General features: G+C 40.1%; 19 protein-coding genes, 1 non-coding gene and 3 pseudogenes across 22 annotated transcripts; 13 read left to right on the top strand and 10 right to left on the bottom strand.

Annotated features, from left to right (window-relative positions):
* Positions 1 to 7,294: 7,294 nt before the first annotated feature.
* LOC127221724 (olfactory receptor 4F3/4F16/4F29-like) lies at positions 7,295 to 8,248 on the bottom strand. The gene has a single exon (XM_051183735.1). It carries the CDS (start codon positions 8,231 to 8,233, stop codon positions 7,295 to 7,297), a length of 939 nt encoding a protein of 312 aa, XP_051039692.1. The 5' UTR covers positions 8,234 to 8,248.
* A 9,984-nt stretch (positions 8,249 to 18,232) lies between these two features.
* Positions 18,233 to 19,177, bottom strand: LOC127221722 (olfactory receptor 4F3/4F16/4F29-like). The gene has a single exon (XM_051183734.1). The coding sequence runs from the start codon at positions 19,175 to 19,177 to the stop codon at positions 18,233 to 18,235; it is 945 nt and encodes a 314-aa protein (XP_051039691.1).
* Positions 19,178 to 36,580: 17,403 nt separating this feature from the next.
* On the top strand, positions 36,581 to 37,439 carry LOC127221706 (17-beta-hydroxysteroid dehydrogenase 14-like; annotated as a pseudogene).
* Positions 37,440 to 41,926: 4,487 nt separating this feature from the next.
* Positions 41,927 to 42,889, top strand: LOC127221721 (olfactory receptor 4F6-like). Its single transcript, XM_051183733.1, has one exon. It carries the CDS (start codon positions 41,927 to 41,929, stop codon positions 42,887 to 42,889), a length of 963 nt encoding a protein of 320 aa, XP_051039690.1.
* A 12,476-nt stretch (positions 42,890 to 55,365) lies between these two features.
* Positions 55,366 to 56,316, top strand: LOC127221720 (olfactory receptor 4F15-like). The gene has a single exon (XM_051183732.1). It carries the CDS (start codon positions 55,378 to 55,380, stop codon positions 56,314 to 56,316), a length of 939 nt encoding a protein of 312 aa, XP_051039689.1. The 5' UTR covers positions 55,366 to 55,377.
* Positions 56,317 to 62,695: 6,379 nt separating this feature from the next.
* On the top strand, positions 62,696 to 63,729 carry LOC127221705 (olfactory receptor 4F6). The gene is made up of 2 exons (XM_051183723.1): positions 62,696 to 62,714; positions 62,768 to 63,729. The coding sequence occupies exons 1-2, from the start codon at positions 62,696 to 62,698 to the stop codon at positions 63,727 to 63,729; spliced, it is 981 nt and encodes a 326-aa protein (XP_051039680.1).
* Positions 63,730 to 78,761: 15,032 nt separating this feature from the next.
* On the top strand, positions 78,762 to 79,703 carry LOC127221719 (olfactory receptor 4F6-like). The gene has a single exon (XM_051183731.1). It carries the CDS (start codon positions 78,765 to 78,767, stop codon positions 79,701 to 79,703), a length of 939 nt encoding a protein of 312 aa, XP_051039688.1. The 5' UTR covers positions 78,762 to 78,764.
* A 709-nt stretch (positions 79,704 to 80,412) lies between these two features.
* Positions 80,413 to 90,112, bottom strand: LOC127221704 (DNA repair protein SWI5 homolog). The gene is made up of 3 exons (XM_051183722.1): positions 90,066 to 90,112; positions 86,572 to 86,747; positions 80,413 to 80,873 (listed from the first exon to the last, which is right to left on the bottom strand). The coding sequence occupies exons 1-3, from the start codon at positions 90,110 to 90,112 to the stop codon at positions 80,461 to 80,463; spliced, it is 636 nt and encodes a 211-aa protein (XP_051039679.1). The 3' UTR covers positions 80,413 to 80,460.
* A 2,601-nt stretch (positions 90,113 to 92,713) lies between these two features.
* LOC127221718 (olfactory receptor 4F15-like) lies at positions 92,714 to 93,653 on the top strand. The gene is given in 2 exon segments (XM_051183730.1): positions 92,714 to 93,337; positions 93,339 to 93,653. Coding segments are annotated over 2 exon segments (939 nt in total).
* Positions 93,654 to 98,038: 4,385 nt separating this feature from the next.
* Positions 98,039 to 100,450, bottom strand: LOC127221703 (pre-mRNA 3' end processing protein WDR33-like; annotated as a pseudogene).
* A 1,937-nt stretch (positions 100,451 to 102,387) lies between these two features.
* LOC127221702 (olfactory receptor 4F3/4F16/4F29) lies at positions 102,388 to 103,326 on the bottom strand. The gene has a single exon (XM_051183721.1). It carries the CDS (start codon positions 103,324 to 103,326, stop codon positions 102,388 to 102,390), a length of 939 nt encoding a protein of 312 aa, XP_051039678.1.
* Positions 103,327 to 123,411: 20,085 nt separating this feature from the next.
* On the bottom strand, positions 123,412 to 124,121 carry LOC127221701 (PRELI domain-containing protein 1, mitochondrial-like; annotated as a pseudogene).
* Positions 124,122 to 153,070: 28,949 nt separating this feature from the next.
* Lpcat4 (lysophosphatidylcholine acyltransferase 4) lies at positions 153,071 to 160,272 on the top strand. The gene is made up of 14 exons (XM_051183794.1): positions 153,071 to 153,327; positions 154,559 to 154,701; positions 154,955 to 155,175; positions 155,487 to 155,599; positions 155,717 to 155,777; positions 156,049 to 156,107; positions 156,293 to 156,327; positions 156,840 to 156,894; positions 156,986 to 157,068; positions 157,333 to 157,458; positions 157,687 to 157,819; positions 159,074 to 159,172; positions 159,519 to 159,675; positions 159,966 to 160,272. Exons 1-14 carry the CDS (start codon positions 153,214 to 153,216, stop codon positions 160,139 to 160,141), a joined length of 1,575 nt encoding a protein of 524 aa, XP_051039751.1. The 5' UTR covers positions 153,071 to 153,213; the 3' UTR covers positions 160,142 to 160,272.
* Positions 160,273 to 161,364: 1,092 nt separating this feature from the next.
* On the bottom strand, positions 161,365 to 172,325 carry Nutm1 (NUT midline carcinoma family member 1). The gene is made up of 7 exons (XM_051183793.1): positions 172,201 to 172,325; positions 168,711 to 169,413; positions 166,677 to 166,805; positions 165,129 to 165,265; positions 164,499 to 164,773; positions 163,946 to 164,062; positions 161,365 to 163,419 (listed from the first exon to the last, which is right to left on the bottom strand). Exons 1-7 carry the CDS (start codon positions 172,217 to 172,219, stop codon positions 161,410 to 161,412), a joined length of 3,390 nt encoding a protein of 1,129 aa, XP_051039750.1. The 5' UTR covers positions 172,220 to 172,325; the 3' UTR covers positions 161,365 to 161,409.
* An 8,532-nt stretch (positions 172,326 to 180,857) lies between these two features.
* On the top strand, positions 180,858 to 260,941 carry Slc12a6 (solute carrier family 12 member 6). 3 transcript variants are annotated; one of them, XM_051183788.1, is made up of 25 exons: positions 180,858 to 182,033; positions 220,523 to 220,567; positions 232,901 to 232,995; positions 234,206 to 234,337; positions 235,424 to 235,570; positions 236,646 to 236,700; positions 237,169 to 237,299; positions 238,381 to 238,622; positions 241,138 to 241,352; positions 243,306 to 243,464; positions 243,635 to 243,733; positions 243,988 to 244,045; positions 245,830 to 246,004; positions 246,241 to 246,359; positions 248,245 to 248,343; positions 249,818 to 249,937; positions 250,798 to 250,902; positions 251,274 to 251,442; positions 253,634 to 253,829; positions 254,301 to 254,470; positions 255,473 to 255,604; positions 256,368 to 256,475; positions 256,646 to 256,830; positions 257,322 to 257,455; positions 258,134 to 260,941. In XM_051183788.1, the coding sequence occupies exons 1-25, from the start codon at positions 181,763 to 181,765 to the stop codon at positions 258,223 to 258,225; spliced, it is 3,453 nt and encodes a 1,150-aa protein (XP_051039745.1). In that variant the 5' UTR covers positions 180,858 to 181,762; the 3' UTR covers positions 258,226 to 260,941. The 3 variants fall into 3 exon arrangements, with proteins under 3 accessions (XP_051039745.1, XP_051039746.1, XP_051039748.1); XM_051183791.1 differs by lacking the exon at positions 180,858 to 182,033 and adding an exon at positions 199,513 to 199,738; XM_051183789.1 differs by lacking the exon at positions 220,523 to 220,567.
* On the bottom strand, positions 260,614 to 265,790 carry Emc4 (ER membrane protein complex subunit 4). The gene is made up of 5 exons (XM_051183792.1): positions 265,635 to 265,790; positions 265,220 to 265,334; positions 261,986 to 262,139; positions 261,585 to 261,745; positions 260,614 to 261,189 (listed from the first exon to the last, which is right to left on the bottom strand). Exons 1-5 carry the CDS (start codon positions 265,715 to 265,717, stop codon positions 261,154 to 261,156), a joined length of 549 nt encoding a protein of 182 aa, XP_051039749.1. The 5' UTR covers positions 265,718 to 265,790; the 3' UTR covers positions 260,614 to 261,153.
* Positions 265,791 to 276,903: 11,113 nt separating this feature from the next.
* On the top strand, positions 276,904 to 309,442 carry Katnbl1 (katanin regulatory subunit B1 like 1). Its single transcript, XM_051183783.1, has 10 exons — positions 276,904 to 277,068; positions 299,355 to 299,485; positions 299,924 to 299,964; positions 301,766 to 302,045; positions 303,163 to 303,281; positions 303,985 to 304,035; positions 304,131 to 304,220; positions 304,748 to 304,837; positions 305,855 to 305,948; positions 307,575 to 309,442. The coding sequence occupies exons 2-10, from the start codon at positions 299,369 to 299,371 to the stop codon at positions 307,605 to 307,607; spliced, it is 915 nt and encodes a 304-aa protein (XP_051039740.1). The 5' UTR covers positions 276,904 to 277,068; positions 299,355 to 299,368; the 3' UTR covers positions 307,608 to 309,442.
* A 29,490-nt stretch (positions 309,443 to 338,932) lies between these two features.
* Positions 338,933 to 349,148, top strand: Emc7 (ER membrane protein complex subunit 7). Its single transcript, XM_051183784.1, has 5 exons — positions 338,933 to 339,231; positions 343,567 to 343,686; positions 346,305 to 346,443; positions 347,903 to 347,983; positions 348,681 to 349,148. The coding sequence occupies exons 1-5, from the start codon at positions 338,999 to 339,001 to the stop codon at positions 348,831 to 348,833; spliced, it is 726 nt and encodes a 241-aa protein (XP_051039741.1). The 5' UTR covers positions 338,933 to 338,998; the 3' UTR covers positions 348,834 to 349,148.
* Positions 349,149 to 362,085: 12,937 nt separating this feature from the next.
* On the bottom strand, positions 362,086 to 411,533 carry Chrm5 (cholinergic receptor muscarinic 5). Its single transcript, XM_051183779.1, has 2 exons — positions 411,159 to 411,533; positions 362,086 to 363,767 (listed from the first exon to the last, which is right to left on the bottom strand). Exon 2 carries the CDS (start codon positions 363,686 to 363,688, stop codon positions 362,105 to 362,107), a length of 1,584 nt encoding a protein of 527 aa, XP_051039736.1. The 5' UTR covers positions 363,689 to 363,767; positions 411,159 to 411,533; the 3' UTR covers positions 362,086 to 362,104.
* On the top strand, positions 377,320 to 492,963 carry Aven (apoptosis and caspase activation inhibitor). Its single transcript, XM_051183781.1, has 6 exons — positions 377,320 to 377,589; positions 393,686 to 393,866; positions 485,903 to 485,973; positions 488,495 to 488,590; positions 490,349 to 490,655; positions 491,379 to 492,963. Exons 1-6 carry the CDS (start codon positions 377,359 to 377,361, stop codon positions 491,492 to 491,494), a joined length of 1,002 nt encoding a protein of 333 aa, XP_051039738.1. The 5' UTR covers positions 377,320 to 377,358; the 3' UTR covers positions 491,495 to 492,963.
* LOC127221800 (small nucleolar RNA SNORA11) lies at positions 381,337 to 381,463 on the top strand. Its single transcript, XR_007834499.1, has one exon. It is a non-coding gene; the product is annotated as a small nucleolar RNA SNORA11 (small nucleolar RNA).
* Ryr3 (ryanodine receptor 3) lies at positions 491,915 to 998,907 on the bottom strand. Its single transcript, XM_051183787.1, has 102 exons — positions 998,571 to 998,907; positions 847,813 to 847,932; positions 817,960 to 818,067; positions 794,251 to 794,325; positions 791,165 to 791,243; positions 785,543 to 785,655; positions 784,389 to 784,488; positions 780,875 to 780,968; positions 776,117 to 776,191; positions 773,648 to 773,804; positions 760,201 to 760,374; positions 756,933 to 757,054; positions 748,842 to 749,010; positions 747,077 to 747,212; positions 746,562 to 746,657; positions 745,100 to 745,218; positions 739,620 to 739,753; positions 738,232 to 738,473; positions 728,549 to 728,741; positions 716,861 to 717,077; positions 712,733 to 712,837; positions 711,127 to 711,230; positions 709,774 to 709,857; positions 707,318 to 707,477; positions 705,401 to 705,548; positions 703,736 to 703,944; positions 703,030 to 703,204; positions 693,093 to 693,301; positions 691,270 to 691,445; positions 690,018 to 690,054; positions 688,533 to 688,696; positions 685,501 to 685,666; positions 680,748 to 680,834; positions 680,102 to 680,328; positions 677,716 to 678,508; positions 675,305 to 675,505; positions 670,711 to 670,813; positions 669,814 to 669,951; positions 649,792 to 650,065; positions 648,347 to 648,461; positions 646,772 to 646,901; positions 645,610 to 645,713; positions 640,874 to 641,009; positions 626,690 to 626,870; positions 625,621 to 625,729; positions 623,544 to 623,664; positions 621,521 to 621,690; positions 618,483 to 618,703; positions 606,139 to 606,229; positions 604,143 to 604,283; positions 602,890 to 603,053; positions 600,796 to 600,874; positions 596,958 to 597,047; positions 595,803 to 595,949; positions 595,580 to 595,642; positions 594,435 to 594,510; positions 594,191 to 594,314; positions 591,825 to 591,940; positions 591,057 to 591,124; positions 590,030 to 590,151; positions 584,599 to 584,648; positions 584,132 to 584,192; positions 582,676 to 582,914; positions 581,104 to 581,185; positions 571,624 to 571,754; positions 565,265 to 565,585; positions 562,479 to 562,719; positions 549,647 to 549,734; positions 549,432 to 549,524; positions 540,963 to 541,133; positions 540,692 to 540,751; positions 537,749 to 537,880; positions 537,199 to 537,311; positions 533,844 to 533,940; positions 531,998 to 532,104; positions 531,606 to 531,657; positions 530,690 to 530,746; positions 529,372 to 529,471; positions 529,130 to 529,209; positions 526,975 to 527,051; positions 524,237 to 524,310; positions 523,468 to 523,548; positions 522,600 to 522,688; positions 521,633 to 521,761; positions 518,960 to 519,064; positions 517,163 to 517,244; positions 515,202 to 516,532; positions 513,284 to 513,342; positions 512,473 to 512,644; positions 511,475 to 511,561; positions 509,908 to 510,108; positions 505,391 to 505,521; positions 501,293 to 501,335; positions 500,744 to 500,871; positions 500,343 to 500,403; positions 499,924 to 500,070; positions 498,086 to 498,220; positions 496,735 to 496,891; positions 495,989 to 496,053; positions 495,489 to 495,589; positions 493,567 to 493,618; positions 491,915 to 492,728 (listed from the first exon to the last, which is right to left on the bottom strand). The coding sequence occupies exons 1-102, from the start codon at positions 998,619 to 998,621 to the stop codon at positions 492,633 to 492,635; spliced, it is 14,580 nt and encodes a 4,859-aa protein (XP_051039744.1). The 5' UTR covers positions 998,622 to 998,907; the 3' UTR covers positions 491,915 to 492,632.
* Positions 998,908 to 1,053,254: 54,347 nt separating this feature from the next.
* Positions 1,053,255 to 1,064,268, top strand: LOC127221699 (transmembrane and coiled-coil domain-containing protein 5B). The gene is made up of 11 exons (XM_051183720.1): positions 1,053,255 to 1,053,289; positions 1,053,959 to 1,054,108; positions 1,054,425 to 1,054,542; positions 1,054,847 to 1,054,897; positions 1,055,363 to 1,055,431; positions 1,057,031 to 1,057,087; positions 1,057,621 to 1,057,680; positions 1,058,211 to 1,058,275; positions 1,062,805 to 1,062,880; positions 1,063,154 to 1,063,197; positions 1,063,997 to 1,064,268. The coding sequence occupies exons 1-11, from the start codon at positions 1,053,255 to 1,053,257 to the stop codon at positions 1,064,193 to 1,064,195; spliced, it is 924 nt and encodes a 307-aa protein (XP_051039677.1). The 3' UTR covers positions 1,064,196 to 1,064,268.
* Positions 1,064,269 to 1,153,433: the final 89,165 nt, after the last annotated feature.

The raw sequence follows: 1,153,433 nt of genomic DNA, 5'->3' as shown, positions 1-1,153,433 counted from the left end.
ATTAGCTGAGCAGCCTAGTGAAATGGGAAAGCTAACTGAAGACAGCCACCACTCTACAGAGTGTGCAAAGCACTCTACAGAGTGTGCAAATAGCTGTTCTTGAGGACGAGGCCCAGTTGGCCACTGCTGAAAACCTATGCTCACAAAAATAATGAACAAACTCAGCAGGTAATATTTATTCATGTGTGTAATAAAGAAAAGGCCATGAATTCTAGCAAGAGGGGAACATGGGAAGAACTGGAGGTGGAAATGAAATAGATCAATGGTATAATTATATTTTAATTTATACATGAGCATCATACATAAATGTGTATAAAACATATGGTCATGTATGTTGTCTCTGAATACTTAAAAAAGGTGCTTTTAAGTGTCTAGTCAACATTATCTTATTATGCAGAAACCTAAGGTCTTTTACATCCATACATCTTCCTGTCTCTCTCCCATACCCTCCTTTGTGACTTATTTAAAGCTTCTTCCTTTAACTTTCCAGAATTCCAGGTAATAAATACCTTGCAAAGAAATGAGTTCATGTTGGCAATCCCAAGTCTCTGTGGTATCCATTTGGTCAGTACTTCTCTGGAGGCCAATTAACTGTGTCTCCCACAGTAGCAGCACTCATGTAGATGTTAGTACATGAAATTATGCCGCTTCTAACCATATGCATGCTATGTTTAAGTATTTGAAAATAAACATTTAAGAGTAACAAATATAGAAATAGCTGATGGAATACAATATCTAATGTATCAACCACCCAGTACTGAATAGAATTTTCTTTCTGAAGATAGATTATTGTCTATAGAAATCAATTAAACATTACCTTGCACCAGAGAAAATTCCTAAACTAAGGTTAATGAGTAAAAAATAAAGTAAACTAAGTAAAAGAAGAAAGACACAATGTCAGAAATTTAAATTACTTTTTAACTCTAAGTTTAAGATCCAAAATCAAGGAGATAGAAGTATAGGAGGCAGCCTTACAAGTGTGGGTGAGAACTGACTTTCTGCATCCGTTCTTTCAAACGCTCAAGGTCTTCATGTAGAAAGAGGTAAAGATGGCCTGAAAACAGCCAGGATATTCTGAGCTCCGGGTATTAAGTGGATTGCTCTCCTTCTCCATGTTTATTTTGAGAGCCATGCAAATTATAGATGCATTTAAAGAAAGCTAAGAAAGCTAATTAATGCAGGCTGCCTTCTCTCTCAAACCTGCCTTCTCTCATATAGATTTGTCATGCACACTGAGTCACTATAAGGCAGCCAGGCAGTCACTAAGGTGCAGCACACAACTGAATAGTCATGAGAAAAAGGTCAAGTCTCCACTGTCAGAGGTCCCTTAGATGGCCTAGGCCTTCTAACTGAGACCCATGTTCAGAGGGTCTGAGTCAGTCCAATGCTGGTTTCCCAGCTGTCAGTCTGGGGGGTCCACTGGCTCTCCTTGTTCAAATAAGCTGTCTCTGTGGGTTTCTGTAGCCTGGTCTTGTCCTCCCTCTCTTCATCTGGATTCTAGGAGTTCAGCTCACTGTTTAGCTGTAGGTGTCTGCTTCTGTTTCTATCAGCTCTATGATGGTGGATAAGTTAGTCATCAATCTCATTATCAAGGAAGGGCATTTATGGTAGCCTTTCCACTGTTGCTCAAATTGTTAGTTGGGGGTCAGACTTATAGGTCTCTGTACATTTCTCTAGGTTCATTTTTCTCTTCAAACCTATAATGGCTCCCCTCTTTTATGGTATCTCTCTCACCAAAACACCAAATAAACCTATTAAAAATGGAGTACAGAACTGAAGAATTTTCAATAGAGGAAATAAAAAGGAGAAAGATGCTTAAGAAAGTGCACAAAATCCTTATTTATCTGAGAAATGTAATTCAAAACAACTCTGAGATACCATCTTACTCCTGCCAGAATGGCTAAAATTAGAAACACCTATGACAACTTATACTGGAGAGGATGTGGAGAAAGGGGAACACTCCTTCACTGCTGGTTAGAATGTAAACTTGTACAGCCATTTCAGAGATTAATATGGCAGTTCCTCGGGAAAATGGGAATCAGTCTACCACAGGACCTGTCAATCCCACTCTTAGGCATATACCAAAATGATCCACATCAATGCAACAAAGACATCTGTTCAACTATGTTCATAGCAGCATTATTTGTAATACCAAGAGCCTGGAAGCAACATAGATGCCCTCAACTGAAGAATGAATAAAGTAGATGTGGCACATTACAAATGGAATACTACTCTGGGAAAAAAAGACAATGGAATCTTGAAATTCACAGGAAATGGATGGAACTTGAAGAAACCATCATGAATGAGGTAACCTGTTACTAATATGTTTTTCCCGCTGCCACACCAGCCCCAATTAACACATACAGAGACTCTGTATTTGATATAATTCTGTTGGCCTGTTACTTGTTTCTTATTGGCTAGCTCTGTCTTAAGTATTAACCCATTTCTATTAAACTAAGTATTTCCATATGGTCTCATTTTACTGGAGAGAGAACCCGGACCTTTGTTGTCCCCCGTCTCTCCATGTTGACTCCTCCTTACTACTCCCTCGAATCCTCCTTGTCTCCTAGTCCTGCCTATCTTGCTTTCCTATTGGCCAACAGTGCTTTATTCATTAACCAGTATGAGAAACTTATTTACAGAACAACATCTCTCATCAGTAACCTAGTCACAAAAAGAAGAACATAGTATGTACTCACTCATATATAGATTTAAGCACAGAGAAAAGGATCACCAGCCTAAAATTCACACCTCCAGAGAAACTAAGATACAAGGAGAAATCTAAGAGATTTATACAAGGTCCCTCACAGAATGGGAAAGGAACAAGATCTCCTGAGCATATTGGGGAGGGGGGCAGTGAGTGGAGAAGGAGCTAGGAGAAAGAGAAAGGGAAGAAAGGAAAGCATATGGGACTAGGGAAGATTGAGTCAGGGGGAGGAATAGACAAGAGAGAATTTTTGATCTGATGAGAAAGATGAAATTTCAACCTTAGCTGTGAAATTGACATTTTATACATATTGCAACAAAATGGAGCAATGTTTGGAGACTTTTACTCATGCTACATCATGCTTCAAGGTATGTATTCATTTATTTGTAATTAGAAATAATATTTTACAAAATAGAATTATTATTTTGTGATTAATCACTATGCTTTAATTTCTTCAGTTTGTAACAATGAAAATACATCCTACATGTGACATATTTACATTATGATTCATAACAGCAGCAAAATTACAGTAATGAGATAGCAACTAAAAGTAAACTTATGGTTGGGTGCCATCACACATGAGGAACTCTATGACAGGGACACAGCATTAGGAAAATGGAGAACCACTGAGATACAGAGTAAGACTTCAACTCAAAGATAATAAATTATCTTCCCTTTAATTTATACAGTTTAATCAGTTCTAGGCAAATTTGTTTCTTATATATTATGTGAGATGCAGGAGGAGAAGGATAGGAAGAGAAGCTATGACTTTTGTTCGTTATGTTAAGGAGCTTTTTATAAATACACTGAGATAGATTTTGAAAGAATGGTAGAATTTTGACCACATGAAAACATTAGGAGGAGGAAACTGCTATATAGTCTCTCATCTTCAGTAATATATTCGTTCCTACTTTGTTATTCTGTTCCTTTTCAGTTTCCTGTGGTGGATTAATTTCGAGATCTATTTGTGAACTTGGCATTTAGTTTTCAGAATTGTTTAAGCTAATTCATATCATTTATCTCTGGATTTATCTCTCACACCATTGAACCTTCTTATTTTCTTGAAAAACATTAAAGGCTTTTGTCTATATTGTTGGAAGAACCTCAGGTAACTTGCTACACAGTGTGCTCTACTGTGTTCCAATCTGCAATCTTTTAAACTCTTGTATATGCTTCTCCACCACACTTAAGTAGTGACATTGAAACTTTGCCTCATTCCATGGCACTACAGACTAAAAATTCTCCAGGAAAGGAGCATTGCCGTATATAACTCTACATCCACAAGTTTCTGTTCAAATTTAAGCATTCAATGAATACTTGTTCAACAAAACTTTGTAGAATTGATGAAAATTTATCCTAAGCTAATTTATAAAGAAATAATTAAAACAGTTTAAAGTAGGGCTATAAAAATAAAATAAAAATACACTGTGATACAATTGTCCAAACATGAATTTCAGTTTCAAAAATATCATATTCATATTAATTCATAACACTGATTTTAAGTGTGCCAATGCTTCACAAGAGATTTTGATCATAGAAACAAAGCAGAGTGAGACCATGAGACTTCTTCCATAGACTCCTTTAAAGCAATTGCTCTCTGTGTCCCACAAACTTGCCCTTCAAAAGCTTCTGCAAAACACTAGTATGTGTATAATATATTACAGTAAATGAATTCCTCATTTTAATACTGGCAGGTGATAACTCTGAAATCCTCCATAAATCATCACAATATGGCTTATTAGCAACAATGATCATGCAATGACCATTTAAGATTTTTCAGTATATTCTAAATATACACAGTATGTTATGAATCAATTCTCTTTTTATTTTATAAAACTAGTTTTTTCATACAATTTATCAGATTATGATCATCCCTCCCCCAACTACTCTCAGAACATCCCTACTTACCCATGCACCAAAATCAGCAATGTTCCCTCCCTGATCACAATAAAAACAGGAATATAATTAATAATAATAATAGTAATAATATAGTAAAAATGAGAAAGAAAAGCAGCCAAAGAAAAGGCTCATAAAGTACATATAGTCTCAGACACATACACATTCATGCACACAAGAATCCCATAAAAAAAACACACAAAGCAGAAACCATACTATAAATACAAATGGAGGAAGCAAAATAGACCGGGCAAAGCAGTATGAGAAAAAGAACCTCCAAAGTGCTAAAGAGTTTATGTTGACCACCTGCTACTGGGCATGAGATCTGACCTTAAAATAATTTCAAGACCCAGTTCAGAATCAATTAAAGAAAACTAATTTTTTTCATTTGTGAATGGTTATCAATTGGAAATGGCATCTGGGTTAGGGATGAGTGCTTATGTCCATTTCCTCTCGGAATGTTAGGACCCCACCTTTCACAGACTACAGGTCTGCAGGCCCTGTGCACGCTCTCACAGTCTTTGTGATTTCATATATGTGTCTCTTCTGCTATATTTAGAAGGCTTTGTATTCCTTGATAAACTATTCTCATTTTAAAATGACATCACAACAAAGGCCAACACCTTTTTATTGTGGTCCTTAGTTCAGGGTCTCTGCTTAAACTTTTTCAGACAGAATAATGTATAACATAGTCTTCTAGGTCTTTCTTCGGCCCTGCATTTATATTATTTGTATTTGCTTTTATAAATGTGTATTGACTCATCTCTTTTCATTGTTTCACAGGTGTTGTGAGAATTACTCTAGGTCCAGACAGGAAGCCAAATACTGCTTTAATGAGTAAATCAACCCAATCAACTGAAAGAATTCCATGGTAGTTTGAGAAGTGTTACAAGTAGGTTTTCCTGCCAGCCTGAACCCACTGCCGTGCCAGCCCCAAATAACTCACAGAGACTGTATTTGATATTATGCTGTTGGCCTGTTACTTGTTTCTTATCTGCTAGCTCTATCTTAAGTATTAACCCATTTCTATTAATCTAAGTATTTCCACGTGGTCTCATCTTACCTGAGAGTGAGGCTGGCCTCTGCTCTCTCCAATCTCTCCATGTTGACTCCTCCTTACTACTTCCTCTAATCCTCCTTGTCTCTTAGTCCCGCCTATCTTGCTTTGCTATTGGCCAACATTGCTTTATTCATTAACCAGTATGAGAAACATATTTACAGAATGCATCTCCCATCAGAGAAGATTTATGAGAATACAAAAAGACTGTAAAAGACTTCAGGACCAGCAAGGGCATTCCTACAGCCACAGAGCTCTAGGGATTTCCATAATTGTAATTCAAATCTATAGTCCTGGAACAGAGGGAGACAATAGGAGGTGTAAATAGGAGAGTACCACGGCTATTTCTGCATTTTATCATGAGATATATGCTCTGTTGAAGAACACATCTTCCTGAAGTGTGGTGTTACAGTTACCATTGTAACTGCCCTATAGCCAACTATGTCACTAAATCTAAAAATGCAGTTACTTGTCATGGGGCACATATGTAGACTAGTGAATTTGTGTTATGTTTCATTTGGTATAAAATATGTTCCCTGGTAAAACAGTACCTTGTGTAAGACAAAGAAGGAATGGATGAATCATTCTATGAACCCAGAAATGATTAAGGTAGCAGATATGTAAGGTCTATCTCACTCACAGTTTGATAAGTGAAGTAAAAAAAGGGACAAATGATATACAATAAAGAATGACTTACACAAACTAGATTTATCTAATGTTTAATCTTCAGTGCTTCCCAAGAATGTTGTAAGCTCAATCTAGGCACAGACTTAGAGATGCTAAAATCCCACAAGGAAACATGAGCATGAGGTGGAGACCAAGGGTAGTTAATACTGTCACCCTCAATGCCTCCAGTGTCAATGGTGTAGTAGATGGCTAACCTGGTGACTATAACCATAATGACACACTTGAAGTAGCTTGAAACATGGAGGAATTGAAAGGATATATAGAAAAGGAAGCACAACTACAAGACTACATTTGTTCCACAGTTTTGTGATGAGTTAGCATACTATAAAGTGTCTGTGAGGTGCCTAGGTACCCATGCTGTACCAACTGATTAGAAAAACGTATTATAACTTTATTTGTATCTCTAAAATGTAACACAAATTTTTTGCTGAACTGACTTAAGAAAAATACTATGTGAAATAGAAAGGAAATAAGTACTTGAATAAACTTAAACACATGTTATAACTGGACACCATACATTCATGACAATTGAGTGTATATGCTTGAACATTCTAAACAGAGAGAAAATTATATGAATGGATAGAAAATGAAAAAATTTAATCAGATCAATGTCAGTTTATAAATTCTCCATGGAGTGCTGTCAGAAAATGGGGTCAGGAAGATATTTACATATCCTTTCTAAGCTTTTAAGTATTCCTTCTGTACAACTAAAAGCTACTTCACATAAAAATTCTTCTTTGGGAATTGAGCTTTGCATTATTAGAATCTTTGTTTTATAAATATATAATTGCTTCTCTGTTGCTAGAACATACTGCAAATCACTCCTATCAGAAGAAAAATCACACAAATAGCAGTATAGATAAGCAAATCTGATCCAGAAACATAATTTTCACTGAATTTGATCAACAATGAACTGTGTTAGGTATGAATGTTCACCATGCAATCATTTAGGATATCTTCCCATATTTCAGTAGCTGTCTGCATACTTTCTTCATTGCAGTCTTCATATCTTGATTCCTCAGGGTATAGATCACAGGGTTCAGAAACGGAGTGCCAACTGCATCAAATATGGCCAGATACTTGTCCAGGTGGGTGGAGGGGGAAGGCCATGTATAAACAAATATCAAGGGACCAAAGAACAGGACCACAACAGAGATGTGAGCAGAAAGAGTAGACAGTGCCTTGGAGGAACCACTTGAGGAATGTTTCTGAACAGTGACTATGATGACAATATAAGATATGGCCAGTATGAAGAAGGAGCCTACAGAGATGAATCCACTGTTGGCAGATACCATTAATTCTAATTGGTTGGTATCTATGCAAGCAAGTCTGATGAAACGAGGAAGGTCACAGTAAAAGCTATCCAAAATATTTGGTCCACAGAAAGGCAAGTTCACTATATAAACAAATTGAACCAGGGAATGAATAAGGCCAACCACCCATGCAGACACTAAGATGAAAATGCACATTTTGGCATTCATAATGGTCAAATAATGAAGAGGTTTACATATGGCTACATATCTATCATAAGCCATGCCTATAAGCAGCACCACCTCCACACCACCAATGACATGAATGAAGAAGATTTGAGTGATGCAACCTCTAAAGGAGATGACTTTGTGCTTTCTGAACAGATCATAAATCATCTTGGGACAAGTGACACATGAAACACCTAAGTCGATAAAAGAGAGATTTGCCAACAGAAAGTACATGGGAGAATGTAAGTGAGGGTAAGAAGCCACTGTGAAAATGATGAGGGAGTTTCCTACCATGCTTGCCATATAAAACACTGAAGCAAACACAAACAGAAGTACTTGCATCTTCCAGGAGTTGGTGAGTCCCACAAACACAAATTCTGACACCACAGAGTGATTTTTTCCTTCCATTGGTGTCCTTTGTAGTGCTACCTGAAGAATAGCAGCAGAAGAAACTGAAAATTATGAAAATTATATTAATAGTACAATAGGTTAGTGCAAAACTAGAGAACCTAGTTTTGATTTAACATATAAAGCCAACGCAGAGGTAAACATGTGCATAATTAAATGCTTGCAGAGCTATTTATCAGAGCACTGCAAATTACAAACATTCTGAAATACTATCTCATGCTTGTTAAAAGAATTTTTATCAAAGGTTCAGAAATAACAAGTTTTAGTTAATTGTTAAGAAAGGAACCTTGTACTGAGTTTTTGGGAACATAAATACGTGCATTAAGAAATCATATAGCCATTTCCATAATAATTTTAAGACAAGGCCTTATTATATAAACAGTGCAGAGAACATGTCTTCCAGTGTGTAGGATTTTCATCAAAGAAAGAAGGGGAAGAAGGAAGGAAGGAAGGAAGGAAGGAAGGAAGGAAGGAAGGAAGGAAGGAAGGCAAGAGAACGAGGAGAGGAACAAACAGAAAAATTAAGATGAAGACAGAGAAAAATACTAGAAGAAACAGGAGAAATTAAATGTGAGAGAGGGGTAGACAGAAAAGATAGAGATAAAGAAAGACAACTAAGAGAGAATTATTAGCCATTATCATTTTGAGAATGAATCATTTAGAGGAAATGATTTTTTATTGGTCCATGATTATTGAAACATTATTTATAATAACAGATATAGAGACTTCCCAAGTGTTCCTTTACAGATGAGTGGACAATAAACATAAATGTAGACATACACACAGACACACAAATATACACATATATACATAGCACAAAAATGGTGTACTGTTTCACAGCCTTTAAAAAGAAGGGAAATTTGTGTCTATAATAATGTTAATGAACCTGGAGGTCATTGTGCTGAGTGAAACTAGAGACACAAAAAGAAAAATGACAGCTCAATGTCTGATTTTATCTTCTTTTAACTATCTGTTATAAAATAAGATGCATAGATGAAAATCACTTCTTGGGGAGCTCAGCTTATGAGCAAAAATTTTGAATCTCTGAAAAAGTCATGCTGTAGTAGAAACCATTTGTTCAAAGAAAAATTTATCTCATGCTGTATGTCTACTTCTCTTCAGAGAATAAACAGCCCAACAGAAACAAAATAGGCTCTTGGTTTAAAAAAAAAAAAAACAAAGCAAAATTGATACCATGGCTCAGCCACTAGCAATTCAATCCAGAGATAAAGTTTATTAATCTATTATATATGTTACAATATAAACATAACATGTTACAATATAAACATAACATGTATTCAATGTATAGGTATTCTAAATGAGATAATGCTGTTACTAATATTTTTTTATTTTTTTAGAATACTTTGAATATGTGAGATAAATGAATAAATTAAAAGAGATGGAATCATAAAACACAAGTGATGAGATTACATTTCTGAAAGACATTTCAAATTATATAAACTATCCTCTTCTGATAAAATATCTTCAAAATATGTTAACTATCTCCTTTTCAACAATATATTACGGAATTCAGGTTACTTAGTAATCAAAGTATACTTTCAATGTAATTTAAATGTATTTTTCTCTCAAAGAACACTGTGTGCCTCCTTAGCACTTATAAGTAATTAATTGCAATCCACTAACTGTTCTTTTGCAAATAAATATAACTCCCACAGATTTAAAGACTAAAATGGCATGTTCATAACCCATCCTAAAACTCAAAATTGCAACACTAAATATAAGTAATTACTGAAACATATATCTATATGTATTTTGATTATTTTAAACACACATGAAAATATGCATGGTTATAGGTTTAAAGACAAGAAAGGAGACTGTGCAGAGTTCTAAAGTGACAGAGAAAGTAGAAGGCAAAGCATTATAAAAGTAAAGAAAAATCAATGAGGTCAAAGGAAAAATTTAAACCCAACAATGAAATTTGGAAAGCATGTGTGGTTATAGAGAAAAGGAAAAGTTTGAGTGAAGACAATTTATTCAGTTGACATGCTTTTCTAACCATTTTCAAAAGCTGCATGGTTACAGCCAATCAAGGGATTCAAGCATAGCATCTTTCAGGTTCTCTTGTCAATGAATCTGTATCCACAGTGAATTTGTGTTTTAAACAGCCAATCTCTATCACCTTGGTAAACCCAGGAATGCTTTTGAGTATAGAATAGAATGATGTGTAGCTATACCAAAACATCATGGAATTTAGAAACAGATAAAGTTTGAGACATGACTGGCTTAGATTCACTAGACAGAGCAGTATCCAAAAACAAGTCCAAAGAAAGACTCACATAGACATCTGTAAAAGGAGAGTGAAGGATATGATGCTTATTTACCTATGAGCCACAAACACTACAGAGGAAACACACAAAACATGTCATTTTAAACCTTTTCTTAGAGTTGTTTGGGTTTTAAAATTATCTTCACTCATTATATAATACACATTCATTTATACGTATTGAAATACCCATGACACAAAAGGTCAGAATTAATTTTTTGACTTATTTTGTAAATAGTTTCATTGCTAGTACTTTTATACAGACCTAAATCTCTCAGATACAGAATTCTCCCAAAGAGATTTTCAGACACCTACATTTTTAGGAATTTCCTAATTCTAAAAGGAAATATTTATTAATGAAGTTCCTGATACAGAATAGTAAGTTCAACATCTGTAGTCATCTGCTGGGTTTGAGCACAGCACCCATCAAAACTATCACCTGTGAATATTTTCTCCTGTCTTCATAATTATTGTAAGTTTATTAATCCCTCAAGACAAACTCGGGAATTTTACTTCTGAACTTGTCATGAAACCTGCTTTACACCCAAAAAAAATCACAAACCCTTCTAATTTAGGAACAGCTGCTGCTTTTATTGATTATTAAGGAAAATACAAGAAACTATGTATCTTTTTCAAATAATTACTTATGATAATAAATGAAACAAAGCAACACCCTTAGCTTTATAATTTCAAGATTCAATCAACTCAATAAATTTTGCATTTTAATTAATCTCTCATTCTCACTTTCTCTCATCCAAGAAAAATTAAAATTTTCTATTTGTTAAAACTCTTTCACTGTCTTACAGCTCAGAAATAAAATCAATATAATCGTTTGTTATAAACCATGGAAGATGGAGTTAGAGGGATGGCTTAGGGGTTGAGAGCACTCACTGATCTTGCAGAGGAAATGGGTTAAGTCCATCAGTACCACATGACAGCTCACATCTGTCTGTAATTCCAGTTCCAGAGCACCAATGCATCCTGGCTTCCTCGAGTACTGCTTGCAAGAAGTACACATATATACATGGAAGTAAAACAATCATATGCATAAAATGAAAATAAATAAATCTTTCTTTAAAAACAGGAAAAATGTGAAAAATAAATCTAATTTCTGATCTGTAAGAATTATTCTGTTTTCAAGTTCTCAACATCACATTGCAAAGTGAGTATGTACTAGAAAATTGCAACTAGAGTAAATTCAAAGTACTATAAAGATTTTTGATATTTTCCAGTATCTTTTACATTTTCTCACATATAATGTTATTCTAGCTCACAGTCAAATCCAAATAAAGTTCTTCTGTACATCAGAGGATTTTTTTTCCATAGTTATTTTTCTGTGTTGTTCAATTCCTTTTCCACATTGCTATCTATGATGCTTTATACAAACACAAGCACTTCAGGTATGAATCATGCTCATAGCAATTTCAAAACAAGAATCATATCTACAAACAAAGATACATTTCTTATTGTTTCAATGTCTCTGTGCATTTTTACCTGTATAAAACAAACAACATCTTCATAGAGATTGGCTTCCCTGATTTCTCTAACCTAAAATACTAAATAATAAAATATATAAAGCTAATTATTCAAATCTCAAGAGACCATTGAGCAAATTTTCTGAAAACACTAGATAGTTTTAAATATGCTCATAGTTTAGACTCACTCCCTGGAGGACCATTTTATTTGTCCAGTACACTAAAGGATTTCATTTCTCATGAAACAACATTAAAAACAAAAGGAAAAACAAAAATGAAAATTTTTATATCATTGTATTTGCTGCAAATATAGATAATCAGCCATTGTAACTAATCCCTAAAAGTGGATAATTAGCTTAAAAACCTGACTATACACAATTATTTATTCACTTTAGTATATTTTAACATGAAATATTTATGACACTTTCATTTTATATATTATATAGTTGTGAACTTGTACATAAATTTAGATATATAGAAGCCTACAGAGAATATAAAACTTAAAAGTGAATGAAATAATTAAACTATTGATCAAGAAAACAGGGAGCTAAGAGTAAGGACAAAGCAAGATTATCTATTCTCTCCACTCCAATTCAATGTAATTCTTGAAGTCTCAACTATTTCAATAATACAAAGAGAAAAGAATGAGTTAGGGAATAAAGAAGGTAGGAAGGCCAAAAAGGAAGGACAGAGGGAAGAAAGGAAGGTAAAAAAGGAAGCAAATACAAATTTTAAAAAAAAAAGTAATCAATGTATCAATTGCAAATGATATGATTCCCCACATAAGAGACCTTAAAGATTCCACCAAGAAAACACTTAAGAGTTAATACTTTTTGCAAAGTATCAGCATACAAAATTAACATGCAAATAATCAGAAGCCAAGGACAAACACACTGAAAAAGAAATCCAGGAAAAAATCCTATTTGGTAGAAAGAAAGCACTGGGTAGGATTTACCGAGAAAATTAAGAACTTTTACTATGAATATTTTAGAACACTGAAGAAAGAAATTAAGGACTATATCAGGAAATAGAAAGAGCTCTTGTGCTCATGCATCAGAAGGATCAACGTGAAAATTGATATCCTACAAACACATATCTACAGGTTTTATAAAATCCTCAATAAATATTAAAACCATTCTTCACAGACATAAAAAAAATCTCAAACTTTATATAGAGACACAAAAGACCAAGGATAGACAAAGTAATTCTGAACAAAAAAGAATACTAAAAGAAGGAATCACCATACTGAGTTCAAATTATACTGTAGAATTACAGTAATAAAAACAGTCATGGTACTGGCCCAAAACAGACACATCAATCAATGGCATAGAATAGAACATAACTCTACATAATCACAGATACTTTGACAAAGACACCAAAAATATACATTGGGAAAAAAGACATCATCTTCACCAAATGATGTTGGAAAACCTGAATCTCAATATATAGAAAATAAAACTGAAGACTTACTTCTCACCCAGAAAAAAAAAATTGAACTCCAGGTGGGAAAGGGACCTCAGCCTAAGACCTGATGCCCTATAATTGCTAGTGGAAAATGCAGGAAGTACATATAAACTTACAGGCACAGGGAAGAATTTTCTCAATAGGACACCAGAAGCACAGGCACAAGGATTAACAATTGACAAATATTTCATCAAACTAAAAAGCTTATGTGCAGCAGCAAAGGACAGTCAAGTGAAAAGGCAGCCCCTTAGGTGAAAAAAGTATCTTCCAGCTATACTTCTGACAGCACATTAATATCTAAAATACACAAAGAGCTCAGAAACACCTCAATTGAAATAACAACTGTGGGAACTGGAGTGATGTCCCAATGGATAAGAATACTTTGGGCTGGAATCCAGTTGTGGAGAGGGAGGAGTGATAAGCAAAGGGGTCAAGACCAGGTTACAGAAATCCACAGAGACAGCTGACCTGAACAAGGGGGAGCTAATGGACCCCCCAGGCTGATAGCTGGGAATCCAGCATTGGACCGATTAAGAACCCCTGACAATGGGTCTCAAATAGAAGGCCCGAGCAGTCTACGGGACCTCTGAATGAAATCAGGTGCACAAAAGGACTTTGGGAGCACATTCCCTATGGAGGGATATTCCCTTAACCTAGAGACAGGAGGGAGGGCCTACTCCAAATGACTTGACAGATTTTGATGATTCCCTCCTAGAAGGCATCACCCTCCCTCTGGAGTGGGTGAGTAATGGGATGGAAAGGGGGTCGGAAGGCATTGGGAGGATGGAAGGGTTGACATGTAAAATAAGAAAAAATAATAATAAATAGTTGGAAGGAAGGAAGGAAGGAAGAAAAGAAGGAAGGAAGAAATATTTTGGGCTCTTGCAAAGGACCTGGATTCAGTTCTCAACACTACGTGGCAGCTAACAACTGCCTGTAACTTCAGTTCCGTAGGAACTAACACCATCTTCTGGCTTCTGTGGGCACTAAGCATACACATACATAGTTCACATAGATACATGCAGACAAGACTCAAACACATAAAATAACTTTTTAAACTATACATGAAAGCACTCCAGCAGATAGGGTTGCTGCAGATCTTCACCTCTGCTTCTGCTTCTGCTTCTGCTCCTGCAGATCCAATCTACCAGTCTCATCCCAGCTCCTTAAAAAAACACCTGATTTTGGTCTCCTTTCCTCGCTGACCTCGTCAACAACATTATAACAAAGGTCGTCTCCTCCAAACTTCCTTCTCCCTTCATGCCAGTATCTCAGTATCTAATACCAGCAGGCATTCCATGGAAACACATTAGCTGAACAGCCTAGTGAAATGGGAAAGCTAACTAAACACAATCGCTGCCATTTTGGGAACAGGCAACAGCTCCTTGTCCTATGTACTGTGTTATTTTGACTTCAGATTCCATTTTACCTGTAGGGTGAAATGGAGTTCAGATTCCCTAGGGGAGCTGAGAACCTTCCAATAGTTGACCGTCCTCTTCTTAGTCCTCTTCTAAATAGTCATCATGAGTCTTTACTTCTCTAGAAACATCATGGCTGCTGCTAACAGACAGGACAAATGAATCTGATTGGTTGGACTGAAAGGCTCGCATTGTCAATTGACAAAGATGGAACATTCAAGGAAGTCCCTAATCTCTAAATCCTGACTGGTGAGAATTGTAACTTGGCAAAAAATATTTATGAATTTTATGCTTAAATACTTTTTTTCAACTGGAATTCAGGGTTGTAGTTCAGCTCCCAAGTCTGCTCTGAAACCCAAATCCATCAGCCCTCTCCCCTTCTCTCCTTCTTTTGTACTGCCTTGAATTAACTGTTGCCTTAACCTCATGTGCCATTGGTCATTCATATCTCTCAATATTTATTCTCCAATAAAAAGACAGGCTAACAGAATGGATATGAAAAATGTGATCCATCCTTCTGCATACAAGAAACATATCTCAATATCAAAGATAGATTTTTACCTCAGAGTAAAGGGTTAGAAAAATATTTTCCAAGCAAATGGATGTAAGTAGCAAGCTGATGTAGCTATTCTAATATATACAAACTAGACTTCCAACCAAAATTAAATCAAAAGAGATGGAGAAGGACATTTTATACTCATCGAAGGAAAAGAACACCAAGAGGACATTGCAATTCTTAACTTCTTTGCCACAAACAAAAGGGCACCAATATTTGAAAAAGAAACATCCTGTGTACTGTTCTAGACCTTTATTGTGCTTTACATTTGTACTTTTTCAGATGGTACAAGAAATTGGTTCAGATCTGGGAAGAAAACATGTCACCCTCAGCTTAAGAGATTATGCACAAGTGTTGTGGTAGGGAATAATAACTAATAAGAAAATGAAAGGCTATCAAAACTAATGAACTCTGAAACAAAAAGGCTGTTGTCATTGCCCTTTGGTTAGCCTCCATAGCTACATTGTATGAGGCTATAGTTGAAGACATCACATACTTTGGCTGCAGATTATTGAGTAATCAGTCTTGAACTAATCACAAAATTCTCCTGATAGCTAAATTTTACAATGCAAAACAGTGCTATGTAGGCTCATGGAGGAAAACAACAATAGTCTTTTTTTTTTTTTTTTTTTTTTTTGTCTGGATCACATGTCCCTCTCCCACCTTCCGTCCCTCCTCTTACCCTCTCTCTCCCCTCATATGCACGCTGACAATCCTCCCCTTCCATCCACCCACACGCATTCTACATGTAGGGTTTTGCCATCCAGGTGGAGTCATGTAAATCTGTCAAGGCATTTGAAGTAGGGACTAGGACTTCTCTCCTATCTCTAGGTTAAGGGAGTGTGTCCTCAAGCACGAGGAATACATCCTGATTCCACTGTCTGAGGTCCCTTAGACTGATCAGTCCTTCCAGCTGAGACCCATATTCAGGGGGTCTGAGTCAGTCCCATTCTGGATTCCCAGCTATCAGTCTGGGGGAGTTCCCGTAAGCTCCTGCTTGTTTAGGTCAGCTGCCTCTATGTGTTTCTGCAACCTGGTCTTGTCCTCTCCCTCTGCATCTGGATTCTAGTTCAACTAAGTTTTCAGATATGGATGTTTGCTTCTGTTTCCAAACAGGTACTAAATGAGGGCTCCATGATGGTGGATAAGTTAGTTGTTGATCTCACTTATCCAGGAAGGGCATTTATGGTAGCCATTCCACGGTTGTTCAAATTGTTAGTTGGAGTCAGTCTTGTAGGGCTCTAGACCTTTCTTTAGATTCAGTTTTCTCTTCAAACCAATAATGGCTCCCTACTTTATTATATATATATATATATATATATATATATATATATATATATATATATTCTATTCCCATCCTGACTCAATCTTCCTAGTCTCAGGTGCTTTCCTCTCCTTCCTTTCTCTTTCTCCTAGTTCTCTCTCCATTCACTGCCATCTCAATTTCCATATGCTCTGGGGACTTGTCCCTTCCCCCTTTTGTGAAGGACCTTCTATGAATCTCTTAGAATACACCTTGTATCCTAGTTCCTCTGGTGGTGTGAATTATAGGCTGGTGATCCTTTGCTCTAGGTCTAAAACCCGTGTATGAATGAGTACATACCATGTTCCTCTTTTTGTGACTGGGTTACCTCATTCTGGATGGTTTCAAGTTCCATCCATTTTCCTGCAAAATTCAAGATTCCATTATTTTTTTTTCTGCATAATAGTATACCATTGTATAGATGTGCCACATCTTCTTTATCAGTTCTTCATTTGAAGGGCATCTAGATTGCTTCCAGGTTCTTGCTATTACAAATAATGCTGCTATGGACATAATTGAGCACATGTCTTTGTTGCATGCATCTGCATCTTTTGGGTATATGCCTAAAAGAAGGATTGCTGGGTCCTGTGGTAAACTTATTCCCATTTTCCTGAGGAACTGCCATACTGATCTCCAAAATACCTGTACGAGTTTGCACTCCCACCAGCAGTGGAGGAGTGTTCCCCTTTCTCCACATCCTCTCCAACATGAGTTGTCATTAGTGTTTCTAATTTTAGGCATTCTGGCAGGAGTAAGATGGTATCTCAGAGTTGTTTTGATTTGCATTTCCCTGATAGCTCAGGATGTTGAGCATTTTCTTGAGTGTCTTTCAGCCATTTTGGATTCCTCTATTGAGAATTCTCTATTCAGTTCTGTACTCCACTTATTAATAGGGTTATTTGGTGTTTTGGTGACTAGTTTCTTGAGGTCTTTGTGTATTTTGGAGATCAGCCCTCTGTCAGATGTGGGGTTGGTGGAGATCTTTTCCCAGTCTGTGGGCTGCCATTTGGTCTTATTGACTGTGTCCTTTGCCTTACAGAAGCTTCTCAGTTTGAGGAGGTCCCATTTATTAATTGCTGATCTCAGTGTCTGTGCTACTGGTGTTTTGTTCCCCTCTACCAATTCATTCAAGGATACCTCCCACTTTCTCTTCTAAGAGGTTCATTGTGGCTGGATTTATGTTGAGCTCTTTGATCCATTTGGACTTGATTGTGTATGGCAATAGACATGGGTCTATCTGCAGTCTTCTACCCAGATTTCTAGCTTCTTTATGTCTAAGAATATACATCAAAACTATTCCTTGGGAATTGAAGCTTGTGATTATTATAATCTTTTCTTTGTAAACATCTGTAATTCCTTCTGTTTTCAGAAGAGATTGGATCAACTTTCTAACTAGAAGAAAAATAGATGAAATATTGTTATATGTAAGCAGAGTTGAGAAAGTCAGATTTTCACTAAGATTGCTCAAAAATGCACTTCTATGTTCACAATGCAAGTACTTAGGAGATCTTTCTATAACTGAGTAGCTGTCTGAATACTCTCTTCATTGCCATCTTCATTTCTTGATTCCTGAATGTATATATCACAGGATTCAGAAATGGAGTGATAACTGCATCAAATATGGCCAGAAATTTGTCTAGGTGTGTGGAGGGGAATGGCCAAGTATAGACAAATATCAAAGGACCAAAGAATAAGACCACCACAGAGATATGAGCTGAAAGTGTAGACAGAGCCTTAGAGGAACCACTTGAAGAGTGTTTTTGTACATTGATTATGATGACAATATAGGAAATGATCAGTATGAAGAAGGAGCCCACAGAAATGAACCCACTGTTGGCTGTGACCATGAACTCTAGTTTATGGGTGTCTATGCAGGCAAGTTTGATGAACCGGGGAAGGTCACAGTAGAAGCTGTCCAGCACATTTGGTCCACAGAAAGGTAAACTGACTACAAAAGCCAGTTGAACAAGAGAGTGCGTAAGACCAACTAACCAGGCAGTCACTACAAAGGAGAGACACATTTTGGGGCCCATAATAGTCAGGTAATGGAGAGGTTTACATATGGCGACATATCTATCAAAGGCCATGGCTATGAGTAAAACCATTTCCACACCACCAATGACATGGATGGAGAAGATCTGAATGACACAACCCTTAAAGGAGATGACTTTGCGCTTTCTGAACAGGTCATAAATCATCTTGGGAGAAGTGACACAAGAAACACCTAAGTCAATGAAGGAGAGATTAGCCAACAGAAAGTACATTGGAGAGTGTAACTGAGGATCTGAAGCCACAGTAAAAATGATGAGGGAGTTCCCCATCATGCTTGCTACATAAAATATAGAGGATAATACAAAGACAAGAAGTTGAATGTCCCAGGAGTTGGTGAGTCCAAGAAATACAAACTCCGACACCACAGAGTGATTTGCTCCTTCCATAAACATGTAAGTCAGTGCTACCTGGAGGAGGAAAGAGGAAAAACTGTAAATTACATTAATAGACTGTATTAAGAAAATCAATCAAGCTAAAGGCGGACATACATGAAAAAATGAACATCACTTAATACTAAGGGATGAACTTTAAAATAAAGTGAAATGTCACTTCAAACTTGTTAAAAGAATTTTTATCAAAAAAAAATTTAAAGTTCAGAGTAGGTATGAAAATAGATCTATCTTTAATTGGTTGATAAACACATGAAATAGTACATTACAAAAGAAAAGAATGATATGTCTCAAAATTTCAAAGTATGGTTTTCTGTTGCTCCAAAATAAAGCACTCACTAAGGCATGGACCATGGTTTTGGAAAAAAAGAAGAAAAAACTGAAGAGGGAAGGAGAGAGAGATTAAATTAGAACTACCATATGATTATTCACAACCCATATAGCCTGAGGAAATTCCACCATCATATGCAAGTAATTTCTTCTCATTTTCCACTCAGCATCACTTACAATAATCAATATAGGAAAAATGTAAATGCTTATTGACAGTTGAGTGGATAGTATACAAACACACACTGACATACAGGCACTACAGAATATTCTTCAGCTTTTTTAAAGAAAGGAATCCTGTTATGTAATAATCTGCATGATCCTAGGGGTCGTTGTTATACATGAAATTAAAGAGATGCAGAAAGATTAATACAGCCAATCTCACCAACACATAGAATCCAAAGAAGGAACTCTTATGAACATAAGATCAATGGATACAGGGGTATACCATGAAGAAATAAAGATAATTGGAAAGTGGGAAGAGAAGATATTGGCCAAAAGATACAGATATTCTGTTAGGGTGATATATTTCTGTAGATCCATCATGCATCATCGTGACTCTGGTTGACAGTAAAGCTGTGCTGCAGGCTTGAAAACGCCAGGATGATATTGTCAGTGTTCTCACAGGAAATAACTGTGGTATGTGACTAAGTCATTTGAGTTAATTGTTTCATAATGCAAACATACATCAAAACATCACACTGGATTCTCTAATTAGAAAAGAAGATTTATTCATTAGTTATACCTTAATAAAACTGGATAAGGAAAACCTAGGGATTGTGAAAAGGTGACCACATGGGAAGCTGTTGGCACTTTGTGTAGTGTTATCATATACTCTCTCTGAATTTCATGTTCCTCTTTTTTCCCTCAGAGCAGTACAGACTGGTCAACATGGAAACAATTGATTTTGGTTTCAAGAGTAATATACAACATAGTCCACATATATAAAAGCAACACTCTTTTGAATTCCAACAGTACAATCTTACTGACTAATAAGAACTTCTCTATACCTACTTCTGGAAAACACTTAACATCAAAGTTTATTAAAGGTTTTATCAAACTGTGCAATTTTGCTTTATAAGAGCACTTACATTCTTTAATTTTTTGATAATATAATACAAATACTTCATTTCTCCTTCCCTTTTCTCCCTTCAAGGCCCCCTATTTACCCCTCGTTGCTCTCTCAAATTTATGGCTCTTTTTATTTTTTACTGTCCCTCAAATGTCTACACCTGTCATGATATTAACTCACCAAATACAGGTAGGTAAGCATATTAAATAGAGCAAAACATATGTCTGTTTCTATTCTTTTAAGCAACTAAGAAATGGTCCAGAGAGAGGTGTAAGCCTCTCTGTAACTGTCAGTTACCAGCGTTTGTCATGTCAGACCAGAAACTGTAAATGCTTACAAACTTTTCTATTACAACAAAACTAAAATGCCTCATTTTTTTTTTATTTTAAACAGAAAATATTGGTCTCTGGACAGTAGGATGGGTGTGAATCTTTACCCTGGAGTGTATAGCATGTGATTTGAAAACTTCTCTAAAAGGAACAATGTAGTAGGCAACTCTCTGTTCAAGCCCTGGTGACAGGATTCAATAAATTTTATTATAGCTGTACTTTTATTTCTTAAAGAAGGAGAATGTAAGCTCTTTTTTCCCCCTCCCCCGCCTGAACTCCCTGGGTTGGCCCCTGATCGAGCTGCTCCTGTCTCCGGTCCACATGGAGAGCACCCTTCGAGCTCTGATACACCCACACCCATCCCCACCGCCAGCCTACCCCCCATACCCTGTGCCCTACCCCACCCATGGTCCTGCCGCTCTGGTTGAACACTGGCACAGAGGGTGGAGCCAACAGTCCACCCTACTTCGGAGACTTCTCAGAGCAACTCTGAACAAAGGAGACCTGACTATCCATGCAGGACCACTGGCTTGGTCTCTGACCCTACCTGCAGTCCTCTGGTGGAGTCCCGGGCCCCACCCAGAGATCCGCCTATCTCTGCAGGTCCACTCTGAGTTCCTGCGGCCAAGATCCTTGACCCCCAAATCCTGGCCTCTGCCAAAGAAAGAGGTCTCAGCTGGAGAGCGCCAGTTTCCACTGAGATCCCACTATCCTGCAAAACCTTCTCAAGTTCCAGCTCAGCCCTTGCCCTCTTCTGCCAGCTATTGACCAGAGCTATTGGCCAGAGCTATTGGCCAGAGGATACTGTGAGTACCTGCTGGCATCTTCTTCTGAATCCTCATCCTTGACCCCATCCCTGGATCCCTGTCTGCAGAGAAACCTCCTAGAGAGCTTGGACCACACAGAGCTACAGATATTGAATCGCAGACCCACATAAGCCCATCGGGAAGTACCATAGAGAGAGGGGGAGACCCAACCAACACCTACTGGAAGAAGCTATGGGAAGAAGGCAATACAAGAGAACACCTAACAACAGAAAAACAAGCATGACACCACCAGAATCTAGGGAATCTACACCAACTAGAATAGAACTCAACAACAAAGCAGAGGAAGCAGAAGGGTACGACTTAAAAATTACCATCATAAAAGTGATACAGGCCCTCAAAGAAGATGTGAGAAAATCCCTTAAAGAAATGGAGGAAAAAACAAACAAAAACGTGGAAGAAATGAACAAATTCCTTAAGGAAAGTACAGAAAGCAAGAAAAAACAATTAAGCAGGTGAAGGAAACAGTTCAAGACTTGAAAACTGAAATAGAGAAAATAAAGGCAACACAAACTGAAGGAATGCTGGAAATTGAAAACCTGGGCAAAAAATCAGCAACTACGGACACAAGCATAACCAACAAAACTCAAGAGATGGAAGAGAGATTCTCAGGCACAGAAGATAAACTAGAAGAAATAGATTCATCCAAACCTAAGAATTATAGGCATAGAGGAAGGTGAGGAAGCCCAGCTCAAAGGTGCCAAAAACATATTCAAAAAAATCATCGAGGAAAACTTTCCAAATCTGAAGAAAGACATGCCCATGAACATACAAGAAACATACCAAACCCCAAATAGGCTGGACCAAAGAAAAAAGACCCCTCGACATATAATAATCAAAACACCTAGCATACAGAATAAAGAAAGAATATTAAGAGCAGTGAAGGAAAAAGGACAGGTAACATATAAAGGCAGACCTATCAAAATTACACCTGACTTCTCCATGGAAACCCTCAAGGCCAGAAGGTCCTGGATAGATGATCTAAAAGTATTAACAGAACACGGATGCCAGCCTAGGCTACTATAACCAGCAAAACTCTCAATCACTATAGATGGAGAGAACAAGATATTTAATGACAAAACAGGATTTTCCCAATATGTATCTACAAATCCAGCCCTACAGAAAGTATTGGAAGGAAAACTCCAACCTAAGGAAGGTAACTACGCCCACAAAAATGTAGGCAACAGATAATCCAACTACACCAGAAACCAAGGGTGAAGCAAAACTAATATATTCACAATACCACTGCCAACAACAAACCTAAACCAAACAAGCATCAACAATCAATGGACCTTACTCACCCTCAACATTAATGGTCTTAACTCACCTCTAAAAAGACACAGGCTAACAGAATGGATACGAAGACAGAATCCATCCTTCTGCTGCATACAAGAAACACATCTAAGCTTCAAAGATAGACATTACCTCAGGGTAAAGGGCTGGGAAAAGATTTTCCAATCAAATGGAAATAAGAAGCAAGCAGGAGTAGCTATTCTAATATCTAACAAGTTAGACTTCAAACCAAAATTAGTCAAAAGAGATGAAGACGGTCATTTCATATTCATCACAGGAGAAATCCATCAACACAAAGTCTCAGTTCTGAACATCTATGCCCCTAATACAAAGTCACCCACATTTGTAAAAGAAACACTACTAAAACTCAAAACTCATATAAAACCTCACTCACTTATAGTGGGAGACTTCAACACACCACTCTCAACACTAGACAGGACCACAAATCAGAAACCCAAAAAAGACACAAAAGAATTAACAGAAGTTATGTCTCAACTGGGGTTAATAGACATCTATAGAACATTCCATCCAAACACAAAAAAATATACCTTCTTCTCTGCTCCACATGGAACCTTCTCTAAAATCGACCACGTACTAGGTGACATAACAACAGATACAAGAGAATAGGAATACTCCCCTGTATCTTATCGGACCACCATGATTTAAAATTGGAATTCAACAACAACACAAATAGCAGAAAACCTGCAAACTCATGGAAACTGAACAATGTGCAATTGCACCACTCCTGGGTCAAGGAAGAAATAAAGAAAGAAATTAAGGACTTTCTAATATTCAATGAGAATGAGGATACAACATACCCGAACTTATGGGACACCTTGAAAGCAGTGCTTCGAGGGAAATTCATTGCACTAAGTGCCCATATGAAGAAAACAGAGGATAGTCACATTAGAGAATTAACAGCACAACTGAAAACCTTAGAACAGAGAGAAGCTAATTCACCCCGCAGGAGTAGACGCCAGAAAATAATCAACTTGAAGGCTGAAATCAACAAAATAGAAACCAGGAAAACAATACAAAAAAAAAATCAATGCAACGAAGCGTTGGTTTTTTTAAGAAAATCAACAAGATAGACAAACCTTTATCCAAATTAACGAAAAAGCAGAGACAGAACATGCAAATTAACAAAATTAGAAACAAAACGGGGAACATAACAACAGACACAGAGGAAATCCAGACACTTTTCAGGTCATACTTTGAAAATCTGTATTCCACAAAAATTGAAAATTCAAAGGAAATGGACAAGTTTCTGGATAACTATCATTTACCAAAACTAAATCAAAAACAGACAAATAGACCTATAACCCGCAATGAAATAGAAGCAGTCATCAAAAGCCTTCCAACCAAAAAAAAGTCCAGGGCCAGATGGATTGAGCACAGAATTCTACCAGAAATTCAAGGAAGAACTAATACAACTACTCTTCAAAATGTTCCACAAGATAGAAACAGAAAGTTCATTGCCAAACTCTTTTTATGAGGCCACAATAACTTTGGTACCCAAACCTCACAAAGACACAACTAAGAAAGAAAACTACAGACCAATATCCCTGATGAACATCGATGCAAAAATACTCAATAAAATACTGGCAAACCGAATTCAAGAATACATCATAGAAATCATCCACCATGACCAAGTAGGCTTCATCCCTGGAATGCAGGGATGGTTTAACATACGAAAATCTATCAACGTGATCCACCATATAGACAAACTGAAAAAGAAAAACCATATGATTATCTCCCCCAGATGCGGAAAAAGCCTTCAACAAAATTCAACACCCTTTCATGCTAAAGGTCTTGGAGAGGTCAGGGATAACAGGAACATACCTAAACATAATAAGAGCAATATACAGCAAACCAACTGCCAACATCAAACTGAATGGAGAGAAAATTAAGCCAATTCCTCTAAAATCAGGAACAAGACAAGGCTGTCCTCTCTCTCCATATCTCTTCAATATCATACTAGACGTTCTAGCTAATGCTATAAGACAACAAAAGGAGATCAAGGGCATCCAAATTGGAAAGGAAGAAGTCAAACTGTCTCTATTTGCAGATGATATGATAGTTTACATAAGCGACCCAATAAACTCTACCAGGGAACTCCTACAGCTGATAAACACCTTCAGCAAACTAGCAGGATACAAGATAAACTCAAAAAAAAATCAGTAGCCCTACTTTTTCCAGACGACAAAGACACAGAGAAAGAAATCAGAGAAACATCACCCTGTACAATAGCCACAAGCAACATAAAGTATCTTGGTGTAACGCTTACCAAACAAGTAAAAGACCTATATAATAAGAACTTTGTGACTCTAAAGAAAGAAATTAAAGAAGATACTAGAAATTGGAAAGATCTCCCATGCTCTTGGATAGGTAGGATAAACACAGTAAACATCACAATCTTGCCAAAAGCAATCTACAGATTCAATGCAATCCCCATTAAAATCCCACCACAATTCTTCACCGACCTTGAAAGGATAATAATGAACTTTATATGGAAAAACAAAAGATCCAGGATAGCCAAAAAAACCCTATACAATAAAAAGAACTTCAGGAGGTATCACCATTCCTGACTTTAAGCTCTACTACAGAGCTATAGTTCTGAAAACAGCCTGGTATTGGCATAAAAATAGACAGGTAGACCAATGGAATCTAATTGAAAATCCTGATATTAATCCACACACCTATGAACACCTGATTTTCAACAAACCAGCTAAAATTATACAATGGGGCGAGGACAGCATCTTCAACAAATGGTGCTGGCACAATTGGATGAGGGTGTGTAGAAGACTGCAGATAGACCCATGTCTGTCGCCATGCACAAAACTCAAGTCCAAATGGATCAAAGACCTCAACATCAATCCAGCCACATTGAACCTCTTAGAAGAGAAAGTAGGAGGTACCCTTGAACAAATAGGAGACCGCTTCTTGAACATAATTCCAAGGGCACAGACACTGAAAGAAACAATTAATAAATGGGACCTCTTCAAACTTAGAAGCTTCTGTAAGGCAAAGGACACAGTCGACAATACCAATCGGCAGCTCACAGACTGGGAAAAGATTTTCACCAATCCTATATCCGACAAAGGACTGATCTCCAAAATATACAAACAACTCAAGAAACTAGTCAACAAAACACCAAATAACCCTATTTAAAAAAATGAGGTACAGAACTGAAGAAAGAATTCTCAATAGAGGAAATCAAAAAGGCTGAAAGACACTTAAGAAAATGCTCCACATCCTTAGCTATCAGGGAAATGCAAATCAAAACAACTTTGAGATACCATCTTACCCCTGCCAGAATGGCTAAAATTAGAAACACCAGTGATGACTTATGTTGGAGAGGATGTGGAGAAAGTGGAACACTCCTCCACTGCTGGTGGGAGTGCAAACTCATACAGCCATTTTGGAGATCAGTATGGCGGTTCCTCAGGAAAATGGGAATTAGTTTACCACAGGACCCGGCAATCCCCCTCTTAGACATATACCCAAAGGATTCACGTCCGTGCAACAAAGACATCTGCTCAACTATGTTCATAGCAGCACTATTTGTAATAGCAAGAACCTGGAAGCAACCTAGATGCCCCTCAATTGAAGAATGGTTAATGAAGATGTGGCACATCTACACAATGGAATACTACTCTGCAGAAAAAAATAATGGTATCTTGAAATTCGCAGGCAAATGGATGGTACTTGAAGAAACCATCCTGAATGAGTTAAGCCAGTCACAAAAAGAGGAACACAGTATGTACTCATTCATATATGGAATTTAGACCTAGAGCAAAGGATCACCAGCCTATAATTCACATCACCAGAGGAACTAGGATACAAGGTGTATTCTAAGAGATTCATATAAAGTCCCTCACAGAACTGGGAAGGGACAAGTCCCCCAGAGCTCAGGTGAAGTGGGAGGGGCAGCGAATGGAAAGAGAAGTAGGAGAAAATGAGGGGGAGGAAAGGAAAACATGTGCGACCAGGAAGATTGTGCCTGGTTAGGAATAGAAGATAGGAAAGAGAGAGAGAGAGAGAACATAAAAGAGGGAGCCAATATTGGTTTGAAGATAAAATTGCACACAAAGAAAGGTCTAGAGAACTACAAGACTGCTCCCAACTAACAATCTCAGCTTCCGTGGAAAGGCTATCATAAATGCCCTTCCCTGAGAGTGAGATCAACAACTAACTTCTCCATGGAGCCCTCCACTAATGCCTGTTGGAAACATGATCAAACACCCATACATAAACACTGAGTCGAACTAGAACCCAGATGCAGATGGAGAGGATAAGACCAGGCGGCAGAAACACATACAGACAGCTTACCTGAACAAGGAGGAGCTAACAGCCACTAGACTGATAGCTGGGAAGCCAGTATGGGACTGACTCAGGCCCCCCTGAATATGGGTCACAGCCAGAAGGACTGAGCAGTCTAAGGGACCTCAGACAGTGGAGCCAGGATGGATCCCTGGTGCACAAAAGGACTTTGCGAACATATCCCCCATGGAGGGATAACTGCCTTAATCTAGAGACAGAAGAGAAGCCCTAGTCCCTACTTCACAGGACCTGTCAGATCTACATGACCCCAACTGGATGGCATTCCCCTACATATGGAATTGGGGTGGGGGGATGGGAGGGGAGGGTGGTTAGAGTGCATGTGAGAGGGCAGAGAGGGTAAAAGGGAGGGAATGAGGAATGGAGGAAGGGAGGGAGGGAGGGAGGGAGAGGGAACTGGGATTGACATGTAAAATAATAAATTAAATTAAAAAAAAATGCTTTAACTCCAAAATTTAAGTACAAGGACAAGTTACTGTGGAAAAGGATTTCTATTTTTCTTTCCACAGAAAATGAAAAGATGTGGATTCCTTCCAGACTAATGTGGTTTGATCACGCCAGACCGCCTGAAACAGAGTACAAGGTGATCCTACATTCAAAACAGCTGGACAAAGCAGCCTTACAGACTACAGCCAGGATTTCTGAATCTTCTTTGAATCCCCCATGACAGCGCCCCTTACCAGCAGAAAGTAGTTTGGAAAGAACAATGCCCAAATTCCCAAATAAAAAAAGAAAAAGAAAAAAAAAAAAAGGAGACTACAATAAAGAGAATGTGAGCCTTGAGTACAGATAAAAATTGGCATTGTGGTTGATACACCATCAAATTATTATTAGGCACTAGCCTCTGAGGTTCAGTCTATTTGTCTATTGAATACATTTTTAAATTCTGCATTTTATATTTTGGATAGGAATAACACAATTAAAGACCATAATCATTCATTCAGCATATAGGTATTCCATGTACAGGTATTTGGTAAAAGTTAGCATTACTTTCCTTTTCCATTTGTACATGAATGAGCTGAACTCATAAATAAAAAACGCAGAGCATTTATTAGCAAGCAGGGAGCAACAAAACCCTTCACTGCTGAGAACATTTAAAAATATATTAACTATTTCCTTTTAATGAGAGATTTTTTAAAATATAACTGGCTCCTCTTGTACAGTATGTAATATCCATGTTATCTTGGTAATTAAAATATAAACTTTAAGCTAAAATTAAGTATATTTGCTTTCAAAGAACACTGGTGGTTATTATAAATCTAACTCATTGAATTTTCCTTCACAGGTAGACCATAATGCCCACAAAGCTAAAGACTAGAACATCCTTCTAGCCAAGGAACCACAGAACTCATAATCACAGATCATGATATAATTTTTATTGAGACATAAAAAATGATATTTTAACACTTAAAATCACATTAAAATGTTATATAGTCAAAGAAGATAAGCAAAGAGACTGGCCAAAATCATAATGTGAGAGAGAATTAGAAAATAAAGAATTACAGAAGTAAAGATTTGGAGAAATAAATGAGATTAAAGAGAAAAATCTTTACAAGTACTAAAAAGATTGAATAGCATTTGTGTAATCATAAGGCTAAAAGGCAACCAGGTTTCTTTAGTAAAATAATGGATAATTTATGAGAAATTATAAGCAATGATGTTCAGAGGTACCCTTCAGAAGCCATATAATTATAGCAATAAAAGTACAGTAGCTTCAGGTATGTTATATACAAGTATTTTTGGCATATGTTCATTATACATAATAAGTTTCATAAATCCATTCTCCTTTTTAATTCTTTTGAATTTGTGTATAAAAAACAATTATTGTTATTGTATTTTCAGGTTTGAAATTCTAAAACTCTTAGAAGACATTCTCAATTTATCAGCTGTGAATTTATTTGTCTTTTTTATTTGTAACCCCCTTCATCTAGTAAGAACTAGGAATTTGTCTAAAGTGAGTTTATCTGATTATGGTGGCTCGTGATTAGAGAAGAGGGAGATATAACTACAGGACAAATACCAGAAAATATCATATATAATAAATTTGTAAGTTTAGAATTAAAAGCCAACAATGTCCACAGTTCAATTTTCAATACAGAGAAAGTCATATAAAAGTTTCTAAATCTGTTTAACTTGAGGACCATGCCATGAGAGGGAACACATACACCTACACTGCCTAGATGGCCAGAAACCGGAGACTGGATAACATAGAGGTTTAATGTAGAACCAAACACAACTGGAAAAAATCAGTGAAACAATTCCTAATGATTTTCTGCTATACTCATAGAAGAGTGCCTTGTCCAGTCATCATCAGAGAGGCTTCCTCTGGCAGCAAACGGGAGGGGGTTCAGAGACTCACAGCCAGACATTATGTAAAAATATTATCCAAATTGGAGGTCTCAAACTAGTCTGTCCCCTCAGAGATCAGTGACCTCTACCAAAGAGGAAGATAAAGACTGTAGGAGTCAGAGGAGATAGAGAACACCAGGAGAACATGACCCACCAAATCAATTGAGCAAGGCTCACATGGGCTCACACAGACTGAAATTGCATTTATGTAGAGGACTTCATGCAGGCCCATGTTACAGTATTAGCTTGGTGTTTTTGTGGGACTCCTAACAGTGACTGTTTGTCAGGAAAACAGGAGGTAGGGAGAGCTAGGAGGAGTGGAGGAAGAAAACAGTAGTTGGGATGTATTGTATGAAAGAAGAATCTTTTCAATAAATAAGTATATATATGAAATACAAATATTAAAGAAAGTTTTTAGATGTGTGTACAAGTACAAAATGTTCACTATTAAGAAGCCATAAATACCGACAGAGAAAAGTCCTAAGAGATGGTGTTTGGAATTGTCTACACATTAGCCATACTTGAAAGTGTTTCATAAGTTATTCTTTACATACATAACTAATCGTAACTAATGAAATGTTCATGATGAGAGAGACCACCCTAGTATAGTAATTAATGCTTTTGCTTGGCCTATACAGCAATAATGAATCTAAGTAAACATATTCCAAGACATTCAGTCCTTATTAATGAACAATGTATTTGGTATTGAGATTCCTAATACAGTCAAGTTCGATGGCTCTATCAAACAGTGCTCATGTAAACCATCATCCATGTGTATTTCTTTCTCAGTCTAGAAATAATGCAAGCTCACTCACAAACTCAATTGAATCATTTCATAATTTTATTTCTCAAATTGAAAGGAACTTCTCTATTTTTAATTATTATTATTATTATTATTATTATTATGGAAAATTTAAATGATTGTATCCTTTTCAAATAAATACTTATATAAATAAAAAATGACTTTGTAGCTTCAAATTTACAGGATCCAGTAAACTAAATGTTTAGTTGTTGTCTTGAGACAATGTCCTCTCATGTACCCCAGGTTGGCCTCATGGCAATTCTCCTGTCTCCATCTACCAAGCTGTGCATCAACATGCCCAAAATATCTTTTATAATCCTATTCATCTTATTCTGATTCTCTTTCTCATTTTATACCACCATAAAAAATTACTGCTTGTCAAAATTCTTTAGTCTAATCGATTCTACTTATTATTTAGAAATAAAATTAGTATATATGTTACCTATAATCAATAGAAGAAAACTGGAAAAATAAATACAATTGCAGGTAACTTTAGGTTTTCTTTTGCTGTGAAATTATATCATATCTAAAAATGTATGTTTTCAGCACTGGACTATTTGGTGTCCATGTCAAATTATATTTTTGGTCAGGTGTCTATGACTGAATGACTCTTCACACTGAAAGACTTCCAGTAAAATTATGTCTGTTTTAGAGATAATCAGTGTATGTTCTCTTGAAAAGATGATGGAGAGAAAAATATAGCCTTTATGCTTTTGTTTTGTATCAATAAACACTTGCTAATTTATCAAGTAGAAGAGGATAAGATCATCCATGCATTATCAGAGAATGCAATGATTAAGTATAAGCTATGCTACATAGAAAATACCACAAAGCAATTTAATGTTTTCTAATGCTTTTTACATTTCCCCAGGAAATAGCATGGCTCCAGCTCAAAGTAAAAGTCGGTAATGTTTCTAGTATGTCAATAAAATTTTTACAAGTATTTGTGTGTGTGTGTGTGTGTGTGTGTGTGTGTGTGTGTGTGTGTGTGTGTGCTTGTCAAAAGATTTTCCTAAATGCTATCTTTTTTTGCTTTAGGCTCACTCAACCAATTTAAAATATGACTCAAATTCATAGCAAAGCAATTCCAACAACTGAATCCACATCTATAAATAAAGCACTATTCTAAATGCTAAATCTCTTTCCAGCCACCATTTACCTTTATAAAATGAACACACTCTTCATGGATTTAGACTTCCCTGTGTTCTCCAACATGAAGTACCTCTGATATCCTAACACAAGAATATAAAAAACTAATTATGCATACCACAAATGGGCAATGACCAAGATAGTTTTAAAATGCTTGTGGTTCAGGGACTTTGTCCCTGGAGTACCATTTAGTTTGTCCAGTGCAACGATAGAATTTCAGATATCACTCTATAATTATGAAATAAAAAAGAAACAAAATTGGGAAGTTTTGTATCATTGTGCTACTTTGTTTTGTATATTCATAAATATTTCAATTAATTTTTAAAAATAGGTAAATATATTTATGAAAACTTCCTTTTAATTTAGTAATTATGGATTACTGCATAAATTTGGCTGTACAAAGCTTCATTCTAATGAGTAGCATTTAGAAATGCAACAAGGAGGGAGGACCTAGTCACTACTCCAAATGACTTGACAGATTTTGTTGACCCCTCCTGGAAGGCATCACCCTCCCTGTGGAGTGGGGAGGGGGGATGGGAGGTTGGTTGGGGCAACATGAGAGGGAAGGAAGGAAGGAGGAAAAGAGGGAAGGAGGGAGGGAGGGAAGAGGGAAGGAGGGAGAGGGAACTGGGATCGATAAGTAAAATAAGAAAAAAATTAAAAAATTTAAAAAAGAAATGCAACAATTAAAATCAATAGTCAAGATAAAATTTTTAAATTATAATATACCCAAAATGCCAAATTCCTAAAAGCCACTGAAAATTACACATTGCCCATATAAAAAGTGAACAGTAAAACAGCGTATACTGTGAACTCCCTACTGTGTGGTAGGCTTCAATTCAATCAGAAGGCAGTTGGTTAGCTCCATGACAACCAAGCCACTATTGCAGAGGGGGACACATAGTATATAGCAGACCAACATTGTAGCTCATTGGGTTTGCAGCAGCAGAATGTGACTGTGGAAGCCTTTATTCTCCTAGGTCACAGAAGTCTGTATAGAATCATATGGCACTATGAAAGCTAACAGCAGAGAGTAATTTCTCAGCTTAATTCTAATCTGATTTCTCTATGTTGTACAAACAAGGTGAATTGTTTTGGGGCCTTATAGGAACTTCCTGACCAACAATAATCCCACACATGACTTGCTTATTTATTGATAAAATCATGTATACTTTTTTTGCTTAATATTAACTTTTGATATCCTTTGACTATTGGTTCCTTTAAAAATAGATAGCAAAGTTTCTCTCCCATTCTGTGAGCTGTATCTTCACAGTGTGTAGATGCATTTTTATTTGATTCAATCCCATTTTTTCCACTACTCTAATTTTTCCTTTGCTATAGCAGTCACGTTTTAAAAGTCAATGCATATGCCTGAATCTTGAAGAACCTTTCCTTACAAGTTTTATGTGTTAAATTAATGTCATTCATTCATCTTGGTTAATTTTTTACAAATGAAAAAATGGATCTTTTTTTAAGTATTCTGTGTGGAAAAATTTAGGTTTTGAGCACTACTTATTAAAGAAGTTCTTTTCCAATGTGGGTTTTTTTTTTTTTTTTTTTTTTTTTTTTTTTTTGCATCCCTGTTGAGAACATTTGGCTCTCTCACTCTCTCACTCTCTATCTGTGTGTGTGTGTGTGTGTGTGTGTGTGTGTGTGTTTCTCTCTCACACATACACACAAGTGAACTATTATTCTTCAGCCCTTTAAAAGAAGGGAATTTTGCATCTAATAATAACATTAATGAACCCAAAGGTCATCCTGTCAAGTGAAACTAGAGACACAAGACAAATTATGTGAGATCTTATGTTCATATAAAATCTGAAGAAGTCATACTTATACAAGCAAAGAATATGTTGGTGGACCAGGCCAAAAAAAAATGATGTTGGGTGTGGACAAGGAATGAGAAAATGATGATGGTAAAAAAAAAAAAAATACAAATGCTCCATTGACATGGTGGTTATTTCCTGAGGATCTACTGCAGCATGGTGATTCTAGACAAAGATAATCACATTCTTGATAAATATGTGAGGTAAACATGATCATTAACTTAAGATATACATGCATTATATAATGTCATAGGAATCTTATTTGGGGGCTTCAGTCAGATCCAGCCAACTTGCCTGGTTTGTACCTGAGAGGGGGAGTATGTATTGAGAAACAGCAGGTAAATATACTAAGGAAAATATAGAGACACAGAATAGTCAGAAGAGCTATCCAGTGAATAATGGCTGCCCCAAGTTTATTATTCAACATTCTGACATACCCAAGCCAAAAAGGGGGGGGGGGGACTTCTTTACCATTATATAAGGAACAAATAGACTTCCTAAATTTTTTCAAACATTCTGTACACTAAATCTCTCATTACATGACCTTAAGGGTTGGGAGTAACCACAACTTAGTTACTTAGATAGGACATCTATGATTTAGACCAAACAACAGTTCAATGTCTGGTTTCACATATGATGCATAAGTAAGAATTGCTGCCCTGGAAAGTTCAGCTCATAAGCAGAAAATTTAAGCCTTTGAAGGTAGTCATTCTGTAACAGAAAGCATTGAGTTCAACTTTGAGGAAAAAATAATTTATCACATTGCATTGTAGGTCTACTTCCCTTACAGAATAAATAGCACAGCAGACACAAGATAGGCTTTCAGTTCAGAAAGGCAAAATGAATACCATGGCTCAGCCACTTGCAATTTATTCCAGAGATACAGTTTATTAATCTGCCATAAAAATTTTAAAAACTGACATTTATGTTATTGTTTAAGCATAAAAAAAACTTCAAGACCATGTATTCTGTATAAAAGGTATTCTATATGAGGTAACTAACAAATATTTATACTAATATATTTTCTTTCATCTTTTCATAACACGGGTGAATACATGTTATGAGTGAATGAAAAGGAGACAGCATCATAAAAGTTTCAAAATATATTAACTATCCTCTTCTGACAAAAGATTCTTCAGTGCCACTAAGCTCAGGAGGGTGGGAGACTCCCATGGGCTAGCCTGGGTCCTCACAGTCCAGGCTGACTGAAGTCATCTACAGGGCAGCCTGGTGCCACTTGGCCAGCCTGGGTCCTTGAAGTCTGAGCTAGCTGAAGACATTCACAGGCCTGCCTGATGCCATGCAGGCACTGGGCAGATAGAAGCCATTATGAAGAGCAAATATATGGTGGAGAAATGGGATAGATAGAGAAGCTCAACAGTCCATGTGCTGTGGAGAGAGGCACACCTAAAGAAGTAAAAGGCCGTGAGGAGCAGGCTGATGTGGGTGCCCTGCTTGTCACCTGTGGCGAGGGTGATTTCCAGGCTTGAACTACAGCCAAGAGCATGTCTGGATCCACGGCCCTAATGCAGTCAGCATCTGCGTTGACATCGATGACCCATGTTACCACAAGGATGGCCAGGGTCTGGGCTGCCACCTGTGGCCATGTTGGTGTCTGAGGGCCATGCCACCACCAGAGTCATGCTTGTCTTAATGGCCTGTGCTGCAATCAAGGGCCATGATGACACCAGCTCCTGGGCTGAGGCATACAGTCGTGTCTAGGTCCATGGTCCTACTCCAGCAAAGGTCTGTGTTGAAGTCTATATATAGTTCCTGTTACCAGCAAAGACCATGCAAATACCCAGTGACTGGGCCGTCACCTGAGTTCATGTTGGCATCTGAGGGACTTGCTGCAGGTGGAGCCACACAGGGTGCCATAGTGATTTCCCAGGCCTGGGCTGCAGCTGAGGGACATGTCTGAGTCTGTGGCCCCACCACAGCCAGGGTCTGTGTTGATGTCTGTGACTCCTGATACCATTGAAAGCCATGTAGATGTCACATGTCTAGGTCACAGCCTGGGGCTCTGTTGGTTTCCAAAGGCCATGCCACCAGTGGGGCCATGCCAATTCAGATGGTCTGAGCTACCACCTGGGGACATGACATCTGAGCCTGGGCTACTACTGAGAACATGCTTCTACCACAGTTGGGAACTATGTTGATGTCTGTGGCCTGTGCTACAACCAAAGGCCACATGGATGCCCAGGGTTTAGGCTGTAACCTGTGACCATGTTGGTGTCTGAGGGACATGCTGCCACCAGAGCCATGCCCATCTGGGTGAACCATGTTACCATATGGGGCCATGGAGTTGTCTGAGCCAAAGCTGGTGCTGAGGGCCATATCTGTGGCCCTATAACAGCCAGGGTCTGCTTTAATGTCCATGGATCCCGTTACCACCTAGGGCCTGGGGCATGGTCAGCCACCTAATATCATGTTGATGTCCAAGTGCCATGCAGACCTCAGAGCCATATTTATCTGGGTTATCTGTACTGCCATTGGGACCATGGTGTTTTTCAGGCCAGAGCTGCTGACTAGGGCAATGTCTGGGTATATGGTTCTGCTGTCGCTGGGGTCTATATTGATGTCCATGACCCATGTTACTACAGGAGACCATAGTAACCATGAATGTTGAAAACTGAGGGCCATGCTGAGCTGGCCCTAACCTTCATAGCATAGCTGGCCCCTGCACTTGGGAGAAATGGCCCCACCCCACAACATATTCATGGGAGAGCTGACCCCAATTACATCGGCCTAGGAAATCTAGCTCTGCCCTTCACCTGAAGGAGGTGGTCTCAGTGGCCTGTCCTGATCATCTCAGCTACCACCTGGACCCACATCTTGGCATTGAGTTGGCCCATGCTAACATCTATCCCATCTATGACCTGCTGAGGCATGTAAAGAGATTGGTCCTCTGGAACAATAGCCTCAAGTTACCCACAATCAGGGCAACAACAGGATGTCCAAGAGGAGTTTTGGTGAGGGTCCAATGATGATAGTATGCTAGAGATCAGGGGCCTTGAACCAGACCAATGACTCATTTCAATGAACATCTGTAGGTGATACCCCATAGCTCCCAATGCCATTAGGGTGAATAAAGATGTATTGGAGAGACATGAAAATAAAGGAGGCTGGACTTTGGAGGTTGAAAGAGGCCAGAAAGGTGAGGGTATGGGAGACTGTAAATGGATACTCCAGAAAAGTGGTGGTGGTGACTCAGGGTGGCCGAGGCATGAGGGCTGGTGTAGTGAAAGCCTTCAAGGACAGTGGGGCTTTCTGTGACAAGGATGAGGTAAGGGGCCCAGCTCTGGAGCAGGAACTCTTGGGCACTGTCTTCTTCCCCTGTGATGTGACTCAGGAAGGAGATTTGCAGGCTATGATTTCTGAGACCCTCTCTCAATTTGGCCACCTGGATTGTGTGGTGAAGAATGCTGGCTACCACCCACCTGCACAGTGGCCTGAGGAGACTTCTGCCCAGGACTTTCGCTAGCTGCTGGAGCTGAACCTCCTTGACCAAGCTTGCCCTCCCCCCACCTGTGGAAGCGCAGAGGCAACATCATCAACATCTGGTGGGACCATCGGCCAGTCCCAGGCAGTTACCTATATGACCACCAAGGGTGCAGTGACAGCCATGACAAAAGCGCAGCGCTGGCCTTGGATGAGAGCCAATATGGTGTCCTTGTCAACTGCATCTCCCTGGAAACATCTGGACTCCACTATGGGAAGAGCCGGCAACCTCAACTTCAGACCCCAGTGCCACCATCCTTGAAGGCTCCTTGGCCCACCCCCTGGGCCATATGGGCCAGCCAGCTGAGGTGGAGGCTGCAGCAGTGTTCCTGGCCTCTGAAGCCACCTTCTGTACCGGGCTTGAGCTTCTTGCAACAGGGGGTGCAGAATTGGAGTATGGATGCAAGGCTAGTAGGAGCAGTCTTGTGGAAGCCCCCATTCTCCCACCCTGATTTACACTAAGTTATGTCCTACCCATCCCTCTTTCTCATCCTTTGTTTTGTTTTGTTTGTTTGTTTCTTTTGTTTTGTGGTTCTAGAGATTAAACCTAGGACCTCTTTTGTGCTATGCAGGGGTTTTGCCACTTAGCCACACCCCAGCTCCTCTCTGGGGAATTCTAGGTAGGGGCTCTACTACTGAACCACACCCCAGTGGCTGAGTACATTCACAAGGAAACACAAATGGCTAACTGTGATGTCTATTAGCATACCAAAGCTCAGGCTGGTAGCCAGGTTCATGCAATCAATACCTGTGGATCCTCTCTGCTATTCACACCCTTGTCCCAACTCTAAACCTCTCCAGCCCTAGAATTCAACTTCCCTCCCCCAGCTTCTCATTGCCACCAAACCTGCCATTTCAGACAGGTGCTCTCTTGGTCCGCTTGCCCTCTCTCCTCTTCATATGCCCTACCCCCACCCCCCCATGGCTCAGTTCAGACTGGGCTCTTCCAGATGTCTCTGGCTGTATTCTCCTTCATATATGCAATAAAATCTTCTCCTCAACTGAAGAAAGAAAGAAAGAAAGAAAGAGAGAGAGAGAGAGAGAGAGAGAGAGAGAGAGAGAAAGAAAGAAAGAAAGAAAGAAAGAAAGAAAGAAAGAAAGAAAGAGGAAGAAGGAAAGAAAAAGAAAGACAGAAAGGAATGAGGTAGTGTGGGAAGCCACGCTGGCCACGTTGGCTTCGTCAGGCTTTGCCACGTCAGCTTGTTTATTGCTCTTGTATCCTAATGGTCTGCACATGCCTAATTGTCTGCACATGCCTAATCGTCTGCGCATGAACATATGACATCCTAAGATGGCTGCTCACCTATCCCGATTGGGTGATGCATAATCGTCCGATGGGACCTAAGCCAATCAGACGACGCTGTACGTCCACATCAACGTGAGTATATAAGTTTGGTGCTCCGTAGGGTCGGGGTCCTTCTCCTTCTCTTTTTCTGTCTTACTCTCTTTCAGCTTGGAGCTCCTAATAAAGTGTGCTTGAAAAGAATCCTGCGTTGGGGTTCTTCCCACTGGCGGGACAGGCGCAACAAGGTAGGTTTTTTGTTTGTTCCGTTTTGTTTTAATTAATGCTCTTTTGGCAGGGGTTGCTGCAGGGTTGAAGGGTGAATACGGAGGTACTGGAAGGGGAGTGAAATTGGGGTATGATTGTGAAATTCCCAAAATATCAATAAATGGTTATATTATACATTGAAAAGATTATTCAAAATACGTTAAATACCTCCTATTCAATAATCGATTATACTCTTAATGCTATTAAGCCATCAAAGTGGACCTTCAATGGTATTTAAATGTATTTTTTTCTAAAACTGTGTCTCCTTGGTACTTAAGCTTAACTAAGTATAATTCTTTCAATGTACCTTTTCAACTAGATGAAACTCCCATAGATTTAAAGAATATACATTTTATCACACATTGACTAAAACAAGAATTAATTGAAAAAAAAGAATATACATTTTTCTGGATGTTCCCTAAAGTTTCTCTGTTGTTCAGTAATGAGTATTATAACATACCCTTTGAATAATGAAGCAATTAAGATGAGCATGCAAGCATCTTATTGGCATGCTAGTGTTTTTCTGGAGGACTCTTGGTATGTTCACTTACCATCTAAACTAATCTCCATTCCACTAACAGTGTATGACTTTCCTTTCCTCCACATCTCATAAGAATCTGCCATCTTTTGTCTTTTTTATGATAACCGTTATATTTAATCCAAACACACTGGTAGAAAAAAAAACATTTATTAAGTATTGTCTATATATTCCACACCAGGTACCACAGCTTCTTTTTCTTCACACTTTGGGCTTCGGGAGAAACTCTTGGAGTTTATCAGTTGTACTTTTCCTAGGTGTTACCTTGAGGCACTCATATCTGAACAATGATGGAAATTGTAGAAACAGAGAAAACACTGTGAAAAAAATATAAAATATAAGATCTTATTAAATATATTCATAGAGAGTTGCTTGGAAACTTTGTGAGATAGCATTGCCTTTTCTACTTAGTAATTAGCACTCAGTTGTTTGACTCTGTTTCTACTGGAGAATCTCTACAGTCTAAGGCTTGGAACTGTATGGAACTGGAAAACACAAACTGCCAGTGTGAGTGATATCTTAGTGTGCTCTAGTTTCCCATTTGCTGAATCTTCATTGCTAATTCCAGAATAGGTAGTTAACTCTTTTGTTTAGCACCTCTGCCTCTTGGGGTTCTGAGGTTCTACCTTTCTCATCAGCTACTTTAATCACTCATTCTGAAGAAAAAAATAATTCTGAACATCTATGTATGAGTTGCTTTGGTTCTTTGCTTCTTTTGCCCTTTTTATTCCCTGGGTGACAATATAGACTCAGTGGACCACACTAATTAGAAGCTTTTTTTTTTTCCTGAGGAAAAACAACATAAGGCTCTTTGTTTTGTAAAAGTGCTTCTCTGGGTCAGAATGTGAAGTTATCCTCCTCTAAACCTGGAGAGAGTCTTGCATGTAAAAAAATTACCATGTAAATAAAACACATCTGTTAACAGATGGTTCACAGTAGAGCAGATGTCAATCCAACCTTCCTATGGACAAGGGTCTGCCTACAATATCAGGCATAAGTTATTTGCCCTCAGTTTAAGCTATGATTTAGTTCATGCCATGTTTTCTTTGTGTATTCTAGAAGAAGAAAGAAGATCAAATGAACATGTATTAATTTTCTCAAGCTTTTGGGAAAGATGTTTACAGGAGGCTCCAAGATGGGTATAAATTAAGGTAGAATGCTTATAATGGGAGAACAGTGCTTAATATTTTAATATTTTCTATTCCATACTCCTCTTATAATTTCTTATCCTTTTAGTTTTTTGTAGCAAAAAAAAATCCAACTTATACTTTTAGCTTCTATATTCTATACAGTTTTGACTTGTTTCACTCACTTCTAAGCAACATCCAAAGTAATTTTCTGTTTTTCTCATTGGGAATTACAGCTATCATATGATTGAAGTTTCTCATTATCTCTCAGTTCTTTAAGAGTGTGATTCCCTTCTGAGAACAGATTCTGTTGAACTAACTCAGGTAAGAGTAGCATTCATTACCTTACTTTCCAAATGACACTGACACCTCCGTTGTTCAGTATCAGTCATTGGAAGGCAAGGAGGTAGAGTCCTCTATTGTTCTTCATTTCTACTTACAGTTTTCATAATCAACCTGCAGTGGGCCCTAGACAGACTGTGCATAAAATTTTCATGGAAGGTAAGAGGCTCATAGGACTCTACCCTTTGCTGGCTGTTGGTAGATTCTGGGAAGGGAAGAACCATGGTCTGCAGTTGTGTACCCACTGCAAAGCTCACCGGCCTCCAACAGAGAGTTCTAGACCCATAGTTACACAAGTAGTCCTGATCAGATTAACTGATCGCAAAATAAAATGAATAGATATGAAGATAAAAGAATGTGAATGGGGTAGGAAGTAAATAGAAGACAATGAAGGATGGGGCGTGAAAATAGTCAGTATACATAGTATATATGTATGAAATTATCTAAAAACAAATTTAATTAATGAAAAAGCACTATTTTAAGCAAGCAAAGATTTATATTTTTAAAAGTACCTTTTTCATTGATGATACTAGTGAAAACCTAAGAAATCAAGGTGTGTCAGTAAATTAAACACACAAAATGAGGAAATGATCCAAAAAGGCTAAAAGCCCAAATTTCTTTTAGCATACCTCCATTTCATGGCACTAATTTCCTGTGTGGAAGTTAATGAGTACAGGTGTCTATAGAGCTTGTTTGACTCTCCTTAGATTCTCAAGTGTATTGATCTCTATTTTTCCTTTATTGGATATATACTTAAATACAAACTTAGGGCTAAAAGATCAAGTTACCCTAAATATGTAAGCAAAGAAAAAGAAAATGAAAAGATGTGGATTCCTTCCAGACTAATGTGGTTTGACCAAGCCAGACCACCTGAAACAGAGTACAAGGTGATCCTACATTCAAAACAGCTGGACAAAGCAGCCTTACAGACTACAGCCAGGATTTCTGAATCTTCTTCGAATCCCCCATTGCAGCGCCCCTTACCAGCAGGACGTAGTTTGGAAAGAACAATGCCCAAATTCCCAAATATTGTCTATAAATGTTTGTTTTCATTTAAATGGACTTGGTTATATAAAATAAATAAATAAATAAATAAATAAATAAATAAATAAAAAGAACACACACTGGAGAGAAACCCATGTATCTTATCAATATGGTAAAGTGTTTTCATGTGTCAATAATGTACAAACAAAAAAAAAAGAAAAAGTTCTGTACCTAGTCTCTATGAAAGAGCTTTAAAACCTCCCTGTGAAAGAACAGGGTGTCTTTAGTATTTTAAATTTGAGTGATTGCTTTACAAGACACCTCTTTTGCTGAAAAATAATGTTTTCCCTCTGTGTCCTTCAGGTAGTAGTCACCTCATGATCAGATGTGCACAAGTTGATGGATGGAGGAAATCGCTCTATGGTATCAGAATTTGTGTTGCTGGGCCTCACCAATTCACAGGGAGTTCAGATTCTCCTTTTTCTGTTCTTCACAGTATTTTATGTAGCAAGCATGATGGGAAACCTTCTCGTTGTGCTCACAATCATCTCAGACCACCACCTGCACTCCCCGATGTACTTCCTGCTAGCAAACCTCTCCTTCATAGATACAGGTGTGTCTAGCATTGCTACTCCAAAGATGATTTCTGACCTCTTCAGAAAGCGCAGAGTCATCTCCTTGAAAGGCTGCATCACTCAGATGTTCTTCATTCATGCTGTCGGGGGAACAGAGATGGTGCTGCTCATAGTTATGGCCTATGACCGCTACATCGCCATCTGTAAGCCCCTTCACTACCTCACCATCATGAGCCTAAGGATGTGCATTTTTCTCTTGGCTCTGGCTTGGACCATTGGCTTTATCCATTCTGTAGCCCAACTGGCTTTTGTTGTAAACTTACCCTTCTGTGAAGCTAATAAAATGGATAGCTTTTACTGTGATTTCCCTCGGTTCATCAAACTTGCATGTACAGACACATACACACTGGAGTTCCTGGTCACTGCCAACAGTGGTTTCATCTCCATGGCCACCTTCTTCATCCTCCTTGTGTCTTACATCTTCATCCTGGTCACAGTTCGTAAACACTCCTCAGGTACTTCCTCCAAGGCCCTCTCCACTCTCTCAGCTCATATCACTGTGGTGGTTTTCTTCTTTGGCCCTTGCATTATTGTCTATGTGTGGCCTTTCCCTACTTTACCCATAGATAAATTTTTAGCAATTTTTGATGCCATTATCACTCCTTTTATGAATCCTGTCATCTATACACTTAGAAATAAGGAGATGAAAGTTGCAATGAGGAGACTCTTCATTAGGTCTTTAAGTTTCAAAAGTTCTTTCATGGACAGTTCAAGAGATTCAGATTAAAATAGAATATTCTTGAGGATAAATGCCTTTTATTCTTTACTGAGCAGTCTTCCCTAGAAACATATCTGCAAGCAATATTTATACCTTATATGGTATGTATATGTGTGTATGTATATAATTTATATGTATATATAACAATGAGGTCTTAAATTTGGTAACAGATGGGTTGTCTTAGGAGAGGTATGAGGGAAAAAGAGAAGAGACAAATTATATGATTATGTTTTAATTATATTATTTTTTAATTTAATTTTTTAAAAAGCAGTGTCAAAGATCTCTTCAATTTAGTATTTTAAATACTGACCGTGAAGTGCCTCCTCAAATATTCTCAGCAGATATGATCAGGTTTTGCTAAAGAATTCTTGAATTCTAAAAGTACTAAAAAGCAGTAAATTCAGCCTAAAATGTGGTTTATGTCAGATGCTCTGTCTCTTATGAAAGTAATGGCAACTTCTGGAACCTCACATTTTGTTCTCATTTCAAATGCTGGAAACTTCTCTTTGACACTCATTCTCAGAAACAGACTACTCCTAATATACAAAGATGCCCAGATTTAGACTGAATAATTTTGAATTATTCTGTGCCATAAGCAACAGGAATACTCAAAATAAAGATCTTTAGCTAGGTAAGTTAACAGTTCAAGACTTTTAATCATTTGAATTTGTTAGCCAAAATGCAGATTTGCCTTTTTCTAACAGTTTTAGATGTAGTTATAATTGAATAGCAAACTATGTGGTCAATTGTAGAGAAAGAAAGGAATACATATTTTTTGAGACTAGAATATATAAATTTCTATTTCACTTAAAAATTTTAAAACTGTTTTATCTCCTTTCTTTGTAGCAATTGTTTTTGACGAAGAAATCTGTCACTGACAGGTTATTAATAATGCTTTGAATATTTTGTAGCTAAAAAGGGAAAATGCTGATTTATCAATAAAATACAAAATAATATTATTGGAAACCTTGTTTACAAATATGTAAAAAGAAAAGTATAGAAATTAGAAAAAGCATGACAAACTATTAGTAAATAGAAATATTAAAAATGAAGGGGAAATATTTTACTTTTCATACAATATATTATTTATTTTAAATAGAATCTTTATAATTAATAAAAACACAACTTGTATTGCCAGGGGATTCAATCCAGGTGTCATCTGAATACATTATTTTTAATTTTGGGCTATACAAATTGATATGAAACTGACCTGCCACACATGGGCTCCCAAATGATCTATAGCATTTCTTGCAAGAAACTATGAGAAAAACAGTAGATGGACAATGCATCAAGCAGTATTTTTCATTGATGTTTTGTATAAACATTCCACTGAACATCAGCTTCATTTGCAGACCATCTTTAACTTGAGAAGAGATGAATTGGCACTCCTCTTTAGTGTCAACTTTTTCACAACCACACTGAAACAGCCCCAAAGGCCCCAAGGCTGGCTACTGGCACAAACTCCAGGAAATAATATTGAAAGAGAAATTTCATGTATAGCATACTAATAAGATTGTCTCTTTCCCATGATACCCTGGCTCTTCTTATTGTCTCTAACCTAGCATAGCTATGACTCTTAGTTGCAAAAGATACCTCAATTCTGTTCCCCCTTTGCTAGAATCCTTGTTCCTTGTTTTGGTCAGAGTTTTTGTTTGTTCTTCACTTTGGCTTCTTGTTTTGATTATACACACATGCCTGCATATGTACAGAGAGAGAGAGAGAGAGAGAGAGAGAGAGAGAGAGAGAGAGAGAGAGAGAGAGAATAGGAATTAAACCCACGACTTGAAACAAGCTAGGCATTCATTTAGACAGTGAGATACATGCACATTACTCTGCACTATGAACTGAACCCAAGACCTATTTTGTGTTAAGCAAGCACTCTGTCAATGAGATGCATCCCCCAGTCTTCAGTCAGTTCTTTCTAACTTTGCATGTGTGTCCTTTCATCTCACTTTTCAATGCCTTTCCTTAGTCACTCTCTTACTCTTTGTCTCCTGATTCCCTCTCAGAATTGAGCCACTTGGTAAATCCACCAAAGGTTTTCTGTAACATAGATCTGGCCACTTGACTGCTTTTGATAACCATCTACCATACAGGATTCCAATTCTTCCCCTTCTCCACATTTCTTCTGTAGGAGTGATGTAGGTATTTGGATTAACATAAATATATTTGGATTTCATGTTGATGAAACACATGAGCTTTCTTCCCAAAAGCCTGGTTTTTGTGACAGCACTGAGGAGATTCAAAAATTAGTGTTTGGGGAATAGAATCTATGAAAACACAGCCCATAATATATTTATATTACCAAATGTGATTCTGGAAGACAAACAGAGAAAGCAAGTGTCAATATTCATGGTGGGATGCTGCACCACCATGAGGACGGGGGAGATGGTACATCCTAGATACATGAGGTTGTGGAAAACAGAACTTGTGGGAACCTTTTCTTTGTGGTGAGATGACATACATATCATTTGTCCCCATACTGATGGCGAAGATCCAGTTAATAATATTACCTAAAAATTCATAGTTTTACTTCTTTAAATTGTCTGCAAGCTATAACCAGCTTTTCTTTTTTTCTTTTTGTTTTTCTTCCCTTTTTTTTTTTTTTTTTTTTTTTTTTTGCTTTGTTTATTTTTTTTGAGAAAGGGTTTCTTTGTGTACACTCCTTGCTGTCCTGAAACTCACTTTGTAGACCAGGCTCCCCTCGAACTCACTGATATCTGCCTGCCTCTGCTTCCCTTCCCAAGTGCTGGGATTAAAGGCATGCACCACCACTACCCAGAATAAACCAGCTTTTTAATTTAAAAAAAAGATGCAGAATTTTTAATCTTTTTACTGCAACTCTCAAAAAGAAGTATCTTTTACTGTATACACAGCGAGGAGATGACGGTGCATTATTTTTAATCCAGCACTCAAGAGACAAAGGCACAAAGATCTCTGAGTTTGAGACCAGACTGATCCACAAAGTGATTTCCAGGACAACCAGGGCTATACAGAGAAAACCTGTCTTAAAACAAAAACAAATAAAACAAAACCCTCTACGCCTACACCAATGTCTAAACAATATTTAGATGTATGCTAATAAATATAGTGGATCCCAGATTATTTGTAAGAACTGTGTTATAAAAGCATGAATTATAGAACTTTACCCTCTGGAAGAATTTTCATTTTTAGAACAATTTTCTATGTATACTAAATATAAGAAAATGTGAAGGAAATTCTGACCATTTTTTAATAATATGTTTACCAAGATGAGTGGCAAAGTCATGTGTCTCTCTAGACTAAGAGTGGAATGAAATTAGAAAGAACCTCACCTATACCTACAGCTAGTAGCTGTATAAGATTCTGAGAAAAAACAAATTCATGACTTATGATTCAGTAAGCAGTGTTGTTGACAGTTACAATAAGTAAGTGATAATAAAGTTCTGGTTTCTAGTAGATTTATGATATTTCATGTGATGAACTGTAATATGTTAGTTATTTCAACGCTTTGTAATTCTTTTGTTATTTCAATGCTTTTCAAAATTCATATAATCCAGAAAGCAGTGATTATATGACATTTTGTGATGTTTTAAAATAAAATGAAGTGTATAAGAGTTATACTGTAAATCCATGATGTTAAATGTTCATAGCTTGTTTCAAATTTATTGTCTAAGAAATATGAGCAAGAGTTTTATAAAACAGCTGCCATATCAGAGTCACTAAATAGCAATCCCAAATAACTTGAGAATTATTTAAAAATGGAAAGATAGTGAGAGAATAGTGCTTAAAAATCAGTCCAATAAGCACATCATTACCAGAAAGCATTTTGAGAAAGAAAAATGAAAAACATAAAAATTTGCATTTATTTCTAAAAATGAATTTTTCAGTAAAAAAAAATTTGAAATTTTTTCTTTCTTTTCATTTCTTTATTGATTCATTTTCTATACAAGAAAATTAGTTTAATTTCTATTTACATGTAATTTTATATTTTGAAAGTTCTTTGAAAGGGGATCAATTTTTAATTACTATATTGTTTGGCAATTACATACATACATATAATGCATTATAGTCACACTCATCTTCCACCAACTTTTCTCTTCCTCCCATTCTCATCCCCATTTCTTCCGATACATTCCATTTTTGCAAGGCCATGAGTGTGAAGCTATCCACTGAAGCATAAGTTAACTCAGCAGTGGCTACATGCCTTAGACAATGGCTTCCTCTCCTCCAGCAGCCTTCCAATTCTATTAACTGCCCTGGGAGACCAACCAACCAACCCATCCCATCTGTGACTGAAATTTACTGGCTCAGTCTTGTGCAGGCCTATGCAAGCAAACACAGCCACTGTGAGTTCCTGAGTGCCTCTGCCATGTCCTGTCCATAAGACACCATTTTCTAGCCCTCTACCCAATTGATCACACTTACATTATTTCTGTCTCCTCTAATAGTCTGAATCTTGTAAGGGGATCATATAGGTATTTCACTGAATACTTGAGCAAACAAAACTAACTTCTCACCACCTAGAAAAGCCATGAATCTGTATTTGCTACAAAGAGCAAAGAGAACTGTCATTTGTTACAAAAAAAAAAAAAAAAAAAAAAAAAAAAAAAAGGCTTCATTAATCAAAGCTGAAAACAGCTGTGATCTATGGGTATCAACAAATACTTAGGAGATAGCTTGATGATGTATCTAATTAGCAAGTCAAAAATGATAGGTTCACCCCCTCCTATGCCTTTCCAAGCCATGGATCATCAGCCAAGAATTCCCTCCTCCTGAGAAAGCTTCAGATCCAACCAGAAGTCAGTGAGGTTCCTTCCTAAAAGTGATGACACTTTGTGTCAGTAAGCACAAACTTGCCTAGCAAGTTGGTATTCGAGTATGCAAAGTATAAAGTTGAGGGAGACTATTACATAGCAATTTCTAGTAGTATTAAGGCTATCCAGAAGGGATGAAGCTCCCAGCTCAGTTCCAACATGATGGCATCTTCAGCAATGAGGTCTTACTCTCCAATTTAGATGGGCAGTCAATGACAGTGGTTGTTTTCTGTATAGTTTTGTAGGCCTCTAGGAATTTCTTCTCTAACATCTTAAGGATGTGCCCTACAGCTATCACAGGGGTTTTCATTTAATAACTCATGACTTCTGGGATGGACATTTACCAACTCACAGTATCTGTGTTCAAAACCTTTTGTTAATTACATTTTATAATTAACTTATAAAGTAGTATCACAGGGCCCCAAACCTTAACAGCCCTGAGACCTTAGCACAGCTGACTCCATGACAGAAATATCATTCAGTCTGTAAAACTCAGCACATAAACAGCACTACCTGAAAGAACTAAAACAAAGACCTGATCCACAAACATCCACAAAGTTCCAGGAAAGTCTCAAAATGTATTAACCTTGCTTTTTAGCTTCTGTAGATCCACTTCTGGCTAACTGTTCTTGTTAACTGAAGTATATCACCCCAGAGCATGTTTTTTTGTTTGTTTGTTTGTTTTTTGTTTTTTGTTGTTGTTGTTGTTGTTTGATTTTTGGGGTTTTTTGTTTGTTTGTTTGGTTTTTTTGTTTTGTTTTGTTTTTTGTATTTAAAAGCTCACCCTGAGAAAGGCCCAGTGCTCCACTGGCATGCTGAATACCCAGTGTAGTCATAGGAATAAAGACTTTCTATTGACTTAAACCCATATCTGATCAGTCTTCTCTGATGAATACCCCACAACAGTACTGGGTTTCCATGTGGCTTCTTCAAACATGCTTAGACTTGTTTAACTCTTCACCTGCACCCATTTTTCCATTTGCCCTCTCTTGCTGTTTAATTAAACCTTGTCATCCCTGATAGGAGATGTCATTCTGTAAATATGTTTCTCTTATTGGTTAATAAATGAAGTCCTATTGGCAAATAGAAAAGCAAGATAGGTGGGACTAGGAGAGATGAAGGATTCTAAGAGACATAGTGGAGTCACCCAACGTGATCTCGGGAAGAGAGGACTTGAGTCCTGCATTCTCGGTAAGATAAGACCATGTAGAAATGCATGTATTAGTGATTGTGGGTTAATATTTAAGACAGAATTAGCCAATAAGAAATGCTAGTAACTGGCCAACAGCTTTATAGCTAATAGAGTCTCTGTGTGTTACTTTGGGACTGACTCGACTCTGGGACCAGGCTGGCTGGATAGTGCTGGTAACACACCCCAGTTTTCCTTCCTCTATTTTCTTTTTTTTTTTAATGGTAATATTTTTATTTAAATTTAAAACAAGCTTGTTTTACAAGTCAGTCCCAGTTCCCCCACCCTCCCCTGCCTCCCCCCAACTCACCATCCCATCCCCTTTCTGCTCCTCAGGGAGAGTGAGACCTTTTATAGGGGATCATCAAAGTCTGTCATATTATTTGGAACAGGGCCTAGGTCCTCCCCCATCCTCTATTTTCATAGCACATATATTTTATCTTAAGGCTTGTGGTCCACACACACCACCATAGACTTTTGTCACTCCCGGGTCTTCTTAGACATTCTAACTTTAAAAAAGAAAAATTCCAGATGTACAAAGCTACATGTGCATAAAAGTGAAAACACACACCGCTTGGCATCTGGGCATAGGTTGTTCAGATCTATATAGCTTTCCTAATTCCATCCATTTATATGCAAATTTCATTTTTCTTTACTACTGAATAAAATTCCTCTATGTATATGTATCACATTTACCTTATTTGTTCTTCGTTAATGACATCTGGGGCTGATTCCATCTCCCCTCCTTGTGTAAAGAGCAGCAGAAAACATGAATGTAGAACAAGTTTCTCTTTAGGGTAATATATAGTCCTTCAGGTGATGATTAGGAGTGTTATAAAAGACTCTAATTTTTTTTATTTTACATCCAGACCACAGTTTCTCCTCACTCCTCTCCTCATATTCCTTCCCCTCCCTTACCTCCCTCTCCTTATCTGCTCCTCCAATATTTCTGCTCAAAAAGAGTATTAGCAAAACATGGGATATCAAGTTGTAGTAGACTAAGCACTTCCCCTTGAATTAAGGCTGGGCAAGGCAATCCAGTATGAATAATAGGCTCCGAAGAGCCAACAAGTGTTAAGGATAGTCCCTGCTCCCATTGTTAGGAGTCCCACAAGTAGATCAAGCAATACAACTGTCATATATGTAGAGGACCCAGGTCAGTCCCATGCAGGTTCCATTCAGGCCTCCTGGTTGTTGGTTTAAACTCTGTACGTTCCTAAGACCCCAGGTTATTTGTTACAATGTTTTGTTTTTTGTGATTTCCTTGACCATTTCTGGTTCCCCCAATCAGAAGCATCTATTTATATGTTAGTTCTATTTCTGGCTTTTGAGAAGTGGCCAGACTAATTTTCAAAGTGGCTGTAGTTCTGTACACTTCCACCAGCAATACATAATCTCCCTCCACAATCCACTCCAGAAATTGTTACCATTTGTATTCCTAATAATGGCAATTCTGACTAGGTTTAAGTGGAGTCTTAGGTATTTTGGATCTTCATTTTCTTGAAGTTCCTAAAGGTGCAATTGTAGGTACATTTATCTTGGTGGTAGTCGGCTTCTATCTAATTGGGCTTAAGGCCCACACTACAGGATGGAAACAGTGCCTGGTACTGTAAACCTAGCCAAATCTAGTGAGATCGTGGATCTTAGAAGAGAACCTACTACTTCCATTTTCATATTTACATTCTTCATACTAACTCTTATATACACAAATAAGTATAACTACCACCACTCATCAAAAACTCTTCAATAGCAGTCTAGAGATCACCAGTTCCTAGACCACCCAGGGTTTGAAAGAAATCCACACCTGTGTACTAAGACTTTTCCGTGTGAGGGTTTGGGGGGGAAAAGACACTCAAGCACTTTCCTGTTAGTTTCCTTTCTTTATTCTTTCATGTTTTTGTTCCTCTCATGATGCTCCATCATCCTTTGTTCTCTACAGCTACACATACCTAATAAAACCTTTCAAACAATACAGAAGTTACATTTGAAGGTAACAATTCATTTCTTAGGTAAATAATAAAAAGCAGAGTCATCTCAATAACTCACATGAAATAAATCTAAATACCTTGTCACAGAAAGGAAGGAACATTTTTTTTGGTCAATCAGCTCCCTAATTTGTGGGTTGTAACTTGCAGCTGCAAAGAAAGAATCTGCCATTTAGTAATCTATCTAGAGAGATGGTCTTGTAAAGGATTTTAAAGTAGTTATAAACTAAACTACTGAGGAGTCTAAGAAAATTGTGTACTATAACCTATACTTCTGAATGTATAAATATTTTGAACTAACATTCTGTGATCAGCAATTGTCAAAGCCAGGTTTTCTCGGACTTGGAGAGTGCCCTATTTTGATAGAGAAAGATTCATCATATATTCTTTGGTTCAGACCCAAGATTACTGCAAATCTTTTAGAATCAGCTCAATTGACACTCTCCAAAGCATAGTGACACTAAAAAGCCTCTTCAACCTTAACATGTATTTATAACTCTTTCTAGGGGTTATGAAGTCATGTCTTTTTTTTTTTTTTTTTTTTTTTTGGTAGCCCTGACCAACAAGAGCTTCTCTTCCCATGGTATTTCAAAAAAAAAAAAACAGCTGTAATTAATAATTGTCCCAGGTTATCAGTCAAACCAAGCAAATAAAATCTATGCAGCAATTAGGTTGCATTGCACTTTTAACCCCGGATCAACAAATCAGATACCTGGCTATATGTCCTTGTGAATAAGATTGATTTTTCTGGGAATAGTTTAACTTAAAAGCATTAGCAATGTGTCTGCTCTAATCTAAAGCTACTTTGAAGTTTTATATGAGCTGATACACATGGCTGTCCAGGCAACTGGAGAAAATTCAACTGTTTTCCTAATCAACCTGAGCTGTAGTCTAAAACAGCTCCTCGGGGGATGTGTAGCATTTCTTTATGTTCATTATTATTCATCAGAACTCTATATAAGCTGACATTATAAATATCAATTAGACAATACAGCTTAAGGAGGAGTCACCTTCTAGACAACCCATAGACAAAAATTCCCAGTAGGTCAGGATGTGTTCATGAGATAAATATACTATGATACATGTAGTGGGGGGGGGCTCCTAATAACCACTAGGGGAAATTTGCAACAGCACCTGTGAAATTATACATAGAAGCAAATGATAGTCAAGAATCTGTGGCCTCATGGCCTTGCCTAAAGAAGTTACCCATCAGAAAATTTTTCTTCTGATGGATTGACACCTTGAATATTGATTTCCATCTACTTCTCTTATGACATGGCTCTCAGAACTCTTCTCTAAGGAACAGATGGAGGTCATCACAGAAAACGACCACTAGCCAAAATACAAAGAAGAACTGATGGTGAGGAACCCAGCCCCAGTTAATATATCTGCAACACAACTTCAGGGAACAATATGAAAGAAAAGCAGAACTGTTGTAAGTGCCAGGGGACCAGGAAATCTGGTGTATTATTATATCACCTAGAAATAACAGGTAAGCTTAACAGATGATACCTCAATAATATTGCTGCCAAAACAAGACCTGAACAAATACAACACTGATAAACATGCTAACATGGAAAAGAAAATTCCATAATCCCTTAGACAAAAATCGACAGGCAATTAAGGAATACTGAGAGGGTAGAAATAGCCTTTCCAGGAATGAGCCCTAATTGATAAGCCCTGAAATCCTATGCACACAAGTAACCCTAAACCAATGAAGCAGGCAATATTTATATATGTGTGTAACTATAACAAAGAAAAAGACGTAAAGAGTTATATCAAGATGGGGACAACAGGGGAAGAACTGAAGGGTGGAAAGGAAAGAAAGCATTGATGTAAATATATTTTAACTTGTGCGTAAGTTTCATACATAAATGTATATAAAATATATGGCCACATGTTGGCCCATGGATACTGAAAAATAGGGTACTTTTGATTTAAGTGTTTAGTCAAGTTTATCTTATTATGCAGATACTTTAGGTCTTTTACATCCATACATCTTTCTGTCTCCCATACACTCCTTTGTGAGTTATTTAAAAATTCCTCCATTGATTTGCCAGGATTCCACATAGCAATTCCCTTGCACAAATGAGTTCATATTGGTGATCCCAAGTCTCTGTAGTATCATTTGGTCAGTATTCCTCTGGGTGCCAATTATGTGTGTCTCCCACAATAACAGCACTCATGTAGATGTTTATACATGAAATAATTCTTCAGCAAATCCTACCAGTGTGCACCACCACAACCAACTATATGAAATAATTCTAACCATGAGAAAAGTTATACTATGCTTAAGACTTGGGAAATAAACCTTTAAAAGCACTAGTGACAAATATAGAAATAGCCAATTGGAACAAAATACCTGCACTTTTCTAATGATAGATTGTAGTCTGTAGAAATCAATTAAAAATTACCTTGCACTAGAGAAAAATGCCTAAAGTTAATGAGCAAAAAAAAAAAGTAAACTAAGGAAAAGAAGAAAGACACAATGTTAGAAATTTAAATTACTTTTTAACTCTAAGTTTAAGATCCAAAATTGAGGAGCTAGAAGTATAGGAGGCAGCCCCACAAGTGTGGATGAAAACTGACTTTCTGCATCCGTTCTTTCAAACGCTCAAGGGCTTCATGTAGAAAGAGGTAAAGATGGCCTGGATATTAAATGAATTGCTCTCCTTCTCCATGATTATTTTAAGAGTCATGCAAATTATAGATGCATTTGAAGAAAGCTAAGAAATCTAGATGCTTATGAATGCAGCCTGCCTTTTCTCGTTTAGATCTGCCATGCACACTGAGTCACTATAAGGCAGCCAGACAGCCACAAAGGTGCAGCACACAACTGAATAGTCATGAGAAAAAGGCCGAGTCTCCTGTATATATTGGAGAAGAAACTGACCAGATTGTCAGGATTCCTACAACTGACTGTTCTGAAATGTTACTTCTACTCTCATGTTCTTAATTCCTCCATGAAGGGACAATGACATCAGCACTCATCAACCATGGACAGCTGCAGAGATTTTTTGGCTGTTTCAGGAAATCTTTGAGCTCAGATGTGAATTGTGTATTGAAAAAGAACAAGAACTATCTCTGAATGTGCAGCATGGGTTCTGATTTCCTTCAGACCACAGCCCCCATCAGCCTGGCTCACAGGTACCATTTCTACTTCAAAAGGGTTATATGAGCACATTCCTTGCTTGGAAATCTTACAAGGTACATTTTTACTTTTATTTACATTGTGTGTGCGAACACAAAAGACTAAAGGCTACTTAATGTGTTACCACTTCAATAAATTCTGTGCACATTGGGTGTCATGGACATTTAGTAAGTGTTTGTTCATTGATCACAAATGGCTTTAAATGACACAGTGAATTTATAATGGCATTCTAACTGCACAACAAAAAGAATGATAAGTAGATTGATCTGGAAAATGGTCTTCCCTAGAATCTGAATTATAAATTACTACAAACAAGGGATAAGAGTGGGTATAGCAGCATCCCAAAGGGGAGAGGATACTATCATTGCGAAGAGTTTTTACGTAGCAAACTAGTATTATATTATAAAATAACCAAAATGTTAGACTTGGAATGATTATTTACCATCTACACTCAGCTCCTTTAGTTTTAAAGACTATAAAATGGGAATCAGGCAGTGAGTGAAGTGTGGAATGATGGAAGGAAAATCTTTCTTGAGTCCTCAGAGACATGGGACTAGGACTTGATTGTGTTTTTCTCACTCAAAATATAGTGTTCTTTCTACCAAGCAGTGAAGTGTGAAAAGACAAAACAGTGTGGAAATGATCTTCAAGGATCAACCATGTAGAAATTTTTAATAAACTTTAATATAAAGTTGAATTTTATGTATTTTATTCACATAACCTATGCTTTTTTTCTGCATTCTAACTACCTTTTCTGACCTTGTCCTTACTCTGATGCATCTACAACCTAGCCTGTAACCCTTTGTACTCCCTAGGCTGTTATCAAAGTGGAGTGCTGTTATATGGAAAAAGTGAATATGGTTTGATATAAGATGAACTATGAGACAGCATTAATGGGAATAATAGTACTGTACCACTTTGCTAATTGGAGCAATCAAAGAGGTAAGAAAAATGAAACTGAATGGAAAGTTCTTGGTATTTGGGAGACACCATGGACAGGAGCAAGAAAATGAGAGATAAAAATCAGGGGTTTCTTCTCATTTATTTTATTCCATGCATATTATTTTCAGTGAGTCTTTAGGCTTTTCATAGCCTTTCTTCAGGCTGGTCATTTTTTTTCTTTTTTAATACTTACCCCTAAATGTTCCCCAAACTTTGTTTGGATAATGTTAGGAAATAAAGGACATTAGATGTGGTGGTTCATGGCATGGAGTGACTGCCAATTTTCTGAAGTTATGCTGGGTGTATTAACTCTATGCAGCAATGTGTTTTGTTTACAGTTTGAAACTGATGTATTTACTAACTCCACACAAAACTTTTTTTCTCTTCTCTGCCTTTTTCAGGTTTTGTTGGATACAGTTCTGGTCTCCACTGCAATGGATGGAAATAATCACTCTGTCGTGTCTGAATTTGTGTTCCTGGGACTCTCTAATACGTGGGGAATCCAATTACTTCTCTTCCTCTTTTCTTCTGTGTTCTATACAGCAAGTCTGATGGGGAACCTCCTCATTGTGTTCTCTGTGACTGCTGACTCCAACCTGCACTCCCCAATGTACTTCTTGCTGGCCAATCTCTCATTTCTTGACCTGGGAGTTTGTTCTATTGCAGCACCCAAGATGATTTATGATCTTTTTAGAAAACGTAAATCCATCTCATTTGGGGGTTGTATAACTCAGATCTTCTTTATTCATGCTATTGGAGGTACAGAAATGGTGTTGCTCATAGCAATGGCCTTTGATAGATATGTAGCCATATGTAAGCCTCTGCACTACCTGACTATCATGAGACCAGTAATGTGCATTTTAATTTTGTCAGTAGCCTGGATCCTTGGACTTATCCACTCAGTGGCCCAGCTTGCTTTTGTTGTAGACTTGCCCTTCTGTGGACCTAATATATTGGACAGTTTTTACTGTGATCTCCCTCAGCTCATTAAGCTTGCCTGTACAGAGACCAATAAGTTGGAGTTCATGGTCACAGCCAACAGTGGACTCATTTCTGTGGGCTCCTTCTTCATACTGATCATTTCTTATATCTTCATTTTGGTAACTGTTAGAAAGCGCTCTTCAGGTAGCATATCCAAGGCCCTCTCTACTTTGTCAGCTCATGTGACTGTGGTGGTATTATTCTTTGGACCATTAATCTTCTTCTACACCTGGCCCTTCCCGTCATCACACTTAGACAAATTTCTTGCTATTTTTGATGCAGTCCTCACTCCTTTTCTGAATCCAGTCATCTACACCTTCAGGAACAAAGAGATGAAAACAGCAATGAGGAAACTCTGCTACCAGCTTATGAATTACAGAAAGGTATCCTAAATACAAAAAAAAAAAAAAAAGTAAAAATGCAACTTTACATTCTATGATGATGAGGAAAATAAAGTCAGTGATATTTCAGCTCTCTATTAGTTTGTGTACCAGACTACATTCAGGAATTTACAAAGTTATTGTCTCTAGTACCTTATCAACATGTATGAGGGGAGTTATAATTGGAATTCTATGATTCAAACCCTGTACTGTATGCTCCCTAGAGAGTATTTAATAGTCATGATTCTGTACAGTATTTTACCTTGATGATCTTTCAAAATAAATTAAAGAAAGTTTTCCATTTGTTCCTTTTATAATTACTGTGTAAAATACCTCAAAACAAAGTTCATTTTCCCCACAACCTACCAGTTATACTGTTCTTAAACCTCCAGGAGGGACCTAACAGAGAATTTACTGTTGAAGATGAGTATCACTCCTTTTTGTTGTTATATTTCCCTGTTTTAATAAGTGTCCAATAAACATTTTGGTGATGGTGGTAAAAATGATACAATATGGGAGGCAATGGTTGTAGTTGCAGCTGAACTAAAACAATAAATAGGCTCTCAAAATTCTGTAAGGATGCTGATGGAGTGAAAGTTATGACAGTTTCAAACAGGCTAGTAAATGAGACAGTAAGGACAAGAAGGTTTACTGCTGCCTGGGGTGAGGGTGGGCAGCCTCCAGAGCACAGGCTCAAAGGGAAGCCACAAAGTCAGGGCATACTAGTCTTTTTTATGTGTGAGGGTTAAGAGAAAGAAACATACATTCTCTTGATGTTTCCTTCTTTATTGTTCTGTATTCTTCATTCTATGTTTTTTAGTGTATTTTTTAGTCTCTATCCAGAAATGTCCCTTCTATCTGCCCTTATGTTTTCCTTCTCCTTCAAACTCTTTTGATGCCCTCCTTCTAATTCTCTCATTCTTGATGTTTTCCTTAAAGTCTATCTTTGTTCTTGAACTTTCCCTTCTAAATCTCTCATTCTTGATACTTCCTTCTAACTCATTTTAATTCTTTCTAACTCTCTATTCTTTCCCTTATAGCTTACATGCCCCAGCAAAATCTTTCAGGCAATACAAAAATTACAATGTGGTTATCATTCTGTTTTTCAAGTGAATGAATACAAGTAAAAAAACATGTTTTCCATATCCCTTACATGACTAAATGTGTTATTACTACAGGTAAAAAAACAAATTATTCCAAGAACTCATACGTACTCATGCCCAAGGAAATTGTTATAAATCAACTGTGTAGGCAAACAACTATACTCAGTCTGTGTTTTGCACAGGCTGTGTTTTGCAGTTACAAAGAAAGGGACAATTACTTATCCCAAAAAGTAATTTTATATGGAACCTCAGAAGAATTACAAACCTAAACTTTAATATATGAAAATTAATCCGTTAGCTCTACTTTAAACCTTTATGGTACATACCTACTCATCAATAGATAGATTATATATATGTATATATATATATATTTGTTTTTACCTCAGCTGTGTGTCCTTGTGAACTTTAGATTGTTTTCTGGAGTTTTTAATCTCAAATCTATCATCAAAACATCTGGTCTAACCTGAAGTTCTTTTAAGGCTTTGTTTCAGCTAGTGACACACACTGAAACCTGCAGCTGCAGATAGCTGGGCTATTGGGACTCTGTTGTTTTACTGAATTGTTAATCTAAGCCACAGTCTATATGACTCCTCAATAAAAACCCATGTGTTCCAGCTGTGTGACACTTCCTTTTTTATATTTTTATCATAAAAACTCTATTTAAACTAACTTTATCATTATTAATTAGACAGTACAGCTTAAGAAGAAAACATTTTCACAGTAATCCACAGATAAAAATGCCCACTAAATGGAATGTTTCCATGAGATAAACACACAATATTACAGGCACTAGGGAATCTCCCACACCTACACACACCATGTGTGTAGCAACAACACACATGAAAAGGCACAGCAAAAGCAAAAGACATTCCAAGGTCTGTGGTCTCTGGATCTTGCCTAGCTGAGAGTAACCCATCAGGGAGTAGCCTCCTGGTGGGATGACACCTTGAACTTCAGTTGCCACCTGCTGCTCCTCTGACATGGCCACCGGTAAAGACTGATGATAATTAGACATAAATTTTGTTTAAAATTATTAAACATTCAATTTTATAACCACCCCACTTGGTACTCATATTTCCCAATTCATCCTCCAGAGTCTAGCTTTGTGAGTACCCCTAAACTACCCATAACATCTTTTCCATAACCCAGGTCCCACAGTGAGTGACCCTACCTACTCTGGCCACCCAAGCCTGCACGACAGCCAACTCTGGGCATCACCCTGACTCTCCCTACCTGCAACCACCCATAGGTCACTCCTGCACCACCTCCAACAATTATTACACATATACAACATTCCAAGTTTTGACATGCATTGATTCTACAAAAACAAGGCAGGTAATATTTTCATTCTTGTTTCATAGATTAGGAAAATAAAGCACAAAAAGACTTACTAATGAAACCAATGACACCACCTTGCAAGACCTAGGCCATAAAGCCAAGCAACCCTGTTCTGAATCAAAATACTCTACTGCCTTCAGGAAAGTGATTCCCTTCACCTGTGCTTACAAATTCTAAACACATTTTTATATCTTCATATAGCAGTATAAAAGAGTAAAAAAACAACAACTCAACAAAATATGCTATTTGAGGTTTACATTCTATCATTATATCATTAAGTGTTCATTTGTTTACTATTCAAAGGAGATAAGATCGGGCAGTAAATTTTATAGTAAAATAATTCTATGGTCTGCCTTCTTTCTCTTCAATGACCCATTACCAGAGATTACCTTTGGCTCAGGCCAAACTTCTGTGGTCCTTGCAAACAATTCCCTTGACCAAAGGTTCTCAGAATGGCAATGCCAGAATCCTATGACAACACTAAAGTGACTTTCCCATGTTGCTAATTAGCTGCCTTTCCCTCTGTGGGGGTATTACACTTGACTTTTTATGCCAAGTTAGAGCTCGACAGCATTGAGTTATCCAACTTGTGATCATCACAACACTGATCCAGGTAGGTTAGACGAATAGATGATGCCTTTTCATTATTTTCTCTAGCTAGCACATAAAATGCTGAATTTCATATTGACATGTATGTGTGTGTATGTATGTATGTATGTATGTATGTATGTATGTATGTGCATGGGTTGTACTTTGCTCACTTTCATCTACATTTCCAGTCTTTCCTTATACCTCTGTCTATCTCACTGATAGAAACTATCTTTGAGGAAAAATCAGAATTGCAAGTAGAAACACATAGAGTAGAGGAAAAATCCAATCAACCAGAAGAAATAAATTCAGTATGGTTGTGCAACATATTACCCATCAATTGAAGTGTACTAGTCAGAAGAATAAGCAAATTCCAGTGGCATTTTCATGAAAATCTTACATATGCAATCTACAAAAGGAATAAAATAAGAGTTAAAGTCTAGCCAGCTAGAGGAAATAAAAAATTTGGACAACAGTAAAGAAACTAGGGCCCATATATATGAGTTAAAGGGCTAATTTTAACTGTAAAATTAATATTTAAAAGTATATGATAAGCTGTTTTAAAAAAATGCTCAAATTGTATCATCAAATTGGGACGATTAGCAAACAATTGATTAGCAAACAATTGATTTATTTTTCCTACATAGTGAAACTCTCAAAATCTCTTCTTACACCTTCATCCAAGAGATGTGCTATGATTCATGGAACCAGAGACAGGACAAAAACTGTAGGATAATCACATTAAAATAAAAGGATGAAATCAAATAATAAATGAATCTGGGACTGTTGAGGCCAAGAGTCAAAAATGTTTACTCCAGATTTGCCAACAATTTGTTCTATGTCTTCAGCAAAGTCCTCGCCCTTCCTGAACATTTTTTCCCATAATTTAGAATTTTAAAAAAATCACAGATACTTAGCAAAGTCTCACTGAGTGATAGCATCCTTCCAGTCTGCCCTGGCAGCACTGAGGACTCCTGCAGGAACATGCAGTGCTAAAGCCTCTCCACACAACATCTACAACACTGAACAATGTCTTGAGCTACCTCTGTCCATCTCAGCAAGGAGAAACAGTGGAGAAGCTTGTGATGATCATATTGATCTCTTATGAGGACATTCTCAGTACTATCCAAAAACTAATTTAATTCAACTTCGCTAATAATTGAGGGGGGCAGAGTTTACCAAGTAAAGCATAGCCAGTCTTTTCCTGAGCAGCTTCAAATGTTGATTTATGATTTTAACAAAAAGTCTAGCATTATCAGCATACTCCATCAGGGCTAATTTCACAAGATTTAAAGTTCATTTCCTGTTTACATTGGCCCAGGAAAGGATAAGCTGCCCTGAGCACAGGAGGGAATACCCTACTCCATAGAGCTCTCTGAGGCTTTCTGTTATACTTTACACTTAGCAGTGGAAGTGTGAGCAGAGACTTTACTCTCTGATGAACACAAATCTGAGATTGAGGACACTGGAGAGACAGTGGGACTGAGGTCAATATCCACATTAATAAACTATATTCAGTTAACTAGATGGCTTTAATCTGTTTCCACTGAAGAATCAGATTTGAATTATTTTCATGCCTTTTTTAATAAAAATAGATTCTCCTCTCAATACATCCTGACCAGTTTCCCCTCCCACCTTTCCTCCCAGCTACCTCCACCTCTCCTCTTCCCCAGATCCACACCCTATCAGTTTTCCTTCAGAAGAGATTAGGTCACCAAGAGACAACAAACAAACACAACAAAACAAGATACAAAAAGTCAAGGTGAAAGTCCTCATATGAAGGATGACAAGGCAACCCAATAAGAGAAGGCAAAAAGAGTCAGAGATAAATCCACTCCCACTTTTAGGAGTTTCACAGAAGCACCATAACATATACATAAAGGACCTGGTGCAGACCCCATGATTTCCACTTCAATCTCTGTGAGCCTATATGCACTCTGATTAGTTGATTCAGTGTGTCATGGTCTCCTGTTGTCCTCTATCCCCTCTGACTCCTACAATCTTTCCTCTGATCTTCCACAGGGTTCCTCAAGTGCAGAGGGGAAGGACCCGATAGAGAACTTCAATGTAGACTCTCTACATAATGTCTGGCTCTCGGTCTATACACCAGCTTCCATCTTCTGCCAGAGGAAGCCTCTCTGAAGATAACTGTATAAGGCACTAATCTGCAAGTCTAGAAGAATAGTATTAGGAATCATTTCATTGATTTTGTTTTGCCAGACATTTTTGGTTCTACCCTAGGTCTCTGGGCTATTCAGTCTCCAGTTCCTAGACATCCCAAGCAGTAAAGTCATGGGGTCTACTCTCATTGTGTGTGCATCAGACATTGGTTGGTTACTCCCACAAATTCTGTGCCACAATTGCCCCAGCACATCTTACAAACAGGACATATTTTAGATTCTTAGAGGTAGAAGTGCTGACCCAAAGCAAACATCTATGTAAAACTCAGAACGCATTTCATCCTGAACCACTTGATTTTTCTCCCATCAGGTATGAGAATGCTTGCTTCTCCGCCAGTTCCCCAAACCTTGAATTTTGTCAAATATTTAAACTCCTATTTAGTTAATTAAAGCAGGCTATTATACTGATATTTTGACAAGCATTTAATTTGTGGATGAACTTAACAATCTCTACCTAAAGGAGACAGATCCTCACCACATCCTCTGACATATTTACTCTCACTTCATAACACATTGCTCTTATTCTGGTTGCCATTTTTTTCCTCCACTGAGAATCAAACAGAATATGGTCTACAATATCCATGGCTTCTTAATTTCTCCAAATCACAAGTCCTCTGCCATTTTTGGTCACCTTGATCATCTCAATATAGAGATAAAAGAAAGTCCTTCTCTGGTCCTAAAATATGTATATAGGCATTTTAATTGGATCATACGTGATACACACACACACAGACATATATGCATTAACAAATTGTGAAAAGAACAGTCACTTAAGAATTTTACAGTTAATATCCAAAAAGCCAGTTAGCTCAAAATCATCTGAAAGATATACCTACAACATTGTATTTTTTATTTATAACAAATAAGGTTATACAAGTAAATGAAATCATTAAATTTTTGGTATGCATTGAACACTGAGATATATAAGAGGACACTAATTGCTTTTGGGAAGCTGCAGGAAGCAATATATATATATATATATATATATATATATATATATATATATATATATTTTCCTCCCTCCAATCCTTTCCTTGTATGCTCCCCTTGCTTTGTTTCAAAATCATGACCTCTGTTTCTTTCACTGCTACGCGCGCACACACACACACACACACACACACACACACACACACATATCTCCAAAGGTTTGTTAGTCTTTCATGTGACTTTGTCAATTGAATGATGCTTATTCTAATTCAGAGTTTCCCACTGCTCTCCTATTTCAGGTAGCATGACGGTTGTCACAGCCAACAGAGGCAATGGATGAAGTAAACTGCTCTGTGGTATCTGAGTTTGTCTTCCTGGGACTCTCCAACTCATGGACAATCCAACTACTTCTCTTCCTCTTTTCCTGTATGTTCTACATGGCAAGTCTGTTAGGAAATTTTCTCATTGTGCTAACTGTGACTTCAGACCCCCATTTACAGTCCCCTATGTACTTCCTGTTGGCCAATCTTTCTATCATTGACTTGATATGTTCATCATCAACAGCACCAAAGATGATTTACGACCTTCTCAGAAGGCACAAAACCATCTCTTTTGGGGGCTGCATCACGCAGATCTTTTTTATCCATGCAGTTGGAGGCACTGAGATGCTACTGCTCATAGCCATGGCTTTTGACCAATATGTTGCCATATGCAGACCTTTGCACTACTTGACTATCATGAGTCCACAAAAGTGCATTTTGTTTTTAGTTGTTTCTTGGATTATTGGCTTCATCCACTCAGTGTCTCAGCTGATTTTTGTAGTAGACTTACCATTCTGTGGCCCTAATGAATTAGACAGCTTTTTCTGTGATCTTCCTCGGTTTATTAAACTGGCTTGTATGGACACCAATGCATTGGAATTTATGGTTACTGCCAATAGTGGGTTCATTTCTGTGGCTTCCTTTTTAATTCTGATCATCTCTTACATGTTTATCTTGGTGACTGTGCAAAAGAAATCTTTTGGTAGTTTATCTAAAGCTCTCTCCACTCTGTCAGCTCATGTCATGGTGGTCGTTTTATTCTTTGGACCCTTAATCTTCTTCTACATGTGGCCATTTCCAACATCACATCTGGATAAATTTCTTGCCATCTTCGATGTAATTATTACACCTTTTCTAAATCCAGTGATCTATACACTTAGGAATAAAGAGATGAAGGAGGCAATAAAAAGACTATGCACTCGGGTTGTGAATTATACTAAGCTTCTTAAATATACTGAAGATACATGAACATGCAAGTAAAATTTCAGATGGATGTGTGCTATATAAAGTATGTTGTATTTAACCAGAATGCTGCTGTGTACTAAGATGTGATATACCCTTGATTGTTTTCTGCCTGAATTGAATCTGGATATTATTAACTGTTTACAGAACAGACTTGAAGACAAGAGAGTTTGCCAGGCTTAGCTCATCAATAATCTTACCTCACAACATTGACCAATACAATAATGGCAATTGTTAAAGAGCCCATTTCTAAAGATGGCATTTTAAGTTGACTACTTTAAACACAAAGATTAACCTTTACTTCCTTTGATTGGGCATACTTTCCTGATGATTTTTCTGTGCCTTCAGCATCTTGTTTATCGACCATTTGTGTGATAATCTGCTTTTTTACAATCCAGTAAGGAGACAGAAACTACATCAGCTTTGTTGAAAAAGAAAACTCTGATATGAATAATTGTTGTCTAAGTATAAACTCTGTGCTAAATAATTTAATGAAAGTTGTTTTAAAATAGAATCCTACATTCAACCCAGAGGCACAGGCCAAACCAGGTAGAGCACCTGTGCTAAAGGAGCCTTTGGGGATCAAGTTTTAAATGTCTGTTTTCATGCAACAAAATCCAGGAAATCGAAGGAAAAAGCAGAGTAAATGTAAGGAGGATGCATCCTCTTCCCAAATTCGTTCTGTCACATGTATGTAGAGGACCTAGGTTAGGTCCTCTACATACCTTAGCTGTTGGTCCAGAATCTGTGAGTTCCTATGAGCCCAGGTTAGTTGTTTCCATGGTTTCCCTTGTGATGATCTTGACACCCCTAGTTTGTACAATCCTTCTTCCCTCTCTTCAGCATGATTCCCCTAGCTCAGCAAGATGCTTGACTGTGGCTCTCTGCATCTAATTCTATTAGTCACTGGATGAAGGCTCTCTGATAACCATTAGGGTAATTACCAATCTGATTAAGGAGAGGGCCAGTTCATGTCACCTACCCACTATTGCTAGGAGGCTTAGCTGGGGTCATCCTTGTAAATTTTTAGGAGCTTCCCTTGTCCCAAGTTTCTTCCTGAACTCCAAGACTTTGAATTTTAAGGAGACTGAATTTTTAAGTGTATTTTTAAGGACTGTGCAACTTTTAAAATTTGTAATGTTTACATTGTGATGTTGATGTTAATGTGTGATCTTATGGAAAAATAAAAAAGGGGGGTTAGGGCTTAGCAATGTTGTGTTTGTGTGTCAGGCTGACCAGGGGTCAAATGTGCTGGCCAGTATTATATCAACTTGAACAAGTATTAGTTATTTAAAAGGAGAGAACATCAATGAAAAAAATGCCTCCTTTAGGATCTAGCTATAGGCATTCTTATAATTAGTGACTGATGAAGGAGGGCCCAGCACATTGTAGGTGGTACCATTCTTGGGCTGGTGGTCCTGGGTTATATAAGAAAGCAAGCTAGTCTATATCTTGACCCACAACTCTGACAGAAAAACCCTGATCTACCAGGGGCCACTCCAGCACGCAGAATCCCAGATAAGACCCTGACTGCAGATCTCCAATAGTCCTCAAAGATGGCTCAGATTTCCCCATCCGTCCTCCTATTTTCATAATATTCTGGTCCACAATTCCAGCACAAGCCCCCGGCTCTATGAGAGGACATGCTAGTACCCAAAACCCCAGAAGCCATGCCAATTCGCAGAACCTCAAAGGCAACACCAACACCCAAATTGACATAGGTTAGGCAGGCCTCCATAACCCCAGCAAAGGCATACTGGACAAGAGGACTCAACAGTCACGAGACACAGGCAACTCAGATAAGAAGACTAGAGAAGAACAGAAAGCAAGCAGGAAACACCCATCCAACAAAGATAAACTAAGAAATTGACACCTAAACCTTATTACACAAAACCAGATGCCTAGAGACCAATATAAGAGCATAATCAACAACAGACATAGCAATATGACACCACTAGAACCCAGCTACTCTACTACATTGATTCCTGAATATCCAACACAGCTGAAGCACAAAAAAAAAAAAGAAAAGAAAACCACTTTAAAACCAACTTTATGAAGATAATACAGGTCCGTAAAGAGGAAATGAATAAATCTCTTAAAGAAATTCAGAAACATACAAACAAACAATGGGAGGAAATTAATAAATCACTTAAAGAAACCCAAGGAAAAAACAAAGAAACAGGTAGAGAGAATGAATAAAACTGCTCAAAATGGAACTGAGGTAATCCTAGAGGTGGAAAATCTAGGTAAGTGAGCAGTAACTATAGACACAAACTTCACCAATAGAAAACAAGAGATGAAAGTGAAATCTCAGGCACACAAGATACAATAGAAGAAAATCATACATTGGTCAATGAAAACATTAAATCTAAAAACTTCCTGACACAAAACATCCAGAAAATCTGGAACTCTATGAAAAGACCAAACAGAAGAAAAATAAGAATAAGAGGAGATATTTAAGAATTGGGTACAGAACTGAGGAGAGAATTCTCATTAGAGGAAATCAAAAAGGCTGAAAGATGCTCAAGAAAGTGTTCAACATCCTTAGCCATCAGGGAAATGCAAATCAAAACAACTCTGAGATACCATCTTACTCCTGCCAGAATGGCTAAAATTAGAAACACCAATGATGACTCATGCTGGAGAGGATGTGGAGAAAGGGGAACACTCTTCCACTGCTGGTGGGAGTGCAAATTTGTACAGCCATTTTGAAGATAAATATGGCAGTTCCTCAGGAAAATGGGAATCAGTCTACCATAGGACCCGGCAATCCCACTCTTAGGCATATACCCAAATGGTCCACATCCATGCAACAAAGATATCTGTTCAACTATGTTCATAGCAGCATTATTTGTAATAGCAAGAACCTGGAAGCAACCTAGATGCTCCTCAACTGAAAATTGGATAAAGAAGATATGGCACATTTACACAATGGAATACTAATATGTGTGGGGGAAAACAAAAACAATGGAATCTTGAAATTCGCAGACAAATGGATGGAACTTGAAGAAATCATCCTGAATGAGTTAAGCCAATCACAAAAAGAGGAACATGGTATGTACTTGCTCATATATGGATTTTAGACCTAGAGCAAAGGATTACCAGCCTATAATTCACATCGCTATAGACACTAGGATACAAGGAGGAATCTAATAGATTCATACAAGGTCCCTCACAGAAGAGGAAAGGAACAAGATCTCCTGAGCATTTTGGGAGTGCGGGGGGGGGGGGCAGGGAGTGGAGAGGGAACTAGGAGAAAGAGAAGGGGAGGAGAGGAAAGCACGTGGGACTAGGAAGATTGAGTTAGAGGAGGAATAAATGAGAGAAGAGGTAGAGAGAGAGAGAGAGAGAGAGCATAAAAGAGGGAGCCATTATAGGTTTGAACAGCAAACTAAACCTAGAAAAATGTTCAGAGACCTACAAGACTGACCCCAACTAACAATTTGAGCAATATTGTAAAGGCTACCATTAATGCCCTTCCCTGATGATGAGATCGACAACTAACTTATCCACCATCATGGATCCCTCATCTAGTACTTGATGGAAACAGAAGCAAACACCCACAACTAAACACTGAGCTGAACTGAAATCCAGATGGAGAGAGGGAGGACAAGACCAGGCTACAGAAACACATAGAGACAGCTGACCTGAACAAGGAGGAGCTAATGGGCCCCCAGACTGATAGCTGGGAATCCAGCATGGGACTGACTCAGACATCCTGAACATGGGTCTCAGCTAGAAGGCCTGAGCAGTCTAAGGGACCTTGGACAGTGCAACCAGGATATATTCCTGGTGCACAAAAGACTTTGGGGGCACATCCCCCATGGAGGGATACTGCCTTAACCTAGAGACAGGAGAGAAGTCCTAGTCCCTACTGCAAATGACTTGACAAATTTAGATGACCTCTCCTAGAAGGCATCAGCATACATGTGGAGTGGGGGGAGTGGTCGGAGGGCATGAGAAGGTGGGAGAGAGGGGGAGAAGGAGGGAGGGAGGGAGAGGGAACTGGGATCGATATGTAAAATTAAAATAAAATAAATTAATATAAAAAGAATAATATAATAATATAAAAAAGAATAATAAAGGTAAAAGCATAAAATTTTCTTATTAATTCTGACAGTCAGATTTACATTATTTTTAAAATTAAAAAAAAAGAATATGAGAAGAATTTCATCTCAAATATTTTTAACAAATTCATAAAAGAAAAAAATCCTAACCTTAAGAAGGACATATATGAAGGTACAAGAAGCTTACAGAACACCAAATAGATCAGACCAGAAAAGAAAGTCCACAACCCCACCACATAGTAATCTAAACACAAAACATAGTAAAAGGGACAAGTAACGTACAAAGATAGACCTATTAGAATTACACCTGACTTCTTCTCAATGGAGACTTTGAAAGCCAGAAGGGACTGTGCAGATATCTTGCAGACTCTAAGAGACCACAGATACCAGCCTAGACTACTATACCTAGCAAAAATTTTCACTCACCATTGATAGAGAAAACAAGATATTCCATGATTAAGTCAAATTTAAACAATATCTATACAAAAACCCAGCCCTACAGAAGGTACTAGAAGGAAAACTCCAACCCTAAACAACAAAATAACAGGAATTAACAATCATGAGTCATCAACATCTCTCAACATCAGTGGACTGAATAAATAAAAGGACACAGGCTAATAAGATGGATAAGAAAATGGGACCCATCCTTCTGCTGAGTACAAGAAACACACCTCAATGTCTAAGATAGACATTACCTCAGGGTAATGGGTTGGAAAAAGATTTTCTAAGCAAATGAACCCGAGAAGCAAGCTGTGGAAATATTCTAATATCTAACAAAATAGACTTCAAAACAAAATTAATCAAAAGAGATGAGGAATGACACTATACTCATCAATGGAAAAAATATATCAAGATGACATCCCAATTATTAACATTTATGCCCCAAATGCAAGGGCACCCATATTTGCAAAAGAAACATTACTAAAGCTTAAACCACACATCAAACCTCATATATAATAGTGAGAGCCTTCAATACCCTACTCTCACAGATGGACAGATTATCTAGATAAAAACTAAACAGAGAAATACTGAAGCTAACAGTCATTATGAACCAACTGATCCTAACAGATACCTACAAAATATTTTTCCCAAATATATATAAAATTTATATACCTTCTACATTTCAGCACCTCACAGAACTTTCTCCAAAACTGACTACATACTCAATCACAAAGCAAGTCTCAAAAAAAAAAAGAAACACAAAAATGTGAAATAAACCCCTGTATCCTATCAGACCATCATGGGTTAAAGCTCCATATACAAAAAAGAAGGCTATAACCTCTGTCTTTAGATTTATAGTCTAATGCTTACTCAGCCATTACAAAACCTACACACTCATAGAAACTAAAACACTCTCTACTTAATGACCACTCAGTTAATGCAAAAATAAAAAAGAAACTAAAGACATCTTAGATTTTAATAAAAATTAATGCACAACATTTCCAAACTTATGAGACCCAATGAAAGCAGTGCTAAGAGGAAATGTCATAACACTAAGTGCTGTCATTAAAAAAAAAAAAAAATTAGAGAAATCGCATACAAGTGATTTAACCTGAGTTCCTGTCAAGTTCTTTCAATAATATACTACAGTGTATGTATAAGTCAAATAAATCATTTCTCCTCAACTGGCTTTATGATCATGGTGCTTAATCACAGCAATAGAAACCCTAATTAGGACATACCCTTTATCTAAACTTAGGCTCCCCTGATGTTATCATTATTCATTTGCCCAGTATTTTCCAGTCAGTGAGACATCAACAGTATGCTAAACGCCATAGTTTATTCATATTTCACTCATCTTTTTTTTCATTAATGTCTGTTTTCTGTCCCATATTGAATACTAGATACTATGTCATATTTACCATACCTTCTGAGTTTCATCTGACAGGCCTTAATCTGGTTCTTTCTATAGATGTGAAGTTTAAGAACATTGGGAATTTCAAACTTCATTGAAATACTTGAGTTTCTCTGAGGTTTTTTGTTTGTTTGTTTGTTTGTTTGTTTTGGTTTTTTTGGTTTTGTTTGTTTGTTTTTTCATCACAAGGAGATATGCGCTCAGGATTTTGTAAGGAACACTCAGAAAAGACTCTTTATTTAATAACATTTGAGTCCATAACACCCATATGAAGCCATATCAGTCTTGATCACACAAATAGAATTTGGGCTGGGGGCATTAACAGTAGAGAAGTGAATTAGATGTTATGTGCCATCTGCATTCTTCCTGCTTAGATAATGAATCTTTTCCCAACTTACCTTTGAACTTAATAGTTCATTATAATTTCTAAATATTATCACTTGAGTACAAGCAAAGGTTAATTTCAACTTCATCCCAATTGAGGAAAAATGTGTTCATGATATTTACTTGTACTCTTGGATTATTCTCTCACTATTAATTTAAAGCTTGGTCCAAATAGAACTCAAGGCCTCGCTCTTATTATTCTAGTTTTATCTTTAGAATTTACGTATGGGCACCACCACCCAATCCCCTTCTCTGGCACTGCTTTTAGGAACAAAACTCAGAGCCTTCTCAAGCTATTTTTACATAGGAAAAGTGATTGATTCCCATCAGCATGTAACAGTGGAGAGTATTTCATGAAGGGTAAGTCTTCATTTAGTAACATGTCATAAAACTCTTCATCACTGAAATATAAATTCTACTGTAATATAACTGGAGTCATAAGAACACATACATAGTATTAACATGAAATTTTTCATTCACCTAAAACTGATATTTTATTAATTAAAGCACTTAAGAAAGCTTTCATGCACAAATTTTAGTTAAATCAGGGTCATTACATAATATGCAATGTATCACAGCTCTGACGTTTCCACCTTGTACAAGAACATGATGAATTTGTAGGACATTTGAGTAGGGGTCTTGATACCTTGTTACTTAGTGTGGCATACACTAATGCTATATTTTGAATTCATTAAGGCTTTTGTCTTATATCTTCCAAACCTCCATTCTGTGAACACCTCAAATAATCAGGGAAAGAGTGAGAGAATCTGTGTCTCTCTGTGTGTAGGTATGATGTAAAAACATATATGTTTGTATACATAATCTGATTTCATTGATGTTGAGAATATTTTTACAAGAGAGTACTGAGGAGGCTCCTTTCGTTTTTCCATATTTTCTTTTTTTATTTATGCTTTTAAGTTTCATTTTACATTCCAACCACAGTTCTCCCTCCCACCCCTCCTCCTGACCCTTTGCCTTCCCCCTACCAGTACACCCCTAGTACACTCCTCCTCATGGGAAAGGGTTTCCATGAGGCACCAACAAAGTCTGGCACAATAGGTTGGGGTGAGGCCAAGCCCCTCTCCCATGCATTAAGGCTAAGCATGGCATCCCACCATAGAAAATGGGCTGCAACAAACTACCCTATACACCAGGTTTGTATTGTGCTCCTACTATTAGAAGACCCTCTGATAGTACAATCTTCACTACTGTCTCCCACATATGGAGTGCCAAATTCAGTCCCCCTGTAGTCTCCATGGCTGTTCATCTTGTTCATCTAGATTTCATGAGTTTCTATGAGCTTGGTTCAGCTGTTTTTATAGATTTCTCCATCATGATCTTGACCTCCCTTGCATAGTGGAGGGGATGTCTGAACTAGTCTACCCCTATAATCGGATTGGTAAATACCCCAGCTATCATCATAGAGCCTTCATCCAGTAATTGATGGAACCAGATGCAGGGATCCACAACCAAGCACCAGGCTGAACTCTGAGACTTGAAGAGAGGGAGGAGGAGGCTCCTTTCAATTTCAGTCACTAAGCTGTGTTTCTACTTTTATGCTCCTGAAATTTATTTAAGTTTTACATGCCTCTTCAACACAAGGCACAAAAAAAAACTCTAGATGATCAGGTGACCCAAATCAAGCCATATTTGTAGTATCAAGATTTAAACTAATTGAGAAGATACATTAAGGGACAGTAAAATACATTAGCAGATAGAAAGACACTTGTCACCAAGCTTAACAACATGAGGCCAGTACCCCAAACTCAAGTGGCAGAAAGAGAGACCCAAATCCTACAAGTTGTCCTCTATACTACACAAGCAAGAGTAGCATGAGCGTGCGCGAGTGCGCACACACACACACACACACACACACACACACACACACAGGATAGGAGAGAACACAAAGAAAAATAATAAATGAGGAAGAAAGAAAATATTTAAAAGGCATATTAAAAATATGTTGTATATAACATAAACACTGAGTCAAACTAGAACCCAGAAGCAGATGGAGAGGACAAGACCATGCGGTAGAAGTACATAGAGACAGCTTACCTGAACAAGGAGGAGCTAAGGGCCACTAGACTGATAGCTGGGAAGCCAACAGGGGTCTGACTCGGACCCCCCTGAATATGGGTCTCAGCCAGAAGGTCTGAGCAGTCTAAGAGACCTCAGACAGTGGAGCCAGGATGTATCCCTGGTACACAAAAGGACTTTGCAAACATATCCCCCATGGAGGGATAACTGCCTTATTCTAGAGATAGGAGAGAAGCCCTAGTCCCTACTTCACAGGACCTGTCAGATCTACATGACCCCAACTGGATGGCATTCCCCTACATATTGTATTGTGGTGGGGGGTTGGGAGGGGAGGGTGTTTAGAGTGCATGGGAGAGGGTAGAGAGGGCAAAAGGGAGGGAAGGAGGGAGGGGAGGGCTTGGGGGGAGGGAGGGAGGGAGGGAGAGGGAACTGGGATTGACATGTAAAATAAAAAAAAAAAAAAAAAAAAAAAAAAAACGCTTTGACTCCAAAATTTAAGTTGAAGAACAAGTTACTGGGGAAAAGTATTTCTATTTTTGTTTCCACAGAAAATGAAAAGATGTGGATTCCTTCCAGACTAATGTGGTTTGATCACACCAGACCGCCTGAAACAGAGTACAAGCTGATCCTACATTCCAAACAGCTGGACAAAACAGCCCTACAGACTACAGCTAGGATATCTGAATCTTCTTCGAATCCCCCAAGACAGCGACCCTTACCAGCAGGAAGTAGTTTGGAAAGAACGACGCCCCAATTCCCAAATATTGTGTATAAATGTTTGTTTTCATTTAATTGGACTTTGTTATATAAAATTAAATAAAAAATACTCTATATGCAAAAAAAAAGAAATAAAAAATGTTAAAAGTAAAAAAAAAAAAAATATGTTGTATATAAGAAAAAAGTAGACATGGAAGACAACTAACATTCTTTTAGTAGAAATTACAGTAACACCACCTCGGAGCAGTGAATACATACATCACATTGAGCAAGGTGCTATAACACCAGCCTATAACTCCAGAACTCTGGAGGCTACAAGAGAATCTCACAAGCTCAAGTTCAACTTGAGTATATAGTGAGACCATTTCTCAGATGATAAGAGGTGAGCCAGAGATGTAACTTACTCCTAATGGAGACTTACCTAATCAATACAACCCAGAACAGTGAGTCACAAAAATCTCTAGTTAGTGAAAAATGTTGTAAACTCTTCCTGCCAAGAGCTGGAAACTATTTCTCAAATCTTTAAGCTGACTTGGTGACTGAGCTTGCTTTGACCAATGAGATGTAGCAAAGGTTTTGTTTCTTGATTTCCAGAAGTTAGGATGCTATGCAGTGTGTGTTGGGAATTTTGTTTTTTATCCTTTTGTTGCTTGCACAACAATGAGGAGATAACAAAGTTTGGGCAAGACTAATGACCATATACTATTTTCAAAGAAGTGCCTAGACTGGAGATCTCAGGGGCTCAAGGCATGTGAGTGAGGCTACTTAAATCCTTCCAATGCCAGTCAGTCTTCTAGATGGCCTGACTTCTGTAGAATTCCAGTTGAGGCCAGAAGAACTATTAGTTTGCCAGTGGAAAATGATATATTGCATGGCTATAATTTACAAATGGCACTTTTGTTGGTTCTCTAAATAGTTTTTAGGTAAAGAAATTTTACCTATAAATTTTAGGCTCTGTTACTATTTTTAAAAATCTTATTCTATGAAAAGTCAAACTATAAATGACTTGTCTTTTACTTGATCCATTGGCTCTTTGGTTTACTGAATCTGAGCTACTCCAATTGAGTTTTGTGTGGGGGGGGGGTGTTTTTTCCATATCACATAATGATAACAATTGGCTTAATGTTGACAAGACAGCTGTACCTCTTATCACTTCTAATTTGGTCAAGTCTTATCATGGAATTTGGATTATATTATGCAGTAGACATTAAGGGACATTTTACTAATTTTATCTCTCCTTTCCTGCCTTCTTATAGAAAATATACATTACTTTTCACTTTTTGAAAGCATATATTTTCAATCTTATAGAGTTATCTTCTTATAAATAAGAAAACCAATAGGCCAAAGGGATTGTAAAATATGTAAAAGCATGTCACATTCACAAATACAAAATTCCTAGTTTCCCTTCTTTCTCCTCAAGTGACCTATTATCATAGTTTTCCTTCAGCTCTGGCCAAAATTCTGTGGTCCTTGGAAACAATTCCCTTGACCAAATGTTCTCAGAACGGCAATCCCAGAATCTGTGACAACACTAAAGTGCTTTCCCATGTTGCTAATTAGCTGCCTTTCCCTCTGTGGGGGTATTATACTTGACTTTTTATGCCAAGCCATGACACAGGTTAGAGCTTGCCAGCATTGAATTGTCTAACTTGTGATCATTGCAACACTGATCCAGGTAGGTTAAACAAATGGAAGCTGCCTTTTCATTATTTTCTCTAGTTAGCACACAAAATGCTGAATTTCACATTGATGTGTGTGTGTGTGCACATGCACACACATGGGTTTTATTTTGCTCACTTTCATCTACATTTCCAGTCTTTCCTTGTACCTCCGTCTGTCCCATTGATAGAAATTGTCTTTGAGAAAAGTCAGAATTTCAAGTGGAAATACATAGAGAAGAGGAAAAATCCAACCAATCAGAAGAAATAAATCCAATGTGGAAACTGCAACATGTAATGCCCATCAATTAAAGTGTACTAGTCAGAGGAATGAACAGTCATGAGATGTTCAGCATGGTAGAAGATATTCCAGTGGCATTTTCATGGAACTCTTACATGTGTAATCTACAAAAGGAATAAAAAAAATTAATGTATGTCCAGCTAGAGAAAATATTGATAATTTTTGAAAACATTCAGGAAATTAGACCTCCAACCATATACAGGTTGGAGGGCTGAATTTTAACTTTAAGTACATTGTTTATAAGTATACAATTAGCTGTTATGAAACATGATCATGTTGTATAATCAAATTGGAATAATTAGCAAACAATTTATTAAACATTTATTATTACTACATAGTGAAACCTTCAAAATCCTCTCTTCTAACAACTTCATCCAAGGATGTGTTATGATTCCTTGGGCCACAGACAAAACACGAATTGTAAGATAATCACAGCAACATAAATGGGTGAAATGAAATAATAAATAAATCTGAGTCTGTTCAGGCCAAGAGTCAAACATGCTTACTCCAGATTTGCCAACAATTATCGTCTGTGTCTTCAGTAGAGTCCTCACCCTTCCTGGACATTTTCTTCCTTAATTTAGAATAAAAAGAACTTCACAGACATTTAGCGAAGTCTCACTGGGTGATAGCATCCCTTTAGTTTATCCTGACAGCACTGAGGACTCCTGTGGAAGCATGCAGTGCTAAAGGCTCTCCACACAATATCTACAACACTGAACAATGTCCTGAGCTCATTCTGTTCATCTCGGGAGAAGCTTGTGATGATCATATTGAATTCTTACGAGGACATTTCCAGCATTATCCAGAAACTAATTTAATTCAACTTTGGTAATAACTATCCAGAATCTCTAATTTAATTTAACTTTGGTAATAATTGAGACAAAAAGTTTACCAAGAATAGCCAGTCTTTTCCTGAGCAGCTTCAAATGTTGATTTATGATTTTAACAAAAAGTCTAACATTATCAGCATGCTCCATCAGGGCTAATTATACAGGACTTAAAGTTCATTTCCTGTTTATGTTGGTCCAGTAAAGATAAGCTGCCCTGAGCACAGGAGGGAATGCCACGCTCCACAGAGCTCTCTGAGGCTTGTCCTTCTGTTACACTTTACACTTAGAAGTGGAAGTAGGAGCAGAGACTTTGCTCTCTGAAGAATACAAATCTGAGACTTAGGACACTGCAGAGACAGTGGGACTGAGGTCCACATCCTATATTCAGTTAACTAGATGGCTTTAATCTGTTTCCCTGAAGAATCAGATTTGAATTACTTTCATGCCTTTTTTTAAAGATGTATTTCTTTATTTTGTACACTGTGTTCTGGCTGCATGTAGGCCTGGCGCCCAGAAGAGGGCACCAGATCTCATTATGGATGGTTGTGAGCCACCACGTGGTTGCTGGGAGTAGAACTCAGGAAATCTGGAAGTGTACCCAGTCCTCTTAACCACTGAGCCATCTCTCCAACCCTTTTTATTGAAATAGATTCTCCTCTCAAACAATACATCCTGACCATAGTTTTCTTTCACTCCATTCCTCCCAGCTCCCACTTCCCATCTCTCCCCCAGATCCTCTCTCCCCCTCAGTTTTTCTTCAGAAGAGGGTAGGCTTCCAAGAGACAATAACCAAACACAACAAAACAAGTAACAATAAGACACAACGAAAGCCCTCATATGGAGACTGGACAAGGCAATCCGACAGTCCTAAAAGCAGGCAAAAAGAGTCAGAGATACACCAACTCCTACTGTTAAAATTCCCACAAAAACACCATAACATACACAGAGGACCTGGTGCAGAGCCATGTATACACCATGATTCCCACTTCAGTCTATGTGAGCCTATAGGAGACCTGCTTAGTTGATTCAGTGTGTCATATTCTCATGGTGTCCTCCATCACCCTCTGGCTCCTGTAATCTTTCTTCCCCCTCCAGGTTTCCCCAGTGCAGAGGAGAAGCACCCGACAGAGACCTCCAATGTAGACTGTCTTGCACAATGTCTGCTGTGGGTCTGCATCTGCTCCCATTTCCTGCCACAAAAAGCCTCTCTGACGATGACTGTAAAGGCACCAATTCATGAATATAGAAGAATGATATTAGGAATCGTTACACTGATTTTTTTTCTCTAATCATTTTTTATTCTAACTCAGATCTCAAGGCCTCCAGCACATCTTACAAACAGGACAGGCTTTAGGTCCAGGGTTTTGTCCTGGGTTGGTGTCCATGTTTCTCTTTCGCTAGCCTGTAGAGTACCTTCCCACACCAAAGAGACTAGAACATATGGGTGAACACTCCGTACAGGCACCAGCACATCCTCTCTACACTCACTGAGCTGGGTGAATATTGACCTCTGCATTGGGCCCCACTGTCAGTTTGAGGAGAGTGCTCCTCTGTCCTAGCAGCAGCCTCACCCCAAATTCTGCCCTCTTTTAAAGCAGAGACATTCTGCAAAAACAAATAGAATGTGAAACCTGGGCAACTGAGTTTTAAGTAGAGCATTGACAGCTGGACAGTCCAGCAACAATGTCCACATCTGCTTTCCAGAATTTTACAAACTATAGTAACTTACCCACCTTTAAACCTTGGCTAACTTGGAATACTAAAAATTGCAGTATTCTACGATGAGTTATCTGCCTAGTATCCTTTGTCATATACTGAAGGCATTTTCCAGCCATTGAGCTTGAAAACAGTGCTTTAGCCAAAATAACAAAAAGTATTCTCTCATTGTCTGCCTTAGTCATATGAATATACAAGTGAATATACCCAAGAATTTTCATTCTTAGAGGTAGAAGTGCTGACCCGAAGCTAACATCTATATAAAACTCAGAAAGCATTTCATCCTGAACCATTTGACTTTTCTCCCATCAGGTATGAGAATGCTTGTTTCTCTGCCATTCCCCAAACCTTGAATTTTGACAAATATTTAAACTCTTATCTAATTAATTTTTTAAAAGGCTATTGTGTTGGTATTTTGACATGCATTTAATTTGTGAATAAACTTAACAGTCTTTACCTAAAGGAGACAGATCCCCACCACATCCTCTGACATGTTCGCTCTCCCATTGCTCTCATTCTGGTTGCCTCTTTCACTTGATATTTTCCATTTTTTCCTCCACTGAGAATCAAACAGTATCTGATCCAGAGCATCCATGGCTTTTTTAATCTCTCCAAATCACACAGTGTATGCTACAAGCCTATATACTCGGCCCTTTTTTAATCACCTTATCATCTCAATATAGAAATAAAAAGTTCATCTCCAGGCCTAAAATATGTATATAGGCATTTTAATGTTATCATATATGTAATATGAATATATACTAAGGAATTTCCAAATTATAAAACCATGGGCACTTAAGAATTTCACATTTAATATCCAAAAAGCCTTTAGCTCTGAGTCATCTGAAAGATATGTCTACAAAATTTACTTTTAAAATAAAACAAATATGTTATCAAAGTGGATAAAAAAATTTGATTCGTTTAGTTGATTTTGAACAACAGATATATGAGAGGAAGATGATGAAATACATCTATTTGGCCTGGAGCAAGCACATTTTGGTTTTTTAAGTTCTGGCATTATAATAACTATATTACTTTCCTCCCTTCAATCCCCTCCATGTATTACAAATTCCTGGCTTCTTTATTTCATTGTTTCTGCACATATACATACATATATACTCACACACATATATGTACACACATACATATATGTACATATATATTCATTTATATTCTTAAATATATATATGCAACCTGCTCAGCCCATGTAATGTTACTAATATGCATATGATTTCAGGGCTGACCACTTGGTATTGGATCACCAACTGGGGGACTCTTCCCTGGAGAAGACTATTTCTCCCTCTCTCAGAATTCTCCAGTAGACAAATAATTGCTATTTTACTTAAACTGTCTCCAAAGGTATGTTAGTCTTTCATATGACTTTGTCAATTGAATACTGCTTATTCTAAATCAGAGTTTCTCATTACTCTCCAATTTCAGATAGCATGACGGTTGTCAGAGCCAACAGAGGCAATGGATGGAGCAAACCACTCTGTAGTATCTGAGTTTGTCTTCCTGGGACTCTCCAACTCATGGACAATCCAAGTATTACTCTTCCTCTTTTCCTGTGTGTTCTACATGGCAAGTCTATTAGGAAATTTTCTCATTGTGCTAACTGTGACTTCAGACCCCCATTTACAGTCCCCTATGTACTTCCTATTAGCAAATCTTTCCTTTCTCGACTTGATATTTTGCTCCTCCACAGCACCAAAGATGATTTACGACCTTCTCAGAAGGCACAAAACCATCTCTTTTGGGGGCTGCATCACGCAGATCTTTTTTATCCATGCAGTTGGAGGCACTGAGATGCTACTGCTCATAGCCATGGCTTTTGACCGATATGTTGCCATATGCAGACCTTTGCACTACTTGACTATCATGAGTCCACAAAAGTGCATTTTGTTTTTAGTTGTTTCTTGGATTATTGGCTTCATCCACTCAGTGACTCAGCTGATTTTTGTAGTAGACTTACCCTTCTGCGGTCCTAATGAATTAGACAGCTTTTTCTGTGACCTTCCTCGGTTTATTAAACTGGCTTGTGTAGACACATACACCTTGGGATTCATGGTTACTGCCAATAGTGGGTTCATTTCTGTGGCTTCCTTTTTAATTCTGATCATGTCTTGCATATTTATTTTGATGACTGTGCAAAAGAAATCTTTGGGTAGTTTATCTAAAGCTCTCTCCACTCTGTCAGCTCATGTCATGGTGGTCATTTTGTTCTTTGGACCATTAATTTTCTTCTACATGTGGCCATTTCCAATATCTCATTTGGATAAATTTCTTGCCCTCTTTGATGCAGTTATTACCCCTTTTCTAAATCCAGTAATTTATACACTTAGGAATAAAGCTATGAAGTTGGCAATGAGAAGATTATGCAGTCAGTTTATTAATTACAATAAAATGTCTTAAATATATTGTAGATATATAAGCACACAAATTATACTAGAATTTCAGGTAGATATTGCTACATTTACTGTGTTTTATTTATCCAGAATATATTGTGTACTAAAATTTGATATGCTATCATTTGCTTTCCCCAAAAATGAAATACCAGCTAATAAATAGTTTCTGTAAGAGACATAATGGGCTAGAGAGAAGATTCAGTGTTTAGAACACTTAATGCTCTTAGATAGGACCAAGGTTAGGTTCCCAGCACCCACATGGAGGCTGACAACTGTCTGCAGTTCCAGTTTAAATGAACCAAATCACCTCTTCTAGCCTCTGCCAGAACCAAGATGCATGTGGTACACATACATTCCTGCAGGCAAATCACTCATACACATGAAACAAAACTATCATGATAAAAGAATGCATACTAAAAACTACAGCTGGTGTATGTCACTCTTCACCAATGATGTTATGTGGAGGTAATGGTGAATTCAATAATGATAAATGTTAAAGAATCTACTTATAAAATCCAGTATGTGGTTTTTAGTTATTTTTTTTTCAGAGACTGCTCATGTTTATTAACAAAAGGGACAATCCCACATATCCATCCACAAGTACATTTAGAAACCTTAGAACTGACAATGATCACCCCTTCCAACACCCCGCTCTCTAGGACCCACCCTAAACTTAGTTTGGGCCCTTCAAAAGTACTGCCTGGGATGTACTCTCTGCTTTTCATGTTCTCCATCCACTTGTCCCATTGTCTCCAAGACTCTGCTCAGTCACTCAGGTCTAGACCAAAATCTGGATATAACTCCTTGATGGTGACACCTCGGGTCAGAGCCAGCTTTCCCAGCAGCATCTGTGCCACATCCTTGATGTCATTGTACTCATGGAGAAGAGAGATGTGGCCCTCTAGCTCACCCACACGGTAGCCTTCTTTTACTAACTGGGAAATCTCCTTGTCCAGCATCTCCTTTTTCTCCTTCAGTTTCTGAATGTCAGAGTTCAAAGTTTCCTCACTAATCTCATCATCCTCTTCCAAACTGGGAGATGAACACGGTGATCGGAAGGCTCCATAGCAACTTCGGCCGAATCCTAAGTCAGCCCTCCTGAACCCTGAGGTCCGAGGTACCCGGAGCGGGGTCGTCTTTTGCGAAGAAGGGTCCAGGGTTGGAGTTAGACGGATGCCTCAGATAACCAGAAATCAGCAATGGAGACCACCAACCGACTTCGGTTTTTAGTTATTTATTTTACAGTCTTGAGATTATTTTCAAATTTAATTCTTACTTGTAGTTTCTACTTCATCTGATTTTTCTACTATTCTGATGATTTATTTTCTGCCCCTTCAGTCTTTTGTTTATCAACCAGTTATTTGGCTTCCAAAAAGACCAGTAAGAATGAAACTGCATCTTTTTTTTTTTTTTTTTTGAAAAGGCAAATTTTATTATAAAGAACCATTGGCTAGATATAAAACTATGCTGAATGGCTTTCAGGGAAAGCTGTTGCTTCAGATGAGTTTCCAGCAGCACAGACGAGACCAGAGAGAGCTCACAGCACAGACGAGACCAGAGAGAGCTCACAATGGTAAAGGAGACTTTCATGGTTAAACTCCACTTCTAAACAGTTCAGTTTCCAAGCAAAACTAAACAAAAACCAGGAGATGGAAAGGAAAAAAAACAAAGTGATATAATGAGGATGCAGCCTCTTCTCAAATTTAGTCTTTCCCTTTATATTCAGTATTTTTCTTCTCATGAAGCTAACTTTCTCTGTTAAGATCATCAGATCACTCATTACACGTTACACAGTGAGGTGCTTCCCAATTCTAGAATCACCAATAAAAACCTTTTTAACAAATATTAATAGTTATTTGGAAAAGACATAAATATGATCACAGAAGTGGCAATTTTAGGAAGGCAGGAAACAGAGCGCACACATGGAAATAGCAAAATAAATAAGGAGAGAATATCAGAGTTTTTGTTTTGGGGGTTGTTTCTTATTGGGTTTTTGGTGGGGGGGTTGTTTTTTCTTTTTTGAGACAGGGTCTTCCTATGTATCTCTGTCTGTCCTAGAACTCACTATGTATACCTGGCTGCACTCCAACTCACATAGATCCTCCTGCCTCTGTCTCCTGAGTGTTGGGATTAAAGGCATGCCTTGCTAATGGATTCTTATCTTTTTTTTAGCTTTCTGGTTTGTCCTAGTGAATCCCTTCTTATTGCTATTAACTGTACATTTAGTAGTATTGTTATTTTGCTACATTTTAATTTTTAGATTTATGTACTATTCCCTACACAAATTCATGTCACAAAGTAGAAAGAAAGCCTAGGGAGAAGGAAAGAGACAGAAAGTGTGGGAGACAGAAAGTGGGTAGTAACAAGGGGGTAAATACAGTCACAGTCTTTAATATAGTATAAGAAATTGCCTATAGCTCTTCCGCCAGCCATTGGCTAGAGGAGACCTGCCTATCCACGTGGGACCACTCCTCTGCTGGAGTCCCGGGCCCCTCCCAAGATCCCCCTATCTCTACGGGTCCACTCTGAGTTCCCGCAGGCAAGATCCTTGACCCCCAAAGCAGGGTCTCTACTAAAGAAAGAGGCCTCAGCTGGAGAATTCCAGTTCCCAGTGAGATCCGACTATCATTGCAGAATCATCCCGAGTATCAGCCTAGCCTTTGTCCTCTTCCACCAGCAATTGGCTAGAGCCATTAGCTAGAGTCCACACTACTTCGGGGGACTTCTCCGAGCGACTTTGAACACAGGAGACCTGCCTATCCATGCGGAACCACCCATAATTCCCACCTGCTTGGTCTCTGACCCCCACCAACAGTCCTCTGCTGGAGTTCCGAGCCCCTCCCAGAGACCCACCTATCTCTGCGGGACCACTCTGAGTTTCTGCAGGCATCTTCTACTGGATCCTCATCCCTGACCCCATACCTGGGCCCCTGTCTGCAGAGAGACCTCCTCCTATAGAGCTGGGACCACCCAGAGCTACAGATATTGAACCTCTGACCCACATAAGCCCACCGGGGAAGTACCATAGAGAGAGGGGGAGACCCCACCAACACCTACTGGAATAAGCTATGGGAAGACGGCAATACAAGAGAACACCTAACAACAGAAAGACAGGCATGACACTACCAGAATGTAGGGAATCTACACCAACTAAAAAGGAACACAAAAACAAAGCAGAGGAAGCAGAAGGGAATGACTTAAAAATTACCATCATAACTGCAGAATTCTACCAGACATTCAAGGAAGAACTAATACCACTACTCCTCAAACTGTTCCACAAAATAAAAACAGAAGGTTCATTGCCAAACTCTTTTTATGAGGCCACAATAACCTTGGTACCCAAGCCTCACAAAGACACAACTAAGAAAGAAAACTACAGACCAATATCCCTGATGAACATCGATACAAAAATACTCAATAAAATACTGGCAAACCGAACTCAAGAATACATCAGAGAAATCATCCACCATGACCAAGTAGGCTTCATCCCTGGAATGCAGGGATGGTTTAACATACGAAAATCTATCAACGTGATCCACCATATAAACAAACTGAAAAAGAAAAACCATATGATTATCTCCCTAGATGCGGAAAAAGCCTTCGACAAAATTCAACACCCTTTCATGATAAAGGTCTTGGAGAGAGCAGAGATTACAGGAACATACCTAAACATAGTAAGAGCAATATACAGCAAACCAACTGCCAACGTCAAACTGAATGGAGAGAAACTTAAGCCAATTCCTCTAAAATCAGGAACAAGACAAGGCTACCCTCTCTCTCCATATGTCTTCAATATTGTACTGGAAGTTCTAGCTAAAGCTATAAGACAACAAAAGGAGTTCAAGGGGATCCTTGTGAGAGGGCAGAGAGGGTAAATGTGAGGGAGAGAGGGAGGGAGGAAGGGAGGAAGAAGGAACTGGGATCAACGTGTAAGATAATAAATTAAATAAAAAAAAGAAATTTAAAAAAAAAGAAATTGCCCATATGAGAACTATGGAGGTTATGAGAGATTACAGAATTTCAGAGTTACATAATTCAACCTTGGTGTTTGCCAACAGATAAATGGATTTAAAAAGAAATCTTGCTTTATATATTCAGAGTAGAGATTTATTTAGCCATAAAGAAAATTAAATTATGTAATTTACTGGGAAATAGATGTAACTGAGCATCATCATATTAGAGAAAAAGTCAAACATAGAATGTCAAAAGACAAATATCAATATCACGTGTTTTCTCTCATTTTCAGGTGATAGAGTTCTTCATATACACATAAATTAATACACATGTCTGTGTAAGCATTTGTGTGTATGTATGCACATGAATGTGCATGAGTTTATGTGTGTGCCTACTTGGATGTGTGTGTGTGTGTGAGTGTGTGTGTATGTGTGCAGTGTGTGAGTATGTTTATGTGTGTTTATGTATTGTGGGTGTGCATGTTTTTGTAAATATATATACACATGTAAATACATGTGTTCATGTATGTGGGGGTACATAGGTGTTTGCATGTGTGTGCACATGCAGAAATTTGAGTATATGTTCATGTGTGTGTGAGTATGTGTCTCTGTGTACTTGTGTGGTATGTATGTATGCATGAGTGTGTGAGTGTGTATATGTGCATGTGCACGTGTGTGTATGTGTTTAGTAAATTAATGGCTGTAGATTCTCCTCCAATAACCATGACTTCAGTAGCACTCATTAGTTATCTAGGTTTCCAGTATCAGACATGATTCCCCTCTTGTTTTGCAGGTCTTAAGGCAAATTAGAGAGCTTTCAGTTGTCACCTAAGACATGTGTACCACTACTGCACCCTTAGGGTTATCATAACATTCTGCTGATTGATGTAGTTTGTAGGTATCATAGCTTTTTAAACATCAGTGTTAAGAGTAGGTTTTTTTCTGCCGGCCTGGTCCCACCACTGTGCCAGCCCCAAATAACTCACAGAGATGCTATATTAGATATAATGCTATTGGCCAGTTACTAGTATTTCTTTATATATTAGATATAATTCTATTGGCCAGTTACTAGTATTTCTTATTGGCTAGCTCTGCCTTAAATATTAACCTATGTCTATTAATCTAAGTATTTCCACATGATCTCATCTTACTTCTGCTCTCTCCATCCTCCATCTTGAATCTCCTCCCTACTACTTTTGAAATCAATCCTCCTTGTCTCCTAATCCCGCCTATCTTGCTTTGCTTTCCTATTGGCCAACAGTGCTTTATTCATTAACCAATATGAGAAACATATTTACAGAATGGCATCTGCCATCACATCAGAGTGAATATGTTCTCTATGGTCATATTATTCCTGCCTCCAAATATCAGGTACAGTGAGGGACTTTGAAGGTATTTGAACAAATAAATCCATTTGGTAAAGGGAACAAATATGAGCTGGATACCCTTAATAGTAGAACAAAGTTTCTCTGCAAGACACAAATTAAGTTAGACGAAACCTTTACTTACATATATATTACAATGTATTAAACTCATAATTTATATGTCATTTTAGGATAATTTAAAATATTCTTGTAGTGATTTAACTTGTGTAGTTCATGAATGCATAAGGAAAATCCTGTTTTCAAGGATGCTGACATTTCTATGAGTTTCTTGGAAACCGAATATTACAAGGTATCTAAGGAATATTTGGATTAATTGTTATAGGGTTTAAATTGACAAATGGTAAAATTGATTTCTGTGCAGATTCTGGCATTGTCTTGCTCTCCTGTGACCCATTATTAACATTCCCCTTGTTGCCTTGACCAAAATGAATGTGTTAGAGAAGACAATTTCCTTGGTTAATTTATTGACTTTAGTTCTGCAGGACCTCATCATTGTAGGTTGATCTGATCACTATCCTTACCACAGTGAACTAGCTGAGTTTTCTTTTCATAAAACTATTTTGTATACCACCATGCTTGAAGTAATAACCTTTGAGTAGCCACAAAGGAAGGATGCCATGAAGTTCACAACAGGAAGACATTATGCTAAATAAGCTTCAGCAGCAAGGAAGACTTGGGTAACAGCTTGCTTTTTGCATACATTAAGGTTTGGTCTGTGGACAGGAAGAAATTGGGTGGTGGGAGGAAGGATGATCAGAAGAGCAACTGTGAGTCTTTGTGGTAATAGAAACAAGATATTATCTTCACTAAAGTCACTTACAGGATCACGATTCATCTCAGGTGCACTGCAGTATGGTCGTCACCTGGTTCAGCTCAGGACTGGACTAGGATGCAGGCTAGTAACTACATCTGTGGCTCTTTAGGGAAATCATTATCACTGAAAATAAAGACAAATACCCTTACCTCCTTCAAAAGAAATCTGTTGTTTACTTTTCTTTAGAGAAGAGCTAAGACATGAAGAGAAAATTCATAAGTGACAAGTGCAGTTTAAAAGAATTTTAAAAAAAAATGCCAATGTCCTATGAGAATGTGGTACACAGTGACTGAAAATGTACTATTGGAGGTACTAAAATCATGCAGGATCAGCCAAAATTGCATGATGGAAGAAAGAAAAGTATCTAGAAAAGTAAATTTATAATGTTTAAATGTCACCTGATCAATCTTCTTGTTTTAAAATACTTATCATAATTTTTCTTGGCTAACTCAAAGAGAATGGGAGTCATCAGGTAGCAGTAACAAAGAAAGAAGGACAGAAAATGGATCCTATGAGTAAAAGCCAAAGGAACCCAGAGGATTAATACCAAAGGATGGGGAGCTGCTTTCACAGTGTATGGCCATTCACTGGAACATGAACGCCTGCCAGTGGCCAAGTGAATATGATCAAAAATATTTGTATACATATAGTAAGAAAATTATTAATCATAAAAATTATTGTAATAGCTGAATGGTACAGAGAAGTGATTTTATTTGTGTTTACCAACTTCAAGGCTATTAACTACTGAAAGACTCACAGGCTTGCTCTTCACGTCCATAGCAGAAGTGAGCTTACATTCATGGGCAAATTCTCCATGTCCATAGCAGGAGAACCGAGCATACCCTAGCTCTAGGAAGAGCACAAATGTTTCCCTTACACAAAGAAGAACTTTAGGATTGCTGTATTAGTAAAATAACAAAAGCAAAACAGGAAGCAAACTAATCTTCAAACCTTGTAAACTGAAGGAAACATTGTGTCCCAGATGTAAAACTAAAGGGAACAGTCTTGAAACATATTTTGGTCCTCTGATTCAGTAATTTCATCACTTGGTAATGAGCATCACATTTTTTTCCAATTTTTCTGTAAGTCTGGTTACAATTAATCTTTTCTAAAGTGTTGTTCAATTCCATATAAATGAAGGCAGAATACCCCTGACAAGCAATAGTCACAGAAGAGGACACACTGGTTCCAGGAGTGTGGAAAAGGGAAGAAGCACTCATCCAAGATAATTTAATAGGGTTCCCTTCTTTCAGCAATGTATGCAAGGCTGGGGACTGCAATGCATTAGCCTAAAACGACACAGCTGTGCTGGTGAATGCTGGCAGGGGATTGTTTGGGTGTGCTGCTGTTTTTAAGAGCTTCCCTTGAACTTCCCTTCTGCCATCTCTTCTCTGTGTCATAATGTTTAACCTCACTGGCCATATCCATTCCCTGCCACATTCAATTATTTAGTTCCCCTTTTTCCGTCTTATTCCAAATCTCCCATCTAATCCTTTTCTCTTTTTAAAGATATATTTAATTGCCTAGGCTTTACCTTTTTTATAGATTTTATATGGAGTATCATATTTCCGTCTTTAAATGACCCCATAGACATCCTAATTTTTATCTTGTCCTTATGAACAGTTGAGTGTCTTTTTTTTTTTTCAGCTGTTGTGATTTGTCCTTTTTCTCAAACACTCTCTATACAGCCCAGCTGGCTGTAACTCACTGTGGAGCATAGTCTGGACTGAACCTAGTAGCAAGCCTCCTGCCTCTGCCTCCCAAGTAATGAGAACACAGATGTATATCGCCACTTCCAATTCTTTTTGGGGGGAGAGGTTGTAATCCAAATTTCAATTTGTAAAAGCACCTCAAATGCTCCCACTTCACAGTATATTTTCACTGTGCTTATTTCACACAAGACTTTTTTTTAAGTAAAAGTAATCACAAGGAATTCTTTTGAGGCTTTTAAATTTCCCATATTTAGGAAAGTTTTGATTCTTTTATAGCACATCACATAGAAGCTTGAATAGAAATTATAAATTAGTTTTTAATTTTTTGAGAAAATACTATATTTACATCATTTCCTTTCTCCCCACCTATTATCTTTCAAATTAATGGCCTCTTTTTATTTACTACATATACATATAATATACATATGCATATATACATACATACATATGTATGTGTGTGTGTATATATATATATATATATATATATATATATATATATTCCTAAATACATAAGTACAACCTGCTTAGTCCATACAATGTTACTTGTTTGTATGTGTTTTCAAGGATGACTCTTTGATATTCAGTTGATATGCTCTTCACTGAGAAAGACTATTTCTCCTGCTCTCAGCATTTCTTAGTTGTATATAGTTCTATTGTACAGTTGAGGCAGCAGGAGCTTTCCCTTCTCCACATTAACAAGTCTAATGATATAATCCTTGTTCAGTTCACATTAGGCAGCCACGTTGGTGAAAATTCATGGATGTAGCTTCTGACATTTCTAGTAGCCACGGTCTCACAAAAAAACTCCCTGTTCCTCTGGCTTATACAATTTTTTTGCCCTGTCTTCCACAATGATCCTTGAGCCTCAGGTGCAGGATTTGTACTGTGTCGATTGCAACTGAGCTCCACAACTCTGCATTTTGATTAGTTGTGAGTTTCTGTAATAGTCTCCACCAGTCCCAATGAAGTTTCTTTGATGAAAGGACATTAGAAAGAGATGTGAGCAACACTCAATGAAAACAACACAGAGAATCCAAGAATCTAAGAGCTGGTTCTTTTTTTTTTTTTTTTCTTATTTTACATATTGATCCCAGTTTCCTCTTGCTCCCATCTTCCCATTCCCCCCCAACCCCCATCCCATCCCATACCCACCTACTCCACAGAGAAGGTGATGCCTTCCAGTAGGAATCATCAAAATCTGTCAAGTCATTTGGAGTAGGGTCTAGGCCCTCCCTCCTATCTCTAGGCTAAGGGAGTATCCCTCCATGGGAAATGTTCTCCCAAAGTCCTTTCCTGCACCAGGAATGTATCCTGGTTCAACTGTCAGAGGTCCCTTAGACTGCCCAGGCCTTCTAATTGAGACCCATGTTCAGGGGTTCTGAGTTGGTCCAATGCTATTTTTCCAGCTATCAGTCTAGGGGTCCATGGGCTCCCCCTTGTTCAGGTCACCTGTCTCTGTAGGTTTATGTAACCTGGTCTTGACACCTTTTCTTATCACTTCTCCTTGTCTGCAACTGGATTCCAGGATTCGGCTCAGTGTTTATCTGTGGGTGTATGCTTCTGTTTCCAACAACTGCTAAATGAAGGTTCGAAGATAGCATATAAGTTAGTTATCAACTCATTATCAGGGAAGGATATTTAAGGTGGCCCAAGAACTGGTTCTTAAACAGGATTTACAAACCCTTAACCCACTAAAAAGAAAGAGACAACCAACTTAACAGAATAAAGTGGTTTTATAAAGCTTTTAGAATTGTTCTCATAGCCATTGTGTGCACCTTCAACTTCCTATACCATTGAATTATTCCACATAATAGCTAGGTTTTTCACCATTCTGTTATCTCCAAGATTTATCATATTGCTAGAGATTTTGTAGATTGCACATACATGTTTGTTGAATGAGTAAGTAAACATCCAAAGAAACCTACCTAGTGTTGCTTATGGGTTGATTTTTCAGTCATTAAAAAAAAAGTCATGGAACATGACACCTGCCCCCAAGTTTTATAAATGTAAGTGGGGATATCAACTCACAATTATTAAACAAAGACCTTGAAAAATAAAGTATGTAATAGAAGCTATACACTTAAGAATTTAGATAAAAAGAAGTCATAATACCTACCAGTGATTTTTTCTAAGATAAGCAGGGGGTTTGAGATGTTCCCGGTAATTATAGTTCCTTCCTTCTGAAAAAGGAAGATCTAATATTAAAAATGTATTTTTTCTATATTGAATATGAATTCTATAAATCTAAGAATTCATGTCAGTGTTATACCTGAGACCGCTGGAATCTAGCACTCTGGGTGTTCAAAGTACTTAGTGCCTTAACAATGTCTCTGATAACATGTTGGTTGACTGACTACCACTGACTCATCACTGATGCCCTTTCATTGTCCATCTTATATGTTAGTGGAGTCAGAAACAATTGATGTATATGCATAGGGCATAAGACAAGATGCACTATATATTCTTCAACCTTCAATATCCTTTTTTAATATCCTGACAAGGTACCTCAAATCCAAAGTGTCTGACTCATTGCTTCCTTGTAAAATTGTCATTACCCCTATTAAAATAGTGTAGCATAGAGAATAATGCCCCTCAAGGATGCTTATGTCCTCAACACAGATCTGTGAATATTATCTTATGGAAAAGGCAACCTTGTGAATAAAATTGATTCAAGAATGAATTTTAAGATTTAAGATTATCATTAATCTGTTTAATGTGATTCCAGTGATAATTATAAGAGAACACAGAAGAGTCAAAGTGAGAGAGAAGGTTAGAGGATTAGGAGTAGATGCTGCAATTGTGGGGCCCTAAACCCAGAAATGCATGCAGTCTTTAGAAGCTGGAACTGACAGGGAAACAGATATAGATTCTCTTCTGGAAACTTCAGAAGGAATAAGTCTCTGGAGATAATTGAATTTTACATTCAAAGATTCACATCAGTTTTCCTGCTTCTAAAACTGTGTGTTGTGTTAGGCAAGGATGAGGAGGTAGGTGAATGATGTGGGGGGTTAGGACAGTAGACTGAGACCAGGATAGCTGTCCTAAGCCACAAAATTTGTGACCAGTTCTTACAACAGTGATCAAAAATCAATATAAAAACTACTTATTGAGCTAAAGAAATAGCTCAATAATTTTAGAAAACATACACAAGAACCTGGGTTTGATCCCCAGGAGTGCTAAGTAAATAAAAAAAGAGCTGAAAAGCTGTGTATTATAAAGAATGATTAGTAAGAGCCTGGAGATCTTGGTGTTTGTGTAAAGTTTCATGATACTTGGTGATAATTATTTTTGTATAGGTCACCTCACTGCCCACCTGCAGCACCTGTTCCTTGTCCCTAAACAACTACTGTCCTCTTCTACCCATGCTGTGACCTGACCACTGTCCTTTGTTGCTTCTGTGCTTTATAACTCAGCAACCACACTGTCCCCAAGCACACACACAGACAATCTGCCTATTTCCTCCCAGTATTTTATTTGCCATTCTTTTACCCAATTCAAGTTTATGTTGAAAACATGTAAATTTTATATGAGGTATTTCTTGCCTTTGGGAGTCAAGTGGATGTGCAGATCTATAATAGAGGGTGTTTTTAATACCAGCCCATAACCCTTTAGACCACAAACAGACTTTATTGAAAGTGAATAATGGCCCCATTTTGAAACGTTAGATGCCTTTTATTGACTTTTTTAAATTAGTGGCTGAGGCTTCCTAATTATTTTTACAACAGAATTTTCCCGTACAACTTTTCTCTGTGTAGTTAAACAAGTACAGGAATGACCTTTGGATCTTGTAATAGCCGTTAATTGGCATGCTATTTACATACTATTGGTTTGATGCCAACTGACTATTGGTTTGATACACTCCTAAATGTCAGCCCTCAGTCCCAAGAATTTATCCCTTCATTCAGCAAGTGTGAAGCACTTGTCATCAGGCTTTTTGAGTCCTTGTTAGTGACATGATAGTGGCAGAAGCTACACATGGGAACCAAACATGATTTTCATATCAAATTAAACTGTTTTATTTTGCACTTCCAGGGATCAAACATAGGCTTCACACATGCTAAGAGAGTACTCTACCACTGGGCAACACCTCCAGAAAGAAGCTACATTTCAGTTCAAGACATGGACATTTATACAATTATGAATGACAAAGTGAACTAAATACTAACATTAGTTAGGTCTTCATTATCACTGCAATGAAACACAATGATCTAAAGCAAGTTGGGGAAGAAATGATTTATTTTGCTTACACTTCCACATCACTGTTCATCATCAAAGTCAGGACAGAAAATTAAACAGGGCAGGAACCTGGAGGCAGGAGCTGATATAGAAGCATTGGAGGAGTGCTGCTTGCTGGCTTGTTCTTCAATGGCTTGTTCAATCTGCTTTCTGATAGAACCCAGGACCACCCAATGATCACTAATTAGGACAATGCCCTATATGCTTGCCTAGTCTTAATGGAGGCATTTTCTCAATTGAGGTTCCCTCCACTCAGATGACTCTATCTTGGGTCAAGCTGACATAAAAATAACCAAGACAAAAGCATTGAGTGTTATGAAGACTCCCTCAGAATGTGATGTCACAAATAAGTGCATGTTTACCAGGATTTTGAGAATTAGACTTTGTGTATTACATCATACAATGACAGACATTTTGGAAGTCAAAGAAAAAAAAGAAATGTTTACAGTTGAATTGAATAATAAAAAATAAGTGGAGAGACTTTTAGAGCTATATATGGTACATATTGTTAGGTGGCTCATATGAATAGCTGAAATCATATCAATTCATAGGAATGTGGTCAAAGGGATTTAAAAATGACCTTTTTTTGTCATCCAGATAGAATATCCTGGACAAGAGGAAATGGAAAATACCCACTTAATATTAAACAACAACAGAGAACAAATTGGTCCAGAGGTAGAAATTATTTAGTGGTAGTAGCTTTGAAAACTATGACACCATGTGGAAATCAACTAGCCCAACCAAGAGGAAGCCTATGCACATGTGATTAAGTGTTTTCCTGTGTGTAATGTTAATGTAATAATTACTTCCCTGGTTGAAGGCTTTCTTTCTCGAACACTAGCTCTTGCCTAAGTAAGCTGTTCTCATTTCCATTCTTCCCTCAGCAAAGAAGAGTGCTGAGTCCAACATCTGGAGTGATGTATGGAACGAATCGCTCTGTGGTATCCGAGTTTGTGTTCCTCTGGATCACTAATATATGGGAAATTCAGTTTTCACTTTTTGTCTTCACCTTGCTGTTCTACTCTGCAAGCATGATTGGCAACCTTGTCATTGTGCTCACTGTAACCTTGGATGCTCATCTAAACTCCCCCCTGTACTTTCTCTTGGCTAATCTCTCAGTCATTGATATGATATTCTGCTCAATCCCAGCCCCTAAGATGATCTGTGACATTTTTAAGAAACACAAAAGCATCTCGTTCTGGGGGTGTATAACTCAGATCTTCTTCAGTCATGCAGTTGGGGGCACTGAGATGGTGCTGCTCATAGCGATGGCTTTTGACAGATATGTAGCCATATGTAAGCCTCTGCACTATCTGATCATCATGAGCCCATGGGTGTGTCTATTCTTTTTAGTCACTTCCTGGGTCATTGGCCTTATTCACTCAGTGGTACAATTGGTGTTTGTGGCAGACTTGCCTTTCTGTGATCCTAATACGTTGGACAGTTTTTATTGTGACCTCCCCCAGCTCCTCAGACTTGCCTGCACAAACACTCAAGAGCTTGAGCTCATAGTCACTGTCAACAGTGGACACATTTCTGTGGGTTCCTTTTTTCTTACTGGTCATTTCCTATATTTTCATTCTGTTCACTGTTTGGAAACATTCTTCTGGTGGATTGTCGAAGGCCCTTTCCACTCTTTCAGCCCATGTCATTGTGGTCATCTTGTTCTTTTGGCCACTGATGTTTTTCTATACATGGCCATCACCAACATCACATCTGGATAAATATCTTGCTATTTTTGATGCATTTATCACTCCCTTTTTGAATCCAGTCATCTATACATTCAGGAACAAAGACATGAAAGTGGCACTGGGGAGACTTTGGAGCTATCTTAGGCACTACAGGAAAATGTCATAAAATGTTTTTCTGTGATGGTACAACTATAGATGCTCCATCATGGTCATTGCAGAATGTCACAGGCATTCCTAAGATTTATGTGATGCTGCATGCCCATAAACTGTGCCATTGGTTACACTATTAGAAATGGTGTTAATGATTGACACTCTGTAAAACAGAATAATAAGATCAATTCAGTGTCCTTTATAATTTACAATTCTAAAAGTCCATGATCTAGGGAAATTTCATAACATAAATCAAAGAATGATATTTTACCTCTTTCTATAGTAGAAAGACTATTCCATTAAAAGATAAATTGCAGTCACATGATCTTTAATCTGCTCACTATCTACCTTGATATTAAGTTTCTTGTTTTTAATATGTTTGTTTTCCCTTGTTCCAGTCTCTGTATATTTCACTCTTTATCATATTCCTCTGTATTACAGTCTGAGAAATTTTTGTCTTATGTGTAGAATATTAGAATTGAAAGTTGAAGTGATTGGCCAAAGCTATTTGTTCCAATCTCCTTAAGTTAAAATAAACAATACTTTTTACTTTCTTCTTTTTTCATATATTACATCTAGACTGCAATTTTCCCTCCCTTCATTCATTCCAGTTCTTCCTCACTTTTTGCCCCTTTCCTAGACACACTCCTCCCCCCATTTCCCTTCAGAAAAGAGCAAGCCTCCCAAGGATATCAACCAAAGATGGCATAACTAGTTCCAATAAGACTAGGCACATATCTGATGGGAGATGTCATTCTGTAAAATGTTTCTTATACTGGTTAATGAATAAAGCACCGTTGGCCAATAGGAAAGCAAGATAGGCGGGACTAGGAGACAAGGAGAAGAGAGGAAGTAGTAGGGAGATTCAAGATGGACAATGGAGAGAAAATGCCAGCCCCTCCCTCTGGTAAGATAAGACCACGTGGCAGTACTTAGATTAATAGAAATGGGTTAATATTTAAGACAGAGCTAGCCGATAAGAAACTAGTAACTGGCCAACAGAATTATATCTAATATAGAGTCTCTGTGTTATTTTGGGCTGGTACGGTAGTGGGACCAGACCGGAGGGGAAAAAACCTACCATAACAAACTGATGCCCACATGGCTAATAAAAACTTCCACTTAAAACTTAACAAAAGCTAAAAAAAAAGAAAAGGAAGGAAAGAAAGGAAAGGAAAGGAAAGGAAAGGAAAGGAAAGAGAAAACAAAAGCGTTTTAGAAACAAAAGAACAGAGAAAAGCAAGGCTTCTTGGTAATAGCACTTTTCTCAGTTGGACTCTGTTTTGCTGGAAACAAGCAGAGATTTGTACTGCTTCTTTAAGGGTTTCCTGACTCAGCATAAGCGGCAAAAAACCTTAAAGCTTTTAAAGAATTCTGCTAACAACTAAAGGTTGTATATGAGAGCTGGCAATGACAATGACCACATCTCCAAGCTGGCAACATGCCGCTGGGTGCAGCATAGACCAAGGCAGTAAGCACAGCTCTCAATTCTGGGGGTAAAAGTACCCACCGACTCTGCAACAAGAAATACAAATAAACAATATAATCACCTAACCATCTTACTCACAGAGAGTAGATCAATTTTTCATGCCTAGATCTCTTACCATTTGTTTACATAACCTCAGCCTTGAAGTTATACAGACAAAGGTATCTAAGAATTTAAGGAGTGGCAAGTAGAGAGTCATGCTTCCTATTTCAACAGAATGGAATACATTAAAAGTCACTTATTTTTGCCTGCTGCACCCAACCATCCCACAGCATTCTGAAGTGTTCTGCCAATGTGTCTTGGGTTGCTAAGTTTTATAGCTATGTAATTAATAAAAGAAGATTTTTTATTTTGAATTATTGCTGGTTTTATATCGTGTTAATTACATTACAATTCTAATACCAGAGAACTCTTACCATATTTTTCTTTCTTTTCTTAGTTACTATCCCATTCATAGTGATTTACTTTTTTAAATATATGAACTATTTTCTTCCCTCTCTACTGTTCCTCAGCACCAATTACAATGAGATCATTAGGATTCTTTTCTCCACCCTCTGCCTCTGTGACCCACTGAAAACAAGCCAGAAAACTGTTTTTTAATCTTTCTGGAAACGCTGCTGGCTTTCTTTATTATGTCACGTGAACCTACCCTCCTGGTTTTCCCGTCATGGTTTCCATCTCATCGCCTTCTGTGTGTGCTTAATCAAGCCTTCCATCCTCAGATCTGAGTCTTTCTTAAACCCAGCTTCTACATATTTTAGCTTTAGGTGACCAGCTCTATAATCTAAAAACTCATCTGAAAGAGACTTTCTGGTGTCTCACGTGGATACAAGTAAGAGAGTTTCTTCAAGGGCTTAGGAATGTTTATGCTCTGGTTTCCATTGGTATGTGTTAGGAGCACTTTCTGCCAGTCTGGTCACAGAGTCGCATTAGCACTGAAATGACGCAGAGACTCATTAGTTATAAATCTGTTGGCCAATGGTTAGAGCCTCTTATTGGTTAGCTCTTTCTTAGCTATTAGCTCATTTCTATCAGTCTAAGTGTTTCCATGTGGTCTTACCAGAGAAAGAGAGAGTCCAGACCTCATATTCCTCTCATGGCCTACATCTTGACGCCTCTCTACTACATCTCCCAGAATCCTCCTTGTCTCCTACTCCCACATATCTTGCTTTCCTATTGGCCAAAAGGGCTCTATTCATTAACAAATAAGAGAAACATATTTACAGAATGACATCTCTCATCAGGTGTGCTTTGTTTTTCTTTGCTTTTGCAGTGCTGGAGATCAAACCAGACCTTATACACAACGGGCAAGAGCTCTATAGCTCAGCTACCTCCCCAACTATTTCCCAGCTTTTGTACCAAACATTTCTTTAGTATAGGAGTACTAGAACATAAAGGGATGATATTCCAAATTGCTTAAAGACTGTACAAAAAAATATTCCATATCTCTTGTTGAAAAATAGTCCAAGAAAAGTGATACATGTTTCACAGAATTCTTTTTAATGAGTGAAACGCCAAAGAGATGATCAGAAGTTCAGGCACTTGACACTAAACTGGAAGACCTGAGATCATGCCTGAATTTAATCCCTGGGTCCCACTTGTCTGAAAGAGAGAAGACTTCAAAAGCTTTTCTCTGATCACCAATATTCACCATGGCACATGAACCCAAGTATGTAAAATAAATGGTATAAATTTCTTTTAAAAATAAAAATAATAAAATATGACATCAAACGAACTGCCTAATTTTGCACACCTGACTATTAAATCCAATCGGCAGTTCTTGCAATCACTTTTTTAAGTAACTGAATAAGGAAAAGTATCTGAAAAAAAATGCCAAAAACTTTAAGAGTGACACCAGCAATGATTCATTGGGTAGAATCTGTTTTCATTTAGTGACATGCATATATAAGACCCCCAATGCATGACATCTAATCTCAGCTCTTCATTTCACTCATTCAAACTATTTAACCTCTTCATGCATAAAGTCTAGATCCTGCATGAAAGAGGGGTTAAACGTCTGAAACTCCCTTTTGACCTAGACTATCATTCCTCAACCTATGGGTCACAAACCTCTATCTCCAAAAAAATTTCATTAGAATTCTTATGAGTATCAAAACTACAGTTATGAAGTAGCAACAGAAGTAATTTTATGGTTAGGTGTCACCACAACAAGAGGAACTGTTATTAAAGGATCACAGCATTAGCAAGGTTAAGAATCACTGACCTAAATACACAACAGTTTTTTCATGCCTCCCACTCCCAAGCACTGGAATTATAGGCATAAATGATCACATTATGGCTCTTCAATTATGTGTTTAAGTATGCCATAATAAAATACCAAAGTAATGAGCTTAATATGTTAGAAGAAATTATCAAAATGATTTGCTTATAAAAAATATAAAATTAGCTGGGCAGTGGTGGCACATGACTTTAATCCTAGCATTAGAGAGGCAAAGGCACATGGATCTCTGTGAGTTCAAAGCCAGCCTGGTCTACAGAGCTAGTTCCCAGATAGGCTCCAATGCAATACAAAGAAACCTCGAAAAACCAAAACATATATATATATATATGTATGTATGTATGTATGTATGTATATGTATGTATGTATATGTATATATATATATATAAATTTAGTTGATAAAAATACATTGAATACATATTATATTCTACTTTTCATGCCCAGAAATTTAGAAATTTGTTTATAATGTTCAGTCATGGGAGCTGGGCATGGTGGTACACACCTTTAATCCCAGCACTCAGAGAGGCAGAGGCAGGTAGACCTCTGTGAGTTTGAGGCTAACCTAGTCCACAAAGTGAGTTCCAGGCCAGTCAGGACTATTAAACAGAAGAAACCCTGTCTCAAAAAAAAAAAAAAAAAAAAAAAAAAAAAAAAAAGGATGAGGAACTTGGGTCTTTTAAACACTTGAATATGCTATTGCTTTTTTTTTTTTTTTATCAGAGCATGTAGCAAATTTATTATCCGTGGGTGAGAAACTGTTACATGAAGACACACAGCAGGGGAAAGAGGTCAGCATTTAACAGATCATCCATGCTTCTCAGACAGGGAAAAATAAAAACACTGGGCTGCACATTATAAACAGGAGAAGGAAGTATCCAGTGAAGAAGGCCTTAAAGAGAATGTAGTCAGCTAACATATGCATCTCATCCAGAACTCAAAAGAATAGGGTTTTTTTCTTTTCAGTTTACCATCAATATTGAGAGAACTCAGTGCATTACTAGTTCCTATCATTCATTACCTGTGCTCGTTTTAGTCTATTTCCTGTATCAACAAAACATGGGGAACTTCCTTAACAGTGAAAATGGATGTATTCTACTCTAATATGTCTGCATATAATCAGTTATGCCACAGAGGAATACTGCTCAAAACATGAGCATCAGTTTCTGCCTCAGACACTTAAACTTCAAAAATAAGCTAACTAGCAATAAGCAGGCTAGCAAGACTTACTGCTCAACATCTTTACATAAGTTTCTCACTTATTTAAAAGGCTTATGAAAACCACATGCTTTCTTCCAGGTGTAAAGCAATCCCATAAATGTTGTACCTCTGGAGCAAAACTTAAAATGTACATCAGATTTCTTTTTAAAGCCAATGACTCTGCTACACAAGAGGGAGCCAGTTTTCTTCCAGGGTGTAAAAAACCATCAAGATTTTCAATGAACTGTATAAACTCCCCTGAACTTCTGAATGACTAACAGTGGGGGGAAAATATTAGCATGACACTGAGGCCAAAGTCTATAAAGCAGAAACATGTATATGCAACAAGTTTTGTAGATTCTGAAAGTAGAAACAAGCAACTGCCAATGGTGTTTCTAAAGTCAACCTCTTCCCACATGTGGATGGCACAACCTTAAAAGAATGCTTCTTAGCTTTATTCTGAGGCTGCAGCAACTCTTCAGGCTTTTCTTGAAAGTCTTTCCCCCAGTTTTACTATACATTTCTCACTGTTATGTAAAAACATACAACTCACTGAAAATGTTTTAACTCCACTCATACATTTGCATAAGTCATGTTATCAACAGTGAATCAGAAGAAAAGTCCTAGAGTCTTCTTTGACAAAGATTTGCTTACAGCTGCAAAGCATGAAGAACCCATTCATTACTCCGTTAATGTTTGCCACGTCCAGAGAGTTATCTGTGAGGTTTTTAGTCCTATACTTTGTTTTTGAAGTCGTGGCAGAACCAAGCCAACCAGGTCTTCACTTAAACCTCTTTTTTTTTTTCTTGACTTTTGTGTGGATTCTGAAGGTGATTTCTGTAGGCTTTAGATTTTATTCAGTTGTATAATTAAAGACTGAATTCTTTATTTGGAATATTCTTGTCTTACACAGTAGATAATAAAAAGGAATAACATATACTCATTATTAACCATAAATGAAAAGAGAAAACCAGTGCAAAATGTGGCAGACAATACATCTCTAACATATTGCAAAGGCTGATACCAAGACAAAACTACTTCAGAAAGGTGCCAGCAAAATGGTGAGTGTGTGAAAACAAAGAGAAATATTGTGTTCATAAGGTGCAGAAAGTTTCCCAGAATCTGAGAGAGCCCATGCATCTCTGCACCCAGAATACACTTAGAGAGTAATTTAACCATGACAATAGGGACTACAGAAAATGGTATATTGTGTATAAACCTGGCATCTCTAATCGCCTCCTTATGTGCCTGGAACATCTTGACGTTGTTCATGTTGGATTGCCAATATTTCACATATCCTCCATGACCTGCTGTCAACATCCACATGTCATTATGTGACCAAGTCATGGCCCTCACAGGGCTATCATAAGCCTGCAATATGGTTTTGAAGTTGAAAGTCAGCCCTTTCCACAAGGTGAACTCTCCACTAGAAGCTCCAGTGACCAACCGTCTTCCTTCTGGAGTCCACCTCACAACAAACACTGGGCATTTTACTTTGTTGAAGTCCTAACAAATTTTGTTGTTACTGCATTCATAGGATTATTCAACATTCCTATAGGTGGGACAAGATCATTATAATAACCTGCATCCGGCTGAATGGCCCGCATATCTCTCTGGTCTCTTTGCCATATCCTATTCTCCAAATACAATTACAGAAGGGTTATAGTCTATAGTTTTTCGGTTCACAGCTTTTCTCATCCGTTTTCCATCAAAGGTAAGTTGCTGCATTGCTTGCTGCTGTGCAAAATCGGGTCGTTTATAAAATAGTTGTCGGGGTGCCTGGTGCTGAAACCTTGGCATATGGAAAAATCGTGGAGGAGATCCAATTTCTGTAGCCATGGTGATGTTTTCCTACTAGGTCACGTGGGAGGCCGGGAGGGGCGCCTAATCGCGAGCGTAGGGAATGTCTCTCCCATCTGGTCCTCTTCCCTTCTCCCCACTCTCAATTCCTCTCCTTCAAAGATGCAGCCGCCATCTTCCCCGAGGAGCCACCAAGCGTACGCCTGTGCGTCATCACGCCCACCGAATATGCTATTACTATTGCTCTGGGTTGCCCCTTGGAGGTTGAAGATAAGGATAAGTCTCTATTGCTAAAGACACCATATATTTTTGACACAGGACTCAGATTAGAGCTGGCTCTAACCTGACAGCCTCCTTCCTGTGGTCTTAGCTTTTACAGCACCAGAAAGTGCTAGGAAAGCTGCCAAAGAAGGGAAGCAAACAGTAGTTCTAACCAGCTGTGATGCCAATTGACGACAACAATGGCTAGCATGTCAAGATATCCCTAAAAGTGCAATAGTGATTCTCATATTGTAGCAGTAACCAACAGCTGTCTAGGTATACTTAAAGCCTACTCACCAGGAGGGAAATCATGTCAGGTTCTGTAAGCCTAGCTAACTAAGCAAGAGCAATGGGGTGGTGGATCTTAGAGAAGAACCTACTACTGTCACTTTACTAGACTAGCATAATTCCTGGCTACACTCTAAAATTTGTCCTTCCACCCACAGTTACGTGTATCTCTTACCATCATCAAACAAGATTCGTTTTGCAGTAGATGAAGAACATATTTTAAAAGCCACAATTTGTCATAATGTGGAGAACATCTACAACACAGCTAGTAACCTGTGGCTCAGGGAACATCATAGAAGAGAGGGTGGGAAGATTGCAAGAACCAAAGGACCAGGAAGTCTGCTGTGAGAGTATGTCTCCTAGAAATGACAGGGAAATTACAACCATAGAGTTGGGGCAAGCACATGGGAGTAATAAGCTCTGTGCCAGATTTCTTACCAAATCTCTGCTGTTTTAATCCTTTGACACTACTAGAACACAGTTTTCAAAGGAGTAAAGTGGTTTTAAGGCCTAATCTGTGCTTGCCATAAGCACTGGTTAGTATACATAAATAGCTGTAATCTAGTGCTCCAATTTCAGGATGATACTGTGGTAAACATAAAAAGTAATTTTAAAGTCTGGGCATTATGGTATATACCTTTAAGCCCATCTTTCAGGAGACAGAGTCAGGTGGATCTCTGTGAGCTTAAGGACAGCCTGGTCTACACAGTGAAATCCAGAACAGCCAGGAATATGTAAAAGACCATCTCAAAAATACAAATGGTAATTTTAAAGTCATGACTGTTTACTTTTCCTTATACAAAGGCAGTATACACTGAGGGGATAAGGCAGATGCTATTGCTTTAATGTCTACTATGCTCATTTTTTCTCATTTATCACAGGTGATTCCACAATGTCTCACCCAGAGTCTCATTTTTTTTAAAAAAAGAAATCCAAAAAAATGGGTTGTTGATTGTACATATAGTTATGGATATACATATGTATGCAGTAATAATAATCAAAGAAAAAGATTCTATCAGATAGAGAGGTTGAGAAGAGTTGGGAGGAGGGTACCTGGGAGGGAGTAGAGGTAGGAAAAGGAGGGAAAAAGAGGTGCAATTCTACTTCTGTTAAAAACATTTTTTAATGTGTAACAATTGCAAATTTTCTCATATTTGCAGAACAGTTTTTTCATATTGTGCATCGTAAAGCCAAACAAAAGATAACAAAGAAGATGTAAGAAGGGAAATGCAGAATGATACATGTACTAGGTCAGTCCAGAGCCCTCTGTATCAAGAGTTCCATATTAATACATTTTGTTCCAACACATTACATTAAAAGAATACATCTTCCTAGGTTATAAGTAGAAAATACATAAAGAAAATCTTGTGTGTTGGTAATTTCACTAGTAAGTAAAGAATATGTGTGGCTGTGTGTCTTTAGAGTCTTAACTGTAATTAAGAAAACATTAAGACACATGTCTTTGTTGATACCACATTCTTAAAACACATTCTGGAAACTTGGCATTAGACTGAATATCCTTCTCATTGCTGCCTTCATCTCTTTGTTCCTAAAAGTATAGATTACTGGGTTCAGAAATGGGGTAATTATTACATCAAAAATGGCAAGGAATTTATCTACAGGCACTGTAAGAAAAGGCCATGAATACACAAAGATACATGGGCCAAAAAACAATACCACCACTGTGACGTGGGCTGACAATGTAGAGAGAGCCTTAGATGAGCCTCCAGAAGAATGCTGCCAAACAGTGGCCAGCATAAATGCATAGGAGATCATCAGCATGATAAAAGTTCCTAGAGAGATGAAGCCACTGTTGGCCGTAACCATGAGATCCAGCCTGTATGTGACTGTGCAGGCAAGCTTAATAAAGCGAGGAAGATCACAGTAAAAGCTGTCCACTTCACTGTGGCCACAGAACTGAAGGTTTACAACAAATGCAATTTGGATTAGTGAATGCATGATTCCAATGGTCCAAGTCACTACTAAGAGTAAAATGCATGTCCTTGGGTTCATGATGGTGAGGTAGTGGAGGGGCTTACATATAGCAATGTAGCGGTCATAGGCCATGACTATGAGCAGCACCATCTCTGTTCCTCCACTGACATGAATGAAGAACATCTGAGTGATGCAGCCTTGAAGGGAAATGACTTTTCTCTCCTTTAAAAGATCAAAAATCATCTTGGGAACTGTAATGGAGGATATACACATATCAATAAAGGAGAGGTTGGCAAGCAGGAAGTACATGGGAGAGTGTAAATGGGGGTCAGAGATCACAGTGAGTACAACTAAGAAATTTCCTAAAATGCCCGCCACATAGAACATAGAGAAAACCAGAAAGAGGACAACACATATCTCCAAAGAACTGGCAAATCCCATCAGCACGATTTCAGACACCACTGAATGATTTTCTCCCCGCATGATCTCAGTTACTTTTGGTTCCAGATTTTCCTGAAAGAACAGTAAAATAAGAAAGTGGGATTACTGCACAGGTGACATCAGAGTAGCAGAACCTCTAGGAAATAAATGCTGAGGGATCTTATTGTAGGAAGTTGACCTCATACTATCATAGGAGCTTGATTAGCAATTTACCATCATAGTCCCTAACATTGTACCTTGAAGTCTATAAGATAGGCAGAAAAGAAGAGAGCTCCAATGTAAATTTGAGAACAAAAATAAGCCAGAACTCAAAAGCAAGATCTAGAGTCTACAAGGACAGATAGAAGCTAGTTTATATCTTATTGGCAGGGCATGGGAAGACTCAAGTCTGTAGGTTAGGTGTTCATAGAGGCAAGAAGCAAACTAAATACATCCATTAACAGAAATGTCTTGTGTAGAATTCCTGGTAGGTAGTTATCTATGATCAACTCTATGGAGGGTGAACAAGCTAGCTCCTGATTTAGCATACCTATGGTTGGACAATTATAATAGTCTTCTATCTAATGAGAGATATGTTTTCATTCATCTTTAATAATAAGTCTGTTTTTATAATTTGAAATCAAGCAGAACTAACAAAATCCATTTTTCATATGACAACATTTCAAATATTTGAAGCTATCTTTCATATCTAGCCAACATCACCAATCTATAAGAAAAATGTCTGATTTTTTAATTGTATCACATTGAACTTTGCTTACAATTCTGATTATATTCCTGTTTTGTTGTTTGTTTGTGGTTTTGGTTTCGTTTTTAAAACCGTCTCATTCTAGTCATACCAGCCTATAACCAATCCACTATATAGTCCAGATTTGCCTCATGGCAATCCTCCTACTTCAGTCCTTGAGTGCTGTGGTCACTACCATGAGCCATCATGCTCAGTTTTATTATATTGCTATGTAAAAAAGGAGAACATCGGAGAGCCACCGGATACGGTTCAGACATGGCCAAGTCCAAGACCCACACCACATATAGCCAGTCCCGGAAATGACACAGAAATGGCATCAAGAAACCCCGATCACAAAGATATGGATCTCTTAAGGAGGTTGACCCCCAAGTTCCTGAGGAACATGCACTTTGCCAAGAAACACAACAAGAAAGGCTTGAAGAAGATGCAGGCAAACAATGCAAAAGCAATGAGTGTATGAGTATAGGCCAAGGCCCTTGTGCAGCCCAAGTTGGTTAAGCCCAAGATGCCAAAGGGTCCCAGCCCCAAACTCAGTGGTCTTGCTTTCATTGCTCACCCCAAGCTTGGGAAGAGGATTAAAATCTACATGGCCAAAGGTCATAGGCTCTGTAACCAAAGCCCAAGGTTCAAACCACGGCAGAGGCCTCGGCTCCAGCTAAGGCCCAGGCTGCAACTCCAGCTCAGGCTCCCAAAGGCACCCAGGACCTTTGAAGGCCCCATAGAAAAGGTTTCTGCCACTGCTACTGTGAAGACAGATGGACTGATGTGACACATCTACACACTCTGCAGATGATCTGTGCCCTATGCTGTTTTTACAAATAAACTTGAGGCAAGACCTGTTTTAAAAAAAAATAGGGAACATGGCCCACCAAATCACTAAGCAGGGCTCATATGGTCTCACAGAGACTGAAGTGGCAAGCATGGAGCCTGCACAGGAATGCACCACGTCCTACATATATGTTACAGCTGTTAGCTTAGTGGTTTTGTGGGACTCCTAACAGTGAACAGGTATGTCCCCGACTCTTTTGCCTGCTCTTGAGATTCTTTTCCTCCTATTGGGTTGCCTTGTAATGCCTTGATATGATGGATTTGCCTTATCTTATTGTATCTTTTTTATTCCTGTTTAGCTGCCATCTGTTAAAGGCTTGCTCTTTTCTGAAGAAGAAATGGAGAGGAAGTGAATCTGTGGGAGAGGAGAGGTGGGAGCAGGAGCTGGGAGGAGAGAAGGGATGGGAAATTGTGGTGAGGATGTATTTTATGAGAGAAGAATATTTTCAATAAAAAAATATTGTAAAACAAAACTGGCAGATTATATAACTATTACTCATGGTAATTATGGACATAGAACTCTTTTGATGAAAAATTTATTGTAACTTTGGAGAACAGTCCCAGAACTAATGATAGCAGAAAGAAATAATACATAACTAATAGATACTACTAAAGAGAAAATAGAGTAAAATACATGGATGCTTACTGCTGCTTGTTCCTATTAGATGTAGTCAAGAATCTAAAGAACTGAAGTGGGACCTAGGGCATGAGAGGAAGAATATTTAACCTTATACTTATGATTCTTAAAACAAACCTTAAGGTCTCAGCACAATTTCATAGAGTAATACTCAAATAAACAAATATTACCAAAAGCAAGCCTCCCCTGAAAACTGCTGCACAACAGTTACTTCTTAAATGTCCTTTTTTTTCTTTCTCTCTCTTTTTTTTTGGCTTGGTTTGTTTTGTTTTGTTTGTTTGTTTATTTGCCACTACTGTCTCTTGTTTTGAGATAAGATCTCACTATGTAGCCCAGGCTGGCCTCAAACTCACTATCCTCCTGACTCTGCCTTAGGAGTCTTGCACGTGCAGGATATGTCAGCCACACCTAGCCATGTATGGTGTTTCCTGCAGATATGACTGTTGATAAGATAGAAAGCTAAATAATCTCATAGCTGCATTTGGAAAATCAGTCATATTAAAACTCAGTTACCGCATGGCCTTTCAACTATGTGTAAAAACTACCCCCACAGTTCGGATGACATGATCTACCAAAAAGTCGAGAAACAGATAACTAGCTAAATCTGCAAAAGTTGTATTTTAAAAAATAGGATATTTCCCCCTGTCTTATTTTATGAGACAATCTGATTTCCAAAACTCATACTGACAAGAGGACAAAAATAAGAAAGAACAGCTTTGAATGCCCAGATACAAGTTTCTAATGAGTTTGGGACATAAGTTCCATATTAAAAGCCAGTGTTTTCCAAAGGAAAGTTGGAAAAAAGCAGAACGAACTGTAATACAGGCCAAAGCAAGCCTCCAGCAGAGGGAGATTTGTCATGAGCTTTTGACCATCAAACAATTCCACGTGATTTGGAAATTGTTGGGCATCTATTCCATCATCATCACAGTTTCACTCAGTCATCTACACCTTGAGCACCACACCATAAAGGACAGGGATTGATAAAGCAGAACCGAAGAAAAGGGATGGCCATCTAGTAGCTGCCTGCTCAGGCCCTCAACTAAGCAGCACCTCCATTTTTGAAGGGAAATCTGGGTAGCAGAGAGAACAAGAGATTATAGTGTTTTCATCCAGACATGAGGGCTGGAGATTTAGGTCAGTGGTAGAGTACACTGGGTACAGCCAGCATGTCTGGAAAGAAAACAATAATAATAATAATAATAACAACAACAACAACAACATTAAGGTAATTGAGTGAAAAATGGACATGCAAAGACCAAAGTTTGCATCCTTAATTGTTTTGTTTTACTTTTCCCTCTTTTCATATTGCTGTCATAAAGAGAAAAAACACAGGACATTGCTAACATAATATTCTTAACCCTAGAACGGAAGAAAAAATACAAAAGTGTGGAAGTTCTCTAAGGTTCTGAGAACACTACCTTTTAACCCAGTTGGTGAATGCAATAAGGATTCTTTTTTTCTCCCTTTTCTCTTAGATTTTTTATTTTTATCTTATGTGTATGAGTGTTTTGTTTGCATGTGTTATGTACATTACATGCATTCAGTAACCATGGAGGCCAGAAAAGGGCATTAGATGCTCCGGAATTGTCATTACAGGCAATTGCAAGCTGCCATATGGGTGGTTGGAATCAAGCCTGGATCCTCTGGAAGAGCAGCATATGCTCTTAACTGCTGAGCCATCTCTCCATCCCCCATTTGATTGTCCTTAACATGCAAAGGTTTTTTTAACACAGTCATTGGATATAGAATATATATCACAGATTTTTAAATAACAGTACAAAGTAAAAAAAAAATAGGTGTGGGCATTCCCAAGAAAGGAAACATATACAAAGATATAGAAGAAAGAGACAGTAAGTAGATCAAAAGCAAAAGTACTTTTGGGGCTTCACTGTAAGGTTGTGTAGGAGGAACACAAGACATAAAAATATAAATGACTTCAGAGCCCCTCAAAAGCTGAGCTAAAAGAAATTAAATTCTACTACGTGGGGGAGTTACCTGGAGGTTTGGGTGGGTGAGTGAGTAGGTGGGTAGGTAGTGGGTTTTGTTTTATTTTGTTTTGTTTTGTTTTGTTTGAGACAAAGTCTTACTGTGTAGACTGAGCTAGTCTGGAACTTCCTGTGTAGGTCAACCTGACCTTGAACTCAGAGATCTACAAACCTGAGTGCTAAGATTAAAGGAGTGCACCTCATGCTCAGCTGATTTGGAGTTTCTAAGCTGGGAGAGGAAGGGGTCTTTACCTTAAGAAATACAGTATTTTAAGAGGAAATTAAAATAAAAGGACAACATAGATCTCGTGTATATAAAAGTGGTCAGAGAGCCACAAGAAATCATATATCTAGAGAAAAGACAGAAATGCTCAAGACTATGAGTCTGAAGAAAACAGAAAGAGTGATAGAGGCAGGAAAATGGCATCAATGAACAGAGAACTCAGAGTCCCAGAACTCAAGATGTGAGATTACTTCCGGAAAGTGAGGGTGTCATTCACAGTGAAGTAAAAGGAATAAGAATTGCATTTGTGTTTGTGAGATCACTAGGAAGAATGCAGCTGCTGGGAGAATAAGGACCTTGTAGGAACCCACCACCACCACCACCACCACCACTACAGAATTCTAGAGGCTGGAGCATAACTACTAAACCAAAGGTGTTCAGAAATAGAAAACAAAGGTGAATGAGAGAGAAACTTGGAATCTCTAAAATCAAGTCAAAGGTGATTATCAGACTGATCGTCTACTGATGCATGAACACTTAGCTAGCATGCCCAAGGCCATGTGTGTTCAATCCCACACATGGGCTTTCACACACACACACACACACACACACACACACACACACACACATCTATTGATGTTGTACAACTACAAACAAGATGAAAGACAAGAATGCAGAAACAGTCTCTCAAAACTGAGTTTTTGACAACTAAATAAAAAGGAAAGGGGAGCATTTTGTCAGCGGAAGAATAAGAAGGAATGTGAGGTGGAAACAATTTGTTATAAAGTTCTAGGAAATCAAAAGTCCATGAAATCACAATAAACATAAGACTGAGTCTGTTTTGTACATAATCTAGAGAGGAGAAGGAAATCTATATAAAAAAAAAAAACTATTTAGAGTGTCTCATGTAACTTGTTGCAGAAAATAGTATAGTAGTACAGTAATAGATATGTCTTAGCTGTTGTGATCGCTAGCTCTAACAGCTACATTGTCAATAAACTGTATAACTTTAGGTTTTCAATGAGATTTATAAAATCTGTCACATACTGCCTTTTTTTCCTTTGGTTGTCACAAAGCACCAAGTGAAAGGTCACCAGGTACCCTTCAGTTTGGACATTAGAAAGAAAAGAAAGACAGCATTTTCCCTGGTTTATTTGGAGTCTAGTTGGGATTGAGAAAGACTTAGAGAGCAAGGAGAGGTCCAGAAGACTGGAAATGACAAATGCTACATAGTAAGAATCAACCATCCAAAAAGGTAGGAAACAGGGGAGCCTAAAAAACCAATGTAGTCCCAGTAACTTCTGCTCCCCAACCCACTGCATGAACATTAGTACTCTAAAACTCTGGTTAGATCTCTTTACTGCTCAAATCACTCCCAACTAGATGATTATTCCCCATGGGCTAAAGAAAATTCAAGCAGCCTCAGGGCCTCTGGGCATCAGCACCATCTAAGTTGTTCACAGTTCCCTCCAGCCAAGTCAGAGTTCTCCCCAGTTCCACTTCCTTCTCTTTTGGTAAAACTCCCCCTCCTCAGAAAACATTTGTCTCACTCTTCTGAAATATTCCCCAATTTTAAGAGCCCCCAGATAAAGCCTCCTGAAGCCTGCTCAATTCAAATATATATATATATATATATATATATATATATATATATATATATATATATATATATTAATCTCCCTAATCTCCCTTTCCCCTTCCCATAGTTCTTTTTGATGTCTTTGGTCTGTGACATGTAGAGTTGATTGTGTGTGGAGTAGAAAATTACTTCCTTGCATTGGTCATCTGTGCCTTCATCCTCAGATCAAAAGATATTTGGCTGGGCATAATTATCAGTTCTGGGAAGTGGTTAAATACTTTATAAATTGATTCAAATTCATTCCTTTGCAATATTGAATGGTTGCTCCAAATCAGATCATTTTGGGTGATGACAGTAAAGGAGACATAAAAAAAAACTATGTTCATAGCAGCACTATTTGTAATAGCAAGAACCTGGAAGCAACCTAGATGCCCTTCAATTGAAGAATGGTTAATGAAGATGTGGCACATCTACACAATGGAATACTACTCTGCAGAAAAAAATAATGGTATCTTGAAATTCGCAGGCAAGTGGATGGCACTTGAAGAAACCATCCTGAATGAGGTAACCCAGTCACAAAAAGAGGAACACAGTATGTACTCACTCATATATGGATTTTAGACCTAGATCAAATGATCACCAGCCTATAATTCACATCACCAGAGGAACTAGGATACAAGTTGTATTCTAAGAGATTCATATAAAGTCCCTCACAGAACTGGGAAGGGACAAGTCCCCCAGACCTCAGGTATAGTGGGGGAGGACAGCTAATGGAGAGAGAAGTAGGAGAAAATGAGAGGGAGGAGAGGAAGGCATGTGTGACTAGGAGGATTGAGCCTGGTTAGGAATGGAAAATAGGAAAGAGAGAGAGAGACAGAGACAGAGAGAGAGAACATAAAAGAGGGAGCCAATATTGGTTTGAAGATAAAGTTGAACACAAAGAAAGGTCGAGGGAACTACAAGACTGCTCCCAACTAACAATCTCAGCTTCCGTGGAAAGGCTATCATAAATGCCCTTCCCGGAGAGTGAGATCAACAACTAACTTCTCCATGGAGTCCTCAACTAATGCCTGTTGAAAACAGGAGCAAACACCCATACATAAACACTGAGTCAAACTAGAACCCAGAAGCAGATGGAGAGGACAAGACCATGCGGTAGAAGTACATAGAGACAGCTTACCTGAACAAGGAGGAGCTAAGGGCCACTAGACTGATAGCTGGGAAGCCAACAGAGGTCTGACTCGGACCCCCTGAATATGGGTCTCAGCCAGAAGGTCTGAGCAGTCTAAGAGACCTCAGACAGTGGAGCCAGGATGTATCCCTGGTGCACAAAAGGACTTTGCAAACATATCCCCCATGGAGGGATAACTGCCTTATTCTAGAGATAGGAGAGAAGCCCTAGTCCCTACTTCACAGGACCTGTCAGATCTACATGACCCCAACTGGATGGCATTCCCCTACATATTGTATTGTGGTGGGGGGTTGGGAGGGGGAGGGTGTTTAGAGTGCATGGGAGAGGGTAGAGAGGGCAAAAGGGAGGGAAGGAGGGAGGGAGGGCTTGGGGGGAGGGAGGGAGGGAGGGAGGGAGAGGGAACTGGGATCGACATGTAAAATAATAATAATAAAAAAAAAAAAAAAAAAAAAAAAAACGCTTTGACTCCAAAATTTAACTTGAAGAACAAGTTACTGGGGAAAAGGATTTCTATTTTGTTTCCACAGAAAATGAAAAGATGTGGATTCCTTCCAGACTAATGTGGTTTGATCACACCAGACCGCCTGAAACAGAGTACAAGCTGATCCTACATTCCAAACAGCTGGACAAAACAGCCCTACAGACTACAGCTAGGATATCTGAATCTTCTTCGAATCCCCCAAGACAGCGCCCCTTACCAGCAGGAAGTAGTTTGGAAAGAACGACGCCCAAATTCCCAAATATTGTGTATAAATGTTTGTTTTCATTTAATTGGACTTTGTTATATAAAATTAAATAAAAAATACTCTATATGCAAAAAAAAAAAAAATGTGGAACAGAGGGTGTAACTCAGTTGGAAGAATGCATGCCTAATATGCACAAGGCCCTGGGTTCGAACCCTGGTGTCCACTAAACTGGATACGGTAGCATGTACCTGTAATCCTGGTAGTTGGAGGCAAAGGCAGAAAGTTTAGAAATCAAAGTTCATCTTTGGCTTCATAGAGAGTTCAAGGGTCTGGACAACTTGAAGTCTGTCTTTAAAAGGAGGGCAGGTAGAGAAAAACTAAGAAAGGAAGCAAAAGTAAGGGGAAAGCATACTGATAAAAAGAAATGTATAAAAAAAGAGGAAGTCCTCATCTTCTGAGCGAGGAGATTAACATTGAAGACAAACAATATAGAAGAAAATAAACTTTAAGATTCATTTGTACATATGGAAACAGAAAAAAAATCATCCTGAGTAAGGTAACCCAGACCCAGAAGGACAAACATGATAATTACTCACTTATAAATGTATTAGCTGTAACGTAAAGGATAACCAGGCTACAATCCACAGTCCCAGAGAAGCTAGGTGGCAAGGAGGGCTCAAGGGGATGCACTTCGATCTCCCTGGGAAGAAGAAATTAGAAGAGACTTTGTTTGTGGACTGGGGGCAGGTGGGGATCGAAACATGAGGTGGGAGTTGGGAAGAGTACTGAAAGAGCCACCAGGAAAGGAGATTGTTTCAGGGTGAGGTAGAAGCCCAGTAAAAGGGAAACTCCTACCAATCTACAAGCATGACCCCAGCTAAGACTCTTAGCAAAAGAGAATACTAGCCTGAACTGGCCACCTCCTGTGACCAGGCAAGACTACTGGTGAAGGGATTGTGACAACAACCCAACCAATCATATACCCTACAGTTTGTCTGGCCTATGGGATGTGCTGGGGTAAGGGTGACATAGAGATTGTGGGAGTGACCAACAAATGACTGGTCCACTCAAAGATCCATGCCACAGAGTAAGCCCATCCCTGACACAGCATGGAGCACCAGAACCAGGCTAGATGGCCCAGAGACCAAGGATAGAACCAAACACGACTAGAGGGGGGAAAAATCAATGTAATGATGCCTAACTCACAGATTGGTGCCTAGCCCAATAGTCATCAGAGGCTTTATCCAGCAACTGGTGGAAACATGCAGAGACCCACAGTCAAACATTAGGCCAAGCTCAGGGAATCCTGCTGAAGACAGGGAAGAAAGATTGTAGGAGCCAAGGAGGTCAAGGACATCACAGGAAAACCCACAGAATCAAATAATCTAGGCTTGTAGGAGCTCACAGAGACTGAACTGACAACCAGGGAGCCTGCAAGGGACTGATCTAGGCCCTCTGCATGTAAATGGCAGTTGTGTAATTTGGTCTTCTTGTGGGACTCCTAACAATGGGAGCAGGGGTTGTCCCAGACTCTTCTGTGAGCTTTTTAGACCCTGTTCTTCATACTGGGTCATTTTTGCCCAGCCTTAACACAAGGGGGAGTGCTTAGTCTTGCTGCAACTTGACATGCCATCCATAGGGGACTATTTCTGAATTAGAAAGGGAGGACTGGGTGGTGCAAATGAGAGAACTTGGGGAGGGACTGGGAGGAAAAGAGGGAGGAGAAACTGTGGTTGGGGTGTAAAATAAACAAATAAATAAATTTCTAGAAGCTCGTTTGTATTTTTACAGTTTGGATGGCTCTACCCAGCCAGCCAGCAGAAGTCTTTAAATGAAAAAGCTATTCACACAGGTACACCATGAGTTTGCATTCTCAGAGGACGTTTGACCCAAACTCTGGTGGATAGACAATGGCTGGCCCTTCACTAAGTGCCTCCCTTTTTCCATTTTTCTTCCAACATTTCTTCCAGCATTTCCCTGAAGGGCACCCTTCTGGCTCTCCCCGAACAGCTAGCTGCACACTACAGTCTCCTGCTCTGTCTCCCATGCCAAGCCCAAGCTTGAGGGGGGGGTGGGAGGGGTGTAAGAGAATCACTAATGCCCAATATCCATCTCAGAAGTGGGAACGTAAGATAAGCGGGCTGAGGTGGTCTTCTCTAAATGAATACTTAGGTAAAATCATCCCAACTAGAATATAAAGTTCTTTCAATATTTCAAAACTTTGGGGATCCAACTGAGGAAATCAGAGGGAATATAATATTTTAATATATCTCTCTCAGTAATCACTTCAGCTTTGTTCATTCATTTTTTATACCTGGTTAATTTCTGCTTCTTTAGGTCACACTGACTGATTTATGTCCTTCTGTCTGCTTGATCCTGAAAGCTGTTTTCAACTGTCAAAAACCACTTCTAGTAGATGTTTACTACCAAACTAACCTTAATCCACAACTAAATCCAAATATCCCAGAACTATTTGTATCCCAGTGTTCCGGTTCCTGACTCACAGCCTGTTCCTCTCAGAATGCTTTCTAGTCTTAAATACCAGCCTTTTTCTCAACAGAGTATTTTCAACCACTATCCTCAACTGTCTCGGTACCTCTTCTACTCTGCTCACTGATTTCAAACTGTGGTCTGAGTTACCAGAAAATCTTGATCATGGCCTGCAAGACGGCTGAGCAAGTTAAGTAAGACACTTGCCACCAAGCTGGATGACTTGAGTTTGATGCCCAGGACCCACACAGTAGAAGCAGAACCAGCTCCTGCAAGCTGTCTTCTGACACACACACACCCACACACTTATACACATAAATATACATTTGTACACATAAATAAGCAAATGTAGTCTTGGAAAGAAAGAAAATCCTGGTCACTAAAATGCTGAAATACAGTCTATCTTTTCTAACCCACCTGTTTTCTTGAAGGCCTGATAACAGCATCTCCAGAAAGCTTACACCTGCCAAGTGGCTCTACTTGACATGCCTCAAAAGTAGAAAACATATAGCTACTTAGCAAAAAGAAAATGGTGAAATAGAAAAAAACAAAAAGAAAGGCCAGTGTAAATTCAATCCATGCTGAATTTCACCTCTTAGACTGATTCCCCATATCAGAGAAGGTAGCTAATAGGTCACCTAGGGAAGTGATCGTCCCTCATGAATAAAACGCTTTGCTGGGTTGTTTTCTACCTTGGGGCTTATGGCAAAATGGAGACCTAAGATTTCATCAAAATGTTTTTCAATTACTTTTTTGGGGGAGGGGTGTCAGGATTTTACTGAATAGCTTAGACTGGCCTCAAATTTTATAATCTTCCTGCTTTGGCTTTCTAAGTGCTGAGGTCACAAACATCACACTCAGATTCTAATTACTTTTGAATTAAATCATGTTTACATATATATATACATATATACATATATATGCATATATATACATGTATATATGCATATACATATATGTATATATATGCACAAGATAGACACAAAAATACATACTTAATATATGTAACAATTGTCAATGATAGTCTTGCCTCTGTATAGAAGAAATATCATTCTATCAAATAAATAGATATTTATTTATTGGGTTTTTTTTTAGACAAGATTTCTTTGTATAATGGCCCTGGCTGTCCTGGAACTTTCTTTGTAGACTTCTCATAGATATTTGCCTGCCTCTGCTTACCTCCCCCAAGTGTTGGGATAAAAAGCATGTACCACTATGCCCAGCTCCAAATAAATATTTATAATCACTTTATGGACTGGGGTTTTCTAGTGTCTACTTAATTTTATTGACAGAATATTGCTCATTAAATAGTTGTCAGATATTCAGTAAGATATTAAATTAAAAAGTGAAAGAATTATAGATTCTCCAATACTAATGTCTACTTTAATACACTAAACTCCGTTATACAAGGAACAGATATAGAAAAGAAAGAACAGGGGAAGGAAGAACAGGACATAGATGCCTCCTAGGAGAATTCAGTATGTAGATAAAAGCAACGCCCAAAATCTATTAACAGATTCAATGCAATTCCCATGTCATCCTTCACAAAAATAGAAAATCTATCCTAAAATTCATATGAAATCACAGACCCCAAATAACCAAAACAATTCTGAAAGCTGAAAGGGCTACCATATCAGGTCCCAAGATATATTTCAGAGACATCTTAATTTAAAAAAAAAAAAACTATATGGTATGGACACCAAAACAGACATGTAAACTAAAGGAAGGAAATGGATTGTGGTGGTTTAAAAGAAAATGGTCCCCAAAGAGAGTTGCACTATTAAGAGGTGTTACCTTGTTTGAGGAGGTGTGCTTTTCTTGGAGGAAGTGTGTCACTATGAAGGCAGGCTTTGAGGTTTCATATTTGCTCAAGACACACACAGTGTCTCAGTCTACTTCCTGTTACCTGCATATCAACATGTAGCAACTCCTTCTCCAGTACTATGTCTGCCTGCATGCTGCCTTGCTTCCCACAATTATAACAAACTAAACCTCAATTAAATGTTTTCCTTTATAAGAGTTGCCAAGGCCATGGTGTCTCTTCACAGCAATAGAAACCCTAATAAAGACATCGATACGTCCTAGATATCCTTCAACCAACAATTGAATAATGAAAATGTGGTACACATACACTATGGAATACTACTCTTTTGTAAAGAAAAGTGAAATTGTGAACTTTTCAGGGAAATAAATGGAACTGGAAAAGATACATTGAGTGAGGTAACCCAGACCCAGGAAGACAAATATTACATGTTCTCTTATTGGAAGCTCCTGGCTATGAACCTCAGATGTGAGGACATATCACAAAGTAAATGCAAAAGCCCAGGAGAGCATAAAGGAGCCATTGCCATGGTGAGAGTTTAGGGGAAAAATAGAGAGAAATAACAAGGTACAAATGATCTGATTGGGAAAATTGGGAACACAGAGAAGGCTCTAATTAGAGAGAGAAAGGTAGATAAATGCAGAAGAAAGAGTAAGGAATGTAAAACAATAGTAAGGATGTCTATAAAATGTAAGGAACCAAAACATACCTATAATACATATATTGTTGGGGACCATCACCATCCCCATCTACCTCAGACTCTGAGGTAGAAAATTACTGTCTCTTAAGAAATAAGCAGAATGTTCACCAGAGCATTCTGAGATACAGGCTTGCAGTTTTACAGCCAGTTAAAGAATAGCTCAGGATATTCTTCCTGTTGTAGATTTACAGTCAGTTAAAGAATAGTTCAGGACATTCCTTCTACTAATCCCTTCACCATGCCTACATGCAACTGTCCTGCCTATGGTCCTAAATAAGCCTCCCCTGAGAAAATAAAATTTGTCAGCTTTATCAGAATACTATCTTTCTGTCCTTCTTCGTATCCCTTGTTCCCCCATTCACTCCTAGGTACTTCCGGTTCATCGTTGACTGACCCTCAGATGAGGGCAATATATGTCTATATATAAATATACATGTATAGTTTTAATGAAATGTTCCCATCTGCACTAATAGTACTCCTTTAAAGAACCAAAGACCATCTAAAAGAAATCTGAGTATCAGGCATGAGAAGCCCCTCTTTCGAGTTGTTGGTCAGGGTTGTGTAAAAGACTCCCAAACATTACAGGCTATTGTTATTACCCTTGGTTTCCCCCCAAAAGCAGAAGGAAAGTCCACATTGCTGAAAACACACAGGGTCTACAAGCCCCAGGGCTGGAAATGACCTCATAACATCCTCACTGAAGACAGTTTTCTGAGCAGCTTTTATATTGAAGCTAATCTCGAGCAACATATGAATTTCACATTCTTAGCAAAACAATTGCCTGAACACAAACATTATAGGACAGCCATTAATTATTCATCCTTATCATCATCTTCATCTTCTTCCTCATCTTCTGGTCCAGTCTTCTTCAGGCCTGTTAGCCCACCAGGTCCCTACTTCCCTGATTCATTTTTGCCATTAGCATGGTGTGTAGAAACACCTTTTCCATACTTCTCCTTTAGTGTATTTATTTGCCTTCTGTTAAGACTACATCTCAGCCAACTTTTCTTTCAGTCTCTCCAATAGACAGACCTGAATATTCACTTTTTATCTTTGGGTTATGCTTAGAACAAAGCAAGAAGAGGGCTGACAGTAGTGTGGGAGAAATTTATCACCTCTGGAAGGAACATAATTCTTCTCATCATGTGTCACATTTGGCTGTATCTTCAAATGCCCCAACTGGTGGGGCAGTCAACAAGGAACCAGGGACACCTAAGAAAGAATGGGGAACAAGGGATGCAAAGAACAGACAGCAAGACTGTATTCTGATGAAGCTGACAAATTTTATTTTCTGGAAGGACTGTAGGCAGGATGTGAGCAGGGTTTGCACATAGGCAGGGTGAAAGAGTCAGTAGAAGGAATGCCCTGAACTAATCTTTAACTGGCTGTAAAACCACAGCAGGAGAAATGCCCTAAGCTGGTTAGCTATTCTTTAACCGGCTGTAAAACTGCAGCAGGACAAACATCCTGAGCTATTCTTTAACTGGCTGTAAAACTGCAAGCCTGTATCTAGGAATGCTCTCCTGAACATTCTGCTTATTTCTTAAGAGGCAGTAATTTTCTTGAGGTTGTAAGGATGGTGATGGTCCCCAACATTCAAGCTTCAACTTTTCCTTTGTAGATGTGGTCTTGCATTTCTCATAGCATTTCCTTGAGAACTCATCAGAGAAGACCAAGGAATCAAGGTATTTCATTTGTGCTCTTCTAAGCAAGTCTGCAGAAAAAGTGCATATGAGAATATGTTTCCTACCAGGATTGGTAGGGTCACCTTTGTCCAAGCTGAGGGAGCAGCATCTACCTTCTTACTGACACAAGCTTTCCCATCTGAGCCCAACCAAGACATTTCCTTTCCCAAGCTCCATATGTAAGTGGTTTTGTAACACAGTTTTAAATTGAGTCACTTGTTATGATTGTTTGATTTTTTAATTATTTATATATTATGAATATTAATCCTTTATTATATGTGTAATTGTCAAAGTTTCTCTACCATTTCCTTTTCATTCAGTTAATTGTTTTCTTAGCTATGCAGACTCTTTTTAGTTTTATGAGGTCACATGTCAATTGTTGGCCTTGCTTCCCGGGTAAATGGGTCCTCTTTAGAAAGTCCTTTCCTAGGCCTCCATTTTTTTTTAAAGATTTGATTTTTTTTTTTCATTGTAGAGGTCTTGCACCTCCTTGATTAGATTTATTCCTAAACATTTGGCTTTCTAAAAGTAATGTGAACTGGAGTGTTTCAATGATCTCTTGCTTTATGTGTTCGTTGTTGTATACAAAGGCTATTGTTAATTTTACACCTCTCCATTTTACTAAAAGTGTTATTTTCAAAGTTTTCAGATAGAAATTTTGACATCTCTAACATATAATATCATGGTATCTGCAAGTAGGGGTAATTTTGCTTCTTTTCCAATTTTTATCCATTCAATTTCTTTTTCTTGCCTTATTGCTCTAGCTAGGACTTTAAGCACTATATTGAAAAAGAGAAAAGATAGTAGATAACTCTGTCCCATTCCTGATTTTAGTAAGATTTGTTTGAGTTTTTCTCACTGACTTTTTTTGGTGTTTTAAATTAATGGAGAAATTCATGTTTCCTTTCGGTTTTCTAACTTAATGTAGTGTAAGCTTTACTGTATTCTCTTATAATATTCTGGATGTTTTTGGTGTCTGTTGTAAAGTTTCCTGGTTCGTCCCTGGTTCTATTGATTTGGGTCCTCCCCTTCTTTCTTTTAATTAATTCAGCCAAGGATCTTAACCTATTGATTTGTGCACTATTTATTTGTTCTCTTTTCATCAATTTCTTTTCTGATTTTTATTATTTCTTCTTGTCTACTGAGTTTGATTTTGGTTTGATCTTTTTTCCAAATTCTTGAGTTGCATCACTACATCATATATATGATTTTTTTTTATGTAAGCACTTAGAGCTATATATTTCCCTCTTGGGACTGCTTTAATGTAGCCTCATGTAAGGGGTTTAGTTGTGTTGTATTCTCAGTTTCATTTACTTCCAGGAATATTTTCATTTCTCTCTTGATTCCTTCTTTCTTGATTTCATCAATCAGTAATGTATTATTTAATACACATGAATTGGTATGATTACTTGAGATTTTTTTTAAGATTTATTGCATTATAGTAAGATGAGATACATGGAACTAGGTCCATTTTCTGAATTTGTTAAGATTTTGAGACTTGACATCCTAGCTCAACCTTGTTCATTGTTACTATAGCTAATAAATGAAAACTACTTAAATGTCATTGAACTGACAGGTGGATAATGAAAACATGAATCATATACACAAGAGAATTCTAGTCATATGTAAAGAAAAATGAACAGGCCATACAGGAAAATGTTATACTGAGTGAAAGAATCTAGACCCAAAGACATACTCACTCATACTTGTGGATCCTAACTCCAAATCTTTTTCTTTTTCTTTTTCTTTTTTTTTTTTTTTTTTTTTTTCCTCTTTTCGTATTATTTATCCTTCTCTCATACAATACATCTAACAGCAGCCCTTCCTCCCTCCACTCTTCCCAGCCTCTCCCTTAACCTTCCCTCTCCCTCGGGCCCACTTCTTTCCCTTCAGAAAAGAGAACCCTCCCAGGGATGTCAGCCTACATGGTTTCACAAGATGCAATAAGATTGGGCATAAACCGTCATACCAAGGCTGAACAAAATAACCCAGTAAGAGTAAAAGTGTCCCAACAGCAGGCTAAAGAGTCCACACAGCCACCACTCCCACTGTTCAGAGTCCCTAAGAAACACCAAGCTACACAACCATAACAAATAAATGACAGAGGACTGAGCACAGACCTAGGCAGTCTCCATGATAGCCACTTCAGTCTCCATGCCCCTTTGAGCCATGCTTAGTTGATTCTGTTGGGCTAAGTCCTTAATCCCTATAGCTCCTACAATCTTTGCTCCTCCTCTTCTGTGGGTCTAGGAACTCCACCTAATGTTTGGCCACTGATCTCTACATCTGCTGTCATCAGCTACTGGAGGAAGCATTTCTGATAATTATGAATACAAAAGAATATCATCATGAATCATTTCATTTACTTTTTTTTTGTGGGGAGCCTATCCTCAAACTTGCTTTGTAGACCAGGCTGGCCTCAAACTCACAGAGATCTGCCTGTCTCTCTGCCTCCTGAGTGCTGGGATTAAAGGTGTACACCACCACTAGCAGGCTCATTGACTTTTTCCAGTTGTATTTGGTTCTACCCTATGTCCTTGGCCATCCAGCTTCTGGTTTCATCCAGGCGGTATTGGGCATGGGCACCCATTCCTGATGTGGGTCTCAAGTTAGGCCTGCCAGTCATTAGGTGGCCATTCCCACAAGCTCTGACCACCATTGCCCCAACATATATTCCAGGACAGACAGGTTGTAGGTCAAAGGTTTTGTGGCTGGGATGGTGTACCAGTACCACCACTGGAAGCCTTGCCTGGCTACTGAAGATGGCCCTTCAGACTCTGCATCCTCCATTGCTAGGAGTCATCGCTGGAGTCACCCTCATACTTTCCACTGCACTAGGTTTCCACATTACCCAACCCCCATTCAAGTTTTCTCTCCTTCAATCCCTCAACCCCCACCTGATCCCTCCAGTTCCAACCCTCCACCCCGAGTCCACCCTCAAAATCTATTCTATTTCCCTCTCCCAGGTAATCCATGTATCCCCTTTGAGCCCTCCTTGTTGCATAGCCTCTCTGGGTCTATAGAGTATAGCATGATTATCTGATGGGAGATGTCATTCTGTATGTTTCTCATACTGGTTAATAAATAAAGCACTGTTGGCCAATAGGAAAGGATATAGGAGGGACTAGGAGACAAGGAGGAAAGAGAAAGTAGTAAGGAGGAGTCAACATGGAGAGACCAGGGAGACCAGACACCTGCCTCACTCCCTGGTAAGGAGACCACGTGGAAATACATAGAAATGGGTTAATACTTAAGACAGAGCTAGCCTATAAGAAACAAATAATGGGCCAAGAGCATTATATCAAATACAGAGTCTCTGTGCATTATTTGGGGCTGGCGCGGCGGCAGGACAAGACCGGGTGGCAGGCGGAAAAACCCTACTCTTACAATTATCCTTTACTTAACAGCTAAAATCCGAGTGCATACCATGTTTGTCTTTCCAGGTTTGGGTTGCCTTGCTCAGGAAGATTTTTTTTCTAGTTCCATCAATCTGCCTGCAAATTTCAAGATGTCAGTTTTTAATAGCTAAGTAATAATCCATTGGAGATGTATGTATGTATACATATTGTCTATATCCATTATTTGGTTGAAGAAAGTCTAGGTTGTTTCTAGTTTCTAGCTATTACAAATAAAGCTGCTAGGAACATAGTTGAGCAAGTGTCCTTCTGATAGGATGGAGCATCCTTTTGTTATATGCCCAAGAATGGTAAAGCTGGGTCTTGAGGTAGATCAATTCCCAATTTTCTGAGAAACTGCCATATTGATTTTCAAAGTAGCTGTACCAGTTTGCATTCCCACCAGCAATGGAGGAATGTTACCTTTACTCCACATCCTCTTCAGGATAAGCTGTCATTAGTATTTTTGATCTCAGCCATTCTGACAGGTATAAGATGGTACCTCAGCAGCTTACCTGAACAAGGAGGAGCTAAGGGCCACTAGACTGATAGCTGGGAAGCCAACAGGGGACTGACTCGGACCCCCTGAATATGGGTCTCAGCCAGAAGGTCTGACAAGTCTAAGAGACCTCAGACAGTGGAGCCAGGATGTATCCCTGGTGCACAAAAGGACTTTGCAAACATATCCCCCATGGAGGGATAACTGCCTTATTCTAGAGATAGGAGAGAAGCCCTAGTCCCTACTTCACAGGACCTGTCAGATCTACATGACCCCAACTGGATGGCATTCCCCTACATATTGTATTGTGGTGGGGGTTTGGGAGGGGAGGGTGTTTAGAGTGCATGGGAGAGGGTAGAGAGGGCAAAAGGGAGGGAAGGAGGGAGGGAGGGCTTGGGGGGAGGGAGGGAGGGAGGGAGGGAGAGGGAACTGGGATCGACATGTAAAATAATAATAATAAAAAAAAAAAAAAAAAAAAAACGCTTTGACTCCAAAATTTAAGTTGAAGAACAAGTTACTGGGGAAAAGTATTTCTATTTTTGTTTCCACAGAAAATGAAAAGATGTGGATTCCTTCCAGACTAATGTGGTTTGATCACGCCAGACCGCCTGAAACAGAGTACAAGCTGATCCTACATTCCAAACAGCTGGACAAAACAGCCCTACAGACTACAGCTAGGATATCTGAATCTTCTTCGAATCCCCCCAAGACAGCGCCCCTTACCAGCAGGAAGTAGTTTGGAAAGAACGACGCCCAAATTCCCAAATATTGTGTATAAATGTTTGTTTTCATTTAATTGGACTTTGTTATATAAAATTAAATAAAAAAATAAATAAATAAAAATAAAGGTGTGTATCACTTTGCCTAAAAAAAAAAAAAAAAAAAAAAAAAAAAAAAAGATGGTACCTCAGAATTATTTTGATTTTCATTTCCCTGATGGCTAAGGATGTTGTGTGATTCCTTAAGTGCCTTTTTAGCCATTATATTTAACATTTTCTTTGACAGATATATCTATTTCTTCTATCAGATCTTCAATGCCTGAGATTCTTTTTTCCATCTCTTGTATTTTGTTGCTGACTCTTTTAGTCTATAGTTCCTGTTCAATTACCTAGATTTTCCATTTCCATATTTACCTCAATTTGTGTTTGCTTTATTGCTTCTATTTCCATTTTCTCATCTTAAACAGTTTGATCCATTTCCTTCTAATTGTATTACATGAAAATGTGTAAACCAATAGATAGAGATATATATAAAGAGTGTTCAATATTTTCTTTGGGAAGGGTCAATCAAACCAAATGCTAATTGAATGCCAGTTCTGTGCTAAATGTTGTTCATGGTACTTGGAACACATTAGTGGAGCTTATCAAACATACAGTATTTTTACATTACTCCTTCACCTATGTATCACTAGGTGAGCCACTACACCTCTCTGCCCTGTCATCAACTGCCCAATGGGGTAATAAGCAAGGTGGGCTTGGGGTAGACACTGCACCTGGTGTACTGTAGATACTGAACCCATCACCCAGACAGCAAAGAGGGCTGGAGATTGATTTTTAATAATCAAGTACGATGGGGAGAAGGAAAAGTAAGTGAACAGCACTGGCTGGCAGGCTATACAAGAAGCTGCTACCATAGTCGCCACCCCTGCTGCCACCCCACTACTGCTGCTGCTGCTCAGTAGCAGCTTTGTTGGCTATGTCCTTGGCCTTCCCTGTAGCTGGCTTGCTTCTCCTTTGCTTTCTCTTTGGCACTTTGGCTGTCTCAACAAATGTTTTGGAACAGCCTCACCTTGTATCTTGGCCAAGATGTACTCAAAGCCCATCATTGTCTTCGTTGCATTGCTTTTGAATAGAGAAGACCAAAATGCTGGAGACCAAATTCCAAAAGAGGTAAAGACCCAGGTTTCCCAAATGGACTTCAGTCCTGCAACGATGGCTTCAGTCCTGCAACGATGTCAAGAGTATACATGATAAACATGTCATTCCTCCACCACAGTCACTTCACAGGTGAAGGTGACAATGGTCTGATTTTGTGAGTCTGAACTAGAGTACTCCAGAATGTACACCAAGTGCACAGTGTTGGCAGGTAACAGTCACTCTGCCTAGTGTGCCATCCTGTTGGTGTTGGTCAAGAGTCTATAGGACAGAAGCTTCTAGTCAAGGGTCATCTCCCCATGCACTATTTCTTCAATTAAGTCATGTTTGCTATAGAAATTCTGGTACCTTTGCCAGAAGGCAGCAAACACTTCATCCCAGGAGCATGTTCTAGCTCAAGAAATGATTCATCATCATCCAGGGCCAGGACAGGCTCAGGACCAGTGCAATATCAGATGAAGGCCTCACACCCACCTGGAGCCAGGAGGCAGCATGACTCAGAGCATGCCATCTGCCTCACAACTCAGTCACCGAATCGTCAGGCCCAGGTCCCTACCACCTGTCATGAAGAGATATAAGACTCTGTTCAAGGTTTTCATGTTTCAATGAATGTGTCAAAGAAATGTCAGAGTTTAACTGTATTTTAAAAGTATACTAAACATTAATTACCAGATGAACTTCTATTGGAGGTGAACCTGTTAATTAGCTGGGATATAAACAACACTACTTTCATTGAGAGCACAAAATAGTCACTGTTTTACCTAAGAAACGAGAGAGGGAGGGAGGGAGAGGGAACTGGGACCGACATGTAAAATAAAATAAAAAATACCTAAAAAAAAAAAAAAAAAAAAAAAAAAAAAAAAAGAAAAGAAAAGAAAGAAAGAAAAAGAAAATGGGGACAAAACCAGGCTACAGAAACCCACAGAGACAGCTGACCTGAACAAGGAGGATTACTGATGTTGAAGGAGGCACATTTGCAAATTATAGTCAACTCCTGTTGACCTCAGACTAACAGAAAATAAAGGTCTAGGAAAGAAAATCCCCAAGACTTCTTTGCCTCAAAATCAACAAAGCTAACTACTGAATCACATTTTCTCGATCTACAACTTAAACTAATATGGTATTCAGGTCCCAGGAGACCACTAGGTTCCTAGGTATATTACATTTCCTGTTTGTTTTAAGGAGTCAATTAAGAAACTGAAACTTTCCTGGTATGGTTGTACAAGCCTTTAATTCCTTCACTGCGGAGGCAGAGGCAGGCAGATTTGTGGGAGTTTGAGGTCAGCCTGGTCTACATAGTGAGTTTCAGGCCAGTCAAAGCTACATAGTGAGATTTTTGTCTCAAAAAGAGGAAGATGAAGAATAAAAAGAGGAGGAGGAAAATTACACAAAGCACAATGCCCTTATATATCACATACTTTACTTTGACCTACAAATAATTAACCAGAAGTAAATTTTCAACTAGACAAACACTGTAGGTTCTAGAGTCTGTAGAGAACTAGATACGTATGTCAATGAGACCAATTTCCATTTACGGGGAGGGGGTGGAATTATTGTCCTACCATTGAATAGAAAACAAAAGAGGTAACAAAGCAGAACTCTAACCCCAGCTCTCAGGAGGCTGAGTGGGAATCATAGAGTCAAATCTACCCTACCCTGGGTTATACAGCAAGACTCTGTCTCAAAAAAAAAGGGGGGGGGGCTGAGAAAACTTTAGTATTTGGATGTTCAGGTGATTCTCTGGTAATTAATAATGAAAAAGTATAAAGATGGTCACATTCACCTTATCATGTTCACCACATGGTGAGTCCGTGTGCAGAAATACGATTCTTGTTTTTGAAATGAAGTGGAATGATTCCAAGAGTGTCAAGAAAACAATAAACATGCTACAGAGTTGATTAACAGAATTCTACCTCAGCACTAAATTGGGGCAGTTAGCTTAACAAAACTGAGTTGATTTTATAAACTATATAGAATAGCAACTGAGCTCAGAAACCGAATGAATGAATGAATGAATGAATGAATGGGCTGTTTCTTCCTATGATCATGCCTTCTTACATATCTATTAAAAACTGGATCTCAGTTGTCTAGTGGGCCCTGATTAATGGTTAGGAATATAAACTCTATATATAACCTGCCTTGGTTTTAGCCCTAACCTTATCATTACTTCCATAACTTTAAGCAAGTTACACACATTCTGTGTGCCTTGTTTTAATTACTGTTCTCACTTAGAACTTGTTGTAAACAACACAGACTAATTCATGAATATCAAACAACTCCATGAGATATATGCTATAACCATCCCATGTAAAAATGGGAAACCAAGGCCACTTCAGTAATTTGCCCCAGGACACATTACTAGTATGTGCAACCAAGTATCTATCTTGTTGCCAAGACTGTGGCAGCAGTCCCACCTGGCAACACTGCTCCAAACACAGGCTGGCAAGTGGCAGTTCCAGATAATTAGCATAATGTTTGTTTGATGTTGGATGATGATGCTTCAATGGTGGTGGTGGTGCTGCTGCTGCTGCTTCTGGTACTGATAATGCTGGTGCTGCTGATGCTGATGCTGGTGCTGATGCTAGTGCTAATGATGCTGGTGCTGATGATGCTGTTGCTGATGATGCTAGTGCTGCTGATGCTGGTGCTGTGATGCTGGTGCTGTGATATTGGTGCTACTACTGCTTCTGGTGCTGCTGATGCTGGTCCTGTGATGCTGGTGCTGATGATGTTGGTGCTGATGCTGAAGCTGTCATAATGAGAGCATAACTAAGCAATTGAGAGAGAATTTCCAAGGATCTCTGTCTCATCAACTGCAACATTCCTCTTCTGTTCTGAACATTAGAGGATCAGTCCTGCTCTAACTCTGCTTGTGATGTGTCAGCTGTATCTTGTCCCCTGGCTCAGGGTCCAACAGCTGCACAACTGAAATCTATACAAGTGACAGTCCTAACACTTACATGTGTCACCACATCTTCCTAGATAGGATGAAGAGGTGAGACCTCCTTTCGCCCTCTCATTCTCTCTCTTAGAAAAAAAATTAGTGTTCAGTTGGGCAAATTCCTGCAGCAATTCAGACAGAGCACGTGCTTGAGAAGCTTCTACTTCTTATCAGGTGAATTTCAGATCCTCCCCTAAACACCTTCAGTAAAGACTCATTGTCTGAAAATTGGGGTTAATAATTCTGTATGGCTAGCATCTGCCTGGCAATTATTGTACAGTAGCTTCCTTGTCCCACAGAATGGTTCCTCCCAATACCTTTGGTTCAGTATTACACATTCTTCCTACTACAATGGAGGAGGCCAACATGTACAGAATGACCTAAACAGCATGACTTCTGACACCAGCATTATACAACAGCATAGAAAATAGGAACAATAATTGCTTCATTGCATAAAGCTGGTTTCAGTGGGCACTTTACCCACAGTAAACTGCAGGACTGTTTGTGACAGAGTGTGACTGCCACCTAGTGTAACTTTTGTGAATGACCAGTCAACAAGGCACTCTTTTTTTTTTTTTTTTTTTTTTTTTTTTTTTTTTTTAGGAAAAACTTGAAGTAAAACCCCTCAAATTTTTGAGATAAAGAGCGGATGATACTGAAATTCTCCAAAACTCACACCCTTTATCCCTTCCTTCAGACAATGATGATGGAGACAATAAACAAAGCATGGTTGGCGCTGACAAAGCTGGAGTCTCAGGACACTGGTCAGAGGTGGGAGAGCAGCATAAGCTTCCAACACAGGCACCAGCAGTGCTGGGCCATCACACACTTTACAACGTGGAGTCAAGCCCTCTATAACTTAGTGCCTGGAGACACAGGCAAGAGCCCATGCTACCTGAGTGCCTGAAGAAGAATACTCGTTTTCTCCCTCCAAAGTTCCTTATCTGAATGGTACTTCATCCATTCCATCCAATTTAGAGAAAATGAATGTTCATCCTCAGGAAGGGAATGTCAGGTGGGAACAATGAGAAATCCTCCCAACCACCTCCCCTCTCCCCATCACAGCCATTGCCTTAAAACCGTCAGGCAATTATAAGTTGTTGAGAATAAGTAATGTGAATTTTGGTATGGGAGTTAGGTTAGCTAACATATATAAAGTGCTTAAGGAGTTCAGCTGCTAAGAGTACTTACTGCTCATACAGGACGATCTGAGTTCAAATCCTTGGCACCACAGGAAAAGCTGGGCATGGCTGCTCATACACCTGTCAGCCTGTCAGGTGAGGGAAGAGGCTGAGACAGGAAGATCTCTGGGGCTTTCTTGCTACCAACCTAATTCCAGGTTCAGTGAGGGAACCTGTTCCTGCAGAGCAGGACACTGGACAACCTCTTGCAAACTCTTTCATGTCTGCACATACCTGCACACATGTGCATACATATCACATATACACCATACACTCGCACACAAATATAAACAAACTGGGAGGGTTTGTGAATATTATAAAAACATGTATTAAACCATTAAATACTAAACTTGTTTAATTAAATTTTATTTATAAATAGTAAAAATAAAATACTTAACACGTTCCGATTTTGACCCTTGCCTCTTTATATATACATTTTTTATTTTTTTTCTTATTTTACATATCAATCCCAGTTCCCTCTCCCTCCCTCCTTCCCTCCTTCCTACATCCTCTGACCCCCCATCCTATCCCCCCCTCCACAGGGAGGGTGATACATTCCAGGAGGGATCATCAAAATATGTCAAATCATTTGAAGTAGGGACTAGGCCCTCCCTCCTGCCTCTAGGCTAAAGGAATATCCCTCCATGAGGAATGTGCTCCCAAAGTCCTTTCATGCACCAGGGATAGATCCTGGTTCCATTGTCAGAGGTCCCTTAGACTGACCAGGCCTTCTAACTGAGCCCCACATTCTTGGTTTCCCAGCTGTCAGTCTGGGGGTCCATAAGCTCCTCCTTGTTCAGGTCAGCTGTCTCTGTGGGTTTCTGAAGCCTGGTCTCTACCACTTTTCTTATCACTCCTCCCTTTCTGCAACTGGATTCCAGGAGTTTGGCTCAGTGTTTAGCTGTGGGTATTGCTTCTGTTTCCATCAGCTATTAAATGAGGGCTCTATGATGGCATATAAGTTAGTTATCAGTCTCATTATCAGGGAAGAGCATTTAAGGTAGCCTTTCCATTGTTGCTCAGATTGTTAGGACCCTTGCCCTGACAATATGAGCCTTTTAAAGAGCAAAGTAAACCATGATTCATCGGTGTTGTCTTCACCAAGCTTCCTCCAAACCTTAGACAGGCCTTGGCTATCACAAGATAGGAGATGCAACTCCGAAGTTGAGAGTCAGCTTCCCTACAGCGCCCTGCTGATGGGGAAATTGTCCTGCTACTCCTAGACATACCAGCTTTTTTTTTTTTTTTTTTTTTTTTTGCACCACTGGGCATGGCCACAGGGTCCTATCTCTTCTTACAGTCTCAGAGTGAGGTCTCAAGGTAGATCTGTGCTTATCTTCCCTGTTTGGATGATCACCGTCCTTCATTTTGACATGGAAAGCAGTAGGGCCTCGGGGGCCCTGAACAGAAACATACCTAGAACTGACCTGGGACACAGAAACCTAAGAGTTGGCAGAGAATAAGGAGAACCATGGAGTAACACTGGTAGATGTCCATGCCCTGGGGGAGCACGAAAGAGGTGAGTGTGGGCATAGCAAAATGGGTGTGAGGCTTTTCCTGGAAGGGTGGGGTAGCGACAACTTGTGGGGCTAGGAAAGAGGATCTGCAGAACTCAGCCAAACGTGGACTGCGACTCAACAGGCATGGAGGCTCAGAGGGAAACCCAGAGGGGTCAGCTCTGGGCAGAAGTTTCTAAGGGAAAGCTAAGTGCAAAGGGACAGAGGAATTGGTGCAGAATGGAAGCCCCGTTCCCTCCAGAAGATTTGAGGCTGTAAGACTCAAGATAAAAAGTACACCAGGGGATTCTGGGCTTTCCATATGATGGAAAGTCTGTCCTCTCCTATTCTCATCCCTTCTCATGACCATACAACCCACATCTTCATGGTTCTCCATCTACAGTTCAACCCTCGACTCTGAGAGACTGGAAGGGCTGGGACACAGTTGTCAAGTAAAGCAAGTCCCAACAGGCTCATGTCAAGGACATCTGTGTGAAAGATTTTAGAGATGCTTGTCTTCCTGAGCAGCTGCAAAAAGATAATAAAGTCCCCAGCAGTGGATGTGACCCATGGTGTGGCCTTGGAAGGCATCATCAGCATCATATCTTTGGGCCTTCAACTTCTATTCTAGGATTCTCTCTGACCTGTACTCTGTGTAGGAAACCTTAGCATAGATATCCAGCTGGAGGGTATCATGCCCTGTTAGAATGGGATCTACAAAAGCTGGGTGACCACTGGGGTCTCCAAGGAGAGGAGCTGGTTCAGTTGTCATGTGGAGCACAGTGAGAGAAGCAGGTCTGTGGGAAGACCCTAGTGGCAGTGCTTCAGAGTTGGTGACTATGCTTGATCTTTGTGGTGGCTGCTTTTGAGGTTCTTCTGTGTGGCCTTTGGTACAAGAGGATGAGGGACAACACCAGCTGCAGAAGGGTCAGAAACATAAAGTTTCAAGTCTTGCATCACTAGGTGAATTTAGATTTAAATGTATATAACATAAAGGGGGAGGAGAGAGGAGAGGAAGGGAAAGGGGGAGGCAAAAGAAGACAAGAGAGAATGGTGGTGAAACTGACCAAGGTACCATTGTGTACATATTTGAAAATGTTACCAACTAACTGCACTTGCCATCACATGCCTACAATCCTAGAATTTGAGAGGCACAGGAAGGATGATTAAGAGTTGTAAATGAGTTACAAAGTACGGAGGCAGCCTAAACTAAGACTCCGTCTCAAAAACAAACAACTCAGAACAACAACAACAAAAATCTCCAACAATGAAAGTCAAAAGTCACAAGTGAAAAATCTTACTAATAAAGAAAAACATGAAAATTGTTTGACTAGTTGGTCTACCTTACTTCTCCACCTAGGACCCCAGGCAGGCAGTAAAGACACAGGATGCCTTTGGATCTCTTATCTTCATGATTCCAGGAAGCTGAAGTGACTGTGCTTGCTGCAGGAAGAGATCTTGAAATCTTGCCTAGGCTTTGTCATAGGAGCCTCAACTCCTGATGTTATCGCTTACCTTGATGAGACCCAGATAGTCCTAAACAATAGCACCTTTTGTATCTGATGATAAGAAATCAGAAAGACAAAGAGCTGGGAATGGAGGGTTTCAGAAAAGACAGAAATATGGAATGGGGGGATCTTCAGAAAGCATGGGGTGGTCTCTGCAACCACCATAGCCAACAGAGTGTCATTCAAGTGAAGAAAGAAAGAAGTCTGGTTCTACACGACTCTGTAGCCATTGTTGGTTCAAAATTAGAGAATCTGACACAGGAAAGTTTATTTTAGGCATATTTAAGTATAGCACAATTTGGAAAAAGTTTTCTGGTGATAATTAACTCGGCCTCATGTGCACAACAAAGTTTAAGGTATGACTCCACCGGGACACTTTGTAACATACATGTGACATCTTCCATAAAGATGGGTTCTATGGGTACATATGACATCTTAAGGGTCTGGGAGAGGATCTGGTGTGGTCTGGATCATACAGATAGGGCAAAAGTCGCCAGACTATTAACCACTTCTGTCCTAAGCCTTCTGGGCAGAAAGCAGGTCAAATAGCTCTCCCTTTGAAGAGACAACCCTGCATGTTCAACATTTTTTTTCCCTAGTGCTATGATAACAAGGACCTCTATGTCTCCTACAAGAAAGGACAGAGACCTGGGGGTGGGAGGGTTTCTTCCCGGCTACTGTTGGTGTGAGATGCTTCGGAGAGAAAAAAAAGGAAAAAAAAAAAAGATGTTACATAAAATGTGGTCTCAGATTTTTATTGTTTAAAGGAAGAAATTTAGGGGGGAAATATTTAAAAACAATGAAAGATATAAATATCACTTGATAACCACAAAAATATACACCTATTGTAGCAGTTAAAATAAAAATGAACAGGCTGGGGGAATAGCTCTGTGAGTAGTGTCTCTTCACAAACATGAGAAACATCAGTTCAAATGCCCAACACCCAGAAGAAATGGGTTTGGTGGCCCATGCCTTAAACCCCAGTACTGGAGAACAGCTTCAGGCAGTCCTAGAGTTCATAGACAAGCAAGTCTAGCAAAAAAATAGTGCAAGTTAAGTAAAGGAACCTTTCTCAAAAGATGAAGGGTCAATATGGGAAGAATCTCAAAGTCCACCTCCGGCCTCCATATGAACATACCCATACATGAAAGAAAGAAAGAAAAAGAGAGAGGGGGGAGGGAGGGAGGGAAGGAAGGAAGGAGGGAGAGAGGGAGAGAGAGAGGGGAGGAGGGAGTGAAGAGAGAGAGGGAAGGAGGAAAGGAAAGGAGGGAGGGAGGAAAAATAATCATAGCCAGGCAATGATAGCACATTCCTTTAATCCCAGCACTAGGGAGACAGAGGTAGATGGATCTCTGTGAGTTTGAGGCCAGCCTGATCTACATAGTGAGTTCCAGGACAGCCAGGACTACACAGAGAAATCTCAAAACACTAAAAAGAAAAAAGAAACAAAGAAAAAACTGCAAAATCAAAGACTGTCGAAGATATAGAACAACCAGATTGTTGAAGGAAGGAACATAAAAGGATGACCACAATTGGACAATTTTTTATAACGCTAAACATACTGACCCCAATCATTTGGGAACCTGAAACAGGAGGATCACAAGTTCAAGGCTAGACTGATCTGACAGTAAGCTTGAGTCTGACCTGTACTGCATATACAGAGCCTGTCTCAAAGTAACACAAAAAATATATAACTGCTACACAAGCCAGCAATTGTACCCCTAAGTACAAATACTAGAGAAGTGAACTGCCTCCATATAAAAGCCTCTTTCCATGCACCAAGGCTTTATTTTTAATCACCAAACCCTGGCAACGGCAACATGCCCATTATTTTGTGCAAAGTTAAATAAAATGTGGTAAATTCTATTTTGTGGAATACTAGATGACAATAAAAAAATAAATACAGTTCTGAAAAACATAGCTCTGGAAAGCATTATGCAAGGTGAAAAACAAGCCAAGAGGCAAAAACATAGTCCTATCTGAATGACCTATTCATACAACATTCTTGATTTGACAAATTCCAGTGATGGAAAACATACTAATCCAGCTAGTGGCTGCCAGGATGAGGGTGGTGGGAGGTCAAGACAGCTGGGACTGCAGAGAGGAAGCACAGAAAGATCTTTGGAGAGACAGTTCTGCATCCTGGCTGGGGTGGGACCAGTAAAGTGTAAATAAGGACAAGCAAATAAGTTGAGATGGATTTAAAAATCCTCAGTTGTTCTAAAATCCAACTACTGATGCAGAGTCTATTCTGCAATTTTTTATTAAAAAGTTTTATTATTATGGGGCTGGAGAGATGGCTCGATGATTAAAAGTGTACACTGATATTGCAGAGGACCTTGGTTCAATTCCCTAGCTCCCAAGTCCACATCCATGAAAAAATAAGAAAGAACCATACACATATTCCAACAAGGCTGGTTTCCTGATTTTATTATGACACTGTAGTTATGACAGATGTAGCCTTTAGAGGAAACTGAGAAGGATACACAGAGTTCTTTGGTATAATGAAATTTACTGTGAACTTTTTGTAAAAAGGTAAATTGAAAGTTACAGAGTATGGACTAGCAAGATGGCTCCCTAGGACCCATATGGTAGAAGAGAACGAACTCTCACAGGCTGTCCTCTGGCCTCTATATGCATACTGTTGGCACACGCACAGAAAAAATAAATAAATAAATAGGTGTAATAGAAAAAGTAAGATTTATTGTTTTTAGTTGTGTATGTATGTCTGTCTGTGTGCCTGCACATGAGTGCTGGTACTGCAGAAGTCAGAGGTACCAGATTCTCCTGGAATTGGAGTTACAATAGTTGTGAGCTGACCAACATGGACATTGGCAGTTTGAACTTGAGTTCTTTGCAATAGCAGTAACTATTCTTAACCACATAGAGCCGTATCTCCAGCCACATAGCAATAAAAACTTTTTAATAAAAACAAAACTACAGAATAGACTATGCCTCAGTAAAGTTAATTTTTAAAATAACTGGGTGATCAACAACTAACTTATCCGCCATCATGGAGCCTTTATCTAGTACCTGTTGGAAACAGAAGCAAACATCTACAACTAAACACTGAGCTGAACTAGAATCCAGATATGGAGAGGGAGGACAAGACCACATTGCAGAAACACATAGAGACAGCTGACCTGAACAAGGAGGAGCTAACGGGCCCCCAGACTGATAGCTGGGAATCCAGCATGGGACTGACTCAGGCCCCCTGAACATGGGTCTCAGCTAGAAGGCCTGAGCAGTCTAAGGGACCTCAGACAGTGGAACCAGGATGTATTCCTGGTGCACGAAAGGACCTTGCAGGCACATCCCCCATGGAGGAATACTGCCTTAACCTAGAGACAGGAGGGAGGGCCTAGTCCCTACTCGAAATGACTTGAAAGATTTAGATGACCCTTCCTGGATGGCATCACCCTACATGTGGAGTAGGGGGATGGGAGGGGAGAGTTGTCGGGGTGCATGTGAGGGGGGAGAGGGGGAAAGAGAGAGGGACGGAGGGAGGGAAGAATGGAGGGAGGGAGAGGGAACTGGAAACGGTATGTTAAAAATGAATTAATTAATTAAATTAAAAAATAAATAATATAAAATAACTGGGTTATTTTTTTTAATTCACTTCTTAACTTATTTGCTCATCCTTATTTATATTTTCCCTGGTTCTGATTTCTGCTTCTTATCATATTCTGTTTGTTCTAATTGTGAGCAAACAAATTATTTTTGTAAAATACAGGATGAAAATCAATAAAAATGGCTTAGCTTTCAACAAGTAATTCTGAAGCAGTCACTTGATGCCGGGTAGTGTGTCAGGTCCTATGAACACAATTAATGTCCATACAGGTCTCTGCATTGCCTCTTCCCACATCCTGCATCAGCACCACTAATCCCCATTTCCACACACACACACAGTCCCTAATCTAGTTTCTCCCTGTGCTTCGTTTCTTGTTCTTGGCTCTTTTCACCAAAACACAAATAGCAGTTTCTGAAATAAAAGGAAGAGAACACGAAGCAGAGATTTTTAACCACCAGAAAACAGAAACCCTTAGTACTAAGAAGTAGTGGGAGGAGTGGCTTCAAGGCAGCTGAAATTAAACAGGGGTGTGAGGGAGGGTGGGTGGGTGCCTGCTTCAAGCAAAGAAGCTACTGAACAACACCCCCTCGAACCGGGTTGTAGTGCCAAATTCGAAGTTGTTTATTTTGTACTACCATCCTTCACTGTGGCCACACAAATGCACATCATTGTCCCCAGGAAATATCAGTGCACCCCTAAAGAATGCCGAAAGCAAACAGCACAGACAATGGCGGCACCTCTTAAATAGGACAGAGCTTATGGTCTTTACTGTTCTCATATTTTACAAAGATCGCTGCAAATGGAAAGCCCAGTAGTCACTCAGGGACAGTGATAAGTGACCATTATTCCAGGCCTCTGGTTTTAGCTGACTCGTGGAGGAACAAAGGACGATCAAGAATTTACAACAGCTACTGCTTTTTTTTTTTTTTTAATCTGAGTTTCTCAATCACCAGAATACATTGATGAGACTGAGATAACCAGCATACAACACACATAGAGACACAGAGATGGATCCCCTCCTTCTCCAGCTCTGGTGTACCCTTGTGCAAATGCTCCCTCATTAAAACTTCAACTCTCAGCCCAAGGCCATATTAAATATCTTTAAAGGTGTTGAGGATGAAGTTTAACAGTCATTTTTCTCCAAACTCAAACTCCTCCGAGGATGCTGTTAGGGACCTGGAATAAAAGCACAGGAAAGCGTGCTATAATTAACACCACAATGAGAAATCCAACCAATTCATCCCCTAAAAACAATCAAGATTGGTATTGAGTGAGCCACTTCCATTACCGAGATTTCAAAAATAGTTCAACGTGAATATATTAAAAGTGATATGGGATGAGGAGGCCTCAGTTCAAATTCCAATCAGTGCTGTCTAGCTTTTGTGTTTATTCCTAGAATGGTGCCTGTTATATATGATTCACTTAATATTTTTAATTATTTTTTTTTTTACAAGACAGGGTTTCTCTGTGGCTTTGGAGGCTGTCCTGGAACAAGCTCTTGTAGACCAGGCTGGTCTCGAACTCACAGAGATAGGTCTGCCTGCCTCTGACTCCTGAGTGCTGGGATTAAAGGTATATGCCACCACCACCCCACTTTAATGAAATTTTAAAATTTGAAAAACAGTTTGCAAAAAGATCTTTTTTGTTATAACTTACCTCTGAAAAAAGACAGGAAAATACCTATGTTCCCACAAGTGCATGAGAGACAAACTTCTTGTTTCAATCCACCTCACCACAATAGTTTCTTCCATCCCTGAGCTTGAGATTCTTTTTTGTTGCTAACTTTTGTCAGTGAGGGTAAAGGGAAAGAGGAGTCTTTATGATATTTTCATGTATTTGGATCATCATACTTTGCTTATATTTGCTCTCCTTCCTCCTCTGTCCCATGGTCTCTCTCCTGTAAGTGGAGTTTTCCTGTACGACTGCATGCTCCCAAATAACCAACACTGAGTCTTATTAACTACAAATGCCCAACCAATAGTTCAGGCTTGTAACTAACTAACTCTTACAACTTGACCCAGTCTATTAATTTATGTGATGCCCTGTGGCTCATAGCTTTACCTCTATCCCATTTTGTGTGTCTGACTCCTTCTCCATCTGGCTTATGACTCCCCGCTTCCTCATTCTCAGTACGGTTGTCCCACCTAGCTTTATCCCGTTCAGCTATTGGCCAGTCAGCTCTTTTATTAGACCAATCATAGTAGCATATGTTCACACAGTGTGCAGAAGGATTATGCCACAGCACTCCCAGCAAAAGAGGACTTTCCATGAAGTGCACTCCACCCAGGACAGAGATCAGAACTCTTGTAAAATGCAATGGGAGCTTTTGTTTGGAGTTGTAATGAATGTCTACACTTCACTTTTATGTGTAGAGATCATGCTGTACCTGGCAGTAATCAATGCCCTTCAGAACCTCCTTAAGTGCAGGAGAGCTGTGAACTAAATCTGAAATTCCCTGACACAAAGGCTTCTGTGTTTGCACTTAGTCTCCAGCTAAATGGCACTGTATAGCAAGCAGTGGTACCTTTGCAATTTACATCCTGGCTTAGAGAAATGAGTAGCAGTGAGCCTTAAAGGCTACATCCATCTGTAGCTCCAGCCTGAGCTGTGTCTTTTGAGCTGCCAAGATGTGAGAGGAAGCAGTAGCTACAGTATACTGGCCAACCTCCACCACCAAGCTGCCATGGACCATAATGTACTAAAATGCCCTGAAACAGCAAGCTTAAAATAAGCCTGTCTCCTGTCAGATGTTAGTCCCAGTGACCAAGACCACAGAACTGAGAAATAAGTTAACTCGTTGAAGATTGATGCCTATTCAATAGCCAAACAGTACAGTGATATAGACAGCCACAGTGGAGGTGGAGGTGGTGATAGCGGCTGCATGGGAGTAGGCTGTGGTGGTCAACATGGCATGGAGATGTCAATGTAGTCAGTAGTGGGATCACCAGTCCATAGTACATTTCACTGTTTTAAAACTCAGTTCATGGTAGTTTGTTATGACAGCCCCAGGAAACTAATACAGTTGCTATCCTGCTCTCTTCTATCAGCAGGTACCTGGTTTGCAATGGTTCGACTCAAATGTGTTTATTTTACAGTAGTGCAACAGCAATAGGCACATAGTGAAACAGATGCTGACATTTGAAATTTGCAATGTATGTACATTTGCATACAGCTGCACAAGTACGTGTGTGCATGGGAAGACCAGAGGGTGGGATCAGGTGTCTTCCTCAGTTGCTGGCCAGTGGGCACCTATCTCTACTCTATCACAGAGCTAGGGTTACAGTTGCACACCAACACACCTAGCTTTGTTTAGCTTTGTTTTTTCTTTTTTGAAAAGTTCATACATAAATCTTGATCATATCCACCCTAGTTTCCCCTCCCCTGCTCCCAAGGACCGCCCCATCACCGCTTCCTCCCAACTTCAAGTCATCATCTTATAATTTTTTATTTATTACTTATTTTTAACACACTGAGTCCAATTATGTGCCCAACTTTTATATGACTGCTATGAATCCAAACTCAAGGCCTCATGCGTGTGTGGCAAGCACTTCATTGGCTGAGGATCTTCATTTTTAACTGTTGCTCTTTACCTGAGCTAGGCATGTGTGGTATGATAGTCTCACATGATGCTGAAAGTGGTCATAAGAAACACTCCCAACCAACCACTTGATCACAGGGGTGAGGGAGTAGTAATACTCTAGTGTTCTATGCTGTTGAACCATGTATGATGCTCGATAGGCTAGATGTTTTAAATCTATTTTCAGTTTAAAATGTTTTCTACTTAACAATGAATTTTGAGACAAAATATAATTAATTATAAAACAAAGAACATCTGTATCAGTCTTTTAAAATTAGAAAACTAGCCAGGCATGGTAGCATACACCATTGATATCAACACTGCAGAGGCAGAGGTAGATGGATCTCTGTGAATTCAAGGCAAGCCTGGTCCACACAGCCAATTCCAATACAGCTATAGTTGCATAATGAAACCCTGTTTAAAAAAAAAAGTGAGCCAAGCAGAGGCAGGCAGATCTCTGTGAGTTCTAGCCAGCCTAGTCTATGGAGTAAGTTCCAGGACATCCAGGGCTACACAGAGAAACTCTGTCTCCAATACATAAATAAATAAAGTGCATGCCTTTAAGCCCAGCACTCCAGATGCAGAGGTGGGGGGAAGAAGATAGTAAACTAATCCTTTTACATATTAGTCCAAAAGTATTTTTCAAGTATGTCACTCATGCACACCTTTAGTCCCAGCCAGCATTAGCAGGCAGAGACATTTGAGGCATTTGAGGCCAATCGGGACTACATATAGAATTCTAAACCAGCTAAAGCTACATAGTGAGATCCTATCTGACTCTGAGGATTATATATCTGTTTCTGTTTCTGCTTAAGTGTCTGTGTCTCCTTGTGTGAGAATTTTGTGGTATAAGAAGTTAGCCATCTGTGGTGGTTTAAAAGAAAGTGGCCCCAAAAGGAGTGGCTCTATTAGGAAGTTTGGCCTTGTTATAGTAGGTGTGGCCTTGTTGGAGGAAGTATGTCACGGGGTGGGCTTTGAGTTCTATCCTCAAGCTACTCCCAGCATCACAATCCACTCCCTGTTGCCTTCTGATCAAGACATAGCCAGCGCTGTGTCTGCCTACACCCTGCCATGTTCCCCACCATAATGATAATGGACTAAACTTCTGAAACTGTAAGCTGTCACCTCAATTAAATGTTTTCCTTTATAAGAGTTGCCATGATCATGGTGTCTCTTCACAGCAATAGAAACCCTAAGACACCATCGTTCATGAGAGAAGTGTATTAAAGTTCTCCCTATCTCTTCCTCTTCCCTTTCTTCCTCCCTCCCTCCCCTATCTCCCCTTTTAATTGTTTAGTTGTGTTTGTGTTGGGAGCTGTATTACGTCTATTGTTGTGACAAAATACATAACCAAGGCAATTTATAAAAGAAAGTATTTCGTTAGACTTATGGCTTCTGAGGGTTAGAGTCCATGATGGTGGAGCAAAGATATGGCAGCAGGATCTGTAAGTAGGAGAGGGGCCTGTCCTCAATGACACATCTCCAACAAGGCCACACCTTCTAATGGCTCCCAAACAGTCTCACCTACTAGGGACTAAGTATACAAACATATCAAACTACAGGGGCTGTTCTCATTCCAACCAGGGAGGCTATTTTGTTCTTGTTTGGGGGGTTTGTTTTTGCTTTTGCTTTTGTTTTTGAAACAGGGTCTCACTGTGTAGTCCTAGCTGGTCTATAACTTGCTATTTAGCACAGGTTGACCTCAAACTTTCAATAATCCTCTCACCTCTGTCTCTGAGAGCTGGAATTACAGGTGTGCATCACCAAACAAGAGAGAGTCTTGCTATGTTATCAGGCCAATTTGGAAGTTCTGGGCTCAAGTGACCCTCTCCCTTTGAAGGAGCTTGGCCTACAGGTATGCACCATTTGTCTGGCTTGAAAATATTCACTCTCCAAAAGGAATCCCCATTAAGAAACTTGGCAACTTTTGAATGCATCCCTCCTCTATTCTCTCAAATCAGTAAATCTAAACGGTTTTTAGAGCCCTTTCAGTTATTTCTGAGAAATATTTCCTGAATGTGCCTTCTGTCCTTTTTTTTTTGCCCCCATATCCTCCAAGACTTAGTCCCCCAGTTCAGAAACTGGTCCCTGTATCACTGTGATGTTTCCCACCTTCATAAGCAGTCTCTCCCCAGTCCAGCAGATGCTACTCCACAACTAAAGACTACTGAACATGCTGGTCTCTGTTTACTCTTTGTCTATAGGTAGGAACTAGTACAAAGAATTTGGAATGTTTCTAAATACATGCAAAATACCTCCAATGTATCTCTTCCTGGCCTTGCCTCCTACAGTTCTCCCAACAACCTCCTCACACATGTGTTAGTTCATACCATCACTTTCGTTCTCCTGTCTTTGACTAATGGGCTTTACCCACCCACAACTCCTCCAGCTTGTTTACAAACTTGTACTCATTGGGAAAGATTTAAATAATTCTCTTTAGGAAAGTTCATCATGAGTCACCATGACCAACTTAATTGTTCCCTTTGTTATGCTTTAAGCATTTTGTATAGCTCTCAGAATCGGGAGCTTGTGATGTTCTTTTCAAAAGAACAAGAGAGCAGCTTTTACTTTTACTCGGGAGAAATAAATATCTTTTTCCACACTGTCAGAACAGCAGTCATTTTGGACTCCAAATTACACTGACTCAGAATGCAATGGGCACACCCTTTGGTAGCACTGTAGTTCCTGTCTCCTTTATATAAATCCTTCTTCCTGGTGATTACAGACAGAAGCCAGGACTTAGTGCTAACATTCCTGGGACCTCACTCCAGTCTACTCTCAGCTCGAAAGTCCTTGTAATATCCACAGAAGGAATAAAGACGATATACAAAGGTACAGTATGGAAGAGAGTTTGTGGCACATGGTGTGTGTGGCACTCTCAAAAGATGTGAGTGGGCATTCACAAAGCTCCATCAGTTCCTGGTTTTGTAAGCTCTCAGTTTTGAGGGAGGAGGACATCTCCAGTGACCTTCAAGCCTGCTAATATCTGGCTAGTTACCTAATGCTAATACAATATGGCAAGCATGCCAGGATATTCCTTCCCTGATTATGTTGCATTACTTGGCAAAAGTGAATGCATTTTGCAGACGTTATCATTTGCATTGTGTTAGCGGGATGGCAGGGTATTGTGAGGCAGGAATTGGCAGTACTGATTATTAAACCCAGAGCCGGCCACAACTAGGTGAGCACTTTATTACTGAGAAACATTCTGTGAGGGCTAAAGTTATGCTTGAAGTTTAAATCGTTGTGTTCAAGAAATCTATAGGCAGTCTGCCTGGGCTCTGAGGACAAAGCATGGTTCTGCCAAAAGCCAGTGATTGGACTGAGTGGGACAAGGAGACCCACACATGTATCTAGAGCAGTCACCCCCATCTCTGAGAAAACATGGGCACACCCAGCACCTTGTGGCACCGGGCAGTCGGGTACTGTTAGAGTAAGCAAATGTCTGGTGTGGTATGGGAAAGAGACAGGGTGCTTCAAGTCGGGTGAACGGAGACATATCTGAAGAAGTGGAAGCCAGGAGGAGCTGGCTGAAGTGGGTGACTTGATTGTCACCCAGGGCATTGGTGATGACTAGGCCTGGGCTGCTGCCAGGGTCCATGTCTGGGTTCACGGCCCTGTTGCAGCCGAACTTTGTGTTGATTTCCGTATCACCGGATACCACCGAAGGCCAATAGGATAGGGCTCTACAGAGTTGGTCCTGCCCCTCACCAGCTGAAGTTCTGAGGTCCAACACCTGGCCTGGGCAGCCCAATAGAGCTGACCCTGTAGACAGCGGAAGTGAGCCAGCCCTGAGGGCATGACAGTAGGCTAGCTGATACTACTCCCTTCACCTGTGGTGTGGTGTTGAGGGTGAGGGAAAGATGCCCGCCTGCCTCAAGCCATCACCTGTAGCTGGTGAGAGAGCTGACCCTCCCCTTTCCCAGCTGCAGCACTGGGGAAAGTGGGCACTGCACCTCATCCAGGCAGCACAATGGAGGTGACCCTGTCAACAGGGGTAAGGGTGTCAACAGGGGCTCCCTGTCCCTCGCCAGCTGCAGCACTTGGGAAAGCCAGGCCTACACTTCCTCTGGGCAGCACAGTAGAGCCAGTCCTGTTGGCAGTGGCATGGATGAGCCAGCCCCAAAATTGTAAGCATGGGAGAGCTGACCCCACTACTTGTGGGCAAGGGAAAGATGCCCCTCCTTACCTCTTGCCCCTCACCGCCTATGGCAAACAAGGAAGCTGACCCCTCCCCTCACCAGCTGCAGCATTCAGGAAAATGGGCCCTGCTCCTCACCTGAACAGCACAGCAGAGCTGTTGCCAGGGGTACAGATGAGCTGGCCCTGAGGCCCTGTGAGTGGGATAGCTGGCCACACCCCCTTGTCAGTGATGGTAAGGAAAGATGCCCTCCTCTCCCCCTCGCCCCTGCCAGCCACCGGATCCAGTGAGGGAGCTGACCCTCCCCCTTATCAGCTGCAATATTCAGGAACCTCACCTGGGCAGCACCGTAGAGCTGGCCCTATTGACTGGGGTGTGAGTGAATCAGCCCCAAGAAGGAGAACGGGAGAGATCTGGCCCTGCCCCTCATCAGTCATATGGTGGCTTGGGAAGATGCTGTCTCCTCGCCCGTTGCCACCTGAGGCAGGTGGGAGAGCTGACCCTGAGGTCATAAGAGAGGGAGAGCTGTCCCTGCCCTCACCAGCTACAGTGCCTCACCTGGGCAACACAGTAGAGCTAGTCCTGAAGGTATAGGTGTGGGGGGAGCTGACCCTGAGGGCGAAAGCAGAACTGGCCCCATCCCTTTCTCATTGCTGCAATGGGTGAGCTAGCCAGAACAGTACAGGAGAGCTCACCCTGGTGGTGAGGACAGGGAAGAGCTGGCGGGCTGACCAACTCTACAACTACCCAAGCCCAGAACCAGGGTTATGAGTTGGCCCACGTCAATATCCACCCCTTCTATGATCTGCTAGAGCATGTCCTAAAGATCCAAAGCAGCAGGGTCTCTACACAGGGCAACAACAGGCTATCCAAGAGGTGTCCCAGTGAGGGCCCTGTAATGATTGTGCAGCCGAAACCAGAGGCCTTGCATCAAATCAATGACTTTGCAATGAACACTTGCAGGTAAAGATAAGTGAATAAAATGATTTACTTATTGATTCACTGTTTCACACTACAGCTTCCAGGACAAGATTTATGGCAAGTTTTTTTTCTACTAAATTTTGTTATTTTATTTTGGAGAGTGGGTTGCAAGGGCAGAGGGTGAATATGAAGGGTCAGGGAGATGAATGGGATCTAGATGCATGATGTGAATGACACAAATAATAAATAAAAAGAAAACTAAAAAAAAATCCATAAAACAAAAATGCCTCTAACCTGTAAGTCTTACTCGCCGAAGGATAGATAACTTCCTAGAATGTTGGGGGCCTTTGTTGATATAAGAAAATAAACCACATGTTTTTACTTCTGTAAAAAAAAAAAAGTTTGGTTGCCCCAACTGCACAGGATGTGCTTGTGTGAGAACCATATTTAAATGCTGGGGGCTATTTATATTTTCACTCCTCTAAGCAAGTTTGCTTGATCCATCTGCACCTGCCCTGGATGTGCTTGATCACATGTGGGCAGGAAATACGCCAGGATGTATGCTCGCCCCGATTGGATTGGGGGGGCAGGCAGGGCACAGGCAGGAAACATGCTTGCCACTGATTGGATCTGATGGGAAATACACTGGCCTTATGGGGTTGCCTTTTGAAACCTCTGCAAAGTGTGATTTGTGAACATTTTCTGGGAACCCAGAGATGGGCCTGGCCAGAGACCATCAACCTGGCCAGTATTTAATTAAAGCTTACTTCAAATTTGGCTTTAAACTGTAGTAGCAGTATTATTCTCAACTGGTAGGATTAACAGTTGATCACACATAGGCAAAAGGAACATAGGCAATAAGAATATTAGGATGTATGCTTGCCCCTGATTGGATGAAGGTAAGAAGTGTTGTGATGATGGGAGAAGTTATTCTGTATATGTTTCTCTTATTAGTTGATGAATAAAACACTGTGTGGCTAATAGTCAGGCAGGAAATATAGGCAGGGCTACAAGAGGAGAAGAATTTTGGGAAATGTAGGCAGAAAGGAGTCATCATGTGAGCTCCGGAAGGGAGGACTTAAGTCAGGCATTCTCCAGTAAGACGACCACATAGAAATACATAGATTAGTAGTTATGGGTCCATGATTAAGAAAGAGCTAGCCAATAAGAAGCCCAAGCCACTGGCCAACAGTTTCATAATTAATATGTCTTGTATGTTTATTTGGGGCTAACATGGCTGTGGGACCAGGCTGGTGGGAAGAACCATCCGTAACATTGTGGGTTTTGCTTTTATAAGCAGTAGACGAACATAATTTGCAGCCATACTCTGGGAATTCCATTTATGGGCCCGGCCAGTGTACATCATCCTGGCCAGTATTTAGTAAAGCTTGCTTCAAATTTGTCTCAAAAATGAAGGTAGTGGTCTTATTCCCATCCAGTGGGACCAACAGTTCCCCAGCTGTGTTTCACAAATGTTAATAAGTCCTCCAGTTACTTGATCTTACATGTAACCGAAAGAGGTATCTACTGTATTAGCCTGACATAATCCTTAAAATGGAATTAGAAATGAAGCAGCCAGGGACAACAAACTGCCAGCCAGGCGGTGTTACTGCATGCCTTTAATCTCAGCACTCAGGAGGCAGAAACAGGAGGATCTCTGTGAGTTCAAGAACAGCCTGGTCTACAAATCAAGTTCCAAGACATACAGGGCTACTACACAGAGAAATCCTGTCTCATAAAACAAAACAAACAAACTGGCATGAATCCTATAACCTAAAGGAGATGAAATCTGCCTGTAACTGAGGGGTTGGAAAGTAGATTGGCACCTAGTCAAACCACCAGGTTGACAACTTATGTCCTGCAGAAACTGTGACAATAAAAGAGTATAATTTTGATGGGGCTGGAGAGATTACCTAACAGATAAGAGACCCGGTTCAGTTCCCAGAAATCACAGGGTAGCTCACAACCATTCGAAACCCCATTTCCAGGAGATCTGATGCCCTCTTCTGGCCTTTTCAGGTAATGCACACAAATGGCACACACGGATGAAAATACTCTTTCACACAACATTTTAAAAATATTTTTGAAAAAAATAAAATAAAAAGAGGACAAGACTACTCCTAAAGTATGAAGATTTTTATTGTATATATAAGGAGGAAAGCAGGCTGACCCTGCAGACAGGAGGGAGAGCAATAGAGAAACTATTGCTCCCTAGGCTAAGCAGTATAGCTGAAATGGCTGAACTTTATAGGGGTCTGAAGCTGGAGAAAGGGAAACAGAAGCCTAACCCCCAAGAGAGGGAGGCTCAGGGTATGTGGTGAGGATGAGAAATGCCAAAGGAGCCAGGTACTGAGTGAGTCTTGTGCATTTCTTTGAGACCTAACTATTATTTTTTCTCTTTTTTTTTTTTATTTAATTTTATATAACAAAGTCCAATTAAATGAAAACAAACATTTATACACAATATTTGGGAATTTGGGCGTCGTTCTTTCCAAACTACTTCCTGCTGGTAAGGGGCGCTGTCTTGGGGGATTCGAAGAAGATTCAGATATCCTAGCTGTAGTCTGTAGGGCTGTTCTGTCCAGCTGTTTGGAATGTAGGATCAGCTTGTACTCTGTTTCAGGCGGTCTGGCGTGATCAAACCACATTAGTCTGGAAGGAATCCACATCTTTTCATTTTCTGTGGAAAAAAAAATAGAAATCCTTTTCCCCAGTAACTTGTTCTTCAAGTTAAATTTTGGAGTCAAAGCATTTTTTTTTAATTTATTATTTTACATGTCGATCCCAGTTCCCTCTCCCTCCCTTCCTCCCTCCCTCCCCTCCAGCCCTCCCTCCCTCCTTCCCTCCCTTTTACCCTCTCTGCCCTCTCACATGCACTCTAAACACCCTCCCCTCCCATCCCCCCACCACAATTCCATATGTAGGGGAATGCCATCCAATTATATAAAAAAAAAAGAAAGAAACCAGGCAGGCTTCACGAGTGTACTGTGTCAGAAACACAGACAGACATGTTTGTGCCTTTCCAGAGTCAGAATTTATTGAATGACAATAATGTAGTGGTATACATTCCAATGGCTCTCATAGGCTCATATATTTGAATGCTTTGTTCCTTAGTTGGTGGAACTGTTTGGGAAGATTAGCAGAAGGGATGCCCTTACTGGGGGTGGACTCTGAGGTTCAAAAAGCCCAAGCCATTCCCAGTTATCTCCCTCTGCCTCCATTGTGTCTCAGAATGTGAGTGCTCAGTCAGTTACCACTCCAGTGTCCCGTGCCTGCCTGCCTGCCCCATGCTGCCCACCTGCCTACCCCAAGTCTACCTCCCTGCAGCCATGCTTTGCACCATGATGCTTATGGATTCTGTCTTAGTTATGTTTCTATTGCTGTGAAAAGACAACCATGACCACAGCAACTCTTAAAATGAAACCATTTATTTGAGTCTGGCATATACAGTTCAGAGGCTTAGCCTATTATTGTCACGGTGGGAAGTATGGTGTCATGTAGGCAGATATGGTACTCGAAATGTAGCTGAGTGTTCTAAGTCTGGATCCACAGACAGCAGGAAGAGACAGTGAGTCACTAGGCCTGGCTTGAGCTTCTGAAACCAGTGACACACTTCCTCCAACAAGGTCACACCTACTCCAATAAGGCCACACATCCAATAATGCTACTCCCTATGAGTCTATGCAGGCCATTTTCATTCAGGCAACCACAAACTCTAACCCTCTGAAACTAAGCCCCAAATAAACTCTTTTTTCCTTGGTCATCATGTCTAATCATAATAAATCCACAAGCTATGTCAGCTTCGTTGGCATCCATTGGCTAAGATAGCCCAAGATTCCTTTGACAACTGACTACTGGCAAATACAGATTCTTTTATTTCACTCTTAATTGCTAATATTAACCCTCAGTGTAGTGAGATATTCACTCTGCCTGAACCTGCTGCACTGACCACGCCCATTGGGGGTGGGGACAGGTGCAGACTTGACTGGGGGAATTTGAATCTCCTCTACTACACCTCAGATCATATATTAAACAGTTTTCATTGAAGAGGCATAAAACTGCCCTCATTCTAGGGTGACACAGACCTTGGGTACAAGAATGTTCCATCTTTTCAATCCAAGCAAGGAGGAAGTATTTAATCTCAGTATTACTTGGTTTCCCATTGCAGTTAGCTCAGAGTTGCTCCGTGAGGCTGGAACTATGTGGTTGGAACAGGTAGGATGAAACAATGAGCAGCTGTTTTTTATTGTTAGCTCACCTTTTGGTTTGGTTAGCCTTGGACCAGGAAAGAAGGGCCAATTCTATTTATTGTCTTCAGTTTACCTCTTAGTTTTATGAGCAGTATAGAACCCCTACCATTGGTCTGTCTGCAGCCTTGCAATTAGTTACAAGCAGCTGGTGGGTCTTCACTACGTATGGAAAAAGGTAGAACTCTTCCAACCTTGATATCTGATCAAATTTATTTGCCTCCACTACGGCCTGCCTATTCAGTGAGAACACTTTAGATAAGTGCTTTTGTTAAGATTACTGTTTCTGTAATGAAACAAAAGCCACTTAGGCAAGAAAGAGTTTATTTGGCTTATACTTCCACATCACAGTTCATCACTGAAGGAAGTCAGGACAGGAATTCAAACAGGGTAGGAACCTGGAGGAGGAGCTGATGCAGAAGCCATGGAGGGTGCTGCTTACTGGCTTGCTACTCATGCCTTGCTCAGCCTGCTTACTTATAGACACCAGGACCACCAGCCCAAGGAAGGCAGGACCCACATGGCCTGTGCCCTCCACCATAATGACTACTTAAGAAAATACCCTACAGTATCAGTTCTCAACTGATGCCCAACCCCTTTGGGCATCAAATGACCCTTTCACAGGGGTCACCTAAGACTATCTGAAAACAAAGATATTTATATTATGATTCATAACAGTAGCAAAATTACAGTTATGAAGTAGCAATGAAAATAATGTTTGGCTGGGGGTCACCACAACATGAAAAACTATATCATAGGGTTGCAGCATTAGGAAGATTGAGAACCACTGCCCTACAAACTTGCTTGCATCGTGAGCTTATAAATTCATTTTCCTAACTGAAGTTACTTTCTCTCATGTGACTTAAGCTTGTGTCAAGTTGACATAAAACTATCTAGCACAATCAGATTTTTAGCTAGAAGTCCTCTTAGCAGGATGCTTCCTCACTTTAATGCCCTAGACACTGTCCTCTACATGACTGCTTGGCTACAAATGTCCACTCTTTCTACTTGTGTTAGCATTTCAGCCCAATCTCTCTCCTCTACTCAAAATCTTATTACATTAGTTCATGTGTGCTGTGGTTTTATGTCAGCTTGACACACAAGCTTGAGTCATTTGGGAAGAGGGAGGTTCAATTGAGAAAATGCTGCCACCAGATTGGCCTGTGAGCAAACCTGTGGTAATTTTAGTCAGCTTAGTTGCTAACCCAGTCTCCTGACCGCAGGTGAATTTTACTTAATCAAACACATCTTTGTATCATTAAACAAATGTTCCAGAGCATAAACAAAAGTAACACACCTTAAAATAGATAGAAAACAATCAACAATATTGATTATCCAGGTAAGAGATACTCACTGATGTGATAGAAGCACCACTATTTGATGGGTAACCAATTGCTTTCTGATTAGATTTACAGCCCACTCTGGTAGGTAATACATGCATAGTACTGGGAATCTTGACAGAACTTATGGTTAGGGGTGATCATAGGCCCTGGGAAATTTTTACTTCTGAATTTTTGTCTGTTTGTTTGTAAATGGACACATAGCTGAACCATATATCACTGAAAGTTGGTTGTGTAAGAATTCAGGCATTATGCTGGCCTGCCCCTGTCATCTGGCAGAATGCACTCAGGCAGTACCCTATTCAGCCCAGGATTCCATGGTTGTGTATTCTACACAAAGGTGCAAAGGACCCCTTTAAAAGAAAGACACCCTATCCTACCCCCTGCCACCCACTTATGCTCTCTTTCTTGCTGTTCTCCTGGGGCAGACAGGACTTTTCCTGTCTCCCTCTTCTCTTTTGTCCTCTCTCTGTGTGTCTATGTCTCTTTACCTCTTTTCTCTTTCCTTCCCCCTCCCTCCCCTTTCTAATAAAACTTCTCACTTAAATTCTGCTGCCTGGCATGTTTGTTCCCCGCCTTGGTCACCCTTGCCTGCCATGGAATCTGCCAAGGTTCCCCTTACACTTTATCATAACAAGTTGTATGTAGTAATTATTACAGTAATTGTTCAGAGTAATTTGTGTACATATTCATTAGGTGTCCTAAGTTTCATAAAGCTTCCTCAACTGACTAGTTTATGTTTAAAAGATGAAGGGCAGAGGGCTGTAGAGATGGATCTGTGGTTAAAAACACTGTTTTTCAATCCAGCCACATTGAACCTCTTAGAAGAGAAAGTAGGAGGTACCCTTGAACAAATTGGTATAGGAGACCACTTCTTGAACATAACTCCAGGGGCACAGACACTGAGAGAAACAATTAATAAATGGGACCTCTTCAAACTTTAGAAGCTTCTGTAAGACAAAGGACATAGTGGACAAGACCAAACGGCAGCCCACAGACAAAACACCAAATAACCCTATTAAAAAATGGGGTACAGAACTGAAGAAAGAATTCTCAATAGAGGAAATCAAAAAGGCTGAAAGACACTTAAGAAATGCTCCACATCCTTAGCAATCAGGGAAATGCAAATCAAAACAACTTTGAGATACCATCTTACCCCTGCCAGAATGGCTGTGAAAATGTGTCACTCTGATTGGCTGATAAAAAGCTGAACAGCCAATAGCTAGGTAGGGTTTCCAGGCACAGAGGACGCTGGGAAGAAAGAAGAAGAAAGAAGAAGGAGGAGGAGGAGAAGGAGAAGAAGGAGAAGAAGAAGAAGAAGAAGAAGAAGAAGAAGAAGAAGAAGAAGAAGAAGAAGAAGAAGAAGAAGGAAAGAAGAAGAGAAGAAGAAGAAGGAAAGAAGAAGAGAAAAAGAAGAAGAAGAAGAAAGAAGGAAGAAGAAGGAGAAGAAGAAGGAAGAAAAAGAAGAAGAAGAAGAAGAAGAAGAAGAAGAAGAAGAAGAAGAAGAAGAAGAAGAAGAGTGGAGTCAGGAGGAAAAATGCAGGCAGGATGGGCACTACAGAGATGAGACAATAAGCCATGAGTAAACTCACAGAAATGGGCTGATTTAAGTCAGAATCAAGCCTATGCTACTGGCTGAGGTTTCATTATTAATAAAAAAGTCTCCTTGTGGTTCTTTGGGAGTAGGCAGGAGACACAGAGAAAAACTGGCAACATCCTTGGGCACCAGACAAGAATGTGGTATACACACATAAAATAAAAACTTAAAAGTACATTAAAGTCGAGTGATTGTATACATTTATGAATTCCCTTAAATTGAAATGTGAGATTATAGAAATACTGAAACTTCTTTGGAACACATGTGCTGTACAAAACCTGCCTTCTTTTAAGTACTAACTTAAAAGAGAGCAATAGAATCTTCTCTGCAATTAACTTTTATTTTTTAATACTTTCTTATTTTACATATTGATTAACTTTTAAAAACTGTTTTAGGCCAGATGTGAAGAGAGACAGCTGAAATCCCAGCACTTGGGAGCTGGAGCAGTAGGATCTCATCAAGTTCAAGGCCAGTGTAGACTACACACAGACATGTCCTCTCTCTCTCTCTCTCTCTCTCTCTCTCTCTCTCTCTCTCACACACACACACACACACACACACACACACACACACACACACACACACACCAAAGGTCTTAGTCTTCATGGACTGCTGCAGTAGAGTATAATAGACTAGGTAGGGGCCTTAAACAACAAGCAACTCACAGTTCCAGAGCCTGGGAATTCCAAGATGAAGGTGCCCACAGATTTGATGTACCAGCAGGGTCAGCTTCCTGGCTTGAAGACTAGGGGACCTGCCCGTGGCTCCTATAACCAACCTTTTCCACTCAGGAGTTTTAGCAGGCACAATCTCGCTCTTCCTCTCCTTACAAGAGTAATGTGATCACAAGGCTCTTGCCTGGTGATGATTAGGTCTCTTGGTCAACTTGACAGGCTTTAGAATCATTATAGAGAGACCGCTCTAGGCACGTCTGTAAAGGTGTTTCCAGAAAGATTTAACTGAAGAAAAGTTCACAAAGGCACACCCAGAACGAAGGTGGCAGCATTCTATAGGCTAGGGTCGGTGAATGCAAAAGGATTTAAAATGAGCTGAGTATTAGCGTTTTTTTCTGCTTCATTGAATCTGCCCGAAGGTTAAAAGTGACCAGCCGCCCCACTCTCCTGCTCCTTGACATGCCTTCCCTTACATGATAGATTGTCACCTCACTGTGAACCACAGTAACCATTTTATTAAACTGCTTGTGCCAGTTATTTTTGCCACAACAAGGAGACATGTTTCCCTAAGGTCTAACCCTCCAAGTAACCACCACCTGGGGACTAGGACTTGAACATATGAAGGATCGGGAGGCGCGCGCGCATGCGCACGCAAGACAGACAGACAGACAGACAGACACACACACACACACACACACACACACTTTCAGATATGCCAGAAGCAAATCCTAACTCGGATGCTTCACTTTCGTTTCCCTGACATTTCCAGCTGCTCCTTTTCTTGTGGATACAGTCAACGGTGTAAGTGATAAAGTTATGGGGATTGAGGTAAAATCTACACAGAACTGACTCCTGGCTCCTACTTAGTACCCCTTTCAATGTCCTCTTCCTCTCTCCAATCCCCTGAGCTTTATTTCTTAAAATTCCCAAAGGAGATTTGTGGTTTGTAAGATGAATCATCCAGTAAAGCTGCTTGCGGCTGCCGCCAAGTCCGGTAACCTGAGTTTGATTCCTGAGACCCAAAAAGTGGAACTAGAGAAGATTCCTGCAAGTTGTCCTATGATTACACACACACACACACACACACACACAGAGAGAGAGAGAGAGAGAGAGAGAGAGAGAGAGAGAGAGAGAGAGAGAGAGATATGCACAAACGCACAGAGACACTGCTGGCATTCTAAAACCGAGGCAAAGGAAATTAGCAAAGTTGTGAGAAGGTAGGAAACGAGAATCACCCATTTTAATTTTGTTGAGGTTCAGGAATTATCTGTGGATTTGTGCTGGGAATTCCATGTTTTATTTACTTTGTTATCAACAGAATTTGTGACCCTTGTCACTTTCATCCTGGCCTCAGAATATGTCCTGGAGTTAACTCACAACTCAAGAAGGCATCAGGGGCAAACATCCTTAGTTCTGACGTTTCCCTCCTTTCTTGCTCCGACACCAATTCTGTTTTTACCTTTGCAGACGGAAAATAAGGTGAACTGGACCCGGCTTATTTTCATAAGCAAACTCCTTACCTCTTTCTCCCTTGTGCACTATATATTTGATAGTGTTTGCAGCTATGGGTTTCAAAGCCCACTCAGGCCGTTGTACAGTGTAGTGTGTTTGGGGACTTTAGAGGTTTGCAGGCGACAGGAATTTAGGTGTCTTCCATATTCCAGTGAGAGGCCAATATGAAAGCTGAAATAACGATCTCTCTCCAGCCGGGCTTTGCCCGCCTGGGGAACGTACACCCGCTAAGCATCGAGGGATGCAGGCGCGCGGGTGACCGTGGCCCACGCAGCCTGGCACGCGCGGACGCCAAGAGCGGCGACGCGCAATACTGCCGCAAGAGGGCGCGAGCTCCACTATGGCGGCGCGCCGGCCGGGAAGGAAAGTGGTGGTCCGCCTGGGAGATGGAGAAACTGGGACGGAGGAGCGGCGGAGAGAGGGGAACCCAGCCCCCTTCGGCAGCTGCGAGCTTCGGCACTCTGTCCGGACAAGGGCTTCACCCGATCTGCGCTCTCGGAATGACCGCGGCGTTTGGAGGTGATCGGGGCGCTCAACTGCGCGCTCACCTCGCCGCCCGGTTTCCAGCCGGAGACCCTCGGAAAGGGACGGCCGGGTCCTCGGGGCGCCGCGCTCCGCATGGCACGAGGGGCTGCGGAGAACGCGGGTGAACGGAGACGCCCGGGCGCCGCAAGCCCCGCCCCGCGGCCGGCGCCCTGACAACGCGAGCGGCCCGGGCGGCGCCGCGGCTCCCCGCCCCTCGGCCGGCACCAGGCGGGGCTGGGACCAGAGCGCCGCCGCTGCCGCCGCCGCACGAGCCGAGCTGCTCTGCAGAGCCGGACCGGGAGCGGGGCCCGGCCGGGGGCTGGGGGCCGCGGCCCTCGCTCCACCTTCTCCCATCATGAGCCAAGGAAGTCTTGGGGCCTGGGCCCCCCACGACCCCACCTCCGGGTCCTCGGCGCCCCCAAACCCGTTCGTGCACGAGTTACACCTCTCTGGCCTCCAGAGGGTTAAGGTAAGGTGTGGGCAGGGGTCGTGCGGAGGTCTGGGTGGGTTGGGAAACGGGGTGTTAAGGAGCCGAGGCTAAGATGAGCCTGGGGATGAGAGAGGAGGCGGCTGAGAAGCTTGTGGAGAGGGAGTTCGGGGGTGCGCACGTGGGGGCGGCCGGGGGTGGGCGAGGAGCCCCGATGAAGACTCGAGCTTAAGCGATAGACAGGCTCAGAAGTGTGGCAAAAACGAGTGGATGAAGAGGGAGGATTGAAGGGGACCCAAGGATAGGAGAGATGGAGGACACTGGGGAGTGCGGGTTACATCCTTCGGAGGTTGTCGGGCTAGGATGGAGCTTGAGGCTACGGAAAGCCGGGGGTGGGGGCAGGGGCGTGCTCCGCGATTCTCCAGGCTTCGACTTAAACGGTTTGGACCCAAAGAGTGCGTCCTTGTGCCCTTCCAACATCTCCTCTTTCCGCCACCCCCCCCACACACACACTGCAGCACCCACGGGTGGGGGCAGGGAGGTTGGGAGGGGGGTTGGCTACAGGAAGTAGAGGGACGCACCACCCTAGGGTAGCCAGGAGGAGTTGTGGGAAGGAAGTGTCCAAGGTTTGTGTTTTGATCACCTCCCCTGAGGCCGACCCCCCAGGGGTTAGGTTTATTTACCTGCTTGATCCCAAGGAGAAGCCTCTGGAGTCACCCTGGCTCTTGGCAACCCTTACCTTGCGGAATAGGGCAGAGCGTTACCTAAGGATTGCAGTTCTGCAGTCCTAAGGATTGATTTACGGGAGGCTTGAAAAGTGGATCTCTGTTTCCAGCCATCTCTCCTCCTTGGGCCCAAAGTGTGGAAAGAGCTCTGCCCCTGTTTTGTTTGGCATAGGAGCTATTTATGGAATGGGATGTTGGGGGAAGAGGACCTGTCTCTAACCTACATCAGACACAGTGCTGGACAGCTTCACTGCATTCTCTCATTAAATCCTCTTAACAGCCATTTCAAGTACTAGATTCGTTTTATGACATTAACCTTTTTAGGTGAATGGGAGTCAACTGAGAGTGAGAAAAATAAGGCACCTAGCAGTAATAATGTTTTCTCCTGGCCTCACTGATGCCTTCTTCATCTCTCTTGGATCCCTGTACCTCTGTCTGTCACCTGCAAGGTGTTAACTCTTTGCCCATGGATCAGCCCTTGTAGGAGGTGGATGCTGGCAGTGAGCCTTTCCCAGCCCTAAGGGATATTTTCTCCTGCCCTTCTGCAGTTCTGCCTCCTGGGGGTCCTGCTGGCTCCAATCCGAGTGCTTCTAGCTTTTATCGTCCTCTTTCTCCTCTGGCCCTTCGCATGGCTCCAAGTTGCAGGTCTCACTGAAGAGCAGCTTCAGGAGCCAATTACTGGATGGAGGAAGTAAGTGGGAGCCAACTCCTCTGAGACCCGTTACATACTCTGCCCACGCCGGGGTGGGGGGTTGGGGGGGGATTCAGCCAAGCCCAGATCTGGTCCTTAGAACCTCACCTCTAAATGGCCTATCCCAAATACCTCAGCTCAGTGGCCACCATGTTTTGAAGGAGGAAAAGGGGGTCCCTACTGTCTTGGATCAGGGACAGGATTGATTTAAGGACATAGCTCCCTCCACTGATCCCCAGCCTTTCCCTGACAGGACTATATGCCACAACGGAGTTCTTGGTCTGAGCCGCCTGCTCTTTTTCTTGCTTGGCTTCCTTCGGATCCGTGTTCGGGGACAGAGGGCCTCTCGCCTGGAAGCCCCTGTCCTGGTTGCTGCCCCCCACTCCACTTTCTTTGACCCAATTGTTCTGCTACCCTGTGACCTGCCCAAGGTTGTATCTCGAGCTGAGAATCTTTCTGTGCCTGTCATTGGAGGTGAGAGAATTCAAGAAGGGGGGGGGGCTTTGGGCCCAAAAAAGGCTGGGCGTCCAGTGCAGAGAGAGAAGTTCAGAGGGGTATTGACTGTTGGCAGATGAAATGCAAATCAACACCATTTGCCAACTGATCCCAGACTTCAAGGCTGGGCCAGAGACAAGGTACTAGAAAGACAGCCTACAATAAATAGATTGTGTGGCAATAAATGGATTATTGAAATATCTTACACTGTTGAGGAAATAGAAGCTGCCAGATATCAGTGCCTCAGGGTCAGAATCAAGTGACTCCTCCTTGTAACCTCCCCTGCCCAGCCCTTCTTCGGTTCAATCAAGCCATCCTAGTATCCAGGCATGACCCAGCCTCTCGCCGCAGAGTGGTGGAAGAGGTCCGAAGGCGGGCTACCTCAGGAGGCAAGTGGCCTCAGGTGGGTAAGGGTGCCATGACCCTCTCTTGGTCTTGTGTGCTGGGTGGTTGCTCTGCCCTCCCCACCTCACGCTGCGCTGTGGGTTTTTGTTTTGTTTTATTTTGGTTTTCCACCCAGGTACTGTTTTTTCCTGAAGGCACCTGTTCTAACAAGAAGGCTTTGCTGAAATTCAAACCAGGTGAGGAAAATGATAGTGGGTGTTAAAGGTCATGGGGGAGACTTCGGAGCTGCAGCCTTGAGGGAGGAGCAATTAAGAAGTAGAAGGGAGGGCAAGGAGTGCTGGTGACAGGAAGCCTCTTACCTGATGCTTGACAGGGTGAGTCAGAGAGAAAATTATTAGCGAGGCAAAGCCACGTGTCTTTTGGGGTTTGTCCCAGACCCTCATGCTGGGTAACTACCTCCGTGTACTAACTTCTGCCTTGGGGGATGGGGGTGGAAATGGGGTTTAGGAGCCTTCATCGCAGGGGTGCCTGTGCAGCCTGTCCTCATCCGGTACCCCAACAGTCTGGTGAGTCTCAGTGGAAAAGGGGGGGAAGCACAGAGCATGAACCCCCTCCAAAACGGAAATGGGTGAAAGGTGGCATGTTAAGACACGCACCCAGGGGGCGAAGCATGAGGTCAGGTCGGGGGTCTCTGCTAAAAGTGATTTCCAGAAAGCAAAGTAACCTGCCCCTCCCTCTGCTTTTCCCACAGGACACCACCAGCTGGGCATGGAGGGGCCCTGGCGTGTGAGTTGTAGTGTTGAGGGGGGTAAGGGTGGGGAGGTGGGTCTACCAGAGCATCCCTGGTCCAATCCCTATAAGAGATGAACAACCCACTCTTGTAGGACTGAGGGCTCTAGAGAACATTGCCCTCTGCCCTCCCTATATAACTTGGCAGTACTTCTAGTCTTCCCACCCGAGTCACTCCTGCTGTGATTACCAGTTCCTTTGCATTTACTGCCCTGTATTTGTTTCTTGTTTGGGGGAGGGGTTAGGAGGGGGTCCTCACTCAGTGGTCTCTTCTGGAGAACTCACACCACTAAGCAAGCCTCTTCCCTTTTCCTTGGTACCCAGACATCCCTCACCTGCAGCTTTTCTCCTGGTGTGTCCCTGCATCTCTTCTCTCCCCGTCACCTTTCTGGCCTTCTAGTTAACTGGAGCTAGGGATCCCATTTTCCATAACCCTGAGAGAATATCCCACTGCTTTGCCCAGGATGGTTTAAAAAGTGATTAACACCCCTCCGTCTCTGTTCTCTTAGACTCAAAGTTCTCTGGCTCACAGCCTCTCAGCCCTGCAGCATCGTAGAAGTAGAGGTATGGTGCCCCCTTACTGGGGTGGGCAAAATAGAAAGTAGCGGCCGTGCCTTACTTCCAGATCCTGGTGAGAGCTGTGTCTGTCTTTCAGTTCCTGCCAGTATATCAGCCCAGCCCCGAGGAGAGTAAGGACCCCACCCTTTATGCCAACAATGTGCAGAGAGTCATGGCACAGTGAGTATTACAAGTATTTCCTGGTGTTCCACAAAGTATTTCCTGGAGCAGCTATGCAGGGCCGAGGAGCCACAGAAGGGGCAGGAGGTTTTGAGGCCAAGATAAGGGCTAGTTGGGAGGGACTTTGTGCCAGCTGAGACTGAGGAGACTGAGGAGAGAAAAGATTGAAGGACACTGACCACATCAGTCAGACAGAGTCTAATGAAAGCTCAGAACTTTCTTGTACTGCCTTCATCTTGCTCTCCATCCCTCTTTGTCCTGTAGGGCCCTGGGCATTCCAGCCACTGAATGTGAGTTTGTGGGGAGCTTACCTGTGATCGTGGTAGGCCAGCTGAAAGTGGCATTGGAGCCACGGCTCTGGGAACTGGGAAAGGTGCTACAGAAGGCTGGGTAAGTTACCTTGAAGATGAGGGTATGAGAAGTACCCCAGACAGAACACTAGAAGAGGGACAATAAGGGAAGGAAGAAGTTCCATGCTGGATTTGATCCTCAGGACAAGGGGAGAGGGGATGGCAGATGAGCCCACACTGGGAGCCTAGTGCTGGGGACAAAGTTATGTTTGGCATATTCCAAAGGAAACCAAGAGTCGGCTCACTACTGTCAACAATTCCATCGTAGGCTGTCCCCTGGCTGCATGGACATGGGGGCAGAGCCAGGCCGAAGTCGAATGATCAGCCAAGAGGCATTTGCCCAGCAGCTACAGCTCTCAGATCCTCAGACAGTGGCTGGGGCCTTCAGTTACTTCCAGCAGGTAATATCGCTAGAACCCAAGGGCTTGCCCTCTGAGCCAACAAGCTCAGGATTTAGAGGTGATGTCCTAGTGAGAATGTCAGTTTTGGCAAAGTGTGTTTCCAGAAATATAACCAAGTATCCCGTCAAATCATAAGCCTAGTTTGTTTGCTCCACTGCAGGTCTGTTCTGCATAGTGTAATACACCTTGTAAATGGCCGGCCACAAGATGTGCTGGGACATACTTTTCTTTTTTGTGCAGTGTCCAGTACATAGAGCGAACAATGTTATAGTCACGGGGAGGAACAAAAGTCAGAGAGTCCATCAGAGAGCCTGGAGCCACTTTAGAGATTGGCAAAGATAGGGAATTATGACCATGAGGGACACTGGGTGAAGACCTTCACAGAAGGGTCATGAAGGTTAGGTGGAAGGAAAAAGGTGGAGAAGACACTGATTAGGTTAGACGATTGAGAACTTGAGACCCACGATTGCTGCAATACAGAGACAGGGTCTTTTCCAACATCCTGTTGGCCTTCCTAGAGGATTCCTGAAGTAACTCAAGAATTTTGGCAAACTTTATGCTTTCTAGTTTGTTTGTATTTTCTTTTTAAGTGCTAAGAACAGACTCGGTTTTTTTCTGATAAGCAGGTACTCCTTATACCTTAGCTATTCCCCTAGCTTCTCAAAAGGATTTGTTTGTGCTAAATCACAGATGGTCTCAACATCCTCAGCAGAGGCAAAAGGCCAGCCTAGTTAGATACTATCTCAATTTAAAAAATAATAATAATTAAAAATTTTAAGCGGATTTCTTAGATTGGGGGAGACTGTCTGCATCTCAGCCAACATGTGCCCCATTGACCTGGCATAGATAGCATCTATCCTGCTTGGATTTTTGGTTAAAAAAAAAAAAAAAAAAATTAGATCAGTGTCCCCCTTTCAGTCTAATCTGTTGGACCAGTTCTCCCACATAGCCTGAGTCAGAGGAAAACCAGTTTATCTGGCTTGGAAACGGGATTGCTCTCCTGTGGTCTCTCAGAACAGGTGGTAACTTCAGAATTCCTGGGGGATTCCCTGCCATTCCTAGGTCTCTGCGGGAGGGCTTTGTTACTAGATGGTACATGGCTGTAGCCCTAAGAACTTCAGGAGTCCTTGGGAGTGTGGTACTCAGATCTGAACAGATTAGCTACAACCCTCATTTCTAAGCCTGGTGAAAGAAACCACAAAGTCTAGAGAGCAGGAGCAAGTCCCCAACTTGCTCTGGCTTTTCATCCTCCAGGATGCCAAGGGTTTGGTGGACTTCCGAAATGTGGCCCTTGCACTAGCAGCCCTGGACGGTGGCAGAAGCCTGGAGGAACTGATCTGCCTGGCATTTGAGGTACCTTCAAGGGACTGTGGGACAACTGCTGCCCTTTACCCCACACTTCCATCCCAGCAGGGTGGTATATTATGCTGTTCTCAGTAGCTTTTAGATGATGCATGGTCAGTACCCAAGAGTACCACACTACCTAAAACTGCCTCTCTGCAACATCTCCTACTGAGGCCTAGCTGGACAGAAGGCAGAAGCTAGACATTGTACAGTTCCCCTGAAAGAAAGGGCACTAGAGGTCTGAGAGGGCTCTCAAGCAGGGTTCTTAGAAGAGGAGGAGCCCATCATGGCTTTCCAGCAACATGAAGCAATGTGTGGAGGAGAGAAGTTGACAGGCATCTCTTTCTGTCCCAAGCTCTTTGCTGAAGAGCAGGCAGAAGGACCAGGCCGCCTGCTGTACAAAGATGGCTTCAGCACCATCCTGCACCTGTTGCTGGGTTCACCCCACCCTGCTGCCACGACTTTGCATGCGGAGCTGTGCCAGCCTGGATGCAGCCAAGGACTCTCCCTCTGTGAGTCACTGCCTTCTCTACCCTGCACAGGCACTGGGGTACCATCCGCACTAGGATATGTTTCAAGCCCTGAGCTGGCAGAGAAAGGGCTAGTGACCAGGCTTAGGAAGCAGAAGTTCTGAGAGGCAAGGTGGGCAGGGAAACAGGCAAGTGAGGAGGAGGGGAAGTAGCCCTGTATTGAGAAGGCAAACAGATTGGAGGCGCTGGGTGTACCAGTTCTAGGGAAAGGGAAGGGAGAGGTGTCCTCTTCACAGTTAGGTGGTTTTACTTTTCCTATGCTTCCTGTCCAGGTGAGTTCCAGAACTTCTCCCTCCATGATCCTCTGTATGGAAAGCTTTTCAGTACCTACCTACGCCCCCCACACAAGCCTCGAAGCAACTCCCAGATACCAAATGCCTCATTCCCAAGCAGCCCCACTGCCCTGGCCAACGGGACTGTGCAAGCCCCCAAGCAGAAGGATGATTGAGCACCTCAGCCTCCCACACTCTTCCCTCAGCTCGAATCCAGCCCTGCTCTCAGGACAGCGCCAGAGGCCCTACCCTACACCTCAACCCCATCTCTGCTCCTGTTTGATTTTTTTTTTTTTTTTTTTTTTTTTTTTTTTGTTATCATTGTTGGTTTTCTTAAGTTTAATTTTTTGTTTGGTGGGGTTTTTTTGTAAAAGACTATTTTATATATAAATATAAATATATATATATTAAAAAAAATGAAGCTCGGTCCCATGGGTGGAATCATTAGTTGTAAAGGAAAGAGATGAATGGTTGGTTAGGGATTTCCATTGATATTTCTAAAAAAAACTCCAAAGATTGACCTCGGCCATACCAGAATTCTCTCACTCACAAATGGATTGGGGTATGTCCTTCATGAAAATCATACAGTGATTTTTGTATCTTCCCCTCCTGTTACCATCTACAAAATGTATACATTTTAATAAGACTTGTCGTGAAAGTCTTTCTCATCCCATTCCCACGTGCTCTGTCCTCATTAAAGATGAAAATATAGCTTCCCACCATTCCATATTTACAGTCCCGCCAAGAGTGTATTCCATTGCCCGTACTTGGAGACCTGTTAGTAAAGTTGTCTTCTCCAGGTCACACCAACCGCGTGGTGCTGCTCTACAGTAGCATGAGCTAAGGATGTGTAAATCCTTCCTTAAAGGAATAAAGGTCCCCGCTGCACCCCCAGCCAAGGTGCTGTGTCATGACAAAAAATACGTAAAATTAATTAGATTTAGAAAATCCAATCTCTTGAGATCTAACAGACACAAAAAGCATCTTTCTTCACCTATATATATACTTAAAAGAGGCCGACAATAATAGGGTATCCAGACCAGACCTGTCTGGTTTGGGAAGAGTCTGGGGTCTCATGTTCTGGTCATGAAAGTGATTCTTAGCAAAAAAAAATACAGGAAATCTGCAGAATCTACCTTTATTATAATACTTTGTTCTACATAGCAGCCAAGATGCTCACACAGAAGAGCACACACAGAGCAATTTGTAACCAAAAGCAACCTTTATTTTTCCATGTAACTTCCCAAAGTCATTTCCCTTTACTTCCCACAGCCTAGTCAGTCTGGCCTTCTGCCCCAGGCGCTCAAGCTTCTTGCACAGAACAAAAACAGCATTGGGCTGGGGCTGCTAGCCCACTAGGGAACAGCAGCAGTAAAATATGCTCTGGGGCACCCCCACCCCCCACTTTGGGTGCTGCTAGGTGGAGCAGGATAGCCCTCTGCTTCTACTGGCTACGACGTCGTTTCTTCCTTTTGCTCGTGACAAAACCGTCACGCCGCCTTTTACGAGGCTGAGGGAGCTGCATTATTCCTAGAGCAAGAGGTTTTTTCCCAGAACTCCCAGGCTGGGGTCTCTCTACAGCAGTAGCTGGACTCCTAAGTAGGACTTGCTTCCCAGATGTGTGTGGAAGGGGAGAAGGTTGGCTAAGGTCATCTATTTCAGCAGAGGGGTGAGATGTTTTCTGGATGCCCTGACCTCCAGAGGCCTGATGAGTACTGAAGGGAAGCCCTCCTGAAGAGAGGCTAAGTTTTGAAGCCAAAAGATAAGCAAAGTTAGAGAGTTCTTCATCCTCTTCCTCCTCTTTCTCATTTGCTCTGGCACTATCTGCTGAGTATCGTGTTTCTCTAGTCGAGATTTCTCTCAGTACTAAAGTGCCTCTGACTCCCCCTCTAGGGGAAGTACTTCTCAGGCCCTGGCCAGATGTTGATTTGCTGGTCTCGAGTGGGTAAGATCCTTGGTTGCCTTGTAAAAGAACAAGGTCAATAGGTTTGGAGGAAACAGTATCTTCTCTGCCCTCTCCTTGCAGGTTATAAGAATTAAAATTTGGTGAGCAGGAATCCTTGCTGACCCCTGGTTGGGGGCCACTGTCATTTCTAATGTCTAGTATGTTAACATGTTCTATGTTTTCCAACAGAGGAAAGAGTAGATTACCTCTGCTCTCTGCCTCTTGCCTAACCTGGGGAAAAGAGAGGCTATCCTGGGTCCCAAGAATAAGGAGATTGTCTTGGCCTGTGGGGATCAGGGTATCTTTGGGAGACCCCAGTGTGGAGGTGTCAAATGTTTCTAGCAGTGGGGAGCAACCCTCAGCCCACAGGTCACTGGGATCCTGTATAGTCTCAGGGCTGAGCTCTTGATTTTCTTTGGACCCCAGGGCCATCAAAGATCCTGGCAAACTACAGGAGTTTCTCTTTTCTAGGACAGCTGTCACATCTGTGCCTCCACAGGGAACCACAGTGTTCCCCACATCCTCTGGCACTGTGGTTTTTCTAGGACTTGGGGAAACACTGTTTCTGGAACTCAGTGCCTGGTCCGTCCTTATACACACCTCATCTTGTGTGCTTCCCATGACCCTTTCGATTTGTAAGGGAAACTCTATGCATACAGCGTCCATATCACTGCTCAGCCACAGTTCTGGGCTGAGAGAAACCCTGTCCAGGTTGCCAACTATTCCAGGGGAATGGTTCTGATCAAGGCTGAGAGAAACCCTGTCCAGGTTGCCAACTATTCCAGGGGAATGGTTCTGATCAAAACTCTGAACCATGGCAGGACCTCTGTCATCTCTCCACATGGCCCTTGAAGAGCCTTCCTGGGACACTGCTGAAGGTTCTTTCCCTTGAGTAAGCACCCCTACTCCCCGTATCTGTTGTCCTATCTGCAACCCCAAGGCCTGGTTATCTAATCCAAGTCCTTGGAGAGGAACTGGCTCTGTAAGTCCAACATCCAAATTAGAAGCTCTTATGGCCTGGGGACCTTCTTGCCAACAAAAAAGTAAAGACTCTGAATCTCTATGTGCCACTGGGTAGTGCCCTGAGGACCCAGTACCTCCCAGGTGGCCATCATTATGTGCAGATAGATGTTTTATAACCTTCCCAGACCCTTTTCTCTCCACACCTAAGGGTACTTGCATTCCCTGTGAAGCTGCAAGTTCTAGCTGCAGGTCCCAGCTGCTAGAGGATGGCAGAGTGTTTCCATCCCTGAGAATCCCCCTTGGACCACCACCTAGGGCTTGTTCCTGCCCACCATACATTTCTCTTGCCTGCTTGCCTGGAGAAGCAGATTTTCCATTGTGAACAGTGCCCACAGCCCCCAGAAGCCCAGGTGAGGGCCGAGGCCTCCGACCCCCATCTTCATCTTCATCAGAAACAGAAGGACTTGAGTCTGACTGAGCTCCGCTGCAACTTGGAGGTGCCTGTGCATCTTCCTCCTCCAAGGCCAGGAGTCGTTTCTGGACCAGCTGTAAGGAAATGGACAAATGCCAGTTCTATACATGGTTAGAAGAAGAGGTGGCTGAGTGGGTGAAAGGAGATGATAGATAAACCGTGTGGGAAAGAAAAGTGAGTGCTTGAGTGGTGATGTCAAAGATGGGTACTGCAGCCTTTTCTGCTTTGGGGCTTTATTCCTCTGCTTTCAGCCTTTCCCATATACTCCATTCATAGGGCCATACAAATGCAGGCAGGCTCCTTTCTTTTCCTGGTGGTTTTTTTTTTTTTTTTCTTTTGGTTGTTGTTGTTGTTTTGCTTTTGTTTTTTGGTGGGTTTTTTATTTTGTTGGTTTGGGTTGGGTTTTTTTTTTTTTTTTTTTTTTTTTTTTTCAAACCAGGAACTTGGCTTTGGAGCCTGTCCTGGAACTCACTCTTGCAGACCAGGCTGGCCTCGAACTCACAGAGATCCGCCTGCCTCTGCCTCCCAAGTGCTGTGATTAAAGGCATGCGCCACCACCGCCCGGCCCTTTTCCTGGTGTTCTATGCCTCCCAAGATTACCTGGGCAAGAGTAAGTCCTTCTTCTTGCTCTAATTCTTCAATTAAAGCCAAAGGATCTCTCTGCTCCTCTGGTGACAGCAGGTCTGCCAGAAATTGAGGGTGAATGACCGCCTCCACCTGGGGAACAGAAAAAAGAGTGGTGGGAATCTTGACACAAAGTGATGAGGCCCATGCCCCCACTTCACCATGGAGTTTGTTACAAAGTGTGACAACCACCTATGTGTGCATGCATGTATACCCACTTCCAAGTTACAGAATGAAGCCTACGGTCATATCCAGGATCCCAGGTGACTGGTGCCCCATAGTGCCCAATCCCCAAATATCTATTAGAAATAAGCCATATAGCTGGGCATGTATGGTAGCCCACACCTTTAATCCCAGCATTAAAGGTAGGTGGACCTCTGAGTTCAGGGCCAGCCTGGTCTTCTACAGAACAAGTTCCAGGACAGTCAGGGATACACACAGAGAAACTGTCTCAAAGGAAGGAAAAGGAGGGGGGGGGTAGGAAGAGGAGGAGGAAGAAGAAGAAATTAGCCATGTAGACTCAGTTTACCTTGGAGACAAAGACTTTCTGAGAACATAGTTCATCAATGTAGCTCAGAAGACTTGGATCTGGATACATCCCTGCATCCTCCAGCTGCCCCTCTTCCTCCTCTGTCTTCCTAGTGTCCAAGTGACTCCCCATCAGACCATCCATGATGTCAATGTATTCTCGCACAGCTTCTGGTGGGATCTCTTTGGGTGCCTCAGGAACCAGAGCCCTCTGGGGTTTGCGCTGCCGCCGGCGGGGAGCCCGTGTTTTAGAGGCTGCCTTCTTGGGGATGTACACTGAGGGAAGAGGTAGGGGTGCTGAAGAAGTCCAGTATCTTCTTCCCAGTAATGCTTGTAAGGGAAGAAATCTGGGTACAAGAAATGCTTCCAGAATAGGGTCAAGCTTTGGGGGAGAAAAATGTAAAAGCTGGAAACTGGCTGCTCCTACCTGCTGATAAAGTATAGGACTCATGCACATTCTAAATGAGAGAGTAGTTAGTTTACTTGGCTAAGATCAATAGCTAATTCAAAACAAAGGGAACCAAGACCCTTTGAGGCATTGTGTTTGGTTCACAAAATGGCACTTCCAGGAAAGAAAGTGACAGAAGCAAAAGCCTTTCCTGATCCTCCTCTGCTCTGTGGGTAGCCTTACCTGGCTGCTGGCAAGCCTCAGGGGCCAGAGGTCCTGGATCAAGTTTCAAAGGGGTTACAGGGGACAGCCCCGGGGAACCATTCATCATCTGTGTGTTCTGTATCTGCATCTCCTCCTCCGCCTCAAACTCCATGAACCTACAGAGGGTAAAGAAGGTACAGGGGATGCTGAGAAGGAGACCTAGCCCATCCGAAACCCAGACACCAGGCAGCATCCACAATCACCCACATTTTGGCTAAGTACTGTTGAAGTCAGGTCAGCCAGGGAAAGCTGCTCACAGGTAGCCTATTGACAATGCTGGGGAATAGCATCATATTGTCCCTTTACCTCCAACAGTTGCTGGAGAAGCTGACTAAGGAAACTGGTGGTATTTGAGCTTGGATAATTCTCCACGACAAAGTGGCATCCTTACTGCTGTGTCCTATCTAACTCACCCAGTACCCTGGATTCATCACTACTCAATATAAGCTCGGTGCGTTCAGTCTGGCCTGTGCAATGGTCTAGAGATACACTCTAAAGGGTTGCTCTTTATGGCCCTTTCTACAACTGACAATGATCCTTTCTACAACTGACAATGATGGCCAAATTCTGGAAGCAGAGCCTACCACAGTGCAAAGGCTGGAATAGGCCCTGATGGTAAACCTAGGAAGCCAAAGGTTCAGATTGGGGGGGGGGGGAGTAAAAGGTACAGTTGGAAGAAATGATTCTTTCCACCATTACTGTTGAGATAGACATTCTCACTATGTTGCCCAGGCTGGCCTTGAACTCCTGGGCTCACATGATACGGGGTCATCACAGCCAGCCAAAGTTATTTTGACCAAAACTATCCTGTAGAGATGGGGATAGAGTCAGGAGACCACTCTGAGTTCCCAGTACCCTGATTTCTCTTGGCCAACCTCTTGCAGAATTAGTTCCTGCCTGGGATGGGGAAGAAAAGGTTTTCTGTGTTAATTCCAAAAATAAACAAACGAAAAGCATGAGAGGAAAAGTGATTCTCAAGTTCCATATCAGTAGCCGCTTGTCATCCATGAGTTAAAGAACCTTTGTGGTGAGGTTCCTTCAGCACGGCAATTTGGGGGGCACTGAGCCCAATCCTTTCCTCACACCTTCAGTAAGAAAGTTACATATTGAGCCAAGACTGGGAGGCAGGGGAGTTGTCAAGAGCAGACAGGATAGAATAACCTCAGAGCCCGGGTGGGAGAAGCAGCGAGGATCCAGGAGATCTCGTCTAGCCTACAGCACAGCTGTGATACTCCTTTATTCCGTGTGTGTGTGTGTGTGTGTGTGTGTGTGTGTGTGTGTGTGTGTGTGTGTTGCACGTGTGAACGAACCTCAGAGGACAGCTTTTGAGAGCCACTTCTCTCCTTCCTCCATGTGGGTCCTGAGGATCAAACTCAGGCTGTTAGGCCTGGTGGTAGGCACCTTCACCTGCTGAGAACCCAGCCCTGACACTGACACACACATACATACACCTGCCTGTCACTGCTGCCCCTACCACTCAACCACTCCCCCGCCCCTGTAGGGTGAATGAGGGTTCATCCAACTCACTTCTCTGCCATCTCATAAAAGATCATCCGGTCAAAGTTGCTGGTACGCTCCCACTCCTGCAGAGCCCTCGGCAGCCCCTCCTCCAGGGTCATTGTAGGCTTCAGTCGGGCCAGGGAACGAAGCACTGGACTAAAACCCCCATGAGGTCAGACACATTGTAAAAGTGTGCCCTGCAGCTGTTCTGATGCCCACCTCAGTCCATATCCCCCTTCCTTCACCAACTCTAGCATGCCCCTCGGGCCCCGTCACGTTTCATTTTAATCAGATGACCAAATTCCACAGCCTCCCCTCCAGTTGCCTGCCATTCTTGGTGTCCTTCCCATCTACATATGCACATCACACAAAATCAAATGATTCTCCTCTTGACCTTCTGAAATCAGCCAGAGCACCCACCTCTAACTCTTTCGGTGCTAGCCTTAGCTGGACAGTAAGAAGAAAACACTGGGGTTCGTAAATGGACACTATAAACTCTAAAATAGATTTAACCCTGTCCAGGGCCTCTTGAACTGTCAAAAGACAATTCTCTAACCCAACATGTGCTTCTAATTAAAACATGTGTAGTCGTTTTTGAGGTTTGAGTTTGGAGATTGGGTTGCTTTTTTGTTTTGTTTTGTTTTGTTTTCTTTGTCTCCAGTTTGTCATCATAGGTCAAAGAAAATATTAGACCATTACTTCTGGACTGCTCTAGAGGAAATCAAGAGTGCAGACTAAATTTAGTAAGGACTTCATTTTTCACCTCTCTGGCTTCTCTTTAAGTCCTCAAACATGACTGAGTATGACAGCCACCTGGCAAAGCTTGCTGTAGAGCCCCAGGATCCCAGGACTGAGCATCTGATCAGCTTCCCAGGAGGTAACTGTTCAGGGTCTGGAGCATGCCGGGTATGAGGCCCCTACTACCACACTGAAGCATGGGAAGCAGGAGTTGTTCAGAAACCAAAGGGCACAGGCCCTAAACAAACCTCGAAAACTCATGCCGGTTCTAGATTTAGAAACTGTCCACCAGGTCCTAGGAGAGAACTGGGAGGTCAGGAAAGTGGAGTTTATTGAGGACTTTGGGAGTGGTCCTTTGATCATTTGCTCCAAAGTCCAGATGAAGGAGCTCTTCCATTGGAAGGAAGCTTTGTTTTTTTGTTTTTTTTTTTCTTCAAAGTCTGGTAAAACAGTGTTCACTCAATGGTCTGCAGTTTAGAGAAACCCGGTCTGCTTGAGAAGTAGAGAAAATCTCCCCCAATGACTAATGACTGATGTTCAACCAAAACAAAAGGACAGCCTGTAACTCCAGTCTTCTTGGCTAAACATACATACACTGAAAAGGAGGGATATTTTGGCCTCCCTTCCTCTTTAAGATTGCCTTTTTATAGTAATAATAAAAGAGTTACCATTTAAGCGACTCATTTTCTATGCCAGGCACTTTGCCAGTCACCTTTAATCTGTCAACCCTCGGAGATAGGGACAATTACCCCTTTCCTGATGAGGAAACTGAGGGCAAAGGTGTTAAATGTCCTGCTCCTGATCACAAATCTACTATGCATGGAACCAGCTGTGCTCCATCCCCTCCCCGTCTCACCTTGACTCCTGAGTAAGATAGAGTTCACATACACTAAGGTCTTACTTAGCCTGGCCCAGTGCCATCTTCCCTAACCCATAGGAATGAGCCAGGGCTCAGCCCACCGCATCCCAGCTCATCAGAGTCAAAGGGCAAGAGGGCCCTGACATTTGGTGTCAGGGACCTATGTGACAATCTCTGCTTCTGGCTTTATGACAGGAAGTCTCTCCATCTGCTCATCTGTAAATAAAGACTACCATAAAATGCTTTCCTGACTACAGAGTTGTAGGTATTCTTTGAAAGGTAGGTACCTGAACATTTCTTCTAAGCCAGGAAAGATGTAGCAATGTTTTTAGTTCTCTTAACAGTGTCTTCTCCCTCTCATAAGTGCCTTCAAGAATTCTGGATTGACCCAACCCCTGTGCCTATCCTAGAGTCCTCTCTAAAAGCCCTAGCAACATCCATCTTGGGTACCCACCCCCACTTACATAAGAAAGCAGGAAAGAGCTTCTGCATCAGGACTGTGGGATAGGTGAGTCCGGGCCAAGACTTTGTAGCGCTGCCAGCGACGATAGTTCTCATAAACACCCTTGGAAGCATAGGCAAGGTCACCTTGTGAGGGCTTCCGGGCAGCCACTGGACCTCCTTCCATGGTTGCAGCTTGTGTTCCTGGCCAAGACTTTTCCAGGGGCACAATGGGAGCCAGTTGGGCAGTTGGTGGTAGAGCCTGCAGAGGAAGACCTGCAGGGCCCTCCTGGCTCACTCCCACAGCCACAGTAGGCACAGTGGTCTTCATATTAGAGCTTGTCACATAAGGAGGAGGCCCCTCCTGGCCCCCACAGGGAGCCCCTGAGGTAATCCAGTTCAGGGCTGTCTGGGTCACTATAAGGTTCTGACTTTGAGAGGGCTCAGCTGGCCCCACTTCTGTCTTGACTTTGACAATGACCTGGCCAGTTCCAGCCACACTAGGGCCAGAGCCTCCTTCTCCTGTCATTAACAATGGGCTGGGGAAAGCAGAAAGGAGCAGAGGACTGCCTGGAGAGAATGCAGGAGGTATGGGGGGCTGTGGTGATGGCTCCCAGAGGGGTGGGTCTGGTGGCACGGGAGTCGGTGGGGCAAAGGGAATGGAAGTGAAAGGGGGCAGGCCAGCACCAGGGTTCATGGCCATATCTGGTCCTGGTAATGGAGAGGCTGTTGAGACAAGAAGAGAAGGGAGTAGGAAGGAGACCAGAAGTTAGGCCACATGACTTCCTTTTAGTCCCTATGGGGTCAGAGCAATGACTCCTAACACATGAAGGAGGGACATGGATGGGTGGATTTGTATATGTCTCCCGAGGAGTCCCGTACCCCTGAGTTACTGTGCTAAAGTTGCTCCCTTTCGACAAGACATGTAGACCTGCATCTTCTAAGAAGGACAAGCTCAAGCTGCTACTGCCTCTAAGAGCTTTTCTCAAAATACTGATGGAGACCTCCCTCCCCTGTCAGCTCCACGGCCGGGTCAAGGAGTGAAATAGGACCGACAACTGTTGTGCAAGCAGGTTGGCTGCTGGGAAAGTTCTAAACCCTCGAAAAGCATTCATGGGGTCCTTGAGGAGGCTGTTTCACAAACACTGATCCATCCTCTCCTCCCTTCCCTTACTCCTCTTACTCCTAATCTCCTCATCTCAAACAATAGAAGGTGCAGCTTATGAATAGGCACAATGACTCTAGAACTCACGAAGCTCATTTCTCCAAAAATAATGCCACCAGCACACATGAACACCTACTAACCCTGACTACTCCCACAAGACAGAAACCACCTGATCCCAGCTGCTCTGTGGCCCCTGTCAACATCCACAGAAGTACAGCCCCCAGGACAGGGTACGGCAGCCTGGATTCTTGCTTTCCAGAAACTTCATTATGCAACAGCCAGGAATAGCTGGAAGGATTAGATAAGGACCAGGAAATGGGAGGGGGCATAGAGGGAGAGAGATTTCCAGTGCCTTCAGTGGCAACTGGACAAGTTGAAATTCGGCAGTACAGATTATCTGTGGTCCTGTCTCTTAATGTTAGAAGTGTCGGCTCACAAAGAATAAAGCATTGAGCTGGAGCTAAGAAGGAAGGCAATCTAGAACACAGTTGCTGCTGGGGAGGAGTTATGGGAAGCCAGTCAGATAGAGCAGGGGATAAGCACACAAGTGTGTACTTCATTCAACAAGGCCAAATCCACATGATATCCACAGGGACAGCCACATAACTTTTAATGATAAAAACAGAACCTAATCGGCCTAGTTGCATGCTGTTCTTCTCCCTCTTTTCAAAAAGGTTATTTCACAGACAAACCAGCACTACTCAGATTCCTGACCACAAAGGAGACATGAAATAGGAACAAACTTACGTTCATACTCATCTAAGTCACAAAACAGAGGGTCAAGTTATAACCACCAAGTTCTGCACACTGTGAAATGTTGCTAAGGTCTTAGCTCCACAATAGATAAGAAAACCAAGCATCTCCCTATGGCTAAGATGACCTATCTTCTCCATCCTGAAAGTCAAGAAAGTCTGCTCCCCACCCCGTGGCTAGTGGTGGTGGTGAATGCCTTTAATCCCAGCACTTGAGAGGCAGGGATAGGTGGATCTCAGTGAATTCAAGGCCAGCCTGGTCTACAAAAGAGTGTTTAGGACAGCCAGGACTACACAGAGAAACCCTGTCTCAAAAAAACAAAACAAAACAAACAAACAAAAAAAAAAAACAAAAAGAAAGAAAGAACAGACAAGAGAAAAGAAGAGAAAGGAAGAAAGCAAGAGAAAAAAAGAGAAAGAAAGGGAGAAAGAAAGACTGCCCCTAACAAAAAACATACTTAAAAAATTTGTACAGGTTTATAGCTGAGTGTTGGTGGCACACACCTTTAATCCCAGCACTCGGAGGCTGAGACGAGGAAGGCAGATCTCTATGAGTTTGAGGCCAGCCTTGTCTATATGAGTGAGTTCCAGGAAACCTCCAAAGCAATACAGAAAAACCCTGTCTCAAAAAAAAAAAAAAAAAAAAAAAAAAAAAAAAGTACAGGTTTATTACTACAACTGAAGGATGAGGCAGGAAGATCACAAGTTCAAAGGCAGCCTTAGGTTACAGAGGGAGTTCAAGGGCAGCCTGAGCAACTTAGTGAGACCTCACCTCAAACTAAAAAGTGCAAGGAGGGCTGCAGACTCCGGCTCTTACAATGCTTGTCTAGCAAGGCCCTGGATTCAATTTCAATAAACAAAAATTTTACACACAGAGGGAGATGCGGGAGCACATACCTGTATACAGAAATTGTCTATGGGGCAGGAAAAGTACCCTCCCCAGAACACTAATTAGATGGAACCTGGATCTTAGGATTTCCAACTTCCAGATACATGCATAATAAATTACTATGGAAGAAAATAAGAAGCCACCTCTGGCTGGTGGGAGCCCTCAGGTCTGGGGTACAATCAGTTTTATAATATCCCTAGCCTCATTCACTGGCTCTTAAATGAATATCCCCCAAAGAGTTTTAGCTCTCCAAGTAAGCCGACAGTCCCCCTGGCCCAATTCCCTCTTCTTCATTCATCAGCCTACTTGCTTCTCATGGCAGAGTCCTTGAGCAGGAAGTAGCTGCCAGAAGACACAGATCTTGAGTCTTCCCTGAAACCTTGACTATGCTACTCATACTGTACATAAACTTTTGCTTCCACCCCATACATGTTAAAGTGCAACCTCTTCCTGGGAATTGCTGTCCAATTCCCTATATTCAGTGTGCTACTCCTGAGGCACTTTGGTTCATTTCCAAGGAGGCTTCCTCCATTCTTAATGGTAAAAATCTACTTCCCTGGGTTCCCTAATGCTTGTGTGGGGTCTAATGTCTCACATCCCTTTAGGTTAGCCTAAATAAATTGTTCCTAGGTAAAGTGACAAATCTGACACCCCAGGGATGTAAACAGCTGGCAGATACCCTACATTCTCCACCACCCCAGCCTTACTTCTGTCTGATGCCATCATCTGAGCTTCAGGTAAACCAACAGTGGCTGTCGGGAAGCCTCTAGAATGAAAACAGTTGGGTCCAGAAACCAGGCAGTAACCTAGCTCTAACAAAGGATCTCCAAGGAAGGTATCGTAAAGACTGGGTCAAAACAGAATTAGAATCTTGGACACTGGCATTCTGTAGTGGGGGAGGGGAGAGAGGGTATTTCATGGTGAAAACGATGAGGTGGGTTCTAGTAGGTAAGCAAAAAGTAGAAAATTCCTCTAAATTAATTTAATAATGTGATTGTTGGGTGCCGATTTTTTCTTTTTTGGGGGGCTGTCTTTTTCTTTTTCCCTCCGGACAATTTGTACATCGCTCCTCAGATTCTCAACATTACACATAGCAGTTTTTGCTTTGAGTTTCTCATTCTTCTATTCTCCAACAACATATCTAATCCTGTGCCCTTCGGTTCCTCCAGGTCTATAACTGGCTTACTATTAATAGCAGATTAGGGGCAGGCCTTTGGCTTGTTACAACAATAACTCTATTTTCTGAGCCAAATTTGGATTGCACAGTTTGTATAGTTGAGGACCAAGAAAACGAAATGTTTGACATTGGAGTGTTTCAGATGACCCAGGGTGCCCAACTGCTGTGGTGTGAACACCACCTTCTTGAAAAGCTGCCACTAGGGAGGCTAAGGCAGAAGTTTGAGGAAAGTTTGAACTACAAATGGGACTAATTATCTGAAGAAAAAAATCCTCTCTGCAATCTTCACAAAGTACAGTCCCAACAGCTCTGAAATTCATAGCCATAGCCTTTTCCACTAAATTAAAATATATATATATATATATATATATATATATATATATATATATATATTTTTTTTTTTTTTCCCTCAAGACCAGGTGAGCTATGTAGCCCTAGCTGGCTAGGAACTCTGCAGAGATCTGCCTGTCTCTACCTCCTGTGTACTGGGATTAAAGACCTGTACCTTTTTTTTTTTTAAAGGTGTAATCTTTAGTACTTCTTTTAAAGGGTAGTTTTATTTTGTGTGTATGAATATTTGTCTGAATGTATGACTGTGCAACTGTGCATGCTTGGTGTCCCCAGAAGCCAGAAGAGGGAGTCAGAGCCTGAACTAGAGAGTTGCAGACAGTTGTGAGTTGTCACATGGGTGCTGGGAACTGAACCTGGGTCCTCTGCTAGAGCATCAAGTGTTCTTAACCACTGAGCCATCACTCCAGTACCTTTTTCATTTTTTGAGACAAGAGTCTGGCTATATAGCCTAGGCTCAAGCCTAAGACCTTCTTGCGGTAGCCTCTTGAGTACATAAATTAGAGTCCTGGGCCACAACCCCTGCCTTAAAATTACTATAAAGATTTTCATTAAATTACATTTTGACGATATTAAATTAATTATATTAAATTCATATATTAGCATAGTTGAAAAGTCAAAGGAAAGTTTGAAGGGGGAGGAAAAAGGGAATAAAAGGATATGGGAGGGGAAACAAATAAAATTCAGTGTATGTGTGTGTGTGTGTTAAATGGTCGACAACAAAAACCACACAAAACAAAAAATCCAGGGTATGCAAAATAAAATACACAGCAGCAAGCACTCTTCCCATTCATTCCCTGTAACCAAGTCCTCCTCCATGCCAAAGATGCTAGTATTAACTGTTTGTAGTACATCCCATATGTGCAAATCTCATTGCAAAATCTCATATGTGCATAAACGTGTACAGACACCGACACCGACATACACAGACACATAGACACACACACACACACACACCGTTTGGCTTTTTGTTTCTTGATTTAAAGCGGAGTCTTATTGCTCGGAATACTGCACGCGCTCACACACACACACACACACACACACACACACACACCGTTTGGATTTTTTGTTTCGGAATACTGCACGTGCGCGCACACACACACACACACACACACACACACACACACACACACACACACACGCCGTTTGGCTTTTTGTTTCGGAATACTGCACGCACGTACACACACACACACACACACTGTTTGGCTTTTTGCTTCGGAATACTGAACACACACACACACACACACACACACACACACACACACACACACGCCGTTTGGCTTTTTGTTTCTCGATTTAAAGTGGAGTCTTACTGCTCGGAATACTGCCCAGGCCGACCTAGAACCTACTGGTTGCTGGAGATCCTTCCGCCTCAGCCTCCGGACTTCTGGGGTTACAAGCAAGCGTTAAATTCCCGGGCTTTTTGAATGCACCTTAGGCAACGGCAAGCAAACCAACTATATCCATTACTTAAAAACCAACCAACAAACAAAAAAAAAAAAACTAAGGTTTGTATGGCTATAAATTTAATATGCTACAATATTTTTGCCACTATAAGTAGTGCTACAATGATCATTTTGCAATGTTAATTTTTATTTTTTTAAACTAGACTCTTATAAGACTTTTCATCTTTTAAAAACTGGAAATACTCCAAGAAAGTTACCTTATTGTGATATTATTCGCTACTCACCATTTAAGAAAGAGCTGAATTTGTGGTCAAGTCCTGAGTTTGAATCTTGGTTCGGCCTCTAAAACAAAATTCACCATTTCATAAGAAAACCTTTACGTTCTTTTCCCTTTGCATAATATCGAATACCCATCATGCACTCTTTACCGCCAATACTTTGAAATGGGGCGGGGAACCGGATGTAAAAGTGGGGGTCTGAAAAAAAAAATCTTACATCTCCCCTAGGATATAGGAGGATGAGAATCCTGGAGCCCTTGTTTCTCCAGGAACTACAAAACCAATGCCTCTGAAATGTGTGTGCAATTTGAGAGTAAAGATAGGACTGGATGCATCAACATTTAACCCACACCCATTCCTACCTCCTAATGTCTGGCAGTGCCTGGCACACAGTGGGCAATTCCATGGCTCTTAACTTTGCAAGGTTGTAGCTAGTTGGAGTCCAAGGCCAAGTCCTGCTCTACGATGCCCCCTTCTGGTCAACTGGGTATGACTGGAGAAATGGACTACATTTCCCGGCATGCCTTTTATCGGCTTCCGGGCAGAAGGGAAGGATGTTGGCGAGCATGATCCAGGCGGTGCATTCCCGGCAAACGCGGCTGGCTGCAGACTGGTAGGCGACTTTCTTGTGAGTTGCAGTCATGTTTCTCCAGTATTACCTCAACGAGCAGGGCGATCGCGTCTATACGTTGAAGGTAAGGGGAGGTAACAGCTGTAAATCGGGAGGAAGAGAAATTTAGGTGGGAGGAGCAGTTGGAACCGGCTGCCGGCCTGAGCAGCCTGGGGCTTAGAGCCACGTCCGGCCCGAAACGTGGTAGATTTGGGCAGTGCGCGGCTTCTTCTTCTGACCGCCGCGTCTCCTGGCTCCAGCTTTCCCATTTTCTTGTTGTTCCCTTGCTATCACACCACTCATATATTGAGATCATTTTCTTTTTTTCCTTGAGCAGAAATTTGATCCTATGGGACAGCAGACTTGCTCTGCCCATCCTGCTCGGTTCTCCCCAGACGACAAATACTCGAGACACCGAATCACCATCAAGAGACGCTTCAAGGTGCTCATGACCCAGCAACCGCGTCCTGTTCTCTGAGGGTTCGTTAATTTCATGTGCTGCCCGCCCCCAGCCCGATTATCGGTAACCAAACGCGTCAGTCCGTGAGCAGTGAAGCCTTCCCATGCTGTTTGGAATCCTCTCTTACTACGTGATTGAGTCTGTCGTGATGGGCATCCCCCGTAAAAGGAACAGTCTTAACTTGTTTTTTATACTTTGAATTACTGCCAGGTTATTAAAGATACAATGGCTTGAAAGTTCATTTTGTGTGTGGTTGGAGGAAAAGAAGGGGGAGGGTAGTACCGCTGCTAGTGCAAGACCACTTGAGAACAACGTTAAGCCCTCACTTTTGAAGTAGCACTGCACTGTGAGTGTTAGGTTATTGGGGTCAGAGTTCACTTAAAATATACTCCCGCCCCTGAAGTAAATTGTGGCCCTTTTAAATCACATTCCGAATTCCTCAAAGAATAATAAAAGCATTAAAACTGAATTGGAAGTTAGGAAACTGGTACTGTTCCCCCCTCTTTCTGTAAGGAGTAAAAGCACTCAACTTGTTTAATCCTCTGTTTTTTTGTTTTCTCAATTTTAAGTGTGGAGGTGAAACTTCTTAATAATTGTACAGTTGTTTGTTCAGCTGTCATAAGTGGGAATGTCACTGACCAAACTTTCTGTCCTGGAAATCTACCCACACTTTTTTCTCTCTAGTCAGCTTATATATTAACCCTATATCTGTTACATCTATATTCACTTTGGCAGCCAGCAGCTATGTGTAATGCCCCACACTTAATTTTGAAGCGGCATGAGAAATTCATGAAAGGATTTTTGTGGTTTTTTCAATCTAGTGTTGTAATATGTATGTGTGCATGTATGTATGAAATAGAAGCTTAAGGACTTTTGACACTGCAGTGGGACAGCTTAAGTGATTTTTTTCTTTCCTTTTTTTTTTTTTTTGAGACAGAGTTTCTCTGTAGATCAGACTGCACTCTGCCTGCCTCTGCCCTGCCTTCCCAAGTGCCGGGAGTAAAGGCATGTACCACCGTCCAGCTCATAGATAGCTTTGAACTCAGACAGATCCGCCTGCTTCTGCCTCCCCAGTGCTGGGATTAAAGGTGTGAACCACCACACCTAGCAACCTAAGTGATTTTATAACAATTTGTTTTGAGTTTTGTTTTTGCAAGACAAGCTTTTCTCTGTGTAGCTTTGGCAGTCTTGGAACTCACTCTTTAGACCAGGCTGGCCTCCAGCCTCTGCCTCCCAAGGGCTGGGATCAAAGATGTGTGCCATCATGCTTGGCTAACCTAAGTGATTTTTAATTAAACTATTTCATATTAGAATGATGGTGAAGTAAAATACTGTAGTCAGGAATTCAAGACATGCCGGTTGGCCACTTCCTTTTCTTGTCAAGTTAACCATTTATCAGTTTCATTCCAGGATTATGACATTGGATCTGAATTACCGACACTAATTTTTTGAAGTATTTATGCTTATTTTATATGTGTGTGTGTTGCCTGCATGTGTGTGTGCCATGTTTGTTTTTGGTGCCCACAGAGACAGAGGGTATTGGATCCCCTGAAACTGCAATTAGAGATGGTTGTCAGTGGCCATGTGGGTGCTGAAAACAGAACCTGAGTCTTCTGCTGAGCCATCTCTCCAGCCTCAGTGCCACTAATTTAAAACTTCATAGCGATTGTGTTCTGCACTCTTGCTGAATACTCATAGAGGTAGTAAAGTTCAGGGTTCCTCTTGACTGTTGAAAGAAAAAAAATCATTTGATGTATCTAACAGAAGTCAAGGTAACTTTCAATTAAGTAGTAGGTCTACTAAAATAGAATAATTATATGTTTGTTTCTTTTTCCTTTCAAGTAATTTTATTTCTGAGCCCATTTCATGAACACAGTTTTTAGTATTGTATATAAGCAATTTTAAAGAATCCTACTAAGGTTATAGAAATGTTAAAAAAAAAAAAAAAGAAAAGAAAGAAAGAAAGAAAGAAACTCTGCAAACCACTGATCTCTGAGTTTGTGACCAGTCTGGTCTACAAAGTGAGTTACAGGACACACAGAGAAACCCTGTCTCAAAAAACAACAAAACAAAATTAACAAAAACCTGCAAACAACTAGAATTTTCTGTGTTTAGGAGGGTGGTTCTTTACTGCAGTTGTTTGTTTTGATTTCTGAGACAGTCTCTCTATTCTTTGTGGTTTAGGATAACTGGGAACATCTGGTCTTCCCACTGTATTGTTGCCTTCTTGTGTGCATTCACCACATGCATGCCTGGTACCTTCAGAGTACAGAAGAGGGAGTTGGATCCCCTAGAACTGGAGTTCTGGTTTTGAGCCACTATATAGGTATTGGAACTGGAACCTGCGTCCTCAGCAAGATCATCAAGTGCTCTAAACTGCTAAGCCATCTCTAGGTCTAAAAGTTACCTAAATTTGCTGTTTAGATTTTTTAAAATACCATGCATATGGGTATTTTACTTACATGTGTATGCATATGTGTACTAGTACCCACTGAGGCCAGAAGAGGGTGTCAGATGCCCTGGGACTAGAGCTAGACAGTGAGTGATAGCCTTTATGTGGCTGCTGGGGATAGAACTCTTGCCCTCTGGAAGAACACCTCTGTGTCAAGCCCCTACCACTACATTTTGAGTTCTGGGATAACAGATGTGCATTACCACTCCTGGTTTATGGTAGGGATTGAACCTAGGATTTGTATGCTAGGCCCTCTACCAGTCCTGGAAGTTTTTTTCTTTTCTTTCCTTCCTCTTTCTCTCTCTTTTTTTTAAAATGTAGCACTGACTGCCCTGGCTTGCACTATGTAGACCAGGTTGGCCTTGAGCTTACAGATCTGCCAGCCTCTGCCTTCTGATACTGTATTACAGGGTGCCCCACACCCAGCCCCGGGAAGTTTTTAACCACCAAGTGAAACTGTCTGGTAGGAGGTGTGTCTTTTTTTGTTTTTTTCAGTATTGGATAAAATGCTGTCCTTACCCCCCCCCAAAAAAAAAGATTAGCATTGTTAGCATTCTATATCCCCAGCTGTGAAAACCAAAATAAAAGACTTTAACCTGGAAATAGTAGTAGTTGATCAGTATGGAAGAGAAAAAAAGGGAACTCATGAATCTAGCAAGAACTGAAAAGATCCCCTGGATATTAATATCTGAGACATACCTTTAGTGAGCTGGTTATCAGTTAGTGTTTGCAGGAAGGAAAAAGCTGCAAGAGTGAGTTAGGTACTATATATAAGTAAATGCAAAAAGACTGGCATATGACAACAAAAATTGTTCAAAAATGCCAGCATGTCTTTAAAAAGTCTGAAGTTTGAATGAACTGCAAGCCTGCCTTAGAAAGAAGATCCCCCAGGGATGAAGAGATGGCTTTAGGCCTTCTGACACATTCACAAGAGACTAAAATGCAGGCAAAACACCAATGAGCATACATTTAGAGCAGCTGGGCGGTGGTGGCACACACCTTTAATCCCGGCACTTGGTAGTCAGAGGCAGGCGGTTCTCTTGAGTTCAAGGCTGGCCTGGTGTACAGATCAAGTTCCAGGACAGGCTCCAAAGCTGCACAGAGAAATTCCAAAAAAAAAAAAAGCCTGGAAATAAAATGAAATTCCCATGAAAATGTAAAACTGTATTCTGTGATAGAGAATTTGGCATATTGAAAGCCCTAGATTTTATCCTCATCAGTGTGGGGGGGGTAGGGGTGAAAAACTTGAATGTTTCTTGAAAAGCACACTTATTTTGGGGGGGCATATGTGAGACCAGGATTCATGGAACACAAACTCTCCTCAAATTCTATGTAGCAGAGGATGACTTCCTCCCAAGTGCTGATCTTCCTGATCTTCCTGTGGCTTTGTAAACGTTAGAAAAGCACTCTACCTAGTGCCACCACCTGGCTATTCCCAGGCTTTTAACTAGACTGGGAATTGTGATTTGATCAAGCAGGATTACCAGACCCAGGAATTATGAGGGTTCTGATCCATGTCTTTAATTCTTTTAAAATGTAAATCCTTTATAAGTGAGTAAGTGCACCACTTCCATGCCTCGTCTTCAGAGGTCAGATCCCCTAGAACTGAAGTACTGGCAGTTGTAAGTCCAATCATGTGAGAACTGGGAATCGAATCAGGCTCTTCTCTAACCCCTGATCCATATGCTGATTTAACTCTTTTCAAAGAAGAGGAACCAAGGACCCGGGCAAGACTCCCTACTAGTTTCCGCATTTTGATCAAACTTAACAGGAAGTTTTCAAACGAAAGATTGCTGAACTGAAATTTATTAAACATCTTGATGCATTAAACACTAAACTAGTTGACAGTAGAGCAGATACCTCAATGCCTTCTCCATGTCTACATAGTTCTCATTAATGAAAATTTAAGCGTGGCTTGCGACTTTCAAGGGGACAGGGACAAGAAGCAGGAAAGGAACCTACACTGAAGATGAAGATACAGATGTTTCAGAGAAGACATCTGAAAATTTACACGGAGGGTCCCATCTAAAAAAAATAGATGTGATAATGGGAGGTTTGGGTGCCGGAAAGGTAAGGTTTCCAGAGATACTCTAATTAAAGATGACCCTTGCGGTCCCGGTGTAAATGGGCATCGACTGCCTCTGAACTGCATCCAGAGTCCACGCGGCACAGGTGGCACGAGAAAGAGCATCCCGCCACACACGTTCAGACCCGGAGGACTGCAGTTCCCGGCGTGCTCCACGTGAGATCCGCCGGCCCGCGCAGGCGCGCTGCACACTCGCTGCCTCTGCTCCGCAGACTCCGGGCGGGGCTTCTGGTGCCCGCGGGACGGCGCCGCCCTCCAGCTGCTCCCCAGACTTCTCCAGACGGTTAACCTCGAATGAGGAACGAGCGGGGCGGGAAAGGGAGGGCTGCGGCGGCGCGGGTACAGCCCGCCGCGCCCGGGGCGGGGGGCGGCGAGGTCACGTAACGGCCTCGGGCGTCTGCCGGGGAGGGGTCTCCTGCGCGCCGCGGCTCCGAATCAGTTAGCGGCTAGTAAACAACAGCTGCGCGCGCACCCGCATCAGCTGGCGCGGGATCCCGCACCTGCGACCTCCTCCTTAGCTGAGACCAGCCTGCGTGGCCGTCTTCTCGGTGAAACCCAAGGAGACCCGGCGAGAGGCCACCCGCGCCGGCCCGGGGGGGGGAAACGCGCCCTGTCACACGCGACAAAACACGGCGAGCGGTCGTGGGCTCGAGGGACTCGCGACGACCTGCCACGACCCGGAGCTGCTGTCGGAGCTGCCCTGATCCGCTAGCCGCCGCCTCCAGCTAGCTCCCCCGCCAGGAAGAGATCTCTGAGAGGCAGGAATCCACTCTGCCCCGGCATCCTCTCGTTGCTCTCCTTTCTCTCCATCCTGTAGTGTGGGGTTATTTTTCCCGTTATGCATGTGCACCTCTCCCACCAGACCCAAGTGGATTGTGGACCTCAAAAACATCGGGTGGCTCAGCACACACCTCCTCCCAGCCAGACCTGTGGGGTATTCACCTGATACACAACAGGTGGTCGGTGCACACCTTTTCGCAATCTGATCCACGCTATAGTCGTCTGATAAGGGTGGGCCTGCATGCTCTTTCCTCAGCTAGAAGTGTGGGACACTCGGCAGATAAAGGACTAACTACCTCATCAGGACCTGGGGGTTGAGCAGAGAGAGGCGTCATCAGCTGCTGGGAGATCATGGCATGGAGCCCTCAGCCCTGGACCAGGGGAGATAGCTAGGATTCTGAAGGAGCCAAGTTACACAAGATTAGTGTCGTTTTGTTCTCATTTTGTTTTTCAAAAATTATTTTTCAGTTACTGGTGGTGCACTTTATAAAAACAGTTGGCTCGAATTCTAAGTAAAAGGATTCTTAATTTGGGCCTTTGTGGGATGTAAATCAAGGTAATTGAGGTTTTTCTTTTTTTTAAGTTTTCTATTTTTGCAATCAAAAGTAGCTAGCGTAGGAGGCAGAGTTTTTGTGAGCTTTTCCTTTTCTCTTTGTTGGAAAGGGGGGAAAAATGCATCCTCCAGAACCCACCACCAAGATTTCTTCAGTTCGGTTCATGGTGACACCAACCAAGATTGATGACATTCCAGGTTTGTCAGACACCAGCCCGGACCTCAGCTCTCGATCTAGTTCCAGAGTAAGATTTAGCTCTCGAGAAAGTGTGCCAGAAACAAGCCGTAGTGAGCCTATGAGTGAACTGTCTGGGGCCACTACTTCTCTGGCAACTGTTGCCCTAGATCCTTCCAGTGACCGGACTTCTAACCCCCAGGATATTACCGAGGGTAAGTAGACACCCAGAGGACAAGGTGTTTCAACTCCTGGGTTGTTCATGTAGAATAACTACCTACTCTGTTTTATAATTATCACCAGAAATTAAGGCCCCCTTTTCTGTGATGCCTAGGAGCCTGGGAGTAGTAGTGGCCATAATAGGTCACTGCAATGGTCATTTGGTCTTTAAGAAGGTACCTGGCAAGAGGGCAAGGAAATGCATATTTTGAGTTCCTCATTTTTTGTCTTCTTATAACTAAAGTGACTATTTTTGCATAAAGACAAATAACAAATCTCTTACAACACAGATTCCTAAACTGTTACTACATTTACTGGGCTGGGTATGTGCTTTCTAGACAACCTTGAGGGTTTGACTCTTATAGTCAGCTTTTGGGGCAGGTTGCAAGGGGTAGCTTACTTAGTGATGTCTTCCGGAGACTTGGCTGTGCGCCATATTTTTTTTTTTTTAATGTTCTTATAGAGCGTTTAAAGTAGCTAAGTTCACTCAAGGAGATGCTATTCTGCTGAATGGAACTTGCAAAGAGTATAGGAGCCACTTCTGCTCATATTGACTGCTTCCCAGACTTGACCTTGAACTTCATAGACTGGCTTATGTTAAAAGTTTTCATTTGATTTAGTCGGAAGGAGTGATGCAAAGAGAGAGATAAGGTATCTCTTTCAGACTCAAGAAAAAAAGTTTGATGCCGCATTCTGACCAATGTAATCTTTCTAGTTTAAAAAAAAAAAACCTTTAAGGATCCTAACAGTTCTGTTCTACTCAAGTTTGAAAACATGGCCTTGGCCACCAACTTGTGAAAGCAAGAGTGACTTGCCACTTCCTGCCTCAGGAAATACTGTTCCTCCTGACCTTAAGTGTTCCGGAAGCCAGAATAATTTTAGTTCCTCAATTATGTTTGTTTTTAATGTCTCGAGACAAGATAGTTAAAATTCGGGATAAAAGATCATAATTTCCTCCTATTCCAAATTTTTTTATTTGTTTGCTTACCTGTTTATTTTTGTGACAGGATCTGATGTAAACTTTCTGTGTGGTCAGGGATAGTCCTGAACTCCTGATCCTCCTGCCTCCACCTCCCAAGTGCTGAGATTGAAGGCCTTCTCAACCACACTCAGTTTTATGTGATGCTGAGGATGGAACTCAGGGCCTCCCATGCACTCTCTCAGCTGAGCTACATCTCCAGCCTGTACCAAATTACTGCCAAATTATAGCTTTAGCCTTTAATCACACTACATTTAAATTGTTAAAATGCCAGTTTAAAACTGCATTCTTGACAAGACCCTTCAAGGAGTTCTGATACCTTTTCTGATTCAGTCCTGAATTCTAGTAAATAAAATCAGGTCTTCCATTCCTATATCCCCACTCTAGACCATGACTAAAGTACACTACTTTACTTTGTTGTTTTTATTTACGTATTGTCTTTTCTGTTCAGGCTGTGAAGTTGAGGACAGTTTTTGCACTTAGTGTATATAATATGTGATGTCAGTTCTATTTTGTACTCAATAGTGAGTTGAAGAACTTCCAGACATATCCAAAGAGACAAATTCAACAGAAGCTAAAAAGATAAGCTGATAAAGGAGACCAATAGCAAGTATTGAAGCAGAGAAGCTTTATCTGATGTATATTGGAACTGCCTGGAGCTGTGGGTCATGACCCCTGGGGGGTATCAAAGGACCCTTTTATAAATGTTACCTAAGACCATCAGAAAACACAGATATTTACATTACAGTTCATAACAGAAAAATTATAATTATTAAATAGCAATGAAAATAATTTTATGATTGTGGGTTACCACAATGTGAGGAGAACTGTATTAAAGGGTCATATGGCATTAGGAAGGCTGAGAACCACTGAGATAGAGAATTGTTTTCAATGTTTCTGTCCTAGTCTCATTCCTATAGATTCTGGTTTGCTTACATTAATATTAAAAAAAAAATCTGTTCAGCTAGTTCAGTTATGAAGCCAGTGCTGACTACAGTTCAAAAGAGGAATGATTAATACTGTATACATGGAAAACACTTTCATATCTGAGCTGGCATTTGAAAGGTGAGCCAAAGTGCACCGAGTGGTTAAGGTACATGTAGTTTTTTCTTAAATGTCAACGGCTAGTACAGAATGTTTATCTACATTGGAATCACTACATTGCATATGAAATTTAACCCTCCAGTTGCTCTCCCAGTTCTGTAATACATTATGAATAGATCCCATCCAATCCCTAATGTGAGGGCTAAAGCAGAATAGGAAACTTGGAAAGTGGTGTGCTTTGCTTTTTATAGGACTGTGGTTTTAAAATACCAAGCACTTTTTTGTTTGTTTTGCGACAAAGTCTCACTGTAGTCAAGCTGACCTAGAACTCAATACATAGACCACGCTGACCTTGAACTCACAGAGTTGTCTGCCTTCACCTCCTGAATGCTGGTATTAAAAAGGCGCACTGCCATTCCTGGCTTCACCAAGCACTTTAAGAAAATACTTTTTAAGTAGCCATCTTCTGTATTTCCCCTCAAAGCCAAAACAAATGATTTTCATTGTATATATGTTCTTCTTAGATAAACTATTAATGCTTATTGACTGTGTCCCATGTTTTACTTTGACTCTTTTTTGTGACATTATGTAAGAAGGTGAAATGGATAGCTTATTAAAATATTGATTTAGTACCCTTTTAGCTTGTTTGATAGCATCCTCTGATATATGATTTTTTTAAAGGACATTTTAGTATCACATATCTAAAATATTTGTATGGCCTTATGTATATACATATGTGCAAGTGTGGGCATGGGCACGTAGAGATCAAAGGTGACATTGAGTATATTCCTCTACACTTTACTTTTTAAAACAGGGTCTCTCACTGAACCTGGAGCTTGCCTGTTTAACCAGGCCGACTGACTGGCCAGCAGACCCCAAGGATCAATCCTGTTTGTGTTTCTATAGTGTGGATATCATAGGCACACGATGCTGCACCCAACTTTTTATGTGAGCACTGGGGAATCTAAGCTCCAGGCCTCATGCATGCTTGCAAGCACTTTCTGACTGATCTATCTTCCTGGTCTTCCAAAATATTTTTATTATAGGCTACAATTGTGTTTTCCTCCTTTCTTCATATCTAATATTAACATTAAACGTTATACTGTTCTGCCTCCTCCTTGCTTATGGAATACCTTCTTAGGTACCTTTGTCCCTAAAGTTAGTAGAATTCTCAGGACAGCTCATAAAAATGAGATGTGTGAACTGTAATTGATGACTGAAGATGCAGTGAAATTTGGTACAGTTTATTGTAGAAAATCCATGATATGGGAAGTTTTATTTAATAACTAGATTCTTCAAAAGATTAACACAATAGAGTAGAAGAGTGATAAAGAGAGCAGCTTTTATAGATTAACAAGAGCCATGTTGATCAAATGCAGTGTGTAGGTTTGGATTTACTTCTATGTTGACCAGAACAACTGTAAAAGGACACTTTTGAGATAATGGGGACTGAGAATGATAGTGTGCACTTGTAGTCCCAGTACTCAGGACAGTGAGGTAGAGGGACTATTTGTGCCTACAGATAGGCCCCCAGCCTGGACAACATAGTGGGACATTGCCTCAAAAACAAATGGAAGTCACAGTTATTAAGGGAATTTGAAATACATGCTATTAAAAAACACTAAGGAATCACTAATTTTCTTAGATCTGTTTATGTTGTAGTCATGTGAAGCCTTCAGGTAAAGATAACCTGTTGGAGGGTTTACAGGTAAGATGAAATACTCCAGCTTTCTTCTTCTGGCTCTCTTAATATCAACTCCCCACCCCAACACACACCCAAAAGAAAAAAATTATAAAAATTACCTGAAGAACCATTTTCTATCTTCTTAGCTTTTATTCTATAAATAAAATCTCTAAAGGTTGAGTTGTGTACTCAGGCAGCAGAGGCAGGAAGATCACAAGTTAGATCAGCCTGGGTAACATAGGCCCTTGTCAGGAAAAGCAAGGTCAGGAATCTAGCTTAGTAATAGAGTTTCCTCAGCACCCCCAGGCCTTCAGCTTGACCCAGGACTACTCTCTCCCACTGGCTCCCAAAAGGTTTGAAATTTTAAGAGTTAATTTAGTAGGGAGTACTTTCTATAATAGAGGCAGCCCTAGTATATGGTAGATAAGTATTAAATACCATGGATTGGTGCAGTGATTGTGTCAACTTCTGATCCCCATCTTCTATGTCCCCACTAAAAACCCTTATGCTTTTCCTCCCAGTTTCCTGTTGATTGGCTTCAGACTCTCATAATTTTTTTACTTTTATTGAAAATACATCCAGATGTCAACCTCTGCTAATGGAGAAGCACAAGGGGAGGAGGATTCTCCTGGAGGTCAGAAGCCTTACAAAAGTCATGCTTTCTGTTTTAAAGCCATTAGTATAAAGGGAGTGCTATTTAAGGCAACCTGTAATGACCTATCAAGGCATTCCAAAGCTGTTATTTAAGGCAACCTACAATGACCTGCCAGGACAATAGTACCCTGTATGCTTTTGGATCGTTGCTGTTTTCTCCTGGTGACCAGTAAACGTTTCTGGACTACCAAGAATGTTGCACAAATTCTAACAAGGTACACCTCCACCTTTATGCCCTGAGCCATTGTGGCTGTAAGCTTGCAGCCACATCAGAGAAGAGCAAGTTGGCATTCAATCCTCACGACCCTTGGTTCTTTTGGCCTGATGCCCTTGTGCACAGTCCACACCTAATGGGCTTGTTAACTGAGGATAAATAAAATTATATGCAGTCTAGTTTTTTGGCAATAGGTATCTCTTGACTGTAGATATGAAAATTTGAAGTGTTTATTGCTGGAATTCTAAAATCCATTTTTAAATATTAGACAATATCTTAATAGGGTTTTATAAGTTTTATAAATGAGAGTAGGAAAATAAGGCATTTCTATTAATACTCTCTAATTAGTGCTTTAGTATATTGTATAGAAACTTTAAATATGAAGGCATGAATACAAAACCACATAATATACAGACACATACATGGAACACTTTGCCTGAACAGTAGTTCAATGGTTGGTTAATAAATATTTTGCTTACTTTTAATGTATACATTTGTCATATTTAATATTTCTTATTTTTTAGAACATTTTATTTTTGCTACCCCAGTGTATGTGTGTGTGTGTGTGTGTGCCCACACATGTGAACCTATGCATAGTTAGGGACTGAACCCAGAACCTAGCTACATGGCATACCATGCTCTGCCACTGAACTTGTCTCTAGCCATGCATTTAAGTTTTGTTGTTGTTGAGATAGAATCTTTGTATATAGCAAAGCTTAGTCTGGGCAACTCTGCAGCTTCATTGGTCTCAAATTCATTAACATGCTACCTATACTACCCAAGTGTGTACTTTATTTTTGAAGTGGGATGTGTGTGTGTGTGTGTGTGTGTGTGTGTGTGTGTGTGTGTGTGTAGGCCACTTGTACTACCCAAGTGTGTACTTTATTTTTGAAGTGGGGTGTGTGTGGAGGCCAGAAGTCAACTTTGGGTATCATTTCTCTGGAGCCACCCATCTTGCTTTTGAGGTAGGGTCTCTCACTGGGATCTAGGGCTCACTAATTAGACTAGGCTGGCTAGCTAGTGTGTCTCAGGATCTGCTCACCTCTGCTTCCCCAGTTCTGGGATTGCAAGCATGCACTATCACACTCAGCTTGCTACATGGGTGCTGGGAATCACATTTAGTTCCCCGTTTGTCAGCAGGCCATTTACCCTCTGAGCTGTTGTTCCCATTTTTGTTTGTTTGTTTGGTTGGTTGGTTGGTTTGTCTTGTTTTTCAAGACAGGGTTTCTCTGTCCTGGCTGTCCTGGCTGTCCTGGCTGTCCTGGAACTCCCATAGACCTCATCACAGAGATCTGCCTGCTTCTGCCTTCTGAGAGCTGGAATTAAAGGCATGCACCACTAATGCCCAGCAGTGGTTCCGATTTTTTTAAAACTCCTCTCAATTCAGTAGTGAAACTTGTTTAACAAGATTTCATAATCAAGTCAGAATAAATAAATTAGCCTCATGGCTGGCAAGGTGGTTCAGTGGGTAAAGATGCCTGCCATCATGCCTGATGTCCTGAGTTCAGTCGCAGAATCCACATGATGGAAGGAGAAAACCAATTCCTAAAAAGCTACCCTCCAACTTCCACCATTATATTTACACAAATTTGCCAACACACACACACACACACACACACACACACACACACACACACACACCAAAAATGTAATAAAAACTAAATCTGAGAACTATGCAAAATCTAAAATGTTGACTTTTTTTTCATAGAGTAATTGAAAAGATTATAATTGTCTAATTTGCAGGTTTTAGGGTTGGAGTGCTGGCTCAGCAGTTAAAAGCTCACACTGCTCTTCAAAAGACTTGAGTTTGGGCCTCCAATCTCATGTCAGGCATCTCACAAGAGCCTGCATCTCTTAGTTTCAGAGGATCTCATGACTTGGGCCTCCAGGGGCACTGGTATTCACGTACATGTACACACACTCCTATCCACACATAAATACTCACAATCAAAAGTAAATCCTTCAAAAAAAAAATTTGTGTCTTTTAAGGTTAAAAGGGCCAAGGCTAGAAGACAAAAGCTGTATTATTGGGAAGTGGCAAATATTTGTTTTTGTTTTGTTGTTACATTTACTTTAGTTTTTCTTTCAGTATTTGTTTTATTTTTGTGAGTGGGGCATGTAAGTGTGCACCATGGGGCATTTTTGTGGAGGTTGAGGACAAGCTTGGGGAGGCAGTTTCTCCTCTCCCACCATGTAGGTCCTGGGGATTGAACCCAAGTAGTCAAGCTTTGAGACAAATGTCTTTAACCTTCTTTGCCTCCTCACTGATTTCTTATGTTTACTTTTTACTCCTAGTTTTAGTCCTTTCTGTTTAAGATCTCAATTCCAGCCTCCAGTTTCCTCATCTCATTAATCAGTGGCAACTTTTGGTTTGTATTTTTATTGCTGCATTTTGATAATCCTTGTTATGTTTTTAGTGACCTTGAGAAGTCCATATGCCAAAGCCAGTTGATAGCGTTTATCTGTTTGCTATTATAATCATTTGATAGATTTAAGATTTTGACTAAATGGCATTTGAATTCTTCCATCTTACTAGTTAGGTTTGCTTTCACTTTGATGAAAAGCTATTTGTTTTTTATATTGCTAGTTAAAGAAAAAGGACTAAGTGAAAACTTGTGCCTACACATGTATGTTTTCGCCTTAAAGAGTTATGAGAAACTTAATCCAGATAAAATCTATTTTGCTTTGAAGTTATTTGTATTTTTTACCTTATTTAAATCTATAAATAATATTTACTTTCACAAGTAGCCATTTACATCCTAAGATGCATGCAAAAGACTTATGACTGATTTTTTTTCTAGTTTAGCAGTATGCTATGTTCCACTGAATATACTAAGCACAAATAGAAACTAGGATTAATGTTCTTCTGTATTAAATAAGGTAAATTCCTTTCCTGTAAAAAAGTTTTTTGATATTTTTTTCACTAAGGATTTTTGGTTTTTTTCCCTATGCTAAGATTAACTTTTTCTTGTCTAGGAGAAAAACTGAGGCATCAGATAAGTAGCCTAGAAGATCATTAAAAAACAGTGACCTGAGCCTAGAAGTACTGTGTGATTCCAGCAGTAGTGTTTTTGTCTTTACATGGGCTGGCCCTGCCAGAATGTGTATTAAATTGTTGTTATATATAATGTAGTAGAGGTATTAAATACAGTTTTTATTCACTGGGACATTATTTTGCCTACATTCAAGAGAAAACTATAAACAGAAGGCAATACAATTAGATGTTCTTTGGATTGCCTGAGTCCAAGTTTCTTAAAGGCCTAGAAATGTATATTTAATTGTTATATACACAGATGATGTGCTCATATCAGCACGGTGTAGTACTGCTGAGTTAGTGGACATTTTACATTGGTCCATCAGTAAAGTTAATGCATGTTCATATTTCATTCCAAGCCATAGTATATTTTTTGAATCTTTATTTTTATTATGTTTAATCTTGTTTTTGTTTTTTGAGGCAATTTGCTGTTTATAAAGCTCAGATTGGCCTTGAGTGTGGGAGCCTCCTCCTTCAGCCCTCTGAGTTCCTGGATTACAGGCACTCAACACCACCATGCCTGGCTCAGTAAATCTCTTTGTAAATGAACTTTTGCGGGTTGGTAGCAGTTAAGAAAGCAGTGATTCATAAAAACATTTGTTCTTTGAAGTAGGAAACTAAGGATGGTCCTGAACTGGGGAAGCCCTCACTTGTAGACTACTAACACAGCATATGCAAGGCCCTGGGATCAACAACTGACACCACAGAACAACGGTTGGTTGGTTGGTTTGATTATGTAGTTAACAAGGACATCTTGTTTGGGATTGTTTTCATTGTTCCTTATGCACATTTTAAGACTATGTTTGTAGTTTTAACAATCTGTTGTTTAGTGTCACGTTTATGTTCTATAGACTTAATAATCAGTAGAAACACATTTTTAACCTACCATCTCTTTAATATTGGAAAAATGGAGTGCCACAGATGGGGGTACCAAATGTGCAGTGAGAAACTGAGTTTTCTGTGTTCTTGGCTGTCAGTGCTACCTCTTTGGTTGGTGATTCTTGGATTCACTTACACCGGGGTATAGGGGACAACAGCCCTGTACAGAAAGTTATAACAAGGATTAAAGAGACAACTTTAAGAATCAAGCACTTAGTTCCCGGAGCCATTTAGTAATATCTCATTTAATGTTTGGGCAGTGCTGCCAAAAATTAGCTAACCATCACATCTAGTGAACACTTGAAGCTTTGGGCTCCTGAAGAAGTAGCTGAGCAAAGTGATGGGGTGTTACGCTCTTAGAGCTGGATTCTTTCTGTCCCACCTATCAGTTCCCCAAGCTGCATATGAAACAACACTCTGAAGCTTAATGTTAAATATAATTGTTTGGTCAGTGGCTCAGACATATTACTGGCTAATTCTTTCTTATAAATTAACCCATTTCTATTTATGTTTTGCCATGAGGCTGTGGCTTACCGGTAATGCTCTGGCATGTTACTCCTTCGGCAGCTACATGGTGTCTCCCTCACCCGGCCTTCCGTCTCTCTGCATCTTTGGATTTCTTACCTAGCTATATTTTATCTGGCTATTGGTTGAAACAGCTTTATTCATCAACAAATAAAAGCAATACATATTCTCAGCATACAGAAGGGCAGCCCATATCACGCTCTCCTGGTTCTTTGTTTCCTTGTGTATTATACTAACAGTTATGTGGTTAATTAGCTAACAAGACTACAAGCTCCTGTGGGGCAGAGACGGTGTCTTGTACAGTTTTATCCCATTTCTGCTTTGTTGTGAGCATTCCAGTAATATAGAATAAATATATGATTCTTTGTCTGAGAGTCTTGAGACTTCAACCAGAGGACTCTTAGCCTTCTATTTTCTACAGTAGTATGAATCCACCAAAAAGGAATGTGTTTTATCTATTATCTTTCATACTTTCAATGCTAAAATACATTATATATTAACCACTACTAACATTTCACAAAAATCTGTTTTCATAGTTTTAAGTAGTCAGTCCTTGCCGTCCATGACACGTAGTCTTCACAAAAGTAATTAATTCACTTAACCTTTCTGTACATGTATGCTAAGTGAGATAAAACTTAGAATTTTTGATCATTTACACTAAAATTTTTTTAGATTTGTTTATTTAATTTTGTGTATGAGTGTTTTGCCTACATGTATGTGTGTGTGTACTGCATGTGTACCTGGAACCTTCAGAGGTCAGAGAGGGCAACGGATCCCCTGGGACTGAAGTCACATGGTTGTGAGCCACCATGTGGATGCTGGCATTGAATTGGATTCTTCTGCAAGACCAACTCTTGCAAAGTGCTCTTAACCACTGAGCCATCTTTTCAGCCCATCATTTTGATATTTTAAACTGTTGTTCAGTCTCTCAGTAGCAAATAGATGAAAGGGTTTGCTGAAAATGGTAAATAGGGAAAAGTGTAGATTCATCTTTTACTGGAGAATAAGAGTATACTTAACCGGCTCCAGCAATAGCACTAACTCTAAATTTAAGTAGTGAACTGCTCATTATCTTCTGTAAGATGTTTACAACATTTTGTAAAACAGCCATTCAGAGTAGAGTATGTAGACATTGCTGGGCCATGAGCTGTTTGTTGCCTGTTTGAGGAAGTAAGGTAAGAAATTGAAATTTTAGAGGCTTGCACAGTACCTTGATAGAGCAATCTTATGGCTGTTGAATTTCACGATTTAAAAACTTGGGAATTGTATTTGGTGTATCTTCATTTCATTTTTCCATTAATTCACTTTGTTATTTCTTCACAAAATAATTAGCTTGTGAAGAATTGGAAATGTAGCAAATTCTGCTTGGCATGGTGACACATTCCTGGGAAGGGTGGAGGCAGGAAGAGCAGGGCTTTAAGGCCGGTCTTCATCCACTACATAGTGAGCTTGAGGCCAGGCTGGGCTCTACGAGACCCTGTCTCATTGAATGGAAAAAAGATATCTTTCATCCGAAAGAATTTGCAAAACACTATTCTAAAACAGTGGTTAATCATCCTTCATATGTGTGCCTGACCCTCCATATGAAGCCACGCCAGGCCACACTAGCAAAATCTCTGTTCTAACATATGTAACAGTCTTTACTGTGAGGTAAGAAGTTAAAATTTGGGGGAAGTGTTCCACTTCTTTATAGATTCTTCAATTCTGGGGAGGCTGGAGAGATGGCTCAGAGACTAAAAGCACTGGCTGCTCTCCCAGAGGTCCTGAGTCCAGTTCCCAGCAACCACATAGTGGCTCACAACCATCTATAATGGGATCTGATGCCCTCTTCTGTCACACAAGCATACGTGTACATAGGGCACTCATATGCATTAAATACATAAAGAAATACTAAATAAATTGTGCTATTTTAAATAAACAATAGGAGGAGGTACTCATGAGTCCCCATGCCTAACTCGGGAGTTATTGGTAGCTAACAGCTGCTGGAGAAGCGGGTGAGGCATCACTTTTCTCCAGTGGTGTAGCCATTGGGAGAGTGCCTGTGCTCCTACTAAATGACCCACACCAGGCCCATGCAAACAACACTGATTAACCTCAGTGGGCCATTTTAAAAATACATGAAAGAGAAGGGGACCCACTGGAAAGAAAGAGTACACTGGGAACGAGAAGAGCAAAAAAGGGGGTAAGGAAGGGATGTCATCAAAATATGTTATATACATTTATGAAAGTGTCCAAATAAGTTTAAGAAAACAGTGTTTTCTATAAATGAAATATATTAGATATTTTCTCCTCACCTCATCTCCATAGGAGGATGAATATTGTATATTATCATTGTACAGATCATAAAATAGAGCACAGTTTACAACTAAGGCTAAACCAGTCAATTTATATTTGGGATGTTTAATAAGTTTAACGTAATCAGAAATGAAAATATTTTTTAATTTACTTGGTTGCTGACTAATGGTTGCAATGATTCAGTAAGAATCTCTACATTAAGACCAATGTGGTTGTGCAGGCCTTTAATTCCAGCATTAGGCAGGCAACAGCAGATGAATCTCTTTGAGTTCAGGCCAGCCTGATCTATTTAGTGAGTGTCAGACTACCTGGAACTACACAGTAAAACCTGTCTTAAAAAAACAAAAAATGAAAAGCCTACCATAAATATTTTCAAAACATATATTGGAACTGTTTTGTGAAGATGTTCTGCTCTCTTGGCCATTTCATTAAAATGCTCTTTGGAGTGAAGTAATACTGTAGGTGTGCAGCCATCAGTTGGGTATAATTTAAAGGTCCCACTTCAGGTATTTAGCCTTAATAGTAGGGAAAGTATTTGGAATGGTGTCTTAGAACTGCAGGATTTTAGGAGAGGTTAGATGGTTTGATCTGGTTCAAGGCCAGAATTCACTGTTCTTAGCAATTCCCAGTGAGCACAGTACTCATAAATCCTTGTCCTGTGTAGTGTGTGATTGTATGTGTATGAGTGAGTGAGAGAATCCCGTGAACAAATGTATACAGATGAAGACTTCCCAATGTGGGCTCGTGAAATCTAGTCTATTCTGTCTTACCTGTTTTCAGTTGTTAAAAAGTTTCTATTATTTTTATTTTATATGTATTTATTTTATTTTATATGTCTTGCTTGTATGTGTTTCTGTGTACCATGTGTGTGCCTGATGCCCATGGAAGTCAGAAGAGTGCAATGGATTCCCTTGGACTTGAATTAAAAATGGTAGTGAGCTTCCATGTGGGCACCAGGTGTCAAACCTGGGCTCTGGGAGAGCAGCCAGTGCTCTTAGCAGCTGAGCCATCTCTCCAGCTGCTTTGTCCAGTTTTTGAAGATAGTACACCTGAATGTTTAACCAAATTTAATTTCATGTTTCATTTTAAAAGTGAGTGCTGTTTAAATTTAAATATATTACAAAATGCTCAACATATCTGCAGGATGTTCTCAAGAGTGCACAGAATGGCAAGTGTTCATATTTTAACATACAAAGGCAGGGCTGTTAAACCCAGAGATTTTGTTTGCTGCTCACGACTAGTTTCTTTCATCATGGACCCAGATTTTACATGAGTGCTTACTAGAAAAAACTTCAAACTATTTCAACATGGGCATGATGGCTCTTATTTTTTGTACCCAGGAGGCCAAGGCAGGAGGATCACACAACACATTCCAGGCCAGTTTGGACTACATATTAAGACCCTGTCTCAAAACAAGGATTCCCTCCCCTCTCCCCCACCAAAAAAACTGTTTCAGCAGTAAGATCATATGACTCTAGGCCTGGCATGGCGGTCCATGCCTTTAATTCCAGCACTTGAGAGGCAGAGGTAGAAGAATCTCCTCGAATTTCAGGTCAGCCTGGTCTACATACTTAAGCCAGAGCTACATAGTGAGACCCTGTTTCAAAGAAACAAAAACAAATAAATAAAATTAAAGATAAAAACCACGTGGCTCTAGGTTATTAATATATAGTGTAACTGTCAGTTTCAAAGAACCAAGATAAAAATACATATGAGTTGCCCAAAATTTTACTATTTTTGCCATTGAATAGAATGTGTTACAACTTGATAATCCTTGTGAAAGTAATTTTCTACTGACTACCCCTTGTTCCAGTCTTTTCACTGTCTAACTTGTCTTTATTTTTTTAATAAATGCTTGAATCAGACAAAACACTGGTTATGATGAATTGCGAGTTCACTTTAAAAATACATAATTGGATGGGTGGCATGGTAAGTTATAATTTCAAAGTAATTACCCCAAATAGTCTTGTTCTTCTGGAGAATGACTATTTTGACAATTTAGAGATATAGTTAGAAAGAAAACATTTCCCTATAACTAATTAGTAAAGAGAATGTGTACACTTGGGTCTGATATAGAAAACACTGGGAGTGATGCCTTATAGATGCTGCTTTTGCATACAGACTCCTGGCCTGGCCTCGGTGTCTTACTATTTTAAAATGCCACACATTTTTAAAATGTGACAATGTAAATATTCCAAACCTTCACAACAACCTTCTTAAGGTTCTAAAACCAAAGCGCAAACAAAGCGTTTATGCAACTCTCCAGTCTGTGTGTGAAATGGAACTTGACCACGCAGTAACTAAAGCTGAAGTTCATCTCCCATTGTGTTTCCTAACATTTCATTATGAAAATTGTCAAACTATGAAAACTTGAAGGACTTGTGCACACTCATAATTTTCATTCTGTGTGTTACCACACCTTTCCCCTTCATTAATCTATTTTTTAAGCATTTTAAAGTCGAAGGAATCAAAATGTTTCACTTCTCACCACATCAATATGTGTATCATTTGTGTTATCTATAATGCATAACACCTAATGCTGTGGTGTTGAAAGTGTCTGTTTATTCCTGTTCATTGTTGAGTGGCAGTCCACTGTCTGAATCAAATAACGTGCTTGTCATATTGACTGATAGATATCTGGGCTGTTTCCTATTTGGGCTATTGTGAATAAAGCTGCTATGGACATGCTTGTTTTTTTTTAAATGTATCTTTTAGTACTCCTGATTAAAAATTCCAAGAGGATTTGTTAGATTATATTTATAAAAAGCTTCCAGAACTTTCCCCTAGGTATTTCTGTCTGCTCTCTACTTTTTCCAACAGTCTTTCTCATTTTCACATCTCTCCAAAGATCCCTCACACCAAGCACTTTTTCAAATGTTTCTTAGCCATTTGTTTATTTTTCTTTTTTTTCCAAGATTGGGTTTCTTTGTGTGACCTTGGCTGCCCTAGAACTCACTCTGTTGATTAGGCTGGCCTCAAACTCACAGGGATTTGCCTGCCTCTGTCTCCTGAGAGCAGGGAGTAAAGTCATGAACTGCCACAACCCATCCATCCATTAATTGTTTTGTTTTAATCATACATCTTTTGTTTTTATTACTGAGTTTAAGAAATCTCTGTGTGCTTTACATCCAAGGTCTTGCATGTCAAGGTAAATTAAGGTATCAGTTCACTTCCCCCAAAACTTGAGAAATGCCTATTATTAATTAGAGCTTAGAATTTGCTCAAGGCCCTTTTTTCTTTTGAAGTAAACTTATACAGTGAAATACAAACTGACATTCCAAGTAAAATGGCTAAATTTGACAAATGCACATACCTAAGTCCTCACAAGATCACTATTATCATCATTCCGCAAAGTTTTGCCATATGGACGCCCAGGTGATCTCCACTCCACCCTTACAGAGGCAACCATTGTACTAACTAGAAAAGCAATAGCATGAATTCATCATACACAACAATAGTTTGTATTCTTACATTTTCATTCCCATATGTTATGTATCCTATTCTCTCCTCATTGCCCCTCTTTCTTCTCCCCCCCCCACTGGTACCCTGCCTCTTCTCTTTAAGTCTAGATCCCATATACAAGCTAAAGTGTAATGTTTGTCATTCCATGCAGTTTATTTTGCTTAATGTGATGATTTCTGGCTGCACCCATTTTCCTGAAACCCATATTTTCTTTATCCACCCATCTATTGTTGAAACACTTAGGCTGGTTTCATCTGATTTTTTTTTTTGTACCATATACTAGTTTGTCTGTTTTAAAATCTTATAATCCTGCATGTTTGTTTGAGTTAAAGCATTTTAGCCTGGTTTTTTGACATTCATTAATGTTGTGTTATCAGTTGTTCATTTTTTAACTCTTGAACAGTAAGTATACTTTGACTATGCCTTTCTCTTGTGAATGTATGTCTGAGGTACTGTCACTTTGGGGATGTTAGGAATATGAGCATTTTGTGGGAGCACACTTTGGCTATTAGGACTAAATGCTTGGGAGCAGAGTGCCTGAGGGATGGGTCGAGTGCCAGGCTCTTTTCCATAGCTATCCTATGATCAGCCTCAGCAACAGTGTATGAAAGTTCTTTCATTCCACATTCTTACCACATTTGGCCTTACTAATTTTTAGTAGTCGCAGTGGGACTTGAATAGTATTTTGTGTGGCAGTCTATTGCACTATAGGTATCTGTGACACCTGCCTTCTTTATGTAATTACTCTCTGTTCACATCACTCATGTAGCAAGCACTACTTTGCCTTCAGTTTTCCATGGCCTGCAATTTTTCTGCAGTTCATCCTAGAAGAGAACTGTAAAATTGCTTACTGCTGTGGCACAAAGTTGGTAAATAAATTACTCCTATCATAGATTAACAGGAATTTGTCACATTTCAGCTTGTTTAGTTTGGTGGGGTTTTTTGTTTTGTTTAGAGGAGGAGAATGAGAGGATAACATTTAGATCTAGTCTTTTTTTCTTAAGATCTATTTTTGAGAGAGAGAGTGTGTGTATGTGTATATGTGTCCCCTGTTTGCATATGTGTGCATGCAGATATGTATGTATGTATGTGTGTATGTACGTATGTATGTATGTGAGATCAGAGGCATCAGATTTTCTAGAACTGGAGTTACAGGCAGTTGTGACCTGCTTTATATAGATGCTAGGGTTCAAAGGAGTCCTCTACAACCTTAACTGCTAAGTCGTCTCTCCAGCCCTAGGACCTAGTCTTACACACAGAAGCTGTACAAGTAAACATTGTTTCTGTTCATCAACTATAAAAAACTAGCCACAGTCAGCTTTTCATAAGATGAATTTAAAAGATAAGGTCCAACTAGAAAATGTGCTGGTACTAATAGTATTAGGGAATGCTGAACTCAAAATGTAATAATGAAATCTTTGACAGTTTGATGGTGCTTTCAAGCTCCTATAAATAAATCAGTGGAGTAGCTGTGTTATAAGCATAGACAAACAGCTAACAAACATTTTAAAGATAGAAATAGATATATAGCCAGGTGAAGCGGTGAAACCTTGATTCCCAGCATTGGAGAAACAGGCTGGGATCTCTGAGTTCATAGGTAGTCAGGGATACATAGTGAGGCTCTGTCTCAAAAGTTACATACACATATTGGGGGGGGATTATTAAAAAGAGTCATACATAGACTTCACAGGTTATAAACTTAACTTCTCTAGCAATCTTCTATTTAAACCTCATTTGCACGTTAGAACAGTGTGAAGGGACTTTTAAATGTCCAGGCTCTATTCCAAACAGTTAATATCTGAGATGGAACCCAAGCATTAGTATTTTAAATTACAATGTGCAGCCAAGCATGCAAACCAAAACTATTAGGAACACATGAAGTAAAACTTGGCTAAGTATGTGTGAACTTCCTCTTAAGTATGTTGCCTACTCCAGGGCTTTGGGCATTTTCAAGTTTGTCTTCACCTTTTACAAGCACCATGACTTTAGGCACCTTTTGTATCTGACTTTTTCTGCAGAGAATTAATGAGACTGATGTAGAGTTTCCAGGACAATGCAGAGTAGGTCTGACTACCGGGTTGGTCCTCTTTAGAGATGGTGTGAATGAAACACATTTGTGCCTTTAACAAAATTAGTTTTTTCTTCTTGGATGTCACTGCATGCACCTGGGCATCTAAAATGGCGTTGTTTATAAGTTATGTCATTAAATATTGGCTAAAGAGATGTCTTTTCACCTGAAGGAGGAGAAAAGCCTTTCATTGACTCCTCGGAATTTTTTTTCCATATGCTTTGAACTTAAGCAACAATGGAAATCCAACAGCCTACCTTTTGTTTTCTGAGTTGACATAGTGCCAGTCTTCGTTAACGAAGGTAGTTTGTAAAGAAACTATTCCCTAACCATTCTCATGTGGAATAAGAGGGCAGAGGTTGAGATGATGAAGTCCAGAGAGGTGGTTATAAATTAAGTAAAAGAAGTAAATGGGAGACACTGGGTGGACAGCACTTGATGAACTGCGCCCGGGCTTCAGCTTTCTGCCTCCTGGAGAAACAGACCAGACAGTTGAGGTTCTACAGGTTATTAACAATAAGCAAGGGTGGAGTGCCTAAGCCTTTTAAGAGAATGATAAACACGGCGGAAGGCGTGTCTTTTAGCGCCCCACTCCCTTGGGGCTGTGATCACGTGGGCTTAGTACTTCCCGATTCCCAGCCACTGTCTCCCTAGGCTGTGATCTGAGTGTGGAGGGAGGCAGGGAAGACACAGGGAGGAAATTTAAACGCTGCAAGAGCAGAAACTGCAAGGGTTGGTTAGAACAATGCCGCACTTCACCGTGACCAAGGTGGAGGACCCAGAGGAGGGGACAGCAGGCCCTGTCTTCCCCGAGCCCAGCCCAGCAGAAGTAAAAGCCCGGATTCAGGATTCCCAAGAGCCAGGTAAATCCTGCACTTGTAGCTTTGGGGACCCACAGGCTGGTTTTTGTGAAGAAAGTAGTAACTTGGCTATTAGTCTTCCAACTGTTGCTTGTGGTTGTGGATGGAGGGAAAGCGTGTTTTTCAGTTGCTTTGCTCCCCGTATAGCTGATAACTTGTCTTTCCCCCCCCCACGAAGTGGTTTGTGTTTCCCCCCCACAAAGAGTTTTCTGTGTCCATTACCAACAGGTGAAATTGAATCGGTGGCAGTGTATGAAAAGAGTTTTCAAGCAAAAAGAAAGACACAGTAAAAGTCATTTATGCGGAATTTAGAATTCAGTTTCGTTCAGACGGCTTAGATTCTATCTAGAGAAGACTTTCGAACCAGACGGATAAGAGGCCTTTTAATCTTAGCAGTTTATATAATATATGCAAAGGGAGCAATGGTTCAGTAGTTTTGTTCTGTGGACTTTTTCCTTGCGAACTTGCGGTTATTCAGAATTTTGCCTCTATTTACCGGATACACAGTAAATCAGTAATGAATGTTCTAATAACTCTTTAATGAAAGAAAAAGTACAATAGATGTTCATTGTGATAATCAGCACAGCATCGGGTTTAATAAAGTTATTTGATGAATGTGCTTATCTCTGCTGTGGCCTCTCAATGGTGACAGTTATATTTTCCTGGGGAATTGTGGTTTGGGATTTTTAAACATGCAATTAAAGTCTTAGTTAATACTGTGGTATTAAACATAGTTACACTTTTAATCTTTTTTTTTTTTAACTTGTATATAGTCAGCAGCATCTCTGTGTGTGAGCAAAATTTAATGAAACTCACAACCCCTCTAGTTCTTCCTTGTAACAAGCAGCTGTGGATGGATGGTATCTCGGGTGTTAGGGAACTTTAACTTGAGACGGAGAAAAGTGACCCATTTATTTATTTTTATCATTCTAGTGAGGGAATTTATCTTAAGGCAGTCAGGGAGATGTTTTATGTAAATTCTTTGCCCAGTAGGTTATTTTCGTTTGCTATATATCACAGAGCTGTGAGAGCAAGTTTAAATTACATTGAACTTGCACCTAGTTCTCTATGGCTTCAGCTCTGAAGAACTAACATCTCTCAGGCTTGGGTGTATTTGAAGTTGCCCTTTCTCGATGGCTGGTATTTTCAGGTCCTTTGGTGTGTTGTCTGCTGTCTTTAGTAGTGCCACAAAATGCAAGTGAACTATCTCCTTTCTCACTTCTCTGTCCTAAATTTCTTTTCTCTACCTTTATTGGATTAGTCTTATTATTTGGAGAAATTTGCTTTTTGAGAGGGGAATTTAGAACAAAATAATAAAAGTCATTCAGTATTCATGGCCTAGAAAGCCATAAAAATTTTGATAGACCTCAGCTTTATTTAAAAAGGAACATTATTAGCTTAATATATTTTACTCCATAAAATTGCTTTGAAAAAAGAAGCAGCAGGAACAAGCTAACTCAAATTTAGTAAGGCTCTTTAATTTGATGTTTTCTATAACATCTCAAAAAGTATCCACTTGAATAAACTAATATTTGATAAGTAAACAACTACTGGGAATATATTACCTAAATTGTCTTTACTATAGGGTTAAGTTAGAAGAGAAGAAGGGAAACTTTTTTCTTTACTTGTTATTGAAAGTTGATTTCTCTCCCAACCTGGCACATTTGCTTGAAATTTACCTCTTGCTTTCCCAGGTTAAAAAAAAAAAAAAAGAAGAAGAAACTCAGTGAAACTTACTATTTTGCACAATGAATGTGTACTAATAAAGATACTAGTTGGTTTGTTGTTTTGTTTAGGACTTCAAACCCTGGCCACTTATGTAAGTCCTCCTCCCCCCCCCCCTTCTTTTTCCCCTCTGTAGCAAGAAAAGTATGTACATCATATAAACCAAACAAACTTAGATCATTTAAAAAAATATTTAACTAGTATATTTATTTGAACTATAAAAATAATCTGAGATAAAATAGAAATATGAAAATAGAGCTATTCCAAACTAATTTTTAAGTAAAGTAATTTTAAATACGTTTTATTATCTTTAGTATGAATATATTGTACATGTTGATGGGTTACAAAAGGACATTTTCATAAAACTATTAATAACTAAAGTAAGTGTAGTATTTCTTGCTGCACAGGATACTAGAGGTCAGTGTAGTAGATAGACCCTGCTTGAGTTTCAGAAGGAACTCAAACTGATCTCTGCAACTAACCTAACCTCTTCCTTTCTTCTTCCCCTGAACTGTTTTCTCGGCAGCATGCCTGTGGAAATAGCATTGCCACAACTGTGCCGCTCTCTGTCCCCCAGCAGACGGAAGATAAGCACAGAGACTCAGTCCATCATGTATATCTCAGGGTCCTAAGCAGCTTAGCTAGTAGTTCAGTCACTAGGCATGCTCTGCCTTTTCAGGTCACCAAACTTCAGGCCCAGTATTGCACTTTCAAAGTTCCAAAGATGTAAAATTCTAAGTTCCCCACCAAAGGCAGTAAAACAGCTTTAGAGTCAGGGACCTGGCCATGAATCCCAGACCTACTAATTAGTACTAATTAGTAATGGTGACAATTTGTAATAATTAGTACCTGAGTGGCTTTCGTCAGTTGTTTAGCTTCTCTCCTCATTGGTAAAACCAAAGGAGTAACAATACCTATTTTACAGGATGGCAGGGAGTACTGATTGCCTGGGATAGATTGTTTCTAGATACAAGTGTGACATCAAACTACAAAAAAGAATACCTGTTTCTTACATTGTGATTAGTGGGTCACTGAGAAAAAGAAACAGGTTTGAATAACTGATGTTAGAAGAATAAGTTGCCTGGAGGGCATCCTAGATGGGGATCTGAGAAGGGAATCAAACAAATTCTTAAGGGAAGGTCTAGAGAAGATCACAAATAATAGGAACAATTTGAAGGTATGAAGGGAGAGTTAAGCACTTATGGGAAACGAACTTTGAGGGCAGTTACAAGGCATTCGGTAAAGAGGTGATGGAGGCTGCTTATCAAAGTGCTATCAATTCGTCTCCTTCCTTAGTGGGGTCCCCCTCCAGGCCAGTGACAGTACTTGCCATAGCATGTGATCTGCACTGGAGGTGGTGTCCAGTTACCTGTGCTCCCCATTGCATCATTTTACTAAGCCATAATGTCCATGGTCCACAGATTGATTGGATTATTAAATATGTATTTTTTTTCTGTAGGTATATTGACACAAACCTGTAATCCCAGGCTCAGGCAGAAGTTTGAGACCAGACTAGGCTATACAGTTAGGCTCTGTCTCAAACAAATAAAAAAGTTATTTTATAGGACTGTCATAGACATAAATTCTTTATTGCACTTTCTTAATCAGAAATCAAATCTTGATTTAAATATTATGTTTACATAAATATTTTCATTAAATAATTGATCTAAATCTCCTTGCTCCTCAAATCAGATTATGACAGCTCTGGATTAGGCAAATGTGGACTGTCAGGTGTACCTCACTAGGCACAGATGGCAGATGGGAAAGTGTCAGAAATGAACCTATCACAGTAGAGAAAACAGCCTCTATTGTTACCAAAAAGCAGCCCAAATGTGGACCCCCAGTAGGGACACACATAGTATAAGAGCATGTACTGAGAGTTCTGTGAAGTGAAGATTAACTCAGGGACTCAGGAGATGTAACTATTAGCTAACTATTAGCTGTATTTGTTGCCCATGAAATATCCTTTTAAATGTGACTTTTGACTACTACTTCTTAGTGACAAAAAATTAAAATAGGCTGAACTAGACAACTACAGATTCTTCTCTATGTAGATAATTTTTCTGGTTTAAAGATTTACAGGGAGGTATGCTGCCATACCTTGTACCTATCTCACCACGTCTTTGATCCACCACTCAGGAGGCAGAGGCAGAAGCAGAGGGATCTCTGTGAGTTCAAGGCCAGCTTGGTCTAATAGCAAGTTCCAGACTACCCTGAGCTACATAAGACACCATCTCAAAGAAATTTTTTAAAAACTTTTATTTTCCTTCCTCCTTTGAACTATTTACATGGGATTTTTACCAACCCCAAGAACAGAAACGTGGATCTTCGCTTTTAAAATCTGAGTTAAAAGTTATCTTTGGAGCTGACTCGGCAGGATATGTTTTTCTGCTTTCTATACTACACTCCAGTATTCCAGAATTGTAAGGACTTTACTCACATCTCTCAAATATCTCCTTAGTTATTTATCATGACTTCTACTGCACCTAAGAACGAGAATCCAGATTCTGGAGTTAGGGATTTTGGAGTGGCTCAGTGGTTGAAGTACTTGCTCTGCGATTTCTCAGAACTAGAGTTATCATGCCTGCTGGGCATGGTGACCTGCCTGCCTGCCTGCCGTTCCAGCCTCAGAAAGTAGAAATGGGATCTCCAGAGCATGCTGGCTAGCAAAACTAGCTGCTTCAGTGAGGCCTGGCTTTGGCTCAGCAACCTTGTAGTCTTAGGCTTCTATATGCATGTCCACACATATGCACAGACCACACATACACATAACACGGGAAAAGGAGGACTACAGATGTGAGTGTGTTTCCTACAGCTCTCTACATCTTGAAACACTGTGTGGGTTTGGCATGTTGCATTCTCAGGTTTGAACATTTCCCTTCTCTACGCCTATACAACTTAACCCCTGGCTTGTTAGCATTTCTCACTCCCACATTTTCTTGCTTAGTATCCCAACCCTTATGTACTGTTTGCTACTTTGGCCCCACAAGAGACATACCAGATTGAAACAGATTGAACTCCATAAAGATAAAACCTCTATAAAAATACACATACAAGTGGGTGTGGTGGTGCATGCCTGTAATCACAGTACTTGGGAGGCTGAAGTAAGAACCTACATAGTGAGACACTGTCTCAAGAATTAAAACTGCCCAAATATACTCATTTGATTTTAAATAATGCTTGTTGCTTTTCTGTTTTATACTCAATATTTAATTTGGAATAAAGAATATATATAATTTTAGCACATTGTACCACTTTTTTAAAACTTTTGACATGTGTCCAAATTCCATGAAATTTCACATTTGAAAGATTTTCAAATTTCAGTCCAAATTTGGACAGAGAAAGATTATCAGCTGGTAAACTCTAAAGAAACTAGTATTTCTTGTTTTTGACAGGTTGAAAGAGGGAGAAATTTTACATATAAAATTATATATAAAATTAGGGTAATAATAGCAGCTGCTATTGCTAAGCCAGGTGGGTAGCTGAACCAGTGTTAAACCAGGCACTTAACAATACTGAGTTACTTAATTTTCAACAATAACCAGTGCAAGCAACCATCACTCCACATCTGAGTAGGAAAGTGAGGTGCCAAGAAATCAGGGCTACATAAATGGCAGATGCAGAACTCAGACTTGGCATCTGTACAGCTGCAAAACCTTCCTTTCTCCCCTACATCACACTGTCTGCTACTCCCCAGCTCAACATACATTGTAAATCTTTAATTTAATATATATTAACTAAAATGCAGTTAGATCATTTCCCATTTCCTCTCTCCAAACCTTCCCAGGCCCCCCTCTCCATTTCCACATGTTTGTGGGTGTGCATATGTTTGTATATGTATATATATGCATATATGTAATAGTAATCAAACACTATTTAAATTCTTTTCTATTACTAGGCTGCTGTATTCTCTTAGTTACTAATCCTTTTTCTGTTTGTTTTTTTTGGGGGGTTGTTTTTTGTTTTTCAAGACAGGGTTTTTGTTTTTTGTTTTTTTGTTTGTTTGTTTGTTTGTTTGTTTGTTTTTGTGGTTTTGGAAGCTGTCCTGGAACTAGCTCTTGTAGACCAGGCTGGCCTCGAACTCACAGGGATCCACCTGCCTCTGCCTCCTGAGTGCTGGAATTAAAGGCATGTGCCACCACTGCCCAGCTTAGTTACTAATTCTAAGGCTCTATTATTATTGTTGTTGTTGTTATTATTATTATTATACCATTTTTAAAATTTAAATTAGAAACAATCTTGCTTTACATGTCAATTCCAGTTCTTTCTCCCTCCTCTCTTCCCCTGCCCACCTCTAATCCCCTATTTCATCCCCCTTTCTCCTTTCCAGGGCGGGTTAGGCCTTCCATAGGGAATCTTCAAAGTCTGTCACATCATTTGGAGCAGAGCCTAGGCCCTCCCCCTTGTGTCTAGGCTGAGAGAATATCCTTTTATGTGGGATGGGCTCCAAAAGTCCCATTCGTATACTAGGGATACTGATCCATTACCAGAGGCCCCAAAGACTGCCCAGTCCTCCTAACTTGACACCCTATGCTGGTTTCCCAGTATTTATTAGTCTGGGGTCCATGAACTCTCCATTGTTCAGGTCAGCTGTTTCTGTGGGTTTCTCCAGCCTGGTCTTGACCCCTTTGCTCATCACTCCTCCCTCTCAGCAGCTGGATTTCAGGAGTTCAGATCAGTGTTTAGCTGCGGGTGTCTGCTTCTGCTTCCATTAGCTACTAGATGAAGGCTCTAGGATGGCATGTCAGGGAAGGGCATTTAAGGTAGTCTCTCCAGGATTGCTTATATTGTTAGTTGGGGTCATCCTTGTAGGTCTCTGAATATTTCCCTACTGCCAAATTTCTCTTTAAACCTATAATGGCTACTTCTATTATGGTATCTCTTTTTTTGCTCTCCTCTATTCTTTTTCCTGACTCAATCTTCCTGCTCCTTCATGTCCTCCTCTCTCCTTGTCTTCTCCCCTTCTCTTTCTCCTAACTCCCTCTTCCCCTCCATGCTTCCAATTTGCTCAAGAGAGCTTGTCCCTTTCCCTTTCTCTGGGGGGGGGGCATGTATGTCTCTCTTAGGGTCCTCCTTGTTTTCTAGCTTTTCTGGTGGTGTGGATTGTAGGCTGGTAATCCTTTGCTCTATGTCTAATATTCATAAATGAGTGAGGACATACCATGTTTGTCCTTTTGTGATTAGGTTACCTCACTCAAGATGGTTTCTTCTAGTTCCATCCATTTGCCTTAGAATTTCAAAATTCCATTTTTTTCCTTGCTGAGTAATATCCATTGTGTAAATATATTGCATTTTCTTTATCCATTCTTCAGTTGAGGGGCATCTAGGTTGCTTTCAGGTTCTGGCTATTTAAAATAATGCTGCTATGAACATAGTTGAGCAGATGTCCTTGTTGTATGAGTATGCATCCTTTGGGTATATGCTTAAGAGTAGAATTGCTGGGTCTTGAGCTAGACTGATTCCCATTTTCCTGAGGAACCGCCATACTGATTTCCAAAGTGACTGTACAAGTTGGCACTCCCACCAGCAGTGGAGGAGTGTTCCCCTTTCCCCACATCCTCTTCAGCATAAACTGTCTTTGGTGTTTTTTATTTTAGCCATTTGACAGGAACAAGATGTTATCTTAGAGTTGTTTTGATTTGCATTTGCCTGATGGCTAAGAATGTTGAATACTTTCTTAAGTGTCTTTCAGCCATTTTAGATTCCTCTATTGAGAATTCTCTATTTAGTTCTGTACCCCACTTTTTAATTGGATTATTCAGTGTTTTTGATAACTAGCTTCTTGAATTCTTTGTATATTTTGGAAATCAGCCCTCTGTCAGATTTGGGATTGGTGAATATCTTTTCCTATTCTGTGGGCTGCTGTTTTGTATAGTTGACTGTGTCCTTTGCCTTACAGAAGCTTTTCAGTTTCAGGAGGTCACATTTATTAATTATGGATCTTAGTGTCTGTGCTACTGGTGTTATGTTCAGAAAGTGGTCTCCTGTATCAATTCATTCCAAGGGTACCTCCCACTTTCTCTTCTGAGAGTTTCAGTGTGGCTGGATTTTTGTTGAGGTCTTTGATCCATTTGGACTTGAGTTTTGTGCATGGCGATAGACATGGGTCTATCTACAATCTTCTTCAAGACAGCATCCAGTTATGCCAGCATGATTTGTTGAAGATTCTTTCTTTTATCCATTGTATGCTTTTAGCTGCTTTGTCAAAACTGAGGTTTTCATAGGTGTGTGGGTTAATAGCAGGGTTTTCAATTCAATTCCATTGGTCTGCATGTCTATTTTTGTACCAATACCAAGCTGTTTTCAGGACTGTACCTCTATAATAGAGCTTGAAGTCAGGAATGGTGATACCTCCAGAAGTTCCTTTATTGTACAGGTTGTTTGGGCTAGCCTGGGTTTTTTGTTTTTCGATATAAAGTTGAGTATTATTCTTTCAAGATGTGTGAAGAATTGTGCTGGGATTTTGATGGGGATTGCTTTGAATCTGTAGATTGTTTTTGCCAAGATTGCTGTTTTTACTTTGTTGATCCTACCTATCCAAGAGCATGGGAGATCTTTCCATTTTCTCATATCTTCTTTAGTTTCTTTCTTTAAAGACTCAAAGTTCTTGCCATACAGGTCTTTCACTTGTTTGGTTAGTGTTACCCCAAGATATTTTATGTTGGTTGTAGCTATTGTAAAGGGTGATGTTTTGTTAAATGAAAGTTTATTTCTTCTTCAACATTTGCATAGGTTGTATTGCCCTCTTATTTGGTATGTACTATTTCCAAATATACTGTATTCTTCTAAATGATGCTAAAAATGGAGAAAGCTGAGCAAGCAGAAAATTTATCTTAACCTGAGTGTCCCAGATTATCTCTCTATCCCTCACATTTGTAGGAAGACACACAGTAAGATGGAGACTTAAAGACTAAGGGTTAGTAGTAGAATAGGACAATGTAAAATAACTGACTTGTAATATAACTTTAAAATGATGGAAGCTGGTTGTGATTTGCTGGTTCTACAGTATCATTACAAGTTCAAGGCCAGCCTGAGCTACAGAGACCTGTTTAAAAAAAAAAAAAAAAGCAAGAAGCACCTACATTACACTAAAATTATACTAGGTGTTTTTATTTCAATAAAACAATAGAAACATAATCCTCATATAGGCATAACGGAATGGAGAAAATTGAATGTGGCACATAAATACATAAAAACATGAATGATTTTAGTCCAGTAAGCCCCGTGTAATAAGGTAGGGCAGGACCTTCATTTCCTTTCTTGTGCTCTTCCCATTGCAACAGAACCTTTTGTAGAAGAAGATTGTAATGTTAGTGTTAGAAATGTCAGCTCTAGAGCAAGAGTCTAAACAGCCGTCACCATCGTTCTCAAGCCTCCTTGCTTTTTACTCTGGTTTGCTTTTGTGGGGGGTTGTTCCCCCCAACCTTCCCCACCCCTGAGACAGGGTTTCTCTGTGTAACTGCCCTGGCTGTCCTGGAACTTGCTCTGTAGACCAGTCTGACCTCGAACTCATAGACATGGGCCTATCTCTGTCTCCTGAGTTCTGGGATTAAAGGCATGCTCCCATCCCCATCTAGTTTGCTTTTTATCTGAACTTCTGTTTTCATTTCTGCATACCATAAAAATTACACACAATCACATTGAACTCCATTACCTCTAGGCCTGATCTGTATCCATTTCCTCCAGATTCCATACCTTGTCTCCCTGGCTTTGATTATTCCATGTATCTGTTAGCAGTCAGACGTAACCAACAGTGTCTCAACTTGCAGTTACTTGTGATTAAATCTATATATTTTATTTGGTTGATTATTGTGCACATGGCTGGTTTGGAACTTATGATCCTCCTACTTCAGCCTCCCAGATGCTGAGGTGGTAGGAATGCACCACTGTATTTGATTTTGTAATTATGCTTTATTTTTTTCAGGCATATTTTGTAAGGATGAAGAATAGTCTCTTAATTAAAATTTTGAAAAACTATTTTTTATTGTAGAAAATTTCAAACTCTAAAAATTCCATTGAATTTCCTGTCTGTATCTTTTCCCTCTTGTTTTTCTTTTTCTTTTTAGATGTTCTTTGTATTTAGACATACCAACTCCTACCTTTAAAAATTTTTGAAACTATTTTCCCTAATCATTATTTCTTTTAATGTTTCTTTGTGATATAGTTGGCATAAAATTAAGTGCATGTGTGTATGGTATAATGAGTTTTTACACACACACATGTACTTGCAAAACAGTCACCATAATCAAGATAATGAACATTTCACCACTCACAAAAGTTTCCCTGTGCCCTTTACAAGTCAGTTGCCTGGTTCAAGAGCAACTGCTAGTTTTGTTTTGTTTTTTGTTTGTTTTGTTTTGTTTTGTTTTTTGTTTCTGTTTTCCTGTCACTATCCACTAGTTTACATATATGAGAATTTTATATGGATAGAATAATAGAGTATTATTGTGTTTTATATAGCATAATTATTCATTTTTGTCAATACCCTTTGATTCTAACTCGTCTTAATATATTCTTTATTTCTTGGGTTTTTTTTTTTTCCTAGACCTTAACATTCAAGGGAGTAGTTAAAAACAAGACAGTCTCTAACTGTGTAGGACTTCACAGAGAAGTGTTTGATTAGAAGGATATATTGATACCAGCCAGCAGTCCCAACAACTTAGAAGTCTGAGACAGGAGGACCATTTGAGCCTAGGAGTTAGAAGTCAACCTGGACAACATAGCCAGAACATACATGTATATAATGTATTGTGATTACTCTCGCTGCCCTCTGTTATCCCTCTCCCATCCCTGACGCCCTCTCATCTCTCCCAGTCTCTTTCCAAGATTCTTGACTTTTGACTTTTGGTTTGGTTTGATGTCCCACCAAAATTAACCAGAACAAGCTGTGTGAGCATTGTCTTGGAAACTGTTCCTTAGAACCTGGTGTGATCACCAGTGGACACACAACTGAAGATAATGACTGATTCTCTTTCTCTCTCTCTATCTCCCTCCCCTCTCTCCCTTTTACCCCTTGCCTCCCTGAACCTATCAGTAACAAATAGTTGTTCAGTGAGGGGTGTGGCCCTGAGCCCTTCCTCCATCCATATCTGACTGTTAACAGACCTGTTCTTTTGCAAACTCAGTGTTGGAATCCACAGCTGCTTTGAGTTTGAGATTGTGGTGATTGTGTCTTTCCCAAAAGTTGACATATTATAGCCCTTCTATCTTCCAGCTCTTTAGATTCTATCCATTTCCACAAGGTTCTTTGAGCTTTACAGAGAATGGTATAACAGTTTTGTTTGGAGCTGAATATTCATCTATTATTCTTTTATAATTTGTTGCTATGCCAGTTTAGCTACAGACAAATTTGCAGTTCCTCTCTAGGACTTATGATCTCCACTCTATTGGAGTTTTGACAGAGTTTACATTACCAGGCATCCATTCTCACTGGCCCAGCCATTAACTGGTGCAACTAAAGGCATGCACCACTATGTTCTCATTATTATTTTTAGGTTCAAGAGACTGCTGCAGCATCTTTATTTAGCTGGTCCAGTCAACTGTTAATTCTAAATACTTTTTCTGTTGCTGGCTGCCTGATTTCCCTAGATAGTTTGCTTTTTTCTTTGTCACTTCATAAGAACTTAAGTTCATTTGCTGAAGGATGATGAGTGCTGGCAGTCTCAAGAAAACAAAGGTGGGTGCAGGAATTTTTGTCTTAATTGTCTTTTTCCTGTGGCATGGAATCAGTGCTCTTAAAATGTCAAAAAAAAAAATGTTCACAGAATTGTCTTTAATGCCTGTAAGTCCTTTTAGAGTTTAAATGTGAAATGCCCCCGAAGAATCAGGTATTTGAACATGTGGTTCCTCATTGGAGGCATTATTTTAGGAGGTTATGGAACCTGTGGGGTGGGAATTATGGTTGATAGAGTTGAGTCACTGGGAATAAGCCTTTGAAGGTTGTAACCCAATCCTGCTTCTAGCCTGAGCTCCTGGTCCACCAGGATGTGAGGAGCCTCAGTTGCACACTGCCAACCCCATGAATTGACCATTCTTTCCCCATCATGATGAATTAAAACTGAAACTGTCAAAGTCCATCTTTGTGTTCAGCAATTGGTAGTAGGTTTCAATATGCCTCTTTTGAAAAGTCTGTGGTGTTATTTCTTATTCCCAGTTTCCTTCTATACCCTCCCCCAATTTACCTCTTTGTTCCATAATTCCCTTCTACCTGTATACCAATGCATTCCCTCTCCTCTCTCTATTGAAAGTCTCTCTGTGTTAGTAATTTCCTGACCTTTCTTGGTATTTCCAAATGAAACACACATAACTGAAGGTTCAAAATTAATATTCACAAATGAGAGAAAATATGTGACATTTGTCTTTCTGTGCCTGGGGGACTTCATTCAAAATTATTGCTTTCAGCTCTTTCTAATTACCTGTGAATTTTGTAATTTCATTTTTGTTAATAGCTGTAAGTATGCTACTGTATAAGTATTCCACATTTTCATTATCCATGAAAACCACTGTTTCCATTTCCTGATCATTGTGACTAGAGCAGTAATGAAAGTGAATGAGCAAGTCTCTGCTGTAGGACAGAGTCCTTTGGGTATATGTCCAAGAGGGGTGGGTATGCCTGGATCGTGTGGTCGATCAGTTTTCAGTTTTTTAAGGAACCGCCATACTGATTTTCACAATTCACATTAGTTTCACACTAATTTTCATTCCCCTCAGTAGTGAATAAATTCCCTTTCCCCCCATATCCATACCAGCCAGTATTTGTCATCATTTTTAAATTTAAAACTTTTTTAGCCACTTATATTTCATCTTTTGTGAACCTCTATTTAGTACCATGCCCCATTTTAACTGGTTTGTTTAATTTTTTGAGTTTTTGAAATACATTATAGATACTAACCCTCTGTTCTATGTATAGTTGTTAAAGACTATTTTCCCATCCTGTAGGCTTTCTATTCAGTCAAATGATGATGGTGTCCTTGGCTGTACAGAAACATTTTAGCTTCATGAAATCCCATTTATTAATTGTTGGTCTTAATGGCTGCCATATTGAGATCTTCTTCAGAAAGTCCTTTCCTGTGTCAATCAGTCCAAACATATTTCCTGCTTTTTTTGTCTATCAGATTCAGGATATTAGGTCTTCTGTTGGGGTCCTTGATCCATTTGGACTTGAGTTTTGTGCAGCGTGAGTGATAAGGAGTTTCATTCTACATGTAACTAACCAGTTTGGGCAACACCGTTTGTTGAAGATGCTTTTCTCTCTCCAGTGTTTACTGGTGACTTCTTTATTAAAAAAAAATATTAGGTAGCTGTAGGTGTGGGTTTATGTGTGGGTCCTCAATTCTATTCCATTGGTCAAAATGACTGTTACCATGCTGTTTTTCTATAACTCACTAATACATCTTGAAATCTGGGATGGTGATACCTCCAGCAATTTGTTGTTGTTTTGGCTATCCTAGATCTTTTTTATTTCAGTATGAAATTTAAGAATGCCTTTTCAATTTCTGTAAATAATTGTACTGGTATTTTTGATGCAGATTGTATTGAATCTGTAGATTGCTTTGGAAAGGATGGCCATTTTCACAATCTCAGTCCTGCCAGTCCACAAGTATAGTCTTTCTATCTTCTGGTATCTTCTTCAGTTCCTTTTTCAGCATCTTTACTGTTTTCATAATATAAATCTTTTACTTCCTTGGTTAATCCAAGATATGTTTAAAAGCTATTGTGAATAGTATTGTTTCTTTGGTTTCTTTCTTGTGTTTGTCATCAAGTTTTTGAAGCTTGTCATTCTGTATGTGTTAGGCAAACCATTGAACCCAACTTAGCTTTAGCTTCTTTATACATTTCCTACCGCTATGAGAGGATTATCATGAGAACCAAAGAAAATACATAAAAACATTTTTTCAAGTGTAGAGTACTTATAAAATATAAAAATACTACCACTATTTTCAGTTTCTTATGTTGAATTTGATTCAACTAGTGCCTTTTGTATGTGGTGTGTGTAAGAGGCAGAGTCTTAATATGTAGCCCTGGCTGGTCTAGAACTTTGTTATATAGACCAGGCTGGCCTCTAACTCCCTGAGATCTTTCTTCCTCTGCCTGCAAGTGTTGGGATTAAAAACACATGTCACTATGCTCAGCTCTTTTCTTCTCTATTCCTATTCATAAATATTCTCTCTATGTGTCTCTATTGCTCTCAAATCAGTGTCTTGAACGCTCAAGCAAACCTCTTATCCCATTCTGCCAGGTTGCTGAAATTGAAGCCATGTACCATGATGCTCAACACACTCAGTTCTCTTAATACTAATTGTTTAATGAGTATCTTCCATCTCTAACTAATCCTCGTAACTTTCTGATCATTCTATTATTGCATAAATAGAAGTTCTTAGTTTCATGACATACATAGAAATTTAAAGCTAAGAAATATTTAGTCATTTCTCCAGGTTACCTGAATTTTTACATCCAGTCCTGTGCTCTTGTTTCCATTCTGCCTTGTATGCCCCAACTGGGACAGAGGCTTTCCCTTCACTACCGTTCTGGGAATCCCTTTGTCTCTCCTACAAAATGAAATGATAGTAACAGCCACAGCATGGGATGAAAATACTGTAAATGGAGTAATGCATATAAGGAGTTTAGGTGTCTGTCACATACATATTCTAATAATTGCTATGGGTATTGTTGTTGGTTGTATTTGATTCCCAAACTGCCATGACAAATATATTTATATGCCAAACTGTATATAGGCTGATTATATTGCACAAATTGATACGGTACCTAAAAAGATAGTAGAGCATCTCTCTGAAAACTAACATGAATTACTTAGGCAAGTCAGCAAAGATTTATTTAAATTAACAGTAAAAGAAAGAGTGGGGTAATATTACAAAATTTTCAAAGGATACAAATATTGTTTCACTGATGCCATTAACGAAAATTGGAAATATGGCATGTGCCTGCCTAATAGTTATGATTAAGAGAAGAAAAAAATGATAATAAATTCAATCAGCAAAGTTGTATAGTTTCTATCAAATGATTGATCAATTAATATCTATAAGTTTGTACACTTAAACTGTTCATGTAGAAGTACATGCTATAATTGAGGAGGTCAGATGATAACCAGTTTTATGTGGATTCCAGGGATGGAACTTAGGTTTTCAAGGTTGGCAGCAAGTATCTTAACCCACTGAGTCATCTCACCAGCCCTGTAAATAATTTTCCACAGTCTCTGCTTTCACTAGATTTTAAATTTAAATAGCAGTTCTGATAGCAATGGATGAAATTCCTATATTATAAGTTTCTGTTTCACCTAATTGCTGTCCTTAAAACCATGTGTTCAAATTCTCCAAGTTAATCTAGGTCTTACATTGGGTAGTTTTCAAGTTGTTTCCAGAAATACTGGAATAGCGTTACTAATGTTTGTAGCTACATTAGGCAGCTTTATATTTAAGCCACATGATACATCATCTTCTCTGAAGCGTGTCATGAGCTCATAGTGTCTTGTGACTTGGGAGACAGGGCTGCTGAAAAACTAATGAACACCGAAAATATTGTCACAAAAACTGAGTCTTTGTTTTAGACTTGTAGATGCTGTAAATGAAAACCACAGTCTGTTTATCAAAACTATAAGGTGATCCCACCACTTAGAAGGTTGATGCAGGAGATTGTGAGGCAAGCCTGGGTTTGTTAGGGAGTGTATGTCTCAGTCCTGCTCCATCCCCACTATCACCAAAAACACCCCCAAGCAAAAATCATCATCATTATTTTTTGAATTGTGACAAAGTGTAACATAAGTCTCACTCTATTTTTACATTTCTTTATTTTTGTCTTTTAGATACAGACTCATGTGCAGCCCAAGCTTCCTCAGTCTTGAGATTTTCCTTCCTCAGGTTCTAGGATTATAGGCATATAGTCCACTATGCCCAACTCAGCTTTTAAATGTAAAGTCCAACTGAATTAGGTGTATTTGCATTGTTCTACAAAAGAGCTTCAGAATGGTTGCATTGTGTGAGTCATTGTACACTCCCTACTTTCTTTCCCCGAGCCCTGAGTAACAATCATTCCTGTTTCTGCAGGGCTGCTTAAAATCTTCAGACAAGTCCATGTGACTGAGCTATTTCATTTATCATGTTGTTCTCAAGATTCATCCGTCCTGTAGTTTGTGTTAACTTTGGCATAGTAACTGTGCCTTAATCTACTGCTGTGTCAGGCAGCAATTGCAACTTTGAGGTCACTGGCCTTCTTTCCTAGCAGTGGTCTGACCACTTAGACCACAGCCTGGTGAGAATTCTGCTCCTGCTAAGGGTAGTTTTAACAAAATCTCTATCCTTCTAATTATGAATAAGATTCAAGATTTAAAGTCTAGAGTGAAAACCTGCAAACTCAGAGGGGTTGAGTAGCTACTAGTTAACTCTTTCTCCTTGCTGGCATTCACAGAAGACCCCACCCTACTACTTTCTGTGACTCTGTGTCTCTCCTGGATGTTCTCTGTGGCTCTGATTACTCTGTCAACTAGTTGCTAATTCAGCCTCCTGACCAAGGTTAATTTTTATTTAATTAATGTAAATGCAAACTCAGGGTTCACAGTGTGATTGAATATCCTCCCAACAAGGTTGGGAAATTACCTTCCTTTTCAAGGCCAAATATTTAATTATACATATATACTACACTTAGTTTATACATTCAGCAATGAATATTTGAATTGCTTCTCATTAAATGAATTGTTAATGTTTCACTAGCTGCTGTATTTATTAGCTCACACCTAACCAAGAGAGATTCATGCAACTAACCTGTCCTTGCATAGACTCCCTTATCTAGCTGCCCTGGGAAATGACTGAAGGCTGGCCTCTTGAGCTAGGTCTCTTGCCCTTTGCCAGTCTTCTGTGGTCCTCACACCCAGCTCTGACCACTACTCATCATCCTCACTACTTTCTGACCTGATTCAGGGTGCCATTTTCTTTTCTTGGCTCATCATAGCCTTCTAACTACACTTCTTGTGCCTCCTTACTTACGGAACAGTCTGTTATTGATAACAGCTATAGTATCCTTTGGAGACGTAAAGCCTTCCAGTGGCTTCCTGTTGCACTCAAAGTAACCCAGAAGGCATCATGTGCTCCATGCTCTTTCTTCACTACCTACACTGGTCTCTTATACCATGTTGTCACTCCCTGTTTATGCTATTGACAACCTGGTTTACTTGTTCACTGAACAGGACAGCTTACACCTTTGTTCTAAGCATTCCATTTATCTGTAGTCTTCTCTTCTCCTCTCTCTCTTCTCTTCTTTCCTTTCCTTTCTTTTTTGCCAGAAGATGGTGTTCAATCCCCTGGAACCAGAGTGATAGGCAGTTGTGAGCCTACCATTACGTGTGCTAAGATCTGAACCTAGGTCCTTTGTAAGATCAGCAAGCATTCTTTAACAGCTGAATCATCCCTCCAGCCCTCTATTTCTGTTCCTACTCCCTTTACAGTCCAACTAACAGCCAGCCTTTTAAAAACAGTTAGGCAGTAATGTTGTGTGGCTACTTAAAACCTTCCAGTTATTCCAGACCATGTTTAGGATAACATCATGGTCTTCATGACGTTGGGTGTGGCTGCCTCCAAATTTTCTGATCTCTTTTAACACTATAATGCTCTCTACATGTTAGCACATTACAAGTTTCCAACTGTAGCAAGCTTGTTCCCATCTTATACTGCCCTTCTGCAGCCATTCCTGTTCGAAACAGTCACTATCAAGATTGTCATGCCTACTCTCTTTATTTTTTTTCATTTTATTTTTATTATTTTAATTCTGTTTCTTATTGTGTACATCTTGCCCAGTTAGTCACCCTCTATAAATCACCATCTATTGCAGATAGAAGCTTCTCACTTGAAGGTTGAGAAATGCATTGACCTATGAGTATAATCTTAAGTCATTAGGAGTTGGTTTAATACTCTGTGTATTTAGCAAAATAATAATAGTAGATTCTGTGATCTATGGTCCATCTAGCCACAGGTTCTTGGTTCAGTAATGGTGTCAGGTGTAGGCTTCATTTTGTGGGACGGCCATAGAACAAGTCAGAAAGTGACTGATTCTGATTACTCCCATGATGCTCATGCCATGATTGTACCAGGGGGTCATTTCCTACCAGACCAGTCCTTATTTTAACAGGCAGGATTCATACTGGGGTATGATTGGTGATTGTCAAGTAATCATCAGCTGTGGTAGTGTGCCCGTAGTGGCAGCACTTCAGAAGCTGAAAATGAAGTATTCTGACTTTGAGACCTCCATTGACTACTAAGTGAGACCTTGTTTCCCCAAAACAAAACAAAACAACAGAAATCCTGTCAAAAAGCATCACATGCTGCAGAGGCTTTTTTGTGTGAAGGATCAATCATCACAGATTTCATTGTGTCTTCCTTTTAAAAGTAGCCATCGCCTCCCACCACATTAAGTGTGTAGCACCCTGATAAATGGCAGCTATCAACACTGAGGCAAGATCTTCCACCAGTGAAGAGAATGAAGCCCAGGACAGGCTCAGATAAGCATTAGCATTCTTTAGCAATAGAATATTTTGTAATTAAGGTATACATATTTTTTAAGAAAGAATATGATGTTGCTTGCACACTTCATAGAAACTATAATGTATTATAAACACAGGTTTCATATGCACTAGGAAACCAAAAAATAAAAATTATATGACTTACTTTATTGCTGTGGTTTGGAGCCAAGCATGATATTTTTGTTCTCAGCTATAACTGGTAGTAAAGAAATTCTCGACAGAAAATTAGAAAATGATTATTGCATGGACAATAGTAAACTTGAAAGACTCCTCAAGGGAAAAAACAAAAACAAAAACAATGCCCATGGACATTTTTCTCTGTGCTGTAAAAGGTACATAACAGATTAAATCCTTATCTTCTTTTATATTTTTCATTTTTCATGTAATGTTTGATCATATTCTTTTCTCTCTCCCAAGTCCCCCAGATCCTTCCTACCTATTCATTTGCTTTCTTCCTCCCTCTCCATCCCTTTCTCTCTCAAAAACAAAATACAAAACCCCAAAGGCAAAAAAAAAACAAACAAACAAAAACCGTGTATATGTGTTCATGCATTGAGTCCAACTGGTGTTGGTCAGCTGCTGTTGAGCATGAGGCCTGCCCAGAAGTTTGGTTGAGCTACCTAGGTCACTCTGTTGAAGAAAAATGATTTTTCCTCTCCCAGCATGTCAGTTGCAGGTAGCATTTTGGTTAGTGGTGGCCCACATCCCCTTCTCAGTGTTTGAATTCTGTATGACTTTAATTTGTACAGGGCTTATGCATGCTTTTATTTACATAAGAAGATCCATTTTTTAAAAGCTAGAGATTGACTTGCTAGTGTGTTGGCCTGGTTGTCATTGAATAGGTAAGTTTGAAATTTCTCTTTTCCGAAATCAAATTAAGGAAAAAAATTCTCTGAAATATGTATATAGAATATAAATGATCATTTAGCATTTAAAACTTTAATTGTGGAAATAAGGTATCTATTTTATGTCTTCCTAGATGACAGCATGTAGAGATACTGTAGTGTTGATGAGAAACCAGTAAATAAGAGTTCTTATTTACCCTTTCTGTCTTGGAGGTGTCTTTTATTATTACTTACAGAAGTAATGGAGATCCAACTCACTCTCTATCACTAGCTATGTCCCTGCCTCTGGGAGCTTTACTTTAATGTATTATATTTAATTATATATGACATATTTATGAAGCTTGGAGAATATTTGAATTTTATGTAAAAATATCAATAGCATGGTATTTTTAAAATGTGATGCTTACCATACTGCTGCTTTTATATAGCTTATTGCTGACAAAATAATTGGAGAAAAATAAACTTCAGTTGGAAATTAGTAAATAAAAGATTTTTTCTCATTGTTCACAGAACCATGATCTAAATTTATTTTTGTTCTTCAGATGCTTGCAAGAAAGCCAGATGCAGTTCTCAGCATCTCATGAGATTTAGTCTGAGGAAAGTGGAGCTCAGGGCTGCTTCCATATTTAGCCCTTAATGCTTTTCAAGCTCTTAAAATAAGCAAGTCGTTGATGGTTAAGTAGTGACTGTCAATCTCTCTTGCATTAGGAATTTGGCTTGTTGTCGCCACTTTCAGATTATTGATGAAATGGGTTTTTATCAAAGCTACTTAGTCACTTTGTCTTTAATTCACATTGGAGCATTCTGGTAGCAATAAACACTCTGGTCATGCCTTGCATCTGAGTTGTGGCAGAAAATGTGACTTGTGGTACAGGTCCTGACAGGTTATACTGCTACTTTATGATAGGTCTGTGTGATGATTTGTAGTTACTTTTTATTGTGTTAATACATTTGCAACACCAAGTTTGCCCTTTTAGTCAGTTTTTGTGTATTTCCTGGAATTTATTATCTACAGTTCTTCCATGCCCTCACTCCTAAATTTTCAGATTTCTCATCACCCCCAAATTGCACCTCTGATCATTTGTCAACAATATCCATATTTTATTCAGCCAGTCCCATTGGCCACTCATCTTTTCATCTCTGTAAATTTGCTTGTGGTCAGTATGTCATATAAATGTAATCATATAATAGGTATCCTTTCTGCTGCCTCCTCCCACCCCCATTGGCATAATGTTCATGTTTCTTCTGTATCTTACAGAGCATGGGTCAGAATTCCATTCTTTTTATAGGCAAATAATACTCCATCTGATATGGGTACCACATTTCAGGTACTCATCATCTGCCGGAGGACAATGTAGATTGTTTCTTTGTTTTTGCCTTTGACTCTTGTGAATAATGCCACTGGAAACTTGATTAAATACATATCTTAGTCCCCATTTTCAAGTGTTTTGGGGGATAGATGTGGAATTGTTGCTTCATGTAGTAATTTGGTGATTAATGTATTGAAGAATGTAATAATTATTTTACAACAGTTATTGTGGTTGGTTTCTTCTTTTTTACCTTTTTGTTAATGTTCATTTTTTTTTAAGAGTTTACTTATTACCTTGTTTGACTTTCGTTGCTTGAGTTTTAAATAATTGTTTGTTTTGGTCATTCATTTTTTCCTATCCTTTTCAATTGTTTGTTTTTCAGACCCGAATCAGAACTCCATCACAGGGGAGCACAGCCAGCTGTTAGGTATAGTATTGCTCTGGGAAGTGACTCTCAAAAGTCCCCCTTGCCTACTTCACTAGCAGACACCACATACTCCCCTTTCTGTTGCTCTCTTGGGTTCTTTCACTTTTTTTTTTACCCTTCAAGTCTTTCTCTGTTTGTCTCTAACTTGGTAAGCTATAGGCAGCTGCATTTGTAATCAGTCACTAAAAATCAGCTTAATTACATTTTAAAAAGTAATTTTACATAGTCTGTAGTTAAAATAATCTTAGAAGTTCTTTTCCTAGGATTGCGTTGAAAAGAAGACAGTATCCTTCACACATGTGCTATGTTAGGGTTATCCCCACACACATCATGTCCACACAGTTTTTAAAGAGTTAGATTAAAATGGGTCATCGAATAAAGGTGCTTGCTGTGCAAGCCTGGTGACCTGAGTTTTGTCCCCAGGACCCATGTACAGGAGAAGGGGTAGGAGAGCACCATCTCCACACAATGCCCTCTGATCTCCACTCTTATAATGTGACACATCAGCACACACCTCCTTTGTGAATACAAGCAATAATAAATACTATTATGGTATTGTGTAATTAATATCTTGAACTTTACAGATATTCTTCTATTGCTTGTGTTGGGGTTGAACCACATTTCAATTGCTGAAAGCTATTTAGTTGTGAGATGCTCACCAACTAAAGCCCTTGCCAGACAACCTGAAGCTGAGTCCTGGGATCCACATAGAGGGAGGAAAGACCTCACAGCACCCTGGCATGTGTACCCACACACCATTGCCAGACACAACATAAATAAACAAGAGAGCTTACACATTCAGGTTGTCCTCTGACCTTAACAGCACACTGTGCATGTGTACCCACACACAAATAAGTAAGATATAATAAAAATGTAATTACTGAAATCCTTCATAGACAACATGGACTTTAATAACCTATCAAGTTGATATTCCAATTTCTTACCTATGAAACAAGTTTAAGAAGTTAATTGATTTCCTCTAAGTATTGTTTATTGTAGGAAAAGTGTAATTTGACAAGAATTTGATAAACTCTCGGAACTCAGAATTTTCAAAACCTACACTCACAGCTTGGACTCCTCTCTGCAAACCCTGCGCTGAGGAATCCAAACAGCACAGAAGATAGTAGAAAGAAGGCTAATCCTTCAAGTCTCTTTTCCCACCACCTCAGCTCTGCTTCCCCAAGTACTTAATTACAAATTTATAAATGTTCATATTACATATGATTTTTCCCTTTTTATGTCAGTGGCATTATATTATTCAGATGGGCTTTTTTCAGTTAACTTTTTATCTAGGTATTAGTATATGAGGCTCTACCTCACTCAACTCTGTTTAGAATGCAGTAGGATTGTGTTCACTGCACTGTTACTGAGCCAGTTCCCCCTCTTCCTAAGCATTGAGGTTGTTTCTACAACACTGTTAAAGAAATTATGTTGAAAGGCATGAAGAGATGGCTCAGCTGGTTAAGATCATTGCTCTTCCAGAGGACCTGGGTTCAATTCCAAGCACCCCCTTGGCATAATTATGCATAACTGCAGTCCCAGGGACTCCAATGCCCTCTTCAGGCCAATATAAGTACTGTGTGCATGGGGCATGTGGACATACATGCAAGCAAAATACCCATGTACATACAATTTTTTAAAAAAAGAAATTATTTTGCACTAAACATCTTGTACTCGCATCTCTGCAGTCAAAGTTGTCAGCACATTTGTAGACAAAGTTTTCTCACACGGTTCATGCATTTTCAGCAAGATAAATCACCGTAAACTCTTCCACTGATCTAGGTATGGAGGAATGCTTGTCCCTCTGTTACAAAAGCTGATGTCATTTTTAAAGTTATATTTATTTGCTTATTTTGAGGGAAGTGATATGCATGTCATAGCATGTGTGTGAAGGTCAGAAGACAACTTTCAGGCATCCATTCTCTCCTACCACTGTGTGTTGTGGACATTGAACTCAGGTTGTCAGGCTTGGCAGCACATGTCTTTACCTGCTGAGCCAGCTCTCCAGCCCAAATTGATGTTATTAGTCTGGTTTTTGTTTGTTTGTTTGTTTTTTTGTTTTTTTTTGTTTTGTTTTTTTACATTTGCTAATAGGTAGAATGTCATCGTTTCTAGTTTGTATTATACTTCTTTAATTATGGGTGAGAATAAGAACTTTATTGTATGCTGAATTATGTTGTATGGTGGTATGAACATCTGGGTTTGTACACTGCTGAGCTTCTAGCTGTTGGAATATACAATAGCAACTGTGGGAAATGTGTTACCGGAAAGTCCACAGTAGGGAAAGAACTTGATATGACTTGTTTGCTTATAGGAAAGTTCCAGAGTATTAAAGGAACTTCTCTCTCTCTCTCCTTTCTCTGGTCTGTCTGTCTGTCTCATGGTAGCATATTCATGTAATCTCAACACATGGGAAACAGGCAAGAAGATCAAGATTACAAGTCCAGCCTGGCTACATGAGACAGTGTCTTGATTTTTTTTTCTCCCCTGAATTGTGAATTGTCAAGATAAAACTAGCTTATATTACTTGATCAGGAACTTATATGCAGTGGAGGTTCAGAGACCTTCACAAGTGAAATGGAAGGGTAAGAATTTATACCATCCACAAATCAAACTGCATTGAAACGGAGAAAGACAATTTTATAATATTTTTTATGTTTGAATTCCTCTTTGGGGACTCGGGGTGTAAGTCAGAGATACAATACTAACTTGGCAAGCACTGTACCCTGGGCTCAACCACAGTACCTCAATAAACAAATCCCAGCACCCCAGAAACCAGACTCCCAACACCTCCTGCACAACCCTGGGTGTTTCTAAGAAGCACCTGTGGGGACACTGGTACAATTGTCTTGCTTGCTGGATTCAGTTTATAATAACATCTTTCAGACTTTTCCTGCCAAGTGGGATTTAAAACAGCATCTTCCAGACCTGCTAAGTGCTGCTCCTGCCAACAGGCTGCAGTTATTTTAATGTATTTACTGTTCCCACTGACTCATCAGCTCTCTTGCAAAACTCAGGGTCAGGCTGAGGTAATGTATGGGAGGTGAAATTGCTCCTGTGATAATGAATCAGAGTCTGTACTTGACAGTGTATGAACTTTCCCCTATGTGTGCATGTGTATAATGTTCAAGTTCAAAATTTTTAGAAAACAAGCTGGCAAACATCAAGTGAGTAATGGCAGGTACATTTTATTGAGCATGCAAGGATAAAAAAAAAAAAATCCAGTAATCTCATAGCATAGCAAACCAAATAAATCAGCCTGAGTCTTTCTTAGCATTGATATCAATACTTAACAGTGACAACATGAGAAAAGCATTGTTCAGCCCAAAATGTTTGTAATCTAAGTCATGTAGTATTTTTACTTTAACTTAAATATAATATTCTTATTACTTTTCTGAAAATTTCACGCATGGATGCAAAGTATTTTTATTATATTCAATCCATACTCTCCTGGACTCCTTTCAGATCCATCCCCATTTCCCACTTGTTCCAAAGTTCCTGTCTTTCTTTCTCTTTCTTTTTTTAAACAACCCACTAGAGTCCAGTTTGTGCTGCCTGTATTCTCATGATGTTGAGCTATCCAGTGGAAAGTGACTGGCCTACCAAATCCCTTAAAAGGAATTCTTCCCTCTCTCAGAAGCTTCTCCTGTCAGTTTGTTTGGCAAGGGGTGGGCCTTGTGAGCCCCTCCCTTTTCATGCTGAGTGTTGGCTGGATGGATCTTGTGTAGGCCTTCTTGCATGTAGCATTTTTAGATTATCTCCATGGACTGAGGTTTGGCTCCATGTTAGAGTATTCATCTACCACAAATAAGGCTCTGAGTTCAATCCCCAGTGTCTCCAAAATAAACAAATGCCATTACTGAGTTGCTAAAAATACATGACCGGCTATATTTTATTAAACATGAATTTAAACCCCTGTCATGGTTGTTCACACCTGTCATCTCAGTACTTAGGAAGATGAGGCATTGAGGTCCATGAGCTTGAGGCTAACCTGCCCCCACCTCAAAAATAAATATAAAATTTATGTACTTCCTATATTAGTATTAAAGAAGTATGTAATCATTTTAATATAAGTAGATGAAGCATTTGATAGGTAATATAACCAGTGTTAGCATATTAAAATTTAATAGTTCACAACTGGAATATTCTTGTGAGCCTACTCATTAACTGCTCACTGAGGGGGAAGAATAGATCAATAGGCAATCTGTTTTATATTTAACTATACCACTTGAAAGCCAAGTGGTAGATTAAAAAAAAGTCTCTGGTGTGAAGTTCTTGAACTAATGAAGACTAAGAGAATGAAAATATCACATTTTACCCCTCATAAATTAATGGATCCAGGCATTAATCATCAGCAATTGTTAATGTCTCAAAAAAAAGCTAACCAGATGTATTTAAGTATCATAGCTGTTTTTTTTATCTCCCTTAAAAATAACCAATGTGATGTGATTAAGCCATCTAGATTCAGTTGTCAACCAATTCATCAGAATTACAGTAAACAAAATGTCACATAGCATCACATTGATGTCATCATCAAAATCCAGTCCTTCAGAAACTGTGGGTCATATGACATGGTTTCTTGAAGAGTAATGAAACTGTAGTTGAAGAAATTGTGTGCTCCTATCTGACTATTGAATCAAACAATATAGATGAAAAGTGTAACTTAACACCATTGCAGTGTAGCTTATGGTGGCTTGCTCACCCAGCATGCATGAGTACCCAGGTTCAGTCCTCATCACTGAAAATAAACAAACATGCCAACCTATGACCTCTTCCACATCTCTTTCAGAAAAAGTTAGAAAAAAAAAACAAACCTATCTTCAGCTTTCTCTTTCTCACTAGTTATGTCCTTTGTCTACCATATTTTTCAGAATACTTAACATACTTCCGTTTCCAGCATGCTTCTCAAAAAAAAAAAAAACTCACATTTTCCAATTTCTCATTCACTATAAAACAGTCTTTCTTTTTTTTCAGCATTGAGATGATTTTTCTTGTTTTTTGTTTGTTTGGTTTGGTTTGGTTTCTTTCCAAGATAAGGCTTCTCTGTTTATCTTTGCTGTCCTGGAACTCTCTCTGTAGAACAAGCTGGCCTCAAATTCAGAGATCTGTGTGCCAGTGCTGGGATTATAGATGCGTACCACCATCATCACCACCTGGCAATTTTTTCCTGTTGTTGTTGATGTGGTTTAAACACAGATGTGTGCCAGAGGAAACTTAGTATTCTTTCTTTTTTTGTTTTTTTAAGACAGGGTTTCTCTGTTTGGAGCCTGTCCTGGAACTTGCTCTGTAAACCAGACTAGCCTGAGACTCACAGAGATCCACCTGTGTCTGCCTCCCAAGTGGTGGGATTAAAGGTGGTCGCCACCACCGCCCAGTGAAATGAAGTATTCTTAATGTTCCATCTTTGGCTAGATGGAGCCAGCAAAGACCATTAGACAAGGTCAGGAGGCTAAAGAACAATTTTTACAATTTATCTTGGTTCCAAAATACAGTGTAAGTGGTAATGACAAGACCAACATTGTAGAAGTAACAGAACCAAACAATAAAGCTCTTTCAACATCAAGGTATTAGCTACACACTTTTGCTGTTTACAGAGAAAAGGATGAGAGCATAGCTTAGTGATAGTGTGCTCAAAGCCCAGGGTTCAGGCCATAGCGCACACAAAAAGAACAACAGAAGCAAGTTATGTAAGGACATAGATGAGTCACAAGAAGCAGAAACACCAATTTCAGAAAAAACCATGGTTCTCAGTTTTATTTTTAATTGTTCCATGAAACACAGCAGCTTTCTCGTAGTACCCATGTTTGGGTAGTAAAATGAGAGGAAAGAAACATGACTGTGATGATGGGTACTGAAATCAGGCCACTGCCATGGTCACTCTTGTAGCCCCAGTGGCTATCTTACAAAGCAATCTTGTTATGGTTCTTTATGGTCTTTTTTTAAGATCTATATGATCTACTTTTAAAGATTTAAGAAAAATTACATAAACATGTGAGTGCCTGCATGAGTTTATGTGTACCGCATGTGTGTGCCTGATGCCCACGGAGGTCAGGAGAGAGCATCCAGTCTCCTGGAACTACAGTTATAAACAGTAGTGAGCTTTTTGATGTACGGGACCCAACTCAGATCCTCCCCAAGAGCACTAAAGTGCTGTTACCTTCGGAGACATCTCAACAGCCCCAGAGTTATGTATACTCTTCCACAAGCCCTGGGATATGTGTTTGGTTCTGAGTTCATGCGGAGAAAGTTTTATTTGGAAAATGTAGAAATAACATTGTCTCTGGCATTCCTGTGTAACCTAGACTACAGAAAAAATCTGTACCATTTGACTGGTTGCCAGGCACCATATTGTAGTTGAGAAGTGATCCATGCCTTTCCATAAAATTGCTTGAATAACCAAATCTGACAAGAACTGTGTTCTCTCTGTGGAAAGCCTCTACTTTTCATGATTATCCCGAATCAGGACAGATCAGGACAGCTAGGTCTTGTAAACATCATTGTCATCCTATGATGCAAAGTCTCCATGGAAATTGTTTTATTTTCCAAAGCAGTTAAGTAGCCAAACAATAGAAGCTGGCACAGAAACAGCCAGAACCAGATTGGACTGATAAGGTGATTCACCTGGGGCTTAAGACGGAGATGTCCAAACAAAGAGCAGCAGCAGCAGAAGGATTGGGCAGGATGCACCCCCAATAATAAATTAAAAAAAAAAATCTTTAATTTACCCTTTGATAGCTTCCTAGAGTATTTTAAAGAAACTTTCACATTCCATATGTTTTTTTTGGGGGGAAGGTTGTTTTGTTTATTTGTTTGTGTTTGTTGTTGTTTTTTGGTTTTTCCAGACAGGGTTTCTCTGTATTGCTTTGGAGCTTGTCCTGGAACTTGCTCTGTAGACCAGGGTGGCCTGGAACTCACAGAATTCTGTTTGCCTCTGCCCCGCCCCCCCCCAAGTGCTGTTCATATGTTTTTTTGTTTTGTTTTGTTTTGCTTTTTGTTTGTTTTTACCATTAAAAACAACAACAAAACAAACAAAACAGAATCCAGCATTGGGTAGCAAGGGCTCAGAGGATACAGGTGCTTGCTGCAAAGCCTGATGATTGCGTTCAATCCCATTGCCTCACATGGTAGAGGGAGAGAACCAACTCTTACAAGTTGTCCTCTGAGCTTCACATACATGGCAGGTGACACGTGACCAAATGTACACCAACAAAAGTAAATTAATGTAGTTTTTAAAATTGCTTTTTTTTTGGGCCAAAAGTGTAGTGCATGCCTTTAATACCACCACTCAGGAGGTGGAGGCAGGTAGATCCATAAATTGGGCCAGCTTGGTCTACATTGTGAGTTCTAGGACAGCCAGAGCTACAGAGTAAAACCCTGTCTCAGAAAGAAAAAGTTATTGTAATAAACACTCAAAATCATCAGATAGCTGCATTAACATACCCATCAAAATACTTGTCTAGTTCCAAACCCTATACATCTCAATAAACTTCCATGCTGTCAGAATAGTTTTTCTGATGTCAAGGTTTACATTTTCACTATCAGTTACATTTTCATGCACTTACCACCACAAGAAATATATATATGTGTACATATATATATTATATATATATATGCATCATTGCATTATCTCTGAATTGTATCCATCTCTGAAATCTGTTCTTCTGCTTGTTCTTGTCTGTCTGTGATGGCATCTGTTGTGGATTTTACTTGATGAGCCTTCTCATTTACCTGTGTTTTGTTTTTTAATGTCTCAGTCTTCTTGCCAAAATTTTGTTCTATATTTTGGGCTTTTACCTCCAGTTTACTGTTTCATTCACTTTTGAGACTGTCTTGTTGAAGTCTAGGGTAGATCTCTTTAATTTGTCCATGTTTGAGTCTTCTATATGACCACTGATTCTTTCAAAAAGTAAGACTGATTGTTGGTAGATTTCTCCTGTGCTGACAGCCACTTCCAAATAACCACTCAGAAACTTAATATTATTAATTGTAAATGCTCGGTTGATAGCTCTGGCTTGTTACTAGCTCTTTTACTTCAAATCAACCTATACCTTATCTACTGTGTGCCACGTGGCTCATGGCTTGTTAACCTCGTTTTCTACATGTCCTGTTTCCTCTGTGCCTGCTGGCATCTCCCTGACTCTGCTCTTTGTATCACAGCATCCTTAGTTTGCTTACCCTGCCTATACATCCAGCCTGACTACCGGCCAGTCACTGTTTCATTAAACCAATTCGAGTGACAAATCTCTGTAGTGTACAAGAGGATTATTCCACAGCACTCTGAATTCTTAGACATTCATCTATCTGTGTGCTTTTGGATTCCCTCATAAGGGAATGTTTGTTTGGGATGGGTCATGGAAGGTGGCTGTATCATAGTCTTTGTGTTTCTTTGTTGTATTTTGTGTATCTCTTAGAGAATGTTTGACTTTTACTTGTGACTTCCCCATCTTTGGAGCTTTCTGGATTCTTCCTAGAGGGTTATCTGCATGAAATTTAACTACATGGACTGGAGAGATTTAGTGTTGTCAAGTATAGTTGCTTAGGTAATCCCACTGTAGCTATGTGTGGTGATATAGTATTTATGATTTATTAAAGCTTGCCTGAGGATTCGGAAAGCAAAGTCTGCCTCAAGCTATAGAGATCAGGCAGTGGTGATATACATCTTTAATCCCAGCAGCCATAATGAAAGGTGGTGGTGGTACATCTTTAATACCAGGACTCAGGATTAAGAGTAGATTGATTTCTGTTAGTTCAAGGCTACACTGACTCCACAAAATTGACCCAGTCCTAAAAGAAACAGCTCACACAAAGGTGATCTCAGCACCTGGGGACACATGCCTTTAATCCTAGCACTGGGCAGAAGAAGGAATGTAAAGAGGAGGAGACAGGCTCTGAGAGCCTTTTGCCTCTGAAGATTCATGGGACAGGATTGCCATTTCAGCTGGGTAGAGATAAGATCTACTGGCTTGGCTGCTTTGCTTCTCTGATCTTCAGCTTGAAGCTTGAACCCCAATATCAGTCTCTGGGTCATTTATTTATCATGCAACAGCCAAAAGACCAAGGGTGAGGTGGCATATGAAGAACCAAGACAGCCAGATGGAGTCAGAACCTCGATCATTGCCTGGATCCTGTGGATCCACTGCAGGCCAGAATAGCAAATGTAAGACCCATTTAAGTATGGGCACCATATGTGGTATGTGGCTAAAGTGGGCCACAGTAGACCCCTGGGGTCCTGAAGTGACCACTAGAACCTCAAAATTCAACCCCCCACACACACTAATCTTGAAGGCCACTAAGACCTAAGCCCCAGTTTCTTAGGGGACCCTGGGTACACTAGAACTGAAGCTCCAGTCCCCTCAGTCTACTCTAAGACCACTGGGGCTGGAGGCTAGTGAGCCAGTGACTTAGTCCCAGGTTGCTTTCTGCTCCTGCAGAAATAATAAATGCCTATGGGTAAAATGCATTTTTAAAGGATTAGCTTATCTAATTTTTACTTTTAAATTTTCTTGTTTTTAATTTTTAAGAAAAATGTATTTGTGTGAGTGCTTTGTCTGCACGCCATGTGTGCGCCTGGTGCTCATGGCCAGAAAAGGATGTTGGATCCTTGGCACTGTATCACAAGTGGTTGTGAGCTGCTGTGTGGGTGCTGGGATTGAACCCAGGGCCTCTAGAAGAACAAGAGACATCTCTCCAGCCCAACATTTCTCTGTTCTAGAAATGTCTCTTCACAGCCAGGCAGTGGTGGTGCATACCTTTAATCCAGCCCTTGGGAGGCAGACGAAAGCTGATCTCTGTGAGCAAGGCCAGCCTTATCTACAGAACGAGTTCCAGTACAGGCTCCAAAGCTACACAGAGAAACCCTGTCTTGTAAAACCAAAGTCTCTTTATATTTTAAGGAGTCTAACAAAGTTCATATCTTAGATTCAGTCACATCCTAAGCTTTAACCTGTAAAAATTCACTTTTAGCTACTGACTCCTACATTCTGTCTCTCGTGATTATGTCTTTGGGTATGCTTACCACATTTCTCCTATGTAATGTCTGTGACCCTGAGCGTCCTAATTAGATTTTCTATCCTTTTGCTAAGAATGAACAGTGTCTTGCCTTCAATGATGTGTTAGCCAACAGGTCCATGATCGTCTTCATTTGCCCTCCAGAAGGTTATACCTCAACCCTTTATCAATGATTTCTGCAACCATTCATGATAATTTTGTAGATAATTTTGTGATCTACTTTCACTAGGGTTTGTAAAGTAACAGGGGTTTCCTATGTACTGCTCCATGTATCATAAATTAGCTGCTGCACTGTGTCTATAAAAAAAAGTAGTCTTTAGCTATATCATTATCCTCAGATATAGTTAACACAAAACAGACAGCATAGTTGATTCTTCTGTTATTTTTCAGAGTTGTATATTATTTCCTGAAAACATTGACTTTTTAAAAATTTATTTTGAATATTTCATGTGTCAGTCACTTTTCTGTGCTCCTGTCATGACCATCAGGAACTCCTTCAAGTCAGTCTCATGTCCTTCCAGGTGGCCAGTTCATTTCAGTAGTTTGCTGGCTTTTTGCCAGGCTCATCTGCCTTACTTAAAGTAATGCATATTACTTTAATGTTCTTTCATTTTTATATTAGTATCTTTTTTTCCAGCAATGAAAACCTTAGTTTTAAGTAGTATATACACATTTTTTTCCTCTTCTCCTGCCAGACTATGTAATCATGTCACTTAGGCACAATTTTAAAAGCTAAAGATTAGGAAGTATTCATAGAACACAAACTTTGCTGCTCAGGAACTGTTTCTTCTTTGTTTACAGCTAGTTCATCAGATTCCAGTTAAATACCTCTTTTAACATAAAAAATAATATGGGAAGGTTCATACAAAAATATATTGGGTGCTAGCCATGAAGATACACAGTTGTAATTTAGTACTTTGGGGCTGAGGAAGGATATTCAAGAGTTTGAGATCAGTCTGGGCCTCTTAGTGAGACTCTTTCAAAAACTATTACTGACCTCCAATTGCTCTGTGTGCAGAAAACAAAAGACTGTAGAGCCCCAGTTGGGACACTTACATTATCTCATTCTTGGGATCTTTGTGAGGGTGGGGCAGAAAGACCATACGTAAGAGCCACAGGTGGTGGATAATTTAAATGAGACTGTTTTCCAGACAGACGCAAACATAACTCACAGTGATTGTGACAGTATGCACAAGACTCACACAAACTCCAACCAGCCATTCCTGCATTGTGTGGATGAAGGTGAATACCTAATCCCAGTGCCAGCTGAGGAGCTATTAACATTTAGTGATTGCTGGGAAAGGGAGATTCAGGTCATCATTTACTGACGATGACCTTGATAATGTGATCACATACCAGAGCAGATCTCAATCCCAAAACTAGCTGAACAACACAAAATAGACCTGATGGGGAAAGAAGGTCAAAAGGGGGGCGGGGGCGGGGCAATTTCAAAGTTGGGTTGAAAGCAATAAGAGGGTCGAGGCAATAGTAAGGGGATTGGGTCCTGAATATATTCAAAATACATTGTATGCAATTGTCAAAGAATTATAAAATGTAATCATCATAGATTAAGTCACCTGATATAATTGACAGCATCAGAAATGAGGTCAGCAAGATAGCTCAGCAGGCACTTGGCATGCAAGCCTGGCAACCTGAGTTTCATCCCTTGAACTCTTACAAAGGTAGAAGGAGAGAACCAAATGTGCAAGTTGTCCTCTGACCTCCACATGTACACTGTGACAATACACACATCACACATGCACAATAAATTTTTAATGTCAGAAAGCCCTGGAAATAGCTTTTCTTTCCATTATCAGCAGTAACAGTTTATAAAGTAGCCCACCTACATCTAAAGTAGCATAACACACCAAGAAAGAAATACTGTGTGTTTATTTATTTGTGAGTAAGCTTAAGGGTAGGCCCTCTGTTGTCTCCAGAGATTTCTGTATTCAGAAAAGGAATTCTGCTGGGCTGTGGTGGCACACATCTCTAATCCCTACACCCAGGAGGCAGAGGCAAACAAATCTCTGTGAGTTCAAGGCCAGCATGGTCTACAAAGGGAATTCCAGGACAGCCAGGGCTGTTACACAGAGTAACGCTATCAAAAAAAAAAAAAAAAAAAAGGAATTCTTTATGTTGATTTCTTTGCTTTTGCTTTTGTTCCTGCTAGAAAAACATTACATTCTCTAAACAGTGCTAACTGAGGTCTACCACTGTGGCTAAACTTGAATCTGAACTGGTCTCTGTTAACCACAGAGGCAACATAGTTATTGGTGCTGGTGTCTCAGTACTGATGAAAAGCCAATATTTGCTTCTCTTTTTCAGATGACGGACGTAAGAAAGCTCGAAATGCTTATCTCAACAATTCCAACTATGAAGAAGGAGATGAGTATTTTGATAAAAATCTGGCACTCTTTGAGGTAATATTTTAATTATGTATGTGTCAGTGGGGGAGTAGAAGAGGGCTCATATTTTCCCTCATAACTCCCTGGGGATGGAGTTACAGGTGGTTGTGAGCCTCCCCATGTGGGTACTGGGAACTGAACTTGGTTGGGCCTCTGGGAAAGCAGCAAGTACTCTTACCTACTGAGCCATCTTTACAGCCCACACAGTGAAATTCTCATCACTCTTGGGAAATACAAAGTCATCTCCCATTTGCAGGAAAATGTTTGGAATGAAAATTACTGTTATGCAAATTAAGACAAATACTGAATAGTGCATTTTTCCGTGTGTGTGTGTGTGTGTGTGTGTGTGTGTGTGTGTGTGTGTAAAGAGAGAGAGGATAAGGCCAACTGTGAGAATGAAGGAGAGATGTTAAGGGGGCAGATAAGTGAAGACAGAGGATAATAGATTGCCCGTAACATGAAAGCAAAGAAGACAAATGAGGGCAGAAGGAACCTTGAGGACAGAAGTTTCTGTCCCACCCAGTCCCCTAGCCATTTAGTCCCAAATAAACACACAGAGGCTTATATTAATTATAAACTATTTGGTTGATGGCTCAGGTTTCTTATTGGCTAGCTCTCTCTTAATTATTAACCTATTAATCTATGTATCTCTTCATGATCTTGGCTTACCAGAGAATGTCTAGGTGTCCTACCTTCCCTGTAGCTACATGGTGTCTCTCTGATGATGCCCTCTAATTAGGAGAATTAGAATTCTCCTAATCTGCCTATTCTTCCTGCCTGGCTACATACTGCCTGTCCATTAACCAAAACAGCTTTATTCATCAACCAATAAGAGAAACATATTCACAGCATTCAGAAGGGCATCCCCCATCAGGACCTGGCCTGTAAGGGAGTCGGAAGGAGGGGAACAGGTTAAAACAAAAGTATAATTACCATTTGTATGAAAAAAAAGAAACTTAATGAAACCTAGTATCCTACCTTAACTTGTTGCCATGTTTAAGTGTAGTGATTTTACCTTGCACATGTAGGCAGCCACTCCCACCGAGCTGTACGCTCAGTTCTGTGTAGTCTTTCTAATATCAGGAACAAGTTGTCTCACTGAAGAAACATTTTCTTAAAATGTTTACCTGTGAAGTATTTTATCATTTATTTTCCGTTTCCTGGTGCAAAGTTTATTTAATTGCTGAATTTCAGTATCCTTCATAAATTATTTCTGACTTTATAGGAAGAAATGGACACCAGACCAAAGGTGTCGTCTCTCCTCAACCGCATGGCCAACTATACTAACCTGACACAGGGAGCAAAGGAACATGAAGAGGCAGAGAACATCACTGAGGGAAAAAAGAAACCTACCAAGGTGAGGCCTCAGAATACAGGACAAATAAAAACAGACCCACATATAAGAGATGAAGACATGCACTGGGCATTAGTCCGTGTTAACTGTAATAAACTTGATATACCCAGTACGATTCTGAGCATTGGCAGCATGGCCCATACAGAATATACACTACCCTAGCTTCATGTGGGAAGCCAGTCCCTAAGCTGTTGAAACTCTTGTTAAAGCATATAGCATCTTCAGTGTAAGTAAGGCTTGACCAAGAACTTATACAGTTAAAAGGAATGAGACTGGCAAGAGTCTGCTGGAAGGGTTTGATGCTCTGGTAGGTCAGACAGAGAAAGTCCTCTGATGTTTCTGATATGACAGAAACTGTCCAAGTGAGGAAGTTAGCCATGTCAGTGGGAGATGGTTAGCACATCAGTGGGCAGGAAGATCTCAACCCAGTCTCCGATGCCATCTGCCTGGTAGAAAGGGGTTGTTTGTTTTGGGTTTTGTTTTGTTTTTGAGATGGTGTCTCAGATATAGCATAGGCTAGCCTTGGACTTTGAGTCCTCCTGCCTCAGCCTCCCAGGTGCTAGAATCATAGGCATCCACCATGATAATGATACCCCGTAGCTGTTAGAAATTTTTTGTTTGTTTGTTTGTTGTTTTGGGGGAGTTGTTTTTTTTTTCTGCTACTGTTCTTACAATAAAAGTATATCAATCACATAGTTAGTTCAGCCTTTTGCAAAGGTGACTAAATGGCCTTAAAGTTTTTACTTTCCCCATCTGCTTCATTTACCAACTATTGTGAAGAATTTGTACCTAATTCTCAAGAATTTCCACAAGTTGTTCTGTTTTTAAATGAGAATAAAAATTTATCAATCTTGAAGAACAGACATTTTGAGATTGTTGAGTGGTCCATTGCTTGGGAATAGTGAAAATGTGGGAACTCACCTAAATTACAAATGTGTAATGATAATGGAAATACAGTGATGAACTTTACTAAGAGACCTTTGAAGGTATTGCTTAAACTTCGTGTGTGTTCTTTGAGATTAATGTGGTAAATCTGAGCATCTTTTATGGCTAACTATATTTCCTTCTGTCTTACATTTTTATTTCCAGAGCCCTCAAATGGGTACTTTCATGGGTGTCTACCTCCCATGTCTACAAAATATTTTTGGAGTGATCCTCTTTCTGCGTCTTACCTGGGTGGTGGGTACCGCTGGAGTTCTCCAGGCCTTTGCGATTGTGCTTATCTGCTGCTGCTGTGTAAGTCCTCCTACAATGGCTCCTAGAGCTCACCTGGGGTGTCTCACTGCCCAGAGTATATGCACATGGCTTCCTGGGGAGCAAGAACAGAAAATACATAGAGACTCATGATCCCAACAGGACAGAGAATTTTGATCTTAAAAATCTAAAGGATTTTCATTCAGCACCCATTATCCATTATTTCCTATGTAGTATATGGTGTCCTAGATTTTTGGAAATAAACAAAATGAGGGTCTTCAAATAATTCAAAAGTATGGATAATTTGGCTTGAAAACACTGATGTTGTAATAGAAGAACATTAGAAAATGTATGCCCTATTCTCAAATGTACTGGAAAATAAAATTGACAGCACCTGGGGAGGTGAGGGGACTCTGGATTTTGTTTGGTTCACTTTAAAGTCTCCTTTCTTTTGTAGTCCCCAGAAATTCCTCAGTTGTTTTCAGCTCTTCTCTCACTTTCTCAACACATTCTCATCATCCTTTAATTTAAATTGCTCATTTTTATATATCCCATCCCTGTCCATGAGTTTACTGTCCCTTGTTTTGCTAAACATGGTATCCTCTGTATGCATCATGCTCAGCTGAGTACTAACCACACAGGTTAAGCAGACCTAACCTATGTTGTTAATAACTTAATGGCACTGCCTTCCCCACTCCCAGTATCTCAAGCTTGAAGGTTCAAGGCTGTATTTGACTCCTTGGTTGCCATTTACCACAGCCAATCTGTTCTGAGATACTTCATATGTAACCTTTCCTCCCTACGCTGTAGATTTTACCTCTCATTTGTACCACAGCAGCCTACTAGCTAGTCACTATGCCTCCATGAAGACCTTTATGTACTGTGTTACTAGGTAATGTTTTACATTTGTTCTGGTAGTTCTCTTTCTTATCTGTATTATTTGAGTCCAGCCTTCTTTCCAGTGTTGTCTCCCTAGCTGTTCCTTTTGGATGTTTCACAGCAACTCTTTATAAAAGTAGGTAGAGTTAAATGTTTGTAAATGCTCCAAAGTCCACACATGGGAAAGTACAGAAATGTCAGCTCTACCCAGTAATAAAATTCTTCTTTCTCTCTACAGACAATGTTGACTGCCATCTCCATGAGTGCCATTGCCACTAACGGAGTGGTGCCAGGTCAGTAACCCAAGTGTGAGTTTCAGGGATTATCAGTGATTAATCACTGTAATGCAGGAGGTATAAAGTCCAAAGAAACTCAGTGTGTTTATTCTGTTGTTCACAATGTACTGTAACAGTGTCATCTTCTAGAAGCCATAGAAACAAATTCTGTTTGACTTCAGGATGCTATCTTTGAAATCTCATTATTTTTAGACTACAATGCTTTAATTTCAGCCACATTCTTAGCTTATAAAACATATTTTATTAGACTACCATATTTCTGTAGGAAATACTCTAATTTTTCCTAATAGTGACAAAACGTAGAGTATTGGGTACATCATATTCCCATTAGCATATCCACTTTGTTACATTCAGAGTTTCCCAAATATCTTTTGCACATATTTTTTAATTACTACTTATGACTTGTTTACAATCATCTTAGTGATCCCCTCATTTTATTCTGTTCGCATCTGTTTTGTCTTGTAGCTGGGGGCTCATACTTCATGATTTCCCGGGCCCTGGGCCCAGAGTTTGGTGGGGCTGTTGGCCTCTGCTTTTATCTTGGCACCACATTTGCAGCAGCCATGTATATCCTTGGTGCCATTGAAATTTTTCTGGTAAGTGATGAATTAATTACGATCTATAATCTAGAAGCTCTGTAGGTTTGATCCTTAGATATTAGTTCCTGAGATGAGGTGCGGCAGCCAGTCAGGTGATGACTGCTATGACTGTGCTCTTACCATGACTCTGAGGCAGGAAGGCTGAAGTGTCCTTCACCTGCCTTTCCTTTCCCTGCTGTCTGATTGTTCGCAACTCTATCACCTCGACCAGGGAGTTCATATCTAGGTAGAAAAGACCTATGTCAACGTAGGAAAGTAAAACAAAGCTCGTTTGTTTATATCATACATGTATGTGTTTTGGTGTGCTGAATCCATGTGTGTAGAGGCCAGAGAGCAAGCTGGTTCCTCACCTGCTGTTCTTCGGGAGACATCCAGTTTGTTTCATGAGACGGAGTCTTTTGTGGGACGGGGTTCACCACCTCCATCTGGCTGGCCAGTCAGCCCTGGGTATCCTCATGTCTTCACCTTCCCAATGCTAAGATCACAAGCATATACCAATGTGCCTGGCTTTTTACATAAGTCCTGGGGATCCAACTCAAGTACTAATTCTTGTACAGCAAAGCATGTCACTGGCTGAGCTGTATCCCAACCTCTCTTTTTGATAACTTTATCCCAGTGAAAAGGTTTTCATTCTCTACTCATAAATATTTTCTATAATCTTTTAAATAAAATCAATTTTTGTCCTATTTGGGAATGTAGATATTCACAGTAGTAATTAGAAAACAAAAATAATCCATGAAATAACATTTCTATAGACATTCTAGAGCCAAATAAAAATGTGGTTAATTTCCAGCCTTGTGTGGTACATAACTTTAATCTCAGTACTTGGGAGAGAGAGGCAGGTGGATTTCTTTGAGTTCCAGGCCAACTAGGGCTACATAATGACCCTTTCTTTAAAAAAAAAAAAAAAAAAAAAAAAAAAAAAAAAAAAAGAAGAAAGGATAAAAATTGTTTTCATCACTTTTTGTTTCAGCTTTGTTTTCCTTCATAATAAAAGCAACATAAACTGTTAAAGTTTCTCTACTTGGTTGTTTCTCATGACATCGCTTCTTCTCTGCTCCTTTCTTTTTTCTAACAGGTGTATATTGTCCCTCGAGCTGCCATCTTTCGCAGTGACGATGCACTCAAGGAATCAGCAGCCATGCTAAATAACATGCGTGTCTATGGCACAGCCTTCTTGGTCCTCATGGTCTTAGTGGTATTCATCGGCGTACGCTATGTGAACAAGTTTGCCTCACTTTTCCTGGCCTGTGTAATTGTGTCTATTTTGGCTATCTACGCTGGTGCCATCAAGTCTTCCTTTGCTCCACCACATTTCCCGTATGTGCCTATGTTTTCACCTAGTCATCATTGGGTAGTCAGTGACAGTATCTGGTGATGTGAATTTCATGAATTTCATGGAGTGATTTCCCTATTGGCCCAGTGTCCCAGCATGACACTTCCTGACAAACTGTCCTGTTAACCCCTTCCTCACTTCTGAAGTGTAGACCTAGCAGCTGTAGCCATCATTAAGATGTAGCTATTTAGGTTCTCCCCCCCCCCCCACCCTCATAGTGATTGTGTTTATGTGAGCCATCTATGAAGGACTTTACAGTCATAGTCATTATGAGCAGCTACATTTATATGGCATTTAAATGTTCAATTGCCTTTTAAAATAAAAACCAATTCAAAAGAATTCTAGAGTATCGGTCTAGAGAGAGAACTCTATGGCTATGAGCACTGGATGATCTTCCAGAGGAGCTGGCTTCAATTTCTAGTATATACATGGAGGCTCACACCTCTAGTTCCAGGGGATCTGGTGCATTCTTCAGGCCTCTATAGGCTTCAGGCACACAACTGGTGCACAGACACACATGTAGACAATATTAAATAAGTCTTTTTAAAACACCCACATATTAAACACGTCTTTTAAAAAAAAGAATTACCTAATTTGTTTAATTACTTTCTTTATTCTTGCTTGGTACCATAACTGCTAAAAGTTACTAGGTATAAAATAAAGGGAAATGAATGTCATATCACATATATATATCTCTGTGTAGAGGACATTACAGGCCATAAGCTGTGCAGTAGTGAATTGATGGATTTGTGCAGAGCCTTCACTCACACAGTGACCTACTTTCCCTTTGACTTGTGACACCAAGGCTGGTTGGCACTCAATTATTTCTAATCTTGTTACAGAAGTTGGTTTTGAAGTCATATGGATCAGCTGGGGATCAAATTTATTGGTCCTATGAGTTTTTTTCACAAAAAACAAAAAACAAAACAACAACAATTTTCCCAAAGTCAACTAATGGTAGAGCAAGAACATTAGCTTTGTGATTTCCTGACTGCTATTTGGTAATGCTTCTATGTGATGTCAATAAGAGATTCCATCGTAAGCTTTCATTTTACTTACTTGGCCATAAAATAATTAAAGATCCTTTTCCTTTTCAGTGTCATAAAAGTTTTAGCTGCAACATTTTAGCTGTATCTCAACTGGGGAAATTCCATTTTGCTTCAGGTTTCCCTTTGGGGCTTCTCCACTTCTGTTTGGTTGGGGAAAAAAAATCACAACACATGATATTTTGTTTTTAAAACTTCCAGCATAATATGTTAATAAAAAAAACAAAACTGTAGGGGAACCGTGAAACAAAACTAGGGATTGTTAAGAGTTGTTGAAGCATGTAATAGATATGTGGTTCATTATGTATGTATGAACACACTGCAGATTCTAAACCTTGTTTTGTTTGCCCTCAGAAGTATTTTACTGTGGGTCTATTACTCTATCCTTGTTTGTGTCTCCGGGTAGAAGAAAAAATACTCTGCAGTTAATGTTTGTATTATCCTTAAATTTCCTCTGGGCTTAAAGTCAGAAACAGTTTTGTCTTGGGCCATAGAGGGATGTGCCTTTTCAGTCTAGTCAAGCTCAGTAGGACAGGCAGTTCCAAAGCTCTTAGGAATGTAAAGCCTCTTCTCCTTTCACTTCTGACTTTCTCTCGTTCCCTCCATCTCCCCCTCTTTCTTCCTCTGCCTTGAAAGAAAACAAACAAATGAAAATATGAGCATTGGGGCATTTTTTATAAAACTAAAAGCAGAGGTACTCTGGAATTTGATGATGGTGGCGGTGGCAGGGTGTTCTCATGTTTGCTTGTGGAGACCAGAATGTATCAGGCTTCCTGCTCTGTTGCTCTCTGTCTCATTCCCTGAGTCTCCAGAGCTAAACTTGAAGCTCACCATTTTTTGCATTGTTCAGCTATGATAGTGGGCCAACAAACCCAGCCTTTCTGCCTGTCCTCCTCACCTGCCCCTATTCCCAGTGCTGAGATGACAGGCATGTATGGCCATGCCAGGCTTTTTGTGTGTGTGCTAGAGATCTGAACTCAGGACCTCATGCTTCTATGGCAAGCACTTGAACACCATTGAGCCATCACCCTAGCCCCTGTAGGATTCTTTCTAGCCTAAAAATGGATGAATAGCCAAATATGTTTGGAAGATAATTCAGTATAGTTTCTTTGTACAGTCCTTATGTTTGAATATCACCTATATCTATCATTTGTATGACCTTGATCTTGGGCAGACTATTGAATCTCTCTGTAAACCTCAGTGCCTCCAGCCACATAAGATAAATGTTAAAATATTGTGAGATCTGTGAGGATTATACTGGCAGAAAATGCAAGTCACCATGATTCACAGTGCTGGTCAGTATTGCTTGTCCTTTCCTACCCATAGCAGTAGAATCTCTGAGAAATGGGATCGTTTTTCTCCTTTACTAACCTGCTTTTCCTCTTTAAGACTTGGTTTTCTCTGTTCTTTTTTTCCCTTCCTGATCTTCTGTTCTCTGTTTGCTTTGCTTTAGGGTCTGCATGCTGGGCAACCGCACCCTTTCATCAAGACACCTTGATGTTTGCTCTAAGACTAAGGACATTAACAACATGACAATGCCATCAAAGTTATGGGGATTCTTCTGTAACTCAAGTCAGTTTTTTAATGCCACCTGTGATGAGTACTTTGTTCACAATAATGTCACCTCAATCCAAGGCATTCCTGGGCTGGCTAGTGGTATCATTACTGGTAAGTTAGTTTAATTAGACTCCTTTGGTTTTGTGTTGTTTTTTCTTTAAGGACAGTGGGGGAATAGGCTTTCCCCTCTTGGATTCTTTCTTTCTTTCTTTTCTTTTCTTTCTTTCTTTTTTTTTTTTTTTGTCTCTTTTTTTGCATTTTCCTATAATATATTATGTGTGACTATGTTCATTTTCATACTTTATATATGCATATTATATGTTTTGATCATATCAACACATACCCCCTACTCTCACTTGTTTAGAATTGCTTATAGGTTCATGAGCGATGTGTTGTTTATAGCAGTATGGTCCCCTTACAATGGCTACAGGACTAAAGAAAAATGTCTCTCCCACATCAACCATCAGCTGGGTGTAAAGCCTGAGGGATGGGTGGGGTCTTGTGGGTGCCCCATTCCTAATAGGACAGGATATTGATAGAGCCTTCCTTATGAAGATCTTGTGCAGGTAATCAGAGCTGCTGTGAGTTCAAGCATGCAAGGGCCACATCACAAGTCAACATTCTGTATCATTCCCTGTCTTCCTCTGGATTTTCTGTTCTTCCAGTCCCCTTTCCCACAGTGTTCCCTAAGCCTTGAAGGGGGTAACATAGATATTTTTATGACTAAACATTAAGCAGTTATTCTTATCACTTTGACCAGTCGTTAATGAACCTCCACAGTTACCACTGCCTATGGTAAAAAAGAAATTTCCCTGACCACGGCTGACAATATCACTCATATATAAGAATATACATAGTTTTTTAGAAGGCAATTTGACAACCACAGCATGTCCATTTAGGAAACACAGGCAATAGCTTCTCCACTAGTATCAATGACCTAGACCTAAATGGCGATGACTGTGATTGCAGTGGTAAAGGTTGAAGCCAGTTGTGTCTGACAAGCACCATGTTCTCTACTACTGAACTGGACCCAGCCTGCTGTCTAAAACTCTTCTGTTGGACATGGCCTGGATCCCTGTGTATTCATGGATGATCTTAAACTCATTCCCTATGCCACAGCCTCCTGAGTACTGGGAGGATTATAGGCACACACCACCATAGTCAGCATATTTCTGCTTTTCTTTCAGTGAAATTATCTGTGTTTAGAGCTCCCTTCCAGAGTACATCTCTTAAATTTGCCTTCTTCTGAGGACAGAGGCAGACTTTTTAGCCTAGGGTAAGATAAAATACTTTTATTTTAGGGTAAGATAAAATACTTTTATTTTGCAATGTTCTTGATGCTAACAGCCAACTCCTAGGTTTACAGCAACTCCCTCTGCTTCAAGCTCCTGACAAGCTCCTGACAACTATGGGGATTTGCCTTCTTATCGGACTCAATGTATTCTTGAAAAATTCCCAGTCGTCTTCCTGCAGTGATAGCTAAAATAGAACTGTTTTAATGTCACAAGTTTTTCCTAGCTCAGCTAAATTTCTGAAATTCTTTTCTTAAATGACGTCCATCTTAAATGTTTTGTTCACAAATTTCTTTGCCCATTAAGCAAGTTCATACTAAGAGGTTAAAAACTGCTTTGATACTAATTGTTTTAAAAATAGACTTTATACTTGGTAACTAATTTAAAAATAGGCTTTATGGGGCATTTAATTTAGTCTACTTTTACTAATTTGTATTAGAAGAGTTAACTACATTTATTATGCCAAAGCATTTTATAAAATTGAACAAATGAGAAATAACATTGGTTATATTTTTACAACATATGTTCATGTTGAAGAAACAATGGCTTTGAAAACTATCCCAAGGGACCGAGGCAGAGGTAGGTACAGTACTTGCCTAGCATGTAAAAGTCTCTTGGGTAAGTCTCCAGTATAGTAATTGTAATAAGTACTGTGGGGGTCTCTGATTGAATGTTGTTTGGGTAAGAAATCATGTACTTACATTGCTTCCATATTGCTTATTTCCTTGTATCCTCTTTCTTCCTACCCACCCAACTCCTCACCCCTTTGCAGAAAACCTTTGGAGTAATTATTTACCAAAGGGTGAGATCATTGAAAAGCCATCAGCCAGGTCATCCGATGTCTTGGGCAGCTTAAACCATGAATATGTCCTTGCTGACATCACCACCTCCTTCACTCTTCTGGTGGGGATCTTCTTTCCTTCTGTCACAGGTAAGGGGGTGACTGTTGGGTTTCAGAAGCCATCAGCCACACTGAGCACATTTTTTTCTTAGGGTATAGACTTACATCCTCAGGGTTCTAAGTTTGTCCCCATCTTCTGTCTCAGTATGAGCATCAAAGTGCCCAGAGAGCCAAGTTAACTTGGTGTTTCCCCTCACTAGGTATCATGGCTGGGTCAAACAGATCTGGAGATCTGAAAGATGCTCAGAAGTCCATTCCCATTGGAACTGTCCTTGCCATCCTGACCACATCCTTCGTGTGTATCCTTTGAGTTATGGTGATGGAATCATGCAGTAGAACTAAGAGGATCAGTACTTTTATCTAATAATAATAATGTCATCTCTTATCACTGCCTCACTTGCTAGATAGTTGTCTTGTTTCATAAGCATCATTAAAGAAGGATTTTATAAGATTAATGAATTTAGCAACTCACTATATAATAAAAGAATCACCCTGAGTGTAGTTACTGTATAAAGGTAAAGGATAACAGTCTCCTTGACTCTCAGCATAACAGATTTAAGCAATGTTGTCCTTTTTGGTGCATGTATTGAAGGAGTTGTTCTCAGAGACAAGTAAGTATAACAACCATGTCTGTCTTCCTTGAAATCTGGTCACTCAGCATAGTATCACACAGATATAATCTCAAACCGGGCCAAGGTGTCAGTCATAACTAATAAAATAGAAAGTTATGTATTGAGCTAAAATGTATGTGTATGTATATATACATATACACACGTGGACATTTGTATCTCATATATAATGAATGAAAGACAGGAAAGTATGTGTGTGTGTGTGCATCAAACATACAGAGAAATATAGAACACTGAGCTTCTAGATTTGATCCAAGCAATAAAAAAGTTTTAAAAACAAGATTAAAATATATGTGCATAATTCAGCCTATGATAAGATAAAATATTTTGTGATTATTTTTTCTTTTGCAATGTTCCTCAAGCTAACATCAGAGTTATAGGATTAAGTAGTCCTCCTTCCTCAAGCAGTAAATGATTATTAAATAATAAGGAGAAATGCTATTATATAAGACATAACTAGTGTTATGTCTAAGCTGTGAAGTTGTCTAAATACTAAGTACTCTTCCTGTACACCAAGCACTGCTGGAATGCTGTAGGAAAGTAGAGCAGGACAAGCGGAACTGCGTAGTGTCTCTGGCATCCGCTCTAGAGAGCAGCAGCTGTCCACTCACACGTGCCATTCTAAATGGAAGTGGGACACTGATTTCCTTCATGAAGACTACTTAGCATTTACTGCTTCTTTTGTCAGATATGCTTTGTGAGATGTTTGTGACAGATCTCTCCCAGAAACTAGTTAATACCCTCACTTCACTCCCTGTCACAAAGGAATCTGGGTATTGTCCTAGCCTAGGTGTTTTCCTCATTTTCACCCATCACCCAAGTCTTTTCTCTGTCTACTTTCCACTGTTCAGTGGTCACATTGATCCATACTGGGCTTCAACGTTTTTCTCTTTATAATCACATAATAATGTCCTTTTGAGTTTTACCACCTTCTTCCATACCACCACCACAATGCTCTTTCTGTACACCTTTGTCTATGTTGTTTCCTTTGCTTCTGTTGGTTATTCCTACTAGGAAGACTCACTTCATTCTTCTTAAGACTAAGCCAAAAATCTTCACTCCTGTAGTTTTTCATCTTCACCCCCAAAATAGAATCCCTCCTCCTTTCATCTCCCCACTATATTTGAACATACTGTGGTGTTGCACTTACCACACTGTATTGTAGCTACTTATTTTCATATTACATTCCCTTGGTTGAGCTCTAGGATTCCTGATAGACAGGGATTCTAGCACAAGCTTTTATAAATGTTGTTGAAGAATATAGGTACAAAATGTGTGTAGGTTTGTATGTATAAGGCATAGTGTCTCAGCTGTACTATTTTATTGGAAGGGAACAGTGGTAAATTTATACATATATAGAACTTATTCATTTCTAGTTTGAACAATTACCGGTCACTATTTCCTAACATTGCACATGTCTATACCTGTGTCTTAGCAGTTTCACTTCTGGCTATGTTCAGCAGAAATGTTTGTGCCCAACCCAGTAATTTCTTTTTAGACAGGGTCTTGCTATGCATCCTGAGCTGGTCTTGAACTCAAAATATAGCCTTGTCTAGCCCATATTCATAATCCTCCTGCCCCAGCTTCCTGAGGGCTGAGGTTACAGGTATGTGCCATAATGCCTGCTGTGAGTGCCCTTTTATGAAAGCTATGTACCTTTATATGTTTTAGTATTCATGTTTACTTCAGTTTGCATCTGTAAAATTTATAAGCCAGAAGAATTCACTAGTGATTGTCACCCTAATTTTTCACTGTTTCTTTCCCAGATTTGGGGATGCTGTGAAAGGTAATTTGGTTGTAGGCACCTTATCTTGGCCATCCCCTTGGGTGATTGTTATTGGCTCCTTCTTTTCAACATGTGGAGCTGGACTTCAGAGCCTCACAGGTGCACCTAGGCTGCTACAGGCTATTGCTAAGGATAACATCATACCATTCCTTAGGGTGAGTGACACTTTGTTGTGCCCTCTTCTCTTTTCCCAAGTTTCATGAAAAAAAAAATGTTTTCTCTTTCAGCTTAAGAATTGGGACATGAATGTAGAGTTTTAGTGTAAGGCCCTCCAAATCCTTTGTATGTGTTTATATGTGATTTCTGTGAAGTTGTTCTTATTTATCAGATATCTGAAACTGGCACACTGGGTCAGTACCCGTGTGCCTGACATTTCCTCTCGTGTGCACAGGTTTTTGGTCACAGCAAAGCCAATGGGGAACCTACCTGGGCCTTACTTCTAACTGCTGCCATAGCGGAGCTGGGAATTCTCATCGCCTCCTTGGATCTCGTGGCCCCAATTCTTTCCATGTAAGATTTGCTTACTCTCTTCAAGTATGGATGCTAATGATTATAGCATTATTTTCATCGTCATATAAAAGTAGTGATGATGACAGAATTGACTAAACTCAGACTTGACTAACCTTTAAAACTTATTCCTGAGATGGGGCTGGAGAGATGTCTGAATGGGTAACACTATGTCCTGGGTCTTCCAGAGGACTTAAGCTCAGTTCCTAGCATCCATGTCAGATCGTTTACAGCCACCTATTAGGCTAGCTCTGGGGAGACTTACACTTCTGATCTCATATGAACACACACACACACACACACTCCTTAAAATACTCCTTGGGAGGTGGTGTCACATGCCTTTAACCCCAGCTCTCAGGTGGCAGAGGTAGGCAGATCTCAATGAGTTCCAGAACAGCCCTGAGGGGGGGGGAGAGGGGGAGAGAGAGAGGGAGAGGGGACGAAGGGGAGAAGGGACAGAGGAGAGAGGGGAGAAGAGAGAGAGAGAAAATACTCTGGAGAACTTCTATGTAAGGTTAACTTTTATAAATCACCGTGATTTTATGGAGGGGAGGTGTCCTACCTATATAAATTCTAAAGTTATTCATCTCCTTTTCTTCCTGTTTGTTCCTTTTTTTTTTTTTTTTTTTTTTTTGGTAATGCTGCCATTTGAACCCAGGGCCTTGTATGCAGCAGGCATGCTCTCTACGAAATACATCTGCCTATGAAGTACATCCTTCAGCCCCTGCCTTTATTTTACGAATCATTAGCCATTGACTTCACTGTTGGACTCTATTCATCCACCTGTGACTTACAGATGATTTGCTGTCTCCTGACACTGTAACTAGCTGAGAATATAAAGATGTATAAGGCACATGGTCTCGAGGAATAGTAGACAAAGAAACCAAGAATTTCCCCACATAGTTCAGTGAATGAAAAATGGTAAAGGCAAGCAGTGGGTGCCATGAAACAGGGATGATTCCTGTCGAAGTGACACTTGTATCTTGAAGGGCAACTAGATATTTTCGCAGCAAAAAAGAGTGTTTGTTAGTCTGCAGTTACAGGGACTCGGTGCCCTCTTCTGGCCTCTGCAGTCACTAAACACACAGTGTGTGGCATATACATGTCTTTAGGCAAAACACCCCCCACACATAAAAGTAAATAAATCTTTACTTAATGTGGTGGCAAACACCTTTTTCATTTCAGCACAGGAGGCAGAGGCAGACGGATCTTTGTGAATTTGAGGCCAGTCTGGTCTAAATAAAATGTGGTGTGGGGGGAGGGACTAGAAGAAGACAATATTGCTGGAAATGGGGGAAAAAAAGAAGTGATTCCTGAACTAGGGTGAAAAAAGAAAGACGTTTGGGGAGTTTGAAACAGGCAGAATCATAGAGCTTGATAGGTGAGTGTTGGGGGAGGATTACTAAGGAAGCAGAAACATGGATTAGTCCCTGAACATCTGGTAAAGAATGGTTGTGCCAGCCTGGAGAGATGGTTTAGTGGTGAAGAGCACTGACTGCTCTTCCAGAGGACCTGAGTTCAACTCCAAACACCTATATGGCTGCTCACAATTGTCTGTAATTCTAGTCCCAGGGAACTTGGTACCCTCTTCTGGCCTCCATATGCTGGGAGCACACATGGTGCATAGACACAGACACAGGAAAACACCCATACACTTTAGAAGTTAGTTTTTAAAAAGAAGAATGATTTTTGGGCATCAGCCAAAAGATAGAACTTATGAAGATGAACAGGGTTACAAGAAAAGGTTTTTGAGTTTCTTTACTTTCTGTTTGATAAATGGTTGGTAGTCTATAAATAGGGTTTAGTAGCACAGAGGCCTCCAATCATTTAAAGTAGCCGTCCCAGAATCATTTTATAGTAATCCCTCTTACTGTCCTCCTTCCTCAAGGTTTTTTCTCATGTGTTACCTCTTTGTGAACTTGGCATGTGCCTTGCAAACATTACTCCGAACCCCCAACTGGAGGCCCCGATTCCGCTACTATCACTGGTAAGTCTTGATCTTGTTCCTCATCTTTCTAGAAATCAAGTATATTCTGGTTCCAAATATAGTTTTTTAATTGGCAGCCATTCCATACTATTTTAACTAAGTTCAGTTGTCACTTGAATTTCTTCTTTCCTATTCTTTCATAACTGTATATATCACTTTATAATAACTTACAACATCCACAGAACCATAAAGTGCTTATTTACCAGCTGCCTCATTTTTAAGGTTCAAACCTTCTCTTTACATATCTACTTTCCTGTTCTCCTAGCTGAGCATTGGATTTCATCCCTCCTTACCTCCACTTTTGTGTTCTCATCAGTTTTCATTCTCACATTTACCAGAATTTCATTAAGTGATTAGGAGTGAGAGCTGTGAAGTTAGGTAACACAAGTCTTTCATTCACCTTGGTACTTTATAGCCCTGTAATCTGCATGAAAACATAATAACCTTATGAAATCTCATTTTACTAATTCATAACAGGAAGTAATGCAGTGCAGTGCTGGTACATAGTAAAGCTCTCAATGAAAAGCTGTAGTACTGTCCTAAAGGAGCCAGCCAAGGTTTTTAACCACTATACCATCTCTTTCCTGTGTTCATTTAATCATGTAGGTTTTTCTGTTCATGTGTGTGCCTGCTGCTATGCTCTTGTTTTCTAACTTTCCTTATTCCTCCTCTGGCTTCACTTACCAGTGTTTGACATTTATGTAGCAAAAATGTGTGCCTGGAACCGTTCTTAACCCCTCCCGTCCTCCTCCTAGCTTTAACATTAGTCAGAAGTTTTCAGTGAACATTTTTGTTGTCATATGTTAATCTCCAAATTATCAATTCTTCTGTTCATACTTTAACATTCACCATAGGGCTAGAGAGGTGAGTCTGTGCACAAAAGGGCTTCAGTAATACATTGTCTACATAATTTATTTGCTCAAGACAGTCACCCTCTACCAGTCCATCTTATGTGCTATAAAAAGCTCACATAGCTTCTCACCAGTGGACTAAGCATTTATGGGGAATTAAATGCCCATAAAAATGTTAGGAATACTAACATGAGAAAATTCAACATCACATTCTAGATTCATGACTGTGTTCAACCCCTGCTTTTCCAGATAAGTATTAATTGTCCTTGGGGCTGAAACACCGTAGCACCCCTCTTTATGTTTACTATTGTCTGGCAGCAGGAAGCACACTGTGTTACAGAAGGCACAGGGTTCACCCTGAGTGGGCTGGGTGTGAACGCTCAGTGGTAAATGGCCTGCCTGCAGGTGCAAGGCTAGAGCCACTGCCACAGCTTCTAAGGCATATGATTTTTTAAAAAATGATTATTTTCATTGTATTTAACATAAGTTCTGTCTGTTAGTGACTGGAAATTTAAATTTCCAGTCCTCACCTTAGTCCAGAAAGCATTTCCTAGAACTGGTGTCTTTTCCTTGCTGCTTAGAAAGATACTTCTTGATTTACATTTTTGTTTATCATTTTCTAGGGCCCTCTCTTTCATGGGAATGAGTATCTGTCTAGCTCTGATGTTCATTTCTTCCTGGTATTATGCCATTGTAGCTATGGTAATAGCTGGCATGATCTACAAGTACATTGAGTACCAAGGGTAAGTATGAACTTTACCTTGATCACTGCTGAAAAGCTCAAGAATGGCTGGTTTGGCCACGCATGGTGGCACACACTTGTAGTCACGGTACTCAGGAAGCTGAGGCAGGAAGATTGAAAACAAGTTCTCTCTCTGTCTCTCTCTCTCTCTCTCTCTCTCTCTCTCACACACACACACACACACACACACACACACACACACACACACACACACGCACACAAAGTCATTCAGGGATGGAGAGATGATGACTCAGCAATTAAGAGAGTTTGGTGACAAGAACCCATGAGGCAGCTCACACCTACCTGCAACTCCATTCTCAGAGGAGCCAACACCTATTTTGGCCTCTAGAGACACCTGAACATGCATGAGCATATCTACACAAAGATGCATATACATAAATAAACTTTTAAAAGTATGACACAAATGTAAACATTTTTGCTAAACTTTTCAAGCAAGGGATTGCTATTAATCCTGAATAAAGTCAAAACAACTAAAACCTCAAACAACTTCCAAAAATGGAAATAAATTATATTCTATCTCAGAAGATTTCCTTAGACTTTTTCATTATTTTCAAAATCACAATTACAAGTAATTTCTTAATCTGAATTGACATTCCACATAGTTGCTTTTGAATAGATACACGATGGGTAGGGGATTAAGTGAGTAACCCTGCCAGCCTGTGTTGTGGGTGGTCAGTCTCACCTGCTAGTAAGGGACAGTAGATAAACCACACCCATGAGTTTCAGTCTTCTACCTTGCACATATTTTACTGTTAGATTCATTAAAACCTGGCTTTTGTGGTTTTACTTGTATTCATTGTAGTAGAAGCTGACTGTGCCTCTTTTCTCCTTTTCTCCCAGGGCTGAGAAAGAATGGGGCGATGGTATCCGTGGGCTGTCCCTCAGTGCGGCTCGCTTCGCTTTGCTCCGCCTAGAGGAAGGGCCTCCTCACACTAAAAACTGGAGGTAAAGCAGTTGGCAGAGCTTAGTGGTGTTTGCACATAGCTCACACACACAGTGTGCTTTCTTCATCACCAGATAAAGAAATTATGTGGCTCAGGGAACTGGCTCAAGTCAAAACTTGATAGTTTTGAACTATCCCAAAACCTTGCTGCCTTACTTATTGTTACCTATTTATTGTTGGTTGTTATTCTTTGAAGACTAGTCAACTTCAGACAATACTGAGAACATTTGAAATAACAAAGAACCCTCATTTACCATCCCTCTGGTTCCATCCTTCTATCAAGTTAAATGCTTTGTGAAGACCTCCTGGGGTAAAGGATGGAGTTGCCATCTGTTTCCCACACCTAAGTGTCTGCTCCTTCGCCTCTGCACAGGCCGCAGTTGCTTGTACTGCTGAAGCTGGATGAAGACTTACACGTCAAGCACCCTCGCCTCCTCACCTTTGCCTCCCAGCTCAAGGCAGGAAAAGGACTCACTATTGTGGGCTCTGTCATTGTGGGGAACTTCCTAGAGAACTATGGAGAAGCTCTGGCTGCAGAGCAGGTAAGGCTATGGTCTGCTGACTTACAGCTCAAGCATTGTGTGCTTTAGCAACCTATGAGAAGGCTGGCATTGCTCTCAGAAAGTGTGCTGGCTCTCTGCCCAAATGGTGAACCTTTCACATTAATGCACAGTAAAAGCTGGAATGTCCTTCTGTTTCTATATTTACTTAAATATATGTTTCTGAGCCTGGTGAGGTTCAGCACTTGGGATGTTGAGGTGGATAGATAGATCTCTGTGAGTTTAAGGCTAGCCTCATCTACACAGTGAGTGCCAGAACCCTGTCTCACAAAACAAAACAAAACAGCTTTTCTGTATGTACCTCAATAAGAGATTTCTGAGGAAATCACGAGGATGATAAAGCATTTGAATGGTATAATAGATGTAAAAAAAAATCAGTTTAAAAGAATGTATGTGCATAAGTGCTTATTGAATGACTTTGACCATAAGGTTTACCAACTTTATGTCACAAAGCTATAAGCTAAGTTCAAATAAGCAGGAAGCCCCCAGATTTTGAAGTTATTCCTTTCCCTGTGTGGCCTAGGCCTCTGACCCAGTGCTGGCATTTGAACAGTCATATTCCCCCAAACAGAAGGAGACAGAGTGGGTGCCCCTTCTTCTAATTTAAAGCATCACCCAAGAGATTACCAGTAAGCATCATTTCCAGTTAGACTGCAAATCGTGAATGTTTATGTTTGACCCCAGAGAAGGTTCCTAAGTCTGATGACAGTGGTGGCAAAGGCGACTTTTCTTTTTACCACCTTCTGTGTGGTATCAAGAAAACTGTTTTCTCCTTCTCACTAGCTTTGTTGAGCAAGTTCTTGTGCTTTGAGAAAGAAGCATTTTCCCCAATTATGTCAGTGATTGGACTAATCTCAGCTGGATTTCAGTGTTCATACTGGATTTCATTTGAAGTACTGTGTGAATAGCAAGTGGAGTTCAGAGAATCTTGAGTTTGATTCCCAGCACCCTTGTTAGGCCTCTGATAATCCACTTATAACTCTAACTCCAGGGAGTCAAACTCCTTCTGGTGTCTACCTGCATTCTTAATCATACATACATACATGCATGCATGCATGCATAAATACACACACACACACACACACACACACACACACTTTTTCTCTTTTGGTTTTTCTAGACAAGGTTTCTTTAGGTATCCCTGGCCATCCTGGAACTCACTCTGTGGACCAGGCTGACCTCAAACTCACAGAGATGTGCCTGGCTGCCTCCCAAGTGCTGGGAATAAAGGTGTAGGGTATGATCTCCTGGCCATAATTAATTTTTAAAATTAATCGTTTTTTTTAAACTAGAAATTCTGGGAAACAACCCAAATGACACAAATTAATTTTTTAAAAAAGCATATGGTTTCAAATTGAGAACCTTACCCTAAAAACCACTGACTTAATTTGTGTCTTTGAGAAAATCATGTCCATTTTGTACATCATTATTCCCATTCCTTTCCAACAAAGGAGTTAGGTAATAATAAATAGGCATATGGTGCCACCCTTAAGTTAGCTTGACTAAATGCAGGTTTCCTCAGTCACCATTCAAACGTTAGAATGAATATAAGAACAAGAGAAGGAGCCAGATGGTGGTGGTGCACACCTGTAATCCCAGCATTTGGAAGTCAGAGGCAGGTGGATTTCTTGGAGTTCCAGGACAGGCTTCAAAGCTACCCAGAGAAACCCTGTCTCACAAAACAAAAGCAAACAAAAAGAACAAGAGAAGAATAAAAAAGGGAAACCTTACCTGAGAAAATTCTGAAGTGTAACTTTAGGGATCATCAGATTAGTTTTCATGAACAATATCTCAGGGCATGCCTGGGGTTAACAAGAGTGTGGTGTTTACACCAGTGAATTTGCTTTGTCAGTCAAGAAACTGTACTCGGTATTTTGGACAGCCCTGCACTTAATGCTTCATCTGAAAAGGAAGCAAGCAGAATAGAGGAAAGGGAAGAGAAGCTCCATGTGGACAACCAGCTACAGATAGAAGTATAGTCAGTTAGCACTTCTAAAGTAAAAATGACCAAAACAAAGATAACACTTCAATAAAGCACATTTGACTTTCTGGACTTTTATATGGAGATACAGTCTTACATAGAAGTCAAAGAAAGATGGGAATACAGTAATGAGAAGGAATGATGAATTAAAAGGTCCAGGGTAAAGCAGTTGAAGTTTTGTATCTTTTTCAGACCATTAAGCACCTAATGGAGGCAGAAAAGGTAAAGGGATTCTGCCAGCTGGTGGTGGCTGCCAAGCTGAAAGAGGGCATTTCACACCTCATCCAGTCCTGTGGCCTTGGGGGCATGAAGCACAACACAGTGGTGATGGGCTGGCCCAACGGCTGGCGTCAGAGTGAAGATGCTCGCGCTTGGAAGACTTTCATTGGTACAAAATGTTTCCTGTACTGACCTGAGGGCCCAGAGGGGAATCAAATTGAATCTGTTATCCTAACTCTCCTAAAGGAGAGACTGTCATGTTGAAGCATGCTGTTAAAAGACCACCTAAAAACTCAACAATAATCTGTCAAGTCTCATCTGTTGTTGTTTTTGTTAGTCATTTCTCATTTTGATGTCCTCACAGGAAACTAGAAAGATGGTCTTTAATCAGATTCTCCCTAATTCATACTTTAAATATGTAGTATCCCTTGTTTGCTAAACCATGTTTTTCCATGGTTACTTGCTCTCTAGACTTTCCTTAGTGGCCTCAGCCTCTTAGTCAAGTGTAATGTATTATGTCAGTAGGACATATCTTCAACTAAGTGTCAATGAGAATTACCTTCTTTTCTTGCAATGGTGGGAAGCAAAGAAAGGCCAGCAATTCTCGTTTGCATATCCCAGTTCTTTCTTCTCTCCATAGGCACAGTTCGAGTGACAACTGCTGCCCATCTAGCCCTGCTGGTGGCTAAAAATGTCTCCTTCTTTCCCAGCAATGTGGAGCAATTTTCTGAGGGCAACATTGATGTGTGGTGGATTGTGCATGATGGGGGCATGCTCATGCTATTACCATTCCTACTGAAACAGCACAAGGTATTCTGGGCTGCTGTCTTTAAAAGCACTCCCTCTCACTGTCCTGTTCACTAGGTGGAGGAGGAGGATGATTAAACTGTGTATTGGTGGGACTTAAAATCTGAAGAGATGGGGCAAATTCTTGGCTGTCCTGTAATCCCAGCTTCAGCCTTATAAGTAGAGTGGGTTTAGGGCTTTTTTTTTTTTTTCATTTTCTTGTTGTATGTTATACCAATCCACCTTAAGTGAAATCCACCTTAAGTTCTGTATGAATGTTCAGGAAAAAACAAAAACAGGAATGTATCAGTTTCAGGGGTAAGTATGTATATGTTGTATAAATCATACCCTATATGCTCATTCTCTGATAAGTTTGTATGGTGTCATTGTTATACTGTCTGAATTGAGCTCTTTGAGTGTATCCTGAGTGAGGATATGTTTTACCTCACCATATGAAGCCAGCAGCTGTTCCTGCAGTAGGCAAATCAATTCTGACTTCATTATCCAAGGTAGGATTCTCTCCCTCAGATGGATAGTCAGTCTTACACACTGTCTTCCCACATCCTGAGGCTGCAGACTGCAAACCCTGTTTGTTCTACCCATGCCATTGGTGGTCAACTCAATCATCAGCCCCTCTGTCCTTCCAAGGATTTTACAATTTATATGCCAGGAGTCAGGGACAAAAACCAATTTCACAGTACTACATGAGCAAGTTTTTTCTCTTAATGGAATTAAGAAGTTAAAGCCAGGAATGGTGAAAAATGCTGGTAAATCCCACCACTCAGCAGGCCCTGTTGGGAGGATCAAAGTTCAAGGCCAGCCTGAGCTATTGTGTTAATTTAGATTGTATTTAAGTTGTTGCTTAGTCAGTCTTTTACACTACTACAAAACTGAACCAAGCAGGAAGCAAGGAACCAATACTTGATACTATAGCAAGGTCCTTCTAGTCACAAACCTCTTGTTTTAAAAAAATCACTTTTTCCCTCCTTACACCTAATTTTCCATGTACACACAACCCTCCATCAGGTATGGCGAAAATGCAGCATAAGGATCTTCACAGTGGCCCAACTCGAAGACAACAGCATCCAGATGAAGAAGGACCTGGCCACCTTCCTGTACCATCTGCGCATTGAGGCAGAAGTGGAAGTGGTGGAGATGGTAAGGAGGTGGAGTCCAACATAGACAAGAGCACCACTCCCCCAGCCCTGGCTCTCACTAGAATCTAGTCGGGGATGGTGCTCAGCTGTAAATGTGTGCTTTAACCCCTAAGCCTAGCATAACCCTAACTGACCTAAGTAAGTAGGGTGTGTAAATGCTTTCTTTTTCAAAACGATCTAAATTTTTATTACTGTGTGTGTGTGTGTGTGTGTGTGTGTGTGTGTAAGAGAGAGATAGAGACAGACTCAGAGGACAACTTATAGTCAGTTCTTCTATCATGTGTCTTTGCACCCAAATTCGGGGCATCAGAGTTGGCAGCAAATGCCTTTACACACTGAATCATCTTCCTGTCCCTGGGGTTGGTTGCTTTTTATTTGATTTGTTATTTGTTTATTACACAGCTCACATACATATGAGCTACATACTATATATGATATATATATATATATCTCAAATCCTTAGTTGCTTAATGTTTATTAATATTTAGTTCATGTTAAAAATCACACTCGTTTTGTTAGTTTTGTGTGGAAAATACAGACTGCAGGTTTTTTTTTTTAAAGGAAACAAATATGATTAAATCATAGAGAATACTCAGTGTCTCTGTATTTAATGGACATCCTCCAAACCAAGTGTCTTTATAACTCAAGACTGAACAAAATAGGAGTCAAAGGCTGATAAGGTGACAGTTTTTTTGAATCGGGTCAGTGTGTAAAAATAAAAATGTGTTTAACTCTGTTGTTTTTTTGTGTGCTGTCTGTGGCAGCATGACAGTGACATATCTGCCTATACATATGAGCGCACCCTGATGATGGAGCAGAGGTCCCAGATGCTCAGACACATGCGTCTATCCAAAACAGAACGCGACAGAGAGGTAAGAGCTTGCGGAACTGACCTGGCCTGTTCTGTGGGGACTGTCAATGATACAGACGACTAATCTTTGCTTCTCATTTTATCAGTTATTCCAGTATAACCTACTGTCCTTTCAAAACAGTTAAAGCATGAGGAAAAGAACAGGGAGAGTAACTGTTTGGCCTTCCCCAGGCACAGCTGGTGAAAGATCGAAACTCAATGCTGCGCTTAACTAGCATTGGTTCTGATGAGGATGAAGAGACAGAAACTTACCAGGAGAAGGTGCATATGACTTGGACCAAGGATAAATACATGGCATCCCGGGGGCAAAAGGTCAAGTCAATGGAAGGATTCCAGGACTTACTTAATATGCGTCCGTAAGTGTTTCCACTCCCAAGCTTATCCTGTAATAACAGTATCCTAGAGAGTGGTACATATGTGATTTTACCTGAATACAGTCACATAGGATGGGGTGTTTTCATCTTGACTAAATCAGCTATTTATTGTTTGCCTATAAAGATTAATTCCCAACTAAACATTGATACAAGCTATCCTTTTCTCCTGTACATTATTTCTGTATTATTTGTCTATTATTATAAAATAAGCAAACAGAATGAGAAAACCAGGCCAGTGAGGTAATAGCTTGTTGTCAAGCCTTAGGACTTGAATTTGATCACCAGGACTACTCTCCCAAAAGTTTTTGAACAGAAACCAACTTCAAAAAGCTGCCCTCTTATACATACATACGCAAATACAATGAAATTTTTAATGTTAATATAGCAAAGAAATTATCGCATTATTCATAGTCAAGTTAAACAGCTCTGGGCATAAAAAATACTTACAACTACCTTACTTCTTCCCTACTCAGGGACCACTCCAATGTGAGACGGATGCATACAGCAGTGAAACTCAATGAAGTCATAGTTAACAAGTCCCATGAAGCAAAACTGGTTTTGCTGAATATGCCAGGGCCACCCCGAAACCCTGAAGGTGATGAAAACTGTATCCTTTATGAGAGTAATGCCACCAGTGGGGGGGAAAAATCTTCTTAGCCTGTTATTAGAAAAGGCATTGGTTAAAGTAGGTCTGTTCCCCACTTCCCTCTCTGAGGAAGAGCAGAATGGGATGCTTCCAAAGATGGGAGATTGACTTCCACTCAGGAAGCTGGGGGAGGTGGGGGTGGGTGGGAGAAACATATGAGAATATCTTATATTAGCTGTGCAAAGGGTCTAGATCCCAGGACTATTTCATAGGTTTAAAATGAATCCTGTTTCAGGCTTGGTGGTGCAAACCCATAATCTCAGCTACTTAGAAAGGTGAGGAAAAATTACAAAAGTCTGCTTATGTGTCATAGTGAGTCAAGATCAGCCTGAGCAATTTAGTGAGATCCTGTTTCAGAATTTCAAAAAAATAAAATCAGATCATGAATCAGCTGCACATAGGGTGTTTGCCTAGCATACACAAGGCTCTAGTTTTAATGCATAGCATAGCACTGCTGAAAAGAATGGGTGGGTAGATGTATAGATGGATGTTGAGCCCACAGTTCAGGTTTTTCCTATTCTGAGTGTATAATTATTAAGAGAGGTATGCTGAGTTTGCAGTTCTGTGATCAAATAGATTACTGGTGCCAGGTTATAAACTATACTATTTGTCTGCCTGTTTCCTTGACAACTTCTGAAGACATGGAATTTCTAGAAGTACTCACCGAGGGATTAGAGCGAGTCCTCCTTGTCCGGGGTGGTGGCAGTGAAGTGATCACCATTTACTCATAGTCAGCTTGTGGAAGATTCTGCTTGGTCTTACTTTCCCTAAAAGACTCATCGTCCATGGAGATGACAGTTCTTTCCTACCACTCTATTCTTGTGGAGCTGAGCCCCAACTACGCTCTTGACTGCAACATGATCTGCCATTCCAGCAGAAGCAAATACTCTCAACATTAGAATGGTCAAGTCCTAAAAGCTATTTCTATGGCAGGGGATGGCAGGTGAAAATTAACAAGCTAAGTCAAAGGGAATCTTTTGGCACTGCTGAAGGTAGTGAGTTAGTAACATATGCTAGAAATTTAACTAAACACAACAACAAAAAAGTTAATATTCAACATTTAGAATGAGTCTCAGAAGACACAGTTCTATGATGGCACCAGAGAGGTAATAGTCAGCCTCACCTCACCTAAGTAAATGTTACCATTGTGGAGCTAGCCCATGGCAAGCCAAGTGAAACTTAGGATACTGATATACAAAACCTGAAACATAGCCACAGCCTTCTTACTCAAAAATCAGATTCCCTCCCCCCCCTCCCGATACTGTTTTATTGTCCATACTCTTCCACTGTATATCTCAACCATCTTTCTTTTTAAAAAACCATTCTGTGGTTGTAATGCAGACAGTGTTACTATAGAAAATGTTTTTCAGGTTTTCGAATGGCTGGACTAAGGAGATTCCAGAGAATACCAATTAAGATGTACAGGAACAGAGCTTGTAGTTAGCTATGCAACACAAAGCACACAATGATCATCCAAGAAATGTAGTTTGTTATGCAGCTTAACCAGGAGGGTCTCTTCTATCCTTAGTAGGCACTGATTTAAAAAAAAAAAAAAAAAAAGGTAAGGAAGAGACACTAGGACTGTGCACTGCCACCTCCGAGGGTTCCCGGCCTTAGAGGGGTTCAGCAGTGGACCTGGGCATGTGAGAGCCATACCCTTTTCATGGTGCCAAAGTCATCTGTCTAAAGTGGCAGACAGGTTTGCACTGGCCTGAAGTAAGCAGCTCTTCTTTCACAAGAAATCAACATGTGGCCTCTTCACCAAAGCCATAGTGAAGACTTGAGGCACTCACCTCCATGCCCAGAGCTGAGCTTTACTCTCTCAATATTATTCTTCATTCTGACTCCAGAAACTTGGTTCAAAACCAAGTGGTTCCCTGAACCAATGATCTGCTCTTGTCAGTTTTGTTTTCAAAAAGCTCTAAATGTGCCAAGAAAATAACTTGTGTAAGCTCGGCTTATTTTTCTAATTTATTGATCTTATTGATCATGAACACCTGGCTTACCAGTGTAGGACATCTGTGACTGAGCAGTAATTTCAAGCATGTGAAACCTTCATGTTCTTTACAAGATAAGAAACTTCTTGCTTACATACATGGCTGCTTTTAAATTCCCCTCTATTTATGGTAAATTGTGCTACGCTCCATACCCTGTAAGACATGGAACATCCAGAATTCAACCCCAGAGACAGAAGAAAACCCTCAAAATGGCTTAAGAAGCTGAGTCATATGATCAGTTCTTCATCCCCACCCCCACCCCAGGCCTACTCAAGGTAGCAGTGAGGATACAGAATCTTTTCCTGTATCTCCCTGCAGAGGGTAAAAACTACAATTCCCTTTCCAACACTCCATTGCATAGTTGAGTATAGTTCTTTAGGCTGCAAGGTGTTAAACACCAATTCTATAAAAGCCAGCTTGCCCAGGAATGCCTAACACATCTACCCCTGACCAAAATGATTAACACCTCTTTCCCTTACCAAACAAATATGGGCAGAGAATAAAGTTAACTTTTACAAAGGCTGTTTGTGGTTAGAGCTATGTAAGAATCTTCAAAAGAGTAAGAAAACCAATAGCTACTAATATAGCTATTATTTCAGTTCCTAGAACATAAAATCACTGTTACATGGAAAAATGGTTATTAAGCCAGATTTTACTCATCCCTGTCTAGAGCATTTCATGTCTATGTGTTGCTTATGTTGTCTGTCTGCAAAGTGTCTTTATCTTTTAATCACTGCAAATAAAGCAATACTGAAAACTTGAGAGAAAATGCACCTTAGGGGAAGGGGCCAATGCTTCTAGAGGGAAGAGAAAGACCTTCTCCTGCCTTCTTACAAGACCCAGCTTTTGTCTTACCCTTAAGTTTAGCAGGGCAGGCTGCAACATTCATTCTCCCCAAACTGGTCTTCCTCAACCTTTCTTAGTTATCTTAAAAGCTGGAGTTTGAACTGCAGGGCCTGCTTGACAGGTGCCAGCTTCCTCATGGCAAAGGAAAAGTCACTGCTCTTCATCTTCCGTTGTCTCCTATTCTTGTGGCCCCAAGGATCCCACCAACCCTCATTCCCCCTAAATGTTAAAAAACTTCTTATTGTGGGTATTAAAATAAGTTACACTGTAAGCATATTTACATGCTCTTTTCTGGTTTATTTTTCTTTTTATCATGTGTAATTTGAATCCTGCATTATTAGTTTCTCAACATCTTCCAAAAAAAAATGTCTGATACAGAATTTTTGTCTCTGCTTATGCAATATAGATTGAAGTGAAATATTAACATAGATTTAAGGGGAAGTTGAGAAACTTTTCAAGCATTGTTCTTGACCATTTAATTTATTGGAAGGAGATGCTGCTACTCAGCGGCTGCTATTCTTTTGTTTACATAGAGTCTTGTTTTGTTTGTTTTGCTCTGTGCTGGGAACATAAATAAAGTTTTCTACATTATTTTCAGTCAGAAGTTGTTCTGTAGTTTCTTTTCCGCTGTAACATGTTGCACATTGTCCTTGAAGAATCTCTCACTACAAAAACAATTGTAGACGTTTTGTTTCTCCTCAACATGCGTGATTATTTTAAGTGAGCATGAGCATACTTAGGAGCTGTGAGCTGAAACCGGGCAAATGAGGCCCATGCAAACAAGGCCCATGGACATCAGGTGCTGCTTCCTCAGGTTCACAAAAGTAATCCTCCACCACTGAACTCCATTCTCTAGAAAAAGAAACAGCAAAGGTGAATGGTTAATCACAAGCTCTGCCAAAGACGACATTGTAACTTCCAAACTCCTATTGTTTTATTACTTAAGAAATGAACTCTTGGGCCAGCTAGGAGGGCTCAGTGGGTAAGGGCACTTGCTACCAAGCCTGATAACCTGAATTCAGTTCCCAAAACCCATATAGTAGAAGGAGAAAACCAACTCCTGCAAATTGTTCTCTAACCTCCACAACACACATAGGTATGCAATAAAAATGTAAATGTAAAAATAAAGCTTCAAAAAAAAAAAAAAGAAAAGAAAAGAAAGAAAGAAAAAAATGAACTCTCAACACCAACTCTAATTCCCTACCATCAAATGAACGACATCCCATTTGCCTGGAATTTAACCTTACCTCAGGGGGCTCGATAAAGGCCAGCCAATCTGATGCATGTGTAGGCAACAGTCCCATGGACTGGCACTTGTAAACAGCCAGTGCCAAACCCATGAGGTTCCCAATGAGATAGACCAAACCTTGAAGAAACTTCTGACTTGAACTCTCCAGCATCTTAAAAGCTGTTGGGATAACAGACATCGTTAAAACCACTTTCTCCCAATATGAATGAAAGCAACCATGAATTTATACCTACAGACACAAAATAAGATTGTAAATATCAATCTTAAGTAAAAAGAAAACTCCACACCATTTTCTTTTCATGTCACCCACTACCACCATCACCCTTCCAAAAATACACCAAAGAATTTGCCTTCAATCTTTAGCACCCAAGGAAGGATGGTTATTTTATGAATACTTACTGGCTGAAATGGCCATAAGTGCTTGAATGGGTCGCCAGGCCATCATACACACCATCATAGTAGGGAAGATGGAGATGGTATTGCCTGCCATGTACATGATGAAGAGGTTCATAGGAATCTGCTTGAGAGGGCCCAGGGCGATGTCCCAGCAGCGCTAAAACAGAGTTTAAACCTCTCATCACTATCTTTCGTCTCACATTTACTGCATGACTGCTTAAGTCAAGTAGAAGCTTCATTTCTCAGCTTGACTGACTTTTCAGCTCCGCCACTTCAGGCTGCTGCAAGTCCCCCTTCTTCTCTACCACTACTCTTCCCTATACCAGCTTTCCAGGGGGTCTTTTTGTTTCCTTTTCAGGATGGTCTCTGTGTAGCCCTGGCTGTCTTGGAACTCCCTCTGTAGACTAGGCTAGTCTCGAATTCAGAAATCTGCCTGCTTCTGCCTCCCAAGTGCTGGGAATAAAGGTGTATGCTACCACTGCCCAGCAAGTTTTGAGAAAGGTTATAACCTTGAGATCTTGCTATGTGTGGTTGACCTACAACTTTAGATTTTTTTTTTTTGTATCATCCTCTCAACTGATAGAATTATAGATATGCACCACCACACCCAGCTAGAAATTCATAATCTTAAGATTGTGTTAGAAGACTCATCTAGCTCATGAAAGTTAGAAAAAGAACAAACTAAAGGATTTTGAGAAAACAAAAATGACAGAAATTCATTAATAAAATAAAATCATCAAAGCTAAACTTGTCTTATGCAAAGATTACAAATTCATTTCTAAGTCTGATGAATTAGAAAGGAGAGAGGACAAGTCTTTCATGTCTAGAAGGAATAGGGGAATGGGGGACAGCTCTATAATAAACTACTCTATAATAAACTATAATAAACAGCTCTATTATAAACTACTTTGCCTATTTGAACTTTATTAGGAGACGGGTAAATTCCTAGAAACATAACTTACACAAATGGAAAAGAAAAAAGGAACACACATAGTCCCGTGGCAGCTAACAAAGCTGACCCTAAGCCCAGGTGGCTTCCCTTGGCAAATTCTAACCATGTAGAGCTAAAACTAAACTAAAAATTCTACAACTCAAAACCCATGCATACCCAAACTTCAAAAGACCATTACGAGAAGTGAGTGTGTGAGTGTGTGTGTGTGTGTATAAATAAGTCTAAATGCAAAAATCCTGACAAAGGCAATGGAGAGATGGCTCAGTGTTTAAAAGTACTTGCTGCTTCTGCTGGGAACACTTTGATTCCTAGCACCCACACGGGGACTCACAAGTATCCATAACTCCACAGAGGATTCTAATTCTTCTGACTCTGAAAGCACCAGGCATACACGAAACATGTATGTGCAAGCAAAACACTGATAGGCATAAAGTAAACCTAAAAGAAAATAACCCTAACAATATAGGCAAAGTAAGTCTAGCTATATAAATATAACTGTAACTATTTTATTTGCATTTTAAAAAGCCTTATTTGTAAATACTTTCCTATAGACCATTCATAGAACATAGAATTGTTATAAAAGTAATTTATGATCTGCCTTTTTAAAATCATGTAATTTAATAACTTACTACAATGTAATCATACTTCAATGAGCCAAGATGAAAAAACAGATAATACTTATCAAAAAATTAGTCATTTTCATATTGTAAAAACTGAATGTATACATTCATTGGGATAAAAAACATGTGTTTAGCAATATTAAGACTGTGAGGGAAATATAAAAAGGAAAGTATCAAGTACCATTCCAAACACTTAGGACACACTTTTGTAAAATTCCTGAGAATATAGCTTTACAAGAGTGGAAAGACATGCTAAATAACAATATAATTACCATGTGATATATTTATAACATATATGACACCGGAAAAAATAAAGAATGCAGAATGCCACAGAAAAAGGATTAACTATGTAACAGTAGAAAGACCCTAAAGGAAAAGAACAAGCAAGTTATAATGGAATCCAGAGGAAAATCATTCCAAGAATAAAAAATAAAAAAGCAGGGAATGGGAACTTGTCTGGTACCCTTAAGGAGCAGCAAGGAAACCATTATGACAAACAACTGCAAAGGGTAGGTGATAAGGTGATAAGATGTTACAAGGAGTTTGACTGGGGCATGCAGAGTTAGTTATACATAATACTAAAAAGATTTGGTTTTTATGCTGAATGAACATGGACTTATAAGCTGATTTTGAGTAGGGATGATCTAGCATGTTTTAAAGGGATCATTTTGATGGACGTGCTTGCAGACTACAGGGGAACAAGGTAGAGGAAGTAAGACAAGTTAGAACTCTATTCAAAAAGGGATACTGGGAATTTGAGGGAGGGGGAGACTTGAATACAGGTTTTCTTTCAAATAGTGGTGGTTTTATTGGGAGTATACAATGTTAAAGCTCATCAAATTGTACCCTTTTACATTAGAGGTTCCCAAGCACGGGCAATTTGCCTCCTGGAAAACATGTGGTAATGCTGGAAACATCTTTAGTTCAACAATTACGTAATGAAATAATGGTACCTAATATTGTAGAGATTAGTACCCAGCACAACTCCCCACATCGAAAAAGCACTTAGTCTCCGATAGAAAACAGTGCAGAGTTTAAGAAATCATGCTTTATTAATTTTAAGTAGAGGGAAGGTTGATAAATGATTAGTCTACTGCAAAAATCTGGGTGCAATATGATGTAACAGGTGAAGGCAGCAAGAAATGTTAGCAGGATTGGGATTTCGTTTTTAAACGTAAAAGTAACACAAGGGACTGAAGAGATGGCTCAGCAGTTAAGAGCACTGGCTGCTCTTCCAGATGGACTGGAGTTCAATTCCATGTGTGTGTGTGTGTGTGTGTGTGTGTGTGTGTGTGTGTATACATGTGTGTGTGTGTGGTGTGTGTGTGTGTATATATATATATATGTACTTCTTTTTTTTTTTTTTTTAAGTAACACAGTATCCTGACAAACTGAAAGGACGATGTCAGGGAATGAGAGCAGGAAAGTATGCCTTCAAGAGGAAGGTGTTGCCACCGATGCCTTTTTCAACCTATTTCATAAACGCACTCTTTTCAACTGTTAACCACTTTTGGATCTTGTATGTAAGATACTATAATACGAATCTAAAGCAGTTTAGCTCCCAAACACTGAGGCAATGGCTATCTTTACCTCTACTCTGCAGAGTAAGGTGAGCCAAGGCTGGCCAAAGCCAAAATGCTATAGTAACAGCTAATACCTCTGTACCTTCTCCACCAGGATCCGGTCTGTCTCTTGCACGCTGGTATCAGGCACTTGCTTGTCCAAGTAACCGACTGGATAGAGTGAGTCTCCCTGTCCACTGCCCCGGTCACTTCGGCCCCTAAAGAACCAAGTCAAATCAAGAGACTATGACTGCTACTTTCAAAGCCCCCGTTCCCAGCTCTATCAATCACAAGAATAAAGATCCTCAGATGTAGCTACCCAAACTAGATCCTCTCGTACACTGGTCAGTTTGCAGCCTATTGGAAAGACTAAAGATCCTTAGGGGGAAATGACTTCTATGGCACAAAACCTCAGGAGACGTTTGTGTGCCACCCATCCGTGTCGGAAGCTTGTGGCCCAGGTCCGGGGGCTGTTCTAGGGTAAGGCTCGGACACCGAGCTTCACTCGAGAGACTCACCTGCTGCCTCCTCCCGGCCCGCTCAGCTCAATGGCCCACTTGAACCGTCGGCCTCGGTTGGCCACCAGGCCCTGGGTCGTCATGACGGCAGCCGCTGGCTAACGCTGCGTTGGTCCTCACGCCGCTGCGTTCCTCTCGAAGGAACTAGAGGTGCTGGTTGCAGCTGCTCCGGCTCGCTCGCTTCTGCCACTGCGCACTTCCGGTGCATAATATGTACGTCACGCGCTTCCCGGAAACTCGCTCTCGGGTGTCCGGAAGAACGGCCTTCTGCGTTTGGAAAAGCTGAAGAACCCGGCGGTGCACAGGTCCAGCTTCTTGAGACGTCTCTGCGAGTAGACTTCTTCTTGCTTGTGCTGTTGTCTTTTAGGTGCGTGTCGCGGAGCCGGAGTGAAGTCCGAAGTTTTTAATCCTGAGGTTGCCGGAATTGGGTGACCTTGAGCGAGTTACTCAGCCTCTGGCTACTACGTGTCCACGCGTTGCAGGAGCTATATATATATATTTGGTTTTTGTGTGTGTGTGTTTTCCACTTAATTCGCAAACTAACCCAACGAGGTGGGTAGTGGGAGTGAAAACATACGTAGGCTCTGGATTTGACTGGTCCCCCTTTTAAGTCTTTTCACTCCTTACTAATTGTGTCACCTCGGCTAAGTTCACCTGCCTCATGCAAAAATGGAATGCTCGCCTAATTTGAAGATCTACTGTGAGATTAAATAAGACCTGTAACCTACGCCTAATTTTTTTTATCAATAAATATTCATTACCGTTCCTGGAAAATGAAGTTTATATCCAGTTGCTTGTCTGAATTTTAATTTGGCCTATTATTGGAAAATTGTGTCCGCCCACTCACCCCATTTATAATTCAGTGTTAGTGTGAAAATCATTTAGTACATCTGTTCCCTTAAATTATCGTACTAGGAATGGAACTGCTAGATCAAAGAGTATGTACATTTTAAAAGAAGGTTAGTTTATTTTATCTACTTTTATTTATATTATTCCCAGGTTATTTGTTATGGCTGGAGTTTTGAGGAAGGGACTGTAGTGACTGTGGAGTTGAGAATGAGGCTAAAAAGGCCTCCTTGGCCACCTAAGAGTTTGATGATCTGCACACATTAAGATTCCCACCGCCACTCTCTTTTCCAGTTTCGCAGTTATGTTTTCATAGAAGAGAAAGTGGTAATCACATCCTATTCAGAACAGTGCAACTTAACATTGTGGAACATAATAGGAACTAAGGTAACTATTTGCAGATAACTTAAGCCATGAAAAGTAAAACTGTTGGTTAGTACAACAACACTAAATATTTAGTGAATAAACTAAATTGTAAGTAAATATACCATGGTAGGAATAGGCTATAATTATACTTAATTTTATGTATATATATATATATATATGTGTGTGTGTGTATATATATACACACATATATATATCCATATATATAAATATCACATATATCCATATATATATTACATATATATATGGATATATCACAAATACTAATATTGTGTTAAGTAGTAGTTGCCTAATTTTCAGTGCATTCATGTGCTAATAAATTTTGAATTAATATTTTTAAAAAATGCTCAATTGGTCAATGAAATCACATAGTCCTATTTAATTCATTTCCCTTCTTGTTATCAGAAAGTTTAACTATAAATCAGATCATCCACAAGGAGTAAGCCAGGAAATGTATTCCTTTATCCCAGGAATTTTCATTGTGTAATTTGCTAAAATGTATCTCAGAAAGATGAAGAAGGAATGAGATGAAGAAGGGTTCCAAAATCAGATTTGGGAAATAAATGTATCATTCTGCTCACATCTATGGTATTTTCAGTGCTGTTAGTATAGTTAATAAACCATTAAAAAATGGTTACAAAGCAGAGCATGGCTGCACTGGTGCATTGAACCACAAAGCAGCCACAGAATGGATGTGTTAATCACAACATGGAGCCACAAGACCATGGTCTTCACGATGCCAAGGAGCAGAGCACTGGTGTTCATCACCAAGGGTGTCCTCAAGCAGCCACCAGAAGAGTAGTGGCTGCACAAAAATGGCCAGTTCCTCGATAATGAAATAACTGTGCCAGACAGCACAGCCAGCGGCCCCAGCCACAGTACGCCTGGCCTTTCCTGCAGATGATACCTTCCAAGCCCTGCTCATTAAACCTTTCTCCAGTTAGAAAGCCACAGGCTTCTGAAGACAGTGCCAATAAATAAACTGCAGTAAGGACCCCATGCCCATCCCTTACAGGCCCATTCCCCCAGTAAAAGATTTAACTGTCAACATAAAAGTGGCTACTAAAAAATTGCTTTTAGTTTTCTTTCCTTATCTACAATTTTTTAAAAATATTTATTTATTTATTTATGTATGTATGTATGTATGTATGTATGTATGTATTTATTTATTTATTTATTTATTTATTTGGAGACAGGGTTTCACTATATATCCAGGCCTCAAATTCACAGACAGTAACCTACCTCTGTCTCCCAAGATTAAAAACATGCACCAAGAAGCAGGACCTGTTTTCTCCCTTTCTCCCTCCCTATCCCTCTTCTTCCCTTCCTTTTTCTTTCTTAACTCCTTTTAGCAGCCAATAGAATCTGTTCCACAGAATACAGTAGGGAAGACTGCTCTATGCATGTTAGAATGTTTCAGGAGAAAAATGAAGGGCATCTTCATAAGCTTCTTTTGCTCTTTCCCTTGTCAATACTATTTGTTTGCTTGTTTGTATTTTGTTTTATATTTGAAACAGAGTCTCATGTACTTGGACTGACCTCAAAGCCACTATGTAGCCAAGATAGCCTTGAACCCTTGATCTTTTTGCCTCTTCAAAGTGCTGAGATTATAGGCCTGTGCCACTATGGCTATATCTGCTTATTCTTTTTTAAAGATAATCAGAATATTATTAAAGGGGTGTGTGTGTGTAAAATAGGGTTTTGGATGTGCTTTGTAAGGAAAAGGAAACTAATGTGTGAGGGTTTTTTGGGTTTTTTTTTTTTTTTTTTTTTTTTGGTTTTTTAGGGATTTAAAAATTGTGTATGTTCATGTGTGTCTCTGTGTGAGAATACCTACAAATAAGTACAGGTGTTTGAGAAGGCCAGAAGGCGTCCGATCTCCTGGAGCTGGAGTTACAAGTGGTTGTTAGCTGCCAGGCATACACGGGTGCTGGGACTCAAACACAGATCCTCTATAAGACCAGTGTGGGCTCTTTAACCTCTGAGCCATCTCCCTTGCCTTAGTATGTTTTTTCATAAGCCTAGGAAAACTGGAGTCTGAACCAGAATGGACATGAACTACCTGATTGTTCATTTAGGGACTCTCTAGATCTTAATTTATTTATAAAATACATTTAGATGAGATAGTTTCTAAGGGTGCCCTGTAGTTCTAGGATGGGTTATATATACTTGCTGTTAACAAATAATGTTTTGTGTTGACTGTGCAACCTGCCTGCAATCCCAGCACTCTGGAAGGAGTTCCGGGCCAGCCTAAACTACATAGAAAGACACTTTCAAAAACAAAAACTGGGCTGGAGGTAGATGGTTCATTGATTATGAGCACTGGCAGCTCATCCAGAGGACCTGCGTTTGATTCCCAGCACCTATAAGGCAGCTCACAACTGTCTTTAACTTCAGTTACAGGGGACTGAACACTCACACAGAGATGCATGCAAGCAAAACACCAATAAAATAAATGGTCAAAAACAAAAACCATTTTGCCTACTATACTTTTCATCCATATTCACTCCTATGGAGAAAAAAGACTCAATGATAGACACCCAAAGAAGTAGTAAGGTCTCAGGTCATTTTGTTCATTTCCCATACCTTTCCTAGGTCTCTGAATTATGCTGGAAGTTCCTTTGACTTTAGTTACAGCACTTCTAACCCTAGAAGCATAGTGGCCGTCTGCTCTGTAGGCACACGAAAATCATCTGGCGAGCACTTAAAAATACTAATGCCAGGTTTTGTTTTGGGGAGAGGCTCTTTACAAGGGTGACTAAGGTGAGTCTGCACCAAAGCAGCAGCTGCAGTCACCCCAAGTTCCATCTTCAGACCCCACAATATTCCCCTTGGCTAAAACACACTCAGCAGTTTTCAAGTGCAAAAAGTTAAAAAAGCAGTAGCAAGGAAGACAGATATAATAATGCTATATTGGCAACTGGAAGCATTTTCTGTGTTGCTGTATGGACATATACCGCAACACAAACTGGCCCCTCCCTGTAGGCAGAGTCATCCTAAAGCACAAAATCAGTAATCATGACAGCTGGTCTCATGCATGAAGTTTTTTCAAAACCAACTCTTAGGTGAGTAAAAGAAACATGTATTCATAAAGTATGATACGCTGAAGAAAATGATAAAGTATGTTGGAAACATTTTAAAAAAATTCCTAGTGCTTAGGCACTGCTTCCCAAGGTTTTGGTTGATCACTGTGGGTGGGCCTAGCCATCAGCATTCCTTGTGGTCCTTTTGAGAGTGCTATACAGAAAGGCCTAAAAAATCAGCAAACAAAAGCATTTTATCGCCCTCAAATAATAAAGTTTTAGGGGTTTTTTGTTGTTGTTGTTGTTGTTGTTTTGTTTTGTTTTCTGAGACTAGGTTTCTCTTTATAGATTTGGAGCCTATCCAGGAACTCGATCTGTAGATCAGGCTGGCCTGGAACTCACAGAGATCCGCCTGCCTCTGCCTCCTGAGTGCTGGGAATAAGGCATGCACCTTCACCAACGGGCTTAAAGTTTTAGTTTTTATAAATGAATTTGAGCAAAAATTATCAGTCTTTGAGAGCCTCTTTGTGTTCCTCTAAAGAGAACAGAAGTGAACTGGAAAACAGACAAAACTCAGTTTGGTAGCTCATGAGTTATTTTGTTTTATTATTATGACAGGACGCCTGCACACTTGTATTTGTTTAATTTATCTTGCAGGTCTGGGGATCAAACCCAGGGCCTTATACATACTAGGTGGCTGGCTGCTCTATTCCTGAACTAAAACCCTCATGCTTCATTTGTATTTGTTTCTGTATTTCATCCTTTGCCTCCTCCTAGGCGTCAGAAAACCTATTTCATGCCATCCTTCTCCAACCATTTGCATTTGAATTAAAAACCTAGATGAGGAAATTATTCAGACAGATTTGTAAGAATGGATAACTCCAGAGAGAAAGACAACATTTATAGATATGTTGTGAGTTTTATGTCTTAGCATCTGACAGTGTCTCTATACTATAATACTTCTAAAATTTGACTACCCTTTCTTGTCCAACCAGTCAGCCCAGTGTGCTCTCATAGCCCCTGGACTTCTTTGCTGTGTCAGTAAAATGGGTGCTGAAAATCCTGGTTATTTTGATTCTGCTATCATTATTGGCTCTCAAAGACCACCTTTCATGACACATTTTTTTTTCTGTGTTAGTAACAGGGTCTTAGAAGGAAACTTTCACCCTCCGTTTTGTCTGTTTTCAAATCACATTGGTGGTTGGGGGCGTAATTTACTAATTATTGTTGGGTACCCACAAAATATCCTTGAGGATTCTATTTTTAGAACTTTCCTTTCTGGTTCATAAGATGTTCCTGCCAGGGTAAAATGAACTGGTAGTGTAGTGTTCTGAGCTGATGTTGATTTAGTCATTCCACTCTTTGACAATTACCTTTTCTTCATTTCAAGAATGCTGTTGTGCAATTCACACTTTAACAAGTCCCCATTATAGTATGCTTTCCTCCAGCACTTGCTTAGGAAGCTGGGAGGGTTACCATTCCCACAGAACCTATTAAAGGATAAGAATGACAGCCATAGCATGAGTCATAATGATATAACATGATGGCCTAACAGGTTTCTCCAAGTTAGCTACTCTGGATCCATCCATTCATTCCAGTGAGCAATGTAAGGCTTTTGAAAGAGGGCTACACTGTCTCTAAATCTGAATGACCACTCCAAGTCCTTTAGAAAAAGATCCCTTTGTGTTAATTTTAAAAAACAGCAATCAGTTCAAATATAAAGCATTCTTTACAACCTTGGATTTCTGAAGGACTGTGATGGACTAATTAATTAATGTCTGGGTCTCTCGCAGATCTCATATGATGAAATCCTAATCCCTCATGTGATATTTTTTGAGATAGGGCTTTGAAAAGCATTTAGGTTTGGATGAAGTCATAAAGGTGGAGTCCTCTTGATAGCATTAGTAACCCTGGAAGAAGAGAGGTGAGACAAAGTAGCTCTCTTCCCCCTCCCTACCATGTGAGAATTCAGCCAGAAAGCTGTCATCTGTAAATCATGAAGAGACCCTAACCTCTGGCCTAAACTAGCTCACACATAGGTATTGAGCTTCTCAGCTTCCAGAACAGTGACAGCCTAAGTTTCTCATATATAAGCCACTCATGCTTTACAAGGTCAGCCCAAGCAACTAATAAAAGGGGGAAGCAGAATTCAGTAACTTTTAATCTTCAAAAGATAGTCATTACTTAAAACATATGCATGGGGAGCTGGAGAGATGACTCAGTGGATAAAATCACTTGCCACCAAGCCTGACAACCTGAATTTGATCTCTGGGATTCATATGATGGAAAAAGAGAACTGTCCTACACACACAGATAGATAGATAGATAGATAGATAGATAGATAGATAGATAGATAGATAAGATAGACAGACAGACAGATAGATTCCCCCCATTTATGCATGGAGTATTGGTTTACTCATTACACCAATAGGAACATACTAAATGCCATTAACCTACTCTTTTTTATTTAATCTGCCTTTCGTGTCTTCCATGTCTGCCATGCAGATCTAGCTGATTGTTTCCAAGAATAGATACAAGGTCTATGTGGCATGGGCACATTCGAACTTAGCCAGTCTCCAACTGATGGACATTGAGATTGTTCCCATCTTTTACTATCACACACACACACACACACACACACACACACACACAGAGAGAGAGAGAGAGAGAGAGAGAGAGAGAGAGAGAGAGAGCTGTGAACATCCCTGGGTCCCTGGGTACCTGTCAATACAGTTCTGTGATATAATCAGGCACTCAGAATTTGATAGGTTCAAATGTCTCCCCTAAAATGTACTGATTTCAGGCTGCAAGAGAGTTGTGGATACATCAGGAACAAGTTGTCCTCACAATAGAACTCCCAACCCTTTTAATATTTCCCTCTTCTATCCACCAGAAACAAATAAAACTGTTAATACTAGCAAAAAGCAGGGTGGTGAGGAAAGCCAGTAAGCCAGGAGCTGCCTTATCTGATGCTGCTGCTACTTCCTCCCACAGCTTGCACAGGAAGATGGGGATTGACTTCGCCAAAGGCAACTAACTGGCTGGATTTTTTTTCTCAGAGGTGTTTGAAGCAGACCAGTGGATGTTGCTTATGGAATAAATGATCTGGTGCTGTATTCAGGTCTCTAAACACTTTCTCTTAGCACCAGTCAGAATGGAAGAACACAACATACAAAGCTATCAATGCTACAGTTCCCTACACCTCAGATCCAAATCTTCTTAACTATGGTTCTTGCCATCAGTCTTCCTTGCCCTTCCTGGGCCATTCTGCACCGTGATGATGGATCAGTCATCAGAAGAACAAAGTAACTGTCACTGCCCTGCTTGCCAGTCTCTGTTGAATCCTCAAATGTCTCCAACCGCTCTCTTGATAAACCCAGGTGCATACAACATTCTGGGTTCCTGTGTAGGTTTCAGTCTTAGCACCTGCCACTCTCCAAAGCTGTCTCCACTCTACTCAAATAGGGTAGACAGTGATCCTTACACTTACTGCACACTTTCCAGAGGGTTCCCCCTCTGGAAAAGAAGACTGGCCAGAATCTTGTCCAGCTTGTCAGACCCAATTCAAGTCCTCCTTCACCACCCCACTCCTAAATCCACTAAGAGGCATGCATAGGCCTTTGCATAGAGTTCTTTACTCTGTAGGTATATACAAATATGGGCTTCTCCACTCATTGCCTTGGAGTGGTCCTACACCATTGCAGGGAATGAGGCAAGAAGACTACCTCAGTGCCTGTTTGATCACATGGAAAAGATGGGTGAAATCCCTTGTAGACTGCCCACTGGAAAGGCCGAGTATCAGCCACCTTTTTGTGCAGAAGTAGTTATGTTATGATACGGAAAGTAACGAATTATTCATACTTATGTTCATGTGATTGCAGGTGCAAGTCTGTGTGTGACTGTGCATGTATGTATGTGTGTATGGAGGCCAGAGGAAAACCTTAGGTGTCATTCCTAAGGCACACTTATCTGCATTTTGTTTGTTTGCTTTGAGATAGGTCCTTACTCCATAGCCTTGTCTGCTCTGGGACTGCTATGTAGATCATGACAGCCTTAAATGTGTAGAGCCTGCCTCTGCCTCCTAAATCCTGGGGCTAAAGTTGTGTGCCACCACATATGGTCATTTTGCTTAGGAGGAATATAGTGTGTTGGCAGTGAAGTTTTCGGGGTATGTGTTTCTACGGTTTTGTATTTGAAGATGGTTTTCTGGATATTGACCAAGGGGAAGAGACTTCTGATCCTCCTCTTCCTGCTCCTGGAACTGTTTTTTGTTTTGTTTCTTGTTTTTTAAATATAGTACTGTGTGTGTGTGTGTGTGAGAGAGAGAGAGAGAGAGAGAGAGAGAGAGAGAGAGAGAGAGAGAGAGAGATTTATGTATGGATACATGTGCCAGAACTGGGTGGGGGAGGTCAGAGGACAACTTGCTGGAGTTGGCTTTCTCCAGTTGCCTTTATGTGGGTTCCACTAGTTCTGGATCTCAAATCCAGAACAAGTGCCTTTACTCACTGAGCCATCTGCTGCCCCTCCTTTTTTGGGAGGGGGTTTGGTTTTTTTTGTTTGTTTGTTTGCTTTTTGAGACAGGGTTTCGCTGTGTAGCCTAGGCTGTTCTGGAACTCACTCTGTAGACCAGGCTAGCCTAGAACTCAGAAATCTGCCAGCTTCTTTACATCCCCACCGAGCCCTGGGTGTGGGGTTTAAAGACAAGCACCATTCTCCCCTTTTTGAGTAGTCTACCAGCTGTTCAGGGAGCCCCAGGTATCTGTCCACCTGCCTCTACCTCCTCATCCCTGAGATTATAATCACCTGACATCACACCTAGCTTTTAAAATATGAACTCAAGGCTTGCACTCAGGTCCTTGTGTATGCAAGGCAAGCACTATACACTGATTGAGATATTTCCCCAGGTCCATACCATACTTCTTTAATTAAAAAACAAACAAACAAACTTTATTGGTATGAAGAAAAAGTTCAACTTTATTGATAGGAAACATTGGTGCTTTCAATATCAAAGTGATATGATTTTTATGTATTCCAAAAGTTTCAATACCAACACAGCTTTCCTTAATCATCTTCATGCTAAAATCTGAGAGCTGAGAAACCTGAGCAGCTCAATCACTGTTGTAAATCTTAGAATCTGAGTCTAGAAAAGAACCTGTTTTTGAGACCCTGTAATTATCAAGTTCTATAAGTGAGAACATTTAAGTTCTTTTCTGGTCTTTAGGCACCTGGACTCCTTTTGTTTGTTTGTTTGCTTGCTTGCTTGCTTGTTTTTGTGGACAAGGTCTCTCTGTGTACATTTGGCTGTAATGGAACTCACTCTGTAGACCAGGCTGGCCTCAAACTCACAGAGATCCACCTGCCTCTGCTTTCCAAGTGCTGGGATTAAAGGTATGTGCCACCACCCACTGCCTGGCTTGGACTCCTTAATTTTAATGAGATTTTTCTGTTAACAAAGCAGTCTTGGTTGTCTGCTATTTGCTACCACACCATAAGCTGCTCTTGAGATAAGCAACAAGTCTTACTCTCTTTATTCTCCTCCACCGAGGGCCCAGCAATGATCTTTATTGCATAGTGGGCCATCAAGAAATTCATGTATATGATGATGAAGAAATACCTTGAGAGAAAGTGACTTCATGTGTGCTAAGTTTTTATTTTAAAACAACACCACCTACCTAGTAGAAGTCATGCTCAGAAATATTTTGTCTTGTCCCAGTTCCTTCCACACACTGAGCCAGCGGGAGCTAATAGGTGTGGCCACACATGTGCCTGCTTGTGCTTGGCATCATCTGAGAAACTCTCAATTGCTCACACAAAGTGTTCTAAAAATATTTTCCCATTGCCATTAACTGGTTGCTTCAAAATTTTCTTGTTACTTATTTGGGGAGGGGGGTTAAAGTGAGGGCCCCGTTACTGCAGAAGGAAAATACATTATAATCACCTAAAGGCCCCTTAGCTCCAATTAGTGCTCCGAATGCCCACAGTATTTAGAATATACCTCTCATAACTTCTCACCCTGAGATGTGTTGGGACTATCACTCTCTGATTTTCCAAGCCATGAGAGCCACTTCCTGTTGTCTCCAGCACTGGGGGTCATGTCTGCTTGGAACACAGGAAGTCTTAAAGGAGCATCTAAAAGCATGAGCCACCGGATGCAGTCTGATTGTGAGGAATGCCCTACTTGCTTGGCTTCAGCACAGGGGAAGACCACCATAGATGGCAATCTTATTGTCTCAGGTTTCTTAGCCCTAACCAGTGGCTTACCCTGACTAGACGCTGATCAAGAGAATTGTCCTCAGTATTTAAAAACATGTCGGCGACAGAACCAACCTTAATATCATAGTCAAATATTCCCACCCCGATGAAACTGAACTGCTTCCCAAGGGGAGGACCTTTAGTATGCACATTTCCTGTCTTACATTTCTTGAGCAGTGTGTGAGCTTTGGAAGCTTGGAGTTGCAAGGTATTTTTTTTTTTTAAATAATAGTTTCTAAAAATTGTTGAAGAGATTCTCGAAGTCTGGCACGTAACAGGAAACAAAACAAGATAGGCATGGGGTATGGCTTACCCCTGAGCCATGTACTCTCCGAATAATTTTGTTTATATTCACCCATTTGTCATCCACAATAGCAACGTTAAGTGGCAGATACATTGTTATCATTCCCATTTTACAGATGAGGAAATCAAAAGCACACACATAGTTTGTGTGAGTTATCCAAGGTCTCACAGTCCCAGGGTCGACGCTTTTAACCACTGTGTCCTGGTCGTTTAAATGAGAACGAATGTTCGTCTTTCCTGGAGCCATATTTTAACAGCAGATTGTCTGTCCCCGGATGTGGTCTCTTACTAGATTATCCCTAGCCCGCAGGGTCTTTCTTTCCTGGTTGCCTCTGTTCTAGCAGCATTCTTTGCCCCGCCACAGCAAAGCGTCCACTGGCCACTAGGTGGCGCCGCCGCCACGCGCCTTGTTCCCCCTCCGGCAGGCATGCGAGGGGGCGGGGCCTGCGCTGGGCGGAGCCCGCGGACGCCCACGGGTAGCTATCCCGGCGGGCCGCGCGCGGCGGTGTTTGAATGGCTGTGAGTGGGGCCCGGCTGGGGATCCCGGGGACGCTCCGCGCTGCCGGGCGCGGCTGGCTCGTGAGCACAGTGGCTGGGCTGAGGCGCTGCGGTACCATGAGGCGCCGGTAAGGGACGGCCGGCCCGGGTTGGGACCTCCGTTGCTCCTCGCTCGCTGGCGCGCAGGCTTCCCGAGCGGCTGGCCGGGCCCACCTGCAGGCCCCGCGGCGGCGGCCTTTCCCGGGCTGGGCGGCGGGGTCGGGGCGCGGGCGGGTGGGGCCGCCGGTCTCCCGCGGAGCCCCCGGGCGGGCCACGGCGGGGAGGTAGGTTGGAGCTGCAGGCCTCAGGGGTCCTGGCGGGAGAGGCGTGGGCCAGGCCTGCTGTCATTTCTTGGTCCTCGGGTGGAGTCGCCGTCTACACCCCACGGGGAAGGACGCGGCGCGTGAGAGGCTCGCTGTGCGAGGACGACAGGTTTTCGCGAGAGCTGCCTAGGCCCGGCTGAGGCATTTCCCTGTTTTCTGAGGGAAGTTTTGATTCCCGGACAGATCGCAGTTTGTTTCTCAGGACAGAAATTTGACATAACTGCGTAAGAGTTGTTGACTGCAACTTTTAAAACCTCCTTGTACTTTCTGAAAACTTACTCTGTAATGGTACCTAGGCGCTTGACTGGGCTTACGTGTGGAGATAACAAAGAGTTGATTTGTTTTCTAGCAGCTTGTAAAGCTCCTTGAAAACATATCTGTATCAGTCTCTTTGCAGATTTGGAGGGCAAAGTAATTGGGAGAGGAATTAGTTCAGTGATTGTCACCACTTTCGTGCTTTAAAGCATTCTGAGATTCTAGTCTTCCTAATACCTGCAACTTGTGTTAAGTCATTCAAGGTTTTTCTTCTTTCGTTTAAATCAGCTTCTTCGAATCGGAAGTTTATGCTTTTACCTGGTCAGTAGCTGGCCTTGTAATAAACTATGATGAGTGATATTTATTTTGTTTTCTGTGTGCTGAGTTCTTTTAAGAGCGTTGCTCTGGAATTGGTAGTGTTATTATCGTCGTTTGACAAGGAAACAGGCTCAGGGAAGTCAAGTAACTTGTGCAGGGTTACACAGCTAATACAATTGGAACCCACGGGGGCTGTGCTGCAGCTCCTCTGCCTTGCTCTTACTAATGTACAAGGTGTTGTCTTTTTATTTACTTCAGCTTCGGAAATATTTAAGTGAGTATACCTTTGTGCACACATGAATCAATCTGTGTACTATTGGCATTCTCTGCTCATATTGACCACACTTAAGTTTTGTGCCTGAGCCCCTTCCAAATTGTTTGTAAGATAAATAGACGTCATAAAGTTTGTAGGTTCATTTTTTTTTTTTTTTAGAGATTGTGGAGAACAGCTGGAAATGTGCTTTTTAAAACTATCTTTGAAATGGGTGTACTTAATAACTCCATGAAAAGAAATGCAGTCCCAAAGCAAACCACTTCATGAGTAGTCAGCAGTTCACACTTACTTTTACCAAAACCTTTAAAAGTTCGTTCAGCGATTACCGAGGTTTTGATTACCTTACTGTCCAGCACAGTACCGAATTTAGTCAGCTGTATGCAGGAAATGTGCCAGGCAACAAATGCAAAGTTAATTTGGTGTGGAATTGTAGCAAAAACCATATGTGATCGTTGGTGCAGTGGGTATCTGAGTGATAACCCGTACAGAGTGAGCTGCTGTAGAGCTAACAGTTAAAAGGCTTATGTAAGACATTTACTAGAAGGGAAGGTATATTATCGAGGAAATTGTTCGAAGACCAGGAATCCAGAAAAAAATTTTTTTTTATTTGGGAACAGTAAGCCTGGTCTTTTGAAAGTTCATGTTGGTTAATATTATATGAAGCAAGACTGGAGAATGTTGGAAATGAGACATGTCAGTGAGGTCTCACACACACACAGCTCTAAAGCACACAAAGATTTGGAAGTTTATAAACCTTTATGTCAGTGGGATCTCAACTGAGTGCATTTTCCAACCTCCATAAGACATTTGGGGATGTGAAATTCTTGAGAAGGGGGTGCTACTGTCAATCTATGGACCACAGGCTAGAGGACTTATAAACATCTTACAATCAGACAGACCCTGTAAGAAACAATTACTCCAAAGGTCAGTGTAAGATGCAACCCTGATAACTTGAGATTGATCCTGAAACCCACAAAACAAACAAACAAAAAACCCCACAAGCCCACAAAAGGTAGGTGAGGTGTCACAAGGCTATAATAATCCCTACCAGAAGATGGGAGGCAGAGGAAAGATGGGAGACAGGATCACAGGAGCCTGAGGGCCACCTAATCTGTAGTAGTATTGCAGCATGGTAAAAACAAGAGACCCTTCCTCAACAAGGTAGAAGAAGAAAAGCAACTCCCTAATGTTACTCTTTGACCTCTGTTCACACTCTAGCATGTGTGCGCTCACACAAATATTTTGTAAATAGTTTTAAATCAATTTTTAATAGTTTAAATAAATCAGTTATAAATACTTGCCCCCCCAATAGAACAACTGTTATTGTTTTTGCTTGTTAGTTTTGTTTTTAGCTGTGTAGACCAGGCTGGCCTTGAGCTTATAAAGACCCACCTGCCTGTTGAGTACTAGGATTAAAGAATGTGTGGCTTCTTTTGATTAAGTGCAGATAATTATTTTCCTTTTTATAAAATTGGGACTATGGGCTAGAAAGACAGCTCAGCAGTTAAGAACACTTGTTGCTCTTGCAGAGGACCCAGGTACGTGTACACACACACACACACACACACACACACACACACACACACACACACACACAGTGACTTAAGATGTTCTGTAACTCCAGTTACAGGGGATCTAATGTCCTCCTCTGGCCTCTGAGGGTACCTGCACATACATATATGTGGTATACATAGATACATTCAGGACACTTTACTCATACAAATAAAATAAGTACATTAACAAAACTGAAATTGCACAATTTCCTCCATTTGAGTTTTATTACTTTTAACTCAACACATCTTTCCAGTCTTTAAACAGACATTCTTTAGGGGACTGGAGTGATAGCTGATCAGTGAAGAACACTTGTTCCTGCAGAGGTCCTGTGCCCAGTACCAACACCCTCCTCTGACCTCTGTGGGTATCAGGCACACACACACACACACACACACACACACACACACACACACACACACACGTGGTGCACATTCATGCTTGTAGGCAAAACATTCCTAAACATAACATAAACATAAAAGAAATGAAAAGTTAAAAAATATTCTCACAGTCATAGTATTTGTGTGTGTGACTGCATGTATATGTGTTGCTTTAAAACTGGGGATTTTGTGTTGCAATCAGAAAAGACATTTCAAAGGAAGAAACAATGGAACACAGTGATTGAACATACACACATATGTAGTATATAGTATACATGGTATGTATATATCGTGTGTGTGTGTGTGTGTAAAATAGCTAGAGATGTGGCAGAATGCTTGTCTGCCTTGCATAGGGTTCTGAGCTGGATACTCAGCATTGCATTAAAACAAGTATTATTTGGTTGGTCACTACATACATAAGACTTACTGAATTTAACCCCAGCAGCTCTGAGGAGGCAAAGGCAAGAGCATTGCCGAGTTTAAGACTAGCCTGGTCTTCATAGTGAGTTCCAGGCCAGCCAGGGCTATATAGTAAGACCCTGTCAAAAAAAGATAATTAAATTAAAAATCAGAATTAGTATCTCCAAGGTTTTATGTTTGAGAAGCTAATAACAATAGAAACACTGGAGTAAGCTGTATGCTTGTAATTTTCATTCAGGAATGTAAACTGTAATTCACATAGACAACATAGTGAGACTTAATGAAGACCCTTAATCTTTCCCCCAAACTCCTAAAATTAATCACGTTCTCCCCTTTTTTAAAAATACTGTTTATATTTCAGATAGCAAGCTTTCTGCTTCACCCTGTTTTCAAAAGATTTTTTTTTCTTTTTTCTTTTTATTTATTTATTTATTTATTTATTGTTATTAGATAAGATTTAAATCTATTGGTGATGAAGCAGAGAGTTTAAAGGGCTAATTTTGAGTTTTTGAGTTTTAAAACTTAACTTTTTTTGAGGCAAGATTTCTCAGTTATGGCCCTGGTTATCCAGGAACTCTGTAGACCAGGCTGACCTCCAATTCAAAGATCCTCCTGCCTCTGCTTCCCCAGTGCTGGGATTAAAGGTGTGTGCTACCATCCTTTGGTGGAGTTTTTGTTTTTTTAATGTATTAATTACATAATTTTACAAACTCACTCTAACTCCCACCTGCACTTCTCCCTAGGAAAATGGGAAATTATCTTTAAAAATACATGGCTCATATAGAATGTCATACAATACATCAATCAGTATTGGTGTTTTATCAGTCATGTTACATGTGTAAATGATACCTTCAAAACTAATTTGTCATTGTAACTGTTAGTTCTTTGGTAACTGTGACAAATGCCTGAGAAACAATTTAAGAAAAGAGAGGTTTTATTTGATTCTAGATGTCAGAGGTTTTAACTCAATGTTGGATGAATTCATAGCTTGGGCCTGAGGCAAGGCAAAATACTGTGACAGTGAGTGGAGGAAGACAGAGACAAACAACATTTACAGAGACAAAGACAGGAAGGGGCTGGGACATGATGTAGGGCAAGATGATAGGCACCTTGGTGGGTGACTACTTCCCCCCCCCCCCAGCTTTAACCCACACCTAAAGTTTTCAACACCTTCCAAAATAGCACAATCAGCTGAGCTCAATGCTTCACTACATGACCCTAGGTAACATTGACAGTGTAAGAGTTAGTTGTTGCTTAGTGGGAGGTATTGAGGTCATAAACTCCAGACCCATGGATAGGTTAATGCCATGGCTTCAGTAATTCTGACGAGTTCCAACTGTGCTCTACCCTCTTTTTACCTTTTTCTACTTTCTCACTCATACCCTTTGTGTTGCCTTCCACCATGTTATTGTAAGAAGAGTGCCCTCACTAGATGTGGCTTTTGAGTTTTGGATTTTCCAGTCTAGAAAACCATTACAACTTACTTGCTTTCCTTTCTTATTTCTGTTTGTTTTATTAACAAGTCTTCATTTTTGTGGTATAGACTGGCTGTAACCATGGCAATCTTTGTGCTTCACCTTCCCAACTGTGTATGTAGAGGGCAGAGATCAATCACTCTTGGAGGTAATCTGTAAAAATGTCCCCTCCCCCATAGGATTAGGGCTTTCCCTAGGGCCTTGGTGGTCATTAAGTCAGCACATGCATTTGATATTTGCTGTTAAGTGAATGAAGAAATGAGGGAATGGGTGATTGTTGAGGAAAACAAGCTTGCAAAAAATGTTCCAGACATTCCAAGAACCTGGAAAAAATTCAGAGTACAGACCAACCAGAATACTGCCCTGCAATGTAGAAATTTTATGCAGTGGTAGTGAAGCAGCCACACTTACGAACATGAAGGTACTGTCTGTTCCTCTTAATCCCCCAAAATAATTTTGTTCATCACTAGAAAAACCCTCTACCCTGCCTATTCCCTACACCACTTACTATCATCATCAACAGAACATAGTATTGTAGTAAAAATAAATCTCACATATTGACCAAAATTTGTCATTTTATCCATGGAGGACTCATGGGATAGCTGAAAACTGACACCCCTTGTCTTTTTGCTTCAGATATCCTGGTTTTTAAGTGATAAATAGTATTCAAGAATAGTTCTTTGGGGGCGTTAGAGACGGCTCATCGATTGAGAGCACCAGCTGTTCTTCCAGAGGATCCAGGTTCAATTCCCAGGATCCTCATAACAGCTCACAACTGCCTGTAACTCCATTTCCAGGGAATCTGATAGCTTCACACCAATGCACATAAAATAAAGTTAAATTTTTTTTTTTTTAAAAGTTCTCCTTTAACCCTAGCACTTAGGAGGCAGAGGTAGGTGGATCACTGTGAGTTTGAGGCCAATCTGGTCTACATAGTGAGTTCCAGAACAGCTGGGGCCACACAGTGACACCTGTCTTTTTAAAAAAGAAAAAAGGAAAAAAATATATATGTCTTTTATGTGGTCCCTACACTAGGCCTAATAATTACCTAATGGCCAACATGGAAAACAGAGTGATTCTCACCTAGAAAGTATGTTTTGAGATGAATAGAGATTGGCAGAGCATTTCTCAACCTTTATGGGTGACATCCATTGAGTGAGTTGTCTGCTTACTGATATTACATATAAATAGTTTTAATCTTGTTGATAGACCTGTTTGGAAACATAAGTAATACTTAGAAAGAAATTATGTCTCTTTGGGAGCATCAGTTTATAGCTAATTTAATGGGACTGGATAAACCATTCTGTATTCACAACATTGCTTGTATGGCTTATCAGTATGGAAGGACTAAATTATTTTGTAGTAGCAAACAGTCCCAAAGTCTCAGGTTAAACAACAGAGTTTTGTTTCTCCTTGATTTGAGATGTACATTTGTCTGGGGGCTTTGTTCTGTGTTAGCCTTGCTCAGGAATGTGTGTCTGCAGAGTCCTGGTTATCATGATAGAGGTGAAACTGATAGAAATCACAAACGTCATTTATTTAAAGTGGGTTGTGGTAAACTGACTTCTGTAATCCCAGTTCTTGGTAGGTTGAAGGATTGAGTGAGTTCAAGGCTAGCCTAGTCTACATAGTGAGTTACAGGCTAGTGTGAGGCATGGTATGATAGTGTCTTTAGAAAAAAAAAAGGGGGGGGAAGCCTTTTTAAAATATTTCATTGATCAGAGATACACAGGGGAGGGCCTAGGCCCTACCTCAAATGATGTGTCAGACTTTGATGATCCCCCATCTGAGGCCTCTCTCTCCCTGGGGAGTGTATAGGGAGTAGGATGGGGAGTTGGGGAGGATGGGAGGGAGAGAGAACTGGGATTGGTATGTAAAATAAGATTGTTTTTAATTTAAATAAAATCAATTAAAAAGTCATTGATCAGAGCCACATATCCATATCTAACTTCAAGATGAGGAAAAGCCCAGACATGGTAATACCTGAAACCCTAGCACATGGGAGGTGGAGTCAGAACAAGGTTCTCTTGGGCTACATAGTCATTTGGTGACCATTCTGGGCTACCGGAGACCCTGTTCCCAAAAACAAAAAAGCAACCCCAAAGGAATGATATACCAACCTATCGTTTATCTGAAAGAAAAACTACCTTTACATGGCACAACTTAGTGTTTATCATAATTGGGCACTCATAATTTAATATTTCCAAATGTCTCTGAAATGTATTCGTGTTCTTTCCTGGCTGATCACTGTCTTTATCTTTTTATGAGTGTACTGTCCTTGTGAGCAGCCTACCTCCTACAGACTTGTGACAGAATATTCCAAGGAAGGACTGGCAAATTTAGAGAATGGTTTCCACTTTTACTAACAGGAGTCTGATTTAGAAAAGTCTTTATGGGGATAACTGTCAGTCCCTGCATATTTGCCAAGTATTTTGTTGTGAATTTAGTAAATGTGATCATCTAAAATAGGAGTTGCTGATATAAAACAAGACAGGGAGGCACAGAGGCCTGTAATCCCGGCTCCTCTAGAGGCTATGAAAAGAAGAATGCAGATCTGAGGGACTCCTCAAAGGGAAAGTTTAAAGAAAGAAAGAAAAAAGCTGGGACCATGGCTTATTGGTAATTACCTGATGTATGCAAGGCCTTAGGTTCCCAGTATGAACAAATGGGTATTGTTTCTATGAAAACTATTGGAAGGTTACTTGGCTAATTTTAGTTAACACAAGCCTAGTCATCTGGGAAGAAGGAACCTGAGTTAAGGAATTGTCTCCTTCAGATTGACCTGTAGGCAGTGTCATGCTTAGGCAGTTGGGCCTAAGGTGGCTGAATGTGAACTTGGGAGGGAGCCAGTAAACAATATTCTTTTGTGCTATCTGCTTCAAGTTCTTGCCTGGGCTTCCTTTAAAGATACACTATAAAGTAAAAGATGAAATAAACTGTTTCCTTCCCAAGTTGTCTTTGGTGTTCATCATTACAACAGAAAGCTTAGCCAGGACAAATGTGCAAATGTGTTGCATAATCTGAGAGAGCAAATGGCATAAACACTTCATTATTAAATTATGTATTGATTAGAAAATTAAAGCAGTAAAACCTTTTTCTTGCAAAGTATCTATTCAAAAAAGTTAGTCCTATCCCCAGATGCTTCTATTTTCAGATTTTTGTAGTTGCTCTTTATAATGATTAATATAATGATTAGGAGACAGATCTCTGGACATGCCTGTTGAGGGATTATCTAGATTATGTTAACTGAGGTAGCTTTAATGTGATCTTTGATCTGGGGTCTGGTACTGAATCGAAAGGGGAGCTGAGAGATTTCCTCCCTTCCTGCTTTCTGCCTTTAGATGCACTGTGACCAGCCTCTCAAGCTTTACCGCTGTGATTTTCACAACATGGTGAACTGTACTTTTGAACTGTGAGCCAAAGTAAACCTTCCTTAAGTTTGCTCTTTGTCAGATATTTTGTCCTAACACCGAGAAAAGTAACTAATAAAACCTGGTGGTGGTAAACAAATTCCTCCTGTATTACTGTTATATCCTTGCATTGCAAAAATATTTATTAGTAGCAGTGTTGTGAAGCATTTCCTGTTGGTGTCCCAGGAAGCCTATCTCAAGCTTTCTCTTGTGTGGTACTGTGGTTGATCACTGGGATGGATATTGTCAACTTGATCTATTTCTAGAGGATTACTATCACTCTCTCTCTCTCTTTGTTTTCTATTTATGCTCAAATTGATCTTTTTATTTTATTCTTTTTTAGAAAAATTGAATAGAAGGAAACCCTAGATTCTGATTTTTGAATGCATAAAACTTTTATGCATAATATCACTTTTTATATAATTTTAAAATTTTATTTTTATTATTTTGAATTATGTATTTGTGTTTGTGTAGATACATGTGCCTGAGTGCAGAGGGCAGGGGTGTCAGATGCCCCTGGAGTTGGAGTTACAGGTGGTAGTCAGCCACCTGTTGTGGGTGCTGGGGATTGAACTTGGATCCTCTGGAAGAACCGTATATACTTTTAATCACTGAATCATCTCTCCAGCCCTCTTTTATTTAATTTACAAAATTTCCCATTTGTCATCAGGACTCAGGTCTAAGGTGACCTGGGATATGTTCCAAATACTTGAGTGTTCCTTGAGATACATTGCTTCTGCCTTCTACTGACCATGTTTTGTTTGTTAGTATAATTAATTTCTATTGACTTTCTTGTCATTCTTCTCAGAAATAAGACATTGCTTATTCATATTTTGACATATAGTAGATAGTGAATAAAATGTTGTATATGCTTGTTTTCTACTTTTGTTTATTTACTTTTCATTAGTTTTAATCTGGGAAGGGCACAGCATCACACAAATTCTGTGTCCAGTGAGTGACCTTTGCAGTAAGGTTGCTTTGGAATTTGGCACGAACCATGCCACAGTTTCCATGGGCCCACGTTACCTTTCCCCAGATTACTCTGGTTTGGTTCAGTTTGCTTCCAGAAGTCATTGTATTGTTTTTTGTTTTATATGTATATGTATATCTCTTGCCTAAGGAGAACTCAGTCTCATCCAAGGCATGAACACCTTCAGTGCTTTAAGAACTCTGTTCTCTCTTTGTGATGGAGACCTCAATTATAGCTAGCAAAAGTGGCCTTGTACCACAGACTTCTAGATATATTTGCTTTTTAGAAGTCCTGTCCCTAGCAGGCCTCTGTAAGTGCCAAGATGGTGGAAAGACTATGTTGTTTTTGTCATTTAAAAATAAGCATCAAAATACCAGCGTTTTGTCATTATACATATTTCTTCACTGAAAGGTAGGGGTGTGTGTGTGTGTGTACATGTGCCTGTGTGTAGTATATTTTTACACTAATTAGTAATTGTGAAATTGTATTTTAAGTACTGTATGTTAATGTATGCAGTCCTTATCTATCAGAAATTTTAAAGTCTAGGGATGGCTCAGTAGGTAAAGATACCAAGCCTTACAGCCTGAATTTAATCCCTGAGACCTCTGTGTGTGTGTGTGTGTGTGTGTGTGTGTGTAGAGAGAGAGAGCGCGCAAATTTTCACAAGTTGTCCTCTTGACCTCTACACACACAGTAGCATTTATGTGCACATACACACACAGGTAATTTAAGAAACAATTTTAATGTTTTAAAAAGCATTGTAGTTTAATTGGCAGGCGAGACAGACTAAAATCAGCTAGTGCTCAGTCATAGCTTATGTTTAAGCCCTCAAGCATTTATTTGCCAAAGACCTAAACTGTGCAATAATAAGCCTAGTATTCCAAGAGCTGGTATAGGAAGACTTGAATCAAGACCAGAATCACATGCTTTGGAAAAGAAGTCTATGCTATGAGAGTCTGTGATAAAGCAGAAAGGAGGGAAGGGCATATTTCCTGGAGAAGAAACATTTTGTTTCAACAAAAAAGCGACATTAACAGAGACAGAAAGTGTTTATTATAAAAACTTGGAAAGTGGTACTTAATGTTTTGCTTTCTGTATTCAAGGATGCTTACAATAGTTAGAGTTCTTTTTCCTTTGTAAAACAGCTTTAATGTCCTCAGGATTTGTCCATGCCCTGTCCCCATGTCTCATGTCACCATCCCTCCCCCATCTCCTTTTGTTATCTGTGTAGTGTTCAATATTAGTTTTTTTTTTTTTTTTTAAACTGCCTGATATTTGAAATCATCATTGACCCACAGTCAAACTATTCTCTTCATAAGCCAGACATGGTATTGTGTACTTGTGGTCCAAGAAATTGGGAGCCTGGGACAAGAAAATCAAGAATTTGAGAGGAGAGGTGTGGGCTTTGAGATTGCTCAAAGGGTAAAAACACTTGGCTATATAATATAAGCCAATGATCTTAGTGTGATCTGAAGGAAAGAACCAACTCCACAAAGTTGTCCTTTGATCTCCACATGAGTGCACAGATATGCAGATGCATGAGTTTGCTTGCACACACACACACACACACACCACCACCACCACCATCACCATCACCATCACTACCAACACCACTACCAAGAACAATAATAATTTTACAGCAAATTTGGACTGAATAGATCTATCAGTGGATAAAGGCACTTGCTACCAAGCCCAGTGACCTGAATTCTCTCCTCAGTACCCATATGCCAGCCTTAACTATATGGCCAGTTCCAAGTCAGTGGCTAGATAGTGAGATTCTGTCTCAGAAAAAAATTTTCTCTTAAGAGTTAAGCTTCTGCAACTTGATGATTATTTATTCCTGTTTCTCTTTATTCCAATTTTCTCCTCTGTTAAATGTCCTATTTTGTCATTTCTAGGTTTCTTCTTTCTGTTGGAGTTAAGTCAAGGCAAATTACATAAATAAACATCTTACCTTTATTAATGAAGAAACTAAAACAGCTGTTTCCAGAGTTACATGGATAGTTATGGGGGAAGCTGGGAAATTCATCCTGGTTCTTTTGAACCTGATCTTTAAGCTATACTGGTTTTTAAGTTTAAGTTTAGTTTTTATTCAGTAAGCTGTGGCACATACTACTTAGAATACAGTGAGCAGTAAGATTCCCAGAGAGTTGAGAGAGGATGGAAGGAGCCCAGAGGCTTCTGCTGATTCAGCTTTTAAACTCCCACATGCCATTGCATAAAAAGGGCACCGAGGGCATCTTCAGCTTGGTCTGCAGAGTCAGATCCAACCCACACAGTCAAGTACTGGAACCAGTTGGGCTGGTTTTGGTAATTTCCATTCAGAATAAATGTATATTGTAGGTGCTTTAAGGAATGTTTCTGAAACTTTCAGGACTCCAGAATAGACTAGTTTCCTAAAGGGAAGAGAACTATGTATGAGCCCATACATAGTTCCTCACTTCTATCAAGCAAGTGCCTGGAGTCTAAGAGTGATAGTGAAAAGCCATAGATTCTCTCACTTTTCCCCTTGTGCTAAGGATGGAATCCAAATCTTTGCACATTTTCCATCATCAAACCTACATCCTTATCTTACTCTCCAGTTTCCTTAAAGATGGATTATTGAGATACTATTACTATGAGTTTGTCACTTGCATATAATGGCTCAATCATTACTATATTAAAGTATATAACATCTCTCTACCTCAAAAGTTTTCTTACTTCTTTGGAGTAAACTTTTTCATGCCTGCAGTGTCTGGGGATTATTGATATGTTTCCTTCCACATTTATATTTTTGCCATTTAGAATGTCATGAAAATAGCCTTTAATTTTAGCTTCCTTCATTTAGCATAATATAGTTGAAGTTTATACATGTTGTATGTGCCTATAGTTTACTCATTCTAATAGGTGAGTAGTTGATAATTTTTATAGAAAGATATTACTGAGTTTGGTAGTGGAAGTGCTTGCCTTTAGTGTCTGCACTCAGGAAGCAGAGGCAGGCTGATCTCTGTGAGGTCAAGGCCAGCCTGGTCTACAAAACTACATAGAGAAACCCTGGCTCCAAAAAAAAAAAAAAAAAAAAAAAAAAAAAATTATTATTGAAAAAAATAGATGTAGAACAGTAAACATTAGAACTGAGGTCAATACCCATATATCCTGTTTGCTTGGGACAGTTGTCCTAACATAACTTCATAATACTTCTTACTTTCAACAGTGTCTTGATTTGGATGGTAAATTATTTAATAAATCTAAACTCAGCACAAGATGAGGTTATATTTTTATATGCTTTCTCCTGTTGTTCAGCTTGCTTCCCAAAGCATTAAATCATGCATATTTATGTTTTATGTAAATGCTATGAGTGTTAATAGCAATAATGTTTGTAATCTCACTCTAATCTTCATAATAGTATTTCTACTTTACATTTGAGAAAATGAATTCAGAATAAAAAGTCCACCAAAAATCATTAACTAGAAGGTTTATTTATTCCAAAGTATATGCATCATATTGTATTGGGGAAAGAGAATGCCTAGAATAGTCCTCATTGTTTGCATTTTTGTTGTTGATTTTAGGACAAATTCATTTTTCATCTATATTAAAAGTACAGGTATAAGCCAGGTGGTGTCGGTGCACGCCTTTAAGTCTCAGCACTCAGGAGGCAGAGGCAGGTGGATCTCTGTGAGTTTGAGGCCAGCTTGGTCTACAAATCAAATTCCAGGACAGCCTCCAAAGATATACAGAAAAACACTTCTTGGAGGGGGCATAGGGAGAAGGTCAATGCTTGAAGTACAGCAGATTCCTTATGAGATTGTTTATACAGTTACTATTATTTGACATAATTGAAGTGGATCACTTCCTTTCCAGCTCTCCTCCTCTCCTGGGATTACTCATTTTTATTTCTCTTTTTTTGGGGGGGTTAATCTCATATAGCCTAGGCTAATCTTAAATTTTCTCTACAGTAGGAAATGACCTTGTACTCCTGATCTTCCTGCTGCTGCCTCTTAAATCCTAGGATTATAAGTATGAACCACTGTTCCTGTCTTCTCACCTTTCAAAAAAAATGTATCCCACAAGAGTATGGTATGGCACCTGATAACAAGGGTGTTTAGTGCTTAGTAGTAGCCAAAAATGGGCATCACAGTATTAAATAACATAATTGAAGTCTCGAAGCCTTTTTAGGTATAAATTTCCAACAACTAGTTTAATATGCAGGATATTCAGAGTTACTTGAACAGAGAAAGACATCCTTAAGATTTATAGTTTAAGCATAACTTGGGAAATTCTGTATTAGTGTTTTTCTATGAACACTGTAGGCAGTTGTTATTATGTAGGATGATTTATAGGCACCAGAAGAAGACATATAACAGAAAGGAAAAAAAAAAAAAAACCCTAATAATTCCTACAGTAATTTAGGCTGGAAGTGATGAGGCTTTTTCTGACAGTAGAAAAGGGAAGGTCAGAATGGAGCCAGGAAATATTTTGATGGAAGATTCAAGACTAATACTTAGTGACTTGTTAGAAGGAAGGAAAGAGGAATAAAAATAACCCCTGATGATAATAAGTCTGAGAGAATTTTGGGTGTTACTAATTTAAGTATGGCAGTTAGGAAGTGCCATTATTGGACTGACAGTTGAAGAGATTTGTTTTAAACATGTTGATTAGAAACTAGTGGATATGAAAGCCAAGTACAGAAAAAGAAGAAAGCCTAGGTCTAGAAAAGTAACTGAAGCTGTGAAAACATATACCCTCAATGTTTATGTAGAGAGAAAAGAGTTGTTAAAGGAAAAGTAACCCCAGATGGGAAACAAACAAGGAAAGTCAGCATAGTTGTATCAAAAATGGTGAAGGACCATGGAATAATGAAATAATGGCTGATTAGTGATGAAGAAGGAACAGTGTTTAACATTGACCTGGCTGCTCTCCATGAGCATCAAGTGCTAAAAGATTCCTGGTAGGTGTTTTTGTTTTATTTAGTGGGGTGCAGAAAGGTTACTTGTTTCCATTACCCTTCTTCTCCCTCCCCTTTTGAGCCAAAGCCTCATTATGTATTCCAGACTAGCTTTGAACTCAGTCTCTTGCTTTAGCCTCCAAAGTGCTGCAGTACAGACTGTCACTATGCCTGGCTCCCATATACTTTTAAGAGACAAGCAGTCACACTGATAAACTTTTTCACATGAGATGACATAATAAGGTAAAACTATAAAGGGTTAAAGACTAGTTGGAAGCTAAAAAGCACTCATTGTAGAAATTTGGCAGGAAAGGAAAACAGAAAGAGTATAGGAGTTGATAGTGGAAACTGGAGCATGCTTGAAAGCAAGATGGGGGAGCAATCAGTTCAAAGGAAGAAATGAAAGAAAAAGTTGAAGCAAGTAGGCAGAAGTAAAAAAAAATTAGATTAAGTTGTCTTAATTTTGCAAATATTAAAAAGACTGATTGCTTTAAGTAAAAAGAATTTGTTTTTAGAAAATAAAAAAAATCCTGGATATGACTGACAAGATGGTCATGATCCCTTCTAAAGTTTTGTTTTGTTGTTTTACAGTGCGTTGGGATTGAACTCAAAGCCTCAAGGATGCTAGGCAAGCACTCTACCACTGAGCTGTGGCCCCATCCCCAACTTAAGTTTGGTAGTTTTACATTTTCAATTAATTAAGTGTACTTCTAAACAGAGCTGTAACATAATCCGTAGAGTACATATGGTATTTTGGTGCATTTATACATTTTGGATTGTTCAAATCAAGTTATGCATATCTTATCTCCTCCAACATTTAACCATTTCCTTGGTGTAAAAATATCCTAAGTCCCTCCTTCTGGACTTTTGAGATCACAGTATATAATTGTTACCGACAGTCATTCTGCTGTGTTTAGCATCCCAGAACTTCTTACTCATACCTATCAATAACTTAGAAACCTATTGACCCACCTAGGTCATCCTTGTTCTCAACTTCTGCATAATCAGCTGTGTTAGATTCCACAGAGGAGGTTATGAGTTGTCTTTTTGTCCCTGGTTTATTTCACTTACATAATCTCTATTTTCAGGCAGGTGTCACAAACTGTAGGATTTCATCCTCTGTAGTATTCTGTTTATATTTACCACATTTTCTTTATCCATTCATTTACTAGTAAACAGATTACTTCCATTTCCTGGCTATTGTGAATAATGTTACAGTAAACACAAAAGTACAGTTATCAATGGCAACCTGAATTATTTCTTCTGAATAAATATCCAATAGAGGAATTGCAGAATCATCTGATAGATTTTTATTTTTTGAAGAATTTATGTACTGTTTTCTATAACGGCTATGCTAATACACATTCTCATCAGTGGTGTGTCGGGATCTCTTTCGTTTGTAAACTTTTTAATTATTGTGTGTATGTATGGTTTGAGGAGGAGTGTAGGTAGAGTACAGGTGTGCCATGTGTACATATATAGGTCAGAGGACAACTTTGCCATCTCACCAGGCCAAGTGTTTCCTTTTTTCTATCTCCTTGCCTGTTTTCTGTACTTTCTGATAATAGACATTCTTCATGGAATATGGTAATAATTCAGTGTGATTTGATTTACCTTTCCCTAATGATAGTGATGTTAGCTAGCACTTTTTTTTTTTTTTATATACTCTCATTGGCTATTTGTATGTCTGTCTTTGAGAAATGTCTATGTAGGTTATGTTAGCATAGCACTGATGTGACAGTAACAGAGAAAACTTTTTTTTTTTTTAATTTTTGCTCACCGTTTCAGAGGTTGTAGTTCATTTGACCCCATTGCTGTGGTCCTGTGGCTAGACAGGAAATTGCAGTATGTAGAGCAAAGTTGCTTATTTCACTATGGCAAAATAGGTCCTACCTCCTTCAACACAGGAAACTTTCAGGGACATCCCAGATCCAAACTAGTAAGATTCATTTCCCATTTTTGATCAAGCTGCTTGATTTTTCTTTTCTTTCTTTTTTGCTGTTGGCAGTTTTTGAGTTCCTATATTATTGTCTCCTTGTCAGATTATATAATTTGCAAATATATTTTTCTCTCATTCTTTAGGTTGTCTTTCTGATGAATTTTTTTGTACAGAAGCTTTTTAATTTGATGTGATTTGCCCTTTTCTATTCTTTGTGTCGGCGGGGGGGGGGGTTAATAGAACCTTAAAAAGGCAGGTATATTAATTAGTCAAGGTTCTCTAAAGGAATGGCACTGATAGAATGAATACAATAAAGGATTTATTAGAGTGGTTTACAGGCTGTAGTCTGAGTAATTAACTATAGATGTCTCCAGAAGGAAAGGTAAGGATCTGGTTGTTCAGTCCATAAGATTGGATTTCTCAGTAATCCCAGTCTGGTGCTAGAATCCTAGAGGCTGCCAGTCTTAGTTTCTCGTGGAATACCTAACAAGGTTTTAATACCAATGAAGAAATGTCTCAGGAACACGATAGAGGAACTTGCCACATAGAGTGAGGACAAGCAGACAAAAAGCAAAAGCTTCTTGCCTCTATGTCATTTTATATAGTCTGCCACCTGAAAGTATGGCCCAGATTTAGGGTGAATTTTCTCCACTCATTGATCCAATCAAGAAAAATCCCTCATCAAATATGTCCAGCTGCTTGGGTTTTAATAGGTTTCATATATAGTTAACTTGACAACCAAGATTAACCACACACCAGGATTATGTAATACATTGTTTTCTCTCTCATTTTAGTAGGGTTCTTTTGTTTTGTTTTTTTAATTAAGTGTTGTGGGTATTGTTACGAGTAGTTTTTCCCCTGCCACCGATCCCACCGCCACGCCAGCCCCAATTATCACACCGAGACTCTGTATTTGATATAATGCTGCTGGCCAGGTACTTGTTTCTTATTGGCTAGCTCTGTCTTAAGTATTAACTCATTTCTATTAATCTAAGTATTTCCATGTGGTCTCATCTTACCGGGGAGTGGGGCCGGCATCTGGTCTCCCCAGTCTCTCCATGTTGACTCCTCCTTACTACTTCCTCGAATCCTCCTTGTCTCCTAGTCCTGCCTATCTTGCTTTCCTATTGGCCAACAGTGCTTTATTCATTAACCAGTATGAGAAACATATTTACAGAATGATATCGCCCATCATCTCCTCTTTTCTCTCTAAATAAAAAGAAAGAAGGATTTTAACCCATAGCAAAATATATCACACAACAGTTATCAAATAAGAATCACAGTTAACAATATTTAGTCCATTAACATTTAGCAAGATTTGAAGAAAATATTCCATCATCTATCCTATCTTTGTGAGTCTAAAGTCCTATATGTAATTTATCTTTAATCCTAACTAAGGAAAACTATATTCATAACTATTTGTCTTCAACTCCATCAAAAACCACAGAAGGATAATATAGAAACCCTAGAAATGACAGAGACAACTCACTGTCTGGTCAGTCACCCAGAGTTAACCCGAAGTTTTTCTGTAATCTTCCATCTTCATCCCATAGGCCATAGTGTGTCTGGCAGACTCTTCAGCAAAACAGGAAACTTAAATTGTCTTCTTGTATTGGCAGTTTGTCAGTTACTTTTCTCTGTGTCCTGCAGACTGTCTGGCAGACTCTTCCATGAAGCAGGAACTCTGTAGCAATGTCCATCTTGAATCAGCAGTCACTTTTCTGTGGGTCCTGCATGTCCAGTTTATACAGCATAAAGTCAAACAGTCCAGACAAGAGCAGTATCTTGCCCAAATCCCACTTCTGACATCAGATATTGTGGTTTAATAAAGATCAGGATAAACAAATAGGCCGAATAGATGTTTATTCAGGGAGAAATAACTTACAACCTAGACAGATGAACACCAGCAAGTTCCACCAGATGCTCTCCTCTCCACGTCCCACCAGCAAGAGAGCATTCCCCAGCTCCTCCTCAGAACTCCTTCCACAGGTCACTTCCGCCCCTGGCTCCACCCCCAATGGGCGTGGCCAGTGCCACAGAAGGAGACAAAGTGAATATCCCACTATATGTGGGTGTATAAAGAGTCAAACCCAGGGTCCTGTGCATACTTGTCGAGCACACTATCATTGACGTATACCCTCCAACACCTTATGCTTTAAAATACCAGTTTTTAAAATTTCTACTTTTCAGGTCATTCTTTGGAAGTAATTTGGTTTTGTCTTTTTTTTTTTTTTTTTTTTTTTTTGAGAGAGAGGATTATATGACAAAGTGACCAAATGGTTAAGGCATTGCACTGCTGAATTTCTTATTTATGTATTTTATTATTATAAGGTGGTGATTATTTTTTTAATGCTCCAACTAAAATTCATCCTGGAGGGAGAGAAGAGGAAGGAAGGTAGAAGGAACAAGATGGTAGCTAAAAACTTTTCATCCTCATGACTTAGAAGATAACCACATATAGGAGGGATTCTTGTAGTAAGAAGAATGTCTTTCTCAATAGCCGTGTTTTGTTCTTGCAGAAAAATTGCTTAGTGGAATTACAAAATTAAATACCATGTGGATAGTCAATATAGTGTAGTATATTAATATAAAAAGAAAGCTACCTTGGTTTTGAACTGTCCAGACATGTTTCATTCCTGTGTAATGAGTTTTCCTTGTTGTGAGGGAACAGAGAGTATCTGAACACTTTGAGCTGTTTAATCATTTGATTTGGCAGACATTGTAGTAGATATATAAATAGATCCCTTTTTGTCTTTCTGGTAGGAGATAGCTACTATGTAAAGAGAAATCATCCCTTGAGCTCCATTATTATGCTGTTGTTTTTCCTCAAACAAGGTACTGATTGTAAGCATTGTGTTATTGTAAGAAAATGTACGCTACATCTGATGTTTAGAAGTTAGTTGTAAGTAATATTAGAATATTGTTCCCTTCTCAGTCGTTTACTCTTTGCTTTTGTTCTTTTGTTCTTACTCTTTGCTTTTGTGCTTTGTCCTGTGAAACCAGAATTACAGGTAGCTATGAGGCACCTGACATGGATGCTGTGAACCAAACTCAGGTCCTCTGCAAGAGCAGTGTGTGCTCTTAACCACTGAAGCCATCTCTCCAGCCCCTATGCCATTTTTATATGCTGGTAATGAATTATCTTAATTTTCTTTCACATGAGAATATTATTGCCTCCCCCACTTCAGTCCAGGTGAATATTGTTTCTACTTGTAGAAGTCTAGGTTGGCAGGCAGGATTGTTTGTTGTAGTACTTGAAAATATGCCATTTCCTCTGGCTCTTTAATAGTTTTCTTTCTCTTGCTCCTCCCCCTCTATCCCCTCCTCTTTAATGGGTATCCTAGGCTTTATTTCATTCATTTGTTTATTTGTGGTTTTTCAAGACAGGGTTTCTCTGAGTAGCCCTGGCTGTCCTGAACTTTACTCTGTAGACCAGGCTGGCCTTGAAACTCAGAAATCCACTTGCCTCTGCTTCCCAAGTGCTGGAATTAAAGGCATGTGCCACCGTACTTGGTCTGTTTTTATTTTAAACCCATTTTATTTCTGTGGATACTTTTTTTTTCTAAGCTTTCTAATTTATTCCAGTGTAGATTGGAAAATCTATACTGTTAGAATGTTAGGCTCCATTGTAGAATCCATTTATCTTGTCATCCTTGCTTTTGGGAAGCAATTTGTTTTGAATTTTGAGTGATTGATACCCCCACATTTGACTAAATATGAAGTTTTAAGTTGCCTGAATTTAGGGCTTTTGTTTTGTTTTGTTTTGTTTTGTTTTAGAATCTTTCTATAGTGCTGGCTGGCCAGGAGCTCACTGTGTAGATGAATCTGGTCTCTTAATTCACAGAGATCTTCTGCTTCTGCTTTCCAAGTACTGGAATTAAAAGTGTATGCCTCTACATCTGGCCACTTTTTCTTAATCCATCTTCTTAAATTACTGAGTCATGCTATCTTTTCTAGTTGTTTCTTTTTCTTTTCTTTCTTTTTTTTCTGAAATTTGAGGATTTACCTTCTAGGTCATTTTTCATTCATTATGGTAACTCAGGTGGAGCCACTTTCATCTAGAATTTGTGACCTTCAATTTTGTATAGTTTTTTAATTTCCTCATTGGTTTCTAATAGGTTTCTATTCTTCCTTGTACTTATTTTGTTTAGCTTTTGGTCCCTCTAAGCCTATCTTCTGACTCTTTTTATCATTTGCTATGTGTTTTGGAAGATTTCCTCAAATAATTTCTCTTTTGCTTCTGTTGAGGTTTTGTGTAGTTTTGTTTAATTTTTTAATGTAAATGGGTATTTTGCCTGCCTGTATGTCTGTGCACCACATGCATTCAGTGTCCACTGAGGCCAGAAGAGAATGTCAGCTCCCCTGTAACTGGAATTACAGACTATGTGAGCTGCCATGTCTATGCTGGAAATTGAATCCAGATCATCTGGAAGAGCAAGTAGTGCTGTTAACTTCTGAGCATTCTCTACATCCCCATCTATTTGAGGTTATTTTGTTTTTTGTTTGTTTGTTTGTTTTTGCATGTTTGTTTCAGTCTTAGTATATCCTATGGTTAAATTTCTATTTTCACTAATTTGTTTTTTTGAGACTTGGCTCACTTTATACCCTGACTGTGTTAAACACATGGAGAGCCTTCTTTCTCTGTTCCCAAGTGTGTGATCCCAGGCATAAGCACCACTCTTAGATTAAGATGTGTATGTGTGGGGGGAGATGGGGGTGGTCTTGTTAGCTTTGACAGTTCAGATAAGCATCACTATAAACTAGATACAGAAACTTCTTTGGCAACTTTACTACCATTATATCCGTGTTTTTAAGGTATATATGTACCTAAACGTTTATGTGTATATATAATATTCTGTGGGACTGGTCAGTGTTCCAAAAAACCGTCCTTTGTATCCTTCTTGGAGTATATGAGCTTGATTTCAAGCCTTCATAAGCCAAGTGGAAGAAAGAAGGTAAAAGGATTTGAAATTTAGCATGTAAACTCTTATTTGACTCTTGATTTTTAGTTCTTTCAATTGCATTTGTACCTGATATTATTCTAAGAACTGGGTTTACATTTTTCATAGAATAAAGTTGTAGTCCTGGCACAGACTAACCCAGTAGTCAGGATGCCCAGGTGGGAGGCTCTGGAATATGAAGCCATCTGGACTATAAATCAAGGCCTTTTCTCAAAAGGAAGCAAACAGTAAAAACCACTTTGGTCTTTAACTGGGCTGGGGAAGGGGCTCTATTGATCTAACTGCCTTGATTGGATATTCGGTCAGTGTACTTGTTTTCTGGATTTCCTTTTTCCTGACTTATTGCTGTCTTTGATAGAGCCAGTTTCTGAACTTTGTGGGAACTCTGCTTTCCACATTTCTTTCCTGATTTAGAATTTCATTGTGTTTTATTGAAATAAGGGTGTGTGTGTGTGTGTGTGTGTGTGTGTGTGTGTGTGTGTGTGTGTGTGTGCATGTGTGTGTGTGCATGTGTTATATTGAAAAGGTCTTCCAAGTCTGCTATGACTCCGGCTTTGCAGTTTCTAAATTGTTGCTCTTATCTCTTCTTTTCCTCCATAATGGTAATACTATGCCTTTAAAAACTCCTCATTTTAATGAAGTTTCAGAAGGACAGAAGTAATTGGAAATATTTAGTTCATTATCTTTAACTGAAGGCATTCTTTGTTTTTGTTTTGTTATTTTAAAAAATGAGGCTTACATTGTAGAGACCATCTTATAGTCTAGCATCTGTAGTTTTATCTTGCCATGTTTCTCACTCTAAGCAAAACAGCCTTTAGACTAAGCTTTAGCCCATAAGAAGATGAAGAAGAACCTTAAATTTCCTGGGATACTATATGTTGTGCTTCTTCTGTGTTTTGGGTTTCAGACATATTTAAAACAAGGTTCACACTTGTATTCGTAGAATTAGGAGGCAACGGCAAAGTTGGAACATTGAGTCTCAGGTTAGCTTGGACTACTCAGAAAAACAGTAATCTCTATATACACACACACACACCCGAAGTATTCATTCCTTTTTTTATTGTTAAGTCTCATTTGCACAGCACAGAGCTATTGATGTATGTGTATATACATGCTATAAAAGATCATGTTCTGTGGCTTTTTAAATTTTCTATTTATTCTTTTTATTTTCTTAGGCACTTAAGAGATTATGGCATCTGATACCCACCATGTTAAAAAACGGAACTTCTCTAACAGTGTTGAGGATCATCCCATTGATCTTCCTAGAAAGAGGATCTCTAATTTCACTAGTAAGAACATGAAGGAGGTAAGTAAGACAGTTTAAAGTACCAGATCAGTTTAATCTCTTAGATTAAGTAGAATTAATGAAGCATAGCTGTTATTATATTCCTAAAGTTATAAGAAAGTTTTGGCAAGTGTGCTATTTTTATAAGCTATAATATAAATATTTTAGTTGACAAGGAACTCAGAGATGCATTTTGTTCTTGAAAGGTTTATTAGCACTGAAATAATTTGCTTTAAACCACATTAAACTTACTTATTAAACGCCCTTTAAATACAATAGTGTACCTTGCATTTGAAACCATGGTATTAGAACAGAGAAAACATTGACCTAAAAAAAAAAAAAAAAAAACTATTTAATTTTAAGCTGCATTGCTGACATCAATCATAAAGTTTTCATAAGTATATTAAAGAATTGAACATGATACCAGTATTTGCTTTGATTTTTTTTTTTTTTTTTCAGGTTAAGAAATCTCCAAAACAGTTGGCTGCTTACATAAGTAGGTAAGAATACCTTTAAACTTAGTAGGAAAATATTGAAAGTGGTTAGAGACAAAGACATAAAACACTTAAGTATTCTTTTTATTATAATTGCAGTTAACTTGTTGTCACTCAGTTCCTCTGTGCCAGGCTCTGTACTAATACACCAGTTTTATCTGTCCCTTGTATAGATAGATGCCATCTTTCCAATACTGTGAAGAAAATACTAATAGAGGAAATAAGTGATTTGCTCAGGGTCATATAGCCAGAAAGTAGTAAAAATGGCATGCATTCCCAGAGTTACCAAATTCTAAAAGTAGCTGTCTGAATTACTGTACCCAAGGTGTGATCTGAGGATCTGGGAATCACTGAGAGTGAAGACCTTGTTCACCTTGTCCATTTTTACTCTTTTACAAGTATACAGTGTTGTTCTTTTGCTGAAACTATTGCCTATGAAACACAAACACGAGACTCAGCGCCCACGTGGAGTTTATTGAGAGAGAGGAGAGAAAGGGGGTTAGCTGGTGGCCAACTGAAAGCAAGGGAGTGAGAGAGGGCAAGGAGTGTGGAGCACTTGCTTTAAAAGGGGGACTTGTGAATGTGTAACTGAGTCCCCTGCCTGCAGCCAGGTAAAGCTTGAGCAGCCAGGTAAAGCCTGACTTAGTGATGACATGGCCATGAGCATCCCACCCATCGTCGGGGGCGGGGTCTGCAAACTGCTGGTTCCCAACATACAGTGTAAGTTGTTCAGAGATAGCATAAAAGTAAACAGCAAGAGACCAAATAGAAGCAATTGAAAACAAAGCAGTCTTCAACTAATAATCAGAAATTGATAAAATTGTAAAACAACTATTTTCATGATTTTTCTGTTTGTTATGAAAACCTGTTTTTTTGGTTAAAAAAAAGGGTTTGTTTGTTTGTTTTTTATTGATTTTTCAAGGCAGGGTTTCTTTGTAAGCTTTGGAGCCTGTCCTGGCACTCACTCTATAGACCAGGCTGGCCTAGAACTCACAGAGATCTGCCTGCCTTTGCCTCTTGAGTGCTGGGATTAAAGGCCAACTCTTTTGGTAAAATATTCTACTAGTTTGTTTCTTAGTTAATGTCCCAGTACTGTGACTCTTTATAGGGAAGAAACATTTTGGGATCCCTTGTGGTAGTGCATGCCTGGATTCCTAGCACTTGGGAGACTGAGGCAACAGATCTGTGAATGAATGCACTTTGCCTGAGCCACATAGTGAGAGACCCCATTTCAGGAAAAATATTTCTTTTGGCTCCTAGTTTCAAAACCTCAGTCTATGACTTGTTGCCTTTGGGTCTGTGATGAGGCAGCCAATTGTGGTGAGAGAAAACTGCTTCTCTTATGGTGGTAAGGAAGTAAAAAAGAAAAACTAGTAATAATCCCAAATGATCTGGAGACCATTGTACCCTGAGATTTCTCTGTTGTGTTCTTTCCTACACAAAACTAAGTATGCTTCAGCTTAAATAGATAAATTTAAAATGCTCAACTGTGAATAATGTCTCACTTAGTAGAGAGTAAGTTCTTAATTTCCTGTCCCCATAATGGCCTTTAATATTTCATTTTTAAAATGGCACTATTACCCTTTTTTGTTTTTGTTTTGTATAACTTGCCACATTCTTTTCATTACCTTGCAAATAATTTGTAAATTTTAACTTTCCTCTTCAGAATAAGAGTTAACTTTTAAAATTGTTATGTTCTAATTTTAGTGGATTACAATTACAAAATATAGCTAATTAAATCTCGATTTAAAATCTTCTCTTCATGCCTTTCCTTTTTTTCACTTAAGAAAATACATTCTTTTTACAGAACAGTTGGACAAGCTGTGAAAAGCCCAGATAAACTGCGCAAGGTGCTCTATCATAGAAAGTTAGCTCGTCATCCCTTTCCAAATCCTTGTTATAGAACTAAGCAGTCCCCTAAAAGAGGGGGCTGTGACATGGCAAATAAAGAAAATGAACTGGCTTGTGCAGGCCATCTGCCGGAAAATTTACGCCATGATAGTCGAACATTTGTAGTTAATGCTGGTGATTCTGGTTCTTCACAAACAGAAAGTCCATCGTCAAAGTATAGTGGTTTCTTTTCTGAGGTAAGTCATTTTTTAGTTTAACTTTACTCAGATTGTACAACTGGGTTGCTTTGGTTTGGTTTTGATTTCTTGTTTGTTTGTTTGTTTTGTTTTTTCCCTTGTGTATTCTCTTAGCAGATAGCTACCCATTGAAACATTTTTGGATGATGATAACTCCTTAAGACTGTTGTACAGATTAACCCCCATCTCTAAATTAACAACATCTAAAACAGAATGAAATGCCTGACAGGCTACAAATACCCAAAATGATAGTTGGCAAGGAGAAATTCAAAGAAAGGGAAAAAAGACATTTTGCCCTAAAAAGTAGGTCACTGAAGCCTGTCATCCAGTTATATTTTGCTAGGTTCTTAGAACTGCCTAATGGGAATCTTACTCAGCAAACCTGTTACCACCTCTTCTAACTGTAAAATTAACTCTAAGGAAAGTCATTGTACAAAAGGGCTTTAGTAGAAAAACCAGAAGTATTCTAAATATGGTGATATGTATTTTAGCATTGAAAATATTCATGTTCATGGATAGGCAAAAGATAGGTTTTTAAAAATATAATTTTTAACTTTTAGAAACCTATTTGCCATTGTCTAAAGCCAGTTTTGGAAGACACATTCCAGTTTAGTAGTTGTAATTGTTTCTGGAGAATGATGTCAGACACTTTGACCAGTGGAGAATTCACTTTTTGTCTTTAATAGTTTTGAGCTAAGTTTTCATACCATGTATTACCTTGTTTAAAAAATAATTTAGATGGTACATTTGTAACAGGACAGCTCCTTCCTCATGCTGCTCAATTGATAATTACCAGTCTCCATGCTTACCTTTTCCTGTATTCATATGCATAAACTTAAGTCTTGGGTTTATGGGTTAGCTAGAAATAACTTACTTTATAAATTAGTGGAATTTTTGAAAATTGGTAGCAAGGGGAAGAGAGGAAAGGCCCTAAATTTGTTTATGTCATTCATTCGATGTATTCAACTGCAAACTGTAATGTTCCTTTCTGTGGGCCTGTGTAAGGAGTTACTTTTGTATAATTTAAAGCTGTGTCTACCAGACTGTTTTCATTTAAAAAAAATAGTCTGTGTCATGTTTCAATGTGGTTTTAACACATTAGATGACTGCCTTTCAGGTTTCTCAGGACCATGAGACAATGGCCCAAGTTCTGTTCAGCAGGAATTTGAGATTGAATGTAGCTTTGACTTTCTGGAGAAAGAGAAGTATAAGTGAACTTGTAGCTTATTTAGTGAGGTGAGTGTGACTTTTTGGTCTTTATTTAACATGGGTAATTCTTAATGAGACAGGAAAAGTGACTCTTATTAAAACTTTTTATTGGTTGAACATTCAAACCATTGTATTTAGCATTCAGAGAGTCAATACAGCTTAAATTACATTCATCACCAGTTTAAGTGTAATGAAGACACAGAAAACTGTCTTATCAGATTGAACAAAGCTGTTACTTTTTCTGATTACAATTCTTTTCTTAGCTGTAAAACTAACTGTGGGAAACTTACCATTTGAAAAAAAAAAAAAAAAAAAAACAAAACCTTTAAGCATCACCTCCTCATTTTATTTAAATGTCTCCAATACTTGTTTACTGATACCTAATTGATGCCTCATAGAGTATTTTCTTTCAAAAGATGTAATTCATTCTTTTCCATCTGTCTTTCTGTTTTCTCCTCCTCTGTAGCATTTACCATTACCATTAGCATCCTGCTCTATGTATTTTACTTGTTTGTCTCTCTTTGATACACTGCCACCTCCTCCAACCATTCAGGCACTGGAAAACAAGCCCTGTCTGTTTTCCCCTTTATATCCTCAGTACTTGACTCCTGATAAATACTGAAGTTATTTGTTAAATATTGAATGCCTCCAAAGGAGGATAGAAATTGTAATATAATTGTAAGAAAGGACCTCGGCTCTCTAAGCAATGGTGTCTGTCTTATATTCGCAGGATAGAAGACCTTGGAGTTGTGGTAGATTGCCTTCCTGTTCTAACCAATAGGTAAAAATAGTATTTTTTCCAGGAAAAAAAAAGTAAGCTTTAAAGAAAAACAAATTATAATCGGTTCATATTTTATAACTTAGAATTTCTTTTAGTTTGCAGGAAGAAAAGCAATATATCTCACTTGGCTGCTGTGTAGACTTACTGCCTCTAGTAAAGTCTTTACTTCAAAGCAAATTTGAAGAGTAAGTACTTATCTAAATCTCCCCTTTCTCTTTCAACGTTCTCGATTTTGTGTTTTGTGAGTACATGGTAGGAAACTGATCTCCATGGCATATATTTGATATCTAGTTTTTTAATTTAAAAAATCTGAACTATGTTTTATTTATTGTGACAGAGAAGGTCACAACAATTTGTAGGAGTTGGTTCTCTCTTCTACCATATGAATTCCTGAGATAAACGGGCTGTCAAGTTTGGTGTCAGGTGACTTCACCCTCTGAGCCCTCTCTCCAGCTCTGTGTTTTCTATTTCCAATGAGTTTATAGGAAAGAAATATAAACAATAAAGGATAGTTGCAAGGATGTGTAAGTTCAGTGGTTTTGTGAAGAAGATTATAAAAGTAATGAAATATGGGCTGGGATGACAAACGCATTTAATCCCAGCACTCAGGAGGCAGAGGCAGGTGGATCTCTGAGTTCGAATGGGCTGGTGTATCATCTTTTCTAAAGGCTTGTTCTATGAAAACAAATATTGTCAAAATATTTCATTTCAGATATGTAATAGTTGGCTTAAATTGGCTTCAAGCAGTAATAAAAAGGTGGTGGTCAGAACTCTCGTCTAAATCAGAAGTTATAAGTGATGGGTATGTATAGCTTTAAAGATAATTCATCCTGAAATTTCTATAAAAAATAAGTAGTGAGTTTATCTTATCATTGTTATAATTTTATTATCTAGATTTTCAGAGAAATATTAAACTTGAGGTACTTTTTATTTATGAAAAATCATATACAGCCCCTTAACACCCTATATCTCTTTGCCAGAACCCTACCTTTTATTTTATTTTTTTGTTTTGTTTTTGGTTTTTGTTTTTGTTTTGTTTTGTTTTGTTTTTGTTTTTTGTGGCAGTCTCATTTTGTAGCCAAGGCTTATAGTCAAACTCAGCAGTCTTCAGCCCCAACTTCCTCAGTGCAGAGTAAGACAGCATACCTATCACAGTTCTTCCCTCAAGAAGGAAAACACAGCAGTGGTTTAACCTTCACATGTACTGTACCAATAAGGCAGAAGGAAGTTGTTGCCCTTGCTGCAGTAGGAAATGGAAATGTCCTGCCTGCTCTCTCTGAAAACTGTTAGAATCATCATGATTTGAGTATTTCCTTAGTGTAAAAATATAAGGATTGTACACAGATGAGCTGGACTCAAAGCAGGCATGGTGGAACACAACTATAATTTCAACACTGGGAAGGCCAAGGCAGGAAGAACACAAGTTTGAGGCTAGCCTAGGCTACATAGCAAAAATAAACTAAAATTAAAAAAGAGGAGGGGAAGGAAGAAACAAAGAACAAAAAGCCAGGCAGACTTGAAAACACACACACACTTTCTCTTCCCTGGCTGCCTTTTAAATTCCCTAATCATTGTAGACTCACAAAAATTTCTGTGTCATACCCAAGGTTGTTCACATGCTACAAATACCTGCTTATTGTCTCATCCACTTTGATAACGAAATATCCTGGCATGTACTACTTTAAGAAATTGCTTGACTTTAGTGTATTTTGGGGTTTTGTTTGTTTGTTTGTTTTTGTTTTTTTACTGATATAAATTAAAAACAAGTCTGTCTTACTATTTGCTTTCTCATTTTTCTTTTTTTTTCTCTCTCTCTTAGAAATATTAAGATTCTAAAGCAACAGTTGAATGGATTATGGGAACAGGAAAACCATCTTACTTTGGTTCCAGGATATACTGGTAATATAGCTAAGGTAATATATATTTGTAATTTGAAAGTCATGAGTTTAATATTGATCTGTATTGATAAACTTGCCTTACAGGAAAAAGGTACATTGCTAGATTGGTTTTTAAACTCCTAGAAGATATTGATAGTTATAATTGCAGCAAGAATTATTAGTAAAAAAAAAAAAAAAAGAAAAAAAATTTTCAACCTAAACTGCTGAGCACTTGCTGTCATGAGTTGCTAGATATTTACCAGGAAATAAAAGTGTTGTAAGGATTAAGGAAATCTTTGTCATTGGTTTATGAAATGTTCCTTGGATACCTGTATAAAAAGAAACAAGTGATATCAAGCATTACATGTGTCACTAATCCTTTTCTCCCTTTTGACCTCACCTCTGTTGTCTTTTAGACAGGTTTTCACTGTGTAGCCCTGGCTGGCCTAGAACTTGCCTTATAGACCAGGCTAGCCTCAGACTCACAGAAATCCACCTGCCTCTGCCTCCCAAATGCTGGTAATAATGGCGTGTGCCACCACCACCTCGATGTTGTTTCATGTTTTTAAAGTATATGTAACACATTATTGTGAAGACCTTGTTTCCTTAGAATTTTGCTTTTTTTATGTTATGGTTTTTGAAACAAGGTCTGTGTAACTAGGGCTCACGATGAAGCCTACACTAGTGCTGAAATTACCATCTTCTTGCTGCAGCCCTGTAAGTGCTGGGATCAAAGGAATATGCTACCAAGCCTGGCTATCTTACATTCTCTCTGTATTGAAAAAAGAAAAGCTTTCTTATAAACATGGCCTTAAGATACTATGATAATACTGAAAATTGTCAAGTAATTAATTTCAATGTAAGGTCTATAATTAAGTCCTCATTACGATATCAGCCCCCAATTTTATAAATATATGTAGTACATTCTGGTACTAATCATGTCCTGCTACCATCTCCACTCACCCTACCTCTCCTAAGTTCCCATTCTACTTTTATATCTTTTTGCCTTTGTTTTGTTTTTGTTTTATGAGCTATCCACTGGGGCATGAGTAAGGGGCTCTGAAGACAATGGCTTCTCCCACAACAGTCCTTGACTGCTTAACTCTGTTTAACCCCTCCCCTCCCCAGGTTAAAACCCAAGCACATGATTGTAGGGTGGGGAGTGGATCTGGAGGGGTAGCTAGCTGGCTTGGTGGTTAAGAGCACATGTTGTCTTTACGGAGGACATGGGTTCTCTTTCTGGTACACACATTGTAGCTCAAAGCTTTCTGTAACTTCAGTTCCAAGGGATTCAATGTCCTCTTCTGGGTTCTTTGGGCACTATGTGTACATGTGGTGCACATACATACAAGCATGCAAACACTTATATACATAAATAAAAATAAACTATGCCTCAGGCTTTGATTATACAGCACTTACAGAATTTCTGCAAATGTTAACTACAAAGCACAGTGAGCACAGGAATCAAAACAACATGTACTATGTGCCACACCCTGCAATAAACAAATGCCAATATAATTTTTTAATAAGATGTCTTCCTTTTTAAAGGTCACAGAGGTAATTAGGGCAAATTAAGAAACAAAAGCAGGAAAGAAAGAAGGTTGTGTATATTTTTATTTGCTTTATTAACTAATGGAGTATTTTCATTTTTTTTCCTTTAAGGATGTAGATGCTTATTTATTACAGTTGCATTGAGAGATATCATCTTCTAAAGAGTATTTGGCTATTCAAACAGCGCTGGATTATATGATTTCCAGAACTAGATCTCTCCTGAGAACTGTGAACTGTGGAAGAAATAAAACCAATGTTTTCTTTTAAAAAGCCACATAATAAAACCACTAATGAAATCCTAACAATCTACTTCACATTGAAGTGGAAATATCCAGAAGCAGCAGCTTCAGCTTCAATGAGGTGAAAGTGCACTATGAAGACTGTTCGCCTTTGCTGCATGCAGAATCTTTATGGCCGTTGGTAGCATTGTTTAAGAACTGCTGGGTCTTAACGCAATCCTGCATAAGAATATCACTTATAGTATGCAAAACAAGACAGGACTTATTCCCAGGAACTATAAAGACCAATCATTAATTTTTATTGTGTTTTATGAAGAAACACTTAAATGTGTGCAGCTATTTTCTTCTGTTGAAAAGACTTTGAAAGTTTAAAACATCATAGTAAGTAATATTAAATTTTTTTGTCCATACTGATACCATGTACAAATGCCTTAATTATTGATAAGCCAATGTGTTATAACACCAATATCTCTTTTTTTAAAAATTAAATGCAACCATGCTTCTGGCATGATAAAATCATGGAATTAAATCAGGGGTTTACATTCATGTAGAATGTTGTTGAAATATATTCTATACCATTTTTTAAACTTGAGAAATTTTTAGCATCTCTGATTTTTTTTTTTTGCCAGAATCTTCATGTTATGTTTGTATGTTTGTGTTATCCTTATGTAAAAAGAAAAGGTGAATATGTATTTGTATGAATGTTTAACTGGAAATGTTCTTGGAGTTGGCTAATTTATATTCACTTTTTATTGTATATGGATTTCTAATATTTTTCATTTCTGTAACATTTAAACTTCATTTGAGTAAATTTACTAAATATTTCTATTTTTGCTTTTTTTCAATCTAATTTTATATGAAATCTAGTTCTTTTTCACTTCATGTGTTCTGAAAAGTTACATACATGTTTCAGAATTGTTTACAGTTAATGCTAACATTGTACTTTTAAGTTCCAACACATTGTATCACTACCTCCTCTAATGGTTAGTATGAAATCCCAGCAAAATATATGCCAGCAGTTTTTTTTGTTTTTTGTTTTTGTTATCGTTTTGGGTTTTTTAATAACCATTTCTAGCATTAGTGTACTCAGTTCTGGAATGTCTTAACAGTTCTGAATTGTACCTGTCTTAGCATTACAATTGAATACCACTCCTGATTCATCCATCATCTTTCTTTAGTAAGGCTTGCAAACTTCCAAAAAAGATAAATCAACTTTCTCCCATATTCCAGTGTATGTCTTTAACATTTTAACACTTCAACAATGATTACTAAGAAGTATCCCCAGCATCTTTTCTTGCTATGAAAATGTTTAAAATGTTACCATTAACCAAATTCTGTTTTTGTTTAGTTCTCATTCCAGAATGAACATTGGTTGTAGTAGTTGTTTATTATTTCCTCAGATTAAAGTCATTCCAGATGACTGCGAATTTGTGATTAAGAAAGAGGTCAGGTACATAAGTCATTTTTCAGGATGTGAGAATTTCATAAACCTGCATCACCTATAAAACCTTAAGATAGGTAATTCAGCCTTTCTTCTTAGTCCTTTAGTTTTCATGGTCTTAATGAACCATTTAGACAGGTTAACATGGTTGAAGTGTGATGCTACTGAGACTAGGGATTTGAGTCTTATCCTTTTAAGTTCATTAATTTTTTTTTACATGCACGAAATAATTTCATGGCTTCAGATTGCACCTTCCCTTTGGTATCCATCTAATAAATTCAATGTGTGATCACAAAGAATGTGGTGTGCATAGTTTACTTTCATAGTTTACTTCTCAAAGAGAAATAGAATGATTGATTTACATGATAGTATAGATTTCCAGTTTTGAGGAGAACATATTCAAAATAAGATCTAACATACCTTATGATTTTTAGTTGTACAATATCAAATAATATGGAGCAGATTATTGATTAAACAGTGTCTTTAAAATAATCAAAGTTCAAGAAAATGAAATATCAATAAAAATTTAGTAATAGACAGTGCTATTGTTTTAATAGAATGTATAAAATAGCATGCTCTGTTTTGTATGTTCAAACAATATAAGCATCAGCCTTACAGGCTGGAAAGATGTCTCAGCAGTTAAGGGCATTGGCTGCTCTTCCAGAGGTTCTGAGTTCAATTCCTAGCAACTACAGCATAGTTCATAACCATCAATAATGGGATCTGATGCCTTCTTCCGGCATGCAAGCATACATGCTAGTAGAACACTGTAAACATAATTAATAAATAAATAAATCTTTAAAGAAAGGAAAAGCAAAAAGCAGCAACAGCCTTACCTGGCAAATGTTAAATAGCACACATGTCAGTCTGTCTTTCACCTTTGCTCCTCAGCTACAGAGCTGTGACCTTAAGATCCTTGGACAACAGGTGTGTGAAACAAGTATTTTTTGACATTTTATAACTACTAATGTCCTTTCATATTAATTTTAACTAGGATATCTCCACCAAAGAGCCAAAGAACATAGTAAGGCCATTTGCTGTGTTGTCCTAGTTCAAGTAGGACAGTTATTGTATTCAGTTGCTTTCTTGTTATTGTACTGCCAAATAGAACACCCAACAGAAGTTACCCAAGGTCTCTATATCTTTTGAGCTTTTCTACCTTCTTAAGTTTTCTGTTCTTTGGCAATTTTTTAGGTTTAGGGACAGCTAGATTATTGAGTGATAGAGGATCATTATCAAATAATTTGTACCCACTACAGGTAAAGTAAATGGATTTTTGTAGTATGTGGTCATGGTCAGAATAAGGCTTAAAATTAGGAAGCAAGTATTAGCAGATAGCTTTTTAAAATAATTTTGGGCAGCAATTTAAAAAATAACTGGCATCAGTTTATGTATAAATCCTGAAATGTGGGAATTTGGATATAAGTATCCAAGGAGTTATAATACTAAAACTAAATTCTAAGGTCTACTAAGGAATATTTTAAATGCTAAGACTAAACATTCTTGATACATGCCATTTCAGAACCTTTGATATGGTTATCTGGCTCCATTGCTATATTTCTAGTTCTCTAAAATTGATATGATTAACATTAGCCATAATTAATTGAAAGGCTTCTAGGCTATTGGATGCTAATAATAGAAATCATATTTAAGTGTCTGGTTACTTATATAAGTGATGGAATTTGAAAAAGCAGTATTTAAGCTAATATTTCAACGGGTACTTCTAGTTACCTTCCTACTTAATAAAATGATCATATCAGTTGGCTTTTGTCCATTGAAAGAAGAAAAGAGATAAGAACCACAAATCTGACTCATCTGGAGTGACCTGGCATGACTTTAGCACAGTTACCTTCTGGATTCTTTCAGATGGAAATAGTGTCATGTATTGATAAGTGTTTGCTGATATATGTGTTCTTTAATTTTTCTAGTCATAAAATTGTTTTAAAAAATTCTTAACAATATTCTACTCTTCCCCCTTTTTATTTTGTGACTATATACAATAAAAAGTTCATTCCTAAGCTTGCCATGGTGGCACAGGCCTATAATCCCATCACTTGGGAGTCAGAGGCAGGTGATTTCTGTGGATTTGAGGCCAGCCTGTTCTACATACCAAGTTCGGGCCAGCTAGGGCTACAGAATGAGACCCTGTCTCAAAAAGAAAGCAAACAAAACTTATCCCTAAACATTACGTTTCTAATTTATAATATGTATGTATTGAATCACTAACAACACTATAGCAATAGAAATGAATGTTGCACATTGTGTATATAGTATACTGGGTACATTTTCCAGTACTGTATTTGACATAGTAAAAGTCCGTGTATTAAAATACCATCTTCACAATTTTCTCTGGGTCAAGCCATTAAGCTAATAATACCTTCTAAAAACCAAAGTTTAATAAAAAGTAAGTACAACTATATACATAACATTAAATCACCATGTTCTCTCTTGAAGACATTAATTAGACATAAAATAAAATGATATGCTATTTACCTGTAGTTCCAGCAAAAGCAACACTACTACCACTGACATTTTCTCAAAATCTGTCATAAAATACTGCTTTGATATTGCAGAATACTTTATTCTCTGAACTGTTTTCAGAAGAGAATTTACAAACTTCAGATAAGGATTCAGCCCCCAAATATACCTGTTCAAATACTTGTTCATCCCCCGACCCCCACCCCACCCCCAGACAGGGTCTCTGTGTAGCTCTGACTGCTCTGGAACTTGCTTTGTACACCAGACCAGGCTGGCCTCGAACTCACAGAGGTGTGCCTTCCTCTGCCTCCCAAGTTCTTGGAGCTTGGACTAAAGGTGTATGCCACCACTGCCAGGCTATGATCCTTTAACTTCACAGTATTATGTTTCCGTTCATGAATTGGGTAAATTTTTTATTTACACCAAAGCTCTAGAATTTATTTTTTTTCCAGATAAGAAAGAGACTTGAGTCCTAGAATATGCTGAAGCACAACAGCTATGTGCTTCTAGATTTACTGTAGACATTGGTGTTCAAGTTCCTGGCTTCACCCTTCTCTTCTCATTACCGTTTTGTTGAAAAAACACTTTGTTCCTGTCATTTCCTTTGGCATCTGCACTAATTGTTCTCATGGGAGGGGTAGAAGAGAAACTATATTTTGGTTTACAAAGTAGACAAGTATATGAACTTTTGAGGTGTCCGTTTAAAGTAATGTATTTACATTATCTTAGCTTCTCCCTACAAGACAGAAAGCCCTTGGTTCAATTTGGGGTATACTATGCTTCTTCTGAAAATGCTTTGTTTTCCTGCACTTGTCCCAGATTTACTCAGTTAATCACTTTCTTGGCCTTCACAGTTCTATGGGAAGCCTCTGTAGCCTCTGTGGGTAGTGCAGGCTCCACCAGACACACTTAATAGTCTCGTTTTCTTACCCCAACTTCCCACTATTCTGTGGCTGACCAGATAGATTGGTAGGGCCATGGGGCCAGAAGACTACGTTCTCTCTCAGTCCCACAAAGCCCTGCAAACAATTGACATTTTTATTTCTTCTAGAATTAAGATCTTTGGACCTGAATTGTATAAAGAAGTAATTTAATATTCAAAAATTATTTCTGATAGCACAGCAGATAAAATAAAAATTACCCTATTCTCTCTTTTTTTTTTTTTTTTTTTTTTTTTTTTGTTAAAGGATATTGGGTTATGAATGTTTATGCTGGAACAAAATAAAACTACCTAAAGCATATGAGTTGTTACATTTTAGCCGGGCAGTGGTGGCACATCCTCTAATCCCAGCACTTGGGAAGCTGAGGCAGGTGGATCTCTGTGAGTTGGAGGCCAGTCTGGTCTACAAGTGCCAAGATAGGCTCCAAAGCTACACTGAGAAACCCTGTCTCCAAAAACAAACAAACAAAAAGTCATTACATTTGTTTTCTCTGCTGTATGGTTTCTGAATCTCATGTAAAATCCGTACAAATGAGGACCACTTATGAAATGCAATGGGTATTTTCATATAATGTGTGAAATATATAAATTCTCAGAATTGAAGCATGTCCCCCGTGTTGGCCTGGTTACTTGTTTCTTATCGGCTAGCTCTGCCTTAATTATTAACCCATTTCTGCTGATCTATGTATTTCTCTTACCGGGGAGCCAGCCAGCATACTGCTTTCTCCAGACTCTCCATCTTGACTCTCCTTACTCCTTCCTATTTCCTCCTTGTCTCCTAGTCCCTCCTATCTTCCTGTCCTATTGGCCAACAGTGCTTTATTATTAACCAGTATGAGAAACATATATACATAATGGCATCTCCCATCACCCCCGAGTTTTCCACCTTTATCTAGAAATAATTGAAACTCATTGGAGTGATTTAAAATTCATTTTTAAAGTCACAAAAGGTACATACTGATTTCTGAAAATTAAACATGTATTAATCTACCCCATGGCAAACCACTTGGTCCTGTTCTTACAGATTTCCTTCTAGGTGTACATGCATGCATTTGTGTATGTATGTGTACATTCATGCACTGTGCGTGTGTATGTGTGTGTGTGTACGCACGTGCGCTTGGCTTTGGTTTTTTGAGACAGGGTTTTTCTGTGTAGCCCTGGCTATCCTGGAACTTACAATATAGATGATCAGGTTGGCTTCGAATTTGGAAATCCACCTACCTGCCTTTGCCTCTGAAGTGCTGGGATTAAAGGTATGTATCACTGTGTCCAGTGGAATGTACATTTTTAATCCAAGTTAATTTATACTCTACACACTGACATTTGCTAATATGGTTTCCTGCTTTCCTTACTGAAAAAGATTGGAGGTAACTGGAATTTGGGGTGGAGAAAGTTTCCACTATGTATTGCAAGCTTGGAATTCACTGTGTAGTGTGCAAGCAGTTAACCAGATCTTCTGCCTCTGGCTGCCAAGTCATGGCATTATAGGTATTCCCTGCCACTATGCTAATGAACATGGTGGTTATTTATCAGAACTAAGTATGTTTTGAGCAGTTACTGTTAACTTCTTTGAAAAGGCAAAAAATAGGGTTTATTTGGGGTTTTTGTTGTTTTGTTTTGTTAGTTCACTATGTAGCCCAGAATGGATTTGAACTCATAATCCTGCTTTAACCTCCTAAATCCAGGGATTATAAATCTTTGTCACTATGCCCAGCTAAAGAATTACCTTTAAAGCAGTCTTAATATTTGATTCTGCTCTTTTGACCATTGCTATTCCACTTTTTTAAAGTCATAAAGTTGTGCTATAATGAGAAAGAGTACAGGGCTACTAAGATGGTTTAGCAGTTAAAGGCTCTTGGCTGCCAAGCCTAATGACCTGAGCTCCATCCCTGGAACTCACATAGTGGAAGAAGAGAAGCAGCTCTCACAAGGTGTCCTCTGATCCACATACATATGCACAATAAATAAGTAAATGAGAACCAATGTGGTTTGTCATGTTACTATTTTTATTAAGATGGTGTTTTGTATACTCCAGGCTCTTCTTGAACTCTAGATTCTCCTGCCTCAGCCTCTTGAGTGCTGCAATCACAGAAGTGTAAGGTCACCCCCAGTTAAAGTTTTGTTAAGCCATCCAGAATTATATGTTCCCTCAAGCCAGGAAACAGTTTTCTAAGGGAGTAGTCTATTCTCTAAGTATGAAACAATGCTATAACTTATTAGGGTTGACTTTGAAGACCCAAGAAATCAATTCCTCATATCATTACTCTAAAATAGTTTCTACCAAGAGTTTTAATAAAGTGCATAATAAAGTGCTTCTAACAGAACAGTCTTTGTTACTGCCTAAATACTGTTCTTTTGGTGGTGTTAGGAATCAAACCCAGGACCTTTTGCATACTAGGCAAATACTCTACCAGTGAGCAATAATATATCCCCAGTCTACAGAGTCTGCATTCTTTGTTTAACAGTAATTGTATTCTGTCTTGAGGAAAAATGGCTTTGGACTAGAAATAGGTAAAAGCTAATAATCAGAACTAAGATGCTAATAAGAACTAAGGTAACATGTATGTATATTTATATGTCTGGGATATATGTGTAGACAAGGCATGGTGGCCCATACCTGAAATCCCTACATTCAGGAAACCGAGGCAGGAGAATGAGAGGTTTAAGGCCAGCCTTATATTCAGGTCACAAAGAATAAATACTCAGTATTATCCTGTGCATACATAGTTACTACAACCAGCTATAAAAGTTACTGTATTCTCATGGTGAGCAAAGGAGTAGGATTTTCTTCTAGAGGTACTGTTGTCTTACTTAACACTATTGTCCTTAGCTTATTAAGGCTTTTATACTATTACATAGGTAGAATTTATGAGCCTTTGTCAACTCTAAAATCACCTTTATGTTAACTTGCTTTTCTTTAAAAAAAAAAGTTCATTTAAATATTTTAAAGAATAAGCAATATAATTCTACATATTCACAAAGTTACCGATCATCTTAAGCAAATACAAATTCAAGTTTTTTAGCACAATATTGGCACACATCTAATACCAGTCTTTGACAAGCTCAAGTTCAAGGCCAGCCTGGGTTTCAGAGACCCTGCTTCAGTAAGCACCAACAGAAAGATCCAATGGATTTGTGATTTTTATTTCTTTATTAGTGAAGACTTATTTTTTTAAAATTCATTTTGTTTATGTGATGTGTATAGGCATGAATGTCATGGCACATATGTGGTAGACAGAAAACTGTTCTCTGGAGTTGTTTTTCTCTTCATTTTCCCATGGGCTCCTGAGTTCAAACTCAGGTTGACAGGCAGGCTTATAGCATCAGACAGTAGTGCCTCTGCCCACTGAGAAATCTCTGGCCTCTAGATTCAGGGTTTCTGACTTAACACTTAAGCCAACAAATAGCAAAACAGCAACAGACATTTATTAGTACTTTAATACTTTTAAAATAGTTTATATTTTTGGTTTTGTCATTTATGAAAAGCTTTTTAAAGATAAAATTCACTCATTAAAAGTAACTAACTGCATGCAAGTATAGCAACTGAAACTAATTTGTTAGGCTTTTAATAATATATATAAGAGGCTGAGATAATGGCTCAGGAAATTGCTTGCTATGCAACCTTGAAGACCTGAGTTCTGATCACCAACTCCCATATAAAAGCTGGCTCTAATCTAGGCAATGGAGAGGTAGAGCCAGGAAGGTAATAGAACTCCATTCTTTGAAAATATAGGTTGATATGGGAATTACAGATTTCATGTTTGATATGCAATATGGTGCCTTTCTTTAAGTGACAGCTGTTATCTAGTGCAATATGACAAACTACAACATATCTTTGAAATCAAATACTTTAATTAAAGGGTATTTATAAAATATACAGTTTTCATGAGCTGCAGCAGCTGGCACTCCCATTTGTCATTTCACGTGTGGCTTAAGTTTCTAGTTGATACTTTACTAATCTCTTAAGACAATCTCTTGTGCCATCTTCTGAGAATAAAAGCCACAGCTGACTGCATAGGAAGAGGAAGCTTCTTCAGACCATTACAGTAATATTAGCAGAGAGCTATGGAACTAAGGTTATGAATATCCATATGCAACTGTTACGAGAAGTGCTAACAATAGCATTGGAATGCTCGGTTTAACACACAAGTTCAGTACAAGAGTCTCAAAATCCAAATAGAGTCTGGAATTATTTTTTCCAGTAGTACTAATACAAACCTCTTTTTCATTCATTCTGATTCAGTTCTCTAAAGGGATATTTCAGATTTCCTGAGACTTTTATTGGAGAATTAAGGTGGTTTGTGCTCCCATTCAAGCTGTTAAAAGGATATGTTAACATTCTCAGTGAGCCGTTGCCTGTATGTATACAACACAGGCATTTAACTGCCACATAGTCAGGTATAAGTTGGAAAGAGGAGGCTATCCAAAAGCTATCAGTTTCTTGCTTTGTGTTGACATGCAGCACAAAGGGTAAATTAGTCTCTCAAATAACCTCAAAAAGTTGTTATAAATGTACTATAGTTCTAAAATTATACTTTGTAAGTCTTACATTTTAACTTTCACTCTTGGGAAGATCCAAAACTAAGCAATTTTGTACTCAAACGTAAAAATAGTATACTGCATTAAAACCCATGGGCTCCTGAGTTCAGGTTTTGTTTTCCTTTGTTTATTTGGGGTTTTGTAGACAGGGTCTCATAGGTAGGAGGACAGGCTCAAATATTTGAGCTTCTTGCCACAGCATCCCAGCTGCTGGGATTATAGTCATGGGTTACCACATCCAGCTCAGCTTCTTCAAATTAGAAGAGGGATGTAGTTTGTCCCCTTGTATCACTAGGTACCTCAAGCCTTTTATAATCAGAAGTCTTGCGATAATTTGTTTTAATAGTGAGTTTGATATATCATAGTTACCCTGTTTGTTTGCTTGTTTTTGTTGTGTTGTTGGAGTTTTGGGAGGAAGGTTTGGAGCCTATCCTTGCATTTACTCTGTAGACCAGGCAACTCGCATAGATCCACCTGTCTCTGCCTCCCAAGTGCCGGGATTAAAGGCATGTGCCACCACTACCTGGCCATCCTATTCATTTTTATAATGTTATATAAGAGGATTGTGATTGTAACTCAGTGGCAGAACATTTGGCCAACCATGTGCAAAGCTCCGACTTTGAATCCTCATACCACACAAAATAAATAAATGAACTTGATGTGCCCATATTTATATATTATTACATTATCCACCAAGATCTCCTTGGGGAACACCAGTTTCCAGTGGGTTCTGTGCAACTTTTATGCTCCTTACTTGTTCCCTGCGTTGTCTGTAGAGTGGGAGTTCCTGGAAGGGTTTCCGGGTGAGAATTTGACCCATATTTTTATTACATCATTCCCAGATTCTTTTTTCTTGTTTGAGCTAAGGATTTCCAAAGTTACTAGTGCTGATGCTCTTTGTTATCATGCCATTGTTAATCACACTGAAACAAGACTTGTTTTTTTTTAGCCATTTTAAGAGAGAACCTGCTAACAAAATTTCAAAAGTTGTTTCCCCCTCCTTGTAGTTCTCCCTTTTAAATTTTCTTTCACATTAAGTACAAAATCATCATCCCGTTTAATATTCATAATAATAAGCCTGCTGAACTACACACCTTGAATCTTACTAAGTAAATTACAGCTTGCTAAGTTCTAAGTATTGATTTTTCTCCCACTTTTTCTTTCCTAAATTGTAGCAGTAACGTTTTTCCTAATTTTTGGCTCTTTGGGAAAACATTTACATTTCTATATGACAAGAAAACTATAGAACTGCTTCATATTTTCTTCAAAAGTTTATTTTTTATTATGTGTACAAGTGTGTGTCTGTGTGAAATGTGCACAAGTATATATGCCTGCCGGAGCCAGAGGAGGGTATTAGATATCCTGGAGCTGGAGTTACAGGTTTGTGAGCTACCAAACATGGATGCTGGGAACTGAACTCATGTCCTCAGCAAGCACATAGTATGGGCTTTTAACCAGAGACATCTCTCCAGCCAACTTTTTCATGTTTTTGATGTTATCTTTTACACGTGTGTGTGTGTGTGTGTGTGTGTGTGTGTGTAAATTGCATACATAAAGTCAGTCTTTAAATGTACTTGCCCCCCTCCTATGATCTTTTTTTTAACTAGAAATATATTACTTAGTGAAATTGGCACTGTGCCCTGGTTACACAATGACTGCAGATTGCATTTTTAACACAAGCCATATGCCAAAAGCACTCCCTTTATAAGCGTGTGGTTAGCTGAGAAGAATAAATTCCCTGAACTGTCTCACAGAAATTAAGGAACTCTTAGCTCTAGAGTTGCTTGTGTAGTTAGGCAATTGAGGATAGGTTTGTCGCTTGGTTGGTTGCTTGGTTTTGTATGCTGATGATTTAATACGGGGTTTCACAAACTGATTTCACACTCTTAACATTGAGCTACATCCACAGGTAGAGTTTTCCTTTTAAGGACTCAAAAGTATTCCATAGTACAAGCAGAGTCACAGAGAGGACACTGGGCTAGGACCTGGACACTTGAGATTTAAATACTCCAAACTGAGGCACAGAAAGATTTTTCAAGTGAAATGGGTTTTATTACATAAATTATGAGATATGAATCTAACTTCATTTCAGTATCCCAAAATAATTACCAGCTCTAAGCCCTCAGGGTACCGAACAACCTTTTTCAATACAATGGGAAGGTGACCTTGATAAACCTCTGCCTAATGTGCCTTGACCCATGTAGTCAAAATGTTTTATATCACACTGAAAGTCTCACATTCCTGAAGACTAGAACTGAAGTAAATCCTTAATCCATAATAGGCTTAAGCGCCTTCACTTTGGCCTGATTTGATCTTTGTGCGTATTCAAGATCTTGAAGATTGCCATACATACACAATATCAGTTGATTATCTGCTTTGAATTTCTGTGTTGAGAGGATCATCACATTCCCTTACTAATTTGGACTAGTATTCGGTAATCCATTGTCATCTAGAGATTGTGCTGAGTCACCCACTGTTTGAGATCGGTTCAGCACTTGGAGAACTATCTGTGGGAAGCACAGCAGAGCTGTTTACACATGAGCCTTTCCAACATTTTAGCAACTTGCTTAAGTCAGACCTTTATTGTAATGATTTTCTCTTTCTTTTTCTCCCAACATTTTTAGTGATTATATTTACATTAATAAATATTTTTTAGTTCTTTGGCTTCTTGATAAGGTACATATATTACTGCATACCAAAGACACGACTGAAGAACATACCTGCCTCATATTTTTTTCTTTAAAAAAAGGAAGCCTTAGATGAAATTGAGGGCTCCAGCAGAAACAAGAGGTTCTTGGAGATTGCAAAAGTTTACCACTCCATGTGAGCTCTTCCTCCTCTCAGCACAGTGATGTTGGTGCTGTTGAGGAAGAAATGAAAGCACAGAGAAGGTAACTGATCTGCCCACCACTCCACAGCTAGGAAGTAGAAAAGCAGGAATCCATTATTGATGCCACTGCCTTGATCTTCGCCCTTTCGTGGTAGTTCTCATTCAAAATAGTAACAGCAGCTGAGTAAAGAAGATAGCCTTTGCATACACATGTAATACAACAGGCATTCCTGTTACCCGATAGTATGTAAGTTTTGTGATGATTTTTCAAAGATTTTGCTACTCAGGATATGTATCTAATGTGTGTTTCTTTTATACAATACATTAAATCTTACATGAATGTTTTGATCAGCTTTTGTGAAGTTCTGGGTGTTCTGATAGGAATCTAAATACACCATACATGTTTGTGCCTGCTGTGTTCATGCTTTCAGCCTTTTATGTTTGCAACAACAGCTCCAAATAAATTTATTTCCATAGTACAGTCCTTTACAATTATAGGTAAAGTCAGAAAATTAAAAGCACTATTCAAATTTTATTTTGACAAATTTAGCAAGACATTGAGGGATTTTTTTTTTCTTTCTCAGATTTCTCTTTAATAGCAGAAATTTTCTTTTTTATCTAAAGATTTACCTGGCATGATGGCACTCACTTGTGATCCCAGCATGTGAGAGCTGAGGCAGGAGGAAAGCTATGCATTCAAGGCCAGTGTTGTCTGCATAGTAAGTTCAAGGCAAACTGGGCTGTATACCCAGGGGCTAGAGAGAGAGATCAGATGTTAAAATCACTGTGCACTTCCAGAAGACTTAGTTTGGTTACCAGTATTGTCATCAGGCAGTCGCGTGTGTGTGTGTGTGTGTGTGTGTGTGTGTGTGTGTGTGTGTGTGTGTGATGTAATATGTATATAAATCCTATATTGTTTAAGTCAATATATTAATTTTAAAGTTTGAGTTAGGCACTACTACATAATATTTTATAAATCCTTCGATAATATAGAAGGTCCTTACTCAATTTAACTATAAAGCAGGAAATTTTTGTTTGTTTGTTTAGGTTTTTGTTGCTGTTGCTTTGTTTTCAAGACAGGGTTTCTGTGTGAGGCTTTGGCTGTCCTGGAACTTGCTCTGTAGTGATCTCCTGCCTCTGGCTCCCAAGTGCTGGGATTAAAGGCACGAACCACCACTGACTGGCTCAAGCAGGAAGTTTGTAAGAAAAGTAATACAGAAGTCCCTTCCCTTATTTGTAAATATGGCATTTCATAGTAAGAATCACATGAAAATGATAATCCTAATTTGAGTGTAAAGTTAAGAGATAATTTACCTTTCTTCCTAACTGTAATTATTTAAATTTGGAGACTTACAACACCTTTCTCAATAATATCTTTAAGACGAGCTTAAAGCTAGTTTTCCTAGGAAGTCTGTTGTTGGTCACATGTTTCTGGCCATAGGAGGCTCTTCCTTTGATCATGGGATAGTCTAGAAGAAAGGCGTGTGGTCTCTGAAGGTGAGTTCATTTCAAGCCTCATGGTTTTACCATCTTTGGTAAACCCTTTTCAGGCTTTTTAATATTAGGAATCAAAGTAATAGTTTTCTTGGTGACATTGAAAAACATTTTGTCACTAAACATTATTTTCATTTATTTTCCATGACTATGTGAGTGTATAGAGATGTATGTTGGGTGTCTTCCTCTATTGCTCTTCACCTTAATTTTTAGGACATATTATCCTACCAAACACACATGGAGGTTGCTGACTGAACTAGACTGGCTGCTCTAGAAGATTTAGGGATGCACCTATCTTTATCTTCAGCACCGGTATTATAGGCATGTGCCACCCCATGAACCTTTTTGTGTGTGTGTGTGTGTGTGTGTGTGTGTGTGTGTGTGTGTGTGTGTGTGTGTGTGTGATCTAAATGCAGTCCATCATGTCTGTGTGTCAGGTGCTGATTGAGCCAGCTCCCCGGACCAGCATTTACATTTTTTTGAGCAGTCATGAATAGGATTTTCCCTGCTCAGAAAATTGTTGGAATACAGCAGAGTTGCTGATTTTGTGTGTTGATTTTTGTATCCTGCTTACTTTACTGAAAGTATTTCTTAGTTTTAGGTTTTCTAATAGACTCTTTGGAGCCTTTTAAGTACAAGATTAGGTTTTCTGAAAGTAGGGATAAATTGATTTCCTTTCCTATTTATGTCCTTCTCATTTCTCTTGTCTTATTGTTCTAACTCTTTGGGCACTAAATTGAATATGAAAGAAAGTGAGTACCCTAGCCTCATTCCATATTTTAAGAGAAATGCTCTTATTTCTTCCCCATTTAGAATTATGTTTGCTGTAGGGTTGCCATATATAGCCTTTATTATATGAGATGTGTTCCTTCTATTCCTAGATTTCCTCACTCAGGGTGTTTTTTATGTAGTGATATTTAACTTTTTCTATATAAATTTAGATGATTATGTGGCTTCTGTCCTTAAGTCTGTTTCTGTGCCCAATTACATCTTCTGATTTAGGTAAGTTTGCAACCCTGCAATGACACTAACTTGACAAATCCTTTCTGTTTATTTGATTAGAATTTATTAACTATGTCACTGCCTTAAAAGCAGGTGATTGGAAGATGTGGCTGTGTATCTGTGGTTTCTAAGGTTTTTATTGCGGGAGATGTTGTTTCCACAGAAAATAAAAAGATGTGGATTCCTTCCAGACTAATGTGGTTTGATCACACCAGACCACCTGAAACAGAGGACCAGGTGATCCTACATTCAAAACAGCTGAACAAAGCAGCCTTGCAGACTACAGCCAGGATTTCTGTGTCTTCTTAGAATCCCCCACGACAGCGCCCGCCCCCTATCAGCAGGAAGTAGTTTGGAAAGAACGACACCCAAATTCCCAAATATTGTTTATAAATGTTTGTTTTCATTATTATGGGATTGGTTATAAATGGTTAATGATCACAACCAATATTGTTTTAAAGGTAAAAAGGGGATTATGGTATAGATATGAATACTTTGTTTTGGGAAATGGATTTTCATTTATTGATACAATTTAAGGTTAATTTTGTGATATGTATATTTCTCCTTTTGTTTAGGTATTGTGTTTCTATAGCTCATTCAGAAATGTATAAGGTAGTACAGATTATAGATAATTACCTATGATAGTCAAAACTTATAGTTAAGTTAGTTAGGTTTTCTAGATATACAGAGATGTATTTGAGATGAATAGGCATTCTTCAAACCTTTCAAAGACCTACAGAATATGGCATTTAACATGATTTAGGGTTTTTCTTGACAATGAGGCACAATTGCTCCTGGCAACACCACCTGCGTCACAACACCACCTGCGTCAGAAAGGAAGATGGACATTAAAGAAACTCGTTATGGGGTTTGCCTCCAATGTGGCAAGACTAGCCATTTGGACAAGATACTGCTCTTGTCTGGACTGTTTGACTTTATGCTGTATAAACTGGACATGCAGGACCCACAGAAAAGTGACTGCTGATTCAAGATGGACATTGCTACAGAGTTCCTGCTTCATGGAAGAGTCTGCCAGACAGTCTGCAGGACACAGAGAAAAGTGACTGACAAACTGCCAATACAAGAAGACAGTTTAAAGTTTCCTGCTTTGCTGAAGAGTCTGCCAGACACACTATGGCCTATGGGCTGAAGATGGAAGATTACAGAAGAACTTCAGGTGACTGACAAAGGCAAGAAGGCAAGATGTCTCTGTCATTTGTAGAGTTTATATATTATCCTTCTGTGGTCTTTGAAGGAGTTGAAGAAAGATAGTTATGGTATAGACTTTAGACACACAAAGGTAGAATAGATGATGGAATATTTTCTTAAATCTTGATAAATGTTAATGGACTAAATAGTGTTAACTGTGATTCTTATTTGATAACTGTTGTGTTATATATTTTGCTATGCTAAGGTTAAAACCCTTCTTTTTATTTTAGACAGAAAAGAGGAGATGATGGGAGATGTCATTCTGTATATGTTTCTCATACTGGTTAATAAATAAAGCACTGTTGGCCAATAGGAAAGGAAGATAGGAGGGACTAGGAGACAAGGAGAAAATAGGAAGTAGTAAGGAGGAGTCAAGATGGAGAGTTGGAAGAAAGCAGTATGCCGCCGGCTCCCCGGTAAGAGAAATACATAGATCAGCAGAAATGGGTTAATAATTAAGGCAGAGCTAGCCGATAAGAAACAAGTAACCGGGCCAACAGAGTTATATCTAATACAGTCTCAGTGTGTTATTTGGGGCTGGCGTGGCGGCGGGACAAGACCGGGCGGCGGGATGAAAAAACCGTACCCCTTATAGGGTACAGCAGGTTAGGGTTGATAGCTTCAGTCTGAAGGGTTGGTGGAAAAATGGTTTCTGCATGGCACAGTCACTTTCAGATGGCACATGTTAAATATAAATTCATCCAGACAAATGACTGTAAGCTTCCTATTTCCTTCATCACTGTGGCCTCATTGGAATTGTTTGATTATTGATGTTAACAGTAGTTAGACCTTAGAGAAAGAAAAAGGAATGATAGCATCCTTGGTGGAAACCAGAGTCTAACTCACTTCATTTTGGCCCAGGATCTCTTCAGAGTTAATGATGTCTGCTCACTGCTGCTAGTGACCTAACTGGAATTTCTTGGTGCTAATTTAATAAGGCTTTAGTAAATCCAGAAAATAACTATTCTGATGATGAGGTCTTGTAATCCTATTTCACAAGCTATCTTTGAGTCAGGAGTTTAAAAGAATTACTACCTTCTCACTCATCTTTTGTGAATACCTGAAAGGGTCCTTCCAATGTGGGTGATATGTTCATATCACCTCTGACTTTGTGGTTTTTATTATCTCTCCAGACTCCTCAACATCACACACACACACATACACACACATACCACCACCACCACCTCCTCCTCCTCCCCACCCCCCACCCACAGTGCCAGAGCACTCTTCAGGCAATCCACATGACCTCCCATACAACTTCATTTCTACCTTTCAAACTCACTGTGTTGAGAACACTTTTCCTCCTTTCCTATTTTCTTTCATTCTTCTCTTTCCGTTTTTGTGTAGAATGTTTCGGTGTACTCCCTTAACCATGGTACAGTGTAAACAGCTATATTTAAATTGTGAATAGTGTCATGGTTTGAATAGGAATAGCTCCATAGGCTCATATATTTGAATACTTGGGCCTCAGTTGGAACTGTTTGGAAAGGATTAGGATGTGTGTCAGTAGGGGTGCGCTTTGAGGTTTCAAAAGCCTACACCCTTCCCAGTCAGATTTCTCTGCCTCCTGCTTGTAGCTGCTGCTCCAGTGCAATGCCAGCCATGCTCACCACCACATTAGTCATGGACTCATCACTGAAGCCCTAAACAAACTCTTTTCTCTGTAGGTTGCCTGGTTACGGTGTCTTCACAGCAATAGAAAATAACTAAGACAAGGAGCCACTTGATTGTCTCCAGCTCTTAGGTGTGTGTGTGTAACCCGAAGAAGAAATTCTCAGGCTGGACGTGGTAGCTCACAGCTGTGACCCCAGCTACTTATAAGGCTAAGGCAGTTTGATTGCAAGCTAAAGAACAACCTGATCTACTAAGTGGAACCCTATCTAGTGGGAATGACTAGTAAAAAGGAGTCAGTGTGTAATGTAGACATGGAGCATTGGACTAGTATCCTCAGAACTCAAAAAATAAAATTAATACAAAATGTTGAATAATTGTGTTTTTACTGAATCAGAATGTTTACTTAAGAACCAGGTGCCTGTTCTTACCCACACTTCTTAGCTGCTGCTACCAACTAGCACCTATTTTTCTATCAAGAGAAGAGCTCCTTTAAGAAGACTTGGCCACACCACCAGTGAGGGATCCACAAGTTCTGTGCTGTCACTAGGATCCATTACCATACACATAGGTCATTAATTCTAAGACTTCATATTTCATTACAGAATCAATGTTAGATATGGTTACTTTGGGTATCCAGCACACCTTTTATAGTTCATCATTTGATAGATGTGTGCTGGTAATTATGATAGCAACCAGGGTACCTGCAACAGCTCTTCAGGATCCCCAACTGAGTGACCAGAGTCCCAAGGGACAGGAGTAGGGATCCGGACACTCTGCCCTCTGCACTGTCTACCTCTTTCAGAGCCTTTGCTGTTTAGGACCCTTTCTGTCCTCAGCTCACCCCACACCTATCCACTAGAAATCATGACGTGTGAAATAGAATACTGTTCTTCTTTGAACAGCTGAATAAATCTGTGATGAAAACACTGCATTTCTCTATTGGAAATGGTTTCTAAAGATTGCCTGAAAAATTCTTTTTACTTAAAAAGTGTTGGGTTCTAGCTATAAAGAACTGCGCACACATGCTTGCACCATAGTGGAAGGATGGAGGTCAGAGAACAACTTTTTGGGAGTTGGCTCTCCTTCCATTTTGTTTTGAGGCAGGATCCCTCTTGTTTCTGTTGCTATGCTAGCTGAGCTGTAAGCTTCTGCCTGGTTCTACTGTCTTTATCTCTCATTTCTCGGTAGGCATATGGGGATTATAGCTGGGTGGCAGTTTTAAGTGAATCCAGTTTTTAAATGAATTCCAATGATTGTATTCAGGTTGTCAGGCTTGTCCAGTCTTTATTGTTGAGCCATCTCTGGTGCTCCTAAGCATTTTAGAAAATATCTCTGTCTGTCTGTCTGTCTGTCTGTCTGTCTGTCTGTCTGTCTGTCTCTCTCTCTCTCTCTCTCTCTCTCTCTGTGTGTGTGTGTGTGTGTGTGTGTGTAGGAGGGGTCTCCTGTGTGCACACACAGAGACCAAAGGTGGGTTATATCTATCACTTTCTGCCTATTTCTACAGCTTTTGGGGGGAAGAGGCAGCTAGGCATCCTCTTGTTTCTTACCCCAACAGTGCTATGGATACAGGCCCTCATGAGATTATGCCCAGTTTATTACATGAATCCTAGGTCCTCATGGCTGAGTGGCACATGCTTTTAACCACTGGGCAATCTCTCCAGCCCCAACAATCTGGTCTTGAGGGGAAAATTTAGCCTTGTTTATAAAATTTGATCTACTAAACCTAAGGCTCTCTTATGTCATAACCATTGAAGGAATCCTTAAAAATTTAAGGCAGGAACTCATGTAGCCCAGTGATGCTTGACCTCACTTTATAATAGAGGGGGATGACCTTGCAATCATTTTTTTCTGCAATATGAACTCTGTTATTATAAGAGAGTTCATTTATAAATGGCACACACAAAGGAATGGATTATTTCCTAGATGAAATAGATGAATAAATTTAATGGTAGTATGCACAATGGAGAATTTGGATGTTCCATCCATCCCTGGAATAAATAAATGGTCACATTAAAGTTAATTAAATCCATCCTATTTGTAATCTTGTGTCACGCTGAAACCATTTCTTGTGACTAGTCACTACAATGGTAACAGTACATCCATTATTATTTTATGCCTGCTGACTCATTTACATCATCCCATTTAATGCTCAAAGTGACCCCTATGGCATAAATAAGCAGTCTAATTCCTTTTCCAAATGAAGAAACTGAGAATTAGCAAAGTGAAGCCCTGTAGTCAAGATTCCACTTTTAGTAATCAACACAACTACAATTTCACACCTGTTTGACCCCAAAGCCTGTGTGTGCTTTAAACCAGTACATTGTTTTGAGTCACAACTGGACAAAAATTTGTTATTACCTTCATAATGAAGACTATTTCTACTTCTGGAACTTTGCTACTGACTGCTAACCACAAAGGAAGCATTGTGTTTAAAAATAAAAGCTTGGGGCTTGGAGAGATGTCTCAGTGGTTAAGAGTGCTGGCTGCTCCTCCCAGAGGTTCACATTCAATTCCCAACACTCATGTGGAGGCTCACAGCCATCTGTAATTATATTTTCAGGGGACCCAACACTCTTCTGTCCTCTGTGCACTTGACACAAAGATGGTGCCTAGATGTGCAAGCAGGAAAAACACCTACATACATAAAACAAATGTCCAAAAATAATATAAAACTAAAGGTCAACATTTAACTGCAGTTTTCTATTAATATTTTTATTAGATTACTTATTATATAATGCAGATATTCTATTCAGAGATAGATCACCAGCCCTCAGACTTGATGCACATCAGAATCACAGGTGGGAAGATTTTATAAATAGGGAAGTGCACATAGCAGGTCCCAGCCAAACTGAGTCAGTCTCTTGTGGACATGCGGGGGCAGCTGATGCCGAGTAACCTCCCAGGGTGGCTCTGATGCTCACACAAGTCTGAAAACCATTGCCATCTCTCTCTGCACGGGAAGATTTCCTTTCGGGGATGATAGTTCTCAGGGCTGTATATTTACTTAGGGCTTTACAGGAATCTTTGGAATTGCTTCATTCTAACTCATAATTGTGAATCACCACACTTTCTGCATTACAACTGTCAGTTGGCAAATCTGTGGCATGACTTACTGTATTGGAATGTATTGTCATCTAATTTTCGTTTTTCTGTTGGAAGGTTGTGTATTGATAATAATAGCTCACACTTGTTTTTAGTCATTTTCACTTGGCATGTGAAAAAATGATGGTTGCTTTTCCTGTAACCACTATTAATAAATCTGTAACAGGTGAAACAACAGCTGTTAATATTCCAAATAAAGAATCACAAAATCCCAAGATTAAAGTCAGACTGTCCAACAGTATGCTACTTGAATTTTTAACAGCATCTTTACCAAGTGGCTAAATATTCTCTTCCTGTTAGATAGCCATTTGTTCCTTGGGTACAATTTCTTCTATTTAACTTAACAAATTTCTTCTCTGGGCCAATAAGATGGCTCAATGGAATAACAGCGCTGTCACCAAACCTGATAACCCCAGCCTGGATCCCAAAATCCACAATAGAATTAAAGAAGCAACTCCTGCAAGTTGCCCCACATAAAGAATGGTGCAGGCATGCATGTACACTCAGAAATACACACACAATAAATACCTGTAATTTTTGGTTGTGAGCCTAGCCTTTAACGGCTGAGCCATCTCTCCAGCCCAAAAACCTGTAATTTTTAAAAAAGACCGTTCATCCTTGTAGAAAGGTAAAATCAGTTTCTCTTGAGCTTCCATGCATTAGTCCATTTCCCAACCTTATCTGAACTTCTCAATCAAATCAACCTTTGAATGACTCTTCAGTTTCTGTTTCTACAAGTTGACAGGCTGCCTCTATCTGATGCAATTTGTGCTTATTCCACAGCCAGATGAAGTAAAGTTTTTGAATTAAATTAAGGCTTCTTATATTTTATTTATAAGTTTTTGTAATCCCACACAAAGATTTATTATGGAATATTTAAATGTGGTAGGGGCAGAATGGAAGAAAAATATGGTCATACTTTTGTTGAACTATAAATGTTGGACTATAATTTTGTTAATTGCTTAACCACATTAATATCATTGGCTTGATGCTGAGTTTAGTAACCATATTTAAACTGAAGAAGTTGTTTTACCTTCTCTGTGAGTTATTTAGAACCTCACCCCTCAGGAATGGTTAATAGTTCTCTTCTAAATGGAAAACATACCATAGACAGGTTCTACTTGAGTCTGTATGCTACCACTACCTAAGAACTTTTCTGTAAACATCCATCTCACAGTCTAGAACTTGACCAGTGGCCCAGGTTGATGGCTAAGACATCAGAAGCTAGTGTGAAACCAGCTTCTACCAATGCAAACTATCTCTGGATCCAATTAGATTAAAATGCTGGCAATACCTACACAAACAAATCAGGTTAATATCAGATGGAGACATTTTCTTGGTAAGTCTATCTTTTTTTTTTTTTTTTAAGATTTATTATGTACACAGTATTCTGCCTGCATGTATGTCTGTAAGCCAGACGAGGGCATTAGATCTCATTGTAGATGGTTGTGAGCCACCATGTGGTTGCTGGGAATTGAACTCTAGACCTTTGGAAGAGCAATCAGTGCTTTTAACCTCTGAGCCATCTTTCCAGCCCAGTAAGTCTTTCTTGACATAGATACTTTTGCATTTAACATCTAAATGTCACAGGAAAATCCATTTCAATATTTGTTATTAATGTGATCATTCAGGTAGACCAGCCAGGGTGATATATAATATTCTAATCAAGGAAAAACACAGTATTATATCCTGGCTTGGAGCACATTCCCTATGGAGGGGTACTCTCTCAGGCTAGATACATGGGGGGAGGGTCTGGGTTCTGCCCCAAATAATGTGATGGACTTTGGTGATTCCCCATGGAAAGCCTCATCCTCCCTGAGGAGGGGGGGGGGAGATGGGAGGGCTGGAGGAAGAGGGAACTGGGATTGGTGTGTAAAATAAGATTGTTTTTAATTTAAATAAAAATTAATTTTATAAAGATAACTGGCATTTCTATTATATAAGTGTTGGTCAAGTTTGGTTATAAATGTAAGACAGTCACTTCTGAAACTTACTTTCTCCGGGGTAGAATGAAGGATCAGCATTCAACTCTATTTCCTCAGGCTTACAAAATTTTACTTAGTCATGGGTATTCTTTTCTAAAGGTACAGCATAATTTCTCCTCTACTTTCTCCATAAACAGTCTATCAAAGTATTTTTCCACACCACTTTCATCCCTGTTTCAATTAGTCTCCTATCAGCAGTAATGACATCTTTAACATTCAAATTAACTCTTTGGAGTTCAAAGAAGTTCAGGAAAGAAATATGAGTCATCTGTGTTTATAGAAGAAGACTGTGAACTATTAAATTCAAATTTCAGCCCATGGAGGAATCTATCTATCAATCTATCTATCTATCTATCTATCTATCTATCTATCTATCCATCCATCATCTATCTATCTAGATATGCTTTAAATGTATATATTTTATTAATAAGGGGATAAGTAGTTGAAATGAACTGTAGTAGTATGTGTCTTAAAATATGGCAATTATAATATGGAGAAATATATACCTAATTGTATCATTAAGCTTTCTAGGTTTAATCCCATAGTAACTGCAGAAAAAAATACCAACATTATTTTATAATTCAAAAGCAGGAAAACAATTATGAAAAATAATGAGCAGTTTACCACACATTGCTGCTGCTGTGTTTAGACAGCACCCTTTCAGAGCATTGGAGGAATTCTAACTATCTGCTTCTGCTTGTTAATTGTGGAAGCTTAACAACCTGCCAGCCATTGTATGCTGCCAGTCTACGTGTGGAAATCTGAATTAGTCCTCAATAAACCATAGGCAACTTATTGTTAAGCATAATAAGTACATGCCTAGGCTTATGACACACTTAAGAGGCCACAAAAATGTCATTCTTTTTATCATGTAAGAAGTAAATAAAATGAGTGAATATAAAATGATGAATCTGCCTATATTGTATGTGTCTTTATACTAATGCAGTCATGAAATATCATGTTTGGGTCTTTTTTTCTCTTTTCTTTAGGTTAAGGAAGAGGAGCCTCCAAATCTTAGGGTAGCCTGTGATAAACTCTAGATAGTAGAACTCATGGAGAGCAAATCTTAATGGCCTTTGTGGTGGTTTGAGTAGGAATGATTCCCAAAAGCTCATATACTTGAACACTTAGTCCCTAGTTGGTGGTATTGTTTTGGGAAGGATTAGGAATTGTGGCCTTGTTGGAGGAAGTGTGTACCTGCCAGTCTGCATCTATGATTCCTGCCATGATGGTCAGCCTTGAAATCATGTACACACAGACAACAACCACAGGCGCATCATGTTGTATTCATATTTTTCTGTGTGCAGGTACACACGTATGTGTTCATACACACATATAGCAGCAATAATCAAAGAAAATGAAGCTACCAATTTGAGAATGAGGTGGAGAGACAAGATAGGTGGTTGATGGGAACATGAGAAGGAAGAAAGGGAAAGCTATGTAATTGTATTTAAATTTAAAATGTATTTTAAAATTAAAATACTAGCATTTTTTAAAATGGGAAGTAGCTCTACATAGACATTTTTCAAAAGACATACAAGTAGCCAACATATATATGAAAAATATGGAACATCACTAGTTATCAGGGAAATGCAAATCAAAACCGTATGAAGTATCACCTCACCCTAGTCAGTATTATCAAGAAGACCAAAGAGGGCCTGACAAAATTGTTTAGTGGGTAAAGGAGTTGCTGCTAACCTTGATGACCTGAGTTCAATCCCTGGACCCCAGATGTTAGAAGGAGAGAACCAACATCTATAAGTGGTACTTTGACCTTCACATATTCACTGTGGCTGTGGCACACACACACACACACACACACACACACACACACACACACACACACACACACACGCACGCACACACAAATGCAGAATTTTTCCAAAAAGATCAAAGAAGTCCTTAGAGTGATGGAGGATGCCTCAGAAGGCTGAGGCAGGAGATTTACAGTACTGTCAATCAAGAATATAAAAAAGGGGAAACCACTATTCACTGTTGGTGGAAAAAAAAAGAGTAATGCCAGTATGGAAACCAATATGGGAGTTCTTTTTTTAAAAAATTAAAAATAGAACTATAGTATGATGGAGCAATACCACTACTGGGTATTTATCCAAAGGAAATGAAATCAGTATGTTAGGGACATCATATACATTAACCAAGAACTCAAAACAGCTGAAGTATTTATTCATCAGTTTATGAATGGATAGCATGTGGTGCTGTGGGATACTGCTCTTGTAGACTTTAAAGATTTGTTGCTCGTATTGGTTTAATGAAACACTGTAGCCAGGTAGGAAGTGGGATGACCAGACTAAGAGAATTCCGGGAAGAGGAAAGGCAGAGACATAGTCACCAGCCAGATGCAGAAGCAAGATGAGAATGCCTTACTGAGAAAAGGTACCAAGCTATGTGGCTAAACATATAGATAATAAGTAGGTTAATTTATGTTTTAATAGCCTGAGCAATAGGCCGAGCAGTTTATAATTAATATAAGCCTCTGTGTGTTTATTTGGACTGAACAGCTGTGGGACTAGGCAGGACTGATACTTCCATCTACAGTGTGGTATACACACACAATATAATACTGTATAGCTATAAAGAGAATGACACTCTGCCATTTGCAATTCCATGAACTGGAAGCCATTATGTTAAGTGAAATAAGTCAGATGAGAATCATAGAATCTTACTTGTGTTAAATCTGAAACAGCTGAGCTCACAGAAGTTGAGAGTAGAATGGTGGTTATGAGAGGCTGGTAAGAGTAAAGAGGAGAACCAGTTATGGTGGCTCACATATATTATCCAGATAATCAAGAAGCTGGAACAGGATTGTTCAAAATTCAATGTCAGCCTGAATATATAGTGGGAATTAGGCTAGCCTGGGCTACACTACAAAGTGAGATTCTTGTCTCTTTCTTATTCTCTCTCTCACACACAAAGAATAAAAAGGGAAGTGGAGGAAGGAAGAGGGAAGGTTTACCAATGGGTGCTAATTTATGCCTAGACAGGAACCAGGAGCTCAGGGACACCTAGGAAAAGCCTTTGGAAATTCTTCACTACAAAGAAATCACAAATGTTTAAGGAGATAATATGTTTAAATCTTACTTAAACATTATGTAATATATACATGGATAAACATTTCATGGTACCTTACTAATATGTATGAATTTTATATCTTTCTCAGTTAAGTTTTTTTTTTTTTTTTTTTAAGGAGAAAGATGTAGGTAAAAAGGCAGGAAAGGGGGTTGAAGAGACATTTCTTCAAAGAAGAAACACAAAAAGCCAACAAGTTCAAGAGAAATACAACAAAACCAAGCCAATAGCCTGAAAATAAGCTGTGACTGTTGGTGGGAAAGTTAAACGGTGCTGCCCTCCCAGAAAACAGCAAGGCACCTCCAGCAAAAACTGAAGAGAGAATTGCTGTATGACCCAAAGGAAGTGGAGGCGAGAACTCACAGATATGTGTGTGCCCCTCTTCATAAGTGTCACCCACTGGAGCAACAGTGGAAGCAACCAAAATGTCTAATGGCAATGGGAAGGATGGACAAAACGTATCATATACATGCAGTGAAACATTACCCAGTTTTAGGACAGAAAACAGACATGTCCTCCAACATGAATGAAACTTGAGGCTGTTGTGCTAAGTGAAGTAAGTTACTCATGAGAAGACACCTGCTGTGAGTCCACTTAGAGGAGGCATCTAATTCAGTCACTAATTCACAGCAACAGACTCGTGGTGGCTGTCAGTGGGTAGGCAAGAGAGGAAGATGAAAGTTTTGTGGGTTTTGTTTGGTTTTAATGGATGTACTTTCAGTTTCCTAAGATAAAAGGATCTGGATGGATGGAGTCTTGCTTAACACTGTATACACTTAAGACTACTACAATTTGAACTTAAAATGGTTGTGACAGTAAATTTAATGTATTTCACAATAATCTTTATAAGGTTAGACTCATATTAAGATATGATGGAATACTACGATTACACTTTTACAGATCTAAACAGGCCCAGTGCTTTATAAGAGCTGGCATGTGAAAGACAGAACCCAGGCACTGAACAAAGGCTCAAGCTTCCTGTGTGAAATTCAACTGTTGTGCTGTTCTTGGCATGTTCTGTGGCTTACTTTTTGAGCTAATCCTTTAAACTAGGCCTCTACAGAGTCATGAATATTCTTACTCTACAGCCCAAGCCAATGAAAAGCTGTGTCCTCTGAAAGAATAGGGCTTAATGCAGAAGACAGTGAATGCACTGTAACTCCTTCCTCCTAAGACCTCCTAAGACCTGGCTCCTAAAACCTTACAGTACCTGTATTTACATTCTAATACGTACAAAGCACTAGGTCTAGAATATGCTAGGAGACTTAGAATATCGTATAATTCCCCAATGTAATGGTTTCCTCTTCCTGTTTGTGAGTTATTTACTGTTCTTAATACTTCTTTTCTTCTTCTTCTTCTTCTTCTTCTTCTTCTTCTTCTTCTTCTTCTTCTTCTTTTTTCTTGCTTTTATTTTTCATAGAATTTAATGAAAGGGATAAGAACTCCAAGTCAAATGAATGGAGTGAAACATTTCCATTACACTTTATTTCTGCAGGGCATGGAGATGTGCTGGCTTCCCCATGTGAAAGATAGATGATTGGTTTCATTGGAGAGGACTTTAGAGATAGCTTCTGAGAGTTAAACCTGGAGTCCCAGTGGGCAACAGGCATTAAAAAAATACTAAGAAAGCTGATCATTGGTGGTGCATGCCTTTAATTCCAGCACTCGAGAGGCAGAGGCAGAGGCTGGTGGATCTCTGTGAGTTCAAGTCTACATAGCTAGTTCCAGGACAGGCTCCAAAGCAATACACAAAAACCCTGACTCGAAAAAACAAAAAACAAACAAACAAAATACTAAGAGAATAGACTGCATCCTATTCGAGTGAAAGAGATTAGCTTAACTATTTGAAGTAAATGAGATTTGAAAACTCAAGAAGGCAAAAAACATCCTTACATAAACAACAGTGTTTGGGGATTAGCATAGCTGAAGTTTCCTAGGAATTCCAATGGTTACTCTATTAAAAAAAAAAAAAAAAAGGAAAAGAAAAAAGAAAAAGAAAAAGAAAAAGAAAAAAAAAAGTGCTAGCTTCCTTATAGCCTAACATCTCTTCTATTTAGAGAGCCATTATGTGAAAGGGGCTTGAGAATCACACAGAGATACTAACAAGTAGAATACTGAAACAGAGGCATGGACATCCCCATCTCCAAATATGCCACCAAATGGTTAGGAAAATTCCAGCAAGGGAGGATACTTGGTTTTGGAGTGGGGCTGATTAAAACTTTAAGAGTCTCAAGTAAATTCTGATTTAAAAAAAAAAGTGTGTGTATGTATTTCAGTTTCTTCAATTAAAAATTTTTCAACTCCAAAAGTATCAGAAACACAAAGAATGCTTTTACAAAAGCCAAAAATTAACTTTTGATGGGGTAATTCAACACTCCTAAAAATTCCTAAATTCTGAATGTCAAAGTTTTTCGGTTTTTGTTTTTTGCTTTTTTCCCCTCTATTCCTGTTCTCCCCCTGGTGGCTATGACAAGAAGAGGATGAGGACTTGGGTAGAAAGAGAAGGAGGGAAAGAGAAAAGGGAAGATGGGGAGGGAGGAGGCCTGGATGATGAATTGATACCTCTCACTTGCACATTAGCACTAATAACCAAGGTAAATAGGCCTGCCTGGTCTCTGTGGTTTGGGATCATGGCAGGAAATACATAGAAAAGTTAGGGAAGAGTGACTGTAAATTACCCCATTGTTAAATTTCCTGTGGCATTGTTAAAGGAAATTGAAAGGGCAGTTCTAATACTGCCTTTGGCTAAACTTAACTGGAAGACTGAAGAGAACAGAGTTTTTGCAATTCTTGAAGGATAAACCTTCCAGGATGTAAAGCAGGAAGGTTAATCTGTGTAGACAAGCAAAGTACATCTAGTGTAGGATCTTTGTAAAGTAGGTCACTGTACTTATTTTCTGTAGTAGACATGAGTCCAAGGGGGATGCTACACAGTCAGTCCCTCTCCTATAATTTGGAGTTGGATAATCTATACAACCCATGTCCTACTTAGAAAACTGCAGAGAATACAGACTTCTACCATGCCTGAAAAGAGCATTTATACTCAGTCTCCTCCAGTAAATGTGTGGATTCTGGGCTTGACAGTTGTGGTGTTCAAAACACTACATGCTTTGGTGAGTGACAGCAAGGGAATCATGTAGAAGTGGAGAGACAGAGATCCCAGTGGGTGTTTGCAGCTATCCTCCTCCACTCTTGTTCCTACAGAAAAAGTAACTCCCATCTTCAGAACTGGTACTAGTCATGCATTAGAAACCTGCTCTGAGATATCAGCAAAGAAGTGTGTTTCAAACATGCATTTGAAGAAAATTAAAACTTGGTTTGAAGTTATTTATATTTTGGCATATTTGTAACTTTTTCATCACTTTAGAGTGGAAATCCTTTATTTTGTGTTTTAGAGAGTGGTTACTGCTCTGCTGCACATTCTCATCTTTTTACAATGACTCAATAATGCTTATGCCTGCCCTGGTTGGATCTGAAATAAAACTGAAACTGTCTGAGGGTCCAGCTCCTCCTATCCCCAAAACACTGGAAGCACAGCTTTGAAGCTTAAAACTGCCATTCTGGGACTATTACCTTTGATGGAGTGTCTCCCTGGCTAAACACATGGATTTTTCCTCTAAGTCTGCAACACAACTTGGATCTCATTCACATGGTGGTAGAGGATGGAGACCTTAGTTGTTGCACATGAGAGAACAGCAGGGAAGAGAGGTCAAAGACATCATTATTAATCTGCTAGGCCATCAACAACCTGGCTTGATTTGTTAACAACAGAGATTTATGACCTCATAGTTCCAGCAAGTGAGAATCCCAAATGGTTTCTCCTAGGGTCTCTTCTCCACATGGCTATGTTTCTCCTTCTCCTTGTTAGGAGTTAGACCTGTTAATATAAGGTCTTGCCGTTTTGGCATTTAACTTTAGTTAGTTCATTAGAAGCTCTATCTCCAAATGCATTTTTACAGGGAGTTAGAGTTATAGCATATCACTTTGGAGGGGGGCACTATCTTGAGGCCGTAAGATAAACCAAAACAACAACAAACTGAGATTAAAAGCTGTCTTCCATTACTACTTTTCATTCTCAGCCCCTTCCCCAGCTTGTTTGTTTTTATTTATATAACTATAATAACTTTTAGTGCAGCATATTGCTATAATTATTAATTATTAATCATTGTTACTCTCTCACTGTGCTAAATTTATAAATTAAACTTCTTTGTAGGTCGTGCATACAGGTCACCATGCAGTCCACACCAGTGCCTGGTGCCTGTGGAAGTGAGGGCATCAGACCACCTGGGATTGAAGTTACAAAGCTATGGCTTTGTATGAGTTATGGGAACTGAACCCAGGTCTTCTGCAGGAGTAGGAAATGCTCGTAACTGCTGACCCATCTCCCTACCCCCATATGTGGATTTTTAATGTACGTATTTGCTTGTAGATTATCTCTGGCCAAATAGTTAAGGATTTGACAACTAAAGACAAAAGCAGACAAGAGTCTATACTGCATATTTAAACCTTTTGAAAACTGAACTATTTGATAATGCCCAACAGATTGAGACCACTAGGGACAAGCATGTGGGCAAATAAAGCTAGGAAAAACTCCATACCAGAGAAACTGAGTGTATAAATAAATGAGAATATGGATAGATTTTTACAATGTTTAGACTTCTGCTCGATGACTGAGGTATTTATGGGAAGTAAGCATCAATTCTGAAAATAATGTTAGCAATTCTCTTGGGAGGCAATGAGAAACAAAGCAGGGCTGGGGCACTCATGGTAAATAAACATTAAGGACTAGAAAAGGCAGTTGCTAGATACCACATGGCCTAAGGAAAACACTGTTCTGATGGTCTTGCCATTTGCCCTGTATGTGTATTCGGTACATCACAGACCTATTATTGTGAGCACCTCACTTTCTCGGTCTTCAACCTGTGTATGTTAAAATAGAATGAAAATAAACGTTCTCCACATACTTCTTAAACACTGACCACAGACCACCACAAATTTATATTTGTATATAACTTCTGCATTTCCACTCTCCATCGGGACTTAGAGCTTTTGCATGTGATTCAATTTCTGTAACTTTTCTGAGAAGGCTAGCGCACAGGGTAAAAGCACATCTTGCCCTAAATAATCTTTTACAGAGATCTGTGGTAGAAAGGAGAATAATTGGAGCTAGAAAAAACTTCAAAAAATTGATAAGTCTGACATGTTAGCCTCAGACCCAGCACTCAACACTTCAGATCCTCGACCCTCTCAGTCTCATTCATCCTTTACTCCCATGAGGTCTCGTGCATATGAAGTTCTAAAACAACATAAAATCCTCCACCTTTAAGTCCTGGGCCGCTGCAGATGCTCCAAACTGCCTTTTGGGCCGGAGTCCTGGGCGTTCCTAGCGTCGCTCTGCATCCCTTCTCCTGATTGGTGAGCTGTCCCAACTTCTCTCCGGGGGCGTGCCCAGCTCGGGGCTGGATCCGGCTCGTGGTGATGACGACATCGTTCAGCGACCGCGGCGGCCGCCGCAGAGGCCGTACGGCAAGGGAGGGCTTCCGGGCCTTGGGCCTGACTCCTCAGAGCTGCTGTCATGGCGGGTGCTCTGTGGGGCTTCTTTTCCATCCTCCTGCTGTTACTATCGGGAGATGCCCACAGCTCCGAGGTACCTGGGGCTGCCGTCGAGGGCCCGGGAGGTAGTGGGGTCGGTCTGGGAGATCGTTTCAAGATCGAGGGACGTGCGGTTGTTCCAGGGGTGAAGCCTCAGGACTGGATCTCGGCGGCCCGAGTGCTGGTGGACGGAGAAGAACACGTCGGCTTTCTTAAGTGAGCATCCCGAGGGTGGCAGGAAAGTGGGTGGGTGGATGCTGGAAGGGTGTCCAGCTAGGACAGCACAGTGTCAGGACCGACAGTGTAGCTGTCAAACTGAGGGCACCGGTGCCACTAACGGTCCATGCTGGGAGACCTTGATAGGCAGCCAGATACTTCAGCAACGAGGATGGAAGACAGTGGTCCCAGGCTTGACACATTGGGATCATTTATTTGTAGCCCCATTTTGTCCCGTTGTTTAGGTCCATTTTGCCCCCTTTGGGGCGGATGACACTTGGGCCCAGGGGGACTGGTGGGCCCTCGTTTGTTTGTTGGCTGTTTTGACCCTTTTCATCGTGCCTAGTTAAACTTCTCTGGAACCTAGTTGCTTTTTACATGCCTGTCTTCTGGTAGCTTGGTGTTGTGTAGAAAGATGCTAAACAAGTGGGAATTGTCAACGCCCAAAGGACTCCCGGGGTGACATAAACTGGAAGGTTGATGTTCCTGCGTCTAAAATTAATGAGCCCTAAGGTCCCTAAGCAAAGATCTTTTTCCCCCCTTTGGCCCGAGAGTGTGATTATTGTTCTTTTTACACTTGAATTCTTCCAGGGATTTGCGATATTGCAGTCGTTTAAGTCAGACTAGGGTTTCTCAAGATTCCTTACATATATACCTGTTCCTGTTAGGAGAGATGGATTTCTGTTTATATTGGAAGGGCGGTAAGTTTATTAGTACTTTGGTTTGTGAGCAATCTGTTTTCATCCTTCTAGGCATGAATATGATGTTTTAAATTTTGCCACCAGTATTTGGAGTTGAAACTATGACTGAAAAAAAAAATTTTCTTTGCTGGCTTTGTATACTAACTTGTGATACCTGAAAGCCATACATTTTTAAATGTGGACTTTTAAGTTTGAATTGTAGATTTCTGTAGATTGTTAAAGTTCCCTTGTGGGAAGTCAACCTCAGATTAATAAATAACGGCAAATTGACAACCAATATTTTAATGCTGTTGCACTAGGGTATTGTTTAGAGTTTAATCCAAATTAATGAGACATTAATAATAAAATCCCGGTGGGTGGTGGTGGTGCATGCCTTTAATCCAAGCGCTCCGGAGGCAGAGGCAGGTGGGTCTCTGTGAGTTTCAGAACAGCCAAGGCCACACAAAGAAACCCTGCCTCGAGAAAACAAGCAAATGAAATAAAAGGTAATAATAAAATCCCATTATGCTTTGGAAGATAAGGCTTGCGAGATGAGAATGTAACTTCTGCAATGTATAGCTGAATAGGTTTTCTTTTTTTTTTTTTCTTTTCTTTTCTTTTCTTTTTTTTTTTTTTTTTTTTTTTTTTTTTTTTTTTTGGTCTTTTGAGATAGGGTTTCTCATGTAGCTCTAGTTGGCCTAGAACTAATTTTGTAGACCAGGCTGGCCTCGAACTCACAGAGATCTATCTGCCTCTGCCTCCTGAGTGCTGGGGGTAAAGGTGTGCACCACCAAGGCCTGGCCCAGTATATAGCACTTTTGAAAACCACTTATTTTTATTTTGAAATTATTCTTAAAATTACTATATTATATATTGTTATATATTATTAGCCTTGCATAGTGACACGTGCCTATCATCTCAGCTACTCAGGAAGCAGAAGCAGAAGGGTCATAAGTTAAAGGATGTCATGAGCAACTTAGTTTCATGGTGGAATACACTTTTGTAGTGGAACTGGGGTCACTCCCAAGTACAAATGAATAAATGTTTATTGAGGAAAATGCAAACAAGATGTTTTCTTTCAAAAAGTTGCAACAGAAAGATAACAACCCTTAGTGTTTTGTATGATTTGTCTTTAAGAGTAAAGTTTGTAAGACTGTAATTTTCATTTAACATTTGTGAAAATTTTTTTTCTACTTTTTTTTGGGGGGGTTCTTTTCTTTGTTTGTTTTGGTTTGGCTTGTCTTGGTTTCTCTGCATATCCCTGGCTGTCCTAAAATTTACTCTGTAGAGCAGGCTGGCCTCAAACTCAAAGAGATCTGAGTGCTGGAATTAAAGGTATGCAACCCTGCCACCACCACCTGGCTTCTACTTTATGCTTCTACTTTATATAGGAGGGTTGATTGAGAATTTATGTGATTTTTTTATGGCAATAGTTGTTGTAGTAGGTTAGGTAATTTGTCTTACAGCATACAAGTTTGATTGTATTTCTGGCTTGTGGGGAGGTGGCTTGGGACTTGGCTAATGGAGATGAGAGGAGTTGTGGTTGAGGAGTACGCAAGCCATTTTCTTTAGCATTATGTGTATATCAACCACAACTCACTTATCCAGTCTTCTAGTTTTAAACAATTAGGTAGTTGTCAGGTTTTTGTTTTGTTTTGTTTTGTTTTATATACTACTTATTTTTTAATTTTTTAGTGCATAGCTTCACTGTGATTCATACTACCTTCACACTGATGTCCTCCTGGGTTCAACTCCTGATTGGTTACAGGTGTTTGCTGTCATGCTTAGCTTTGCTTTTTTCTTTCAAAACAGGGTTTCTCTGTGTAACAGCCCTGGCTGTCCTGAAACTAACTCTGTAGACCAGGCTAGCCTCAAACTCATAGAGATCTGCCTGCTTCTGCCTCCTCAGGGCTGGGATCAAAGGCATGCACCACCTTTGTGTTAAATAGTCATCACTTTCATTTTTTCCCCTTTGCTCAGAAAAAAAATGTTTTGAAATTGGTTCTTTCAGGCTCCATGAAGATACAGAAGAAGATGATTTGATATACATACACACTTATGTCCTAGCAACTTAGGAGAGTGGGGCAGTAGCATCGTGAATCGGAGGCCACTCCAAGTAGTATAGTAAGGCTTTGTCTCCAAAAGCCAAAATTAGAATAGTTCACATAGAGCTTAATCAAAGGATTAAAACAATATTATCATCAAGGTATAGAGGAATAGTCTAAGTGTGCAGTACCCATAGCATCAAGCCTCCACATTGTTTATCCAATAATATACAAAAGCAAAACAAAGAAGCTGTTGCCACCTCTAAGCTAGAGGGAAAAGGAGGTGAAGAGGCTACTGTGGACTTGGAAGTGTGTGTGGGTGAGGTGGCTTGCATGTAGCCATGGCCCTGAGCAGAGCCAATTAGAGACAGTCTGTCGGTGATAAAGCTGTGGAAAAAAAAATATACAAAAGTATTTTCTTCCCTTCTTTTAGAAAGGTGGAGAGTGGGTCTGGGGGTGTGAGGATGATAATGACTGTGACATCTGTCACCTCATTGTCAGGGTTGATTTGGCTAGACAGGTGTCTCCTAACTCTAACCACACCACATGTATCCCTCCTGACTCTGCTAGAACCTCCAAAAAAAAAAAAAAACCATCAAGGTACATTTGAGAATGGTCTGAAGGGTACACAGGCATCCAGCTGAGGAATATTTTGCTGCTTATCTTTCAGTTCTGCTTTACCTTAGTATATATTCTTTCAACGACAAAGAACACTTTTCATCTTAAGTTTTTGTCTTTTTTTTTTTCCCCCTTGAAATAACAGTTTTTCATTTTCTAGACAGTTTAACTTTGACTTGCAAGGAATTACCAGCTTTTGGTTGGATGATTTTTTTTTTTTAACCTAGTGAGATTATGTATAACCAACCAAAAATTAAAGTGGGATTGTTTATAATAAATGGGACAATTACTATTGAAATATGTTTGTATGAAAAAGAAAGCCAACAAAATACAAGTTAAAACTAGAATAGAATGCTTTTTTTAAATAATAAGAATGTGTTGAAGGAATTTAATAAATTTGGGACCCTATTGTTGTAATAATATACACTGGTAGTTTTTCTTCAGTGAAGATAGGCCTTCGGAGTAACAGCTACTCTTTGTTACTGTCATCTGTACCTGCTACAGGAATCTCTAGTACTCTGTCTTACGCTCGTCTATTTTCAGAAGCTGTTAAAGTTCTGGAACATAAAATGTAGGAACAACTTTTGCCACTTTTTGTTTATTTGGGAATGAGGGACAGAAAGTGTGTAGCCCAAGCTGACCAGGAATTCACTGGCTTCAAATTATCAGTGTTCCTCCTGCCTCATCTCCCGAATTTTATGATTATAGGAATAAGTCACTATACCTGTATTTTCTGTTTTGCTTAGCTGTTTCTAATTGTTCATGTGTTTGTTTATTTGAGACAAATTTTCCAGTGTAGTCCTGGTGTCTTGAAACTTACTATGTAGTCCAGGCTGGCCTTGAACCCTTAGTGACCCAGGTGCAAGAATTATAGGTATGAAGTTTTCTACTGATGTTTTTGAGAACTATTTGGGAAATAAACAAGTGCTTTCAAACAGGGAAAGACTAAGATGCTGATGAGGAGTAACTAAGTGTGGTTTTCCTTTCTCCAGGACAGATGGGAGCTTTGTGGTTCATGATGTCCCCTCTGGCTCTTATGTAGTGGAAGTTATTTCTCCAGCTTATAAGTTTGATCCCGTCCGAGTCGATATCACTTCAAAAGGAAAAATGAGGTGAGGATACCTGATTTCTTTTTATTAAAGTCTAATTTTCTTAGTATGTTGTTATGTATTACTTTTGAAATTTACAGTGAAGGTTGAGAGTTCTTATTTAAACCATAGCTACTTCTTAAAATGTATAATTTACTTTTGTTTATAATCTGAGCATTAAGACTATGAAATTGAATTTTTTCCCTCTGGATGAATGCTCCTACTATGATAAGTTCCTTCTATAATTGTGGAGAGTAAAAGATTATTTATTGTAGGGGAAAGTACTGTGAAAATTATAATTAAAATTTGACTTTTAAAATTGAGAATTATTTAATTTTTTTAATTTGAAATACTACTGACTTTTCATTGAAATATTCTGATAGTCCTTCTTTACTACAAAGTTGATCTAGAAGTTTCTATAGCTTCTCCTTTATACACTACAAATTTCAGTAGAGGAGTAACAAATGTAGCTGTGGTATTTATGTGAAAGTGAGGATTTTGATAAAATAGAAAGAAGGGCCCTGAGGTGCCACAGTGGGTAAAAGTACATGCCATGAAGCCTAATGACCAGAGCTTGATCTCTGGGACCCACATGATAGAAGGAGAGAACCAGCAAGTTATCCCTCTGACCTCCACAAGTACACATGGCATCTATGTGCCCAAACACATACACACACTAAGTAAGTAAAAATGTGTAAGTTGGGGTATATATTTATCACTCCTCACAAAATCTGGGTGCTTCCAAACTAAGATTGAAGGTGGTCCTTGGTTAGTATAAACTGGAGGTGGAAGCTTAGCTTCTCACGAAGATGATGCCTTGTTAGTGCTTAAATTTAGAAAAACATTTCTATTTGCTGAAACTACTTTTAAAATTCAGAGTAAATAAAATCTACTTTTCTTACAAAATACATAAGGGGCCCTCTAGGAAGTTAAAATAGTATAGGTACTAGATATGGGCTAAAATAGTTTAAAAGTATATTTAAAGTGATTAAAGAAAAAAAAAAAAAGACTACACTTGGGAGGCAGAGGCAGGGGGATCTCTGAGTTCAAGGCCAGCCTGGTCTACAAAGTGAGTGTCAAGACAGCCAGAACTGTTACACAGAGAAACCCTACCTCAAAAAACAAAAACAAACAAACAGAATGAACAAAAGGAGCAATGCAAAAAAATGAATAAGCTTTGGGGATATAGGTCAGTGATAGAGTACTTGCCTCGCATACTCAAGGTCCTGGGTTTGAGCTAGTACCTACACCATCCCTGAAATAAATAATGTGAAATTTAAAAAGTGAACAATTGGAAAATTTCAAAAATAAAGTAGACTTTGCATGAATGACTTATAGGTAAGGGTTTTTAGTCTGTTTTTTTTAGGTCAGTATCTTACAATGTAGCCCTGACTAGCATGTACTTCCTGTGTAGAGCAGCTGTCCTCAAGCTCATATAGATCCAGCTCCTCTGCCTCCACTTGAGTCAAGAGTGCTGGAATTTAAGGCATGTGTCACAAGCTGAGAATTTTTTTAAATACGTCTCTGGTAAAAATCAGATCACCAATGCATTGTCTATGGCTTTCTTGAATCTTATATTTTTCCTGTAAAATAGCCTTAAATATTGGGTATATCCAGTAATGTATGCCTTAGACCATCAAAAATGTGTAAGCTAATACTTTTGCATGTCTATAGTATAATAAAATTGATGACCCTGGTGGCACACATCTTTAATGCCAGCACTTGGGAGACAGAGACAGGCCTAGCTGCAGAGTAAGTTCCAAGACAGCCAGGGATACACAGAGAAACTGTCTCAAAAAGCCAAATGAATGAATGAACAAATATATGCATGCATTAATGAATTCATTACTACATATAATAAAAGGACTTTAAAAGGGGAAAGATTCTAAAAGAATTTTGGGGGAACATTGCTTTTTTTTTTTTTTTTTTTTTTTTTTTTTTTTTGAGAGAAAGTCTCATGAAGCCCAGAAGCCCAAACAAGCTTCCAATTCTTTGTGTAGTTGAGTCTGGCCTCATCCTTCTACCTCTGCTTCCCAGTCCTAGGATTACAAAGATTTGACACACACCCAGATTTAAAGTAACCTTTGATATAAAGATATAAAAAGAAGGTAAGGAGTTTCATGGAGCTGCAAGTGTAGGACATGATCCCCAAACCTAGTTCCTGTGTACCTTGAGGGGTGCTTTAGACAGCCCTTTGATTGTACTTTCTAGATCAAAAGTTTTGATGTGAGGATGGAGAGAGGGCTCTGCATTAAGATCTCTGGCTTCTCTTACAAAGGACCTGCCTTCAGTTCCCAGCACTCAAATGTCAGCTCAGAGTCCATTTCCAGAGTATCTGAGCCCTCTTCTGGCATGTTTGGACACTGCATATACATGATGTAAAACACCCATAACATAAAAATAAATAATTGTAAAACGATTTATTTTTTTTTAAATAGTTTAAATGCTAAAATGCTTTGGAAAAGCAGAAGATAAGTATAAGGCTTTGCCAACATAAGCAATTCTTAGCCTTGTCTTTGTTTGTTTTACTTCATTTTTGTGTATACTTTCTTTTGCAGTTGTTTGGGATCCAACCTAGGACCTTGTGCATGCTAGACAATGGTCATGTTATTCATAGAATTCATTTTCTCCTGTTTCCTTAGAGCAAGATATGTGAATTACATCAAAACATCAGAAGTGGTCAGATTACCCTATCCTCTCCAAATGAAATCTTCAGGGCCACCTTCCTACTTCATCAAAAGGGAATCGTGGGGCTGGACAGACTTTTTGATGAACCCAATGGTATGTGTAGAACACTGTACTAATCCCTGCTTTGCTTCTAGCAGTTGAAAACATTTAGCTCCTGTGAGAGGGAAGGGTGAAATTGGGAAGATAGTATCTTTGGAAGCAGATAATGAAAGGAATATGAAAATGCTACTGTATATTTCATAATAAATATACAACTGAAGTAAATATTGAGGAAGATATCAGATTTCATCTATCAGATAGAATGAGAGTATTACTAAGTTGTATATGGAGTTAAACTATCCAATCTACCTATTTGCCCATTGATAAATGTGTGGTCATTTATTAACCAACCCATGTTAATGGCATATGTAATGTTCTATTATTGTTGTTTGAGATGGAGCTCATGGCCTTGAGTTTGCTGTGTAGCTGAGGATGACAATGAACTTCAGATCATCCTGTCTCTACTTCTCAAGTGCTAGCATTACAGGGGTATACTACCATGCCTAGTTGTTTTATGTGGTATAGGAGGTCAAAGCCAGGGTCTCCTGAATGCTAGGCAAGCACTCTACCAAATCTACTATGTTCCAGCCCCTCTAATGGGGCTTTCTTTCTCCTTTTTAAAACATGAGTGGTGAACAAAGAAGTTATCTTGGAGTATTTTAAGTACTTGGTATTAATCCTAAAACAGTAATCCATGACTCATGTTGTGATCCTACTAGTAAAATACTAATAAATACATTTTTTTCCAGAAATAAATTGACCTTTTAAAAGTCTGTTTTTAAAAATTGTATTATCTTAGGATCCTCTAAATTTGGATTAGATTCCTTGGTGATAACTGTTTTGATCATAAACAGTACCGTTTGGGAGCTATACAACTAGTGAAGGGTGAGTTAGTGCCTGGGGTTTATTACTAGAGACAAAAGGCAGAAGAACAGCTGACAAGAGAAACATCAGCACCGAGACATCCATTTTCATCTTCAGGGTTCTCACTTCTGAAACTGCACAGAAGTGTGTCAAGTGCTAAAGGATTCTAGGTCGTCTTCAGAATGAATGTGCTCATGTAGTTGACTTCCACTGTGCTGCAGGCTCTGGGGGATGTACTAAGAGCGGTAACAGCACTCAGAACTGCACCATAGTCTGTGAGGAGCTGCCCCTCTGGCCATTGGAATCACCAGTGCCAGCCTGTTCTGGGAGAGAAAGAATGAGCAGACAGTTCCACTTGGAAGTTATTTGTGTTAAAACGAAACTCTTTATTTACAAAGGTAGGAGGCACATAGGATAAGTTTAGTGTCTGTCAAGCCCATTCATACACAGCAAAACTCCTTCAGTCTCAAACACTCCACAGCAATCACACAGTGCCCATCACCCAAGCTGGTCAGAACTGTTGAGGAAATTTTGATATATTCTATTCTATGCACTCACTTGAATCTTGTCACTAGTTACTAAAAACAGGTTTTGTTTAACAAGCTAAAGTGGAAGAAAAAGTTTCTGATTTTTTTTCTTTATTTTGCAGGTTATGATGATGGTTCTTCCGTTATTGATATTTGTGCTTCTGCCTAAAGTGGTCAACACAAGTGACCCTGACATGAGACGGGTAAGCTGACTGTCTAGTATGGGCTTTTGAGTCATGCTGTGTGGTTTTTAAAATGGGATTTTGAAATTGTATATATGTGGGGTGTGTACGTGTGACCTTATGGGCACTGGAGAGTAAACCCTTGGCCTTGTGCATTCTGCCAAGTGCTCTACCACTAAAATAGAACAGCATTCCTAGTGCCCATTTTTAAATCTAGTTTGAGGCAGAATCTCAATAAGTTACCCAGGCTTGCCTTGAACTGTCAATCCTTCTACCTCAACTTCCCATGCTATCATTTCGTCATGTTCTGGTGCTTGTTGTTTTACTGCAGCTGTGTAGCTTAAGTGTTTTCTATTTATCCTAGTTCCCATGGCAAATCCTTCTAAGAGTTTGTATAAATGCAGTTATGTCTCCTTGTGGTCAACTAGCTATTACCATTGGATAAGATAAATTCAGTTGGTTGCCTTAGTGAACGCTAATGTCTTTATATAGCTAAAACATTGTACTTATCTCATTCTTTTTGTTTGCCTTGCTTGTTACACAATAGAAATGCATAATAACCTTGATATGCCTAATTCAGCTATTTTGATCCTTTAATCTGTTTTTGCTTAGTAATCCTGTCTTGAGAGTACTTCCTCAATTTGTGTTCATACATACAGATGGTTGGGGTAGGTCCAGAGCAGATGCCTCTCAGATCTGGTGCTTTCTGTCCCTGCAGGAGATGGAGCAGTCAATGAACATGTTGAATTCCAACCATGAATTGCCTGATGTCTCAGAGTTCATGACAAGACTCTTCTCTTCAAAATCCTCTGGCAAATCCAGTAGTGGCAGCAGTAAAACAGGCAAAAGTGGGGCTGGCAAAAGGAGGTAGTCAGGCCTGCGCTGCCATCGCACAAACTTGGCCAAACCAGGAGGCATCCAAGTCTTGATGGAAAACCGTGTGAAGCGACTACTGTAAACTGAGTCATCCTGAAAGTTGATCTCATACAACTGTTGTCTATGTTGATTACTTAACACATGTTTTGTACTTGGTACACAAGAAAACCCAGCTTTCATCCTTTGTCTGTATGAGGTCAATATTAATGTCACTGAATTAATTACAGTGTCCTATAGAAAATGACATTAATAAATTATATGAAGTACTATACATTATGTATATTAAAGAAGTCTTAATCCAGATATAAAATTACCTTCTCTCATTCTTTACTGCTTTCCTTTTTTAGGGCAGTTTCCCCCTTTCATTATCTGAACTTTAGTTTTAAAAAGAAGTGCTTGGTACTTTGAGAATAACATGCACTGTGTTTTGTATGTGTGTGATCATATGTTTCAAAATTTCCACCCTCAGGCAGGTGTGGTGGCTCACACTTGAAATCCTAGCACTGAAATGGCTGATTCAGGAGAGTTGCTTTGATAAAGAGGCCAGCTGGGGCTACAGAGTTAAGACTGTTTTTCAAAACTAAAAACCTTAAGACCTATACTCAGAGGGATCCCTGATTGTGAAGCAACATGGCATGTTCCTGATGTAGTTATCATTTTCTTACTACACTTAATTGTAGAGTGTGGACATATGGGTTAGTATAGAGCCTACCACTAAAGTTCTAGTTTCCATACTTGGTATTCATTTCACAGTTACTGTCTATCAGCTGTGTGCTGTGGTCTGCGTATTACCCCAGCACCCCATCTCAGAGGGAGACAGATCCTAACAAAAGAGTGGCCAGGGAAATCGGCCCAGCCAGAAGCAAAGCCTCCTGGCTTAAGGATGGAAAACCAACCTTAGTGTCATAGGGACACAGCTCAAGTATTTTTAAATTGTTCTTCTGCACAGTCATAGAGTTCCTTTTAGAGTGCTAAAGCATGGCAATATAACATTTTAGTTTGGAGAACTAAGTTGACTTCAGTAAGTCACAAAAGTTTTTACAACTTTTCCTTATGGGTTATTTTACTTAAAGAGAAGCTCTCAAGCCACAGTACTGAACAAGTAGAGTGCTTCCCTTTTCTCCTGGGATAAAGAACTCTATTGCTTTTTTAACATCAACCAGAAAATACCCATAAGGGTTGGTTCCAAACTCTACTTTCTCTTTGCTTGTTGGTTTTTGACACGAGGTCCTATTTTGAACCTGGAACTCATTATGTAGTCCAGGCTTGCCTCAACTATGTGATAATCCTGCCTCAGACTTCCAAATGCTTGAATTCCAAACATGTGCCACCATGACCTTTAATAAATGCTTGAGGAAGAGTCCAAGTCCTAGTAAAATTCTTTTTTTTTTTTTTTTTTTTTTTTTTTTTAAGATTTATTTGTTTATTCAATATACAGTGTTCTATCTGCATGTATGCCTGCAGGCCAGAAGAGGAAGGCAGATCTCATTACAGACGGTTGTGAGCCACTAGGTGGCTCTTGGGAACTGAAGTCAGGTCCTCTGGAAGAGCAGCCAGTCCTCTTAACTGCTGAGCCATCTGTCCAGCCCCCAATCCCCCATAGTAAAGTTCTGAAGTGGGGACCTGCATGGGTAGCTAGAGTACAGTTTAGGAAAACGTGCCGTGCAAGGTAAGATCGAAAGATGTTATAGAGATTAACCAGGTTGAAGCTGAGGAGAGAGTGGATAACTCCTGAGTTGAGGTGTGTGTGTGTGTGTATGTGTGTGTGTGTGGCTGGTAGAGAGTGGGGAGGCCTAAGGAGGAACTGAACAAGTGTAGCTAAAAGAAAGCACTCCCAGAACTAAAACTGATAGCCTTAGAGGTTGCTGCTCTGATGCAGTATGACTCTGAAATTACTTTGTCTTCTGGAGAGTACCTTGTCTTTGTATCAAAATCATAAGGGAACACCCTGGGGTGGGCCAGTAATCCAGCTACTAAGGCTGAGGCAGGAGGATCACAAGTTCAAGGCCTTCCTAGGCTACACTCTGGATCACAGTGAGGGTAGAGCTAGGTTCTTCATCTTAATGAGACCCTGTCTCAAAACACTTAAGAAGGTTGAGGGTGTAATTCAATGGTGAAATGCTTGCCTAGCATCTGATAGGTCCTGGATTCAATCCCCAGTACTGGAGGGAGGAAGGGTGAGTGAATAAACCATGTATATCAAGTTCCAGGATGCTTGAAGACATAGAACTGAATACAGGCAAGACTCAGGCCAACTTGTGTTTGAAATAAGCTGCAACTAATCATAATGGGTAACAAAGCGAGGTGAGGCTGAAGCTATATCTCAATGGCAGAGCACATCTATAGCATGTGCCAGGCCATAGTTTTGGGCTCCAGTGCCCAAATGACAATAAACAAAAAAAGAAAAGAAAAACTTCCAGATGATGTTAATCGGAAGAAAACAGGCCTCCCCTTATTGCCTGTCTTACTCCTTGTTCACCTCTGACTCAGACTCAAATCTCCCATCTAAGTACTAACCAGGCCAGACCCTGCATAGCTTCCTGATGGGAGTTATTCTTCTGTATATGTTTCTCTTATTGGTGGATGAATAAAACAGTGATTGGCCAGTAGCCAGGCAGGAAGTATGGGCAGGGCTAACATGAGAAGAATTCTGGGGAGAGGAGGCAGAGAGTGAGCCACAAGAGGAGAGACGTGTAGCTGCTGGGAAGATAGGGCTTGGGGCATTCTCCAGTAAGATAAGGCCATGTAGAAATACATAGATTAATAGTTATGGATTAATAATTAAGAGAGAGCTAACCTATAAGAAGCCTAAGCTATTGGCCAAAGAGTTTATATTTAATATAAGTCTCTATGTGTTTATTGGTGCTAAATGGCTGTGGGACCAGGCAGGAAAGAAACTCCATCTATAGCTTCCAAGATCAAATTAAGTCAGGAACATTTAGGGTAATATGGCTATAGGCCCAGCTTCAACTCTTTGATGTGGTCCAGCAGGGGCCATAGCTAGAGACAGTTTTTCTTTATCTGCATCCTCTTTGGGATCAGTTGGAAAGAACATCCCTGCCCTTGTACAAGGCCTCCTGGAGGTTCCCTGTTCCTGGTAGATGGTTAGCCCTCCTGTGCTGACACAGCCGCTCCCACCTTGATGTGCTTTTCTGTTCTCTTTGCTTCAACTTATATGCCCGTAAAGGCATATGGGAAGATGCATTTGCTTTTGAAGGGATTCTGGCTGAATTCTGCAGACAACTCTTAATCTCTGTAATGCTCCCTGACTTCTGTGAGGACTTGTGTGGGGGTCTCTGTAGACACCAAAGCCAGCAAAGTGTCGATCCTCATTAGGCAAAAAGGAAATCTGGTTCAACACAACTCAGTAGTCAGTGTTGGTTCAAACTTCTAGAGTCTGACACCAGGCAGTTTATTTTAACATATTCAAGTATAGAACAATTTGGAAGCAAAGTTACCTAGAGTAACAGAATCCTGTGTGCACAAGAAACCATAATTACACTGAAAGTCTTTTCAAAGTACATCTCACTTCTTCCATGAATATTGATCCAGAGATAGGCTACATTGTAAGACCCTCAGAATGAGGAGTCTCCCAGTTTCAGTTGGTATCCCCAAGAACTCAATGTCCAGTCCAGTTGCTGCAACACGCAAGAGGCTTTAATGAACAGGATATGTTTGCACAAACGGGCTCCTCCAGCATGTAGGCTAGAGAGAAGCAGCCCTCCCCCCTCGCACAGGTGTTTTTAAAGGCAAAACCCACAAGCTTACGGAGGGGTGGGACCCTCTGTCCATTGAGTACGTGACACTTTGAGGTCTCGATATTAGGGTCAACAGACCTTAGAGCCTCAGGGTGTGCTAATCAATCTTGTCTGGACAAACCGGAGGTGCAGTTATCTATTTTTTCTTAAGGACCCTATTAAACACCTGCTGACTCACAAGAAAGGAGGGGCAGTGTGAATTCTTGGTATCTTGTTATCTCAGGGCCTTGTGAGGGGGAGTTAGCAAATTCCAAGGAACAGATATTGGTTTCCAGGTTAGTCCTTCAACATATGTTATCTTAAGGGCCTAGGGGAGGATCTGATATGGTCTCCTGCATAAATTAGCCATTTCTGGTCCTGGTTGTGGGAGCTTGGAGGACCAGCTGGCCATACAGATAATGCAAAGGTCATGTAGACTATTGGCTCCTCGGGCCCTGCTTTGAGGGGCTGGGTATAGCCTGGCCCTACAGATAGCATAGGGGTTACCTAGGCTATTAGCCTCCTCCATTCCCTTAAAAAAGACAACCCTATGTATTTAACACTCCTGGCTCCCCTAGTGCTATCTGTGAGCAGGACTTTTGTGCTCCCAATAGAATCTGCTTATCAAATAGACAGGTTAGGTATATCCGAAAGAGAGTCTTTCAACATGTCTTGACATGAACTAGGAACAAGATGTGGGAAAAGAAGACTGCTCTCAGGCTTGGAAAGTAGCTCAGTTGGTGCAGTGCTTGTGTGGCAAGCACAAAACCCCGTGTTCAATCCTTGGCACCACATAAAATGAATGTGGTGATGTGCACAAGTGAGTCTACCATTGGGGTGTGGAACACACAGAAGGGTCAGATGTTTAAAGTCATCCTCAGCTACAGAGAGAGTTTGAGGCCAATCTGAGCTAGAGATTCTATTTCACTTTTGCGTGTCAGGCTGTTGAGAACTTGGTGAATATTTCAGTCCACATGCATCTCATCACTCTCCACTTACCCATTTCTTCCACCCTTTGCATAGGAGCCCAGACTCTGTTGATGGTTTTCTTTCTGTGCCAAAAACAGTGGAAAAGATGCTTAGAGAAGAGAAATATTTGTATCTGGGGAGGAGCAGAGCCCCAGCCACCACTGGAGTGATGTTCTTTGTATCACTAGTTGTTCCATTCATCATTCTGTTTGTCTATATCCCTGAAGGATGGGGAATAGTATCTATTCCCTTCTGCACCCAAACTTACTGCATAGATCGATAATTACTTGCTGAGCAAATGAGCAACCACACATAGGATAATCAGGTTGCCTGGATGATGACTCTTGGATCTAAAATCATGGTGAAGGAAAGATGAATTTTCAAGGGCAGTAATCTTATCCTCTGCTGTACTGGTTGCATCTAACAGAGATATAAAATGACAGATGCAGCCTCTTTCTGATCTATATTTAGTTAGGAGTGGGAGCTTTTCATGTCACTTGAAGCCTTATGATTTCTTCTTTGAAGCATCTAAGTGGCTGGATACTTTCTGTTCAAGGGCTGCCAAATGGTCCTTAATAGCACTGTGAATTCAAATGAAACATGTTTATAGATGCTGGTGTGTGTACAGGAGAAAGTGGACTTTATATACAGCTAATGGGAGTGTAAATTAACTCAGGCACTGTGCACATCAGTGTGGAGGTTCCTCAAAAGACTAAAAATAAAACTCGCATATGATCCCGCCACTTCTATGCATATAACTGGAGGTATCAAAAAGCATAACATAGAGATATCTGCAACCCCATGTTTATTGCAGCACTATTCGGGTCAACCAAATTTTAGAATCAGTAGATACGTCTATCAATAGATGAACAGATAAAGAAAATGACTATTCACGTCATTTAATCAGCCATAAAGACAAATAAAATCATGTGGTGGGCGGGAAAGTGCAACAAGCTAGGGGTTATCATGTTATGCAAAATAAGCTAGACTCAGAAAAACAAATGCTTGTGTGTTCTCTCATATACAGAATCTATATTAAAATAAAAAATAGTGAAAGTAGAAGTAGGATTATTTGACAGGTGAAAGGGGACCAGAAGGAGGGGGACAAGAGAGGCTATTAGAGTAGATATGATTAAAGTACATGCTTGTATGAAAATATCATAAAACTTATTGTTTTATGCAATTAATATATGATGATAATTTTAAGGTATGTGTTTGTATACGATAAGATTTCAAGGGTAGATGCTAAGATATTTTTCAGTCATCTCCAGCTGGCAGAATTATTGGTAATTTTTCCTTTGCTTCTTTTCTAAGAAAATATGTATTGCTATATTAATCACTGACTTATAAAGTATAGTGAATATAAGACAAAACAATATAATTTTGTGTGTGTGTTCATGTATGCTTGTGTGTGCATGCACAGGCTGGAAATTGATGTGGCCTTTCTTTCTCAATTGCTCTCACCTTACTTTTCCAGACAAGGGTTCTCAATTAATTTGGAGTTTGCCAGTTTGGCTAGACTGGCTGGCCTACAAGACCTAGGAATCCTTTTGCTTTCATCTTCTCTGGGATTATAGGCACACAGTGGCTTTTAAGTAGATTCGGGGAATCTAAATTTAGATCCTCAGAACTTTGGCAACTGGTCCTCTAGGTTGTTTTTGTTTGTTTGTTTTTTGTTTTGTTTTGTTTTCCAGTGGGTGTTTTGTCTGCACCTGAAGAGGCCAGAAGAAGGCATTAGATCTGAAACTGGATCTACAGATAGTTGTAAGTTATCATGTGGGTGCTGGGAATCAAACCTGAAACCTCTGAAAGAGTAACTAATGCTTTTAATAGCTGAGCCATCTCTCCAGCCATCTAGGATCATTTTGGAGGAGAAAAAAATCGATCTTTTCTTACTTTCTTCAATAGGCCCTACCTCCTGTGCTGTGGAATAATCCTTTTGTACACTGTGAAGTCTCATTGTTATTAAAAGCTGATTGTCTTATGACTAGGCAGGACTTTTGAGTCATGTGGCAACATGTAGATTGCTAAAAAATGGGTTAATTTAAGTTGTAAGAGCTAGTTAATAACAAGCCTAAGCTATTAGTCAATCTCTTATAATTATAAGAAGTTTGTGTGTGTTTATTTGGGAACAGCTGCAGAGGCACGGAGAAACTCCACCTACATTCCTGGGTGTCAAAGGTCCCATCCAAGGACGTTTATCCATGGCATACTGGGTTTGCAGGAAGAAGAGTTGTACTCAAAATACCAAAGGAGGTATGATCTATTTTTCCTGCTGCTGTCCTGCTGTCTTTCAGCATGTGGTGTTTTCTACGGCAATCTACTGGACTGCTGAGTTGGGAATCTGACCTATCATTAGTATGTTATCATCAATAGCTTTGTGTATTTTTACCAATGGTAACTTTGTCTGTCTTTGGATACATGAGGACCACTAAAAATAAGTACCAATTCCCATCTTGTGATATTTAGAATAAGTGAATGCATTTGCATCACTCTATGCTAGAGGTAAAGATGCCTCTTCATTCTATTAGGATGGCAATGCAGATGCATTTGTATGAGATAATTATGTTCCTAAAAACACTGCCAAAGACTTGGAAAATGACTCTCCTGGGACATTTATTCTTAGAAGGAATGGGGATATCTAGTGGTTTGAGATTTGTTTAGGATCCATATTTTTTAAAAAAGGCATTAGGATTTTCTGGCAGACAGATTGCCATGAAGCATATTAATGTTAAATAAGTATGGATGATTGTCAGACACGATGAGCAAAAACCAGGCTCATTTTACTTTGGCTTTCTTTGCCTAATTTTGGATCACAGATGAATTAAAGGTTATATTCCCTACCCCTACACATTAATTCATGAATTACTAAGGGAGATGAGCACAGTCCCTTGGAGGATAATAATGACTGTGGCCTCTCTGAGTTTAACATGAGCATGAGTCTGTCTTTTGTCTCTTATCATTTACTGTCTCCATAGTAATTCAACTTGTTCTACTGGATGTCTTTATAGCTTTCAGTTGTAGTAGCTGCTATAGGATGGTACAGAATGTGTCTTCTTTTATGGAGAATTCTAGAACCTAGTACCCAGTGAAGAATTGCTTCATAGAGACACCCATGTCTACACAACTCTTTTGTAAACTGAGGGCCCTAGAGATGGGTATTTGGGAAGTAGTCACTATGGAAAAGTCAGAGCTTTATTTTTCACAGAAAGAGAAAAGTGGTGGATAGTTTCTTAAAGCATCAAAATACAAATATATGCAGAATTTAATTTTTAAAAAATGAATACAAACACTAAAAAATGGCTAGAAGAATTTTTAAAAGCTTTTTACATTTATTTTGTTTGTGTGTCATCAGAGGACAGTTTGCAGGAACTGGTTGATTTTCTTTCCACCACAAAGGTCACCGAGATCAAACTCAGGTTTGGAGCCAAGCAACTTTATCTGTTGAGCCATCTTGCTGGCCTTTATTTTTTGTTTGTTTTGTTAAAGAAACAAAGGGAAGAAGCAGAGACTGTTATCTAGACAATAATGAAATGGGATAAAAGAAATAAAGGAAACCTAGCTGTAGTTTTGACTTTAACAAACATTAATATGCTACTTATTAAAAGGAAGTTAAATCGGGGTGGGGAGTCACTAATGCCTATAATCCCAGCACCCAGGAAGCTAAGACTGGGGAATCTTGAGTTCAAAACAGCCAGAACCTGTCTCAAGAAGGGGAAGGAAAGTTCAAGACCATTGTGGGCCTGAGTCTGTAGATCTCCACTATTGCTTAGATTGTTAGTTGGGTTCATCCTTGTATATCTCTGTGCATTTCCATAGTGCCAGATTTCTCCTTAAATCTGTAATGGCTCCCTCTATTATGGTATCTCTTTCTTGTTCTCCTCTATTCTTTCCCTGTCTCAATCTTCCTGTTCCCTCATGCCCACCTCTCCCCTCCTCTTCACCCTTCTCTTTCTTTGTTCATAACAACATTGTTTGTAATAGCCAGAACCTGGAAGCAACCTAGATGCCCCTCAACTGAAGAATGGATGGAGAAAATGTAGTACATTTACACAATGGAGTACTACTCAGCAGAAAAACACAATGGAATGCTCAGGGAAATTGATGGAACTAAAAGAAACCATCCTGAGTGAGGTAACCCAGTCACAAAAAGACAAACATGGTATGTACACATTCGTATATGGATTTTAGACATAGAGCAAAGGATTACCAGCCTACCATTCACACTGACAGAAAAGCTAGGAAACAAGGAGGACCCTAGGAGAGACATACATGGTCCTCCTGAGAAGGGGAAAGGGACAAGATCTCCCGAGCAAATTGGGAGCATGGAGGGGCAGGAAGAGGGAGTTAGGATTAAAGGGCTCTAAATATGTCAGGACAGAATGCTCTGTTTGGTCCTAAATTTGATCCTGAACTGTAAAAAAAAAAAAAAAAAAAAAAAAAAATCCTTATAACAAACACTGTTTGTACAGTTGGTGAAATTTGAGCAGTCTATAGATTACAGAACAACATTGTAGCAATGTCAGTTTTCTTGATTTTTGTTATTTTTACAGTGGTTATGTAAAGTAACCTTATTCTTAAGAAACACACAGGAGACATTCCAAGATAAATAGACACATGGAGAAAACCTACTCTAAGACAGTTGAGGGGGGAAAAAAAAAAAAGTCATGTGCCAGCACACACAGTTGTCCATACTGAGAGAGTGCGCACTAATGGGTCAAAATTTTAATGGGTTTGTAAGATAGATGAAGGGTAAACAGTTTTTTGTAGTATTTATTCAGCTTTTATAAAGTTTAAAATTTCAAAAGAACTTTTTTTTTTTTTAAATGGGCTTCTGAGCTGGGCAGTGGTGGCACATAACTTTAACCCCAGATTTCGGGAGGCAGAGGCAGGTGGATCTCTGTGAGTACGAGGCCAATGTGGTCTACAGAAAGTTTCAGGACAGCCAGGGCTGTTACACAGAGAAACCCCATCTCTAAAAGCCAAATAAATAAATGCAATGTGATCTTGACTCCTTTCCTAACACACCCACTCCCTGTCTAGATTTTCTTAAATTAGTGAAGAGCTTGCATAATCTTGAACTTTACTGATGAAATGACTTGAAGGAGATGGAAATTACAATCACAGAATGGTAATGAAATGACAGGGGAGAAAGTGAAGCTGTCCCCTTTGGCACAGAGTCCCTCTCTGAGAACAGCTGGGCTTCCAGGTCTGTCCCTCACCCTTGTCCTATGGGAGAAAGGAAGAATTTTAGCCACAGACTTTTTATCATCATTATTTAATCTTAACTTGATCATTGGTACTGGAATATCAAACCACAGAAAGTAGCAACGGGGATGTGTATTCCATATTGTGTGCTCTATCGTAAAAGGGAAGGCCATGCAGAGCTGGGAAGAACCCTGTTACAGGCTGGGGCCATCGTGCTAACCAGAGCACATTCTCCAGTTTTAACACATTTCTTCATGGAATCACTGTGTAGTTGAATGTTTTTAATATCCAGAACAATGAGAGTACAATGTGCTTTGCTGTGATTCAGATATTTATAGTAGGCAGCTGTATATCCCAACCCCAACCCAGGTGTTTAGGTACAGATTTCATAGTTACAAAGAACCCACAGCTTTATCCTCAGAGGGCATTCACCAGAGGACCAAAGCCAAGGAATGTTGACAAAGCACTTTGTTTATCCAAAACATGAATGGAAAGCTGGGACTTGTCACCAAATTCACAGCCAAAGAGAAACAAATCACATTATTAGCAACACATATCATCCAATAGATAACTAGTTAAAGATGAACAAAGTTTATCACAGACAACTCAGGAGACTGGGATCTGGGATCCTAGCCCAGGAGGCTTAGGATCAGGTCAGCTCATGCCCCGCCCACTTCCCCAGTATCTGTAGTTTACAACTGAGTCTTTGCATTCTGAAGACCCCACTCAAGGCCCTGACTCTAGTGGTTTTAAGGTACGCTTTGTCTGTGTTAGTGGGCATGAGTTACCCTGTAAACCTGGCTACTCTCCAGAGTCAGTAAGGATCAGTTTCACAGAACTGCAAAGGCTAACTCTGTGTAACACGGAGCAATGCTCTCTCCACCCCAGGTCTGGGTCCCTTTGCTTTAACTGGGTTATCCCTGTGTTGTGAGTGATGAATACAGGATTAAAATGCCATTTTCAAGGAAAGATTTCCAATTCTGCCAGCAGCCAAGGCCTTAAAGGAGAAGAACAAGTCTGTCTAGAGCTGGTAGGGCAGGTTTTTGCATAAAGCCACACCCTCCTGGGGTCACGTAGGCCTGGGAACTCTGTCTCAGAGATTTGAGCCAATTAGTATTTCTACTAAATTCTCGGCAGGTGTTAACCTGCCCTTCAAAAGGCTCCACAACTATGGTGCATCAAACATTCTCCATCTCAACATCAGCTCTCCGCAGGGCTGGGATAGAGGCCTGGGTGGACTAGCCTTGTCCTGCCCAAGAGTCCCCCATCCTGAAGTCTCCTTGGCCTGTAACTCTGTTCTTCCAGGGTTGGAGGAAGAACTCAGGTACATATCTAATTTCCAGGAAACCAGGCCAATTCTTCTTCTCCCCCCACCCCATCCTCTTAGAAAATGAGGTTGAGAGAGAGAGAGATGGCTTCCACTGAGTGAAATGAAATCCAGATTTTTTTTTTTTTATTCTTTTTTGAAATAGGATCTTGCCATAGACAAAGCTGCCCACTGCCCAAGTGCTGGGATTACAGGTGTGTTCCACCATATCCAGCTGGAGTACGGAGAATTTGTTTTATCAAAACGTCAAATGAGAGCAGATTTAACTGGAAAGTTTCTGACAGGACTTTCCACCTACCAGTTCATGTAGCACTGCACGGCTTTTATTGTGGATCTTTCATTACCTTGCTCCTTTCACAGCTTTCATTCCTTGTGCACGTGTTTACTTTTAGAATCATCAAAGGGAGTATCTTAGCGCCCCCCCCCCCCACTTCAGCCCAGTTCTGAAACTCAAACCCAGGGCTTTGAGCACGCTAGGCAAGCACTCTCCATGGAGCACCGCTCCACTTCCAGTTTGCTTATATAAAAATACTTGAGCTAAATAGTTCAGTGAAACTCCATTTTTAAATAATTCCAGTGTACAAATGTGTATTCATAAATTTTTTTTTTATGTCACTGTAACTTACACTTAGTTTTTAAGAAGAAACTTGCACTTAAACAGTGTTTGCTTTGGTGCTAGGGGTTGGACCCAGTGCCTCATGCATGTGGAGGCAAGCGCCTGATCCCTGGGCCCCTCCCAGCCAAAGGGTTCGCATATAAGGACCATGACCAGCTGCACTGAACCCTTGACTGTAAGTGTTTGAGCTTCTCACTTTTCAGTGAATCTGAATAAGACTGAGCAAGAAAGTAATGTCTTTCAGATATGGACGACCTAGAAGCAGGGGAGGGGGGAGGGAGGAAGAAAGAAGAAAGAAAGAAACAACATTCCCTCTGTTTGCCCAAACAGCACCTCTTTCCCAACACAGGACAGTGATCTGCGCACGTTTGGGTGTGAGTTAGGGGTCTGGGTGAAGGGGATTGGAAACTTCAAAGACTCTTAAGGAATTTTGAAAGCATGAAAGGAATTGTATTTGTTTTGCATGTTTTGTGTTTGACTTGTCCTGAGAGGAGATTAGGAAGCAGTTCCTCCGAACACAGCATGAAAGACCCAGCATTCTCTGTCCTGGAGAGGATTCTTCCTGAACAGGGCTGTTATACAATCAATTTCTCCTGAGAACACAGCATATTTAGCAAATGACTCCAAATGGGCACCAAAAACGATATACAGTATTTGTCTAGAGAAATATTTACCTCATTGGTAAAACACCAAAATAACTGTATGGAAACTTGGTCGTCGTTAGTAGCAGAATAGAAGCCCCTTTGGAGACCACGTGTGCAAAGTGTGCCAATGTCAGCATCCTTCTTGACTCAGGATTCTGAGAACCTGATGGTCTGTGGGAATCACCATAGTTTCACTGGGTGAAGGGGTTGTCATAGTTATAAAATGGAGAGTAAGAGCATCATTCTGCATATGAACAGAAAAACATGCCACAGTACAAAGCAAAGCACGTGATAGCTGCATAATAAATGCTGATTAAATTACAAAGAGTGATATTCTTAGAAGCCTGTGGAATATCACTCTTATCCAGAGGTGACAGTGGCTTGCATTCTCCTGATTCTCAATGGTATAAGACAATTTCATATAGACACATACATATTGCACAATACTCTATGACAGAATGCCACAGGGGAGGATTTCCATCTGGTTCCTACCGTCCTTCACAGATCAGTTCCCAAAGTCATTGTCCATGACCACTCAAGTGTGCTTCCAAAGAAGGACCCGAGTCTGCCTTTCTGCTTCACCAGCAAACTCTAGTGGCACCAAGTGGCCTTAGTAATAGCCAAGACTCACTTCACATGGCAGATGTTTGACAAGAGATCTTGAGCCTTGACAAGTCTTTGGGAACTCAGGATGGCAGATGATGTTCTTCGAAACAAGTGAACCAGACTGTGGTTGTCTTTCTTTCGAGGGTCATTGCTGACTATTCAGGGTAGCTTGCTGTTCCCTTGCCAATACAGTTTCTCTTCCGCTTTTTTCTTTTTCCACCGGCAGAGGAGCAGCATCTTAAAAGTCTTCCGGAAGGTTCTGTTGCAGAGAGCATAGCAGATGGGGTTTATGGTGCTGTTGACATAGCACAACCAGTAACCCAAGTGCCATAAGGTGACAGGGACACACTTGTCACAGAAGGTGGAAACCAGGACCATGATGTTATAAGGGGTCCATGTGATAATGAAGGCCAGGAGAATGGCACTCAAGGTCTGGGCTGCTTTCCTCTCTTTGACTAGGACCATTCTCTTTCGTTTGGTTATTTGATGGCTGAGGTTGGGATCCAGGTCTTTTGTTGATGGGTCTTTGGACACTGGAAAGGTACAGGGCATGATTTTCACCTTGCGACAGCCATTGTTAGTCTCCTGGGTCCCGTCAGCTTTTACCACCAATCGGAACTTATAGGCAACACATTTCTGATTCTTAAGTCTGTGAGCTGCAGCCGGAGACAGGAAGTATTTGGGAGTGTCATAGTCATTGTTTTCAGTCTGCCCGCTCACAAAAGTTTCCTTCCTCTCTTCAGTACTGAATTCCTTAGCCTGGTTCTTGTAGACCACTTGGAAGACAGGGGTAGTGGTGGGCTTGGCCTCATCCTCGGAGGAGGGGTAGCTGCTACAGGTAGTGACCTGCTCAGCCTTGTCCCAGTCAGCACTTAGGCCAGTGGCCTGGGCTGGCTTCCCCGTGGTTGAGGTTCTTCTGCGGGAAGGTGACCAGGAGGCCTGATTCCTTTCCCTCTGGGCCAGGCTGGGTCTAGGGCAGCTAAAGAAAGATCTGAGCAGGGTCCTGGGAGCCGGCTTTCTCTTAGTGGCTTCTGCCACAGAATCGGAACCTTGGAGGTCAGCCAGGTCCTTGGTTCGCTTCTCTGTTTCGCGGTAGATCCGGCAGTAGAGTATAGTCATGAAGGAGACAGGGATGTAGAAGGCAGCGATGGCAGTCCCGAAAGTGATGGTGGGCTCGGACAGGAATTGGATCTGGCACTCATCGGGTGGTACTGTCCGCTTCCCAACCAAGTACTGCCAGCAGAGGATTGCCGGCGCCCAGAGGATGAAGGAGATCAGCCAGGCCAAGCCAATCATTATACCAGCCCTCTTTGGGGTACGCTTGGCCCGGTATGTCAGTGGTCTTGTGATGGAAAAGTAACGGTCAAAGCTAATCACCAGAAGGTTCATGACAGAAGCGTTGCTGGCGACATAGTCCAGTGCAAGCCAAAGGTCACAAGCCAAACTCCCGAGAACCCAGCGACCCATGAGAATGTAGGTCGTGTAGAGGTTCATGGAGAAGATGCCAATGATGAGGTCTGCACAGGCCAAGCTGAGCAGGTAATAGTTGTTAACTGTCTTGAGCTGACTGTTGACTTTGAAGGAGACCATGACCAAGACATTGCCCACAATGGTCATCAGGCTGACCACAGCTGTAACAGCTGCAATAGCGATGACCTCCCACAGCCCATGGCGTTCCAAAGCCTGGTGATTTACTGGGGTGCCGTTGACCGTGGTTTCGTTGTGGTAAGATTCCCCCTCCATTCTGGTTCAGGAAGTCACATTCAGATTTAGTCTGAGGTTAGGGGCTGCTCTCTGTTCTGCCTCCCCTCTTGACCAGTATCTGGAAGAGACATAAACAAGTCAGCTCCACTCAGCAGACTTCTGCATAATTTTCTTTTCTATTTTGGAAATTGCTAACAGAATATGAGAGGTATTCTGTCCATCAATGCTAACAGAATATGAAATGTATACAGAACAAGATGCTGGATTATCTAACCTTTATTTCTTAGAAAATGACTTAATTTACTATCAAACTATTGTTAGTATTGATATGGTTGAGATAGTAAAGTATAAGATAAAAGGTAAAATAAAATTTTGACATTATATATATACATATGTGTGTATATATACATATATGTACACATCATTGCATTTGATAACAGTATAGTAATATATGTATATATTTTTGTCATTGCAAATTGTTAAATTTAATTAAATTAAACCCAACAAGTATTGGGTTTTAATTATAATTCTCCAATGGGCAGTGGTGGTGCACACCTTTAATCCCAGCAATCAGGAGGCAGAAGCAGGTGGATCTCTGTGCTTCGAGGTCTACAGAGTGAGTTCCAGGACAGCCAGGAGTGTTTCACAGAGAAACCCTATCTAAACAAAAACAAAACATAAACAAAAAACAAAACAGACAAACAAAAAAATTCAATGAAAAATTCTGACATTTTATGCATGTGAAAAATGAATTTTGGTCTTCATACTCCAGTGCCTCCCTCTTCCCACTGAAACCATTCTTCTTCCACAGAAATCTCTAGACCTCAGTGACATTTTATCGCCCTATCGATTGTATTCACTCCCTCCAACAATTCCTCCTAGATTTATCCCTTTTCCCTACCCACCCAACTTTGTGCCCCCCCCCTTTTTTTAGTGTGTTATCATTTGCATTTTAGTGAGCTCCAATGCCAGAGTAGCATTCATATGTGTGAAACTGCTGCCCTCTTGTGGCGATATTTTTAGAAAAGGTTGAGAAAATGAAGGCGAGATAAAGATGAATAGAAATTGCTTAAAAGGCTGGGAGAGGGTGAGGGATAGTAGGGTGGGTATGAAGACTAGGAATGGGGGTGGTGGCTAGGGGATGGGGCAGAGGTGCGGTGTGGGAGTGGTAGACTTGAATACAGGGATAGAAACCGGAAATGAATATCAGAGGTAGGGCTCAGAACTTGCAGTCTTAAAACGTGCCTGCATGGATCTCTATGATGAGTTCCAGGCCAGCTTGGTCTACAGAATGAGTTCCAGGACAGCCAAGGCTACACAGAGAAACTCTGTCTCAAAACCCCAAAAAGACCATGTCTTTTCACAGTGTATTAAAAATCAAGGAGAACTCTATTGAAGGAATTTGTGAAGAAACAAAGTTTTTGGATTTTTTTTTTTAAGGTGGCTCTAAGTAACACACATTTAATTTCTTTTGACTTATAGAGAAGAGCAGTTCAAAGCTCATTTCAATTAAGAAATGGCCTCTTGCTGGGCAGTTGGTGGCACATGCCTTTAATCCCCAGCACTCAGGAGCCAGAGGCAGAAGGATCTCTGTGAGTTTGAGGCCAGCCTGGTCTACAGAGCGAGTTCCAGGACAGTCAGGGCTACACAGAAAAACCCTGTCTCAAAAAACCAAAACAAGAGATAGCTTTATAGCTTTTGGGGGGCAAGAGATGGGGAATGGGGAAGGGACCAGAACAGAGGAGGAAGGAAGGAGAAACTGTGACTGGGCTGGAAAAAAAAAAAAAAAAAAAAGGAAAGAAAAAGAAATAACTAGCTAATTAATTTTAAAAAATCGGGGGAAAGAAAGAGATGACTTCTCATTGTCACTGAAGTGATAGTATCTGGAGCAGGATTTTAACCAATGCCTTAAAAAACACTGTTTACCGGTGTGCTAGATGCCTTGGAGCATAAAAGATGCTCAAGTGCATGAGAGATTTGATCTTGTTCCCCAGTACAGAGCCAGGAAGAAAACTGAGCCTTCTGGTCAAATTCTTGAGACAGGAAGGTCTATTCCGAGGACATTAAAAAGTCGCACCGTCGCTGTAGGACAGTTGAAAGCCAGTCAGACAGTTATATTCCAGGACTAAATTGGAGTCACTGGATTCACAAGTGAAGCTTGTTTCCCAGTCCTGGGGTCAGAGTGGGGATTCCCTTCCCTTCTGTCTTGTGTAGTATCCCCAGACTTTGGGGGAATATATCATTTTTCTACGTGTGCCATGTCATTAAAAAGCCTTGGCAGTTCTTCTGCAATTAGGTTTATGGGAAATTCTGACAACCCAGAATTCCTTGGCAGTTAGCAAACTTCCCAATGGAAGTAAAAGCAAGGATTATGTATTTATCTTTGCATTCCTAACAAAAGCATCTTTTTCTGTAAGTAACCGCTAGACAGTGTCTTAAGGAGGCAGTGACATACTGCATCAAGCAAAGCTAATAAAACCAGTAAGATGAGGACTGACATACACATGAATCTGGGTTTAGTTCCAAGGCGAATGCATCTTGGTTGTTGTTTGGGGCTGTGGTGGAGGGAAAGCTTTGTGAAACATGGGACAGAGGGACCAGGAGGAGAAGAGTGGGGGGAAGCTTTGCTACTGACCATGCCTGCATGCTCTTGGTCTGTGGACCAAGGTCGTGCCTGTAAGCAATGCCAATTGAAGGCAGAAGAGGGAGTCAAATCCCCAAGGACTGAGTACAGACAGCCCTGTACCCCGTGGATGCTGGGAATCAAGCCCTGGTTTTCGGAAGAGCAGTCAGAGCTCTTAAGTGCTGAACCTTCTCTCTAGCCTGGCCTTTTCTTATATTTAAATAAAGGTGAAAATGACCCACTTTTTCATGATAAAGAGATCGGCAGGACATCAGACAATAAAAACTGGTGAGAAGAGAGATTCAGAGAGATTCTGGAGAAGATGTTCCCTGGTAAGTGAGCTGGCACAACACCTAATGTGGTTATAGAAGTGATTGCCTGGGATTAGAACAGAGTGGAAGGGGTGGAAATTATCTTCTCATTCATTTGTTTTTTTTTTTTTTTAAGAAATAGAAAAGCTGGAAAACAGTTTACAGTTCGGAGGGAAGGCCGTAGATTCTCTAACTGTAATCCAAAAGTTTGGAATACCTTAAGATTTCATCATTACCTGACAGTCTTTGTCTTTTCCTTCATCCCCAGCATAATGTGGCCAGGAACTTGGGGTCAAAAAATAGCTCCTGCCAGATTCTCTCTCTCTGTAACCTGTGAGCACCTCTCAGCAGGAGAGGCAGATGTTTAAAATATACGACAAATGGAAAGTCAGGCTTGGTGGTGCAGGCCTGTGGTCCCAGCTACTGGGCTTAGACAGATGGATGGACAATTCCTTCCTTCAAGGGCTACAGAATCAGTAAAAAGGCTCTCCAGTGCAAATTAGAGATTCTGTTTCAACAGGAAAAGTAAAAACAGCAAATTTTTTCTTTTTCTGAGAAATCCTACCGATGTTTGCCAGTTTTCTTTTTCATGCACTCAGCATAGGAAGCAGTTAAACTATTTAGCAGTCTGCCTGTTTACAGAGGGAAGAAAAAGGAAATTGTGCTTGTTCTATGAAATTTATATTTGCAAGTGGTCAATGGTTTATTTTAGTACTATCACAAACAGCCAGGAGGTGGTAGTGTAAGGTTTAATCCCAGCACTGGGGATGCAGAGGCAGGCAGATCACAGAGAGTTCAAGGCCAGCCTGGAATATATAGTGGCCTCTAGGCCAACTAAGGCTAATGAGATTCACTTAAATTTAAAAAAGAAGGAAGGAAATAGCTATTATAATATTTTCTTTTCCAAATAAGGAGAAGCTTCATAGTCTTGAGCTAGGACTTATGAAGCTTTTTTGGGAGGTTTAAATGAAAGCCCAAATATTACCTGATGGTAGTAATTTTCCAACCTGAATATGCATCAAAGTTACCAGCAAGTTCCTGAAACAGATCACTGGGAGGCTTAGAAGTTTGGGTTTCAACAAGTGACACCATGTTGCTGTTCCACATTCTGAAACAACTACTTAAGGATTGGATCTCCTTTTATAAAACTAGAATTGGGAGGGATAGAAAGAGTCTAAGAGCCAGAGGTGTGTTTGGTAGGGGCTGGAGGGTGGCCCAGATCATAATAGTGTCTCCTGAATATGCAAGACTCCTATTCCCATGAACTCAGCAGTGCAAGATCAAGCCAATCAACATTCCAGCCTGGAGACAGGGCTCATGAGCTCCTACTCCTGACTGAGGAGCTATTGACAGGCGATGTCCTCTAGGGGGACAGTCAGTTTTCATTAGGGGTTTGGCCACTGGATGGGTCAGCTATGCTTCGGTGGATGGCTCCATGAATACGTGGGCAACATGAATTGTAGTCTGTAGCTCTTTAAAAAGAAAAAGAAGAAGAGGTTCTGTGGCTCTTAAAAAAAAAAGAAAGGAAAAAAAAAGAGGTCAAATAGTTTGGAGGATATAGATTGTATGTGTCAAATTCTCAAAATAGTAATATATTAAATAAAAATAAAAAACAAATGAAATGGGCCAAACATACTAACTATACAAAAAGTTACACTTCACTTATTTTCTTAAGACTCTCCCTAGGTGACTGACACTTTGTTTTTGGTATCTTATGAGTTTGCTAAAGAAAAACTAATTTTGGAACAGACACAATGGCATCTATTAGACCTAGGATTATCAAGTGAAAGCAACACCAGGCAGAAGTCACCATTCCTTCTATACAGACCAAACGGTCTTTAGATTCTTCCACGCAGTGGGTTCTTGTGTGATCTTTTCATCACTGGTGAGACTTTCTCTGTGCATCAGAACCGTATAAGGGACCATCCTGGTTAAAATGTAATTCCAGCTACTTGGGAGGCAGTTGCTGGAGAACTGTGAATTTAAAGTCAGCCTGGACAAATCAGTGAGACACTGTCTCTTATTGCTGTAGTGAATACCTGATAAAAGCAACTTAAGGAAGAAATGGTTTGTTCTGCATTACAGTTTCCAGGAGCACAACCTAGCATGGTGGGAGCATAGAGTCAGGAGGTGGCTGGTCACATTGTACTTGTCACAAGTACTTGTCCTTAGCTTGCTTCCTTGTCATTCCATCTGGGACCCCAGCACATGCAATAGTGCTGTCCACACTCAAGGTGGTCTTCCCACCATAATTAACTTACTCTAGATAATTCCCCATAGACACATCCACAGATGTTTTTCCTATAGGGATTCTAATTCCACCAAGTTGACAATCAAGATTTACCCTCTCAAAATAAAGAGCTGAAGATATAATTCAGTGACAGAGGGCATGTTGGAGGCCCCATTGTTAACCCCTAGGTCATAAAATATAACAACAAAAACAACCCTCCATGAGATAAACATGGTCATTGTCTTGATTAAAAGAACTTCAATGCCAGGTGTATGACTTTAATACCAGCTCTCAGGAGGGAGAGGCAGTTGATTTTTGACAGGCCAAGGTCAGCCCGATCTACTACTACATAGTGAGTTCTTGGACAGCTGATGCTTTGTAGAGAGAGAAACAGTGTCTTTAAATTAAAAAAAAAAAAAGCTAATCACATTTCTGATGCATGCCAAGTGCATGAAATAGTACCAGAAGCAAAATGTTAAATAAATGTTTGCACTTTCCAAAGACAAGTCTTGTCTGAATATGGGCATAATAGTGATTCTTAGTAAGTTTTGTTTGTTATTTTGAGACAGAATCTTGACATTTAATCCAGGTTGGACTAGGAAAGCTGAGATTACAGGCATGAACTTCTATGCTTGGCTATACTACTTGTGTTTTCCTTTTTCCTTCCTTCCTTCCTTCCTTTCTTCTTTCCTTCCTTTCTTCCTGTGTGTTTTGTTTTCTGTTCTTTGTTGTTTTGTTTTTTAATAGAAGATTTTTGGGCAGGAGAGATGTCTCAGTTGTTAAGAGCCCTGGCTTTTCTTCCCGAGGATCTGCATTGGATTCTTAACACCCACATGGTGGCTGACAAGAACCCATAACTCCAGTTCCAGGGGATCTGACACCCTCTTCTAGCCCTTTCAGGCAATGTATACACATGGTGCACAGGCATGCATGCAGGCGAAAGGCCCATACACATTTAAAGAAAAATGTCAAAGCCTCACTCTGGTTCTGGCTGTCCTGGAACTCATTACGAAGACTAGGCTGGCTTGGAACTTGTGGCAGTCCTCTGCGATGTGGGGATACTGATGTTTCTAATAAAGATAACTTATGCAGCCTTCTTTTAAGTAAAGGCTGTGGAGGCAGCTTCCCTGATGATGGCTGAGCAAAGCAGTGATCTATGGTATAGCAGAATGTATTTAGGAGTCATTTGATTGATGTGTTCATTTTGTAGAACAGTAGTGTTTGGTTTTACCATAGGTGCCTGGGCTATCTAGTCTCTGGTTCTTGGTCATTGAAGCATTGTAGGTTACAGGTTCCATCTCATGGAGTGGGCCTTATGTCAAATTAGATATTGGTTGTTTACTCCCAGAAGCTTTGTGCCACCATTGCACTAGCTTTTCTTGCAGGCAGGACACCATTGTAGATCAAAAGTTATGGCTGAGTTGGCATTTACATTTTTCCTTTGGTAGCATGCAGAGTACCTTCTTGACCAAAGACTAGCATGTAGGGGTGAAGGCTCTGTGTAGGCATTGGCTCAGCTTCTCTGTTACGAATGGTTTTTCCCTGCTGGTCTGGACCCACCGCCACGTCAGCCCCAAATAATGCACAGAGATGCTGTATTTGATATAATGCTGTTGAGGTTACTAGTTTCTTATTGGCTAGCTCTGTCTTAATTATGAACCCATTTCTATTAATCTAAGTACTTCCACATAGTCTTATCTTACTGGAGAGAGGGGCTGGTGTTCTGCCCTCTCCATTTTCCATCTTGAATCTCCCTACTACTTCCTCTCTCCTCCTTATTGCCTAGTCCCGCCTATCTTGGTTTCCTATTGGCCAACAGTGCTTTAATCATTAACCAATAAGAGAGACATATTTACAGAATGACATCTCCCATCACTTCTCCATGTTCAATGAGTTGTGTGATGGTGTCCTCAGCAATAGGTACTTGCCATCTGTTTGTGGAGAGCAACCTATTGTCTTGGTGATAACTTAGGTTGTTTGGGGGTTTTCATGGAAATCCTTGGTTCAACAATTCAATTAGTTGCAACCCATCTCAGGCACTGAAAGCTTCATGTACTGACAAAAGATGGTTGTGGTTCTATCTCCCCCATTATTTGGCAATTCCATTTAGATTGCTTTCATATATGTATGTATTTTAGGAAGTTTTTATTTTATTAGTTTTTTTACACTACCAATCAAATGGCCCTTAATTTTAGTTGTTTCTTTTCACATTCCCTTCCTCATCCCTCTTTCCTTCCCCCCTCCCTGCTTGATCATCCCCATTCAAGCCCCTCCCCACCAATCCATCTATAGCTATTTTATTTCCCTTTCCTTGGTAGATCTATCTGTCCTCTCCAGCCCCAGTCCCTAACTCTATACCTAACTTCTGTGGTTCTATGAAGTGTACACATATAAGCAAGTACATACCATATTTATCTTTTTGGGGTCTGGGTTAATTTCATGATTTTGGTTTTTAATAGCTGTGTAAATGTAACACAATTTCTTTATCTTTGCATCTGTTGAGGGACAGCTAGATTGTTTCCAATTTCTGGCTATTATGCATAGGGCAGTGGTTGTGCATATCTTTAATCCCAGCACTCAGGAGGCAGATGCAGGCAGATCTTTGTGAGTTTGAGGGTAGTCTGGTCTATAGAATGAGCCAAGGCTACACAGAGAAACATTGTCTTGAAAAACAAACCAAACAGAAAAAAAACAGGGTAGCAACGAACATGATTGAGCAAGTGTCTCTGTGGTAGGGTGAAGCATCCTTTGGGTGATGTTTCCCTTACTCCACATCCTGGGTAGCATGAGCTGTCATTGTGTTTTATTGAACTTCGTCATTCTGACAGGTATAAGATGAAATCTCAAAGTACTTTTGATTTGCATTTTCCTGATGGCTAAGGACGGTGAACATTTCTTTAAGTGTTTCTCATTCATTTGAATGTCCTCTTTTGAGAATTAAATCTGTATCCCATTTAGAGACCCATAACCAGACAATATTCTGTGAGTGAAAGACCTTAGAACAAAGAAGAGGCCTGGAAAGAGTGTAAGAGCCAGAGGGGATGTAGGACACCAATGAAACAAGACCCTCTAAATCAACAGGATTGATGACATATGTACTCACAGAGATTACAGCAGCATGCAGAGTGCCTGCAAGGGGCTGCACCAGATGGAGTCCTAGAGCTGAAAGGAGAAGTGTAACATGTCCCCATTCCTAACCTACAAGCTATCACCAGTCCATAGCCACTTGCAAATGAAAGTTTAGTTTCCTCCAACGGAAACAAACTAACTACTCGTAAGTGTAGGCTTCATGCCCAGTAGTAGATGGTCAACAGAAAAACGAACCTAATAGCATCTTTGGAGTTTTTTTTTTTTTTTTTTTTTGTCTGATAATGTTATGGTTTTGCCTTTATTATATCTTATTTTATTCATATTTGTTTCTAATTTCTCTCTCTCTCTTTTTACCCTTTAGGTCCTTTGAATTATGGCTTCCAGTTTAGTGTTTTTATGGTATTCCTGAGTTTGCAAATGAGCGGGTCTCTGTGTCTATTTCTTGTGCCTTTTCTTGGCCTTTTTTCCTTCTATTTGTCTTTTTTTGTCCTATTCTGATGTGTTAGTTTTTTATTCTGTCCGATATTATTATCCCTTAGATGCCTGTTTTCTAATGAGAGACAGAAAGAGGGTGGATCCAGGTGGGAACAGAGGTAGGAGGAACTGGGTGAAGTAGAGGGAGGATATATTATATAAGAAATCTATTTTCTTTCTTTTCTTTTCTTTTCTTCTTTTTTTCCTGAGACAGGGTTTCTCTGTGGTTTTGGAGGTTGGCCTGGAACTAGCTCTTGCAGACCAGGCTGGTCTCGAACTCACAGAGATCCGCCTGCCTCTGTCTCTTGAGTGCTGTGATAAAAGGCGTGTGCCACCACTGCCCAGCAGAAATCTATTTTCAAAAGAGGGAAAAAGCATATTTAGATTGCTTCGAGTTAAAAAATAAAGTCACAGGTACCATTTAAAAATAAACCTTTATGTACATTCTTGTTAATATTCTTAAGGAAAGTCTCTAGAAGTATATTTCTTTTATTAAAGGTTATGAACATTATGAAGGCATTTTATATACATTAAAAAATAAGTATAGGCAAGAATTCTCCATTTCTTACTTATGTACTTAAGTACTTATGTACTTAAGCATTTACTTATGTAAAATGTGATTATACTTCCTCTAATAATGGTTTTCCTTAGGGCATTTTGTTCAAGTGTTTTATGGCACACTTGTTGAAATGTAAAAAATCAAGTTTTATCTAATAAAAATGCTACCTTATGTGTTTTTGTTAGCCAGAGGTAGGAATCAAACGTATTTGCTTATTTGTAATTTACTGACAAAACAGTAACAACAACAAACCAGAATTTTAGAGAGGGAGGAAGACATACAACAAATGACTGTCCTCCACCATTTGAGGAGGCAACAAGAAGTGCAGAGAACAAAGAGAGTGGACCCTCACCAGACAGTAAACGGCCCATGCCCTCTCTTGGACTTGTCAACCTCAGAACTTTGAGAAGCAGGTTTGTTTGTGGGCTACCCAGTGTTTTGCTTTAGTAGGTCAAAAGAACTCAGATTGCTCAGTCCCCTGTGTGTAAGCCTTGCTTTGCAGAAAATTTCTAACTTCTATTGTGTAAAAATTTGCATAATGCCTGTAGGTAGTTTGAAAGAAAATGGCTCCCACAGGGAACTATACTACTAGAAGGCATGGCTTTGCTGGAATAGGTGTGCCCTTGTTGGAGGAAGTAGGTCACTGTCAGGGTGGGCTTTGTGGTCTCCTTTGCTTGGTGTGTGGCACACACAGACTCCTGCTACCTGTGGATCAAAATGTATAACTCTCAGCTCCCTCTCCAGCACCATGTCTGATGGCGCGCCGCCATGTTTCACGATGATGACAATAGACAAAACCTCTGAAACTGTAAGCCAGCCCCAATTAAATGTTTTCCTTTATAAGAGTTGCCATGTTCATGGTGTCTCTTTACAACAATAGGAACCCTAAATACAGACAATGCCTTATTTCAAGTTACCAGCTTGGTCATTGAACAGAGAATTTTGAAGAGATAATGTACCAAACCATTTTTGACCTGGTCAAGTAGAGAATGGAATCTAGATTGTCCAGTGTGTTCTTAATAGTGGCTTTTATAGCTGTGTAAGTCTTGGGGGTTTCTTTATAGTATGTAGAGAAAAGAATTTGACTCTCTTTACTATTGTTACAGTTCTGTGCTTGGAGTTTTCAGAGAGATGGATGGGACTACTGAATTTGAGAGCTCAGAATAGGGAAGGACACGTTAATCCTGAGTGCTACTGGCATTCTCAATTTCACAGGTAGATACAAAGTGTCTGTCTATCTTACCAAATAGAAAGAATAAAAATATAGTGTGCATAAATAAAAGGAAAACATAGAAATGATTTTTAAATTTTTTTCATAGAAATGATTTTTAAAAAGATAAAATAATGCAGTGTGTCACAAACAATAGTGTTATTTATACCATTACACTAACTGACAAAATGTTAACTGTTGGCAATGAAATAACGCAGAATGAAATGTTAAAAATACTATTGTTACTGCAGTACATGAAAGGGTAATGAGGATGAAGATTTTCATATACACGGTGTTAAAATATTGTGATTTGGATGGCCTACCCTGGTACAGCTCCTCCCTAGCTCTTGATTCTCTTTCTACTAATGGCACAGTTAGCTAATTGTCCATTCAAGCAAGAAATGTGGGCATCAACACTGCTTCTCAGATCCTAGCTTCCCTATTTACATTCGGAGTTGAAATTCTAAATTTCCCATTTCCCAGCTGTCTTCTTGGCTCTCATCTCCATTTACACCCTGACAACTATAGCCTGAACTTTTCCTAGTGATTTTATGTCTCTGACTGGAACTTTGATCTCTTTTACAGACTGATTTCTCTACAGCATATGCAGACTTTGAAGCCAGAAAACCCTGGGCTTGGACCATTCCATTAATTACTAGCTGTATGACTACAAAATTACTTAATGTTTGTGTTTTCTTTTGTAGTGTATGTATGAGTGTGAATGTTTATGTGGGGTAAGTATGAAGGCCAGAAGATGATTTGGGGGTTCTTCCTCAATCACTCGTCACTCTCTACCTTTTTGTTCCTTGAAAGAACATTTTGAAAACAAAATATTGTAAGGAAAGGATTACAAACTTATTTGTATATATAGGAAGTCTTATTAAACTGCAGTTTGTAATTTTAAAATGGAATGGAAAGAAGCTTTTTATCAGGAGAATGCAGATAAACTTGACAGCATGCACTTGATACAATGACAAATGTAAAACAACTAAAATTCTACAAACAAAACATGTTTACAAGTAAATATGGTCACAATAAGGGCAAATGCAGGTTACAAAGATATTTACAAAGACATTGTTGACCTGAACTCCTTTTGCTCCTTTGTCTCTAGATATTTTATCCAAAAGGCTTAAACATTATACAAGCATAGAAGATCATTTTGTTCATGGTTTTCGGACAGGGTCTCTCACAGTGATGGCTAATCTTGATTGTGATCATATCACCACCACGGCAGGGGACCCTCAGCTGAAGAACGGCCTTCATTAGATTGGCATTAGGGCCTATCTGTGGGCCTTTTTCTAGATTGCTGGTGGATGTGGGAGGGCCAAGCCCAACCCACTGTGAGCAGGACGATCTTTAGGCATATGAGGCTTGACTGCATAGGAAATAGAATGTGGCTGAGCGGCTCAGAAGACCAGCCTTTGGTTACCAGCACCCACATGGCAACTCAGTGACTCATTTGACTCCAGTTCCAGAGACTCCAAAGTGGTCTTCTAGTGTCTGTGGGTAGCAGGTACTCATGTGTGCACATAATTCATACAGGCAAAACACTCACACACATACAATTAAGGCAGTTTTTAAAAGGCAGCAGAATTTCTCTGTGGTTTCTACTTCAAGCTCCTGCCTTGAGTTCTTGCCCTGGTTTCCTTTAATGATAGACTGTAAATGGGAAGATGAAATAAACTCTTTCCTTCCCAAGTTGTTTTTGCTCGTGGTATTTATGACAGCAACAGAAACTAAGTAGGACACTCACAGAACCTGGAGCTCATAGATTTGGCTAGGGTGTCTGGCCAATGGGCACCAGGTATTTGCCTGTTCTCACAGGGGCACACAGACAGGCTTTTCATGTTGGCCCTGGGGATTTGAGGCAAGCATTTTCCCAATGGAGCTTTCTCTCCAACCTAAGGTTTGAATTTTCAATCCAGATTCCAAACCCTAGTGCAGTAGTTCCCATCACAGGCCTACTGAGTTCAGATGAAGGAATCTATAGTGTACAGTGACAGCTGGTGAGTTTTAAGTGCTCTGCAAGGGATAACAGCCATTTTAAATATTGTAATCTCTCAAGTTGACAAACCTTCAGGGGTCCCCCTCACCTTTGTAGGTTCTCCCGCTCCCTCCCACCTCTTAGCTGGGCCAGCTCCTGTAGCTGGGGTGTCTACTTCTCAGGAAAAGCCTATTTCTAGCTTTGGTCTTGAACCTCTCACTGCACTGAGCTCACAGTAGCAAAAATCATATTTATGTAATTATCTTCCTTGTGAGTTCAGGAGTTCAGGGCAGGGCCAGTCTCTCTTTTAAATTCTGGACATACGTGCTGTACACAATTAGAAGCAATATATGGCTATTAGGAAGGACCATGAAAGGCAGGGGAAGACAGTGACACTTCTTTTGCCAGGCTTTTCATTCCTTTGCTTTCATTATTCTTTTATTTTTTGGTCTTTTGAGACAGGGTTCCTGTGTAGCCCTGGCTGTCCTGGAATTCATTCTGTAGACCAGGCTGGTCTTGAACTCAGAGATCCACCTGATTTTCAGTGTTGGGATTAAGGGCACACGTGCTTTCATCATTTTCGTGTAGCTTTCCTAAGATATAACTAACCTTGACTTCTTTTTAAAAACCCGTGCCCAAAGACGAATTTAGCACTCTACCATGGAGCTACATCCCCAGCTCTCCCATGCCTTTCTACTAAAACTTCCCTGCTACTCTGTCTAGCCAAGTCTTGCTAGGAAAGTTAACCTCTCTAGGGCTGTTAATCTCATTGCAAACTGAGGGAAACACGAGTACTTATGAGAATGAAGCGCTCGGAAAATGCGAGTTAGAGCAATTATGTTTACAAGTGTTTTTCAAGTACCTTTCCACTCTCCCACCGTCCACACACCTATCACGTGGAGCTCACGCTAGACCCTATACCTCCTTTCTAAATTCTGATTTTAAAGTGACATACCCTCTTTAACTTAGGAAGTTAAGTAAACAACCCATTGTACATCTCGGGCTCGGTGTCATGCGATAGTCGTGTGGGTTAAGAGCGACCACACGAAGTGACCCCAGAGCGTCCGTCCTTTCATTACGGATCACTCCCGCGGTCTCCGCCCCGGCCCGGCCCGCACCCGGATCCCCGGGGCCGGTGCTCGCTCGGCCGCTTCCGGTGGGGCCTGCGCTCTCGGCGGCGGCGGCGGCGGCGGCGGCGGCTCGCGCGCTCTTCTCGGCGGGCGGCCTCATGCAGGCGGAGCGCGGGGCTCGGGGCGGCCGCGGGCGGCGGGGAGGCCGGGAGCGGCCCGGAGGGGACCGAGAGCGGCCCGGAGCCCCGGCGGCGCTGGCGAGAGGAGGCTGCGGCGACGGAGGCGGCCGGCGGGGCCGAGGCCGGGGCTTCCGCGGAGGCCGAGGAGGCGGCGCCCCACGAGGCGGCCGCCGGGAGCCTGGAGGCCGCGCCGGCGGAGCTAGCTCGCGGGTAAGGGGAGCGGGACGCCGCGGCAGCCAGCCGGCGTGCAGGACGCGCGAGCTACGGCGCCTGCGCGGGACGGAGCCGGGGCGCCGGGGGAGGGGGGGAGCGTGGACGGTGCACGCGCAGGGCCCCGGCTGCCTGCGCCCCAGGGACTAGGCGAGCAGCCTTCAGGGTTTGCCGGCGCCAGGGTTCCATAGTCTGATGATGTCCCGGCTACCGCGTGTTGTCACTGAAATGATCCCCTGCGACGCGGGCCCGGAGTGATTTCCCCCTGGGTGCATGAACCCAAACGGATTTACTCAGAGAAGTGTGCCTCTGTCCTGTGTTTTCGTTAACCCTTCCCAACATTGCCTAGGCAACAGCCTCTGTTGTCACCCTCATCTGGATGGAGGGGCCTGGGGAAGATTATGTCTTCATTTAGTTTGGATTGGTGATCTCTAATATCCTCCCCACTCTTTGGTATTTCGTCTTGCTGAGAATACCATTCCGGGTACCTAAAGATTGACCGAAGCCTCTCTGTGGTGGGCACATTGGCGCCTTAAATTAGGATTAACTGCACTGCTCTGAAAGCCAAACAGTCAACAGAGTTTTGGCTGTGTAGGGACCATTGTCCAGCTGCAGAGGATCCCACACAGTAAAATCCGTTGCTTCCACTCAGGAAGACTAGACTGCAAATGGAAACTTCTAGATATGTTCTACTCCAAAGGAACTTATTTGGGAACCAAGAGGCTCTGAAAGCATTCCTTCTTAGGATGGGCAGTATGAGCTCCGAGCTCAGGCTAAGTGAGGCATTAACACTATCCTTGATGCAATCATTAACTTCATAAAATGCAAGAATTTGTTTAGTATTTATTTTTTTTAGAAAGCAAGTGTGTGTGTATGTGTATGGTGTAGGCTGCATATGTGTGGGGGTCAGAGGACAACTTTCTGGAGTCCCTTCTTTCCTTGCAATGTGGATTACCAGGATAGAACCCTGATCATTAGGCTTGCACAAGTGCTTTTACTCATTGAGCTATATTGCTGGCATATATATATATATATATATATATATATATATATATGACATAGTAACTATACATTTGTGGAGTATAAAGTAGCATTTCAACACATGGATACAGTGTGTAGTGATGAGATCAGAGGAATTTGATATACCTATCATGTTAGAAATATATTACTCTATTGTGTTTGTGTGTTGGTAGTCATCTTGACATAGAGTCATCTGAAAAGAGGGAACCTCAATTGAGAAAATGCCTCCATAAGATCTAGCTGTGAGGCATTTTCTTAATGATTGATGGGGTGGGGCCTTTTGTGGGCGGTTTCACTCCTAGGCTGGTGGTCTTGGGTTCTATAAGAAACAGGATGAGAAACCAGCAGGGAGCAAGCCAGTAAGCAGCACCCCTCTATGGCATCTGCATCAGCTCCTGCTCCCTTTGAGCCCTGACTTCTTTTGGTGGTGAACTTCTTTTGGTGGAAGTGTGAGTTGAATAAACCCTTTCCTCCTCCCCAAGTTGCTTTGGTCATGGTGTTTCATCACAGCAGTAGAAACCCTAACTAAGACAGCTGCAACATTAAAATTCCTCCAGGCTAGCTGTTTTCTAATAATTATTTTTTTTCTACCGAAGTTATCCTACTTTGCTTTTGATCTTTAGAAATGATTCCTATTATCCAAATGTGCTCCTGTACTCATTAACTATCTTCTCCATCCCTCCCTCCCTCCCCACACCTTTTCTCGACTCTCATAACCACTATTTCATATTTCTTTAATATCAACTTTTTAGTTTCCACATACAAATGAGAAAATACAGTGTTTGTTTTTGTGTACCCAGCTTATTTAACTTAACATAATATCCTTTAGTTCCATCTGCTTTTCTGCTAGTGACAATTCCATTATGATATTCTGAACAAGGCTGGCTGAATAATCCTTTGTGTCAGAGGCCAGAAGAGGGCAGTAGATCCTTGGAGCCCAAGTTAAAGGTAGTTGTGTCCTCCAAAACAAGTGCTCTTAACTGCCTCTGAGGGCACCTGCACAACATGGCGTATAGTTACGGAATAAAATAGCTAAACATGAGAATGCAAATGTTTCTTATGCATTCTGACTCCAGTTCTTTTGGATATGTATCTACTACTTACTGGAGGAAGTGTCTTCTGACTTCTGCAAGCATACACTAAGGTGTATATGCTTGAATACACAGATACACTACATACACAGACATACATGCACACACACACACACACACACGGGGAGGGAGGGACTGTTGAGTGTTGCTTTCACATATCTTTCCCCTCATGTTTAAGTATATTATAAGGCTGTATAGTGATACTGGTAACGCATTTAGCTCTTTGAATGTCAGCAGACCTTATCCATATTTATAGGGCAGGTGTATTTGTATGCATTCACTTAGAAAAAGAAGTGAGACTAAGTCTCACTATGTAGCCCATGCTGGCCTTCATCTGTGCTGCCATTCCTAGTCTGGTCACTTTTTAGTTACTTATATCCAGTAAAAAGCGAGAAAACTGTAAGTTATGGCACTAAGGAAAGTAGTTCTTTCAAGGCCTATTATTTATTTATTTATTTGAGACAGGGTTTCTCTGTGTAGCCTGTCTGTCCAGGAACGCGCCTCAGACTCACAGAGATCTGCCTGCTGTTATTTATTTATTTGACTTTTTTTTTTTTTTTTTGCTTTGTAACTGGAGGCGGGCTTTCAAAAGTACACAGTAGCTATAGGCCAGCGTAGGCTACCTGAGACCCTGTCTCAACAACAGCCATAGAAGCATCTAAAATAAAACAGTCACACTGTTTTTTGTAAATAAATGGTCTTAAATACAGTCGTGACTTGATATTGGATTTAAAAATCACATCAATAAAGGCTTTAGCACTAAAATTTCAGCTGTTCCTTATACTTTTAAACTCATATTTTCTTCTCACATTTTCCTCATAACTTTATCTGGGGTAATATATTTTATGCTAGAAAGTTATTTGGTAGTTGCCTTTTACTTTGTGTGTATGTTTTTGGACTTCTAATTCTCCGGTCTCCATCTCCCCAGTGCCAGGATTTCTGGGTGGTAGAGGCATTTTATTAACATAAAGTGCAATTAGGATGACAAAACGAGTATCAAATTCATGTATTATTTTGTATCATTCATTCTATAACAGTTTTATTTTTGTATTTATGAAATCAAATTACTAATACCATGAGATTTTGTTAATTGATGTGTATTTTGTGAGAGAGTCACCATGTATAGAGACCTGTATGTTCTTCAGTGTAAATGGATCATTATTATCTGTGACTGGGAGCAATTAAATCTGTTCAGCTAGTGAATTAAAAATGTGCTGTGCGAATTTCATGTATGCATGTGTGGAATTCCTTGGGCCTTTAGTATTGTGCTCTTATGGCTTCTGTGTGTTCATTTAACCCGTGTTCTTGGTGCGATTGTTTAAGTGTTGGGTTCAGTTTGTACTTCCCACACTCTGGAGTGTGACTTCCTTAGAAGTGTGCGGTGACAGCACTTCCTCAACGCAAGCTCTGATTAAAGGACTTCCTTTTTCTTCGCTTCGATTGTATGTGGCAAGATTTCTTATTCTACAGTCCAGGCTGCCCTCGAACATGAGATTTTAGCCTGAGATGGCCTTGAACTCTTGATCCTCTTGCCGTAAGTGCTGGAATTATAGGCTTGAGCCATCAGATCTAGCAGGTCGCCACTCCCCCCCCCCCCAAGAAACAAATATAGCAGTTAAAGGAAATCTGTAAATTTAGGGTGTGCTCAGAGCAGGGGGTCTAAAGAATGGCCCCTCTGTTTATAACACATCCAATAGAATCTGGTCATTGTGTGAGGAGGGTTAGGAATGCATTGCCTTCCTCTGAGCAAATGGCCTACACATTGAAAAACAAAACAAAACCAAGAAAAAATCGTGTCTTCTAACTAAATCAAATGAAGAGCAATCAACTTATCTGTCAAATGAAAGTTATGTTAACTCCACCTCCAAAGTCCCTTTCTAGTTCCAAAATTGAACAGAGAGCATCAGGTCCAGGGCAGGGGGTGTAGCTAGGCGTGAGAACATGTGCCAGGGTCTGAAAAGGGCTTGGGTCCTATCCTTAGCATGGGGAAGACCTAGATAGATACCAGCCCCTGACTTGAAACTTGCCTGCTCTCAGCTTGATGAAAAGAGGCAATCAAAGCGCAGTTCTAGCTGCGAACAGCAGGTGGAGCCAGTAGCACATTATTTAGCTAATGGCAGTAACATTCATGGAGCAAACATGACTGGCAGCAGGCAAACAGCAGCAGGGATCTTTCCTTCTCAATTTGGTGCATCCTGAATCCCTTGCTATCCCAAGGCACTGGGAAGATCTGAGAAATAACACATTCTCATCATCATGCTCTTCGTTGTTTCTCCTCCCTTTGTTTTACAAAGAAAATTCCGTTTTTCAAATTTTCATTGTATCTTGTTCATGGCCCTATGTTACTGAGTACTGTTTCCTCAAAGTACACAAATGCTGAGCTTCCCCCAACCCCTTCTCCCTCTGGCTAGTTCCCTTTGTTCCTCAGTTTCCCTTCTTCCGTACAGTTTCACAGACACATACATGGTTTTATATATCTATAAATCTAGGACTCACAAATGAGAGAAAACACGGTATTTTTTTTTTTTTTTTTTTTTTTTTTTTACTGAGACTGGTTGGATGGGCTCCTATTACCCCCATTGTGCCCATTTTCTTGCAAGTGCGGTGACTCTCTCCTTGTTTGTGGTTAATTCTATGGAGTATATAGAAGGATTTGCCTTATCTGACCCTGCAAAGGAAACTCTTTTGGTGGTAGTGTTTTACTTTTGGGGAACGTGAGACATTTCCCCTGCCTGATCGACAGCATGCATGCCTGGGCCAAGACTAGTTGATGACTGTGGCTGTGGGGATTTTATCCTTAACATGGCATTCCAAGATGGAAATGTTTCCTGAAACTGGCGTGTAGGGTAAACTCCAGGCCTGGAGTGTTACCATGTTTCTGAATGTTAGTATAATTTTACTCATTAATGCATATTGGAGTTTAGAGTCAAAGTAAAACGTATATCCACAGAAAATACCATGTGAAATAGCAAGCTTTGGGAATTGTTCATTTCTTTTGGGATTTTAGTATCTTCTGATATATTGATTTTTGTTTCGTGTACATTCTTATTTTCTGGGTGGTAGAAATAGAATTTACAGGTATAGTGACTTTTTTTTTTTTTGATACCAAAGCCACCTATAACTCCCATTTCACCCAACTATCATATCCTTAAAGATACATTTATTTTGTTATTGTTTTTATTTATTTGTAAGTGTGTGAGTATACGCCAAATTTGTGCTGATACCCACAGGGTCCAGAAGAGGGCATTGGATCCCCTAGGACTAGAGTATGGGCTGCCTGATTTGTGTGCTAGCAACCAAACTTAGGTCCCCTGCAACTGCTGAGCCAACTTTCCAGTCCTTCATTTGTGTTAAAGAACAAGGTGTGGGTGGCATGGCCTGTAACCCTGGAACCGAGAAGGCTGAAGCAGGAGAGCCATTAGTTTTTGTTGACTTTCTCCGCTTTATTCCTTGTGCTTTTTTTTTTTTTTTTTTTTTTTTTTTTTTTTCTTCTTCTGGCCCCTAACTTGACACAAGCCGGAGTCACCCGGAAAGAGGGAGCCTGGTTTGAGAAATTGCTTCCATCAGATTGCAAGCCATGGCCATGGGAAGCAAGCAAGTCAGTAAGCAGGTTCCTCCATGGTCTCCGGCTCCTGCTCTGCTTGAGTTCCTGCCTTAGCCTCCTTCAGTGATGGGCTGTGATCCAGATGTGTAAGCCACGCAATAGGTAGCAAACTAGGGCATTTCTCTTGAGAGTTTAAGATACATTTCAAGTTCAGCAGCCTCATAGTAAAAGAAAGCAACACTAGAATTTACTTTGTACTTTTCCCCCTAAGAGTATTTGGACATTTTCACTGGCGATCTAGGAAATGTGGAATTAAATGTTGCTCTGGGTTTCTGTGAAGCAGAGGTCAATAATCGCATACTTATGCCAAAAATAAGGCCACACAGTGCTGCTGGCACTGCTAACTCCCACACTAGAGTACCGAGGTGCACTGCACAGTGGCTTAGCTTCTAGGCATTTGGCTTGCCTTACCTATCCACCACACTGATCCTGGGATTTGCATTTTGTCCTGCTGGATCAGGAGCTTTGAGAAAATCCACCTTTCTCTAATGCAAGGTGTGAGCTTTATAAGATTTCCTCGGTGTCTTTGCTGCCCTTTCTTTTAATTAAAAGATTTTCCTTTCTAATGTTGGAAGAGCTTCCTAAAGGTCACCCTGGGAGAGAACTGCAGAAGGGAGATGTAGATTGCAGGACTCTGTCCTGTTGCGGGAGAAATTGTCTCTTGAAGTTTCTGAAAAGCACCTTTTATTTTTATTTTATTTAATTTTTATTTCCCTATTCCATAGGGACAGGAAGGGAAGGAGGTTTTCAGATGTATTGCTGTGGTGCCATGCAGTTAAGGAGGGTGTATGAGGCAAGCACCTTCCAAATGCCATGCACTGTGTAGCAAAAGTAGGTTTCAGGAATCGCACATGCACTTGCCTTTACACAAACAACGCCTTTCCTTCTACTTACAAAACGCTCGTGATTGAAGTCTCTGTGAACTTGTGCAGCAGTTGTCGCTTGATTCTCTAGGGCTTTGGGAACCACGTCTAAGAGGTCTGTGAGCACATCTTTCCTCCTCTCATCAATGCCATGTGTGCATGCTCTTGATGGAGAAATGATTTTTAACATGCAACAAATGCAGCCAGCACTCAAAGCAGAGCAGGCAGGCATTTATACACCAGACAGCAGAGGAGGATGAGAGAGAACCATTCAAGAGGAGCTCCGCATGCTGGGGAGCCAGAAGCCTTGCAGCGAGACTTTGGACAGAATGGCTACAGTGGCTTGTTCTTCCTCAGTTGGTCAGTGTGTGTACACGACTGTCACCCTTGGATGATGAGATTTCTGGCAGATCTGGTTTTTCTTTTGTGTGAAATGGCAAATCAGTCTTTGCTGTTGAGACTGAGTTTGACCTTTGTCTAAGAAGACAGCTGAAGGGTTGTGTGTCAGAGCTCCGTAATAGTGGGTGTGTGCAAGGCCAGCTGGATAGTCTCTAGCAAAAAGTGGGGGAAATGTTATGTAGATACTGTATTTGAATTTTGTCACAAGGAGAATATGATTATAATTTGGTCAAGGGTCCAAATGATGTGCTGGGACTAGTCACGAAGACACACAGGTGTCAGGGAAGGGCAGAAAGAACTGTAGCTCACTCTGAGCCCTTCGGTGGTGTGAGGAGAGGGAACCTTAGCACAAGCTGGAGTTAACCCTTAGCAAGCATGGGCAGAGTGAGCTGTAGCTTCCTGTTTCATGTGTCTGCCTGTCTGTCTGTCTGCCTGCCTGGCTGGCTGCCCGCCTGCCTCTCTCTCCCTTCCATAATTTGTCAACAGTTGACTTCTGTTTAGTTTGGATTTTTTGGTAATTTTATATGCCTTGAATCTTGGCTGTTTCAGTGATTGCTAGGGTGAGTTTCAATGAGTAAGTTTTGGGGTCCAAGATCTGCTCACTTGTGGTTGGTAAGTTTGGAATGAGGGCATGACGTATTTCAAATAGACTTCATTTGTATTCATATAATTGGTTATGTGTAAGATCCTTTGTGCTCTCCTGGGCTTCACTGAAGTGAGGTCACTGAATGAAAATGCATTTAGAAGATGTATGATTTGGGGATGTAGCTAGCCAAGCATACATGAGGCCTTGAGTTCAATCCTCCAGCATCGTTTGGGTTCTGGCTCCAGCCCCTTAGTCTCCCTCCTTTCCATAGGTAGCCATGAGGACTTTCACAAGGTCTTTAGACACTAAGATAGCCTACATTTTTTTCTTTTTCAGTTTGGACAATCTCTATAGCCCCAGGTTAGGCTTGAACTCCTTAGCGTTTAGATAGGCATGGGTGACCACATGTAGAGAAAATTACTTTTTTCACACTAACATTTTGCTCAGTGAAGAGACATGTTTGCACTTCAAGATGTTTTCATTCTGCTTTTGCCTAGAAGACCTTGGACAAGCCCCTCCTCGAGCCTTACTTCATTTCTAAAGCCCAGAGAATTCAGTAGAAAATGGATGCTCTAAGAGAGACAGTCTTGCTTCAGCCTAATTTCCATTTTTGCCTCCTGGGATTTAAATCATCGAGGAAACTAGTAAAACCACCAGTAGGAAAGTCTCCCTTAAAAATGGAAAAGAAATCTGGTTGTGATGGCAAATGCTTATAACTCAGCTCTCAGGATAATTGCTGTTAAGTTTGAGGCCAGTCTAGGCTACACAGCAAGACTCTCTCTCTACCCTTCCCCCCAATATTACTCAATAGTAAAGCTCTAATCAGGTGCACTGAAAAAAAAAAAAAATTAAGAAGAATCCAGCCAAGCCTAGGAGTGCAGGATGGTAATCCTAACTACTCAGGGGCCTTAGGCCAGAGAATCACAAGCTCAATGCTTTCCTGGACATCTTAGTGAGACTCTGCCTGCCTCAAGTAAAAACTAACAAAAGGTAGTAGGTACAGCTCAATGTTAGGGTATGTAGCTAGCCTGAGGGAGGCCTTAGATTCAACCCCAGTTCTGTCAGAAAAAAAAAAAAAAAAAAAAAAAAAAATCAAGACTTCAAATCTTGCACAGCAGTGTTTGCCTGTAACCCCAGCATGTGGGAAGCCTGGGGCAGGAGGATCTGGAGTTTGAGGTCAGTCTGGGTTATTACCTAGTGAGGCCCTATCTCCAGAGAAGCAGTTTTGTGCATTGACTGAAGTGTATGGACACAGACACGAACTGCAAGAAGACATCATGATTCTTACTTTGCAAGTGTTGCCAGGGAACCGGGTTTTTAAAAGTTTTAGAGATTTAGGCTTCCCGAATCCATGTGCCTTGGTAATTTGCATCTTATCAGAACTGACAGCTACATGGCACCGGGACGATATGTGAAGAGTCTTAAGTGATAGCCCCTTCAGCGTGGTAATGAGATGACACTTCCTTGGGGCGGGGGGGGGGGGGGGGGGGAGGAGGAGCTGCTCAGCTTTGTTGGATCAGGATGGCGAATGGCTGTGGCTGGGCTGCCCTGCTTTTCTTCCTCTCTGCAGAGACGTGAGCACTCCTTTAGCATTGCTGGTGAATTGGTAACAGGTGGACTGGGTGGCGGATTGGGAAGGAGGTGGATTTAGTTAAGGAGGGAAAAGTTTGCTCAATACCCGTGGTAGAATGTTATTTTAACGTGTGTGACTTTTGTATTATTTTAAGGTGTGTGGCTTTTGTTTATGCTTCATTTAAACACATTTAACTCTGTGAAGCTGAGTTAACACCTGATGGTCTAATAAAGAGCTGAACGGCCAATAGCAAGACAAGAGCAAGGATAGGTGGGGCTGGCAGGCAGAGAGGATAAGTAGAAGGAGAAAGAGGACGTCATGGGTCAGCCACTGAGCCACACAGCCTGACACGGAGTAAGAAGGAAAGGAAAGGGATACAGGAATAGAGAAAGGTAAAATCCCAGAGCCAAAAGATAGATGGGATAATTTAAGAAAGCTGGCTAGCAACAAGCCAAGCTAAGGCTAGGGTTTCATAAGTAATAATAAGACTCTGTGTGTGATTTATCTGGGAGCTGGGTGGTGGGCCCCTCGAAAAAGTAAAAGAGTAAAACATCACACAACAAATATCTTGATAGGAAGGAACTGAAAAAGTAGTGGCTTAAAACTCTGAGTGTGAAAAAGGAACAAATATTATACTATTATTATTAATTATTGTTAACTGAGATGTGAGTTTTCCCGTGTTGTCTATGTTAGCCTTGAACTCTTGTACTCAAGCACTCCTCTTGCCCTGACCTTCTGATTGTGTATACCGCCTTGCCACGCCACGCCATGCCACGCCACAGCTCACCTAACCTCGACAGTTAAGAACAAACCCTTTGTCTTGTACGAAACACTGATACTGTTTTAAAGGGAACTGACATTACTGGAGGAAGGAACTCTAATAAATGTCTATCACAAGCTTCATCTCTGCTGTGCACCCATACAAGCCCATGAAGACACTAGGGTTTAGCAAACAGCGGTACAGTTTTCATGAAGTTTGTTGGCTGGATCCAAAACCTCTGTTAGAAATATTTTATACAAGATTCAGGTTACGATTTGTAGCACAGCCATAAATAACATGGAGATACCTTTGACTGAAGTGTGGGAAAGGGGAAGGGGCAACTTGTAAGTATAGAGCAATGGTGCTCAACTTCCTAGTGCTGCAACCCTTTAATACATTCCATGTTGTGGTGACACCCAATCATAAAATTACTGTCATTTTTACTTCATAGCTATAATTGTTATGAGTCATAATTTAAACATTTTTTGGATATAGAGGACCATCGAGGGGGTCATGACCTACAGGCTGAGAACCTGCTGTGCTGCTGTAGAGCCTGCTCATGGCAAACAATTTAGGAGCAGGAAGGAGATGTTTGGCAATAGGACATAGGTGCCTGTTGGAGGCCATCTCATTGACTAGTGTTGGGTCGTTTTTATGGACAGTGGCTATGTGACTGTGTGGCCTTGTTGTAGAATATGTTTGTCTATAAATAGATCAAGAGGAAATGAGGTAATACTAAAAAGTGTGGGGCGGGGAGTGGTGGGATGGGGAGAGATTGAACGAACAAGCGATTGTAGGCAACTGGCTTCTGCAGGAAAGAGGCGTGGAGAGTCGCTGTGCCCCATTACCTCTCAGGATCTTTCAGATAGATAGCCTACTTCACAAACAGTTCTGGTATAGGCTCCTAGTTTGTGAGACTTTGTCATGGGAGTTCTGGAGACAAATAGATTTCCTTTCCATTTCCTCCTTTTCTGTTTCCCTTTTCTCCGCCCCTCCCCCTCTTTAAATATCTATCCTTATTTTATGAATATGTGTGTGTGTATGGTACAATATATATATACAAGTGCAGCTTCTTCCAGAGGCCACAAGAAGACCTTGACTTCCCTGAACTGCAGTTTACTGGTGGTAGTGATTAGCATGTGGGTACTGGGGGCCAAACCTGGGTCCTGGGAACCGAGCCCAGGTCCTCTGGAAGGCAGCAAGTGCTCTTAACTGCTGAGTTATCTCTCCAAACAGTTTTTTATTCCAGGAAGTGGTGTGTTGCTGCAACAAATATCTTAAGACATAGAGGTGGCCGATGAACTGGGTAATGGGTAGTGGCTGGAAAATTTGGGGATGCATATTAGGGGTCTGAATTGTCTTGAGACTGTCATTAGAAGCGTGAACCCTAAAGGTAATTCAGGGTGGATCTCAGGTAGAAAAGAGGGTTATGATACCAGACATCGGGGGACAAATGAGCTTTGTTCTAAAGTGGCACAGACCTTGGCTTAATCCTGGCCTCCTGTTGGTGTCTGTGTGTGAGCGTACAAAGAATTGCCGACTCTGCTGTTCTGACAATAGAAGTGTGGCCATGCCATTCCCTATTGGTAGAAAAGCGATAAGTCTTTTTTGTTCCTGGGTTGCTGGGATTAAAGGTCTACACCGGCACACCCAGCTGGTGGAGAACTTTAGGTTGCCCACCCAGAGTGGTTGTCTACTGAAGGATTTTCTTCATCTTCATTCTGTAGAAGGTTGAGTCAAAATGACTTTCGCCTGTTAGCAGTGAAATAGTGCTCTTTGCAGGTGAGGCCCTCCGTGTGGTCCAAATGGATTTTCTTGTGGTTTGTGTGGCCGCTGGGCAGGATAAAAGTACTTTGATCATAAGTAACCTAATTGGGTTTCTTTTACTTTATGAACCCTGTAAGCAGTGATGGGCTTCCAGGTATAAAGTATTACTGTGAACATTACCAGGGTAGCTTTGAAATGAGTCAACATAAAAACACCAAGTTTGTGGAATACTGCATTCTTGAGTATTCCCATTTGCTATGTCCATGTTTGTATAATGAAGCAATTATTTCCTATGCTTTATTTCTTCTTTCTGCTCTCCTTTGGCCGTTACATTTGGGAAGGAGGATTAAGATCCTAGTTTGGTGACCCTTCTGATTAGAGATGAGGGAGTGTTTATCTGCAGGAGGCCAGGCTATCATGAACACTCTGACTATTGAATGATGACCATTTCAGGGCCCTTAGTTCTCTTCAGGTCTCCTGCCTTCCATTTCAGGGTTTGTTTTCCTGCAGAAACATCCTCTCAGGTGTTTCCAGTCACAGCCGTGTTTTACATCAGTATCATTATCTTGCCGAAGCCTAGATTGCCATGTGCTTTTAGCAGCTTAGAGTTTTCAGGCTAACAGGAGAAGCTTCTCGGAACTTTCCTCACTGGGACAACAAAAGAATATTGAGTCTTCCCACACGGAAGCCTGCAAACACTTTCAATTCTAGTTCTGGCCCCCAAACTCTCATCGGTCCTAGGCATTAGTTGACTTAGTAGCAGAATTCACTCATTAAATAACTTTAATCAGCTGGCATCTATGGATCTCCAGAATTTTACAGAGGTGGCAGACTTGAGGCTTCAGGCTACACTTGTAATCTCTAGATTTTAATATAAATGATCATTATCTTGCTTTTGCAATGAAGCTTATGATATTTAAAGGCCGAAGGAGATCTTGAAAGGCTGATTTAGTCCATCCTTTTAGGAAACTTTTGCAGTTTTATTTAGATGACAAGTACTGATTAATGTGAAACTGGTCAGGTGAATGGTTGATGGGAAATTGCAGATTTACAGAGGATCAAGTTCATACTAAAACAATGTCCTAGATAGAAATGGGGACTTATCTACACTGTGAGTGTGTTAGGCCTATCCTTCAATCCTTCTACAGTCATCTTGTTATCTGTGCTGGGGTTTCTGTTTGTCTGTCAACCGATGTGATATGACACTCTCCCTGGACTGTGGATGGCACATTGTAGCCAAACACATTTGACTGTGATAACATTGTCCAGGGACTGTGGATGGCACATTGTAGCCAAGACATATTTGACTGGGCATTTAGGTAACATTGGAAATTAAAAATAAATCTATAAGTAATTTAAGAAAAACAGAAGCCAGGACGTTGGTGCCTCACGCCTTTAATCCCAGTTCTCAGGAGGCAGAGGCAGGCGAATCTCTGTGAGTTCGAGGCCAGCCTGGTCTACAGAGCTAGTTCCATGGCAGGCTCCAAAACAATACAGAGAAACCCTGTCTCGAAAAACAAACACACACACACACAAACAAACAAACCAGAAGGAGCCAGACAGAAGAAGGATTTTCTGTGTGCTCCTGGCCTTGTCTGTTGGTACACTACAAAGAGCTTGTGCTTGCTTCCAGTGATGTAGGATGTGGAGCAGAAAGCATTGGGGAAGGAATTTGTTTTGGAGGGGTAGGGCTAGAAGTAGTCTGTGTGGCCTGGAGGTGGTAGCACCTGCCTGTGACTCGGGAAGCTGAAGCATGAACTGTGAGCACAGTACTCAGGAGGCTGAAGCATGAAGCATCCGAATCTGAGGAGAAGCTGGGCTGCACGGTAAGGTTCTCTCAGAAACAGAACCTAACCAACCCTTCCAATTGTGTGTGTGTCATAGAAAAATGTGTTGAAATGGAGAGGTAGGTCATGCTTTCTTAATAAAAATGGTTGCCAGAAATAAAATGCATAAGTGTAACAGAAGAAAGAACCAGGAATATGTGTATATATTAGGGTACTCTCTCAGTGATGAGAAGTAGTTTTCCTTTCCCAGGTGGTACTTGGAACTTTGAATGTAGGGCCTTGTGCGTAACACACCAATAGCTCAAAAGTGAATTTTACAATTTATCTTAGTTTTTGTCTTCATCATTTTCTATAAGGCAAATGTCCTGTCTCTGTTTAGTAAAGTGTTTTTAAAAAATATTTTAATTAGAGAATTTTACATAATGCATTTTGATCATATTCACGCCTTGCCTTGATTTTGACCTTGACTCCTTCCAGATCCTCCCCCACACTGTTCTCTTCCTTTACTTTTTAATAATTCACTGAGTACAATTTGTGCTGACCATATACTCCTGATAGTGGGCTATCTAGTGGAGCATGGCGGGCCTACCAGAGCCACACTAAAAGAAAACTGACTCTTTACTCCTATGAAGCCATTACCTACCCATAGATCTTACCCTGTAGCCTAGCCTGCCTCTAATTCATGGTGATGTTGGAATTATAAATATGTGCTACACAACTAGCTAATTGGAGTTTTTAAGTTCATATTTAACTGCAGTGTATAAATGATTGGTTTGAATACATTTCACTTTCTTGACAAGGATATTATAATCTTTTGAACTCTCTTTTGAACTCTCATTTGAACTATATTTAGATTCTACATGCATTTCTCCTTTAAGAAATGGAAAAGTTTGAAATATACAACACATAGGCTAACTGTATAACAAATTTCCATTACTACCCTAGCTCAGCAATAGTCATGTAAGTAGTTTATTTCTGGCTACCATTCCTCTCCATACACTATTTGAACTAGCTCCCAAATGCCTTATTTTTTGTCATATGGTTGAATATTTGCACTTAATGCATTAGAACACTAAGAATTCATAGTACTGGTATGAATCAAACAGTAAATAGTATTACTAGTCCTTCTTAGTATGGTCAAATGTGCCGTCATTGTTTGCACTCCTCGTTGTTCTCATGATGACTGTTTCCCTGGTTAGATTATTTGAGAGTATAGATAAGTCCCCAATCTCACACCCTGAATCAGTGGAGTGTGTATGATGTACTGGGGATGGAACCTGGGACCTTCTGCTCCTGACAGCCACCCAGCTCATCAGCCAGGACCTTCTGCCACTGACACCCATCCCAGCCTCTCAGCTGGTTCTTCTGTCACTGGCACCTACCCCAGTCTATCTCTATCCTGCTGCCATTTTTTTCTTTTGCAATTTCTTTATTTCCTACAAAAAATGTGTATTGATGTTTTGCCTGCATCTATGTCTGGGTACCATATGCATGTAGTACCTGCAGAGTCTGGAAGAGGGTATTGGATCACTTGGAACTGGAGTTACAGATGATTATGAGCTATTATGTGGGTGCTGGGAATTAAACCCAAGTCTCTGGAAAAGCAGACAGTGCTCTTAGCCATTGAGTCATTTCTTCAAACCCATTACATTTATTATTATTATTATTATTATTATTTGTGTGTGAGAGAGAAACAGGGAGAGAGAGAGAAAAAGGGAGAGGGAGGGAGAAAGAGAGGGAAAGATGGAGGGAGGGAGGGGAAGGAGAGTGTGGCACATATGTTGTGGTCAGGGTTGATTCTTTCCTTCCACTGTGGGTTTTAGGATTGAACTCAGGTCACCAGGTTTGAGTGGTAAAAACTTTTACCCACTAATCCTTCTTGATGGATTGCATTTTATTTCTTAATACAATCTAGTCATCATTTTTAAATCTACTGTAGGATTTATTACAATCTACTCTTCTCTTCATGCTTTCTTTTAATGCCCAAGACTAGAAATGCTTAAGAATGCATCCTAGTTAGTTCCCATTAAAACATGTTTGTGAGGTGTGTTTGTAAACATCTGTAAATTTCCAGGGAGAGCTGAGTTTCATTCTTAAGTAATTAAATTATTTATTATAGTGTGTGTGCGTGTGTGTGTGTGTGTGTGTGTGTGTGTGTGTTGTGTGTGTGTGTGTGAGAGAGATGTGCACCATGTGTGCCATAGTATACATGCAGAAGTCAGGGGACCACTTTATTGAGTTAATCTCTCCTTTCAACTTGCTGTGGGTTTCAGGGATGGAACTCAGGTCCATCAGGCTTGTCCATCAAGTGTCATTCTTCTTTGAGTCATCTTGCCAGTCTCTGGTCCTAAAGTCTTAATCCTGTAGCCTCGGTTATTTCAAGTAGATGAAACAGCCATGAAACGTGGGGGTAGGTTCAGGCAGAATGTACCTATTTCCTTACATATGCACTAGAAAGTTCTCCGGAGACAATGCTCTGATACAGTGAGGTTATTTGGAAATATTGCTTAGGATCCCAGCCTCGTTTACAAATTCAGTTTTTAGAGTCATACCTATGCCCCATTATTTTCCTTCTTTTACTGTGAAGACTCCCAAGGTCAGGGTGCCACTGCCTGGCTACTATTGATTTGTCTTTAATGATTGCAGGTGGAAGACGACAGTGATTCAGAGACCCATGGAGAAGAGAATGATGAGCAGCACGGACACTTTTCTAGAAGAAAGATTGTCTCTAACTGGGATCGATATCAAGATACTGAAAAAGAAGTCAATGATGAAAGTGGAGAATCGCAGCGGGGGACGGACTTCAGCGTCCTCCTGAGCTCTGCAGGTATGGGTTCCAGTTGTGTGCTTGCTGTTTAGTGCTGGGAAGACTGCATAGACATTTGCTACTTCTGAAATTGTGTTAAAAATGTGATAGTGTATGCGGATCAAATGTATGTGTGCACTTGTGCCATGCTATGCCTGCGGAGGGCAGGAAATGATTTTCTCATCCTACCATGTGGATGTTGGGATAGAACCTAGTTGTCTGGCTTGGCAGCAAGCACCTTTACACACTGATTTCTCTTTCTGGCCCATGTCTATAATTTTGAGTGCCTACACTAGACAAAGAATAATTATTGATGAACGTATTCTGAATAGGAAAATTTTCGAGGGTATCAAATTGTGAGCCAGAAACACAAGATTTAGTCTTGTGCTGTGGGCTGATATTGCCATAGCAAATGCATTCCACCCTGACTAGTCAACAACACAGACTCTAAGTAATTGTATTGGTCAGCTAAGTGCTTCCATCTTTGGGCAAATATAATTTATGACTTAGGAACCTTATTCAAGGTAGGAGGAAGGAAACAGGTAAATTGTGGCTGGAAATATTGGGAAAAAAGATCTGGGAGGAAAAAGTTGAAAGAAACAGGTAAAATGTGGCTGGCTAGTTAATTCTTATCAGCTATTTGACTAAAATATCTAGGAGGAGAAAATTGAAATAATGCAATTAAATTAACTTATTCTGCATGTGGGTGTAATGCAATCAGTTGTGTAGTTAATTATTTGAAGAGTATCTGGCAATAAGAGATATAGCATAAATGTTTGAATTCAATCAAAATTCTAGCCTTGCCCAGCAGGCATGTTTATTGGCTTATGATTTTGGGTGTTTCTTTTAGCATTTTATTTACATAATTTAAAACAAGGCACATGGTTGACTCTTCTTTTATTTTTGTGGTAGTCTGCTTACTGATTTCTTTGATATTTGATTATCTCTGTTTTGGGAGGTTGCAGTTGACATGTCTTTGCTGTGTTCTGCTCTACTCTGCTGCTGATATTTTGATCACTCACTGTAGCATGATTAAGAAGTGCTGCTCTGTCTTCTCATGTATGTTGCAGAACAGCTGTGTTGGTCTGCCACAGTGTTACACTCCATCCTCTGGTCAGAAAATTTGAAGAGTATCTTCCGATACACATTTCTTGCTCCCTACAGCGATTCTGATTTTTTGTACTGTTCATATTTATATATATATATGAACTGTATATATATATATATAAATCATGGCACTTGCTTGGGGTAGGAATCAGTGGGCAAGGGCTATTGCAGTTTTACAGAGAGACCAGAGAAGTTCTTACTGAGAAGATAACACTGACTAAAGTCCTGAGGAAGGTGAGGGAAGAAGCTGACAGAGAGCAAGCTCCAAAGGCTTTGAGAGAGGAATGCTAATGGATGATCTATAAGTAGGATTTCTGTGTATAACAGTTACCTTTGAGGACTAGTAGTTAAGGAGGAACTTTCTGTTGACCCCATTTGGTGTTTGCTTATGGTGATAGATCCACTCTGGAGGGTTGTTTGCTGTTTCCCAGTGAAGTTAAGAATCCATCAGTTCTACCCGTGATGAATCTCTCGAGAAATCTGATATATGGGCATGAATGTTCATAGATGCATTGCTCAGGAGACTCTCAAGTGGAAGTAGCTCACATGTAGTGAAAAGAATGCAGAGATATGAGTCTCTCAGGCATCATGTTGAGCAAAAGAAACATCATATACCTGTAGGAGATCACTGTGGTTCTGTTTAAACATGGAGCCCAAGTGTGCTGGTGTTCACCTGTGATCCAGTGTCTGGAAGGCTGATGTAGGAGGTCACCTCAGTAGGCTACATACTGAGACTGTATCTCAAAAGATCAGATACAAAAAAAAGTTAACTGTGTTATTTAGGAGGGTGAAGAGGGGTAATGGTTAGGTAGAGGCCAACAGCAGGTGTATAGGTGTGAGCATTTCTGTGACATTGGTAGTACCCTGTTTGCCTGGATGATGGCTACCTTGGCTTAATAATTTCTTTACATTGTTCATATGTATTCTCTATTTTTTTTGCTGGGGTGCAGTTTGAGGCAGAGTTCCTCTGTGTAACAGGCCTAGCTGTCTTAGAACTCACTTTGTAGGATAGGCTGGCCTTGAACTCACAGACATCTGTTTGCCTCTGCATCTGGAGATTAAAGGCATGCTGGGGTTAAAACCACCATGCCCTGCTGTATTCTCCATTTTTTTTAATTTTACAAGTCTCCCTATAAAAGACACTCCTTTGTAGAAAGACATCAACTTGTACAGACAGGCACTGCCTGCCTTGAGTCTCTCTAGCCATGGCTGGCAGCATCTACATCTTTATTTCCAGAGGACATGGGGAGGCACTAGCTTTGTTCTAAATCATACTCATTCTGGTGGGACTGGGAGTTTGCAGCTGTCTGCTCTTTCTGTAAGCTTCTGAACCAGATAACTAGGCCACTAGCTTTTGTTTCTAAATAATGTTCTTCTAATACTAAGGTATGTTTTAAGAATTTGGTAATGGGGGCTGGAGAGATGGCTCAGTGGTTAAGAGCACTTACAGAGGACAAGGGTTCAGTTCCTAAAACCCACGTGGTTGTTCACAACCATCTGTAACTCCATTTCTGGGTGAGCCAGTGCATTCTTCCAGTCTCTGCAGGAACCAGTCCATGCATGTGGTCCACACACATATGTGTGGGCCAAACATTCAGACACATAAAATAAGTAAATGTAAAATTTGGAAGTAGGCTGGTTATGGTTGGTGCATGCCTTTAATCCCAGCACTCCAGAGGTAGAGGTAGGAGGACCTCTGTGTGTTTGAGGACAATCTGGTGAGTTCCAGGACAGCCAGGACTACATAGAGGGATCCTGCCTCAAAATACAAAACAAACAGCAATACAACAAAAACAACAACAGCAGTCGTTTAGAAGTGGTAGCCTGTCCTCATTTACTGTCTTCAAGGTATAAATAGTCCTCAAGCAGCTTTTTCTTTCTTGTTATCTCCCACCCCAAAGTCAGTCACTGAGTTCATGTCACGTGCATGGTCTTTTCCTTTCAAGATGCCACCGATTACTAGAGATCCAAAGTGTTCACATTGTGAGCAGAGTACCAGGATAAGACTGAAGATAAACGTGGAAGAAAAAGTTAGGTATGAGTGTATCAGGTCTGTTTAATTTTTAGTGAAAATATGAAAATGACATGATTAGATAAATTTGGGAGAGAGAGGATTAAAAAAGCCAAGTGTGCTTTTGGCAAAGTCTCTAGTAAAGATTGGTGTAGAATAATCTTTATGAAGAGTACCAAATGAATGAATTCAAAGGTTATGGAAAGGCAGTTAACCTCAACAGTGAAGAGTAGTGTAATCCAGTAGACAACTGCAGTGTAGGGTGATTATGAAGGTAGAATGGAAGGAACTTGACCGGGAGCTGTCAGGTGATTGATTGGAGGTTTGTTGTAGACTTTGAGAGGGAAACTCTTGGCCACATCCTTCAATGGAGTTAGAAATACCTGTATTTTAACCTAGTACAGTTTGTGAGGATCATGTAGAATTATTTAAAAAAAAAAAAACAAAACAAAAAAACTATAACGTGAGGAAGGCAAACTGCTAAGGGTAGAAGATAGTATCTAATTTCTGACATCAGATCATTAAAATAGGTATGTCAGAATATGCAGTATGGTGCTGACTTGTATAATCAGAATACAAAAACAATGGCCACTAACTCATTTTCTTTTTATATATGAGGTGGGAGGGAGGCTTACTGACTTTGAAGCTTTGCAGTCTTGAAGGTGACACAAAGAAGAACCGAATCTGTGGTGGAAGGGTTATCATGCTAAGCAAAAGAAGTGGAGCAGTGATTTAACAGTGGCGTCATATATATTCCAAGGCATAAAGACAAAGACAATCAATCAAATGTGCATAACTAAAGTGTTGGGAGTTTGCATGAGTGTCTGTGTGCATCTCACATGAGTGTCAGTGGGCCTTGTGGATCATCCCACTGGGACTGTTCTATAGTACATCAGATTGTGATGAGTTCAACCCAGTCCCTTTTCTTTTTTCATATTTCGAGACAGGGTTTCTCTGTGGTTTTGGATCCTGTCCTGGAACTTGCTCTTGTAGACCAGGCTGGTCTTGAACTTGCAGAGATCTGCCTGTCTCTGCCTCCCAAGTGCTGGGATTAAAGGCATGCGCCGCCACCACCCGGCTTAACCTTTAATAGCATCTTCAAACCAAGAGTATCAAGCCTAGTGAGAGTTCTTAGCAATTTAGGTTTAAAGTCAATAGGAAAGAGGGGTATGTGCATATGGTAATATATGACCTAGTGATAATGAGATGCCTTAAGCGGATGAGATAAGTGCCACCGTGTCCACAACACCTATCAAGTACAGACTCCATATGAAGTATATAAGGCTCTTTTTCGGTTTCATTAAACCTTAACGTTAATCACCTATGGTAGATTTTTTTTTATCTCTCTGTGTGTTGAGGACAAGTCTTAGCTACAACATAGTCAAACAACAATGCATACCAGTTAGTAATTACCTATCAACAATGGCTTTGAATGTAAAAGTGTTTTATTCCCCTTAAGAGTGGTTCATTAGCTAAACAGACAAGATCCAAATATGTGACTCTGCACCTTAAAAGACTCACACAGACTGAACATTAAGACATGGCTAAGGTATTCTGCACAATTGGAAACACTGTAGACTCTTTTCTGCCTGCCTTTGGATTGATTTATTTTGTCAGATAATGAATAGCACCTCCTGGTTTCCTAGTTTTATTTGCTTGCAGTACCTTTTCCTTTCCCTGTATTGTAATGTTGTGCCTGTTTGTGATGTTGAGGTGCAGAGGCAAGAGATAGATGGATCCTATTTTTTTAATCTAATATGTTGGTCTGTGCTTTTTGATTAGGGAGCTGAGATCGAGATTGTAAATGTAAATGTTTAGAGTTGGTACAGAAAGGTATATATTAATGATACATTAATGCCTGTCATTTTTTTTTTTTTTTTTTAGATTTTGTAGTGTTTAGTGCTTTCCTGTTTTTCATTTGCTTAACTGCTAGTCTAACATGATTCATTCTTTCTTGTGGCTTCATGAATGTGTTTATTTTTCTTCACTCTGAAGGATTCTTTCATATTTCTTCTGTAGAGCTGGTTTAGTGGCCATGACGTTCTTTAGCCTGTTCTTACTTTAGAAGGTTTTCATTTGCCTTCAGTTATGACAGCTAGTTTCTCTGCTATAGTAGTTGGGATTGGCAGTGTTTTTGACCTGTGGTTGGATAAATTTATGGCTGTAGAACCCACAGATAGGGAGATGTGAATTTATGTTAAAGATCATTCACTATGATCAAGTAAGACATTTCCCCTGGAGCAAAAGGTATGTGCAGTGTAACTCAGCGAGTGGGATTCATCATAGTCATAGGATGGGCAAACAGCGCAGATCATTCTGTATTCACTGTGAAAACTTTCAACAAATAAGGTGTAGGAGGACTATTTCCCTATAAAAATTAAGGCTGGATATGATAAACCCACAGTCAACAGTGTAATGTATAATGATTTCCAGAGATAAGACAAGGATGGGCCTCTGCATGGCTTCTGTCCCACACCAGAGTGATCAGGCAAGGAAAAAGAGAAAGGAACCCAAAGGGAAGGGATGGAGTGAAATTGTCTCTGTAGATGACATGATTTTATAGGAGAAAACGCTAAAGTTTCATCAAAAAACCTACTGTTAAAGCCTTATCAGTTTTGTCATTTTAATGTTTAAAAACAAACAATGAACAAATACAGGAATGTTACATGCAAAATCAACTTGTAATTAGTGTTTGAAAACACTAATCTTTGAGAAAAGACAGGGCCAGGCACTCTGAATTTCCAGGAAATGTTCAATAATTGGAACTCAAATACCCAAGGAATTCCTTATCCCCAGGGAGCCTTTGCTTTCAAAGCCAGTCTCTACAAGTCTCTGAGCAGCAGCAGGCCCAGGAAGCCTAGGTGTCTGATGCTCTTGCAGACCTGATGCCCATAGTATTCCCATGGAGACAGACTCTACAATATAGCAGTTTGGAATTCTGTGCAGTTAATTTGTTAAGCAAGATTATTTGTAACTCTCATGTTTCGTTGCAAATTCCTGTAAAGATTAAACTCTTTATATAAACACTGAGCCATCTCACCAGCCCCAAAAAACTAGTGTTGACTCACTTCATTTAAACTGAAAAGCTTGGGAAATGTGGATTTATTTCAGCCTTGACTTGGATTATTATGACAGAGGCACTCAGGAGCTCCAACACAAAATGAGTTTTCCTTGACTGCTGAGAATTATTAACTCAAGCAAAAAGATAATTATGTGTTATAAGCCAAGTATGCTAAAAGTCAAGCAAATTCATCTGTTTCCTTTTTTTTTTTTTTTTTTAAGGAGAATTGATAAGATACCATTTTTCTTACTATTTTTCACACTGCTTCTTAGCTTTCATATTCAATTATCTTCCCCTGGCAATTTTGAGAGATGAACAAGAGGAGTTGCCACTAAGGTCTGGCAAAGTGATGATTGTACAGCTGCACCTAAGCTCAGTGTGACTCCAGGTGGCCACAGTAGCTTCCGACTTGATTGCTTTTCTTTTTTACCCCCTCCTTTGGGATTTTTTGAGACAGGGTCAATATGTAGCCCTGATTGTCCAGGAACTTGCTGTGTAACCTGAGCTGGTTTCTTAAGTCATAAAGATACGCCTGCCCCTGCCTCCTGAGTGCTGGGATTAAAGGCGTGTGCTACCATGCCTGGCTCCTCTTTTAAGGTGAGAAGGGACTCATTTAAAGACATTTCTGAATTCTAGGTTGTTGGAACCCTTTTGACTGGAGGTTGTCATGATGTCATTTTTAAGCTAGGCTATATTTGGCTATGAGAGAGCTATGCTTTCCCCTATATTTTGAAGTCCAGATGGCTGGTAATTTTCTTGATCTTCTTTGTTTTCTTTGCATATAGTGTAAATAGAATTTGGGGACATGTACTTTTTTGTACTTAGAGCAGGAAGTAATTTTCTGTTCTGTGGACAATGATAAGTGAGCCAAATTGGGGGGCAAGTTTGTCTTTAGAGCCTGCCCTCCTCTTAAAAACAAATTTCCTTTTGTATTTAGGTTTTAAAATTCTCATTTTTATTAACTTAAATTTATTGATTTTATGTATATGGTGCTTTTGTCTGCATGTGTTTTCTGTGTACTATATCTATGCCTAGTGTCTCTGAAGGCCAGAAGGAGGGCATCAGATTCCTTGGAACTGGAGTTACAGATGGTAGTAAGCTTCCACATGGGTTCTGTGGAAGACCAGCCAGTGCTCTTAACTGCTGAGCCATCTCTCTCCCTAACCCATAGGTGTTGGACTACCTGTTGTAACATAGGAAGCTTCCTGTGTTCATTTGCTTACTCTTAGGGTACCACTCCTAGGAACTCTTCTATGTATGTTAATTATTTAGTCTGTGTTCCTGTTGCCTATGGCCAGAGCTTATTGCCTGAGAGTTAATGCCTCTGGAGTATTGGTATGTGGAGCCACATCAGAACACCTTTATGTAAGTGAAGTTCCAGTGTAGGGGAACCCTTGTATCAGGCTGTGTCGGTTCATGCTTGTCAAGTCAAGACGTTCCCAATGGAATGATTTTGGAGGGTATGCTGTTAACAGAATAACATGAATCCAGTCTTTGCGGGAGTGTGTGTGCCTGGCAGCTGAATACTATAGCTCCTAAATAAGAATTTGCTGCTACTTAGGTTAAAGGCATCTTTAGCTGAACATGTTTGATTACAGTGTATGTTGTCTTTGTTACCTCGGTTGCTGTGAGCCACACTAGTTTACTGTGGTATCATCTTGAAAAGTAGCACTGATATCATTAGGAACTGTAAACCTCTCCATTTTCATTCTTATAATTTTTTTTTTTTTTTGAGTCTGAGATCAAAGTGAAAGAAGTAGTGAGTTGAATTTTGTTTTGAAAACTAGAGAGTTGACAGTTAAGAAGCACTCTTACATGGTGAATTCATGGCTAGAGAAGCTGGGCTCTGAATGCATTCTGTTGATACCAATCAGGCCTCTTGGATTGACCCTGCTCCTCTGTTAAGAAGGTAGAAGAAATTGCTGGAGGAAAGATGTGCAAGTACATAGGTTGTTTTCTCTTGACTGAGTATTTGTTTCTTCCTGCATGTGCCCTTTAGATTACTGAGGGTGTCACACTGCTCTTTGTTATGTGATATCCATGTGCTTTGAGCCAGTGACATTCCTTCCCTCATTCTTCAAAGAGACATGGAGTGTTCATCTCATGTACAATTTCAACCATCTTTTGGCCAAATGTTGACTCTTTTAGATTGGAGAACTGAAGTGCATATGGGTTGCAATGTAAACCAGGGCCATTCAGGTATTTGTGGGAGAGAAGATGCTCAAAGAACTTTTCTTCTTCTCTTTTTGTACCTGCGTAGACTGTGCAGCTTCTAAATCATGGCAGTAGACACCCATTTGAATTTTAGTACTTTCCTTTGGATGGGGTTTTGGAATTGAGTTGTTTGTGGTTTTGTTCTTGGTAGTGAGCTATAAAAACGCTGTGAGCATAACACATATAATTGTGTAGTTTTGTTTTTGTCTTTTGTTTTTTTTTTCCTGAGATAGTTTTTCTCTGTGGCTTAGGCTGGCTGGGAATTCACTATGTAGTTCTGGCTAGACTTCAAGTATTCTTTTTGCCTTTGGTTCTCAAATATTGGTATTGCTGGCATAAACACCTATTTATTTATTTTCAGAGTTCAATTTTTCTCAGACCAATTAGGGTCCAATTTGTACAGTGTAGGTTTCATTTCTACTTTTAAAGTGTACTTTGTGTGTGTGCATGTGTGTCTGTGTGCGTGGTGTGTCTGTGTGCGTGTGTCTGTGTGCGTGTGGCCATGCGTGTTTAAAAAGAAGCTCACTGCGAGTCCTGTGTTAGATTTGTCAGTACAAGAGCCTGTTCAGCGTGAGCTCAGCAAATACTGCCAGTACTTGAGTGTTACTTAGTCACAAGGGCCAGCCTTCCTTGGGCCTCTTTATAGTTGTAAATAGGAATAATGAATTTTGAAATAGTCCTTTCTGTTATAATCTTGGATATGTTACACCAAGATCCCATCACAGGAAACTATAAGAGAATATATGATTTTCTATTTGCAGAAATTGTCAAAGACTTCCAAAGCTCATTTTCCCAGATGCGGTATAGAACTTCTATGAGAAGATAAGTAATCACAGACCATGCTTGCTTTCAGAGTGTTCCAAAGGAGAGAGAGGGTGCCAGCTGTGTGTGTTCCTTGTGGCCACTGAGCGGGGGTGAGCTTGCTGACCTGCCTCCTAGCAGAGAATGAGCATGTGCAGGATAGAATGGGCTATGATGCGTGGTAGCTGGGGGAGGAGGTGTGATGGGCAGTGGCGGATTTGTTTCAGGTTGTCTCACTTTCACATCTTTGACAGCATTGCTCTGATGGCTTTCAGTGGTAGTAATTCATGAAAATACAGTCACCTTTCAGGATAGCAGCAGAGCTGTTTCCTGAGGGAAGCTCCTGGTCTCATGTCAGTAGGTGAGCCTTTTGTGTTCCTTTGAATTGAAACGGTGGTGAAGTCTTTGTTCCAGTTGTTTCTAAGAGGGGTAGTAGGTAGGTTTTCTGAAGAGGGAAGAGATGGATACTTTCCTCTTTATTCTCCCGAGAACCCACTTGAGCCCGCAGTTATTTTTTCTGTATAGAGTATTATTGTTGTGACCATGAATGTAGGTATTTTTATGAACATATATTAATTATATGTGATAATGGATTTCATTGGTATTTCATACATACATTTAAATGTATTTTGATCACATCCACCCCCCCCACCACCTCCCTGTACCCTCTCCTGTCCAGTTTAGGCATCTCTTTTCTGTACAAGAAATGGCTATGGGAGTTGATTTCCTTCTCAAGAGATCTGTAATATTGGTTATTTTATTCCTGTTCATAGTAGGTTATACCACTAGAGCCTTGCTCAGAGGTAGGAGAAGAGAACATAGAAAAGAAAAAAACCCATGATTCCACTTTTAGGACATTTGCTTCAAAATTTCAGTTGACAATTTGGGGAAAGATAAGTTTATTTAAAATTAACTCTTTTTCTTGGTACTTATATTTGTTGGTAATTCAGATGGTTATATATTTATGGTTACAACTGGTCAGTCTGATTCTTAAAATCCTTTGAGTATAAAATTATAAGGAGTTCATAATGTATTTTTAGACTTTGCAAAATAAAGGTGTGCTGGCCACTGGAGCTTTTTTTCCCCTGTCAGTAAGCCCTAGGGACTGTCCTGTGTTGCCCACTCAGTGGCTTACAAGTGTGTGCCATCATTTTGGGCATTTTTAATGTAGGCATAGGAATTGAATTAAGTTTTGGCTCAAACACTTTACTGATTGAACCATCTCCTCAGCCAGGAAAACTAGTTTTGAAATAGGATCCATTTGATAAGAATTATGACAACTCCTCAATGAACAGAGTTGTCCTGGAGGAGGATCTGCCACATAACCTCACAGGTCACATATAATAATCAAAAATTTCTTTTGATTAGATTCCTGTTTTTTTTAATTTTTAAATTAAATTATTATTATTACTATTATTTTTTGAGACAGTATCTCATGTAGCTCAGGGGCCTAGAGCTTGCTTTACAGCTGAGGGTAACCTAGAACTTCATGTCTGCAATTTGTATATGCCTAGTCCTGGGGTTACAGGTGTAGGCTACCATGCCTTGCTGATGGGGTACTGGCAGGTACTGGGGATCAAATGCAGTGTACTGTGCATAGGCACACTCACTCACTGTAGCCCTGGCTGATCTGCTTCCTGTATTCTGGAATTACTTAGTCCCCCCCCCAAAGTTATTTATGCCTTTTCTTTTTTACCTACTGTAACATGCTGCAATGTTCAATTACATTGAAGCATAGGTTTGAGTTCTTCAGGCTCTGTCCTCCTTTCATAGTCAGCTAAGTACTGAGCCCATAGGCCTGGAATTGGCTAAAGATAATAAGATGACTGGCCAAATGCTAAGGAAAGAGTACTTGAAAGGGTCCCCCTTGTTGGGATATCCAACCATTCTCTTGATTTCTCACACCTCATTCTGAAACATTTTATGGCACATTTTATCTCACTGTTTTGTTTCTATGCTTGATTTCCTGATTACACATGATATAATTTACTGAGATTTTGTTCATTTTATTTACTTCTGGCATAGTTCACCCAATCCAAATTATAGCTGTTTAAAATAAACTTTAAATCGATTTGGATCCTTAGGTCTTGGTTGCTTGATCATTGCTGAGACTATAGGATAACTGTGTGGCATTTTATATGTCTAGGCAATGCTGGGTTGCAGCCTGTATCCTCTTAGGCTCACATGAGTAATTGTGGATTGGTTCTTGGTGGTATCTGTTTGGAATCAAAAACATGTAAACTGGGGAGTACCTTTGTGAATCCTCTAGATGGCAGAACAATTACAATGTACGCACTTTGGAAGTGTCTCGAAAGAACGTGGAAGTAATGGCAAAAGCAGGGATCTGTGGGCTATAGCCTTTCTGTCTAGAGAAGATCTAGTTTTGTATGCTTTCCATATAGATGTTTTTTATCTTAGGTCTTTCTTGAAGCAATGTAGCTGCTAAAATACAGTATGATAAAACTCAAAATCTTAAGTTGTGCACACAAACATCAAACTGCAGGCTTGGTGAAGACCACATATCTAATTTCTTTGCCATAGCTAACTCCATCCCAGCACCAAGGATGAGTTCTAAAGCAATGCCAGCTTATGCTTGCCTTCATTTCCATTATAGTACAGGCTTTTGCCACTGCCCCTACTTGTACAGAAACCATCACTGTTGGCATAGATTTAACTGATGGGAAATCTTGAGGTTCTGGTGATGCTGACCCACAAACTGGGGAAGATCTGACTGATACCTGAGCAGAGTCTAAGTGCTAAAGGGAAAAGGAAAATAAATGAAGATTTTGAGGGTGCAGTTCTCTCTGCTCTCAACATCTGATAGCTAATGTCACTATCTCTTTAGTTTCTGTTTTTTTCTTTATTTCATTTTATGTGTATGAGTGTTTTGCCTGCATGTGCGTTGGTATACTACGTGTGTATCTGGTGACCTAGGAGGCCAGGAGAGGGCATTAGATCCTCTGATCTGGAGTTTCAGAGTTGTAACCTATCACATGGGTGCTGGGTATGGAATCCTGGTCCTCTGAAAGAGCAGCAAGTACTCTGAACTCCAGAGCCTTCTCCCCAGGCCCTGTCTCCACAGTTTCCTGTAGTCACCTTTTAACAACAAAATCCATTGAAATCTTTTGGGACTATTGATTTCCTGGATCTCAATCAACACAGTGTGGAAAATGTGATTTCCATATTTAAAGTACACCAGAAATATAAGGGCTAAATATGCTATATTATATTTGCTCATTTTCTAATATCATAATTTCCTTAATGTGTATGACCTCTACATAGCTTTTATTTTTATTTCAGTACAGTGTTCTCAAAGGCCATCACACTGAGACTTTACTGAGTAAACCACTTGCCCTATGACCAGTAAAGGAAACTGAAGTATATTTGTATCACTTTTTCTGCCTGTTTGAGACTGTTCTTAAAAATATACTACTAGAACATATTTTCATACTCATTGAGCACACTCACTGATTAACTGTTTCTGAATATACTTGTAAATAGACAATGGGTATGATTATTATTCTTGCGACTCTCACCCATGAGTAATGCAGAGTTTCATAGACAAGACAAACATACATTTTCAGGGATAACTGACAAAGTGTTGTAAGAGAAGCATTATCAATGTGCTAATGAAGTTTCTAGCCATGAATAGCTTTTCTGTAGTTATTATAAGTCCCCAGAAATTACAGAAGACTGTCCTTGTTAATGGTATATAAGAGAAAAGAGACTTTCACCAGCCAGCTTCTTTGGATTATTGTTCCAGAAAGTTCAAGGTTTTTATTAGGGTATCTGGACTGGACATTGTCTCGTGCTTTGCTGTTCAAAGGGCTCAGTGTTTGATACCGTGTTTCTATAGTGATAAGTGGAAAGGCCCACATGCCCTGATGACAGCAACAGCATCACACTGCACAACTATAAAAGCACTTTCTGATTGATCTGGGCTCTTGAGTTATTTGACTAATATTTCATGTTATATAAAAAATAGAGGATGTCAGCATTGTCCAGCATTTCAATAATACAGTGTAATTAATCAGTACGTAGGGGCAGATATGTGCTTTTTCAATCTTGTCACAGTCTGTCATTTCAAGCAAAAGGTGTAACCATAAAAAATGAGCTTGGTTTGTAATCATGTGTGGAGATGTTATTGCTTTGTTTATATTTGTGTATGTTCTATGCCTAGGAGGCTGTTACAGATGACTAGGATTTTGAGCAGGGACAATTGCTATTAGTCTAAAGGGAAACTACACCCATGTTTGTGGAAGAATTGTCTGGTCTGCCATTGTCATTTGCAGCTAGCTGGAGTTACAAATAAAGGTTAACTGTTTGTTCCAAGAGGGAAGATAACAAAAGGGAAGATGGTCCATATGTGTACATGTATTGGTAAGAAGAGCTCCTCTTTTCATTCCCTTTGTTGATCTCTGACTTATAATTCCTGAATTATTTTTATATTTTCTTTGCAAGTTCATGTTGAAGGGTGGTATTATGGAACACAGTATTCTTACTAATGAAGGAGATTCTCTCTTAAACAATTCTTGATTTCTTAGAAGGGTGTTAACCAGGCCCTTCTCACTCTCAGGCTACCACACTAGTTTGAATGTCACACACTAATTACCCTGGCTTCCAGTGAGAATATGTACTTGGGACTCTCTCAGTGAGAGCACTGCCTTTCCCATTTGAGGTGTACTGACAGCTTTCCTCAAGTACTTTAAGCAGCATTGATGTCCCCAGTTGTACTGGGGTTAATCTTGCACCTGAGGTTTTTCTTTTCTCGCTTCTGCTCTACTAATGTCTCTTGCTTGCTTACTAGAATTTTCTACTGTCCCATTTTATCCTCATCTGTGAAATTAGGTAACATGATGTTTACATCCCCCATGATGTTTCAAAATTATTAGTGAGGTAAGCTGTGAAGTGGTGCTTTTCTCCTTCAGAGTTGATGCTGAAAAGTGGCAGGTGCTAAGAAAGCATTTTTCTTTTCCTAATTCAGCTCCTGCCACGGAGCTTTCTGGTGTCTCAATGATGTGACTTGAAACGAGCATGCTTGCAGCCCTTCTTCATCTAGCTCCCCTGAAAGGGTGTAATCATATTTGATATCAGCCATTTCCCTAGTCATAGATCATGATGTCACAAACCAAGGATCATTTCCTCCAGCATGAATAAGCTGGAGAGGAGGAGAATGTCCATGATGACTTAGTTAACATCTTTATTCAAAGTCAGTCATTTCTTAAAGAAAATGAACCACAAGCCACAATCCTGCTCTAGTCCTCCTGAAATACCCATTGAATTAGGCAGAACACTGCATTCACCACTATACTACATTTAAAATTGTTTCAAAAAATTAAAAACTTATACAAGTGTGCATAAGTTGATACCTACTTTTAAAGCACTTAAAATAGGGCTTCTTGATAAGATAAATGTCAATAGATTAGCATGAACTTCATATGTATATTTCTAATTTTAACATATAAACATAACAATAGAATTATGTTGCTTGTTATTTCAGGTAAAATGACTTCCTTTTAAAGATTGGAATGATATCAGAGACACTTGGTAGAGTTACATTTTGACTCAGAGTTTAAATAGAAAGCGTATAGGATGATATAAATCCAGGGTCTAAGATACAGTATATTAGATATCACTAATAAGGATATGATAGCCAAAACATTTTCTCCATTAGTGAATCACAAAAACAATTAGTAGTCATTGACTATTCCCCAAGATTCAAAATCTTATTAAGTATACTGATACTAAGGAAAATTCCCATGAATAAACTCAGTTGTAAGATAATTCACTCTAAACCCCCTTAGGTGCCATGATGGTTCATTGAACATTTGCCATGAAAACTTGGCAATTTGAGTTCAATCCCACATAAAGGTAGAAGGAGACAACTAACTCCACAGTTTCCTTGATCTCTCCATGTATGGTGTGGCCCACTACCCACACACCACTGTCTCTTTCTCTCTCTGACTCTGTCTGATTCTCTCTCTCTCTCTCTCTCTCTCTCTCTCTCTCTCTCTCTCTCTCCACACACACACACACACACACACACACACACAAAACCTGCTGGGCATGGTGGCGCATGCCCAGAGGCAAGCAGATCTTGAGTGAGGTCAGCCTGGTCTACAGAGTGAGTTCCATGACAGCCAGGGATACACAGAGAAACCCTGTCTCAAAAAAAAAAAAAAAAAAAATAATAAAAATAATAATAATGAAAAAAAGAAACCTTACCCATTTGTACCTATGAGATGTTAAGGATAATGGTGCTTTTAGCCTTTTAGAACATTGGTAATTGTAGCTTGTTCTGAATTTCTGAATTACTACATCTTTTTTGGAAACTGTTGCTGAGAATGACATAGCTTTCTGAACAGATTATTATAAATAGGAGAGAAAGTGAAGGTTTAGTGGGATTGATTCTGTCAGAGACTAACTTAGGAGTTGGTATTTGGCCTGTCTGTCTGTCTGCCCATCCATTGTCATTGGAGGATAAGCTATGAAAGGAGGCAAATTCCCTGAGAAGTGGTACGTGAATCTTCCTCATAACAGTGAGTAAATGAAATGTCAGGGACATTATTTTACATCCCTTCTAGTCTGCACAGTGTTGTAAATCTCCTTTTCCTCTAGGTAATTAAAATTTTAAATTTTGATTTGAAAGACTATTTGGCATTTTTCCCTTAAGGGTCATGCTTTTGAAGCATGGCAATCTGTAAAAACAAGGTGGAAACAGAAGAAAAGAATCTTTAGGGATTCAAGTCAGTTTCAGCTGTTGGGGTGGGGGGCAAAAAGCCAGCACTTCAGTTAGGCTGTTATGTAAGTTTGGAATTTATATTCTTTTTTAGTTTTTTTTCCCCTTTTTCTGAAACAATTGGTGTAGTTGACAGTCAAGTCACTATCTGTATTGGAATTATTGCTTGCCTTTGTTACTGGAAAATGGTAAGTTAGAGTCTATAGTGACTTCAGATGCAAACGATATGTGACATTTAAGGTTATTTATGCAGTCTCTTGAAAAAAGTTAAAGAGAGGAGTTGTGTATCCCACTGTCCTAATTAAAAACTGAAAACAAAGAGATCAGTGAAATGGGACAAGTTTCCTTCTTCCTGTTACTTTGGTTGGGGATGGAACTCAGGCCCTGCATAGGCCAGGCAAGTGGTCTGTCTACTCAGGAGTTGTTAGAATAACAACTTTGGATGGTTTTTCTTGGATTAGCAAATTTCTTTAGTTAGGTGTGGTGTACATTTGTTGTTTTTCTTATCTCCACCCTTCCAAGCTAATAGAAACATGACTTTGTTTTAGGGCTTTTTGTAAAATTTTTGAACTGACTTTTCAATTGAACTTATGACAATGACTTTATACCAGTGAGGTTCTATGGAAGGAATTAAAATGTCATCAGGTGAAGATGGTTGATGATTACTTTCTGTGATTTTTTTTTTTTTTTTTTTTAAACATGGAAAGCCTCATTCTGGAATTAAATGCTAGATAGTTTCTACAAGGCACCCTTTAAAATTCTTCCATGGCATTTCTTAGTTTGCACCACCAGCCTGTATGGAAACTTTTGAGGTTTTAATGTGCCAGATTTCTTTTTGTTCTGTTCTTAAGTGTCCTCATTTGCTCTACTGTCTTTGGGGGTAAATTCACCCCACTAGAGGTTGCTTCTATCAGTGTGAATGAATGTGACATCACAGTTTAGGTTTCTTTCTTTCTTTCTTTTTGCTAAGAATTAAAGTCAGTCATTGAGCCTTTTAAAAACATTGACAGAGTGTGGCTTGCCTTGCCTGTGATTCCTTCCTTTCCCCCAAGTTCCTTGTCAAGCTTGGTGAAACCCTCTGTGGCAGCATCCTGAATCTTCTCATGCTTTCAAATTACTAAATAAAATTATAATTCTTTACAAAAAAAGAAGAAAAAGATGGAATCATTCAGTGAAAAGATAAATGGGATTTGCAAGCCATGTTATTGTTGAGTTGTGAGTGGCTACCATGCAGCCTAAGTAGAAACAGGTGTTTACCTCAGAAGGTTTCAATCTGAGGTAAGAGCCATATGAAATTCAGCTCTCCTGACCCACCCACTGCATAGCCGGTTTCATTCCAGTAGCCAAGCCATGAATTAATGTTATAAAATCACGTCTTACCTGGTAGCAGTTGGCTGAAGCTCAGTGAAGAATGGTAAGCTCTCATTCTCAAAATGCCTCGTCGACTGTGCTGTGGTGATCTCTTTCACCCGAGTGTCTTATTTCTTGCAGCATCTCTCAGGCCCGCTAATCCTGTGGTGTCAGTTAGGACAGCTCACAGCAAGGAGAAGACTCCATTTGGGTAGGATTGTGGAAATCAAAGGGTGAATTTTGCCTCTATCAGATAACAGCAGTTGATCTGACCACAGTGCTCAGAACTTATTAAAAATTCATTGGCTCTCTCGGCAGTGAGAAATCCTGATGGCTCCTGCAGATGTTTCATGCTCTGGAAAAGTTCTGCTCACCTCTAATTCACAATCATAAACGTCCCCAAATCATGCTCTAACATTGTTGTATGTTCCAGAAGCACAGATGTTCTCTAGCACCTTCTGCTTCCCTTGGTTTTCTCCTGAACAACTTTCCTCCGTCCTCAGCCTTCTGTCTGCAGAGGTGCAGAGTTTCCTCTCTTTCCGGGTGCTTCTGTTAACACGTCGCTCTAGTGGTTTCTGAGTGGTGAGGGAAAAATCCAAAAGGAAGAACAGCTTTATCATATCCCAGACACTGAACATGAATGAAGCGCTGATAGGATCCGTTCAAACCAGACAGCCAAGTGGTGGGATGCCGCTTTCATACATAATGAACTCATTAATTACTCCTCCCAATGGACAGCGATGTGCCCTGGCAGGAAGAGGGGAAGGAGCAGAGGGGCGTGTGCTGTTGTTCACTAGGTGATTTGAGCTGCTTGTCACTGAGGAGGGAATCCAGGGGAGGCTGCAGCTCTGGAGTGTGATCAGGTAGACCAGGCAAGTTATTTTGACAGACAGTTAAATGACGTATTTTGGAAGGAGGGGAAAAAAAAAAAAGCTTAGCAAGAGGTAGCTGGAATGCAGTTCCCGGAAATCTTACGAATGACATCTCTCCTGCTGGAAACATTTCCTACCTTTGCCCTGCAGTATTGCAGAGGTTCTGTCCAGCTGTGTGGTCGTCATGTAGTTTTCTAAAAGAGAACTTTCCAGAGGTCTTAGATGGCAAGCATATGCTATGAATTACAAAAACAACAACAAAAACAAACAAACGGTGACAAGGAAAGGCTTTCCTTAATAAAAGGTGCCCACTCATGTTTTATACATCTCTTGGGCACATGTGTTTTTGCTTTGGTATAAGCTTTACAAATCACTTGGTATAAAATATAATGAATGGTCTTCAACCGGCTTTCTTTAAACTACATGAAATTCTGATCAGCTATATAAAGTATAGATATAAAAATACCAGTATCATAATTTTTTTATACTTTAGTTGTTTAATTTGGCAAGGACCTTTCACCCACTTCTCAGTGGAGCCCCTTTGAACTATGATTAGCCACGAGGATGTTTTAAAATGTTGAAAACTTCAAACTTAGACAAAGGTGAAAGGAAATACATAGATTCCCTATAGACCCATTGTCCTGATTCAATAACTCCTGGTATTTTCCTCTTTATTGAAATGCTTTAAAAGAAATCTCATTTTATTTCTTTCTGCCTAACTGTGTATTGTTTAAAACGTCACAAACCCTTTTCAGGTGTTCTCTGTGGCCATCCACTAGCCACTGTACTTAAAATTTTTTTTTTGTTTCTCAGAAGCTGTGTTTTCATAGGGCTTCTCAAGTAAGAATCCAAAGTGTACACTCATACTTAGTTATCAACATTAGAAGCTTAAATCCTGATAAATTTAACTACATATGAGAAAGAAGTAGTTTTAATTTTGTAATGCCATCCATGCTAATATACAAGAGAATATCTCTTACTTTCTTGAACCCTTTCCTGCTTAACACTGATGCCATAATAATAAAAAGAATTGTAATTTTGGAGGCATAGAGGGATGGGTCAGTGGTTAGGAGTATGTATTGCTCTTACAGATCTGAATACCTGGTTGCCTACCACCAATGTTGGACAGCTTACAACCACTTGTAACTCCAGCTCTAGGGGATCTGACACCTCTGATCACCATGTGCACCTGTACTTGGGCCTCTGCACTAATGTACACATACCCCTCCCCCCCCACATAAACAATTAAAAAAATCATTTAAAAACTTGCTGTTGGATTTGTTCATTGCTTCCTGGGGGTTTTCTAGAATGCAAGATTATGTTCCGATGCCTTAAGACTATTTTAGGGGCTGGGCAAATGCAGTCAAATGTAGTTGCTGCTGAGTAACACCACTTTGCTTGTTTTCTTATCAAACACAGGAGATTCTTCTATATGACTCTCCAGTTGTGTGAGGTAAAGAGCTAGCCAGTGAGGCTGTGGTGTTCATGAGGACCAGTGACTAGGGCACCACCCATCTTTCTGTGTCTGCTGTTCCTCTCTGTGAATTTTACTTCCTATACCTGTGAACACCCAGCTCCTAATTAGATAGCATTTGGTTGTCTGCTTAACTTTTCCAGGAATGCCAGAACATGAAGTTTGAGAAAGCTGTCTGTGTGCCACTGCTCCTTTGCTGAAGTTTGTTGTCGTCCACATTCTCTTCTCTCATCTCGCTTCATCTCCCTAAGTGGCTGGATGAATGAGAAATGACAAGGTGAAATATGGGGAACCATTAAAAGAACATGGACGGAAATTGTTTTTCTGTGCCCACCTGGGCTTAAAGCCAATGCTGAGGGCTTCCAGTTATGGAATGCCCCTCTTGCAAGGTGTTCATAAATCATAGATAACACGTTGCCAAGGTCCTCATTCTATTGTTATGGTGTGAATGCTTGGTAACTCTGTGTAGCATTTTTACATGATCTCAATCATGCCTTGTCTCTTGTTAATTAAAGTTGTGTGTTTATTACTTATACATGTGCCAGTCATTTATAGAAGGCCCAGGAAGTAATATATATGTATATATAAGTATATATACATATATAACTATATGTATATATGTATATGTATATAACTATATATACATATATAGTTAAAGCAGAAAGATGAGCCAAAATGCTGCTTTCCTCTTTCTAAGTGGTCTGTAATTGTCTTTGTCATTTATAATGTATACTCAGCATCAGGAAGACATTTTCCTATTGGGGATGTTTATGTGATTAATTGGTGAAAAGAGAGGCTGCACAGGGAGCAATAATAGATTGCATGCTTTGGGTCTAAGTTCCTACTCTGTTTCAAATCATGATCTCCCAATAGCCTGGCTATAAACTGAATTAGAAGCAAAACACTGATGCACTTGATAACCTAGATTGTTCTCAACCCAAAAGAGGCTGTCTTCTTTTCACTCAGCATGGGACCCTCGTCCATGGAATGGAACCACTTACATTTAGGGTGGGTCTTCCTACCCCAGTCAACCTAATTTAGATTATTCCTTATATTCATGCTCAGAGACTTGTTTCTATGGTGATTCAATCTTGTCAAGTTGACTATTAAAGCATATCTGGTATTGATCTTGTTTATAGAAATCTACATTTACTTTCTCATTTGTACATAGTTCTCTTCCCAATCAGGAAGATGTTGGGCTGTATGATCAAGACAATGGCTCCAGTGGCCAGCAGGCTCCCTCCATTCCTTACTGGGAGTGAGGAGTGTTTTTGATGCACTGGATTCCCATTATCATTTTAAACAGCAGCTCTTCTCCAGCATGACCAACATTCTATCAAGTGAGATGGGAAGTTTCTCTGGGATCGTAGATGACCTGTACATGGTGTTGAAACTTGACCCTCTTTGAGAAGATGGTTCAAATTTAAAGAGAAGGGATTGTTTCTTCCTGTCTTTCATGTTTTGAATTAAAAAGATGTTACATATATATGTATGTATATGTATGCGTGTGTGTGTGTGTTTTCCTGAATCATGTATTCTGTTCCTGCCATACATGGATATTTTTCTGTTTTTTTTCACATGTGTATATGTATGTATTGTGTGTGCACTCTTGCTGTATATTTGGGTTGCCTGTGTGAAGCATGCATGTGTATGGGTGCGGTGCTCATGAATTTGTATGAGTGTGCATATGGAGGCCTAAAGTTCCTGCTGGGTGTTTTCCTTGCTCATTCCTCACCTTGCTCATGGAGGCAGGGTCTGTTGGTAGAACCCAGAGCTTGCCAGTATTGCTGGTGTGCTAGCCAGATCACTCTGGGAAATCCTTATTTCAAGTGCTAGAAATACAGGTAGACTCTACACCTACCTCACATGGTGTAGGATCTGGGCATCCAAATTCTGGTCTTTACATATGTTGGCAAGTGTTTAAACTATGGTGTTAGGCATTCATTTAGCTAAATTTCATTAACAATTTAAAAAGTGAACATGGTGCTATAAGTACATGTGATCCTTACAATAAAGTTGGCCATTAGTGAACAATTGCTTTCCTCCTATTGATTATATCTGAATAAATCAAGAGAGTATTTTTATCTTCAATTGTAGATTTCAGGAACACTTCTAAACTTCTTGAGGCATTCCTCTGTCATTGCATCTCTCCTTTCATGGCTTCAGACTTTGACCTGTCCTTAACCCTTTTCTCCGGTGAGCTGCAGTCAACCACTAGAGGTCTCCAGACCTCATTGCAGGAAGCTCTGATTTTACAGCCTAGTGCACTGAATGGATACCTCCGGAAGACATTGGTTACTAAGATTTCCTTTATGTTCCAGGTCCTAGAACTGTACTGTGGCCTGAACATAGCTTTAAAAAAGGTGAGATCTCTCCCCTAACAGGGACAGATTCATAGGACCACATGTGACCCCAACCACAGCATGGACTTTGCATCCTGAGTGCCAGTTCCTTGAGATTTGCAGATTTGTCAGAGCTCCTAGAATACTCTCTAGATATTCATTCACAGTGAGCTCATTCCTGGCCTCTGGTGCTGAGACCCTGCCCTTTCTTAGTCAGGAGCCATTCTCTGCCACACTGTTTGAGTGAGCTCTGGCTTTTATTTTGTCAGTAGCTTTACGTATCTACTTTGGGAATCTGTCCCACTTGAACCTCTGATCCCATAGAGTCTTTGAAATAGAAACACATCACAAGGTAGTGCGCCTTTCAAAGTTCTCTTCATGACCCATGGAAAGCACTGGGTGTAATGACTATCATGTATGGGGCGAATGCTTAATAGGCACCAGCAGTCATTATTATTACAAGGGAACGTAAAATACTGTTACTTCTGGAAGGCACTATAGAGAAAATGTAGTTCTTCCCCCACATTTCACACAGTAAACGCTGGAACTCTGTCCTTCCTCATGTGGGTATATAACCTGTTCTCTTCAGTGCTACATATATTTCATTAGGAAGGCCCCAGTGGTGCGGTTAATATCAACTTAATCATCGCACTGTTTCATAAGAATTTTTATATGGATACATATTTTGAACTAAGTTGTAATCAGTGGTTTCAAACAATTTTAAGGATGACTTTAGAAGGCAATCAGCAAAGGGTTTTAGTATAAATAGGATGATACAGAAAGCCTGGCAATTGGTCAGAAGTTCCATAGAAAAATGTAAAAGTTATAGATTAGTCACTTTCTAGATGATGGATCTACCTCTAAACATATAGAAACACTGTACATATACCAAATGGGCTACTATTCAGCTTTCAAAAAGAATGAAATTCTGTCATTTGTGACAATATGGCTGAAACTAAGGTTATTATGTAAAATGTATAAGTCACACGAAGACAACTATTATGTGACCTTACCTATGAGGACTCTAAAAGAATTTGAGAGTAGAATGGTAGTTACCACAGGCTGGGGAGAGCAAGGTGTTGAGAAAGATGGGGAAGGATTTTTAGTAGGCAATGACAGTTCAGTTAGGAGCAGTAAGGTGCTGTGCTATTGCACGGTAGCGGAGCTAGATTAATGTACCGTTCATTTATTTTAGCAAACGGTAAGAGGGAACTTGGAAAATGTTCATCATAAAAAGATACTCGATGAATTCAACATGTTTAATATGATTCAAACATTATGTAACATACCCATGTGTAAAACATGTGACTTAGAACACACAGACATGATTCCTATAGGTGCAGATCTTTAAACAACATTGGTGATCCTTCAAGAGTTGGGACACTTTTCATTTAATAACTTTTGTGAATTATTTGAGGGAATGCATGAGAGGGACTAGCCCCAAGATTAAGTAGTATTACATAAAGTCATTAGGGATGGCTTGGGTAGAAGAAATAGACACTTTAGTGTAATCATGAGTAAGAAATAATCATAATTGTGAGGGTATGCAGGAAAAAGGGGGGGGCGGATACAGCAAGGCTTCAAGCTGGGGGACTGAGTGACTTAATGTTTTTTGTTGTTCCTGTTTTTCAAGACAGGATTTCTTTGTGTAGCTTGACTGTCCTGGAACTCACTTTATACACTAGGCTGGCCTTGAACTCACAAAGATCCACCTGCCTCTGCCTTGAGAGTGTGGGACTTAATATGTTTGTAAAGGATCTCTCTGAGTCTTGTGGTGCATTAAATCAGCAGACTTTTTGGTTCTCTGGCTCTTACAGTCTCTCTGCTCCCTTTTCCACTATGGTTCCTGAGCTTGAGGTGTAGGAGCTGTGTTGTAAATGTATCCACTGGGGCTGGGGCTGGGCATCCAGTGATCAGTTGATGTCTGCATTTTGACCAGCTGTGGTTTTCTATAATGGTCTCTGCTGCAAAGAGGAGGTTTTTTTTTTTTTTTTTTTTTTTTTGAGGTGAGAGCTACATTTATCTGTGGGTTTAAGGGTAAGTCTTAAAACAGTTAGGAGTTATACTCTAGTAAAGTTGCAGTAGTAAGTTCACTAAACTCCTTAACCTCACTAGCCTTGGGAGTTGCCTTAATCAGACTATTAGGCACCTGTTGGTTACCACTGCTATTGCACCTTAGGGATATCTTGTCATGTCCTCGTTGTTGTTCATGGGTCACAGCTGGGTAGGGCCATTGATTCCTTTTCATGGCAGATTGTGCTTCCTAGAAATGGCAGAGATACTTCAACAACATGGGTTCTTAAGCCAATACCTGAACAATTATAACACCAATAGACATGTTAATGAGGAAGGGGGAAGTACTTTAGGGGCCTCATCATGTTCTGACATTTATATGTAAACATTTTTTAGCATTTCTCATAGCAGCCAGCAACAAACCTTTCTCAGACAAAAAGATCCAATCCCTCTTCTCAGCCCAAGTAGTCCAGTTGCCATAACAACCTGATAAGGGTGGCGTGTTTGCTGCTGTGGTTAAGGTTGTGTCCATCTCGGTTTTCAGGGTTTTAAAATTCAACATCACATTCACAGACATGACAAAAAATTCCATCTAATCACTGTCAGATTTTCACTCAGTTACATGTCCAAAACTATCACCCACCCCATGCTGAAAAAAGTCCGAGTTTGATGTGTAGCATTGAGCTTTTGTAAATATATATTGTGAATATATATTTGTTTTCATTAGTAAGTGATATACTTCACAGAATATCACATTAAGTAGAAAAAGACCAAAGCTGATTCCCAGTGGTTTCTTATTTTTAAAAAGCAATTTATATTTCTATTGTTCACATACAAAGTAATGAGTTTCATTATGTCATTTTCATGCATATATATTATTTAACTCAGTGTCTTACTCATCTCCCTCCCTTAAGGCCACTTGGCTCCTTCTGCCCACCTCTCTCCTTCAGTTTTCTTGTCTTATGTATTCCACTACTTTGTTCTTTCCCCTTCCCCTAAGATATAGTCCTCCCAATTCAGAATACTCCCCCACCAAAACAAAACAAAAAACTTATCTGCAGTCCATGTATAGGAGAGAACATGCAGTATTTGCCTGTTTTGAGTTTGGATTATTTTACTTAACAATGATCTCCAGCTCCATCCATTTTACCTGTAAATATTTTGACTTCATTTTTTTGTTATGGGATGAATAAAATTCTATTACGTGCCTGTACCACATTTTCATTTTTTTATTAATTTTTTTTTATTTTACATGCCAACCCCAGTTTCCCCTCCCTCTCCTCCTGCCCCCCTCCTCCCCATTGCACCCCCATCTACTCCTCAGAGGGGCATCACATTATTTTTAGCCATTCACCTGCTGGTGTTCATCTTAATTGGTCCTTTTCTTGGTTATTGTGAATAGTTCAGCAAAAACATGGTTGTTGGAATATTTTCGTGGTATTTGGATGTAGAGTCCTTCTGGTCAACCCTGGAATGCGATGGCTGGGTTATGTGGTTCTACTTTTAGGAGCTTCCACATCAACTTTATAGTGACTATACCAGTACATTCTCATCTCCTGTGTACAAGGATGCCTCGTTTGTGCTGGTTAGTTTTCATCAACTGGACACAAACTAGAGTGGCCTGGGAAGGGGGAACCTTAGCTGAGGAAATGCTTCCTTCAGATTGGCCTGTGGGGGCATTTTCTAAATGATTGATGCGGGAGGGTCCAGTCCATTATGGCTGGTGCCACCCTTGAGCAAGTGGTCCTAGGTTGTATAAGAACAAAAACGAGCAAGCCGTGGAGAACAAGTTCATAAACAGTGTCTCTCCACGGTCTCTGCTTCAGTTCCTACCTTGGGATACCTGTTGGAGTTCCTGCCCTGCTTCCCTCAGTCATCACTTCAGCCATGGGAGATAAATCCTTTCCCTCCAAGATAGTTTGGTCACTGTTTTATTACAGCAACAGGAAAGCAAACTGTAGGACCTTCCCGCCTCCTCCCATGTTGTCATTGTTTTCTTTTTGTGCATATGTGTGTCCCTGTATGTGCAAACTGAGTGATATGGATCTAGTTTTATTCATTTACCCACCCGCCCAGTTTTCCTAGCAGTTTGTTAGAGGCTGTCTTTCTCTTTGCTGTAATTGGTGGAGTTATCTGGTACAACTACCTAATTTTCCACAAAGGTGTCAAAACGTGAATATTTTCTTGCTGAAAGAAACCTCCATTTCTGAGCAGGTCTTTTCTTTTAAAATGAGCACATCAATCAAGGCTGTGGAGGACAGGATGGTCTGAGAGCAGCTCACCTGGTAGGAATGCTGTGATTCACAGACTGCGAAGCAAGTGATGCTGGGCTGCAGCAGCACCCGCTCTCCAGCACTTTGATGGGATTTGCATTTCTTTACTCATGTGTGTATATGTGATGGGGTCTGTTGCCATATAATGTGTGGTGGAACTTTCTCTTTTTTTTAATTTTATTTAATTTTATATAACAGGAACTTTCTTGTGTTTGTTCAGACTCCACTGAAGTCAGCTTCTCCAGGGCAGATGCTGTGTTGGACTCATCACGTGTCTTCAGTGTCAGCACAGCAAGGCTTCTGGCTTGCAGTGGCCCTTGCTGACTTCTCACCGTCTGTGGTGCTTTTTTCTAGTCCTTGGACCTAGTCCTTGCAACTCCTTTAGTTTGACTGAGGAGCAAAGAGAGGAGAAAGGAATGTCTCCAAGGTGGGAACAGGGTGGGGGCTGGGTACAGTGGTGGCTTGCCTTAGTGTTTTGAGGGCTGTGGCTGTGGGTGGTAAGAGAGGCTTAAGGGGCAACAATGGACCCCCAGGTAGACTTATATTGGACTTCCTGCTAGGATCTGGAACTCCCTTGAAGTGTGCTTTGAAGAAAGCACAGTTTAGATAGCTGTGCAGTTTGGATAGCTTTGCATTCTACCTCACAGGAAAATGAGAGACAGAGCTAGTCTTTGTGCCTGGTTGTGCTGGTGGGCAACTCTTCCAAAGCAGGTGTGCTGGATTTTAAATACCAGGCAGGATTCCATCTCACAGGGAAGCCGTGTAGGGAGGGTACCATTTTTGAAACATCAGATGGGTTGTAAATGAAGGGTTGTACGTGAGATGTTGACATAGTAGGAAAATCTTGACTCTGCTGTTGTCAGTGAAGCATAAGCTTTGAAGGAATCAGATATTCTGGGAGGATTCTTAGCTAGAGTCATCCTCATATATTTCTGGGATTTACCGTTGCTCTAGATTTCTAGCTAATCCCAGAGATGCCCCCAGATTCCAGTTGTCTTTCCCTCCATCCTCCCCCTCACCTGATCCCTCCTGTTCCCAAACCCTTCTCCCCTCCTAGGTCCCTCCCCAAATCCAATGGCAATGTGTGTTCTGTTTCCCCTTCCTGTTGAGGTTCATTCACTGCACCCCCACCCCAGCCCTCCTTGTTGTTTAGCTTCTCTGGGTCTGTGGGTTGTAGCATGGTTTTCCTTTTCTTTATGGTTAATAGTCACTTATGAGTGCCTACCATGTTTGTTTTTATGGGTCTGGGTTACTTCATTCAGGATGATCTTTTCTAGTTTCATCCATTTATCTGCATATTTTGATTCTATTGTTTTAAATAGCTGAGTAATACTCCATTGTGTAAACGTACCACATTTTCTTTATCCATTCTTTGGTTGAGGGACATCTAGGTTGTTTCCAGTTTATAGCTATTATGAATAAAGCTGCTATGAACATAGTTGTTCAAGTGTCTTTGTGGTATGGTGGAATGTCCTTTGGGTATTTGCCCAGGAGTGGTATAGCTGGGTCTTGAGGTAGATCTATTCCCAGTTTTCTGGGAAATTGCCATATAGATTTCCAAAGGGCTGTACAAGTTTGTACTCCCACAAGCAATGGAGGAGTGTTCCCTTACTCCACATCCTCTCAATTTTGGGATGTTATAAAACTCCCAGAGTCAGGTGTTGGTGACGCATACCTTTAATCCCAGCACTTGAGTGGCAGAGACAGGAGGATCTCTGTGAGTTCAAGTCCAGCCTGGTTTACAAATTGAGATCCAGGACAGCCAAAGCTACAAAATAAACCCTGTCTTGAAAAATCAAAACCAAAACTACCCCCTTCCAGAGCCTTGTCTCTTAAATAAAATACCTAGGAGTACAATTTCTGGATCGTAGGATGAATTTATGCTCCATTTTACAATAACCCCCAAATAATTTTCCACAGTTCTGTCTTATATGAAGAGTTGAAGTGGAATTAAATTTCCACTCATTCCACCAAAGATCCTAAATACTGACCAGTCTGAGGATTTTTATTAAAGAAGAAAGACCTGTTGTGGAGAACAAGGCAGCATTGCCCTTGGGACATAGACATTTACCCATAGTGCCACTGTAGCAGATTCTGAGAGCTGAAGTCTGTGTTGAGACTGAACTAAATGAAGTTCATGATTCTTTCAAAGAACATTCGCTAATGTTTCCTGTGTGCTAGTCTCATAGAGCTCATAAGTAAAACAAGTCCTTACGTTTTAAGGAAATAGAAGGGAGCACTTTCAGTCTAAACTACTTTCATCTTGGTTTATCTGAAAATTCTCAGAGAATCAGAGTAAGAAATTGAAAAGTAAAACCTCAGATCATTTCAGATTGTTGGGATTGACCCAGGTGAAGTTGCCATCTGCAGAAAGAATGGTACCATTCAGCCTGCATACTGTATAACAGGGTAAGTCTGCAAGTGTCAGAAAGTTTAATGTAAACCAGAAGCAAATCACACTCAAACTCTTCTATAATGTCAGAATGGGGGAAGTATTTCAAAATATGACCACAGTGCAGACACTACCATGGCAAAGACTATTAAATTTGTGTAAAAATTAATGATCTCTAGAGGACGAATCCTAGCAGAGCCAGAGCAGAAGGACACCTCTCTGTGTGTCCTTCTTTGAGAACTAACATTGGGAACATTGATGGGTTTTAATAACCTTTGGGTGTTGTTCCAGTATTTTCGAGGCTGAGGCAGGAGGATTACTTATGATTTTGAGCTCAGTTTAGTCTACATAGTGAATTTGGACCAGCCTGGCTTATATTACAAGACCCTGTGTTAGTAAACAAATTAATTAAACAAACAAATGACTGAGGTTTTGGGTAGATTGTTCACGGAATGTAAAATGCAAATAGCTCTTAAATACCATGATAACCTACTCACTGTTAAAAATAAAAAACAAAATAAAAGAAATTAAACCTAAATACTGCCTTTCAGTTACTAGTCTGAAAGTTTGAGACAGTGCTGGAGAGGATATGATGCTGGGTGTTGGGGAAGAGGGATTTCAGGTTGGAGACACTCCAGTTCTCAATGGAGGTCAGAAAGCAAAGCCAGCCTTCAGAACAGGTAAAGCAGGGTGTGCACACTAACAGCATCAAGGAGTGAGATGGCAAAGGGAGGCAGGAAGGCCAAATACGCCCATAGCCCTAAAGATGCCAGTAGCTCAAGGGTGAAGGGTAGATTAAGGAACTCCACAGATGCCCGAGTAAAAGAATAACAAATATGTATTTAGGGGACATGCACACACTGCAAGGTAAAGCACCGTTGGTCTTCTGTCCTTGGAGGCACAGGATGCTGCAATACAGGATGCTGATCAGGTCTCAGCCTGTCATCCCAAGAGAGAGTCAGTGACCCCTCCTCTTCCTTATAAGGGATCACATCCACACACCAAAGCACACCCAAAGACTCTAAAGCTATTGGTGAAAACAAACTGCCACTACACAAGGGTGTCACTTAGTGCTTCATTAGGGTCATGATGGGATGTGACATCTATTTTCTATTGAAATAAGTGGTTAAAAAGTATTAAGTGAAAAATCAGTACATTTAATAAATGATAATTGTCTTAGAGTTACTATTGCTGTGATGAAACATTATGACCAAAGCAACTTGAGGAGGAAAGGGTTTATTTCACTTATACATCAATATAACAGTTTATCATCAAAGGCAGTAAGAATAGCCATGCAAGCAGGGCAGGAGCCTGGAGGCAGAAGCTGATGCAGAGGTCTTGGGGGATGCTGCTTATTGGCTTGCTTATCATGGCTTGCTCAGCCTACTTTCTTATTGAGCCCAGGGATGGCACTACCCACAAAGGACTGGGCCCTCCTTCATCAATCACCAATTAAGAAAATGCCTTATAGCCAGATCTTGTGGAGGCTTCTCCCTCTTAGATGGCTTTAGCTTGTGTCAAGTTGACACAAAACTGTTGGTTATCACAAACTCAATTTTTAGAGAACATATTTATAGGTATTGAAAAAAAAAACTGAAATGTATTTCTTGATTTTGTTGCTTATTACTGTTCCTAGATTCTTTCAGGAGCACTGAATGCTTGGAACAAAGGAGGGTGGGTGCTCCCCACTCCTCCCTATCTCTCCGTGATTATGAAGAAATAAATAGTATAAATTTACTGAGCAGGTGAGAGATCTATCAAACCAGTGTTTGGCTTTCAGCAAGCAAATAGTACATGAAATTGAAAGCAGTTCTTTCATTATTTATTTCTCCTCTTACTTTTCTACTACTTTTCATTATTTCTGCTAAATTGCTCTTTTTACTCTCAGAACTGTAAGGTGCACAGTGTTGTTAGAAATGAAGTCACTATCATTTTTAGACTCGTTTAAAGTTGAAAGAAAAGGCTGGATCAGATGACCTCTGGAGATACCCTGGGCTCCAGGACGTTAGCATTCTAAACATTGCATATTATGCCTTCAGATTTAAACACTAGGGGTGAATAGGTCAGCAAATATTTAATGAGATTCTTGTTTGCCCATATTCTAGACAAAGAAACTAATTATATGCTCAAACTAGAAATATAACTTGATTTACATTTTGCTTCTTACAATTTGGTTGCTATCTGGGTTTTTTCCCCACAGATTATTTCAGTGTTCATTTTGACTCACTAAGGCAAAAGCTTAAGCAGAAAGGAGTATGTAGTAGAGTAATATAGGTACTGATTAATATAGACCTTTAGTGTTTTCCTGACAGGTCAGGCTCTAAAATTTATTAAAAATATAAAACGAAAAGTGCTGCAAAGTTGGGTGAGTGCTGTTCTCTATAATGTCTGAAAAGCAGGCATCTTTCATACTGATGGCCCAGTTCCCACTCCAGTGAGTGAGATGTATAACTACTTCATACTTTACAATCAGCCCTTTCAATGACTTTCTAGACATAATCTTTAAGGCTTAGGAAGACATTGGCATGGATAGCTGAGGTACTGTTTATCTCAAAGGAGTTGAATTGGTAGGACTTGGGGGCAGTAGGAAAGATCTGATTTTTTTTACATAATTATTACATAATTCTTTATTGATTCTTTGAGAATTTCACATCATGTACCACAATCCCACTCATCTCCCAGTCCCTCCATATCCACCCCTTACCTCTGCAGCATCCCTCCTACAAGACACCATCCCAAATTAATTAAAAACAACTTGATCCTTGTCTTTCCAACACCTTATTCTAGTGGCTTTGGGAACTGTGGTGTGTCACGCAGTATACACGTTTCTGTTCAATCAGCCCTACCTGAAAAATGTTTGTTGTAATGAGTCATTATTGGTCTGGTTCAAGGCAGATCCTAGATTTTTTAATACTACTGTTGGGATACTCAGGAGCTGAGTGGGTCCTTGAGGTATGCTTTGGTTTTTTTCTCTTGTGGACAATGTTTCAAATAATAAATAGTCCTTCCAGGTTCAACTGAGGGAGGGTGCCTTGAGATGGATTTCAGATGAAATGCCTTCAGCTAATGGCACCTGGGGGAAGCTGGGATAGATTTATAGTAACCCATAGAACAGAGGAATTTCCTTACCTTTGTATTTAGAAAGGAGGGGTCCTCTGAATTTAGATAGGAAGAGTTTCAGAACTTAGAGAGGAGGAGGTGTCTCTGAATTTAGCCCTAATTTAGCAAGGTAATCCAATTATTATACCCTATCTCAGGGCTCTTTGGTACAAGTTTGGCAGCTGATGGAAGGAACTAGATAGCTAGGAAGGTATGTATAGCTGATTCCCCCTACCTAGGCCACAAAAGCCAAAATGGGTCACCATAACATGAATACAGAGTTAGAGTTGCAAATATTTGCTTCTTCCCCTCTCACAAGTTTGAAAGCAATCTACTTTCCAGTATGTCCTGATGTTGCTTGCACCTTGGACAAGGTCTTAGAGTACCAGAGTTTGAGTAGCACATTTGTAGAAGGGTCCCAGCAGCTGTCTTTTGTCACAAGGGAGAGAATTTATCTGGCTGTTCTGGACAGCATTTGTTATTTTGCCTGTTGTTTTGATTCCTCCTCTGTGGTTAAAGCCTTGAAGGCCATTCTAATGAAGTCCTTTTTGGGGCTTGAAGGCCATCCTCCTGCTTCTGAGATCTTGCATTATCTGAAGACTGTAGATAACACTTTTCTGCTTCTAAATTGTGCTGCTCATAAAGGCTGCTGGGCTTCTTTTCAGCCCTTTGAATGATTTCCTGGATTTTATCATAATTTTCAGCCTGGGGGGCGATGTTTTTCATACCCGGATCAGTCAGGTTAGAAAATGAGCCAAGTGTGCTAAGTAGGCAGAGCCAGGTGGATAGTCCCCCCCACCCACACCCCAGGGTTGATAAGATTACCTGTAGGATACCTACCTGTTAGGATTTTGGCCATGAAGTCTACTAGGAAATGCCACTGCTGAGCCCCATGTCCAGTTTTTCTTTTCTAATGTGATAGAAGAGAAAGTAATTCTTAAAAAGTTAGATTGTATGAATAGGTAATGTGTTATAATTCTTTGGTATATTGGACAGTTTGGACAGTGTCTTCAGAGAAAGGACCAAGATTTTTTTTTTTTTTTAATTGATACACAGGATGTGTATATATGCAAACCAGACACTCCCTGAAGTGGCAACTGGGGGCAGGAGTTCCCATGCAGTTTAAGAAGTATTGAGTCTTTGAGTGTATAGTAGAAGAGGAAAAAGTTGGGATTAGGGGAAGGCAAGGCATGGGAGTGCCAGAGACAGTTGGGGTGGGCTAGAGAATGAACTCTTTGAAGTTATTGCCATAGGTGAGAGAGAGCCTTAGATTGCTGTGGGAAGAACAGTGCTGAGAGACTGTTGGTTAGAGACACGGAGAGGAGGAGCCTTGACAAAACCCCCAAGGGAAGGTGTTTTAGTCACTGTTCTATTGCTCTGATGAGACAGCATGAGCATGGCAACTCTTAAAGAAAGCATTTAATTGGGGCTGGCTTACAGTTTTAGAGGTTTAGCCCGCTATCCTCATGCCAGGGAGTATGGTGGCACACAGGTACTGAAGCTGTATCTGAGACCTTTACATCTCGATCTGCAGGAAGACTGAGAGAGAGAGAGAGAGAGAGAGAGAGAGAGAGAGAGAGAGAGAGAGAGAGAGAGAGAGAGAGAGAGTCTGGGCCTGGTGTGCCCCATTGTTTTTGTGAAACCTCAAAGCTCAAACCCCTGACCATTTCTAACTTGCCCTCCACCTCCTCCCAAACTTGGTGTTTTGGGTATATGTAGATGTCTTTTGATAATGCCTTGATGGGCATTTAAATACAGATAATGGCTGATAGTTTTTTTTTTAATTTACATTATTTTCTTTCTTCCTCAGATGGAAACTTTTATTTCTACATCTAGTTTACCCATCTCAGAAATTAGCCAAAGTGTTATTTTAAAAGGTTATTCGCATTTTGTCACTACTTTGTGCTGTTTTAGGAACCATTTTTAAAGAGTTAACTTAATGCTCTCATCATTTCTGCAATTTCACATCACTTCAGGGGTTATTGTAATTTCTTTTTGCCATTGACTGTGTCGGAGTCTGAGTCAGAAAGGGAAGAAAAACTGAAATTGCAATGAATAAGCCTTAATTTCTTTCTAGCCAGTAAATAGTGCAGGTGTTACCAATTACGGACAAGCATCTATCCAGAGCCTCAAACATGTGAAGCTTGGAGTCACCTCTAATAGTTAGGGGAATAATTTACAAGGTGCCATGTTTTGCCTTTTCTAACTCCCTACATCTGTGTCTCTCAAATGAAGATAATTTGTTTTTCTTCCTTTTCCTCTCTCTTCCCCTCCCCTTTCTTCCTTCTCCCTCATCCCCCTCTTCCTGACTCCACACAGGATCTTATGAAGCCCAGGCTAGTCTTAACTTGCTATTTAATTGTGGGACTATGACTTTCGATTCTCCTCCCTTCACCTCCCAAGTGCTGGGGATTAATTACTGGCAGACAGTACTGTGACTACATCCCCAACCCCAATTTGTTTATTTAGCTTAAAAAAACAAAACAGAGCAACAACAATAAAATCTTTTAAGATGATGGACTTTCTTTCATGCTGTCCTGGGATTTATGGCCATCCTTCTGCCTGAACCTTCTGAGAGCTGGGATTAGAGACATGCACTACAGTCCTGCTCTTCAGAGGTGAGGGTTCTGAGAACACCAAACTCCTGGGCTCAAATGACCATGCTTAGTGGCCTAAGCAGCTGAGACCACAGGTGCATGCCATCAGCCCCAGGCATTTCTTTTTCCTCGTGTCATGTGGAAAATGGGTGGATTTATGTAGTTAATCAAAAATGATACTGTTTTCACCCTCATTTATGAACTGTTGTTATCTGCACAGCCACATCTCTGGAGACTTCCACAGAGAAATCAGAATTGCATTGAGCATATGTCTTTGATTCCTTCAGCTGTGTAAACCCTGAGTAATCTATCGATTGCTATAGAAATTGGATGGATTTCTGAGCTCTAGAGCTGTGCTTCCCTGGTGAAGAAGCTGAGTTATGTGTGGCAGGCATTCAGGATATTAATGTTTGGCCTTGATCTCAGCCAGCGTTGTAGACAAGAGTTGAGATTGACTTTTCTCAGGGACAGAAGCAGCTTTCTCAGTAAAGACCCTGTTTTTGTTTTAAACTTTAACTTGGTTAAAGTTCCCTCCTAACCAATTACCGTTTTTTCCCCCCTCCAAAATTAGTTCTTAAAACTTTCTCTTGATTAGATGTGTTGTCTTGATAGTCGTGGTTCTAGAACAGGAAGTAATCATTCCTGCCATCTTCAAGTCTTTATTGTGAGCCTTGTTTTAGGTTGACTCTGTTTCTCTCCTCATTGGAACTAGCCTAATAATAAGAATTTATTTAAGGCTCAAGATATTTTTCATGTGGCCTGAATGCAGACTTACCCCTTGAAGTCACCATGACCCATTTGATAAGAAATACCTTGTGACTTTTCTTAGACTTTGACATCTGGTAAAGTAGTTACTGCAGACTACTTCGTTGTAATTCATTACAATGAACTGTAAATTTTGTTTAAGTATTTAAAGTAAATTTCATTTATTGAAAATAAAGCAGAATTAATTTAATGTTTTATGTAAGTAAGTTGTGTATATTTTCAAAGTATAAATTTCTGTTTATGTTTAGTCATGATTTTATCATTCTCTTTAAAAATATCTTTTGAACTATTTGCGCATTGTGCTTTGAGTTTGGGCTACTGGAAAGGCTTCAAAGAATAGCAAGAAAGTTTCTGGTCTGAGGAGCTTCCAGCTCCTGGAGCAGAAGGATCTGTAAGTGTATGACCAATGCCCAACAGAGGTACACAGATTGTGCATGGTAACGAAAAGGATTGAGCATCCTCCTCAGGGAGATGGATACAAAGGAATTCCCAAAGCACCAGGTTTTAGTGATGTATAGGGGAGAGATGAGCAGTGAAGGTGGAGAAATGTGATGGTAGGGAAAAGTCAAGAGTTCCAAAGAGGAAGCAGCCAACAACATTAAATGCCACAGAGAAGTCAAGTATGCTAACTAGTTTTGAAGTTGGGGCTGGAATTCATGGTAGACAGGCACTCTACCACTTAGCTGCCCTCTGACCTGAGTGAAGAATTTATTCATCAGATATTCTATACAGTAGTCACCTTTGAGAGGGCAGCTGCAGTGGAGCCGGGGTGCCACAGCTAAGATGGAGGGGTTTGCAGAATGAATAGGAAGGTATCTGAGAAATTTGTTAAAGAAGATGCAGAGATGTTTGTTCCAGGAGACAGAAGTCCATGGAAAGGTGAGCATGGGAGATTGAAAGCACATGAAACTTGAGTTATTGCCCATACTCATACACTTGAACATGCTAATAGTAACAACAACAGAAAAAGAAAACACTGGGGTGAAGAAGGAATCTTGAAAGCACAGTGTGGTGGTATGTATATGTAATACCTGTACTTGAAAAGGCAGGAGGGTTGTGAGTTTGAGGCCAGGCTGGCTGCAATATAAAAGAAAATAACACCCCATAGTCTTATACTTCTATTCTCCCCCCCTCTCCCCAACAGGATATTTCTGTGTAGTCTTGGCTGTTCTGGAACTAGCTCTGTAGATCAGACTGGCCTCAGACTCAGAGATATGGCTCCCTCTGCCTCTTGAGTCCTGGGATCAAAGGCATGTGACATCACTGCTTAGTATACCTCATATTTTACACACACATTAAATGTCACTGACCTTGATACCTAGTTACCCATACATTTGAGACTGTTTCCATTTAGCTTCAGTAGATTTTCCCGTGGATGTAGTTTAGAGAAATTCACACTTCATCCCCCTCCACCAGAAAGATTTATTTTTGTCACTTTTGATAATGAAGCCTTTAAGGCGATGGAATTGTTCCTGCATTTTCTACTTGTCAAATCTTGTCGCTGCAGTAGTTCCTATCACAGACATAGTAGAGCTGTTGCTTTTGTTCTGCATAACTGTTTCCAGTGGCATCTGATTGTATTCCTTACACTGCTTGTTTACTTAGGTAGCTCCCAAATGCTACATAGGTATTTCAGAATTTTCCCTTTGTCCTTTTCTTTTAGTCTTTCAACACAAGTTTTCACCTCTTCTGTTCCATTTTTTTTTGTGATTCATCCCTCAGTTTTTAAGGAAGCATTTTCCCTTTTCAGTTGATGGCTGAATTATAGCAGTCGGCATGCTGGTGGTGTCTGGGAGCTAGATGGGAAAGAGGCTAGAAAGAGGCTGGCAGCTTTTGCTCTGGAGTTTGCCGTCTTTTACTTCCCCTGTTTAGTGGAGGTCCTGCTCTTCATCTGCGTGTGGTACTAGGGGTGACTAAGTCCAGACTTCTATTCCATTGCTCTTTCCTCTTTAGACCTGGGGAGGTTCTGAACATATTGATAAGCAGATATGTTCCATGTGTGTTAGTTAGCTTTCTGTTGCTGTGACATATCTGAGATAAATCAGCTTAGAAAAGGTAACATTTGTTTTGCCTCATGGTTTCTAAGATTTTGGCCCAGTTACTCTGAAGCTATGGTAAGGTTATGGTACCATGTTGTGGAGGAGAGGCTCATCTCATGCTCTCAGCCTAGGATGCTGAGAGAGAGAGGAAGGGAAGATGTCTTAGGGTTTCTGTTGTTGTGCAGAGACACAATGACCATAAAAACTCTTATATAGGAAAACATTTAGTTGAGGCAGCTTAGTTTCAGTTTACTCCAGTTAACATCATGACAGAGAGCATGGTGGCATTCAGGTATTGGCTTTATCAGCACCTTACATCTTTATCAGAAGGCATTAGGAAAATGGACTGACACTGAGAGTGGCTTGAGCAAAGGAGACCCCAGAGCCCACCCCACAGTGACACATTCCCTCCAACAAGGCCACACCTACTGCAACAAAGCCACACCTCCCAACAGTGCCACTCCCTATGATCTTATGGGTGCCAGTACATTCAAACCACCACAGAAAAGAAGGAAGAAGAGAGGGGGAAAAGGACAGGGTTCTAATATTCCTTTCAAATTATTTCTTCAGTCACCTTGTATTTACTGTTAAAGACTCTGCCACCTCCTGGTAGAACCACATGCCAACAACCAAATCACTGGCACAGAGACCCCTGAGGGGGAGGGCATGTAGGTACATAGATAAAAGCTCAGCATTGTACCAGTGGCAGGTGATCAGAAGCTCTGGCAGGAGTTAGGCACCAGTTTGACGTCCTCTAGCTGTTTGAAGCTTGTAGCATAGTTATATATGTTCAGATAGCTGCTTGTGTTACTAGTTTCAGTTGCCCCTGCAACTTAGCTGCTTCTCCGTGTAAGACATGTACTTTGAGATCTGTGCCACGATGCCTTCTGTTTGGAGTGCTCTTACCCTTGGGATGCATGGGGCTGCCTTCTTTCTTTTATTTCTGTACTCTGAAGCTACTATATTGTACTGCCTACCCCTGGCCTGTTCCCCATAACCAGTGCACTCATCATATCAAAGCCATTCCAGGTTCACTGACTTACGGATCCCCTGGAGATCTCATTGTGTCTAGAACAGACCTCCATACCCAAAGTGGCTTATCAGTTGGGATTTTTCTAGAGATTATTTTCTTCTGGTGTTGGGAAGAAGACTTATTAGTTTTGATGTTTTGATGCAGTAGGGGTGGCCACCATGGATGAAAGGGGGTGTTGTCTAATTGATCTTGCTAAGGTTTTCTGTTGGTCTCTCTTTTCAGCCCTACTTTGTCCCCACACATTGGGGGATATCCACCCCTCCTGTTCCTAAGCTTTACCTATAAACTGTCTGGAAGTTTGTGTGACCAGAGAGGATCTCAGGTTAGGCCAGTTTCCTTTCTACCTCTGATTGCTGTCATCACTTCTCATTTTCCTTATAAATTTCTGCTTTAAATATATGTATGTCTCAGCTGAGCAAGGTGGCATGTACTGATATATTGTTTATGATCTAATGAAGCTTTCCTGAAGATCAGAATGCAAAGCTAGCTACAGCCATAGAAGCCAGACAGTGGTGGCATACACCTTTTAATCCCAGCAGCCACACTAGTAAAGCCGTAGAGGGTGGGTAGTGGTGGTGCATACCTTTAATTCCAGCATTAGAGAGGAATATAAGACAGGAGCTCAGGGTCTCATTCCACATTCAGTCTCCAGTCACTCTGAGGATAGGATCGCCCCAGCCTTGGTAGAAGTAAGAACTTTCTAGTGGCCAGCTGCTTTGCTTTTCTGATCTTCAGCTTGAACCCCAATATCTATCTCTGAGTTTTTATTATTTGTGTTACAGTGGCAGATACCTGTAATCCCAACGCTAGGATACTAAAAGGGGATATTGAATTTGAGGTTAGCTTGGGCTACATAGTGATCTTAAGGCCAGCCTGGGTTATAGTGAGAGACTAATCTTGTCTCGAAACATAAGCATAAGGTCTTTAGTGTTGTTTAGGAAGAGCTGGTTCATGTTTGAATTCCACCCATTTAAACAGAAGTCCTGTCCTTCTTCGTTCTCATTTAGTCACTCCTTTGGAGTCATTGAATACCAACTGTGCTTCAAACACAGTTCAAACAGTATGACAATAGCTCATGTTTTCAATAGCTTTGGGGCCAGTGAGGTGGTTCAGTGGGTCAAGGTAGCTGCTGTTAAATGTGATGATTTGAATTTGATCCTCAGGAACACATTGTCGTAGAAAGAAACAAGCTCTGATAAATCGTTCTATGACCTCCACATGGATGCCATCACATGTGACTGCACCCTTTGCGCCACACACACACACACACACACACACACACACACACACACACACACACACACACACACAGAGAGCAAAAAAAATTAAATTAAATATTAGATTTCAAAGGAGAACAATGTTAATATGTGGCCTAGAGAATGTTTTTCTGATATTTTGTTAAAGAATGTGGCTGCTTTTTGGACATGTCTGAAAGTTTGCCTGAGGCTAAAGTGAAGAAATTTAGATTAACTCCATTGGCAAAGGAAACTCAAAACAGCCTAGTATTGACTCTGAATGTGGTTTTTAGTGGTCACTCTTCTGAAGATCTATAATGAAAAGAAGCAAGCCCAACAAGTAAAAATACAAAAAGTACAGATTGAGGAGAAAACGGGTACCAGGAAGTAGAATGCAGCTAAATCTTGTATTCAAGGATATACATGAAGATGTTAAGTGGAATAAAGGAGTGGTGACTGCAGGGCAAGATACTACCCAGCTAAGCTTCCAACTTGTAAAGGGAATCAAGGAAAAGTTCAGAGATGGCTGTGGCAGTGCGTGCCTTTCATCCCAACACTCCAGAGGCAGAGGCAAGAGAATCTCTGAGTTCAAACTTGGCCTGGTCTACAGAATGAGTTCAGGAGCATCTAAGCTTACGCAATGAAGGAAACCATCAAAAACAGAAAGCTGGTGAGAATATAATTGAACAAGTGGGCCATGTTCCAGTCTCAGAAAGCAGCAGAAGTTAGAAGACACATGCTTGTGGCTTTAGAGTCATGGATAGAAGAAAGAGATTATGGAGTCTCCCTCCACGACTAAAGAAAGCTTCTGAGGCCAAGAATGTGTCAGGGGTGTCCCTGAATGGAGGCCTAGAGAGACCATTTCATGGAGCTGTGAAGGCAAAGTGTGGATTGCCTTGGAGACCACAAAATGTTGGAGATATCAGAGCTGCAGGATACCTTCTAAGGAAAGCTAATAGGGAGTGGAGCCAGCCCAAAAGACAGAATTGTGTTGCAGCCAACAAAGCTGAAAGGAGTTGGAGATCTGAAGAGCACTTTGACCTCAGACATGGATGTGCAGAGTTTGGAGTTTGCCCAGCTGGTTTTTGGTCTTGCTTTGGTCCAGCATTTCCTCACTATGCTCCCTTCTATGTTTTAGAATGCTAATGTACACCCTGTGCCATTATATGTTAGAAATATGTGTCTGCTTTTTCATTTGGACTTATAGGTAATTTCAATGAATCTCTGAAGAGTCTTTGAAATTTTAAATGATGTTGAGAATGTGATAAACTATGTGGACATTTTGAAGTTGGACTGAATGCATTTCTTCTGCATTATCTTATGTCTACAAACTTATGGAGGCCAGAAAATAGAATGCAGTGTTTGAATAGGAATGGCCCCCATAAATTCAGGTGTTTGAATGCTTGGCGCATAGAGAGTGGCATTATTAAGAGGTGTGGCCTTGTTGGAGTAGGTGTGGTCTTTTTGGAGGAAATGTGTCACTGTGGGGACAAGCTTTGAGGTCTTATATGGTCATATATCCCCAGTTATATCCCCAGTGTGGTAACACAGTCTCCTTCTGTTGCCTGTGAATCAAGATGTAGAATTCTCCAGCATCTTATCTGTCTGCATTCCACCATGTTTCCCACCATGTTGATAATGGTCGAAACCTCTGAAACTGTAAGCTAGCCCCCATTAAATGTTTTCCATTACAAGAAAAAAATTAAATATTAAAAATATGATAGATTTAGACGAAAAGTCACAGGAGTTCTTTTTATTGTTCTTGTATGATTTCTTTTTGCTTGAGACCATTTAAAAATAACGTCTGTAGGGCTGTGGCACGTAGGGACTGGATCATAAAGAGCCTCTTGTGCATACCCACAGTACTGAGGGCTGTGTGAATACTGAAGATGGGAAGCAGTGAAGAACCATGGTAAATGAGGATGGGACTGAGATATGCAGGGGGGTCTGCAGCAAGGGAGGCCAGGTAGGAAGCTTTTGTAATAAGCCAGGAATGATGAAGGCCTGGGATGACACCCTGAGGAAGGAAACAAGCAATTTTCCCCCATAATGTCTGTTTTATCAGGCTCCTGGGGGAGGGGGGGACGGGGACGGGGGAAGGACATGGTGGTGGTGGTGAGGCTATTTCTGTGGTAACAGCTTGTGGATGCACTGTTACTCAGGATGTGAGCTTGTCCTTGTAGACTGTCATTTGTGGTTGCATCCAGACACAGAGGACTGGAATTGATGACAGAGTTGACATTGCAGCGTACGCTATACACACCAGGAAGTAACTTGAGCCCTGATCTTCAGGGAGTAGCTCCACACCTCCCTCATAGATGCTGATTGCAACTCAATTCATCTGGTCTGATAAGTAAAATTGTGTAATTTTGTAATAACAAATTTCTTCCTAATTATCTCACTCATGGACTTTCTGTTTTATTGGAGTTCAAATTCTATTTTGCTGGATAGCTTTTGCTGATTCTTGTTGCTATGGAGATGGTAGCGTGCTGTACCAGGCTAATATGTACTGCAAACACTCTCACACATCTGCTTCCATGGAAAGTATTGCTGTCATTTTTTTTTTTTTTCATGAAACAACTTCCATATGGGTGCTTGCAGCAATGATAGTGACTTCCCTTCAACTGCTGTCCTTATACTTTCCTTTATGGAAACTGTCCCATAGTTGAGTTCTTCATAAGGCCAGAGCTGTAGCTCACTGCATGCCTCATAGGTGGTCAGCACTGAGCTGGGTGCTGAGGGTTCCCCTGGGCTGCTCTGGTACAGGGTGCCCTTGTCACCCTCTCTATTTCCCATCACTTACTGCAGTGTGGCTTCTTGCTTGCTGACAGTTGGTAGGAGCACAGAAGAGGCAGTGGCTTTTACCAGTGAGCCGGATTTGGAGTCAACGCCGTGCAGTAGGCTCTTGTTCTGTGTTCGATATATCAGTTATTTACTTGAAGATTTGGGACAAATGAAGCAGTTAAAAATGTTTTAAATATGGTTAACACACACACACACACACACACACACACACACACACACACAGAGTTTGCCAGCAAGCCATTTTTAAGTGTATGGTTGAGTTGTATTTCATCTTTAAAATCTGGAGCTCTATCCTTTGAACACAGCTCCACTTTTCCCTCTCCTGAATTCCTCTTCACCATCCTATTTCTGTTTCCATGTATTTTATTACCTTCACAGCTCATTTAAGTAGAATCAAACAGCATTTGTCTTTGTGTGACTCCTGTGTTTACGATGTTGTTATGATTCTTTCAAGGTCCGTCTATGGTGGAGCCTAACACAGGGTTTCATTTTTTGAGACAGAGTAGTGTTCCGTTGGTTGTGTACATCATGTTTTGTCTGCTCACTCATCTGTCAGCTGAGACCTCTGGGCTATTGTGAATATGGTTTCTATTTATATCAAGTATCCAAATCTTTCAGCTCTGTTATTGACTGTTTGAGATGTTCCATAGTGGGTATATCATTTTACAGTCTTAGTGGTAGTATACATGGTAGCTCACAGTCATCTATAATGAGATCTGGTGCCCTCTTCTGGCATTCAGGCTTACATGCAAACAGAACACTGAACTGGCACTCGGCCTCACTTTCCTTGGCAATGAAATGAGCCTTAGAGATAGTCTTCTGTATATGAACAAGCAAAATTTAGAAATACTTCCTGGGTTTTGAGGTGGATGAGGTTATTTTCAAAGTAAATAAGTAGTACTTATGGTCTGCTGTATTCCAGGCTGTCTGTGTGTGTGTGTGTGTGTGTGTGTGTGTGTGTGTATTCTGTGCTTTCCTGAGCCTGTGAAATGATGATTCTTATTTCCCCTACACCATTGAGATGCAGGTTTAGAATGAAGGTGTAGACTCTCACAAGGCCACAGCACTAGAAAGTGACTGATCATGGTCTAGAACTACTTCTGCCTGATGCTGGAGCTACTACATTCTATTGTCTAAGTTCCTTCCTTCCTGGGAGACTGTGACGGAAGGGAGACTGTGACTAGATACCAAGCAAGAATACTGCTTTCATGCTGTTTCTCCAGATACTGATTTCCCAGTGAAGGCTTAGACTCATCCTCATGCAGCCCTCCTGCTCAGCGAGATCTCAGTGTGCTTGAGAGAGGCCACTTCCAGAGAGCCTGCCAGAACATGTGTGGCTAAGAACTGCAGTTGCAGATGGGCGTGCCACAGACTCTGTGGTCTTAGTTTCCTTAGGTATTTGTGCTGAAGGGATTACGCATCAGCAGTGAGAGCACAGGAATGTCTCAAATTCTTCTCTCACCATGATGTGTTTATTCTTTTGGCTGATGCTGATTTTTAATTTTAAGCATGCTTGAAGGTAAAATCTAACACTTTATCTTAATAATTTATGATACAGCTCTTCAGTGCAAGTGGAAACCACTTATCAACAGACTTGATGATTAAAAGAGAACAATTGGAACAAGTAACATTTGGAGCAAGACTTTGCTACAGCTCATTGAGTAGCTTTTAGAAGTTTTCTGGCATTGCAAGAGGATGGGCAAGTTGTGTGCAGACATCAAAACATGCTCAACATGCCCGTGTAGGGGATTTGCACAGTAATGTGTGATCTGTTCTCAGATGAGAGGACTCATCTCTAGTAGACATCTTAGCAGTTTTAGGAGCTTTCTGAAAGGCATAGCCATTTAGTCCTGTGAATAAAGACTTCCCATTTCTCAGAGACCTAGACTCCATAAGAGGTAGTGTTTGATCTTTGTGTGATGTAGTTGTAGTTAACTTCTCTTGGAGTTTTCACTTTCTGCTTTTATTTAAAAAAGGTAAACAATTTGTCTCTGAGACCTTGATCATAACCAGGGTTAATATGTATGCAGCAATGCTAAAGAGTGAATGAGTCACAGGCAACATCATTAGCATTGTAAAGATAACTGGGGGGGTGGGGAGACTTCAGTGGGGAAAATTGTCAGTTTAACAGCTTGAACCCTGCAGTTGAAAAAAACATCATTTTCTATTCTGCATTTCAGAATTAGCAGGTTTATAGCCATTTGTTGGATATAGACAGGATGTTCTTTGTGTCCTTGTGACAAAGCAAAAAAAAGAAAAGAAAAGAAAAGAAAAAGAAAAAAGAAAAAACAAAACAAAAAACCCGGCTTCCTCTGCTGCAGCTCCATCTTTCAAATATTATCAACACGCAGAAGGCTTTGGGTATTGACCATTAGATAGCTGTGGTATGGCCTTATCTAGGGTGAGGCTATTTTCCTAACCCAGCCTTTTCTAGGCCTGAGAGTAGTCCCATGCAGGAGGAAAGGGAGTAGAGCCTAGGGGAGGGTTTGGTAGTTAGGGGCCAGGCCCAGTTTGCCCTTCTGAGCCTTATTCAGTTAAGAGTGCTCCTGTGGCGTGAAAGAGATGCTATCTTGTCACATTCATTTTTCTGCCTTGCTGTAGTCCACCCAGTCTAGCCATGTCTGTTTTCAGCTTCACAGTCTTGTTCATGGTTTCAGAGGCTGTCTTTACAGTGGTTCCCACTCCTCTGTGCCTCTGGGACTCTGGAGCTGCAGCAGTGTGAAAATGAGATGGTTCTTTTGGCTTCCATCCCCTTAAGTAAGCTCTTACCTGTCTTATGTTTTATAAAGGTAATCTTTGAGCCAGTGGCTTCAGAGTGTTTTGAATAAGGATCTAGTGGGAAAGACAGTTTCTACTTTTACTCTTTCTCCATATACCAGAGACTAATGGTTGATGAAGTAATCAGTCTCACATTATTGTACACTGTAGTTTTGGTTGTATTTTATTATATCTTTTCAAAATGGTGATACATACTGTATTGATTGGGTGATCCACCATTGTAACAACACCTATAATTTAAAAATACCCTTGAATCATACAGAACATTTTCATTTTTCTTGGTAACTGCATTCTGTTCCTGTTATAGTTTAGCTTTTTCACATGTGTATATAGTAATATAGATGTACAGAAAGCTTTCCTGGGAACATATGGTACTGACAAGATGAATGAGTGGTTTTTCAACATTTGTGCCCACTTGTGGAAGCTCCAAACTATGTGTTGGATTTGTATATAGTTGCTAGGAATTTGTAAAGTAGGTATGTATCATTATAATTTATAATATATACTATGGTTATATATTATAAAAAGTACTAGGTCCTCAATGCTGTGGTTGATTCTCAGATTATGCACTTTTGTGTTGATAGCTGTAGGTGTGTGTGATGTGCACACATTTATGGGTGAATAGTATACACACACACACACACACATACACACACACACACACACACACACACACACACACACGGGCAGGGGGAATCCAGCAATATTTCAGTGGTTTCCGTCTTGATTATCTTTCCCTGTTGGGAATCTATTGAAATTCACCATATGGGATCCTTGATAATACTTTTGCTATCATTTATTGCCCTGGAGAGCAATCCCATCTCAAAAGTCACTTCCCAAAGGAGTGTGAAGACTTGATGTTTTTTCTTTTTCTGATCTCTGTCTTTTGTTGGGGGAACTAGTTTTACTATGATGAAATCTTGTTATACATTGGCTGTATTTGATGAATTGAATCTTACCTTCTGACTGCTTGAATTCTAATGATCAAGCTTTTTATTAGGGAAAAAATGGGGTAATATAATTAAAAATTGATTAATTGATTTCTTGGCTTTCCTGCACCATTGCTTAGTTTAGTGAGGTTAGTAAAAGTATTCAATACTCTTTTAATTTGAGTATACTGTGCTGGTTGAAAAACTGCCAAGTAAGCCCAATCAAAGGATCCTATAAATGGGCTTGGTTCTTACATTTCTGGATGGCCACTTTTCCTAAGAGGGATAACTGCTTATGATTCATCATTTGGATCATGATGGAAAAGTACTGGCAGGAAGCTGTAACTTTTGTTTCTTTCTAAAGAGTTAGAAATTTCTGAGCTGTAAAATGAAGGTTACCCAGCAGTCAGCCCTAAGAGTTGTGGGATTTAACATTGCTTTTATTCTGATCTATATACTCTTATTTGGGAGTACACAGCGATTCTTTCAATAACATTTTACACTTAGTGGGAACATACTACTATGTGGCCTCAAGCCCTCAAGAGTTGTAGATTACAGTTTATGCATGTTTGATTCATGCTCATGTTCCTTTGTAGAATGTTTTTATGTCCAGTCCTGCACAGGTTGTAATGCATTAATGAGTAACTTGGAGTTGCCAGTACTGCATCTGTGTTACATTAAGGAAAGAAAAGCACGTTTTCTTGGAGTTGTTTAACTAATACTGAGTTCAGATTTGAATTATTTACTTCGTGCCCCTGTGCCTTTCATCTTTGTCTGTGGTATGAGTCTGAATCTGAACCTGTCTGAAGGCTGTCTTGTAAGCCTATTTACCCTGTATCTGCTGTCCCTGTGTGCGCCTATGTTTCTGTCTCTGTATGTCCATAAGTGCTGTGACTGTCCCTCACTCTGGATTTATTGAACAGCACAGAAAGCATCACATGGAGAAGGAATGGAATACTTTACAGAGATCTTTAATGTAGTCTTATAGGGGATTAAGTATCTTGCTCCAACTGATCTCGCCTGACCCAGATAACATTGTTTATCAACCAGTAACCAACCATACACGGTTGCTTTCACCTTTTATGGTAGATCTTAGGAAGTTGCTTTCTACTTCTGTATTTGCTTCTCTTCAGCGAAATGGTTTGTGTGCATTATCTGGGATGTGGGAGGGTATATAACTTAAGACCGAAGCTATGCATTAACTTTGGTTGTAAATGCTGACTACATGGGAAATCCAAGGCAAGTAAGGATGGCTGTTACATTATTCTCTTAAAGGTAGGTTAAACAGACTGAGTATACAGTAAGACAGTAGTCTTAAGTGTCTTTAATGTGTATTATTAACTTTGGCTGTGAGGTCCAGTAGAGTGTCAGTCTCTTAGACTACAAAATATCTTCAGAATATTGCATTGCCATGACTTAGTATTTAGTCAGTAAATCTCCTTAAGGATCACTGAAATAGTCTGTCATTAGCATATATTGCATAAAATTATGGGTTTCATCATGACATTTTCATGCATATGTAACATTCTTTAATTATATGACTCCTCCCAGTTGATCCTCATCATCATAGATGGATTCAGGACAATGCTTCTTATCTTGGACATCTAGATTTTGAGGGTCAGGTTATTATTCCCTGAATACAATCTTTCTAGTCAGGGGGCAAATCAGAGAAAGTTGGTAGATAATTCATAAAATGTCTGGAGGATATATCTTGATTGCCCCTCCCCTTGGTTTTGGTGACTTTCCATGCCATGTTAGAGCCATTTTCAATCCTGTTCTTGCAGACTCTTGAGGCATTTATGGGGCTCCTTTGGTATGCCTCAGCAGAGGCCTGATCTGCAGTGCTCATGAAGAAGGGATGGCTGCTTCCCTGTGGGCACTGTGCTCTGCATCAATCTGGTGTCATAAACGCTTTGTTAATCTTCTTAGTTGCTCAATACCTTATGCTCCTATTTGTTCTGAATTAAATTTTCCTTCTTAGCTGATCTGCTTCCCTGTGTATTTAAGGACATTGCGTTTCCCACTTATCACCTGCTGCTAATCTTCAGCAGTAAAATTAAATTGACATTTATTAAAGGATGTTTTGATCTATCTTTGAAAAGGGTAGTAAAGAGTAATTAGTCAGAGTAATTACTTTTTTTCATTTTGTGTGCAAATTTAGGTTGGTTGCTGAAACCGATTTTAATTTTATAATGGTGGCAAAGAATTCCAGCTTTACTTCCATGGTTTGTTTAAGCAGTTGAAAATCTGATGGATCCTTGAAGCATCTGTGAATTTGAAGATTATAAAGCCCACCTGCTTTGCTTGGGGAATATGAGGCTGTCACCAGCACCTGGTCCTACCAAGTAACTTTTTGTTTTATCTTTGCCAGAAGTTAGCCCCAGTCCAGTTATTGGAAATAAATGCTCCAGTGGTTGCCCATGCCTTTAATCCAAGCACTTGGGAAACACAGGCAGGGAGATCTCCATGAGTTCAAGGCCAGCCTGGTCTACAGATTGAGTTCCAGGACAGCCAAGGGCCAAGATGACACAGAGAAACCCTGTCTCAAAATAAAACAAAAAAGATACTGACAGTATAGATTTCCTGAGGTCCTGTGTTGAACATTACTGTACCTTGGTGACTAGAAGGTGAGATAAAGGGAAAGCAGGAGTGTCAAACAGAGCAAACGAAGACTAAAACAGGCACACTTCATGTGCTGACCGAAGTTCATTATTCTAGATCAGGGACCCTGTTCTCTGCTTCTATGTCCTAAACCCTCGCCAAGCCAGGTATAGTAGTCTACAACCATAATCCCTGCATCTGAGAGTTGAAGCAGGAGGGTTCCAAGGTCTTTGGAATATAGTGAGTTCTAGGCTACATAGCAAAACCCTATCAAACTATCCTCCAATGAATGAATGAATGAATGAATGAATGAATGAATGAATGAATAAGGAACACATTTTTGTATGTGGGAAGTAACAGATATAACTATGTTGCCACTTTTTAAGAATTTTTGTATTATGTTTAGATTTTTTTTTTTTTGTATATAACTTTTTCCTACACATATGTATGTGCACTATGGAAGCAGTGTTACGGATGATTGTGAGCTACCATGTAGGTGTTAGGAACCAAACCTGGGTCCTTTGGAAAAGCAGGAAGTGTTTTTAGGCACTAAGCTTCCTTTCCAGCACTGTCTTTGAGTTTCTTGAGGTCACTATTACATTGGTTTTGCCTGGCTAATGATTCCTTCCTCTAGACCATGAATCCTTAGGTTGTATCCCAGTACTACTACCTCCTAACAGCAGATGGGCATGGTGATGGAGAAGTAGCTGGGACCTTACATCCTGATCCACAGGTTGAGAGGGGCATGGAAGGGAGAGAAGTTAGGAGGAGAGGGAGAGAGACATTGAGAAAAATGAGAAAAACAGACAGGAGGACACACACACACACACACACACACACACACACACACACACACACACCCACCCATTTAGGCTTTTGAACTTTTAGCCTATTCCAGTGACACACTTCCTTTAATAGGGTCACACCTCCTAATCCTTTCCAAACAGTTCCACTATCTGGCTATTAAATATTCAAATATATGAGCCTCTGGGACCATCCTCATTCAGTCACTACACTGCTTCACTGATTGTTTCTTCATCCCAGTCCATAGGACAGTTTCTGTTTGTTGATGTAGTTACTCTGTGAAGGACAACCAAGTTCCTGTGTGTTATTTCCAGAGTCCACACAGCAGTGAAGTCAGGTGGCATCCACTTTATATCCTGTCTGTTCACGGACGAGAGCCCCATTTTCTTCTTTCTTTCCCATTCACCTAGTTCTTGGGAAGCATTGTTTCTGTGTATAGTTAGTTCCCCATCATTCAGTCTTAGCCCCTTCTATCATATATTAGCCCCAAGAGAAGGTCTCCATGGGTTATGTCCGTATCTCTTGATTGTGCAGGCACCTCCTCTGTTGAGCTAACCTCTGCCTGCGTTACATTAGTTTCCAGCTTTCATTGGTTCTATTTTCTATTGTCATATTTAAGAGCTCCTCTTGCTTTTCTTCCATAGCATGAGCTCTGAATTTCAATACTATCATGTTTTCTTGTTCAGAAACCGTATTGAATCAGCAGCACTACTGGTGTGTTCATGTGTTTGGTGTCCTGGCTTAGAATTTTGTGCACTATTCCTTAGTAATACTGCTTTATTAAAGAGAGGTTCTCAGTTTAACAATGTGGAGAAGAAACTAAATTGGTGTTTCTAATATGAGATAGTTTCTGCCTTTATTCTTCCCCACAACTGATCTCATTCATTACTGGGCATGCTAGGATATACACACAGTCATCTGTCTGCCTGGCACTGTTGTATTCTTAGGCACAGAGAGAGTATGGATACTCCTGGAAGCCATTGCTGTACCCTGATGCTTGGTTCTATAGAAGCCACATAAATATGTCTCCAATTCAAACCCACTTTATCTAGATCAGTAGTTCTCTGTGGGATTAGATCCCTTTGGGGTTTGCTTATCTGATATGCTCCATGTTTTATATTTACATTATGATTCATAACAGTAGTAAAGTTAAAGTTACAGTAATGAAGTATCAACAAAATAATGTTCTGGCTGGGGGTCACCACAGCATGAAGAACTATATATATTAAATGGTCTCAGCTTTAGGAAGGTTCTAGATCCTCCAAAGATTCAAAGTCACACCTTGAGGACTTGAAGATCATTGTGAATGAAGTTGTATTGGAAAGAATGTTTTTAACAGAGTGTAATCAAATTGTCTTTATAGCATTTGAAAAGTAATACATAGGAGCACATGAGTCTAAAAAGGCCTTGGAAAGGGTCTATGCAAATGAGTGTCCCTGAAACTTGTTTATGTAAACCGCTTCAGTTCAGGCTTTGTCTTCTATGGTTGAAAGCAGTTTCAAGTATCATAATGAAATACTGCTCAGAGCAGTGCCTTTAAGTTTTCTTATATGTGTAGTTGTCACTGGAGAAATAGTTAAAGTAGATAAATTTGTTATCTCTAAAAGTGACAGACATTTAGCACTTTCTGCATGCCAGGCCATGTTAGGAACACTTAACAACATTATTTTACTTAACGCTTATGACAGTGCCGGACATCAGATTGCTTTGTTATTTTCATTTTATAGAATCAAAATCTCTGGCTGAGAACTTGGCTATTCCATCTTGTCCCATAAGCAAGCCCCCATGAGCTGGGGCTAAGGCTTAGCCCAGACACCTTCATCCTTGAGGCCACTCTGCTGCCCTCTTTTCCTGAGAACCACCAGCCTTGAAGATGCAAGAGGTTGAAGAGTGACCTTCTGGGAAATGTCTTTGCTTTCCCATTGGAGGAAAGCTGTGGGGGGGTGGGGAATGAGGAAAAGAAGCTAAAATGAAAGAAGTGTTAATTAGGATTCTGGAGAAAACACCACAGACTGGTTAGACAACAAGGACGAATAAGCACTTAACTGTACGATGTCATCTACATTCTGAGCAACACTTCCTCTTACATTGTTGACACTTGTGGCCAGAATGCTTTCCTGCTACATAAAGATGATGCAGTAGTGGCCCTTTCCCATTTGAAAAGCCATGTTTAAATGATACAGATGAAAATGGGGTCTTGGAAAAGCAACATGCATAGGTTTGTTAAAAGAATGTTATATAGTGTCTCCCTTTACTGAGTAAGAATAATGAAGAGAAAGTAGATTTAAGTAATACAGGAACAGTTTGAGAAAACACAAAGAATGATTTCTTAATGATAATTTTAGAACAGGCTTCAAAAGAGGGATATGGGATTTTTGTCTTTCAGGTATATAAAATACAATTAAAGTGTTGTGTTTGGGATTGACTTCTAGCCATGCTTTAAAATTCTTCTCAATATAAAAAGAGACTTGGCGTGTAATTAACCTTACTGTGGCACTTTGGCAGATAAATAAATCTAAATTATGCAGCTCATTCACTCTAGTTTTACTGTTTAATATTATCCAGCCCTCACCCATTCGTATGCACATGGATTACCTTCAAGTTAACAGTCATTAGCTCCAGTCTGGTGGCAAAAGCAGGGCCCCAGACTCCTCAGAGCCTGTGTATTTCCACAGTGCTTCCTCCACACAGTGAGCAGAACAGGAGGAAGCCCCTGGAAATGAGCAGTGTCATTTTCCTTTCTTTTCTCCACTGAAGTGTCCCCACTGCTTCTTCAAGCAGACAGCCCCTTTTCTGGTTGCCCATTTTTATCTCAATCCTATTGAAATGAGATGTGAAGTGTTACATTTATTTACTCTTCCCGCCAGCCTGGTCCCAGTGCTGCATCAGCCCCAAGTAACACACAGAGACTATATTAGCTATAAGGCTGTTGGCCAATGACTAGGGCTTCTTATTGGCTAGCTCTATCTTAATTTCTATCCCATTTCTATCAATCTAAGTATTTCCACATGGTCTTATCTTACTGGAGAAAGGGTCCAGACCTCTTACTCCTTGCGTCCTACATCTAAAGTGCTCTGTGCTGCTCTGTGCCTACACGTCCCAGAATCCTCCTTGTTTCCTAATCCCACCTATCATGCTGCTTCATTGTCCACAGTGCTTTATTCATCAACCAATAAGAGAAACATAAGTACAGAAGACACCCCCCATCAGCAAAGTCCTGGTTTATTCTTGGTGAAGTTCAGGGGAGAAATTAGAGATGGCTTTCTCTCCATCTACTGGTAGAATGAACCCCTGGGATTTTGTAAAAATCAAGTTTGTTTGAGGTACAGTGGGACTTTTTCTGATAGCTGCCTTGCGAGTACCACTGAGAAACATATAGGACAAGTGTGGGGGCATTTGCACTGAGTTTAGTGAGGAGTGAGTTTTTATCCTAATTGTGATATGAATAATTATTTTTAAAGCAAAATTTTGCAATATAAGGATATTTGCAAATAAGGCAAAATGAGTTCTAGAACATTTTCCTATGTTGCAAACAGTATTTATAGTCTAAAAACATGACTTACATATTCGTTTTGTTTAATTCATAGCCAGAACCACATTTTCTCAATTATATATTCTCTAATTCCTTCAAATAATGTTAATAATTCTGGATCTATAACAACATAAAATATTCTGGAAGAACACAATGCGTTCAGAATGCTTAGACCTAAAAAATTTAACACTCCAAATAATAATGAAAAAAATTTCATGAACGTATTTAATAAAATAAAACAAGACACTGAGAGTGGGGCATTTAAAAATGACATAATTTGAGGTATGGTTTAATTTAAATAGGCATAGATGAATACCTTTACTTGAATATTGAGAGATTCTCAAGAAATCCACCAACTGCTGGCTGGGTCCGGGTGGACTCCTGAGTCTGGTGTGGGCACCTGGCTTCTCTTACTTGGAAGCACTCCCTGCCTCTCCCTCTTCCCCCCTGTTTATTCTGATGTTCATGTTCACCAGGCAATGCAGCTGTATCGTGTGTCCACCATTGTAGGGACGTCTTTTGGTCAGTGCTGTGCTAGAGGGTTTTGTTAAATCTCACAGCTTCTCTGCACTGACTACTTGGAATCACATAAGGCGTCCAAGTCCTGACAATAACCTTGTTCCTTTCTGTGTAGATCTGGCACTTTAACTGCATTTTCTCACCCATCCTGAGTTCCGTTTAGACTTCTGTCAGGCTTTCATGCTCACCTTAAGAATTTTCTGTATGTTTACTTTTCATTCTTTCTCTGCCCAGTTATTACTTTCCTTGTCTCCCACTTTTAGTCTCTCCTCTGCTTGCCTTCATATTATAGCCCGAGCTGTTACTATTTGACACTACTGTGTTATGACTGTTCATATTACACTGGTTTCTGCTTTACTGAACTCAACCTGATGAACATGCAAACTGCAAAATGTACTATATACATTGTCCTTTACATTCAGTAAGAATTGTCTGTAGGTTCCAGTGGAAGTAGATATGCTCAAATATCTTTAGCATAAAACCTGTCTGCTGAGTATGATGCCAACACCTTTCCTTTTTCTCCCCTTTGCTCACCACAGGGGTCCTGTTTCTTAAGCACAGCAGGAGGACTCCTGACTCTAGTGTTGTACCTGGCTTCTTGACCTTAGAAGCATCCCCTGCTTCCCCCTCTTTCTACTTGTTTATATCTGACATTTATTTGTCCTTGTTAATGATCACCAGCTGCTGTCATGTCACTACATAGCTTTTTTTGTTTTTTTTTTTTTTTTGTTTGTTTGTTTAAGGATGGCCAGATTTTGCCCATTTCTTGGAGGGTACCATATGCTTCAAGAATTCAAGAAATAGTAGATAGAGAAGGGGATTCTCTACAACATGATGGGTAAACTATGTTGTGGAGGCTAAATATGGCCCACTGCTAGCCTTTGTAGATAAAGTTTTATTAGAACACAGTCATACTTACTGATTTACTTTTGGCCACTCTTTAAAAAACTCAAGTTAGAAAAGGTGAGCAAGAAGAGGATACTATCTTTAATTCGTGCAGTCAGAGTCCTCTGAGTATTCTCCCCAGAGCCAGATTTGACATTAATTACTATTAGGAATAGAGATGACTTCTCAGCTACTACTATGAAAATGCTATTTTCATAGTTGTCAATAAAGTAGTTAAAAGTAAAAGTATCATTTCCCATTCAGTAAACAAACACAAATGAGAAGATAGTTTGGACTGATGTGAATGGTGTAAGAGATTTTTCTCATCATGTAATTAATGGCAGTATAAATTGATAAAGCCTTTAAGGGGAATAATTTTAATCAAACATTCCTAGATATTTTTTTTTGTAAAAATATATTTTTATTAACTTTTTTTCTATTTTTTCCCCCCTCTGGTGATATCTCTTAGCTTGGGCTAACCTCAAACTCTCATTGTAGCTGAGGATGACCTTGAGCTCTTGATCCTCCTGTTTCTACCTCTCAAGTGTTGAGATTGAAGCCATGTATCATCACACCTACTTTATACTTTGTGTATTCATTTGTGTGTGTGCATGTACTAGTGTGGGCACATGTGTGCCTGTGAGATGACAGGTCAGCATTGGGTGTTGGAGAATCCCATTGCTGTATATTTTATTTAATGAACTTCTTAATTTACTTTGTGTATGTGTGCCTGTGCATATGTTCAGGTCATTCAGGTGTCAGGTGCACCTGAATGTACGTGTGTGTGTGTGTGTGTGTATGTGTGTGTAGGTCAGAGGTCAACATCAAGGTATTTCTTAGTTTCTGTGTTGCTCCTGTGCTATTGTGCCTTGACAGAACAAAGTAAGGGACATTGGGCTTGCTTTTGGCTTATTCCAGGAGATTCCACCCTTCAAGGTGGGGAAGATGTAGCAGCAGATAGGAAAGGCATGGTGTTTGGATTAGGATTCAGAAAACATGGACCTTTTTCCAGATGTGCTTTCTGTATCCATTCTTAAGGTTCTATGTATTGTATGTACTGTCATCACCTGGATGATTTTGATTCCCAACTCGGTTGCGTGGGTACTATTTGAAGGGTATCAAATTTGTCTGTTTAGGATTATCTTGCCTTTGCTGTATAATATCACCTCTACATAATATTTGAACAATATTTATGTTTGGTTTATTATGCAAGCAAGATACTAACAAGGATTTTTTTTTACAGAGCATAAAACAGAAGGCAAGGTGTATTTCACATGTTGGCGGAGAGGAAGCCAGCAGCATTTACCTCCATTTATGAAGGGGGATTAACTCTGGCCACAGTGAAGAAATTCTTTTTAGTCAAAAGCATATAATTTAGAAGAAAACATTTAATTGTAAAATGGTACTGTAATTTAAGTCTTGGAAGATGTACCATGCTTTTACAACATGCTCTTTCACTTTAGCACTGTTCAGCTTACATCTGCTAATTTAATTTATAAATAGGAATAAATGGACCTAAATTTTTGTGTGTGTGTGTGTGTGTTTATGTGCACAGGTACATGTGTGGGTACAGGTAGAAGTGTACATCATGCCTGTGCATAAGAAATCTAGAGGAAAATCTTGGGTGTCATTGCTCAGGACTATCCCCCTTTTTTATTTTGAAGTAAGGTCTCTCACTGGGCTGGAATCACACTAAGTAGGCTAGGCTGGCCACCAACTTCCCATTGCCTTCCCAGTGCAGAAATTACTAGTGTATGCTGCTATGCCTGGCTTTATTATATAGGTTCTGGGGATCAAACTCAGGTCTTCATGTTTGCAAGACAAGAAATTTACCAATTGAATAATTTTTTTTTTCTTTCCTGAGACAGTTTTTTTTTTTTTTTTCTGTGTAGCCTTGGTTGTCCTGGAACTCACTCTATAGATCAGGCTGGCCTTGAACTCAGAGATCCACCAGCCTCTGCCTCCCAAATGCTGGGATTAAAGGCGTGTGCCACCACTGCTGGATTTGCACTATCTCTTAAGCTCTGCAATTTATCACTGTTAGGCATTTCCTTCCCAATGCATCTTTGCTGGTTTAATTATATAAAACTAATATGCTTTCAAGTCAAAACTATATAGGACACACCCATAAAACGGCTGCCTTCACTTGGTCTACTTCCCTCTGGTTCTTGGTATCCTCTGTTTTCTGGCTTCTTGGCCTTTACAAGTTTTTAAAGATGCTCATTTATTTTTTGTGTATGCTTGTCATCTCTCCCCCCCCCTCTCTCTCTTTCTGTGTGTGTGTGTGTGTGTGTGTGTGTGTGTGTGTGTGTGTGTGTGTGTGTAGTGCCCACAGAAGCTAGAAGAGGGAATCAAATCCCCAGGTATTGGAGTTACAGGTGGCTGTGAACCACCTTGTAGGTTCTGGGCACCACACCCTGGTCTTGCAAGAGCAAGAAATACTCTTAAGCACTGAGCCACTCTCCAGCCCTGCTGCCCTGCTGCTCTGCTGCCCTGCTGCTTCACCTTCTGGGGTTTTGTTTTTGCAAAGATTCACATGCATGTGCTTCTTCTGTCTCATCTATTGAAATGATGGGTAAATATTAGAATGAGAGAAAGTAAATTCATGGTTGCCAGGGTCTAGGGAGACTGGGTAGAGATAGGAACAACTGTACTGGGTTTCTCTATAGAACTGTAAAAATGATCAACAGCTCTGAGGATGGTTGCACAGCTCTACAGATCTCAAGAAATTTTTAATTGGGTGCTTAATTGTGCATGGTATGTGTTGTATCAGTAAAACTTTAAAGATGTATGTACTCCTTTTCCACTTTGCCTATTTTTATTTTATAATTTGAAGGTTTATTTTTTATTATGTTATGTATGTATGGGTATGTGCACATGAGTATGAGCGTCTATACAGGCCAGAAGAGGGAATTGGATCCTCTGGTGCTGGAGGTTTGGAGGTTACTGAGAGCTGTCTAGTATAGGGACTAGAAACTGAACTTGGGTCTTAAGAAATAGCATCACGCATTTTTAAACACTGAGCCATCTCATCAGCCTTCACTTTGTGTATTTTGTACATGCAGCAGTTCTTTGTAGGAGCTATTTTATAAGTCTCTGAAGATCTTTGCTTTGCTGTGTGTGTGTGTGTGTGTGTGTGTGTGTGTGTGTGTGTGCAGTTAGTCCACTCAGATTATCTTTTGTTCACAAACGTGTTGGCCATTCTTGAACTGTAGATGGAAGTTTCTGTCCTGCCTGGTTCTACAGCCACTCAGTCCCAAATAAACACACTGTTTGGCCTATTACTCAGACTTATTACTAACAAACACTTACAACTTAAATTAACGCATAATTCTTATGTATGTTTAGCCACGTGACTTGGTACCTTTTCTCAGTAAGGCATTCTCATCTTGCTTCCTTTGTGTCTGGCTGGCAACCATGTCTCTGCCTTCCTCTTCCCAGAATTCTCCTAGTCTGGTAGCTCCGCCTGTACTTCCTGCCTGGTTACTGACCAGTCAGCATTTTATTAAACCAAACGAATGACAAATCTTTACAGTGAATACAAAGTTGACTGATTATCCCACATCACTGAACTTTTTTTGATTATAAGTGGCCTTGAATAGGTAATGATGTGCACATGGATTTTCACATTGGTGACAAGTTTCTCCATGGAATGTTACATTTCCTTCGATCTGATCAGTTTTTCTTCACAGGCTTGTCTTCTTAGAATTTGAAACAGTGAGTAAGAGCTCCTGATTCCTCATTACCTTGGGACCATTTTAAGGTTTTTGGCAATTGTGCTAAATATTATTTTCCTATTAAAACTATTAGTGAAACAAAGACTCCTTGTCTGCTTTTGGTCATAGCACTGACTCTTCACTTGGGAAACAAAGGACAAGGGAAACCTTGGCATCTCTGCTTACATTGTAAGTCTGTTTCCTTTGCTCTAAGTTATTCTCTGCTGCATGGATTCCAGAAACAGAGTCTGATAGATAAATGTCACATGACAGAAGTGCAAACCACTCCCCCAATGTCACTGTAAGGATTCAGGCATTACGCTGGACTGCCCCTGTCACCTGGCAGAATGCACTCAGGCAGTACTCTGGTCAGCCCAGGGTTCCATGATTACTAGTCTGCAGGCAAGTGTAAAGGACCCTTTAAAAGTCAGACCCCTGCCCACTTACTCACTCTCTCTCTCTCTCTTTCTCTCTCTCTCTCTTTCTCTCTCTCTCTTTCTCGCTTTTGGTTGACCACCAGCTACCCCCTTCTTCTCCCCCCTCCCCTCTTCTGTTCCCAGTGCCTACCTCTCTTCCCTTCTCCCCCACTCCCCTTTTCTAAATAAACTCATTTAAGCTCTATCTGCCTGGGTCACCCTCTCCGGCTATGCAACCTGCTATGCTCTCCCACATGGTCCCTTACCTTGGGACCCCACTGACCTGGGACCCTCACTCGGGACCACTACTCACCACCACCGTCTCCAGCTTTTATTCTTATATAACTATAACTAAAGAACAACAGTCACCTTGACCATAGTGTGGCCAAGAATCTTCCGTAAGCCTAAGCGTACTTCCTGACCTCTGCTTTTGTTGCTTCCGCTCCTTAAACTCGAAGGACATATCAGTGTTCTTGATGGGAGGGCTGAGGACCCTGGTCCCCTACTTCTGGTAGAGCCAGGCTGATTGAAATACCTTTCCTTCTCATCAGGACTTTCCCCATGTGGTTGTGGGTTAAGTGATTAGATCTGTCTTGGTAAGACTACTGCACAATTGGGCTTCTGGCCTAAAATCCTAATACAGTTAAGCTCCATCTCTATATTTTAGCAATCTTTCTACCCATTTGATTTTTGACTTTGCATTAGTTGAATGTTTTTCTTCTTAAACTGTGGTCAAATTTATTAATATTTTAAAAAAAACAAAAAGCAAACAACAGGACTTTAGTTGTGTAGTCCAGGTTGGCCATGAATTCTCATTATTCTTACCTGAACCTCTTCCATTCTGGAAATACTTTTCCTCATAGTTTGAAAGCCTACTCCAAAACTTATGTTAAAGGAATTTACAGAAACAAAACAAAACAACAACAACTACAACAACAAAAAATAACACACAACCTAGGAATAATAAAATGGAAACTTAAAAAGTAATTTACCTATATTTTCTTCAAGTATTTGTTGAATTTCACATTTTTTAAATTTGGAATTTAAGTTCATTTTAGAGTCTTTTTTAAAATTAGATGTAGTGCAAAGAATGAAGCTAATGTTTTTTTCTACTTGCTATCCAGTTATATTTATTCTGTTTATTAAAAAAGACCATCGTTACCTCAGTAACATAAGATGCACCTTTACCACCTGTTGCTGTGGATCTGTTTCTGGATCTTTTCTTCCATTGGCGTCTCTGAGTATGTATGTGCTACAATTGTTTTTATCAAAGAGGCTGTTGATGTGGTTTGATATTTCTTGTATCTCTTCCTTTTCATTGTGTTCCTACCTGTTCATGCCTGTTTATTTCTGCATTTGAACTTTATAAAGAATGTTTCCAAACTGACTATAGAAAATCCCATTGCGGCATGGGGAATTGCTTTAAACCCACACATCGCCTTTCACATAGTTCATCTTACCCCTCCTTAACTACACACACTTTGCATCAGTGTTGTTTTTCTGTGTGCCCTCTCCTCGGCTCTCATTAACTTCTTCATGATGAACCTGTTGTACCATGCTATTTTCCTCAGATGGTTGCTTGTCTTTTGAGGAGATTAGAGAACACCTATTTGTGCACCTGTGTAACCATTTTATCCTCTGCTTTCTGTAGACCTGAGTTTCTATGTGGTGGTTTTGCCCTATAACAAGGGCTGCAGATATTTCCATGTGTTCCAGGGTAAATGGGCAGAAGCTGGAAGAGGGGATCTTCTTGCCTTCTTCCTGCCCATGGGGAAGACAGCCAGGATACTAATTATTTTCTTGATCATTTTGTTATAACTCGGAGGACTGGTTTTCAATTTTACAGTAGATGTGTAAACCTTAATGCCTTAAAGTAATTTGTGTAAAAGATACATCTTCATTAGATCTCATCTAGGCTCAAATGGCATCACCTTCACCACGAGACTAGGAAGTACTGCAAGATGACTTTAATATGAGATGAAGCAAAACATAATTAGGAATAGAAATATTCAAAATCTCTTATGTTCTGTAATGTGCTCCATAGTCCCAAGTTAATGATGTTTTGACAGTCTTCATTAACACAGTGACTTCAGTCTTGATTATTGGAGAAGTAGTAGTAATTGGAACCAGTATGCATTTCTGCTCCCTTTTAACTCTGTCAACTTACAAGTCTTTTGGCCTCCAAGGGGAGCTGTGGCTACAGCATCTCTGCCAAAGATTCTATATGCTATACTTCTGTATTTTCCTCTGGTATGTTTTCCACATGACAATCTCAAAACAGTGCTGCCAGTCTATAAACATTGGGTTAATTTCTACCTAAGGAATATTTATAAAGTTCTATTCAGAAATGGATTTTGGTCATTGTTCTATGAAAAATAGGTATGCTGTTAAACTTTCCCCCCCAATGTTGTAAGTGTGAATACACACGAGGGTTGTATGTCCCTAGGTTTTAATGATTGATGTGTTCTATTGGTGGTGAAAGGTAAGCCCTTCCCTAAAAGAAAACACACCAGAGCCAAGATTAGAAAAGGTGAGTGTTTGAAATGGACAGGACTTAAGCTCACATATGCTTGTGGAAGGGACCTTGCTTGCTGATGGAAGGCTATGCAGGGTGATATGATACTTTTGACTTTTTCCTAAGTATGTCCTTGACATTACAGATAATGACTCTTTTTTAATCTCATGTTTAAATTTTTTTCTATGAATGTTTTATGCAGTTGTGGTTATTTTATCTATTTCTTTGTATATTTCTTCATGTTTAAATTCTGTTGTAGTGACCACCACTTCTGAACTAATAGTCTAATAAGTGAATGTTACCATAGGAAATGTCTTCCATGGCAGCCCTTTCAGTAGTAAATACAGAGAACCTACAGGGAGAACTGGTGCCCTATTACTCTTGTAAAGGACAGATGGCCCAATGAAGTCAATATTAGATCCTAATTTTCAGATGACAAAGAGAGATTAATTAACTTTACTAAGGTCACAGAGCTAATGAATTTTAAAACTTCACTTTAAACACGTTGATTCGATTACCCCCGTCTGCTTCCAAAGATACACAGATAATTTACATATACAGAGACTGTTGGTGACACAGGCTTTCCTTACCCTTTCCCTTTCTCCTGCCTTTATTAAATCCAGACACTAGAAGATTCACCATTACAATAATAACTCGAGTTTTACCTCTTCTTTCTTCTCCACTCTGTGTCTCTGGAAGTTCTTGTGCGCAGTGACTTCCCCTTACTGTGTGTGTGTGTGTGTAACTAAGCAGAAGAATCAGGCAAGCCACTAACTGGCTGTGAGCTTCTGAGGAGCAGAAAGTGTGCTGACTCCTAACTGCTGTTCTAGTTCTTGTGCAATGTGTAACAAATGAGATTTTCATGTTTCTGCATTGCCAGTTAGACAGTTACAGTAATGACTTTTGAAAAATAAAATATTTTTAGTGCTTTATTATTAGCTGTTTTTAAAAAGATTCCTTGAGAATTTCCTACTGTATTCAAATTATTTCCCTGCCTTCCTCTTCTGTAGCTTCTAAATCCCTGTACTCCCTTTCACATTCATAACCCCTTCTTCATTCTCTCTTTCTCTCTCTCTCTCACACACACACACTTTCTCTTACAATCTTCCGAGTCTATTTAGTGTTGCTTGTATGTATATATTTAAGGTTGACCACTTGGAATTACCTATTAAGAAACTCATCCCTGGAGAAGACTGAAATATTGCCTGCAGTATTTCAACTAGGCGTGAGGCCCTGTGAGATTTCCCATCCGAAATCACATGTCAACTGGTGTTATTATGCATGTCTTTTTAGGTGACTACATTGAGATTTCATGGGTGTGGCTTCTCTGTCATATAGAAGACACAATCTTGTAGCAGATTTCCTGGTCACCTGTCTCTTACATTCTTTCCCCTCACTCTTCTGTGATATTCCCTGGGCCTTATGTGTAGGAGTTCCACTGTAGATGTAACAGTTGGGGTTAGGCACCCACCATCGATGGCAGAAAGAAGCCTTTTTGATGAAGGGTGAGAGCTGCACTTATCTGTGAGGATAAGGGTGAGTTTTTATAATGCAGTTAAAATTCATGCCTGGTATTATATACATTTAGCCATAAGCCGTTGGCTAGATCTATAGTCCCAGGCATGAATATCCTTTTACTGAGCAGGCTTTGAGTCTAATTAGACAGCTGTTGAATATCCTCAAGATAAACTATGCCACTGTTGCATTACTGGGGATATCTGGCAGGACAGTCATTATTCTGGTCCATCCTTTTACAGTTGGGTAGAATTATTGATAGTTCTCCCTAGGCAGTTTGAATAAACCTTTGGATAGTATGAATACTTAGGGAGGGGTTTTCCAGTTCAGTTCTAGCTCAATTCCTCTGGGTCCTGTGTCCAAAATGAGTGATGTCTTCAGCAGTAGGGTCTTACCTTCAAGTTCTGGGAGGCAGTCAAGGGCAGCAGCAATAGCATATATTCTTTTGGTAGTCTCTTAGATCCTCCTGGCCAACAGCTCACAGGGATGCTTTTAAAATAATATTTTAAAGATAATGAACTCTTTAGGTAAGGACATTTATAAATTCTGGGTCATGAAATGAGAGAATAAAAAGGCTAAACAAGAGGAAGAAGAGAGAAGAATAGAGAGAAATAGGGTTAAAGAACACTAAGGATGCTTGAAAAAAGCTATAAGGAAACATTACTGTATGTTCACTTAAAAATACAGATACACTTATGAGTATGAGTGTATAAATACATATATATGCATACATAGATATGTGTATTGTGTGCAAATAAAGTTAAGCCACATGAGCTTAATATGTTAGTATGTTTTGCCATAATTTTTAAAGGTAGGTGTGTGTGTGTGTGTGTGTGTGTGTGTGTGTGTGTGTGTGTGTAGTTTTATGCACATAAGTGCTATGCCTTGAGGAGGCCAGAACAGGGCATCTGATTTCCTGGGGCTGCAGTTTGGGTGCTGGAAACTGAACTGGCATCCTCTACAAGAGCAGTAGGTGCTCTTAACCACTGAACCATCTCTCTATCCCCTTTACTATACATACATAATTTTAAAGCATTCACTTATTAGACAGAGAGAAACCTAAATTACTGACTTTAGTTTGAAATAGTGACAGAACAATGGTGGAGACTTACTTGATGCCCCACAGCCTTCTCCAGCAAATTCTGAATAAGAACAGAAATAGTGAAGGAATTGGAGACCTCTCCATATTGGCACCTGCTGCTTCTGGTACAGCATGACAGAGTCCCAGGTGTCGTCAGAATGTGTCCATCTGGCTGATGTGTCAGATACCACTTTAGCTGGGCTTGTCACTGTAGTGCAGACCTGACATTGACAGAGGCTGTCCCTTCCTTCCTTTGACTCTGTGGTGTTTCTAGGACAGAGTCCCAAGGCCAGCTGTCAGGACACGCTCAGTGAACTTGAAGGGAGAGGAGATCTGGAGGTTGGTGCACTTACTCAACTTTTATGCAAGATATGCCTTTTCATGAACCGTTGCATTACCTATGATCTGCAGTTTTACAGACTGGGGGTGGGGGAGGAGAAAGACTTAGCTTATAAAGGAGAAAGAAATGCTCTTGTGTGTCAGGCCAGGCTGTTGCAAGATCTTCATAGTCTATTAGTAGTTGCTGTGGAAGCAGAGATTTCATGCTGCTTGCTGCTTTTCATTCCTCAGCTTGCCCTCTCTGACAACTGGATGCTAGATAAAATTCAGCACTGTGGGAATCAAATAGAGAGCTCTTCTGAAGTCCTAGTAATTCTTAAAACAGGAAAGTACTTGAAGTACTGCTGCCACACCATCAGCTTCAAACCCAGAGAGAAGCTTCATAAGCAGCAAAGATCCAGGCATGAAGACAAAGTTTGAAGTGATGAGATAAGACATGAACAAAATTGATTATTTCAGTCTAGGGGCAAAGACTTTAACATCAATATATACATACACATATATGTATGTATATATTCATGTGTGTATACATATATATATATCACATATGCCATATGTATAAGTAAAAATTTATAACACAAAGCTATGAAAGTCAAAAGAAATGACAGTGTAAAATAAATATGTGCAATATAACAAAAATAAGCAGAATAGTAAAATGGCTATCTTTTTGTGACTGGCTATTTCACTTGGTATGATGCCTTTATGCATCAAAAATTTAAATAAATTAAATAAAATTACCATATAATTCAGCAATTCTATTTCTGGATGTAGACTTCCCAAAATTTAAAGCATGAATTTTAACAAATACTTGTACACTCAAGTTCATAAAAATATTATTTACACTAGCAAAAATGTGAAAACCACATAATGCCCACAGGCTAGTAATTAAATAAACAACATGGACATTGTACATACAACAGGTTATTATGTGGTCTTAATAAGTCTCATATTTTGTGTATGTGAAATAAACAGTTGAATCTACAAAGCTTCTGAGATGTCTCCCATTTTATGCTATTTTTCAATTTTAGAATCAGTGAAAACCTATGTGATGAAAGTATTAGTGTTGCATAATTTTTCAAGAACATGTATTTCCTACCATCCCATCTGTCCTTTGAGGAAACTTATAATAACATTGTATAATGACATAAGAACATGAAATGAGTCTAAGAAGATCAAGGTGCTGAGTCAGTCAGTATCCTGGTTGCCAGTAGCAGCCATTGCCTTAGATGAATCAGGGTGAGTTTTACTGCATTTCAGGCAGTTGACACTCTGGGAGGGCCTGAGAACCTTGCTCAGAAAACAGTGCCAGTAAGGAGCCTCAAATTACATTGCAGAACTAGTGAGAGAACATGCAGCAAGGAAACTGCCTTCTGTTATCTGAACTGGCACTGCCCACTGGCACTGCTTCTGGCTCCATCCTTTTAGGAATGGAATTCTGCACAGATATTGGGTCTCACCACTAGTTTTTGATTCAACCACTGGAGATTAGTATTGTTGATCAACCCGTTCCTGTTAAAGTGCTCGTTTTTTGGAGAATAAGATGTTAGGGGTAGAGGTGTGTTTGGCATTGTCTGATGGTGGTAGGTCTGCATCTTAATGTGCAAGACTCTAAAAATTAGAAAGGAGATTCAGACCCTGGTGGTCAAGGTATGATAAGTGGCTCCATTATTAGCAGTTATAGAGTGGACAAATTAATCATTAAGATATAGGGGATACTGCTAAAGACAAACATTCATTGAAGCAAAAATTTAAACTGAAGAGTTTACCCTTGAATCTTGCAAGATGACATTGTAAATGGGTTGGTAATTGTATATAAATACATGTTTTCTGTGTTTATTTTGTGATGTGTAGCCCTACCAAATTCACTTATTCGGTGTGCATATATGTGTTTATACACAAGTGTTCACATGTGTGTATAGGTGTGTGTGTATATGCTTGTGTTTATGAGTATGTGATCAGCATTGTATATGTGTAATCTTTGTGTTTTTTTATATTGTACAACCCTGAATTAAAATTTCACATCAAATCTAAAATAATCAAAACACCATGGAGCTGACATAGAACAGAAATGTAAGCCATGGGAGTGGCAGTGAACCAAAAATCACATCCAAACTCATGTGGATGTCTTAAGGTTTCTCTTGCTGTGATTAAACACTAAGACCAAAATCAACATTGGGAAGGAAGGGTTTATTTCATCTTATAGCTTATAATCACCTCAGAAGTCAAGGCAGGAACCCAAGGCAGGAACCTGGAGGCAAGAGCTGATACAGAGAGAGGCCAAGAAGAAGTGTTGCTTAGTGGCTTGCTCAACTAACCCACTAACTAACTAACCCAGGCGTGGTTCCACCCGCAGTGATCTGGGCCCATTTCCATCAAACATCAATCAAGAAAATGTACCAGAAGTTTCTATGTTGGTCAAAATGGAGGTGTGTCTTGGGGGGGGGGTGTTTTCTCAGTTGAGATTCCTTCTTGCAGAATGACTCTAGATTGTGTCAAGTTGATATAAAGCTAGCCAGTGCAGTTGCCCACTGATCAGGTGCTAAAAATACATGGTGGGAAAGGATAGTTTCACAGAATACCCAGAACACTGGATATCCACAAGTATGAAATTGTACCTTTGTCTAATACTGTACTCAAAATGGGTGTTAGTCCTGGGATCATAAAACCCTTTGAGAATTTATGATGAAAGCTCTTTTGACATAGGCTTTGGCAATACATTTAAATTTTTAAAAAATTACACCCAAAGCATAATCTTAAAAAGCAAAACTAAATAGTAGAAGGGACTAGATCAAACTGAAAAGCTACTGTACTGCAGAGGAACACTCAACAAAAACAACCCAGGCAGTTATGGATTAGGAAGAGATGGTTGAAGATCTGATGAAGGGTCAAAAAATGAATTTTGTCCTGAACTGTCAGAGCTTAGCAGCAGCAGAGTAAATACCCTGGTAAAAACGGCACAATCCTCAAATATTTTCCCAAAGAAGATAAAAAGTTGGTCGAAAGATAATGAAAGTGTGTTCAGCATCCCGAATCCTTGGGGAAACACTGATTCACACCACTGTCAAGTCTCACTTCATACCCACCAGATGGCTGCTACCAAAAGAACAGACGATAAGCAGTGCTGTGAGTGTAGGGAGAGGAGAAACCTTGGCGTGGATTCTGTTGGTAGGAAGGAACAGCAGTATGACCAATAGCCATTATGGAAACATCTTAGGAGGTTCCTCAGAAAATTGGAGTGGCCTTATCATCTAGAGATCTCTCTTAATGGACATATACCCCATATATGTGAAATCAGCATGACAAAGACTTGTCTGCAGTTTCATGTTCATTACTACTGTAGAGTAGTCAAGACACAGAGACATCTTTAGGGTCCATGAATAGGAAACAAAACACAACAAATAAAGAACAACAACAACAACAAACAAACAAACAAGCAAACAAAAACACCAAAAACACCTTGGTATAAACTGCTATTCAGTCTTTTAAAACAAACCCTTTGTATAATGTTTAAATCAAATTTAGCATACCCATCTCTTTGTTTTACTTGATTTTACTTTATGTATGTGTTTGCCTGCAAATGGGTATATGGCTGTTGCCCTCACAACCAAGAACAGGTGTTAGAATCCCTGGAACTGGAGTGTTACAAGTAGTTGTGAGTGGCCATGTGGGTGCTGGGAACCAAACCTGGGAACTCTGTAAGAATAGCAAATGCTCTTAACTTTTGCTGCCTGGGGGGACCAACCTCCAGCAGCACAGAGCTCAAAGGGAATAAATACATGGAGTACTAAGACTTGTTTATCTGAGGTGAGGGGTCAGGGAAAAGACACTCACATACTCTCTTGATAGTTTCCTTCAGAGCTTTTCTTTATTCTTCTTTTGTATTCTGATTCTGTATTCTGTATTCTCTTTTGTCTATCCAGAAATGTCCTTCTGTCTCTCTTCATGTTTTCTTTCTCTGTCATCTTTATTCTTCCTTATTCTTTCATTCTAGATGTTTTCCTTCTAACACTATCTTTATTCTTGATGCTTTCTTTCTAATTCCTTCTAATTCTATCTTTATTCTTTCCTTACAGCCTATATTCCCCAGCAAAATATAAAAATTACAATGTGGGTTACTTTCTATTTCTCTCTCTCTCTCTCTCTGCCTTCCTTCCTTCCTTCCTTCCTTCCTTCCTTTCTTAATTTCTTAATTTCTTTCTAGTTTTTTGAGACAGGGTTTCTCTGTATAGCTTTGGAGCCTGTCCTGGAACTAGCTCTGTAGATCAGGCTGGACTCAAATTCATAGAGATCCACCTGCCTCTGCCTCTGAGTGCTGGGATTAAAGGCGTGAACCATCAACGCCTGGCTTGTTTTTCTTAATCATTAACCTAAGCCACAGTAGAAACCATAGCTCCCCAGAAAAACATGTGTTCTAGCTGTGTGACACTTTCTTGTTTGATTTTTTTTAAATCATCAACACTCTGTTTATACTAACATTATTATCAGTTAGACAGTGTAGTTTAAGAAGAAATCTTCATAATAATCCACAGGTAAAATTGTCTAGTAGAATGGGCAAGTTTCTGTGAGAAAAACACACCCATTCACATGATTCCAGATAGCAGAGAAAGATGGCAGCAGCAAGCACGTAAAGGCACAGCTGAGGGGAAAGACATTCTGGAGTCTGTGGTCTCAACCTTTCCTATCCGAGAGTCATCCATCAGGGATGCTGACACCCTGACGTCAATGCCACTTGCTGCTTCTCTGACATGGCCACTGGTACCTAACCACTGAGCAATCTTTCTAGCCCCTGTCTTCTCTTTATTGTGACAGATTTAACAACTTTTGAGTGCAATGTGTAGTTTGTTTTATCTGTAGTCACCCTGCTACACAATGGTCCCCTGGGATATCTTGCTCATGTTTGTCTTGACCAGCCTTTCTCTCTGCTCCCCTGAATTCTCTCCCAGGCCCCTGGTTACTGCCATCTGTTTTCAATTTCTAGTTAAATGAACTTTTTTAGTTTCCATGTAAGAGCAGGTGTCATTCAGTTTTATAGGAATATACTATACTATGAAATTAGGTAAAATTAACCTGTCATTTAACTCATGACTGTATTTTATTTGGGTGAGATAAAGATTTCTGGGGAGTATGTTGTTTCTATGTGTAGGCATCACATATGTGAGCATACTGCTCAAATAAACCTCAGTCTGTATAGGTAATATTAGACCTACATATACTCAAATATATGTTTCTATAAAAGTAGGATAAAACAAAATTCCATGGTACAGCAGTATACTAAGTAAAGTAGCATGCACAAACCAGTGAGATCCATCTTCAGTACCACAAAAACAGTAGTTAGCAGCTGGGGAGCCATTACTGTGCAAGCAAAAGCCCCAAATCCAAATCCCAACCATCCATATAAAAGCCAGGCAGGTGGCCTGTGTTGCGTGTAATTCCAGTATTGGGGGCAGAGAGAGGCAGATGCCAGGAGCTTGCTTGCCCCCTAAAATGATGTGTTTCTGGCTTAGTGAGAAGTACAGTTTGAAAACATATGGGAGAGACCTATAAAGGAGGAAGCCTTTCTTTGAAACACACGCTACCTTCCCATATAGATAAATATGCACATAATATAAACAGGTATAATAAAATAAAAATCCACACCACAAAATAAACCTAATACATTGGGAAATTTGAGAAGCAAGATTCTCACTGAAGGTAAAAAGGGCCCTGAAAAGAGTAAATCATAGTTTCTCCTAAAATTGTTCTCATTATTGTTATTAACATTAGAAATAATTTTGAGACAGGGTCTCTCCATGTAGTCTTGGCTGTCCTGAAACTTGTTGCGGATGCCAGGCTCGGAGGCCTGCATCCACTTCTGGAATGCTGGCATTGAGAACATGCACCACCCTCCCAGCTTTTTATTGCTGCTTAGAGGCAGGATTTTTCTCTATAGCCCAGAACACTCCTGAATTTGAATTATCCTGCTCCTGCCTCCCGAGTGTGAGTGCTGCTGGCATTGTAGGTGTATGCTACCAAACAGCTGCTTTTGTTTCAAGCTCACTTTTAATATGACTTCCTGCTTTCCAGTCTCAACCAAGAGTCCACATGAGAAGGAAGACGATACGTCTCATTGTCAGTCACTGATAGTTAACTAAGTATTAATCATTGTGAACTTGAACAGTAAGGACTTTGGTATATAATTTGTTTAAACTTATTGTCTCCAGCTAAATGCCAAATTTTATATCTTATGGTGTGGTTCAAAAAAAAAAAAAAAAACCCCACAGAAAACACAGCACCAAAATTATAGTTTGATTTTTGTATTAAGAGACATTTAGCTGTTTTTCTAAAACTCTGCTTTTCTACAATTAAATAGACTGTAACCTCCAACAGATAGCTGAGAGTATTTTAATTTAATACGGATTTGTGAGGGAGGTGACCTCCTGGATCCCATATGGTTTCAAGGACTTGCTTTCAATAGAAGAATTGTAACTGTGTGGTCCAATAAAGAGAAGGCAGGAGGGCCTTGGTTTATAAATGCAGATGTAGATGCTAAGACAAGAATGCACACAACAGTTATGACCTTGGCATTCTCACTGTGAGTTTCAGTAGAACTGCTAATCATTTAGATTCTCTTTCTCTGTCCTTATCTACACGAATTTATCCTTGTGTGTAAAAACTACCACACTATGATTTGAGGATCTTTCATTTTGATTTAAAAGAATATCCTGTTATATACTCTTGGACATACTTCTGTAGAAAAGAATTACCTGGGAGAACAGTTTCTCTGTAATTAAGGAATGTTATTAACTTTTCTGTGCCAGTTAACAGCTGAAAAATCTTGCAATGAAGCCAACAAACACTTCTAAATCAACGCTGCAATTTCAGGAGGGAACTGCCCCAGCAGATGAATGAACTAAACCCGGTGACATGGTCTTTGGGGCCCTTTACTCAGGCTGTTTCTAGCTCTGTTGCCACATAGTAGCTGGATCAATAGAGAGAATCGAGTTTGAGCATTAGTAATTGCTGGTGCTGTGATCTGTCACCTACTGTATTTCATGAACCTCTTCAGTGCAGGAGTGAAAATGTGGAACTGTTTTCTAAACCACTGTTACCCCTCAGGGGCTCTTGCTCCCCACTCAACTTACCTCTCTAGTCCATTGGACTTAGTGCTGATGTGCTCATCAAACTGGACCCTGTGATGGTTGATTTCTTAATTTGTTAGGATCTAGGAGACAAACTTCTGGGAATGCCTATGAAGGAGTTTCTAGATTTGGTTGAATTGGGAAAGATCCAAGTTTAGACAGGACCAAGCGGAAGCCTGCAACCAATGAAGAGTAGAAGGCAAGCTCTTACTGCTGTGATTTCCCCACCACAATACACTCAAACTGTGAGCCTAAATATGTCTCCCTCCCTTAAGTTGCAAGGAGAGAAGTAACTAACACAAGACCTCTTCCTAGTTATCATTCCTCTTGCCTCTGTCCTGTAAGATTATAGCACTTCTGGCCTTTGCTCGGGAGGTTCCCCTCTTCTCCCTGAGCCATACCTTCTCTTCAGGTACTCCTCCCCTGAATCTCCTAGAATTCTTATGCCATTGCACTTAATACACCATTTTATTACATTTGTCATATTTTTCCTTGTTTTACAGTTAGTTGTTTGTATAGTGGGTTCAAATATGTTCTTCCAAAAGATATAGTCATGTTCTAGTCCCTATTCTTTATAACATTCTCTGGGAATATTGGTCTTTGCAAATGCTATGGGGATGAGGTCATGTAGGATTAGGATGGTATGCTAGCTAGTTTTATGTCATCTTGACACAAGCTAGAGTTATCTGAAAGGAGGGAACCTCAATTGAAAAAAAAATACCTCCATAAGTTCTGGCTGTAGGGCATTTTCTTAATTAGTGATTGATGGGAGAAGGCCCCAGCCTGTTGTGGGTAATGCCATCCCTGGGCTGGTTGTCCTGGGTTCTATAACAAAAGCAGGCTGAGCAAATCATGGTGGGCAAGCCAGTAAGCAGCACCCCTCCAAGGCCTCTACAGCAGCTCCTTCCTCCAGGTTCCTGCCCCAACTCTCTTTGATAATGAACAGTGCTGTAGAACTGTAAGCCAGATAAACCCTTTTCTCCTCAAGTTGGTCTGGTCATGGTGTTTCATCACAGAAGAAGTTTCTGGTCCAATATTTGGAGTTCTCAAGAGAAAGGGAAGTTTGACCCCAGACACAGAGGAAAGGTACATGGTGACTGGAGTAATACAGCCACGGTGATGGAATAGCAAGACATGCTGGTAATATTGATTATTAAAACGTTTTGAGGAAGGAGACCCAGCTATAGCCTTCAGAGGTGTATGACCCTGTCAACACCTCAAGCACAGATTCCACCTTTACAACTATGAATGTAAATTTCTGTTCTTTCAAGCCACATTATGACGTGCTTTTAAGGTGAACCTAGGAAACTAATACAGTGTATTTATCTGATCTTTACTTTTCCACAGATTTAATGCTAAATCACTAAGAGCTTAGGCTTTATTTAACTCGTTGCTACTTTATCATTCAGCTACCGACTAAAGAAATGTTTGTTATTGAAGTAATGGTTTATGTTGAATAGAACTGACCCTTAATAGGCAGTCATGAACTTTATATAAGTGTGCAGTCTATGACTTCAGTCATTTTATCCACCTTCAGTTCTCCTATGTTCCTTTGCATTTTCTTCCTAGCAACCATGGATTTGTAAGCTTATCTCTTTCAGAGTGTCATATAAATGAAATTGTATAGTATGTGTCATTTGTATCTGGCTTTCACATTGTAGAATGCACTAGAGATTCCCCCATTAGAGATTCCTCTTATGCTGTACCTGTCAGTGTGACTCCATTTTATTGTTCATTCAGCTGATAGTTTGTCATCTCGTGTTTGTTACTGTGAAAATGCTTTGTGTAGATTATGGGACATTATCTTCCCTACAGGACACAGAATAATAAACTATCTTAAGTGCCATGGTGGTGATGCACAGTGTATTATGGGAGCCCAGAGAAGGAACATTTAACTTAGATTTGGAGACTCACAGAATGGTCTCCAGAGGAAGTAGTGTTTGAGATATGAAGGTGGTTTATTGATTGGGCACCCTGGGAGAGGTGGAATATGGCACATGATTTGATTGTTACAAATTCAGGAGCTCTACAAGCTGATGGGTACACTATTAATAACCTGAAATTGGCCTTGGTGGGTGTTTACACTATGGGTATTAAACATATCAAATGGGAACTCCTCCTGGCAGAGCACTGAGTACCTGGACAGTCCAACCAGGAGCAACAAATGGTTAGCTGAATGCAAGACAGTATGGGACATTTTTGTGTATTGTTTGTTTAATCATTGAGAGTTCTGGCCCAGTTTCAATTGATGACAGTTTTCCTCAGTGCAGGTCTATTTCTCAGCCTCTTTGCAGGCTGGGTAACTTAGAGAGAAAGGTAATTTGGAATGCATGTCAGAAGTGTGAGCTTTACTTTGTTGGGTGCTTTGATTTTGTTTCCTTATAAATATGTATTTTTGTTCTGGAGTATAGGCAAGCCTCTTTAAAATAGTTTGATCCTATATGAGGCCACTGGCAGTGGGTCCAAAATCTAACACTAATGCACAGACTGACTTAGTGGAGCCCATTCTATATGGAGAGATACCTTGCCCAGCCTAGACACAGGGGTGTGAGGCTGGAGAGGTGCCTTGGTCCTGCCTCAATGAGATGATGGGACTTAGTAGACTTCTGAGGAATGGATGGGAGGTGGGGGGAACAGGAGAAGAGGGAGGGGAACTAGGATTGGAATGTAAAATTAATAAATAAAAAAAGAAAGCCAAAAAAAATAGTTTGATTCTTGGGGTCTTCCTTTTAATATTAATTGGATGGAAGCAGAGCAGTATCTAGTGTAGGGTTACCACTACCATGTGAAGAATGCGTATACAGTCATTCTCTGTATGATGAACCCCCATGAATCATGTCTTTTACAGTATGACTGTGGGAAAGGCTCTCTTCCTGGTGTGGACTAAGTGCTCAACACCACTTTCCATAGCATATTTGGATGTCTGTTTTTCTCTGCCCTTGGGTGGTTGCTCATACTTGGCTGTGCTCAGTGGCAGAGTACTTGAGTTCTAGCATGCCTGGAACTCCAGAGCCTTTGGTCTGTAGGTCCCTCATGGTAGGCATTCTCTTCTGTGGATGGTACAGGGAGTCTATCCAGGATGACCACTCAGATATAGCTATGTATGTATGTATGTATGTATGTATGTATGTATGTATGTATGTATGTATGTATGTATTTATACAGGGAGCCTACCCAGATGACCAGTCAGATACACTTAGCACAAGCTGTCATTAGTGTGTTTGATCCTGGCCATTCTGACAAGTGTAAGGTGGTAGCACAGAGTCGTTTTGATTTGCATTTCTCTGATGACTAAGGATGTTGAATAATTCTTTAAGGGTATCTTGGTCATTTGAGATTCTTCTCTTGAGAATTCTCTGTTTAAATCTGTATCCATTTTAAAATTGGATTATTTGGTATTTTGATGTTTAACTTCTTGAGTTCTTTATACATTTTAGATCCTCTGTCAGATGTGGAGTTGGTAAAGATCTTTTCCCATTCTGTAGGCTGCTGATTTGTGTTCTTGACACTGTCCTTTGCCTTACAGAAGCTTTTCAGGTTCAGGACGGTCCATTTATTAATTGTTTCTCCCAGTGTCTGTGCTATTGGTGTTATATTTAGGAAGTGGTCTCCTGTGCCAATGTGTTCAAGAATACTTTCCACTTTCCCTTCTGTTAGTCTCAGTGTAACTGGATTTTCTGTTGAGGTCTTTGGTCCACTTGGACTTGAGTTTTGTATAGAGCTATAGCTATGGGTCTATTTGAATTATTCTACATGCCACCATCCAGTTATGCCAGCACTGTTTAAGATGCTTTCTTTTTTCCATTGTATATTTTTGTATTCTTTGTCAAAAATCAGGTGTTCATAGATGTGTAGATTAATGTCAGGGTCTTCAATTCAGTTCCCTTGATTCATATGTCTGCTTTTATGCTGATACAAAGCTGTTTTCATTACTACAGCTCTGTAGTAGCATTTGAAGTCAGGAATGGTGATACCTTCAGAAGTTCTTTTTATTGTACATGATTGTTTTAGCTATTCTGGGTCTTTTTCCATATGAAGTTGAATATTGTTCATTCAAAGTCTATAAAGAATTCTGTTGGGATTTTGATGGGGATTGCATTGAATCTGTAGACTGCATTTGGTAAGATTGCCATTTTTACTATGTTAATCCTACCGATCCATGAGCCTGGGAGATTTTCCATTTTCTGATCTCTTCCCTAATTTCTTTCTTTCTTTGTTTCCCCCCTCCCCCTGAAACAGGGTTTTTCTGTGTAGCTTTGGAGCCTGTCCTGAAATGTGCACTGTAGTCCAGGCTGGCCTTGAACTTTCAAGAGAACCATCTGCCTCTGCCTCCAAGTGCTGGGATTAAAGGCATGCACCACCAAAGTTTTAAAATTCTTGTCATGTAGAGCTTTCCTTTATTTGGTTAGAGTTACCCCAAGATATTTTATAGTATTTGTGGCTATTGTAAAGGGTGTCATTTCTGTTTTCTTTCCCAGCCCATTAATCATTTGTATATAGGAGGGCTATTGATTTTATTTAAGTAAATCTTGTATCCAGCCACATTATTGAAGATGTTTATTAGCTGTAGGAGTTCCCTGGTAGATTTTTTGGGGTCACTTATGTATACTCTCATATCTACAAATAGTGAAAGTTTGACTTCTTCCTTTCCAATTTGTAACTCCTTGATCTCTCTCTTCTTTTTTTTTTTTTTTTTTTTTTTTTTTTTTTTTGCCTTGTTTTAACTAGAACCTTGAGTACTACATTGAATAGATATGGAGAGAGTAGACAGACTTGTCTTGTCCCTCAGGGGATACAACAATAGATTCTGAGGAAATCCAGAGAATCTTTAGGTCATATTTTAAAAACCCGTACTCCACAAAATTGGAAAATCTAAAAGAAATGAACAACTTTCTTCATAGGTATCACATACCAAAATTAAATCAAGACCAGATAAACAATTTAAATAGACCTATACTCCTTAGGAAATAAAAGCAGTCATCAAAAGTCTCCCAACCAAATAAAATCCCAGGGCCAGATGGTTTCAGTGCAGAATTCTAGCAGAATTTCAAAGAAGAGCTAATACTAGTACTCCTTAATTGTTCCATACAACAGAAACAGAAGGAATATTATCAAATACTTTTTATGACACCACAGTTACCCTGGTACCAAAACCAAACAGAGATGCAACAAAGAAAGAGAATTACAGGCCAATCTCCCTCATGAACATTGATGCAAAAATACTCAAAAAATACTGGCAAACTGAATCCAAGAACACATCAAAAAAAAAAAAAAAAATCATTCACCATGATCAAGTAGGTTTCATCTCAGAGATGCAGGGATAGTTCAACATATAAAAATCTGTCAATGTAATCCACTATATAAACAAACAGAAAGGGGGGGGGAAAGCCACATGATGCTGAAAAAGCCTTTGACAAAATCCAACACCCCTTCATGATAAATGACTTGGAGAGAGCAGGGATACAAGGAATATACCTAAACATAATAAAGGAAATATACAATAAGTCAACAGCAAACATCAAATTAAATAGAGAGACACTCAAAATGACTCCACTAAAATCAGGGATAGCTACAGTTTATAGCCAACTGAAAGTCCTTATTCCAGTTGGCTAGGACTAGTTGGCTATTCCAGTTGGGTATTTGAGGACTCAGGTGTAGCCATGAGTGCCCAGAGCATGAGCTTTTTAAAGTGAAAAACCAATCCTAGAATCTCAATCAGCAACTGCAGAGGGGAGGTCACAGAAACAAGCAGTTTAACAGAAACTAAAATAACTAGTTAGCTGGAGGAGGTTCTGTACAAGCTGGCAGTTTAACAGAAACTGAGATAACTTAGCTGGGGCATCTTGACCTTGAGTTCCTAGAATACAGTTGGTAATTTTCCATGGGATTCTCCATCAAGGAGATGGAAGTCTAGTTAAACCTTCAGCGGTCTCAGCAAGAATACAAGATGGAGGAGCCTCTGCACTGTCTTGCTCTGTCACATAGGCTCTAGTTTCTGTGCTTTCCCTCTGTTCCCAGTTCTCTTACTTCATGGAGTCTGTTGAACTTTGGTAGCGAGTGCCTTTACCAATTGAGCCATCTCTCTGGCATCCCTGCCTCACCACCTGAGTTTTAAAATGCATTTCTATTGTAGTGGGTAAGAATAATTTAGTTTTGACTCCAGATATGTTACTCAACAAGAGCAGATTGAAAAGCATGAGAACTCATGTGAAAAACCTGAGACACTGAGCCCTGGAGGAAAGCTGAAGGAAACATACTTTAAATAAGTAAACATCTGGGAACTTAATATACTATAGAGTCAGAACACCACATATGTAGCCCCAAGGTTAGTTTCTAGACATCGCCTTTTAATTATACAGGTTGCACATAACAATTAGCATTTAGAAAATATTATGCAGAAAATTGGAACACTATATAAGCAGCTGAAGTAACTTAAAACAGCATTATATTACTATTTTTTAACCTTTAAATCAGACTTATTTTTGTTGTTTCCTTTTGAGAAGTAGTGGGTAAATGGATTTGATGATGCACTGACCTGTGTATATGTAAGGCATTGTTCACGCCCATTTGTCCCCACCCCCTGACTCTTGTGGAACTTCTTCATTCCAGACAGTCTCACATCTGCTGCTTTCCTGTCTCATGCCAACACACAAACACACACATGCACACGCACACACATGCACTCCACATACTCGTACATGTAAAGTGCAGGTTCTGCACAATGGAGTACTACTCAGAGGTTTAAAAAAAAATAACATCTTTAAATTTGTAGGCAAATGAAGGGGGGGGAAACTCCTGAATGAGGTAACCCAGACCCAGAAAGATAAATATAATATGTACTCACTCATAAGTTGATATTAGACATAAAGGAAAGAACAATCACCCTGCAGTCCACAAGCCCAGAGAACCTAGGTAACAAAGAGGACACTAAGAGAGACATACATGCATAAGAAGGGGAAAAAGACAAGATGTCCTGAGTGAATTGGGAGCATGGGGGTGGTGGTGGTAAGGGTGGAAGATGAGAGGGGAAGGGGAGTGGGGGAAAATATATAGCTCAATAAAAACAAGGGGGAAAAGCAGGCTGAGATTGCCATGAGGAACAAGCTAGTTATCAGACTCCTACACCGCCTCTGCCCCAGCTCCTGCCTTCAGGTTCCTGCCCTGGTTGAGTTCCTGTCCTGAATTCCTTTGATCATGAACAGTGATATGGACATGTAAGCCAACTTTGACCTCTGGTCTCCACACACGTAAGCATCTATGTGCCTGTGTATCTTTATGCAATATGCATACGCAAACACATACACTCAAACTAAACACACATAAACATGGCAAAGGATATTTAATAAATAAGAAAAATAATTTCATTACAAGTGTGAGTATAAATAGAAAATATATTGACTTTAAGAAATAGTCAAACTTATTTAAATATCTTTCCCAAAAAGTGTGTGGTGACAAAACCCCTGAAATTTTAGCAAAGGCAGAAAATTTGTCACAAGTTCAAGTCTAACCTGAACTGTGTAGTAAGCTTCAGGCCAGCCAGAGCTACATAGTGAGACCTGTCTCAAAAATACTAACAACAAAAAGTGTTAGTGAACATTTAGTTAGAACATAAACCCTGTGAAAGCAGGTTCTTTGTGCTGCATTCTGTATCGCCAGTGTCTCCTCTCTGGCATGGTAGGCATAAAACACATTTATGTAAAAGGGTATAAATACATTCTAAGTGGGAAAATACAATTAACACGCAAAAATACTTCCAGCATAGATTTTATTCTTGGACACATCCACTCCAGTTTGGGAGAATATATGTCAGAAGTACAGTGCTCAAACCTTAGCTTGATGTTGGGATGTGAATCTTGAAAGTGGTCTCTAAGGAAAGGATATGACAGACCTGTAGCTTCCTTACATCTGGCAGATCTGCAGTTTGCTTTGCTTGTTGGAAGACAAGACAATCTTACCACTCTAACTACAGGTGCTGCTGAGTTCATTAATCCTTCAGTTAGGCTTCAGTGTCAGTTACCAATGGTTTCATTCCTCGTGCCAGAGGAGAGCAAGTCTTGTCCCTGTGTGCAAGTGGTCCCAGTTGCTCCCCAGGCTCCTTTGTCTAAGCTGCTTAGGGGCTGTTGAAGAGCCTTTGGCATCAATGGGATGGTTTCTGCTTCCCATTCTTTTACTGAGGAGCCTTCAGGTAGAGCCTGTATGTGGGTGGAGCACCAGTTAATTTTGGTTTGTTGCACATTCTCTTTGAGTCAGAGCAGCGAGCGCATCAGGAGAGACTTAGAGCAGGTGGGCTTGCTGTTAGCATGCATCTGCAGTGCCTTACACACAGGAGTGGGTTCCCACAACCCCACTCCATGTCTGCTGATGGTGCATCGCTCCTCACAGTGGTGTAGTGCCTGGCACACAGGAGTGGGTTCCTACAACCCCACTCCATGTCTGCTCATGGTGCATCGCTCCTCACAGTGGTGACCCCTGCTCTCCTTCAGGAAATATGAAATACTAAAAGAACAAACTTTAAAGTCTAAAAAAGAATTTAAATGAGCTCATTATGCATTGCAAACAGCACTTCAAAAAGCAGGCATGCCCAAGGGACCTCCTGCCTTCTAATATAAGCAAGGCTGCTGTTTGTATAAATCCCTTCCTATATATTAAAATTTTCCTAGGAGGAATTTCTTAAACTTGTTTTTTATGAACAAATAGAATTTCTTAAAGCCATGCTTTTTTCCTATCTTGGACTTGTTTTAACAACCATGCTACAACTTGCTGTCTTTACAGGTTGGTAAGTACAGACTTCAGTAGTCATCACTAAAATATTTACATATTGGAATCTGTTTAGTTTCTTTTCTTTTTTTGGAAGCCATTTAAGAGCAAGGTCTGTCATCTTTAACTCCCTCCCACTTGTTCCCATCAGAAGTCCTCAGTCCCAAAAACATCGACTGCAGACATAATTCTGTATTTTACATTTCTGTTATGTATTTAGCAAACTTCATGAAAATGTGTCTTTGTCTTATTTCTCCATCCTTTACCCCTTTATGGCACATAGACCACTTAGAGTAAGCTTTTCATTTAGTTTTAGAATGATGTGTTCATTCACTGACTCATTCATTCTTATACTTACGACATAAATCTATATGTATAACTACTGTCTGCAGTGTGCCAGATACTGCAGTGGTCCCAGAAGCATATGGTAGACTGCAGTGTGTGTAATGTGCAGAAATTGTCTCGACTCCATGGGAATGGGCTGGAATCCTCACAAAGTTCTTAGTTGCACATATTACTATAACTCCTGCCAAACATTGCATAGAGGCTAAAAATAAGACTTTGCATTAAGATATTTGTTAGAGTACAAACAAGATATCACATTCTCCCCCCCTTTTTTTGGTCCAACATAAGAAAAGGTTATAACTAATATAAGAAAAATCATATACAATAAGTACAATATATACAATATATATAGGTAATAAGTACATCAACAATGTCTAGTCCATTAGCAGTTGACAAATTCAGAGAAAATACTTCATACCTATCCTATCTTGGTGAGTCTAAAAGATTGTGCCTAATTCACTTTCTATCCTAACTTGCATAACCAACCCAAAGTTATCTTTTTATGTCTCTCAACCTTACACACTTTACACATCTTTAGTGAATTTCTTTTCTGAATCTGGCAACAAGGAAAACTATAACTAGAAAACCTAGATGCATGAATGTCACAAGATAGGACCACAGGTGCACCATGTAAGGACTTGCCTTCACACTGTGTGGCAAATTGGCACCTGTGGAAACTACAGTTTGTGTTTTTCTGTGCTCTAATTTTTGACAATAAGCCTAATCAAAAATCTTTTAAAATACAAATGACTCTGGATAATGTTTGTTCATTTAAATCTCAGCTCAGTAAAATAGTGTTACCAAAACCAGAAAACACACTGTAGTGAGAAAATAATTCCAATGCTGATTTTTTTTTCTTCATGCAGAAACTAATTCATACTCATTGAGTTGAATAGAAGGAAGAGGTAGAGAAATAGGTAATTAAGATATATTGATATGTGAGATAGAAAAAAACAGGGAATAGTGTGAACCTCTTAATTTGTCTACTAATAATTTTCAAAACAAAGTCCCAATGCCAACAGAGGGAAGGATAATAAAAACAGAAACACCCACTGGATGTGGACAGACATGATCTTGGCACGGGAGAGAATAATTTTCTTGTACTGAAGATGCTATAAACAAGGTGTGGTAGCACATGCCTGTAACCCCAACTCTGGAGAGGCTGAGGCAGGAGGATTGTGAATTGAAGGCAGGCCTGGACTAAATAAACCCTGACCAGGTAATTAACAAACATACAAATTCACCATTGTTTGAATAATGTGGCTTTAGAGTTTAGAATCCTTTAGCATTTAAAGTCTTCCTGCTGTAGTTAAATGATATCCATTTTATGGTTTTGTTACTGGAATAGAATTTGATATTCCAATATATAGTTCTGGAAAATGGGACCAGAGATGTTGTTCTGCTCCAGGTTTCATACCCAGCACCAAAAAGAAAGAATCAAATAATAATAGTATTCTGCAGTGTTCAAAATATAAAATGACTATTTTCTGCAGGTATTTTCTTTTTATATATATATATATAACCAAGTCCATTTAAATGAAAACAAACATTTATAGACAATATTTTGGAATTTGGGCGTTGTTCTTTCCAAACTACTTCCTGCTGGTAAGGGGCGCTGTCATGGGGGATTCGAAGAAGATTCAGAAATCTGTCAGGCTTCTGCAGGTATTTTCAAGTAATGTTGTGGAGAGTATTTGTGAGAAGTATATTTTATAGTTTATATTACAGATAATAGGAATATTAATATTAATGTTATAAACCATGAGCATTTGATATGAACTATTAATAGTAATTTGGGGTTGTTTTTAATATCAACATTAATCCGACATCTTCAGTTATAATGTATTTTTTCACTTGTAACTTTTTGCCTTTCATTATTTGATCACATTTTATGTTCTAGAAACACCCAACTGCTGCATTTCCCCCTTCTGATTTAGGCTCTGCTTTTCATTACAGCTTGCTAGTTTTTTCCTCTGTCATCTTTCACATCATGCCCTGCCTCTTCTAGGAACCCTCAGCTGCCTCCACACCCCTCCGGTTGCATCCTCCTGTTCAGAACATGATACTTCTTTTCATCTTGTGTCTACTGTTGTGTGCTCTGTAGTTGATTATGTTCATGACCTCACTTCAGTGGGCATTAAATTATTCAGTTTCTGTCTTTGGAGCAGCACCCTGCCCTGTGTAGCTGTGTGTAGTTCTGTTGAGTGAATATAAGACTTCATTTCTCCTGTGTAGGCATTAACATTTTTTGTTGCGTTTGGACAGTGTGCATCGATTGTTAGATCTGAACCCTTTGTTTATGTGATGGTTTATACTGGTTGAGGTAACCAACAGAGTTAGTACTGGGGGGTGTTAGGTTTAAAGTTAATTCTAGGGGTGTGAGGTTATAAATGAAATGCAAATAAACTTATAGGGGAACAAAATAATTTATGTGCACATATAATTTTTGTTAGCATGTGAACTAATGGGTTTCATTATGAAATTTAAATTTTATTAATTTTATTGTATATTATGTGTGATATGTTTAGGGGTAGTTATGCACATACCATGGCACATGTGTGGAAGTCAGAGGACAACTTTGCAAGTCAGTTGTCTTCTTTCACCTCTAAGTATAATAATCTGGGAATTGAACTCGGTTATCAGGCTTGCACAGCAAGCATTTTCCCTGCTAAGCCATCTCACTGGTCCTTACTATGACAGTTTGATGCATGTAAATCATTGTACCCTGTCTGACTTGTGCCCCATTGTCCTCCATTTTGTCTTCCCTCCTTTTGCTTCCTTGTCATATGTGTGCATGCATGCATGTACCTCAAACCTAGATTCCTCATGAGAAAACATGCAGTGTTTCATTTTTCTTCCCCCAGTTCCCTCTCTTTTGCCCCTTCTTCCCTTTCCCATTAGATCCCTAAGTACATGAATGTGCATGAAAACATGATGCAGGGGAGGGAGTCTCACCAATTCCAAGCTACTTTTCTGTCTCGTGGAACTTTCGGTCACCTGCTATGTGTGAGAGCAAGGAGAGCAGAGGATGTTTTCCTATGGTACCACAGAAAAGAGCGCTGACTCAATAAAAACGGTCTTGCATTTTGCTTGAAACCTAAATTTTCTTTCACACTTATCCCATATCAAAATCATCAAGATGGGTAAGTTGAAAGACATATTCTCTAAACTAAATCCCATACAAAGAAATTTAAATGTTATAGGAATGCCACTGAAATATCTTGGGGGATGGGGTTGTTTCCGTTTCCCTAGACACAACCTCCTATCCTGGAAGCTGATGCTATTGACCCACCTCACATGCAGGACCACTTAAAAGTATACAGAGCTTCCTCTCCTCTCTCTGTCTATGAGAAGAGAACCCTTAATTCCTACTTGGCACAAGAACTTCAGGAAAACATTACATTATGTTCTTTTTTGGTTCAGCAAAAACAGTATGATGTATGAGAAGGATGTGGGAATATGCTGTTACAGTCTCTGGAAAACCTCCAGAGCTGGTGATGAATGCCATGTGTCTCTTTCCCCTCAACTCTTCTTCCTTCTTGATGTTGTTGCAGGAGCAGCTCTGGCCATCATCTCAGATGGGTGAGAAGGGCCTCTCAGGCAGAGCAGTGAACTGGGAAGAGACTGGGCTACCAGGCTAGTCTTTGACTGCCTAGCTAGACATCATTAGTTTGATAGAGAGAGGTCTGGCCTTTTTTTTTTATCTTGAGCTGCCATGATTATCCATGTCTTAGTTACACACAGAGTCACACCTGACTCTAGCCGACTTGGGGTTCTACAAATCAACTGTGTGATCTTAAAAAACACCCTTTTCCTCGGAAGTTCTTTGGATTTTAATCTAATTTATTCAGTCTTCTCAGATTATTTACTCTTGTCTTGGAATGGTGTGCCAGTGTTTGATGTTGGCTTTCATGTAAAAATAATCTAAAAAAATTTTTTTTATCATGTTATCAACAGTGATACAGAGTCAGCCCAGAAGGAAAATAACTACATTCTAAGTTCCAGAATGTGCACATTATGTTTCTCTGGCAAAGTCTGGAACTCTACAATCTCTGACCCCAGCTGTCCCTCCGCATACTCTATGCAGATGAACACCTGGTTTCGAGGGCTGTTAGAAAGATAGGCACATCCTATATGTAAAGCTCAATGTGGACATTTGATGCTCTGGGGCTTCGGCTTCGGGAGCCTCACAGCTGGTGAGAAAGCTAATTGTCCGTCACAGTTGGGCAGGACAAGAGCTTTTGATTACTTGCTTGCTTGAATAGCTTGACCTAACTTTTAACATGTTTAATGGCTTGTATTGTCTTACTCACAATAACAGTGTTAGGTGCTGTTCTGTTTAAACACTGAAGGACATCAATATTTAAAATGGTAAATCTGAAAAGGCTAAAGGTTGAGAGTGATGAGAATTTTATACCTTAATAGGCACTGACCAGTGTGAGTCTGTGGGCTTAAGATTTGCTCTGATTTTTCCAGACATTGCTATTTCACAGATGAGGAACCTTTAGAAAGAAGAAGTAAAGCTTTCCATCTCCATGGCAACCATTGTAGAAATAGATCACTTGGCCTCCTATTTCCTGTGGGAGCTTTGTCAGCCCACAGTGTTCAAGTGTGATTCCTCAGACTCTGGGTCCTGGTTGAGGGTAAGGGATGGTGATAAACAAGGGGGCAGGGAGGAGCTTCTAGTGAAGTGCTTGTCCAGAGCTAGAGAAACAAGGGATGCGGGTCAAGTTCACAATTAAAAGCTCAGAACAGTAGGTGGGTATGGTAATTCCAGGATTTGGGAGACTGGGGCAGGAGAGATCACAGATCATATTCATATTGTACAATTTATTTTCATATACTTGAGGCAATAGTTATATTTCAGTATCAGTACATGTAGATCTACCTAGTTTTAAAAGGCTTTCATAGAGTGTTATGTATCTGTTTCACAAATAATCAAACATAACACATGCCTAACTGAAATATTACTGTAAGGTTTCTGTTAGTGAATCTTATCCTGGCACCATGCTGGCCTGTTGCTTTCCTGGCTGGCATTGGCAGCTGTGAGATTATACCTGCAAGCAGTCACAACAGCATTCCAAACAGGTTTGCCATATTTAGTAGGCACCAGCCTCCATCTGAGGTGGGCAAAAGAATAAGATACTAACAGGTCAGCCTTGCCAGGACAGAGTTCTGGTTACAATACTGTTCTTCCATAGTTAAGCTTTCATCTTCTCATATAGTGAGTGGGTGGGTAAAGGCTCTGTGTCTCATCACACCTGGAGCAGGAGATCTCTTTGATGGTGATGAGCTTTCCCAGGCAATCTCAGAAATCAGAGCATTGTGTGCTGATTAAAACACTCTTTGATTTACTTATTGTGTTTGTGTGTGTGAGTGTGTGTGTGTGTGTGTGTACGTGTGCACACACATGTGCACGAAGAGTTCAGAAGAGGCTGTTATTTGTCTTTTTCACTACTTTAAATCATAGTTCCAGAGGCCAGGTTGCTCACAGAACCTGGAATAACTGTTTTCACACAGCTGGCTTGCCAGCAAGCCCTAACATCTGCCTACCTCTGTGCTGGGTTACAAGCAAGCAAGGCTGTGCCTGGCTTTTTAGGTGGTTTCAGGTGAATCTAAATTCCTGTCCTTGTGTTTCAACTAGTTCTTTGTCTTCTGAGCCATCTCCCCAGCCTCCTTTTGAGTGTTCGGGAGCATCCTTAAAGTACGCCCCTGCAATTTTCTAATACTTGAGTCTTTACACAAGTACTTTATTTTTGAGAAGAACCTTTTTATCTTGGCTATAGATGATAATCACAGTTGGCAATAGAGCAAGGACTTTCAAAACATAATAAAACCTGTCTCACATCTCAGCTTTTATTGTGGGCACATCAACGCTGCCACTGGAGCAGAATGATTTGCAGCTTTTATTTAGATGGGGCTGGCTCTGAACTCACAATCCTCCCTTCTTAGCCTTCTCCTGATAGTATGGGCACACCACTACTGCCAGCCAAACTTCTTACACAGAGGAAAGTACAGCCTCTCATTTTGTACCATTTCTACCCGCACTCCACCTGCTATTTCAGAAATTCTCTAGGTTGCTGTCTTAGGAAGCATCTTAGCCTGTATGTTGCCATTCTTATTTGCAGAGTCAGCTTTGGGGGGGGGGGTGCGTGTGCGCACATGCACACAGGATACAGAATAGCCTCCATCTTTTTGTTTTGCTTTAGGATGTGTGGGTCATAAAACATGCCCTTGGTGGAAGAATGTGGTGCAGTGCCTTTTGCTGGAGTAGAGTTGAGCATGCTGTGGATTCACTGTGCACTGTTTCTTGAAGAAGCCACTGCCTGTGCACAACCACATGTCTGACCAGCAAGAGGGGAACACAGGTGGTGCCACCATTCTTTCTATGCATGTCACAGTATGGTTCAGAAGGAATATTCTAGTAGTATTTTAGAAGACCTTATGTTCTGGGGTTCACAGTTTGGAAATGTTAATGTTCTTTCATCATCAATGACAGAATGAGAGGGGTTAGCAGTTGATGTATAGCAGTCCTTTTCTTTTAGCAAGTTTGTTATCTGCAATTAGCCTTTATGTGCTTTCTCCATGAGGGCTATTTAATGCTAATTTTTTTAATCTCTTATTTTATTTTTTATTTTACATATCGATCCCAGTTCCCTCTCGCTCTCATCCTCATGCCCCCACCCCCACCCTTGGCACCCCCATCCACTCCAGAGGGAGGGTGATGCCTTCCAGAAGGGATCAACAAAATCTGTCAAGTCATTTGGGGTAGGACTTAGGCCCTCCCTCCTGCCTCTAGGTTGAGGGAGTATCCCTCCATGGGGAATGTGCTCCCAAAGTCCTTTCATGCACCACGGATACATCCTGGTTCCACTGTCAGAGGTCCTTTAGACTGCCCAAACCTTCGAATTAAGACCCATGTTCAGGGGGTCTGGGTCGATCTAATGCTGGTTTCCCAGCTATCAATCTGGGGTCCATGAGCTCCCCCTTGTTTAGGTTAGCTGTGTCTGTGGATTTCTGCAGCCTGGTCTTGACCCCTTTGCTCATCACTTCTCCCTTTCTGCAACTGGATTCCAGGAGTTCGGCTCAGTGTTTAGCTGTGGGTGTCTGCTTCTGCTTCCATCAGCTTACTGGATGAAGGGTCTAGGATGCATGCATATAAGGTAGTCATCAATCTCATTATCAAGAAAGGACATTTAAGGTGGTCTCTCCATTATTGCTCAGATTGTTAATTGGGGTCGTCCTCATAGATCTCTGGACATTTCTCTAGAGTCAGTTTTCTTTTCAAACCTATAATGGCTCCCTCTGTTATGATATCTCTTTTCTTGCTGCTCTCTATTCCTCCCCCGATTCAATCTTCCTGTTCCCCCCATGTTCTCTCTCCCCTACTCTTCTCCCTTTCTCTTTCTCCTAACTCCATTTCCACTCATTCCCCCCCCACTCCCAATATGCTCAGAGGTCTTAAAGTTAGTTAAATTTTTATTAATTATTATGTGTGTGAGAGGATGAGAGGGTGTGGGCAAGAGGGGTGAAGAGGGGGAGAGAGCAGGGAGGGAGCATCTGTGTGTTACAGCAGGAATGTAGTGTCGGAAGAAAACCTTCCACTGTGAGCTCTAGGCCCGCACAAACGCTTTCCCCAACACTGGCCAATCCTGCCTGGTCTGTGAGGTCTTAAAACAAAACGAAACAGAAACAACAAAACCAAACCACTGTTAATTTATATCATTGTGATGTTTACTGAAAGTAGTATTTTAGATAATCTCATTTTTCCTTAAAATTTCTGTGGGTCGGAAATGACTTCATGAGTGTCAATTTTAGCTGTTTCCGTTCTACAGTTTGACATAAATTGTGAAATATTCAGTATGTCAGCTCCTGTGGGTCTTTTTCTACTGTGTCCTGTGTTTTTCCTTCTTCTCTTTAACGTATAAAGCTGGAGATAGCTTTGGGCTCTTGCTGCTGTCAGACTCCCTCTTTTTGGCTGCAGTCTTAGGCTTGCCCTCACTCACAGCACACCCCCAACACAAGGGCTGCTCAGGTGTTAGTTATGCTTCTAGTATGCAGGGCTCAGGACTGGACAACTCTTGTGCCTCTGTGGTTCTAAACTCCTGTTTGTGTCCACCCATGTGGAAGATTAGGAGACTGTCCCCCCCACCCCCCAGCTTCACACCATCTAGGCTGTTGCTTGCTGCCTCCAAGATCCCTCGTGGAGAACTGGCAGGTGCCGGGAGCAGAGAACAGTCCTGGAAGGCAGCCTAACTGCCTGTGCACTTCTCCCTGGATATTTCAGTTCTGTCCTCAGAGCGCTGATTTCTTCAGATGGATTTGTTTGTGGGGGAGGGTAATTCTAGTCCTCAGCAAAAAGATTGATTTACAAGTTAGTCAGTCGTATTTAAAATTATTGGAATATTAAAAAATAACTAAAGCATGCCTTGTTATTGAGCCTTATCCTGACTATATGTTATAATCTATAAGGTCTTATGATCATTCATTATATACAGAATGGCATACAGAATGGGGCTGTGGAGTTGGCTTAGTCAGCAAAGTGCTTCCCGCATGAGAACCTGAGTTTGATCACCAGAATCTACTTCAAAAGAAAATGCTGAGTGTAGTGGTACATACATGTAATGTTAGCACTGGGGAGGCAGGGGAAGGCAGGGCCTCACCTGGACAGCCAGTCTATCCTGCCTTGGGAGCTCTAAGTCAGTGATAAAGCTAATTAAAAAAAAAAAAAAAAAAAAGTGGGCAGTCTTGAAGAATGACTCCTCTGGCTTCCACTTTACACATGCATACATATGCACCCACAAATAATGACAAAACAGCATTCAATAGAATAGTCAGCTGTTGGTTAATTTTAAAACAACCAAGATTGTTTTTTAATTATTACATGTGATATCATCTACCATTCTTCACATAGCATTCTTTTGTCCTGCTTTTCTCCTGGGTTGCATTATTCTGATTGGCTCACAGAGGCTGTTTATATATTAGAAACAATAGCTCTTTGTCTGTGCTGGAAATAGTTCTTGTCACTGTGCCATTTCAGAGTTTGGTTTTATTATCATAGAAGACTTAAAATAATTTTTTATATCTTAATTTTGGTGAATTTAATTTATAATTTCTTAACTTCAAAATTCAGCCCTGTTTATTGTTGTTCTGCTGTCCTCAAGTGTCTACATCTTTGATCCATATAAAATATGTTTTTGCGTATCTCAATTGAGATGTTTTATAAAGACTGTTGCTCCACAGATACCATGTTCTTCTGTTGTCTGAATGTCCACGCACCTGGGTTTCTTTGGCACTTTACTATTTTATGAGTAGGTCTCTATTTTATTAAGATTTTTGAATGCATTTTCAGAATGAAGACAAATTGTTCACCCTTTGAAAAGGCATATTTAGGACTTATATGGTGGAGTACTCCTTAAATCCCAACTCTTAGGAGACAGAGGCAGATGATTCTCTGAGTTTGAAGCCATTTTTGTCTGCATAGTGAGTTACAGACCAGCAAGGGCTTCATCATGAGACTCTGTCTTAAAAGCAAACAAACAAATAAACCTTGCATATTTTGTTTTACATATTTTTAAAATTGATTTTGATAAATCTTTTTGAAATTTGAACAGAATATTGATTTTGTAGACTAAATTAGATGTTTGGTTTTCATATCCCTTGGCAAAAAATTTGAACTAGTTGCTTTTAATAAATGTTTATTATGCCTTATTCCTAGAAATTCTGTATATGTTCATGTTATGCTCAAATTTTCCATTTAACTTTCAACTGATGGTTTTCATCTCTTTTATTTTTCTAGTATTGATAACTCATTCTTTAATTTCCCAGGCTATGACAGTGAAATGAATGTGTGTGTGTGCACACACATGCATGTACGTACATGTGTGCACACACACTTTTTCTTCTTTCTTTTGAGACTGGCTTTCATGGTGGAGCCCTGGCTGGCCTAGGATTTGCTATATAGACCAGATTGGCCTAGAACTCAGAGTTCCACCTTCCTCTATGTCCCAAGTGCTGCAGTTAAAGGTGTATACCACGATGTAGGTGTATGTATGTATGTATGTGTCTGTGTGTGTGTATCTGGGCACACATGCCACAGGGAGTGTGTAGAGGTCAGAGGACAGCACCTGGGGGAAGTAGTTCTCTGTTTTCACATTATTGGTCCCAGGGGATCAAGTTCAAGTTATCAGGCTTGGTGGCAAATACATTTACCTGCTGAGCCATTTAGCCCACCTGAAAAACTATATATGCTAATTTTTAATTTTTAAACTTTTATTAACTAATTTTTCCCAGCATTATCAGTTTCTCCTCCCTCCCTTTCTCCCAGCCCAGTCCATCCCCTGAATCTCCCCCTCTTTCCATCTACCCCTCCTCTTCTCTCTTCAGAAAGGGGCAGGCCTCCCATATTATATCAAGTTGCAGTAAAATGAGGCACCTCCTCTCCTATGGAGGCTGGATAAGGCAACTCAGTAAAAGGAAAGGGTCCCAAAAGCAGGTAACAGAGTCAAAGACAGCTCCTGCTCCCACTGTTAGGAGACCATAATCCTAGCTTTCCGTTACATGGGTAAGATTGGTTGATGTGCGTACTTCTTTAAGAATAAAAAAAATGGGGTTTATAGGTATAACTCTGTGGTAGAGCACTTGCCTAGCCAGTGCAAAGCATTGGGTTCCAGCTGCTTTACTGCCAAAAGAATGGAAAGTTGGTTCTTTTCTTGTGCTTCTTTGCTTTGCTTTTCCCAACTAACTGTAAAACAACTGCATTCTTGTCCTTTGTTCTTTATTTAGTAATGAAAGTACTTAAGACTTCAACTTTTTCTTGGAGAATTCTCCTCCAAGTGTCTGGGTAGATTTGTATTAGTATATAACTCTTTCTTGTATTCTAACTCTACAGTTTCATTTCTCCTGCTAAAAAGTAATGTGGGTAAAAATGATGTTGCACAGACATTTACCCAGTAAGCATGGAGAATCACAATAGATGCACACATAGATGCACACATATATGAATAAATCCCATGGTTAGTTCACCTGGATGGGAACACACAGGGAAAAAAGTGGCCTGTCCTGGGGTTTTAAAATACAGGTAGGAGATGAAGAGTGAGAGGCACATGGGTCTTCATGACAAGAACAAGATGAGATAGAGCACTGAAGTGTATGCATGGAGACACAAAGAACAGGCTGCTGGGGAGACAGAATATAAATGAAGTGGGGCCAAAGTTTAGTTCCTTGTGAAAGCTAGAGAGCGAGTTCTTCCTGTGTAAATGAATTACGAATGCAAAGTCTCAGATGCACATGCATGTACAAAGCAAGCCTGGGGCAGAACACAGAGCTTGCGGCCAGGATCATTTTATTTTTAGTGCTTGCTTACATTACCACCATACATCGTTGCTTCCTTCCCTCCAGAACTCAGAGTAGTACACTATGGTTCACACTCTGGTCTGATGCACAGTCTTTAGTTTGCATCTGACATTCTGACTGTGTGAAGTTTGGAGTTATAATGGAGGTTATTAAGATAAGATTATGACTTATCAAAGAGATAGTCTGTTAACATTGTGGGTCAGCCCAGAGATGCTTTCTTTAAGTCTCATCATCTTCTTTCTGCCTTGCTGGCCCCCAAGTCATAAATACAAACTTCTTTGTGTACACTGAGCAGAAAGATGGAAATAGATTAGGTAAATAGCCATGTTTGTAAGCCTGTTTGATTGTCTCTTGATGTGTGGAATGGTGGTTTGAGTGAAAACTGAATGAAATAAGTGTAGCTGTCAACAGCATTTTCCAGTGCCCAGATGTATGCACTGGATCCAGGAATTGCAGGATGGTGTTGCTGCTGTATTTGGAAAGGTTAACTGTTCACAGTGTCATTTGTGCTCTAAAATGGAAACAGAGAAACTGGATGTCTTCTGTGTAAAATTATATATGTGTGTATGTACAAAATTACATGTGTGTATGTATATTTTATGCATATGTATTTTTTTTTTCTGTTCTTAGGGGACTCATTCTCACAGTTCCGATTTGCCGAGGAGAAAGAATGGGATGGTGAAATTTCATGTCCAAAGCAGGTAAGTAACAAGTGTGTCTTGAATGTAGGTTTCTCTTCTCAAGGCCAAAGCCCTGCATATCTATTGCAGATATGAATCCCATGGAAAAGAGCTGACATGCATTTTGTTCTCAGATACCTGCTCTGGAGAGAACATGTACAGGGACCTAGTTGGTAAGGTCCTTCAAGCTTGAGTTCATTTGGCCATCTGTGAATGTCTTATAGGTTGTGAAGTAGGAAGTTAATGGTTATGATTTTAAGGCAATAGATTTCTGTGCTATTTTCTTTTCTTCTGCTTCTTTTTGCCAACCTTGTTCCCCACCCACCCCACATTCTTCCTTAACCTTGTACCTTTATTACCCTTTATTTAGTAGGATAGATAAATGTATGAAATAAACAGGAATTATTGAAGGCCTTCAGTCAGTCCTTAAACCACAAAGGCTGTTAATAATATAGTTGTAGTTAAGGTCATCACTGTGTTAATGAGTAAGGAACGAATTAGTTACTGATTTCCCACCTTTTCCCTGCAAAGATCTATGAGAAAGGATTTTAGGTAGGCATGATCTCGAACTCATGGCCCTCCTATGACTATCTACCAAATGTTGACATAATAGGCCTATGCCACTACATACATGGTTTTCTCACATTCTCTTATGGTTAGATCCAAGTGCACCTCTCTCTCTCTCTCTGAATACTACATTTTTTTCCTGTTCCTCCAGCTCCTCCTCTGACTCCATTCCCTCTCACATTATGACCTTTTAATGTGACACACACACACACACACACACACACACACACACACACACACCCTTCTGAGTTCATTTAGTGTTGTTTCTATGTGTATATGTTTAGTGATGAGCACTTGGCATCAGATAGCCTGCTGCGAGTTTGTCTCTGGGGAAGACTGAACTCCTTCTCAGCAGCCATTTATTGAATCTGGCTTTTCATCTAGGGATGGGATGGATTTTTGAGATCCACTATCTATGATGTCATGCCAACTGCTATTGTCATTAATTGAGTCTTTAGATAGCTATATTGTTGAGAATTAATGGGCACAGCATTCCTGTATGTTTGGAAGATACTATGTAGCCACAGTCATCCTGGTCTTCTGAACACACACACACACACACACACACACACACACACACACACACACACACACCCACCCAGATTGAGTGATGTTTCCCGAGTTTTAGTTGTAGTGGTTGCATTGTAGACCTGTTAATTGAGGCTGGGTACTTGACCTTACTTTTGAAACATTATCTCTTATTGGATCTGGAACTTGCCATTTTGGATAGACTGGCTGGTCATCATTCCCTGAGATCCATAGGTTTTTTTCCTCCTACTTCCCATCAGACTGGGATTATATACATGTCCTGCCATGCTCAGCTTTTTACATTGGTGCTGGGGAGTCCAACTCAGGTCTATGCTTGTGTGGCAGGCCCCTACCCACTGAGCTGTCCACCACTTCCCATGTTTTTAATCAGGGCTTTATTTCTTAAATAAATAGTTTCTTAAATAATAATAAATAATTTCTTAATTATATTAAATTAAATATAATTTAGAGGTAAATTTCTTTTTCTAGAGAAAAGGATGCCATTTAGCATTGTCATTGTAGCTTACCAAAAACCTAGCCTTTTCAGAATGGCTTTAGAAGGACCGTGGGAAAACCAGATCACTTAGAGATTCCCATGTCCTGCTGTTTTATGAACTATGGATTAACATGGGCCGTTCGTGGCAAGCTCTGCTTTTGAGGTGCCAAGAACTGTGTTTTCATCTCTGGTCATTTATAAACCCATCAACTTGAGATGCTCCTACAATAGAGCTATTAACCTAGGGGATCTCTGGCTTTTTGCCTATAGGACATATAATAAATATAGGACAAGACATGGTCCTGGATGGGCCTGTGAAAGTCCGTGTCCAACATTGGTGATGGATGGTATTTGTCTCTGCATCAGAAGACATTATGACCACCTTTTAAGTGTTTGCTTCCCTTGGGTCACCAGGACACCTACAAGGTAGCTAATAGGATAGTAGATAATCAGTCACTGTTTGGCTGTGGACTTAACAGGAATGTTGGTTTGAGACAAGAGTGCAAGAATATAACTTCATTCCTGGATGGAAAGGGTCAAAGGAAGCTTTTAGGGCTACTACAACACTGAGTGCAGCTGGTTGGAGAGAGGAGCTTCTGTTTCCTGCTTTGAAGAGAAGCAGAGCTTACCAGCTCCTTTGGGGGGCACCTGGCAATCCCATGTCACCACCTAACCATCTCTCTCTCTTCTACCTAGTACTGGCAGCCTGAGCTTAGGGGAAATTTCTGGTCAGATATCTTTAAAATGCTAGTTTTCTCCAATCACGTTGGGGGTGTCAGCTTGATGTGGTGATCACTGCCTGTGTGTGTGTGTGAGTGAGCTAGCTGCAGGCTCACTGTTTGGTAGCGAGACATTAAAGCTCATTAAATGTGATTTATTCATGGACTCCCAGACAAAAGCAACTCCATTGAATGACTTAGTTATTTTATCCCCCTGCCCAAATCCATCTAGAATTCAGCACTCTACGTGGATAGTGAGGCACTGGTTCGAGCCCTTCAACAGCTGCCCATCTCAGTCCGGCTTAACGTTGCTGCGGAGTTGATCCAGGTAAAATCAGAGTCTGCCCACTGGCTGGGTTGGGGCTGAGGAAGGACCAGAGGGAAGAATGTGGTCTGCCAGGGTGTTTTAGCCTGAGCTTTTCTTGTCATCAGCTGAGGGCCTCGTATTGACATGTCACTTTGTAAAGTTTGAAGGAAAACAAAACAGTGGTTTGAAGTTATTCTGTTATGTTTTATATATGATACATTTTAATGGATCAAATATTGTAGAATTGGATGCAAAGAGACTATAAAGTCTGGCTGTTTGCACAGAGTATTTAGGTACCAGGTTCTGAATTGTCAGTAGGGACACAGTGGTGAGCAGGTGGGAGTGATTCCTTCTTCCTTGAGCTCAATCGACTGGAAAATATTGATACTAATCAGTTTAGTGAAGCAAATATACAGATGCATAGGACTGATAAACTATATGAATTATAGTGTGCCATAAGAGCTTGTAGTAATGAACCTGATGTATCATGGTATGGCTAGGACTGGCTGTCCGAAGTGTAAGAACACTTGAGCTGCAATGAAAGATGACCCAGGCAGGTCCCTGTTAATAAAAATGATCATGGTAAATACTGTGCTGGGGGAATAGGAAGGATGAGCTGTCAGAGTGTGTATTCATGGCTTGTCTGTGTGTGCTCTTGTACAATGGCAGAGTAGTGAAGCCATCTTAAGAAAGCTGTCACCCGAGTCCTGTTGAGAGACTAGCTCACACATACACACTCACACCCGTAGTTTTCAGGTCTGTTCTCAACTGCACTCATTATGATATAATATTATCATTATTATAAGGAAAACAACTTCCAGGTTCTTATAGAGGTCATGAAGTGGTTCTAGGGTTAGCATAGAGTACCTCCCTCTGTACAGCTGAAGTTCTTGACATTGGTCTAGTCCATGCTTATAAGGTCACACTGAAGTAAATTTCTGAAGTTCTGAGGAGTTACCAGCAATCTGGGTCCTTAAGTAAGAGCAGGGGCCAGTTGCTATTGGGCACACTTTGTATTCTATGTATTGTGGGCTCCTGCTATCCCTGTGGCTTTTTACCCTTTCTCAACCTTAGACCAAGACCTGTCAGTCATATGAGAGATCTTTGAAGCATAGCCCATATAGGGAAGAATGTACAATTGTGTGTGTAACTGTGGAATCAGCCTACATCAAGAGTTAGAGTATTACCAGTCCTGAGGCCACCACACTTACCTTGAATCCCCATCTGCCCACAAAACAGCCTGGCTTCTACTACTATAGTTTTACCTGGTTTTGAATCTCCTATAAATGTAGCCAACAGTCTGTTTTTCTTCACATTTGACATTTTATATCCAAACTACAGCTGAGTTCTTTTGTTCTTGGCAAATGGCCCTTCCCCTTCCTGTATCTAAGCACAGTGAACAGGTCTACTTGGCTAATTACTTCTTAGTGACTTTTACAGCTAGGTCATCTTCGTTAAAGCCTTAACTGTCAATTAAATAGACATGTGATACAGTTAGCTTTCAGGCCAGGGAGAGGAAGATGTGAGCTTTTAATCCCACCTCTCAGCTAGTTAGCACATAATAGGGGGGAGTCGAGTGGGAGGCACATACCTGTGATGTTTCCACAAAGCCGTTTCATTCACCCCGGGTGGATCAGCAAGTGGGGCTCCAACAGGAGATACTACATGGGCTGTCTGAATTGAGTTTCCTACCTCCAGGATTGTGTGGCTTCCTTTACTTCTTGTGCTTAAGCAGACACAAGGACTCTACTAAATTCTGACACCATGCTTCTTTTTCAGACCACAATTCCTTTAGAACTTCCACAGGTGAAACCAAGGAGAAACGAGGATGGCAAGGAGCCGGGCATGCAGTTAAGAGGGCCCATTTCTGAGCTCAGATCTCTGGGCAAAGACAGCTTAAGACCAAGCCCTCCAGAGGGTGTGCAGAAAGCCCCCTTCCCACCACAGTCAGTGGCAGACCATCTGGAAGATGAACTGGACATGTTGCTGCATTTAGATGAACCCGTGAAAGAGGAAGACCGACTCTGCCCAGATCAGACATCTGAGGAACCAGAAGGAGGTGGGCAGGTGGCCCAGGAGGAAACCGGTATGGCTTCCATTTCTTTTCCCATCCATCTTCTCAATTCTTTTTATGGGAACAGCCCTACCCCATCGCCTACACATACCTCTCTATGTCTGACATTGATTCAATTGTGTCCCAGGGATCTCTTCCCTGGACGAATCACAGCTTCCCCTGAGCTGACCTTTCTGACAGCTTCTTTTACTCAATATCTCAGGCTTCCAAAGTGGTTACCAGCCCAGGTGCAGTATTAAAGCTAGAGCTGTAAATTGAGCTGCCATAAAAGCCTTTCAATCGACTGAGCAGGCTGGAAACTGATGTGTATAACTTGTAAATATTTTGTGAACTGGTAGCCCTTCTGATGTGATAGAGCTTAAGATAACTGTCACATACAGTACTCGGGAGTCATGATGTTTCAGGATACCTCAAAAGGAAAGACACAAAGCTATGCTGTTGGTCTTTGTGTTAAAACAAACTCCACAACACTCATAAGCAGTGAAATTCATCTTAAATATAAATAGAAGAACAAACCTGTACCTTTACTTATTTTGTTCAGATACTATTGATGGAAACTTAGGGGATATCAATAATGAGAACTTCTTGCTTGTTAAGGAGAAAGTAGTAATTTGGGCTGACATAAAAAAAAAAACAAACCAACAAAAAAAAAAAAAACAAAAAAACACCAAGGAAACCTTAACCCTCACCATTGTAATCGATGTGAGGTGGCTAATGTTGATTTTATTCTGATAGTTCCTGGAAAGCCATCTATGACTGGAGAGAAAAATGTGGAACCTGAACAGACAAGCACATCCAAAACTGTCACTGAGGAAGAACTGGAAGACTGGCTGGACAGCATGATTTCCTGAGGAGGGGACCAAGGGGAAATGTGCCTGAAGCAATAAGTAAGGGTGGGCTCCTTTACCAGAATACCCCATGGTACTATGTACTGTTATTTATGCTTACAACAGTCAGTGCCTACCTCTGTTTCTGACGGCATCTGAATACATGTATGAGGCTTCCTTGGGGCTTTGTTTCTGTTATCTGGCTTAGTCACCTACTAGATTTCCTTAAGGACAGGGGATGTCACAGCTATGTTTCCATTCTCCTTCCCAATGACATTACAGAATAACAGGTCCTATTTAAGAGAATGTACACAAGCAACAAGGCATGCAGTTAGTCAAACAAACACTCTCTGGTCTATGGACATTTCCTTTTGGGATGAAGCTCATGGGCTACTTGTCAGCAGTCAGTTTGGAAGTGGTATATGACAAGAATCCAAACCATCAACTGGCATGTGTTACTTTATTGCAGTGGGCACTTCATTTTATTGGAGGAGACCTAAAACATGGCAACTCCACTACTTACACAGGACCATAAAGCATCACTTAGGTTTGGTATAAGATTAAGATTTTTCTGAAATTTCAGTACAGTGCCTTTCTTCAAATTAACAGCGGTTGATAAGCTGTTACTGAAGAAATTATGTGAATAACCTTCAAGTGCAGTTTCATAAAGTAAGACAGAATATCAGCACAGCTGTTAATGGAGTTGTCCTTCGGGAACACAAACATAAAAAACTTGCATAGCTATATCTAAAGAGATTTTTTTTAAGGCACTTAATCGATATTTCAGTTTCGACAAAGTGTTTTCTATTTCTTTAGCTGCTTAAAGCTTTTCAAGCTGATTCTGGATACAGTCACTAGCAAGTACCATGGAAAAATTAGATCGCAGTTAACATGAGTTGAACATGATTTTGTGTAGTTCTGCCCATCGATCCCTGCATGACATTTAGGAGTTCAAGACTTCTTATTTCTCTGAACCATTCCAAGAAACTAGTTGCTCTTAGAACTGGGAGCCCTGTGGGCAGTCAGTTGGAGTCTTTTGTCCCTTGGGCACAAATGCCAAATCAATCTCCAAATGTAGATTTCTTTTTAATGCAGTGTCAAGGAGGGATTCTGTTGATTAGAAGGTGACTGTCAAGAACCATGGCTCGTCTTGAACTCAGATTTATCCGAGCTGATCTTCGTATTGCTTACGAAAGCAGTCGCCAGCTGGGAAGAAGTCCCAACACCTTTCCTGGTACATCTTCCACACGTAAGATTCCTGAAACAATGTAAACAAAGGGCACCTTGTGATGAAACCACAATAAGCTAAACCCAGTTTGTGTTTGCTCTATGTGATTTCCTTTAGGAAGACCCAGGAATTGATGCAAGGCCATGCGGGCATGTTCTCTCTCCCAACCTGCTTGGTTTTGTGAGCAAGAAGGCACATCTTCCCATCATGGTGAAGGGGAAAACCTAGCCTCTGCCAGCCATTTAATCCCATGCCAGTTGTAACTGGGAGACTAAAGAAGAATGCACGTTGAGTAGGTTGAGTGGATATTTCATGCTATTGAGGTCTGATCAGAGCCCACGTGTTTGAGCTATAAAGTTTTCCTATCCATTGACGTTTGAATTTTGAGTAACTGGGTTCTTCTTCCTGTGTTCTCCACCCTTCTTTTTCATAGTTAGTCACAGAGTTACTTGACACAACTACTCACTCACCCTCTCACCACACCTCCACATCCCTGTTGTCACCCACATACACGGCCGTTCTTTCTTCTGCTGTCTCTCCCACTGTCTTGCTCTGAATCTCCTGCTCTTTGTTACAGCCACCCACGCCATTTCTCGTTGTCTTTTTCTCTCTACTGTCCTCCCACCTCGAGCTATTTTATACAGAGGCAGTAAACACAATGGTTTGGAAAATGTCATTGTTTGTTGGGAAGGATTACCAGGGGAACTTGGGGAATAGACTGAAATCACTATAGAATTCTCACTTCTTTTTAAGACTAATAGCCTCAGATATCCCCATAGCCTCAGATATCAGTTTCAAGACTTAGTAAAAGAAAGACAACACAAAACACAAATCTATCAGGTTTAGTTAAAAGCAGTTTGTTTCTTACCTGACCCGTGTGTTCCGTTTCATCCTTGTTAATCAAATACATCAGAAAGAATCTGGGGAAAGATAAGAGTTTTTTAAGTTAAAACACTAGTGTTTGTGGTGGCACTCACCTTTAATCCTAGTACTTGGGAGACAGAGGCAGGTGAACCTCTGAATGAGGCTCGCTTAGTCTACGGAACAAGTTCCAGAAAAGCCAAGGGTATGTTAAGAGACCCTGTCTTGAAAACCACTCCCAAACAAACAAAAAGTTATATGTGTCTACAGAGTCTAGAAGAGAGCATCAGATATCCTGGAACTAGAGTTACAGGCAGTTGTGAGGTGCCTGGGTTGAGTGCTGGGAACTCAATCTGGGTCTTCTGCTAAAGCAACAAGTGCTCTTAACAACTGACCCATCCTTCCAGCCCAAGGTACTTCTTATCCAAACTGTCTAACACTACTAAGATAAGTTGGAAATACAGTTTGAAAACTAAGAAGCCTTTTAAGTATTTCTAATGATGATAGATGCTCATCTCCAAGCCAGTGAGGGAGAGCCTTCTGAATACCCCCAAATTTGAGCCAAGCCCACTTGCAAGCTCTGTTGTTTACCATTTAAAAAAAAAAGTCTGACCCATTAGCATAAAATTCTCAATAGGCCAGTTTATCATGTAATACAAATTAGACTTGAAATCACACGTCAAGGATGAGTCATGAAATATGTGAACAGTATTCACTTTCAATTCACACTCCTTCTTCCAGAAGTATCATTTTGTTTTTTCATTGTGAAAAACTGGGAAAGACAGTGTGGTTTCACTTGTGGTAAATGATTTGTGTCTGTCCATGACACACAAGTGTCCGAGGGGCTGCACTCTCAGCTCATAGAAAAACCAGTAAAGGTGTTCTTTAGGAAAGAAAAATGTGATGCTGGTAAAGGAAGAGAATGTCAAGAAGATCTCTTGCATGGTAGCAGCAGAGCCTGAGCCCCAAACCTTCAGTTCTCACATGGTAGTACTATATTTTATCTTAGGTCCTGGTACACAGAAATGGCTCTATGATAGTTTCCTTTCCCTCTACTGAAACTGAGAATTTCCTACGTCCATCATACTGAAGACCTGGGCCAGTGAAACATTTTCTCCTGGCACACACAGTATTCCAGAGCATCATGGGAGGGAATCCCAACCAGGATGTCTAATGTCTTCTAGTCTGTTATTCCCTGGTGCTGCCTGCCATAGGGATATGGGCTCAACTTCTGTATCTTGATGGAAAGCCCTTTTAATGAGAAGTGGCCATGATAAATACTCATGATGTTATTTAAAAAAGAAACTCAACACCAGCTTTGGGCTGCTTTATCTCAAAGAGCGAGATGCTAACAAAATGCAGAGAGAGCAAGGTCAGAAAGTAGCTCATTTACCCCCTTAGAAATCACATTTCCTGGAATGTGAATGATTAGGTCATATAATTGATAGAGCCCATAAGTGGTACCGAATAGGCTCAAATGACTTGAGTAAATGCTTGACCCTAGGGAAAGTGAAATAGTTTTGTTTGCATGGCTAACATTAAACACTCCCCAGAATATCCAAAAACTGGCCATCAGCATGAATCTGACTGCCTGTACTTGATACAACCCTACCTTGTGATGTAATGAGGGAAGGCGGCCTTTTAGAAATGCATTCACGGAGGACAGAAAGGGAACAGGTGCAGGCAATACACCTGGAGGTAAAGTGTGTATTCTTAAGGCTGGAAAGAAAATGGTGGGAGATAGGTGCTAGCGAGAGGAATGGGGCCTAGGCATGAAACTGTTCCTAACGAAGAGCAGACAGAAATACACTGGTTCACATGGGCACCTTTGTTGATCATGTCTACCTCTTCCAAACAGAAAGGGAGAAGTGACATGAACAGACTAAACTCTGTGACCATTGTTTTACATCCTTAACCAAGACTACTTACAGGTAATTGGCTAGGTTGTGCTCTTGCAGCGTATGCGTTTCAAATCCATGAGGGGTTGTGTCAAAGTAGTCATTGCCAATGCCACAGATGAAGCATTTAGTCTATAAAAACAAAAGACAAAACCAGAAACAGAAAAGGCATTAGTATGCATAGCAGTGGAGAAAGGGAAACTGCTGACAGCCAGTTGAATTGGGGACAAGGAAAGCTGCTTTCTGTTTAATGGTATGGGCCATTAGGCATTTACTCACAGTCCCACCTTCCTAGCTGACGATGCTGTTCCCTCTGGTTATGAGACAGGAGGCAGCGGTGTGTCAGGCATGGGAGGGTGTAGCGCCCAGGGCATTAGTGCCCAGGACTCATAGACTGGTACAGAGGAATCAAGATGACAGGCATGGAAAGCAAACCTTTTAGTAGCTTTGCTTAGGGACGACCCTAATTAACAGCCCTGCCGGTGGTTTAAGGAGCCTGTGTGGGGTTAAGATACACAGAAAGAACGGTACCTCCATGTCTTCACGAACTTGTTCCTGCTGGTCCCTCAGCTCTCCAAAAGCATCAATAATCAGACCTGGGTTGTTAAATACAAAGGACAGAGTACCTTCATCTGCATTATGGTTTTAGGGGAGAAGTGGCACAAGCTGAGCTAGTTGATTACAGCAAAATTAAAGGATGAAAGAACTGTGTTTTCAAGCACATGGTCCTGGAAACCATTTCATATCACTTCTCTTCTGGAACTTTAGTGCTGACAACTTCTTCTCTTCTCCTGACCCCTCAGCTATCAAGCAATGTGTTCTCAGTGTCTTCCCTCATTGTCTTTGCTTCTGAACCCTAACACTTAAATATCAGTACCACATTTCCGCATGACTCAAATGAAATTCATCATCTTTCTTCAGTTCCTAGCAAGATGTTGACTAAAATACCAGTGCCTTCCTATCTTCTCAAAGACGTGTCATATTTTTATAGCTCCTTTCTCTCCTGCTTCCCCACCTCTGCATGGGAGGACAAAGACAACGGTAAGGCAAGCCACAGGAAACATCTAGGAAGCAGAAGGGATGAAGACATACATAAAGTGAGGAGTACTGTGCATGTTCTCAACTTCCTTGGAATTTTCTGGGTGGCTCTTTGGCTCTATTTTTACAAGGCTTCACAGACAATAAGTGCTCAATGAGTTATTAAACTGATGAGTTAGAAAAACATCTACATCTAAATTTACTTAATTCAGCGCCTATACACTAATTGACAACTATACCTTGAATGATGGCCAGCAAGATGACAATGACGAAGAAGAAGAAGGTAATGTCGAAGACAATTCGATACATTTCATAAGGGTCACCAGCGGGGTCTTCAATCTCATCACCGATGCCACCACCTGCTCTCACTCCCACATACATGTGGAAGAGGTAACACTAGGGAAGACGGTGGTGGCAGTTCAGGTGAAAGGTGCACAGCTCTTGAGGAACATATTTTCACGCTACAGATCTAACCATGACACAACCCTGAACTGGGAGCAGGGCCCACCTCCTTCAGTGATGCTGGCCTCTGCCCCCAGCTTGCTGTCTACCAGGATGGAAAGATTCTTGCATATTTGAAAACTTACTTTGAATTGTAATGCATATAGGCCTGCAGGTATGGCATATGCCAGCTATCAGCTTTGTCTTGAATTTCAAGAGTGCCAGCCTGGTTTTTAGGCTCTTTCTACTTCTTTATCCCCTGTATATTTGCCAAGGATAAAACTGGTCAGATGCTGTCATGACACCTTCTCAGGTCCAAAATTCAACACCTGACCTCATGTAATGGGTCGAAAGCATTCTAAATACACATCTGTAAAATTGCTTTCAGTGGGCATTTCATGTTTTTGATTTTCGTCCCACTTTTTAAGACAGAGTATATGCTGATATTCTCCCATCTGAAGCACATATGGTTCCAAGAATTGGAACATTTAACACACTCAACCTGCAATCGACTTTCTTTGGCGTGTTTGTACTCATCTGACCACTGCCTCGGGTAGCTAGGCACCCTTATCCTTTCATCTCACCTAAGGGCTTAGGCTCACAGAGAAAGGGCAAAGCCCAAGCAAGGAGCAGCTTGAAGCCAGTCTTGTGAGAGGCCTTATCCCAAAATAGCATTACCTGTTTATAGAGAAATGCTCGCAGACCTTACCTTTACCTAGAATGGCTTTCCCTAAAATTAGGCTGTGATAAACCCTAGAAGATGCTGCTGTTACCTCTACAGTGTTACCCCAACTGTGCCTTTCATCCTACTAGGCACCCCCCACACCTGACAGACACCCCTTCATTATCTTGCTGTGCCATGCTCCTAAGCCTTTGGTATCTATTGGCTAAAATACGGAACTTCACTCCCAGTTTTCATCGATGAAAAGCAAAGCCTTACTGTCACTCATGGCGTATCTGATCCTCAACCCAAAGTGAAAGAAGTGCTGGTACCACTTGGCTCCCACTGTGTGATGACACCCATTACCATCACCTCCATTTCCCCAGGACACCTGGTCTCTTCTGTTCAATGCCATAGCTGTTCATTTTGCCAGCCGCCCCTGTAGCTCTTCCCAAGCGGCTGTGTGACCATGACTAGTGGGTACTCACTGTCATCATGTCATCACACTTCATATCTGGCTCGTCGTCATCTTCACTTTTGTTATAGAATTTTCGGAAGAAGTTGAAAGCCACCACAGTGTAGAGGTAAACAACAACAGCCAGGAGGCCAACAGTCAGAACCAGCTAGGGATGAGAAAACAGGAATGCAGAGGAGTGGACTCTCGGCCCTGGGAGACAGTGATGCGCCTCGACTACTGGTAGAGAACAAGAGTTCATAGGGGGAATGTTCAGGTTGAACTCTATCCTCCCTGTAAGTGATGTGTGGCCTCCTAACCATGATTGCCTCAGGATGAGACTGTTTAGAGAGAGATTTATAATGAGGCTGTAAGGGTGGTCCTCAATCCATTCTCATTCATGTCATTATAAACAGATTAGGAACCAGGTGACATAAACCACATGTACCTGGAGGGACAGTTGTGTGTAATGGCAACCAGAGCACAGCTGTGCACAAAGCAAGGTGAGAAACCTCAGAGGAGATCAAGCCAGTGAACATTTTCATATTACACTTCCAGCCATAGATTCCTACCAATTAAGTCACCAATCTGCTATTTGCTTGAGGCATCGCCACCACACTAGTGCCTGGAGTATGGCTTAGTACATGGTGAAGGGTGAAGGTACTATGAAGGGGTTCTATTGTGTTTACAGAGCTGCTTGTTTCCCAATGCTTCTCTAAAGCTGCTGCTGAGAAAACCTAAAGTTCCCTCAGCTATATCATCTCAGAGCCATAGCCTGCATAATCACTACAGCTTTGAAGTGATTGTAAATACCACAATGGTTGAGCCAAGAAGTCTACTTAGGCCCACCATGGTGTCACAGGATATGTAAGGAGGTCAGGGATTCAGCAGCATGAATGAGGAGTCCCAGGGATCTGCCTCTGGGGCCTGTTCCAGCAGGGACTAGAGACTGGTTGGAGGGAAGACAAACAATGGAGATCTTTTGCTATTGAGGGACTGTACAAAGAGGGGAGTAGGTACCGATGCTAAGGGAAGCAACAAAAGTGACGTCTCCTGAGGGATGAAGATACTCAAATCTTGGGGAACAGAGCTCATAAGAAGTGCTTTTGAGGAGAGGAAAGGGAGGACTGGGACCCTTATACCAAAGGAGAGCAAAGGGATTGTTGGTCCTAAGCCCCTTCACATACAAGCTGTGTAGTCGTAGGGGGCCACACAGCCTCTTAGCCTGAATTCTTTTGAGACTGACATCTCCTTTATAAGGTAGTTGTAAGGCTCAGTACCTGAAACATGGCATAAGCTTGGCATGTTTTAACTTTCATGTTGCCCTGTCCCATAAAAAGGTTTAGAAGTATGATGGAGTATGTCACATACATACTTAACTGTACTTATCTGCCAATAAGGAGAATCCATTAGAGGCTTTTAATGTGAATAGCCATTGTTGTATCCAGTCTTCTACATATGGTCAAAGTCAATTATTTGTTTAGCCATGTAGATTTGCACATTATATATGTATACATATTACATGTAAATATATATTAAAAGTATACCCATTAACTTATTATTAGAAACACATGCCAAGTACCTGGGAGCTAAAGAAGACCCTTGGAGGAAGGGGTCCATAAAAGGTACCCAAAATGATTCTGATATTTCCATGGCTCTGCTCAGCCCATCCTTATTCTCCTAAGCTGATCCTAACTTTTAATGTTCTATCTTCAGCTGGCTATGGGTATGAAAAAAATGACTGCTACTAGTTCAAGTGTTTGGTCAAGAAAGGAGCATTGCACACTATGACAAATTCCTTCCTGACCTACACCAGCACACTGCTGTTTTCTTTTCCATACATACTGTTCCAAATAAGCATAAATCCAATACCTGTTTGCCATTGTGAGTTACAGATGACAGGATTGTTCTCAAGGTCTTAAAGCCCATTGCAATATCCAACAGATGAGCAGCAAAGAAGAAGTTGTTGTAGTGGCCCAGGACAGACATGGTTGTGTACCAGGCAAGGTAGAGAAAGGACTGGAAATGGAACAAAATTGGAAAATTTTCAGGCATCATGATATGATGAGCCCATTAAACTATACTTTTATTTTGAGGAATAACATGAAGAAAAGGGGGCATAGGTGCTGTAAGTTGCCCCAAGGTCTTCTACTGGAGCCCCATCAGGCTCCTGTTCCAAGATTACCCAGGAAGGCTGCCTGAGAAACTTCAGGGCTTCCTTATTTCTTGTGGAGTCCAAGATCCCCTGATTTGGGGCACAAGATCTTGTTTTTTTCTGGTACTATACTTACGTTGTCAGTGAAAACCACCCCCAGCTTCCAAATATGGTACTTCATGTCGATGGAACTTAGCCTGAAGAGGAACAATAATTTTATAACTTATAAATGTCAATGTAAGTAAGTGCTTAATAAAGGGGAAAACTTCTCAGGGTTAGTAACATAAACACAGCTTCAAGTCTCAATTTTACTGATTTCTCAGAGACAAAGAATGGTTGACTCATGCACCTGGAAACCTTAGTCTTTGGACTCTCTGGGGCATAAGAATTGATTGGCCATGAAACCCTTTAAAGCAGTGCTTTCCCAATTTCTAAGAAAACAAAAGACATGCTTGTAATTCTCCTCGCTCACTGGAGAGGAATGGAAAACAAAGAATTTATCTTTGCCATTTGGACTTGAACTCCTCAGATCTGTACCATGACACCAGAGATGCTGCCTCTGCTTTGGTCTCTTCTACTGGGCTAAAGTCAAGGGCATTCTTGTCCAAACCCAGGAGTTCAGCGATACGCTCTGCTCCATAGAGATCTCCATATTTGTTGATCACCTGAAGCAAAGAAATGACAGGGTGAGTGTGACTACAAACCACCTCCCAATCAGTCCCCAGCTCTGGAGTCTTTGGAGTTTTGCTATACTCTGAGCTTTTACAAAGGGTTATACAAGATACCACTCAAAACTGGCCAGAAAAGGAGAAAGTTACCCCTAGACAAAACTAAAGGCTTAATGCAATTTAGTGGAAACTTTTTAGGTTAATGTCTATAGAGAAAGGAAAGCCTAATGAGGAGAAAGCAATATGGGTTGTATGCAGGTGCTGAAGGCAGATGAGTATGAGAACAAAGCAGGAAGCACACATATGCAACTGATTCTCCTCCACACACCATCCTAAGCCTGGCATCATGTTTACTCATGTTATACATGCAGAGTGTAGACAACTCACAATTCACACCCTCCCCCCACACAAGGCATACCTTTCTCTTCACAAACTTGTCCCAGTAGTTATTAGGAAAAGATCTGAAAACGAAGATGAAAAGGACAGGGTCACAGAGACAGCTGACCTGAACAAGGAGGAGCTAATGGGTCCCCAGACTGATATTTGGGAATCCAGCATTGGACTGACTCAGACCCCCTGAACATGGGTTTCAAAAGGCCTAGGCAGTCCAGGGGACCTCTGACAGTGGAACCAGGATGTATCCCTAGTGCACAAGGGGACTTTGGGAGCATGTTCCCAATGGAGGGATTCCTTAACGTAGTGAGTGGCAGGAGGGAGATTTAGATGACCCCTCCAGGAAGGCATCACCCTACATGTGGAGTGGGGGTGGGAGGGTGGAATAAAGGGAGGAAGAGAAGGAGGGAGAGGGAACTGGGATCGATATGTAAAATAAGAAAAATAAATAAAATTTTAAAAATCATTTAAAAAAAAAAAGGACAGGGTCATAATTGTTAACTTCAAGGCAAACACATCAAGAAATGTTCCAGTTTCAATGTCTGTATCTGTGATCTCTTGGATTTCTTTCCTGCTCACTGAAGAACTCAAGCTGTGATTGGTATACAGAGTCATCCCAGGGTTCCTGCCTTACTGGTCCACCGCTTTGTGTCAACTCTGAGGCACTTGGAAAGCCACTCTGCAGTTTCTATCTCAAAATTATGCTTACGAACAGGGGTCATGCTGGCACACTAGCAAAAAACATGTTGGGTTTTTATTTTGAAAACCAATCCTGCTTTGCACACTACCTACACATACATACCGCGCGCACGCGCACGCACGTGCACACACGCGCACACACACACACACACACCCGGTGTCATGCGCCTGGACAAGTCTCATTACCACAGGTCCAGTGGGCCTGCTGCGTCACCTTCTGCTGTTACTCCTGGGGCACAAATCCAGCTGTTTCTTGGCCCCATCTACCTGGATCCCAACGTACACCAAGGAGGAAATGTATACTTCCTGTCCCGCAACTGTCAGTGACTGGGGAGATAGAATGGTGTGGGATATGCTAGGATACATAGACAAGCTCTTTTACATCAGTTTTCCAACCAGAAGTAACAGCTTATTTAGACAGGGTTTTTATTGGCCCCATGATCCTCTACTCACTTTTCACCACCATGTACTCCTGTGGTACCTACTTCCTTCCAGGACTTACATCCCTCTCTTCTAGAGGTGACATCTTGTTCAATGACATCACAGCCTCAGCATTTTCTGAGTTCCATTCTAAGTTGTTGTTGTTGTTTTTTTAACATCTTCTCGTTAAACAGACAAAAAGCCCCCCCAAAACAAAACAAAAAACCTGCCATCCTTGGGAATGTTAGCAAAAATATTTAAAATGTGTTGCTTCTAGCCAGAATGTGTGAACCCTTCCTGCCAGGGTTTCCCGTGGGGCTGCCTTTGGAGCAGAACCAACCCTTGCTATGTGCATTTTTACTTTTTCTTTTATCCAAGTCATTCTTTGTGAGTTTGGGTCACACAGCAGTCTCCAAATCTACAAAGACCACCAGTTCACGATAAGAAAGCTAAGACTTTCCTCTTCCAAAAGGGTGGCAGTCTTGAGAGTAAACATTTTCTCACAGATTTGTTTTGGTTGCTGTTAAAATTGTTTATTCATCTTAATCATCTAATTGCCGATTAAAAACAAATGCTGGTATTATGGAATAAACTATCAATAGACATATTTATAAGATGGAAATTCTTCCTCTCTTTTGTGTGCATTGCTATTTGATTTTTTTTATGCCTCACATTTAGAGTCTACAGGAATAAAAGTCAACTCATCTTTCCTCTACAACTTTGATACCCCTTCATTTTGTTGTTGTTGTTCTTCTTCCTTCTTCTTCATCCTTCTCCTTTCTCCTTTCTCCCTTCTCCCTTCTTCTTCCTCCTTCTTCTCCTTCTCCTTCTTGATAGTTTTATTATGTATCCTTGGCTGACATAAAACTCATTACACAGACAAGGCTAGGCTCACTTAAAGTGATCCTCTTTGCTTCTAAGTGCTGGGATTATATGTGTGGATGCCCAGCTTCCTGCCTTTTTATATACAAATGTTCTCCAGCATGCCACTTGGTCTATTGGTCCTATTTTGTTCTGAGTAGAATAACTCAAAATAAATGCTAAAGGGCTGTATGTATGATCTTATCTTGGTCTCAGTATTTTGAGTGTCTTGACCCCTCACTAGGGCTGAGGTCAGGAAGTTCCTTGAAGGTAGAACATACATTTTTTTACTTGGTTATTGTCTTTAAAATAAGGCCCAGGGAACAGCCTTGCAGAAGAAAATGCATAAAGAATATACTTAAACCCTAAGCCTCTTTAGTAATTGACAAATGTACCATTACAACCTACCAGGTCACCAAAATCACTTGACACTAACAAGTGTTGGCAAACATAGAAGCAGAAAGTCTCTAGATAGTGCATTTCCCATACCTTAATCAAGCAAATTCCCTTCAGAGGGAAGAGCTCACTTGTGCACAGACACAGGGATTTTATGATAATCCTGCTTGTAATAGCAGGAACTGGAATCAGCTGAAATATCTGCTTTCTGGAAGATGGACCAAGTCTTGCGTGCAAATACGCTTACAAGGAAAAATGTTACAGTTTTGACAACAACCTGTCAACATAGGAGAGTTCATCGAGGACCAGAAACAACACATAATGATGAATAAAAGACTCTCTACCAGTATAACTTACATAATACAACAATCCCATGCACATAGAGTTTGGAATTTTAAAGTGAAGTAATGTGTTTAGGCACAAGGAACTGTTTAAAAATGTGAGTTAAAGCAAGATAATGACTCCATGAGTAATAGCACTAATAACTACTTAAGGATAACTATCATTAACCACTAATGGATATTACAGAATATATGTTAATTGGGGCTGTGGGAACATTACTGGGAGGATAATGCAAGGCTTTTGAGCTAGCAACATTATATTTTTAATTTCTGTGGTTTGTTACTCTTTATTAAAAGTAAATGTGCATATTTTATACGTCCATGTATAAGTCTACCTCACAATATAAAAACAGGAAACCTGAGAATAGGCATCAAGACCCAGTTATTCTATGTAGCACAATAAGACAAATGTAGCCTACAACAACTAATTATCAATTCAAAATAACCGGAGAAAATATAACTGTCTCAGCACCAGAAGTGATATTTTAATACATAGTAATAATAATAATAATGCTGATTGCCCTGATTTGATAATATACATGTATTGAGTTATAACACTTTCCATAAAATAAGTAAATATTATATGATATTTAAATTTACATTTATAACTAAACTTTCAAAGAGAAAAGGCATCTATATATGATATGCGAGGAAAGCTATTGACAGAATTGTCCTATCCCATGATGCCCTTTCTGTGGGAAAAAAAAAGTCAGCTCTTAAAATAGTCACTTTATTTGTTTATGGATTTCCTTGTTTGCAAATAAACAGCATTGGCCAGTCTCCTCCTAAGAATGCTGTAGTGCATTGTTCCATGTATCTCAAGTAAGTTCTAGAAACAGAACGGCCTTTTTTTTACTAGCACTTTCACACTGTAACACATTGTCCCAGATTCACATGTCCTGGATAATCAGACAAAACATTTCTCAAAGTATTAAATTATTTAATGTTATCCAAAATGTCTGTAATTTACTGGCAAAAAGATTTAAACCACTTTTGATGAAAAATACATTAAACCGCTTGTATGAGGAGATGGACAGGAATCTGCAGGCTGGGACAGAGGTTAGGTTTTTTATGTTTGTTATTTTCCCCAAAGCCTTCCCTTCCGAGCAATTGATTAGTTTGCTTGTACCTTTATAGACCTGCCTCTCACCTTAATCATCTTTAAATAGGAAGTAATTCCCCTGGAGTCAGGATCCTTTCTAATATGTGTATCTTAATTGAGACAACTAAAATTATAAAATGGTTGCCTTTGCATATATGTTCACTTCTATTTCTTTACTCTCATTAGAATCATTTCTCTTACAGTTTTCATAGTTGTGAATGTATTGGCATCAGAGCATGCCATTTGCCCATGGTGATAACACAGACACTTTTGCTTTTATAGGATTGGAGTGAAGGGCACTTACGGTGTGTTGATCACCAAACGGTCCCACTGCCCCTTGATGTCATCTTCGGATGGCTGCTCAGTGATATAGAGACCATCAAACTCTAGCTTCCTGGCAATTTCTTTCTCCCTTTTGAATACCACCAGAGGTACCTACAAATGAGAAGACACTCATTACCTAGAGTTTGTTCCTGAAGCATCTTCTCTCAGGCCCTGCCACAAATCAACTTTTCTGCGTAATGGCAGTAACCCTTTATACTGTGATTCTGCATATTTTAATATATGTATATTAAATACATGCATGTATGTCTGTGTACCATTTGCATGCCTAGTGTCCAAGGAGGCCAGAAGACAACATCAGATGCCTTGAAACTAGAGTAACAGGTGGTTGTGAGCTGCCATGTGAGTGCTGGGACTCAAACTCAGGTTTTCTGGAAGAGCAGCAAGTGTTCTTAACTGTTGAGCTTTGTCTCTAAGTCCCGTAATTGGATTTTTAAGGTAACTAGTTATATGGCCACTACTAAGTAAAACTCACTCCTTGGCTAATACCCCTACCCCTCCAAAAGTTGAGCTGACCTGGGCCACTCTTTTAAGGTTAAACAGTTGATACAGTAAGACATGCATAAGTCTTGAAAAGACCATGTTTAGGTCCAGGCCTGAATGGGATTTGCCTAGTAGGACTTCCAGGCTTAGAATTGAGCCAAAATAAAGGGGGAGGGGAATGAACTATTCTAGAACAGACTGGTCAGCCCCAGGAATGTGAGGCAGTTTCCCAACAGGCACCAGTAGTGAGGGCCATATGTACATCGTGGCCTAAGGGTTAGTAGTATATGAACTGTGTCTCTATAGTTACAGTAATATAGCTCAGAGGATACTTGGTACATGCATACTCATTACATACTCATGTTTTCTTTCCAGCAAACCTGCTGCTTTCTGTTACTCTCTTACACAAAAATCTACTTATTTGTGGGAGACACATTCCAAATCACTCAGGGAATCCCCGGGAACATGGAAAGAACCAAATTTATATGCACTATGCTTTTTCTTTGACATATATGAATTTGATGGTCTTTTCCAGCTTAACTCCTATTACATACACACTGTGGCTTTAACTTTTGAAGGCTGAGGCATGACAGTAAAACCAGTTCCTATTCCTTTTATCCTCTCCACAACTTCATGGACAGAAGATGCTCTTATGGTAGATCTTGGCAACCTCATCTGATTTTCTTTTTCTTCCTTTATTAAGAACTGTCACATCTTTACTTGAACACTTTGTGTCTTCTTTTTGGCACTACAGAAATTTCAGTATCAGTACCCTTACACTTTGGATGCCATTAGTAAGTAAAATAAGAACTACTTGAATGTGAGCACTGTACTATCTTGCCAGTCAATGCAATAACAGAGGGCTAAGTGACTAGCAAATGGGTAGGGTATACAACGTGAATAGACTGGACAAGGGGTGATTCGTGTTCCAAATAGGACAGAATAGGATTGTGTATGGGTTTCATCCTATTACTTCAAATGACATAATTTAACATTTATATGTTGTTTATTTATTGAATGTTTACATAATTTTTTTGGACCACAGTAGTAGCTGAAACTATGAATTAATGGGGTGGGTGGGTGGATGTGGTATATAATTGTAACTCTTTTAAAGAAAGGGTCTCATTGTGTAGTTCAATCTTGTCTGAAACTGACCATGTAGTTCAGTGTGATCTCAAATTCATGGCAGTCCTCCAACTTCATTCTCTCAGGTGCTATGATTACAGGTGTCTACCACCACACTCACCTTAATCTTAGACTAGGTCTGGTAGCATGGCTGTTGTGACAGTCTTCATTGTCAACTTGATCAAGATTAGAATGACACAGGGTCTCTGGGGAATTCCCAGAGATGTTTAAGTGAGGAGAGACCCTGAATGTAGATGGAAATGTCACCTGGGCTGGGTAATGGGACTGGATAAAAAGAGGTTAAGAGAGGAGCCAGTATGCCAATATTCCTCCCTGCTTCCTGATAGTTGGTCTGAGTAAGCCTTACACTTTTGCCACCACAGGAGTTGCTTACGCTGCCATGTCTGCCCTTCCATGATGGACTGAATCCTCAAACCAAGAACCAAAATAAATCGTTCTTCTCTTAAATTGCCTCTATCAGGTGTTTTGTCATGGCCATAGGAAAATTAACCAATCACGTTACATATAAACATAACCAGAAATCAACACAATTGGAAGCAATTCAATTACCTTAACTAATGGGATGGATTTGGAGAGGTCAGAAAATGCCATTGAAATCCCAGGAAATGAGAAGTCAGAATAGCCAGAGTAATAATAATTTATACACTGCCTAGGTATCTCATTCATTTAGGATGTCTCTAATTACTTGGTGACATCTTTGAGTCTTTAATTTCTAAACTACGTTTTAATGTTTTTCTTCAAAGATCATTATATTCTTATCACTTACACTATGCGATTTCTGAGATAAAAGGACAAAAATTATTTGTAAAAACTTACTTTTTGCCCCCACCCCTGCCCTCCAAAACAGCAGACATCATTGAAGACCAATGATAGAAAGGTGGTAAAGAGATTAGTATTAGGCATGACACACCATGAGGAGTCAGTGGCTGCTGCTGGCTCATGGATGATGTGGGCAAGGAAGCAGAACTGAAGATTCTCTGTTGTCTGGAAGACTCTAGAAAATGATGTGAAAGCCAAGAAGTAGTCTACTACTGGTATCTGGGACTCCAAACATACTGCTTTGTCCAAGGTGTCTGTACATCTTTCAAATTTCTTCAATCCACTCTATCTTTTACAGGTTACCAGTATATCTGCACCTCATCCCACAAGCTCTTGGATTTCAGATCCAGAAACAGCAAACATGCTGCTGGGTTTACTGTTGCCCACATTCTGGGTACTTTTGTCCATATGAACCCATTTATTTTTCTGGGATGCCAGTTATTATTCTAATCCTCTTTTTTATGTAGAAAGAGCACTAGGAAGGTCATATGGTACAATAGTTATGAGTTCATTCTAGACAGCCTGGCTCCAGAGCCCACACTTTAATAGTTACAGTGGCAGACTTAGTACAGCAGGAAAGGACATGTTCTCTCTGGGAGGGAAGATGACTATTTCACCAGTAAAAGAAAGGGACACAAAGACAGGATAAATTTCTTAAATTCTTTCCAAGAAGATAACAGTGTATAGTTGAGGATGCTGCCTGCATAATAAATTAAAGGGGAAAATGTAACAAAAAGTATTTATAAAAATTGGTATGATCATTAAGCTTTAACACGACAAGACTTAGCATCACAGGGAGATACCTCGAGGCCTGTCTGTAAAGGTGTTTCAAGAGAGGTTTAACTGATTAAGAAAGATACACCCTGAAAGTAGATGACATTATCCCATGGGTTCGGGTCCTGAACTGAATAAGGAAAAAGTTAGTGGATCACCAGCATTTGCTATTGTCTGTGAATGTGATGTGACCAGCTGCCTCACCTTCCTGCTACCACAGCTTAGACCATCTATCTCTCCCTGCCATAATGGACTGTACCCTCAAAGTATGATCCAAAATAAGACAAGTGTTCTTATGGCAACAAGAAAAGGAACACAAAACTCGATGCTTGAGGATTGATGTACCTGTAGTAATGTCTAAAGATGGCCTGAATGAGTGATGCTCCCTAGTTCATGACTTGAGCAACCTACAAATGCAACTGTGAATCTGGGCCATCATGTGACTCGCTTTAACCAATAGAGGGTGATGGAAAAGACATCAAACACCAGTCTCATTCTTGAGAAGGGCTAGCATTTCCCACTTTTGTGTTCCTTGGGAAAATTCTAAGTCATCCTATTGCAGAGATTACATGCAGAGGTCATGCAGTGAGGGAGGTGCTCTGTGTCTACATGGAGGGAGGGGAGATGGACTCCCACCACTCCAGTTGAGACCCACTTCTAGCTCTTCCTCTGCTAAGATGCCAGGCACATGAACAGTCCATCTTTGCCATTCTCACCTAGCTGAGATCCCAAAAGGCTACAGATACATGGAGCAGAGGAAAGACTGATTGTGTACTGTTAGTCCGTAGGACCAAGAGAGAAAATGTTGGTTCCTCACAGCAAACTCTGGAGTGGTTTGTTATGTAGATAACTGAAACAGGAACACACCACTGAGATCTATCTTGGGTCTCAAATGGCTACAACCTAATGGAAAGGTACTTTTTATAAAAACCCAAGAGCAATTCACAGATCACAAGAAGCTCTCATGGTTAATTCCAGTTGTGCCTTAGACTACCGACTCTGATACTAAGAGGTGCCTGAAGGGCTTCTACAGCAAGATTGTCTATAGCTCACTTCGAAGATTTTCATTTAAAAGCCTCAAGTTGGTGATTGAGAGCCTGCGGTAGTAAGCGGCTCCTGAGTGACAGCACGTGTACTGTCCCACCAGCCTTGTTCTTCTAGCACCTTAGAGGACAAAGAGCTGGTGGAACTCAAAAATGACACTTCTTCCTGAAGAACTCAGAAAAGCCTAGAGTGACAGATAGCTAGAATGCTCACCTTCAGGCAGTAATAGCCCACCACACAGACCAGAGAGATGATGGTGTGGACAATGGCCAGGGCGCGCAGTGTTGGTGCCATATACCCTGTGCTCTCCTGAAGAACAAAGAATACCATTGCTTCTTCCTCGTCATCATCATTAAAGGAGTTCCATAGGTTTGCAACATCCTCCGTCTCTTCCTCTAAAGGTTCTTCAGTGACCTGGCCCAAGAAACACACCCATATCTATCAGAAGGAGCCCAGTTACTGGGCTCTCTCTATACAGCTTATGTTATTGATACATGCCATGTTATCAACCCAATGTTACCTGCTGAGTAAATGGGTGGTTTAGGAAACCTAATGATAAGAATCCCCAGTGTTTCTAGTAGTTGCAAATAAGAATTAGGTAAAGGCCGGGTGTTAGTGATGCAAGCCTTTAATGCCAGCACTGGGGAGGCAGAGGCAGAGGCAGAGGCAGAGGCAGAGGCAGGCAGATCTCTGTGAGTTTGAGACCAGCCTGGTCTACATACAGAGCTAGTTCCAGGACAGGCTCCAAAACAATACAGAGAAACCCTGTCTTGAAACTGGCCCCACTCAAAAAAAAAAAAAAGGGAGAGACAAATCCTATCTCTCGGAAAACAACAACAACAACAAACTAAAGTGTGGGCTTTTATTATCTGTGTTGTATTCCTGTGGTGAAGAAAGCAATAACAGGTCTATGTGGAGTTCCGGTACAATTCATACACATTCCACAGTTTCCATTCTTCCTCTTATTCATGGCTTCTCCTTCTGTTTCTACAAATGACTCTCAGTTCTATGCCTCTCAACTTTTATCCTGTAGCTTCAAGTATCTGCTGGCTTGCTCTCTCTGCCTGATGGAGGGATTCCCCTCAGTGTGTTTTAAACCAACTACACACACCTTACTATAGAGTACCACTTTTCTTCTCTGGGCAACCAAAGTGTGTAATTTGTTCAACTGAAGGGCAATGTAGAGAAAACACTGTTTTGTAATAAATTAGATTGCTAGTTTTAATCAAGAACCAGAAAAAAAGACAAGGGGGACAAAGCAGGATATGTCAAGAATCTAGGACCATTCTATAATTCACTAACAACCATTTACATGCAACATGCAATCCATGTTCAGAGCCTTTAATTATGGTGAGGGGACCCTCTGTTCCTAATGCTTAATAACTCTTCCTTCATGATGGTTTCTTATATGTATCAACACTGATGGCCCTATGATTTGCCTATTCTTCAAGGAACGAATTGTATTCATTATTTCAGTATGCCCCATAATTCCTATTATGGCATCTAGCATATGGGGGATGCTCAATATTTGGAGATTAAGTCAAATAGGAATCCAAACAGTTGAAACAGTTTCCTAACTTGCTTCTCCTGTCAGTATTCCTCCCATTGCTAAACATTGTACTTTTTTTTTTTTTTTTAAGAAGTCAATGTCTTAGAAATTTTCTTGGACATTAAATTTTTGTTCCAAGTAAGAGTAACAGTTTTGGTTATAGGTTCCCCCCACTTATGGCATGCTTAGGCTGTGGTGTATTTTGCAAATAACCCCTCAATGAAATATCACCTTATAAAAAAGCAGGATGAAGTTGATAGCGAAGGCTACAAACAGAGCAAGGAACCTCAAGTTGTAGAAATTCCTGGCCAGGTAGTGCTGAAAAAGAGAAGGAAAAGCAGAAGTAGAAGAGCCAAGGGTAGAAGGAGAACTGCCTTGTCTGACAGTGGAAAATGTGTCCCGGGCAGAGGTTTACAGGGGTATCTATGCCTCTGTCCCCACTCTTCTAGGGAAGCCCTGGCCTTGTTAGCACAGGCACAAATTGTTTTAGGGGAAGCAGAAATGTGCATTATTTAAAAAATGGCTTAAGAGAATGTCCAAAAGAACCTTACCTTGAATTGTGTGGTAGTAAACCAGATCCCTCAACATGTCACCAGCTGAGTCAAGCAGTCCCCTCCCCTTACACAATGCACAAAGCCAGACTGTGGTCCAGAGTTCTTAACCCTTTCTGAGTCATGGTCCTAGAAACCTCCTTCACTCACTTTCACCAACTTTACCAGAGTGTACCTTTCTCCTCACTGCCATCTTTCCTGGAAGACTTAGCACACAGAGGATGGACCTGCATCGGCTGGGGAGAATTTGAGACTACATGGGGCCTTATTGATAGTGCCAGCTAAAGTGTATTCCTGGGTGGGCAGCAAATGAATCTCGGGGCAACTGCTCAGAGAAAACATTACATACTATATTGAAACTTGCTTGTACCTACAGCAACGATGTTTTGGGGGAATAACTGAGCAATATAACCCAATACAGGAGACTTTATTCTTTATCCCAATTGATTGATCTACTGAATTGTTGGACCAGAATCAGCTAAGTCCCTGTGCAAATGCTTGGGTGTGGCATCAGGTAAGCCTCCATTTCCTTCAACATAAGAGAAAGAGGAAGATAAAAAGAGAAGAATGGGAATGAGGAAGTATGTCTAAGGAAAAGTGACACAAATCAGTGGCCACTCTCTGAGGTCTACCAGGCTAGTGTCTCTAGAAGGAAGGGACAAGGGTCAGAGAGCTCACCAGTAACTTAGTCTGATAGATTTCCAACCCTTTGAAGAAATTGGCCATGAAGGCTTCTGGCTTCTCAGCCTTCTGACCACGCCGTCGTGTCTTCTTCACGGTCACTTCTGCCCACAGGTACTCAGCATGTCCCTCCTCCTTGAATTTGTCCTCCTTTTCTCTATCTTCCGTGCTGCAGGGGTGAGATGCTGACTCAGCATGTAGGAGAAAAGCAGGCCAAGGCTGGCCCTTAAGGATCAACCCACCCCCCTGGGCATGCAATCTATATTTAATGACTAGTGACCATTTTGATGATCCAAATGTACACTGGGTATAATATCAGTTTGTGCTGTTTGGAAATTACACTCTTCCCCCTCCCCTTCAAAGTGTCGTTTTTTTCCTTACTAAGTAGCCTTCTTAGGATTAGCAATGGCACCTACTCCTATGAACTTGGGCAGGAATTAAATGTGGTGTCTAAAAAAGAGCTAAGTACAGGCCTGCCATATAGTAGTTATCCAATAAACATCACAGATCATCCACCAAAATGTTATATGAAGTTGCTAAATGTGGATGTTTGATAATTTGTTCAGTCAATGAAACCCTGATATACTATTGGAATTATAACATTAATAAGTGTATTATAGAACTGAGGTTTAAAAAAAAAAAAAAGTATGCCCAGGGCTTGTAGACTACCTTTGCTTGCACTGACAGAAGTGAGGCTTTCTATTTACCACAGTTATAGAATGGCAGTTGCCATCAAATGTTATCCAGCACAGCAAGCAAAGTAGCCCACGCCCTCCCCCCCCCCGCCCTCCCCCCCCCCCGAACTTACTCAGCCTTCTCGTATTCAGCCTTTCCTTCTGCTTCATGCACTGCTTTCATCTCTGCTGCCTAGATGAAAAAACAGCAACCAGTCAAGGCTTCCTTAGAGAGACAAGCCCAGGATGAACCTTTTTCCTTATGGTTACAATTCCTAGTGCCTGTGTGTGTGTGTGTGTGTGTGTGTGTGTGTGCATGTGTGTGTGCACTGCATGCATGTCTGTGAGTGTGTGTGTGTGTCTATGTCTGTCCTTAGGATTACAGGATGTAAAGTGTCTTGCTGTACATCAAACCTGCTGTAATGGAGAGATGCTGAGACAGATCTCAAACCTGAAAATTCTCTTGTCCCACCCCCACCCCATTATTTACTCAACTCAAGCAGGAAACTTATACTCAAACCTCGAGGGAGCCCTGTGGAAACAGGAAGGTAGGACACAGATCATAGGGTATCTAATCTGGAACCCCCTCTATCTGACAAGCTTCCTGCTTGCTCCACTCCTCTAGTCACTTTTGTGATTCCTCTAGCTGATGGCCACTGCACTCAGAATAAAAGCAAGCTCCTCAGTGAGGCCAGCCTATCCTGTAGGGTCCTGCTTTCTTTCCATCATCATTCTCATGTAGTACTACTTGATTTATTGTTTTCCATTCAAATGCTCCAAACTTTCCTCCCATAGAGAGGAGTCTGGATCCTTCTGTGGTTATGTATCCTTTTCAGTAGTCTGACCCTTTGCCTGGATCATGAACCCCCGACTTTCCATATGCCTATCAAGCTTTAGGATTTGGCTCAGATCATATCTCTTCAGGAGCCTTTTTGGCTGCCCGGTTTATAAGCAAATGCCATCAAGAATGGTTGATGGTTCCACCACGTCCCTTTTAACCCATTAGTTTATTAACCTGAACAAGCATCACCAATGGTAATTATCTTTTTTACTTGTTATCTTTTCCTACTAAAGACTAAGTTCCATGAAAGCAAAACTATTATTTTGTTAACCAGAACATAGTCTTGTGCATGTAGTATCTGAATTAGTCTCTAGCCTTTATCAAATGGCTCTGTGTAATGAGACAGAGAGAAATGCAAAATATAAGGACACCTGTGCCGTTGCCTCCCTCCTTGGCCTCTCCACACCTCTCCTCCATTTCCTAATATACTTCCTAGCATACTTCTTATTTGCATCAACTTGTTCGGTGTCTGTCTTCTATAAAATTACAAGGAAAAAGGCTTGCTCTGTTATCATTCAATTCTCAGACCTCAGAACAGTGGCATGTGCCTGTTAAAATGTCAAAAGGTGACAATGGAATTAATGAATGGGTGTGTGTTGGTCTTTGTCTGCAACCTCACTTCCTTTGATGCTAAAGTGGCATGGTGAGTTGGATGTTGTAAGAGAAGGGAATATCCAAAACATTCTGTGGTCAATGGCCTCTAAGTTGCTTTTGTCTTATCCATTTGATCTAGTTGACTGACTCAAAGCCCTGTTGATAAGAATGTTCCAGACATGATCAGACTCACTGACATAATAGACTGTAAATAAATATATATACACATATATATTTTATAAAAATATAGTATCTATATTATATAGAAATACTGCCTCATACGAAATATATTCATGCATTATACTTGGTTTTCAATGCTTTAACTGAATCAGCCTGTGCACCATGAACACTAACCTAATAAGTCTGAAGCAAGTGAAGGTTTCAGATCATCATATGTTCAAGCTGTACAATGTAGACTAGAAGTCCTCTTGGTGGCAAAGCACTGAAACACTCATCTAAGTTGCTTTGTCCCCATACCTGGTAAATCTGGACTGTCAGAATAATCCTATCTGAACCAGCGTTAATGCCACGTTATTACCTGTGCAAACAATGTACTGACTGTAAGATACAGTTACAGTCATATGGGCACAAGGACAACAGACAAGGATTATGCTCACCTGTGCTTTCTTTTTCTTCCGCACAGTACTCTCTAATGTAGGGGGTTCATCCTTGCCAATGATTTCAGAGAGGTCACCCAGTCCCACTTCAGGCCCTTGTTTTAAGCCACTTTCTTTCTTTGAGTGGATTCCAAAGAGGTCTGACATAATGTCTGTATCTCCCGGCTCACCCTTGACGAAGTGGACCAACTCAGTGGTGACTCCTGGCTCAACCACTTCTGCCCTGTCAGCCTCCATTGCATCATCATGGATCCCAAACTGTGTGGGGTCAGGCATGTCGCCTAGGATCTTGGTCACTCTGATGTTCTTTGCCCCTTCTATGAGGCCCCCTCCAAACACTGTGTTCCAGAGGATCTGAAAGATTCCTCCCAAGATAGTGAAGAGCAAATGAAAGAGGCCTACAAACAGCATCCAGAAGAAAGAGAAGAACACCTTCACCAGCTCCTTCGCACTCATCTTTTTCACGTTCCTGTACTGTTTCCTGAGGTTCTTCAGGGTTGCCCTCTTCAGAAAGTTGGTGACATTTCTCTTTACTGAGGCACAGGCCATGGTAAAGGCAGAGGCAGACTCAAAAGACTTATCTTCCTCTTCCTCTCCCTCCATTTCTATCGCATAAGCAGAATCTTCACCCTCTTCCTCCTCTTCTTCCGGTCTGTCAGTTGAGTCAGATTCTGAGATCTGAGATGCTAATTGCATCTCAAAGATTGTATCCTCACAGAAGTTCACGAACAGCTCCATCTTCTCTTGCTCCCCGCCTTCATTGACGACATCAAAGATGAACTGTCGCTTGGATTCCTTCACCTGAGGCTTCTCCCACTGAGTTCGACTGGATTCACTGATCTCAAAATAAACACGTTCAATTTTCTTGGCCCCACCCATGATCTCAATTCGACCTAGGTATGGTTCAAAGTAGTTTAGCACACTTTCTGCTGGGTCCAATAGACACTTCAGGCGAGAATCATTTGGCATGTGCTCAGAGAGATTTGTCAATAACACTGCCACATTGAAGCCTATGTCCTTGGCTGGCTCATGGAACCGCTCCACAAAATCAACATAATTAAACATGTCATTCTCATCAGCTTCTGTACATGAAAGGAGAAAGTCAATCTCTGACTGTGTATATTGTTTTAGACCTTCCATGGCCTTCTGGAATTCTTTCCTGGAGATGATCCCTTTACCATCTGGGTCATATTCTTTGAAGGTGTCTGAGCTGGTTAAGTCTTTAAGTTTCAAGAACATGTCAAAGAATTTCAAGATCATTTCTACATTAGTAGAAGATTCTACCAGTGTGTCAACCATCTGCTTTCCAATAGTTCCGTTTACCACATTTCCTGTGAGGCAGGTTCAAAAAGACATACATATACAAAAATGAATCCAAGCTATCGCGTAACTGGACAGGTAGCTCTTCTTAGGAGACTTATGTGCCAAATTAATTAGTTCATTTCTGACCATTATGATTTGACAATAGAGAGCAGCAAGCCATAACAACTACCCCACCAGGAGCCAAGGGAGAAGAAACCAGGGTGAGAGGGAAATTGCCACAACATGGCCTAGGAGGCCATTCCACTATCAGATCTCTGAGAATATGTAGGGATACATGGTGTCCCTTTGATCCCCTATGACCTGGGAGGGTGCCCAGTTAGATGGCTGGCATACACACTGGCAGCCAGATATGTTGAAAAGCAATGGGGAGAGGGAGAGGATAGGGAGGGGCAAAGCTTGGAAGTTTTCCCCAGTTCATTCTGGCTTTCCTATTGGCATCAAATGAGTTGGTTTCAGGCTTTGTCCATCAGACCATGTGCCCCTCACTTATTTTTTTCTTTCTTTCTGAAAATTTGACATTCTAACCAATGTCTTAAGATCTCAGAGACCTGCCAGAAGGCTACACTGTGTGATTAGTAAGCTTAGTGCTCAGACCAATTACAATCGTGTGAATGCCTAGTTATACCAAACAGCCCAACCTTCCAGTAGGGACAGAAGCATCACCACCATGTCCTGAAGGAGATCCAAGAGTTCCTTCAGCAGCTCGATCTGACTGGAATCCTAGAACAGAAACAGGAGATACCCTGAGCTATCTGATCCCTTAGCAAAGTCCAGGGTAGTGAGCAAGGAGGGCCTGCTCTGGGAAGGTTAGGTGAAGGCTGCATCAAAGCCAGGAATGAGCTCCCGTCTCGCTCTGAGTGAAGGTGGCTCTACCCACTGCCTATAGTGCAGGGAGATGCCTTCACTTTCTCCTTAGCACAAATGTGGCAGACATACTGTCTGTTCCTCAACACCACCTAACAGCCCCATTCACTGAAGAGTCATCAGGTACCTTCTCAAGTTTATTTTGTCATTTTCTGTACTGGAAGACTACCTGCAGGAGCTTCATGGGATATATTGTTGTAATAAGGAAACATTAGATTACCAAGTAGATACTCCTTTCTTCCTGGATTAGTTTAACCTAGTTGTAGTTGGTGGTGATCAGGGTGACACTGAGTTCTTAAACAATATGTAAGCACAGCTACTCCTCTGGATGGTCTTGATCTTTCATTCAAGCAGTACAGGCAGAGTACTTAGAAACAAGTTCTGTGCTGCAAACCCTTTGGCATATATAGGATGGTAGATGAAGAGCTCATCAAAGGGTGAAATTAAAATTGGAAAGTGATGCCTGGCACAATAATCTGAAGGTATTTTTAAAAATGTTCTTAGGGCCACATTTTTTAACAGATTCTTTGTCTCTCTTGTGAAAAGACATAGTTCTTTGCCTAGCCATTCAGATTCCTGAGGGACTCTTTCCTATTGTGTGTCACAGCTACATTTGAAAGAAAGATAAAGACATAGCAGGACAGAGTATTAGAGCTGAGAGGAGGCCTCAGAGGTCATGTCTTCTATCCATAGTTTACAGATGATTAAACCAAAAGCCAGAAGCGGCGAGTTAAGTTTCCAAAAGTCACTGATAATGGAGGTGGCAGGGCTCTTGTCTCCAGAGCCTCTAGACCACACTGTCATGGTTGACACAGACATGGACATGTTACTGCCAAATTAGTTGTCCCCCCAGAACTCTCTTCCCATAAGGCCAGAGTCAAAAGGGGAAAGTAATGAAGGGTTGCACGGCACATTCCAAAAGAGAGGAGGCAGGTATGACAGCCTTGAAATTTCTGGATGTACATTATTTAAATTAATGCTGCAAATGTCTCTCTAATCAGTCTGAAACACATCTTGAAGTGCTCCCTCATGTGTTGCCATGGAGAGAGGCGATCAGCTGCTACATATGCTTCATTTATTTGTTCATAATAAATGCTCTGAGTGATTCTGATTCATCTTGCCAGAGAGATGGGGAGAAGGAGAGGTAGAGGTGGGGAAGGAGGGAAAGCGGGGAGTGGGCTAAGGGAGGGGGCATTTGTGGGCAACAGGGACATGCAACATTTGGCAGGTGAGAAAGGTCGGTGGAATAGTATTCTAAAATGACAAGACAGTGACAAGGTAGGGGACTAGTACCATGGAGAGCAGTGTTAAGGCAGTTACAAAATAACAGAGTGGTGGGACACAAGGAAGGGAGAAGCTGCATTCATGCAAAAGCCCCTGTGGGATCTCCCCACCCCCAGGCATTCATCCCTGCTTCCCATTTTGGTCGTCGGTTTTAAGAATGAGACCTAATCTGCGTGGCTTTTCCAGCCTTTGATTGAGCAGCCACATCCACAAGGGGAAGTCCAAAGGGCGAGAATTAATCCAACATTCCACAGTAATGAAATATGTAGGGGAACAGGCCACAGTACCTGAGAGAGCTTCATCTGCATGTTAGCAAATACATGGAGGAATCCAACCACTGCATCCCACAGCCTACTGTGGGCCAGGCTCTGCTGGTTCCCAATGCAAGGGCCCTGGAAAGAGGAGAGTTACTCAGAGCCTGTCCTAGGAGGGCATTTGACTCAGGTTTATGTGAGAGGGCAGTGCTTTCCAAACTCAGGTATTTTTTGGTTCAATATTTTACCAAGATACTTTTAATTCTTCCCCATTATAGGATATTCTATCTAGGGGGAAATGGGGATTTTACAGCCCACTGAATATCTTTTAGCTTCAGAATGAAGCATGTAGTTAACAAAATAGTTAAATACTATAGTTAAAGCAGATCTAAGGGAGTTCCACTACATTCTCTTCACCCATTTCTTTTAAAGAAATCAAGGGTGTTGGAGACCACAGTATGAAAACCAGATGTAATCTACCCCCTGTTGCAAAGCTACATGTGATATGACTTCTGACTAATTGAGGTTTAAAATCTTGTAATAATCCCAGTGGCCAACTACTTCTACTACACCTCAAGAATGCAAGTCTTGGTAGGACTCACAAGGGGAAGCTGAGAAGAAATATTGTCTACTTTCCCCAATCATACTGATTTATCCCAAATCACTGTTTATCTATGCTCAATTTCTTGTCCCCAGAGGCCAATTAGTTCATTTTGGAACAAAACTGGTTGTTGAAAGAAACATGCATTTACAGAACACAAGCTTTTCTTTTGTATTAAGTACTCCAGGAGAAATCTCTCTTTGGCAACTTTCTCCTTCCTATATCTACCTTTGGATGGGATAGTACTGTCCTTTCCTTAGTGAAGCCCTTTTTTTATTTTGAGTTTTAATTGTTTAATTTTGCTACATAAAAAATTTCAGGTAGTATACTAAGTTTTATATTTTTTCATGAATGAAATCTGCGTGAACTAGTTGTTGCCTCACAATAAAGATTGGATGAAAGTTGCCTCTCTCTCTCTTCTCTCCTTTTTTCCTCCTTCCCTCCCTCTCTTTCTTAAGTATTGGGGATTGAACCTGGGGCCTCACACATACAAGGCAGTCACTCTACTACTGAGCTATAGCCTCAGCCCTTTTTAAATTATCTAAATTTTGAGACAGGATCTCCTTCATGTAGCTGGTTTTGAACCCACTCTCTACCTGAGGCAGATCCTGAACTTGTGATCATCCTGCCTTGCCCTCCAGATAATGTTTTTCATAGAACATATATCAACTCCATGATATAAAAAGGAGCCTACCCTGAGATTTACTTTTGAATTAAAGAATTGGGCAATAAGGAAATGATGGTACACGGGGAAGGGTTTGGGACATTTCTCCCATCTTCCCTTGTTTATTCTTCAGTTACAACAAACCGAAGGAATTATTTGACATTATTTTTCATGAAGTCTCTTACAATCTTATCTCCACTTCTCCAGAGGACCAATATATACCTTTCTTTATTTATATACAGTCTGTATGTCTCTGTGACAATACTAAGCCTCAAAGTTTGTAAGAGTTTTGTCTTCCATTAAACTCATACGTGTGTGTGTGTGTGTGTGTGTGTGTGTGTGTGTGTGTGTGTGTGTGTGTGTGTTTTCCTTGTCTGACTCGGTGTCTCAGTATGTTGTTGAGGCTATCCTCAATTCCATTTCTACATGTTTGGTGCATAATAATTATGATTTGAGGAATAATATACATGATTGTTTCAAATCATGTGTGATCATCTCATATCAAATATTTTTCATTATATATATATGCATTTTCAAGTATATTATAAGCTCTTTTAATGGTAGCCTTCCTAGGAACACAGATAAATGAGCGAATATTTTATTCATGAGTTTTCTTGTTATTATAACATAAAAATGAAGTCTCAAATACGTTCCAAAATCTTGTATCACAGAAGGCTGATATGGCTACTGATTATATAGACATGTTTACTTACATACATTATTCATCTCTTGTCAGTAGGTAGATTGTTGTAGGAAATGAATAGAAAATGTTATGGAAAGAGAAAATTAACACATTCACCCTGAAATCCACTGACATTACTTTTTCCATAGTAAGAGCTCAGTGATTCTGAGAGTTTTACTATTGTTTGTTTGACTTTGTGACAGAGTCTCACTGTGTTGCCCAGATTAGCTCCAAACTCAAGATCCTCCTGCCTCAACCTCCTAAACCCTGGGCTTGTAGTCATGTACCACCATAGGTAGGTTGGATTCTGTTTCTTTTTTTTTTTTTTTTTTAAATCCCTACTAGGGTATGCTTACGCCTATAATAGTATCTATATGTAGTATCTCTATAAATAGTATCTTTACTTCACTCTTCATGCTTATTGAACATCAGATATTGATACATCATCAGAATTTTAAAGCAAATATATTTTCTTTGTTCATTTAAAGTTTTCAGTCTAGAAAGGGAAGCAAAATGGTAAATGAAAATAAAGTGTAACAACTCCATGAATAGGTCCCATGAATAGGGGACCATAAAATATAGGTTCTCATAGACACAGGCACCAATGGTTCCTTTATCTAGATAAGAAATAATGTCAGTATTGGGGCTGAGTACATAGACCAATCACTATGTGCATCCAAATACTCTTTAGAGAATATAGAAAATGAAGATGCTACAAATATTCTATTTGCTGTCACCTCTGCCCTCAATAGCACTTACCTGGATGTACTCTGTAAGAGAATTAAAAATCTGCTTGGTGACTGCAAGAGCTTTAGAGAAATTGTGCTGTCCAGATTCATCAATGATGTCCTTTCCTGAATAGTACCAATAGAAATCGCTGATTGATTCCTAAAAGCAAACAGAATTCGACATTGTTCTGACTGAATTTAAGGAAGATAAACTCAATGGACAAGAAGAATTCAGAGAATCCCATGTCTCTGCACATCTGCTATGACAGGAACTATGAAGATGGACAGAGATAGCTGCTCCCTAGCACCTTTCAAACACACATACTTTTCCACAGGGAAGAAGATATAAGGAAGCCACACAGCCTTTAGCACATGGGAGACTATGATATACAACATTCAAATTGAGCCATGTCCACTGAAGATAATACTGATTATTCATAGGTTATTCTTTCTTGGCCCCTTAGCTAGGTCTTCACTGACAACACTAACCTAAACCTAGCTTTTATAATTAAGCTTTCATAATTAAGAGTCCTCTCACTTTGTCTTTGAATACATGTTTTAGGAATTAAAACTTCCCTTAAGTGAGGATCAGACTGTATAAACATTCTCTGACATATGCCGGTCTAATGCATAAGTTTTAAACTTAACAATGGTGTGAAAGTGGCATAGATTCCATTGAAATTGTACTTGAAATTCTGAGTATTGTGTTTTCAGCTACCTACTTATATTATGATGTTCTCTCATAAAGCTAGTCAGGAGCCAGGGTCAGCCACACAATCTCAAGAGTAAACCGCCAAAATACTATAGTGCGTCATCTCATTAAACTATGATGTTCAGTAGTCAGGTGCATGAAATGATCTCCAGCATATGGCTGGTTTAACAAAATATAGTTCCACTGATAAACATCTGTATCCTGGGCCTTAAAGCCAAGGATATATCTGATGCTAACTTGTGTAACTGTAGGTAACAATGCACCATGGCCTATGGTTCCGACCCACCTGCAGACGCAGAAGGTAGTCCACAGTGCTGATTATGATGTTCACGGTGGTGGTGTTGCCCATCTGAGTCCTCAGAAAGTTCTGAAAGTCTGAGAATACCAGTGATGAGTCAGATCCTAGGCCTGGTATACCAAATGGAGCCAGGCATACCCTCTTAGCTGAGCTTAGACGTGGCATACTATGTGGCAAGACTCACATAGATAATACATTTGGAGCCTCACAGATCCTGCTCTACTCTGAGCCCTGACAACCATGTGACACCTAAAACAAGATGAGACAAAAGAGGTGATATGAAGGGGCTGGTGATTCTAGGAATGGTTTAGCCTTGGTGACACTAAATAGCAGCCATAAGTCATTTTATATAGCCTTTCTTAATAAGGATTAGATGGACTTGGATAGTGTAGTGGTTTGGATGAGAATGCCCCCCCCACCCCAAACTCTTATGTTTGAATGCTTGGTAACCAGTTAATGGAACTGTTTGGGAAGGATTGGGGGATGTGGCCTTGGAGGAGGTGTGGCTTTGTTGGAGGAAGTGTGCCTCTGGGAGTGGGCTTTGAAGTTTAAAAAGCCCATGCCAGGCCCAGTCTTGCTCTGTTTGCCTGCTGCCTGTGGATCAGGGTGTAAAGCTCTCAGCTACTGCTCCAGCACCATACCAGTCTGCTTCCCATGATGATGATTACGGACCAATCCTCTAAAACTTTAAGCAAGCCCCAAAATAAGAGTTGCCTGGGTCATGGTGACTCTTCATAGTCATAGAATAGTAATTAAGACAGAAAACAACTATGTAAATAAAGTGGAGACCACTGAACTGAAAGAATTGTGCATGCAAATGCTGTTTTCCCTGGGCAAGTCAGTTGTTTTCACTCACCACTGTTATGTCCTTCACAAAGCAACTGTAGAAATCTAAAGAGATCCTGTGTGAACTCATCATTCTGGAGTACCTTTTCACCTTGAAAACATAATATACACATCAGCATCTGCATGGCTTCTCAACAAGAAGTACTTTCTAGTGCAAATGATTCCAAAAATGACAAAAGGGTTTGGAAATGGACCTTTGAACTAATGTTGGTAAGCCCAACTAATTGAGAACCAAGGCTGCAGAGTACACAGCCCAGTAAATTGTTTAGCTCCAAGACACACCATGTAATGAGAACAACTAGAACAACAGCAGCCAGTGGCGCATAGCCCATAATAACCCATGCTTTACAGATAGTAGGCACTTCTTTAATTAAGCATCAAACTGCTGGGTTAAACTCGACATGCAACCACCAAACCTAAGATGTGTCTGCACCAAGGCAATTAAATCCAATCTCTTAGGATTCACACACATGGTAGGCACTCAAGCTAGAGGCTCCCACTTACCACGCTCCCGAACAATTACTGGTGGTAAGAGGAAAAAGAGAAAAGACAAAGTAAGAAACCCATAAATAGTGTAACAAACTTTCTTCAATTACAGCTATCTCTATGAACACATCCAGCCTAGATGCTAGCCTTAGCAACACTGCAGATAGAAATGTTTTTGCTCAAATGGAGCAAGTCTTTGCAGACAAAGAAATTGCATGCAAAGGCTCTGATCAGAAAGAGTTGAGAGATTTCAACCAGGTAGGGGATGACCTTGGCATTAATTAATTACTTACATGTTCCTTCTTCTGTAACCATTCCCAGGCCTTCAGCTTTATTCTGCCTCTCAAATGCATTCAAATCAAGGACACTTTTAATCAATAAAAGAAAACAAGGTTCAGGACTAACCACAGTGGGAAAATAGATTTCTAATGTCAATGTATTTATAAAAAATATTTTGTCTCTTTGTTATCATAAATGGGCCAACACACAACAGCATGATTAAGGAAGCCTGTGCCAAATTTGTACCAAGCACTGTGGTTATGGATGTGACAGCTCACAGACCTTGTCGTATGTACAGGGAAGTGATGATCCTTTCTTACTGGTGAAGAATTAGAAAGCCTTCCCAAGTCAGGAATAGATGAGTTGTTTCTGAGTTTTCTTAAACTCCACTCAATGCTCACCTCCTGCCCAGGTACTTTCTTTAAAGATCAAAGGGAATTGTGGTCCCTAGTGTCTAGGATGAGGAATGGAGGAGAGCTAGAAACTGAAGACTTCAAAAGTCACGCCCTTTTATGGTTTCTACATTGTTCAAAAGGCAGTAGCAGCTAAGATTAAGCCTTATGTGCAATGATGTCCCTTGGTATCCTCAAATTGGTGAAAAGTTGGCAATTTTTTGTCCCCATTTTCTCCCACCTTCCTGGTTACAGTCAAGTTTTGTTGAGGCAAGAACCTCAACCACTCAGGCTGAGAATGAGAACACTGTGGGATCAGATGACTTCCAAGTAAGCATTCTTCTGTTCTCCTAACCCTTTAATTCCTTCTCTGGTCTGAAAAGTGTCCTGGAGCAAAACGTTTATAAAGGTATATTGATTGCTCTTAGGCGCGTGCATGGTTGAGCCTGTGACCTAACATTAGCCTTAATTCTGCCAGTGTTCAGAGGACAAGGTTGTAGACTAGAGACATATTGGCACTCTTTTAATTGGTTTTCCTTTTTGGGGAGTTGTGACTTTTATAAACTCTGGAGGGAATTTTAAACAGAGAATGGCAAAATTTCTATTGCTCCATTTGTTGTTTTTCTTTTTAAAGTTTTAAAAGATATTTATTGTTGTATACAAGGGTTTTGCTTGCATGTACCATGTACATGCCTGGTGCTCATGGAGGTCAGAAGAGACCATGGAATCCCCTGGAACTGGAGTTCATGGACAGTTGTGAGCCACCATGTGTGTGCTGGGAACTGAACTCAGGTCCTCTGCAAAAGCTACAAGGGCTCTTATTTCCTCTGATATTTCTCCAGGCTCTAGCTTTATTGTTTTTCCCATCCTAGCCTGTTTGATAAAAATGGATCTGCTTAAAAATCCCAAAATATCCTGCCATTTTGCTATTTGGATTTTGCTGCACTGGGTTGGGAAGGGATAGGTGTGGGGGTGGTGGTGAACATAGGAAAGGACTTTTGAACATCATTGCTGTGAAGCTTTGCTTTTGAATCATTGCCACACATTTCTAAGTCTCATTTTAATCCCTAAACACCCAAGTTGAATGTTTGAGTTTTCCTGCTGCTTAAGCATTTGACATATATGTACTATTTGTGTAATAATAAAACCCATTAAAGTGCCTTAAAACTTCTGTGAGGAGTCATCTGGCAATTAAGTGTATGTCACTTGTCCCTCTATACTATCAGCATAAATGAGTTATAAACAAATTTATCAGTATTGAGCACTGCAGCATACTGAGAGAGCTCTTAGAGCCCTAATGGAGATTTTACGAGCAAAGTACAACACAATGGTCTTGATTTTGCCATCCCTGAGTCCACAGGAGTCTTCAGTGAGTTCCTGAGAGAGACAACAAACTAATAGATTGTAGTGTAATATGTATATACATATACACATGTATATACATATATACAGAGAGAGACACAGAGAGAGAGAGCTAAGAACAAGGGATTATGCTACAGCTCTGATAGTCTCCTTGTTGCCTCAAGGCATAATTAATTTGATTTATCCAATAAAATAAGGTTGGCAAAATTATGGAGTCTACTGAAAGGATGTTCATCCTCCAAATTTTTGAATGGAAGATAATCATCTAAACTCTTGATAGTTGGAAGCAAATGAGTTAAGTAACTGTAACTTTCATTTCTAATACTTTTCTTACCATGTTAAAAATGAGCTAGTGTGGTGGCCCCGGGACTTTTGGGTATTAATTCAAAAGTGGGTTCAGCCATGACGGGCAACTTACAAATGGTAAGATCCGCCGATAATTTGATGCTTTGCTTTTTAGTCTGTATCAAAATTTTGTTCCCATGCCAGAATGGAACTCTGCCAAAAAGGATGTATCAGAGTGTATGCTCACAAAATACCCATTCAACCTCAAAGGATTGTTGGGGGAAAAGATTACAAGTTGTCTCACGGATTGAAAGAAAATAGCCTTCAGTGAGAGTGAAGTACTCCTCCTCCTCTTTGCCAGTATTTATTTGGCTTCACTTTGGATGTATGCATGTTTGAGGAAAACCATCACAGGAAGGAAGGAGGGAGGGACAGAAGGAGGGAGGAGAGAAAAAGGAAAGGGAGGGGAGGAGAGGGGAGGGAGGGGATGGACCACAGCACAGGAAATGATGTTTGTGGGTGAAGGGGATTATTTCTTAATGTTGTTTGAACATAATCCTGAAGGCTAGGGAAGAATAGCCACTCTAGGATTTTAAGGTAGGTAACTGCTGAATCTTCTCAATTTCATGATAAGGTAGCTGATTTTTGTATACCTCTTTACCTCTTTCTCTTTAATTGTTTTTATGATTGCTGGGTGGTTTCCCCATACTTACCTGCAAGACTGCATGAGACCAGAAAGGCTTTGAAAGAATCCAGCATCTTTTTTCTCTTTTAAGTAATCTAGCATTTTCTGCAAAGGAGAATTGTTTAGAGGGAAACAATGAAAACTATGTCACAACTGGTGATCTTAACTCTGATGGAGAAATGGCAAATCCCCTGCCACAGAAGCACACAAAAGCAGACTCAAGACTACACATCAGAATTACTGGTGTAGTTAAGAAAATATAACCTCTACACCAAGGGTCAGAGAACATCCGAGAAGAGGCCAAGAGACTGTAAGAGCAAGGGGACCAGGATGCTAGCTGAGAGACTATCTTCTCTATAGAACAGGGAAGCTACACCCATGACATCTCAACTATAGATTGCCTAAACAAGGCCTGAACAATATTACCATCAGATGACATGCCAATCTGGGGGAAATCTCAGAAGGTTCTATCCCTAGATGAAGAGCAACAGACAATTAACTATAGGCAATTAATGAGGGAGAATAATCTTCCCCAAGGATGAGTCCCTTGATAAGTGATCCAATACCAAGTGGTCAGCCCTAAAAGCATACATTTGGGCAACAATGTACTTAGCAGGTTATATTTATATGCTTATATGAATTCATAAATGTAACAATAACAATTAAAGAAAAATATACATGAGTACAACCATCTATTTGGGGAGTCGGGTTCTGTTATATAAAGGCTTATTAGTGTTGCTTTTGTGGATTTCTTGTTTGAAGTCTTTTATCATTTAGTAGATGGGTGTTAGGACGGTGATGTATTAAATGTTTATTGTTGCTGAGGTTTAATTGCAATTGCTCCTTTCATGAGTATTGTTTATAGGAACAAGAGCTCAGACAGCAATGGGCCTGGTGGGAAGCACAGACATTTTTACTTTGTTTTATGTGGTTTCAGTTTTTAGAAAGGGGGAATTCTATGTGACAGAAAATTTTTATATATTAAAAAAAATGACCTTGCTGCAAGTTAGTTAGCTGATATGTGGTAGAAGAAAAAAGAAAGTATGTCATAAAGAAAAATGAGAAATTAATGAGAAATTTGCCTGGGAAGATTTAAAAACTAAGAAAACATTATGTGAAAGGTAGTTATGAGACAGGCAAGGGCTCTGGGACATACCTTTATGAATATTAAAGTTCTGCTTGAGCTCACTTTCTTGTGCACAAATATGCTTCAGGCCACAGTGGTTCTCAACCTTCCTAATGCTGTGACCCTTTAATATAGTTCCTCATGTCGTGGTGACCCGCCTCCCAAACATAAATTATTTTCATTGCTACCTCATAACTGATTTTGTTACTGTTATGAATCATAATGTAAATATTTTTGGAGAAAGAGTTTTGCTAAATGGGTCATGACCCACAAGTTGAAAACCACTGCTTCAGGAGCTAGTCATGCATGCCTACCTTCTTCAACCAGCTGCAATGCAGACACTGAATGACTAGCAGCTATCTGAATAATGGCTGTCTTGTTTTTTGTGCTCACTAGAATGTAATCAGTGAGCTAGGAGGGTCTGCTATCTTATGTTCAGGGAAATTGAATACAGGGCCTTGTTCATGTAAAGCAAGTGTTTTGTCACTGAGCTATATCTCTGACCAGTGGGGTTTAATGAAATGGAGTTACATTCATTATGTAGCCCGAGCTGGCCATGAACTCAAAAATCCTCCAGCCTGAGCATCTCAATTGAGGACTTTATTTTTGTTGCTCACTGCAATAACTCCAGCCTTTACAGCAGAACCTGGCGTCGCCAGCAATTGGTAAATAACTGTTTAACAAATAGGGAATAAGTAATTGAATAACAGGCATGTGAATGATTTGTGGTTTCTCGTGGTAAAGCAGCTCAGAAGTTAGAGGGCTGAAATAAACACCAGAGGCTTCAAAAACATCCTGAGTATTTACAATTCCACAGGAAAATCTGAGAGAAAAGGCAGTGTCTTGTTCCTTTAACCCCAGGTAAAAATCTTTTTATTAAGTACACACTTGCATGCAGACTCCCACCTGTTGCTTTTATCTGTGTTCCCAGCTACTCTAACATAATTGGCCATTAACACCAAAGGGTGGCCCTCTTGGAACAAATGAAACCTCTTCAGTGAGAACTGTCAAATGGAAGAACCCCAGAACTCTCCACCATCCCCATCTGACACATTACCTGCTGTACGCCAGCATTGCCTCCATTCAGTATGGCAATCCCCAGCTTCAGAGTCTCCACCACCATGGGGCTCATCTCACCTGCCAGGGTGAAGATTTGATTGACTCACCAAGGAAAGAGGTGGTAAAGTATATCTTCTGGACTTCCTCCAGGTTTGTTAATATTTGTTAATGGGACCTTAGGTCACAGTGCATCAGCTCTACGCTAGTTGCCCAGGGTCTACCTAGAAACGGGAACATCACCTTTGCTGGCACTTATCATCTGAAGGACCATCTCTGCAGCACCGCGCTCGTGCAAGCGTGCTTGCTGATACAGTGTTTTCTGCTTCTCCATCTCCTTCTCCTAGAAAAAGGAGTCATATAGAAAGATTTGTTCTCAGCCCCTCCAGGCTCCCCATTCCTCCCTTCTGCCCATGTTCCCCTTGAGTAAATGCAGCATGGTGAGGTATGCTGAGAGGGAGTCTTTCATAGCCTAAGAAAGGCAATGCATATACTTTTGGATAAAGCAAACCTCTAAATTTTATTTCCAGACATGACCAAGCTTCCCTAAAGGATCTACCCATAATTCTTTCACTCTTTAATGATGGGTTTTCTATTCTTTTTGCTGAGAGGTAATATATTGTTTTCACCTTTGATTTTATAAAGAAAATTAGTATTGTTATTATTATTTTGATAGTGAAGTGCAGAAAAAGGAGATTTATTTAATAGGACCACTTTAGTAAGAGGAGCAGAAAGATCCAGTGAACGCTCTCAGTCTTTGTCTTCAGAGTCCTAGCATGAGGGTGGGGTTCACACAGCTAACTAAGCAGTGCAGGTCAAAGTCTGGACCAGTCCATCACCTGTCTTAGCTCCGGTCTCTCCTGCAAGACCACCTGGCAAGCTGTTAAGTCTTTCTCCTGGAGACAAGTTCCTCCTTGGCTGCCTCCAGTGCTCTAGCTTTCCATCTCCCAGCATGCAATTCCTTGTAAGCCAAGATTTAAATGTGTTTGTTTTCAAGTTCTGTTATACAAGGAACATGCTTGAGGGGCCACCTGAATATATTTGTCTGAATGTAAGAAATGTCTCCATGTCCCCATATTTAGACTGCAGACATGTTCTGATTGAGCCGATTACCAGAACTGTAATTAGCTGCATTCATTTTTATTATAATTCTGGATGCTTTGCCTATCAAAGAACACAGGAACCTAAAATTGTACAATTTTAGGAGTTTTGGGCTTCAGCACTGTCTTGAAATAAAAACTATTATCAACTTGTATTGATAGAGTAGCATAGATCATCCCAATGCCCTTGATTTTTCACTTTTGGTTGTTTAAATTTGTCCATCTACATAACTACAGTAACTGGGAAGTAGAACATTTCCCATCAGAACCAACCTAGTTGGGAGTGGACACTGATGATGAGAAGGTTGCCTACTACTTGTAAGTCACATGGGCAGATAACAGAGCCATGGCTAGATTTGCTGACTAGGACACAACAGTACATCAAGCCTCATAGGCAAATGGCAGTCACCAGTGTATTGGCCTGCAAGGACCCTGGTTCTATTATCGTTAATGAAACTCACTTCAAATGTTTTTTCCTTGTCTTCCTCTTCCTCTTCATCCTCACCACTCTGACAACTCTGGATTCCATGGAGTGGGGAAAGGAGGAGACAGAAAACCAAGTTATAGGAGTCTAATGAGCATGCCTCTCCTATGATATTTTGCAAGGGCAGGGGACAGGCTATCATTCACAGACACCGCAGGACCACAGCACCTTGTAAAAGTAGGAACATTTTGATCATTGCAGGGCCACATTCTACTTTAAATGCCATTTCTGCAGTCACCAAGGGCTTAAGGAGCAAGAAAGGAGAACACAGAGCTCACAAATCCAACAGTGACCCGTTTTAATCACAGATATGAATTCCCTTCCCTAAAAAGTTCTGATGTAAATGAGAGGCAAGGAATGCAAGTTGTCCCCATTAAGACAGATACCAGGGCTGTGACAGTATGAGTGGGATACCTATGATGTAAACCCTAAATTGTCACTTTGTACTAGGACCCTGAGACACAGCAGAACAAAGCAATAGAAGTTCCTGTTTGCCAGCATCTGCCTCCTCCCTGAATGTGTGAGGACAGTTTCTTTATGCATATTCAGTATTCTAGAGTTTGTCAAACTTCTGGCGTTCCTCTAGTCACTGTGGCTCCTCTAGGACACTGGAACTTTTTTCTAGTATCCTTCATCTGTACACAGACCAAAGTCCCTGGCCTTTCCTGGTCACTAACTGAAGATGTAGAGACAGCTTCATGTTTAGACCCTGTTTAATGAGCCCTAGAACTGGACCGTGGATCCAGCCACCAGCACACTTACGGTGCAAGAGTTGTGTGATGCCTAGAACCTGTGGCATGACCAAGCCCTGCCCTTCTTGCTCTCATGACAATTTGATATGTCCCAAGACATGTAAAGATAAAGTGTGACAAAGTATGAGAACCCAGCTGTACCTTGGCCATCATGCTGGAATAGGAGGTATACAAAGGGTCATCTTCCAATTTGCTGGAAATAACAAAGAAAATATTTAGCAGGCTATGTTCTGGAGTCAACAAAAACATTACTTAAAAATATATAAATTCCAAGTTAAATGCATGAGTGAATTAATTAGATACTTGGACTTTTAAAAGCTGAGCCAGCATTGGCTTGCCATGGACTTTAGGAGTAAAGTGACAATTTTAGGCTGTTTCATTTTTAGTTTGTCTCATATCATGAGAGAAGCCTGCCCTGTGGGCATTTCCTGGTGACAATGGACAGAGCCTGTCTACCTCTGCTGACCACAGAGGGGCAGATATGACTGAGTACTATTCCCAACCTGTGGGAAGAACACCATGGTGATGCTGACCTCCTCTCCGTCAGTGCATTGCGGCTAAAATGCAGAATGATTTGATGAAGTGGGTCGGGCTGCTTTTCTGTCTCTTCTTCTTCCTCCTCTTCAACCTTGGGAGATTTCTACATAGAGCAACGCAGACACATTTGAGGCATAGATTCCTGCATGTACCATACAACTGCATGCAAATAAAGAGAAGGCAAAGCGCAAGGCACGATGGGCTTCAGACTAGACTGAGAGCAGAGAAAGGAAACCTCTGCCGGATGCTTATTTCAGGTTAGGCGTTCTAAGGATGCAAGGTTGGTGTAGACAGATACATAGGGTAGGACTCCTGAGGATGCAAGGTTGGCATAGACATACACATTTCCCCCAGCCAATCAAAGACACATTCCAATTTAAATTCAATGAGATAAAAGAAAGCAAATGGCTGACCACAGGGAATGAGTTGCTGACTCCAATCAATACTCATGCAAGCTGTGGGCACCCCAGTTTGGGAGGGAAACACTGCTGTCACTCAAGAAACTGAGTGCCTCTAGATAATACATGTAATTTCTTCTGGGGAGCAGGCTTGAGATAGAGGTGAGACAAAATTCACAAATCTCTGGGGCTATTCAGGGTCCAGTTATATTATTTTAGGGTTTTTTTTTTCAAATATCATAATACTTATTGATAGATACAAGTATGTAAAATTAGGGCATGCACATGACTTGGTAAGTTTAGTGGACTTAATTTCAATACTATAAGAAGAGGGACTAAATCATAACCTCACCATAATATGAATCTAGATTTACCCTAGTAAAAACATGTCTCTTTGTTTTAGCTTCGCACTCTATCCTAAAATTTTGCATTGTTCTGCAAAGCTGCTACTTAAAAGTGGTAAGACTTGCTCTCCTCTTACCAAGTCTCTTCTCTGTTTTCATAGAAAGGGAAACAGCAGCTGATGTTAGTGGCAACAGTGAATTTTTTCTGGCAGAGGCCAAGTCAGCAGGGTGGATGTACTTGGTGAATTACAAAGGCTGTGTGAATGGTACTGCCAGAGAGGGCTAAAATGCTGCCTACTGCCAGCTTCACACCATCAGAAAAATGGGAAAAAAAAGGCAGCACCCTCCTCATCAACAGGAGTGTGTGTGTGTGTGTGTGGGGGGGGGGGGAGTAAGAGACCTTAAAACAAAGGGAAGGAAAAAAGAAAAAAGGGAGGGAAGGGGCAAAGACACAGGATGGTAGTTCACAGAGAAAAAAAGGCGGACAAGAATGAATGAGAAACAATACAAGATTAGTGCAGAGAGCAAGTGAGAATAGAAAATGAGAAACTGGAGTGGTAAGGAGAAAAGAGAACCACACACTGGCCAGAGAAGAGGAGGGAGAGCTTATTCCCCCCCCCATGGGATCTGTTACATCATCTGTTAGAGAGAGTGAATGCCAGACGTTTGAAGGACCAACCCAGAAGAGAGTTGCAGAAAAGAGGATTATTTATTTGCACCTTCCCAAAGCAGAGCTATTGTTATGGATGTGGGGTTTTCGAAGGGGGTAAGCAGGACAGGGGCCTCCGGCAACCAATGGTGCTCAAAACTTAACTTGGCAAGAGCTCCCCATGGCATAGCTGTGCACTTTAAAGATACATTAGTTGTTAATGATGATGGAGATAGGGGTGAGGACATTATTAGCACCTCTAATTCAAATTCCATCCTCTGGCTCCGAGGACCAATGGCAGCATCAACCTGAGAATTTAGTTAGTCCTTTTCAGGTTGATACACCACACACATTCTCTGTGAATGCCTGACTTTCACAACATCCACAAACACAGATACAAAAATCAAACCCATTCACACCCATGTTTGCTCCCAATTTGTTTGGTACTTACAGCCAAATCCTGTACTAGTTTCTCTTCAAAGGAATACGCCTCTGTTTCTATCCAAAATCTCTGATAGCCATGGAGGAAGAGGTTAATAGAGCGGTGCCTGAGTGGAAGGGTAAGAGTGGGGGTCAGGAGAGTCGGTGGGCTTGTTATTTTAGTTTGGGTGGTTAGTAGTTAGTAAGCAGGACAGACTTTTTTGTACAATTCTCATCTTCTGATTGGTCAGGGCAGTCAGTAACTCACATTGTACCCCGGAACTAGGTGACTCATAAATACCTGAGCTCCTTCTGAGCATCATAGCCAGAGCAAGACAGATTCCCCATTTAGTTTTACTGGCTTTTATCACATTGCCATTCTAGTGAGAAAGAGTTGATTAGATCGAGTCTGAAAATACTTGCTTCAGATGGCAGTTTAGTCATTTCTTTAGACTAGTCCTCTGTCCAAGTAGTACAATCGAAATCGTGTTGTAGTTTAGTGTCAGACAAACTGTAAGCCCTTAACTTCAGCTTCCTCACCTTCTCCTACCCAAGGAACACCTCAGCAAGGTATTCCAGTGGTTATTTAGGAAGGTAAGAAGAGCTGGGCATGCTGTGCTATGAGCATGCCTTCTGTGTGGCTCTGGGATCCTGGCTGTGCTCTGCTGTCTGGCTCATACCACTTCCTGTAAGCCAGGAATGACTTCCTGGAAAGTTAGACACAGAAGCACAGCTAAGTGTGAAGGTAGTAGCAAGACAGGACAGGAATGAAGAAAAGGACAAGAGAGGCCATTAAGTCCTGGTTGGTGTTTTGGTAGAACCAAAACCTTGCTGTCTCCCATTAAAATCTGACCAATCAGAATTTTACTTTCTAAAAAAAAAATTGTACAAATGTGTATTCTTATGGGAACATTAAACCATGGCCAAGAACAGAGGCATGTGCAGAGGATGAGCTGGTATCTTTGAGGTTACATTACCATTAAAATGGGTATTAGTCTGTCACACTGAGTTTTTTCATTAACCTTTTCCAGCCAAACACGTTGAAAGGTGGTCAGGAAGAAATTGTTAATTTTGTGTCTGGAGAAAAGCATACAGGGTTTTCTTTTAAACACCAACACCAGAGAAACAGCATCTCTATAACCAGATAAATCCCTCTAGTTATTTAGTCTGGAAGATGCCGTGAAGCTTAGACCATCACAGAGATGGGAGGAGGAGCTGCTCCCACCATTTCTTCTCCATGAGTTGGTTGCTATGACATTGAATCACAATCCTTCATGCTAGAGAGAAAACACAGGCAGCTGTTCTAGAGCAACTGGCTTGAGGACACCATGTTTCATTACATGGGGATTACACAGGGATTCTGTGAACTTACTCTGACATACATAATGCTAAAGGAATACCCAGATAGGAAGGGATGGTATCAATATCATTTTTTTAAGACATGCTTGTTTTTGAGAGGGATAATTTCTGCCTGGCTGGCCTGGCCCTGGACTGATGTTTTTAGAGCTGAGGTCTTCATACTACAACCTCAGGCATGAGTTCTGACCAAGAGAGGATGGTGTATGCTTTCTGGGGTTTCCATTATTTCTAGAAAACAAACAAGAATTGTACACACTTCTACAATTTTAAATGGATACTGACTTCACTTTTCTGTGAGGACTTCACCAACACCTGTCCCTATGGCTGGACTTCCATTTCCATCTTTTTACTTGTGAATTCTGCTTGATTTTGTGTTGCTTTATTCCCCTCCAAATAAAGCAAATCTAGTTTCTTGTGGAGTTTCTTGTGCCCTGTGGATCACCAACACCTGTCCCTATGGCTGGATTCCATTTCCATCTTTTTACTTGTGAATTCTGCTTGATTTTGTGTTGCTTTATTCCCCTCCAAATAAAGCAAATCTAGTTTCTTGTGGAGTTTCTTGTGCCCTGTGGAGCAGGTGCACATTCAGAAACTGCTTTCTCCACCATCTTCAAAGACCCTAAAAGGGAAGAATCACCTGGCTTAAGGCAAAGTACAAGATAGTCTGGAAAAATGATGGTCAAGGTCCCCATTTGATGAAAGCAAAGGCCAAGCATAGGATGGTCCCTGGTCTCATAGCTTCAGGGAACATACTGAAGTATAGGATTCAGAATGCTTTTGTCTAAGTCAGTTGTTTTTCCATGACCAGGTGAGGCTGTTCCCAGAGACTGGAAAGTTGATAAATGAAAGGTTGTTATTCAGTCGCTAGCTTTGTAGACAGATTACAGACCTGCCCTCATATACTCCTCAGTCTGTCTAGAGAAGGATAAAGTTGTCTTATCACCAGTATGGGCCCTAGCTCTTCCTGATATTATTATGGTATTGATCTTCAATGCCCTCCATGGTTATGCACTGAAGAACTAGTCATCAGTCTTTGATGTTACTGGGAGGTGGTAGACCCTTTAAAAGCTGAGGTCTAGTAGTAGGATCAAGACCACTGGGACACACCATTGATAGGGATGTGAGGGCCTTGTTCTACCCCTCTTTCTGGTAGGCGAGAAGCTTTGCTCTATTGTACATTCACTCCCATAATGATCTCCCTCATCATAGACTGAAAATGATGGCACCAAGTGACCGCAGGTTAAAACCTCTGAAACTGAACTGAAATAAACGTTTCTTTCTTTTAAGTCAGTGGTAATGGAAATCCAACTATCACAGATTCCCTTCCTTTATGTTGACAGAAGATATGGTATACAGTTTGCAGAAAACAAAACAAAAAAGCCCCAAAACTTCACATAATTTTTACTTCAAAGCACTAAAGAACAAAAGAAGTACATTGTCTAGCCTCTCTGGGTATCTCTAGCCTTTCTTCCTCTTCTTGTTTTAAGACAAGGACTTGTTATGTAGCCCAGGCTAAATTCACATTCATGAACTTCCTCCTGAGAACTGGAATTACTGGCATGTGTCACCGCAACTAGCTATGGCTTTCTTCATCTTGATGGGAAATACATTGTGATGAAGGATCCTCAGGTTACAGTTTGCCTGTTGAAGAATAGTAAATTTTGTCATATAACCTAGTGCCTGAATGGGGACATGATGGAATTTGGGCTAAGGTACTTTAGAAAACAGCTTCCCTTTCACAGAAGCCTTTATGCTCTCAGAAAGACGTCTATCTCAGCAAAGGCAGAGAGCCAGCCTCCTTATGTGCTGGGAGACTGTGAAGGCCCAGGATGAGATGATCTCACCTACTTCCATACTTACCTTGATTGCTTAGTAAACCATTCTATTATGTAGTCTGCAAGGTGCAGTGAGCCACAGACCCTGATTTCTATAGTTAGGATCAAGTTTAAGGGCTATAGAGAGCTCAGCTAGGGAGGACAAGACTTATCACTGGCTCACCTGGCAGAGAATAATGACGGAGTACCCACCTGGGCAAATTGTACAGAGGAGCCATCCTAAAACAGGCCACCACTGCCCGTTTCCGTTGCTTTGACAACAATTTGTGCCATACAGCCTTTTTGGACCTCAAAGGCTGTTCCACCTAAGAAGAAATCACATAAGTAAGTAGGCACACAGTAGGCTGATCTGAGTGGCAGACTGAGTAGCTCAGACATCTTAACTCTAGGATAATTTTAGTTTCGCAACTGAAGTTAGCAAATGCCCCCCAGCAGTAAGTCTTTCTTGTGTGAAAGTCCTATGTTTTTTTTTTTTTTTTCATTTCTCCAAATGCCACTAGACATTTATTGTTGTTTTACAAATGGCAAAGAACTGAAAAACAAAACAAAACCTATTTTGAATTCATAGCAAGAACTTGTAAACAGTGCAAGGGAAAGCTGAGGGGACTGTAGCTATGAGGTAATAGGCAGCCTTTGATGGTGGCATTTTGCCTTAAGAGGTCTCCTGTAATTGAGTGCAGGGAAGAACTCTCTATCCTCCAGGGCAGGCTTGCTTACTCACTCCTCATGCAAACCTCCATACCTGCTCCAGGTGGAAGAGAGCTGCTGAGATTCTCTGCACACGCTCCACTGTCTTTTCTGGATTGGAAGGCTCTTCATTCCTCAGAACATCTTTGTAGAGGTTCAGCTGCCATTTTACAGCTGGATCATCTGACTGAAGTTGAAGCATATCCATGAGATAAGCAGTTTCTCTATGCCTGGTACTAAGGGACACTTTTAGTCCTACTAGGTCCACATAATAAGACTCATTTGATTATATTTTTCCCGACTGAGAATAAGACAACTACCACAGATTAAAGCCAAATTTGAAGCAAGCTTTAATGGAATACTGGCCAGATGGATGGGCTGTGGCTAGGTCTATACTCAGGTTCCTGGGAGATGGTCCAGAATCACAGTTTGCAGTGGCTTAAGAAGGAAACTCCATGTTCACTGCATTTCCCATCAGGACCATCAGGGGCAAGCATACATCCTGATGTACCTCCAGCCTGTGAACCTCTTGCTCATAAGTGACTAAGCAAATCCTTGTAGATGCTTCAAGCAAACTTGTTTAGGGAAGTGAAAACATGTGGCTTGTTATCTCCCATAACAATAGCCTCCAGCATTTCAAGAACTATCTGTCCTTGGACAAGGGGCTTGGGGATCAGGGGCATCTTTGTTTCATGGATCTCTTAGGCATAGCAATTAAAATTTAAAATGTAACTTTGGCTCTCACACCTTTCTCTCCTCCGCCCCCACCTCATGCTTAAAAAATACATTATATTTTTATTTGTGTGTATGTGTGTCTAACTCTTTGCGAATATGACACATGTGTTTGGGTGCTTGTGGATGACAGAAGATCATGCTGCATTCCCTGGAGTTGGAGTTACAAGTCCGTGTGAGCTGCCTTAAGTTTGGCTGGAAGCCGGACTTGAGTCTTCAGGAAGAGCAGCAGATGCTCCTAATTGCTGAGCCATCTTTTCAGCCCCACTCCTCCTTTCTTATACCCTACAACATATAGATGCTATATATCAACTTCATATTCCCATCCCTTTATCTCTTGGTGCTACTTTTTGGATGATTTCCAGAAGGCAATCTTTCAATTTATCAATTCTCTGTTTAGCTATGCCTACCTTGTAGGCATACCTTGGCATTAAAGTTTAAATTCCAAGAATTTATTTGTATAATCCATATGTTATCTTTTCTGTCAAATTCATTTCCCTCCTTTAAAAGGACATTTTTGTTTGTTTGTTTGTTTATTGGTGGATTCTATTGCTTCCTTTGTCTGACTAAAAGTTTTTTACTGTGTTTGTATTTAAGTTCCTTTCTGTTAGTTTGTTAAGTTCTTTCCTGTTAGTTTGAGTTGCTTGAGTTACTCATTTGGAGCATTTGCTTACATGCTCTGCGCCTTTGGAGTTCATTTCCAGGAATGGGTTGTTTATTTGCTTTCTACCCACATTTTAGTAAGTAGAGACCCTCTACGTAGTTTCATGGTTGTTTCAGAAGGAAATAAGTGAATTTCTCTGGATCAAGGCTAATCTTGTTTAAGCCTCACAAGTTGCATTTAAGACAGGATAGGCAATTAGCCTTACATATTCCTCTTCCTTTAAAGTTGCTAAACTCCAGCCCTAAGGCATGCCTCTGACTGGAGCACCTGACTTCTCTCCAGGCGGCTCGCTTCCCCTTATGACAGGGCAAAGACAGTGCAAAGGTTCCTCCATCTTGCATTCTTGCTGATGCCCTTTCAGGTTTAACTTGAATTTTATCTTGCTGAAGAATTCCGCGGAAAACTACTCAGCTCTATTCTAGAAACCCAAGGTCAGGATGTCCTAGCTAACTTATCTTAGTGTGTGTTAAACTGCCTGTTTGTGCAGGAACTCCCTCCAGCTAACCACTTATCTTAGCTTCTGTTAAAACTGTTTGCTTCAAACTGTTTGCTTTTGCAAAGCTCCCTGGCGCTTCAGAATGAGAGGACAGGACATGGTTTCTGTCTTTTAAAATTCATGTTCTAGACACTTGGAGCTGCACCCAAGTCCCCCACACATTTGGGTATGGCCCTAGCTGGCTGGAATAAAGACTTACAATTAGCTATACACTGGGTCTGAGTGATCATCTCTGGTGCCCACTCCATAACACTCCCACTGCTGAGAGTTAGAACTCATTTTTTGTCAGTTGGGATTTTTTTGTTATTTGCTTTTTTTTCTTAGAGTATTTTATCTACCATTGCTATACATTTTAGGGAGAAGAACTGGTACTTTTGTTTTTCTTCATTCTCATGTTAGGGCAGAATGTACCTTGAAAATGGACCTGTTCAGAATTAAAGAATTAAGAGAAATCTCAAGGTACCTTTAAATTTTAGCTATTTTCTTATTTTTTTTTTTTTAAACCCATGACACAAACTTATTTTGTTTTGAAAGCTCTCCAGAGTGGCAGGTACCAAACTGTCCTCTCAGGTGTTTCTTTCCCTATTCAACAATCCTTGCAGTCAGTATATTTCCAGGCTTAATCCAAACACTCTTTGTGATGGCCTGATGTTCATTTAGTAGAAAGTGTGACATACACTTGTCAGAGGCCTCTTTGCCTTTGCCATAGCAAAGGAATGAACAATAATTAAAGTTACAGCCACAGAGCTTAGCCTCTGTGTGTGTGTGGGGGGGGCTTTGCATACTTTCTGTAGCCCAGACTGTGCTCAAATTTACTATCATAACCAACACTGGCCTTGAACTCCTGATCCTCATGCCTTGGTTTCCCATTTGTAGCAGTTAAACTGGTCTTAGAATACCTTTTTAAAAACATGAGCAAGGTATTGGGTGGTATACATTTATAATCTTAGCACTTGGGAGGCCGAGGCAGGAAGGTCTCAACTTTGAGACTATCCTGTGCTGCATAGCAAGATCCGAGGTTAACAGATTGTCAGAGAGACAGACACCATGAGTAAGGAGGATGGGTCCTGCAGCCAGCAGGGCAGCCTGTGAGAGGAGGGAATCACCTTTTCCTGCAGGTGTAGGTTATTTCGCAGATGTTCCTTGACCTCTTCATCAGTGTCCCTCTGTGGAAAGATGTTAAATTTTACTCCTCTCGATCACCAGCAGTACTGATGGTCAGTACATAATTTAACAGACTCCCAGACAGCCTTATAAAGCATGTACTTTTCCCTCAACGCCCACCCCACCTCTCAGAGGATCACCCCTTTAGATGCTGAGTACCATCCACTCCCCACAGCCCACTCTGCATTTAGTCCAACCACACACGCAGCTTACACAGCTGTATCGAGATTTTGCAAGAGAGATGAGTTCCTGGTCGCCTGGCGTACACATGTTCAGACCAATGGGCAGCATTTTCTTGAGCGCAGCCACGATGAGGGAGGTCTGGATGGAGTACAAGTCTCCTCGCCTCTTTGTCTTCTTCCGTTCCTGGTCCTGTCCTCCAGACTAGGAGATGATGTTGAAATAAAGAGAAGGGCTCAGTGACTCTCTGAAAGGAACTGCCTCAGCTCAGGGGTAGCTTGCTTCCTTGAGGCCCTGTCCGTACAGGCTGGGCCTTACTACATTTCAAAGAACAGTAAAAAAACAAAAACAAAAACAAAAAAAGTGTTAAGCAAAAAAACCAAACCAGATGGTCATTAAAGACCAGCCCAAACCCAAGCCTCCACATCTGTACATGCACACAAAGCCACAGTAGCTAGACACACAGCACAGATACCCACAGTTTACTCACTTCTGAATCAAAGGGACAACAGTCACAACAAGAATGGTTTTTACAACAGGTAAAATAACTCTGATAAAGAATAGCTCCTCACCACTGCGGTATTAGCTAAAATTTGGAATACACCCACCATAGCACCAGTGGCCAGTTTCCAGGACCGAAGCTGGTGTTTTATAGCATGGGCTTTCCACACAGCCTCCCCACCATGGGGCAACACAAATTCTTACAGGAAAATTTACCATAGGACTGCTTCAGGATCTGCCTGGGAGGAAGGTATGAGAAAAACTATACAGGAAATAAAGGAACTCCATAGTCCTGTGAGAGTTTTTAAGTTTAGCTTTACTTTTAACTTTGCATATCTGCACTTACATGTGTCTCTGTGTGGATATGTGCACATGAGTGCAGTATCCACAGAGGCCAGAAGAGGGCATCTAAGTCCCTGGAGCAGGAGTTGTGAGCTGCCTGAGGTGGGTATTGGGAACTGAACTGGGGTCCTCTGCAGGAACTGTATGTGCCTCTTAACTGCTGAGTCATCTCTCTCTCCAGCTGATGAGAGTTTGTTTTGCTCATGCCTTGTTATTCTTGTCAGAGTTCATTCATCTAAGTGTTATTGTTTTTGTTTTCTGAGTTTTGTGGGGTTTTTTTGTGGTGGTAGTTGCTGTTTTTGTTTGTTTGTTTGTTTGTTTTGAAACAAGTATCACTATGTAGCCCATGTTGGCCTTGAAGTTATGCCAATCCTGCTCCCAGGATTACAGGTATAAAATACATACCTGGCTGTAAGTGGGAAGTGTAAGAGAGAAATCCGACTTGCTTCACTATAGGTGATGGTGGCTCCCAAACAAACAACTGAAAACACTCAGCACCCATAGCATAGCACATGGTAGTCTGGGTGGGTTCAGGAGACAAGATACTACAGCAACTTGCTGTTTATGACGCTATGATTGGAAAAGCAATGCTGACCACATGGTACTCTGGGTGGTAGACTTTACCTCAGCTGAGAAAGCATCGTACACATAGAGAGGGCTTTGTGGCCTGAAATTAGTCAGGGCCCATGGTGAGGGAAAACTGGTTTTGCTTTAAGAGTGTGTCTGCTAAAATGTAGTAGCAGTAGTGTAGTTGATAATGACACACACACAGAGCTGCATGTCCTTATCACCTCCTGAGGCCTATTGATGAGACATGCATTTTCTTTTTCTTTTTTATATGTATTTAATTGTGTGTGTGTGTGTGTGTGTGTGTGTGTGTGTGTGTGTGTGTGTGTGTGTGATGTATGCATACCATGTGTGTGCCTGGTGCCAAGAGGTCAGAAGGGGGCATCAGATCCTCTGGGTCAGATGGTTGTGAATCACCATGCAGGTGCCAGGAATTGAAACCAGGTTCTCTGGAGGAGTAACAAGAGCTCTTAACCACTGAGCCACCTCTGTAGCCCTAGACATGTGTCTTCTAGAGAAGAGTTAGAATTGATTCTGCCTCTGGACCAGTGACTGTGTTCCAGGGTATAAACAAGATTCCTAATGGTTGGCGACACTCGACTGGAAATGTGATTTTCCTACTCAGCTACCTAAGCAGCACTTTTAGGTGGTAATATTACCATCTGCAAATCAGTCTGATGACAGAGAATTGCAGAGGCATTATGTCCCTAGGACTACAAAGCCACACACAGGTCAGCCCCAGGATGCAAGTGAGGAGGGTAGTGCCACAGATGAGAAGGGAAGAAGTGATTCAAGGACCAGAGGCCTCTCACATAACAGAACAGCAGAAAGTGAAGGCTGCTTCACACAAGACACTGCAAGTTCTGGGCTCACCGAACTCCCTAGGTTCCTTCTGCGCTCTACCATCAAGTGGAGAATTCCAACAGCAAAACCCCTCCATAGTGCATCACCTAAACTACCCGTTAAGGATAGAATCTGGCTATATGCATATGAACTACAAGGTATGATGTATGTGTAAATGTGAACGGCAACACACAGCACATAGGTAAATATGCCAAACTGCAACTATGGATTTGATATAGAATTTAAATAATTTCTCAGTCTCTGCCTAATTTTGCCTATATCACATTCTAACCATATCTGCTACACGTATGACTTCAGTGTGGCTGAAACATAAATAGAGCATTTCTAATCCTCAAAACAAGCTTGAAATAGTTTTGGGATAAAAACGTTCCTCTGGGATCTTGAGGATTTTTCCTGAGGTCATACAGTAAGAAAGCATCTGAGACTTCATCCAGATGCAGCTCTGTCTTGCCAAGGCTCCATCTTTTTCTTTGCTGCGTACTGCATGTGAGTTGGCTCCTACATGTCTCCCATTCTCCACCACCTACCTTGGGTCAGAGGGTTTGGAACAATAGCATTAGATACTTATTAGTGAACAGAAAGAGAAGAATGTCTACATAAACGTATTCCATCGTGTGTACATTTTGTGCAAAAGCTTAAGTTTATCTGCTGATTTCAAACTTGAGAGTCTCCTCGGAGTCGCCTGGGAGGTGCTCCTCAAATCATGTGAGCTTGAATCAGAGGTGGAACATGTACAGTGTGAAAGGGCTGGGGCCACAAGCATGAATTAGAAATGTGAACCTGGTGCCATGGCAGAAGAGTAAAGCTCTGAGGCTCCCAAGCCCTGCCACTCCTCCCTATCTCTGGCAGTATGGTAACTACCAAACTAGGAGAGTAGGCACCTGGACAGAAATAGCAAGGAGACCTCAGTTAGAGCAAGCCTTTGCCTGGCCTCCCCATTCCAAAGGCAGAGAAGCCTACGTTCACTCTTGGACAGGCAGTTGTCTTCCCGGGGAACCCACAGGTCAGAAAACCCATCTGTACCACCCCCATGGCGATCATAGTGTGGAGAGGGACAGAGCCTGGTACCTCTAATACTAGGACAGAAAAGACACATCATGCATTTGACCTGTACCTTTACTTGCATGGCCTGTGTGGAAAGAAAGGGAAAGAGACAAGGAGAAGAGTCAGTCAGTAAAAGCAGGGATCCAAAGCATCAGGCAGCATGTTATTCTCAGCTTCTTGGGCCCAGTTGCTCAGTCAGCAGAACAGACACTCAACAGTACATGTGAGCATAGCATGAAGACTGAGGGGGGTTAGGATGTAGGTTAATTTTCCCCTAAGGAATTACACACATCCTCATCAAGCACTTTTGGCCTGGAAAGACGTTACCTCAGAGACAGCCTTCCAGAGTGTATGTTCTGTAGAACCACCCACAGTAGCTACTGTCAGCAACTCTTTATATCTACAGTGTCTCCTTTTGACTCCCTTTAACCACAGGGGGCTGCAGACAACTTACATGACCCAAAGACCTCCAGTTTTAGTTCCTCCCACCCACCATATTATCTGTTCCAGCAGATAAGAGAAACAAGTTAAGGGCAATGCCTTTGCTTCTGCTAAAAGGTCTCTCTCTCTCTCTCTCTCTCTCTCTCTCTCTCTCTCTCTCTGTATGTATGTATGTATGTATGTATGTATGTATTTTTTTAACTTTGAATCTTTTTATCTTTTCAAAAAGCTTTGAATATTTTTTCAGGTTTATTTGTTATATTTCATGTACAAAACATTATCCTAATGTACTATCTTTCCCATTTTTCTTGTTTGTATTTTAAAATTTATTCATACAATATATTTTGATCATATTCTTTCACCTCTCCCAATTTGTTCAGTATCCTTCCCACCTCCCTATCCACTGAACTTTATATTCTTTTCTTAAAAAACAAAAAAACAAAAAAAAACTGAAGCCCATTCTATGTGGCGAGATACCTTGCTCAGCCTACACACAGGAGGGGGGGTGGGGGGTGGAGAGGTGCCTTGGTCCTGCCTCAATGAGATGATGGGACAGACTTAGTAGACTTCCTAGGGAAGGTCTTACACTCTCCGAGGAGCAGATGGGAGGTGGGAATGTGTGTGTGTATGGGGGGGGGGGCAGGAGGAGAAAAGGGAGGAAGAATTAGGATTGGAATGTAAAAATTAAAAAAAAAAAAAAAAAACCTGAAACCAAAACCAAACTCCCCCTCTCCAACCCCGACACACCAAAGTACACACAGACACAAAACAAAACAAAAACTGGAATCCTTTCTGCGTTGGCTACTTGCAATTGGTTAAACATATATTTTAAAAAATTACTGGAAGGGCTGGGATGTAGACAGATCACACAAGGCCCTGGATTCTACCCTAAGCACTGAAATCAAAGGAGTAAAAACAGAGCAACCAGCAGTGACAACGAGAGACCACAGTAAAGGTGTAGCATGGTAAGCTACACCTTTAACACCAGCACTGGAGGCTGAGGCAGATAGAAGAGTTCAAGGGCAGCTTGGGCTGCATGACAGGATCCGAGGTCAGTCCTGACTGCATAGAGAGACTCTGTCTCTAAACAGAATGTGAGAGGGAGAGAGAGGGAAATAGAGAGGGGTTGCTTGGGGTACTGTAGAATTGTCACCCCACTACCGAATCAACAGAGCCTCTCCCTTCTTACACTGCCGCTTTTAAACTTTAAGTCAAAAGTTCCTATACCCTGAAGGTTATACCTTTATTCTTCATATGTTGCTAGGATTATTTCCCTCATGGTATTCCCCAATTTTGGTTCATATGCCCTCAAAACAACTTCACTTATCTGCTCTTAGGTCATACATCAGCTCTTTATGATCAAGCAAGTGACTTTCTGTGTAGACCTTAAGGGGAACAAAAACCAAACCAGATTTAGCAGTCTCCATGCTTTTGTGAGATGTGGGGGTTTGATGAAGGTATATTTCCAGGTATTGTCTGTGTCACCGTAGCACAGGGCCTCACATCTCCTGGGGTTGTCTATACTGCTATAGTGTAGGAGCTCACATCCGCCTTTGATCAGAGGCAGACTGCACTGTGGGAAGTCCTTCCTCCATCTAGAGAGTAAGTGAAGTTAATGTAAGTAAATGCAACATGTGATGTTAGAGGAAAGAATTTCTAGAAATCAGTCTGAGAAATAGGGGATGGCGTGGAGAGGAAGAACAGGAGAGCATGAAAAGGGAGGATTAAGATCATGAGAAAAAGGGAGAGATAGGAGGGAAAGGACAGAGCATGGAGGACAAAGGGTAAGTATGTATGAGAAAGGGAGGAGTGGAGGGAGGGAGGAGGGAGGTGAGAGGAGAACACCGGTGCATGGATGTGATGCTTCAAAAGTATAAGAACAAAGGAATAAACAGAAATGATGCAGAGTGAGGAAGCAAAAGAGAATGATGTGTGTGTATGTGTGTGTGCATGTGAGCAAACTGAGCCAGAATCACACAATTTGGTACTTTCTTCAAATATATCTTATTAGACAATTCTTGTCCTTTCCCAACTCACTAAAAATACATTCCAATTCCTATATATCAATGGTGCAGTCTAGTGTTTACAATACTGGTCAAGGACCAGCTTAATATTCCTTTGGCTAAATGCATTCTATCTTACCATTCCCTTCCGAGGAAGCTGCTGCCATAGCACCAGAAAACAAAGTACATTTAAAAACCAGACCCAACCAAAAAATAGTTGCTCAGCTAGCCACATTAGCTTAACATGTATTCATAAACTGGTGCTTTATAAACAAAATATACAGTGAGCTTTCAAAACAGAAATGTGTGTGTAAGCTACCAACTAAATAAGCCGTCCTCTAAAGGATCTTCAGTTGCTTGGGTGGGAGCAGTGTGGCCCACTGTGTATTTTGGGTGCTCCCTTGCCATCAGGCATGGATTACGTAGTGAATGACATGTAGCATTCACAGACAGATACCTCCACCAAGACTGCCATATGCACAAAAGGCAGTTTCATTTACACAACACCAGAACGCATCAAAGAACAGAGACAAATACAAGCACAGGTGACAGGTGCCCATTCAGAGCAGGTGGCAGAGAACATCTGCTTCCACAGAAGGGAGGGCAAGAGGATTCAACTGCCATGGAAGAAAATCCCTTCCCTGACTTCCCACATGTGGTTCTCTATCCTCAGGGACCAGAATGGCTATTTATTGGAAGCAATGTACCCATTTTAACGTGTTCATCAATTGGTATTGTATCTGACAGACACTGATGAAAACTGACTTTTAACCAGAGTCTCTTAGCAGAACCTAGAAAAGTCAAGTAGGAAACTCAACGCATTTACACAGATTGAAAAGATGGACTCCGAGGAGTTAAGGGAATGAAGCAAAGCTCAGTGAACAGCTCAGCCAAGGGCAGGACTTTCCCCTTTCTATTTCTTATCTATTTAATACTATTTTCTCTGTCCTAATTGAGGCAACAGGGACAGTGTGATTATATAAGGCTCAGAAACAATTGGCATAGAATGTCAGTGTACATGGAGTTTGTTCCTAAAGATGAACCTTTCCAAGACTTTCCCATGTTTTGAACATGACCATTTTGACCAGGCAAATGCTCCTCTTTCCTTATTCAGCATTGTGAATGAGCCTAGCAAATGCCCCCTTCCCTCATTAGCAACGTGAATGAAAGCATGTTACATTAGTTTGTTAGTGAGTGAAATGGTTTGTTAGTTGTGAAAAGGTTTTCTGTTACCCCATTCATTTTAAAACTCAAGGACCTTGAAGATCCAGAGAGTTGAGATGGCTTTCCCCATTCCTACCCATCAGAGATGCAAATCCTTGTATCAGATAGTCATGGATGCTAGCTGGGTCAACGACAGCATGGTGTCTGCCTGGGATTTACTGACTTTCTGTAGGAAGTATGGGATAAAGGACAGCTTGTGATGGCCACAAGATCCTTCAAAGGCAACTTAGATAAGCTGGAGTCATAGGAATCTGGGAAACCTGGGCTTGTATTCCTCAAATGAATGCAAAAGAGATTGGGGGAACCAGATAAGTGTATCTAAAGCACCAAAGGAGACATCATAAGAGGCCTTTGCAACCAAAATGCCCCTTGAATATAATCTCTCTGCTTTGTATATGAGCAATTTTCAATGTCAACTGTATTAGGCAGCATATGTTAAAAGTGTATTCTAGTGTACACTAGAGAGTAGATTGTAAACTCTACAGTGAAATTTTGGAGACTGGAAGAGTGGTAACATTAAAACGGGTGGAAGACAGTAGAGCCAGTAGCTGCAGCTGATGGAGCTAGGCCACTTGGTATAGCCCCCAAAGCTCCCATTCTTATTGTGGTATCACAATAGCCTTTTTCTTGCAGTGCCAAGATATGGGTGGTCTGTCTGAAATGGTTTCAGAAAGATGTTCAAGGTACTCCAGGCTACTTATACTTGACATATAAGCCAAACCTCCCCGAGACACAGTTCTCAGATAGCCAAGAGAGAGCCAAGAGTGAGTCATAACGCCAGTAAGATGACATCACAGCTAAGGAGACTTGGCTTTTGTGTGTGTAACTGAAACATGGCTGTCTCCCTCCAGCCAAGACAATGAAGCTTCATTGTACAGAGCTGACTGAGAATCAGATGCAAGTCCACTTTGCCCCCTGCTGTATCACAGCTCCCTCCCATAGGCTAGCTTTTCCTCCTGAACAGTAGAGTGATGTGCCCTTTTTCAAATGTTTCCTGCAGGGAGATGGACAGACAGACATTAGGCTTTCTGCATGAAAATGCCTTGGAAAATGAACATAGGCATTAAGAGATCAGCACATCTGGAATAAAGGAGATGCTGGTGCTCCAAACATAAAGAAAACATGATGCCAGTGTATGTGCTGTGAAGGTATGAAGGCAAGGTCCTAGCCCATCGGAAGGTGGCTGCACACCTGTACTTTTGGAGTGTGGCTATACTGGACTCGCTTCTATTTTTAAAACCATTCACAGCAATGTCCATCTGGAGACCTCTCAAATGCCTTACAAAAGTCTTCAGAGTTAAAGTTCTGATATACAAGCACCTATTTGTTCATAAAACATGGTAACTGTGCTTATTTCACAGGAGCTTCTTCTGGAACATTCTAAAGAAGCAGCTGGAAAAGCTGCTGGTTATATGGTGGGACCTAAGTTAGATGTGTCACTAAGTCCCACAGAGTATGAACTAGATACAAGAGGTCAAGGTTGAAGTATCCTTGAGACAGAATTCTGAGGACTTACTTTTGACATCTTGCTTTTGCTGTCTCCAGTTAAAAAGGCCAAGTTATTTATTTCATTTTGAATCACAAAATTTTGCTCTTCCCTCTTGAAGTTCTAAAGCAGGGCAGGGTAGAGGAAAATTAAAAAAAAAAAAAGCAATCATTAAAAGAAAGATTCTCCAGATATGTGCCTGCCAAAACTACTCCCAATCCAGACCCCCCCAAGTGTGGCCTTACGTGAGATTTACACCACAGAATGAAGACCTCGGCCACCATGCGGAAGAGTTGGTCAGAATCCGAATCCGGGCTTTTAAGCCAGTTAGATCTACATTGAGAAGCAAAGAAATAGATTCAGAAAATTCAGCAGTAACTACAATCACACCCCATAAATAAAAGCAGTATGTGTTCAGGCAGGTAAAACCGCATTGCCATATGAAGACTATTGTTACACATTGTGGTACAGCTCAGAATTGGAATAACTATCATTTGTGCTTTTTATCAAAGTTTTTAAGAATTGTGACAAAACAAATGTCTGACACTAACATTTCAAAACTGTCACCTTTGTTTTGTTTCTTCTGCAAATGGATGGTTAAACTAGCAAGTTTGGAGACAGACTATCCCAGAGGCCTTATTGCAGAGAGAGTTAATGAATAAGTCTAGCAAACCTATGAAAACACTGGTCACTGTGACATCCAGTCCTCCCCATCATTGGAAATCTGAAAATCTGAGCCTCCTGAATATGTCATGCCCTTCACCTCTCTCTGAAAGCCAGTTCTTTGAATGGAAGAGTTTAAACAATTTAAATTGTATGTTTGTGTGTATGTGTGTATGGATTGCTTTTGGATGCGTGTGTTTGCAGACATCAAAAGAGGGTATCAGATTCCCTGGAGCTGGAATTCTAAGTGGTTGTAAACTGTCACAATGTGGATGCTGGGAACTAAACTCAGTCCTCTGTAAGAGCAGTACTTGATCTTAATCATTGAACCACTTCTCTAGTCCCTTAAAGCCAGTTTTCTGAAAAAAAAAATATCATTTAAACTTTTTTCTTTTTTTTAGCAGAAACCATATTCTTTCTGTTTAGTAGTGAGGGTGGTGGGGAGGGGGTGGGGCAGTGAGGACATGTGTTCATGTGTAGAGAGGCCAGAGAACAACCTCACATGTCACTCCTCTGATACTGTCTCTTACTGGTCCATCACTCTCCAAGTTGGCTTGGCTGTCTAGCAAGCAAGTTCCAAAGATCTGCCTATCTCTGCATGCCCTTAAATAAAACAAAACAAAAACCAAACCCCAAAACCAACCAAACAAAAATCCTGTAGTTTCTGGGGATCATGCGAACTTTACTAACTAAGCTGTTTCTCCAGACCCAGAAACCAACTATCTTTTATAACCTCTTAAATGGCTTGGAAATTCTCTATAAATACACATTGATTTTTTCCCCACGAGGTTGGGTTAAAACACAACGCAACAGTAAAAAGAAGGTTAAATTAAGTCAAACTCATTTTCTGTAAGTTGCCTTGCTTTTGGGTATCATGCATATTTGAATTAAGTTATATTTCAAAAAGGCAGGTGAACTGCTATTTCCAAATATCTGCACAGAATGATTTAAAAACAAACACCAAGCAACCAAACTAAACAAAATCCTGCTCTTCTAATCAACCCTTTTATATCAAACACGGGGTTCTCTTCTCATTAACCAACTACTCAACTCTCCAGACATCCACTCACCAGCTCAACATGACACTGTTAGTAAATGCCCTACACAGTAAAAGCTCAGCCCCACACAAGACTGCACCCCACTTCACACACTAGCCTCAGAATGTGGCACCTCACTGGAAATCAGGGATTTTGACAATTCTGAGTTCATAATGAACAAGAACTTAGGAAACATAGTTTAGGCAGTCACTTTACTTGTTATTAATAGTTTATCCTAAATAACAACCAAGCAATGTGAAAGTCATATTACTTTATCTTGGTTTAATCTTTCTGGAAGAGCCATTCCCACTTTGTATCTGAATTAACACCCTGTGATAATAAATAAAAACCCCTTAGAAGCTATTAACTTAACAGATCATTAGCTTCTGCCAATTCAACAGCTAAGGATGTCATCAGATAGCGCCTTGGGCCCATAAAATAGCTCTCCCCATCTCATTGCTCCTGCCTCTCTGGTGTACCCACCAAGCTGCCTTGATTTATGATTTTCTTTGTTCTGTAAAACTATAAAACCCCTGCAGAACTGCTCCTACACTGGAGCATGGAAGTTGGGATAATCTGAAGCTGTGTTCCTGGGCCACGACCACTCAAAATAGCTCTAGAATCAACTATTATTTGAGAGCTGTAGTTTTTACATTGACAATATGGAAGAGGAGTCTGGAGAGTCCAACCTATTTCTAGTTATTTCACCCTCCAGGGATCTCCAAATCTCCCTCCATTCAGAAGGTCTCTGCCCCAGAGTTTAGGGTTTTTAAGAGGAGGTTTTGTTTCATAGGGTTACAGTTAGCTTCAGAGGTCAAGCTAACATACTTGGGAAGGAGGAGCTTCAATGAGAAACTGCTTCTATTGGATGAGCCTGTGGGCATGCCTATACAGATAATATTTGATGTAGAAAGGCCCAGCCCATTGTGGGAGGTACTATCCTTAGGCTGCCGGGACTGGGCTATATAAGAAGGTAGCCAAGCAAACCAGGGAGAGTAAGCATCTAAGCATTCTTTCTCCATGGTGTCTGTTTAAAGCTCCTTTTTCTGGAGTTCCTGGTCTCTTAGTGATATGATAGACTATAACTTGTAAGCTGAAATAAACCTTTTCTTACCATTTGTTGTTTTTGGCAATAGTGTTTTTCATAGTAACAGGAAGCAAACTAGAACACATAGGCATGGTTGGTTAAATCATTGGCTTTGGTGATTAACTCAGTCTCCAGCTTTTTTCTTTTGGAGAGGTCAAGAAGTTGGAGGCTAGGGCTGAGTTCCAAACATCTAGTCACACATTAGTGTGAACTCAAGTATGGTGGAATGAGGTTTATTGTGAACAACAAAAGACAAGCCTAAAACTCAGACAGTCCCAAGGGTTTTAAGAGTTCTGTTCCAGGAACCTGGAAGACAGACTTATAGTTCTTTTTTGTTTTTCAAGACAGGGTTTTTCTCTGTAACTTTGGAGCCTGTCCTGGAAATTGCTCTGTAGACCAGGCTGGCCTCAAACTCACAAAGATCTGCCTGTCTCTGCCTCCTGAGTGCTGGGATTAAAGGTGTATGCCACCACTGCCTGGCTATATTTATTTTTTTATAAAAAATTATAATATAGCTACATAATTTCTCCTCCCCTTTCCTCGCTCCAAACACTCCTATACACCCTTCCTTGCTCTCTTTCAAAGTTATGGCCTTTTTTTTTATTAATAGTTGTTACATGCATATACATATATAATTCTGAATAAAACCCACTCAGTCTATATAATGTTACTTTTATGTATGTTTTTAGGACTGACCATTTGGTATTGGACAGCTGGGTGTCATGTTCTTCCCTGAGGATGGTTGTTATTAATACAACTATAACACTGGAGTTAAATTATATGTCTTAGGATAAATAAACAATTTGTTGCTGGTGCTGATGCATGTCTTTTATTCCAGCACTTGGGAGGTAGAGAAAGCCAGATCTCTATGAATTCAGTGCTAATCTGGTCTATATAGCGAGTTCCAGGACGGTGATACATAATGAGGCCTTTTTTTTTTTTTTTTTTTTTTTTTTTAAACACAGAGAAAAAAATAAAGGGAAAAAAAGATAAACAATTGGCTCTCACATATGATCTGAAAATTTGCTGTTCCTTGTTCCATGCAAAGCATAATCAGAAACAATTATGGACTGAAACAACAGCTCAGCAAGTAAAGAATGAGCCATATAAGTGTGAAGGTCCAAGTTTGAATCCTTAAATCTCATGTAACGTCAGGCTTGGTAGCATACATCTATAATCTCAATACTCTTACAATAAGATGGGAGACAGAGACAGTCCCTTGGAGCTCAGGGGCTAGCTAGCCAGGTGTACTCAGAGGTGAATAACAAAGAGACCCTGTCCTAAACAAGGTAGGAGGCAGGGGGGGATGAACACCTGTGACCTCTATACATGTTCCCCCCCCCCCATACACACACATACACACACACACACACACACACACACAGAGAGAGAGAGAGAGAGAGAGAGAGAGAGAGAGAGAGAGAGAGAGAGAGAGAGCCAGAGCCGTTTTGGGAAATCTGAGTGGTATTCCTGAGTAGCCTGATAGTTGTACCCACTCATGGAGAGCTTTATGCTAGGCAAGGAAGGGAAATATTCTAGAAGTCAACTTATTTTTAGACCCCCTTCCTTCTCATTCTCTATGAGCCTCTCTGCGCTGAGTTGTAGTCTCAAGAACATTATTATTGAACCATTCTTGCTTTCAAATTCATCTGGAATCTTCTTTATATAATAGACACAAATTGCTTGCCCAGCACCCATCTTCCTTTGTTCAGAGTATCATCCTGTCCCACTAAGTATCATGGTACTCCACACCCCTTAACCTATATCCAGGAACTGCTCAATGAGATCAAAGTGGAAGCTGAAGAATGGACTTTCTGGAAAAGTTCCCTAAGAGGAGATCACATAGTGGAAAGTCTTTTTGCCTTTACCTGTGAAATTTGCTTTAATCCTTTGTGATTAGAATGAAAACCCAAAGTCTGGAACTCTAATGGCCATATTAAAACAAAAATAACTTTGGAGATAGAAGGCAGTGGGGAAGATATAAAGGCAAAGGTGTAAGGATCCACAATGGATAATCATACTGGCCATATATTATCTTTGGATTTCTTTTATGTATAATAGACTTCTCATCTCTTTAAGTCACTCCACTTCCTGCAGCCCAAATGCAATTCAAGTTTGAGGTTTGAGACTGATAAGCTCTTTGATTTCCTTCACATTGATCTTTTTTTTTTTCCAAAATGCTTTTCCAGGGTTACATTTCTTGCTTTATCAGAACCAGCAGCTGTTCATTCCTTGGTGTTTTGGTTTAAATGAGTTTTGTGTACTTGTGCTGTGGCTTAAGTGGAAAGAGGCAAGGGCTGTATCCTAATCTGTCAAGGAAAAGGCACAGACATGAAGATGGTCAGTAAGCAAGAGTAGCAGAAACAAGACCTTAGGTACTATTTCCTGGTGGAAAGAAGAGCATTCTCTTTGCTTTCATGTTGGGGTGCCACTTGAGGCAGGGGATTTAGCTTTGCTCAGTCCTCTTTAGAAATGTAAATCTTTATTTGCTTGTCTCTAGTAAAGTTTTTCCCTGAATCCAGACTGGTGAGGATGAAGAACATTCCAGGCACACAAGCTCTCTGCACCTCTCCCTCAAGCCAGACCAAGGTGATATTTGCAGGAAAAAAAGATTTGCTTCATGCCTATTGCTCAGACTCACTCTGTTCAGAAGGATGCTTCTCTCCTTCTTGCCCAGTGTTTTCAGAGGATTCAGCCTTTATTTCAATACTTAGCCATTTGATCCCTGTGGGGATCCCTGTGGGGATCCTTGTGGGTCCTTTATCATCTGCATTGGTTGCTGCCAAAAGACTCCTCTTAGAGATCATGAGTTGGGACTTTTCCATGTAAGATGGTGGGGGAAGCAATCCCAGCAGGTGCAGTAACTGAGTATTTTAATAGAAAAACAAGAAGCTTTGAGAGCAGAATCTTAACAAGCTGAGGCTAGTGCCCAAGGTCCTAACTGTGATGCCAGGAGAGGAGGAGGCACATGTGAGGCGCTGCAGGCAGAGAAGATATACTTTATTCATTCTGGGTGAAAGCTGCTAGGCAGCCAGATGCTGGTAGGCACCTAGTACACAGGGGCATAAACATAGACTGGTACACAGGTCATACAGAAGTAGGCTCAGATGCCTGCACAAAGGCACATACTGGCAGGCTGGTGATGGTGAAGTCTCAGGTTTTGACCTCAAGGCCATATTTATAAAGAACCTACACACAAGTGGCATTTTGCCATAAATAGTTACATAACACACTACATCACTACATACTTTTGTGATCTGTGAACATCTGGTGTCCACCTTTTTGTGCGGGCAGACATATAGCCCCACAGATGTCTAGTGTTAGCCATCTTGACCCTTGGTGGGTATTTATATCATTGCCATGTTGTCTAAACATAAACTGGTAATTATGACCCTCTGTTACCAACAGTTGTACACTTTTAATGCCAGCACTGAGGAGGCTGAGCCATCAGGTTTGTTACGAGTTTGAGGCCAGTCTGGGTTACATACATAAGCAAAATCTTGTTTCAAACTCCACATGTCCCCAAACAGGATAGAATAGAACCTTGAACAATGGTAAGAGTAAGGAGACTCAAAGTTGCATTTTCAAAATGAAAAGTTTTGAAAGACACTGTGGTTGTGCTCTTGTGTTCCGGGCCGGGTTGTCTGAGGTGAGAACTTCTCTTAGTGTTCCACATAGGTCTCAGTCTGAGGTGGCCACTGCACAAGGTTAACTTTAGTAGCTTCAGAGATTTTTTTTAAATCAAAAATCATACGACTGAGTCCATATTTATTTTCTACATGTTTCTGTTTCCCAGAAAGGAGGTAAAAGATTACTGCCTTTTAGAGACTTGAGTCTGTCATGACTTCTGTCTCTAGGCAAGAGCAGATGGGTGGCTGATGTTCCCTGATCTGCCCCCAACACACCTGGAGATCTTTTGTATCCTGCCAGCTTCAGGCTCAAACACTGACCAATGGAAATTTCTTTTCTGAAGATTTAAACACCATCCCACAGGGCTGCAGAAGGTACAAAGGCTTAATATAATGAAGAAAAACAGAGGAAGAATAGGCGTGGAGTTGCTTCAACATTTTCAAGTGTTGCCACATGAAAGATTAATTTTCTCTGGCGTTAGGGAGCAAACTTAGAGGCTACAGGTAAGAGCTACAAGATAGTTTGAAACAGGGCTGGGGCTGTGTGCAAAGCAAGATTTTTTTCTGTCCTCCACTCCTTCCTAGCACTAGCTATGTGAACAACATAGGACATTTCTGCAAGAGAAGTGAAGTGATACTTATCCAGCCAGGTAGTGATACTTATCCAACCAGGTTGAGTAAACATGAGGTGACTATAGTACTCTGCCAACTACTCCATCCCTTACTCTGAGTCAGCTGGTTCTTTCAGATGGAGAAAGTACCACTGGATCCTAAAGTCTGTATTGCTTGCTCCTCTCCACTCTACTGAAAACCCCAGGGGTAGATTTTGGTGAAGTAGTTTTGTTCAAGACTGACTCTATGGAAAAAGAAGATGGCTTCCCTCTCTCAAAACTCTCTCCACAGTGAGACAATGGGCAGAAAATCCCAGGATGGGGCAAGCCTTTTCTTCTCCCTTCTTAAATGTCTTTCAGTTTTTGAGTTTTGGGCCTGACAAGCATGCACTTGTTCTTAGATAAAGGAGAGGAAGAAACATCCTTTGATTGGGGGAAAAGACTGTGGGAAGGGACAAGTATAACAGAAGATTAGAAGGGGAGGCAAAAATAAACCTCACTTTATGACCTCACAATCCCAGCTGTCCTCCTGCATTTGTTTGAATGCATTAATAATAAACTCAGTCACCAATAATGTGTCGGTGTCGAGTTAAGGGCAGAAATCAAAGCGCTTCCTCTTGGCATCACTTGACTAAGAGCAAGCCCAGATTTGACTTCTCTAATTCAGTTTCCCTACATCTTCCTTTCTTCATCCTGTTTGCCTGTTTTATGAATCTGAATCTATACCTATCTGAACACCATCTTGCAACTCTGTCCCTGTGTCTGTCCCTAACAAAGGCTTTGTTCTCCTCTTCAATGTTTATTGAACAACACAGAAAGTATCACACGGAGAAGGAATGAGGGACATGTCACAGAAATCTTTAACAGAGTTTCATAAATGATTAAGTCACTGACTCTAATTGACACAGATAACAAAACATTATCAAGCAATATCAAGCTGTTTACCATTTGGGGTGTCTATCCATTTTATGACAGCTTTCCACCTATATTTGCTGTTTTCAGCAAATGATTAGCACAATGCACATTCAAACACATATGAATTACTCCAGGATCAGGGCATGAAAGAATACTGATTACAATATGCATTAAATTAGGTTGCAAAAGTTGATTGCATGGGGAAATCCAAGGGAGTGAGGTTGGTTGCTACATTATTCATTTAAAGGCAGGTTAAACAGACCAAGTACACAGTAGGACAGCAGTCTTAAGTGACCTTAAGGTATATCATTAACTCTGGCTTTGAGGACCAGCAAAAAGGCATCAATCAGTCTCTTCAAATGTAATTACTTTTATAATAATGCAATGCCATAGCTTTCAAAATAGTCAACTTAATAAGTATGTTGTTTTCTCTCTATATTTTTTTAGGGTCTTACTGTGTAACCTAGGCTGAAGTCTTAGTATACCTTTTGCCTCAGCCTCTTAGGTGCTGTAATTACAGGCATGAACCTCCATGACCAACACTCTAGATATTTTTTTCTGTACTCACACTTAGTATAATATAAAATGTTTTCTGCTTTCACTGCTACCAAGGTCTTTGAAGGGACAGACACTCGTGTTAGAAGGATGTATTTCTAAGCAGGCTCACATGGCTGTGACGCTCAGGGAAGAACAGGTTGAAAAGTGGAGATGAATGAATTAATGATGATCTCAAAGACTCTCTGACATTGCCATTTTTAGCAACTGTCAAGCACTCTGTAAACAGAACACGCTCTATCTTGAGTCTTCATCATCCGTGGTGACAGACGCAATTCAAAAGCTATTCCAGGAGCAATCTCCCTCCACTTTTATTTTTGTTTTCACCTCAAACTCTGACAAATTTCTTCTTTAAACTGCTAACATAATTACATTATCGGAAATGACTAAAGTTGATACTCTAAGAGCAGAGTTCCTTTGTCAAAATGAGTATAATACCCTATAGCCCGGAAAGGAAATGTACTATTCTAGTCCTAATGTACATATTTATGGATATGTGTTTATACATGTGCGTATATCTGTGGAGAGACAGTATGTATGCAGATGATGTTTTCTTTCAAATACTAAATATAAGTAAGCTCATTCAAATTACATTAAGTATAGCTTGTACTATAAAGATAAATGCTAAAATGAATACAAATCTCCTGCCAACTCCAAAAGTTAGTTATGTTCTCTCAGGTTTTTTGTTTGTTTGTTTGTTTGCATCCCTTCTAGCATCCCCTGATGATAAGTCTTTCAACTTTAAGGGCCTTGTTATAGTGAAATACACACTTAAGTCTTTACTTCTGTTCCTGGCAAAGGGGGTTCTGAGCAGTAGGAATGATTCTTTGCTCTTCATAACCTTTTGGTCATAGCTGGATGATGGGAGATGCCATTCTGTATATATGTTTCTCATACTGGTTAATAAATAAAGCACTGTTGGCCAATAGGAAAGCAAGATAGGCGGGACTAGGAGACAAAGGGGAAAGAGGAAGTAGGAAGGAGGAGTCAACATGGAGAGGCTGGGTAGACCAGATGCCTGTCCCACTTCCTGGTAAGGAGACCATGTGAAAATACATAGATCAACAGAAATGGGTTAATACTTAAGACAGAGCTAGCCAATAAGAAACTAGTACCTGGCCAACAGCATTATATCAAATACAGAGTCTCTGTGTATTATTTGGGGCTGGCGCGGCAGTGGGACAAGACCAGCGGCAGGCAGAAAAACCTTACTCCTTACAGCTGGATGTGTGAATGGCTGAGGCTATATTGCTGAGGGGCTAGATAACTTCAGGGGAGTCCCTGGTCCCCAGACAGACTAGAACTTTCGAGTGCTAGTTGGAGTCATATTATCAGGTCAGAACTTTCTGCCTTATTCCTAACCTCTTGGAATAAGTTGAGAGGGTTCAATTCAATCAGTCAACAACACAATCGGTCAACAACACCTATAAAACCACTAAAGATCAAGACGGCAGAACTATGGCAGAGCACTGGTCCATCAGGCAAACCACCCTAGGCCCAAGTACAACAAAGCAAAGGAAAGCACAACAAATACCACCACCACCACCAATTCCTGAGTAGAGAGGTTTGGGGGCTTCTAGACTGGTGACCACGCAGATGTGCCAAGAGGCTGCTACCCCTGGAGAGAGCATGGGCACTCTGTGTAGCCTCAAACCCTTGTATTTCTATTTGGATGATCCTCAGTTGTATTGTTTCTCATAAATTAGTACTCATAAGTGCTTTCTTGAGTTCTGTGGAGGCCCTAAAGATTGAAATACTTACAAGAAAGACCATTCTGAGAGTGGAAGTAGCTAGTCCTATGAGCTCTGGGCTTTCCCAGGAGAGGGCCTTATCTCTCACCACTCTTAACTTGAGCCCTCAGTTAAATCAAACATACACATTTCCTGCTTTTGTTTCTTTTCTGTAAACTAGACCATCATCATGGGCCCCAGAGACAGATTGAGAATTTCTCTTCTCAGTTTCAGTCAAAACTGTAATGAACTCATTTCCCCATATAAACATGTATTACTCCATGCTCTCTTATTATGGGGTTTTGACCCAGGGCCAGGCCTTATTCATTATGAGTCACTTTGAGGATGGGATCAAGAAATCCAAGTTTATATTCTGCAAACAAAAGTGTGGCTAGACTGGTCACCTCCTTTGGACTTCATTTTGTTTTTCGAGACAGGGTTTCACTGGGTAGCCCTGGCTATCCTAGAACTCACACTGCTTCGAACTCACAGAGATCTGTCTGCCTCTGCCTTCCCAGTCCTGGGATTAAAGGTGTTCACCACCAGCACCCAGCTTTAACATGGTTTTTTATAAATTTGTTCTTAGTCACACACACACAGTGCATGCTGGCAATTCTTGCCCCCAACCTGCCACTCCTCCCTTTTCCATAAATCTCTCTCTTACAATATTATCTATTTGTTTTGTAACCTACTGAGAATAAACAGGCATTTTAGTGACCATGGGCTTAGAGTTATCTTTGGAACCTGGTGGGCTCAGCAGAGGGCACACAGCCGATTCATCTCCCAGAATCTATCAATATCTAATCATTCTGAAGTAAAAGTAGGTCCCTGTGAGCTACTCCAGTTTTCGACAGATTGTTGAAATGGCTAGTCTTGTGTGGGCTCAATGCATGTAACTTCAGTTGTATTTGTTAGCTTGCAGTATTTGTTAGCGATTTCCTTTTTAGAATCCTATACAAACATTCTACTTCTGAACTACATCCCCAACCTATGGGCACCCCATATATGTTGTTTGAAGTTGGGCATTCTTATAGGACTATACTAATTGTAAGTAGGGTTAGAATTAGTGCACATTGTTGGGTATCCTGTTGCTATTGACGTGGAGAACCAGTGTGGGAAAATGATACACACTTGATTGTAGGTAGGGAAAAAGTAAAGGTCAAATATTACAGTTTAAAGTGACACATTTGTGTCTCGTTGACAAGGGGTGGAGTTGTGATGGTTAAGTTTGATTATTAACTTGACTGAGTTAAATACCCAGGGAGGGAGCTGGAGAGATGGCTCGGGGGTAAGAGCACTGACCACTCTTCCAGAGAACCTAAGTTCAATTCCTAGTACCCACACAATGGCTCATAAGTGTCAGTAACTCCAGTCCCAGGTTATAAAATACACACATGGTGTATAGACACATATGTAAGCAGAACAACTATTCACATAAAATAAAATTAAAGGCTAAAGCCGGGCAGTGATGGCATATGCCTTCAATCTCAGCATTCTGGAGGCAGGGGCAGGTGGATCTATGAGTTTAAGGTCAGCCTGGTCTATGGAGTGAGTTCCAGGACAACAAGGGCTACACAGAGAAACCCTGTCTCAAAAGAACCCCTAAATAAAATAAATAAAAATAAAGTTTTTTTTTTAAAGAAATACATTAGTGAAGCTCAAATTTAGGTGTATCTAAGAAGGTATTTCTAGAGACAATTATATAATAGGAGAAAATCCACGCTGAAGGTAAGTGGCATCATTTCCTAGACTGGGGTCCCAGGGTGAATATGCAAGTAGAAAAAGGGGAAACCAATGAATCAATGACATTCACCTTTCTCATCTCCCTTATCCACTCGGATGTAAGTAAGGTCCTACTGTCTTACCTTCCCCTCTCTGGTAGACCATCAGTCAGAATAAACCTGTCCTTAAGTTGCTTCCTACCAGTTATCTGGTCATAGCCTAGAGAAAGTTAACTAATACATTAAGGGTCTTCAATACTACATTCTAAGTTTCTCTGAAAATATTTGTGCTTATTCTACAAATACCCTGCATTCATTACACACATACAGGACTACTGGCCTTCATCTACCTCAAATTACTGTTTAACTATTCATTATATCACAATTAAATTTCATATGCCAAATGGACATATTGGGTTTGCATAAAGGATGACTCATGCAGAAAATTTCTGGTATTATAATAATTAATTTCCTGAATTATGATATTCAAGCATTTCAACTATTGAACATCCTGAACACACCATTTCCTGAGGACTTTCACCCATAGTCCTCCTTCCCACAATCCTCTTGTTCTGGGCCTTTGTTGTTCCTAACCTTGTACTTCCTGCAGGGCTTTGCTCAAATGCTGCTTTTCCTGTTAACACCACAGCCAGGGAACTGCCACTCCAGTCTACCTGCCTCTCCTAATTCTTTCTACTTCTCTTAATATGGTTTTACTATGTGTTTCCCCCCTTTTTAATTGTCTGTGCCTATCTGTGCCATGCTTCTATGCTAAAGAGTATGTCCCCTCCCTCAAAGCCTTCAGTAGTGCCAGGCACAGTGAAGGACATCCACTGAATGAGTATATGAGTGAATAGCAGAAGGGCCAAAATGAGTCAGTGCAATCTAATTCAACTGGTTCCCCCCAGTCTCCTAGTGGCCCATGACGACACATGTCTCAATCCACACAGAAATCACTGCTCAAGGAAATCACTGTACATAGTTTCTGATTATTGATGGGGAGACTGGTAGTGGCAGCTGTGTCTTCCCTCATCTCCCTGGCAACAATAACACCTTTCTATGCTATATGATTGCCCAAGCCAGCCTCAGAGAGCAAGCACCAGGCAGCTTCTAGAGATCTCTTTCATACCTGTTGTTGTCCACATAGCGGATGAGCATGGGGTAGAAGGCGTAGAGGTCCCTGCAGAGGACCGCGAACTCATCTAGGATGAGGAGCTCAGCCTCCTGGGTGTCTCCCTTGCCGTCAGTCTTCAGCTGCTCCTCCTCCTGTACCGTCTTGACTGCCTTCTTCTTTAACTTCTCCAGGGTGGGTATGAAGTGGCTTCTTAGCAGATCCGGCCTGGCCTTGCTAATGATGGGCTGTGCGTACACTGTGTTAGCAAACAAAACACCTTATCCCTATTCCTATTAATGCTGTGACTGTTAATGACATTAATGACAGGCGAGACTGAGGAATCCATCAACCCGGGATGGCACCTGTGCCTAGCTCCATCCTTTAAACCTTCCTTGTTACTTCCCTCTCATAAAAGTCCACAGTGGAGGTTGGGGAACTAGGGCAGCTGCAGAAGGTCGAAACACTACTCAGCTCCCCCAGGCCACGGGAGCCCCACCCCACATGGATTCCTCATGTATGCATGGCCTGTGCCATACCTCTCCTCTCTTCTAACAATCTTATACCATCTGACAATTGTCCCTGTTGGTCTTGTTCCACCAGCTAGATCTTATGTCCCCAAAGGAAGCCGTTTGTTCATAGAAATCAGTACTGTGCTGGGTGTGTGCTTTCTGTTGAGGTGGTAGATATGTCAGTCACCCTGATCTGTCATTACACATATGTGCACTGAAAGCCACACTGTACCACAAATGTGTACAGTTATTGGGTGTTAAAAATAAAATGTGTATGTTTGCTTATGCTTTCTAATTATCTCATTTAAATTTCATTAAAAAAAAATGGCCCAAAGCACAATAGCCCATCAAGTTTTAAGCCCTCAGCACTGGCATCTTTTTTGGTCTTCAAGGGAGAGAGCTAAGCATGGGCTGGGGAAGACTGGGACATTGCTATAAGTAGAGAAGATGAACAAGGAATTAGTGGGCTGCAGTGTTGGCCATTTGTAAGAAGAATGATAGAAGCCCACATGTCCTGCCCTAATTCTTATATCCCCTTGACTAGATACTGATTATACTGTTAGGAGTTAGGCCAGCTGAACTGAACAGCCTGAATATAAAAATCAGGGTAATAGGTAGGAAAAAAAGTGAAATGAAATGAATGCATGCTGAACCATTGACAATGGACATTCGAATGTCCATTTAGACATTTCTTTAGCTTAGGGGCTTTTCTTTTTCAGCTCATTTTTCTTTATGTTTTGCTTTTCCAATAAAAGAAAAAGATAGCTTCAGCCAGATAAGACAAATGTAGCTTTATGATGACCTATTAGCCAAGGGATCCTGGCTTCTCAGCACTCCTTAGGTACACTGCTGCTGTACCTAATTGAGCTTGAGGGTTACTACTTAAAACTTGCATTAGTCACCAGTAGTTAAGTGGCCTCACTGAATGAGATCTAGATTTGCTGCAGGGAGGACAGCTTAAGTTCTTTTTCCATCAGTTCCCCTCAGAGCAGTGCCAGGTACTCTTGGGAGCAGCTTTCTCTCAGCTCAGGTTTATAGATAAGAACCCATCACATTGCCTTGTGATTAACAATCTTTTCAGGTTAATTGGTAATAAGAGGCTGTCTACTGTGCTTATTATATGTTCACAGGGTCTTTGCTATCCAGCAATCAAAATAGTTATAATTTTAATCTCAGTTCATTTCTGAGACAAAACGGAGGAAGGAGCATTTCCTACTCATTCTACTAACGTGTCTATTCATTTGCCAGGAAAAGTCACTAGGCAGTGTTGTGTTCCCTGTAGCCTAGCTTTGGCAATTCTTGGTCCAAGAGGTTGTACTGGGGAAGTTGTGACAAGTGGACTCGATGATCTAAACTGAAGCTGCATCAAAAACAATGATTTTCCACATTGTTGAGCTCCCCAGACTCTAGCTTGACACACAGGATGCTAAATATTCATGGTTTCTTGACTGTGGGAAGTACACTCATTTTCCAAAACTTTTCCTCTTTTGGTTGCTTCAAGAACAGAAAATTGGCTAATAGCATTCATTAAGAGCCTACTGCATGCCAGGAGTTAAAGAGGAATACAAAGAGAGGGGGAAAAAAATCAACAAAACAAAGTGCTGCTATTATTAGCTACATTCAAGCCAGTCTTAGAAAGCACAAAGTGAAATGCAAATACTGAATGACATTGAGAAACTTAGCACAGCCCGATGGGACTTTACATAAGTGCCAAATGCAAAGGGTTGCTTACCAATAAATTATAGATAATTAGAAACAGAAAAGCCAGTGGGCTTCTTAAGCACCCCAAACAAATAAGGCAATGATCATCACAGTGGAGCACAGCTGATCTAAAGGGCTCCTTGAAGATTGGAGGGGTCTGGGTTAATAGGGGAGTGCGGTTGAAATAAAGGCTTGAGAAAAGTATGTCCATTCAGATTCCTGTGTTGTTTTTCTTTGAGACAGGATCACATGTGGCCCAGTCTGGCCTTGAATTCCCATGTAGCCAAGACTAGCCTTGAACTTCTGATTATCCCACCTCTACCTCTTAAGTGTTCACATTACAGGGCTGTACCAACACAGCTGGTTTATACACTGCTGGGGATTGACCCAGGGCTTCACATGCGCTAAGCAAGTACTCCACAAACCATGCTACACCTCCCAGTCCCAAGGTTGCTGTTAAGTAAATGGGAGGCAGATGATCAAAACAATAGAACAGAACTTGCTCAGAATCATCACAGAACTAATAAGAGTTAAAAAGGGAATCTGGCCGCTCTAACTCCAGGGTCAAAGACAGAGAAAAGGCATTGGTACCTGCGATGCGCTTCATCCAGGAGGCCTCATCAATGCCTAGGTTGTTGTTGATGATTTTCAGGATGTTGCCCAGGATGAGGCTGAGGTGTTCAGAGGTGACCTTAGTAGAGCAGGGCCCCGTGCTGGGGGTCAGGTTCTCGGGTCCCCGCTCCCACCAGTAAGACAGGTAGTTGCAGAGCATGGGCAAGATCACTTCAATGACATGGGGCATCTCCGTATAGCGGGCACCTGACTCAGCCAACCTATTGATTTCCTTCATGAGGCCTTCCAGCTGGGGGATGTCAGGACACATCTCTTCCACCTTGTCTGGCATCCCCAGAACTGACCAAGAGAGTACAGGAAGAAGAAAGACACAGTGATTGAAAGGCACAATGATGGGGCAAACCCTTCTTTTGGTCTTAGACTAAAGGGATGAGCTTGGATGAAAGCGGCCTCAGCACTCAGTTGTATGTGTGCAGACTTCAAGCTTCCAGGGGCATTTTCCTAAATGTCACACTGACGTTAAAAACATACAGTTAAACAAGCACCATGGAGACACTGCTGAGGAATAGCACATGAGACAACTTTGTGACACACAGATTCTTGGCTCTTCCCTTGGCCTGCCTATTGGACCTTGGTGTGTCCACTGCAGTAAAGGTAGCATCAGGGATAAAGTAACGCCTTAACATTCAGGTGCCGAATTATAGTTTGTTCACCCAGATCATTTCTGCACTGCTGTAAAAGGGAAAGGCAAGCCCTCTGTTAAACACTTCTGTGGACAATCCTAAGCATCTAGTTGAAAATACTGAGGAAAAAAAATCATTGATTGATTTTCTGCCTTTACAACACAAATGATCAACAACCTCAGGAGACTTAATTGACTTCCTGTCAGTCATTCCCTTTGTTGTTTAAGAACATATTTACAGGGACTAGTGAGTTAACCCCCTTTTCTCCATCTCGAAGGACTGAGGTCATGACACTAGATAAGGATAGCCAAGATGAAATGAAGCTAGAATTCATCATTTTACTAGAGAGGATTATTATTTTTTTAAAAAGTAGAATCAACAACAAAAAAGGGATTATTTGTCCTGTTCCTTTTAAGGCAAGGGATACTTTTCCCTGCAAGGTAGGTGGAATACCATAAGTGTCTTGAAGTTGTTGACAGAGCCCTTCCAACAGGACAGCATACCAGTGGGGTAGAATAGAGGACCCAGGAAAAAATGCATGCAGTTATAGCCACCTACGTTTTTACAAAGCTGTCAAAAAACACATATTGGAGAAAAGGCAGCCTCTTTAACAAATGTTGCTGGGAAAACTAATTTTCCCACATGTAGAAGAATGAAACTAAACTTGTGACAAATAACTCCCATAGGTTTATGTATGTGAACACTGGGTCCCTGACTGGTCGGATTCCAGGGGAAGCCCACTCCACTTTCTACTTGCACTCTCTTCTTCCTTTATGCAAGTAAAATCTTAACCAGCAGCTTCCTGCTGGCAGGCCATGCTTTCCCTGCCATCTTGGCTCTAGTCCTCTGCAGCCATAAGGCAAAATAAACAGTCTATATGTTGTTTTTGGTCATTAGAAGTGAGCAATGCAAGTGCTGTAATCCCTGTAGAAAAGTCAAAATGGATTAAAGACTGTCATGTCACCCATGGTCCATTGCAATGCTAGTTGTTGCTAAAGGATGTACCTGTCTTGTACTTCACAGCAGAAGATGTGGACAATAGCCTGAGAATCCTGGGAGACGATCTCAAACAAGGTAACTGTACATATACAAACTTCCCACCAGGAGCTCCATACACAGAGCAATGCCAACCACCACAGAGGCAACTGACACACTTATTTGCGGTTACAATTATAAATGAGAAAGTCTTGTGTTAAGCTTAAAAGTCACATAGATACTACATCAACACAGACATTTCTTTCTCCCATATAAGAAAAAGTAGTTGCCTGCCTTCATCTTAGGCTTAAAAGCCATCTTATAGTAAAGACAAACTAGGTTCATTTCTGTTTATGATTAGACCTCTGTTTTCAAGGATTGGGCTATCATCTACCTGTAATCTTAGCTACAAATGGTTCTGTACTGCCTGTTCCAGAAATGGCAATAATGTCTTTGTTTCAAAAAGTTGTTTATAGCCATCTTGCAACCCTGCCTTTGTTTCAAAAGGTTATATGACCACTTACGACTACCTTGCTATCTTTCCTGTTGCTATGGCTACCTTGTTATACCCACCTTGCAACCATCTTTGTTTTAGGAGGTGGCTAGGACTAACTTGTTATGCTTATGTTCTGCTCCTATAACCTCAAAATTCTGTTTACCAAACCCTACCCTTGAGCTAAAAAGCCTTGTCTCCTTTATATCCAAGGCTGACCTCTCAAACCCTGTCTTAGGGGGAGGCAGCCTGTGTACACAAATAAAAAAAAATCTCCCTTTAATTAATTGCACTCTTTAATTAATTTGGTCAGGATGATTTAGGTTGGTGGTCTTTCTCCTCCCATCTTTGGGATTAACATTTGGTGCACTGGAGTCATGATAATGACCTTTAGAAGTTATTTATATGTACAATAATAGAAGCAACATTTATGATTCAGAAGGTGTTTTGTGCTCCAAATGCCACACGATAAACTCAGTGAACTCTGATGAATTAGCTCCCTGAAGTCAGCCTCAAATGAGTCCTGTTAGCAACAGACACAAGAGTGCTGGTAAAGTCATTAGAGCACACTGCCCTTGCAGTTTCTAGATAGTGGTCCTCATGGTGGGGTCCACTCATCTAACCCATGAGAGATTTAGGACCTCAGGCCCTACTCTGGGTCTATTGAGTTAGGAATACCAGCGACAGTGGTAAGGCTTGGTAACTGATCCTTTATTAAATTAATTTTTATTTAAATGAAATAACAATTAAAAACAATCTTATTTTACATACCAGTTTCCCTTTCTCCTGTCCTCCCCCCCATCATATTCCCATCCCACTCCACCTATCCACTCCTCAGGGAGGGTGAGGCCTCCCAGGGGGAATCATCAAAGTCTGTCACATCATTTGGGGCAGGATCTAGGTCTTCCCTATTGTATCTAGGCTGAGAGAGTATCCCTCCATAGGGAATGGGCACCCAAAGCCCTTTCGTGCACTAGGGATAAATACTGGTTCTGCTGTCAGTGGCCCCATAGACTGCCCAAGCCCCCCAACTGACACCCACGTTCAGGGAGCCTGGTTCAGTCCTATGCTGGTTCCCCAGATGTTAATCTGAGTTTGTGAGCTCCCATGTGATCAGGTCAGCTGTTCCTGTGGGTTTCCCCAGCATGGTCTTGACCCCTTTGTTCATCACTCCTCTCTCTAATTGGAATCCAGGAGTTCAGCTAAGTGTTTAGCTGTGAATCTCTGATTCAACTTTCACCAGCTACTGGATGAAGACTCTAGGATGGCATTTAAGGTATCTTTAACACAGTTGATTCTAACAACTCACTTGGTAAGATTCTAGAGTATTATCACCTTTTCCTAGTAGCCTTTCACCCAAAGAACACTTCCCATTTGCAAGATAGGCTGATGGCTTACACTTGGTGACTTATTATTCCAACAGGGTGTGGAAGATAAGCAAAGTAACTGGTGATAGGATCTTTTTGTCAACCCAATATGTCCATGTGACTAAGGTTTCTGCCATTTCAAATAAGTGTCATAAAGTGGTATTAAACATTTTCTTAACTTTGAATAAGAAAATGTGTCAGGTTCTTAGAGTAATGAGGTTTTTAATATAATTAACTCTACTGACACAACACCAATTATCAATTAATAGAGATGTTCAATTGACAGAAGGCTTGAAACTATAAATCAGTTCATTCACTTTAAGAACATGCCATCATTTGTTACCTTAAAATCCCTTCCTCTCCTTTGCTTCTTAGGCCACCTATTTTGTAATGAATGAAGTGTCTTATGTTATGGTTCATTAAGCTATCAGTCATTCTCCAGCTAATTTTGTGTCTCCCAAAATACATACTGATGCACATATGATTTTTACAAGAGACACATGCACACTCAGTGTTCATCTTTTGCTTATTTAAACCAATGGTGAAAATCAGGAGACCTGGGTGTCTAGCCTCACAGTATGTTACTGGTGGTGAAAGGGATTAGGTGCAAGGGAACTCCCAATCCCCCTAAAAGGTAATGATGTTCCCAAGTGACAGTCTGGGCTTAACTCAGGCTGGACATGTTTATATGTAGCATTCCTCTGAAACCTGTGAAACAGGTTTCTGTCTTCCAGAAAGAGCCAATTCCCTTATCTCCCCTTGCCTCTGGTTATTGGGGCATCTAGTTCTCTATTGGTGAGTACCTGTGGCATATATCAAAGCCCATGCTAACCTCCAGGCTGCACTGCAATTCTAGTTCAGTGGAATTATTAGTGGTCTTGCCTAAATGTCCTGAGGACCCTTACTGGGGCATGTGTTCTTATTATGTGAAATAAGAAGCAAGAGGAAATAAAGCTTCTGTGGTTTAGCACTCTGCATTCTGTTAAAAGGACAGTGGTGACAAGGTGTGATTAGGACCTCATTACAGTATGAGAAACAACATTTGAAGATAAATGGAATTAATATGGAGTGTAACCATTCATTTGTAGTATATATGCATAATTTAAGAAGATCTTGGCTCAAGATGGGATGGATTCTAACTTAAAATGGTTTCCTATGTATCTTTCTCTTAGTACTGACCAGATCTATAATTTGGCAGTTTGGGTTTCAAATTTCATCAAATTACCATAGTTCTATTGGAACCCAAGATTTATTAGAGATAGCTATGGACGATTTTCTATTCTAGCCTATCATCTTGTGACAGGGTAAGGTAGTACAGAGTTTCCACCATCTTGTATTCTTGCAGAGGCCATTTCAGGTTGAACTAGAATTTGGTCTTCTTGGTGGAGAATCCTATGGAAAATTACACAACTCTGTTGTAGAACCTGAGGTCAATATGGTACAGCTAACTTATCTTCTGTTAAACTGCCTGTTTGTGCAAACTTTCCTTTCTAGTTAACCATTTACTTTATCTTTTATTAAAATGCTTGCTTGCACAAAACCTCTCCTTGCAGTTGCCAGCAAGATATTAGGATGTGGTTTTTGACTTTTAAACCCCTTACCTTATACACTTGGGCCCTGATTACCTGAGTGTAGTCCTAGCTAGCTGGAATAAAGACTTTCAATTGGCTATAAACTGTGTCTGAGTCATCTCTTGTGGGCTCCCTGTAACAGTATTTAACTAATGGCACACCGAATCTAAATACAATTCTTTTCACTCTCCAGAAGAAGGATTGCAATTCTATTTGGATTTTAGCTTTAATGATTATTGGTTGTTTTCCAATAAATCTTTATCTAAATAGGCTGTGGGCCAGATTTGTCCTACGCACATAATTTACCAATCTCTGTTATAGAATTTAGTCCATGCCAATGCTACCGTTAACAAAGCCTTTCTTGTACAACAATTCCTTCTGGTGTTATTGAATGTCTTTTTTTCCAAGATGGTGGAGAAAAATGTGTTCGGTATCTTTTGAAGCAGAGCCTCCTCTTGAAGAGCATACTTAGGTTATTAGTATACATATGCCCTGTTGTGATGCCCTTCTGAAAAAAGCCCACTAAAAGGTAGTCATATCCCTAGGTACAGACAGGAAATGGAGACCTGATGCAGACAAAAGACCTCAGGGTCTTGAGATGGCAGGACATTAAAATATAACCAGACTGTCTCCTCGTTGCTATCAAAAGTCTAATGATCAAAAAAGTCTCATTCAAGCTCATTTCTCCAACAAGACAAGAGACATAATCTGGCCCCTAACTCTGACCCATTACCTTCTTTCACATTGTGATGATTAACTTTGTCAACTTGATGGGATTTAGAATCACCTGTAAGTGCACCTGTGAAGGCATCACCAGAGTTTTGCTGAGGAGGGAAAACCTCTGAATGTGGGAGACACCAATTCACAGGCTGGGGTCTCAGGGTGAATAAAAAGGAGAAAATGTGTGGTGGAACACAGCTTCAATTCCAGCTCTCAGGAGGCAGAGGCAGATAGATCTTTGTGAGTTCAAGGCCAGCCTGGTCTACAGAGCTAGTACCAGGACAACCAGGGCTACATAAGTGAAACCTGTCTCAAAAAACAAATGAGAAAGTGAATGCAGAATCAACATTCTTCTCTCCTCTTTCTCACTGTGGACACAATGTGACTAGCTCCTCATACTTTCCTTCCATGCCTTCTCTGCCTTGAAGGACTGTATTACTCCTGGTGTTTTTATCGGTACAAGTAAAGTAGCTAATAATACACTATGCACACTACAGGACCGATGTTCCATCACCACCACCTTCTTGGCTATTTACTGGGTTGATGATCTCTGTGAGAAGATACTTACTAGACCGCTCCCTGGGAGTCTTGGTGTTGAAGACTGAGAGGGGATTATAGCGGTTAAGGCTGGGCTCCAGGAATGCCACTGGGATGGCAGCTGCCAGGGAAGCCAGACATTCTCCAAGAGCAGGACGTTGCCTGGAGACAAAGAAGTCCATTTAGAAGTGATGTCATCTCTATGCTGACCCCACACAGTAGTTAGATCCGCTCCTCAAGATGTCTCACACTACTTTTCTATGCTTTTAATGCACTGGACATCTAGAGGCACAGTAATGTTGCATGCACTTTCTCTCCCCATCTTTATCCAGATACTAATGGTTTAGATTGAGCTCATTGCTTTGAACCTAGTTTGTGGATGATATAATGATATACTGTGGGGGTGTTATAGGACCATAATGGGAATAACAGCTTGCAGGTGAAAGTACACTTGGAATCAAGAGTCAATGCAATACTACCGAAAATCTATGGAACAAGTTATCAGTTGCAGGATTCCCTCCAATTCCCAACCTGTACCTAAGACTGTGTGTTAGTTGCCCCTCACTGTGACAAGAACCAACAATTTCAACAGCCACCAAGAAGCTGGGATGTCAAAAGCATAGACTCTCTGAAAGTAGATAACGAGGATTTATAGAGGTGGTAGCATTTTTTCCCCACAGAAGAGTCAGTCACATTGGTGTCTTCTAGGTGGTGAAAATTATTTCTCACTGATATAGACCAAACAACAGAACATATGCAGAAGCAGTGTGATTCAAAAGGCCAGATCTTTACAAACTAATTATAAGGATTAGCTTCAAACTGCAGCTTTGTCAGAGAAAGAACTGCATTTTAGTTGAATTTTAAAAATGCAATGCTATCTCTTTTTGAATACAATGATAAGGATAAGGCCACTGGAGTAGACTTAGAATCTATAGGGCAGCCCAAGGGAGTACAGAATGACTCTGCTCAAGATGCAAGACTAATGTGTTGACTAGAGAGGGGAGAGGGTCGCTGAGTTGGCTTAAAGTTTTGGATTCATTCGGAAAAACCCACCCAGGCTTCATTCAGTTACCAAACTGATTTAAAAAAATTGATGTTTTAAACTACTCTAAAGAGTAACTAATAGATGTAATTTTTATCCTTTATCATCTTAGGCTTGACTTTTAAGAAAATAGACCTCTTATTTGCTATGAAGTATGTAAGAATATAACTTTCAAGTTAGTCAGACCATCACCCCTTAGCTGATGCCACATCTTTGCCCTCCAGAGAAAGGTTTGGCTGTCAGAATCATTCTGACCCCTCCCCCTGATCCAGTAGGCTTCACAGACAGAGCATTACCCTTGGGACAAACCAAGACCCTATGTTGTGTACCAATGCAGCCAGAGTCTTCTCTGGAGAAGTGTAAGTGTGAGGAGGGAGAGGTGTGTAAATTGCTGAGACTGAGACCCACTCCTGAGCATTCTTTAACCAGGCCCCTTTCCCTCAACTGACCTCATCACCCCATCTTTCTTATTTGCATTTTTGGCCAAGTTCAAGAGGACAGACCAGCCTGAGAAGAGCATCACTTTAACTTCAGATCTGAAATGGCCAGAGGACAGGGAGGTAAACAGGGATGAGGGTCCACAAAGGGTCAATTCACAGTGTGTTCCAGCAGAGTAGTCAATAAGAAGTTATAAGATGTCTCTTCTGTATGGCTTTTAAAGAAGGGAATGAGAAAGTGTGATGGGGAAAGGGATGCCATGGGGGTGCACAGGTGGAAGAGAATCTTGGAGACACTCAGGCATGGACTGATCAGGTACAATCAGTTTGAGGGTAAATTTCAGTTGGCTGTGGGATGTGGGATGTGGTGTCAAACTTCCCACTTGTTCTGTGTTAGGAGCTCATAATCGTGGGTGTGTGGAAAGTTAGGCAGCTATAAAGGCAAGAGAGAGAAAAGAGTTGAGAAGTCCCAGTCGTGCAGGACTGTAGTGACAGGGACATGGCCCTGTCCTCTCTGATATTAATTACCGAACAATCTGAGTCATACCAACTTCTCAACAGGGCATACTCTAGGCAGGGACACATGTGGATGCTAATTAGCTGCTCAGCCAAGAGAGATAAACAACAGCTCTCCTGGCCCAGCTGCTAGCACAATAAAACCCAGAAGTCTGACAATTAATACTCCAGGCTGTGAAATGCCAGAGAGAATGACCTGGGGCCTCCAAGACCATGGAGTGATGGAGCTAGACATAGGCTTCTCCAGTCATTAGTGCCCCCAGGGGGCAATGTAGGTGTGGGCAAAGCTTCCAGGCAGAGTATAAGCTCCATGGTAGCTCCATAGCAACCATTAAAAAAAAAAAAAAAAGAAAAAGAAAAAAGGACTTGCAGTTTATCATTGGAAATTATTTTTCTTCAATATTTACTGCCGAGTATTTTTTTTTTTTTACATAGGTAAGCCAAGGGTGATTTATTGGAGAGGTTTCAGTATGTATTTCAGCATATTCCTAATGTCCCAACTATGTGGATTTCTTTGTCAGTATCATAACTTTATTTACAGGATACAGTGACAGTGAGTCTCTCAAATGCCTGTTGTCAGGGACACAGAGAAAGACAAAAAATTTACAGTATATTAATAATACTGTGGTGGTTTGATTGAAATAGCCCTCGTAGGCTCATAGGGAGTGGCACTATTAGGTAGTACAGCCTTATTGGAATATGTGTGACCTTGCTGGGGGAAGTGTGTCGCTGGAGGTGGGCTTTGGAGTTTCAGAAGCCCAAGCCGGGCCCGATGTTACTCTCTCCCCCTGCAGTCTGCAGTTACAGATGCAGAACTCTCAGCTATTTCTCTAGCACCATGTCTGCCTGTGTGCTGCCATGCTTCCTGCCATGATGACAATGAATTAAACCTCTGAACTATAAGCCAGCACCAGTTAAATGCTTTCCTTTGTAAGAGATGCCATGGTCATGGTGTCTCTTCACAGCAGTAGAAACACTAAGACAGATAACCTATATACATAGACGCTTCATGATTTAAATAAAGTTCATCATGTATACTCCCAATGATGCCATGGAAAGGGGCAGAGAAAATACAGTAGGGGTGGGAGCACAGTCCTAAATGGTAATATTAATAAACTTAGTGGCTTAGATATGTATGATGTCCAATCAAAAATGGTTGGTCAATGGAAGTCAGGAGGTGGGGACAGAACAAGCATTTAAAATGTAAAGGGGTGTGTGTGTGTGGGGGGGAGACATAGTTTCCATTCAAAATAAAACTGAGATTGAGTAATTGAGTAATGAAATGAAGTACCAAACTTGGTTTTCTGGAAAGTCTTCCCTGAAACCTTTAAATCCATTAAAACAAACAAACAAACAAACAAAATCTCAATATCGATCAAATAAACAAAGCCCTTACTTACCCTTTGAAATTCAATGTCCGAAAATTTCACAGACTAATGTAATTCTCTATATTACTTTAACTAGAAAGTATTCTGAAAGACACTTTTTCATTCTGTCTTATTGACTTTTTCATTTCACAGTCAATCCCATCACTAAGGTGACTAGAACTTTCTCTAACCACAGGCAATGCTAGACACAGCTGGGCCAAATATTTACTGATGCCTCTGGAATCCCATCAATAAGACCACAGGTGGCTAGAATCTTCTCTAACCACAAGGCACATGCCAGGTACAGATATTCTTTGTCAAGAAAAGTTTAGTTAAGGGTTGTTAGTTCTGGTGCTGAGACAGAAGCCAGACTCAGGAATTGGGAAGCTGGTTCCCCTCTACCAAAGGAGCCATTTCCCTTATTGTTGGCTGAAGGGAAAATGACTATCTTGGCCCCCAGGCTACCTGAGTATCACAAGTCCACTGCACATTTCAAACTCCATGTCACCATCCTGACTCTTTAGCTCCTCTCACCTCCTCTCCTACTCTGAACTCCCCCCCCCCTCAACCTTCTCCTTATAACCCTGCTATTTGGCTATTTTTCTCTCTTTTGCCCACACTCTTTGTCTTGCTCTCCCTAAAATGTGTCTCTCCCTGTCTCTGTGTTTTGCTCCTGCTCCTCTCATGGCCAGGTTCGCTCTGCTACTTTCACTCTTCTCTGGACTCTTCCAGATTTCTCTGGCTGTTCTCTCACTCATATCTACACAAAAACCTTCCCCTTAACCATGCCATGGAGCAGTCATGACATCAATTTATACAAAGGTTGTAATGCTGGTTTTAAATACTTTTCTCCCTAAAACTCAAAATTTCGGAAGGAAATACAAAAAAAAGTCTGGATCCATGCTGAAACTATAATATGTATCATAACCCCAAACCATAAAGTAACAGCCAAATCAAGTGAGAGTGAATGCAGAAATTAAAAAATTCTCCAGATGGGGCGTCAGAGATGACATCAGTTAAGAGCACTGGCTGCTCTTTGAGAGGACTTGGATTTGATTCTCAACATGAACATGGCAGCTGATAATCATTTGTAATTCAAGTTCTAGAGCATCTGACATCTTCTGACCTCCTGTTGTACTGGGCATGTACATGGTACAGACATATATTCAAACAGCACTCATATGTGTGAAATAAATGAATTTAAAAACCAACAATAAAACCCCTAAAGCCATACTTTCCAGAGTTAGAGTGTGAGGAAGTCTTTGGAAGTAAATACCGGAGTTAGCAGTTGCTTGAAATAGTGAGCATTCAGGATATGTGAAGGCCATGGAAGACCTGGTGGACAATATATACAAGAGAGCTTCCATCTTGCAGAGTAAGAGATGGGGCTGAGAATGAGATGTGGCTGCTCTTCCGGTCATCCATACTCCCAGCCTGCAGAAACTGCAGGAGGTGCAATGGATGGATGAGAAGGAGCTTGTCTCATAGCTGCAGACCTAAGTTCTCCAGTGGATGAGCATACATTAAACCTCTCATAAAAACATCCGGACTTCAGTGTGCAGTTTCACCCACTTCCCACCTGCCTCAGCCATTTACTGGTTAGGGGTGGACATCAGAGCCCCAGGAAGCATGTCAGCCCTGTACCAGCTTCGCAGCTTTGAAGCTGCCTGCTGTTTCTTCCCAGTTCATTCTCCTCTATTTTAATATTTTCACACACACACACACACACACACACACACACACACCTCTCATCAAGAGAGTTAGCAATATTTCTAGCAGCCAGAAAAAAAAAGATGATAAATTTATCCAGAAAAAGACGAGAGTATATATACTCTTTATAAACTCACAGAAAACAAAGAAAATTGAAAAAAACAGAGAAAGTTTTAGAAAAAAAATTAAACAAATGCAAAACAGAAAACAGTAAGTGGCTAAAGTTTCTAGAAAGAAATCAGGTGTAAAAGGAACAAGCCAAATTTACAGAATTACCCTCCCTGCACAAAAGGTAGGAAAATTCATACCAATGACTATGCTGCAATTTAGATTTGGAATGTTCTCGAAAGGTTCTTGAATTAGAGGCTCAGACCTCAGCTACTGGAAGGCAGTAGAATTTTGAAGAGACAAGGCTACACTTGTCATCAGAGTGGCTTCATCCAGTAATTGATGAGAGCAGATGCAGAGACCCACAGCCAAAACACTAGGTAGAGCTCAGGGAACCCCACAGAAGAGTAGAAGGAAGGATTGTAGGAGAAGTCAAGGACATCTGGAGAACACAGCTCACAGAATCAACTAAGAGGGCTCATAAAGACTGAAGCAACAATCATGAAGCCTGTATAGTCTGCATATATATTATGGTTGTGTAGCTTGGTGTTCTTGTGGGACTCTTAACAGTAGGAGTGGGGGTTGTCTATGACTCCTTTGTCTGCTCTTGGGACCCTGTTCCTCCTACCGGGTTGCTTTATCCAGCCTTGATATAAGCTAGTCTTATTGTAACTTGTTATACAGTGTTGATATCCCTGGGAGGCCTGCTTTTTTTTTTCTGAAAGGAAACAGAGGAGGAATGGATCTGGGGAAGAGGAGAGGTGGGGGAGTACTGGGAGGAGAGGAAGGAAGGGAAATTGTTTAGGATGCATTGTATGAGAAAAATAAATAACAAGAACAGCAACAACAATAATAGATAGGGCTAAAGGGAGAATTTAAGTCATTGGGGATGTACCCTTGAGGAGGATTGTGAGTCTTTGCCACACTTAACACTGTCTTACCAGTGGCTAAAAGTAATAGGAACAATCAAGTATGGACTAAAATCAATATAACTCTGAGGCAAAGTTAGGATGTTTGTCTCTAGCATTTTATTATATAACAGAAAGCTAGCACAAATCACAAAAAAGGGAAATTTTCCCCTAATAAAGCAATGCCTGAAATGAAGAATAAAGTGGACAGGGTTAAATAGAACAATCAGTTCTGGGATGCAGTGTAGATGGGAAAGTGAACGAGCTTTAACTCTACCAGAACCCATGAACAACCAATTCCCTTCTCTCCTCTAAAGTCATGTGTGAGTGGACTCATCTTCTACATGTATTTGGGAGAAAACGATGATGGCAAAGGCCGTATACCCCAGAATGGATGTTATAAAGTATTCAGAGACTCCAGAATGCCTCAGGGATCTTATGGAAGTGACTACCCCACAATGACTCTAGATGTCAAAAGATAAATCTAAATTCAAGATAATTCAGAATAAGGGATTATTAGTTCAAAGTGTAGATGATGTGCTAAATAACTCAGGTACAAATTAAAGCGAGTAGGTCAGGGAATATTAGAATTAAAAAATGTTAAGTACTACAATGAATTTTATAGCAAATTAGAAAATAGGACAGGAAGTAGGGATTTTACTGTATATAATTTTCTCATTTTTTAAAGTATAAACTTAATAGATATAGTACACTAAATGGTTACATTTTTAGAAATATGAATTATAGGATAAAGAAATCAAGTATTTAATCTTTATCCAACATGACAAAGCTGCAAAGCTCTCTCTCTATATTATGATCTTACATATCTGAAAATGTATATACAGAGAAATTATCCAGACTGGTGCATACCCAACTGAGGGTAGTGGTTTCTTTGGAAAGGAAACCTGGATGGGATGTTGCACAAGGTAAAGAAAATGACAAACCTTAATTTGACATACTTCTATACCATTGGGTTTTGTTTTGTGAATTTGTATGCCTTTCACAATTTAAGCTAAGAAAGTAGACAGACAAAACCTATTAACTGTGACAGCAGCACACTTCTAGGATTCTAAGACTCTTATTTTTTCAGTTTTTGAATCTCTTTAACCTAATCCTGGTTAGCTAGTCTCAGGCAGATGTAGAATAAAACATAAAAACCAACATCTCCAGTTTTGTAGTTGAACAATAACTCTGCAACAAAGGTGAATAAAGTACAAAAAGCTATGCAGGAACAAGTCTTCTGGTCTGGCATTTCAGCATTGACCTTTTGTTTACTGTTTTTCAAAAATAAGAATGTAGAAACTATACAAAAATTTATCTAACATTCCTTGCTGTGCATGTGTGTGCACACACACACACTCTCTTTCTCTCATTGAGATATATCCCCTAAGTGAAATTCTGTGTTAATTGGGAAAATAACTTTTATCAATTCTATTGGTTAAAAATACATGTTTAAACTTTTTGTCTCAGGGCAAAAGAGACAGTTCAGTGGTCAAGTGTGCTGGCTGCTTTTCTACAGGTCCTGGGTTTGTTTCCAACCAGTAAATGGTGGCTCACAAACACCTGTAATTCCAGTTCTAGGGACTGAATAAGCTTTGGAGGTAGTGACACATGTTTAATTACAGCACAGGACTCAGGAGGCAGAGACAGTTAAATCTCTTGAGTTGAGCCTGGACTACAGAGTGAGTTCCAGGACAGCCAGGACCACACACACAGACACAGACACACACACACAGACACACACACACACAGACACACACAGACACACACAGACAGACAGACACACACACACACACACACACACACACACACACGAAATGTAAAGATATAGTTATAAAGCAAAATTTAATCAGGTCTTTAACTAGTTTCTTGAACCCTGGAAGCCATTTGGAAGCTGTGGTTGTGATAAAATTGACTTGTTTTCAATCCATCCCTAAGCCAGAGTTCAATCCACTAGTTTAGTTCTTATGTTCTTTCTTTTTCTTTTTTCTTTTCCTTTCTTCTTTTCATAGAGATCTGCCTGCCTCTGCCTCCAAGTGGTGGGATTAAAGGCATGTGCCACCATCACTGACTAGTTCTTAAGTTCTTATAGGGAATAAATTGTCATTTTCCTTAACTTACACCATTTTAACGTATGTGTGTTTCATTAGATTTTAGGGTATTGATACAAGCTTCATTTATAGGTTTATGAAAAATGGATCCTAAGGAGTGTTCAGATTAAGTTACTTAAAAATAGATCAAATTCTTTCAGGCTTTCTTATTTGAAAGAGGAAAAAGGAGTCATTTCTTCAAGGATAGAGCTAAGTCTGGATCTTTTACCTTTTTCTGATTTTACTCCTGGATTTAAATAGAACAATGCAACACATGCATCTGACTCTGAAAAGCTGGGGGTCGCTAAAGCATCCACTGTCACAGGCAGACTACAGAGGCAAAATTAGAACCTAAAATCTCTACAAACAAGCTTGTTTAGATTCAGGATTATCAAATAGCTTGTCCTGGTGCTGAGCTGTGCATTGTTTAAAGCGGTAGCTAAGCTGACAGATGAGAATGGCAAAGGTCCAAGGGTGTATCACAGAGACTCATTAAACACTAAAGCAACTGCCTTAGGTCCCCAAGTGTCTCAGCAAGCTGTACACAGGAACTCTGGAAGCTATTCAAAGCCGTGACAATGAAGTAGACACACCTTCAACATTTTGGGGCTACCGGCACATGATTTTGCAGGGTTTATAGCTTTTGTAGCCATATATATTCAGTAGCTTCCTCCACAGAAGCCTTTGCTCTAATTAACCTCATTTACATTGTTACATTTTCATAACTTAACTGTAAAGCCAAGACTTCTGATCAGCGAAGTTTTAGGTTTTGCTGAACTGAAAAGCAGATGTTAAATGGATTTTTAGAAATTTTAATATTACAGGTAGGGAAAATAAATTTTAACATGATATTTTACTAATCTTTAAGAATTTTTATGTTCATTCATCATTTTCCCTCCCCCTTCCTTTCCTCTAAGCCCTTCCATATACCTCTTCTTCCATATGCCCTCTTTCAAATTCATGAAGTCTCTTTTTTTATTAATTGTTGTTGTTGTTGTTGTGTGTGTGTATGTGTGTATTCTTAAACATAAATACAACCTCTCAGTTCTCAGTCTGCATAACGTTACTTGTATATATGTTTTCAGGGCTGACCTGAAAACCAATAGGTATTCTCTTCTCAGGGAAGACAATTTCTCCTGTTCTTGTCATTCCTAAGCTACCTGTCGTTTTTTAGGTAGGGTTGAATATTCCTGGGTTATCCTAAGTTCATATCAGCATGTCTGTTATCCTTGTTCAGCTCCTGTTTAGGCAGAAGGTGTTGTGCCCTCCCCTATAACATTTTTCTGAGTCAAAATGGTTTAACTGAAAAAACAAGGAAGCAAAAACTAATTACCTTTCAACATAGATGTTTTTCCCAGTCCCAAGGGAATAAAGGCTGCACAGAATGTGGTAGCATGAAATCTGCACATCGCTCACTGAAACAAAAAAAGAGATGTCATAACCACAAATCATCCCCAGCTCCATCTCCAATACATGGAAGAGCCCGTGAAGAAAAATACTAAGGCAGGCACCAGTCAAGAGCAGACGAGCCCTCTCTTTTTCCCTCCTCTCTGCCTCTGTAAACTAGTGAAATCCTCTTCAAACCAGACATTATTTTGCTAGTTGCTGGGCAATGCTGATAGGAAAATTTGCTCCACTGAAGTTGTCCAGGTCATTAGCAGAGCTTCTGATGAAGATCACAAAGCTTCTTGGAGAAAGGAATCATTTGGCCAATGGAGCCTGCATAAATAGGTCGCTTACCCAATAAAGGAAGATATTATAGTCACATTTTACCAAGGGTAATATTGTCTTCCTTTGTATCAAAGAATGAATAAAGCTTGAAACTTCCATGTAATATTTGATCATTTCCTAGGAAGGTCCATACAACTGCCATGCTTTATTCAGAAAGGGAGGGGGGAGAAAGAGGAGGAGGAGAGGGAGAAGGGAGGGAGAGGCTGGTGGAGAGAGAGGAGTTGAGTTCTCAAATTTGCTCATCTAAACATTTCCACTGTACTAAAAAAACAAAACAAAAACAAACAAACAAACAAACAACAACAACAAAACCTAAGTTGTATCACGATCTTTCCTTATTTTCTAAGGGGAGGGAATTCTGAAGGAACACAAAGAATTTCATCAGCAAGTGGCATGCTCTCAAACATATCTAGACCTCATTCCATGGCTAGGTCTGCTTTAACAAGGCCAGAACTAATTTAACATTTTATTTTCCAACCAAGGAAACACCTTGCTTCCATGGCATAAAACTCCTGCCCAGTGGCCCTAACTGATGGAAGACACAGCCTGAGCTATTGACAACTGACTAAATTAAATCGTATGGCAGTGTTCAAGCAGTACTGAGGCTTGGTGACAGAATATGAACATGGTGGGGATGGGGGATGGGGCTGGACATGCTGCTAAGTACAAAGCAAAGTAAAATCAACTGAAAGTACCTGGTACCAATGAGCAAATTAAGGATTCTTAACATGGAGCACAGTGTCTGGAAACCCTGGTATCAGAAGTACATCTGAGGTGTATTGCTCAGATAACCTTTTCAAATTAAGTGGAAGATGCTAGCTGGCAGCCAGAAGCACATTAGTAGGTGGGAAACTGGTTCAGAATTAAGAATTTTTTTTGTTTTGTTTTGTTTTTTTTTGAGACAGACAGGGTTTCTCTGTGTAGCTTTGGAGCCTATCCTGGCACTCACTCTGTAGCCCAGGCTGGCCTCAAACTCACAAAGATCTGCCTGCCTCTGCCTTCTGAGTCCTTGGATTAAAGGTGTGTGCCACCACCATCCAGCCTCATGTTTTTAATCTAAGAAAAGAATGGGACGTCTGTCTTTCTACTCCACCCTCTGGATCAAAACGAGTGGTCCTCACATCTGTGTGTGGCCAGTGCATAGACATTGATGACAAACAGCAGTAGGACTCACAGAGTAGATCCACCCCAAACTGATGCTGAGCGATGTGTTCAAAGATGGATGTCAGGATGGGAAGCAGAGCCACTGTGGTGTAGTTAATATTCTGAGAAACACCTTTGATCTGTGTTCTGGAATGTGTAAACTTCCCCAGCTTCAGGTTCTCCGAAGTCTTCTCCAAGTCTTCCGCTGCATTTTCAAAGAAAGAGCGCAGCCCAGCTTTCACCAGCTCCGAGCCTGACTTCATGACGGTCCTGCAAGACGGCGGCAGGGCAGTTAAAGGCACAGACACACTGGACTATGCAACCAACTCCCCCTGGCATGGTGGTGCAAACTGGGCAGATAGTGGGTACTCAAGTCCACCAGATGAGAGTGTGTCAGGTGCACTAGAGATGTCTGATTCCATCTGGGAAGGAAACCTGTGCCACATGCTTCCCTGGGGCTAGTGACTGCATGATGGGCTTGGCTTGTGGTGATCACTGCTGAACTCTTCCAGACACAGAGAGAAGGAATGAAACTGGTGTTAGTTCCTCATGAGCCCAATGCTGCAGCTGCCTCATTTCCTGTTACTGTCGAATGGGAGGACAGGAGTGAGCCCATGCCACTGCTCATCTGGGGTCAAGAGCCTTTATGAGTGGTATGTAGAAAGAAGGAGGAGTAAGAGGAAGAGAGAAATCACCTGAAGCATGCACCCCATTTAGTCTGCAGAGTCCTAGATTGGATGAGAGGAGAGGAAAGGGAAAGCCAGTCCTTCATAGAGTTGGCTTTATTAGGCCCCTGAGGCAAAGGACAGTGAAACAGGCCTCAGTTTGCCACAGCCTGCCATCTTTGGGTCACCCTCTTAAGAAGGTGGATTTCTTTTGCATTGGATCTTGAATGGCATGTCCTCTTCCTGATTCTGATAAGGACCTTATTATTGTTGTTGTTACTATTATTGAGATAAATCTCTGTATATGTATGTCCTTTGCTTCCTGAGTACTGAGATTAAAGGCATGTACCCCCACACCCAGCATAAAGACTTCTTAGTGAGCATGTTCAGAAGAACTGTTGGTTCTTTTTACTACTTGTCTCTTTAAAAATATCAGTATGTTAATAGTACCAGAATTATGTATTTTTAAATAAACTTTTTCCTCCTTTTTGCATCTTTTATTTTTACTAAACGGGGTTTTACTATAAATCTGAGGTTGGGATCCTTTTGTCTGTCTCTCTCTCTCTGTGTGTGTGTGTGTGTGTGTGTGTGTGTGTGTGATGCATGTGTATATTGAGGTACAAATTGAACGTTGCTATGTTATATGAACTCAGTAAGAGAAGGCAAGAACTGAAGAATTCTTTCAGATTTAAGATAGTCCATGACAGTAGGTCTGTACTGTGGGGACGAGAAGCAGAGTATTGACTTCCAGGGCCCTCTTTGCCTATTTCAGGCCAGAGAGGGAGTCATTAGGAAGTCCTGGGAAGAAAACATCAGACTTACCTTGTGTCAAGTGTCTGAGCTAAGATGTGAAGACAGCTCACCATTGTAGTTGAATCACTCCCTAGAATAAAAAACATCACCTGTGACTCTCCAAACCCAGCCTGGCTTTTAAATGCAGCCTTCTTAATATGCATCAGGCATACACCACTATAATTAACCAGCAACACACAAAGTGCCAGGTCTGTGTTCAGGGACCGAGGCGTTTATCTCTAGTCTGACACAACCTCTGCTCCATGATGGATGTCACAAGCAGAGCTTAAAACATTCATTGGTGTGGAAAATCTGAGCTGTTAAAGTAGCAGAGAGGTCATTAATCATGCTTCAGACCAATTTTCTATGGAAAATTTAGGTGACACCTCAGTCCCAAGGTGCAGGTTTTCTACAGGAGCCACAAATGAAGGAAAACTGAAGCTCAAGATAATTACAGGAAGGCTTGCTGCCCTTTAGCAACACATGCCATCACTTACCAAAGAGGGAGATCCTGTGTCTCACGAGAGCAGCCAGCTTGCAGAACAGGCTAAAGCAGAAAGGGTTGCAATACTTCAGAAAGCCACAGAGGCTCAAGAAGTGATTTTTACCCCATTCTTCCACCCCTCACATGTGAAACAGTGCACTGATTGGAGCTTTGGGAGGATGCACTGTGTCCTCTGGAAGAGTCTTTGGAAATAATGTGGTCCACACTGTGTTGATGGAGTGCCATGAAAGGTTACTTGCAGGCAGCTCCATCCTACTCAAAAAACACTCCTCTGAAACGAGAAGAGTATTTGGCAGTGGCCCAGGGTAAACTTTCCTTAGTGATAGATACCATGTGTTGAAATGTTCATTCATGTAACATGGAGGAAAAAAAAAATGAGGATCCTAAAAGGCAGCTTGCTTTTCTATTATTGTAATGAACTGCAAACCATTTTGCAGCCTTCAAGTGGAGTGTGAAGCTTAGTTGGCAGGTGGGAAAATGTTGGGGTTAGAAAAAAAATGTTAATGGTTAGAGTAGGGAATAGGAGTCTGTTACATACAAAAACATCTTAAGACGTGCATTTTTTCAAAGCCACAGGATCTTTGTAACACAAGGCAATAATAGGATATCTAAGAAGAATCCCAGTGAGGGCCCAATATTGAGGGTGCAGCAGAAGCCAGAGGTCTTGAACCAGAACAATGACTCATTGCAATGAACACTTAGAAGTAAAGACTAAAGAGTATACTGTGTGAAATCACTGGGACACACTACAGTTTCCATGCTGAGATGTTTTGTTTTTACCTTAAAAATTATTTGCTTTTTAGCTTGTGGGGGGAGTTTGCAAGGGCAGAGGGCAGAAGTGAGGGGACAGAGAGATGAATGGGATCAGGGTGCATGATGTGAAATCCACAAAGAATCAAGAAAATGTTTAAAAAAAAAAAAGTCAATTTTTTCTTTTGTTAGTCTATAGTCTGCCCTAGTTGGGTCCTTGGGAAGTAAGAAGCAATTGTTGTAATTTAAGAAAAACAACTCTCAAGAGAAAGATGCCACGTGACAGGGCTCAAGAGGGCTCAAATAGAGGGTTAGTTTATTTTATTATTTTGTTTTGTAAAAATTAGGGAAAGGTATCATAAAAATGGGAAAAGGGAGGTGGGAGACTGGCCTCCAAGGACAGGAGCAGCAGGAGAGGGGAAAGAGAGACAGACAGACAGACAGAGAAAAAAAGGAACAGTCAGAGAGAGGGAGAGAGGAGGGGGAGAGGGAGAAGAGGAGGGAGAGAGGAGGGCGGAAGAGAGAGGGAGAGAGAGAGAGGCAGAGACAGAGAGAGAGAGAGAGAGAAGAGGATGGGAGGTGGGCAGGACCCTTTTAAAAGAAAACATAGTGAATATGTACAGGTGGTGGTGCTCTTAGTGGCTGCAGCTGAGGGTGTAATCTTTCAGAACCCCAAGGACTGGCCAGTACAGATGCCTGAATACTAACAATTATTATTGTTGTTGTATTTCTGACTCCTTGCTATGCTTCACTAATACTTTACACCATGGAGACTTGAAGGTTGAACTATATATACTTCAGTGGTCATTGGGAAGGCCTTGTGTAGTTAGGAAGGAGCTCTGTAGATGTTTCTGAGCATGCTATTAATTGACCCCACCAAGGGGTACTTTGACTACAGTTCACATGTATGGGTGATGTTCTTGGGAGGAGAGTCCTCTAAACTCTGACATTTGATACTGGCATGACTTGACAAGAACTTTGCTTTTCCTTCAGGAAGCCGGGAAACAGAAAGAGGGCTAATAAAGCAGAGACAAGACACTAGTGTAGACCATGAAATTCTATGATGAGACTCAGTTGAAGTCATAGGCTCACGTTAATAACTTGTTATGGAGATCTTTGCCTCTCACAAGATAGCAGTCTCCTTAGGATAACTCAGACAGAAAAAAATGCACCCCTAGTGTTGGTTGATGGATCCCCATCAATTTAAACGATGATAACCTCTCAGTTAATATCTGATATTTTTCTGGACTGTCTTGAGAAGTTATAGCCAATGTCACTGTTGATTGGTGAAAATAAGTCAGAACCTCCCTGGTCTAGAGCTTAAGAAAACCCATAGTGAGTTAACAGAAACTTGGCAGCTAACATGAAGTTAATACAGGCTGCTGCTTATTTGATGTGAACTCATGGGGCTGGATGGGAAAGAGCAGTGCAGTCAGTATTGCTGATGGTTTAGTTCTGAGCTTGGCCAGTGAATAACTAGCCATCTTGGTAGAAGATCCTTTGACGCTCTCTGTTCTGTGTTAGCTTTCATCCAAAAGGATGAACACATATTTTGTATAAATTGAAAGCAAATGTTCTCTCCACCTAGAGCACGTGGATCGGATGCTGAAGGGCTTCCCTCACTGTCAGAAGTGCTCTCTCAGACTTGCAAATGCCAGCAGCTGGAATTTCAAAAAGTTGCCACTGTCTCTTAAGAGTCCCTGATTTCAATAAAAGAATTACTGTGCAGGGTTATTTACTGTCAATTTGACACAAATGGAGACACATGTTTGGAAAGAGATTCTTAATTGACAAAATGACCCCAAAAGATTAGCCTGTAGCCAAGTCTGTAGGGCATTCTCTTGGTTAATGATTGACGTGTAAGCATGATGTGTGGATAGCATTCCTGAGTGGGTGGTCCTGAATGTATAATAAAGCAGGTTGAGCAAGCCATCAGGAGCAAGCCAAAAGCAGCCCTCCTCCATGGCCTCTGCTTCAATTCCTGCCTTGAGTTCTTGTCTGGAGTTCCCTGGACAATGGACTGTTATCTGGAAGTGTGGAATAGAATACAACCTTTCCTTGCCAAGTTGCTTTTGGTCATCATGTAAAAACCCCAAGTAAGACAACTGATTCTCTTTAATAAAGGGAATTAATCTCCCAAATAATAAAGGGCTAGAATTCCCAGGTGAAGCTTTTTTCCTCTCAGAGTTTAAAAATGATAAAGACTGGCATGGTGGCACAAGCCTTTAATAGCCAGGACATCCAGAGCTATAGAGAGAGGCCCTATCTCAAAAATGAAGAGAAAGATAGAGATAAAATGAAATTATTCCAAAAGAGAAAGGCTGGAAACTATGCAGTGAAAAGCAACAGATTAAAAACAAGATGAACTAAGAATGAATGAAAGATCCAATAAAGAGGAATCTAGTAGGGATCAGAGGCTGAGACAAGAGAATTGATAGCTTTCAGGTAAGCCTGGGCTGGGTTGTGGAGGTCCTGTTTACAATTAAAAAAAAAAAAAAAAAAAAGGAGCTGGACCTTTAGTCCCAGTATTTTGCAGAAACAGGAAGATTTCTATAAGTTTGGGGCCTATCTGACTTATATAGTGAATTCTAGGCCAGCCAGGGCTACATATTGAGACTCAAAACAAATGAACAAACAATTTCCCAAAAACCAAAGTGGGGGAAAATAAGCAACGAGAGAGAGAAAGAGTCTGGCAGGATGAACATGTGCAGCACAGATACAAGTGCTTCTGTGGAAGACACCAGCTCATGGATGGATTTGGAAGCTATTTGCAAGGCAGATCAGCTCTAGGTTGTATTCTAGCCATGACAAATGGTGCCTGGTTGAACAAATGTTACATTTCCATGAATTAATAGTCTAAGATCAACAGATGAAGAAAACAGATGCATCTGCCCTCTGTTGGCTTATCTGAATGTCTCCCATGGTCCCGAATTTCCCTAGCTTCTTATAGAACACATTAGCTCAACCTGAAGGTATAAGATCTTGGGATCAGTATCTGGTTCCAACGCATCCTGTTTTGGCAGCATGGGGATTTCTTCTGTCTTAAGTGACACTAAGTGATCACAGTACAGAAGAGGCATGCAATGTCATGAGGACTGAATTTTCAGCCTTAACCACCTATATTGTAAGGCACAGGTGGTACTTTCAATTTAACACACTGTGGCTTCACAACCATGTTTACTCAGATGGACAATAACTCTTGCATATGAAAATTAATCTCAGTGCCTATCCATGCAGTGTGTTTAAGGAATGTTAGTAAATCTTCAAGGTGAATATACTTCAAAAGAGAGTGATCATTAATTGCTGAGTTTTTATCCAGTATAACACGCATGTTCACTGTCAATGGAGAACATTTAGATTTCTACTACCCTCTTTACTTCTATGCTTAGAAGTCTAATCCACATTTGGTCTTAATAAATAAAGATCAGAGGGAACCTGAAGTATGTTAGATAGCACCTCTCAGTCTCATTATGACGCTTCCCCTATGTTAAGGTCTGCTAAGGTATCTATCCCTAGAGGAGTGGTAGGCTGATGTGTGAGTGTTTGTGTGTGTATATGTGTGTGCATCTGGCCTCAGAGGAAGATGTATAGTGTTTTATCACTCTCTACTTTGGTCCTTTGGAGACAGTGTCTGTCACTAAATGTGGAGCTAGGCTGATGACCAGCAAACTCCAGCGATTCTGCTGTCTTAGCTCCCTATGGCATCGGAGCTAGAGGGGCACATGCAGCCACACTCAGATTTTTACATGGATGCTGAGATACAAATCCAGATACTCATGCTCAAGCAACACATATCTTTACCCAGTAAACCACCCCTTCAGCTCTGAGGCTGATACTTCTGAATAAGCATTTAGATTGAATCATGTAGTTCTAGCTTTCAAATCTCAGATGAGTCACATTAGAACTTGTAAGATCTGAATTTTAAAAATTTGAATCTTGCAAACTTGGTAAGGAGTGATAGAAAGTAGTGTATACCTTAGTTCTGTGTTTAATTTCCCCAAGCTTCAGAAGGACCTTGGCCTTCTTCTCAACACTGTTTCAAGGTAATTGATGTGTGTATCTACATATTTCCCAAGTCCCTATGAATACCTCAAACAGTGCAATTTGATTAGCTCCTGAGACCACCACAGGAGCTATACACCACAAGATACGCACAGTAACATTTTCAAATCAAGATAGTAACCAATTACTCATCATCAGGTTATGCATCATTTCTACAAAGAAATTGTGACTCATCCCCAGGTAGATGATGCCATAAACAAACCACACTAACACTGAGAATCGTGGTTTGAACAAGTATCCTCCCAGGGAACATGTGTTAGAAGCTCTGTCTATAGGGTATTGCTACTGGGATGAAGGGAGGCTAGGTTTGCTTGGAGGATGGAGCTGAGTGGGAGGTCTTTAGGTCAATGGGACATGCCCTTAAGGAGATCGTAGGGTCCTGCCACTTCTTACTTCTGGCTATGAGATGAGTTTGCCTCTTAGTAAGATCCCCATCACTGCCATCTGGAGCCCTTACTATGGGATCAAAGAAAAGGTGTCTACTCACTGGGGACATGGAACTTCAGAACTGTGAGGTAAATAAACCTTTTAGTTTTACTGATATCAGACATTTGTTACAGTAACTCAGAGGTGATTAACATAGGGGCCCTCTCTTGATTCCATGCACTCACCTGGCTACCATTTCTTTCTCTTTGTGGGAAGCATACCCACTGCTGCTAAGTGGCTTCAGAGGAGATGACAGGAAGTAGAGGCGGTGGTTGGTGAAGTACTGGTCAACCAGTGGGAGGAGAACCTGGAAACCATCAAACATCATTTTTAAGGTAGCTGATCTAAGTCAGTCTGTCAGTTCCTTTCACAGAAGCCATTCTCCATGAGCGAAGGCCTTTCAACTCTGGCTGTGGATTTCCAGGAAATTCTACTCTGGGTCTCACTTTGCATTATTATTATTCTGTGGTACTAACCAGAGGTGTTGACATTATGTGACAGGAAAGGACACTGACTAAAGGCACAAATAAATTTGCATGATGGGATTTGAAGAGGACACCAGGGGAACTCAGATTTTGCCGCCTTGGTCATGGCATCAAAAGGTACACTCAAGACCTCAATAAGCCCTCACCTTAAACATCTATCTCTGCTCCACAGACATAGAAAGGCTTTCAGTTTGCTAATCAGGCTTATATGGACAACATTAATCATTGGTACCCAAATACACCCCCTCTTTCTTTTCAGTGACAGATTTTAGTGAGATATAGGGGCAATTAGTAGGGAGTGCCTTACTCAGTTTCCCTTGTAGCTATAGTAAACTAAAAGGACTTACTTGAACTACTAGATTAGAACTTCAGAAGAACAGCAGCTTGTTCTTTCCTTGCCTTTTTTTTTTTTTTTTTTTTTTTTTTTTGGATATCCCTTTCCTACAGCTATAATGAGGTTGAGCTTGTTTAGACTACAGTAACATGAAGTGTAATGTTACAGATGACAATAGAACAAGGGAGTAGGATCCTGAGTCTGGAGGTTATGTATGGAGTGGAGCTAAGCATCCTGCCTACTTTCTTGTAATCCCTACCCCCATAGGGTCTGTTCTACAGTAGAGAATATATCTCTGTCTCACTGAAGCTTTTGGAATGTTAAATATTCTTGGTGGACCCTTTAAACTACACCTTTGGTAGTAGAAAGCCTGAGCAAAGGAGAAACACTTACTTTGGCAAAGAATTTGATCTCCTGGTCATGGGGAGATTTTTCTGTTTTCCCACTGCTGACAATGGCTTCTACAAAGACAGGGGTACCATACTCTTGTCAGAGCAAACAAACACAAACAAGCAAGCAAGCAGTCATAGAGCAAATGAACAATCACAGTAGTTTTAGAAACTGAGCATCTTTTAAAAAGAAAACCAAGCTTAGTTGCTGTCACAAAATAACACTTTGTGTCTGTGTTGGTAGGGTGTCTTATGTTAATTCTCACAGCTGTCTCACCACACCCTTTTCTGAAGGGACTTCAGTAATGTCCATAGTCACAAAGCATGGGAGAGTTAATAGGATGTGTTGCATTAAGAAAGGAAGGGGAAAAAAAAAAAAAAAAAGCAAAAGCAAAAGAGCCCATCAAATTCAGTAGAGAAGTTATGGATCTAAACTACCAAGGAACTAAACTTTATTGTTTGCTTTATGGAGGGTTTCTCTGTGTAACAGCCCTAGTTGTCCTAGCTCTTTAGACCAGGCTGGCCTTGAACTCACAGAGATCTACCTACTTCTGTCTCCTGAGTGCTGGGATTAAAGGTGTATGCCACCACTGCCCAGCCTCTAAACTTACTTTTTAAGTAGGTAGGAAAAATCTCAGCCATTGTTTTCCACCTAAATCATATGTCCCATATGAATCATGAGCAATGGTGACACATGAAGATCATTCATAATTAGGTCATTCTTTCTAAAGGAATACCACATTCTTTCCTGACATTTTGCAGCTATACTTACCCAAATGAGCAATAAACTCTTGAGCAGAGTCAACATATTTCAGGATCTTCTTCAAAAACTTGTAGGCAAATCTCTTTTCCATGGAGGAGGCATCCAGCTCCATGTCCTTCATTCCTCTAGATTGGGCAGAGATGAACCCCAGAAGTAGCAGAGGAAAATACATGACTTTGGTGTATTACCCAACCTCCCCATGTTGTTGAATTTAATTGTCAGTGTTGACAGTTGTCCTGGCTTTAGCAGAATGACTCATCATTCAACTGATTCGCTCTTGCACTTGGACCCGACTATGTAAGCATGCAACACTTTTGTGAAAGTGATTTCTCAGCAGAGTCTTCAGAAAGATCTTTATAATTATTACTAAAAAATATTGAGCTGGAGATAAATCAGAGAAGACAACAAACATTTCTCTTGTGTTTGACCCGATGCTCGCCGTAAATAGACAAAAGCAAAATATAAGTTATGTGGAATGATAAAAGCAGTATGCTGTGTTAAACAAAGAGAAAAAGGAAAGTAGGATGAAAAAGCCTGGGGGTGGTGTTATAAAGGTTTGTGGACTACGATATGACATATGGTAATCAGGGAAGCTGGAATGTGCGTGTGACAGAGTGGTCAGGGCAGGTGGAATGGAAGTGAGGTGTCCAAGGAGAAGGTGGACATGAAAGTACAGGAATCATTTAAGGCTTTGCTCTGAGGGACATGAGAACTGCTACTGGCAGTTCTGAAGAGGGGCTGACACAGCATGACTTTTAACTATGCTGGCTGCTGCATTTAAAACTGGGTAAGGGTGGGGATAGGGGTCAAAATAGAGAGCCCCGGTGGGAAAACATCTCAGGAATGACATGCATTGCAGGAAGGAGGTGAAAAGTGGGTAGATTCTGCACGTGTTCTAAAGGTAGAACAATTAAAATCTTAAAGATTTGAAGTGACTTGGGAACAAAGTCAATGTTTTGGACTTGAACAGCGGAAAATAGGCTTTCACTAGCAGAGAGGAGGGTGAAGCTGGAGGACTTTTTCTCCTGGTTATGGGACCTTACTTGATCATCTGCCTACATTTGTCTCCTATAGGGCCCCATATATAGGGCAAATATGGCTACTGAATTTGATTTATTCCTAATTATATTTCCTTGACTTCCTTTTCGGTTACAACAAAGGGGAAATTTTCACTTCTGTGAGCAAGGAACTTTATCAGCAAATCACACTCCACATTCATCTTAAGTGTTAAAAAGTGGATTAAAGCAGAGCAGGGAGTATTTCTCAAATGCTTCCCCAGAGGCTGTCTCATGCAGCATGACCTTTCCTACCCGACAATATGGCAAATAAGTTTTGCAATTTTATTTCTATGAGCTACAATAGAAATATTTGTATAGCTTTTTCTTTATTTATTTGGAATTAACTAGCAAAAGAAAAATCTCTAGGAAATTAAAAAAGAAATAACTTGCTTGGCAAACCCCTCTTTGAGGAGGAATGGGTGTTATCAGAAAGACCCACCACTTTGCTTTTCATCCTACAAAGAAGTCGGCAAGCACAATGCTACCTCTTTCTCCATAGACATCTGATTAGTGAGTAAGCAAATGCCTTGAAGAGTGAACAGCCCCTAACCTATTGTGTCAGACTTTGTTGACTCCACATGGGAGCCGTTACCTGTGAGGAGGAGTGGACTGGGGATGGGCTGGGGAGTTTGGGGGGGAGGGGAGAGGGAGAACTGGAATATAAAATGAAATTAAAAAAATAGATATACTATAAAAAAAGAGTGAGCAGTACAAGCCAGCTTCACAGAAAGCATTCACCATTTTGTGATAAAATGTGGTGGGACATTGTGATGTGTTCCATCTACCCAGAGGAGCTGCAGCTTCTGGGGAGTGATGCTTGGGGTTCAAAGACTGCCTCTGTTAGTTGTGCTCAACACAATATAAAACAATCAGATCAAAGTGTGCAAGAGTTGTTGGCTATTTTACAAAGATCTTCAGCAGAGAATTCATAAATACAGTTTTGAATTAAGGATTAGCATGACATCTTAAAGACTAAGGGAGGAAATCCAAAGCAATCATCTGGCATGCCAAACATTATTTTGCTTGTGCTTCAGATTCTCATTTCTCTTTAAAGGCAGCTAAATTCCAAAGCTTCATGGATGTATTATGAATGTGGCTTATAACTCCAGTTGTTGGACCAATATACAAAGAAAAGGCTTTGACCTGTAACATAATATTGGTAGAGTACATATGCAAGCATTCATTATAACCCTTTCAGAAAGTGTCAAGCACTGTCTTTAATGACTTTTGGAGGTGGGTGGTTAAATACCCAACAGTGAAGCCAAACTCACATCCCTCCCCTGCCCCACTAATACCACAGGGAAGATGATGACTTACCTGGAAACTACAATGCCATTCACCTGGAGGAATTTAAACAGGTCCTGTGCTTTTTCTCGGTCCCTGAACTTCTCCTTGGCAGTCAAGGTATCATATGGTACCAAAAGAGGGTGACTGCCACCACCTGGAATAAGATGAGAGACAAACACAAACTGTTTTTTTTTTTTTTTTTGTAATTCTGGGAAACATAGCTACCACATTCCCCAGCTCACTTTCCCCATGGCATGTTGTGAAACAAGCTCACCTTTGCTCTCTAGCTCCAACTTCTTCTTCTTGGCCCAGATGTTATGATAGTTCTCAGCCACCACCTCCACCATTCCCTGTTCCCCACCCCAGAGACACAAGTTAGAGAGGAAGCAAGCAAGAAAACCCACTTCATAGCTTCCCGGAACAGCACCACCAAATGCTACTTGTCTGCTTCTGGATGTCTACCACTATTAATTATTCTGTGTGACACACCTCATTAGCTTTATACCATCCCATACAATTTCGGATTCTGCCCTTCTTTGCAACTTATTATCCTGGCAGTTGAGTGCATCCGGGAGAAACACATTTCCAGCCAAAGCTGCACGATGCCAGCATCTCATTCATCTTACTATTAAATTTCTCGCCAAAGATAGAGAGCCAGGTAGGTAAGAGGACTAGGTCAAAGTCAAGAGTCTGTGAAAATCTTTACCTCAACAAACAAACAAACGAATAAATCACACCTTGCTGGAAACTGCTGCCACTAAAGTTTAGCAAATAGAACGAATCTTTCTATAAGGTTCACATAGCTCTGACCTTAAAGCAAAGGGTATTCTTTGGAAAAAAATTCCTCTAAGGTCCAAGGGGCTGGCCCATTGGCTTCTTCCCCAGGCTGGAGAAGAAGCCACTGACAGTAATATGTGCAGGAGAGGAGGAGTTGAGGGATGCATCTCAAAACTTTTAGTTGCATCTACTTTGTTTTATAACTCTGAGTCCCACAGCAATCGCTTTCCTGCACCAATGTGGGGAGACTGAGCATATCTACCATGGCACAAGCAGGGTGTCCTCATAGCTTGGGAGATAAACAAGAGCCATGCAAGCATTTCCACTCAGGAGCACAGTTCACTGATTTTTCTCTTATGTTATTTTGGGAGTTTAACACTAGGACTTTGTTCATTGTTCTTCCTTTCACTGGATCATCACCCTTTATGGTACACAGCCTCCCCTTTTTAGATGACTGGCTAATTCTCTGGTGATTTCCCCACAGCCTTGGCCCAGCACACCCCTCTTCAGGTTTAATATTTTAACAGTAATATGTTCTAGGCACACTCTCTGCTTTTCTCCATTTACTCTTCAGAGGGCAACAAGCCCTGTACTGGAAAGGCCTAGCAGGCACTGATGTTCTGCATCTGGGTTGGCACTGACCTGGAGCTCCCTGGACAGCACAACATTTGAGAGATCCAATGGGGCAGGGCTGTAGCTGTTGCCCTAGGAGAGCAGAGGCAGAGTCAATAGGTCAGCGAACACATGGCTGCCCCAGACCCAGTGTTCACCTTAAGTGGGCCTATCACCAAACCCCAGGGAGTCTTCCTACATCCATCATGGTTTCTATTGGCCAAGTGTTGCCTACCGAGTACAGCAGTCATACCTGATTAGTCTGGGGCACACATCGAAGTTTCTCATTCTCTCTTAGTTGAACCAAAGCTTCTCCTTCTTTGGTCCTTTCCACAGTCCAGCCCACAGCAAGCATGGTTTTCAGAGATTCTCTGGCAGGCCAGCGATAGATTTCTTTCTCCTAGAGAAAGTTTGCCCAGAAGAGCTATGCAGAGCACAGCATACCCATTTCCCCACAGCACAGAGAGGAGATAATTTGTTCCATCCTTCCCTCACAAGGTCATAATGTCGTTTGCAGCATCTTGTGTATAACTCAGTCTTTCTGATGGTTTTGAATATAAGATTCTAACCCTATAGTATTTCTTATTGGGGGAAATGAACCCCTATTGTCAATGACATTGTCTATAGTTTATGAGACTGACACGCTACCTACTGTGCTAACGAGGCTCGTTTGTCTATAGTTTATAAAGAAGTGAAGGACCAGGAAAAAGACAAAAGACTCATCGTGTGTTATGTTTAAGATGGAACATTGTCAAAATGCATTTGCACTGAGCTCTTCCTAGATCCTGTGAAACAGACCTCTCAAAATTAGAATTCTTTTGATATATGCCCAATTTCATGAATGGTCAACAGTCAAAGATATATATATATATAATATATATATATATATATATTATATATATATATAATCCCTTACATATGACACTAAACTTAAGTTTACAAAGGACACCTACTGTCTGTAAGACTGGAATTCAGAGTTGAGATGAACCATACTGCTTAATTTTAACAGGAAGGAGAGAGAGAGAGAGAGAGAGAGAGAGAGAGAGAGAGAGAGAGAGAGAGAGAGAGAGAGAGACCCGTTTCTCCTTCCACAGGACTTTTCAATCTCACTATCCTCCATGCAGCAGTAATCTCTTCTGTTTAAATGTTTTTCCACCATTTTTTCCAACCTGTTTAACAGTCTAACAACCCCTTCCTGGTTCAGTTGCAGGAGGAACTCAGTGCATTTGGGGCCATTTGCCAGTGCTGACTAGGGTTTCTTTCACACGAGGTTTCTCAGAACAGAACGTGAAGTTGGGGCTTGGGAAGTTCGTGGAAGCTGCTAAGGACCGTGAGAGGGGCAGATCATCTGATACAATCCCCAAGGAAGGACACAGCAGGCCACATGGTTACAAATCCTGCTTCTTACCTTCTCTGTTAATGTCTTGAAGGGCCGTATCAGTGGGTGGGTCTTCACATTTTCATCCAGGGAAATCCCATATTTCCATCCACTGTGGCTCTGTAGAAATATCCTCAGTTCAGACAAAGAGCCTGCTAGATGACCCACATCTCTGTTTCTGTGTTCTCAAGTAGCATAATGGATTGTGACAGAGATTAAAAAATCCCTTAGCGGATGTCTAACTGCTCCTTTCAGGCTGTCAAGTCCCTGCCTCCCTCACCCTGACCTTTGCTCCCGCAATCCTCCTTGTCCCAGATGCTGTCCTCTTCATTTTTTCACTTGTATGTTTTAGGGCCACTTAGAAGTCTACTTCAGAAGAGACCGAGAATACCGTGCCTCAGAACAGTGTGTCCAACTCACAGCAGGCAGAACTTGGAGAGGACCAGATCTACCACCGGCCACCAAGAGGGGTCTGCTTGGCAAAATCACAGCAGTGTGTGCTTTTTAGGGTCATGGAAGCTCAAGACAGTAAAGTACCACTAGTAGGTACCATCTTCAGATGGAGAACTGTGGATGTGTACCATCTTCAGCAGGAGTCTGGAGAACTGTGGATGTGGAGCTAAGTAGGAGCCACGAGTTCCACAGCATTTAAGCCCGATACTTCCATCTACTTGTTCTGTTTTCAATCTCTGCCCCTACTTATGTGTCAAAAGTGCGTGTTTCCCAAGCTTCCTTTCCCAAGAGGCACACACTTCCTGGGTGCTCTAACCTAGGTCTGTGGTTTCCATTACCGTCGATGACTGATGTCAGATCAGCATTTCTAGGCAGAGCTGATTTCTAATTTCCAAACAGTATGAACTCTGCTTATTGTGTTATCAGGGTGTCTAAAGAGACTCTGGCAGGTTCTCCTTTCAATGCCTCCTATTCTTGGGTTTCTTTACCCCAGGGGGTCATCCCCTCTTGAACTCCTTTAACAGGGGGTCCTTGTTGACTCTGCGCTGCACACCTCACATCTCTCTGCCTCCTAGGCCCACTCCTATGGCTGATTCTCTCTAGCTCCCTTCTTAGTGTACTCTCACCTGGGTGACTGTAATAGCTCCCCATGCACTCTCCCTGCCTCCAATCTTGCCACCTATTCATGATTCATTTTCTACTATTGTTAGATGGCATTCACCAAAATTGTCCTGCTAGAGCATTCTATTGCCTTATGATTTCTGATTGTCACCTGTCACCATGGGAAAAAATGAAACGTCTCACATGACTCCTAAATCTGTAAACCTCTCCATATTCATCTCCTACCCTCCTTCCCCTGCCCTAGTTCACGTTCTAGCTATGTGGTTCCCCAAAGCCAATAAACTTTCTCTGGCCTCCCTTGGTCTTTGTATGCTGGCCCAGCAATACACTCATCACTTCCCTGCAGTGAATGCAATGAATGCCCATCCAACTGTAAATGTTACCACTCTAGATGGCATCTCTGGACACCAGCTGTGGGATTTGGTACTCCTATGTTTTAACCCTGTGCTTATGCCAATCACAGCACTGTACAACCTGTACCATTGTGGCTAGATAATTCTATTTCTCCCATAGGAAGAGTGGTACTTTAAAATGTTTAATTATGGGTTTGTGCATGTGAGTTCAGTGTCCTCAGAAGCCAGAAGAGGGTGATGGATTCCCTCAAAGCTTAAGTTATAGGCAGTTATGAACTGCCTGATGTGGGTAGTAGAACTGAACTTAGGTCCTCTGTAAGGGTAGTATGCTCTCTTAACTACCTAGCCAGCCATCTCTCTAGCCCCAGGAAGAGGTTCTTGAGATCAGAGGAATCAGTACTTCTGGGCGATGGTGAACAAGCACATTTCTTTGCTCTCATGAAGCCTCACACTGGTGTCAGGGAGAGATAATAATCAAATAACACACTAGTAGATATATAACTGATGACAGAGTCAAATGTACAGATGCACAACTGTTATAAATTATGTTAATGTATATATTCACACACATATATGTATATATGTACACACATACACACACATACATGACTTTAAAAATATTATGAAGGAGAAGAATAAGGTACTAAGAGGACCTGCATATTAGAACTCTGGGAGAGTCTCAGACTAGGAATGAATGTTTAGATTGATACCTGCAGGATGAGGTAGGGATGGAAAGTGACTACCTTGCTCAGTCAGGGAAAAGTTTTGTGTACATATAAAGTGTGTGGCAGTGGGTCTACAGGTACAGAAAGAGACTGATGGGCAGACAGAAAGGGAGAGCTTACCGAGAGTTTAGCAGAGCAGTGCCTACCAGGTAGTCCACGTGGGGATCTGACCTTTATTTTAAGAAGAACTATGACATTAATACATTTTAAAATGGAATGGGGGATGGACAAGAGGAACACTAATATCCTGTGGCCAAATATGCATACTGGAAACATTACTTGCTTGTGGTGTGAAGACGAGACTGGAGAAAATGCACATGAGGAGGCCAGCCAGGAGATCATAGTGGCCTGGGCCAAAGATGATGACAGGTGGGACTGAAATCATGGCATGGGGACAGAGAGTGCTACAGAAACTCACAGAGAGCTGAAGAGGTTAAAATACACCATTTAGAGGTGGATTATTTATGGCTGTGGATTCACAGATACCCCTTTTCTCCCTAATTCATGGTTTGGACAAATGGCCACACTAAAAAGAAATAAGAAAGCCCATATGCTCTGGACTCTAGACTCTAAAGTAAGCAAGTACAGCTGGCCACCTTTTTAAAAATTATTATTATATAAAGTTGTACTGGTACACAGGCCCCCTTTTGTTGTCAATGTTTTGCTCGTGACTACTTTTGTGCTATGACAGTGTGAAAGAGTCATTGCCACAGAGACTGTCTGACCTACAGAGCTGCAAATGTTCATTATCCATTTCATTGTTGATTTGGTTGTTATCTGGCCAATCCTAGTCTAGAATCATGAGGTATAACTCATTCTGAAGTTCAACAGTTGTTATCAGTGTAAGTAGGAACCCTTGAGAAGATAAGAGCGGAGCAGAGATCCACACAGAGCTTAGGTGGTGGAACATGGTTCCCCTTATCTGTGGCTGTATAGGCAGATAACATTCTATAACCCTACCTTTAAAACACATCCACTGTTCTAAGCTGTAAACTGAGCAGTGGTCCCATTCCTTCTCTGCCTGCCCACTCCAATCCTGCATGCTTTTGGCATTTAAATGTATTAAGCATCCTGACCTCACATGGGGATGGATTTCAAACAGCAGATGAACCAAGAGCCTAGACATCCTAGTGGCACCCACCAAAGGAAGACCCTCATGTGACCTCCCTGGAATACAATTCAGTTTCCCAAGCAAAACAAAAGTGAGGCTTTCAATTTTAGTTCTTCTTGGCCAATGTTGATTCAAAGAAAGAAAATTAATTAACCATCTTCCCACCCTGATGAAGCCACTTTCCTATGTGTCATATGGTCTTCTGATACTGCATATGATGTTAGATGCACTGCCATCAAGGTCAGGCATATGACAAAATGGATCAAATTCACTCTCCCTGGAACTTGAATCTAGAGTTCGATGAGACAAGGGCACACAAGTGCATGCTTGGGCACCAACTCCAGGCAGTGCAATGATAAGAAAGCAATCGACACTTTCAGAATTGTTCATTTTCTTGAACACTACAAACACAGCACAGCTGTCAACGCCTATTTCACTGACCTCTACCAACCCCGGGAAATTGCTGCCCAGAAACAATGAGTGCTCTTGGCATGGAGACTCCGTCACTTAGACAAATCAGGCAGATTTCCAGGATCCGACCCAATAATGTTCTTGGGCTTTTTTCCCCCCTCCCTGACAACTGTCAATCAGCTGATAATCCCTACCTTGTCACAGGCCCATTTATCATGAGAGTGCTCAGCATACTTGGTGACAATGTATTCCAATTTTTCAGGCAAGGAAAAACTGTGAATTGAGAGAAAAAAATTACAGCCTCTATAAGCATTTTAGCTAGGTATATAAAAGGTGGGTAAAAGAAACAATTTGCTGTCACTAGCAGGATTTACTAACAGCTAATCTCATAGCTTAAGCTACTTTAGACACAGTGATACTACTGAGCAGGGGTGGCAAGACCAGTGTTGTGTTTTAGAAACCACGCGGGTCTAATCAGAAGAGTTCTCTGCAGAAACATCTGCATATGGGTGCCTCCCTCCAGCTGCTTTGGGCCCTCCTGGTTCCTGAAGTATTGTTGTGGATTTCAAAGTCAGCTCTTGTCTCAATGAGAATCTTGTCATCCTGTAGCTTCAGTCTGAGAACAACAGACTGTGCAGGTAGAGGGTCAGATGTTACAAAATACTGGCTGTCTACTATTTTGAATTGGTGTCTCATTATAACTAGAATTTTGGAAATCCAGTAGATGCTTGTCATTTCTCTTTGCCTAGCGGCTCTCATCCATTCTTCACTTTCCTATGTGTCATATGGTCTTCTGATACTGCATATGATGTTAGATGTACTGCCATCAAGTTCAGGCAAATGACAAAATGGATCAAATTCACTCTCCCTGGAACTTGAATCTAGAGTTTGATGAGACAAGGGCAGCAAGAAGCTCAAGGTGACTCATCCAATGGAGGCAGCTGAAGACTGTCATTGTCCTTGGGGAGGCCTGGCTTGTGAGCTTTTTATTAGGTTCTGGTTATGACCGACCCTGTGTCTTGGTAATGAGGGCTCCTAGCATTTAAAAATGGGACCAGTCTTTAGTCCTCACATTCCTCAACTTACTGATGTCAAAGGTATGTCTGAAACAACAGGGGCTCTCAAAATACCATGTAGCCACTCATTACTGGTACTCAGTTGCTAGAGTATTGTTGATAATGTTTGTAACATCTATTCACCACACCATTTGCTTTATCATCTTTTTACATGCATGCGTTTTTATAAGGCAAACTTCTCTTAAAACCAGTGCATATTTTCTTTTCTTTCCTGAGCTTATGTTTTCACCAACTCCTTTATGTCTTCCTTGCAGGAAGTTCAGTTCTGTTTCTCATCATCCCCTCACTCAAGGCTTTATCCAATGGAATGTGCATTTAATCACACAAGTGATGAATTTTATACCCTAGCAGAGCTGACATTCCTAGGAAGGATTCGGGCTCCTACTTGAGAGCTGCTGTCAGCAAACACAAGTCCAAGGGACTCATAAGGGATTGTGATTATTTCCCATCTCAGTCTGAGGAATTTTGTACTCCTCACTCAGACAAAGTCAGTTGCACCTGCACACATACTCAGAACGGGGAGGGATGTTTGGAAATTTAACACAGCAATATTCTGCCCCAAGGCTAAACACACTGGAATCTAGAGTTGGTTGAGAGTATCTGTTGGTCTACTGAGCATTGGTGAAGGATTCTGGATACTCATGGGAAGAAATTATAAGGTGTTGCTACAGGGCGACTCCAAAGATCCAGTATTACTTAGTATGGCAAAGAGTAGACCCAACCTCTGGAATGACCTCAAGTATTCGGCCGTCACCCTGAGGACTTGCTAAAGTTCTTCTGTTACTATGAAGTTCTTTTGATGTTACTATATCTGTATAGACCCAATTTACAAAGGGCAAAGATTTTTATCAAAAACTCATTAATAAATTAATCATATAATTTGTCAGGGTAGGCCTCTTAATGCCTTAGGTAACATTTATTTTTGTGAGTGAGTTTGTTGCATGTATTAAATCAGCCCCTTCAAAAAGCCTGGAATATAAGCAATATGTAAAATCCATATATATATGTATATGCGTATACATATATATATGCATACATATACATTTTTATTATGGATTGACTAAACTTGTTCCTGGTGTGACTTGTAGTGTCAAGGAGATGATGAGCAAGGTTGGCAGAAGGGAAAAATTAAAGTTTCTACTATAGCCTAAAAGAAAGATGTTAGCTATTATATGAAATATAGAAACAATTTAGAAGTGGCTCCGAACTTACTTCATGGTGTTAATAGGTTTGGGGTCAAAGTTCCCGTCTGCATCTACTGAGACCTGTTTCTCCAATGTGGCTGTGATTCTTGTATCTAAATAGTCTGGTGGCAAGGCCCCAGCAATAGCACTGAGACAAGGCAGGGCCATTCGGAAAAGATCCAGGTCATATTTCTGTGAGGGAAAACAGAGAGCATTCCAATAGACAAACAAGAACCACGGCTGTCATATAGGACCATTCACTCACCAACAGAGTACAAATACAAAGGATGCGTCTTTCTACAGAAAACTAAAAGTATTCTTGGAGGATGGAATGGCAATCTATAAGGTCCTTAGGTCACCATTCACTTTATGGTGAAGAAGATTAAAGGTTTAAGTCAATGCCATTCCACATAAATTTCAAGACTATCTGGAATATGATGGTTTTCCTTATGGCTATAAACTTCCCTGCTAAGAATAGTTATGGGAAAAGGCCCAACCTGACTGTAGAGAGGGACTGTGCCGATTGTCTAAACTCCACAGTGGTGGACAGAGATTTTCAGTAATAGTTACCTGTTGAGCACTATTGCCTTGCCTGCAAGAACAACGCTCAACAACAGGATTCTTCTGCAGCTATGTTTATTGCACGGCTCATTACAGCAAGTTGAGGGAAGACCCCGAGGAGGAAAAAGGGCTCTGCTTATATATGCTCAGAGGAGTCGTGTCCATTACTGACGATTGCAGCTCGTAACGGTCACCCCATGACGTGGATCGCGCTTGCTGGCTTATGGACAGGAAACCGACGCCATCTTCGGGAATGGCACCGGTGGCTCTCTACAGTTACCCATTGCTGTGACAAAAATCCTAGACAGAGGTAACTTAAGAAAGGGAGGGAGGGTTTGTTCAGTCTTGGGGAACTCAGCACGGTGGAGAATGAGTATGAGGCATCTGGTTGCATTCACCAGCTGGAAGTAGAGTATACAGGAAATGGGACCAGGCTGTCCCACCTGAGAACAGGAGTGATAAACACTCAACACTGGAAGCAGGAAATGCTATTGGAATTTGCTCTGGTGTCAGCTCAGTGAGGCTGGCAAGTTATTTGACTACTCTGAGGATTATGGTAATTCCTATTCAGGAGTGTGTGTTTTGGGGTGGGGTGAGGATTAACATAAAATGCTCCTAAGGTCTTAGTACAGTTCATAGAAAACAGTAATGCCAGACAGACATAAGCTCTTGTGTGGCTGGACACGGGGGTCACCCATTTTCTCAGGAAGCTGTCATTACCTTGTGGGAAAGGGAGTCAAAAATCCCCCAGAAGAGCTTCTCAGTGAGGTGCAGCTCCTCCTCCACCGCCAGCCCATAGCTCCCCCATCCTGAAGGCAGGCAGTAATACTTCCAACACTGCTCATAGTGATTGGTCAGAAGCTGGGGTTTTCAGAGCACAGGGCACCAGTAGCACAGCATCCAGCATATCCACAGGCATCAGAGACATGCAGGGAGAAGAAAACATACAGAGAGCTCATGAGAAGGAAACCCGTGTTTGAGGGGATTGGGCTGTCGAACAAGAGGCTGGCCCTTCCGATGCTCTGGGAAGGTCTTCTCTGCCTGGTTAATTCTCCTGTCTTCTAATGTGCCCCAAATAGTTAATAAAAATATGGAGAGGAGTCGGTCCTGTTTTCAATGAGAAAATGCTACCTCTGAAATGAGTCACAGTGTGCTGACCAGTGTGGGAATAACCTCTCTTGATTATATATTATTACGGAATATCCTGAGGGGGTTGGTATAGGTAGAGGACAGATAATTGTGGATTCGAAGATTAAGGTCGATGGTTGTCTGGGGCTTCCTGGTCTCTCTGGCCTTTGTACAGCTCAATGTGGTAGCAGTTCCATAACCGGCCACAAGAGGGCACATTACACTGGTAACTTCCTTTACCAGCACGTAGGAGCCACATCAGGGATGGGGGGTGGAGGTGGGGGTGGGAGGGTGTGTGTGCCATTCATGTGAGATGTAAAAGTGAACTGGCAGAGTGGTGCTTGTAATGCTTCTTAGGACGCAGTATCAGCTGAGAGCAGTGGTCTGTAGAAGAAGCAGAGTCAAGTTAAGGAGTGCAGACCGCGCCTTCAACCTTAGCAGCCTTTCGGGGTAAGACCAGGAACTGAAGAGGATACAAGGAAAACAGTCTGGGAAGAACAGAGAACCTCTGTGATTGTGTAATGCTTCCTACTGGTCATGGGACTGACCCAAAGGCTTCTGAGAGTTCTGGTTACCCCAATAAAATATTCTCTTAGGAGTCTGCTTGAACTATTTCTTTGTCGAGACGGGGTTTCTCTGTGTAGTTTTGGAGGCTGTCCTGGAACTCACTCTGTAGGCCGGGCTGGCCTCGAACTCACAGAGATCCACCTGCCTCTGGCTCCCCAGTGCTGAGATTAAAGGTGTGCACCACTAACACCAGGCTGAACTATTCCATTAAAAGTGGCTGGTCTCTGCTGACACTTTTGGGTTTACAGGTAAGGTAGAGCCTAAGATGGAAGTTGAGATGCTGCTCTCTGCAGTGACCACTAAGTCTGGCACCACCCAGGACTAAGTGTTCTGGGGCTATAATAGAGAAGTCATAGAAGAAAGGAAATAAAAAGTTCTTTTCCTTAATAAATAGAAAAAAGAAAGAACATTAGTTGGTGGGGGGCACACAAAACAATGTGGAAAGGGACATTTTAGGTTCTTCGAAAGAACCCAGGGAGGACTGGAACAACGGCTCTGTGGTTAAGAGTACTGGCTGCCACTGGTTTGATTCCTGGCATATATACACAGTGGCACACAACCATCTCCAGTGTCAGGGAATCTGACACCCTCTTCTGGCCTTTGCCGGTACTGCATGCAGGTGTTGCCCAGTCATACATGTAGGCAAAACACTAGCACACACAAAATAGTAAGTAGTAATTTTAACGAAGAAAGGAAAAACCACAGGGATTTCAAAGCCTTCTGAGGCTAAAAATATTTTTAAAACCTAGTTAGGGCAAGAAAGAATAAAATCCAAGTTTCCTTAGCAAACTCTGATTAAATGACAAGTAGTGGAAGGTAACTCAAAGGAACCACAGCAGGTAACAACCAGAAGCCTGGGCTTCAAGATTCGAGCTACAGATGATTGGTTTTGTGCACTGCACCTCGTGAGGATGTCAGAATCTAGCACACACTCTGCTTCTCTAATTGTGTATGCCCTGTGTAGCCCCCGGAACATCTCTTGTGCCACTGACTGCACTTCAGTGGCGACGGTGATGCTTACCTTAAGAGGCATTTTGCAGTACTCGCTGAGCTGTGGCACATCAAAAACCAGACGTCGTAGGAGTTGCTGTAACATGGAAGGTCTCAAGTGACTGTGATTCAGAGAAAGAAAACAGAAAGATGGGACAAAGTAAATACCAAATGGTGGAAAGGGGAAGGAAAAACAAAAGGGCAAGACAAAAGAACAAAACAAGCATTCGTTAGGGCCAGCGAGAGGCCTTAGTGGGTAAAGGTACTTGGTGCACAAACCTGAATTTGATCCCCTCCCCATCCCAGAGAGGAAGGAGAGAATCAACTCAAGAAAGCTGTTCTCGAATCTCTACATGTGCTCCATAGCGCAGGAGTACACACGAGGACACATGCACACAGCCTCTCTCTCTCTCTCTCTCTCTCTCTCTCTCTCTCTCTCTCTCTCTCTCTCACACACACACACACACACACACAGACACACACCATTCACAAACAATAATAAAACATAACATTTAAAAAGAGGCATAAGTTAAGGTTAAGCATCAAAACAAAGTCTCAACACATATCTTGACAAATGACAGTGGATGGTAAAGCCCTCCATTTAATAATGGAATGTGGTTAAATTACAAAAAGAGACATGTGAGTTGAGATAGTTAAGATTAAATTCCAGCTACCATCAATCAACATGTTCTGGGATCGGTATGCCTATAACATGTATTCAGTTAACTTGTTTCAAATTTAAATAAAAAAAATTTTAAAAAATGTATTCAGTGATCATGTGCAAAGTGTGTAACAGAAAGAAGGTGCAGCTGGCATCACAGCCATTTCTAAGGACTTCTAAGAACTAAGAATTTTCTTTAAGTCAGGGTCTCACTCTGTATCTGCAAAGGAAGAAGACAAAATTGATCATCTGCAGAGGTGGAATGTGAGGCCACCTACTGGTACAGTCTGAAGGCAACCTAACATCTCCCTGGTTACAGTCTGATCCAGGAATGTCACACTAGTGGAACTATTTCTTTGGGTTTTTGTTCTCAGAACAACTCTGCAAATGGCAAACACAGTAACTAAAAATTCATTAAAGAAAGACATCAAATTATAGAGTTCAGTGCAAGTAAATTCTGAGACAGGAAAAGGAGAGATAGGAGAGGTTAACTTTTATTCTTCAGATGCCAAACTAAAAATCCAGAGGGACCTATGGATTCTCTCCAGAGCATGAACACAAACACACACATATACACACACATACAAATCACACACACACCACACACATACACACACCATACATCACACACATATATACACACCCCATTCATTCTCTCTCCTCTCTATCTCTCTCTCTCTCTCTCTCTCTCTCACTCACACACACACACACACACACACACACACACACACACACACGATCATGAGAGTTTGCTATAAAATTTCAGTTCATGAGTCCCAAAATTCCTTTCATAGAAACCTAAAGAGCTATGGAGGCAAGACCAGCTGGTAAAGGATTCATCCAAGCACCTTCAGTTAGGATGAATGCAGGTGGAGAGGGACAACACTTCATCTATTTCAAAACCTTCCAAGAAGTAGCCTTGTGATAAAGAGCCCTGGGCTCAGAAAGACTAATCAAAACCTCTTCCCAAAGCAGCAGTCCTACCTCTGAATCTAGTAATTTTGACGTAAAATTGACTCAGCGTTTCTTAATACTGTTCAGATAATTAGCAACTGTCACCCAAGACTAACTTGAATAAAAAAGGGGGGGCAATGAATCCTCAACTCTGTTGCTGACTGTCCCAGCTGGTTTTATTGCCAACTTGACACAATCTAGAGTCAGCTAGGAGGTTTCAGCTGGGAAAATGCCTCCATAAGATGACTGTGTGCAAGCCTTTGTGGAATTTTCTTAATTAGCAATTGTGTGGAAGGGTTCAGTCCATTGTGTAGTCCTGGATTCTACAGCAGAGTAGGCTGCGCAAGCCTTGGGAGGAACAAGCCAGTAAGCAGCTCCTCTCCATAATCTCTCAGTTTCTGCCTCCAGCTTTCTGCCCTGTTTTTGTTCCTGTTCTGTCTTCCTTCAATACTGAAGTCATAAGCCAGATAAACCCTTTCCTCCACAACTTTCTTTTGGGCATGGTGTTTCTTCATAGCAACAGAACCCTAACCAAGACACTGACTTATTGAAAACAAATGATAAAAAGCCTAGTGATAAGCAGTCAGTCTGCTATACCTGGATGTCAGGCTGTGAGAAGAGCACTGTCCCCAGAACCACAGAGACAGGATGTGGAGCCTCATTTCAGGTCCAATGTAAACTTTTACTTTCCCCAAACTCTGGTTTCTGTGAAGCTGTTTCTAGTTCTGACCAGCCACGTGAATCTGGCTTTTCTATTTGGAAACAGCTAATGCTGTGGCTCTAATCTGAGTTCAGATCCAGCCAAAGACAGACCAAGGACAGCTTGGCTCTTTATACAGGCAGAACATTGACTCTGACAGAGAGTTGTTCTTGAGAAAAGCTATCACTCAGACCTATTGCCTCCACGGAGGAGAAACATGGAGACCGACGTCAGTAGTAATGAGGCCAGAATTCCTCCTATCAAGTGGTGAAGCAGAGAATCTCCACAATGTTTAGTGGATCAGTCTGTCTACAAAGCTTTCTCTATCTTGCAAGACCACCACCCTTCTATTTAAATTAATTTTCTACCAATGGTAGCAACCTTGGAATGAATGAAGTAGTATGTACACTGTCTTAGTAGGGGTTTCTATTATGCTGCAATAAAACACCATGACCCAAAGGCAAGTTGGGAGGAAAGGGATTACTTGGCTTACACATTGCTGTTCATCATTGAAAAAGTCAGGATAGGAATTCAAATAGGACAAGAACCCGGAGGCAGGAGCTGATGCAGAGGCCATGGAGGGGTGCTTCTCACTGGCTTGCTTCCCATGGCTTGTTCAGCCTGCTTTCTTAAAGAACCCAGGACCACCAGCCAAGGACTACCATGGTGGGCTGGGTCCTCTACTGTCAATCACCAATTAAGAAAATGCCTTACAGTTGGATCTTACAGAGATCCATCCATTTTCCTAATTGACTCTCCCTTCTTTTACATTTTAGCTCGTGTCAAGTTTTCATAAAACTAACCAGCACAACTGACCCCTTGTCAACTTGAACAAACACATCACTATCAAGCCACAACCCTTTCTTTCTTATTTGTCCCCAAGATCTCACGTTAAAATCAGAAATAATTTTTAAAATTCCAGTCTTTCAGATTTAAACACATTAAAATTTCAGTCTTTAAAAAATATCCAATCTCGCCCCAAATCCGGGCCCCTGCCAAAGAATGAGGTCTCAGCGGGAGAGCGCCAGTTTCCAGTGAGATCCCACTACCCTGCAAAACCTTCTCAAGTTCAAGCCCAGCCCTCGTCCTCTTCTGCCCGCTATTGGCCAGAGCTATTGGCCAGAGCTATTGGCCAGAGGACCACTGTGAGTACCCGCTGGCATCTTCTTCTGGATCCTCATCCTTGACCCCATCCCTGGATCCCTGTCTGCGGAGAAACCTCCTAGAGAGCTTGGACCACACAGAGCTACAGATATTGAATCTCAGATCCACATAAGCCCATCGGGGAAGGACCATAGAGAGAGGGAAGAGACACCACCAACACCTACTGGAAGAAACTATGGGAAGAAGGCAATACAAGAGAACACCTAACAACAGAAAGACAAACATGACACCACCAGAATCTAGGGAATTTACACCAACTAGAATGGAACACAACAACAAAGCAGAGGAAGCAGAAGGGTACGACTTAAAAATCACCATCATAAAAATGATAGAGGCCCTCAAAGAAGATGTGAGAAAATCCCTTAAAGAAATGGAGGAAAAAACAAACAAAAAAGTGGAAGAAATGAACAAATTCCTTAAGGAAAGTACAGAAAGCCAAGAAAAAAACAATTAACCAGGTGAAGGAAACGGTTCAAGACTTGAAAACTGAAATTGAGAAAATAAAGGCAACCCAAATGGAAGGAAGGCTGAAAATTGAAAAGCTGGGCAAAAAATCGGAAACCACGGACACAAGCATAACCAATAGAATTCAAGAGATGGAAGAGAGAATCTCAGGCGCAGAAGATAAACTAGAAGAAATAGATTCATCGAACAAAGAAAATCATAAATCCAACAAATCCTTAACACAAAACATCCAGGAAATGTGGGACACCATGAAAAGACCAAACCTAAGAATAATAGGCATAGACGAAGGTGAGGAAGCCCAGCTCAAAGGTGCTGAAAACATATTCAACAAAATCATGGAGGAAAACTTTCCAAATCTGAAGAAAGACATGCCCATGAAAGTACAAGAAGCATACCGAACCCCAAATAGGCTGGACCAAAGAAAAAAGACCCCTCGACATATAATAATAAAAACACCTAGCATACAGAATAAAGAAAGAATATTAAGAGCAGCAAAGGAAAAAGGACAGGTAACATATAAAGGCAGACCTATCAAAATTACACCTGACTTCTCCATGGAAACCCTCAAGGCCAGAAGGTCCTGGATAGATGTTCTAAAAGTATTAAGAGAACACGGATGCCAGCCTAGGCTACTATATCCAGCAAAACTCTCAGTCAATATAGATGGTGAGAACAAGATATTCAATGACAAAACCAGATTTTCCCAATATGTATCTACAAATCCAGCCCTACAGAAAGTATTGGAAGGAAAATTCCAACCCAAGGAAGGTAACTACGCCCACAAAAATGTAGGCAACAGATAATCCAACTACACCAGAAACCTAGGGTGAAGCAGAACAAATATATTCACAATACCACTGCCAACAAGAAACCTAAATCAAACAAGCATCAACAATCAATGGACCTTACTCACCCTCAACATTAATGGTCTTAACTCACCTATAAAAAGACACAGGCTAACAGAATGGATACGAAGACAGAATCCATCCTTCTGCTGCATACAAGAAACACATCTTAGCTCCAAAGATAGACATTACCTCAGGGTAAAGGGTTGGGAAAAGATTTTCCAATCAAATGGAAATAAGAAGCAAGCAGGCGTAGCTATCCTAATATCTAACAAGTTAGACTTCAAACCAAAACTAGTCAAAAGAGATGAAGACGGTCATTTCATATTCATCTCAGGAGAAATCCATCAACACAAAGTCTCAATTCTGAACATCTATGCCCCTAATACAAAGTCACCCACATTCATAAAAGAAACACTACTAAAACTCAAAGCTCATATAAAACCTCACACACTTATAGTGGGAGACTTCAATACACCACTCTTAACACTAGACAGGACCACAAATCAGAAACTCAACAAAGAAACAAAAGAACTAACAGAAGTTATGTCTCAACTGGGGTTAAAAGACATCTATAGAACATTCCATCCAAAGACAAAAGAATATACCTTCTTCTCTGCTCCACATGGAACCTTCTCTAAAATCGACCACATACTAGGAGACATAACAAACCTCAACAGATACAAGAGAATAGGAATAGTCCCCTGTATCTTATCGGACCACCATGCTTTAAAATTGGAATTCAACAACAACACAAATAGCAGAAAACCTGCAAACTCATGGAAACTTAACAATGTGCAATTGCACCACTCCTGGGTCAAAGAAGAAATAAAGAAATTAAAGACTTTCTAATATTCAACGAGAATGAGGATACAACATACCCGAACTTATGGGACACCTTGAAAGCAGTGCTTCGAGGGAAGTTCATTGCACTAAGTGCCCATATGAAGAAAACAGAGGATAGTCACATAAAAGAATTAACAGCCCAACTGAAAACCTTAGAACAGAGAGAAGCGAATTCACCCCGCAGGAGTAGACGCCAGGAAATAATCAACTTGAGGGCTGAAATCAACAAAATAGAAACCAGGAAAACAATACAAAAAAATCAATGCAACAAAGAGTTGGTTTTTTGAGAAAAATCAACAAGATAGACAAACCTTTATCCAAATTAACAAAAAAGCAGAGACAGAACATGCAAATTAACAAAATCAGAAACGAAATGGGGAACATAACAACAGACACAGAGGAAATCCAGACAATTTTCAGGTCATACTTTGAAAATCTATATTCCACAAAAATTGAAAATTCAAAGGAAATGGACAAGTTTCTGGATAACTATCACTTACCAAAATTAAATCAAGAACAGACAAACAACTTAAATAGACCTATAACCCGCAATGAAATAGAAGCAGTCATCGAAAGCCTTCCAACGAAAAAAAGTCCAGGGCCAGAAGGATTCAGTGCAGAATTCTACCAGACATTCAAGGAAGAACTAATACCACTACTCCTCAAACTGTTCCACAAGATAGAAACAGAAGGTTTATTGCCAAACTCTTTTTATGAGGCCACAATAACTTTGGTACCCAAACCTCACAAAGACACAACTAAGAAAGAAAACTACAGACCAATATCCCTGATGAACATCGATGCAAAAATACTCAATAAAATACTGGCAAACCGAATTCAAGAATACATCAGAGAAATCATCCACCATGATCAAGTAGGCTTCATCCCTGGATTGCAGGGATGGTTTAACATACGAAAATCTATCAACGTGATCCACCATATAAACAAACTGAAAAAGAAAAACCATATGATTATCTCCCTAGATGTGAAAAAGCCTTTGACAATATTCAACACCCTTTCATGATAAAGGTATGAGAGAGGTCAGGGATAACAGGAACATATCTAAACATAATAAGAGCAACATACAGCAAACCAACTGCCAACATCAAACTGAATGGAGAGAAACTTAAGCCAATTCCTCTAAAATCAGGAACAAGACAAGGCTGCCCTCTCTCTCCATATCTCTTCAATATCGTTCTAGAAGTTCTAGCTAATGCTATCAGACAACAAAAGGAGATCAAGGGCATCCAAATTGGAAAGGAAGAAGTCAAACTGTCTCTATTTGCAGATGATATGATAGTTTACATAAGCGACCCAATAAACTCTACCAGGGAACTCCTACAGCTGATAAACACCTTCAGCAAACTAGCAGGATACAAGATAAACTCAAAAAAACCAGTAGCCCTATTTTTTCAGACGACAAAGAGGCAGAGAAAGAAATCAGAGAAACATCACCCTTTACAATAGCCACAAGCAACATAAAGTATCTTGGTGTAACGCTTACCAAACAAGTAAAAGACCTATATAATAAGAACTTTGTGACTCTAAAGAAAGAAATTAAAGAAGATACCAGAAAATGGAAAGATCTCCCATGCTCTTGGTTAGGTAGGATAAACATAGTAAAAATGGCAATCTTACCAAAAGCAATCTACAGATTCAATGCAATCCCCATTAAAATCCCACCACAATTCTTCACCGACCTTGAAAGGATACTAATCAACTTTATATGGAAAAACAAAAGACCCAGGATAGCCAAAACAACCCTATACAATAAAAGACGTCAGGAGGCATCACCATTCCTGACTTTAAGCTCTACTACAGAGCTATAGTTCTGAAAACAGCCTGGTATTGGCATAAAAATAGACAGGTAGACCAATGGAATCGAATTGAAAATCCTGATATTAATCCACGCACCTATGAACACCTGATTTTCGACAAAACAGCTAAAATTATACAACGGGGCAAAGACAGCATCTTCAACAAATGGTGCTGGCACAATTGGATGAGGGTGTGTAGAAGACTGCAGATAGACCCATGTCTGTTGCCATGCACAAAACTCAAGTCCAAATGGGTCAAAGACCTCAACATCAATCCAGCCACATTGAACCTCTTAGAAGAGAAAATAGGAGGTACCCTTGAACAAATTGGTATAGGAGACCGCTTCTTGAACATAACTCCAGGGGCACAGACACTGAAAGAAACAATTAATAAATGGGACCTCTTCAAACTTAGAAGCTTCTGTAAGGCAAAGGACACAGTTGTCAAGACCAAACGGCAGCCCACTGACTGGGAAAAGATTTTCATTAATCCTATATCGGACAAAGGGCTGATCTCCAAAATACACAAAGAACTCGGGAAACTAGTCAACAAAACACCAAATAACCCTATTAAAAAATGGGGTACAGAACTGAAGAAAGAATTCTCAATGGAGGAAATCAAAAAGCCTGAAAGACACTTAAGAAAATGCTCCACATCCTTAGCTATCAGGGAAATGCAAATCAAAACAACTTTGAGATACCATCTTACCCCTGCCAGAATGGCTAAAATTAGAAACACCAGTGATGACTTATGTTGGAGAGGATGTGGAGAAAGTGGAACAGTCCTCCACTGCTGGTGGGAGTGCAAACTCATACAGCCATTTTGGAGATCAGTATGGCGGTTCCTCAGGAAAATGGGAATTAGTTTACCACAGGACCCGGCAATCCCCCTCTTAGGCATATACCCAAAGGATTCACATCCATGCAACAAAGACATCTGTTCAACTATGTTCATAGCAGCACTATTTGTAATAGCAAGAACCTGGAAGCAACCTAGATGCCCCTCAATTGAAGAATGGTTAATGGCACATCTACACAATGGAATACTACTCTGCAGAAAAAAATGGTATCTTGAAATTCGCAGGCAAGTGGATGGCACTTGAAGAAACCATCCTGAATGAGGTAACCCAGTCACAAAAAGAGGAACACAGTATGTACTCACTCATATATGGATTTTAGAACTAGATCAAATGATCACCAGTCTATAATTCACATCACCAGAGGAACTAGGATACAAGGTGTATTCTAAGAGATTCATATAAAGTCCCTCACAGAACTGGGAAGGGACAAGTCCCCCAGAGCTCAGGTGAAGTGGGGGAGGACAGCGAATGGAGAGAGAAGTAGGAGAAAATGAGGGGGAGGAGAGGAAGGCATGTGAGACCAGGAGGATTGAGCCTGGTTAGGAATGGAAGATAGGAAAGAGAAAGAGAGAGAGAGAGAGAGAGAGAGAGAGAGAGAGAGAGAGAGAGAGAGAGAGAGAGAGAGGAGACAGAGAGAGAACATAAAAGAGGGAGCCAATATTGGTTTGAAGATAAAGTTGAACACAAAGAAAGGTCGAGAGAACTACAAGACTGCTCCCAACTAACAATCTCAGCTTCCGTGGAAAGGCCATCATAAATGCCCTTCCCGGAGAGTGAGATCAACAACTAACTTCTCCATGGAGCCCTCAACTAATGCCTGTTGAAAATAGGAGCAAACACCCATACATAAACACTGAGTCGAACTAGAACCCAGAAGCAGATGGAGAGGACAAGACCATGCGGTAGAAGCACATAGAGACAGCTTACCTGAACAAGGAGGAGCTAAGGGCCACTAGACTGATAGCTGGGAAGCCAGCAGGGGACTGACTCGGGCCCCCCTGAATATGGGTCTCAGCCAGAAGGTCTGAGCAGTCTAAGAGACCTCAGACAGTGGAGCCAGGATGTATCCCTGGTGCACAAAAGGACTTTGCAAACATATCCCCCATGGAGGGATAACTGCCTTATTCTAGAAACAGGAGAGAAGCCCTAGTCCCTACTTCACAGGACCTGTCAGATCTACATGACCCCAACTGGATGGCATTCCCTTACATATGGAATTGTGGTGGGGGGATGAGAGGGGAGGGTGTTTAGAGTGCATGTGAGAGGGCAGAGAGGGTAAAAGGGAGGGATGGAGGGGAGGGAGAGAGGGAGGGAGAGGGAACTGGGATCGACATGTAAAATAATAAATTAAAAAAAAAAAATGCTTTGACTCCAAAATTTAACTTGAAGAACAAGTTACTGGGGAAAAAGATTTCTATTTTTGTTTCCACAGAAAATGAAAAGATGTGGATTCCTTCCAGACTAATGTGGTTTGATCACGCCAGACCGCCTGAAACAGAGTACAAGCTGATCCTACATTCAAAACAGCTGGACAAAACAGCCCTACAGACTACAGCTAGGATATCTGAATCTTCTTCGAATCCCCCAAGACAGCGCCCCTTACCAGCAGGAAGTAGTTTGGAAAGAACGACGCCCAAATTCCCAAATATTGTGTATAAATGTTTGTTTTCATTTAATTGGACTTTGTTATATAAAATTAAATAAAAAATTATAAATAAAAAAAATCCAATCTCTTAAAAACCCAAATCTCTTTTAAAAGTTTAGTGTCTTCCAGCTGTGGGCTCCTGTAGAAATTAAAATTAAATACCTTTGTATTTCAAGAGGGAAGAACCAGAGCACAGTCACAATCAAACCAAAGCAAAACCAGACTCCAACTGTGTACACCACACAAAGTCTAATATCCGGGATTCGCAGTCTTCTAGGGTCCTCCCAAGAGGCTTCTCTAGCTCTGCCCTCTGCAGGGTGCAGTCCTTCTTGTAAGTTCAGGTGGGCTCCGTGCTCTGCTGCTGCTTGGTGGTCATCCATGGCACCTCCGAAATGCCGAGGTCTTCTGCTGCAACTGGGCTGCACTTTTCACCGATACCTTTTCATAGGCTTTCTTCATAGTGCCAAGCCTCAGCTTCTCTGTGGGGCCCCTTCAGTCCTGGGCCTTCAACTGCTGCTGAGGCTGCACCTTCACCAATGGCCTCTCCTGGCCGCTACAGTGAAGATGAAGGCACCTTCGGCAGCATGGCGTCTCTGTCGGGCACCTCTTTCTACCTTCTCCTCAGCATTCTTCTGATGCGGTAGCCCCGCCTACCTTCCTGCCTGGCTACTGACCAATCAGTGTTTTATTCATCAACCAATAAGAGAAACATATGTACAGAAGGGGATCCCCCATCCCTCACAGTGCCAAGCCTCAGCTGTTCTCTATGACTTCTTCGCATCATCAAAACCAGTACCACCTGGGTGACTCTTACACTACCAAGTTCTGCTTGCAGCATGAGGTGCAACTTGGCCACCCGTGGAACACAGCTTCCATGTGCTGACTCTCAGGAAATACTTTGAAGACGATTTCACCTCTGCAGTGCTGGTATATTCTCAATCACTGTTAATATCTTAGCTTCAGCTAATCAGCATCGGTTGTCCCAGTAACACAAAGGGTTCACTGCAGTGGTCTCTTGTTAACCACAGCTGACTCTTTCTGTGGCTTAATTGTTCTCTTTAGTACTGAGTAATATTCCATTTCCTGGGCTTACAGTTTATTGATCCATTGACTTACTGGAGGTTGTCTTAAGCTTTGTGAATAATAAATAACATTATAGAAATCAAGTTTTTATATAATGTAGTGTATACATTATGTGTGTGTGTGTGTATAATAACTAACATGATATAAGCACACAGGTTTTTATATGGTGTGAACTGCCAAATAATTTGGGTAACAAAGGAATATGATTACTGAGACTACAGTAAGAGTGTCCCAGCTTTGTGAGACTCTGCTAAGTTGCCTGACAAAGTAGATGCACTGCTTTGTAGTCCCATCAGCACTCAGTGAGAGGCCTGCCCACCCGCATCTTCTGCCTGTGTGTCAGCATCAGTGCAGAGTCTAATAGGTAAGTCGCAGCATCACAAAGCTGAGATTGCCTTTTAGCTGATATTTGAGTGATGAACAATTCTGGTGAATTTTCTTCTAGCTATCACGAGCCTTCTAATGCATGTGACTGGGGCACATGTCACTAAAAAGAATCAGAAACAATGTCCCTCTTGTCCCTAAAGGGGGATTCTGTTGACCATTTCATAGCTACAGATCATTAATAGAGTCAACTACTGAAAGAGCTTCAGTGCTAGAATCCTGGATTCTATCCCACAGGATTTTGAGTCCTGGGGCTGGGATGTGATCTGGGAGCTGGGGAATTTATCTAGAATCTCACAAAGTGACTGTAATAGACAGGTTAGCTGGGGAACTACTGGATTACAGCAGCAGGTTAAAATCCTAGACCATGGTGTGAGACCAGTTGCTGAAAAGTATGTCATTGTTTGTACTTCCAGACTTGATGAAGATTCCCAACATCCTTTGCTGGCACTGATGTCTGCTTACATTGGCAAAAGCTATTGTATTTATTCCCCACTACAACCAGATTCTTTTAGGCCAGTCTTGGGAGACCTAGAGGTGAACTGATTCATACCCAGAGTCTGCTTTCTGGGTAAAAGTTCTCTCTTAGATCTAGAGAAATCTTTCTGGGTCTCCCTTCAGAACTAGACAATTATAGAAATAGTTAAGGCACAAAAGACAAAATCTGTTTTACTGGTTTTTCACCCCAACGGGTAAATCCCGAGCTTTGGTGTCTTCCCCTTCCCCATAATGAGAGATGATTCCAAGGAAGATTACGTGGTAATACAGGTAACAAGTATGTTCTAAGAGAGACGGGTGGGGGAGAGTCTGGGGATTTCCTCAGTCTTTATAACCAGTTTCACAACACATTTATTCTACTATACGGCTGTGTTCCGTATAACTGTGTCACACACAAATGCATCTGGCATGGATACACACTCACAAGTCAAACACAAAGGAGGGCGCACTTACTTGCAAATGGCAAGTAAACATTCTTCTATTGTGTCCCTCTGTGCCTTGGTGAGGGACCGTCCTTTGGAAAGCCTGTATATTGTCTGCAGTGTAGAATCAATCAGAGAGGTGCAGTGCTCTGTCCCGGAAAAGAGAGGGGCGCACCTGGTAAGCAGTGGGAGCACAGCCGAACATATGTACCTGTTCAGGGCCAGCGCAGCCTCGGTGGTGCTGAGGGACACCTAAGAGAGGGAGTGTGGGCGTCAGTTAACCTTGTGGAAAGCAGCCGGTTCACCTTGTGCATGGAATGGAGCTCCATGGAAGATCAGGGAAACTTACACATGGCTGTACTCACAGCCTACCCGGACAGGGCAAAAGTCCTTGTGCGCACACATAAGCACCAGAGAAGCCAGGAAATTTAAGCATGCAGGCATCCTTCTAAGGAAGGAGATGTTTAACCTGTTCCTCCTAGAATGCTGCGAATGCATGGAGCTTACAACCTGGTAGTCCTCAGCTGTCTGATGAGCCACTCTCTGCCTATATCCCCCAGAATTTATGTTCTATTTACACCCCCCCCCAGACCTTCCCCCTAAATCTCGAGCTTTGCTTCTAGGCCATAAAACTCATTAGTAAGAGATGTCATCTGTACTTTACAACAGCCTAAGGGACTTCTATGTTTTCGTAGGGCCAGTCCAAATCCTAGCTCCTGCAGGCAATCAGTTTTCCTCAGGCATTCTCCCTAGACCTTATCTTGAGCATTGTTTCTAAGTCAACAAGAACCCATCAGTAATGAGCTTCCCTGTAAACATGACTTAAGCTTTGTTGTACTCATGGGACTGAGTTAACTGTTACCTGAGAACCTGTTTTCAAAATTGTGATATGCTTAAATATGGCCCAAAATAAGCAAGCTTAGGTCAGATTCTCAAAGTCTTAGCCCAGCACCGGTTACCTACATTGGGCGGAATGAATTTCACTCTTCCTTCACCCAGATCATTTCCCTGCCAGCTGTAAAGCCTGCAGGGACCCCCTACACACCTATCCACCTCTCTTTCCCATTTAAAGAGTAGTCCTCCCCCCATCAGAAACAAAGCACACATCTAGAAATGGATGGATACTACATGATCTCAAAGAAGACTTTTACATTCCTACTTAAGTCAGTGGATGGGCATCAACTGATATTTGAATGTCCAAGTTCCGGGCTATTGCATCCTTATTCTGGATTGAGCTCTCACTTGTCACTTTACAGGCGTCTATTGTCCTTCTGTGATTTAAGATTAACAAATGGGTGTATACCACAGTGTCCTTCAAATTCACCAACTTTACAAAGAAAAAGTGGACCTCTGACGCCCACTAGTTAATTTAGAAGTACTGTGAGCAATTCACAACTTGATAAATGATATGAGGGTTGACCTCACCAAAGGGAACCAGATGTGGCATGAGAAGTATAAAAAGGAACAGAAATCTAGGGCCCTCTCTGAAAGCTCATATAATCCTTGCTCACAATGATCCCCTTTGTAAACTTAGATGGGTAAGCGGAATTCAGGGAAGATCCATTCAGTGACACTAAATATAGCCAAAGCACGACTAACCCCATTGTTGAAAACTGAAGGACTTCAAAAGAATCCTCGAGACCCACAGAGATAAAATGTCATTATTTCCTACAATTATCACAGCTATTATATCTGAATGAATGTTTCCTACAACTCATGATTTGAAAAACTGTTTCCTTTGAACTCTTACTGGGCGTTCATATTAATTATCAGAAGTTTGTCTTCTGGAGGCACTGGTAACTATGCTGGAGAAAATAGCTCATATTTCACACTTTTCTCTTTCAGACTGAGTAGTTAAAATGAGGAAACAGGGCTTTGATTCCGGCAGCTTGAAAGTTCTCAGATGAGGAACTGAACATAAGAATCTCTCTATTGTTTTGGAGGGGTAGATGGTGCTTTGGTCAGCATGTGATCAAACATCAAATGCTGTGATAGAATTTGTTGTTTGAACAAATACATAAATAAATAAATAAATAAATAAATAAATAAATAAATACATGCTTTAATCAGGAAACTTGAAGTCCACAAAATTTAAAAGTTATTTTTAAAATCTAGGGATTTATAGAAAAGCTCCAAACAAGAGTAGTGGTAGGTGGAGTACTGTGAAACTATAAAAAGAGCCTATGGCTCTGACTCCTTCGTTGATAGACAACTTCTCAATTTCATGCTATGTCTCCATGAGAGAATGAATGCAGGTTCAGGCAGCAAACCCCTCACTTCAGAGCTTGCACTTCTGCCTACGTGCCACCAGGTGGCACCCTTACAAAACTTGACTGTAACCAAGTTATAAGAATTTTTTTTTTTTTTAAATTAAGCAGATCTAGCTTGTTGCATCCCCCTTCCTTCAAGACACAGATATAACAGCTGGCATCTCTTATCTTATGGTCTTGATGCCCGTGGATGCTTGATTTCCCAGCTTTTATTTCCAACTATGCCTTTGCCCTTGGGTTGTTGCACTGACTCCTGTCACACCTCTGGCTATAGACTATCCTTCCTAGTGGTCAGTGCATGAGGCAAAGCAAGTGAGAATGGGAAGAATATCTCTAGCCTGAAATACTTCCAGCCATATTCTCATATTCTCATAAGAGTGTAATTGTTTCTTTTGTCTCCTGGGGGACCTGTGATGATATCCATAACTGGCTCTAAGCACGAGTTGGAGAATAGAAAAATTGCTCCTAGCATCTTAAGGGTAGCCAGACATACTATGAGCATCATAGTCTGGTTCTCTCTCCCCATTTCCTCAAGAAACAGTGCCCCAAGGTTTGAGAAACTTCAGTGGAAGGGACTAGAACAGACAATTAAGGGCAAATTTACCTACATGTAAGTTTTTGGGGCCAGTAAATTAAGATCTTCCAGGTTTTGGTACCTTTTTTTTTTTTTTCCTCATTCTCAGTCTGGCCATTAAAACATGACCATCAAGTAGGCAGAAAATATGTGTTCCTAAGTCCAACATCATTAACTTAACAATGAGGGGAATTCTCTTCTATATCCTTTATTTTTTCTACTTACTGTATCTAGAGATGCAGATGCTCGCAAGTCAGGTAAAAACCCAACTTCCAGCAAGTGGAGCAGGAAGGTTTGATCTTTAATGCCATAGACACGGTCCAAGAACAGCACCATGGGTGCCTTGTGGTCAGGGCAGAAGTTGGCTGCCATGTCTGGCTCGCTGACTGATCCATCTGAAAGACAAAACACACCGTTTCCTGTTCCCCGTCTTCACAGTTTGAGAACACAACACAGACCTTGTCTGTCTACAGCATGTTGTGATGGGCAACAGGAAGTTTAGAAAGAACTAAGTTGGAAGCAGCTTAAACTAGGGTTGGAGAAACAACTTTCAAATTTCTATGAGCCGATTATTAAATGCATGTTTATTAAAAGTTTAAATTTACAATGAAGTAGATTGTATTTTTGAAGGTAACCCACAGTCACAGTTTATTAAGTTCTAATTTTACTGTAAAGTATACCAGCTGTAATTTATATATTTAAATACAATATATATGATTGTATTGAATATATTGAATATATATTGTATTGAAATTCAGTATATAATGCAATACAATATAATGGTGTGCTTTATGCCTTCTCTTTCCAACTCCATGTTCTGTGATACCGCTCTGATAGTATGAAACTACCTGCTGTGGGAATATTTATCCTACAAAAAAGGGAAATCTCTAGGAAATCAAGGCTTGAGAGATTGCTCTTTGGGGGGGGGATGATATAGGACTGCGAGGGGTAAAATGCTACAAAAGCAGATTAAATTTCATAATATGTCATGTCTGTAGTCATCACACCACATAGCAAGTACTCCTTCAGTGTCTGCCCTAGGTGATACATAGACCAAATTACCATGTCATTTTAGTCTTATCTGAATGAAAACAAAACAAAACAAACAAACAAACAAAAAACCCAAAACCTGGCTCAAGGATGAAGTGAGGAATCCATAGGGAAAACAAAACTGCTTGGAGAATAAAAGGTATTTTTAGGGAGGACGAAAAACCAGCCCTTTCTCTCTGGTGTTGCACCAAAAAGTAGAAAAGAACATCCCCAAATGACCAGGAAGAGTCATAGTGTGTGCGAGTACTGAACTGGAGTAGACTTCCTAAGGCATCACCAGAGGCACAGGCCTGGAGTGCTGTTCATCTCAGGGCTCCTTCTGCCAAGAGGCCTGCATACTCTGGAAGGAGGAAAGGGCACCACGGCAGCCTGGGAGCTGGTTGTCTGAGGCTGACTTAGTTCATACGCAGCCTTGATGAATACTAGTTCTGTCGGATTCAGCAAGTGTTTGTGCTAAAAGAAAGCACGGCATCATTGGGAAACATGGAGTTTGACATCTATTTATCCTGTTTTCTCAGACACACTATTATTCAACTGTGCTTTGTGAAGTTGTGAAAGTGGCACATATTCTTGGACACTTTATAAAATGCATATTCCACAACAATTTCCATATTTATTTGTCTATGAGCCCCTACTACTAAGTATATTAGAATATCCTTTGAAGGTGTTCCATGCAATGGCAATTTGGGAAGCGCTGCCAATAGTCAGACTCTTGTTATCTTTTTAATCCCATCATGTGCTTGATGACCAGGGAGGGTGACTCAGAATCAGAATGCTTTGGGTATGATTGGCGTCAAATGACACAAGTAGCATTGGGGGAAACTTATTATCCTGGGCTGTGAGGTCTTTCAGGTCTGTGGCAGAAGACAGCCCACATGTCTACTGGCTGCTTCACTCTCTTAGGGCACACTGACAAGGGAGAAGTCAGGCCATGCTAAGGGCTGTCACCTACTCATTTTAATCACCCTTCAGAAGGTTAACGTGGTCCCTGGCCCCAGAATGGTGAGGTCAGTCTGTACCTGAGGGCCACAGATTTGGCCATCCTGACACAGTGAAGCAGATGAAAAAGGAACTAGGTTAAGTCTACAGAAAACTCATCATTGGAAAAAGAGCAAGGCATTTCCCCAGGAGCCTGTACTGCCATCTGGCAGAGTCCTGCTGTACTGGAGGGCAGGCTCAGCCTAAGGTTGCTTCTTACCTTTGTTTAGGGATGGCAGTTTCAGGGGAATGCTGATGATTCCAACCAGATCTTCTGTGGGGACCAGAGAGCGCAGGATGGACCGGATCCGGATGGCTTCCCCTTTCCCTGTTTGGATGAGCTGTCACACAGGAAAGAGATTGGACAGATGAAGCTCCCACACCAGCCACACTGCACCTCCTAACCTATGGCAGTATAACAGTCCTACCAGCAGGGGGCTGTTTCAGAGTTCCCCCAATTGCTGTTGATATGTGTGGTCACAGAAAAAGGGAAACTTACTCTTGAAGGGAGATGGAGGGAGTGAGTCCTTTAAGGGCTTATTCAATGTCACATACTGCTTTCTTCAGACTCTCCATCTTGACTCCTCCCTACTACTTCCTCTTTCCTCCTTGTCTCCTAGTCCCTCCTATCTTCCTTTCCTATTGGCCAACAGTGCTTTATTATTAACCAGTATGAGAAACATATACAGAATGACATCTCCCATCATCTCCTCTTTTCTGTCTAAATAAAAACAAGGGTTTTAACCTTAACATAGCAAAATATATCGCATAACAGTTATCAAATAAGAATCACAGTTAACTGAGTTAAGGTATCAACTCTCAGCAGGGAGCCTCCCAGCCATGTCAGAGGTGCTGACAATGTATTAACAATACCAGATTCCAGAATTGTAGCCCATGAGAAAATGACTTACAAATTTCAATTTCTTCTGAGTTTGAAGAATGTTGGGGTGGGCAGGAAGAGTCTAGACATTGTCAAAGACAATTTTAGTGTTTCCTTGGAGTCATCCCAGGGAGGCTAGGTTTATTCATTCATACACATACCAATTGGTCAAGCAGCATTTACACAAATATACATGTCCGTCTTCCTGTAGCAGAGGTCTCTGAAGAGGGGGCAGAGGACCTTCTGCTGTGAAGTAACTATTCAGGAACACAGCATACCCCAGGTGGGCTGATGCATTCATTCTGAGACATGGGGCTCAGTGGCCCCAGAGAAAGGAGGAGCCTATTCACCTACCTGCCTGCCACCTCTTTCCAGTGGGCTGTCAGTAATGATGCAGCTTACCCCCAGGGGCCAGGGAGGGGTACTGAAAAGGTGTAGGTCTGTGCATGCACAAGCACATGTGTGCATGTGTGTGTGTGTGTGTGTGTGTGTGTGCACATGCGTGTGAATGGGTTGGGGCAGGGAGGTGGTAGGCAGAAGGGAGGTATTTATTTCCTCCTCAGGCAGGCTCTGGTGAATTAGCTCTCCCATGCTGTCTTTTTGAGAACATGCCAGCTTTGTAACTTGCTTCTGGAAGTAATACTAAGTGATCAAGAGAACCAGAGTATGAACAAAAAGAGTCTGACACTTCTCCAAGGTATAGGCACCCTGCTGCATCTCTGGCTTCCTCAGAGTTCCTCTCTTTGCTTGAAGAAGCTGACATGTAAAGGCAGGCTGTGAGGTAGGACAAGTATATCAAGGAGGAACTGGAATCCTAGAGATTCTCATCAGCCTCTAACACCAAGATTTAGCTTTTTCTTCCTAAGAAGAGTATTTCATCTTAATTCCAGAGTGAGGCCTTTTTAACACCAACTATTCCATCAGCAGGGGTGAAAAACGGAAGGGAACGAACACTTTTTAGACCCAAACTGGAGGTCTGAGAAGACATTGCATCAGACAGAGCCATCTTTGTGTGTGTGCCTGCAAAACTCCAGACTCCTTCCTAGAGCCCAAAGCCATGTTCAGCACAACAGTATTTCCCACACAGAGTGTCCCTAATGGCACTCAAGTGGCAATTCACAATGGCTTAGCCAAAAATCAGGGTAGTCACATTTTGGCCAAGCTGAGAGACGTGGAAGCCTCATCTGGGAAGGCTTTGTAAACAAAATGTGTAGAGGCGATACCCAGATAGTAGCAAGGAGAAGCGCATGCACAATGCACTCACACTTTCTTCCTTAGAAAGTGGAGCATTCAGGCATTTGAAGTGGAAACTATGGCCTTAGCTAAAGGAACTCAGAGAGAAGCTTGCTAGTGAATTCCATGCACAGATGAAGGAACTCCATCTTGAGTTCTCTGCTGTCAGCAAACCATCACTTACATGCATCTCAGGAGCACAGCGACCCAGTAGATCTATGAGAGCTGAGTAAAACGACATAATTGCATTGCCCATATGCACAATCTCTTCCTCCTCTTCCTCGTCCTCTGAGCTGCAGAGAAAGAATCAGCATGGGGAGGGTGTGGGAGAGACTGCCATGCTGTTAGGCAGGCACCGCTTATTAAACTCATCCCATTCGGGTTCCACTAACTTTCCCTCACAACTTCCCACTTTAGAAGCTGATGAGGTTGTTTTCTTCATTACACTGAAAGGACCCAAATGCTTTTCTATGGTAGCTTTAGGACCCCACAAACCTTGAAACATGTGTTTCGGTACTATCTACCATTCATTCATTCATTCCTTCTTCCTCTCTGAAGGTCATGGAAAGTCAGTTGGACAAGGGGTCAGGAGAGCTATGTTTACATTCTGGCTATGAGGTTATTAAACTGGATTACTTAGGGTTTTGGTTTTATCTCATGTTATACAAGAAAGTTGAGGCAAACATATTTTGAGTTCTCTCTGGCCTACTAAGTAATCTGTCAGAACTGGTGACAAAGGGGAAAAAGCTAATCGTTTGGAAAGTCAACTCTGGGAGGTCACACACATTCTGTAGAGTATGTGGTATAAACTAGATATAGAAATGTGAGACGGCTACTGGGCACGATAAAGGGAAAGTGACAAGGCAATCAGACACTGGGCCCCCTAAACTCTGAACCTTTGAACCCCACAGTCATCTGCAAGGAATTCAAACACTCAACACTCTTTCCTGAGAAATCCTCCCGAGGTGACACTGTAGGCAGGTTCTGCAGAAACTAGAAGGCTTTGCTGCCTCAGTGGTTTGCCAGCTGTGCCTAATGCTCTAAAGAAATGGAAGAAGCTGGCACTGACCCCTAGGCGCTCTGGGCAAGTCATAACAATAATGGGCCTGACAAAGCGATTTGAAGTGTTTTAACCACACAAAACATCTGTGCTCCTTCTACCAGGAAGACTTCCCGAGCCCACCCTAGAGATTCAGCAACTGACAGTGTTTGGCAGCCTACCACCCACCCACACACTGGAGTAATTCACTTACATTTCTGTCTTGTAACCCTGGGAGGGGAGATCGAGTGCAGGGTTCTCTGAGATCTTAATAGCCCCCTGCATGGCAGCCAGCAGTCCATTTCCTCCTTCACCCCTCAGCGCTGGGCCAAAGCACTCAGGACGTCTGATGAGCAGCTTGACCACAACACTGGCATTTTCCTCCACACTTTCACCTGAGGAAGAGAGAGGCCTGGTGTGTGTCCTTCCCACTGGAAAGGACAATCTCGAAGTTATTTGTAGCCGATGAGCTGGGAGAGCAGCATTTCATTTGCTTAGTCACCTGTTCATATTATGAGGAAATATTGATGAAGGAAAGGTGACCTCCGATAAATGAGGCTGGATCTGTTCATTACACAACTGGCCTTTAGGAATAGAATCTTTTTCTTCGCCTCTGAGATGACCCCACCATGTTGAAGCCCTCAGAGGGTGTCTATACCACTCAATCTGCTGTTACAAGTTCATTTACAAGTGACCTGAGGACTAAAGAGCCTCATATCTTACTGAGTGCCTGCAGAGTTAATACTCGGCTTCCTTTGTTGAAAGGAGGTAAGACGATAACTCAAGCTAGCATGCCTCAGCTGGTGTAGGGAAATGATACCATAGTTCTTCCCTTGAAGACTCTCATGGAGTCACATACATAACCCAGAACAACTTGGCTTTGTAGGGCAGATTCATGATATCTGAAGTCATTGATTAGGACGAAGAATCTGCTGGATAAACTTTTCTAATAATAGCTCTGAGGGAAGGGACAGGGCAGAGCGCTATGCTCTCTTTGCATTTCTCTTTGGAGGATCCAAGGATGAACTGGACAGTGATAAAGGAAAGGGACAATTCTAAAGGGAGAGCTGTTGAGTCTCAGAACCAGTGTTTACATTCCAAGGCAGTGTTACAGCTTGCTCAAACAATTTATAAAGCATACCTTCTTTCTTGGGTGAAATCCTAGTTTGTGTTTGAGAATGTGATCCCTGAGTCAGGCTCTAAGGCATTGTTTTCCTTATGTGTATTACATGAAGCCTAAAGAACAACACCTTTCTTCAGAATCATTAAGTACTTTGTGGGGTTGGGGGGGATGAACTACATAAGAAGTATGCATTTTGATAGACTATAACATTAATTCCTCTGAAGACATATCTCATATCGTCTAGTCCAAAACAATAACCATCTACTTCACAGTTTCCATAGGTCTGGAGTTGGGGAGTTGATTAAGCTTAAGCAGTTACAGTATGAGAGTCGGTTTGGCCTGCAGTCTTCTGGAGGTATGTCTGAAGCTGGGGTGGGGGGTCAGCCTCTAAGTTCACGGTATGGTTGTTGGCCTGTGCCTCAGTCCTTGTTGGATGGCAGATTTGGTCTTTGCAGGGCAGCTTGACTGTTCTCATGACATAGCCACCGACATCCCACAGATCAAGAGATTAAGGCAGAAGCCGGGCTGCTTGTAGCAATTTGGTTATACATGGTCATTCTGCAGTATTTTATTCATTAGGTATTATTCACTAAGTCTAGCTCACGCTTAAGGAAGATTTAGGGTCCATGTTCTGGAGGGAGGAATAATTGATAATTGATGGACGTATTTAAAAACTATCTGGACAGTTTACATTTTGTTTCATGAACTTTTTTTTTTTAACTTGGAATAATTAAGACTGGGAACATAGATCAGTGGTGGAGCACTTGTCTAGCATGTTCACAGACCTGGGATTAATCCCTAAAAGTGCTAAAACTAGGGCATAAGAATGGGAACACCTGTGGGATTGTAAGGATGATTTAGAATTATGTTCACATGATCCAGAATTTTTCATTAAACTGAATTTTAACAGCTTATCATTGTTCACTAAGTGTTATACATCTCATTTCTTCATGGAGAGTTTAGAGAACACATAAAGATATTTGCTATCTAGGAGCTAGGCACAAATATGTCTATAATCCTAGAACTAGGAGGCCGAATTAGGAGAATTGCATGCTCAAGGCTGGCTTGGAATGCAGAGTGAGAACTTTTCTCAAAACAAACAACTTCTGTTTGAGTCTCACTCTATATACAACATCCATAAAGCATAACCCATGCACACACTGGCAGCACTAATTAGGCTACATGGTTAAAAAAAATATTTGTGATAAGCAGAGAAAGTGGTGGTGGTAGGAGTGGAGTGTGGAGGATGAGTTTGATCAAAACACATTGTGTACATGTATGAAATTCTTGAAGATTAAATATAAATATGTTTTTAAAAGAACAGCATGCCACTTCTACCTGACATCTAGGACAGAAATTTCAGTAAAAGTACCAGAAAGAGCAACATATTATAAAACAAGTAATACTCTTAGACATGGATGTAAATATGTCACTACATTCAAATATTTCTAGCCTGTAATTCTTAGCAGGTAACACATATACATGTCCTTTGACATGTTTGAAATGGGAAGTCAAAATTGGGGGGAACCTCCAACCTTATTAGTGAAGCTGACTTAAAGAGTGCACTCAGATGCTTTTAGCTCACTCTGGATATGCTTGTGGGTCAGCACATTTTCTAATCAGCATGCTGAATTCAGCTCAGCTCATCCCACAGCAATTAGCACCACAGAGTTTATGGGATCCAGAAGCACCAGAAGCAGAAGTTGAGAAATCAGAGTTGTATATTGAGATTACATCTAAAGTTCATTTGCCCGATTAGCCCCATTTTAATCCAAATCTCACATCTTCAGAACTTAGCTAATTAGGTTGACTCTGAGAACTGACCCAGGAAACCATTCCCTGATTATTTTAATTTGGACATGTGTGGGGGCTGAAAATGTACTCTGCTAGAGGAAGAAACCAGAATCCAACCACTGTGGCTGATTAGACAGGGGACTGAGGAGGAGTTTGTTAAGGCTTCATGAAGTAGTGGGGACAGAACAGTATGTTTCCTGATTTCCTGTAGCTCAGTGAGCCGGACAGCCAACCTAGTGTACTCAGGTGAGGCCAAATGTTGACCTTCAGGGTATTTTTCAAAGGAGAAAGAACATTTGAGGTAAATTGCTTTTGCCCAAGGGCATGCCACAGTAATATTGCTTGAGTTCCAAAATAAGAAATGAGCTTAAACAACAGTGTGGATGCCCATAGAGCCTTCCTTCAAAGGCTCTCAGCCAGCATTGTTATGTGCGACTTTCTTTCTAACATATGGGAGCAGTTGGATGGAAATAGAAATGGTTCACTCCATTCCACATTGGTAAAGGTGTCAGACTTCAGGGACAATTAATGGAAGCTCACTGATTTCATCTTCAACCAATTACCTTCTTTCATGCCATGTGTCCTAACTACAGTTTTGTTAGGTAGTTTGTTTGCCCGGGATGCTTATGTTTTATTTCTTTTCATCCTCTTGTCATAAACTCTTGACTTAACTCCACTGAATTCTTCAGGAGTTGCTTAAGGCATGAGAGCTCCAGAAACCTGGTCTTCTCAAACACTCCAAACCTTTCCTTGAATCTGCTTTTCTCACTAAACTGCATGTTTTGTAAGGACAGAGTACTGTGTCTGAATTATGTAATCCTGTATGCTCAGTGTTTTGCTAATGTTTGACACATAATAAGTAATACAAAATGGTTATTATTTATTTTTTCAGTATTGAGAATTGAACCCAGAGCCTGTACATGTCAGGCAAGTGGTCTATCCCGAACTGCACCTTCACCTACAAAAGAGTTCTTGAATAAATGAATAGACTTGACTCAAGGGAGAGGCTTGAATGATTCCAGGGAAAACTCTGCATATCAGTGCATAATCAGACCACTGTCAGCTCCCATTACAAGAGCCCGAATTGTGAATTTTATCAGATTTCAATTAGTCCCAGGGAAAAAAGAGAGATTCCCTAGGAGTAAGATAGAACATGGGGTTCAGCAAGAATCTAAAAATACCCAATTTAGCTAACAGAATATCACAAGGTAGGGGTGTGGGCCAAGACCCAAACATCTTTCTTAGTAAATGCTGCTTTTGATATGATTGGGAGATCTGTACAAACCAAATCATCACAAGTACTGAAGAAATTTCTTCTATTCCTGGTCCGAGAGAGAGGAGTTAAGGATCTGCTTATAAACCACTGTGATAGGATAAGAGCAAGCCTGAGAGTCTTAGCTGATTTTCGCATTAATTCAAACTATCGCTGAGCCTGATATCTTTTAGTCACTGATCTAGGAACAATGAACAAATATTAAACCAGACAATATAGCCTGGATCCCAGAATGAGCTCAGTGGGACAAAGCTATCCTATCAGACCCACAGACTGGCATGAGCACTTCCCAACTGTCTTGCAGATATCTATCTATCTATCTATCTATCTATCTATCTATCTATCTATCTATTTATCTATCTCTATATCTCTATTTATAGACATATACATACATACATACATACATGTTGCTTACTATCCCATGACAATAAATATGAATTTTCCCACAGACAGATATAGGAGAGTAGATGTCTTAGTTAGGGTTTCTATTGCTGTGACAAAACACCATGGGCAAAAACCAAGTTGGGGAGGAAAGGGTTTATTTGGCTCTTACTTCTATATCACTGCTCATCATTGAAGAAAAGTCAGGAAAGGAACTCCAGCATGGCAGAAACCTGGAGGCAGGAGCGGATCCAGAGGCCATGGAGGGGAGCTGCTTACTGGCTTGCTCAGCTTGTTCTCTTATAGAACCCAAGATCACCAGCCCAGGGATGGTGGTACCCACAATTGGCTGAGTCCTCCTTTCAGATAAGTTTAGCTTGTGTCAACTTGACATACAACTATCTAGCACAATAGAGCCCTAGCATTTGGATCCAATTATACTGAAGTAGCCTGGGTGGAAGAAGAACAAAGCCAAGAATAGGATGTGGTCAGTAGATAGGAGACAGATGAAAGCACATGGACTTCAGAAACATCATAGACCTGGAATCAACAAACTTCAATGATGACAGGTGATATAGATGAGGGGAAACGCAGCTGTCTATTTGGTTTGTGTATCTGAAAAATGGGTTATTGAAATTAAGGAGATGGGAAATTCTTGAGGAAAGAGTGGTTTGGGGTTATAATTAAAGATGCAACCTTTAGATCTATGGCATTTAAGATGCCTCTTAGACCTCCAATGGAAATATAAAGTTGGAAAGTATAAGTTTGGGACTTAGGGAAGAGAACAAAGAACATCAGTATATGTGTGGATTTTAAAATTAAGAAATGAACCAAGTCCTTCAGGATGGACTTTCCTTCCACTGGCACAATGGAAGCTGGAGGATTAGGATTTAATCATCCCAAAATGTTAATTATGTGTTTACAGTTTGGGTCCACATCTTTTTTAAAAATGTGACATTAGATGAGAAGGAAACCTAGAATCAGAATAGATGTGCATTTTGACAGAATATTTAGCATCTATTCAATATGAAAGTCAATTTGTGATGACTGCCAGACATACATTTTGTATGAAGAATACTGGTGAAACACGGCTTTTAGATATGATTTTTAAAATACGCTTTAGTTAGATTCATGATTTTATTTATTGAAATGACAGATGAAAGCCACACACATGACATTCTGAATATGTGGGTTTGTTGCTAAGATATTCAGCACTGCCAGTGATTTGTATATTGATACAAAACAGGGCTTTTGAAGGACACTGCTGTCCAATGCACTTAATGTAGAAGTAGTAGAGTAAAAAATCTTTAATCTTTGTTTTTAAATATGAAATGTCCTCTATGGGATTATGTGCGGAATTCCAGGTACCCAGTCGGTAGACCCGCTTTGGTTCCAGGAACTTTAGAAGGTGAGGTTTAGGTGAAGGTCTTCCCTGGGGCTACCTTATTCTTGCCTCGTCCTTGACTTCTCTTTGCATCTGTCCCTCAGGAGCTGAAGAAGTTCCTCTGTCACAGGTTCTTGCCACCATGATGTTCTGCCCAAGTGAATGAGGCCAAGCAACTGTGGACTAATTTCTATAAAACCATAAATCAAAATAAACCTTTCCACCAATAAGCTGTTTATATCAGGTGTCTGAGTCACAGACATTCAAAATGACACATTCATTCTTTTAAACCCCTGTGTTGTTTCAGTTTGAGTTTTCACAGAGAGAGTCACATGTCTCTTTATCTGTCTTTATATAATTCATATGGATTTTCCAATGAACTTCCTTTCATTTCTCAGGCATAGAGACTCCAAGAGGTGCAGTGGGACAGTGAGTATGGTGGCACTAGCTTTGGAAAGTTCACACATAGCTTTTAATCAGTAAGTATGGGTAACAGATGTGCTAAGTTTGAAACCTCCATTAACAAATGTCAAATATTCCTAGTATCCTACCATCTCTTACTATCCTAGTTTGTAGTGTCTCCTGGATACATGATGATATTGTTTACATTTACCCTTTCACAACTGCCCTTTATTGTTAGTGATACTTTTGAGAGTTTGTTAGATCTTTCTGGTGCTTAACATGGGGCATGCATTTCTACACAGGGCTTGAGAAAGCTAGAAAGAGAAAAAGAGAAAAGAGAAAAGAAAACTAGAACAAACAGGATGATACAGCTTCCTAGTAAACCAGTGCTCATAGTATGTAGAGGCATGGTTCTGCTGTATGGTGAGAGCTTGAACAGCTGACAGGTTAAGTAGAAACAACACACTAAATGAAAATGCCTGCCACAGTGAGGGCACCAATTTCCTAGAGCTGGGCCAATTAAATAAAGCTCCTGGTTAAATGGAGCTCCCAGTTAAATATATCTCTTGGCCAGGACCCTAGGTATAAAGACTGGCTCTCACAGACCAAGCCAGGGCAGAGCCAGACATCAGCACAAAGCAGTGTGGTGAATTTAAGATTTGGCTTATCTGGCAGAGAATGCTATAGGTGTACAGTAAAGCAGGTCCAGACTGAAAACAAAACACAAACAAACAAAAAAACAGGTGACAGTGTGTTGAAAAATATACCAAGGTGCTTAAGAAAGAAGAGAAAATAGGTACAGACAGTCATAGAAAAAAATATAGCTTAAAAATACTACAGTCTTTAAAGAGAGTAAAGTAGTATAAGGGAAAAGCCATGTAAAGATGGGAAATACACAGGGAGTCTGGATCCTGTATGGTGTTGTGCTGACTTTGAAGTTTTTGAATGCTGATGAGCAAAGGAATGCTGTTGAGAGACATGAGATTGTAAATGGGACTGCTGAATTAAACCAACTTACATACTTTAGGGATGGTTTAACTTTAAAATGGAATTCAGGCAATGTATTACATTGGGGGGGAGGTTATGCTTTTGTTTCCACAGGAAATGAAAGCTTTGGATTCCTTCAAGGTTAATAAAGATCAGGTTTGATTGGGGGAAGACCTCCTGAAAATCTTGGCTACAGACATAAGGAAATAAACCAGAAAAAAAAAAAAAAAGATCCCTACAAAAGAGGTGATGGATATGCTGTTATCTCTGTATGGGAACAGTTCTGAGACTGAACAAAAAATGTTACAACTAGTTTTCCCAGGACTTGACCATTGTCTCAATTTTCTCAGGATCCCCTGGGAATGTTGTTATCCACAGATAAAAGGAAGCAGTCCAGAGAACACATTGTCGATGTTCCCAAGGTGTGGGGTGGGTAGTTTTTGGTTATTTGGTGGGTTATGGATATTTGCCATTATTTAGGGGGAGATATAGGAATATAGGATAAAAGGACAACTATTAACCTCAACTATTATACATTGGTATGAATTTTGGTATATCGATGCAAATTTAATGTTATTTTTTTTGCTGTATAATATTGTATATATATATCTTTAGTATAGTTCAAGGGATTTTTGTATATTGATACAAATTGAAGGTTATTTTTTATTGTAACATACTGTATATATGTTTCTATTCTTGTTTAAGGGATTTATGATTATTGATACAAATTTATGATTTTTTTTTTACAATATATTGTATATGTTTCTATTTTTGTTTAAGGTATTGTACCTATGCAGGGCATTTAAAAATGTAAGGTAAAGTTCTACTTCTTGAAAGCTATTATTATAAACCCTTTAGCATAATTAAGAAATACAGGTTCATAGTTAACTATAACAATCAAACTTGTAGTTATGTTTTAAAGATCATACAGAAATAATATTTTAGTTAGATAGATGGTCTTCAAACACTTCAAAGACTTACAGAATATGGCATTTAAAATGTTTTGTTAACAGGGCCTTTCATGATAGTGAGATATATCTGCTCCTGGCAGTACCAATCTATTTCATAAAAGGATAATGAGCATTGAAGAGATTCCATATGGAGTTTGCTTTCAATGTGGCAAAGATAGTCATTTGGGCAAGAAATTATTTTTGCCTCAACTTCTGACAGTATACTGTTCAAACTGGACATGCAGGACACAAAGGAAAGTGACTGCTGAAATGAGCCAAAACAGAGTGGGACAGTCCTTCAAAATTCCCACTTCATAGAAATGTCTGTCAGATATTCTAGGCCTGTAGGCCACAGATGGATGAACCAGCATTGCAGAGGAACCTTGGGTAACTGTCCTGGAAGCCACATGTCTCTATATTTTCTATAGGTTTGGAAGTGGCTTTTGCTGTACTTCCTGTTTACTCAGAGAATAGTATATCCCTCCAGGTCTTTGATGGGCTTGAGAACTATATAGTTAGAGTTTTCTTTAGTTATGATAGAAGGTAAATTAGGTACAAAACTTTGTATTCATCAAGATAGAATAAATAATGGAGTATTTTTGCTGAATTTGCGAAATACAAATGGACTATATATTGTAAATGTAATTCTTACTTGATAATTATTCTGATTGTATATAATTTTACTATATTAAAGCAAAACCTTTCCTTTTTATCTAGACAAAAATGGGGAAATGTTGTGGAATAGGAATTTGTTTAACTATGTAAAGATGTGTTATATTTGTATTGCAGAGTAATTGCTTAACTATGTAAAGATGTGATGCATTTGCTTATGCTGCATTTAACTACCTAAAGACATGTTGCTATTTTACATTGCCTGCCTAGGACACCTGATTTTTCTAATAAAAAGCCGAATGGCTAATAGCTAAGCAGAGGAGAGATAGATAGGGCTGTCAGGCAGAGAGAAAAAGGAAATCAGCCAGCTAGACAAGGAGAAAGCATGCTGAACAGCATGTAGATGAGGCAAATGAGCCTCAAGGCAGCACATAGACTAATAGAAATGGGTTAAGTTTAAAAAGAAAAAAAAAAGCTAGCTAGAAACAAGTCTATAATGCCTCTATGTCATGATTTGGGAGCCTAATATATCTTTCCAATTATATTGTAAATTTCAGAACAAAAGACATCATATTATATATTTTTTGACCTGACCACTCCAAGTCTTTAGTACTAGTCATAAGTTAGTAAAGTTAGTAAAGCCTTCTGAACTCCATGAATGCACAGACAGAAATGAATGAGTTGGCTCTCAACCACCTATTTCTTGTACAACCTTAAAGCTAAGATGCCATTTTATACTTTTGACCCTACTAGGTGTATGCATCCTAGGAATCTCCAGGATCCATCAACACAGCCTCTCTACATGACTCTAAGGTGGACATGATATGATTATATTATCTCAAAAAATAAGATATTGAACAAGATACAGCTGTCTCTTTTTTCAAGATGTTATTCAATACTGTCTTCTCTAAACATTGTTACATTGACTTTACAGATTCCAACAAACACCATCTTTCTTGGCATGGCAACACTTACAAGTGCCACTACATTGGTAAGTGTGGTGGGCTATGTAACCTTTAGCAAGGAATCCAGTCATCTTCCTATCAATTGTAATTGGATTTGCTCTGTTTCTTGCTTTGAGTCAAAAGACACACAACTTGTAGAACATATCTCACTATTTCTTACAGCCCATGACCATAGTCTTCACATGTCATCTGACAGATATATATGTTATACTGTTAATGGTGTATCAACCTGGGAGAGCTGGGAAATAACTGTATTTTTCACAAGTATGTTTATTGACTAATGAAGAGGTAGATGAAACATACCAAGAATGAAAAAAAAAAAAAAAACCCAACACAGATTATCTTTCCCTCTTGTAGACTGGTATGAAATCTTTTCCTTCTCAGGACCTATATTAGGAAGTGATTGATCCTAGACAACCAGACACGACATGTGTCTGGCTATAGACTTTTTCATCTCCAGGTTGATAGAAACGCAACCCAAGGCTTTTAAACAAGGTTATCAAAATACAGTAGAGAAAAGTATCTGCTTTAAGAAATTCTTTTTCATTAAACTCTTATTTAGAAAGGCTACATAAAACATTAGTATATGCCAATAGTATTATCTTGATATAAAAAGATGGATTATTGTGTATTCTAGTAATGAATGTATATAAAATACATAGAATAGTCTGGCATGTGGTAAATGTTTAGTAACTATTAGTTGTTACCATCCTCACCATCTGTTACTATCCCCACTATTATTCATCACTATCTTTAACCATGTCTATCATCATTAGCCATCACTAGCCTTAATCATTTCTACAATGTGTAATGCTTACTATACCAACCATGGTATTCTACCATCACTATTACCATCAATTGAAAAAAAAAACCCTATTATCAATAACCTCAGACAAACATTCCTACAACCTGCTGTCATGTATATCATCTTCTACTATCAGGACATTCCCCATATGCCTGTCATTACTGTAATAATCATCCTCCAAAGTTCACCATAATCATTCCAATAAACATCATCCATTGTCACTATCTCTCAATGTCACCTATCCTCAACACCTTTATCGTCACCTACCATCTTGAATATTACTGACTGTCATTTACTAGGAATATCCTATCATTCAAAATCATCAATAATCACTATTCAAAATCACCCACCTTAAACTTCTCCATCATTCACCATCATGATTTGCCACCACCACCCAATGTGAACCTCTTATATCATCTATCATTATTGCTATCATTTACTGCCATTTATTATGAACACTCCATCCTCCCAAGATCATCATTCTCTATTATTCACTGTCATCTACAAAAGACTCCTCCACTCTTCATTCACTATCATCATCCACCAAGATCATCACTCACTGTGAACAGCTTCATCATCTACAACACCATTCATCATCTTCCACCTTTACCATCATATACCATACTTCTTTATATCACCTTACTCTTTCACTAATGATCAGAGGATCTCTCTGTTGAACAGATACCATGAAAGTAGTCACAGTGTCCTTTTAAACTATCTTAAGATATTAAGGATTCAGAGTGCTTTGAAGTCTCAAAAATCTACTAGTCTCCCAATTCCTGTAGAGATCATGATAAACAATGGTAAATAACAGAGCTCTAGGCCTTACTGTATTTTATAGCACCATGATAATCAAGTTTTCTGTGAATTATTTCATCTATAACTTAAAATAACTCTGAGATATGTGATATTATTTTTGCTGCTTATATATTTAAAAGCCTGAGGTTGGAAGGTTTCATTAACTTGTTTAAATTTACCTAGCTAGTGAATGATAGGTCTGATTTGAACTTTAGATGTTCTATTTTCCATCCTGAAGCCTTCCATATAAATATGACTGAGACACTCTTTGTCTTGTAGGTATTCAAAACTATTACTTGAAAAAAATTCCCCATATAACTGTCTTTGTACAATCTCCCAAGACAATCTAAAACATTACAACTACAAGTAGTCTTCAGATATATTCAGTTTCCACCTGCTGTCTGATTGATCTCTTATCCTAATAGTCAAATTTAGGGGCTCTCTGAGTATTACATACAGTAAAAGTCTGTATTATTTGAATTAAAATAATTTTACTATTATCTACGCTAACCCATTTTCTTCTTTTATCCTGATTTCTTTTTTGCTCTACCTTCAAATCTCTCAGCCAAGAATTTCAGTTTGGCTTTTAACACACTCACATCCATCAATCTATCATTATCATCATCATCACCATCATCACCACCACCACTACCAGCAATTCTTTCTCTGCAATCTCTGTCTGCTATACAGTAAATCTCAAATGTATTTACTCCCATCCATCCCTATCTTCACCATTATAACTCTTTCCAACCTGCACTCAGAACTTGTCAGTATCTGTCACTCTGTCTCCTGTTAAAAAAGGCTTCCCAGTTCTCTACTCAAAAGATTGATACTAAACATCTCAGCTTGGCATTTATGTTCTCCCTGTTACAACCATCCACCTATCTTTCAAACCTCATCTACTACTGTCATTCACTTAGCCACCCTCTGGATTGACAGATCACTGTTTACTGAGAACAGTGTGGTTTAGCTTCTAGGCCACGTGCATGCTGCTCTCTGACTGGATAACCTCTCCTGCATCTGTTTCTAGAAACATGATACTTTAGGTTCATCTCTGTCATGGCCTGCTTTACAGCATCTTCTCTGATCACCTCAAAGGGACATGCTTATCCTTTCAAAGCTTTTGAGTGCTCATTCCTTGCCTTACCCCATTTATTTATTTTTAAAGATCATGATCTGTGTGTACATATATTCTCCTTTAAAAGACAGTAATTCTTTTAAAGCAGAAGTTGGTGTACTTTGCCCCAAACACAGTATTTGTCTTCTAAAGATATCATAAATGTTAGCTCATAAGTGTATCCAATTTACTAGAACTTGTTGCATTATGAAAATGTACTAAAGAGACAATGTAAAAGGATACAAACAGCACTAAGGTAAGGGGGGCAGGCCACAAATTTTGGTTCAGAGTTTAGTTCATTATAGTTGTACCTAATCAGCAAAAGTTAAGTTTGGGAATTCAGATAGTCTACATAGGATCATAGCCAGCAGATACTTTCAAACTGACAGTTACACTAAACTATTTATAAACTTCTTGATCTTGACTATGAAGGAGGATAAGATGAAAAAAAATTCAACCTACTTGCATCCAGTTCATCTGTCATGCAATCTATGTACATAAAAATAATTTTTAAAAGATTTATTTTCTCCTTATGTATGTATGTACGTGTGTGTGTGTGTGTGTGTGTGTGTGTGTGTGTGTGTGTGTGTGTGCAGGCATGCATGTGTGAATGTCCTTGGTGGCCCCCAGAGGGTTTCAAATCCCCTGAAGCTAGAGCTGTAGGTGGTCACGAGCTGCCTGATGTAGTTGATGGGAACTGAACCTACAGTCCCCTGCAAGAACAGTACGCACTCTTTTGAGGTTGAGGCTGTTCTCCACCCTTGATTTCTTAGATCTATTAGTTATGTATTTTATGCACATGGATGTTTGGTCTGCATGTATGTCTTGATGCTGTATCCATGTCTGGTATTCACAGATGCCAGAAGAGGAAGTTGGATACCCCAGGATTGGAGCTGCCATATGGGTGCTGAGAATCAAATCACAGTTCTCTGGAAGAGCAGACAGTGCCCTTATCCATGGAGCCATCTCTCCAGCCTCAGACCTTGAATTTTTAAAAAATTTTCTTCCCCAATTCCCCTTATTTTCTTCTCCATCTCTCCTGATGTACTAATTTTGTGTTAATTCTGGAATACGATTATTTGGACAGAAAGTGAAACATTATTTCAGGATATAACAAAACTAGTCTTGAGAGAAGAAAACAGTTTAGGAAGGCTAAGAAGGGGCTTTCCTGGAGAAGTGTGGATCTAGTTGCTAGAGCAGAGGAATGTAACTGTTGTGCAAATATAAGTGAGTTAGTGCTGTGTAACAAAACATTTGTTGACAATGTACTTTTCAAGAAAGTAGTCCACTTGTCTCATACAATGTCCATTTGTTATTCTTGTGTGATGAAAGGGTTTGGTAGAATGGGAATTTATTATAAACAGAAGATGACTTGTACTGAGAGTGATAATATTTAAGGTTGTCATGGCAATTACCTGTTGGGAATTGAGTAACCTTAATAGCTATTCACTTATTTTTGTATTTTTCATCCACTTATGCATCCATTCATCCTCTTACCTACTCATAGACTAGTCTAAAGACCTGGAGGTGCATACTCATCAACTCTGTAAAATAGATGAAGTGATAGGAGAAGAGGTACAGAGAGAAGGCAAATCAGTCAATGCAACAAGTTTCTTGCTGGATCTGTCATTAGATTATCTTGATGCTTGTCTGGCCCATTCCTTCTTGGGAGTTCTCTTGCCAGTTGCCAGCCATCTTTATAGTCTGTTATATTGACCCACAAAGAGTGCTGAAATGCTGCCTTTTTTGTGTATAAAGCCATAGTTAATAATTATTCTATCCAGATTATGGAGCACATGGAACTCACTGTTCACGAAGACGGCAAACCTCAGGAAGGACAGGTAACGTTCCCCTTCAATGGGGTTCCAGCCCACATCTGGGTATCCTTTGGCCAGAAGCATGGGGCAGCTCTGAAGGCCACAACCCGCCAAATAGGTTACCACCTGCCAAGAACAGTACAAAAGTGGTGAATGTCCTTGTACACTCAATAGGACAACTACTGCATTATAAATGCAAATAAACAGAAAACAAAAAGAAAATAAGTTTCAATAAAGAAAACTTGGATTCCCGTGAACAAGCCCTGGTGAAAAGAATGGAAACTAGCCACCGTGGAAAACAGGATAGTTGTTCTTTAAAAAAAGTAATAAAAAATAGGATTACCATTTGATCCAGAAATTTCATTCCCGGCTCTATACACAAAAGTTACAAGTAAGGTCTTGACAGATGTACAATCCAAATTCACAACAGTACTGTTCATAACTGCTAAAACTAGAGACACCACCTAAGTATCTCTCAATGGATAATTGGGCAAGAAAAATATGGTATAGGCAGATAGTACACTATAATCAGCCTTAGAGAGGAAGGCACTTCTCATAGGCAAGTCCACATAGTGGGTGATCCTTGAAGATACATTAAGTGAAATAAGTCAGCCATGCAAAATAAATACTGTGTGGCTTCAACTCGTATTAGATAGCAAGAGCAGTCAAAACCACAGAGGCATAAAGAAAAATGGCAGTTGCCAGGGGCTGCAGGGAGGAAGGAATAGGAAGTTACTGTTAAATTGGCAGAGTTTTGTTTGATGAAATGGAAGGAGCGATGGAAATGAATGTGGTACTGGTCATATAACATTATAAAAGGCTTCAGTGACTCTGAACTATACACTAAAAATGGTGAGGAGAGTAAATTATGTGCATAGACAAACCCCATGCATTTAAAGCCAAGAGATACTTTAAAATTCTTCTCAAGACAGGCATGAGAGCTGCATTTCTAGGAATCAGGACTTATCTCTAGAAGCTAGAGAGAGCCTGGATATTTTTAACTCTCCCCCAGATAATTATACACCTTTTCTTATAGTCTTAGACCCCTTTGCACATATCCATTTGGAAAGTTAGAAAGATACAGGAGAATCTTTCTCCGAGGCTGGCTGTGTTCTTTTGACAATGATAATACACAGTCTTTGAGTGGTACTTGGGTAATCGGGGGTCTTGACGCAAGTTCTGAATCAACAACAGCCATTTGAAGTCAAAGGCCAAGATGCTGAGGGTGGGATGGCCAAAAGGAGGCAAGCTAAAAATTAGATTGGCAATGATCTCTTTGCTTCTAGACTGCCAGACACAGCTTGTGAGAACTCAGGCTGTGAGTCACAAGATTCCAGATTTTGCTTGCTTTTCACCAGAAGTCAAAGACAAATACCAGCAAACCAATTGCTGCGTAAGATTGGATCACCACTTTATATGTGGAGAAGAAGAGAATTTTTCTAATGCTCAAGAATAGAGATATGTGTGTGTGGTGCGTGTGTATATGTGTGTGGTGTGTATGGTGTGTGTGGTATATGTGGTGTGTGTGTGTGATGTGTGTGGTGGTGGTGTCTCTGTGTGTAGGGCACACAGGTATAAAGAGGTCTATGTGAGGGAAGGGAGAGAGCAGAGCTAGAAGAAGAGGGAACAAGAGGAGAATGGAGTGTATTTGTCATGAAAGCAGGGTGGGTGACTATTTGGGAGGGGCAGGGAAACCAGCAAGAGGGGACAACAAGAAAGAACAAATGTAATCACACATACGCAGCACACTGCAACACATTTCTCTATGTGGTAACGAAAAAAGTTAATTGAAATCAAGATCCTTTTCCTGACTTTGGCTTTCACCTTAGTGGTATAGTGGAGATTTAATTAGTCCTAATAGCAGTGCTATTTGACACTGATTTGACAAAAATGATTAAAATTTTACTTACATTTTGTCCTCTCCTAAAATATTATCACTTGAAAATATCTCCTGGATGTTGTTGCAAAAGACCCCAAAGAATGAAATGAAATGAATGACTCAAAGACACCTTCTGCTGAATTGTATCACCCAAATTTATACATCGACACTCCTGGTTCCGGCACATCAGTGTTATTATTTGGAGGAAAGACCCTTGAAGAACACACTAAGCAGAGAGGGGTCTTCTAGGGAAGTGTCCTCATCAGAGGAAGAAACGTAGCTGTGCAAAGCTACAACAGAGATGCTTCTGCGGAAGACAGGCCCTGTAGGACACCAGTGAGAAGGTAGCCATCTGTAAACTAAGGAGAGAGGCCTCAGGGGAAATTAAAGCTGATAGCACTTGGTCTTGGCTTTCCAGACTGGAGAACTGAGAAAATTAACTTCTGATGTTTAAGTCACCTCATCTACGGACATGTGTCACAGAGGTCTCAGAAGATGAACATACCCTTACACCACAAAGTAAATGTGACCAGCTGGAAGTAAGTGACATAGACACAGACATGTAGTCTGCCCGTTTCATGATGGGCTCTTGTTCATTATTAGCTAAATGCATCTGAAACAATGTCCTCACACAGAACTTGAGTAAACTATTGGTGGACAATTATCATCTCATCTTAACAGACTGGACATGGTTCTGCAGCTTGGCCAACAATTCTCTGCCATGGCTGTGCCAACACAGTCTTTATGAGTGGTGACATTGTCTACCTGTTTGTGTGGGACTTCAGACAGATGGGGCATCACTGCCAAGATAACTTAATCATAACATACTAGTTCCCCCTTCTCTGCCTTCTCAACCCAAGTTCTTTGGGCCTTCTGATACTATTTGGAAGGAAGAAAGCAAAATGTATTTTTAAAATAATTCCTCACCTCAGCCTCACAGATAACATTTCCTAGGATCTCCTCATCCCTCTTTGGCTGTTTTTCCCATTGTTTAGTTGTTAATATTTTTTTTTCCTGTGACTCCCGTAGGTGGTAGTGGTCCTCAGGGCCCTGACACATCCTTGCAAGGATCTCAACTACCCAGAGGCCTTTAGTCTCCCTCCATGATCTCTATCTGCAGCTCAGAAAATGCAGCCAGCTCCCCAGTTGATATTTCCATCTAAGAACCTCAAGGCACCTCTGTGCCACCCCCTGAACTTACAGGAGTGTCTAACCATTTGACGGCATTGTTACTTGCAAAGTATATGCTGAGGGAGATCTATGAAACTGAGTTACAAACATGCAAAACAGAATTTTTATCATATTGTAAGTTTCCAAAGTGTTGTGTTGGACTGCATTCACACTCTCTTTGGCTGCATGTGACCTTTGGAGTGTAGGCTGGGCATGCCTGCAAGTGCACCAAAGCAGTATTTGATTAATGGCTGCTATTTGTCTTCCTTGGCTTTTCTGGATTCAAACCCTTCTCACATGTGCCGTGTCAATATTAACTGAAGTCAGCACCCCTCATGCATGTGTTACTGGAGATAACTCTTAGCGTTCTTCACAGCACAGCCCTTCTTTCTGTTCCTGTCAATTTCCTCAATGCAACCTTCTAAACCACGCCACATACCGTATGGCTCCCCTGCTGGGGGCCTTTGTGCTTTCTGTGACTTGTGGTACCCCGGGGAGGTACTGTAATATGATCGGAATAAGCATGGGCTCTTGAGCCGAATTCTGACTCACTCACCCTGTGGCAATGAGGACTGTGGCCTAATCCCCACACCTCCATTTCCTTGCCCATAACTTCTGAGCAATACTGATAAAAGTAATAGTTAATAATGTGTTTTTCTTCTTCCTGAGGGCCACATGGGTTAACTGGTGGAGGCGCTGGGTGCCGCCTGGTGGAGTGTGATCTTGTGTGAGCGGGAACTTTTATTATTAAAAGTCACCTTTCTCACCATGCCCCCAAGCTCTGCATGCTTCTGCCATGCTTGACTTTCCGACTGTCCTAGACACGGGCTGAGCCCTAAACAAACACTCCTGGAATGTTTCCCCCACAGGGCTTCGGCTCAGCCCTCAGTTGTTGCTATCTCTAAGTGGCGGCCATCCCACACCCATTCACTGTAGAGGGCAGGTGGCCTTTGACTTCTTCCTGTTCGTGCCCACACCCCTTTGTTCTTCTCCACACTTGGAACGCAGATTGATAATCTGATCAGCTGTCCACTCAAGCAAATCGTCCCTTGAGTGGCATGGTGGAAAATCTTCCAATTGAAGACTTACCAAAGTGCCACCATGGTCCTCTATGGTCGTTTTCTTTGCTATAAGCTTTGAACAAACCACTTATTATTAATGAAGCGCCCCTAGGGAAGATGAGCACAGAAAATTCAGTATCAAGCATGGAGAACTTTCTAGAGTGGTTGTTCTAAGTCAAGGAACGCTATAACTTTATCAGCTGCAGGCAGATCAGCCTGGTCGGCACTATTGGGGACTGTGAATACAGTCCCAGTAGGGGGCAGCAGTGTGCACGTGGACAGCACATTGATTTTACAACCTCCTGTCAGATCTCTTTCATATGTGAACTCATGAATTAGATCACATAGAACTTTTCTCTAGGAACCACATGGATCCAGTGAGATTCCATTTAGCGCAGCAACATGGGACCTCCGGAACTGAAGAACACAAATGCCCACATTCACATGTCTGAGAAGCTGATTATCTTGGCTCGTATGTGACCCTTGAGGCCTTTCCACGACGGTGCCAGGCCCTCATATTATGCCAACATGAATGATTCTGAATGGAAACCTAGGTGTTGGCTGGTTTTTCCCTCCATGTGGAGAAAAATAACATGTCTCCCCAAGAACAAGTTACCTTCTCAAGATCCGGTTCTTCTAAGCCCAGTGCTAACTCATTGTTGTCCATTACAGAGGAGGCTGCCACATCCAGTGGGGTGGACCCCCTCATCGATGGGGAAGCTGAGGATGGAGCAAAAAGGAACAGCATTAAGGCCACCCGGGTCAGACTTGAGAGTGCAATACATGGAGGTGGACAGGAGAGGGCAGCAAATACATGAAACCTGGCCGGAGCTGCAATTCTGAGAGAGGGCAGCAGCCCGGCTTTAGAAAAGCCCGATTTGAAGTTCTTTCTCACTCTCAATACTATTGAGAACACTAAGTAAAACAAAATCACTCTACGGAATGGGTTGGGACTACATAGTTTCAAGTACTTCATAACACAAAACTTCTTGGGGGGGGTCTCCTTTTGGGGATCACTCAAAAGATTCAGGGGCTCCGTCATTGTCTGGGCCCAAAGGACTTGGAAAATTTTGGGGCTATCACTTAGAGTTAGTTAATCTGCTCAACTGTCCAGTCAAGCAAATAGTCCTGTGAGTTTACCAATGTTGTCTGTGATACATTTTTGGTTTGTTTGGCACCTAGATTACAATTATGAAAAACTTCAAGTGATAGAAAAAAAAAAAAAAAAAAAAAAGGTAACCTGAGGTTGCATTTGATAAACAAAAGTGAGATTTTTACATTTCAAGTGTATGTGTTTGTGCATTCCACAACTCATTTGGTTTATGTGCTGCACGGTGAGCCAGGCCTTTCTCACAGTGGCGCTGACCTGATATTTATCAATTTCCATTATCCCTAGCTGTTCTTGGCCAGACTGCTATGCAGCTAAGGGCAGAATTCGCTGGCTGGCTAGTGGGCCAGCAATGAATCCTGCAGCTAGCCTGCCAGGAAAGGATTGGATCCATGACTTTGGTCTTAAGAGCTCAGTTCACTGATTAGCAGACTGGGCTGGGGGAGCCTTTGTCCTCAGAATACATACTCCGTTCCAGGCAGCATTTCATAAACTACAGGCCTTAGAGGGTGTTTTATGCATTTGTTTTTGGGACATGCTGGCTCTCGTTTTGCACTGATATGTATCATTGCATAAATGTTGATTCTTTCCCTTTTGCCCCCAAGTAGTCAGGAGGGAGAGTGGACTGCTTGGGACCAAACGTGGAAGTGATACCTTGTGCCACACATACCTAGGCCCACACTGCTGTTCTCCAGCAGGTAACTCAGATGCTCAAACATGGCCTTCTGATTTTGCCGGCTAATTCGACAGAAATAGCAAAGGAAGCGACAGCAACTAGCAACCATTTTTGGGAAGGCAATCTGTGGGTGGAAGCAGGGAATATTAGAGAGAAGAATCGTCATGAGGTCTTTGTGAACTCGTGAACAGTTGAAGCTTAGGAGTCTTAAGTTGAAGTCTCACAAGCTATGAATCTTTTGGAACATGGACTTTTTACTTCTTTTCCTGAGGATGTTTATAGAAGGGTCAGAATGCCTAAGAATGAGACTTCCAAAAATCTTGGAACTTAGCTATAGTCCCCAAGATCTTTCTTTCTAAGGAACACGTCTATCAGTGATAATCTGTTTCCTTAAATGTCCCACAAAACTGCATGGCCACATGACAATTGTTTCCAGCTGGAGTGATTAGAGCACTGAAGGGTAATATCAGAAACAGGGTTGGGGTGGCATAGGAAAATAATGCCAATTAGTCCATTAAAACTCGGGCTCTCTGGGACAAGAGTGGTCCCCACAGTTAAGAAAGTCTGAAAGGCAACATGCCCTGTTTCTGTGAACATCTGTGAACATTCCCCAAGTATGTGGCCTCAAAAACTGCTCTTCTACCAGTGCCCAAGGCCCTTGCCACTAGAAATGTACAAGTTAGCGTGGGGCTGCAATCCTTCATCTCTTGATTTGCTTGCCTGCCCTGCTAACAAAGAAACCGTTCTGACGTCTGCAGTTACTGGGGCATTCAGACGTGCTTAGGGTTCTGTGGAAAGACTTAGCTTTTCCAAGATGATGGATTGTGACCCCAAATAAATGCTTTTCTCCCCTGAGTTGCATTTGGTCAGTGGCTTTTTTGTTTTGTTTTGTTTTGTTTTTTTCATCACAGCAACAGAATACACCACTTATTCCTGGGATAGTGGTACCCTAGAATCTGCAACCTTTGAAACCATACTCCACATTTTGCTTTCAGGAGTCATGCAGTCTAGATCAGTCAGTGGATAAAATGCTTCCGGTACTAGTGTGAGGACTGAGGTTCTGGTCCACATCACCCACAAAAGCAAGATGGGACTAGGCCCATCTATAATTCCACCATTCAGGGGCAGAGACAGGGATCTCCAGAATGAGCTGTTTAGGTGGACTCTGAATTTGTGATGTCTGCGTTCAGTGAAATACGCTGTCTCAATAAATAAAGTGGGCAGCCATTTAAGAAGACAGTTTATGCCAACTTCAGGCATCCACGTGTAAGAGCATCATTATGCCTGCACGTCTACACATGGGCATCCACATGCTTTGAGCATGCTCACATGTATGAATGTACACTACATATATGCATACATGCAAAAGCAACAAAAGGAAGCTATTCAATTTAAGCAAGATCTCAGGAAAACTGGTATAAATTCCCGGCTGGACCCTATGCCAGCAGCAATGGCCCCCTTCCTGGATCCTTTTGGTTCTGTAAAAATCCTTTCCTCTTCCAAGTGGAAAAACTGAGGCAACAGACACTCCTGCCCTGAGAGTCAAGTTCAGGCTAAGTGTAGCATTACCTGTGATTTCTCTGTACCCAATACATTCACCATCACCTCCATCACTGTCTCATGCATGCCAAGGACTCGCATAAGGTTGGGATGCTGGTAAAACACCTTGTTGTTCATTATGTCCCTAACAGGAGAATGAAAGGGAGAATTCAGCACCTGTTGCTTTTCTGCTCTGAAAATCCAGGATGAGAACACACAAACACAATTTGGGTTGAGTAACATTAAAATGATAGGTTGAGAAAAATAATAAGGTACTAGGTAACCAGCTACAGATGCAATTGTTTTTAGCTGACACAAAAAGGAACACAAAATAATTTCTAAATGTTTGACTTTTTTCTTTAAAATGTTTATTTCTAATCTTAAATAATTCTCCCTTCATCCTTTTTTTGTTTGCTTATAATAAATTCTAAGACCATCCACATTACAGGATTTTTCTTTTTCTGTGAAGCCAAGAACTTCTTTTCTCCCCTTACCATTGTGTTTCTTTGTATTCAGTTTATTAATGATAGGACTGCTTATCTTTCTTATAAGAATAGAACTTTTCTCCCCTTACAACCGTGTTTCTTTGTACTCAGTTTATTAATGACAGGACTGCTTATCTTTCTTATAAGAATTTCTTATTTGATACCACGAAGTCTGTGGACACTAGTCTTCAGAAAGCAATGACATGAACATGTGTCAACCCTCACACCTTTAAGCTAATTAACACAAACTCACACATTGAAACTTGGGCAAATAAAAATCTGGAGATGCAACAATTGTCTGTAACTTGGCTGGAGAGGGGAGGGGCTATTTCTGCAGCTCATTCCCTTCCCATAAAAGTCTCTTCATTTCTGTTATAATATTCCTCTTTGCAAATGAATTTGGGGAATGAATGCACACACACACTTTCTCTCCTGAGAATCATCCAAACCGCTTTCCTGGTCCTTAGTGATGCTTCTGTAGCTTGTCAGCCCAAGGATGAGGAGGGGAGGGCTGGTGCTTTTGATTTTAATCCTGTAACATTGCAGGTTGGCCAGTGAACCTTTCTGGCACTTGCTTTCTCCTCTATGCTCTGCAATGAAAGGAAATCCCCCTGGCACTGAAATTGCTAGGAGCTGTCTTATCTACATGGTTTGTGAGGCAGATTCATGAGTTAGAATTGGGAAGAAAGGACCAGCCAGGAATATCTCAAAAGCCTCAGAAGACACCTAGCCAAAATCTCCAGGGACCAGCTTGTTTCTCAAGTTAAATATACTGCTCTCTCCTCCAGAGTTGTTTCATGACTCCACGTAGGCTATTGTTTTAAGAGTCTTTAAGAATTATGTTCATTTCTTTTGGTAATGCCCTTTCATCTTGTATAACAGGCAGTATGCTATCTCATGTTCCAGAGGCAGCCCATGTGCCAAAGCTGTAATGCAAGGAGAGAAAGAGCATTCTCTTTAGTGGACTGCACTTGCTGTGAGTGACCCTACCCTAGCCCGTTGATCATGAGAAGCTCCTCTTCCTTGCCCATCCTGACACTCAGGAGGGACCGAATCTGGCCCAGGGCAGCCAGCAGGTTGATGGTATCGCTCACAGAGGCCTGGCTGATGGTGTAGGTCTTCCGCAGGGCCTGTAGCAGCTCCCCGATGCTGTCATACTGCCTCCTGAGGAGGTTGAACATAATCCTCACCAACTCTGCATCCTGGATTTGGTTCTCCTGGGCCCAGCGAATCATTGTCTGTGAGACTAGTTCCTTGAGTGTTGCTGGAAGGAGAACAGGAGAAACCATTAACCATGGATACCCCAGAGAAGAGCAAGTTGGGCAGTACAGACACTTCCCTCAATTATAAGACATAGCAACTGCTGGTTCAGGTTAAAATTCTTCTTATTTTAAGGTTGAATCATGACATGTATAAAAGTAGAATAAGTAGAATATAGCTATCTATACCACAATAAAAATATCACAATTATATACTAAAAAAATGCAATTCTCAATTAATGCTTGGATTCATACTGAAAATTGAATAACAAATAAGATCTTGTCCTTGCCTTCAGGGACTCATAAGCTAGTTCTTTACATTTTTATTTTGTGATAAAATTTTATTGTTATTGTATAAAACAATGCAATAAATGCTACAAAGGAGGTACTTGCAAGTGGCATGAGACAGAGTGCACAGTAGCTGTTCTGGGTGGGTCAAAGCATGAGAGTAAGGCATTGGCATGTGCTTTTTTAGAGTAAAGCAAGTGAAATGTTGGTATTTAACATCACAATTACTGCTTCTAAATATATTAGAGATATCCTATGGCAGGGACTAAGTAGAGCTAACAATTCAAGAGTACTATTTTAGATGATATGAATATAACAAATATTTGGAGGAGAATAGAAGTGGGCTGAGAGGACATGACCAGGTTTGACGGCTTGGAGGCTGGAATCTGACTATCACACATGGAATTGGCTTCTTTGTACCAAAACTTTTGCCGGAGTTGATTGATGCTGCAGCATGAACTACTTCCATAAACACGGAAGAAAAGAAGCCACTATGGCATTGAGTTTAGAATTTATTTGGGGTCACAGCCAGTTCCACAAGTACAGGGGAAATCAGCTAAAATGAGACCAGCTAAGAGTCTTGTGGATGGACCAAATGGTCCCTGAAAACTGCTGACTGGCTTTGCTTTGGGAAGATCTTAAGAAGCAAAGGCTGATCAGGAGGTGAAAGGAGACATGCTGGAATAGCTGGTTAGGCAATTCTCACCCCTCCCATCATATACACAGTTCCAGAAGATTCTACAATGGGGGAGAGAACCATTGCTTAAAAACCATATCTCACACTGCCATCACACTCCTGGAAGTTAAGGATGGTACCAAACCCTTCATCCAGGCCAGGTAATGAAATGAGCTAAGGGGGGCAACAAGGGTCATTGAATCCACCAGTGAAAGGGTTAGGAATACGTTCAGATGGGTACTTTCTGTAGTCTATGTCATTTCCAATAGTTAAGTTTTCTACTCCACATCACTATACATAGCAGATGTCTGCTCCACATACACTCTTGGCTCTACCGCAGGGTATAAAAATAGAACTTAGTCACCAAAGCTCTAAAAGACCTAGATGTACAGGACTAATTTAGCTTACTGCTGTGTCTATCAACCCTATGGGTGCTTCAGGTTTAGGCAGGAGACATAGCTGAAACAATTAAAAGGAAGGATGCATAGGCTAGAGAGAAGCACAGTCAAAAGATCTTGCTGACCCTACACCTAGGGCTTAGGGAATATCATGGAAGAGGTTTAGGGTGTGTTTATCTAGATATGCCCCCTAGGCATGACAGGAAAAATATAACCAGGATATGTCAACAAGACAAGCCCAATCATAACATCAGTTGATCACAACCCCAGTTGACATGCTGATGTGGACGATGGGAATTCCATATGCTCCATTCTTAGATGAAGAGCTTCAGATAGTCAGTGCCTGCTGGGAGAGGGAGCTTTCTTTATAAATGAGTTCCTACACAGGATGTCCAACCTCAGGTGGTTTTATATATATATATATATATATATATATGTATATATATATATACACACACATATATATATATGTAGCAAGTACATAAGAGCGATAGATATACTAGGTTGCATCTCTCTCTCTCTCTCTCTCTCTCTCTCTCTCTCTGTATTGCGTATAAAATAATGATTACAGAGATACCATGAATTTTGGAGAGAGGGCCTAGGAAAAGTTTGAGGTGGGAGAGTGAGTATGAGTGATATAGATAAGTATTCATGTGTGAGGTTCTCAACCAAGGCCTTGTTTAATAGGGACTTATCACTAATACCTGTTAATATATGTACTCTGGGGAGGGACAAGTTATTAATGGGCTCTGTTGGGCTTTTCTCAACAATTTTCCAGTTGAATCATTGGCAAAGGGGTTCCAAAGGATCCTCCAAACATCACAAACTATTACCAAGGCTGTTAGTTACTCTCTATAACCCAATGGAAAGACTCTATTGCTGAAGAAACAGCATACTTAAGTCAAAAAACCATGGAAAAATCAAGTGAAGTCTAACTAGAACTTTCATTCCTAATGACTAGCATTCATGACACTGGGATGTACTTTGTACCCTACCAGAGGAGAAAAGTAATCATCAATATCACTCAGATACAAACCCCGAGAACTACAGTACTGCATGATCTTGGTGCAAAAGGGACGCAAATGTTGCGTCACTTTTTAAATGGATTTAAGGCTCATTCTATGAGATGAAACCCATACTTGATATGGCTAAAGAGTCCACAAACATTAGACTAGATAGGTCATGGGCCTAGAGGAAAATCTACTACGATTATTCTGCTAAAATAATTTAGCAATGAAATAACTTCTAATGACATATTGCTGCTACACCCACAAGTGCCTTGCTCAGCCCTTGTCAGAAAAGCTTCTTCTTGCAGGAGATGGTAATTAACAAGGAGACCCACAACTGGAAAGTGCAAAGAGTTTGAGAGACTTTGGAGCACTCAGCCCTAATTGGATTTTATTAAAAGAAAAAAAAAACAACAAAACCCAAAACAAACAAACAAACAAACAGAAAAAAAAAAAAGAAAGAAAGAAAAACAAAAAACAAAAAACAAAAAACCTCCCTACTGAAGGGAGGTCTACCTGGGGATCTACCTGGATGAGGAAGCAGAAACATTGTAAGAGCCAGAGTTGAGTTGGCAGCCAACTCCAGGAAAACAGCATTTTCCACCCAACAGGGCTGATATACAAATAGGCTCACCGAGACTGTAATAGCATTCATAAGACCTGCACAGGTTCAAACCAGAAAACCCAACACAAAGAAGGGGAACTGGACACAAAGTCGCACCCATAACCAAGAAGCCTTTTGTAATTAATACCCCTGGGAAAGGGAAAATCAGTTTTCTTCAGTGGAGTGTCACTGGAACTATCAATCACATTCCAGGCCAGGCCCCATGCTCAGAGTAAAAAACAGACTTCATGCTTTTATGTGTATATTTTTTTGTGTTAATTTTTTGTCTTACTGGTTTTCTTTTCTTTCTTTCAGGCGTTTACCTGTTTTGGTTTTCATTTTTTGCTTTTTCTGGTTGTTTTCCTTTGCATGAGAGGAGAAAAGAAGCTGGGTGGGTAAGGAGGTGGGGAGGATCTAAACGGAGTCAAGGGAGGGAAAAGAACACAACAAAAATATATTGTACAGAAATTTTTTAAAAAGTAAAATTAAAAAAGGAACTGTTTCCCCAGGTGCAACTATTCTTATTTCTCCTAGTGAAGATAGTAAGAACAAAGGAAAGATACACACATACAGAAACTCTTGAACCTGATACAAGTTGTATAGTCCTATAAATATTACTTCCTTTAAAACACACACTCTGGCATGAAACAACTGTAGTTCTCACCATAAATGGCCAGATCCTCCACAGAAATAATACACAGGATCAAAGTCCCTGCCACATAGGAGAAGCCATGATCAGGTAGAATCATCCGCTCAAGGCACTTCTTTTGCAATAGAAAATTTGTAGAGTCACGAAACCAAAGTATTAGCATTTCCTTAACTTGGCTTTGTCTCTTTGAGTTGTTGTTGCTCTGGGAGTTCAAGGGACTCTGATATATATATATATATATATATATGTATATATATATATATATACACACACATATATATATGTGTACATATATATACACATATTATATATATGTACATACGTACATACATATATATATGTTTGTACATATAATATATGTGTGTGTATGTGCTAGACACATACACAGAGAGAGAGAAAAAGAGAGAGGGAGAGGGAGGGATGGAGGGAAGGAGAGAGAGAAAGAGAGAGAATTGTCCTTGGTTCCTTCCCAGTACTTGAAGGTAGACCCTAGTGTTGAAGATAGCAAATACTTAGGACATGGAACCTGGAGGACTGAAGCTCATGCTGACCTAGAACCCTCCTCCCTGAAGACTAGCTCTCATATTATTAGAAGGTGCTATGCAAGCTGCCAAGGGAAAAAGGCAATCAATAGTCCTTCTTAGCTGTAAAGTCTGTGATCCACAACAATGAGCTTGACAGGATATCCCACAGTGTGCAGTAATGGCACTTATATTTTAGTAGTAACCAACGGCCATGTATTGAGTGGGACTTCAGACCCACTCAATAGAAAGGGATTCATACTTGTTACAACAAACAAAGCCAAGTACTCATTGCTGGTGAGGTCAAGGACCCTAGAGGTAAACTTACTATTATTGCCACTTTCCTAAACAGTATAATTTCCAAATTCTAAATATTTATCTTTATTCCTACAGGTAAATGTTAATCATTACCTTCATCAAAGAAAATCTTTCTTGTAGCAGATAGGCACTATCACAGAGGTCTACAATTGGTCAATATGCAGGGAACTCTGTGGGGGTGTCCAGCCCTAACTAATACTTCTACAACACAATCTCTACACATAAGTCCCAGGGAACATAACAGAAGAGGGAGCAGAAAGATTGTGAGAGGCAGAGGACAATGATATCTACCGTTAAATAGTGCCTTTTATGTATGACAGAACAGCTATACTCATGAACTCTCAATAATATGGTTACCTAAACAAGACCTGACTGATGACAACACCAGTCAATATGCCAACATGAATGGGAGCAGGCTCATGGAGCTCTACCACTATATGAAGCATTACTTACAAGTAATTAATGGCTGTGGAAAGAGGGAGATTAAGTTTTCTCTAGGGACAAGCCCCCTGAGAGAATCTCCAGTCCCCAAGTAGTCAGCCCTAAACACATGTACATACTGGAAACACTAAATGGACTCAGCAGGTTGTATTCAAATATACATATGTATGTATAAATAATAATAATAAAGAGGTCATGAATTTGGGAGGGAGTGTGGGATACAGGAGGAATTTCAGAGGGGAAGTGATGGGTGATGTCCTTCTGTAAATATGTTTCTCTTATTGGTTGATGAATAAAAACCTGTGACCAATGAGGAGGGAAGATAGGTGGGACTAGGACAAGGAGAATTCTGGGAAAGGTAGGCAGAGAGAGCCCACTAAAGAATAGACGACATGTAGCCGCCAAAGGAATGAGGTCTGCATCCTTCTCCAGTAAGATAAGACCACATGGAAATACATAGATTAATAGAGATGGGTTAATATTTAAAACAGAGCTAGCCAGTAAGAAGTGCTAGTTATTGGCCAACAGTTTTATAATTAATATAAGTTTTTGTGTGCTCATTTGGGACTGAAGCAATGGTGTGACCTAGGTGGGACATGAGAAAATTTTCACCAACAGGGAAGAAAGAGGTGTAAATGAAAATATAGTACCCATGGATAATATTACCAAAAATAATAAAAAATCTGTATTAAAAGAAACATGTCTTCTATGTGTTATGGCTTCTGTATATCTGAACATATAACAATTAAAATAATCAGTGCATAAACAATGCCAGGAACATACTTATAAATATTAACTATTACTACTATAAAGAATGGTACTTGTGAAAGTGTAAACTACAGATTAGGGGACTCAGAATTCTTTTGGTGGTTTGGAAGATGGCAACAATTCAAAGATATTATTTGCTGTTTTAATTACACTTACATTGACAATGATAGTAGAGAAGAAATGATAGGCAAAAGTGTTAGCCTATGGAAACAAAGAAGTCAGCAAGACTTAACATGTTCCTTATTACCTGCCTGGGAAAACAGCCAATTTTACATCAGAATATCTTGAATGAAGAACTGAGACTCTTATCAATAAAACTCTCAAGATGATATCATTTAATCCTGCAGAAACAATGGTGATAATCATAAAGGTGATGTACACAAAGGTGTACATCAGCATTCAGTGTTTTTTTCTTGAGGAAAAACATTTGTGTGTGGTTGAGTTACCAGTTAAACTAGCCATTCATTTGATGAAATGCCATTTAAATAAGAAGAAAAATAACCTGTAGCTAATTGGTCTTAGAGAACATATTTTCTCCAAAAAGAAATGTTTTTCACTTTAAATGATAGTGCTTACTGCCAATAAGTAAATTTGAATTTCAAGTGAAAACCAGAATTCTGGCAGGCAATTATCTGCCACTGTGAGCTTTGATAGCTTCTCAACACTTAAAGATCCCCTGATTAAATTATTGATATTAGCAAATGTTATTTGAAAATATTTTATAGTGAACTGTGTCAATAACTGATAACTCTTTATTAGTCAAGAAAATAATGATTTCCATAAAACAATGCATGAAGCTAAAAAAAAAAAAACCAACAACAACAACAACAAAAAAAAACCATATGTGGTAGTGCCAATCAACAAGCAATCTAGCCCAATGGTCTTTATTTCAGTTGAGGTACCATGTGTTTTGATTTTATTTATTCCATCCTCTTACTCTTACTATGTCCACCCTCCTCCTCATCCTTACTTACCAAACGTTGTGTTTTCACCCTCTTTTTTTCAAAACCCATTAAGTCCAATTTATGCTGCCTTATATTCTTGGATATATGGCCTTCCATTGGGTTGTGGTCATCTACCAGGGGCTACCCCTCTTAAAAAAATTGACTCTTTTGTGGAAGTTGTCAATTATGTAATGAAGCATAAAACTAAATTATTTAAATTTCCATATATAAAGTAACTTTTGAGAACCTACTCTTCAGTGATTAGGAAAGACTTCCCACAACTATACCAATAAGCTATTGATTTATTAGTTCTCTCCCAATTATATTTCTGTATGGGACCACTTTCTTCATTTTTTTTTGTGAAATCTAGCTGTTTTTCAGATAATAAATAATAAAAGATAAAGCACATTATTTCTTTAGTTCTTTTCAAAAGGAGATGTAGTTGTTTTTATGTAAATACATTATTTAGTATGTAGATGTATATTACAATATATTTAGATGAGTTGATAATATTATAAAATATTGCAGTTTCAATTTCTACGTAAATACTGATAGATGTAAACAGCCTGGGTTAAAGCTATAAGACCATATGTAATATTTAGGAATGTAAAGATCCCCCCAAACAAATACTTTGATATTCATTGATGGATGGACAGAGTCTATTATGAAACAAAGACCATCCCTGGAAAGTAAAGCTTTTCCTCCAGCTCAGGTGAACCCCACTCCACAAGACTGTATGATTATAATCAGTGAGCCAAGCCCTTCATCTAGCAACTACAGTTGAAGGATATTTCGCTGCTTGCTTCTGGATGGATTAGTGGTGAGTGCAAGAGAGTAGGTCTCCTCATATTGAGAAATAGAGTGAGGATTAAAGAGTGATTATTTTGAAAATTGAATCCTGGAGGTTAAGGGCTCTGACCATTATTCACAGGGCACTAAAGTGCTCTCTACTAGCTTGAAGGACTCTGAAAGTTTTCCCCTTAATTGGGCTAAGTTTGGATTTAAGATCAATCATCTTCAGAGAAGGGAGGGGCTGGGCCTGTCCTATGCAGTAGCTGTGTGGCTATATTTGGCTGGTTCTGTAGTCCACATGGGGCACATGAGGAATGGGCAGGCTGCATGTAGGGCATGGAGGACTTAATTCTTCAATGTCAACATCAGCATATCTTCATCAATGCAGGTCATCTCAGTAGTAATAGAAGCCACGGCTGTAAGCTTCAGGGGCTTCATTGTAGCATCAGTGAGATTCCAGGAGCCAGGATACATTATTATGCACATGTTTCTGACTGTCCTTGACTAAAAACCAAGTTACCTCCTTTTGTGCCACTTCTAAATTAGCTTCTTAATCAAATGCTACTTTATGGGGACTTGCCAGTTACCCAAGATTGAGTTAAGAACCTCTATGAAACCATTTCAGAACACTCATAGGACCTTAGTTGAGGAAATTCAATAATATGTGTAAGGTATCTGGACATGTCAAATTAGCTTGTAAATATTTATGTTTATACCCATAAACCTGGGTGGCTCCACCTTGGCCACAAAAGCTTCCTGGTGCAGTGGGCAGCAGTTAATGCAGAGATTAATAACTGCTCAAAAGACTGAGAAGAAGAGACCGAGTGCTCAGCCCTAAATGGGATATTTTCATTAAATACTCTGCCCTCCACCATGGTTCAGGAAATGTTATGGGAGAGGGTGTATAATGAGTGGAAGAGCTAGAGGATGAGGAGGAGTACAATCAAATGCTATCTTCAAGATATGACATGGCTGCCACCAACATGAATTATAATTTACCATAATCACAGCTGTGGTTATTTGCACTAGATCAAACCACCAAGCCTCAGTTCTGGCCGAGATAGTGGAGGTATGCTCCAGGTCCCACCTTTTAATGAAGACCCATTGTCAGTTGATTGCTCCTGGAGAAGGGAAGAATCATTCTTTTTTTTTGGGGGGGGGTGTTCCCACTGATAATTTCCCTTTGCTCCAGTGGGTGGCCTTATGCCCACACACCTGTAGCAGCACTAACTGAACTTTGTGAGTTATCTAAAACAAAACAAGGCTCCCTCATAAAAAACAGAAAAGAAATAAAAAAGAGGGGAGTTACAGTGAGCTATCACAATGGTTGAGAGCACATGCTACTCTTGTACTGGACCTGAGCTCAGTTCTTAGACTCAGAACCACCTGTAACTCCATCCTTAGTGGCATCTGATCCTCCTGGCTTCTGTGAGCACTGGCACTTAGGTGCATATATCAACACAAAGACATAAAAAAATAAAATAAACCTCTAGAAAGAAGAAAAAAAGACAGTAGGGAGACATGTTGGGGGGACATGCAGGGTGAGCAGCAAGAAAGAAATTGGGTAGATATGATTATATTCATTGTATATGTGAATAGAATTGTCAAGAATTAAAAAAAACAATTTACTAAGTAAAATAAGATAATAAAGTCTTCATCAGAATGGTTCAGACTTCAGATTTCCATCACTTCATCAGGGAGCTGCTAAGTGCACTTATGGTTCATTTCATGGAGCCTTCGGAAAGCAATAATACTTCCTCCAAGAAGAATGGAATAGAGGAAGGGAGGAACAAAGGGAGATGTGTAACCAAGTCTCTGTTGTGTGAAGAGCAAAATAAAGCAATTGTTGAACAAAACATTGAGGGAAGAGAATTGTGATTTCCCTGATGAGATTATTACTATTAACATTCTAATTCACTCAATTTTTGTGATTAGTGTAATTATAGATAGGCAGTTTTCTCTAATATAAGACCTATATGCCACAGTTAAAATGATTATTCAAGCTAATACAGAATGCCAATATGCTCAATGTACTGTATTGCCTAGAAAGACTTGATGGCTAGGGGAAATCTTAGAAGACAAGGGAACATCTTAGAAGACGATGTCTTCTTAACTCCTGGACTTTTGGACTAGTCATACTGTCATACATTTTGTACAGAAACAAGATTAGAGTGTCTTCCTATTAAGAGCTCAGCATAGTGCATCATTTGGGAGTGTCTGATTCAGTTGTTTACTGCCCCACCAGTCATTTTATAACCTGCTTCTTTGATTTCAGAGCTCTAAGCTATTCACATGTGACCCTTACAAGAAAACTCCCTGGTCATCAACCATTGTCACATGACCTTTCCTTTAAGTAGTCAAACAACCAGCTTCCAATACCAGCCACCACAAAAGAAGGGTCATTTGCTCCCACAGGGCATGTTTCCATGCTAAGGCTGCAGGAGTCTGGAACTTTCAAATACTCCTCAGGATATACATTTTCATCTCTTTCCAAATATAGATGACAAACCAAATGGTCCTCACTCGATGAACTACATGCTTATTATCAAAGGGTAGAGGTTGGCCACTGGCAAAGCAAATCCCACACCTGTGCTGCTAAAAGTCTGAGTATTCTTACATCTGGGTCAGCTCAGAAGAGAAAAAAATTCCAATTACATAGAGGGAAAGAAATAAACGAAATTGTATTGTACTTAGTTTAAACTTAGAAAATGATTTATAATGTTTGCAGTACAATGGAAAAATTATGTTCATTTAAATGATGTGCACCTATTTTAAAATTCCAGGGGATTGAAAGTCATCTATAGACAGTCTGAAAGTATGAACAGGTGTGGCTAATTTCCAAATGTTAGATGCCTGTTTGTATTCTAAAGAGAAAGAAAAAGAAAAACTGTGGATTTGGCTGGTGGGAAAGTGGGAACAAACTGGGAGGAGCTGGGGATGGGGAGGAAACCATAATCAGAATATATTATATGAAAAAAATATCTATTTTCAGTTTAACAAAATGAACAGCTAGGACTTGGGGATGCTAGGACTATTGCAGCAGTTGACACCAGCTTCTGTAGGTCCTGGCTTGAGGGACTGTGGTCGTGGTGGTGGTAGAGATTACATTTAGAACTCTGCTTTCTTCTTTCCTATTGTTTCCAGATTGAACAATGGATCTCCAACTGTGAAAAGATGTACATATACCAATTTGTACAAGTTGTGTTACCGTACACATCAAAGAGGACTCTGCAGATGTGACTAAGTGGAAGATTCTGAGGGATTATTATTGAGGATGGTTTGGGGGTTCATTTCATCTCAAGAGTCTTTGAAAGAAGAGGCAAGAGAGGCAGAAAAGAATGACAGAGTCAGAGGTCCTAGTAGAGCTGTTCACTAGCCAAAGGATGCAGTGGTCCTCTAAGAAGATGGAAAAAGCAAGAAATGACTCTCCAGGAATGTAATCCTGCTCAGTCACTTTAGTCTTGTAACCTCTGAAACTAAGGTAATAAATTTGTGCTCTTTGTGGTGCTGGCAGGCTTATGGTAACTTGCCACAGAAGCAAGTAGGATGCTTCTTTACTGAACTGATTCTAGGTTTTGGGTGGAGGATTTTTTTTTAAAACTCCTTTTTTGGGGCTAAGACTGTGAGGTTGTTGACAAAGCTGAGGTCCCCATCCAACTGGCTCAGAGTTTAAGGCCAAGCTAGAATTAACATTAACATAGAGAATACCTATTGTAGAGCTGTTACAGATTGATGAACAACACAGAGGAATCATACATAGCGCTCACTAGGTCTTTCACGCAGCCTGCTTTCCCTCTACCTCTGAACATCAAGAGCTATTGCAGCCTACATCGCCACTGAGACCAACCACTGAGTAAGTGGGGATGCTGTTGTTGATAGACAACATACACACCATCTGGCAGACCTCACCTGGCTCTTCTGTCTTAGCAGCATTTCTGTTTTGTGCAGGATCCGTCTCTACTTTTATGCCTTATATTCCCAAAGGACCCCGCTGTATTTCAAACATAGGTTCTGTTAACTTGAGTTAACCAGAATCTACTATTTTTGAGGTCAAAGTTACTGTTGAATCATGGCTTATAACCAACTTTTCCGATCAATCAAAAGTGGTCTCGGAACCCTTGTTTAGAACATCAGGAGAAGCTATTTTTTTCATTCTTTGGACTTGGTAAGGAGTGGTCTTAAGGTCCAGACTATAGCTGGCAGGCCATTGCTAGTCTAAAAACCAAACTGGAAAGGGGGACTGTGGAAGGAGTGAGCACAGCTGCTGGGTCAGTCCATGACAGTGGCTAGCTCCATCTCTAACCCCACAGTAATGTCTGTCGGTGTGGTCCCTCTCTGGGTGCTCTCCCCAAACTGGTTTTCTGTTTCCTGCTTGCCAAAGGCATTGATATGATATATATGGAAAGGAAGTTCGGACAACCTATGCTTTTAATACTCAGTGCAGAAGCCAAGGTGGATGCGGGCTTCTAGGCTTCAGAACATTTCAGCAAATCCTTCTTTGTTATTTTCCTTTTACGAAGAAAAGAGAAACACACAGAGACTAAGACCTTAGTTAGCATTATGGTTGGCAAAAGGTGGTGCCCCAGGCTGCTACAATCTGTTCCTTGTACTTTATCATCTCAAATTGCTTATCTTCATAACACTCAGAAAAAGTTCTTTTTATTAGTACCTTAAACTTATATTATGCCTACTGTCTAGACACTCTCTTAATAAGTCATGAAATAGATTCAGATGTAAAATCCTAAAACCCATAAAGCGATAGTTCTTTTCCTGATACGCTCAGCTGATTGCTTTCTCAGAACCTCATTTTTCTTTTCCAATAAAATAAAATCACCCTATAAAATTCCTCTTGAAGATTGTGGTATAGAAACAAGAGCACTGGGTAGGGCCAGCTGTGTGTCCTCAGACAAGTCATCTACCTCTCTGTATCTCTGTCTGCTTCTACAAGTATATGTCTATGTGATGCACTGTGCTCTTGGAAGTGTGTCACTAATTTATTCAAGCGGTAAATGAAAGCCTGTGGCTTCACTGGGCTAAATGGGTAAGCAGCAAGAATTTTACTACCACTTTTAGTGTCCAATTTCAATGTTATTCAGCTTGCTTTTCCTACAAGTAAAACCTGCGATTGAAGAAATAAAACAAAATCTCAGAATTCTAGCAGTTCCTGATGGCAGGAAGTGGCTATTATCAAAGTGTGGGTGCACACCACTCGTCACCTCTATGAAGGAGATGAGCTGGGGGAATGCCATGGCCTTTGTGATGACTGTCCTGGCTGCGGGTGGGGAGGAAACTGTTTGTGGGAGGTCATACTGCACAGTCACATCTCCCAATCAGCTTCCCAAGTTTACCAGGGAAGGGACTTGTATCCTCTCTGCTCTCTGTCCTGGAGCTTCTTCAGGCCAATCTTACAAAATGGTCAACTATCTACTGCTTGGCCATGGGGAAGGGCAGGGAAAGTTAAGTCCATAGATTTCAAGGATTTGACTTTAGGGAAATTCATCAGGCCAATTTCTCTGTGCTTTCCCAGTGTTTCTCTGACTCAGGATCTACTACAGTTGTGGCAAGTTTACCTTATTAAACAAGAACACAGGTACTATGGATTATCACTGAGAATGACATTTCAAGGTGTCTGACATGCAAGAAAAGCCTTTAAAGACTCTGGGAATTGTTCTTGGGAAGCAAGGAAACTGCCCTGCTTAATGTGTGTTACTGGACCACAAAGAACATCCGCTGGTGCTGTGAGGCTGGCTGAGGGCTCACAGCAGCAGCGCATGCCCTAGCTCTCCAAGTGCTTTTGGGACATACATACTTGTTTTGTCTATGCTGGCTTCCCTAGCCTAGGATTGGGGCAAGCGTTTCAGCACCTTGCCAGTTATGACTCTCCTCATTGCAATGATAATAGCCACAGTTTATCTAGCATTTTCTCTGTGTTCAGCAATGTATTAAGTTCTACACCTGAATTAGCGTTTAATCTTCATAATCATCACACAAAAACAGCAAAGACAGAGGCAGGGGTGACCAAATTTCCCCATCATCATAGCCCTTACTAGCTTAACCCTCACTTTACCATTTGTTAAAGAACTATTTCAATTTAGTGAGTGGAAGTGGGCTCTTGTAAGTAGCTGGTCTGATAAGGCACCCAAAGCAGTGAGAGCTAAGAGTGGGATGTGGAGGTTTTGGACTGTTCACAGAAGGCTGTGTGTGGACTGCACTAAACTGCCACACTGGCCTGGCCACTTCGGAGCCTAGCTTTCAGGAAAGACTGTATGTAGTCATGTGGCTGCTGTGTATATGTGCTAAATCTGTCTCTAAATTTCCCTCCCTCTGCTTTCTTGGGAGTGTATGTGTGCTTGTGTACATGTATGAGTTTGTGTGTGTGGGTACGTGTATGTGTGTGTGTGTGTGTATGTGTGTGTGCATGTTCATAAGCAAGTCTGTGAAAACCAGAAGCCAACCCTGGGTGTTCTTTATCTCTTGTTGACCTGGAGCTAGTCAAGTAGGATAGATAACTAGACAGACTGCATCAGAGCCTCACGCATGCACGGGTAGAAACAAGTGTGCTCAAACACTGCCCTGCTTTCCTCACCACCTGGGTACTTCTTCCAAGTCAGAAGCAGCACTACGGAGCCACCAGTGAAACTGTACTCCAACATTCCAGCCAGACTCTGCTCTCCGGCTCCCTGGGGTCTCATCCATCACAAGGAGATAATTAGCCTGTTGTTTCTGAAATCAGTCATCCAGCCTCATAATCACTTTCTCAAAATGTACAGGCGATTACATGACTGATGATGATGATGCGACAGGGAGAAGAGCCCAGGAGGGACAGAGTGTTTGCTGATCTGACTGGGGGAAGGGACATGTGGCAGTGTGAATGAGAAAGGGCCTCAGAGGTTCAGGTCTTTGAACACCTGCCTGCTCCTTTGTGGAACTGTGTAGGGAAGGACGAAGTGTGGCCTTGTTGGAGAAGGTGTGTCATTAGGAGCGGGCTTTGAGGTTCCAAAAGCCCGTGCCAGACCCAGCCTTGTGCTCTCTATCTCCAGCTTGTGGATCAGGATGTAAGCTTTTAGCTCCTGCTCCAGTGCCAAGCCCGTCTGTCTGCCACCATGCTCCCCTCTACCATGGCGGTGAACTCACTCACCCTCAACTGTCAGCAAGCCCCCAATTAAATACTTTCCTTCTTAAAGTTGCCTTGGTCATGGTGTCTCTTCACAGCAATAGAGCAGTGACTAACATGGAGAAACACCTGAAATGAGGATGAAGCTGAGACAGTATCACAGGGGACTGGGCAGCTTGAGCCTACCATCTTTACTCAGGTCTAAATACCTAATGTGTAAAATGGGAAGCGGGGGGGGGGGTCACTGCGCTTGGTTGCTTGTTGTGAGGAAAAAGTCAAGGCAGGTGACATAAATTATACAGGACAGTACCAGGTCCAAAGGACACACTCAGGTTATGTTACAGTTTCTATCTCCCGAGACTTTCTTCTTGCTCTAAAACACAGATCGCCAACATAGAGGTCCCGCCATTGATTACATGCACTTCAGGCGTTCCTGTTTAATACCTCTGATTGTCAAGCTCCTGCCAGGGACCCAATACAATGAGTTCCAACCCCAAGTCCTTCTCCTATATGGGTTTCTCTAGTTCTTTTTTTTTTTTTTCTGCCATCCCCAGTCCCTTTCAAGGACTATTGTGATCATTCTGGTTCCACTCCAATAATCCTCATTTCCTGATGGAAGCTTAACCCCATCTGTAACCAGCATTTTCCTTTTCCACTCAACATATTTGTACATTCCATATTTGTACATGGCCTGTTGATATCATGTGAGGCACCGTACTGTCTGCCACTCTTTAAGTTGCTTCCCCCAGAGCATTTCTGTTTCTATGGCCCCAATGTCTCCTTTCAGCAGGGTTAAGTGAGATCCTTGATTGAAAGGCTTTCAGAAACAGATTTCACTGGTGCCCCAAACAGTGCCTGAATTTATGGCAGGTAATCACCAAATATTTTAGGAACCCAAACCAGTCAAAATTAAACACTGTGCCAGATACACTTTAAGATACTTCGCATATACTAAAGAATTTAATTCTTACAGTGACCTGGTGAGGTAAGTATTTAATCTCTTTTCACATTATAGGTAAGAACTGAGGCATAAAGCCATCATGTGTTTACCCTTGCAGAAGTGAAGCAGAGCAAGAACTTAAGACCAGGCTATCTAACTCTGGAGCCCTGTACACTGGAGACACTTTACTACTGTGGAGCAAACCAATGATTTAGTTCTACAAGAGTTTCAGAGCCTCTGCTTGCAGGGGACATGATGCTTGCTTGCACATAATACATACAGGCATATCAATGTGAAGGCCAATGCCCCTGCTATATGGTTTGCATTGGATAATTTGTCTTTACTTCAGCTTCTGTAACTACAAAATAGGCATTAGATTGTGTGCTGCATACTCTTATTGTGAGAAGTGATAGACACAGGATAAAGTGTCTAAACCCTCCATCTTTGCAATTCCAGGACCAAGCCTTATATAGCAAACGAGAACACTGTTCTGATAAACTGGGGCCTCTAGGCTAAGGGAGTATCTCTCCATGTGCTCCCAAAGTCCTTTTGTGTACTAGGGATACATCCTGGTTCCACTGTCAGAGATCCCTTAGACAGCCCAGGCCTTCTAACTGAGACCCACATTTAGGGGGTCTGAGTCGGTATAATGCTGGTTTCCCAGCTATCAGTCTTGGGGTCTATTTCAGGTCAGCTGTCTCCGTAGGTTTCTGTAGCCTGGTCTTGACCCTTTTTCTTATCGCTCCTCCCTCTCTGCAACTGGATTCCAGGAGTTTTGCTCAGTGTTTAGCTGTGGGTGTCTGCTTCTGTTTCCATCAGTTACTAGATGAGGGCTCTATGATTACTTAGTTATTTTGTATACATTGTTCTGTCTTCATGTTATGAGCCATCATATGGTTGCTGGGAATTGAACTCAGGACCTCCAGAAAGACCAGCTAGTGTTCTTAACCACTGAGCCATCTGTCCAGCCCCATTTTGACTGTATTTTAGTATCACAATCCAGAGTCATTAGTGAAAGGGATATCTATCTAGACCCAATTTCATCTTTACATCCTTGGCCTCACTTTTCCATGCTTGTGAGCCTTAACTGACTAATACACAGTTATAAGGAAAACAAAACAAAACAAAACAAAACAAAACAGAGCCGTCACCATAGGTGTGGTGATCTCATCATTCATTTGTGCCAGAGCCCAGGACTTATAGTTGTAAAGAACATGTTCTCTGGTCAGTAGGATTCATTCAACTGGAGTGAATTTTGGCCTAAAGTTGTTATTGCATTCAGTAACAAGGTACAAGCTTCCCCAAGTAGCAGCTTTGGGACTTAACGGATTTGTAGTCATCTCTAGAGACATCTCTGGTCTTGTCTCTATCAGAAGAGTAGCCGAGGACAACAAGTGTGTCTCAGAGACAGCAATGTTAGTGTCAGCTCTGTGAGAGGCAGAGTTCATGCATACACAGGCTGAGGACAGAGTACAGGCCACTTCCTTTCAGACCCATCCCTATACCCAGTTCTTAACACTGCTCCCCACAGATGAATTACAATGGGTCAGCACAAGGTCTCTAATGACAGCAGGGGGCAGGGGACTCTGCCTCCTTTGCTTGCATTGCTTGAGAGCATAATATCCTTGGGACATTTCTTTATACAGAGAAGATGAGGAACACCATCTCCCTTGGGAAAGGCGTAAGTGCACCTCATTTCATCTGTACAATATGATGGCTGATTTTCATTTTCTTAACTTGAGAATTCAACAGGAACAGCTGTTTGATCTCTTCTGGAGAAACAACTCAGTTGCTACAGCTACATAGTTATATTTAAGGAAATCCAGTTTTAACTGCAGCTTGCAGTCCAGTCGTATTGTGCAAGGGCTCTCTTAGGGATGTGCTAGACAGAGACATAAAAATGTGACCTAGTATGATGGGCTGCCGCTATATCATTTCATTATCACATAGCTCTTTGATAATACTGTAATAGTTTTCATTGATGCCATGGCCTGCAGTTGATTTAAGCAAATCTCTTTTACACAGAGCTACTTAGCAGAATTCAAATGAGTTCTAGAACAGTTTGGTTTTCTCTTTCCTGAGCCCATCTGATCCACACTAACAGCTCATAGAAGCAAGTCTGGGGGGGGGAGGAGGCGGAGAAGGGTCACCACCAACTTACCTATTGATTTCCAGTTCAAATCTTTGGCTTCATTGACTTTTTCAGTGTTAAAATTCTGAATGGCATTGGGCTCTGACTTGCTTCACAAATGACCACTCCCACAGTTATTAATCTCAGATGTAGGAGACAGCAAGGTACTAGGGAAGGGTAGACACCTGAAGTGAAGCCATAGCTTCACTTGATTTGATTTAGTTATCTCAGATTTGCATCAGTCAGTAGCCAGGAACACTTTCTGGATCCAAGATGGGAAGAAGAATCACTGACCTAGTATCTCTGGATTTTTCTGAGTCCTATCTATTTCCTTCAACTGAAAAAAAAAATGCTAACTGAAAAAAAAAAAAAACCCAGAATGCTAACATATGTTAGGAACATCAGTAACCATTTATGGATGTATTTGGTAAATTGCCAATTTACTATAATTCCCTAACTTTTTTAAAAATTATTTTGGTATATCATCTAAGTAGTGACATAGACAAGCTATCAGTAATTTATAGGATGTTAACCATTTTTACAACTGGTTGTACATTTAGAAACATTGTCTCCATATGCTCCAATTAAAAACAATTCTCTGGAGGGGTATTAAACAACTTCCTAGAATTTATCTTAAATTATCCTCCCAGCCATGCTTTTGGAACATTCTACAGGGAACCCACATAATAACAATCAGTGGTGATTAAACTGATTGACCATTTCCTTTACGTTTGGAACTTTAGAAGGCTCAGGACACAAAACTTAGATGTCTTATAAATCTACATATGAGCATATGAGAGGGAGGCAGCATGGTAAACACACGCAGTCTCATATGGGGCCTGGCAGATGTATCTGTTCTATCCCAGCAGACAGAACATGATCTGTCTCCTTCAGGGCTGAGGAGCAGTTGTGTAGGAAGTAATCCATGGCACTTGAACCCTTCCTCAGAGTGAGACTTCACAGAGAGAGATGAAAGATTTCATCTGACTGACTTGATTCACTTAACATGACATGGTCACTTTGTGGGATCCCTACTCATAACTTACTATCAAAAAAGCATGCACTTCCAGAATCAATTCTCAGAAAGTGCTATAGGAGATATGTGGGCCAGTCCAAGCTATTTGCAGTACTCATTTGGTGGTAACCACAAAGAGAGTCTCTATTATTCATTTTTTTTTTGGAGGGGGGATCTAAAATTCAGTTGGCTTACCCTGAAAGCCAAAACCTTCCCATGGTGATAGGATAGGATTGGCCAGGATTGTCAGAGTCATGTTACCTCTTAGAGGCTTCATACTCCCACTGATAAATGGGGATCCTCTATTCCCCTCAGAGATAATCTGACACAGATGAAAGGTTAATATTAAGGGTGATAAGATGTGTGAACCTCCAAAGTGGTATTCTCAGACGCACCTATCATATCTTGACAGTCTATTTATTTAGTAGGTGATCTAAAAGTGTGTTCCAAGATAGATAGGAACCAGGACTAAGATAAAAAGCAATGACATTGAACGTTGGACATCATTTCTTCTTCTTTAGACAAATGATAAACTTGCCAAATCTGAAATGTTAACTCCTTTAGGAACAGTCAAGCAAGGTAGTGCTCTTCCTTCAATAAGGGTCAAATAGTTGAGGTTACCTAACTTCTCCAAGAAAAGAGGAGTGACTTGGGACAACAGTTGCCACCCTTAAAAAACATAAAGACTGCACTGTTGCAATCTCAACCCCATGCTAGAGAAAAAAAAAAGAGACCTTTAATTTCTTTTACATGTCCTGTTTCACTATTGTTTAATTTATTTGGTTGGAGTAGTTTCTTTGCCTAAGTATCTACAAACAGAAGCGATGGAAATCAACAACACTTAAAGGTTGAAAGAAAGACCAGAATCTGTGGGGAATTTCTAAGTAGACTGACGATAAGAGCAGATACCAAACAGCTGATCCCTCTGGTGTCAGAAAAGTCCACAAGTGAATCCTTCCATCACAGGAAAAGCAGAGGAAAAAAAAATCATAACACTGACTACCAACAATGACAGTACAATGATCAGTGTTTACTTTGGTGTTAAACATCTTCCACATGCCTTAGAGTACGTGTGAGAGAACCAGTTTCCTTGATGAAATCTCCAAAGAACATGTAGTTGTGAGCAATGTGACTGAAAGACACTTACTAGGATACTGTTCCTCTTCCTCTGTTGGTTGTTCTTTTTCTGGCTTAGGTGGGCCCTTGATTTTATACACCAAAGTACGCAGTTTCCCTGTCCAGGAGGTGTCTTCCTCCTCCTCCTCTTCTTCCTCCAAGGGAACCCCTAGCAAGCCACAAAACAGAGTGCAAGCCCAAACAGCACATTAAGTGTTAGAATGTAATAAAGCCATTTCCCATCCTTCTGAAACATTTTCAAGAGATTACAGGTAGCCTTCCAAGAGTATTTATCTGCATTATTTCTTTTGAATAGTTACTAAAATATATGATTTTCTGTGTCCCAGAACACCAAATAAATTTAATCCCAAGGCTTTACTTTTTCTAACCTATGTTTAAAAAGGCTTTAGAGTCTCTAGAAATACTTTAACATTTATTGTTTCAAATGAGAAGCTCAGCTTTTCCCCTACATATTACTCATTTATCCATTTATAAGAATCATAAATGCCACCACCCACTTAAAAATCAGCAGATATGCATCATGGGAACCATGGCTCAGCATCAGAAGACATTGATACCCAATTAAAAAACAATTACAATAGCTACACATAAAAGGGATCTAAATCTTGGCTTGGCTGGGGGAACATGATGTCAGTATCAATGTAAGTGAACTGGGTGAGGTGTAGAATCATCTTTACCCCCTTTCCTCCAGAGACCTTCCCACTCCTTCTCTGTATCCTCGCAGATTCTTCTAGGCAAAAGAGTTTTCAGCCTCCGATTCTGCCAGGGACATTTCCTGTATCTTTTCTGACTTGTGTAGTTTGAACAATTGGTACCATAAGGTCAGACATAAGAGTTAACTTCTCAACTCCTCACTGGCATTCTAACAAAGGAAGATGGGGTACTGGCTCATCTCTCAGGAGCTCACCACAGTGAACCAGAAGGTCCTCATGGAAATCATACAGCTCCTCGCGGATCTCCTCTGGGCAGGGGCAGTTCTCTCCCAGGTGAAAGTTGAGGAGCATGTTGATCTGTGAAGGCAAAAGAATGGGTAGTTGGTCTCCATGTCAGCCATGGGAACTCTGATAATGCTTTAGACACTAAACAATCTTTGAATTTTTTATTTAAAAAATTTTGGAGGGTGAGGGAATAAAAGTGGCCACATATCAACAACATAGCTTTCTCTTTTTTCTTTTATTAAGGGCTGTCTATTAATTGAACAGAATTTAGAGAATATTTAGAGTAGAAAATTCCTGCCACCCAAAGGTAATTCCTGTTCATATCAGGAAATTTATTTCAGACTTTATGCATAGTCTCACAAATTCAAAGCACTCTATGTAAACTTTCATAAAAGTCAATTTTTAACTGACTTTGCTTTAGACATTTTTATAACATGAGTTTAAAATGGTAAAATTAAGTTTCTGCAATATATGAATTTTGCTATTATTACTTTTTATGAGTACATGGTGTGGTATGGTGTGTGTATATTTATGTGTGCGTACATAAACATGGTGCATGTGTGCGTGTGTGCATGCGTGCGTGCATGTGTGAGTGTGTGAATGTGGGCACATATGAGCCTTGGCATGCATGTACAGGCTAGAGGACAACCTTAGAGGTTGGTCCTTCCATCTTATCTGGGACAGGGTCTTTTTGTGTTTGTTTTCACTTTTTTCATCAGGCTAGCTGTAAATATCCAGGAATTCTCCTGTCTCCATTTTCCTTCTCTCCATATAAGCATTGGGATCACAGCTGCTAACAATGTTTATCAACTTTTATGAGGGTTCTAGGGGTTCAAAATCACATCTTTATAACTATGTGACAAGTGCTTTTTACATACTAGACCATCTCCTGACTTCTTTTTTGGCTTTCTTATAAACAAAGTTGCTTTGAATATTTTATATACATTTTGTTCACATTTCAGGTCATTTTCTTAGAAAAAAACTAGAAGCAAAATGAATGGAGCGACAGGTCTGTACATTTTAATGGCTGGCGATATGAATTGTAAATTGCTTCCCAGAAATCTCACAACAATTTGCATTATCCCAAATTTATGTAAGTGTGTGTTACTTTGGTATCTCTATTACAGTAATGAGAGCTTAGCATATTTTCCAGTTTAATGGGTAAAGAATATCATATCCCTGTTACTTTGACTCACATTTAATTGGTGAGGCTGAAATTTATTTTCCATTCATTAAGACCAATTTTATTTCATATTTTGTAAAGATTTCTTCTCAAGCTCTTCACCATCTTTCTACCAGATAATTATCCACTTGCAAATTAGTTGGTGGAGTACTTCGCCTATTTTTCAACTTAAATATTTTCTAATATATACTCAACAGATTTCTGGAGTTTTAGTTGTTTATACTATATACTCAATAAATTTCTGAAGTTGCAGTTAGCTTTTAATTTTGTGCACAGGGTCTTCATTTAGGTTTTGGTTTTGAGACACAGATTTATGTTCTGTACTCACTCTGCCTTTCTTTTTGTTTTTATTATTCTGTTCTTGATGTTTTTCTGTTTACCATGTAGTTTTCTTGCAGTTTAGAGAGATTCAACTAATTTATGGATAAATACTTTAAATAAACAAGATATACAAATTTACAAAGAGAAGTAAAGTTCATTTTATAAAGATAAAAAAATATCTTGTGTCATAACAATAAATGCACTTCATCATTAGTTGACATGAAGAGACTTGGTGGCTGCTCTCAGAACCTGTGCAATCCTGAAGCAGTGTTGAATGTAAAGATATTCTTAAATGTAACCATTATAAAGTGTCATGAAAAATGTGCAGTCCCCACTGCAGATAAAGTGGAGCAGTTGCCTATGCTGTATACATTAATCGCAGCTAGGCTCCTGGACTTTGGAAGACTGGTCCACAACTGTAGGTCAGTGACCAGGTGAGGGATGGCAGAAACAGTTAGAGTTCACCTTTTCCCCCTGGTTGTTCAGCCATGCTAAGCCAACCACTAGGCAGGCATAGAGCTTTCCTTTAAGTGTTGAGGACTTCATGGTTGGAATGTCTTACATGGTTCTAATGTTTTACAAAATTTTAACATGATTCAGAAGTCTCTCATTCAGAAATTATCTTTTAAATCTTTTTGTAAGTAGGTAGAGGTATTATTTGTAATTAAATACTATCCATGAATAGGTTGGAAAAGGGAAATCATGCTAATTACATCAACAAGATAGGATATGCTGTTTATTCAATAAATATAAGGTTGTAAGATAATGGTTTCAGAGTACAAAATGAAGTTCTTTATTGAAAGACTCCTGCTGTCTACAAAACTTAGGAAGGGTCCCACCTGCTGAAAGAGCACACAACCAAAAAGTAGGTGGAAAGACAGACCAAGCAGGATTTGTTGCCAGTCATGTCCTCCCCTCTATTGCAGGCCTCAGGGAGGTGATCATAAGCAGCTGATGTGTCCAAAACATGACACTTGTCTTAGATTTACCTTACTGTTATACTTGTTCATAATCTTCATGATTTCTCCATTACTTTGAGTACTCTGAGAATTCTAACAACTATTTTTCCTCACAAGTTATGAAAATCATCACACTTTAAGATTCTGATTTCCATGCATATGATTTTCCAAGTGATTCTGCATCTCTAACCTTTGAAATTGATCTAAATTGTCTCTTAATGACATTAAATGCTTCCCTTCATTGAGAACTCTATGGGTAGGTCTCCATTTCAAGTAAATTTGCTGGTAGGTAGGGGTAGATCTTTAGCTCTTAGTGCTATTTGATAGGCATCAACATCAGCATCAACAATGTCTGAAAACTTGCTAGAAATGAAAAATTCTGAGCCTTGAGATCCCAGAGAAAGGGCCAAATGATCTGACTTACTAGGTTCTTCTGGTGATCTCGTTTAAGATGCATTGGTCTACACCTTAAGAAAGAAATCAGTCAACTTACTGATTTCTGAATGGTTTCTCTATTTAGATGCCTGGAGGAGGCAACAGAAGTTGTAGGGAAGGTAGAAGAAAAGCTTTAAAGTTAGAATGGGGGAAAAGAAAAACCTAAGAACATAGATACTGTCAATGGTGATGGCTGGGTTAGAGATGTCAGAAAATGGATGACCTCCATTCACCAGGCCATTGACAGAAGGCCATAGAAGAAGGTATGAAGCTGAAGATTTCTCTAATTTAAAAACTACTGGAAGTGTAGGGAATATTTAAAGAATTCTTACTCAATGGTAGATACTTTGCCAAGTCTAAATAAGTTATCTCATGACTTCTTAAGAAGAACCCTGGGCTAGAGATATAAACATTGCCCATATTAGATAATGAGAAACTGAGACAAAGAAGTCAGGAACCCAATACCACAGATGAGTGATATGGAAACAGAACTGGAGTGCAATTACGTGAAGCCAATATTGGTGTTATAATCTCTATATGATTGTTTTGCAATTATTCACAAAAATCTGAGAGAGCATCATTGCTCAGTGTCACGGGGGACATTCATACATACTACCAGTCTCAAAGCACCTAGAGAATTTGTAATATCCTTGAATAATTCTTGGGTGGCAGTTGAGCATATGCATACATTCGGTACAGTACAATGATCTCCTTCAGCCACTCCCAACAACCTTCATTTTGCAAGTAGAGAGATGACTAGCTTTGCCTTCTTTTTAAGCATGATCACTCCTGCGACTTTCAAAGGCTAAGATGTGTGGTTCATTGCCAAGACACTATAAATAACTATGTTCCATAAAATAGATTGGGAAAGTAATTGAATGAAGCTATACGTGTGCCATTAATGTAAAATAGTGGTAATTATATTGACAATAATAAAGCAGTCTTGTTTATTAAAAATTTGTAAGATTCAAAGCTGTAGCTTCCAAGACAGAACTGGTTTCTTCACTGAAGGACCTACCATCCTTTTGAACACTAGGGGAACAGTGGCCCACCAGCCTGGATAGCTCCTTTAGACCATGAGATGTCATTCCCTCATTTAGACTCATCTCAAAGTCACCTTCTGTCTCAGCAGTGACAACTACAGGTGGGTTCTATATAATACATCACAAAATATGATTTACAATGAATTCTGTCTCCAGGCTTCATGGGGCTAGGGAGGCCTAGTATAAATTTAAGTCACAACAGACAAGGAAGGCTTAACCTTGAATCCCACAAACCAGAGCACACCTGCTAATTTCTTCTGTCTCTGATAGAGACGTGGGGATTTCTGGAAGGCTTAGCAACATTATTCTGACTAGTAGATTGTGGCTGAGTTATCTGCTGAACCTCAACACTCCTCTGGTTTTCCACCAATTAGTAGAGGTATACATAGGGGAGTGGAGGGTGGATGAAGAAATCTCTGCCTTATGCTCAGTTTAAGAAGTATTTTTTTTCCCAAGGTAAGAGAATTGGCAAGTACTCCCCAGTCATTATTTACTTAGGACTCTATCTTTTAGTGTGGTCATCCTTTTAGGCTTCCATAGCTCTTCAGTCTATTGAAGATAACACAAAGGATTCATGTGTCCTTTCCCATAAAATTAGAATGCAGCTTAGGATAGGACTCACCTGCTCCTGGGGTGGTGAACGGAACTCCCTTGTCTTCCGGGCAGTAAGGGCTGCAGACATGTTTAGGGCCTGCATGAGTTCATTGTAGCGGAACTTCTGATTTGCCTGAAGCTTGGACACATAAATGTCACCAAATGCCACAATAGCCTCTACTCGATGCTGCAGTTCACAGTCACAGAGGTAGCTGAGGAGTTCACACATCTGTAACAAAAAGTGTATGTGTGTACACCTTTATAGAATGCACTTAACATACACAGATGAAAGTTGCAGTGCCCCACTTTACAGATGATAACACTGAGACTTAGGTAAGTACAGTGATCCACCTAGTGTCATAGAGTTACTGTGAAGCTACTGAATCCAAGTCTGCCTAAATCCAGAGATGAACTATTTAGGCACTGAGGGAATGAGAGAGAAATGAACTCCTTAAATAGCATCTCCTAGAAATTGCTTTCCTTAGGAGTTATGTATGAAAACCAGCATTAAATGTTCATGTGAGCATTGCTTCTCCCACCTTCCAGCAGCAGAAGATGGGAAAATTGAAAAACTTGTTGCCCATTTCATTTTCCCTGGTGGAAGTTGACAGTACTGTTCAACTGTGGTTACCTTTTGTTTTAAAAAGAAACTCTAGGTGTGAGAAAACTGTAATAAGTTAGGGGAAATCATTAAAGTCTGTCTGAAAGTGTTTTGTTTTCTAGTGATAGTCCTGACTCAGTGATAAGGAATCATGTGCTCTGATGCACTCACAGTTACAGAAATTCATCATGGAGAAAACATCACACACTAAATGTTGGGAGTGATTGTCCTTTGAGCCAAGGCATCACCATCTTTGGGAGCTTAGTTGTGTCCTCTTACAAAAGGATTTTCTAAGCTGGTCTTGCTGACTATATATGTCAGAAAGAACAGAAAGAACCGAAGGACAGTAATCTTACTCTTCAGCCATTTCCTACCACATTATATACACTTCCTTAATTTCACATGGCCTCAGGGAAGGACTAGACTGCATAGGCCAGAAAAGATGGAGGAAAGGGGGTTCCATCTACACAACTATAGGTGAGACCTGCTGGGGGAAGACCTAGACCCCTCTATGTAGCCTCCACCCATGTTCTGTGCAGAAGCCCAATAAACACACTGGTTCTCCAGTGTGAACTTTGGTGGAATCATGTCTTGGTTAGGCATCAGGGTCTTAGGAGAAGGAATACAGATATCACTTACATCTCTTGTTAGGAAGAAATTTTAGCAACCGATGGTTAGTCTTCATTAGATGGTTTCACCTTATGGGATCACTCTCATCTATGTGGTCCATTGTTAACTGAAGTGGCATTATGCAGTACATGACTGGATTTCTGATGTTCATTAAAAAAAAAATCCCTGAACTGGTGATCATAGATCAATAGAGTTCAAATATGAAAAGGAAAAACTTCAAGTGCTGGTCCAGGGATTTACACCAAAGAAAATATCTTGGCTTTGTATCACAGCAAGAGCAACACACTCAAATAATTTAACAAAATGCTAAGGTGTGTGTGTGTGTGTGTGTGTGTGTGTGTGTGTGTGTGTGTGTGTGTGTGCATATGTCATATACTTATATATAAGTTACATTTATTCTCTACACTCAATAGCCTGATTAACTGACTATGTACAAATACCATTATGTTAGAAGAAAGAACTTTTATCATAGATTACTTCACTGTGGCACATTCTATGGTAGAACATACTTTACATATGGCATGAAAATATATTTGTCATTATCTTTTTGTATCACTAAGGTCTTGGTTGGCTGCTGACTTGGTGAGTTTAAATATCCAGTAAGCAGCAGAGAAGGAGGAATAAAATTCTAGGAATGGCTGACTCAGGCTCACTGTTTTTCATCTTCCTTCCTCTGTCTCGGTGCTCAGAAGACAAAGGTTATCATTCTAGCATATGGCTGATGCTAGCTTGCATGAGGAAGCATTGCTTTGGATGGAGCTGAAGGCTCTTAGGTAGCTCCAGGAGCATGCTCCTTAGTTTGGGTAAGCTATGTGAATACTGGGTCAACAGGGCCCAGTCATATTAGCATAAGAACATAGCTCAGTGAGAGTAGGGAATGAGAGTGATGGTCCTGTGAGTCAGTCCATTGGGGTCACAACCAGAATCTTATCTCTTTTGCTAAACAGATACCTCTAAAATAATCACCTGGGTCTCTAAGGCTCAGAGACACGGGCAAACCCTACACTAGTGAAGAGACTTCTATATGACATCTAAACATTTCAAAGTAGCTTACTGACAAAGGTTGGCATTTTCACATTGGCATCAGCCCAGGGACTCTCAGGGACTTCAGTAGCAGACTCAGGCTCATGCCCACAGTTCCCCACACCCAGGCTTTCTTCTCTCCCTCCAGGGCACTTTACCAGAGCACATGTATTTTTCCTGGTTACCTGCAGCTTGACAGATTCAGGTAATCGGGTCTGCAACAAGCCTTTGACTGGAGCCTCCTTGCTGGCCTTTTCTCCTGCCTCCACTGCCTTTTCCTCTACTTGGGTCACTTCTTTTTCTGCTCCCTCTTCTGTCTCCCCGCTGTGCTCCCCAAACACAGAGGGATCAATCAAGAGGAGAATCTGGCGAACATCATCATCATCAAAAACGCCCATGACAAGCAGTGTTCCAATGAGTTTCAGCACAGGCACAAACTGGAACTCCACAGAACCGCCAACAGGGTCTCGGATATGGGCCCCACTGCAATGCACAGCCTCTGTCAGCATGCTCAGAGCTTTTGTCTTGAGAATCTCCAAGGGAATCTCAGGGCTCTGCTTTTGATGCTCCTCATGAGTCACCACGAAGCAAGGAGTAGAGAACCTGAAGCCTGGCTTAAGGCATGTCCTCAGGCCCACTCCAGGCAGCCCATGCCTCTTGGACTCATCTGGGTATAGACGGATATTCCTAGTGGTGCTGGTGATGGGGATGATGTACTCATTCTTCATCATCAGTTTCCTTTCCTTAGCATTGGCCAGGTGGATGCTGATGAGCAGGTCATAGAAACCAGATCGAAGGAGGCCAGGCAAGTACTTGTTGTCAATGGCATAGAAGAGCTGTGAGAGGTCCACATGGCTGCACAGGGCGTAGGCAACTCTGCTATTTCCAAGGGCACACACAGCACTGTAAAGTCTCAGTGTGTGGTAATGGAACTGCATCAGGTCCTCCTGCTCACAGAGCTCAAGGATGTCCACACACCTGAGGAAGACATCGAGAAACAAGTGTCGGAATTCAGTGGTGTAGCTGCCCTGTGAGACCCCAGGGGCCTCGACAGGCTCAGCGAAGGCAGAAGGGGCAGACATCTCTGCCATGCTTTCTCTAACAGGGTATTCCTCCTCTCTGAGGCTATGGTCCACACCCCAGTTCCCAATGATCCACCTTGTCTCATTACAATATTCCAAAAAGCCCACTCACATTGGTTTATTAAATATCAAAAAATTGAAAATGAGATGGAAACCCTAAAGGTCCTAAGGAGAAAGACATTTGGGAATATGGCAATGACCTAGCCTTCTTATCTGAAGTGGATCTGCTTCCTGACACTAGCCTCTCAGAAGATTCAGCTCACACCCATTGCCACACCCACTGCCACTCCCATCGCCAAACCTACTGTTACTCCCACTGCCAATCTACTCTTCACACTATCTGTGTAGTCCAGCTCTGCAGCACCTACGAGACTTTGCACCCTTCCATCTGCATTCTTGCTCTGAGAGGAAACACTTTCCCAACCAGTACTCATTGGCCTAATCCAGCTATTGTTGTCTCCCTCCTGTCTGTAGCCTGTTTGCCTGTGTGTTGTCCTCTTGCTCATGGAGGCCCAGAGATGGGGTTCCATGATGGACAGAATACTTTCTTTACTTTTCCATACTCCCCTGTCTTGTAGTGGTACATGGTCCAAGGAGATACCCAAAGGGGACTCCTATGGGTGTCCAACACCTTCACTTTCTACACATGCTTTTGGTTTTATATTTTTAATATTGATTTTATGTAGATGAGTGTTCTGCCTACATGTGTTGATGTGCGCTATGTGTATTTGTGGTGTCCACAGAGGTCAGAAAAGATCATTGGATCCCTGCAATTGCAATTATGTATGGTTGTGAGCCACCACGAGGGTGCTGGGAATTGAACCTGGATCTTCTGCAAGCACAACCAGTGCCCTTACCAGTGACACATTTCTCCAGCCACATGCACATATGTTTTCAATTAAGGAACACAGGGATAATAACATCCACAACAATATCTTACTCACGTCTTACTATTACCAGACACCATGCTGGATTTCACCCATACCACTCTTACACTAGCAACTGTGTGGGTGGGCTTCTCTTCTCAGTGTGGCTGAAGTGGCTGCAGCTTGGAGTATGTGAGCAGTTTATCAAACCATATATGCAGAAAATGAAAGTGGCGGGAGCGAACCCACTCACAATCCCCTTAACAAAGGGACACAAAGACTCTGATTCCTAGTTCTCTAAGTCAAGCTAGACATGGGTAGTTTTCCCTTTATTTTTGTAAAAATAAATATGTGTATATTTCTGTATCACTTGTATTTTAATTAAAAGCATGGAAATAATTCCTGATTCCTGGTCTTCAAAAGGTACTATGGCTGGGGCATCATGGTGCTTTCTCTGCTGTTTTTGACTGAATATTGGGAAAGGGAAGAGATAGAACTGATGTGTTGTGGGGAATGAACCGCTATCTTGGGACAACTTAGGGTCCACTAAAGTTGTTCCTAGTTCCCTTTGGAGCTTCCTGGCTTCCCAGGACTGTCCCTTCCTCTGTGGGTCCCTTTAGTACCTGTTCTCCTCCGGGATGTGAAGTGCCATCATTTGCAGGGGTTCTAGGCACTGCACCACCCAGCCATGGCGCTCGCTCACCCTCTCAGTCTCCACCTTGAGGAAGCTGCTGGGCATGCGACTCCATAGCACAGGCTGGATGGTTTGGACATCTAGCCGAGGTGGACATTGTGGGATGGGGTTCTTCTCCTCACTCTTAAATATGGCTGCTGACAAGGGCATTGCATTCTGGGGTAAGGTAGAAAGACATCAGAGAAGAAAAGAGGCATGCCACAGGGAGAGTCTTAGTTGCTGAATCATGCACTTGGCTTACGATCATCACTCTAACTAGAATAAGGTATGGAAGGAGTATCTATCCTGAGATCTCCAAAGGCTTTCCATCATTAATTAGTATGGTACACAATGGATTATGTGAGAAGTAATAAACCCATTCAACAGCCAAAATAGATGGGGGGGGAAGAAAAGGAAAATGAGAAGGTATATTCTGTCACTGAGACTTTGCAACAGATTATAGAGGCCTGAGAGAGGCAGGGCGGTGAATGAGAAGCAAGAGATCTTTCCTGCCTTCTGATGCCTGGGATTTCCCCGTGATGGTCACTACTGCCTTCCTTCCACATGGGTATTAACTGACGGGACAGATTAAATACCTTCAGTTTTCCAAGTTCAAACTGAAACAAAGAAGTGCTTGTAGGCTGGAGGAAGACTGCTGGGAATACTTTGGTGTTAGGCTCCACCTGGAAGTCGAAACAAATCAAGAGGTTTGCCCAGGGCTATGGGAAGCACAGTTTGTTAAGCCGCTGGCCATAGTAGTCAGTCATCATTCAAGCTCAGCTGGCTGGTCATTCCCCACTGCTTAGACATTCTCAGAGACCTGGTAAAGTGAAGTCTCCTTGGTGGCCTTACTGGTGACTGTCACTGCTCTGGGCCTTAAATCCTTTCTGCTTTGGGATAAAAATAAGTTCTACATACTTTCCCTTTCTTCCTTAAGTACTTGCAGTTAACAGCTTTCCATGGAGTTCAGGGGCAGAGTCATAAGGCCAGAAGTTTCTAGTACTCACTGGGCAGACAATGCACTGATGGCCACTGAACAGCAGTATGTCTAGGTGGTGACTTGGGATCATTGCTGAAGGCAAATGGCAGATTCACAAAGTCCAAGGTACCCTGCAGTCAAGATTCTTAACCTAAGTCTTATTGAGATTTTGGCACTGGTAACTTGTTGGGGGAAGCTAACCCAAGTACTATTATGAGTGACATCTCTGTCCTGTACCTATTATGTACCAGTGAGCACATCATATTTTAACAATTAACAAGGTCTTCTGACATTGCCAAATGTCCTGGGCTGTGAGCAGACACACATCATAATTGAGAACTGATGCTGTAAGGGCAATGATGCTCTTCATTGGAATATGGACCTTGCCTTATCCCTGGAATGCTCTGGATGCTTCTGTAGCCCTTTTCACTCTTTATACTTGCTATATTTAGGTTAAATGGTTTGAGATTCTCTGGATGGCTCCTAACTGCACCTTGCCTGATTGCATGAGGAATCTGCAAATGATATCAGGGGCTCCATTCATTATTTGTTTATTTTAATGTATACAAACTTAGATGATATTCCTCCATTACCATTAAGTAATACAGTCACTGGGGAATTGTTCCAACTCTCCCTGCCTACAAATTCAAGGATAAGTAGCTATATTAGCTATAGCCTAAGAGTGCATTACCCCTAGATCCTTCATTTTATATCTAGAAAATAGAAAGGTACCCAGCATGTGGAGGCTGTCACTTATTTGAGTAAGAACCTCATAATAAACAGACTGGCTTTGGAAAATTAGCTGCCTTTTAGGCTACTGTTTCTAGCTCTTCAAAGGATGGTTTATTGTAAACTTCATAAACTGCTCAACCGAAGTCCAGGACTCTCCTTATGCCTGACTTAGGGGGTACTTTGAAAGCCTTGAGATAGAGTGTTTTCTTGTGCTGAGCATACTCTCACCATGATGAACAATGCCGAGTTTTTCGTTTGGGACTAAAATAAGAAGAAAACACAAACGTAGGCTCCTTGGGGGTATACAGAGGAAAAGATAGTACCAGTGATGTGGTAAACATAATTCTAGAAGGCTCTGGAGGACCCTGGCTTTATTTCTGTGATTATGCTAATGGAAAATTGGATAATGCATGAGCAAGAAAAGCTGTTAAACAGTTGAACTTAAGCTGGAGAAAGATGTGGGCTTTATCTAATTACACAAGGGTTGTTTAAAAGCTAAGTGTTTTTTCCTTTGTGGAGGTAGAAGAGAAAGTTGGAGAGTTCTGAATCACAAGGAGACAATTTGAAGGTGGAGGGATCTTGTAAGTAGACTATAGGCAGAAAGTGACACAACTACCAGTCAGCAAGGACATAGGCCCTCAGAACAATAAGCCTACAACATGAAAACTTGGGTACTGTTAATAACTCAGAAAAACTCAGAAAGGAGTTCTTTCCAGATCCTCCAGAGAGCCTGCCTCAGCCCAGCAGGTGCCTTGGGTTTTGCCTTGTGAGAGCTTGAGTGCCCAGCAAGCCTACAGACCTGTGAAGTCATGAACACAGGTTATTTTAAGTCCCTAATTTTATGGCAACTTGGTAGGCAGAAAAGAGAATATAAGTGATTTCCCAGCCAAATCAGTCAGTCTGACAACACAAATATCAGTGAGTACTTATGAGGTGCCAGCTGCTGCTCTGTGGACAGTGAGTATTGGACTGGCCTGTTCTGGGAGGACTCACCAGCTGGAGAGGGTACCCCTGCTTCTGTGCAATGAGCAGAACCTGGACTTAAGCTGTTGTGAACTTCCTTCAGTTTTTCAGCTAAGACTTTTTTGTCATTGGCTGATCTATTTGTCCTTGTGCTGATAGATACCCTATTTGTAATCATGTGTGAAGGTCAGGCCCTAGAAACTGGTCAGCATCTACAGCTAGCTTATCTCATAAATCTGAATCTCACAACCCACTCTGCCTTTTATGTATTGGTGTGGGGCCATTACTCAGGAATGACTCTTGAATATATATTTTAGTTCTCATTTTTAAGCCAACTTTATTAAGTGGGAGAAAGCTGTTCAGATTGTGTAGCACTATTTAATAGGAGGCCTGGAAACACTGTTTAAGAGAATCTTCCTCTTGTTATTTTGGTCCATTCTGAATTGAAGGCCAGTGTATAAATATTGCTGTCCCATTCCTCTTGCGATAATTGAAAAATGAAAATGACTGCAGCTGTGGAATAACAATGACCCAGCTGTCAGGGACCAGACACATGGCTGGACATGTTTCTGTCTCACTGAGATTAAAAGGGGATAGTTGAGTAGGAGCTTTCTAAGGGGTTTCAGTAGAGCACTGCCACTCTCCCACCCAGCAAAGTTCTTTGGGACTAGAACACTGAGCAGCAGAAGAGTTTAAAAGTAAGGCATAAGGGGGATGCCTTCTTCTCAAAGAGGATAATGGTCCAGCCTGATGTTACCTAGGAATCACCATACAGGATGTGATGAAGGTCCCGAGGCATCCTTCTCTTGGTTGTAGCATCTTGTTAACCTCATGAACTCTTCTGAGGCTATTGCAAATACCACCTTATTTTGTTGTTAATCCATTAGTTTTTGTAGATTTCCAAAGTCCAGCTGGTTGGGAACGTTATTAGGTGTTGCAGAATTCTCTGCAATTCAGGAGGGACCCTTCAGTCCAGCCCATTTCAGAAGGTAATGGGAAAGCACTAATGGCCTCTAAAGGGCAGAAGTAATGTATATAAAAGCTTGGCAAGGGAAGTGAAGTACCAGAAGAGTACTTCACTCTCTTCCTTAGAGCCTGGTTTCACAAATGCTTCTTTCTGGAAATGGCTGGGCCCTCCAGCTGCCAGGCAAACGTGCCAAGTGTTGACTGTACTGCCCATAGGAGGAGGTTCTGAGTGTGCCATTCACTGCAGGAACTGCTGAAGGGACAGGTAAACTGCCTTCCTGTCAGCCAGCTGCTCCTGACATGTAGACAAAGTTTGGTTCACACATAATTTTTGGTTAGTGAGTGTTTCAGAACTGGAATAACTGTTCTGTCTGCTCTATACCTGGGTCCGTCTCTGCAAGGAAAAGCAAGACATCTGGCTGCCTATCAGCCTTTCAATCCAAAGACTGGGACCTGGGGCTGACCAAAGAATCGTCAATTTTATCTATTATGTAATAAGAGGGTATTACATATCTGTTGTGGTTAACTAAACTGTTGACCCTAGGAGACTGAGTTTAGCTTCCTTAATTACTGCATATCACTCTCATGCCAACACCTTTCTTAGTCCCTATTTCCTATGTATAACCCACCCTCTCCAAATGGAACCCTTCTTACCAACCATAGCATCAACTATTATTCTATCTGCTGACCCATTGTGCATTCCTAGAGTACTGCTCTTCTCACTCCCGCAAAACCCAGATTTTCCCTAATGAGACTCTCCTGATTGTTCTTCATGGGAGAAAACCCTTCTCTTAACTTCTTTAGCAAACTCTACCTACACATACATGTGACTCACTGTCCTGTGTTTAGGAGTGTTGAGAATGCTTGGAAATACAAACCCTAGGCGTAGCATTTCCTAGGGTGAGCTCAATGGGTCTCTAGATTCATAAAGTATTATCAGGTAAGATTAAAAAACAAAACAAAACAAACAAACAAACAAAAAAAAACCAGTTTCCTTGTGTCAGTAATTTGAGAAATACTTTGTTAGACAGTTTTTTTTCTTAAAGTATTTTTCAGATTTTAGTGGACTTAAATTTCTTAAATTCACAAAATTTAAGAAAAAAGTAGGATGCATAACATTTTGTAAGGCTCACATGGCTATAAAGAAGAACACATCTGATTTGTTGGTTAATGGCATGTGTGTAATTCAAGTTTTTCCTGGGGATTTCTGTTGAGGTTTACAGTTTATAAAACAGAAAATTATGTGATTTGAAAAATAGATTTTAAGGGATCACATTAAGTATCCATTTGGAGTCAAATCCCTCTGTGAAGGGACTACACAGTTTCTATAGGTTTCTATTTTGAGTAAATAAATGTCTTAAAGTGACAACTATTTCTGTTTACCCATTAAATCTCGCATCTTATCTACCACAGACAGTATAAAGGCAGCAGAGAAGTACTTTTAGAATAAATGAATAATCTTTCAGAGCTTCTGTCTCCTCTTAAAAGATGACCAGTATATAAAAATCACCCAATATATAAACATATTTTTCTCTATAAAATACATTCACTCTGTTCTTGTTTATTTGCTAATGGGCAGTCGACCAAACGGTCTCACCAATTGAATGAAGGTGGATGATGAAGATGGAAAGGAAGATGAAGAGGAACAAAACCATAAATCCCAAGCCCAAAGCCCAAAGTAACAGCTCAGCTCCAGCACCCACACCTACCTGATAACAGGTGCCAAGTTCCTTCCCGTTAGCTGAGAAGGACAGCATGCCCATTGCTAGATCTACAAGGCAGCCAATCTCTAGGTCTACATTGCTCCGACTGGATCTCTGGGAACTAGCCACAATGTCCCCACCCCAGACCATGTAGCAGTTGCTTCGTTTCACACTGAAAACCATAGAAAAGAGAGAAGTTACAGAATATAGTCTGGGTGGTTCTAATCAATAACTCATAAATTGCTCCAGAATCCTCTCTATGAATTTTTACCATTAGCCCTACACAACTGTACAGCTTCAACTAAGTTTACTCAGGCATGAACCACTGTGTGGCAGATCATGATAATCCCAACTTATTAGCAATTCAATCTTTTGACACAGGAGGGTAATACTCCCATTTTAGGGACAGAAAATCATCACAACACAGAGAGGAGACTAGCCTTAGGCAAATCTATAGAGAAATTTGATGTGAGAAACAGAAGCAGTCATCTGGGGTCAGTATCCCTGTCTGATATCCAGAATCATAGACCATTAGGTGCTTGAAAATTTGGCCCATATTCTTTGGAAAGGCAACTGGGGTCCAGATAGAGACTATTTGTCTCCATTGGTCTCCTGGCTCCCTGACCTGTACTACACTGCACTTCCCTGCTCTCTAGAAGTCTGCAAGCTACACTACTAAATAGCCTAAATAGCTAAGTAACCACATAGATTCATCTCTCACTGTATGTCTACCAGTCTTCAGAGTGTAGAACTCCATGTGGGATTTACACTTAAAAGGAAACTGTGATAACATTTGTAGGCTCCCAAACCAAATTCCTTATTCTTTTTACTTTTGTGGTGACAGGAACCAAACCCAGGATCCTACGCAGAGTAAGGAAGGGCTCTACATCTGAGATACACTCCCAGCTCTCATTTCTTAATTGCAGAATTTTATACCCAGAGAGAGCTGTGGAAAAGACAATGTGAAATGGGATTCTCAAAGTCCTCCCCCCCCCCCGAAGGTGGTGACAAGAAGTAGTCAGTTCTGCTTCCTCCTCAGTTCACCAGGGTAAAGAGCTGAAGGACCTGGGCTTCTAAAGTGATGAGATGTGGCCCTTTTTAAGGCTAAAGAACAATTTATTCTCTACTGGATGCTAGAGAAACCCCTTTGAACATACTGAGACCAATCTGATGTGGCTTGGCCTAAGTTCCTGTTGTATCTCTCAGCTGTGCGAAGGAACCCAGAACAAGCATTCAGCACTGTGTGATGGACAGATCCTTGAATCCTAAAGGCTGTTTATCTCTCTTTGGAAAATCCTGGCTGTATTAAGAAATTCTGTTTTCTTCTACTTCTAGAAGTCTGCCACTATCTCCTGTGAGTGGAAATCCCCTTTCTGAGTACATATCCCTTTCCTTTCATTTTCTCTTATTTAGGCAAAAATGGGGCTGCTTTCTCAGGATGAGCGCCCTTAGGCAGAGACTGTGTCTTCTGGTTATAGCCATGAATAGATTTCTATAAAGTTCATGATAAGACTATGTTATCATTGCTTTTTAAAATTACAGAATTCAATTAATAATGTATTGAGCTGTGTATTGTGAAGTGGCAGGCTTTGCGTATATTTTAAATATACTAAATTTAAAATACCCCGAAACATGTAAAACTCAACCCTGTGTATATTGTTTATCGTGTCAGACAAAGAGCTAAGAATTATTGATCACCACAATGGACCAGGACTTGCTTTAAGAGCTGACAGTAATGGCTGATAGTTATCAAGTCCTTGAGGTAAGTCACTGTCCTAAGCATTCTTTTACGAATTAACTCATTTACTTCTTACAGCACTCTGGGGTCTGGATAATTATTATTCTCATTTTAAATATAAGGAAATCAGAGTTCCAAGAGACTTGGAATTAATTTCACACCTGGTAAGCATCTAAGCTTGAGTTCAGAGCCTGTGCTTTCCATCATCTGCCCACAGGGGACTGTCATGAGTGTGACATGACTCACCTGTGATGGTCAGATTTTGATGTGTTTTACTATATAAAAAGCACCGACTTTCTGAAAAGGATCCTTGATTCAGTTGGGTGTGAAGGTCTACCCAAGGAGAACCTACTACATCTTGGTACATGGCTACACAATGAAAAGATGTTCCAAACCCACAGGATAGGAAGTGCACAGATGATAAGTCATGTTTTTTTAAGGTTATATTTGGGATACATCTAGGCAAAGACTTTCCTTGAGAGCAGTGACAGTGGACACTGAAGGACCTAGGTGGGCCTAAAACACATTACCCCCAGAGAGTCCTAATTTTGACTCATTGGTTATTATTCATGGGTTTTCCAAGTCTCTAGTGGCATCTTTCTTTGACAGTGAACTTGCAGTGGTGGCTACTTCTTAGGGGTGTGGCTTCAGGGACAGACATGTCCCTTTATAAGGGAGAGGTAGGGATGGCTCACTCTCTTGGCTTGTGGTGAGAGCACTGGAAGGGCAGAGACCGCATCTTCTGGAGCAGAAATACCACAACGCTTATTTACTATTATATGTGTAAGTTCTCCCCTAATAAATACCTGTTTATCATTTATCTTGTGTCTTGTGGACTCATTTAAACTCTGTCTTCAAATGTCTTCTTTATATGTTTAAGCTTTCAGACATTATAAACCCTTGGGACAAGGGGTTCTGATTTGTCAGTTAATGTGTGCTACTGTTCATCTCTTCAATTTCCCCTAAACTAGCTTCTCTTAGGTACACAAAGGCTTTTCCTGTCTTGTTCTGATGTTGTAGAAACTAAAGCCTACCTCAAAATCATGGAGCAGGTTCGAGAGGGCTCTCTCATCCCAACTGTCTATCTCACATCCCTGGATTGTGATAAATATGTGATGAAATATACCTCTGCCTCTACAAGCACTCCATTTTCACTGTCATGGTGATCCCAGTTTCCTTAATGACTTAAAAACAGTTAAGTTCCTTTAAGACAGGCTGGGATGCTTTCTCTGTCTGGGCTGAAAGATGAGGTGTAAATGACTGTTGTAGGGAGGAATGAGCCTCCTGGGAGCCCCCTTACCTTTCATGGACCCGGCCTCTTTCATCTCCCAGGGTGACAGTCACCGTACAGTTTTTATTCAGGTCAAATTTTTCACTGTATAAATGGTAGTCCGGAGTCACCCATCCAACCCAGACACATGATGGATCCTGCCCAGCAAAAATGCGGATAGCATAGTAGCATTGCTGTGGAGGGGACAACAGAGTGTGTGAGGGGTGTCTGTCTCGGGAGGAAGCTAAGAGATACAATCATCCAGTAGCTCACTCAGCTGTTTTATGAAGAAGTACACACTGAAGGTTTCTTTGTCTTTACCCGAGTTGAGTCTCACTTTGTAGCTCAAGCTGGTCTTGAACTTGTGGCATCCCTCCTTTCTTAGCCTGTGTCACCATGTCTGACTAAATCAACACACTGTTGAGGAAGTATACCATGCTACACTCTAGACTCAGAACAAGGTTTTTGTTTATGCAAAGTCTTGAGAAGGAAGCTGAAAAAGAAAATGCCCATGTTCCACTCTGTGTGGCCTTTGTGCCAACCATAGGCAGTGGTGAGAATAAAAGTTCCCCATGAGACTTATCGCCATGTTATAGTAATGACCATGGCAGCAAGGAAGGTGACTACTTCATTCCTTTCTTTACAATAATGAGTAGGTTTACTTATCTGTACTGTGCCAAATTTTCTTGACTGTGGCAAAAAAAAAAAAAAAAAAAGCATAGTTGGAAAAAAGCTAGGCTTGAATCTTTGGTACAATTGATTATTATTGTGTGAACTTGTGTAAGTCTTTTTTTTTTTCCTCTGTACACAATATCACGTATCTCACAGGGGCTGTGATTAAGTCAATTAAATGGAGATTAAATGGGAACATACATAATGTGCTGACCATAGTGCCCACACACAGCAGCGGGATGATTTGCTGCATCAAGAAGCTTGGTTTTGGTGTTGTTCAGCTTACGCACTCAGGGTGAACGTTACAGAAGGGGCGGCATGTATTTCTCCCATGGACACCAGGTACTAAGGGAGAATGAAAGAAGGAAATGAGGAAGTATTTTTCCTGACTCCTGCTACTGCAGAATGGGACCTGAAGTAGCTTCAGTCCTCTGGGCTGTCTTCTTGCTCCTTCTTTGATTGCTTTCAAGATTGCTCCTGGCACTGAACAGAGACACCAGGGAACCGACTCATAGAAGTTGACACAAAAGAGCAAACAAAAGGGTTTAATTGGGACTCTTCCAACTCATGTTTCTTTCAATCAGAAAGGCAGGGATGGGTCCCTGGTGGCAAATGAACAACAAGGACACATGATGCCCAATTAGGAGCTCCAGGTTGAGCTCTGCTTTCTTTTCCTTATTCAACAAATACCATAGAAATGTTCTGGAAGCATCCAAATGTATATTATGAGACAGAGTAATTGACAATTAAAGAAGATATCTAGACACATCTTTGCTGTGTGGGGCATATTACCAGGAAGAGCAAATCAAATAATTAAAGCCATAATTGAGTGCATTTACTCACTGTTGTTGTGTGAGAGAGTATTTCTTGCATCTGTTTCCTATGGGAAGATAATCCATGTTTTAGTTATTCAGTTGTATAGAGAACCCCGCAGTTCTGACAGGCAATTGATCTGCCCTTAACAATCAAGGCAGGTTTAGGAAACTGGCTGTTTTCTATATACCAGTGACTGCAAGTGGTCTTGGGAGTTGCTCATATGTAAGGTACTGCCATAGACAGTACTATGACTTCCAGCATCCCCCTGCCTCAGGTTGTAAGTTAATGTGGATGAGGATGGGGGTGCTGCAATAACATAGGCAGAGATGCCTCTGAATGGGTTACCACATTCCCTCAAGCAGCTGTGCTTATTCAAAACCTTGATGGATAGTGAACTGCTACAAGAGATTTGGACAAGACACCATAGACAGCAGGCATACACCAGCAATTAAAAATAGACATCAAAGGAAAGAAAGTCAGCAAGGAATCCATTCCTTATCAGGAGGGAAGGAATCACATTACTCAAGAGGCACACTGGGGAAAGGTTTGGAAATGCCCATAGCTATGCAAAGATAGCAATTGGCCTCTGGAAATTTCTCATTTCACATAGAAACTGTCTTTCTGCTCCTAAACTGCAAGAATTAGGAACACAAAGAGGCCCAAGCTCAGAGATTCCAAGGAGAGCAGAAACCTGCTCCAGATGTTACTGTTTAGCTACATGGGCTTCTTAATTTTGCAGAACACCTCTACACACATGCACCCTTGCATAAACTCACATGCACACACACATACTCATTTCTTTTTCTGTTCGTGTGTGCATGTGTACATGTGGCACATGGGTGTATAAATGCACATGTGTGTATAGAAGCACATCACATGTTGAATATGGAGGGCAGAAAGCAATCTTAGGACCTGTTCCTCAGCCTCCATCTACTTTGTCTTTTGAGAGATTGCCTGGCCAGTGAGCACCTGAGATCTACCTGTTTCTTCCCACTGGCACTGGGGGTACAGGTAGATCCCACCATATCTTATTTAAAAAACAAACAAACAATGATAATGGGATTTAATACAGGCCTTTCTGCTTATGCAGCAGACACCTTACAGACGGAATTGTCTCCCCAGCCCTCTACATCCTCATTTCTTTACCTGACTGAAAGCAGAGAGGCTACCATAAACTCACTTTTCATGTTGTAATTAAGTACAAAACAAACAGAAAGACAACCCAAGAGCAGATACACTTGGAACCCCTGAGAATTACAGGACTGCCCCACCCCCTCACCTTTTCTGGAAGGCTTCACTGTCTAGACAGGGGCTGTGGCTGAAAGAGGAGTGGCATTCCACGGGCATGCTCAGGCGGCAGTAGATCATGTTGGCATTGCTGTTCTGTGTGCCGAATGTCTTGTGGGTCACCTTGAGGCATGGAGGGCTGTCCATGGTGCCATCAATCCTCACAACCTGGGAACATCACCATGAGTCCTTAACCTGACATATGGGAAGGTGTGTGTGACCTTGACCCTGTCCCTCTGCCTCTCACTGACCTAACATAGAACAAGACATTCTGCAAACTATGAATATCACTAGCAATAACTCAAACTATGGTATTTATGATGTGGACTTTTGTCTGGTAGGAAACTTTAGCTCTGCACCTGGGTGGAGAAATTATCAATATAAAATATACCCATAGGTTCACTGCAAGGTCAAGGATGGAGAAAAAATACTAGAGAGAGGTGTTGCTGCCTGGGTGATATAGTGTGGTGTCCACATAATACTGACCTTTTAAATCAGGGGGCAAGTGGTTGAAAGGAAATCTTTGCAAATATTTCTGCTGTCAGGAGCATCATGAGAGCATCTTACAGAAAGGGGCCAGAGAGCTCTAAAATCAGGAACAGCCACACTTTCACCCCCATAGGTGTCCATCTGTGCTGGAGTCCTAGACCTAGAGCTCAAGTCCTGAGCCTGCTCTAAATCCTGAGGTGATTCATGGCTTTGGATCACAGTGGACTGCAGGGTGGTAACCTACAATATTAATCATTACCGTGTGTGTGTGTGTGTGTGTGTGTGTGTGTGTGTGTATGTGGCTACACGTGTTTATGTTTGTGTGTTCATGTGGATGCAATGTGTGTATGTGTGTAAGCACAAGAACATGTATGCACCTATGTGTAGAGGCCAACAATTAGTCTTGAGAGACAGCTTCCCTTATTATACTGTAACTAGGCTGGGCTGGCTGGTCAGAAAGCTCCAAGGATCTGCCTGTTTCTACCTCCCCAGCACTAAAATTACAAGTGCCTTAATCACACTTTCTGTCACATTTTGTACTTTTCTTAAGTCTAGAGTCCATTAGTGTGCTAAAGGATTTAGAACCACACTTTTAAAATAATGGTTATCCTGAAACCAGAGAAATATACTCTTACCCTCAAAATGTGAGGGTTGATGGGGGAGGAGCAATTAAGAGCTGCTGCTTGTCAGGTTCAGACCTTCTAGAAAGTTAGGTTAGGGGGGTAGAGTCATGTTTAAGCAAGCCACTTGCTTGAACCCAATGAACACGCAATGGAGCCGGTTCATTTGAAAGCACTATTCACAGTGGGTGGCACCAAAACAGATCCACAACTCAAATTTGGCTTCTTACAATCTTTGCTTTCCTTAAAGGTGGGGATACCATAATCAAGTCTCCCACTTCAGTTTAAAACACTAGTAATAGCACCTAACAGCACCAACATAAACAAAGCCGCAAAGGTAAGTTATGAGCATGGAGGAACACACACATTTACTGTATATAATGTCAAGTAGAAATGTTAAACTTTACGAAGAAAATAATGTTAAAAATCTCTGGACACTGAAGTACCATGGCAATGCCACTGTAGCAATGTTGCAAAGAACTTGATGACCAGCCTAGGAAGCAGTCTGCAAAATTGTGTACTAGGCTGCTGTCTCTTGTAAAGTGTTATAAGTGAAGGGCCCTGCAGCATAGCTATGAAGACCCCAGGGGTGGTGGGTAGACAGACAGGGTATCGACTTAGGTAACTCCTGTTGACAGCAGACTTTGTGGGAACATAGGGGCTTGGCTTGATTGCCCTGCTGGGATCACCCATGGTGTAATGTTACCTCTATGTGGGGATGATCCTTTGGCACGTTCACAAATGTTGGGAGACGCTTGCTGAACCACACTGCAACATCTCGGTTCATATTCACAGCAAAAGGCTCAAAGCCCTCCTGGAGGCCACACATAGTATAAAATTTGAAGGTACTGGCATCGGTTCCAAGATTCATGCGGCCAATCTGTGACAGCCCCAGAGAGCAAATGGGTACAAAACCTGCAGAGTAAAGATTGTGGCTTCAGTACCATTTGGGGAAAACATGGAGAAGCTGGAGTTGCACTTCCTGTTCTTATCGAAAAGTCCAGGAGTTAAGATGGAAAGCAACAACCCTTGTCTGTCTTTTTGACACACAAAATCAACAACAGGAAGCTGCCTGGATAAATACTGCCCTTAGTATATGGGAGAGAAAAGTGAATTTTGTTTAAACTAATTTGTGAAAAAACAAACAAACAAAAAGCCAAACATGCAGCAAAGAATATTTGTAAGATGGGAGAGTAAAACAAATATGAAAACAGCAAAATCTATTATCTATGCCTTCTTTAAAATTGATTTTAGGGCCTGGTTTCAGGAGTGATGGTTCAACAGTTAAGAACATTGGGTGTTCTTCCAGAGAACCAGGTTTGATCCCCAGAATCTATGTGGCAGTTTACAACCATACCAATCCCACGGTATCCAAAACCTTATGCCAGTACCAGGCATGCAAGTGGTTCACAAAATTCATATTGACAAAATATCTATACATGTAAAATAAATAGAAACAGATTTTGTAGAACAATAAAGACATGGATGGTGTTTGATAGGTCACACCTGTAATCCCAGCCATTAGGAGCTGAGGCAGGAAAATCCAAAGACCTAGACCAGTCTAGTGCAAGCTTACGGAAGGCAGCCAGTGGCTTTTCCAGGGCTGGACTTGGACCCTCGTGGAGTGATTTGCCTCTGTCCTGCCTTGAATGTTCTGGCCATGTGAGTGCCAATATGTAAAAGGAGTTCTTAATTGGTCTATATAATAAAAAGCTGGAGTCAGATATAGAGGGAAATTCTCAGAGATCAGAGAGAAGGAGTAAGCCATAGCACACCTTATCTCCTGAGCATCTCAGCAGAGAAGAGACCAATTTCCTATTTCTCTCTACGTATATCCTGTTTCTGCCCAGCTACATCGCTTCCTATCAGTCTGTACAGACCTCCAGACCTCTGTAGTTAGCTAGTGGCAAGCTCCATTCTCTGACCCTCAGGCTTTATTTGTGCAAGAAAGATATTGCCACAATGTGAGATAACAAATATGTTAATTTCTTTACTGTAGTAACTTTATATCTTAATTATATGTGCTTCAATTAATTAAAAAAATGATAGTGTATCTATTGATACTACTCTTATGGAGCTAAACAGCAGTTTTATGATTGCATTTGGGGCCTGCCCCATTGGAGGGAATCCATGCCTGGCACTGTAAACCTGGTTAAAAATACATGGCGCATGGAAGAACAGCTTTTAGGCCCAAGTGGGGTAATTAGATGCTATTGTTTACCTACATTGATATAATATCATGCTGCCTTCTAAATATTTGTATTTATACCCATGGAGAAATGTCACATTCACGCTTCAACAGAGAGGTCTCTTTCCACTGAATGCTGGTGAATTCTTGAAATGTAGAGAGTTGGTGCTATAAGAGTGCTTAGCCCTGAACAAGACATTTATCACTTACACCACTCCCTCCAAAACCATTCTGCAAGCAGCAGTGGAAAGGATATAAGAGACAGAAGTCGGTAAGTAGAGCTGTGACATGCCATTCTCTGGGCAAGACACAGCCATTGTAATTATGAACTCATTGGTAGTGTGGATGTCTACATGGAGTCTACACAGGAATAGGCCTATCAACAATCAGGCATGGATGAAGGTGGGACTCAAGGGGCTTTACCCCTCACTAATTAGTATTTGCTCTATATAGATTCAGTAACAGTGGTAGTTACATCCTTAGTTGTGTCCTTATTGGCAACCCAATGAGTTCCAATGGATAGTTTCAATCTAATGGTCACACAGATGGCCCTAATTAAATTAAATGTGTCACAAAAACAACCCAAAAGTCAAGAATCTGGGCAAGGAAGTGATGCTGAACTTAGAGTGGACACCCGATTGTCATAGCGCACTTCAACCCAGAACTCCTGGGCTCAAGCGATCCTCCTGTCTCAAGGAATTCTAAGGGATGAGAGGTCACTGACAAGGATAGGAGGGAGAAAAAACAAGGTGGTGTGGGGTGTGTAATCAGAGTACATATACATACATACATATATACATACAATTGCCAAAGAACAGAATCAAACAATAAAAATGTGACAGTGCAAATTGTTCAACTGTTCTGGGCCTCAGACTGGTCATTAGTGAAATGTGAGGTCAATGATCCTTTGTGTTTTGAGAGTGTTGCATACTAAGACTATATTGCTTATATTGCTGCTGCTTTATAAGCTTTCACACTCTTGTCTACTGTCCTCACCTAAGGAGGAAGACAAGAGCCAAGCATGCGCCAGATACCATTCACTCCTACCACTACTGTCTTCCCTCTGAGCTCACTTCTAGGACCCGATCATATTTAAAAATTCAGAACAGACCAAAGCAGAAGTTCAAATTGTTTGGCTTTCTTCTTTGTCGGTTATTTATAAATCATAATTGTAGACCAACAAATCAGGAAAGTAGGAAAGCACTAATTATCTTGGATCTGGGAGGATGCAGGAGGCAGGCGGCTGGAAGACAGCTGAAGCTGCAGAGAGGACCAGGAAGGGAAGAACATCTCTCAGGCTGATGCCTCATGCAGGCACTGGGGTTCCCTACAAAGAAAACTGGTGCTGGTCTTAGGAGAAGTGGTTTTACTATTACCATTTTTTTAGCATATGAAATAATGTGTTTCAGGAAGACATTTTCATCTTTTCTGGGAAACAAAAGAGCAATTTTGAGAGCATTATGTCAAACAACAGGAACTTTTTATATTGTTCATATGTATCAAGGCCAAACTTCATTCTTGATAGAGTAAGTACTTATATATTGTCACCTAAACCATGATGTTCTTATTATACAGGCACTTTAGCCAGATAAGCTATGGGGCCCACATGTCATGATGTTCTTATATAAATCATGTCACATAAGTGAAAAGTGAATCACCTCCATACTAGTTGGGTGGTATTAGGACATATGCATCTATTTTGGGTACAGATGTGCTTAATGCCATTATTAAAACTAGAGAACATTAATGTCCTCCTAGCAGAATGATAAAGTCCTCTGATGGTCACCAAACATTGGGAGCCAGACCTCTGGCCCTGTCATTCCAGAGAGGCAGTAGACTACTCAACCAGAAGTCACCCTAGCAATGCTATGCTTGCTACTTATAAATAAGTTACCTGGGATTCTGGCTACAGAGTAGAACAAAGATTACTAGATGTTCCTAGTTCTTCTGTGGGACAGGGGTCTCTGATGTATGTTATAACAAGACTTCAGGGATGAAGAACTACCCCAATCTCAAGGAGTTCATTTACAGGAGGGCAAGGAGTGGGGTTTAAAAGAGTGAATGTTTTTGATGTAAACCACCTTTTTCACAAGACAGTACTTCAGTCGTTCTGATAAAGGATGTTTCTCAAGCTAGAAATGCAATACTATGGGGCTTTTATCTTAGAGCCCAGATATCAAGTACTCCAAGGTTGATGTGAGCAGAGAACAGGAAACTTTAAGAAACTCCCTTCTCCTTTCTCCTTTAGTAGAATTGTGGGGTAGACTCTCAGAAGGTATAAAATTCTGAGAGGGAAGCAGGAGAAAGATGACTTAGTCTTGAGACAGACCCACAGACAACTAAAGGTGGGAGAGGTATTATTTGCACTGAGCCTCCTTTCCCTCCTAAGGAACTTGGGATCTTCATTATTGTTAAGAGATAGCACTCAACTGAGGATGAAACAGAAGACTTGAGGCACCAACAGACAAAAGCAAGGTCATAAGAAGGACTGCCAGTACAAAATGATCTCATACCCTCTGAGTCACAATCTGCCTGCCAGTCAGTATGATAGAAGGAGATAGATGGTACAGGGACAGGTGCCCTGGATTTAAATGGCAGTATGTTCCCAGGCAGAGGACACAATGTTATAGAGTGGAGTAACTGTCCTTATGGGCTAGAGCCCTCTCTTGGGGAAGGCTGGACACAGCAGAAGAAATATAAAGGCAACAAAAGTCACAGATGCTGGAACAATAGGAGGTAAGTGTTGGGGACCCCCTGGGGGCTAAGTAGGTAGAACTATAGATACTCAGTGATGCAGTAGGAGAGAAGGTAACTCCAAGGCTGGAACCTGGTATCTAGGAAGTCATAGAGGAAAGATGAATTTACATGAGGCACTTTCTTTTGGAGAAGCAGATTTGATATCTGGACAAATTTACTCCATTCTCTCCATCCAAAGTGGTCTAGCTAACCATCTCACCATCTTGGGATTTTTCAACTCAATGCATGAATATCTCATGTAACTTTATAATTCTGCATGATAGATAAGGGAGGGGAAACAATAATGAAATAAACTACAACAGCAAATGATGACCAGTTGCTTCCTCAATATTGGGCTTAATGTTCTACAGAGTTATCTCTTTATGCCCATTTTTAAAAAAAGTTTATTTTTCATTTTACATACCAACTCCAGTTTCACCCCCTTCCCTTTTCTCACCCCATCTTCCCCTTTTCCCATCCCCACACCCTCCTCAGAGGGGGTAAGGCCTTCCTTGGGGTGTCAACAAAGTCTGGCATACCAAGTTGAGGCAGGACCAAGCCCCTACACCCTGTATCAAGGCTGAGCAAGGTATCCCACCATAGGGAATAGGTTCCAAAAACCCAGTTCATGGACCCGGTATAGATCCTGGTGGTACTGCCAGGACACCCCCAACAAATCAAGCTACATAATTGTCACTCATATTCAGAGGGCCTAGTTGGGTCCTATGCAGATTCTCCAGCTGTCAGTCCATAGTCTGAGAGCTCCCACTAGCCCAGGTCAGCTATCTGTGGTTTTCCCCATCATGGTCTTGACCCCCTCCCCTTGTTCATATGATCCCTCTGCCCTTGCTTCAGCTGAACTCCAGGAGCATAGCCCAATGCTTGGCTGTTGGTTACTGCATCTGTTTCTATCAGTTACTGGATGTAGGTTCTATGATAATGATTAGGATAGTCACTAATCTGATTAAAGGGGAAGGCCTGTTCAGACACCTTCTCCACTATTGCTAGGAGTCTTAGCTTGGGTCATCCTTGTGGACTCTTGAGAATTTGTCTAGCACCAGGTTTCTAACCCCATAATGGCTCCCTTTATCAAGATATCTCTTTCATTGCCCACACAAAACACTCGGGCAGCAGAGGTAGGCAGATCTCTGTGAGTTCGAGGCCAGTCTGATCTACAGAGTGAATTGTAGGACAGTCTCCAAAGCTACAGAGGAACCCTGTCTCAAAAAACCAAAAAATAAATAAAACCCCAAACAAATAAAAATATATATGTCCATTTTACAGATGAGGAATTGAGTAACTTGCTCAATTTTACTAGGCAAACTGCAGCATCAGCTTTTGAACAATGTGGCCTGAGTAGAACCCCAGAGTAAATATCAAAGGTGGAAGTCAATTTGTATTCTAAACTAATTTTCTTTGTGGCTAGATCTTCTGGCTACAAATGCTGCTGAGTCACATAGTTCAATGTTTGCCTCTAGATTAGCTTATTGAAGACATACAGTCAACTGGCCCTTCAGGCTCCTTACAGGAACAGTTCTACCTGTACACAAGAATCACATGACTCTCTGGAGTTTATATGGATAACAAGACCCACTTGGCCAAGGGCATGTTACATTACCATTAGCATAGCTTTTTATTGTCACGCACTAGGACTGTCACTACTCACACAGACCAACCAAGCTATAGCCCAAATGAGACTGGAGATACATTAAGAAAGGTAAATAACAGGAGCAAAGGTGCCATCTCCCTCTGCCACTTCCTTACACTCAGCAAACAGATGTGAATATGTAGACAACTTTGAAGAGGCTCAGGATTGCATGCAAATGGAATTAAGTCAACCATGCATATAGAACTGCCATCCCAGGAAAGGAGGGAGAAGAAAGCATGAACTTAAAACTTTTAGAGGATCCCAGGTTCTGGTGAACTTAGTATCACATAGGTGGAATCTCATACTAGTTTTGTGATTGCGAGGGTTTTTTTTTTTTTTTTTTTTTTGTTTGTTTGTTTTTAAAGTCTCAGGTGGTTGGTGATTGGAAAGAAACAATTATCTGGAAAATCCATATGATGACTGATTGCCATTCATTTCAGTCTGCAGACAGATATGAGGAACATCACTAGCAGTAGGGCAGACAGGGATCTGGCAGAGAGGTGGGTAGATGACCCGGGCCATTCTTGGGCTATTTCTCTGAATGTCAACCATGGAGTATGCTTTTATTGTTTTTATTTACTGCTAATCCCCAAGATGGAATTCAGAGACAACCCTGTGATGGTTGGAGCACGCACAGAATGCTCAGGAAACAAGAAGTGGCACTCCTGTGCCATAGCCGGTCTCTGAGCACAGCCCCCATCTAGAGGGAGAACACAGGACCCTTTGGCACAAAGTCACAGAAGGCAGTGGCACTTCCATCAGGTAAGTTTTTTTCTTCTGCCTCCTAGCTGTTAGCAAAGTCCTGGGACCTTTTAGACTGAGACCAATGGGTAGGGACCAGCATGGAAGGCTGCCCTGTAAACTCCAAAGCTGCAGCAAGAGGCAGGATGTGTCCCCAGGGGCCTGCACATACCAAAGCCCATTCCAGATGTCTCATCCCAAGGTCTGGCAGGATCTTCAGGATCTTTTCTCTTCCCCTCAAGTGAAGGAAATGTGAAGACTAGTTGCTAAGCTTCTACTTTGGAAGCATCTGAGCTTCCAGATACCTGAGGCTTTAACAATAGTAAAAGCTGTGGTGGTCTAGGCAGGAGACGATGAAACAGCTAAGAGCTTACCATTTGTGATGCTGAAGAGGATAGAGGCAACAATGAGTGCATGGCTCTTCTGGGACCTAGGAGAAACTACACCCTGAAATGGTTCTTATTTTTTCGCCAGAAGACTAAACAATTCCTACTGAGGATCTAGATGGCACATTGGTGCACTAAGTGTACCATTACATAGGGCACTGAGCCTTAAGGTGATTACAAACATTATATGTTTAGTTTCAACAGATGATTCTCTTAAAAGGCAAGGCAAGGTTTGCTGCCTAGTTCCACATTTTGCACTGAACAAAGAGATGTCGTATGGTTATCATCACTGGCCTCTGGACTGTTGTTATTACAGAAGGACACATCGGCTTCCTTTCAACCATCCCTCTGCCAACTCCTGCACCATCACAGAGCTGAAAGAGCCTTCCAATTATCTTGTCTCTGTATTATTAGAGCAGATACAATACTACAGTATAATGCACAAACATATTATGGTACAAGTCTATTATCAGACAGCTTCCTAATAATAGAATTTGCTATTCTGAAGGTCAGATCATGTCCCTACACACAAAAAAGGCATCTCTTTCATCACAGCACAGATAATCTTTGAAAGCTGAGCTACTCTCAAACAGTCCTCTCCTTGATAGTATCTCTCTGCTCACTGTAGTATGTCCATTTCACAAGGCGAAGTCCAGGGATGTTCAGCTCAGGTTAGACATACATTTCTTGAATGAGAAGACTTAACATATAAGGCCATGACCTACTCCTCATCCACCTTGCCAGCTCTATCATTTATCCATTCCATATATAAATCTCTACCTTCTTACTGTCCTATCCCTTCCTGAAGCTTCCTGCTGCTACAACACCAGCAGTCTTGCATCTTGATGGGCTTACATTTCTCCTTTAACTTACTAACTCTGGATTCTTTATTCGACATTCAATTCATATGCCACTTGTGTGAGATTTTTTTTCACTCCGAATTAGTCACTGCCATTTATAACTCATGTTCCGCGTTATTAGTCACCTTTCCTATTCTCATCTCACTTATTCCACAATTAGAAAGGAGCTCCTTTGCATTGCCCCCACTTGCCTTTGCTCCTGTGCTAGACTACTGCGTCTCAGAATGTAAGATGCGTCCAAACCACCAGAGCCTCTGGGTAGGGTGCAGGCATTGATTCTGACACGGGGGGTGGGGTGTGGTGGTGGTGGTGAGATACTGTGTTTTTAACATGGTGGGATGTATCTTGACTTTCAAGGCTTTGTACATAATGCAAAGGTATACAAACTTCACAAAACTCTCAACACTGCAAATCAGACAAGATTCTTACCTTATAAATGAACCAAAGGCAGGCAGATATGCAATCCCCTTCTAGGTCACACAATAGTAAAGGCAGGAAGAAAGTATTTGTCTTTGGACCCTTCCTACTCTCCATGGGGGAAACACCTGGATTGTCTAGACCTTCGTTTTCTTCCTGTACTCAAGGATACAGCACTGCATATGGTGGAGTTCTGGGATGCCTTCCCTACACTGTTCTGATATCATCTGCTGCATACCCTCCCATTTGCATCCAAAGCTGACAGTTTCCATTCCTCCTGATGGCAATACCACATCTTCCCACTCATCTCTTCAATCAGGACCATCTTCAAAATAGATTTTAAATCTGTTAAAGGGCATTAAAGTATGACCTCCATCTGGATTTAGTTATCTAGGAAAAGAGAGTCAGCTGCAACCTTGCTATTTCCCCAAATACTAGACTCTTGGTAATGTCTTGAATGGTTCAACTGTACATGCACATTGCATATAACAGATACCTGTAAAAAGTACATCTTCATAAAGCTAAAACACTCTGTAAGTAGTGAACATTTCTATCATATAAACATGTCTTTATCTATTTGTATTCTCTTGCTCATGCAGTTACATATCTGTAATGTTTTTTGAGACAGACTCTTATTTTTATAACCTCTCCAAAACTTCTGTGCTACAAATAGTCCTAATCATTTACATAAGGGAAATGAGGCTCAAAAAGGTTAAGATGCCACAAGAAGGCAGGTGTAGGACAAGGGCTCTTGTCTCCAGACTCAGAACAGCATCCTTCCTATCTGAAATTATGAAGCTGAGTGCAGCACACAACATACAGCGTACAGCACAGGGGCAAGTACCCAGCTGTGTTATGTCGCTGTTAGAATTTCATATCTGGGAAGAACAATGGAATTTATTTCATCTATCGTCTTACTCTGATAGATGAAGACTATAAAGCCCAGAGCAGTCAGGCAGTCTCCACAGGAGTTGCACAGTTCCAAGGGAGAAGGTCTGCCAGTTTGTAGTCCAGTGCTCTTCTTCCTTATGCCAACAATCTGTATACAACTTGTACGACCATGCAGACAGACAAATAATAAGCTCTAACTGCTTCCTTGTGTCACTGGAAGCATTGCGCTGATTGTACTCTATCCATGGCCAATAATAAGTACAACTCTGCTTTGATTTCATAGTGAGCTTGAATTTCAAAATAAATTATGTTTCATTCAAGGGAACAGCTAAATCTAGCTTTTGTGTTCCAATGGTTCCCATCAAAGCATCAAGTTCAATTACACAAACATGCAGAATAACAATTCAAATCAGAATAAAAGGATAACCCTTTAATCCACAGATTTTTTTTTCTCTCCTGCCAAGGATGTTCCATCGTACACAATTAGCATTTCTATTGTACTGAAAGAAAACCTGGGGAATCTTAAAATGTCAAGGTAGAACTCATGGACTTAGCCTCACTACAGAATTTATATTCACAACAGCACACCATCACCATGCTTTGTCTGATTCTTCAGAAATTGCAGCATAACGGATGGCCATCTTCCTTAGAGTTTTGAACATGCAAAGGATAGTGTACTCTCAATAGAGCACTATGGAGTCCCATCAGCTTGCCTGGATTTTCCTTCAATCTCACAGGGTAACACAGGGTAAGGGAGGGTGGAGTGTTGGATTTACCATTCTCAATCTCATAGTCAGCGAAGGCAAGTTCAGAGCCTTTGTTGGTGATCAGCAGCTCCCCATTCAGTGTGAAGATCATGGAAGCATCATCCAAGTTAATCATACACCCAACCACATCTCCTGGCTGCCACGTTCGTCCAAAATACCCACTACCTTGATGCCAACGCTGACCCTGCGAAACAAGACCACAGTCTTAGACAAGTGGTGGTGGTGGTGGATGCAAGAATCCCAGAAGCTGGAGATACGGCCATAGCAGCAGGATCTCCTAATAGTGGCAGATGATCTCTATGCAGGGTCTATCATGTGCAGCTCATAGAATGAAGGGAACCTAGACACACAAGCATGAGATAAGGTGGCCTGAGTCTCCTGGTCCATAGTCAGCCTTGACAGTAAACAATTCTTTCTAGAGCATATGAAAAAAAATCTCCATTCATTGGCTTCATAGTGTTAAATGGGTTACTTCTAAAGCAGAGGCAGTCATCTTGGGGGAAATGGCAGAAGTGGAGATGATTACTAAAAGTGTGTGGGATATAGTCCTCTACTTTCCCAGAATCAAAAACAAAGAAGCAATCAATGTCAATTATCCAGTGGTGGTAGCTATTTTCTCTGAAGCCCAAAACTCAGGCACCAAGCAATTCCAGGCTCCAAGGAAAACTGGAAAATTAAATTTGTACTGACCAGCATGGCTACTGAATAGACTCACCCTGCTGCCTTCAAACACGAAGGCTTGGTCATCAGCACCCAGTTCAATGTCTGGACGACAACCTGGCCTGGCCCAGCCAACACGCATGTCTCCTCCAGTTACCACTTCAAATTCGAAGTACCACTTTCCAGACTTGACTGCGTATGACCGCTCTACCCGGAAAAATCGAATCTTGTCTATGCTGACCTTCTCAACTGTAGGGTCAGCTACTGTGAGAAGCAGGCGATGGGGAGGAGGAAAACAGATGTCACAGACTTTTAACCATTATGTGTTTCTCAAACGACTTGATGCCAACAACTAAGATGGTCATAGATCTCCCACTGTTCAATAAGTCAATTTTGTTTATACCATGACACTCATCATTATTGTCATGACATCACAGCAGCAGCACGAGCCACCATTTACTGAATATTGGCTTCATAGTGATTTCTTCATAATAACCTTATAAGGTCAGGATGGAAAAATCAAGGGTCAGAGAGGTTAAATCGCTTGTTCAGCATCATAATAAAGAGGACAAAAAGCTCCGAATCTGGGACAGATTCCGTTTCCATCTCATGAACCACTGTAGCCTTTGGCACTTCCAGGGTAAGCTGGTGATTTTGACAGTAATAGAATTTAACTTGAGACTGTCATTTCCTGACCTCTAAATAATCTGGTATTCAAGTTTTGGAGGGTGAGAGAAAAATAAATGTAATTTGTTTCTGTAGCCAAGTATCCTGAAAAGCTTAGCTACTCTAGAGAAAATGTATTCACCATAGGCCTGGGTCACATAAATGAGCACTGTCAAAATATCTATTAGTAGGCATGCACAGGTTGAAGCCAGATGGATCTCAGCGCTAAGAGGAGGGAGTAGATATGAGCTCCTATCCCTAACCAAGAGGCTATCTCCAATTGGCAACTTCTTATAAAGGAAAAATTAGTTTTTTTCCAGTGGAGTCTCACTGGGTATACAAAACATGTTTAAGGAAAAACTTCACACCCAGCAATAGCTGATCAACATAAAACAAACTCTATGGTGTTTTCACAGTTATTTTTTTCCCTCATGTTGCTTTGTTTGGACATTTAAAAAAACATTTCTGGTCTCTTTCTTGTATATTATGGTTTCCAATTTTGTGTTTTATGGATATTTTGGTGTGTCTCTTGCGTTTTTCATTGTTTTATTTTTTTTAAATTCTGTTTTTATTTTTGCTTGTTTTTTTTTCTAAAGAGAGAGAGAAAGAAGGTGAAGGCATAGAGCTGAATATAGGGGGTTGAGGAGGACCTGGAAGGAGATAAGGGAGGGGAAATCAGGATCAGAATATATTATATGCATTTTCATTCATCTGTCAATGGGATAAGGCTTCACAGTAAACCAAAGTCCCACCCCCTAAAATGTACCATTAGCAGCACAAACTGAACTTTGTGGGTAATAAAAACTAAAAAGGACACAAAGTTGGAAGGAGGGGGGATGAAAGTAGCTTTGGAGTTAGGGGGAGGAATGATGGGGGAATATAATGCAAACACTTTATATGCATGTATGACATTCTTCAAGAATAAAACATCACATTTGAAGAACTACACCACTTCCAAAAGTATAAATTAGACCTACTTAAAGGTAATATTTCCCCATAAGAGGACTTGCTTATTAATAAACTATTGTGAGAATGAATGATCACAGCTTGTTACCTAGTTCTTGGTCTGATGGCTCAATGTTATATCCATAACCAACAAATGTCCGTACAGCTTCACGCAGGCTGTCCCTATTTGATTTCTTGGTACGCTCATCCAGTAATATATATGGCACCAGACGGGGATTTCTTTTGTTCTTCAAGTCCTATGTGAAGCCAAAGGATAGGAGCCAAGAAAACATATTCCAGTTTTACAAAGCAGCCCTCACATACTCCTGACTGCTGACTGGCTCATAGTAGTCTATTAGATTTTCCCCATGTGGATTGGTATTTAGCAGTGTGAATATTTGCTACTTTTCTTCAGGATTAAATGGATATAAAAGTAGAAATCTTGCTAATGCTCAAAGATTGCACTAAAAACACACTTTAATAATGCCAGCCTGCAAATAAAATGAAGTGTCATCAAATTGGTTAGCAACTCCATTCCCAAGATAAGGCTGAAGGGAACTGTGTAGCTATTCCTTATGGAGATTCATGCCAACATTTAACTGTCAACAGCCCATTCACAACAGCATCTTAAGTCATGAGAGAGACATTAGGAGAGTGGCAGAGGCAAAGTATGTCCATCCCATCACAAAAGGTACATTGTGCAATGGAGCCAACGTTAGTTCCTTAGGCAAGACTATGAGGGCAATGAAAGGTCACCTGCAGGAAAAGTCCCTCAAACTAAGATGCATGGTACACTGTTCAAAACCTCCTCATCCCCAGGCCTTCATGTTTTCAATAGCTGGATTCTTCTTGCTCTCCAGATTTCCTGGAAGTAAGTTTGGAAGATTTCATAGTCTGAAACTTAAATATCCCCCACAGCCTCATGTGTTCGAACCTCTCTGGTCTCCAGCTTTGTAGGGCTGTTTTGGGAGCCTGTGGAATCTTTTAAGAGGTGAGGCTGGGCTGGCCCAAGAGAGACACTGGGTAGTAGGCAAGCATTTAAAGGTGATGGTCCCACCTTGTTTTGCATCCTGATCCAGAAAGACACAAACAAGATGTGCATAGGCTCTCCTGCTGTCCCAACTAAGCTCATGTAGCCATGTACTTTTCCCCTCCATGATGGACTTAAACCATGAGCAACTCCTCTGCCCCACTCTTCCTTGAAGTTGCTTCTGTTGGGTATTTTGTCATAGTGATGAAAAGACATCAACACAGAGGCTGCAGTATGAGTTAACTCATGTGAACATTCCGAATGCTAACTCTTTGTGATTAGTAAAATGAGGGAAATAGTTTAGGGAAAGAGTTGGGCCAATATCTTACAATGAATCCTGATTCTAAACTCTGTTAGACTCCTTGCTATGAAGCTACACACAGCTAACCTAGCTGTTAGGTTACTTCATAACCAAGCCAGGGGTTCTACTTCTGCCCAAGGATCCTTAGTTCAGTGGCCTAAAGTGTGGTTGGTGTGTGTGTGTGTTGCTTCACTCTTTTTCAAGGCTATTTCTCCCTTGAATTTACCTCACCAGTAGCTATTTAGGGGCCACCTCACAACTATTGCTGACCCATGATGCTAATTTGTTCTCACATCCCATCCCAGAAATACTACTGGTTCAGGGTATCGATTTGTCACCTAACCCTGACCTTGGAGAGCATCATGAAAACTTAACTCTCTACAGTGAAAACAGTATGACAGAGAATGAGATAAAATACATTGCCCTGTGTGCACTTTATCAGTGAATCTCTAACTAAAGGGAAGATAAACTTTATCCACTTTTGCAAAATTGAAATGATGCCTGTAGTCAATGTCAATGTGACAGTTACAAATTTCACCAGTCCACAATTCTATAAATAGTAAACAAACCACAGTGTGAGGAACAGAGTGCAAGGGCAGTGCCCATATTGCAATCTCACATGCTTCACAGCAAAATGACATTTTGATGGATGACCACATCTACTTCTCTAGCATGCTTGACCCACCACTCCTCACCTGTTGAATGCCATAGGTCCATCCTTGTTTTATTCTGTCCTTTGCCCAAACATTGTGTGCATTTTCTGCAAGCTTATCCACTAAAATTTCTTGAGGTGGTAACAGCTTAACATCAGATAAATCCAAAGGGGCTGGCTTATACCCATTGGACATCATATAGCTACAAGCAAATGCAAAAGTATACACATTTTGAATAGATGCATATGATTCTCTTTTCCTAGATTTTTTTGAAAATTTATTCTTTGAAAATTTTATATATGTATAACACATTTTTATCAATGCTCTATTACCTCATCCACTTGCCCCCATGCTCCCTCCAGCAAATCTTATTTCAAATTTTATGACCTTTTTTTTTTTTTTTTTTTTTTTTTTTTAAGTAATGCATTGAATCCAGTTAGAACTTCCCATATCGGCATGGTGTGGGGTCATCCAGTGGAGCACGGGTTAACCTATAAGTAGCTCCCTTCAAAGAAAAGTGACTCTCTGTCCCTAGCAGGCAGCCATCAGCTGCCAATAGCTCCTCAGTGGGAGTTAATGTCTCTGGAACTCCTTTCACATCCCGTTGCCATGTTTTTCCCTGGCTTGATCTTGTGTAGTACTGTCAGTCTTTTGCAGTTAATCACAGGTGCTCTGAGTTCATGTGTGCAGCAACCATGTTATGTCCATGGGACAGAACTTTACAGCACTTCTTCCTACCCTCTAGCCCTCCCTATACCCTCATCTGGGATGGCCCCTGAGTCTTTGTTGAGGGGTTGATACCCATCTATGGTTGAGCACATATAGTCACTTACTCTCAGTACTGCAAACAGCAATGTGTCTCTGTATTAAACAGTTTTAGTTTTATTAAGATCAACATCACACACACACACACACACACACACACACACACACACACACACACACACACAAAGAAAATGGCACATACAAAATCTCCTCTCTTTGGTTGATAGGTAAAACAAACTACTTTGCATTCACAGATGGAGCTCCTAATGTACCGCCTTATAGCTTATACAATCTCATGACTTCAAAGTATAACATGGAGAAAATAGAGCCAATACAGATTTACTTTTATATCTAAGAAAACTATGTATGTGACCTGCAAATGATAGACACATTCAGCATGTTTCAACACTGTCAGAAATCTCTGCATTCTACTTCAGAACACAAAATGTTAAAAACCAGATTGGCAAGGATAAAACCTGGAACTAAAGGGCTTTCTTAAAATCAACATAAAATGGTCACCTATTCTTGGAAAGCCCAACTTTTCTTCTTGGAATTAAAATAAAAAGCCATGGCAGCTGATGATTTGTGAGCTTGAAGTGACTTTTGCAGTTGGCTCTACAGTTCAGGAGTCATGGCCTCAGGTGCCTATCATTTGAGACACAGTATGCAAATGTGAAAGGGCTTACTATGAACCAGATAGATATATGGTATAAGGGGGAAGGTTCGGTACACTATGAATAGGGCCATTATCCCAGAGCAGTTAATTATATTCATGTGGGAATATGAGTCCAGAGATGCTGAAGGGCTTTACGACTACTGATAGCCCAGACTAGAGCAAGAACTTGAATGTGATAGATAGTCTAAGATCCATTCCATATAGAATCTTCGGGACAGCATGAGATTCAGCATCTGTTATAGTCATAGAGAAACTGGCCCATCTACCTTCTCAGGACAACTGCTTCTGGCAGACTCAACATGCATCAATATATATTGGTTCTAGCAACCTCAGTTAGGAGTGTACCTCTCCACATGCCACCTCTTAGACATTATTTCCTTGACACAAGGTGCTGTGTGTAAAAAGTGACTCATCAGTGTGGGAGTTCAAGAAGCATGGGGATAGTGAGCATTTGATTAAGGCTGGCACTGCTTTGGCTCCTGTCACGGCGAACACGTGTTTTACTGTGTGTGTACCCAGAGCTGGCGCTGAGGAGCAAGAGAACAAAACAGTGAATGAGCCAGCATATGTAGCAGAGAGCAATTATCTGAATGTGTGACTTTGCTGAATGTAGAGGTGGAAAGATAGTAGGCCACACACATAGAGAGAGGCAAATGGAATCTTGGTACAAATTCCCATTTCCGTAAATGACTTATGTGCTAGCCTGCTGCCAGATGAATGGAGTGAATATCTGCAGTGGCTAGGAACCATTTACAAGCTCTTTTGCCAATCGCTCTTTCTACTGACCAAAGGGTGTGCACTAATTTAATGTCAGTATACCTCCTAGCTAAAAATTAAACATAGTGGTATCAGGTATGGGCACAAGGAGCAAAAGGAAAGGGGACCTTGAAATGCTTCCTTACAGTAGGTACCTTGTGAGGGCCTCAGTGCCATCCAAGTAACTGGGTTAGCATTCTAAGATGCTACCAAGGATATGGTCTGTTATCTGCCTTTGTACACAGGCCTTGAATCCTCCTAGCTTTCACATTCAAATTGAGCCATTAGAAAATTCACCTACTTTTTGGGCAGTTTGACTCTTTTGAGATCCTCTTCAGCAGCTGGGTTAACATGAGCAATATGGCACCCCAGGGCCAGCAGGGTTCTGTGATGCAACACAAGGAAGAGACTAGTGTCAACTGCAAGATGAAGGATAACAAGAGCCCTAACCCAGGTCTGAGCTGGTTAAGTGGACAAAAGCCATTCATTTAGATCAGAAGTTGGACAACATTCTCTGTAATGGGACAGTCATCAAGGCCTTGTGATATATATATATATATATATATATATATATATATATATGTGTGTGTGTGTGTGTGTGTGTGTGTGTGTGTGTGTGTGTGTGTATCTCTGTCACAGCTACCCAACTCTGTCATTATGGAGTAAAAGTAGCCACTAATAATATGCAAATCAACAAGTCTGGCTTTATTGCAATGAGAATGTATTTACAGAAAGTGGTGGCTGGTTTGTTTGTCCCACAGGCCATAATGTACCGTCTTCTGATTTAGATGATAGCAGGCACAAAAACATGAAAGAGAAACTTGTTAATTGCCCCACATGGAGACATTTCCTAGTGTATAAATTCACTTTGAATTATATCGAGCACTTGATTTCATGGAATAGACAGGTTCTAACATCAAATCTTCAGGTCAGCAAATATTTGCTACGTGATGTGAGTCTAGCACCTTGAGCTATATTTGATGTACCAAGATGCAGAAAACTCTCCCCTCAAAAGCATGCTGGAATTAAAAGTAGTGATTATGTGAGCCTGTGAGACAAAGCAGCTTACATCTTTGTTATGTCAGCGAGATAATGGTAGAGTGTTCTGCTCTGACAGAGACCAGGGAAATACACAGAAACAACAGGCAACAAGCACAAAGGGAATTAAAAATTAGTTACTAATGCAGATTAGGAAATCTGGGTCTTTTTTAGGTCAATGAATGGGATCATGGCACAATTAAAATTTGAATTTTAAAAACTTGGGGTTTTGGTAATCAAACCATATTTTCCTTTGGTTTTAAAACTACCCCCCTTTTTTTGTAATCGATTTACTACCAAGGACAAGCGATACTTGGTCCTTTGATTCTATTTCTCTCCTTCTTCCTCCTGTCTCTCCCCCACCATTGCCTCCTGCATCTTTTCCTTATTTTCAGTAAACAGAAAATGGCAAAGGGTCTCTGGAGAAATACATATACTAAATAGTAATATGGGTCAGCGCTTCATCATGCTAAGCTCTGTGACATGAAGAATCACTAGTGCCTGTGAGTTATCAGTGTGTCATGTTTGCAGACAAGAGGGACACACCTTTGCAGTTTAGCTACAATGCATCAAATCATCCACTCACTGTCTAGTCCACATTCAATTAAACACTCACTTCAAGGTTTCAGTTGACATTTGCAGGTTGTAATTCTTCTCAGTTTCAGGGAGCTTTGAAAACTCTACAAGGCAGGGGTGTTGTCTCTTGTTGTCATCCCGTATCTAGGTGACAACATAAGAAAGAAGAGAATTTAAGTTTTGACAGCTGGCACTGCTCTGAAGAAAAGAGAAATGAACACCCTTAGAAGGCCCAGGCAATGCATGCCAGTCATGACAGAGACGACAACTTGCTGGCAAGTGAATACATATGTCTCTCTTAGGAACTGGTGCACATGGTTCCCAAATTGTCAACGGCTTGAGCTCTGGATTTATTTCTACACATGTGTCTGACCTTAGAATATGATTTTCCAGAGAAGTAATTTTACAAGTTATAGCTATGCTTTTGTTAAAAATTTGTGTCACCATAATGTTACTGGAGGGCAATATATATATATATATATATGAGAATAAGAATAAAATAGTGTAAGCCAGGCATGGTGGTACATGCCTTTAATCCCAATACTTGGTAGGTGGAGGCAGGTGGCAGGTGGATCTCTGAGTTCAAGACCAGCCTGGTCTATACGAGAAGTTTCAGACAGCTAGAACTATCTCAGACAAACAAACAAAAAAATCCAATGTGGGTTTTACATTCAACACACAGAGCACATCACAATTGTGACTAGATACTTTTCAACTGTTCAGAAGCCACGGGTGGCTATGGCACTCAACAGTATGGATCCAAGCATCAACTCACCCCTTCATTCATTCAGTCATTTTTCATAAATGCTTGAATGTACTAGTCTAGATTTTTGAGCTTCCTAATGAGGTCAGAGAGCTCTACCCCCATGTGTCAGCAGTCTAATGAGGTAGGAAGTAGTGATAAAATATTTGCAAGAATGAATGCAATTTAAAATTACAATTGTTCTGAGTTCTCTGAAGGAGAGACTTGAAGAGCACACTGCAGAAAGGTGATCATTCATAAGGACACTTGTTTTGTGGCAGTCATGGCATACACCCGTGTTAGAGTGCAGGGGCCTTTTCAGTAACTAACAGGAGGATGCATGGCTAGAGAGTGTCCGGGTCACAGGAAGCTGTAAAACTCACCTATCCTCCTACTTCCAGAAGTGACCTTATACAAATCACAGAGCAAAGGCAATTTACATTCTCTCTGAAAAATGCTTTCTAGTGTGAGAGACTTCCTCACCCCCTCTGGTCCCCATTAATCTTAGTGCTACATCTGAAAGCCACGTTAAACAACTGATTCAAAATGATGAATCAGCCCGCTACTACCACCCACACAGAGCAGACTGCCTTCTCTGAAGGAAAGGAGGAGAAATGTGAGAGCTGGGGAGGAATGGATGCATCCACAGTCCTCTAATAAAAGAAAGCAGGGTTAGGAGGTAAGACGGGAGATGGGTTCCCAGCTGTGCCCATGAAGAGCTGGTCTCTTCAGTGCTGGGTGGAGATGGACTGAAGAATGGGCTGCTACTGAATACTTCAAAGGTCAGGCAGGTTCTATGAAGAAGAGCATTTCGATTCAATGATTCCCATTCTCAATGACATGTTCAAGGAACTGTTCCTCATAAGACCACAATCCACCTGGGTCTGGCCACTGGAGCACATACCTTGCCAAAAGTCCAGCCGAGTTCTATTTTATTCATCCCCCAAAGCTCATGGATATTTTCAGCCAGTCTGTCTCGGATCTTCTCTAGGTGGAGTGGCAAAACAACCTGAAGGACAAGGAACAAGAGAAAAGCCAGAACTACAGGAATGAACTGGATTAAAGTCTCAGGCACCCCAAGTAAATTTACTGCAAATGAGGAGGGGCTGCTCTGCAGAGAGCTCAGTGCTTGGCCTGAGTCCGGTTCTTCCAAACTTCTCAAATGATTTCACTGCTTTAGTTCTAAGCACTCACATGCCCAACCTGAACCCTATCAGAGTTCTCCAACACATAAACCTGAATTTGGTCCCCTCCCCATCCCAGAGTGGAAGGAGGGAATCAATTCAAGGAAGCTGTTCTCTGATCTCTACACGTGCCCTGTAGCACAGGAGGACAAGCACTTATCATTTAATACACCCGCTCCCTCGGGGAAGCCTTTCTTTCTTGATAAGCTGTTCACCTCCAGGGAGTTTCTTGGCTCTCCTAGTACTTTGTTCCTATTTCCCCACAGAGACCACAAGCTGAGGGGTCCACTTTCTTTTCTCTCATTTTCTTTAATTTGTTGTCATTATTATTTCTATGTCTATGGCTTGACAGTCCCCAAGGAGTGAGAGACCCCAATCAAAAGCAGGCTCTAACTACTTTGGCTCCAGGAAGATGGTTAGCCCTGGACCCTCACTTGCTTGACAGCTATTAATAGGATGGAACTCAGCTGTCCGCCTCAGGACAGCCAGTATGCTTGGCTTTCTAACCCAGCTCTAGCACAATGATGACTAGGGCTTCTATTACTAAAACTCCATGACCAAAAAGAATCTCAGTTGTTGGGGGCGGATAGGGGGAGCTTGTGGAGAAAATGTTTTATAGAAAAATATACACTCTAAATTTCCCAAAATATAAGAACATTCAAAAAAACCCATCATAATATAATTATGAAAAAGACATTTGGGTAAGTGGTATGATGTTTTTGATGAGGAACACAATTGGAGACAAGTTCTAGCTGCACATGGCTTTTTTTGGTTAACTAACTAAAGGCCATTTGTATAAACTAAGTGTTCCATCATTGATTGGAGCCCCAAAGTGGATTTTCAGGCTATAGGTACTAAAATGCTCCAGAGAAAGGGGAAAATGCACATGCTGGGGACAGTAACCTCCACAAATAAGTCTGAATCATAATCTCAGTGCTTTCAACTGGTAACTTGGGACAAAGCAGCATGAGCTTGACAATTGCCACTTGGGAGTCTCATGCCCCAGGGCGACGGAGTCCTATGTCCTAGAACTCAGTGAGGGGCTGGGGAAGTAAACATGAAGGAATCTAGTTGGGCTAAACATTAAATGATGTAGTTAGTAATTGTTAACCTACAAAGTATTTCTTAATGTGCCCCGGGGTGGGGGGACTCTGAGTATCTTATATTTCAGTTCTCCTTTGACAATAATTTCTCAGAATGAGAGATTCTAAAATATTACAAGGTATTCATGATAATGAACCACATCTCTTCAAAGAGTTCACAGTAACGAAGTTCATCTCTTCAAAGAGATTTTTTTTTTTTTAAATTGACTAGAAGCATTGCCTTTCTTACAGGGAGGGAGTTAAAAACTCAGGTCTGGGTCTAGACATCAAAGCTCCCAGGACTTGCATATCCACGTCTTTCATTTCCAAATCTTTATTTCTGTATTACCTTACTTATTTTTATGGTTGCTGTGATAAAAATGCACTGACAAAAAGCAACTTAAGGGGCGTGTGGGTTCATTTTGGCCACAGTTACAGTCCGTCACGGCAAGCAAGGGTGTAATCCATCATTGCAGCTTTGTCAGGAAAGAGAGGGAAGTGAATGTTTATAGTCTTTTATGCAGCTCAGGGAATGGGGTTATCCTCTTTAGGATGGTTCTTTCCACTTCAACCTATTCAAAGTAATCCTCCACAGCTGACTGAAAATAGATAGTCCCTCATCAATGTGCCCGGAAGCTGGTCTTCTGGCTGGTTGCTGATGTTGCTACGCTGATTATCAACACTCACCATTATACACATGTACCTACTGTTGGGTTTTTCTCCTCATTTGTTCCCTTATACTTCTAAATGAAAAACTCTCCCAAAGAATTCAACCATTTAATCCCAGGACAGAGTGACCATTGCCACCAGAGACATGTTAGCACCATATTCAGACAGACACTGTCAAAAAGCAACCATGTCTCCAATCTTCTATGGACCTGTTCACTGTTCCCCAGAGTTATTTATTTTTTCCATTCCTCTTATTCTCTCCTCCTTGGTAAGAGAACATAATTTCCAAAGTCTGCCTTCCTCTCTGAGCTGCCATTCTTTGTCAAAGCTTCACTAACTAATTAAAATATACCCTTTCTCTTGCTAACCCATTAGCCCAAGTTTGATGTGTACATCCCCAGTTACAGAACACAGGAGGGTAAAAGGCAAGTTTTTCTCCTGTTATGTCTAGAACACACAGTAATGAGACTCTCTGATTCCTGGGATCTCTTGAAATCCACAAGCTCCGCAGTTTCCTAGCAAAGCCCTTCTCTATATCACAGAGATTGAATTATGCTTTGAAATGGGCAGGGAAATGCAAGGTTTTCATTATATAGGAAATTAAAATTAGTGAATATAGGAGGGGAGAATCAGGCTCATGCATGAATAAATTGGATATGATGGCATATGGCTACAATTCCAGAACTTGGGAAACTGAGGCAGGAGACTGCTAAGAGTTAAAGCCAGACTTGGATATATAGTGAGTATAAGATCAGCCAGAGGACCTGAAGGTCAAATTGGGTCATATGACTGTTATGGAAATGCATACTAGAAACATTTTACATATGAAAGGGCTGACTATTCATATATACTGGTAACTCTAAGTGCTTTAGAGGCCAGATTTTTTTTTATTACTTTCTCTAGCAGTTGTTCTCAATTTATTGGTTGCGACCCCTTTGCGGTGGGGGGGAAGGAGTTGAACAACCCTTTCATAGGGGTTGCGTATCAGATATCCTTATAAGATATCTACATTATGATTCATAACAGTAGCAAAATTACAGTTGTGAAGTAGCAAGGAAAATAATTTTATACTTGGGGATCGTGGCAACATGAGGAACTGTATTAAAGGGTCATGGCATTAGGAAGGTTGAGAACCACTGCTCTATAAGGATCTAGAATAGTGATTTAAATAGCTCTGGTGAGGCTAAAGAGATGTATCAATTCAGTAAAGCCAACACAAGGGCCGGCCAGAATTTGATCCACAAAGCCATTAAAAATACCAGATTCCATATTCTTGTAATCCCAGCACTGATGCGGATCTATGGGGTTCCTTGGTCAGAAAACCTAGCCTAATGGGTAAGCTTAAGGCAAATGAATGATCCTGACTCAAAGTGGGTGGAAGACTTTCCTAAGGATGGCATTCTTCTGGGCCTCCCTTCAAATGTACACACACACACACACACACACACACACACACACACACACACACACACCCCTCTAAGTAGTCCTGAATGTTCATAAACATGCACAAGTGAATACATACATTAAAAGAAATGTCACTGGTATATGAAGTCTGCTGAAGGCTTCTGCAAGATCTTTACATACCAAATAAATGGGGCAAAAATACTTACCAACCACTCCCATAGAGTCCACATGATACCCTCTCTGTTTTATTTCCAACTTGCTGCCTCCATGTTCTTTCTTTTCATGACTGTCCATCTTTGTGAGACCTGACACTGGCACCTTCCCCTACTATATGTTTCTACTCCTAGCCCTTATTCATCCCATTGCTGTTTTATCAACCCGTCCTACACTGTTATACCACTGCCCAGTGCCCCTTTCCGTTTAAGCTTTATAAAGGTCCAGATGGGATTCCATCTGTTCTCACAGACTCTTACCAACATCCCACCATAAAGGACATGCATACTGTTCATTCTGCATTTATTACATTTGACCTTTAAAAACTAACTTATTTGCTTCTTATATATTCAACTTGGCTATGACTTCTCAAAGAATATCTGATATTTATCTGTATCCTTTAAAAAGCACAGTGGCTTATGTGGGGCACACCCTCAATATATTCACTGAGATTGCCTGCTATTTGCAATTTGGACTTACCTGACTGGTGTCTATAGGGCAAGGGATGAAAGAGGCTTGGGAGAGGAACTGAGTGGTACCCAACAGATCCCTAACACCATCAGCATCACGTTTATATTCTTTAACAGGCTCCAATCTCATCTTCTCCTTTGGAAGTAAGGCTTCATAGCAAGGGGCATAGCCAGAAGGAGGCAGGAACTTAAATTCTCCATGCCGACCACCCATCAGGAAGCGTACTCTGTCATTTCAGGAGAACATAAAAGAGAGGTCAAAAAGCATCCAATTTCAAATACATTAATATTAAAGATTGTATCCACATTCAAAATCATACTCTTGGAAACTCACTGAATTCAGATTCAAAAGAGCTAATATTCTCATGATGTAGACAATGACAGAGAGAACTGAGTGTTTAGGCACGATGCTCAAGTGAACTTCAATGACATGTTCTTAGAAGTTTTATTAATTGATATGTCACTTGGTGTTTATTCCTACTGCAGTGGGTAATTACAGTAGACATTACTTTAATATTGAGAACATAGCAAGATTCTTCTCTATAAAAAACATGTTGAAACTTCACCATGGAAACATGTATTTTTACTTGAAGTCAATTACCCATATGCTACTTAAAGAAAATATAATAAAACTATATAGATAAAACAACAAGTGTTCAGGCAAAATATGCAGTAGTAGAGTTTTCAACACAGCAAAGGCTGCAGTTCTCAGAGAGGCCATATGAGGACAAATGATAGGGGATTTCCTTCTATATTCTGTGAATACATGTTTCTCGTATTGGTTGATGAGTAAAGCTGTTTCAGCCAATGAATAGGCAGGATTTAGCCCCCACTGGATGGGAAATCCAAATAGGGATAGGGAAAGGTAGGAGGTGGTGTCAGGGAGCAACTGGGAAGGTAGGATGCCCAGGCATTCTCTGGTAAGCCAAGACTACATGGAGATAGATAGATTAATAGAAATGGGTTAATAATTAAGAGAGATCTAGCCAATAAGAAGCCCGAGCCATCAACCTAACAGTTTATAATTAATACATGCCTCTGTGTTATTTGGGACTAAACAGCTGCAGTACAGGGCAGGACTGAAACTTCCATCTACAGATAATGGTAGGTGGTGGGTGGTACAGAGAGGTAAAAAGGCAAACAGTTGTTACCTAGGGTGTCATTGCCTTCCTAAAAGGCACCATCTTTCTGTTGGCATGTAGGCCTGATGCCATGGTCCATCTAATTTCTAAATCACAACCTTGATCCACAGACTTTATCCTCTTCCACACACACACTTAATCTATTAGAAATTCTTGACAGTATCCATTCTAAACAAAAATTAGACCTCTGACTGCTGGTACCATCTTCGTCCAACCCATTCTCATTCCCCAGAGAAGGCGAGAGACATCTTTGGACTCCCAGTAATGATAGACAGACAGTAGATATCAACACACAAAAAGTATTTCAGTATTTTTATCCAGTGTTCTGGATGAATTTCAGTTTTCTACAAGTAGAGGTTAGGTTGTGGTAAATGCCAAAGTTTTCTGCACAAAGTAAAGGGTATAAACATACCATTTGACAGTGGTACTTCATATAATCCTAGTCTGGTAGGAAATGTAGCTTTAACAAATCAACTCCAATTACATAAAATAAAGGAAATAAGCCACAGTTTTAAGCAATTAAAATATGGTAAGATATATAGCCCTTGGAGGCTCAATGATAATCTTACACAGGAAAAAATCAATATAAACTCAGTGTTGGCATTTGATATTCACTCACTACTTCCCTCTTTCCATCAAAAAACCATAGCTGAGCTGACACCACTCATACCTGACTTTGAACTTCAGATTCTGTTATAAATAACAAACATATCAGGTGTTTCTAGTATAACACATGGAGGGGTTTGAGCCGATGAATAGCTTAATACCAATGAAGGGGTGTCTGATGGAGTAAAGCAGGGATATATGGAATAAGTCAGAGAAGAAGGAGGCTTCTAGAGATGACATCAAAAAAGGACTCAATGAGCTTAAGATACGGAAGAGAGCCTCAGTAGAGAGAAATGTGCAAAAGCCCCAAGATAGGAAAGGACTTAGGTAGTGCTTGGGTGAGGATACTATCAACCTGAGGGATGGGAGAATAAATATGATGGATAGGGCTGCATAAAGCAGTCTGTATGGCCTGGCAGAGTTTGGCTTTATTCTAGGGAGGAAACTGGTCACAGGGTTTAAAAATGAGGAAATTAAATATTCTCCTGGCACTCCTATGTAGATAGGTCTAGGGACCAATTAGCAAGCTCTTGAAATAGTCATAGGGAACAGAGGGTAGGTTGGACCAAGGTGATCTAAACAGCCAGACGCCAGTTTTGTCTTGGCACCGGGACTGGTAGGATTTGCTGGTACGTCAGGTGGGTATGTGGAGGGGGTTGATATAAGTGGTGGAAGGTTATGATTAAGCAAAGCTTCCATGGCAAGACATTTTGCACTAGACATCACTTTCTTTAATTGGAGCATTCTGGGAGGGGAGCCATGTAAGAAAATCTCTGTGTTGTCTGCATAACTGCAATTGTGGACATATCCTAATTATGAATCTGGAAAATGAAAATCCCTCCAAGTAAGAAATATTAAATTTTTTCCCTTTCCAATAAGAACACATTATTGAAACAGCCTTTTATAAAATTCTGTTTTAAAATTAATTATAGAAATCATACAGAGCCTCCCACTTCCCTATTTTAAAGCACTAAACAACAATGGTATAGAATTAGAACCACAATGGTCCCTGGGAGTGTGCCTACACGAAATATTATACAATAGGGAATGGTTTATGTGTATTAAGAATATGAGCAATGATGTTAAAATGAAATTGAGTCATTAAGCTGCAGTGTTACTAATTTAGTGAACCTTCTGGAAATAATGACTAAACCACAAATTTATTTGTTGAGAATTTCCTAGTTCAGTTGAATCTAATAGACTGTGCTATTGACATGCTGAAAGTATAGGCCAGAAGAGGATTTGTCTGAGTGGAGAAATAGCAAGAGAAGTTACCCGCTTCTCTCTCTCCACCAAGGATCCCTCCTTTAAGAAGTGCCATGGACTGAGCTCCCATGAAACAAGAGTCTTGGCACTTGCTACTTACTCTATGGATCACAGAAACATATATGGTTTATTCTGTGGATTTCCAGCTAGCTAGCTAGACTTAATTATTCCTAAGCACTCTTGCCAGTTAAGTTTAGTTTTGAAATTTTTCTTGTGTTTTGAAATACAGTGGATAGATAACAAATCAAGACTGGTCGGCTTCTGTGTAGCATTTAAAGAGAACAGTGCTTTCTAGTTTATGCCTCATTATTAAAATGAATGTGATAATTTGGCTATAAATCGTTATCTCCTGCAATGGACATGAGAATTGTAAAATGAAAAATTAACAGAGACAGAAAGGAGTGTGTATTGCTTACTGGGACACTTCTCTTCAGACACCCTATGCTGTGCTTCACTGGGCAGAAGACAGGGTTGTGTACTGCTTCAGAAGTGTTGCTGGATGAGAGCCCCTGCATTCCAGCAGGTGGGACTTCACAGGCACTGGCCTGAGGCTACCCTCCAGCTGTGGGTCCTCCTTTCACTGATCAGAAACAACCTGACAGTCTGTGGGAAGGGATCCAACAAACAGACTCCAATACTGGAGGATGGGACTGCACCTGTTCTGGTGGATCCAGGTGGAGTTCAAAGGAAATGACATGTGATAACATGTTAAGTTTGAATGGAACAATTAGAAGGAAATAAAATGTCCCAGACCCTCTTTAACTATGGAATCTTTTTATTGTTCTGGTAGTAGAGATTGAATCTACAACCTTGTACATGCTAGGCAAGAATTCTCTCACTGAGTTATACCCCAGACTGAAGTACAATATTGACGTGAGTTCTCTAAGTTTTGAAAGAGATTCAAAAGCAGACCTATAAATCCATAATTCAGAATCCCAGTATTTTTATACTGGGTCAACTCTGCAGATTACAGAAAAACACTGTGTAGATAGTTAAGCCAGTAGTCTCAGATCACATCCATCTCCAGACTGAGGATGGAAAAGACCCTCTCAGAGAGAACAGCAGAAGGCTGAGAGTTTGTCCATCTATTTGAAACTGCCTGTTGGGAACTTCCCAGACACAGTTCAGCATCCCTTGGAGTTAGAAATGACTGTGTAGCAGATATTTGGCCTTTTGGTCAGAGTGATTCCAGAGCCTGTCCTCTGGAAGGACAAATACAGGCTCCACAGAAGAGCACGCAGTCATCCTTCACCCAAGGACATCTGCCCAGAAGAGTGAAGAGTTGGGCAGAGGTCAGAAGCCCAGGGCTTGGGGAAGTGGACTGGGCATGGGAATAAATGAAGGGAGGCATGGAGGGATGGCTATGGCAAAGATCATGGAAGAAGGGTCTACCATGCTGCTCATTATTAAGTCTACAAATTTGCCTCAGTGGTCAGAGAGGTAGCAGTTACAATGAATGCCACCTAGTGGTACAGAGCCACATGACCTGTACCAATTCTACAGCTCATGACAATTCCTAAGATAGGTGCCTCCAGACTAGAGAGTTGTGAAACAGAGACTGGCTTACTGGGTAAGTGGCAGTTCCGGCTTGAACTCTTCCTGCAGGGCTGAATTGAGTGAGCTTTTGACTCTTCACTGGCTATAACTCTACTTTATATCAAAAGGGTGAAGGTTTTAAATCATAGACCTCAGTATTTTTATTCCTAACAGGGACAATAAAAAGCTATAGCACCCAGCCAATAACTCATTCAGGGTCAGAAGAACAGAGAGCAAATTTTCAGGGGTAGAAATTGAAATTACATGTACCTGTCTGTTTTTCTTAATAAATTCCTTACTAGACACTTAATCTTGACCTTAATAAAAAAATAACTCTGCCTCATTCACAACTGAGAACATAAAATTGAAAAGTACATTTCCTTTACTCTAGGTGTTTCTCCCTGCCCTCCAGTTTCCATCAAAAATTTTAGCTTCTACCAATCACAGAGAACTCAAGAATCGTGCTCATTAGAATGAGTTGTTCTTTATCCTCAGATTTCCCCTACAGACTTTAAAAGACAATTTCACAGGAATTTAGACTGCTTTGACATCTACATCAGTCCAGTATGGATGGCTAATAAGGAATAAAAAGGATAGGGATTTCTGGTGAGGATGTGGAGAAAGATGAACCCTTATTCACTGCTGGTGGGAATGTAAACTTGTGTAGCCACAATGGAGTAAGGCGGTTTCTCAAAGCACTCAAAATGGAACCATATGACCCAGATATTTTCACGCAGGATATCCAACTTACTATAGAAAAACTTGAACTTGTGCACTTACTGTTACACTATTCAAAAATAGCCATGAAATGGTTGGTTGAGGAAAATGTGGTATACATATATACAATGGGATTTTATGCAGCCATGAAGGAAAGAAATGAAATCATGACTTTTCAAGAAAGTGGAAACAAACATAAATCATTGTTAAGTGAAATAAGCCAGACTCAGAAAGAAAAATATTGAATGCTTCCTCTTACATATGAATTCTAAATTTAAAATTATGTATGTGCATATCCATTTCATTAGTCAATTTAATCTCTTCCACTAAAGCATTTGTGCTGTCTTTGGAGGTTCTTCTTAGATTTTTTTTTCTTCCTAAGGAGTTTACAAAGATAAAGATTTCTTTATCTCAGAGATAAGCACATGTTTCAGTCATAGCCTCCCAGAAATAAAATGTATTGGGAAGTATAAGGAGAAGGCTTTGTTTTTGGTGGTGGTTGGGGGATTCAGACAGGGTTTCTCTATGTAGCTTTGTAAACCAGGCTGGCCTCGAACTCACCTGCCTCTGCCTCCTGACTGTAGGAAGAAGTTTTATTTGTTTGTCAAAATTTGAAAACAAAGGGAAAGGACATTAAAAAAGCTCCGGTAGCATTTACAGTTTCATTTTAGAGATTTTCGCCTGCTAGTTTGCAGAAGCAATGAGGATACCTCTTGTCAGATTTGAAAGACTATTCCATGAATAAAAACACTGTAAAGATAAAGACAAAGCTTTTTAAAGACAAACCTGGTGCCTAATTTTCCCTTCATCATGCTACACTACTATCATCCACAACTGCCTAGCAAGCATAGATGCACTCTAATCTTTCTAGACATCTCAGTCTTACAGCTACTATTTAATCCCTCTGGAAGAGCTGGGTAGTGGTCCAAAGGAGAAAAGTATATAGTTTAAGAGGGGATGTTAGTCAGTTTTTGCTGACCTGGATCTAATTCATATATCATGATTCATAATTGCATCTTTAGTTTATAGTGCTAAGACTTGAGAACAATCTGAGTTATGGACATTCTCACATTCATATTTCTTACTGGCTTACATGTGATGAAGCCCAGGGCAATCTAGCCAGTACTCATATTGTTCTCTGCAGCAGTATATTTATTTCAGCAATAATTTCCACAGCATTGACCACAGCAAGCTGCAAATAGCTGAGCTGTCGGTTACCTGAATTTTAGCCAAGTCTGGTGGATACTGACGGAAACAAACAGCAGCTACGGACACCAATGGTTTTTGGATTATTTTTTTATTAATTAGAAAAGGCTGGCAACAGTTACATGAAATGATTAAATATGTCTACAGGGGAATGTATGGCTATAAAATATGTTTTACTAGAGTAAATAACTTTTTCAGACCAAAAAGAGCACCCCAAATTCATTATCTACTCTGGCTTTTTGTTTTGGTGATTGATGCCCTGGTTCTATTCACAGGTGAGGGGCAAGGGTGATGCCATCTTTTAACAAAGGCTTCCTGGCACCAAAATAACTGGAAATTTTGGATGGACTCCAAGGTACATATGCTCATCTTCCATTCTGTATTGAATAGGGTTGTGACTACCACATTATGGCACTAGTACACTAGTAACACTACCCACAAACAGGCCACAGTGAGAAGAAAAGTAAAGCAATGCATTCCTAACAGTTAGGGACGGGAGCACATATTGATTTGTGAATTTTGTCAGTAATTACTCATGCTGCCTTTGACTTCACCAGGGGTAAATCTAATTGAAAGAGATTTTTGTTCTTTGTGCACTTTGCTCTTCCATGTTTGCTGGCATGGGCATCCTAAGCAGGTTTAATTAACAATATAGTTTGCAATGATACAAATAATTATTAAAAAACTCAAGAGTATGACCTCATTAAAGATCACTGGGTAGAAGGTAATGTGATTTCAGAAGAGAAATCGAATTTAGAAACTACACACAAATTAAAAATGAGTATGAGAAACAATTCTGAAGGCTCCTGTGCTGGGAAATAAGACTCTCTTCCTGGGTGGGTGCACTATCTTACTTCTCTCTTTGAGAAGTACCATAAAAGCAAGCACATGTTTTATAATATGGTGTGAAATGGTAATTTAAAAATTTATATATATATTAAGCATGCTTATTTTCCATAAGATATTTTAATTAGCTCAGAGTTAATATCCTGGCCTCTTTTTGCATATCTGAACTAAGTCAGTATAAGAAATGGACTGTTTTAGCAATAAACTATACTTCACAAGTTAATGTAAAAGTATTGGTTTATTGAAGCCATTCACTCATAATTGAAAATATCCAGTTGAATACTCTCCAATATAAGACCAGCAGTAATCAGGAGCAATGATGTCATCTGATGTTGCATTTCAGAAACATGTGTGTGGGGATAGTGTTTCTACCTACGTCTCTTTGATCATCCCCTGTGATGAGACCTAGTGCTGACTGTTCAATTGCTGTGAACAAAATCCCCAGATTCAAGCTGTTAACTCTTGAATCCAGCCCATCTACACTCTTCAAATTTTTGTATCTCCTAGTTTGAAGGACTCTGAATGGATGAAATAATGGCTAAGAATTACCAAACTAGGAGATGGCTCAGAATGTGAATTGTGAAGTGAGCAAGCCTGATGACCCGAGTTCAGAACCCCAGCAGCCACTGACAGCTGTCATAGAAGCACAAGCATCTTTAATCCCAGCATTCTCCATCTGGGAGACAGAGCAAGAAAAGTAGGGGAACCAATAAAAGCTTGAGGCTAGCTAACTTGATGCAAGCAGCAGCAAAAACAAGAACCTGTCTCAAAGAAGGTAAAAGGCGAGGACTGATAACACCTGAGGTTGTCCTCTGACCTTCGTACACAGTGTCATGTATGCTGTCACATACACATGAACACACATGTCACACACACACACACACACACACACACACACACAAATAATCATTACGCCTGTTGTAAGAGCAGGTGTAGATTTCTCTAAATGCAAACTACTCAGAAAAAAAATCAATTGCAGCTGATTGGAAGAGACGTTCTCTTTGAAAATTTGAATTTTCACATCGGACATTTGTCTATTTCACAACCCCTCATCCTCCAAATGTGCAAGGATCATGGTGGAAGGGGCTGTGGAAAGATTATAAGGGTTGAAGGTGACAGGTGACTTCAGTGAGACAGTGCTTCTTGGATAGAACAATGCTATTGCATCACAGTGGCTGTGACTCAATGCCCAATGCTTGAGCAAGATGGGAGTGTGTGGCAAGTCCCATATCAGGCTGAAGAGCTGTTGGAAACTGATGGCTGTGGGAAAAGAGTGTGTGTTTTCTTTAAGAAATGGCTTCTAGAAGGCCACCCATGCTCTAATAATGGCTCTCCATGCATGCATATAAATGGACATAATTAAAAACATAATATATATATATATATATATATATATATATATATATATATCTAGGAATGATATTGGCAGAGGGGTATGAGAGGAGTTGGAGGGGACATAGTAGAGTTAGATTTAGTCAAAATATATTACATACATACTGTATGTTTATTAAAGGATATTAAATATTAATAAAATGTTTAACTTTTAAAAAGATCTAAATAGTTTTCACAAGTGAGATCTTAGGAAGTAAGTTCTCTCTCTCTCTCTCTCTGTGCTTATATGCATGCTTGAGAGTGTGTGTGTGTGTGTGTGTGTGTGTGTGTGTGTGTGTGTGTGTATGGTGACATTGGTCAAAATGGGACAGAAAGAGGAAGGTGTTGAGGATGGAAAACTGAAGTCATAAAGCACCCAGACAAATGTGGTTCTAGGCACTGACCATTCAGGGTCACTTGTTTCTCCAGAGAAGGTACTGGACCAATGTGATGACCCTGATGGGGCTGTGCTGTGTTAGTGGCTCTGCTCCTAGGGAATGGAGGAGGGAAGATGTGCACTGTGATTACAGTAGGATCCTGACTGCCATAGGGACTTTGCTCTAATCCATTCTTATCTCCCTTTGGAAAATGTATGGACTTGTCTGGCTTTGTTAATCTTCATGAAGTGCTGAAGCCTATGCCATTCTGAAAATCCTTCCCTGAGGCTTGGCAGTGCCTGCTTTTTACGCCTCTCTAGGCTCCTGTTATCATGCCCTGCTCCTGCTGCACTCTTTGATGGCATCCATGGATACAGCTGTGATTGTAACTGCAGCTCCTATATCCTGCTAAGTTAATTATGAGCTCTTTAAAATACAGAGCTGGAGAATGGAATGGCTGAGACAATTTTGGGAAAGAGGCTTATTGTGGGGTCTTGACTTACAGACATCTAAATGTGTAACAAGGCTACAAGAGAGTTAAAACAGCATTCATCTAGTACAAGGAAAGAGGAGGGGGCTGAACAATGAATACAAGAATAAGCAGTGGGACATAGGAAAATGGTATGCATAGTACATGCCCAAGTTAATGCAAACTATCTACATATAAAACATTATATCATTATCTTTCAGTGGGACTATTTTGGTTTCTTATGATTTTGATTTACATTACATTAAGAGGCAGAAATAGGCTAAAATTTAACCAGGAACAGGTAAGTCATAAATTGGAAAAAACATTGAAGCATAGAAAACAGATGAGTAGCCTTAAATATAACTTGGTTAACAATAAAACCATCCAAAATTAAAATCAGAAAGGCTAAGAACATAAAACCAGCAAAAAATACTGGGTAGAGAAAGAAACAGAAAAATGTACTTTATCATTTCAAATTGTTAAAACAAAAAATAACCAACAAGAGCAAAATTAGTGTGGATTCAATCAGTTGGACATTGTCGCGTTGTCTTGTTTTTTGAATGTGTATATGTGTTCATGTGTGTGCTGTGCGTGTGTGTGTGTGTGTGTGTGTGTGTGTGTGTGTGTGTGTGTGTGTATGCATGCATAAGCCAGAGTGTAACCTCAGGTGCTTTCCCGTAGGCTCCATTTGTTTCTTTTTGAGACAGGATTTCTCACTGGCCTTGGATTTGCCAAGTATGCTGGGCTGGCTGGTCCAGTGATCCTTACAGATCTGTTCATTACCACCACACCCCCGCCCCCAGCAGAACTGATAACACACTGACTGCAGTCCCTTAACTTAGTTTTCTGTGTGTTCTTGGGACTGAACGTAAGGGTGTGTGTGTGTGTGTGTGTGTGTGTGTGTGTGTGTGTGTGTGTGTGTGTGTAACTGAGCTCTTCTGGCCTTCAAAATATGTCACTTTAAATGGCATCACAGGCCCAGATATAATTTGAGCTTTGGGACTCATAAACATCCAAAAGGGAAAGAGATTATGTGTAGCATACATATATGTCAAACAGAATCACCAGCCAGAGGAAAAGCACTGTCCAATATTCACATATACTAATATCTCTGCAGTTAAACATACAAACATTCATAGGTATTGTGCTATCAAAGACTGAAAATCAGTTAAATTTCTATTGATGACAGCTTTGTTACAACTTGAGTTCAGGTTAGATTTGATGTGTCCTGAACAAATTTGTGGTTTTTCAAAGAAACATAAGAAGGACCCAACATTTCATGCAATTTTTCTAAAAATCAATTTGGCCAATCATTATAAATTTTTGATCTTAAAATATAACACATTTTCCCTTCTGAGAGGAAAAACCAGCAATGCGGAACAAGAGTTATATGCAGGTATGCCTGTAATAATGCTATTTGTAACAATAGAAGTAGAATTGGTGTGAAAACATAACACTAAAGTAATGGCTATATTATTAGGCAGTGAAATCAAGAGAAATTATGTGACCATTAAAATAATTTTGAGGGTAGCTAATGAGTCAGGAAAATGCTCATTATTTATTTCTGAGTGAAAAGTTATACTTCACATTTACAGTGACTGCAATTTAGAAAGAATATATACATTTGTAGCAAAAAGATAAGTATAACAAAACATATCTAAGCAGAATACAAGGTGATCTGAATGGTGGTGGCACACACCTTTAATCCCAGCACTCAGGAGGCAGAGGCAGGTGGCTCTCTGAGTTTGAGGCTAGCCTGGTTTATATTGTGAGTTCTAGGACAGATAGGGCTATACAGAGAAACACTGTGTAGGAAAACAAACAGTAAAATGACTTTTTCTGTAATAGTTGTAAGTATTTCTTCAAAGGTTTTCATAATGAGCATGTATTGTTCTTATAACTGTTAATTTTGTTCCTACAATTTCTTATAGATTTTATCTGAGTATATAGGCTAGCTCCTGCAGAAGGAACCTATGCAGTAAGTAGTAGGAGGGAATGAGTTTGGTTGCCTCTTGCCCTTCTGCCATTACTTTCTTGGGATCAATTTGGCTTTTGAGACAAAACCCTAAAAGAAATTATTGGTTCCTCAGCACACAAGGGTGATGGGGAAGTCTTAAGGATGGGTCATAGCTATTTTCAAGGAAATTGCAGCCATCACTTACTTGACACCAGCTGAAAAGCTCATCACAGGAAAGAAGAGTCCATCTGTGTTGAAATTCTCAAACATTCCCTGTACAGGTTGCCCATTGATTCGGAAAGAAATGCTGGGCACTCCAAGGTCAAGGCAGCAGCTCACCACATCATCTGACTTCAGCAGATGCTGGTTGATGGAGGCCACAGCTCTGGGTATCCGGCCTGGTGAGTAGAGAACAGGAATAATAAATCTGTGGGACCCTGGAGGCATGCAGCACACAGACAGACATATTTAGAGGTTACTTCTGGGGACGGAGAAACATAACAATTATGCATATAAGAAGAGTTCAGGATATGCTACTGTAGTGGAAATTCAATCCCTTACTGCTTGAGATAACAGAGAGGAAACTATTTCCTAAGTTGATGAATGAATAGACACCATACTTAACATGAACCAAATCTCAGAGGAAGTCCTAAAGCTACTAAGAGTAAGAATGATGAGGAAGTTTGACATCTTCCTTTCCAATTTGTAAACATTTGATCTTCTTTTGTTGTCTTATTGATCTAGCTAGAACTTCAAGTACAATATTGAATCGTTATGGAGAGAGTGGAGAGCCTTGTCTTGTTCCTGATTTTAGAGGAATTGCATTGAGTTTCCATTTAGTTTGATGTTGGCTTGCTGTATATTGCCTTTATTATGTTTAGGTATTTCATGTTTTTTCTTTTCTCTCCAAGACCTTTATCATGAAGGGGTGTTGGATTTTTGTCAAAGGCTTTTTCAGCATCTAATGAGATGATCATGTGGTTTTTCTTTTTCAGTTTGTTTATATGATGGATTACACTGACATGTTTTCATGTTAGATCATCTCTGCATCTCTAGGATGAAGGCTACTTGATCATGGTGGATGATTTTTCTGATGTGTTCCTGAATTAAGTTTGCCAGTATTTTATTGGATATTTTTGAATCAGTGTTCATGAGTGAGATCGATCTGTATTTCTATTTCTTAATTGTGTCTTTGTGTGGTTTGGGTATCAAGATAATTGTAACCTTGTAAAAAGAGTTTTTCAGTGACCCTTCTGCTTCTACTGTGTGGAACAATTTGAGGAGCATTGGTATTATTAGCTCTTCTCTGAATTTCTGGTATAATTCTGCACTGAAACCATCTGGCCCTGGGCTTTTTTTTGGTTGGGAAACTTTTGATGACTGACTCTATTTCATTAGGGGTTATAGGTCTATTTAAATTGCTTATGTGTTCTTGATTTAATTTTGGTAAATGATATCTATATAGAAAGTTGACCATTTCCTTTAAATTTTTGAATTTTGTGGAGTACAGGTTTTTGAAGTATTACCTAGTGATTCTCTGGATTTCCTCAGTGTCTGTTGTTATGTCCCCCTTTTTGTTTCTGATTTTGTTAATTTGGATATTCTCTCTCTGCCTTTTTGTAGTTTGGATAAAGGTTTGTCTGTCTTGTTTATTTTCTCTAAGAACCAACTCTTTGTTTCATTGATTTTTTTGTATTGTTTTCCTAGTTTCTACTTTATTGATTTCAGCCCTCAACTTGATTATTTCTTGGTGAGTTTGCTTCTTTTTGTTCTAGAGCTTTCAGTTGTGCTGATAATTCTCTTCATGTGGGCACTTAGTGCTATGAACTTTACTTTTAGCACTGCTTTCATGGTGTCCCATAAGTTTGGTCATGTTGTGCATTTATTTTCATTGAATTTTGGTAAGTCTTTAACTTCTTTATTTCTTTCTTGACCCCTTGACCCAAGGATGATGCAATTGGGCATTGTTCAATTTCCATGAGTTTGTAGGGTTTCTGCCATTTGTGATGTTTTTGAATTATTACATTAAACCATGATGATCCTATGAGATTCAGAGGGTTATTCCAATTTTTTTAAAAAAATATGTTGAGGTTTGCTTTGTAGCTGAGAATGTGGTCAATTTTAGAGAAGGTTCCATGGGGTGCTGAGAAGAAGGTATAGTCTTTAGATGTCTGTTAAACCCAATTGAGTCAAAACTTCTGTTAGTTCCTTTTCTTCTTTGTTAATTTTCTGTCTAGTAGTCCTGTTCAGTAGTGAGAATGAGGTGTTGAAGTCTCCCACTATAAGTATGTGGGGTTTTTTTTTGTGTGATTTAAGTTTTACTAATGTTTCTTTTACAAATGTGGGTGCTTCTGTATTTGGGAGATAGATATTCAGAACTGAGATTTCATCTTGATGGATTTTTCCTGTGATGAATATGAAATGACCTTCTTTATCTCTTTTTGATTTATTTAGTTTGAAGTATAATTGGTTAGATATTAGGATAGCCACACCAGATTGTTTCTTAGGTACATTTGATTGGAAAATCTTTTCCAAACCCTTTTTCTCTGAGGTAATGTCTGTCTTTAAATTTGAGTTGTGTTTCTTCTATGCAGCACAAGGATGGATTTTGTCTAAAATAACAAAAACATCAATGACAGTTTATCCTGGAGAGAATATGGAGAATTGGGAACACTCCTCCATTGCTGGTGGGAATGCAAACTTGTACAGCCACTCTGAAAATCAGTATGGCAGGTTCTCAGGAAAATGGGAATTGATCTACTTCAAGATCCAGCAATTTCCCTCTTAAGCATATACCCGAAGGATGCACATTCATACCACAAGGACATCTGTTCAACTATGTTCGTAACAGCATTATTTGTAACATCCAGAACCTGAAAGCAACATGTCGCCCCTCAACCAAAGAATAAATAAAGAACATATGGTACATTTATGAATGTGACAGACTTTGATGATTCCCCATGGGAAGCCTCACCCTTCCTGAAGAATGGATGAGGGGTGGGAAGGTGAGGGAAATGGAAGGATAGGAGGGAGAAGGATCTGGGATTGGTATGTAAAATAAGATTGTTTTTAATTTAAATGAAAATTATTTAAAAAAGAACAATGAGGAGTGACTCTACTATTGTGCTCAGACTACCCTGGGGCTGGAAGCAAGGGACAGATAGCTTTTACTGAGTGGACTGATTGGAGGTAAGAGTGTCGATGTTTAGTCACAGGTGACAGAAGGCCTTTCTCTTTTCTGCTTTCTCAGAAAGATATGGACACTGTTTGAGAAGCCAGGAGATAGGATTGCATCCCCTCTAGCCAGGAAACTATGCAACAAGGTCTGACTACTATAAATAGCTTTATTACTTCAGATGAGGAGACAAACACATTGTCATTTATACCTGCATTAGTGCTTGCAAATTGTCTGTCTGTGTCTTCCTCATAAAATGATAGAACACTTCTAACTCAAAATATTGAGAAAATATCTTGTTTTTCTGTGTTATTATCATCATGATCCTACCCATCCTCCTCTAGGGTTTATGTTTTTACTGGAAACAGAGGAACAGACAAGGAGAAGCTGGAAATTAATGTAGGGTTTTAGGAGCAAGATAAAGACATCTTTTTTCTTAATTGTACAATCAATACTGTTCATTAAAAACATTAACCATTATATAGAAAAGTAAGAAAAAGAAAAATATAACTTCACAATGCTGTGAATAGTGACTTTGGAATGCTTGGCCCTACATAGAACACCTGTATCAAGCCCTCAAGGAACACCACAGAGGGTCATAGAGGATATAGGAGGCAGAGGTAGGAGAGGAGGGCTGTGGAATGGAGTTCTCTTGACAAAACAAGGCTGATGACTCATGAGCTTACTGCAGTTGTGGATGCTACAAATGACTTATAAAGGATTGAACCTGATACCATCTCATCATGCATGGGGTGGGGTGAGAAAGCCCCACCTCTCACTGGGTGATTATGGGCCGTTAAGGGGTACTAGAAGTGAGGATATAATTTTCTTTAGAGGTGTAGACAATGACAGGTTGCCAACATTCCAGTAAATAACCCCTGATGCATGCTTAGTCTTCTTCTTCTTCTTCTTCTTCTTCTTCTTCTTCTTCTTCTTCTTCTTCTTCTTCTTCTTCTTCTTCTTCTTCTTCTTCTTCTTCTTTTTCCTTCCTTCCCCTCTTCTCCTTCTCCTCCTTCTCCTTCTCCTCCTTCCCCTCCTTCCTTCCCCTCCTTCCTTCCCCTCCTTCCTTCCCCTCCTCGTTCTCTCCTTGTTCTCTCCTCCTTCTCCTCCTCCTCCTTCTTCTTTGATTTTTCGAGACAGGGTTTCTCCGTATTGCTTTGGAGCTTGTTTTGGAACTTGTTTAAACCAGGCTGGCCTCGAACTCACAGAGAGCCACCTGCTTCTGCCTCCCAGGTTAAAGGCATGAGCCATTAATGCCCGATATCTGATGCATGCTTATGTGAACAAACCTAATTAAACTCAGTGGCAAAAAACAAAAAACCCAAGAAGGAGTGGACTTATTGGAAAGAGGAATGTTTCTAGCAAAAAAGAGGGGGCTATCTGAGGGATATGAGAGTGGGCAACAGGAGCATGAAAATGACCAAAATTCTACATAAACATCTATGAAATGTCAAAGAATAAAAACAAAAAGTTTCCACTGAATCATACTAATTCTCATGTGTACACATACATTATATAAAGAGTGTATCCAACCCAGGACATATAAATCTTTTTGGACTTTTTTTGATAAATCATATTATAACTTATGGTATAATAATATATATTAAAGGCTATATTTTAATGACTTCAGAACACATCATAAAAGGTAACCCAAAATAAATCTACTCTTGATGGTTATGTGTTATTTAAAATTTTTGTAGATACATATTTGATAATATTTCTAATCTCAATTTAAAAGCATTTAATGTTTTCAGTGGCTACTGCTATATTAGTAATAGATTAAAAACTAAATGGTTGATTTTTTTAAAAAACAAAATTATATTTTAGATTTAGATTGAAAAAGCCGTATCAAAGCCCCTTTCCCTCTATCTCAAACAATAAGGAAGTTCTCCCTGTGCCTGACTCTACTTCTGGAGCTGGAAATCAAAAGCAGAAGGTCTGTTTTGTGTCCCTAATGAGTTCATAGTCTCTGGGCAGGGAGCAGATATTCAAATAAAAATTATAGCAATTCGATAAATATTGGAATGAAGGCTCACATCTGCCAGAGGTAGAGGCAGATGCCATGTCTGTCTGTCTGTAAACATGGGGGGGACACAGAGACTTGGAGAGCAAACAGGATATTAGATAAATGGGAACGAGAGCTAAAGCTGAGGTGTGATGACTGATGAGAGGGAGCTAGGGGACATGGGGTGGGGGTAATGAATGAAGCCAGACAGAACATGGGGCTTGGGTATCTACACTGCAGAGGCACAGAATGCCATCAATGGGGATCTCCAATTCATGTGGTGAGGCTTAGGAGTCTGCTTTTATAACTTCAACACTTTACTGACTCTAGCTACCTGCAGTGGGAGACATATAATCAAAATTATTTAAACATGAAAAAAAAAAAAAAAAAACTGAGCATAGTATGGAGTGTAGGTAGTGTTGCCATCTTTCCAAATTTTCCAGTTGAAAAAGACTGACTCCACTTAGTTCACTGTGGAGCTTAGACATTCCAGGTAAGACTTTCCAGGTGCTGTGATTTGTTCTCTTTTTCACTCAAGGCTGATTTGAAAGGAAATTATGATACCAAAACTCAGAAAAACCTGCTCTGATTGTCTCACCCTTGAGTTCTGATTTTTCCATTAAAATGGTTGTTACCAATAAAACGTTTCCTTTTACATCATTTTAGCATACAGAAAATATCCTTGATGAACAATTCCCAACCTAGCTATGACTTCTGGGAACCAGCAAACAAATGACATGTGACTTTGGCAGTTAACTTTAAAAGCACCCAGAACCTTCGTAGATAAGCATAACAATTCACAGGATCAGTATCTTCCTAAGCCTCTCACAAACCATATTGAAACTTGCAGTGTTGAACTGTGATTCCATTGTCACCATCCCCTCTCCTCGGTGAGTTCTATGAGGAACTTAGAGATAAAGAGCCACACCTCTTAGTGGTTGATATACCCTGTGTCACTCCATTGAAGAAAACCCCTTTTCCTAGCAACTATCAATTTCTACTATTGATGGACATATACTACTTAAAAATTTTGTACATACATATTTGATAATATTTCTAATTTCAATTTAGAACCATTTAATGCTTTTGATGGCTACTGACATTTTATTAATAGATTACAAACTAAATGGTCGATTTAAAAAACAGTAAAATTATCAGCTAAGTTTTATTCTTGGGTTCAAGAGAGCCTTCTCCCTCAGCATTCTTAATAGCTGAGTTTACAGTCACGTGCCACCCAGACCAATTTTTTATATTTTATTCTAATTAAAGAAACATTCTCTACAAAGTAAGCAATTTGCCTAGTGCTCCTCTCCTAATCAACAAATGGGTGCGTGGCAAAGCCATGCTGGTTTTTTTCCCTTGACCCTTTTCATTGATAAAATGTTAGCATTGCAATTCTTCCCAACTACTACATTGATTGTTCCTTAATAAATATGTTACAGATCAGTTCGAGTCAGTGGCTTAACTTATGTATACAGATAACTATAAAGTTAATTGACCTGGAAACTTAAATCTCAAGAAAAAGAAGAAAATTTGTCACAACTAGTTTCCAGCATCTCTCACTAATCATCATCCTTCCTCTCCTATATAAGCTGAGTATTATTTCCATGCTATTTAGTCATCAGGCAATTACCCTTTTCTCAGATGCCTCACATTCTCTGCAATCCTAGTGGGAGTCATTAACAGACACCTTATTTCTTCAGCTGAAGCACAAGGTGATAGATTTACCTGGAATGCCTCCTATAAGATAGATGTTTCCTGTATGGAGCTTGAAAGTCAGGGTGTAGCTCTGACTTAAGGAAGCTTTGGGTTTCAGTGAGAGTGAGAAGTGTAAATCTCATAGACACTTTCTTCTCTACATCTCAGCCGATGGTAGAGACTATGGGATCGAGACGCTTGAACACACCTCTATAGCACTATGTCATGAAGAAGAATGTGTAATGCTCAAACTCAAAATAAGCATTTGAAAACCTGAGTTTCCAGCTATCTTCCCACTTCTCCAACAAAACAGAGCCACAGGCTAGAGATGACTAGTGTGGCCCCGGATCATCTAGCTTACTTGGTCTTATAAGACACCGAATCAGGACAGGGGCAACTACCCACTCCTGGAATGATGCACAGTTATGGTGTTCAGGTCCTGAAATGTACAAGAGTGTGGCTCTCTTTTATATCTAGTGGTTAGTTTCTTTGCCTCTGGACTCACTGAAGTATTCATTCCCAAGTGTCTACAAATAGAAACAAGAGTTTCCTAAGTGCCTAAGTGTACTGCTATAGTAAGGAAAAGGATGAAGTGAAGTTTCTCCTTTGAGAATGATCCATTTTTCTTTGAAACAAGAGTCTGATATACTTCATCCATAGGGTGTCTGTGATGTGTTTCTTATTCTCTAGGAAGAGTCCTCTGTGGGTATTTAAGCTTTATCCATTGGGTGTCTATGATTTGTGTTTCTTAGTATCTATGCAGAGTCCTCTGCAGGTATGTAAGGTCTGGGTCCCTCAGAGCACAAAGACTTGTGGTAATGACATGGTAGCTATTAGTAGTTCGTGTGGAAATGTCTCCACAAGTGAAGCTTGGTTGCTCACAGACTGCATCTCACCATCTCAGGAGTTGCTGATATGTGTGAACATCATTCATTTCCCATTCCCAGTCACTCTTCACTTCCCAGAAATAGTGTAGATGATGTGGTGATAACCTAAGCTGAAGGCTCCTACTTTGCACCCTCACACTCGGGGATGCCACAGTGGGTCTTGGAGAATTAGCAAGAGAAGAAACATCTTCTGTGAAGAACTAGGGAAGGTGAGTTGGGGGATAAAGGGAAAGACAAATTTCCTTCTGCTTGATTCTCCCTCCTACCATTTTTTCATTATTTTTGTGTGTTCCAAGATATCCCTTGGAACACACAGAACATGATTAGACTTTCAGTGGTCTCTCTCAGTGGTCCCTCCCTCCTACCATTTTTTCATTATTTTTGTGTGTTCCAAGATATCCCTTGGAACACACAGAACATGATTAGACTTTCAGTGGTCTCTCTCAGTGGTCCATGGTAGATACAATGTATATGTGAGTACATTTACAATAGCCCTAAAGTTTTAAAGTGCATGCAAACCAGCAGAAAAATAACAAGAAATTTCATCTTAACAAACTAAAAAAAATTATATCTACTCCACGAAGCATGCCATCAGAATCTCAGATGACACTAATTATTGATATCAGGCAGTTAGGGTAGTCTCTAGGATAGTGGTTCTCAGCCTGTGGGTCATGACCCCTTTAGAGAAGGGTCAAACGCCCCTTTCACAGGGATCACCTAAGACCATTAAAAACACAGATATTTACATTATAATTTATAACAGTAACAAAACTATAGTTATGAAGTAGCAAAGAAAGAAAATAATTTTATGGTTGTGGGGTCTTAAGGAACTGTATTAAAGGGTCACAGCATTAGGGAGGTTGAGAAACACTGGTCAAAGGGAAGGAGAATGTGCTGGGTATGCAGTCCTTAGTTAAAAAAATCAGTACATAGTTTCATCTTGTAGAGAAATGTTTTTCTCATCCTAAAATTAAGGAAGACTGTGCATCATGGTTCTTCTGTAAGGGGCATGCCACACTGTGCTTCTGTGAGGCATTTTTATCAGGCACACATTATCTCCAATTGCAGTTCTTAAGGAAACATAGGTAATGCATGCTTTGGACAATAAGCAGGAGAGGTGTGGTACCTGTTTAGGGTGAAAACCTTAGAGTTATACATTTTTCGCTCAGGCAGAAACAATTCATCTCCTCACATTCATAGGCCATGGGTATGTATGGGGAAAAATCAGTATTTAACTTTTTTTTTTTTAAAGTCTTGAATTCTTTTTGAGATTAATGTTAACCTACAGATGCTAACAACCATAATACGAAGCAGCAAGTAGTGTTGACATTATGGCCTTGATGACATAATCAGATCAGAGATTTTCCAGAGTTACTGAATACACTCTTACTGTCTTAGTGCATCATTCCCTGTATCTGTAACATGAGTTCAATATTTGCTACTTTAAAGGTCATTATGACATTAAAGCATGTAGCTCACTGCCCACTAAATAAAGCCAAGTATTGCCAAGTATGTGCTTATTCATAGAACCCTAACAACCCTATTTGCAATGAAGACTGACAGATGTAGACATTAAGTGTACTAGATACTTTTCTTATTGCTGTGATAAAAAAGCTACAATATTATAAGGAAGAACTTATATTTGATTATAGCCATCTTAGCAGGGGAGGCATGGTGATGGGTGGATCTGTGCAAGTGGGAGTGAATGGCACATGCTTGCTAATATACTAGTAGATTAACAACTGGAAAAAGGACAGGAAGTTGGGCTTGACTATAAACCTCAAGGTATGACCCCAATGACCCACTAATTCCAGCTAGGTGCCACCATTTCTTCAAGGGGTGCCACCAGCTGGTGACCAAGTATTCAAACACATGAGGCTATGGGGGACATTTTACACTTAAATTGTAATGCTGAGCATAAGTTAAGTGATCTTTATTGGGAGATATAGTGATATACTCTCAGAATAAAGCTATAAATGAACCGTATTTAAACCTGTTGCTCTTTCTACTGAAATAGCTCATGGGATTTAAGCACTTTTATCATTTTAACATAGAGTATACACATGCGGCTCAATTATTTTCAGCAATAGACTAGAGGGTGGAAGCCTTCACAAAGTACTCACCTGACCAAAGATGAAGTCCATCAAAACCATAGGAGTAAAGGTCATCACCGACGCCATTGCCTCCCCATCCTTCTCCACCTCCAGGGTATGGGGCATAACCTGAGGAGGAGGCCCAGCCCACCCGCAGATGTGTGGGCTCTGCTGTTAGGAAAGGTTCCACCTGGTCGATAATTAACTCAAAGTACCACTTCTTGTACTGAGGTGAGCCTTCAGCAACTCCCAGGAAGATGTTTGGTCGGATACTGAAATTAAACATGGGACAGGCTGCTTCTGCAGAGAGCAACAACTGAAAGAACAATTGAACCAGACCCAAGAGGAAGCATTATCCCAAATAAACTTGGGCCAGAGTATTTTAATCATTTTGTTTTGTTATTGTACAGCATGTGGCCAAGTTCTTAGCATTATGGGGACAGCAGCAACTTCTTATAAGATATAAAGATGGCATTTTAAATATGCAATTCAAGGCAACAAGTCTATGGAATGCCAACCATGTACAACAATGCTCTAAATGTTATAAGGGTTGTATGATCACCAACCTTTGTGTCTTTCTATAAGAAGGAGAAATCATTTATATGATCCCCATCTGGTATAGGCTTAAGTATAGTCATTTTCAAACCAATAGTTTTTTTTTTGTTTCTTAAGCATAATTAATACTTAAAAGCAGTAAGAAGTCACTATGAGCCAACCTTATTGAGGTTGAAAAACAGTGTGGGACAGACAACTTGGATTTCTCAATGTTTGGTTTATACTTGAAGAGAGACTCTTCCTGAGCTTGGTTATGTTCAAGACAGACACATCTAACTCAGGCTATATTAAGATGACTGTAAAAGCGAAGGTCTGGGTAGTGGAGAGGTCTTTGTGGTGCTCTGCACTTTGGAAGGAAGTTTTCCCTCACTATTGCAGATCAGGATGTGGACCTAGTGTAAAATGGAAGAAGAATATAAAGCCTGCTTGGTTCTGGGAGCTCACATGAGTCACATGTGGACACATGTAGGGACCAGGTGGGTTGAAGATTTGGTTGGGTCTGTCTTGACCCTCACAGACATCAGTCAGGTAAATGCCCATGTATCCTTGAATGTAAGCAACTGTAATAACAATGTGAGACATACATTACATTAAAATGTTTTAGATATGAATATATCATAAAGGAAAAATAAAGGTGCATTGATTTTTAAAATAAAACTTCAATCATTAGAATGTATTTATCTTCCATTCTCAGATACTTTAAGGGTAATTTTGCAAAACTCCTCTAAAGGGGCTGGAGGACAAGGTCCCAATCATAGAAAGTGTACCTCTGCAGTGTCTTGTTTTACTTGCTTGAGCTGTGACGAAGTCCTCTTCCCTACTTAGAGACACACTCGGCATCTGGAATGACAGTGTGACCCTACCTGGTGACATCATTAATTAGCCGTGTCTGCAGGAGCAGGTTCCTCCGGGGTAGTAGGTTGTCACAGATCAGATTCTGGTTGGCTCTTACTGCAACCCCATTGCAGAGACAGAGGGAACACAGGACATCGAGAACCTGCCAGGGGACACAGGGACTCCTAAACCTCAGCTCCAAAAGGAGGGGTACAGCCTGTGAACTTGATCACCATCACACAGAAAAGTATTAGGAGGTCTGTAGGGTAGGGGTGATCAAAGGGTAAAAGGAGAATGAGCCTAGAGCTGGGAGAGTCTTACTCAGCAGGAGTGACTGACGCTCCAGCAGCAGCTGCTGCTGGGAAAGTGAGGTCTGGCATCTTTCCAGATCATTGCCTTAGCCTTACGCTCCATCTCTCCAGACTGTGCATTCCACCCATGGTCAAATTCTATTATGGTGAGAACCTAAACTATGGAGACATGCTGTCCAGCCAGGATCAGGACTACAGTGTGGTGAGATTCTCAAGGCACCAAATCCAGTCACTGCTCACTTGCCCAGTCATTAAATCAAATGCTGTCCACAGGCCTTGCAACCCAGTTTCACACTCTTACCCAGCCCACATTGCACTGAGGATTAAGTGAGGTGCTCAGACAGCTGGGAATGACAAACATTCAGAGCCCATTTGCTTGGGATCTGGAATGCAACAGGCCTGTGACCCTCAGGCAGTGGAGCACACTCCAGTTCTCACATATCTTACTGTGATATCACCAGAGTGCATTAGGATGCTCATAAGTTCCTAAAAGCCAGTGTTCAGAGTGTTTCACTGACTCTCTTCTTCCCACCTGGAAGGACAGCAAGTCTGCAAGAGCTTAGGTAATTCATACATCTGAGACAAGAGCCTAGGTAATTCATAAATCCGAGAGACTTGTCAGCAAGCCACTGTGGCTCTTTCTTACCTGGTGAGTGGAAAAGGTCCTCTACCTCTCCTCCATGCTGCCATCTCATTTGCTCTATCTCATTGTGCCCCATACCCTCATATTCAGATTTTGTGTTTGTACCACAGCAGAGCAAACAGTGCTGGGGCAGGCACTATTCCTCTCTTCTCCACAGGGAGGAATGCGCAGGGGGGAATGCACAAAGAGCAGTCAATAAATAACAGCCACACTGACGGGGATGTGGGCAAATACATTTCCGTCTTTTAAAGTGGCCACTGAAGACCCAGCACTTGGCGAGGTTGGATACCTTAAGGTTGTTGATGGCATTTGTGTCTATAATTCTCACAAACCAATTTTCCACCTGACTCCCTGAATGTCAATTTCGTTCCAGACAAATACAGAGCACATTTATGGGACAAACAGAAAAAGAAGCCCCGAGGCAGCTTTACAGGGTACTCTCAGCATTAGCACTCCATGACAGATATTGGCTGTGGAAACTTGAAATCCAGAGGTCGATTTCTCATTCTAAGCAAAGAGCCATGAATGGCCAGAAAATTAAATACTTTCCATTGGTCCTATCATACACTTTCATCTGTTTTGCTTTGGAGTAATGGCTGCGGGAACCTTACTGTCACAGGCAGAGCAAAAGCTGAGCTTAATTCATATATAATAGCAACAGTAAAGAGAAATAAAGATGACAAAGAGCATAGCCTGATAGAGCAGCATATACCTATAAACAGTTGACACCATAAAGATGACATTTCTTCACGTACAATGGGGGAATAGGGATGCACTTCTTTCTGAAAGTATTTAAAGGGACTCTTTTCAATGTGAAGCAGATGTAGATGGACTATACCATGAGAGCTCACAGGCATCTTGCCTAGAGACCATCTGTGCTTGTTAATTTCTCAGCAGCCCCCGGGAAGGTTGCCTGGTGAGGTAGGTTCTGCTGAGTGTTCCCCAGACTCCATATCCTTCTCTTTCTGAGCTGACAAGGTCTACCTTGCAGGTATGTTGGTTCACGGACCTGAGTTCTGCTCAAGAGCAATAGGATGGATATGATGACAACTCCCCAACTCTCCCAAATGCTCTCTATTCTTCCCTCTGCATACAGATCCAATCCAGGGTTTACAGTGCCAGGGACTCCATTCTCAGATTCCTAGGCTGGTAACTCTGACAGGACTGGGAGCTTGCTAGAAATGAGGTGCACAGATTGCTTCACCAAGCCACAGCCACACCAAATTCTAAACCAAAGCCTTCATGTTATAAGAAGTTCCGGCATTGTCTACATTTGTAAGCCCATGGCAGCTAGAGGTGTCCTGAGAGAGCTTGTGTCTCTGAACAGACACAGAGTGAGGCCCTGCAGCTGATGGGCTCTGGACAGTGATGTGAGAAAAAGCACTGTATGCTAACTACTGAGTACAGACTTCTTTCAGGCCTTTTAATCAACGGCCCATTAGTAGAGCTATAATAATTTTCATCACATTTCTTCCAATAGGCATTCACTGATCTTTGTCTCCTTCAGCCTATGTGAGAAACATACATTTATATGGGGATCCTCCTTCAAAGAAATCTATATTATACATCAACACAAACATTATTTGGATATTTTATTGTCATTAGTCTTTATGTAAAAGCAGACTTATTTTAAAATGTAATATATACCCAGTTTGTGATTTTTACACCAAGCTACACATTTGATAAAAGAGTATTTCCAGCCCCCTTGGGTTCAAATTTGTTCTCCCTGCGGATGAGAAGAACTAAGTCACTGGCAACCATTCTTTGCTGCTGTGGCTGCATGAAACAACTGGAGCTGGTCCAGAGCAATGGTGTGGGAGTTAATGATTTGTTTACTTACATTCTATCCTCCACCAAAGCAGGCTAAACTTTTGTTTCTGATTCATTCTTCCCGGGGACCAATACTATTTTCCCATGTATGTTTTTTTGTCACAAGTGACTCAAATTTATTGTGAAACCAAAAGATAATAAAATATTTATCTGTGATAAGATTGAGTAGATTGGGGCAAATTTATTAGGGAAGCAAGTAGATGAGTACACCATCCTTATTAATTATAATTTTATTAATAAAAGCTAGTTCTATGGGAAAATATAGAATTTTTTGCTCTAATTTTTTTATCAGTTATTCTTTTTTGCCAAACAAACTAGTGCTAGTGATATTTTGTTTCGCTGATTTTCCTTTTGTTCTATAAGATAAACCATGTACACATGTGCAGCCTCCCATCAATTCAAGGTGAGACAGGGATGGGTTTGGGCTCTATTCACTTACTGATTTTGCTTACTGAAATTTTGACAAGCATTTATGGATGCCTGCATCATCAAGTATGTGAGCTTGACCCTGAGCTAATCATAACAATAGTCTCTATCATGAGGTCACTTATAATGGGTAAGGGAAATATGCCGTGAAAAAAACCACAGTGAAATGCAAATTAGAATAGTTGTTATAACATAAAAACATTGTGTAAGAGTAGAGATGAGATCAATTACAACTGGGATTTCTGAAGTTTCATGGATGGAGTAGAATTTAAATTAACGCTTGAAGAGTAGACAAAGTTTCAGTGTTGCTTTTTAATAGACAAGAGGAGAATGTTGATAGGTCCTGGAAAAGTTGCTCTTTTGTATAACTTGTGATCTCAAATGAGGTAAAGCTTCTATATTGTAACCAAGCTACCAACTTAAATAGGATAGAAAGGAAGTAGATTTGGAGCCATTGCTGCACTTAAATGCAGTCTTGATTCTAAGCAAATGGCTGGAGGTGTTATGGGACAAGAATGGATCCCAATCTCCACTATATACACAAACTCTTTAAAGGCACATTCACGGATAATGGGAGCCTTTAAGCTTCAGTGTTAGTATATGATGGCCTTTAATTGTAGGGGTTACACTTTGAAGAGCTTTATATTTAGGTAATTCTAAAAACAAAATCAATATCCTCCCAGGATAATTGGGCCATAGGAAAATCTTCTTCTTCTTCAGCTTGAGACACTGGCAAGAACTATAAGTGTTTGCTTTCAGCATGTCATCAATTAGCTGAGAGGCCCCTGGAAAACTGCTGAATTCCAAGGGCCCATGTTCTGTACTTTCTGCCTCTGTAAAATGGAAAGAATAAGGACATTGCTTCGGAGGGGCACTGTGAAGAATAAAAAGGATGCATGTGAACATAGAAAGTGGTACCTGGCATCCCATGAGTGCAAAACAAACAAATAAAACAACAACAACAAAAAACAAAACCAAACAAACAAACAAAAAACCCCGGCATTTATCACTGCCATCATCACCACATCATCAACAGATGACTGCTCAGGTTCTCTGAGACTGCGGAATTCTACATATTGTGAGTCACTGTCTTCACAGAAAACTCAGTGAATGAGAGAGACTTTGAAATACTGGGGCAACAGAAAGCACAGAGCAGTGGATAGAGGAAGAATTCATTGCCATTTTCTAAGCAAAAGTGAAGTATAAGAGAACTCTGGCCTACACTCAGCAAGTTCTTTGTAAAATTACCCCCTAAGATACAAATGATACTTTGAGCCTAGGATACTCGTGGCATAAAAATCTATCAAATATAAAAGTAGGGCACCCTTAATCGAACTGTTTTGAAACAGGGTTTTGCTCAAACACATAGTCCTCCAGGCTCACCAGGCCTCACTTTTCTCTACTGTGGAATGGGCAGGAAGTTGTCATCAAACGCCACCCAATCAGTGTTTTTGGATGTGGGAAGTGGTAAGGAAGCTGGCTACTTTTGAAGTGCTTTATGTGGGATGACTGTAGCAAGGCCCCAATGTAATGAAACCGGGACAACCTCCTTTTTATGGCTTCTTTGTCTTCAGTGCTAGAATGTGGCTCAAGCCATGCATTTCTTCTATGCTTATCAGTCATTCTTACTACACTTTTGTGGACAGGGAGGAACATGTTGGAATGTACAGAAGCTGGACTAAGGCTCAAGCCTCACGCTTGCTTTTGATTTACCACATCGGAGAAAGCAATTACTAACCCCACATATTTTTCTTCTTTGCCAAGCAATTTCACAGATGTTAAGAATCATAGCTTTTCTGCTTCCTCAAGCTGGTGCATATCATGTAGTCAGTGCTGCAGTGGCTCCTTTTGCTGGACTGAAACACATCCCCAAATATAGTTCCCTTCCCACAAAATAATGGTAGGAGAGAGCTGGGGACTAAACATCACCCTTAAGAATTCCTGGCAGCTCAGAAATACCCCACACGTCCAATCAAATCATGCACGTCTAAACTTATAGATCCAAGAGTGAGAGCCAATCTTGTTCAACTGGCCCCACAGTGAGATTTGTGTTAAGGACTAATGATAACGGGCTGGACTTAGGAAGCTAGGGAAACGTAGTTCATTTAAGATTCAGTGAGGCTGGCTGTCTTGGAGTGAGTCTGTAGATTTTTTCAGACTCCCAATTTCCCAAAGCTTTTTGTCAAAACTAGCAAGAGACTATGCAGCATGTGTCCAACAACACAGAATGCATATTAGTGTGAGGGAAAGAAAAGGCAGGAAAATAAACCATCAGGAGTGGCCTTCCTTCCATACCCACCTTGTGGTTCCTCCCATGCTTATCCAGGAGGGAGATGATGGACTTGATATGGCCCTCTGCTATCAGGTTTAAGGCTTCTGGGCTTTCAATCAGGATGCAGTGCAAGACCTCCAAGATACCTGCATGAATGTCATGACAATCATTGGCCATTCAGCAAACTGCAGAACTGACCAAATTTAGAAACCCGAGAATAAAAAAGAGCATCCTAAGGGGTCAGAGTACCATAGTTGTTGACTCTACTAAACCTTCCTAGCCAGAAGAGTAATGCAGTCATTTCTGGTAGATTCCAGGGGCCCCAAAGCCATGTTGCCCTTAATTTAGAGGTGAGTTTAACTAAACACTAACTTAATTCTCCCTCTCCTAGACAGTAACATGATTTTTGTCAGAAATAGGAAAGGAGCTATAAAGTGGGATTCTTAGGTTGTCCAAACCAGACAGTAACTTCATTTAAATACAGATATATAAGCAGTTGCCCAATTTACCTACAGCTTATAAAGATCATACAAGCAATTAAAAATATTCTGAAATTAGTGACTATTTTTGATGTTCTAATGTAGCTAATAAAGTATGAGCTTGAGAAACAAACTGACTTAATTGACACAGAGGATGGATTTCTACGTACAATTTGAGGCCTTAAGGTAATGAATATTACTGTAGCATGGCATACAAGGTTAGCACCATGATGGGAATCCAAGGCAAGTCGCTGGCCAAGAGCTTCACTGGTTTTATTTTTTAAAAATTCCTTAATTCTGTTTTACTCAAGCAAAGGGTTCTTAACAAAAAAAAAAAAAAAAAAAAAAAGGTACCAGAAAGAAGAGAAACTTGAAATGATGTGGGCAGGATGGAGGTCCTTGGGGAACCATTCCTTGGATGGTTTCCTCAAGCACCTGCCACCTCTAGACTGTAAGAAAAGCATCAAAAAGACTGCAGCTTCCCATAGGACAGCACACACCTGCCGTGTGCACTCATCTCAGAAGCGTACTGATCAGCCTGTGCATGGTTACGTAGTGATGGTGACTATGATGCTCCATTCTCCAAGAGTCACCAGGAAGGGCCATAGATGTGATAGGAAAGACCATTGGGGGTGGGTGGGCGAGGATTACTTACCTGAAGTTAAAGGCCATCCTTAGTTCTGCTAAGCTAATATTGAAAGGGGCATTCATTCTGAGTTCAAAGAGAATGGGGGAGCAGGAGGAGGCCAACATAACTGGGTGTGAGTGTGTGGAGCATCATGGAGTAAAGGCAAAAGCACAGAATGAAAAGTTAAGTAAAAGAGGAAGGATTAGAGAAGCTCAAGTTAGATTCTGTTAAATAAAGGCATCTTCTTGTCAGGGAGCATTGTTGAATTGAGGATTATTGGCCACCAAATGGAAATGAGTCAATTCTATTTTCATTTCTACCAAAGGGGAGAAAATTATCCTTTCCCCGGTTAAATTTTGTTGTTGTTGTTTTTAGTTCTTACCTGAGGAAGATTCTAGTCTGTCCAATTTACTAATTAACCAGTCAAGGTTATTGGAGAACTGAGCACAATTGTTTCTGTTTCCACGAATGAGAGCAGCTGGAACCGAGGGGGAAAATTGATCATGTAGGTTAAAGGGCATAATGATGGAGAAAGACTCAGAAAGCTGTTGAGTGATTCACAAGCTTAGCTCCAAAAAAAAGCCCCAAATAGCAATCTTGCCCAGTCAGGCCCTTTGATAACCCCCATTCCCACATTTAGGGGATTTAAAATCTATCACTTACTCCCTCTCTCACATGTACACGGGTACACTGGCCTTTGGCATGCATTCTTGGCTATCATAGCTGACAACTTCTAGCTCTAAATTTGGAAAGTACAATAAGCTACTAGTTAACAGCGATTAACCAGGTTAGGAGGGGATCTTTAACAAATGGCTTCCAAGGAATTTTAAACTTCAAGTTAACAACCCACGGAGCCTTGCACATCTTTCTGGGAGGAGGTGCTGTATGCATACTCACCTAGCAATTTGTAGAGCAGGTTCAGAATTTCTTTCCAGGCCATGCCATTCTCTTCCCTTGCGATCCCTGCAAAGTGTGCTACACTATTGTAGATATTTAGGCGATCAATGCAGTTCAATACCAGGGCCAACATTCCCTGAGGAGAGGTGAGGAAGAGATCAGCATTCTTGACAGAAAAAAGGCACTGTGGATCCCTTGGTTCATTTTTCTCCAATGTCCATCACCTCCTAAAACTGACAGTATTACACGGCAACAGATTTTCATGGTGCCAGCAGAGCCTTTTCTTCTTAAAAACAAAATACACATTTTTTAAAAATGCCTCATAGACCTAAATAACATCCATTTGTAGAGTGAGTCAGCAGTCTCTTGTGACAGGTTTGTCCCCATGTGCTGCATTTCACTCAGTCCAAGGACTCAGCAAGGAAGACAGAGTGTGAATGAGACACACAAACCTTCCTTCCGTCTGATGGGAAGTGATTCTGACTCAGAAAATACTCAGGGTCTATCACCTACTTCCATCCTAAACCTCAAGTTCAAGAAATCTCATTCATATTGTGGTTTCTGATTCTGCGATTTATGAGATTTCTGTGTGTGCGAGTCTGTGTGTTTCTGTGTCTGTATGTGTGCTTGTACTGTTTTTTAGGGAGGGGGTCCTTTTTTTTCTCTTTATTTTTTTCCTATTATATTTAAAAAATACTTTTACTGGCTTTTTTCCCTAAAGGAAGGAAGAAAGAAAGGTGTGTGGGAAGAATTTGGGAGGAATTTGGGGAGGGGTAACTGTGATCAGAATATATTGTATGAAAAAAAAATCCATTTTCATTAAAAAGGGAAATTTATTCATTTGTACCAGACAACAATGTTCACTTTCCTTAACTCTAGGTGGGGTTTAAAGACAAGTCTAAAGAGCATTTTCAACCATTTTCCCAGCATTCTTACAAGATGATGGCACCCCAAAAGAACATATGAGCCTACTTATTAATGATGTGTAGGAGAGAGATGGTGAATGCCCATTAAATAGTCTACAGCATATGCAGAAGGCCTCCAAGTACTACTTTGCTAAGATCTGAAGCCTGGATAGGGATTGTGTATCCCACATCAACAACTTGGGATAATCTGCAGGCATAGAGTGCTGGGGAAGTCTACCACAGCCTAGTGGCACCATGTCACCATGCCCGAATTCAGAGGAGGCCATGACAGCAGGCAAAAATGGGGCTAGAAGAAGAGGCTGAGTCACAGGACACCACATTGCCATTTAATGTTTCCTTCACATTCAGTCCCTACCCCAGTGACTCAGATGTTCACTGTCTAATAGCAGATACACCATCATCTATATCCTTCAAGCCCGCTTCCCAGATACTTCTGTTGTGATGAAATATAAGCATTGGCATTTTTCAAACTGGTTTCCAGGTACTTCTGGCATATTCCAAAATTTGTGGATCACAACCAAGGACATGCTATAACAAGCTGATATCTTGTTTGTGGATTCTAGATACAGATTCACAATGAAGCATCAAATCCTAAACAGTATGAATGGGCCAACCATCACTTATTTATCACTGGTGGGTGTCGGAGAATATAAATCCCTACTAAAGCCCTTTTTTCCAGCTTCTGGGAAGTTTCTTATTTTGAGTCTGATCATGAATATGTATATGCATACAGACAGAGCTAAGCTGCAGGCTCAGGGATATTTCAGCTGTGAATGCAAAGAGAATCAATCAATCAATCATTCAATCAATCAATCAATCATCAATCTCTCCTGACTTACCTCCTCCTTGAAAAGATTCTGTCTGTTTTTGAGTGAACGGAGCTTATTCTGTTTGTCTTCATGTTGCATCTCCTCCTCTGGTGGCTGGAAGTAGGCAATCAAGTCTTGTAGGGTCTGCAGGACCTCTTCTATTGGCAGGGTGACAGGGGCAGTTGTGCGATTGTTTCCACTAAAAAAACCCCATGAGATGACACTGCTCAGGCACCAGGCACCAGCAGGGCACTGACGAATGTCTACTGGGTCCTTACACTTTCCAGCTCCTCCCAGGACACAGTAAACTGCATCCTGGGGTAGTCATTGCACCAACAACCACAAGATAAAGTGTACCCAGCAACACAGCAGTGGGAGACAATATTAGTATTCATTTAAAGCTATGTTACAAACAAGGGAACATGATTCCTTTTGTTACATTTATTTTCAAGCAACTTACATTTTATCCTGTTGCATTGCTATGCTCAGCACTCAGTGCCAAACAGGCCTTCACTGAGTGTCTAATGATGATTTCTGTGTAATCTAAAGAGAGAATGTCGACTGTGATTATTAGGATGTTGGTTTCTATCTACAGCAGATGGTTCACTTCCATTCATCCCTGTCTGTCTGTCACACTTTCTCTTTAAATAAACACACTTGGAAAAAAATAACAAAGGTATTAACCTACAATCCTGTTCTTTCAATCTGTGATACCTTCTTAGAATAGATTAAACACAAGGCAGGAGGAGATGGGAGTCTCTCCATCTACACCATCTTGTCTTCTCCCTCTCCCCATACACGCTCTCTCTCCAAGTGTTTTCTGATGCATCTGTATATGGTTTTGTAGTTGCATGTGGGCACACACCTGTTTTCTGTCATCTAAGTGTTAATGTCACCTTTGCTGTCTGTGTCTGTTCCCTACCTGTGGATCCTTCTCCTCCTGGATTTCCTCCCTCTGCACATACCTCTCTTTCCAGGATCTCAATGTTATCCCTCTTAGCTTAAGTGTCTGGTCTTCTTGGCTTCTGTTCCTTCTTAATGCTAAACTTAAAGGGCTACTGTCAATAACTTGGGTTCATTTCTGAGAGTCTCTGTCTAGCACTTCTCTTATTTGTCCTCCTGCACAGTTCTTAGCAGCTTTACAGAGGGTGAAGGAATCACAATGGAACTTTACTTCCTTTCTTCAGAGCTCTGTCTTGCTCTGTTCCTATTCTATGGTTTGGATTTGCCTTCTTAGAAGGCTACTGCATACTGTGCCTTCTCAGAAGAGGTGGAAGACAAGAGTCTGTTTCCAAATTACTTTTCCTCTTTTATTTCCTAGTTGTTACAAGGTTGTCACTTCAGCTGCACGGATTTGCCATTAGTTGTTCTTTCTTCTAAAACATTCTATGGTGACTGGAAGAAATAAGGGCCCCAATGAGGATGAAGAGTCTAGAAGAGCTGAAGAAGGGAGCTCATTGTATACAAAAACTTGAGAAAATTAAATAAAATTCAGAATTCTGAAAACTGGCCAGGTGTGTGTGTGTGTGTGTGTGTGTGTGTGTGTGTGTGTGTGTGTATCAAATTGGGAAGCAGTGTTTTTGTTTGTTTTTTAATAATCAAACTTTGGTAAGAATGGTGGGAGTCTATTGTCTTTTAGGTTAGGGAAGTGTGAGTTTTAGGGCAAAGACTTCTAATATATCAGGGCAGGCCAAGGGCAAGAACTGGCCAGGGTCCATGCCAATTACTCATATCTGGGTGAATATGGGGCCTCAGGAAATATACAGTAAACTCCAAGTTTGAATTGTAAACTTCCTGAATTTCAATGTATTTTGCAGCCAAACATAGACCCATCAGGAATGTTAGACAATAAATGTTAAAGGAAGTCCTTGGGAATTTAATAACTACAAACAGGCAGAGGGAGAAAGGTGAGAAGGCATTATAATGAAACAAGTATTCAAATATGATGTTTTGGTCTTCTAATTGATTCAGCAAACCATTCTGTAAAACAATCATTATAAAACTGCTGTGATTCTAACAGATTGAGACATCACATGTCAAAAAGGAGGAGGGAGAGAGTAGAACAATATTGGAATAAAGATACTTTACTTAAATTAGCATGAATTTGAAATAAGTTATTTCAAGTTACATACATATTACTATTACTAAGAAAAAATCCAATAAAGATAAAAAATCCTTAAAACTAAAACAGTATACTAGAAATATATATTTAACCCCGAAGAACGTAGTAAAAGATGGAACAAAAGATAGAAACAAAAACAGCAAAATGACAATTATAAGTATAAACACCTATTTAATTAAACATAAGTGCATTAAACACATGGATAAAGAGAACAATCAGACTTGATTTGAAGAGAAAAAACATAATATATAAAATCTCCAGAAGATGTAGCTGAGAGTCAAAGCTGCCTATGAGGTAAAATCGTAGGAGTGAAGAACTTCTGCACGTGTGATACTGAGGGGCTCTACAAAGTTGAGTGAAAAGGTGTTTATAGAAAGACAAGATAATTTATAATTTCAAATCAGTCAGCTTCTCAAGGCAATGTACATATTATAAAAATAACCATGTAACAACTTATGAAGAAAAACATACAGCCTCAAGTCAGAAGACAAAATTCTGTAACAGTTAGAAATGTCCTTATTTTCAGTCACTTAAAGTAATAAATCTTATTGACATAGGACCAGAACACAAGGCAAAGAAAAAGTATTTGGCAAAATCTAACACTCATTCAAGGCAAAAACCACCGTGAATTTCTAGAAACAGATGGCTTGGTAAAGGGCATTTTCAAAGACCCTACAGAAAACACAGAGCTTAATGGGGGAGGGGAAGTACCTTCAACGTTTTCCTCCTAAGATTAGAAATGGAACAAGAGTATTTGCTGACAGCATCTTCATTATACACAGAACTGGATGTTCTAATCAGTAAAAGCAGAGGGAAAAAAGGAAACAAAGGGCATTCCTACTGGAAAGAGAAAAAAAAATACTCCATTCATAGATGACCTTATGTTTTATCTAGAAAACTCTTAAAACTCTACACTAAAACAAAGCCCCTAGAATTAAAACCCAATTTTAATGGTGTTGCTGGATATATGATTAATATTTTAATAATGATGTATATGTGTGGTCAAAACAGGTATATACATAAAATAAATTAAAATTTTTAAAAATTAAAAAGAAAATGAGAAGAAAAGCCACAGATTAGGATATAATACTTATAAATCATAAATTTGGTAAATGACTTGTACTAGCAAGTTCACTGAACTTAGAAATATCAATTAGAAGACAAATGACTCAATTTTTAAGAGGCAAACACATTTGATTACACTGCACCAAAGAAGATGTATGAATGGCCACAAAATACATGAAAAGATGTTTTGATACCATTATTCATTCTGGAAATGCATATCCACACCATTCCACTTCTATATAATGGTTACAATCAAAACACTGGCTAACAGCAAATATAGGCAAGGATTCAGGGAAAATAGAACTTCATTCATCTATGAGGGGACTCTAGATATATACCCCCTTGGGAAACTGTTCTTTTCAGTTTATTGAAATTTAAGCATGTCCTATATGGCAATATATGCCTGAAATTTCAATACCATGGAGGCTGAGTCAGGAGGACCAGAAGATCAAGGTGATCCTGGACAATAAATACAGAAAGATGCTGTTTTTGGATAAGTAAACAGGTCTGGGGATATACTTCAGATGGTAGAACCCTTGTCTGGCATGTGCAAGGCTCTGAGTTCAATACCAGCATAGTGAGCACATGTGCATGAAAGAACCATAACCAAACAATAGATACACTCAAATTTCAATTGATGGATGAATGGCCAAACAAAATATGGTAGTTCATTCAATAGAATGGTTTGAAAAGGAATAAAATTCTGATAAATGATTCAAACACTAAAATCATTTTGCTGTGTGAAATAAACAATGCACAGATGGGTCAGGATTATGAATTTCCATTTCTCTGACGTACTTAAAGAAAGTAAAATACATATACACTGAAAGGAGAATGGGGGAGACTATTAAATTGGTACAAGGATACAGTGTGCTATGATGGCAAGCAGGGATTGTTGCACAGCAGTAGAAATTGAGATGAACACCTAGAAATGACTAAAAGTGGGGACTAGGGTGATGACTTTGTGAGTAAAGTGCTGACTCTGCAAGAAAGAGGACTTGAATTTGGATTCCCAGAACCTATGCAAAAACCAGTCATCATGGTGAGTGCTGGCAAAGACTGGGTGATGGGAATAGAGACAAGTCAATCTAGTCAAGCAGCAAGTTACACGTTCAGTGAGAGATTCTGTCTTCAAAAGTAAGGAGGGGCAATAGAGGAAGAAACTTAACATTGACTTCTGGACTTGACATGAGAATATATAGAAGTGTCTATCTGCATATACATGACACCACACACACACACACATACACACACACACACACACACATACTTCCACACATCTAAAAACATCTACACTAATATGTCTAGAAGCATTACTTATAAAATGAAAAACAAAACAAAAACAAAAACAAAAACAGGGCTATGAGTGGCAACTGGACCAAACTTCAGTGGGCATAAGACCTCTAAAATTTAATTGTGATGATCACTTCACAGCTCTGTAGATATGTTAAATCTCACTGAATTATATACTTGTGAAAGTGAATTTTATGAGGCATAAACTCTGCCTCAATAATCTGTTTAAAAATAATTTCCCCTTATGGATCCTTGGGAGTTACCCTAACATCAGGTTTCCCTCTGTATGTAGAAGACAGTTGTGAAGCTTGGATTAGCTGAGGGTCCCCTGGCAGTTGGACCATAATATAAACCAGGCACATGAACTAGCTTGTTGGAGACCATTGCTTAGGGTGTGATGCCATGCTCAGTGGCAGTAGGACAACAGTATAATCCCAGTACATGAACTAGCTTGCTGAAGCCCATTCTCCAAGGTGGGATGCCATGCTCAGCCTTAAAGCATGGGAGAGGGGCATGGCCCTGCCCTAACCAATTATGCCTATGTTGACTCCTCATGTGAGCCCTTACCTGTGAGGAAGAGTGGCTTAGGGTGGGCAGGGGAGAAGTGAGGGGGTTGGGAGGAGGCAAAGGAGGCAGGGAGAAGGGTGGATGGAGAACTGTGGTTGGAATATAAGATGACATAAAAAATGGAAAAAAATTACACTTAAAAATTTTCTCATTGTTAGGCTTGTAACCCTCATTAGCTATGTAATAACAGTTTTATTGAAACATCAATTTAGATCTCATACAAGCACACATTTAAAGGATAGAATTTAGTGGCTTAATAATGTTTAGCATCTTCATAAACCATTTAAGAACTTATGCAAATAAGAAACCATTTAAGAACTCTGTCATTAGCTGTCTTCCCCACTCCAAAATCTAGCTCTTATTACCAATCATTTCCTTCCTGGGTCTACAGATTTGCCCATTCAGTTCCTGTAAAGAGACTACATAGTGGATGGCTCTCTTTCACTTAACATGATTTTTATTATACCCATGTGAACAAAAAGCAAAAGCAATGTACTATGTTATGATATGCATAGGTAATTTCTTATTCTATTTTATTAATATGGCACATTTTATTTATCTGTTTGTAAACTGATGAACATTTGGTTTATTTTTGCATTGGAGCTATTGTAAATAGCACTGATATGAGTATTTGTGGACATTGCTTTGTTAATATGTTTTAATTTTTCTTGTACATAAACCTAGGAGTTGAATTGATGGGTCCTGAGGTAACTCTTTTATTTAACCTACAAAGATACTTCTAGATTGTTATCCAAAGTAGCTGCTGCTACGTTTTACATTCCTATCAGCAGTGAGGAGTCCAGTTTCATCCTACATTTCTTATTTAACATGTTCCATCTTAGTGGGTATCAACAAGTATTTCACTGGGATCTGTGTTGTGATTTTCCTGATAGTTAAGGATTGAAACTGAACATCTTTTACTGTGTTCACTGGTCATTTGCATATATTCTTTTAAGACATTTTTTTACTAAGGGCCTTTGACTATTTTAATCAGTTAACTTTCTCTATCACTGAAAAATTCTGTTCTTTCTCCTAGATACAAACCCCTTGTCAGATATATAATTTATGAGCATTTTCTTATTTTATGTGAATTGTCTCCGCTTACTTTATTGCATCCTTTTCAGTGAAATAATTTACAAATTTCAAGAGTCGAATTTATCTATTTTTTCTTTGTTGCTTTTGTGTATTTAGATCTTTGATTCATTTGGAATTAAGTTTTGTGTGTGAGGTTAAAGCTGTTGACATTTAAGACAGTTTAACACAAACGTTGGGAGACCTGGAGGACAGATAAGAAAACCATCTACCATAAGGGTGATGGATTGGATGCTAGTCAGGACCACATGAACAGTGTGTTTGCATACAAATTCCTCTCTGATTAAATTCTAACCAAGGGAATGAATTCATATGAAGTGATTTAAATGTTATCATTTATAAAAATGAAACACCATTCACTTCCCATTCTTCGCTTTGTTTGGCATACGTTAGATATATTGACATTAACAGGCTATTTTTGATCATGCAGTTGAAGAAAATTTGTTGAAATGATTCTCCATTCTGACTGAATATTAGAATCATCAGAGAGGCTTCAATGAAGTACTGACATTTGGCTTTTGTTGTTATTGTTGAGACAGCAAGCATATCATTATAAAGCCCAGACTGGCCTAGAATTCAAAAATCCTCTCACCATAGCCATCAATACCAGGATTACAGTCTGGGCCCTGCTAACTTCTGGCTCTTGGATCTCACCTCCAGACTTTTGAGAAAGTTTGATTGAGACACAATATAGAAATCATAGTGTTAATTGCTGCCCCAATGAATCTAACACTTAGCCAAGGTTAAGAGCGCTATTCCAAGGAATGATTTCTTGAACTTTAGAACACACAGGCAGGCATCACCTAGGCCAGTGCTTCTCAACCTTCCTAATGCTGGGACCCTTTAATAAGTTCCTCATGCTGTGGTGACCCCCAACCATAAAATTATTTCATTGCTACTTCAGAATTTCAATTTTGCTACTGTTATGAACTATAATGTACATATCTGATATGCAGGATATCTGCTATACAATGCCCAAAGGGGTCATGACTCACAGGTTGAAAACCACTGACTTAGGCAAACATAACTTGATAGCTTTGACTCTGGATGCCTGATTCAGTGGAGCTGAGGTCAAAGATGACCATGTTTCTGTGTAACTGGTTTGTATGTGAAGATGCTGAGCCCACACAGGAACACATTCCAGGACCTCGTGGGAGCTGCTAAGGCAGCAAGAGAGAGGGGACTTCCACCCCAGGAGCTGAGCCTATTTTCTCCCAAGTCGCCCAACTACTCCTTACTGTCACCAGAAGTGTCATTTATTCTGCTCTGCAGCTAGTACTGCCTTAGCTTGCAGTGTTCTAACTACAGAGAATGAGAAGTGACGAGTTCTCACTTTATGCCGATTCACACATACAGCTTGTACCCTTCGAGGCTTTAAAGAGAGTTTCCTGCATGAGGAAGAAAAGCCTGGGTCACTGGATTGATTCCAGCAAGATCAGTTCCTCACAGTAATTGATGATGAAGAATCCTGAATTCTGTTTTGGCAACATGTTGAGGCTGAAGGGTTTACCATCCAACCAAGCAGTTCAGCTACTTTTCCCAGCTACAGCCCCAGCCATAGTTAGGTAACTCAAGGCTTCCACAGCACATGCAACAATTCTGAGTGATACAGACAGCCTCTCTAAATAGTTTGGACAGTTTGGGTTGGTTTCTCTCTGTCCCTTTGTCTCTGTATTCTGCAAATATAAAGGGATAAAAAGACACTGTTTGTTTTTAATACTTTGTTCTTCATTTTGCAAAGACCTTAGCTATTCTTTGCATTAGTTAATTGTTCATTAACCCAAGCAACCAGTGTGGTTTTAGACACATTGGGTAATAAGTGAAGCTGGTAGGTTACCTATGCATCAGATTAAATTCTGTCCTAATCTCTCTCTGAGAGAAAAAAAAAATAAAGGTGATTATAATGTCTTCCTCAAACATTCCTGGTATCAAAAGGAGATGTGTAGGTAGGTTTGGAAGAGAAAGGGAAGGGAACAAAATACCTGACAAACTGGCTGAATAAGGCTGTTGTGTTCCGGATGATGCGAGCAGCCTGGGACTCCTCACGCTGGCATCTCTGCAGTGTTAATCCGTCATCCATGTGGCCTTCCTGATGGAGTATGACCTACCCACAGAGCATGGGAACAAGTCCAGGTTACACATTACTCCACAGCTGGGCCACCCACACTTTTGGTGGTGTTTCCTTATTATTCTTTTCCCTAGCCAAGCTCCCCTGAGTCCATTTTGAAAATGGGACATTAACAAAGTTATTTTGCCCATATGCCCCATTACTGACATGTGAATTATTCCCACAGCCTGGTGGTTTGATGAGAATGATATTTTATGTGCCACCATGGTGTGAGCTACAATAAATTTCCCAGGCCTGGATGGCCAATTTGAAGGGAGAAAACATACTTTTATAATGAATTTTGTTTTCCATCTTTAAAATGAACACAGAGGGTAACCCTTTGGAGATGGGAAAAGACCCTTCATTCAGACCTATCTTCTCCACATGTAAATTGAGCCAGAGCAATTGGAAGCAAAGCCCTCTGCTGGGATCAGGGTTGGATTTCTCTACTGAAGGGCAGCTATGGTGGGTTAGTTAACTAGTGGATGGCCAGGGAAAGTGGATTTGGCAGGAGTGTATTTCTTACGGAGCTGATTGCAGAGCATAGACTCTCATATCAGGTGCCATTTTTTTCCCAGTCCTGTTTGGCTACTTGCCAGCTGAGTACTCCAGGAACATACTGAACCACTCTGCTTCCAGGTCACCTTTTGAAAATGTGTGCTTATCTTGTAGGGCCTTTTAGGGGTTAGGCGATTTACAAATAAATCAAAACAACTCCTAGAAAGTGAAAGGTGCTCAAGGGATGATTACTATATGGGCAATAATTACTGATCTTTGGCTAGTTCTCAAGAAGTTGTACAGCCTTGCTGATCACCAAGGACATCATGACACATCTTGGGCAAAGCTAGCAGCTGTTAGAAGTGGGTAACTTTTCTTCTTCTCATGGTTCAAGTATGTGTGGGAGGGTTTGCCCCTGGTTCAAGGTAAGGTCAGATCCTGATCTAAATTCTGGATCATGGCAACATCTTGTGGAAGAGAGGGGCCATATGGGGTCCTTGAGTTTAGTCTGTGTGTCAGGATCTTCAGTATAAAATCAAAGCTTATTTTCTTTTTCATGTGAAAATCTCTTTCTTATATTTTTGGACAAAGCCTAATATAATGAATTCACTTAGGAAGTAGGATACAGGCTTGGAAAAGTCTATGTTCTCTTTAAAAAGAAACTTCTTATCTCACATGCATAATGAAGGTTAAGCATTACACAGGGTTCCTAACCATTGGACTCCCCAGCTTTTAGGCAGTATTACTTTTCCAGACCTTCCTGGTGTCTGGTTAACAATGTGCAGTTTAGCAATACACTCTTACTGTAACGTGTACTTTATGTCACTCCTGGCTTTTCTTGTCCCCAAAGACCAATATTCTTAGGGTTTTCTTGTTCAGATAATATGCAAACTGAACAGACAAAATAGAAAGTAATAAGGACTGAGAACACTAGTTATAATGTAGCTGTTTAAGTGCCTATTGATCTCCAGGCCCAGGTCCTTAGAACATAATTCTCATGCAGGTACTCACAATGCATAGGACTACTGCTTTCAATATGAGCTACTGTTTGTCATTTTCTTAATTACAATTGTCCTTCCTGGGTTTTAGTCATTTCACACAGATCTGGACATTTGAGAGGAAAAACTTGACCTGATCTTATGAAACATGGCATTGTTCGCATGTCAATAGCTAAGTGTTAGAATATTATATAGAAGAGGATGCTCCCAAATTTGTACACATGTTCTAGCCATTAGGTATGTCTATGGGCAGGAAAAGACACACTAAATCAACAATGCAGTCCAATGTATTACCATGTGGACAGAGTCCCTTACCATTTATAGGCTCAGCCTCAAACTCACAAATTCCATGCTAGCATTATCATGGCTGTAGTAAGGGCAGTCTGTCAAGATACTACAATATTTACAGACTGCTGGGATAGGCTGCAAGGGGCTGGGGTTGGGTGGATGCTTTTAGTTTTCCCTAATCCTAAGAGTGTGTAGCTCTATGTCTTAGGGTGTGGGCTCACTGAAACCCTACTGCATTCCCCAGGTCCATCTCAGTTTGGAAGACAGTTACAATGACTGTCTCCTTGGAACTGTAATACTGTCTTTCTCTGCCATGTGCTTCTCCATCATAGCTGTGACATCCTGTTTTTTGTCTTGATCACATAGTCCACACAGGAACAGTTTAGGATCCTATGAGAAACTGCATACAGAATTTCATGCTGTGTCTATAGCTGACTCTACTTGGGAATTTTGGTTCTAAAAAGCCAAGAGCTACTGGCTGATTTTGTGTCTATACCCCATCTCTTTATCACAGTAGAGCCAAGCTAGGACCTCCCTACCTAGTCTACAGATCAGCAACTGTGTGGAAGAATAACACAAAGATCAAAGCAGGTATTCTTTCATGTTCACATATTCTCCTCTAACCAGCAGCGCTCAAATTCAAGGTATCTTGGTTGGCAAAACCTTCCTATTACCATCTAGTATGCTTCCAGTATCCTATAAGAACTATCATTTGGAGATATTATCATTATTACTTTAGGGCATTTTGAAAGGATTTTCCAAGAAAATCATAACCTTGGCATCTATTCTCTGGTTCCTATAAAAAAAGAATTACTACTATGGCAATTGACTTTATGGTGAAAAGATGCTACAAGCACCCAGGCTAGCTTTCTGATATGGCAGACTGTGATGCACCTCATGTCTGATACATCTGTAGATAGAGCATCAATTCTCATCTCTCTGCACTTTGGTGTCTGTAGCCTCATTGTTATGCAAACTGTATTTTCTCCATAGACATTCTCGTCAGTCTCCATCTTATGAAAATAGTAATAATAACTCTATTATCCACTTAAATGAAGGAAGCAATGATGCAGATAATCCCAAAATAGTAGAACTACCAAGAATTATTGAGACTGGGTTTCAGAGTGAATCAAACAAGCTCCAGCTCTTCCCCCCCCACAGAGTCGTCATGAATAGTATACTCTAGAAAAACAAAAATGGGGTTACAGTGACCAAATTAGCCTAATTTACCGGAGAACTATGTATAATCTGTCACAGAACCACTCTTTAGAGATGTAACTCAGTCCTCAGAATCACTTCTACTGCCTAGCTGTACCCACACAGTGTCAAACAACCCTGGACAAGCCACAGACATTTCACCTTCCTTTTCAGGGGTCCCAGGCGGGAAGTTTTGGCATCTTGTGCTTTGTAGGTGACCCAAAGGCCACTGGCTACATGCTGGACAAAGCAGATAGAATCTCCATACTTGATTTCTGGAACTCCCATGCCTTCCATATCTCTCTTGTGACTGGAATCCAATTTGTCCTTGATTTCCTATTACACACACACACACACACACACACACACACACACACACACACGAGGGAGATAGAGAGATAGAGAGAAACAAACATAGGCATGTCTGATTATATGGCAACTCAATATATAAAACAAATAACTTGTGTAGCATCTATAAGACAAAAAGCTATTATCCAAATAATGATGACATCTCCAAGCCAGGAGTTTTAAAAGGCTGGCTGTTAATTGTAAAACCAATGCATTGAAGCTTCTGGCCTCTTCAAATGTATTTAAAACCATGGAAAAAGAAGCAGTTGGTAGGGTTCTTGTTCTATTCTGACTTTATTTGCTTCTTTACTGTATTTTTCCTTCCCTCATCCTAACATAGATATTGTGACAAGTCACTTTTAAGTGGTCAGTGAGCTCATTTTCAGTCGTTGACATCTTTCATAACTTAAATGTTTATCTTAAATGCCACAATCCAGGAGCTTAAAGACACCACCTGTTAATATCATAGCCACAACAGCCATGAAATGGAAACAATCTATGTATCTACAAACTGATGAATGGATAATGAAAATGTGGTATAGTTACATAATGGGGTATTATTCAGCTACTAAGTATAATTATGAAATTAATAGGTAAATGGACAGAACTGGAAGCAACCATTCTGAGTAAGGCAATCCAGACCCAGGAAGACAAATGTCACATGCTTTCTCTCATTTGTGGATGTTACTCTTGAATCTTCAGATATGTGTACTTCATTTTGAATACCTATAGATATCACAACATTAATGAGGGGCTCAGTGGGTACTTCAAAGGGAGGAGAGGTAGGATTCAATGGTGTAAAGGGTTTAAGAAAAATAAAAATAATGGAGAAGGATTAAACTGGAGTTGTGAAGATGGGAGTAGAGAATATGGGGAGGAATAAATAAGACTAAAGACCTTTTGAAAAAGTCATATGGAAACCTATAGAAGCATGTTCATACACATATACATACATACAGAGAGAAAGGGAGAGATGCTGAGACAGAGGGAGGGAGAGAGAAAGTGAGAGAATACATGTTAAAATAGAACTACTCTATAATTGGGGTGACAATGTCCCTACTAGACACCAGACTAACAAATTAAAAAGCCCAGGAATAAGTTAACCTCTTTTGGAGTTGTTGGCCAGTGAGTTTCCACAGACCCCCAACTGGGAAGAATTGGGGGTGGATGAATACTATTAAAACACATTGTTTGGAATTTTAAAAGAACTAATAAAAAGGTAAAAATAAGTGCAAGTAGGGGATACTACTGTGTTTTAAGGTAAAGTTGTCATTTTTATATTAGTTTCTTAGGGCTGTGTTGCAATTGGGATCTTAACTATTCCCCAGAGGGTTACTTGTCAGTCTGGGACATGAGTGGGAGGTGGTGTAGTGTTTAAGATGAAGAGCCTGGTGGGATGGGATTTGGTTTCTGATAGTATGCTGTTGTTGAAGACAGAACTCTAGACTCTCATTTTGCTTCTGGCTGCCATGGGTTGAATGCCTTCTTTGCCATGATAGATACTCAGGACTCACCACAGAGTTCAAAATAGTGGAGCCAGCAGCCCGTAAGCTGAAAATTCTGAAACTGTGAGCCAGACTAACACATCCTCCTTCTAGCTTTCTCCTGAATGTTTTCAAAGGGAAGAGAAGCTGGCAAGGGGCCACCTTAGTTGTAGTCACAGTCAGTTTCATTCTTCAGTGTCCACTATTTCCCTACCCATTCTCTAGTGTGGAAATAGGACTTACATACTAAGAAAGCACAACCTGTGACAACCTGATGTGCCTGCCACATGAAGTAGATCCCGAAGCATGGCGACTTTGTTCCTTTCCTCATCAATTAGGGTCTCTCTGGTTGTAGTCTAAGGTTCTATTTCCATTTCTTTTCTCTATATTGCATTAAATTGCTCAGTTATAAAAGCGGTTAACTACAGAGTACCTTGAATTTTTGCAGAAAAATGTGGCATGCAATTCTGCTTGATTACAACAACATTCCTTCTCTTCTTAACAATTGTGTACTGAGTCCTTACCATGCTCAGCACTATCTTTAAGTTCTTTTCAGGTTCAGGTACTATCTCATCATAGCAAAGCCTCTGATAGTGCTACAAGGATTGTCCTAGTTCTACAGATGAGAAAAATGAAAGTAATAATTTGCCCAAGGTCACTCAAAGAGTAATGCCAGAATGCAGTCAAGATGTCAGGATCTGGGAGGGGTTGAGGGTAGGGGAACCTTTAACCAGAATATATTGTATGAAAAGCTTAATTTCAATAAAAATATAAAAAAGGAGTCTACCTCTATTTGTTTAAATAAAAAGATAAAAATTGGCAATGAGGACATGAAGTTAGGAGAGAAATGTGATTGGGGTAGAAGACGGAGTAGGGAGGATATGATGTCTTTGGCTGCATCTCCCCAGCATTACCATATTCCTCTACTTAGCACTTATCATCTCATAATGATCTATGAAAGGAATCAGAGCAATTAATTGTGAACTCTTAATTAATAGAAAACTCAGTACCTATCTATATTGCTTATGGAACATATTATGAGGTAACATGCAAAGCTGAGTGATTTTACTCTTTCATATGTATTCATTTTTTACTTCAGCTCTTATTTCTTTTCCCTCAGACTTTCATAAACTAAACATCAGCTACTTTATGCATACATAAAATATCAATTTAAGTAGTATTAATATTTCATAAGAAATTTTTATTTTAAATGTGTGCTGAGGCATTGGATAGAATGTTAAAAATATTTTATTTTTCAAAATAAATATATTAAATTTTTTTCTGATTTTATAACATATATGGGTAGGAAGATAGATTTTGATATATCAGGACTGTCTCTATAGACAATTGATCAAGAATGCATTTACTTCTATGAAACAACAGACACTTGATTTTCATCATAGAAATATCCACTGTCCTATAGTTGTTCCAGCCTGTACCAGGGCTTACAAGATGTCAAAAACTTTTATCTGTTGCCTATTCTCTAGCTATAGTCAACACTAAAATAGAAACAACACAAAAGACAGCTGTTAAATGTAGTAATTATACTGGTTTCTAATTGCTCCTGGTGAAAATAATGCATATTCTCAACTAGTAATTTATTTTTTCATTTTTTGTTTACTTAAATATGGTTTTCTACAAAATAAAATAAATAGGAGGCTCCACTTCCTGCAGTCACTGAAGCAAATGAGTCACCGTTGTAGTCTATAGTGCATCTGTGCTTTTACAAAACATCATCTTCCAGGGTTCTGCTATGGTCACTGTGGTGGCTGCTTCTCATTTAGAAGAAAAATAACAAGAAAACTCAGATATCAATGTCAATAAACACAAAACCCAGCTTAAACCAGCAGTTCACAACACTGATAAATCAATAAGGAAACAAAAGAAGGTGGTGTTAGGAAGCTCGACTGTGTTCACTTGACAGACGTGACTGTCAACTGAAGCTCCTCTTCCACATAACCATGGACTCAGACGCAAATGTCCTGTTGCTAGAAATGGCTCTTTCCTGAAGAACAGGGCAATTAGTTTACTAACTGTCTCCATTCAGTTTCTGAGTTCTAAGAGAGTACAATTCTCTTATGTAGCAACATTTGCTTTAACCACACTGGGTTATGAGTGACAGCTTTTTCATTTCAATGTTGGGGATCAAACCTAGGATTCCCACATTCTTGGTAAGTGGTAACACTGAGTTCTATTCCCAGCTCTGGGGCACATCTTGATGTATGTACCAAGTGCTTTTCTTTGGGAATTTATTGACATTATTACTTGACTCACCTGGCCACTTCTGAAGTTTTACAACGGTAATATTTGTATCCTACCATCTTCCTATTTTGACACCATCTTCCTATTTTGTTTGACACTTCTAACTTATCTGAGTAGGGATAGACCTGGAGTTCTTAAAAGGTTCTAAGGCATACTTGCTACATGCACACTGACAATCCAGAAGCAGACCTCCTCTATGATGACTTTACACCTCAGGAGGCAATGTCCCTCTGCTTTATCATCCCTGGGTTAGCTACCACAAAGCTAGAAGCAACTCTATAATGGAAATTACTCCAACTAGTGAAGTCTAAACAGCCTGATTTTGCCCATGGAAACTCCAGTAAATGTGACAAAATAAGTTACCCTCCGAGTCTCTCTCCATCCCCCCCCCCACCTTCTAACCTTCTCTTCCTCCTTCTGATAGGCATGCTCTGCTGAATAGCACTACATGCCATGTCCTGCCTCCCAGTGCTGGGACTTGTGAGAATAACCATCTCTTTCCCAGAGCCTTTCTCATGTCTGCCTTCTAAGACCCTGTGACTAACCATCACAGAAAGAACACAGGGCAAACATCATGCATTTCCCACATCTAGAGCCAGAAGATACCTCTGTCTTCTCTGGTCTCATGGTCTCATACTCCCTATAGGACATGTCTTATTCAAGGCCAGTTGACTCCTAAAAGCACCTGTAAACCAATAACACAGCAGCCAGAAACCAATCCCTTCCTTTATAGAGCTGATACATTCTAGGCCACCATTCCCCTATCCAAACCACCAGGGCCAACTTCAAACCTGTTACAAGCCTTGTTTTTCAGAACCTGCTGAATCTTTCCAAATTCACCAACTAGAAACTTGCTTATCCTTCCTAACCCATCCCTTTCTAGGGAGAGCACAAAATGACTCTCTTATCTTCCCTGTGATGGCTGGTTTTGTGTCAACTTGACACAGACTACAGTCATTTGGGAAGTGGGGACCTCACTTAAGAAAATGCCTCCACTAGATTGGACTGTGGGGCATTTTCTTGATTGATGGTTGATGTGGGAGGGCCCACACGACTATGAATGGTATCATGCCCAGGGTGGTGGTCCTGGTGAGATAAGAGAGCAGGCTGCACAAGCCATGAAAAGGAGGCCAGATGGAAGCCTGGCTCCATGTCCTCTGCTTCAGTGATTACTTCCAGGTTCCTTCCTGGAGTCCTGCCCTGAGTTCCCAGGATGATGGATCTATAGGGTGAAATAAAGTCTTTCCTCCCCAAGTTGCTTTGGCCATGGCATTTTATGAAAGTACTAGAAACCCTAACTTTGACATGTCCTTTGCTCCATCTCATCACAGGTACTTTCTGACCTGGCCATGTGTGGTCAGGCATATGCCTCAGTCTGCAGAACTGTGACTAACTAAGCATAGTTTCAAAGTCAATCACTTTCTAGTTTGGTGCTTTGTTATGCCTGGGTAGTGAGAAAATCTACATTTGAACGCATGGGAGAGACTTTTGCTGGCACAGACACTACCTCCATGGGAAACAATGGCTTTCTCAAAGAGAACAGGAATTTGTTTTTTGCATTCCATATAGTGCTCTGCTTGAAATAGATGGCAATTTGTTTTTATTGTTCTGCAGATATTCGACTTGTGTATCTGTCTGTGTATTGATGCCATCTTTGCCTATCATTGGTGATTCTGAGAAGGAATAGGTGCTTATTGGAAGGCAATACACATTATTTTCTCCATTGACAGTTATGAAGGAAATGCTCATGAGCACATCACAATTGACTCATTAGCATTTGGCTTACATGATCAAGTTGTTCTTCAGAAATAATATCTGCTCAGTGCCTACAACGAGCCAGATATTTTGCTAAGTACAATGACAATACCAACACATAAAGTACTATATCTACAAAGTGACATGAGTAATATATAAATCTCTACAACCATTTTCTTTAACCCTTCTAAAGGCCACAATGCTTTTATCAACTTGCTTTATTGAGGATAAAATAAAACCTATATTGATTCAACAACTTGCTCAAAGCCACATAGCTAGAAAGCAAAAAAAAAAAAAAAAAAAAAAAAAAAAAAAAACAGAATTTAAGCCATGTCTCATTTCAAAAACCCCATTTTAACAGACGTATTTGAATGGCTTTTTCATTAGCATGAATAAGTAATTAATTGCTTCAATGTCTTAGCTATTTAAAGGCCAACATAAGGAAATGGTTGAAATACATACTCTTACTTTATAAGAAAATCTTTCAGTTTATACAAACATTAGAAGTTACACAAAGAAATCAGTTACAAACAGGTGAACATGGTATGCTTTCAAAGGACATTTAAGGCTTGTGCTGGTCTGCCACTCATTCTATAAAGACACCAGTATCCACAGTATCCATCCTGGTGACATTATGTAATCCCAACCAACTCTAAATTCCTCACCACTACACAGTGAAGTGAAGCATTTCTTAGGCTCTTTCATTAAATAATCATTTATTTTGTTTATATTTATCTAAGTGAGCCATGTAGGCACAGTTCTAGCAGAGGCCAGAAGAGGGTGTCAGATCCCCTGCAACTGGAGTTAAAGATGGACATGAGCCATCCTGAGGGTGCTGCGAAGGAAACGTTGACTCCTCTGTAGGAGCAACAAGGGCTCTTCACAAATGAGCTACCTCTCTAAGTCCCTACCTCCTTAATACTTCAACATGGGCATGTAATTCCAAAATATGAAGCCTTAGAGGCCACACTCAAGCCATAGCAGTAGGGATATGGAAGGGGATGGCATCTTGGTAAATGAAAAAAAAAAAAAAAAAAAAAAAAAAAAGTGAGGCAAGAAGAGTGGTGAAATCTCCAGAGAAAGTTGGTAAAAACTAAGGAGTAAAGAGACCATCCTACCGGTCCATGCTTTTCAGAAGCACAGCGTTAGCAGACTCTCGGCAGGAAAGAATGCCTTTAGACAAATGATATGTCTTCTAGGAGCCAAACAGAAGCTTTCAGGATTATAAGCCCACATTAAAAGTCAAACATCATCATTATCTGCAAAAATAATCAATTCAGTTCTGTTTAATGCAGCATTCCTAGCATCGTTTGGCATCTATTTTCAGGGAAAGCAAATGCAGCTAATGCAAGGCCATTGAGGTACCAGGCTGCATCTTAGAACAATCATTCCAGCATCAATGAGAAAGGTAGACAGAAAGGGAATATGACTAGAGATTGCATATTAGGGAATAATATGGAGGAAGATGTTTGAAAGAGCTTCTAATGTGCACATATTAGAGTGAATGTGTAATTATTTAATACAATTAAACTACATGTGTTCATGGAGGTTCCAAAAAAAAATATCTTTCCAACATATACAGTAAGCATCTAAAATATTTCAGAGAAAGAGAAGGGGAGATTGAACCCATTAACAGATGATGAAGGAAAGGGTCTTTAAGAAAGTCACGGTTAGCCTACTTCTATCTACCTGCCTTTGCAGAAACTGTGAGGAATCAACGTTGGTTTCACTATACCAATACAGCCCCCTCATGACCATCTAATCCAGAATTAGAGATCTTTAATATGCTTTAGAAACAATTATAGCCTGCAGACTGCAAGAGCCTGGAGAGTGGTGTGTGTGTGTGTGTGTGTGTGTGTGTGTGTGTGTGTGTGTGTGTGTGTGTATGTGCTGGTGGCAAGGCCTCTGCTGGGCGGGAAGACAAGACCATCCTTCTGCTGGTCACAGCATGCTAGGGGAGCAGGTCCATCTGCCTCAGCAGGTGAAGCACATTTCCTGAGAAGAAGCCCACATCTTCTCTTTTCATCTTTATATCATCATCCCCAGGCCAGCAAACCAACTTCCTCTTCATGGATTAAAGAACACAGCTTCATAGGTCACCTTCCTGGTTCCTTTAATCCTCAAAGTAATCCTTCCAAATGTATGTCTTTATTCAAAATTTTTATAAAAAGAAATATTGAGGTTGAACAGCAAATGGCAATGCTGAGGTTCAAATCCACATTTCTCCCACTTCACAGCCCATGGTTTTCCTTGACTGCCTCTATTTGGCTCACTTTGAACAACAAAGGCTTGGGAAAACACATCCATTAGAGAAGTCTAAATCCTTTGTAGTTTTGATTTAAAGTGGAACTGTAGTGGGTGGTAGTGTCTCTAGATATTTAGATGATTTGTTTATGCTTTCTCCTCTCACTTTCCTTGCAAACGTCTGACACTGTGACAGAACATTGTCATCTACAAAAGCCACCCTTGAGAACTGTGCAATTCAATTACAAAACAAAACAAAGATCCAAACCTTATGATGTTTTAAATAAGTTCACTTCTTGTGTTGAGCCACATTCATAGCTATTCACTGCCACATGAGCTGTGGGTTGGAAATGTCTGTACCCTCTTCCTTCCCATTTGGTGACTTTATGAGGAAACAGAGGAAATAGTCCATGGTAAGACACAACTTCAGCATCATTACCTCCATAGACAGATGTACCAGGAGCCCAGCTGTCCCCTTGTTGGGGGTGCTACAGACTGCTGAAGTTAGAGAGCAGATGAGAAGTAGGTTGAACAAGAATGTAGTACTTAATACATAATGGTTATTTGATAGATGTTTCCTAAATTGAATGAAATGTCCTTCCAACTGAGGAAAAATTTCCTCTAAGCAGGAACAGTGTTAGTTGCACATTGAACTTCCACAATGAAACAGGCAAAATGTGGGAATCTATCCCCGTCATTTCAAGACTTGTTCCTTAAAGTACATATAGAGAAGCCACAAAATAAATGGCTACACATAATAAGGCAGGCTTTAATATTATTAATTCAACCTTGCCTGAAAAGATTGCAGTGCCGTAAGCTGACATTGAAGCATGACATCTAAATAGCATTTGCCATGCCAGAGTAAATATTAAACTACATTAGCTGACAATCCTTAGGGAACGGCCTTGCAATGTCAAGACCGTGGAAAATGATGGGAAATCAAATTCATAGAAATTTGACTTAGATGTTCCAAATAAAATGAATCTCTCTCATTGAGTGAACGCAGGGATGATATGATAGCAAAATGATTACACAAGCAAGACAGATTGTCGCTACAAAGATGAAGGGGGTTAGATTGAAATGGGTTTCACTGTGGACTTTTATGATCACATTTATATATTCTGTCATCAGGCCATTTTCAACTGTAGTTTCTACACAGTATCCACCGAGATTCTGGAATACAAAATCATTTCAGTGGGATATGTGTGCATTCTCCATCACTAGAATCACCTGCTGGAAGCATGAACAATGTTTGTTCTCATAAGCTGTACCTCATATTTTCCTGAAAGTATAAGAATATCCTCACTAGTGGCAATGTGTAGAGACCAAAAGAATTTATAGGAAAAGGTTGGTCTTGAGTAAAATGACATGTTTAGTGACTGTTAAACATACAGTATGTTGGATCGAAAAGGGACTACACAAAAGTAGCGGGAGACACAATGGACAGGTAGGCAGAGGTCAGATGTAAAGGAGTCTTCATGGCAGGCTTCAAATGAGGTAAGAATAGATTAAGAATGATTTTCCAGGTTTCATGAAAAGCAGATGAGAGTCAAGACCAGAATTAGGCAATGTTAAAGCAGTGTGCTATCTCACGCATTTCACTTTGAGTGTAATGTTGGGGTGCTCCATTTTAGGGGCAACAACATATCCAAGAACCTCTACTCTGGTGTGAAAAATCCTGTTGAAGTAGCAATGTGGGAGACTGAGTTAAGATCACATTCTGTTCTTTATTCTACATGTTTCATATAGTTTTCCCAAAGGTCTTAGTTAGAATCACCAGAGCCAGGTTCAGGCCTATAACTACAGTTGATGCTTGGATCGGAGCCTTTCAGCAAGGCTCGGGCACATCCCAGGTATTTATTTGTTTATTTATTTATTTTGTTTTTTGAAACAGGGTCTCTCTACATATCCCTGGCTGTCCTGGAACTTCCTATGTAGATCAGGCTGACCTCACACTCAGAGCTCCTTCTGCCTCTGCCTTTTGAGTTCTGGGGTTAGAGGTGTGTGCCACATTCCTGGCCCCAGTTTTTCTTTTTTCCTTTCCTTTATTTTTGTGAATTTCAACCAGGGTCTTACACATGCTAGGCAAGTGAACTAGAACTGAACGTTGTCTACAGTCCTCTTTCTACCTTTTATTACAGGGTCATGTTAAGTTCACTAGGCTAGTCGCACTTACTCTACAGCCAAGGTAGGCCTTTAACTCATTATCCTCCTACTTCAACCTCCTGAGTATGGAGGATCATGAACTTGTGCCATCAGGCCTGGTTCACTTGCTAATCCTACAGCATACACAAACTCCCCAGGAGCATCTATCTGCCACCCATCCTGTACAGGCAGCTTCATAATGCCAACTGTTTTTGACCTCTTATATATGCAGTCATAGCTGTTATAGATGAGTGAAACTTCATTTCAAATGACAGAATGAGAAGCTTATTACAAATGTAAGAGGCCTAGACCAGCATCCTGTAAGGGTGTATATCCAAAGCCCCAAACCCTATTACTCCCAGGAATCTCCTTTTCTATTACCAGACTGTCCAGTTTACAGAAAAGGCCAAGTGAACCCACCAACTTCTCTCCAGCTCCTTTCTTACCTATCAGCCTTTTCACGAAGGTATCCCAAACTCCTCAGGCATCACCTAGACCTTGAAAATGTCGTCTATTCTCTACTCTGTTAACTAACATGGATAACAGGAAACAATAATGACATCATGCCCATGTACTATTGGTTGAAAGATAGATAGCCCCAATCCTTGTATCTTCCGGAGAGCATCACTACTGTCCAGTGAGGACAAGCTGACTGAAGTGCATGCAGGGAAGATCACATGCAACTAGTTCCTCAGCTATGAGCCATGTGGAAGCCCAGGGAAGCCAGGGCACGTGGAGTGTTCTTCCCCACAGTATGGCCAAGCTGAATGCTTCCTGCATGGTCTTTCTTTTCTGTGCAACTTCACAGTCTAAGATTCCAAATGTTCCTCCCACACTACATCTCAAAGGGAGCCCCAATTTCCTGTGGGAATACAGCCATATGTGCCAGCTATGGAGCTGAAGTAATTTCAATTTTGATTCTTTTATAATGGAAATGAAGCTAACTGGGCTGAGTACGAATGAACTGAGAGTTATTTAAAACCTCTAATACAGTCACTCCAGTAAAATGTAAGCATGCTGCCAATTGCACAGGATGGCTTTTACCCCTAGTTCTGTCAAGCTGCTTAGAACCACAATGGTTTTTTATAATTGGGTGCTAGCCTCCATGTATGTGGGAATGAAAGGACTCAGGTAGATAAAAAATGGGCTTTGGGAAGATAAAATGTATAAAGAAGCCAGAAGTGATGTGAGTAAGAGAAGTGTTGTAATGATCCTATGGGTCTGAGTTTATCTTCCCCCAGAAACCATAGTACATCATGGTACCTTGTTGCACAGGGCTAAGGCAACAAAGAAACGCGATGGAAAGGCTTCTCAGGACCAGGATCCTGCCAGTTGCATGGGAGGTTGCTTGAATTTTTTGTGTAAAGATCTTGTGGTCATTTTTCTAGTCCATGTCTACAGCAGGGTGGAGAAAAGGAGATAGAAAAGTCAGGTAGGAAAAGGCAAAGGTGGCATTCTCAGAAAGGGACTTAGAGGGTCATCAGCCACCATGAGTCACTTCTCACTTTCCATCTTCTTTCTTCCTCCCCACCTGCTGATCCCCTCATTCTACATACACCCCATGTCTTGGGAGAGAATGGGATCTTGCATGCCATTCTTCTTACATTTTCTGGTTTTCCCCCATTTATTATTTTTAGCAAGTTGGGCTGTCATAAATCAGCTTCTGGTAGCCAGAATAACTGCTAAATAGACACAAATTAAAAATCCTCAGTTGGGCAGTGGTGGCACTTGCCTTTAATTCCAGCATTCAGGAGGCAGCACTATGAGGTCAAGGCCAGCCTGTTCTACAGAGCAAACTCAGGACAGCCAATAACAGCTAATGCTACACAGAGAAATCCTATGTTGAAAAATCAGAACAAACAAACAAAAATAACAAAATAAAAAACAACCAACCACCCAACCAACCAACCAAAAATTCCTCCAAACCCTCAAGTTAGGGAGTTTGAAACAAAGAAAGAATTGATGCTACAAGGAAAGACATATGCCCAGAAGGACAAAGTGAAATCAAATAGCTAGCATGCCATGCCACCACATGGGAAATAGATAGAAGGGGACACTTGAAATGAATTTAGTAAGAAATGGGTGGGAAGCTCATTTTGTTTTAAAAATATGTGTATATATGTACATATGTGTGTGGGTATGTACATTTTAGTGCAGATGGCTGTGGAAGCCAGAGGTGTTGGATTCTCCTGCCTGATGTGGGTGCTGGGAACCAACCCCAGGTCCTCTGCAACAGCAATATGTATTAACTGCAGAGCCATCTCCCCAGCCTCTAAACTTGGTGATTTTTGATACTTTAAGTATAGGTATGAAAAAGCTTAATTTTTGTATGATAAATAAAATCTTTAAGTCAAAGTATTTCCCTGTCTTAAAGGACAGATCATAGAACCATGAATGAGTCAGGGAGGGCAGTGCTGAAGGGCTGTTTTCTCCTTATGCTTTTGAATCAGAGATGTCCTATAGAAAAATCCAGTTGTCAACCGCATACCTACCATCACAAACAGAGCCATCAATAACCCTTCATGGAAATTATGTTGAGAAACAGAAATCAAACCCTATTTCTCAGAAAATGCAAGGGAGAATGAAACTAGAGATGAAGTTCCCAAAGGAGAGAATGCCTGCCCGCTCAGAGGAACAGACATCCTGATAGCTGTGCACACATCTGTGCCGAGCCTTCTTATGCTTGGATGATCTTTTCAGAACAGTCATAAAGTGACATTGCATCCAACTGTCCATCAGAAGTTAGCTCAGCATGCAATCCTGACTCCAGCCATGCCCAGCTAGCTCTCAGCTAGGCAGAATCCAAACCTGACTGAACACTGGATAGATGAAAAGGTAGTTATTTATATGCACATCAAATGGCAAAAGTTTTCTATTTGTAGTTAACATAACTACCTGAGGATCTACTTTCAGGACAAAGCTAAGAAATGAGAAAAAAAAGGTGAGGAAGTACTAGAAACTATAAAAATCTAAGATAATGCTATGTCCAGAATTATGTTTGAATCTTTAGTGAAGTAAATCCCGTACTTTAAATAAATGCAGTCTGAGCCTCAAGCTTCCAAAGCTTAAAGTTAGAAACACACAAGTTAGAAGTTATTAGACACTATGTAGAATATACCAAATAATTACAGCTTCCTTTAGCCTATGAGCAATATTGTCTACTCTGCTGATTGTGTGCTTTCTAAGAGTTACTAGTCACCTCTTACAGACTTTATCCTTCATCACAGACAGATGTTCTTTCAGGAGGCCATCTCAAAAAGTCAAGGAGGTCAGATGTTCATATGTCACCTGGTTCAAGTCAGAGGTCTACCTGGAAGACTCTAATGGGTCTCACTTCTAGTACAAAGTCAGTTCACTGCATAGCATCTTACCTTTGATGCCCGGAAGGAGAAGGCTGTGGATTTGGTGTCTGATTTCCCCCGATCTTGTAGAAGAAGGCCTTGGTCCTCTGTCAAGGCCAGGTAGTGGCCTGTGGTGAGATGCCGGAGTCGAAAAGCCTGGCCCCACCTGATGTTGCTGCCACTCCAGCTGGCAAAAAGCACGTGAGAAATTGTATTTACACAAAACTCCATGATGTTCAACATTTATCCCATACTTCCTTTTATTAAGTTTTAAAAAGTTTATTTAAAACAATCTTATTTTACATACCAATCCCAGTTCCCTCTCCCTCCCATCCTACTGCCACAACCTTCTCTCCCCATGTCCCCTATCCACTCCTCAGATTCTCAGAGAGGGTGAGACCTCCCACAAGAAATCACAAAGTCTATTGAGTCAATGTCACTTGAGGCAGGACAAAGGCTCCCCTCTCCCTAGTATCTAGACTGGCCAAGGATGGGCTCCAAAAAGCCAGTTCATGCACTAGGGAAAATACTGCTTCCCCTGCTAGTGGTCCCACAAGATACCCAAGCTACTCAACTATCACTCACATTCAGAGGGCCTAGTTTATTCTGTACTTTCTTAAACCCCAGAGTTATGCCCTCGCCAGGGTCTATCAGGTCAAAGAATTGTCTCCTGTCTGTCTGCAACTCAGCACAGTGCTTTCCTTTGACCCCCCCTTAAAGGCAAAGGCCACGATCCTGATGGCAGGGCAGTAGATACTATGACTGGAAGTCCTGAGTTGCAAACTATCATTCTGTCTGCAAATATGCACCCTTATGCAAACTACCTCAAGATGATGGGAAGACCTCATTTCTAGGAATACTTGTATCTGGGAAGACAGTCTTTCCATTTGGTTATTGGAATTCCAGCATTTCACCATCATAAAGAGTCCTGTCTTCATGATAAACAATAAAGCAAACAAAACAAATCAAATCTACAACCACAGCAGGTTTTGCCTGCCAGGAGACAGGTAGTAAGGGATATGATAAGGAAAGAGATATCCTGTTACATCCAAAGGAGATATATTCTGCAGGAAAAAGTGAAGAATGATGGAAGGGTTGAAATAAGGAAACCTCAGGTGGAATGTCAATCTTTTCATGGCCCTTCACCAAAAGACTAACATTCAAAGGGAGTAAGGTAAATATTAGGTGAGAAATTATCCATGGGATTATTCAAAATTTATCCTTAAAGTTAGTGCCAAACTTTAAAATCATTTTACACCACTTTAATTTCTAGGAACATATGAGAATCAAAATCACACAATAAAAGGACTAAACATTTTATGTGTAGGTATCTGATGTAAGGGCTAACAGCTACAACTATGGCAGTATGTATATACCTACTCTGACATTTGAAAGATCCCTTAAACAAGAAGTCTTGAGCAAGTGAATAAGTGTGTGCCTCATTAAAGATAAATCAGCATTTCTCTCTTTCTCTCTCCTCTCTCTCTCTCACGCACACACACACAGTAATACACACACACACACACACATATATATATCTCACTTTTATGTTTAATTATACAACAGTGACATACTCCAAATAAGCATCTTCAAGAGTTTCCCAATAAACCATGAAAATGAGGCAAAAAAGGAGAGGGAGAGAAAGATGTAGAAAAGTTTCCACTATTTTCTTTTTTATCTCTAGTAGACCTTCTTTAGGGGTAATAATCTCTAATGAGAAAGAATTCTCATTTGAACACATGTTTAGGGAACACTGCCCTGAATTGTAGGGAGGAAATAGAGAAGAAACAGGTAGCAATATTAATTTCCCCTCTTATTCCCAGTTGTTTAGCTCTAACCCAACTTACCTATATTCCCAGAATAAAAGCACCTGCTCTCAACCAGATGGGCCTTCGGTATTTGGAGTTTAAAGGACAAGTTACTCACACTTTAAAAGCTGTTACTCAAGCTCATGGTTGGAAAAAAAATCAGCCTTTGTTCCTTCCACCTACGTACATTACTGTTTGAGATATTCTGACAAATGTTGTTTTCTTCACAGCTATGTGAAATTTGAATCTTATTTTACTAGCTGCCATCATGACTACCTGTCTATCTTTGTTGTTTAAATATAGCTCCTATCTGGATCCAAGACATTCACTGAAGGCTTCCAGGGATTTTATTTAATAAAATAAGGTGGGGGGGAATCTGAGGGCTTTAAGTGGTAATATCAGAGCTAACATTTGATTACCCAGGTTCTATGAGAACAGGGCACAACCAACCTTAGAGTCAATGTATGAGAGCCTGGAAATATCTGGGGACTGAGTTTCTCAGTCTCCTTTCTTCTTTCTCTCTCCATCTCTTTCTGACTGTCTGTCTGCCCCCCCCCCCAATGTGTCTGTGGTTACTTATACTCAGAGCCATAGAAATTTCACAATTTAGCTCTCAACCATGAACTTTTGGAGGTTCATCTCAAGACATATAACAAATGAAAAATATGGCACCATCTGGACCAAGTGTTACCTTATCCGAAGGGGTTCCACTCTCCATAAAGACCTGGCTCTGGTCCCAGCTCCTCCAGCTTCATAGAACACCCTCCTGTGAGCAGAGTTGTAGATCAGCACCAGTCGTGGAACAGCTCCTTGTAGGGGAGGCTCACACCAGTTCTCCAAGCCTCCCAAAGTCAGCAAAACTCAAAAGGAGGATTGGTTGTGGGTTCCTGTCTCTACTCTTAGGACAAATAAAGGCCACCTAAGGGTAGGGGACTGCACCCCATATGTAATGAACACTCATAGGTTACCAGAGGGAGAGTGGAAAAAAGGGATGCCAATCTCTCCCATTTCTTCATTGTTAAAACAGCTCAGTAACATACCATGTTACTGATAAAGAACACTCTGAGCCTTTCAGGCTTACATTTCTTATAAATGGATTTTTACCTTTAAAACACATGTACAGTATAGTGTGAATCCCTTGTCATTGCTCTAGGGAGCCTGGATAAAGCTTTGTCTCCAGCTGCCATAGTTTCCATGGTTCTATATGGTTCTATTGTTGAATGGTTTCTTTTCAGCTTAAGAACTATGTTTTCATATGCTTATAAATCACTTTTGTTTTTGGTTTAATTTTATATTCTTGAAGAAATTTCACAAACAGTCCACAGAGTTCCTGTATAGTGTCACTTGATTCCCCTCACATTGTCATCTTGTATCATCAAGATATGTTTGCCTAAGCTGAGAAGCCAATGTTTATAACTAAGCAATGTATTCAAGCTGAACACTTTATTCATATTTCATCCAAAAATTTGTGATAGATATTTTTCCATTACAGGGTGTGATCTAGAGTGTCACAATAGAGGTTTGTCCTCAATCTCTTAGTGTTTCCCATTTCTCATTGTTCTCTTACCCTTTAGAAGTTTGAGAAGTACAGAATTGGTCATGTTTTTCTAATTATTATCAAACTCTCAATCTTTCCATCTGTACAATGGGAACAAACTTATCTAGATCACTAGTTATATGAAGTAAATTGCCATACTTTTAGTAGTTGTGTGTGATGCATGCATGCATGTACACATTTGTGTGTGACTATATATAACTGTGCATGCAAAGAGGCCAGAGGAGGATGTTGAGCATCTTGTTCTTGAGGCCGTTCAAGAATGATCATTTACCTACAGTTGAATTCACCAACCTTACATCCTACCTCTGTCATAGTTTGTCTATGTCACAAAAGTGAATTATTGAATGCTTCAGAAGAATTTGGACCTAGATTTTAGGAAAAAAAAACCTCAATAGTGATTAAGAAGAAATATATATGTTCCTCATGGTGAAGTAATCTGAATTAGTTCAAAAGAAGCACATTAAAATGAAATATAGCTGTATTTGGATCTGTTAGTACTATGATCTAGGGAAAGATCTGTCAGTTTTCTGTGGTTCAGTTCCCTTGTCTGTAAAATGGGTCTAATAAGGGTAGTTATATCATGAGATGTAATGACTCAATGTGATTTTTTTAAAAAGGATGTTTAAAAAGAATGTTCATGGATATACAAAGAACTATGAAATACAAGATTTATACAAATTTTGTTTAAACATACACATTTGTAAACATGCATAGAATAACACATTAAGGCACATGAATACAACAAAATATTACACTAAACATGGTTACATTGTCAAGGTGGGATTATAGAGGACATTTTTAAGCCTTGTTTTAAATATATACTCTACCAGAAAATACTTAGTAAAGAAAATCCTACACTACTTTATAGCCATAACTCCTAGGTGTCTATGTATTGGCCAAAATTGGAAATGCAATTCTACTAACTTTGTCACTTACACAGATTGACTGAGATTTTCCCTGGGGCATCTCTGCCTTCAGCAAAAGCTGAAAGAAAAGTAGAGATGAAGTGGCCCACCTTGGGTCTCAAGTGGTCCAGCTCTGGAGCTAGCATCAGAGAACCTTCAAGCTCAACTTCTCAAGTATTCGTAAAGGTCCATTCTTCCTAAATGAGACATTCTTGCAGTTTGTTCTGTTTAATCTCACCAGGTTACCAAGGTTGAAACAAGTTGTTCCTGCTATCTTAAATGTCTGCAATAAGGGGTAGAGTGGGTGGACAACTGAGGTGCTTTTGAAAGCCTGACTGACAGATTATCCTTAGCTCCAACAGGTCATGTGACTTAGGGCATTTGACAAGCCAGAGGCAGAGCCAAAAATCTGAGTTCAGAATGTGAGATTGTGGATCTTGAGTTTCCATTCTTGGGTAATATTTCCATCAAGCCAGCTTACTCTCAGGGTTCATAGGGAAGAAAATAAATTTCATCTGGGGAGTCAGTACCATAGCATGCCTTAGTGGTTCCCAGAATCCCTTAGCATTCTCTCTATTGCCTGTTTCCTCCCCATCCCACTGATTTCAATGTTTCCAACAACCCTGGCCAGTAGAGAATTCTTTTCTCTGATAACAGACATAAAAAAAGAGGCTTACCATTCATAGTCCCTAGACAAAAAAAAAAAAAACTCAAGGCATTCTGTCACCCTGCTTTCATTGAGAATGCCAGAAATTTCACGAATTCAAGCTCCAAAGTACCCAATAGTAGCTTCTTTGCTCAATCAGCCATTCATTCTTCCTCAAAACAAAACAAAACAAAAACAAACAAACAAACAAAAAAATCAGAGACAAGAAAGTCTTCTCATCTTTGGTGACACAGTATGATATAAAACCAACAATAAGTCAGACATTTAATCCCAGAACTGAGAGGAAGATGCAGGCTGATGTCTGGGGAGTTCAAAGCCAGTCAGATCTACATAGTGAGTTCTAGGCAGAGCTATACAGTAAATACCCTTTCTCAAAAATACCAACAGCAGCAATAAAAACCACTAAAATCAAATCAATGCAAAACAAAGGTGAAATGGAGAGAAATCCTGAAACTGAATAAGGCCACATGACAAGGTCATGACCCATGATTCTAAGGGAATCCATAATTCTAAGGGTTGACTACATAGACATCACCATCAGCCACTGACTGGGATTAAGAAGGCATGGAGTAATTCATTCACAACACTCATATAAATATATGTTCAGTGTGTTTTGGACTCTGTTCTATGTCACATCTGGCTCCCATGAAGGTCTTCCAGAAAACAGAAAGTAGGATGAGACATACTGTAAGAGGCCCAAATTATCAGTAGAAAGCAAATTTCCACAGTGACATATTCAATCCCACTGCTTCTGGGTCCTTCAGCACATGGAATAAGAAATGAGCCCTACTGAGAAGCAAACAAAACTCTGACTTTCTAGGCTCCCACCTGAAATCACCATTGACAAAGAAAGCTGATCAGGATGATGCCAAATTGTCAAGATTTAGCCCTAATGTCACCAACAAAGGAAAATTAGCATAGTTGAAAAAGGATCTCGTAAGCATGACAAAAGACAAGAAACTGCTGTCACCAGATCAGACCAATTACTGTCAAAATTAAGCTGAATTTGGATGACAGGTTTGATTTTTACTTAATATGCGAGACTTATACAGTCACACAGCACAGCAATTTATGTACTCTTCCTTTGATGATAAGCAAAATAGAAATAAATCTGAAGTATATATTTACCATGTGGGTTCCTATCTTTTATTCCATAATTTTGAAACTTTTAAAAATTTTTATTAAACTTTATTAAAAAATTTACATAATATATTTGATATCTTTCTCCTACTCCAACTCTCCTCAGGTCCTCTTTACTTTCCTACCCATCCAACATCATTCTCTCTCTCTCTCCCTCCCTTTCTCTCTCTCTCTCTCTCTCTCTCTCTGTTTCTTTCAAAAAATAAACATACAGGAAAGCAATAGCAAAACAAAAAGTGAAAACCAAAACAGAAAAACTAAAGAAAATCAGTAAGTGAAAAATCATAACAAAAAACACACATGCATACAAAAACCGTAGTATCCCTTATTACTATTAGTATTTTGATTATTATGCTAAAGGAAGAAAGCAATAAAATGACTCCTTATGGCATAGTGATATACCCATAGAAGAGAGCATTGCTTAATCCTCAACAGAGAAACTTCTTGCAGTAGAAGGGAATAACAAAGAGATCCACCAACCAGATCTTTATCAAATCCATTTCCCTCAAGGTTCAGCTACCTATCCAGAAGAGGAGGCAGAAAGATTGTAAGAGCCAGAGGTGCTGGATGACTTCAAGAAACAGTGCCTTCCGGACACAACAGGGCTGATTCACATAAATTTGAATCTTTAATAAGAGCCCATTAACCAATCACTATTGGACCAAAGATAGTTCACATCAACACTACATCTAGCTACAGCCCTTGGAATTGCTCCTTGCTAAGTCCATCTTCTGTTGAATTCTGATGCCTAGTTTCTCCCAATGAGCTGGTAACAAGAAAAATGAAATCAGCCAACTCCACCTAATTATTCAGTACACAAAATGGGAGGAACAGAGATAAGCTGTCTTTCAAGGAGCAGCAATAATTTGTGCAAGCACACAACCTCCCAAAATGACTGATTTCCCTCACCAAAGGGGTGCTTCAGACTCAGGGGCAGTCAAAGACAATACATGGCTTGGGATACACTGGAGCATTGTTTTGCTTAGATTGAATAAAAACACATCAGTTTTGTGAGCAAACACTACTGTCTCGAGATTCTGGAGCTTGTGGCTAGATGAAGGTCAGTCCAACTGAGAAGTACCTATACAATTCATCTGTGGCCAAATAAATGCAAACTCTTTAATATGAGTCAACGGAGACCAGAGACAGCCCAGAAATAAAACAAGGATAGTGGCTTACCTGTGTTGAAAATCATTCTGGTCTGTAGATGGTATTGTCAAACACTCATCATGACCATGGAAAAGACGGACTACATGCCCACCAAGTAGGTATCCTATGAAAGGATGGAATTCCACCATAAGCTGAGAGAAAGCTTAAAGAGAATACTGTTCAGTGAAGGTAAATTTATGCCAGAAGTAGTTGGTTCTAGTAAACAGCAAGAGAAGTGCATTTGGGAAATTATAAAGTTCATGAATTCAGGCCTTAGGCAGAAAAGAATTCTAACACTGGAAGTTAAGTAGAGTTTCAGAAATAAGTAAGTAAAGCTAAACACCAAGTGGAAGAGTGGAAGGTGCAACCTGTGTGTCAACTGTTATCACTAAAAAACAAAAAGAAAATTACTGTTAGAAAGAGCAGGATTTTCCAGTTCCTTAAGAAGCTAATAACTCAATATCAAAATTACCAGAGAAGTTCTTACAATCTTAGTGTGTATACTTTGTGGCAAAATCCAAATCAAATTATGGTCATTGGATAGAAATGACCTGGAATGGGGTGACGATCTCTTTTTAAGAATTGTTTAGGAAAAGGCAATAATATGCTCTTTAGAGCTGCTTTAGGAGAAGGTAGTTTTCAAATGTAGTTAACAAATACAGATCAAACTTGATGGTGCATCTAAAGCAAAAAGTGGGAGGCAGAACTACTCGAGCATGTCTGAATGGGCATGTGCACTAAGTGCTAGCAGCAAGCACTTAGATTTCAGCAACAAGGAGTTTCAACAGTCATGGAGTCCAGACAGCAAAATAAAACAACGAAATTCAAGGGTGTGATGACCTATTGGTCACCCAATGAATTCCAAACATTAATTCAAGGAGCATACTAGTAGAGACAGACCTCGCTGAGTTAGCTTTCACAAAGAAATTGGATTTGTTATTCTTCTGAATTAAAAATTTCTAGGCTACTCTGTTCTCAGGAGACATTTACACTCAATATGCCCCATGTCTGTATTCAAAGTTTTTCTTTTTAAATTACATAATGATATCCTGGGGGGGGGAGTTGTCTCAAACTATTGTGGATGCTGGATTAAATCAGTAACTATGAGATTCTGCTGGGGGGAAATTGGTGTCCTCAGAGCATATTGCATGGTGATGTTCCGATTTTCCTTATTTCTCTTTTTACCTAGACAAGGAAAGATTATCTTAAACTCCCCTCAAATATTCACAAGTATTTCTCCAATAGCTAATTATACTAATATGTACAGTTGCAATTTTTCACGTTTGAATAATTATTGACACACTGAAGGGAATCCCTAATAGCAATCAAACCCTTGATTAAACTCTTTATCCTCTCTTGATGGTGAGACTATGTCTGTTAAGAGTCCATCATGAATAGTTTGTGGGCTTTTTCAATCAATATTCTCATCTGTAAAAACTGCCAAATGCTGATGTATCACAACTTTTCAGGCAAAATCTGTCAGTCTGTCTCGTGTGTGTGTGTGTGTGTGTGTGTGTGTGTGCACGTGCATGCTTGTTTGTATGGGTCACAGTCAGGAAGAAGGCATCGAGAGGAGGGCCACTAAGGTCCATGAGGGCAGGGTTTCTCTCCTGTGGATGCTAAAAGACCATTCTCCACCCAGCCCAGTGACTGAGCTGATGAGCTCTTCCCATTTCATACACACAAGGGCACTCAGCACTTCAGTGTGAACCATTTGACACGATTTGCAAACACTCCTTAATTAATCTCCATGAGCTCTCTATTGGGACTGAGGCAATTTTATTTTTGTGGCTGAAGATGAAACATTTAACATAGAGATGGGACTGAAACTTTCCAGGGAAGGACTTAAGGCAGAGAGTCTGGATTCCTGATAGCAGGGAAAGACTGAATAGATTTAAAGAGGTGTATTGATGTTTGTTTGTATGTATGTGTGTATGTATATGTGGGGGGAGGGAAACACACACACACACATACACACACACACACACACACACACACACACACACACACACACAGGGAGGAAGGGTGGGAGGGATAGGGATAGCGATGGCGATAGTGATAGGAATAGGCGGAGAGAGAGAGAGAACAAACACAGGCTCGGCAATGCTGGGCAAGTGTTCTATCACTAATAGCAAATGCCCGATTTTTAAAGGCATCTCATATTCTACCAGGAAACTCAGGGTTTTCCATTTACCAACTATTTAGCTTAACTGTGGTGCCTTCTGAAACTGGGCTATCACCTTGACAACTCACATTTCCCCCTGTTTTCAAACAACACAACGCAGAAGGGCATCCCCAGTTTGAAACCAGGAGGCTCAGGAAGAAAACTAGGGTTAAAGCCTGTGATAAGCCTATTTTTAAAAATTCAGATCTTTCTGTAAAGTGCTAGAATGGAATTCAATAACCCTTGGGTCATTGGCATTTCATTTTTCTGCTCAGCTGTAGTCTTACCTATGAGTGAACGAAGGCAAACGTTTTTATTACATAACTTGTAAAGTGCATTGACTTTGCCTATCTCCAAGACATAGGGTCTGAAAATAAAGTTGGATGACCTTATTTCCACAGAAAGAATATTTTTTATTTAAATTTGAAACAAGTTTGTTCTACATGTCAATCCCAGTTCCTGCACCCTCCCATCCTTCCATTCCCCCTACCAACCCTCATCCCGTCTCCTTTCTGCTCCCCAGGGAGTGTGAGGCCTTCCATGGGGAGTCTTTAAAGTCTTTCACATCATTTGGAGCAGGGCCTAGGCCCTTTCCCATGTGTCTAGGCTGAGAGAGTAACCCTCTATGTGGAATGGGCTCCCAAAGTACATTCGTATACTAGGGATAAATACTGATCCACTACCAGAGGCTCCATAGATTGCCCAGTCCTCCTAACTGACACCCACGTTCAGGGAGCCTGGGTTGGTCCTATGCTGGTTTCCCAGCTATTAGACTGGAGTTCATGAGTTCCCCCTTGTTCAGGTCAGCAGTTTCTATGGGTTTCTCCAGCCTGGTCTTGACTACTTTGCTCAGCACTCCTCCCTCTCTGCAATTGGATTCCAGGAGTTTGGCTCAGCATTTAGCTGTGAGTGTCTCTATAGAAAGAATTTAATGCTGATAAAAATTTCATTTATTATTTTAAGGGGTGCTCCACAAAGGTAAGTAAATATCAAAGACCTATTATATATTAATTATAAAGGAAGTTCTTTCCTGCTATGGGGAGAAGCATGGGATAGGGTGGGAAAAGCCATATTACCTTTCTGGCAAATGATCTCTTACCAACAGTAAGCATGAATAGAAGTGAAAATTTGGTGAGAGAGGGGAGGTATATATTCAAGTCCTGCATGCTTGTTGTGATAATCTAACTATGGGCACCGAAGAATTAGAAACAAGGTTAATGATGCCCATGGGGAGTCAGAATAGAAAATAATTTATACTGACATCAGAGAAAGAAAGTAGGAGAAATAAAACTGTGTGTGGATGTTGGGAAATAGCAGAAAATGTTGACATACACAGCCCAGAGGGAATGTCAGGCTCAGGACTGTGTTACAAAGGCCTACCTTCTTCGATGCTGCTTCCGGAACATGTAGGATGTACATTCCAGAGTGTTTGCATAAAGGAAGCATCCACTTGGATGTTACCATTTGATATCGAGAGGTGCTGCAGTGGGAAAAGAGAAATCCCCTTTAAAGTACTAGTCCAGAACTGTCAGAGCTTCTGACTGACATCTCAAGGATCACATTAAACGGTTCCAGGGTCCTTCAGTTCTTTCTACATAACCCAAGTGGGAGCTTTCTTTACTCAATTGTGAAGGAGCTTCTTATATGGCACTAAATTCCAGGAAGAAGGAATTTGCAGCCACACAGGTGACAGACAAGCGTTAACCTTGTCACCTCAGCTGCATCCCTGATTCTACACACTTGTAAAATGCCTACTTTTTTTAACCCACAAATGGGTTAAAAAAACAAAAAACAAAAACAAAAACAAAAAAAAAACTTCAACATTTGGAGAAAGCTAGGAGAAATCAGCTGGTAGGATAGGGCTTATGAGGAACTGCTGAGAAATTTAACACTTATCTTTGGCATTTCTCTGTCTTCAGGCATCCCCACCCTGAGCAGAGCTTGCCTGGTACCTATACTCAGACTAAAGATCTCATATGCATCTGTCAGCCTCTGTAATACCCACTGCACTAACATCTTATCCTTCCTACCTTCCTTCCTTCCTTCCTTCCTTCCTTCCTTCCTTCCTTTATTCCCTTCTCTCTCATTCCTTCTTCCTTCCTTTCTTTGTTTCAACAGGGTTTCTCTGTAGATTTGGAGCCTGTCCTAGAACTCACTCTGTAGATCAGGCTGGCCTGGAACTCACAGAGATCTGTCTGCCTCTGCCTTCTGAGTGATGGGATTAAAGGCATGAGCCACCACCACTTCGCTTTCCTTTTTTGCTTTTTTGCTGTCTTGTATTCCATTTGGCAAGAGCCAAATAATGTGATAAATTCATAATAAATGTGACTTAATTCCATCTTAGCAGTATTTGCTCAGTACAACACACTAATCTAAAAAGAAAGCCAACAGTAAAATTCCAGGCCCCATGATTGCCTCATAGGGGAGAGGTATCTTGTTCTACCTAGCTTACTGTGGCTGGGTTTCCCTTGGCCACCTAATCGTAACAGGGGGTGTTCTGAAAATGAAAGATGCTTCTGTCAAGAGGTACTTACAAGGTATCTTTCAGAGGACACACTGACGAGGATAAGGTCATCTCCAATTCGTACTTTCTCTCCTTCAGACCTCTGTTTGGAAGCAGGATGTATGGTCCACCAACAGGCTTCTCCTACATGATGGCTTCATGAGTTAGTCGCTTTATCCCAAAAACGCAGTGACCCTAACAACTCTGCCCCATATTCCTTCCTGTTGACACACCTCTCCCTTCTCCCCAACTCTCTTTGCTTCAATTTCCAGTTACCTACAACCAGCCCTGTTGTCAAATGTATACTCTTGACTATAGTTTTCATTTTCCATGAAGACAGAAAGACACAATTTGGGAAAGATTATTGCAGGTCAGTAAGTACATACAGAACATACAGTAAATACATACAGGCTGAATATTTTAATAGATATAGGACATGATTTTATTCACACTCCCTTTTACATCTTTCTTAAAAGAATTTATTTCAAAGTATGTTTTGGTGGTACACGTGGAAACAAGGAGATCAGAATTGTAACTAACACAATGAAGACCAGAATTGTAACTAACACAATGGAGAAGAAACCATGGACTTACAAGCATGGCCTGCTATGAATAGATTACAGCAGGAAAGTGCTTGGGCTGAGGTAAAGATGGTTTGTAAACAGGAAGAACAGCTAAAAGGTTTTAAGGACATTTAAGCCCCAGATCCCCTCCCCATCCCACACAAGCAGATGACTCTTCCTCCTCCAGGCTACAGCAGAATTGTGGAGTTGCAAAACACCAAGGGTCTGGCCTTGGAAATTCTGAGCCCTGCTGAGCCCTGCTGAGAACAGATAACTCCAGTTTAGAAATAGTGATTAGAAACACCCCAACTTCTCTCCTTTTGCTGCTATCCCTCAGTTTCTAGATGGCCACCTGCAAAGCTGAGTGAGTCTTACCACTCCTCAGATTTGAGGACTGTGCTTTAGGGAAGCCAATGGACCAAAGGTAAAAGCTACCAGAGTTTGAGACTCTCTGATGCTCAGGGCTCTGAAAGATAACCCCAGAGTGCGGATTGAGAAAAGCTGAGTTTCAGGCCAGTTTCCTATTATCTTTTATGATCTTGGTTTAAATATAAGCAAAGACAGGATTGCCTCTAATATTGATATCATGAAACAAACAAACAAAAATGGCAAAGGGGGGGGGCAGGGACTAGAAAAATCAAGAATTGCAAAGAACAAAAACTTTAAATAATTTTATAAGTAACATTAAACCCAGAAACCATCATGAAGATTCCCTTAAGAGAAAAATAAAATTACTCTAATTCTAAAGAAAAATAACATAATTGTAGGCAGTTGAAAAGTCTTCCAAAAAGAACACAGAAAAATAGATTAGAGCAGAGCAGAGCAGACAGAGAGAGAGAGAGAGAGAGAGAGAGAGAGAGAGAGAGAGAGAGAGAGAGAGAGAGACATAAGCATTGTGGTACACACCTTTAATTCTAGTGTTCAAGAGGCAGAGGCAAGTGGATTGCTTCGTTTGAGGCCAGGCTGATCTACATAGAGTTCTAGGGTGACAAAAAAGGAAAGAAAGAAAAGAAAAGGACTTAGAATTTGAGATTTCGGAAATGAGAGGAGATACGGGACAGTAGGGGTTGGAAGGAGAGGACATGTGACAGGTTTGAAGAGGAAAATATTGTAATTCTATTACAATAAAATTCTAGATAACAATCTAGAGGAATCTCCAGAAAGCAAGAAAGAATAAGGGGCATTAATAAAGAAACAAATAATATCCCTAAAACTTTCCCAGTATTGGAATAATAAATGTCTGCAAATAGAAAAGGTCCCCAGAGTCCCTTGCATAGTTAAGCATCCACCCTAAACTGCATCCTCTTGAGACTGCACAACAGGAAGGATACACAAGACATGCTATGGAATATCAGACATTAGAGAAAAAAAAAAAAAAGAGCTTTAGAAAAACAGTCACACACAAAACATCAGGAATCAGAACAAACTTGTCTCAGCAGCCAGAAAAAATACTTTTAATACAGAATTATACTATGAATTACTTATGAATCCAGGATGAACAAACCTATAGATAATTTGGTACCTGCATGCATCTTTTCTGTGAAAACTACTATATAAAGTGGTTCAACAAAATAAAATAGCAAACCATGGTGTAGTCAAGAGGAAATAAAATCTAGAAGAGGCAAAGTGAAGTCCTTAAGTGATGGTGGATATTTCTAGGAAGCTGAAGAGATAATATGACTGATTCTAAAAATTCAGGAGCATTTTTGGATCAATGGGAAAGCTTGGAAGTGAATTCATGATTCAGCCACAGAAGACAAACCATGACAAAAGAAACCTGACTACAGTACATCCTGTGGGTTATTTATAAATATGTGATAGTAATTATAACAATGTAAGTTGCTGGCTTGATTTTTCCATAAAAATGATATGAACATATTGAAAATGTAAGCAAGAAGAACAGTAAAATGTAGAATGCAAGACTTAAGCTTTATCAGGATATGAATAGATAAAACCTAATCTTGAAAGAATAATGAAATGGAAGTATATACATATATGTTTTTTCATAAAAAGCAGCAAGCAATAATAGGAGAGCTGAATGCAGGTGCCTGAGGCATGAATCTACAGTAGGGAGTAAACATTTTTAATAAACATAGAAGTGTCACTTATCTATTAAAATTATGTGTAGGTATTTGTCTACATTTAATAAATGCACTACAAGAGAATTTGACCTCTACATTTGAAGTGAAAATGATCAGACTACCTAGTAAACTCTGTGGGCTCTGACAGAGTATCCGGCGCGAAGAGCACATGAACAGACACACACAAAAGTGAGAGGCCCTTCTCTGCCACTTTTCTTGTCCTTGGAGTTGTTTTCTGAACTCCTAGGTTGTGCCAGTCAATGGCTCCAAAATTCAAGACAGCACTTAAAAATCCATGTCCTTATACACCTAAATGCTAAATCTATGTTAAAGTAGTAGAAACAAAAGAAAACTTTAAAAGTATGAAGAACCGAGTAACCAACTCAGTTGTACTGATTATCTAGCTTGTTAAGTCTAAGAATTTATCAGTCTGTAAGGGGGAAAGTCCAGACCTACTGTTGAAACATCCTCTACTGGTTGCTGAGGGTTGGCCTGCGTTTTCACAGGTTTCTGTGCTAAGGATCATTCACAGAATTGTCTGGTAAGGAACTAGGATTCTATCCCAGAAGATCTCGTGTGACTCTCCTTTATGATAGGTCTCATCCCATAAAACCCTGAATGTCACTGGGGGAAACCAGTGTGTTCTCCTGACTCAAGGGGAACATGAGCAGAGTAGGTCAAGGGCGAAAGAAAACCAAATTACTTTGGGACCTGAATTTGCATGCAACCAGTCACCCCTTTTCTATAGGTCCACACACAGGTCAGCTTCTGAGCAGCCAGTTTGGATGTGCCCAGCTCAGTTGTCTACTAGGTCTGCTGTCCCCGATGTCCCTACTAATTCTGATTTCAGGGACTCAGAAAATAACTTCTGAGATGAGGATCTCATCTCCTCCTTTTCATTAGAGATTCTCATAGTAAATTAAGTACATTTTCTGAGCTCTTTACTAGAAAATGCTATTTTTCCATTCTTCTCCAGTATTCAGAAACTATAACATTGTTTCATGGCTATAAATAGAAGGACTATATATGACTTCTGATTACATGCTATAAGATTGGCATCTGGCTTATCCAGAGAGGCCAACCTACATTTGCAGTGTGACATTCTACTCAATTTGTGATTTTTTAGCAATGATTGACAACATTTTAGAGGACACTATACCTAAAGAAAAACACAAGCTGAAAACAAAGAACCCTCAAGTCTGATTCTTACAGGATCTTACTTCAGGGGAAAAACGCTTACAACAGTCAGAGATAGACCCTGACTTTTCCTGTGTACACGGGGAGAAAACATCATGATGCAGACCACAGCAATAGCAGGTTCAGGTGGATAGGAACTATTATTGTTTTCTGATCATCACAAAATCAGATAATCTGAACCATTATTTAATACATTAGCCTCATTTCAGAGCAACAACATAGACTTTTATCCTTCTTTGGAGATACAACATTGGAACTTTCTTCCTGTTAGGGCAAAATGCCATACTGTTAAAGACTATATTCCAAACAGAATTTCTGTAGTATGCTAAGTGATATTACTTCCCTGGTCTCTTTTTCCACAGCCTGGTTAATTTTGAAGCTCTAATTTTAGTTCATGTTCTATTCAGTATCCTTCCAGCAAATCTCTACTCGGCGTAAATCCATTAGAATCTGTTTCTGTGGCTTTCGACCACACTTTTTAATTGGTATAGTCCAAGCTCTATCTGGAGCAGAAATTCTATGCGCAATACCCTTGACAGATGGTCAGATTGTCTGTACATGTTTCCAGCCACAGGGAACATGCTACATCCCCTGGTCCATTCTTCCTTTGCTAGTTAATTGCAGATATTACAAAGTGTTTCCCTTCACTGAGGTGATATATGTTTCATTTCAACTTCTATCCACTTCTCTGTTGGCCTTCAGAATAGCTCCAAGGAAACAAGCATATTCTTGATAGTGTAACTTCTTACATATTTGTAGATAGTTTTCCTGGGCCTCTGTCCTTCATTTATAGGTTCCAGAGAGAGAGAGAGAGAGAGCTGCCATTATCTTGGCCACCACCTATCTTAGTGCCGACTTCTACAGGGACTTGCAGTGTAGGTTAGACTGTCCTTAAACCTACTAAGTAACCCAGGCTGACATTGAACTTACAATTCTCCTTTCTCAGTCTCCCCAATAGCAGGATCAGAGGCATGTGCCATGTCTGGCACACACACACACACACACACACACACACACACACACACACACACACACATTCACATACATACATATACACAAAATGGGAGTGGCTTCCAGTGTACTTGATACTTTGTAGAAGAAAAATGACACTGGATTATTTAGTATGAAATTTAAGGAAAAATCCCTCTTTTTGAACTAATTCAAAAGTTTTAAGTTTAGATCTAGTATACTGACACTTCTTTATCATTATTCTCTCAATTATTTGTCAGTTGTCTCTGTCGTTGTTATATACTTTATGGCAAAACAACATTCCTCTACTTATAGAGAAGTATTTTTTTTGCTTAAAATACTACAGATAAAACCAAAGTAATTTTTATAGAAAAATACACCATCAATACATGGGAGAGACACTGGAATGCCAAAACTGAGGCTGGTGGGCGTCACTGACTGACATTAGGGAAACTAACCTGGGATGACATTTTTGCACAGTACAAAGGCCTAATATAGACATCATATTTCACCGTTAAGCCCTAACAAAGTGACTTTTATTTGTTTCTTAGCAGTTACTCAGTACCTATAGTCCTCAAGAACTAAACTGTTTATTTACAATAGCAAGTGATGAAAACAGTTTCCAGCACCCAGGCTACTCTCCCTGCCTTAGACTCCTTGTTTTCATATGCTTCTCATGTCCTCCCTTGAATCATCCTTAAAAAAACCTTTTTTTTTAAAAAATCAGTTTTGTCTTCCTTGACCTTGCCAATGTGGATTTCCAAATGAATAACATATCCACCGTCTTTCTCAAAAGTCCTTAGCACAAGCTCTCACTGGCTGAAGCTGGGAATAACAACTTACCTGTGGCATGTTCCCGCAGACCTACATCAAAGGCAAGTTTATCTGTCTGGGATCTTGAGGTGGTCAAGCATGTTAGATACTGTGGAACAAGAGCAGAGGCTAGGAGTCATACCCTTCCACCAGGTCCCAGTACCACACTAGTCAGTGCTCCATTAATTGCAAATAATCAGCTACTATGAAATAGGTTCAGTCTTCTCCCTCATTGGAAAGTTAATTGACACTATGCTTTGGGAAAATATTTTTGTTTTGGATGTAAAACCCAAAAGACAGTCTTATCTGATGATCTAGTAATTCTAGGACTCTATTTAGAATAAAATTGAAATATTCAACATGCTGTGGTTCAAAGGCATTCTGAGAAACTTTCAGCTTGACCTTGAGAATAATACAAATGAGCAGTAGTAAAGGAGAGGCTAGGTCAACTTTGGTTGTTCTGTTTTGTGGAGTACTAAGAGTACTGATAAAGAATATGCATGTAGCATATAGCTTTATTTTTATAAGATGTTGAGTCAAAAAGTCACATAAAATAGCACATTTGTACAGTTGACATATACAGAAAACTTAAATGCGTAGCATATGATTAGAATGAATTACACTGAAATAATAATAAAAGTTGTGCTTGGATAAGTAAGGTGGGTGGCGGAAGCTGGAAATCAGATAATCCCCCATTTCTTTTAATTTACATTTTTTTGAGAACTTCATACATAAGCACTGCATCTACTTTACTCCTGCCCCTCTCCTTACAAGCCTTCCCATGTGGACTCCCAAATTCATAACCTCTTCTATTATATGTATATATATTATTGTATTATATCCATATATATGTATTATATACATATATACATTATTGTATTAATGTATTACTATTCTGTTCTATTAATGTATTAATGTATATATGTATATGTGTATATACATACACACATATACATATGTATGCATATTCAAATATGTATATGTAATCTACTAAGTATATGGATCCAGGGCTGATCACTTGGGGTTGGATAGCCTATGTGGGACTTTGTCCCTTGAGCAGACTCTGCCTGTCTCAGCAGCCATTGGCCACCTGTAGATCTTCATCTAGGGCAGTGGATCTCAACCTTCCTAATTCTGTGACCCTTTAATATAGTTCTTCATGTTGTGGTGAACCCCCAATCATGAAATTATTTTCATTGCTACTTAGTAACTGTAATCTTGTTACTGATATGAATCATAATATAAATATCTCTGTTTTCCAATGGCCTTAGGTGACCCCTGTGAAAGAGCCATCCAACTCCCAGGCTGAGAATCATTGATCTGGGGGATGGGACCTGTTCATGTTGCCTTGTCAACTGCAAATAAGTTTCTTTCTTTCCTTCCTTCCTTCCTTCCTTCCTTTCTCATTCCTTCCTTCTTTCTGCCTTTCATTTTTTTTTTAAAAAAAAAAAGTCCTGTTTTTAAAACTCTTAAATTACATATATCCTTTTCTTGAGGATTATGACAATACATATGCAGATGACACTTTTAAAATGACTGTTAAAGCAGTTTCATAAAGGAAATAAACCCAGGGCCGTTTCCTTGCCTTCTTGCTGATATCACAGTGGTGTAGGCTGGAATTAGAGTGGGAGGGAAATGAGTGCAGGCTCACCTCTAATTCTCTGCAGGCAGGTGGAAAATTGTTGCATTATAAAAAGTCTTATTTCATAGTCTTTATACCAAAGCTACTTAAAGAGAAGCCAGTGTAGATTTTATGTTAATTGGGAGTGAACTTTTTTTAAAACAGGAGTGAATTTAGACATAAATAGTTCAAACCTACATTCACATCTCTTTCAGGCTGCTGGCCTGAGTTTTAAGAGCCATTGGAAGTATACTGTTTCAAAATTTACTTATTCTATCTGGGCAGAAAAACATGTCTGAGGTTCTCATTTGCTTTCTTCTAAGTAAGCAACAGATTCTAAAGGGTGATCACCCTTTCATTTGCAGAGATTGCCAGGCAAAGACCTCCCCATTCAAACCTGCCCCCACCCTTGGATACAGCTGGCCAGTTGGTCCTGTATTTTACCATGAAGTACTAGAGCAGACAAGGATTCCATCTGAAAGTCAACTCCTCATACTTCTCATCAGTGCTCAGACAAAACATGCTGCAGCAAATCAATTATTAAAGAAGTAGCTGCTGATTACGCTACAATTCGGTAGTTCAGCTTTGAGAACTTTGTGTGGAGAACTTATAAATGTGTAAAAATAAACAGCAATACCCCTGTCCCATCCTCCCTCTGCTAGGATTACATGCTCTCATGTCAACCTTTCTGGTAGGTGATGGGGGTTTGTACTCAGGTTCTCCCAGTTAGTGTATCAGCTTTATTAGAAAATGAATGATAACCTTTCTTACATCAATAGCATTCAAGAATTATATACTTAGGAGCTGAGAACAAATAATATTGGAGTCAGTTCATATTATATTAGATCAACATCACAATATTTGTAATAACTGCTTGCAAAACATCAGGAGTATATGCGTTTTGCCAGATATATTTATTAAAATTCACATACTTTTCATTTCAAGTTTTGCTTTCCAAGTTAGGCTGAATTATCACCATTTTAGCATTTTTATTTTAAATCCATGATTAGCATAGCCTGTGATTAGTATAGTTTTCTGTGATTGCCTCATCCATCATCTTCCTCCTGCCACTGGGTTAGCATAATACCTTCAAATTCTTCCAGGACTGAAGGCCCTAGACATCATTCCATTTCTTTGGCTGTGTACAAGTTGAGAAATGTCACACAAATCCCATTTGATTTCTTTCATTTGTACACTAAATAATCAGTTACATAAACAAATCAGTTCATTTTATCAGTGATGCATTTGAGAAATATTCACTGGGTATCTAGTTTACCATTGTACTGTACTTGGTGGGACAGGGCTCAGTGAAGTTTAAAGAGAGAGAATGGCTCTTTTCCTCACAGAATGGAACACACTCAGGAAACACAAATCCCTGGACTTCGAGTGAAGTGATAGGAAGACAATGGACTGAATTATTTATATTCTGAACTGTTCTCAATGTTCATCCTTTCTTTCTCATGGATGCTGAGAGCTGTCATCGCCACATGCTTACCATTCCACTGAAAGAGTGCCGCAGGAGAATTGCATGACCGTAGAGCAGGGTCCTGTGGCCACCCCCTTGTGCTGCCTGTGGGAATGAGGAAGAAAACTGTCAACACATACCAGCTGTGGCTTTTTTGGCAGAAGAGCAACACGGACGATTTGGGAAGCAGATCCTAAGTAAAGTAACCATGGCAAAACTCCCAAAGAATTCAGTCTAGATGCAAGTGTCCAGCAAATATGGGCAAAGGAGATTTTGTGAGCTTAGCCATGCGGCATCCTTGGGAGAGGGCAGCAAGGCCTGCTGCTCTCCTCAGAAATGGCCACTGCCCGGGATGAGCAGACACTAGAGCTGTTCTACACAGGAAGCATGTAAATGAGGTACACTCTGCTTACCTTCCTTTGAACTTCTCAGAAGCATCCGAGATGAGAGAGAAACAAGTGTAAAGTAACTACAGCCTAGCACAGAAGGGCAACATGGATGAGCATCGATGTGCACTTTGGGTCTTTCAGTCTTTTGTTCCCTTCTGAGTACTTGTGCTTTCTGCCCATCCAACTCAAATGGTCCTCTTTACACTGATCTCACCAACTAGGGATGACTCTGAAACCCAGGACTTTAAAAGAATAACCAGTCCTGCAGGAATAGGCCCCTTAGTGCAGAGACCTATGTGACTGTACTCTCTGTCTCCCTCTGCATATCCATTTTGATGATTTGGTAGTAGTTGCCCAAACTGTAGAGAGGGAAGTCAGAGAAGATAAAATGGCCCAAAGGAAATTAAGCCACTGGTATCTGATCTTCTATGTGACTCTGATCCACACAATGCTATGCTGAAATGAACAACATATGCTGTGACATTCAAGTGTAGCATCCCAATTACAAGAGGATATGAATAACTAACAGTTGAAAATGACAACTGAAAACATTGTTTTGGTACCAACCTAATTCTCCTGGTATCATGCTGAACTATCCCCAGGTAACACATTTTTTTTTTTTTTTTTTAACACACATACTCTTTTAAAAGAAGATACTGGCTGCTTACAGGCTCTGTCCTTCCCAGGCATGTACCAAAAGAGACTCCAAAGTCCAAGATAGCCATCAAGACATTGGGTGTGTGTGTGTGTGTGTGTGTGTGTGTGTGTGTGTGTGTGTGTGTGTGTGTTCATGCGTGCATGCATGCGTGTGTGTGTACTTGCCCATTCTTGTGTATGTGGAGCTAGAAGCAGACATGGATTGTCTTTCTCTCTTAACCTTCACCTATTTTATAGGACAGGATTCTTGCTGTATAAACTGGACATGCACAGGATCTCTCTTTGAATCTGCAGTTGGCTGGCTAGTTAGAAAGCTCCCGGAACCCTCCTGCCTCCTCCTCCTCCTGGTGCTGGGATTACAGGTGCATACTGTAATGCTTGGAATTCATGTGGGTGCTGGGGATCTGAGATCAGGTCCTCATGCTTGCACAGCAAATACTTTACCCACTTAGCCATCTTCTGTGGGACCACTATCAAGAGGAATTTTAGCATTTTGCTTCTGTAGTCTAAAACCATCTTTTATGCATTCCAATCTTTTCAGAGTTGCAGACTAGCTGCCCAAGGCACTGTCTGTGGTTTTATGTGACCCATCCTGTCTCTGCAAGGCAAGGAGCAATGCAACAAGAACTAGGAGGTGGGGAGAGAAACAGAGGTCTGGATAACAAGCTATGAGTGATTTCACGTCAGTTCTATTTGGATTAACAGAATTGCTCTGTCAAAGAGATTTTTCCCCCATGCCATACAATGAGTCTAAAGAGAAAAAAGACAAATGTGGTATATTGAAAAGAGGCTGATAACTAAATATAAATGTGGCTGTGCTCACCCCCCTCCTGCAGAGATATTTAAGTGTTCTCAGATTTTAATACCATGCAGGATTACACTGCTCTTCACAATATTTCCAAATTACATGAAATCATTTGCACTAACGTCAGCTGTATTTACAAATGTGTCAACACCTTACATTAAAATTAGATATACTAAATCATTTCACATCTTGTCTGTCTAACTGGGATTGTCCTTATGAGCTTGTATCCTTACAACTTAACTGATGTTTCCAATGGCTCACATTGCATATGCACACTCCCACCACGAACAAGAGACTGAAGTAGATGTCCTGTTATCAGCCATGAGTTCCTCTCTCTCCTTATTCTTCTGTGCTCCTACCAGCCCTGTCATTATCAGGAGTCAAGAGTTGCTGACTCCCAACAGTTTCACAGAGTGACCTGGGCTGTTCTCCAGTATTTCCAGAAACATCTATGGGACCTCATGTCTTTCAATATGATGTCACCAGAGAAAGAAATGGATTTAAATTCCCACTGGAATTGAATCTAATTCTGCTCTGCAGACCCTTGGGGCTTCTCTCTGATATAATACAGTAGGTTGTAGATGCTGGGGGCTATCAGAATCACCAGGTTCCCACTCCACAGTGCTTATCTCATTAGGTCTGGGGCTGGCTTGAGAATAAGCATTTCCAACAGGGTCTATCTAGGTGATACTGATGCTGGTGGTCTAAGGCCAAAATTCTGAGAATTACCATTGGGGAATGGATGGCTCTGGTGCTAAGATGGAAGAGGAGCCTTCTGTTACTTTTATGATGTTGATTTCTGCTATGTAGCCCACACTATGTATGCATCAGCTGAATTACACACTATCGTAGCCCAGCTGAATGATGACCTCTCAAGGTAGTGATGAATGTCACATTTCACATGGGAGGACTTCAGTACCTAAAGAGGACACCTTGCCTTGTGTGTCATGGTTGATATGATAGTACCATATACACTTGGGTTAACAGCAGATCTTGATCTCATTTTTCTAATGTGTGCACAGTGATTGCACAAGCCACCAATGGGAAGAGATACAGAGACATCTTTCATGGCCTCCTATAGCTTGGATCTAATTAGCCTACATCCTATGGTAGGCACATAACACAGAGTTGTACACAGAAAACAGCTTGCTTGATGTTAACTAGTGATGCAATGATAATCACCCCCACTTTACAGCTGTGTGAACTGACACTCAGATTAAATGACTTGCTCGAAGTCATACATGTCCTATGTATGTGCAGAGTCTGGACTTCACGAAGGGTATGTAACCACGCATCACAGTTTGCCTTTGGTAAGGGAGATGAAACTTGAACAAAACAAAATCATGTTACATGTAGAAACAGCATGCATATTAAAGAAGTGAAGCACAGAGTCTTGAATAGACCAAGAGGGTAAAGAGCATGTGATAAAGGATGGCTCTTTTGAAAAGGTAGACCAACCAGAAGCTGCTGAAACACAAACACTAAGAAAGAGACACCAACATGGGTAGACTGTGTCCTGGAAGTAGGAAGCGTGAGTCGTACTTGAACACTCACAGCCATCTAGTATTAGTGCCTGTGTGCCCCTGGACAGTGATAGGTGGTTAAGTTGGGATGCAGAGACAGACTGGTTGGGCTATGCAGGGCCGAGACTCGCTCATTGTATGGAATCTGTTCCACAGCCAAAAAGACACTGTAATATTTTATGAAAGGGTGGTATCACAGTCAAAGCTGTACCTTAGGAAGAGAAGTCCATGGTAGATGAATGGTCAAGATGAACGGGCAGAAGATACTCTTCTCTCATTTGGTTTCTTTCATGTGGTTGACAGGGAGTGAGCAAACCAAACTGTAGAGGGATGTCACTGTTCATCCCTTCCTCTCATCCAATCTAAAACAACTATTGGAATCACCTTTAAAAACATTTTTCAGGCAACCACTCAGCCACTGCTTCTAGTCCTCGAGACTGCTTTGTGTCTCATCCAGCCAAGGTAACCTCCCAAATGTGCCTGCTAAGTAAGTTGTGGGCTAACATGGCAGCCAGAACCACACTTTCCAAAGCTGTAAACCTCACCTTTGTTTTCTTGCTACAGACCCTCCAGTGGCTTGCTACCAAGTTAGATAGATGTATGATGCTCCCACTGTGCTTCCTAATTCTCTGCATCAGGATCAGAAAATTTTCTCTGAGAGCCCCCACAGTGAATATGTTAGACTCTGTGATCTCTGTCTTACAGTTACCAGTCATACCTCATATAGTTTTAAAAGGAATTTAGACACCATTTTTATCCTACCACACGGTACACATATAGATTACAGGCTGGATTTGGCCTGCTGACTGTAAGTTGTCAAACCTTACCTCCTGAGCTGGCTCCCTTACACTCCTCTGACTTTAACCAGCAGGAACACACTTCCTGTTGCTTCTGCTCTAGCCAAACTGACTGCTCCGTACTTTTCAGATAGCCTTGCTCCTACCATATGGTCTTTGCATGTGCATTTCCCTCTCCCCAAAATGTACTTCCAATGTTCTCATAACCAACTTCTACCTTATATTAATTGATCCCCCCTCAAAATACCTTATTCAAGAAGTTTCCTATTATCATTCATTACCAGAAGATAGTCTCCCTCCACTATGGTTTGCTGTCTGCTTTATTATTAGCTGATATGAATTGCTAAGTTAATTTTGTTCTGTATTTGCCCTTCCTTCCCCTAGAATAGAGTAAGCTCCATGGACATTCAAACTAAACTGCTGTCTGTTATTTCAATGTCATTTCTATCAGTATCAGATGCATTTGAGACACTCACCAAATATTCCCTAAATGAATAAATAAATAATTGGTGTATGTGGCCCTTGGGCCTTCATTTTGCATAACATAAAGAAGAGGCACAAGGAACTCAAAAAGCTTCTCACAATTTCCTTGAACATGTGAGTTGGAATCTGAACTTGAGGATAAGAACAAATTCTACTAGCTCGTTTGATATGAATCCTGGACTAGTATCTCAGGAAAGGTGTCACTTTTTACATAAAAAGTACATGCAGCTATTCATGGGGCTCAAGGCTGAGACTTTTTTGGAGGTGGGGGTAGTCCCATCCCTGCCATGAGTGTCCTTGAATGTCATCACCGGCAGTAGGATACTCTTAGAGTCATCTTATAATATGGGGGTACACCAGGGAAAAGCTATTAAAGGGTCCCAATTCTATATCTAGAGGAAGAATATGTCACTGGACACTTAATTCAATCATCTCACCTGTAATTTCAAGGTTAATTTTCATTATTGACATTTGTTGTTGTAGTTTCCAGAGAACAATGCCTTTCATGAAGGTAAACCAGAAATCACATCCACGGAGGCCAAAAGCTTACTTTCTATCCAACCACCAATTCTTCAGAATCACTGTATTTCTATACTGGCTTGTCCTGTGATCTGAAATGCTTATGTCCATATTGGGGGCTCCTAGTCCCTAAGAAGCATCCCAAGACTCCCGGATGGCTCTCTGCTGAATCTAATGTGACCCAACACACATCAAGAGCTATGGTCCCAGAAGGCCCTGCAGAGGGAGGGTGTTTTTTGGTGTGCCTGCCTTGATTTTTCTTCCTTGCTTATCCCACCTCTCACTTCGGTTCTACTTAGGCTATAAAAGAAAGATTGCAGGACAGTTCCCTAGATACAAGTGAGCTAAAAAATAATGGTGCCTTTTAAGCACAGGAAAAAGAGAGTGATTAAGCTGAATATTCAAAGTGGATAAGTGGGAATGAACTAAAGCAGGCAACTGAGCAGAATCAGCTAGTTCAGTTATTTCACCACGAAAGGCTCAACCCGCAACTGTGATAAATTAAGAATTTTACAGTCCACTTAGATGAGTAAAACCTTGAAGGAAAGACAAGAGAAGTTACTGGACAAAATTTCAGGTTTAATGACATAGAAAGGTATACTTTGATACACCTAATGGGAAAATTAAAATTCGGTAGCTGTTTATTTCCCTAAATTTTACTTATAGATCCTATGTGGTTTCAATTAAGATTAAGAGTATAGTTTAGAGTTCAACAAAATTATTAGTGAAATTAAATCTGAAATATGAACAATAAGAAATTTTCATTTTGAAAGGGGATTTTTACAAAATGCTTTTAAGCAAAAATGTATAATTCACTCTGCAATGGATTCATAAAGAAGCACGTGGCAGGAACAGATAATCCCTAAAGATCTGATGACATGAACCATTATCCAAGGAGGCAGTCCCTGTACAGAGAGACATTCAGCAACAAGAGCATAAGAACATCAGACCATGGATAGTCTCAGAGTCAAATATTCCACTTTAAAATTAAATTACAGCTGGGCGGTGGTGGCGCATGCCTTTAATCCCACCACTTGGGAGGCAGAGGCAGGTGGCTTTTTGTGAGTTCTAGGCCAGCCTGGTCTACAAAGTGAGTTCCAGGACAGCTTCCAAAGTCACAGATAAACCCTATCTCACCCCACCCCTGTGCTGGAAAAAAATAAATTACAGAGTAACTAGCATGTAATACAACAGTCTATATCTTTTGCTGATGATCTGAAGTAACAGGAGTATTCAAACAAAATAGAAGGCAGATATGACTGTACCCAAACCAATGAGCACCAGAAAAATGGAAACTGAATAGACCACAGACCTTGTATCACAGTGACAAAGGGGTTCGTGTCTCATTGAAATGTGGCAGAACACCGAGCCTCAACTAAAGATGTAGGAGATAGCTATGAATAAATGATAGCTATCAGAATAAAATGAAAACATATGCAAACATTTTTTATTTTTTTTAGCAATGAAATAAATTGCAATTAAATGATCTTGGCTATATCACTTTATATCTATAAAATGTGCATAAAAAGAGGAGAAAAGACTGTGTAAACTGTAGTTTAGCTAATGCAAGCCTGTGTAAAGTGGCAGTATAGCCTCTTTGCAAAGCAATGTGGTAAACTATAAAAAGAGCCATAAAGAAGTCCATAACCTCTGATATAGCAATTTTACTTCTGGGAATAATTCAAAAGGAGCAAGAACATATGCATGTAGCTGTGGCAAGGTCCTTATAATGGTCACAAACAAACAAAAGGAACCTGGCAAGAATCTAAATAGGCATTATTTAGGATGCTCTAGCCTGCAACCATTAAAGGCTGAAATTACCAGGGATAGGTAGAAACAGAAAATTTTATGATACACCATTGTGACAAGATGCAGAATGCAAAGTGCCTTCAATCACTACTTGTATATATACAGGAATGATAAGAAAATCTGTAAAAGTAAAATATCCATGACTCAGAAGATGGTTTAGCCAGCTAAGTCCTTGAAAGCACAAGGACCTGAGTTTGATCTCCAGAACCCACATAAAACATACTGGGTGTGGTACTGAATGCTTGTAATCTCAGTGCTGGGAGCCTGGCGAAGGTGGAGTACTGGGGTTTGCTATTCAGCCAGTATAGCCTGCCTGGTGAGCTTCAGGCACAGTGAGGGTTCTTGTCAATAAATAAATAATGCAATTAATTAATGGAGGATAGTATTTGAAGAACAATATCAACGCTTTCTTCTGGCTTTCAAATGCAAATATGTGTGTGTTTATACACATATATGTATGTGCACCTGCACACATATGTACTCATCTACACATGAATTATGCACACATACCTGCAGATACACATATTCACCCATACAAGAACATGTGCATACACATTAATTTTCACCTGCACACACAAGTACTCATCCACACATGAACATTCACACACACACACACACACACACACACACACACACACACACACCAACAAAATAGCTACTTGCATGATTGCAGAAGTTTACACTTTATCCTGGCTCTAAATTTTTCCCTAACACTCTTACCAAATCACCATCTCAATAAAATGCATACATGTGTGTATGGGGGACAACATGATGCATGCATTTGAAGAGCTGGACTTCCATGAATGCCCTTTATTCTCTTCATATCATAGCACAGAAGATACCCAGAAGACAGTACAGAGAGGGTGCCCTCCTATGACCTCCTTTATTTATTAATACACACATTTTACTGCTAAACTAATTCAACAATATTCCTGGACTCATGCCTACCAGCACATGCCACATTCACCATTCTCTTGCTTTATGATTTATTAAAGCCAGCCAACTTTTCCTTTTTGGAGTACTTAGGATCTTTCCCACTGGATGAGAAGGTGGTCCAAGCCTTCATTTCATTAATTTTAATAATCTGATGAAAGAATTCTAGGACAATAGTTCCAAAGGCTAGAGTCTAATTTATAAAACTGAAAATTCTGGGTCATTGTTGTCATGAAATATGATTGTGAAAGAAAAAGAAGAAACTGTAAGGTGTACGGTTTCCTGCCCGCCACCTGCTCTTGTTCCGCCACCAAGCCAGCCCCAAATAACACACTGAGACTCTGTATTTGATACAATACTGTTGGCCCGGTTACTTGTTTCTTATCGGCTAGCTCTGCCTTAATTATTAACCCATTTCTGCTGATCTATGTATTTCTCTTACCGGGGAGCCGGCGGCATACTGCTTTCTTCAGACTCTCCATCTTGACTCCTCCTTACTACTTCCTATTTCCTCCTTGTCTCCTAGTCCCTCCTATCTTCCTTTCCTATTGGCCAACAGTGCTTTATTATTAACCAGTATGAGAAACGTATATACATAATGGCATCTCCCATCAAGAAACTATTTTAATAAAATAACTGTCCCATTTCATTCCAAAGTACACTTGTCATTGGGTACAGAAACCCACACAGCATGCTGTAGGCTATCCCAAATGCCTACCTGGTGTTCACTGCACTTGAGGGCAGTCCATTTGGTAAGGACATATTAGCTTGGGTCATTTAGAGACTGTAGTATTGCTGCTGGGGGGATAAAGTCTGTTCCTTCTTTGAAACAAAATACCATGGGAAGGAACACGCAAACCCCAATGGTATGACTGATGACATCAAAGGAATCCCCTTCCTTTCAAATCTCCTAAAGTAAATCTTGATTGGTGAAAGCATGGCAATAAAGTGTACACTTACTACACATGAAGCCTTGGGGTCACCTCCCAAAACCGACAGAAGTTTTTGACTTCTGAGCATTGCTGTAGCTTTGTGCAACCATTTCCCTGTTCACTGTCCAGAGATATCATGGCTGGTGAAATATCTCTTAGGTCCCTGCTAGGCCTAAGCTGTGACAAGTCCTGCACCTGAAGCAGCAGGGTGTGTATCCTCCATCAGGGGTGACAGGTGGCTGCTTGGGTGTGGCCTTTCTGAGGCGATACCATTCTTTCCTTTGAGCATCCCAGCCATGGGGAAAGTGGGATGCCAGGATGGCAGCTCTAACGCACAGATCTTCTCATGGCATCTTTAAAAGAACAAACTGACAGGATATTTGTTAAGGGATTAGTGACATTTAGATGGATGACAAGCACACTTTAGAAAGAAATTAGCCAATCACTTTTTTTTATTAGAATTAATTTTCCCCCTTTCTTCCACATCTATTTTTTAGAACCAAACAGTGCCAAGTTCATTCCACACATAAAAGGACACGTCAGCCCAATTTTATTTTCAGTCACTGCCCTGGTATTTATTTGAACTACCTAAACTCAGATTGCTGGTGAAATAGCAGGCCAGTGCCAATCAGGGGCTTGGACTAGGAACTTTGTCCAATAATTTCATTTCACCAAATTTAACATATAACCCATATTTCCAACCAAGAATCTAGTATGGTCAGGGTACCCCTAAAATGAAACCTTTAACATTATCTTTATCATTTCTCTCAATGAAAATATTACTGTTTACCCCAACATTGATAGACTTAAAAACAGGAGTAAAGTACCTACTACTACTTGTATACAGTAAGTCCTACTGTGTGCAAATACCTCTACCTATGTGAGTTCAAAAGCACCTCACACTGGCCATAATTTGCTGTCTGACTCAGTCCCTTTCTCTTCTGAAGTCCTTAAAACTACCTTTTGCCTTTTCTTTTATAAGCACGCTATATCAAACAACTGTTTTTCCTTTATTATCTCACCCTTCCATCTTCACCGTATGCCTGGCTCACTATGATCTTGCTGTATAAAGATGAATTCATGCTGTTTTCTCTAAGTCCATGTAATGCACCTAAAGCTAACTTTATACCCTTAAGCAAAACAACTTGAGTCCTTCTAGGAGTACAGGAGGTGACATTAGGTGGAGAAACTCATTCTCTGAGCTCTGTGTCCATGGGATCTGTAATGAAAGATCAGCTGATCCTGATAGCTTCTTCATCAGGACCAGGTGCTATTTTGAGGACACCATTCTTCTGAACCCCTTCTGAGTTCACTATGGAGAAATAGTCCTGGGTCCCAGCTATAGACCAAAATAAGAACTTTGTATGAAAACAAAACAAGAAAAGAAACACACAATACAAAAGTGGACCACTTTCCTAAGGTCTTGATTTCTTTTGTCTGTAGTGGGCCTATTTCTCATGACAACTTCTATTTTTACAAGGAGATATGTGGATACTAATGTTCGAATACAGATGCATGCCATGTAAATGTTCTACACAAAACTGCATCCCTAGAGTGGTTCTCAGGGTAACTGATACACACTCATGCTCAAGATCCACACTTCTGGAATTTCCTTAGCCATTCAGGACTCTTCATCCATGGAATTAGCATGACACTTGGCAATTGGTAAGTACTCAACTCTCAGATGCTTCTGAGATGGACCCATGATAGATTTCCTAATATTTATTTAGAACTTTATAGATGCAGGTAACAAATATCATTGCTTCCCCATGGCTTTGATAATTTTAGAACTGATATTATAGCCTCTCTGCCACTGTCTCACCTCTATTGCCATACATGTGACACGTGGAAAGACATATAGCTCTACTACAAAATTTATATGTTGTGAGGGCTCAGTAAAGGAAGAGTTTCAAGCCTTCCTTAATTACCCATGATCCACACATCCTCATAGCATTAGCCATCAGGATACTTTTCTAACTACCTCCTATACAATTTGGGCCTTGATCCTCACCTCTGAGCTCCTCAGAGCTTAGATGGAGATAGAGATGGAATAGGGAAAGAGTCAGCTAGGAGACAGTGAGTAGAATCCTTTGTTCTTGAACACATGCTCCTGTTAATACTGGAATCAGTCACCTCTGATCTCATGCTGTCTCTGGCTTCAGTGTCTTGTGGGTCGCCAGGCCTTCATGGTATGCCTTACTCAGAATTATGCACACTCATATATACCTCTCTACTTTTGTCCATGTCTGCAAGTTGGTATCTCTCAGGGTTATAAATAATTTAATATGTGGGCTGCCCTTTCACTGGCTGCTCTCAAAAGCCCAACTTCCAGAGACCTAGTCTAGGTTCAGGTGTTCCTCTTACCACCTAGCCATTCTGTCAGAGAGAGAAAAAAACCCTAATTTTTAAAAACAATTCTCCTCTACATATGTGAATGGAAGCTGGGACCCAAATAGAACACACACCATCTGATCTATTTTCTCCCCATTGTGTAGAAAGGGAATTTATCAAACTGACATGGAGAGGATGACCTTCAGGGCTGATAGCAAAATCTTACTTCCCTAAGCCAGGAAGCCCCACAGCAGGCTTTGCTGCAAGACAAGAAAGCATTTTAAGTGGAGTTCTTACAATGTTTCTGGGGAATGGGGGAGACCAACTTGCAAATACCATTGGTCACAATTTAGGGGGAAAATCAATAAGATTTTTAAAAATTCTGCAAGGTTTATGAAACTAAAACTCAATTGTATTTGTTTGCCTTTGTGTGTGTGTGTGTGTGTGTGTGTGTGTGTGTGTGTGTGTGTGTGTGTGTGTGTGTTTCATTTGTCCTTTTGTTAGGGAAGAACCAAGTCTGTTGTTTCTCAGTGAACTTTGTGGTCACTAGTAAGGCAATGTGATAAAAGATGATATGAAAAAGAACATTGCATTATTCATTTCTTCTACTGGGAGGGGTCGCTGCTGATCAGGGTTTCCAGAAACTCAAAGAGCAATCATGTAGTCTGAAAACAGTAGTGAGTAGGCATCCCTCAGGGAGAGGCAGAACTAGAGAGAAAGATGAACAGACTGGAATGAGGCAGGCTCACTCCCATTCCTTATAACAATATCACCACCCAGTTATCAATATACACCAAAATCTGTGTTTGCAGCTTGAAGGGCCAAGAAGGGAAGTCCTCCTTGACACCATAGACTGCCTTGTCAGGACAGCAGAAGATGGAAAGGACCATGGAGTGTTTTTTATGAAGTGAACAGAGGAATGCAGCAGAGTGCAGCACAACTATGGACCACTATTTCAAAGAGAACAAAATGTCTTATTAGGTTTTCATATTTAAACAAGGTGTGGGGAAAATGGAACCTTGACAAATATTTTATTCATCATGGTGAATGATAATATGAATCCATGTTCTTTATACAAATACCGTCTTACACAGTCACTGAGGAGATTTAGGTAGCCTTTCTGATTAGACTAATTCCTATGCAATCCCACACTAACTGGGTTTGGCTTGAGACTGGTGATGACAAGAGCAATGACACAGGCATAGCTACTATCAGAATTTAGTCCTAAAATTACTTTCAGTGAAACAAACTGTGAGACATGAAAGTTTCACTCAGCTTTCTGTCTTGTGAAAGTTGTCATCCTAAAACATTGCTTGCATCGGTCAAGCAGGGAACAGCTCAGAATCTAAGATAAAATGATACCTGTACTTTGGACTATATCTTAAATGATATAAGGGTGTAAGATGATACTGATCCAACGGAAGATGGCATATTGTGAGAAATGGTCACTGTGGTGAAGATAGGAGTTTCAAAGCAAAATCTTGTAGCAGTGTTCTTCAAATTATGCTAACCTCAAATTGAAGTTATTTTTAAATCACTAGATTATGAAATAAAGGTGTAAATTAGAAAACCCACTTAGGATGGAAGAGAAAACTAGGTAGTATGCTTTGGTCTTGACTCTGATTTTGTTAACATGGTGACCCGGCTTGTCTTTTATTGGTGGATTCTTGTTTCCATTAAGCCAATCCTTAATACTGCAGGAGCTCCAGCTGACAGAGAATGCTGTGCAAGGTCTCATGGGCTACAAACTAAATGGTCTGAAGCCAGCTGGACCTTGCTTCAGGAGATACAGGAACACCAGGGATGTCATATAATCTGACTCAGCAGCTTCCTGCTTAGGAACCCCTGGGGTATGTAAGAAAATAAAATTCTGAATTTGGCCCATAGCTCCTCTTCCTGGATCAAGTTTATGCATATAAAGCAGAACTTACAGACACTGACGCCTTTTGCTCTGGGGGTATGCATATCTGTATGTATGTCAAAAACACGATCATCTTGGGCAGATGTACCTTATACCAGAATGTGAGGAAAAACTCAAATAGCTATTATTAAACAGAGCATGGGAGATGCAAAATATGAAAGTCTTTTGATTATTTCGACACATTTCCTAAGATACAGCAATCAAAATCACACTTCAGAAGGAGGGACTAAAGGAACTGATTTTTAAAATAAACATAGATTATGAAAAATAACCATAAAACAGGCTGTTTTTCTTCTGTTGTAATTATATTTTGATAGCAGAGTCCAGTAAATGAATAAAAAGATAAATATAAATACACTCCTTTTATGCAAGGGGTTAAGTTCAAAAATGGTTTCTTTCCATAAGTTGGGTGATATCTATTATGTACTAAAACTATTTTTGTTTAAAGCATTAAAATGAAGGCAATATATTTAGAGAAAAGTTCATAATTAGGGACCGGTTTGACAAAAGGACTGGCAGAATGTTACAGAATTTGAAATTCCTGCAAGTAAAATATTATAAGAAGCAAGAAACCAGTTAGAGTTGGACCTGATAGGATCGAGGATTTAGCTCTATGAATTGGCTATTCTCCAGTGCCCTGGGAGCAGCAGAATCTAATAAAATCTAATAAAAATTACAGATAAAATCAAAACAGTTAAAGGTGAAGTCAGCATAGTCTAAGCAGCTTCACACGAGGGGAGAGACAAGCGTCCAGATAGGATTTGTGTTACAGGAAAATGTTATGTTATGAAAGAAGGGTGGGAGGTCCATTTGCTACTATAGTAGGTTCAATTGATAGTATGTCCTGGAATAAACCTGGGAATAATACACAGCTATTCTTTCTCCCACTGATGTAGGCTGAAAACAGCTAGCAAATCATGTATTGTACCTTTGTTTCCACACTTACAATACCTGTTCAAACAGATGTCTAGAGAGAATGATGGACTGAGAAAGCAGTTGTTCCTCCACTTGGCAACCAGGGTCAAATGTCTTGGGTCACAGAGTTACCACTTCTGGTATCTACACTGCTTTCTGAGGCTTTTAGAATCATTCCTGGGTTGTGCCTCTCATGACAAGATGCTAGATATAAATGTTGAGTCAAGACTAAGCACAATATTGATAACAGCAGAGCAAAAGGTTTCGTTATGCTATGGTGTTCATTATCCTTCCTCTATTCCCCAGTGTTAAGTTAGCGGTACTTCATGTTTATATAGAAGTTATTGGGCCTATTTCTAGGCTGAAAGAATATGCATTTGAGGCACTGGATCATTAATTCTGAAATTCAGGTAAATTCTAAACTTGGATCAGCATTTGGAGATAGTGTTCACTAAGCTGGGATGGAAAAGAGTCCCTGGGGGAAAATAAAATAAAAGTTGTCAGGGTAGCAAAGAGTGGAGACACAGTTGTTCAAGAGGCTGAGATGAGGTGTCTTGCTACCCTCTGCCACTGCACTCACTATACACTGCCCAGCAGAGTGAAGCATTTCATTTCAGAAGGTCAACGCCACAGCTTCTCTGCATGGCTGACCCAGTGATCACAGCTGAGTTACCTGTACCCGTAAAAAAAATAAATAAAATCTGGAAGTTTCTCTACTTAAGAAATAGCTCTGAAAATTTCTAAAAACAAGTCATAATTTTATAAAATGACCAAGATAAAGGCACAGAAAAGCAGTATGCTCTGCTCAGCTTCCTCATAAGGAAAGATATGAAAGCAGCAATATTTAAGAGCAGCCCCACCATGAATTTCTGTCTCCTGTCTCCTCCCACACCCAGAGAGCAGGGATCTGACAAGTTAGTAATGGCAGGGTCTTCTAGAGCAAACTCCCAAAGTCCATTGTAATTACTTCCTTTGGAACAAAGCTTCAGTCTGTCTTGACACCCTCCTGTTACCCATGTATCCTCAGCCCAAGCCTGAAAGGAACAACAGCTAAAGAGAGAAACACATACTGTCAGCTTCTGTCATTGTAGTCTCTGCAGCACAGGGGTCACTTTTACCCCTGGGGCCTTCTAGACCTTGTAGTCTTTATTTCTGCTTTCTTCTAACTATTTTACTCCATCACCTCAGACCCTTACATGTTCTCTAGCCAGACAGTGGAAATTGGGGAGTAGGGCACTTGTTGCAGATTCCTACTTGAATGGAGATTACAATACCCCACTAGGATCAGGGACTTTCTATGAAGCTAATTTTTTATTTACTCGGATATCCAAATTGGTGTTTTTATTAATCTTTCACAAAATAGAAGCAACTACATTCTCTAGTTCAACCAATTCTCTCTGCAAATGTATAATTTAAACTCTGGTAGCTATTAAAAATGAATTACATGATCAAAGAAATTGTCTACTAAATAAATGGAAGGGTTTCTATTCTCTCAGGATTTCTTGAATTCCAAATGTTCTTTACTGGTAAAAGGTAAGCAAGCATCAGAAAATTTTTCCCTTAACGTCACATATCTAACAACTTACAGTTCTGATTCCTCCTGATACAGAATCAGGTTTCCACACCCTGTCTTAGCACCCACTCCACCATACAATTTACTTATTTTTAATTCTGCAAAATCTCTCAAGAAAACATAACAATGTACTAGAAAAAGCTCAGATACCCAAATTCTTCTTTTTTATCTGGTAAGGTTTAATAAATATGTTTATTTTTTGCCATGAAAAATTTAAAAAATAAAACAAAATACCCCTGTTAATCAGAAAGGCACGCTTTCTAAGATGGCTATGGTCATTTGACAAAGTCCTACCAATGTTTCATTGTCCACACAAGAATGGCAAGAACCCCAGGGTTTCTGTAACAATCAGCAAGGCTAAATATTATCATGGTTACAAGACACCATCAGGACCACATATGCATACTGGTCTCATGTGCAGGTTTAACTTCAGCAGCGGATGGTATCATCACAGAACAGGCAATTACACTAAAGCTGCAGCAAGAATTACAAAGTGGAGGATCTGAGAGGATCTGGAGCTTTATAAATTCTGTGCACTTTTTCACTTGAAAATGTTTCCATGGGGATATGAAGAAATGTAAAAAGCTAGTTAACCTTAATGGATCTTCTTAATTGTTGGCATTAACATTTAATTGTTCTGTTGGGTCACTTTGGGAGATATCATAGAAACAAAAGAATACCAAACTAGCTTTTTTCATTTTTATTATGAATTCCAGCCTTATGGATGAGCAGAGCTGGAGTTGCATAATAGTACCAGAAGTCTGAAGCATCCGGAAGCTTGAATGAAGGCAAGGCTGCACACTTGTGTTGTCTCATCAAGATGACATCTAAGGACACAAGCTATCTAGATCATATCAAGAGGAAAAGGGAGAAACTTTGAAAAACAACTTTCAACATCTTGATGGGGGGAAAATCTGATAAAAAAAAAATAACAAAATAGATGCAAGCCACAAGTCCACAGGCAAGCTGTTCTCCCAATTGCAGTGCAGCAGTAGAACAAGCTGCCTGGCTGGGATTTCTAAGTGTGCAGCCACCTCTCAGCTCTACAAGACTGAAATGTGTTGTGCAGTAGTATTTTCTTTTTAAAATAGCAAAAGCACAGAGAATGGAAATGCCCTGAACACTTAACAAGTGAAAGGCCCAGATCATTACAAATACAGCTGGAGTCGGTTGTCCATGCAAAGTACATGTATATTAAGGAGAGAAAAACATACCCATTCCGAGAGGTCACTGAGCTAGCAAAGTAAGAAACAAAACAGTGAATGGACATTTTAGTGAGCATAGGATTTTCCAAAAGCTTTCAACTTTTTTTTGAGGAATCAGCTGAGGCTTTACCATAGAAACAGAACACAGTGAGAACCAAGGGGGTAGAGATGTCTAATCTGTCAACTATTCTATCTTAGTGAGAATCAGAAGTAGCATTCTATGTTGAAGTATGCCGTTATTTTTCATTTGCTTAGTGTTGTGTCATTAAGAAACAGCAAACACACAAAGTGTTATAGCTTAATTCTGACTTTTCCGTGATACTATTCACATTAGAACAAAATTGACCCAAGGAGAACAGCCAGTCTCTATACCTAAGAGAAATTCTTTTTCTTAGGATTATTGTAATGAATTAATCAGCTTTTTTTCTTTAATTAAAGATGATTTTTACTGTGAAGTAAGTAATGTCTTCATATTTTAAGTATGTATCATGTTATCAAAAAGACTAGTCCCCCAAAATGAAATATATATAATTTTACCACACAGAGAAGCATTTAAACCCATCCATCAGCACAAAATGCCTGAATCATATTATAACTTGTGGAAGAACAGTGAGAAAGAGAAACTAAATACATTTTGACAATTTGATATGTATAAAACAAAATCACAGAAACCTTAGTTTTTAATCCTCTCATTTATAACAATGTGTTATTTCTCAAAAATAATGGCTGCATATTTGAAGATATAAATCTTGTGAAAATGATGGAATAACTTTACTTCTATAAGGATTTTCCAGGAGAACCAGGTTTTCTAAAGGTCAAAGTATACACTCAACACTTACTCCCTCAGAGGTGTTTTCCTGCGTGGACTTCAGAAGGTTATCTTTGCCCACACCAAAGCAGAAAAAGAAGCAACACATTTATTCATTCTGTCTAAATACAGGAGGCAAACAAAGCATTAAGTACAGTGGCTAATATGAACAGTCAACATTTCCTTAGGGACTTAGTGGTGGGCTACAACCAACCAGATATTTCAGAGGAAGTAAGGTGTCCACACCTTCCCATTTGAACTTGGAATATCAGACCATCAGGGACTGAATATCTAAACAACATCCTCTTTCAGAGTTGCTGCAAGCAAAGTCCCAAATCTGTGAGAGATTTGCCTAGAATTACATTTATAAGTGGTTGCAGCATTAGGACCAAGTGAAACCTTCTGTCTCAGCTTTGCCATCAACACAAGCTGCCAGCCACAAGCAAATCTGCAAGGGGAATTCTAATTCAGGGCAGATTTAAAGAGCAGGTTTTGACAAGCATTTGCAGGTAAGAGCAGTTTACCAAGAGACTTGTTATTGTGTGAACACAAACATATTATTGCTTTCATAATATGAGATTATAACTATCTATAAATTAAAAAAGAATCGGGGCAGCTTTCAGAATCTATTACTGATTTTCTCCCTTCTAATAAAAAGCAAGGTCAAGTCAAACTAATTAAGAATTTAATAGAATGAGACATGCTACCATTGCACTATGAGATCTTCAGTTATGAATGGAATGATGTGATGTCCTGGTTTTTACAAACTGAGTGATGGAGAGGACTGTCCTCAGACTAATACTCTGGAAGGTAATGGCCCTGGAAAGGCAATGAGGGTCTCTGACAAAGTCATCAAAGCAAGGCTTTGAACAGCTTGGGGCAGTAGCTCTTTTACCAACAAGTACAAAGAAAGTTCATATATTCATACCTACTGTGGCTATTCCAGTGTAGCCTGGCTATCCTGCTCTAAGGCTTGGGTGTACACACAGGTAGGCTAGGATTTTATCACCATATGAATACAGGTAACCTTGTACTTTTTCTAAAAAGGAAACTTCATAAATCACTCCAAAGGCATAATGAATTGCATACTTTTGGAGGTGAGCCATTAAGCAATTCATTTCTCTTTTTTATTTATTTATTATTTATTTATTTTTCATTTCTCTTTTTTTAAAGGTGTAATATTTTTAACATTGTATGCAAATGGGTATCATGCTGATCCACAGTTACACACCCATTTCCTCCACAGGTCTTGATCTCTTTCTAATCAAATGCATTCTCAATCTGAATTGTTCCTTTGACAATTAGAAGGGGAAATACAAAGACCTCAGACTCAGAGGTTAAAACTAGATGATGGGTTGGGGGTGACTCCTTTGCTTCTGTAATATAAAGATGTCTGTAGAGATCCAGAGACCCAGGAAGAAGGTGGAAAATATTCATTTAGCCTTCTTCATCCTAGAGAAGTTCACAAGTAGCTCCTAAGTCTGGGAACAGCAAGAGTTCTGCCATTAAAGGAAAGCCTTCTGAAAACTCTAAACAACAACTATCTGGTAGTTGTACCAGATTCTTTCTTGTTATAAAATTTCCTGTAACTTTATGTGATAATTGAACTTGTTTGTAAGGTTAAAAACTACAACAAAGTATTGTGCTTTAAGGTCTTTTACATGAATAGCATAATCTAAGTCTATGCCTCATGGGCTCTTTACAAGATCACATGATCCCTGGTAACAGCCCTTAGTTTTTCAACCGGCATAGAGATATCATCTTCAAGAAAGGTCAATGCATGATAAGCATGCCACATCACACATGAGAATTTCTCTTGCACGTGTTCCGTGTGTAGTGTTCCCCACTCTAAGGACAAGGACAACTGAAAGAAACCTGAAGCTCCTTTTAGAAAAGTTAATGGCTATTGTGTACATAACACACAGAAATAGAAAAGCACCCCTTTGAGGATATTTATGATGAAGGCTCTTGCAGAGATAATATCTTTCTAGGTCACATTTCCTATCAATGTTAGAAGGTTGAATGTATTAGCATACAAGATGTTTAAGCTTACAAAGTCAAACATAATTTTAAGCTCCCAGGTTATGGATAAAATTAACATTCACACTGCAACCATAGCCTTATTTATATATAAGTGCATATATGTGTACAAATGTATGCACACAATACATATTTAATCTATCCTTTTAGTTGTACAGGCCTGACACTGATGAAGTCATACCCTTATCTCAGAAAAAGTACAGTTGGTAAGTGTGTTAAGCAAGGGCTTTCATTTCTAGACGCATTGTGCCATTTAATGTCAGAACTCAATTGGAGTTGGGCAGCACTAAATTTGATATGCACCTGGTCATCTCATAAGGGACTCTTTCCTTTGTTGCAGTGTGAATTTCTCTAAACAAACAAACAAATCTGTGATAGGAGGAAGTGGAGAGATGAAGGAAGGTGTTGTACTGCCATCCATTCTGAGAAGCAGTTGTGTGAGCACTGCTCTTCTTTGACTATCACTCTGTGTGGAAGGGTACCTTTTGGGGAGGTGGGAGTTCAGACAGAGAAAAGATAATTTATTCTAGAAATCACCTGATCAGGACAGTTAGGACTGAAAATATATCTGTGTGACTCTTAGGTGTGCTGCTATACTAAAAATTATTTTTGAACAGTGAAGGAATTGGGACTTTGAGGGAAATGGACATTGTTCTTGGCTCCGCATCAAGCTAAATGCCCACAAACATTCCATACACTAGAGGTTAACAAATATTTGAAAATACTTTAATATTTGCATGCAAGCATTTTACTTCAAACACCCACCATAAAGTTGGCCTCATGTCAAATACCTATTCCGTGGTAATCTCCCCAAAATAAAATTAGATAGGATTAGATGGGGAGGAGATGATCCATAGGTGAGATTAGCTTAGACACTCTCTGAAATGTACTGGACCTCTATGCCCAGAGGTCCTCATAATTAATTCTCCCTTTCAACATACAGCTGGCTCTCACAAGCCACTCACTGCAGCTAAGCACATTTCAATAATAATTCTCCACTGTTAAATTTGGCTAGGTACTTTTGTTAGTAAGAGAAATTGCTGCAGAATGGTAAATCCTCACACAAAGCTTCTGTACACTCATCATGCCAAAGAGCAAACAACCCAAATCACTTTTTAAAATGCCCAGTTGCTACACAGCAGTGAACAGGTGCACTACACAAGGACCAATTTTGACTAGAAGGGAAAAATTACACTCTACAAGGCATTCTGTTTGGTGACAGTCGTGATCATTACTGAAAGTAATACCTATTTAAAAGCAGTAAATGGCCATTTCCAAACAGAAAGGCATGTCATCAAAGGGAGGCAGCGCCCTGCTCACACATCCCCAGGCGACCACCAAGTCTCATTATGCTCTGTCATGTTAGCTCACTTCCTTCTTTATTTTTCATTCTTATTTTTTAACCTTTTTTTCTTCCCTGCTATTATCTTCTAAAATCAAATTAACAGCCAATAGTGAATGTGCATAGTCACTTCAGGAAAGCAAAACAAACAGACTCAAGAGATTATATAAAAATAGCATTTCTCACACTAAAGACTAAGAGCCCAGATGGAAGTGTGAGAGGATTGCAAGTAGGTTGTAATGCCTGAAGCTGTTATCCAGGTAACTGTTTTGTAGAGTCATCAAATGGATGTTAAAACTATAATAATTCTGAGAATACCATTCCCATCTGTGTTTTGTCCTTTAAAAATTCTTCTCCTTCTATCTCTAATATTTCCAGTGCAGAACAGTAATAATAATAACAACAATAATAAGATAGGAAATAACTATTGGATCTCATTTGTATTTGGTAAAATACCACAAAAAGGCAATATGGTAAATTTTGGAGACAAAAATCAGTATTGTGACTATTATCCAATGAATAATTAAAAATAAAATGACATGGATCATTTATTTTGAATGAGTTTTCAAAAGAGCATATTCCTCCAGTGAGATTCAACATATAGTGATATAAATATTATAAGAAATAGATGCATGTTAAAATACAACTATATTGAATAAACTTCTGCTATAGCATAGCTGGTAATCAAGGAGGCATTGTTGAATATCTTCTAGAACTAAGGTTTAAAATTCTTTAAATTGGTCTTATTTTATTTGTTACTGGTTCTTATTTAAGACAAAGTTAAGAACACGGATCAAATTCATTGCAACAAAGAAGTTTACTTTCTTATTTATAGGTTTCTCTGAGTGACTGAAGCTAAAAGATAAATATACTTTTGGAATATTCTCACAACACAACAGGATAAGACAATAACCAAGGAATCACTCTGGGCATCTCTCTCAATTCAGCTCTCTTTATCTATTCTGGGTCTCTTGAATGGTCAGGATTGAGTAGAACAGGTCTTATTCTTATTTCATACCGATAATGGTGATACTTAAAATCATTCAGGATTCTCATCAAAGATATCTGGATATGATGAATACTGGAAAAAGAATAGGCATATATTTTATTGTTGTTTCATCAAACTGGCAGTTTTGGTGAGGTACATGTAGACATGGAGTGCTAAGGTCAATGTAAGAAGGAGGAAGTGAAGTCAAGGGTGAAAAAAAGGATCTCTCCCATGTCACTGCTTTGAGAAATAGAAAAAAGTTATCAGCATGTTATTAACTAAGCTAGATCAATCTCATCAGAAAAGTAAGTTACCACAGACCTTTGGCATTTATGATCTTAGAGACGGAGACACTCTAACTACATAGGTAAGAACATTCTGGCTCTAAGTGTTCAGAATTCTTACCTAAGATCACATTAAGGTCTGGAAAATGACCAAAATGTAAACATGAATTCAATCATGTCTATGGTTAGTGTATCTTCAATATGTATCGTGAATGACTTTATCAATAAACTATGTTTCTTCATAACTGCAAACCACTCCTCCTTCTGAGCAGTAAGTTCTCTCAAAGAAATTAAAACTTGTAATAAGAATGCAGAGTGAAGAGCACAGCCCTAGAAAAGCTTCGGGTCTTCCATGCAGCACACTTGTAGGGTCAGTGTGGGCTGATCTAATAGCTAAACGGGTTCCTTGAAGTGAGAGGAGGAGGAATGCTGTTACACACTGAGGAAATAGCTGCTAGGTAGCATCAGAGGCAAAGAGGACTAGCATGGTGGAGGCAGTGAGAGGAGTCTAATGCATCTGGGACACTGTTGGGTGGGATGCAGTGACAGATGAGGTGGAAAGAATAGGGCTCAAATATTGTAGGGCTTTCAGCTGTGGTGAGGAGTTTGAGATTCATCTCAAAGTACTGGGGAAATGAAGGAATTTAAAGCAAGGGAATACAATTACTTGGGCATGCATTTTAGAAAGGAAGTCATGACCACAGAGGGGAAGACTGGGAGGAGGCAGTCAGCACAAACAAAATGAAGAGCATCAGGAGGCTCTTGCAGTCACCCAGAAGACGGAGGATCATCAGGTGGAGCATGGGGAGTGAAGATGGGGTAGAAATATTGTATTTGAATATCCAGGCACTACAATTATAGTGCCTGGATACAATGATAAATAGACATTAATGAGTGGGTTATTAGAGGATGGGAAAATTAAAAATAATTTTGAAATACCTGGGCAATCACTCCCTGGCTGAAAAATCTTCTGGAAGATAACAAAGCACACTCTTCTGAGCTTAACAGTTGTGACAATAGAGCCCTTTTTTCCCTATATTACCTTAAGGCAGCCCTGGATTTGCTCATCACTTATGAATTCAGCCTGAGTTCTATGTGAGACCTCTCTCAACTGTTGTAACTGGGTTGTGTTCTGCCCAGAGTTATAAAATCTCAGTGAGATTCTCCATGGAAATAACACCAGCCTCACAGGCATTTTTAGTCTCAAGGTGCTCTTGGCCTCTCCATGTTCCCTGGTAGGCTTGGGCATAAGGGACTGGGGAAGGGAGCCTAGCCAGAGTTAGGGTGTGCTCATCTATTTTCCAAGGGAAGCTGGTCATTTCAAAGGAGAAAGAATTAGAGTTGCTGAATAAGAGGTATCTAAACTTGGAAGAAAGGTTTCTTACCTCTATGTGGAGGTTTTCCAGTCCTAAACTGGAAGGATGAAATGCCAAATATGCTTTGTGGCTATGGGGTGTAACCCCAACACATGATTCAGATACTCACCCCTTCTCCGCCATTTTCAATGGTGTTCGCAAGCATTTCCTGCAGTGCTCTGACAGATAAGGACTGTTCCAGCACGAAATTGCAGACACAGAGATCTGGAGGAATGTACTGTGGAAATAAAACCAGAATGAGGATGCCTGCTCATATTAGTCAGGGATCAGTCACACAGTGGCCTCACAAAGGCACTGGTACCTACAAACTACAATGACAGTTGGCTGGCTGGATAGAAATGTAACGAGGCAGCTTTGCCTTATTTAAGTTAAGATTGTGTTTAAGCTGGATTGTGAAGGATAAAAGGTAGCAAAGCTCCAAGAGTAAAGTGCCCAAAACGTCAGGATCAGCTTGAGTGAAGCCTGGTGGTCCGCAAGGCTAAGAGCAGTTGCAAAAGGGGCAGGAAGGAAAGAAAAGGCTCATCTACACTCAAGACTAAGTAAGGAGAAAGGAAGATCCCACTGATGTCTCAACCATGAGAATTCACAGGGCAGAACTAGAGAAACTCTGGCTCTAGACTACAAAGGCCAGCATAGAAAGTCTGCTTATTTATGAAGAAAACCTAGATTTGGTCATGCATAAAGAGGCAACGAGGGGATTAAAAGCTACATAAACATAGGTCTGAACAAGGAAAAGTCCACCCAAGGTCTTATGTCCTCTATAATAAGCATGCGAATGCATTAGAGTTACTTAGCAGGGATCAGTTATTGTCATGGCATGAGCTTTTGTTCTTGGTATTTCTTACCAATGGCTAAAGGACCTCCTCTGAATACTGCTGCTAATAGCTGACATTTCTCAAGTGAGCATGGTCTTCATGCCAGGCATTCTTCTAAATGTTCTGCATACATTAACATACCTAGTCTGTATAAGCATCCAGTAAGATAGGCACTCTGAATGCCCCAGTCAATAACCCAGGAAACAAAAGCATAGGACATTCAGGTCATCTGTGAAAGTCAGAATCACGTGGAGGCAGTCTGTCTCTAGAATTCATGTGTCTAACCCTATACTGTTACCCATACTAATAAAGAGAGTAAAGACTTTTTTTTTTCCCTACAATTAAAACATTTTATATCAGCAAATATTTAAGTGCTAAATTTCTGTAAATACAGTGTTTTATACTGAGGAAGTTATAAAAAACAAGGTGATTGCCCTCCGGACCTTACAGTCCAGTTTCATAGTACACCCTCTTCCTTGGGACTACAGCTTGTGATGTCTTAAATGCTCATCCTTTCTCTGGTAGTACATCAGCATGATGAGAGTAAAAGCAATGAGAAATGTGGGGCTTTGAGGTAGAAGATGGACACGAGAGGTGGTCAGGCAGAAGGAGTCTCACAGACACCATGACTTTTTTTCCTGAGTAGCCTACTAGTCTATTGTAAAACCCCGGGTTCAACCTCCAACATATAAAACCTGTTTAAAGAAAAATAATACAGATAACAAAATGTCTTAACAGAGTCATGACCTCAATCAAAACGAGCTTGAGCTGTCTCAAAAAGGAGTTAGCCATGAAATAACCAAAAGAAGCACAGCTGTATCCAGTAGCTGTGTATGATGGTCAGAATATCCTCTGTGGGTACATGTCCTCAATAGCTGGTGTTAGGCTGTCTGACTGTGCATCACTACCCCACGTGTGTACTAATGATGCCTATGCATCCTCAAAAGACCTTGGCTTTTATGCTTCCGATGGCACACTTTTCCCTCTTTGTGAACTTTTCTAGAGAATGGAAGGGGAAAAAAATCCCCAAAGGGAGATCTGGTCTACCATAGTTTGGGAGAGAAAAGGGTCACCTTATCCCAACCACGTCCCATATACCTCATAAATATTCATAAAACCTTTAAGACAGTACACAGCATAGAATCCATTGTGCTGTTATGCTGCTTTGGGACAGCCACTTCAATCTCTCTTTGGAGTGCTTGCTTTGCTAAGTAAACCACTTAAACTGTGTCTCTCAAATACATCTTTCCTTTGAGAAGAACAGAAAAGCAGTCCCCCAACCCCCTACCGTCTGTTCTTCAGAATTGGAAACAGCAACTGACAGCTATTCCTAATGCTTCAAAACAAGCAAAGCTGTGTCCATGGATTCTGATTTAAAGGTATAGGTAGCCGGTTACTAAGGGTTAGATAACTTTCCAGACTAGTGTTTTCTACTGAAAAAAACAAAGATAATGGAATTGACTGCTTCAAGTTACTTTTATTTTCCTATGTTTGTATTTCTCATCTCTTCCCGACCTTAATGTCCTGAAAAAATAAGAACCTGCTGTCCTAAATGTAAGATGATGCCCTATATGTTGGACCTGCTGGGATGTTTTCAATAAAGCTTTAAGATCCCATTGTTAAAATATTAATCTAGAAATGGGCCATCCTATCCCAAAGGCTACTAACTATCTACTAGCTACGGTGACTTCTATTTTGCAGTACTTTTCTTTTAAGGATTTGAGGGACTATTTTTCTGTCTCGGCTCTTTCTCCACAGGTCTGCCTAAACAGGAAATCTAAAAGCCTAGTTGTCCTAGAATTCTGCTAGAACAGGAATTTCTCTGGATCTCATCACAACAGTTTAACCAAGGAGAAAGGGCACTACCTACAAAGACTATCACAGCATCTTTATTTCACAGTATTTTCTTTCTTTGATTTTTTTCAAAGTTTATTCCTAAAGCAGGTGATTAATTCATTTTCATGGGATTCAAGACACTAGGCAGCTGAGTCTCATATCTAGCAGAGCATGTGTAGCACTATTATAAGTAGTATGCAACTATATGATAAAGTATTTACCCAGAGACCTTATGCTGTAAACATATACCACTGAACACACTATCTCAAAATATGTCATCTTAGGAAATTTTATAGAGCTATATCTACTTGGATTTCATGTCACCAGATTAGAATACAGAATCACTCAGTCTTTCTTCCTCCTTGACTTTCTTAGGCCATGTGATTCGGAGATTTTCCATTCAGAAATATCTGCAGTTAAAGTCCATATTTGAAAGGGGGATTTTGGACTAGTCATTTAAATAGCCTCATTATGAAAGTCTTTAATAACCAACCTATTTAATCAATTCCCTCCAAAGTCCCAAGTATCTAAGACCTTTTCTTACAGGAGATTACCTAATCTATCAAACTTTTATCTCAGTATGGTTTGCTAGGAGGGGAGGTAGGAGCTCTTGTCTCTGCTATCGTCATTAAGAGGGAGGGTTGATGATAACATGGACAATTGGCATGCTACAATTGTATCTGTCCTTTCACTCCAGTTACTAAAACTATCAAGGAAATCTTACTTTCATGAGTGACATGAATAGGTGCATTTAAATAGGAGATGGTTTGCATCAGGAAGATGCATCTCAAATGGGAGAACCATACAGATCCTTATGGTTTTGTTTCTGCATGTCTAGCATGTGGTCTCTGCATACCACTTTAATAGCACACAGAATAATGTGTGGGCAGTGCCAAGGGAGAGAACAGAGTAACAGAAATATCTCAAGAAAAACAAAATGCAACTTGTGACATGAATGAGCACAGAGTCATCTGACTTGCCATGCCAGCTGCCATCCTTAATTAAACTCCAAACTGGATTGAGTTCCCACCTCTCTACCCCTGAAGAATAAACAAAGGCCACTTGCTCATCAAAGCTCATTTGTCTGTATCCAGGAGAATCTCTCAGGAGGCCAGCTCATTGTCTCGATGCTCTGGAGCCTGTGCCTCAGTCACTCTGTCTGCCAGACATCGGGCACATATTTGACAATTCTCAGCACGGAGAGGAACACTCTGTTGACATCTGTTCTGAAATAGTTCCTCATCACTCTCCCAACCCTGTCCTTAGCCTACACAAGCATTTCATTTCAAAGTGTCCTACAGAAAACCTTGAAATGTCAGGGCCTTTGGAAGCAAGGGAGAAGTATTCATTTAGTCCTACTATGTGTAAAACTGCAGGAAGGTAGGTCTATTTATCCTCCATGCTCTGTAAACTTACATACCAGCATAATTTTTCTGAGTCTTGCTGTACCCTAGCCAGCGGGAATCTGATGCCTCTATCAATAGAGCATTTCACAATTGTTTCATACCCCATAGGAGACACTCCATGTTGAAGTAGCACATACTAGCAAACACTTCAAAGAAGTGAAGCAACGAGTCAACAACAAGGAGGAGAATCACCACCTCTCTCACACACAATGTGAATCACAGTCCGTTTTCACCTGTCTAGGTTTTGACGTGTTGAGGTCAAACTATTTAATAGGCAGTGGGCTGTTGGAAGAACTGGACTGATTCTACTTAGAACCTTAGTAGGTAAAACAGAACATGTTAGATTCGCTGTAATCCTCTAATGTTACTCAGGTATGTATGACCGATAGTTACTGTAGCTGTGGACGAAGTACATTGAGCCTCCCTGGCTGAGTTGTTCCTCCAGACCTCCTGCCCAGGGTTTAACATTTTCTTCTCCCATTGTTATGCTCTTCTTTGACTTTTCTGTTAATTTGTCTGTCTCTCACAGTGCCATATCTCAGTAATGTACCCTTTACATGAATAGATGGCCTCCAATGCACGTAAGAAAGCTCTGTGCAGAGTGACACTATTGTAGGACAGTCTGAGTTTAAATATCTGTCCTAAAAGTTGTTAACTAAATGTTGTGAAGCAAGTAATTTGGTTTCTCTGTTCCTTAGCTTCCTGTTCTGTAAAGTAGTATCTCCTCAGACAAACATTTTATGTTTGAAGAGCTTAAAAACTGAATGCAGGTAATGGACCCTTAGTTATGAAAGATGACATAACACTACACTAATTATTTTTTTAGTTGTAATTCTGTTATATACATTTTTTTGGGTGGTGGGTAAGTGCATAAAATTACATTTGACAGTGCAAGTTAAAAATCCAATGTCAATCTCCACAGCTTCTGAATGGCTATTCTAATAAAAGTTCATTGACATGTTCAGACTTTGGGTCTAGTTAATTTCACTGTATGACATTTCTGACTTGTAAATCCTTTATAATAAAGTTTTAATATTTTTAAACATTAAAAATTGAGGCTAGTGTTTAATAAATACTTAATGTTACATGATGTTCAATAAAGAATAACGAGTTGACACAGCGACAGCTGACCTGAACATGGTGAAGCTAATGAAACCCCAGACTGATAGCTTGGAAACCAGCATTGGGCCGACTCAGAAACCATGAACATGGGTCTCAGTTAGAAGGCCTGGACAGGCTAAGGGACCTCTGACAGTGGAACCTGGATGTATCGGTGGTACATGAAAGGACTTTGAGAGCACATTCCCCATGGAGAGATACTCCCTTAGCCTAGAGGCAGGAGGGAGGGCCCAGACCCTACTCCAAATGACTTGACAGATTTTGATGATCCCTCCTGGAAGGCATCACCCTCCCTGTGGAGTGGAGGGTGGAATGGGAGGGGGGTCCAAGGGCATAGGAAGGAGTGAGGGAGAGGGAACTGGGAATGATATGTAAAATAAGAAAAATAATAAAATAAAAAAAGAATGATGAGTTGAAGTACCAATAGCTACTTTAAATATTCATTTGTTTGTAACTTCTATCACTATTTTGTATAGAATGAAGGCAAAGTCTATAACCTTCAAGACTTTCTGGTCTAGTGGAATGTTAGTGAGACAAAGATAATTTTCTGACTGTGAGACAAAGTATTCATATTTGAGTAAAGAAAGCTACCAGAAGAATCATGTTGAAGGTGGTGGAAATGGGCAAAGATGGTGGTGGTGGTGGGGTAGGTAAATGGGTACATGAAGAGTTGATTGTATATAAGGAAATTTTTTTTTCTGGGTAGAGATACCAAGTCTAGGAAATGAGCAATGAGATAAAATAAATAGGCAATGGTGTCTTGCTCCTTATATTCAAAGAAAACCCAGAAGTTGTCTTTACAGTAATGGGTAACACTGAAGCAAGTTATGTAGGAAGTAATATGATCCAGTTTGCATCTTTGAAAAATCATTGCAGGTATACCTTAAAGTGATCTAGGCCAAGGGAAAGACAAATTAGGAGATTATGTCAGTAGGCAATGGCTTGAGCTAAAGAAGTGGCAGTAGGGATGGAGACAATGATGTATTTAGAAAATCTAAAATAATCAGGAGAGGTGTGGCAAGGTGACTAATTGGATATGGGGAATAAGTTAAGAGGGTGACCAGATTACCATTGGTGCATTTGTGGTATAGAGTACAAATAACAATAAAAAGACCAAGGCATGGTGAGACCACAGTTAAGAATAGTCACCCAGGACATTACCCATTGCAAGATGGACAAATAGATGATGGGAGATGGGTGAACTCTCTGTGATAATGTGTGGGTGTTTCTAAGGTATCTATAGAGGTATAGTGATCAGGGAGAAGAGGAAGAATTCAGAAACTGGTGTATGTATTCCCACTCAAAGGAGAATTACCAAAGTCCATCTAATTAGTCTCACCTCTTTTCCTAAGTCTATCACATAACCAATAACACACACGCGCGCACACACACACACACACACACACACACACACACACACACACACACACACACATATATATATATATATATATATATATATATATATATATATATACTCAGTATTGTACTGGCTGCTTTGCTTTGAGAACAAAGCAGCAAAGTCAGACATGGTTTCTATCTTTTAATGAAATTTTGAGGAGGTCCCATTTTTAATTGTCGATCCCAGTGTCTGTGCTACTGGAGTTATGTTCAGGAAGCGGTCTTCTGTACCAATTTGTTCAAGGGTACCTCCACTTTCTTTTCTAAGAGGTTCAGTGTGGCTGGATTTATGTTGAGGTCTTGGACTTGAGTTTTGTGCATGGCGATAGACATGGGTTTATCTGCAGTCTTCTACATACCATCATCCAGTTGTGCCAGCACCATTTGTTGAAGATTCTTTCCTCCTTCCATTGTCAAAAATCAGGTGTTCATAGGTGTGTGAGTTAATATCAGTATTTTCGATTCGATTCCATTGGTTTACTTATCTATTTTTGTGTCAATACCAGGCTGTTTTCAGAACTATAGCTCTGTAGTAAAGCTTGAAGTCGGGGATGGTGATGTCTCCTGAAGTTCCTTTATTGTACAGGGTTGTTTTGGCTATCCTGAGTCTTTTGCTTTTCCAAATAAAGTTGATTATTATCCTTTCAAGGTCAGTGAAGAATTGTGCTGGGATTTTGATGGGGATGGCATTGAATCTGTAGATTGCTTTTGGCAAAATTTCTATTTTTACTATGTTTATCCTAGCTATTGAAGAGCATGGGAGAGCTTTCCATTTTCTGGTGTCTTCTTTAATTTCATTCTTTAAAGCTACAAAGTTCTTATTATATAGGTCTTTCACTTGTTTGGTAAGCATTACCCCAAGATTCTTTATGTTGTTTGCAGCTATTATAAAGGGTGATGTTTCTCTGATTTCTTTCTCAGCCCCTTTGTCATCTGAATAAAGTATGGCTACTGATGTTTTTGAGTTTATCTTGTATGCTGAAGGTGTTTATCAGCTGTAGGAGTTCCATGGTAGAGTTTGTTTTTTTTTTTTGGTCGCTTATGTAAACTAGCAAATCATCTGCAAATAGTGACAGTTTGACTTCTTCCTTTCCGATTTTTATCCCCTTGATCTCCTTTTGTTGTCTTATTGCTTTAGCTAGAACTTCAAGTACAATATTGAAGAGATACGGAGAGAAAGGGCATCCTTGTCTTGTTCCTGATTTTAGAGGAATTGCCTTAAGCTTCTCTCCATTCAGTTTGATGTTGGCTGTTCTCTATATTGCTTTTATTATATTTAGGTATGTTCATGTTATCCCTGATATCTCCAAGACCATTCTCATGAAGAAGCCTTTGTGCAGCATGATACTTTATAAGCAAAACAAGTACACACACAAAGACACATACATACACATGCATGCACACATACTCATACATACAAACACATACACACAAAGATACACATATACACACACTCTTAAATACAAACACACACACACACACACACACACACACACACACACACACACAGCGCTATGTTAAGAAGCTTGGTATATGAAGACTGGTCTGATCCCTTTCAGGAATGTTGTGATTAAGAAAGTCACTGGGATAGGAGCTTGGTCAGAAGGGATAAAGATGTTTCTTTCCATCAAACAAGAAAGACCTCTTGTGCATAAACAGAATTCAATTTTTTTGTTTGTTTGTTTAATGAGTGGTTAAGGTGAATTCTCTCTATATTTTGTGTATTGTTCCTTTCAGTCGAAAAATCACATTAATTGAAGTAGCAATTTCCAAGTTAAAGCATTGTTAAGAGATGAAGACTAGGGCCAGGGGTGGTTAGGGTCATTGAAGACTCTGTTCTAAGAAGGTATTAATATAGCTCTCATAGAACCTCAGTTTCCACAATAGGGGTTGCTATAAAGAGAAAGACTGGCTTCTTCTTAATATCTGCCCTCTCTCATTGTGTGATCTCTCTCATTTGTACTCCTTCCACAATGCCACCCACCTTAGCCCTTCGCTAGAGCCAAGCCAATGCAAATACCAATCTCAGGCTTTCAGTTTCCCGAACTATGAACTAAATATGCTTCTTTGCTTTATAAAGCCCTGGCCTCAGATATTTTGCTACAACAGTAGAAAACTGAAGAATACACTCCCCTTTCACTTTTTCATGCTGTTTGTGATCGCCTAGTCAAGGAACAAATGCAGCTGGTGTTCATTGTCCTGTATTTTAAATTGTGTACACAAAGGAAGTTGCTTTCTCAAGGGGTACAACGTCTGCTTGTACAATGCTGGCCTGAGTCCCTACTAATCTACTTCTATATTCATTGTGTGTACACTGTCTCAAAAAGGAATGATAACCCTGTTCTCAGGATGGCCCAATGTAGCTCTACTCAAAGACACAAAAAGCTCTACTCAAAGACACAAATAAGAATATTCTCCAAGCTTTCTTGTATAGAAAACCATTCTCTTCTTTTAAAAAATATACCATGTCAACTAGCCCCCACTGGGACTGGCAAGAATTTAGATAAGACTGGTGTCTTGTGGGATGGCATCAGGACATACAGGGGTGGGTGCACAGTTTATATTCAAGAACTTTGAATATACAGACATTATCTCATCCACCTACAGGAGACATGAGCTCATTATGAACTTTAAATAAATTATTGATAATGCATAATTATTTGTACCATGCTTATAATTCAAAAGCAGAACTAGTCATCAACCAAATACCCACCTTCTACACCAGCAAGATTTCACTTAAATATTTATACAGTTAAATGCTTTTCAAATCTAACTGTTACCCCTAAAAGTTGTTGATAGTTTATAAAGAGAACTATATGGTGAATGTTTAAAGCCAAACGTTTGCTAAGCTTCTGGCTTGCTAAAATAAAAATCACTACCACCACCACCATCAACAACAACAAAAAGAAAAAACAAAAAAGAAGGCTAATTGTTTTATAACCAGTTGAGATACAGAGTAAATTGATGACATGTATGCAGGTGAGCAAAAAAAAAAAAAAAAAAAAAAAAAAAAGTATATAATCTACCCATCCAACTATCTATGTATCATTTGTCTGGCTATCCATCAGTGCATTTTTGAATGTATCAATGTACCTGTGTATATAGCTTGTACCAGACATTGAACTAAATGTTCTTTAATTATTGGCACATTTAATTCTTTTCTAAAATCCCTTTGGGGATGGGACTGAAATGTTTTACACCTGAAGAAGCTGAATGAAAAGTCTGATAGGCTTCTCCCAAACCACATTTCTGGAAAGAATATTTAATCCTCTTTGTAAATTTTATATACTTAATTGCTATATTCAATTATAATTTTTTAGGCACAGTGTAACAATTTAATCTACTATCCCCTCTCTGTGTATACAACACATAGAGATCAGAGTAGTTAAAAAGTTTCATGTCCATAAACAGTTTAATTTTTTATTAACTTGTAATAATTGTCCTTATAAATTTGGCATATTTCAAACAGGTATACCAAGTGTACCGACCAATTCAGGTAAAGTTAAGGTTTTCATTTCCTTAATTTGTCTTGGAGACCTTAAAGAGGAGCTCCTGTCTTCCAGTTATTCATAAAATGTTACCAGTCTGTCCCGAACTATTGTCTCTCCACCATTCTGCTGTGTCATTTATATCTTGAATTCCAAACCCAACTTTCCAGCTCACTCCATATCAGGATCCCAGAGGAGAAAATGAACTTTTCAGAATTCAAATCTCACTGGGCCACCTCTCTCCCAAATCTCATGCTTTAAAATCAAGTTCAGAATTTCACATTAGATTTTTTTATTATCTCAGAAAGATGTGCTCACTATATAACAGTCACTGGGAATGTAAAAGCTGCAGACTGAAGTTCTGGTCTGCTTAGAGCTTTACAAAACTCCTGGCAGGTAAGCGTATGCCTGACTTTGTAAAGTTCTGAAATCCCACATCAGTTAACTAGGAAAGTTTTCTCTTTGTTCAACTCTGCTGATGATGGGCCCAGTATCAAATACAGTAATACACGTGTAAATGCTAAGCCTCTCACATCCTGATTGAAAACAATTTGAGTAATTTGCCTGTTCCTGTTAAAATCTATAATCTTAAAATAAAGTTAAAATGTAAAAAAACATAAGTTCTTAAAATTTAGCTATGGCATAGAATAATGGGTCTTTTAAAATATATATGCACACACACATATATGTTTATATATGTGTATATATACTATTCGAAAAAGTATTCTAAGTCTTTTTTTTTTTTTTTTTTTTTTTTTTTTTTTGACTTGGCCATTTTTCTTGCATCTAAATATACATAAAATTGAAACTTGTGGCTGGAAGAATGCTCCAGTGGAGATAACCAGAAGAAAATCAAAAGGAGTTAATGAAGTCTCCTTTGATGCTTGAACAGCCTGCCACAGGAATGCAATGCTGACTCCAGGGTGAAGCTTGGGTAAGTGAGATGTCCTGAGAACCACGGCACCAAGTGAGTCTGGAAGGTGAGGTATTTCCTGCCACACTCACTATAGCTTGCAGGTGCTGCACTGGCTTGAGTTCATTCTAACTCAAGAGAGAATATTCAGATGGAGAGGACTGGAATATGCTAATCATGTTCAAGGGAAAGAGAACAGTATCAAATGCCAGGAGGTGTGAATACTTGATAAGATAAAATAGGAAAAGCTCGTGACAATAAGCTTCAGTAAACACATAACTTAGGAAGTATGCTTGCAGAAACACTTGAGATAAATGCCACTGTTACTGGGAAGTAAGGGTCTCAAAATTCAGGGAAATCAAATCCCCACAAAAGTCTTGCAGAGAAAACTAATTTAAGATGATAACAGAGGGAAAGCCCCTCATAACTGTGTCTTTCCCCATGCTCTGACATTCCCCATTCTCTGACATTCCCCATGTTCTGACCATGCTAGTTGACAAAGCCATGGAAGTCCAGTTTCTTCCAGAGAGACTATTAACAAACTTAGATGAGGGTGATGTTTGCAACATCAGTTCCTCTTGGAAATGCCCAGGGATTTTTAAATAAAAGCTAATGTAAACATTATCTTGTTCTGGATATATTACTGCAGAAACACAGTTGCTTAAGAATCCCATGGGGTTGGGTGCTACATTTCATGTTTTAGGAATCTTCCTCCAGGAGGAAGCCACATGGTTGTGAGGTGGGTCTCTGACTCATATTTAAGAGATACTACAGAACAACAGGACCGAATAAGCAAAAGCAGGTCCATGAGATGCTGATTCACACTATAGAGCCTTCTATAAATCACTTCACTTACCAAAGCACAACAACTTACTTTAAACAACTAAGCCTGTAAGGAGAGATCTTCTCCGAGACCAGGTCACAGCTAGAAGGAACACTGAGGTACCCTGAAAAACTGCAAAATGCCAAACACCACTATTTCTGGCAGTTAGGCAGTGTTATCAAGAGCCTGTGGAAACCAATGCAGCAAACCTCATGTTCTTAAAAAATAAGAAAGAGGGGAGAGAGCCAAGGAATAGGAAAAAAAAAATGTTGGGCAGCTGGTTTATAAAATGCTTGCTGGGAAAAGCATAAGTGACAGGTTGGATGGTTGATTTGGTCCTCTATTGAGCCAACTTTTTCTTTCTGCCTGGCAGTACATGGCTGGCATGTTAAACAACTAAGGTGCCAAAAGATGGCAACTTGAAACTTGTGGCATTTGAGGGAGGCCGCAGTAATACCTAAGCTGATGTGCAGAGATCCCTAATGCCCTGACTTTTCCAGTGGTTCAAAAATATGTAAAATGTGTAAATGAACAGAGAATGCGTAAGGTGTAAAACTGAAAGCTACCTCATGGTTAGTTAGCACAGGCCCTACCACAGGCTCCAGAGATGCCTAATAGCTTTCAGCTGGCATTGCAGATGAGACAGTCTGAAGGTGTTATCCTGAAGGGCTTGAGCGTTCAAATGACAGAGATAATGATGGAAGAAAGGCAGAGTTTCCAATAAAAGACAGGTTTCTGAATAAATTAAGGGGTCTGAACATCCACAAGGGAGGAAGGCAGCACACAGGGTGGTGAGATTGGGAAAACAAAAGCTAGCAAACATGGGGAGCTAGACGGAGCGAAGCTGAGTTAAAGGGGAGAAGCAAGGTCTAGCCTCAAAATAATGTTCATGTTTTAGCCTTAAGTTTCCTTTCATACGGAGCACCGCTTTCTCTCCCACGTATTCCTTTGCTATTTCACTTAGCCTTGTGCCTTAGTCAGAGTTAATGTTGCTGTGATGAAAGACCATAACTAGAAGCAACCTGGGGAGAAAAGGCTTACATATCCAGCACCACAGTCCACTGAGGGAAGCCAAGGCAGGGACTCAAATAGGGGAGGAACCTGGAGACAGCTCCTTCTGCATTGAAGCCACAGAGGAATGTTGGTTTCTTGTTTCTATCCATGGCTTGCTTAGCTTTCCTTTCTTTCTTTCTTAATGATAATTTTTTAAATTTAAATTTGAAACAAGCTTGTTTTACATGTCAATCCCAGTTCCCTCAAGCTCTCCTCCTCCCCTGCCCCCCATCCCATCCCCTTTTTGCTCCCCAGGGAGGGTGAGGCTTTCCATGGGGAGTCTTCAAAGTCTGTCACATCATTTGGAGCAGGGCCTAGGCCCGCCCCCATGTGTCCAGGCTGAGAGAGTGTCCATCTATGTAGAATGGGCTCCCAAAGTCCATTTGTATACTAGGGATAAATACTGATCCACTACCAGAGGCCCCATAGACTGCCCAGTGTAAGGATTCAGGCATTATGCTGGCCTGCCCCTGTCACCTGGCAGAATGCACCCAGGCAGTACTCTGGTCAGCCCTGAGTTCCATGAGTCCTAGTCTGCAGTCAGGTGTAAAGGACCCCTTTAAAAGACAGACCCCCCCCCCACCACCACCACTTACGCTCTCTTTTGCTCTTTGCTCTTTCTCTATTCTCTCTTCTCTTCTATTCCCAGTGTCTCTGTCTCTTCCCTTTTTCCTCACTCCCCTTTCTAAATAAACTTCTCCCTCAAGCTCTGTCTGCCTGGCATGTTATTCCCTTTGCCTCCATCACCCTCACCAGCTTTGGAACCTGCTATGCTCTCCCACATTGTCCCTTACCTTGGGACCTCCACGCTGGATACTCTCCCCCCTTATTTAGTGTTTTCTTAACATTAAAACAAAAGAACAACACTCAGTTCTCCTAACTAACACCAGAGGCTGGTTTCCCAGCTATCAGACTGGGGTCCATGAACTCCCCCTTGTTCATCCAGGACAGCTGTTTCTGTTGGTTTCTCCAGCCTGGTCTTGATCCCTTTACTCATCACAGTTTGCTTTCTTATAATGCTCAGGACCACTAGCCCTCAGGGGTGGGCTAGGCCCTCCTACATCGCTAAGTAAGCATAAGCCTCCTATGCTTGCCTGTGACCTGATGTTATAGAGGCAATTTCTCAGCTGAGGTTCCCTCCCCTCAGATGACTCCAGTTCATGTCAAATTGACACCAAACTAGTAAGCACATTCCTCTTCTCTTTGGGGTAATAATGAAAGCTGTTCTTACAGATTCAGAAACCACTGTGAGACTTTCTTCTACTGAGTGGTACCCAGCAGCAGCCAGGATGGGAGAACGTGCATCACTTCGCCTTCTGGTTGGGTAACAGGAAGAAGCTGGAGAATAACATGAGGCTCACATAGAGCTGAAGAAGTGACATGCTGGAGCGGAAGGCTAACACAAGACAGAGTCGCTGCACTGTACTCAGAGCTGCACGCCTCATCAATGCTACTTGCTGCTTGGGGAGCATCTTCAGTGCCAGGCCTGCCTCTGACTGCTGTAGTAGTTCCGTGAAGCTCACAGATGCAGGAAAGAAGTGGACACAAAGCTTAGGGCAACTAAGGGCAAGAACAATAGCTTGGCTTCTCAATCGCCCCCCCCCCCGACCAATCCTTTACCAAAATTCCAAGTTAGACATACTTTTTTCACCCCCTACGTGGTATTTTTGTTTTTTAGGGAAATAAGCATATGACTATAAACTGAGTTCTGGCCTTTGAGAAGTTGGCAAGAAACATGGGCAGATATTCATAAAATTCACAGTGTTCCAAAGTCTTTGTGAAATAGTTTTGTAAATATTTTTTTTTCGCAAAGATGGAAAAAGTTCTGTTATCATTCCACAGATAATTTAAACGCTCCTCAACTTCCTCCTAATATCTCAGAAAAACCATTAGTTCTAGATATTTACATTTTCACAGGGCATGCAGCCCTCCTCATAGACAAACCCAATGTTTCCCATCAACAGCGAACATAGAGAAAGGGTGCCACATAATTGTTTATGGCTTTTCTTTTCTCCTCTTGGATAGCAAGGTGCTCAACATGAAATGGTTAGTTTGGCAACAGCAGCAGTTAATGGGCATATCAGTAGTCCGAGGGGAGCACACCACATCTCAATAAGAAGAGTCCTTCATCATGATGACCTACGTAAGGGCAGTCTGTCAGATATTATGAAGACAAATGCTTCAAATTAGTGAGTTGCTTTCAGTTGGATTGTCTGTATATTTCCTGTGAACAAGATGGGAGATGAAAGGCATATCTAGCTTCCCATTAAACTTTTACATTTGGGGGAAGAAACAAATTTTTTCAGTACTATGGCTTTCTATGGCAGGCTGTAAGCTTGCACATGGTGCTAATGAATCCAGGTCAGTGGTTTGCTTCATTTTTATACTATATCAGCATGACTAACTTAGCTTGCTACTTTGACACTGGCAGTAGCGTACCAATCAGGTACATGAAAGCCGACTGAAAATTTAGCCTTGCCACAAATTCTCAAAGTATGGCCTGAAGATTGCTTACATAATATGATAAAAAAAAATAATCAAATCAGGTTTCTAGTCCCGAGCCTGGGGATGGGATGGGAATAACATATTCTAACCGAAGTTTGAGGAACAGCAACTTCTGACTAAACTTTGTTCAAGGTCCTCTTTGCTGCCCCAGCATAGCATCCTTAAACATAAGGTGTCTCTTTAAACTTGTTTTTATGTGTTGTGTGTGTGAATGTATGTGTTCATGTGTTTGTGTGTATATGTGTGCATGTGTGTACATGTACATGTGAGTGTGCATATTAAAGACTGAAAATCAATGTTTGGGTATCCTAATCAATAACTTGACAGCTAAGTTTTAAAAGATAGCTCTCAATGAATCCAGAGTTCACTGATTTTATTAGGCTGGCTAGACAACAAGCTCTGGGAATCCTCCTGTTTCTCTCTCCCCCACACTGGGATTAAAGGCAAATAACCACACTTAGCTTTCTCATATGCTTGCCCTGGGACAAGGTGTCCTTGACATCTGTTTATGAGACTCTATTGAGTAAAGTTTCAGTGTTCAGCTTTCACTTTGAAAGCTGATCAGAGATGGCTGTGAAATTTTTCTCATGGCCAAGAACAACAAATCCTCATCTCTGGCTTATTTTTCACCTATAGTATTCCAGTAGCTATAACTAAGGTTTTGTAGAAGGGTAACAGTATGCCTTCTTGCATGCATTTCAGGTACAGTCTGCATCTTTAAGGAAAAGAAATGACTGTATTTGAATTTAGGTGCCACAGATTATTAGGGCAATAACTCAAATTTCAAGTCAGAAGGTGATGCTCTTGGGATTGAAGGGGTGGAACACTGATTCCTTATTCCACCCACTGTACTCAGGCAGAAGCAGAGCTAATCCACCTCCTGAGATGAAATCCCACTCTATTTTGAAGAAGAATGTCTTAGGATATATATAGTCAAGTGTCAAAGTAGGGCCCTGGGCAAAAGTCCTGATGAAAGTACTCAATTAAGAAATGGATCATTAGGTCAAGGGTTTCTTCATTTTTCTAATGATGCTTTAGCTGAAGAAAACAGCTGTTTGCCATAGCTCTGTGTACCAACTGTCCTTATGTTCTAAAGATTTTGAACAAAGCTTAGTGGAGTTTATGCGAAATGGGAAAAAGATGATGGGAAATATCTTCACAAAGAAAGCATCAAATCCTGGGATGTCCAAGCTAGGAATTCATTGTGGTCATCCCTTGATACAATGCAGATGAAAAAAAAAAACACCCATGATTTCCCCACAGTGGTTTTGAATTATTTAAAATCACCTGTTCCCTACATGCCAGAGAGTTGGAAATAAACAAGATATTATGTGAAAATGACTGAAAATGTCATAGTCCACGTCTAAGCCATGATTTAAGAATGAAACTTAAGTGAGTGAATACAGATGTCGTGAAAATTGCCAGTCTTAATGTCCAGAAATCTTAGCACCTGAAAACACTTTAAACATTTCCTTCACAAAACAATCCTCATTTTGAGAGAAAGATGCTCTGGCCAGAGAGGCTATTTTGCATAACATTTTACAAGTTGGAGAGAATAAAGTCAGAATATTTTTTTTGAATCAATATCTGCTTCCTCTGAAAATACAGTGTGATTTGTAAATTTATAAGTATGCTTCAGAGGGTCAAAAGCATAATTTCAGTTTTATCTAAAGGTTTAGATGAATGAGGTTTTAAACTTTAAGTGCTAAAACAAATGCAACACCTCATCTTTTTTTTTTCTGTGTAAAAGAAGCAATTTGAAAAATGACATTTTTTTCCCTAATCGCAGAAAAGAGGTACTTGCAAACTAATTAGTAAGTTCTCAAGTTGATAGAGAAAGAAAATAGCACTGCTAATCGAGGCCAAAATAACAGTGATTAGGTCTGAAGAGCAACGAACTGAGCTCAGAGGTGCCTGGGTGTGAATAATTCCTAGTCATAACTCACCTGGGGCCATTTGCCTGCTGGGAACAAGCAGATGATGAATGAACAGCAGAGCCACAGTGCTACTTTACCCACAGAATACATTCTTTGTAGAGATTTCCTTTACTAAGGGACAGATTACTTTTAAACATAAAGGGGCTGGCATTGCCTCTAGCAGGTAAGTCATCACGACAGCATTAATAACTCAGGCAGGGAGGAGGACAAGATAGATGAGAAGCGATTTCAGAGTTAAAAGGGTGCACTTTTCCCTTTCCCTCTTTAACTATGGAACCAGCAAATGACAAGTGCATTAATATACTCAACATGAATCGCCACTGACATCCATGCTATTACTTTTGACATCTGTTTCTCCATTTCTTGCCTGTTAGAAATAGTAGATCACACGATGAATGCGAATGTAAAAGTTGTAGGAAAACTGCCTGCGGAAATCAGTGTGGGATGTGGACCTGTGCCTTCAGAATCTGAGCAGTTGGGATCCTATCTCAACCATGTGCTTGAGGAGTCCACAGGGGACAGATAAACATGTTTGTTTGTTTGTTCTTTCTTGATCTTATTTACAACCTAACAGTAATAGTCTCTGGGCCAATTTGAACAATAATCTAACGCAGAGTTCTGGCCCAGTGCAGAGATGCACTGTGGTGCCACAGCATGAAATCATGGATCCAAGTGACTGACATGTGGTAATACACATGGGCAGCCATTCTCTTCATCCCTGTCTTGGACAGTAAGGCTTGCAACAGGCATTTTGGAAGCTGAGGACAGGGAATGTGTGTATCTAACAGAATGGGGGCCAAGCTCCCCTCTTCTGTGTTCCAGTACTGTTTCCATTATCCTCCAACCTGGCGCTACTAAGCCATGAAGCCTATATACCCTAGTATATTATACCCTAGACACCTGCTACCACTGATACCCTTTGCTGTGTCTCTTTTCCTCTCTTATATTCTCCCTCGCTTAGTGTTCTCACTCTCTGACCTCATACTCCACTCCATGTTCCCTTTTCTCTACTCCTACTCCAAGTTAGCATGCTTCCTCATCATTCCATTTGGCAAGAAGCTGGTTGATCACATTTCATTCACACAAAAGAAGCAGAGAGAGGGGGCAAAGATGGAGAAAGGGAAAGAGGAGGGAGAGGGGGAGACTCGGGTGAGGCAATAACCCTTTTAAACCCACCTCCTGTGACATACTTAGTCCAGGAAGTGACCACTTCCTAAAGGTTCTGAACCCTCCCTAAACAGCATCACCAACTGGGGACAAAGGGTTCAAACATACGAACCTATGAGGGACAGTCTCATTCCAACCATCACACCTGTCAAAACTTTCTCTTGGTCTCTTAAGGACTCTGTGAACACTCTATCACCACTTCTGTCTAGCCTCATTTCTAATATTTCAGGTCTCACAACATGGCATGGCACCACCCGATCAGTATAGATTCATACTTGGCTTTATCATCTTGACTCCTTTACAATTATAAATGCCCCATAAAGAAACCTGAATCCTGGTCATTCTGTTCAGCTCCTTTTCCACAAGTTTGTCTTCCTCCACAATAGTCCTAGTTCACCCTCACCTTCCATTCTTGCTTTCTTTGTCTGTAGCTCTGTCTCACTTATTTTCTTTTATATATGTTAAGTTACATATACAATCTCATCCCACCACCAATAGTACCACCTACTAGCTCTCACTCTCTTCCTTGACACCTTAGTCCTCTTCTTAGTGTGTCTTATCTAGATGCCTATAAGCACACTTGTGGAAATTTGTTCTTTACAAGATTTTCACACTTAGCATCAATGAACTGTAAACACTGGTGGGGTTCTGGATCTCAGGTAATGGTGGAGGAATACTAATATAATGCCAATAACAGTATGATTCTCGGGATGAATATTCAAAACCAACTCTTCAAAGGTGGAAATGTAGCCAGGAGATGTCCATATGGGCTTACCTTTTCTCACAAAGGTACCGATCTGTTCACATGCTCCATGATTAAGAGATACTATGGGGTGAAAGGTGTAGCATGAATAATAAAAACACAGAGAAAGATATTGGGTTTGACTTGAAGCTCAGAAAAGCAAAGCAGCCAACCACTAGAGAGTTCTTACCTCTACCAAGGCTCACACCAAAAGGGGGTGATCCTGTCCTCAGTGTGACTGCAGACTGACTGAGTCCTGTCTCCTCCCACCTTATATTCCTCTCTAGTGCTGGTATTAAAGGCACTATTGCCCTTCCTCTCTGGCTAACTAGCATGGTTGCTGGGATTAAAGGTGTATATCACCACTGACTGGCCTATATGGCTGAAAAATGTGACTAGCTGGTTTTGCCCTCTGATCTTCAGGCAAGCTTTATTTGTTAGATCATAAACACAAAGGCTTGAGTATGGTGTTTTCAGAATGTCTAGAAAGTGAAGAGGGAATTCCAGATAATACAGAATCATCACAGACTACACTCAAGTCTTGGCCATTGGTACAGGGTCATATTGTAAGGTATGCAAAGGAAAATGATAGTCGGGATGCTCATAATGAGCACAGACTCAAGCAGCTGTCTGGCTCTAGGGTGTCAAAATTTGGAAGTTTTTCCCTTTAGAGGGGTTTAGAAAAATATTATAGACTTTTCATTAAAATCCAGAAAAATATATTTTCAGTCCAAGGAATATGCTCTGAAGCTAAAAGAAAAATTAAAATACACCAAGGCAGTACAAGATTAGGTAGGAGATCCATCAGTAACTTAACTGCCTTCTAAAACAAGATACAGTCTTCATGGGGAAGATAAGAGAAAGAAGAATAATTACAGAACTATAATATCCAGGATACACTAATTAAAAAGGACACTAAAATAGATAGATAGAAAGCACCTGGAAGTGGGAAGATGAAACAAAAAGTGTGAGGTCAGCCTGGACTGCATGGTGAAATACTTTTTAAGGGAGAGAGAGAGAGAAAGAGAGAGAGAGAGAGCTTAATGAGACATGAGGAAATTCAGGCAACCATCAGAAACAGTTACTAAACTAAGATTCAAAGATTTTAAATAATTATTATAAGAGTAAATTTGCAGGGAAAATGGGAATGGTAAGTGAACAACAAATTGCAGGAAAACATGCAGAACTTTAACACTTTAAAATGAGAGGTAGAGTGATGGATCAGCAGGGAAGAGCATTAGTGGCTCTTCCACAGGACCTGGGTTTGATTATCGATACCCACATAGTGGCTCACAACCATCTCTAACTCCAGTTCCAGGTGATATGATGCTTTCTTCTACCCCCAGAGGTGCTGCAGTCATGTGATGCACTGATATACATGCAGGGAAAACACCCACACACATAAAATAAAAGTCAAAAAAGCTTTAATTTAAAAATAAAATGATCTAAAATAGAATTTCTTTAAAGGCTTAATATTTGTAATAAGAAGACAACTAAGAAGCATAAGTCAATAGGAAATATTCAGGCTAAAACATAAGAGGTAAAGAACTCACAGACAGATGATGGTTGTGGAACAATAGAAAACAACCTAACTTGTAAGTTACTGATTTCAGAAAGAAAGAGTAAGAGTGTAAGAGGAAATATTCAAAGTCATAATGTCCCCCAACCCCAGATCCAAAGCTGATGAACTAAAACAAGAGACAGAACCAGGAAACTCAGAAACACTCGAGTAGGATAAATCCAATGAAAACCATCCTCAAACACACCTTTCAAATTGCAAATAAATAAATAAAAGATAATGAAGGATAGTAAAACCTTCTAGAGAACAAGACTTTTTAGTCATAGAAGAATGGTTATTAAAACTGATAGCCAGCTTTTCATCAGGAGTAGCAGAGGGCAGAGTACCGTGAACAATCATATTTAAAATGCTGAGAGAAAAAAAGTGAATTCAAGACTTTATATCCTGTGAAAATAGCCCTTAAATGTAAGGACAAAATGAAGGGATTTTCATTGGAACACAATGTGGGTGGCTTTGTTTTCAACACAGCTGCAGCACAAGACATACGGAAGGATTCTTTCAAACACAAGGAAAATGTTGCCAAATAGAAATCTAGACCCAGAGAAAAGTATGAAAAGCACTGAAAAATGTAATTATGCTGATATAAAGACTCTTCCCCTCTTTTATTATTTCTTTAAAAGACAACTGACTATAATGAGAATGTAGGATATGACATCTTAGCACACGTGGAAATAACTAGCAACAGCACAAAGGACTTTTTCTGGTGATTCAGTATTAGCAGAAGGGAGACTATGACTAATTCAGGATTTATACTCTAGTTCTTAAAGGAACTACTGAAAACTTACACATAAAGATATAGAGCTAACATGGCATGGAATCATACACCTGCAATCCTAACTCTCAGATACAGGAAGAACTGGAGCCCTGTTTATTACAATAAATTGTAAATGGATTGAACATTATATTAAAACAATAGATATTTTAAAAACGGGGAGCAACACTATAAGCTATTTATAAAGGATACATTGTAAATATAATCACATAAAGACAGAAGCACAATGGAAACAAAGAAATGGAAAATGAACAATGCTAATTTTAAGAATAAAAATGCTTTTAACTATATTGACTTTAATCAAAGTACTGTAAGACCAAGGATGAGTATGATTATTTTTAAAGAAATAATTAATTCATCAACAAACATGCAAAAAACCCCAAGTATATATGTATCTAACAACAGAACTCAAAATGCCGTGAAGGAGACAGAACCGAATGGAGACAAATCACTGAGATTTTTCACAATGCCTTGCAGTAATTCACAGAACAAGATGATCAAATTCAGTATTGATATGCCATTATTTAGACAATAGGGTGAACCACCTTGGCATTCATAGAATACTCTGTCCAACAGCTTCAGAAGACAGTTGTGTAAATACACATGGAACAGTCACCAAAACAGACCATACACTGAGATGAAATGAGTCCCACTAAAATGCAAAGATTGAACATCTACAGAATAAATTTTCTGAGTACACTTTGCTTTTTAAAAATGTCTTCATTGCCTAACCTTTTGTAGTGTTATGAATGAAGATGGCCTCCATAGGCTCATATATTTGAATGCTTGGTCCCTAGTTGGTAGAACTGCTCTGTTAGAAGGTATAGTTTTGTTAGAGAAGGTATGTCACTAAGGGTGGGTGGGGTTCGAGGTTTTTTTTTTTTTTTTTGCTGAGATAGCATTGCTTACACATTCAGGTCCTGGATCTGTGAGGCCTTGCTTCAGTTCTTTTTTTTTTTTTTTTACATATCGATCCCAGTTCCCTCTCCCCTCCCTTTCTCCCTCCCTTTCTCCCTCTTTCCCTCTCTCCCACCCTTCCATACCCCCACTCTCCCACTCCTCACTTACATGTAGGGTGATGCCTTCCTTCCAGGAGGGTTCATGTAAATCTGTCTAGTCATCTGGAGTAGGGAGGGGTTTGAGGTTTTTAAAAGCCCACACCAGGACTAGTTTCTCTCTCTGCCTCTCACTTGTGGATCAGATTAAGTTCTCAGCTATTGTTCAAATGCCATGCCTGCCTCCTTGCTTTATTGTTCCCTGCCATGGTGTTCATGGACTCAGCCTCTGAAGCCATAAACAGGGCTCTAATTAAATAATTCTTTTATTAAGTCACACAGTATCTCTTCACAGAAAGAGAAAAGTAACTAAGACATCTTTATATCTGACTTTCTCTTTCTGGTTATCATTAAATTTTTCCTTGAAATTGTTACAAATGTCCCAGTCCTCAAATTCATGCCTTTATAATGTAGTTTCAATTAGTTTAATTCATTACAGGGGCAACTTAACTGAGTCAATCAACATTTCCTAGAATTCTGATGTGTTTCTGATCCTAGATAGCAAAGGCTTATAGAACTTAGGATGTACCAGCCACTGGTACAAAACTCTTTACATTCATAAACCCACATGCCTCCTTAATAGTTCTTTGAGGTAGATACATCATTTTTAATTTTTAGACTAACACACAAAGTGATATGCTATATTATGTCAATATTTTATACACATGTCATTCTTTATTTTGACTCACCCTATCTCACACTGTCTTCCATTATTTTTGTTGGTCCTGTTCCTTCTCACAAAACAATACCTCCTTCAGCTTTCATGACCAATGTATTCCATTATACTCCATTTCCTCCATTAAGACCTCTTTCTGCCTTCTCATGGTCTCCTTTATATTTTTATGAATATATATGTATTAATAAATATCTGTATCTTTCATATTAGTGTCTATATGAAAGAAAAACATGATATTTGTCTTTCTAAGATATTTAACACAATCTCTATTTTCCTATAAATGTTACAATTTCAATTTTCCTCATGGAATAACAAAATTCCACTGTGTATGTGCATCACATTTTCTTTAGTCAGCTTTATTTATCCATCTATTGATAGGCATGTAAACTTGATGCATTTCTTTGTGATTACAAACAGTACAGCAATAAACATGAAAGTCCAAGTATCTCTATGGTGAAACTTAAGCATCCTGTGACAGCTGTATTATTAGTAATTTTAGGAACCTCTACATTGGCTTCTTTGTGTCAGCAGTGAGGCAAGATTCCTCTTTTCCATAAGATACTTAGAGCTTACAATTGAAGAATCAAGGGAAGAAAGAAGTAGCCATTTCCTCCAGCCAAAGAGCTATTTTAAGCAGTGAACTAGAATTTTTAGCAGTGAACCCCAGATCATTCAACTTTAATATTATGTACATTTACCATGGTGCTTGATGAATTCCTTGATTTCTGAGCTTAAAAACTGGTAGACAACAGAGGATAGGATAGGTAGACCAGATAACTCAATGTGGTAGATATTTGGAATTCCCCCTCACCTTCATATACATACACATATCCCTATGTCTATGTTTGTATCCCAAAACAAAGACACCTAACAATCTTCCTTATTTTCTTTTATGTCTTACTTTGAATTAAATATACCATCATTTCATTTGCACTGAAAAAATTTAGCAATTAAAATATTTTAATATTGTTTCATGTGCTTTCTAAAAGCTTTTGCATTTTAACAGGTCCTTCTTTTACTGAGCAAGCAGACATGTTTCAAACTTTGGCATGCCAGAATTTCATAGGGCAGATGTTGAAAAGTTGTAGGGGCAAGTATGGAAGTATGCCCAGTATTCCTGAGATTTATCTACAATGAGCAACAATGCAGGTTCTTTATTATCCCTAGGTAACTTGGATCTTGACACTCTTTATTTTTTAAAACTATAGACATTGGTTCAACACAATTAGACATTGGTTTAAATTTAGGATGGACAATCTTTAGGAAGTTGCTTAACTCATTTAAATTCATATACTTGTTTTTCTTTGGTGGGAGAATATTTACTTTGCAGAATTGCAAAGATTCAAGCAGTTGACATCATTTCAGTATGTGGCATCATTTCAGCAAGAATGCCTGATTATGTTAGGACAATCAAAATCTGAAGATTACACGACAATGGAGTTTTATAAATATATATGCTCATCTATTGTTTCACAAACTCTGAGGGCCACTGAGAATATTGCAAAAATGTAAGTAATTCAAAGACAGTTTACAGCTTCAGGCCGCAACTCTGTCTATAGATTTTCATGTTATTTCTTAGAAGTAAATAAAAAATCTCTTTCAAAACTTATGATTATGAAAATGACAGAAAACAATATTATCTTTGGCTGAGAATTGTGTCTTAGTTTGTGTTATCTACATAATGATCCTTCCCCAACAGCTTGTTTTTTTTTACTCTGGGTCTTTAGAGTCTATACAACTTGCAGAAATAACTGTATTCTTTTGTTCTGCCCTATTCCATTGCATCCTATTTTATTTTTACCTTCTTAAACAAGAGCTAAAACCAGTATCAATAAGATTCATCAAAATTTTCCATTTTAAAATTAGACCCTAATTGTAAGTTTTCATTTATATTAATTGTCATCGGTGAGATAATGAGTACCGATCTCCCAGACATGTGAAACTTCTATATTTCAAAAGCCCAAGGTACCAAGATACATGCTATTGAATTTTGAGAGTGTGTGGTTAAATTGCTACAATATCACTTATTTCAGTTTTCTAACCAATAAAATCAGTAAAATAAAAAGTTTCCACATTCTTTTCCCTTTTTGAGACTTTATTAAGGCATGTGGGATCTTGGAGCTGGGAGCTGGAAAAGTACTGGAGTAAAGGAATTAAGAATTAAGATTCTAGACAAGTCTGAAAAGAGGAGAGTGTTTGTAAAGTTGTTATCAACTAATCACTGTGGGAAGGCTTTGAAATTTCTTCTTATTCATTTGATGTTCAGGTAATTCTCCAGTTATGTTCCTGTGGCCATCTGATAAAACTGTGTCTGCCAAGAAACTGCTTTGATGGAAGTGATCCCAATTGACAGGCTGCATCTGGACTGGGGAGATGGTCAAGATCTAATGGGAGGCCCTATCTTTGTAATTGCTCAAGTGTAGGGACTCTGCTCAGGGCTTGTCCATCATGTGTGTAGAACTGCTACAAGATATATTGACGCCTGTGATAAATAGGCTTTTAAACTACTGTAGCCCTCATACTGACCTGCCATGGATTGCCTCTCTTGCATCCTGAAGAGTCATCTGGGGTGGGATATTTATATACTATTCCTTGAACTGTTTTGCTGCAAGATTATCTACAGAAAAGTAGTAACTGATATTTCCTAGAAGGCAAGCCATAATTCTTGTCCTATGTCCTTATGAGTAAAGAGAACTAAAGCTTTTTAAAACTTGGATACTAAGTAGAATCAAAAATTATTCCTCAAGAGGCCCTATGAAAACAAATAGATACAGTATGATATGAAAGAATAGACAAAAATAACATTAAATTCCTAGTGCCAAAGAAAACATTTTGCTTTTAAATTAAAGTAAACAAAACATTTGATATTATTAAGAAAATCAAGAAGAAATGTTCTTTTTCCTTTTTTCCTGGTTTCTGAATCATTCCTATAAGCAAGATCCCTTTCATTCCTGGGTCTGTGCTTATTTGAAAGGGCAGCTAACTGGTTATGCTTCTATCTGTCAACACCGCAGATTTGGAGACCATCACGGCAATGGCATGCAGAAATCAGCCACCGAAGCTGATATTCTCTTTTGTTCCTTAATTTTCTAGCCTCTCACTCTTTGCCTCCACACGTCCTGTCATTTTTCAGAAATCGTACACTGAGACTATCTTTTGAATAGCCTCTTAGGGCTTTTCCCCTCTGAAGTCTTTCTTTTCCCCAGAGTTCATCTCAGTTTCATACTTCTGAGTGTCAACTGGCTCAAAATATCCTGGACTAGCAATCCTCAAGGGCACTGACTGACTTGTAGGTGGCAGATATGAACTGTGTTTGATGTTTGTGTTTCATGTTCAGTGCCATTCTGGGGAGCACAGCCTCTCACCTCATGGTATGACCTACATTACCCTACAAAAACTTTAAACCAGTGTATTTGGAAAACTAGTGCGGCAACGAATGAGAATGCCTATTGGGTGAAAAGAAGGGGTGGGCAGACAGAGAGGTAGATGTAGGATAAAGTTCCTAGAAAAGGGGCTCATCTATCAGGCTGCTCTCCAGATTGGTGACAGGAAATTCTGAATATCCACCTTTTCCATGAACTTGCCCCTGTTTCTCCATAACGAAACTCAGTGAGTATTTCTCTCACACTACACACATAAGACACAACTGTAGTGGGGATGTCACTGTAACAAGTGAGGAATCCTCATAGGAAAGCAATTCCTATTCATTATTCATGCCCCAGATACTGTGAATTCTGATCCTGAGTATTTATTCTAGGAAGCTAAACCAACGAAACCACATATATGATTTAAAAACACCTGTGAAGATTACTTGGCATTTGATAAGTGGTTGAGCTATTGAAGACAAATACATAAAGTAGGCGCTGTGAGTATAGCTTTGAAAATAAGAGCAGATGGACAGGGATTAGGTTGAGAAAAATTTTGACAAGAGAGGGATGCACAGTATGCTATATCTCAATGATCCTTCAGTTATTATCTCAAATATAGAATGAAGTCAAGACAAGAATAATCATTTAGTTGTGTAGGAGTTATGGAGGATATTTTCGTACATTTATGGGCGATCTGGTTCAATTTTATATCCGGAGGACACAAGCATTCTTAGGTTGCAATGTGTAGTTTCCCCCTCTTATCTGATTGTTACAAAAAGTTGGGCTTTGTGCTTGGAAAGGGGGCAGCAACGCTGAGGTGAAATGTCCCCCATAAGCTCATGTTTGAACCCTGGGTCCAGAGCTGATCTGGTGCTGCTGTTTGGGGCGTTGAGGAACCTTTAGAAGGCTGAGCCTTGCTAGAGGAAGCACATAAGTGGGGCAGCTTCTGAGAGTCACCAGCTTTGCCTTTTTAGCTTTAGTTCACACTGTGCCTTGTGTTCATGATTGAAGATGTCTCTCAGCTTCCTGCTCCTGTTGCCAGCCCTGCTGTTTTCAGGATGCTTCTTCACCCTCTGGAGCCTTAGGCCAAAACAAACTCTTCCATAGGTGCTTGCTGTCATGGTTCTTGTTATACCAACAGAAATGAAACTAACACAGATGCTATTCTTGGCATTATTTTCAACTCCAGCCACTGTTCATTCAATTAAGTACTGTGTGTTTTGTACAGGTTGTTGCTCTTTAATTTCCATGGTACCCCTGAATTGTAGTTATTCGCAAGCTATAGGTTTAGGCACTGACTCCCAGTTAAGTGTCTTACTGGATATTAAGTCATAATAGCAATATTGTGTTATTATAGAAGACAGTGTAACAATGAGGTAATAAACAAGTACTAAACCGTTTCATCTTGAGACCATCTTACAAGGCAAATAACAATGACACTCCCATTGAACTGAATTGAGCAAAACTAAACTCAGAAAGATCAGATAATGTGCTCAAGGTCTTGGATTGACTAGTAAGTGGTGGAGACAGGATTCAAACTTTATGTCCCAATTACAGCCTGTTTACAGAATCACTGTCACATGCCCCACTGTGAAGAGCCGGTCTGGTACCTTTGCATTGCTCCACCACTTATCAGTACTCTTGGTGCCACACCACATTGCATCTGACTTAGAAGGAGGAGGAGAAGAAAACTGCACATAAAGTTGAGTGGGCTGATCTGTGATCACATGACAAGATAATGATTGATAATTATCATCTTGGCTTCTATTCTAATAATTTTCCGATTACATATAACTAGTGGGGATAAAAAGAAAAATCTCTTTCTAAGAACAAAAGCAAATATGAGAAAGCCTCAGGGAAAGTGAGTTTAAGAACCTGTTTTCTCTGCCATTTCTCTTAATAGGACTGTGGCCTATAGGTGCCAGCCAATGTCTGTCCTCAGGAAACAGCCACTTGCTTGTGGAGGTAGCACGGAACTGGTGTGAACGAGGTAGCTCGGAGAGATATACCTATTAAGCCTGTGCCCCTGGTGTTCTAGAATTTGATCAAATTTCAAGTGTGCCAGCAGTAGTGTGCATGTTCACATGTAAAGTGGCATGCTGGTAGGTGGGCAAACCATTTTTTCAATTATTATTAAAAGTAGGCTCTGTGAGAAAAATTGGCTCTAGGAAATATAATAACTGGTTATCTGTTAACTTGGTTAGCTCACAATACAGTCATTTAATCAAAATGCTTCTCTTTCTACTTTCCTGTGTTGAGGCAAGGGGCTCATGGAAAGCCATTGGAGGACAATTTGCAGGAATTGGTTCTGTTCCTTACATTATAGGGATCCTGGGCATTGAATGTGGGTTGCCAGGTCTAGTGGCAGGAAACTTTACTCCCTGAGCCATCTGATAAAGTGATGCGGTCATTTTCTAGTTGGAATGATCATCTGTAGTCAGTTGACCTTAAGTAAAGGTCACTGACTCTCATGACTTGCTGTGCCTCACTTGCTGATCCTGTGGCTTCCCGGAGAAGAACCTCTGCTACTACAGACTGCAGCTTGAACCATGACCTGTGGAGTTCAGGCTCACCAGACCCCAGAATCACTGTGAATGGTTTGTTTAAGCTAATCTCTGTAACTCCTCACCCATCCATTTGAGCTTCTTGTTCTATTTCTCTGGGGGAACTCTGACAAGTACAGGTCTTGACTAAACTGAAATGTGCTTTAAGAATTCTGAACATACGGGCACAGCTGGGATGTGTTGTGGGGAAGGCTCAGCTCAATAGACATGATATTACATGTCTCTGTGCAGACCAGGTATCAGAGCAAATGGTCCTTACTACTCTTGGGTCACAGCAGGCAGTTACAACAATCTCAATCTAATCATAGCTGTGGTGTGCTAACAGTAAAACACAGGCTCAAACAGCCAAGAGACCCTGTTGCAAAAAAAAAAAAAAAAAAAAAAAAAATGACAGCTGAGGGTACAGAACAGGGAATTATGGAATTAACAATGTCAAGACAGCAACTTGGAAGTATCGAGAGATTCCCCACCCAGTCAGTGCTGGCAGCTTCACGCTTCTCTGTTATCCTAGAGAACTCTGACAGACAAAAGCATCAACCGTCTTTCGTTTTTAACCAGCTCTGGGATCTGAAGTCAGTGCTTCATGGGCTGACAGAAGCATATTTTAAAACTTATCTTCCCCTTGGAAAAATAAGTGCACCATCTCAAACATCTCCTTTGTCACCTTCTCCAAGAAAGCGTTACCTGAAATGATTACATGGGAAGCCAGCAAAAGAAGGTACGGAACGGGCACTTAATCTCACCTTGGCTTCTGAGGTGGGCTCCAAGAAGCACAGGCGGTTCCCAAGTCCCTCAGCTGCCAGGCAGAACTTTCGCTGCTCCTTGTGTATGTTTGCTATGCACTGGAGTACCACTTCATCCTCCTGCCAGGAGAAGAGACATAGATTGTGAGGGGTGGAACAGCCTCCTACTTACCTAGAATACATCACCCTATTTATGTGTTACATTTACACATAATTAGGTAAGGTGCATATTTAAATTTGGCTCTATTTCCCAAGATAGACAATATATATATATATACATATATATATATATATATATATAAATTCAAAACACTTTTGGTACTAAGTATATTGAATGGATAAAAGATGCTTAACCTGATCATGGAATGGGCATGTTCTATATCTATATCTATGTCTATGTCTATATCTATATATCTGCACTATATGCTTCACTTCTGGACTGTATACTGTATATGAAGATATAACTTCAAGATATGAGTGAATATAAAAATAAGTCAAAGAACTATTTCCAAAAATGAAGAGCATGGTAGGATGTGATTGAAGGGAACAGAACATAGAAGAGCAATGAGAGTGTGAAAGATGAGTGGAGAGAAAGTTCATGTCAGGTTGTAAAAGAGGTAACAAGTATGGTTAGTGGGGAGGGAGTAATAAAGCACACATGACAAAGATGACCAATTAAAGATGGCAAAGGCCACAGGAAGTGAATTTTATAGGAAAAGAGGACTGAAAGACGTCTGGGGAGCCAAACAGGAAAGAAGAATTGAAACACAAAGCAGAAGAACATGTCTGAATTCTCAAGGACTTCCCCTATGTAGCATTCTCTGAAGCAATCCTCCTGCATTCCCAGAGATTAGTATACTGCTCCTCTTTCCATCTGTCATGGAAAGGAGGCACACCCCTGCTGACAATAATGCAACACTTCGTGTACAACTCTCACTCCTTCACCATCTTCCATCCCTGTTCTTCCATCTGGCAGTCAAAATCTCTCTTCCAACCCGTTTGTCTTGGCTTTGGATTTCTAACATCAGAAAGATTTCCAGGTGCAGTCAAATTAGAAGCCAGTGTAGAGCAGAGCCTTCATCTCAACATTTGCTCCTTTATCTTTGCCCTTCCCCCATGTCTCCTAGGTGCTCAGTTTCTCTTAGAGAGTTGGAAAGACATGTTAAATAGAAGAGAACTGTCCTACCCCACGTCTATAATATGCAAGGTAATTGAACAAAAAAGAAAATCTTCCCCCTAGGAATGTGAAGATGGTCAGTAGTAGCAGATGTCTATAGGGATATGTGATGGTAACCTGAGATAGGAGAGGGGCGACAGAGCAGTGGGAAGAGCCACAACCTGGAAGTGCATACAAAAGAGACTCAGAGCAAGAAGAGAGTGCCATGGTTATATTGTATCACTGCAATGTTACTGTCTATTTCCAAATTGAGCCTGTCATCAATTTAGGACACTGAATGGTGAAGTCAGACTTCATGGTCTTCATTTTTTTTTTTTTTTTTACTGAGTGGAAAGAAGAGCACTTCAGAATATCACTGTTATTTAAGTATGGGTTCAGTGAAATCTCTAGAGAGAATGAAAATTTCCCCCAGGTGGCTTTTCCCTCTAGACTGTAAATAAGCCAGAAGTGGTGTGATCTTTCTGAAGGACACTGGCAGCAGGGGAATGGACTTAGTTGTCAAAATGACTAAGAGGTTACTTGTATTGGGAAGCAGGGGTCATAGAAGTTAAATGGTCTGTAATATAGGAGACTGTCTTCCAAGTGCCTAATGCTTTCATGAAAAATGCTAATTACAGCTTGCAATGAAAAAAGCATATAACTATCTCCTATCTACACACATTTTACTGGTGTAAAAAAAACAACCCCCAAATAGATACCAGTAAAATTAGGCAAATCTACTCTTTCAATTTGGGTCTTCAGGGGTGTTTTTCCAAGATCCTATGTCCCATTCCTTTCCTTCCCAATGTATATAAACCACTGTAATTTGACCTTGCTCTGGCTGCCTTAGGACCTATTGGTCTTCTGAAAAATTTCCAGCCAACACACATGCCCACACATGCTTATAACACAGGCTGCCAAGAAAGTAATAGATTAAGCGAACCCAAACTGAATAACAGATTGATGGAATAACCAGTTGCTGAAAAGTTGCCTTACACCAAAGCATGCCTAGGTGGACAGTCAGTAGCAGTCTAGGCCAGCCCACATCTAGGTGGGCAGTGTGGGTGACATGCAGTTGAGTGTGGGACTTTCAGCCTCCATCATACTTCACTCTTTTCCATTCTGTCTAGAGCCATATGCTCAGGGCTGACCTGGCTGTAGAAAACAGCTGGCATGGCTGCCTGCACCTGCTTTTGCTCCACGCAGTATCTATTATCTCCGTAGACTTTGCACAGATAGACATCTGGAGCCCATCAAGTGCTTGATGCTCACATTTTTGCATTGAATTCCACTTTGAGTAATGGTATGAGTCACTTCTTCTACTAATAAAATACAGACCACAAGTCCCTCCAGTTGTCAGTATTTCCTAATATAGCCAATCCCTGTACTAATCCGTACTCTTTGCTCCACTAATTTGTCTTCCTTTTGTTCTCACATTGCTCTACCTCACAAGCAGGTACCTTCACAAATATCATTTATAAGGAAGTCCACTTATTTGGAGCTTGCACATTGTCCCACATCTTGCTTCCAGCACCCTAGAAGGCTGCATTATTCTCACACCACCCCAATGCCAACTTCAGACCATTACTCTCCTACTCATGTGCAACATCCTTTCCACTCGGGGGAACATGACTGCCACCCTCTAAAGCTTCTTTGGCAACCTGCCAGCATTCTAGTTACTTCTCCCATCATTTATTTGGCTTTTAAGGACAATCATAAAACCCAATAAAGTTATTTGCATGAGTTCAACATACAGTTATTGTCTGCCTTCCAATGACAAAGCATTCTTTTAGGCTACTCTGAATATACAAAGTTTTATGAGGCAAGATCCATTAATGCTGTAATAATGGAATCCAGGGTGAAAGGCCAGCATGTGGGATTTTTCTACTTCACTTTAACTGTCATCCCAAGTAACTTTAAGGTTTATGTGCATAATGAGTCTGAAGTGACATGGGGACCTAATTTTTCTACTGTGCTTTAATAAGACACTATCATAAACTTTTCTGGCCACAATTTGGGTGATCCATTTCTAAAATCCAAAGCTATTTCACTGTGAGGACCCAGTCTTCTCTCCCTTTGTTTGTTTTGTCTTTGCCTTCTCATTCTCTTCCTTTCAAGTCTGGCTCAACTTTATCAAGTCTGTCAGTTTCTAGGAAACACCCCCACCCAGTTATTTTTATCTGCCTCAGGAAGGAGATCATATATACATGTGTCAATATTAATTTATAGGATTTCCTAGTAACAAATTTTCAACTTTGATTTCACTGGAACAAAACTATACATTTTTCCTCTTTGAATGAGGGGCAGGAATCAAAACAGATATCATTTAGGCAGTATCAAATAACCCAACCTCTTATTTCTAAGACAGAAAAAAAAAAGATAGAGGAGCAAGTGCTTCTGGGGTTATTAGCAATGGTGGGGTCAGATAAGGTCTTTATGGCACACACTCTGTCCTCAAGGGTGAGAGCTGTGACTCACATGTTCCCAGGACACACAATCTTTGAGACCATGAAAACAAAAAAAAAACCCAATTCCAATGATTACAACTCTGGAAACAGTGACCAACAGTCAGCCTCAAACCTTCATTAAAGGTAAACATGATGAACATCCAGGGTGTATCATATGTCAGCATCCCTTGAAGCTATGAAGCTCACATGCACTGGCTATTCCTGTCACACTCAGCTGGTGGTAGTGTTGAGTGATTGTCCCTGAACAAGGACAGTCTCTGCTTAGAGTTCCCATTACCACTGGTCTTCTCTGGCAAAATAAAGTAATCATCTATCCAAAGGACTCAGAACTTGAAAATGGTGGGGGTTGGCTCTCCTGTCTCAATTGCTTTCCTCTTGCCTCCTGCTTGAAGCTCAAGGATTGAGACACTAGGCTGCCACATTTGCCATCTAGGAGCTGATGGCAGGTACTCTGGATCTCTTTCTCTTAGGGTTACTGTGAAAGGACATTCTGGGAAAACAAAACAAAATGGCTGGGACCCTATTCCAGGTAGATTATCAGATGGCTGATGACAGCCCTATAGTTAGAACTGTGCATCACCAGTACTGAGAGGCTTGTGAGCATGTGAGACAGAGCACGGGCCAGCAGAGTTCGTGTGGTTCACATTGAAGGGCAGCTAATACTGCAGAGAAAAATTCATGACATTGATTGCCTTTGAAGGGATATTGTAATCCTATCCTGTTTGTTTGAACATCAAGTTTTGTTTTACAGAACTGATGATGTTATAGCTACTTGTTAACTTCATGCTCAGATGTGTGTGAAATCATGAAAAGGTTTTCCAATAGCATCTCTCAAATGAAAACTAAATGGAGGTTTTGGAATGAGACCATCCACAGGTTGTCTTACAGGGACTAATGGAAAATTCTTCTATGTGTTCTTACTATCATTGTGACTATTTGCCTCATTTCACTCTAATATCTTTGGCAAAGAACCACTCATGTACTTGGGAATTCACAGTGCCTAACAGGGTACCCGGCACTATGTAGAAAAGCACAAACACTGTGAAATCAATGAGAAAACTATGTCTTCTGGAACAACTGGCCATGTTAGCGAGCAAGTTTATGCATAAATTTGCTTAATAAAGACCCCCCTAAAAAGTTCTAAGATACTGTTTGCTCCCATAGTAGAGTGATGAGACATTTGGTTATCCTTAGTCCTCTTTACAAGTTATGAACCAGACACTGAAGATTGGATGGGGGATAACCAGCTCAGTGTCTCACTCTCCAAGGCTAAGAGACAGCACTTACAATACTCCCAGTGGTAACATTGGAGAGTTTTGTCATTGCTCTGTCTGATTTGGTTTAGGTTTTAGTGCCCCTTTGGTATTGCTTTAATGTTTTAGAATCTGTCCAAAGTTGGGGATGACTACCCATCTCTGACTCCTTACTACTCTTGGACTGTTGCAAACTACACTAAAGATGCAAATTTCAGGAGACAACAGGCAAAATTGATACAGTTTTTCTCTTTAATACTTTGTTCATATGGTTTAGGCTTTCTTTCTTCCTTCTATATGTAGGCTGTTCCTTCTAGTCTCTTTAACAAGCTTCTCAATATTCTCTTCTCTAATTCTAGAGCAGTGCTTCAGAAACTCTTCCTTGGAATGCTTTACTTTCTGTAAAGTCTCCTCCTTGGTAATATAATCTGTTGAGTCCATGTAATGGTACTTATATGTATGTTTTCAGGGCTGACTGTTTCGCACGGAACAACCATTGGTATATTCTTTGGGGAGAAACACCTCTGCTGCTCCTAGCTTTACCCAGTTCCTTGTAGTTCTCTGTGTAAGGGTGAGACCTTGGGAGCTTTCTCCCATCTAGTTTGGTGTGTTTGTTGATGCCCTCCTTACTTTTTCTCATTGTGACTCTTCTCTTTCACCAGGTCACCTGGAGGTGTCTTTTAGTCCCAAAGATTATCCAGAAGTCAACATTTAAAACCAGAATAGTTCTTTATCATTCAGACAAAACACACAAGACTAATGACTACACCTATTGTCTGAACACACTACTTTGGCTTCTTTCTTCTTCAGACAAACTATCCACTGGGAGAAAAATAAATAGGAGAAATCTATAATATCACAGCAAGTCACAACATAGACTGTTTAAACTGGGGTAGCAAAGGTCAATGGCATAAAGCCAAGGCAGAAAAATCTTGGCCTTTGGAATCTAACATTTCCTGAATCTTATTCTTTAGAGAGATATGACTAGAGCACTTTAACTTTATGGGTTTATATCATAAACATATGTATCCATTTTGTTTCATGTTAAACACTGTGACCTTGTAGGCAGAAAAGTGTCCAGCTCTGCACTGTGTTGCTATCCAGGGATACTGATAAACTGTGTAACGACAGATGCCCTTGTATGTTATTAGAACAACTTACGAAGTATGTACACAATCTGACTAATCTACTGCCAGATGTAAAATTTGAAAACAAGAACAAAGCATCCAACAGTTTCTACACAAAATCTAAGAGCTGTGAAACATTGGCCTTTTCCAAAAAGATATTTGATGGTTAGTAGATTATAATAAAATGTATGGGCTGACAGTCAGATTGGGTAAAACTCTGAAAAGAGGCTGCTGGCTGGCAGCTCTTGTTTTCATTATTTAATGATACATAAAGTTCTGTTGATTCCAGAAGTGTCTTTAAAAAAAATCATCCACTTCTTCCAGTTAATTTCGAATGTAAGTCATATATGCATTCCAGAAATATTTGTATCATTTATAAGTTGCCATACTCTGTATAGTGGTCAGGGACTTTGTGCAAACATGACAGCAAGGTACCCACTCTCTGAGAACTGACATTCTAAGAGGATAAATATTATATACATTGGCCCAAAGAGGCTTTGGGTAGCAGGAGTTTACAGAGATGGTGATTAATTTGGAATACAGAAGCGCTGGAGTAAGTCAGTGACAGGAGCACAGGGACACTGCATCTACTCCTGTCTTCCACACGACCCTCCTGATACCTCCTCTGCCACAGGCTGAGCCACCGAGAGTGCAGGTTTCTCTTAAGAATTTATACCTCTATTCTGCAAGGTAGGATTTTGTGTTTAAATCTGCCCTTCCCCAATACTTTATGCTCAGAGGGGATTAAAACCTGTTCATTGTTGTCTTGCCTACTCAGAATTGGAACACACCTGCCCTGTAGGAAACATTCACTGAATGAAAAAAAAAAAAAAAAGGTTATAAGAAATAGTGGATCAGAATGATGTTCAAATCTAGGTAAATGCTGTAGATTAAAAATACCCCAACACAGGAACTGCTATCAAACACCATACAGGGTTACATACAAAACACATGCCATGGAGAAACAAAAGACCCACCTAACTGAGTGAAAGCCCATCTCTCCTGTTGGAATTCACCTCAAACCAAAGGCAGGGCTCAGTGTTTAATTTCTAGGTTCTAGGCTGAAGTTCAGAGCTGAGGGTCTTGTCAGGCAACTTCCTGGCTTGAAGACTGCAAATCAACAGTCTCCTCACATCACACACCAGTGAGCAAATAGCAAGTACAGAAGGGATGTGCCAGCAGGAATCCCAAATGTAAAAGCCCCTTCCAAGCATTATTTCCAACATTTTGTAATTTCCAAGTCCTAAAAGTTCTCTTTAAAATGGTTACCTTGAGGTCCATTCTATAGAGAAAGACACTTAGGTCTGAGTGAGGGTATGTTAAGTGACTGCCTAGTATTGTATGGCTATTGCTTTTATTCCTTCATTATTTTTATTGAGTATCCATTGATTGCCTATTACATGTTGTGCACAGCTTGATCCAGAGTATAAAAAATGTTTCAAAGCTGCTAAATCACTATTTAAATTCAGTTCTGTATGATTTCAAAGTCCAAATTCCTCTCACCATGCCGAGGGTCTTTTGTCAAGAATGTGTTTTAAGTTCTTACGTATCTGATACTTTACACACTCTTAGTGATGCTAATCTTTTCAGTTTCTTCCATTACTGTGGAGTAGGGGTGGGGCAGTGATACAGTCAAAAGGGTTTTGTTGAGTGGGCACAGTTTTGCTTTCTTAAAAAACATACAAACAACCCAACTTTCTAAACCCTTGTCAAATGAAAACACAACTTTCAACTCCATGGAGATTCCCCTTTCTTCAGTCACAATTTCACTGCTGATCAGAAGCCATAGCATAAAATTCCTGGAGTCTGTCTTAAGAATAGGCTCATAATGGGTTCAGTTGATATTCTTGGGAGTACTGTTCTTTTCTGAAAGGAACAAGAGGAGATCTGGGGAAGAGGGTAGATGTGTGTGTGGAGGACTGGAGGAGCGGAGGAAGGGGAAACTGTGATCAGGATGTAATATATGAAAGAAGAATAAATAAAATTGTATATATGTATATATATGCAAAACATACCTGCTTTGCTATAAAATTTCTTAGACTTCTTGGCCTTAGACTTCTAAATCTAGAAACAACCTCAATATAACTAAAAGCATAGAAAATAGGACCACACAATTTTATAAAACATAATGGTTTGTTATTTCTGTAAAAGACTGGAATATTCTCCAAATCCTGGTGAGGAAGGGAAAGGATGATCCCATATTGTTTTTCCTCCTTAAATATGTCTGACTGAATTCTTACTTGTAGCTGTTTCAATCTCAAGCCTCGTTTAGGGGGACTTTTTACTACCTATAGCTGTAGAACAATCCTGGGAGATTTACAAAATGTATAGATTAAGAGAAAAGTAGCTTGGACTCTAAAAGTAGAGTTCAGGCCTGAGCTCTACATAGTACATGCAAAAACAGGTGGCTATTACATCATTATCATGCTCATCCACAGATACACGGCCCCTTCCACAAAGTCTCCAGAAACTTTCTAGGGTGAACACAAAGGTACTGCTGCACAGAAATAGCATTTTGCTGCCAATCGGCCCTTCCCATGTATTCATTCCAGTATCTAAGAAGCACAGATTTCCCAGGTTTGCCTTCTATCCACACTCTACCATTATGAGAATACTTGCATTTGAATTACTTTGGGAAATTACAGTCTCTTCCACAATGATGCAAAAGGGAGTCCTAGATATCTAGGAGACTCTTGATTTACTTTGGTGAGGAAGGCATGGAATATAAAACTTTTGTATCCTGTGTGTGTGTGTGTGTGTGTGTGTGTGTGTGTGTGTGTGTGTGTGAGAGAGAGAGAGAGAGAGAGAGAGAGAGAGAGAGAGAGAGAGAGTTAGTTTCTCATTTGGTGAGTCTACAGGATAAGGAGCTAATCTGAGCCTTGTACAAAGCAATTAAGCTCAACTCTACATGAACACAGGAGTCACTTGGAGCACTTGAAGAAATCTATGGATGCCTAGGCCCAAGCCCACTTCAAATGGACAGAAATCTCTGGGGAGTCCATTCTGGGGCCATTGTTAAGAACTCTCCCAGTGATGGTGTGCAGTGGAAAGTATCAAGACATAAGTGGCAGCTGAGATAGCTGCTACTATGAAACAGGTGTGCAGTCACAGGAACAATGACTGAGTTGTGGACATAAAAGGCAAACAGCCGTGGGTGAATGGTCAGTTACTGGACCTCTTGCCCTTCAAGGAGTCCACACAGCCCTAGGCTACTCTTGACCCCTGACTCAGGATCTCCAAAAGCTATCCTATTAAGTAAATTGCTTTAAAACTAAGGCTGACTTCTTTGTTCCTTTTCTTGAGGCTTCATGAGAATTCTTCCCTGGAGACAGGGATTAGGTAGGAAGAGGATCTGACAGATTGAAATGAGTCATCAGAAGCATCTAATGCCTCACTGACACTGCCAGAATTAGGGAATCATAAATTCACTCTAGGACAGAAGTTTAAAACAGAAACCTTGTTTGTTAGGGCTTTTCAGAGACACAGAACCAATAGGGGATGCAGGCATGCACAAACGTATCACAAAACTAGCGTTTATGGAAGCCAAAAACATCTTGTGACATGACAGCCACAAGTGACAGATAGGAAGAGGATAGGAAAGCTGCTGCTATAAATCTTGGAATCTGAAGTCTGAAGAGAAAGGAGTTCTGAAGTCTGAGACTAGAAGACAGATGACCCAGCTCAGTGGGGCTTTGCTCTCCCTCTGCCCTTTTGTTTTATTCAGGCCCTGTACTGCTGAATGATATCTATCCACCCTACTACAGCATAGGTCTTCCTGACTCCACCTCCTAATTCAATGTGAATCCCTTTTAGAAACACCCTGAAAGACACAGAAATGTTTTGCCTCCTTCTTGGATATCCTGAATCTAGTAACCTAGAACAGGAAATGAGCCATCCCCACTATCTGACCCAACAGCAGGTTGTCATTAAGTGTTCTAATGCACCTGGCCTATCTATGCCATGCAACTTGCCAATTTTTCCCAATCTACTCTCAATTTTCTCCACAGCAACTGTGAATGACTTTCTAGTAACTGCAAATGAGAGTAAGTAGAACTATTATCAATGATTAACCCTAACCCTAACCCTAAAGAAAACAAAGAGCTATATAGCTAGGGACTCAAGTCTCAGAACACTTAACCGAACTGTTCACAGTTGTGGAGAAACAGATTAAAGTCTATTTCTGACAGCAATACATTCCTTTCTCAGTGGCAGGAGCTAGAAGACCTCAATATGTTACTAAGTTAATATCCATCCTCCTCAGTTTTCTTCTATATAGTAAAAAAGGAAATAACTTTTAGTCTTCCTTCTAAAGTGTAGGGAAAATACATGAATACTATCACACAGTGTTAAATAACATATGTGACTTGTAAGTGAATGTGTTTCTGGAAAGTTTTGGAAATCATAATTCATCTGCAGGTAGCAATTTATATGTTCAACACACACACACACACACACACACACAAATGCTTTTAAGTATGCAATGTACATGATCCAAAGGATTGGGAGCCTTTATCTATATAGTTTTAGATGATAAATGTATAAGCCAGTTTGGCAGTAAGCATTCCTTTTCTATAAATTGGGTCAATAATGGAAAATGATGCTTATCGTATGGCTGCCACTAATTGTTGAAGCTAATCTACAAAGCCAGAGACCCTAAAAGGAACAGCTAAGACAATGACCATCTCTACCAGCAAACCCCAGAAGGTCTTCATGACCTCACATCTCTTCATACATCTTGTGCAAGTATATTTCCATTTCAAGACAAGAGAAGGAAAATGGTCTATGCAAAATCACAGGGAGTTTAATTTGGAGTTAACAGGTTAGTGTGGTTACTAAACTCAAACCTCTCAGTGGTTCAGGATAGAACTTCAAACAGTTCTATGAAGGAAGAAATCCATATACAAAGCCACAAAGAGAATAGGTAAAACATAACCCAATGATGCGTTGCATAGTTATTTTCTATTGACAAGCTTTCCCTGGGAACAGGGGAGATAGCCCAGTTGTCAAAGCTCTCACCTCAAAAGCATGAAAATCTGAGTTTGGTCCTTAGGACCCATGTAAAATGCTGAACATGTGCCTATAATCCCATTTCTGGGAAGAGGGGGATGAGTGGGGGCGGAAGAAGATCCTTGAGGCTTGCTGGCTGGCTAGCCTAGGATAACTGGTAGCTCCAGGCCAATGAAAGACTGTCTCAAAGGATGTGAGTGGCATGTCTGGTAATGATATGTGAGATTTTCTTCTGATTTCCACACATACATGCACATAAGTATGTACTCACTCCTCCCTCACCCTGTGAACACACACACATACATGTACATACATTTTTTTTTCTTGTCTGTTCAGCCTACAATATGTGTCTGTTAACTAGTTAATCCTCTTGGCAGTCTGAAAGATCAATTATTTAGGCTTTTTGATAGTTATTTATTCTGAAGAGTTCCAAATTCTAAGTAGAAAGGAAATTTATAATCCATCTGCCAGAATGGCAAGGATTGATATATGGAATCTGGTAACAACCTGTTATCCACCAAGGCCAGAGAGAGACAGAATAATCCTAAAAAATGTAGCAGAAGAGGCTGAAGTGAGATATGAGAAAGGGCTTACTGAAAGCGAGGGTTAAATACCACTATAAATTATCATGGTTCAGTTATATTTATTCACACAGTGAACACAGAACTATCTTCTCTGGGATACTGAAAGTGTTTTGTGGTGAATATTATGTGGGAAAACAAAACCACACAGTCATTGAAAATGGTTATATCTGGCCAGTTTAACCAGTTGGAGAACTTGAGGTCTGTGAATGCCAGGAGTGCATGGCAGAGGAAGTTGCCCAGCTCAGCTCATGGGGATAGTAAGCAGGGATAGGAAAAGAGCCAGAGAGAGAAGGGAGAATGAGAGGAAGAAGGAGACAGAGGAAGAGGGGGAAGGAAGGAGGAAGAGAGAGAAAATCCTACCATTCCTTTCAAGGACAGTTTCCAATAACCCAACTTCTGTTTACTAGGCTACCTTTTCCTCCCAGCAGTATGAGAGGCTGCTGATGAAGCCTTAGAAGACAACCTTGTGAGCGACAGCGTGCAGACATGACATTTGCTACCTTGTACTCTTACTACTGTTCATCTCACCTGCTTGTCTCCTGGCTGTGAGATCCCTGACTGCCTTATTCTTATTAGATAGGATGAGCCTATCTCATAAGTGTTGAAAGACCATGGTTTGGCTTAGCTAGGCCATGGCCTTATAGTTAAACTTAGTGTGTTATAGCAAAATCAAAGGTTAATTTACAGTTTTTGTTAACCTGGACCACTGCTGGGAAAAGTAATTGAAAAGAGAAGGCTAATGTTACCTGTAATGGCACCTGTAATCTAGACTTGGTTTCAAGCCTCTTCAGGAAGTATAATAGCCCTTCCAGGCTAATTTCTTTCATTTGAGAATATTCTTCAGGGATGTAATATCTCCTTTTTTAGTCTTCCAGTTTCTCAGCTCTAGGGCCATGTTTTGTCAGCACTCCAATATTTACATGGTCAAGGGAACCATTTATCTCCAGAAATCCCAAGACATGAGATGGCAGAATGTCTTCCTGCCTCAAACAGAATACGCACTACTATGTGTGCTCTTCATATTTTGAGTTATTGACAGTTCTTAAGGGACAAAGCCATTCTCCAAGTCTCAGCTGAAGAGAACCCCACAACTCCCAGTATGACAAAAGTTACTCACCTGTCCATGGATTCCAGGAAAGGACTAAGTGAAAAGAGTCTTAGTCTCTTTTCCTGATCCTGTGATGAAACACTGACAAAAGGTTGGGGCAGCTAATTGCAGCCAGAAGAGGGCAATGAGTTCAGGCTTCTGCCCAGATCCCACTCCACTCACATAGTCTGCAATGCTAACCCAGGGAATGGCCTAGCCTGCTCATGCAGTTGAGATAACTGCCATAGGCATGTCCAAAGGTCCATCTCCTAGGTGACTCAAGAGTCTATCAAGTTGACAAACAATTAACATTAACCATCACAGGAATGTTTGAGTCAGATACCCTCTCAACTAAACTGCTAAATGTTTTTAGTCTATCATCTGTCTATCTATCATCTATCTATATCTATCTATCTATCTATCTATCTATCTATCTATCCATCCATCCATTGGTCCATATATCTATGTATCTATGTATTTATATATCTATCTATGTATCTATGTATCTATCTATCTATCTATCTACCTATCCATATATATGTATCTATGTATCTATATATCTATCTACGTATCTATCTATCTATGTATCTATGTATCTATCTATCTATCTATCTATCTATCTATCTATGTATGTATGCATCCATCCATCCACCTATACATCCACATATTTAGTGTGTGTGTGTGTGTGAAGTCTGGGTTATTTGTAAGTTAACCAAGTATTTGTCCTGCTGGAGCTAATATTCTCTCACAAAGATTATTCCCTTTGTAAAACCTATCTTTTCTTTTGACAGAAAAGTCATGAACCAAAGCCTACATGTTGACAAAGAGGATGTAGTAAGCCTCCTTGTCTTCCAAGCACAACAGGATGTGTGGTATAATGAGGCACAGTCAACATTTGCATGCAAATCTACATTCTTAGGAGCCCAAACTGTCACTATTTATACTTCACCATTTGGTTTTGCATTAAATATACAGAAACTCTGGGAGTCCTATTTCATACTTGCCTTTCTTTGTCAGTGCAGATGATGGAACACTATTTCTGTTTCTTTATGATTAAGTAATTGACATATAGGATTTCTTCACCCAAGCAATTAGTGAACCAGATGTTGTTTCTTCCTTCCCTGTGCCATAATAGACGTTTTGTGGAGAGATTGCTCCAGAATAGAAACACAGTCATGCGCCACTTAATGACAATGGAACATCTTCAGAAGTTCACTAGCAGATGATCTCATTATTATACATATCATAGAGCATACTTAAGCAAATGTAGATGACAGTGTCCTGCACATCAAGATTGAATGAAGCAATAACACTTGGATCAAAACACATAGTCATCTATACAAAAATGTTTTCTTTATATCATTATCCTATAAGCTTTTTCATTTTCCTTTTTGTCTTTAATGTGGTTCTGAGATCAAACACATGGCCTCATGCATTCTAGAAATGCATACAGCTCATATCTTTCTATTTTAAATTATTACATTTTATTTCATTATTTTAAAATACCTTGTTAAAAACCAAGAGATAATACAAACATTAGTCTATGTGTACATATAGTTGGAATAATCAGTCACCATTAACTTTCTCTTCCATATCTTGTCCCCAAGTCTTCAAGGAAAATATAACCACACACACATGCACATACACACAGAAGGTCCTCCCAGCAACATGTGTGAGTCCACTCTAAGATAATGATAAATAGTAAATACAAAAACCAGTAACATTTATTATGAACTGGACATAATTGTCTGTGGGGGTTTTTATGTGTCTGGCAGTAGAGTAGGTTTGATGGTGGATTGAGTGTTGCACTCCAGTATGATAACAGCTATAATCTCCAAGACGCAGGAATTTTTAGAATACTCTTATGGGATCAGCAATGAGGTCATCTATGATGCATCTCTCAGACTACGTCTCTGCCATTTTATGATCTATGATTACCTTCCTACTCTATGACAATATATCTTCCAAACTTTCATTATACATGGAAAAAAGAGTCATGTGCTTCAGTGAAGTCCTATTTAATGATTTCTTGCTAAAAAAAGAAATTAAAAAAAAAAAAAAGAACTGGAATACACATCAGTGGTAGAGGTCCCTGAGTTCAACTCCCCAGTAGTATAGACACAAAACAACAAAACAGAACAGATATCTGATCCCCAGCACTGCCAAAAATGTGTGTAACTATGAAAAAGGATATGTGATGAATTCTGTGGACTTATTGTGAAATTGGAGCAAGTGGCACCTGCCCAACAAAAAGGTTAACCCATACAGCTAAGGTTAAACCGCCTATGGAGTTACCCACATCTGGGCCACAATGTGATGTAAATGGATACAGAAAGCATAAAAGACATCTGAACACAAATTAAGATTTAAAGATTTTTTTTCTTATATTTTTGGTTGTGAGCCTAGCCTTTAACGGCTCAGCCATCTCTCCAGTACAAGGTTTTATTTTTTTTTTCTTTTAAAAATAAATTTTGCTCTAATATGGTGCTTGACATTCTAAATTTTCTTAAATTCCATTTGGCAAATGGATGATTGCTAATGGTATCCATTTGTGTAAGACTACAAGATAGGGCCAGATTTTAGAGAGTTTTTTGGCTATAAGTATCCCCGGGGTTTTTCAGAGGAGAGTTGGAGCCAGGATGTCATTGGTGCTGCTTTGATGAAGAATTTCTCAGATGGGCTTGACATCCATAGAGCCCAAACTTCCTCTGACACTAACGTATTGCTGTAGGTTTTTATGTAATTATGGTTAAAGTCTTAGGATGGTTTTTAAGACTGTCTTGTGAATTGATTGATTTTGTGACTCAATTTTCATATAAAATCCATTACAGCTGAGTAGTGATGAGCACTGGGTCCTGAAAATCACACTGAACAGGCTGAAATGTTATTGCTGAATCCAGCAATAAGACATGGGGCAAATTGTGCTAACTTTTCACCTTTTTTTTTTTTAACTGGAAAGAATACTATTCACTTTTCCAAAGGTTATTTGAGGGTTAACAAATAGGCCCCCCAAAACATTACATATAATAAATACTCAGTAGATGTTGGTATCCTTTTTTTATTTTTCAACTATATTGAAAAAGCTCTTTAGAAATTACCGACATTTAATGGCCTATGTCTCATCGTAACAGCGGGATACACAGCTTAATTCCCATTGACATGGTATAGATGTTTGCAAAACTGGTAGAGTGATTTAGAAGAAGATATAGGCCTGGTTTTCATGGCGTTGCAGATGGCTTTTTTGACAGCTGAAACAGTGGTTTAAATTCACAAAGCATAAATTACACTTAACCGATTACTCAAGGCAATGCCTGTCTCCCATAGGAAGTTAAAGGAAAAGCATACCATTTCTGTCTCATCAACCATCAGCTCCTCAGTGACTGCCAGACTGAAGCTATCGATGGGAAACATCCCCTTCGGAGTTCACTCGTACTACGGAACTGCATTCATTTCCTCCCACATGAAGTGGGGTTTGCTTTCTCTTTGACCCCAGTCCTGGGAGGTGCAAATAACCATAAGCTGGCGTGCAAAGTCCTGCTCCAACATAAATTCCATCTGGTTTCCACAGCACAGTGGCCCTTTCCTGCCCTCCAACTAGACATCTGGTGCCGTGGACAGTGCGATGAAGATAGCCATTGTGCTTCCAGAGAAGCATGCCGGAATGAACTGCCAAAGGCTCCAGTATGAATCCCTGACGATTGGCTTCTTGACTTTGGCTGAGCACCTACTTTCAATGAACCTTTCTTACAAACTGAAACTAATCAAGCATACAGACATTCTATAGACTAATTGCAAAGCAAAATGTTTTCAGAAAAATAATTTGAATTCAAAATTTTATTACCTTTCTTTTTCGGTGTATCCAAGATCACTTGAGACCCCCATCCCCTCCCAATTTGGCCTCTGATCAGTAGACTTTCCAGGCCCTCTTCATTCCTAATAGATTCTGGAAGACTGCTATAGATGTCACAGAAGAAGCGACAATTCTAGAGTTAACCTGCTTTTTTTGCCTCACTTACATGATGTGGAGCCCATGTTTCCCACTCTTAAGACTTAGGTCTCTCTTTCCTGCCAGTAGATATTCTCATACACATGGTATGTTTCTCAGCCTCTGCCAGGCGAATGAGAACTGTTACTATCCTGAATGACGCATAGAAAATGAGGAGCATGGAGTGGGAAAAATAGGATGGAGTGCCAACTCCAATAGAGGTAGTGGCAATAACTGCTATCTGCTGGGGGAAGGGGAAGCAAGCCATCATTTGTGTGTGTTTGTGTGTGTGTGAGGGGGTGTTGTGTACTGACTTTGTGCCAAAACTAGTCCAGCTCAGAATTTGTCATTTGCCCAAAGCCATTCAGTGGTGGTGATAAAATGAGAATCCAAAGTAGGTGAAATGCATTTGCTGTTAGAAATTCTGGGTTGTTTGAGGCACTGTGAGATATCTCCAGTAAGGACCAGAGGGACATAGTGATGTACACAAACTGGAGAGAGCAGAAGTTGGAACTAGAAGTTTTAAGCCAGAAAATTATTACACCGTCTTTACTTGGAGCTAAAGATGTTGACTGCGGTAGGAGAGAGAGCACCACATAGTTTTCTGTGGATCAAACACACACCCTGGAAAGCTTTTCAACAGCATGTACACAGGAACTACAGATAGGGCAAATCTACTCCCTTGTCATGAAACTCATGGTTCCGCAACTCAGTGCTCCTGTGGTCTGCTGTTTAGATGTAAGCTACAAGTATAGTCCTTAAGCTGATATTATTACATTTCTACCTGCACGTGTGATCCCTCCCCACAAAACCCCTAAAATCAATCATATCTGAAAAATGGAGAGAGTTAGAGCTCTGTTCAGAAACAGCCAATGCTGCTCTGCTCCAAATAGTTACACCTCAGCCCTCTAGGATGTGTGAATTGCTACTCAGAAATATTCGCCCAGGGGCAGCCAGGAGAGGGCAAAAGGCAGGAGCATCTTTGCTGCATGGGAAGCCAGAGAACGCAAGGCTTGGGGGTTGGTTGTGTCCAGGCTCTCTCGCTTCCTTTCATTCTCATCTTAAGATTCAATTATGTGCCAAGAAGCTTGGTCACACTTTTGTTTTCTCAAATAAAGTACAACCAATAGACTTAAAAATGAATCATTTAGCAGGATGTTTTCTTTGTCACAGGCTCTCTGAAAGCAGTGAATAAGGATGAGTAATGGCCCGGGCATCTTTCTGTGTGAGGAATGCTTTAGCAGAGGCACTGAAGAACCAGCCCCCTGTAGCTGCCTCCTTCATCTCTTCTCAAGGTCTTGAGGGTTCAGCCTTGGAAAGTGCCAGGAAAATCAACACAAAGAGGAAAGAAGGAACACCAATAGAAAAGTAAGGCTGCCATAAGCACAGATTTAAAAACTGGTTTTCCTCTCTGTATTCTCCTGCCTTATCAGGACCATTTCCTCAACTGCCTTTTGTCCATCTAGCCTCACTTCTTCCAAGATTTCAGTGTTTCATACTTGGTTCTGTCTGAATCACTTCCTTTCGTGCTAACATGAAATCCATGCCCCCTAATGAATGGCCTACTCACTCACCTTTTCAAAATCCTAGCCATTTGATGATAGCATGTGGGTGTGTGCTCACACTCTCATGCACACACAAATCGATTATACTTTAGGAAACTTTCAGAACTCCTCCAACTTTTGTGATGGCATTGGTCTAATTTTTTATTCAGCATGGGACTGTACATGGCTGTGCTACATTTTAAAATACATACTGAGAAAACAAGTGTATTTCTATAATATATTCTTTACCCTGCCTCCAAATCCACTGTGCTATGTAGACAGCCTGCAGCAATTCCTGCCCCTTGGGGCTCATGCCCTTGCTTAATCCCTGTCCCTTGAGTAGGGCTGGATCTACTGACTTGCTTCTAATGAAAAGAATGCAGCAAAAATGAGGTGATGTGACCTCTAAGTGCAGGTCAAAGAAAGAGTGCTGACTAACAATCAGTAAGGACCAAGGACCATCCAGGAGCCAGGTGAGTGAGCCTGGAAGTGTCCCTCCCCAAGTCCTTTACTGAGAAGAGAGCATCTTTATAAGAGGACTTCAGCTAGAGGACTCCTAGGTAAAGGGTTCTATATAAAATGTCTTCAAAGGCTGGTGATGAAATTAACAGGTGATGGAAGTATGTAACCTCATTATCCACAGTTGAATGGACCGCTACAATGAAGGACCCAGTTGGTGGAAGTGGGTCACTAGGAGGATGCCTTTGAAGAGTGCATTTTAACTCTACACGCACCTTGCTTAATGACTGCCAAGAAGCGAGCAGCTTTTCAATAGCATGTCCTTTGATCAGAAGTGCCACCTTAACCAAACACGTGGACATAAGTGATAGTGGAAGGGAATCTATGCAATCATTAACAAAGATAACTTTTTCTCCATTTCCATATTTCTGGCATTATGTCACAGCAGTGAAAAGTAACTAACATGGTCACTTAAAAAAACTCAGGTTCATGACCCCCCCCTGCCAAATCATGGCATAATCAATCAGTTTGCTATGGAAGTCACCCAGCTTTGGGGTAACGTGAAGTACAGTAACAGATGACTAATTCATTTTCACACCTGACATTGTGAGTACTCAAATATCTCCTCAGGATGATCTCCTTGGGCCCTTGGCTCATAGCAACCTGCCACCTGCTGCATCAGTTGCTTTTCTGAACCTGTAGAAAGGGAGGCTAATTGGTCTCTACAACCTCTCCCCATGCTCCAGCCTGCCATGAGAAGTGGATTTGTCTAGGAACTATGTGAAGAAAGAGCTCTCATTTGTTGTTCTCTCTCTCTCTCTACCTATCAAGAACCAAAACCTGCTTCCCACAGGCCTCTGTTCCCTTTGATTTTTTTTTTTCACTATCCAAACTGCATTGAAAACACAAGACTACAAGACGTCTGTATAAACTTCACCTTTGCTCTAGCCTGGAAAGGTCCTTTGTTACACTGTCACAATTTGAAACCATGACTCATGCTTCTAACTCACACAGCTTCAGTGTTTCCTCAGTGCAGGGCCACTGTAACAGCTCTCCTTCAAGGATATGCTTTTGTTCCCTCCTGCAGTAATATCCATTTCTCAAGGAAGTTATAGTAGCTGCTTCTGCCAGTGAGTTTTATAACTCATGGGGTAACATGAATTAGAGACTGGACTCTTAAACTTATCAGAGTTCTGTTCTTATACAAGGAGTACATTCCCCTCCCTCCAATTGTGAGACCATCTTGCCTCAGTAAAAGGCATGGGTTGGGCACCTCTAAATCAAACATCCAAAATCTGAAATGCTCCTGAATCTAAAACATTTTGATCATTGTTATCAGTACTATGTGTGGAAAACCCCGTGTCTAATTTACTATCATTGATGTGAGTTGTGGATGAAATGTTGATGTAAAATGCACAGCTGAATCAGTAAACCCAAAGGGCAAAAACATTCACAGCTCCTTTAAGCTAATATATATCTTTACCAAACAATCAAACAACTCATCTGCACACATGATAAAGACACTGATGCCTTTGTCTTCTGATGATTCAAAATAGGCTGCTGAGTGTATAAAAATATTAAAATAGTATTTTAAATTACCTTCAGGGTACACATATATGGAAACATAAATTTTATGTTTAAATTTTGTTCCCTTTCCTAAGATAAGATATCTGCATCATATATATATATATATATATATATATATATATATATATATATGCACATATAAATCCATCTATCTCTTAAAATCTGCAAAAGTCCAAAATACCTGGAAACATCTTCTGAGGAAGATATATCCAATCTATGTTATTTTGTGCTTTCTCTTGCTAAACATCACTTAGATTCAGCAAAGAAAAGAACAGAAAGTAACCATGCAACTCGGATTTCATTTCAAATAAACTGTTGGGATGGGAAATTACCTCCACATTCTCACGAGGTTAGTAGCCTGGAAGGTTTCTACTGCCTCAGAAAGAGGCAACCTGTTAACAGGGCACCTATAAATGGCAGACTTATGTACCTAAAGACACCAGGAACTAGGACAAAATGAGCAGCAAGAACCAACCCAGGTTATGATGAAAAACTGTTCCTGAAGAACTGTGTTGCTTAAATGTATGTACAGAGGAAAATAATAATAACACACTGCATCAAATCATAATGGAATGAAATTAGATAGTAGCAGCAAAGAAACTACAGATTTATGCGAATGCCTGAGAAAGAACAACACATTTCTTAATGATCAGTAGATAACTGAGAAAAATCAAGTAGGAAATTAAAAAATTCCTAGAATCAAATGAAAAGAGGACATAACTTATCTTTGGGATACAACAATGCAGTTCTAAGAAAGAAGTTACAGCTTTAAGTACCTACATTAATAAAGGACTGAGCTCTCAGGTCAATAACCTAATAGAAAATAACCCTCAGAGAAACAACAAGCTAAATAAAAAAATTAGATGGAAAGGAATAAAAATCAAATAGAAGGTAAGTAGATGGAGACTAAAAAAGTAATAAAAAGCTTTATTGAAACAGAATTTATTTTTGAAAAGATAAGTGAAATTGAGAAATTCTTAGCCATATTAATCAAAGGAAAGTTGAAGCAATAATAGTCTTCCAGAACAATAACACCAAAGCATGACAGATTTACTGGTGAATTCTACCAAACTTTAAAGAAGTATTAAGACAAACACCAAAATGCCTCAAACTATTCCATAAAACAACCTTGACTTATTCTATAATACCAATATTACTTGAACACCAAAACAGAAAAATATGGAACAATTTCTTTGAATGATTTTATTCATCAGTAAAATGCTTGTAAAACAAAATAAAGGCAATATACAACAAAATAATAGTTCATATTATACTAGATGGACAAAAACTAAGAGCATTCTAAATTTATAAATGTAACAAGGGTTTCTACTTTTAAAGCCTTATGCAATATAGTGGTTGAAGTATAAGTCAGAGCAATAAGATAAGAAAAACAAATTCAAGGGATATAAGGGAGAAGGAGTAATTCATATTGTCTTTGCTAGCATAGTATATGATTCTAGGCTTTAAAGATAGAGAAGAAAACTCTTAGATATGATCAAAGCTTTAGGAAAGTATCAGTACACATAATCAAAATACAACAAACAGTATTTTTTCTTACACCAGTAACAAACATGATTAGAAATCAGTCAATAAAATTTCATTCTCAATAGCCTCCCAAACTAAAATTATTAAGAATAAACTGAATCAGAGCTATCTGATCTAGTACCTATACATGAAAAGTATAAAACACCAGAGATAGAAATTGAAGGCACCACAAAAAGGAAAGAACTCTCAAATTCAGAGGCGACATAAAAAAAAAAAAATCATGAAAACGACCATGTTGCTAAAACAACAACAACAAAAATAAAAACTCTACAGATTCAATGCAGTCTTCAAAATTCCAATAACATTTTTTTTCACAGAAATTGAAAGAAAAACAGTGTTGAGAGTATCACAATATTTGGTTTCAAATCCTATCACAGAACAATAACAACAAAAACAGCATGGTGTTGACAAAAAAACAGAGATGCAAAACAATGGAATAGAACAGAGGACTCAGAAACAAACCCACACAGACACAGCCATCTAATTCTTGTTGGAGGCATTAAAATCTATATGTTGAAGAAAGAGAAAAAAAAAAACCTCTTTAATGAGTGGTGCAGGCAATATTAAATATGCATATAACAGACACTAGATCCCTCTCACCATGTCAAAATCAGTCTTAAATGGAACAAAATTCTCAAATCTTAGAATAAGAAAACTTGAAGCTACTGAAGAAAAAACAAGAAAAATTATTTCAAAATACAAGTACAAGAAAGATTTTCTGAAATGGATTCTAATAGCATAAAATACCAGCAAGAACTGTGTCAGTACATGAAATGATAAGATTCTGCACAGCAGGAGAAACAACTACCATAGCAAGAGACAGTCTACAGAAACAAGAGTCATCTGAGAATGCCACGTCTTCATCTGATGAGGAAGGAAATCTAGGATATATGAAGAACTTAAGAAATCAAACATCTAATGAATAGACAACAAATTCAGTAAACTAGCAAACAAACTGAATAGATGATTTTCAAAACATGAAGTACAAATGGTCAATAAATACATGAAAAAAATACTTGACATCTTTAGCCATAAGAGAAGTGCAAATCAAAACATTTCCATTCCATCTTCCTCTAGATCAAGAAACAACAAAAACGTTACTGAGTGGAGTGTGCTCATTTTTCCTCTCCCTCTCCCCCTTTTCTTCTTTCTTCTCCCCTTTCTCAACCTCCGCGTGCATGTGTACGCGTGCATGTGTGTGTGTGTCTATACATTGGTGAGAATGTAATCAGTGTCAGCTTTATAGAAATCAACACAAAACCTCAACTGCAAATATGAATGAGGCATTATAGAAAGAGAAAATAAAACATATGAAGTAAAATATTTCCTTACCCTGGAATCTGAATTTATTTCTAGTGGGCTGAGGGTTTAAGAATTTTGACACAGCTTGGGAGAAAACACTATGAAACTAGTCTGCAGAGATAATATTTACTTTCCTGAGCAATATCTCAAGGAATGTTTAAACTGCCAATGACCCATTGTTAACATCATGTATGTAACCTTTGAGTTTAATTCTATTAACACCTCTCTCACAACAAACCCAAATGTTGCCATCATTTGCTAAAGAAATTTCTTTAAGATAAATATGTAAAAACCAGAACACACTTTCAACAAATTTAAACTCTGTTTTATTTCTAAACCTGGTTGTGAATTACATTCTTTGAGAAATGCAGCTTTGAAATCAAAATCCATATTGACACTGAGGTGTGTTTCTCTCACCACACATGCTCAAGTCTGAAGTCTGTTCTATTCCATTCTTAATAAACCCCAACTCTACTTAATACTGTCTCACCCTGAAGTTGTTTACTGTGTGTAAATCAAGATTCAGGCTTCATGAGTACAAATACCTAATGCTAGAGCCAGCAGGTTTAGGCTCAGTATCCTAGTCATTGCGCGTGAGCTCACGTGCACACACACACAGACACAGACACACTCACACACAGACACACACACACATTAGGGTATGACAGAGATACCCGAAAATTGATGTTTACTATGATATTTTTCACAATGGCCAAGTTGTAGAGTTAGCCTAAGAACAGATGAACAGATATGGAAAATGATAGATACACAAACACAAGTATTATCATTGAGTCATAAAAAAAATGCTAGGATATATCATTTATAAGACATGGACTAGGACTGGAGACCATGATAAGAGCAACAAAGAAGACTCAAGAAGACAAACAGAACACACTTACTTCTCAAATGCAGAATCTAGATTTTAAACAAGTCATGAAAACACAAGGGAAAGTATTGACAAAGAGGAAGGGTACAAGTGGAAGAAAGAAATGCGCAATAATGGGAGTGAGTATGGCTGGAGTATATCGTGTACATGTATGGAAACATGAAGAATAATCTCACTATTTTATATAGTGAAGTCACTAGATGTTAATGAAGAATAACGGATAGCATTTCATACTTAACTCATTTGTAAAATACACATGTTTAAAGTGTAGTTCAAGACCATTCTATATATAACAAATTAGACATTGAAAAGAGTACTTTTGTTATTATCTTGGGTCTCTATTTTCTTACTTGCAGACCCAGAGCAAATCAACCCCATATCTTCGTTTATTCATTCAAAATTGGAGATTTTAATAAAGTATATGCTAAAGTGTACAATGACTGGTACTATTTCTGATCATAATTTACATGTGAAAAACTGGTCAAGTGATTCTGAAATCTAAATCACTGAATCAACAACAGAACTCTGTACTGATGAACATGGACCACATTATATACTCTTCAATTTCTAGTTGTTGAGGCTAGTTAGTACTAGAAACACAGCAGTAATTGAATGCTTAAACTTAGCTCATTTGAATTTATATTGCTACCATAGTTAGTTATCTCCACATTGGGATATCCAACCTTAGAGAAATATCTTATCCATAAAGTAGCCTGGTATGCTCATGTCCTTCCCACAGGGAACTCAAAGAGATGCTTGCTCTGGGTAGAGAGTTCTGACGAATATAACTTAATTAAAGATCCTAAAAGTTCAACCCTGTAGTTGTTGGATTTTCTTTACTCTAGCCCCATGTTGAAATGCCAAAATGTTGTTGCTGGTTTTTTCTTTGGCTCTTTATTCTTTTGGGGGCCCACCACCCAGCTCCCAAATAAATCCCACATGGAGTCTTATTCTTTCTTATAAATGCTTGGCCTTAGCTGGACTTGTTTCTTGCCAGCTTGTCTTATCTTAAATTAACCCAACTACCTTTTGCCTCCAGGCTTTTATTGTTTTCTTAATTCTGTAAATCTTACTTTCACTCTTATTCCATGGCTGGCTGGGTGGCTGGCCCCTGGAGTTCTCCGCTCCTTCCTCTAATATTCCAAGGTCCTTTTTGCTTGAGATTTCTCCTTCTATTTATCCTCTCTACTTGCCAGCCCTGCCTATTCCTCTCTCCTGCCATGCTATTTGCTGTTCAGCTTTTTATTTGACTATCAGGTGTTTTAGACATGCACAGTACCACAGCTTCGCAGAGTTAAACAAAGGTAACATAAACAAAAGTAACACACCTTAAAATAATATTCTCCAACACAACACTGTGCAGAGGAAAGCTATGGAAATAAACATGGGCTATTAACAGGCATTCCCTTTGGGTAGAGAAGGTCTTTCTGACAGAACAGAAGAGCTATGCAGCTCCAACTGATGTGAATAATACTGGTCCTTTTATATTCATTTGTTATTACTCTCTTTCACTTATTCTAATAGTCACTTGCTAAAAGAAGTTATGGTATTCTCTGTGTGAAAGTATTAAAATCACAGAAATTTAAACCAATTAAGCACAGTATCAGAATATAGCATGTCCCGAGCAATGGCAAAAGCTTATCTCCATGGACACGATATACAAAATATCGTTGGTCTGCAACTTGCATATATTTAACCTTATCATTTGCTTCTTTACACCAGGCTAAATACTAGCATTCATTAAATGCAGCCTTAACCTCACTTCTTCATTGTAACCAGGCTTAGGATAAGAATGGAGAATTTGTAGGGCAAAGTACAATCCAATGACATGAAAAAATGTGCAATCAATTGACTATAGTGGATCACTCCTCTAACCACAGCCCTTGAGAGACAGATGCAGGTGGATCTCGTGAGATCCAGGCAAGCATGGTCCACACAGTGAGGTCTAGGACAGCCAGTGCTATACTGTGTGATGTCAGACTGTTGAGTGAGAGCAAATGTGTTGTCAGATCATCAGGAAGTTAAGTAAGATTGTAGGGTACTGTAGAATTTTCTTTCTATAAGGTAGCAAGGAAAGGAAGGGTAAGAACTGGTAACAATATTAAAATTCTAAAAAAAAAAAGTAAGTTTTATGTTTCTACAATAGTAAATTTTTCTACAGGAATTAAATTAGACATTATTATAGATTGAACTTTCATCTCTAAAATGTATAATATTGAAAACCTAATTCCAGAAATCCTGGCTGTAGTCTGTAAGGCTGCTTTGTCCAGCTGTTTTGAATGTAGGATCACCTGGTACTCTGTTTCAGGTGGTCTGGCTTGATCAAAACACATTAGTCGAATCCCCCATGACAGCGCCCCTTACCAGCAGGAAGTAGTTTGGAAAGAATGACGCCCAAATTCCAAAACATTGTCTATAAATGTTTGTTTTCATTTAAATGGACTTGGTTATATAAAATAAATAAAAAAAGAATACCTGACAGAAAAAAAAAGAAAGAAAACCTAATTCCAAATACCTCAACATGGACTATTTGGGGATATAGCTTTTAAAAGGGCAACTTTATAAAGATATCCTCCCTTGAAAAACATGACTAATAAACAATGGAGTAAAATAAGATAATATGAATGGGTCCTAATCCAGTATGACTGGTGCCCTTATAAGAGAGAGGCAGTTATAGAGGGGAGACTATGTAGAGATGGAAGGAGAGAGCAGCTATTTAATAAGGAGGAGAAAAATCTCACACTTTGGGGATATTTTTTATAGAGTTAAATGTAACTCATGCTGACTCCAAACTCACTATGTAGTTGAAGCTGACCTTGTCCTCTGTCTTCCAAGCATGTATCACCGATAGTCATGTATCACCATCGACTTTGATAATACAAACTGTGTGGCTCAGGCCACCTCCCCTGGTGTGAGGTCCAGAGCTTTGTTATAGCAGCTCCAGACAGGAATACAAACACATCATCTCTTCCCAAACAAAACTCACTCAGACAAAGAGATGGTGCTGTCTACTCTAAAGCTTCTGATGTCCCACCTTCAATTTTAAATGCAAACCCGATGCTCTGATCTTTTTCCTATTCATTTGTGAGAGGATAATTTGAACAACAGCACCAGGACACCTGAGTGTTTCTAAAGTTCATAGTAAATAAAGGGATTTCCCCCCAGGCTATGGAAGTTCCTGTTCTAATTTAAAACTTTCCAATGAGGAAAATGCACGTGATGGGTAGGCAAACTCCTGAGTGATTCTCTCCACTAATTAGGACCCTATAACTACACTAAAGCCATACCTGCAACCTTATGTAAAGGTTGAAAGGAAATCCTCTCAAGGGGTCTTAGGTCCAAACACAGTGTCCCAATAACATATTATGATGATTTATTTTTAACTTTCCTCAAAACAATGGTCATTGAATTCCTTATTTATTTATTTATTTATTTACTTACTTTGAGCAGAAAGCAGAATACATCTATATAATGTATAGCAAAAGCAAGAGGAAACAGCTCTGTAGCTCTCCTTAAAGCAGTTCACATAGTTGAGGTGCCTTAATCCTTGGAGGGCTGTACCCAGAGTTAACTCTTTAAGGCCCAATGTCAGCACAGAGGCAGATGTAATCATCACTATCTCTTTTCTGATAGTCTGGCAGTCTGATATGTAGCATTAGCATTCTTATATGCCAGTTACTTGTTGTTAATCACCCTTGCCTCTCCATGAACCACCAGGCAACTGACCACTTGTAAAAGATAAGAAACAGGATCTTGATATGGCTCATCAGGCCCCTGACTCATTTTATAAAATTCCACCAAAGTGTTCATGTGTCCACGAGCCTCACGAGGGATCTGTTGTTGCGCATCCCCACACATGCTTTCTCTTGCTAACATTTTAGAAGTTGTGGGCATGTTATTTTGTTGATTTCTAATAGCTTGGCCCTGAGATCAAATTCTTTCTTTGAACTTCAAAAGACTTTCCAGGTATGTGCTTGCACAAAATTACATGCATGCTTGTGGCATGCTTTTATTCTTGTTGCCAAGTGAGATAAAACTGAGGGGTATGTTCCCCGAAACTTAGTGATGTTTACTAAATACGGGGTCTAATGTATCTTAGCTACATCCACCATAAGATTCTAGATGGGGAAAAAAAATCAAATATTCTGTATTTAGATAACTAATGGATATCAAAAACAAGGTTTGCAATTTTTTATCTTCCTCATCTCTGAAAATGCTATCTGTCACTTGCCTAGTTCAAACACTAAAACCAAGATTTATCCTTGGTTTCTCCTTTGACCTTATTTCCCCTTCCCAATCCATCAACTGTCCCCACACCTACCATCTCCAGAAGATCCACCTCTCTCTACTTCAGGGCACACTTACTGCTGACCCTGCATCCCAAATTCTTACCAGCTTTGCTCTGAGCACCTCACTTTCTACTTGAGCATACCCTCTGGCTTCTATTCTTTCTGCCAGCCCACTCTCTGAATAAACACATGAAACCATAGCATTCCTCTATTAAACACTATTTAATAGTGCCTTATTTTATAGGATAAATCCAATCCACTTATCTTCTAAAAGCTCCCATGTGCATTGCCAATTGCTTTCATCTCTACCTCAACTACAAGAACTACTACCCTTCTAGCACATCTAGCTACTTGCACAGAACCTTATTCCCTCACTCAAACACACAAGCTGCACTGTGTGTTTGCACTGATGCTGCTCTCCATCTTACCCTGCTCTTCTGCTAGCTGCATCTAGCTCATGTCACTCTTGAACTGCCTCTCTGCTAGCTTAGGGGTGGCTGGTTCCCTCGATGCTCAAGGTGTCAGTCTTGAAGGTAGAAGTCCTAGCTGAAACAGTCCCTATTCTTTTGTGTACCACTTTTAATACATAGCAGAACACCTGTGAAAGTCCTTATTTATTTATACATTTTGTCCCCAGCTCAGTAAAATAGAAGCTTTCCAAGGAGGAGCTGCCATATACTGTGAACACAGCTAATGGTCATTGAACAGCAATTTAACCAGCATTATCGGTGAGTAGAGAGTGTGGCTAGATCACAAAGTGAGTCATTTTAATCTTCCTATTGCTATCAAGATAGAACGCAACTTGGTAAAATAAGAAATACTTTTTAAAATCTTTGCTTTTTTTTCAGAAAGCAAATAAAAACACAGATCTTTTAAACTTGAGAAACTGTTAGGGAAATTTAGCATTCTAACATGCTCATATCTCCCAGAGTAGAATAATTAGTGTCACTTATCTACCTACATCTAGTCTGTAATAACTACTTGGTCCTCGCTTGGATTACATTAGCAGCCTGGGAATTAGAGCAAAATATCACTAAAATCTCATTACTCTGAGTCCAAACTTACTTATCCTGACTAAAAATTTCATTTCCAATGAAGCTAATCACAAAGGCCTCAAATTCACTCTAGGTGCACTGGGCTGACTGCAATTACCACTACAGAATAACATACAGGGTGTGAGATAACATGATTCCAATGCAATGACTATCTCGTGCAGAAACTGTGCCCTGTTAGAATAGAACAGATCTTTCAGCTGTTACAGCAGGCTCTAGATGAATTGTCAGGGCAAGGCTGCAGTAGGAGTTAGTGTTAAGTACAGAAAATAAGAGGTAATTATACATAAATATAAAGAGTACCCTGTTTTTGTGTGCAGGTGGGTTCCAAAATCAGCCAAGTGGGGAAGCTTGTGTTATATCTATACTTCATCATTCCTAGAGTCTGTGGTCTATGTCATATGAAACAGCAAAGAACTGAACAAACTTGACAACTACTATGGTGGACATCAAAGTGTACCTCCTTTGTCAGCTTTTAATATATAGCATTGCCACACACAGTTAGGCATTGCCTTCTATGCGTGCTCAAAGGTAAAAACGGGTTAGTTCCTTTTAAAATGGATTATAAACATTTGCCTTATTAAATATCTTATATTGAAGATAATTTAGCTATTGTTTATTACTTAGGTTCACTGTAATCAAGTTAAGTAATTATACTGTGCCCTCGATGCAGCTGGTACCTTATCTTCACAGCTCCAAGGCATGTTGCCCTTTTCATTTTTTCTGACTCTCAGAGTCTGGTTCATTTTTTAAACTGCCAACTAGAAATGTTTTGCTTTTGTTTATGAAGCTTGGAAATCCCTCCTTCCTCCCACTTCTGCTATTGTGTTAGGATCTGGCTATCTCATTATCAGAACAATCAGAACTATTCCAACATAGCAAAAAATACATGGTGAATAACTATATGGACTTCGTATTTTGTATTTCTAACATTTGTTTTGGCTGCTTCAAGGCCTTTTATTATTAGATTAAGAGTTACATTTTAAATGTTCACAGATATCAGATAAGTGACCTCCAGATCATCAAAGCTCTGCTATGGTTGAAATTTCTGCCTAACATTTATTCAGCTTGAGAAAAGGATATGAGCAAATAAACAACATATGGCATTTCCAGGCCATGTGTAATCTGCTGATAGGCCAGTGGTCATGACCTGTGGCACTGATTGCCTTTGCTATCAGCAGCTCCATTACTGAATGTCAGTTCTTTACAAACTCACTCTCCTATCTCGTTCGGTCAGTGGTACTGTGGAAAGTCACTCCACATTGAAATTCTGAAAACTGTGACTTCTTTGAACCTTGAAACTTTAGAAGCTCACTACAGAGGAATCATAAATATTTAAAAAATCCAAACTATCAAATGGTAATCAAAGTAGATAGAACAGTGAACACACACAAATGGAAGTTGTATAAAAATTGTCAACAGGGTTTCCAGAGAGTATAATAATAAGAGAGTCTAAAACAATGTTATTAACTTATGGTAGAACTCCCAAACTCTCTTGAATATAGAAATAAAAAGAGTCTCCATTATACTGGCTCCATAATGATTTTAACTTCAAATGGCAAGACACAAGTAATACTAGCAAAGAAATGAAATGATGCTTCTTTTTGATTAGTATATACCTAGGCATGACTTAGTGGGACTCACACTTCCCCAGATTCATCCTATAGATAAGTAGCTGAGTAGGAAAAAAAGTGAAAATTCCTATGAGTAAATAATCCAAATGGAGTAATTTGCTGAGTTATATTCCAATGATATGCCCAGAATCAGATCCATTTATGTACAGTATCTCTTATCTCTCTTCTTGTCTCTTCCTTATTCTCAAGAATATGGTACTTCACAAAATGAGCTTCTTGGAAAATTTGTACAAATAAATCCAAAACTGTAAATTGAGGCATCCACTTGAAAGTAGAGATCTCCAAACAATGACTCCATATGACATCAATGTTTTATAAGTTTATGACCACAAAGTTTTATGAGAATTAAGTTGCAGAGAGATAGATTCTAGAACTGAAGTGCCCCAATTCAAGTCTTCATTTGTATCAGTCCTGTGAACATGGACCTATTACGCTATCATTTAATCCACACTCTGGACCCCTGCCCTGTCTCAGCTTCCTTATCTGAAGACAGGAAGTATATTTGTATTCCCCTTCATTTGATTGTTATAAAGATCAAATGATAGATTATATTTCAAGAACAATTCCTAGAAAAATCACAAGTGAAATATAAGGATTGGCTAACAAGCATTAAAAAAAAGGGGGGGACCACTAAGATGAGGTGGGGTCAATGTCCACCTGGAAAGAAAAACCAGAAAACTGCACTGACTTAAAACCCGAGAAGAACTGAAGAGACTGTGTTCAGTTTTCTCTAGGTATGTCCTAACTTTGGCTATAATAGGCCACAGTAAATACAATTCTGTGGATGGCAGTGTGACTTTGACCCACAGCACTCAGCCTTGTTTGCAGCCTGCCTGGAAAGATGGCAGATTCTCACCAGTGAAGTGACCCTGAAGATGTGGCTGGCTGAGCACAAAGCACTTAATAATGATAGAAGCCATTCAGTTGTGCTGAGGAGGTAACCAGGGTAAGAAGTCACTTGAGAAATCACTGTTACAGCTGGAACAGCAAGCCTATGAGCGGCAGGTTACTGTACATTCAGCTCTAAGTAAAGATATTCTCCCCGTTGCTTCCATCTCTCATTAGTTTAGTGCCTTCCATATACTAAGAAATTTAATTTACTGATACTGTCCCACTTTTTGTTCACATCAGTATTTCTTAGCATCAGCTTCTTGGAGTACCTATAGCAAGTTCATGTGTATATTTAATGATTCAGATTTGAAGGATCTTCGAGTTGGGACAAAACCACTAACGATGAAGCCTGGAGTTGTGGAGAAAGACACCCCAAGTATGCTATGTTAAACAATCATTTTTTTAAAAAAAAATATAAGTATGCTTTAGATAACATTGATTCCATTCTGGATTAGATAATTGTTACCATGCAGTGTATGAAGGTAATAGCACTGCCAGCCTCTATGCACTACTCACTCAGTATGTACTGTGGGGGCATAAATACACCAAACTGAAGACCATTGAGCTCTCTGCCTTCTAATGTGTATGGGAGTATATATACAATCAACTGCTTAGTGAAGCAATAGGTTTCAGTTGCTACCTATAGGCCTCCTTATTGAAATGGGTTTTAGTAGAGCTCCATATGCAGTCTCACAGTTATGTATTTTCTCTAGTCATTTCCACAACATTACACTCAAGTTGCTAAGTGAAGGATTCTAATTGGAAGGCTTACGGGGGATGTGTTCTGACCTACTTGTTGCTGGTTGCTCTAAAATTAAACCCACATAAGTGAGCTTTTAAAAGGAGCAGTCCCTGTTCCTATAGATATAATATGTGATGCGTAGAAAGTAATCATACTGTAGAATTCATCATCTCACACTTGGTGGTTTTAAAAATTCGTGTATATTTAATGATAATTCCAAAGAGGTAAGTTGTTTTCTATAGGAAAATGCATTTACATATTTATGGATTTAAAAAGGAGTGATACTCTTTTTACTACAGCTATTATTTTCATACATTCAGCATGCCAGCCCATGAGCCCTGTGCTTCAAGTGGACTGTTGTAATTAATTCTCGTAGCCACATGGCATTAGCATCATTCTTATTTCCTAAAGAGAATAATGTCTTGATGAGAATGACTACTTTATTCGTGGTCACATAACTTCTTTACTGTTGTGTCAAGAAGTCTTGAAACATCTTTAATAAATATCAGAAATAAGGATTCTTTTATGGCTTATTTTATGAAAGTGAAACCACATAGGAAAATAAGGAAGAAATAAGACCACTCTCACCCTTGAATATGAAGGATACTCTTCCAGCCTAAATATAGCAGGGAGGGCTTCAGTCCTGCCCCAAATGATACGACAGACCTTGATGATCCCCCATGGGAGGCCTCATCTTCTCTGAAGAATGAATAAGGGGGGGGATGGGGAGATGGCACGGGGGGGGTGGGAGTATAGAAGGGAGAGGGAGCTGGGGTTGGTATGTAAAATAAGATTTTTAAAATTTAAATTAAAAATTAATTAAAAATAAATTATTAAAGATATGGAAAACATCCATTCATATAACAGGGAGAGTTAAGTAAATAACAATGCACTATAATGAGATTTTTAAAGGACAGGCCTTTTATTTTTCATACCTTTGCTGATTTCTGATTGACTTACATTAAGCTTATATGTATAAAATTTATGATTTACTAATTGTTGACCTCACTAAGTACCTGTGGCAGCATCAGTTAATCAACCTGAGGAGCATACCTATCACCTGAACTTTTGCTAGTGAGCCTCTTCAAGTGTCACTGTACATACTTTGTGGGACATTGGAATTATAAAGTATGAACTTGTAAAAAACAAAACAAACAAAATAAAAGCGACCTAATGGCAGAAAGTTCTGTAAAGTATGAAGACAATATTATAATATTTTAAAACTGACACAATATCAGATAATATATTCATGTGCTCATATTAGTGAAATAAAGTAGAAAATCATATCATTATATTAATAGATATAAAAAATCATGAAAACATATTTGCTAAATAAGAATAAAAAAGCAAAACCTTCGCTAACATGGACAGCATAGGAGAGCTAGCCCTGCCTGTTGCTGGACAATGTAGGAGAGTTGACCCTGGTGACATGGGCACCAGAGAGCTGTGGGCTGAACATCTCAGCTACTATCCAGGTCCAGATTTAGGGTGTGGAGTTGGCTCATCCCAACATCTACCCTATCTATGAGCTACAAGAGCATGTGAAAGGGCCAGTCCTGTAGATCCAGAGCTGCAGGACCCCCATGCCTAAGGGCAACAACAGGAGGTGTCTCAGTGCGGGCCCAGAGTTGATGGTATAGCAGAAGCCAGCGGCCTTGATCTAGACCAATGACTAACTGTAATGAACCTTTGCAAGTAAAGCTGCTTGGGCAAAGGGGCACACTGCACAACACACTGCAGCTTCCAATGCCACTAAGACTAATGGAGAAGAGGCAGAGACGGAGGAGCAGAATGTGCACAGTGGAACTGGAGGAGCAGGCGGTGAACAGAGGGGTCAGCAAGAAGGGTTGCTTTTCATTTTTATGTTTTCTCTTGAGGGGGAGGTTAAAAGGGTAGAGGGCATATATGGGAGGCCTGGGAAATGAGTGGAATTGGGGTTCATGGTAAGAAATTCCCAAAGAATCAATAAAAACTTATGGGGAAAAAAAAACCTACACAAGTGAGATAAAACTACAAAAATCATTAAAGAAACAGATGCAAAAACAAACAAAAAAGGCAAGCTAGGAATTTAAGTGAATTTTAAAATTCAACACACAAACACACACACAAACACACACACACACACACACCTATCTACTATTTCTAATTCTTTTTAACACTGTGCTGTATTAAGATGGCTAAGAAAAGCTATCATTATCTGTAGACTATATAATTATTTAGACAAATAAAAATCCCAAGTGAACCCAGAAACAAAAAAAAAAAAAAAATGTTCAGAAATTGTAAGGTGACTAGCTTTGTTGGGTGGGCGGATGAGATGGGGTATAGGAGGTAGTAGGTATAGAATATATGTGTATGGGTGGGAAACACGGGTATGAGGTCAGAGGTTTACATTGAGGGTCTGCTTCCGTCATTATCTTTATACACTGAGCTAGAGTCTCTCTGGCTGAACCCAGAGCTCATTGGCTTAGCCAGTCTAGTAGTCAGCTTCTTCTGAGGACCACCTATCTCTGCCTGCCTCATGCTGAAGTTAGAACATGCTGTCACACTAGTCCAGGATCTACTTAGGTGCTAGGGATCCAAACTCTGGTCCTCATCTTATGAGCCAAGAGCTTTACCTGTTGAACCATTTCCCTAGTCCCTAAAGGTAACTGGATCGACATGAAAATATGCGAAGTATTTTTGTGTCCCAGCAGTAAAAGGTCACAAAACAAACAAACAAAAAAATAATAAATAAACAACAAATTTTAAGTAGCCACAACCATAAATAGGAAAACAGAAATATGTTTACTAGAAGGTTATAGAGACTTTTATTACATATTTAACATTTTGAAGAGTAAGTAACTAACACTTACTTTAGCCTATAAGTTAGAATCAGTGCATTCTCTTTCATTTCTATTTTTATCATACAGGGAAATCCACCGGTGTGCTGAGTGTTTTAGAAACTATGTTTGTATAGGCACTCATGAACTGTAGGTTACTATTTTATATGTGGCTAAATTAAGTAATATAAATTATAGTGTACTATTATTTCTATGCTTTCAATTATCAGTATGTTTTAAGATCTATCCATTTCAGGAAAAGCCTATATCTATTATTGAAAGGCATTAATGGGACCCTAAGTAACTATACAGTGTTCAAGCATAAAAAGGCATCATGAAGATATCAGTTATCCTTAATCTACAAACTCAGTACAATGTGATGAAACCACCCAATATGGGTTCTTCATAAGTCATTTCTAAGAATTTTATGGAGTTACAAAACCGACATTTTAATTGTACAAAGACATTTCATTATGACATTTTCATACAAGCCTAAAATATACATTGATCAGATTTGCCTCCTTTACTTTTTCTAATCCCACTCTTTAATATCTCCCCTTTTATGTCCCCCTTTAATGCCCATGCTTTTAATTTACATTCCCATCAACAGTGTAAATGTAAGTACTTCTTTTGCTTCTGTATGATCACCAACATTTGTTGATTTTATTATTTTCTTAGTAATAGCCAAGGAGTAAGAATAACTGGATAAAAATGCACAACAGGCATACGCCGCTACCACCACCATCACCACCACCACCACAAACTCACACTGGCCATAGAAATACATAGTGACAAACACAAATGTAAATATTGGGATGTTACAGATTAAAAATTAATCAATACCTACCATATACATTAATATATAGTATAAGTGAAATGTAATATTTAATATTTTGGAAAAGAAGTTCCAGAACAACATTTGAAGCAAGATTTGTCTATATAATCAAAATAAAGCAAACTGATATTGTTTATTACTGCCTAGGAAATACATATATATGACTATGTATTGGAAATCTGTGAGTGTATGTGTCTATGTGTGCGTGTGTAAAAGAGAGAGAGAGAGAATCCTAAAAGAGATGAAAAAATTTGCAAAGGAAGAAGAAGGCAACCAGGGAGCTACTACTGTACCTTTTTGCTTCAGCTAATAATAGGTATATGAATGTTCATTTCAGCTTTGTTCTTTCCACTTTACATATAAGTACTAGCTATTTACATATGAGTCAAATATTTATTAAATTTCTAAAACTCCACAAACAATTTTCAAGCAGTTTCCAAGAAGCTGGCCAACTGGCTTATATATTGGGATAAAGTCCTTTGAGGGACAGAAATAAGGTGAGGAATAAGTGGATTCAACTGAGTTCTAACCATCTGTACTAAATATACTCTGAAATCTACAAAGGTACAAATGTCAAAAACTCTTGTTGCTGATATGAACCACAAAGCTCAGAATTCCCAAATCACTGGAGGTGATTTGCTGAGCAAACTACTGGTTTAAATTGGCAAACAACAAAGAATGGCAAGTTAAGGGAATCATTGTCATTGAAAAATCATAGACATTTTACTGGCTACCTAACAGATTTTCTCTTGAGCATAACTTACAAAGGAATAGCTCATGATGTCACAAACTATTTGAAAAGACGCTGACCCTGCATATTATTACCTAGAAAAATGGCCAACAAAGTGTCAATTGCCATCAGAAAAGGTACAAAATATTATCCCAGGGTTTTGGAGAATCAGGGTGTTCCTGTACTTGGAACACTGTGTGCAGTTCAAATTATTTCTCTTGAAGAAAGATGAGATAGAAATGGCAAAGACACACATACGAAAAAATAAGTGCAACAATTAGGGGCTTGAGAAGCCACTAAATAATTGCTACCTTATATGAGTTTTCTTGGGTGGAAGATGGGATTGGAAAGAGACTATAACTAGAATGCATCAATTTTGCAAATACGAAGAGAGTTTAACCACCTCTTCATCTCTTCATGGAAGGGGAATCTGAAGTTTGAAAAAGAGGAAGGTTTTTTTTTTTTTTAATTTAGAAAAATTTTATTTTACATATCAATCCCAATTCCCTCTCCCTTCTATCCTCCCATGTCCCTCCATCCCACTCCCCAGGGAGGATGAGGCCTTCCATGGGGGATCATCACAGTCTGTCACATTTGGGGGAGGGCCTTCTCAGCATATCTGGGCTGAAAGAGTATCCTTCCATGGGGAATAAGCTCCCAAATTCCACTTGTGCACTAGGGATAAATACTGGTTCCACTGTCAGAGGTCCCATAGACTTCCCAGGCCTCCTAACTGGCACCCACATTCAGAGGGCTTACTTAGGTCCAATGCTGGTTCCCCAGCTTTACAACTGGGGTTCCTGAACTCCCATTTGCTCAGGTCAGTTGTTTCTGTGGGTTTCTCCAACAGCCTTGACCCCTTGTCTCTGCCCTCTTCCTTCTCTACAACTGGATTCTAGGACTTTGGCTCAGTGCTAAGCTGTGGATCTCTGCTTCTACTTCCATCAGCTACTGGATGAAGGCTCTAGGATGGCGTTTAAGGTAGTCATCAATCTCATTATAGGGAAAGGGCAAGAGAGGGGAGTTAACTAATGTGTTGAAGCTTGATTTGTGCTAACTATTGAGTAGTCAGCTTTCTCACATATTTTAGTTTTTAAAAGTGGAATTCTTATGGATTTTATTATGAAATTTTCATACATACATATCAATGCAGAAATAATTTTTAGAAGGTTGTCATGTGAAACTTATAAAAATTGTTATTTCTCATTTTTTCTTTTAGATATATTATTTACTGAGCAAACCTCATACTCCATCCCCACATATCCCTCCATTTTCTCGCTTCTCCTTTTATTAATGCAATTTGTTTTCCTCTATGGTCCCACTTCTGCTTTTTTTTTTTTTTTTTCATTTAAATTAGAAACAATCTTCCCAGTTCCCTCTGCCTCCTATCCTCCTATGCTTCACACCAACCCCATCCCGTCCCCCTTCTGCTCCCCAGAGAGGGTGAGGCCTTCCATGGGGGATCATCAAAGTCTGTCATATTATTTGGAGCAGGGCCTAGGCCCTCCCCCAGGTGTCTAGGATGAGAGAGAATCCCTCTATGAGGTATGGGCTTCCAAAGTCCATTCCCATACTAGGGATAAATACTGATCCACTACCAGAGGCCCCATAGACTGCCTAGTCCTCCTAACTAAAACCCACATTCAGGCGACCTGGTTTGGTCCAATGCTGGTTCCCCAGCTGTCAGTTTGGGGTTCATGAGCCCCCCATTTTTCAGGTCAGCTGTTTCTGTGGGTTTTCCCAGCCTGGTCTCGACCCTTTTGCTCATCACTCCTCCCTATTTCTCATTTTTACCATTCATTATTTTGTTTATACTTTTCTACATTTACTTATTTATACATTTCTCTGTTGTCTCTTAACCATTGAGATTATCATTACTTTTTTCGGCATAGTATCTATTTACTTTGGACCACTTAATAATACTTATTAAATAAAACAATCAATGTCCAAGACAGTTTTAGATGCATATCCAAAGATGAATTATTCTACTAATGAAATAAATGGTTTAAGGAGACATCCATAAAATTTGATGCTGACATCCATATTAATTATACAAGGATTCTATGTGTAATGGAACACAATGGATTTCCCATGTGAGACAATAATGAAGCAGTTTTGGGTCTTCTGGATTCAATCCCAGATGACAGTTTAATCTTTGGGACATATTAAAAGAAAGCACATGCTAAATTCATATGACATAAAATAAGCCACTATAATGTATATATCAATGATGTGGAGGATCCTGTTTTATCTTATATAAGATGTTCTCACAAAATGTGCTCATGAACCAGAAACTAGCGGGGAAAATGGTCAATACTGGTTTCAAGCAATTGGATATATCAATTAAAGGGTTACTCAATAAACTAATTTGATGAAGCTAACACAATGGACATTATTTCCAACATTGTAGGATTGAATCAATTTAGGCCAAAGAGTGGGTTCTATTGATTTTTTTCTGTCCTTAATCCATATAAGCTAGACACATATATACACAAACAAAAAACTAATTAATTTTGTGTGGAATTACTAGGACTAGAAAGAGCTTCAGATCTAATAGAATAAAAATAGTTTCCAGGCTCAAAATTGCTAGAAAATATGGCTGATTTTATCTCAAGACAAATGCCTTGTCCTCTTCAAGCATCACCTGCAAAGCTCCAGACTGGACATCTGAAAGAAAGGAAACATCTTGGAACAGCAGTTTTCCTCAAAACAGATGATGACGCCACAGGATGAGAGCTGGCAGGTTAAATGTAGGTGTGCTGTTTTGGAAACTACATTTATATAGTTCAATAACATCCACAAGCTCACGATATAGCAAGCTGTTCTTCCTTTTAACCAAATGCAGACACCCGCCCTTTTCCTGCTGTTCTAGTCATCTTTGTACAACAGTGCCTGCAGTTTTTATGATCTTCACACGCTCCTGCTTGACAACATCTTGTTTTTTTTTTTTTCTAAAAATCTGTTCAGCCATGAAGTGAATGTGGACTTATTCCCACCAGAAACTGCATAATTAATGTGTGTGGGATAACTGTGAGTTACAGAAAAGCCAGGATTTTAATAGTAACAAAATATAAAGAAAGGCTAGGACAAGCAAGATAAAGATGAGCAAGCAAAACTTAGTGGCTGAATAGACCTGATTTCTATTACTTATAAATGTGTCTTTTCTCTAAAATGTACCAATTTTTTCCTGGCATCCCAAACTATTCAGAACCAGCATAAAATGAACCATGCTCTTCAGAGTTTAAACACCTAGTTAGTTAAGTGATGCATAAATGCATACTTTTTTACATTTTGAAGGCTCATTCAGTAGAGGTGAAGGTCATAGTTACTTTCCTCCTTCCCTGTTACTTCTTACCAACCCTCCAGGCCAAAAAAAAAAAAAAAAAAAAAAAAAAGTTTGTTTCTTTTTAGATACACATACACAGATATGAACTATTGTACATAAATATAGCCACAAAACTATATGGCATTTCATAAAAGGAAGTACTTCTGAAACATCTATTTAAGTAAAATATATCGAAGAAGGTCTTTAAAAGTTAGGTTTTGAGGAAATACGGAGAGGAGTGCTGCTGTGGAATCAGTAGGAGTTCTGAAGGATGTTTTTCCTTCTCAAAGGGCTTCATTAAAATACAATGGAAGCATGGGGGCATCAATGGCATGCTTGAACTAATAGGTTAAAATGCAATTAAATGCACAAATCTGATCAGATCATGGGGTCTTCCTTTGAGGAACTCAAAAGAAAGGGGAAGAAGCCTACAGCAAGGTGCACCTGCATTTATTAACTGAGTTTTAAACCTTTCTCAGATTCGCTATAGGCTACACATCCGGCTGAGAAAATAAAACAAATAAGCACTTTCCTAGATCTCTCCTAAATTCCTAAGTGCTGAGCAGAGGTAAAGTTGTAGACTTCTAGAGATCCTGGTATAACTCCTACAGGCACTTGTAGACTTCTGGAGACCCTGGTATAAGTCCTACAGGCACTTATACATCAAAACAGTCTCCTAGGGTTCATACTTCAAAGGTATTTAAGGAGTGTTAAAATATAAGAAGGATTAAGGGAGGGACAGAGAAGAAACATTCTCTCAAAGTATTCTACTCATAGCTTCGTAAACATTGTTCAAGCCCTGGCCAGTTGGACCCCAAGGATCAGGCTCATATGGGGTCCCCATCCTGGCCTCAAAAGGAACACAAGAACAAAAAAAAAAAAAAAAAAAAGAAGTCACAAAATGTAGAAATGGCATGAGTTCTTGGTAGGTCCTATCACCTAAGAATTTGAAGAGCTTTTATGAAAAATTTGTAATGCTTTGTAAAGCTACAAAATTTAATTTTGTTAACTAAAACTTTTCCAAGTGTAAGAGGAATAGACAAAAGAGGCTGTGAGGCCAGAGGGAAGTCCCTGACTTAGGAAAGATGGGATTTCAGAAGTGCTTCTTGAGAACCAGTTCACATACTAGCTTAACTTAGGTTCATTCAAGTTGGCCTTTTCCCATTCTCTCTGGACCAGAGTTCTGGGTCACACTGCCTGTCAGGGTGAGCAGCATGGTGCTTCTTTATTGTCAAGCTTCGATTCTACATTTTCTATGAGTCACCCTCACTGCACTCTTTCCATCTCTGGCTCTTATTGTGGAGACATTGATCAGTGGTTGGTCCTCCCTGAAGATGAGTGAGCTTTGCATAAATATTCATTTCTGAGAGAATCGTGAATAAACTTTCAGTAATGTAATATAACACCCACCAAAAAATACAATCAAAGGCTTTTTTCAAAGTTGTCATTCAGAATTCATTTTCATGGAGGAGAGAATGCTAGTCATAAATCTGCACCAAAGATAGCACTCATTATACACACACAAACTGTATCTGCGAGAAGAATCCTCTATCACTAACCACCAATCAACCCAGTTGGAATCTTTTTGACCCTTAATCAAACACAGCTTAACAATATCCACTCTAAAATGATACTGGAGCCAAATCCAGGGAATGAGATAACATTAAATTTTGATGCTTGTTGTAGTTTTATACCATATACTCACTGACTCACGGGCCCCACAATTACTTTTCCTTAAGTTCAGAGCCTTGCTGCACATCATCATGGACTCCTACACCCATCAGCAGTAATATCTAACTGGTAACCATGACAGTATTACAGTGTTTGCGCTCTCATCACAAATATATGTTTGAAGCCTAAATTCCAATGTATTTGTCCATTGGGCTGTTGGGATATACGCCTGTGTCTCTATAAGTGGGTAAAAAGATTCTATGATATGAGGATGTAGTTAGAATCACAGAACTGACCATAATGTTATCTAGGCCTCAGACCTCTAACTTTTAGAACTGTGAGAAATAACCTTCTGTTTATAAGTTATCCAGATTCAGCTAGGCCACCAAATAAAATAATTGCTGGAGCATGACATGACAGAAAAAGTAAATTCTGATGCTCCGAGTGCCTGGTTTCATCTTGATTCTGCCATAAGTATATTACCACACATGTGCCCGTGCGTGCACACATACACACACACACACACACACACACACACACACACACATATATATATATATAAAATGATTATCATAATTATATCCATATCATAAAATCCTTAACTCTCTTGTGAAATGAAGATGATACTCATAGAAGGTTGTATATACACACACACATGCACACACCCATATAGATAACTTTTAATAAGACATATGACTTGTATAATTTTGTGCTAAGTTGCCTTCAGTATGGAATGATGGAAGGACACTACTTCCATGGACTATATATACATATATATACATATACATATACATACATACATACATACATATATATCTTCATGCTATAGCCCAAATCTTTCAAATCCAGAAACAAAGGCCTCACTTTACAAGGGTGGCTTCAATATCATCTTCAATATTGAAGCAAGGCACAAACATATTACAGATGCTGTTTGCCACAAATCTCTTGATAAAGGAAAACACAAAGAACATTCAACAATCTAGGTGATTTAGAAGGGTTTCAAGGAACCAACCCAATCCTTGATATTTTCCCACTCTGTGTTAACTGTTGAGAGGCTCAGAACTACATTCAGACCTATTTGAGAAAGAATGCTTTTGCTGTAACTTTTCTCCTCATTCCTTTCCCCTCTTTCCTAAATGTCTCTTAAATAGTGCCAGTGAATCTGTAGCTTTAATTAAGATCTTTGACCTTTAAATAAGATCAGAAGAAGGAGGAAGACTACAGACAATAAAGGGGCATAGCAACATATTTTCTTCAACAATTAAAAATGTTCCATCAGGCTCTGTCAGGAAGCACATGGTCAAAGAGGACTCAAGCTCTTTTAAGGAGAGCCTACTTCTGGATTGTTACCCATAGTGATTTCCCTCTTGACTTCTTTCAAACTGCAGGATCTCTGCCTTTCTCTAGTTTCAGATTTCACCAGCCAGTCTGGAGCTGAGTCAGGACTACATGTGACTCCATCTGCCAAGCTGGAGAGCTTAAAACTATTTTGGAAATACAATGGCAGGGGAGATCAAAATTTCCTAAAACCTCTCCAGAAAACACACAGAGAATACAATTACCCCAACTGGATTTTACATTCCTCAAAACCATGGGGCAAGCAAAAACATTTACCTTGAGATGCTTCATTAACAGAAGTGTCTTATGCAATTCTCTGTCTCCCTTAGGGAACTATTAAGTGACTTACACAAACAGGATTTTCAATAGAGTTCCTAATAAATAAAACATCCCTGGGATTGGCACTAGCAAATAAGATTCATCTATGGTTCACTTTCAAGAAGTTTATTCCCATTACTTGGTGGTGGCTACATAAAAGGCGTGTTTTAAGAAGTAGAGGTCTTACACACAACCCTAACAACCATGCCAAGTTAGAGAAACTGCTGGTTTCTCTAATAAGCGTGCAGAAACAGAACAGCTTCTCATGACTGTGACATGAGAATTCCTGACAAAACCAACTTAAAGAATGAAGGATTTATTGTGGCTCACAATTCAGAGAAAGTAATCCACTGTGGCAGGGGTGGTTATGGCAGCTGCAGCTATAGGCAGGGGCACAGTATATTTCATCTCTAAAGATAAGGAAACATGGAGAAAGAGTAGAAGTTGGACTGTCTTATAACCTTCAAGGCCCACCCCTGTATCTGCCAGGTAGACCTCTGTCCACAAAATTCTGCAGTCTCCCAAAGCAGAGCCACCACCTGGGTTCCAACTGTTCATATACAAGGGTTTGAAGGGGACATTCTACATCTAAACTATAGCAGCAATGGTAAATTACCTTTTAAGACCAAGTGGAAACACTTAGATTGATAGAAATGGGTTAATATTTAAGACAGAGCTAGGCAATAAGAAGCTGTAGTCATTGGCCAACAGCTTTATAACTAGTAGAGTCTCTGTGTGTTATTTTGGGACTGATGTGGCTCTGGGACCAGGCTTGTGTAAAAGTGCATATAACAGACATCCATATGACAAAGTGAACAACTCTACATTAGTCTTGACCCAGCCCAACATGTCAGATGGGGCTTCACACAGAAGGCATCTCACAGAGAAGATTTGGGAGAAAAGGTCTAACCTCAATATCTGTGCCAATGTTACCTACTGCCTTCATCAAGTGGGAAGAACAAGAAGAGAATATGAGGGCAGGCATGGGTATCTGTCAGCTGCTGTACTATACCAGACCAGAGATGAAGGGAGTCTGTGGCAGGGCAAGAACAGTTGTACTCACATAGGAACATGTACCAAAAGTCTGTGTGGGTTAGTGAGTTGATTCTGAATACACTTGAAGGTATGACAGAGGAAAAGATTTCCTCAGTTGAAAAAGTTTTAAAGAATTATTGAGCAAGACAAGATGTCTTATGCCTATAATCACATCTTGGAAGGTTAGAGCGTGGACTGCCATGAATCTTACGCCAGCCTAGCTAAATAGTTAGTTCAAGGTCATCTCAGACTACAGAGTGACAACCAATCTCAAAAAAAGAAGAAAAAAAAAAGAACACTTCAATTATAACCTTAGCTTAGATTGAGAATCTAAACCTACATTTCTTTAAAATATGAATACTGAAGAAGCTGTATGTAAGCTTTATATTTTTGCATGTTTCAAAACAAGTGTTTATAATATTATGATGAGATTCTAGCTTGTATCCATTAGGAAGTCTATATAGTATTTTTTTTTGAACTGGAAAACAAGTGATCTTGAGGTTGTGAAGAAATCAGAACCTTCTGAGACAGATGATGGGATGTGAAATGCTACCACTGCTGTGGAAGCCAGAAAATAGAATTATTACATGAGGATGAGCTCTTAAGACAGAAGGGAAAAAAGGGACAATGGCATGTATGTGACATGAAAGTAGAAAGGGGAACTCTTTGGAGGGTGGACAGGGAGTAGCAAGGATAAGGTAGGTGGGGAGGTCTATGGAGGATACTAGGCCTGCAATCCTCATAGGAATGCATTTATTAACTTTGTTCCTTCCTTCCTCTTGCCTGCATGTGATACCTGCTTTAACTAGTATATTGGGCTCCTCACAGAGCTGATATTATGTGTGCCTATCACAATCCCACCCTTCTCTTTTTTTAAGTTTATCATCATCCAGCCCAGCACTTGGTAATAGCATGTACTAAGGGTCTGATCTCATGAGGCACTACCAGCACCATAGCTATGTCTTGCTGGTCTCCAAAGCATCACAGCAAGGAGCAAACTGGATTCTGCCCTGATCCTGTACCTGATAGCTTTTCCAGGAAGTTTTAGAGGCCAAAGTACATCAGGGCTTCACAGAGGCATTTATACACTCAGTTTATAAGGATGTGGCTTGGCCTGGTCCTGAGATGGCAGTGAGCAAGGAACTCACATAAGCTAATCAGTAAGTCTAATGTGAAAGTCCTCACACATTTTCCTACCTCACAACGCAAAGATGAGACCCACATTGCAGTAGGTGTCAGAGTGAAGGAGATCAGACTCACTAATGCTCTGACATAACCCCTGTGCAAGTCTGGCATTACTATATTCTCATGGATCCCCATGCCACTGGTTTTAACACAGACATTAAGAGTCCTGTGTACCTGAGAAGCTAACCAAATAAGAGTGATGTTACGAACTAAACACATAAGATGTGAGGACCAAATACTTATATTTCACTAATTATTAAGACTGATACACAAACTTCAGTTACTTGAATATGTTGCCACATACTGCGCTCTGCACTGACTTGGCTGCCTTCTCCACACATCACTTCCATTTTAACTTAGCCATTTTTACTCCCTGGGGGAGCTCTGGAAATGGAAGATGTCAGGAGACAGCAACTCAGCAGGGTCCCAGAGAGATTGAAAGCTGAAGCCAAGCCCACAGATACTATAATGGAAAAACACTTTGGGTTTAAGTCAAAAGGACTTAAATTGCAATTTTTGCAAGAATAAGTTTTATGCTTAAGAAAAAAAGTAATAATAGAAAAAAAAACAAAACAAAAGATAATGTTGCTCACTCAGGAATGATGTGAAAAATTATGGTGATTCCAAGCCTTGGATGCCTGGAGCCCTTTCACATCGTGGTTGTTTTGTGCTCATTGTACCATGGAAAACACTTTTTACAGTCTTGTGCTTTTGAAATGAGATGTCCTTCTCATGCTTGTCTGTTGTTTTAGTTTAATTTATTGAATTATAAACATACCCCTCCAGGCAGAAGCAATGCAGAGAAAGAACGGCTCAGGCTGAGGATGGAAGGAGTGGGTTGAAGTCCGTTTATAACATTCCTGCTGTTTCCTTACCCCCATCTGCATTGACTTTTCTGTCCCTAATTGGGACATTTTATTACTGAACATTAGTGAAGCATTCTTTTAAGAGAATACTCTGATTGAAGCACCATTCACATACCATAGGAGAAGAGTATGTGTTCAGGGGTTTTCAGTCAACTCTGAGTTGTTTGACTTTTGTTACCATGAAATGTTTAATCATCACCCCAAAAGGAATGTTGTACCCCACCCATCCCAGCAGTTGCTTCTTATACTACTTTACTACCAGCCCCTGGCTGCTATTCCTATTCCTTCTCGTCCTTTGATGTCCCTTCTCTCGCTGTTTTCCTAAATTTCAGAACCAGAAAGGTAGATAACCCTGATACCACATCTACTGCCTCTTTCCCCATAAGCAGCAGCAGTGATGCTTTCTAATTACCCAGATCCTCCAGGTAATTTCATGCTCAGCCATATTGTAATCCAAGGCATGGCTTTTACCTCACTAGAATAGGCTTCGCACCTCCAGTCTTGAAGCCCTGCTGCCCATTACTCAACCAGCCTGGTTGACTGCAAAGCAGTTTGCAACATCTACCCTCAACATTCTTTCTATCTAAAAAACACAGCTTCCTTTTAGTTTGTTTTTTCCAATTTTCTGGGATTATTTTAGCCTCGGGTCTCTTCTGCAGACAGTACAAAAAAAAAAAAAAAAAAAAAAAAAAAAAATAGCAGAATCCTTCTTAACTTCCCTCAAGTTATTTGGCCTTTTGGCTTGGCTAACCCATTGAGGTCTCAATCAAATTTTTCAAGGCAATCATCCTAGAAGCAGCCAGGACTTCCAAAACAAAGACTGGGATATCTCTTTTGTGTTTCGTGTACTGTGGCAATCATGACATGACGTTCTTGACAGAACCAAACTCATCTATTTCCCTTGCTTCTACCTCCCACTAGACATGAACTTGGTGAGGACAGGGGCTATATACTGTATCTGCTCTTCACTGTCTCTTAAATATATATACATATACATACATACATACATACACACATACACACACACACACACACACACACACACACACACACACACATATATATATATATATATATATATATATATATATATATATCCTGATACAAGGCAAGTGAAAAAAAATGCCTGGAAAATGACATGGTACCTTGCACTGTATAGACAATTGGCATGGTGTGGGGGTTCTATCTTTATTACTAGGCAAGATTGGTTTTGTTCACTCTTTTCACTTCTTCTATATGAGTGTAGTTCATCATGTGTCTGTATCAAATACAAACAGCTCCTATACTTACAAAGTAGGTGAAGGACCAGGCATGCAAGTTAAGTCAATATTTATCACTTAATTTTGAAATTTTAATTTCTTTTCTTTTTCTTTCTGAAAGGTATGAACATACTGCAAGGTTAAGAAACCTTAGTCTAGTGTTCCACCTGATTTGCTTAAACTGACTTCTTCTTGCTTACCATTTTCATCTAATAGGGATGATAAAAGCCTGTGTAATCAGGATGTTTGAAAATGACGGGTGAGACATAAAGCTATTTCCATTCTTTAAAAAAAAAAATGGCCAGCATGAAATTTAGAAGACTTATCTTGCTCTTCAGAGTTGACTGAAATGTCTACCAAGCAACCATCCCAAGTGTATTAAAGTGTGGGGACTTGTGAGGGTCCTATGTTGATATCCCCAAAATGTCATTGGCTATGCATTCAATTCATCATGTAACCTCTATCTCTGTCTCTTTATTTCTGTCTGTGTATGTCTATCTATCTCTTTATGTTTTCCTCCCAACCCTCCACCACAGGTTTTGCTGTAGAAAAGGAGGGAACTAACTCACTTTTCTTGTTCAACTTCTATGGATGAGCAATACATCTATTTCTTCAGGCAATTTAAATTCTTCAAAACAAGGCTTGATTATCCAAGGGAGAAAGTGTGATTATGTTAACACTTTAAGGACTGTGGTGGAAAATCACCTATTGTCTGATAAATTCATAATTACAGGTTGCATCTGTGTTTGCACAGAGGCACCAGACAGTCTCTTCCTGTCTAATGCAGCCTGTACAGAGGGAGACTTTAAGTCATTCAGGAGACCAGCTGTGTTGTAGTTCAGCTGCAAACTAGTGCAAGTTCTGAAGTGTGCTTGGCATATATTCTGAGGAGAAGCATACGCTGCTTGTGCAGGCAAAATGTCCCATTCCTGTAGAAGCCTGATGAAGTTACATGGGGATGTTATACATATGTAGTACATCAACACGGGTGCCTGCGCTGCTGAGTACACACTGTATCACTCGCTCCTTCTGTTTCACATCTTGCAAGTGGGCATCAGTTCAACTTGGAATCACATAAGCAGAGAAGGTTAGAAATGGAAGCTTCCCAGAAATCCTCAGCAAATTCTTTCATTTTACCGATAAAGAAAAAAAGGCCGTGAGGTGCCAGAATTCCCTAGCTACATGGTCTGGTAATGGCATTTATTTGTGCCTTAAATCTGGTAAAACCCTTTACCAGAAAGACACATCTTTTCAAACAAGTCCAAACAAGGACATCTAGGTTAAAAATAAATGGATAGATGAAGGAAGGAGAAAAGGAACGACAGGAATCCCATTGGTTCTAGAATCTGCCAGTCCCAGAGCATCCTTCCAACAGCCAGTACCAACTCTCCTAATTGAAATGGATTCCTGTTTCTTCCAGGAAAGTCAATGGCAACAGAAATAGAGCTGATGCCTCTGAGACACTTGGGTTAAAGTGAAGAATTTAAATGTCTATGCTTCTATTACTAAAAGAAGCTTGAGGATTTAGCAAAATTTCCAGTGGCTTTTTCAAATCCCTCCTCCCCCCACTTTCTTTTCTAAGTAAGATTATTTTGTATAGCCCAGGCTCACCATCAAAATCAGTATTCTCCTATCTCAGACTCCCACCTTCTGAAATTACAGGCATGTGACATTATGCCTAGCTTAGCCCTGCCCATTCTCCCTTAGGAAACTTTTTCCATTGAGCACTTGCTTTCATATTTATAATCTGTCTACTTGGTTCTGTCCTCCCTAATGATAAACACAGTCAGCAGGTGGCTGTGCCCTACCTTGGGAGTCCTTCTACCAAGAGCCACTTCTGCCTGCACTGTGATTGTCTGGAAATGGGGTCACCAAGGACCCACCTTCCTCATTTGCATCATCAGTTCCCTTGAGGTTTTTTAGATTCTCCCCATCTCCATGGTAGCCATTCATTTCCCCACAAGCAATTCAGTTTCCAAATCCTGTTCTTTATGCAACCCAAGTAGTGTCTAAACATGCCCTTCCTCTTCACCTTTCTGTCCATTTCTGAAGTTTAGGGGGATTTGGGGGGAACTTATTTTGTTCAGGACAGGGATTCATACTAGCCCAGTGTGCCCTAGAATTCACTATATACCCCTGGCTTGCCTTGGATTTATAGCAATCCTTCTTCCTCAGCCTCCAAAGTTCTGGGATTATAGGCATGGGCCGCCACAGTGACTTAGAATCTCAGGTTTTGAGAGAGTTTCTATCTTTCCCACTTCAATGGCTCCACTTCCATAGTTCAGTATGGGGACAAACACATCAAACAAATATCATCTTCTGCTCAAAAGCCTTCAGTGACACACCTCCCTCTACTTGGTACCTCTGTGGCTACCAAACTCTTAAAGGGACCTAATTTGTCAGGCAAGCTACTCCATGTTTGCATCCCATTAAAATTTTTAACTCTCTGCTTGGAATACTTTCTTCCCAGATTCTCCACCTGGTTCATTTCTAGTCTTACTTTAAAGAGTAGTTCAAGTGCGGCCTCCAGTCTGAAGCCTCTGCCCACTCTTTGGCTTGCAGTGCTCAGCTAGCTAGTCTGTATGTGTCTGTGTCCTATCTGTCTCCATTTCTCCATTTCTTTCTCTGTCTTTCTGTGTCTCTCCCTCCCCTCTCCATCACCCACTCCACCTCCCATCTTCTGCACTGATACTTTCTTGATTATAGTCCTTTCAAACTGCATTATACTATTTCTTTTCTTTTCTTTCTTTTTTCTTTCTTTCTTTCTTTCTTTCTTTCTTTCTTTTCTTATATGTATCTTAGCCATTTTTTTTTTGATATGAGTCTTGGCCAGTCAGTGATGGTGCATGCCTTTAATCCCAGCACTTGGGCACTTGGGAGGCAGAGGCAGAAGCAGGAGGATCTCTATGAGTTTGAGACCAGCCTGGTCTACAAGACAGGACAGCCTCCAAACCCACAGAGAAACCTTGCCTCAAAAAAGAAACAAACAAACAAAGAACAAAAATAAAAACAAAAAAAGGAGAAACGTATCTTATTTATCAAATGTTTAACTGACAGGTATTGAAAGTGTATTGAATCTTTATTCCTCTTTGCAACGTAAGGCTTTTCAGAAACAAAGATAAACAATGGAACATTTAAAAGCTTTTATAGATGCATACTCACATGCACATCTCAATGAGTGCTGTGTTTGAAATATACTTTCAGCCTCAGGCTAGACTAGTGCCCAAGAGGGTGGGTAGCACTACCATGTACAGATGTGTGGTAGAGAAAAGGGAGAGAAGGAGGAGAAAAGTGGTTCGGGCACAGTGAAGTGAGTGGAGACCAGGCTGATGTGGGTGGGTGGCCTATGCTGCCACTAGGGCTATGTGATACCCAGGCCTGTGCTGCTCACAAGGGCCATGTTTGCCTTTGTGGCTGTACTACAGCTGGGGTCTCTATTGATGTTTCCAGGCCATGTTGCCACTGAAGGCCATTTAGATGCCCCTGGTTTGAGCTGCCATCTGACACCATGTTGGTGCCCAATGGACATGCTGCTGCCAGGGCCATACTAGTCTGAGTGGCCTACACTGCCACCCAGGGCCTTGATGTTGTCCAGGCCCAAGCTGCAGCTGAAGGCCATGTCTGGGTCCTTGTGCAGCAGGTCATCTGTGTTGATGTTCATGGCCTGTGTTACCACTAGGAACCATAGGAGAGCTGAACCTGGTGGCCTGAGCGCCAGAGAGCTGCCTCAGTGCAAGAGCTGTACCCCTTCCCTGGGAGAATTGGCCTGAGTGGTGAGGTTTCAAGAGAGCTGGCCCCAAACCCAATGGTTTTGGAAGAAATGCCCCCTCCCCACCTGATGGGAGATGTCATTATGTATATATGTTTCTCATACTGGTTAATGAATAAAGCACTGTTGGCCAATAGGAAAGGAAGATAGGAGGGACTAGGAGACAAGGAGGAAATAGGGAGGAGTAAGGAGGAGTCAGGATGGAGAGTCTGGAGAGACCTGGATGCCAGTCGCCTCCCCGGTAAGAGAAGGCCATGTGAAAATACATAGATCAGCAGAAATGGGTTAATACTTAAGACAGAGCTAGCCAATAAGAAACTAATACCTGGCCAACAGTATAATATCAAATACAGAGTCTCTGTGCGTTATTTGGGGCTGGCACGGTGGTGTGACAAGACCAGGCGGCAGGCGGAAAAACGGTACCCTTTACACCCACCCCTGCCAGCACTGGCTCCAAATGTAGGAGAGCTGGACCTACTCCTCACCATGTGTAGGAGTGGTCAGGATGGTATGGGTGTGGGAGAACTGGCCCTGACCCAAGCCTGAGGGGGCAGTCCAGGTGGGGTTCCAGACTCAGCAGCTCAGCTACCACCCACCCAGGCCCACACCCAGGCTTTGAGTTGGCCCACCCCAACGTTCTCCCACCATAGCTGCAGGATCTCCATGACTCAGGGCAATGGCAGGATATTCAAGAGAAGTTTCAGTAAGGGTCCAGTATTGAAGGTGTACCAGAAGCCAGAGGCCTTGAACCAGAACAATAACTCATTGTAACGAACATTTGCAAGTAAAGCAGTTTGGGCAAAAGGGTCTACTGCATGACATACCACAGCTCCCAAGGCCACTACAACAAATGAGTATGTATGTGATGGAGAGGTAGGAAAGACAGAGAGTGAGGTGTTTTGTTGTTTCATTTTGTTTGGTTTTATTTTATTGTTTTGGACTACTGGGATACAGGGCAGACATGGAGTGACTAGGAAATAAAGCAGGATTAGTGTATATGATATGAAATTCCCAAAGAATCAAAAAAAATCTCTTAATAAAAAATGATTAGAGATCTATGAAGTTAAAAAATATACTTGCAAACACAACTGTAACTTTAATTTTCAATATTATTAACAATAATAAGAAATTAAATGGGAATAATAATTCAGTAAAACAATAAAGTAATTCTTGAGATAACTTCACATACTTTTTCATGTCTGTTTCAGAAATATGGTGTGACTTTTATATATACAATATATCAGTTTGGGACATTCCAGACGCCAAATAGGCAGGTGTCGCTGGATAACGGTTACTCTTATTCTAAATGCATATATGTGACATGATACCTTCACATTAACCATGAGTTATATAGACACAGATATAATCAGTAGGCCACCCTCTAGATTCCATTCAAGCAATGATATCTCCTATCACTACTTGTGAACTGGATTTCACACACCACCCATAGTCTGCTCTAGTCAAAATGTTGAAGACACTGTGTTCCTTATTCTTGGAACCAGATGACTTCATTCCTTTTTATTTTCAAAAAGTTAATATATTCATGGAGACCCCAAGACCCTAAAAACTTAAGGTAGACAAAGTCTTCTTTTTCTTCTTTTGTTGGTAAGGCATCTCTACCTCTAGCTTGATCTATTACGGTTCAGATGATTTGAGAAACTGTCCACTCAAAGTCACTTCTACAAGTCTCAGTTCTTGGTTACTTTCTTAATGTACATTTTCTTTTCAATATGACTTTTTTCCCATTTTGTCACAGAATGCTTTTAAATTTATAAAATTTTATTATAATTTTATAGTGTGATTAATTTTAGTTTAGTTAGGGTAAGAGGAGTCTGGGATTCCTGAAGGTATGGCAAGTACAACAAATAGAGATGAAAAAGTTCATTAAGCATTTTAAAAGACACTCCGATTATATATTATATGGTTATGGCCACATTAAATGCATTTGAAGAATTTTTAAATGATACTATTTCCAAAACTCCTCCCTGGTGGCTTTACATAATACATAGAGAATTCCCCTTTACTCTAGAATAGCCATGAAGAACCTTTTAAAATATGAATATCACAACCCCATGTGGTATTAAGACCATTATCAATAACAGCATCAAGTTAAGAGAAGAGCAATTGCTCATAGACAGGGATGCTCCTATGGAGAAGGAGTCAAGAAAGCATCCAGGAATGTTTTGGGGTCATCAGGGGCAAGAAGTCACAGCAGTTGTACAGCAAAGGAGTACCATCCTTCCCCACGCAAGAACACTCAATACAGAGAGATTTTCTACACAGTTTGGGTATGGACAGTTCTCCACATGACTGGCCTGTTCTAAATCAGAGGTCTGATAGCCATCTTGCTTTTTACTCACATGAAATCCCCCACCAACTTATCCCTTCCCAGTAATACCAGACAGTGACAAATCCCCGATCTGGGGAGCACAGTGCCTTGGTGCTTTCTCCCCTGCTCTCCCCCATGCCCTCTCATGACTCTTCTGCTGGAAGTTGGACTGTTTTTCTGTTTTGGACTCAGAGTCCTTTACATCCTTTTGGAAATCGTACTTGTTTCAATTCTCTTTCTAATATTTCTTCTTTGGGAAGTGTGTTATAATTCAATAAACTCTGACCCACGAGAGGGATCATTATAGAACCCTGTGAGCCAGTGAGAAGAGGTCTTGAAAAACACAAATGTGTTTTTCCTCATGATTCCTACGTACAAATTGAGCTTCCTTTTCTCTTCGGGCAAAACAAGTCCCCCTTAGGAGGATAAGTGCCAAGATTCAAGAGGTTCCATGTAATATTCCATTTTCTCCTTTAAAAAGGGATTAATTCTTATCTATGAAATAATATCTTTGAAAGGACATAACATTAATGTTCAGGATTGCCGCATTTGACTTTCAGGCTCTTACATGGTAGACCCATCCTCAAACCAAGTAGAGTGGGATAGAGATGTGAGATTTTCTCCAAACAACTGTCGTTCTCATTGTCAACACTCAATCCCAGCTGCCTTCTGCGTGGAAGACTGGCTTTCCTCCTCCATTCCCTGACATAAATGCATACCAAGTTAGTTCTTCCATTTAAAATGCAAATCTGTTTGCAAACAGGAAGCTGCAGAAGTAGGAGGGTGTGGAAGTGGTGAACTGGAGGACAGTTCTGTAAAGGCAACAGTGGTGCTGACTGAGTATACTTGCCAAGCCAGTCTAGCTCTAGTGATTCAGGACCAGCTGAACTCTGATCCTTCTGAGACCCAGTAACAAACACTAAGCTCTGAAGGGAAGCTATGGCGCTTCCCTCTCCTGTCCCCAGAGATCACAGAGTCTGCTGCCGACAAGCATGGAAAGCAAGTCCGTTGGTGACAACCAAATTACTTGATAGAATGCCACACACAACCACCTGCTGTCTCTTCCAACGCCTGAAATAGAGCCAGGGTTTTCCGCTGTCAGTTTGCTCCTTGTGGGGCATGGCATCAAAGGCCAGATCCATCTTGGGAGCATACCTCTGGCACTATGGAGAGGTCACCATCAAGTCAGTGCCCACGATGATCCAAGACTGGTCTGGTTTTGTGGCAAGGAGGTTGTTAAATGGGAAAGCTCCACTCTTTCATCACAAACCAGTGAACCCACCAGCCCAGCTCTGTACCTGAGATGAGAGCCCACATATTTAATTCATTTAATTCATCATATTTTATTATGCCCTTACTTAATGGAATAAGTCACTAAGAAACCGCTCACCAAATAAACACATGACCGACAGCAACAGGTGCAGCTGACACAAAAGAAATCTGGAGAAGACACTGCATTCATGGTAACCTCTCAGCAAACAACTGTGACAAATTCTTTCTTGAGAGTTAATTTGGATCTAAAATGTCTCCATGGAACTGATTACTACTGAAAACATAAAAAAGACAGGAAACATAGGCCAAACACCCACAGAGGATCTGGCATTCCAGTTTTCTTCTGGCTTGAGACTTAATATCCCAAGAAGCTATCACAGGACTGTCAAACAGGAGTGACCTGGGTAGAAACATCATTTGCTAATGAAGGCACAACTTCTCAGAAGGTATCAAATCTCTCATTTCCCTAACAAATTTTCATCGGATTAGTAGAGGAAGAAAATATCATTTGGTATGATATGGCAAGCTTGCAACTTGGATTTTGGATGATCTGACAGATTATTAAATAATAACAAGAAAGTAAATAACTAAGAAGTCAATGTCCAGAGAAAACAAAGAGTTTACTTTGAAGACAGCATGCATGGGGAACAGGTGACCCACTACACTTTGTCTCTCCTAATTCTTCCTCATGTCTACAAGCAGCCACAGAAATTACTCTGTGTAAATTTGAAGAGAGCATATAGATTTATTTACTTGAATACTCAGAATTACATACCTCTGTCATGTAACTAAAGACATGAATCAAAATTGCCTGTTAATTTATTATTAACTTAAAGATGCTAAAATGATTGCTGCATGATATCAAGCTTCAAGAAAAAATGTTATTAAAATATGATGTATCTGATAACTTTTCCAGGGAGCTCAGAAAGACAACTTGTGCACGAGAAGAACATACTTTCCAAACAGGCATTGAAAGGCAAGCCCAGGCTGAAAGGCTAAAAATTGGGGTGCAAGTGAGACACTAGCCTCTAGGCCAGGGGTTGAAACAGTTATAGCTTGCAGGTCCATTGTTGTTTCCTTATGGGGCCCTCAAGACCAAGGGTACTGTGTACGAGAAAGCTCACAGTGACAAACCATGTAGCATTGATATTTCTGCCACCACTTCAACTCTCCCATAGAATTTGATTAAAATAAGGTGATAAAATCCATACAGGCTGCTCGTTCCTCTCTGAGAAGTCTGCTTCCTTCACCTGACATGCTTTTCTTCTTGAGTGCACCATTGATGGACCCACCTTCACTCACCACATATCCTTTTCAGCACGCCAACACATAGTACATCATTTGCTTCCACTATGGTGACCACCTGTCTAAATATTCCAGTCCATCTGAGATGATTTCAGATCAGGGAGCCTTGGGCTGTCAAGAGAAGTGTGCTCAGTTCCTTAAAAATACATGAGTGGCAATAATGCCCAGACTCAGATGAGCTGGCAGATCAGGCCCAGATATCTGCTTAATTGGCACTGCCAGTGTATTGCCCAGGGTGGGGGGGTGTACATTGAGGGTCTAAGTATATACTCATCATTTATCACCACACACAGAGCCAGAGATTGGGTATAAGCAGTGGAATATAAGCCTTTTCTGTGTTCAAATTCTAACTGGAACAAAGCTTGTTTCCAGTGATATCTTTGTTGTGGGGTATTTATGCCTGTATTGGGTGGCTCCAAGTTAGGAAAAGCAATACCAAGATCATGGGATCACAGATCCAGGTTCCTTCAGAAGTATCTCATGTGACACTCTCCTAGTCCAGGCGTGAGGAAGAAGAGAATGGAAAGTAGCAGTTTCTTAAGTTTTATAACCATGTATTTTATTTTGGTCTAAAAAGTGAGTTTTTTGTTTCCTCTGACATAAGGTCTTATTTGAGCTATTGTCAAAGACAGCTAGAGCTCCACAAGAGAGTTACTCTTAAGGTAACTGCTAGGATATTTATGTGTGTCTCTGACAAACATGACCCAAATGCTAGATCTACTCCAACTAAAGCAACTAGATATGACACTGTCTACCAAACAGTAATCTCAAAGTCACTGGACAATGGATGAGAACAAGAGAGGAAGCCACTGAACCAGCTCTGAGCCCCAGTGTCTAGACTGTGCCACATGCAGTGGATATAGCTGGGTGGTACAAGATAAACTGATGAGGCAGGTGAGTGTCTGGGCAAATGGGGTGTGTCTTTGCAGGTAAGACATGATGGGATAGAGCAGCAAAGGCTGGAATCTAGATGTTTTTCCTAGAGCAAGAAAGTCCTATCTATGTTTCTAAGAAAGTCGAAGTCACCTAAGGCATTGGGCAATCAACTAGGTAGCAGTCATTCATGCAAATTTACCTACCTTTTAGTGCTCTCTGATGGAAAGAAATTGATTAACAATCAGAATCAGAATCTTCAACCTTGTTTAGGATTTTCATATATTTTCTCATTGAAATATACATGGGCAAAGACTATTCCATGGGCTTCATAGAAAGATCTATGAGGTGCCCTTTTGTAGTCACTGTTCTGAGAAGATAAGCATATATCTTAAAGATCTATTTTCCATTCTTTAGGGGTAATCTTTGAGGTGCAGACCAGAAAATGTACAAAAAAAAAATCTTCTTTGCTACGTTTGCCAAATAAAAATTGGATGGCACACATGTGTGAAAATTGTTATACCTTTAAAAACTCTTTGTAAATTGTTGAGTATCCATGTTTAACTGGATGACATATTTACTTTCTAAATTGTATAACCCTATTGTACATAGCAACTCATGGCTCCTCTGAAATCTAGGAGTACTGTTAGAACAAGTGCCTTCTCATCTTAGGCTACTCCACCATTTTCTTTTACTTTCTCCTTAATAGTACCACAAGGTAAGGTGGTAAATCCAATCCAAAGTTCATCTAATAACACCCAAGCCACACAGCTGCCTGTTTCTCAGGTTTGGATATGTGGATAAATACTGGTGTCTTTCCATCTTCCTTAGAATACAAACCAACTTCATAACAGGGACCTCCAAGGCCCCTAGGGATCTGGTTCCCATTCCTTCCTTTGCTGTTCCTCCATCAGGCCAAACATGACTCATGCCCTGGATCATGCAGTCCTTGTCCCTGTTGCCTGGTCCTTTGTCATCAGACAGCAGTCTTCCCCATGAACCTCCCTCCAATCCTACTTCACCCTATCTGTCTCATTCTGTTTTTCTGCTCTATCAATATATTTATTGTCATTGTCTGCTAGTTCAAATATTTATATCTCATATATAGGGATATTTATATCCATTAGTATATTCTCAGATCCAAGGATTTATCCTAGATAATATTTGAAATTCAGTAAATACTTGTTGAAGTGATCTGGGTTAAGATAGTTCTTCACTCTGAATTGGCTAGTCTTTCTCTGATTGTTCACTATCAGTTGTGTCTAAAAGACCACACATGGTTAGAGCCTGCATTTCCCTCAAACTAATGAAGCCTGTGAACTACAGGATATGGAATATATCTGGGAAGAGATACCCCAACCCCAGATACAGAGTTTCTCATTACTGTCTCATAGTAACTCTTTATTATCTTGAAAATTTTAACTTCCTCAGAAAAAAATGTGCATGTAAGGAATGAAACTTAATAGGCCCACACATTCACTGATGGGGATGGATTATAGATAGAATCATCATGGGAACAGACTGAGGTCAGAAGTAGATAGAAGATCGTCAGCAGATTGAATTGAGAATTAGAGCATTGACAGGATCAGCTATTTGGCCAAGGGAAGCAAACCATCTGTCATCATGGATGTGCTTCTTCAGACATCTTCCTCCATTACTACCTATTTAGTCCTAACAGTAACAAGAAGAAAGCCATCTTTGGCATCTACTGGGAATACTTTTCCCATGTATACATGACAGAGCACATAAAGCACTTGATTGAAAACTACTGCAACCTTTAAATCCCATGTTGCCCTTTCTAGCTATAGACATGAGCTGGTAGCTCATGCTAGTCACTCCACATAACATATCCTTTGGGAAATACCACTTAGTTCAAGAGTTGGCACATAGAAGAGGCAGAGGCATTGAGAATCCTTTTTAGGAATTAATATGGATGCTAGAGGAGAAGGGAACACACTTTGTTTTCTGACATATACTTGGGAGGTTTCTATGGGCCTGGAGCCACAGTGGTCCTCTTCACTCAACCTACATGCCAATGAAGTGGATGCCAGCAAAGCTAAACAAAGAAAGAAGAACAGAGTCCTGATGACATTGTACCAGTCCTCAGATTAACCAGGGTCAGAGGCCAGGATCATTGCTTAGATCATGAGTAAATGAAATTTCTTCTTCACAAGTTCATTTGAGTTGGGTTTCTAATACTGCCACTAGTTTTATCTCATTTAATGATGTTTTAACTGCTGTGAAACCTTGTTTCTTTAATGTTCAGCGCATCATCAGTTTACCAGGTGAGTCAAATGCTTTACTTTCTACCAGAAACAGTATTGATTGATCACAGGCTATCTGTAGGTTAGAATACATCTATATACACAGTTTTCTAGATGTTTAAAACTAATTCTGATATGGAAGCCAAGACAAAACCTTCCACAGTCCCAGAATCTTACTTAGCCCAGAGGTTTGGCCAAATCATTTCATGGAAAGTCTTAGAAAGAATCCCTGAAGAGTAAACACAAGACAGTTTGTCAGGTCAAATTTTACCCAGTTAAACTGCAAGCCACATACTTAATGAAGTATCTCAGTAAGATGATTTAGAGTTCTGGATACCAAAACTGTGGCCTTCAAGAATGAAACTATTTACAGCTGCTAGCTTAGCTCACTAAACCACTTCTTGCCCTAGGTTTGCTCACATCTAAGAGTATCAAAATTTTATTCATATATTTGACAAAAACTATTATCACTTGTGATTCATAGAATATCATGTATTTCCAGTGTTTCTATAAACAATTCACAGGGTAAAGGTGGGCTTTATAGCAAGTCAAAGGTGTTGTCCCTGTTTTGATATAAAAAATGATGGCTTTCCATAGTTACTATTTGTGTAATATACAATGAGAAAACAGCAGAGCCAGGAGGTAACTTAGGGTTATTTAGCCTGAGGACTCAAGGCCACACTCAGTGTATCTCCAAGTCTCCCCAGCATATTAATTTATAAGTCACTTGACATCTGACATTGAACATTAAAACAAAACAAAACAAAAAATACCTCCACTATTACAACCACCAGCACCACAACAACAAAACCCAGATTTATGACATTGAACGTTAAAACAAAACAAAACAAAAAATACCTCCACTATTACAACCACCACCACCACAACAAAACCCAGATTTTAGATATAAAGGTTGAATATAAAAAGTAAATTAATATAAAGAGTATTCTTGTCAACACTTTTCAAATACCAATTTATTTTCAGTCCTGTTTATAGCTTCATCAAAGACTTAATCTATATTTCATGCTCATCAAGGTTTTATTACAGTGAGCCCCAGAACCTGTGTAAGAAGCTGGGTGTGCCATTTGTACCCAGTGGGTTATTTAAAATAATAGTAAAGAGGACTCAAAGTTGGGAAGGAGGGGAGGCAGTTGAGGATGGATCTGGGAGAAGTTAGGGAGAGAAATGAGGAGTAAATACAATCAAAATATATTATTAGCAAGTATGAAATTCTCAAAGATTAACAATACTACATTTTTAAAAATGCTGAATATGCAATTCTTTCTTTATTATGGGTATTCAGGAAACAGAGACAGTCAGATAGCCACTGGATAGCCACTCAAGCCAAATTATTGAGCCACAGATTCCAGCTTCTTAAAAACAAGACTAAACAAAAAGAGTCAGGAGGTGGCTCCAAAGGAAGGCATACATAGGACATTGCACACACACACACACACACACACACACACACACACACACACACACACAAACACACACACACACAGATATAGTTGTCAATATTTCTTAGGGTTTTTTTCTTTTTTAGTATTTTCTGGAGTTTTTACACTTTTACAGAGATTTATGCCTAATGTCTTTCAAGTCTAAAAGTTAGAGTAACATACCACAATAGTAAATAGTCATTCTCCAATGAGTTATAAAGTTGGTCCCTTTTCCTGATTTGTGCTAACTACACTGGTTTTGTCAGTGATAGTATTTGTGTCAGGAACAATCAATCGTCTAGCAAGAGAGCAGTAAAGACTGACTGGACAGTCTTCATTTGGGGAGGTAAGCTCGGTTTCAGGTCATAGCCATCCAGGTGTTGGTGTGGCCTTGGCTAATCTTTTTAACAACTCAAGGGCCAATTTTAATAGTTAAGGAGGAAACAATATTTACCTCTCAGGACCATTGTAAAGATCAAATGACTGTATGAATATGTAAATATTCAATAAACATGAATTACTTTCCCTCTAGAGATTACCAATATGTTCCATCTTTTATAGTCACAGGTGCAAGTGAAAAAAAATGTAGCACAAGCAATATTTTGATTTTTATCTCCTGTCATCATTTCTGCTAATAAAAGGCATGATTCCAGATGAAGGCTCACTATTATTTTACTACCACAGACACCTTGATAAGCACAAACAAAAAATAAAACTATGAAAGCACAGTAACATGTGGCTTGCTATTATAAGAAATGGCCATAAGAAACAACTGTTTGTATCTGAGTTGACAAGCCATTCCATATGGTTTTGCCAATAACACTTATTTTTTAAACAGCTCCTCTGAAATTACAGATAGCTAAGAACCTCTCCTCTGACTTTAATCTGGAAGTCTTCCAAGATTTATTTAAAGCACAAGCTTGGCCAAGCCCAGCTTGGAATAAAGATATTTTGAAGGATTTGAAGAAATTGATAAACTTGACTACATACATTCTTATAGACCATGTAAGAGCAATATTTATGGCGACACATGTAAATAATTGAACACAAAGGCTAGTGAACAAATGGGAGAAAAAATAATAGTCATTTCCATCACAGGAAAAAAGAATCATGACACATTTTATAACATTACACTCATTAAGAAGAATGTATTGTAGATATTGATAGGGAGTTTTGGCACAGAATAATTCTGTACTAAAACACACAACTTGACCAATAAAAACACCAAAGATTCTAATATATTCCCATACTGAGTGTATCTATCTATAGTATGTAGTACATACATAAATTAGAGTGAAATGTAGTTGATGCTTTAAAAGTATTCCATCTCCATTGATGACGAAAGTGAGACTCACAAATATAAAAACCTAAGTATGTGCTGATGTGGGATAATGCTTTTGTACAGTGTGAAGACTTGTCACTTATGTTGGTTTAATAAAATGCTGGCAAGAAGTATAGGTGGGGTGACCAGACTAGGAGAATTCCGGGAAGAGGAAAGGCAGAGATACAGTCGCCAGCCAGACACAGAGGAAGCAAGATGAGAAAATAGTTGTCAATTAAAGATAGTGACCCAGGCCTTAGAAAGGAAAAGCGCCACCATGTACTGGTTTAATTTGCTGCCTATACCTGGTTTAAAAGTAAACAGCCACAGCACAACATGCTGAAGTTTGTTCATTAGTTACTGGGTTTCTGACCTATTTGTAGAGTCCTGGTTTAGTGATGAAATCCTTAAGGTTCTTCATGTCTATAAAGCTATACCAGCCACTCACTCACTTTTATACAGGCTCATCATGATGCAAACTACAATACCAAAGAACAATGCCATGACACACTCATTAAGTCATCTCTTCTGTTATCACTTCTCTAGTCATTTAACAGTGGACCCAGTGTGGCACATGGAGGCAACAAGGCACTACCGAGACACGCCCATCTGTGGTTTGATCACTGCTGCCCACATTTCTTCAATTGATCCCACAATCAACCCAATTAGTCCTGGGCCCATCAGGCATATATGGTTTCATGACAACAAATAGCATTAATCCTAACAAAACATGACGAACACAAACTTGGTTTTCAGGTAGCAAAAGTGTTCAAGCGTTATGGGCAAGTTTCTGAGACCCCATTGCCCAAGCCCAGGTCTCACTGGCATGATTTTAGGCTCTGAAGGACGTATGCTGACAATCTTTAATGTTTGTGCTCAGACCCAGCAAAACATCAGTAGGTAAAGTTCGAACTGGTATTAATAAATGATGGTGATACCCTGTTTCTATTCCATAGTAAACCAGCTAATAAGTAGATTATACTGGTGAATGAAGAATATTTATCCCAGGCAAGTTGTTAAGAACCCTGACAATGGGGAAAGGACCAGCAAGCAGGTTTCCAACCCTTTTCCAAGACTGACATAATTGTTTCTTGAGAGCCTTCTCTGTATTTTAAATATTTCAGATATAGAAATCAAATGGAGAGATTTCAGTTCCATTGTCACTCTCCAAACATGTGTTTTCAGCTATGCTAGCTATTGGGCTTCCTGTCTGTAAGATGGTTGATCTCCCTATTGTATCAGAAATTGTTGTTTGAAGGAATCAAACACAGACTCAAGTATGAATTTATGGTAACTTACAATTTCTTTTCTATCTGATATTGTTACTGGGTTCAGAAATATCTATGACCAAGAAACTGTTCTTATAGTACATCTAAACCAAGTTCTATTCCCCTTTCTGCATTACAGAAGGCTTTTAATACTTTTTAGCAGCTTCTGAAACAGCTCTTAGAGTCTTTGCTTCTGCAGTTGTTATTTCATTATTTATTACGACAATGAAAAGACACTTCTCTTTCTCTTTATTTTGTTCTGATTGAAGGCCTGGTCTGGTAGTTATCCCATTTAAAAAAACAAAAAACAAACAAAACAAAACATTAACAGATGAACCTGGCTTAAGGAGACCATAATACCAGCTACATAGACACTGAGGCAGGAAGATTGCACATAAAATCCAAGTCTAGGCAATTTAGGAAGACTTGAACCTGATAACAAAAAGGTTTTAAAGAAATTAAACATACAGACAACACAAAACACAGGGACTATGCATCTCAGTGGAGAGCACTTGCCTAGCTGTGCCAAGCCCTCAGTTAATCCCAGGACAGCAAAAGGAAATTAGCAAAGCAAAAATTAAAAATATATTGCCAGTTCATGTTCATTTTCTAGGAAAATATAAAGGAGAAAAAAAAAAAACCAAAATATTGAATCTCCCATAGTTTCCACAAAGACATAATCATTGTTAATATTTTGGCTGATCTCTTTCATTTATATAGAACATATTGGGAAGGTGAAAAACAGTTGAATTTAGATGTCTTAATATATAATATTTTTTCTAAATCACAAAATCCACATTGTGAGGTGATAAGGAAAAATTCTGATGGGAGATGCCATTATGTATATATGTTTCTCATACTGGTTAATAATAAAGCACTGTTGGCCAATAGGAAAGGAAGATAGGAGAGACTAGGAGACAAGGAGGAAGTAGGAAGTAGTAAGGAGGAGTCAAGATGGAGAGTCTGGAGAGAGCTGGACGCCAGCCGCCTCCCCGGTAAGAGAAGGCCATGTGAAAATACATAGATCAGCAGAAATGGGTTAATGATTAAGGCAGAGCTAGCCGATAAGAAACAAGTAACCGGGCCAACAGCATAGTATCAAATACAGAGTCTCTGTGTGTTATTTGGGGCTGGCGCGGCGGCGGGACAAGACCGGGCGGCGGCAGGCGGAAAAACCCAAACTCGTTACAAATGGCCACAAGTCTTTTATCTGGTAAACAACAAAAATCTGGTAAACAGCAAAAGGAAATTAGCAAAGCAAAAATTAAAAATATATTGCCAGTTCATGTTCATTTTCTAGGAAAATATAAAGGAGAAAAAAAACCAAAATATTGAATCTCCCATAGTTTCCACAAAGACATAATCATTGTTAATATTTTGGCTGATCTCTTTCATTTATATAGAACATATTGGGAAGGTGAAAAACAGTTGAATTTAGATGTCTTCATATATAATATTTTTTTCTAAATCACAAAATCCACATTGTGAGGTGATAAGGAAAAATTCTTTTCAGATAAAGGAAATATGAGCAATCATTTCCAAACAGCATCTCAGTCAAGTTTTATAGCTTATTTCCTCAAGTAACAAGGATATGAACATTTTTTTCTATTTAGAAATATAGAAATGATCCCTCCTAATATGGAAACTCGCAGATTATGGCTTGACAGCTGGGGAACCAGTGTGGGACCTAACTAGACTCTCTGAATATGGGTGATGGTTATGTGACTTGATCTGTTGGGGGCACCCCTGGCAGTGGCATCAGAACCTATCCCAGGGGCAGGAACTGGCATTTTGGAGCCTACTTCCTATGGTGGGATACCTTGCTCAGCCTTGATACAAGGGGAAGGGGCTTGGTCCTGCCTCAACTTGGTCTTCCAGACTTTGTTGACTCCCCAAGGAAGGCCTTACCCCCTCTGAGGCGTGGACAGGGTGTGCAAAGGGTGGGAAGCAGGGAGGCGGGAGAAGGGAAGGGAGGGAGAACTGGGGTTGGAACATAAAATGAAAAATAGTTCATTATTTTTTTATTTTTAAAACAATCTTATTTTACATACCAATCCCAGTCCCCAACCCTGCCTGTCCCAGCTAAGAATCTAAGCAACAGTGGAGATGGTAGCTTATAAATATTTTAAAAATAAAACATTAACTAAAAAAAGAAATATACTCTATGGGGGCACTCATTCACAAAATTACCAAAGAATAAAATAAAATTCTTTCAAAAGATACCCTCTGGGCCAGAAATTCTGCAATATTAATATTCTGCAGTATTTCAAAAGAATGTTTTTGAGGCAGAGTTTGAGTTTGCAGCCCTCACTGGCCTGGAACTCTCTGTGTACACCAGGCCTTGCCTCAAATTCAGATCTGCCTGTGCCTGCCTGTGCCTGGGAATAAAGGTGTAGACCACTGCACCTGACCCTTAATATCTGTATTTTAAAAGCCATGTGGTGGTATTCCTTTTGGGGAGGAGATAATGCTGACCATATAGAAAGAGCTATTGTAGGATTTTACCAGGTGGTTAAATTCATGCAATATAAAATGTACTTGTAGCAGATGCTAGAGATAAGAAAGGCACCATCTCTCCTGCAGGAGACTACCGAATAGAAAAATGCATGAATATTTGAATGAACTTTGAGTATGAGTGTATTATGTCCTATGAGTGTAGCAGAAAGCTCTTCCATCCTGTGAAGGAGGCGTGGAAGGATTTCTTGACTCTGCAGCCCTACAGGATATTGCCCCAACAATGAAGTACTATTGTTACTGCTTCCTTGCCGCAAGCAGGGGATGCTGCCAAATGAGACTCTCAACGGGCACATATCTCATCATATCACATAGTACAGAGAAGGGCATCAAGTCACAACTGGCCCAGGGTTGTTAATGCCTTAATATGTCCTAGTAACCAGAAAATACCTGTTATGGAAACTACACTTGTTTCAGGGTCATCAAATCCCAGGGGCTGACTCAGGCAAGCTGCTGGCCTTGAGAATCACAGACTTCAAATTTGCCTGAATAAGCTGCCTTGTCTTTAGGTAGTTACAGTCCATAGAGACAGTGGCTCAAAGACCAGAGGTGGTAAAAGACAATAAAATGCATTTTTAAAGCTTTAAAAATGTTTTCTTGATTCAGGGCGTGGCCTTAATGGGAGGGAAAGAAAGCTGTGATGATACATTTGCAATGGCATGTCCCGTGGAGGCAACTTAAGCTCTGTACTAGGGAAGCCACTTTTTCTTTACACAAGCTCCTCAAACTTCTCTATTACCTTGCTCCACCCAGTTTACCCCGAAGGAGGAAGGTTTCCATGAAGAAAGTTCAAATTAGTGATAAGCACTGCCTCTGCAGCTTTTATAGATTCTTAAGGAGGACAGTCAGAGACTTCCTAGCTTGTCTGTCTGCAGTACTCAAACGTAGGGAGAGTCAGATGGAGTCAACTACCTCTATCAGAAGGAGTAGGCTTGAAAGGAAAGGGAAACATAAAAGAGAAATCCTCTGGGCATGGGGGATAAGAGGAACTCTTTTCCTTGGTGGTAGGAGGATGAATCTCTCCATTGTTTCTCCAAGTCAGGACAGTGTCGTAACCAGGACAGATCTCATTTCCATATGGTCACCTTAGTATGAGGTCATGAATTCATGGGTTTGATGCTCACAAAAAGAAGGCTGAGTGACAGAAGCCAGATGCAAAAGAATCTCTACACAACCCCTATTTAATAAATGTCAGCGTATGTACAGCTTATCAAGGGTAAGAAGTTAGGACAGAAGGAGGGGGGTGGAGGGAAGAAGAGGAGTGGGAAGGGGGTTCTGGGGTTTTAATGTGTGCTATTATGATATATATGCTTGTATTTGTCTTTAATTTTTGATGTTATTAAAAAGGAAGATTTAGGATTTGATTGACATATACACACATGCATATACATACTATCCTTGTCTTTATTTATAGTTACCTCTGTAATTGTAGATAGGGTTAGGCTTGTTTTAGCATCAGTTACTGTCACTCTCCTCCCTGCATGTGGAATTGGAAAACATAGACAACTCAGCTGTGGTCCATGAACAACTGAGGAGGATTCATCTTCTCATTTAACTGGAAAGGGCTTGGATTTGGATCAACTTGCTTACAGAATATAGCAATGCAGGATATAAGAACTCTGTAATTGTTGCCCTTAAAACTGGCTAGCAGGCAAAAACAAATGCTGTTGAGTCAGCCTCACTACTGTAATGCCAGGACTTAGACCCAACTGTGATGAGTTCCTAAGTCTGTTTGCGATCAAAGCCTGCATTGCTGTTAGGGAGTCGAGGTTTCTGAAATCCCAGCTCCTGTGCAAAGCAGGGATTGTGGATTCACATGAAATGTGACAGCACAAGGAAACAAAGCCTGAAGAAAAGGAAATGTCAGCACATTCCAGGAGGCACATTCTTAGCATACTGTGTGAGATGCCAGCTTGCAGTCCCTGCCAGCGCCCAGGTACCCAGGGTGTAGGATACACACATCCTCCTGCTTGAACAAGCCTACCCAGACAGATGTGGCTCAGCTTTGTCTCTTTAAGTTTCTCTACCTGTCATGTTCTCAATTCCTGGAGCTGCCCTGTTCCATATGCACCATATGTTTCTGACCACACAACCCTACTCTGATGTGAGCAACCAAAGCTCATCTACCTGGGAGAGAGGAGCATAGATAGAGTGGGATGGTAATCTCTTTCTGAACTAAAAAAGAATATTCCTGTCTATGCATACTGAAACTATTATAGAGTTACTCTCCATTTTTAATAATACCTACATTTTCAGTGAGCTGCTAATCCCTTTGACTCAGATATACCATTTTTATTTTTAATTGAGCTATAATCCAAGCTGGCCTTTACTCACTGAGTAGTCCAGGCTGGCTTTGAACATGTAATTTCTTCCCATTCAGCCTATCCTGCTGAGATCACAGGTGAGTGTCACTGTCCCCAACTATACACTCTAATTTATTATTATAAGGTCACCATAACTCAATTACTTTTTACTTTCCTTTCCAATACTTTAAAATTCATGGAAATGAAGATACTGTAAAAGCTAGGAATCCATTTCATTACTCTAATACGCCTAAACACACAAGGTTAACAATGAAGACACATTACTTTAACCACTGACGTGACATGAGCAAATATAACTCTGAAAAAGTTGTCTAAAAGGGCAGTTCATAAACAGCTTCTATTAACAGAGCATAGATCCTATTTAAATTATTTTAAATTTATACAGATTTTTTTCTTTTACAGAGTCTCCTTTTATAGCCCAGGCTATAAAAGGCTATGTAGGGCAAACTAACCTCAGACTTGGAGACATTCCCCTGCCTCTGCCTCCTCAGTTATAAGTATGAGCCACCAAGGCTGACCAGTATCATTCTTATAAGGACTCCCAATGGAGAAGTTTATCAGTGGGACTGTAGGAAAATGTGTTAAAGATATTATTTTATTATGTTATATATATATCTTATATTTTACATCTCAGAATTTTGACTGACAATAAAAATCAAATGTGTTATGCCTCCTTCTCTGATATATAGGGGATCCATTTTTTACAGAAATTAATACTTGTCTAGTAGTATTAACACAAAACATGTGGCTTCTTTCCTAAGGCAGGGCACCAAGAGGTTATTGGCATATATTGAGCATCAGTCTTCCAGGATCCAAAGCCTGTAATGGGGGTTGAAGGAGGAACAGCCTCTCAAACCATTCTTGTGAGCTAGAGAACACTGTCTCAGTGAATGAGGTGCAAAAAATCCCCAGATTCCTATACTGTGACCTTTGTTAGATCACTGGCTGTGCCTTAAATCAGTAACAGATCCCTCATACAGCATTTCAAGTAGAGGTGGGGATGAAAGGTGGGGCATAGAGAAAGATTGCTTATAAGAAAGGATCAGGACTGGCATCCCCAGACCCTATCTGACCCAAGGAACATTTTGTCTGTCTTCAATGGCTTTAACAACATGAAATCTGTTGTCAGCATTTAAGACGAGGTTTCATGTAATAAACCATATTTATAGTTTCTCTTGGAACTCCCTGCTCTCAGTTCCTTCTTGGCAACAACTGACTCAGCTGAGTAGCAGGTGTTCTCTGAAGATGGCCACCTGTTCTCCAGTTTGCCACAGTCCTCCATCCTCCCACTGAGTCCTACACTGGCCTGCTTTCCCCATGTGTTATCTGGCACACCATGCAATTACCTGGGATCAAAGTGTCTAATAAGAGCAAAAAAGATTAGGGGCTGGAGAACCTGTGATGGAGTTCTGAGCCTTCATAGAAGAGCAGATGAAGTGACTTTTGTGTAGGTGGGTAAAGGCTAGAGAACAATTATGGAGAAGCCCTAGACTGACTCTCTTGGCATGGGTGGGAGGTGCCAGTTGGAGTATCAGCCACAGAATTCTGAAGGGTTTTGGATATGTTCCACTCTCACTGATATACTGGATATATTTGTGTGGTTCTCAATGCAAATTGATGCTGTCCTGATGAAGCCCTGTGTAGGTGTCCTTCCGTGAGCTGTGTTGCTCTTTGCCAGAGCCCAGCTCTCACAATTATGGAGGGAACCAGAAACAGAGCAGGAGGTGGTGTCACATGACACCCTCATCTCTATGTGACTATAGGAAAGCCACTGGCATAAATCCTCAATGTTTTTGTGGTTGAATGTCAGCTGGTGAATGGAGTCTCATATCCACTCACAAATGCTGGGGACAGGCATAATAGAACAGACTACAACTTGATTACCAGGCAAAGTGGTTCCCCAGATAAATCACCTAGCTAATCAGAGAAGATTTAAGGGACAGGATTCTCAGAGTGAACCAGGTCTGGATTTGTCACTTCACAGAGCAACCAAATATGATTTCTAGTCTGTCTGACAAATGGGGGACTCTAGTGGAAGGACTTAACAATGTGCCTGCCTATGTCACTAAAGGACTGTCATTCAGGGTATCTGGCTAGATTCTATCACTAGTTCAAAATGTATGGTCTGCCTGCTTCTCTGGGTTACCTGTCCATCATCATAGAGGCCAGCCTGACATCCAGAAATGCCCAGTGATGGATTATTTCTGTGCAATGTGTTATGAAGCAGATAGTGGAGATTAAAGAGGCCTAAATGACTCCATTATTGAGTCTCAGATTGAAAAAATAAAACCAAAAACAAACAAAAAAATAATAAAAAACCTACCATAAATAGCAGTGCCCTGGAGTGGGAGCTACAGGTGAAAAAGAATTATAGACAACATACCTCTGCATCACAAATATCTTCCCAGTGTCAGTCTATTGTATGGAAACTAATTTCTCACAGTCTGATTTGGGGGGGGAGTAAGTTATTTTTTCATTTAAATAACAACCTTGTTTTACATATCAACCCTAGTACCTTCTCCTTCCCATCAATCCCACCACCAACTACTCCCATCCCATCCCCCCTTCTGCTCCCCAGGAAGGGTAAGAACTTCCATGGGGGATCATCAAAGTATGTCATATCATTTGGGTCAGGGCCTAGGCCCTACCCCCAGATGTCTAGAATGAGAGAGCATCCCTCTATGAGGTATGGGCTTCAAAGGTCCATTCATACACTAGGGATAAATAGTGTTCCACTATCAGAGGTCCCATAGACTGTCCAGGCCTCCTAACTGACACCCATGTTCAGGGAGCCTGTTTCTTTCCTATGCTGGGTTCCCAGCTGTCAGGTTGGGGTCCATGAGCTCTCCCTTGTACAGGTCATCTGTTTCTATGGATTTCCTCAGCTTGGTCTTGACCCCTTTGCTCATCACTCCTCTCCCTCTACAAATGTATTCCAGGAGTTAGGTTCAGTGCTTAGCTGTGAGTCTTTGCTTCTTCTTCATCAGCTACTGGATGAAGGCTATAGGATGGCATATAAGGTAGTCATCAATCTCATTATAGGGGAAAGGTATTTAAGGTAGCTTTTCCACTATTGCTTAGATTCTTAGTTTGGATCAACTGACCACCACAATCATTGATGGCTATTATAATCCTTTGGATAGCATGTTATTTCCTAGTCCAGTGGAAAGATTACAGAATACCTGTGCTAATGCTATGCCCCATAACATATCATCCCTTTTATCTAGAACCTCCGGGGTTGAGTAACAATTCCTGATACTGGTGTATATAGAAATACCTGGTGACTTGCACTATGTATCTGTTCTTCAAATTCCAATTGTTTTTCATTCATTTCTCAGAATTAGATCTTAAAACCAGTTTCCTTCCCTTCTATTACTGCCCTAAGTGGCTGCTGCATTATTGAGAAATTATCTTGACTCATAAGAAACAGAATTGATGCATGCTTACTCCATAAAGTTCCCAGAGATTCAGAGATGAGATAGGCTGTGTTGCATCATTTCAGAAGCAAATAAGTTTGTGGTATCAGACAAGAGTCTCACAAAACAGAGAAAAAGAATTCTTCCACAGAAATTACAGTTCTTTTCTCAAGGTAACACCCTAAGAGGCACGAAGAAAACCAGCTTGACAGCCAAAGTGACAACTTGTGACTAAAGATGATGGAATAATAGGGTGCCTCTTTCCTACCCCCACAAGTGAAAAAAAAATAAAGTTACTGTAATTTGGGCAACCTAAAACCACATGAAAGGTTGGAATGTAAAAAATGTTCCTTCCCCTCTCTCTTTCCTCCCTCCTTACCCTTCTCCATTACTGAACCTGGAGAACTTCATACTATATGCCCTGATTTTCTAACTCTTCGCCCCTCTTTTGGGCTTTACGAAAAAACATTTTAAACGATGTTGAAGTTCATGAAAGACTTTTGTACTTTGTAGTTACTTCTTTTCTTCCCCACTGTCATAACCTGTTGTAGAGTTGGCAGCATACCAACACAAGCTTTACTCTGGACAGGTGATTCTTTAGTGTAGTGTTAAATATGTTGTCTTCCACATTTCCCAACATGGAAAACAAAGCTAATAATACTTCAGTTGACTTCCTAAAGTACCAAGAGAATGGAAGGTAACTTATACCATTCAGGTTAGTGCAAAGAATATAAACTTTGGAATCAAATATGTTGATTTTGGCTCTGTTTTACTAGATGGATGAACTGAGAGAATTTTCTCATTAGTTTGTGCCTGCACGTCCTTATCTGGGAAGAGAACTATGATAATTATCTACATAGCTGCTGGATATATTAACAGAGGCATCATGTTGTGGATCAACTCACATTGTGCCTCACATAATTATGCTCTGTAGCTGTTTTCTTTCCTTGGAAATGAGTTGGAAAAGCCAACAGGAAAAGCCATATTAGATCCAAGGATCCAGGATTGCGAGTTTGCTTGCCTTCATGTTCATGTGTACCACTCTATATCAGCATCCAACAGAGGCTCTGAAAACTTGCCAAATTGGCTAAGCGTCAGGCCTAAAATCCATAATTGAGAGTTCCCAATCCTGGTCTCTGCCAAACGAACATTCAAGATTGCTGAATTTTCCTTGCCTTCATCTTGAATGGATTTATCTTACTACAAATGGCAAACTTCTAAAATTTCCTCCTCTTTTATTTTACTGTGCATATTTCTCCTCTTCTCCCTAGAAGTAATGAAGTAATGTCAAGAATGCTATATTCTTGTATATATATATATATATATATATATATATATATATATATACACAAATATACACACAAACACATTCTGCCTAGTTCTTGTGGTCTTCATAATAACATTGCTATAGAAATATACCCACAGCATCAAGAATGGCCAGGAATCCTGAGATGTACTAATAACAAGAAGTAGTGATTGGAAAATACTCAGCAGGTTTTTCTCTGCCCTGGAATATGTCTGTTCTTTGTTTAACTCCCCCTTGTTGTTACAGAGGCCCTGTCTGTTAGTATACATACAAAAGAATTATTTCATGAAAAATATACCATTACAAAACACCCTCCAAAAAGGTTCTGTGGATAGTAGCCTTCCTAACAGAAATGGCTCCATATACCTACCAAAGGGGAGATGACACCAACCATTTCTTAGGCCCACAGAGAAGGCTGTTTTCAAAGCTTCAATACTATAATTGATATGTTATTTCTTATTGCCATAACTATAAATTTCTATTACAGGAACTTCTTATGCAATTTAGCATCTTTGCACACTTCCTAAAATATACATGAGCTGCACCAACACCTACCAAGCTGTGTTTTCTTCCTTTCTTTTCAGCACATGATAATAATTACTCCCGGATTCAGCTGCATTCAGTTGGGTTTCTGGACATACCATTATTTCAGTGCCCACTCAAATCCCTTCACCACCATTCCAGTAGAAACTAGTGTTCTTGTGTCATAAGTTCCCTCCCTTCATGGGGCTCCTCTCATCATAGGAGCACGCTTAGTTCTCAAGTGGAACAGACTGTGTTAGGGAACTAATGGCCTATCCAGTATCCTTTAAACAAACTTGAAAGGAATCAGTAAATAAATAACCAATACTTCCCCCATCAGTTGGAACAGCTCTGAAGTATGTTCCACACAGGACCCCAGAGGCTCTGAGCAGGACTGAGTTCTTGTTGCCTACATCCTACTATTCATTCTCAAAGGCTGGCTTCATTCACTTCTCTGTCTTACTTCTCCATATCCCATTTAAATGCTTGCTGGATCACCATCCATCCTTATGTCAAGGTATGGGTCAGCTGTAAGGTGCAAAAGGTACACAATGACATCAAGACAAAATGTCACTATTTCATTCAATAAAGGTTTATCATGGGCTCACCATCTGCCTGGCCATATACCAGGCAATAGTTTGGGGGCAGTAAGCAAGAGAAGAGATGGGATTGGGATGTTGTCTCAGGCAATGGAAACAAAGTGTATAAAAGCAATGAAGCTTCAAGATTTCATTCTACTGACCAAAAAATAATTGACCTGGTAATTATGCAAGAGTACTACAACTCTTCCATGCTTTACACATGATCCAACTGGTCAAAAGACTCTAAGGAAGCTGAAACTGAAAGGGCTATGTGATTTCAGTGGAGAGTTAAAGAAAAAGTCAACACTTCTACTGCTTTATTCACCCATGTTCCACCTTTGAGAACTTTGATGTTGCCAGAGTGGAGATGGAATAATGTGTGGAGGCCTGACTTACCTAATTTCTACCTAGTCTTAGAGTCCTGAAAGCGCCTTCACCTTTGGAGACTTCCTAGACTTGTAACCACAAACATATATGGGGCAAGAATCAAGCAGAGGAATAAGTGCTGGGCTCCTGTATTCTGAGCTGTCTATGCAGTACACACTTGGGAACACCTTTTTTCTCCAGCAACCAGAAACACAATATCGTGTTCAGGGTTTTCTGCCAAAAGACCTCATGGTTGTCTCATTTTCTGAGGTCTCTCCTGGGGTATGCTCACACAGCACTTTCTACCTAGCAAAACATTCAGATCTTTAGAAGCATGTATGGGTTCAGTATATATCAGTTTGTACAATGTGAGACACATTGGACTATCTGTGTCTGTTAGAAACCAGTTCAATTACAAAGCATCAAATGCCAGCCAATGTCCAACATTGCAAACAGACTCTTTGAAAGGTATTTGTCTATTTGTTTTCTAAAGAGCGAGAAAGAAGGTGTGGAGTTAGATGAATGGGGAGAGAATGAGGACCTGGGAGTAAACAAGGGAGAGGAAACTGGTCAAATATATTTTATGAAAAAATATTTTCAATAAAAAGAATGTGATTAAAATGCTAAAAACAAAAATAACAATAGCAACTGTGAATCTTGTATTCTTTCATATACAATGACCACTCCATGAATGACAAATTGTGACTGAGTGGGCCAAACTCTCTGCTATTTTCAGCATCATATGACTGACAAAGATAAGCAACTTAACATGTGGTCTTACAGGAATACTCTTAACTTGGTTTAGTCCTGGGTGGTTAAGAAACATCATTGTTAAGTGACTCAAGTATTTTAGACAATCACAAGCATACAGATATGAAAGACTGTTTGAGGCTGGTTCAAGAACTAGGCCAACCCAAATGCCTATTTTATGTTTCAGATGGACAATACAAATGTGACATTATTGGTTACTTTCATTTGAAAAGCAGATTAAAAACTGAAAATTCATCTCTTCACAGTAAAACTATGTTCAGTTTTTGAGCAATGAAGCCAATTCATCCAATAATATAAAAACCTTTTTCATACACATACAACATGTTTTCAGCAATATATGGGTAACCTTTATTAGGGCCAACATGGCATGTTTACCAGATGCCATTTGCTCATGTCATTTACTACCACATTTCATTTTGATAAATATCTTAAAAGACAAAAAAGGCACATTTAATAATAGCCAATAATATTAACTGTATTCTCAAGAAAGCAACATAGAAAACATTAAGATTTGCAGAAACTGCCAGTCACAAATTCACACCAAATCCTACATTAGCTTCATCTTATCTCAGTCTCTTTTCACATTAAAACTTGTAACAACATTGTACATCATGATTCACAGACTGAACACGGCCATCCTATCTACTTCTCCACAAATGTCATAAATTATTTGGTATGCAGAATGCAGTTTAAATCTGAGTTTGTACCTACTGAGTCTTAATTTTTAGCCAAAATTACTTATAGCTATTGCCACAACTCAAATAATTAAGACATAACATAACGGAAAGTGACAGTCTCTGGCTATAGGAGCACAGCCATTGCCCTCTAGTAGCACCTTCTTAAATGTCTTGTAAATTCTCTATTGATTCTATTTCAGTTAGTATCATTCTTAAACTGAAATTTCTCGATCATAGATTTTACCTGTTAATACTTTGTTTTGTTTTGTTTTTATCTTCTTTGTAATTCACATTCTACTTCTTCCCTTCCCTACAGATAGGATCTTTTGTAAGTGTTCACTATGTGAGGATGAAGGCTTATGAATGTTCTCCTTGATTTTAATTCTAGTGTTCACAATTATACTTTATAATGTGAAGACTGATATTGTCTACACATTATTCTGTATCCACATCCATCTTTAATTTTTAGAAGGTTAATTACAGAAGATACATAAACAGATAGACATGTATATAACTATGTATTTATAACTAGTGTTCAGTTCACTCTGAGCCAGATAGTGATGTGTACTCTTATTTCCTTTCTGTATAGATTTTACTTTTCCTAAAATTTCTAGTGGCCTTTGTTTTACTTTTAAATGTGTCTTCTTGCCTCCCTATGCTATTTAAAGACTCATAAATAAATAGAGATGTATCTGTAGAATGTCTTGCTCCCTCCCGCCTGCTTTTATTCCTTCATAACTCTTCCAAGGCATTCTGTCTTGGTTATGATTAATTATTAGTACAATCTAGCTGTCACCCTAAGATTTTCCCACATTTCTCTTTGCATTTGAAAGTATTATTTCTGGAATTCCAATCTCCCCTTTCCCTTTTTCATTACTGTGAGAATATATCTGATATTTTCTATATTGTTATACAACTTTGATAGTTTTGCTGATCAGAGAAATCTAAACATGGAAACCATATTTATGTAAAATCTTCCCATCTATTTAATTAATATGTTGCATCCCTATTGCTATGATTATTGTTCCCTTCTGGTCAGCCTGTTTTTAATGTTTGTTTGGTTAGTTTTGTTGGTTTATTCTTTAGCAAATTCATAATGCTCTCCATTTGGAACTTTTAGAATCAAAATACTCTCTCAGGTATATTATTTTAATGGATTGGTATAATTGCAATTCTGTGGAGTACAGTGCTACACTGTAGTGCATCCACACACACCATGTAATGTGTACAGTATGTCTTATTTGTGTTAGGCAGTGGATCTTCAATCTTACTTTTCAGTTTTCTAAAGCTATCTCAAAGTGTTTATCCTCTGTTTTCCCTGACCCACTGAGATCATTCTGTCACTGTTCTGTGCCTATTCTGGATTTGCAGGAGAGTGCTACAGCATTATTTTCTACCCTCTTATCCTTTTAAAGATTTCAACCGTATTTTTAATTTCACTTTATTGTGTCTTGTGATACTATGGATCAAAATAAGAGTTGTATATACTACATGTGAGCAGTACTACTGAGCATATCCTCAGTGCAGGTCATATGTTAGCATTTATTCTTTGTCCCTTTTATAAAGTATGCTGTTTTTTATCTTGACTATTTATTTTTTTTCTAGGACCCTTAAGAGAAAAAGAAGAAAAAAAGAACCCTTTTCTTGATTTATTTCTGCTTTCTATGAGGCTGATTGATCTTACATTTTCTAAAAGTACATGACAGTCTTCAATAATGAATGTTTAAGAATCAAACAATACAAATCTGAGAGGGCACTCATACTTATTAAGATAGCTACTATGAGCTACTATGAGTTTGAGACCATCATGGCCTACAAGATCCAGTTCCAGGACTACACAGAGCTACACAGAGAAACCCTGCATCCAAAAAGAAAAATATCTTGAACTGTTTAATTTCTTGACAGATTTGGTTGATCCCTCCTGGAAGGCATCTATATAAGCATAAAGAATTGAAAGCAGGGTCTGAGTGGATATCTATATACTTCTGTAGGCTCAAGTTCATAGAAACATCATCCACAGCCAAAAGACCAAAGCAACACAAGGGGCCAGAAATGGATCAATGAACAAAACAGTCTATGTACCTCAAAGAAGAAAATATTGACATATGCTAGAACATGAATGAACCTTGGGAAATCATAAATAGGAAAGGTAGAGAGTTAGTAACAAGAAGAATACTATATGATTCCACTTGAATGACACATCTCCATCCAATTTATAGAAACAGAAAACTGAATGGAGGTTATGAATGGATAAGGGGAGACAGAAACAGGGACTGCTATTTAATAAGCTGGAGATTTGCAAGATGAGGCAGCTTGCACTACACTGTGGTTGTAGTTAAAATCTGGCTGTATACTTAGAACAATGAAGATTGCTCTGAAAGAAAGGAACTGGTCCAGGATCTGGAGGAGCACACTGGGATTCCACCATTGCCATGGTCCAAGATGATCTGAGTGAGCCAGGTCATGCTAGTATTTGTTTTTTTTTTTTAATTGTTTTTTTAAAGTTTATTGTAATATTATAGCATTACCATATTATCACCACAGATTACTACATAAACATTTTAATCAAGGTAAGAACTCACTGACATCTTACAAATTGTTTTAAGTTTGTAAATGGTCTGAATTATGACAAAAAGTGAAACATAAAATGGATTACAGAAACAGCTCAGAAAGAAGTTCTTCTTAATCCAAATGTTCTTGGAAAATATAAAAGATAGCAAGAAATATAGTACTGGGCAGGAAGAATTCCGGGTCCCATGAATAAAATGCTATCAACTTAAGACACATTCACATAGATCATAAAAAATATTTCTAAAAGTAATTCTGGCACTTTAACTCAACAAATTATATTTCCTTTGAGATAGGATCTTACTATGAGGCCTTAACTGGCCGTGTAGACCAGGAGGGCTTCAAACTCACAGAGATAGGCCTCCTTCAGTGTCCCATGTACTATGATTAAAGGAGTGCTCTATTTTCTTGAAGAAGTATTGTATGCATTGTTATTATTATGGGGGAGAAAAGGGAGTTACTGTTTTAAAGACTCCATGAGAATCCTTGTTATAGAAGTAAAGCATTCCTCACCATGGTAATCAAATCATTTCACTTTACCATTTAGAATTTAAAGTCACTCTGGAGCTTTGGATTACTTTGATACTAGAAGAAAGAATTCAGTTTTTAAACTTCATAGTTCCTAAATCAGGTGTTTGGTAGCACATGTCTATATACTAGCACTTAGGAGGAGGAAGCCAGTCAATCAGAAATTCAAGGTCATTCTGAGCTATATAGTGGGAAAGCCTGTGACATGTGAGACCCTAACAACAAATGACAAAAACGGGTTCCTTTGCTATATAATAACAAAGGCAGCACAGAAAAAGGAGCTTGAATCATACTTCTCGTCACCCATATATGAAAACAATCAGTTGAGCTCAAGCATGCTCTAGCATGAATGACATTATGCCACTGTCACTGCTGGTAGCACAGAGAATATATTTCTCTATCTTTTTTCCCCAAGAAATGACAAAGAATTATCACAGAGTATGGAAGGATAGCACCTGGCTCTAATTCATTCTGCCAAGAGGCCTAGAAGTAATCAATAAGCATTTATTAGCTAGTGATGAGCTGTCTTGTGGGGAATGGAATGGCAAGTACTGTACAAGCTGAGAAAAATAAATGACCCTTAATATAGATGAAAAGGTAGGGAATAAGAGGAAGTGAACTGAGTGACTGGTTCTGCACAATTTTCCTAGGATATGTTTAATTTTCTTCTTCAGTATTTCTTTGGGACCACCTATCTAAGAGTTTCTCGGCCTTATTTTAGTCTCTTTCTGAAGTTATATTTTTGCTTTAAAGCATGTTTCTCACATGCCCTTAAGTGCTTATGACCCAGCCGTGGAAATTCTACACCAAGTGATGTCAACCTTTGGGAAACTATTAGTGTAACCAAGCATAGTCAAAGTCAGCGGGGATGTAGTCTAGGGGAATGATAGTCAAAACACTAAGTTCAGGGCTCTACTGTACAGCATAGCGATTGTGGCTAATAACCATGCACCATATTAGTTAAAATGATTTAAAAATAGTGGGTCTTTAATGTTCTCATATCATGAAGGTAAAAATAAGATAAATAAAGCATGTTGTTTAGGTATATTTAATGATCCCATAATTTATAGGAAAATGTCATTCTGTACACATAATTTCTTTTGCCCACTAAAAATTAAAATAAGAATACAAATAGGTATATAGTACTCAATTTTTCTTTACAAAATAAAATTACTTCCAGAAAATCTCAGAAATTGTCCCAATAATTCAAGCAAAATCCTGATGCTCCTGACTGGCATTATTCACTAAATTAATTGTTCTTTCCTTCACTTCAAGCCAGATCAGTTGCTCTCTGAAGCCTACATAAAGAATATGAAGTCTAGGTATCTTTCCACTGGGGCCCCAAACTGTACATTAGGAATTTACTGTGACAAAAATCTCCAAGTAATTCTTGATCAAGGGAATAAAAACTTTCCTCTATCAAAAGCAGGCAGAATGTACAAAGTCAGGCTTTCATATATCTCCCCCATGGACCTCTGTAGTTTGAAAAGCAGGCTTAGAGTCCAAGCATTTATGCTGTTGATCCCATAAAAATGATGGGTATTAGCGTGTATTATTGGGTGTGAAATCCAGAAGGCTATTCTTGGAAGAAAGGCTCAGAAGTCCTCTTTAAAAATATTAATTACACAAATGTGTCCTAGCACCAATCTTCCATCTAGCTCCCAAACTGCATTTTCCCACTGTGGACAGCAACATCTCACAGCTAGTTGGCACACAAATGCAAATGTGGTAGCCATGTACCAGCCCACCATTTTCTCATGTTTGTGTCCTCAAATTATGACACGCTTGCACTACATTTCTCCATTCTGAATTAATGCTGATTCTCATGATGTAACCCATTCACCTCTCCCTTGGAGTCCTAGACAGACCTGACCTTTCTGACTCCATGAGCACATCTATCTCTTTTTCTTCATTACTGTCCAATAATGTTTTTTACTGAGATTATTATTATTTTCTTACTTAAACCCTTTCAGGGGTGCCAAGTTATACTAGTTACAAAGAACTCTTATTTTTACTTGTATTTACAGTTTCCTACTTGTATGTAACATATTGTGATCATATCCTCTATTACACTCTCCCATACTCCTTTAACTCTTCCTAACTTCTTCCTTCTCCCAACTAGTCCCTCCCTACCTCATGTCATTTTAAAGTAATTTTTAAATATTATTTTTATTATTTTAAAATGTTGTACATTGATAAGATGTATATGTATCTTATCCATTCCACTTGAGCTTCAACTCACCTCCCTTAATAACCCATAGAATCCAATCAACAATAACAACATACATGGCCATCTACAAGATAATGTGAAAAATTTGAGTGATGAGAACCACAAACAAAACAATTCTCCTGTCTCAAGTCACCATAGTTTCTTCTGCAGGGGTGGGGCTCCATAACTACCTTCATAGGCATGTTAGAATTTTGACTGACTTGATGTTGTAAGTTCATGAGAGCAATAGTCATGCCCTGACTAGAAAATAGCATTCCACAGTGGTCCTCCCCATCTTCCTATCTCTTAACATTATTTCTGTTCCCCTTTCTAAGCCTTGGGCAGAGAGGAGGTGCAGAGGGATTGATAAAGATGTCTCCTTTAGGCTAAGCATAAGTGAAACATTTTTAAAGTCAAGACTATAATATAGAGACAAGTTTAAAGGCTTAAATAATAACAAAAGACATAATGAGTCCCATCACTGAAATGGAATAATTATTTACACTAAGTTTACATTTTCCTTCATTCCAGAGCCCCAGGAATCAAAACATCACAATAGTTCATGAATATATTCTTTATCAACATATTTTTTTAACCTAATTCATGAAGAGGACATCTTATCCAGATCTCGTTCGTTCATTGGCATTGCATTCAAGTGTAACAAAAAAACATTCAGTTAGCATTCTTGTTGAGATTTATGTTACTTTTTGCCCTCTGAAACAAAACTTCAATGCATATAGAATCATGATAAAGTAACAAAGTTTGGTAAGTCATTATGCTCTGGCTGCTGCCTCCACCATTTACTTTATTGCCACTTCTCCACACGCAATTTTCCCAAAACACATTCTGTTTAATTTATATCTACTTGCAATGCCCTATGTTATTCTTTGGATATTTCTCACTCCGCTTTTAAAAGCATTTGAATTCTACTTTTGAAGTCCCTCTATTGAATCTCCTTGATTTCTGTGTTATACTGTTCCCACCAGCTCTGAAAATAATTATGTATAATATTGCCCTAGTATTTAAGACAGGAGATGGATGAGAGGGCAAGAATATACCTAAGATGGAGACACTCAGGGAAGAAGAGAAGGACTTGCCACCAAGAGAGCAGAACACCCACAAGGCAGGAGGTGAAGTGGGTGACCAGCAGAACATGCTCAGGGAAGGAAATCACAGTTAAAGGCAGTATGTGTTCAGTTAGTCATTTATGCTGCAGACAGGTCGAAAGAGAAGGATTTGCTATAACCTGGAGCCATCGGGAATGATTTCAATTGAGGGCAATACTGAACTGATTCTCACAGAATTAAACTGAGTAGAATGGTCAAAATAGATGAAGTCTTTAGCAAATGCCTGGAGGGCATAATGCATGCTAGAGCATTAGAGGCTTATGAAGGAAAGGAGAGGTTTGCGGAAGTTGTAAGAGGGTTGAAATAGAGGCAAGAACACCAATTAGTCTTTAGCTGTAATACACATGTACTGGGTACTTTCAGAATGGTTTTTCTTTCCAACAGCTTAAGACTATTAGGAAGAGGTTAGAAAATTGGATTGTGATGACAACAAGCTAAGGAAGGAGGAACTTTAGGTATTGGAAGTCCCTGTTGAGCTTTTACTGGGAATGCTTGAAGGGTACAGCTATGAGAAGATATAGCTGTAAATGGAAGACATAACTATGAACACTTTGGCAATCACTGATCCTTACAAAATGATTAGGGCATATATACACACACTACCAATCAAAATCATAGCTGAGTTTTGTACAGGGTCATAGATATCAAAGACCTCAACATAAAACCAGATATACTGAGACGAATAGAAGAAAAAAAGGGGGAAATAGCCTTGAACATATTGGCAAAGGAGACAACTTCCTGAACAAGAATTCTGATTGCACAAATACCTAATGGGACTTCATGAATCTAGAAGCTTCTGTAAGGCAAAGGACACTGTCAATAGGACAAAATGGCAACTTACAGAATGGGAAAATATTTTCACCAACCCAAATCTGACAGAGGGCTAATATCTAAAATATGTAAAGAACTCAGGAAAATAGACATCAACAAACTAAATAATCTAATTTTAAAATGGGGTACAGATCTAAACCGAGAATTCTCAATAGAGGAATCTCAAATAGCTGTGGAAACACTTAAAGAAATGTTCAAAATCCTTAGCCATCAGGGACATGCAAGTGAAAACTACCTTGAGATTCCATCTTACACTTGTCATAATGGTTAAGAACAAAAAGAAAGCTAGTGAAGTCTCCTAGTAATGGGGGACACAGAGCCCAAATTTATCATCTTCTATATCGAGGCAAGGCTCCTAGTAGTGGGACTGGGATATCAAGCCAGCTACAAAACTTTGACCAATAATTTGTCCTGCCTGCAAGACATGCTAGGGCAATGTTGGGACAAAATTTGTGGGAGTAGCCAAACTATGACTGGTCCAACTTGTGGCCCACACCACATGAGGGAGCCCACACCTGACACTGTATTGATGGGCAGGAACCAGAGGCAAGACAGCCCAGAAACCCATGATAAAAACCAAACACAACTGACAAGAAAGAAAAGGGAAAAAAAATCAATGTAATAATCCCTAATGATATCCCACCATATTCACAGATCAATGCCTTTCCCAATTGTCATCAAAGGGGTGTTGTCCAGCAACTGACGGAAATAGATTCAGAGACGCACAGTTAAACACTAGGCAGAGGCAGGGAAACCATGCAGAAGAGGGAGAGGAAGGCTTGTAGGAGCCAGAGAGGTCAAGGACACCATAAGAACATGTGCCACAGAATCAACTAACCAGGGCTCATAGGGGCTCAAGGAGACTGAAGCAATCATCCTAGAGCCTACATGGGTCTGAGCTAGGTCATCTGCATATACCGTCTGGTTCTGTAGCTTGGTGTTCTTGTGGAACTCCCAACAACAGGAGTAAGGAGTGTCTTGCTAAATATTGGGCTACAACAGCTTTCTTGGTCATGATAGTGACCAAGACTATTAGAACTACAGACGTTTCAAAATTAGACACATTTCCTGGAACTTTGTATAATGACTAGGCTTAAGTATATGTGTGCTGCTTCATGGGCTTTTAAGGAATGCCCCACATGCCAGAGTAATGCCATATAGCCCCTACCAGCTGAAAGATATCACCTAGGGTACGGCTTGGCAATAGGGGTAAATACGACTAACTATACTTAGAAGGCAAATGAAGCCCAAGTAATGTGAGCCATATCTTATGGCGTTCTGACAAGAAGTACTGCTTGTGGAATTTTCTATATTTAGCCTTCTCCCTCAAAAATTTTACAGTGCTTAGCACCCTAGTAGCTAATCACTCAACCATCTCCAGTTCAGCCTTCCCATGGCTAAGAGAACTGTAGAAGTCACTCAAAGATAAATGTCCCCTGCCAGAAAATGCCTTAAAATAGAATGTTGTAAGGGTTTCTCTGGAGTGAGTAATAAGTATTTACTTAACCGTTCCCTTCCCTGTTTCTACTTCCCGCCTCTAAGAACAGGTCTGTGCTCAGTCCCCTCTGTAAGCCCAGGGCACAGGGAACCCATTTACAAAGGTCTTCATGGACAGGAGTCACTGAGTCAGCACTCAGAGCAGAGTTCACTGACTCAGCTTTACTTCCATTTTTCTTAATCTGTGAATCCCATTATTGGCTTCCAGTTGGGTAAACAGCAAAGTAAAACGAGATCCAAGGTTTAGGGATATCTGGAGTTAATGTGGGGACTCTGCTAAGACAACAATGACAAAAAGCTTCTTTCCCTGGTATGTTAAATCACAACATTAAACACTGTGATTCGCAGTCACATTCTCTCCCCGTCCCCAAACCAGACACTCAGCCACCCCCTTGTAGTATAATGAAGAACATCCATATAACTAGTCACTAAGAACCATGGGTCACTTCAAGGCTTGCACTTAAATATTACATGTGCAACTTCTAAAGTTCTTGAAAACAGAGTTATCTGATGTCTGTGATTACAAAACAGTATCTTAGATGTTTGTTTCTGAGAAATACCACTTTTTCTGTGTGGACAGGTAGACACCAGAGATGTGAAATAGTTTTATTTCCAGTCACTTATAATATGGAAAAGAGAACATTTTAGTAACTTATATATTATAACAGAATGTCATCTCCTTTCTGGGCCTATTAATAACCCAGGCACCTTTTTGGCTCATCCCATATGAAAACATTAGATTCTCACTGCTCTTATTTTCTTGTTTAACTAACCTATATCTTATTGTATGTTCTTGGAGGGTAGCTTATGGCTAATCATATTAGCCACTGTCAAAGATGAAGAAAACACCTCAGAATTCTTCCAACCCTAAGTGCTAAGGCACAAGGAACTATTTCTGCAGTGTAAGGACTCGGATCACCTGTCAGTACTTCTCCTGGAAAACACAGCAGAGTTTAAAACAGTGTGAGCTCAGAGACAGGCAGCAAAGAGAACGAGCCATTTTAATTCTGATATTCTGTTCCCTTCCAAGTACTCCAAGGGTCTGGGAAGAAGGTGCTAACTAGAGTGGAGGGAAGTCTGGCTGAACTAACTCCCACACATCAGTGCCTATAGGCTTCTCCATGAGTAACAGAAACATTAGATGTTTATTCTATGGCAAGCATTATCCTAAAGGCTACGTTTTCCCCCAATCCACATATCATAAGGACTACTTACGATAAACAGTGTTCTCCTTCTCAAACAATAGATAAAGATGTGCATGTAAAAGGCCACCCCTGTGGGAAGAGGGAGTAATGGTTGAGCCTGCAGCAATCTAGCTCTGGAGCTCACACACCTAAGACTGGGCTTCAAATGTTGACTGCTGCTGTTTGGAGTTTTCCCGAGCTCAGCTGTGACAGAGAGGGACAACACTTAGATTTGTCAGAGACAATGTGTGTGGGTCTCAGCCCTATGGATTATGTGGTGGGACAATGGACAGGGAAGGAACATTAATATGGGCATGTCCTGGGAAGACACTTGAACATGTACTTAAGCTTCTTTCTCTTGCTCATATCTAGATGGCACAATGTAAGATAGAGGAAGCCATGTTATCTGAGTCATTGCTTAGAGAACACATCATATTAAGCATAATGTAAACACATAGTAAATATCTATTTGGGTAAACCACTGAGATTTCAGGGTTGGTTTGTAAGCATGGCCTCACTAATTCTGAGTGTATGCCATCTAATTTACCTCAGGCTTTAACTATTAGGTGCCATTATTGTATGCCTCTAAAACTAACCACAAGCTAGCTATGTGCTACTTTCCTCTATTCCTGAAGCTGGAAAATCACCTTCCCGACCACAAAGGGTTATGTTGTTTCTGCCAGATTTTGTCAAAACTGCTTTATGTGAGGATAAATAGATCAATGGAACAAAATAGAGCCAAAAATAGGCCCACACATATGTGGTAAATTGATTTTCAACAGAAGTTCGCAAAAATTCAATAGGGAAAGGCAAGTCTTTTAACAACTGCACTGCTGCAACCGAGGACCTTTATACACAAAATGAACTTCCGCAGCTAACTCACTTTAGGCACAACAATGAATTTGAGATAGAACGCAGAGATGAATGAGAACATGGGCAAAAGCATGATCTGGAAGAATGGTCTTAGATGGTTACAGTAGACTCTGTGATGTTACCTGAGGGCTTGTTTAGAATGAGACCCCATCTGCAGGTAGTGGCTGCGGTATGCCACCTCTGAGACTCTGTCTCCAGACATTTCTCTCCTCAAAGGACATCTGCTTTATCCAAGATGAATAACATTCAGTAACTAGTTAAATTACAGATACAAAGGCCTTCTCCCACAAAGACACATGAATGTCTAGAGTATCCCTATTCATGACAGCCACAAACTGGAAACCCAAAAGTCCATCAGAGGAGGATAAATACCATATAAAAATAGCACTCTACAGTAGAAAGAAAAAGCAATTAACACATCCAATGTTATGGATGATCTTATGAGCAGGTGTCTGGGACTGGTGAGATGGCTCAGCAGGTAAAGGACTTTGCTGTCAAGCCTGACAACTTGGAGCCCACATTGTGAAAGGAAAGAACAGACACCTGCAAGTTGTTCTTTGAGACCCACACACATACGTCATATACCTATACCCATAAAACAATTAAAAGACTTAAAAACCTAAGCCTGAATAAAAGAATTTAGATGCACAGAAGTCTACAAGGTATGGCCATTTGTATAAAGTGCCCAACCAGATAAAACTGTGATGCTGGAAACCAGAATGAACTTTCTCCAGGACAGAAAGGGGACAGAAAGGACTTTTCCATACTGACAGAAATGTTATACATCCAAAATATATGATGTGATGTGACATGACATGATGTGTGAGTGGATGGGTGGGTGCACGTACTCTTGTGCATGCTTATCTGGCTGATTTTTCTTCTCTTCAGCAGCTTCAAGGCTTTCTCCAGTCTCTCACCATCTCCTAGTGTGAATCTGTGTCAGATGACTATCTTCGCTAGAAAAATCACTACTGCTCTTCCCCCTGACTACTGAAAATTTATCAATAGCAATACCAGTAATTACCATGTAATTTTTAACCTTACACCAAAAGCAGAAGTCTAAGTACTATACATACATATATATATATATGTATGTATGTATGTTAAAATTTTAGTGCAATCCTGTAGGTATACCCCCATTTTATAGGACAGACACTGGAGCTTAGAGAAACTTTGCAACTTTTCCATAGTCCCAACAATTCACCAACACTTGTGCATCTCAACTGCTCATTGTTGTACTTTGACTCTTACTCTCTATTCTTACCATGACACATTACTTTTTTTTTTTACTTCCCATTTTGTTCATCATGTATTTTTACAAAACTCTATAAATGTTGGCAGCCACTGGGGAAAGGCATGAGTCAGGTCTTACACACTCAGTTCTCCAACTCAGAAGCAGACACCATAAGATCACATTCCTTGATGCAAAATGGTTGTTGGCTTATCTCCTGAGACAAGGATTGTATTTGGAAGGTTGTAATGTCAGAACTCTTGGCTATTGTTTAAAGAAATGATGTGTTTTCAGTCTCATATGCCATTAAAGCTGCATATAAATTAGTCTATTAGGCTGCTCTAAAGAAGTGGGCCTATCACTGCTAACATACTGCCCAAACATCAGTGATGAGCCATACTGTTTTGAAGAAGTCAAGAGCCCAGCTCTGCCTGCCTTACTCTCCATGAAGGTAACTGCAATTCTATGTAAGTAACCAAGACAAATGAGGCAGAACTCCACCTTCCCATTTGCAGCTGCTTCCTCCCATTACCCTCAAGTCAATCACTGTGGGGCAATTTGAAGGCATCCAAATTTGACTGCTGTTGATCTGGAGTAAGCAAAGTATTATGATGCCTTTTTCAGATAATGTATGCAGTTTGAAATATAGCAAAATGTGAAAAGCAAGTCATCTCTTGGAAAGTTACTATAGGCAGACAAACAACCCCTCCAAAACCAAAGTAGATATTGTTACAATATTGGGAAATGCCTAGAAATACATAAGAATGCATGGAGCTATCACCACCACTCCTGATTTTTCTTAAACATTGGTTTCTCATTTACCATGTCAGACATTTTGCATATATTATTTCATTAAACCTTGCAATGACTTTTTAAAGTAAGGTTTATCCCATTTTACAAAAAGAGAAATCTGGATCACAGTAGTGTGTGATTTGAATAGGTGACCTAGAAGTAAATCTATCACATTATCATCCCCCTCCCCCATGTGTGTGCGTGTGTTCATTCTTAAAAAAAAAAAAAGAAAGGAAAGTAGCAATAAGGAAAAACTCTAAAAGTCACACATGGAGATAGATTCCTAAACAGAGGCAGATGCTAAGATTCACTGGGCAATGTTAGGCACATACAGATGCTTATTGGTGAATTTAAGTGAAAAGTAGGATGTTGTAAGAATCCCTAGGATGGGGGGAAGGCACTGAGGGAAAGCACTGGGGAGGTATAAACAACATTTACCCCCTCTTCTAACCAAGCTCTATTAAGTTCTATTCCACCAACATTTACTAGGGCACCAAAGAATTTGTTAGGCTCTCACAGGCACAGGTAAGGGGTTATCTGCAAGAGCATGGGTGAACTGAAAAGCACAGCTGATGGGAGATGTCATTCTGTAAATATGTTTCTCGTATTGTTTAATGATTAAACACTGTTGGCCAATAGGAAAGCAAGATAGGCGGGGCTAGAAGACAAGGAGGAGAGAGGAAGGAGTAGGGAGGTGTCAAGATGTAGAGACTGGAGAGAACAGAGGTCTGGGCCCTCTCACTGGTAAGATAAGACCACATGGAAATACTTAGATTAATAGAAATGAGTTAATATATAAGACAGAGCTAGGCAATAAGAAATGCTAGTAACAGGCCAACAGAATTATATTTAATACAGTGTCTCTGTGTGTTATTTGGGGCTGGAGCGGATCTGGGATCAGACTGTCAGGGGGAAAAAAAAACTACTCATAACAGCATGGAATCACAAAGTCTACACCCAGTACAAATGATGGATTTCTCTTTCTGTACATGGAACCTCTTTATGTTAGATTATATCAGTCTATATACTCTGTCCCCCTCCCCAGACATGAGGCCATGTGGGTAATTAGGGGAAAACTGCATACAAATGGCTGGGAGGAATGACTGGATACTCAGGTGAAGCTACAACTACCACTGCCTTTCCATTCTTCTGTGAGAGAATGGCAATAATTGCAGATCCCATCCTGATTGATATAAGCAAGCAGGCACAGTTGATTTGATGAATAAAGATGGCAGCTATTTTGCTAGGAGAACCAAGTTCTACAACAAAGAAAAAAGCCATCTTCATGATTACCACCAGGTAAGTAACTGGAAATGAATTGAACACTCACTGAGTACACTGATGTCAGAAATGTAAATAGGGCACCAAGAAGCCTGGTAAGGTATTCAGTCCACAAACCACAATAAGGCACCCAGGAAAACATGAACCAGTAAGCAGCGCCAGGATGTCTACTGTTGTGAACTACATTAAAATTCTAATGGCTTTGAAGCAGACATAGAGATTGGAAATGAAAAATTAAAGTTTCATGGGCCAAGCAGTGATTCAACCAAAGCCACAGTTTCATCTTTAAGTTGGGAATATTGATAGTGTCTCTTTCACTTTACTGCAGCAATGACCGATTGGCTCACACAGAGCACCTAGTACAGTGCCTGGCACATGCACAGTGAGCATCACGAAGTTTAAGGTCCCACAGGCATCATTTACAGACCAGCTTCCTGAAAGTAAATGCCCAGTTAGCTGGAGTAAGCAGCTTAGAATGAAGCCCTCTGGGCCTTGGGATCCTAGCTGAGTGTTAAACTGGATAATACCCGAGAATTCCTGCGGAGCTAGCCATCATTGCTGGCTCAGCGCACTCTCTCTCCAAAAGTGTATCTGACAGGAGGCACTGGAGCCAGCAACACTCTAGAATCCAGGAGCTGCTCCTTGTGAGCAAGAGCTTGGAAGCTATAGTCCTTCCAGCCTTGTGTTATCCAGGTGGAAAAATCAATCCGTTGGTTCCCAGGAAAAGACAGGATTCCCCTGCTAGGTCGCACTGTGAATGCTTTTGCTAAATATGCTACCAAATAAATATTAAATTACAAAACTCTTTTCTGCATCTATTCATTCACTGAGTATTTGCTGCCCACTATCTATAATCCAATAACTCTTCTTGAACCTGGGGGGTCCATCAGGAAACAAAATGAGCCAAAATTATTGACTTATAATATCCATGTTGGAGGATCTTTATCACCCCAAAATTAGATTCTATGGCCAAGTCCCCATCTTAATAGTATATACTGTATCTATGAGTTATCTTCATTTCCAATGTCTTGTATCTGTCTTCCCTGTTTCCTTAATGTTGCTGTGAACCCATCTCGGCTTTGATGCTGGCTTTTATCCTGTTTTCCTTCTTTGGATGCCTTGTTTGACGTTATCTGGCTTGGCTCACAGCCTTGTTCTTCTTGCACCAGAGCTGCCAGCATTATAGCATGACATTTCCCATAAAATGCCTAACTGTAAAATGAAAACCAGGGAACACATTCCATGCCCAATAGATTCATTTTACCAGAGACAGTAATCACTTGCATGAAGGATGAGACCCATAGCAAGCACAGGGTCAGCATTTTAGTGGCAAGCTGTGGCCAAAATAAGATGCTATCTATGTGAACAGCACAACTTGCTACAATGTCTGGTCAGCATGTCTGCTCCTGACATTCTGGACGTCAGATATCTAAACCCATGGGATGGAGTAACAAAGGAGTTAGTGCAGCGGAGTCAAGTCAATGACATCATGATTTCAAACCTCAAAATAACCACCAGGAACTTGGTGAGGTGGAGTAGGTAGTGAAGGAAGAAACCATGTTAGAGAACATCAGGATGGAGGGCTATACCTCCTTAAATCTGTTTAGATGGAAACAATGGAATTTTCTGAAGGTAGAGGGGTATCCAAGCTCTTGGTTGTTATAGCAGCAGGTAGAAGGAAAAGCCTTCAGTTCTGAGATATGCTTCCAAAATCAAACTAATGTGGTTGCCATGGTATCAAGACTCCTACAGGAGGAAAGAGAATAATTTTCAAACACTTGTTAGCAACACAATAACATTCAAATAAGTAGCAGTGTGATGGCTTAAAGTTCATGAGGCCCCTTCAATTCCAGAAACCAGGGACATAATGGGGCACACTCTCTAAGTAATGAGCATGCTATATTAAGCAAAGGAGAAATTCTATGATGAATAAAATGCTGTCTATGTTATAAATCTTAGATTCCACAAGGTTTATAACCAAGTCTCAGAGAAACGTTTTGCAAAGAACTCAAACATAAGGCATGATGTGACAACTACTGAAGGAAAGGTACAAACAAACATCTATTCATTTATTTATTTATACATTCAAAAATAGTTCAGTTCAAGCTGTGTTAGAGGTGTTAGAGCAAAGAAAAATAAATAAGTGAGGGAAAGATGAGAATGGGAGGACTTGAACAACAGATGATAAATTGGAAGGGTAAGTTATAAATGATGCACAAATATGACAGAGAGTGAGAGGGAAAGAGGGGGAGAGAATGAGCTCCATAGGGTGGTTTGATAAAAATACTCATGGAGCATGGGGGATAGAAAGGTTATCCTGGGTGGTAGAATAAAGATGAGCTTCATGATGGAGGCAGCATGAGAGGTCAGCTGTTGATTCCCAAGGAAAAAATAGAGGGCCAAGGCCACCCGAGGACTGGAAAGTGAACAAATACACAGAGCAGCAAATACAAGTGCTTGAAGTAGCCAGCAAGGGCTATCCTGGGTCAAAGGAACATGGCCCTCAAGTCAACCTGTCTAGCTATGATACCTTCTAGGTGTGTTACTCAGCAAATGATTGAATACTCTGCTGATTCAGTTTCTTTTTCTTAAAATAGAAGGGTTATGGAGGCATTGTCAATATTAAGTGGCATTATATAGTTCAAACATGTTAAGTTCCATCTAGATTTCAGCACACTTTTTGTAGTTAAGCAGACAAGCTAAGCTCTTCTGATAATATATGTATTAGAGTTCAGGGTTTCTCCCACATCTTGAGCAGTGTCTCTGAAGATGACAAAATACCCTGGAGGTCTGAAGTAGATCCACCAACTTCTCATGTTCCAGAATTTACTATGGGGGGGGGGTCAGGGAGATTGTTTTGCAGATTTCAGAGCACTAGAACCCACACAATGGAAGAAGCTTCTTACATGTCTGTCTCTGTGAACAGAGGTAGAGGAGGCTCTAGGACACAGGAGGTAAGGAGGTTCCCAAAAGTTCACCAGAAGGAGATTGCTCACTGGAGTCCTGGAACAATCTATCTTATGCAACATAAGTGCAATCTCTCTCTCTCTCTCTCTCTCTCTCTCTCTCTCTCTCTCTCTCTGTGTGTGTGTGTCTGTCTGCCTGTCTCTCTGTCTCTCTGTCTGACTTTCTCTGTATGTCTCTCTCTGTCTCTCTGTCTCTCTGTCTCTCTCTGTGTGTGTGTGTGTGTGTGTGTGTGTGTGTGCAGGAGATAGAGGTTAACCTTGGGTGTTGTTTATTACATGCATTGATTTTAATACATTGTCTCTCACTGCCTTAGAACTCACCAAACAGCATCCCAGGATAGGTTGATAGTAAGCTCTGTATTAAGACCCATACGTCTGCTTCCCAAAAGCTAGAATTTTAAATGCACACCATCACACCTGAGTTTTTATTTCTTTTGTAAACTTGGATTTTGTGGTCAAACTGAGGCTCTCGTGATCCTGAAGCAAGTACTTTATTGTCTGAGCTGTCTTCACAGCCCCTCACTTTGTGCTGAACATCGCCACCAAACTGAATTTTGCCCATGAGAAACCAGTAAGTCTAGCAATCCATCCCACCACTTTCCTGTGCTCTCAGAAAGACCTTGGGAAGATCCCAAGAGAAAATCCAACATTACATGTGGGGCTCAATAGGGGTTTATCTATTCTTCATTCCTTATGTTTTTTTTTTCTGTTAATTGGTAGCTAGGCTGATTTTTCTAAAGTGCAGTGGTGATTAGATTATGTAAGGAACAAGGCTGGACTGTAAACCTGAGGGGTCCCTTGTAATACAGAGGATCTGTGACCTGAGAAGAATGTGATGTCACCACCTCAGCCAGCACCTCCACTGAGACTTGTCCAGAGAGAAGAAAGTAGCTCAGAATGTGTCACCTCTGTTGTTCTATTTATATATTAGAGACAACATTACTCTTTTCTCAGATTTTAAAATCAGGGTATAATTTCCAAATAATTCCTTTTAAAGAAACCTAATGTCCAGGCACTAAGAGTGTCGTTTATAAATTGTCCTCACCTAGACAAAGCCTACACAAGATTCTTGTTGGGTTCTATCTTTTGTACACTGTGAAGTTGGACTGCGTATATTTGTCCTTGTTGATCCTTCTATCAATTCAGTCTAGTTTACTTGTCATTTACACCCAACCACCTTTAAAAACACTAGAAAATATCCAGGAAACTGTCATCTATGGTGTTGCATGTCTATACTAGAGAGAGAGAGGCAGGTGGATCTCTGTAAGTTCAAGGCCAGCATGGCCTACATAGTGTATTCTAGGCAATACAGGTTACACAGTGAGAACTTGATCAAATAATAAGTGATGATGATAATGATGATGATGATGATGTTGATGATTCAATGAGTCCTTCTCTTATCTAGGCATAAAAAGGAAAGAGTGGAGAGGAAGAGAAGAGGGATAATATAAGAGATGGAGATGGGATCTTTACAAGTATTGGGGAGGTTGTTTATTTCCTTCATAGCTTTTTAACATATTTTTCAGAAACATAATGTGATGGCATTTAACATCTGGTAATAAACTTCATGGTTTCTGACTTAACAATACAGCTACCAGGTGTTATCACAGCCTCTGGCTACTAAGAGAAATTTACTATTAGAAATTAAAACAGTATTTTGTCATTCAGTTTTTATAGTCCTTAAATCATCAGTTGTTCCTTTAGTGGCATTAAATAAGTAAACTTATATAATGTTAGACTCAGTGCTAGACTGGTTACAGTGGTTACAGACACACTTGGTGTCACTGAGCCATCCTTGCATCCCTGCAGAAATGAGATAGTTATTTCCTTTGTAATATTCCATTTCATCTTATATTTTTAGAAAGTGCTTCACTAGTTGTGGTCAAATCCATTTCATTCACTTTATATTGATTGGTTTCATAGTTCCACACCTAGGTCATATACAGCAAGATTCTTATCTATAACAAAATTCACTTGTATTTTGAATAGTTAAAGTCATCTATCATGTCTCCAGACTCCACATTCCCATGAGTCTTGTGGTTCCATTTGGTACACGCTATCAAGTCTTCTTACTTTCCTTAAGTCACTTACATAGTAGGCTCCTTCTCCAATATGTTTATATCACATTGCAGCTTAAGTTCATATTAATTCTCCAACAAATAACACATGACCACAAAGTGTGCTCTCTACAATCACAAATAGTAGAAAGCTGATAGACAACTGTCTAAGGATCTAATCCATGGCTTCACTTGGAAATCACCTACTATGAATGAAGCTTGAGCACAATGCAGAACTTATGAGAAGCTGACTAAATCTCTGCCCATGCACAGTTTGTGTGCTTGTTAATAAGGAGTTAGTGTCTTGATTATGGGCATTGGTTACTGGCACAGTTCTGAGATCATTCGGTTCACATTTTAAAATTTGGTTCATAATGCTTTCAGAACAAAGTTGAATTGTCCTTTAACCTGCAGTTACATGTGTAAAACAGTGTTCCAGTATTCCAGTTAAATAATGCTTGCAAATTAATAAAAAAGCAACTGCGTTGTTTTAAATTTGGCACAGCAACTACACCTTAATCTACTGCTATCTCAGTCAGCAATTGCAACTCTGCAGTTACTAGCCTGCTTATCTAGCAGTAGCCTGACCACTCAGGCTGCAGCCTGGCAAGAATTCTGCTCCCACAGACTCTGGCCCTGTCACTGCTGCTAAATGTACCTTTAAATAAGTCTCTACCATTCTAATTATTAATAAGACTAAAATTCAAAGGCTGGGGTGAAAGCCAGTGAACTCAGAAAGGCTGACTAGCAACTAGCTAACTCTCTCTCCTTGCTGGCATCCACGGGGGACCTGTGCTTTGGCTTCACCAAACCAGAAAAAGGTGCACCACTCCAAACCCCACCCTACTACTTCCTGTGTGTCTCTCTCTCCAAGAGGTCCTCTGGTGCTCTATGATTACTTTCTACAAACTAGCTGCCAATGCAGCCTCCTGACCCAAGGTTAATTTTATTTACTCAATGCAAATGCAAATTCGGGGCTCACAGTGTGATCAAATACTCCCAACAAAATTTCCTTCTGCCTCCTTTATTACTTACTATTTACATCAATATTAATTAATCTTATAGTAAGAATATTAAATATAAGATATAGCTTTTTAAAGATTTTAAATACCATTATTAGCTACTGTTACTATGTCAAGCAGTAGGTTAAATGACTGCTTTTGATGTTTTGTTTTGCTTTTGTTTTTTAAATTCAGTTTTTCTTATAGTTCATATATGAGTACTACATTTATATCACTCTCTATTTCTCTCTCCTTCCTCAACTCAAGTTCCTCCTGTGTTCCTCTTACTCATTTTCAAATTCGTGCCTTCTTGGTCTTTAATTGTTGTCACAAACACACACACAAATACACATGCACACACATCATCATCATCATCATCAATTGCCTGTAGCTCTTCTAGGAGTGAAGCCCCATGAGAATTCCTCCATCTACCTTGGCATGTCACTTGGTGTTGTCATCTATTCGGTCTTGTTTAGGCAATTACATGGTTGATGTTTTCTGATGACAGGAAAGTTTCACTGATTTCATTTTTGCTAAACTTTAAATGAATCCCAGCTTTTCCAATGTTTTGTTAGTGTTCACGATACTATCTTCATAATCTATACTGCAGTATTCCCTGGAACTGTTGAACAACTCACTATTTGAAAGTCTTTAGAATCCTATTTCTTTAATTTTAAATCATCAAAGCCCTCATGCCTTCCCTCTTCCTTCATCCCACCCTCCTTTGTCATAAGTAACTTTCCCCTTTCTATCTCTTAAAAGAGTTGATCCCAAACCTGGTGATGTTTATGACTGCCTCTTGGTTCCATGGGATAAAATATATCTACACCCAGAAATATGAGCTTTTGATCCCCTGTTGCTAACTGGTGTTCACTAGCACAATCTCAGAAAAAAGACAGACACAGATCCAAGGATGAAGCTGTCCAAATGCCCTTTCCTGCCACTCTTTTCTGCAGCTGAAACAAAATGCTTTTAGTGTTAGCCATGTTTTTCACCAGCATCACATGATGAGAACCCTCAGCTATCTTGGTAACTGTTATTGCTCACTGTTGTGAACATACTTCCTAACACATACATGAATTTTAACATCTACAACTGCTACAATATCCCAGGAGTTCTATGGCTCATGTTCAAATCTACTAGCAAAGACAGGCGGTTCTGAAGGTATCACCAACTTTTAGCATACTCACAAAATTAGCCATTTAATATTAGCAAGTCAGCAATTCGACAGTGAGCCAAGGTATTTTTAATGAATGGAAAAGGGGTTAAGATGGAAAGTGAACAGACTTGGACAAAGATGAATATGACAAGAGAAAGCACTGACCATGTAGGCTGCCTATGGTTCCATTACCTAGACTAACTAGTATACGTGACTCTTATAGTGTCTATTATACTTTTATTAATGCATTAGTCAGTGTATATAGAGATAGTCTCATAGGCAGATCATTGGACTAATGAAGGAACAGTTAGAACAGGGTGAGCATACAAGGAAGGATTTCACATTTGTGTATGTTCAAGACACTGTGTATTCTCTCACATGAAAAAAAAAAGACTCAAGCATGCTGATTTTTTATTATTTATTCTACATGTTGATCCCAGTTCCCTCTCACTCACTCCCTCCCTTTTACCCTATCTCCCCCCCTCAATGCACCCCAAAAACCCTGCCCTCTCATCCCCCCACCACAATTCCAAATGTAGGGCAATGCCATCCAGATGGGGTCATGTAAATCTGTCAAGTCATTTGAAGTAGGGACTAGGACTTCTCTCCTGTCTCTAGGTTAAGGGAGTATCCCTCCATGGGGGATGTTCTTGCAAGGTCCTTTTGTGTACCAGGAATACATCCTGGTTCCACTGTCTGAGCTCTCTTAGACAGCTCAGGCCTTCTAGCTGAGACCCATATTCAGGGTGTCTGAGTCAGTCCCATGCTGGATTCCCAGCTATCAGTCTGAGGGCCCATTAGCTCCTCCTTGTTCAGGTCAGCTGTCTCTATGCACTTCTGCAATCTGGTCTTGTCCTCCCGCTCTGCATCTGGATTCTAGTTTGACTCAGTGTTTAGTTGTGGGTGTTTGCTTCTGTTTCCAATAGGTACCAGATGAGGGCTCCATGATGGTGGATAAGTTAGTTGTTGATCTCACTATCAGGAAAGGGTATTTATGGTAACCTTCCCACGGTTGCTCAAATTATTAGTTGGAATCAGTCTTGTAGGTCTCTAGACCTTTCTTTAGGTTCAGTTTTGTCTTCAAACCAATAATGACTCCCTCTTTTATGTTTGTGTTCTCTATCTATCTGTCTGTCTATCTATCTATCTATCTATCTATCTATCTATCTATCTATCTATCTATCTCCTGTCTTCTATTACTGCCCTGACTCAATCTTCCTAATCATACGTGCTTTCCTCCCCTCCCCTTCTCTTTCTCCTACTTCTCTCTCCATTCACTGCCCTCCCCCACTTCCCATGTGCCCTGGGTGACTTGTCCCTTCCCCCTTCTATGAGGGACTTTATATGCATCTCTTAGAATACACCTTGTATACTAGTTCCTCTGGTGGTATCAATTATAGATTGGTATAAGCATGCTGATTTTTATCACAAGGAAGAACATGGTAGAAACCATAAGAGAAGTGTGAATGAATTACACAGACAACCCCATTTCACAGAAGGAAAATGTTCATATTGCTTGTTCTTGGTACTGAAGGATGATAATAGTACTTAAGAGTTGTTTCACTATGAAGCTTAGTGTAAGAAGAAACCATGGAGGAGACTAGGAAAGAACAGTGGATATTTCAGCTCAATTCATATACTATGGGGAAAAGAAACCTCAAGTGGACAAAGAAGCCTAGGTCAGCTATGAATGCTGGGATGTGTTTCAGATCTTATTACATAGGATGTTGGGAGCCACCACATAAGGCATTTGGACAGAAGACCTAACATGCATATTTATTTTTTAAAAAAAGTGCAGGTTCATATTTGTGATGATGCTGATGCTGATGCTGATGATAATGATAGAAATAACAATGATGACTAAAATTTACTGAGTGATTACTGTATGCCAAGCTCTCTTCTAAATACTACAGTACATGTTTGTTTATTTAGTTCCCAGAATAAGCCTGTGAAGTCAGGAAGATGGGAAACCAGATGGTGGTTCACTTTGGAACCCAGGAAAGAGAATAAAAGACAAAAGCACCAGATAGTAAAGGTAATAACACAATTCAATGGGGAGTCCTTATTTATAAGAGCTACAGAGTATTTGGTACAAGAATATAAGGAGTGACAAGCTGCAGGAGGCAAGAATGGTGTGTTATAAATAACACATTAACTTGTCACATTCACCTCCTGTGGGATACTGTGAAAATCATTCTGAAGAAAGCCAGGTGTGGCTGTGGAGAGATGGCTGTCAGCCAGGAGGCTCAACCCCAGAATCCAAGCAACTTCACCTAGCTTCTTTTCAGCTATCTTCATGGACTACTAGTGAGCTCTGTTCAAAGAAAGAATGGCAGGCTTCCATTGTTCTTTCCAAAGTTCAGTTCCCTGGTAACCTGTACCAGATCTGAAGAGACCTAACATGCACCTGTCTCGACTATAGCCCAGACCAGTCAGCTCTACATCACTGTGAATAGCTCTTGGAAATCTGTTTTTAAAATGCAGCAAGATTATTCCTCACACAGTGGTTTGGCACGGGCACTTCATACACTAGCCAAGCTGTTTCTACTCCAGAAGGGAACAATGCAAAACAAAGGGCTCTTGGAAGGGTTAGGGGAGCTGGGCTGATTGTCACAGGAAACAAGCCCTCAATGCTGCTTGTTTGGATCAAATTTTACATTTATAATATTTCTGAAGGCCAGGGAATCTGAAGTATTTTCAGTTTACATGTTACAGCTACCTTGCAAGAATGGAGAAACCATGTATGGGCAAGTGATTTTAACTAGAACATTAAGAAACAAAACTATGTTCATAGCAGCATTATTTATAATAGCAAGAACCTGGAAGCAACCTAGATGCCCCTCAACTGAAGAATGGATAAAGAAGATGTGACACATCTATACAATACTACTCTGTGGAAAAAAAAACCCAATGGAATCTTGAAATCATCCTGAATGAGGTAGCCCAGGCACAAAAAGAAGAACATGGTATGTACTCACTCATATATGGATTTTAGACCTAGAGCAAAGGATCACCAGCCTATAATTCACACCACCAGAGGAACTAGTATACTAGGTGGATTCTAAGAGATTCATATAAAGTCCCTCACAGAAGGGGGAAGGGACAAGTTCTCCAAGGTACATGCGGAGGGGGGCAGTGAGGGGAGAGAGAACTAGGACAAAGTGAAGGGGAGGAGAGGAAAGTATGTGGGACTAGGAAAATTGAGTCAGGGGAGGAATAGAAGACAGGAGAGAGAGAGAGAGAGAGACAGAGACAGAGAGATAGAGAGAACATAAAAGAGGGAGCCATTATTGGTTTGAAGACAAAACTGAACCTAAAGAAAGGTCTAGAGACCTACAAGACTGACTCCAGCTAACAATTTGAGCAACTGTGGAAAGGTTACCATAAATGCCCGTTCCTGATAGTGAGATCAACAACTAACTTATCCACCATCATGGAACCCTCATCTAGTACCTGTTGGAAACAGAAGCAAACACCCACAACTAAACACTGAGTCAAACTAGAATCCAGATGCAGAGAGAGAGGACAAGACCAGGTTACAGAAACACATAGAGACAGCTGACCTGAACAAGGAGGAGCTAATGGGCCCTCAGACTGATAGCTGGGAATCCAGCATGGGACTGACTCAGACTCCCTGAATATGGGTCTCAGCTAGAAGGCCTGGGCTGTCTAAGAGACTTCAGACAGTGGAACCAGAATGTATTCCTGGTGCTCAAAAGGACCTTGCAAGAACATCCCCTATGTAGGGATACTCCCTTAACCTAGATACAGGAGAGAAATCCTAGTCCCTACTTCAAATGACTTGACAGATTTAGATGACCCCCTTCAGGATGGCATCACCCTACATGTGGAGTGGGGGGATGAGAGGGGAGGGTGGTTGGGATGCATGTGAGGAGGGAGAAAGGGAAAGAGTGAGGGAGGGAGACAGAACTGGGGTTGATATGTAAAATAAAAATAAAATTTAAATTTAAAAACTCAAAAAAAAAAAAAGAAACAAAACTACACTAGGCTATCTTCATTCCATTAATTCAATAGTACATTATCATTCCAAGTGTTCTATAGTTTGCTGAGGACATACCCTTTGTAACCATCCTGTTTCACATATTGACAAAGCACCCAAGCCCTGGTGAGAAAGAAGAGAATTTCTGCACCAAGGAGAATGTGGAATCTAGTGTTTCCTTTCTGATCATATCCATGGATAGTGAAGTAGCAAATCACAATCAAGCTGATAACATGCATCTAAGATGACCAATGTTGTCCCCACTGTGTGCAAGTTGAAGATATTATAGCCATGGGGAAAATGCCATGTGAACAGTTGGAGCAGCAGCATGTCCCTTAAGGCGGCTACTGCTAAGGGCTTAGAGGGAAATGTTAGAATTAAGGGCAAGTGGGTATGTGACATCTGCTGAGACCCCAGACCATTGGTCTGTCTCCAAGAACAGAGGGTAGGCCACTCTGAGGTGGGTGTCCCTCAAAAAACTCCTTGACTCCTTTGAGCTATAGAAATAAAATTAAATGCAAGCATTTGGAGGCATACCCATATATAAACCACAGTCCTACCACTTTCGGGCTTTATATTCTTGTTAAGTCCCCACTGGGAAGTTGATTCATACATAGGCACTCCTAGATATTAACTAAAAAGGAACGAATGCATGAACTGATACATATGCTTCCCCCAAAAAGACTTGTAATATAATTACTTTATTCATCATAAAACAAAATTAGGACAACCCAAGTAACCATCCACAGGGATGATGGCAGTCTTATGCAGTGCAATGATTCTCGGTAGTTAAACAGAACGAATCAGTGGCAATGCAGTAAGTCTTTAGAGGTGGTTTCAATATATGCTGAACAAAATAAGCCAGACACAAGACACATTGGTCCAAAGTGACAGAAAGCAGAAGAGCAAGTGCCCGGTGTGAAGAGTTGATGGCACCTAAGTATGAAGTGTAAAGGGGAGGTGGGAAATCACTCTACATCTTGATGGTAACACCAGTCATATGGATCTCTACCTTTGCTGGAACTCATCTAGCTGAATCATGTTTAGACTAGAGTCAGCAGCTGAAACAGTACTTAGAAAAGTTCCTAGACTATTATTGGGAAGAAAACAATAAGCTGGGCACCTGGCATATTCCTAAAATCCTGGAACTTGGGAGGGGAAGCGAGGAGGGTCGGTCATGGCTAAAGAGCAATTTTGAGGCCTGACTGGCTTTATGAGACTCTGTCTCAAAAAAAAAAAAAAAAAAAAAAAAAAAGAAAGAAGAGAAGGACAGAGGAAAGAAGATAGACGTGTGTACATGGTATATGCAGTTAGGCTCCAGCCCCATTTCACTCCTCTCTGATACTAGAGCCTTCATCTCACGATAAGGAAAATGTTTGCTGCTTTTTTACTTGGGAGTCATGAGTGAACTTCATATTTGGGGGTATTGACAGACTTCACATTTGGGGGTATTGGCAGACTTCACATTTGGGAGGTATGGGTGAGTGCCATATTTGAGGGTACAAGTGCACTTCATATTTACAAGTCCAACTGCTGCTAAAATGTTAAGAGCTGTGTGAGAAGAAAAAGTAACAAAGAGGGCTTGAGAGAAGCCTCAGTAGTTAAGAGTGTTGGCTGCTCTTCCAGAGGACAGACTATATTCCCAGTACCCACATGACAGTTTCCAACCATCTGCAACTCCAGCTCCAGAGGATTTGATGCCCCTGTTGGCTGGTCTTCCAGAGGACAGACTATATTCCCAGTACCCACATGACAGTTTCCAACCATCTGCAACTCCAGCTCCAGAGGATTTGATGCCCTCTTCTATTCTCTTTGGGCATTCAAATGGTTTACAAACATGCAAACATGTGTGTAGGAAAGACCCTCATCATACAAAACATAAAATTGTATAAATTAACAAAGAATGGAGACTAAGTTGGAACAACTTAAAACAACTCCTGATTTTTTTTCGTATCACTGTTATTCTTATTTCAACAGATGTTAAAGCGTGCTAAGTAGAAACTTTGGGAGAATTAAACTCCAGGCTAGGCATTAGGCACCTATGCTCCATGGATGGTAGGACTGAAGCATAAAGAGTTGGTGTTTCTGTAGCAGCACAACAAACTGTTATATATTTGGAAACAGGGCTGAATTTGGTGCATTCTGTCTTGTCTAAATCTCTGACTTTATGTGTTAGCTAGGTACTATCAAGCAAGTTCCAAGCAAGCCCAACAGAGGCTGTGAGAATTTAGCAATGGGAATGCTCTGTTACTTTCTTGCTGCTGGATTTTGGGATCACAGGTGAATAGCAGTGACCCAATAGAAAGAGTAAGCAACACAGGGCCTAAATCTATATTCTACCAGGTGCCTTTAGGGGACCTAGAAGTCTGTGATCTGTGATACTGACATTTTGTTGAATATTTCACCAAGGGGAAAATCAAGGCTCATAGCATATGTCCACACATTTGACCTCATATTGCTGCTCAATAATCTCAATGCAAAGAAAGCATTAGTTCGAGCTGAAGGGAGGCCCCTAAAACAATCTGTAAAGTCAGTTAGGTTGTCTTCATGTCAGCAAATTCAAATGTTCTTTACACTGTTTTTGTGTACAAAGGTCTCTAACATAGAAACTCACCTTTCTGGTCCAATTCCATTCATGCAAAATAGTTCTCACCCAGCAGAGCTTATATAGGAATGTAGCTCAGTGGCAGAGCACTTGCCTAGCATGCATAAGCCCCTGGTTCAATCCTCAAGACAAGAAAATTAAAATTTTAAACATTATTAGATTCCCTGGTGATTTCTACGGACATGGCAAGTTGCCCTGTATGGTTTTCTAGTTCTCTCTCTCTCTCTCTCTCTCTCTCTCTCTCTCTCTCTCTCTCTCTCCCTCTCCCCCTCCCCCTCCCCCCTCTCTCTCTAAGGCAGGGTCTCAGGTAGCCAGAGTAGTATCAGACTAAATGCATAGTCTAGCTTGCACCTTGACCCTTCTGATTCACCTGCTTCCACCTCCCAAGTGCTGGGGTTATAGGCAAATGCCAGAACTATCAGTAATTAATGAAAGAAAATGTTATCTCTCAGAAAAATGCAAATGAAAACTACACTGAGATTCCCTCTCACCCCAGTCAGAATGGCTATGATTAAGAAAACAAACAACAAATGATGGCAAGAAGGTAGATACAAGAATTTTATACACTGTTGGTTGGAATGTCAACTTCTATTGCCAGCAGTTGAAAAATCCAAATAGCACTATTAGAAGACTTGTGTCTGCCACTCTGTATGTATATCCAAAGGAAGGAGACCAACCCAAGAGGGAGGGGTCATGGAGGGCAGTGGAAGTGATAAATGAGGACAAAGCATATTGATGTATATGTACAAAAATGTCTCAACAGCAATTTGTACGCTGAGTAAAAGAAGAGATGAATTACAATTTCTTTAAAAAGAATTATAGTTATAACACTATAATTAAGATATACATAAATTTGTTTAATTGTTATGGTATATTTACAGACCTTTAGTGTAATTTTAAAATGTCCATTATAAAACATCATACAAAAAACCTGTATTGATTCTAGTACAACTAGTTTTTTGACTTTAAAACACTAAGGCTCTTCACTTGGGAGGCAGAGGAAAGTGGATCTCTATGGGATGTGAGTCAGCTTGGTCTACATAATGAGTTCCAGGCTAGCAGGGTTTACATAGTGAGTTCCAGGCTAGCAGGGTTACCTAGTAATACTGGGGAAAAAAATGTCCACAAGCATGAAGACTTTTAACTAGAGACATTTTATTTATTTTTTTTTAACTAGAGACATTTTAAAATGTAAGAATGTCATAGTTGATGAGAATGATGTAGACTAGCCTTTCACAGCTGATCAAAGTACAGAGAATAAGAACATCTATCACACACACACACCACCACCACACACCACACACCACACACACACCACACAAACACACACAAACCAAGGCTAAGGGATCATCACAGAAGAAGGGACAGAAAGATGGTAATAACCAGAGGTTGAGGTGGACAGTATTGAAACAATGTCTTCTAGACAAAGAAGGAATGTTGCACTCCTGAACTCACAGCAACTCATTTCAACAAGAAAAAGCCAGGAGGAAATGGCTCATAAGCCCTCTCCCTTAATTGAGGAGCCATTGACAGTTGGTAGATTCTTAGGGAGGGAGAGTCACTTCCCTTTGAGAGTGTGGTCCCTGGTAGGTCAACCATATTCCAGGGGATTGCCCTGTACTTGTGCATATGTGGGCAACACAATGAGCCCACAAAAATTACTTAAAGCAGAGAGAGAGCGAGAGGGAGGGAGAGAGGACATGAAGTTAGGAAGGGATTAAGAGGTGGGAAGGGTTGATTTGGGAGGACTTAGTGGTAGGAGTAGAGTGGATATGATCAAATTACATAGTATGAAATCCCAGAGAGTTGATAAAAGTATTATATGAAAAGAGAGAAATGAGAATGACACCCGGGTCTCAGAGAATTAGTCGCCAGTCACAGGGAACTCTCCTTCTCAAGACAGTATCAGGCTGGAGCATCTCACATCACTTGACCCTGACTCCCAAATCCTGTTCTTTCGGTATTATGACAATCACTGTCTCTGACTTACTGAATCTCACTGTATGCCCGATTAGAGAGATGTTAGTTGGGACTTGAAACCTGAAGAATAACCTCACTAGAAATTAGAAAATAACTTTGCCTTTCTAATGTTACCTTCAATGCAGGTTTCAAGGTTATTACCAAAGATAAGCATGATACTAGATGATGCAGATGATCTGCTCCTCCATTCCCTATGTAGGACTGCACTCTCTTGATCTGAACCTCTGTCCTAGCACTCATTCTGATTTTCTCTTAGGTGCCTCTTCAGAGGGGCTGCCTGGCTATGGATTTCTACTTTTAGGACCCACCTATGATTCTGATCCATAAGCTGTACCCACCCTATCTCATCAATATCAGTCAGCTCAAGGCTCCTGACCTGGTTCACCTACTTCTGGGAGCATAGACTCACAGATGTTGACATTTATCATCACACAAAAATCATGAGCTCCTATGAATATTTGTGTCTTTAATGTAAATCTCCTTTATGTCAAGGCTGACCTAGATAACCTAGTCTAAAATGACATCAACATAGTCTGGTATAATAGGTTGGGTCATGGCCTAGCCCCTCTCCCATGCATTTAGACTGACCATGGCATCCCACCAACAGGAATGGGCTCCAACAAGCTAACTCATGTGCTGGGATTATATCATGATCCTACTGCCTCTGAGCATGGCATCCCACTCTAAGGAATGGGCTTCAACAAGCTAGCTCATGTACCAGATTTGTATCATTGTCAGTAGGACCTTCTGATAGTCCACTTCACAACTGTACCTATGAGGAGGGGTGGACTAAGGGTGGGCTAGAGGGAAGATGAGGGAGGGTGGGAGGAGAAGAGGGAGAACTGTGGTTGCAATGTAAAATGAAATCAAAAAATTAAAAAATGGAAAAATGACAGAAAATATTATATAAAAATTTCTGGAAATATGTAATGCCTATATTTAAATTACACACAATAAGCAATAACTCATTCATCCCACAAAAACAAAACAAAAAAAAATATTAGGTTCACAGTTTTGATACATTTACCAGTTATTCAGTTCAATTCCTGAGCTTTATTTCCCCATCTTAAATTTCAGAAATCACACAGTTATCAATTTTTAACAAGCAAAAACAATCCTCAAACCAGCTAACAGGAAGTTCCCTCCCAAATGAAGAAATTAGTACTTCTTATATGACTAACAGCAGATTTTGTAAGTTAGTGCTGATGAACTATGACTTACTGTAGCCATCCAAATGTAGCTATAATACTTACTGAAGATAATGAATCCCTAAGACTATAGATTTAATGTTTCATTTCATTATAGTCTTTTAATTGAGTGAAATTCAAGGATATCTCCTTCTGGGATTTTGTGGAAGCTGAATTTTGCTTTTACTTCTGTATTCCATCTTTTTCTCTACATAACTCCCTGTGGCAATTCCAGATCTACTGGTCTTATGTGAGTTCCCTGTATTTGACTCTGTGGGATACCCATGTAGTGAGAAGCACCTTATCCATCTAGACAGTGGATCCCGACTTGTGGAAAGAACAGATAGACAATTTTCATTTAGTCCCATCTGTATAAATATTGAGCTTCGATGGATTTCCTCTCTACCTACCAACTTGATATAAACTCACTTGTTAATAATTCCTATCATGTATTAGATGCTAAGCATTGTAATGAATCAAATACAGATGAGAGAATAGGGGTAAAAAATTAAGTACTGGTCAAAGCAAGTTATGGGGATAGCTAACCATGGTACTGAATAGCTTCTCCACAGTGATTGAGCCAACTTTCCAAACCATTAACATGTGCCAGATTTATTCTTGGAGCTTTGTCTCATTTAATCCTCAAAATTACCTCATTTAGTTCTTAGAATAAGCATGCAATGTGTATATAATTATCTCCACTTTACTGAGGAAGAAATCAAGATTTAGAAAGATTTAGCAACTTAATCTTTTTCTACATACAGTTTTGACATGTGATTAATTATCATTAGTTCTTCTCTCTATGATACTGAATATGTCCAGGGAGAAAGATCCACAGCTCAAATTTGGACTTCTAAGACTGCATCTACCATGACATACTGTCACTCTAGGGTAAGCACACTTGCACTGACTCTCCTAGCCTTCTTTACATTTACTTATAATGGTAACGATAATAACACCAAGGGAAGTGCTAATAGAACATTCTAAGTAACTCATCATACTTTATTGCCATTCTGTGATAATGCTGTGGTAATAATGATAATTATTCTGCTCTTAGAGAAGGGTCAGAGGGTTACAGAGGTTATATAGATTGCCAGAAATATTGAGTAAGAGGCAAAAATAAGACTATCAAAGACATCACTCCTAATTCTGGTATCCTTCTAATAAGCCATGCTGTTTCACAAAGACTCATAAAACTTCATTATATGCATGGCTTATAAATCTAAATTCATATCCTCTCTATCTCTCACATCCAATGGTAACTCTGACATCCACATACTGGGCATGTCCATCTGAATGTCTTGATTAAAGGTTAAAGGTTTTCTTCTTTTGGTTTTCTCATGGGCTCTAATATAGGTTCCTGCCTAAAGCAGGCACTTAAAGTTTTAATGTATAAATGATGTATTCAAATGTAGAAAGTCCAAAGAGTTATTTCAGAGACCTGAGAAACACAGAGATCAAAAGAATTCCAGGCTTCCTCCTTTCTGCCTGCAGTGAATATCACTGAGCAGTGGTACCCAAGGATCAGAGAAGAGAGACAGCTATTTCTCTCGGGTATGGTAATTGACAATGGGCCTACAAGAAACTAAATGCAGTGGGAACACAAGCATACTGGTTATCTCATAGCTATAATGGAACACTCTATGAGATTACCTCAAAAAACTATATAGTAGCCTGAAGATAAACATGCTTGTGTTTGCAATATGCACAGTATTTGCAGACCTGTGTCTAGTGTTGACTATCAACGTGAGCTTGTTAAAAAAACCCTGAAACAAATGCCTCAGCTTCCCAGATTCAGTTCCCCTATTTATTCACTGGGAGAAATTATCTATTTTTCAGGGCTTATGGACAGGCTATTCAGTGATACATTACATGGTGTAAATAATATTCATTAATGTCATAAGCATAATTCCTATTTGCCTTTAAATGATTACTTCAAATTCAAATTCTCTAATTTAAATAGTAAAAAGTCAGTCTCCCATAATTCTGTGCTTATTTGGAAAGTACAGGATGACAAGCCTGCCAAAGCAGCTAATGGTGTGTTCATGATTCATGATGAATGACCACTGAATGGTGATTTTAAGCTGGTTTTGTCAAAGACAGGCCAAATAAAGCCAACTACTTCACTTGTCATTTGCTATGGAATTTGCAAAAGTAAAACATGGTAACCTCCCAGAATATCCAGGAAAACCATTCCTTGATAGAAAGACATCCTGATTTCATAAGGAGTATATGTGGGAATTAGTGAAAGCCTGTTCCCAGCCCCTCCCATACCACAGCTTTTCACCACACATGAGAGCTGATTCAATCAATTCTAGAACAGGTTTGCAAAAATAGATAAAAGGCCTAGCTTTGTGGATAAAGAAAGTCAAGTGCTGCACTCTGAAGTGATACTTGACACTTCACAGTTTTCTCTTTTGTAAAGATGCATTCATTTACACAATCTTAAAAGGGATTTTGAAAGACTCAACATTTCCCCATGGGTAGGTTCAAAGCTTCATATATGGCATCAGTCAAAACGTTTTCACTGCTGTGTGAAGCATGCACAAAGAAAAAGCAAATAGGAGACAATGCCATATCAGAAACCAGGAGAGGCAGATTGGATTCTAAGAAACAGAACCAAGTGAAAAGAAATACTTACAAATGCTGAACACCATCTTAGCATGTGGTTTCTCTATGGGTGGTTGGGCTGACACTATAGAGACCAAATAGAATAGCCACAAGCCCAAGTGCATCTCTAAGGCATTCTTATTAAGCCACCTGCATCTGAGAAAATGGGATGTTGAACATTCATGTTGGTGGAAATAAACGCTCATCATACTTGGACAGAGCTCAAACTGTATTGTCCAAGGACTCACCAAAACAAGGTTAGAAGATCCTTAGATTTTGGAAATCTGCATTTTAATGGTTAATGTGTTCACTAGAAACCTTTCCAAGAGAGAAGCCATGGCTTTCTGCTTCTGGAACTATTTTCTCTTTTAGAGAAATTAAATTTTCCCTATCAATTAGGAGCTTTCTTTCACACAGTTGTTATCAGAGGGGATGTATTATTCTTACAAAGGGTTATTTTCTCTGAAACATCTGTCACAGATCTACCAGAAAATATGCCAAGATCACCATTATTAGGTCATCTGTTAGTTGGAGTGAGAATAGTAGGGTCTCCAGAATTCTAACAATAAGGAAGGAGAGATCTGAATGCTTTGTGATCTCAACAGCTGAGTTTCAAGAGTGGATATTCCCTCAACAACATGATCATGTATCCCCAACCTGGATTTCTGGGATGTAGGATTTTCAGTACACAAACTGGGATAGTCTTATGTAAACTGTGATGACAATATTGTCCTATCTTTCACTCAGGCTTAATTCATAAGGAAGTTTAGTCAGTTCAGTCTAAACTGTAGCCTTCTTTCCAGTTCCATTACTCTCAGCGTACCCAATCCATCTGAAAGCTTCTCTCTTCTCTACCACTCCCCACTATGTTTCACTGATTCTGTTCTTGTCTCATGAAATCCTCCCTCCCGACCCCATACACCAAATGATGGTTGCTTCAATAAAAGATCAAATAACATGATTTCTCCTTAAAATGCTCCAATTATTTCCCCTAGCAAACAGAATAATATAGAAATACCTTTCCAAGGCAAAAAGCCAGACATGACTACATTTTACTATTTTCCACACAGATAAGACTATTCTCATTGAAATTCAAGTTAAGTATTTTTAAGTATGTGTATATGCGTAGGCCTTAGAAAAGAGGGATAAAGCTGAAACACTGGGGTTGCTTCTCTAATCTGTTTTACTTGATCTAATAGATGCCAAAAGACTTTACGGGCATGACTCCCCAGATGCAACACCCAACCCTAATATAAATAAAACATTCAACAAATAAGTCCATATAGTCGAGTGTCAAATGAAGCCTTCAGATTTGTGTGATCCTATTTTCTAGACATGGTCCAGTTGTAATTTTAACAGAGACTCTTCAGAAGGCTACCATGAGTACACAAAAGGATTAAGCTTTTGCTGGAAAACCTACTTTAACAGCCAACTCTGAAGCTCTGAGAGTCATCAAATATTTTGGCAGTAAGCTTTCACTTGTAAATTCCTGTACATTATTATTTCATAGAGCTTGCTTCACATGCAAAGTAAGTAAAGGAAGAGTACAGCACTATCTTTAAGGCCATGCTGCTAGTAATGACAAGAGACAAAGTTAGGTCCCCAGGCATCTAAGTACCTCTACCCTCCCTCACCCCCCCTCCCAGTGTGCTTCCCTCAAGCTAAGCCAACAAGGAAGACTTCTAATTCTGGAAAATCTGAGCCCAGAAGTGAGAATCTAGACCAGTAGGTACTAAGATAGAAAGAGAGGAAGAAAGCACAGCTTGAATCAAAATGACTGATCTTAGCTATGGCAGCTGCTTCAAGCCTTTGTGTCCTCTAGCAACAATAAAAATTAACAACCACAAAAGACACTGTTGAGTGGTAAAACAAACAAATCATACAATGAGGGAAAATATTTGTGAGACATCTGTCTAATAAAGGATCTGCTAGTAAGGGTCTCCATATAGGATCCGACGTGGGACTGAAACATAAAAAGAAACCTTAAGACTCAATGATAAGATCTGAAGTCATGGATTTCCAGTGCCCTGCTCAGAGCCTCCTGAAGCCTGGGGACTGCACACACATGGGGGAACCTGTCCTGGCAGACCAGTCCATCCAGAGTCTGCCAGTGTCCTAATCCCACTTCCACCCATGGGAGGAAATAAGCTTGAGCCTGTTTCTGGATCTTCCTGGGCCCTGCTCAGAGCCTGCATGAGGACTGGGAACTGCACACAGGGTAGTCCATCTCAGCATACCAGACCATCCAGAGTCTACCAACAACCTAGTCCCACCGACTGGAAGAGGAGAGTCATCGGAGTACTGGACCTGCTTGCACCCACCAGAAGAGAACCTTGGTCCTGTACACACAAGGAGAGGGAGAGAGCCCACTGGTATGCACTGGAAGAAGGGATGGGTAGACAGCAGTATAAGAACATAGTCAACAACAGAAAGATCAACATGACCTCACCAGAGTCTAGGAACTCCACACCAGCAAGACTTGAACATCCCAACACAGATGAAGCAGAAGAGAATGACCCTAAAACCAACTGGATGATGATGATAGAGACCCTCAAAGAGGTAATGAGAAAACCCCTTAAAGAAACAGAAGAAAAACAAAAAATGGAGAAATGGAGGAAAAGACAACCAAAAATTGCAAGAAACCAAACAGTACAAGGTTTGAAAGCTGAAATACAGACCCCCCCCAAAAAAAAGTCTTAGGGAATGCTGGAAATAAAAATATAGGTAAACGATTAGGAAATACAGACAAAAGCATAACCAACAAAATACAAGGAATACAAGAGAAGGAAGAGAGAATCTTAGGCGTTGAAGATACAATAGAAGAAATAGATTTGTTGATTAAAGAAAACTTTAAGTCCAACAAATCCCTAACATAAAATTCCAGGAAATATGGGACACTGTGGAAAAGAACAAACCTAAGAATAATAGGTCTAGAAGAAGGTGAAGAAACCCAACTCAAAGGTGGAGAAAACAATTTAAATAGACCCATAAACCCTAATGAAATAGAGGCAGTTATCAAAAATCTCCCAAACAAAAAATGCCCAGGGCCAGATGCTTTCAGTGCAGAATTCTACCAGAAATTCAAAGAAGAACTAATACCACTACTCCTCAAATTGTTCCACACAGTAGAAGCAGAAGGTTCATTACTAAACTCTTTTTATGGGGCTACAATTACCTTGGTATCCAAGCCACAAAAAGACACAACTAAGAAAGGAAACTACAGACCAATATCCCTCATGAACATTTATGCAAAAATACTCAATAAACTACTGGCAAATTGAATCCAAGAACACAGCCCAGAAATCATCTACCATGACCAAGTAGGCTTCATCCCAGGGATGCAGGAATGGTTCAACATATGAAAATCCATTAATGTAATCCACCATATAAACAAACTGAAAAAAGAAAAACTACATGATAATCTCATTAGATGCTGAAAAAGCCTTTGACTAGATCCAACACCCTTTCATGAGAAATGTCTTGGAGAGATCAGGGATAATAAGAACATACTGAAACATAATAAAAGCAATATATATCAAATCAACAGCCAACATCAAACTAATGGAGAGAGAAACTCAATGTGATTCCTCTAAAATCAGGAACAAGACAAGGATGTCCACTCTCTCCATATCTCTTCAATATTATACTTGAAGTTCTAGCTAGAGCAATAAGACAACAAAAGGAGATGAAGGCAATACAAATAGGAAAAGAAGAAGTCAAATTGTCACTATTTGTAGATATGATAGTTTACATAAGTGACCCAAAAAAATCCTACCAGGGAACACCTACAGCATATTAATAATTTCAGCAAATGGCAGGATACAAATCTTAACTCAAAAAAATCAGTAGCCCTACTGTATAAAGTTGATAAAGGGGCTGAGAAAAAAATCAAATAAACATCACCCTTTACAATAGCCACAAACAACATAAAATATCTTGGGGTAACACTAACCAAACAAGTGAAAGACCTGTATAGTAAGAACTTTGTGTCTTTAAAGAAAGAATTTAAGAAGATATCAAAAATGGAAAGATTTCCCATGCTCTTGGATAGGTAAGATCAACATAGTAAAAATGGCAATCTTGCCAAAAGCAATCTACAGATTCAATGCAATCCCCATCAAAAGCTCAGCACAATTCTTCACAGGCCTTGAAAAAACAATATTCAACTTTATATGGAAAAACAAAGGACCTATGATAGCTAAAGCAACCCTGTATAATAAAGAAGCTTCCAGACTCATCGCCATTCCTGACTTCGAGCTCTGCTATAGAGCTAGAGTCCTGAAAACAGCTTGAAATTTGAGCAAAAATAGACAGGTAGACCAATGTAATTTAATTGAAAACTCTGATATTAACCTACACACCTATCAACACCTGATTTTTAACAAAACAGCTAAAAGTATATAATGGAGAAAAGAAAGCATCTTCAACAAATGGTGCTGGCATAACTGGATGGTGGCATATAAAAGACTACATATAGATTCATATCTATAATAATTCACAAAACTTAAGTTCAAATGTATCAAAGACCTCAACATAAATCCAGCCACACTGAACCTGTTAGAAGAGAAAGTGGGAGGTACACTTGAAAAAATTGGTACAGGAGACCACTTCCTGAACATAACACCAGTAGCACAGACACTGAAATCAACAATTAATAAATGGGACCTCTTCAAACTGAGAAACTTCTTTAAGGCAAAGGCCACAGTCAACAAGACAATACAGCAGGCTACAGAATGGGAAAAGATCTTCACCAACCCCACATCTGACAGAGGGCTGATTTCCAAAATATATAAAGAACTCAAGACACTAGTCACCAAAAGACCAAATAATCCAATTAAAAAGTGGAGTACAGAAGTTAATAGAGAATTCTCAATAGAGGAATCCAAAATGTCTGAAATACACTTAAAAAAAAGTGCTCAACATCCTTAGCCATCGGGGGAAATGCAAATCAAAACAACTCTGAGATACCAACTTACTCCTGTCTGAATGGCTAAAATCAAAACCACCAAAGACAGTTTATGTTGGAGAGGATGTGAAGAAAGTAGACCACTCCTTCACTGCTGGTGAGAGTGCAAATTTGTACAGCCACTTTGGAAATCAGTATGGCATTTCCTCAGGAAAATGGGAATCAGTCTACCACATGATCCACAAAGTCCAGTAATTCTACTCTTAAGCATATATCCAAAAGATACACATTCATACAGCAAGAACAACTATGTTCATAGCAGCATTATTTGTAATTGCCAGAACCTGAAAACATCCTAAATGCCCCTCAACTGAAGAATGGATGGAGAAAATGTGGTACATTTACACAATATACACAATGGAATACTACTCAGCAGCACGGCGGGGGGGGGGGGGCAAAAGAAAACAATGGAATCTTGAAATTTGCAGGGAAATGGATGGAACTAGAAGAAACCATCCTGACTGAGGTAACCCAGTCACAAAAAGACAAACACGGTATATACCCACCCATATATGGATTTTACACATAGAGCAAAGGATTGCCAGCCTACAATCCACACTGCCATAAAAACTCAGAAATAAGGAGAACCCTAAGAGAGACATACATGTTCCCCTGGAAAAGGGGAAAGGGACAAAATCTCCTGAGCAAATTGGGAGCATGGGCAGAGGGGAAAGGGAGTTGGGAGAAAGAGAAGGGGGAAGAGGAGGACATGAGGGAGCAGGAAGATTAAGTCAGGGGGAAAATAGAGGAGAGCAAGCAAAGAGATACCTTAATAGAGGGTGCCATTATAGGTTTAAAGAGAAATCTGGCACTAGGGAAATGTCTAGAGATCCACAAGGATGACCCCAACTAACAATCTGAGCAGTAGTGGAGAGGCTACTTTAAATGCCCTTCCCTGATATGAGATTGATGACTTCCTTAAATGCCATCCTAGTGCCTTTATCCAGTAGCTGATGGAAGCAGAAGCAGACACCCACAGCTAAACACTGAGTTCAACTCCTGGAATCCAGTTGCAGAGAGAAAGGAGTGATGAGCAAAAGGGTTAAGACCAGGCTGGAGAAACCCACAGAAACAGCTGTCCTGAACAAGGGGGAGCTCATGAATCCCAGTCTGATAGCTGGGAAACAAGCATATGACTGACCCACACCCCCTGAAGGTGGGTACTAGTTAGAAGGACTGGGCAGTGTATGGAGCCTCTGGTAGTGGCTCAGTATTTATCCCTAGTATACAAATGGACTTTGGGAGCCCATTTCACACAAAGGGATACTCTCTCAGCCTGGATACATGGGAGTGAGCCTAGGTCCTGTTCCAAATGATATGACAGAGGTTGAAGATCTCCTGTGGAAAGCCTTACCCACTCTGGAGAGCAGAAAGGGGATGGGATGGGGGTTGTGGTGAGACAGGGGAGGAGGGGAGGGAGAAAGAACTGAGACTGACATGATAAAGAAGCTTGCTTCAAATTTCAATAAATAAATAAATAAATCTGACATTACTTCAGTAAAGGAGATATACAAATTTTTAAGAAGCATATCAAAGATACTCAACATCACCTGCCTTTATGGAATTGGTATGGGTAACTCTGGCAATTAATTTGGCAGTTTCTTAGAAAATTAAACATATTCTTACCATGCAATTCAGCATTCATGCTCATAGTTATTTAGCCAACTAAGTTGGAGATTTAGGACTACTTAAAAATATATGTTAATAGAATTTGTAATGTTTAAGATGGCTTTAGTTACACTTGTGAAAACTAGTAGAAAAACAATGTCTTTTGATGGGCAAATGGATAAAAATAGTGTGATATATCCATTTGCTTGACCCTTATCTAGGAAAGAAAATGTGTTAAAAGATGTGAAAGAACCTTGAGTATACATTGCTAAGCAAAAGAAGTCAGTCTGAAAAGGTCACTGGCTAGCTGAGTCCAACTCTCTGACCTTTCCGAAAGGGCAAAACAAAAAGCAGTGAAAACATCAGTGGTTTCATAGGGTTCTAGGCAAAGAAGAGATAGAATATAAAAACTTGGGGATTGATAGAAATATTCTATATATTGTAATGGCAGTTAGGTGACATTATACATCTCTCAAAACATACTGAACAACACAAACAGTAAGTCTCAACATATTCAAAGTTGACAAATCACTCATGTTGTCAAAGATCTTAGGAAAAAGGAAGACAGGGTCGAGAGAATCAAATTGTACTACAAATGTATGAAACAATCCCACTGGTGGAAGAAGGAAAAGATGCTTAGTTAAGTGATGTGGGCACCAAAGGCCCTAAGATTAAAGGCAAACAGAAAATCAGAAAGGCTTTGCACTCTAGCTGATTAAATTCTTTCCCATAGGGGTATGAGTTAGCAATTCTGATACTGCTATCTACAGACACTGAAATTAAACAATTTAATAAATGGATAGTGGATGGTGGGAAGTTTTCTCATGGTGTGGGTGGAAATCACAGATAATCAAGGGAAGGCTAGAATGATCTATGTAATGGATATACTAGAGTTGGAGATAGGGAAATGTTTCATTGAATATGGGTAGGAATTGTTACAGATATACATGCTTATATATACATGTAGATGTTAGAGTTAACACAAAACGATAGTTAGCTTTCCTCTTTGACAGTTTTTTAAAGGTCTAAAAGAACCAAAATGCCTATAATAAAAATCACCTAGTGTCTTGTGCTTAATTTCTATCAAGTTTTTTTCTGATAAAAGTATCTAGATATACCTAGGTAAATGACTGCTTCTGAGGCTGAGGTAGCACATATGTAAGATGAATTTAAGTATCTCCTATGGCCAGAATAAACAGAAATGGCAAAGAGCATCATCAATGGGGCGCTCTCAAAAGGTCACAGAAGTGGAGTGATATAGTTCTCAATGTCTCAGCTAGAGTGACATGAGGGGGTATAATAAAGTATAAATGAGAGTAAAAAATAAATATCTGATTGCATTCTGATATCAATAATAATAAAGGGAGAGAAGAGAATCTCTCACTCAGTAAATTCCCAAATGGTTTATGCAGCTACCCCTCACTTCGGGGCATAGAAAACATAACTCTCCCCTGTGTTTCCATTCTGCATGTGGTGACTTCCAAAGGAGACACTGTAGAAGTGGGTGGAAACTTTTTCTTCAAGAAACCTGGCAGACTCTATGTCAGCCAGGTGATTAAGGTCAGCACCAACAGCCCTTAGCATGCTGATACTATGTGCCCTTGCGAGTAGGTGGTGAAAACAGAATGCTGGTGGTGTGGCCCTCCTCCCTGAAATTAAACACCAAGTGTATTCATGAGAAAAGCATGAAGCTTCCAGTACAAGGACATCCCCGACAAATGTTTCTTAACTTGACTGACTAAATAAATAAACAAATAAGTAAATAAATAAATGAGAAAAAAAGTCTGGGAAATATTTGTCCTGGGTAGCTTTGCCCAGCCTTGGTGAGGGTTTTGCCTTATCTTTTTGTATCTTGTTTTGCCATGTTTGCTTGTTGTTTCTTGGAAGCCTGATCCTTTCTGAAGGGAGTAGATGTGATGTGGAGCAGAGGGGAGATGGGGGCCAGCTGGAAGGAGTAAAGGGAGGAGAAACTGTCAATGAGAGAATAATTTATTTCCAATAAAATAAGTAAATATATAATAAAAAACAAAAAAAAAGCTGAATTGATATTATAGCTATGATACATCCTAGGACAGAAAATGGACGTTCATGAAAAGCTACACAAATCCAAATAAACTTTGATCAGTAGTTGATAATTATATTAGAATACTGATTACTGAAACAAATCCATCGTAGTAATATAAGATATTGATAACTTGGAACTGTGTGCTGGAGGGGAATAATATAGGAACTCTACATATTTTGCTCATTCTCCTTTTGTAAATATTATACTGTTCCACAGAATAAAGCCTATAAACAAAAAAATCAACAACATTAATTTGTGCTACAGTGTGTTTTTAGAAAGTTTACAAATCAAGCAAACAGGATGATGTTAGCCACATGCTTTCTTATACATTTATGAAAGGAGAGTAGTGGGCAAGTCTGCCTCCTTTTTTTTCTAATATCGGCAGAATAATTTCTAATTGCAATATGTGCCCCTAAATGGGAAGTGGATGTGAAGCATTAATAAAACCATACTGTCTCCCCACCACCACCTTCAAATGCTCCATGGTAGCAATGTGGGTTATTGTCATACTTGTGATTCAAGTTTCTTCTGAGGAGTCAAGAAAATCATTAGAGAATAAGGATTTCCCCCCATTAATTTCTATAGTATAGCTATAAAGCCCTGAAGTCAGCATGTGGGGACCAACTGTCACATGTGCTCTGTAGAGAAATCACAGTCTCCTTTTGTGAGCTACTTTCTCAATCAGAAGCCCTCTCAGCTAGGTCCTTCTCTCCCCAACACACACACAAACACACACACACACACACACACACACACACACACACCTCGTGTCTAAACATCATGTCATCTCCAACTTGTAAACAAAAATGTTACAACCTTTAAAAGTTGATTTAGCTTTGACTCCAAAATTTAAGTTGAAGGACAAGTTACTGGGGAAAAGGATTTCTATTTTTGTTTCCACAGAAAATGAAAAGATGTGGATTCCTTCAAGACTAATGTGGTTTGATCAAGCCAGACCACCTGAAACAGAGTACCAGGTGATCTACATTCAAAACAGCTGGACAAAGCAGCCTTACAGACTACAGCCAGGATTTCTGAATCTTCTTTGAATCCCCCATGATAGTGCCCCTTACCAGCAGGAAGTAGTTTGGAAAGAACAACGCCCAAATTCCCAAATATTGTCTATAAATGTATGTTTTCATTTAAATGGACTTGGTTATATAAAATAAATTTTAAAAAAAGTTGATTTAGCATTGTTGTTTTAAAAATACAAAAAAATGTAAATGGTTGTTTAAAATTAAATACATGCACTCAATAAATGGCTCTATAACATTTGAAAACATATTCTGCTCAGCTGAAGTTGTAGCTGTATGGTGGATCTCAAGCCTAATGTGCATGAAACCCCAGGTTCAATCCCTAGTAAGAAAAAACAAATACATACAGTAATGTAGAGGAAAAAAAAAAAGCTGGGTTCCAAACAGCATGCTGATGTCACAGAATGAAAACTCAACATATAACTCTTAACTCCCACCCCTAATGTAAGTACTCACAGACACTGTTGGTCAGGGGCCTTATTAATAGCATGACCAGTCGATTACCACATATCCTATATTTCATGTATTCTGTGTGGTAAAAACCACAGGGAAACAGTAAGAGATCACTTCTTACTCTTCTTTGCACCTTACTGCAGGAAGAAAGTGAATACATGATCAGGGTCACAACATTATAAAGAAGCTCATAACTCCTGCGAGGACCACCACAGCAACAGAAGGTGGCCAGGACTGGTTACAGCAACACAGTGTCACTACAGTTAATTTACTCTGCATTGTTATGTTTGCTCAAATTTGTCTCAGCCGTGAATGGATGCCATATGCATATATATTGATGTATCTTAACTTTATATAATGTCATTGTTTTATTTGTAGGCATTTATTTTATGTCTACAAATGTTTTATATTCATAACACACCTAAATTTTTCTTAGTTTTTCTCCCTCAATATTTCTAGGCTACCTATTTTTCCATGCATATTTTTCCATGTTTTTTTGAAATCTCCAAAATAAGGATGCACAAATAGTTGGATCTACAAACTCAAATCAATTTTTTCTAAGAGTATATTTATGGTAATTATATTTAAAAAAACAAAAACAAAGTTGCTAACTATAACTTAATTATACTTTTATTAAGAAATGCCATATGTTGATACAATCAGGAGGGAATATCAGGCACATGCTCACCATACTGCTTTATAGGAAGGCTGAAAGATAACAGACTTTTGTACAGGAATGTCTATAATCTTTGAACGTTTAAAAACAGAACATAAAAATGTGTACTTTAATACAGATTCAAAATTAAAAACAATGTCTGAATTTCTTCTTGAGTTTTGGGTGACATGGTATAGTGAAATACAAGCAGTAGGTGGTGGCTAGGTCCCTTCCCTTTCCAGTATTTCCAAACCCTGTTGGTCTCATGCATGATGCACCATGATGTCCAAGAACCTCTAAGGGAACCCATGGTCAATTCAGGATACATGCAACCTCCTGAAACTCATACAGACATTCAAAAAGGCTTTTCCAGGAGATGTAAGAGGCCATCTCACACAAACCTCCACCTTCCTGATAATTGTAAAGCAGCTGTCTCAGGAACTAAGCATACCACCTCACAAGACAGTACTCACATTCTCAGGGAACTTTTCATATGAAAAAAACTCAATTGAAGAGGCTCATGCCTATAATCACAATGCTTGGGCGGCTTAAATGGGAGGCTCATGAGTTTGAGGCCCAGCCTGGGATACACAGGGAGACCCTTTCTCAACCAACTTCCCACTCAAAATCAATGGCTTTTTTAAATCATAGAATACATGTCAATGGCACCCTATAGACATATTTTAATGCTGTGTCATGTACTGTGCTTGGCACATGCTGGCCAGTCTAAATTCACTGAATGCATGAGCTGATTGCTTACACTTGGCTCTGTTGTTTTTAATCTTAGTTTGCATTATAAACTTTGGCAACTAGATCACTGGCTATTTCATATTAAATTTGCAAAGAAAAGAAATGAGTAGATTCGACATCAGGATTTTTCAGGATCTTCCTAACCTCTCTCAATTCCACTAATCACATCTCCAAGGCTAGAAAACAACAAGAATTATCACTATATAGGGAAAATGCAAATACATGAGGTCTTTCTGAGTCACTAAAGAGGCAAAGCTATTTGTAATGGGCCAAGTGACCAGACATAGTAATAAATCAGCTTGTATTCTAGAGATGAGACATCTCCCACTCTATTCTATGTTGGCTTTTTAAATTATTACGCTTTGACAATTTCATCTATTTGTGTAATGTACTTTATCATTTTACCCTCTTCCTGTTAGCCTTTCATGCCTTCACATTCCTTCTGAAGCCTTTTTTTCTTACCTAAAGTATTCCCCTACTTTCTTGTTAATTTTTATAATTTGGTCCTTGTTTTAGTGACCCATTGAGTATGGGTGGGGGTCATAACTAACTTGGGTAAAGTTATCAGTAGCCACATTACAGAGAACATCTGACTCACCCTGTTCTTAATACATCTAAAAAACAGAATCAAAAACAATGGAAATTAAATAGAATGATAAATGGCAAATAATTTTGAAATTTTGAGACAAGAAATAACTCTAAAGGGGAGGGTACTCTTTTTTCCCCCACTGATAACAAAAATATGCTGTTGTAAGACAGTGAAAACTAAGGAGGATGCTCAAAAGGCTTCCTGAAAATGAATGGGATAAGGAAATTTAAAAGGTAGGGGAGTGACAGAATCAGAAAAGTCAAACTGACAATGGAAGAGGCATAAAATAGTGACAAAACAGCTCAAAATAAATGCTCCCGTGTAATCCCACAGGAGGTGTGGCAAAAAGATCGTTCAACTAGAAACACAAAGGGAGGTATTAGACTATGGACAGGGAATAGAAGATGAGGTTTTTATTTTATTTTATTTTATTTTAACTTTGAAGGGCAAGTTGGAGAAGTGAAGAGCTTCTGGGGAAAGGTCCTCTTTCCTTAATAGAGACTCAGACCTTTGAGAGAACTGTAGTTTAGAGAAGACAGATTCTCCATATGCATACATGCCTTAATAGTGCAGTAAAATACTGTACTCCAGCAAACAGTGCTCTGTGCATTGGATTAATGGAGAGCTAGTTTTAATAATCGGAGGTATGAAAATGGAGGTCCTGGATTCAAATTCTCATTTCTGTGATTAAAAAGTAGCATGGTTGTACATATTCATTTCTGCTTTAACTGGAATGAGATAGACCATTGTAAGCAATACACTGTAATTTTTTTTCAAAGCCTAATATTTCTACCCATCAAGAATCCATTGGTGCCTCTCAACACGTGGTGTAGATTTTCCTTTAACACCAAGAAAGATCAAAGAAACCAACCTTAGGCAAAGCTGGTGATGGATTCATACAAATAAGAAATGGCAGATAATTCTGAGGCGGCCTCTCAACAGCCTGAGCTACAAATCAGAAGCATCAATTCATATAGCAGGAACACACTTTTAAAAAATTAAAATCATGACATTTTAAACAGAAGTGTCTTTCTTCTGTGTTTGAATTTGAAGGGAGAACAGATTCCAAAAGAGGAAAGTGACAGGATCAGACAACACTTTTTATTAATAAGGAAGATCCCCAGGTAGCATTGTGTACAAGAAACTAGAGATCTGCTTTCCTTGGGAGTGATTTTTTTTAAGTTTGGGGAGATTCTAGAAACTTCTTATTAATATGATCATGATCCTCAGTAAATTGATGCTCACTTATCAAGCAGTATGTAAAGAAAAAAGGACATCAAGCAATGGCTCCTCAGTATGAGACACTAGCACAAAAATCTCTATTCATCTGGGAGCAAGTACATCTCACTTTTTCACAGGAATAATTTTCTGAGTACAATTTATATAATCTTCCATTTTATCCTTAATTCACCAAGTTTTAAGGCAATGCAACAAATTGCTTTTTCTCTAAATGCTCTATGGAAACTTGCAGATGGTGGGGGACAGAAGTCAGTGCAGCCTCTCAGCAGGCACACCTAATGTGGCATATGTTGCCATCCTAAATGCCGACGTATGCACCCCACCACAGCTGCCAAGCATGGCCTGCTGCATCTGCTGAAAAGAGGAGCTCCTGACCACATCTCCCACATGGCTCTCTTACTCCCCTGATGAATAGTTCATTTATTACACTAAGTAGACATGGAGCACCTGGACTGGCCAGACAGACACTCAGCTTAAATGGGCTTGCCTTGAACTGGCTGTGTGGCTTTTGAGTAGGTCATACTTGAAGCTTGGTTTCCTTTGCTGAAAACAATGTTAACTCTGGTTTAGAAATGACTTACAACTGCTTTGTGGTCTAACCTTTTCCACCTTTTCAGACAGAAGGCAATGAACTAGGATAGGATTTCTGCTCTGCTGCAGGTTGTCGATGCAAATTGGAAGGAAATAAACACTTCTAGAGCCTTCTCTGTACTCTGACACCAGCCCTTTGCAATAGTTTCTCCCACATGAGCTACTGCGTGTATTGTACCCATCTCAATGATGATGGGCACACATATACCCAGGCATCCAAATAGTATCTGTTATATACCATCTTTGGAAGAACCCTGAAGGCAGATTCTCAGGCCATCGTCAAACCTGTGGTTCAGATGAAGAACGCTAGGTGAGAAAAAATGGATGTTACCACCAACAGACTTAGCACAGACCAATTTGCTGCAAAACCTCTACAGTTCATTTTATTCCAAATGTTCTGCAAAGTGTGGTTTTCCAGGCAGCAGCCACCACCACCTAGAAACTTCTCAAAAGCAGTCTTGCCCAGTCCAGAGAAGCTGACATTCAGGGGACAGGCTCAGTAATGCACAGGGCCAATCAACAAGAAAACAAAATCTGGGGACTCATTCGCTTACACACAATTTTCTCTCTGAAATCCTAATTTTCTCATATACATTTTAATGCTTATTGTTGCCTTTCCCTAATGCATACCTTAAAACTTGAAAATTTTACTTTAATATTGATGTTTAAGTTTTCCACAAAGAATAATAACAATTCCTAACAGCAATCTTTGAACTCTCTGGAAAGAAGATGGGGCCCCACATCATCATTTCCACTTGACTCAACTTGATGCATCTGGACTACAAACATCACCCTAAAACCAGTTTAAGTCTGTTTTGCTCGAGACAACTCATGACTAGCTAGCTGTAATGATGCACCTTCTTATTAGACCCTGGCCAGAGTTTCAAATAGAACTACAGTCAAGCATTTCCTGCCACACATGTCACAGCCAGTTCTGTTGAGAAATTTGGTTGCTAAAAATTTTCTTCCTACAGGATCCCATCCCATTTCAGCAGGAAGTAACCTTAAGATAACGATGCCCCCTTTCCCTACTCTTGGAATTTGCGGATAATATTCTTCTTTGGGTTGGTTTTAGTTACTTAGGGTTGGGTATGGAAGGTGATGCTTAGACTTGGGTTTATCTTTTGGACAGAAATAGGGTATGGTTGGGAAAAATATGGTTTAGATAGAATATAGGTAGATTACCTATCTTCTTGTGAATTATTTAATAAGAGTGAGATAATAGTATTTTACAGCTTACATTGTTATATATTCTTATTTGTGGTAAGCTATGTAAAATTAAGTTTATATTCCCTTCCCCGAATATTGGTATATTATATTTTGTCATATTATGTGAAATCTTTCCACTTATGATGTTTTATGCTCATTATTCTTGCCATATGTATGTATATTTTTGCTTGTATTCAAGACATTTTGTATATTGATACAATTTGGGATATTTATCATGCTGCCCTTTATAATTTTACCTCTTGTCTAGACATTTCTACTCTACCTCTATTTTAGGGATTTATATGTATGTATATGTATGTATGTATATGTACATAGTTATATTGTCAAGTATTTGTCCCTGCTTTACTCAGGGAAGTTTCAATCAGTTTTTTAGATTATCTTCACTCATGTTATATTATAGAGTATTATAGATTATCTTCACTCATGTTTCCTGTACCTATGAGATTAGTCAGACATAGATGCTTAATCTGCATTCACTTCATAGACATGCAGAACATGGCATTTAAATATTTTAATATTAGTACTCTGTTTACATGAGATGCTGTTGCTCCTGACAACACTATGCACTTTCCCGAAAATATGTTGAACACTGTTGTTGCTCCTGCTGGAGTCCATTCTCACCTCAGCTAATGGCCTCTTGGGTAAAGAACTGCTCCCACTTTAACCACTGATTTGGACATGCAGCCCTATGTGCTTGCAGAGACAAATATAGAAGACTGCTGAACCTTGCCAAGTCAGGGTAAGACAGCCTTTCTACTGATGGGAGATGTCATTATGTATATATGTTTCTCATACTGGTTTAATGAATAAAGCACTGTTGGCCAATAGGAAAGCAAGATAGGTGGGACTGGGAGACAAGGAGGAAAGAGGAAGTAATAAGGAGAGGGAGGATGGAGAATCTGGAGAAAGAGAACCGCCAGCCGCCTCTCTCTGGTAAGACCACATGGAAATACATAGAAATGGGTTAATAATTAAGATAAGCTAGCTGATAAGAAACTAGTAACTGGCCAACAGAATTATATCATATACAGAATCTCTGTGTATTAATTGGGGCTGGTGCGGCGGTGGGACAAGACTGGTGGCGGGAGGAAAATCCATACTCCTTATTCTACCTCCCTGCTGTTGTTGTGATCTGTCCAATTCTCTTGGCCTTAGCCAAAACTGGGTGTACCAACGTTGCTGTAAGACTTCGGGTGACTGTGCAGGTACTTGCTGTTTCTGTCCTCACTGCACCTTTTGGAAGTTGCCCATCGCACTTCCTGTCTACCCTAGTATCGTTATTTTCCTTCTCAGGTATTGATGAGCTTGAAGATTAAACTATCACAACTATTATTCTCTCTTCCTAGTTAGATATATTAGGTACTAGAGTTAAGTTTTCCAGCTTAGGACAACTCTATTGTAAACTCTGTTATGCCTTCACCCTAGGACTAGATATGTAATCGTTTTGTTCTCAGTTTTCCTTTTCTTAGAGCACACTTGTTAGTCACTGTTTTGTATATAGTTTTGTATCAAGCCTAAATCTTTTCTTTAGACTAAAAGTGGAATTGTAGTGGGATATTCACTTTGTCTCCTTCTTTGGCACTGACCACGCCCATTGGGGGTGGAGTCAGGGGCAGAAGTGACCTATGGAAGGAGGTCTAAGGAGAAGCCAGGGAATGCTCTCTTGCTGGAGGGAGGCAGAGAGGAGAGCATCCAGTGGAACTTGCTGGTGTTCATCTGTCTAGGCTGTAAGTTATTTTTCCCTGAATAAACATCTATTTGGCCTATTTGTTTATCCTGATCCTTATTAAACCACAATAGTTAAAGTGGTCATCCTTCTATTACTTGGAACTTCATATTCATGTAAAGAATACAGGAGAAGAGGACAAGTCGGTTGCCCAGGATCATCCTTCTGGTGTGTAGTGAAGCCATGTTTATTATTTCTGTGTTATGGACTGAATGATCTACCCACCATCACCACTAAGATTTATAAAACTCTAAATGATAACATGGTTACATTTGGAGACAGGGCCCTTAAAAGATATAATTAAGGTGTAATAAGGTCCTAAGGGTGGAGCTTTGATCCAATGGGATTGGTAGCATTATAAGAAGAAAGAGAGAGAGAGAGAGAGAGAGAGAGAGAGAGAGAGAGAGAGAGCAAGGAGTTGAGTACACAGAGAAAAAGGCTACATGATGTCACAGTGATGAGATGGTCACATCAAGACAAGGATGCAGGCCTGAGGGGAGACATTGAGGATGATCTTGGACAGTCTCTGGAACTGTGAGAAGAACAATTCTGCTATTTACCCCCCCCACCCTAGTTTGAAGTGTTTCATTATTAGAAGACCTGGCAGACTTATGTATCATGCACACAGATTTTCTTCTATATAAATGATTTTAGAATTTTGGATCAAGCGTCCACCTAACACAACACATTTCCCACAGCCACTCAATCTATGTAAGCAATACCCCAGTTTTCATTCAGTTTATTCCAACTTTTCTCATTTCCTAATGTCAGTCTTTAGGGTGGTGGTTTGGTAAACCAGGATCTATTGATTAAATTGGTTAACTGGCTCCCATTTGTTCATAAAACATTATTGGAATACCATTATACCCATTCATTTTTTCAAAGCCGAATGATTGGATCAGAGTTATGACAGTAGTGTCCTTTACTTGCACTCATTTTTAAGCTTGCCAGCCCCCTATAAAGGGACTGTTTTCATCCTGTATCAGCACGTGATGATTACACCTTTCATAGCTTCCTGTTGAGCAAACTGCTCAGAGGAGAATAGGCCATGTCCCCATTTACTTCTAACAGTTTATCTTAAGGTTTTATCTTATTGGCATATACATTCACCCTGAGAACCTGGGCTTAAGTTTATTGTTAATAGTCTAGGTATTATGCAGTTTGACTTCCTACTTCTTTTTGTGGTGTTTTTAGATTGATTGAAATTCACTTTAGTGTACTTTTCTCCTTTATTTTCTCCAAAGATATACAACCTTTCTCCCTGTTCTCTCACCTTCTTGCCTCCTCTTTTTTCTTCTCCCTCTTATCCTTTCTTTCTTGGCTACCCCAGAAATTTTAATTTGCACTTTTAATTTAAACTCTCAAAGTAATATCTTTACCTTCCTTCAATAATACATGTGCTTATGAATTCTTTATCTTCAAATGCTTCTTCCTCTTACTATTTACATATGACTATTATCCACATTTTGTACATTAATTTTTCCACCTGCAATCTATACTTCTTTATACTGTTTCATATACTCCTGAATTGTTATAATTTAATCTAATAGTTCTTATTTCTTCTTACTGCTGTTTGGTTTTTGTTTTGTTTTGTTTTTTGTTTTTGTTTGTTAGTCTTTTTTGAGACAGGGTCTTACTATACAGCTATGCCTGGCATGGAAATGACTACATAGACCAGACTAGTTTCAAACTCATAGAGATCAACTTCTTGATACCAAGTGCTGGGATCAAAGGAGTAACTCACCATGAACACTCTTTCTCTCTCTTTTCAACTCTTTCTTTCTGGGATCACTTTTATTCCTTGTGAAAGATATTCTGCAGTTGAGAACTGTTGCTTGCAAGTTTTGTGGATTTGTTTTTATCTGAAAATGTCCTTATGGGGGCTTTATACTTGAAAAAACAATTTCACCAAATACATGATTTTAACTCATACATATTGTGTTCTTTCTTTTTCTTTATGTGTGTGTGTGTGTACATTGTGCGTGTACAAATACACATAAACACACATACAAATATATCTATAGCAAATGACTACAGGCATTGTCATTACCAAATGAAACATAGAAACTAAGAATCTATTTCTAGTTAAACAACTAATTTGATGCCCCAAATTACTTAATTAAAGCAGACTATGCTTCAGTAACCCCCCCTAAAATGTAGAATTAGCTAGTGATCTACCTTGTAGGAACACCAGAAAATTAAACAGCTATAAGAAAATAGGTGGAGGTACAGGTCATTCTGCTACCTTGACTGTGTGAATACATTCTAAAGTGCTGAGGCATCAAGAATATTTTTAAGTTAGTACATGAAGGAGAATAAGTCAGTTTTTAAAGAGTATTCTCTCCAAAGCTCCAGAGCATATTAGTCTAGAAAGAAGCAGTTAACTCTAATTATTAAAAATAAAATAAAATACACAAGAGAACGAAGAGGCTTCATTATGAAATCTAGCATTTAAAATAGATTTTGCAATAGATACACTCATAAAACTGCATGAAAAAAAATGGAACAGTCACTTGAGGACTGTGCTCCCCAGATATTAGGCGTAGAACACTGCAATAGAAGAGCATTCACTGACTCCTACAGCTGATAAACACTTTCAGTGATATGGCTGGATACAAGATTAACGCAAAACAATCAGTAACTCACTTATATACAAATGATAAACAGGTCAAGAAAGAAATCAGGGAAACAATGCCTTTTACAATAGCCACAAATAATATAAAATATCTTGGGGTAACTCTAACCAAACATGTGAAAGACCTGTATGACAAGAACATTAAGTCTTGTTGGGGGCAGGAAGATCAGAGGAGAGGTGTAATGAAAGAGGTGTTTTGATGGGTGGGATAGTTTGGGTTTAGGGAGAAACCTGGTGCCAGGGAAACTCCCAAGAATCTACAAAGATGACCCTAGCTAAGGCTCTTAGCAACAGTGGAAAGGGTGCCTGAACTGGCCATCTACTATAATCAGCTTAGTGACTACCCTAATTGTCATCAGAGAGGTTTCATCCAGTAACTGATGGAAGCAGATGCAGAGATCCACGACCAAGTACTGGGTTGAGCTCTTGGAGTCCTGTTGACGAGAGGGAGAAGAGATTGTAAGAGCCAGGTAATCAAGGACATCACCAAGGAGACAGTTGACCTGAGTTCCTGGGAGCTCACAGATGCTGTACTGACAGCTAAGGCGCTTGCTTCAGACCCATCTAGGCCCTCTGTTGTATGGCTTGGTCTGTTTGTGGGGCTCCTATCAGTGGGACCAGGACCAGTCCCTGGCACTTGAGCTAGCTTTGGGGAACCTATTCCTCTTGCTAGGCTACCTTGCCCAGCCTTGATGCTGGAGCAAGAGCTTGGTCATGCCTCAACTTGATATGCCATGCTTTGTTGATTTCCATGGGAGGCCTTGCCCATTCTGAATGCAGACAGAGGAAGAGTAGTGGAGGGGGAGGGGGAGGAAGGAGGGAGGGGTACAGGGACTGGGACAGCACAAGAAGAGGGAGGGAAACAGCTATCTGGATAGAAAATAAATGAAAACAATTTAATTAATTAAAAAATAATTCAAAAACAAAATAAAACAACAACAACGAAAAGAGCATTCATTGCACAACTTAAATTAGCCACAGGACTAATTTGCAGGACTAATGGCAGAACTAAGACCATGGTTCACAAGCAACGTCAGTGTTTTCAAGGAGAATAGTCTGTGAAAAATAATACCCTGCTGTCTTTAAATAGAAGTGTAATTCTGTACAACTCAACCAATTACAGGATGAAAAGTCCTGATAACATTAGTGACCCTGGGTAGTTAATCGTACCGCTGCTATAATCTAGACTGTTCAGGAATGCTCTGCCTGTGAGTCCAGTTATAACTTGGTCATATGAGTGAAATGATTGAAGATTTATTTTTAAAGTGAAGCTCTCTTAGAACATAGCATCATTTAGTTTCCAATGTCCTACTGAAATTCATTCTTAAAAGTATTGATGGGATCCAATCAGGATCACCATAAAGGGATGCTACATGAGGGACTTTTGCAGCAGAGAAAGGGCATGGAGAGTTGGTGTACAGGGTAGATTATTCTGGTGACAAACCCATGGGCAGCACATCAGTGTGCATGCTTAAGAGGTACAGAGAGTGAGAGGAGAAATAAGAAGTAAATATAGATGTTACAGTGATTACTCTGAGGAGACATCAGAAAAGAGGACACAGAAAAAAGGAAAACAAAAGTCATCTTGAGTAAACCCTGGGAGTAAATACAAGGCTTTAATGAAAGACTACGGAAGTGTGTTGTATAGTTATTATAGGACAGAGGAAATGTGCCCTGGCACACAGAGTACAGTTCAATATTATGAGAATTAATTTTAAAGACTTAATTTGTTTTTATTTCTGTGTATATGTGCATGTCTGCAGACCTGTTTGAAATACTGCAAGAGGCCTATAATCAAATACCTTGGAGTTCAGTTTTCTGATGATTACTAGCAACCTGATATTGGAGCTAAGAACTGAATTCCAGTCCTCTGCAAGAGCAGCAAGCACTCTTAACCACTGAGCTATCTCTCCAGCCACACTAATTACCATCTCTAAAAGGAAAATATGTAGCCTTAGATCGAAGTCAACAAGAATCACAGACTGAGGTGACTCACGAGCTAATCTTCTGGAGTGGTACCTCTGTAGAGTATGACAGAGGACAAAATGTCCAGCTTTACTTGAAACTGTTCTGGGCCTGGAAGACACAGGCTTTCATAAAAAGACTATTATGCAGTACTGTTAGAATTGATTTTCTCATCTTGAATTATTCCCTGTTGCTTACTTTCTGCCCTTGTGATTCATCAGCTATTCCCTTCCTACTCCCAATTTTCCCCATTTCCATGGATTCTGATGCATACTTTCTTGGCACTGCCTGACCAAAGGTAAACACAATGAAAGCCATCTCTTTATGCACTGGCCAGCATCTCTTGGCACTATATTGTGGGCTGTTTATATCTATCATAAGCCAATCCTGTAAGAAGAGGTAACATGATAGCAAGATTTTGAGGTTAAGGGGCTAAATAGAAAGCTTAGTGGGTAAAAGCACTGAATTTTTTTGCAGTGGACCTGGGTTTAGTTCTTAGTGTGAACATCACAACTCAAAAACATCTATACCTCTAGTTCTAGGGGATACATTGACCTCTTCTGACCAACACAGGCACTACACACACACATGGTACACAGACATACATGCAGAAAAACACCCATATGCATACATCTAAAAAGGTATAAATCTCTAAAACTATTTTAAGATTCTGATGTTAAGAAATATTGAGAATTGTAGAATAAGAAGTTACTTATGTAGCTCAAACTCATAGCATGTATTATATGCTTGTACTTCTTATGAATATGCATCAAAGTAAAATCTCTCACACACCAAAATGAGTGAGCATGATATACGTATCATTACAACAGCACTGATTTCCTTTTGTCCTCATCAACTCTTCACCTACTTTCACCTACTGAAAAGTATAATGAACTTTGAAACCCTAGACCTGCTTGCAGATGGATGGATGGATGGGTGGGTGGGTGAGTGGGTGGGTGGGTGGGTGGATGGATGGATGGATAAAAAAGAGAGAGATACTGAGCAGAACAGAGAGAGAGAGACAGACAGAGAGAGAGACAGACAGACAGAGAGAGAGACAGACAGAGAGAGAGAGAGAGAGAGAGAGAGAGAGAAAGTGCGATAGCTCATGTACCTGGGTATTCTAGAGAAGAATACTCTTATTCGGGACATTGTTAAAAGAAGGAAAGGGAAGAATAAATGGACCCAAGCATTGTAGGACAGGCAGCAGACAGCTATAGAGGTTCCATAAATAACTGTAATAGTTCTTTGTTTGACCTCACATTTCTTGAAGTTGGATCCCTTCTGACATATGCTCATACCCCACATCTAAACATACTTGCACTTCAGAAGAAAACTGAAAAGAGAGTAACATGTAAAGGTAGAAAAGCTGGAAGCAAGTGTTTAAAAAAGAGGGAAGAGGTAGAAACAAGGTAGGAGAAAGGGGTCAAGGCATGAAGTAAGAGAGGGTGAATGATCATCAGAATGGTTTCAACTAGAAAAGCAATGCAGTACTTTAAAACTGGGGGAATGAATCTGAGAAAACACAACTGGTATTTAAATGACACCAAGAAGTCATGATGGGAGGCCCTTTCGATTAAGCACATCTGTAAAGTGATAGTATCAAGCTTAAAAAGGAATGAGCAATTACTCCAGGAGGACAAAGATGCCTTGGGCAGGTTTATGGCATCAGCTTGTATATGGGACTCCATGAATAAACTAAATTAATGTATGTTACTCTCATTTTCTCAATTTAATTTTACTAGGTTGTTCAGAACAAGATAAGCTGGAACATGGTAGATTGGCCATTAGGGGTAAGTGGGAAAAAAGTAACAGTAAAATTACAAGGTCCTTGAGTTAATCTTAGACACCCATGTGTATGTGCATACAAACATGTACAGATGTACAGACATTTGTACATTTTTGGATGAATTCATTACAAAGTACATTTTCTCTGTCAGAAGGAAATCAGGAATTTCTGAGATGTGGTCCTTTCTTTTTTTATAACTAATTTGGCAGGAGTGTGCCACTTAAGGGGGCAATCTGAAATAATGTTTGCTGAGTGCCTTGCATGAGCAAGAGAATCTGACAAAAAGTGATTTAAATGAGGTGCTGCCTTCTGGCCTCCACAGGCATTGTAAAGATGTGGGGCACAGACATATATGCAGGCAAAGCACCCATACATGTAAAACAAAAATAAATAAATCTTTAAAAAAGAACAACCATTCAAGAAATCAAAGTTGCTGTGTCTAAACATGAGTAAGGACAGAGTCCTTAAGAAAGAAAGAAAGATGTGGTAGAAGAAAGTTTTGCAAACAATGAATCAAAATTCATACAATATGACCAAGTATATTATTTAGATCAGAAAGCAATAATTAAATCTTTTCCAGTTATAATCTTTAGTAAATTCTGAGCCAATTTCTAAACAAATTAAATGTCATTTGAATTTCTAATTTAATTTGACTCAGTATGAGATCTGAGGAATGGCAAATTCAAAGGGCAGCAGCCAGGACAGTAAGTTTATAAGGTATGTTTAACAAAGGGATTGTATCACACTATGCTTGACTGCTGTAAGAGAGCCTATGTGGCCCATTGACTTCTCCATGTAGCAGTAACAGAGTAGCTATGCATGCTTAACATTCAGGTTTAAGACATGTGACTGATACTTAGATTTCTCAGCCAGAGCCTGTTGTGAAATAATCCTCATTCACACTGCAAAGATTTGTCACTTCAATTGGTATAATAAAATCCTGATTGGCCAGTAGCCAGGCAAGAAGTATAGGCAGGGCGACCAAACTAAAGATGATGGGAAGAAGGGCAAGGTCAGAGGAATAGCCAGACAGACACAGAGGGAGCAGGGGATGAACATTTCATGCTAATAAAGGTACTGCCATGTGGCAAAGCATAAATAGAAATATGGGTTAATTTAAGTGCAAGAGTTAGCTAATAACAGGCCTGAGCTAACAGCCAAGCATTTATAACTCATATTCAGCCTCTGAGTCAGCTATTTGGGACTGGATGGTCAGGACAAGAAATGTCCACTTATAAGAGTCTTCAGCACTCTTCAGTGCTGATCACTTTCTATTTTCTACATCTGTTCTACACATGATTCTTTTCCTGTCACCTTCAACCCTTTGGAGTGAATGTTTATGCTGTCAACTTGAGAGGATGATCTAGAATCATCCTGAAGAAAAGTATCTTTGCAAGGTGTTATTGGACCCCTTACTAAATCCCAAAGGTCTTGGGTCCCAGATTGCATAAAAGGGGGAGGTAGCTAAAACCCAGCATTCATGCCACTCTGTTCCATGACTGTGGCTGCAGTGTTCAACCATAGCCATGAGCACATGTCACCATTACTCCCCCACCACTGTGCACTGTATTCTTGAATTATGACTCAAAATAACCTTCTTAAGTTGCTTTTGGTCAGGATTTTGTCATGGTAAGGAGTAAAGGAGCTAAAACACAGGGAGAATCATTATCTAGAGCTACAGAACCAACCTCAGGCCATGAAGAAAAGTTTAGGTGCAACTGAGACTTCTTTTATTTACATCCCAAGGCCAGGCACAATCTCCCCCAGTGAGGTTCTTTTTCTCAAAGACTCTTGATGTCTCAACCTTAACAACTGCAGTTATTCATATAATCTTTCCTTAAAGAACCATGTAGATTCTTAAAGTATCAGATATATGATTAAGAAATGATGAAACCAATACAAAACAATGCAACCTTACATAATTATGTCTACATATATTATTAAAACATTCTGACATAAATTAGCATAAGCATGTTCAGATTTGTGGACATAGCTGGTTCTCCATTGTCTGAAGAAATGAGTTCAGATGGTCTTAACGTTTTTCTCAAACAGGTTTCCAGCTCCATCTTTTCTCTCACTATAGTCATCATGCATTTCCTACACTCTGGTCTTCATAGTGCCTGGCTATAGTCTTTGGATTTTCTAAAGCTTGCTTTACAATGATCCTTCTGTCTTAAAAGTGTTTCCAACCTCATTTGCAGCTGACCAAGATCTTACAGAATCCACACAGTTCACACAATACTAGGCATTTCAATCTTTTCTTGGTTTATTTGTCAAAATTAGCTATTCCTTTTAAGATATATAACATGTATACTTAATACATTTTGATCTGCTTCGTAGTTAATTGTTAAGATATATCTCTCTCTTACTACTTTAAAGTCCTTGAGAATCAGGTTATATACTTTGTTCAGTTTCCATTTTCTCTAGACCATAGCATATGCCTTTTATACAAGTACTTAAAAACTACTGATTGGGAATATCCATGGCTTCTGTTCCCAGACATATGGATAATGCCCAGGGTTCTATCAAGCTTTAAATGCCTTCATGCATCTTTAGAAAGGTATTAGCTGGCAAGATTACTGGCTCACCCGGTAAATATGTCTGCTTGCCAAGCCTGGAAACTTCATTTGCTCTCCAGTGAAACCACATGGTGGAGGTAAAGAACTCACTCTGGCAAGTTATCTTCCCACTTCCCTCACAACAAATAGGTAAATGCAAGTAAATGCAAGTAAATGCAAAAAAAAAAAAACTTTTCAAAAGAAAACTATTAGTTTTGATCTAACTCAGTAAGCACTGAAGGGAGAAAAAAAAACTCATCATCCTTAGGAGCACACTATATCTAACCTCTGGGTTAGGAAAGGATTAGCACTAAATCCTCTGTTACACTAAAACCCCAACAAATCTGCCTTTAATTTTCATTTAATGCAGTTTACACTAGATCCAGGAGCCTCTTCAGCTCTGTGAATTATTTGTCATCTTCCATGTATCTGGAGGCTTCACAGAAACATGAACATGAGTGACATTCTCTTGGCACAGCCTAGGGATCAGTTGAAATATCACACAGTGGAGAGCTCAGAGTTGGGCCTAAGGTAAAGTTGATCCTTAAAAAAAAAAAAAATGATCTGGGGATGCAGCTTTTATAGACTCAGAAAATCAAATCCAAAAACAAGCATATTCACAGTTTTCCTTGGCCTTGGCTTCCAGGGCACAGGTTGGAGTGTTATTTAGTCTGTCCTCAATTAATAAAGCTCAAAACTGTAGTAAATAAACAGTTTTAGTATACTGTGTACCCTGCAAACAGTTCTCATATCACTGAAAAACAGCTGCATCAGGATCACAGATGGCTCAGAGAAGCATGGGCTGAACATGCCTACTGGGATTTGGCCAGAAAGTAGGTAGGACATACCACAGAAATATGTATTACATCTCATCTCATATATAGTAACTGTTATATAGCTGTTTACTCCTCACCAAAACACTCCATCCCTGGATGAGGCTTGTTAAGACTCAGAAAGTAAACAAAACTTAGAAGATTTAGGATGTAAGCAACTTGGAAGTCTCTTGAAAGTCTGAAACTCACAAGATTCACCAGATGCCCTTTTGGGGGTTGTGTAAGCAGTGAAAAAATTCTGGGAAGAAGACACTTTCCACCAGCTCAGCTGCTTATAAGTTGTTAGAAGCTTCAGGGATGCAGCTGATGGGAGTCCTCACCAATGATGGAGTGGGCTTCTTGATGACAAAACTGCCCTTGAGCCAACCATGTGCCTGTAGGTAACTCTTCACCCATGCTCTATAAATAAGCTCAATAAACTTGCTGGTTTTTGAAGCCTGGCATACATGAATTGTTACTTTGTTCTTTTGTTGATGACATATCTAGGATGAATAGGTGTTTGTCCATATTTCTCTAAGAAGTCACACATCAGTAATACATGAGAAAAGATATCCATAAATTGACATGGGCATTATGCTCATCATGACTTTATAAACATAAGAACTTCTTAGTATCCTTTTTCCAGAAGATGAAGAAACTGTCAAAATGTCATAATTAGCAACTGACAAATCCAAAATCCATACACAGTTCTAAACCATCTTAAACACTTAACTACTCTTTCAGAGACTATATATGGCAGAGACATTAATACTGATCACAAGTCCTTTGGAAAACTGTCAGCTATAATGACTGATAACTAGAGTACTAAGATGTTTGGTGAAGTAATCAAATGTTCTGACTAGACAATACATACTTATTATAGTCATTTATAGGAAGAGTATGCAATCATGCCTAATGATGAATAAGCATTACACACCCAAAATAAGCATATACAGAACACACAATACATTTATTTTGTATTATTATGTATATATTATGTGTTTATTTGAGATGATATTTATGAATTATAAAAACTTGCCTGAAGTTTCAGAAAGCAAAGTCAGCCACAAGCTTATAGAGGTCAGGAGGTGATGGCACACCTTTAATCCCAGGACTCAGGAGAGGTATATAAGACAGGAGCAAGGTCTCAGTATCAGGATTCATTCTCTAGACACATTGAGAATAGGGAGACATTGAAATCTCAGGATTCTCTAGCCATGCTGAGGAGAGGTTACAGTCTGAAGTTTGGTGGAGCCAAGAGTATCTTTCAGTTTGAGGTAGAGTAAGAGTTAGTGACCAGCTACTTTGCTTTTCTGATCTTCAGCTTGACCTTGAGTCCCAGTATCAGTCTCTGGGCCATTTATTTTTCATGCAACAATTTGTGCCCAATATGAGGCATGAACCCATGACCCTGAGATTAACAGCCTCATGCTCTATCGACTGAACTAGCCAGGCTCTAGGACAGCTTTAATGACTCAAATGTGTAGGGCCAGAAGAACAGTTGCTAATTAGTAACCATATGTTACTAATATTGCAATGAATTTGTGGGGATGTGATTTTATTACAATGAAAGACTCAGATAAACATTCCCCCCAAATTAGAAACAAAACATAAACTAACATATGATTCTGGGAAATTTATAGGAATATATTATAAAGGACAATCTCCAGCCATTCAGGTAGTACAAGAACAGGACACAACAGCTGTTAATCTTTCAAAGACACCAACAACCCTACCTTTAAAATGACTGACTTTGCTTTCTGAATCCTCAGGCAAGCTTTAACAAACCATAAATAATATATCACCACATTTATTAATACGCATGTAATACATTTGGTTGAAATTTTATTTATCTAGACTATTAAGTTCAATGCATATATAATCAGATCTCACTTTTTCCAAATTCCAGTAATTATGTGCTAGCCTGTTCTATGACACTAGAATAGTGCATCACAGGCTTCCTAAATTATGAACAATAGAAGATTCTGGATCACAATTCTGGAGTCTGGAAGTGCAAGAGCGTGGTGTGAATACTTGGTCTTTGTAGTTCTTTATAATATTAGGATGGGGAAATTAGCGCAAAAAATGTAGGGAGCATGTGAGCTCAGACCCCTGGTACTTGTTATTTAAAGCTATAGATTCCATCCTGGTGACTTAATTCTCATGGCCTCATCTAACCCTGAGTACTGCCCAAGGGTCTTCAACTACCATCAACTTATTAATTCTGGATCAAGGTTTCAATACATGAACTTTTGACAATACTTACATGTTTGCTATCTTTGGAGGGGTAAGTTATTTATAAAGCATCTGCCTGAGAATATCTTCAAATGTTGAACATCATATGTTGAGAAGACAAGAGACAAAGTAACAAAATAGGGCCTTGTTCTATAGAATCTTGGTATGTCTTCATTCTGTTCTGATCCCTCTTTGTAAATGTAATGATTCATCTACATTTTCAACTTGATGAGACATAGAACTACCTGGGAGATAGGTTGCTGGGTAAGCCTGTGGGGAATAATCTTGGTTAGGTTAGTTAAAATGAGATGTGTCCACTGTTGGGTGGCACCATTCCCCAGGCTGGGATTCTGTACTATGTAAAAAGAAAAAGGTGAGCTATGAATAAGTATTCATTGTTTTCTGTTTCTTGACTCTGGTTACAACACAACGAGCTACCTCAGGCTCCTGCTACTACAGCTGCCCCACCATGATAGACTTGCAGCCTTGATCTGTGAGTCAAAATAAAACCTTTCTCCCTAAAGTGACTTTTGTCAGGATAGTTTAATCACAGAAACAGGAGCAATACTTAATAGTCAAATCCATTATTATTTTCAAAATTCCATGGATCGAGGCTGAAGTTGGACTAGCTAAAATAACTCATCCGTATAAGTTGACTTTTCAACTTATTTCTGACATGGTGGTGATCATGTTCATCTTGCACACGTAATTTACTTTTCCACTCACAATTTAAAAAGTGAAAGGTAGTGATTCTTAGTAAAATACTAAGATTTAGTGTCTCCACTCCCCCCCCACCCAAAAAAAAAAAAAAAAACCTTCTTTAAGGAAGCCAATCTATCCTCATTATTTAGAGAAACCATATTCTAATTTTATAAATTAAATTTCCCATATACTTGAGTAATTCAGTTTAGAGTTGTTGAAAATAGCTTTATTAGTGAAATGAGAAGCAATGAAGATTTTATAACCCAATTTTAAAAAGACAAACAAACGAAACCAGCACCACCATCCTACCCCAGTGCCTAGGCTTTCCTATGCTATCTGTCACTGTCTACAAATTAGAAGGTTTTTGTTTGTTTGTTTGTTTTTGTTTTTCGAGACAGGGTGTCTCTGTATTGCTTTGAAGCCTATCCTGGAACTACCTCTGTAGACCAAACTGGCCTCAAACTCACAGAGATCCTGCCTGCCTCTGCCTCCCAAGTGTTGGGATCAAAGTTGTGCACCACCAACATCCAGTTCAAATTAAAGTATTTTAACAAGGTAAATATCCACAGATTTCAGTAACCGATATTATCCAATTTAGTTACATGGAAAGCACAGGGGGGGAAATGGGAATAATGTTGATAGAGAGGAAGGTAATGAGTCAGCGTTTGAACCACTGCCCTCAACACAAGCCTGTAAGAAAGATGGCATTACAACATAGAAGAAGAATCAGGCTTGGCTTTAGGTTCATTCATTGGGGTGTTATGAGATAATGAATAGCCAGGTCTCTACTATAGAATGACTTCGTGTTGTTGATCACACAATAAATTTCCAGGGAGACAAATTTCTTCAATAAAGCATAGTTTGGACAAAGATAAAAAAATAGCTCCCCAATCAAGGCAATGAGATTTTTGTGGTTGAAAATTCTTCAAATTATGTTTCCTATCTTTTGACATGAGTAACAAGTGCTCATGGAGGAATCACTGGCTTTTGCATCAGGAAGCTTTGCAAAGTAGACCCTCAAGCACTAACCAGACAACCTCTACACCTGAGGGCCCAGGCACTGCAGCTCATTTCCATTTTTCAGGCCTGCTTGCATGTTTATAGTTAAGAGAGGACTGGGAATCAAGACCATGAAATCACCATAGGGGTTGTCTCTTTGTACTGTGTAGTGACATTTGAATAGCTATTGTGACTAATGTCAATGTTTGCACTGTTTGTTGAGACAATATTATTAGCTAATATTTACTGAGGACTTACTATCTGCTGGGTGCTGTCCTAAGCATCTTACATGGATTAGCTCATTTAATCATCATAGCAACCTTTTGATACAGGCACTGTTATTATCCTTATTTAACACATGAGGAGATAGGTACAGAATTGAACCAGAAAACATTTTCACCATATAAACATGCAAAAAGTTAACCCTGAAGTAACTGATATCCTTGCTAATTCAAGACATAGCTGAGAGTCCTCTTAACCCAACACTCTCAGTCATTCACCATTACCCTGCCTTGTTCATAGACATAACTCCAAGGACTTATTCAGGATGAGGTAACAAACTACTTAATGAGTAATTGGTCAATAAATGTTGACTGGATAGCTTGCTTGCTTAAAATTTTATTACATCTATCTCTGGAACTATTTTAAGGTGTTTTCAAAAGCTAGAAAATTCTGCCTTTATTGTTGATGATAACATCTATCACTTCTTAAACCCATTAATCAGTCTGCTTGCCAATCTCTCTCTTTTACTATGACAAATGATATATCGTCTTTTATATTAACGTTTTATTCAAGGATCGTGATATGTATTGGGAGTCCAATCCTGCTCATATAAAAATATCTACGTGTTCTGGAGCATGCATTCATTCCAACAGATTCTGATGTTTCATCCACAGCTGCAAACTGGCAGGCAGCTCTGAACTCTGCTGCAGATGTGTTTTGCTTGACTGGTAACGCTGAGAATTTTGTTTGTTTGTTTGAATGTGTGTAACAGACCAGCCTTTCTTTACAAATAAAGCTAATCTACACATTTAGCTATTTGTTTGATTCCCTCAACGTTGTTTAAACTTGTGGTTCCTCTAGTGTATAGGTTCTAAGGAACTGACTAGACTAAATTAAAACTCCTGTGTTTCTGGATTTCACAACATATATAGCTAATACTCTACAAATGTAGATGTCTTCCAGGCAATCAGGTAATTCTATTCTAAGTCTTACCCCCCACCCTCTATGTGTATGTGGAAGGATTCTGGAGCAGTTTTAGAGCCCCAAAAGTATCCCTGAGACACAATAACCACTAACATGCCATTATAATGGGTGAACTTTAAAAGCCTATGATGGGCAGGCTACCCTTAAGGTATCTAGTAAAAGAAATACTGTTGAGTAGACTAAACAGTATGGCTCTGAGTTTACTCTTGACCCTGTGTTCTCTGTTGTAGTTTTCATGCTTCATCTCTTGCAAAGAAAGGATATTTGTTCAAAGCTTAATGTTATTTATTCTTAGTCTTCCCCAGCATAGATTGAAGGGGGTGATCTGGAAGCGAACCACAGTCACATGTGCTTACTATGAGAGGCTCAAACTTCTCTAAGACAGCTGTCTTGTTTTCCATCTGATCTCTTGGATTCTGCTTCTGGGTCAAGATCCCTCTTACTGTCCTATTGTTATGTGCAGCCTGAATCCGGACTATATAGCAGAGTGTGGGAGTTAAAGTCAATGTGCCTTATAATATGGACATGTGTGTGCTATTGAGAATTTCTGCTTCTTCCTGTGGTTCCATGGATGAGCTCTCTATACTTAGGCTTATTTGAGAGGTGAATTGTGAAATTGTTAGAGAAGTAATGCCAGACTTTATCACTGGTGGGCTAGCCATGCCCATCTTCCAGGAAGTTTTTGTTGTTGTTTGGTGGAGGTTGTTTTGTTTGTTTTTCTGTGTCTCCCCTCAGCTCACTCCTTATTTACTGTAAGGCTGTTCTGGAATTGGTTTGGGTGAGTCTGGAGCACTTGCTTAGGTGTACAATGAGTAAACTTCAACGGCTATAGCTGACAATGGTATTCATCACTTGGACACTCCTCTGCCTTAGGAAAGATGCATTGTAGTGGCATCTATCCTTGACAGTGTATTTGTGTTAGTGGCCATGCCCCTTTGGCCATGACTTCAGGTGCAGACAGAACCAGAAAGATGGAAGCATGAGGCAGGGTACTCTCGTGCTCTCTCTCTCTCTCTCTCTCTCTCTCTCTCTCTCTCTCTCTCACACACACACACACACACACACACACACACACAGAGAGAGAGAGAGAGAGAGAGAGAGAGAGAGAGAGAGAGATCAGATTAAAAGGGCAGAGAAAGGCTGTGGGGCTGTGGTGGTTCTTTATTATTATCGCTGTAAGTATCCCCCAATGAAACACCCATTTATCATTTATCTTGGGTCTAGTGGACTCATTATCACCCACCTTCAATGCATGCTTAGTTTTCACTTTATGTAGAGCCAAATCACCTTAGAAAAAAACATTCTTTCTCATAGTGTTATCTTTGGTCCTGAATAATTTTAGATAAACTATATTATTATGGAATATTAGTGTAAGAAGTGTTCATTTGTTTATCCTGTGGAATATTTGTTTAATGATGCAAAGATGCATTGCATTCTTTTATGTTGCATTTGTTTAATTTTGTGGAGCTGTGTTACTTTCCCTGCCTAAAACACATGATTGGTCTAATAAAGAGTTGAACAGGCAATAGCTTGGCAGGAGAGGGATAGGCAGGCTGCCAGCAGAAACAATAAATAGAAGGATAAAGAAAACATGGTAGAATGAGAAAAGGGGAAAGAGAAGATGACACCAATCACCCAGGCAGCTATAGAATAAGAAGTAAAGATAGGTGAGTAGGATAGAAAAAGGTAAAAGCCCAGAGGCAAAATGTAGACAGGATAATTTAAGAAAATATGGCTAGAAATAAGCCAAGCTAAGGCTGAGCATTCATAAATAAGAATAAGTCTCAAAACAAAAACAAACACAAACAAACAAAAAACAAAACAATCACAGCATATATTAGCTTCAATCCTCACTATAAAGATTGGCCTTCCTAATGCCTGAGTGAGGCTGGACAGTTCTTAATCACCCTGTTAGTTGGGGCTTCCTTTATACTCTGCTCAAAGTATGCCACCTGCCCAAACACAAGCAGCCCAGACTTCTGTACCTAGATTCTTCAGATCCTCCTCAGGGTTCCCCATGAGCCCGTGCTCCCACCCACACTTGCCCCTCTCAGCAGTGACCCCACACGCTCTCTTTCTCCAGTGCTGCTACTCCTTTGGGAACTTGCTTTATTCAGCTATTAATGATGCTCATCACTAATGGTACCTGCTGAACTTCCCATAGTTCAGTTTTCTGATAGAAGAAATGTTTTGAGACAATACCTTGTCCCAAAGGTAAACATGGAAGAAAGATATCTTGTGCCTGGGTTATATTGACCCTGAGATCAGCCTACACTTTCATTCCCAGATTTTCATTACAGCTGCTCTGCTGTGCTCACCACACTGGCTCCTTCCTATAACATAAACTGCCTGTGAACTGACTCTGTAGGAAAGTGTTGATGGAGAGTACTGCCAGCAGTAGCTCTGCCTCCAGTGTTCCTTCTTGCCTCCTTTATATTTTAAAATAAGCAGAAGCCAGCAGCTACCACCCAGAGCAAAAGGTAGTTTCTGAATATAATTACATTCTGATTTTAGGAAGGAATGTTTTCTTTTGGGGGGCATTGAATGAAATAATAGCTAACCTCACCCAGACATGACAATACAATGACCACCTTAAATCAATGGAGGCTTTACCATCTAGGGATATGGGAAAAGGAGATACAGAAAGGAAGTAGTGGGTGTGTGAGGGGAAGGGCGTAGCTCGTTGAAACATTGCATAATTAGTCTCACACCAATCTGAATTTTGTTTTCCAACAATCCAGAATCAGGAACGACACAAGGGATAAGAAGAAGAAAGAAAAAGAAGAAGAAGAAGAAGAAGAAGAAGAAGAAGAAGAAGAAGAAGAAGAAGAAGAAGAAGAAGAAGAAGAAAACAAAAAACTTGGCACCTCAGCTAGCTCATCCCTGTAGCAGGATCCGGTGCCAGCACTTTTCCTTCCCTCTTTCTGAACTGAAGAGGTGCTGTGAGGGCAAAACTCACTGAACCAAGGCAAACTGCAATGGCTGGAAGTGTGTCCCTAAAACACCTCAAACCAGAGGATGACTGTGAAGACATCAACATAAGACCTGCAAGAACATCAAGGTCCCCTGAGGAGAATGCTCACCCTACAGTCTTAGCCCTGGCTAGGATAGACTTCCCACCACATCTGTTTGCAACTGCCTCCATAACTTTATTTTATTTTATTTTTTTTTTTGCAAAGGGTCATACTCCTCAAGCAAATAACAGATAAGAGAAAGAGCAAAGGCCCTGGGTGGGAAACCTATGCTGCTTGAAGGAAAGCAAGTCACTGAGAGGAAGAAATAATGAACTTTAAAAGAGAATGGAGTGTAGTGGGATATCCATTTTGTCTCCTTCTGTGGCACTGACCACTCCCATTGGGGGTGCAGCCAGGGGCGGAAGTGACCTGTGGAACTAGGTTGGGGGGGGACCCTCTCTTGCTTGCAGCACTGGGACAGGAACACTTCCGGAGGCATCCTTGGGACCAGGAACCTGCTGGTGTTCATCTGTCTATGTTGTGAGTTATTTCTCCCTGAATAAACATCTGTTCGGCCTAATTGTTTATCCTGATCCTTATTAAACCACAATAATAGAAGGGGTATGGAAAGGATAACTTTGCAAATAAGAGCTGTGGGATTAAATATTAAGAAGTACTAGTGACACCCACAGCTTTGGTGATGTTCTGAGATGACAATAAGCACCTGAGTATTTGGCTAGGCAACTGGACTCCCAGGAGCCTTCCTGGCTATATGTGTCATAACTTGCTTTTCATATCCTATAAAGAGAAAGAAGTTGAGGTTCATTATAGTCAAGTGATCACGAAGAGGTACCAGGGTGGCATCCACTCTGGATGGGTTGAAGGCACAAAACACGTTTGAGAGATGGGAAATCACTCCGGTACTTTTCCATCAAGAGCCAATCACAAGCAGGATTGATTTCCTGTTGTAGGGCAGACACAATGACAATGCCCTATGAAATGTGCCTGCTTTATGTCATTGGGAGTATTTTTGGAATTATTGTTGCCTTTCATGACTCTCCTAGTAAAGCAGATTCTCTATAGAGTATGAAACAAACAAAAAGACTCAGTTTTCTTAAATGACTCATTCAAGGTCACAAATGAGCTAATATAAGAAATAAGAATTCCTCTAACTTCAATTTTTTATTACAACCTTATACACCCACTGGATAAATTTTATATTGAGGGTATCTTTGTGAATAGAGCTAATTTAGAAGGGTTTATCATGATGTGAAATTTAGGAAAGGAGCTAGAGTAGAGCATTCTGAAGACAGGGGCCTCCTCAACCTACACAGAGAGGGTTAAGAGGATGAAAAGGATGCAAATGGTGCAGGTCAGTAAAAATAATGGGGTCAGTGGTTTTAAATGTAAAATTCTTTAAATAGCAATACAAAGGGAAAGCCAAGAGATAAAGTAAAATAAATACTCATAAGACAATCACAGAGGCAAATATGGATATAAATCTATTCAAACACCAACTTTTCAAAAATAAGCATTAGAATATTTTGCTCTCCAGATAAATTTCTCCCACTCATTTCCATTTCAACATCCCCCCTTTCAGATCAGCCCAAAAGAGCTGAAGAAGTATACTTATTGTACATTAAATGAATGTTAGAAATAAACTTAAATTTTTGTTAAAAAAAAAACTTTCCCTTAAGTGTTCTCATCTTCCCTTAATATTTTTTTTTTAATTAAGCAAAGACATTGGTCGTGCATCCCTCAACTGCAGACTGGCTTCTTGGTCTCATTTTTGTAGTGGGCTGCATCTTATGCCAAACATTCCCAAGCTTGCAGCCATCATCAGTTCTGTTCCTAAAGCTCAGAAGCTAAAACCTCTGGTCAACACAACACCCGTATGCAAAAGCAGTTTTCCCAGCTCAACTTGATTACTTGGGAGAAGGGAACTTGCCTTCCTGCTCACACCTACTAGAGGCATTTCATGGGGAAAGGGATATTGTGTATACTAATACACTGGTTTAGAATCAAACTAATTCTGAGAGGATGTCAAGAAGCAGACTGTGAAGGTGGGAAGCCCTGTTGTGACTTTGGGAGGCCAATTTTAATACCCACACTCATGCAGCAGTAGACCCCCCTGGTCAGTCCTTCAGCAGTCCACACCTGGGTGTCTAGGGCCTGTCTTCCAGAGCTGCCTCAGGTCTTGCACCAGGAGGCTGCTTTTCACATTTTTCCTACTAGCATCCTGAGCTCATCCGACTTTATGAGCTAGGAAGCAAACACACAAGGCCCATAAGGAGAAGCAAGCTCGAATCTGCGAGCTACCAGATAAATGTTCACTAGTATTTCAGTCCGGAGCCATGAGTTCCAGAGGGGCAGAATTCACACCAGTAGTAGAAATATAATGCAAGGATGTGTCTGATGCACCATGGTTGGACGGGAGCAGTCCTTCCTTGACTTTCAGTTCAAACATCTTTCCATGTTCAAGTGCAGCTCAGGGGCAAAGAAGAACTTTCTATAGATGGGGCTCAGCCCAGCAGCCTGTAACCAAGCTTTAATAGAAATGGATGCGCTCCTTACTCAAGTTCTGTTTTAATTTCATGTTTGATGGAATGAAGGTAACAAGGAGAGGTCTATGGTAACTTAAAAAAAAATAAAACAGCAGATGATGGCTCAGAGCTTTGTTAATTTTAAATGGCTACTGTAGTCTAGGGGAAAGCAACATCTACCTGGTATTCCTGAAGCCAGCCACTCTGCCAACTGTCTGAAGACAGGGTAATTGTCACTCTTCTCCCCATAACTTCTTATTCTCGCATCAGTGGCTGGCAGGTTCATCTGCTTCTGAGCAGCTTTAGAGCCATATCAGTGACACTGGCTACGTCAGCAAGAGCAATTGGGAGGGAGGAGGATGCCACTGCCAACATTAGTGAGAGAGAAAATTCTAGCCTTAAGGAGAAGACGATTCTTCTGTCTGCCTCTCTACATAATAGCCATGGCTTCCAGTGATTTCAGATTTTTTAAATTTCATCACACCTTCTTAAGGGCATTAAATTTCATTTCCAAACCCTTTGTTGTAGACCTGCACTTACTTAAGAAACAGTGGGTTTCAAATATCCCTAACCTTAACTCCTTGAGTCACAACTTCAAATTGCCCCAATCTGTCCAAAGGGGATTTCCCCAGTTACCAGTGTTTCTAATAACGATAGTAACAACAACACCAATTCATAAGTATCTTAAGCCACACCAAGCAAACCTATGCTGCCTCCTAGCTCATTTCACGCCATCAATAATTCTCTATCACCCACAATTTGATTAGGTTCTGTGGCATAGTGCTACTCCGTGGTCTATTTTTGAAGTAGATTTAAAAAGCCTCTGCTCTCTGAGACAGCAAGTCTTTAAAGTTCACAGCTGTAAAGGGAGGATTCTGTTCCATTGTCGAAAGTCACCTCTGGTCCAAAACAATGTTAAGGTGGCTGACACATGGTCAATGTGCTTTGGAAGATTGTATTTGTGAGGAAGAAAAAATGCTAACGTAGAAGTGAGGGAGTGAGTTCAAAGTGAAACACCTTGTACAGCACAGGTACATTCACAGGTGAAAACGTGACCCGGATAGAACAGCCTAAGAGATTCTTGACTCTCAGAAAAATGGAAAGATGTCTTTTTTTTTCTTTTTCTTTTTTTCTTTTTCTTTTTTTTTTTTTTTTTTTTTTTTTTTTTTTTTTTTTTTGGTTCAGGGTTCAAGCTTTATGATTCCTGAGTTTCAATAAATTGTTTCATTTAATTCATGGTTAATGAGGGACGGAGTCAAATTCAGAAAGCTGCAGGTTTTCATCTGCGTGAACTCCTCGAACTCCTCGTGTTCTCGCCTCTGGCACAAGCCTCCCAGCTGCATTGGGAGTTAAATGTAACATTACATAATAACCATTACCAGTAACTTGCTGGGCAGCCACAGCCAGGTCATTTGATTTCCTGTACCTCTCTCTGTTCCAAGTAGGAATAAGATGAGTATCTTAAGCTGTTCTGTGGGGGCAAAGAACTAAGAACATGCCTAAAGCAACACTTCCAATGATTACAGTGAAGAAGTGATTCTGTAACACTTAGAGCCATTCACCCCCATGGTGACCTCTGCTCTCCCTCTGAGTGATGTGGATACTAAGTGCTCTGCAACAGGGTCCTTAACCAATGTGCTTGAACCCCACAGGGTCTCTGGATTGCTTTAAATGGGGTTCATGGACTCTGAACTCTATGAGGCTGGGGACACAAACCTTAACCACTGCTGCACTAAACCTTGGCTACAGGTGTTCTCTCAGACAGCAATATTGCCTGGCGCTGGGGGCGGGGGGGAGGAAGATGGCTACAGAATCCAAGAAAAGCAGCTTACATGAAGACCTGAAGAAAGTCTCTGGGTCCCTAACCTTAACTCCCTGGGTCACATCTTCAAGTTGCCCCAACCTGTCCAAGGGGGATTTCCTCAGGTACCAGTGCCCAGGTCTTTCTAATGATAGTAACAACACTGCCAACGTGGGCTGAGGAGGGCACAAACTAGAAGCACCTGCTCGCTCTCTATATATGCCATTCAATGCTGAGCACACCTGTTGGAGGGAACTAGAAGGGTCCCATTGGGGCTCTGGAAAGAACAGATAGCTTGCTGGGCACAGTCGTGTGCAGTGTAAAGATGAACCAGAAGCAAGTGAAAGAACTTTTGGACTTTCAGAAAGCTTAGGATGGTGGTGGGTCCTTCGAAATCTCCCAAACAAGACCCAGGACTGAGCCTTGACCAAGAAACCATGTCTGACAAAACAGAAGACAGAAGGGAAGAGGCGTTGAAAAAGAATTAGAAGGGAACTCTTCAAAGAGAGAGGGAATGTTCCAAAAGACGGAGGTTGTTATTCTCTGTGACCAGGTCAGAAAGAAGCAGGGCACTCTTAAAGAGGACAGTGAAGACAAGAAGTTCATTCTAATTCTTCAGACCTAAATAGCGCGCATAAAATCGCTTAGCATTTACAAAGCATTCTGCAGTTTAAAAATATTATGACGTTCACAATCTCGTTTAATTCTTATCTGCCATCAAATGCTAGTTACATTTTCTTCCATTTTACACAAGAGGAAACTGAGGCTGGGTAAAGAGGATTATGCGATCTGTTCAAGGTCACGTGGATGAAACCAGTCCTAGGAAGTAACCAGGTACCCCTCGCCCTTCAAGGTGGTGGTCCACCTTGAAATGTTAAACTGTTCAAGGAAAAGGCTGACATAGCTCTGCTGGACTTTGCCCCGCTCCCAAAATCTGGGATGGAGCATTGCCCTCCAGTGCCAAGAAGGGGACCTGATGACGCGGAGCCACAGACTGGGATTTCCCTATTCTGCAGGGTTCTTGGGAGCCTGGAGCAGAAGCTGTAGCTCTCACACACCCGCGGGTGAGTCAAGTAAGGCTTAGCAGCAGTTGCTGGATAGAGATTTAAAGAGAGAGGAGAGGGAGAGCACTAGGTGAATTCCCCTTCTGAGCGGTTCCTGTACTGTCACCAAGAGCAGGTATCGGTTACCGACGGGACCAGGGTCCCCACTCTCACACCTGCCCCATTGACTCCTTTCTTGGTGGTCCCCTAGAGCCTGAGGGCAGGCAGCTCGAAAGAGGAAAGGGACCGGGTGAAGTGTGGAGGTGACAGGAGGCCGATCGTGGAGCATCTCTGATCTTCTGGGTCTGAACAATCACAAGCTAAGCCCAGCTTGAAGTTTGGGCATCAAAGGTTTCAGACCAAGTAGAGAGTTGCCCCAAGAGCGAGCCGTCCCGGGTGGGAGATCTGAGAGAGGTGGCGGCACGGAGAGAGAAAAGGGAAAGGCTGGAGAAGGTGCCATTTCCCACGCAGCCCCTCGCCGCCCGGCGGGTAGGTGGCTGGTCCGCCTCTGCAGCCCGCGAGTGCGGAGAACGCGCCCCGCACCGCGGCGCAGCGCAGCGCAGCCCCTCCTCGCCACGCCGCGCTCCTCCCCACCTGCCCGCCGCCTCTCCCGGCCGCCGAGACTCACAGTCCGCAGAAACTGGATCTCATCCTCGCCTCCTTCTCCCGCTTCGGCCATGGCTCCCGGGGCGTGCGCGGCGCCCCAGCTTCGGGCGCCTCTGTTTCCGCGAGGCAGCAGCGTGCGCTGACTGCCGCTCTGCCGTTGCTCTTTCTCCTCCTAGTCGTCCTCCTCCTCCCGCTCCTTGCTCAGCCTCAGCAGCGCCGAGCTAATCCCCGACCATATAGGGAGCTGGGCTAACACTTGACTGCACTGCAGAGCGCCAATGCCAGGCGAGCAGCCCGCCCACCCCTCGCTCCTCTCGCCCCAGCCAAGTGCGCGGCAGCCACGGACTCCGCGGACAGCGCAGCGCGGCGCGCGCCAGGCGGGTGTGGGGCAGAGCCTGGGACCCGGGCCGGCGCCGTGGAGCCTCCCCCGCACCGCACCGCACCGCACCTCACATTCAGTGGAGACGCGCGCCCCGCGGCGACGGGAAGATGGCTCTTACACAAAGGCCAGTTGCTTAGATTCAGCGACCCCAAATTGGGCATCAACCAGCTAGATTGATCCACTTTACTTGGGGTGTGTGTACGTGTGTGTGAGTGTGTATTTATGTATGTGTGTGTGTGTGTGTGAGAGAGAGAGAGTGAGAGAGAGAGACAGAGACAGAGACAGAGACACAGAGACAGAGAATGAATTGATTTTCTATTTGCATTGGAATGCCCACCTGGAACATGGCGTTGTCCCACCACCACCCGTGGAAGGCTGTTTGAGTGTACCTTGGTTTTTCATACAGCAAGGACAGAAAGGTGCTATGACTCTTCATTCATAACAAAGTTTGTAACCCTCTGGGTAGCTCATCTTGCATCAGAGAACCCCTTCACTCTACAATAATCAGAATACACAAAAGAGGGGGTACAGTAACCAGAATGCACAACATTACATATGTCAGAAATTGTTGACTGACAAATGCAATAAACACTTTTAAACACACACACACACACACACACACACACACAATTTGAAGGGACATACTACACCTCTATTGAATAAAGAAGCAATATCCCCATGACATTTCAGTAGGCTTCCATTCTGACCTCCATTTGGAAGTTAGATGACATCAGAATCATTCCTTTGTGTGCATCATTACCCTTACTCTGCATTTAGACCTCCAGCCCTCTGGGACTCTGGGGAGAACCAGTAGAGGTAAGTAAATACATACAACAGGTCCCAGAGGGCTAGCACTCACCCAGCCTTGGGTAGCTCTTTAGGATTTGGGAGCAGTCATATTGGTCTTCTGAAGACTCCAGTGCAGGATGCTCCTTCTGTACACTGGTCAAGAAGTTTCCTGGCAAAAGAAATGTTTAAAAGGAAGAGCCTTAAAGAGATGTAGGCAAGTGGCAACTCTGGGTTTAAATCTAGCAACTCCTCTAAAGCCTGTCTGGAACAATCATACCATCTATACATTGCGTTGTTTTACATTTTGGGAGCCACCTGGCCACCTCTGTGACCTATCTCTGGATAAAGATTCTTCTTATCTCCATCACCAGTGACAAGAGTCCATTTTGAAAGGCAAAGGCCTCTTGGTTTTCTAAATCTCCAGGAAAGCTATCAGCACTTTTAGAACTTCAGCAGACCCCACAGAACAATGAGATATTCTCAAGATGTTCGAGAAGGAAGCCAAGCACATTTAAGTGGAGGCAGATTGTGCAACTGACACCATGGGAGCTGAGGGACAGCCTATGGAGCCAGATTTTTAAAAAAAAAAAAAATCATTTTAGTCTTTTCAGTACTTTGTACCTTTTACACTCATAGTTTGCTATGTTTTGAAAATATCACTAATGAAATAAGATATTTCTGTATTTATTTACTCCAGCTTATTTGTCACATAAAAGGGACCCTTGGGTGTGTTTTATCAACAAGAAAAACAAAGCTTTAGTGGTCTAGTGAAAAATGGCCAATATCATATAAATAAGCAAACCATTCCCTATTATTCATGGTGCCCAATTATACAGATAGTGTTAATGGGGACAGGGTTGTATATTCTATTCCAGGAAGGCTGTTTAGTTTCATTCTTTTGTGAGTTAAGGGCCTGGTCCCTTCACTTTGTCCCAAAACCTTAAAAATCTTTGTTCCATTAGCAAAAAGGAGGACAGTATTAAAAATAGCAACAAAACTATTGAGGACATAGGACCTAAGAGGCCACATTTGGTATTCTTTGTCCATGTGGGCCTATAGTAAACTGTATATATCATTAAATTTGCCTTCAATGACATTCCAGGATCACCTTCTGTGATAACTAATCTTGGTTGTCAACTCGACTTACCTGGGAAGATGGAACCTCAGTTGAGGAATTGCACCCATCAGCTTGACCTGTGGCCAAGTCTGTGAGACCATTTCTTGATTGCTAATTAATGGAGGAGGGCCCAGTCCATTTCAGGAAGTATCACCTTTGTGTACATGGTCCTTGTAAAAGAAAGCTAGGTAAGTCCGTGAGCATCATTTCTCCATGGTCTCTGCTTCATGATCCTTCATTGATGTCTAATTAGGGTTACCATTGCTGTGATGAAACACCATGACCAAACACAACTTGAGGGAGGAAAGGGTTTATTTGGCTTACATTTCCACATCATCATTCATCACAGAAGAAAGTCAGGCAGGGACCTGGAGTCTAGAGCTATTGCAGAGGCCTTGGAAGGGTGCTGCTTACTTGCCCATGACTTGCTCAGCCTCTTTTATTGAAGAACCCAGGACCAGTACTCTAGGAGTGGCCCAGCCACAACAGCCCCCCACTGCTAATCACTAATTAAGAAAATGCCCCACAGTCTTGCCTGCAGCCTGATCTTATGGAGGTATTTTATTAGTTGAGGCTCCTTCCTCTCCTGTGACTCTAGCTTGTGACAAGTGGACATTAAAAGAGCCAGCACAGTTGACTCCCCTCAATGGACTGTAACCTACAAGCTAAAGTAAATCCTATCCTCTCCAAATTGTGTATGGTCATAATGTTTATCACAGCAACAAAAAGCACACTAGAAACATCCCTTAACTGTAGACATCATCTATTTGCTGGAATGCATTTCTCAAGATAATTATGCTTGTGCTTTGATCTGTACTGACTCAGGTTCCACTTAGAGAAAGTATAAAGGCAGTTTTAAGAATAGTTGAGTTGAGGAAGCTGACTCTGCTAGCACTATTATTTTTAATACGTAATCGTATTTGTGCATCATATCCATATATTGACTGAATATTTATGTTCCCATCAGCAAAAGAAAAAAATCTTTCTGTGTTTTTCACTTGGGTATTTAAGTCATAAATCTCTTCAAATGTGACAGGACAGAAGGTATCTCTACTGTGACAGTTAATTTAGAATCACTGTGAAAGCATTCTTCTGGCTCTGCTTTAAGGGTGTTTCCAGAAAGGTTTAACAGAGGGGGGAAGACCTACCTCAAAATTGGGCAGCACTATAGCATGGTCTGGGGGTAGACTAAATAAAAAAGGAAAAAGTGAACTGAGCACCAGTATCCCCCCTCCTGCACCGTGTGTGTGTGTGTGTGTGTGTGTGTGTGTGTGTGTGTGTGTGTCTGCTATATGTCTATCAGTCTCTGTGTGTGTCTCTGTCTGTCCATTTGCCTGTCTGCCTTGTCTGTGGATGCAATATGACCAGGAATCTCAAGTTTCTGCCATGTCAACCCCACCATGATAGACAGTGCCCTCAAACTGTGAGACAAAATGGACTCTGTCTTCTTTAAGCTGTTTGTGCCAGGCATTTTGTCACAGCAAGGAGACAAGTTAACTAATTCAGCCACCTGTAAGCTCATGAATGAAGCAAATAAAAGTACACCTGCTTTTGATACCAATAAGCAGGATGGAAAACACATTTTTCACAGGCTTTTTTAGTGTTTAGAAGTGACTATTATTCATTTCTACAATAAGCAGCTAAGTTGGTATGTATCTTTGCTCTACTGACTTAGGAGCAACTCTAAAACTCTCTTCTTCATTAGAGAAGGGGATAGGTGTGTGAAAAATGCATTTCTTCTTCTGGTGATCTCTGTTTCTCTCCCAGAAAAGCCACAGACATTGAAATGCTTAACACAGGCAAGGATCCACAATCACACATGTCTCCCTAAAACTGAACACATGGAGTTGCCTCCTCCTCCTTCTCATTGTATGTCATCTTCCTCTCCCTTTCCCCCGCCTCTTCTTTGTTTGTAATATCTTAAGACTGAAAGACTACATTATAAGGTCAAAATCTATATAACCCTCTAATGCAACACTCCTAAGACAATCAAAAAAGGGGCTCTGTTCCACGGGGCACCCTATGTGCCATAGTAGAGATGGGAGTAAGCTGAGCATGCTTGCAAAGGCTTTCTCTTAGCCATACATTGAATTTCTTCACCCTCAACAACCCCTAGCTTGACAAGTGGCTAAAGCAATAGCTGAGGCTACTAGCACTATCAGAGTTTGTGTGCATTTGCCTCTGGGTCAGTCTGAATTTAACAAGAACTTGAGCTGTTATACATTGCATCCACATTGACTTCATTCATAAGATAAGGGTTCGAGGCCCATGTTAAACTGTACCATTAAGGATCGAATGACTCCTGGTAAAGATTTGAATTCTTAGTGTCTGCTTCATCTTCCAGGAGATGGGAGTGGATATACCTACTTCTTGGGATTTCTTTAAGCAGGATTAAATGACTTGGTGGTTATAAAATGCCTTGCTCAATATAGAAACTGGAGAGATGGTTCATCAGTGAGCACCAGTGTTCTAAAACCTGAGTTTGAATTCATACAGGTTCCTCACAACTCCCTATAACTACAGCTCCAGGGCTTCCAATGCCCCTGGCCTCTGCAGGCACCCACACTCACATGCACACGCCAACATAGACACGCAAACACTAAAAAGTTATTTTTAATCCTTTTAAAAGTGTTCCATATAAAATCCCCATGCTTGCGGGTCTGTCTCTACCTTTCTCCTGCGCCATGGTTTCCACTGCCTGCCTTTCAGGTATGTTTGTGTTCCTGCATTTCTTTAAGTTATCTTGACATTTGATTTTAATGACTTTTTACTCACAAAGAAGGAACTCCTGCCTTCTGAAAATAATTCCCAGTCACAATAAGCAATATATCCCGGCAGAGCTCGTATGCTGCAAGTTAATGGTGCACATCAGTACTGTTTCTTTCATGTTTGTGTCTAGGAGGGCTTTTCTGGGCTGTGTTATGCCTTTATCTTTAATGAGAAATGTATTCTGTTGCTATGGCATATTGAAATGTATGGCTTCCTCCAGGAGGTGGAATTGTCAGTGCCGATCTTCCCCATTCAGGTTTCCCACCCTGGGCTTGATGGGATTAAAATCCAGTGCCTCGTGGAACTATACTTAATCAGATAAGTCTCACTTACACTAACCAGGATGCCTTTGATTTCTAATGTCTGCATTTTAATTCTTCCCATCGCTCTGTGGCACAGATATATTAAAGCTGCTGCCATCACCAATCTGCCCTGACTCACTACAGCTTGAATAGTTACTGCCAAAATAGGATGATACACAGTGGGAAAGAGACTGGTATAGTTTTATGTCATCTATTTCAGGTGTCAGGGCAAGACCCACATTTCTGTAGATGAAAATGTAAGTAAATGACTTTGATTCCGATGCTAGGGTAGTTTTTCTATGCCAACCTCTCGTTCAACCTGTCCCTACACCATGTTCTCACAGACCTCATTTCCAACTTGTTTAAGCAGGCAGGATTTCCTTTAAAATAACTCCAGCAATTTAACAAAGCAGCTCTTCCTTCTCTCTGCATGACAAGGATGCATAATTTTCTGTTGGTATTCAGAGTGCTGGTGTCTTGGGATGCAAACTACGCTTTGAAATTTCCTTCTCAATGCATCACCAGCACTGCCAGCAGGCATGGCAGAATGTTGCTGGACTCTATGAAAGAGCCTTGCTGGGCTATCTGAGTAGCTCCTGTTGCTCTGGTCTAAGTTCAAAATAAGAGTCAGATATTCTAAATTCTTATCCTCTTATCCATTGCATACATACAGCCCAGAAGTTGGGACGACAGAACCATTGTGACCCAGTACATCTACAGACCAGCAAAACAAAACAAAAATTCTGTATATCATGTGTTTGTAAGCTTTTTTTCTATGTTGCCATTTAAGCACATTGAAATCCCATTGGTGATGGTGGTTTTCATTATACAAAAGCATAGGTTGTTTAACTTAAACAGGAGAAAATACAATGTGACCTACAATAAGTCACTATATCCTCCCTTTCTTTCTCTAAGTGCATTCATATACTTGTGTGTGAGCCTTCACATGTACAAGCACACACACACACACATACACACATCCCTAGATTACCAGCAATCAATACTAATTTTGGAAACCCAGGTAAAAAGTCAACTCCCCGGCTGTGGAGATGGCTCCGTGGATAAAAGTACATGCCAACAAGCATGGCAACTTGATTTTAATCCCTAGAACCCATGTCATGGAAGGTAATAACCAACTCCTGCACAGTATTCTCTGACCACTTTCCCCAACACACATGCCACAGCATGAGTATATCCACACAAAGTAAAGTAGTTAATTATAAGGTAAAAGAAAAGTGAGTTCTGCTAGGTAAACCTCATTGGTAAAAGACTAGACTGCATTAATAAAAGTTGGGACAAGGTCACTAATTAACATTTGTTGTCCATGTTTCTTTGTAACTGAACTTGGGGTAATATTACAGTGTGCACAAGATCTTTGAGTGCATATTTAGTTGCAAATAAAATCATTTTATCCTAAGTAAACTTGAAGTGTTAAGTTAATCTACTAAGCTCAAAATCTTTGAAGTACATAAGTATGCTCAGATTCTCTCTGTGCTTAGCTAGAGCCTGTCTCCTAAGAAGTTATTGACTACTCTTGAAAACTAACACAGATGACAAAAGGAAGGAAAGACCTGGTTGAAGTTAATCTTCAGGACTCTTAACTTGAATTCTTGTTAAACACAATACAGCATGCTCACAGACTTGGGAACTGGTGGAACACATTTTCAGGTGGATACCTTCACAAAAGTAAAGCATAGATTTATTAAATTATATAACTCACAGATTTAAAAAAAATTTTTTTCTGGGTCCTTCTTTTTTAGTTTATACCTCAGCATTATAGTTTATAACTTCATAATATAAGGTGTCAGAAGTACATTGTATTCAATTCCTTTCTATTTCGCTGTTGTATTCTTTGGTCTTGTTAATCAGTATTTTCTGAAACAACTCCCTATCTTGGAGTACCTTCTCTGTCATTATCCTGGTTCTCCTCCTTTAAAGGCTGTTCCTTCTCTGCCCTGTTGATGACCTCATTTCCTCCTCCCATGAGAAATGAGCAGCTTAGGATCCCTTCCTGTCCCCACTTCATCCTCTGAACAGCAGATTCATGTCCTCTCCACTATCCATTGTTACCTCTGTGTTCACATGTTGTGCAATTAATTTCCAAATTTATTTTTCTAGCCCTCAAGCTACATGTTACATATCACTTGTTCTTCAAATGCAGAATGTTTAAGACAGAATTTAAATCATCCTTGTCCATTCATAACCAATCTTTTTCCTCCTCCCAACATCTCTATACCTATTACCGTTCTTGGAGAACAATGACTGGAACCAAGGCTGTAGATCCCCTGCTATGTTAGCCTAGGAGCCAGAAAAAATAACATATTACTCAGGAAATATAGCAAGACTCACCACTTCTCCTTGTTGTATTGCTCCTGCTCTGGTCCCCATAATGGGCTCTGGAGTGAACAAAACAAAACTAATAAAGGGTCACCTTCAACTGACAAACCAAAATCATCTAGATTTGTAACATTTAAAACAAAAACAAGACCCAGGAATTAATGAGAGAAAAATAGCTTAGCTAAGGGATTTAGAGGACATTGTGATTTTCTTCCAAAGGGCAGACTCTCTATCTGGATCAGCAGATTTCAAAGTTCCTTCATTTTAGAACATTATACTCTGGATCTTAGCACCAACAATTAAAAGTTTTGTAGATTTGGATTAGATATATAACCTTTCCTTTCTGTGGTTTTCCTATTTGCAAAGGGAAATGAAATTTTCAAAAATGTTAAGGAGGTGCTCAGAAGAGTCTGGTGAGGAGAAGGTATCTTGGGTTGCTGTCTGGCTTCACCAAAAGCAGAACCAAGCAAAGGATTTGCAAAATGATCCCAGAACTTGTGAAAGGAAGGAAATGATGGACGGTACTAAGCTAGTAAACCAAACTACAGGTGTGAGTAGCAGAAACTAATCTTTCTGGGACTGGTGACAAATATGTCTCTCAAAATCACTCACAGGAAGACAAGGAAACCTGGTTATTTATAAAGTAGTTCTGGACAGTCTATGGGTGAAAGCTGCTCCCAGGAGTGTTAATTTTCTAGCACATCCAGGCAGCCCAGAGCTGATCAAACAAGCCATTGGGCAACTGGAAATTGGGCTGGGAAGTACCCAATGATGTTGTGGTCCTCAGAAACAGTGTGAATAAATATATCCTGGTTCTCATTGCCACTGACATCCAAAGACATGAGAACAGAAGCTCCAAATGAAAGTAGTGGAGAAATGAACCCAGTAGGGGACAATGAATAGGACATTTCATGGAGAGACCAGTCCCCTTATCCCAGATGATACCCTGAGTGTTCTTGACAAAAATCCCAGGACCTGGGAAAGTCTGTTGCACATAGTTCATGGAATTAACTATTTAGTCATTTGAAGAAAAAAAAATCAATTTTTGCCTTGAGAAACTGAAAGTTAGTTCTAAATTTTAGCACATAAAGAAAGATAGAATATAGCTAGAACTTGCAAAGTTTTTGAAACAGTGGCATTACCACAGGTTGCGGCAGTCAAAACGGGTTCCCTGTGTGACTAAGATTAAGCTTGGCATTACAAGATCATTTGTTTTCAGATAGGCAGAAATTAGAATGGCAGCAAGGATATGTTGATGGAGCTCAAGAACTTCCTGGATTCATTTGCTATTTGTTAAAGCTGAGAGTCTGGGGGCTGAGACTGAGGCTCATTACAATCCATCCCAGTATATGCAAAGTGCTTTTACTCCAGAGATAACACCACCCACTCTAAACCACCTTCTCCAGAGGCAGCCACTGCTGTCAATCTTTCTCCCCCTACCCTGACTTCCCACACTGCACTTCAGTTCTCACAGCATAACACCTGTCAGCAACCCTGCAAGCTAGGCACTTTACCCCATTTTACAGATGAGGGTAGAAGTTGAGGAACACCAGTAAGGTTTCTCAGCTAACATGAGATTGGCATCCTGTATGATTTGATATCTATAGTACAAGCAAGCAGACAAAATGAATTATTTGAGATGATATGGAAACTGAGATAGTCAAATTATATCCAGCAAATTGACACAAAGCACATATATTTATAGGAGATTTGGTCTTCTTTTCAACCCAGCTATGGGGACCATCTTTCTTGGTTTTTCCTATCATAGCAGCTACTACAAGATTACGGAAACAAATTGAAAAGGGACAAGAAAGAATAGATTGAAACACCCTTGAGTAACAGCTCTCTTGCCTTGGTCAACAAATGGTACACTTTTGTTCTTCTTGTATCTCTAGGAGTGGAAGAATTCCTTGAGATTTAGGTTCTGCCCTGTATTTACAAAACCAGAAGAATTATTCAGCTAGTACTAATATTTTGTCTGTTGCTTTGGGCAGTATTTTTAAAGTCAAAATACTTATTACCTGAAGCTTTCCTTTACAATACCAGCTGTGTTAGAGAAACCATCATGCAAGTATTCATTCATCCCTAATAAGGCAGCTTAGAGAAGTAGTGATGGAGCAGTATCTGCCTTGGTCTGTGACTTAGAAAAGAGAGGTGAGCCATAATGACCTTTTGCCTTGCTCTTTGCATGTTACAGACTCTTTCCCACACACCCTTTGCCTCCAACCCAACAAAAAGTCATAGAAGATGCTAGAGTAACTACAGGTTGGGTGGAAACAGTTTCTGCTCAGTGTTCCAAGCCAATACTTTCCACATTTTTTCAGAAAATAATTCTAAAATCAATAACCAAATACCATTGAGAAAAATCATTCGTTATGAGAAGAACCAAATGGGAAATGTCTGGGTAGCTTATTTCTCACACAGTTAAGAAAACATTTTTATTGTTCCAAGATCAGAAAAGCACTGGGCTCTTGGGGTAGCTATGTCTAAGGACATGTCTCTTTATAGTTTTTTTATCAGAGATATTTATAGCTTAGGAAGTTAAGACTGGAAATTTAAGGTTGGTAATATAGGATGCAATGTTGTTATTAATAATCCATCAGTAATGTACTATTTCTAGAAAGAGCTTAGTGATCCTTCTTGGAACTTGGTCCTGATATGATGATAGTAAGTAGCAGTACTGAAAAACTAACATTAGCTATATTTTTACTGTGTGTCAGGTACTTTTCTGATTTTGAACATGCATCAAACTCTGTAATAATACAAAAGCTTTGTGTTGTTACCATCATTGTTGTGGTCTGGTTTTATAAATGAGCTATCAGAGACATAGCATTCAATTTCCTGTGACAGGTATGTTGCCCCTTGGAGCAATTTGCAGCCTAGCAGTTTGCTTCGCTAACAAGTGAGAAGGTTCAGATAGGTCAAGAGTGCTAACAAGACAGAGTCATAGCCTTCCATTAAAAAAAAAAAAAAAAAAAAAAACACTCATCCTACTGTGTTCTACCCATTAGGAGCTCATCGTTAGGCACATCCAACACTAAAGGGAGGAGATACATAAGGGGCATGAAGAATACTAGCAGTTAGAGATCACTGGGAACTATTTCAAAGGTTGCCCTCTCTCAGTATAACTTTGAGGATAATGACTTGATCCAGAGAGGGAAGGGACCATACATCTTCTCTGTAACAAATAGGAAAGAATCAAAGTTACCTAACATAGAATACTGAGGTAGGAAGTTCTGATCCAGAGAGCTGCTCCTTGGAGTTAATAATTAGGTCAATTAAGCTTGCCTGGCAAAGTCAGATAACTTCTCTTTCCCATGCTAAAGATAAAGAAAAGAAAGAGTTGTAAGCAATGTTTACTTCTCTAATTCCTACTATAAAGTCAATGTTAAGGGTGGTTTACCTTAGGGATTGTCATCTTTCTCTCTGCCACTCTTCTATCACACTTAGAATTTTGCATGTCTCCCTGTGGCAATTTCTCTGTTTTCACCCTATGTTTCTCCTCTGTTTCCTTTTGTACATAACCAGATTTTTCTCTTTATCTTCTTCTTGTTCTGTAATTTTCCTAGTTAGTCCCTAGGTTTGAAGATAATTTTGTTTATACAAACTTTTGGAGAGAAACTTATTCAGGCAAAATGATGATCAAGGGTCAGTTTTATACTTCATTAAAATTTACAGTTACATGCATGGAAAGGAGATTATCCAAGTATTCTGTGGGACCTGGTCCAATCAGTTGAAACCCAGTGGAAGAGGAATCATGAACTTTACAACACCATCTACTGCCTTAGTTTCCCATTTGTCCTTCCTGACAGCTGACCCAGCACCCAGAAGGCTTTGACCTTCATCACAACTTCCAAGTTTGTCCCTTACAGGAGCCTTCTGTGTCATGCACATGTGTACAAAATCCTTCTTATCTCTGTTGGAATTATGAAGGAATAGCCAAGCATTTTGTCACTGGGACTCACCATATTTCAAAGTGAAGTGTGCTTTCATTTAAAAATAAGAATTAAGTAATTCAGAAGAAAATCTTGTTCTTTCCCATATGAGAATTCTAGGTATTTCTCATTTATGCCCTGCTGACTTTCTCTACTTCAGAGTGAATTGGTCCTTGATAATAGCCTCTTCAGATATCTCTGACTGTTTGAACCATCAACACTTGTCTCTTGTTCTCATTCGCCATCTTCTTAGGGAACATGATTTCATTCTGTTTTATTCACACTTATTTCCCTGTCTCTGAGTCTTGTGACTTTATGTTTCTTAATACAGGTTTGTTTAAAGGATGGTTAATAGAAACATCCTATGTCTTAAGCCAAAGATTATATTAGTGATGAGGTCCACAGGGAAAGTCAAGTACTTTGGGGATTCTTGAAGCCCATTGCTCAGGTAGCTGTCTTACTAGACAAGGAATTTCTGTATATTTACCAAGACAAGGCATAGGCAGACATTAAGCCATACAAGCTGCCAATACCAGAACCTCAAGAAAGTGTGGATTAAAATAAACAACTACAAATTTTTTTTTGGAAAATACCATGATGAAAGCTATTAGCTAATCCAAATGTCTTAAGAAAAAAAATAAAATATCTTCATCTGTGTGAGAACACTGAGGTGTCCCCACAACAGTTCAGGAAGCCTTCCAAGCCCCACTTTACAAAGGGACCTCTGTTCAAAGTATATATTCTTCACAAAGTTAAACCGAAACAACATAGCACAACATCAAAAATGAAGAAACAGATATGAGAATCATGCTGAATTTTATTAAATCATTCATTAAAGACATCTGAGAGTTGGAAAGATGTTTCACCAGATCTGGAGCCCTGAACTTAATCCTTGAAAACCACACAGTGGAAGGAGAGAACCAAGTCCTATAAATTGGCCTTTCACTTACATATGTGTGCCATGTTTGTATGCACACACACATGCATGCACACACATATATACACATGCATACGCACACATGCATATTCACACTAAACAAATAAATGTAAAATACATCTGAAAATGTAAAATAATACCATTTCTCACTGATGGGGATAATGTAGTCAAATCTGAAAAAAATGACATATGGAATTAGCCTGTTACTGTTACTTGGAAGTTAATATTTTTAAATTATCCTTTTTGACTCCTAATATCATAAATATTATCAAGCACAGTTTACACAAAAGCATATTTAAGACTCAAAAGCATATTTAAGACTAAGAGACCCCAGAACCAATTAATGACTAGTGACAAACCAATTCCAAATATCACTGTGCTCTTGCTGCATCAGGAAGCAAGATGTGTCCCTGGGGCTGACTGGCAGGCATCAACAATGACCAGTTGGCCTTGGGAATTGGGAATCACTCAGGGTAGTCCTATCTTTCTGTTAAAGTCAAATTGCAAATCAAGGTCATCTTTCATAGTACTTCTTTATCTTATACAGAGCCCAGCAGGGCCTTGAGCCTATAATACAAAGTGTTGAACATATCTCTGGATATTGCTAGCCACTCATCTTGAACTGTACAAAGTATGTTGTATTAGAACCTGACATATAGCTGGAGCTGTTCACAAGGCAATCTAACCTCTGTGCAAGCCTAGCAAGTGGAACACTGAGCCAAAATCTGATCTGCAGAGCCTGAAAGTTTCCCTTGGCCCATGCAGTTGCCAAGTTCATAGATGCTATGCTTTCTGTGTTATCACACATTTTTTTTTCCAGCAGAGCCTCTTAAACAAAGTATGCATTTGTGATTGGTGACATAGGGTGACAAAAGTCACACCACCTGTACACATGCCTTAGTTCAGTGTACTATGCAAGCCTAGCCTAGACTATCATTTCAAGTGTTAACTCAGAACTGGTCTCGTGGCTTTGCCAGATGTGAAAACTCAAGAAAATTTCTTATACTCTCCTTGCCTCAGTTTCCCCATCTGTAAAATGCAAATAATAATGATGATGATTCTTGCAAATGCTGTGGTGAAAATTACACAACAACAACAATCGCTCAAACATGATTAGCACAAGTGTGCGGCACAGTGAGAGGTCTGAAAACATGTTCATTGCACCTACTAGTGAAAGCCTAGCACTTATCCGTGTTGGAAAGAATAGGCGAACTGGAAAGTACACTTTCTGTTCTTATTTCATAGTTAATATTTAATATGCTAAGCACTAGAGAGACCAATTATTGGTCATGGTCCCTGCTGTGAGTGAGAACAGATAAAACATAAAGCACTTTTCCTGCTTTCATTTCATTCTCCTCCAACTGTTGAGGAAAAGAGAAAAATGGGAAAAAAGGAGCCATTTTTCACTAAAGAAAACTCTCCTCCATGATGACCTTCTGCTGTGTGCAAGAGCAGCTATGCCCTTCAGCCCAAGAATGTCCTGTCCATGTTTAGACAGGAGCTTTTCTCCTTAGCTGGGAAATGACACAGCATTGACCAACAACATGTTTGTTTGCTCAGGTTTCTGAGGTTGTTGGAAAAGCCTATGGCAGAGCTGGCTCCAGTCAGCATTCAAGAAAACCCAAGCCTTAATGCCTACATATTTGCAGCGTGACACACACATAGCTTGGGAGTTTGGCACACAGATCGGAGAAGCCATCTGATTTGGTATTGTTCTTTTTAACCATTTACTCCAAACAGTTGCAGTGCCAAGTTAGGGTCTATCCAACTGTCACTGGTGAGATGGCTTTTTCTTGCTTACTTTGGCTTTAACTCAATGTATACCAGAGCTTCTAGCCCTTCAGCAGAGAAACATGAAAGTAGCCCTCTCTGCCAAATAGGATAATGGCTCTCAAATCAACCCTTCCAAAGTCTAGCTACTGGGCAAGCCACAGGCCCCGTGTGACTGAAGGCAATTTCTCAGGCAAACATCAGTGACAAAGCAGCGTTCAGGGACTTCTGAGTGGAGGAGCCTGTGAAGTTGTGTATTATGGCCTTCATCTCTAATAATATCACATGAATACAATCTTTCCAAGGAACAATACCAACTAAGATAAATCACTTCTGCTTAAGGCAGTAGTGCCATGCAATGTCAAAAAAGAAGCTAACTGAAAAGCATACCGTGTCACTAGAAGAGTAAAAGGCCAAAAAGGACCTCACAGAACCCTCTGCATAGGTATCAGGCTGTTTCCAAAAGTACCCAAAATAAACCAGGAGTGGATTTCTGCATAGAGTTAGGAATTTGGGTAAGACCATGAGAACTCTGTGGCTATGGTAAGAGTAGGGAGGGGGCTGGGAACTTATGGAATGAGTGCATTAGAGGGGTCCCTGTGTGTTTGCAGTGGTTCATGCTATCTTTCAATTTTAGTTAATAAATTGGAAATATGATGACTTATACTATGAAATGTTCTCTCAACCTGAATTCAAAGTTAATTAATGACCTCAGATAGCAATAGGCAATAGCCAAGATTAAACCAGAATTAAAAATAACCAAGGCAAAAAGTATCAAGCAAGGAAGAGTAATTATGGTCTCAACGAACTAACCAGGGCCAGAAGATTGTATGTGTTTGTATTTTAGCATCCTATATGGATATTCTTGTTTGGAATATTTTTTTCTCCAGATTCTCAGGAACCTGAATTCCTCATAATTACATTACATACTAGGCTGCCCTCTAGTGGCAGATGTGACTAGTTTCTGGTTAGTCATTCGAATTTGCATTGATCTATCAAGTTTACCTAAAAAAATTGTGACAGTTTTTATATGTAGCAAATATAAACTCAGAATTTTCAGAACATGGACAAAAAAACTATAGTTTCTTTTCTATTCCTTGTGAAGAAGTTAGAAACTACTTCCCACTCTCTCTTCTAAGAGGTTTAGTATGGCTGGGTTTATGTTGATGTCTTTGATCCATTTGGACGTAAGTTTTGTGCATGGTGATATATATGGATCTATCTGCAATCTTCTATATGTCAGCATCCAGTTATGCCAGGAGGAACCTAAGAGAGGCATACAAGGACCACCCCCCCCAACCCCGCCAAAGAAGGGGAAAGGGACAAGACCTTACTAGAAAATTGGAAGCATGGGGTGAGGTGAAGGGACATAGGAAAAAGGGGAGGGGAGAGGAGAACATGAGGGATCAGGAATGTTGAACTGGGGAAAGAACAGAGGACAGCAAGGAAAGGGATGCCTTAATAGAGGGAGCCATTATGAGCTTAATGAGAAATATGATACTAGGGAAATCTCCAGGGATCCACAAGGATGACCCTAATTAAGAACCTAAGCAATAGTGGAGAGGCTACTTTAAAGGCCCTTCCCCTATAATGAGATTGATGGCTACCTTATATGCCATCATGGAGCCCTCATCTAGAAGCTGATGGAAGCAGAAGCAGAGATTTACAGCTAAGCATTAAGCCAAACTCCTGGAATCTAGTTGTAGAGAGGGAAGAGTGATGAGCAAAGGGATCAAGACCATGGGGAAACCCACAAAAACAGCTGACCTGAGCAAGTGGGAGCTCATGATTCCAGACTGACAGCTGGGGAATCAGCATAAGACCTAACCAGGCCCCTGAATGTGGGTAACAGTTTGAGGTGATGAGCAGTCTATGTCTATGGAACCTCTGGCAGTGGAACCAGTATTTATCCCTAGTGCACAAATGGGTTTGGGGAGCCCATTCCCTATGGAGAGATAGTCTCTCAGCCTAGATACAAGGAGGAGGGCCTAGGTCCTGCTCCAAATGATGTGACAGACTTGTTGATCCCCTATAGGAGGCCTCACCCTCCCTGAGTCTTGGAGGAGGGGGGTTGGGATGGGGGATTGGTAGGAGGAAGAGAGGCAGACAGAACTAGGATTGATTTGTAAAATAAGACATCTCCCTCTTCCCCTCTCTCCCTCCCTCCCTCTCTCTCTTTCTTCCCCTCCTTCTCTCTTCTCTCTTACTCAAAAGCCATTAATCGGTGCTATGTGTTGCTGAGATTGATTATGTATTTGATAATGGGAGATAACACTCCAGTATGTAAAGAAATGACTCAAACAGAACATCTTCATAGAACCACTCCATATGGACTTGAACATAAAAAGGTCAACAACCATTTCAAATATCCAGGAAGCAAAAATAATTGAATAACTGACTCTGAAAGATTATCTAAGCAAATAGTAATAGATTCTAGGTCTAATATGTCACTATCAAGCTCTGTTTTGGGGGATTTCATTGTGTATCTCAACAATGCTAAGGAAATTTGCCTATGAGATATCTTGATAGAGGGAGCCATTATGGGGTTAGGTAGAAACCCAGTGCTATGGAAATTCCCAGAAACCTACAATGATGACCCCAGATAAGACTCCTAACAATAGTGGAGAGGGTGCCTGAACTGGCCTTTCCCCTGTAATCAGATTAATGACTATCCTAATTGTCATCTTAGAACCTACATCCAGTAACTGAATGAAGCAGATGCAGTGGCCCACAGCCAAGCACTGGACTGAGCTCCTGGAGTTCCATTGAAAAGAAGGAGGAGGGATCTTATGAGCAAGTGGGCAGGGGTGAGGTCAAAATCATAATTAGCTGACCGAAGCCAGTGGGAGCTCATAAACTTTGGACTCATAGCTTGGGAACCTACAAGGGACAAAACTAGGCCTTCTGAATGGGGGTGACAGTTATATGGTTTCATCTGTTGGGGGTCCCTGGCAGTGGCATCAGGACCTATCCTAGTAGCATGAATTGGTTTTTTGGAGCTCATATCCTATGGTGGAAAATGTTGCTCAGCCTTGATACTGGTGGTAGAGGCTTGGTCCTGCCTCAACTTGGTATGCCATACTTTATTGACTCCCCAAAGGAGGCCTTGCCTCCTCTGTGCAGAGGATGGGGGAAATCGGGGTAGTGGGAGAAGAGGAGGGATGGGAACTGGGGTTGGTTTGTAAAATTAAAAAAAAAATAGTTTTAAATAAATAAATAAAACTATCTCCAATGTTATTTGTAACTCAGTGAATAAACATTCTCTAGGAGATAACAATCAACAAAGACCAAAAGTACACATTATAATTACTAGTGAATGCAGAGGACATCTTCTGGTTATTTGAAAGGCTTTAGGAGTGTGAGAGAAGTAGACATCAAACTGACATGTTATAGGCACAGTTCCTAGAAGAGAGCTTGACATTCTTCAACTTGGATTTGGGGGGAGGAGGTATTTGATGGATCTAGCTTTGGTTAGGAGCTTCTCTGGTTTACATAACTGAAGGTGTGAATAAGGTGAATGGGGTGGAATTAGCATCTGGGTCAGACAAGAGAGTAAGTGTGAACTGAAGCGACCAATTCCTACCCATCCAAAAAAAGAAAAACTGCTTGTTTGAGCCTTGATGAATATTTTGTATGCTGTTCCTGCTTTTGCTATTGATAATTAATGGGAAAGTACATAATTTTTATTTAACACATTGAATTTAGGTGGTATAACTGAAGCCGTATTATTTAGTTAATGTATTCTAGCCCATGCTACAAAAAGATTTTATGGCTCTGTAAAGATTTCTTACAAAGAATATGACACAGTAAAAAAATTAATCTCATGAATAAAAAATGCATGTAAACCTTAAACGACTGCTATAAAACTCCATAATATGAGAAAAGTCCAAGTTTTAGTAGAAGAATTTAAAACACAAAAAGGTCAAAGAAAAAGGATTCTCAAAATATGGTTTTTCTAATATATTTATGTTTCCAGTGCCTTTAAATGCATGAATAATTATTTCCTCTAACATTTCCGGTATTAGGATGAATAAGTTTTATTTTATCAATCAAGAAAAAGTTGAATGATTCCTCCAAATCACAAAACATCCCAGAAATAGTAATAGCCCACGTATTTGTTTGATCCATGTACTATCTATCCATTCTCTCATTCACCCATTCATTTATGTACAGATACTTATTGGGGAGTTGATAAGGTTTATATGTTCTTCTTACAAGGATGGCAAAGTTGAATTGGAGTCAAAGACCCTGTATTCATTCTATAGGTTTGCAAGGTGGTATGTTGAGTGTGTAACTACACGCCCAACTGTAGACAATGGGCTGAAAGAAATATTTTAGTAGTTTATAAGATGGGAATTGTAGAAGCTAAAGACATCTTGGAGTGTATGCATTCCAACTTCTCTCACAGCATACAAGTGCCACAAAGAATGCCTGATATTCAGGGTTTTCTGAATATCGTTCATTTTAGTGATTTGTATTATTACTTTTAATTGTCTGTCTGTGTGTGAGCATGTGAATGCAGGTATCTGCACAAGAAACCAGAAGTGTCAATTCCTGTTTATCTGGAGTTACAGGTAGTTGTGAGCTCTATAATGTGAGCACTGGCAACCAACCTCTTGTTCTCTGGAAGAGCAGTGAGCACTCTGACCCTCAAAGACTTCTCATCATCCCTTTTCTGGTATTCTTAAAATATATATGAATATAAAATACAATATAAATATAGAAATATATTAAAATGTAGAAATTCACATATTTCTAGATAATGTGAGGTATAGTGCACATCTATTTACTGCTGAACTGCCTGAAACCTGTGAAAATACCTTATTTCTCATTTAAACAGTTCTTAGAGGAAATTTCTTTCTTTTTTTTTTTTTTTTTTCATAGTGCTGGCCCCATTTTTATCATTTTTCAGGACCCTCAAATATATTTTTCATCTCTTTAGAAACGCAGAGGTGCCTCAGGGTACTTTTCATACCCATACTGCAGCTCAGATCCCAGCCCCTCTCAGGAAAACACTCCCAGAAAAGCAGGGCAGACTCACTGCTCTGTGGATCCCTTCCCTCCCCGTATTGCATGGCTAAGAGGTATACCTCTGAAGACTCCTTCCTGCTGGCTTCCGGTTTCATGACCCTTGTGTTCCGGAATTCCTGGGTCAGTTTCTTCTGTAACAGGTGGCTTTTTCTTCCAGTCCAGGTTTTACACAGGAGTAACCCCCCCCCCCCCGGGAAGCAGGATGTCCACAGCCATGTCCACAAGGGTAAGGCACAAGCTGATGAGCCTGTCGTGATCCAGATCTCGGATCCCAGTGGTGTTGGGCGCCATATCTCTCAGAATCACATCCTTTCTCCTTCTGGGTTCTAAAATTCTCTTAGAGGAAATTTCTATCACTATTCATCAAAAAAAAAAAGGCTTCACTTAGAAAGCTTTGCTATTCTTTTTTGTTGTGCTTTGGCTTTTGAGACATGGTCATTGTGCTGACTAGTTTTCGTCAATTTGACACAAAACATATCTAGGAAGAGGGAATTCTGTTGAGGTGTTTCCTCCATCAGATTGTCCTGAAAGGTTGAGCTCCTGGCTAGGGTGAGTGTTCTATGTCTGTCTGTTAGTCTGCTTGACTTTCTGTCTGTCTGTCTAAAAAATGGAGAGAGGAAGGTTCTCATTCTAAAACAAAATAATTTAAATATTTTTACTGTCTAATGCTAACAGCAGTCAGTCATTTATGAATATAGCTCAAAATTTATCTCTGAGTTCTGGTTATTAAGTTCAGATAAAACTGTTTATGGTTAAATCTGTTAAAAAATTAAAACTAAAAGGTTCAAACTAGTAAAACTGAGAATTGGTAACATAAATTTAACAGTCATCCAGGTGATAATTTTTTAAAAACATAGAGGGTACTTTATTTTTAATATTACTAAAAGATAAGTTGGTAGTCATCCTTATAAATAAACTATTGGTTATAATCAAGCTAAGTATTAATAATTAATAATAGGGATAAACCTTACTCAGTCACCTGTATATATTTTCAAAGGTTAAGCTTAAAGAAACTGAAAACAAAGTTGTCCATTCAGATCTACCTAGGCAGACTTCTAATACTACAGAGATCTACAAAATATGGCATTTACAATGTTAACTTAAAAGCTTCTATCAGACAGAGAATCCCAGATCCTGACAGTGACCTAAGGTCTCTAAAGGAGATTATGGAGCACCACAGATTGTGACGACGCTGACCAATTAGCAAGATGTTCAAATGTGATGCTTGCTGCTAGGCAGGACCCGGCTTAGACTGTAGACTGAAAAATTGATTACACCTCCTCTGTTGTGTGTTTGGTACAACAAAGAGGAATGCACCAGGCCATAGAAAAGGAACAACAGCACAGCTAGGCTGTCCGGTAAGGCTCTGGGGAGGCAACCATCTGAATCATGGAGGGAGAAGATGAAGGGAGGCAAAAGATCAGGGAAGGATCTTCTAGATGGAAAAAAAATCAACTCAAAGCCAGCATACAAAAGAGCTGTTTACAGCTTGGTATTGATGGATAGTCAAACAAGAATGGATGTGATAAATTAGATCTTTTTCTATGTTTGGTAAGTTAGCTTCTGAAGGTAAGAAAGGTCTTTATATGTCCTGACTTCAGTACATATATATTTTCCCATTTCATAGTGGTCTTAGCTTAGCATATACATCAAGTATTGAAAGACTGTATTTATGATTTCTCTGAGCTACAGATACTTTGATATTTGAAAAACATTTCTTTCCTAGCTTTCTGCTAGTGCTTGGTTTAGAAAACAGAAGGACTGAACAGTGCAGCTCCAAGCCAAAAGCCCTTCAGTATTCTCCAGGGATCTCTGGCAAGTTGACATTGATTGAGCAACCTGCGGCCTGCACATGTGGTTGTTTAATTAACTAACACTTTGCAGTAATGAGAAGTAGTTTGGCTACTTATGGACAGGAGGGACAGGTTAGGACAACTTGGAAAGGGTCCAGATGTGAAAGCATATCTGCTAAATAGGGGAGACAGGTTACCAGAAGATAGATCCACATGTCAAGACTGCATATAACACAGTCCACTTGGCTGCAGCCAGGATCTCAGGATCTAGGTATTACAGTTTCAGACAAGAAAGTAGTCACCTAGAGAAGGCAGAATATAAAAGTTATGTGTTTCCTCTCTCTCTCTCTCTCTCTCTCTCTCTCTCTCTCTCTCTCTCTCTCTGTGTGTGTGTGTGTGTGTGTGTGTGTTTCTTCTATAAGCTGTGTGTGACAAAGTTATACCATCCATATCTTGTAGAACCCCAGTGACTAGTCAAACTCATGGGTAGTGGTCTTATTCTCAAGGAGAAATATATTAATATCAAAGTATGACCCTGGAGATAAAAGAGCAGGAACTTAATAATCAGTGCAAGCGACAGAAGATGATAAGAACTGAAGGCAGCCTCTGGAACTTGGACACCAAGTAGAGATCAGGTTTCAAAAACAGCGAAGCAGACTAGAAATGGCATGCAGGGTTCGCAGGATAGCCACAAGAAAGGCCTGGGCTGTGTGACTCTACAGTTTCTTATCTGAAAGCAGGGCAACCATGAGCCTTCAAATGGGATATGAGTGGTCTTGGTGGAAGGAGTCTGCCTGGCAATTATGACAGCTGACTTACATCTCTAAATTGAATGCCCAGTGTACACTTAGTCACTTGCCTTGCTCAATTGGAGATACCTTCTATTTCCCTTGCCCTTGAGCCTTACAATATGATCATGAATGGGAATGATATTGGATTAATGTATGTGACTATGGGAATCTGGCTACTAAAGATTACTACTCCCTTTAAAGTGCTCATGGGTTTGTGTTTTACAGCTAACTCTAATTTGACAGTGACCAAACATGAACTTTAAACAAAGCCAAGAAGTCTTCAGCAAAGGGAGAGGATAACTCCATATATGGAGAATTACAGTCAAGTAGTTTCAGGTTGATAAGTAAAGTGAATAAATATACATGACAACTGAAATAAGCATATGATCTGGGGTGTTAGCCACGAGAACATTATTGGGACAGTTGGAAAACACTGAATAATAGCTATAGATTAGAAAAATGTATTATCAGTGTAAATTACAATTTTAATAGTAACTATTGTTACTATGCAGTATAAAATTCTTGTCTGTAGAGAATGTACACTGAAGCATTTAGGAATAAGAAACATCATGTCTGAAACTGTCTTATGGTTCAGAAATATAGGAGTGTAAATGTATATGTTTATACTGAGAGACATGCATGCATATATATATATACATATATATGTATATATATATATGAAATAAATAGCAGGCACACATGTATGTGGTATGTCTGAAAGAGAAAGAAAAATTAAAATATACTAATAGTGATGTTGTTCTGAGATTTATTTTACTCTCAAAATTCTTCAGATCATTGAAACTTATGTGAAAATGAAAGTTAAACAATAAAACATACAGTATCATGATGAAGAGTAGAATTATAACTGAGTATGAAGCTCTCAAGAGGCTAGTGAAATTATGTGGAAAGATAGTAATAAAGGACATCCTGTGGAGAAAGCAAAAGACATTTCACAGTCAAAGCCATCTGTAGCTGATAACTCAAGAGATGGGATGCAGAGACTCAGGTATTCTGGGGTTTTCAGGTAAACATATGCAAGAACTAAGATCAACATCACAGCTGGAACCATTCATTTTATGATCATAACAAAGAGTTATTGATGACATTTGAAAATATAAACTATAATTTCAGGGAGGATGGGTGGCAGAGTAACATGGGCTAACACTAAAATCACTGAGCACTTAATAGGTAAGTTGAACAAGTTCTGTTCAAGTATCCAATTAAATTTAATTGTGGCCCAGCTGTTAAAATTTTATTTGTGCAACCAACCAGAAAAGAATTACATCAATCCCCAATTAACATGAAAAGGGTTCTGAATGCCAACAGGTAAAGCAGCCAGCCCTACTACTGCAGATGAATATTCTGAGGACTACAGGTGCTGGAGGGGCTCAAGTGGGGTGCCCATCATTCTCCCAGGCAGAGGACTCCTTACAGCCTTGTGGCCAGGTAACACGGTTTTTATCAGGGCCTTCAGGTGATGAGGATTCCCCCCATGAGAGGTCTCACTCAAAATAGATGTGTTTTATACAAAATGCATCATCGCCATCATCACCATTCAGAAGGTCTTATTATGTAACTCAGACTGTCATGTAACTTGCCATATAACAAGACTCACCTTGAACTCATTCCCCTGCTTATGCCTGAGAAGTGCTAGGATTGCAGTTATTTATGGACATGCCTAGTTTACATAGACTTTTAACAAATGTAGTTGCATCGTGTCCATGCCTCCAATTTGCTGGTGTCAACTTGTCTGCACTTTTATTTTTTTTTCTCAATAAACTAATTCTCTTAATGGCTGCAGCAAAGTGATTATTTGTTCTAAATTCTTGCTTCCTGTTCTTGTTCACCAAGTATTCATCCACTCCTACTGACAACCCTGTGAAAAAAAAATGACAGTTACAGTTCTGAGCAGGAACACCTGTTTGTTTTCCTGCTTGCCCTTTTGCCCCATCGGAGGAGCCACACATTATAGCTAATGGCTTTCCTTTTACCTTTAGTAGCTTCTCCATTAGTTTGTGTAGCTCCAATCACTGAAGCCAAGTCTAGACAAGCTCAGACATGCTAAGATGAGCCATACCTGACCTGACAGATAAGCAACACACACACACACACACACACACACACACACACACACACACACACACACACACACACTTAATAACTGGTGATCACTTGTCTCTTTGATTTATAGCTGATTTGGATCGTAGTTCTTTGGAATGAAGTTCTGTCTTCTCTTGCATTTGTGACTAGTTCTATACTCCATCCTTACTTCATGGAAGGTCTGGTTTTTGGACACTCCACCTACAGTTCTGACCCAACATGGCTGTAGCCCAGTATCTACAGCCTACTGAGGGAGATAGGCCTGTCAAACAGAGAGATATGTGAGATTTACATGCACTTTGCATGGAAATACTCATCCATATCAAACCCAGTTTCTTAGAACATTGCTCTCTTTAGAATATGACTGAGCAAAAAGGAAAATGATTAACAAAAGTGAAATAGAAAATGTCTCCCCTAAGTTTGCCACTCTGCCCTCTTCCCATCCCTGTCATGACTTACCACTTCCTACTGTATTTTCTTAGTCAGATGAATTTCAACCATGTCAGTCTGATGCTTTGATGGTTCCTTCATGCTTGAACACTGACCAACTCCTAGTATTCATTTGTTAGGTGGATTATGCTCCCACCCAAATGGCTAGCTTCATTGAGAAATCTGCACTGAAACAATGGTAGTAATATGAAAATACTCTGACAAAAAGAACACTGCACTATATTACACCAGGTAGCTGGCAGCTATTGATAATGAAGTTTGAATTTTAGGATAAATTCCAGAATGCTACACTGCTCAGTTTCCATCTCATTCATGGGGACCAGACACAGGTAGAGTCATTGTACCTATGGCAGTGCTTTGTCTGGTGTGGATGCAGTGGAATGGTTCTGAGCTAGGAAAGGCATGAAAATTACATAGTACCTGGCAGAAAGAGGTGGTGTGTGAACAGAATTTATAATAAACTTAGAGAGATTAGGAAAGCATTAATATATTAGGACAAAATGCTCCCTCAAAGACAGATGTATGAAGAAGAATTTTCTTTCAGATTCCTATGGAAGAGAACTTTCAGAGGTCTATCCAAATTCTGTTGTTAGGTAGTGGGAGGCTCCTATGGATATATATATATATATATATATATATATATATATATATATATATATTTCACATTGTAAGAGACTAAAATTTATGCTAGACCTGACAACCAGAGTTAATAATATACCTTGTGGTCTGGTCACTTAAGACTACAACCTACTGTATACTCAACCTGTTTGTTTAACCTGACTTTAAGAGTGTTTGCCTTAAATTTTCCATTTAATTCATTTTTATAACCAAGGTTAATGTATAGCTGTAATCTTAAGGTATGTACCCTTCCATACCCCTGGTCCAGGAGTAATACATGTATTTTTTATGTGTGTTATAATAATCATTTGCTCAAAACAACAAAAATAGCTTGAAAGCAATCATATAACATGGTTATCTATAAATATTGATAACAACATATGAATAGTGCCTGATAAACAATGATGCTTATAGTACTGTTTGTTATCTGTTGGGGTCAGTCAGAAGCAGTGACTTCATGCCTTCTAAAACACTATCAAATACTCCTGTAAAGAGGCCATCATTCCTTCCCCTTTGATATTTTCTTTGCTGTCCAATAAAGGAGAGAACAAATCCCTTTGTTAGGGACACTCAGACACAGAGGGACAGACAGATTCATATGATGACATTCATGTAGGAAAAGATATAACTAATATAATAGACACGCATAATTAAAGATACAGGTTAGGCTAAGTAGAGAATTCAAACCTGGGCTCACACTTGGTGAAATGACACAGAGGGGAATTGCTTCGATTTCTTCCCATGTGACACTGAGCTTATCATTAATGTGCTCAAATTGATGTATTTTGGAGCCTAATGTGAGGAATCTTTAATATGTACAATCTATGCTGTTCCAAGTTTTATAAAAGATCAGAACATTTGAGAAAAGGAGACAAGTCAGATATAGTTATGTGGGGAACTAGGAGCCTACAGGAGATCTGAACTCTAGATCAACATTGACTTTTCACTAATTTCTGTGTTCATTTAATACCATTATAAAATTTTCAAGGCTCCTATTTTCTCATCTACAAACAACAGAGGCAAGACAGGGAGTTTCCTATGATATTTTTATTGTGATGATTAAGGATAATTAAGAGTTATTAAGGAAAGTTTATGTAATAGAGAAATAAACATATAGGAGTTTCCGTGTTTTAAGTGACAAAAATGATTTGCAAAATGGTTTCTGTGTTGTTAGTCATTGTGTACAAACACATGCATGTGTGTGTGTTGTAGGAAACTTCTGTGCCTGTCAGCATAAGACAAATTATTCACAATGGTGGCATTCAGCATGCTGCTATTTTATTCTTGGAGTGGCTTTACAATTTACAGTCTTTTAGTAAAATAACAAGTTTACATTTTAAGAGTAAAAAAATATTGTAGCATCATTTTCCTTTCATCACTAAGTTAATATAGGTAGCCATGGGAAATTGGCTCTTGCCTCTTACAAAATATGAGGATGTTCACGTCTCTTTCTAATAATGTTGTATTTGCACATATCCTATATCTACCTCCTGCCTATATAAATCACTCTTAGATTATTGATAATACCTATTGCTATGTGAATGCTATGAAAAAGTTTGTTGTTCAGAGAATAATGACAAGAAAATACTATGTATATTCAGTACAGATATGTTTTACTGGGGGAAAAAATATTTTTTACTCTTTGACAATTTCAGAAGTGTATATAATGAAACTTAGTTATTATCCTTCATTATCCCCTCCTTCTCTTACTGAACAATTTCTTCCCAGCTTGTCCCTCTTCTACTTTTGTATCCCATTTTTAGTGTCCCCAGTGTTTAATTATGAGTGCATGCACCAACATGATTGAAGGTTACTTTCTGGAGTGCTGACAACTTATCAGTGGCCACACTACTGAAGAAAACAATACTCCCTCTTCCAGAATCATTAATTGTCCATAGGAAGGGATGGAGCCTCCTGAACTCTCATCTTCCACTTGTGGTATAATATTGGTTTTATCTCGTGTGAGTCTTGTGCAGGCAACTTGCTGCTGTGAGTTTGTGATTGCAATGGCTATGCCATGTCCAAAAGACACCCTTTGCATGAACCCCTACTATGCTCTATCACATTCTATCTGCCCCATTTTCTAGGCTATCCCCTGAAACTTGAAGGGAGTGATATAGATCTCTCCTTTAGACTTATGACTCAACACTTACTTATTCTCAGCATTTTGACTTGTCTGTCATGTGTCTCTACTTGAATTGCCACCAAAGCAAGCAAAATCTTTAACGAGGCTGAGAGCAGCATCGATCTTTAGATATAGTCAATTCGACAACATTTTCATTTAACAAAAAAAAAAAAAAAAAAAACAAAAAAACAAAAAAAAAAAAACACTAGTAGGTTCTGGGAGCATATTTTTTTGCTTTGGGTTGATTGAATATGCTGTGAATGCAGAACCTACAGGTATATAGCACAGTGTGCTAATGACTAAGGATCACAGAAGAATGTGGGATAACATTTCATATCTATTAGAATTAAAATGAATAGATACTTAGTGATTATATTAGAACTTTGTAATGACAGAATGAGCTATAGCCCTGGGAACCCACAGGCCACTCCAGCCAAGGAAGTTAGGTAGGCTAACTGCAAATCTTCACCTCTCCATCCATATCTCCCAGTCTCATTCCCAGCTCTATAGAAGACCATTAGCTACAAACTCCCCTTCCTCTCTGCTACCATATCCAATAGTGTTGACATTTCATTCCTCCCCATGGTAGTCCCCAAAAGGCTCCAATATTTGAATAATTAGTTATGAGAGAGTGATAGTACTTGAGAAGATTAGGAGGTTTAGCCTTATTAGAGTTGGAAGAAGTCTGTCACTGGGGCTTGGCTTGAGGTTTCAAAGGTCAAAGCCAGGTCCAGTGTCTCTCCCTTCACCATGACCATGGATTCAGATGTAAGACTTTCAGCCACTTTGACCATGCTATGTTTGCCTGTGTACCCCCATACTCCCCCAACATGATGATAATAGACTAAATATCTGAAACTGAAACAAGTCCCAATTAAATTCTTTGACTTGCCCTGTTCATAGTGCCTCTAGACATCAACAGACCAAGACACCCCCACTCACTGCTTTATCCTCATACCCCACTCTGGGGGAACCTGCAGGCCACTCTGGCCAGAGAAGCAGGTAAGCTAACTACAGATCTTCTCTCCTTCCTTTCCTCCAAGTCCAATCCTCTATGCCCATCTCTGTTGAAAACTACCTATTGTAGCCTCTCCTCACTCTCAGATCCCATTCCCAGGGGTTTAAGCAGATCCTGGTAGACCACTCTGCTTTCCTCACTTCTATGGACCACCTGATCCCTTCCTTCTATCTTATTGCTTTCCTAAATGTCAGCTCCCAATACTTGAAAACATATTTTACTTGAAACTCTAGTGATCACACCTATCAGAACGCCAGAATATTCTTCCAGGTGCATATAGCTACCATACTCTCCTAAAAATCAGAGAGAACAGAAACCAAGGTGGGGGAATGCCCTCCCAAAAAAGACAAGAGCAGATATCAGCATGTAGATTTGCAATCTTCCCAATCCCAGATACCCAGATGGATGCCAGTATAAAACACAATCAATAACAGATAAGACAATGTGCCTTAGCTAAAGCACAGCAATCATACCAAAGTAATCCCTGAGTATTGATTGAAACATAGCTCAAGCACATGTCAAAGACCATAAAATAGCCTTTATGATTATGATAGAGGTCCTCAAAGAGGAAATGAATAAATCCCTTAAAGAAGTCTAGCAAAACCAAAAAGTTGAAGAAAACTAATAAAACTATTTAAGACCTGAAAATGGAAACAGAATCAATAAAGAAAATGAAAATTGAAGGAAATCTGGAAAAGAAAAATTTAGGAACTTGAACAGCTTCACCAATAGAATACAAGAAATGCAAAAGAGAATTTCAGACATTGAAGACATGATAGAAGAAATGAATACATCAGTCAAAGAAAATGTTAAATCTAAAAAGCTCCTGGCACAAAACAATCAGAAAATGTAGGACACTATCTAAGATTAGGAATAGATGAAGGAGAAGAAACATAGGTCAAAGGCAAAGAAAATATTTTCAACAAAGTCATAGAAGAAAATTTCCCTAATGTGAGGGAGGAAATATCTATCAAGGCACAAGAAGTATACAGAATACCAAATATAGTAGACCAGAAAAGAAAGTCCCCTTTGCATATAGTAATCAAAACATTAAATGTACAGAACAAATAAAGAAAAACAACCAAGTAACATAAAGGCAAAACTATTAGAATTGCATCTGACTTATCAATGGAGATTTTAAAAGCCAGAAGGTCCTGGACAGGTGTCTTGTACACTCTAAAAGACCAAAGATGCCAGCCCAGACTAGTATGCCCAGCAAATTTCAATCACAGTAGATGGATAAAATAAGGCATTCCCTAATAAAACCAAATTAAAGCAGAATCTATCACAAATCCAGTGCTATAGAAAGTGCTAAATGAAAATCTCAAACACAAGGAAGCTAACTACATCCATGAAAACACAGGAAATAATTTCACATCAGCAAAACCAAAAAAAAAAAAAAAAGAAAAGGATAACACACACACACACACACACACACACACACACACACACAAATATACACACAATCACCACCACCACCAACAACAACAAAATAACAGGAATTAACAATCATTAGTCATTGGTATGTCTCAATATCAATGATCACAGTTCCCCAATAAAAAGACATGGACTGTAGTGGCATCTTACTTCACCAGTGAACTTGAGGTGGTGGCCACATCCTAGGAGTGTGGCTTTAGGCGTGCAGATATGACCCATTACAGGAGGAGGGCCTGGCTCACTCACTTGGGTTGAGATCAGTGCCTAGGAAGGGCAGAGACTGCATCTTCAAGAGCAGGGAGACCATGGCAGTTATTTACTATTAATTGTGTAAGTTCTTCCCTAATAAATACCTTTTAATGATTTATCTTGGGTCTTGTGGACTCATTTAAACCCTGCATAGGATATTAGTACCTCAAAAAGTTGCAGAACTTTTGGGAAGATCTGAGGAATGCACCCAAGACTTCAAGAAAAGCGAGGGAGAAAGTAATCCTCTCTCTCTGGAGTAAAAAGAAAAAAAAAATCCAAAAGTGCCACTTTTATTGAATAAAATTAGTTTGTCCTTTAGAATTCCCTCCCCTTATCAAGTTTTGCAAATGATCAGGAACATCTGAGGGCTCTTAGGAAACATGGGACAGATAAATTAGTATCACTTCCTTGGGACAAATTGATACCTCTTCCTCAGGATAGTATATCTTCATGTAACTATTAGAATTGCAGCAACAATATACTACTCAGGGTTAAAACAACACCAATGTTAACCAGAAAGATGGAACAAAATCAGAGCTTCAATACCCTTGCTGAGCCACTAGACCAACACTAATTTTTTTATTTATTTGTTTAATTTAGAAAAAAATCTTATTTTACATATTAATCCCAGTTCCCTCTCCCTCCCATCCCCCCATGCCCCTCCCACTGACCCCCTCCATCTCAGCCCCCATCCACTCCCCAGGGAGGGCGAGGCCTTCTATGGGGGATCGTCAAAGTCTGTCACATCATTTGGGGGAGGGCCTGCCTAGGCCCTCCTCGGTGTATCTAAGTTGATAGAGTATCCCTCCATTGGGAATGGGCTCCCAAAATCCATTTGTGCACGAGGGATAAATATTGGTTCCACTACAGAGGTCCCATACATAAACTGACTAGGTCTCCTAACTGACACCACATTTAGAAGGCTTGGCTCTGTCCAATGCTGGTTTCCCAGCTTTATGACTAGGGTCCATGAGCTCTCACTTGGTCAGATCCGCTGTTTCTGTGGGTTTCTCCAGCATGGTCTTGACCCCTTTCCTCATCCCTCCTCTCTCTATAACTGGCTTATAGGAGTTCAGCACAGTGCTTAGTTGTGAATCTCTGCTTCTATTTCCATCAGCTACTAGATGAAGGCTCTAGCATGGCATTTGAGGTAGTCATTAATCTCATTATAGGGGAAGGACATTTAAGGTAGCCTCTCCACCATTACCTAGTTGGGTGTCATCCTTGTGGATCTCTGGACATTTCCCTAGCTCTCAATATACCAATATTTATGAAGCCTCTAGACTTGTAGTGATGACACTGGTACATTTCCTTATTAATTTAGCCACTGTGAGAAAGAGCAGGAAGAGGTACAGAGACAGGTTCATCCCCAGGCTATAATCTAAAAGAACAGAGAATGATCCCTGGGTCCATTGAGAGATCTTGGATAAGTTAGATAGACTGCAGCCCCCTACTCAGCCCCTTACCTCCCTAAATACAGTTTGTGATCACAGCTAAATTGTAAGAAAGCACTTTCCTTGGGAGTGCAGGTATGTTTATTCAGCCAATGCACCAGAGGTACAAATAACTCAGACTACATACTTAAGCATATGAAGATGTAGTTAATTTTCTATAAGCCTCCAGTCTCACTAAGTACTAGGGAAACTTGCTAATTTGCTTCCTAATTAAAGTTTCTGTCTCTTAGGATTTAACCAATCTCTTTGGTTAAGTAATGAGATTATTCAGTGTTCAGTTTCATTTTGGGACTAGTATGAATATTACATTTTGGATCACTCAGTCTCTCTGGGTAAGTTCTCAACCTTTCAAGGTGCTGACCTACCTCCCTTTTCCCCCTTAAGTGATGTATCAGGCATCTTATAGTGGTCCTACTGTGGGTATCCTCTGGGGGTTTCCTGGCCTCTATGATGTGTTGGTTCTTCTTTAACTGCAATCTTGTATGATAATTACTATGGTATAGTCAATTCCATGTGAATCTCCCATGCCATGCTCAGGAACTTATGCCTGGAACCTGGGTCACAGTCACCTGTACCTTTATGAAGACTTCTTTCCTTGGTGTCTTTTCATCCTGCTGATGTCCTAGCTCTTCTGGGGCTTCCCATATCTTCAGCAGGGTACATGGGTAATGTGTTCCGACAAGATTTTCCCAATAGCAAATAAAGAACACTGATCCAGGCTCACCTGTCCAGTCAGGTTCCTCTTTTGTCACTCGGATGCCATGATAGGCATGGAGCAAAGGGAGAGCCAGGGTTTCCTGAAGGTCTGTAGCATCCTTCATCTTTCCTAAGGATACAGTTCAAAGCCCTAAGACTGGGGTACCTCAGCACTGCCTATGCTCCCATTCATTGGAGGCAGAGGCTCCAGAAGGAGAGAAGATGGAAGTCCTGGCTTATGGAACCTATCTTTCTTTCCCGGCTCTTCATGAAACTGAAGATATTAGAAGATCAGGCTTACCCCCTCTATCTTTTGAGGGACCTATCTCAACTCTCAAAAGTCAAAACCACCAAGATTTGATCTGTTGAAAGGAACTTTGAAAGTTAGAAATTCTGACACTGTCCCTATAAAGATTGTCTTTTAAGACTAAATTAATTAAACAGCCTTTTCTATATGTAGTATAATGTTTTCCTGACTACAGAGAAAATGGCAATGAGTTAGTTGTATCTATAATATATCTATATCATATCTGACATGATATAATTATTTGTATGTTTATATATAAATTAGTTACACTACAAAAGTAGTTTTACAAGAGTAATCAGAATGATAAATGCTATGGGAATTCAACTGTTTTTGACTGATGACATTTGGGGTGTTTGGCCAATGGGTATAGTTTTCTCAGGATATATGACCAGATAAAATGGAGTACGGGGTGCTTTTTTCTTTTTCTCTCTCTGTCTTGTCTCTGTCTCGTCTCTGTCTCTCTCTCTCATGGTCAGAGCAGGAGCAAGTCTTTTACCTTGTTCTTATCTCCCTTAGGCAGACAGCAGGACAACAGCAACTGGATCCTCAGAGGTATCTACCTTGCTCTATATTCATGAGTCTGTCTTCCCATTGTTCCATTGTACCCCTTAATAAATTATTGACAAGATTTTGTGTTGTCACTTCATCTTGTGCCCAAGATGGGACCTATAATACTATAGTCAAAATTGGATGCCCCAATGTTGCAGAGAAACACTGTGTCACTCTCCAGGCAGCCAACTATTTCTGTCATTTCTTGCATTTCTTGGAAGTCACTTACTTGCACTTTTTGTTTACTCTGGTAATATTAATTTCCTTCTCATGTCTTTGGTAGGGTTGAAGACTAGATAGTTACAGTTACAAATCTTTCATATCTTAGCCAAGGGCATATTAGGTACAAGACTTAGACTCTTCAGGAGATGACAACTATTGGAGTAATCTATATAATTTGCCTTTTACCTATGGTCTGGATATTTAGGATATGTTTCTTGCTTGATGTTGACCATACTTCATGGATTCTCACTTCAGATTAATCGAGAATGGAAGAAAATATGGCATTTGCCACTAGCTATCCAGTAAGACAGGAGACTTTGCCAATTCTCTCCAATCTTTAGCAGCCTGTTACTAAGATGAGACCTGCAGGTTATCTGGTCTATCTTTTATATCAGTTATGACCCCTTCTTGAGTGACTTGATGAATAATCAAGATATATCTTACAGCTTTTTCTCTTCAGTGTTATATTAGGGAATTGCATTTAAAATGTTCTAAGATAATCTTTGAATGAATAGTAGATGAAGAGGAGTCTGCAATCCTGTCTAATTAAACTTTTCTATTTTCTGGCATGGTTTCAATAAAATACTTGATTTTCTGCAATAACTCCAATAATTGGTTGCTAACTTATATTCATACCAATCCTCTCTACCAGATGAGCAACAGAGCCCTTGTCCTCTCCAGGACATGTGAGGACAAACACATTAGCCAGACTGAAATAGGGTTTGTAATGAGGTGACTTTGAGGGTAGATTGTTCTCAGTTGGAATCTGAAAAACAAAATCTGTTACCTTAAGCTGAATACAGAAAGCTAATAATTTATTTCTAATGATGAAAATGTTAACCATCAGGAGGATAGATGCTTATATTCACTGAGTGTACAGCCCCCTGTAGATGATTGCAGATGCTGAATCATTACAACATTATTGGGAATGTCACTAAAATGAGAGGAACTATGAAAATCTTACCGTGAGATATTGTGATGGAAATATTTTAGCCTCTTTGTAGGGACACAGGTGATCCCTTCTCAGAAGGTTCTGTGTCGAGTGTGGAGCACTTTCAAGGGACTGAAAGCTGGATAACTCCCTGGAAAGCAGCAGACAGGGAAAGTGATCACAGACTTTTGACTTCTTCCTCACCCTCCTGACCTGAAACAAAACCTGGAATGCTGCTTCTCAGACCAGTGTCAGTCCCTTCTAGAGTACCTAAATCTGTGAGCCTGCCAGCTCTACTTTCTTCTTTTTTTTTTAAGCTCATCAGCCAAAAATGAGGGGAAGGGGACCCAGCCCAGCCCACCAAAAACATACAAAAACGTGTCCTTTTTGTTTTGTATGCTCTCTCTCTCTCTTTGTGTGTGTGTGTGTGTATGTATGTATGTGTGTGTGCATGTGTGCATACACATATGTGCACATGTGTGAGCATGTGTAGATACACATATGTGTGTGTGTTTCTTCACCTTTAATGCAGCTTATTATCTGTTGCTGCCTCCTGTAACTAAGATTTTTTTCCCTTCCCGTTGAATCTTTAATTGTCAGAGAAAATAAACCCAAACAAGATAAGACACCTAGATAGTCTTGAAACTATCCCAGACATTTTGGAAAAACCCTGCTATTATAAGAATCCATGAATGAGTTTTTTTTTCTTTTGATTATATTAAGAAACTTCTTAAAGTTTTTTTTAACTATTTGTTTGTTGAAACACCAAATTCAGGTAAGCACAAATATTCAAAATAAAAATATGCCCCCTAGAGACAACCAACCAACATTAATACCCCAGAGATTCTCCCACACTCTTCTAATTTGACCACCACTGTGATCTTTTTTGAGTTGAGTATTCCTAGATGGCATACCCAGCCAAGGATAGTCCCAATAACTGAGATCAAGGAAGATCTGCTCAGTTCAGTTCCTACTGTGGCAGAATAAGCAGCTTTAAGCATGGTGGGAAGGTTTAAACAGTCAACAGTGTAGTCCGTAGAACACAATGGTAGTTACTCAAAGAGTTTGCTTCATTTGTGTTCCCTTACAAATGAAATTTCCATGCTTTTAATGAATTAATATTTAAAATTTATTGTTTTTCCAAAACGCTATCTACAAATTTAATTCCTATCAAAATCCCTATAACTTTAGAGACTTAGGAAAAACTACCCTACATTATTATTTTAGAAAACTAGAAACAACAGTTAATAGCCAAAATAATCTTGAACAAGAGAAAAACTACATCATCCTTCTTAATTTAAATGTATTACTCTAATTTTTTAGAGTAACCAAAGAATATGATCTTCACATGAAAGCAAATCTACTGGCCCACAGAAACAATGTAGAGAACCAAAAAACTAAATCCATGTACATACTAGTTCCATTGCTATGAGAATTCCTTCCCTGGGGAGATGTAAACAGTATCTGCATTCCTAATATAAAGGTCCAAGGATAAACCAAAGTAGGCATCCAAAGTTCAATCTTGGGTACCATAAATTCATTGAGCTTATTCAGAGACCATGGAAGAAAGGTTGCTTATAGGAGCAGATGTGACTCCAAAGCACCTATGCCTGGAAAGTCTTCACCCAGTCATATAGTTGGAACCTCCTATTCAATCTTCCCACATATGAGGGAACTTTACATGAGGTTCTTTAGCACCTCATAAGGCCCTGAGGCCACATGAATTTAGTGTTTAACTGCATACAAATGGCTAGGTTGAGCTGCTAGAGTCTAAGGTGAGTTCAGTGACCCTCCCTACTCCTCTTTTTATTACAGAATGCCAACTATCAAGCCAGATCAGAATATCCTCTTGCAAACAGCCATAGATAATCTGATGAAGACAGAGGCTGATTTGTTGGGAAATAGTGCTCTACAACACCAGTCATCTTTGATGAAGTCCAAAGAAAACACACACACACACACACACAGAGAGAGAGAGAGAGAGAGAGAGAGAGAGAGAGAGAGAGAGAGAGAGAGAGAAACAAAGGATAGTTTTTTGTTTGCTATTTTTTTTGTTTTAGAAAATAGTATTGGAACAGTTGATTATTCACATGTGAAAGAATGATATCTGACCCTCACCTTAAATCACACTTGAAGTATGAAAGTTGAAAACACAGAATGGATAAAGAACTTAAACACTTCACTGGACAGATAAAAGTTCCTAGAAGAGTAAAGGAAAGTCTACTTAACATTGTTCCAGATCATGATTTCCTGGGACTGATACCAAAATCAAAGGCAACAAAAGCAAAGGGATAAGCAGAAAGCCACCAAACTAGAAACACTTCTGTACAACAAAGGAAATAGTCCACAAAATGAAGTCAACTGTGCCATAACATCAAGATATTGTTGAAGACACCACACAATTCAATCACAGGACTTAGAGAAATGAAACTGTCATTGACTTGGAAGCCCTTTCCCTGACAAGGAGTCAGGATGTTCTATGTAAACTGACAAGGGAACATAAAGTTAGCAATAGCCTTACTCAATCATAAAGACTAAATAACAACAATGGCAGCCAGCAAGGTGAGTTGTCTTCAGTGGTTTAATAGTGGTACTTGTATCTTGGGATTAATCAACAGCTGTCTATTTAGGAATAAAGTACACTTAATTGGAGGAAATTGATTACTAATAACTGTAAACCAAGAATCCATAGCTAGAGAAGTCTCCTCAAGGAGAACCTATTACTGCCACAATACTAAAGTTTTCAACTGCCTTTGAAATATCCAATGTGCTGGCTAGTTTTATGTCAACTTGATACAAACTAGAGTCATTGAAGAGGTGGGAGCCTCATTTGAGAAAACAGTTCCATGCTTCCATAAGATTGGGCTGCAGGCAAACCTATTCAGGCATTTTGTTAATTTGTGACTACTGCAGGGGTGGAGGCAGCCCATTGTGTACGGGGCCACTCCCATGCTGGTGGCCCTGGATTCTGCAAGAAAGCAGGCTGAACAAGCCATGGGTTAATGCACAGCTCTCTTCTATACCCTCGGTATCAGCTCCTTCCTCCAGGTTCCTGCCATTTGATTTCCTGCCATTTGATTTCCTGCCCTGAGTTCTGTCAATGACAGACAGTGATGTGGAAGTATAAGCCAAATAAACCCTTTCATCCCCAACTTGCTTTTGGACTTGATGTTTTGTCAAAGCAATAATAACCCTGATTAAGACACCCAACCTCATATATTACATAGATACATCTCTCACATCTCATCACGGAAGCTTCTTTTTTGGAGCAGATGTAGACTAGGAAAGAAGTCTATAAATTGATCAAAATTTAGACAGTCAGTGACCATGGGAGGACAAGTCTCAAATGAGACTTCTAAAATACAACCCCTATAAGTTAGACTCAAAGGACATAATGGAAGAGGACCAAAAAGTTTAAGAGCCTGAGAGCCAAGACAACTGCTGTGTGTTAGTTTCTTCTAGACAGACAGGGATGTTGCACCCATAAAGTCTCAACAGGCTGCCTGTACAAAACCTGCAAAGACCATCCTGGTTGGTATACCAACATTAATGGAGGAAAATTCACAAGGCTTGGCCCTAGATGAAAAACTATAGACAGCCAATTAATAAGGAAGGGCAAACCACTTTTTTCTGTTTGTCTTGTTGGTTGATTATTTGGTTGGTTTGGTTTGGTGGGTTGTTTTGTTTTATTTCAAGGTCAAAACCCTAACTCAACATGGTCAACCCTAAGCAAGTACAAATAAAGATAACACTAATTGGACCCATGTGAGTGTGTGTGTAATAAAACTAAATATAGAAGATAAGGTCATGAGCTCGAGAGGGGTTGGTTGATAGGGCACGGGAGGAGGTTGAGGGGGGTAGAAATAAGGCAAACACAATATATATATATATATATTGTATAAAAATCCTCAAGGAAAAAAAAAGCCCACAAAGATGTAACTAATATGATGGGACAAAATACTTGTAACTCATGTATATGGTTAAGAGTTAACATAAAAAATAATTCTTATTAACCTAATTTTTAAATAGGAAATGAAATTGCTAAGCAGATTTTTAAAAGGATACTCAAAAGTCAACATACCTATCTGATAATCTCAGTATTGCTAAACATCAAAGAAATTCTTGCCCAAACCATAATGGGCTACTACTTCACATCTGGTTAGATGGCCATTACATAAAAATAATAATAAATGTTAATGAGGATGTGAAGAGGGAACGTTTGTGAACAGTTTGGAGGGGCATAAATTTGTATAGTCTTTGTGGAGAACAGTATGGACATTCCTCAAGAACATAAAAATAGAACTACCATTTGATCTGTCAGGATTCTTTAGAGATATGTTCGAACCTATGTTCATTTCAGTGTGACTTATAGTTAAGAAGACATGAGAGCAACTTTCATGTCCATCAGATAGATAAACAGTAACAAAGATGTTGTTTTTAATTAAAATCTGAATACAAGCTACATCCTTTCTCAGATGGTGAGAAAGAAATCCATGTCTGCTTACATCCAACAGGTCATGACTTTGTGGGTTTTTTGACTGTTTGATGTATGTATTATGCATGTATATATGTGTGTGTTCATGGGAGCATGTGTTTGTATATGTGTGCATGTTCGCATATATGGGTGGGTGGGTGCGTGCGTGGGTGGGTGTGTGCCTGGGTGGGTGCGTGGGTAAGTGGAGGCCTGAAGTTGATGTTCAGAGTTATTCTAGGTCACTCTTCTACCACAGTCAACAAAGCAAATCTGTCAATAAAATCCAGAGTTTTCAAACATGGCCAGTCTACCTAGTCCTGCAAGAAATCATTTCTAAACCTCCTATCTCAAATTGAACACAAAGAAAGGTCTAGAGAATTACAAGACAGCTCCCAACTAACAATTTGAACTTCTGTGCAAAGGCTATCATAAATGCCCTTCCGGGAGAGTGAGATCAACAACTAACTTATCCATGGAGCCTTCAACTAATGCCTGTTGGAAACAGGAGCAAACACCCATACATAAACACTGAGTTGAACTAGAACCCAGATGCAGGTGAAGAGGACAAGACCAGGCGGCAGAAACACATACAGACAGCTTACCTGAACAAGGAGGAGCTATCAGCCACTAGACTGATAGCTGGGAAGCCAGCATAGGACTGACTTAGGCCCCCCTGAATATGGGTCTCAGCCAGAAGGACTGAGCAGTCTAAGGGACCTCAGACAGTGGAGCCAGGATGTATCCCTGGTGAACAAAAGGACTTTGCGAAAACATCCCCCATGGAGGGATAACTGTCTTAATCTAGAGACAGGAGAGAAGCCCTGTCCCTACTTCACATGACCTGTCAGATCTACATGACCCAAACTGGATGGCATTCCCCTACATATGGAATTGGGGTGGGGGGATGGGAGGGGAGGGTGGTTAGAGTGCATGTGAGAGGGCAGAGAGGGTAAAAGGGAGGGAAGGAGGGAGGGAGGGGTGGAGGGGAGGGAGGGAGGGAGGGGGAACTGGGATCGACTTGTAAAATAATAAATTAAATTAAAAAAATGCTTTGACTCCAAAATTTAAGTTGAAGGACAAGTTACCGGGGAAAAGGATTTCTATTTTTGTCTCCACAGAAAATGAAAAGATGTGGATTCCTTCCAGACTAATGTGGTTTGATCAAGCCAAACTGCCTGAAACAGAGTACCTGGTGATCCTACATTCAAAACAGCTGGACAAAGCAGCCTTACAGACTATAGCCAGGATTTCTGAATCTTCTTCGAATCCCCCATGACAGCGCCCCTTACCAGCAGGAAGTAGTTTGGAAAGAGCAACGCCCAAATTCCCAAATATTGTCTATAAATGTTTGTTTTCATTTAAATGGACTTGGTTATATAAAATAAATTTAAAAAATTTTAAAAAAACAAAAACAAAAAAAACATTCTAATGACAAAATACTACTAATTCCTTTGCAAATGAAGTAAGTATGATTTCTATGTTAGTTTTCTGAGAGTTTGGAGTGCTTGGATCTATCCTTTTGTGTAGCATAATTTAAATCTTTTCTAGGGTCATGATGTGAATTATTTCTTTAAAGATTTAATTTTATTAGTTTTAAATGTGTGTATTCGCACATGCACATAGGCAGGTGAGTGCAGGTGCCCTTGGAGGCTAGAGGCATCTGATCCTCCTGGAGGTGAAGTTACAAGCAATTGTGATCCACCAGGCATGAATGCTGGGGATCAAGGCTTGGGTCCCCTGTAAGAACACTATGCCATCTTAACTGCTAGGCCCAATGACTCACTTTGTTACATATATAATTTGTAGAAATTAGGGAAAATGTTTAAAGAATGTTGTAGAGTTCTACTGTCTGGAACAGTAGCCACCAGTCACTCTTGCTATGGAGAATTGAAATGTGGCCAGTATGAACTAAAAAGGTTTTGAGTATGATATGCACAATACAGTCAGCATAACTTAGTAAGAAGAAAGCTATCTGGACCCTCTCTCATCTCATTAGAAGTTGTCTCTCCTTCTTCATTAGAGGTCATCTCTACTCCTGCATTCACAGATGCAGGAGCACCTCGTGCTTTGGGCACATAGGGAGCAGGCTCTTGGCAAGCCCTGAACGAGTGTGAGTATGGCCAGAGAGTTCATTCAGAAAGGTCTAAGAAGGTGATAACCGATAGTACAAGTCTTGTGTCTTCAAGAAGGAATAAAAAGCCAGGGCAGCCTGCACTTTAAGTGACTCCCTATAGGACCCTGCACGGACCCCCGAGGCACCTTGAGGAAGCCTGAAGCTGTTGCTTGGAACTCCTTGCCCCAAACCTGTTGTTGGTACTCTTCCCACTTTGATAACACACACCTAGTGACAACACACACCTCATAGGGAGGAGCTAAACCTAAAATTCCTGTAATTTTCCACTGTGCTGTAAGTCAGTATTTAAGCCCGTTCCATTCCCTCAATAAACGCCATTTGGCATTCGGCATTCTGACATTGCCATTGGACAAAATAAATAAATAAATAAATAAACCTCCTATCTCTTACTATAAACCTGGTCAGACTTCTCACAACTAGCATACACTGTTTTGAGACCAAGAACTGCTTAGTGCCTTGGAGCATGCAAACAGGGTCTCTGAGAGACTGGGAACTTTCATAAAAAAGGAATAAGATATTTTAAAGATTTAAGATTTTTAGCATTTTATTTTTTGAAGCTGATTAAGTTCACATAAACTACTTCTCTAACTCGAGGAAGTGGTTTGTTCCATATTTCAGTTTGACAGTTAATAAAAGTACCTTCCTCATTGTCATCCTTCATTACTGTTCAGTCCCAGCATTACAATTTTACCTTGACATGATAATATAAATGATGACAAATACTTATTGTATGGGCATTCAATGTGGTTCCACATACTTCAATCAAAAACATAATAATTATGAATATCTTCAAAACTCTCAATTAAAATAATTCCCTGTCACCTTTCTTATTTCAATTAGCAGTTATGTCTTTATCAGGAAGGGAAATGATCTGATTTGCTTGTTTTCAGAAATGTGAGGAAGGACCAAACTAAGTGGCTTAATACAGCCTTACTAACATCTGACACAGTGTACAACCTCAGATTATCTGGCCTTGGGAAGTGGACCGGAAGCTACCTCTGCACAGCATGAGAAAGCGTTATCTGGCTTGCTTTTTGGCATAGAGACAGAAAGTCGGAAGTTTTCAGTATAAGGCTTCTGCTTGAACTCAATGGGCCCTGAGAAATAACGTTCTTGTTCACAAAAGGAGGGAAAGGCTCCTTCCTTTCTCTTTGTGCCTGTCTGATTTCTGGATTCCAAATTAAGTTGGACGGAAGGGGAAATTATCTCTGGGAGACAGGTGGCCCCATTTATATCTATGCTCAATGGAAACTGCAGTGGCCATGTCTGAGGAGCAGCAGGTGGCAGCTGAAGTTCCAAGGTATCATCCGGCCAGAAGGAAACTCTCTGATGGATCAATCTCTGACAGGAAAGGACCCAAGACCCAAGACGCCAGAATGTCTTTTGCTTCTGCTGTGCCACCTGTTTAGTGTGGCTATCTTTCTGTGGTATCTGGCATAGTGTGAATGGGTGTGGGGAGATCCCCCTCTGCCTATAATATACTGTGTTTATCTCATGGGAACATCCCATTCTACTGGGCATTTATGCTGAGGATTATTATGAAGATGATTCCTTTCTAAGTACTATCTCGTTGATAATAATAGTCTAGTTTATGCAGAGTTTTGGTGAATAAAAATAAATACAAAGAAATGTTGTATAGTTAAGGCTTGCGAGTTTCACTTAAATAGCTGCATGGATGTAGCTCAAGTTAGTAAGAAAAAAAATTAGCTCCAGGATTCAGGCTAGCTTGAATTCCTTTAATATTAATGCTGAAAGATGCAGTCAGAGGTTTCAGTGTGCATCATGAGCTGAAACAAACCTTTAAAATAACTTTAGGTTACATCTGATGTTTTGATAAAAGCTTTAAGATACATAACCCCAGAAAACAAATCTAAAGTTCACAAGGACATGCTGAAGTCAAATATGCAAAGCAGTCCAATTGTTTCTAGATAAAAAACTTTCTTTACTAGGGTTGAATCATGATCAAAGGTGATGATTAACTCCTTGTACCCATGTTTGCCCTCAATTTCCTAATATATATATATATATATATATATATATATATATATATATATCCTATTGATGAGTATGTATCCTAAAGGTTTAGAGTGGACTTATTCCTTTTCATATATAAAAGTTTGTTTGTGATTCCTTTGAGATTGATAACTAACTTATATGCCATCATAGAGCCCTCATCTAGTAGCTGATGGAAACACAAGCAGACACCCACAGCTAAACACTGAGCTGAATTCCCGGAATCCAGTTGCAAAGAGGGAGGAGTGATAAGAAAATGGCATCAAGACGAGGCTACAGAAACCCACAGAGACAGCTGACCTGAACAAGGAGGAGCTCATGGACCCCCAGACTGATAGCTGGGAAACCAGCATTGGACTTACTCAGACCCCCTGAGCATGGGTCTCAGTTAGAAGGCCTGGGCAGTCTAAGGGACCTCAGACAGTGGAACCAGGATGTATCCCTGGTGCACAAAAGGACTTTAGGAGCACATTCCCCATGGAGGGATACTCCTTTAGCCTAGAGGCAGGGGGGAGAGCCTAGTCCCTACTCCAAATGACTTGACAGATTTTGTTGTTCCTTCCTAGAAGGCATCACCCTCCCTGTGAATATGGGGGGGATGGAATGGGAGGAGGTCGGGGGGCATGGAAGGGAGAGAGGGAGAGGGAAAAAAGATTTATTATAAGATTACCTTTCAAGATAAATAATAAAGTAACTGGCCATTTCTTTGTAAGTGCAAAATGCAGCCTGCCAGTTTAAAAAACAAAAACAAAACTAACTCTCTTGATGTTATCCTCCTAATTCTCTCATTCTTGATGTTTTCCTTCTAGCCCATTTTAACTCTCTCTAACCCTAGCAAAATATTTCAAGCAATATAAAAATTACAATGTGTTACATTCTTTCAGGGGCCTGCCATCCAGCTCCCAAATAAATACACAGAGAGCTATTCTTACTTATGAATGCCTGGTCTGAACTTGGCTTGTTTCTAGACAGCTTTTCTAACTTAATTTAAATCATCCCATTTCTCTTTAAGTACATTTTGCCTATGGGGTTTTTACCTTTCTTTATTTTATATACCTTTTCTTTCCTTCTTACTCTGTGGCTGACTGTGCGGCTGTGCGGCTGTGCGGCTGTGCGGCTGCGCGGCTATGTAGTTGGCCCCTCAGATCTTCTGCTCTTCTCCTTTTTCACTCCTCCCCCTTCCGTAGATTTCTCCTCCTATTTATTCTCTCTGCCTGACAGTCCTTCCTATTCCTCCCTCCTGCATAGCTGTTGACTATTTAGCACTTTATTAAACCAACCAGGTATTTTAGACAGGCAATTTAACAGTTTTATAGAGTTAAAGAAATGCAACATAAAAGAATGCAACACGTCTTTGCATCATTAAACAAATATTCCATAGCATAAACTAATGTAACACATCTTCAACTAATATTCCACAACATAATATAGAAGCACAATAAATCTCATCTAAAGCAAAGTGCTCCCCCCCAACCAAAAAAAACAAAACTGCTGGTGATAGTTTTCCCATGAGAGAGATTTTAAGTCATATTACACTGCCATGGGAACAAAGACAGCATGGTACAGGCAAAAAAAAACATACATGTACTCAATGAAATTAAGTCAAAGACATAGATATAAATCCACACACCTAGAGCCATCTGATTTTCTACAAAAATGTCAACAGAGTGAAAACTTCTAGGTGGTGGAATATATACTAGTGAATATACTGTGGAAACTAGTGTACAGTTTTGTCAATAAACTAAAATAAACCTGATACATGACCTATCCACACTACTCCTAGGCACTGCTTGAAAGAGTCCAAGGTAATATAGTAGAGAGAAATTTTACAATAACTAAAAAAAAGAACCAATCTGTGTGTCTAATCACAGAGGAACAGATGAAGAAACTGTAATGCATACACACTACGGGATTTTTTTCATCCACAAAGATAAACAAGGTTATATCTTTTTCAGAAGAATGGATGCAGCAAGAAAGAATCATATTACATGTACTAAAACACTCTCAGCTTAATACCAAGTTATCTCTCATTTATGGCTTCTAGGTTTTATACAGACACATAAACTCAGGTGACTATATAGCATGAAAGTAGAAGTGAGTACTGGGGAGGTGTCTCAGTCAGTAACATGCTTGCCACCTAAGCACAAAGATCTAAGTTCTAGTCTCAGCACTTACCAAAATTTTCACTGTTGGTTAATGAATATTTGGGGTATTTTAATATTTTGAAAAAATTGGTGGGGATATATTTGAGTAACACTAACATAACAGAATAAAGAGAATTTTATCAAATATTGCCTACTTTTGAGTAAACAGGAATTAATGTCACTATCTTTTAAGTTTGCTTTTAGCCAAAACAATATTTGCCTCACATGTCCCATATCGTCAAGATTGTTTTTCTAGATCTATGATGAACTGGTTTGTGAAAAGTTAGAATATTGCTTTGAGCCTTAATTTCTTTTAAATATAGGAATAGCAATTAAAAATGAGCAGAGGAACATATTTCTTTATTTATCTGAATGAGATTTCATTAAAAGTATTTTCTTTTTATAATGAGGCTTTAAATGATAATTTACCTAACCTTTTTTTACATTTCTACAGAAAGCTTTTCATCACTGTTCTGGTTTCTCTCCTAATAAGTGAAAATGGAAATGGAAATCCATTAATTAAATTCTCTAATAAGATTCTGTAGCTATTGGCTGTAGACTCTAGGGAAACCATAAGCTCCTAATTACAGCTTATCAATTGCAATTAACTCTTCAAACTATTCCCTAGATGTACTTGAGGAAAAGAGAGTTGCTAATAAATTTTATAAGAGATTGAGAGCTCTTTCTGTAGCAATCAAGGGCCACTGTCAATCAATGGTGAAAAATCCCCGTCCTCATTTGGTGAATCTACCAGATGACAACATTTTGTTGTTGTTGTTGTTGTTTGGGGTTTTTTTGTTTGTTTGTTTGTTTGTTTTTTGTTTGTTTCCTTAGACAGACTCAGGACTGGGGTTTTTAGTAGTTGGGTTGATATTGGACGTGAGAGTAGTGACTATCTTTGTCAAGTTTTGGTTGACATCATGGAAGCTGCTGCTAAATGTTTTGCATTTTTGAGCCCTGGGTTCAGTGACAAAGAGTGGCCTGGGAGATTGACACTAAAATCTAAGAAGCAGGACAAACACAAGATGATGGATGTGACAAGAAATGTCACATTTAGCATCAAGTATAAGAAGAGGTCTCTGTAACCATCTTAGATTCTGAAATTACAGTCTTGTAAACAGGATCCCTTCAGGTGTGACTTCTGTTTCTTGTTGACATGGCCCAGGGCTGTCAATCTGCCTCCTTCCCATATGGAACCCTTGAACAGAATACTTGTTATTGGAAATGTCTTGAGCACCTCCTTTCTGGTTTGCTGCCTCTTGTTCATGTGACACTTACATATTGGACATCATCTTGGTTATCTAATGCTGTGAAACAAGAAATTACACCCAAAAGTAAAAGACTGAAAACAAACACAAACACAATTGCCAACAAACAGATTCACAGCTTGGGTATGGCTCAGAGAAATGCCACACTCTTCTATACAGAGCTATGTGGCTGGAGATCAGAGGACTCACTTTCTACTATTCTTGTACGATTCCAAGGTCAGTCCTGGCTGTTGCAGAGATACTCAGCCAGGGATGGGGCCCGATGGCTTCCTTGCTTCCTTACCTTGGTCTTCTTGGACTTGCTCAAAGCATGAGATACTGAAGCTGATAGATGTTTCCAATCTAGTCTCCAAGCCACTGGTATCATTTTCAGTGCAGTTTACTTATGCACATGGTCAAAAGTTTGTGCAATGTCAAGAAGGGATTTAACTCATCATTTGGATAACAGAGTGGCCAGTTCTAGACTAGCCACTATTGGGGCCATTTTTGGAGAGTGTAACCTGCCACAGAGAGAAAATTTGTTCATAAAGCATGAGAGATTTTGTGTCCTTGTAAGGCTTGTCCAGTCTGCCCACTTCTGATTGCTTCATGAAAGGACTGTTTGTTTTGTAATGATTTCTGAGTGCTCTTCAGCCTCCACAAGGCCTCTCTTTACACATCAACTTCTTATTTAGAACCATCACTGTCTGGATTATTGGTTTTCAGTTAGAAACTAGTTTTTTCTTGTGTCAACCTGACTCATATGAAATAAGATCATGAATACTTTGGGCCAACTTGATAGAAACTGGAGTTTATTTTGGAAGAGGGACCCTCAGCTGAGAAACTGCTTCCATAAAATGGGCCTGTAGGGCATGTCAGTGGGCCGTTTTCCTGATCAGTGATTGGTATGGGAGGGTCCAACCCATTATGAGTGGTACCATTCCTAGGCAGGTGGTCTGAGCAAGGCATGGAGAGCAAATCAGTAAGCAGAATTTCTCCATGGCCTCTGCTTCGGTTCCTGATTCTAGTTACCTGCTGCAGTTCCTACCCTGACTTATGTTCATGATGGACTAGAATTGTAAGCAGGAATAAACCCTCTCCTCTCCAAGTTACTTTTTGTCATGGTGTTTATCACAGAAAACCTTAACTAAGACATACCTAGAGCACACATAGTTTCTCTCTCTCTCTTTCTCTGTCTCTCTGCCTCTGTCTCTCTCTGTGTCTCTCTCTGTCTCTCTGCTCCTCTCTCTCTCCTCTTTCCCCCTTCTCTCATCATTATTCCTCCTTCTTTCTTGGTGTTAAGAATATATATATATATATAAAACTGATTACATGCTAGGATGAATATTTTGTGTGACAACTTTTCCAAAACTGTCAGTGTCTATAAAAGACAAAAGAAGGAGGAACTATTCCATATTAAAAGGAGACTAACGTCATGGCAACTAAATGTAACCAGATTGTGGATATAGGAGAAATACAAACCACATGGCTCAACTAGCAAAATTCAAGCACTTTACAAATAAGCATAATGAAAATCAATGTTAACTTTGAATGAATTATCTTGGTTGAGTTTTAATTCCAGCAGGACTGACAGCAAAGCATTCCTAAAAGTCAACCCTGACTTGAACAGGAGGGTTGGAGGGATGGTTCAGCAGTTAAGAGTGCTTATTGTTCTTAAAGAGAACTCAGATTTGGTTTACAGCACCAACATGATGGCTCACAACTAACTGGTACTGGTAAATCCAGTACCAGAAAGTCTGATGCTTTTTTCTGATGTCTATGTTCACTGTACACTCATGATACCCAGACATTCTTGTCTGTAAAACATTCTGGCATGAAAAATTGAACAAAATAATATTTTAAAATAAAAGACAACCCTGCAGGAAGCAAGATGGCTCAGTAAGTAAATGTACTTACAGCCAAGTGTTATGGCTTAAATTGATTCCCAGAATTAACAGGTGGAAGGAGAAAACTGACTCCCATAAGTTGTCCTCTGACCTCCACATACACACTTGGCAAGTACATACATGCATATATATACTTATATATGCCCTATATAAGTAAGATATAGTGTTAAACTGATTCTTTGTATTGTATTATTATATACATAAATCAATGTATCTCTCAACTGCCATCTGATATGAATATCACACAACTGGCCAAGACACAAGGAATAAGAAACTACAGAATGCTCAGCCCTGAAGGGAACATACATACCATACCCCTCTCAGACCTCAGGGATCACAGAAGAGAAGATGGACATGGTGTAAGAGGCAAAGGTGGATGAAACTATACAGAAACGTGAACACATCAGGGCAGCTGCATATATGAAAACATAGCAGTTGTGATGGCATGTATAAAACCTGTGCAAGCCTAAGCCAGACAGAATCCCTGCACAAAGTGGGAAGCTGGATGTACAACCCCACCCTTAGTTGTGGAGCTACTGGGAGGGGAGAGACCATTTTCTCTAAGAATGCTGCACTACTCTTATAGAAATATGGTCTTCCAGAAAGACAACACATCCAAAAGTATTTGACCAGCACAAGTTGTACTTGAACGATTTTATTTTTTTTTTAAGTTATATACATTTTTTTTTCTTTTCTGTTTTTTGTTTAGAGGGGAAGTCTTGTATAGTTCAAGCTGGTTTCAAACTTAAAATTCTCTTCCTCCAGGCTCTGAGTGCTGGGATAATAAGCAGGGGCCACTATGCTAATCTTAAATTGAATATTTTATCATGAAATCAAGTATAAATGTAGTATAAAACAGATGCATAGCATTGAAGAGTTATTAAACAACACTCATATACCTGGACCAAAATATGAAATATGTTCCAGAAGTCCCTTTTTCTACTCTGATCTCACCCCCTCTCTTTTCTAGAATACTAAGCACTGTGAATGTTATAATTAGTCTACTCATTTCTACTTTCAGGCTTATCATCTACATGTGTTACCCGAGACCACAATGTTTAGTTTTGTCTGCTTTTTTGCCTTATATATATTGAATAAAAGCTTAAACATTCTTCTGTGTCCTGCCTACTTGGATCAGCATTATGATCAGGAAGTGCATATACATTATCCAATGTCATTACAAATTGTTTCTGCGTCTGTTTGTCACAAATTATTTCTCTGCCCTACAGCTTACTACACTTAGGATTCTGTCAGTGCATAGCCATTATTCACAATACTGTGTGAAAAGGATTGTGCATTTTCATATATATATATATATATATATGTGTGTGTGTGTGTGTGTGTGTGTGTATGTATGTATGTATAATGAATATGTATAAATATATATTAAATATATTATATATATTTAAGTTAAGATATGCAAGGAAATTTCTAGCTATGGGATCAAGTATCTGTCCTATTTTGCCATTTACAACTTGCTATAAGTGTACCCACAAGAATAGCTGTTGTCTCCAAATATATTTGCACTACGCTCATTCCAGGCCATATTCTGTAAGTAGATGTGACTTTTTACTATCTCATGAGAATTCTTAGGTTATGACTAGCATTGTCCATCTGACAGTTAAAGGTTAAGTGTTCTCAGCCAATGGAGAAGACAAGGTGACAACAAGGTTTCCTTAATAAACACTATTATATATTGATCACAGAGAAGAAATCAGATTTTGAGGTATTCAAGATCCTAATGGTAGCATTTTTCTGATCTTAAGTGAACCCAGCATTTTAATAGTTACTCTGGGATTCGTTGCTTTTAGTGTTCTCTAAGATACTAGTGATACCATGGTAAAAGCATTTTATAATGATAGTTTAGAGGATATGATTTTTTGTATGAGCCACTTGTTATATTTCCATTCAGCCAACATAGATAATAATAACAACTGTGCAATTTGACTATTGCTCCAGGGAAAATCTCTTAATAATATAGAAATTTTCATTTAGTTCTCTTAGTTTTGATTGACAATTTAGTCTTAATGTTATGAAAAACTATATAAGATACAAAAGAATAGGTCTCTTCTGAACCATAAAATATTCCTTTTGTCACATATTTGTATATGAGGCAGGGCACATAAGATCTTTTAAAACATGTTAAGTCCATCTTTTTAATAATGTTCAGATACATAATCTAAAAATTAAAAATTGCCTCTTCACTCTTGAAAGACAGAGTTAATTCCTGACACAACAATGATACGTCTAAGCACAGTGTGATATTTGTAAAGAATTAAAATAGAATAGCAGCACAAACCCTTCTGATTTACGAGATTTCAAATGTAAAGGTTAAAACTACATTCTGAACCCACACAAATTATCACAGAGCCCCACCACTACCTTGCTCCTGGGGCAAAATAGAAGCAGTTTTCAGTAAGATAAACAGTTGAAAATACAAAGTCATAGTTTGAAAGAGAAAACAGGAGACTTCAGTCTGTTTTTCGAAGTCACAAAAGCGCAGAGTTCCCTAATGCAACATCATAAATGCACAGCTAGGGATTTATGATTAGACTCACCTAAAAATGAGAATGTTTTAAGGTCTGCATCACAAGGATATAGATGGTACTATGGCATCTACTTGCTTACAGGGTATAAAAAAAACTGTATAAAACAGTCAAGTGAGAACTTGATGCACATTTATGTGAGTTGTTTGTGGGTTATCCACTGTAGAGATAAACCAGAGAAAAAGAACTCACAGTTATCCTGAAAAGGTTTGATCTTGATTGATGACATGTGAATGAAAATATATATAAATGCACCTCAGAAAGATCTGGATAGATCTTACTAATTAGGTATGCACACTCACTAGCTAAGGGCTACTGAAGCTAATGACATGCAGAACTATAAAACTCATAGAAGAAATATCTTTGGAGTAGGGGCTTGCCAAAAGCATCATCCACAAAAGAAAACATCTATAATGAACATGCAAATATTAGAAATCTGCTTTGTGAGACCTCTGTTCAGAGGAAGAAAGGACAGAGATGGGTGATGGCTCAGTCGTTAAATTGATTGGCATACAACATGGAAGCATGCCCCTGAAATTCCAGTGCTGGAGAGGTAGAGAAAGGTGTATCCTTGCAGCTTGCTTGCTAGTCAATCTAGACAAATCCATGAGATCCAGTTAAGCAAGAGTCCTCATCTCAAAAGCTGAGGTAGAGAGTGAGTGACAAAGATACTCTGTATTAACCTGTTGCCTGTACACACATGAAAAGATATGCTCTCTCTCTCTCTCTTATTCTCTCTGTCTCTCATACACACACACACACACACACACACACACACACACACACACACACACACACACCAAACAAAATGAGGATGAAAAAACAAATTAAGCTATAGGCTGGAAGAGAATACCTTCAAATCATGCTAGACAATTGGTTTATGTGTAGACATATGGGTAACATCGCTACCCGTAGAGAAATTCAAATTAAGATACTATTGTTCTGTGACTATAAAACTGTCAGAGTAACTAAAGTCAATTAGTAACAACATCAAATGCTAGTAATTATGTTGAAGAAATAGAGCTGTGATGCCTTTAGTGATAGAAGTGTAAAGTGTAGTTAGCTTCAAAAAACAATTATATGTTTACCATACAACAAAGCAACCATCCTCCTGGACATTTAATATGTGTGCATGTGGAGTCCAGAGTTCATTGTTAGGTGTCTTCCATTATTACTATCCACCTTAGGTTTTGAGACACGGTCTGTTACTGAACATGGAGTTTACTGGTTCAGTGAGACCAGCTAGCCAGCAAGTTAGCCAGTTTCTGTTGCTGGGACTGGTTGTTTGGTATTTGGGAACATGTTGATGTATCAGTGTGGTAGCTGAGTGGAGAAAGGATGATGAGGTCACAGAAGTGGTCTCTGCTTAAGAGTTACATTCTTGGACACAGTGGTGTCAAAGACCATTTCAGGGACTGAAAGTCAGAGCAATTTGTCTCTAGTAGATTTGATTTAGATCATCGAATACAACATTGATGGGAGTTTGTTTACAGGAGTATGTCTAGCTTATATTCTATTGATATTTCTACAATTCTGTATCCTACCTTATCTTAGTATAGAGAAGAATTCTAGGATGCTTGTCATGATGACACTGATATGTTAAATTCCATCTACTCCTGCAATAATGTAAGACCTCAAAAAAATAAAGAGGGAATTCTGTAGGAGTAGACAGTGGAATTGGGTCTCTGGACCTAAGGCTCCTCTTTTTTCCTTCCTGTTTTGCCTTCTCATCTTATATTCCTGTCACTATCCAAACATTTGGTGCTTTCCCAGTGAGCTAGAGGACCAGTTCAGGGCAGAAGGATAAGCTGTTTTTTTATATTTTATTTTTAATTCAGTTTCATTTATTATTCTTTTCTTATTTTACATATCAATCCAAGTTCCCTCTCCCTCCCTCCCATGCCCCCCTTCCATCCCATTCCTCCCCTTCCACTCCTCAGGGAGGGTGATGCCTTCTAGAAGGGATCAACAAAACCTGTCAAGTCATTTGGAGTAGGGATTAAGCCCTCCCTCCTGCCTCTAGGTTAGGGGAGTGTCCCTCCATGGGGAATGTGCTCCCAAAGTCCTTTTGTGCACCAGGATACGTTTTATAGCTCCCAAAGCCTTGTGTGGTAAGAACAAAGGTTCAGATCCCATTAATATTCTTCTGGCCTTCTGTCTGACTTTTCTACCTCATACCCTTTGGACAACTCAATGGAAATTCACGTTTTGAATTTTACTGCAATATCTTGTGAACATACCACACAGAGATCATGGAAGAGAAATGAAAGTGATCATAACCACTGTTGAGTCAAGAGAAGATGTGAATGTGTTCCATAGAGCAGAAGATATTTTAGGTATGTCCAAATTTGTTCTATAGGACCTATTCCTATTTTGTAAAACCCTGAAGTTCTGGGCTCTCCCACTTTGTTACTGGGATGACAACACGATGTCACTATCCCACTATGACATGCTGCCCCACCCAGCCAGAGAAAACAGCCCAGTTACATGTGGAGACTCAGTAAGGTAACCCCTTGAGTGACAGTCTTGGCATCTAGCTGGAAAGGAAATCTGTTTGGAACAGAAGAAATCTTTGTTGAAAATAGAAAGTTGCATTTCAAAAGGTATTAGCACAGTTTGGGATTTCTTGTGGGTAAAGAAACTTCTGGAGGAAAAGGAAAATGGAACAGAAATGATTAAAGGAAGGAGGTGGGAGATGAACTTCAAAAGGTATTGAATTGAAGAGCTTTAAAGCAGGATGAGGAATGTGAAAGAGGAATGGCTTTTTGGAATTCTGCCTTCCTGAGACTGAACATGGTTCTGCTGCAATGGTTATTAAATACCAGCCTTTGGGTCTGACTTAAAACTTGATGCTTCTGTATTGTTCCCAGGAATTGTGTTGTATTGTTGAATCTGCTATTTCATGATCAACTCAGCCTTTACTCTCTAGAGATTGTTGAAAAGTTGCAAAGTAATAGGCTAATAGGAATCAGGTGGCCAATTTCTCCATTCTTTTTGTTTTGTTTTGTTTCCTGAGGGCTTGAGTTAGAAATAAATTCTTTTTGTATTTGTCAATAGGCATACATGAGTCTATTACATATTCCTTAAAATTTTGCCCACCAGTGTAAGTGCAAGCAGGAAATGGAAAGGGTCAAAAGAGAAGAAATTTTTAAAGATTTCTACATTCCATGTGATTGGTTTCTAAGTTCCCCAAATCAAGCTATGATCTAGTTTGCTGAAATTTAGTTTGTATAGAAAAAAAGAGAGATACCATAATAGAGGAAGCCATTATAGGTTTGAAGGGAAAACTGACTCTAGAGAAATGTCCAGAGACCTACAAGACTGACTCCAGCTAACAATTTGAGCAACAGTGGAAAGGCTACCATAAATGCCCCTTCATGATAATGAGATTGATGACTAACTTATCCACCATCATAGAGCCCTCATCTAGTAGCTGATGGAAACAGAAGCAAACACCCACAGCTAAACACTGAGCCAAACTGGAATCCAGATGTAGAGAGGGAGGAAAAGACCAGGCTACAGAAACACACAGGGACACCTGACCTGAAGAAGGAGGAGCCAATGGGCCCCCAGACTAATAGCTGGGAAACCAGCATTGGACCCCCTGAACATGGGTCTCAGTTAGAAGGCCTGGGCAGTCTAAGGGATCTCTGACTGTGGAACCAGGATATATCCTTAGTGCACAAAAGGATTCTGGGAGCACATCCCCCATGGAGGGATATTCCCTTAACCTAGAGGAAGGAGGGAGGGTCTAGTCCTTACTCCAAAAGACTTGAGAGATTTTGTTCTCTCCTGGAAGGCATTACCCTACCAGTGGAGTGGGGGGTGATGGGAGGGTGGTCCGGGGGCATGGGAGGGAGGGAGAGAAGGAGAGAGAGAGGGAGGGTAGGAGGGAGAGGGTACTGGGATCGATATGTAAAATAAGAAAAATGAATGATGAATAAATAAATAAATAAATAAAATGTTGAAACTGATTCTGGAAAAGTAAGAGCATACAGAATGTTCAAACTTGATTCTGCCTTGCCCAAAGAGTGTCTGACTTTTGCCAGCTTCTTTTTGGGTAATGACATGCTGGATAGTAGGACCTTCCTTCCTGTGACAGATGTCTGTATTCACATCTAGGAAGCCAACGATGGAAGATGTTGGACAGAACCCATTGGAGGATGGGTAAGTAATACAATAGGGATCTAGAAGGATGACTGCTCTAGAAGTTTTCAGCAATCCAGACCATAGTTGTGAAGGATGCTCTGTCCTTAAACCTGAGAGGGTCTTAGAAGAAATTTCAGTTCCATCTTCCCTTCATCATACTGCTATGGTGGGATTCTGCAAAATCTGTCCAGTCACCCAGCATGTTTGCCTGGGTTAGGGGAAAGATCCATTCCCTTCCCTTTTTCCCTCCCAACCTAGGCTTCTGACAGACTAAACAGAAAATATCCAAGTTTGTGACAAAAGACTTAAGAAAATTTCTTTCATTTTCTATCTTTAAATGCCTTAGAAGTATTGCTTAGATTCCACATTCCCCATGTAAAAATTTTGGAAGTGAGCTAGTTAGGGTACAATAATATACATACATACATACGTATATAGATAGATAGAGATGTTTTTCTTTTGCTCACAAAGGATTTGCACTCTAGTATCACTTATATTTAAATTTAAAATGTGATATGTCATACATTTATTTTATGAGAAACACCAGAAATTGGTTTATCATGGGGAAAAATTCAAACCAATTAGGCACATAAATGATAAGAGACTGGAGAGTGAGATTCAGGGATGTTTTCTTGGGATTCTAATGTTCTGATATGAATTTAGTTATGAAGACATTTCTTCCTGTAGGCATGAGATAACAGAAATATCAAGTTTAGAAGCCATAAAACAAAACCTCAACTACCTGAACGCGGACCTTGAAAAGGAACTACAGAGGCTGGACGAGGCCAATCAGATTCTTTTCAGAAAAATTCAAAAGAAAGAAGAATCTATTCAAAGGTCAGGCTTTGCCTTTGGTGAAGGAGAAGGTCAGGTGGTTTCCATAGATTAGAGGGAAGTGGAGCTTCTCAAGTGATATCTATAGGTTAGAAGGGAGCAGAGAGGGCTTTCACTTCCCTGGTGGATAGCTCAGTGTGTTATTTAAATCCTGAAACATGAGCTGTGATGCTTCAAAAAGCTTCTTTTTTACAAATCTTAGCACCCAATTTCTTCATTTAGTTGACGTTTTCTTGTTACTGAAACTCAAGATGTTGGCAGTGTGGTTTTGGTGGCAGCTTCTTTAGGACTGAGCCACACCTGAGTAACTGTTTTTCAGTCTTGAAAGAGATATTGCCCTGTCCATTGGGAGAGTCCCAGAGAGGGATGACTTCAGTGAGATCATAATACAGAAGGAGAATGCCCTGAAGGACCTGAGGCTGGAGACAGCAAAGCTGGTGAGAGGGGCTTCTAAATGGCCAATGCCTTCCTCGTTGATCATTCTGTTCTTATCTCCAGAGGCTCTGCACAGGCTCCACCTCTGTGGCTACAGAAATCACAGCTGCTTGGGAGAGCGCTGTGGCAATGAAGCACTAGGCATGGGGACAAGACCTTGGTTCTGTCGCAGATCTGCCATGTCAGACCAGGGTGCACTTTTTTTAAACTGATACACTCATCCTTACATATTATTTATATGACCTTTGTAAAGAAAACAATTGAGAGCAGAATCTGTTTGTCTTTTTAAATTCCTTCTTCCTACAGGAGAAAAAGAATAAGGTCCTAAGCAAAAATGTCATAGAACTTCAGAAGAAGGTAAGGAGATACCCCAGGTAGTAAAGCATCCCACTTCCTACAACACTGTCATTACAAAAGAAATACTGGTGGAATGGGCAGGGGACATAAGAGGTAAGTTCTATGCATATATATATATATAATATATATATGCACAGTAATATGTAACCACATAAAATATAGATTTTTTTATATAATACACACAAATGAACACATTTCTCACTCAGAGTTCATCCTTGAAATGTGACTGATTTTTAAAGACTGCTAATAGAGTTGTTGTCTTCCTGGACTCTCTAGTTAGAAGTAACATTTCTGTGCTCCACACCCCAACACCTTCAGAATCTTTAGACAGACATATTTCCATCTGGTGTTCAGTACCCAAATAGTAACCACAATCTTTCCACTGGCTAAGACCCCAGAGTCTAACCTTATCCTACCTCATCCATTTGCCTTGATGAGTTCACAGTTATTGGAATGATATTTCAGATTTCAAGAGGACATAAGAATACTGCCCCTGATCCAGAAACCCTAAAAAATAAAATAGCAGAATTGAAGGTGAGTAGAATAGCAAACTGGGAAATTTTGTTGCACATGTATCGGAGGCCTGGGTTCTGGGAGGCTGTTTTCATAGACTATCCTAAGTGTGACACTAGACACATCCATGTGTGTATCAAAGAAGAGCCAGAGTCCTTTCTTCCCATAGGCAACATAACTCTAGCTTTCACACTAGAAGCAGAGGTGACAAGGGTCATCCTAACACTAGTGTTTACACTAGACAAGGGTCATACTAACACTAGCTTTCACACTAGAAGCAGAAGTGACAAGGGTCATCCTAACACTAGCTCTCACAGTAGAAGCAGAGGTGACATGGGTCATCCTAACATTGGTATTCACACTAGAAACAGAGGTGACATGGGTCATCCTAACACTGGTGTTCACACTAGAAGCAGAGGTGCCTACATTGACTTCAGGAGGAGGGAATGGCTCAAAATCCTCATCAGTTAACGGAACACATTCCAAAACTTTACTAGGGTCTTCCCTGGATATGTTTATATCTAAATGAGGACAACATAAGTACAGACATTCAAGTAGAAAGAAAATGTGAATTCTCAGTTATATAAGGATATATCAATAATGTTATACAGTTCACCAAGCTGTGGTTTATGAAGAAAATTTTCTTTTCAAATTTCAGTTCATATTTCTACTCTACTAGAAAGCAAAGCAGCTGAGATTAGTTTTTTTTCTTATTTAAATCAGAAACAAGCTTGTTTTGCATGTCAATCCCAGTTCTCTCTCCCTCTCCTGTTCCCCTTCCCCACCAACCTCCTATCCCATCCCTTTCTGCTCCCCAGGGAGGGTGAGGCCTTCCATGGGGGATCTTCAAAGTCTGTCATATCGTTTGCAGCAGGGCCTAGGTCCTTCCTGGTGTCTGGGCTGAGAGAGTATCTCTCTATGTGGAATGGACCCCCAAAGTCCATTTGTACACTAGGGATAAATACTGATCCACTACAGAAGTCCACAGACTGCCCTGTTCTCCTAACACCCACACTCAGGGTGTCCTGGGTCTGTCCTATGCTGGTTTCCCAGCTATCAGTCTGTTCAGGTCAGCTGTGGGTTTCCTGAGCCTATTGTTTGCACCCCATTGTCTAGACCATTTTGGCATATAGCAGATGTCCAATAGATATTTGTTAAGTGAACAAAACAAACAGGGGACAAAGCCTATTGAGAAGCTCTTCCCAGTTTTAGGGAGCAAGTGTGCCATTAGGCTGAGCCAACCATCAAGCACCCCACTGTCTGCCTTTCTCTGAAAAGGTGGGATGTCTCCTATGACCCTCATGTGGTTTAGAGAGCATTTGGGCACCATCCTGAATGAGTGGAAGAAAAAGACTGGTCAGGAGGAGGAAGAATGGCCACATTCACTGGAGAGTCTGCCTATTAAGGGTTACATGTCAGCTCTGCCATTCTGAGACTTTGTTGCATATCTAACATATGTGCTTTTGTTTCCTGGTCTGTAAAACACTAAATGGCCATATCCTCTCTTAACTGTTACTTGTCCTCAATACACCACAGCCACTCTGAGATTGCTTTCTGCTAACCTGGGTTGTCCTTGCACAAAGGAATGCTGTTCATTTTCTGCTATTACCATCTTCCTAGGTGAAACTACAAAATTTAACCGAGTCCTGTGTGCAACAAGAGGAGGAAATAGCCAAGGTTGGATTAGACCACTGCCTTTTCCACTAAGTGTCTACCTAGGGCATAAATAGGCTGAAAGCCTGAGGCTCTTCCGAAAGGGTTTCAGGCATGGGAGGGATGGAGCAGCAAAACCTGGCATGTGAATTTCTGATTCACAAGCAGGTGGTGGAAAAAAAGAAACCCAAAACCAAAACAACAAAAAAATCAAAACAAACAAAAACTGTTCATTAAATACTGGCCATTTGTAAAATATTCATCTGCTCCCAAATACCTTGTAGAATACCAAATCTAATAGTCCTATTGCATTCTCTCCTATTTTCCAGAGAGGCACAGGACAATGCTGGTGAAGTTTTGCCCTTTCTCCACTCAAACTTAGGTCCTATGCCTGAATGATGAGGTCACCTTTTGCAAGGTGGTTGTTTTCCCTTTAAGTAAGGAAATGCCATGTAACCAGCCATATGTCCAATGTACAAGGCAGGTTACCAGGGAAGCAGCCAAAACTTGGTACATATTGAACTCATGAGGTTTATTTGCTTTTCTTTTTCTTCTAGATGGAAAGTGACTACCAATCTGTAAATCAGCTCTGTGAAGATCAGGCCCACTACATAAAGGTACAATGTTACTGGGGAAGTCAGAATGGAGGCAGATCTCCCCAACTCAGGAGACAGCCATTTTCTCATTAGGCTACCATATGCAGTGGGGAAATGGCTTTTACTCAACATGATGATCACTGAACATGAGTGTTCTAGACAATGTGTTGAACTCGTCATACAGGGTTCCTCAATGCATTTGCTTAGTGTTTTAATGTTTTTATAAACTCATTTGTCTAGTAAGTCTGAGGAGTTCCACGGAGAACACTAGGGCTTTGGGGAGCTAGGTTACCTGATCTGGGAACTCAGTTTAGGTTAGATCTGAGATTTGAGTATGATCAAGGTCTGGAAGAGGAACTTTTGTTCTTATATGCCCATCCTGTCACTCGTACCTCTACTTTTTTTTTTTCATTAGAACGCCCCCTACTTTGTGCACCCTGTTGTGGTGAAGTGTTTAGAATATTGGGAATTTATTTTAGTGGAATATTCCTATGGGTGACTTTTAAATAAAGACAAAAATTCTTGTTTATGATGTCCCCTCCCACGGGAAGAAATACCAAGAAATTCTGAGGGAGATGGAGAAGAAGCAAGAAGTGATGCTGCTTGAAAAAGAAATGTAAGTTTGGGAAACAACCTCTGCCTGGTGGGCTGCAGGCAGTTCACTGCATGGCAAGGCATTAGAACAGCTGGTGTTACTGAGTAAAGGATCCACAGCTGGTCATTCCTGGAAACCTCTACGCATGCTCCAGACATCAGCACTCAGACTGCTCTCCCACCCAGTAACTGGGACCTGACATGTTTTCATGATGCTCTTTTCATGTATCGTTAGTTGAATGCAGTGTCCCCATCACTACTAAAGCTATGTTCAGAGATGAACAATCATAGCAAAGAGATATTACATGTAAGGTGAAAAAATTACTAGCATCTGTGTGTATCACAACCTTTCTCAGGACATTTGACACAATGGAATGACCAGAGATCTATGGATGTGTTACATAGAACTTGACACACTTTCTGTTTATACTTATTAATTGTATTATATGTGATACAACATGCATAGGCTGCACACAACTTAAATACATAGCTGTTAGCTTTTTCTATATGTATCCACATTAGTATCACTCAGATCTACATGTAGAGTATCATAAGCCCAGAAGTTCCTTGGACCCCCTACCTTGTCAATACCCCTTACAAAGGTAACCACTAGTCTGATTATTTAAAAACTGTATCCTAGATGTTTTCTATAAATTCAATCTGTATTCTCTATGTCTGGCTTTCACTGAGGCTTTTCTCTATCATGTGATTTTCTCCTTATAATATTCCATTGTACGAATATGATATAATTAATCTATTACTGATGAACATTTGACTATTACAATTCCCTATAAAACATCCTTATGTATGCCTTTTGATAAATGTATCCTTCCATTTTTGAGGGGTTATTGGATACACACATCTTTGTTGTACTAGATGAAGCAATGTTTTTAGTGTCCATATCAATATTCTCACCCATGAGAACTGTACAAGAATTCTGAGCTGGAAGATGGCTCAGAGGGTAAAGATGCCATCCCCCCCTTTTTATTATTCTTTCTTATTTTACATATAGATCCCAGTTCTCTCTCCCTCCCATCATCCTATGTCCCCTGATCTCCCCTCCCCTCACATTCCCTACCAACTCCACAGGGAGGGTGAGGCCTTCCAGAAGGAATCATCAAAATTTGTCAAGTCTTGGAGTAGGACCTAGTCCCTCCCTCCTGTCTCTAAGTTAAGGGAGTATCTTTCCATAGGGAATGTGCTTACAAAGTTCTTTTGTGCACAAGAGATATATCCTTGTTCCACTCTCAGAGGTCCCATAGACTACCCAGGACTTCTGAGACCCATGTTTAGGGGGTCTGAACTGGTTTCCCAGCTATCAGTCTGGGGTCCATAAGCTCCATCTTGTTTAGGTCAGATGTCTCTGTGGGGTATTGTAGCCTGGTCTTGCCCCCTTTTCTCATCACTCCTCCCTCTGCAATTGGATTCCAGGAGTTTGTCTCAGTGTTTAGCTGTGGGAGTCTGCTTCTGTTTCCATCAGCTACTAGATAAGTGCTCTAAGATGGCATATAAGTTAGTTATCAATCTCATTATCAGGGAAGGGCATTTAAGGTACCCTCTCCACTATTACTCAGATTATTAGTTGGGATCATCCTTGTAGGTCTCTGGATATTTCTCTAGTGTCAGTTTTCTCTTCAAACCTATAATGGCTCCTGTTATAGCATCTCTTTTCTTGCTCTTCTCTATTTGTCCCCATACTCAATCTTCCTCGTCCCTCATGTTCTCCTCTCTTCTCCCGTTCTCCTTTTCCTAACTCCCTTTCCCCTTCTGTGGGGTACCTTGTATGACTCTTTTAGGGTCCTCCTTGTATCCTAGTTTCTCTGGTGGTGTGAATTGTAGGCTGGTGATCCTTTGCTCTATGTCTAAAATACATATATGAGTGAGTACATACCCTGTTCCTCTTTTTATGACTGGTTAACTCATTCAGGATTGTTTCTTAAAGTTCCATCCATTTTCCTGCGACTTTCAAGATTCCATTGTTTTTCTCTGCTGAGATCCATGTCTATCACCATGCACAAAACTTAAGTCCAAATGGATCAAAGGCCTCAACATAAATCCAGCCACACCAACCCTCTTAGAAGAGAAAGTGGGAGGTATCCTTGAACAAATTGGTACAGGAGACCACTTCCTGAACATAACTCCAGTAGCATAGACACTGAGATCAACAATTAATAAATGGGACCTCCTGAAACTGAGACATTCTGTAAGGAAAAGGACACAGTCAACAAGACAAAACAGCAGCCCACAGAGAGGGAAAAGATTTTCACCAACCCCACATCTGACAGCTGATTTCCAAAATATACAAAGAATTCAAGAAGCTAGTTACCAAAACACCAAATAACTCTATTAAAAAGTGGGATACAGAATTTAATGGAGAATTTTCAATAGAGGAATCAAAAATGATTGAAAGACACTTAAGAAAGTGTACAACATCATTAGTCATCAGGGAAATGCAAATCAAAGCAACTCTGAGATACCATCTTACTCTTGTCAGAATGGCTAAAATCAGAAACACCAATGACAGTTTATGGTGGAAAGGATGTGGAGAGAGGGGAACACTCCTCCACTGCTGGTGGGAGTGCAAACTGGAAATCAGTATGGCAGTTCCTCAGGAAAATGAGAATCAGTCTACCACAGGACCCGGCAATTCCACTCTTAGGCACATACCCAAAAGATCCACATCCATGCAACAAAGACATCTGTTCAATTATGTTCATAGCATTATTTGTAATAGCTAGAACCTGGAAACAACCTAGATGCCCCACAACTAAAGAATGGATAAAGAATATGTGGTACATTTATACATTGGAAAGATGCCATTCCTATTTGCTTATTGTTTTTCTCAGGCCTTGAGTTCAGTTCTCAGGAGAATGACTCTTCTATGATTTCCCCCAGATATTTTATTTATTGTTTATACTTGCCCTCATCTGAAATCTATCCTTCCTGTGTCCAACTAGCCCTGTATATTCTTTAAACTTTTAAGTTTTAAGTACTTAAAAGTTTAAAGAGTTGATTTTATTTCAGTTGGTACCTTCTCATTTTCTAGGTTGGGAGACATTATGTATGTGAGCCTGTTTTTTATGCATTATTCTGTACAATTAATCTCTGTCCTTTTACCTATACTGAACTACTTCACTATAGCTTTATATTTAGTCTTAACATATGGTAGATATAATCTGCAAATTTTTCCACTCTTATTTAAGGTTATTTTGGCTATTTTTGAACCAACAAATTTCAATACAAATATATTTTTTTTTCTTGCACTGCAAGTGGCCACATGTTCCTAAAGGAAAGCCTTGATGGACAATTAACTCCTCTGTGTGCTTCTCTTTACTCAAGACCTTATTTTCCTTTGACTCCTGACTGTCATCTCCATCAGTAGTGCATTTTGCCCAGTTTTATAGTTACTTTTGGAATTGTGATGGCCTAACACAAACTACTCCATCGTGGAAGAGCAAGGAGTTTGTACCAAATTCTCCCTTTACCCCTTTATTGATTACTATAAAAGAAAATACCCGTGAAAATCATGTATAAGCTTACTGGATTAATTCTGTAACAGAAAACAATTCTAAATAAAACAAATAAGCTAGCATTGACCAGAAGACTTTGGAGAGAAGAAAATGAGTCAGATGTTAGAGAAGAGTTGGCACTTGAAGAGGAGAATGGCAGAAGTTATTTCCCCCAAAGTTATACCTTATGGCCTGACATCAAGCCAATACATTGTGAGTATTGTATGTATGGAGCAGTTAAAAATAGAATTTAGGACACTAAAGAGAAAGAAGTAAATATTTGGGGAATTTTTGCCTAAAACATGTAGGCTCCTCAGTTCATTTCTCACCACCACCCCAAAAAAGAGGAATACATGTGACATGGAGGCAGAAGTTAGGAGCTATATGGGGAGAAAGGGAATCAATCAGAAAGTAAGTAAGAGGCACCAAGAAGGCAGTTGTAAAGAGGAATATATTAAAAGGAAATATAGTAAATCATGTGTATATAAAAAGGCCATAATGAAACCCATTATATGCTAAATTTGAAAATTGGAAAAGTAATGGGAGATGTCATTCTGTAAATATGTTTCTCTTATTGGTTAATAAATAAAGCACTGTTGGCCAATAGAAAAAGCAAGATAGGTGAGACTAGGAGGAGAGAGGAAGTAGTAGGGAGGAGAGTCAAGATGGAGGATGGAAAGAGAAGAATGCCAGCCCCTTTCTCTGGTAAGAAAAGACCATGTGGAAGTACTTAGATTAATAGAAATGGGTTAATATTTAAGACAGAGCTAGCTGATAAGAAACTAGTAACTGGCCACCAGCTTTATATCTAATACAGCGTCTTTCTGTGCATCATTTGGGGCTGGCGCGGTGGTGGGTCCAGGCTAGCAGGGAGGAAAACTGCTCATAACAGAAAAGAATCAGTCATCTTTCCCAATGTCTTTGGTTGCTGTTTCAACCATGTCACAGGAGTTTCATGATTTAGGAACGCTCTTGGAGTAGTTCCTTGGGTTGTGTTTTCATGGTAACTGGCTCTGATCTTTTCTGTTGTTTTTAAATCCAGATCCAAAGCCCAGAATGACTCCTCCCAAGTAGTGAAACCTGGGGCAACTCTGGAAGAGACCATTCAAAGTGACATGGTGAGTTGTCTGTCTATGCTTGGGCTTTTCTCTGGTCCTTCTTCTTCCTAGGATGTCTCTCTCACTCTCCTCTTTTTAAAAATCCTGGAGATAGAAAGTGGGGTTCTGTTGCCTAGACTACACCATGGCATCTAGACAAAGGCAGAGCCAGGATACAAAGCTGACTGGCTTAACTGCAAGGACTCTCCTTGGAGCCTCCTACCCCCACGCACTGCACTACTTTTCCTTGAGATTCCAGTCACACATAGTGTTCATGTTCATTACTTTCCACAGGAGAAGATCATCATCAAGAAACAGAAGAGGAAGTTTTTGTTAAGGTGAGTGGCAGAATCATGCCCTGGCCTAGTTGGTTCAGGCCACTCTCACTGTGTAGTAGACTTCATACAGGCCAAAAGAATGAGTATTAACATCAAACAGATAGTCATGCCATCTCAGAGTTCTCTGACCTGAGCTCCTATACATGGACTTAGGACAGCGGACTTACATGGTTCTAAATAGCTAGAAGAATTAGCAAAAATCATGGGATGGAAGCTGTAGGCTACATTTCGTTTCAATTCTTCTATTCCCCAGAATGCTCCCTTTTGGTTTTTCAGGGCCTGGCATCCCAAATCTTTGCTACATTCTTGGAAAGAGAAAACAGGGTGCACTGACTTTCATTGTTGTTTTGCTGTGGACTGAAAAATTATAGGGAGAAAATCTTGAATTCTGTCTTTTCTTTTTCAAATTTTTGAAATAAGGAGACTTACCTGCACTTTTTCTAGACTTGCCGTAGGAGACATGAGAGCATCACTGGCCATGAGATTCACAATGTGACCGACCATCTTAAACATTTGCTGTTAACCTGCAAAAGGCCTGCCCTACGTGTAGTACTAAAAGTTTGTCTGTTCTATTGGAAAACTTACATGTCATGAAGGAAATGCTTAATGCTTGACCACTGATTCACTGGTTTTCTGTGTTCTGTTATCTGCACTCACCATCTCTACTCTCCATGCCCTAAGTACACCTGATAGTTTTGCCAAAAGAAAGCAACTCACCATCCATTTACAAGTTCATTTCCCATTGCTTGATGTTAAGTTGTCCAGTTCTGTTACTCTAACGATGAATTCCTCATTACAGGCACTTCCGGTACCTTTTCTTCATGATCATCATCTTCCTTCGGTTATTGGGCTATATACTTTTCCACCTGCAGTACATAAACCCAGATCTTCTTGTGGACACCCTGCCCATGCTGATGAGCAGAAGCACACTGAAGTGGCTGAGGGACATATTGTTTCCCTTCCTTACTCTAGAGGTAGAAGATGTACTACCACATTAATGTCCGGTGACCTGCCGGGCCTCGCATTGCACCCCCAATGGAGGGGCCATGGCTGTGGCCTTGCAATGGTGATGGGGGCCAGGAAGGAACTAGAAGCCTATGACTCAGAGCCTCTATGTGACAGCTGAGCTGTATACTTAATTCTCTTCTGAAGTGTCTCTCTGTCAAATACAGAATGCATTTGACCAGAGTCCATTGTGTTGTTCTGTGCATTCTGGGCCCTTCCTATGTATGCACAAGTTGCCTGTTCTCTTCAGACAAAACAAAAATAAAAACTCCCTGGGACTTCCATTTTCTCTTTATTTTATTAAGGAAATAGTAAAATCACATGTTCATTTGTTAGATTCCCAGGCATTTAGGGAGGCTCACATGAGAACACTAATGGAACTAGACTTAATATAAGACCAGGAGTCTTATATTAATAACAGTATATAGCTATAGATATAGCTTTTTGTGTTAACAAAAGTAAAATTCATAAAATATCTCTAGATACAACAAAATAAAAATGTGTACTTTTAGATACAGCTAAGCAAATATTTTTGATTATCATCAAGTCCTACACTCTAATTCCTCCTGACTGGAGACAGCCATTCCCACTGTCTACCAAAAGCTCCTAGAACCTTCTTTGGGTTTCCAGTAGTCTCCTGTCTTCAACCTGCTGCTGTCATTCCTAAGTGCTCTGACCTTAATTAGTGTCCTCTTTATTTCTGACCAGTCCCCACCCAGCCCCTTTGTCACAGTGGCATTACAAAACAGACTTAGAAAAATAATGAATGCCGTTTTCCAGTGCATCTAAAAGGTGACAACTAAAACCTGGTAGAGTGCGTACTTTCAGGAGAACGGACAAAGTGCTGACGTTGCAGAAGGAAGGAAGGAAGGAAGGAAGGAAGGAAGGAAGGAAGGAAAGGAGGGACACGGAGAAAGCATGAAGTCACCTGTTTAGTTGGTGGCAGAAGCTACCAAGGCAGAGGATCCCCTTTTTGGTGGTATCTTTCAGCACATTCCACCTGTTCTTGCTTTCTGGAGATTTTTTTTCTTTTAGGGCTCATTCTTGATATAGATTTTAGCAGTTTGGTTGAACAACATTGGAGTAAAGGCAACGCATAGAATGTTTTGGCTGCAGACATGATCCTATCTCAGGTTTCTTTTCTGATGCATAAGAAAGTAGAAGGCATGAATAGTCTCTGAATATTTGACTATGTCACAGACAGAAAACAAAACCAAAAAAAAAAAAAAAAACCAAAAAAAACTGACCAACAGCACCCTCTTGTGGCCAAATGAAATGCAAGCTCCGTGCTCTTCAGCTGGCTTCATTGAACCAGCAAGGTGAAGTAGGGAAGATGTCATTCCTGGATGATGATTCTTTGTTTTCTAATAATTCAAATTATTAAGTACTCATTCATTCAGTCAATAATAACTCAAAAACATTGAACATCACTTGGCTAGCCCATATTCTAGAAATTGGAATTATAGGATTGAAGAAAATAGAGCAAATTCTGCCAGAATCATAGCTGGTAAACAGATAAACAATTGGATATACAAATATCAAATGCTATTATATGATATAACTAAGTTAGGTAGCTGGGAGTGCTGAGGAAGAGTGGTCATTAACAAGGTAGCACTATAAGAAAGAACTGGATGAGGTAGAGGAACTGTCTAGATGCCAAGGGCAGTGGTACCCAGAGGGGTTCAGCAGGCACATAGTTGTAAGGGTCTTCTGAAGATTCCAGACCCATACCTCATTAAGACAAGTCTATTTATGGGAATTCTGAGTTTCTTCTGGTTCCTTTCAGGGAAGGACCCAGGTCTTGGACTTTCTATGCTGAAGCTTCAGCATTTGGGGCTTGTATTGGCTGGTTTTATGCCAGCTTGACACAAGCCAGAGTCATCAGGAAGAGAGGAATTATAACTGAGAAAATATCCCTTAAGATTTGGCTGTAGAAAAGCCTGTATGGCATTTTCTTAATAAGTGATTGGCATGAAAGAGTCATGCCTGGGCTGGTGGTCCTGAGTTCTAGAAGAAAGCAGGTTGAGCAAGCCATGGGAAGCAAGCCAGTAAGCAGCACCCCTCCATGGCCTCTGCATCAGCTTCTGCCCTCGCTGCTTTTGATAAATGGTTACTTGGAAGTGTGAAAAAATAAACCCTTTCCTCCCCATGTTGCTCTTAGTCATGGAGCAATTTGTCTGTCCTGAGAAAGCTCTGAGTATGGGCTTCTCTGTCAACATTTAGTATATGCCTTCCAGCTTTTATTTACATGTTCTTCTGACAATATTTTTCTGAAACTGAAGGCTGCCCACAGCATTAGACTGTAGTCTGCCCCATTCTTTCAGGTCCTCAAATCCCAAGTCTTGGAGACAGATCTTCACAGGTCTTCAAAAAGTCCTTTGTAAGGATGGGTAACATTGAGAAACAATGCTCAGGATAAGTGGGATTCAGATGAAGCCTGGCTCTGCAGATGAGCAAAGATTACCAGGTTATTAGAACATTCATTCCCGGCCTTCTTGGTGGAAAACAGGTATGCACACCCCTTCTGCTGAAGAGGAAAGTCTGTGTGCTTAACATTCCTGGTTTCTCTAATGCTTGTCTGTGAGTGTGGCCCTTTACACTTGTCTCCACCCTGCCCCTTCACACCTGACTCCCAGGGTTCTCTGCAGATTTGGAATTTGCTGGTTCCTTGGTTTGGATAACTCAGACTCTAGAAATCATTGTCTGCTGGTTGTAAGCTAGTAAACATATGGTGTAATAGGCCTTGTCTTTGGGAGCCACCAACCAGATCCCACATCAAGACTCAGAGACTTCTTATTAGTTATGAATGTTTGACTTTATCTTATGCTTGTCCCACTAGCTCTTATGACTTAACCCATTTCTCCTCATCTATGTTTTGCCCCCCAGGCTTTTTACCTTTCTTTCCTTCTTCGAATCCTCCTTTCACTGCTTCTTGGGTATGTCTGGATGGCAGTGGCCTGACTTCTTGTCCAAGGCATGTCTCTGTCTTTCTCTTTCTTTCTTCCTCCTCCTAAAGCCTGGATTTCTCCTCCTACTTATTCTCTCTGGCTTCCAGCCCTGCCTATCCCTTTCTTGGCAAGCTATTGGCCATTCACCTTTTTATTAGACCAATCATGTACTTAGGCAGGCAAGATGAACCAGCAATGCATCCTTTCATAATTAAACAGATACAGCATAAACAAATGTAACACATCTTTATGTCATTAACAAAGGCAGCAGAAACAAATGTAGCACACCTTCACATAGTTAAAGTAACATTCTACAACATAAATGTAAAACATCTTTGTCTAGCTAAAATAATATTCCACAACACTATGGTACTTTGCAACAGCAAGCCATGAGGATTTCAGATCCTTTAAGAATAGCAGTCACTGGTTTGAAATTGCTTTAGAAACCTAAGAGGTACATTGGTGGGTTAATTGGAAGAAACCTGTAGTGCATTTTGTTCCTTGGATTATTGTTGGATGTGATTTTGTACCTCCTGGGTCAGACATTTACATCTAATTATAAGACATGTTTATTCTTTTTTGATATCAAAACATACCTATAGACCCCAATCTGTTGAAAGGATATGATGAATGCTGTCCTCAGTATACCTGAATCTGGACGTGGCCTTCTGCCTTGCTTTCATGCTTCTCCAGACATAATCTATAGTACATGGTGGACAGTTGTGTTTAAACTGGTCTGTCCTGAGAAAGTTCTGGAAAAGAGGTGCTCTGTCAATATTTAGTATGTGCTCACTGCTGTTAGGGGTGTGTGTGTGTGTGTGTGTGTGTGTGTGTGTGTGTGTGTGTGTGTGTGTGATGTTAAAGCAGAGTGATTGAAATGGCTAAGGCAGCTTGTTATCAAGTCTGTCACCATGAGGATAAGTGTTAAGTGCACATGTGGTTGAGGAGGTTAATCTTAAATCATATACCATTTGCCCAAAACTTGAAATTGGGATTGCCTTGATATAGAGAACTAGACTATAAAAATCCCAGGATGATTATGAAATCAAGGGTTTAAACTACATTCTCTCCAAACAGACAGCTTCAAGATCTCTTGTGACCTTCTTTGACATAGAGACACAAAGGTAACCTTAAAATCCAACTTCTAGTTGTTCACTTTGGATTTTTCTCTCCAATCTTGAAAAGATGATGTGGGTCCCATATGATCTGCTCTTGGGCATGTCTCATCCTTACTTTTCTTGCCTTTATTCACTGCCGTCAAAAGCTTCATGAGACTGAGAAGGCATTCCCAACCCAAGAGAAAGAGTTTGGCTGAATTTTCAATGAAGCCATTATTCTCTGTGTGCTCTGATATTAATCTTAATTGAGGGGCTATTTTCTCAGGCTCTCTGGATGAGAACACCAGTGTTTTAGGGTTCTGGAAAATGCTCCTGTAACCCAGTAAAATTATCCCTCCTCCAATAATCATTCCAAATACACATTCAGTGTCTAAGAAGCAGTGTGATCTCTAGTTACTTGGAATCTGGTTGCTATTGTGTGTTTGTTTTCCTTTTTTGCTAAAACTGAAAGAAATTAAAAATATTAAGCTAATCACTAAGCTTACAAAAAAAACAAACAAAAGGTTTGCCAATAGCTTCAAACAAATAAGCCAAACTGTAGCACAAATGCCCTCTTCAACTTTAAAGTTTCATGAGGGCACAAACAACAACACCGTGTGACATTATTCTGAATTAAGCACGTGGCTTCATCTTCAGGATCTTGTTTATAGGGCTAGGGGCAACTGGCTGGGGATTCAGCTGGAAGATTTGTAAAATGGTGAAGCCCACTAGGCCTCTAGATTAAGGCTGCAACCTTCAGGTGTGACTCCCTGCAGAGCTGAAAGACCAGAGAGGATGGATTCATTGTTCCCTATGATGAGGATGAGGGAGACAGAAAGTAAAGTAGTTCAGATAATATCAGTGTAAAAACTTGGTTCTGTGGTAAAACTGCAGTGGTGGGACTTGTTAAAAACCTTTTGCATATGATCTTTTAAAAGCGATTTATGCTTACTTACGTTTTAACATAGCTACTAACTTTGTATCAGTGACATTTGTGTATGTGGGACCTTGAAAATATTAGTCTCCATCTTAGGTCATGTCTCAAAGAGGCCACTCAGCTGACAAGGAATATGTCAGCTCTCTTAGACTCTTAATTTACTAGAGCTAAACCAATCAGTTTATGAGGGGGACATTTTAAAAAGCAAAAGAAAATGAGCATGTTCCACTTTACCCACACTGCCTGATTCCTTCATATAAAGACGATAAAGTGTCTGAAGCATTTACAGTTGCTCACAATTTTAATTATTAGTAGACATTAATCAAGGGATACTACCCTAAACCAATGATATATGAATATCTGAAGCAAAACCTGGAAGTAAAGGACACTCTGTGGGAGAAGAACGCCACATATCAACTATCTCCTCTTTACAGTATTCTAGATGTGTAAGATCTGGGTGTCCTACCTGTGCCATCTGGCAAAGGGATGTTCTGCTCCAGCATGAAAGTCAAGACTGAACCAGCACAGACAAAAATTCTGGAGACCAAGAGACGTTTGGTGACCATAGTTCTAGCTCCCTCCACCTGTGAATCTGGATGTATTAGTTGCATTGCTTGTTGCTATGATGAAACATTTGACATGACTAACTTAATGAAGAGATTTTGCTTGTTTGGCTTAAAGTTCAGAAGGGTTTTTCTATCATGTCAGCCCATACTTGGTGGCCAGATGGTCTTAACCTGGCTTGGTTTAAGGCTGCAGGTCTTGCCAACAGATCCCTCATAGCACAGTGATAAGGAAGTAGAGAGAACAGAAGGAAGCAAGGATGGGCTATAAATCTTGCATACCACTCTCACAACCATTTCCTCTATCCAAGCCACCTCCAATAAGTTCAATAACTTCCCATGAGTCTGTAGGGACATTTCATAGTCAAACCATAATACTAGCATTCCTTCCTTTCTTCCATCCTTCCTCCCTCCCTCCCTTACTTCCTCCCTCCCTTCCTTCTTTCCTTCTTATTTCCTCCCTCCCTCCCTTCCTATGTGTCTGTCTTTCTTCTTTTATCCTTGGTTCATCATTGGAGACACACAAATTATGGGCTGGTGGTACACTATAAGGCATACTTTTGTAAATGGACGTATTTAGTTTTTAACGGCTGTCCTGTCAATGCCACAAGAGATTGCTTCACAGTAATGGAGAGCTAAGCCACAAACCAGCATGGATGGAAGGAAAACAGAGATCCCTGCTAGTGTGCCTTGTTCCTGTTCTTGTTTCATCTGATCCACAGGGAGTCATAAATTCCCATTCAGTAGTCACCATTGTCTTCTTCTTGGCTAGGAGCATCATTATACCTCACATGACTCTAGAAGCCAGCCATTAAATGCTTCTGTGTAAATGAGGAAAACGAAGCTGCACACCTTGTCCCAATGAAGCTCTGTTGTGAAATCTACCCTAAAACCCAGTAAGTAGCATTGATATCTGCTGGTGAGAAACTGGGTTTTCTGAGGTGAAGCTGAAGTCCTACAACAGTGTATTCAATCAAGAACAAGACCTCCTAGGTCATAATGTGTTCTGGTCTCTCAGAAGCAGGATTCATATGAAGAGAGACATTTAAAGAACCTTGGCCTAGTGGTATTTTAGTACTTATTTTGGAGAGGCTGTGGTAGGCTGGACTGCAGTCATGTCTGAAAGTAGGGAACTGGAAGGCTTTGGCTCCAGTTCCTGTGTGGTGGATTCATCCCCAAGTTCCAGTCTGAGACTTTAAGACTGGTTCTCAACCTTCCCAATGCTATGACCCAGTTCCTCATGTTATGGTGACCCCACACACACACCATAAAATTATTTTGTTGCTGCTTCATAACTGTAATTTTGCTAGTGTTATGAATTGTAATGTAAATATCTAATACAGGACTCTAAAAGCATCATGGCCCACAGGTTGAGAAACATTGCTTTTTGGCATAGGAAGTAATATGGACAAAAGGGTTTACTGCATGACTCACTATACCACACTATAGCATCGATGATGAGATTCTCCCACAAACCATTTTTTTCTTTTTCTCTTAAATTTGATTTGAGGAGGCTGCAAGGGAAGAGGGCAGATACGCAGGGATGAAAAATGAAGGGGATCAAGACGCATGATGTGAAAGTCACAATGATTAAATAAAAAGAAAGTTTTAAAACAGAGTTGGCATAGAATTAAATGTATCTGTTCATGTGAAAGCACCCGAGACTTTGACCTCTGTGTACATTTAACAATGGCTCAAGATGGTTTGGATTTTCACAACTGGTTGATGGGTGGTGGTCCTTGCATCTGGTACATAGAGGTCAGGAATATTGTTAAATAGCTTCCAAATTCACAAGAAAGCCACTTGAAATAAGACAAATGTGAGTAGTGAATGCATGAGAAATCCTTTCTAGCATCTTTTTTTTTCTTCTTCTTCTTCTTCCCTCCTATAGAAAATACGATCAAGGGATCATTGCTGAGAATAAGTTAACATGGGTAGACAGGTAGTTTGGGGATGGTTAGCAGATGCATATTTGGGAACAAATGGATTTTGGTGTGGTTGTATAGAAGCCCTATGTTTTCCCTAAACAAGTTTCCATTTTAGTATATGAGATACAGGAAAGGATGGTGATGTGAAATTTACAGAAATGTTTAGTATGTGCAATAAAAGGCCTATCTGAGTGTCATGACTGCCACACACTTTAGATAAGGGCATACATAGCAAGCTTTCTCATTGTACTTTCTTTAGATCACCAGACCCCAAATAATGGCATGGAGACATATCATTAATTATGAAAGCTTAGCCTTTAGCTTAAACTTTCCTAACTAGCTCTTACAACTTATATCAACCTGTTTCTATTAATCTATGTTCTGTCATATGTCTCTTTATCTCTCCTCCATTCCCTTGGTGTCTTGATGGCATAATCTATGCACCTAGATTCATCCCTCTGAGTTTCTCTCTGTCCATAAGTCCCACTTATCTTCTTCTTGCCTAGCTATTGTCCATTCAGCTCTTTATTAAGCCAATCATCTGTGTTAGGCAGGTGAAGTAAAAACACAGACACATTTGCACACAGTGTGATCAAGTCTCCTGCAACAACCATGTATTATAATCCAATCTGTTTGTTGGATCCACAGAGATTCTCTTCTGGTTTCTTTAAGTGAAGAAAACCCATTTCAATTGTTTTCTTAAATTTAAGATGCAAGCTTTTGCTTTGGTTTTGCCCATGGATGAGGTGTGCAAAAATTAATTAATTAAAACAAAACAAAAACAAAAAGAATACTTATGCATGATTCCATACTAAAACTTTATGGCTGAACTTAAATGTAATGAAGCTAGAAGCAGTGAAATGGGAGTATCTGGAGGATTACCAGTGACTACAAGTGAATATCTAATATAGCATAAGAAGTAGAAAAGGAAGTCATTGGCTTTTGAGTATACAAATGAAAAAGACCTCTCATACCAAGACCAGAGTTTGCTGTGGTACTACACTAGTCCTTGTCCTTCAGTAAATCGTACCTTACTGTCTGGACCCTTCCTCTTCCTTTCTCACCCATCTCCTCCTTTTTCTTACACACTCCTCCTTCTCTTCCTCTCTCACTCATAGACACATGCCTGGAGAATGCACATAGGTACCTTATTATCAAGGATAACAATGTCTTTGATTGACTATGTGTAGCTGTTACTTTACATTTACTTATGGTGGTTTTCAACCTTGAATTCTGGATCTCTTTAAAAAAAAAAAACAATAAAAATCTACAAGCTGTCTTCCCAGGATCATTTTGACATAAGCACCATACTTTAGATATAATTTCAAGAAATTTATAGATACTTCTGAGAAAGAACTTTAAAGACTCCGTGTTTTTTTTAAAAAATCTTTGGTAATGAATCCACTTAATAATTCCATAATCAATCTACTAGCAGGTATGTATTTATAATAGGGGTGGAAAATCAAATGTCTGTGGGGATCATAGGAGAAACCTGAATCCAGAAAAGATACAAGAAAACAATATAGGTACTATAACAGTATTAGGGACTATGATGACCCTGTGAGCTCATGTTCCTTGCAAAGGCAGCTTATGCCACCTCTACCCATCTTTTTTTTTTTTTTTTTCAGGCAGGCTCAGAATTATCCTACAGGAAGACAAGAATCTTAATTTTATAACACTTCCTGATTGTTTCCCAGATAATGCAAACAAACAATGTACTACAGACTATCACTCTATTACTTTTTCTCATTTTTTTCAAACATACAATCACACACACACACACACACACACACACACACACACAGAGAGAGAGAGAGAGAGAGAGAGAGAGAGAGAGAGAGAGAGAATCTATCTCTACAACCTGTTTTTTTATTTTACATATCGATTCCAGTTCCCCCTCCCTCCCTCTTCTTTCTCTCTTCCCCCCTCACATACACCCTGACTACCCTCCCCTCACATCCCCCCCCACTCCACATGTAGGGTGATGCCATCCAGGAGGGGTCATCTAAATCTGTCAAATCATTTGAAGTAGGGACTATGACTTCTCTCCTATCTCTAGGTTAAGGGAGTTTCCCTCCATGGGGGATGTGTTCGCAAAGTCCTTTTGTGCACCAGGTATACATCCTGGTTCCACTGTCCGAGGTCCCTTAGACTGCTCAGGCCTTCTAGCTGAGACCCAGATTCAGGGGGTCTGAGTCAGTCCAATGCTGGATCCCCAGCTATCAGTCTGGGGGCCCATTAGCTCCTCCTTGTTCAGGTCAGCTGTCTCTATGTGTTTCTGCAGCGTGGTCTTGTCCTCTCTCTCTGCATCTGGATTCTAGTTTGGCTCAGTGTTTAATGTGGGTGTTTGCTTGTTTCCAACAGGTACTAGATGAGGGCTCCATGATGGTGGATAAGTTAGTTGTTGATCTCATTATCAGGGAAGGGCATTTATGGTAGCCTTTCCACTGTTGCTCAAATTGTTAGTTGGAGTCAGTCTTGTAGGTCTCTGGACATTTCTTTAGGAGAGAGAGAACATAAAAGAGGAATCCATTATAGTTTTGAAGAGGAAATTGAACCTAAAGAAATGTCCAGAGATCTACAAGACTGACTACATGCATTTTTAAAGAAACATTTCACTATATTTGTTTCATTACAAATGTAACCTCTATCCATTCCTCTGCCCATCCTTCAATCCCTCTTTGTACTTTATACACAGTTCAATCTAGGTACAGACATCAGAACACTTCTGAAATGATTTATGTTATTAAGTTGGGTTCTCTATTGTGACATCTTATTTGTGTGTTTTGTGCATATACACAACACACACAGTGTGTGTCATGTATGCACATGTATGTATGGGAGTGAGTGTGTCTATTTGTACAGAGGCCAAAGGAGGAGATTGGGTACCTTATTCTATCACCCTCCCACATTTTTCCTTTGAAACAGTCACTTTCAGAGAACCTGTAGCCAGCCTAGCTGCCGGCAAGGCCCACAATACTTCTGCTTTTGCCCCTTACAGCATTAGGCTTACATGTGTGCACAAAGCCATGCTCATTTGGTGAGTTGGTTGGTTGGTTGGTTGTCTGGGTTTGCATGGATTATGGGAAATTGAACTTGGGTCCTCATGTTTATGCAGAAACTGTTCTTACTCAGCCTTTCCCCAGCCATATATTAAGTAAAGCTTCCATTTATGAATTTACACATCTTGATGTATACATGATTAAGCAGAAATGCCACTCACCATATTGCTAGAATAGTGTTTATGCTTGGTAATGGAATGCAAAATTGTTATAGGATGAAAATGATGAGGGTAAGTACTGAAATGATGAGAATTCAGAGTACATCCCATGCAGTTATTCTTTATAAAGTTTTATAGTTAAAATATGTATCCCTTAAGTGAACACAAATGTTAAATGGGAGGAATACTGTGGGGAAGACCTCAGGGGCCATGACTAGAGAGCAGTATGTACACATAAAGGAGACATAGAAGCATAGAAATCAGACAGATGATTCATACAGAGACAAACTTTTACTAAGTGACAATTTTTTTCTGACTGAAGTAGAGAGAAAATTTCTGACTGAATTGGAGAGAAGCAATGTCTTCATTAAGTAGTAAAAAAATATACACATAAGGAAAATAAGTCTACCCAAAGAGTGATGCTGATGCTATTTCCATGTATTGTGCTACACAGAAAGTTAAGTGCTTTACTACATTATAATTATTAATTTAAAAGGAAAAGTCAAACTATAATGTAGGCATAGATGAAGAGATTGAAGTTTTTAAAGGCTGTATCTCAGAAACCATACTATTATTAAAACTCTTCTAACCATACATTATACTATTAATCACCTAAAATTTAAGCATTTTCAGTTTGGAAACAGTATTTTTAGTGAAAAGGATGTGACTAGGACCTACTACAAAATGTGTACAGTCCTGTGTGAAGTCCAATGGTTAGAAATAATTTAGAATTTGAAACTATGAAAGGAAATTATTAACCAAATTACGGTATCTTTCTGTACTTGTACCCTTTATGACTAAACAGGACAGATGTCTACAGAAACCATATTTGGGTATGCTGCTGCCATATGACATTGAAGCCCACAGAGTGTCAGACAAAAGAAGAGAATTCTAAGGTAGACCCCAAGACAGGGTAGTCCCACCACATCATCTAATGAGCTGGAACTATAAATGTACACAGGATGAACACTTGTTTTACTGCATGCCAAATTGATTATATAAATAAAAAGTACATGAGGCGGGAGTTCAGTCTTTCTCAACTTGCTGATTCATACAGTTCTCCAGTTAACCATCGCTCCTCCAGTATTGGTGCAGCAGATTCTGGACTGGGTCCCTTCTGACCATCATTGTCAAGAGTCTCATTTCCATCCATGTGAAATTATGTAATTCTCCCTTTTCCACATCTGCAACCCAGTCCTCTCAACAGATGTGCCTTCTGTGAGCCTTCCTATGGGTTTTACTCCCAGAAGAAACTGATCATCTATAACATATGTGTAAGTGGTGGCATCACGCACACACCCTCAGTCTCAGACCTGATTTCAGATATCTAAATCTGTTATCAAGCAGGCTGGTGAAGCTATCAAGTTTGGATCCAAACTGCTTCTCTCTACTTCCTGCTTTTTCTTGGCACAAGCTGTAACCCCATCATTCCTTACTTTCTTCATATTAGTCCATATCCTGTCAAGCCCAGACCTAGCTATTTCTTTTTTTTCTTTCAAGTTTCAAACACCCTTAGACTTTTCTCTTTCACTGAGTTCTGTCCCTTTGTAAATGGCCAGAAGACAATGAATCTTATGTGTCAAATTGAACTAAGGCTAGCACCAAACACTAATCTTACTGATTGCTTCATATGTCGATGCCCTTTTGGGGGAATGAATAGGAAGTGAACAGTATGTAGACTGAACCTCTTAGCAATGCTTTCAACAGAGCTACTCTTCCAGCTCCTTTAGTTCGAATGTCAATCATATTGTTTATTGTTCAGTAAGGGGGAAGTACCTTCTGTAAAGTGACCACAAAAAAAGAATGGGCAATAATATTTATTCCCTGCTGTGCCAAATTTTAAGTGATAGTTTTGCCTATTAAATGTTAATATAACAAACAATAATGAATGAATACTGGTAGGTGTGAAATGAAGCTGACACTTGAATAATGCAAATGTGTTAATTGCTGAAAGCTTTCCTGAGGAAAACTAGTGTTTGATGGTGATGGTCATGTGTGTACATCCGCATGTACTTACATGTGCATCCATTGATGTGCAACACATATACACATATGTATAAGCACAGGTGTCTGAAGGACTTCTGTGAAATTAACAGCGTCCTGTGGAGTCTGACCCTGCCACCTCTCCAGTGCCATGTGCACCCTCCCCTTTGTGCTCTGTGAAGCTATCACATTGGCTTTCTCAGTTCTTCAATATACTTCAGGTTTTCTCCTGGACTTCACAAAGCCAAGGAGCTTTGTGCATGCTATTTTTTCTGCGTGGCTGGTTCTCCACCCCTCTTTTGAGTAATCAGTTCCTCAGAGCTCAGTTTAAGGGCCACCTGGAAGCCTTCCCCATTCCCACCTGCTGAGTCTGGCCAGGCTCCCTTCTATTCTGCTTTTTAGAGAACACATTCTCTTCTCTCTGGTACTCAGTCTAGAAAGTGATAGCCTTCCCTCCTGTGTGATCATTCACCTCTGTTTTTTCTTGGGCAGTTGAAGTTCACAGACAGCTGGTTAGTGACCTTCCCATCACCATGGTCTAGGAAACAGCCTGGTATTTAAAAGTGGCTCAAGGAATGCTTGCTGATTCAATGCCAGGGTTGATATATATATATATATATATATATATTTTTTTTTGTGTGTGTGTGTGTGTGTGTGTGTGTGTGTGTGTGTGTGTGTTTCTTGTTTGTTTCAAACTACATGTGTGTGATAGTATCATGGTGCAAAGGGATTTTAAAATATACTTCCGTCCAGTTGGAGGCTGCAGCTGCCCTCTGCAGAGCTGGCTGCTCTGGGTTCTGACTGTGATGGCTCTGGGCTCATTTATGCCATGGAGCATGATTAGGCTGCATTGTCTGCAGCACTGCCCCAGTCTCTGTGGGAGGTATTTTCTACTTCTCATCATCTTTGAGTTGTTCACCACACAGCAGGTGCTTTGGAGGCCTGCTATGTTCTCTTTCCTGCCCTCAGGGGTGCAGCCTAGTGGGTTTTGTGACTAATAAATGACTCTTTGACAAGGCAACTTGCCAGGCCACTGTTGGCAGCTAATGACAAGTCAGGAGGATTTTACTGAAGAGAAATCATTGCTTGGGATATGTCTTTTGGCACAACTTCCTCACAATTCTGTCCATTCTTCTCACCTACATTCAAGAGAGCTATAATCACTATGATGTGTCCTGTGAAGTCAAAGCTAAGTTCTTTCAGAGAATTACTGGATGACCTCATATTTTCAGCTTGAGATGCAGGTTTTTGTTCCTTTGGACAAAATGATAGCATAAATGCATTAGCTTTGGAGCTCTGTGAGAGCTCTGTGTGATTTCTCCATATGGTACCTCTGGTAACACTGAAGATATTTTTTAAGACTTCTGTGGGTTAGTTTAAAAAAAAATCTTGTCAGTCTGCAAACATTTTACTGGCCTCCACAATATTCACCTACACATTGCAATGTTACAAGGATAATTTGTCATTTAAATCCTCTTCAGAATGGGTGGGGAATAAATAAACCTGGATAATACATCAGAAGAGAAGGAGCTCCTCCAAGAAAATGAGCTATCCAGCTGTCCAAGTAATACTGAGACTTGCTATTTGGATTCTGACATCCACGGCCCAGTTAATCTTTTTCCACAGCTATGAATGCTTGAAGCAACAGTGGTGTGGCACAAAGCCTTGTTTTTTGGTGTCTGGGACCCTTAGACACTTTGACAAGGTTGTCATTTTGATGCATGTTTAGGGAGTTTGGAGATGATGAGAGCTATTGGTCCACTGGACAGCATCTACACTATGGCGAACCCACAGCAGGTGAGTTGAATTTATCTGGTGATGAGATGTAAAGCTGATTATCCAGTTGAGGGCAAATGAGGGGGAAGCCTCTTGGAGATTAGCTGTTCCATCAGTGTCCTACATTTCAGAAGAATGTGATCATTGGATTCATGATTAATAATCCTCATGGATGGCTTCTCTCTCCCATTCAGTTTATCTGGGGATTGAAATATATGTAAAATCAATCTGTAATTCCTAGCCAGTGATAGATACAGAAACAGGTTGAGATTGGCTGAGTAATTTTAGCTGGACCACATTACTAGTCAGTTGGATAAAATTTTGAACTCTTTCCAGAATGCTTTACTATGGCATCATCCCTGACAAAGGAAATGAACCATTCCTATTTCTCTATATACCCCTCAGTAGTCTCTATCAGTACCTCATTATATCCAGACACCAATTCTACAGACTCACTTCCCAACAGTCCTTGTTTCTGGTTGGTCACAACTGCAAAGGTGGTACCTGGCAACCACAGAGGATGTTACCAGTTGCTTCCTATCTGTGTTTCCCTGCCGGGTTTAGAGTCCTTTCAGGTAAGAGCACCAATGTTCCCCTTATTCTCTGTGTATCTTTATTTCTCTGCTTCTTTTATTAATCAGTTCTTCTAAGTCACATCTTGAAGTCACCCACCCACCTCAGGGGAAAAAAATGATTCAACTGTGCATAACACACTCTCTCTCTCTCTCTCTCTCTCTCACACACACACACACACACACACACACACTCACACACACACACACACACACAATATACAAGGACTTGTGAGGAATACAATGACAAATTTTAGTAATGAATTCCTGTAGGAAGAAATGGTTTGTTCTATTGAGAGTATTTAATGTAATGTGACCTGTAGGCTCCAAACTTGCTGTTGGAGGTAATAAACGGGCATATATGGATGGAACAAACAGACCAACAACCCTTAATGAGGATGACAGGGTAAGTACAAACAATATGATAGAGAACTGGAAATGTATAGGGGGAAGGCTTCACAGAGAAAATGGCATTTGAGTGACTTGACCTATTTACCTCATTCTTAAAAAGAGAACCCTTAGTAGCTGAACAACTATATCCTTTGGTTTCATTTACTATAGAGGGAATAGAGACCTCGCTCAGAAGTTCAGAGCACTTGCTGTTCTAGAAGACCTGAGTTCTGATCTCAGTATTCATGTCAGGTGATTCAAAACTATCTCTAACTCCAGATGATGCCCTCTTCTGGTCTCCTTGGGCAGCCTCACGTGCAAGGCATATATATATATATATATATATATATATATATGAATTTAAAAGAAAATTAATTTCAAAATTGCTATATAAAAAGAGTAATGGGGCAGAGAAACTTCAGGTATGTTATGGGTACATTTGAGGATAAAACCTGACTAAAGCTGCTCTCCTTTTGGAAGAGGATTTTTTTTCCCAAGTGGAATTAACCCATTGTGATTTGTGGACTGAGGTTTTGCTTGCTGTTGGTGGTAATAAAGGGATCACAGGGGAATTTGTACATTGCAGACTTTCCTCTCCCTTTGCTCTGATATTTAAAAATATTTCATGTGTAAGAGTGTTTTGCCTGCATGCATGTATGTGCACCATGTGCTGGCACCTCAGGAATCAGAGTTGTACATGGGCTGTGCTGGGAACTGAACCCTGGTTCTCTACAAGAGTACTGAGTGCTCTTAAACGTTGAGTCATCTCCCTAGCCCTGTCTCCTCTAGATTTTTACCCCATAGTAACAGACAGCTAATAAACCACCCCCTCCCTCTCCAGATTTCCTTAGGTAAGAAAAACATTTGAGGGTTTGATTAAGGGTCAGAATAAGGTTTAGAAATTTCTTTAGAACTTTAATGAAACAAAACTGGTTGAAGACTTTGGGTTATTAGATCCCTTTTATATGTCCTTATTAGGACTAAATTCTCATAGTCAAGAAACTATTTTTGTTAGCGTACTTTAAAGAATTCTTTAAGAATTGCTACATCAATTAGCAACTAGCTGGGGTCAAGCCTTGACAAAAAAAAAAAAAAAAAAAAAATGTAGTTCCTTTCCATTGATATCAAATCGCAGCCCCTCCTAAGAGCAAAGCTGGCTTGTGAATGTTCCTAACACATTGTAAGGTGATGTTTAGGCATTGGAAGTGCTTTGAAGATTACAATTTGAAGGAATTGGTCATAGAGGAACTTGGTCACTCTAACATACTTTACAGTGAAAAATAAAATATTTCCAAGAAAAAGGTGTTAGTGTACTTTATTCTTCTAACTAGTGATAATTACTGAGAAGTATTGACTTAATATGAACTCTAGTTAGATAATTTCTTAACCTGTACAGTCATATCTGTTCATGAAATTCACTTCAGATAGATGTGAGGATTGAAGAATATTAATATTTCATCTACCTATCTATCTATATTTATCTCTCTATCATCAGGCATCTATTGGCATTTAGCTAATATTTAAAAAAATATACCAGAGTTCTCACAAATTATAGAAAAAACTGTTTGAAGGAAAAATCACTTTATACCTTCTCAAATATTTCCATACTTATCATTTTATACTACTCAAGATAGCGTTGCTTTTAAGTACCAGATGGTGGATTTTGTATTAATGTGGGAGTGGATTAAAGGCAATGCCCTTTCCTGCCTACCTACTTGGAAAAGATCCCCAAATCACATCCCACATTTCAATGTCATTAAGACCTCTAATCCTCTTTTGAAAGGTTTTCTGGTTTGAGCTGTAATCACCAGTGGTTAGACCTTTATTTGGAACAAAACTGTCTCTGGGTATCGAGGACTGTACTGAGTTACAACACTGCAACAACGCTTCACAGAGCTTCTACTATGTAAGATTCACACAAGCCGGCTAGCTGCCTTGCAAGACCCAGGCTCCTTGACACCCCGACTCAATCCCTCTTTTCTGCATCACCAAAATCGGAACAGTTTTCTATTTAAACCGAGCAGTTTGGGAAGAGCAGTTTGGAGGGGGCAGGAATCTTGGTAGAAGCGCTGGGCGGACCCCTGGGAGCCACCAGGCCTGGCCCTGTCTCTAAAGGTAGGGAACCTTGGAAAAGCTGAGGCCACCAGCATCCCTCCCCCAATCACTTCCAGCCAGTCCCGAGCGTGCGCCCTGGAAGGCAGCAAGCAAGGGACTGGTATCTGAGAACAGGCTGTCACCTTCTCAGTTAACTTAGACCTACCCTAGAAACCACCGCGTTTGACCCAGCAGCCAGGTCCCAGGCCCGGCTACGTGAGTTCAACATTCAGGCCAGGACAGTTAATTTGGCGCCGCGGCTTTCTGCCCGCCTTCCCATCCTTTAGCTCAGCAGCCGCTACATATTTCCATTGGTCAGGATGGCTGTCTATCAGTCCATTGCACACCTCCCCCAAACAGCCTGTCAGGCGGGCGCGTGCTAGCAAGGCGGAGCTTGCGGCTGGGGGCGGGGCCTCGGCAGTGGAAGGTGCAGCGGCCGCTTCACGGCTCTGGCTCTGGACTGGAGCGCGGAGGCATCCTCACAGCCGCTGCTACCGCTGCTGTATCTGGTCAGGTAAAAGAGTCTTCTCCTGGCCGTCTGCCCCACCTCTTCTTCCCAGCCAAAGGCTGCCTGCTCAGCCTCCCCGGCTTTAGGGTTCTAGCCAGAGCTGATAAGCTCTTTCCTCAGCGTCCTTCTCTTGAGTTGGTTCCTCCAGCTCCACAGCCAGGATGGGAAGTGCGTTGGTGGCCCCTAGAATCACCCCAATACCCCTCTCTACAAAACTCATATCGTCATTAAATCTCAGGCCCCAGTCTTCTTGACCGGTCAGTGCAGTCTCATTCCAGCTTGGCTGGAAAAGCTGGGAGGCTTGGAGGGCCAAAAAGGGAAGGGTGCAGGCTTTTTTTTTTTTTTTTTTTTTTTTTTTTTCCTTTTCTGATGCAATTATACTACAGTGAAGTTGGATTGAGAATAGAAGCTGCTTCGTGTTTATCTTGGCAATAACGGAGGTATCTGTTGCTGCAACGTGCTTGTATTTATAGGTGGCATTCACCATCACCGTTTTCTTCTGTCATCATTTTATCATTCTTCTATCATCACAACCATCAACAACAACGTCATCTCCTCCATCAGAACTCTCTAGTTCTCCAAAGGCCGCTTCTGTTCTCTAAGTAAGTGATTGGACACTCTTCCTTCCAATACCAGGCAATGTCCTTGTCTCCAGAGGCCACAACCAAACCTTCTTTTAACTCAAGGACAACTAACTGAGAGCAGTGTGTGTGGGGGTGGGGTGGGGGGTGGGCAATATTCCCACTTGCAACTGAGATTTCCAAAAGAACTCTCTGCTTTAATTATCAACATTTCTGCTTACTAACTCCTGGAAGCTTTAATGTTGGCACTGACACAGTCCTGATGGGCTGAATGCAGGGTCTGGGATCTTGTACAGAGCTGTGTAAGGCAAATTATACCCATAATGAAATGAGTGATTGAGAGGACCATGTCATGCAGCAAAGCATCTGGCTTTCTCCCACAGTGGCTCCAGTAGTACCAAAGTTGTTTAGTATTCATGTTTGCAGATGGGGTATGTGTCATTCTGGTTGTATCACCATAGGGGGACCTGAGAGAGAGTGAGAGAGAGAGAGAGAGAGAGAGAGAGAGAGAGAGAGAGAGAGAGAGAGAAAATATTGAATTGTGTTGTCTAAAGCGGAAGTCATTTTCTAGATATACCTCTGAGACTAGACAACTATTGCTTAGCTCTTTCCAGGGCTTGCTGCAGGGTCTATTAGATCTGATGTATTAGCCCTCTTTTAAGAGGAAAGCATTGCAGCTGAGAATCGAATATCAGATTACCCCTCATCATGGAACTATTGCTTTAGAATATTCCAAAGTTCCCTCTCCTCCTCATCCAGAAAAACCTAAATAATAATCTTCCTTTCTCTCAAGGGTGTGCAAGGGTGTCAGCATCAACAAATGACAGGTTTCTAGGCATGCTACAGGAATTAGGACATAGTAGCCTGGTTGGAGGGAAACAATGGTTAATTCCTGATAGTGGATCATAATTGAACTCATAAACCCATTAGGTATAGTTTTGAGTCCTGGGCCAGCCTTACTTGAATGATTTGGTAAGTCATCTTCTTGATCTTAATTTCTCATCTGAGAAATACAGGTAGTCTTCCCTCTCCTCTCACAGGGAAGTTGTAGAAGTAAATAAAATAATGCAAATAACATGTTTAGTAGTTTCCTGGATGATAGTGAGTGGTGGAATTAGTGGTCAGTGCTGTTAATAATAGTAGCCAACAAGAATAACAAAGGCACTAAAAAGTGTGTCTTCTTTCTTTCTGTCTCAGTACTTCTGTGCATAGGGAATGTTCATCTTCCCAATAGGATACCTCTCAAGGGTCCCACTGATTGAAGCCCTCTGTGTTTAAGCAGCCATGCTGACTCCAGCCTGTACAAATGCTTAGCCAGCTTTCAGTTATGATGCATTAAAGCTGAAGCTTTAGAGGGGACTTCTGTCTGGGCTCTGGGTCTGTCCTGGGCTGTTCTTCTCTTCCTGGTTCTTCACCACACTGACTTGATAAATTGTGCTTTCTGCAGAATCATTAGTGAATGCATTGGCTTCTGCCCAGGGGAAGTCAAACAGCTTTTCTTCAATTGTCTGTCTGTGGGAATTGAAACAACTCTAAATCACCACCCTGAAGTAACTTATTGTGTAACAGCACTGTTCCTTTCTAAGACTACAAGCTAGACAGAATCACTGAAAAACTATGTAGTTCCTGTCTCTTATTCTGAGAAGTTAACATCATTCCATCTGCTTTGGGGAGGGGACTACTTTGAAACTTGGACTCTATTGCCCTTTATATTAGTAGGATATTTTCTATTGTATGGGATAGAAGTCCAGCAGAAAGGGTCTTAAGCAAAATGATGAACATTTGGGTCTCACATAACCCAGTGGATCCTAATGTCCTGGTGAGGAAGCTGGTCTATCTCCAGGTGACTCCTGACTTCCGGGGCTTCTGAAGTTGCCACCCTGTTTTCTAACTCTTTGTCTTTTGGGTATTTTTGCTCGTTCTCTTTTAGCTCTGCTTCTCTCTCCCCTTATTGACCTTAACTCCACTCTTACAGAGCTCCCAGTGCCTTTGTAAACTCCAGATTCACACTCTTCTAGTTCCATAACCCAAGGCTGTGCCCTTCGTCATGCCCTCAGAGTCCCAGGAAAGAATTGCATTTGATAAGCCCTTTACTCATAGGTGTGGCCTGTCTGAAGTAAATGCTTTGGTCAAGGGAATGGGGTGCTATAGATCTTATGATTATCTGAGGGTTGAGTTTCATATCCTAGTCTTCTGCCCTCTTCAGTTATAAAATTGGTGGAGCAAAGGAAGACAAGTAGGAACTGGGAACAATGTAGGGCATGGCCACTGGTGGTTAATGTCCTTGATAGAGATCTGAGGAACATCTTTCTCTGATTGGTGTGCAGTGCTCCAACATCTAGTCATGTTAAAGTTCTGGGTTCATGCATATCATTGTAGACAGAATTGGGTTTTAGATGACCTTACTTTTAGTATTTTAAATGGAAACTTTATTTGTATAAGCAAGAAAAATCATCAGGAAGGTTGAAGAATCTACTGATTTCACAGTTGGCAGTTTGATCATGTTTGGAGTTACCTGTAATCTCCTCTAAGCCAAATGTTTGACACCAGCTATATTTTTTGAATGTACATAGTATTTGACTTAAAATCACCCTAAAAATTTAAGTGGGTCTCAGCTTGTGTGATGACAGAAGTTACAGCCATTCATCTGACATGTTTGATCTTTGCAGAGATGCTAAACCATGAGAAGCAAACATGAGCCTGCACCAACAGGCTGGCCTTTGGAAGGAAATGAAACAGCCCCGTATTTAGGGTCTGTGCTGAACTGCTGGTAAAGCAGTAATCCATGTGCCCTATAAAACAATAATTACTGGAGTGGGAGGAGGTAGAATGGGTACAGCCTCCTGACCTCAGCAACATACAAGGCTGGAAACTCGGAAATGGGCTGTGTCTTCCTTAGAGTTTTCAGGTCCTTTGATGAAGAGTAAAAACAGTCTCAAGATAAGGGAATAATATGGTGATTTTCTGTATTCACCAAGCCCTTGAACATGTACTACCCTAATGTCTTTGTGGTTATGGGGAGAATTGTCCTTCATTGGTCCTCCCTACCTCTACTTTCCCAAGCTGAACAAACCTCTGAAATTCTCTGCAGGAAGTCACTTCTGGCCAAGTCCTTTCTATTTTCCCTTCTCCAAACCAACAGATCTCTTATTTTCCTGCCTTAATCAAAACTGACTTGCTTTGTGCTCTATTTCATTAGATGTGTCCCCATTCTCCTGTCTAAAGTGTCACAGATCATTGTTAAATACGGATATACTTCAAATTAAACACATTTTACATTGGTCTTCTGGGTGACAAGCTGCTGAGAGTAGTATTTTGGAGAAGAACCTTTTCGCATTCATGTTACCCACCAGGGTTGGGACATTAATTGAGAAGCAGCAGACTGGGGAGGAGAGATAAAAAGAAACAGCACAGGAAATAGCATTATGTTGCAGCTGACAGGTCCAATTTTCACATATCTGCCCTGAGCTTTCCCTTCTCAATGAGAGGGCTCCAGGGCATGTTTTAGGGGAAAGAAGCACAGCGGAAATGAATGACCTCAACATTGCCACGTTAAAAAAAAAAAAAAAATCCATGAAATAGAGCAGTGCTCTTAAACAAGCCTTCAGCCATGGTTGCTGTCCTTTGAACCCATGGAGACATCTACCCACACTCATCCAGGCCTCATGCTCTTTCCTGTGGTCCCTGCTGTGAAACATGGGAGGAAAAATTATAGATGTTTCAAGAGCCTTCTTAGTTAGTAGGAAAAGCCTTCCCCAGCAACCCATTTGTTGTCATAATTCTGATGTCTTAAACGTGACACTCAAGTCCCAATGAAATTGAATGAATGATGTCACCTATGGGAGAGAAGGTGCCCTTCTAAGTATGTATGGGTGACCATGGTGCTGCTCTTGCTCTCTGAGAGGTCCCCACAAGTGCCAAATCTCTGTCCAGAGTCTCTCTCTCATTGTTTGTTTGTCGTTGAGATTTATTTATTTATTTATTTACTTATTGAGACAGGGTTTCTTTGTGTAACAGCCTTGGCTGTCCTGGATCGGTTTTTCTAAATATGAAAAACTAAGGTCTTTGCACTTTGATAGTGTAAAATTACTGAACCAGAAGCTAGAAATTATTTCATAATAACTGTTACGGAAATAGTTAATGATCTTTCTCCTCTAAGAGAAGTAAGCATTGACACAATTGTAGTTAAATTAGTGTGTTTGCTCAAGGTCATAGTTTTTTTTTTTTTTAGTGTGTAAATATAATTTAATTTGAATATCTATCACTACTTAAGAATCTTGACTCTTCTAATTACATCTATTATTTTCATATTATTTTTTTATTTTATATAACCAAGTCCATTTAAATGAAAACAAATATTTATAGACAATATTTGGGAATTTGGGCGTTGTTCTTTCCAAACTACTTCCTGCTGGTAAGGGGCGCTGTCATGGGGGATTTGAAGAAGATGCAGAAATCCTGGCTGTAGTCTGTAAGGCTGCTTTGTCCAGCTGTTTTGAATGTAGGATCACCTGGTACTCTGTTTCAGGTAGTCTGGCTTGATCAAATCACATTAGTCTGGAAGGAATCCACATCTTTTCATTTTCTGTGGAAACAAAAATAGAAATCCTTTTCCCCGGTAACTTGTCCTTCAACTTAAATTTTGGAGTCAAAGCATTTTTTTTATTTAATTTGTTATTTTACATGTCGATCCCACTTCCCTCTCCCTCCCTCCCTTCCTCCTTCCCTCTCTCCCTTTTACCCTCTCTACCCTCTCACATGCACCTTAACCACCCTCCCTTCCCATCCCCCCCTCCCCAATTCTATATGTAGGGGAATGCCATCCAGTTGGGGTCATGTAGATCTGACAGGTCATGTGAAGTAGGGACTTGGGCTTTTCTCCTGTCTCTAGGTTAAGGCAGTTATCCCTTCATGGGGGATGTGTTCGCAAAGTCCTTTTGTGCACCAGGGATACATCCTGGCTCCACTGTCTGAGGTCCCTTAGACTGCTCAGTCCTTCTGGCTGAGACCCATATTCAGGGGGGCCTGAGTCAGTCCCATGCTGGCTTCCCAGCTATCAGTATGGTGGCCCGTTAGCTCCTCCTTGTTCAGGTAAACTGTCTCTATGTGTTTCTGCCACCTGGTCTTGTCCTCTCCATCTATCTGCATCTGGGTTCTACTACGACTCAGTGTTTATGTATGGGTGTTTGCTCCTTTTTCCAACAGGCATTAGTTGAGGGCTCCATGGATAAGTTAGTTGTTGATCTCACTATCCGGGAAGGGCATTTATGGTAGCCTTTCCATGGAAGCTCAAATTGTTAGTTGGCAGCAGTGTTGTAGATCTCTAGATCAAGGTCATAGTTTTAAGTAGAATCTGGTTAGTATTTTTGCCCAGTTGCAAGGCTTGCATTCTGCTTTCTGTACCCTACTTGGCCAGTGAGAATACTCCTGGTTTTAATTTATTTTACTTAAAAGCGGTATAAGCCATAAATATAGTGCAATGTTTTGAGTACAGATGCAGTGAAAAGCAGGAGCAGCTTTTTATACTCATTAAAATGGTCATCTGTTCCCTTTTTAGATGTCACTTTGGACAAATTTCTAAGCCTAACACATATTTGGAAAGCTTTGCAAAAAAAAAAAAAAAAATAAGCTAACAGATCTGCAGAATGTGAAATTCATTTATAGAATTGGCACCAGTCCTGGCCTTGTTTGACAGTGTCCTCATCTCCATATATCTGTTTCTTCTGTAGCATCTTCTACTGTTTAATAAGAGAGTTTTTGGATTCTGGTTTTGCCACCCGTTCAAGTCCCAGGTAAATAAGGTTAGAACAGTCATGTGTAGTAGAGGGTACTATCTTTTTGTTGAGTCCGCTTTATAATTTGACTTAAGCTCTGCAAACATAATGTAATTCTAATTCTTTGGGGTACTTAAAGAATTTTAACTACTCAAACTGTTCATAGTGTCTTAAGAAAAACTATGACAAATTACTAAAGAAAACATGTTTTCCTAATCACCATCACATGCATAATCCTCACATACACATTATTCTGTTAGGTAACAAGGTGTTTTTCCTATTGTACAGTTGGGAAAAATGAGATTGGGATATGAAAAATGACTTGGCCAAGGTCACTCCTGCTCAGTAGCAAAGCTAAGTATAGATTAAGGTCACCTGACACCCTGGCTTTATTCATTACATCACTAAGCTCCTGTCCAGAAGTAATTGCTCTCCTAATTCCAAAAATGAAGAGGGCAGTGAAATCCTAGACTCAGTTTGGGTGACTTGGCTGTTTAATTTGTTACCCTTCTTGTTTGTACTTTGGGATGAAACATATCAATAGCTTCCAATTTATCACTATTTACTAAAAACAAAAGCTCAGCTAAGTCAGAATTTATTATGAAATGTAAGTTCCAAGCTGGACAAATGACAAAGCAAGGTGAAGCTTCTGTGTGAAACACATCTAGAAGAAAGGGGACAAGGGAAAGGGTCTAGCCTAAGAATACACACAGAGGACTGTGTCCTGGGCCCTAGAGAATAGCATTTAAAAAAAAAAAAAAAAAAGAATGTCATGAACTAGAAGGGGATTTGAAAAACTGTTCTGCAAAATTTTTCAAGGAATGGGCTGAGCTTTCACAGTTACAATTTCTCTTGCTTGATAAATCTGGAGGTGGGGGGCATAACTACTAAAGTCTCATCTTGCTCCTGTCGTTTTCATTCAAGCCAAGAAGATAAACATCCCCATCAGTGAGAACAGCTACCAAACAAGAATCTTATCTCTTTATTTATTACAAACAACTTTAATTTCTGTTTTAGTAATGTTCTTTCTTGTGAAGGTTAAGCAGTTGGCTTCCACCATTCTTAGAGCTAGACCACTGCCCAGAACTATAGTCTGAGAGAATGATAGCATTCACAGCATTGGCAGAGGAAGCCTTCTGGTCATGGAAGTAGTAGGCCATGTAAATGACACTGTAGCACCTAACAAAATGCTGGGTGCTACAGGTCAGCGGGGGTGTTCAGGTAGTACTTGGTCCTGAGGAATCTTTGTGACATCTCGTATGTGCCCACCTACCTACACGTACTACACACACACACACACACACACACACACACACACACACACACACACACCTGTTGGGTGGTATGGCTTCCTTGGTGACTGCCAGGAAGCAAGGCATGGATATCCCTCTTTCTGGGTCTTTGCATCTCTTTTTCCTTTCCCCAAAGAACTCTGAGAGAATCCTCCTTTCACATTACTTTGGGGCTCTTCATATCTAAAATTCTCTCTTTTAATAGTCTCCAAGAAATTCCCTAAGAAGATTTTATATCCTCCTGAGAAATTCTTCTAAGAGTTTAATATTTGGGGAAATCTATGACTATTGACAAGCTATTTCTGTTTTTCTACTTACATCACTTGTCCTAATTCAATAGCTTCCCATTTTGATGTCTGTCAAGGAGGAAAGTCAGGAGATGAGATGAGTAAAGATTAATAACTCTGAATATCTGAATGTTACATTGCTCTAGAAGCACAGCAACTTTGTGATGTCTTGTACATACCCACTTTCCTTCTTCTAAGGATGACCTAAGAGCAGAGGGTCCATATATTCACAACTCCATCCCTGGCTACACCTAGTTAAATGAGCAATAGAGTTTTCACCTAGGAGGGGACACAGGAGTTATTGTCTCCAAACCATTAGAGGATTGCAATATGTATCAGTCACTTGAGTTAAATTATAGAGAGATGCTACAGGGTCCAGCTTGAGAACCCTACTTCTGGAAGGCTCTGCTTCAGCTTCTTCTTGCCATTGGCTCATTCTTCTCTTTATCTGTTATCATGAAGTGGTCTATAAATTCCACAGAATCACATTTCCTTCTGGTTTTGCTTGAGGTGCCTTGAAACCCAAATTCAGACTCTTTCAGCCAAAAGTAATGTAAGAACAATCACCAGTTTGCCAAGAAACAAAGCCAGGGTGAAGAGGAAACTGAAATCTAAGATAGGTGAAGCAATTGTAAGATATAATCTAACCACTTAGGATGTGTTCATCGAATGATTTAAAGGGGCAGCTGCATGAGTTGCATTTGTGATTCCTGAACACACTTTGGCATGTTTCCAAAAGAATGTTTTTTAGCTCTAGGCACTGCCTTAACTATTAGAGAGAATTGCATGATCATCGGGATTTTCAAAGCTGGTAGCTCTCAAGAGCTGGGGGTGGTAAAGCCAGGACGAGCTCTCTCAGGAAACATAAGAAGTCAGCGAGAATTTAAAGGGGCTTGGACAGGAGAAGAGCTAGATTACAGTACAGTTAGTAAGAACAAGGAATTAATAGGAACAGATTTGACTCAGAATAAGAGAAATATTTATCCATGCTTAGAGCTACCTGGAATGCCATGAGGTTTCCTTTTGGGGTAGAGAAATTAGTTCAAGGCAAGGTGATACAGCGTGCAGTGAAGGAGAGAGGCAAGCACTGGAAGAGGATGGAGCACAGTGAATAATACCTAAGTTTTCTTTAAAGATTGCATCATTTTCTCTATGAATAACATTAACTCCTAGACTAGAAAATGCCAGCCCCATACTTTGACAGAATGCAGTAGGAGTTAAAGCACTTCATAAACATAACTTTATGAAATTTTTCTTCTTTTGCTAAAACATATAAAAAAGCTTCAGAGTTTGAGTGGCAGAAGGCATTTCCAAAGGTAAAGGCAACAAGAAATTATTTATCCTTTATAGTGTATTATAGTTAGCAGTGATTATAGGCAATGAGTTGTTCACAATTGTAATGTGAATATGATAATGACAAACATGGGGAAGACTGGATTTTTACATGAAAAGAGTAGATTCCTTAAATTATTCCTAGTTATGCCAACTTAAAGCTTTACTAAATAAATAATGTGTTTTAATTGCTGTGGTCTATGTGTGTGTGTGCTTGTATGGGTGGACACACTCATGTGTCTGCATTTGGAGGTCAGAGGTTGATAACTAGTGTCTTCCTTGATTGCTCCATTTTTCATATTCAGGAAGTGAATATGAACCTAGGACTACTATTTCTGCTAGTTTAGCTAGATCCCATCTCTGCCTTTTGAGTGCTTGGAAACAAGGTAGTGCTCAATATCCAACCTGGCATTTCTATGGCCTCTGGGAGCCCAAACCCTAGTCACCATGCTTACATGCCAGTGCTTTATGTTAACATAGTAGGTTGACATCACCACACAGTAGAAAAAATACCTGAATATGGAGTGTAAAGGAAACATCCCTAGAAGTTGACTGTATGAGTTATCTTCCCAGCCCTGAAACACACTTTAGGAAAATAATGTATGTTGATTATTAAGAATTCCAATAAGGCCAAGAATTATGATGTTATGAAAGCAATTAAAATTATCTCATACTACAATTCCCATTACTAGCCTTAGATGTACATTATTGCAGACATCTTTATACCTGTATATTTGTAAATATTTGTGTAAAAATGAATAAACAAGTATAACAAAAATAGTATACATTTTTGGATTCTAAGCAATTAAATAAAATGAAACTATAAGAAAAGTGAAACTTCAGCTAAATGTACCTCATTTAAGATGTTATTTCTTTAAAATCTCTAACTAAAAATAGCATGAGTTTTGTTTAAAAATAAGTTATGCTCATAAATCATTGTCCTTATATAGCATCAATTGATTACTATCTCTTAAAAGAGCACTTTTGAAACTTCTCCCCTCTCCTCCCTACATCTTGAGTATTATTAAATGTATTCTTTCTTCTATGTCATCCTATTTTGTTATTCTGTTTTGGGCTGCAAGTATAATAATGTAAATTGTGTAGTGATGGTGCCAAACTTAAATGACTTCCATGTATGCAGACTCTGGGGATGTTTCATTTGTACTTCATTTTAAGGCATTTTACCTACTGTTAGATAAATGTCAACCCACTATGTTAACATAATCTCTAACACTTTGGTTCTCTGAAATTATGTTAACTGCTCACCTTATTGTTTGCTCGCCAAAATGTTATTGCATATTAACTTACTCAGGAATTTCCGCAGAAAATCCATGTTAAAGTACACATAGCCCCTGTCCTCAAAGAATGAGTGCAGCCAACATATAGTTAAGTTCCCATTGTGCTTAAAAGGCACCTGTTTTATTATTATTTTCCCCACATAAGACCTGGCATTCTATAGTCTCTTGGTCAATTTGTGTTTTGCGTCTTTGTGTGAAATTTGCTGCAGTAAGTGTATACAACATTGTGTCTAATTTTTGTCTTGATCCCTTATGAAGACATTCACTTCCTTCACTGCCTCTGCTTTATAGATGACAAAGCTGAGTCTTGGCAAGTACTATCCTAATGTTTCACAAAAGGAGTTCACTGTAAAATTCATGGCATCCTGGCTGGGTCTTTGGTTATTAGAGGTAGTAGAGGAAAGAGGGGCATTCCCGTTAATTGTGATCCAGTGAGGTGAGGTTCATAGCCATGTATTTCAGTCTAAGAGTTAGAAGGCTTTTTGGTGCAGAATCTCTATTATCTACTTACTAAATATATAATATCAGGAAAGCCCTTTCATTCTCCTAAGCCTTGGTTTTATTTCTATAAAATAGGGTTAACAGGGCATTAAATGAAATGGCATAAATTAAATACTTACAATAGTATTACAATCTCCCTAAGTGCTCAAGAAATAGCAGCTATTGGTATTATTAGTATTTTTAATGAAGTACTTGGGATGTTCAAACAAAAGAATACCTACCCACTCAGGATTTCCAGAGGATGAGACCTTTTTCTTGCCCTCTGTTGAAAGCCCAGGAACTCATCTGGTGAGAAGCAGATAGAATCTTGATAGGAAGAGAAACATTGAAACATGGACTGAGAGGTCCCACTGAGGTGCGAGGTATCTGCACTGCTCTATGTACCTCCTTCGACTTCCTTCCTTCACTTGTGCTTCCAGAGACTCTGCAAACAGGAGCATCTGTGTTCAGAGAAGCTGACTTGCAAATGGACTATCTTATCTTACTGGACCATCTTCCCATTGAGAAGGTGAATGAGTCAGTGTCTGCACAGCTCCAAGGAAACATGAGGTGACAGGGCAGTTCTAGGGCTATTGGCCCAGGAGGCTTCTGGGGCCATCCCAGGCCAGTGTGTGTGCAATGGATGGTTGGTCCTAAGAAGGTGCACCCGTAACCTCTCTCACAGTCTAGATGAGCATTTTTGAATCTTCTTTTCATTACCACCCACGTTTAAGCATCCCTCTGTGAAATGTTCATACAACAGATGAACTGTGTGTCTATTTATACACAGTTTACTTATCCTGCCTCCTGTCTGAGAAAGAGTAAAAATTTTTCTCTTGCTGATAAACCAAGTGGAAGAGCCAGATTTCAGAGATGCTCTTCAGGTAGACTTCTGTTCAGTATGTGTCTGCAAAGTGGTAGCCAAGCCATGTTTCTCCTAGCTTAAAACTCCCCAGTAGCTTCCTGTTAGAATTTAGATTCTTAGGTCACAGGTCCCCAAATTTGCCTCACGTAGGTGTTCTTGTCTGTTATTCTAATCTGAGCTAAAGCCAGTCTGCTTGCAAAGAAGAATTGCTCCCAGGGACAAACCAAAGCTATTGAACAGAAAGCTGTGAGCAGGCCTCTCTGGGTGGAGTCGATGTGGAGAGGATGCAGTTTGGCACCAACAGCAGTGGTTACAACTCTAAAATGGCTTAGGAGGAGGGAAGTTTGCTGCTCTAGAAAATCAGGTAAGACATTTCTACGAAAGTGCCAGGCAGGGATAGAGCCTGATGTAAGACTTTTTAGGAGCAAAGCTGTGAAACATGAAAAAAAATTTCAGAACAATGTCATATGGCTAACAGATAGGAATCACATTGTACGGATGGAATAGAATGTGCAGAGGCCCCAGGGAGGAAGATGTGGCCTGCACTAGAATCTCTAAAAGGTAGCTGTGTCTGGAGTATCATAAAATAATTACACTGTGGAAGTCTCACTGGCAATAGGAGGCAATGACCCCTGGGCATTGATTCCATAGCGGGGGTCTAGAGCATACCCTACTATCTCCCAGATACCATGTTGATCAATATGCTATCAAGTATTATTAATGTATTGCAAGGATGAGAAAGAAAGGCACACAGAGATTATATAGCTATCTCAGATTGCCATGTTAAAAATGGAAGAGCTGGCATTTGAACTTGGGTCCTAAAGCTATGTTAATGGTGGGAATCAGGGACACTCTGTCCCTGACACCATGAAACATGGAGCTCAGGGGCATCTGAACATCTGAATTCTTTGGCCTGACAGGCATGATAGGTATGATGGTTATTCTATTCTTGGTTGTCAACTTGACTATATCTGGAATAAACTACAATCCAGAAATGAAGGGCACACCTGTGAGAAAATTTTTGCTTGAAGTGGGTGAATCCATTTCTGGTCTGGACCTTTGAGGCAGGAAAATACACCTTTAATCCCCAGATCTTGAGTTGGGGAGGCACATTTTTAATTTGGACCACACTTTCTGCTGGAAGCCTCTATAAAGAAATAGAAAAAAAGAAGCTTTTGCTTATTGGCAATGTGTCCTCACATTGCTAGCACATCTATTCCCTCATTGGAATTAAAGCCTACTTTTTGGGAATTCTACCATGTTCTGAAGACCATCTGAGACATCTAGTCTTATGGAATGATGGACTTCTTGGACTTTCCACTCACAAACTGCCATTGTTAAATTAGCTGGACTGCAACCTGTACGTCATTCTCATGTATGCATGTATGTATGTATGTATGTGTGTGTGTGTGCTTGTGTGTATATATATGAACACGAGAGTATATATACATGCATGTATATGTGTGCATATATATGTGTATATATCTATATATATGAATATGAGAGAGAGAGATTCATTCTATAAATTCTGCAGGCTACAAAGACATGAGATGCTTTCAACTACTAGGTCAAAACTCTAGAAAGTCTTCAGTTGAAGACTTTTGTCTTTGTACATGGACCAGGTAGGGGAAGTTAAAGACAGTCCTTCAGGTGGCATGTGTTAATGTCAGATTAAATGTTTGGACCATAGAAGGAGAAGCCTTGAAAATCTGGGGGTGGATGGGTGGTTATAGCCCAAGTCTCACTTAAACTGACAGTGGATGCTTTGTAACAATAGAGGCAATTCTGAAAAAAAAAAGTTAATTTTACTCTTAGTCTTATTATTAGTTTCAGGGTTTTTGACTGCCTTTTTTTTTTTTTTTTGGTTCTGATTGAAAATGAAGATGTGTCTTTTCTTCCTATATCTAAATTTCTTAAACTTCCCTTTCACAACTTACTGTCATTTTTGTCTTAAAAGTCTCAGTTCAGATCCTGGGTGCACCCTGAGTTTCCCATTTACCTAGAAAAGTGGTTTGGCAAATGTGTTCCTTTCCCTGCTGGGAGAATTATGGAATGGTTGAGGGAGGCTGAGAAACTTGCCAGAGTACTCTACTTTGTTGGTAATTAATATAATTAGCCCTGAGTCTAAGGTTTCTCAAACTGAGTTCATTACTTTCCCCTCCATCTACATCATTGGAGTTCACTGTCTCTAGTAAAGAATGCTCAATGCTGAATAGTTCATATTGTGGGATTTAAAGAGAGAAGCTAGGAAGAGTGAGTCTATCTTCTGTATGAGAGTCCCTGATCAGTCCTCAGAGAGACTTCAGAGCCTGTGCTCCCAAACCAGCTACATTTGTACCTGAGTTCAACCACTTCCTGCGTAGGAGACCACAGACAAAGGTTTCTCCTGTTCATCAGGGATTTTCTAGGTAAAATATAGACCATAATACCTATCTCACAGACTTTTGTTTTGTGAAAATTATGGTAAGACAAATTCCTTATCAGAATGGCCAGTGCACCACAAGTGATCACTAAGTGACAGGAAAAACCTTATTTAAAGACAAAGTGTTTATCTTTCACTTTAAGAGCCAAAGCTTTGGAATCCTGTCTGTATTCTAAACTGGTTTCTTAACTACAGGTGGCAGTGTTAGGATGTTGTCAGTGCTGGGAAGATCCTTGGATCCTATCAGTACTTCTAGTATTTAAACATAGCTGGAATCCTTCTAATTAACTTCACAGCCTGCCATTCTTCACTGACAAGGGGCATTGCAAATTATGTTATGGATGGCATATATATAAAGAAACTGAAATGACTTAGGTTGGTCATATGTTGAGAGTGAGTTTTCTTGGAGACAGGAAAGAAACTATATATAGTTAGAGGGAAAGTAAACACAGAGGCTGACTAGTGAAGCTTAGAGACAAATTGTCCATCTGGAATGGTGTGGAGGGAAATGCCCACTTTATAGTACATGCTCCATAAAGAATGTTTAAAGTGAAGGTGTAATGTTATTCTCGATGGTGCTCCAATCAACTGCTCTTCAGTGAAGTTCATGTCTCTCACACTTTTTTGTGTTGACCTTGCTGCAGTTTCTAAGTAAATTACATTTAAGTAAGATGATGTGTATGAATACTCCTCCCCAAAAGCATTGTGGAAGTTGGAGACATCATAGTGAACAGTCAGTTCAACTCTGATAATAGTTTGTCTTACTTGAAATTAACAGAATACTGGCAATAAATATTTTGTCTTATTTGAAGGGAATGGCATATAGAGTAATGTATAGGGGTTTTTTTTGCTATAGTCTGTAGTAAGTTTTACTTCATAGAGGCTGTACCAAACAGCTGCCAAGCAAGCATTATGCATACTAGACTGTGCTGGCTTTTAAGGTCCCATTCTCCTTCTAGAAGTGGAGGGACATAAGTGGCCTGTCTCCTTGAATTTCTTGTAAAACAGAAGTAGTGGAAAAAGAAATTAGATGGTGACACACTTAGAAAATGGGAGTATTTGCTTCCAGAATCCCAATCCTCTCCCTAAAAATAACCTGTGATGTCTCTGGGATCGAGACCTTCTTCTGCAGGAAAAGCTCTTTTCTTTGAGACGGGTTCAGGCAAGTAATTAGGGCAAGTGTGAGAAGAAAAAAACCTTTCCACCTGAAAGGTCTCCTCAGTATTGTGAGGTTTCCATCTAGGCTCACAGGTCAACCCTCATATTTTAAAATAGAAATCTCAATGTAATTGACCCATTGCACTTTGCTTTTGGAAGCCGCAGGGTGAGGATTGTAAGAAGACTTCTGCTTGAGTGCCCAACTTTTGTATGAATCAAAATATTGTTCACTTGCTTGTGACTGACAGCATGTTAATGTCAGCATTAGTAAAACTCTAAGGAGTTGAGACCATGAAAAGTGACATGAACTTGATCAAGAATCTTAATTACAAATATTTGACTGTTTATTGATCCCTTAATCAAGCTGAATGTGTTGAGGTCTCAGATGGTCTAATTATCTAAATCAATAAAATTCAGTAATTATTGGGGCCTTTTTGTTTGAAATGAAAATTGTGGGTTTTTTTTTATATATATGATGGACCATAGGTTATTTACTTTTTCAAGAACTCATTTAACAATGAATATAAACAAATACCAGCAGAGTTTGGAAACAGTTCTTTCAAGTATGAAGTCTTTCATGAAAGTTGAAATTAACAACCTGGAAGTAGATTAGAATCTGAGGGGACATTGATAAGGAAGGTTATGGACTTATGGAACTGAATTGTTATGATTTCATTCCAGTAAAGTTTTCTATCAAATAATTACCAAGATGTACTTAGAAGACACAAGGATATCAAGTCTCTCTTCAAAACTTCATTTCATTTGCACATATTAGATTTCTTCTTTTTGATAGAAACCATATCTATCCCTGCGTTTCTTCTTCTTCATGCCCATCCCTTTGTCATTTGCTTCTTCACCCTATCAAAACTTAACCCAGCAATCACTTGTTTACAGGCTCAATTGGGGTCACAGTAATAATATGCCATTAGTTGTTTCCTGTCTACAGTGGGCTCATTTTACCTCTTGAATCCTCCCTCAGTTATATCCCCATCTCTTGTACTCTCAGCAGTCTGACCAAACATACTTGTCTCTAGCCTTGTCCACATGGCACCTTGTCCCTTCCTCTGCTGCACTCCATTAAGACTGTGCAGGTATAGCTCAGTGACAGACAACTGCTTAGCATGTCCAGTGTTCTGGGCTTCATCCCTATTGCAACAAAAGAAAAAACTCCCCACAGGGGAAGCATGGCCCCTTTCTCTCGGCCCCACATCAGCGCTGCTTCATTTCATGGATCTGCAGAGCTTTTCTCTACAAACATCAGCTATTTCCTACCTTCTTCTTGCCTCGGTCGGAACCTGTTTCTCCCCATTGTTATAAGCTGTCTTCCTCCAGATTCTTTTAACCAAAATGTCCCCCTCCTCTTTCCCTTCCCTTTCAGTCCCCAAAACACCCCCCTGATAACCTACCCTAATAACAAACTCACCAAGGAATCTTTGTCCACCAGCATCTGGAAGAGGTAGAGTCTGTGTGCCCAAGGGTAGCTCAGATAGGTCAACCTCAAACATAACCTTCTGCTGATGTTATTTAGCAGTTATGCCAATGTGTTGTGTTCCTTCATTGCAAAATTTCCAGATACCCATCCTTGCAGAATTATTTCTGTGGCATAGCTAGCCTCCTTCCGTTATCCCATTCTTTTCCTCCTTAAAACTGTATTATTTCCTTCTCTGTTCTCCATACTTTTATTAATCTTTACTGAATGAAATCACCCACTTTCTTGTTTCCTCGTGTTATTTAAAAACTTTTTGCTGGTAAGCTGTCATATTGGCAGACAGTCTTCAAGCATGACCTGCTCAGATAGGCTGTACTGAGAAGTTATTGACTGTGGAGTCAGACTCAATTGTGTTGAAGCTCAACTTTGCCTGTTGTACCTTGTGAACTTCATGTAATGTGACACAGAAAACAAAGATTAGAGCCCAGTGATGTGGAAGATAAATAGCCAGAGTTAAATAAGAAAAAGGGAAAAAATGTGGAAATTCTAATTAATGCCAAGCCTCATAACCAGTGTCAGACCCCTTTCTCAAATCTTCCATTCCAACTTGTGATGACTATGTCATGCTTTACTGAGCACTGGTGGTTCTGGCTCTGAAGATCTCTGTAGTACACCCACTGTTGCATAACTGTATTCATGGCTGTAGCCTAAATTTCATCCATGAGAGGCTGTGAGGGAGACATACAGACATTATTCACTACAGATAGAAGGGGTACCAGCAGAGCAGAACAAAGTGTTCTCCTCAAGTCCAGCATGATGAGCCAATGAGTTTATTGGGGTTACTTATAGGAGCTTGAGTAACTCAAAAGCAGCATTGAAAAGTCCTTACTGGTTCATTGTCTGTCATATATAGCAGCAATTGGAATATCAGGGAGAGGAGGGCCTCGTGATGATCTTGTGAACCTCCTTCCTTCTTCCATGAGGGAATGTTAGCCAGATCTCATGAGGGTCTCATGAAGGTCATCATAGCTGCTCAGCTTCAAGTTTATGATGGTCATGTTCAGCCTAGAGGCTATGGCTACACTATATCATCCAATGAACAGTAAGTTAGTGTTTACTCATAATCTATGTTTCCCCTTTGTATACTTTAGTAATGGCATCAAGTTTTCATTAAATCCCTGAACATTTTAAAAATATAAACCAATTTGAGTCATTTTGCTTAGGCAGTGCATGGCTTTATCTTATACTTGCAGTTGGTGACCTTAATCTACTGCTGTTAGTCATCATCTGTTTTTAAGTACATTGTGAATTGTCTTTTATTTAAATACCATAGCATGAAGAAGCACTGACTATAATTGTTACATTAGTGATGCTTTAGAAAAACTAAGAAAATATGTCCTGCCTTCCAAACTCAATATTAAAAAGAAAATAAAACAAAAACATGGTTCACTCTTCCTCTATTAACAACCACCAGTGGAATTAAATTTGCATGTGCTGAAATTACAGAGATTATAAATGTGGCTTTTACTGAATCATTTTACTGATACAAAACATGACTTTTAGAGGAAAGATGTGAAGGCTTTAAATTTATTTGGTTCAAATAGCACCCCAGTGCAGTCAAATTGATTTCTCTTAGTGGTATCAGGCCCTCTGAGGAGGGTTTCCTTGATAAATCCTGATCTCCTAATCCACACACAATCATCCAGCTGGAATATTTATTTATCATGAAGTGTGTGTCCACTTTAGAGAATGCTTTTACTTAATCTGGTAGCAAAAGAGTGCTTAATAATTGCTCAGTTGTGTTTCCATCTGTTTTGCGCATTTATTTTGAAGTCCAAGATACAAAAAGTTGTATTATCATTTGCAACGCCTATCCAAGAAAACACCTTCGGTAAAGTCGGGGTCCCTGGGTCCAGTTCCTCTGTTATCCTGAATTTTTCTGGCTGATCCAGTTTCTATACTTAGGAGATACTTGTTTTGTTTCAAATTGTCTCTCAGAACTGCCACAGACAGTATAGTTCATTCTATACTCAAAGACTTTCCTTTCCAAGGAATTCCAGAGAACCAACATAGTTTCCCTTGGAAGTTATAGCAGCAGCCTTTTGTCACAAAGCTCAATTCCAGTTTTCAAACTACATGTCCTTATTTATTCAGTCAAATTATAATGTTAATCCCAAATTCAGAAATATTTTAATTAAATTGCTTTCTGTTTTTCAAATAATATTCTAGAAGCAATGTGAAGTCACTACACTAGGTTATCTAGGGCTACTGCATACTTATCAAAACTTAGCTTTACCAATAAGTCATAAATTTATGTTTATGTTATTTATTCTTTATCTACTGGGATAATTATACCTTTTAGATTTTATTAGTGCAACCCTTTTATGTTTTTGTTTTTCTGTCAAGTTCAAGAAACAGAATTGAAATTTGATGGAAGGAATCATCTGGGAGTGTTTCTACAACAGGATGTAGCATTGTAAAAGAATCATTAGAGAGCGTCCATGTGATACATCCAACTGTAAGAATTATGAGCACTTTTCTGGACATTGATGGCACACGCCTTTAATCCCAGCACTCTGGAAACAGAGGCAGGCATATTTCTGTAAGTCTGAGGCCAGCTTTGTCTACAGAGCTAGTTCCAGGGCAGGCCCCAAAGCAATACAGAGAAACCCTGTCTCAAAAAACAAAGAAAAACAACAAAAAATCCTGAAACCAAACAAACAAAAAAAGAATTATGAGCACTATACGTCTGCATAGGAATCTGAAGTTGTGAGGGGCAAGAAACTGTCAGAGCAGCTCAGTTTGTTAGAGATGTGTACTACTGGTATATGAGATGGATGCTGTTTCCTTTCTAAGAGCCTGTGTCATATGCTGGCTTCTGTAATTTATAACATCTGTCTTAATCCCTGCTGAAACTATGGTTGTCTGTAACAGGCATTAATTCATATGAATTCTGATGTCAAGGAGTGAGTACTAACTATAGTTCATATGTAACCTTTATAACATGTAGACTTCTGTCAAAGGTGGTATTGCTTTGACTACTAGGCAGACAGAGTTCAACTATCCACACTCAAAGCCAGGACTGCTCAAAATCTACAAAGACTGCTGGCAATGCTTTGACTTTTCTTCTTACCATCCCCTCTGGTAGAGACCCACTCCTGTTTAATTGTAATTTGAGGCATTTTTAACCCTTCTTATACCTTCAGAGGGCAGTGCGGAACAAGTCCTTCTGTGGACTCTTAACAGAATCATTAACCATAAGCATACTTTCAGGACAAGCAGAATTCTTAATAGGGTTTTAGAAGACAACCCAGATACCAAGAAAACAACCTAGTTTTAAAAAATGGAGTATAAAGCTAAACACAGAATTTTTAAAAGAGGAAACTACATGGTTAAGAAACATTTAAAGAAATGTTCAACATTTTTAGTCATCCAGGAAATGCAAACAAAAACTACTGTGAGTCTTCGTCTTATACCAGTCAGAATGGCTAGGATCATAAAACACATGACACCTCATGCTAGTGAGGATGTGGATTAAGGGGAACACTCCTGCGTTGCTGATGGGGGTGCAAACTTGTACAGCCACTATGGAAATCAGTACTGTGGCTCCTCAGAAAGATAGGAATCAATCTGTCTCAAGATACAGCCATATATCTACCCAAAAGATGCTTCATCCTACCACAAGACACTTGCTCTGTGTATACATACATACTTAGATACATGCATGCATATGTTGTTGTAGGCTTTTTTAAGTAGCACAAGAGATAAAGACACCATGCAACATTGAGTTCAAGCAGAAGGGTTTTTATTAGGGAAAAGGTTCAATAAAAGTGCAAATGGGAGGCAGGAAGACTGACCTCTAAGCACAGGATTAATGGGAGAAAGGAGAGGGAGGGGAGGGGGGAGAGAAAGAGATGGATACAGAGAAATGGGGGAACAGACAGACATAGAGAGAGAGAGTGAGAGAAAGAAAAAGAGAGGAGGATGGGAGGTGGGCAGGACGCTTTGAGAGGAGAACATAGTGAATATTCACAGGTGGTGCTTTTAATGGTTGCAGCTGAGAGATTATCCTGTCAGAACCCCAAGGACAGTACAGATGCCTGAATATTAACATATGTATTACATATACATACATACAGGCATACATGAAGGTGATCTAACTAAAATCAACAAATAATGGGGGAGACAGAGACCAAAGTAGGTATCTCTTGTCACCAAATGAAGCTTCTAGTACTGGGATTGCCACTACATGCTACCATCTTTGATACAAATAGGTACTCTGCAAACTACCAAAAGAGAAACATTAAAGCCAACCCTACCATGCTGTCCTACCTGCAAGATATGCTAGAGAAATATTTGATTTGACTTAAGGCCTACTGCATGAGATGGATCCCATATCCAAAACAACTTTGGAGACCCAGAATCTGAGATTAGATAGGACTGTAAGAGTGGATGGAGGACACCAAGAAAACAAGACCTCTAAATCAACATGGCCAAAGCAAATATGAACTCACACCAGGCAACATGTAGAGTCCCTTCGCCGATACACACCAGGTCCTCTGCATATATATTATGGTTCCTAGTTTTATGTTTTTATAGGATTACAGATTGTGTGAATGAGTGAGTATCAGATTCTTGTGCCTTCCCTTGGGCTCTTTTCCTTTTTATTTGTTTTGTTCAGTCCCAATGTGTTAGTTTTTGTTTTAACTTACTATATTTTATATTATAAAATATTAAAAAACAACAAATCATTGTCAAGATTAAAAAGAAAGAAAGGAAAGGAAATTCCATGTTCTTTTCTCGGCTGCCAGATTGGCGAGTTTATCATCTGGTCAAACTGTACACAGATCATGGTTAGTGGCTTAGTTGCAACAAACATTAAGGGAAGGGAGCAAATAATCATTCAGAAGTGGTGTTAGAGATCCCTTGAGGTCCTCACATACCAAGTAACTATCCACGACGTTTTAGAAAATGCAGTCTTTTCTAGCTTCTACACATAAAGGTTTTTAAGCAGATAGGATTCAAGCTCCAACTCCTTAACTTAATAGTTTTGCAGATTTGGGTTCCCAAGGGGAAAGTTGAAGAATTGCTAGTACCCATATTATAGCTCCATGGGAACTGAATGCATGCGGCTTGGAACACATTAAGCCTAGATCCTGGCACTGGCTAATGTTATTTTCCTACCCTATGTCCTCTTCCACCCCTTTAGCCAAATGTGCATCTACCTATTTTTTTTTATTAAATCAGTCCTACCTTGATTTTGATTGTTCATCTTCAAGTGTTATCTCCCCATCCTTTGATGAGTTCATTAAGAAAGATAAGCTTGGCAGAGCAAGTGGTGGTGACAGTTATCCTCACTATAATGGCACCTGGTACAAGTGCTTCCAACTCATGACCAGGGCTTCCCTTACAGGGTTACCCTGTTCCTTCCTATCCCAGGAACACCCTTCTGCTTAATCAGTGTATACATACAGATATGGGTCTTTTACAAAATTACATTTCTTATTGTGGATTTTATAAAATTATACTAGGTTATGATGAACAGGAACTTCTATTGGTTCCTATGGTAAACATCAGAGTGTGTGAAGTATTTTTTAAAAAAGTGCCTTCCTGAATAATAACAAATAGAAAGGGATCAGGTGTGCCTATGAAACTGTTGCTTGTAAATTAGTCTCTAGTAGAATCCTGGCTACTTAATCAGATAAGTAATGCTAAAAAGGATGTCTCTCTGAGGAGATTAAAAAGTCCTATGTAAGTAGGAAACCTTATGAACATGTGGCTTTGAGTCAACTTGGATTTTAAATACTATTGAATGATAAATATTGTTTTTTGGATGATATTTTGTTTCTTTTGCTTTTTTTTAAATTTGCCTATGAGTGGGAATTGGAGACTATAAGATAACTCTGTTAGGTGTCTGGAAACCTGGGTTTGAATTGCACGATTATTGACTAGACATGTGAGTAGGAGCAATCATTGCATACAATGGTGATTCTTGCTAGGTAGTTGTGTAGCTTACATAGCAGTTCAAGCTGGACAGCTCATCTTATGATTTTTGTAAACTGTCAGATTGTCATGATCTCTAAAAGAAACTGTAAAATAGATAAACACAAGTAATATGAAAGAAGGAGGCTTTTTCTTCCAACAGAGATGACCATAAAGGAATTGAGAGAGTTGATTGAGAAGGTCTCTGTCCTAAAATCCCAAGGTCCCCTCTCTTCTCAATAGCTGTGCTCTGATTTAGGGCTTCAAATCTGAGAGTTTGTCAAAGATCCTGCCTGAAGCCCTGATCCTGTAAAGGTCATATGTCTGTAAATACCTATTCTAATCAGAGGCATGCATAAGAGCAGACTCTTCAATCTGAAAACACAAGTTTCACTTAGCATATGCAATGATTCTTTTTGACATAAAGCTCCATAGACGTTAGGGGTAAGAAGTATGTGGTATAGGTTGTCAGACATAAAAGAAACTCTTTAGCTTTGGGGGTGGGGAAAGTGTATTTGATGGGAAAGTGCTGTTGCATGCTTGAAAATAATTGAAGGAGAGAAAATAATTATGAAACAGGAAACACTGAGACAGAGAGTCTTCACATAGTCCTTCAATTATTTACTGTTTATTTGTAAAGACTAGGATTTTATCATTTTCTTTTTGTTCTTGCAGCATTGCAAGAATGAAGCACTAGACCAGCACGCACTACAGAGGGAAAATTTCTGCCTTTGAAACTTCAATTTGATTGTGAAATTGCCAACACTCCAAGCTAGTTTTCACCACAGTGGCAAATTTCTACAACATAAAATACACACCAAATCCCACCTGAGTTGGAGTATATCTAACTAGCTTTGTGAGATGCTACATGGTTAGCCACTGTGGTAAAGCCTTGAGCATTTAATGAGTAAAAATCTCACTGTTATTTCCTTTTGAAATCATGAAGGAATAGCTTATTCCTTCAATATGGATGACATAGGTTATAGAGATGATATAAATCACATGAGTCACATGGACCCATTGATGTATGGAGGATTACAAACTTTATGTTCTCGTGGACAGCACCTGGAAAACTGACACTCACTTTTCTCTGTCACTAGACTTGGAGAACGAGAAGGGAGAGGAGATGGATAGGGATATATAAGATGCACTGTTTGAGGGGCTCTACAGTGCATATTATGAATCGTATCTTTGTAACTTCAGTGTCTATCATGAAGCATGTCTCAGTAACTCAGCAGGTTGGTTGTTGGATCAGAAATAAATATGTAAGAAATAAATAAGTATAGCAATAAAAATGACCCCCAAAATATGGAACCCTTCCCCTCCTTGATTTGATAATCCACTGTGAATTTGGCTACTTACAGATTAAAATAATTCTGTTGACTCAAATTTGGCTTCCATTTTATTTGTGGTAGATGCTTGACAGTATAATAAGACCCAACTTGGAGTGCGGGTGATTTCACAGTAAAAATGGAGTTTGAAAGATAGATATTTTGGCTCTTATGTACAGCCTGGTTTAGTGCTTCTCTACTTGTAATGCAGAGAAAATCAGAAAAGTTGTGAATCTTTCTGAAGGAAAGAAAGGCCGTTGAGAGAGTGTAATATCAGTTTCAGGCTTCCTAGATCATCAACTTCTTTCCTTTGCTTAGCCACAGGCTTTTGGCATGAAACAAGCCTTTCTTGTTCATGATGACCCTTCCCCGGTGTCCTGGAACCCATACCTTCTCCTTCCTCCAAGTCCTACCTTTATCTAAAGTCTCATATTTGTTTCAGTATTTCATTTGTTCCCTCCGTAACCCTATTCTTACTACCCTGTTCTTTTCAACTTAAAAAATATCCCTTGTTCCCAATGTTCTAGAAAAATGCTAGAAATATGGCAAACACAGAACTTAACTACTTCTCTTATTTCCTTCTCCTCACCATTCTCCCTTATCCTGTATGGTATTATTCAGTGCTGTGGTGATTCACCTAAAACTACTTTCCAGTGTATAATCCTGTTCCATTTCTTCCTCAACTTTCTTTCAGAATTTGATGTCCCTAACTCCTCATTCTTGAATACCTGCCAGTCTTTTTCTACTTCAGTCTGTCTTGACAATACTGCCAAGTTAATCTTCCTTGAATTTGGTGCTAAACATACATCCCTGATCAAAACTCATCAAGTAACTTTGTGAATAATTTGTCCATGAAGTTATAATTAATTCCAATCAACCTGAATTTAAATATTTCTGCAACAGGGCATCACTCTTGCTGTGGTTTGATTCCTGTTTTCCTTTAAAGTTCCTATGTTAGAAACTCAGTCCCCATTGCAATTGTGTTTGTAAACGGAGGAAACAGATTGTATATAGGGTTAGAGGGCACCACCCTAATAAGCAAATGATGCTGTCATTCCTAGAAAAAGAAAATGTAAATTTACTTTTTAAAATTTTTAAAAAGATTGATATGTATGAGTATTTTGCCTACATTTTTGTATGTTCACCACATGCACACCGGAGCCAGAAGAGGGCATCAGATCCCATGGAACTGGACCTAGTATGGTTGTGAGCCACCATATGGGTGGTGAGAATAAAGCACAGGTCATGCAGTTAAGAACATCCTGTGCTCTTAACCACTAAGCTACCTCTGCAGCCTTGTAGGTTTGGTCTCAAAGCATGTTTAGCTCCATTTGCTAGTGGGCTCTTGTCCTTCCACTGTGTGGACGTGGTGACACAGTGTGAGGTGCAGTGTCATGCCACATTTTTAGATTTCCTAGCTTCCAGAACTACGGCTGTATGATCTTCAAAAACTATTCGGCCTCAGCATTACATCTGAAAATAGAGACGACTTTTCCCTTTGTGTCAGTCTTTTTTTTTTTTTTTTTTTTTTTTTGCTCATTTGTACCTGTCAAAACTTACCTTTTAGTAGGAGATATTTGACATGTTTTCTTCTGCCTGACAGATTATCCTTATCCTACAAACATGATATGCTTTGTCCTTTTTTTTTTTTCTTAACTCTTATGATTTGCCTTTTTGATATCTTTTAGGTTGGGTGTCTTTCTGATTTACTACAGTGATTTTATCACTCTTAGTCCTATTTTTACAGAGTGTAAGTTAACAACAGAAACAAACAAACAAACAAAAAAAATAACAAAATTTTCCTCAAATGAGAGAAAAGCCAGGAAGTTGTTGAATGTCTTCCTTCATTTTTATATTTCCTGTTTGAAAAATGTAAACAAAGCACCAAACAGTAGCACAACACTGAACTCAGGGAGGAGATAGAGAGGGGACAGATAGGCATGATTTGTCCAAAATCACAAGAGAGAGAATTTCAACAATTTAGAATTGACTAAGGAAGGAGCAGTAACTGGTGCCTTGGGAAAGGATCTATGGCTGGAGCAGTGACTGGTACCCAAGAGGAGCCATGGTCTGCATTAGAGGGCAGAAAACCACAGCTAGCTTCAGCCTAGGAGAGAGGGAGTCAAGGAGTGAACATAATGGCTTCTCTTTATTTCTCTCTGCAACCTGTTATGATTGTTTCTCACAGCCTAAACCCAATAGAAGTCAAACTACAGGGGGCATTTATTAACTGAATCCATAAAATTAGTTTTCTGGTGTTTTGAACTGTGTGAAGAATGAAGAAGCGTGAACCTGAATGAAAAAAAAAATGGAAAATTTACAGTTCAATAATGGACATTATGGAGAATCAATCTTTGCAATATTGGGCCCAGATGGAGCCCTAGGTCATGTCTGTGCCAGTAACTAACCAAAGAAAGCTTTGTATTGGCCTTTTAGGGCCAAAATCAATTAGGAAAGTTACAGTCAGCAGACAGAGTGACTTCAACTAATTCTGGGAACTTATTTTGAGAATTTTGTGAAATATATTATGAGCATTGGATACCATCTCCTAAAAAGCAATCATTTCTCATTATGAGGAAGTACAACAGATATTTCCATCTGGGGTTGAGTGAAGTCATCTACGTGCTATTGGAAAATGAGTCAGGAAATAAATCACCACAGCAGCATTGTCACCGAGGAAATGTCAGCCTGAGAGTTAGCAAGAAGAAATGGGAGGCATGAGACTCTCCAGGGAAGCAAAGTGCTTTGACACTGAGTCCAACCAGAGAAAGCCACTTCATGAACCCAATTAAGATGCATAATCTAATGTGTGGTTCCTGCAGAGCTGCTGTGTTTGAGTCAAAGCAGAGTGAGGAGATGCTGCCTAAAATAGCTCTTCATGCTCAGTGTGGAGATAGTGCTGGTGTACTGAACCCCACTCTGTGCTGTGTGCCTATTTATTTTGCCTTTTCCCTGTAAGATTTACATACAGTTCTTCTCCCTCTGGTTTCTAAAATGGAAAAATGACTCAACAGTGCTATCCTACTTCCTGATGGATATGCACAACTAGAGCTCTTGTACCTTCAAGTCTTTTTGCTAGGTGCCTTAGAGGGTTCAGAATCAAATTCATTTGCTCACTCCCTTTCCCTCTTTCGGTGAGTACTTTTGTAGTTTTTTGATCACAAGAAACTTAAGTGAGGGCTTAGAGTCTTAGGATTTCTATTGCTGTGGTAAAAGAGCATGACCAAAAGCAGCTTGTGGAGGAAAGGGTTTATTTCTTCTTACAGCTCTCAGGTCACATGACTGTCAGGGCAGGAACTCAAGACAGAAGCCTGGGGCAGGAACTGAAGCAGAAGACATGGAGGAGTGCTGCTTATTGGCTTGCTCATTTAAACACAAATGAGAATCACTTGTATGGGGCTGGCATCACCCACAGTGTGCTGGCTGGACCCTCTTGTATCAATCTTCAGAAAATGCCTGGCAAACTTGCCAATGTGCTAGTCTTAGGAAGACATTTTCTCAATTGAGAGAATTCCCATCTGTCTGTAACTTGGGATACAGTTGATACAAAATCAACACAGCTACAGACATGGGTCCCACAAGTGTGGTAAGTGTAGTTATGTTGAAGTCTCAGGGAAGATGAAGATGGCACAATAATAGGAAGCCTTTATTTGTAATGGTAGCTTCAGGCCTTGTGTTATATATGCATTGCTAAACAATTTCCTAAACCTTGATTTGAGTTTTGTGATTAGGACTAACAGAATTGTAACTATGACATTTCCTCCATTTATATAAGAGAGATACACTAAGACCAGGACACAAAGCACTTAGCCCCTGGACTGATATTCTCATAAAAGTTGATACCCTTTCTATGAGTTCTTCTACCCTTGATGTCTTTTTAAAAATAGTATTTCTATTAATTTCTTGAGAATTTCATATAACATTTTGATTATATTCACCTCCACTCCTCTCAGATCCACCCCTACTTTATGTCCTGTTTTAAAATATTTTCCTGATCCCAACTTTTGCTTCTTATATAGTGCCATGTGTGTGAAGCTATTTACTGGAGCATATTTGAGCCTTAAAGAAAACTGACTCTCCCTTCTCCAGAAGTTCTCTACAATCCATAATTCCACAGTTAAGGTATGACTTATGAGTGCCCTGCCACTCATTACTAGAATGTTGCCTGGCTTGATATTGTGCAGGCAACCACAACTGCTGTGAATTTATGAGTACAGCAGTCCTGTCATGCCCATAAGACCCTTTTTACTCTGATACTTCCTGACCCTTGCCTTTTACAATGTTTCCTTCCCTTCTGTTGTACCTGAGCTTTGGATAAGAGGTGTGATATAGATGTCCCGTTTATGATTGAGCATTCAATTGACATTCACTACTCTCTGTACTTTAATGAGTTGTGAGTTTCTGTGTTAGCCACTGTCTGCTGCACAAAGAAACTTCTCTGATGAGGTCTGAGAGCAACACTAACATATAAATGAAAAAAAATTTAGATGGAAGTTTGACACTGTGTCCATTTAGCAATATAATAGTAGTGGGCTCATCCCTGGAGCCTAGAAGCTTTAGAACCATGGATCTGGGGCCAGATTTGCAGTACCAGACTCTCTCTATGTGTCTCTTTCTCTGTCTTTGTCTCGCTGTCTCTCTCTCTCTGCAGGGAGGTTTCCTACCCTCACAACACTAGTACCACTATTGCACCGCTGGGCATATTTTGCCACACTGGTTGTTATTGCAGTTCCTAAGGTTCATAGCCGAGTAAGACTAATAATGACTGTTTTCCTTCATCAGCCAACATAGAACCTTCTAATACTACATAACCAAGCTAGCAGAGAGAAGCCTCTTAGTATGAACTTGATTTCCCCTTGTTCTATAAGCAGGATGTGTGATATCTTCAACAATAGAGTCTTATCATTAACTTCTGGTGGGAAACTAAAAGAGGTGGCAATAGCATTATGGAGGGGGGCATCTTCTGGGATGCCTGTGATAAAAAAAAAAAAAAAAAAAAAAAAAAAAAAACTTGGGGAAAGGTATCCTACCTTTTCTAACAGTGGGCTCTTTATTTGGCAATCTATGGCTTCTGGGATGAGCATAATCTCCTGTGTTGGGTTGCTTTAAGGAAACTTTTATAGGATATGTATATATGAATTTATAAAACCATAGGTTTCCATATTGTTTTTTAATGACCTTTGTTTTAGCTATCCCTAACTTCTCCCTCACTCTCCTTACTTAAACCTCATTGCCATTACTATCCTTTCCCTTGATATTATCTGTGCTGTCCTTAATTTCTAAGTCAGAGTTTCCATTGGGTTCCCCTTTATAGGCAAGGCAATTTTTACTTTCAACTCAATGAATTTCTGCTCCTTCTCTCACCTTGGTTATATAAAGTAGGCACTACATCTAGTCAGACATGCTGACAGTGTCCAGTGAATGTTAGAGATATGGGAATTGATGAAGAAACTGTGTTACATTATGTTGACATAAGAAAGGGAGTCTTCTGGTCATCAGTAGAAGCAGTAGAGGGAAAGCAGATTTACCCATAAATCAACGGGAAGAGACCTAGCCCTGAAACTTGCCTCTTCTTAGGGGGATCCCTTTTTCATCTGTAAAATGGTGCCATGCTGATTAAGTGGAACGACAAGTTTGAAGCATAAGTGTGTTAACGCTTCCTTTGGAAGAGGTACTAGGCAGTTGTAGTCCTACTTGAAATTATGTCATGAACTGTGAACTGCTACTTAAAAGAGATTCTGAAAAATCTATAGAGTATTTCTCTCCCTACATCAGACACTCCCCATCATCTAGGGAAGTAAATGAACTAAGTTGAGCCAGCGGAAGGTACTTGAAGGCAAAAGAAATGATCTTATTTTCTCATAATTCACAGCAGCACATTTGGTACCCTTTTGGCTTGTCTAAGAAGCAAAAATTGGGATCAGGAAGTTATTTTTTCAAAAAAAAAAAAAAGGACATAAAGTAGTAGTGGTTTTGAGAGGAGTGGAGGTGAATATAATCAAAATGTTATATGAAATTCTCAAGAAATTAATAGAAATATTATTTTCAAAAAAGACATCAAGGGTAGAAGGACTCATAGAAAGGCCATTAAGTTTTATGAGAATATCAGTCCTGGGGGCTAAATGTTTTGTGTCCTGGTCTTAGTGTATCTATGCTATATAAATGGAGGAAATGTGTCATGGCCACAAACAAAGCAAAATTGATTAAGCCTCCATGAGTTACTTCATCTTAAACTTTTAAATCTAAAACCTATATTTTGTATAGAGCTTCTCTACAGAACACTGCTAAGTGGTCAAACAGTTCTGAAACTTCATCTCTCCTCAGAATCTTGTCTGATACTGCTACCTCACACTGTGCTTCAATGTAAGAGAATCTTAGAATGTTTTGTATGATAACAAAAGCGTCTCATCTAGAAAATAGCATGCCGAACATAAGTCACTAAAACAACGACCATTTCTAAGGCTCTCAAAGTCCTAATCCCCTAGAATTTCTGGAAAGTTCACTAGCTGTTCTACAGACAAATAGAAAGTGTGGTCGGAATAAAGTAGACAGACTGGCTGTAAACTGTACAGTGGGTTCCCAAGTGAAGAAAAGAAGTTTTGTAAAGTGAGATCCCTTTCCCATCACTTGACTATAGAAAAGCCTGGTCAAGGTGGGTAGGAGCTTAAGATGCCTTCAGATTCCTGACTAGAAAGGAAGAATCAGAGATTTACACTGTGATGGATGTTGTTCTGTGATTTGTACACTGTTAGACAAGCTGCTTTCTCTCTCCAACAGACAGCCTCATTGCCAGAGAGGACTATCAGCTGCCTGCTCTGTCCCACCATCATCACATGCCTGCCCACTGGAGCTGACCACAGACCAGCATCTCCACAGCATGAATAATTAGGTAGGCATAATGGAAGGCACTCACTGCACCCTCCAGTTGCATAACCCCATCACTGAACTCTGCTATATCAGCTTCTATCTTCCAAAGGGGGAAGTCAGGGGATTTTCATACAAGGGCACTGTAACTCTAGACAGATCCAATAACGCTTTTCATAACTGCTACCAAGTCAGGGAGGGGCCAGACATCACCAGCCTCAGTCAGCAGCCAGACGAACATCCTGGCGACATATTTTTCAAGCAGACTCCCACAAAAGACATTCTGACAGAGCTATACAAGCTCACAGCAGAGAGGGAGAGGCTTCTGGACAGTCTGCTGAGGTCAGACCACATCCTGGGCATTTCAATGGGGAACCAGGAAGGGAAGTTGCAGGAGCTGTCAGTGAGCCTTGCCCCTGAGGAGGACTGCTTCCAGTGTGCTCGCAGCTGGAGCAGGGAGCTCCCTGTGAACTCGCTTATTAGGAAGAGCACCCAAGGGAACAAAAAGCCCCGGAGGTCTGGTAGGAGGAGAGATAGCCCCGAAGAGCTCTGGCAGAAGAGAACCAAGAGGAAAGGGCGTGGCCGCCAGGAATCATCAGCTCCTCAGATGGGGAAGGATCAGGTCTGTTCCAGTAACTCCCTTCCTCCTTGCCGAGTTAGGCCTAATCTTCGCCTCCTAGAAGAAAGAGGAAACTTAGTTCCCCAGGGAACACTTTCCTCTTCCCCACGGAGGAGGAGAGAGAGCTGCCCTGCCAACATCCTCAGGACACCAGATGCAGACCTGGGCTTCGGGAGCTCTGGGAGGACCTCAGAGGACACTGATCTTGAAGAACCTCTGTCCCCTAATGGCAGCTCCACCAAGGTAGGAGATGTAGGCATAGGAAAGCAGCTCAAGAGTCCTGGGGAGCAGGAGCCTCCAAGTTTGCCTGAAAGTCATGAGAAACATCCAGGGTCAGAGAGGGTCAAGACTCAGAAGTCAAAGTCATTGGAAAGGACTTGCAGGAAGAAACCTGTTTCCAAAGTGGTGGCCAAGGTCCAGGACCTGTCTGCTCAAGTTCAAAGAGTAGTCAGGGCTCATCCTGATGGCGAGGAGAAGGCTGCCTTTTGCTCAGAGACGCGACCAGAGTTTATCCCCAAAGCTGACTTCCTCATCCTCTCAGGAGCTAAGGATGAGACTCAAAGTTCCAGGAGACTGGGGGAGGAGCAGGGAGGGGTCAAGTCATTGCAGCCCCCGGCCACAGAAAGAACCTCCATTCCCAGTGAACCAGCCAGCACCGAGGGGGCTGTGAACAAAGTTCTCCGGAAGGTGATAGACAGTGAGAAGTTAGATGAAGCCACCGAGGGGAAAACACTAGGCTTCTCTCTCAACACAAGGGCCACCCACACTTCCTCACAAACAAGAAGCCAAAGGAAGGCCGGGCTACCCAAGAGTGGCCATAAATTCTTGCTTCTGGATCTGCCCCACACTGTAGGTCCTGATTCCCCACAACCCAAATGCGAGGAGAAGAAGCCAACCCCCCAAACACCAACAGCTCTCGGCATGGTATTTAATAATTCATCGCCTCAGTCCAGCGCACACAAACGACTGTCACCTGTTCCCTCGCCTCTGTCTCCAAGGTGCCCCAGCCCACAGCAGCACCACAGGATCCTTCTGCTCCCTCCACTGCCTAGTGAGGAAGAAGCTGTTTTTAATGAGTGCCCCGGTAGGAAAAACAGTGTCTCCTCTGGCTTCCCCTCTGCTGTCACCTTGGAGCCATCATCTTCTACCAAGGTCACGGAGACCAAAGGAGGCAGCCCGACTTCCCTCAGAGCAAGCCAGACTTGGCTGGTATCTGAGGAAACTTCAGACAAAAGCTTGAGGCCTGAGAAGATCACAGCTCCGCCCCAGCACCAGCCACCCCCAGGTTAGTCTCTGTTTAAGCTGTTTAGAACTGTGTTTGGGAGATTAAACTACAGTTGGTATGCTTCTGTTGTTAAGAGACTAGCTGATAGAGGCAGGCAGATTTCTGTGAGTCTGAGGCCAGCCTGGTCTACAGAGACTAGGTGATTCCTAGGGCTGTTCATTCATTTATGGTGAAGATGCTGTTTACCCAGAGAACTAAGAGTGTGCCTTTTTTTTTTTTTTTTTTTTTTTTTTTTTTTTTTTTTGGTAAAAGCAACACTTTGTATGCGCTTTTGAGAATTGTTTGTGTGTTTATTTACTTGTGGCACATAAAGTTGCCTCGGAGGTTACTTAACATAGAGACTCAAAAGGAGCAGGCACAAAAGTAGCTGCTTGTGTCTGCCTTTGATGTCAGCATTGAGTAATTGGCCCATTGACCTAAATTCTACTGGTGATGCCATTGATGTCATTCTGTGGAGTCTCTAACCAGGACAGAAGCATGCTGTTTTTATTCATATGTCAGTAGCTTCTTAGGTTTTGTTTTATTTTGTGTATTTTTGTAAGTACCATGATTTATGACAAAAATACTTTTGTTACAAGAAAGGAAGCATTCAGTCTAGTGTGAAGATATTTGGGTGCATGTTATGCTGGTCCATGCCTACAGTTCTAGCAGTTGGAAGGCTGGGATAGAGGGATCACCAGTTAAGGCTGGCCTTGGCTATAGAAAGGATTTAAGGTCAACCTGGGCTACAGGGAGAGTTTAAGGCCAGCTGGACTTGGTAGTGAAACCCTAGCTCTGAATATAAGACACGATTTCCTTTTTTGGAAAGAGGAACTTGGTTCAGGTTTTCTTTTATTCTCTTTTCTATGTAGTCACCCAAACAAGCACAAAGTATCTGTTGAATGTTAGCTATGTTTTATTTATAGGTTTCTTCTGTGACTAGCTTAACAATGCCATTTTGCATGTATAAGATACTAATGAGATCTTCTGACTAGTATGCTTGATGTGATTTAAATTTTTACATGAAAATAATTTTGAGTGTTCATTCATAAGTCCCAATCCTGAATCCTTGATATTTTCCAAGCCAGTGTGCTCAAATATTCACGGTCCAGTATGCCATTATGCAGGTGATCAGTTCTTCAGCAACATATGGTCAGCGTCGTCGAAGGTTAGAGAATCACTTGTAATATGATATGTGATCTCTTAGAGGGTATGGAGTTTTATTTATAGACAACTCATGTTATATCTTGAGGTAAAAATATTGATTTAGAAAAAGAAGAGTTGCCAAAAAGCTTTCAGTTTCTCTTGAATTTGTGACCATTTATAACATTCTCTACATCCCTGAGGTAGGGAGGTATTCTTTTAAAAATTTTTCCATTTTCTTTATTCAATATGTTGGTCTTAGTTTGGTTTAAAAAAAATAAAAAATAAAAAACTTGCCACTTTCTATCTCAATAGGAAAGTCATATAATTCTAAAATTTGTATCATGCACTGAAAAACTCTTAATAATGAAAATATTTTCTCAGAACTGTCAACTTGGAATCACTTGGCCAGTAAGCTCAGTGGATTCAATGGAGGAAACAGAGTGTGGAATTGTTGCCATAACTCAAAAGTTCTGTTATGCTGTTATGTATAGTGTTGATATCAATCTGAAAGTCTAAATTCACCTGGGACATCGGCCTTTGGATAGTATCTTGTTTATATTTATTGGTGTGGGAAGATCTATCTTTTAACTGTGGTGGGACCATTCCCTTGGCAGGGAATACTGGACCATATAAAATGGATAAAATGTGCTGAGCACTAGAATTATTGCTCTTTGCTTGTGGGTTGTGGATGCAGTACAACCAACTGCTTTAAGTCCTTGCTGTTTTGTCTTGCCCACCATAATGAACTCTGAGCCACATGTACCTTTCTCCCTTAAATTACATTTGTCAATGTGTCTGATCACAGCAACAGGAAAAGAAACTAAGAGCTAGAAATGACATCAGATTCTCTGGTTCTTTGTACTCCTTATCCAGAATCTCTGCATTGAACATTTTTGTAGTTTGTAAGACTTTTGCCCCCTTTAGTTTAGGATTATATTATCATTTATTACAGTTCCTTATGTTATAAAAGCCACATCCTTCCTGGGTTAAGCTTAGTTGTTTGTAAACATGTAAGAAGACATTCAGTTTCTGTTGGCAATTGACTGTGAAGGGACAAGTTGCAAGTTGAACAGATAGTTCCATTTTCCATGCATCTTTTCTGTGCAGTTGCTTGTGAGCACTGTTTTTTTTTTTTTTTTTTTTTTTTTTTTTTCTTCCACCCAGCCTTCCACTAAGATCTTAAGTAGTACTTTTAGGAGCCAATTATAGAAATCTCAGAATTCCTTGATTATGGAGACCTCCTATGCCTCTAACCTTATATAAGTCATTGGAAAACTGGGGGAGAGTAAGTAGGATGACAAGAGATAGATCATCTGTCTTAGATAGAATCTCTTGGACTTTGTCCCAAGACACTCCAACCCTATCTTACTGGCTTTTTCTTGAGAAGCTTGGAGGAGGGAGCGTTCTCTAGCTAGCACCTTTGGTCTGTGGCATATCTTTTCTTCTCTTTATTTTCCCTTCTTTAGCCAGAGCTCTTAACATTTTTTAGTTACTCCCATGGTAAGTTCAGACAGGGAGAATTTTCTCTTTCTGGCTGCTTCTGTTTTGCTTTTCACATTTCCTCTCTCCCAGTCTCAGTAGAGGCCTCAAACAGGAGCATCTTGCTGTGCAGAGGTAACTTATTTACCATCACCCTGCAGTGGGCCTTCATCTGACTCCAACCCCCACCTTTTCCCCAAGTTAGCTATCAACTAGATTCAGTTCATGGTCTGTGGGCATGTATTTCCTGTGGAAATAACAGCTAGGATTCTCACTGAAGTGATGAGAGCAAGATAATTGAAAGCCCTCATTAATTACTCAGGTAAGAGATTAACTTCTTGGGGTTTAGTGTTTGGATTATTTTCAGGTTTCCTATTTTCATTTATTTTCGATCAAAGGCCAGTTTCTAGTTAGAAGACTCCAGAGTTACAGGCAAGTAGTTAATTCTGAGTAGAAAGTGAAGCCCACAACTTACAAGACCAAACATTTGAATCCAGTGCCATTGCCAGCACTCAGGGCATAATATAAAGGTATCACAAAGGGCTTTATCTCCTGGTGGCTTTATAAATCTTCTAACTCTTCATCCCATGCCCTGCACATAGGAATTTCTTACATGTTGAAAATATGATCAAGCAGAGTATATACTAAATATGAAAAGTGTCCAGATTTTTCTTCTCATGGGCCCCTCTACTGACCACTTTATACTGGTTTTTACAGGATTTTACTTTGATGGTAGAGGCAACTGAATGTGGCCAAGCCTTTAAGAAACATACTTCTTTAAATTATCTTTTGAGAGATTTTTAGCTGTGCTAAAATACAAAACTATTTTGGGGGTTTAGCTTTGGGTTTGGGGTTTTCTGTTTTCATTTACCTCTGACCTAAAATGAACCCTTTTAATGACAGCAGCATCATATGACAGTTGTCTCACTCGCACCACACTGAGAACATCTAGTCTTCTTTTTGGTCTTTGCAGTTAGTGATTGAAGCATGTGCCTCAAGCATAGAGTTTCTTGATTTTGAAATCATTTGACCAATTCTTGTGCTCACAAAAGATGTAATTAATGTCAGCCTATTTAGAGTTGGGAGACACTCATGTAAAATATTACATTGTATCTAATTTTTCTGTCAAAACTTTTGTTTCTCTCTGGGCTTATATTTATTGTTATATTTATGTAGCTATAAATTCTTTGCATATAAACATTGAGGTTTGATGAAATTGTAAGGAGTAGAGAGTTTTCAGAAATTGTGTATACCTTATTATTATCTAAAATACAAAAAATATATAATAATTCAATTAACAGACGATACCAAAGGGTCATCATTAAAATTATACGTAGGAATGCTCTAGTGACCCTACTTTTAAGAAATTGGCTTAAATGAATGTAAGAGCCAGTACAACTACATGCATTCATGTATTTACTGCATCAATTTCAGTTTTTATTTTCATTATTATGACTGTTACTTGTGTGCATGTATGTGATGGAGGTGGTGTGTGGGAGTGGAGGTCAGAACACTGCTTTTGTGGTACCAGTTCTCTGCTTCTACCTTTATGTGGGCTCCAGGGATTGACTTTAGATAATCAGGCTTGCATGGCAGGCATTTTACCTGTTAAGCATCTTGCAGGCAGTGTAGCAATTTTCATACTTTCAAAACATCTAGAGAAAAACTGAATATCTGTCAATGGAGACGTGTTTACATAAATTATAACACATTTTTCTTCTGTAATATTATGAAGCTATCTATATAGATTTCTAACAAGTTACAAAAATAATATGTAGCGTTTTCCTGTTTCTTGTAAAACCACCATCACCTCTTACCATGTATGTGTATTTGGCATATGTCTGAATATCACACAAACAGGTGTGAAGAAAGATTGATCAGGCTATTAACATTCAAAGGGCAAGACAGTTGCAAGTGGGTAGTGGGCTAGAAAGAAATATGTAATAATTTGGTATGTGGGAGCATTCACTTTTCTACTGTGCATATTTTTACACTGTTTCCCTAGATGTAGGGTATATGTCACTTTCATAATTTTTGAAGAATTATTTTAACCATTTTATTTATCATTTGTGTGTGTGTGTGTGTGTGTGTGTGTGTGTGTGTGTAGGTGTGCCCATGCCCATGCAGAGCCAACAATGTTCTGCTACTCTCTACCTTATTGTCTTGAGACAAGGCTTCTCACTGAATCTGGAGAGCCAGGCTGGCAGCCAGCAAGCCTTAGTGATCCTCCTGTGCTGGGACTGTAGGTACAAATGCAGCCACACAGCTTTTCACATAGTTTCTTGGGATTTGAACTCAGGTCCTCATGCTTACACAACAAGCTGTCTTACTTACTGAGCTGTTTTCTCTAATGCCAATTCTACTTATTTTTAACTTACTTTTTTCTTTTAAAAATATTTTACAATTTACTTTACACATTATTTTAAAAATAGGGGGGAAAATCACATACCAAAATTAGCCCGATTCCCAAACTCTATATCTTAATGAATTTCTATACAGTTAAAGTGAACATTTGAAAGGGAATCTTCATATTGAAAGGCTTTACACTGGGTTTTTATATTTTCCATATCTAATATATTTCATGTACTTATCCACCACCAAAAATGAAAATCTGCAACAGCATTAGAACTACAAAAACTATTAGCTTTATATCCTATTTCATAACAGTATTCATTGCCTGCATTTAGTCTCTTTATCCCCTAATGTCTAGTCTTTTTCTTTTTGAAGTACTATGCTATACCCACATGTTCATGTTTATGTATATACATATCTTACTGAATGGATTCTGCGTATGAGATTTTGTGACCTTGTTTATTATGCATTCTTGGTTTATCCACTGTAGCAAGAATAATGAAAACTCAGAGACAAATATTGGTGTTCAAGCTGATGATCAGAAAAGCAAAGCAGCTAGCCAGTAGCTCTTATCTCTACCAAGATTGATATGGAGATCTTGTCTTCCCTATGATTGGAAGCTAAATCTTACCTGAGACCCTTTGCTTCTTCCTTATATAACTCTCTAGTGCTGGGATTAAAGGCGTGAGTTCTGTTTTTCTTTTAGACTGATTCACTATCATGTAACCTTGGGTGGCTTTGAACTCAGAGAGATCCATCTGCCTCTGTCTCCTGAGTCCTGGGATGAAAGGTGTGTGCCACCTTTGCCTAGCTTCTATGCCTGTGCATAGCTTTGCATTTTGATCTCCAGGCAAGCTTTGTTATATCATAAACAATATATAGCCATTTGTAGTGGGATATTCACTTTGTCTCCTTCTGTGGCACTGACTACACCCATTGTGGGGTGGAGCCAGGGGTGGAAGTGACCTGGGGAACTAGGTCTGAGGAGGAGCCGGGAACGCTTTCTTGCTGGGGGGTCGCGGAGAGGAGAGCATCCGGTGGAACTTGCTTGTGTTCATCTGTTTAGGTTGTAAGTTATTTCTCCCTGAATAGACATCTATTTGGCCTATTTGTTTATCCTGATCCTTATTTAACCACAATAGCCATTTTTTGTTCAATACAAAAAAGGCTATAACTAATATAAGAAAACCATATACAGTAAGTACAATAATCAATTTTCCTGAAAATTTGTGCTTTTATTTTTTGTTAGAGATGATTTTCAAGGTTTATTTTATTTTATGTGTATGAGTGTTTTACTTACAGATATGGCTGTGCCTTTTGTGAGTATCTGATATCCATGGAAGTCAGAAGAGAGCATGGGATCCCCTGAAACTGGATTTTCATATGGTTGTGAGCCCCAATGCGGGTGCTTGGCACTGGACCAAGGTCTTCCACAATAACAACATGGCTCTTAAGTGCAGAGATATCTCACCCTAATTTATCAGTGAGTAGATGTGGAAAGACAGAATGGTAGTTAGACAGCTACAGAATGAATACAAAAATGGGGAAGCGAGGCATGATCATATGTTTTGTTACCGAAAATGGTCATCTTGGTGGTGACTACTATAGTCATATTCTATAGCTTTATGTTGACTGTCTTTTTCATTATTAAGAGTTCACACATAGAAAAAATAAATGAATTAGAAGACCTTCTTGTGTAGCTTTTGGCTCATAGATTCAAAAAAGAATTATCTGCTATTTTAGAAACTAGAGCTCAGGTTCTCAATAATAATTGGTATTATGTACATGGTTTTACTTTTTTTAAGAACAAAGAATTAAGTCCGTCTTACCCAGTTATCTCAAATTAAGAATAGCTGATCAGTATCAACCAATGAACAATTTATATCAACAGGTCAATTTCCATACACAATAAATGATGGGTACTTTTTTCTCCATTTACTTTTGGTTTTGTAAAAAGGACATGGTTCAGAGGTTTGGGTTGTTTTGGACCAAGGTCCAGTGTTTAAAAAAATCTCAAACTAACTTTGTGGGCATGAATGTCTTTCCTGAACTGTGGTTGTGTTATGCTGTGAGGACAACACCTTCTAATAAATGATGCTTTATTTGTCTCCTTTCTGTTACTGCATGCAGAGCACAAGAGGCAACTCAAGATGGCAGTCTGTGGTATTATATTTGCAAAGCCATATAAATAAATCTGAAGATAATAGAAATAGCAGAATTAGCCTCAAGGTTAAAAGTAAAAGTTACTCGAGCTGGAGGAATGGCTCAGAAGTTAAGAGCACTAGATGCTTTCCCAGAGGTCCTGAGTTCAATTCCCAGCAACCACATGGTGGTTCACAACCATCAGTATGAGTTCTGGTGTCCTAGCATGCAGACATACATTCAGGCAGAACACTGTATACATAGTAAATAAATAAATTTAAAAAAAGAAAGAAAAGAAAAAGAAACAAGGGTATTTTTTTATGTAAAAGCTACTTAAAAATCAAAAAAGAAAAATAAATAGGTTGTGATGGGTAGAATAAAAGTAGCCCCCATAGGCTCTAGAGAATGGCACTATTTGAAAGGATTAGGACATGTGGCCTTGTTAGACCAGATACAACCTTGTTGGGCTTTGAGGTTTCAGAAGTTCAAGCCAGGCCCAGTGGCTCACACTCTCTCTTCCTGCTGATCCAGATGTAGAACTATCAATTACTTCTCTAGCACCATGTCTGCCTCCATGTTGCCATGTTTCTCACCATGATGATAATGGACTAAACCTCTGAAACTATAAGCCAGCCCCAATTACATATTTTCCATTATAAGAGTTGCTGTGATCATGGTGTCTTTTCACAGGAATAGAAACTCTAAGACATGGGTATTAAACTTTAAAGGAGTTTAATGCATATTTATATATGAGTATGTGGGGTATGTATATATATAGGCACACATAAACATAACCCATTCTTCCAGATTGTCATTGATTGAAACATCTAAAGACTTTTACTGTTGAGCCTGTCATGGTGTGAGCCCTTAATCCTAGCATCTGGGAAGTAGTGGCAGGTAGATCACTGTGATCTCTAGGCCAGCCACAACTGCACAGTGAGACCCTGGCTGAAAACAAATAAATAACCCAAACAAACAGTACAAAACACCTCACACTTTTGAGCCTATGATTGAGTTACAAGCATTTTATCTAATTGATGAAGCTGAATATTGAATATTGAAGGTATATCCCATTCCTTATTAATTCTCTGGATGAGGGAGCTTTTTTTTTTTTTTTTTTTTTTTTTTTTTTAGCATAGTAAAAATATTAGCTACTACTCTGGGCCAACCTTCTTTCTCCTGATAACTGTAATTTTGCAATAACATTTTTTGTTTGGTTTGACTGAATTCACTTACTTTCTGAACAGTTATCTTAAATAATTACCTTTAAAAAAGTAGAATCTTACTTTATAGACCAACCTGGCTTCAAACTCAGCATTCTGTTGTGCTGGGATTGTAGACCTGAATAAACACACCCAGCTGATTAATTCATAGGCAGAAGTCAATGAGTGGCCCCTGAAATATGAAGATTTGGCCTTCCATCAGCCTAAAGTTCCTCTGCATGACCTGGCAATGCAGCCTCCTTTTATAGTGTATTGTGTATTTTGGAGAGGTCTCTGAGTTATTTTCATCCTTATAATTGTTCCCAGTGTTTCAAACCTAATTCTTTCCATGGGGCCAGAACCTTACAGGGAAGGGGTTGAAATTAGATCAGAACTAGAATTCAGACATGTAGAAGATGCAGATGGATTTGTAGTGTCTTCGTAGGACAGTTGGTAATAGAAAGAATCACTGAACAATGAGGAGAGTACCATGAGAGAAGTTTGGACCAAATATCTGGGCAGACATTCCATGCCCCCAAGAAGACTGCTTCTGGATCTGTGGAAAAGGGAGTTAGGGAGGAACAGAGATATGATATTTGTTATCAAAAGCCCAACAGCTTGTGGTATGCAAACTCAAGACAAGCAAAACTCTTCCTGCTAAGAAGTAAGCTGAGACTCCACATGGCAGAAGCTTTGCACCCCAAGAAAAGCAATGTGACTGAATAGAACAGCAAGCCCCCAAAGGGTGGATCCAGGCATCAGTGGGGAGAGGAGGCTTTCGAACAGATCTTCTGTTGTGCTAGCAAGCAAACCAGGGTTTAAAGCCTTGTAACAGCTGTATACCTAAGACAGTAACTTATATCATCCAAATTTCACATTTTTCTTCCTAAGCCATGATTCCTTTTTTTTTTTTTTTTTTTTTTTCATTGTGAACTTAAGTTAACATTCTGCATTTGAATTTTCTGTTTAGAGGAAGAGCTGCCAACTTGTCCCATGAGCCACAGGCTTCCAGACTATCCCAGAAGAGTTATGGAAAGTAAATAACACATAATACGTGCAGCTTGAGGCTCTCTTCCATTCTCTCTAGAATGAAGAGCTGTCTGGGCATGTCTGCATAATTAGAGGGTTGGGCCCATCAAAAGTCTATTCCTTGAATCCACAGAGGGGGGATTTGAGGCACGTTGGAGACTATCAGCTTCACTGGAGGAGATAAGTCTGAAAGCAATATGACTCATGTCCCCCAGGTCTTCTAGCCCCTGGGCTTCTAGGAAACTCATGTCTGCATCCTAGGAAGTGAAAACAAAAGACAGGGTCAACATTTAAAAAGTAGTGCTACTAAAATTTCTTTGAGACACTGCAGATCAGTCTGTGTAGCAGAATGGACTAATATGGATGCAGGGTCTCTACACAGGGAGATGTTAAAGCAGTGTGACAGGCATAATACAGTGGGGTGAATTGGATTTTATCTTTACTAAGGAGAAGTAAGATACATAGGCAGCTGTGCCTTGAGCAACCCATCTGGCACCTTCGATTGGAGAATATTGTGCCAGTTTTGTCAGCAACAAGAGGCACCTAAAGCAACCAGAATGCAAGAGAACAGTCAGTGCCAGTGAAGTTGCATGTTGCATCCCTGGGTCCCCATGATTTCTAGAAGGATCCAGGAGGGATTGTGTGTCTATAGGGAGAACCCAACCCCAATGTTCGGTATAGGCATTTTTGTTTGCACCTTAATATCCCCTAACTGCATTTGTTAGAAGGAATATCAAGTCCAGAGTGTTCCCTTGCTAACCGATGACATAGTATCCTTGGAAATAATTCATAAATCACTAGGAAATGTTAGCTTTATTATAACTACATGTTACTGTCTGCCTATGGGGCTAGAAGGGACTTTAACAGTCCATCATTTGTTGTTGGTCTCTAGTGATAAAATGATGCTGCAAATAATAGCTTAGAATCAGTTACTCTGTGAAATGGTTTCCTTGCTCTTGACTAAATCTAGTTCTGCATCACTTTACTATGTGTTGTATCATTTTGTTTTTGAAACATGGATCTCACTTTGTAGCCCAGACTGGTCTTACACTCATGGCAATCCTCCTGCCTCAGATTCCTGAATACTGGTCTTTCAGGCATGATATCACCCATGGCTGGCTTGCTTCTGTTTTTTAAGATAGTGGTTTACATGATAAATTTGTCTCTTTTGCACAGGCTAATACTGGGCTTTCTAACAAATCTGTAAATATTTTAAGGAAAGGGATTACTTATGTATGGTGCCTCTGATGTATTTGCATAAGGCCTGGTTTAAAATGGTTCATATTAAATTAATTCTGGTGTCAAATTTTAATTAAATCATATAAGAACTAAAATTGAATATGCAATTACTAATGTCATTACAATATAAAAAAAATCTCAATTTCTACAACTATTGTCTATCCAGTCCTCCTGATTTCTGTATTACTTTGTCAAGGTGATAGGTTTCAGCCTTCACTTGCATGTGTCACTTCACAACAATACGCATCTTATTTTTAAAGTCTACATTGCTGTGTCTGTTGGAACCCTCATCAGACTCTTTGGGTTTTCGTGTCCTTAATAATGGGCCAACATGTGCTGATGTTTTTAAGTGTGCTAGCTGAGTTTGATCAGGAGCAACCATCCAACATCCAGTAGCTAGGCAGTTGACTGACATCCCCACAAATGTGATGGCTTACCATAACTTCTGTGATGTGAGTGGGGGACATTTGAAACTATGATTGAGTGACTTTGTCTAGACAGTGACTATGAGGGATGGCACATTGCCCTTTGGAGTGTTCAGATATATGGTTGGAAATTCCTTTAGCTGACTTCAACAAGGGGAGTAAGATTGGTTTACCTCCACCCTGTCCCTGGTGTCCTGTTACCACCAAGAACTTGCTTGGCTGCTGTTAGTATATTTGAAGCTAATGTTCCTTTTTTAAAAAATTCTCCTCAAAGTTAGCTAGCACTGTATGTATGTATGTATGTATGTTTGTATATATGTATGTGTGTATACATACATATAATAAATTTGAATATCTGAAACATTCTTTATACTTAATAAGTGTTTCATTAAATAGTGAATGGATGATGTAACATCTTTTCTGCAAACTGACAATGAGAACAGTGTTTTCCCATCTGCCCTGTGTTAAACAGAATGAAACTGCTTTATGCCATATTATGTGATTGTCATTGGTATTAAACACTGTTACTGTGCAACAAACCTTACAACAACTTACCTCTGTAATGGTTTAAGTAACCAAGAGCTCACAGAAGGTGAGAATGTAATTAAATGAAAAGGGTTCTCAAAGTGAAGCCTTTTTGCATGACAACTTTATCTGGACAGATCTTAAATTTTATAATGAAACTTAATTTTATTGTCAAAGCCAGGGGTAGCCAAGTGACCAAACAACATAGACACCAGAGGCATTAATGTATCTTGTGCTCCACTAGTCACAGATTAACCATGTTGCATTATGCATGATCAAAGGCTGGCACCTTTGCACTTTGCCTTGTATCAGCTATGCTTTATGACCCATGTCCATGAACTAGAAGGCTGGGCATGTGCCTGTTAGTGCTCTTGGCTATGATTCAGGGTTGTCTGCAAAGCTCATTTGATGAGTGCCTAATGTTATGCTAGGAAACTTACTTCCATGAAGCCATAAGCTGTGGCCATGTGACTGACTTCCAAAAGCTACCAGCAAAACTCACCCTAAGGGCATACTGTTCTTCCTGTAAAGTCCAGGAAAGGAAAATTTTTTATAGAATTCCAAGAGCAGAAGCAGAAGAGAAGACAGGAAAGGAATGGATGTACCTAGACAAAGGCCTGAAAGTTTAAGGGTGATAAGAAATGGGGAAGAGAAAACGGAATGATAACATGAGGTATCAAGAACACTGAGTTGGGGGAGGGATGGATGGGAAGAGAAATGAAAGAAATGTCTTGATAGAGGGAACCATTATAGGGTTGGGGTGAAACCTGGTGCTAGAGAAATTCTCAAGAATCCACAAGGATGATCCCTGCGAAGACTCCTAGCAATAGTGGAGAGGGTGTCTTTATGAGCCAGACTAGAGACTACCCTAATTGTCATTGTAGAACCTATATACAGTAATTAATGCAAGGAGATGCAGTGGCTCTCAGCTGAACACTGGGCTGAGTTCCTGGAATTCAGTTGAGGAGAGGGAAGAGAGATCATATCAACAAAAGAGGTCAAGAATATGATGGAGAAACCCATAGAGGCAACTGACCCAAGCTAGTGGGAGCTGGAGAACCCACATGGGACCGAACTAAACCCTCTGAATGTGGGTGATGGTTATGTAACTTGATTTGTTGGGAGGCCCCTGGCAGTGGCACCAAGACCTATCCCAAGAGCATGAACTGGCTTCTTGAAGCCCATTCCCTGTAGTGAGATATCTTGCTCAACCTTGATACAGGGAGGGGTTTGGTCTTGCCTCACCTTGGTATACCAGACTTTGCTGACTCCTCAAGGAAGGCCTTACACCCTATGAGGAATGGATGGAATGTGGGAAGATGGGATAGGAAGGGGGCAGGATAAAGGGAGGGGGAACTGGGGTAGATATGTAAAATGAAAAATAATTTTTAAATAAAAATGAAAAAAAAGAACAACAACAAAAAAAAAAAAAGAATTGGGGAAGTTCAAAAGACCCAAGGACCTTCAATTACACCTGCAGAATTCCTCTAGTTTTTCTGTACCACATAACTCAACCACAGAGGATATGGTGGGCCACTATATACATAGCTTTTGACCTCACAAAAGAAGTGGAAATTTTTCTGGGCATGTACACAGTAATCTTGGGATCTTAAAGTACTTCCTATACAGTGAGTTTCCATAGTCTAGGACTTATCATTTCTTTTCTGGTCTTGTCTTCTGCTTCTCCTATCAAAGCCTTGTCCTACAACTTTCCCTGAAGTAACTGTAATATGTTGCCTCCATTTCTGGACCATAGTAATCATAACATTTTGGTATGACAGTATACTAGAGATAAACATTTTAGATCAACTTCTGGCTCTACCTTTAGCTAGAATATTGGTAACTATCCTACTTCTTTATTTGTAAATTAGAATCACACATATACATATATCTGCATGTGTATTGAAGAGCTTTCTTAGTGTTTAAAACATACGTCTCCGAAAACATTTAGATCACAAGTTTGAAAAGTATTGAAGTTTTTGTTCACATATTCTTTTCCTGTTCTTAACCTTGGTTACACAAAGCTGCAAGCTCTGCATGTGTTGGAAAGCTGAGAGAAAGGAATAGGGAATCACCATGTTTAAAGCTTTTTTTTTCTATAATTCTAAAGTAATTGTAGTATAATATGTTCTTTTACATCCTTGTTGTCTTCTCCATCATAAAACTTCTGATCTCTCTCATTGTAGGATAAGCATCTTTTTTTTGTATTCTCATGCAAATGTACACATAATGTTTATCAGACACCATCATAATTATTTTTTATCTACCTAGACTTTGAACTCTATAGAAGCAGAGACTGTGCCATTATCACCTCTGTATGTCTATGCACATTGTACCACTGTTTGACATAGCTTACAGACATATTCAACCCTAAGATGGCTATAAATGTGACTCAACACAAAAATTATAAAGTTATGTAAAACATACAGTTTTATTATTGTGACTTCTTTTTATAACTTGATTTTGTGGTTCTTGGGCATTAACTTTGTAATGGCAATGTCATATCCCATTGTCAAAAGGTTGGACATGTCTGATGGGCTAAGTTACATAACTTAGTAATTACTGAGTGAAGGTATCCATGTATTGTACACAAGTGATCACCAATGCCAAAGGAGATGTGATCATAGGATATGCTAACTCATGGAAGAGCCAGCATGGCTGAGAGCAGTGCTTATTACAGTGTCGTCATTGGCCAGGGGCATTATTGATCACAAACAGAAAGTGCTTAAAATGCTGTTTGTTAGGCTGCATCCCATAGACCTACTGAGTCAGAAGTATGGGGATTGGTATTGGGCAGTTTGTACTTCATCACTTGAATAGAGAACAAGATAATAGCATAAATTATACTCACATACAGCTATGTTAAATAAATAGAAAATCTTTTACACCAATATAATTTATTAGGGAAACAATAAAGAACTATACTCAGCAAATAATTGAGTTCCACTTAGCTATGCATAATTATTTTTGAGTAACTGTTACATATCTCAACAGATTTAGGAACTTGTACACTTGTGAGCATAAATATGTTTCTTATTTTATTATGTTCTTGCATGTTGCTTTTATATGGAAAGAGGTAAAGTCATGCTGAAAATTTTTCTGTCTTTCATTTGCTGCTGTGGTCATAATTTTTATGTGGTCATAATAGTCGCCTTTCTGGCCTCAATACAGATGTCTTTAAATGGTTATGGATGCCTGCCAAGTGCCAGCTGCTGTCATACAATCCAAGATACTACTATTCCAAGCTGGATTCAAGTATATAGTGTTTATAATGAGTTTTATGTTGTTAGCAGATATATTTGAGCTATTGGGTTTCATCTACTAAAAGCATTAAAACATCATAATCACAACCACACATCTGTAGCTCTTTTACAAGAACAGTCCTGCCATTGTGTTGCCATCTTCCCAATGTCTTTAAGAACAAATGTCTTGAAAAATCCTGTGAAGATGTATGACTAGAATTACAAACAGCCTTTGTCAGGAACCTGTACCAATCTCATGACCACACAAACTGCTCAATCTTGGTCCCTGTATATTTTGGAGAAAACTCATGTCTTTATGACTGTTGGACTGTTTTCTCTTTCAGAGGAAGAGGTCTGCCTTCTGAAGACTCACTTGCCCTTTGGTCACTTCCCCGTGTTGACTAACAAGCCATAACCCACACAGTTGTTCAGTTGAGCTGGGTTGAGGAGGACAACCCATCTTGGAAGGATGCAGGTTCACTACTATACCACTAAACCTCTGTTTGAAATCAGAATATCTAAGAAATTCTGCAAATTACTAGTTATGTGTCATTAACCAATATATGATCATTTTACAACCTACTTATATAACAAAAAGCTAATAATTTAAGAGTTATGAATATCAAATGAAATGGTATACTGAATTATTATGATGACTGCAGGTGACAAATTCAAAAATAGCATTTACTTTTCAATTATTCTTGTGATTTCTAAGTCTCTGTGCCATGGAGACCCAAAGTTGAGTAGATAATCTCTGGAGACATCTTTTTTTTTTTTTACTATAAATTTATTTTTTTATTTTTATTTTACATATCGATCCCAGTTTCTGCTCCCTCCCTCTTTCCCTCTCTCCCACCCTCACATGCAACCCGTCTACCCTCCCCTCACATCCCCCCACCCACTCCACATGTAGGGTGATGCCCTCCAGGAGGGGTCATCTAAATCTGTCAAGTCATTTGGAATAGGGACTAGGACTTCTCTCCTGTCTCTAGGTTAAGGGAATATCCCTCCATGGGGGATATGCCCGCAAATTTTTTTGTGCACCAGGAATACATCCTGGTTCCACTGTCTGAGGTCCCTTAGACTGCTCAGGCCTTCTATCTGAGACCCATGTTCAGTGTGTCTGAGTCAGTCCCAAGCTGGATTCCCAGCTATTAGTCTGGAAGCCCATTAGCTCCTCCTTGTTCAGGTCAGCTGTTTCTATGTGTTTCTGCAGCGTAGTCTTGTCCTCCCTCTCTGCATCTGGGTTCCAGTTCGGCTCAGTGTTTAGCTGTGGGTGTCTGCTTCTGTTTCCATCAGCTACTAGATGAGGGCTCCATGATGGTAGATAAGTTAGTTGTTGATCTCATTATCAAGGAAGGGAATTTATGATAGCCTTTCCACTGTTGCTCAAATTGTTAGTTGGGGTTAGTCTTGTAGGTCTCTGGACATTTCTTTAGGTTCAGCTTTCTCTTCAAATCTATAATGTCTCCCTCTTATGCCCCCCCCCTCTTCTCTTCTCTCCTCTTCTCATCTCTTCTATTCCTCCCCTGACTTACTCTTCCTAGTCCCATGTCCTTTCCTCTCCTCCCTTTCTCTTTCTCCTTGTTCCCTCTCCACTAACTGCCCCACGCCATGAGCTCTGGAGAACTTGTGCCTTCCCCCTTCTCTGAGGGATCTTATATGACTCTCTTAGAATCCTCCTTGTATCCTAGTTCCTCTGGCGGTGTGAATTATAGGCTAGTGATTCTTTGCTCTATATCTAAAATCCATATATGAGCGAGTACATACCTCTGTTCCTCTTTTCATGACTGGGTTACACTCAGGGTTGTTTCTTCAAGTTCTATCCATTTGCCTGTGACTTTCAAGATTCCATTGTTTTTGTCTGCTGAGTAGATCCATGTCTATTGCCATGCACAAAACTTAAATCCAAATGGATCAAAGATCTCAACATAAATCCAGCCACACTGAACCTCTTAGAAGAGAATGTGGGAAGTAACCTTGAATGAATTGGTACAGGAGACTGCTTCCTGAACATAACACTAGTAACACAGACACTGAGATCGACAATTAATAAATGGGACCTCCTCAAACTTAGAAGCTTCTGTAAGGCAAAGGGCACGGTTGACAAGACCAAATGGCAGCCCACAGACTGGGAAAAGATTTTCACCAATCCTACATCTGACAGAGGGCTGATCTCCAAAATATATAAAGAACTCAAGAAACTAGTCAACAAAACACCAAATAACCCTATTAAAAATGGGGTACAGAACTGAAGAGAGAATTCTCAAAAGAGGAAATCAAAACAGGCTGAAAGACACTTAAGAAAGTGCTCAACATCCTTAGCTATCAGGGAAATACAAAGCAAAACAACTTTGAGATACCATCCTACTCCTGCCAGAATGGCTAAAATTAGAAACACCAATGACAACTTATGCTGGAGAGGATGTGGAGAAAGGGGAACACTCCTCCACTGCTGGTGGAAGTGCTAACTCGTACAGCCATTTTGGAGATTCCTCAGATGGCTGTTCCTCAGGAAAGTGGGAATCAGTCTACCACAGGACCCGACAATCCCATTAGGCAGACTGCGTCTTTGAAAGTCCAACATATTTTCTCAGCCACTAGAAGCACAAATTATATCTATCCCCACCTCATTAGCTTTAACTGTCAACTGACAGCCCAGTGTTACCTGAGAGGAGAAGTCTCAACTGAAGAATTTCCTGGATCAGACTGGCCAATGAGCAGTATGTGGAGGATTGTCTTGGCTGCTGATTTGAAGTAGAAGAAGCCAGCCAACTGTGGGCAGCACCATTCCCAAGGCTGTATAAAATCATGTGCATGAACAAGTCAGCAAGCATTATTCCTTCATAGTTTCTGCCTCTAGTTTCGTGTGTATGCGCGCACACGTGCGTGCGTGCGTGCGTGTGTGTGTGTGTGTGTGTGTGTGTGTGTGTGTGTGTGTGTGTGGCACTCAAGCATGCATGGGTATGTGCATGCCAGAGGTCAGTTTCGTGTCTTTTCTATTGCTCTCTCTTACTTTTTGAGTCAGGCTCACTCACTAAACCTGGAGTTTACTAATTGACTAGCAAACCCTAAGAATATGCCTGTTCTACCTCTCACTTTTGATAGTATTAAAGGCATGAGCCATCAAACCTGGTCTTCTTTGTGAGTGCTGGGGATCCAAACTCAGATTCTCATGCTTGTGTGGCTGACACTTTACCAATAAAACTGTCTCTCAGCTGCCTGGGTAGCTTTGATTGAAAGAGAAGACTCAACAGTTCCAGGTGGCTTTTCTATAACATCACATTCTTCAAATGAGGGTTGAAAACACAGATGCTCTGTTATAATTACTTGTTTTTCTTTTTTGATATATCTGCTAATGTCATTACAAGATTAGTTCTATTTGTGAAGAGCTCCTAATTTATCACCATGCACAGTGTATCATGCATTTAAATGTGGTCCCCATACCCTAATTAATTAAAGTGGGTCAACAGATAACTTGATTCATTTTTCTCATTGGCAGGACATGGTATAGAGACAAAATAGGTCATTATCACTCAGTGCTTCTCTACTGTCCAGTGGTAACACTGGGCTTATTTTTAATCCTAAAAAATGAGATGAATATATTTTTTTTCCTGAGAAATAAAGTATGTGACGTATGTTTTTAAAAAAATAAAAGTTCACCCTCAGGAATAAGTCCTTGGAAGTATGTACCCTCAAGGAATTTAAAAAATTTCTAGTTTCTCTTTCTAAAGCCAATGACAGTTCTCCAAGCTCCATGTATGATTTAATTGGTGATAAATGCCCGTTTTGGTAATTATAAAAACATTGTTGACGGGATCCCTAGGCTACTCCTTTCATGTCAAAGGGAATGAAAAACAAGGTTCTACCCACATGTGCTCCTGAGTGACAGGATATGTTTTGGTGTTCTCCTTTCTTCATAGGATTCTCCTACCATCAGTTTATAGCTAACTTGAAATATATGTAGATCTTCAGCGACTTTCGGTTTATACTACAATAGGTATCTGAGTATTTGCTTTGGATCTTAAATTTCCTCTGTAAGCAATTTCTTTAAAAATATTTTCAGTGTGTATGGGTATTGTGCCTACATATATGACTGTGCAGCATTGTGTGCCCAGTGCCCCAGGAAGCCAGAAGAAAGTGTTGGGAGCTGCCATGTGGGTGCTAGGAATCGAACCCATGCCCTCAGGAAGAGCAGCCAGTGCTCTTGAGCTCTGAACCATCTCTCCAGTCTTGAAAGCAGTTTTTGATGTCCTTCAATTATTATCAAGAATGATCACTACAACCAATGACTACAACTTTCACAGTATATCATTCAAACTTTTACTCAATATGGATTAAAAGGCAAGGTTTTGAAAAAAAATGATTTTTTTCAGTACTTAAATCATCACCTACACTTAAATTCTAAATATAATACATAATCATTGAAATGCCATATGCAATATTCCTGAACTTCTTGCCAACTGTCAAATGAGAACCTTACAATGAATCTCTGAGGATGGTGACTCTTTGAGGCTCATCCAGTTCCAAGCCTCCGAATTCTCTACTTTTAATAACAAGAGTGTTCACTTAAACTGTGCACATCTTCTACAGTGAACTGATGCCTGGAGGGCATGTTCAAGAAATAAATGGATTTTCTGTCCTTTATTAGAGCTCATTTGTTACTTTTGAGAAAGTAATATTTGATTAAGATACTGAATGGGTCATTCTGAAAGGTTCCTAAGAATCTGCTTCACTAACTGCCTTCTATATGTGTTCCTATCTTTCATTCACTTGGTGGATTGCCCTCTATTTAAATTTAAGAAGTTGTAATTGCTTAAACTTTATGGTTTTTCCGTGCTTGATTGGATGGTGGTGAAGGAGGCGTCGCAGAATGAAGGAAATTGAAATTCTGCTGCTGTTAAGTGACATACTATAGGAAAGCCTCTTCAGTTTCCATTTTTATCTCTACTGGGAATAACAAAGCATAGTTCATGGAGTTCTATAGAAAAGTCCATAGACGGTCATCACAGTATCAGTCAATCATACCTTCGGGTGTGCCAATAGGAGCAACTCCTGACAACATTTCTGCTTCAACTGCTTCCACAGTGCTCTGTCCCTGATGATTTTGTGGAAGCCATTAACACAGAGGATGTGTTTTCAGAGATCTTAGATGTTGATTGGGTATTCAAGGCAGTCACAAACTGGATGTGTCAGCAAAGATAAGAGTTATGCTTCTGATTTCTACAATAATTTCTCTGCTTTTCTTCCCTGCTACTCTTATCTAAGAGCATGCATAGCAAATGGGTTGCTGGAGTGCTGGAGTTGCTGAAAGTGCTCAAAAACACCAGTGTATGGGTTCAAAGGGGCTGGAATCAATGAATTTTCTTTCCTTGTCTACACTCCCAGTCTGTAACTAACAGACAGTGAAGATTTCATACAGCATTCTTGAAGAAGCAGACTCCCTACTAAGTGCTAGTGACAAGGATTTGATGCTGATAAGGACTTCACATGTAGAAACTGGTTGCTTCCAGCCTTTATTCATATTTCAAATATGAAGGAGTTACTACACCATGAATGTTGGAGGGAGACTATAGTGAGGCCTGAATATAATAACTGAATAACGATTGAAGAGGTAGATACCAGGTTAGACTTAACCAAAGCTCAAAAAGTTCTCATAAATGTCAAACAACAGCAGATATAAAGAAAATATAAAGATTTCATTTTTGTCAAATCCAGAGTATAATTCACCATGTATATTTTGTTTCAAATAATCTGCCTAGGTAAATCTCCACTGAACTGTATATAGTTGCTTATTGTCAAATAATGTCTGTTGTCATCATAAGTTCATAAGTTAAAGAATAGTTCCTGTCATGGGCTTTCTTACAATAGAATAGGAGAACTCATCTAATTGTTCTAAACTAAAGAGTTTCACGCCTAGAATTAGTAGACAGAGAATAGCCATTACCTCTTAACAGAATGCCACTTTACTGAGAATAATTCATGCATTTTATACTATTACCAACATAAAACATTAAAATGTCTAATAGCAAAGCAATTTTTATCTGCTAGTAGTACTATTCAACAAATATTAACTTTACACCATTGAAGGATTTAATTCTTACAGAAGAAAATCTTTACCTACAATTAAGTTTTTGGAATCACTCAGACTCAAATATTACAGCCAGAAGTTATTTTTTAATGTTGTCAAAATTTTACTTCAGCACTCATGGTTATATTCCTTCTATATTTGCTAGCTAGCATGCTCTGTCTTTCTCTTCCATTCTCCAAATCACCAGGAAAAGAGATTGGAAGAATCCATTTATTGTTAATTGGTTGTCTGCCAGAGCGCAGTCTTCTTTTCTCCCATGTATTGTAAAAACCACAAGATTCAGAAGACAGTGACTGAGAGACATGATGGTTTACCACTTGCTATAGCATCTTGTCTTTGCAAACCTGATTATATAGGGTTACACTTTACTGCAGGGGTCTGTGTCTTACCCACCAGAGTTTGTTCAGAAATTAGATGCTCTGTGGGGAAAGTTTTGTGCAGTCTAGTTTTGGTTTTAGGTTTGGCTTCTGCATTTTATTTCTTTGTATAAAACAAAAGCTTAATTGTACACTTACATTTTTATTATTGAGAAGGTCAGCTGGTCAAATAAATCATTTTCTTGCATCTACTCTGCCATCTATAATTTAGTGACTTAAAAGTCACCTGTGCTTTTAGGTTTTCAGAGTTAGAATTTATCCTCAAGAAGTCTCCCATTATCAGACTGGGGTGCATGAGCTCCCCCTTGTTCAGGTCAGCTATTTCTGTGGGTTTCTCCAGCCTTGTCTTCACCCCTTTGCTCATCACTCCTCCCTCTCTGTAACTGGATTCCGGGAGTTCAGCTAGTGTTTAGCTGTGGGGATTTGCTTCTGCTTCCAATAGCTACTAGATGAAGGCTCTGGGATGGCACATAAGGTAGTCATCAATCTCATTGTCATGGAAGGGCATTAAATGTAGCCTTTCCACTGTTGCTTAGATTGTTAGTTGGGTTCATCCTTGTAGATCTCTGTGCATCTCCCTAGTGCCAGATTTCTCCTTAAATCTATAATGGCTCCCTCTATTATGGTATCTCTTTTCTTGTTCTCCTCTATTCTTTTCCTGTCTCAATCTTCCTACACCCTCATGCCCACCTCTCCCCTTCTCTTTCTCCTAACTCCCTCTGCCCTCCCTCCATGCTCCAATTTTCTCTGGAGATCTTGTCCCTTTCCTCTTGTCCAGGGGACCATGTATGTCTCTCTTAAGGTCCTCCTTGTTTCCTAGCTTTTCTGACAGTGTGAATTGAAAGTTGGTAATTCTTTGCTGTATCTCTAAAATCCTTATATGAGTGAGTACATACCATGTTTGTCTTTTTGTGACTGTGTTACCTCACTCAGGATGGACTCTTCAAGTTCCATCCATTTCCCTGAGAATTTCAGGATTCCATTGGTTTTTCTGCTGATTACTAAGTACTCCATTGTGTAACTGTACCACATTTTCTCCATCCATTCTTCAATTGAGGGGCATCTAGGTTGCTTCCAGGTTCTGGCAATTACAGATAATACTGCTATGAACATAGTTGAACAGATGTCCTTGTTGTATGAATGTGCACCTTTTGGGTATATATGCCTAAGAGTGGAATTACTGGATCTTGAGGTAGACTAATTTCCATTTTCCTGAGGAACCACCATACTGATCTCCAAAGTGTCTGTATCAGTTTGCACTTGCAGGAGCAGTGGAGGTGTGTTCCCCTTTCTTCACATCCTCTCCAGCATAAACTGTCTTTGGTGTTTTTGATTTTAGTCATTCTGACAGGAGTAAGATGGTATCTCAGAGTTGTCTGACCCAGACTCCCTGAATGTGGGTGTTAGTTAGGAGGACTGGGGCCTCTAGTAATGGATCAGTACTTATCCTTAGTATACAAATGGACTTGGGGAGCCCATCCCACATAGAGGAATACTTTTCAGCCTAGACACATGGGGAGGGCCTAGACTTTTACGATTCCCCATAGAAGGCCTCACCCTCCCTGGGGAGCAGAAAAAAAAGGGGATGGTCTGGGGTTTGGTGGGGGTGATAGGGGAGGGTGGGAAGATGAGGGAACTGATATTGACATGTAAAACAACATTGTTTCAAATTTAAATAAAAAAAAGAATGCCCCATAAATGTCACCATGGCAAACTGGAATCGTCTACAGTGTCACTCAGCATACCTTTTGTATTGATGCAAGTAAACAAGTTACAGAAAGATTCTTGCCAAGAGAAGTAATGTTCATGTTGAGCATGTTGAGCACTGTAAGGGTTGAGACAGTTTCCTGAAATGGATGGAGAAGGAGATGATCAGAAAAAAAAAAAAAAAAAAAAAAAAGACCAAGAAACCAAGGAGGAAACCCTCTGTTCAGCTAGAGTGGCAGGCTGCTGCACCCAGAGACAGACTTTAGGAGAACTCGTGGGAAGGGCCTGAGCTGCTGGAGTCCATTCCCTATGAATTTGTGAATGCACAAAAGGATTTGTTTTATTGATCTTAGTAGTGACAATTGGCAATGGTGGGAAGCATGTAACTGAGAAAATCTGCTTATCTCATGGTCAGGACACAAAGGAGAGTGAGGAGAAGACAAGAAACTCACCATCCCCTTCAGCTGCCTCCAAAGACCTAAAGGCATCCTGATTCATCTAAGAGGCTCTTTTGCCTCCCCGCAGCACCACCGTGGGGAACCAAACCTTTCAACGCATTGGCTTTAGGGAAACATTCAGACCCAAACTGTCCCAGTCCAGAAAGGGGGGAGGGTCTCTGCTGCATATACTTAACTAGTTAAACAAGAAACAGCTTAAAGAGAGAATATAAATTGCTCTTGCATACAAAAGGGATATAAGAATCATAGGAACCACTTGAAATGTATAAACTTTGTCTGAAACATGACTGAAATAACCAATTTGTAAAATTACGTAAAATTGGGCATGGCCTATATAATTAGTATCAGATAAGGTAACTAAGGACTTAATTTAATTAAGAGAATATTTTGAATCCCAAAAGAGTTTTTGAACTTTGAAATTTTAAACTGTGTTGGAGACTTTTGAAGTTGTACTAAATGCATTTTGCTCTATGGTGGGACCATAAGCGAGTGGAATGTGGTGGTTTAAATGAGATTGTCCCTCATAGGCTCATGTATTGGAATATTTGATCCCCGGTTGGTGAAACCGTTTGAGAAGGATTAGGATGTGTGGAGGATGTATGTCAGTGGGAGTGAGCTTTGAGGTTTAAAAAACACCTCATCATTCCTAGTTATTTCTCTGCCTTGTGACTGTGTCTCTAGCTGCAAGCTCTCTGTCCCTGCCCCTGCCCCTCATCAGCTCCAGCATTCAGGAGAGTGGCCTCTTTGCTACATGTGGGCAACAAAGCAGAATAGCGCTGAAGGTACAGGTATGGGAGATCTGACCCTGACAATGTGAAAACGGGAAGACTGGCCCTGCCCTTTGCTCAGCTCTGCAAAGGGTGAACTTGCCAAGGCAATGCAGGAGAACTCACCTGGTGGTGAGGAAGAAGATCTGGCAGCTGACCAACCCTGCAACTACCCTGGTCCAGAACCAGGGTTATGAGATGGCTCAACCTAGCCTCCACCCCTTCTGTGGTCTGCTGTGATTGGTCCTGCAGACCCTAAGCTTCATGATCTTCACTACATGGGGAAACCACAGGATGTCCAAGAGAGGCCCCAGTGAGAGACCAACATTGATAATGTAGCAGAAACCAGAGGCCTCAAACCAAACCAATAACTCATTGCAATGAACACTTGCAAGTAAAGCTGTATGGATGAAAGGGTTTATAGCTTCCATGATGAGATTTATTTTCCTTTTCTTCTTTTTTCTCTTAAATTTTATTTTATTATGGGGGGGGGGGAGTTGCAAGGACAGAGGGTGGATATGAAGGGACAGCGAAATGAGAGGGACTGAGATGCATGGTGTAAGTTCTCAGCTACTGCTCCAATTCCATGCCTGCCTGCCTGCTTTATGTCACCATGATGGCTGTGTACTCTAACCGTCTGAAACTGTAAGCCCCAAATAAATGTTTTCTCTTATAAGTTGCCTCAGTCATGGTGTCCCATCACAACAATAGAAAAGTAGCTGCAATGTGTAGTAAAACAGGAAGAAACAGAACTGCTTAGCTAATTCAAGTCTCAGTGTGTCCATTGTTGAAGCTCGGCTGCAATGAGGACTGCGTGGTTCTGGACAAAGGCTCTGGGAGACTACTGAGCTGTGCTTGGGAGGTGGTGGTAGAGGAGGAAATGATGCCACTGTAAGGAAACCTGCTCTGCTCATGTTGTATTGGCAAGCAGGAGTGAAACAGGAAGCTCGGGAGTACAAGAAGCAACAGCTGCAGAGTACAGTGACCAAGAGCTGGTGATGCATATCAATCTATGTCTGTAGGTTGCTTCTGATGGGAATCTGATACCTGTAAGTATAGACATCAGTGATAATGCTCCCATGGACAGCCTTTCCTGGAGACCTTTCCCAGACTGAGATACATCCACTTCTCATATTCCTTCATTTCTTCCATTTCCCAACACTGTCTTTGACCCTGCCTGTACCTTCACATTCATGCCTTTGGACATTGGCTCTCAAACTGCAGTAACATCAACAGACATTTACTGCAGAGCTTCATAGGTACCAGGTATTGGATGAACACTTCATAAACCACAGTCCACTCAAGACTCACTGCTGTCTTCATTTTATAGAGGATGAAAGGCAAAACAAGGTCAGAGAAGTGAAGCTATTCTAGTCCAGGTTAGAAATTTACAGACGACAACCAGGTTAGAGCAGCCTCTTTCACCAAAGAACCCTTGGCATTTATAAAGGTAAAAAATCACCAAAACCAAAATGACATCATTGTCAGGCATGGGTTGGGAACCTGGTAAAACTTGTTTTGGCAGAACATATCAGCTATTGTGGTTATACATCTGGGCCATGGTCACGGTCACAGAAAGTTCCAAATGTGTTGTTAAGGTGGATATGACTGATCAGTGGACTAAAAGGTTCCTGAGCAGACACAAATGGAGTCAAGGTAAGATCAGGACAAGATGGCATCACCTCAATCACTTTAAAGTAAATTGCCTGGGTCCCACATTGCTGTCAGAATGCAGAGGCAAACCCAAGTTTGACCAACTGCAGTTGCAGTCCTTTATCTGATCACCATGGCCCCCTTTCACAGGAGACAGAGAGTAGAGTGTAAACTTGGAGCCAACTTACTGAACTAGCCACATGGTGCAGAGTCTCTTAGGAGGCTATGGAACCTGGGATTCCCCAATTCCATAGGCTGATCACAAAAAGAACTATGAGGGCTGGCAGGCAGGATGACTCAGCAGTTAAAACAATCCCCCCCACCCCAGGCAAGGGAACTAGAGTTTTCGTCCCCAGAACCCACATAAATACCAAGTGGAGGTGACTGTCCAGCTATAATTGCAGCCTCAGAGGACAGAGACACAGGATCCTGGAAAAAGTTGGCCTTTGAGACTAGCCATATTGGCAATCTCTGGATTTGACTGAGAGACCTTAACACAGAGAGAATATGGATAACCAAGTGTTGAGGCACACCTTTAATCCTAGCACTTGACAATCAAGCAGATGGATCTCTGTGAATTCTAGGCCAGCCTGTTGTACATGAGAAGAAGCTATCTCAAAGAGGAAAAAAAGAAATAAGAGGAGGAGAAGGTGGAGAGCCATTGAGAAAGCTTCTTGACCTTTGGCTTCCATGCCTATACACAACACATGTGTATGTGTAGCCTTGCACGTGCATATGAACATGAATACATGCATACCACACACATTCACATGAAAGGGAAAATAAAAATATGCATTTCACATAACATTGGAAATGTGAAAGTAAATATGTTATCCGATTTGAGTAGGAAAAAAATAATTTCTTGAATAGACTCTGAATTATACCTTTTTAAAAAAGCAACCCCCATCCCTTTCTGGGAAGAAGTAGATGCTGGAAATTTCGTTGGTGTTATCATGAAGCTGTGTTGTTTGAACTCAGTCATCTCGGGCTGAACTGATCCATCAGTCATGTCACATTCTTGGGGAACCACATTAGTTGTGAATCATGCCAGGTATCTTAAATTTCTTCCTCTTAAAGTATACAGCTACCTTTCTTGTATGAGGTGGGACCTTCCAAATGTTGCTAAAACTCTTGCTGATTATGTATAAGAGATTGTAGAAGTGAAGATCCCACAGTTACAAAAAGAAAAAGAAAATGTCAGGGGTGGTCTTGGCTGAAGACTGCAAATAAATAAATAAATAGATAAATAAATAAATAAATAAATAAATAAATGGAAGAAGAAGAAAAAAGAAGAGAAACCCTGTCTCAAAAAAAAAAAAAAAAACCAAAAAACAAAAACAAACAAAAAAAGAAAGAAAGAAAGGAAAAGAAAAAAGAGCCACCAATTGTAGGCCTCTGTGGCTATACATTTTATTGTTTACACAGAACATTCACATGCACTGTCAACAGATTCTTATAAAAATCTGTGAGGTGGGTGTACATTTTTCTGCCTTTTTAAAAAAGGCTTAAGTCTTAGTCTTAATTTATTCTAGGAAGGGTTTAAGGGACGTGCATCCAAAATAGTAGATAAATATTTTTTAAATGGTGATAAATACTAGAGCAGGAAGTATTGTTTATACTTTGTGCAAATTTACCAGGATTCATGTTATATCTCAGAGTCAAATTCTGTGGATCCCTTATAGTAATCTTTGCTTGTGTTTTCAGGAAGAAAATACTGCAATATTGTTCGGCAAAGAAAACACCTGCTTAAAAATTTCCATCCTGAAATAGGTTATAAAATTAGCAAGCCACATTTTAAGAGCCACTCCACAGATCTGAGAGGTGGCAGATTTGAAGCTCTCCCCGAACCTTCCTTCTGTTTCTGTTTCTGCATGTGCTTCTGTCCTTTTCTGCATGAGCAGATGGTATATGTTTATGAAAATGTGTATTTTTCATATTCTCTCTAGAGTTGTACACCTCTTCATTACCATATACTTTAAAAAGACTCCTGACAACTCTATCTTTGAGACAGATCATCTCCATCTGAATGTGTGGAACCAAGATAGGGAAGGTTACATACAAAGGAAATAAAGACTCTGATGTTGCCACACACACCCCCTTTACCATATTGTGATGTTCCTGTAACTGTGAAATGACATGCTGTGAAATTAAGCCACACATACATCTCTGTCACTGTGACTGTTTGTGTTTATAATCATAAGACATTCAAAAACCATTATGTCATTCATGTAATACACCTATCATGGATTCATCACCCCTCTAGGCGTAATGGAAATAGACCCATCAGACAAAAGCCAAGCTAATTCCTGTCTTCACAGAGCTCACATTCATTCTAGAGGGATAAATAGAAAAATGTATAAACCAGCCCATCAGTTGCAACCTCTAACTAATGCAGGAAAGTCTGTAGCTTTGGTAGTTGAAGATTAGGTAGTTTAGCATTGGTCCAATGGTTTATAGTCTTGTTTATGTGTCCTTGTTAATGTGTTTTATGAGTGTTATGTAAGCTTAGTGGACTTTGATGGCATTCTTGAGGGCAAGTTGGTACCTCTAAGGAGCCCCAGCAGCAGAGCCCTTGATTTCCCAGCTTCTCAAGTACCTGCCAAGACACCTCCGATTCCAAAGGGGACTGCCTGTCTCATGTCTATGAGGGAAGAGGCTCTTTCCTGTCTGGTGCCAATGGGAAGCAGCATTGGGCAGGCAGGCAGGGTAGCTTTCTCCTCCCTGCCCAGGCCATGCTATGCTCTGATGGATCTGGTGTAAAATCTTAAGTTGTCACCAGCAGTTATCACCATCAGTCTCTTTATTTTGAGAGACACAGCTCTAGAATGGAAGGCTTAAGAGAGGGAAAGTCCAGTGAGTCTTAAGATGTTACATAAATCTTTTGAAAAGACTGTTTGCCTAGAGGAGCCTCTGGTACCAGTTCTGAAATAGTATTTTTAACTTCTTAGGTATTAATGGTCTTGTGTGCAAGTCAGACAGAACTGCACTTCATTTGGACTTGAACACGCTTAACAAAATTGCTTGGTAATCCAATATTTAAAAATTAACTAACTAACTAATTTAAAAAGAAAGCTAGGCATGATGGTGGGAGGCATTGAACGATAACTAGAAGGGAGAAATTTCAGGAACCAAATATTCCAGGTGACCTTTAATTTTAATTGCAAAACATTGTGACTCCAGTGCATTTTTACATTTCCTGGGAAAGGTGAGGTAGCTCAGTATCATGCAAGTTAAGCCACTGGTCGGGATCATGGTTTTCTCAGCTCCCTCTTTACAGTGACCCTGCTCTTGACCCAGCTTTGTGTTAAACCTCAACATGTGCACTGCTGTTTCTTCTCATGTCTGTGGAGACTACAGAGCGAATGTGGAACTGCGGCTGGGGGCTGAATGCAACCTGAGTAGTGATGCAGCTAGGTAGAGACCCTCCCTGCCTTGAAGCTGTTCTCCGGACAAACATGCTCTCCTCCCCAGGGCTGCATTTATCTGGGCTACATGGACTGAGAGTGTGAAGAATTGTTAGCTCAGCACTGGTGCTTACCTGCCTCTTGAGCTAACATACAACCCAGTGTCATGCTTACCATAATTTGACTTGTCTTTTATGTGAATTCATATTTAAGATTCATATTTAATTCATACATTCATATTTAAGATTAGCAGAGTCAACTGTCTAATTCAGTACCTTGTTGGGTACACTACCACTCACAGGGGACAGGGTTTTTTTCTGGATGTTTTCTGCCATGGCTTATAAAAGCTTTGTGGTATGCTGGTAGTGGGAAGTCAGTATGTTGAATTGTGCTCTTCTGAACTCTGAGCAAATAGTTCAGTGTACACTCAGTTGCATTTACTATAAACCAAGTAGAATAGTTAATACGCACTGAGTGTCTCCTAGATGCATCACCATTCTCCTGGAGCTGTTAGGGCCCTTATAAGAAAATGTCAATCCTGGAAGTTGCCATCAGCTACTAAAATATAGAAACTTGAGCGTTCAGACACAGCCTCATTTCTGCTTAAACCGGAGCTCTGTAGACAAGAGCTAACTTTTCTAGGACCAGCAGCTGATTGGTGTTAGAGCCAGATATGGAGCTTTCCAGTGGGCTCTCCTCTCTACACTGCCACGGTGACTTTGCAGTGAATCCTAGATCACTTGCAGAGAATCCTAGATCACATATGTCTGCATGGTGAAGCCCTGTTCCAGACTGTTCTCACCCCTTTATTGTACAGAGAGACAATGGAAGTCTAGCCTTGTTGGGTCCATTCTCATGGAGGTGCTCATGTTGTGGCTGAGATGAGTGCCCAGCTCTTGACTGCAACTGCACTATACTGTTCTGTCTCACAAGACTGTGCTGACATGTTATTTATGATTTATTAATGCTTACCCGAGGATTCCAAAAGCAAAGGCAGCCTCAAGCTATACAGGTCAGGCGATGGTGGTACACACCTTTAATCCCAGGACTCAAGATCTCTGAGTTCAAGACCACCTAGGCTATGAGAGAGTGAATCAACGCTCACAACTTTAATCCCAGGAATTGAGAAATATAAAAGGTAGAGGCATTCAGTCTCAGGATCGGTCTCTAGCCACGTTGAGGAGGGCATAGCAGTCTGGGTGAATCTGGGGAGCAGTGAAGTCGGGAGCAGTTTGAGGATCTCTCCTTTGGTCTGAGCTGAGGTAGAGGTGAGAGAGCTAGTGGCTGGCTGCTTTGCTTTTATAATCTTCAGCTTGAAGCTTGAACTCTAATATCTGTCTCTGGGTCTTTTATTTATTGTGCTACAACATGGAGTTTTTGCTGATGTCTAGTACTAGAGAGTTTTAACTTCTAGCCTGTAAATCCCTGTGAACTCAGTCGCACAGACCTGGTAAACTGACCTGTGGATGTGTAGTTCCATGTGATGATGACACTTGGCACAGAGTCAGAGTGTTCTTCCTCTAACTCCCATGACTCAAGGAGCTATGGTGGGCCTCTGCTTGCTCATGTGAACAAGAGACCCTTCTATAGTCTAGAAAGTTCTTTGGTCCTTTCCCAGATGCCTATGCACCTTCATGTTTTGTCCAGTAGAGGGGGATGAGTGCTCACAGACTTAACAGCCCCTCTGGGTTTCTCCCAGTTGGATACTAAGGAGTTTCCTAGAGGGTGTTAGAGTCATCCTGGTCCAGGCAGGACATGGCATGCTCCCTACGGAGGTGGAGATAGCAGTGTAAGAATCCAAGTTGCAGCATTATCCAGAATCCAGAATTATCAGAGAAAACTTTGAGTGCCTAGGAAACAAATCACTAAGGCCCTCAAAATTGTTAGGAGAATGCCTTGCATAGGAGAAAGTACTCTGCTGGAGCTAGTATCTGAATATAACACATGCATATGACAGTAATGCAGGAAATAGCTGCACCTCATAATACCAAGTCAGTCCTGGGCTGAGGCTCCTTTGTCAAACGATATAATGTGGGGGGGGGGTGCATAAGGGGAAAATGTTACATCACCTGATAAGTGGCCTCTTCAAACTGAAGCCTGAAAAACCAGTTGGCCTACAGAGTCTTAAGTCAGAGTTCTATGAAAGAAAAAGAGAGCGAGCGTGTGTGAAAGAACATTTCTCCTGTACACATTATAGGAGACAACAGGAAAAACTGTCATAGAGAAACTGGAGCTGCACTGAGATTCGGGGGTTGTTATATTGAAAAGATACCCTTTCTTATATTTTGTTCAATTAGAATTATTTACAGTCAGGCTAAGAGGTGGGGGTGGAGGAGTGGTACATTGAAGGATTATAATGGTACAGCTAAGAAAGGAAAGGAAAGAAAATATTTTTGTTCATCCAGATATAGGAGATACTCTTTCTGGTCTTTTACTAGTCTAGATGATTGCACTGGTTGAGGAGGAAGGCACACAGCACTAAGGACACATCCTAGACTCTGGATGTCTTCATCTTTGTTCCTTTATGACACAGAGAGCCAGGGTAGGCGTGTGGAGGTAATGGTGCATGCTCTGTCTGTCTGTGCTCTGTTTTTCAGCAGGGTCTGAAAGCACCTTCTCACATGTATTTAAATAGCATTAAACAACAGTGCAGCGTGCTTCTGGCATCTAAGCCGGAATACATTTTCCTAGGATATATTGACTGCACTTTTCACACAGGTTCTTCTAAGTCCCTTACCTGCCTGTCTCTTCAACTTCCTGGTGGTGCCTGTATTGAACACATAGAACACATGGCTGTCTTGTCATCTGGAAGGGTGTTTGCCAGGGGAAGTAGAAAGCTTTTTATATGCTACATTCATAGCTTTAAACGATCCATACAAAATATGGAGTGATGGAATCTCTGCCCCTAAGAGTCCATCCATCTTAAAGTTAGCTGGAACTCACTCACATACAGTGAGCAAGTGCTGAGGACCAAGTATCTTAAAGTCTTCTTTGTGCAACTGCAATTGAGTCAGTAAAAGGAATTTCCTCACTCATGCTCATTTTAATTCAGTGCTGTGTAGTTTGTCATATGTTTCCATAGACATCGGTCATCTTATCTGGCCCTCCCCTCAGCCCCATGACAGCATTTGCAAGTGTTATCATCTGTTCCACATGCTTAAAAGCGGAAGCCCCAAATTTAAGCTCTGTTAAGAAACAGCTAGTGACCAAATCCTAATATACAACAAAACCGGAAAAACACATTATTTTAAAAATAAATAAGCCCGGTGTTGGTGGTACACACCTTTAATCCCAGCACTCGGGAGGCAGGGGCAGGCAGATCTCTGTGAGTTTGAGGCCAGCCTGGTCTACAGAGCGAGTTCCAGAACAGGCTCCAAAGCTATACAGAGAAACCCTGTCTCAAAAAACCAAAATTAATAAGTAAATGAATAAATAAATACCACTTGGTGACTTGGGGTTTAAAAATGCACACAGTACAATAATTTTTTTGACACCAGAATTACTTAAAATCAAGGATTGTAAATTTTCTAGATATGGACTCACTTAATTTTTTTTAAAGCTTTCTGTTACATTCTTAGCTTGTGTTGGTTTTTGCTCTCATATATTGATATTCCTAGACCATTTCATGAAGCTGGTTCCCAGACTTAAGCATTTAAAATATAGTTCCATGTTGGTTGTTAGTTACCTCGTTCATTAGTTGCTTTTTTGATACAGGCTCTTGCTATGTAGCCTAGGCCGGACTTAAACTCACAGTCCTCCTGCTTCAGCCTCTGTAGTCCTGGGATTGCAAGTTTTACTACACAAATGGGTTTATGTGCTTCATCTTTGTAGTGTACGTTTACATGTTCCCATGTGTGGAGCTACATTTGGGTGTTCTAGATAGTCTTCTGAATGCAGTGAGTTTCTTCTAAATGACATAAATGGTTATAATAAATAAGGAATAGAAGAAATCAATAGAGTGACCTCAAATGACTGGCACAGAGCAAGAGTTTCTGGTTTGGGGGGAATTTGGGTCAAGAATGGAAAGATGTATTTCCTGAAGCCCCATCTCATACACATCCCCATGTTAGATTACATAGTCTTCATATGGGTCCATAGCCCTGGGCAGTTAGTTATTCCTCTGTAGCATTTGACATGCCCTATTATTGCTTGTTTACTTTTTAAAAAAGTACTTATATTATAATTTACTTGTGTGTATTTGTGTGTGTGTCAAAGATACCCATGACAGAATGTCTGATCCTCTGGAGTCACACACAATTGTGAGCTGCTTTTGTGGGGCTTTTTCAAGATCATGAACTCTTGATATGGTAGCCTCTTATTTATTATGATGTTTTTATTAACATTTTTATTTATTCTTTAAATTTTCATACATTTATACAGTGTGTTTTGCTCATATGACATTTATAGCTGGAGTTTAGTGTATGGCACACAGCAAGTTCTTGTGTAAGTTTACAGGAGCTGTCATGATACTATATAATAGTACCACACACTGAGTAGCTTAAACCACAGAAATGTTATTTGCTTGTTCTAGAGGATGTAAGCTGGAGATCAGTGAGCCAGCAGGAGAGGTTCCTTTTGTAACAAACATACCTGAAAAGAATGAGGATATTCTAAAATGAATACTTGTTTCCCTCATATTGGCAGTCAGACTGTTAAATCAAGATATGCCGAGAAATAGAATTTCCTTGAGAAATTTCAAGCCTGGCATCCCCCAGGAGGGAGCTTTTTTCAAGAAAAGAGACTTGGGGGCTAGAGGGATTGGTCAGCGGTTAAGAACACTGGTTGCACTTCCAGAGCTCCTGAGTTCAATTGCCAGCAACCACATAGTGATTCACAACCATCTATAATGAGATCCAATGCCCTCTTCTGGCATGAAGATAAGCATGAAGACAGAACACTCATATACATTAAATACATAGATAAATAAATCTTTTTAAAATAAAAAGAAGAGGAGGAGGAGATTTTATACACCACTGAATTCTCAGGCAGTCTTGCAGGATCCCAGAGCGTAGACATTGATGCTTGGGTCATAACTTGACTGGATTTCTGGATGAGCTGTGTATACCTTATGTCAAGACTCTTAAGATGGACTTTGGAGATCATTGGATGTCATTGTCCCTGTTCTCAATGGGTCACATTGGGTCTTTTGATTGACTTACTGAGGATATGTAGCCAACAGTGGCTTCTTAGGGCACTGACCCTAACCATTAAAACTCAGGTCCCTCTCCTTGGCTGTGGACAACTGCCTCTTCAGGTTTTCAGCCCTGTGTGCCCATATGTACCTGGGCTGGGGACTGTGAGTCCCAATACCCTCCTCTTTCAAGGACACTAGACAGGACCACTGTAAATACTTCATTGTAACCCCACTATTGTGTGACTTTGAGGTACTATGGATTAGGACTTCAACCTAGGAATTTAGGGGGAAGGCATTTCAGTCTATAACAGTGCTGCATTATTTGCTGTGAAATATTTGAAATTCTTATGAATGACTAAGTACATAATATTTACATTCCAGCCTCCTACTTTCTGGGTGCCAGTCAATTTCTTCATGGCCAGAAGTCTGAACAACTGAAAGAGTCTGGTATTTTGCAAAATGTGTCAGGCCTGGGTCTCTATCCTGGCTTTGCCATTACCCACAGTGTAAGCTGAATTTCCTCCACACACTTCAAGCTATGGTGTTCCCTGGACTAAGAATAATCACCCCCACTATAGAGAATGTTGTGCAGCTCTCTGAGGTCATGTATGTGTGGGTGTCTGGCAAGGTACATGCCATGAAGAAGACATCATAAAATTCCGGATCTACCTGTCAGTTAAAAGGCATGTTAGATGTAAGCAGCATCTCACTAAACAGATGAGGGAGGGTGCAGCCACTCAGGCTCTCTATCACTCAGGCCCCTGGATTGTTTTACTCCAACTCCATTTGGGTCTATTTATCAGTTTCTTTCTTTCTTTCTTTCTTTCTTTCTTTCTTTCTTCTTCCTTCCTTCCTTCCTTCCTTTCTTTCTTTCTTTTTTTTTTTTTTGAATACAGTTGTATTCAAAGTACTTACTTGTTTATAACCTAGAGTTTGTAGATTTCACTGAGTGATTTTAATTCTCACCTCTAATTTTTGAAAGCTAATCACAGGTGTTGGTCACCTAATTGCTATTTTCACTGATGGTTATGCAAATGGGGCTTTAAAATACATCTTTACACAAAATATCATGATACCTCACCATCTGTATAATATCTGTGATGGCGCCCGTGAGGCTTTTCACAAATGTACTTTGAGGTGTCACATGAATACAAATTCTTCCTTTAGAAAGAGTGACTTTGATGATTAATGAATGGACAATTGCCAATCCAAGAGAGTTGGTGAATTGTGGAGGATGTTTCAGGAGTCCCCAGACCAGAATCAGAACCAGTAGCCATGGCCAAACTTTTAGCTGATCAATGTGTTATTGGAGATTGTGACCTTTGCCTCCTTCTCCTCCTTTTTTCCTTTCATGTGACGGGTAAGTTTATTTTCTACTTCTCCATCCTATTTCCTTATTTCTCTTAATTTATCCCTGCTTCCACTCTACCCTGACTGCCCTTTCTCTCTGTCCATCCACGTTTGAGCATTCTACATTTCCTGTATGCTTTCTTATCCCATGCATCTGACTCATCCATGTCTCTCTTTCTCCCTTCTTCCCCCCCTTCCTGTCCCCTTTTTCCGTGTTTCCTACTCTTTCTTCCCCTCTAATCCCCTCCCCTCCTCTGTCTGTCTGCTGAGTAAACAAGGGTATGAGATCCCTCAGAAACACAAATGTATCTCATTCATGATGCTCACTCTTCTGATAGTTCTTCATGGAACAGAATGCCATTTTTTTTTAACCATACCTAAACTAAAAGAGGAGGTCTTACAATGTCAAGTAGGAGCTTCAAGTGGAATGGAGCTTGGGTTTGATTTGAAAGTATTTGTAGTTTAGATTTTCTTCGGCTAAGTACCTTTAGTACACCTGAATACTTGATTTGTTTAAAGGGATTCAATGTGTGTGTGTGTGTGTGTGTGTGTGTGTGTGTGTGTGTTTGTCATTTAGTTCTTACTTCATAAAGAAATATATTCTTAGATTTTATTTAATTAGTAGTCATCATGTGGGTGTCTGTATGGGAGTGTCAACTTCTAGTGCTTCCTACATTGTTTTTTAAGTCAGTCTGTTATTTGGCCTGGAAGTGGCTAAGTAGATGAGGGCTGGCTGGCCAGCGAGTCCCAGGGGTTCCCCAGCATTGGTATTATAAATGCATATCACCACTATACCCAGCTGTTTTAACATGGTTCTAGGGAGTGCATTCAGGTCCTAGTGCTTGCACAGTAGATGCTTTACAGAAAATTATTTCCTCAACCTAGTGATCTATTTTTGTCCTGATCCATCTCTTGAGGGTGTGATTAAGTGGGTGGTCTATGGGTAGACAGAATCTAGTTTATTGCATGACTTTAGGGTGCAACTGAATCTTCAGGAGTATTAACCATGGCTTTTGAATGGGGAAGGAAATCTGTGGTTGGATAATGATGGGACATTTTACCATTTGATTATTTTTGAGAAGTTTCTTTTTCTCATGTGTGTGTTTTGTTTTTCAAGACAGTTTCTCGGTTTAGTCCTTGTTGTCCTAGAAATCACTTTGTAGAACAGGCTAGCCTCAAACTCAAAGATCTATCTGCTTGCCTCTGCCTCCTGAGTCCTGGGATTAAAGGTGTACAACCATCTCCCAGTTGAGAAAAGTTTCTTGAAGGAAGCAGGTCTGGCCTGATCTTCTCTGTCGAAGCATAAAATGTAAAACCCCAGCAAGTGTGGAGCTAGAGACAGGCTGTGAATATGAGGCTAACCTGGTCTACAGAGTGAGTTCCAGGACAGCCAGGGCTACACAGAGAAACCCTGTCTGGGAGGGGAGGTGTAAAATACCCTCCTTTCCCTTGTCAGCTTGGTCTTATCTCATCATTCCCTTCCCCAGCTCTCACACAGTGCCTGGTTAACAGCAGAAGCTCAGCCTGGCCTTTTGCAGCATTCACTGTGTGCTTTTCTCTAACTCCCATATTTAGCCAGGATGGCATCCTGCAAACTCCCTGCAGTTCCAGCCAGCCTGCAGTTCCTTGTCAGGAACCTCCCTGCCTTTAATCAACACGAATACTCTTCCCACCATGCACTTTCCCAGCCATAGTTATTTATGAGTACCAGTTTTCTTTCCCAAGGTTTCAAAGCCAGAGGCGGGTCTAGAATCCTTCAGGTTTCATGGCCCTGCAATTTAGCTGTTACAGTAATTTGTCTCTCCCAGCCCCCTTCCCTGGTTTCTGCTCCGACCTGCCTGCAACCTACACTGCTCTTTTATTGTCTCTTCTTCCTGTGTGCTGAGTTGGTTCCACTCTGGGCATACTGCCAGCCTTTGCAAGCTTTCTTTATTCTGCCCACTTCCTGAGTCTTCCCCTTTTCCTCCCTCATCTAAAACTGAAGGATAAGTAGAAATATTGAGACCTCTCGACTAAATCTGTGGGACTTTTTCTGTAAGTTTGGAAGTCCTCAGCGAGTATGGATAGTGCACAAAGGTGGTTTGTCTTCGCCATCTACCTATGCTGACCTTCCTTCTTAATTTCCATCTCACAAACACTGTGCCCCAGGCTCCTCTCTTTTCTGTACTCCTTCCTGCTCTGTGGAACTGCCCGTCCACCATTCTCTTGCTGTGTCTCTGCTTACCTTTTCCCTGTCTACAAAGAACCCTGCTCTGCTCACAATTGTGCTTCGTTGAACACTACCTACCTCTTCCTCTAAAATCTAGAAGAACTTCCTGTGTGTTCTCACATGATGCTTAGCAATTATGTCTCTAATGAAGATGTACAGCTCCACATGACCCAGTATAACCCTTGAAGTCAACAGCCGTGGGAACCATGGTGTATAAGTGTCACGTTCACACAGTATTTTGTCACTTGCAGAGCCCTGTCATCTGCTTTAGCTCATCAGATTTCCACAATTGTACTACAAGGTCCA

This window comes from Phodopus roborovskii, unplaced genomic scaffold (genome assembly GCF_943737965.1).
Source record: "Phodopus roborovskii unplaced genomic scaffold, PHOROB, whole genome shotgun sequence".
NCBI classification, from domain to species: Eukaryota; Metazoa; Chordata; class Mammalia; order Rodentia; family Cricetidae; genus Phodopus; species Phodopus roborovskii.
This window is presented reverse-complemented; position numbering and strand designations above follow the sequence as displayed.

What these genes read in the sequence shown, in the direction of transcription:
- LOC127221724 (XM_051183735.1), bottom strand. Translation starts at nt 8,233, where the DNA reads ATGGAAGGAAAAAATCACTCTGTGGTGTCAGAATTTGTGTTTGTGGGA.
- LOC127221722 (XM_051183734.1), bottom strand. Translation starts at nt 19,177, where the DNA reads ATGTTTATGGAAGGAGCAAATCACTCTGTGGTGTCGGAGTTTGTATTT.
- LOC127221721 (XM_051183733.1), top strand. Translation starts at nt 41,927, where the DNA reads ATGGATGGAGGAAATCGCTCTATGGTATCAGAATTTGTGTTGCTGGGC.
- LOC127221720 (XM_051183732.1), top strand. Translation starts at nt 55,378, where the DNA reads ATGGATGGAAATAATCACTCTGTCGTGTCTGAATTTGTGTTCCTGGGA.
- LOC127221719 (XM_051183731.1), top strand. Translation starts at nt 78,765, where the DNA reads ATGGATGGAGCAAACCACTCTGTAGTATCTGAGTTTGTCTTCCTGGGA.
- LOC127221704 (XM_051183722.1), bottom strand. Translation starts at nt 90,112, where the DNA reads ATGACAATTTTACAAGGAAGCAATGAGTCAGACACTTTGGATTTGAG. An exon ending in TCAGACACTTTGGATTTGAG is followed by an intron (nt 86,748 to 90,065) that starts GTACCTTGTCAG and finishes TTACTAATACAG; the next exon opens with CAATCCTAAAGTTCTTCTTT. An exon ending in AGTTAATAGCCTTGAAGTTG is followed by an intron (nt 80,874 to 86,571) that starts GTAAACACAAAT and finishes TGGTTATCTGAG; the next exon opens with GCATCCGTCTAACTCCAACC.
- LOC127221702 (XM_051183721.1), bottom strand. Translation starts at nt 103,326, where the DNA reads ATGCGGGGAGAAAATCATTCAGTGGTGTCTGAAATCGTGCTGATGGGA.
- Lpcat4 (XM_051183794.1), top strand. Translation starts at nt 153,214, where the DNA reads ATGAGCCAAGGAAGTCTTGGGGCCTGGGCCCCCCACGACCCCACCTCC. An exon ending in TTTGCTGAAATTCAAACCAG is followed by an intron (nt 155,778 to 156,048) that starts GTGAGGAAAATG and finishes AATGGGGTTTAG; the next exon opens with GAGCCTTCATCGCAGGGGTG. An exon ending in GCATGGAGGGGCCCTGGCGT is followed by an intron (nt 156,328 to 156,839) that starts GTGAGTTGTAGT and finishes CTGTTCTCTTAG; the next exon opens with ACTCAAAGTTCTCTGGCTCA.
- Nutm1 (XM_051183793.1), bottom strand. An exon ending in GCTCTTTCCTGCTTTCTTAT is followed by an intron (nt 166,806 to 168,710) that starts GTAAGTGGGGGT and finishes TGGGGGTTTTAG; the next exon opens with TCCAGTGCTTCGTTCCCTGG. An exon ending in TGAGGCTTGCCAGCAGCCAG is followed by an intron (nt 164,774 to 165,128) that starts GTAAGGCTACCC and finishes CTCTTCCCTCAG; the next exon opens with TGTACATCCCCAAGAAGGCA.
- Slc12a6 (XM_051183788.1), top strand. Translation starts at nt 181,763, where the DNA reads ATGCATCCTCCAGAACCCACCACCAAGATTTCTTCAGTTCGGTTCATG. An exon ending in CGCTTGGAAGACTTTCATTG is followed by an intron (nt 253,830 to 254,300) that starts GTACAAAATGTT and finishes TTCTCTCCATAG; the next exon opens with GCACAGTTCGAGTGACAACT. An exon ending in TCCTACTGAAACAGCACAAG is followed by an intron (nt 254,471 to 255,472) that starts GTATTCTGGGCT and finishes ACCCTCCATCAG; the next exon opens with GTATGGCGAAAATGCAGCAT.
- Emc4 (XM_051183792.1), bottom strand. Translation starts at nt 265,717, where the DNA reads ATGACGACCCAGGGCCTGGTGGCCAACCGAGGCCGACGGTTCAAGTGG. An exon ending in GGGCCGGGAGGAGGCAGCAG is followed by an intron (nt 265,335 to 265,634) that starts GTGAGTCTCTCG and finishes TTGGTTCTTTAG; the next exon opens with GGGCCGAAGTGACCGGGGCA. An exon ending in CCTTTATCGAGCCCCCTGAG is followed by an intron (nt 261,190 to 261,584) that starts GTAAGGTTAAAT and finishes TTCTTTTTCTAG; the next exon opens with AGAATGGAGTTCAGTGGTGG.
- Katnbl1 (XM_051183783.1), top strand. Translation starts at nt 299,369, where the DNA reads ATGGCATCTGATACCCACCATGTTAAAAAACGGAACTTCTCTAACAGT. An exon ending in TTGGCTGCTTACATAAGTAG is followed by an intron (nt 299,965 to 301,765) that starts GTAAGAATACCT and finishes TTCTTTTTACAG; the next exon opens with AACAGTTGGACAAGCTGTGA. An exon ending in CTTCCTGTTCTAACCAATAG is followed by an intron (nt 304,036 to 304,130) that starts GTAAAAATAGTA and finishes AATTTCTTTTAG; the next exon opens with TTTGCAGGAAGAAAAGCAAT.
- Emc7 (XM_051183784.1), top strand. Translation starts at nt 338,999, where the DNA reads ATGGCGGGTGCTCTGTGGGGCTTCTTTTCCATCCTCCTGCTGTTACTA. An exon ending in ACTTCAAAAGGAAAAATGAG is followed by an intron (nt 343,687 to 346,304) that starts GTGAGGATACCT and finishes CTGTTTCCTTAG; the next exon opens with AGCAAGATATGTGAATTACA. An exon ending in GTGACCCTGACATGAGACGG is followed by an intron (nt 347,984 to 348,680) that starts GTAAGCTGACTG and finishes CTGTCCCTGCAG; the next exon opens with GAGATGGAGCAGTCAATGAA.
- Chrm5 (XM_051183779.1), bottom strand. Translation starts at nt 363,688, where the DNA reads ATGGAGGGGGAATCTTACCACAACGAAACCACGGTCAACGGCACCCCA.
- Aven (XM_051183781.1), top strand. Translation starts at nt 377,359, where the DNA reads ATGCAGGCGGAGCGCGGGGCTCGGGGCGGCCGCGGGCGGCGGGGAGGC. An exon ending in CGTCCTCCTGAGCTCTGCAG is followed by an intron (nt 393,867 to 485,902) that starts GTATGGGTTCCA and finishes TTCTGTTCTTAG; the next exon opens with GGGACTCATTCTCACAGTTC. An exon ending in GGTGGCCCAGGAGGAAACCG is followed by an intron (nt 490,656 to 491,378) that starts GTATGGCTTCCA and finishes TTATTCTGATAG; the next exon opens with TTCCTGGAAAGCCATCTATG.
- Ryr3 (XM_051183787.1), bottom strand. Translation starts at nt 998,621, where the DNA reads ATGGCCGAAGCGGGAGAAGGAGGCGAGGATGAGATCCAGTTTCTGCGG. An exon ending in AACTAGTACAGGATTTGGCT is followed by an intron (nt 532,105 to 533,843) that starts GTAAGTACCAAA and finishes TGCTCTATGTAG; the next exon opens with AAATCTCCCAAGGTTGAAGA. An exon ending in GCTGAATACGAGAAGGCTGA is followed by an intron (nt 512,645 to 513,283) that starts GTAAGTTCGGGG and finishes TCACCCCTGCAG; the next exon opens with CACGGAAGATAGAGAAAAGG.
- LOC127221699 (XM_051183720.1), top strand. Translation starts at nt 1,053,255, where the DNA reads ATGGAAGATGTTGGACAGAACCCATTGGAGGATGG. An exon ending in AAAGAAGAATCTATTCAAAG is followed by an intron (nt 1,054,109 to 1,054,424) that starts GTCAGGCTTTGC and finishes ACTGTTTTTCAG; the next exon opens with TCTTGAAAGAGATATTGCCC. An exon ending in AAGAGGAGGAAATAGCCAAG is followed by an intron (nt 1,057,088 to 1,057,620) that starts GTTGGATTAGAC and finishes TTTTTCTTCTAG; the next exon opens with ATGGAAAGTGACTACCAATC.